The 1153433-nt window shown below is 44.5% G+C and overlaps 2 protein-coding genes and 2 non-coding genes across 6 annotated transcripts; 3 read left to right on the top strand and 1 right to left on the bottom strand.

Annotated features, from left to right (window-relative positions):
• The first annotated feature begins 20644 nt into the window (after positions 1–20644).
• On the top strand, positions 20645–663877 carry RASGRP3 (RAS guanyl releasing protein 3). Of its 3 annotated transcripts, XM_086926878.1 has the most exons (17): positions 20645–20894; positions 248066–248223; positions 271726–271828; positions 273573–273635; positions 292872–293003; positions 375663–375810; positions 392641–392814; positions 393172–393288; positions 447894–448169; positions 466696–466773; positions 515957–516070; positions 534540–534655; positions 540391–540538; positions 564786–564822; positions 578619–578744; positions 652021–652388; positions 662008–663877. In XM_086926878.1, exons 2-17 carry the CDS (start codon positions 248154–248156, stop codon positions 662014–662016), a joined length of 2079 nt encoding a protein of 692 aa, XP_086783004.1. In that variant the 5' UTR covers positions 20645–20894; positions 248066–248153; the 3' UTR covers positions 662017–663877. The 3 variants fall into 3 exon arrangements, with proteins under 3 accessions (XP_086783004.1, XP_086783005.1, XP_086783006.1); XM_086926879.1 differs by lacking the exon at positions 292872–293003; XM_086926880.1 differs by lacking the exons at positions 20645–20894; positions 248066–248223; positions 271726–271828; positions 273573–273635 and adding an exon at positions 310322–310468 and having other exon boundaries at positions 292966–293003.
• Positions 663878–744084: 80207 nt separating this feature from the next.
• On the bottom strand, positions 744085–893157 carry LOC147708117 (zinc finger protein PLAGL1-like). Its single transcript, XM_086925308.1, has 5 exons — positions 893050–893157; positions 872819–872968; positions 864927–865049; positions 762558–763048; positions 744085–748543 (listed from the first exon to the last, which is right to left on the bottom strand). Exons 2-5 carry the CDS (start codon positions 872963–872965, stop codon positions 747274–747276), a joined length of 2031 nt encoding a protein of 676 aa, XP_086781434.1. The 5' UTR covers positions 872966–872968; positions 893050–893157; the 3' UTR covers positions 744085–747273.
• Positions 890131–890201, top strand: LOC147708118 (small nucleolar RNA SNORD2). The gene has a single exon (XR_015296868.1). It is a non-coding gene; the product is annotated as a small nucleolar RNA SNORD2 (small nucleolar RNA).
• LOC147708119 (small nucleolar RNA SNORD2) lies at positions 890450–890520 on the top strand. Its single transcript, XR_015296869.1, has one exon. It is a non-coding gene; the product is annotated as a small nucleolar RNA SNORD2 (small nucleolar RNA).
• Positions 893158–1153433: the final 260276 nt, after the last annotated feature.

Genomic DNA, 1153433 nt, shown 5'->3' on the forward strand with positions numbered 1-1153433 from the left:
CCCCCTCTCCACCCTTGAAATGCAATCAGGATTTGCGATTAGCAAAGTGCGAATTCGCAATTCCCATTCATTCCTATGGGCATTTTAGCCCATAGGAATGAATGGGAATTGCGAATTCGCACTTTGCTAATCGCATAATATTTGAGAATCGGTAAAAATTGCGATTTTTACCGATTCTCAAATATTTTGAGAAAATGTACATGCATCCCATTTTGCATTTCCTAATTTGCGATTCCCTAAAGATCGCAAATTAGGAAGTGCAAAATGAAACAATGATGCATGTGCCCCAATACGACTAAAGCAGGAAAATGTCAACTTTCTAAAAGTTAGAGGTAGCACTGCTCAGAGGTGAGGAGTGTCCCCCGGGCTCCTTGCTAGTCCTTATATAAAGGTTTCATCAAAGTCCACGATGAGAATCGGAAGTTTTTACAATACTTGTTTATTATTTCTTCATGAGTCTTGTTATGTTCACTAGGACATCATTAATTCAAGAAAAGTCTTTTCAACATTCAAAAATGCACTCATATAAATCCCAATGCATTTCGGCATTACAAGGATGCCTTCTTCCAGGGGATAAATATCTGTCAATGAAGAAAAGAGAAACGAAATGCGTGTAAGAACGTGATTACGAGGTTATAACAACAAAAACTTCCAGATACCTCACAACCCAACACCCTAAAAGCCCCAAATTCTTTTTGGTCCCAAAAATTCACAAAAATCTACAAAAGCCTCCTTGTAGGCCCATAGTTTCTACTTGTGGAAGCATCCATGATCCAGTGGGTAAATTTTTGGATAAATATTTTCAACCCATTGTAACTGCGACACCTACCTTTCTGAGAGACACAACTGACTTCCTAAAAAAACTCAAAATCGTGAAAATTGATGATTTCAGCAATTTAATCCTCTGCACAATTGATGTAACATCTTTATATACATCTATTCCCCATTCCATGGGAATAGAGGCAGCAGAACACTGCTTATTGAGGACAGAATTGTGTCAAGACATGAAACTTTTGTTAATTGAATTACTGGAATTTTCTCTTCTTCACAGCTACTTCACTTGGAAGGATGAATGGAGCAAGAGGAGAACGGCAGAAAAGGGAGAATGAAGGAGGAAAAGAAAGATAGAATAGCAATGACAAAGACAGAAAGCAGAGATTAAAACAAATCTGCAAGAGCTTTATAAAGAGGCTGTAAATGTAGGGTTGTGTAAGAAAGAGGTCTGAGGTGGCATCAATTACAAGGCAGTCTTGGCATTCAGTAACATCAGCATTCAACGGCCTCCACATCAGTCTCCTGAGAAGATCTTTGGGCCCTCCCACTTATTCTTTGAGAAATAAAGCATGAGGGCTAAGGAAACAACAGTAGTCTTTCCTTTCTATGTCAGATGGGACACAATGTCTTTCTTTGCTGACTGCAATTGACAGGTGGGAACTATTGACCAAGTCAGTTCTCCATCTTAATTGGCACTGTAGAGGACAGAACTCCTAATGGATATATGTGGTAACTGAAACCGAACACTGCTCTTGGTACTGAGGTTTAGATTTTCTGGTCATTACAGATCATTATGCAGAACATTTCCCAGGAAGAAGGCAATATAGATGGCCCAGACCTCCCACACTTTGAGTGGGTAGTTTAAATTGCTTACCAATGATATCCACTTTGACTTTTGATCTGCCTAGTATTTATAGCCATATTCAAACAAGCTTTTCCAAAGCTAATAGGTCTGACCTTGGCACTCTGTTGTATTGGTTTTTTTTATAGTGAGAATGTGCCACAAAAATTTAAAGAATACAAAATGAAAACATGCTGCCTCCTGTGCGTGGCTGCCTTATGCTTGCAATAAAAATGTTACATTAAAAAAAAGAATCAGTGATGCAACTGTTGTACTAGTGATGTTTTTAAGAACCCTGGATATACAGGCCTGATTCACAAAGCATTCTGTGAGTATTTCCAGAAATAAGACATAATGAATCAGAGAAACAGGATTAAGCGAATATAACTCTTAGAAAGTTATGAGCAAATCATGCTTAGCCTGGTGTAATCCACACCGTCTGTCACAACAAAAACATCCCAACATTTCGGCGGTGCGCACCACCGCAGGGATTATGATATCCCTTTCCTCCATTCATTTTGCGGCAGACAAACCGCAGCAAAAAAAATGGCGGAAGTGGATTTGGAGGCCCGTAGTGGGCCCCCCTTAATCCCCGGGACTGGGTCAAGGGCACTGGGGGGCACCTATGGTGCCCCCCTACATATCCTTGCACCATGTGGCAGGCACTGCATGGTGCCTGCCACATAGGCAGGGATATGCAAGTGCCTTTATTTTTGCATTGCAGCGGGGCTGTTGAATATATATGCAAAATATAGGTGATGTGACTGCGATGCGGAGGTCGCCTTGTAATTCGGATTGAGGGGAGGCCACCTCATGGGCGGCCGGTCCCAAATCCGAAAAGATGGCGGACGGACAGAAATCCGTCCGTCATCGTAATGAGCCCGAGTCCCTTTAGCTGGCCTGCACTCAATCGCGGTCACTTTGTCCCGGTCCGGCGTGACTAAATATCCATAGTTGTTGCTTTGTGTTTTTTGGCAGTATTTCTACTGAAATGTTTAAAATTAAAAATCTTCAGTTCCACATGAATGGATTTTTGTAGTTTTGGCTTTGTTTTATTTATTAAAAAATATCATTTTTCTAAATCTGGTGGGGGATCCATTTGAGGTGTTGTTTTTATTGATTTACTGTTTGAAGTGCTGCCCAAATAATGTACACATTAGGGCCGATCACGATGCGGCCCGTCAGGTCTCCAACAGATGGTCGGAGCCATCCGGGCCACATCGTAATAGGCTGCTCGGTTTACTTTCCGACCACAGCATTACAATGCTAGTGGTCGGAAAGTAAACCAACCGGTTAGTCCTCAAGGAGCCAGTCGGCCAGGCAGAACTGGCTCGTAATTCCAAAGGGTGGGCCTTTCTGCCCTTGGGATTACGATAATAATAATAATAAAGGAGTTTGTATAGCGCTTGGTTATGCCTTCTCGGCGTGTCCCCGCGCTGTGGAGAGAAAAAACAAAAACCTGTCCGGTGGCACAAGACTAAAATACGCCATCCAAACTTATGGTGACGCTAGTTGGTGAACAAATGAGTTTTAAGAAGGCTACTGAACCTAGACTCCGACCCTTCTAGCCTGAGACATGTCGGAAGTTGGTTCCAGTTTTGAGCGACTAGGAATCTGAACGAACAACCTCCCATCCTCGCTTTCTTAATCCTATGGATTTCAAGCTGCCCCGTCCCTACCGATCTCAAAGTTTTGCCCGGCACATATCTGGTGACCAAATTTCCCAGGTAAGTAGGAGCCTTGTGCCAGAGAATACGGTGGCATATGAGAAGGGATTTGAACAGGACCCTCTTCTTGACGGGGAGCCAATGAAGAGCTGTGAGGGCAGGTTTAGATGCCGCCCTTCTGGGTAATCTCAAAACCATCCGGGCTGCCGCATTTTGCAGAACTTGTAAGCGCCCGAGATTCTTTTCAGATGCTCCCAGATATAAGACATTCCCATAGTCCAAGCGGGACGTTATTAAAGCCTGGGTCATTGTCTGTTCGGCTTCAAGTGGGAGCAGATCCAGTGTTTTGTTTAATGTTTTTAGGACCCCAAAACATTTCCCCACTAATCGTCGGATATGGACTTCATAGGAGAGGGCAGGGTCCATCCACACCCCTAGATTCTTAGCCTCCTTACAAGGCGTAGGGGTCGGGCCTAGGCATTGTTTCCACCAATCAGTAGTCCAGCTGGTTCTGTCCCCACCTACCACCAGCACCTCGGTCTTGCCTCCATTTAACTTTAAACAGTTCTTACTCATCCAGGAGGCCAGCTCCTACATGCATGCCTTAAAATTGGAGGCTTCGGCCGAGGGAGCCTGGGATAGGGTGCATGGTTCCCAGCATGGTTTCCATGCCAGCTTGTCTGACATGGAAACCATGTCGGGAAAGTGTGTTTGGGGGACCACAGAAGGTCCCCTTAGGTGCACAGCCTCAGTTTGGGACTGAGGGGTGCCCCCTCGGTTGATCCTTGCACCCCGTGACAGGCACCTGAGGAAGTAGCAGCGCCTGCCAATTCCCTATGTGGTACAAAAGGGGGTGGTGATGGACTATGTGAGCATTTATTACGGCCAGTTTACAGCCGTTATGCATGCTCCCGCATGGAAAGGCAGGAATGCGACGAACACTGTTCGGTTGCATCCTAATTAGGCGTTTGGACCGCCAACCTGAGATTGGACGGTCCAAGGACCAAGACAGGGTCAGGCAGACTTAAGTCCACTCTACACCGTAATTAGCCCCATTGTGTCTGAGTTAAGCCTGACTATTCGTGCCAAACTGCCCGATGCTGGAGCGCAGGTTAATTTAAGGTTTGCTTGTTACTTAACCCTAACAAGTATGGTGGTATCTGCTTGAGTAGGATTCCACCCCCTCAAACAGTAACCCAATTTCTTACAAATGCCCCCCCCCAATCCAACATTCCCACCAGCAGTTCAGCTGACGTTTTTACCTGCCCCAAGTTTTCCTCACAGAATGGAAAAACCTGCTTGGAAAAGTAATGGATAACTCCAGGTCTCAGCAGTATTTTCCATCTTGTGGAAAAAACACAAAATATTCGGACTTTGCAGTGGAGATACCGTGCACTAAACCTAATTCAGGGCTTCCGGGATCTACTCTGCAACCCCAGCCAACTCATAATGAGGCCCCAAGATATTACAATGCACAAAACAGCTGCAATAATGATGTGCCATTCATAACCACATTTGCATAATATATCATGGTTGGAATATTCAAAGACCTTTATCTCTGAGTCATGTGAATGAAACTATTTCATTGTTTTTGGACATAACTCCATATATTTTCAAACAGAGTTGGTATTTACATTCTTGTCATGTACACATTTCCATTAATTAAATTTAGGCTGAATCACATGTTTATTTACTTCCTCAACTGTAGAGCTTTTATAATCTCCCGCCTTTCCAACTTTCGAAGTATTTACATACTATCTCTTTGAAGAGCCAAACATATGACCTCTTGATTGTTCTAACTGTATTATTCACTATTTTTCCTTTTGCATAACCATGTAATTGAAAATCTTATTCAGACTGTAGAGTACTTTAACCTCTGATCGACATTGTACGTAAATTTAGGTTCCAACCTCTGCTTAGACTATGTCTGAATTATATATAGAAACTTAAAAAATGGAAATAAGTAAATAAAAATGGAAATAATTGACTAGCATCCGGGACACAGGGAGAGTAAAAAGGCGAAATCATGACACTGAGTCCACCGCATGTGGAGTCAGTAAAGTGGACAACTGCCCCCTTAGGCAATAAGGGATCCATAAGGCAACCCCAGCTTTCTCATCCATGAGACTGACGAGGACTAAGGATATTAGAGGAATGGGACAAAAGCATAAACAAGGACCATGGGTCATGTCAGTGGCAGTGCAGTGTGGTATGTTTGTGTGGTATGCTTGTGCAGAACACCAGTAGGAGTACCAGCTCCGGAGATAGGAGCAAATCTATCATTGTCTATTGCAAAATGTCTTCTGTAGCCAGGGGTAGGCCGTTGGACAACAGGCACATCCCGCTGAATCTGACTGCCTGGATACTGTCCAGCCCCAGTACATATTGCTGATACGGGTCAGAGATGCTCTTTTACATGCCTAAGATTTGTACTAAATATGCAGATTTTTCCTCTCTCACATGAGAAGTCTTAATTATCCGCTGCTTATTGGCAAGGCAAGCTTGTTGTCAACTGCAGAGGATCTGTCTAAAATACGAGTTCCGGCTCATCTAGTTCTGATTTTGATGTTGATTTCAGAGAATTGGTAAATTATTATTATTTTTTTTATTAAATCTTTATTGAAAGAACATAGGCATGTTAACAATCAAAGCACAGCATTGCACAAATGTTCCATAGGCAGTACGTTTTAGAAAACACCAAAAGCTCATGGCACAGTATAAGAAAGGTGTCTTTAGGATTTACATTTTACTCAATATCAACGGCATTTTCATCTGAGTTCCCAGACGGTTCGCAGATGTCCCCCTGGTATGAGTTTCAAGGCTCCCAAATGTGAAACCATTTCTTCGGACATCCCCTAGAGACATAAATGGGGTCCTCTGTCACCATACACCAGTCCATATCTCTGGCCCAGTCCGCGGCGGAAGGGGGATTCTGGGCTCTCCACGTACGTGCAATATTTCGCTTGGCTACCATGTAGCCCAGGGTAACCCAAATTCTCTCTTTCGCAGTGAGGTCCATGGGGCGCCATATGTTCAGTAGGATCAATTTGATGTTGCCATGTATCTGCTGCCCCAAGACCTCATCCTTAATAAGTGTAATCCCCTGCCAATATTTCTGAATTGCAGCACATTCCCAAAAGGTATGAGTAAAGGTGCCCGCCTGCCCACATTGTCGTGCATGATCGCTATCTTGGGTGTAGCCCGTGTAGACCAGCGAGGGTCCGGACAAGTATGTTCTATGAAGGATTTTCAACAGGACCAGCCAGAATCTGGAGGAGATAGCTATTTCGTGTGGAGATGCCACTGCCGCCAGCCATTCCTCGTTGTCCAGCCCAGCCACATTGTGGTCTCACTTACTTCGTAGACGGGTCAGGGATCTGGCGTATTATTCACAAGCTTTTTATAAATCAGTGAGATAGCCTTTTCAGGCAAGTCCCCGTCAAGAATCCTGTCCTCTAGCGGCAAAGATTCAGGGAGATCTGCGCCTCTAGGGAGGACTGCAAGCAGAGCATGCCTAATTTGAAGATACCGGAATCGCTCAGAGTCGGTCAATTTATAATCCTGCTGCAAACGGGAGTATGGTAGAACCTCGACCACATTTCGAAAGGTCCCCAATATTGGGGATCCCAATGACATCCTGTTTATCAAAACCCAGGGAACGCGACAACCGACCCAGTTGATCACAGTGCCAGAGCGGCGTAGAGCGAGTGAGTTTACCTTCCCAACCCAGGCTCCTATTGGCGTTCTTCCATACCTGCATGGCGTGTTTAGTCGGACCAGAAATGATGGACGGCAAAGATTTTTTATACAACGCCCCCTCGAAACCACCTCAAGGGAGAAGCCATCGGTCCATCCGAAAGGCCGGGTCGTCGTGCTGACGATATCTGCATTGGTTGACAGCTACAAGTTGCAAGGCCCAATAATATTTTCTCATATCAAGGAACCCAATGCCTCAGTCGAATCATCCCAGCGTGACTTTTCGCGTCGCAATGCGGGGAGGCTTATCTTCCCACAGCAAGTCCCGCAGCTCCGACTCAAGTTCTTTGAAGTATGAGGCAGCAACCGGGAGGGGTGTATTCTGCAGCGCATACAACAGCCGGGGGAGGAACATCATCTTAAATAATGCTGCACGCCCCAGAAGAGTTAAGGGGATTGATCTCCAGTGCTGGACGTCGGATTGCAGACGTGCAAGCGGTGGTAGGTTAGCGTCATGGAAGCGAGCTAGGTCCTTGGATACCTATATTCCCAAGTATTTAAACCCGTCTTCGGCTTCCTTCAGCTGGCAGCCCCGGGGTAGTTGGACTGTTGCCCCCTAATAACATATATCACTGATTTGGACTAATTGATCCTATATCCAGCGAACTCGCCGAATACGCGAAATAGTCCATTGCTATGTTTAGCGACTTTGCCGGGGGAGGCCAGATAAAGCAGGATATCGTCTGCATACAATGATATGCGGTCCTCCCATCCATGAGTCCATCTCAGGCCCCTGATAGCCGGGACTTGACGTATCCATGCCACCAGGGGCTCCAGAGCCAAGGCAAAATGGGGCGGTGACAGGGGTAAGCCCTGCCTGGTATCTCTTCCCAAGGAGAAAACAGGAAATTTACGATTGATGACCACCACCTGGGCCAATGGATGACAATAGAGGAGGCGCACCTATTGGATGAATTCCGGGCCAAACTTGAACTTTCGGAGCACAGCAAACATATAAGGCCACTCGATGGTGTCAAAGGCCGATGCGGCGTCCAGGGACAGCACTGATGTGTCCTCTATAATCGTACCCGCTCTGCAGAGTATTCTATGCAGGCGGCGCAGTTTAAGAGATTTGTTCCGAGCCGGCATAAACCCGGACTGGTCTGGGTGAATCAGGGTTGGGAAGAACCTGCAACAGGCGAGTGACAAGGACCTTCGCAAGGATCTTGGCCTCGCAATTAAGCAATGAATAAGGCCTATATATAGAGCACAAAACTGCAGGTTTACCCAATTTATGAATGACAATAATGGTAGCCAGTCTATGATCCTCAGGAAGGACTCCGATCTGCTTACTTTCCCTGTACATGGCCGTGGGAAATGGGGCAGTCCTGGTCACTGTCATCTTAAGCAATTCTATGGGGATTCCGTTGGGGCCCGATGCCTTCTGCCCGCGTAAGTCATGGATGGCCTTCTCTACTTCAGTGACTGTGAGGTCATGCTCCAGATCAGAGCACTCCTCAATGGCAAGAACCGGCATAGAAATATCTTGCAGGAGTGATGTAGCCTCTTCCTCCAAGTAGGCCGTGAGTGAGGTATATAAGGAGCGGAAATGCCGGCCGAACGCTTCCGTGATTTCTTGTGGAGCAGTGATGTGGGAATGCAGATCGGTAACAAGTTCTACAACTACGCGCTGTGCCCCGTCTCGGCAATCAAGCCATGCCAACAATTTGCAGGCTTGTCACCCATATCATAGACCCTGCTGAGTGTAGCCCTATAGTGTGGTTTAGCCGCGTCAGTCTGAGAATTCTTCGGTCTTGATACTGAGCTTTTGGTGCGTGTCTTCCGAGTCCTGTAAGCGGATCACTCGTTCTAGCTCCAGGATCTCACTCTCTAAACGCACCAGGACCACAGATTTCTCCTTACGCTGTCCCACGATTTGCCCTAACACGACCCCCCGGATGACTGTCTTATATGCCTCCCAAAGGGAGCAGGAGGAGCTGACCGAGCCCAGATTTTCCTGAAAATAAAGGTCAGAGTCCTTCAGCACCTTCTCTCTAATAGGGGAAATAGTGAGATACCACAGGTTAATCAGTGCTACACGGCCAGCCGTTGGGTTCTCCCACCTCCACCCTGCACAGTGCAGGCGAGTGGTCCGAAATCCACCTAGCCAAGTGTTGAATATCTTTAACATTGTGAATCTGTTGCGTGAGAGTAAGTATATAGTCTATGCGTGACATGCAGCGATGGGCCCCCGAGAGGTGCGTGTCTTGGAGTTCCCCGGGGTGCATATACCTCCAGATATCCACCAGGCCCGGAGCCCCAATAAAGCTATATATACGTTTGCGCGAGAGCGGCAGTTCTCTCTGGGGCTAGCGGTCAAGTGAATCAGAAACAGTGGAATTAAAGTCCCCCCCAATCAACAGTCTCCCGTCTGGCAGGTTCAGTAGGAGATCCCCAGGGTCATTGAAGGCCTGGGTGTGGAGGCCCGGCAGAATGTACACAGATACCAAATTGAGGGCAGCTCCCTCCCAAACCCCATACACCATGACAAACCTACCCAGTGGGTCCGTACGGATCTTGCTGATCAGTAAGGGGAAGGATTTGTGAATCAAAATACCCACCTCCCAGGAACCAGAACCAAAAGCGGAGTGGGCAGCCATCTGGAAACCCAATTGCGTCAGGGCCTTACAACCATTACCCATTAGGTGGGTCTCCTGTAGGAGAACTACATCAGGTGCATGACGTTTCAGAAATTGGAGAACTACCCCTCTTTTAATCTTGTCCCCCAGCCCATTTACGTTCCAGGATAGCAGGTTAAATGTCTGTCTATGCATGGCACTCATCCCCTGGTGTCAAAGGTGGGAGGCATCCCCCAAAATGAGCATGTTCAGGGGGGACCAGGAAAGATTCCACTGCCATCTTAGATACTGTGGACAATGAAGGTAAACTAAACACCCCATCTGTCGCAATTTGCTTTCGAGACCATTCGAAGAGGACAATCCTAAACAAACCAATACTAAAAAGAACACCCCAAAACAATCCCCCCACCCTCCCCACTTCCCCAGCGTATACTCCCCAACCCCCCCCTCCCTACTCAGCGGTAACACAACCTCCACCCCCCAAACTAGCAGAGTGCCTATCGCTCACCCTTCCAAGAACTTACGAGACTGTATGGCCGAGCCAAGCACACATCCCAAAGGAATCAAATTCTGTCCCAATATTGAATCAGAATAGCCCAACATGTTTCTAGTAAGAGCATTGATAAGGGCCAAACACACATCCCACATCCCCATACATGGTCATCCGGGGAACAGGCAAGGCTCAAGGAGTTCAGGTCAAGTAGAACAGCTATGACAGTCTATCATCGGTTGACGAGCGTCAGACGCAAAATGCGTGGGTAAATCAGACCCCAGTGCTCACAGTCCATCTAGAGTCATTGCACCCCCCAAAGGAAAAGAGATACAGACCACTTATTCGGCACCACCCGCAGCCTCCAGCAAGTCCGTCTGCGGCGAGCCACCACCGGAAGCCCGGGCATCATCGTCCATCTTCGCACCCCGGGCATGGTAGTTGCGGCGGCCGCCTGTTCGCCATCCCTCCAGCCAGTCCCAGGTGTCCTCCAGAATGGTGAAGAACCAGGATTTCCCCTCCGATTCCACCCTTAACTTGGCCGGGAACATCATTGCATACTTCAAGTCCTTATCTCGGAGCGCCTTCTCAACTTCCAGGAAACTTTGTTGTTGCCGTTGCACCTTGATGGTGAAGTCCAAAAAAAAGCTGATGCGACTGTTCTGGAATTCCACTGGCGGGCGGAGTCGGCACATTGCAGGATGACATCCCTGTTACGGAAGTTAAAGATCTGTGCGAGGAGCAACCGTGGGGGGGCTCCAGGCCTCAGTCGGCCCTGGGCACCCGGTGCGCCCACTCCACCGAGAAAAAGTTGGAGAGCCCACATGGCTTAAGGTAGGTAGTGATCAAGTCCTCCACGAGAAGGTCCGCAGATGGCTCCTCCGCACGTTCCGGCACTCCAAGTATGCGGACGTTTGTGCGCCTGGAGCGCCCTTCGTAGTCATCTAACTGTGCCTCCAGCTTTGCGGCATGTGTTTGCAGGTCCGCCGCCTTCTTTTGCAGCTCAGACGTATCTTCCACCAGGAAGGTCACCTTGATTTCAAAATCTTTTAAACAGGAGTTCATGGTGTACATATCCTCTCTGATGAAGGACACCTCGGTGGAGCCCATGTCAATCCGTGACTCCAAGGACTTGCGGACGGTAGTAATGCCATCAAGAATGTCCTGCAGTGTCAGGTCCTTCTTCTTCCCTCCAGACTCTGGTTTGTCGAGCATGGTGGACCCTCCTTTCGGGCTCGAGCCAGGACCCCCGTCCCATGCGAATTTCTTCAGTTTGGTATGGATGGGCTGCTTTTGAGCCGCGACCCCCCGCCAAATTGGGTGCAGGTCTTCCCTACCAATCCCCTGACACAAAGAACAATTCGTAATAGCTAGGAACAAAGTCGACGATATCTTCCCTTCGCACCAGACAGTCCGTGAGGAACTGGGTATCGTCGCTAATGCCGCTTTGCGACGTCCCTTCATCCCCAGAGCGTGTTCAAGCCAACGTCAGGGCAGCCCAAGATATGCACTGTGGCCGCGCACCAGAGGTAGTGCCGGGGAAGATAAGGTCAGTGCGACAGGAGCCGTTCAGCGGCAGCCGATGGACACTGGTATGACGGTAATGGTAGTCAGCTGCGCCAGGCCGCAGCACGCTTTCACCAGGATGTCACGGGGATCATCATAGTGTTTCAACTCACGCTCCAGTCACGCAGTAGGCCACAGACTAGAGAGAGGCATTCAACACCAGCCACAGCCCGACTGGCATGGGCATGTAGGACAGACTCGGATCAATGCCGCTGGTCGCGGTTCTACCTCCGCATAATCTCAGTTGCACGGGGATGCGTGAGGTCCCCAAGGAAATCGGTAGCGCAGCCCAACGATGTGCAGCACTCCCAGCCGGCTCGGGGAAGGGCACCCATGTCACTCCACTCGCTCCCCGGCCACGGCCACAGTGATGGAGGCCACAGTCGGCGCCTCAGCCGATATTGCACAGATGCTCCCACATGCCTCTCCGAACTCCAGACTGCCGCAGCCCTGGGTCCCCGGCACCACACACGTTGCCCCACGAGAGTCGCGGTAAGCAGGACTGGCAGTCCGGGACCTCCCGCCGGCCTCCACGGAGAGTCTCCTGCAGTTTCTCAGCCCTCCAGTTGCGCCGAGGGTCTCTGCCTCCAATAGTATTCCCAGCCGGCCGGCTGCACAGCTGCTGGGATGGCCCAGTCCAGCCCAATGGCGCAGTCTGTGTTGCTGAGTCTCCGCACCCCCTTCTGGTCCACAACTGGCATCGATCGGCTGCTTGGACCTTCCAGAAACAGATTTTAGCAATTCCACTGCAGTTTGGGGAGTAATAAGCGGATATTTGATCGGATTTAGAGCACGGTCGGCAGAGCCAACAGATTAGGTGGCCATCTTAGTACTCGGCTTGGCAACACCCCCGCATTGGTAAATTATTATTTTGACTCTGCTTTGTAGGCATTCATTTCTAGCATCACATTAGCCACCAAGCAATCTACCATGGATAGCAATTTAAGAGTCAGCCAGAGAACTATTCAACAACTGTGCTGCTCCTAACATAATAAAAGTCCCTTTGAGAGACATAGGAACTTTTTTAGTGTTTGGCAGATGGGATCCACTGTCACAAATATGGCTAATGGCCCATCATCTGTATTATAAGTGAATTATGCAGCTGATGAGATGTGCTTCACGTTTTCATGGAGTATCCTGTGCCCCAAACTCAAAATCCGCCCCACAAGCCATGATTTCAACTGAGCCACTCATCCTATTTTTAGGCGCAAACTCAAATTCATGACTGAACAACACTAAAAGAAAGAGCAAATTGCACCCAACACAGTGAATTCTCTTGACATATTTCACCATATAAAACCTGTCACAAATTGCAGGATAGTATTTGCACAATAAAATTATTTTGCACTTCAGAATGATTGAATTGATGTGTTATTTGTACATCCTTCCACATTCCAAAGCATCAACTATTAATCTGGTGCATATTAAGCCCCCACGAATTATAGTTTATGGTGCAAATGTCAATTAGGTGGTGCACAGTTTGCATCCACAATCGCAGCTTGATTATATCTGGGGTTACTTTTTCTGACCGCAAACACTAAAATAATGTGGCATTGGAGCAGGGCCAAGAGGGTGAGGGTCCAGGCACATAAAATGAATCCATGTGCCTTGTGTTGGATTGTGTAAGATCTCTGACTTTATTGTAGGGACAAACCAATACTCCTGACAAAATGGTCAAAGAAAAATGTATGATGAAGAGCTAAATGATGTGTATCTAACCGGAACTGGTCTGTTGTTTAATAAAAAAAAAATATGTATATATTTTTTTTAACTTGTTTTTATTAGCATTTATGAGAAACCATAATGCAGTTCTCAGTATTACAATTAACCATAGTTTGCAAAGGTATACAATGTAGGTTCAATCTGGGATCTGTGATCATTATACAGGACCTAATGTTGTTGTCTGAACAGTTCAACCAGAGTAACTTCAGACACGTTTCGTGTGGCAGCATATAATGATAATAGAGAAGGACAGTACCTCACAGTCCGATCTCTCGCGCGGGCATCTTAGAACCACAATTATCATGTGACAATAACCAGTACGCCAGTGCACAAGGCTGGGTTCTACATCATCAAGGCTCAGTCCCAGGGACATGCATTCTGGATCTGTATGTGGGCATTGCAAGTGGAACTGAGAACTGTATATCAATAATAAAAACCAATAAAGCGGGAAAGGGAGAGTTAAAGAAAGAGTAGGGAGAGGGGAAAAGAGAGAGAGAAGTGTGGCGGAGGGGCGAGGGGAGTGTGACGCTGCTCGGGAGGCGACGCACGCGAGTGCAAGCGCTGCTACGGCGAGGGTTGTGTGGCATCTCCCTTGGCATGTGGGAGAAAATCAAATTTGATTATGGCCGCCGGATTGTCAGAGGCCTCGGGCTCCAGGACATGGTGGGTATCTAAGGGTGCAGTTTAAGTTGATCGATCAGTGGGTTTCCCGAGGCTATCTGGATCTGTGGGACAAATGGCATCTTCAAAAGGTGTAAGGCCCGCAACCTCAGTGGATGCAGTCTAACATACTCCAGTCAGCTTAGGTAGTCCATCAGTGGTTTACACAATTTAGTAAATTTGGTGTCCTGGAGCTGTAGGAGTACTGTGAGCAGCTCCATTGCCACTGTGTGCCACAGGCAGGTAACCATATGTTAATCGAAGGTGTTTCTGCTTTCTTCCAATAAAGAGCAATGGTCTGTTTAGCGGCACCGAGCATGTGAATACTGAGATGTCAATCGCGGCGGGTCATGGCACGCAGGTTCACTGACCAGAGGCCCAGGACAATCATGAGTGGGTTTTCATGTAGTGGGTAGCCTAGTAACAGCTTGATATGGCTGAGAACTTCCTTCCAATAGGTGGTCATGAGTGGGCACGTCCACCAAATGTGTATGAAATCTCCCAGGGCGTTATCACAGCACCAATGGAGAGGCGAGGAGGCGGGGAACATTTTATGTTGTTGTGAGGAGTATAGCACCATTGCGCCATTACCTTATGTGCGGAATCCTGTTGGGGAATGCTACGGAAGGTCTTCGGGATGCATGCCAGAGGTGTTCCCATTGAGTGGGTGCAATATCAGTGCAAAGGATTGACTGCCACTGCAGCTGATAAGGGTGGGGGTTGGGGCTTTGTGAATGTTGGAGAACTTGATATGTGTGAGATATTACTTCCCTAGAGTTATCAAATGCACGGACCAGTTGTTCGAAAAAAAGGGAAAGGTTGAGTGACCGCTTGCAATAGGGAGGACGCCTGTACCCAGTGGCGAAGTTGAATATATTGGAACCTCTCCTCCTCGGATAGCTGGAAGTCTCGCTTGCATTGTTCAAAAGTTTGGATAGTGTCCCCTACAAAGAGGTCCCAAATCATCCTACATCCCCCTTCCGTCCACTCTGAGAAGTAAGGTGGGTGGAGAGCCGGCGGAAAGTGAGGGTTGTGGGCAATTGGAGTGTGTGGAGACGGGAAGGAAGTGAGGCCTTTGTGTATAGCCAATTTGTCCCATATCTCGAGCACAGTCTTAGTAAGGACCGCAATGTAAGCGCTGCGAGAGCGTGTTTCGCGAGAGAGCCCTGCAAGGTCCCAGATAGGGCGACAGGTCACTGCTCTGTTCATATGAAACCATACTTTCTCACTCTCCCATGCAATCCACTCCGAAATTAAGCGGAAATGCGATGACCAGTAATATTCCAACAGGTTGGGGCAAGTGAGCCCTCCCGTGGCGTGGGAGCAAGAGTATTCCGCCAGAAAAGCATGGTCTATTCCCTCCCCATATAAACGCGATGAGCTTGCGCTGAAGGCCCTGGATTTGATGCTCTGGGATGGGTGTGGGTAGTGTCTGGAAAAGGTAAAGTATCTTTGGTAGAATCGACATTTTAACTGTATTCAGCGCCCCAGCCAAGAAAGTGGGAGGGACTTCCATGCCCTTAAGTCAGCTAGCACAGCAGTTTTACACTCCTGCCAGTTGACTTGGGACCAGGTGGCCAGGTTAGGGGTCAGGTTAAGCCCTAGGTATCTAATGGAGTCAGGTGCCCATTGTAAAGCAGCAACTTCGGCCACCGGGATCGTAAGATTGAGAGCCCATGATTTTGCATGATTATATATTTTTTTTGTTAAAGCATGTGGCAATAAGAAGCTGGGGCACTTGGCTGCATTTGTTGAACAAAGCCAGTTAGTTTCTAAACAACCTTTCCTTCAAACATATATAAGCAGATAGATAACACCCTGAGATTTGGATCTATTAATAAGCTTTCATCCACGTTTTATTAGTGAAAAGTTCTGTGCATTTCAAAAGACTCTCAAGAACTTAGTAATACATCAGTTACTTGCTTCATAAGGGTCTTACTCTGTCATATGTCCCTTGCTGGCCCTTTCTCGTTTTCCCTGTGTTAGCATGAGCACATTGCAGACTGCCCTCTGCTTTGCACACACTGCTCTATAGACATATATTGCTTTGTGCCACACTGTACTTTCTCACAGGACAGACTGTTGTTTTTGCATTCTGTTTTTTCCTGGGATTATGTCTGAATGTGTAGACAAGGTCGAACAACAATGCCCCTTGTTTATCTGCTCTGGTCAGGCCCTAGCACCTAGACAAAACACGCAAATGCAGCTGTTGTTTGGGAACACATACTTTGTAATATAGGTATGCACAGATAGGTAACACACACATTTGGATAGGGATCTTTCCAGGGAAAAGATTGTGACAGCACCTGAGATGTAGAACTTTCATCTGTGTATGCTAAGGTACGAGTCTGCTGCTAACACCTAGATATCTTCTGCTATATATTCATTTTGCTTCTGTAGAAGGGGAGGGGGTTAGGCTACACTGTTGTATATAATGACAGCACCATTTATGATTTATGGACTACTTGCTATGCTAACCGTATTTGTGTTAGGCATTTTCCTACTTGTTGTGGCACTCATTCTGCATACTAGAGCACAATAGTTAAAATAAACATTTTAAAATTTCCTTATGTCTCTGTCGGAACTTATTGTGGACTAGTATGAGTTTTAGAGCAAAAGGGTATGTCCTATAACCACGATTCCTGAAAGGGTCGGGAGTGTTGTGTTCTGGGGTGTCTAATCACTTGTTCCTCTATGAGTGAATAGGGGGGCAAGTGAGACACTATAGCTAGTCGGTCCCGGGTAATATGACTCAGTCCCTGCCTACTAAGGTTCTATAATCCGAAGCATAATTCTAGGACTATGCAGAATCCCTGCAAAACTGCGAGTCCTTCTCCTTTGCTTCAAGTCTGTACATTATGAGGCAGTCCTGCCTCCTTAGACACTCCCTCCTTCTTCTACATAAAAAGCCTCTGCCTCGCCCAATCCTCCAGTAGGTAAACCAAGCCCAATCAAAGCATAGACTCTGTTGTACTGGTCAGGACTGGAAGGGTGGGAGGAGTTATGACTTGAAGATAGGGAAAAGGACTCAGATTGATGCAACTACCAGGTAAGTAACTGATGCCCCGATGCCCCGATCCTCAGAGTCCCTACTCGCTTCAAGTCTGTACAATGTCAGATCTAGCAAACAATCAGCAATAGGAAGCCAGACATCTGACGTTTATGCATATACTGCACACTGAATTTATTTCACTTCAAAAACATGACCAGCAAACCCACAGTAAGTTCTTTTCACGTCATAGAATCCAGCACTTTTGATCCAATCACATCCTCTATGGAAGTGATGTGATCCATTTGATAATGATTAACAAAGCTCAAAGGGGAGCCCGAGGTGACTGCCCTCCAAATCACATTTATTGTGCACCTTGCAACTCCCCTACAGATGTAGACATTCTTCTGGTTGATCTACTCTGAATACCTGTTTAGGTACCTGGGGTACTGCTTCATAAGCCATGGAAATCAAGGTTCTCGGACAACGTGGATGACTTACCACCTCTTCTGAATGGCCCCCTAGAGAGGATACCTTATCCAAATAAGTCAGTAAAGCCCTTCTAAAATTGACTCAATGAATTCTAGATTCTTCCTCCAAAGACAGATGAGGAAAAATGCTAACAAAATCAATGCCTGTTGCCTGTGAAAAGGGAAACACACATTCGGAATAAAAGATGGTAACAAAAGTTATGAAGTACTATAAAAATAACATAAAGGGCTATACCTAACAATAGCCCCAATACCAGTACCAAATAATCACTCGGTTGTCATTGAAGAAAAGTTCAATCATTTATTAAGCAAAATACTCTATAGAAGAGCCTCTCCAACCCTCACCCATCAGGTGCATGGAGAAGACTGTTGGCTCGTATTCAAACATGAGGTTATATACTTTTCGATTCAAAACATATAATCACAGTAAAAGGAAAAACACCAGTTGGCCCTCGAGCTCCAGGGAAGGACCATATATGGCACACATGATTAGTTCAAAGCTTAACTATTTATTACTGGGAAGGTCAGGATGGGTGACTCCCTTTCGTCTTGGTGCCCGGAAGTGTAGGCACTGCACCTCCAGGAATGCGCTAATCGCACCCAAAGCCAGATGCGACCTTGAGTCTCAGGACAGTCGAGTAGACAACCTACATTCAGCTGCTCCCAGTAATTCAGTTGAACTGGGGCTTGACAACTGCCGGAGACTAACACGTGATCACAGCCCGTGTTCGAGCATAGGTTCGGAAAATGGCATCTGTATGGTTCTCTGCCTACTCTGTTAGCAATAGATACGCAAGGAGCGAATAATCGTTTTCCCCCCTGCAAGCGCATATAGATATATACATATATTTGAAAGCAAAAGAGAGTACGTATAGATGCATCATGCTAACATAATATAGGTCAGATACTCCTTATGCATGGGAAATCTATTTTTTTATCCCTCAGTTAGCACAATCCTGTCCTGACATATTTTACAGTATGGAGGTTTACGGGAATGTCTACCTAACTCTCACAAAGAGGCATGATTCGAATTTAGCCCTGGTGCACTTATGTCACAGAGGCCAGATCTGCAATTAAGGGGGAGGGGTCATGTCCGCCATTATCCAAACTTCAAACTTGTAGCTTCGGGGCTCAACCGGATCTGCAGTGAACAAAAACTGAATTAGACTTTTGCATGCAGGTGTTCTTTCCTCTGAAGCAAGAGGCATTGGTACAACATCGAGGGCCACATTTCTCTCCATTTGCAGTTGACAAACACCCAGGCAGATGGAAAACCCCTGCTCTCCTTCACTGCACTGCTATCCTCATTATTAGCAAACTCCAGGGTCTAACAAAGGGTTGGACCGAAGATTTTTGGGTCCTTGGGCAGTAAGGGAATGTGCAATTTGCATAGACAAGAAACATTCAGAGCTGTTTGCATCTCAATAGAATTCCCTGCTCCTGAAGCGGCAGCTCCTTCCTTTATGCCACCGACAAGCACCTCTTAACAGCTCATAAAGGGCTGAAGGTGTGAGGGGCAGATATACAAGCCCCTTGCAACACTTTTGCGCCTCTGTGTCATAACTTTTTGTGATGCAGCGGTGACGTGAACAATGCGCCATGTTGCGGCCCATTTATAACGTGACGCAACTAGGGAGATGCGTCACCTTGTAAAGCCCTGCGCCACATAATACCTGCGTGAGGTATAATTAAGGCTCCCTGTTTTCCATTTTTACTGTTTTTTTACAAATAAATACAGGCAGAAAACCATTTATTTTCTTGTCTGTATTTATTTTTAAATGTGAATAAAAACAGAAATTGGGTGCCTTTTGAGTGATTCTTAAGACACTTTGCAATGACTGCCAGGTTGATAACTGTGTGGATTGATAGGTAAGGGGGTTAAAAAAAATAATTTTTAGTAAAGAGACTTAAACAGCAGCAGATATGCACAAAGCAGATACTGAAATATTCATATTTTCATGTAAGTGCATTGATTTATCTTCTGTGGGTGTTCATATCTCTGAAACCTGGCAAGCATTCAAGCTTGACTGCATATTTATTGGTTAAATAGATGTGGAAATATACCAGTTTCAGCTTTCTTTTTTTCACAAAACCCATAATAAATATGGATAAACACAGATAAAGTTGACCAAAAATAAAAATGGCTAAATACAGACGGAAATGTAGGAAAAAAAAAAACATAAAACCGGGAGCCCAAAGTATAATGTATGCAGGGTAGGCGTTCCCACTCTGGAAAGCCTCCTAGAAATTATGCAGTGAAATCTTGGAGCAGGCGTAAGGAGTGACGCAGTATATTAGAAACAGGCTTCCTCATGCATTGTTGGAGTTGTATCGTGCTTGCGACACGACTCCAACAATGCGTGACTTTTGCGCCGACAGATGCTTCAATATTTCTGACGCATCCGTCAGTCATTGCACCATGGTGCGCCGTATAGTAAATACGACACATCCATGGTGGCACAAGGGTTTCACAGCAGGTGCATGGAAACTGACCCATCTATACAGATGCTTCAGTTTCTTGTAAATAATTCCCAAAGTTTTGGATGGCTGTCTTAGTAGATCGGGCTTTGCATCAAAAACTATTGGTGCGTGTGCTTATCTGCCCATGTAATGTCCCCCCTTGACGTAAATTAGTTAAGGCAGCTCAATGCACTATCTATGCTGAGAATATTGCACCTTTCCAGCGTAAAATACGCTGCGAAGAAATTACCCTTTCAAGGGTTTGCACCCATTTGTCTCACTTTGCACGACCCTTTGGAAATCTGGCCCTTATTGTACCAAGTATGCTGCACCTTTGAAACAATAAGCGGCACCTTTTGAACCTGCGGCAAAGAAGGCTCGCAGACTAGGTGAACTGTACACGAGGGTTGCAAGGGGCATTGAAAGCTCAATATAAATATATGTAACATGACAATGGTATTCGGGCGCTTGATTTCGAGATAGGAACGCATGCATAATTGGAATTTTCGTTACAAAAGGGGTTAGCCTTAGAGTCCCAACCAATCACTTTGTTCGAGCTGAGCGATCAGTTGCACAACACACACCAAGCTTCCTGACATTCCTGCCCAGTGAGCTGCCAGCTTGTGACTTTCTTGCTGGTTAGTTGGTGGCTACTGGGTGCAAAGAGAGAAACGCCGTCTGCGCCAGCGGAGTTTTCAAGGAAGACAATAATGATTTTCAGATCCCGGCCCCCCCTTGGCGGAGCTGCGGGGTCTGTCAGCGGAGGGGCACGTGACCAGCTGAGGGGCACAGCCCGGCCACGAAGGAAACAGCTGCTCTCTGCACGCGCTCACAGTTGGTAGCTGCGTGTGTGGAGGGTGGTGCAGGCGCGCGGAACACCTCGGCGCAGCAGAAGCACAGTGAGTGACCGGGGCATGGCCCTGGCATGCGTTGTATTTTGCCGGTACACCGTGAAAGGGTGGCGGGGCACGAATGATTAAAACGGGGGTATCTGGTACTAACTGAAGTTGTTAATTTCATAAGCAGTGTTTCTAGTAAAAATGGTTAATCCTACTTGGTCACGGTCTGTAATGTGAAGTCACGTTATGCTATTGTGGTTATTATGTGTTATGTTACATTATATTATGTTTTTTACTGTATTGCTATTTGTCCCCCTTGTGAGGCTTAAAGTGCCTTCTCGGGTAGTCCATTTGTATTATTTATGTATTTATTGTATGCTTCATACCCCCTAGCTAGGTGGTGAAGCGCTCCGATTTGTATCAAGTTTTTGTGTGCCCATGAGAGTGTTATGTTATGTTATGCCATGCTATGCCATGATATGGCATGGCATGTCACGCCAGGCTGTGTTATAATGGTAATGTATGGCGTTCTGTGATATGGAATATACCAGTTGCGCTTGGCAATTCAGCTACCTCCACTGAATCTAGGGTGTTTGGCCCCACCATCTCAGCCACGAACGACCCGAAAATTGTCCTTTCACAACAAACTTTGCGGTTCGATTCGTGTCCTTATAGTCGCCGAGTGTTGTGGTTATGGGTCTGCAACTAGTTACCCCGCTGAGTCCGTCGGCGACGCTGTGAAAGGGACTCCGGTGAAACTCAACAGCTGTCCCTTCACAGCCAATCCGCGTTTTGGTGGTTTAGTCACAGCAACAGAAAGACATTCATAGTGGTGGATTGAGCTGGGACACGTGCACGGGGCATCGCCGTGACTAGAAATATATGATGTAATATATAACGAGCCAGTGCATTGGGGAATGCTGCTTGGAATTTTCCATTTGTGGATACGTGGTTTTAGATAATTGTTAAGCCCGCACAATGCATGTTTAAAATCTGTTTTATCCTGTCTTTTTACATCGGGAATGGTATACATTCTGTCCCGTTACTGCTGCTGAATAATTAGCATACATTCTATTGTGGTTTGCAAATGTATCGATAATGAGCCAGACCTAGGAATTTAAACCCATCTAGGGGCGAGACTAATGTTTCTATTTTATAGCCTGCTACAGCAGTTGCTTTTCATTTTGATGCATTAATATTACAATGAAAATGTTTAATGCAGCGAAGAGAAATCAATTCGTTTCTGAGACTTGTATTGTGTTGTGTTGTATTGTATTGTGTACTGCCTGATAGAGGCTATGCACTTGTCACCATACTCTACAGCTCTCAAAGTCACGCTCAACACTCATAGTATGCACTACACATACTTATGCTGCATAGTGCTTTAGGGCTCCACAAGGTAGGTAGAAAACATGTTGCTGTTGGAAGCGATCTATGAGTGCATCCAGATTTCAGGTAAGGTCAGTGTTTTTGGATATTTAAATCCTTTTCAAGGCTCATCCCTCCTGGAACGCTCACTGTCCACCCCCTATGAGTGGAAATTCTCACACGTAAAATTACATCATAGGGATGTAATAATGTTTGATAAAGGTAAATTAATTTGCTTCACATTTTGGCAGTAATATTTTTTACATTTTTAGTTTTTGTGAAGTTCAAAGCAGGCCCCCAGAGCACTATACACAGCCCACTATTCCCAACAGCTCTTCAACCTAGGAAATAACATAATCAGCATGGAACTCACTAGCACCCTCAACACCTCCATCTCCACCTCAACTTTCCTGGACAAATGAAAAGACATAGCCATCATACCACTCCTTAAGAAACCCTCCGCTGATCCCAGCAGCCTAAAAAATTATAGACCCATCTCCCTGCTTCCCTACCCAGCCAAAGTACTCGAGAAGGTCATCAACCAACAGCTCACTGAATACTGGGAACAAAACCACCTACTAGACAGCTCAGAGCATTATTCGGGCCAACCACAGCACCAGGACAGTGCTGAATGCCACCACACATGACATCAGAATGCTCCTTGGCCACAGAGGAACTGTGGTCCTGATCCTCTTCGACCTCTCCACTGCATTCAACACCGTCTCCCCCCACACCCTCATCGCCAAACTCTACAACATCGGGATATAACAAAACACCCTCAAGTGATCACATCTTTTCTCACAGGACACACACAGAGCATCCAACTACCCCCCTTCACCTTCGCACACAAGGACATCATATGCCGCGTTCCCCAAGGGTCATCCCTCATCCCCACATCAACATCTACATGACCCCCTTCCAGATGTCAAAAAGTAATAAATAATAATCATACCACCATTTATATAGTGAGCAGCTACCTCAGGCGAGGTGTACCAGCACTGGGTGCCGTCAGGAAGATTAAGCGATCTATTGGCCAGAGTCACAAGGTGCTGGGCTAACCTGCCAACGGTGCCGGGGATTGAACTGTGAGCCCCCGTGGGCTAGAGTCAGCCACCCTGGTCGCTGCACCATACCTCTTCCAGATCCCACGGACTCAACTTATTTTCTCGCTCACCAATGACTCCAACAGTGCCAAAACCAACTTCTGCAACGCTGTGACCAATTTGGGAAATTGGATGGGAGACAACTGTCTCAAATTAACTCCAACAAAATTGAAGTACTAATCTTCAGACAAAACTGAAGTACAAAGCTTCTGAAAGAACTCCTCCATTTGGGATCACAGTTGGTGGCCAACATAACTTGCACCAACACCCACACTGACAGACCGTGCTGCAACATTGGCATCACCCTTGTCCCCCAACTGACCATGAAACAACAAGTAAACGCAGTCGCTTTCTCCTGCTTCTACACCCTTTGCATGCTCAGATAAATTTACAGATGGACCCCAATCAACTCTTGAAAGACCATCACGTAGGCCTTTGTTACCAGCTGCCTTGACTACGGCAACACTCTCTGCATGTAATTCCCACCAGAACCTCAGAAAACTCCAGGCCATACAGAACACCACAGTCAGACACATCCCGGACCTCCCTAAAAGGACCCACATCCCTCCCCATCTCAGAAACCTCCACTGGCTCCCCGTCCAGAAGGACTTCCATTTAAGGATCCTCATGCACACATGCAAAGCCCTACACAACCATGGACCATCCTACATCAACCATCGACTGAACTTACACCTGCCTGCAAGACTCCTGTGCTCCACCTCACTCGCACACACACCCCACGTCCACACCAGCCGGGGCTGCTCCTTCTTCTACATCACCGCAAAGTCCTAAAATGACCTGCCACTCCACCTCCGAATGGAACCCTCCCTAGCGGACTTCATAAAGAAACTCACGACCTGGCTTTTCAACCGAGACACAGCACCATCAGTGCCCACATACCCCTAGGGGTGACAGTGATGTGCTTTGCAAATACTGATTGATTGATTGATTGATGGATTGATTGATTGATTGAAATGAGAAAAAGGAAGGCTTACATTTGTAAAGAAGAATATTGCAGAGTAGAGGCAGAAAAGCCACCACATTCATAGGGACAGCCAAGCCTGAGTCAGATCATGGTCTGACTTGGCCCTAAGAGACAATGCATGAGCAGAGCGAACAATGTGAAGTCACAGACTAATGAACTTAGCAAATGTGCATACCCCTTCTCTATAGGTGCTGGCTTCCCGGTATGCGGACATCTGAATCTTGCATCCACGGCCGGAAGAGGCGCTACAGATTACTGCGGCTCTCATAACCGTATTTCCCCGGGTCCCTCTGGGTTCACTTTTCGCATTGACGCCACAGCACTTATGTTGCTGCCCTTTTCGTATCTCCGCTTAATTATATGAAGTACTTGTACAGCGGCTTCTCTAACTACAACCTTCAGGCTCCATTGGGTTCCTGGTCCAGGTCCCCTCACCGGTCTTCTCCGGCTATTTTCTCAGGCATCTCTTGACCTTTCAGTCCAGATGAGGATACCATAACCTTGTTGGGGATCGAAACGTCATCGACACCCACATCTTGACTCCCACATGTATTATTGATTCATGCGAAGCATAAGATGTCTTTTTGATTGTGACTAACTGATTGTTTAATTTTACCACTAAGTCACTTTTTTCATGTCTGAGGTAAGGAAATCGGCTGATTTCCAGTTGCCCCATCACGTTCAGCTCACTTTATGTTTTTTGTATTATCTGTGTCTTTATCTATGGTAATAAAATTGTAATACTTGCTGCATCGTACACAACTAGACCCAATCCTGATTTCAGCACTGCGGCTACACCTTCTTATTCTTTCCTGAAAGGGACCATTGTCTCTGAAAACTCAATATTACCCTTTGTCCCTTTCGACTTTAAGGGTTCCCTTGTTAGTTGTTGTTAAACATCAGCAGCGCAGCTCAGTGAATCATGCTGGGGGGGGGTGTGAGTGTGAGATTTACCAACAAGCAACGAGTTTCACCCAACTAAAATGGGTAGGGCTGGCTGGGGCCAGTGGATGGTGGTAAAGGACAGGGCAAGGAGTATTTGTTTTAAATCATTTGGAAAAGTAAGATCAATCAATAAAGGGACTCAGTAAGATAGACAGAACTATGTTGTCCACTATAGTCCAGTTCCTACGCACAACAATGTAGGGTAAAGAGGCCAAGAACAGTAGGCTTGAATATGCGCATACCTAAAATCAACAAACCTGGCTTAGGGTGGACAGGGAGAGTTGGTCCTTTAGAGCCCAGGCCTAGCAGCAGACTTCGCTTGGAAGAAGAGAAAAGTCGCGGAGAGCAGGCTAGGGGAAAGCTGCAAAATAATAAAAATCCTGCAGAATACCTAGCATCTTGTAATGATTCAAGGCACCTAAAACTCTAGGAAAGAAAAGCTTGAAACTACCCGGACTATAAAACCCTTGTAAAATGTGGCAATCTTCACAGAGAAGAATCAGTAATCCCTCTTTCTTATTTTTAGGAGCCATTGTAAAAATGGTATCCCCAATTTAAAGATTATACCATTGGATTTGTATGCTCAAAGACATTGCCTTTTTTATTCTATTAGGATATGCAGTAGTCCTTTGTTTGGCTTCAAATGGTGGTTACATTTTGAACTACTATTCCTAACTGTGGATTTGATGCCATTCGGGGTGTGCGAGGGCCCTTGTTCCTAAAAGGAGCACTCCTCTCCGCTGACCACTCTTTAGACCTTAATCCCCATATAGGAACAGTACACTCCCTGTTCTCATACTTTGAAATAAACTCAGAGTGCGTTCCCTGATTCCTGAAGTGATTCCTTGGATTTAACACTGGTGACAAGCAAACAAGAACCGGTCAAGGACCTCAACATATGCACACTTTATTCTCTGTTCCTTTCACATTGCATTGGCATACCTTCTGGGCCAAGCCTGTGTGGAAAATGGGTCAACTTTCATGTGCTTACAAATGTTTACCAACTTTGTTTTATCTCTTTGGCCTGTTTCGATTTGTTATTTGGCACTTCGGCCGTTAGTTTGCAAGATCATATCTTTCTAGATTGAGCCCTGGCAGCGCGTTCTGCACGTGCATCCACGGCCCTCGAAGCATGGATTGCTGCCAGTGTGCAGCGCAGATTTTTCTCCTCTGGAATGTGTGCCACACTTACCAACCCTTCGGCAATTTGATTTCTTCTTGTATCCACAGTCCATTGTGTGAAGAATTGCTATCCATGCCCAGCCGACGATTCTTGGTGTCTTCTGATTAGGGCTCGCGCAGCAGTACTCGCCCAGCGCAAGTCTTTTAGTAGGTGAAAAACGGGGTTTGGAAGCTGCCCTAGGAATCGCACATGCTCTTGTGTGTGCTTTTCTTTTTGTGGGCAGCTATTGGCCTTTGCATGCGTCTTTTTATAAAAGACTGCATGCAATTGGCCAAAGGCGGGCGCATTGGTCCGCCCATGGCCTATTGGTGTCTATTACGCACTTGGTGCGCGTAATAGACACCAATAGGCCATGGCTCGCAGTGGTGCGTGCACACGCACCACTCGCGAGCTTCTGTTTTCTTTGGATACATTTCACTTTGAAGCAACCCGCAGGAGCTGACTCCCGAGGCAGCCTTCAGCAAGGCGCAGAAATGGAGTGAGGTGAGTGTCGGGCTGAGCGGGCAGTTTCGTAGCACTATTTTTACTCTGAAATTGTGAAGTCTGTGTGGCACTATCTGGACAAAATATTACAAGACTGCTTTTAGTATGATTGGAATTGTCATGATTAGCTACTTTGGCATTTAACTGTAGCTGTGTTTGAGCAAGAAGCGATCGTACTGTGTGGTGAAAAGGCACTGCTAGAGGCATTCTGAACTCTCCTACGTATTACTAGTTCCTTTGTTGAGGGCGCTTCGTGTAAGAGTGGTAAGGAACGAATGCGCTGTATTCTGATTGCACTGAAATACCTTTGAAGCCTTGAAGTTCTTAAATTGTGCCTGGCAGATCAGACTGAAATTAAAGATGTGTAGTGCTTGTTTACTGAAATTCTTCAATTCACATCGCCACCTCGGCTCCCCCTGCCCCCCTCCCCAACCTGCTGTCTCGGAGCAGCAATTCCCCCCTCCCCAATCGAGCTTCAATCGCTCGCCGTAGGGCTGGCTATGCCTCTGTTTCATTGAGTGACTGAATACCCTTAAAATGCCGAAGGCCTCGTGCCTCCCATAACTGCCCTCTTCAGACACGCGTGCTTGTGTGCGTTAGCTGTAATTAGTCATTCATTAGTGTACAATCCTGCTCCGTAGATATTGACTTACCCCGTCCGAATATTATATTATGACTCACTTCGCTGCTAAACTGTTCAGGTGCGATGCGTGCCAGGAAGGGTCGGTTTCTGTTCAAGTTAGTCATGGTACATAATAATATCATGATACAATCCTGTGGAAGGACGGGCAGCTGAGACGATCTAAACGCATTTCCTGTGCAGGTTTGGGACACTCCCCTGATGCCTTTTTTGTTTTGTGTGTGTGACTTTGGACAGTAGAATAGGGACTAGTTTACGCATGCCTGTACTGGTCTGTGTAGTAACAGATGGGGCAGTAATGCGAACCCCCAATGATTGCAGTCCTCATGCAGTTACGAATGCTGGGCAGTTGTCTCTTGCTCTATACCTTGAGAGATGCTGTTAACCAACGCCCGGCTAACTCCAGGGCCTTGGCGTTGAGGACCATAATGGATGCCGGTGCTGTCCAAATTAAGTAAAAGACAAATTATGCAGCAGATTTTGAGGTAGTATTATTTAATTACTGTCATTTATAAAATGATTAACACTGTTTGGATGCAGGTTTCACCTCATTAGTACCAGTATAACATCCAGATGCAGTAATAATACCTTGCGAAGGTACTTCCACTGCACAACAAAACGTGCTGCTGCATATTTGGTAACTTCTGCAGATTATGCAGTAGATGGTGACTTATATGGCAAATGCAGTAAATTACTATGTATATGCGGAAAACACAGCAGCTGCGTATTCACATAATTCCTGTGGCCATTCTTATATTTGTATCTATCACTTCTGTGTTAGTGAGAGTATGCCATAGTTTGTTCTAAATCTCGCTAGAAACTCTATTTCGTTCTATTGCCCTGCATTGCCAGTTCCGACCAAACCGTCACATTATTAAAGTTTAAGCTATTGGTGTTGCATTATTTACCAATGCCAATAGCTCAAACTTTAATAATGCGAACCCCATTGCATTGCAAACACTTGGTTTTTTTTCTTCCCTCATCACGTGATGTGGACCTGTTTGGTACTTGGCTGCTTGTAACTTTCCCTGTATCATGTGACACAGGCCTGTATGGGACTTGGCTGCAATTTTACTTTGGGAAAACTCATCAATCTGAGTATCACTGCGAATACTTGTGGTATTTTGTTGATGAGTTACTTGGGTATTTATTTCGAATACCAGTGCAGTCATTTGTATGCATATGTACAGTACTGTTATTTTTTATATGTATAAGTCATCTCAAGTATCACTATGGAGACTGGTGGTGCTTGGTTGAGGAATTCTCAGGTGCTTATACTGAATACTGGTGCAGTTATTTATATACATATGTACAGTATTGTTATTTAACTATTTCTCCTCAGTCTATAACTCAGTCTTGACTTGGATCATATTTTAACATGCAGATGTAAAAGCAACTCAATTTTTCATTTCTGTTCCTAGTAATCCACCCATACATTAGCAGAAATGGAAGAAGGTATTAAACCATTATGCAAGAGTATGTGGTACTTCTCTTAGTGCTGAATGCAAGACGTCATTCTTATTGCACTGTTTAGGTACCGAGGACAGGAAGTCTCTCTGAAGAAATTGGATTTGCATTATCTTCCTAAAGTTAGTACGACGGCTCTCAACCATTGCCACTTAGGGAAGAGTATGCAACATTCTGGGGAATCTGTGGAACAATACATAAACTGGCTTCCACATGCAACTTTGGGGTTTCATTGAAATGCCAATAGCGTGACCAGTTCATACTAGGGTATGCATTGGAAAAAGCCAAAGAAAGTATGCAGCAAAAAGACAATCCATCTTTTTAGAGGCTATCACAATGGCGAAGACATAGGAACCTTCTAAAGCTTATGTTGATGTCATTTGTAAGGATACTATCCACTATGATAGTGGGGATGATCCTACTGTTATACATATGGGATAAAAAGTACTGTACCTATCAAGAATGTGAATAGATTCCAAGGTAAATGCTTCTGATGTGGGATAATAGGTAATCATGCGATTTTTAAGGTTGCCCTAGCTGAAAAGTATATTGTAAAACTTGTGGAAAGAAGGGTTATTTCGAAAATACTGTAGAGCTGAGCATGAATCTAAGAGAGTGAAAGAAGCTGATTGTGTATTAGAAATGATGGAATGTGAAGAAGTAATTTTACAAATCAAGGAGGAGGGGAGTGATGGTCTATTTGAGGTTGTGAATGTGAATGGTGTATCAGTCAGGATGCTGTTTGACTCAGACGCAAAGGTGACTTTGATCCCTAAAGATTTTTATGAGAAAAACTTGAGAGGGAAAGTTAAAGTGTTCAAGCCGGACATAAAACTGAAAGGTTAATGGAGGTAAAACCCATAGAGTTATTGGATTATTGGTAACCATAGAATTCAAGGAAAGGATAATTCACAGAAACATCTATATTTAAATCAAGGGTGACTCTTTAATAAGTTGGGTTAATCAAAAAGGGTTGTTAGTGTATTTTGATTCCAACAAAACACCTTCAGTTAAAATTAGGAAGTCTGTTGAGGATGGTGAGATTTCTGTGGCATCTAAGAATTTTGTCAAACCCAATTCTCAACCTAAGGTTGCGAAAGTTTGCTAAGTTCATTAAAGGGGGAGAGATGGTATCAAGAAGGACTTAGAGAAATTGGTTGATGGTGGAATCATTTTGGAGAAGGAGGTGACAGAGTGATTAGCTCCCATGGTTATTGCACGGAAGGACAATGGCGAAGCAAGGTTATGTATTGATCTTAGGCACCTGAACAAGTCTATGTTCATAGACCATTATCCCCTACCTAATATTACAGAGATGCTGTGTTCACTGAGTGGAGCAAAACATTTTTCCACTTCGGTTCTGATTTCCACCTACCTTCATATCAGGTTACTCCCTTTATCTCAGGAACTAGCTAATTGCATTTGTAACAGAATGTATACGTTTTTGAGAATGCCCTTTGGGTTAATATCTGCTCCTTCAGTACTTCAAAGAGCTTTGGAAAACGTGTTAAAGGGTGTTGAAGGAATTAAGATCTGATGTGTTCGTTTATGGGAGGAGTTTAGAAGAGCATGACAGTAGGCTATGTGAGCTTTTGAACAGATTGATGGATAGGGGCTTAACGCTGAAACCCAAAAAGTGCAAATTCAATGTGGTGGAAAGAGAGTACCTTGGGCATTTGGTAATTGGTAGTGGAATCCTCACCAAAGAGGAACTTGTAAATACTATCCAGAATGTACTCTCTCCAAAGACTAAGGACAACTTGATAAAGTTTCTGGGCATGGCTAAAGTCTTCAGTAAGTTTGTGCCTGAATTTGTTGAAAGGAGCAGTTTTGTGACAGGTTTGCTAAAAAAGGATAAAGAGCTTTTTTGGTGTCAAGAGTGGGAAAAGGAATTTGTTGACATTAAACATTGTTTGGACAAAGCCTCATGCCTGAGTAGTTTTGAATCCTGTGATCAGAATATTTTGATGACTGATGCCGGCTTGAAAGGATTAGGGGCCATTCTCTTGCAGAAATCTGAGGGGCAAATGAAAAATATTTGGTTTATCTCTCCTGGATTGAGAGGAGAAGAACGTAGCTATTACGTTATAAAAAAGATGCCCTTACTGTATACTTGGCAGTGAGGAGGCTTAGAACATTTCTAAGGGCACACACACTTTAAATCAAATCTGATCTCAAACCTTTCTGGGAAGTTTTCATGAAAAAGGATGTGGATTTTATTTCCAGCAGAATTCGCAAATGAGTTATGGCTCTCAGGAGTTTGAATTTGTGCTGTTGTACATTCCTGGTATGCGAAATTCAGTGGCTAATTAATTCTCAAGATGGTGCCAGTCTGATAATGATGGAACGTGTGATATGTTTTTCGAAGGTGAGGTTTGTGATGTGGAAATCAACGTTTGCTTTATCACAGGGGCATTGTCCAAGAAGAAGAATGGAGGAGAGAGCTTGATGGAGATACAACTTTATAGAAAGTGAAGAAGATGATGTATAAGAGTTGGTTTAAAAACGGCTGTGAGGAGCATATGAAAGCCTTTTGGCAAGTCAAAGAGTAACTCATTCTTATTCATGGGTTAGTCATGAGGGGTAGTAGGTTGGTGCCTCCGAGTAATCTGAGAAAAAGGTTGATAAGACAATGCTCATGAAAGTTACATGGGGACATTGAAAACCAAAGAAAGAGTCCAAGAAGGGTGCTGGTGGCTGGGCATGGACCTGTTGGTAGAAAGGATTATGAGAAATTACATGGAAGGTGCTAGTAGTGATAAAGCGTTGAAATGCGGGGTTCAGCCCATGGCAGTACGAGAACCAGCCTAAAGATCTTGAGTGGATATTGCTCTGGATATTCTGGGTCCCATTAGGATTACATCTCAGTTTACGTATGTCCTTGTTTGCATGAACATATATTCCCTTTGGCCAGAGATGAAATTAGGGAACTCTATTGAAACTAGCGAGGTGATTAACTTTCTTGCCGAACTGTTTGAGAGAGAGAGTTTTCCCTCTTTTTTGTTGACCAACAATGGTGTCCAACTTACAACCAGAATAATGGAGGAATTTCTGCCTGCAAGAGGCGTAAAGCATAAGAAAACAGTGTTGTATCATCTAGAAGCCAACAGAATGATTGAGTGCTTTTAATAAAGTGCTGAAAGATATACCTCTGTCCTTGATGTGTGGTGCAGATTGAAAGGTTACATTGAAGAATAAATTGAGAGAATATAGGCTTACCCCACATTACTCTACTGGCGTCACACAGTTTTCATTGTTTGGAAGAAGGACAGGCAACAGTGTTCTGTTACCCCCCTGGGTGGATGATAAACGTGGGGAAGTGGACAGTAGTTTTGAACCTGGTGATGAATGTAGAGAGAAAGAGAGTAGGAGAGGGAGAAGATGGTAAAGAGGAAAGACATGCCTAAAGGAGCAAAAGTAATTGATCAGCAAGTTGGGAATTGAGTAAAGATCAGGTCTCCAAGGAAAGATGGAACTAACATTTAAAAATTAGTCAACCACTGAAAGTGATTAAAGTTTTCAAGAATGTGGTTCGGACTGTTGATCATAAGATTTGGAATTTAGGAAGGGCAGCCAAATGCCATCCTGTGCAACCTGAGTTTGACATGCAGGTGCCAAATTCTCAAGCTGAAGGTATGAGGAAGAGCCAACCTGCGAGAAAGAGGCCTTTTTATTTGTGTGATTAGGTTTAGAGGATGTACTATCTTCTCAAGTTAAATATGTGTTGCTGGTGTGTGGGAACGAGGTTCTCTTATTTATGTTTTCTTTACAGTAATGTTTTCTATTTATTCACTTTGTGTAAATATTGTGTAAATATTGTATATTGTGTGGGGAGGTGTGTGGTATTCTAGAATTTTATGAGGTTGTTGGAGATTAGAATGGTGAGGTCAGAGAGAAAAGGAGCAAGGAGGAGTCTGCAGGTGGTGTATGGGGTCTTTGTCAATGCTTTCTACTTCATAATAAACTCATAGTGCTTTCACTGACACCTGAATTGTTTCCTTGGATTTCACAACGGGGAGAGGAGTTGGCCTAACGGCTAGGGCGGTCGACCTAGAATCTGGGTACCTGTGTCCGAGCTCGGCAATGACGCTGAACATCCTGTTAATCTGGGCAAATCACTTAATCTCTCCGTGCCTTAAAAAAATGAATGTGTCCTCCCTTAATGCAACAGGTGCTATGTAAGTGCTCTGATCCCCGACTTGAGTCAAGTTTGTGCTATATAAAACTCAGTAAAATAAAATAAAAGTAAAAAACAATGGTAATCTGGTACAATTCCATATTGTGACCCCTGGATTCTGATTTATTTTGAGACTTCTTCTTGTCATGAAGTGACAGACTAGAACTGCCAAGAATCAGATGTTTACAAGTGCTAAAACTAATGTGGGAAGTAGGTGGTTGCTTTCTAGAGTTAGAACTACCTTCAGGTTCTCACAGTCTCAAACAGTTTTCACAGTCTCGAACAGTCAAAATACCCATAGTACAGTTAAGGTGCTTTTCCTCGGTCTGTGCCAAGGCACGCCTTCAACTGGATTTTCTCGACACAGACTAGCACAACAAATGTCGTGTCCCAAGTATAGCTGCAAACTCACAACTGCCCTTGATCAGCGCATTAGCGATACATGGACCTTCTGTTTGAAGCCAGCATCTGCTTTTTACTGAGCCAGCAGTGATCCTGCCAGCATTGGAAAAGGTGGTGGAGATGCCCTTACAGAAGGGTGCAGTGAGTGACTGTACTTACCTGCAAGGGGATACTTTGACATCCATGGGACCTCCTCTGCTCCATTTCAAGGGGGCGCTCTTCAGGGGGACACTGACTGTGCACCACTTCAATGTTGAACAGTCAGTCCAACCCCTGAAATCACGGCACAAGCATCTGCAGCCCCTTCTGTAATATCAAAATATCCAGAGAAGCAGAAAGCATGCACTCATGCTTGTTGCATTCCTGTGGCACTTTTAATAATGTAGCTCTTAATGACAGTTCTGTGATGTCTGTTATATAAATGAATGCATTAGTTTTCTCCTCCATTTTCTTCTTCATATGCTTTTTCTAATTATTATTTTAAATAATTTTCTTCTGCCTTTTCTTCTCATCTGTTTTCTCTTTTGTTCGTCTGCTTCTCGTTCCTCATCTTCCTCTTTTTCCTTTTGTTTGCCTCCTTTTTTCTTCTACATATTCTTCTTTTTCTCTTTTCCTTCTTCCTCTTTGTTCTCCATTTCTTCTTCTTCTTCTTTGTCTTCCTTCTTCCTTCCTTTATTCATTTTTATATTAGTGGTAGTTGTAGTAGTCACAGTAGCAGTAATATTATTATTGCTACTAGTGTTACTGCTAATACTACAACTCTTGTACATAGAACTGCACCTTGAAAACAACAAACTATCTCTCTTTGATTAGCTCTGCTTATGGGTCACCTACTCCCTAATCCCTCTGACATCATTCATCATGTTTTACCTTTCAAGTTTATCAGTTATTTGATTTATGCTCTTAAAGGCATACTGTATTTTTAATCATTATTTCTATCTTATGTGTCACTTTAATACTATAAGCGATCAGTTCTAAAACATCTAAAGTTAGCATCATTGTGCCACCATCAACAATAAACTTTGTTTAAAACTCTTATAACTGTAGTTAGTCTAAAAACACTTGCTTCATTTTTTACATTTACAAACATTTAAACATATTGTTAAAAAATGCTCTGTTTAATGCATAGAGTAGTGTGCTGACAATTGAATTTGTTATCTGCCACACGAGATAGATGAAGAATTCTCAGTTTTCTAATAATCAGTATTAGAACACTGGAATGTTGGGAGCTCCATTGACGACAATGGAGGGCTCCATGCCTTTACGGGCCGGTAAAGGCAAGCAAAGCAACATTCCAATGTTATTTTCAAAGGCCTCTCAGAACCCGAGTGAATTCAAACCCCTCGAACTCCGAGAGGCCTTTGTTTTACCAATGAGGAACAGCTTTTCGTTCAGGACTTGTCACTAAATAGTATCTGATATTGTTTTTACATTGTATTTAATCGTGATCTTATGAGGTTTGCTTGGTTATCCACTTTAAAAGCTTGCTCCATAGCTTACTTGACTCTGACCATTCCAGATCTCTATCTAAAAGAATTGAAATTTAGCTATAATTTACATATTTTTTTATTGCAGTTTGGATCAGGTGTAGACACTATATGATTACATATCAGATATGTATCAACCCATTTCCCCGTAGACACAGAATGGGCAAAACCCTTTGATACATCTGGCCCTTAATTCGTAATACAATTTGCTTCGCCGGCAGAATTGACGGAATTGTGGCCACTCGTAACGTGGAGTTCCAGCCAACTACTGACTGAGTTTTTTCTCACTTGTGACTTGAAAACTGCAAGTTGGAGAGCAAGATTTGGCACTGCCTGTTGCAATTTTGGTCAGAGGGCACCCAGTAAGATTTCTCCTACGCTGGCAGTCACAGGTGGTCACGACCATTCGTGGGCAGAAAATTGCTGCTCGAGTATAAAATCTACTCAAGAAGCAGAAAATCAACTTGAGAAGTTGCAAACTCTGGTGTGCCATGTGGCGCAGTTTGTGCTTATTTTTAAGTGTGGAATGAGCTCCCATTGCTAAATCACAGCGCGAGTAGTGGGAAGTGCCTACCTTCTCCCACTTGTGGAATTCTACGGGATCTCACAGTTTTTTTGCAACTTTGTGCAATTCCAGGGAGTAAAACTCTACGAGTTTCGCCAAGTCTTAATTTGTAATTCATGAGTTGAGGATACTCAGAGAAGGCCCATCCCCATTTTTCTACAAATTGAAGTTGGGTATGTTCTTTTTCCCTCAAGAAAATCATATAGTGATGATTTTTGTTTCACAAGTCCACTGATCATGTAGCTTAAATGCTGGGGCCATCATTCATTGGTTAACCACCCAATCAATAGCTCCAAACACAGCCTTAACCCCATGGTTCAACAGAACTAATATGTCAATGTATTGGGCTGATGTCCCCTTCTCTAGCCCAAGCATTGTGCTATTGCGTAGAAGGTCACTCATTCAGTTCCTCTTTGACAAATAAAAAACACAATAAATACATGCTGGACTAGATTATGTTATCTTATTATTCTAATAGAATTTTTAGATTATGTATTCAAAGAATATTGCGCAGTTGCTGACAATGTAGTTCAATGTTGCACTTTTAAACAGAATACATCAAAGAACTGAATAATATACACTTTCTAAAAAAAAGTACTCACCAATATTCACAACTTTGCTCTGTCGCACCTTAACCAGTAAACGCTCTACTTTGTAAACATTGACATCCTACAAACTATGGCTTTGATTATACTTTCTCAGCCCTCTGTACTCTGCACAGCATCCACTTGCACCTTGCAAGAATATCTAGCATGACACTATCCTAAAGTCACTCGAGAAAAATTTTGAAATGGCTGTTAGTGGTGGCGCATTCGCTAAGGCGAAGGAGTGTCGCCCAGTGAAAGAAGGGAAAAATAGAATGATAATAACTTGATGTTATTATAATTTTATTTCTTCCTGCTGTGGCAGCATTAGGGCGGGGCTGCTCTACTCACAGAGCAGAGCAGGGGAGGAGTGGTGGGCACGCTGAAGTATCGGGCAGGCCAAATAGTCATGCTCTCTTAGCATGTTCTCCACCCAGGCTGCCTTTACAACCTGGGTGGAGGACATGCCCATGCTCCCAGCATTACAGCATTGTGATTGGCTCAGGAGAGGCTGGCTGCTTTCTGATGATGTGGGACAGAACGGCGAGAAGGTAGGTGTCTTTTTCTTTATTTACACCCCCTTAGCCCCTCACTCCCCGGCTCACCACCCCAGATCCATGCTGGCTGCCACTGATGGCTGTGCCAGCCTATGGAAATCCAGCATTTTCAAGAAATCACTAAAAGGATCACAAAAGAATACTAATGAAATGGAAACATGGCATGAAATACCGTCTACCAGCTCATCAGACTGCCTTTCAAGAAACCCACTGCAAATAATTCCTGAAATTTCTGCAATGGATTGCTGCATTTCTTATGTTTTTTAATGGATCTAAACAAAAATATTTATAGGAACCACAAACACTCTCTGATCTTTGTTATTGATACTGTTCTTATTATTGAGAATTAATTAGAACTAATAAGAATTCTCATCCAAACAGACACCAGTCCTACAAACAACCACCCATTCCAGTCTTCTTGCATATATCCATACCTAACTTCACCCCAAAATACAATTAGAAGAGCATGAGACTGAACTGTATTCAGTAATGGCATGCTAACTAATCTCATCTGACGGCACATCCCAGGGCACATATTTATTTACTGCCTTCACCCTTCAGATATTTTGGAAATCAGCCTTTTAGAGTGAAAGTACTTTCCACTGTATCATAATAGATAATCACACGACTATTGAACACGCATTGCTAAAGCCAAGCAGGTCTGGCCTTAGAAATGTGGTCTGATGGTTTACTTTTTAAAATTTTTACTGCAAGCATGTGCCCCAGAAATAAAATGAGGAAAAGAAGGGAACAAAGTCAAAGCAGAGTAAAGTTGGTGGCAATATGCTTACAAAAAATAAAATAAAATAGTAACAATCTCATATTATTTTAAAGTAACAATGTAGGTGATTCATAGCAGTAAGTGAATGTAGGAGTGGTAAATAAACCCTATATAGTTTAAATGTACATCTTAGGAAAATATGATTCTTACTGTCATAAAAGTAACTTTTGGTTTTGAATAGCAAGCAGAGTGCATGTACAGGTCAGGTGCCAGGTCCAGCCTTCAGACACTGTTACATTCTCTTGCTCTCTTTTTTAGGTCTCTCCTGGCATTGCAGCGTGTATGCGCTGCTCGCTCTGCGAGGGCTTCTTGGAATCAGTACAGTTTCAGAAGTTGACTTTCGGCTCTGCCTGTAATTTCCATTGGTGTGCGTCGTTTGGCGTCAATAATTATGCTAAACGGAGTGTGACAATTGTATTGGAGACTTTTTAGTCCCTCGTGGTTACCACCCTGTCCACTTTTCGCCCCGCCCACCTGGACTGGATCTTTTACTCTGCTGTGTGACACAGTGTCTTCTAATTACTGGGTGAGCACTTTCTTTTTTCATTAGCATAATGGCGTGGCGTGGCGACAGCTGCTTGTGTTCTTGTTTACTTACATTTTCGCGGCGTCCACTTCAGGGACACCACGCTCTGTTGGTGTTTTTTTTTTTACTTTAAAACTGAGCGTGACGCCGCTTTACGGACACTGTGCTCTGTTTATTTATATATTTCTTAACTTTAACACTGAGCGCAGTGCCCGCTTCAAGGACACCGCGCTCAGTGTTAAAGTTAAATAAAAAACGAGTGCGGTGTCCTTCAAGTGGAGCCGCGCTCAGTTTTAAACTTAAGCATTTGAAATGCAATTGGAACTATTAAATTGCAAATGCTTGTTAAACAAAGTTATCAGGCGCCCTACAACTCACACACTGGCACATGCAAGCGCGCGCACTCGCAGCCTTAAAATGGCAATATTGCATGTTTGCACTTGAAACAAATACCGAAAAGGATCCCACTGCTGAAAAACAAAACATACAACGTAACAGGTCCAGGTGCAGGTGTGAACACCGCTTTACCTCACATGAATCTGAGTACGCCAATAGTTGTGTTAGGAGAAGGTTGTGAAGATGTGAGGAGGCGAGTGGGCAGACAGCGGTGAGTTTTCTAGATCCAGAGACAACGACATCGATGCCCGTGTGCAGCTCCCAGGACCACGCTACTCCCAGAGTTTCCCACTCTATGGATCGCCTATGGCCCCCACAGTGTGGTGTGAGCTAGGCCCACTTACACCCACATCGTGGAAGCCTTCTCCCACTGCAAGGGGTTCTTATAGCTTTGCTTTCAGTTTTCACGTCTGCAGTCAGCAAATCCGCCTGGGGAAACTAGGAGGAAAATGAGAGAGCTGTAGAGGACAAACAATAGTGAGGCAGAAAAATGTGCAGACACCAACATTCTGTCTCCAACCCTCCGTCCACGCAGTTCGAGGCCTCTCTCTTCGGTATCTGCACCAAGTACAGCTTCTCTGCTTTCAGCCTGCGGCCTAGTGTGTGCAGCTCTGCAAGAATGATTGGTGTTATTCTGTTCCGACCCAGCTTGTGGTGCACAGTGTGGTGAAGATGGGTCCGGGGCACGGTTTTTATGTGATCACACAACTTGGCCAACTCGGAGCGCAGGTACCTGTTGGTACACAGCAGGACATTTCTTTCCCTGTTCCACCAGTGTTTCTGGGAGTTGACTGGTGTTAGTAAGGCTAGATATCTCACATGTGTTTGTGGGTTTTATGGGACTTGTGCTTCTCTGGATGTGCATTTGGGGCAGGGTGTGCATGCATTTGTTTTTGCATCTTGATATACGACTGCCTGTTATATTCTTTCTGTCTGCTGGCATTTCTACGTCTCAATGTAACTGGGTTTCTGTGAGTTTAATTCAGTGCTTGTGTGTATCCTGCATGTATCCTTGTTTGTGTGCTTGTGTGTGTTGTAAATACATGTATATATGTGTGTTCCCCTCTATTCGGTTTTATGGACATGGCTGTGCATGTTGTAGATGTCCGAGAATTCGTATGGATGTTGTGTCTTTATATGATTGGAAGCCGGTTGGGTATTTTAATTATTACAACGCTGTTTTTGTGTCTATGAGTATGTGTGTATCTCTGGGTACCTGTGCCCCCATGCACCAGTCTGTTCATGCTTCCTAATCTTGGTATTCCTGGTGTGGGCATTAATGGCTGTGTCCTCAAGTGTGTGTGATGTATGTCAAAATCTCAACAACCACAATTAGCTAAACAACACCAACGCAATGCCACCAACACCAACAACAAAACACTACCAACACAAACTACCAACACAACTACATCCATATGCCTCATAGTACTCTCATCCACACTCACAAACATTCTAGCACACACTGCTCTTATCCTCATCAGTCTCAGCCTTTCTGCATCACACTGCTCTTCTCCTCCTCCTTCTCCTACAATTCAATTTTATTGAGTATATGATTTGGAACTCCTTAGAGATCCACATATAATAAAATAACACAAGAGCAGTATAGAGAAAGAAATAACTTAATAGAACAGTTGTTATTAACTTAGTTTTACAAATTTTCATGCAAAATTATTTAATACAATTCTAAAAAACATTTAAAAAAGTTAAAAATTCTATTGCAGAAAATTTCATTGGGAGGAGAAAAAATTGCATCAATAAGAGAGCTTGCCGATAAAATGCCCAATTGCATACATACTGGTCTCACCCACAAGCGACGATAGGCCATTAGGGCAGGACAAACTATCAGAACATGTACAGTGTCTTGGACTGAAGTATTACAGAAACTGCATATGTTGGATATTCCGTACCATTTGGCCAACAGGTTATTCAACGGAAGGAGATCCTGCCTTAAAAGTAGCCAAAAACGGCACAAACCATGAGACATATTCCAGGAGGCATATGGTTGTAATTGTCTAAACAGGTAAGAATTGACAACTTGGGTGACCCCCTTCTTAAGTATAGTTGAGTTGCGGTCCCTTTCGAAACTGAACTTCCATGTTGCCTGTTTTAATGTAGATTTTAGCTGATGCATCGACAGGTCGAAAAGGGTTGCCTCCTCCAGATCCAAGAGTATAATAGCCTTCCTAAAGTTCTTTATGAGTAACGAATACTCTTTAAGGGGGCCCATTAGCTCTTTTATAATAAGAGATCTTAATGTGGCTGGATTTCCTTTAAACAAGCAGGCGACCCAGCGAATAACTCCTGCCAAACCCTGTGCCCAGCTACTTCTTAATCCAAATTCCAATCGGAGGGATGCTGCAGTGCAACTGTTATTAACAGAAGTTAGGCCTCTCAAGAGGGAACCCTCAATGGTGTCCAAAAAGCCCCATTCACCTAACTCAATAAGTTCTATACCGCAAAGCAAAGTCGCAGGGATTTTTGCCCGGAATGCCTCTAAAAGATGCACAAAGTGTCTTTTACCGGTAGATTTATATAAGGCTCTTAGCCCATTTCCATGCGACCTTGCTTTGCGGGAACTATTATCTATGTGGGGTTTATTACTCAAGTTGCTACTAACTATTTTTTCTAAGAATACATATGTTTTTACCCTTTCTAATTCTTGACCTCCCAGCTCCCAACTAAAGTGACCTAATTTCAGTTTTTTCTTCCCCTCCAAACACATTACCTTGCTCTTAGAAATGTTTATTTTCAGATAATGAGCTTCGGAGAATAAGTGTAAGGCATGCAGACGGTTATTAAGGCCTTTCGGGGTAAGGTCTAAAACTAGTATGTCATCCGCATACATTAAACAAGAGATGTAAGTGTCTCCTAAACGCGGAGCAATACCTTCGCTGAGGGATATAGTGCGAGGGAGGTCGCTTACATAAAGGGAAAACAAAAGGGGAGCTAGTAGGCAGCCCTGTTTAAGACCATTAGCAGAGGGGATGGGCTGGGATAGACCCCTCTCTCCCCCCAATAGTACTCTACACCATGTATTGTCATGTAAGTCCTGTATCAAGTATAGAAGCCCAGGTGTCATTCCGAGAGCAGATAGTTTTTTCCACAGCAATTGACGATCGACCTTATCAAAGGCTGTGGAAAAATCTATGAATGCCACATAGACTCTCCCTTTTCTGGCTCTTATGTATTTATCAGTTATTACCTGGAGGGCTGTTAAATGATCCATAGTACCATGGTTCTTCCTAAAACCGGTCTGCTCAAGTGGAAGTATGTTTGCATGAACCACCCAATCATTTATACGCTTCAGCAAACATCTTGTAAAGACCTTGCCGATTGCATCCAACAATGCAATTTGGCGGTAGTTTTGAGGGGACAAACGATCACCCTTTTTAAACAATGGAACTAGGATACTTCCCTTCCAGGAAGGTAGAACCTTGCCTTCCCATAGGCAAATATTGAATACAGGACAGAGTAATTTACTCCATTTGGCCTCACTTTGCTTTAGTATAGAGATGGGCAATTCATCGGGGCCCATTGCCCCTGAACGCTGCATTTCTCTGATGGCTAGGACTATGTTGTTATTGTTATTTTTGATTTGTAGTGCGCTCAATCACCTACAGGCCTCTAAGCGCTCGGGAATCGATGGTAAACAACAACTTTGACAGTACAGAGGGCATCCACTAGCCTACGTGGCTCACAGGGCTCTCCTGAACAACAGCGTTTTCAGCCCCTTTCTGAAACGTAGGAGGTTTCCTTCCTTTCGTAGTGGCTCAGTCTTTTTCTGAGAATGGTACCAGGGGCAGACTGGACTCCCTTGGCCATACTTGGGGGGCCACAGTGCTGTTACTTGCATAGAGATTGGAAACAAATTCAATCCATATTTGTTCCTCAATTGGAATGGGTAAAGGTCTTGTTCTCAATCCACATCCCTCGCCTATAAGGGACCAGAACTGCCTCATTTCCCCGGTGATAGAGGCTTCTCTTATTTTTATCCAGATAACATCCTCTTTTTCTTTACGTATTGTGCATGATAGCCTTTTCCTTTTCCTTTTTAATAATGATATTTTTCGTGCTGTATCAACAGATCTAGCTAAATATTGGGCTCTTACTAATTTGTTGATTTCTATATTAAGCAGTCTCAGGGGGCTTGGAAATATTCTAGCAGACTTTTTCTCGTTAGAGTTTTTAGCCACCGCTATTACTGCCTTCATAAACAAAGAGAAATTTTCAATTTCCAAGCCATGCCAGGAAGGAAGATCATTTATTGCCGCATCGAGCATTCCCTCCAAATTTCGTTGGGCTCTTGCATTCCAATGACACCTTCCTGATTTAACGCCAAAATTAACCCATTCGCTATTTAGAGACCACTTATCACATTTAGGAGGCTTTACGTTCACCAAAATAGACAGTATTTTGTGATCACTAAACGGCGTATCAATAATACTAAGATCCTTCAATAGCTCAAATGTGTGAGTCCCCACTATTACATAGTCCAATATTGATTCGCCTTGATAGGATCTATGCGTGAAGTTGGCAGGGGAATCCGAGGGGAGTCTCCCATTTACAATGATCCCGTCCATATCTGCCAACTCATTTAGAAGTAACTTTCCACGTTTATTTGTTTTAATATTTACAGGGAATAATGCCGAAGGTATATGGAGAGTTTCTTCTTTAAATTTATCGCGGAATAAATTCATGCTTAGATTAGAGATTTTGCAATTTAAGTCCCCAACTAGAACTATGGCAGTCAACGGATCTTTCTCCCTGATGTTCTGAATGTAAGAAAAAACCTTTTTCAAAGTTACATTAAAGCCTGCTTCCGGGGGAATGTAGGCATTGATCAAAACTAAGGGTTTAACAGCTTCATTGCTGCTAGACCTAAATAGAGTTATGACTTGAAAGAGGTTACAAGGGTCCATATAGTGGGCATAATTCCAATTTAGGCGATTCGATAAAAGACAAGCTATCCCCCCACTGGCATGTCCTCTCTTGTTGGTGGTGGCGTTGCCTTCCAACACAAAATAATCTTTCCCTGCCTGAATTTTATCTGGGCACCATGTTTCCTGGAGGCATATTATATTTGCCTCAAGAGACAAGAGAAATTGCATTTTTTCCGGGGTGTTTTTTAGACCAGCTGCATTCCATGATATTAAAGATAACGTGTCGTTAAAAATGCGGATTGGACGTTTGATTGTTTAGGGGTTTTCCTGCTAGAATTCCCGGTAACCAATTCCATTGGTCTCTTTCATCCCCGGTACCAGGTTGGCAAGATAGCAGAGGCGGATTCACATAGGACACTAAACGAAGGTCCTTAGACTTACATATTTTTAAATCCGCAAGATCAACTGCCTGTTTTGTACTACCTGTTGCTGCTTGCAACAAAGAGAAAGGGGACCTTGAAGGGATTAAAGGTTTAGAGACTTTATTTTGTCCGGTATATCCTATCAAAGGGATTACATCTATCCCTCTGCTCTGAAGGTCTTCAGAGCGTTGCAAGATTAAGTTTGCAACTAACTTAGACTGGAACTTCACCCTAGTTATCATCCCTATCTCAGACTTTAATATTAGTACCCTGTCTAGATCGGCAGATTGTATCAATGTCAGTTTGGCCGAATCTTGAAAATATCTAAGTAAAAGAGATCTATTCAAAATGCATCCAGCATCAAAAAGAGGGGAGAATTCTAACCACATGGTGTCAATGCATTTTTCCTTAATATCTTTTAACATAATGTCTCGTGAGATTGCTCCAGCAAAAGAGGTTACTAAGGGATTGAGAATTGGCATTGCATGTCCGGAGTGGTTATGCTCCTGTCCCTGCGGAATCGAACTTGTAAGTCCAATTGAATCACTATTAGCAATAACTGGTTGGAGAAGACTTTTTATGTCAGTTGTTAAGGGAGGGAAAGAAAAAGGAATAACTGTTAAAGGAACAGCTGAGGGCGGAGAAGTGATATTTTCCATTATATCCATATTTTCAGAATTGTTATCATTTTCAACTACCACTTCGGGTGTATGGCGTACTACTTTGTTCATAGAGGAGTTAAGATGTTTTCCAAAAAGGATTTTCCTCCGCCTATTTTTCTCTATCCGTCTTATTAATTTCCTCTTGTTCTTCCCATTCTTTTTAGTTTTCACTAGCTTCCCTTTATTTCTATTCTCTTCTAGAACAACTGCCTCCCTGTCACCCTCTCCTTGTTGCCTTGTGAAGATCGGAAAGAGATCATTCTCCGTTTTTGGTGGAGACTTTCCCAAGACCTTTATTTCTGATTCAATATCTATTGAGCTATTTAAGATGGGGATTGGGAGGATAGGACTTGAATTAACTTCCTCTTTTACCATTTTTAAGTCATCTTTGGATATAGGGAACTGATCCTTTATTTCAACCTCATCTCGTGCAGTAGAGGTCTGCTCCTTTTGGACTATATCCTGGACAATGTCCTTCTCATGGCGATTGCCCAACAAAACTTTCAAAATTTGGGTCACTGTGTCTAATACACAATCAGAACCACCCACACATTTTTCTAGTAGTTGTAAAATAGACGACAATAAATGTTCTAATGCTGAAAGAGAGGCCGAAATAGGTTTGTCCATCCCTTGGAATTGAAATGCATTTATCCCAGTTAGATTTAGGTTGGGACTCATTGAAAAATTAGAATGTGAGGTCTTGGAGGGGGTACTACTGTAAAGATGGAGGCCTGCTTGTGTTGATGTTTCCGGTGTTTTTAGATCGATCGGAGCTTTGTCTACCTCTGTATCCATATATCTTTGACATAATTCTTTATCTAGATCCATAGGAGACAGGCCATTATTAAAAGTAACTCTTAACCACTTGGATGCTAAGGGTGGTGCCTGCATATCAATGTAATTTCCATTGAAATCAATGGAAATTCCATGACGAGTTACCGTTGTCATTAGCGGCGAAGAGGTTAATGGTGAGACAGTCGATGAGGGGACGTTTTCATCATGGAGAATTTTCTCGTTTTGTAAGATATCTTGTGCTATCTCATTCTTTGATTTTATAATTACTTCTGGTACTAAATCAATGTTGTTTTTCATTGTGGAGAACAGAGGAGACGAAAAGCTATGTTCAGATGGTGTAGGCTCTACTCGTGCAGCTCCAAAACAATTATCCACATTTACCTTTCTATTTACCGACCCCACTCCCAGGGAGTTAGATAGTAAATCTGAATGATTTGCTTTAAGAGCCTTGGTATCCTCAGATATGGTATCCGCCTTTATGGCTTTATTCTTACCCCTTTCCCAAAGGTTAAAAAGCTGGCAAGTGCCTTTCAAATGGATTGCTTGGCTAGTCTTATTTCGAAGGGGGTTCGATTTTGTTTTAGAGCATGTTCTTCCTACTAAAATTCTCCCAGACCTTAATTTTTTTGTCGTCATCTTACTTAATGGAAACAGTTGAAAAGAATAATGACGAACACGTACTGTTTAACGTACACAAAACACAATACTACCCCTTAGATTAAAAAAAAAAAATCAGAAAAAAGAAAACAATCGATTTATGTTAACACAGCACTTAGTGGGATCTCAAAACCCCCTTATTCTTAGCCCAATGCCCAACGACAATAGAAACCAAAGTAAAAAACGACCTTAATTCCTCCCCACAAAGCTTTGTTAGATGATGCAACGGTAAGAAAACCCTCTCAAAGTCACTACTCCCTCCCCAGGGACCTGAGCGATTCAGCGGCAGCACTTATATCACCGCCAACTGACCCCCGTCTGGATACTGGGAAAGGAGAGGAGTAGGAAGGCTGTGAGCATATAGTTTATAATTACCAAAAGTCTTGCAATACGAAATGGATATAATTTGTAGGGAAGTTAGGGGACTGGCCTAGCCTGGCCTTCTCGTGCCTAAGAGGGCCCGCCCTTGTCCCGGGCTTCTCCCGGCGCGCTCCCACGCAGCGGAAAAGACTACTCCTAATAAGAGAAGGAGGTGTTCAAGGGGCGGGGCAAACAGGGAGAGCGTCCAGGTGCAGGTGATGATGGCAGCGCAGGGACTCCTGGGCAATGGAGTCCCTGTCCCTCACCTGGCGCTCGCAGCCCTGCTCTTTCCAATTCCAACCCACAGGATCCGAGGTGAAAGTCCTTTGCACAGCGAGGCGCCCAGGCACACGGGCGAAGCGGGACCCGCGAAACGGGTTCCGCGAGGTCTCAAGGTAAAGAAAGCAGCCTTAGAAGGAAGAACGGCACACAAAGGGCTCTCCCGCTCAAATATCTGCAAATGTCTCCCACTGGTCCAAGAGCTAGCAGGCACCTTTCAGTCGGTGCTCAAGGGGCGGCGCAAACAGGGAGAGCGTCCAGGTGCAGGTGATGATGGCAGCGCAGGGACTCCTGGGCAATGGAGTCCCTGTCCCTCACCTGGCGCTCGCAGCCCTGCTCTTTCCAATTCCAGCCCACAGGATCCGAGGTGAAAGTCCTTTGCACAGCGAGGCGCCCAGGCACACGGGCGAAGCGGGACCCGCGAAGCGGGTTCCGCGAGGTCTCAAGGTAAAGAAAGCAGCCTTAGAAGGAACAACGGCACACAAAGGGCTCTCCCGCTCAAATATCTGCAAATGTCTCCACTAGTGATTAATATCTCATCATGAAAGTGCTCCCTGACAGCTCCAGCTCCAGCCCCACACCCCACGCCAATCACAAGATCTACCTCTGCTTCTGGCGTGCTTCAGTCGTGAACACGGGGGGTTGGAACCACCTGGGCCTCCAGCTGCTCTCCACCCGGTTCTCCTCTGCTCTCACTCCTGCTCTTAAAACTCGGGTCACAGCTCCGGTAGCCTCGCCGTTTTGCTCCACTGGTGAGGGCCGCGGTCACCACACGACTGCTCGACTACTCCTCGAGCGGCTGTCAGGAACGGCTCAGCAGCGCCACCTGCTGGAATAGTGGAGGTGTTCGCGATGCTCGCGGAAATGTGGAAATTCGGATACCCGGTAAATCTCCACCACTGCGGTTACAGCGGTTTTGCGGCTGGAGACACCAGTGCCGGCACCAGGACTCGCCCGCCAACTCCACAGACCACAAACTCCCCAAACCGGCAGCTCCGGCAACTCCGCAGTCTCTGTCTGCCTGTCCGCAGCTCGCTCGTTCGCTCGTTCGCTCCACACAGCTCAACACAGCTCGCGTCTCACGTCTCACGAGAACAGGAACAACCTTCCTTCTCCTACAATCTCCCTAACACTGCCCTTCTACACCTTATGCCTAATACTAAGCAAATAATCTTACTTTCATGCTATCTTACACTACTCTTCTACTGCTCACACTCCTTTCATATCCCTCCTACTACGCTTCTCCTCCTCTCTCCTTCATTATGCCTCATACTGCTCTCCACACTTTCCTCCTTCAAAAACACGCTAATCTCCTCCACGCTTTCTTCCTTCTCCCTCATACTACTCTCCCCTTTCTTCTGCCTCATGCTACTCTCCTCCTCACTATACTTCATTACCCTCATGCTATTCTTCTACTCACTCTCCATCCCAAATCTTAAACACTGCTCTTCTCCTTCGAACGCAATGCATTAAACTACTACACACATATCAATTACAATTCAACCAACATAAAGGCACAACATAGCACATACAAACACTTACAAGGGTATCCTGGTGCTGATCAGGTGTGAGCCTAGCCCCACACATGGCCTACTGGGACTACTCGAAAAGCCAGGTTTTCAGCTTCTTGTGGAATTCAAAAAATGAGGAGGATGTCCGGTCATCTGTCACTCCCTCTTCTTCTTGGGAGCAGCATGCCAAATATGATTTAACTGCAATCGAGAAGATAGAAAGATGCACTCCAGCTCTTAGGTCAGTTCGTGGGACATTCCCATGCTTATCTGCACTTCTTGGAGATCACATTCACTCAGGCGCAGGTGCTGGCTTCCCTTTGCAGTATCTTCCTGAAGGGTACCTTCCAATCCTATGTCTCACCAGGCCAGACAGGTTCATGTGCCAAGGAAGTCTCAGAGCTTCTCCAACAGCTCCTTGTTGTCTTTCCAGGTGATGTCCCCTCACCAGCCGTGAATCTCAGGAATTTTCTGGTACTCTGAAGAGTATGAATACTTTGGTTAGTGAGAATTCTGGAGCAAAGTTGGGAATTTTAGTTCTCTTTCATTTGTCATGTTGTCAACACTGAATATTGATTTCACTTTCTGGGTCCTGAAACCAGTCCAAAGCAGTTTCCTCTTCTATTTCATCGCTCAACTGCAGCAAAGTAGACACAGTCTTTGCTTCAGGTGACTGTTTCCAAAGCAGGTCGTGACAAGGAGTGTCTCGGATAAGAATTTCGAAATCATGAGCATTATTATGAGTGCATAGTTGCATCAGGAAGCAATCAGTCTTTGCAAGTAGCCCCTGTGTGAGAAACAGAGGGGCTGGCACTGCATGTTCGATTCAGTCTGCACAACAAAGCCCACGGTCTCCATCTTCCCACACACTCCATAAAGGCAAATGCTGGTGTTCAGGAAGAGACAATCAGCAGGTCTCTGTTAAAAGGTTGTTGCTCTAAAATTAAAGCAGGCGTGTATATTTCCTTCCACATCCTACCGTCTGGTAAAAAATCACATGCTCTGGAATGACACAAACACAGATTTCTAGTCTAGAGAGCCCGCCTCTCAGGTTTTTTTTAAGCTTGCAGCATGCTTTACTGGGTTAGATTGAAATGGATCCCCTGGCCTCACAGTCATTCACTTGCATTCAACATGGAGTTCAACTAGTAATCACCATATCTATAATCCACATGCACATGCACCACTAATTCTGGGATGTCAGTGCAGTGTCTGGGCCCATCGTGGCAGTAGAAATTTACCCAAATGAGGCTGGTAGGCCTTCCACTCTTCAAGAACAGGAAAGAGACGTGTCATGTGCTACAGATCAGAAGAATAGTATGTTGTCACCAATGCTCTAGGAAGATATCTCACAAAACAGACAGAAGACCCATGTTCTCGAAGGAAAGCATGATGCACACTTCCAGTCCACAAAGCCACGTTCTGGGTCTCAGAACCTTTCTCACAGCTCAGATTTTGGTGCATCCTCATGAGTGTCATGCATACTAGGCACAAACAAATCAGGACACCACTGAAAACAACAGCTAAGTTTATTGAGGGCTGGGAGGCAATACCAGCCATGCATGGAGTAGGACAAGTTTCTTCGGAGCTCCCAAGCAAGTGAACGCAGTCTCATCATCCTGCTTCAACACCCTGCGCCTGCTCCGAAAGATCTTCCGATGGATCCCCACAGAAACCAGGAAGACGGTCACCCAGGCCCTCGTCACCAGCCGCCTGGACTACGGGAACACCCTCTACGCTGGAACCACAGCCAAACTCCAGAAAAGACTCCAGCGCATTCAGAACGCCTCAGCACGACTCATCCTGGACATCCCTCGCCGCAGCCACATCTCTGCCCACCTGAAAGACTTGCACTGGCTCCCCGTTAACAAGTTGCAAGCCCCACAGACACATCAGTGATATTTGAGGCATCCCCTCCGAGCAATCGAGGGGTGCTAGGTGCGATCTGATGGCCTGTGAAGCCGAGCCTCAGCTAATGGGCAAGACTAAGATGGCTGCTCCTGTCCCGGACCTCCCATCTGGAGGGCTCTGAAAGCGAGATAATGAGCTGTCACGGCCTGCGCAGTTCTCTGTGGCCCAACACTGTGCACAGGAGTGGCATTAAAGAGGGGGCAGTGAGGAATTCCTGGTACTACCTGACATGGTGTGGATGGCCTCCGCAGGGCCAGGAAGGTGAGCGGCCGTGTGACGGCCTTGGGGCGAGCAACTACAGTGCTCATTCAATATTTAACACCCGCCTGAGATAGGAGAGAGGTTGGGGCTTCCCTACCCTCTGCCTGGGAGAATAAAAATGAAACAAATTGAAAAGTTGTGCTGCCGGACTGTGACCCTCCCCCCATGGCCACTATTGGTGAATGGCCTGTGGGGGCACTGGTATGACGGTGTACCGAAGTGGCATTCCAGTGGGGGCAGCGAGGAACTCCTGGCACTGTATGAAGCTGTGCAACTCGGGTAGCTGGGCCATCGCGGGTCCTGGAAGGTGAGCGGCCCTGGCGATGGCCTGACAGGGTGCTACGGGCGGCCCAAGAAAATGCCATGGAGAGGACAGAATGATGCCCCGGGGAAGAGCGACTGTGGTGCTCCATTGATATTTAGCACCCGCATGAGAGAAGAAAGAGGAGAGAGGTGGGGGCCCCCACCTCACCATGGGAAAAAAAATGAGCTGAAATGGTGTGCTGCTGGGCTGTTAGCCCCTTTTCTACTACTGGTGAACGGCCTGTGGGGCCCTGTTCTGATGTCCTGGGGCCTGGAGATGGTGCCCCCTGCAAGACCTTGCCGCCACCCTGTGGAGCCATGAGCTTTCCTTCACTACCTTCCTGCGTGGGGATTCAGGGGAGGCCTGGACCTTGAGAGGGTGGATTCGCCCACCCTTGTTGGAGGTGGGTTCTACTGCCTAGACGTAACACATTACCCGCAGCCCCTGCAGCCCCCATGTTACGCGGGGCCTCCAAGCTGCAGGGGACCCCTCAGTTCAGTACTCTCGTCCAAGAGCACCTGATAAAATACAGAGTGAAGCCTCCTCAAATTTTGTTACACCACTGTCCTGCCACCTTGCTTTGACCTCCCTAACTGCTGAGACCCAAGTGGGCCTACTACGCTTTGGGCCTTCTTATGCGAGCCATGGCACAGATCAGCAAGAGGAAGCGGAAGGCTCTCTATTTCCTCTGATGACGCCTCCGCACCAGTTCTTTTACCACAACGATGCCAATAGGATTTCAGTTACTTGAAAAGCCATTACTACGTATGTCGCGTTTAAAAAAAAAAGTGAGGTAATTACTATGCGTAGTAACAGTGCATGCTTTGTTATGCATGTGTGGTAAAGTTACTGCATGGTTACAGCCACGTTGTAATGGCTGTTTCCTGTGTTTCTGGCATACAGAACTAACTAGTTTGTTGTAGTTTGGATGGAGGGATGTTGCCTTGCTGTCCCGGGGAGGGGTGTTGAGTTGTTTGTATGGTTATTGTTTTTTATTGGTGGAAACCTGCTGTTATTTGTCTGTGCCTCCCTCCTCCCTGTGGGAACTGTGGCTTTCCCTCCTGCTGCTGTGTCTGAGTGGATATGAGGAGGGTTTGATAACGTCGAATGGGGGATAATGTGAATGTAATGTGAGGAGTTTGAATAGCATGACTAAGCTCTACAAAGGGGTCGATTCCGATTCGGGAAAAAAGCATCTGTCCGAATCGTATCCGGAGCGCTTGCTGTACGAATCGTACACTTCTGTCTGAATTGCGTAGTACGATACGTTTCCTGTCAATCCGTACGAATCGTCGCGAACCGTTCGAATTGCAAGGCTGAAACCGTACGACACGGATCCGCACAGTGAACAGTACGATCCGTAAACATGCCGTAGGACCCGACGAGTACGATCCCGACCAGGGGGTGAGGATGTGATTCGTACAGTCCACGTCAGGTAAGGACGATTTGTACGGAAAAGCACACAATCACATACACACCGTACGGTGCGTATACCCCATGATCGCAGGGGTACGGTGCGTACCCCCGTGATCATGGGGTGTACGCCCGTACCCCTGCGATCGCAGGGTGTACGCGCCTTACACCCCATGATCACAGGGTACGGTGCACACACCCCATGATCTCGGGGTACGGTGCGTACCCCCCATGATCGCAGGGGTATGCACCGTACCCCTGCGATCATGGGGTGTACGCACCGTACCTGGGAGGGCCGTTCCGTACCTGTTTTGAGGCAAACTCTGCTTTTACAGTAGTTTTCAGCTCCTGTAGAAAAAGGGTCGTACGGTGCGTACCCGACATGGATTGTACTTGCTGGGTCGGAAAAACCTGCGTCAAAACGTACAAACGTCGCTTGCTGCGTGTTTCGTCTGAGATTCGTACGGGAATACGAGTCGTACGGTTCCTGGTATGATTCGTACAGGGAGCTGCATTGGGAGGGAATCGTACTACATGGTACGTACGGGGGACGTTGCAGGGTACGATTCGTACGGGAAAAACGCCCTGAATGGCTATTCGGAGCACTTTCTCCCGATTTGGAATCGACCCCAAAGTGTTGGCATATATAAAACAAAGAGGATACCCACTTGGACGCCAAAAAAGGAGCGGCCCCATGCAAAAATTGAGATGAAAGGGCATATATACCACATACTCTGCTTTTGCCAGGTGTACATAGTATTTGGGAGAGATGGGGAGCAGAGCCACAGTTACTCCGCAGTTGTCAGTTCCTCTAAGCTGCCACAGACATGTGTGCTCTACCCTTTCGACCTTTCACATGCGTTGGAAAACCAACCTGGGCTCCCACCTGACAGACAGAGACTGAGCTAAAATAAACGAGCTTGCACCCAAGATTTGTCGGAATTTCAGGCTTTGGTCATATTTATGTATTTATTTATTTATTATTACAATTTATAAAGCGCAGCGATTGCCCGTGGGCGTCTTGGCGCTATAAGTTCAGTTAATGTCTCAGAAGAAAAAGAAGGAAGATTCTGTCAGTGGTGGTTAGGAGCGGACAAGTTACTGGTCGAACAACCAGGTCTTCAGCAATTTCCTGAATTAGAGAAGAGAGTGAGTTGATCTAATCGTTAGAGGAAGGGAGTTCCAGAGTCTGGCTGCTATAACCGTGAAACGTCTGTCTCCCCCGGTGACAGTCCTTGTATGCGGTACCACTAGTTGATGCTGTGTCGTGGATCTTAGTTGTCTAGTAGGACAGTAAGCAATAAGCTGCTCTTTAACCGCATGCGCGCTAGCGGGTTTTCCCGCTGCGCGCTGAAGATTCGAAAACCGCGCGTCACGTGACAAAGCCAGCTCGTCATGCGCGTAGCGCAGGTAACGCCCATGACGAGCTGGCTTTGTCATCAGCACTGAAGGGGTTAAGAAACTCCAGCCCTTGTTTGTGAAGCGCTTTGAATGTTAGGCATAGAGTTTTAAATTTAATTCGATTTTTAATCGTCAACCAGTGGTAGTTCCTAATTATTTGCCTAATCGGTTTAAATTTGGGGGTCCTGGAAAGCAGTCTTGCCGACGCATTATGAATCATTTGTAGTTTGGCGACCACCCGGGCTTGGGCATTGGCAAATAAGCCATTACAATAATCCAGTGAGGAGAGTACCAATGAGCTCACCACAGTTTTCCCAGCACTTTCTGGAAGGAACAGGATTATTTTTCTTATAAGCCTAAGCTTATGAAATGCAGTGGACGCTGTTTGGTTTGCATGGGTGACAAAATTCAGCTTTTCATCAAAGATGACTCCCAAGTTCCTGACCCTTGGGACGGGACTTGGTAAAGCTCCAAGTGATGGAGGCCACCAGATTGACGACCATATCGGGGAAATTTTCCCGAAAATGACCACCTCCGTCTAAGGCAATTACAGGGCATACACGTCTCTGTACAGCATCAAGAGTACCTAAAGCCCTTAAAACAAAGCATTATTTTCTGCCAAACAGCCAGCGATGCCATGACGACCATGGAAATATTCTCCACCTGCTTTGGAGCTGCACTCGCTTGGTCCCATTTTGGTCTGAGGTTGTGCACAAATTACGAAGGCTACGGAGCAATCCTTGACTCCCTTGTCTAGCCTCTTCCTTTTGGCCCCCTATCCCCCTCCTGTCAGGCATAAAATTACTTATAGGTTTATTGACCTGGCACTTGTGCTTGCCAAATGCCAGATTATGATGCACTGGAAACGCCCTGAGGAACCCCAGGCTGAGGGATGGAGGGCGGATGTGCCACTCTGAGCTGCCTGGTGGCACTGCTGCGAGAGGTACACCAAGGCAGGTGACCCATAGAGTTTGTGCGAGCACGGGAAATGATTCTGACTGATTTCCAGGGGGCGGGATGATACTGATGGAGATGGCATTGACTAGGATGCCCACTGGAGATGAAGCCCTTGGTGAGGGGCTTGATGACCGAGGTTTATCCCTACTTATGGCCCCACTGTTTTCACTGCTTTGGCAGACACCCAAAGGGGCTTGACTTGCATTAACTGCATAGGGAGGTACAAGTTGCCCAAGTTCTGATCCACTTACTTCCTTTGGGTGGGGGTAGGGGCAGGGGCACCACAGAGGTGGTTGAGCATGAGTGGGGGGAGTTTGAACTTTGGTTGAATGGTTGTTTGATGAATCAGTGGGAAACTATACCGGACAAACCTAGATTCTGCTCTGTGAGAGTGGTGTACTGGTTGGGTATAATTAGTAGGCATAGTGGTATATCATATGCACACACTCACTAAATTTGTTATGCCCTGTATTTGAACAAGTACTGAAGAGGAAATTTATGAAAAGTGGTCTCAGAACACCCTGTTAAGAGTGCCTCAGAGTACGCAAACAGGAGCTACTGGGCCCAATCATGAGGGTGGAGGCCTTTTACTCCTGATGTCCCAGGGCCTGCCCTTGCCTACTATACACTCTGAGCAACTGGGCCAAGTACCCCTTCAGCACTTGACTCTCAGTGGTAGTGTGGGTCAAGCAGTCCCTGGTTTGTCTGGGAGAGGTGGTGAAAAAGGCTCACTACTCAAAATATGCTCATCAGCAGCAATAAACAATTGCAAAATCAAATACTTGCCTTTTTATAGAAAAGGGGTATTATATACAAAAACAAAGTAAAATGCTACAGTCACAAACCATACACAGGACTCCAGGGGTTCATATGTGGGTCCCTGAATCCCACACCCCTCTCTCCAGCACTAGTGATTATTCACCATTCACTATAGTCAATGTTCAGGTTAAGCTCCACTGGCAGGCCGAGTAACATGAGTCCCACTCTGACTTTTTATTAAAGTCAAAAGTCCTCCAGTGCTGTAGCACTATCTGACAGGCAAGTTTCCTCCTTGGCCATCAGGCCCGACAATCAGTCATAGCCACACGAGCAGGATCGGGCAACTCACCCCGCTTACAGGAATTGAGCAATACACAAATCCGTCTAGGAGGAATCCTCTACCTCCTCTCCTTATGTTACTCCAGCCAACCCTGGGGCTTTCAAAATGGAAACCAGATTCTTTCATGTATTGTGCCCTTCACAGGCACATATACACCCAGCACATGCATATAGCACAAAAACACTGCACAGCACTACATTTGTTATGTATTGTTTCATTCAAAGGCACAGATACAGCCAGTATATTCCTATAATACATATGTACTGCACAAAACAGCATTATCCCTGTATTTTACTAAACACAAGCACACGTACACCCAGCACATGTGTACTCAAGAAGATTTTGAAGAGATTTCTTTTCAACACTGAAGATGAGAGCCGTGACCCCGGCTCTCATCTTCAGCAAGATGGGCTGAACTATGGTAACACACTCTACAGAGGAATTAATGCACAACCAGGACCAGCTTTAGTATTGGTGGCGCCTGTTGTGATGATGTTTGTTGGCGCCCCCCTCCATGGTGGAGGTGGTGACCACCTCCATCACGGATTCCCTCACCACCACCTTTTAACAGTGCCCCTCAAGTCTCGATATTCCCTCTCTCTCTTTCAGATGCATTTAATAAGTTATATATATATTCAATGATACGAGTGTAAGGTGTCGGAGCACTTTCTATCACACACATTACACAGAAACAATCAATCAATACGTGTGTAAATCAGCATATAGGAAATGTTACACAAGCCATAGGACTACAAGGTGTAGGAATGACACGTCATCCATACTGGTAGGCAGTATAGTTAAGAGGGCTTGGTTGGAGAAGCACAGACTCAGAATTGAAAACAGAACACCATAGTTGGGGGTTCTTATTAATAATAAGAATCGATTTCTACCCAAATGAACCCTTTTTGCAAATGTAATCTATGCTCTAATCTATACTTTGCAGTGTGCATGCAGTTCTTTGACAGTTCATTATTCACTGTTCTATACTAGGATTTTAACTTATGAACTTCAAGTAAGAATAGGCTGTCTCTTAACCCCTTCCCTGCACCGCGAATGCCGCCGCGTCGCGGGGGGCTAGGGCGTGGGCGTGGCGCTTCGGTGCTCATGACCGCTCCATGCCATCATGAGTCAAGGGCGGTGTGTGCTCATGACGGCGTGGTGCCGTTATGACCCCGCCCGCTCATTAATTTGTCCGCACAGGCAGGGAATTAGTGCCGTGTGGGCGAAGCGGCAGTGGCATGACGGCACCACGCCGTCATGAGCACACCCTGCCCGTGACTCATGACGGCGTGGAGCCGTCATGAGCACCCAAGGGGTTAAAAAAGCAGTAACCCACAGACCTATTTACATTATTTGCACTTTGTGATCTGCATAGGACACCTTCATTGCAGCGGGCATATTAACCCTCTTTGCTACTTTATGATCAGTCAAAATCTCTCTCCAGGAAGAACATTAATCTCCTGAGCTGTTTTGACATTTTTTTATTGTTGCCTGGAAATTGCTGGAGGCAAAGAACATTGTAGCAGGTTCTTTTTGAACCAAAATGAACTTGCAAATTTGGCGCCTTCTGAAGTCAACATTCAGTGAGGTGGCACTGGTCACACCGCCCTAGAGCCAGCCATGTGTGAAACTGACTTTAAGATGCTAAACCATACAGAACTGAATTGCCAGGCTCACAGTCCCTCCCCCGCACCCATACCACCCTGCACCTCAAAGATCTCCACTGGTTCCCGGCCAAGAAACAGTCACTCTTCAGACTCCTGACGCACACATTCAAAACCTTGCACAACATCGGCCCCACTTACATCAGCAATCGCATTACCTCTGTTCAACCAAACTCCTTTTTGCGCACTTCCCTTTCACACAGAGAACGAGATCCAGTGGCTGTTCCTTCTCCAACCTCGCTCCTAAAGCCTGAAATGATCTATGTACATCAGAGCTGCCTGCTCACTGCTTGAATTTTGAAAGAAACTAAAGACATGGCTCTTCGCCTTGTCTCGCCCTTGGCTCGGTCAACGCCACTCCAGCTTTTGAGCACCAGGATACTGCCCTGGTTGAGTCATGCACTCTACAAATACCCATGACATAACATAAATCAGCCACTAATGCAGTGACATATGGTGGAGTTTACACCATGATGGTTTATGCTGGTGGATAATATTTCTGTGGTTGATTCTGCCACATAACATCCCACCAAGGACAGAATTACTGCATCCACTGGAGTTTGACTGATTCGCTGTTACCATAAATATGTAAACTAGGACTGTTTTCATGAAGTGCAGGTAGTATAAACAGATTTGTGACCCCATTTTCCTGTTTTTTTTAATTTCTCTAAAACTGTTTGCTTTTAAATAAGTAGGCTTACGTGCTTTTTTAAATCACTGACACAATTAGGTAGCATTTGATTGAGTTATACGTGTTTTCAAGAGCATTCTAATAATGAGCGTTCTCCTGAACATTTGTATTTAATGTTCATGTTCTTTCACTTCCTCCAGGCACCTCTATTTCCTAGGCCAAGGTTCCCTCTATTCTTTGAATGCAGAGCAGGCTCAACAGGAAGGAATTAAAATAGACCTTCTATTCTTGTTCACTTTCTTGGCAGGCAGGTTCTGCTTTTTTAAAGTTTCATTTTCTTTGCTGTTGCTGTATTACTTAGGAACACTCAAACAAACGGCTCAATACTGTACAATCATACTTCCGAAGCAGCACCCCACGAGCATGTTTACAGGCAGCCCTGGTTCAAAACTAGGGGTTCCTGCGGTTTATGTTTATTTATGGATATCTGGTAGTGTTTTCCCAAGTTCTAAAATTCATTTTCTATCAATGTCCGCAAATTCATCTTCCAAAATGTGTGCCTATTTAGCAAATTGTGGGCCCGATTCACAAAGGCAAACTGAGACGAAGTCTAACTTTACGACTTTCGGTAGTCACAAAGAGCCTTTATGAGTAGTAAAGTTAGACTTTTGACTCAGTTAAACTTAAGTTTTGGTCTTAAGTTTAAATGAGACCAAAAAGTTCAACTTTAGACCAAAGCTTAAGTTTAACAGAGACAAAAGTCTAACTTTACTACTTGTAAATGGTCTTTGTGAATACTGAAAGTCATAAAGTTAGACTTTTGTCTCAGTTTACCTTTGTGAATTGTCTGGGAACTATATCGTTTTTTGGAGTGCTTGTAAAACATGCATATTTCATTTGCTAGCCATAATATACTATGGTGTTGGTAACACCACCATTTGTGATTGTATTAGAGGTAATCCCGCCTGGGAAATTGAACATTTTACATGACATTATTTCTTTTACTAGCTTTTTCAATAAAGCAGGTTGCATTCCGATACTGAAATGCAGAAGTGTTCATTTATTTAAACAGGAGGGGAGGAGCCTGCCCATCATGTCCGCTCGGAGCTGATGCTCCGTGCTGAACCCTCTTTCCAACTCCTTGAGTGGCTTCCCCACATCTTGTTCTCCCGCCCACAACATCAATTCCCATACCGGAATACAAGCTGGTTACCCAAAGCTCATTTTCGCCCTTCTCCGATATAGCATTGCAGAGAAATGAACCGTAACGTTACCGACTTGGAACAAGCTAAGATGGCGCCTGAAGAGGTCAGAGGACGCGCTTGGTGCTGAAAGAAGTGCGCCGTGAGACCTCCTGCCGCCGTTCGCACCAAGAACTCAACTCCCCTAACACTTTAACAGCATCGTGTTTTGAGGGCCAATCTCTGCAGGGAAAATTATCTTGACGGACTGGGCGCCGATTATGAACGGCCTCTGGAAGCAAAGGTGAGTGCTCCGCCCGTGCCGGTGAGAAGTGGCGCGCTACATCTCCTCTTTGCTTCCTAAGCGTCACCACACTGAGAGGGGATCCATCTGACCCCTTACTTAGCTTGAGTACCGGTGGTATCTTAGTCTGAGTAGGGTCGACTCAAATCAGAGACACTGTGTCCAAATGTGGACCGAATAAGCAAGGAAGGAACTGTCCAAAGGATAATAGGGGGCATGAACTGAATCTCATGCTTGGCTTCCTAGAGCCCCCCCCCCTTTTACAATGTGGCTACCCCTGGACTTTGTGATGCTGTAATCTTAATCTGGGCTGAAGACCGGAAGCAGTGCCTGACCTAAGATGCCACCCAAGCCAGGGCTACTCGGCGATCCCAGATCCCTACGTCCAGCGATCTGGGAGTGGAATGGAGGGCGGGGCAGTTGGCACCTTCCAATTACACCAGGACTGATGCCTCTCTATGGAACTACGACGATGCCCCACGGGCTGTAACTATATTTATGTGTACTTACCGCAGAGACTGAGTACTCTTGTCCGCTGCCCGGTGGAGCTGCCCTGTGCAGCTAAAGCAGAGTCTGGCTCTGGTTCACCCCATTGGGGTGTTCAATTACTCTAACTGGTTACAAAGAAGTTTTTATATTTTCAATACAAATGAAGGCACACTTAGGATGTGATATGCATGAAATCACGTTGTTTTTATCACTTGTATAGATTCCAAGAGGTTGTGTACAGTGAAACACACCCACTGGAATTAATAGGGCCATGTATCAATATCTCCATTTGGTTTTTTGATCCTTTTTGTTTGTACTCGGGGTTGGCTGCTTTTCTCCGGGGCAACGTCCTACCTGGAGAAGAATTGGTATGTAGAACCAACCACACACTGTAGATAGTTTTCATTTAGTCACTAGGTCCTGAGAAATCGCCAACTGATCTATTAGAGACATTTTATAGGCAAAAAACATGTTGACCACTTAGGGGGAGATCGTAATTTTTGTTAGATTAAAACAAAATTGTTGCCCTCTGTTAGACCCGTCTGCTTCTGAGAGTCCCCTCACCACTATGATTTCTTTTGTTCCCCTGTACCTCCCAAAATTTGTCGCTTTTCTTTGTCTACCAGGACCTTTTTGTGTGCTGTTTCAATGGGGCTAGATGTTCCTTGACGCCCAGTTGTTCACAAGGTTTTTGGCACCTATTCACAAGACACCTGGCGAAACCTGTGACATTATAGACTGGGATTGGCAACCTGTATGAATGACCTCAAAATGGTGGCCATCCATTCTCCTCATGAGAGTGACTCCCTGTGGAGCCTCCATGAACCCTGACCATTCAAGGTTTTGGCGCCCTTTTACTTGGTGCGCATTCCTGACAGGAATTACTTTATTTCCCTCAGGTACACAAAATGGCTGCTCTAGAACCCCAGTATGATGGCTGTTAGAGACCCAAATACCCCAGCAGTGCCATGTCATTGGCCTAACCCAAAGAAGGTTCTAGAACCTACTGGCACGAGCCAGCACCTCAGGGCACTGGCTATATAAGGTCCAGTCCCTGGCGGCCATTTTAGATGACCAAAAGACTAGATAGGATAATGACGTTCCAGATCTAGGTGAAGAAGGAGATTCCAGACTTGACACCAGATTGACACCTGCCCTGTTGACCCCTGAGGCGGCTGGTTGTGTGGCAGTAGAGCAAGCAAGAGTCACTGGTGTGGATCCTGACTGGCGTTCCAGTCAGCTGTGTGTGCGGTGACCTCGCGCCTACAGCGCCTGCCCAGCGTGTGCCTCATCACCCCCAAGAGACTGTGGCAGATTTTTCGTGTGCCTCCCCGCCCCCCGGTGGCGAATTACGACTGACTCGGGTCGCGAGGCGAGAGCAAGTTCGCCGCGGCCACGAGCGTGTTCTGTGCCCCTTGTGTGACAGGCGCCTCCAGCAAGGAGCTCGGACGTCTCCGAGCTCACCCGGCATAGAGTGCTTCCTGCGCAGACTGAGGTGAGGTGGTGCGCTGGGGCGGGGAAAGGCCGGCCTTCGTAGGGCGGGACTACTGTCTCTGCCCCTTCCCAGGGGATCGGCGGTTGTAGCTGTGGGCGGGAACCATCCCTGTTTGAGGAAGTCGGAGGGAGGTCCGTGGAGCCCCTGAGAACCCGTCGCTGGCGAGAGAAGTGCTGAACCCGACTGAATCGCTTTTTTCGATTGCAGCAGATGTGAGGTGGGCCCGTTTCTTCAGGTGGGAAGCGCTGTTATAAAGGAACTGTGAACCGGCATTTACTTGACTGAGCGCGAAGATTGTGTGACCTCTCCGGCAGCCCCGTTCGGCAGTCTAAAGACTTGGAACTGGTGCCGCCTGAGTGCTAGCGGGGATAGAAACCCCTAGGCGCGCTTAAACCCCCCCACCGGCAAACAGAGATCTCAACCCGGTGGCAGCAGAGTGTAAATGAAGTGTTCACTGTCTTTCCTTGCCTTTTAGATATACGCGCATAACCCCTGTGTGATTCTTAAAGAGTCCCAGCACTCCCTGTTAAGCCCAGAGAAGCCTGTGTACGCTAATGGTGAAATCTTCATAAACTGTAAGAGTAATCTTTCCAACCTGAAATGTATTTGCAAATGTAGTGTTCCTGAAGTATTTAATTGGTGGCAGCGATACCAGAATGAAACTGTAGGTGTTCTTGAACTGAACCAGTGTTTATTCTATTACACGGACAGTGATATTTATGCTATTTATTGAAGATATTTATTCCCGATATTTATTCTATTTATTGACAATATTTATTCCTGATATTTAATCTATTTATTGATGAACTGTACTCCTAAGCTTATTTATTGAATCTATTCCAAAATCGAAACCCAGCCAATTGTGACCCAAAAGAAATGTAATTGTGCTTTCCTAATTGGTCCCCATTCACAACAGAGGATTTTTACATAAAGGAATCGTATTTTTCTACAACAGTGGTGTGGTGTCCTTCTTTTTGGTGGTTGTTCAAGGAGATATTATTGGGTCGAAGCCGGCTTAACACGATAGCCTTCACTTGCCTTGACACTTGAGCCAAGCTACCCCCTTTGTGCTGGGCTTGCCCATCGCAGGTCCAACACCCTCCGTCTTCTTTTTACTTTTTAATCAAGTTGTGACCTCTCCAGAATAAAAATAATTATAGAGGATTCCTTTACCTGTTGTAACCCACACACAACATCTACATCTTACCGGGCCCCTCACACCCATGGCACCTATATGGGAAGGAACAAAAGATCTCCGATAAAGAGCCCCTTTATGGGTGCCCATCCAGCATTGCAGTGCCGGCTCGACGAGGAGCAGACCCATATGATGAAGCATGACACCTAGCTTGCTGGGTATGTGAGGGTCCTAGTTCTGAAAGGAGGTATTCCCCATCTCCCCACCACTCTGACTACTCACCAGTTGGCCTCCTTGCCACCCAGGAACACCGTACCTCTTTTGTCTTCTAGTTCTACCCAGGGCAAGTAAGGTGGACCTTTATTAAGCCTTCATTGTCCCCCTTGTTGTTTACTAACTACTCACCCCTTTGGCCGTCACCTACCCAGCCGAATATCGGACATTGTTTTTGACGGTTCTTCACGGCTCTATCTGTCTCTTCTCTTCAACTATTTCTATGGCCTTGTTCCCCCTGAGTACCTTCCCCCTTCTGATCTTCCTGACCCTTTCGGCTTGCCTCTCTCCTGCTTACCTTTTCCCCTCTACCCTCCACCACTCCTATGACATGTGTCTTGGTTATGCTATGCTCTATTATCTTATTATTCTGTTAAGCTCTCGTTTTTCTCCCTAGCATGTACTGTTAACTATAACTATAACAGATGTAACTATGTAAAAATGTCCTTATGCAATGTCCTAGATCATGTAAAGCGCTCTGATACCTTTGGGTCTAGCCAGCGCTATTTAAAACTTTTTTTTAAAATAAATAAATAAACATATAACGGGAAGTATCTTTTCATGGATTGCTGCATCTTCAAATTTTAAATGGATAAATCATTAAAAGGCGGATTTATCCACATTCATACGCTTCCATTTGCCACAGTTCAATCTTACCACTATGAATCCTTCATGCCACTTTAATCCTGTCTCAAAGTAGGAACATTTTGAAAGACGAAGTAAGACATGTTCCATCTGCTGACCCTGGAGTGTAATTTGAAGAGGGTAAGCTAGATATCACGCTTAAAATTAGTGGTTTTCTGTGGTGTGCTCCTATCCCCAAGAGCTGCAGTTTAAGTTTTTGTGTATAATTAACATTCCAACTCTGTTGAAGACAGTATAGTACGAAGTGGTGTATTCCATCACTTCATAGGTTTTTACTTTTAAAATCCCGCCTACAGAGAGCTGCCGCTGTGTCTTGGCAAAATTGCTATTGTACTAAATATAAACTTAGAGTGGGCTCTGTGATCACCACTTCCTCATTATTTAGTGGCTTCCTTGCCTTTTTTAGTTCACTGTTCCTTATTCAATATCTTTCCTTCCAAATCTTCTGCTTGTCTCTCCCAAGGAGAACTTTAGACTCACTGTTTTTTGATTAGATGAGTTGTATCCTCCCACTGCTGATTTCATAATCATGCATTGGACGGCACACCAGACTTTTTGTTTCCCTCTGTGTGTCTCTCCCTGCATCTTCTCCCCTTTGACAACCCCACTGTCCTTAAAATGTTCAAGTCTCAAGTGCCTGCTTGCTCTCTCAGGCCCATCACAAGTTCTTACTCTGTCACTTGCATTCCATTACATTGCAGGAACCAATCTTTAAATGAATAGTGATCCATTCCAAGATGTAAGCTTATGTGTGAAGGAGACAATTCACGAGAATATTATTGAGGATAAAAGACCAGAGAAAGAACAACATGTGGGTTTCTCATAATTTGTGTAACCTGGTTAGCTAGAAGACGATCAGCAAATCTAACCTTAGTGGATATTTTACTGTCAGCCCTATATCCTTACATAGACAGATGTTGCTCCGACGCAACACTGACTCTATCAGGAATGTAGTTACCAGGAGGTGCTATAGAAAAATGGGGGTACACAGGTAAGATGTTAATGACAGTGTAAGAGCACTGACAAAAAGTGATGTGGGCACATCTAAGACAATAGTATAGTATAAACATGTATCCACACATTTTATACTGTTCTCTGTCAGAATAGAAACTATCTGTGCCTTGACAACTGGAAATTCCCCAACTTCAGAGGATTCGGCCATGACCTTAGTGATAGAATCCTAGGTCAAAGAACTCTTACTTAAGGGCAGTGTGGCCAGAGCTATTAAATCTAAACAGTTCAGTCCTGCGGAGAATCACGTTCTGAGATTTGATCAAATAGTTATTACGGAACAGAGCTTTCGGAATGGTAATTTATTGAAAAACATTTAATAGAACAAGAAACACATCTTCCGGGGGTGTGGCTAGCAACCGACAAGTAGGGCCGCAGCCTGAGTGAGCTCCCACATCCCTGCCGGCTATCCTGGAAAATCCTGTGCCATCTTCACTTAAGTATCGGGTCTGAGAGTGCGGCAGGAGTGGGGACCCAGTGTGGGGCAAATACAAGAAAACCGAGCCCAAACTGAGGTTTCCTGTGCAGAGGACGGTCAGATGGTGGCGGCTCCTACCATGGCGGCGTCCCAGAACCCGAAGATCGCGTCCGGCGCCTTGTAGTTTGGCAGACCGGTCTTCCAGCTGGAAAGGGCAGCGGAGCAGGGTGCGAGACTGCAGAGGGGACGAACATGGCGGAAATTGTGGGCAAAAAAAGGTCCGGAGCAAAGGTTGCTGCAGCCCTGAAGTGACGAGGTGGATGTCCCAGGACGGCTCCATCTAATCGAGGCCCTGGCTCTTAGGGGACAGTGAGGCCCGACCGGCCTAAAGCGGCAACGGAGCTGAAGAAAGGGGGCAGACTGTGGAGGAGAGGCCCATAATTGAACAAGGGCACGGTCGAAGGTCACTGGTCCCAGAAGGAAATGATCCAGGTACGCAGGGCATAGTGGTGTCAGCCAAGGGACGCTGACGCAGATGCCTAGGGAAAGCCCCCACAAATTGAGACCCCAGCTGCTGAAGGCCTACAAGGTCCCACTCAACCCCAGAGGTAATCAAGACTCTGAGGGGAGGCGAATGGCGAGAGGGGGGCCTGAAATTAGCCGGCAATATAAGTGCAGGCCGGGGCCATTGAGGGGGACACCCAGACACCTCCTCCTGCTGTGTAGTGCTTCTCCCCGCTTTGGATCTAGCATGAAATGAACTCTAGGCACCTGCACAACGAAAGGAGAGCCATTGGTTAACTTGCCAGACACAGTGCATAGTTAACATCCTGATTGAGTGCCATCCTGACGCCATGGGCAAGAGACGGCCCACTGGAGATTAAGTATACAGTGCGATATCTCCGGCTGTAACTAAGCGCACGTGTGTAGACGGGGAGCAGAGACACACACGCTGAAGATTACTTGGGGCGGTCAGTGGATTGTGAATTGGACAGGGGGACAAAACTGAATACCATTGCCAGCAGCAGCACCTGTAGTGAATGGAGGGGGGCCCTGGCCATCCCTCGCTCTCGCCACTGAGATCACCCGAGAATATCTGATGCGCAAAGGAGGCTGAAGTGGCGGGACTGATGGTCTAGCTGGTCAACCTTGCACACCGAAGCTCAATCTGAAAAGTAGACGAACACAGCACGGGCGGTTGTGCATTGTCTGACTGCAGCGGAGATCAACGGGCGGAGAGGAGTCCAGATTTGACAGAGGTGGAGGAAAGGGTACTGAGGGAAAACCGACAGGCTGAGGGCAAGTCCTCCCGGCTCGCTGGGTAGGCGGCGGGGACTACCTCGGGACATCCTGTATTCTACCATCGACTGGTAAGACGTGGTGCACACATGGCATCAAGCAGGGGCCCTAAGGCCAACGCACAGAACAAACTTTCAAAATTCCCCTGGAACAAGGCGGGAGAGGAGAGAGACACTTATCAAATGGAAAAGGCCGAGGTGAAAACTGCTCCCAAATAGGGGTCGGAGCCGACGATACACGACGTAATCGTGGCAATAAACGGACTACGCACCTCGCTGGACTCAGTAACAGTAGAGGTTTCAATAACCAGAGCAGACATTCGTAAAATGGACGACAGGGTTAAAGATCTTAAAATCGTTACTATGGCGTTGCAAGTGGACACATCCCAGCTCCAACAGCAGGTGACTGACTTGCAGACCAAACAGGAGCGAATGGCGCAGCAACTTGATGATTATGAAGGAAGGGCGCATCGCAATAATTTAAGAATACTAGGTGACCCAGAGCGAGCTGAGGGGCCTGCAGCCGACCTGTATGTAGAAGAGTTGATAACTCCATTTGCAACCCAAGACCCTTTCATGCTACTTCTCGATAGAGGGTATAGGGTGCGGGGGGGGTAAGCCGAAGCCCAGGTCCCCCCCAAGACCCCTCATTGCCTGTGTCTTCAACTACCGAGACAGAGATATAATACTGCAGACTGCAAGATCCAGCCCACCATTAAAGGTTGACAATAGTGAGGTTACCTTTTTTCCGGATTTCACGGCCAAAGTGCAAGCTCAGGGCCGCAGCTTTCAGGCAGTAAAGAAGGAGCTCCGAGACAGAGAGGTGAAATACGCCATGCTCTTTCTGGCGAAATTGAGAGTGGAGTCCGATGGCAAAACATGGTTCTTTATGTCGCCGGAGGAAGCGTGGAACTGGCTGTAGGGATGGCGAAGGTGGGGGGCCAGAGAAGAGATTGTACCAGCAGACCTAGAGAGCAGAGGGGGACCATGGACATTTCGACAGAGTGTGGCTCAGCGGATAGAAGTGAAAAGACAACGGAGCCTGGATAGACTTTTGGGACACGGGGTGCCGACCGGCAGCTCTGCAGAAGCTCAAGTATTGCTGAGGGGGGGGATTATGTTATTAGGGCCCACATGTATCTGTGGCTGCTTGGAGATTTGATTGATGTATGTTTAGCTATTTTGCACCTCACTGTGGGAGACCTTCTCGGGACACTCAATGGTTACGGACAAAGGTTGAAATGCGACAGGCAAGATGTAACATGAAACTAGCGTGGAGGGGGACTAGCTAAGCCTGCGCTCTTTCAATATGTTGGGGGGGAACTAGGCACTCTGCCTAGTTGGGGAGTGGGTAGTTTTACATCCACGGGCTGGGAAGCAGGGAGGAGGATGGGGGAAGGGAGGGGGGAGGAGTGTTCATGTGTTCATTGTTTTATTGATTTGAAATGTAGCGATTGTAGGTTGGTCTATGCAGATTTTCACACTGGTCTCAGAAGCCCGGAAAACACGCAGAGAGAGGTTATTCATGCTCAACTGGTATTAGGTGACAAGTATCCATTGCCATTTTTCTACTGTATTGTGTATTTCATAATGTTTTCCGATGGCGCTGATAGAGATTGATAAAATAAAAAGGGGAATTGTTCAACAGTATTTGAAGAGGCACTCTCCAGACCTGGTACTACTTCAAGAAACTCACCTGGTTGGTCGCAAAAGTACAGCCCTTACGCAGTGGGGATACAAACTCCTGGTACACGCGGACTATACCACTGGTTCTAGGGTTACCTGGATCTTAGTGAAAAGAAGTACTCCCCTTAAAGTATCCAAGACGTGGGTGGACCCTGGGGGACGATTTGCTGTATTGGAAACCCAGTGGGAGGGGAGAGCACTTAATGTCATCTCACTATACCTGCCACCGGCATTGGGTAAGACAGCCCTGGTGGACCTTTGGCAAAGTCTTAACCGATCTCTCGGAAGGCACCTTAATTATGGGTGGGGACTGTAACATGACAATGGATGATAACACGGATAGGCATCCACAGCGGCCTGGAGCTAGACCAAATGAACTCATGGCGTAATTCACCATTGGCACTAGGGCTCACAGACGTGGGGCGTGAATTACATCCTATTAACACACAATGTACGTATCTCTCTGGCGTTCACAAGAACTTATCCCGTATTGATTACTTTCTAACATATACAGCCTCGTTAGGCAGTTTTAGGAAATTCCAGGTCCTACCCAGAGGTATCTCAGACCACTCTACCAGTCAGGATTGACTTCACACACTGGGTACAACAGCCACGCACCACCATCGTCCTTAGCCCTTGGCTGCTGACAATACTTGATATTAAAGAGGAACTGCGTACACAAACAGGGAACTACTTTAAAGAAAATGTAGGATCGGTGGATTCTGCCCAAACCTTATGGGAAGCATATAAAGTGGTTTTAATGGGACAGGCCCTGTCTTTAAAAACGGGGTATATTCAAAAGAGGCGATGGTTGTTAGTGAAGATAGAAGAAGACCTTCAAAAGCTAGAACAGGATCAAGCGCGCAAACGCTCGAGCAACTCACACCACAGAGTGATCCTAAAGCAAGGCGACTATAGACTTAAAGCTCGAGAACGCATGATGGCCAAACATGGCAATAACCAACATAGGTTATACGAACTAGGCGACAGGGCTGGCAAGACCCTGGCGTGGTTGGAAAAGAGAGAACAGGGCACGAGATGGGTACCCAGATTGCAGATGCCGGAGTAAAGATACTCCCAAATCCTAGGGACATTGCAGAGGCATTCGCTGACCACCTAGAGAAAATATATTCCCCTTCCATCGCGTACACGACGGAAGACTCACGTCAGCTCCTCGCGGACAGTGATTTGCCAACCCTTTCGGTATCTGACAGGGACACCCTAGATGGGGACCTGACAGATGGAGAGATTCAAAAGGCCATTGATCAAATTCATTCCGGGAAGGCGATGGGGCCGAATGGCACCACCATTGAATTTTTTAAAGTTATGACCTCTCAAGTAACCTTGCATTTATGAGCCATGTATGAGGAAAGCTATGAGAAGGGACGGTTGCTGGAAGATCAACGTCTGGCCACCATTGCGGTTATCCATTAGCCCGGGAAACCGGCAGACAGGTGTGGCTCATATAGGCCAATTTCATTGATCAATGTTGAAGCTAAGATCCTAGCAATGGTTCTTGCCATGCGGCTCATGACAGTGATTTTATCCCTAGTGCACCCTGATCAATCAGGATTTATGCCCATGAGAAACACGGCTCTTAACATACGCCGTCTCCATAATGTGCTGGCGCGCAGAGACTTTTTGGAAGAAGATGCAGTTATATTATCTTTGGATGCCTCTATGGCATTTGACTCTATGAAATAGCCATACTTATTTGAAGTCCTTACCAGAGTAGGACTGAGTCCCAAATTTATCGGATGGATGAAATTGTTATACGCCGACATCCAGGGACAAGTCAGAGTGAATAATTATACGTCTCGCTCGTTCACGCTGCGGAGGGGCACAAGACAGGGGTGTCCTCTGTCTCTCTTATGCTGGAACCCTTGGCGGCGTGGGTATGTCAGGACACAATGATACAAGGCTTGCGATGGACAAAGGATCAGGAAGATCAAATATCCTTGTATGCCGACGACATACTATTGTATCCCGCCTCCCCCTATAAATCCATACATGCTGTTCTGAACATAATAACACATTTCGGGAAATACTCTGGGTATGCGATTAATTGGAGCAAGTCGGTGTTATTCGTGCTTCTTGGACAGATCCCCTGTCTTCCAGCAAACTGTCCGGTAGAAATAGCTAGAGAAGGATTCCGGTATCTGGGGGATTTTGTTACTTTGGACCCTGCCCTCTTCTACACACTTAATTTGACACCCCCGTTGGCTAGGCTGAGAACAGATGTAAAACACTGGAGGTCACTGTCTTTGTCCCTGGTGGGCCGAGCTGCCCTTTTTAACATGTTGGCACGTCCGCGTTTTTTATATATTCTTCAAAACTGCCCAAACCGCTTTCCAGACACTTATTTCGCAGTGGTGGAAGATGAGCTTGGGGATGGTAGGGCGCCTAGAGTGGCACTGAAAAAGCTGACAAAAAGTTGGTATGACGGAGGTATAGCATTACCGGATCTTAAGCTTTTCTATTGGGCCTCGCAACTAGTGAGTCATTGGATATACCAAACACCCACACACCTGGCCTATGCCCTAGATAGGTATCAGACAGATTGTTCGGGGTACTTGGGGGTCCTATACTCACACACTAGGAAAAAGAGATACGTTGGACCCACCTTGCACACAATAGGGATCTGGCGCTAGGCGAATTCCAGGCTGGGCTGGGCAAACACCCTTACCAAAGTAGCGCCACTATGGTACACCCCAAAATTAGGCATGCTGTGTTTTCAACCAGGGTTCGATAAGTGGGACATGATTGGGATCTCAGTAGTGAAGGATCTGGTTAAAAAGGGCTCGATTATTAAATTTGAGGAACTCCAGAGACACCATTAAATAGCTTGCGGGGAAATATTTCAATACATGCAAAAAAGGCATCCCCTGCAAGCGGCATTTTCAAACCTCAAGGACATACCGTAATCATCACAGTTAGAAGATCGCTTGCTAGATGGGCCAAAGCCATATCCTTAACATATAAAAAACTCAGCAACAATTTGCCAGATAGTTTTGGTAAGCTCAAGGAACAGTGGGAGAGAAACCTGGGTTCAGTGGATGAGGAGGATTGGCGATCGGCTCTTATGTCCCCTAGCGAAGCAGTTATTGCACTCTGATTTAGATTGATACAATTTAGGATTCTACACAGGTCCTATATGACGGGGATAACCCTTGCCAAAATAGGCACAAGATCAGATGACCTATGTTTGAGGGGTTGCCGACAGACAGCCACCTTCTATCATATTATCTGGGATTGCCCGGCGATTCACCATTTCTGGGAGGAAGCCACCAAACACACACAGACCGCACTAGGTAAGGAGGTGATACTGACACCGAAACTGGGATTACTGAATATCTGGGCCGCAACTGACCTTACTGAAATTGAGCAACAGTTAGTGACATTAGGATACACATTGGTAAAACGGGAACTGGCAAGGGTTGGGGTAGAGACTCCACCTTCCACTTCTCTGTGGGTGAAATAATTAGACAGATGCATGATAGCATAGAAAGAAGTTTTCATAACCAGAGGCTGCCCCCAAAAATGGGACAGAAAATAGTCCAAATGGAATGTTTATTGAGGTGACATCTGTGTATACCCAATGGTAGAGTTGGAAACGCGTAGAGATGCGAATAGAGATGTACACAATTAACATAATTGTTCTGATGACCTCTATACACTGTACTAATGATATGAGTAACCAGTCAACTTATTAGTCGGCAATGTTTGTATGATTGTCTCAAATTTCAATAAAAATAATTTAAAAAAGAAACACATCTTTCTCATGTTTAAAACAGGCGCTTATCTCCAAAGATGTGGGGTACCAGCACAGACACAGAGACTACTGAAGGCAAACACATACGACCAAGGGTGGAGCCACGATTGCTAAAACTATTTATAAAAGACATATGAAAATGAGTTGCGCTAAAAAGATTAAATTCACCTCACTTAAATACTTAAAAGTACTGCCCACTCCCAAAAATTCCTGAAACTGTGGTTTTACTAGATAATTGGATGCTAGAAGTTGCTCCTTCCAGCTGTTCAGGAAAAAAATATCACAGCAGAAACAAAAAAAACAATACACAATTTACAGATTCATGGTCACTAGGGCTGGGCGGTGAACTTCGCTCCGCTCGCGAAGTTTGTGGAGTTTTCTGCACTCCGCGGAGGTCAAGGAGTGCAGAAAACTCCACTTTGCAATGTGCAGCAGAGTTTTTTCCCCGCTCGCGCTTGCGAACAGTAAATTCGCAATCACGAATGGTAAGCTCGCGAGCGCGAGCTGTCGCTCAGGTAGAATTTCAGAGTGGCAGGAATACCAGCACAAACTGCAGTACGCACTGCACTCCTCCACTATCGGAACTTTGCTGAGTTTTTTTGTAACTTTGCGGAGTTCCGCCTAGCAAAACTCCGTGAACTACGCCCAGGCCTTGGACACATACGAAATATGCTCAATGAAAGGCTTGGTGTGAAACTTAGAAATATTGCATTGCCACATCTCCAGACAGCCAAATATGTCACAGAACTCATTAGTATTGCGATATCAAACAGTTCTTCTCCCAGAAAACTGAAAACTCAAGCACTACATTAACAGCACCAACAAAGTGACTATCATGCCTTGGTAACCTGGGCCTGTACCCAAACTCTCAGCAACGATTATGAATAGCTATTTATAGACTATAGACATATCAGGTTTGAACTTGTCAAAAAATATGAATCTCAAGTAATATAACATTTGGAATGAAGTGTTTATGACCACATTACAGCTATAAATCAAGAGAGGAGGGTGCTAAATATTAGTTATGGCTTTTACCTTGTTCCTAAACTCTGTAATCAGTTCTAACGAGTTAATTGTATGAATTCTAGTGCCACTTTCTCTCCTATAGCATCCTGACATCACCATTCTATAGGGACTCTGCACCAAGGCATGATCCAGCATGGATACCTGCACTATGCAAAACACAAATATCATGAAGATGCACATCCTGTACTTAATGTGTAAAAGAATGAGTGTTGGTGAGCAAAGCTCTGCTAAGAAGTCCACTATTGGTGTTAAATGTTGGTGCGCCGAATGCCTAAGCTGTGTATTCTTAAATTCACCTCATGCCTCTTTAATCCACTAACAGACACTCCATGGTCCTTTATCTCAGTCATACAGATTCCTGCTTTTTCTCTTTTTGATGACTTTCCCTCTTTCTCTCCCTCTTTCCACTTTGTGTTATTTATCCTTTGTCGATCCCAGAAAATGTCTGATGATGAAAAATAAGTGCTGGCCCCCAGAAACTAGGGCTGGGGGGCTCCACTGCCAAACACCAGCTCACATTAAGCAATGTGCACACAATGATCCAGGGACAAATGCAGGTCATGGCAACAAATCAATCTAGGGACTAAAGAGAGTCCGAGTGAAATTCCTTCAAAAAACTAATGCTCTCTGACCACACTGAGATTCCCAATGCCTTTGGAGAAGCATTTAAAAATATTGAGAAATGTTAATTAATGTGCAAAACTAATGAGACTTGAAACATATATTTAGGGGTCGATTCCGATTCGGGAAATAAATCCTACGATGATTCGAATTCGTAGCCCTTTCCGTACGAATCGTACAAATCCATCCGAATCGCGTAGTATGAACCGTATGAAAAAAATACGTCAGAATCGTTGCGAACCGTACGAAAATGCAAGAGAAAATTCATACGATACGGACCCTGAAAGTGAACCGTACGAATCGTAAACATGCTGTACGACCCGACAAGTACGATCCAGACCGGGGAATCAGAATGCGATACGTACGGAAAACGTCACGTATGAGCTGCGATTTGTATGGTAAACCTCACGTATGAGTGAGCCACGCAATCAAATACGAGATTAACCCACACTAAACGAAGCACACACGAACCCCGTAAAAATGTCACGTATGAGCGAGCCACAAATCAAATACGAGACAAACCCACACTGAACAAAGCGCACGCAAACCCCGTAAAAATGTCACATATGAGCGAGCCACAAAATCAAATACGAGACAAACCCACACTGAACAAAGCGCACGCGAACCCCTAAAAACAGCACAAGGAGGGTGAAAACGACTCGCACAACACCACAAAACACGTCTCCAGTGTACAAACCATGGAAATGAATGTCCTGGCCAGATCTAAACAGGCAAACAGAGGGGCTAATTCAGAAAAAACCCTTATAACACATCCACCGAAAATTCAAACTAAGCCCCACCCACAAATGGACCAATAAAAAGGGCCCACGCACACAAACCATGATCCTTTGCAACAGACCCAATTAGCAAGAGACACTGAAAACACACCATCAACTGCACACATCTACCTTGACACATACCCCCCATCACATTCAGACCCACACACTCCCCCATTCATATTCAGACCCACACACCCACATCCATATACAACTTTACCCCACACCATGTCCGCACAGAAGAATCCAAAGTTCACAAAGGAGGAGATGGAGATCCTTGAAGATGAAGTCATCAGAGTCGAGCCACAGCTGTTTGGCGCATTGGTCAGACGGACCAGTATATCTGAGAAAACGCCTGTGGGAGAGGATAATCAATAGGGGGAATGCTGTTGCACCCATCAGACGCACACGGAAGAGTGCCAGGCCAGGTGGTACGATCTGTGGAGGATGATCAAGCGGAAAATGGACGAAGAGTACCTAAAGAGCCAGCACACTGGAGGTGGTGGTCCCCACAGACCAGTACAGTACCAGCCCTGGGAGAAGATAATGGCCCTGCTACCACTGGTGGGAGTACATGGAATTCAAGGAGTCGTAGAGCCTGGTGAGTACACAAACAACTCATGTAACATGGGGGTAATGGCATCCACACCCCAAGTACAAAAAATGCCCGCACCAACCCCCAAGTGCCCACCTCCCACAACTACATCCAAAAACAATGCTAATGCCACTAATATGTGTATGCTCCATTGAGAAAGCAAGGCCATGCTATGTCCCATGCTAAAGGAAGCACAGACCCAAAAATGGACGTCCTGTATGAAGGGAGGGTGGGTGTCACAAAATGCACTGTGGGACTCCAAATCAGACCCAATTGCATGGGCGCCCACAAGGGGGGGCAAGTGGGGCTCTTGCCCTCCCCTGGATCGCCAGTGCATCTGGTGTGGGCCCAGTCAGGGCCGGACCTAGTCCATCATGCTTTTGAAATGGTGCAATTGTTCCAGGTGGCAGCCCCCTATATTGGGTGGGAAGGGTGCAAGGGGGTGTCTGAGAAGGGTGCAAGGCAGAGGGTGAGAAGCGTGAAAGGGAGACGGCGAGAAGGGTGCAAGGCAGAGGGGAGAAGGGTGCAAGGGGAAGGGCGAGAAGGGTGCAAGGGGAGGGCGAGAAGGGTGCAAGGCAGAGGGGAGAAGGGTGCAAGGGGAGGACGAGAAGGGTGCAAGGGGGAGGGCGAGAAGGGTGCAAGGCAGAGGGGCGAAGGGTGCAAGGCAGAGGGGAGAAGGGTGGAAAGGGGAGGGCGAGAGGGGGGCAAGGGGGAGGGTGAGAAGGGTGCAAGGCAAAGGGGAAAAGGGTGCAAGGGGGAGGGTGAGAAGGGTGCGAGGGTGAGAAGGGTGCAAGGCAGAGGGGAGAAGGGTGCAAGGGGGAGGGCAAGAAGGATGCAAGGCAGAGGGGAGAAAGGTGCAAGGGGGAGGGCGAGAAGGGTGCAAGGGAGTGGGGAGAAGGGTCCAAGGGGGATGCTGATGAAGATAAAAATTGCCCACCCCTATAAACATATCTGTGGACGCCCATGCCCAATTTCCCTCATCCCATATGGCCCAGGTACACACCCATGCACCATGCTCAATGCACGTGGGTGGGAAAGTACTGACAAGATAGCTGACACTGGGCCCTGGTGTAGGCAGCACAAGGCCATCCTGTGACCAGTGCAAACACAAACACCAGGACAACAAGGTCAGATATCTTGGACAGGAACTCACAACCACTGTCATGGCAGCATGCTCCATGGGGGGACAGCCACACCACGAGGGAGGCCCAGTTCCAAGTCAGATTCAAACTGCCAGCACAGCCTTTCACACACACCCCTTACACAAACATAGCCTCTCGGGACAGGCAATGGAGTGCCCCACTGTCACAATGCTAATATAACACAATGAAACCAATACAGATCTGCTGAAGCATCCATGCAAAAAATTTACAGTGCAGATTCACAAGCCCCTTGCGCTTCTTTCACGCTGCCGTTGCGTCACCTTTGTGATGCAGCGGCTGCACAAAAGTGGTGCCATGGTGCTGGGTATTTACAAGGTGACGCATCTGGGAGATGTGTCACGTTCCAAAGCCCTGCGGCAGAATTAGGTGTTTTGGCGCAGGGGGGGGGGGGAGTTCCGGTGTAATAACGCCTCCCAAAACTTGCTCAGTGAAATCTACAAGATTTTACTCTGTCACTTTTAAGCACATGCTGTGCCAAAGCCCTGCGCATGCTTGAAGCAGGCATAAGGATTGACGCAGCATTGTGCAGATAGGACCCCACTGAGCATTGCAGGAGCTGCGTTGCGCTGGTGACGCAAATCCAGCAATTCGCCACTTCTACGTCACAAATCCGTGATGCAGCTGTGCCGTTTTTCCCCCATGGTGCTCCGCATTGTAAATGTGTCGCATGCATGCTGGCATAGCTGTGGTGCACAATGACTGGTGAATCCCTGTTCATGTGCAGGGCTGTGCCAGTGATTGTAAATATGCCCCCACATGTCAATGACTCCTGAGCACAGATCAATCTGACCCCACAACATACCCATCCACAAGTGAACATTGAGGACAATCCAAAGCATAGACAACTACCAGGTGGAACAGTGCCAACTACAATGTGTATGAAAAATGGTTGTTGCATTAAATGACATTAACATTGTCTGTCTCTCACACCCACAGGGCAACATGCGGAATCTACCTCCAACAATGGGGGAGATGAATCACAGTCCCAGGCTTCGCAGGACCCTGATCCCACCTACAGCGACACCTCTCACCACTCCACGGATGACCCCGACCAACCTGGCACCTCTGGTGGCCAAACCCGTGCAGCAGCAGGATCAGGAACATCTGCACCAACCACCACGACCATTCCTGCCACATCCCAGCAGACATCTCGGAGCCCTGCCCAAAGTGAACAACTGAGCCAGTTTTACAATGAGGGACAAGGTTCGCCGGGCACCCAGGAGGTGGCAGACACCACCACTGCCATCCCTCTGGGGTCCAGTCGACCCGATGTGTCCACAACGGCAGGCCAGGCTTGTGTGGGCAGGGTGGTGGGAGTGGCGGCAGGCAGAGGCGAGAACCTGACCAGCCAGCTGTAGGGCCCGGTATGTCTGAACTACGCACTATAATGAAGGCATACCGGCGGGACACCAGGGAGATCCGCCAGGTAGTGGGGACCTTCACAGAGATCAAAAACCTGCAGGCCGAGCAACACGCCAGCCAACAAGAACACCAAGGACGGATGGAGGCAAGACTGGCTGAGCTCCTGGCGGTGCGAAGGGACATAAACCATTCACTCCGTTGGATCGCAGACAACATGGAACACCCTCCCTGTGTCACCAGGCAAGACACTTCTAGGCGAAGTCCGCCACCAGGCACAGGGAGGATGGAGGAGGAGGAATCGTCTGACGGAGTATCGCATGCATCGTCAAGGCCTGCATATGAGGGTCCCCCAAGGAAGGTGGGTCGTCCAAAGAAAAGACAGTGAGAGGCAGCGGGCCATGCGTATCTCCCAGGTCACCTGGTCTGGCACCTTGACTTTGTGTGCAACAGCATCATCTCATTGACTGTCCTACTCTGCCACTTGGACTTGCTGGTTGCAGTCTGAACAACGATGCCAAGCACTGTGGTCTTGACTCTGGTGACTCCAACTGCAAGGCATCACATCTCCCTCTGTGAAATTTGGATTCCCAGGATTTTTGTACAGCACCTATCACTTACTCACGACTCACGCATCTGACAGATAAATAAACAAAACAATCACAAGGAAAATTGATGTTGCAGTCATTTTGCATGAGTCAACAACATACTTGTGGGGACATGTCAAAGTATGCCTGAGTGTGGAACAAACTCAAGCCATCCATACACTGGGATCTGAGACCGGTCGAGGACACACATAGGTCACATTGTATCATCAAATACATACATGGAGTGCAAACTCACCCATGATGGTTTCAAGCTGCTGAGGAGGGGGGCTTGCCATACTGCTCATACAGACAGGTTTTGAAGAGTATCATGAAGGCGTAGAGGTCATGGGCCATGTGGAGGTGCCCGGGGAGTGAGTCTCGGGTCTGTTTGGTGAGGTGGGAGAACTTTCTCCCGCATGCAGTTGTTCTGTGGATGTGATGAATGGTGGCCAGGGCAACATTGGCTGGAAGGAGTTGGGGCAATGGGGTGTGGAATAAGAGACGTCTATGTTCATTTTTGGGTCTGGGGTTGTGGAGTGCCTCCTGAGTGTGGCTGAGGAGTCTGAAGGTGATCCTGCAGTTGACAGTGAGCCTATTGTAGGTATCTCAGGTGGACGGTCATGTGGCTGTGGCAAGGGATGTTGAGGATGAGGTGTGCGGATGCACCCTGGATGTGTACAAGTCCTCCTGGAGTCTGGCTGTTGTTCCTGCATAGAGGGCGCTGCCGTCGTTGACCCGGCTGGTGTCGTGTACCTGGGTGACTGTCTGTCTTGCCTAGGAGTGGATCTATCTGAGGATCATTTGCAGCATGCAGAGGGTGTTGCAGCATGAGGTAGAGATGGTGTTGAGTTGCATTGTAATTGTGAGCGAGGAGTCTACGATGAACACCAGCTTACGTGCATGGCCACTGGGTGCTGGTGCACTGCCCAGGCCGGTGTGACACAAGGAGTTGTCCCAGCCGTAAGGGGACAATCCTCAGATGATGACCTCAGTCTTGTCTAAGTCCAGCCACAGGTGGCTGATGTTCATCCATTCAAACCTCATGCCTTCTTGAAGGTTGGATCTGGGAGTGGCTGTGTCTTTGGTGAGGGTGAGGAGCAGCTGAGTATCAATGGCACAGGACATGATGATGAGGTCGTGTGCGCAAGTGATGGTGGAGAGGGGGTCATGGAGACATTGAAGATCGTCACGCTGAGAGATGAGCCCTGGGGCATGGGCCAGATGACCCCAGTGTACTACGTGCTGAAGGGGGGAGGTGGACTCCCTGGGCCTTGCTGGTGAGGTACTTGGCGATTTAATCCTGGGCCCTCCTCTGGATCCCAGTGTTGGAGATGTGTGATTTGACAGTGTGGTAGCACATGGTGTAAAATGCTGTTAAGAGGTCGAGGGGGTGAGGGTGGTGGTCTCACCATTGTTGAGCAGGGTTCAAAATGTTGTTGGTGGTGGCAATGAGGCCAGTTGCAGTAGTCTTATTACTGTGGAAGATGGACTGGGGCGGGTTGCCTGGAGGTGTTTGCTTGGAGGGAGTTGGTCAGTTGCTCGTTGACTGTCTTCGAGATGACATTTGCCGGGTAGGGAAGCAGGGTGATGTTCCAGGAGAACCTGTGGTATTGGCGTCCGTTGTTTAACACCTTGGCTGCTAGCAGTTTTCCCTTCGGAAATTGCTAAAGTCCATATATCATGACGAGCTCAGCTCGTCATCAGCACAGCTCAACCGTGCATCATGACGAGCTGAGCTCGTCATGAGCATGGAAAGGGTTAAGAAGGGCCTGGGTCTCTGCATGCCTCCAGCTACCATGGAATATGGCGTACTCAAAGGATACATTCATGACGTGCCAGAGGTAAATGTAAATGTATTGCGATTTATATAGCGCACGTATCACCCGAAGGCATCAAGGCGCTTGCCTTGGGAACCCGTCCTGGTATTCCCCTGTGAGATAACCCCAGCAGGGTATCCACAAGGTGAAAGCCAGGCATCCCGCCGCGAGGGGCCGTAGTGGAGATTAAGCAAGCTATTGCCCAGAGTCGCAGAGTGTGAACCCGTGAGTCGAGTAGGCCCCGGAACGAGAATTATCGAGTCTGTGGAATTTTTGAGCCCAAGAACCGCCGAGGCGGGGAATTGAACCCTGGTCCAGGACCGATCTCAGCTTCCGGGTCTGCCGCCTCTAACCCCTGAGCCACACTTCAAGGGTTTCAAGGATGGGATATGCTGTGATTGAGATGTTGTGTGGGAAGGGTCCTGATGGAGAACCGGAGTGGATGATGTACATGAGCCGATGGTGTCTTTGCTGCTGACGGGAGTCCAGGACCTGAGGGGGGGTATGTCCCGTGAATAATAGCGCTGTCTGCCTCTGTGTGGCGAGGCTGTCGTGTATGTCCATGAGCTTGCAGTGGTAGAATGTTGTGAGGGATTCCCCTGGCCTTGCAAGGGTGGGATGTCTTTTGGATGGAGAGCTGGGGTTAGATAGTTCACTCACGACGCTGATGAGCGCCTTGATGAGTGTGTGTTGATGCCTATGCCCTACCTGAAGCATGTCTTCTTGTCCGTGCTGATGATATGGTGATGTTTGTGTGTGGCGGGTTTCAGGGCTGAAAGGTAACTGATGGTTGTTTGTTTCGCAAGGTTTGGACAAGAGTCCGGCTAGATCTGTATGAGTCTAGCAGGTCTGCCTTGTCCCAAGTGGCTTAACTGTTGCTGTGCTTCACAGGAAAGTCCGCCAATGTGGCAAGAGTGTTGGATCAGTCGCTGAACCAGTGTGTGAGGTTGCAGGGTGTGGCGTTGGCGTTGGTTGGAGTGTCCTGGGCGAGGGTGCCACACAGCTCATCTGTGCTGACTTAGATCAAGCATCTTTAGGTGATCTGTAGAGGAGTGTGGGGCAGTGTGTTGCTTGTCGGAGAACTGGATGCAAATGTTGATGAAACAATGAAGGATGGTGGTGTGGTTGTCCTCCAGCCAGAAGTTGCTGTCCCCAGGCACATGTAGTCTGTGGAGGTGAGGGCCTGCGTGCTGATGTATTTGTTGATGGCTTAGCAGAATTGTGGGTGGAGGCCTGGAGATCTGTAGATGACTGTTAGTCTGAGGGTGGTCAGGGGGTTGGTGTGAAACCTGAAGTGCAGGTGCTTGTCAATGCTGAGTGTGTCCTTGGTGTTGTATGTGACTCTGAGGGTGTACTTCTGAATGAATTGCAATTCATACTCCTGGTTTGATGGTGCGGTCCCTGCGGGTGATCTTGTATCCGTCTGTGATGGCAATGTTGAAGTTGTGTGCTGAGGATGTGTTCAACCAGATTACTGTAATGAAGGTGATGTGTGGGGCTGTTGTGTTGAGGAGGTAACAGAGTCCAATGGCGTGCTGGTGGACGGAGCGCGTGTGGAGTAGGAGGCACATAACCTGGTTGTACGTACATGGTCTGGTAGGCGGGGCAGGGTTGTGTAGGCAGTAGGAGTTGCACACCCAGCATGCAAAGCTGTTGTGTGTGCGCTTAGGGGTTGCCTGATAGCAGGTGGTTGATTGTCTGGTGTTCATTGCTTGGAGGGTGGCTGGAGCATGAGTCTGTTGTGTTACGTGGGTCATGCAAGCACCGGAGGGTCTTGCACTGTGCACATTGCAGGAGCTGGCGGGGCTGATGGTCCTGCCTTTGTCACTGTGTTGGTGCAACAGTGGCACAGACAAGCTGATTCCTCCATCAAGAATGGGTGGAGGGCGAGAGGAGCATCTGGGAGGCGTGTGTGTTACAGAATCAGGGCCCTCGGTGGGGCGGTGCCACAGGGGAGGCAGCAGCAGGAATGCGTGATGGCGGCAGGGGTGAGAAACTAGGCAAAAACTAGCACACAAAGACAAGGAGGTTAGAAAGCCACAGTGTAACCGATGTATGGAAATTAAGGAGTGTCTGGTTACTCATGGGAAACTCAAAGAAAAAGGATGAACAATAACCAAAAATGACAGGCACAGGATCAGGCTCCAAAAGGCCAAGCTGCGCACAGGACACACAGCGTCAGCAGGTGTTGACTGCCCGTTGTGGGTAGCAAGCAGCACAAATACATACACAACCAAGTACTTCATGCACAATAGGGATCATTAGCCATGAAGAACTGCATGCATGTTGCCAAAGTACACATACTCCCATATGCACTATCTTGGACAATTATGCCATAGACGCATGCAAAGAGGCAAGAGATCTCCGGTGACAGAGATGAGGCACATTGTACTGTGGTGAACACATTTACTACACAAACGGATCAAGTATGTGTTTTTGGCCATGCTGCATGAGCCAATGTCCATGGCCAGTGCCATTGGTCTGCGGAAATTAATAGTCATGTAATGAGTCTACCTGTACTGCTGGTGATCCAATGTGCACAGGACTGCCTGTGACTGTCAGGGCCTTGAATCGTCGGAAACGTGAGATGCTCAAAGGGGTCCATCTCCCAATAACCCCTTGGTCTGAGTAGAAATGACACACTCAAAAGGGTGATCAGGCGAGGGAAGGAAAGGAAGGGAACAGCAGGGAGGGAGATCTGAAACAAAGATAAACAAGCATAAGGATTTAACACTTCTTGTCACTGAATCACAGAATACCTCAGGACCTATACTATAACACTAATACCTGTAAAGGAAAACAACAGCCACTGTATCTTAGTTGGGATCACAGTAATGAAATTTCTAGTGGATCTGGGGCTCGAACAAGGACATTACTACACACTTACAAAGAAGGCAGTTCCATACGTTTCCATGGATTAATCCAGCAGTTAGCAACATACCCACCAAAGTCTTAAGAGCCACGTACCTGGGGAATTGGAGCTTTCTTCCGGACTAGCTCTACAAGCCCCTGCTGCGAAAGCAGAGATGAACAATCCACATGAATTCATAGCACATGTAAAGTTGATGAAACACCATAACACACCAAAGATAATGTTGTACGAGTTGCAAAAGAAATGGCCAATATTATGATCCTGTTCCAAGGATTGTGCAACTAGCACAGGGATCACAGGAGAAACATAAAAGGTAGCAGAGTATTGCAGCGATATGAGGGGGTATAACGCTCTGCAGGCTGCTTCAAGAAAATTAAAGAAAAACCAAAGGGGTGATGGACGGAGCGTTGACAATGCAAACACTCACCCCCAGTCAACTAATCTGGGTTTAATCCATCACCGTTCTTTAGCTCACTCCGCCACCCCAGTTCAGACATGGCCATATGCAAATCAGTCTGACCCTGTGTCTCATGGGAACAGTCCAGCCCGAACTGCCAAGCCATGTCTTCCCTGGACCGGAATCAAGCTTCCCAGGACCGGTTTCTGGCATTCCAGCCGTCTTCAGCCGGGCTTGCTTGAATCCAGTGGCAAAGTCAGCAAGGGACTCACGTCTGAGCATACCCTGCCAACTTAGGGCGAACAAAGAAAAACCAAAGGGGTGATGGACGGAGCGTTGACAATACAAACACTCACCCCCAGTCAACTGATCTGGGTTTAATCCATCACCGTTCTTTAGCTCACTCCGCCACTCCAGTTCAGACATGGCCATATGCAAATCAGTCTGACCCTGTGTCTCATGGGAACAGTCCAGCCCGAACTGCCAAGCCATGTCTTCCCTGGACCGGAATCAATCTTCCCAGGAACGGTTTCTGGCATTCCAGCCGTCTTCAGCCGGGCTTGCTTGAATCCAGTGGCAAAGTGAGCAAGGGACTCACGTCTGAGCATACCCTGCCAACTTACGGTGAACAAAGAAAAATCAAATGATGGATTTAGGCCCAGATCTCTGTACTGGGGTGAATGTTTGACATTGTTCTGCATTCTGTCCATCAACTGTCGTTTTTGCAATCAACAAAATTAAAGGCATGCGGTAATCCAGAAATTCACAGTGTATGAATAAAGTCCAATAAACAGAAATTCAAATGCGCTGCTGCACGTCTCACAGAAAGCCAACAATCCATAGTTCCCCCAGGGAAACAGTGAGGGTCCAGAAGGGAAATTACACAGCCCCTGCAAGAGCCTTAATAGGCTTGTCCAACGAGGGAGGGAATTAGGTAAACACAAAGAAGCCCAACAAGAGCCAGTCATCGGCTCATCAAACTGGGCTTTGAAATGCCAAACATAGCAAGCTGCTGGGCCGGAACTCAACAGAGAGTTCTTGCCTTCATGAGAAATTAAATTTCTCATCCACTTACCGAGAAGGCTTGCACCACAGTGTTCTCCACCGACCCTGAGGAAGCGACATGACAGTGACATGACATACTGGCACAAAGGGCAATGCATCCATACGAACAGACTCACAGGACAGTTGACAGAACATGTGGGACATACGCTGGCCCCCACCTTCACAACATGGATGTTGGAACTCCAATTGTACTGGCACACAAGATTAAGTGGATGAGCCAAACTCATCCTACTGCACACAGAGAGGCTGCAATTTCCCATAGAGCCTGTTGTGATTTCCCACGCAATGTCCACCTGTGGCATCCGCTATGTGTCAGGGGCAAGGTTTACACACATTGATGCCTTCACCAGAGTCCACACTCCAATACAGATGACTGTCAAGTAGGGTGATTGTCATGTCATGGGAGTGGTGCAACATGTAATTTGATCCATGGTGATGAGACATGTATGCATGGTACTACAGCATGCACAGAAACAGTTTCCACACATTCCCAAAGCGTACCAACACCAAAAAGCCTGTTTGGATCTCTTACCCGAACTGACATTTACACATGTCCATGCATGGAACGCTGATTCAGCCCATGTTGCAATCATCATGAGGAATAGTAGTAGGACAAAGATGACACGGCCATATGCAAATCAGCAACCTGGGAATGACAGACACACAAGAGGTCACCAGTAAAAATCTTTGCAACAGACATGGGCAGTTACAAAACATGAACAATGTAGGACACATGCAAATTTCAAAGAAAGTCATTGCGCATTACTGTGTGGCCTGACATCAGCCCTCGAGTGACACATCAGAACACACATCAAAGTCACTTTGCATACAGTCAGCTGGGCACACACATTGCAACACATGCCACTCAATGCTACAAGCTTCCTCACTTATACCCAGTGACTCACAATTATGAGAAGAAGTTGCGTATGAGCTGACTCCGGATATCATCCTCCACCTCCTCATCACTTGCATCGTGACCAAGTCCTTAGTCCTCAACGGGTGGATGTTCCTGCTCCTCAGGATCCAAGGTGAGTGGCACTGCCTTCTCAACTGCCATGTTGTGCAGCATGCAGCACACAATGAAGATCTTACAGACCTTGTCCGGTGCATATGGGAGGGACACGCCAGTCTTATCGAGGCTCCAGAATCGACTCTTCAGGGGGCCAAACGTCCTCTCAATCACTCACCTGGTCTGCCCGTGTGCATTATTGTACCGCTGATCTGCAGCTGTTCTTGGGTTGCGGAGAGGTGTCATTAGCCATGGCATGTTGGGATATCACGAGTCCCCTACATAGATACATCATGTAAATAAGTGGGTCAGGAGATGCTTTAAGAGCAAACAATACTGAAACACACAGGACAAACAGAGTTTACCCACCAACAAGACATGCCCGCTCATTGCGCAGCTGCAGCATCATTTGTGGCACCCTGCTAGGCCTCATGATGAATGCATCGTGTGCCGATCCTGGAAAACGTGCACAAACGTGGGAAATCAGCATTTTAGCAAGACACACCACAAGGGCATTTATTGAATAGTAAGTAATGTTTACGGTTGTGGTAAGCCTGCTCCTGTGCCTGTGGTGGCACCAAAGCCACATGTGTCCCATCAATGGACCCAATGACATATGGCATCCCTCCCAGGGCATAGAAATCACCCTTGACATCTCTAAACTCTTCAGGAGTCAGAAATTTGATGAATTCATCAATGTGTTCCAACATGGCTGCCAAAACATCACGCAGGACACGGCTGAACATCGTCTGTGACATTCCACCAACATCAGCTTTGGTTAATTGAAACGTACCTGTTGCAAAATAATGTAGGGCTGCTAACACCTTTCTCATGGGGGTCAGCACAGTAGGACACCTGTGTTGCAGTTGGAGATGTGGTGCCAGCTTGTTTGTCAACTCCTGAATCAACTGTTGAGTGAATCTGTAACATCGGATGCAGGCACGTTCCCTCATGGTAGCCAAGTCTGGGAATGGCCTTGGTAGAGACGGTGCCCTGCAGGACATATTTGTAAATAATAGAGATTGACAGTCAGCCAACATCAATGGCAATGTACATAGCACATGCAAAACTTCTAATAGACATCAGGTCACTATGGAGTCTGGCGTGTGCAATACATCCAGGACACATATGCCAGCTTGCTGGCACTCCTACGAATAGCCAGATACATCTGTTGATTGGCAAATCAATATGACACGCCCTGAAATGAGCTGCTGAGCCGGTCTGAGTGAACAGCCCGAGATATCACCGGAGTGACACATATCACAATACCTGCAGTGGAAGGTTGTCATCCCATACAGACAGCTGACTGCAAGGCACACGCACAGGTCACATGGAATGTCAAATGTACATATCAAACACATTGCGATTAAGGTGTAAATGTGACAACAAAGCAACTTAGACATTGACACGACGCAGACATGTATGCCTGGGGAAATGTGATGTCTGATGCACACGGACCCAACAGCTGTGGGAATCCACATGTGGCATGGTGTGCTTAGATGTGAAACCATTCCCATCTCAACACAGACCTATGTTAGATGCATTAACAGCAGATGCAGTTTAGGTAACACAAACAGCAAGCTCAATATAACACATTACACACACCTGACATAGTCACATAGGGTCATGCTGAGCGTGACATGTCAGTTGACAAAGTGCCCCAGTCCCTGGCATCAGGAGACAGGTGCCGGTAGTGATGACTGTGCCATCCCAGTGTTGCTGTGCATGAAAAAATCGGACTAATGATACACATGTGACAAGTGTCAAGGTGATGTTTGCCACATAGTGCCCCATCACACATGACATGTCCACAGGTCATCACACATCAGTTGTGCAACAAGATTAAATGCCCTGTGCTATGTCACTGGCAGCCACCCCTAGGGCCTGCACATGAAAGTATGCAATGACAAGTACTTGATAGACATCCTTGTGCGAACCATACCCCTGCATTCGCATCATCGTGTGAAACGCACCGTACCCCTGCATTCGCAACAGCGTGTGAAACGCACCTTACCCCTGCATTCGCATCAGCGTGTAAAACGCACCGTACCCCTGCATTCGCATCAGCGTGTGAAACGCACCATGTGAAACGCACCCTACCCCTGCATTCACATCAGCGTGTGAAACGCACCGTACCCCTGCATTCGCATCAGCGTGTGAAATGCACCATACCCCTGCATTTGTACCCTGCGTGTGAAACGCACCATGTGAAACGCACCGTACCCCTGCATTCGCATCAGCGTGTGAAATCCACCATATCCCTGCATGTGAAACGCACCATGTGAAACGCACCGTACCCCTGCTATTCGCATCAGTATGTGAAATGCACCGTACCCCTACTTTCCGGGCATGTGTGCGCATCGTAATACTATTGTAATGGTGCCATACGCGAGCACGTGAAATGCAACGTACACGTGTGTGGATCACAAAATTACTCAGGGGGCGCATAGGGGACGAGTCGTAGGCCCTGAATGCATCCTGGGTGTCATGGATACTGAGTTTTGAGTAGCTATGTGTCCAACAGGTTTCCTGCAAAAGTCAGTTGGTCCAAAAAATACAATGTTGCAAAATGATTGTTGAGCTGAAGCTCAAATTTTAATTGATGCAAATGCGTGTCAGAGCCGTATGTTTAAAGGGATTGCAGAAAACGTATGCTGAAAACGAATCTGACCTATCACTCTGTACTCCTCAAACTGAAAGCCCCTCAGCATCCTCTGGCATATCATGGCACGTACTATGGAGAGGGCCCCAGCCTTCACATAGGAGGGGAACCAGGCCCTGCTGGACAGCCTCCTACCACAGTACAGCAAGCTGTATGGGAGACCAGAGGAGCAGGTGAGTGCTGACTCCACTACCTTTGACTGTGCACCTGTTGTGTGAGTGTCACAACAGGCATTGTGTATTGGTGGGACAGACATGCAATGTGGTTTGGAGTGAGTCCCAGGGGGTGTACATGGTGGCGTCTCTCATGCAGAGCATGATGTAGTTCATGTGTGTTCACTCCTCACTTGCATTGTGCTTACTGTGACATTCACTGCATAGTGAATGACACATTCAGCCTTGCCAGACCTTGCTGGCTTTATTTCCAAATGTCCTGAGGTGGAACAGTGGTCCCCCTGGAGTGACAGGTGACTGTACTCACAGATGTTTATGACTTGAGGGGACCTGTGGTGAGATTGTCCAAATGATGTGTACAACCTCATGGACATTGATGTGTGTGAATGTGCCTTGTCATGTGGGTGAGTGTGTATGTGATGTGTTGCACCACTGCTGCATGGTGTATGCAGCAGCTCTACCCATCTGATGTGACAAGTAAGCAGTGCTGTGTGCCTGACTTGCAAAGCTGGCACGACTCCTGTGACACACCAGTGGCAAGTGGCACATGTGTAAAGTGAGGGTTGTATCCGCTGTTGTCAGTGACAGGCGAGTGATCTGTCTGGTCTACTGAGGGTTCTTCAGTGGAGTGGGATATGTGACTGCTTGGCACGTGCTATCCCACACCCTGCAGTTGCATGTGTTGCCCAGTGAGTGCCATGATCAGTGAGTGTGTTACACCTGTTAGGCCATCTGTTGGCTTTAAATGCCATGCAGTGCATTGGGGCTTGCACACAAGCCAAATTCACATGAACAATGATGCAAGTCCTGTCAGCATCCTATGCCCTGTTCACATTATCAAAGATGTGCAAGTGTGTGTCTCTGGGACATGGAGCAGGTGTAGTGATGTTGTTTTACTGTGTCTTCCGGACATATAACTGCCTACGAGAAGGGGGAAATCTGGTGGGACATCGTCAGGGCCATCAGGTCTGCGGGGGGCCCTCGTCGGCGCCTAAGGAATGTGCATAAGAGATGGCAGGACATCCGGTACTGGAACCCGGCGTATCGCCCGGGTCCAGCTGATGTTCATCTAGGGTGCAAGAAATTCAGACTGCACATTGATTTCCGCATCATGTGGGAAGGTGGTCTGTGACATGTGTTGGGACCTTGCCTGCGCCATGGCCTTTGCACTGTGTTGGGGCTCCATATTTGTTGGCACTGATGAAGACTCTCAACATAGGAGTGTAAGGTTTCAACTGCACACCCTTGCATCATGCATGACCCATGTAGTGTCCTCAGACATGATGTACATCAGTGGGAGATATGCATAGTGCCATGACGGTTGCTCATGGTACAGTCAGCTCATTCCAGACCCACGGATCAGTATGCCCACTACAGTCCCCTGAGACACCCTGGCCTCCTAATCATGTTTGCCATTCTATGTGGGTTCAGCATGGGTCTGCCTCTGTGGCATTGGTCCCTGCCATAGTTTGTATTTTTCCTGTGTCTGCTACATGTGTCCACTGGACAGGGATACAACATTTGGCTTGTGCGTACTCACACTGGGCAGTGCCTGTGTGCCTATTCACAACAATCTGTTGACGGTTGTTTGTCACAAATTTGTATTACCAGACCCATGAGGTGATGTTGGGTTACTTTTGGAATTGGTGCTGCACAGTTTTTGTAACCCCGATTCAGAGGTCTCATTTCTTGAGCTGTATCAATCACATTGACTGAGGTACAGGGGTGTTGTGCGGGAGAGGTCTACATGGGCCTGCCTGATTTAGCCTTGCCAGGTCTGACCTGTGGGTGAGAATTGGCTGAACAATGATTCACCATGCACTGCCCCTGTGATGGTGGCCAGTGATTTCATTTGTAGCTTTGCAGCCTATGTTGTTTTGTTACAGACATGATACAGACTCATACATTTTTGCCACATGTATGTAGTTCAGATGTAACGCTGTTTTGTCTTTGTGTGCAGACATCTGTGTTGACATTTTGCCTGGGGATTAGGGTGTGTTCTCAATGCAGCAATGATTTTGTTCATCACAATTGCAGTCCCATTAGCTTAATGATTGTCCTGAGTTGGGACATGTGTGCCACTCCACATGACAGCCAGTATGTTTTATGTGCAAGCAACTGTGTCATCAGGGAATGGATGCCCATGTGAGGACTGACATATTTGAAGTTGTGTCACATAAATGATTGTACCTTGGCACTCACAACACGTGTTGAAAGTTGTTCATGTTCAGAATGTGTTAATATGATGAATTGTGTAACTAACACTTATGTGCCTGCATGATAGATGTCTCACAAGGTAGTGCACACAAAACAACATTTCCTCTTTCATGTAAGATGCTGGCACCTTTTCAAAAAGGCCAGTGTTAGCGATAAATGGTGTGCCTTGATTTCCATATACATGTTCCCACAGTGGTCTTGGGGTTTTGAAAGTCCTTTGTTGTCGATTATACAAACTAATGAGTGTCAAGACATCTAGACCACCGTTGGCCCATGTATATGGACAATCTGCAACGCCATTTGTTTCTAACAGTGTTTTATTTTGAAGTATGCCAGCTTTTTCAATGAATGTGGAAATGTTTTTTAGTGTGCATTTCCTTGTGAGACATCTTTCATGCAGGCACACATGTGTTCTTTTCTCAAAATGGCAAATTACCACATTCAATACATGTCGATTGTGTAAAGTTCTGTGATTCCCAAGGTACCAACATTTATTTAAATTGAATTTTTGACCAATGTACTTACAGGGCTCTGAGTGTGGTGACACCTTGGGGATTGAGGTTGTTTAGGTTGCCCTGAGGTGCACCACTACTGTTTTTTTCTTGGTGATCAAGAGGTGGCATCACTTCATTGTATTGATCTGCTCTCCTGTAAACAACCACTAGATTCCCTGTGTATTTCTCATTCAAGTTGTGGCCTGGGGTGTTCTTTGGATCCTTGTGGCCAAGTAGCATTGTGCCCATACCAACTGGGCAGTTCAAGGCTCAAATATGTGCAGAGTTATCTGGCTGTAACTCATGATGCATGGCATGATTTGCAGTGTGACCTATTGATTTTGTGATCATGTGTCAGATGTGTATAGGTGACGGATGCATTTCTGTTTCTTCTCCTTGCCCACAGCATCATCACCCAAAACTGGAGGAGACAGCTGCACGACCTGGAGGTGGGACCCAGCCACGATGCCACCAGCGTGGAGGTGTCAGAGGGAGCCAGTGGCACGGAGGGTGAGGGGAGTCAGTCTGCAGACCTGTTGGAAGGCGGCACATCTTACCACGCTGGTGGATCAGATTCTGACTCCCAGGAGGAGGGGGAATTTGCAGCAACACCAGGCAGCAGCACAGAGTCTTTCCCCGCCCCCTCCAGCACCATCTCCACGCTCTCAGTTGCTCCCATCCCTTCTGTCCATGTAGCACCCCCATGTCTCCTTCAGCCCCGGCACTGCCGCCCCTGCCTCTGTCAGCCCTGCTGCCCTGAGTGCAGAGTCTGTGGACTTACTCTGCCAGTTACAGGTAGGTCAGACATCGATTCTGAATGTCCTCCATGCCCACACACAAATCCTGACACAGTTGTTGTCTTTCATGGAGGGCATGTCAGCAACGATGTCTGACCAACGTCGGATTATGCAGTCCATGGACTCATCACTGACGTCAGCAGTTTCCCTCCTGCAGCGGTCTGTCCCCCCCTCCTTCGGACCCATCCACACTCCCCTCTCCCATACCTGTCTCACGCACACGCAGGAAGACACCATCACGTACCCCGACAGACACAGGCAGCACACCCCCACATAAGGCGAAGCGCACACCTACTGGCACGCACACTCAGGGGGCTGCAGGCACACCCACATGGGCTGGGTTTAGACCACATACACGCAGCCATAGTCACAGTCCACAACCCTCATTGCCCTTTCCCTCTGCTCCCATAGTGTCCTCGGGTGCAGGGGTTGGTCTGGACGAACTGGCTGCAGTGTGCAGCGCAGAGTATCTGTCCACCTTTGGTGCTGCACAAGCCACTGAGGAGGATACATCCACCCCTGCACCCACCACACCTAACCTTCCCACTCTTGTCCCTGCGGTGCCGTGTCCTGCCCCCGATGATGCCCCTCAAGGGTCAACATCGCATTAGCTACTCCATGTGCAGGCAAGTTAGGGGTAGACGGCCTATCCAACATCCCCCTACAAGGACATTTGTGTGGACTTGGCATTGGCCTTATTTGAGCACAGACTCATTTTTGCACATGTTATTTTTTCCAGCTGAATAAAGCCTTTTATTTTACGTTCAACGCTCTTGCATTTCAGGTACTTGATGTTGGTGTTGAGGGGCCTGGAGTTGGTGTCATTGTAATGTTTTGGGGTTCTGAAAGGTTTTTTTTATGGTCATGAGGTGGACAATAGTATCTGTGTGCCATCACAATGTCTCTGCAATTAATCATTGGTTGTGTGTGTTCAGTTTGGCTAGAGACATTTTCCCAAGGAGTGTTCCTTCCTCTGTGGCACCTGACATCTTCACTGCAGACAGTTGCACAATTGTGCTAACATGTGTGCACATTTCCTTTTTTGGTGACGGTTCCCTTCAACAATGGCCATGCCTGCTCATAGATGTCTACTCATTCATCTGTGCCATGCTTGCAACCCACTGTACTTGTGCTTTGAGTATGTACAAATGCCTTCATGGACACATTCACCCTTTTCACCACTATGCATGTGTGTAATCACAGCCTAGCCCTATGTTGGGAATTGTTATGCAGGGTATTTGGGCACATGACTCACAATTTTGTGCATTGTATCTAAGGGGTTTCAACCCTATTCCTTCCATGAGAGACTACATCTTGGTGGTCTGACCACCACCTGGATATTCATATCAGTCCTGGGATGTGCGTGACAGTGTATGCACCCTTTCGCTCTCTTTGTTTGGTAGACTGTTACATCACTATACACTATTGTGTCATGATGGTAGGGTGTGTATTTCGCCTGCAGCCTCCATGGGTGGGTATGCAAGTGGAATTTGACTTCACACCCACATGTGGTGTGTCACGCAGTGTCTGAAAGTAATCTATCCTCCAGGGAGTGGGTCACTGCTGTAAGTGATGTGTTGCTATGGCACTATCATTATAGTCACAAGTTAAGTATGTGCTCATATCCCCATGTAGTTGTGGTATGCTGATGATGATGTACCCCCATATATCTGAGCACTGCTGGTAGTCATATCCACCCACCCCTCATATGTCTGGGCACTGCGGGTAGTCATATCCACCCACCCCCATACTGTTGGCCTCTGCTGGGAGTCATATCCACACACCCCTCATATGTCTGGCCTCTGCTGGGAGTCCTCTGCACCCATCCCCATACTGTTGGCCACTGCTGGGAGTCATATCCATCCACCTCTCATATGTCTGGGCACTGCTGGTAGTCATATCCACCCACACCCATACTGTTGGCCACTGCTGGGAGTCCTCTGCACCCACCCCATACGGTTGGCCACTGCTGGGAATCATATCCTTCTACCCCTCATATGTCTGGCCTCTGCTGGGAGTCCTCTGCACCCACCCCCATACTGTTGGCTACTGCTGGTAGTCATATCCACCCACCCATCATATGTCTTGGCACTGCTGGTAGTCATATCCACCTACCTCCATACCGTTGGCCACTGCTGAGAGTCATATCCAACCACCCCCATACTGTTGGCCTCTGCTGGAAGTCATATCCACCCACCCCCATACTGTTGGCCACTGCTGGGAGTCCTCTGCACCCACCCCCATACAATTGGCCACTGCTGGGAGTCCTCTGCACCCACCCCCATACTGTTGGCCACTGCTGGGAGTCATTTGCACCCACCCCATACTGTTGGCCACTGCTGGGAGTCATATCCACCCACCCCTCATATGTCTGGCCTCTGCTGGGAGCCATATCCACCCACCCCCATACTGTTGGCCACTGCTGGTAGTCATATCCACCCACCCCTCATATGTCTGGCCTCTACTGGGAGCCCTCTGCACCCACCCCCATACTGTTGGCCACTGCTGGTAGTCATATCCACCCACCCCTCATATGTCTGGGCACTGCTGGTAGTCATATCCACCCACCCCCATACTGTTGGCCTCTGCTGGGAGTCATATCCACCCACCCCTCATATGTCTGGCCTCTGCTGGGAGTTCTCTGCACCCACCCCCATACTGTTGGCCACTGCTGGGAGTCCTCTGCACCCACCCCCATACTGTTGCCCATTGCTGGGAGTCATATCCACCCACCCCTCATATGTCTGGCCTCTGCTGGGAGTCATATCCACCCACCCGCATACTGTTGGCCTCTGCTGGAAGTCCTCTGCACCCACCCCCATACTGGTGGCCACGCACCGTACCCCAACATTTCTGGTTTGTGTGCGCCTCGTATCACTATTGAAATGGTGCTGTATGCGAGCGCGTGAGACTCAATGTACCCCAACATTCCTGGCATGTGTATGCCTCGTATCACTATTGTAATGATGCCGTACACGAGCACGTGAGATGCACTGTACCCCAATATTCCTGGCATGTGTGCGCCTCGTATCACTATTGTTATGGTGCGGTACGCAAGCGCGTGAGATGTACCGTACCCCAACATTCCTGGCGTGGGTGCGCATCATATCACTATTGCAATGGTGCCATACTCAAGCGAGTGAAACGCACCGTACCCCAACATTCATGGCGTGTGTGCACATTGTGTCACTATTGCAATAGTGCCATACGCAAGCGCGTGAAACGCACCGTACCCCAACATTCATGGCGTGTGTGTGCGCCTCGTATTACCATTGGAATGGTGCTATACGTGAGCGTGTAAGACGCGCCGTACAAGTACACTTCCATTGTTGCAGTACGTTGCTCTCATCATATGCATCGTCGTCGGTTTCTGTGAACCAGGTCGTAGGCGTACAGGACTGGGATGACACGGACGATGGGGTTCATGGCACGTATGTCGCGTACCGGAGATGCGGTTCGGGTTGGACTCTGCTTTTACGGATGTTTTCGGATCCCGTAGAAAAAGGGTCGTACGGAGTGTCGCAGAGACGAATCGTACTTGCTGGGCCGGAAACTGCAGCTTGATTACGTACGGACGTAGCGTAGTGCGTGTTCCGGCTACAATTCACACCTATTTTTTTGTTGTACGGTGTTTAGTACGATGCGTACGGAGACCTGCTTTGGATACGAATCGTACTTCATCGTACGTACGGGAAAGTTTACGGGTACAATTTGTACGGGAAATATGCTCCGTACGGCTATTTGTAAGGGATTTTACTGAATCGGAATCGGCCCCTTAAAGTGAAATTGCACCACACAATCATACTTAGACGAGCCTAATAGCTGCCATATTGAAGTTCACAGAGCTAAAAAATTGTAAATCCAGCATTTGAACTTAATCCTGACCTTTTATTCTTTTAAACAGGTTTTCCTTAACATTTTATCATGCAGTAATCGACATACATTATTAGTAATTTCTCCTTAATATAGTGTCCACAACATGCATGATAAAATTGACCTTGGAGAAGAATTATTACAAAGGTCAGTACAGTAGCCAAATGCTCCGGATCATAGTCATATGAATATTTAACTGGTCCAGTGGGTATGTATACCAACAGCTAGAGGTACTCCATTCGGTCATTGTAGCACCCCAACTTTAGGTGTCTGCTCCTCTGCCTCCCTGGTCCCATATCAGCATACATTCTCAGAAACATGCAACATATTTATATCTGGGTATGCAGAGTCTCCACTACTTCATCACCCTATAGTCATAGTAAGAAAAAAGGGAGCAGCAGGGGGGCAGGCGGGCGGAGAAATGACCCACCCCACCAGTCATTCCCGCAGAACAAACCCAGCTCCCCTGATGAGGGGGGCAAAAGAAGAAAAGGAGGAGGGGAGAGAAGGGTTGGAAGAAATCACTCCAATCAGTCATTCCCTCCGGACTCCGGGGGAGTGTCTCTGTCGCCACTCGTGGCATCTGGGGAGTCCGAGTATTCCCAGGCATGTAATATGACTCTCCACTGGTCTGCTATCAGACGCAGTTGAAGCCCCCTCAACTCTTCCCTACGCAGCGATCTCTCTTCTGCCCCAGCCCACGTCGTTACCTCCCTCCGCCACACAGCTGCCTGCAGTCCTGTAGGTGCTTTCCATGTGAATGCTATGCGCCGTCTTGCCAATGCCAGGGCCAGATCTATGAACTTATTTCCAGCTTTACATTTGGGCGACCTAGGAAAGAGTCCCAGCAGACAGACAGCCACAGTGCAAGGAAGAGTACAGTCTAATGTAGCATTGAGAGCTACATGCCAAAATGCCTGTGTGACCCCACCTGCCCAGGTCACATGAAGGAAAGCTGCATCCTCCCAGTTACATCTCGGGCAATGCCTTATTTCTCCCCCAAAAATTAAAAAAATCTGGTGCGGAGTTAAATACTTCATGTGCACATAATTGAATTGTATATGTTTAAACCTTGTGTGCCGTGATATTTTCTTAGGGGATGCCATGATCCTGCCTCATTCTGCGTCTGTGAGGTCCCTCCCCAAATGACTTCCCCAATTCTCGCGCAGGCGGGTCAAGGGGGTCAACGAGGCCTCACGCAAGGACGCATAGAACCATTTAATTTGGTGTCTCGCTGTGCCCATTGATCATGACCTCTTGAAGTGACTTTTTTTCATCTCCAGAAAAGACCATTGTTAGTAAATAAATAAACTTGTTATTTAGAAGGTTAGGTGATGAAGTTTCCCACGCAGGAATGTAGACCTGAATGGGAGAATGAATCGTGAGAAAATTAGAGTTGATAAGACCTAGCTGCAGTTTTAGAGGTTGCTGTCTGAAGAATCTTGTGTTACTCTTAGAAGACAGAAAGTGAACTTGTTCCCATGGGCACATCGGAAGCTCATTGGACCTATAGAAGAGAGAAGGAGTTGCATGAAGATTGAAACAATATTTTGCATGTCTATAATACTACATGCTCTTAGAGTAGATCCAGCACTCCACCCACCCACCTAGTTGCCATATCTCTTCAGACTTTGTCTATGCTGCTCTGAAACTGTACCGAGTTTCTTGAACCACTTTTACAAGAAGTTATGCTTTGATTGATTCTTGATTTATTGAGCTGACTTTTAATGCTGAAGCTTTATGCTTTATGATTTCTCTCAATATAAGAACTCTTCATGGGTCTGTGGGACTGACACCTTTCCCTTCGCATTCACAAGAGTAGGGACTTTCTTTCCTTTATGGCACACGCTTAATGCACTTTATTGTGATTTATTGATTACTTATTGATTATTGACTTCTAATGAGATTCTAATGACTCAGATTAATAAATTTAACTTGTGACTTTAATAAAGATGGCTTACTAAGAATTTGAATGATAAAACCCTTTAAATCATAACAAACTCTTTTTATTGCCTGGTATAGATAGAAGTTGTGATCATTTTAATGTGATGTACAGCTCCTAATCTTCTCTAAAACAAGGGCAAAGATTCATCAACTCGAAGAGAAAAGTAAGACAGTGGGGATTAGCCAATGACAGAAAACAGACACTCTGATTGAAATCATCCCCACTCTAGCACCTTCAAAGCCACCAATTACAAGGATGACGGCTTCCCATAAACCATCATGAAATCCCTCTCTGGGGAAGCCCTCATAGCCCTCTTCAATGTCTTATGGTATGTTCCCCACATCACTAGAAATGGAACGAATATATACTTCTACATGGCATGCATTGTAAACGCATGCGATTACAACGCGGTTGTTACAACGACCGCATTGTTCCATCGGTTGCCAGAAGATCCACGTTCAAGCTGCTTTGTATCACCCACAAAGCAATACATGGAATGGGACCACTTTTCATCAGGAATAAAATCACCAAACACATTCAACAAAGAAACATCCGCTCTAAAGGAGCATCTCGCCTCAAAATCCCACCATACAAGTAAAAAAACATGGGGGGCACATCATTCTCTGTTCAAGCAGCCAAACTATGAAACTCTTTACCCCCAACATAAGGTCCACCGACAACCACCTCATCTTCAGAAAACTTTTCAAGATTTGGCTTTTCCCCACATAAGCACCATACACAAACAGAAATTTACAGCATATCCCTCTGTATACAAGCATTTGTTTTCACTATAGATATGTACCTATCTTTGTGTATTACTTTGTATAAACATGTAAAATAATTATGTTGTTGAGAGAAATAATAACAATAATAATATTACATAAATACAAATCATCTTTGGTCTACATGTACATACTTCGATTGTGCATCTATGTACCTTCCATGTACTTGGATCCGTATGTTACTTTTCTCCTGAAAAAGCATAGCCAATGCACTACCCTATTTCTCATCCTGTGCCTTTATCAATATCTTTAATCTACATATACTTACCTCCTTTTTGTGTCGATATACTTTCAATGTAATTATGGATCTATATATTTATCACTTTTAATTTAGCATTTCCAATGCACTACCCTATTTCTCAGCCTATTCTTCGCTCAATATATCTTCCAGCCCAACCTTCTGACTCATCTCCAACTTCTTCTACTACTCCTTCCAATGCACTACCCTATCTCTCATCCTATACATCTATCAATATATCCTCTACATCCACTCTCTCATTTATCCCAACCCCGATACCACTACTATGATTGCAAAAATAACCCTTTCTAGACTCTCTCCTACTCTACACCTCCTTGCATCATCTGACACCTCTTTTACTATACCGATCCCATAAAAAAAACCTTTCTAAACTCTTCCCTATGAGTCCTCCCATCCAAAACTCCTTTTTACTCATCCAAAAGTCTCCTCCTACTGCTAAGACCTAAAAAAATGTAAAAAAAAAAAAAAATTCTTCACTCTTTTATCCCTCCACTGTCCTTTTCAATCGAAATTAACAGACTAACATGTTCACTTCTCAAATTCCATATTAAACTATACTAATATACGACCCAAATAACTGAATAACATATCCACTACTCAAAGTACTTCATATATTTTACTATTCTAACTTTCAACAGTAATCCTTTATGGGTTTAGGAGTGGCGTGCTACTCGCCAGAAAAGCGCTTCAACACCCATCATGGGTAACAAGTGCTATATGATTGCAAATCTTTCTTCCCCTTTTATCCCTCCGCTATCCTTCTCACTCCAAGTAACTGACTAATATCCACCACTGGAATTACTTCATATTTCACCTTATTAATTCACCACTAATCCTTTGTAGGCTTGCTGAATAGCGTGTGTCAACAAGCGCTATAGAAATACAAACTTTTGTCCTCCTCTATCCTTCTGCTATCATTTTAAATCCAAATAATTGACTAACCTATCCACCACTTAAAATGTACTTGCATGTTTCGCTATACTAATTCAACAATAATCCTCTATGGGTCCCGGAGTAGCGCGCTACTCGCCGAAAAAGCGCTTTGAAGCCTCATCAGGGGTAGTAAGCACTATATAAATGCAATTACAATACAATACAATACATTAGGAGCAGAGTCTTCTTCATCCTAGATTTCCTTCATTTCTATGTAGTTTTCAATGCCATCAACTTTCAATCTGATAGTCTTCTGATCAACTTACTTGGTATTTGATGACACTGTACTTCTCATATTCACCTCCCCTTCTGGTTCACTTCCTCCCTGATGAACTCCCATTTCCCTAACAGATACCAGTGTGTATGCGGTACCCCAGAGAATCCATCCTCCTATTGTTGATCTTTAACCTGTTAATGGAGCCACTGAGAGGCCCTCCGTTAACCACAGTATCAAAATGTACCTGTAGACCACGCAGCTTGAAAAGAGATGGCATCAAGTGGCTTAGAGGCTGTCTCAAACTCATCCATGCTAGAATATCAAATGACTGTCTGAAACTAGTCTCTAGCAAGGCAGAGTTCACCCTCATCCTTCTTGAAATTGGATAATTAGCCTACTGGCTTAGTTGCTTATCTTCCATCCCAAACAACATGGCTCTAATTGTGGCGTTGGCACTTAAAATAAAATCATGTGGATCTGGGCAAATTGCTAGTGTGGTCTAATCATGCAAACACAAATTTACAGCCCAAACAACCCAAATATTGCACATGATTTTCATTAAACTATTCACACTAAGCAAATATTTGGAGCCCAGACAATCCAAAAATGACACATGATTTTCATCAAACTAATGCCTACGTTGAATGGAAGACATGATGCTACAAATGAGTTTGATGGCAAAGTCTGTGACTACGTTTGGGTGAAGTATCAAAAGCTATCACAAAAACACCACTAAGTCGTGTTTAATGGCAAATCCAGAAGCACTTGACTCAGACCATCAAAGTACCAATCATCAACAAATAAGAGTGAATCTCTTTGCCGCTTGCCATGTTCAGCCTCACAATAATAAATAGGATTTCATTATCACGAATTTTCTTTTCTAGTAAGCTCTTCTCCTTTTACTGATATCACACGAAAGTATCTGTACCTAATTGAATTTCTTGTCAAGGAGGCAAAGCTTTTCTTGCAGTTTGGCATCATACGCATAGTCTATTGTGTTCTTTTTGCTGTTACGGCCTTCCTTGGAATTTAGAGGGACGTGGTAGTGGGACTTACAAAACAGGAAAACACTGTCTGAAACCGGCAACTAGTTGTAATGAATATGCAAGAGTAAATCACAAGACCTCGTAGGTACTATGAATAAGTGCAAGCAGAAAATGAGCTGAATGGTTGAGCATTGCACTTCTGATCTGCCGTCACGTTATATGTATCTATGACTTATTTTTATGGCTGGTGTTAGCAAAGATCTTTTGATTGAAAAATATATACATATATGTACAATACACCTATTTACAGGGCTTTCAGCCCGCTTTCTTCACACATTGGTCTGTTGGTGTGTCATTTGCACTTTCCTACTGCCCACTAGAGTATACAGTAAGAGGCAGGGGGGCAGCCCACTTCCGTCACTATATAACTTCACTTTGAATGACTAAATGTTGGTCTTTTACAGGGAGAGCATCCACACACAAGATAGTTCTCATCAGTGCCATTTTTTTTTAATTTAATACTTTGATATTACCTTTTTGTGTTTAGAGTCTGATGTGACAGCATGGAGATTTGTCAGATGTGTAGAAAAAAGGGGAGCACAAATGCACCGGGTTATGTGCCTGTTTAAAGGAGTGAAAGAAGACGTTGTATTAATGAATCAATTGACACTGTAGGTGTTCCTGTTATGTTCTGATATTTTATTTATTATTATTTCATCTTTTTTTTGGTTTTATATGAAATTTATAGTTGACAAAGAATATATACAGACAAGGTGCTTATACATGTGACATAAATATTATGAATAGATACTGCGGAAAAATGGTATCAAAGAATCAATGCAATTCATAGAATACAGAAACACATTCCCATTCAACGTGTTTCGGCATGAGCCTTCTTCAGGAAGTCTGTATTTCTTACACAATAACGTTTACTATAAAATAAAGGATGAAATACAATTAGAATTTGATGTATTACGATTCCCCTCACAACGTCTTCCTCTATTTACAATATTTAATACATCTACATTTTTGTAATTTATTTATATAAAAAGACCTCTCATAACACCAAGTGAAAAACAGTCTAGCAGAGCCAACAATAAGTTCACATTTAATATACATTGCAAAATTACACATCTATGATGTAGATTGGGGGCAAGATGGCCGCTGCGCTGTTGTGCTGAGAGGTCGCATCTAATTCCCTCTCCCACAATGAGTTGAAATATCGTGGAAAAACGCTGTGCTATACGAAGTAATACCTCTAATGGAGCTTGGGCGCTGGTGGCTGGCAGAAGCAACTTTAAAGGAGAAAATACTGCGAGTTGGCCAGGCTTGGGTCCGAGTGAGAGAAGTGCTATTGAAGTTGTTTTCAGGACACTATATGGCTCCTAAAATACCCGGTCGTGCTCCTAACCAGGAGAAAGTGAGCGAGAGGGCTAAAAAGCTGCAAGATACATCGGCAATAATGAAGACAGTGACAGCCTTTAGCGCAAAATCGGATACCCCAGCAGGAAAAAACACCGGTGCAATTAAAAAAGTCTTTCCTCCCCCCCCTCCTCCAGAGAAAGCTAAGAAATCGGAATTACGGAAACAGAGTTTGAACACTAAAATCATCAATTCAGGGGAGGCGCGCTGCACTAGTAAAACCAATCCAGCAAAGGGCGACGAGCAGAAGTTACGGGAATCGAGTATGCGGCAGCCTACCATGACAGAGATCTTGACAGTGGCAGTGAAACTCCCCGATGCGGTAGCAGCAGAAACGCCGAAATGCGGAGATGCTGTAATGCTGGTCTCCGCTCCCGAAGCAGACGCTGACACTCCGGTTGCAGGAAACGTCCTCGAGAACGCAGCGGACGGCGGAGACTCTGTGAGGGTGGTTGCTAGGCAACCAGGAGAGCCGGCACAGGGAGCAAGCCAGATCGTGGAAGCAGCGCAGGCAGGCGGCGGTGTACTTGCTGAAGCGGCGCTGGAAGGCAGCGAAAGTGAAGGTAAAGGGGAGCGCGGAGGGGGGGAGATTAATGACACAAGGAACACGGGAGGCACAACAGGAGATACCACAGCCGATATGCTCGGAGCCCTTATGTTGGTGGAGGAAGAAATAAACGCCTCAAAGAAAAAGACTGGCTCATGGGGAAGTCATGAGAGTTTAGTGAATGTGAATGTGAAACTTACAAAAGAGTTTAACAGTAACAAACACCCTCAGGGGGGTGGTGATTGCACCTCTCAAGAAGGGGAAGGCGAATTCTACTCAGTTAATGAAGATTCAGGCTCAACATCATCGTCAGAAACTAGTGAAGAAGAGGACGAACAGGAAGATACTGAGTCAGGTATAAGCGCGTCAGAGAAAGAGTCCACAATGAAAATAAAAAGACATTCTAAGCTAGAAAAACGTCTTCTCTGGGATTACTCAGCAACCTCACAAGTATATCAGGAGGAGGATGTATATGAAAATACGGCGGAGGGAGCAGCAGCTGCTGGTGGTAACCCAGCGCAACGAGACCCTTTTCATACCCTGTTCATGACTCTTAAACAAATGCAAAGTGAAGCAAGGGCAGAGAGTCGCAGGGCGAGGCAGGCATCAAAGAAAATCCAAAATAGTTTAAGAAAAGTCAACAAATTGTATGATGAACTGGTGGACCGAGTTACAGAGGTTGAGGAGCGCACTGGCAAGCTAGAAGATGATGTTGGGAGATGGCAGTCATTCAAGACAGAGCAAGAAAAAATGACAGAGGATATGCGCTGGAAGATGGAGGACTTTGAAAATAGACAGAGGAGGAACAATGTTCGCTTGCTGGGTGTGGAAGAAGGGGCAGAAGGGCAGGACGCTAGGCAATACGTGATAAAGTTACTGAAGGGTGCCTTTCCAGAATCCCAGTGGCAGTGGGAAACAGAGATACAGAGGGCACATAGGTTCCCATTTACAGTAAAAAAAGCAGGAGGAGGAGGGAGGGATGGCCAGAAAAACCTTCCCAGGGCAATATTAGTCTATATTGGGAACTTCCTGCTCAGAGAGGAGATTTTGAGTAAGGCAAAGCCAGAGAGTAGGAGGACTTTCGAAGATACCACTTTTTTCGCTAGACCTGACTTCTGCCATTTTACTGTAGAGAGGAGGTGGAAGTTAAGGCAGTTGATTGCTCCATTCCAATCTCTCGGTATGGAAGCATATTTACTTTATCCAGCCAGACTCAAAGTAATTGTGAGAGGGAAAACTTGGATGTTTAACTCTGAGATAAAAGCCGAGCTCTTCTTAGAAGAAATGAGGAGGCAGAAGGGAGGTTAAAAGGTATAGATATTCATATATGGCTATACATGTATCTGGATAAGAGTAAGGGCGAATTAAGGGGAGCACAGCAAAATCAATTGAAGCGAGTGGGGGAGGGAAGCGACTTGCACAATAACAAAGGCGGGCACACATAGGTCTGCTGACCTATTTGCCTGTAAAAGGGAGGGGGGTGGGGGCAGAGCAGGGGTGGAGAGGGAGGGGAGGGGAGGGGGGAGGTGAGGGGGGGGTGGAACGACAGCATTTTTTCTATAAGATGTGGCACATTGTTATGTATTCAAAAACTTGTGAAAATATGTCTGGTTTGATGACGTTAAATAATGTCTATCTTGTATGGTACCTGTTAATGTTAGCACAATGGCATGTAGGATAGTATCACTGAATGTATGTGGTTTAAATGAGCCTAATAAGAGAATGAGAGTTGCAGCGTATTTGAAATCCTTGCGGTTAGATTTGATATGTCTGCAAGAAACCCATATAGAGTCAAGTAGGTCATACCTTTTAGAGCAATTAGGATTTGATTTGTTGGCAAGATCTAGACAAGAGACTAGGACCAGAGGAGTAGCAATTTTGGGTAGGCAAAGGGATGTTGTGGTAGGGAAGAAGAAGGAAGACAAATGGGGTAGATGGGTTATCTTAGAAATCTGTTTTAAAGGGCAAAAACTAACGTTAGTTACTATCTATGGATCAACAGAAGATGACCCTGATGTATTCCAGTTTCTTGATGCGGAGTTAGCCCAGTGGAATGAACCCATAGTATGTTGTGGAGATTTTAACATACATGATTTAGAGAGCTCATTTACACAAGAAAATGCGACCTATAGAGGTAGGAAAAGGAAAGTATTTAGGGCTCTGGCAGATATGGTCACACATAATGCTCTGGTAGATCCTTGGGTAAAGCTACATCCTCACCTTGATGGTTGTACTTTCTATTCTGCCCCTCATAAGGTGATGGTTAGGCTTGATTACTTTCTGATAACGAATGGTTTACTAGTCGAGTCACAGGTGGAGAAGTTACCTAGGGTAATCTCAGACCACAGTCCGGTGATCCTTACTATTAAAATCAACCAAACACCAAGAACTCCTGCGCAATGGACTTTTGAGAGAGGCCTTTTAAAGGATCCTGCATATAGGGAACACATGGTAGTCTGGATCAAATGGTTTCGGGATATAAATAGGGGGACAGCAGCTCCAGGGGTGGTCTGGGATACATTTAAGGCAGGAGTAAGGGGTGAAACAATTAGTTTTGCAATGGGGAGACAAAAAAGAGAAAGGGAAAAGAGAGAAGAGATAGGACAAAGGTTGTTAAGAGAGGAAGGGAATTTAAGCAGGGCTATAAGACACAATCTACCCTTAGAGGATTGTCTGCTTAAGATCATAGCGCTAAAAGCTGAAGCAGTGGAAGGTTTTGCAAGGCAGGCGGCAGATAACTTCTTAACAAAAAAGGAAAAAATATACGAACTAAGCGAGAAGGTAGGGCGGGTGCTGGCAATTAGAACTAGGCAGAGAGCAGCCGAAACAGGAGTAAAGGAAGTAAGAGACGCGCAGGGGAACTTGGTTATGGAGACTAACCTAGTAAGAGAAGTCTTTAGAAAATACTATGCGGATTTATATACTCCAGAAGACCCAACGAATCTAGAAGAGACTGATGAATATTTGAGGAATACTCCGCCACCAACAATGTTAGTAGAAGACAGGGAGACATTAGATGGACCATTGCAGCTTGTAGAGTTGGAGGAAGCTCTTGGAAGTTTACCGGCAGGAAAAGCAGCAGGGCCGGACCAGATTCCACTTGAATTTTATCAAATCTTCAAAAAAGAGATCTTGGCAGATATGTTTATGATAATGAAGCAAGTACAGGTAGGGGAACCTAGCCCTGAGACGTGGGGAGGGGCTAACATAATAGTTATTTTGAAAAAGGGGAAGCCACCAGAAACACCAGGGTCATATAGGCCAATCACATTAATGAACTCGGATGTAAAAATGTATTCTAAAATATTAGCAAAAAGGTTGGCTGGGATAATTGAGCAACTGGTAACCCCTATCCAGCATGGATTCATTCCTGGGAAAGGGACCACGCAACATGTAAGAACGGTGATCACCGTGCTGGACTCTGCGGATATCCTAGGAGACCCTGCTGCAGCACTATTTCTGGATGCCGAGAAGGCATTCGACAGGGTCTCCTGGGATTATCTGTGGCAGGTTATGAGGTGGTGCGGATTGGGGGAACCTTTTATAAAAGCCATACGGGTACTGTATAATGCTCCAACAGCAACTATAAGAGTTAATGGAGGGCTTTCTGATAAAGTAAAAATTGCTAGGGGGACTAGGCAGGGTTGTCCCTCCTCTCCTCTGCTGTTTGCGTTGTATTTGGAACCTTTATTGCGTAGGCTTGAAGCTAATCAGAAGATACCACCAATGAGGATTAACAACTGTGTGATTAAGACCCTAGCCTACGCAGATGATGTTGCAATTTTAACGCCTAATCCGACCATAGCCATAAAAGAAGTGGAGTTGGAGGCTCAGAGGTTTGGAAAGATCTCAGGGTATAGCCTAAATAGACTTAAAACGCAGATAATCAAAAATAGACATACTGTATGTACCGATGATAGGGTGGTGAATTCAGCAGTGTATTTAGGGGTGCTTTTAACAACAAGTTTGGATAACATAGTAGAGCAGAATTTGGCACCTTTGATTGATAAAGTCAAAAAAGACTTAGAAAGGATGAATAATCTGCACCTTTCCCTTATGGGCTGCACAAATATAATTAAAATGTTAATTTTACCTACATTTTTATATTTCTTTCGTTCTATTCCTTTAGTATTCGAGGCTAGATGGTTTAATTTGTTAGAGAAGGTACTTAACAGATTTATTTGGGCGCACGGGAAAACTAGACGGGCCTACAGATACATGACCCTCCCAAGAGAAAGAGGCGGCTGGGGGGCACCTGATTTTAGGCTATATCAAATGGCGGCAGCACTTCAGTACATGCAGGGGCTAATTGGGGGTGGAGGAAATGATAGTAGTGTTACGACTATGTCAACAGAAGTTTACTCTATAGTATTAGGGGCAGAGGCAGAAAATAATTTCTTAAATAGAATTGAGTTTGGTTATCACAAACGGACTAGATTTAAGACTGTAGTGGCACCAGGTAGGGTATGGATTGCATTCCTAAAAAAAATGGGTCTTGGAAGATATAACAGATACATCAGGCTCTATAAGAATAGATCTTTCCCGGCGGATGTATTTGCAGATTCGATAATGTTGAGCTGGCATCATAAAGGGCTAGGGCAGATTGGGGACTTAATGGATGGGGAGGTGTTAGCTCAGTTTACAGATCTCACTCTTAAGTATGGGATTGAGAGGAAGGATTTTTTCAAATACCTACAGGTAAGGAGCTTCTTCTGTCGCAAGCAGGGGGGTAGTGCGGGATTTAGTACCAATGAAGTACTGGAGAAAATAAAAATGGGTAGGGATTGCACAATTAGATCTTTTTATGCATGCTTAGCAAAAAGTAAAATTGATGATTTAGAGAAAGTTAGCAACAAATGGAGTGAAAAATTGGGTGGGGAGACTGGAAATTTTCAAGAATCCCTGGACATGGGATGTAATGTTCTGTGCTCAGGCCCCATGCAATCACAGCATTATAAGACTCTATTCTCATTGTATCATACACCCGCTAGGATAGCTAAATGGGGGGGGACCACTGGCACCACCTGTCCACGCTGTAATGCAGGGGATGCAGATATTATCCATATGTTTGCTACCTGCCCTCAGCTCTATTCCCTGATTAAAAATATGGAAGATTTCCTTAGTAATACTCTTGACATACGAACCAAATTGACACCTATGATGATACTGTTTGGGAGAGATAATCAGGTTGGTTCGGATCAGAAGGAATTCATGTTTATAGCTACTGCAATTATGAGATTAACAATAGCAAGAGTCTGGCTAGACAAGGTACCCCCAGGAATGCACGTATGGTTGGCAAATTTACTAGCTAGTTATAACCTTGAGAAAACTATTTATGCACGCAAGGGGAAAAGGGGAAGGAGACTTGGGCTTAAAATTTGGGAACCAATAGCCAAATGGAAAGAAAGGATGGCAATATAAGAGATTGTAACAAAGTATGAAAATTTGATTTGTAAATTATACGGCAGGATATCTCTATATTATTTATATCGTTTATATTGTTTAAAACTTCAAACCAGAGAAACTTGGAATTTTTTTTTTTTTGATGTATAAAATATACAAATATATGATGTAAAATACAATGTGCATATTAAGAAAAAAAGGAAAAATAAAAAAAATTTAAAAAAAAAAAAAAAAAGCAAAATTACACATCTATATACATAACTATACATATTTACATTACATGATTATATCTCACCATTATTAATTCATCCTATATACACTATATACATACATGCACTGAATTATTTGTTCTAGCTTAGGAATGCTAATAAGCATAATACTGACCAATATATGCTTACAGATAGGCCATTACAAAGAATTCATATTCAAAAGGGGAGATACCCTGTCCTTAGTGTACTTGAGGAAGACTAGGGCTAGGATGTTCCTTAAGGATCCATTAAAAAAGACAAAATGTCTTAATATTGTGTTGTTCAAGCGTTGTAGACAATCAGTTAACAAATGTCTACAAAAACACCTAACAGAAACCAGGGTGAAGGTAAACGTCTGCCTAAATGCAATAAATGGACATAGTTATTACGCTTCTATGACTCACTGGAATTCATATCAAGGAAAATGGGATGTATATCAAATACCTGTAGTATGGTTCAATGGTGATGAATATGTTCTGAAGATATTTATCGTTTGGGAATTACACCATGACTCTTAGGTGTGTCGCATATTAACTACAAATACAAAGGGAAAAAGAATGAAACAAAATCGAATAGGAAAGGTGCAATTACTCTGAGGTAGCAGAGACTCTCTCTTGTAGTGATATAATACACCTCTAGTCATGTACCTTATGGGAGAAAAAATATCCTCGTGGTGTCTTTATAATAAACAGAGGGATTACAAGGATCAGTTGATAGGTAAAAGTGTCATCGCCTGTTCTATATGAGATCGCTGTGAAACGAGAATATTCTGAAAGAAAGGATTGCATATAGTAAGCCACTGGTGTATTATTACCTAGAACTGGTGACCAAAACAATATATCTAAACGCTACTCCTACCTTAGTTTGATAAATGATGATAACTGAACATGGGGAGCTGATTCTGCTGGGACTGTAAAGGTACAGTCATTGCTTCATGGCTTAAAAGGTTCTGGGGAGAATAATAGATATACACATTCAGCGCGGTTATTGTGTAGTTAATTCAGCAATAATGAACTGAGAGATGTGGTTAAAGGCAGTGTCCAGTAATGGGAAACCTAATTTATAGTCATTTCGACAGAACTAAACGCGACGGCAACTTTCTGTTGATTTAAAGCTCCACTGTATGTATCCCTATTGTGGGGGAGCCGCACGTCTAAGCAAGTGCCTATACTTTTTTACTTTCAGTGAGTAGGTTAAAAAGAAATGTGCACAATTTAATCTAGGTCTATCCGGATATGCTGATCCTAACTTGAGTGCGCGATCGCTAAAAGTAAACCCGGGGAAGAGATAGAACCCACTGAGAGATGAAAGTAAACCCGGGGAAGAGATGGGACCCACTGAGAGATAAAAGGATGTCCCTACGCATAGTGAAGTATGCGATGCACTTTACCGACGATCACAATGATCTGGAACAGGTGCAACCAAGGTTAACGCGTCTAACACTTACTTGAAAAGATATAATCGAGCTTCTGGAGCGGGCGACTTCCAACGGATCCCTTCAAAGAGAGGAGTGTGACTGACTGGTCTGTTTAAAACGCCGAGATTGGCGCGCGAAAAGGCCAAATCTCGCGTTAAGAATGAAATCAGACGAGAAAATATCCTTGTATTAAGGCAATGCGTCCGCATTTGGTGAATAAAGGCGCCATCTTAACAGGGTGATCAATTCTGTAAAAACGATATCCAGATATCTCTGTATCTGTCGAAACAATACGTTAATCGTAAAGAGCTCGAGAGGAGAATTGTTATTCCAAATAGATTGATCAGCAAGTAATTAATTACAAAGGTATCATATATCATCTAACAGTTCGAAGAAAATCCCGAGGTATATAATTATGAAAGAGTTATTACAAACATACAGAAGGTTCCAAGAGCGTGTGAATACAAATAAACTGGAGAGATATTCCTACCGGACGGCACTTTAAAAGTTGTAAATAATGCTGCCGCCATCTTGACACAGTCTAGGGTATAAGTTATCATTATTAATAGTCCCGATGGTATATAGCTGCCCGTAATAATTCTGAAGGAGTTATTACAGACGAAAGGGAGGTTCCAAAAGTGTGTGTATACTAATCAACTAGAGAAATATTCCTACTTAACGGCACTCTAAGAGTTGTAAATAATGCTACCGCCATCTTGACATAGTTTAGGGTCTGAACTATCATTATTAACTGGTCATACTTCGAAATCAGTATGTGTCAAAATTACATTGTGAGTATGGCGTGCTGGAAGGAAAGAGTTTCCTTCAATACAACTAGATAATTACTGAATCACTGATAAAATGGGCTTGTTTGTGTGCAATACAAGAGAAAAGGGGCAAAAAATAAAATTTTAAACAGAGGCATATTGTGAAGATTGTCCATTACAGCATGGGAGGCTGATTTGATCTTAATAAGTTCACCATTGAATATGATATACCACATTAAGCTAGTTAAAGCGTGGTAAAACTATGTTGAATGTACTATCTGTAAGCACCAATTATTAAAAACACATATCAAATCTGTGAAACCACAAAATACTGAAACACATCATTTCATTCAAGACCCTATTTTAATATCACATTATGGCCTGTTCCCAAGGTATTTCTGCATGTAATCCTTGAACTGCTGTCCCCAATAGAAAAATCCAGTATACTTCACGTAATTTTCTAATTTTCTCTGGATCTAAACCTGTCTTAGGGTGTATCCTCTCCAGGACATACCAGGACATGTTTTCTGGTGCATGATTCTGCTCTAAGTAATGGGCAACCATGGGGGCTGTTAATTTGCGTGTCTTGATTGCAGACTGATGTTCTGTCAATCTTACATGCAGAGCTCTACCTGTTTGTCCCACATATCCTTTTTTGCACGGACAAATTATTAGGTAAATTACATTGGAACTTTTGCAGTTGTTGAGATCTTGGGGTTTGTTTAGTTGGTTATTGAACAGCAAAGTAGGGCCTTGTATAACTGTTTGACAAGATTTACAGTTTAAACAGCTATAAGTGCCCAAGACTGGCTGCATGTTAGTCAGTGACTGTTGTCCACTCAAAGTTCTTGCTGTCATACGTGATCGTACAATGTGGTCTTTTAATGATTTATTCCTTTTATAGGCGAACATTGGTTCCGGTAACTGATCCTCTTTGGGTGTATTCACATTTAATATATGCCAATGGGCATATATTGTTTGTCTAATGCGTTCATTAAGAACTGAGTGTTTAGTAATGAATACTAGATTGGGGGCTGTTTTGTCTCTACTAGGCTCCAAGAGGTATTGGCGATCGTAAAATCATGGAGCTTCATTGCAAATAAATGCACCCGTGATTGGTTGATATTAATAATCAACACGGCAAAACGCCTTAGTGAGGTATTGCTTAAAGAAATATTTGATTTGGAGGAGAGTCTCAATAACAACCAGGCACTTACTGATGCTAAAGACCAGCTAACACGCATTCAGGGAGATTTGGCCAAATATAAAACATACATGGTCAACCAAAAGATCAAAGGTCTCAAAAAGAATCTTGAACGACATACCCACACTTGGGCCTTTCCCTATACTGAGGACGAATATTACGATAGGCCAGCTGAGCAAGCCAGGGCACAACCATATCAGAGGCGGGGGCAATACCATCAGAGAGGAGGCCAGAGGGGACAGGGAGGTAACAGACGCACACCTAATAATTGGTGATTCGACAATACGAGCAGTGAGGACGAGGAGGGTCCCGCTCGACAAACAGTAATCGCAAACAACAGGGTCAATTTTGCCTCTGAAAATAGATCGGACGAAGATCTAGGAGCTCTACTGAGTTCTTTTTTAGGCCAGCCCCAGAGAGGTGGCAGAGGTCAACCACAGGGACAAGGCAGAGGGAGAACACAACAGACATGGCAAACATTCTCACCCCGCATTACACGGAGCAGGGCCAGCTCATTCCGCAACTAGGGGGAGGGGATAATCCATCATCTTCCATTTCCAACGACATTGTGGTAAATCTATCCTCCTACGAACTCACAACCATCGTGCGTAGTGTTTTAAATAAGGGCCTCGGGTATGTACCAACAACGAGACACAACGCTTTTCTCTGCAGAACAGAAATCTCAGAGATGTTGAGAAAGATTAAATTACATAAATTTGTTGCTGATAAAGAAAGCATACCTCTCGCTCCTAGGACCAGAGGTGGCGGTATTCGAACAACGCGTCATTCAAGAAATAGAATCTCTTGAACAAACATCAGGACACATGTCGGGCCATAATATGACGAAGGAAGAATGACAGGCGATCGGAACCTTACAAAAAAATGCGGCAATTACCATCAAGCCAGCCGATAAGGGCGGGGCCGTAGTCATACTTAACACCAGTGACTACGAGACTGAAATTCTGAAACTTCTGGGGGTCCGCACTAATTACCATCCTCTTATGCGTGACCTCACTCCTGAACTGACCGATATCATCAAGAGGATGGTGTCAGAGGCAGTCTCGAAAAAATGGATCTCTTCCAAGGAGGCGGACTTCATTATTAACAGCAACCCCAGGGTGCCGGCATTTTACATCTTGCCTAAAATTCATAAGCCCCAACGTCCGCCCCCGGGACGCCCCATTGTCTCTGGGATTCAGTCTATCCTTGAACCTTTATCCCAGTTCGCCGACTTCTTTCTCAGGGAAGCAGTAGTCACTCAGGAGTCATATGTACAAGATACTACCGACATTCTAAACATCTTGAAAGAAACAACTTTTGACCCTACAAACCAACTACTGGTCACAATTGACATTGAGTCATTTTATACCAGCAACCCCCAGGACGCCGAGGTGGTGGCAGCAGCGTCGGCCCTGGGGTCGATGGAATGGTTTTATGACACACCTCAAACGTTAGTCATGCAATGCATTGAGTTGGCACTCACAAAAAACTTCTTTGAGTATCGGGGACAATTGCATTTGCAGACCTCTGGGACTTCCATGGGGGCCACATTTGCTCCCAGCCTGGCCTGCATGTATGTGAGTCAGGTTGAGAGTGGTGTGGTTCTTCATGAGTCCAATCCATACAGAGAGAACATCTCTCCGTGGAGACGTTATATTGACGACATCCTCTGTATCTGGACAGGTACAGAGGACCGGCTCAACACATTTTTACAATGGTTGAACCAAGTGGACCCAAGTCTTCGTTTTACCTGGACCATCAGTAAAAACTCTGCGGTATACCTTGATGTTGACATCACTGCGGTGGATCGCCAGTTGGTGACTAGCGTGCACCACAAAGCTGCAGATAGGAACTCTCTTCTCCACTACCATTCTTTCCATCCAAGATCACCCCGGGATAACCTCCCGGTTGGACTATTTTTGCGGTACCGGCGCAATTGCTCATCCACCGAAACCTTTCTTGAGCAATCTTCCGAGCTAGTCACAAAATTACAACAACTGGACTACCCAGCCAAAGTGATCAAACGTGCACAGAAGAGGGCGCTCAACACACCACGTGAAGCACTGTTGGAGCGCAATGCAAAAGAAAAACAGACTTGCCTGCCGGTAGTGACAACGTTCGATCCCCTCTCAACCAAAATAAGGCAGATCATAAAAAAACATTGGTCGATATTAGAGACAGGGGGAGCAAGATGCCAATTCTGCGTTTTGCCTTCAAAAGAGCACCTAACCTCCGAGATAAATTGGTCCATACGCGGTATCTGAATACTGTCCAGGCAAGCACTATACCAGCAGGACATTATCCATGTGGTAACTGCTCGGTCTGTGGGCTTACATCAGCCACCAAAAGTGTATCCTTACGTGGGGGCAGAACCTGGTTTCTCAACCGGTTCAGCAATTGCAACACAACACATGTTATTTACAGGCTTATGTGTAGTTGTGGACTTTACTACATCGGCCTCACGACCCGCAAAGTGAAAATACGGGTGCAGGAACATTTGAGTACCATCAGAGCAAAGAAACTCACCGCCCGCCTGGTACAACATTTCAATACATCAGGACATGATCCTAAGGATCTCAAGTGGACCGTCTTAGAAAAAGTGGTGGGCAAAACCCATAACCTGGAGAACATTTTGGCAAGAAGAGAAGCCAAATGGATTTTTCTGGAGAAGGCAGATCAGGAGGGACTTAATGAAAATATCGAGTGGAATAAGGAGAGCAGGCGATAACAGGGCTCTGTCATGCACATCCTAATCATTCTCTGCTTGGTCCTGTGGACATCAGCCCCCATACTGTTAAAATACTGAGGGAGGGCTGGGTGTCTATTGCGCTGATACTGTCTCCAGACAAATGCACCTCCATACGTGTCCCAAATTTAAAAGAAAAAGATCCAGGTTTACGTTTGCACGGGGCACACCCCCCTTGAATAGGTACAAGTAAAATTTCCGTCTTCTGCTTCTTGGTGTTCAACCCAGAGAGTCATTGACACTTATAACGATATGCACACGTACCATGGTCTATTGAAATTTAACCCAGTGAATCATTGACACTTATAATGATATGTACACATGTCATGGTATTTGTGTGGATATGTGTCTTTGTGTTGTCAGCATTTATCCTAGGCTCGAGGAGCCATTCAACATGATTTTCTCTGCTCGAGTTGGTTACTAAGCGCATGTGCTTTATAGTGAGTTATTCTCACTATTAATACAGCGGCAGCCGAGACTTAACAGTCACGTTTCCACCTATATATTTTTGACTTAAGTAACGAGTGAGGGCGCTGTACGCTCTGTCCACTAAACAACAGTCTGGCGTTAGCCCATCCTAAGATGGCCGCGCCGTGCGATGTGGTGGGCGGAGTCCCGTTCCCCCCGGCTACTTCCTGTCCCGCATTCAGACTCAGCGCTAGGACCGTCGGAAGAGCCGGAGGGACTCGGCAATAGTAAGAGGGCACGGGAGGTCTAACGTATGTGTGTTGCATGGATTGGATGTACGTACCCCGATAGATTCTGATGTGAGCCCGAATTTTTAAATGGAACCGCCATACGATTGGGAGCCTTGTACCATTTAAGAATGAGCAACAGCCGTATATGTTGGATGGGGGAACTTATCTATCAGCACAATCCCTGCCATTTACATCTATAGTTGGCTCTTCACAATCGAGAGTATGACACTGAACTGAACTAGCTCTTTAGAGTCAGTTATTAACGAGCGTAGTGCTTTATAATGCTGGGAAATGGGGACAGTACAGTTTCTACCCATTACTTCCTATCAACGTGTCACTTAAGCATTCTAGCTCGTGAAGCCTCATTTGATGTTCAATCTGTTTTTAAATATGCACAGGTGGCTGCGACTTGATCCGGTCACATCTGGGACACGTGAATATTTGGCACGGTGTTCTAATGAGTGGTGCTGGTACGTGCTGACGTAGTGCCCTCAAGGTAAATTTGCCTTAACTGTGTGTAAATAAATGCTGCATCGGTTTCTGCACCCTATGGGAGGGGCATGAACAGCGCTTTCAGCGTCTTTTTGTTTTATTTTCTCACACAGGTCCACATTTGTCTGAAAAGACTGAGAATAGTTAACCCCTCATATGCCCTGATGAAATCGCTGAAACGTGGAGCGATGAAACATGTCGGCTTGAGGACATAATTCACCATGGTATACAAGTTACCTTTTTTTAGATAAGTGGGGTTTGCTGCATCAGAATAAAACGGTAAAGCAAGCAAAGCCCTGCTACACACTACTTTTTTGTGTTTGGTTAGAGGTCTATATATATGTTTCTGTACACTACAAGTGGGTGTCAGTGTTGTTACGTTTGTCACTATTTGTGTTTTTCACCACTATTCTCACGTCCGCACTAATATTCTTTCTAGTGCACGTTTGTCTTTTCACATAGAGAGAGTGGCCAATGATGAGAAGTGGGTATACCGGCAATTGCTAACCGGGCACCCTCTCGGGTTGTTCTACCGTGAGGTACTCTCTCTATTTTTCACACTTTTTCCTGGGTGAATTGTATGTGGTCCTGTGTGGTTTAATATTTTATATTGAAGAGGCACGCATCTTGACCTATGGATTTATGTAATTGGACATATTCCAGGGAAAATTAACGATAAGTAATCCCTATTTTGTGGGTCTTTTATATGGATGCAGTTGCATATAGGTGAGGCTCCAATTGGTTTAATATTGTATGAGTGGGGGGTTGCCTTACCTATTCCCCTCCCCCTCTACCCCTAGAGATTGTTCGATCATAAAAGCGAGCCCGCTTATATGAATCTTGAATTATTTTTTTGGGATATACTCTGGCCAAGAACTTAGACTTCATCATGGTAGATTTTTCATCGTAATCTGATAGGTTAGTACAGTTGCGTCTTAATCGAATAAACTCACCAAAAGGGACACTATTTTTCTGTATGGTCGGGTGGTAACTATCATAATGGAGTAATGTGTTTCTTGCTGTGGGCTTAACGAGTTGTCAGATGTGAGCACCGGCCATTTTCCATGCTATATCGGTTCCTGTCTCCTGCCAATGCTGCTGTAAATTACTTTTGGAGTGTCCTTTATCTGACTGCCGGTACTTCAGACTTGCGGTATTTCACAGCAATACAGATTGCATCCATTTCAAATTGCTCTGTATTAAATCATGGAAAGGTTCAATAGTATGGATGTGAATTAATCGGCGGAAAATTCTTTAGAGCACATTTATTCTGGAGTCAATTTCCCTAATGGTTCTTTAATAAACTGCCCAGGAAGAAAACTAGCCTTTATTGCGTTTAATTTACAGCACTTTTGACACTATTTTAATGCCCTTTTTCATTTCTTAATTCTTTGTTCCTTCCTTTTTTCTTTCTTTCTTGATTTCCATTTTCCTTCCTTTCCTTTTTTCGTGCTCTCTTTTTTTCATTTTTTCATTCCCTATTTCTTGCTTTTTTCTTTCATTCCTTCTTTCTTACTTTCATTCGCTCTTGCCTTTTTCTTGCTTTTATTCTTTCTTTCTTGCTTTCATTTCTTCTTTCTTGGTTCTATTTTTCTTTTTTTTTTCTTTCCTTCCTTATGCCCTGCTTCTCTTGTTTCCTTCCTTCCTTCTCTCTTTCTTTCTTTCTTTCTTTCTTTCTTTCTCTCTTTCTTTTATTTATCTTTCATTCTCCCTGTTTCTTTCTTTCTCTCCTGCTTTCATTTCTTCTTTCTTGCTTTGGTTCCTTCCTTGTTGCTGTCATTTTATCCTTTTTCCTGTCTCTTTCTATCCTTTTTTCTTTCTTGCCTTCTTTCTTTTCTCCTTCTTTTTTTGGCTTGTTTCTTTTGTCCCTTTCATTCTTGTGTTGTTTCTTTCCTTCTTTCTTGCCTTTCTTATTTCATGTCTTCTTTCTTTCTCGCCTTTTTTTCCATCTTGCCTTCTTTCTTTCCTTCTTTTTTCCTTCTGCCCTTTCCTTTCTTTTCTTTCTTCCCCTCTTTCCTGCTTTCTTTTCTTCTTTCATTCATTCTGTCCGCCTTTCTTTCTTTCTCAAATCCTGATATCCATTGGCACAAAGAATGGCTTCTTTTAGGTCTGTGTTAGCAAATACCTAAAATTCTGTGTATGACATCAGGGGAGGCTCTAGGCTCATGGTGGCCCTGGGCAGGGAGCGTAGGTAGGGGGCCCCTGGAGGAACGCAGGCGTGGAGGCCAGTAAAGAGGGGGGGTCAGGGTGTTTGGAAGTGGAACAGAGCCGGAGGCCACCAAATCCCTGCAGGGGCCGCCACACAAATATGTATCCATCCTTAGAGGATTATTATATTAAGGATATATATTGGCATGGTGGCCCCTGGGGTTTGGTGGCCCTGTGCAGGTGCACAGCTTGCACATGCCTAAGGCCGCCCCTGATGACAGAATTACTCATAGGGGGTTTTAGTCACTCGTCATCCATTTGTCTGTGGTTGTGTCATTCACATTTTTTCCAACCCACTCTAGAATGCATCAAGGGGCAAAGCGTCCCCCCCACTTCAGTCATTGGGTGGCTTCACTATGAGTTATGGCATCTGTAGCTAATGTTTTTCTTTTAGATTGACAAACTCTCGCCAGCTTCCCAAATATTAAAGTTTTGCAAAAGCCATGACAAAAAAAATACCAAAAGGCTGGGGGACGACGCCTATTAGCTTTGCACTGCTTTCTCCTATTTGAGATGCCATTACATATCATATTGTATAATTAAACAATACTGTGTAGTCTCTTTAGTGCAGATGTAAAAGTAATTTCCATCTTAAAAATAGGTATCACTCATGGGACATGACCATTTTTGTTTATTCTAAAATTATGGCCCTGAATTATGATTTTAAAAAACAGGATGTAAATAAACTTCGTTAAAATGAGCATAGTCCGAAAGGGAAGGAAGAGCTCAATTGAAAGAAACAGCTGCAGCATAATTCCGATTTTCAGCGTGAAATTGTGCTTGACCCAGTGCATCTTTACAGATAAAGCAGAAATAGTTGAGCCATGTGACATGTGACAGATGAACAAATGTGTACTGGGGAAGCAAAGCATTTATTTATATCACTCAGTTTTTAAACTTGCAGAACAACCCATGGTGGAAAAAAAACGGGCACATAACCATGGAAAAATGGCCTTGATATAATTAGAAATCAATGGGTGTCTTGTATACCAGTCGCCAAACAAATTCCATGATGCAACAACTAGGAGACTGACGGTCTGATGGTCTTTACGACAGTGATCAGTGTTACACAACAATAAATTATGGGGACAATTATCTTTGGGTGCAAATCTTCAAAATCTCGAATCTCCCTTATTCATCCTAGTGCTTCCATCAGTGAGGCACGAGGTTGCAAGTGCAACTGATCGACAGGTGAACGTAGCCTTCGTCTGAAATCTGTAGAATTAGCCAAACTACTCCTAGGATTAAGTTCATATCTTCTATAGGTGCTGTGGTGCCTCACTGAAATGGGTGTGGTGGTGATTGAGGGTCAGTACTGGAAACTGCACAAAGTATTACATGAGGGTTCCTGCTACGCCATTGGCACTAGTTTCAGACAGACTGTCTCTGAGTCGGTCGGATATGGTGAAAGTGGTATGGCTCTGTTTGCTATACCTCATGGCTGTCACTGACTGAGAGTTATGCTCAGTAATGATGTGCCTCTAGAACTCATGGCCATCTCAATACCATCTAGTAGGAACAGTACCATCAATATTTTCATAATCCCAATGTTTTACTCCCTCACTCAGGGACCACCCATGAATTATTGAGCAATGGTGATAATGCGACATCATTTTGGAATCTTCAATGAATACGGCCACTGGATTGCGGGAGACCTAGACGATGGAACTATACAGGTGCAGCATCAACCTTAAACTTCTCAGTATCTGGCTAGCATAAATCCAGAGTATATCACCACAGCAAGACGGTTATGGCATACCTTCGCCTGCACACCGTTTGTCCCAAAATGTCTTTAGATATGCTCACTCTTTTGGATCAACCGAAAAAATCCAAATCGAGCGAGAGTCTAGCAAAATTTCTTACACATCTTAATGCTTTTAACCAAAATTGCAACACAATTCTTGACAGCAAACAATCATATGATACACAATATTCTTCCGGATTACTTTTCATAAATTTTATAAAGAATTTTCCAAATAAGACAAGACAACATGTCCAAGATGAACAGCCTACACGTTTCGTCCCTATTCGCTTGAGACTTCTTCAGGGCGATATTCTGTGTAGTTGAAAGCCTTATCTTTAAACACCAATTGCCTGCATAATATTTCCCATCCACTCATTAAGACCTCATATAATTTTTCTATATTTTCAAGATCTGGCATATGTTGTCCACTATTCTAGTGGGCACCTTGCACCATTCTAAACGACCCTTATTGATGGTGGTTGCAAAGTCAACCTTATAGACAAGCTATCCTAGTGGTAGCATGGACCAGCAGTTTTAGGCTAAAACCTCAGAGAGCATGTGAAGCAAGCTGTTTTACCAATTATAATCCCTTGAGTACCAAATGAAAGGACACCACACAAGATATATATCAAATATACATGTATTTATTTATAACACAACCCCTCTAAACTCTTTATGAGGTCAGAGATGGAAATACATCACAAGTTACTCATTAAGCACACTATAAGTTACACAAATACAGGTCTGCAGTACGGGCCTCACAAACCATATACTAAGTAAGTAGCATAAGAACCCCTTCAGGAATAGGAAATAGGCCTAGGGCCTAGGGAATCGCTGGGGCTACACTAGACAACCAAAGATTAGGAAGTAGGAGACCCACTGGAGTCGCGAGTTGCCATTGACTTATAATGGAGAACGTAGAAGTTACAAAGTTACTGATTAAGGCACTTCCGGATAGACTACGGTAAAACCCCTTTAAACAAGGACACTTCGAGAATCAACACCCATGGGAGCACTGGAGTACTCAAGTTACCTCACCCAGGGAAGCCGGGTACATAGGTGTCTTTTCGTGTCGGGTTTCGTCAATGTTTTCTATGGAGATCTGCAGAGAAGTGCTGCAGGCGATCAGAGGAAAAGTGTCCGGGTGGATCCAAGGGTGGATCGGAGATGAAAAGAACCTGAAAGCAGAGGGGACAGAGTCTGGGTCACTAGCCAGTGACCAGGAAGGAACCAGGAAGGAACCAGGCGATGTCAAGAGATTTCAGGTGAAGATGCAAAGCTTTTCTCTGCAGCCACGAGGACCAGGAGGTGTCGACGATGACCAGGAGATGGATTAAGCTGTCCCACAAACTAGTTGACTGCGGTGTCGGTTTCTGGATTGGACCCAACAAGCCTTGGCAACCGCAACCCATGAAGGAAGTGAAGATTGGCTTCAAGTCAGACCAGCAAGGTCTGGAGAGCTTCTCCTTTGCAGGGAAGCTGGAGCAAGCCTGGAGCAACCAGGAAAGTGGTGTAGTTTCAAAAGAAAGTCTTCAGAGGGCTAACTAGCCAGCGGGCTAGCAACTGGGACGACGCGTCAAGCTGAAATGCAAGAGCAGGCCCCACGTGGCACTCGTGGAGTGTGGAGGGCTGAGCTTCAAAGCAAATGGCGCTTGGGTCTGGGGCTTCTCATACCCCAATGCACAACTGCAAGGGTACCTCAGGAGTCGAGCAGTTAGCAAAATGCAAGTAGTCCAGGGTCTCCGGTCCCACGTCTCTTGTGTCCGCCACGGGTCTCAGCTTTGCTGTGGATGTGGATCGGAGTCGGAGAAGTCTGGAAGTCCAGTTCCTGAGTCGCTGAGTCTTCGGGTTCCAGCAGGAGCATTGACAAAGCAAACCGGCAAGTTACTGGTGGTGCCTGTGTGCTCAGGGTGGTCAGTCATTGATCACAAGGGAGATGTCTTCAGTCTTCTAGTCGATATAGAACATTGAAGGTCCAAGAGTTTGTGTCAAAGTTTCTTCCAGGATTAATCTAAAGTCTCTAGACACAGCTCCTATCTTTATACTGATTTTAGGGGCTGGATTACCTGCTAGGTCCCTCCTATGGGTAGACACTGAGAAGGGGGTGGTTACACCTCTTTCCCTTTGTCCAGTTTTGCACCAGAGTGGGGTGGAGTGCCCCAGCAACTGGTTTGGACAAGGCTATGCATGGAGCACCTTTTGTGCCTCAGGCAGTGACTGGAAAAGCATCTTTCCAATCAACCCACCCTGCCCCAATACACTATAGGCTGTCTTGGGAGGTGCTAGCACCTCCCCTGACAGGAAACCTATTGTCCAGGCCTCCCTTGCCGGAGTTTCGTCCAGCAGCAGGAGGTCAGACTCGTGTCTGTGGCAGCAGCATCCATTTTGTGATGCTGAGGCTCTGTTTAATTTTAACCGGGTAAAGTAGTAACTACATGTCTTCTCCCTCTAGAAGAGTGGAATGCTACCCCCACGGCCAGAACTGGCGGGGGGGGGGGGTAGTATTCCAAAGTGTTTCACACCTTACACAACATGTTTTGATAAAGCCAAACCAAAGTTAGCATTAACCGCGAGGGTTATAATGCACTTAAGAGTATATGGTATGGCTATATCATGGAACAGCTACAAGGAGATGGTTCCGAAAGCTGTGGAGGGGCTCAGCTCATGCTAGGGCACCCTCTCACAAAAAACCAGGCACTCTGCCTCCAGGATTGTTAAGGCCTGCCATAGGAGTGACTTATAGGTTACTATGTGTCCATATATAAGGTAGATATAGATATATTATATCTAAGTAAGGGGTGATTACACCACCTTACCCAAGCTGAGTGATCAGCCTGTGGTGTCAGTTTAGATGGCCAGTCAGGGGTGGCATAATACATGCTGCAGCCCCTGGTAGGCCTTGGATGCACCTATGTCCTGTGTACCTATCAGACCCCCCAGGATATAGCGGCATAGATTTGCAAATTTAGCGGCACAAAAATGTAAATTTAGCGGCACAAAAATGAAAATTTAGCGGCATTATTGCGGCACTTTATTTTAGTCTTAATCATTCCTTTTTAGCCTTAAATCTACGCAAACTGATTTAGCAGAGTATTTAACTATGCAATAGGCATTATAAACTTCGAGTTTTTTTGCTATATTCTCCTTTGTGGTAACATTCCAGGAGTATAAGCTCAGTCAAGCACAATAGACCCCAGGGACGCCCCTGACCATGAAGACGTCAAAGACACTCCATACCATGGAGATGTTGGAGACACCCCTAGCCATGGAGACATCATCTCCTCACCCTCTCTTCTGACAACAATGCTGGTACAGGAAAGAGTTTAAAACGCCAGCACTATTAACTGGCCCAATCTGTAAAGTGGCGCTAATGTCTTTGCACTTGACAGAAATCACTCTTGTCACTTTGCAAACACTTAAGTCTAGTTGGATGCATTTTTTTCCATGTATTGTATTGTATCTTTTATTTATTTACCCCTGCTGTCCCGAGTCTGCAGCTCGAACAGAATATGCCAGGGAAAGACCAACAAAATGTTTCTTTCCTTTTTTGGATCCATTTCACAAGGCAACGAATGGAGAGTTAAGAGCCGCTTGCTGAAGTCACAGTTTTCCTTCAGCAAGCTTGAAGGTGGGAGGTCATAGGGCTCCACGGACGATTGACCAACAATCCTCCCCAATCCCCCCCCACCCCCTCCCGCCCACGCATTTCCTCCCTGAGGCTGCCGTAGGAACAGAAGAAAATGCCCGAGAAAGATGAAAGAGCACTTTCTTGAGCTGAAATCCAAACACTGCCTGGCTTTCTCAAAATTCTCGGAGACTCACCTCATCTTCCAAAGCGCATGGACATAAATCCCTTAAGGCGTGCAACAGGAGTTAACAGGCTATTACGGCTGTACAGTGCCACGGAGTGACGTGTGCGCGTACAGCCAATAAGATGTCACCATTTTTTTGCTGCCTGCCGGAGTCTATTTTTCGCGGCCGAAATGTTCAATATCGCGGCCATCGCGCTCTTCTGCTGATTTCGCGATTATTTTGCAAATCGCGAAATCGCGAAATGCTGGAGGGTCTGACCTATGGTACACTATACAGGGGCTCACAAAGGTGACCCAATATCCAATCTGGTATGTACCTAAAGTACATGATATCAATTTAGAGTGAGGGCAGACAGCCTGGGGCCCTGAATAGCAGGCCATCTAAGTCAAAAACCAGCTAAACACTAGGCAAAAAGTTGGAGTAACCATATAGTCAAATATCCACCTTCCTACACACATCAACAACGCAAACAATTTCTTCAGTGGTGTCTCGTTCCTTTCAACATTACTTTTTCTGAAAACTTCTCGTCCTCTAATTCCAAACGGGTTTTAAATATAGAGGTCCTCCAATTTTTCAGGCCTCACTTCTATCAGTCCTATCACGCATATCTGCCACCAGCAAAGTGAGTAATACTCTCCTGGTTTTCGCTTGAGTTCATTACCGGCAGTGTCCATGTCCAATAAAAAAAGAAAAAATTCCCTAGTGAATAGGGACGAAACGTGTAGGCTGTTCATCTTGGACATGTCGTCTTGTCTCATTTGGAAATTTGCTAATAACATTTATGAAAAGCAATCCGAAAGAATATTGGGTATCATATGATTGTTTGCTGTCAAGAATTGTGTTGCAATTTTAGTTAAAAGCATTAAAATGTGTAAGAAATGTTTTTAGACTCTCGCCGGTATTTCTGATTGTGTTCCTCACTTTGTTAACAAAAATCCAGAGTGACAGGTTCCAGGAGGGCCAGCTTTAGCGTTGATAGTGCCCGGTGTAACAGTCTTTGTTGGCAGCCCCCCAATGACCCTCTTAACAGATTCCCTTATTACCAGCCACCAGTGGTGCCCCTTAACTCTTATTAGCCCCTCACCTTCCTTTACTTTATAATGCTTCTTATCTCAGTGTAGACTGCTTTATATCACAAATATATTATACAGAGACAATGAGTCACACAAGTGTGTAAATCAAATTATATGAAATGTTACTTAAGACAATGAGGACTAGAAGGTGTAGGAGTCCATACTGGTAGGCGTCATATTTCTGAGGGTATTCTGGTGCTGAGCAGTTGTGAGTCTAGGCAAATCTAGGGCCTAATGGAAATACTCGAAAAACAAGGTCTTAAGCTTCTTGGCAAATTCAAAAAGTGAGGAGGAGGAGTCTCCTCTGTGTATTTGCCGGTCTTTCCATACTTTAGGAGCAATGTAGGAAAAGTTTCCACTGCTACACATCTGGCTTTCTGTATTGTGAGATGTGTGCTAGTAGAAGTACGGCTGAACGGTGGTGTGTGGAAGGTATGTGAAAGCAGATTATTAGATGTTTACGATGCAAAGTGAATGAAGTTGCATGAAAAGGAGAGAGCACAACAGCACTTTTGCTCACTCCTCTAGTGCTGGCATATGTTAGGTTACCTTGTGCCAATGCACACACTCTTTCACCATAGTGCAAGGGTGTTTGTGTGAGGTCAAGCTTAGGTTTTATACTGGAAAGGGTACCCTTCCAGCACAAAAGTCTATGCTTTTACAGAATTTAACACTTTGCCATCACCACCCCCTTTTGTACCGCTTTTGGCCGTCATAAGTGTGGCAGGGTATGCTCAGACGTGAGTCCCTTGCTCACTTTGACACTGGATTCAAGCAAGCTGGGTTGAAGACGGCTGGAATGCCAGAAACTGGTCCTCAGAAGCTTGTTTTCGGTCCAGGGAAGACATGGCTTGGCAATTCGGGCTGGACTGTTCCCATGAGGCACAGGGTCAGACTGATTTGCATATAGCCATGTCGGAACTGGGGTGGCAGAGTGGGCTAAAGAACGGTGATGGATTAAACCCAGATCTTTTGACTGGGTGTGAGTGTTTGATTGATTCAGATGCTCCGTCCATCACCACCCCCTTTTGTACCGGCATATGTTAGGTTACCTTGTGCCAATGCACACACTCTTACACCAAAGTGCAAGGGTGTTTGCATGAGGTCAAGCTTAGGTTTTATACTAGAAAGGGTACCCTTCCAGCACATTGTGCCAATGCACACACTCTTTCACCATAGTGCAAGGGTGTTTGTGTGAGGTCAAGCTTAGGTTTTATACTGGAAAGAGTACCCTTCCAGCACAAAATTCTATGCCTTGACAGAATTTAACACTTTGCCAGCAGCACAAAGGGAAATTTGGAAAGGATTGGAGAAAATAATTTTTTTCTCCAACTTTACACCTGTCTCAAAGACGCATTGTTTTTTTATGCCAATCCATTTCCACCAAAGTTAATAGTTAGAGATTATTGTCAACATCCATGGGTGAGTGCATGTGACCATCCATGTACTGCCTGTGTTATGTCTCCTTGACGTAAAGCGGTGCTTAGTGCTGCTTTGTGTCTTTTTGGGGCTAATATTCAGTGCAACGTAGGATTTGCCCTGGAAAATAAGCCACAAAATAACACTTTGCTCCAAGTTTACATCACTTTTGTGATGCAAACCAGGTGCAAAGTGTTCATAAATCCGCCTCATGTCCAATGACAGGAGTATCACACTAATAAAATTGCATTGCTACCCAAAGGAACCCTTTATAGGGACCTTAGAATAATGAAGGTTTAAGGGGAGAAAACAATAAGGTTCTAAAGCTATGACTCTCAATTTGCATGCAGCACTTTGATGCCAATACATAGCTCAATGTGCTATATTAGAACTGTTACTTATTAACGCCAAGTATCAAAAGTTTCTTGGTGCCGTAAGCAATAACCCACTCAGCTTTTGTCACAGAAATAATAACACTCCATGCTACTATATAAGGACTCAAAACTGTGGCTAGACACCACGAAAGTTACATACAGTTGTAATTATCACCTGAAAAATGTCAGGCCCACAAAGGTCACTACATGCTGCTCTCATCTCGGTTCATGCAGACAGCACCCCCTTGACCTTGACACCTGTGCAATTCTACTGGGCGCACCACACTGAAGCCAGCACTGGTTTCCAGAGTGGGTAGCCAGAAATGTAATCTTTTCAAGAACGAAAGGGAATGCAAACACTAGGATTAGGGGGAAATGACACAGCATACCACCTAATTCAGAAGCTCTATCAGAAATTGGAACAGAATTAGTGATGAAAGATATTAGTTCGGGCCACAAATCACCTTTCGTTATTCCAAACCTCCTGCAGATGGCAGTGAAGATGAGCAGGGAATCCGGAAGTCCTAGAAGTTCATAAGGATGTGTCCTTGGCTGCACAGGCATAATCTACAGGTGCACAAAATTTGCTTAGTTAGCATTTGTTCAATTAGGTAAAATGTTGTAAAAATTGCACAAAATAACATATCGGATAGAGACTACTAGCAGTTGATTCCTTAATGTAGAATTATCACCAGGCGTGAGACTGGATCTGGAAAACTTTTCTGCCACAACATCCCTGCGCGCCTGGGGGACGGCACCACATGACTCCGCCCTGACGTCGTCCGCGTCCATGACATCAGCGAGGATACATAAGCCCCACCCCGGCGGGCATATGTCACTTTTTTCTCTTTTCCACGTGCAACCCGGATCCGGATTGTGTCCTGGTCTGTTTTCAGGCCTTCTCTTCTTTTTCACGCTTTGGCGGTATTGGAACAGTGTGCGAATGCCTACCTCCTGTGCACGTCCCATGTCGGCGACAGACCCTCACCCGATTTGCATGTGGTTACTGGGTGAGCACCATGACTCGGCCAGCACCTTAAGCCTAAATCACGGCGGGAGTGCCGGGTGAAGTTGCTGTTGGCGCGTCTGTCTCGATCGGTGTCATCCCAACGTCTTTCTCCTACCTCGGAGGCAAGTATCCGCCGGTTTCGTCTGCGACATCGTTTCTTGCCGCGACCCCAGGGGCGTGGCTCACCGGCTGGTAGGTTCTTCAGTTTGTCTCCGAGGCCTTGTCCTCCTTCCGCGGTGGGCGCTAACTCCTCGCTGGACATGCGCCCCCCACTTATCGCCTTCCTACCCGCCGTTTCCGGGCACATGGGCAACTAGGGCCCAAATGACAGCCTACGCTGAGGTGCTGCAGACTTCTTTGGTCCTGCCTCCACCTCCTGAACGGTCCGTGGATCCCTTGCCTCGCCGAGTCGCTGGCGGCTCCGGCCCCGTCGCTGAAGGTTTCGGCTTCAGGTCACAGGAGTGGTGTCGTCGAGGTGCGGTCCTTCTGGCTCCCCTCTTCGGCGCCTGGCGTCCCTGCCTCGCCGCAAATCCCTAACATCTCCCTGTGGTGTTGCAGGAGATCGCCGGGACTCCGGGCTTGCCCCTGAGTCCCCCTCGGTCCTCTGAGCAGGCGGCTGCCTCTCAGAGGTCGGGCCTTCCTCCCCGGCTCCGGTCGAGTTACAGGTGAAGGCTGGGACCTGGGGCGTTTTCCCGAGTCCCTCTCGGTCCTCGACTCTGGCGGCTGCCCCGTCTGTGGCTGAGCCGGCGCCGTTCCGGCATCAACCCGCCTCATTCTCCTGGAGAGTGCGTGGTGGCAGAAGTCGAGCCTGCACCACGAGTGCCCACTCCAGCGCCGATCGACGCCGGTTCTCGATTCATCTCCTGAGGTCCCCTCTTCTCCAGAGGTCTGTCATCTGTTGGTGTGTTCCTCCCCATTGACAGGGCACCTTATTGTTGCCTTTTATTTATTTATTTTATTTATTTATTTTGAAAGTTTTATAGAGCGCGAACAAGATTCTAGCGAATATCAGAGCGCTGTACACACAACATTTTTTACTTATACCGACAATAAGAGCAGATCAAAACATATGTACAAGGCATATAGTAAAAACAACATAAATAGGTGTAACATCAAAAAAGAAAGTGTCTTGTGGGTGGGGGCGCATGTGAATCTCGTCACAGCATTTCAGTAGATTATAATCATGTGAACTTGGCCATGAGGATGGCTTTAACTTCCTTTTAAAAAAAGGTAGTGGAAGGGTGGAGTCTGGTTTCTGGGGGTAGGGCATTCCAAATTCTGGGTGCCATCCCAGAGAAGGATCTGTTATAAGTTTTTTTCTTATGGAATTTTTGTGGTTTCAGAAGTAATTTTGCCACACTTCTTGAGGATCTGGACCCACCCGAGATCGTCAATTTCTGTGCCAAATAGCTGGGTGTCTTGTGATGCATGGCTCTGTGTGTCATGCAGGCAATTTTTAGTTGGATTCTCGGCTCCAGGGGTAGCCAGTTCAAGGATTGAAGGTCCGGGGAGATGTGGGAGGTACGTTTAGATCCAGTTATGAGTCTTGCTGCGGCGTTGATTGATGTTCTGAATGGTGCAGTTGATGTTTTGGGTAGGCCACAGAGAGACACACATCCATATTCCACTCTGGGTATAACCAGAGCTTGTACTGCCTGTTTGAAGTCATTGTGTGGTAGGAAGGGTTTCATTTTCCTCAATGTGTTTATCTGGAAGTTGGCTCCCTTTTAGCATTGCAGATATGTTTTTGCATGTTGAGGTTATTGTCTAAAGTGATTCCTAGTGATTTCGCTGAGTCTACGATGGTAGGTTGAACATTAAAAGCTGTAATATGTTTGATCCAATCTTGCATTTTGGGGATTTGAGCCGGAGGAGCTATTAGTAGGAATTCGGTCTTTAGGGCATTCAGTTTGAGATGATTTACAACCAGGCAAGTTTTGGTGTTCCTAAGCGCTGTATTAAGTAGTTTGACGTCCTCTAGGGTGTGTATCTTGAGGTATAGTTGTGTATCATCTGCGTACATGTGATATTGCACGTTAGAGGCTTGTAGGATTTCAGTGAGAGGTTCTAGGAAGAGATTAAACAGTGTTGGGGATAGTGCGGATCCTTGCGGGACACCTAAAGATACTGGGACGGGTTTGGACAGGGTGTTATTGACTTTGAATTGTTGTGTCCGATTTTGGAGAAATGAAGTGAACCATCTAAACACTGCCCATTCTGTGCTTCAAGAGGTCTAACAAGTTCTCATGTTTGACCGTATCAAAGGCCGAGGAGAGGTCCAGTAGGATGAGAAGACAGGATCTATTTTGGTCGAGTATTTGCAGCGCGTCGTCAATGATGTGTGTCATGGTTGATTCTGTGCTATGGCCTGCTCGGGAGCCTGATTGGTGTTTGTTGAGAAGATTAAAGTGATCAATATGTTTTGTTAGCTGTATGTGCACACATTTTTCCAGCAGCTTGGCTAAGGTAGGGATATTGGAGATAGGTCGATAGTTGGTAAGGTCCGTGGGGTCTGCCGTGGGCTTCTTTAGAACGGGTGAAACTTGGCCTACTTTGAGGGTATCTGAAATGCATCCTTGTTCAAGTGAACTGTTTATGATCTATGTGGTCTGAAGCTCGGCCCTGGCGCTTGTCTGCGGTCAAGGGCACCGCTTGCTCTGCTGGTAACTTGACGTGGGTTCTTGTGCTCTTACCTTTGTTTTTGCTGGGGCTTTTGAGACTACGCCTTTCTTCCTACCTCTGCCTTGTTGCCTGAGGCGTCATACCTGCCTTGCCCGTTTACTTCGGGCAGTGTCAGGTTCAACTGTCCCTTTCACTGCGTATTTGTTCCAGTGGAGGGCTTTGCCTCCATTCTGCCTCTTCTCCTTGGAGTTTTGGGGCGATTCTTCTTTCTCGATATTCCTCTGCCGTTGTCTATTCCTCTGGACCTCTGGCAGAGGTTCCTGGAGCTTTGACAGGGTTGGGAAGTACTGTCCTCCCTTCGTCTTGTCTTGCTTTCTTGCTTGGGTTGGGCCACACCTCTCATCTCCTCTCCTTAACACATCCTCTGTGGGGCGCTGTGTTCTTCTAAGCTGGTGAGGTCCTCTTCTGCCTGGAGGGGGACTGGAGGTCTCCCTGTCCCTATGACTCATCCCCTGTGGGGCACTGTATTCTTCCAGGCTGAGGGGGTCCTCTCGCAGACCCTCCTCCCCTTTGGGTATGGCTAGGGTATCTATTCTACGTTAAGGAATCTGCGGCTAGTAGTCTCTATCAGATGTACGAGTTACTTACCTTCGGTAACGATGTATCTGGTAGAGACGGTTCTAGCCGCAGATTCCTCCACGACCTGCCCTTCCCCCATATTTCTAAGAGGACCCTTCTTGGTCTTCTGCACTCGCCTGCCTCAGGGTGGTTGTCCTCTGCGGGTGCCCTTTTCTTACTCCCTCCCTAGGGAGAGGCTTGCCTCCATTCCTTCATTCCGGTGATTGGGTGATGAATTTCTGGGTACTTCTGCGCCCCTGCACCTTGGTCTCCATTGAGGGGGTTGCTCGTGCTCTGCTTCCTTGTGTGGCTTGCACTTCTGACTCTCGTAGTTCTTGGGGTTGAGGTCCCTTGGCTGGGTCTCAACCCTCAGTTCTTTTAGGAGATCCTTTCTGCTGGTTTTGTTTGGGGTGAATTGTTGTTGCTCTTCCGTTCTGGCCCTCTAACCTTTCTTTGTTCTGGGCAGTGGTTGCAGACTTCTTTGTCTGTTGTGCATTCTTTCTTATGCTTCCTTCCCCCCGGGGAGGCTGTTGTATTTGTCTACAGGCTTGCTTCCAGTAGCTGTGCTCTGTTCTTTCATTCTGTGACTTAGTGCCCTATTACCTGGCACTATTGTGGATGGTGCTGTTCCTCAGCATTTGTTTCTTTCCCTTCTGTTTAGCTGGGTTTTCGCACACTGTTCCAGTATTCTCACAGTTTTCTTTGGATGGCTCCGAGTTGTGGCGCGGAAAAGTTCTCCGAAGAAAACTGACGTAAGCGCGCCAGGTTGGGGCTTATGTATCCTCGCTGATGTCAGGGACGTGGATGACATCAGGTCGAAGTCACGTGGCAAAGGGATGCTGTGGCAGAAAAGATTTCCGGATCCAGTTTCACGCCTGGGGATAATTCTACGTTAAGGAATCTGCGGCTGTATTCGTCTCTACCAGATACATTGTTACTGAAGGTCTGTAACTCATACATTATCAAGTAAAAAACAAACATATTTTAGCACAAAATGCATCCTTGTGCCCAGTTGTGGTTACAAAGGAGCATTCCATACAAAAAATAAAATAGAGCGAAAAACAGAATCATGGTGAACAGCCGGTTGCGTTCTGTTATTTGCTTTATTTCCATGCTCTTACAGTAACTTTTTACAGTGCGCACGCATAATTAAAATTTAGCATAACAGCGTAAACAAGAGTAATACGAAATTGCAGAAATTATGCAAGTGTACCCCACTGTGTCAAATTTCGCCTCTGTTCTAGTACTACCCCCCACTGGAAATGTATCACTGAGAAAGATACGAGGTGTAGTGCACGCAAGGAAATGATATTTGAACTTCTGCTTCCCACAGCTAGGCAGGTCGACCAGCACCGTTCAGAGGTAGGGGGGACACGTGAGGTAAGGGAGAGGACGTGGGAGAGGGGAGGACGCTGTGAAGCGGATATGAAAAAATGAAATTAAAATTTAAAAACGTACCGCTTCTTCACCCGTCTCTCCTCCGTAGACCACCCTCGCTCGGCCACAAGAAGTACACCCAGGCTCCTAGTCAGCCAATCATAACATTGCCTTAGCAGCGTTGTGATTGGTCTGAGCGCTGTTTTTCGGCACTCAGACGCTGACTGGAGGCCTGGGCTTGTTCTCCACGTAAGTTGAAATGCAGCCTGCACGGAGAACATGCAAAGTGCGCAAGACTTCTTTGGGCAGCCTGAGAGGGCCGTAAAGTTGTCATTGCACACTTTAGGAGGGTGCTACCACTCCTCCCCTGCGCCCGCTCACGCAAAGCTGTTGGCTGAAGGAGGAGAAAATAAAATGATAATAACGTGAGTATTATCATTTTAATTTCTCTCTTTCACTTCAAAAAAGCATTGTGGCGATGCTCCCCTGCCTTAGCGTAGGCACTGCCACTGTATCAAGGTGGAGTATAGCCATAGACTACAGCACCCATTTGCAGGTGTGTCCAATGCACCCTAACATTACATACCATGTGTATTTGAAAAACATATGTTCACCCAAGGGTATCTTCGTGCTGAATCACAGATATATATTGTTACCCAAGTCAACGGTACTCATTTTTTTGATCACAGAACGATGAAGGGCTGAGTGGACCCACTCAGATTTGAACCTGTGACCATGAGGTCAGACAAAGGCCGCTATAATGGACACATTAGTCCAATAAGCCAGCAGACCCAGCTCTGTAAACACACTTCAAAAAAGCAAGAAGATTGTTAAAAGACTAACAAAAGTTCCACACTGTTTAGTGGTTGCTACAGAAACATGGTCACAACTAAGGATAAATGGGCAGTAGCATATCACTTATCGCAGTCTGCTGGAAGGGGAGCCTTTTTGGCCAAGTCTTAATCCCACTAAAGGAGATCAGCTAGACATCCTCTTAACTTGGGGGAACAAGCTTCAGGAAGGAATATTGCACCTTTCTGTAGAATCCTCCTCAGCCCAGGTACATGCAAATGATAACGCTATGCACGAAATTTGGTATTACGCATCTTTATTCCTCAGCATTTAACCATTAACTGAACATTCTACATCGCTAATTCTGTCACCCACAGTCATGCACTTGAGTCACTGTTCTATAGAGTTTGTCAGGAACCAAAAGAGTCATGCCATCTCTAACTCTCAAGACACAACATCTCCCCCTTTAGGTAATAAAAAGTACAAATAATACATTTATACATCACAGCTCTCCAATAAGTCGTTTTAGTGCTCGAATCAGTCACTCAGATCTGGTCGCGTAAGATTAGTGAGATGCTGGAAAAGTGTCCATGACTGCCACTGGTGGCAGAGACATTGGCACAGTTGTTGGGCTCTCTGGATTCTCAGGTAGATATGTCTCTCTTCTGACATCTGGAGTTGGAGAATGTCAAGGCAGGTGCTTTAAATTTGAAGAACCTCGCATAATGCACTTTCCAGGATGGTTAGCAGTCACCAAATCAAATCAAATCAAACAAGCTTTTCATAAAAGCGAACTGTACATATAAATACGAAATTTGATAAAATTATACATATTTACATTTAAAAAATCACAATCCATTACACATTTAAAATCGAATTGTTGTACATTGGATAACGGATTTAAATTTGGCACCATGAATACATACTAATCTGTTAGCATTCTACTTCTGATGGTCCACGCCCAGCCCAAGAATTTTGCCACAGCTATATATCTGTACAGGAACAAATTATTCTAACTGCCACCGACCCCCTGTCGGTGCCCATTAACCTGCACATTGGCCGAAGCCATATTCTCCGGGGCACCAGGTACTCAGGGCATTCAAATAGTAGGTGGCCAATGGTTTCCGAGAGCGCTGAGCACGATGGACAAGCGGCCTTAGCTCCTGCGGACCACCTGCTGGTGAATGCCCCAACTGGTAAGCTCCCAGTTCTCAGTTGAAAGTAGAGTTTGCGATCTAGGGGTTTTAGAATAACGTCCCAAAAGGCTTCCAATTTTGGCGCTTCTTTAATGTCCATAAAAAATCCGGTCAGGGACCCAGGATCAATAGACCTAAAGGTCCTTGAGACCACAAGCTGCCAATACAATTCTTTGAGGACCTTCTTAGGAGTGAACCTAGCATTTGTAGGATCCTCCCACAGACCCCGTAGACCCAAATCGATCAAGAGACCCCGGATATGCCCTAGCCACTTAATTTCATGAGAGGTGTCACTTCTAATTATATCCAACAAGCCCCTTGAAAAGATTTCTAATTCCGGGGTGGTCCAGATCCTCCTCCAGTATAAAACTGGTCTCAGAGATGCAATAAGCGCTATTGGGAACATCCCTAGCTCATAAAAGAGAGGATTCAGGGGGGTACTCTGTGGTAATTTTATTAAATTCCTAAGAAAAGAATTTTCAGAGACTGACATCCCGCTAAGACTTTCCAATCCCCACATTTCAACCCCGTATAAATTGGAACTGACCACTTTACCCTTGTAGACCGCCAATACTGGTGATATTGGTTTAGTTAGGGACTTGGAGTGCTCCTGGCTCAGGGCCTCAGAAAGCTGCCTATGTTTTAGGGTGGCCAACTCAATTTGTTGTTTCCAGCACAAATTGTGGTGAATACAGACACCCAAATAGGTAAAAGCTTGGACCCTTTCCAGTGGACGCTTGTTCATGATCATAGCACCCTTAAAAGATTTGGAAGGATTAAAAGTCATAAACTTAGATTTCTGCACGTTTATTTCTAAACCCTTGCGGTCCAGAATTCTTCAAAGAGCCGCAAACCCTTTTGAAGCCCGCTTGGAGTTTTTGCTACTAAAAGACAATCATCAGCGAACATTAAAATAGGGACTTTTGCTCCAGCAAGGATCGGTGCATCAACATTAGAATCAATTCATATTTTAGCCACATCATTGATGTACAAAGAGAATAGAGTTGGCGCCAGAACGCCGCCCTGGCGTACTCCAGTTTCCACTGGGAACTGCGTGGTGACACTCCCAGGACTCCCCCATCTGATCTGGGCATAGTTTTGCTCATGAAGTCTTTTTACCAGTGACAGGAGAGGCGCAGGCAGACCCATATCATTGAGGACATTCCATAACGTAGAGCGTGGAACCAGGTCAAATGCCGCTCTTAAATCTATAAATGCGGCATATAAACTACCATGTCCAATTATCACGGTCTTCCAGTACAGCATAGCAAAATGCAGCACCTGATCGACCGTGCTAATTGCGGTTCTGAACCCAGCCTGCAAATGGGATAAAATCTTATTGTCCCGTTCCCAGTCAAGTATTTTATTTAAGACCAGCCTTCCAAATATTTTTTGAGAGGTGTCAATCAGGCTGATTGGACGGTAGTTTCCTGGCTGGGACTTGTCCCCTTTTTTAAACACAGGAATGATTTCAGCCCCATTCCAAGAACGAGGAATAGGGGCTCCCCTGGCAACCACATTTGACAAAAGGAGTATATAGCAACCCCAAGAATTCTTATCCTGCAGAAATAGATCCACGGGTATACCATCGATACCTGGCGCTCTACCAGGGACCACTAAATCTAAGGCACACTGAACGTCTTTCTGGGTAAAAAGATCTTCCGTGGAAGGTTCAAAGGGAACTTCCACGGTTGGTTGCTTATCCGCCCCCTTAGCATATTGTGGCTGGAAGTGTGCTACCCACTTTTCTTGAGGGACCCAACTCTGCTGCTTATCCGGGTTGCCATCCACGCCCCACTTGTAAACATTCCAGAATCTTTGTGTGTCTTTATGGGATCCTGCCTCCTTAAGGTCATTCCACCTTTTCTCATCCCAATCACTTTTAGCTCTTGAGACAGCATTTTTATAAATCAACCTGGCCGCCCTAATATTCTCAATTGACTCAGATTTGATTGCTCTTCACAAGTCAAGGCGGGCCTTCCTGCATACACCTGAGTACCAACGTGGTACCTCTGGGGTGCGGTAACCATTCCCCCCACAAGGCTTAATAAAGAGACTTTTTAGTTCACCAAAAAAACCTCGTGAATCTTAGTTCCTTCTTCTAATTTTAAAAGATTACTATCCACTTCAGATAGCAACCCTAAATCTAGTGTTGCCTGATCGAGCTTGCTGATTATAAAATCCACATTCTCTTTACTTAGTGAAACTTTGGACCATCAGACGTGTCGCATATCATTAGATATCACAATATCTGAGGAGGGAGTAGGAACCAACTCAACCCCAGGATGGTCAGGAGATTCCCAATAGGTGAGATTCATACACAAAGGATTGTGATCACTCTCAACCCTATCTGGGATTAGCATGTCATGGAGGTATCTCCACAGGCCCAGATTAAGCAAGATGTAATCTATTCTACACTTGCGAGTACCACTCTTAAATGTAAATGCCCCGGCCTTGTCGCCTGTGGTCCTTCCATTAGTTGCTCTTAAACCTTTATTTAAACAGATAGAATTCATTTGGACCACTATATCGGACCATTTGCTAATCGGTTCAGGATCCAATTTTAGAATCCCCCACTCCCTATCCTCCTTGTCTGATACATTCCAACTTCCTTTCAAAAGAGGTTCAAAATTTACATTAAAATCCCCCCAACAATTGTATTAGAGGGCAAGTAGCGGCTTTCAAGTAATTCTTCCAGGAGCAATAGAACCTCAGAATTTTTACGCCCAGTACTTGTCGCATATACGTTATAAACATAGGCTGGTACATGATTTTGAAACTTGAGTCTTAATACGTGCAAATCCCTACGGTTGGTGGGTATGGTTTTTATTTCCACTCCAAGGTCCTGTCTTATCCAAATCGTTAGTCCTCCAACTGGTCGCCCCTCCCTCCCTTCTCTGCAGGGATACTATAATTTAGATAACCAGGGAAATGTAGTTGGTCCATCGACCAAGTTTTTTGGAATAAGCATATTTCATATTTCCTAATAAATAGTGCCCACTCAGGTGACTCTAGTTTAGACTTCAGGCCAGCTATATTCCAAGAAAGGACAGAACCAGGTTTACCAATAATAGGCGCAAGACAGTCTTGTGGGAGAGGGTTTACTGGAATACTACTAGAAACCTGACCAGTTATTTCACTATTGACTATTCCGCTAGGCATTTCTATTGAAACTCGAGGTTGGAGTCAATCGTTGCAATCCAATCTTGAGCTTTCCCTTTATAAGCCCTCATCCTGCTTCTCTCTTATGGGCTTCCAAGATTGCGGGGGGTTGCTCTCATCTGGATCCTAGAATAATCCGGGGAGAAAGATCTAAATTCTAGGTTTAATAGTTCTCCGGCTACCATTTGATTTTTCAAAATAAGTTCTATGTAATCATAGGCATCACCCTGGAAAGTAAGCCTGCTTGCACGTAGAATGTCCTCCCTGATCACTTACCTGCATCCCCTTACATGCCTAATCCAATGAATTGCTTTGTTGGTCAGGGTATCAGGTGATTCATGATCCCTACCAACAGGGAGCTTAGGTATATTAATCAGGTATACTGGTGGAGACTTGCTAAAATTTGGATTACATTTCGTGGCACCAGTGTTCAATGGAACAGAGCCCATTTGCTGCCGGCTTGGTGGAAGGTTCGGCACAGCCTGGTTTACTCTAGGTGTTCGTTTACCCACCGAATGCCCCGGTTCGCCATTTGTTGAAGTTTTACCATGGCCCTGGGGTAAGTGTTTCTCTACAGACGCTAAATTCCCTGCTCTAGCAACCTCACTAGTCCTGTAACTTTGGATGCAACAGCATCGGGTCTAGGCATTTGACTTCGCATGGAGGAAGCATTTCCTACGCGATCTGCTACTCCTTTCGGGTTGGTGCTAGGGGCTTTAGTTGGCATGGGACCTTTGTTATATTCCACCTTTAAGCTGCTAACAACAGTAGTTAAGTGGTCAATCTTGACTTGCATACCCTTTATTAAATCACATAGATGGATTACCAATTTAAACAGAGGGTTATCAGATTGGTCAGCTACCTCAGAAGCCACCTCAGAGATACCCTCTGTTGGGCGTAAACCAAGTTCTGTCATTTCCAGCCCATTATCTAAATGGGAGTTTTCAATTTGGGCTAGAACAGTGAATCTATTAGTACAGGGTGAGTTTATCAAGCCGTCAGAGCTCTGATTAGAGATTGCGACAGATCCACTCTGATCTGGGTTATCCTCGCCATTTTTTGATGACGTTTTAACCCCTGGGTTTAGTGTACCCTTGAACATTTCAGGTATAACTGCCGGCCCTCCTTTTTTACCATTTCCACCCTTCGCACCCCCAGAGCTGCCATCCTCACAATCCTCCCCCCTGGGTTGGGGGCGGCTGCTAGCAAGTCTGTGCAATCTTGCACAAGTTCATCAATCTTGTCCATTACACAGTTTCCTCCTGCCTGAGGCTGGCGCTTTCTAGTGAGCTTGCACTTTTGTCTCTTAGCATGCTTTCCTCCCTTAGGCGCCCCTCCAACAGAGTCATTGATATCCTCTGGATTTTTCCTTTTCCCCATAAATCCAGACCTATTGGCCCGTAGACAGTAGGCAAACAATTAATGAACAGTACCTTTTGCTAGTAGATGAAAGGGGGGTGGCCCAGTCCTGCCTCCTCCTGCCCCGGATGGCCACAGACGGCTTCACCCGGGCTACTCCCGGGCTACTCCCGCGCACGACTCGCGAGTGCGAGAGGTGCTCCCTTCAGATAAGGCGCCTCCTGGCACGTGTGCAACGTCAGTCCTGCCGCACGAGCCCCGGGGCAGCTGGGTGATGTAGTTCCCCAGCTGCATGTGGCACCGGGTGACTGGCGGCGAGTGCAGGAGCCGTTCCCCTCACGGCGGGATTTAGGAGGTGAGGATCTGGACAGAAACGCTGTTTCCCTCATGGCTGGCTTGATGCTCTGATTGTTGCCCCAGAGCGCTTCGGCGCTCCCTTCAGATAAGGCGCCTCCTGGCTCGTGTGCAACGTCAGTCCTGCCGCGCGAGCCCCGGGGCAGCTGGGTGATGTAGTTCCCCAGCTGCGTGTGGCACCGGGTGACTGGCGGCGAGTGCAGGAGCCGTTCCCCTCAAGGCGGGATTCAGGAGGTGAGGATCTGGATAGAAACGCCGTTTCCCTCACGGCTGGCTTGATGCTCTGATTGTTGCCCCATAGCGCTTCGGCGCTCCCTTCAGATAAGGCGCCTCCTGGCGCGTGTGCAACGTCAGTCCTGCCGCGCAAGCCCCGGGGCAGCTGGGTAATGTAGTTCCACAGCTGCGTGTGGCACCGGGTGACTAGCAGCGAGTGCAGGAGCCGTTCCCCTCACGGCGGGATTTAGGAGGTGAGGATCTGGATAGAAATGCTGTTTCCCTCACGCCTGGCTTGATGCTCTGATTGTTGTCCCAGAGCGCTTCGGCGCTCCCTTCAGATAAGGCGCCTCCTGGCGCATGTGCAACCTCAGTCCTGCCGCGTGAGCCCCGGGGCAGCTGGGTGATGTAGTTCCCCAGCTGCGTGTGGCACCGGGTGTCTGGCGGCGAGTGCAGGAGCCGTTCCCCTCACGGCGGGATTTAGGAGGTGAGGATCTGGATAGAAACGCCGTGCTCTGATTGTTAGCAGTCACCATGTGTTCTTTACTAGTCACAACCCTCAATAGGTTGGCTTCAAAAGGAGCATTCATTTCTGCCTGACAATAACTTGGTCTCCTCTTTTGGACACAGTACTCCGAGCACAGTGGTGTCTATCCGCGTAAGTCTTAATTTTGCATTTGTGAGGTGAATCAGTGGTGCGAGGTTTATCACTGTCAATAGATCTTTCAGCAGTCCACTGGGACAATTTGGTTCATATGGTTCTAGCAAACATTAAGGTGGAAGAACTTTCACCTGTGGTAGATCGGGGAGTTGACCTGTAAGCATGAAGTGTGCACTGAAGAAATAATTTGAGTTCAAGCTTTTCCAGAGCAGGGTGCTGTATGGTCTTTTTGAGGGTGCCCATAAATATCTTGCCAATACATTCAACTGTGGCCAGAGAGATTTTCTTTTCTGATGCCTGACATTTAGATGAGTGTGAAAATCTTTAAATTCTCAACTATTGAAAGGCAGGCCATTGTCAGATTTCAAAACGGAAGGAACACCCCATGTTGCAAAAATACTTTCTTTTCTCTCTCTGCATTGAGTAGTTGACAACAGATCTTCCACAAGGGGAAAACAGAAACATTGAATTACAAGTAGATGATGTCCATTGTCAAAGTGTCCAAAGAAATCAATTTTAATCTTCCCAATGCATGCTTTGGAAGATCAGACATGATAAATGGATGTGGGTTTGTTTTATATGAGAAGCGCTTGCACAATTGACATGCCCATAACTCCATTTCAATTCTTTCATTAAGAGGAGGGACCACACTCAGCCCCATAGAGCTCGTTTAGTATCAACAACTCCACGATGCCCCTCGTGGGCCAGTTCAATCACATGTTGTTGCAGACTCTCAGGTATGAGAATTCTCAACCCTCGTAAGATGATGCCTTCTGGTATAACTAAAAGTTCATCCAGCACATTTTTGAATTTCTAGTATTCAAGGCCATCACGAAGAGGTCGAGTATTTTTTCACTACGACTGATGTGTAATAATGTCTCTGAGTATTAGCAAATGTTTGTCAGTGATCGTGGCAGCAATGATTTGTTCCACCGATATGCCAGCAGGGGTACTGGATTTCATGATGAAGTTAACAAAAGCACCAGCCACTTTCGAAGTAGTGACATGACACAGTATTGGTACACGTGAGAAGTAGTCAGCAAGGAATGATTGTTACCTAAACAATACTGAATCATGTAATCATACTCCTGAAAATGCGAACCCCACCTCTCAATGCGAGGGGGCATCTTGGCTTTAGGATTGCCGTTTGGTGAGCAATACTTGGTGGTCAGTGACAATTGTGAAATGCTTTCCATACAGGAACACATGAAAATGCTCACAAGCCCATACCACAGTGAGGCTTTTGTATTCAGGTTGTGAACAGGCATGTTCCGTCGATGACCAACTTCGGCTCGCATAAGCCACAATGTGTCTTGGGGCATTGGAATGTCCAGAAGCTGCGCAAGGATGGCACTGAACCCCATGTGCCCGCATCAACAAATCCGGCTACAATCTCAGATCAAATTATTCCATTTCAGTGGCATTCTCAATTAAATGCTTGATTTTCTTGAAGTTTTGTTCACTTGTGTTCAGTTTTATGAAACTCACACTTAAAGTGAGCCCTACATCAGCAACTATAAGACACACTTGTGTAACATCATTATCAGGTTCCTTCACTTGTGTATGAGCATTATAATGTGCTTTATGATCTTCCTTTCGTGTGGCCCAAAAAGCTAGTATGTCATCAAAGTAATTGAAAGCATTTGTGACTGGCTGTATTATGCATCAAATTACATCCTGAAAGAGTTCTGCGGCTGATGGCACTTCGAAATTTAGCCATTTATATCTAAATAAACCAAAATGAGTCGAAAAAGTAGTAACATACCTGCAGTTTTCTTCCAGTTCAAGTTGGTGATACCATTTGTTCAAATCAAGACGGGAGAAGACGTTAGCTCATTTCAGCTGCGTAATCATGTCAGCAATGTGCGGACCTGGATATCGCTTCTTTCAATTGCCTTGTTTGCTTGGCACATATCAATGCAGACGCACATGGCTTCTCAACTATCCTTCTTCGGCATTACCAGGAAGGGTGATACATTGTGTCAGACGAGTAGATCGCTCAATGATGTCATGCTTTAACAGTGTCTCGTGATATCTCTCAACTGTCTCTTGTAACTGAAATGCATTTTGACGATGTTGTTGAACAGCAGGATGGATGTCCTCATTTATGTGAAGTTGAATTTTCATTATCTTAAGTCTTCCTAGTCCATGAACAGCAGAGAAAACTAATTCACCATTTCACGCTAGGCATTGACGTTGTAGTTTACAGAAATCAGCCCCATGTCAGCACCAGTACTGAAACTGAGTAAACATGCAATTTATGATGTGCCTTGCAGGTCATAAATTGGTGCTTGTACCTTTGTCTTTAATGCTTCTCAGTTGGTATGAATGAACCTACACTTTGCAGTGGCATTGAAGAAGTCTACATGTACACTTTGGATTTCAATGGGGCACTTGAGACAGTTCATTGTACTTTTCCTCTGGCACAATGTTTATCGACGCACCACTGTCTTATGGTAAAAGGTATGGAGCACCCATTCTCTTTCAGTGTGATTTAGGGGCAGTGTCCAAATGAATTTTACACTTTCACTTGTTGATCAAGCTTTGAATAGCATTCTTCATTGCAAGAAGCTAATCCCACACGCACGTTGTTCAGCGGTCAACATTGACATTGCACATCCATCTTCCTCACTGTTGCTTGACAATGACTGTGATGATTTTTTTGACTAGTAATTGGATGACAATCAACATAGTTCAGTTTCTACTTGCCTTAGCTGGTGTTGCCACTTGGCCTTGAGGGTGTGGCTGGAACGTCTCCTGAACTTTCCGGCATCCATTTTGATTTCTCGAAGTGACACACCAGATCTTCCCCTCGCTTCGCAAATCATTCCAAAATGGTTCTATTTCCTGCAGACTTTGAATATCTGTCCAATAGCGGGACATTGACCTTCATGTGGAAAGGAAAATCTGCATAGGAAACACAACTTCTTCTTTGGAGACATTACTTTAAGGCCTTCTACTCTGCGTTTCAAATTACTTTTAACACTCAGCGCTGATCTGTCAACTCTTTCCTCTGCTCTAGCAGCCATGAGTAATCACTCTAGGCTGAGTGTTTCTTTCAGCATTCGTCCTCTGAAGGAATCAGAGAGACAACTGTCTATTACTCTGAGATGCATGGCCTCTTCATCGTTGAACTCGTTGAACTTTCAATGCTTGATGAGCGAATCAAGTCTTTATACAAACTCACCAGCTTTCTGCCTTTTTTGGTTGAAAATGCACCTTTTATAATTTAAATTTGGCATCAAATTGAACCTGGTGTTCAGCACCTCTTTGATTTGACGGTACGTCACTTCACCACTGGATGGTGTTGTCTTTATCACTTCTTTTACTTCTTCACCTGCCTAATTCTTCAGATACTTAATGATCATTTGATCCTTTTCTTCTTTTAGTGCATCAGTAACATCAGAGAAGGTTTTGCTCCAAGCAGTCCATCTTTCACCAATACTTAGCTTTTTGGCAGCATGGAAAGGAGGCAGTGGTTTCAGGAAGGCAGCAACACTATATTTGACACTCTTTTCAGCAGCCATTGGAAAAGAAAATTTCACTATTCCGACTGCCACTCACGACCTTACAGTCAGTTAGACGTTATTTGTCAGCCTTATAAGCACAACCCTGTTCTTCTGCTTGGGTTGTGGCACCTGGTACTGAGGTCAGATGACTCTCTTTATTCAGGTTCTGGTAAGCCTGATCATATTCTCTTTATATCTGGCTCCAATGTTTCCCTGCATTTATCTGCTTCTACTCACAGCGTTCTCTTGACCGGGCTTTCTGTACCTGGTTGCCACTGCCTTTAGTGTTTCTTTGTGTTAGAAATGTTTTCCGCTTTTAATGCTTACTTGTACTTGTGATTAATGCCTCTGGCACTTCTCTCTACTTGGCTGTTGCTGCCTTTAGCGTTGTTGTACTGTATGCTTGACGGCTCTGTGTTATGCTGTGGCGCAGTATCTCTTGACTTTACTAGCAACTTTCCAGCCAGCAACAAACAATCTTTCTGTATAGCTTTCACTTTCTTCACAGGCCTTGCACTGGCTGGAATGGCCCTGTGACTTCACATGCACCAACTGTCGACTTTCACTTCGACTGAGGTACACGTGGCATGCACATGCAGTTTGCTGGACCACAGCAAACTCTCTTGAAGAGCACTCTCGGTTCTACAGGCTTCTGGGTTACATCATCCTCTATCTCATCACCAGTTGAGGCATCCTCCCCAGCCGGGGACATGCAAATGATCACGCCAGGCAAGTTGGAAGATGACATGGGGGACTTCAAGACTTTTAAGACGGACCAAGAGAAACTCTCAGAAGATTTCCAATGGAAACTGGAAGATTTTGAGAATCGTCAGCAAAGGAACAACATTAGACTTTTGGGTGTGGCAGAAGGGATTGAAGGGCAGGACACGAGGCGCTTTGTAGTGAATATGCTGAAGGGGGCTTTTCCAGAGTCAGAATGGCAATGGGATAAAGAGATTCAAGGGGCACACAGATACCCCTTCACACTGAAGCAGGGAGTAAGAAAAGACGAGCAGGGCTCCTTTCCCAGAGCAATTCTAGTAAATGTGGGGAATTTCTTGCTAAGGGAGGAAATTATCACTAAAGCCAGACCTGACAGTAAGAGAACATTTGAAGGTACTTCATTCTTTGCTAGGCCTGATTTTTGTCATGTAACGGTAGAGAGAAGGTGGAGGCTTAGACAGCTGATTGCACCATTACAGGCATTAGGGTCAGAAGCATATCTCCTCTTCCCTGCTAAGTTGAAAGTGGTGACAAAAGGGAAAATAAGAATGTTTAATTCGGAAATTAAAGCACAGCAGTTTATTGAAGAGCTGAAAAACAGGAAAGGGGGCTAAAGTGTTGAAAATGCTACATAAAGTGGGTTTGTATAAATGCATAGATCTGTTTGATGAAAGGGGATGATTCAGGGATTCGGCCTGTGATTATATAGGCTGGGGGGGATGCGATTGACGCAATTCAAAAGCGGCCACACATAGGTCATTTTTGACCTATTTGCCAGTAAAGGGGGGAGGGTGGTCGTGGGAGGGGAGGAGTGGAGGGGTGGGGGGGGGAGAAAAATGCACAAATCTTTGGTATTCATTATCTGATTCAGCACATTGGCACATGGTGTTGGTTTAAAGGTATATGGTACACAAAAATAGTAGGTTTTTGCATAAGGAAATTGTGGCATTACGATGACATGTAAGACCGCTTCTATTAATATCTGTGGATTCAATTGTGCTAATAAGAGATTGAGAGTGGCAGCCTTGTTAAAATCTTTGAAGCTGGATTTGGTATGTCTACAAGAGACACACATAGAAGGCACAAGAGGGTATCTATTAGAACAACTTGGATTTAGAGTGTTAGCAAACACTAAACAAGGGACAAAAACAAGGGGGGTTGCAGTGTTGGGCAGAAATAGTGATATAGTAGTAAGAAGAAAGAAAGAGGATCAATGGGGGAGGTGGGTGATTCTTGAAATTTGTTTTAAAGGGGAGATTTTAACATTAGTAACAGTTTATGGCTCTACTGAGGATGATCCAGATGTCCTGCAATATTTGGATATTGAACTGGCTCAATGGCCAGAGCCTATTGTATGCTGCGGGGACTTAAACATTCATGTACCAGATAGCTCTTTTTTGCAGATAGGAGGAAAGTATGGGGGGAGGAAAAAGAAAGTATATAAGGCTCTGGTAGATTTGGTGTCACATAATTCTTTGGTAGACCCTTGGGTTAAGCTGCACCCACATTTAGATGGCAGTACATTTCTTTTCAGCCCCGCATAGGACTCTGGTTAGGTTAGATTATTTTTTAATTTCTAGATCATTAATGCAGGGCTCGCAAATGGAGAAGCAGCCTCGGATAGTGTCAGACCTTAGCCCGTTGATATTAACTTTGAAAATGGGGCAGGAACAAAATATCAGAACACAATGGACTTTTGAAAGAGCTTTATTAAAAGACCCCGCCTACAGAGAATATATGGAGGATTGGATTAAATTCTTTTGGGAGATTAATAGAGAAACCGCACCACCAGGTGTTGTGTGGGACGCTTTTAAGGCGGGGATAAGGGGGGAGACTACAAGTTTTGTCTTAGCAAGGCAGAAGAAAGAGAGAGCAAGACTAGAGGAAGTAAGATTGAAGTTGATAAAAGAGGAAGAAGATCTGGCCTTGGCTATATTACAGAATCACCCTCTAGAAGTATACTTATTTAGAATTATAGCTCTAAAAGCAGAAGCCATAGAAGGTATTGCTGAGAAAGCTGCAAGGAATTATCTGACCAAAAAAGAGAATGCATATGAAGTAAGCGAAAGGGTAGGGCATATTTTGGCCGTGCGTACTAGACAGAGACTGGCTACATCAGATATTAAAGAGATTAAGGATCAGCCGGGCAATATGGTAGGTGAGACTGAATTGGTTAGAGAAGTATTTAGGAATTACTACACCACCGTGTACACTCCCGAGAAGGAAGGAAGTATTGATGATATTGCAAGATATCTTAGAGAAATTGCTCCCCCTAACTTGTCTGAGGATGGAAATGAAGATTTAGAAGCCGCACTACATATAGATGAATTTAATGTTGCACTGAGTAGTCTACCATCGGGTAAGGCAGCAGGACCGGATCAGATTCCGGTGGAGTTTTATAAAGTATTTAAAGACTCACTGATGGCTGATATGTTTAACATCATGGTTATGGCACAAAAAGGGGATTCGATCCCCAATCATGGGGGGGGGGGCGGATATCATCGTAATTCCGAAAAAGGGGAAGGATCCAAAAGTCACGGGGTCCTATAGGCCGATAACATTGATGAACGCTGTTGTTAAAGTATATTCCAAAATATTAGCCACAAGGTTGTCAGGGATTATTGAGAGTTTGGTAAGTCCAGCCCAACATGGATTTATCCCCGGTAAAGGGACAACGCAGCATATTAGGACGGTAGTAACCATGTTTGATGCGGCAGGTGTCCTGGGAGACCCTATGGCAGCGCTATTTTTAGATGCTGAAATGGCATTCGATCGGGTCTCCTGGGAGTACTTATGGCAAACTATGAGGTGGTGTGGTATAGGAGAAGGATTTATTAGGGCTATACAGGCGTTATATAAGGAGCCTACGGCTAAAATCAGAGTTAACAGAGGGTACTCGGCAGCAGTTAAATTTGGGAGGGGGACGAGGCAAGGGTGCCCCTCATCCCCACTGTTGTTTGCACTTTATCTAGAGCCACTCCTGCGTAGGCTCGAACTCAACCTACTGATCTCTCCCATGAGGGTGAATGGATGTGTGGTCAAAACACTGGCCTATGCCGATGACGTGGCAATACTTACCCCTGATCCTCATTTGTCAATTAGTGAGGTGGAAGTCGAAGCTGAGCTGTTTGGGCAAATCTCTGGATATAGCCTTAATAGATCAAAGACGCAGATTGTAGAAAATGCCCATTCTAGCTGCAATGATTCACGGGTGGTTACCACTGCAGCTTATTTAGGGGTGGCTATCTCATCAGACCTAGATAAAGTTGTTGAAAACAATATTGCCCCCCTAATATCAAGGGTAAAGTCTGATTTGGAAAGATTAAACAACTTGCATTTATCCTTGGTAGGTACTACTAATATTATTAAGATGTTCATCCTCCCCAAGTTTCTTTGCTTATTTAGATCCATCCCACTTTTTTTTAAATTAAATGGTTCAAATCATTAGAGATTATTCTGAATAGATTCATCTGGGTGCAGGGTAAGACCAGGAGGGCTTACAGATTCATGGCTCTACCGAGAGAGAGAGGGGGGTGGGGGGTACCTGATTTTAGAATGTACTATTTTGCGGCTGCCCTACAATATATGCAAGGGTTAATAGGGGGGGTGGTAATGAGCAAAAAGTGACAACCATGTCTACAGAAGTCTACGCGGCTGTCTTAGGAGAGGAAGCAGAAAACTGCTTCTTAAACTGCACCGATTATGGGTACTACAAGAGGACCAGATTTAAAACACTTAATGCAGCAGTTAGGATCTGGAATGCTTTTCTAAAAAGGGCAGGTCTTGGAAGATTTAATAGATATACTAGGCTATATGTAAATGTAAAAATGTAAATGTAGGTATACTTATATAGCGCAACCTGTCACCCAAAGGGCATCCTGGCGCTTGCTTAGGGAACCCGTCCTGGTATTCCCCTGTGAGAAGCCCCAGCAGGGTGTCCACAAGGTGAAAGCCAGGCATCCCGCCGCGAGGGGCCGTTGTGGAGATTAAGCATATTATTGCCTAGAGTTGCAGAGTGAGACCCCGCGAGTCGAGTAGGCACCGGAGCGAGAATTGTCAAGGCCGTGGAATTTTGAGCCCGAGACCCACTGAGGCGGGGAATCGAACTCTGGTCCACGGTCGATCCCAGCATCCGGGTCTGCCGCCTCTAACCACTGAGCCACACTTCTCCATATATAAGAATAGGTCATTCCCTGCGGCAGTTTTTGCTGATGATACAATGGTTAGATGGGCTGAACGGGGAATAGTACAGATTGGGGATTTGAGGGACACGGAAGAGATAGTACAGTCTGCAGACCTTACGGCGAAATATGGTATTGATAGGAGGTCGTTTTTTAAATACCTGCAGGTCAGGAGCTTTTTGAGTAATAAACAAGGAGGGCCCGCAGGGTATCAAAGAAACGAAATTATGGAGAAAATACAGCTTTCTGCAGATTGTACAATTAGGTCTTTGTATGCATGTTTGGTGAAAGGGAAAGTAGATGATATGGAAAAGTACTGTAATAAATGGATAGATAAATTGAGCATTCCGATTGAAGTATTCCAGGAGTCACTTGAACTGGCACGTATGGTATTGTGCTCTGCTCCCCTTCAATCCCAGCACTACAAAACTCTGTACTTATTATATTTTACCCCAGCTAGAATAGCCAAATGGGGAGGTACTACTGGTATCACCTGCCCGAGGTGTAACTTGCTGGAGGCAGATATTGTGCATGTATTTGCTACTTGCCCCCAACTGCATACCTTGATTGGAAATATAGAACGCTTTTTAAATGGATCATTGGATATTCAAATAACTCTTACCCCCTCATTGTTGTTGTTGGGGATAGGCCCAGATTGGGGGAATACGCAGAGAGAATTTATCTTTGTGGCCGCTGCAGTATACAGATTGACTATAGCCAGGGCATGGCTCGATAAAAACCCACCTGCTATGCAAAACTGGCTGGCTAATTTACTAGTGGCTTATAATTTGGAAAAATCTATATATGCTCGGAAAGGGGTAAGGGGTAAAATGAGGGGATTTAAAATTTGGGAACCTATATCCAGATGGAAAGAGAGTATGGGTTTGCATTAAGATTAAGATTCTTATTGTTATGTAGAGTTAAAAGATGTACTGTATATATATAATATAATGATTTACTTCTTTGTTTTTGTAATTTATGATTGATATGAAATGTTTAACTGTACAATGTGCAATGTGCATAGTGTGGAAAAAAAAAGATATTTTAAAAAAAAAAAAAAGCAAATGATCACGCCAAACACAGAGATTGGTATTACATGTCTATAATACTCAGCATGTAACTGTTAACTGAACATTCTACATCATGAATTCTATCACCCATATTGACACCTACATCACTATTCTACAGGGTCCATCAGGAACCAAAAGGGTCCCGTCATCTCTAACTCACAAGACACTACACCTTCCTTTTCTGGAGGAGCCCCCCCTATCCAATCAGTTCTAGTTCCTGGGTAAGTTGAAGATAGGATATCTTGTTGATCCTTAGGGTGGTCTTCCCCAATCCTTTTGCCTGCTTACATCCTCTTTTTGCTGTATCTTTTTGTTGGCCTTCGGACTGTGAGCACTTCAACACTGCAAACCAGTGTTAAAGTCCATGTGCTTCCTCCCTAAACATGGTGACATTGATGTATATATGAATGGCATATTTAGTATCCTATAAGACCCTTGTAAAGTGGTATATACCTTATACTCAGGACCTGCAATCTAAATGCTACTAACGGCCCTGCATCACTGGTTGTGCCACCCAAACAAGTAGTGTTTCAAACCTGTCTTAGATCTGCTACTGCAATGCTTGTGTGTGCAGTTTACTGCCACTTCGACTTGGCATTTAAAACCAGTTCCCAAACCTTAATCTCCATTTTTATACCAATAAATCACCCCTAAGGGTAAGCCCTAAGTAGCCTTAAGGGCAGGATGCTGTGTAGCCAAAAGGTGGGACTAGTACCTTTAATAGTACCTGTCCTTACATGTTTTACATGTCCTGGTAGTATCAAACAGCTAAATAGTTTTTTCACTCTGTGAGGCCTACTCCTCCCATAAGCTAGATTGGGAATTCCTTAAAACACTTTTAGCTGTAATTCCTTATTAGAAATGAGTAGCTGCATCATGTTTCATGTACTCCATAGTGGTAAAGATGGTTTAACATAACTATTTTCGAAATGCCAGTTTTAACAAGTGGGCATTTCTCTGCTCTTAATTTTTATTTTATTTTTTTATTTTATTTTATTTCTTTATTTCGGCCAGTTTTGGCCATAAAAGACACATATACACGTTAAAATGCAGAGGATCATAGCAACATACATACAACAACATTTTCAGTCAGCAAATTTAAAATATAGTACAAGAAATAGTTTTTACCACCTCAATTTAAAACACATTTCATTTTGGCTGCACATTTTTGTAAACATATACAGAGGTCCTACTCAGAGTATCTGACCATGTTTCCTGCGAGTAATGTAAACAGAGTAGAGGAACCTGCTTATGCTAAATACAATGAACTGGGTTGTATTGCTTTTTATGATCCTATATGCTATAGAACAGGATCTGGTTCCTAAAAGGGAGCACATGGGTTTTAACCATTTCTTTCGAGCCTTCATGTAGGCACTACATATAAACAGCATATGAACCTCATTCTCCATACAGGGGTTTAAGCACATGGGACAACACCCGCTTTTGACATTCAATTCTCCCAGTCTTTTCTCTGACCATCGTTCTGTATTATAGTTCAGCATGAGGATCCCATAGCTAAACTTCAAATAAAGGGACTTTGCAATAGGTGGCTCTATTTCATCCAAAAATGATTTGAAGCGAAATTCATCCTTAAAGGATAGAAAATCTTGAATTGCAGACCCAACTCTACTTCCATGTACGAGCTTGTCACTCATGTGGGACCAAAAGGCTCGTTTTACTATTAATTTAGAAGAGGCCGGTAGATTATCAGGATTCTCCCACATTGAGTACAGGCCCAGGAGAGTAAACCATTTTTTAATATGTACAAGCCACTGAATGGAATTAAAAGAGTCAAGGTTCAGCAATTCTTGTAGACCATTTCTGTACTCTAACAGTTCTGGGGTGGTCCATAACCTAACCCAAAACATTAATGGTCTTAAAATGGCAAAATAATCTGTTCTTTTAAAGTTCAGATCAAGCTGGAGGGGTATTAAGGGTGTACTATTTGGGACCCTTACAATGGCTCTCATGAATTTATTGTCCAAGCCCTGAAAGCTATCTCTTGCCCAAGGTCCCCATATCTCCGCTCCATACAACACAGCAGATTGGATTTTGAATTTAAAAAGTTCTAAAACAGGGGTTACACTCTTGCTTGTGCTAGCGTTCAATCTACATATGATTGGCTTAACGTTGTGGGCATATGATATCTTACTTTTCTCGATTTGGGCTTTCCAACTTAGTTTTGAATCAAGTGCAACACCCAAATAAGAAAAGTTTTCCACAGTTCCTAATTTCTGGCCATTCAAAGTCAAAAACCCTCTGTCTGGTTTGCTGGGATTTAATGCCATACATTTCGTTTTATCTGCATTTATTTCCAAACCCTTTGTCATGCAATATCGGCTAAAAGAGTTTAGGAGTGCCTGGAGTCCCTTCTTGGTCTGAGATATAAGAATGGTATCGTCCGCGAAGAGCAACGCAGGCACCCTCTCTCCATTGAGCTGCGGGGAATCATTAATACAACCATCCAAATAATCTGGAGCATCATTAACAAACAAAGAAAACAAGGTAGGGGCCAAGACGCACCCTTGGCGAACCCCACGTTCAATAGGAATATTACGCGTCAGTTCACCATTTGGACCCCACCTGATGTTTGCATAGTTTCCAGCATGCAGCTCAACTATTTGTGCCAAAAGACACCCTGGTAGGCCTACTTCACTTAAAGTTTTCCAGAGCAAGCTGCGAGGGACAAGGTCGAATGCAGCTCTCAAATCAACGAAAGCTACATACAAATGACCTTTCCTAATATGCACGTACTTCCAGATCAAACAACAGAATCTAAATATTTGATCTATGGTGCTGGTCTTACTCCTAAACCCAGCTTGGAATTTGGAGATTATTTTAGAGTCCTCCAGCCAGTCATTAATCCGAAACAATAAGTGTTTGGCATATAGTTTTTGCAGGGTGTCCATGAGACTAATTGGTCTATAATTAGAGGGTATCAGTCTATTCCCCTTTTTGAAGATCAACACAACTTCCGCTGCACGCCAGCTATCTGGAAAGCGACAATTTGTAGACAGAACATTAAACAAACGGTTCACATAAGGAGCCCATACCTCAATATCATGTTTATATAGGTCCCCCGGTATTTTATCAGGGCCTGGTGCTTTAGTGTTTTTTAATTCATTAATTGCCCTTATTGTTTCCTCCAGTGTAAATTCAAGGGGTTCAATTGGAGGAGGAGACCATGGAATCTTGTTATTATCACCATCATATTGTTTGTAAAGGGATGTGAAATGGGTCACCCATGTCATTTCGTCCAAAAACGTGTCTTTCACAGCTCTGCCTGCGTGCCCCTCGTTTGCCACCAACCTCCAAAAGCCAACGTTGTCATTAATTTTTGCAGCAGCTAGCATTTCAGCCCAAATTGACTCCTCCCATAGTTTTTTTGATGTTTTTTGGGCACATTTATATACCTTCCTTGCAAGTTTAACTCCTTCTTTTGATTTACTTTTAATAGCAAGCAAGAGGTTTCTCTTAGCCATCCTGCATGAGTGGTCGTACCATAGTTTTCCGTGACTTCCCACTCTTATATTTTGTTGTTTTTTCCTTGGCATTTTTGACAAATATGTTTTTAGTTCACTAAAGAAAGCATTATGGAGTTCGATAAAGTGTTCAAAGTGTACAGGTAAAAAGGATTGTCCAGCTACATGTTCAAACGTTTTCTCAAAAAGAGAGTACACCGATGCTAGAGCCTTGCCATCCGCCAAAATATAGGGCCATTTTACTGCACGTCTATTGTTATTTATGTGTAGGTCCTCACACATTTTACCTTTGGTGTTCTCAGTTGGTGAGGTAGCTGAGTTGGCGAGAATATCACTAAACATTTGCACATCAATGTAAAGTTCCAAAGGATAGTGATCACTTTCCTCCCTAATTTAGCTCTGTGTACCTGCAGCCTATCTACAATACACGTCTGTGGTGGGTGACACCTTTGTGCATTCCCTCTAGACAGCCACAAACCCAGGAAGGGTGGGTGTGACAAAGAACTCATCTGCATTCATCTATATTCTGATAGCTCTTCCTGGGCAGCACGAGGTAGGGCGAGCTGACGCTTACACCTGAAGAGACAGTGTCCTGTGTCCCACACAAAGAGCTAATTACACCTCACACGTAGCCGGGCAGATAGGGCTGGTATGAAGGGGACCTGTGCACTTCAAGGGCCTGCTTTGAAGTCACCCCAACTTCAAAGGCACATTTGGGTAAGAGTACTGGGGCTCTAACCCTATCAAGACAGTACACTACTGGGTCTGTGAATAACTCTGCCATCAGTAAAGACTGCTGTGCTACAATATTTCCACTTTGCTTGACTGCTGCTCTGAAAGAACTGGTCTTTGCTGTGCTGAGCTGCCCTGCTGCCTGCTGATCTCTGCCCTGCTGAAGACAAGGACTGGATCCATCTCACTTGAACCGATGATGACTCCAAGGGCTTGCTGGCTTGACCCCTGTTCTGAAGTCTTAGGGCCATCAAATACTTCCTGCAACTTTGCTATAGGACCTGGACTCTGCCATCTGTGGGTTTTGCCACTCCATGTAAAGCTATTCTGTCTTACTTTATTTCTCACAAACGTACAGTGCAGGCAGTAACTGAAAAAGCTGCAGTAACATGCGTAGCACTCAGGTGCAGTGTAGCTCCATATCGAGCTAATTACATTCAAATGCACTTTATCTTTAAATCCCGGTACATACAAAAAGTTGGCTGCATATCAAGGTGAGAGAGTGAACTGTTAGCTGAAGTGGAGAGTAGTCCTTTTCAATTAAAAATGAACCTATTCTTTACTAGGTCGAGTTAGTTCTCAATAATTTACTCCTGAACTCAACCCTTAGTAACTGTACCTCAGACCAGGCAGACATATTTTAGGAGAAATGTTTACAACATTTTATCTGTAACAAAACACTTAAAAAGTAGAAAACACAACACAATAAAAATCCCACTCCAATTATAAAAAAGAAATCATTTTAATGAAGAAATAAACACCAAAATGACAAAAATCTGATTTAAGGAACCAGCAATATGATTTTTCAGAAATGTCAATAATTTTACCCACAGAAAGCCCAAAGCGCCAACCGCAGGTATCTGGTCACACTAGACCGAGACAAAGTCGAAATCTAAGGCCAAGATTTATGGAGCATGGGTCAAATACAGGGACCACATACATCTCAGTGGATAGTTTACCTTTAGATATACCCTTTGATTTACCCTTTTTTCGAAAGAAAAGTCCTTGTCGCTGGCAGGTCCTGCTGCAGGATGGACCTAAAGAAAGACTGTCGACATCAGCCTGCTAAGGCATAGGTCCTCGGTGGAAACGACAGATCAGATGGGAAATCTCTGGGCAGGTGAAGTCAGAAGTCATAGCCCAGCAAGACTTTGTCACCATGGTCGTCGGAGTGCTGCTTGATGTTGGTCCTGGCTAGGTCCTCTACGTTGGGACTTTGAAACTTTTCTGGAAGTCAATATCCTCTCAGTAGTGCAAACAAACAAATTGAGTCAGACGTCAGCAACTGTAGCTTGGCAGCATTTTGTGGTAGTTTCTGTTTTTTTGGAGAAAAGTTCAGAAGAAGATTCTTTGTCCAGGCTTGTAAATTTGAAGTGGAGAAGTGTATACTCTAACACCAGCCTAACTGCCTAGTACCTTTTGGGCACCACTTGGGGTTTAGGACATAATCTCCCAGAAGCCACCAGTAGGGTCATAGCGAATCCAGTTGGAATTGGACAGCTAAACTCAGCAGAGATTTTGGCTTCTGTTAGCTTTGTGTACCTGAAGCTTAACAGAAAGCTAGCCAACTAGCCCTTGAAGTCCACTCTTCTGTCCCTGGCACAGGTGGGAGAAGGTGTGACCCTTGAGGTTTATCTCCACAGGTTTAACAGGAGGTGAAGTCCTCCCTCTGTCTTCCACAGGTCCAGAAATATTTCTGAAGGGGATGCTTGGGAGGGGGACCTTCATGCTCCGTGCCAACCTGTGGGTGGGAGAAACGCCTGGCTCCTCCATAGTCAATGTGACAAAAGTACCCAAAGGTGATTTTATCCATTTTGCAACAATTCCTCTGTGTTTTAATGTAATGTATTCCACAGTACCCCTCTCTACCTAAAACCAATATGGCAAAACCTTTCGTCCCTTGAGAAAAGCTTCCTGACTCCACCTAGGGGTGTGGCTAGTTTAATAGGAAAAGTATCCCCTGTGGTTACTCTAAACCAGTTCTGGGGGCCATCCCACTAGGATTGATGCCAGGTTAGCTAGCAGGACAATGAAGGGGCAGGCCTAGGTGTGAGTTGCATTTGCTTGTGATAGTGTAGGCACCTTCTGAAGTGTAATTCATCCTTTGGCACAGCCCTAATGCCCTTCCTGTCAGAGGGAAAAGCATTTACTGACACCCAAGCCCTTTGTTTGCTGCCTCAAAGTGGCACTAACAGTCATGTAACACTGAGCACTGGTGGAAAGGCACATTTGTCTTAGGCATAGAAATGCCAACTTACTAAAAGAATACAAACAAATGATGAGTGTGTGAAGGGTATGCCCAGTCAGGTCTGTACCCACTGTGACACTGGAGTCAAGCTATACCTGACTGGAGAGCCCTAATCAGGACACAACCAGTATTGGGTGGCTTGTGTTCCAGTTTAGGGAGGACCTGGCTTGGCATTTTGAGCAGGACTGTTAATATTGGAGCAGGGTTCATGAATGATTAGCATATGTCTTTGCCCAAACTGAGGTGGCATGGTGGACAAAATAATGATGGATTGGAATGCTACCACGAACGATTGTCAGTGGTTAGACTTATTGCAAATCTTCCTCCCATCACCTTTTATGTATTTAACTTTCTGAAGGTGGGAAAATAGTAATTTAAAATCCAACTTGATCTTTCAATCGGATTTTAAATTCCTATTAATTTGAGTCCTTGAATCATTGTTATAGCTCTTCCCAAACAAGTTATGCATTATAAGGTGTCATAAAGTAACCCAGTGTTTTTCTATGGGACAGCCACCCTTGCCACAGTGACAATTAGGGGATGTTTTTACTGCCAGGACATTAAACATTCAGATATCCTACTTTTTAAATACCTTGCATCCTGCCTTTTGGGCATTTAGGGCCTACATTAGGAGTCACTTATAAGTTTTAAAAATGAACGTTAAGGCCTGGCAAAAGGTTTATTTTGCCAGATCGAATTTGCTGTTTTGAAACTGCACATTCAGGTTGCAGGGGCAGGCATTTAAGACATGCTTTGCATTGTCACTTTAGTGGTAGCACGTAAATGCTGCTGTCCACTAGTGACATTTAACTTACAGGCCATGGGTACACTATGTACCATATACTAGGGACCTATGGGTAAGTTAAATGTGCCAATTAAGATTTCTAGGGGTCAGAGCACGTGCACTGAGGCCTGGTTAGCAGTTTTTCAGTGTACAGAGTCCAAAAATACAGCATCAATTAAAATAAATGGGGGTGATCATCCAAAAAAAGGAACTTTTTAACACAAAAAATGTATAAAGTCTTTAATAGACAAGGTGACAGTGCAAAGTAGCAACAAAAAAAACATTCTTTAAAAACATGTTTTATAAATATTGGATGCAAGAGAAAGTTTCTAAGGCCATTTAATAAAGGACAGACAATTTGAATATTATTTAAATCCTTGAGGCCAATTCAACTTGCTTAACAAATTATTTCAGAGGCAGCCTTCTTCTTATATGGCCCTGTTATCTTTCTGGTTGGGGGAATACGCAGTAAGAAAATTAAACAATATTGACGGACCCCCTTGTATAAGCATGGTTCCATCAATTTATATTATGCAGACACTCCAATAGCCATAAATCTTTATTTTACAAGAAGCTAGTAAATTTCAATATATCCTTCATACATTATTTACTATTTGGGTTATAAACAGATTCTCGCTTGGAATGTTCCAGTTGAGATCAGCATGATATAGATTCAATAAGAGAGTTGGGATGACTCCATTTAAGAGACTATGGGGGTCACTTACATTTGGTGGATGCAGTGTATCCACCAAAAATTGGTGGAGGCTCCACCACCAGGCTTGCTGGTCACATGCCCCTTTTAGAGGTAGGTGAAGTGCTAGATTTCGATTATTAGAGCCTAATCTGAGTCTGTTGTTGGACGCCTTTGGTTGTCACCCTACCTACCACAGGGTGTTTGGTGGACGGGCTGTTCTTCAGAAGCCACACCCTATTTGAGGGCCATGTTGTCTGACATACCTGTTTCCCACCAGGTAAGGGGAGATCTCCAAGTATGGTGGGAAGATCTTTGCTAGGGGAGTGAAGGCAAAAGCTTACAAGATCTTTATTTGGTTGAAAAACGATAAAAGAAACCATATAATTCATTGTAACGATTTCATTATGATCGCAATTAAAACGTCCAAATGTTAAAATCTCCATGATAAGTCATCTGAAATAACTTACCATTAAACCATGTGCTAATATCCCCTCAAAAATGGCTGCAGCTTTCGCCATCCTATGGTTGTAGCGAAGATGTCTTAATAATAGATGTGCAGAACTTACAAGAGCAGCTAACACTAGCAGCATAAACAGTCTTATTCCGTAACATAACTTATATTCTGTGCATAATGCAACCCCCAAAATATTCTTCCATCAATAGACCATGGGACAATAAAGAAAGGGACAACTTGATTCTTTTATGCAGCTGGAATGTATATCTAATTATAATTACTTGTCCACTACTTTACGCAACCTTGCTGAAGCTGTGATGTATCTAGTCTTTCCTTTAGTCGGCACATGGCCATAAAAATACATAAACACATGATTATTTCAATCATTTAGTGTTTGGATAAAAGGCTAAAAGAATCATCCCAACAAGAACAACAATTAACTTACAAAATGTGTGAAATTCAGACTGCAATGGAACCAGTATCACTGGACTGTAGATAGTTGGACCTTAATCTTCACCTGAATAGCAAAAACAGTGAGACTGCAAACACTATAGGTTGCTTAAAATCAGTTCTTAAAATCCTAATTACTGTTCTATAGTCTTATATGCCCAGGAGCTGGCAAAGTGGAAATATCCATTTTCCCTGATATCCCCTGTAAGGTGGGCAAAAGAGCAGAACATGTTCGAGGGTTTCATAGGATCCAACACAAAGAGGGCAAGTTCCTTCCAGGCCCCTGGAAAATCGCCACCATTTAGAAGTAAAAGAACACAAAGGAAGAGTCTCATAACGAAATTTCAAATATAATGTCTTACCTGATAGGGGCTCGACCTCATACAAAAAGTGTTACAGTGTGAAATCTACTTAAATTCAAGAAAAACAGAAGTTAGGAAACCCAATCTTGTTTTCGCAATTCAAGTAAATATCTTCTGCTTCCAGTACAAGCTCTTAATGGCAGCCTTAGTGATCCCACTAAGGTCTGTTGGGGTGGTCCAACGATTCACACAGCCTAGCCTCCACTTACAGGCAGGCCAGTGGTCTGCCCACATCTCTTTAAATGACCCACATCTCTAGAAATATAAATAATTGCACAATGGCTGTATGTTGCTTTTGTTAAGGCCTTCCGCTATCTTATAAAAAAGCTATATACTCTATACTTTCTGCTTGTAACATGAAGATCATGTCTTACAGCTTGTAGGGAAGAAAGTTCTATATGTTGCACTTGCGAGACGATCAAGGCTGTAGGTAAGGTAGGCAATGAGGCCAACAAAAGTATAACAACTCACTCCAAATGACCTATTCTAAAGACTCATGCGGCTCAGAATATTTTCGGGGGTGAAGCAGCCTAATGCTTTGTAATACCATCTTTAACAAGACAATGCTGTTTTCCACAGTGTTCGCAAAAATATTTATTAAATTGAATTTTGAAGAGTCATGACTCTTCTTTTTACTTAAATTGCAACTCACGAGTCAAGTGTGTGGCTTTAATGTTTTAATGCTGAACCTGCGAGCTAAACGTGTTCACTCCTTGGTATAGAGCGGGAATATCGACGGCAAAATATCGTGTTACATAAATATCTCCGCAGAAATATCGACAAGAAGAAATATCGACAACAAAAATATAGTTTGACCAGAATATCGACTGACAGGTAAGTAATATCGATAACAATAATATAGTTGTAATAAATATCGTTTACAAAAATATAGTTAACAAAATATCGTTTTTTTAATAATGATAAGTATTTTAGTGTTTTTAATGAGTATTGTTTGTCAATTAATTATATGTTGTAGCATTTTATTAGTTATTAATGTATTTTATGTTGAATTTTGTGTAATTAGTTGCGTAGCGGGTTGTGGGTTTATAGGGGAATAGGGTGGGAAGTAATTTAAATATATTAAATTAATTGATTAATTAATGTGTTAATTTAATATAAATTGATTAATAATTATTTGTTAATTAATTTCAATTAGTTAATTGATAATTAATTATGGTAATTAATTATGTTAATTGTTTAATTAATTTTAGGTGTGTGTAGTGGACTTTATAAGTGAAAATGTTGTGAAGTAATTAAATTGTTATTGAATAATTATTAAATAAATTATAAATTACTTATAATTAAATAATTATTCATTGTAAAAGAGTAAATACATTTAAGTTTGTGTTGTGGTGTTTATAAGTGTATATGGTGTGAAAGCTGTCAATTAATTAAATAATTAATTAATTTAATAATACATTAATAATCATTAATTAATTAGTAAATATTAAATGTAATTGAGTAATTAATTTTAGGTGTGTAGGTGTTTGTTAATAATAATGTATTTAAATGTATATATTAAATATGTTTATAATCTAAATTAAATTTTATACTAAATTTGATAGATGTTTTTTTTTGTTTTGAGTTCCAGCGCTTTCCCTACTGTTGTACCCTGTGGAGTGGGAATAGTAATTTTTATGCCTACACTATCCAGCGCTTTCCCTACTGTTGCACCCTCTGGAGTGGGAATAGTAATTTTTACCCCGACGCTATCCAGCGCTGTCCCTACTGTTGCACTCACTGGAGTGGGAATAGTAATTTTTACCCCTATGCTATCCAACGCTTTCCCCACTGTTGCACCCTTTGGAGTGGGAATAGTAATTTTTACCCCTACGCTATCCAACACTTTCCCTACTGTTGCACCCTTTAGAGTGGGAATAGTAATTTTTACCCCTACGCTATCCAGCGCTTTCTCTACTGTTGCACTCACTGGTGTGGGAATAGTAATTTTTACCCCTACGCTATCCAACGCTTTCCCTACTGTTGCACCCTTTGGAGTGGGAATAGTAATTTTTACCCCTACGCTATCCAGCGCTTTCCCTACTGTTGCATTCACTGGAGTGGGAATAGAATTTTTACCCCTACGTTATCCAACGCTTTCCCTACTGTTGCACCCTTTGGAGTGGGAATAGCAATTTTTACCCCTACGCTATCCAACGCTTTCCCTACTGTTGCACCCTCTGGAGTGGGAATAGTAATTTTTAACCCTACGCTATCCAGCGCTTTCCCTACTGTTGCACTCACTGGAGTGGGAATAGTAATTTTTACCCCTACGCTATCCAACGCTTTCCCCACCGTTGCACCCTTTGGAGTGGGAATAGTAATTTTTACCCCTACGCTATCCAACGCTTTCCCTACTGTTGCACCCTTTGGAGTGGGAATAGTAATTTTTACCCCTACGCTATCCAGCGCTTTCCCTTCTGTTGCACTCACTGGAGTGGGAATATTAATTTTTACCCCTACGCTATCCAACGCTTTCCCTACTGTAGCACCCTCTGGAGTGGGAATAGTAATTTTTACCCCTACGCTATCCAGCACTTTCCTTACTGTTGCACTCAGTGGAGTGGGAATAGTAATTTTTACCCCTTCGCTATCAAATGTTTAAACTATTAATGTTTTCATATTTTTATTAAATGTATGTATTTTTATTGTTATATACTTTTATGTGTTAAATATATGTATATGTACACATTTATTAAGTTTATAATGATTAAATTTAGTTAATTTGTTATAAATAGTTAAAATATAAAAGTAATGTAATGTATTTTGTTAATAATAGTTATATTTTTTAATTATTTAATTTAATTTATAATAATTATTAAAGTCGATATTTTTTACATCTATATTTATTACATCTATATTTTTGAGTCAATATTTATGTACTTACCTGTTTACCTATAGGGAGTCGATATTTTTATAATCAATATTTATACAGCTATATTTTTGTAAACTATATTTTTGTTAACAATATTTTAATATGGAACCCACTCCTTCATGTACAAGGTATATGTTTAGATGTCAGGCATCACCAGGCCTTAAAATGAAAACCTACATAATCAGCCAAACACATGAAATGTATACAGACACAGAATGGACGCGCAGTGTTGCATAAAACTCACCTTATATTATAATAATTTCTTCCGGCGGAGAGAGAAAAAGGAATATTGGCACGGAGATACTTTCAGAGGGTTTCTTTTATATGGGAAAAATAGCCAGGTGCAAGGAAAATGCTGGCTTCAAATACAAAAGACGAAAAAACTGGTATCTCCAAAAGGTTACAGGCTGTAATCCCTATTTTCAGTTTAAACCCCTGCATTTCAACCAGGCCTGGCCTTCCAGAGTTATATCTGGAGTTTTGCCACTACTTCTGCAACCCTTATTATATATTTGAAGAAATCCCATCAAAGCTCGATCTGCGTCTGCTCACTGTTCTGCATTGCAAGGGTGTTCATCCCCTGTGGCAGTGACGGTCGGTCACTGCTTTCAGCATTGGGGAGTCTAACATCCAAGGGTTCCTTCTGGAAAACGTCATTGCCTTTGGTTTCCTGTGATTTACGTAAATCCGACGATCCCCCAGTATTCTGTCCGGCAGTTTGGAGAGTGTTGTAAGCACGTTGCTGTCAACTTTATTAAAATAGAGTCGTCTGACTGTTAAAACAGTTGTCCTCTGTTAGATATTGCGGTAAATGTCAATGATAAGATTAATTAGGAGAAATGAGCGGGGCAACAATGTTTCACACCAAAGAGAAGTTCTTATGTCACATTCCCTTATGCTCTCAATTCCAATTGCACCCAAGCGGTCGTGTCTAGCTTAAAATGTTATCTACCTGCCCTACAACACGTCCCCTTTTATACAGTTTATACCAAAGAGGCCTGAGAGCCACACGGTAACAATGCCACAGTAAGGTCCATTAATGTTCATCATAGTAGGGGCACTTGGTGCACCCTCGATGGCTTCTGTCATCCGCCTGCTAAGCAGATCCCACAGCACAGAAGTGAGGAGATGCTCTGCAGGATACCAGGGGTACTTGAGCCCTTCTTTTAGGGGGTGGGTCAGGAAGAAATTCTACTGGAGCCCTAAGACTCAGGGGAAACAATGATTGCCCCAATGTATTTTTATTTCTGGAGGTCAAATCCGGGTTACGATTGGTTCAATAATGCCTATTGTCTAGACTCCAGCCCAGCCTGCGATAGGCCAACCAATAAGATGCATTTTGCACAGTACGTGCTATTACATTTTTGCCATTCTATATCACTGTATATATTAGGGGTTGCAACTAACCAGTTTTTAACAACCACTTAAAGGATGAAAGGATGACTTGGCACTTCAAGGATTCAATACTGAGATCAGCATGTTACATACAGATCTCCCAGGTGTGGGATTTACTTATTAATCAAACACATAATGAACACAAGCAATAATTACACCCAATTCCCAGAATGGCATTAACATGAGGCATGAACACAAATGTTGGACTAAGGAAAGCTTGAGCCGGCTATGGACTGTAAAGAACTGCTAAACTCACTATAAGCAGGAGGGAAAGTGGGGAAGAGAGCTGTGGTTTACTTCCTCTGGTTGGAGCAGGGTTTCTACCCTGCTCCATGTGATCAGTACAGGATGTACCCATTCCTCGTCTATCGTTGGACAATCTGATGCTTTCTGGGAGTTACTTTTGTGATACCTTCCTGTTGAACCAATTGAATTAATATGCATGTTAACATTAACGTATATCAGGAAAGGAAGGGCAAGGGAAATGGTCTTACAATGACATGGACGAGCCGTATTTTGGGGCAAACATCATGCATTCAGATAGCTGCGAGCTCAGTCAGAGGGTTCCAGCTAAATAGGTGTCAAATTCATGAAAAACAAAGTAGCAAATATGCTCTTGATGGTGTTCTCCTACATTTGGGGACAATGTGCAACATTTTTAAAATTATCCAAGATAACCCGTTTCATTCCTCAACTATTTGATTATGAGTTGACCGTTAGGTGTTTATAAAGAACTACATGCTGCCAAAGTCATCCTCAGAGACACCAAACTGCAAATCAAAGTACAAAAAACAGCTAAAAGCTGTAAATCATTCAATGGAAACTAAACATATAAGTTATTAAATAACAAAGCAAATGGCAAAAGAGTAAAGTTCAGAAAATTAGCCCTGGTGAAAGATGACCTCTTCAAGCACTTTAGGAAAAATTATGCACTTGTCATTGTCTCTGATTTTAAGTAACTAATTCCAGGAGCCGGCCACGCTTTTAATCTTCTTGTAGAAAATGGTTGGTGATTACTAATTACAATTTTCTACATTATATTATTCTTTGCTTCAGAACGTAAACTATTCCCGAATATGAGTGTGCATTATCACTGATTGAGTCACAATCTTGCTTTGCCCTATTGGAAAGTTCACCATCCCAAACTAAGCCCTGCCGCTATGAAACACCTTATACCCTAACTACTTTACTAGGTGCTGGTTAAAAGTTGAGGTATTTACCACATCCAGTAAAAACCGATACACCAATACACCCCTCATATCACTCATTTCCTTTAGAAAATGGAACTTACATTCATTGATCCAAAATTACGACACCTTTTCCCGGGTACATTTTAGCATATTTGACTTTCTGAAATTCACCAGAGGAGAACCAGGGGCAGTGATTGCCACATTACTCAGAATTATGATCCTTGCACGTGTATCGGAAGGCACCCCCACTACATGTACAGCACCTTAAAATAAAGCATTTGTCTTTTACTTTTTACAAGTTTGCTAAAGGCATTGTTGTTAAAGCTCCTTATTCAGGTTTAGTCTTTACCCGAATTTCACCTACGTCTGACTTGCATTTACAGTAAGATATCTTAAAGTGCACAGGCTACTACGATGAAGCAACAACCTTGGTCTGAATTGCATTAGGGCTTCTTAAATGTTGACAATAGTGAACAGTCACAATATCGAAAAAAATATCGACTGGACAGAATATCAGGTTTTTAATATAGAATGGACAGAATATCGAATTGCATAAATATAGTGGTGCAGAATATCGAAATGCAGGTAAGAAATATCAATTTTCATAATATCGAAGTTAGTAATATCAACAGTATAATATAGTTGTTAAAACTATCGAATTTTTTATAGTGTTTTAAGTGTTATTATGTTTGTTAAAAGTATGTTTTCTTTTTGTAATGTATGTTTGAACTTTTTTAAAGTAATGAATTGTATGTTATTACATTTTTGCGTAGTTTAATTCTGTAGCGGGTTGTGGGTTTATAGGGGAATAGGGTGAGAAGTAATTTAACTATAGTAAAATAAATACTAATTTTTAGGAATTATTAATTATATTTAATTTAATTTTGCGTTTTGATCCTGTAGCGGGTTGTGGGTTTATAGGGGAATAGGGTGGGAAGTAATTTAAATGTTATTAAGTATTTATTTGTTTTTATTTATTGGTATTGATAAGTACTGTATTGTTAAAGCATTATTAATTGGTAATTCACATTTATTATTTGGTAATTATTTTTTATTACTTGGTAATACATTTTTATTAACTGATTAATTGAAATTTATATTAATTGTATTAATTTATTATTCGGAACAGGTTGTGGGTTTATAGGGGAATAGGGTGGAAAGTAATTTAATTATAATTAAGTAATTATTTAAATTATTTTTGTGTATTGATAATTAATTTACTGTAATTAATTATTAATTAGTAATTTTCTTTAGTACTTATTACGTTTTGCTATTGAAAATTAATTGGTTGGTAATAAATTATTAGATTGTAATTAATTTTTCATAAATATGATGTATTGGTATTTATAATTAATTAATTATTACATATTTTGTAATTGGTAATTCATTTTAATAAATTTTTTATTGCTATTGATAATAAATTTATTTTTATTTAAAAATAAATCATTATTTTCACTACTGTTGCACTCACTGGAGTGGGAATAGTAATTTTTACCCCTACGCTATGCAACGCTTTCCCTACTGTTGCACTCACTGGAGTGAGAATAGTAATTTTTACCCCTACGCTATCCAACACTTTCCCTACTGTTGCACTCTCTGGAGGTGGAACAGTAATTTTTACCCCTACGCTATCCAACACTTTCTCTACTGTTGCACTCACTGGAGTGGGAATAGTAAATTTTACAGCTACGCTATCCAACACTTTCCCGACTGATGCACTCTCTGGAGTGGAATAGTAATTTTTATCCCTACGCTATCCAACACTTTCCCTACTGTTGCACTCTCTGGAGTGGGAATAGTAATTTTTACCCTCCCGCTATCCAACACTTTCCCTACTGTTGCACTCATTGGAGTTGGAATAGTAATTTTTACCCTCCCGCTATCCATCACTTTCCCTACTGTTGCACTCACTGGAGTGGGAATAGTAATTTTTACCCTAACGCTATGCAACGCTTTCCCTACTGTTGCACTCACTGGAGTGAGAATAATAATTTTTACCCCTACGCTATCCAACACTTTCCCTACTGTTGCACTCTCTGGAGTGGGAACAGTCATTTTTGCCCCTACGCTATCCAACACTTTCTCTACTGTTGCACTCACTGGAGTGGGAATAGTAATTTTTACCCCTACGCTATCCAACACTTTCCCGACTGATGCACTCTCTGGAGTGGGAATAGTAATTTTTATCCCTACGCTATCCAACACTTTCCCTACTGTTGAACTCTCTGGAGTGGGAATAGTACTTTTTACCCTCCCGCTATCCAACACTTTCCCTACTGTTGCACTCTCTGGAGTGGGAATAGTAATTTTTACCCATGCGCTATCCAACACTTTCCCTACTGTTGCACTCACTGGAGTGGGAATAGTAATTATTACCCTTCCGCTATACAATGCTTTCCCTACTGTTGCACTCACTGGAGTAGGAATAGTAATTTCTACTCTTCCGCTATCCAACGCTTTCCCTACTGTTGCACTCTCTGGAGTGGGAATAGTAATTTTTACCATCCTGCTATCCAACGTTTATCCTACTGTTGCACTCACTGGAGTGGGAATAGTAAATTTTACCCTCCGGCTATCCTACACTAAAACTATTAATTATTTTTTATTAATATTAAGTGAATATATATATATATATATATATATATATATATATATATATATATATATTATATAAACACAATCTTCATACCAGCAACTCCTGCAATGAAGACACGGACCCAAGGCTGCAGTAAGGGAGATTTTATTCAACCTCTCAGGCGACGCGTTTCGAGCAACTCGTGCTCTTGATCACACACCATACACCTGGTCAACAAACAATTAAATACTTTTTTTTGTATGTGATGCTCCACCTCCATAGTGAATCACATGATACATAAACATAGATGAAATACTCATCTAAACACCACATGGGTGCAAACCCATACAAACATAAAGGGCACAAAGAACAATATAACTGCATGAATGCACAGTCCATTTCTCAATCATATTAAGTATTGAATTATAAAGTTATGAAAATAACATCATTATTGAACTAATCCAACCAATAGAATGAATCAATGTGTGTACAAATAAATAAACATAAATCTTATTTACACTAGTTACATATGGTATATCTATATACATAAATTTATCAAAATTTAATATTTCTCAGTCTAAATTTCATAACTTTATACCACTTTGCTAAATAGTAACATCTATACAAGATTTCAATAATTATATATGATAACGCAATTTTATTCATGTTCATTGCGCAAAAAGTGCTTTGAGTGCCCATAATGCCTGCCTAATCCTAAGTGATTGCAAAAATATATACATCAAATGAAAATAAATGTGATATTGTGAAAAAAGTGAAGAAAAAGAAAAAAAAACTTTTTTTATATACAAAAAGTTATTACTCATTATGTACATGGTTTTTGTTTGAGAGTATAACAATTACGGATCATGATATCAGCTATAAATTTCATCTTAGTTGAGTTTTCAACTGGTTTACCCATGGTGCAACTTGAGGCAATCAGATTTTCTACATTTGATACAAAGATTTGGTTCTGGAAGACCTTAAAAAGTAGATGAAAAAAAACATATAGATTTGTTTTGTGTCTACCAGTGATGTAGCCTATGACACATATACATTGAATTTATATCATATAGACAATTATAAAAAATGATGTAAATCTTCTGTGGTGTTAAGTCCATTAGGGTATTTACTGTCAAGCTCCACTATATATTCTGTTTCTTTCTTCCTCAGTAATCTTTCTCTGTCTCCTCCCCGTTTGAGAGGACCCACCACATGTATGACAAAATATGTCAAATTAGAAAGATCATTGTTGTGAGTTGATCTGAAGTGGCGCGCTACCGGGTATGTGTTGTCAATATTTACTATTGCCCGTAAGTGCTGCAGAATCCTGACATGCCAAACCAAAAAAGGAAGCTTAGAGGTACTGACAGAATCACCCTCCAAAGCAAGACTTGTATAACCAAAGAGATTCTATCAATAAAAGTGAATGAGTGATTATTTTTTTAAATGTTTTAACTATATTAGAAGTGGTACTAGGCTCTCTCTTAAGAATGGAAAGATGGGAGCACAATGTGCTTGTTAAAATACCCCTCACACACTAAAAAAACCCGTTAGTGTCATGCTTCATCATAGGGGTCTTCCCGCCCCTATAACGGGACGGGGCGTGCTACGACCAGACAAGATACGCGGGAGCACTTAAGTTGTGACAGAGGCTATGTGTGGGTGTATGGGTATCAGTGAAAGTGTAGGGACCTAACACTAGTGAGTGTGAAAAAGGTGAAAAAGAGTTAAAAATTCCCTGACTTAGTAGAAAAAAACAAATTTATTAGCTTCTCTAGCTGGGAATGTTAAGAAGGGGTTGTGTGGTAGAGCATTAGCTACTACCTAGTCGACATGTTTCGTAAGCAGTCCCCTACTGCTTACTCATCAGGACCAAATAACGGTCCCTACTTGTTAGTACTCAGTTCTATGAAGTAGTGCCTACTGTCCTACAAACAAATCAGCAAAAATAAGCTGGCTGTTTGGGCTTCGGGGCATGAGTTGGCCCAGGTGAAGCGAAAAACAAAGCAATAGGTATGAAAAAATGACCTGCTGTGGTCTCTGTAAAAGGAGAAAAGAGAAAAACCAACATAAATGCATAAATAAGCATTATAATCTGAATGGGAATACAGACAGAAAAAATGTGTACCACACTTAGTGGAGAAACCGCCTTGTATATCTGAAAGCGATTAGGATCCTGTATAAGAATCAACAGGTAAGTGGGGTGCGTCTTTCGACATCAACTGTCTGTCGCTAAAGACGTGTGGTGGCCTCACATTATGGGTTCCACTATCATCTCATCACACACACCGACAAGCATGACTCCATGCATTTCCAACGAGCTAGCAATTGAAAAGGGGAAAGGGGGGACCCTCCTTCGCAATATTTTCATGATAGAGAAAACGGTAAGCGTTTCGATCAACTCAAAACCTTTGTCCAAGAAATCAATACATACTTATCTCAATAATTGTCATAGCCCCATGAGTTTGCAGGCGAGGGGTATTCTGCGCAGTTTACTGTGAAGAACAAAACCTCGTGTTAATTGCTTAGACATCAGCGAGATTTTTGTTTGCTTGTTGTGCCCCTGTGACCCGTTTTTTAAAGACTCGAGGTCAGAGTCTGTTACTCACATGTCTGGCAGGAAAAGAAATCATTATTCCTACCCCCGTGCTCCTCCGAGGATTGCCGGGCTCGAGTGTCTGTTTGTTGTTATACGCTCTGCATATCCGCATTGTCATCCGTGTGGGTGCCGCCTACTGCGTAACGCTGGAGCGCTAACTATCCAACATGGCCGCCCGTTTTTGGCACGGTCAGAGTGCAAAAGCGGAAGTCTTTCCGCGATGTCTACTACCTTCGTTTTCGGATCGTTCAGAGATCCCACGGAGAGAAATCAATCAATTGGTAGTCTATGTACTCATTGGATATAGATGGAAAGGCTATTGCATTTGTTAATAATCAATTATGGGGTCAAAAAATAATATTTATACTGATGCAGAAGATTATTTATATTTTGAATGGTGATTGTCATTTGCAAAAGAAAACTCTTAGAAGCGGCCCCACCATCTAATGCCGAAAGCAGAGAAGGGGAGAAGCGAATGGGGTAATATCCAGGAGTGATGTTACTCAGAGACTGACAGGCAGGGTGCCTTACAACTGGCTCCAGGGTATATCGTCATTCAGCCCATTTTTGTGCGATTGGATGCGGAACACCCATCTTTGTTCCTTTTCCAACAGAAATCTTTCGTTGCTGACCAGTTCTATTACGGTCCATGTGATTTCTTCTGGTTTGTGATTCTTTTCAAGAAAGTGGTTCGTGAGTTTGGTACTTGATTTTCTGCATTTTATAGTGCTCTTGTGTTCACCTATCCTGACTTTCACTGCCCTACTTGTCATCCCCACATATTCAAGTTGACAGGGACAGGTGATCAGATATATGACATTTGCACTATTGCAGTTACTGAAACATCTCTGTTCCCAGACGGTGCCATTGTTGAAAGTTATTTTTTTGCTTTTCTTAGTTAGACCACAGACCCTGCACCCTCCACATGGATAGTGACCTTGAACAAAGTTTGGATCTCTTTGTGCGTTATTGATGTTAAGTTTTGGTCTTGTATGGACCAAGACATCTCTCAAGCTCTTTGCTCTCTTGTGCGCAAACATTGGTTTTGGTATTTGCAAACCACCGCTGTTCAGGATTTTCCAATTCTTGTTAATGATTTTGGTCACTAGGTTGGAGCTGGTGTTGTATGTGGTCACACAAATTGGTCGTTTCTCTTCCTCCTTTGGGATTTTTTCTTCCAAAAGGCTTTCACAACAGTTATTTCTAGCCCGTGTGTAAGCCTGGTTGATGACACGGTCAGGGTACATTCGTGCTTTTAATTTCTTTTTTAGGTCGTCTGATTGGGCTTTAAAGTTTTCAATCTCTGTACAGTTCCTGCGTAAACGCAGGAACTGACCGTATGGGAGGTTATCCCGCAAATGTTTGGGGTGGAAACTGTTATACATTAGCAGACAGTTCTTGGAGGTGCTTTTGAAATGGGTCGTTGTCATCAATCTCCCATCTTTAGGGAAAATATTCAGATCCAGGAAAACCAAGTTGCTTCTGGAGGTTGTGCTAGTGAACCTAAGGAAATCATCCTGTAGATTGAGCCATGTTAGAAATTGTTCGGAGCCTCTGTCATCTCCATCCCAGATGATCAGGATATCATCGATGTATCGTTTCCATAACTTTATGTTGGGTCTGAAAGGGTTGTTGGAGTTCAGTATCTTGGTCACCTCAAGATGGTGTACGTACAGTCCAGCTATACTAGGGGCAAATGTACTTCCCATGCTGGTCCCGTGTCTTTGTAAGTACAGGGTGCCATCATATTCAAAGAAGTTTTCCTTCAATGCAAGTGAGCAGCAGTTCATCACCACGTTACGTGGTGTTTGGTATTCCCAGAACTCTTCAAAAAGGACATCCTCGATGATCTCTAAGGTGGCTTGATGTGGCAGACTGGTATACAGGCTTTCCACATCACAGCTAATTAATAGCTGGGTTTGAGGATCAAAACTCACCTCTTCCAACAAGTTCAAAACTTCTTTAGTATCTTTCAGATACGTCGATGTCCTTTGGACCATTGGTCTGAGAAAGGCGTCAGCAAATCTAGAGACCGGCTCTAGGATTGACCCAATACCTGAAACTATGGGTCGTCCAGGCGGGTTCTGGAGGCTTTTGTGGATCTTAGGGAGAGTATATAGATAGGGGATTTTCGGATCTTTTTGACAAAGAAAATCTCCCTCTTTTTTAGTGATCCAATCGTGTGCTAGCGCTTCCCCACCATGGTGCCAATCTTTGTTTGTATACTTGCTGTAGGGTCACTGCGAAGAACTTCATAGTTTCTTTTATCCTGTAGCAACCTCCTGCACTCATTGTCATAGTTCTCTATATTCTGTATCACAGTAGCACCGCCCTTGTCGGCAGGCTTGATTATCAATCTTTTGTTGTTGCTGAGATCTCGTAGTGCTTGCCTTTCTTCATTAGTAGTGTTATGAAAAACACGTTTTTCTAGAGGGTTAATATTCTCCAACTCCGTCATTACTGCCTTTTCAAAGGTTAGTAACTCGACTGGGAGGTTGCTGTCCATGGGGGTAAACTTAGATTTTGGTCTCAGGTTAGTGTCCCCTTGGTCTCGCCAAGGACGGACGAAGGGGAGGAACCGGAGAGGGTCCACGGTCCACTGGAACACCGAAGAGGAAGAAACCCCTTGGGTATCAACAAGGAGCATGACAGGCGCCACGAGGACCCAGAAGTGAGTCTGGTTGTGAATCTCTCGGACATCGAATTAACAACCTCACAAAAAAGAGTCTTGGAAAAAGGTTTGGGATACGTGCCCACAGCCAGTATGGATAAATTCCATCTCTGCCAAGAGGTACAGGAATTCATGCGACGCCTAAAGCTGCAGGTTTTCTTCAAAGATAAAGAGGACGAATCAGACCAAGGGGACACTAACCTGAGACCAAAATCTAAGTTTACCCCCATGGACAGCAACCTCCCAGTCGAGTTACTAACCTTTGAAAAGGCAGTAATGACGGAGTTGGAGAATATTAACCCTCTAGAAAAACGTGTTTTTCATAACACTACTAATGAAGAAAGGCAAGCACTACGAGATCTCAGCAACAACAAAAGATTGATAATCAAGCCTGCCGACAAGGGCGGTGCTACTGTGATACAGAATATAGAGAACTATGACAATGAGTGCAGGATGTTGCTACAGGATGAAAGAAACTATGAAGTTCTTCGCAGTGACCCTACAGCAAGTATACAAACAAAGATTGGCACCATGGTGGAGGAAGCGCTAGCACACGATTGGATCACTAAAAAAGAGGGAGATTTTCTTTGTCAAAAAGATACGAAAATCCCCTATCTATATACTCTCCCTAAGATCCACAAAAGCCTCCAGAACCCGCCTGGACGACCCATAGTTTCAGGTATTGGGTCAATCCTAGAGCCGGTCTCTAGATTTGCTGACGCCTTTCTCAGACCAATGGTCCAAAGGACATCGACGTATCTGAAAGATACTAAAGAAGTTTTGAACTTGTTGGAAGAGGTGAGTTTTGATCCTCAAACCCAGCTATTAATTAGCTGTGATGTGGAAAGCCTGTATACCAGTCTGCCACATCAAGCCACCTTAGAGATCATCGAGGATGTCCTTTTTGAAGAGTTCTGGGAATACCAAACACCACGTAACGTGGTGATGAACTGCTGCTCACTTGCATTGAAGGAAAACTTCTTTGAATATGACGGCACCCTGTACTTACAAAGACACGGGACCAGCATGGGAAGTACATATGCCCCTAGTATAGCTGGACTGTACGTACACCATCTTGAGGTGACCAAGATACTGAACTCCAACAACCCTTTCAGACCCAACATAAAGTTATGGAAACGATACATCGATGATATCCTGATCATCTGGGATGGAGATGAAAGAGGCTCCGAACAATTTCTAACATGGCTCAATCTACAGGATGATTTCCTTAGGTTCACTAGCACAACCTCCAGAAGCAACTTGGTTTTCCTGGATCTGAATATTTTCCCTAAAGATGGGAGATTGATGACAACGACCCATTTCAAAAGCACCTCCAAGAACTGTCTGCTAATGTATAACAGTTTCCACCCCAAACATTTGCGGGATAACCTCCCATACGGTCAGTTCCTGCGTTTACGCAGGAACTGTACAGAGATTGAAAACTTTAAAGCCCAATCAGACGACCTAAAAAAGAAATTAAAAGCACAAATGTACCCTGACCGTGTCATCAACCAGGCTTACACACGGGCTAGAAATAACTGTCGTGAAAGCCTTTTGGAAGAAAAAATCCCAAAGGAGGAAGAGAAACGACCAATTTGTGTGACCACATACAACACCAGCTCCAACCTAGTGACCAAAATCATTAACAAGAATTGGAAAATCCTGAACAGCGGTGGTTTGCAAATACCAAAACCAATGTTTGCGCACAGGAGAGCACAGAGCTTGAGAGATGTCTTGGTCCATACAAGACCAAAACTTAACATCAATAACGCACAAAGAGATCCAAACTTTGTTCAAGGTCACTATCCATGTGGAGGGTGCAGGGTCTGTGGTCTAACTAAGAAAAGCAAAAAAATAACTTTCAACAATGGCACCGTCTGGGAACAGAGATGTTTCAGTAACTGCAATAGTGCAAATGTCATATATCTGATCACCTGTCCCTGTCAACTTGAATATGTGGGGATGACAAGTAGGGCAGTGAAAGTCAGGATAGGTGAACACAAGAGCACTATAAAATGCAGAAAATCAAGTACCAAACTCACGAACCACTTTCTTGAAAAGAATCACAAACCAGAAGAAATCACATGGACCGTAATAGAACTGGTCAGCAACGAAAGATTTCTGTTGGAAAAGGAACAAAGATGGGTGTTCCGCATCCAATCGCACAAAAATGGGCTGAACGACGATATACCCTGGAGCCAGTTGTAAGGCACCCTGCCTGTCAGTCTCTGAGTAACATCACTCCTGGATATTACCCCATTCGCTTCTCCCCTTCTCTGCTTTCGGCATTAGATGGTGGGGCCGCTTCTAAGAGTTTTCTTTTGCAAATGACAATCACCATTCAAAATATAAATAATCTTCTGCATCAGTATAAATATTATTTTTTGACCCCATAATTGATTATTAACAAATGCAATAGCCTTTCCATCTATATCCAATGAGTACATAGACTACCAATTGATTGATTTCTCTCCGTGGGATCTCTGAACGATCCGAAAACGAAGGTAGTAGACATCGCGGAAAGACTTCCGCTTTTGCACTCTGACCGTGCCAAAAACGGGCGGCCATGTTGGATAGTTAGCGCTCCAGCGTTACGCAGTAGGCGGCACCCACACGGATGACAATGCGGATATGCCGAGCGTATAACAACAAACAGACACTCGAGCCCGGCAATCCTCGGAGGAGCACGGGGGTAGGAATAATGATTTGTTTTCCTGCCAGACATGTGAGTAACAGACTCTGACCTCGAGTCTTTAAAAAACGGGTCACAGGGGCACAACAAGCAAACAAAAATCTCGCTGATGTCTAAGCAATTAACATGAGGTTTTGTTCTTCACAGTAAACTGCGCAGAATACCCCTCGCCTGCAAACTCATGGGGCTATGACAATTATTGAGATAAGTATGTATTGATTTCTTGGACAAAGGTTTTGAGTTGATCGAAACGCTTACCGTTTTCTCTATCATGAAAATATTGCGAAGGAGGGTCCCTCCTTTCCTCTTTTCAATTGCTAGCTCGTTGGAAATGCATGGAGTCATGTTTGTCGGTGTGTGTGATGAGATGATAGTGGAACCCATAATGTGAGGCCACCACACGTCTTTAGCGACAGACAGTTGATGTCGAAAGACGCACCCCACTTACCTGTTGATTCTTATACAGGATCCTAATCGCTTTCAGATATACAAGGCGGTTTCTCCACTAAGTGTGGTACACATTTTTTCTGTCTGTATTCCCATTCAGATTATAATGCTTATTTATGCATTTATGTTGGTTTTTCTCTTTTCTCCTTTTACAGAGACCACAGCAGGTCATTTTTTCATACCTATTGCTTTGTTTTTCGCTTCACCTGGGCCAACTCATGCCCCGAAGCCCAAACAGCCAGCTTATTTTTGCTGATTTGTTTGTAGGACAGTAGGCACTACTTCATAGAACTGAGTACTAACAAGTAGGGACCGTTATTTGGTCCTGATGAGTAAGCAGTAGGGGACTGCTTACGAAACATGTCGACTAGGTAGTAGCTAATGCTCTACCACACAACCCCTTCTTAACATTCCCAGCTAGAGAAGCTAATAAATTTGTTTTTTTCTACAAAGCCAGGGAATTTTTAACTCTTTTTCACCTTTTTCACACTCACTAGTGTTAGGTCCCTACACTTTCACTGATACCCATACACTCACACATAGCCTCTGTCACAACTTAAGTGCTCCCGCGTATCTCGTCTGGTCGTAGCACGCCCCGTCCCGTTATAGGGGCGGGAAGACCCCTATGATGAAGCATGACACTAACGGTTTTTTTAGTGTGTGAGGGGTATTTTAACAAGCACATTGTGCTCCCATCTTTCCATTCTTAAGAGAGAGCCTAGTACCACTTCTAATATAGTTAAAAAATTTAAAAAAATTATCACTCATTCACTTTTATTGATGGAATCTCTTTGGTTATACGAATCCTGACATGCACCTGTAATTTGGTACTGCCTATGTACAGTAGGCCACAGGTGCATGTCAGGACATAAACTGCAAAATCACTATGACAATTGTAATTACCCCGGATAGCTTTACTGATGGAACTGAAGGGTGTGCTGTAGTGCGTGGTGTTTACACCAAATTTGCACGCCCTACATGAGGAGCATTTAAAAAAACCTTTATGTTTGAGCCAGGTGTTGCCACTACCTAGCTCTGGACTAGTTTTCACCAAACTGTTGTGCATGCTCTTAGATTTTTTGTAGGTAATTGTATGTGTGGTGGACAATGTGTCACTGAAGAAACCATCGGTCATAAGAATAGGCCAATGTTTCTTTACAATAGACCTAATTTGTCTTTCCTGTTTGCTATACGTCAGAATCAAGCGAGGATTGTTGTTATTAGTTACCAGCTCGGGTGCTTCAGATCTTAACAGAGACTCCCTAGATTTTTCACGGCTACGTCTCAGTGCACTGTTCAAAATTTTATCATTGTATCCTCTGGCTTTAAGTCTGGAAATGGTATTTTTAGCCTCCTGCTCAAATATCTCAGGAGTACTGCTTATTCTTTTAACACGCAGTAATTCACCATAAGGAACATTAGCAATCACATGTTGAGGATGTTTACTACTGGCATGTAATATACTTTTTCCGGCCGTGGGTTTCCGGAATAACGATGTTGTCACAGTATTATTGTCAATGGTTATATGGACGTCTAAAAAATCTGCCTGCACTTTGCTGACATTGGAGGTGAAGAAAAGATTTTCCTGATTCATAATTAGAGCATCAACAAATTCAAAAGCGCTTTGCTCATCCCCCTCCCATATGCAGAACATGTCATCTATAAACCGTTTCCAGTATTTCACATGTTCAAATCCTGGTGTTTCAATGAGACCGCGCCCCTCTCACCAGCCCACGTGTAAACACGCGTAGCTGGGGGAGAAGCGCGATCCCATTGCCACACGTCGGACGTGTTTCCGCACTTCCTTGGCAAACATGAAAAAATTGTTATGCAGGCACCAGTGTATTAATTCACATAACATTTTGTTGTGACTATAATATTCACATGATCTTAATCCTAGGTACTGACTGATCGCTTCTAAACCCTTTGAATGGTCTATTGAAGTATATAAAGACTCAATGTCTAGAGTCATCAGACACCAATTGTCCTGCCACTGGATCGAGTCCAATTTATTTAAAAAGTCACCCGTGTCTTTCAGGTAACTCGGTAGGCTTTTAACAATGTCCTGTAAAAAGAAATCAATGTATCGGGAGATGTTTTCACCTATACTATTGATGGCCGATATTATTGGTCGGCCCGGTGTTGGAATTTTCTGTTTATGGATTTTTGGAATCAGGTATAAAATGGGTATCACAGGATGCTCAATGTGTAAAAAGTCAAATTCAGTTTGTGAGATAGAGTTATTTCTTTTATATGAAATTAGCATCTTTTTAAGTTCATCCTTTGCTTTTTTATATGCCATTCCATTCGATCTCACATAACAATTGGCGTCATTTAATTGTCTCATGGCCTCTACAATATATTCTTCCTTCTTCCACAAAACAATATTTCCGCCCTTGTCAGATTTGTTAACCACCACTTCATGGTTTTGACTCAACTTTTTCATTAGCATGTTATACTGATTCACAACGGCATTGTTTTTATGTGTCTGTGCCTGCGCCGAGCGGTGTAACTTTTTTAGATCTTCAATAACACATTCATGATAAATGTCTACCGCGTCTTTAGGCATAACAGGCAAAAACGTGCTTACCGGTTTGAATGGACTGTCACCAGCTCCCTTCTGGCAGATATCAACATTGTATAGTTCACGTTGTGTGTTCATAATGGCATCATCATTGGTATTAGATGTTGAGCTCTCAGATTCCCCCAAATCACATAGGGTTAGTAGCAGCCTGGCATCACGGGCTGCTGAAGCCGTGGAGTTTCCCATGGGTTTGGTGGCTCGGTTGGCATGGCTTTCCTTGTTTTTGAGTGCCGGTTTTGAAGAAAAAAACTTTTTTAATTTCAGTTTACGGATAAACCGAAAAACATCCGCCCTAGTGTTGGTATAATTAAACGAACTCTCAGGGCAAAAGTTCAATCCAAGAGCCAATAATTGTTTTTTTGCCGTTGATAGTACTACATCTGACAGGTTTGTTATGGTGCAATCCTGCATTATTTCCTTTTGTTGTACCATTGCTTCTTCTTTTTTTGCTGCTGCTGTTGAGGCTTTTCGTTTCTTTCATCTGGCATGGCGCTTTGCGTTACGCCTTTTGCGTTTTAGTTCCTTCGCAATCTGGGACGCAATGTTTGCAACCGGTCCTCCACTAAAAAATCAATCTCTTCGCCAAGATTTAATATTCTGCCCGCTTGTCCTCCATCTACACTGCTGATCTGAGATAGCGAGGTGCTTGATGTACTGGCCAAAGAGATTGTATCCGCGTCGGAGTTCTCATTGCGCTCTTCTAGTGGAATAGTTCTTGTCATTACACCACTAGCGACAGTTTGCTTTGTCAATTTGGATTGCTTAGCTTTATCGAATTTGCGAGAGAATGTATACACTTGACCTGTTTCATAGTCTTTTAAATCTCTCACAAACTTATGCACTTTCCTGACTTTTATGCGCTCTTCATGCTTACGAAGCCGTTCGCTTATCTCCTTACGCGCAGTTATTACCATCTGTTTTGTGTCAGGATCGGTGATTTTCTCCAGTTGTTCATCCAGACTTTTTATTTCCTCCAGTAGCTTTTCCCGGACAATGACGGCATACTTGATGAGGACTTTCACCAAGTTCATTGAGGCTTCCAGATTCATTTCGCCCCACTCCTTTAACATAGCTGGATTTGGGTCTTCGAAACTTGGCGCCAGCATTATTCGTAAGCCTCGTGGAACTCTGCCTGCCTCCACGTATTTGGTGAGCGATTTGTGCTCCCACCATTTTGTAATCTCCGACTTAGTTTTTTTCTCAAGTGTCTTCAGTAACTGCTTGGCATCTTGTTGCACACCGCTGGGCTGGCTGATAACCGCGGTAGCATTTGAAACGCTCTGCTGTAGATTGCTAAACAGCGCTTCTGCTGCGTCTTCACGCTCTCTCTCCAAACTTGCTGACATGGTGTTCGTGAGAGGGTTTTGGAATATAACACACCGTTAGCAATTGCCAATGTCGGTTTTCTTACTGCTGAGCCTTAAACTCGTCACCTGGTATTTCCTGAATAACACCACTTGTAGTTGGACGCCACTCGCTCCCAGCCCGCCTATCAGACCAGCCGTTAGCGCGTCTTTGTCTTCCGATACTCGTGGTTCGCTGTTCGGTCCAGGGGGTCAAGCAAATTTCCTCCTCGGAACAGAAAACGCAATTAGCTGTAATGCGAGACCTCTTGTCGGCGAGTGGGTGCCGTGAACGGGGACAGCTTTCCTCCGTAAAATGTACGAACACAATCTTCATACCAGCAACTCCTGCAATGAAGACACGGACCCAAGGCTGCAGTAAGGGAGATTTTATTCAACCTCTCAGGCGACGCGTTTCGAGCAACTCGTGCTCTTGATCACACACCTTACACCTGGTCAACAAACAATTAAATACTTTTTTTTGTACGTGATGCTCCACCTCCATAGTGAATCACATGATACATAAACATAGATGAAATACGCATCTAAACACCACATGGGTGCAAACCCATACAAACATAAAGGGCACAATACATATATATATATATATATATATATATATATATATATATATATATATGTATTAAACAAAAATGCATGTTTATTTTTTTTACTTACATTATTACTTATTAATTTTAAGGTTATTTATGGAATTTCTTAGTATGTTATATTTAGTTAATGTTATTTATCATTTCATTAATTTTACATTATTTTTAAGACATTTAAAAAACTCAATATTATTTACAACAATATGTTGGATTTGATATTTTTGTACTAACCTGTTTGTAGATATGAATTCGATATTCTGGCATTCTATCTTTTTTCCTCGATATTTGGCAGGTCGATATTTTGCTCCTCGATATTCTGTCAGTGATCAGTTGACAATGGAAATGTGTAATTGAAGATTGGACATAAATATGAAAATTACAATGTCTAAGACTCCTGAAGCACATGGACACTTGTTCCCAAATAATTATGAAAACAATTGACTAAATAAAAAGCAATTTGCCACAAAAAAAGTCAGCGACAGTCCATTTCGAAATATATACGACTCATAAGAATTTGATTTAATGATCTAGACAGTTCATGCCAGTGATTAGCTTAGTGCAGAAGGACTGACCTTTATCACAAAGGGCCATCTTAAACAGTTTTCTATAGTATAAGAGGACCCTTCTTTCACACTGCTAACATCATACGTTGAGAGAATGTGTGGTCACAAAATCATCTATATCATTGTGTGCAACAATCTGGGACCTCACTCATGAACTCAGTTCAGAAACAAATATTCACATTCTAATAAAAACGAAAAAATATTTCACTTACCCATCAATGTTGAAAATGTTTATTCATGCTGTTACTTCATCATCGACACATGTGGATCCAAACAAGTTGATGATAACCATGTTAGCTAAGACAGTCTTAAACATGATAGACATGCAGTCAGGGCCAGATTGGCAAGTCTGCTGCTCTTACATTTCCCCAGTGGGTTACTGGCTCGGGGTCTGCTTTCAGAGCAGGATGGGCTGCCATGCTCTAACTTTTACCCCATGCCTCCATTCTAGTCACAGCCTCCTGCAATAGGGGTCTGGTTTGAACATTTTTACCTGGAATCATTTTGGTTTCCAGTCCTGCACTGTCTGTATTGGGCTCCATCATTTGTGTGTCTTTTGCTTGCTCGCTCTAAGTGTGCTGGGCATGCCAGACATGGATCTCAGGCTCACTGTGCCACTGGATTCAGGCTAGCATGGCTGATGAGGGGTGATACCCCAAAACCGGTCCCAGGATACTTGTTTCTGGTCTAGGGAGGGCCTGGCTTGGCAGTTTGAGCTGGACCGTTCACATGAGAAGCAGGGGCAAATGTTTGATTTGTTCTGCATTCCGTCCATCATTTGTGTGTCTTTTCCATTCTAGTTACAGCCTCCTGCAATAGGGGGCTGGGTTAAAAAATGTTACCCGGAATAAGTTTGGTTTCCAGTCCCACACTATCTGCATTGGGCACTTACTATAGTCGGAGTACAGTAGTAGATTTAGTTGTACACCATGCTTTGGTTTTAGAGCTGATGCTAATGAAGGTTTAATATACAGCTCAGCTGGCGTACAGAAATGCAGTTATAAAATCAAGGTTTGTGGTTTGACCACTAATAGTGTGTGCTCCAAATTAATATACTGTGTCAAATTAATAAGTTCCTTTTTGTTTTGGCATTAACCTGTTTTACCTCCCTTATGGTGTAGTAAGATAAAGTTAACATAGTGTCAGTCTCACCTTTAGACTGAAACAGACTAAGAGTGCCTTCATGCAGATCCCTCTGGCTTGGATGTTCTTCTCACTCCCAACTGTGCAGCAGAATATTCACTCCCCTTTCCGGTAGAAACCTCTTCTTCAGCACAGCAGCCATGTTTTATGAACAAACAATGGGAGATGGCTCACTCGTGTTAGAATGCAAAGGAGTTACATCACATCTACTCTATAAGTATGTTCCTCTCGTTATAAGGATCCACTGATGTCATCTGTCCTGATATTCGTACAGATTTGCTTCTCCATGCCAAGTCCATGGCTGTTTTGGAGAGTAGCAGTTTTGTCAATGTTATAATATCATATGCAAGCTAAGACTGCTCCCAGCATTGACATCTGCTCCACCAGCGAAGAGAACAGAGAGATTAGAAAATTATTCCTCTCATCCGCTGTCAGTGCTGACTGAGAACACTCTTTCATTCAATCCGCTGGTAAACTGGAAGCTCGTCAGTTTTAAATAAATTACTCGATTTGAGCTTGGGAGTTGTGCTACACAGATTTATGACACAATTACACGAAATTGTGACCTCTATCAGCTTCCTCACTTCAGCCTATCCTCAACTCTTCCTTTCTGTAACTTGATTGCTACGTCCAACTCCTACTCATGTTCAACTGATTCTAGACTTTCTAACTGAATTACAAATCACCAACACCTCCGTAAACCAAAATGGAAGCTCCACTTAAAATTTGTGTATATTATTATGCACTGTTGTAAAGCTTATATGACTAAGAAAATATATATATTGCTGTTAGCTTCTGCACTCTACCTTTTAGGCAATAAACCACTTCAGTGTATAGTGACAACACAAAGAAGGCGCCATAACCTACATTTTCTAACAGCAGTCTAGATATGCCCTCTTTAGGTCGCACAGTGTAAGTGTCTGGTTTGCTGAAGACATCTTAGTGACTTTCAGAAACTTGACCTAGGAATGTTTTCCACCTGTTGATTACCATTGGCTTTATGATTTGTAACCCACATTTTCTGACTTTCTATTTGCTGGCTTTATTTGCTTTAGGCTCCCCAGGCTCAGTTTGTCCCTTCTGTCGCCTAAACTGTGTTTACTGTATTCTTCCACAAACTCCCTTTCTGTAAACAGGCCTTTAAATCTTGTTCTTATCTTGTCACATTTGCAGTGCAATAAAAAACTTATTGTTGTTTACATTGTACCCTTTTATGTTTGATTATTTGCTTGATATATAACTTGCATTTTTCCAGTTTATGTTTGACTTGTTTGCTTTTATGTACAGTGCCCTGATACCCTAATGGGTCATGTTCATGCTTAATAAAATACCTCAAATACATACATATGCCACTCCAATACACAACACTCTCTGCCACTCCAATCTACACCACTCTACTCCACACTTCGCCAGTGCACTCTACAACATCCCACACAACTCTCCTCTATGTAACTAACTTTTACCCATGCTGAACAGCAGCCACGCTGGTGTACAACATGGCTAAAACACATTGGTAAAGCCAATATCTCTTGCTTAGGAGCGTCCTGTTGGCATTGCTAATGCTTGTTTTCATTTTCATTAATCCAGCACCGCATCATGAGGTGATTCAATCTCTCCGGGAAAATAGTACAAAGTAGTATATTTGATGATCTTTGAAAAATTGACTTTGAGATTCTCCACTGGGCTCTGAAGTGTGAGGTTCACCTTTGGATTCTCAAGTTAGAAGATGGGTGATAGGAACTTTGAATCCTTGTCTATAATATCAATCTTCTTATCAGGTTGTTGAAATATTATCTGCAAACACTTTAGGGCAGTGGTTCTTTACCTTTTAACATTTGTGCATTCCCAGTAAATCATCCTTCCGCCTCTAAGAAATTTCTATGCTTGGACCCTCAAACCAAGGATGTATGACGTTACAACGCATACATTTACATCGCGGTACATTACATCGCGGTTTTTACAATGCAAGTTGTTACAACAACTTGCGTTGGAGGGCGCTGGACTTAGGAGTAGTATAATTTTCTATTCCAACTCCAGTCTACATACAGTAGGGAAGGTGTTGGATAGTAAATTATTCTATTCCTTGTCTTGGAGCGCCATCTAGCGCATGTCGTTGTAACAACTTGCATTGTTTTCAAAGTTCATTTTTATTGTTTGATTAATTAAAATCATTACAATTCCCCCCTGAAACATATAAAAAGAATTACATGGGCAATAGCGTTACCATTCTGTATAACAATACACATAACTTTTTTTTTAAAAAAGGTACGTATCAATAAAATTCAAGTGTAAGAGTTCTTGCTTTAGCAACTTCTTTTTCTTTTCTTTTTTGGAAACTCAGACCAGCAGGTTTATTAGAGTGTAAACCCTTTTAGGGAGGATGATAATGTCATTGATCACATTTTTATTTGGGCTCCCCGTCAGCTTGCCGTAAAAGTCTACTAACTATTTTCATGTATTTAACTCCTCGGCAAGCCAGGATGTTCTACGTGCCCTCTAACCAGCGTATCACCGCTTGCCTGCTGGAGCGAATGTTCAGATCGTTAAAAATTTATTTCAAATGCTGTCTTCTTTGGTCTAGGACGGCTGGACAGGCACATAATAGGTGGATTAAGGTTTCTTTTTTGAAGCCACATAGTCAACAGGACTCTGATTTGAAGGGCTTTTTCCACTTTGGGTACAAGTCCTTTGAGTCGTGCACACCCATTCGAAACTTTATGAAGCTCATTTTTAACTGTGAGCTCAAATGGGAAGATAAGTATGCTTGTGGACTTGAAAATCTGTAAGAGTTTATGACAGTCCACCCGTGCCGGCGCTCAGTGAGTGCCTTTTTGTCAACCCACAAAGATTTCTTTTTGGCTGCAATTTTTACTATCTGGCCAAAGCTTTCTCTGTCCTCACCTTTTTCCCATGCTGTTTGTAGATCCAGATCGGCCAAAGAATCTCTCAAAAAGCTTCCCCAGGAGTTCGGTGTTTCGAGGTTCACCTGGTGCTTGATTTCATCCCAGCATAGTCTATTCAGAGTGTTCCAGTCCGAGGAGCGCAATGTGTGACAAAGTTTTATGAAGCAGCTCATTCCCCGGAATTTCTGGTGCTGGAGGCCGAATTCCAGTCTGACCTGGGAAGGAGGGGCAGATTTTGGCAGGTCAACGACGGCTTTGTAGATCTTTGTCTGCAGCTCATTCAGTAAGTGCGCTTCTTTGCTGCACCAATGGCCCAAGCTATAGGACAAACTGGGCTGGATTTGGGCAGCCATTACTTTTAACAAATTTGAGTAATACGGGCAGTCCACTTTTTTGCGTAATAATCTATACGCATAGATTAATGATTGTGCCTGTACTTTTAGTGTCAATTTGTGTTCTTTATGAATTGCACCCTGCCCGATTATTACGCCCTGGTATTTGTATGAGCTAAGTTCTTCAACAATAGCCCCTTTAGCCATCCATTTAAACTTGCTTTTTTTACAATCCACTAGGCGGACGATTTTTGTTTTATCTTTGTTTAGCTCCAGTTGTTCCTTACCAGATAGGCTACGAGATGTTTTATTGATATCTGTAAACCAATAGGAGTTTGGCTCAGCAAAACAATGTCATCCACATATTGTAGGATGCCCACTCACTCGTTGGCCATTTTCGGGGGATGAGAATCAGGTTTTTCAATGTGTGGAGTAATATCTGATAAGAACAGATTGAATAAGCTTGGGGCTAAAACGCAGCCTTGTTTCAAGCCTCTTTGCGTGTAAATGCTTGCAGTTGTACTCAACCCATCGCCCAGCTTAACTCTTGCCCAGGTGTACCTATACAGAGAAATTATGGTGTTGAGCATTGAGCTCGGCAAGCCCCATGCGTTAAGTTTTTTCCAGATATGACTCCTGCTTACTCTGTCAAAAGCAGATTTGATATCCACGAAGCAAGCGAATACCCGAAGTTTCTTTTTTTGCGCTTTTTCGATTAGAAGTGCTAGGATAGCAAGGTTGGTTGTAGTGCCCATTCCTTGCCTGAATCCTGTCTGAAACTTTGGGATTATGTTTTTTTCCACATTCCAACCTTGCAGCTGGATTAACAGGCACGAGGCATACAGTTTAGCTTCTACATCGAATCAATGAGATTAGTCTATAATTTCCCGGCTTGCAGTGGTCTCCCTTTTTAAATATGGGGTGGATGATATTCCCCTTCCAGGAAGCCGAGATGTTGGTCTGAGTATAGATCTCGTGGAAGAGGGGGGTTAGATAGGAAGACCAAAACTCTAGATCGTTCTTAAAAATGGCGTTAGGAATGCCATTTGGACCAGCTGCTCCCTCAGGCTTAAGTTTTAGTATAAGGCCTCTTAGCTCCTTCACCTTAGTCAGGCTGTTTGGCTCGTTGGTGAGTGACTCTGATCGTAATGAGCTACCTTCCGCGTGGTCCGGGGTAGGAAAAGCTTGTATTTCTTCCTGATCGAGATCCCGCCCGTGGGGGCCTTCCTTCGAGACCCGTCCCATGTTGTATTACAGGGATTGCACAATTTGTTTATTATGCCCCAAAATTCACTGCTATTGGGCTTTTTGCTACCGGACAATAATTGCAGCCAGATGGTCCCTTTATGCGCTGTTTTCGCTCTACCCAGGTTCCTCCTCTAATTACACCTTAATACGTGCAGCTTCGTTTTTTCTGTTTTGTGACCAATTTTTCCGCTTGTAGTTAAGGTCGCACTTCTCTTGCGATCTCTCTTTTTTGTTTTCTGAGGTCTTGGTTAAACCATGGGTCGCTTCTGTCTACAATTCTTGGCGTGTGTCCCGGAGAGGCTGGGAATTTATGGACTAAAAGCTGAGCCAGTTGCTCCCAGGTATTATGTCAATCATTCTCTGTTTGAGGGCCCTGTTTGCCCAGGAAAGCCTTGACTGCCTCCTGAATGGATTGGGATGCCACTCCCCGCCATTTTAATTTTCGAAGATTGAATTTTTCAGGCTGTTGCATAATAGACTTGATTTTTTGTGCAAACTTAACTTTGTTGTTCATATTTAGGATGAGAGGAAGATGATCGCTTTCGGCTCGTGGAATGATTTTAAAGTTGTCGATTTGTGGGAGCAAGTTGTTGCTGATGATTATAAAGTCTATCGTTGAGGAGACTTGTCTGCTCAGATATGTTACGGCGGCTGGAATATCCCCCCGGGTGTTGCCGTTCAAAATTGTCAGGTCGAGAGCTTCTAATTTGCTCACCAATGCTCGCGCTCCCTGGGTATCTTTTCTTTTACTTCCAAGCAGGGTACTTGCTAAAAGATTACTGTTGAAGTTGCCTGGGATAACTATTTGACAGTTCTCGTGGCTTCTCTGCATTGATTTTATTAATTTGGTTAAGATTATATATTTTCCTTTCTGCTTTTTTCTTTCTGGGTGATGAAGGTTGATAGGCCCCCTCTCGGGTGTCCGAAGCTTGAGTGTCTTTCTGCCAGGCAATGATAATCTGTGAATCCTGGAATTGGGCTAGCAACCAGATTCCAGGTTTCCTGGAGCAAGATTATGTCTTGTTGGGTGAAGAACGATATGGTTTTGTGATCTTGCCCCATATCTTTAAATCCGTGAACATTCCACAAGCAGAGCGAGATGTTGGCTGTGCACGCGTATTCCGCTATGGGGCCATCCTTCTTTCTGTTATTATGCTTTTCTTAACTTGTTTAGGAATGCTTATTGTTTAGTGTTCTAGACACCCAAGGCCAGTCCCTAATTTCCTGTGAGCTGCCCTCAGTGTTTCCGGGTCTTTCTCTTGAGTTGTGCCCGTTCTTGCTGGAGGGAGTTGCTGGTGAGTGGGCATTGGTGAGCCTTTAACATGATTCCTCAGGCTCCAAACCATGCACTCATTGATTTTTTTTTTTATTATTATTTTTTTTTATTGCAGAATTAGAAACCAGTTCACAAAAAGGATCAACCAGTTCACTTATGATATCACCAAGCCTAGAAGTAATTACAGTAAAGTCGTACACAGCCAATTAGCCCACAACCCGAAGGCCGGGCGGCGCATTGTATCGTATACACAGCAAAGGCGTCACAGTGATCACCCCATAGGGGTACCTGGTTAATAACATCATTTAGTATCTGCATTTTACCCCCCTAAGCTCCCACCCCCCCTTCCTGGAGAGGTGTGGCTCACTGGTTAGAGGCGGCAGACCCGAGTGCAGAGAACGGCCCGGGACCAGGGTTCGATTCCCGACGCGGCAGGGTCTTGGACCAGGATCAGCGGACTGATAATTCTCGCATCGGTGCCTACTCCGACCAGGGAGCACACTCGGCAACTCTGGGCATTAGCTTGCCTCATCTCCACAACGGCCCCACACAAACGCCGGGGATGCCTGGTTTCACCTTGGAGACCCCCAGGAGGGACTATCTCACAGGGAAAGCCAGGACGGGTTCCCCAGTGGTCTATAGCGCTACGAGGCCTCCGGGTAGCAGTGCGCTTTACAAGACACAACAATTTACAATTTCCACACCAGCCAGCATAATCCGGAATCCTATGTGAGTGATATCGGCGTTGTAACTCCTGGTCCTGCTCAAACCTATCAGTGGAGTCCTATGGTGTCAGTCCAGGGTGTATCTGTTATTGCCCTCGGCAACCTGCTCAACCCCTCTTGAGGACCCATGGTCGTGTACCCAGCCCTGGTGTACCTTCGATATCTTCCATAACCTTGCCTCGGTGTCTAACAACCCTCCCCAAACCATCCCCTCCACCCCCCTCCCCCCCAACCGCTACTGATGTGGGCACAGGTATTCCATATTAATAGCAGAGCACGCTACAAATCGGATATTGCAGTCGTCCTTCCAAGCCTCATGGAGCCCTAAGTGTTCAATTGATCTATTCTTCCTCGTCCACCATGTAGTCACGCAAAGCTTGAACTATCATCTCCTATGCTCTCGCCATCTCCAAGCTTCTATCATTGTCATTCTTGGCAGCCTGTCTCATTCGGAGCACACTTTCACACCCGGACCATTTCAGCAGCTCATTCATCCACCTCCTCACAGATGGACCCTCCTTGGACTTCCAGTGCCAGGTGATCTCTCTTTGAGCCAGCACGATCCCTAAATCAATGAATTTACTTGTGATTTTCGTGTTCTTTGTGTGTGGAAACCAAAGCAGTAAGCACGCCGCCATGTCAAAATCCACCTCCCTGTCAGTAACCACGTTCAGGATTTCCCCTATCTCCGGCCAATATGTCCTTAAATTCGGACAGCCCCATAACAGGTGGTCCAGGTCTACCTCAGGCGCCAGGCACCTCGGGCACATTGCGTCTTGTACCCGAAAGTACCGTTTAATCCTTTCCGGGGTCAGGTAGGCCCTGTGTAAGACAAAGTAGTGAACCTGTTGGAAACGTGCATTCCTGGTCCCCTTCCATGTTCGCCTCAAAATATAGCCCCACACTGTGTCTGGGATGGGCTTACCAATACTGTCTTCCCATTTCGCCTTTAGCGCCAGTAATGGTTACAGTCCCTCATTCAACATCCTATTATGAAGGCAGGTCACCGCCTTATACGTACCCGCGGCCATCACCACATACTGGCAGGCCATGGTCTTGTCCGGCTCAATTAACCCTCCCTTCCAGTGCTTTTGTATCGCCGTAACCACCGCTGGATGCAGAAGAAAGTTCCCGTCCGGCAGGCCAAACTGTTCCTGCAGCATCTGAAAGGGGACCAACGTGCCATCCATGTATAAGTCCCCCACCATCTGTAAGCCTAATTCCTCCCATTCGGAGAGCGGAGACCAGTCACCCCCATGCGGCAGAGCTGTCAGCATTCCCAATGGTATCTCCGGTGCATACGGCCGGGCCCTTCTCGCTCTCCTTAGACTTCTTTGCCAACACAGCCTGATAGTCTTTTCCTCCATTGTAAGTTCCCTCATATCTAGTTTCTGTTGCATGACTATGTAGGCCAAGACATGGCGCTGAATACCAGTCCCTCGGTCGCAATCTGGCCCTCTGAACTCTCTGGCGATATGATGTGTGAGTATTTGAAGTTGTGTTGCTAAATAATATAATTCAAAGTCAGGGACAGCCATCCCCCCTCAAGCTTGGGCCTAATTAAACTGTTCAATGTTACCCTGCGTCATCCGTGACCCCAAAGGAAGTCAGTTACCATCATCTTCAGTTCTTTAAAGATCCGCTGGGGGATCCAAATCGGCAGGGTGCGGATTTAGTAGAGCAGCCTTGGGAGCGCCACCATTTTCAATAGTGCTACTCGACCCAACACCGATAGGGGAAGGGAGGCCCAAAAGGACATGCAACCTCTCAAGGTGCGCATGCAATGCCCCACATTACCCTCCAACAGATTTGCGGCCTCATGATAGATGCAGACTCCCAAATAAGTGAAGCAAGATGGCTCCCAGACCACATCCAGCGCGCGAGGGGGACACGGCGTGCCCGCCCGAAGTGGAAAAATACAAGTCTTATTCCAGTTCACCTTGAGGCCTGACAATCGGCCAAACCTAGTTAACATGCTCACTGCTCCCTCCAAGGCCCGCTCCGCATCCGCCAGGTATAACAACAGATCGTCCGCATACAGTGATATGTAATGCGACTCCTCACCCTGCTTGATCCCCTGGTACAAGGCCCCGACCTCGCCTGCGCCGCCAGTGGTGTCACATTAGTAATGGAATTGAAGTCACCTCCTAGGATGATGGGGCCCGCCAGGAAATAGGCCAGTGAACTCGTTAGATCATCGAAAAAATGGGCCTGATCAACATTAGGGGTATATACACTACATAAAACCACATCCCTACCATATAGCCTCCCCTCCACCACTACATATCTGCCCTCAGGGTCCTACAGCTGGTTCGTAACCTGGTTCGTAACCTGGAACGGTATCCCCGCCCTTATCCATATCAGCACCCCTTTAGCAAACGCCGAGTACGTGGTCCCAAACACCTGACCACGCCATCTCTTCTGCAGTGCAGTGCATTCTTGCTTAGTTAGATGAGTTTCCTGTAACATTGCAATCTGAACGCCACGCCTCACCAGATAAGCATGTACCTTGTGGCGTCTCACCATTGTTCGTAGTCCCCGGACATTCCATGTTAGGCATTTCAAATTAGGTTACGTCCCCATGGTAGTCCTCTCCATATAGTTTCAATGGCAACCAATTATTGCCCACATCGATGCAGTTGCAACCCCCCATCAAAACCACTGAAAAAACTCCTGAAACCCCTCTCCCCAGGACAGGACCTAATAACCCAGCTTCAGCCCTGTTCCAAACATGTAACACAGCACACATCAGACTAATCTGTGGTCGCCACCACAGAAGCCCTTAAGGGCCTCAAGGGGATGAGTTAGCGCCGACCCAGGGCAGGTAGAGCCCCCACCCCGCGCCCTCGATCCCACACTGCATTTGCAGCACCATACCTGCCAGCCCGCCAAACACCTGGAGAGCACACCCCAGTAGAAACAACGGAATTGTTCAGCCCTCTCAATTGTCACTCATTAAAAAGTCCATCTGATGTCTGCGGGGTGACCGCTGGACCCTTCGAGCTCTCAGCCTCCGATACTTCATCCCCGGATTTTCCTCCATCTTCGTCAGTGTCCGACCCCACTGCCGCCGACTCTTGTTGCGACCTCGTGATACTCGATGTTGCAGCTAGCGCCCCTTTTCTGTCCGCCGCCATCTGACCATCCTGCATCGCTCTTTTGAGTTTGTTTCTTTTACGGATACGCTGCGATTTGCGGATCTGGAGCGGTTTATGTCTCACCCGTTGATTTTTGCCATTGCGGTCCGTTTCAGCACGATATAGCTCAAACCACGACCATGCTTCATCCGGGGTCTGAAAGAATTGAGTGTTCCCATAGAGGATTACTCGTAATTTGGCCGCAAAAAGCAAGGAGTATTCAATCCCTTCCTCCCTCAGATCTTTTTTCACAGTCAGGAAGGACGCTCTGTTCTTTTGGACCTCCTGTGTGTAATCCGGGAAGACCGTGACCCGGCTATTGTCCACCTGAAAGGGGCCAACTGAGCACGCTCGCTGTATCAGCAGGTCCCTGTCTTTGTAATGTAGGAGTTTCACCATCATCGGCCTGGGCGGTCTGCCTTGCATAGGTGGGCGGGCTGGCACCCTGTGTGCCCGTTCCAGAGAACAGAACGGAGAGAGGCCCTCTAGCGCCACTACCGTTTTAAACCAGTTCTCCATATACGCCCCTCAATTTTCTCCGGAAGGCCTACTACCCTAACGTTGTTCCTCCGATTACGACTTTCGGCATCCTCTGCTCGTCTCTCCAGTGTGGCTAGGCGGTCAAGGATATCGGTCAGCTTGTGTTCCGCGGTCACTACCGCCGGTTTCAGCTCTTGAAGTAATTGTTCATTTTCTTTTACTCTGTCCGAGAGCTTAGCGTGGCCCGCCCTCAGGAGACCCAGCCCCGTGGCGACCTGTGCGATGTCCTGATGTAAAGACTCCTTAGTCGACGTTATTGCCTCCAATATGTTGTCCAGCCTCTGATTCAGCCTCCGCTCCTGCTCCGTTACTTCCAGGGGAGCCTGAGCCCCGCCATCCCGGGCTAGAGCGACCGTGTCTTCTCCACTGTGTTCCACGTTGAGAGCTCCACCAGCAGCGGCCATCTTGGCTGCCTTGTGCGTCGTCATACGGTCACCTCAGGAACTCCACCAGGCCCCGTGCTCTCCTTCACGTGAGCCTCGCCCTCTGCTTACAGATCTCGCCCGAGCTTCTCAACTGTTTCGCTCAGCAGCAAGCTCCCCCGCTGGTTCCGATGGCCACCTCACACAGTCGCCATTGCAGGGAGCGGGGGGGGATAGAGGTGGTTGTTCGGCTGCCGTGTATCGAGCTGATACCTCCGGTTCCTCTCTGGAGTCCTGTGCAGTCGGGCCCCGACTCTCCGTACCCCGTCGGCAGATGTCTGTTACTCGTTTCAGATCTGATCCGCCTCGCCCCACGAGCAGTCTCTGCTGCCCCCTCACGCTGCCATTTTCTCCACTCTCAGCTCGGGACCACCGGCCTCCGGAATCGGGCCTTGGCTCTATGCTCGGCCTCCTTTTGGCCCCCAGCCGCTCTCCAATGTCTCTGCAGTACTTCATACGGAGAAACCGCCTCTCAGGGAACACCGATGGTGTGGTTTCCAGGAGAAATAGCGGGATCAGGCGCGGAGCTGCAAGCTCACGCCGCCATCCCGATCGGCGTCCAAGCCACGCCCCCCCATGCACTCATTGATGCTATTTTATCCACCAGGTCCTTAGATGACCAGCCCCGGAAAACTTTTTCCGGGGCTGGGCTAGGCTGTTTATTGTTTTTAAGCCGGGCCTTTCTTGCGCGCTTTCTTTCCCGTTTTGTCAGTTTGGCTACCACAACTGCTGGTATGAAAGGGTCATCTGGAGCGTCTAGTTGGAGATCTATTGGGCCGGGTTGTACATCGGGCTCCGTTCTCACTGATTCCTCGTTGGTGTCATTTATTTCTTCTGTTATTGCTTTGATGCAATTTGCTGTTTCCTCTAGGTCGACGCTTTTTTGGGGGGTTTTATGCTGCTTGCTATTGCAAGATTGTTTTACTGCCTCTAGGACGTCTTTTAAAATTTCGGGGAGAGTTGCCAGTTTCTCGATTATGGGGCTGCAGCAGCAGGTGGATGATTGTTTGTTGATATCTCTTTGTCGATCCAAGTTTTCCGTTTTTGTTAGTAGGGATGTTATTAAATCTATTTTAGTGTTTACGCCTGAGATGTGACTGGCGATAAGATTAACAAGATCTGGGCTGTCAAAAGCGGATTTGATATCCACGAAGCAAGCGAACATTCAAAGTTTCTTTTTTTGCACTTTTTCGATTAGAAGTGCTAGGATAGCGAGGTTGGTTGTAGTGCCCATTCCTTGCCTGAATCCTGTCCGAAACTTTGGGATTATGTTTTTTTCCTCCATCCAAACTTGCAGCTTGATTAACAGGCATGAGGCATACAGTTTAGCTTCTACATCAATCAATGAGATTAGTCTATAATTTCCCGGCTTGCGGTGGTCTCCCTTTTTAAATATGGGGTGGATATTATTCCCCTTCCAGGAAGCCGAGATGTTGGTCTGAGTATAGATCTCATTGAAGCCGGGGGTGAGATAGGAAGACCAAAACTCTAGATCGTTCTTAAAACTGGCGTTAGGAATGCCATTTGGACCAGCTGCTCCCTCAGGCTTAAGTTTTAGTATAAGGCCTCTTAGCTCCTTCACCTTAGTCAGGCTGTTTGGCCCGTTGGTGAGTGACTCTGATCGTAATGAGCTACCTTCCGCGGGGTCCGGGGTTGGAAAAGCTTGTATTTCTTCCTGATCGAGATCCCGCCCGTGGGGCCTTCCTTCGAGACCCGTCCCTATGTTGTTGTACAGGGATTGCACATGGTCAATCCACATGTCTTCTCCAATTCCTGCTTCTTGTAGTAATTTTGGGCCGGTTGACAGTTTGTTTATTATGCCCCAAAATTCACTGCTATTGGGCTTTTTGCTAGAGGACAATAATTGCAGCCAGATGGTCCCTTTATGCGCTGTTTTCGCTCTACCCAGGTTCCTCCTCTAGTTACACCTTAATACGTGCAGCTTCGTTTTTTCTGTTTTGTGACCAATTTTTCCGCTTGTAGTTAAGGTCGCACTTCTCTTGCGATCTCTCTTTTTTTGTTTTCTGAGGTCTTGGTTAAACCATGGGTCGCTTCTGGTTACAATTCTTGGCGTGTGTCCCGGAGAGGTTGGGAATTTATGGACTAAAAGCTGAGCCAGCTGCTCCCAGGTATTATGGCAATCCTTCTCTGTTTGAGGGCCCTGTTTGCCCAGGAAAGCCTTGACTGCCTCCTGAATGGATTGGGATGCCACTCCCCGCCATTTTAACTTTCGAAGATTGAATTTTTCAGGCGGTTGCATAATTGACTTGATTTTTTGTGCAAACTTAACTTTGTTGTTCATATTTAGGATGAGAGGAAGATGATCGCTTTCGGCTCGTGGAATGATTTTAAAGTTGTCGATTTGTGGGAGCAAGTTGTTGCTGATGATTATAAAGTCTATCGTTGAGGAGACTTTTCCGCTCAGATATGTTTCGGTGGCTGGAATATCCCCCCGGGTGTTGCCGTTCAAAATTGTCAGGTCGAGAGCTTCTAATTTGCTCACCAATGCTTGCGCTCCCTGGGTATCTTTTCTTTTACTTCCAAGCGGAGTACTTGCTAAAAGATTACTGTTGAAGTTGCCTGAGATAACTATTTGACAGTTCTCGTGGCTTCTCTGCATGGATTTTATTAATTTGGTTAAGATTATATATTTTCCTTTCTGCTTTTTTCTTTCTGGGTGGATGTAGACATTGATTAGTAGGAGTGGCCTCTTTAATTCGTCGGACACGTATTTGCTGCTTACTTTGATTGCTTGGATCCAGTTGGCCCCCGTTTCTAATTCTTCCGTTGCCCAATTCAATTTTTGTGTGATGAAGGTTGGTAGGCCACCCTCTCGGGTGTCCAAAGCTTGAGTGTCTTTCTGCCAGGCAATGATAATCTGTGAATCCTGGAATTGGGCTAGCAATCAGATTCCATGTTTCCTGGAGCAAGATTATGTCTTTTTCGGTGAAGAACGATATGGTTTCATGATCTTGCCCCATATCTTTAAATCCGTGAACATTCCACAAGCAGAGCGAGATGTTGGCTGTGCATGCGTCTTCCGCTATGGGGGCCATCCTCCTTTCTGTTATTATGCTTTTCTTAACTTGTTAAGGAATGCTTATTGTTTAGTGTTCTAGACACCTAAGACCAGTCCCTAATTTCCTGTGAGTTCTCAGTGTTTCCGGGTCTTTCTCTTGCGTTTTGCCTGTTCTTGTTGGAGGGAGTTGCTGCTGAGTTAGAACGCACGCCGCGTAAACATATGGCATAGCTTTTCCCCAAAATAATCACCTCTTTTGTGTTTTTAAGGAGGGGGTGCGGGTACCTTGGGCATTGGTGAGCCTTTAACATGATTCCCCATGCTCCAAACCATACACTCATTGATGCTATTTTATCCACCAGGTCCTTAGATGACCAGCCCCAGAAAACTTTTTCCGGGGCTGGGCTAGGCTGTTTATTGTTTTTAAGCCGGGCCTTTCTTGCGCGCTTTCTTTCCCGTTTTGTCGGTTTGGCTACCACAACTGCTGGTATGAAAGGGTCATCTGGAGCGTCTAGTTGGAGATCTATTGGGCCGGGTTGTACCTCGGGCTCCGTTTTCACCGATTCCTCGTTGGTGTCATTTATTCATTCTGTTATTGCTTTGATGCAATTTGCTCTTTCCTCTAGGTCGACGCTTTTTTGTGGGTTTTTATGCTGCTTGCTATTGCAAGATTGTTTTACTGCCCCTAGGACGTCTTTTAAAATTTCAGGGAGAGTTGCCAGTTTCTCGATTATGGGGCTGCAGCAGCAGGTGGATGATTGTTCGTTGATATCTTTGTCGATCCAAGTTTTCCCTTTTTGTTAGTAGGGATGTTATTAAATCTATTATAGTGTTTATGCCTGAGATGTGACTGGCGATAAGATTAACAAGATCAATTTGGACATCCATTTTATCTGACTAAAAGTTTAAAACCCTTATGGCTTGTTCAAGGGTGTGGATCAGAGTTTGAGCCCATTGAATATTGGAATAATCTTCAAAGTGCTGCACCCGTACCTCTGGCCCGAGATCTGACCCGCTTTCAGAGAAGATTGTTATTGGTGAAGAAAGATTTGGTTGCTTAATTTTTATAGAGCTGTGACCGGCCACCTCTAGTTCTGAGTGCTTGAAATCTTGTTTCGCTTGTGGGCCTAGGGGTGTAGATGAAACCAATTTGGATCTCCCTTATGAGTTTTTAATTACGTTTACTTTTTTCCGCCTTGGTCTATTTAATGTTTGATCGGCCCGCTTCTTTAAGACCAGCTAGTTGTTTACCGACCTTTGGGTCTGTGGCAGTTGTTAGTTCCTTCAGTACTACATTTGATGATACAAAACTGCAGTTAGAGTTTTCACGTTCTCTGTTTTCCTCCGTAGGGGTCTCGGTCGTTTCCGCTGGTGCGACGTTAGTAGCTGGCTTTGTTCCAATTAAATTGAGAGTTTTAACGGGCGCTTCAGGTTTTGTTATTAGAGTTGAGACAGGTGTTATAGGTGCTGTCCGGTGCCCCTGAGCTGTTATTGTCACAAGTTTCCTAGCGCCTAATCTAACCGTGTTTTTCCCCAAAGATAGTTCCTTTTGTGATGCGTTGATGAGATTTGCGGGGTTCTGTAGGGCGATGGCTTGTGAATTGTCGAGCTGGAGTGGGCTTGGTAACTGGGAGGATTCTTTTGAAGGAGCATATATTGCCGCCATTGGATCTTTTAGAAAAAAGAATTTTCGAATCCCTATTTGATGATTCGGGCTTGGCGTTATTTTTTTTGTTGGGGTGGGCGCTGAAATCAGCCTCTCCCTTAGGCCTACTCCGTCTGCTGTTTTGTTCGAAAGAGTGTCCTCCTCTTTTAATGTTTTTGATTTTGTTTCTTTATTTGTTTTTTGCCTGTTTTTTGGCCTGTCGCCGCTGGACGGACTGTCCCTGATCTCATTTATGTGGCCCTCCACTTGGCCTGGGATCTGATCTTTTTCTTAATTCTTTGTGCTCCTTCGTGAAGAAGAGAATTCCCTGGCTCAGTGGTCGGCTAGAGGTCGTGATTAGTTAGGTTCTTATTCCGGCTGGAGGTTTTTAAAAGGTTTGACTTGCGTTGTGAAAAACGCGATGTAATAGCATTGCGATGTAATCCCTGCGTTGAAAACAATGTTTCCCTCAAACCAATGCACAAACATACATTAACAAGCATACATCAACCAAATACACATATAATGAAATACTTTATTTGACAAATACCCACAGATATACAAAAGTCATTATTACAATTTTAATTCGAAGGTGGAGGTTTTTCAAAATGTGGTTTCATTCTAAAAGACAAAGTAATCAGCTAGACTCTTGCATAACACCTTTTTATTTTTTTTGCTCTTAATGAAAGCGCTTTATTGTTAGCACATACCGTTGCTTCAACCACTAATTATCCATACCGTACTTGTGCTGCTCCCACAAATTAAGTTAAGGATACCAACAGGATTTTCCCCCTCAATTTCAAATTCCTTTACATTTATGGAGCATTTTAAAATTTCCAATGTAACATGTGGCTTGTTTTAAAATCTATATATCGTTTATTAATCTGATAATATTTCATTTATTAAGCAATCACAGGCCCCTTGAGTAGGTGTCGTTGTTCTTGGGGGTCGGTGGAGCCCAGGCTGCAAAGCGCTATTTTGGGCTACTGAGTAGAATTCTAAAAGACTGTTTGATGCATCAATAGTTTCTCCTTTAGGTCCAAAGCCCAGATCTTCTGGGTAAGACTACAATCAAAGCAAGGTTCTTGGGGCATTGTTTGCCTCTATACTTTGCGTTCATGGAATAATACAAACTCCAACCATGTCCTCTAGAGTATCCTTAACAATATTCAAACTTACAGATCATTCATTTAAACATAAAATAGAGAAATACAGAATAAAACGCTGGTTAGACAGTCAGAATGCCCCTTTTACTGGCAATAAAAATCATTACAGGTCCTCAAATAGAGCACTGATGACTGGCCAGCTCTCAAAATCCTCATTGTGGCAAATAGGGAGCACTGCGGGAGTATAAACAGCCCCCACCTGCAGTGGCGTAGCATGGTTGGCCGGCTCCTGGGGCAAGGCAAGTGTTGTGTAGGAAAATTGCGCCCCCAATTTTGTGCCCCTAAAAATGTTACGCCCGGGGCAACCACTCCTGTGGCCCCCCCACGCAACGTCACTGCCCACCTGAATCTGTGATTAAAACGGCTCCATCCTCCCAGGGCACTCCCTCTGACTATTCCAACTGAACTGCTTGCACACAGACTGCTGTGTGGCTCCTCCTCTTGCTTTTGGTGAAGGCAAGCTCAATCCGCCAAAAAAAGGAGGAAAACACAGGGGGATTTACAGACCTTTCAGGCAAGAGGCTGCTCATGCTCTGCCTACCTTCCCTATTGTAAATGTTTGTGTATCTGAGGGGGTGGGCTAAAAGTCTTAAATTGCCCACACCTGTAGATCAATAACAGCTGTTAAATATTAAGTGAAGCTGTGCTTGAAATGGAAACATAGAAGTGTAGGTACTCTGTACCAGAGTACCTGCTTGTTTCTGAAAATTGCCTGTACTCTCTAGTTAAAAGTATTACGTTTTTCTTGAGCAGTGCAGGTATTCTCCCTCGCAAAATAAAAAAGTGCTGGTACTCACTACCTCACAGCACAGGCCCATTTAAAAGAACTGAAGTGAAGGGTAATTAACAATCGTTATTACCCGCCAATGTGGGCAATAATACTTAATCAGAACAGTAGAATGTTTGGAGCTTCAATGATGACAATGTAGAAGTAGTGTCTTTAGCCAGCCTTCCTTTCATCTCTCCTGTCATCTCTTCCCGCATCCTCCCTCTATTGATGTCTCTTCTTCTCTCCTCTCTCAATGTTTTGAGACTGAACTATTTTGTCTGATGCCCGATGGAGCTACCTGGTTTAGCTATAGGGGAGATGGGCCGTGGACTCCCTCCTTGGTCGTCGCCTACCCAGTCGGCCTTTATACAGACTTCTTTTCTTCCCTCCTTTGTTGTCTCTTCCCGTATCCTCCCTTTTCTCACCCTCCCCTCTACGCTCCATTATGTTGCCCTCCAGGTTCTTTTAATATTTCCCTTTGAGACCTAGCTATTTGGCCAAAGCCTAGTGGAGCTACCTGATAGCTATAGAGGAGATGGGTATTGGGACTTCCCCCTCGACCGTCACCTACCCAGCTGGACTTTGGGCAGACCTTCCTTTGTCTTTCTGCTGTATCTCCCTCCCACCCCTTTACCCTTACCCCCTTCCCCTTTACACTCCACTTATCTCGTTCTCTATGCTCCTGTAATTGTTTTTCTATCAACTGTTGTAAATTGAAACTGATGTTATCTTGTAATTTTGTTGAACCTCATGTAAAGCACTCTGATACCTCCGAGTCTAGCCAGCGCTATATAAAACTATTTAAATAAATAAAAATAAATAAATAAACATTACAATGTTTCTCTTTTGATGTTTCCTTAAATAATTTAAATCATCCTGCAATCTGTGTTTGGAATGTTTGATAGCACTGCAACCCTCATGCCTAGGACTTCTCAGATTGTTAAAAGAACGACCTCTCTCTCTCTCGTTGCCTATATATTTATTAACAGCCGTTGTAAACAGGATAATCTTTCACGCAGCACACAGCTGGCTTTACAGGACAAAAGAGGAATTAGGGGGCATATTATCAAGAACAGGAGATACAATTATCGCCGCTTTATCGGCAGAAAACTGCTGATAAAGCGGCGATAATGGGCTTGATAATATGCTCTATGGAATTACAATCGAAGCCCATGTTTGATGTGAAGACATCTAACATGGGCTTCGATTGGAATTCCATAGAGCATATTATCAAGCCCATTATCGCCGCTTTATCGGCAGTTTTCTGCCGATAAAGCAGCTATAATTTTATCTCCTGTTCTTGATAATATGCCCCTATGATTTTGCAACCAGATTAGTTAGGTATGCAGCGAAAAGGACAGGGTTTTAGGTTTGAGGGAAGTACTAGGCGCACTGCTCCGTGTACACATAGAAAAATATGCTGTAATGTAAAAGGTGCATGCAGGTAAGGGGCAATTCCCTGGAACCCCTCAAAGTGTGCCCGGGAAGACACACTGTCTACAAAGAAAGCAAGACCTGTTGCACACTTGTGTATGAGTTAAAGCAAAAGGGATGTCACAGTGGACATAAAGTTCAAAATCCATAAGTAACGATGTGGAACATCAGTATTTCGGTTCCTCTTTTTTTATTCAAGTGAGCCAGCCGACACGTGTTTCGACGCTAGAAAGCACAGTTTCCGCGACTCATCAGGGCTGGGGAGGATACAAAATAAAGGATGGAGTACATGGCAATAGTATAAGGGCTTAAAAGGTGACTTTATACGGTGACAAATTGTGTTAGGTGAGTGTATTGTGAATTAATAAAATTAATACGGTAGTGGAAGCACACAACACCAACCAGGTACATGTGAATATTGTCCTGACAAGCGAAAGGGGGAGGTGGGTCGTAGGTGATTAAATTGTGGTTCTAACATCATTTGCTAAATTCACATGTTTAAGAAAACATTTCTTCAAGTGACGCAAGGGGAGGGTAGTGAGTTCTGTGGATAACTGAGTACTAAAGTGGTAAGATAGAAAAGTGGAAAAGAGGAGTTTTTTATGTTTCTCTATTTTTTTCTGTACCAATAAACGTAACTAATAGATTTATTTGTAAGCTTTAAACTTGAACAAGCTGGCTAGCATATTTATCATGGATTGAAATATTTTTCAAATTATTTTTTGTTTATTGGAGAGAAATTATTGATTATACTTAGTAATAGCAGCAGAACGAAACTAACGAAAATTAAATCTTGTATACAGAACACAGTTATATATGAACAGGCATGAGAAAGAGTGGTGATACAAATAGGTAAACCTATGTTGTTAAGCAGACCAAACAAAATCTGTCACCTGTTGATCCAACTAATTAAACATAGGACACAATATATTTTCTACTACAATGAGCAGTCGATAGTGTGTCTTTTAGTGGGTCCGACCCTGATGTCCGCAAGCGTCTGTACATGCAAGGAAGAAGGAAGTAGCAATGGAGCTGCGGTGAGACGAGACACTGCGATGCAGATGCTATGCTGCCGAGATTATGAGCAGCACAGAGCTTTTCCGGTGGCAACTGGAGCAGTATTGACAAAGCAAGTAGGTTTCGTCCATTCGAGATCTATTGGCTATGTCAATGGCTTTTTTATCTGTGGCACAGCAGTGTGAGCAGTATAGCTTACAGTTAAAAAAATCAATATGACATGGCCAGACCGCGTCATAGCGCTTTTGCTTTACTTTAAGCTATGAACGTACAAACAAGTGAAATGTGTTATTTTGTTACGGCAGGATTTTTGATCTCTTATCTGATCACTATAGATCTAGATCCCAACTCAGGTCGACTAAACCTTTGTTACCTGTCATAGAGTAAAAAGCAATCCACTACTAGGTTAACCAGCTCAAGACTTTACACAACTCTGAAGAACCACTTACCACGAATAAGTTTTAAAGTTTTATTATAAAGCCAAAGATAACTGGAGATACAAACATCTCAATATAAGGTTCAAAAGATACACTGGCATCAATACAAACATGAATTCTCTAAATGCTCTTAGGCGACAGAAGAATATCACCAAGACTAATTCAAAGATCAGCAAGTTTGCAAGAATAGACACAAGTTGTAACTTGAGCGTCAATTACAAAAGGAAGAAAAATCCAGATTAGACTGTCCCTACACTAGACTAAGTGACATCCCTACTTAGCAGAATCTTAACCTAAAAAGGTGTCAGCCGTGGTGACTTCCAAAGAAGATCACTCACTTTCCCTTAGTCTTTGTTGTAAATCTGTGCATCGCAGTTATGCCCTCTCTGCCTACCCATCCGCTCTCTAAGGTTCCTCAGGCCATCTGCTCTAATTCCACCCAAGGGTGCTGTCCTTAATACAAAATCACAATTACAGTTGAAACGCCCCTCAGAGACGCCCCTCACGTACACCCCTCACGTGGTGTCAGTTCTGGCTTTTTCCATGCTGATACTCCTCTGGGCTCCTTGTTAGCGTTGACCTTGCTTCTCAGGCTTTTCTCTGGCAAGACGGTACCCCCCAGGAAATTCCTGAAGCCTCCGCCAGGCCTGTGCCTGTCTCCCAGAACAGAGCTCTATTCATCACTCTCTTGATTGGAACCCCCTCGCACCTGCAAACAGACACCCATGAAGTGGGCCCCAAATTCCGGCCTCCAGCTTATCTCACAAGTCGTAAACCTTCGAGCATGGTCCACAATTTATGCTTAACACGACCTGATTTTAACTAGCACATGCAGATCAAAAGAAACGACTTATCTCTCCAGGCCTACTAGAATTACATGAAACAGGCCTGTGCACTCCATGAACCTTTATTTCTCAGCCTAAAACAGTATTCTAACTTATTACACATTCTGGTTATAGGAAACACTTCTATAAAACATATATTTTCAGTCTATCATCAATAATACCTTGAATTATAACAACAGTAATCCATCTTATGTGAAAAATGTAAAGGCACGTTTTCTTTCTCAATGAACTGCCATGAGGCCTACACGTTTCTACGTTTGGCAGCATTACATTCTCCTCTGCAACAGCCACATAACATGGAATGTAATATCATTCTAACATCTCTAAACATTACTACATTAGCTTTTCACACTGATATATGCATTCTGTATTAATTAAACACTCTTATATGTATGCACTCTATAAATTCGACACTCTTATATTAGAAGGACGAAGGTTTTTGAATCAGTAAGAGGGTGCACTGCCAGTTCATACGCATATAGTTTCAGAAAACAAGAATTTCTTAGGTGCTGTACGGCGAGTGGACAAACCCAAACCACTCCTATGAGTAAAGACACTACTCCTGTCAGATAAACGGTTTGCCGCAGCACTCTGTGAAGTAAAGACGTTTTGTACAATGACAATATACAAGCACATTCCAGAACACCAATTGACAGAAGTGAACAAAGTTCCACAAGATGATTAAATCTTGGAGTCTTTAATGAAGATTACAGCCAGCCGACACGTGTTTCATCGCCTTCGCGATTCCTCAGGGCTGAAACAAACAAATAAGTAGCATATAGCATATTCTTTTGAACAGATAAATTACCATACCAGACCATGCTGTCTGGGAATTATAGACATCAAGTAAATGCTTCCTCCAGCAGTGAACATACAGTGATTTGTTCAGGCTCGTTTTTTCTAGTGCTACCACAACACATCCGTGTCGAATAAGGTGTCTATAGTCGATATTATATCAAGACGTGAGTGTACGTGATAGTGGTCGTGAGGGGTTTGTGTGGGAGGAGATAGTTGCTCACTGTATGTGTTCAATGATCCCAATGACACATAGTGACAAAAAACCTGTTGCGAGAGTGTCCTGACCGTGTGCGGCTCTTACATCCTTCATGCCAAACTTGTGATATAGTGCAAAATCGTGTCATTGAGAAGACATACCTAGACGGCCGTGTCAACATCCGAAGGTCTGTAACATTGTTAAGAGAAAATAAAACGGAAAGATATCATCACTAACTGTATTTGAGTGATGTTTGGGCAAGATATCGCCATAGTGAGACTAGCTCAAAGTTGTATGCACGTTGACTCACCGCTTAGCTGGTGATAATTCCAACCCAGCCGGGACTTCCCCTAGTAGCACTGGTGTGAGTGCGTCCAGATGCGGTGAGAGTCCTTATATCTGTGACACAATCAAGGTAAAATATGTCACTACAGATATGCAGTGTCGCCATCGTCCATTGGTGGCTCTAGGCAGAAATGTATTCTTGCATAGGCATTTCTGCCTAGAGCCACCAATGGACGATGGCGACACTGCATATCTGTAGTGACATATTTTACCTTGATTGTGTCACAGATATAAGGACTCTCACCGCATCTGGACGCACTCACACCAGTGCTACTAGGGGAAGTCCCGGCTGGGTTGGAATTATCACCAGCTAAGCGGTGAGTCAACGTGCATACAACTTTGAGCTAGTCTCACTATGGCGATATCTTGCCCAAACATCACTCAAATACAGTTAGTGATGATATCTTTCCGTTTTATTTTCTCTCAACAATGTTACAGACCTTCGGATGTTGACACGGCCGTCTAGGTATGTCTTCTCAATGACACGATTTTGCACTATATCACAAGTTTGGCATGAAGGATGTAAGAGCCGCACACGGTCAGGACACTCTCGCAACAGGTTTTTTGTCACTATGTGTCATTGGGATCATTGAACACATACAGTGAGCAACTATCTCCTCCCACACAAACCCCTCACGACCACTATCACGTACACTCACGTCTTGATATAATATCGACTATAGACACCTTATTCGACACGGATGTGTTGTGGTAGCACTAGAAAAAACGAGCCTGAACAAATCACTGTATGTTCACTGCTGGAGGAAGCATTTACTTGATGTCTATAATTCCCAGACAGCATGGTCTGGTATGGTAGTTTATCTGTTCAAAAGAATATGCTATATGCTACTTATTTGTTTGTTTCAGCCCTGAGGAATCGCGAAGGCGATGAAACACGTGTCGGCTGGCTCTAATCTTCATTAAAGACTCCAAGATTTAATCATCTTGTGGAACTTTGTTCACTTCTGTCAATTGGTGTTCTGGAATGTGCTTGTATATTGTCATTGTACAAAACGTCTTTACTTCACAGAGTGCTGCGGCAAACCGTTTATCGACACTCTTATATGTTCCTTTAACTAAACTCGTGCAACGTGCTTGTAAATATGGTGCACTTCTACATTTTACTTAGATTGCGCTCTCTCATTTTCCCTAGACCTAATATAAAGTTTATATTCTTGAACAAATGCCCATTGTAGTTACCAGTATGTCAAAGTGTAGCTAGCTGGAACACTGTGCATGGAGAGGCAGTGACATTATGGCCAGAGCTTCTGAACTTGGAGCTGTGGAACCAGCTCAACATCCTGTGATTCATGGCAAATCACTTAATCTCCCCCTGCCTGTAAAAATTAATGTGTACTTGTGTAACATAACTGGTGCTCATGTAAAGCACTCTAAGTCTTTCCGGTCATCTTTACACTATATAAAACAAGGTAAGTGGGGTGCAGAAGGGGCCTGCGGTGACGGGAATGAGGTAGCGGGAGGGACAGCCCAGCAATGAATAAGAAAGGGGCATGCATGGACGAACTGAGGTGGTGGCAGTGACAGGCAAGCAACAAACAGAATGCAGAATTGGAAAGTAACAAAAAAAAATTACTTGGACGTACAATCAAGTTAAAATTGTTATTTTCCCTATACTTAATATACAGTTTATTTTATTGAACAAATGCCCATTGCAGTTACCAGTGTGCCAAAGTGTCGGTAGCTGGAACACTGAGCATGGACAGGTTGTAGTGTTAACGCCAGAGCTGCTGACTTTGGATCTGGGGAACCAGGTTTGAGTCTTGACGCTGGATTAACATCCTGTGATTTGGGCAACTCACTTAATCTGCCTGTGTCTGTAAAACTTAATGTGCCCATGTGAAATGTAACTGGCGCTCATATAAAGTGCTCCAAGTCCTTTCAGTCGACTTTGCACTATATAAAACAAGCTATGATGGAGGTAGGAGTGAGGCAGCTAGCGACAGGGTGGGAAAGGAATGGGAATGCAGTGAGGGGAGACAGGTTGTGGTAGGGATAGGCCTACAACTAACAGGGAAGCTGCAAGCGGGGAAGGGATAAACCGTGAAAGAAGTGAGGTGGTTGTAAGGACAAGTAAGCAACAAACAGAATGCAGATGCTGCAAAGTTTTAAAAAAAGTATGTTACAAGAGAGTGAACCGTGGAAGAACACTGGCCACCAGATGCAGCACTTGGTCCAAGCTCCACAGCAAGGATGAAGACGTGAAGCCAAGCAGGAAGCTGGAGGAGGTGCCAATCAACAGGAAGAAAGGAAACCAGAGTGAAATGAAAGCTGACCAATGGTAAGGAAATCAATCAATCAATCAATCAGAGTACTTGTGAACCGAACTACTTACCCGTGAGGGTCCCAAGGCGCTGAGGGGAGGGGGGGTGCTGCTACTGCTCGAAGAGCCAGGTCTTGAGGAGTCTTCTGAAGGCGAGTAGGTCTTGGGTCTGTCGTATGTGGGTAGGGAGGGTGTTCCAGGTCTTGGCGGCGAGGTAGGAGAAGGATCTGCCGCCGGAGGTGGTTTGTTGGATGCGGGGGACAGCGGCGAGGGCGAGGCTGGCTGAGCGGAGCTGGCGGGTGGGGGTGTGGAATCTGAGTCTGCTGTTCAGGTAGGCTGGTCCGGCGTTGTGGAGTGCTTTGTGTGCGAGGGTGAGGAGCTTGAAGGTGATCCTCTTGTCAACGGGGAGCCAGTGTAGGTCTCTCAGGTGGGGGGTGATGTGGCTGCGGCGGAGGACGTTGACGATCAGTTGGGCGGAGGCGTTTTGGATGCGTTGTAGTCGTCGTAAGTGTTTGGCTGGGATTCCTGCATAGAGTGCGTTGCCGTAGTCCAGTCTGCTACTGACGAGGGCCTGTGTCACGGTTCTTCTTGTTTCGGTCGGGATCCACTTGTAGATCCTGCGGAGCATGCGGAGGGTTTTACAGCAGGAGGAGGAGACGGCGTTGACCTGCTTAGACATGGAGAGGGAAGGAGTTGAGGATGAATCCTAGATTGTATGCATGGTCGGTGGATGTTGGTGCTGTTCCCAGTGTGATCGGCCATCAAGAGTCGTCCCAGGCTGAGGGGGTGCTTCCGAGGATGAGGACCTCCGTCTTGTCCGAGTTCAGCTTCAGACGGCTGCTCCTCATCCAATTGGCGACAGCCTTCATTTCCTCATGGAGGTTGGTTTTGGCGGTGTACGGGTCCTTGGTGAGGGAGAGGATGAGCCGGGTGTCGTCAGCGTAGGAGATGATGTTGAGGTCGTGATGGCGGGCCACTTGTGCAAGGGGGGCCATGTAGACGTTGAACAGCGTTGGGCTGAGGGATGAGCCCTGGGGGATGCCACAGATGATATCGGTGGCTTTGGATCAGAAGGGTGGGAGGCAGACGCTCTGGGTTCTGCCAGAGAGGAAGGAGGTGGTCCAGTCAAGAGCCTTCTCTTGGATTCCGCTTCTAGAAGGCGTGTCTTCAGAGTGCAATGGCAGACTGTGTCGAAGGTGGCTAACAGGTCCAGGAGGATGAGGGCTGATGTTTCGCCGTTGTCTAGTTGGTAAAGGTAAGTAATGGGCGGCCTCTAAGTCCCTTTTAAGATTTGTTTTCGTTACAAGAGATTTTGCAAGCATGCCATGTAGAGGAAACCTACAAGGGAGGACATAGGAAAAAGTGGGAGGCTTGGCCGTTCATAAGTGTGTGGAAGAAGGAGCAGCAATAGTGTTGCACTTAGACACTGAGATACCACTGCAATGTAATGATTTCGAGCACTGTGGAGCCATTTTGACCATTTTAGTGGAAAAGTCAAAAGAACATTAAAGCAGCAGGCAGCTTCGGCATCAACACCTTTTAATATTTTTCTTTATGCTCACTGTAGTGTCATGTAAATAAAAGAATTGCTGGAACTCTTTTGGTTCCCATGTACACCGTAGGCCTGTGACATAAGCTTTGGAGAGATGAGTTGAAGGCAGGCGTAGAATGTTGAGTTCTGGCTTACACGCAGAAGAATAAAGATGTCTAAAATTACATGTGTGGCGAGGTTATTGGTGATTACCTCAGTTGGCAGGACAATACACTCACCTTGGTCCCTGGTTTACTGCTGCCCTCTCTGCATTGATCCAATCGAATCCTGACAGAAGTGACTGAAGGGTTTGGGGGTGCAGGGTAAACTTCTGCTTCTTCAGCTAAAATGTGAATACAAAGCACACTCTGTCAAGAAGGGGGGATACCTTATGGGCAAATGCACTTTCTGGGTGGTGCAGCTTGTTGGGTGGAGATGAGGTGAGAGCAGTTAGTTTCCAATTTCAGCAATTTCACTGTATTTGTCTATCATCAGCAGATGGGGAATTGCAAATGATGCCCTACAGCCTAGGTAATTCTAGATGTAAATATAAACTGATTTTTATTCCTGGTTCCGTCCGGTATTGTTAAAAACAGAAAACAAATTCTGACCTTCCACCAAAGAGGAAGTATAGTCCGGTTCAAAAAGGAGAGTAGTGACAAAGGTCATTGAGTCGACATGTTTCACGCCCTGGTGGTCCAGACAAAATCCTTAGAGTTTCTTCAGGACCACGTAGAATTTTGAAAATAGTTAATGTGCAAAAATAAAAGGGATCAGGGGAAGAATAAAACCCTGAATAGCAAGTCTCAGTCAGGCTTGTTATGGAGTTGTTAAAAAATATTTGGTTAAAAAAACACCTAAAATTAGTTATCATCCAGAGACCTATCTATATTTAAATATAATTTCATTTCTTCCATCCCTTCTCCTAATAAATCCGTATCCTAATAGGCTGAATTCCCTCCCTAGGAATAGTCACCATCCAGTGGCTTTCATAAGTGTTCTAGGGAGCATGGGTACTGGACCTCCTTTTCTTTGCTCTCTGACTCTATCTTTGTGAATTGGGCAACTCTCCTTTGCCCTCATGGAGGCACCGCCTCTGGGAAAAAGGGACAGCTGGCTACAGTAGGGAGGTGCCAATTGTACTCTCTCTTTGAAATGGGTGAGAACTTTGGTCAACCAGCCACAGAAACTGCTTCCATCTCAGATCCACAAATCAGATCACAAGTCATTTCTCTCATGGCCGTAGGTTCAGATACAAGAAATGAACTCTGTGTCTGTAAAAAGCCCACCTGCTACAACTTCATCCACAGTTCTGTCTATACCTGCTGGGCTACAAGTGGCTACAACACTATTAGAATATGTTAATAAAAAGTGTCCATCTTAACTGCCCTCTCATCAACTATTTGAGATTATTCTAGCAGAAATTAGGGGGTTTAAGACATTCCAAAGTCAGGCAATGTCACAATTGCAGGGCCATGTCAGTAACATAGATCAAAAAGTCTCACTCATTACTGAGAATTTAGAAGAATTAGAGCAGACGGTTCTGACTTCAAAGACCAGGGACACCTTCTTCAGAGGAATTCTATGGAAGATGGGTAACAAATCAGATCATTAAAAGATAAACAAGATAACAATCACTTCAGCTGTTGCAATCTTAGGTTTGTTGGAATCCTTGAAAATTGTGATAAAGAATGTGGAATGATTCCATTGATAGAGAGACTAATACAAAAATATATCTTGCCAAATGCAACCACTGACTTTAGTTTTATGAGGGCTCATTGGGTTACTAGTCAGGCCAGCACCCCACATTTCAAGTTTCCATGCACAATTCTTGTTAATTTCTTTGACTGCCATATTAAGGAACAGATACTAACCAATGTAATTCTCTGCACTTTAAGGGTTTGGCGAGGTACTACCTGTATAGACGCAGTGGGCGGAGGGAAGGGACGGGACAGAGAGAGTGGTGATGGGTACACAGGGGATGGTGTTAGTATAGATTAGGTAGCAATTGGAAGTACTTTTTGTCTTCTGTCAGTTATCTCAATGTCACTTTCCATAATGGGGTTGTCTTGTGTGGGTAGTTGTAGTTTTATTGTGTAACATAAATGAAATCTAAAATAAACAAACATATTGTGCCACCACAAGTAAATCAGTACCTTAGGCCCAGTGGTACTGTTTCTATAGGAAAACAACTCAAAATCTAATAATCCTAAATGATCTAATACTCGTATGGTCTCTCACCATTATTTTGCATCTAATAGTGCTGCCAATAGAGTGGCTATTATTTTTAAATGTTCACTTAATTGCGGCAGAATTGATTCCAAAACTGACCCTTTAGGAAGATGACTGTGGGTCTCTGCAGTTATAGGTACGATTGACCAGGTTGAAGCTCTGCAGCAATTGTATGTGCTGGTGGCACATTCTGATAGTCCTAGTATTATGGGACATGATTTTAATTTCATTCATGTCCCTGGGCTTGATACTTCAAGGAAGAGAAAAAAGAAATCCAAATCAAAGTCTGCATTATTATTTTCTACTTTTGAAATAGTCCTTGGCTTGTTGGATCTTGCGTACACAGTTACCCTCTCAAAAATATTTAAAACATTTCTGCTAGATTTAATTATGCTTTAAGATTGGATTTCTTTTTGATTTCTCAATGTTTAGTAATTAGGGGATCCTCAATAATTGCTAAAAGATGTTTAGAACATGCTTTTATCTCTGTGGAGTTTGAAGTCAATTTTGGTTCAATTCCGAATAGAAGGTGGTCCCTCAATAAATCTTTACTCTCAGAGTCAGAATGAGTCTCATTGTCTCACAACTTTATTACCAAGTTTGTTTCATATCAATTTAGAGTCTGCTTCACTTTATGTAGTCAGTAATGCCTTCATAGCTGCATTAGAGGACAAGATACTTCCTGTTCAGTTAAAATGGGTGAAGCTAGGAAAGCTAAGACCTCAATGCTTCAAGAGTGTGTTGAATGGCCACTATAGCAGTCCACTCTCTCAATTCAGAAATTAATCTTCAAAAGTTGGCTCTTGCAAAACAAAATTTATACTGCAATAGAACTTTGTTGCAGGGTGACTTAAAAATAAAGAAAAAGACAGACTCCTCTTGGCAAGGTAAGCAGCTTTTTTCTGTTGCGGCAGGGTGGGTGACCATCTCCACCCAGGTAAGCATATAGGGCCATATGTAGGTGGCCAAATTCCGGTCGGTAACACCAGAAAACGAGTCGATTTCGGCGTTACCGACCGGTATTTAGCCATGTGATTTGTACGTAATACCGAATTGAATCGATAATAACGAATTGGTAAACAATTACCGATTCCTTATTTACTGATCTGAGAATACCGAAACAATGAATACCGAATCGGAAATAACGATTTGGTAAAAACCCCAAAAACGTGATGTAGCAAACCTCGTTATTACCGAATATGACCAAATTCGGTAATAACAACTCGGTATTTACCACTTTTCCTGAGCAGGTGGTAATCAGGTGCAGTGCATAAAAACAGGTCCAAAATGCATCTGTGTGAACACAATGGCGGCCCTCTACCTCATAGCAAGGCGGCTACGCTTGAGAGCAGCAGGAGTGAGGATCTGGAGACGGGAAGAGCGGGTGTACAGACTACGCATCACATTGTTCCAATTGACTGAACCTGAAATCCATGAAAGGTACAGACTGCACCCAGATACCATCCTTGACCTAATACGGGACCTAAAACCCTATCTGGAGCATCAGACACCAAGGGCCCACGCAATCCCAACCCATGTCCAGGTACTCTGTTGCCTGCACCTCCATGCATCAGGAAGTTTCCATGGTGTGATAGCCGCAGTGGGTGGTGTGTCACAGAGCTGTCTATCCCGTTTCTTCAACACCTTCCTGGATGCCATGATGGACAGAGTGGAACATTACATTACCTTCCCCAGTACACAGGCGGAGCTGCAGAGGACCAAGCTGGAGTACTACCAACTTGCGCAGTTCCCACACATAATTGGCTGCATTGATGGGACCCATATACCCATCTGCCCTCCTGCAGCAAGTGAATACATCGACAGAAACCGCAAGTCCACCCACTCCATCAATGTGCAGGTGATATGTAATGCCAAGTACATTATAACTGACATCGTGGCCAGATTCCGCGGGAGTAGCCACGACTCGTACATCTTCCGGAACAGTGGCATCCATACACGTCTGCTTGCTGGTGAATTCGGAGACGGATACCTACTAGGTAAGTCAATGTGACACACCATGATGTACACCCTGGCTCAAGCTGTTGGTCACACAAATTCATGGCACTTACTTCTGTACATAGGTGACAGCGCATATGCCCTCCGGCCTTATCTACTCACACCATATCTCAACCCAACCACCCCAAGGGAGAGGAGATACAATGTGGCACATAGGAGCACACGCAACGTGGTGGAGCGCACATTTGGATTGCTCAAAAGCAGATTCCGTTGCCTCCACAAAACTGGAGGTGCACGTCTGTACAGCCTCATCAAATGTTGCAAGATAATTGCTACATGTGCAATGCTACACAATCTGGCCACAAAAAAAGGAACAGCAGTGGAACTAACTGACTCAGAGGACGAGGACGAGGACAACCTTCAGCCAGAGCCCTGCGCAGCTGGTGTTGCAAATGAACATGATGGGAGACAGAGACGGGCAGAGATTACGTCAAACTATTTCTGAGTGAGTAACGAGACAGAGCCAGTAACAGTTACATGTGAAGGTGTTTATTAAGCACACCTCCAGTATTGTGATCAATGTCCAATCGGACATGGGTTACATCACCCATCTCATGTATGGCAACAGGCATAGGTCTCTACTTCCTGCGTCCATGTGCTGCACGTTACCTAGCAACACTGTCTGGTGTGTTGGACTGTTCCTGTGCAGCCCAGTGACGTTCACTGCGCCTCCTGCACTCGGTGGGTGAGGGCGTAATGCTACCACGGCTGGTAGCCTCCTCACTGTCCCCCCCTTCCATTGTGGCTGCCTTAGCATTCTGCAGGAGCTCTAAAGCTGAGGTCATAGACACCATCCCCCTGGCCACATACCTGCTGCAATGCGCAATCTCCTCCCGCATGGCGATGGACCTGTGACACATCAGTGAAGTTGCAGTGGCCAGCCGGTTCACGGACTTGGTATAGGCCTGGAGCCTCTGCCTCTCCCTGCACCTGCCAAGACGGTCCTGCTCAAGCTGGCTGCAGAGGTGGTCCACAGAGGTTGCTACTCTCTCCATTCCCGCACACAAGTTGTCTCCCATTGCACTGATGCCCTTTTCCATCCTGTGCATGTGCTTATTGATGTGTGCCACCTCCCTGTGCACTGATTTCATCTCCCACCATTGCAGGCGCTGGACCTTCAGCATGTTGCCTTCCAGTCCATCAAACACACTTTCACCCTGGTCGGATGCTTCTGGACTGTCCGGCCTTGCCCTGCGGCATCGGGATGAACTGTGGGCGCCCTCGGATGGAGTACCAGCCCTCTCCCTGTTGGATCCCTCATGTATTGAACTTTGTTCGCCCACTCTGCCCTCCTCTGATGACTCTTCCATCTGCTGGAGGGTGGCCACGGCATGCCTCCTGCCTGACTGTGGTGGTGGTGGTGTTGGTGATTGTCGCAGTGGGGACTGGGTGAGAGGGGATTGCGGCCTTCCCTGGCGCTGTGGTGATGGCTGTGGTGGAGGATTTGATGGCTGTGATGGTGCCGAGCTTGTGGTCCCTGCAGGCATGCTGTCATCCTCATGTTGCCTCCCCTCTGGCCTGGCTGACTTAGCTCTGCTGCCCTCTGCTGCACTGCGAGATGACTCGCCTGTAATGACACAAATGTAGATGTACTCACTGCTCTATCTGCAATGGAATTACATTAAACATCATGCCTACAGAGCACAGCGATTGTCATGAGGTAGCCAATTACTTTACCATGCTATTGTGTTTGCTAGCCTGACTGTCCTATACATAAGTTCCCTCTGACTACATCACCCATAATGCATTGCAGGTAATCAGTAAGACATGGAGTGGAGTGGGAGCCCCAATGCCAATATGGGAATTGGGGTTGGGGAGGGGGTAGCACAGCATGCTGGGCATGCTTCTTACCTTGTTTTCTTGCTGCTCTGGCGGAACTGTCTGCATTTCCCACGCCACTCACACTCTCCGGCTGGATGGTGGACTCCACCATCAGTTCCAGTGCTGTTGGTGCTGGGGCTCGGTTCTTTCCTCCACCTGTCTTGGCAGCCTGCCTCTGTCTCTCTGCCATCCTTAGTTTTGCTGTCTTCCTGAGGTCGTACCACCTCTTCCTGATGTCCTCTATGGTGCGCTGGGTCACACCTATGGCATTGATTTTGTTCCGAATGCCACTCCAGATTTGCCTCTTCTGTGACTCGGGCACTTGGTGGGACTGGGCTCCAAAAAGCTTGTTATGGTCTTGGGTGACATTCTGGATCAGTACCTCCAGCTCCTTGTCACTGAACTTCAGTTTTCTTTTCCTGTCACCTCACTCTTTCTCCCTGTCCTGGCTCGCCATTTCAATGCTTGTTATCTTGTTTTATTTTTGTTGCTTGTAGCTGTGAGGCTCTGTTGCTGCCGGCTCCTCGGCTCACCTGCCTGCCTGCCTCACAGTGAGCTCCAGGTCCTGTGCAGCTGCCTGGGTGTGGCCACTTCCTGTTTGGGAGGTAATTGGGTGATGCAGGATTGGCTGATTCAACGAATTGCGATTTTTTGAATTACCGATTCGGTATTTACCGAATCAGTAATGTATTCTGTAACTCCGATTCGGTATTCGTCTTTCGGTATTTTTTTTTTTTTACCGATTCGTTCACATTCGGTATTTATTACCAAATTTTAACGAATCGGTAATGTTGACCGATTTTTTATCTACATCGCGTTTACCAAATTCTTAATACCGATTCGGTAAAATTCTGTATTAAGGATTCGGTATTCTTGATTTACCTACATATGGCCCATAGTCTCAATTTGCTGCTTCACAGACAGCTACTTTTATACATAGTCGGACAATGCTTGTTACCAAAGATTAAACATTAAGGCCCAGATATACAAAGGCATTTAGCATTTCTTAACGGGTCAAATCGCTATTTTGGCTCCTTAAGAAATGCAAAATGGCATTTTCAGATGTACAAACGGCCAAAACCAGTCCCAATTTGTGATTTTGACACTATAGAAATTGAAAATAGTGACCGCGATTTAGGAATCGCAAACTGGGCTTACCTATTTGTGATTCCTAAAGCACATGTATAAAGCATTTCCTGAATGCAAATTGCCATTTAGGAAGTGCAATTACCATTGATTTCAAGTCGATGGTAGCCATGTGCAAAATAAAAAAAATGCATTTAAAATGCCTTTTTTAATTGTGAAATGAAGTGCACATATGCCCTTAGGGACTATGTGCACTTACAAGTGCACTAGAAAATTGGGGTGCCTACAGGGAGGCCTCAAACCCAGATACACCCTTGGTTTTGCATTTCTTAAACTGCAATTTCCTATATTTTCTACGGCAAACCATTTATTATTTTGCCCATAGGTGGGAATGCAATGACATTTCCTGTTTGCTATTCCCAAATAGTGATTCCTAATTTGTAGGAACCGCTATTAGGGAATAGCACATTTTTTACATATATGTTTGCATTTCTTAAATAGCGATTCCTACAAGGTAGGTATTTAAGAAATGCAGACAGGGACCTTTCAGCCAGATTCATCAAAGACCCGTTTTGTGAGTCTTTAATAGCGATTCATAAGGAATCGCTATTACAGACTCGCAAAACGGGATTCATGTAGGAATCGCAAAATAATTTGCGATTCCTACACATTCCTTATTTGCGATTAGCTAATTGCTAATCGCGAATAAGGAATAACTCCCCATTCATTCCTATGGGCCTAAAGGCCCATAGGAATGAATGGGGAGTATTCCTTATTTGCGATTAGCAATTAGCTAATCGCAAATAAGATAGCGATTTCAAGGGTGGCAGGGGTGTCCAAAGGACACCCTGTAGCACCCCTGAAATGCAAATTTAAACAGGTGTTGCGCACACACATGTCCAAAGGACATGTGTGTGTGTAACATGCAACAGTAAAAAATGCACTACAGTGCTTTTTACTATTTTTTCGCTATTTACCACGAAGTCAGACTTCGTGGTAAATAGCGACCAAATATTGCGAATTCGCAATTTAGAATTGGTTCATGAATTGCATTTAAGGAATCTCTAATTGAGATTCCTTAAATCCAATTCCTCGCAAATATGCGATTTCGCAAATAGCGATTTTTGCATTTGGGATGATGAATCCCAAATGCAAAAATTGCACTCGCAAAGGGCCAGATTCTCAGAATCTGGCCCTTTGCGAGCGCAATTTAGTTTCATGAATCGGGCTGTTAGTACATCTGGCCCTAAGTAACTTAAAAGTTACACATTTGTTACAGAAACATTTCATCATCTGTTTACCTAAACTTTAACCTAATTTTCTACACATTCTTGTTGCAGGTCTTACAATGCTTAACAAACAAACTAGTCTTCTACTATTGAATGCATGTGCATTTGTGTTGAATGAATGTGTATTTGTTCATGTGCTTTATCATTATGCTCCCAAGACCTCTTATCAGATTCCTTGTGTCCTTGGCTAATTCATTCTCCTGCTCCCCATTGTTTAATAATTTTTTATTTGCTGAGACACAGAATATGTGCCTGTGTGCTAATGCCATAAATTCCTTTAAGCTTGCCAAATACAAGTTTCTTTTAACTACTACCTTACAGGTCATGCATTCTATTTTCAAGTGAACTCTTCACCTTTCTCTCATCAGCATTAATTTTAGGCATGCACTCCTCTTTTGCCACATCTACTTTTCTACTTGTGTCTGCTGTACAGTAATTTCTTCAGATTTCATTACCTCTGTAACACTCCCCCCTCTGATTGATATTTCAATCACTGGGTCCAAGCCTTGGTCTGCACTTGGTACTAGGTGATATATATTGCCTTGAGCATCTATTACTCAAGTTGGTGTTCTAACTGGAAATATCTCTCCCACCTTTGTACCAATCCTTCTACAACATGCTAGCACTTTGGATAGCATAATACATAACTAATAGGGCCAGAATAGCTGAAAACAAGGCTCCCATCCAGGGTGGAAAAAAAGTTCACCACCTGTTTAACCAATTATCTGGAGCACCTCCTTTATCTAACATTATCTTCTGTAGATTACACAAAGTTTGTATGGCCTCTGACACAGATCATTTGTCTACATCGTTTGACGGGACATAAGTACAATAAACAGTTCCTATATTGCCACATACCACTCCTTCCATGGCCAACATGAGGTAAAGTACATAACGGTGCTGCATTATCATAATTCACATAGCACATAGCTCTTCCTTTATGGCATTAAATCCATCTTTTGTAGTGTTGATGTACTTGAGGAGTTGCCATCAACTTATCTGAAGCCATCGAGCCATTACCTTAGCTTGAACAAATGGCAAAACGCTTCCAAGGAACAGCTGTGAATCATTAAACAACCAATACTCTTGAGGAAAATCATTCAAAGTAGAAGTGCCATAATATTCTGCAGTTCTCTTCCTTTGATGATGATGTTGAAAAGACGTTCAACAGCTCATGGGGTGTTCTTGTAAAACAAGTAGATTGACTCCAGAAATTAACAAAACAGGAGTGTGCAAGGGGACCAAGATGCAGAGGCCTCTCCAGTTCAGTGGTAAATGGGCGTACAGTATTTATCCACTCTGTCAGTATCAGTCCATGAGGCTGGAGGTGCCCCCTTGCATGTCAGTGTTAACTATTGTGCCAGTACATTTAATATTGTATCCTGCATTAACAGTGCTCTTTCCTCTGAAACAAAAAGAAACACAAGTTAATCTCATGACCGTCAGCGGACTTACTGTACTATCTATTCAAGTGTAACGCACCACATTATCATCCTATATACAAGCACACTTTCTTTTACTGCATCCTGACTAACAACATACCATAAAGACATGATCCTACAGGAAAATTCAATATCAGATTAATATTGATCTTTGGCAAAAAATGATTTGGTAACTCTAAAACCTGGCCTACGAACACAATCTGGGAGAAGAGGATTTACTAAATACCTATTACACTTGGTGGGCGGGCATATTACGTCTAAACACCCTAAACCTAAGGCCATTTGTATCCATTCTGCAGTAGTAGGACGACCCATTTACTTCATTTGTGCTATCTCATCCGTAATGCCTTGTCTATCTGTAAGATTTTATAAAACCTCTGCTGAAGAGTCATATGTTGTGGTATTAACTAGAAATCATGCTACTTTAACATGTGTTAGCTGAATTTGGGCCTTGATCCTACACAAGTAGAGATGCACAAGACATAGAGCTGTGCTTAGGGGTATTTCTTTAGTTGAATGCAGCCTATCTGATACTGTGTCATGAGATATTAAAGAGCAGACAAAACATGATTTGTTTCTGAAACTGGGTCTGACATTTGCCTTTACCGCATATTATCTAACAATTTAGTATGGATACTTTGGGATACATTGGCATGAGTAGAGAGTTGTCTTCACAATTGTGTGAGCTAGAGAAGCTAGAGTACGTATTATGAATGAGCAATAGTAAAAGTGATAGTAATAGGAGGCAAAAGAGAAAAAAGGAAACAAGAATACATACCTTTCATTCTGTTAATCCAAAACATTTTCCAAAGGCAGAGGTGGAGGGGGATATTTTCACGATGACAATCTTCTCCACCCCTTTGTTCATCTACATCTTTGGCATGATGCTGGATTCAGATGAATATCAGTGAGGGAGATTCAAGGTTTCCTGCCATCTACCCTGAGGTCACCTTGGTCACTGTAAATAGTCTGTTGTACTTGGGCTGTCTCCATTTCTGGGCAAAATTGCAAGCAAAGACGTGTGACCTATGTGCACAACGGGCAGGTCGACCGTAGCTGTGGCACGCTTCTCTCTCCCCTTGGTTACCTGTTTTAAAATTAACTTTACAACCTTGATTAATTCACAAAGGTAACTAAGCATTTAATCATTTAAGATTTCTGCTGTACTTTCTCCCGGTACAGTATTTCTGGTGGCAGGTATTTGTACAAAGCAAACACAAGGAGATGATGGACGGAGCGCTGAAACATTTCAGACACTCACCCCCAGTCACAGATCTGGGTTGAATCCATCATCATTCTTTAGCTCACTTAGCCACCTCATTCATTGGTCTTCCTGTCACTATCTGATGGAGTGCCAGGCGATGATCAGAACTAGGCATATTCCTAAGGGAAAAGAGTGCCAATGGTAGGCAATACAACCACTTCTCATGCAACATGGCGCATAGCTTTCTGATCTGTCTGATCTTATTCTTCAGCAGATCATTTAGGTGCTAAACAATGCTATTGCTTTGGGAATAATAAACAGGGGATAATTTATGTTTTATCCCTAACATTGTCGTAAAATGTGTGAAGATTGCATTAACACCATTGTCAGATCTTATCCTTTCTGGAATACCCCAGCGTGGAATCTCTTCACGAATCAGAAAAGTAGCAGCTGACTTAGCATCACAATAGAAGCACGGTCCTACTTCAGTCCATCGGGAAAAAGACAAACTACAACTATAAGATACCAATAGTTGTTACACCTCTCTAGTATGTCTATAAGGTCAATGTGGAGAGCTAGAAAAGGACCTTGTGGTCAAGGAATGGTAAAGTCTATCACCTTCAATGTGGGATTGGTAGAGAATTGTTGGCAGACTGTGCAGTTATGAAGATACATAGTAAGCATATCATGCAAATTGTGAATAAACCGGTCTTGTAGTTGCATTGATTAGTGATCTCATGGAATATGAGCTGGGGAATGCTACTGATCAAGAGCTATCATAAGTAAAGCCTGAAGCATTTCTGGTTTGCCTGTAGATATTTGTCTATATATTAAATCATTCCCTGACTGGAAGAATCCTCTAGCCTCCCATAACTGTTCCTCATGTGGCGGAGCAGCTTCCTGCAATTCTCGAAGATGTAAATGTGCTGTCAAAGCATAATGGAGCATGATATTATCTGTAATAGAGTTAGGTTCAAATTCAGATGCCGAGGCAGTCCGAGCCACCAAAACAGAGCATTGTTGTGAACCTGATGGCACAGTCAGAGGTGTGCACCTAGCTGCATCTTGAGCTACCCAATCTGCTAGTGCATTACCCCAAGACACAAAATCCTGCCCATTTGTATGTGCTGCACGTTTCATAACTGCCACTGCCTGTGGTGATGGAAATGCCTCTATTAAAGCCTCTAGGAGATTTCTGTGCTTGGCAGGACTTCCCTCTGACTAAAGGAAACCTCTCCTGCTCCATCTCATAATGCAGGAATGAACACTGGAAGTCACATAAGCTGAATCTGAATAGATTGAGATAACTTTTCCTACTCCTTGCTTAAGAGACGCTATCAAGGCTATGAATTCTGCTCCTTGTGAAAAATAATGTGCAGGTAGTGTTTAACTGCTATTCTATGTTTTGTGTGTTGAGGAATCATGCTGTTGTGCTCTAACTTCTGCTGTACCTATGAATCTCACTCTGGTATCGTAGAAGAACCATCAGCAAAATAGACAATGCTTCCTAGTACAGGATCCTCTATTTCTTGACTAGATTCATCAGAAATGTAAGTTGCACAGTAGTGGTCATCATCCTCATAGTCTAATATAGGATGTGCAAAGAATGTTGTAGGATTTACCGCCTGACACTTCACAACCTTCAAAGATGATAGTGACAGTATCACCTCATATCCTGACACTCTCTGTGTAGTCATAATAGTCTCATCCTTCTGAATGATACCAAACACTCCAGGCTCTCAGCGCTCACATAGCGACCATAATGCCCTTTGTATGCTGCTACCTGATGAAATACCTCCAGCCCAGGCATCTTATGGTGATAGAGACACAGGTTCCCTCTCGTACACCAACAATCTTAGAACAATTAGATGGGACTGGGTGATTGAAAACCCAGAAGCACTGGAAGTGATTAAGAATAGTGTAATTGTCAACTATGAGTCCCTATAGAAGCTCACACTCACTTCTAGAATAGAGAATTTTGCTTTTAATCATGAAAAATTAACAACCCACATCAAAGAGGTATTGGGGAAACAAAGGTACACAGGAAAACTGTGCCTAACTCTGATAATTGGTATTATGGTTAATACAGTAGAGCTAAGAACAAGCTCATTGCTGCTATTAAGACAAAAACACTGCCAGATAGATCTAAGAAAGGAGGTTGTATCAGCAAGTGATAAACAATGCTAAAAGAGAGTGGGAGTGGAATAATTTTTATGAAGCACTTTCCATCAAAGACAAGTGATTTTGGAAAATAGTTGCTGGTTGTCTCAATGGTTATAAACAAACCCTTGATTTCTGGATCCAGCATCAAGACTGGATGGCATATTTTGAACAGCTTTATTCTCATAAATGTGTCACTACAGAGAGCGATGTAGAGGCTACATGAATCAGTCTTAACCCTAAGTCTATCAACCTGACCTTTTTCCTTAGAGAAGCACTAACATCTATTAATTCCTGCATTCCCAGTCATAGTACGGGGCCAGACAGACCGCCCAACAATTTATATAAGGAAAACCCCGGAACTTGGGGGCCATATGTCAATCTGCTTTCTAATAAAATCCTAGCTGGTATGGAGATTCCGCCCTCTTGGAAATTAGTGGAAATTATTGCTATTAAAAAAAAGGGGACTGGGCAAATTCGGTCAAATTTGGACTTATAGGCCTGACGACTCCCTAAAAAAATCTTTTGTAAACAGGTTTTGCTTCGTATACAGGAGTGGATTAGGGACAAGCGATACTCTCGGATTGGCAGGAGGGTTTTAGGCCACATGTGAGTACTGTGGATCAGATTTTTTGTTTTGCCTGCATGTCCTGGTAAGAGCTGATTATTGGCAAGGGCAAAGTTTATGTTGCCTTTGTTCATCTTCGTGCAGCATTAGACTTTGTTCCCCTTGTCAAGCTATGGAGGGTCCTTGAGGCAAAGGGGCTACCAACTCCTCTGTTAGACATCCTTGTGAGGCTTCATGCTGATACACTTGCTCAGGTGAGGTGGGGGCAGGACGGGGCCTTGACCCCCCAGGCAGGGGTGTGTTCTGGTACCGTCTCTCTTTACATTATATATAAATTGTGTAATTGCCTTTTTGGATAAAGATGGGTGTGATGCACCCAAGATAGGGAGGCAGAGGGTTCCAACACTTCTTTTGCAACCCACACTTTGTTAATTTTTAAGTCGCAGCAGGGTCTGCAACAACTCCTGAATTCCTTTCAACTGTTTTGTGTGGAGCGGGTCTTGAAGCTTAACAGCTCCAAGACCAAATGTATGATCTTCACTAGACAGACATCGACTTTCTGTAAGAGGAGGATGTTAGTTGGTGATACAACTCTAGATGTAGTGACCAGTTTTGAGTATTTTGGTATTAAATGGACCAAGAATTTATACTGGTCACCGCAGGTGGAAAAAGCAAATTTTTCTTTGATCCAACATAATGCGAATGTAGGGAAAATCCACAGACAAAAATCATTGAGAAGGGTGGCTTCAGCATTGGAAATATATAATGTAAAGGCCTTGGGGTGGTTCTATATGGTGCAGAGTTGTGAGGCTATTCGCATACAGAGTGCCTTTCCATAGTGGAGCAAAGGTTTTTAAGAACCCTACTGAATCTCCCTGTAAGTACACCATTGATCCCCCTATATTTAGACATGGCCCAAAAGAAAATTGCCCACAAGATTGAATGCAGAATATTGACCTATTGGTATAGGCTATGAACTACGCCTACACTCAATTCTTGTCAAGAGGGAAGCAGAGATCTTTTGATCCCATAGTACGCACGGAAAATACTGTGGCTCTGTGCCATTAAGGCCCTACTACACAGATTGAAATTAGACAATTGCTGGACCTCACCAAAGAGTATGTGTTTGATTGGAAAGGCCAGTATAAAGGTACTATTTTTGATAAGTGTGGCAATTGATATTATTAGACAATGCAAGGGCCCCTTACCTGTGTCTGTCCATTGATGAAATTGTTCCTCCATTAGCAAGGAAGCTCTATCTTCAATTTAGGTACGGCACTATACCTATACAATTATTTACTTGTAGATGGCAGCAGGAAAATGGTCCATACAATGATCTGTGTGCAGGCTGTGAAAGATGTTCTGAATTGCTTATCCATGTTCTTTTTTTTGCCTATTTTATAAACACATACGTGCAAAATAGATTGCTCCCCTGTGCAAAAATCTGGATTGTAGGGAGCTTTAGGAAACATTCAGAATATTGCAGTGTGATAATGGTCAGATTGTAGTTTTTTGTCTGGCTATATTATTAAAGGCATTTTGGATTAGGCACACTAAATTCCTACAGTCTGTTGCTTACCTTTGATAAAGAATTGCTTGATGTTTGTGAGGTTTCATGGTGGGGCAATTATACACTGTAGATTTTATCTGTGATTTCTGTCCTTTTATACCTGTAAATAGTGGTTTGTGCCATTAATTTCTGTGGTTTTTATACTGTGTTTTATAAAACATATTTTATCAGTTGATATTTATATTTGTCTATACATTTATGAACCACAGAGATCGAAATAAAGTTTTATGGTATGGTAAGGCATAGAGCATCAAAGGAGCCCGCATGAAAATGGGGGTGCTCTTCTGCATTGTAAAGGCTGCAGTGGCAAGATCTTGCTTGCAAGGATAATGTCTTCTCATCACTGCATCCAGCAGTCCACTAAAATATGCAATGGGTTTGTGTCCTAAAGGTTATTTCTGCACAAGGACAACTATCATCACTTGACCATTGAAATGATAAAATACATAAAACCCCTTGGTATAATCAGGAGTTCCAAACACTGGAGCATTTGTTATCTCAGTCTTTCATTTCTGAAAAGTCTCCCTAATCTCTAATGTCCACATTACCTTGTCATTACTATTTTTTGCTTTTTTGATAGAAGCCAGCAAAGGCTCCATTAAAGTGCTTTAATAAAAAACCCATTGTCTTGCAAAGTTACAGGGACCGAGAACTTTCTGCATTCCTTTAACAGGTTCTGGCTCAATCATTTGACGAGTAGATACTGGTCTCTCAGGGGTTACTCATCGACCAGAAGCTGATAGTAATTGCCCTAAACAATGAACTTCCTCCTGGCAATACTGGACTTTGTCTCTCACAACCTTGTATCCTGTCTGTGTAAGAGTAACCAGAAGAGATATAGTATCTTTCCTACACTGCTTTTCTGGAGGACTACAAGCTAGTATGTTGTCGACATACTGCAGCAATGTACTTTCACACTAAATGTTTGACAGATCATTTTTCAGCACTCTGTTGAAAATGCTTGGGGACTCACAATACCCTTGAGGTAAACAAGAATACAAGTACTGAGTCCGGCGATAGGAGAACACTGTCAAATAATGGCTATCTGGATAATGAGGGAAGCTAAAAAAGGCATTCTTCAGATCTATACCAGAGAAATATTTAGCATCCTAAAGACTATTTGTCACAATGATGGCGGGGTCAAGAACAAATGACAATTCTGGGACCACTACATTGTTCAGAGGCCGCAGGTCTTGATAAACACAATAAGATGATGGATGGAATGCTGAAACATTTCAACCACTCACCCCTAGTCAACAGATCCAGGTTAAATCCATTGTTTTTTTGCTCACTATGCCACCCCAGTTTGGACCCAGCCATATACAAATCAGTCTTGACTCTGCTTCTCATGGAAATAGTGCAGTCTGAACTGCCTGGCAAGGTTCTCCCTGGACTTGAAACAACAACAGGTCTTGAACCATGTGCCAAGAATTACCCTTAGACTTCTTAAATTGGGGTGTTACAAGGAGATACTCCTTGCTCGAGCAGTGCCTGTATCATAGGGGTGATGCCCTCATCTGCTTCTTTGGAAAGAAGATACTGTGTTACCCTAGGTAGAATAGCACATTTCTTTAGTGCGATTCAAAATAATGTAGCAGTTTGAATAAAGCCTACATTAAGGAGACCCTTTGTCCACAAGGTGTCTGGTATGTCAGAAAAATTTGCTTCCCTAACAGAATCAAAGGTTCTGCCTGGTGTGGGTGTCCTTACTTCTAATCCTGTACTTGACGGTATGTCATCCTGAAAGACTACAACTGTTTTGTTACAAGCATCATCAAACAGTTGATCATCTAATATTTCCCTAACAATTTTACCTGGCTCAAAGAATATAACACATGCATATAAAACATGATTATGTTCACTGGCTATCAGAGGCCCATAGGTTGGTGTTATCACTAAGGACGCTGTTTACAATATTAACTCTGTGTCAGGCATCCAAGAATAGAAACCTTGTCACCTGAAAAGGAATTCTTTGGGTAACTGGATCTCCCTTCCCAGTAACTCTGGTGTCTCTGCTATGATTGTATACACCGCTATGGTAAATGCTTCCATTTAAGCAGGTCACACTCTCATTTGATCTCAAGTAGAATAATTTACTGTTACTGCCATGATCCTGGAAGGTGAAACTCCAGGGGTAGAACAAATGGTATCATCACACTCAAAATGATTGGCTAGGGCAGCTGGAGAAAACAGTAAACAGCCGTCAATATACCTCCCTCCTATTTCCATCTCCACTGGTTTAGTAAATGGAACCCTCATTACTTCCCCAGAGAATCCTTGTGTGTCCATTGACTTATTAGAGATTGGAAAGTCTCCCTCTCCAATACAAGATTGGGTTACTCCTGAATCTATGAGGAATGCATACCCTTTGCTATTGATAGCAACCATCACAGTGGGTTCCTCATCTGGCCAATGCATCGCTGACACTACTGGACACATGGAAATACTCTGTGTGTACCTTAATACGTTTATACTCCTACATCTTTTGTCTGCAAGGAATTTCCTCCTCCTCTTACAATGACACCTCCCTGTCCACTTTGAGGTGGAGTCACCATGGCAGTGTGAGATAACTTTGATGTAGCTGCATTTGTTGTGCTTGAGACATTACAGATTGGTGCACATTTTGTGATGTGTCTGAGGTACATATATTATTTGTGGGTTGGACTGTAGCTGTAGTTCTGTATTTCCTGGCTGATTGTAAACTCCTGTCTTTCCTCTTTGTTCATCGCATCTCTTAGCTCTGAAGTCTCTAATAAAGTTTCCATATATGTGACAGTAATGACATACCCAGTGCTTCATTTGTAAAATATTAAGTGCCAGGGCTCTGACCAGGAGGCCACTGCAGCTTGCACCACCCACCGCCCTTGTCATCACTGCCAAAACAACTACTAACCATCTTTCTCATATTTAAATGTGATAGTTCAAATTTTTCCAGGTCCCCAAAGCTAAAGGAATGGCTGGGAAACCATGTATTGTATTCCTAAACAACCGTTGTTCTGTTTATCTCTAAATTAGATGAGCAGTGCCACCATGTGGTAGATAGTTGATTGTATGGTGTTGACAATTAGATGCTGGTGGCAAGCACCGGAAACCAATTAAGTGCTGGTGCTTATCACCGAAAAGCTCTGGCTCAAATTAAGCACTGGACATACTTGTTCCATACTTTGGGGACCCACTCTGCCTCGTTCTAATTCTCCTTGTCCTCCTCTACTAATTCCTTATGCCCTTACACTATCCTGCTGTTGTGGGTACTGTTGTTAGATGGTCCCTGGGACTGATCCCACAGACATTGCAGTCTTCTCAGTGGAGGCTGCTACTAAAGCTCCTTCCAGTGCTCCTTTACTTGCCAACTTTTGCTACACCAACTTTTCTGTTGCTTTCTCTGTCACTTCCTACTTGCTTGTCTCTTTCTTCTGCTTCTTCTTACAAAAATGGATTATATGTGGCTGTATCCACTTTTAAGCACAGGCACTTTACTTAAAATTAGGGCTCCCGGTTTTATGGTATCTATTTTTTTGCCATTTCCGTCTGTATTTATCCATATTTATTTTTTGGGCATTTTTTCTGTATTTATCCACATTTATTTTTGCCAGAAGCAAAAGACAAAGCTACAGCTAGTATTTTTCCACATTTATTTAAATTGACAATGCACACCTACGCCCGGTTGTTATTGGTCAACACAATACATTCATTTGAAAACTTTGCCATTGGAGTACAAGCCTATCGAGTACATCTGACCCCTATCGCCCCCCCTCCATGGTGTAATGCAAAGAGACTGTAGTACGACACAAAAGCCTGCTCAATCTATTTTCAACCAATTTGTCTTACAAATTATTTCATAGGCTTGTGTTCGTGAACACTGAGAAACCTTTGCCATTCCATGTGCCAGCAGACTCAGGATCATTTGAACATTAAGTGTGTAAAATGAAAATCGTTTGCATACCCATTTAGAATGCAATAACGTTTAAAACATTAGATAAACTGATGCATTAAATACGAATTGAGAGATATGTGACACACTGCAGCATGAAAACTGCAATTACGTTCTAATTGCGCTATTCCCTGTTCACTTCAAAGAAGGGATCCATATTGTGTTGATTGTCACCCCAGTCATCTTTTTGTTATGTGTGTGCTGAATGCCACAGGGTGCCTTAGTTTATTGCGGTGGTGGAGGGAAAGGGCCCGCCGTCGCGCCATTCCACGATTGATGGCCTACTTAGCATTAACCTCATGCTAAGTAGGCCATCAATCGTGGAATGGCGCGACGGCGGGCCCTTTCCCTCCACCACCGCGATAAACTAAGGCACCCTGTGGCATTCAGCACACACAGTAATTTCAAAATAAACAACAGCCCCCACCTCCCCCTCACCCACATGATGACTCAACATGATCCTCTGCTGATGCTGCTCTGAAAGGGCTCTGTTTTCTCTCTGAATTCGGTCATTAATTTATTACATTAGTTACTCAGAAGGCGAGCGTGGGATCGCTTCAGCAGCCCCCAATAAAAGAAAATTGTTTAAATGCGGCTCTATTAGGGGGCCGGTATGTGACACACTGGTGGACATTTGCGATATTTACATTACCGCACATCACTAAAATCCCTGCAGATGTTGCGAGATGCAGTAATACCGGTTAATATACCGAAAATACCGTAAACCATGAGCGCAAGAAAAGGGCTTGTGTTGACCAAGTACAGAAATACACAGTAATGACCTTAGTGTTATTCTCAGATGGTTTGCTAAAACTCCCAGTTGCTTTCCGTTGGGCTGATATGGTAGAGGGTATGACCTCAATATAAAAACAGCCCTTAAAAATCAAATATGCATTAAGTGACCAATCAATGAAACCCATGGACAGCGAGGCCAATATGGGGCAATCAAAATTACCTCCACCTTCTCGTGACAACTTTTCTGCAACGACATGCCTGCCGGGGCCTACTTAGCATTAACCTCATGCTAAGTAGGCCATCAATCATGGAATGGCGCAACGGCGGGCCCTTTCCCTCCACCACCGCGATAAACTAAGGCACCCTGTGGCATTCAGCACACACAGTAATTACAAAATAAACAGCAGCCCCCACCTCCCCCTCACGCACATGATGACTGAACACAATCCTCTACCCTGTGCCAATTTGTCCACACGAGGGTGCCAAAAGACTGATTGGAAGGGATTAAAATGAATTCAGGCAGCGGCAGCGCAGCAACATTTGCAAGTGTTTTGCAGTTTCTATATATAAATACAGACAAAGGAAATATACATTTCCATCTGTATTTATATGTAAATATCCGTAAAAACGGAAAACCAGGAGCCCTTCTTAAAATAGGAGCTTAGCAGCGACAAAAGAACTCAGAAAGAAGGACAGATGACGGCACGCCATCATGCAGTCGGGCTGAGTCCTTTCCAGAATGTTATCTTGCACTTTCTCTCTCTCCCCCTCCCCTTTTCAGCACCAACAATGTACTTGTAATAGGAGGCACAAATATGTCTATAACTAATTTTTTAAGTCTTGTGGTCGAAGTAATTCATAACAAATTCTTGGACCTGGGAACGAATTGCACCATGTGAGGGTAATTATTACAAAATTGTTTTATTGAAATCTTTTATCCAGTACATCTGTGTTACATTGTATATCTCATGGTGGTAAGTTCCACCCTTGTATGATTTTAAGAAAATCAAATAAAAGTACATTATTATTACTATTACTTGCCAACTCTAACCTACTTCTTGGGTGCACTTTTCTCTCATCCTGCTGAGAAACTGAGTGAGGTCCTCATTTGGCTGCATGGATTAAACCATGAGGGACCTAATGTCTGGCCTGTTAAGATGCATTTTCCTCAGCTCATCTAAAACTACTGACATAACTAGGTTTAATGGAGACCCATCATATCTAGTCTCAGTGAGTGTAACATTTCTTACCGCAGCCTTCTGAAAAACAATGTCTGTTTCATCTCCTGTAAGAGAGCTAATCAAACTTTTTATGTCTTCTACTGCCAATGTGATGCCTGCAGTTTGCTTTTCAAAAGCTCTAATCTATTTCCTTGCTTGCTCTGTAAGTGGTGATATCAATTTCTTGAGATTCACCTTGTCCATTTGTGGCCAAGGGACATAATGAGGTTCCCTAGGCCCCTTGCGTATCATGGGGATTGTGCTGTCTGGCATATTTTTGCCACAGACGCAAACATTCCTGCATGTAGATATAATCCCAGTCTGGATATCTCTCAACATAAAGAATGCAGTCCTCAGCATTTACCATATCACGTTGATCAAAGGACCCGTCTTGGGGCCATGGACTCATCTGTGGATCTAACCCTTCAGCCCATTCTGCCAAATTATCCACATATGATACAACATTTTAAAACTATTCCTTCCTTCAGCAACTATCTCATTAGGGGTGAGATCCATGCTGCACAAAACTGATTGAACACTGATCTGCTGCATTGGCCTATCGAGTAGTGTCAATCCTCCCATAGCTTCACAAGATCCCATCCTGTGACTTGGCTGCCATGTGTTACCTGAAATCCCAACTGCTCAACCTCTGTTTCTCAGGATTTCCTAGCTTTAGAGAACATATCCTACTCTCCTTCTCTAGTGTTAGTGCGATTAGGCAACCACAGTTCACCCTTTGTATGATCAAAATTAATAAGGGGCCTTTCTTGAGTGCTACTGTCATAAGTGGAGTGTTTAGCCTTTGTGATCTAAATATTTCACCCATGTTATCTACACGCCTATGTATAGACTCTTCTCTATTTGCCATCCTCCCAAAACTTTCCAAATGTGTCCTGAATTGACATCACAATATCTTACTCCCCTTACTTCTCTTGCATCTCTCCTACCAATGCTTTGTGGCAACCATTCCAGAACACTCTATGGTAAAACTATAAAGTTCACTTTCTCCTTCTGCCAAGGTCATAGATTATCTTAAGTCCTATCTCTTTCTCGGGATACTGGCCACCGCTCCATACTAGCAGCCCTAACCACATTGTCATTCTATCTAACATCATCAACATCTCTTCGCTGTGAGGTTAACATTTGTTCTCTAACTACCCTTCCTGTTGTGCCTCTCTTCCATAGTAAGTGTGATGTGGCTGATGAAACATCGGACTGATCCTCCTTGTTTCCTGTACTCTGCTCTTCACCTATATCCTCCTGGGGAGACGCTGAATCTAAAGGTAGTGTAAACTGTGCCTCTAGTTGTCCTGAAAACTGAGAGTCACCCACCCTTACTTGCTGTCTGAGAGTGCTTGTGTGTCTTGGCTTGGACATTTGTCTGGCGACTTTACGGAGTCCTCTTGAGGATTGTAAAGGAGTCTCATAAATAAATACCAGGCACCTTGGGAGAAGTACTCGTAGGGTCCTATGGAGGTGAGGGTTTAAACTTTTGAAAAGTCTTTAGACTTCACACAAAAGGCTCGCCATAAAGCTAAGGTGGCTTCCCACTTCTGCAATTTGGCTCCTACATATTTACTTTTAAGATGCTTAACAATATGCTCTAATATTTATCATCAAACGTCCCTTCCTTTGGCCAGGGATATGCATATTTCTGGGTGACTTTAAACCACTTTTGACAGTATTTTTGTAATTCTCTCTGATATCCTGATATCCTGATATCTTTTACATGTGCTCTAGGGAGGTCTCCATAATCTCTCATATTTCTAACAACTCTTACAATTCATTTTTACCTGTCTGGTCAACATTACTTTTTTTCAATTACACACAAGTCCCCATACACAAGTAAATTTGTCAAATAATCAATCATATCCTAAACATTATACATCACAACAACATTATGCAACAATATACAACAATATCATTCAATGGCTACATTTCCATTTACACACATGCCTTCACCATCAACATATTTAAAATATGAACACTTCAACTACTTCTAAATATCTTAATATGAATCAAGATTGTTCTAACCCTAAACGGTAAATGCAGTTGGCAACCACTGGCCACTTCCCTCCATGCTTAGAGAGGATAGCCATCAAACTATACATATCACAGACCATGGAATGACTTCTGAACATTAGGACCAGGGTGGTAATTTCAGTGTTCAGATCATAATCGAGGTAAATGTTATCGACATCAGCCTTTCAGCCATCCCTCTATGTCAAATATTGATACATGTATTGGAAACCTAACCTAGAATCAACCACATTAACCACTTCTAACTTTATATTGGGAAAAAAACATTGACCGACTATGCAGCACCTTAACTTAATATTGTGCAACACATGTACACATTCCTGCATGCGATAACCTTATATCTCTTATATCCACATCTGTGTTTACCATTGCTCGAGAGACAAGTCATACAATATATGCAAAAACATTGAATGAAGTCTGCATTGTCCTCACTTTAAAGACGGCAATCTCCAGGTCCAACCTGCCCTTGTGAATAGGCAGAGATTTAGAGAACACAGTGTCTGCTTACCTCATCAAAGATGCACAATTATCCATGAAGCAGAGGTAGGCGGTACTCTGGTGGCAGCAATCGGGTGAGAGCAAGAGGGACTCCTATGCTGATTCACCAACAGTTGCAGGGTAACCTAAAAATAAAGAAAAAGATAGACTCTTCTTGGCAAGGTAAAAACAGCTCTTTACTGTTGCGGCAGGGAGAGCGACCATCTCCACACAGTTAAACAGCTAGTTTCAATTTTCCTCTTTACAGGCAGCTACTTTTATACATAGTCAGACAATGCTTGTTACAAAAGATGAAACATTAAGTTATTTAAACGTTACACATTGGTTACAGAAACAAGTCATCATCTGTGTTCCTAAACTTTAACCTAATACATGCTTATTGCAGTTCTAACAATTCTTAACAAACTAACTATTCTTCTACTCTTGAATCCATGTGTATTGATGTTGAATGCATGTGTATTTGCAGGTGTGATTGATGGTGTCCATATATGGGTCCACATTAGGGTGACTTCCAGATAACACTGATCCAGTAGTGACACGTCCCCTGCGAACGTGGGGCAGCAGGCTGTGCCGGAGGAGGGAGGAGGGTTTGGGGAACGTTCGGGACAAAAATAAAATAAAATTGACTTACCTTAACACCGCCGTCTCACGCCGCATCGGCTCTTCCTGCTTCTGGCCCTGGGCACAGGCTCCCAGCCTACACTGCGGCCAATCCTGAAATTGCTCTCGCATGAGAGCAGCTTCATGATTGGCCTGAGCGCCGGCAATTTGCACTCTCAGGCAGACTGGAAGCATGTGCCTGCTCTCTCCAGCCCCAGCAACGCAGCTGAGGCTGGAGAGAGCTTCACTGCGCATGATGGTTTTGGCCAGCCTGAGATGGCCAGCCAAACACCTCCTGTGCAGTGAAGGGAGTTCCCACCACTCCCTCACCAGCAGTGTCATCCCCATGACCCACACCCAAGAATCGTCAGAGGGCTGGAGGCGGGCCCAGGGTATTAAAATAGAACGATTATAAACTGGGTTTAAATCCCGTTTTATTTGCTAGTGGTGGCAGGAGGCTCTAATGGAGCGGCCGCTGCTGCACTGATCTTTCAAATTGGAAAAACACTAAATGTAGTTCAATTACACAAATGACTGAGATAATCCCCTGTGGTGTTTACATCAATACATAAAGCACTTTTCAAACGAACACAAAGTTAGCAAAGATGTCTTAAAGTCGTCAATGTGTCTTTGATTGGTTACTCTACTTCCCTTAGCGAATAATAACATTTGGTTTCCAAATTTATTTTCACGAAACATGGGCTGACATGGCAGAGGTGATGAAGTGTATACTGACATGGCTTGAGAAAACAAAACATGATGTGTGGAATAGTTGAATTATTCTCAGCCATTTGTAATTGCTCTGGGCAGCACATCATTCTTTTGAGCTCTGTGGGTCGGATATTAACTTTATACAAATCAGACTGCTCTCAATAGGCACAGTCCAGCCCAAATTGTAAGCATCCCTCTCCCAGCTTTCCACCCCACAATGGCACCAAAGGAGCTCCACACAGTTTATCATTATTGGGCCTCATCAGTGAGTTGCTGTTTGATTCTTTCGGCACTAGGCAAGTGTTTTGAGGCTTTCAGTAGCTAGCTGGAGGATGTCTCCACTTGTTAAGGGTCTTAAAAGTTTCACTGTAATGTTAAAAGCAGCCTGACAACCCGGCATGCAAGATAGAGCACTTCATCGACCTCCCTTCTCAGTCTCATTCCCATGAGCAGGGACTTAGTGTGTGTTGGATGCCTTGCTTTGCAGCTGCCATCTTACCTTTCTCTGCTGTGAAGGAATCAACGTAATGAAGAGCAACATACACTAATATATTGATGGAATTAAAAATTTAGGACAGGATTGTGTGTTACTTGGATATCAATTTACCTTAAATAAATGAAAATACAAGAGGCATTTGGCAAAACAGGAACAAGCTGGTTTAATTAAATGCTGCGACCGGGAGAGCCTGGACAGTGTCTGTCTGCTCAAAATCTCTTAATGTACAAAGTACAAAGTTTGTCAGTCAATTTACACAGTTCTTGAAGTACAATAAAACGATCTCTACATTCCTAAGAGCATCTTATTCGCAAATCAATCAAATGTGTTGATCTGATAAGGACATAGATGGCTCTCGACCTTGAGCAGAGCTATTGTGTGCCAGTGTGCTTGTTTCCAGATGTCCAGCAGCAGGAGCGCATGATCACTTTGTGTGCTGTGCATGTCGTGTCCTGGTTGGTTGAGTGTTCCTGTCAATATGTGGTATCTAATTTTGTGGTATTTCTGGTGAACGCAAGGCTTTGTAAAAAAAAAATCAATCAGGGTTTTCCCTTGTGCATGTGTTCCATTAGTTTATGGGAGACACTACCTGCAACCTGTTACTCGATAGGTGGGGGCGTGGGTCACTGGACCTGCCTGACCACGTATCTCTGGCTCGAGGTTGATGGGGAGGTCACCTTGGGTCAAAGGTCAATCCGAGAGCAATGATGTGACTTCAGTGGAACTCCTAAGAATACTATGACTGCCAATGGTATCATTTTTATCAACATTATCAAATTTTGCGTACATTCATCATCTTGTACATTGACATTGTTCTTACTGGGATTGACAAAGTTATGTCTGCTTTGGTCTGAACGTATATTGACATTATCCTTATTGGCAGCAATAATATTATTGTACTAGTATGGATTATGATATACATTGGTCTCTGGGCTGCTGTGCAGGCACAAGTTACGGTATACATTGATATTGCATTGACGAGCACTGACATGGTTATGTGGGCACAGGCTATGGCACATTTTCACATTGCGTTTAATCGCTATTGCCATTGTCAGGCCTGCACATATCTTGACATTCATTAACATCTTATTCACCCATTCCAACACGTTAATAACCATCAAAAGTGCTGCACAATGGTTTCAGCAGCTTGCTCAGTAGGCAATAGAGGTGTGTCACTAAAGTAATACCATGGTACATGCATACACTCCATGGTATTCATAAAATACACTAAACATATACATTTTTGTATGCAATGCTGCTGACTCAGTGGAGGAACGAATAATATTTCTAACCACCAAGAATAAATTGAATGATTCCCTTAGTCATCATTTCAGCCAAGCAGTATTTTATACTAAAGGTACACTGTTTGACCTGGCCCTCTCTGCAGGGTCATCCTTCACCCCGCCTATGTTTTCTGATTTTATTTTTGTTTGCCTTGGGACTCTGTGCACTTTACTACTGCTAACCAGTGCTAAAATGCTTGTGTTCTCACCTTTAAACAACAGTAAAATTGGCTTACACCTGATTGACATATTTACTTTACTTATAAGTCACTTTTAGAGTGGTATACTATCTACGCAGGGCCTGTAAATTAACTGATACTCGTGAACCTGTTGCACCAATGTGCCCCAATAAACAATTGCAGAAACAAATATTAATGGTCTTAGGCAGTGCCCAGTGATGGTAATAAGTATTAACGTCATGAGGCAATATTGAGTCTCATTGAGCTCAATTGTTCTCAGGCAGTAATGAACCTCAATTACTGAAGCCAATAAGGAGTATCAATGTGCACGGCCGGTCAGAAGCACAGAAATATGGCCCTAGGCAGTAATGAGTCTCAAAGCCCCGAGAAACTAAAAGTGCTTAACTTAAAAGGCCCAAGCCATGAACAATGTCACTGGTGCCATACACTGCTTAAGTGTTATTGCCTGTACCTGCTGGCAATAATGTCTGTTAACTACCCTACCTACTCTTATGGTTCCAGGCCCTAGGCACTGGCGCATAACAAGGAATGTAAATAACTAACATGATATTTATGTGCGGGTAAGACCAATAAGACTATAAGCACACCGTGCCCCTAAAAAAGTAGGTGTTTCGGGAGCAGAAGTGGCCTCTTACCTGGAAGATAAGTTGAAACAAATGGCCCCATTTTTCTGTGGGGCCCAAAAATTGCAGAAAAACATTTTGTTATGTTTTTCTACTTTTTTTAGCTGATCATGCTTTACCAATGCTTGCCTGTGACTAACATTACCCTTGGTTATATAAATGTAAAAAGTGAAAAATCCTTTTAGCTTCCCCTTTCTTTTAACTCCCACCCTTCTTGACCAATCTGCACTAAATTTTGCAAGATGAAAGTGAGCAACTGGCTTGTGCTTTTACAAAGCTGCTGGGAAATGGTGAATTTAAAAAAGTTATTTACGATGCAAAAATTGATTTTACTAGAGAGGTTTGTGTTAACCTTACCCACAGACTGACAAATGCTTCTGCCATAATGTAAAGCATGGAAATGGGCTTCTGCTGTTACACATTTTTGAACAGAGTGAGGAAACTTAAGCATAAGAAATCATTAAAAGCAATAAAATATCTGATTATGGCACTGTGCGGACATCCTCAGTTTAAGGTAAATTGGACACATTTCTGTTTTTAGGAAAAGGGGATGCGAAATCACACATAATATCAGTAGACTATTGAATTTGATCTTGATAATGATGACACTAAAGAGGCAGTAGTTTATCCATTAGTTCTGTTAGAAATTGTGCTATTAGTCAAGAGTGGGTGACTACCCACCTTGAATAATAATCACAATACTTATGAGGTTGAACCCTCAAAGTCAAAATATTAACCTCAGCAAAACCCCTAGTAGCTATGGCACAGAACATTTAGGCTTAACTTAGGGCAAAGTGAAAAGTATTTATCTATACTACTATTATAAAGGAAGAACTTTGAACCTTTAAGGCGAGTAAACTCAGGAACCACAGCGCCAATCCACACACCCAATTCATTGTTGTAATTGTCAGGGTGTGCAGATGGACATAGGCTATATGAATTTAAAAAAAATAAGTAAAATAAAAAAATTTACGAGAAAAAAAAAGTAGTCCCATGGAAGTAGCGCCGGCCGCGACGTGCGTGCTGACATCAGGAGCGGCGTCCAGGAGCGCGAGGAGGAGCGGCGGACATGAGCGCGGGGAGGAGCGGCGGACAGGCAGGGAGGAGCGGCGGACAGGCTGGGAGGAGTGGAGAGGAGCGGCGGACAGGCGGGGAGGAGCGGCAAGGAGCGGCGGACCGGTGAACCGGTGAACTGAGGAGCGCGGGGAGGTGCGGCGGATGAGGTAAGGCTCCGGGGGACCCACGGACAATGTCGGGGTAGGCGGGGGCCAGGAAGCCAAGGTCGGGACGGGCTGCTACTCCGGGGGACCCACGGACAATGTCGGGCGGGTGGGGGCCAGGGCGGGCAGGGGCCCTGAAGCCTGTTTGCTCCCGGACAAGGTCGGGACGGGCTGCTAGTGTAGTTCTAAAACAGTAATATAGTCAAAACAGAACATAATAAAAATCCCAAACCGAATTTGAAAAGTAGAGCAGATTTTAATGTATAAAATGACAAGAAGATTACAAGAATCCAATAAGGGGAACTGGAGATAGGTTTTTTAAACATTTTTAATAAAAATAGCACTAATAGGCGTTAAGCTTCAATAGCAGTCAACTGGTCGCAGTAGACCGTGACCTAGGTGCGATTTAAGGACAACCATGATGAAGTGCAGGTTGGGTACAGAAAGCTGGTTCGACCCGGTCGTGGTTTTACCGTGAGGCTACACTAGGTCAGAGAGCCATTGGACAAGGTTCAGTGGAATCTATTGGTTCTGGTAGGGAATGTTCAGAGCCTGAGAAATTCTAGGAAAGTCCTCTCTCCAGCCAGGTACTTTTGGTGCCTTCACCCAGTCAAGACTTCTAAATTCTTGCTTAGTCACTTTTGCAGAGCTCAGAATCTTTCAGCCAGGTAACATTGTACAAGCTTTAGCCAGAGAGGCTCCATGAGGTCAGATGCATTCTCCGTGAGATCCTGCTGAATAGGATTTACAGCTGCAGAGCAGCTCAGTGGGAGATAAACCTGAATCTCAGCCAGCAGCATCGCACTTTGGTCAGGTCAGTTCTTGGTCCTAGTCCACCATAGGTCTCGAAGTTTAAAAGGTTTCTAAGACCCAGGATTTTAGGGGTGGTAGAAGAAGTCCGGTCATACACAGTCAAGTGTTCCAAGACCTTAGGAACAGCATATGGAGGTTAGGACTTACTCCTGTCGAGGCTAACAGCAGGGTCCAGAGCAGATCAAGTTGGAACTGAACAGCTGGGCAGTTTCAGGAAAAGGTATGTTGTAGTTTGATGGGTCCTAATAGCTTGAATAGGAGGTCAGCCTTATTATCCTTGGAGTCCACTTTTGTGTCCTTGGTACAAGAGGGAGCAGGTCCAGTCCATTAGGGCTTCTCTCAAGTCAAGTCCGGAAAGTTTTCTGAGTTCTGAGGAGGGTACCAGGGCATGCTATTTTAATGTCCGGCACTAGCTTGTGGGTGTGCTTCTAGGCCCTCCATAACCAATGGAGTAAAAAATCCCAGGTATAAACCTACCCACTTTGCAGCAGTTCCTGTCTGCTTGATTAAAAAACATTCAAACTGTGCCCTCACTTCTAAAATCTAAAATGTTGAAATGTTTCTCCTGTTGAACATAGCCTATATGCCCATCCAGAGCTGTGTGCAAGGTAATGAGCAGCCCCTCCTCTGTGGTCACTACAAACCTGTTTTGGGGGCAACTCTCCCTCCACTGGGTTTGGTGCCTGTCTGACTGGTAGGACAAAAAGTGCCACCTGACATCTACCTGTGGCATGGGAGGACCCTTCTAAGTAACTTAAGCTTCTGAACATAGCCCAAATGGTCATCTTCCAAGTGGAACAAAAGCACCCTCCACACCTAGACCTTTGTTTCTGCTCTGGTAGGTATTGCATATCTCATTAGCCTCCAGATGCTTTAGGTAGGGAAAAGGTAGCTTTCTAAAAGTTACTTTTTCATTATATGTATTAAACTATTGACTTCACCGTTGAATTGGACTTTTAGTAAATATTAGAAATAGTTGTTGGGCTATATTTCTAGCTGTTCTTTAACTGGAGATAGCAAAAACAATATTTAATATTGCATCCCGGCGTTTCTTTATGGCTGGTAGTCAATCTTCATTCAGCGAAAACTGCTTTTGGATGATGGTAACTGTAAGGACGTGTTAAAATTGAATTCCAACATGTCCAACCTTTAAATACCATGCACCCTGCCAATGGGCAGCAGGGTCAACTTACGGGAGATTTAGTATTAATATTTACATGGAAGGTTTAGATCTGTCAAAGGGGTTTATTTTGACTGCTTAAATTGCTGATTTTACACTGCTATAGTCAGCCTACAATGGTTGGCATGAAGTCATGTTTTCACTGCCACTGCAGTGGAGGGCAAAATATGTGGTGCAATCCTGTAGTGGCAATTACCTTCCAGGCCCTGGGTATATTTGTCACCATATGCTATGGATTTATCTGTGTGTTCAATATGCCAATGAGTAATATGCTAATTAAACCATGTTGAAGGGGGAGCGCAAGCACTTTACTATTGGTCAGCAAGGGTAAAGTGCAGAGAGTTCTACTGCCAGCAAAACAGGAAAGGGCAAAATTCTGTGATTACACACCATAAAAGATGGTCATTTTCTGCGAGATCCAGTTGGCTGATTGTCCCTATTCAAATTATAAATGAATAGAAATGACATATAAGGTAATGTTCTTCCTGTGGTGGTGTCTATGAATTGTCCAGAGCACTGGTGATTACCAATGTGTTCGAATCGCTCCCGTTCTTATTGCCTCTCCACTCCAGGCAGGAGTCAATGCCATTCCGACCATTCTCACAATACCATCTCAACTTTTGACTCTAACAAAAACATCTCTTGTCAAGATAATGGCCATAAAGGTTGTTAAATTCAATTGTGTTGTATGTGGCATGGGCTCCCTGAAAGGCTGAAAGCCCCACCTCTTTCGTCTAAATGATTTCCTTCTCATCCACTCTGCGGGATATATGCTAAACCTGCTTTTCCCATGCGGCATTAACAACTTATATATAACTGTTGAATAGCTGAATTTAGATCAAGTTCTGTTACCTTATTAGCCTGTCCTTCCATATTTCTGAATGAGTCTGAATTTGAAGCATTACTTACACTATTCAATAGCTATTTTCCACCATTATTTCTAGCAACATGCGATACACCTTTGAGTATTTGTGAAATGATAAAATCATTAAAAGTCAACATAGAACAATTTTGATAATATATTATAGTAACAGATTAAATAAAAATAGTTGCAAAATAACATTTTAAAAATAAATTTTAGAATAAGCTATAATTATAATGCATCTTAAATGTACAATACAAGGTAACGCTTGGAGCCTAGATTAATTCAAAATGGCAGACGAATGTTGCAATAAGTAAAGAAGGATACAATTGAGAGCTGTATTAGCCAGGGCTCAAACCACTCTAGGGAGCTCTTCAAGTATTTTGGGTTTTTACGAAACCTGGGGTGTTAAAGAAGGATCTTGCTGCCCTAATCAAACACTCTCAAACCCTGATGACTTTCTTTGAGAATAAGATGAGCTGATTTCAGAGAACTTGGAAATTGTATCTGGCATATGTACTTGACCCTCTAATTTAAATGCCATTCTCCTCGGTTGCACCACTGAATCCTGAGAAAGTGCGCAAAGCAGCTGGTAAGCTGGCATCCAAGTTGAGCTGTCCTTCAATGTGCCATGGTAGCTAATCAAATTGGAATTGGTTAATTCCCTCCAAAGCAAAGGTTGTCTATCTAATATGGAGATCTGGTAGGGATCTTCAAAGTGCCCTCTTATTTTCAAAAATTTCATGAGACCATTTGCACAAGTAATTTCCAATACAACCTTCAATTTCAAATGCTTGCAGAAGACATCCAACTACACATTATGAGGTGCTGCCATAGAGATTGTCACAAACATGTCATCTAATAACTGCAACACATATATTTTGGATGAAGGAAAGCTACCTCTGCCTGACTGGTTCAGAGACTGAAAATCTTAGAGTGATTTAACCATCAGATCATAGTTTAAAATTTGTCTGGCTGGCAGAATTAGGAGCAATGCCCAGTTCTGCCGAAGAAGATATTGATTTCAAATACTAGCTTAGCTAAAATACCCACTTTTACCTCATGTATCTAGGAACTATCCTCCCTTTCATCCAGTTTGTAAACCGATCAAATTGACTAGAGACTTGGTGCCAGATGTAGGTAATCTCAATTTACCTATTCTTAAATACCGAATTTTACCAATTCGGTATTTAAGAATAGGTAAATGGGATGTAGATAATTTTTATGTAAAAATTACCGAATCGGTAAGATTCGGTAATTAAGAATCGGTATTTACCGATTCTGTATTTACTGAATCGGTAAATACTGATTCAGTAATTCCCATTCATTCCTATGGGCCTGGAGGCCCATAGGAATGAATTTGAATTACTGATTCGGTAAATACCAATTCGGTAAATACCGAATCGGTAATAGGGGGAACCCTTTCAAGGGTGGCAGGGTGTCACATTGACACCCTGTTGCACCCCTGAATAGTGCATGGGTGCACATGTGGCACACATGCATGCCCTAAGGGCATGTATGTCTGCCACATGGCACTGAATAAAAAGCAAAAAATTGCTTTTTTGAAAGGAATTCGTCATTTACCACCAACTAATAGTTGGTGGTTAATAACAAATCCTTAAATGTGAAAAGCACTCACTTGAGTGCTCCCTACATTTCAGGATTCGGTAATTTACTGAATCGGTATTTTAAGAATTCGGTAATTTACTGATTTCTTAAATTACCGAATCAGTAAATTACCGAATCCTGAAATGTGGCCTCCTACATCTGAAAAGCCTAATACCGGTCGGTAACGGCCAAAATTCGGTAATTTCGGCCGTTACCGACTGGTATTAGGCTTGCCTCCTACATCTGGCCCTTGGTAATGTTGAAAGGGGACTTCTGCAACATTGTCTTGGCAGGAAACCTCAAGAAACGATCATGAAAGTACAGAGAATACAAAACCAGCCAGCTACACTCTGCCTTACCTTAAATATATCAGCCTCCTGGCAGCCCAGAGAATAATATTCAAATTTCCCTATACCGTTTTCAAGCATGTCAATGCCACAACCCATAATGCTTAGATGTAACTTTTCACAGCTGTGCACCCAGATGCCTGATCACAGTGGCCAGTTCCAGTTTCAGTGCAAGTCACCCAGACCAACTTTATCCAGGTGATAGGAGCACAGATCTGTAATGGAATGTACCCAAACGTATAACCTAATTACCTCTAGCTTCAAGACAAAAAAGGAAAACATGCTATTTCAAAGAGATCTTCCCTACCCATGATGATGATGCTGAAACAATCCACTGAACCCCACTTCATGCTTCCCAGGATCTGAAATTCCATATAAGGTAATTCATACATCACAGACACAGATTCACATAGCATGCTTTGGTGCAGCATTAGCATTCATCTACACCGCCAATGCTGCAAATTGGCAACTGTCAAAAATTATCCCTTTATAGAACATTTAAATAAAGAAATAGCCAAATATTACAGAAGAGATGTCAGGCATTTACGCTCTATCTTATGTGATAACTACCGCACAGGCACCAAGCAAACAACACAATACAAAGTAAGTGTTCCATTACTAGCTTAGGGTCCGGCCCACAATATAATGCCTTGACCAAGTGCTTGTTGTATATATTAAAAAGACTCTTTCAAGAAGGCAATGTAGTAATGGGCTAAAGGGAGAAGCTATACATGTAGGCCATCACATGGGTGCCATTATGGATTTGACAGAGATAGTCATAAGGATGCAGTAGTGTCCCTTTACTCCACTAGGAATAACAGTCAGTCAGTCAGTCAGTCCAAATACTTTAATTCGGCTTTACAGCCATAAAAGCAAGATAAAATATGCATACATCCAGTATAACCTATAATTTAAAAAAATTACAGAAGCAAACAGAGTTGTAACATCAAAGAACCAGAATTGATAATATACAACAGTAAAATACAATAATGACAGCCGTGGCTCATGATAAGTAACTGGCCAACCCTACAGATTTCATAAGCACTTGCAGAGGGAACCTAGAGCACAATCTATTATACAATATATAAAAAGAATAAAAACATCACAAATACTTCAATCCATGTTCTATGAATATGCATGTTAAAAAAATAAATAGATTAGAGAAATAGACTACAAGAAAAACTAGCATGTTAAAAAAACAGGGACATGATTGTTGTCATCTCGTTCACTACATTGTTTCATAGCAACGAAGGGAATATAAAGCTAATAGATACATGAACATCAACTGTTGCCCCGCTCTTTTCCCTTTAAAACTCCTTTGCGTGTACACCACATTGCGAATATGAATTTTGAGGTTGTGACTACAAAGAGTGGTGACATTTCATATTTAAGTAATCTAAAGACCCCAAGGTAATTTCTTAGCCCTAGATTTCTACACAGTTGGTAGACCCACTTCGATCGAGACCTATGATAAGCAGGACAGAAAAGTATTACATGTAGTTCTATTTCCTCTGCTACAGCACAGCCTGGACAAAGAGATTGAACAGAACCCTTCCATTTAATTGTAAATGCACCCAATGGGAGGGTTCCAAATCTAAATTGGATGAATAGTTTTTTTGCAAGAAACGGTTGGATATCATCCAAGGTCTTTTCCAATTTGTACTGCTACTTGACATCAAGAAACCTTGAAATCAGGGAGGTAGAGATCGTACTCCTAACTAAGTGGGCAAATTTCAATTCCTTCATCGCTGTGACTAGGGTTTTTTTCTGGATGCTGGGACAAGAGTCCTCTGGGTTCGACCATAAATTACCATAACCTAGAGAAAAGCACAAGCTCCTAACATAGGATATCCAAGGTAAGTTCTTAGCCCCCAGTTTACACATTACATCCCTCAATTCCTCTCTGTAGTTGATTAGCTCTGGCGTACTTCATATACGGCGCCAGAAAAGGAGAGGGCAAGAGGCAATAACATCAGAAATAGGATCAATGCCAAGATCCATCCTAAGCGGAGTTATGGGCGTGCTCTTTGGCAGCCCAAGCAGCTGTCTGAGGAAGGTGTTCTCCATTGCATGTAGTGACTGGGATGAGCAATGACCCCAGAGTTCAGCACCATAGAGAGATGCTCTCATTAGGAATAACCTGTGGACTTAGTTTAATCACACTTTAAATATGCAAATTATCGTCATTGGTTACCTGTTTTCCAACGCAAATCCTTCAAAATGTACCTCGTGGCATTTGTGTTGGGAACACTTCAACAGTGGGGTGGTGTCTTGCAACTTGATTTCCGACTTCAAGTGGAAACTCAGTTTGCACCTAAATCCTCACTTACATTGTGCTCAGAATAAGGCTGTGATTCTATAGTCCTTCATCAGGTCATCAGGTGAATATCACAATATGTCTCAAAATCAAGGCAGGTGCCATCAAACAGAGAAACATTGTAGAATCCATCTCCATATTGTTGGAGATTGTTAGTAATCAAGCCTCCCCACCCTCCTGAGCCTCCCTCTGGTCAGATCGGATCTTAGCGCTGGGATACTTATGGGTGACTACGCGCTTTATAAAACCCAATAATAATAATAATAATGGGTAAAGAGTGCTGGCGTTTTTCTCTTAACTGGATGGTTTGTCAAGACCACTGTGGGAAGTCAAGTAATAACTATCAATAATTACTTAACAGAGTCTATGGTAAGATGAATCTATCCGAATTTTTTTAAAACAGAACCTGCTTGAGGAGGAGGACGCACTCATCACCCATCCTATAAGGTATGTAATCCAATAAGCACATTTGTCAATTATACACCTTACAATGTAAATAAAATGATTCCATCAAAACATATATTATACAGTGCTCTTCATGAATCACAACTGTTGGTGTGCACATCAGTCAAGACGCCACATCATTATATATAACATATGATTCTCGGATATAATCATGATGCTGCAACCATCTTCACAGTTCAACACACTGTAGGTTTATTTTCTTTGTTGAATATTCAATTCTTAAAGCTTCAGAACAAATGTTTCAAAACTCACCACTCCCAATGCATTTCAGTGCAAAGCACCTTCATCAGGGGAATACTGTAAAAATGTACAAGTATTACATGTTTCTGATTCTTATCATAAACACGAAATCAATCAATAAACTATTATAAACACATTCAATAATTCCGAGGGTTATTAGGTCCAAAAAAACACAGTTCTGAAATAAAGATACTCCAATCAGTATGCATGCAACTACACCCATTTTGCAAACAATGATGTTAAGTCACATGAGAGTGTAAAAACACAATGTGTTCAAATCACGCAAAAAGTGTAAAACTCTTATGTGGCTTAACATCATTGTTTGCAAAATGGGTGTAGTTGGATGCATACTGATTGGAATATCTTTATTTTCAGAACTGGAGTTTTTTGGACCTAATAACGCTCTGAATTATTGAATGTGTTGATAATAGTTTATTAATTAATTTTGTGTTCATGATAAGAATCAGAAACATGTAATACTTGTACATTTGTACAGTATTCCCCTGATGAAGGTGCTTTGCACCGAAATGCATTGGGAGTAGCGAGTTTTGAAACATTTGTTCTGAAGCTTTATGAGTTGAATATTCAACAAAGAAAATAAACCTACAGTGTGTTGAACTGTGAAGATGGTTGCAGCATCTTGATTACATCTGAGAGTCACATGTTATATATAATGATGTGGTGTCTTGACTGATGTGCATATCAACAGTTGAGGTCCTAGGGGACCTCAACTTCCACCTGGAGAACAACAATGACAGCAACACCGCCGCCCTGCTGAACAACCTCGCCAACCTCGGACTCAAGCAACTGGTGATCACCCCCACCCATTACGCCGGACACACGCTTGACCCAGTCTTCTCCAACAGCAAGTACATCTCCTTCAGCCACTCCACCGGACTCCACTGGACAGACCACAGCTGCGTCCACTTCAGCTTCAGAAGGACCACGACCCACCACCAGCCGCAACAGGTTCCCCGCAGGAGCTGGGACAAGATCACCACCGACCAGCTCACCACATCCCTGAGCCAGAACCCTCCCGCCAGCCCAACGGACCCCAACCAAGCAGCCAACAACCTCACACAGTGGATCGCCAACTGCGCGGATGACCTCGCACCTCTGAAAAACCATCCCAGCAGGCCCGGCAGCAAGAAAGCCTCTTGGTTCAATGACGATCTCAAGAACTCCAAGAAGAACTGCCGTACCCTCGAGAAAGCCTGGCGCAAAGACCCGACTACAGACAACATGACCGCCCTCAAGCATGCCACCCGCAAACACCACCAGCTGATCCACACCACCAAGAAGACAGCATTCAAGGAATAACTAGACAACAATGCCCACAACAGCAAGGAACTCTTCAGCATCGTCAAAGAGCTCTCCAACCCCAGCGCCGGAAACAACAACATCACTCCCTCGCAAGACCTCTGCGACTCACTCGCCTCGTTCTTCCACAGCAAGATCGCCGACATACACAACAGCTTCGGCGCACAGACCACGCACCCAACCACCGAACCAACGCCCCCCACTACCACCCTCCGCGCCTGGACCCCGGTCAGCACCAAAGACACCAGCCACATGATGAACACCATCCACTCCGGATCACCAACCGACCCATGCCCCCAACACGTCTTCAACAAGGCCGACTCCGTCATCGCACCCCAACTCCGGGACATCATCAACTGCTCCTTCAACACCGCCACGTTCCCGGAGAGCTGGAAGCATGCCGAACTCGGCGCCCTCCTGAAGAAACCATCAGCGGACCCCACCGACCTCAAGAACTACTGCCCCATCTCGCTCCTCCCTTTTCCTGCCAAAGTCATTGAGAAGACCGTCAACAGACAGCTTGCCGCCTTCCTCGAGACGAACGTATCCCTCGACCACTCGCAGTCCGGTTTCCGAGCCAACCACAGCACCGAGACCGCCCTCATTGCAGCCACTGACGACATCCGAACCCTGCTCGACAACGGGGAAACAGCGGCCCTCATCCTCCTGGACCTCTCCGCAGCGTTCGATACTGTCTGCCACCGCACCCTAGTGCAGCGCCTCAGCAACATCTGAATCCAAGAGAAGGCACTGGAGTGGATCATCTCGCTCCTCGCCGGATGAACCCAGAGAGTCCGCCTCCCCCCGTTCAGATCCGAGGCCACCGAAGTCATCTGCGGCGTACCACAAGGATCATCACTCAGCCCCACCCTCTTCAACATCTACATGAGCCCCCTCGCGGCCATCGCATGCCAACACAACCTCAACATCATCTCCTACACCAACAACACCCAGCTGATCCTCTCCCTCACCAACGACCCTGCCACCGCCAGAACCAACCTACACGAAGGGATGAAAGACGTAGCCGAGTGGATGATGAACAGCCGCCTGAAACTGAATTCAGACAAGACGGAAGTCCTCATCCTTGGATCATCACCCTCTGCCTGGGACGACTCCTGGTGGCCCCCTGCCCTGGGCAGCGCACCCAAACCAACGGACCACGCATGCAACCTGGGCTTCATCCTGGACTCCTCCCTCCCGATAACCAGACAAGTCAACGCCGTCTTATCGTCATGTTTCAACATCCTATGCATGCTCCGAAAGATCTTCCGATGGATCCCCACCGAAACCAGGAAGACGGTCACCCAGGCACTCGTCACCAGCCGACTAGACTACGGAAACACCCTCTACACCGGAACCACAGCCAAACTACAGAAAAGACTCCAACGCATCCAGAACGCCTCTGCACGACTCATCCTGGACATCCCCCGACACAGCCACATCTCCGGACACCTGAGAGACCTGCACTGGCTCCCCGTCGGCAAGAGAATCACGTTCCGACTCCTCACCCACGCACACAAGGCCCTCCACAACCTGGGCCCCAGGTACCTCAACGACCGCCTGACCTTCTACACTCCCACCCGCCAGCTACGATCGACCAGCCACGCCCTCGCTGCCGTTCCACGCATCCGAAGAGCCACTTCGGGAGGAAGATCCTTCTCCTACCTGGCAGCCAAGACTTGGAACTCCCTCCCCATCCACCTCCGTCTGACCCAAGACCACCTCTCCTTCAGGAAGCAACTCAAGACCTGGCTGTTCGAGCAGTAGTGGACCCCCCTCCCCCAAGCGCCTTGAGACCCTCCGGGTGAGTAGCGTGCTATACAAATATCTTGATTGATTGATTGATTGATTGATTGATTGATTGATTGATTGATTTATGAAGAGCACTGTATGATATATGTTTTGATGGAATAATGTTATTTACATTGTAAGGTGTATAATTGACAAATGTGCTTATTGGATTACATACCTTATAGGAAGGGTGAATAGTGCGTCCTCATGCTCAAGCAGGTTCTGTTTGAAATATTTTCATATTATTGTGTCCTAGGAGAGGCTAACCAGGTTTTTTGAGGGCCACACCTTGTATACTGTTTGAATACAATTACAATTGAGTTTAATATTGGTAAAAATCAGGAGTGCAGGTTACTTATATAAAAAATGTTGTTTGTATATAAAAGAAAAATTTTGTTAAGATGAATCTACCACCATGTCTGCCTTTTATTGCTTGCTGAATTTTAGAGTTTTTTCTTTTTTCACAGACAGGTGCAAACATTGTGCTTCAGTGAATTCAATAAATTAGAAAAATTGGATTTGACCTTTCAGTTGTGATATAATTTAAGGCGAATATACGTGAAAGTTTTGTTAAATCTAAGTAAGTGGAAGTCCTAGGCTTGGCTCACACAGGTTTTGCATTTGGTCATGCCAGTGGCGGCGAGTGACATTAAGAAATGGTGAGGCAATAAATTAAATTATTTTGACCCACTGACAAGCACTTTGAGGAATCAGCAAATCCCTTAGTGTCATCGCCAAAGTTCTCCATCATGGTTTAATGCACTGTGACTAAGAGCTCTGGGGTTAAGGCGGAAGGCAGTGTTAGTTTCGCAGTGCCTGTCAGTCGGTCATAAAGGAAAAAATAAAATGTGTACTTACCCACTAGCTTACCTCCACCAGTCTTAGGCGTTCTTGCAGTTCCTTCCAGAGTGTGGTCTCAGAGCCACCTTCCCTATACCAATCCAGAGGCCGCTCTCAGCCTGTTAATAATGTTAAGCAGGATGAGAGAATCACCAGGATTGGTTGGAGCTGTCTGGCTGAACTCCCCCTCAGGCACTGGAGCCTATGCTTGCTTTCCACCGTGCTGTCTAAGACAGCTTGGGTTGGAGAGGTTTAAAGTGCGCATGTGAGGCTAGTCATCGCAAGATAGCTGGCCAAAGTGTTGTGCACTTTTAACTGGAGTGGGCACGACTTCTGCCCTGCTGCAAATTAGCAGCAATGGCCTGCCTCATCACACACGCGGCTTGGGCTTGGAGCAGTGAAAAATAAAATGGTAATAAATTATCTTTATTACCATTTTATTTTTCACCTTTGCTGTGCTCACAGCAGGGGGTAACTCTCCTCCTTCCTAATTGAGGAGCCGCCACTAGATCATGCAAAAAAAAAAAGAATAGCAATGCATACCACTCTGTAATCAAACAAGGCACACGAAAAAGAGCTGCAGCTCTGGCTTGTTCATGCATTCTTCATACATATGATTTTTTATGTCATTTTATAATGATTCATCCAAGAAACAGATTAGCAAATAATTTAATTCACATGACAATCACATGAAGTATACTTAAACACTGATACTTTTCTTAGATATTTATTAGAGTGTGAACTTTATGGATTTTGTCAATGTTGCCTTTATTCTTGACACATAACGCCACATGATCCTATAACAGGTACACTATTGTGTATATCGTCAAACTTTTTTGCTTAAAAAATACATCATTTTTGTTGTAACTCCTTTCGGGCAAAATCACAAACCTTAAAAACTGCAGACAATAATTATTCTTTCACGCTCTTCTTTCAGGGTTTTGATGACATCCAAGACAGAAAAAGAGCGGTAATCCTTTCGCGCTAGAAGATGCATCTGAGGCTTTGGCAGTAGATGAAGGGAAATGGGATCCAGCACGCTGGGAAAGGCTGCCTCTCTGGATGAACTCTTACACACGTGCATCGGGATGTTCGGTAAGGACGTCTGCCTCATGTTCAGAACGCTCTCGAGTACGCCACTCCACTCTAGGGGCCTCATTTATGAAAAGTGACGCATCGCTGCGTGAAAACAGCGATGCGTCACTTTTCACTGCGCACTCCTTGCGACACCAATGATGCGTCATATTTAATGTATGACGCATCATGTCGCAAGGACTTACAGATACGTCAGTATTTCTGACGAATCTGTAAGCGCAAAAGTGACGCATTGCTGGAGTGTGTCACAAAAGTGACGCAACTCCAGCAATGCGTCCTTTCACATGGGGAAAGCCCCATGTGAAAGGGCTTGCGTCAGTCTTACGCCTGCTGTGAGGCAGGCGCAAGATTTTGACGCAACAGCATCCTAAAAGTGACGCAGTGAAATCTCATAGATTTCACTGCGTCACTATTACGAGGCTTTTTGCGGGGGAACGCCCCCTCTGCATACATTATACCTGACACAGGTATAATGTGGCGCAGGGGTTTAAAAAGTGACGCATCTACCTAGATGCGTCACTTTTTAAATATGGCGCAACAAGGCGCATATTTTACGCCGCTGGTGCGTCACAAAAAGTGACGCACCGGAGGCGCAAAACTGACGCAAGGCCTCATAAATAAGGACCCAGAGACTTTATTTCATATAAATGTGCGCCCTTCGTCTACAAAAGTTTGTCCCCAAATTCTGTTTTCATACATCTGGCAGAGTGTGGAATATAGTTCACGATGTATGTGTATCATTAACATAAAACACATATAGTTGTGATGTGGTAAGGATGCGAGCACGCCAGCTTTAACTTGAGAATGTTTAGTGCAATACCTCTCCGTATTTGGGCTTATGTCTCCTTAAAAAGGGCAAGTGTTGCTGATGGCAGCAAGTGAGCCTTAAAAAATTAAGGCGTGCCAGAGAAAAGTGCAGGTGGTGAATACGATCATATTTTGCTTGTCTACGCCATTCCGCATTTCACGTGGGATTTACTGTCTACGAGTTGCATGAAAAAGGTGGCTGTGTAGTGTTAATCATCATGTAGTCTCTTGGTGGGCTTTGACTGAAGGATTACGGCGGTCATACTTGTTGAGGAGAGAGAGTCACTGTGCACTATTATGGTCAAGCAGGGGCGCAACTAGGTCTTAATTTCGGGGGGGCTAACATGGCAGATGAAGGGGCGTGGCTAATGTAAATCAATGGGGCGGAGCTAAAATGGCAGATAATCAGGATCGGTAATGCTCAGGTCAAGCTGAGAAAAAAATGTGGTGAATTCTGCATTTGAAACTGGACAACAATTAAAGCACATATTTTTGGTAGCTTGATGCATTGCCCCCCAAAACCCATACTCACCCTGAATCTTAAAATTACCCCTGGCACACCAAAACACATACCCACGCTGAACACTAAAATTAACCCCCTCACACCCTAAAACCCATACCCGCCCTGAAATCTATAATTACCCCTGGCACCCCAAAACCCATACCCATCTTATCCCTAAAATTATCCCTCCCCGGCACCCCAAAACCCATACCCAACCCACACCCTAAAATTACCCCCTGGCACCCCAAAACCCAATACCACCCTGAACCCTAAAATCACCCCCCTGGAGCCCCAAAACCCATACCCGCCCTGAACCTTAAATTACCCCTGGCACCCCAGAAACCATACCCATGCTGAACCATAAATTCCCCCTTGCCCCCCAAAACCCAAACCCACCCTGAACCTTAAAATTACCCCAGGCACCCCAAAACCCATACCCATACCCATGCTGAACCATAAATTCCCATCTGGCACCCCATAACCCATACCCACCATGAACCCTAAAATAGCCCCCTGACATCCCAAACCCACACCTGCCCTAAACCCTAAAATTACCCCTGGCACTATAAAACACATACCCACTCTGAACCCTAAAATTAATCCCATGGCACCCCAAAACCCACACCTACCCTGTACCTTAAAATTACCCCTGGCACCCCAAACCCCATACCCATGCTGAACCATAAATTCCCCTCCGGCACCCCATAACCCATACCCACCCTGAACCATAAATTCCCCGCTGGCACCCCATAACCCATACCCACCCTGAACCCTAAAATTGCCCCCTGACACCCCAAAACCCACACCTGCCCTGCAACCTAAAATTACCCCTGGCACACCAAAACACATACCCATGCTGAACCCTAAAATGTCCCCTGGCACCCCATACCCACCCTGAACCCTAAAATAGCCCCCTGACATCCGAAAACCCACACCTGCCCTAAACCCTAAAATTACCCCTGGCACCCCAAAACCCATACCCATGCTGAACCATAAATTCCCCCAGCACCCCATAACCCATACCCACCCTGAACCATAAATTCCCCCCTGGCACCCCATAACCCATACCCACCCTTGAACCCTAAAATTGCCCCCTGACATCCCAAACCCACACCTGCCCTAAACCCTAAAATTACCCCTGGCACTATAAAACACATACCCACTCTGAACCCTAAAATTAATCCCATGGCACCCCAAAACCCACACCTACCCTGTACCTTAAAATTACCCCTGGCACCCCAAACCCCATACCCATGCTGAACCATAAATTCCCCTCCGGCACCCCATAACCCATACCCACCCTGAACCATAAATTCCCCGCTGGCACCCCATAACCCATACCCACCCTGAACCCTAAAATTGCCCCCTGACACCCCAAAACCCACACCTGCCCTGCAACCTAAAATTACCCCTGGCACACCAAAACACATACCCATGCTGAACCCTAAAATGTCCCCTGGCACCCCATACCCACCCTGAACCCTAAAATAGCCCCCTGACATCCGAAAACCCACACCTGCCCTAAACCCTAAAATTACCCCTGGCACCCCAAAACCCATACCCATGCTGAACCATAAATTCCCCCAGCACCCCATAACCCATACCCACCCTGAACCATAAATTCCCCCCTGGCACCCCATAACCCATACCCACCCTTGAACCCTAAAATTGCCCCCTGACATCCCAAAACCCACACCTGCCCTGAACCCTAAAATTACCCCTGGCACACCAAAACACATACCCATGCTGAACCCTAAAATGTCCCCTGGCACCCCATACCCACCCTGAACCCTAAAATAGCCCCCTGACATCCGAAAACCCACACCTGCCCTAAACCCTAAAATTACCCCTGGCACCCCAAAACCCATACCCATGCTGAACCATAAATTCCCCCAGCACCCCATAACCCATACCCACCCTGAACCATAAATTCCCCCCTGGCACCCCATAACCCATACCCACCCTTGAACCCTAAAATTGCCCCCTGACATCCCAAACCCACACCTGCCCTAAACCCTAAAATTACCCCTGGCACTATAAAACACATACCCACTCTGAACCCTAAAATTAATCCCATGGCACCCCAAAACCCACACTTACCCTGTACCTTAAAATTACCCCTGGCACCCCAAACCCCATACCCATGCTGAACCATAAATTCCCCTCCGGCACCCCATAACCCATACCCACCCTGAACCATAAATTCCCCGCTGGCACCCCATAACCCATACCCACCCTGAACCCTAAAATTGCCCCCTGACACCCCAAAACCCACACCTGCCCTGCAACCTAAAATTACCCCTGGCACACCAAAACACATACCCATGCTGAACCCTAAAATGTCCCCTGGCACCCCATACCCACCCTGAACCCTAAAATAGCCCCCTGACATCCGAAAACCCACACCTGCCCTAAACCCTAAAATTACCCCTGGCACCCCAAAACCCATACCCATGCTGAACCATAAATTCCCCCAGCACCCCATAACCCATACCCACCCTGAACCATAAATTCCCCCCTGGCACCCCATAACCCATACCCACCCTTGAACCCTAAAATTGCCCCCTGACATCCCAAAACCCACACCTGCCCTGAACCCTAAAATTACCCCTGGCACACCAAAACACATACCCACGCAGAACCCTAAAATGTCCCCTTGCACCCCAAACCCATACCTACCCTGAACCCTAAAATTGCCCCCTGGAATCCCAAACCCAAGCCCCCTCAGAACCCTAAAATTACCCCCTGGCACCCCAATCCGTAACCCCCCCTGAACCATAAAATTACTCACTGGCACCCTAAAACCCACACCCACCCTGAACTCTAAAATTACCCACTAGCACCCCAAAAAAAAATAAACACTACAAACTTACACTACATTTGCATATTTGGAGGGGACTGTCCTCTTTGACGTTTCTATGTATGTAAGTCAAGAACAACATTCACAGTAACCTAGATATGCAGGCAGTAGGTAATGCTGTGCTGAAAAATGCATTAAAGTTACTGGAACTTACACAAAAAACTGCTGCCTGCTCTTCTGATACTATTCTGTGGAGTCTGGCTGATCAGCAGCACTGTGTCCTGCCATCTAGCCCCTCCCTAAGGTCTCACTGTGTAGATCAATGTGGGTCAAATGCACAGACAGCAGGGGGAAAGGGATGGCCAGTGCAGGTGAAGCTTTTCCTTTGTAAATTAATTCCTGCTGGCGCCATAGCCCAGGGTTTGCTGTCTGTGCACTTGTATGGAATACACATCTATACAAGTGCACAGACAGCACACCCTGTGCTAAGATGCCAGCAGAAATTCCTTTACAAAGGAAAAGCATCACCTTAACTGGCCATGCCTTCCCCCTGCTGTGCACATCTTCACACCCCATGCTCACAACCCATAAGTGCTTAGGTGAAATCCCTGCCTTCAGGCAAGGATTTCACCTCTGCGCCACTCTAAAGGAAACACAAGAGGTCAGGCCAGGGAGGTCGGTTCACTCGCTGAAACTTTTCAGAGGCTCGCTGTCTGGCTCGGGCTGCTGGGCCTCTCAGAAATCATTAAAACAATCACATTCTCGGATCGGATGCGCAGCCTTCCTGCACCATTTCAGTGCGTGTCATCTTAGCCCTGGCAGAGGAGGCGACGGGGGGGGGGGGGGGCTGAAGCCCGGTGAGCCCAATGGGTGTTGCGCGCCTGTGGTCAAGGTAGTGCTGTCTTTGTGCTCTGGCCAACATGCACACTATTTCATGGTCTTGTCAATGCTTGTTTTGTTTATTTGCAGTTTTTGTAAATGTTAGGGGAGCTGTCAGGCGCTCATCAATAAAACAAGCATTTGCAATGCAATCGGTCTCGCATTTTGGATCGTTTTAGTGTTTGTTTAGCCATTCAACACATATGACATCTTACGAATAACGTACTTATTTTTAAAATATGCATTGAATTGCTGCTGCACTGGGTGGCTCTTTGTGAGCTGAAGAGGTATAAGTGCTTCTCCCATTGTCAGGCAACATGTTTCTGAGGCTGTACTCAGAAAAGTACTAAGCGCTTGCACCACAGGAACCACCATGGTTTCACTATGCTCATGGTAACCCAGAGGTGTGCTTCTCAAGCTTCCTGGAGTAAGAGTGTAAGTGGTGTTTGGATTGTGAAAAGCAACACTGATGGAACTACGTCAATCTTGAGCTAGACAAAGAATATATTCCAGCCATATAGAATGAGGCACTTTCGAAATCAAGGGTGAATCACACCACATTTGTTTGCCTATTTTTTTGTCACATGATTCACACTTGTAATACCTTTTTTGTCCCTTAAGTGTGCTCTGTGAAGTTAGAACGCTCTACAAAATGCCTCTTCTCAATACCTTTTATTACTTTTTTCTCCTTTCTGATGTTAGCAGGAGCTTGGTGCCTTGCTATTCTTTTTGGTACTAATATTTATCCTCAATCAGCCCTGACAAAGACGAATTTTGAACCCTTTGTGAGCGATTTCCTTTTAGCTGGAGAAATTTTAAGAAGAAACTTGTCAACTTTTACGTGTATTAGATCTGCTGTGCAGTGAGGCACTGAGGCTACTGAGAGGAGTCACCCTTTCTTCAGTCAGTCAGGATGCGGACACCCCAGACCTTCACAGCGACTCAGCGACTCCTCACTGAGACACCTACTTAGCCAAGCAATTATATAGAAACAATAGGATGCAGGCACATCCTTTTATGAGGGCAGTGAACTCATAGGTGACTTGAACTACTGGGGAATAACCTAGTCACATGACTGGACTGGCCACTGCGCCACTCTAGCATGGTCCAGTTGGCGTCTGGGATAGAGGGGCTGCTTTAAAAGTTCGATACACTGAACCAACGACGAAAGCCTCAGTGGACACATTTTAGTCTTGGACCACTACTGCAGTGTGGAATAGGGCTTTTTTCTGCACTTTGTATTCCTTAAAACACATGGGTCACTGCCTCATTTTGCTTGAATGTCACTTTTGTTGACTTCCTCCCCTCCTTCCATAGCTGTCAAGAAACCCATAAATACAAAACGTTAATGAATAAATCAATGCATTTTTTAAAAATTTCCTGTAAGTCAGTCCTTCGCAGAAGGCATGTCACCAGGGCTTTGCGCAGCCACGTGGTGTACTTAGCAGCTGGACGCCAAGTGATACAGAGCATTTCCAATGCTTGTAGGCAAAACGTTTTGCAGCCAGGTGCGTTTTGAACTGACCTAAAAACGGGGTGTAAATCCACTCTGATCAAGGTGCCTGACAGAATTTTAAAAATGGGCTCTCTGTGGATGGAAAGAAATTAGGGGCCTCATTTATGAGGCCCCTTGCGCCATCGGAACTTCACTTTTCACGAAGTTCCGTGGCGCAGAAACCAGCGTGGTATTTATCAGGCAGCAGTACGCCAGTTTTTGTGGCGTACTGCTGCCTGATAAATATCAGTCCCTTTAACGCAGTGTACTGCGTTAAAGGGGCGTGCAATGGGTGTTGCTGGGGGCGTTCCCAGCAACATCCATGGCCTTTTGACACTGCCCCAGATTTACGAGAAATCGTAACTCTGAAGCAGTGCCAAAAGCTTACGCCTCCCCAGGGGAGGCGTAAGGGAGGCGCAACAGCGAGAAATGTCTTTATTTCTCCTCGTATTTCCTTTTTCTATGTGTGCTGCATTCTACAGCACACATAGAAAGAGGTAAAGCCTCTTGTGATTATTTTTGTACAGAAAGGTTTCCCTTCCTGTACAAAAATAATCTTCCCCACAATGCAGGCACCCTTGCACCATTGTGCAAGGGTGCCTGCGCTGGCGCAGGCAGCCCATTGTGCGCCGGCGGAGGGGAAAAGGACAGGAATGCGCCGTATCTTATAGATACGGCGCATTTCTGCCCTTTTCTTTTGCCGTAGGGAAACGCAGCAGGAAGGCCTGCTGCGCTTCCCTGCTGCAAAAAGTCATAAATGAGGCCCAAGGAATCAAAAGAGAAAAACATATGAATGCTGTTTACAAATGCGATACTTTTTTCTTTTCTTTTTCCCTTTTTTCCTACACTCAGCATATGAAGAATTGCATCAGAATAACAAAATAGTTATGCTAGAACGTACAGTTTTCTTCCCAGAAGATAAGCCTCTATTAACACCCATTTCTTTTTAAATTACTTGCCTTCAAACTGTACCCAGCAATGTCTTTTTGAAAAAGTATTTAACGTTTTTCACTGGATACGTGTTGAGCGTGGATTTTTTTCAGACAAAAAACAGAGGAGGCTGATATTTAAGCCTGAAACCTACACATCAGCAAGTTACGATGGCAGGAAAAGAAATGCGCATAGCCCTTATTAAAGTAAGAGGGGTGCCCAAACGGGGGGGGGGGGGACACCGGGGGGACTTAAGTCCTTGCACCAGTGCTGACCGGAGCACGACTGCAAGTTTAAAAAGTGCGCTGAAATACACTGATCATTAGGGTCGCTTAGCTCGTTGATGTTCGAGCTGTTTTTTTTTTTACCACCTGCACATTTTAAGGTGATGAATACAACAGGCCAAAAATGCATAATTAGAAGAACAGCCTATAAATGAGACAAATACCAAATGAAATTAACAAGGGCTCTAGGCTAGGAAACCAAGCTGAGCATCTTCCTGCTGTGAGGGGGGCCGTCTATACCTAGGTCATTGTTGCTAACATTGAAATGTGAAAATGACAGCACCTGCAGAGGGCCTACAGCCAAGTGTTGTGACCCGACAGCGGGGCACTAGGACCCACGGGGTCAAGTGACCTGAGGAGATGGACACCGGACACCACATCCGGTCACGGGGGCGGAGGGCAGTATAGCAGGAGCGGGGAACCAGTATGGACGTACATATGCCTAGCTGTAAGAAGATATAATAAAAGCATATCTTTCACCACACCTGATCAGCGCATGTTTTCCTTGGAGGGACTTCGGCAGATATCACAACTGGGGACGAAGGTATTGACGGATCGACGTGGTTTCCACATCGAGAAACATCGTAAAAAAAACCAGGAGCCCGCCCTGGATCGCATCGCGACGAAAACAGAAAGATTTTGGCCCGTGGATGTATAGCAGCGACGCGGAAGCCCACCCCGACCGCTGCGAGGAGAAACTGACTAGATCCTGGTAAGCGCCGTGTGCGAGCGTGAGGAGTGAAAAAAAATCGCCGCAAGCTCTCGCGAGAGTCTCGTCGGCCATTTTAGAGTCAGGCGGATTCGACCAATCAGCACGCGAGAAGGAAGAGCGGCCATTTTTAGGTCAGGCACAAAGCCGATTGGTCTAGAAATCTCGCGAGAACCTTGGAGGCCATTTTGAGGTCAGGCGAACGAGCCAATAAGAGACCACGGTATATCACATGGTGGGGCCGGGTAGAAACGGTAAAAATGATGATATCCCCACTAATTAACTACCTGAGCACAATGCTACCCCTTTCCTTCTCCAAAGAATTCCTTTCCAAGCTTGACAAACTGATTTCCTCCTTCCTTTGGCAAGGTAAAAAGGCCAGAATTAGCCTGAAAAAATTACGCCTTGATAAATCCTTGGGAGGCGTCAATCTGGCAGATTTTCAGCTATACCAAACTGCTTTCTTGGCCAGACAGGGTTCATTCTGGTTAATTCCACAAACAGACTACACCCCGGTGTGGCTATCTGTGTAAAAATCCCTTCTTCAGGGCCTTGATCCCTCCGCCCTTCTTACCATCAAACTACACCCCACTTTAAACTCAGGAACCATCTTCAAACACACAAAAGCAGCCCTCCTTCATTTAAGCAAGTTTTTACCACACCAATTCCGTAAATCGAAGTGGGAATCGTTGTGGCAGAATAACAAAGGGAAACCACTAAATAACCCTACATGGATTGGGAAAGGTATATACTTCCCTCACCAACTATTTGAAGGTGCATCACCGCTCTCTTTCGGTGAATTACAAACCAGATTCCAACTCCAACACATAGAATTCTACTATTTCTTGCATCTCAAGGTGTCACTCACCAAAGCAGCTCTGAACGACATCACCCCCTCCCTCCCTGGCTACCTACACACACTCAATAGACTTGGCCATCAGGTGTCCAGAATTTACAAAATGATCCGCCCAAAAAGGTCCAATCTGACTAGCCCCGCACAGTCATTCTGGGATACTTATTCATCCTCTACGACCTCGGAAGTAGAGTGGGCCAGAATCTGGGAGTCAACCACACGACACAAAATTAGCCCTACACTATCCCAAACTAAATTCTGGCTACTCCACAAAGCCTTTTGGACCCCCAGGAGACTCTTCTTGCACAACATCAAAGATGATGACTCCTGCTGGAACTGTATGGCAGAAGGTGGAGACCTTGAACACCTAATATTTAAATGCCCTCGTGTCACCACCTACTGGGATAGAATCTTCGAGTTCATTACCAAAGTCCTTCATATTTCTCTCCCGAGAGAATTTCAACCTTAGTCATGGGTTTTACCAAAGCCGTCACTCTCAGTGAAAATGAAAAAGCCCTACTTGACCTACTCCTGACGGCGGCGGTTAAAATCATATTGAATAATTGGAAGGACACAGGTAAAGCCTCTTTCCCCCATTGGCTCAACTGGATTTCAAATCTTAGAGGAGCCAATAACATAGCGCTTGTCTCTACACCATGGCGTCCTCCTCATAGGAAATTATGGTCCTCACTCGATGCTCACTTCAACCTTTTCAAGCCTCCGTGAGTGTCTGATGTACACATGCACCTCTCTTGAAATCACCCCCCAGTACCCCAAATCTTAATTAATGAGGCATAATTCTGCACAGAAATTCTTGCTCCCCTTCCCAAATGCTGATCTTAATAGATTGTACGGTTATCTCGATCCTCTTGTTGTTGTGACACCTCCACAGTGTACTGATGCAATGTCCTACTTCTTTAGCTTCTTAATTTACAACTGTCAATTTATTTATTTACTTTTGTCAATTATTTATTTATTTATTATTCTTGTCAATTAGCTGTACCATGCCTGATATATGCTCATGACTGTAATGCTCTATGTTACTCCTTCTCTCTCAATAAAAATTTTGTGAAATAAAAAAAAAAAAAGAAAGCGAGAAAAGGCGGCGGCCATTTTGAGGTCAGGCGAAGTCGAAAAACCACTAAAATAGATCAAATAAAGGACTAAAAGAGGAAAGAAAGCGGCATTAGGGTCACAAATAAGAAGGAAACAATAAATAAAGTGCCAGAAAGAGCACCGAGAGAGAAATAAGAGACAATAGAAATACAAGTGCCAGAAACAGCACAAGGAAAGAAGCAAAGGAAAGACAAAGACCAGAAACAAAGAAACAAATGCCAGAAAGAGCACTTAGAGGGAAGAAACAAAAGAAAGAGACAAAAAAGAGACCCATAAGAGCACACATAGAGGAAAGAGAAATGTCAGAACCAAGACCAAGTGCACAGTACCGCAGGATTTTAAGATACGAGAGATACATGGAAGCAACCGAAGTAGTAGAAGAAAAGAAGTAAGGCCTGTTCCTAAACTTAGTGGGTGAGGAAGTAGACGAGCTGTTAGGGACTTTGCCAGCAAGCGAGACATCAACATACAAAAAACTGATCAAGTGCTTGACAAGCAAGTTTGATCCTCAAAGAAACGTCGATTTCGAGAGATACACTTTCACCATAGCGTTCCAACAGCCAGACGAGTCATTGGACGATTTCGCAACGCGACTAAGGAAGCTAGTAACACACTGCGAGTTCGACAAGTAGGACAACGAGCAAGCCATCCGGCTAAGGATCATTGAAGGGTGTTGTGACACAGAATTTCGCACAAGAGTACTAAAGAAACCAACATCCTTGGAGAACATTCTAACAATGGCAAGAGCAAAAGCCAGAGCAAAGATGCATGCAAAACAAATGGAGCGGCGTGTCGAGCAGGCACACCGCATAACAGACAACAACCGAGCCGGCAACTGGAATAAGGGACAGAATGAACAAGCAACAAAGAAACACCAAGGGTCCCAATGCTACAAATGTGCATTGGAATTTCCATACCGAGGTGCATGCACAGCATTAGGTCAGACTTGCAGAAAATGCAACCGGAGCAATCATTTTGCCAGCATGTGCCAAGGAGCGCAGTTCAGAAATGAAGGAGGGCGACCAGCAAGGCCACGGATGACAACAAGCAGGCATGTAAGACACATTCAAACAACAACCAGAAGCTCATCGTTGGAGTCAGAAGGTGAAGAAGAAGAAGAAGCAAAGATGGAGCGACTCTACCTCATGTTCACAAACGAAGATAAAACGGAAGAAAGCATCTGTCTAGTAGACAAGAAAAGAATCAAAAAAACAGAGTCAGTAACTATAGACATAGGGCCACACAGAGCCAGGTTCGTGCTTGACAGCGGTGCCACATGCAACATAATGTGCGCATCGGAGTACGAAAAGATGGAAATAAAACCAAGACTGCAACCATCAAGAGTAGAAGTGTTCACATGGGGCTCCAAAAAGCCAGTAACGAACCTAGGGAAATTTACAGACAACCTGACATACAAGAACCAAACAATCACCGAAGAGATTCATGTGCTGAAGGGAGACATTCCAGCACCGTGCCTACTAAGCAACGTAACAGCCCAAGTAATGGGCCTGCTCGCAATGACATACAACATGTCGAAAGAAGGAAGCATCTTAAAAGAGTATCCAAGACTACTAAAAGTACTAGGGAAACTAAAAGAGCGACAAATCACGCTCCACATCGATGAAACAATAAAACCTGTAGCCCAACACCACCGGTGAGTACCGATACACTTGCAACCACAAGTTGAGGAAGAAATAGAATCATTACTGAAACAAGATATCATAGAGCCAGCAGAAGGACCAACACCATGGGTCTCGCCCATAGTGGCTGTGCCGAAGAAAAACACATCGAAAATAAGGATCTGTGTCGACATGAGGAAACCAAACACGGCCATTGAAAGAGAACGACACCTTGGACCTCACCTTGATGACATGATTAGCTGCCTAACAGGAACAAGAAGATTTTCCAAGCTGGATCTGTGCAAAGGATATCACCAGTCCCGATATATAACGATCTTCTCCACACACTTAGGACTATTCCGGTACAAGCGTCAGTCAAGTGATAAGACCAGTAAAAAACAGTCTGAACTATAGCGACGATATCCTGGTCTTTGGCAAGTCAGACGAGGAGCATGACAAAGCGCTAAGAGAAGTATGCTCACAACTAGAGGAGGCTGGACTCACACTAAATGAAGATAAGTGTGAATTGGGACGAGATGAACTGGTGTTCTTTGGGTACATCTTTTCAAAGAAAGGAATGCGACCGGATCACAGCAAGGTAGAAACTCTGGAAAAAATGAAACAACCAAGCGATGTGGCAGAAGTGAGGTCATTCCTTGGCCTTGCCAGCTACTGTGCAAAGTACATCAAGGACTTTGCAACAATGAGTGCACCGCTGAGAGAGCTGACAAAGCAAGGACAGGTGTTTGAATGGAGAAAGGAATGCAGCCAAGCCTTTGAAGACATAAGGGAGTCTGTGACGGCTGTCGATCATCTGGCATATTTTGACCCCCTGCTGTGCACAGAACTAACAGTAGACGCCAGCCCTGTAGGATTGGGCACAATACTAGCACAGCACAGACCAGGAAAGGACTCACCAAGATATGTAGTGGCTTATGGAAGCAAAAGCCTATCGGACATCGAGAAGGCATACTCTCAACCAGAAAAAGAAAGTTTGACAGTTGTGTGGGCATGCGAACATTATCACATGTTCATATACGGGAAGCCGTTCACGATAGTAACAGACCACCAAGCACTAATAACAATCTATGGGAATCTCAACGCCAAGATACCACCACGGATAGAAAGGTGGGGAATAAGGCTGATGGACTACAACTTCAAAATAAGACATAAGCCTGGAAAAGAACACAACCCAGCTGACTATATGTCCCGGCATCCTCTGCCACACAAGGCGGAAACAACGACAATGGCAGAGGAATATCTAAACTTCATCCTGAGACACAACACGCCCGCTTCCATAACAAAGTCAGAGCTGGAACAAGAAACGAAACGAAACCCCCACCATGCAAGCAATTCAGAAGGTGACGAGACAACAAAGGTGGAGACATATAAACACCAACAGCACTCTAGATCACGGAGTAATGAAGGAGGAATTGCTAGCATTCAAAAAAATCAGCGAAGAACTATCTGAGACTGAAAATGGCATCCTGATGAGAGGAAAAAGGATAGTGATGCCCCAAAGGCTGAGGAAACGAACAGTAGAGCTAGCACATGAGTCACATTGAGGAATATTGGCAACAAAGAAAAATCTGAGAGAAAAAGTGTGGTTCCCAGGACTGGACAGCATGGTCGAAGAAATTGTCACGCGTTGCGACATCTGCCAGGTGACGGGAGCACCACCAAGTTCAAGTTCAAGTTCGGGCATTTATATAGCGCACTGCTCACCCAGAGGGTCTCAAGGCGCTTGGGGAAGGGGTTCCTTATTTGTCGAATAGCCAGGTTTTAAGTTCTTTTCTGAAGGAGGTGTGGTTTTGAGTAAGGCGGAGGTGAGTGGGGAGTGAGTTCCAGGTCTTGGCAGCAAGGAAGGAGAAGGATCTGCCACCCATGGTGGATTTTCGGATGCGCAGGACTGCGGCGAGGGCTTGATTGGACGATCTTAGTTGGCGGGTGGGTTTGTAGAAGGACAGTCGAGTGCTGAGGCATTCGGGTCCTAGATTGTAGAGGGCTTTGTGTGCGTGGGTGAGAAGGCGGAATGTAATTCTTTTGTTGACGGGAAGCCAGTGGAGGTCTTTTAGGTGTCCGGTGATGTGATCTTGGCGAGGGATGTCTAATATGAGTCTCGCTGATGCGTATTGGATGCGTTGGAGTCTTTTCTGTAATTTTGCTGTGATTCCGGTGCATAGTGTATTACCATAATCCAGTCGACTCGTGACCAGTGCGTGGGTGACAGTCTTTCTTGTCTCTAGGGGGATCCAGCAGAAGATCTTTTTGAGAATGCGAAGTACGTTGAAGCATGAGGATGAGACTGCGTTGACTTGTTTGGACATCGAGAGAGAGGAGTCTAGGATGAAGCCAAGGTTACGTGCATGGTCTGTGGGTGTGAGTGCTGTGGCCATAGCGGAAGGCCACCAAGAGTCGTCCCAGGCAGAGGGGAAAGATCCTAGGATGAGCACCTCCGTTTTGTCTGAGTTGAGTTGTAGGCGGCTATGTTTCATCCATTCGGCTACTTCTTTCATGCCTTCGTGAAGATTGGTTTTGGCGGTGTTAGGGTCTTTGGTGAGGGAAAGGATTGACTGGGTGTCGTCGGCGTAAGAGATGATGTTAAGGTTGTGTTGACGCGCGATGGATGCGAGTGGGCTCATGTAAACGTTGAAGAGGGTGGGACTGAGTGAAGATCCTTGTGGTACGCCACAGGTGACTTCAGTGGCCTCTGAGTTGAATGGGGGAAGTGGGACTCTTTGAGTTCTCCCAGCGAGGAATGAGATGATCCAGTCCAAGGCTTTTCCTTGTATGCCGATGTTGCTGAGGCGTTGTATATGGGTGCTGTGGCAGACTGTGTCGAAAGCGGCGGAGAGGTCAAGTAGAATGAGGGCCACTGTTTCTCCGTTGTCCAGTAGTGTTCGGATGTCGTCAGTCGCTGCAATTAGGGCGGTTTCGGTGCAGTGTTTGGCTCGAAACCCGGATTGAGATGGATCGAGGGAGTTGTTGGATTCGAGGAAGGCGGTGAGCTGGCTGTTGACGGCTTTCTTGATGACTTTGGCCGGGAATGGGAGGAGGGATATGGGTCGGTAGTTTTTAAGTTCAGAGGGGTCTGCTGTGGGTTTCTTCAGAAGGTCGCTGAGTTCGGCGTGTTTCCAGCTTTCTGGAAAGGTGGCAGAGTTGAACGAGCAGTTGATGACATCACGGAGATGGGGTGCGATGATGGAGTCCACTTTGTTGAAGATGTGGTGGGGGCAGGGGTCGGTTGGCGAGCCAGAGTGGATTGAGTTCATTAGGCGGATGGTGTCTTCAGTGGTGATTGGGTTCCAGGCGCTAAGGTTGTTAGTTGGCGGAGACGGATCGAATCAGTTGGTGGTGATTGCGGGTGGCTGCCTTGAGGGTGGTCATGTTGTCGGTGGTTGGGTTTTTTCTCCATGTTTTCTCCAGGGTGCGGCATAGCTTCTTGGATTTTTTAAGGTCATCATTGAACCAGGGAGCCTTTTTTGCTGGCTGATTTGATCTGGTGCTTTTTCAGGGGTGCTAATACGTCAGCACTGTGGGTGATCCATTGCTTGAGATTGGTGGCCGCTTGGTTTGGGTCCAATGAGAGGGTGGGAGGGTTTTGGTTGAGTGATGTGAGGAGTTGGTCGGAGGTGATTTTGTTCCAGTTTCTCCGAGGAATAGGTTGTGGGCGGTTGTGGGTCAGGGTGGTTTTGTAGCTGAAGTGAACACAGCTGTGGTCCGTCCAGTGGAGAGCTGTGGTGCGATCGAAGGAGATGTGCTTGCTGGAGGTGAAGATAGGATCGAGCGTGTGTCCGGCTACATGGGTGGGGGTGTCAACAAGTTGTTTGAGTCCGAGATTGGCCAGGTTGTCCAGAAGAGTGGTGGTGTTACTGTCGTGTTTGTTTTCGAGGTGGTAGTTGAGGTCTCCTAAAAGAATGTAGTTCTCGGAGGCGAGGGCATGTGGGCTGACGAAATCCGTGATGTCTTCGCTGAATTGAGTGCGGGTACCTGGAGGCCTGTAGATGAGGGTGCCTCTAAGTGTGGTCCTAGGGTCGGTGTGGATCTGAAAGTGGAGATGTTCGGCGGTTGCAAGATTATCGTCGGAGCTGGTCGTGATTTTGATGGTGTTCCTATGGATGATGGCGATGCCTCCTTCAGTTTGATTGGTGCGGTCTTTACGGGTAATCTTGTAAGCGTCCAGTATGGCTATGGCGATGTTGGGTGCTGATGATGTGTTCATCCATGTTTCTGTGAGGAAGGCGATGTCCGGTGACGCAGTGTCGAGTAGGTCCCAGAGTTCAGTTGCGTGTCTGTGGACCGAGCGGGTGTTGAGCAGGATGCACTTCAGGCGGTTAGAGTCGGAGTTGTGTATGGAGGAAGTGGATTTGGTGAGGGTCCTGAAGCAGTTGAACTTGCAGGAGAGGCAGGCGAATGGGCCGTGGGTAAGTCCTGGGGTGGCTACGCAGCATTGAGGTGTGCGTCCGGGGTTGAGGGCGAGGAGAGTTGAGGCATCATATGTGACTCTAGTGGGTTGGGTGCGGCGGGGGCCAGGGGGTCTGGCGCTGGGCACGGTCCAGGCGCGGACGGGCGTAGACGGGCTTACCTTTGGCGCACCTTCGGCGCGCATGGGGCGCGACCGCTGCACATCAATTTCTCTGCCAAAGTAGATAGTGGAGGGGGCGGGGCGAGAGATGGTCAGCTGGAAGGCGGGATGCGGGGTGGAGCTGCAGGCTGGGATGGCACAACAACAACAAGATGGCAGCAAAAGCGGAAGCTAAGACAACGAGGTTGGGGTGGTCAGAGGCGCCGGCACAGTCAGGCAGATGTGATCAAATGAATTAAAATCCACCAGCAATTTATGCAACTAGCGTAACGCTAAGGTTTGGCTGCATTAAATTCTAAAGAAAACGATTTTACAATTCAGGCGCAGAAAACAATTTTACAATTCAAGCGCAGGCACAATCAGATAGCGTAACGCTAAGGTTTGGCTAGATTTAAAAGCACAAGTCAAGCCCAGGCACAAGCTACGATACCACAGGAAGCCTTGTGAGAAAGCGATGGAGCGTGGGGGGAGCGACCGCTGCAGATGGAGGCAGGACTGTCACAGCGCTTACTTGGGAGATGCGATCCTATACTCTATCGTGGGAGGGATGGTCAGCTGGGAGGCGGGATGCGGGTGGAGCTGCAGGCTGGGATGCACAACAACAACAAGATGGCAGCAAAAGCGGAAGCTAAGACAACGAGGTTGGGGTGGTCAGAGGCGCCGGCACAGTCAGGCAGATGTGATTAAATGAATTAAAATCCACCAGCAATTTATGCAACTAGCGTAACGCTAAGGTTTGGCTGCATTAAATTCTAAAGAAAACGATTTTACAATTCAAGCGCAGAAAACGATTTTACAATTCAAGCGCAGGCACAATCAGATAGCGTAACGCTAAGGTTTGGATAGATTTAAAAGCACAAGTCAAGCGCAGGCACAAGCTACGATACCACAGGAAGCCTTGTGAGAAAGCGATGGAGCGTGGGGGGAGCGACCGCTGCAGATGGAGGCAGGACGGAGCCAAAGCCAGAGCCGCTGCGCATGTCTGAACTACCAAAGGTGTGAACAGAATTAGCGGCCGACTTCTATGGGCCACTAGAGACAGGAAGATACCTACTGGTCATCATAGACGAATTCTCACGATTTCCAATAGTGAGGCAAGTGGCCTCCACGTCCGTACACGCCACTTTACCGATAATGGATGAGATATTTGCTGCATGGGGTTCGCCTGAAACACTCAAGACTGACAATGGTCCGCCATTCTCGGGAGAAGGATTCCGACGGTTCATGGAATACCTCGAGATCCGGTACCGGAAGATAGCACCACTGTGGCCTCAAGCAAATGGAATGGCGGAGCGGTTCATGGGGACCATAAAGAAGGCAGTTCAAAGAGCAAAATTGACACAAATATCACCAGTACAGGCACTATGCCAGGTACTGAGGGACTACAGGAACACCCCTCACAGCTCCACGGGCCGATGCCCGGCTGAACTAGTGCTAGGTCACTCGAGCAAGATCAGGTTACCACAAGTGGAAGCAAAAGTGAGCGCAGACAGTAGAGACATAGCTGTCAAAGATGGAGAGGCGAAGGAAAGGATGAAAACATTTGCAGATCACCAGAGGCATGCCTCTGACCTCAAAATAAAAGAAGGAGACACCGTAGTGGTGCGGCACAGGCAGCAAAGGAAGTCCGACAGCACATTCTCCAAAGAGCCACTGACTGTGACTGAAGTAAAAGGGCCAATGATAACAGCGGCGGCAGGTCGGTACAGAATAATAAGAAACAGCTCACACTTTAAGGAACTGAAGACAGAAAGGGAAGAAGTGCCAACAGAAGCTCCACAGCAGTGAAGGAGGAAAGTGATGAACAACAAAACGAAAATGAAACAAGACCAACTGAAACAAGACCCAGGAGAACATGCAAGAAACTGCAGAGACTAATTGAAGAGATGTAGAGTGACTCTATACCTCTCTCGCTCTCTCTCTCTCTCTCTCTCTCTCTCTCTCTCTCTCTCTCTCTCTCTCTCTCTCTCTCTCTCTCTCTCTCTTGCTCTCTCTTTTTTCTCTACCTCTCTCTAGCTACCTATCACTAACTATCACATTCTGCACTCACCAGGGGCGGTCACCGAAAGCGCTGTGAAAGCAATTTTGTTTGTAACAAAGGGGGAGATGTCGTGACCCGACAGCGGGGCACTAGGACCCACGGGGTCAAGTGGCCTGAGGAGATGGACACCGAACACCACATCCGGTCAAGGGGGCGGAGGGCAGTATACCAGGAGCGGGAAACCAGTATGGACGTATATGCCTAGCTGTAAGAAGATATAATAAAAGCATCTCTTTCACCGTACCTGACCAGCACGTGTCTTCCTTGTGGGGACTTTGGCAGATATCACACCAAGCACCTCACCACATGTCACAAAAACATGTAATTGCAGTGCCTTTCAATGTAAGTCTGCCCTACGAGGCCAACAGTTCAAGGAGCATGTTTGTATTAGTGGATTTCAAAATATAGATTTCAAAGAGGGTTTGCTTTTTTAAGAAAACTTTCTCCACAATGTAGCACATTACGACTTATAAACTAATAAATAGCACTCACTCTAAGGCTGTATTTTCAGAATACCAAAAACTCACGTGGACCCAGCTTCCCGTCTCAGCTACATTCCTGCCCAGGTTTTCTTTGCCACGTTTCACAGGGCGTGTGAGGGACTCAACAACGGCGGAGGGGTTGCATGCTTTGATGCCAATTGTGGAAAACGTAAACACATCGCATGATGGCAGCCCCGTGTCCTGTTCGACGACTGACTGTTTCATGGGAAGTGTGTTTACTAAAATAAATAAAGGCTTTACTCAGGAGTGAAAGTGCTTAGACTACCTCGCGTGGAGGACAGGCAGAGCCATGAGCAAGACCTCATCTGCCCCGTGATTCGCCCAACCTTGAAAGTGAAAGTGTCTGCATGACAGCCGAGGAGTTATTTTTGTGCACCCATTGTCGCATGTTTTATTAGTTGCCTCCTACTACACTCACGTTTTAACGAAAAATAAAGTTTATATCGTATTTATTTGTAGAACTTAACCCCAAAGAACATGCCACTATCGCCAGCACCCTTCGATACTGCTAACGTGGCTGGCGCAACTCCCTCATCCCATCCTCCCTCTTCCTCATAATGGCGTTGTGAGATATAATGTCACCTCCTGCAAAAGTCTTCTCTAACCTGGTGCGGGCAGGGTACCTCTCCTCAGCAAAGGTTTCTTCTTGTTTGTCCAAAAGTTATCTAAATTCTTGGGATCAGGGTCCCAATATTTATACCCAACTATCCTTTTTCCTCAGAGGGCAGAGGGGTCTTTGCCTAATCCAAACCAGTTCTGGTCATTTGGGGAGCACTCTGTTTACACGACTCCTTCCTTCCTTTCACCAAGCAGGGCAGAAACCTCCGGCGCCCCACAGGAGGTAGAGCCAGCATTGTGGAGGGAAGGCACAGCCCTGGAACACTTTGTTGACATGACTCCTTCTCTCCTTTCACAGTGCAGGGCAGGGACATAAGACGCACCACAGGGAGTGGAGTCGGCATTGTGGAAGGCAGGCACATCCTAATTCAGGTCCCAGGTGCAACTCCTCCCACCCCTCTACATGGAGATTTCTCTATTCAGCCATAGCTGACTCATCCTGTCTCCTGGAATCCCCCAGCCCCTGTCACTCAAACTCCAGACAAGGAATACACAACCTAGCAGAGGCAGGCTTGGATAGTTAGACTTTCTAAAAGTGGTATTTTCAAACACAGAATGTCAAAACCTACTTCACTAAAAGATGTATTTTGTCATTCTGAGTTCAGGCATACTAAACTCGAATCTCTACCTAGTTCCCTGAGTCAGTTAGAATTATAAAATGTAATAATCAAACTGCCCATTCTTGCCTATGGGGAATACATAGCTTTGCATTAGTGAAAAACTAAAATGACTGTAATTCACTATTAGAACATGCCACACACATCAGAGCTTGTCCTACCTTATACTTACAATGCACCCTGCCCTTGAGACTACCATAGGGATGTCTGATATGAAGAAAAGGGTAGCTTTAGGGACTTGCAAGTGGGTGCACTTGTTCAGTCATTATGGCAGTACCAGACTGCACACAGGCTCTGAGACCTGAGACACACTTTTACAGGCTGCTTCTGTGGGTGGCACAAGCAGTGCTGCAAGCCCACCAGCAGCATTTGGTTTACAGGCCCTGGGCACATGCAGTGCACTGTACTAGGGGCTGACAAGTAAAGCAAACCAGCCAATCATGGAGTTACTAATCCATACATCAATTTATATTAGGGAGAGCATATGCACTTTAGCTCTGATCAGCAGTGGTATAGTGCACAGAGTTATAAACCACTTAGCGCTAGATATCCTTTTCATGAAGTTGGACTGCGTTTCCGGGGTTTTGAAGGTGAGAGACTGCTGTACCCTCATTCCGAAGAACAGCGGGGTTATTAATAACAATGCCAGTGATATCACTAATACATCTATTGACATCCAAGCTTTAGAAGAGCATGGCTTGTGAAAAGCGTTACGTTCCTTGCTTATTAGGACAGGAAAGGAGATTAGTAATTTTGGTGAATGGCTCAACAGTTTGGGAAGTGGTATGTTTAAGTGGCTGAGAACCCCTGTAATTATTGTGTTATTTTGTGCAATTGTCATGTTACTCTTGTTCAATTCTGTGAAATTATGTTTCGAAATTGTGGGTGTAAGGCAAAAAGAGGTTTGTCAAAGAAAAAATGAGATGACACTGATACAGAGGATAGCAGAGATTGAGGGCCTCATTTATGAAAAGTGACACATCGCTGCGTGTAAACAGCGATGCACCACTTTTCATTGTTCCCTCCTTGCGACATGCTAGATGCGTCATATTTACAGTATGACACAGCATGTCTCAAGGAGTTACAGATACGTCAGTATTTCTGACGTATCTGTAGGTGCACAATTGACTCATTGTTGGAGTGTGTCACAAAAGTGACGCAACTCCAGCAATGAGTCATTTCAGATGGGCAAGTCACATTTCAAATGTGCCTGCATCAGTCTTACGCCTGTTGTGAGGCAGGTGTAAGATATTGACGCATTTGCGTCCTAAAAGTGGCGCAGTGAAATCTTATAGATTTCACTGCGTCACTACTATGAGGCTTACTTGCGCCAGAACGCCCACCCTGAATACATTATACCTGGCGCAGGTATAATGTGGTGCACAGGTTTACAAAGTGACGCATTTACCTAGATGCGTCACTTTGTAAATATGATGCAAGCCTGCACTTTTTTTTACGCCACTGGTGTGTCACAAAAAGTGACGCTCCGGCAGCGCAAAAGTGACGCACGGGCTCATAAATAAGCCTCTGAGTTTATAATCAACTGAAGGTTTTAGAGGAATTGAATCAGAATAACCGTTAGATTAATGGTTTCAGTTATTATAGAATATTTGGGGGTTGTTGATTTTCTTTGGATTTTAAATTTATGTTTATTATTAACAACGGCAGAATATAAATTCACTCTTGATTTTGCACGTAAACACTGATTTAGTGCTAATGCATTTGAAAATATTTTGCTATGACATGTAAAAGTGTGCTCTTCAGACCTACACTAGCTAGGCCTTAATTTAGGCCCTGACACCATATGTTCAAAATGGATTTCTCCTTCTGCAGGTACACTTTTGATTATTTCTGCAGCATTCAATCAAGCAGTCATGTTTGTTTATTTCCATTGACGTTGTGCTTACTGTTCTTAAAGAAAACTTTCCCGCAAAGTCACAATAATGTTTCTTTCGGGAAAGCCCTTCCTACTAGCTCACTGTACCCCATTAATCCGTAATAGTTTGCTGTTGTTGTTCACATGACAAGTTTGTCCTTTCGTCTATGGATGAGGTTAGCAGACAGTGGATAGAATTGGTATTCCTGTAAAGGGATAGTGCTTGGATGCTAAAGCAATATGAATTTTTTTAAAAACTGTGCTAAGATTTTCTAAGATGATTTCATTCTTTTGCTTACACCATTTAGCAGGAATTTATGTTTTTTTTGTGAGAAATTGTATATAAACACTTAGTTTTTGGGGTGAGGCAACATTTTCCTGAAGACTTTCCAGTGCTACTAGGGATGCTGGCTATTTCTCTGTTGATTTTGCTGCTCATTTGAGACTTGGAAATATTCACATTTTGCATTTTATTTGTTACGTTCTATTGATTGCGAGTATTCATTTCAGTGTATTTATGCATTTGCTTTTATGATTCCAGTACTGTACCTTTTGAATTTTTGTAATAATGTCTAAGTATGTATTCCTGTTCTACAGCTCAGTTATTGAGCCTGTCCTTACTTTGACTGTATTTTTGAGGGTGAGGACCAATTCTATTGTGAGGTGCCTTATCTCGGGGACACATTGCTTCATGAAATTGAGGTTTAATTAACACTGTCTCCAAATCATTGAACTGTGGAAGTACAGTTGAGATAATATTTAGGGTGTAAAATATTAAGGGGTTCCCCGCGCCCACATAGCTGATGTGAAGATTACTGATAGTCTGCAGTTCCTTAAAGTTGATTGTGAGGAATGGTCTTTCATCTTCCTTGTACGAGGCATGTTTTGCCATCTCCAGACTAATTATTTGCTTAGCCCTTGACCAACATTTTGACCATCACTATGATGATGACGGAAACCTATGGCATGTGTGATGGAAACCTACGAAATATGTGTCAACACTTTTAATGCCACATTTTGGGCAAAACTCGTAATAGATGATAATTGTTGTGCATGATAAATTCTGGACACGTTAATATCGGTTTTTATGTTAACGATTTAACAAATTCTGGGTGTTGTATGTACTTTAGCTTAAAAAATGTTTCTTTCACATACACATGTGTGAATATCAATGCCAATTTCTGGTTTTCTATTGAGTACCCCAAGAACAATGAATAAATTCTTCGCCAGCTGTTTGTTTACAGTCTGTTTTTATCTGTTTTTCACAGATCACAAGGGGAAATTAGGCAGCAGCCAGTTGCCAAGAATAGTTCTGCTAATGCACAGATGGTATCTGTCTTCCAGTGAACTTGCAAGCAAACTTCTCTTCATATATCCTTTTTCACCTTGTGAACTTTAGTTATTTAGCTGCATGATATGTAATATCTCGAATACCATGAAAGTGCTTATTAAAACTTTAGGCCACGTTGGATTGGTTAATGTCACGATGCCCCCACACAGTGCGGAACACAGCCCTGAAGAGCTTGAGCTCTTTGTAAAAGATTTTATTACATCAATGTTTTCGCTCATGTTCTGTTTTATTCCTGTAAATATTTTTAGCTCGGATGATGTCAACATGTCTGCTGGGCTTGATGCCTCTCATGATGTCCGCTGGCAATTCAAAGGCTGTTACACTGACATCTAAGCTCAGATTACAAATCTTTGAGTTGAATAGAAATATTTAGAAAGTCGTTCAAGAGGGCGTGATCTTTGCATGACCAGTGTATTTAAGGAGCAAATGCTAGTGATCACAGTAGGTTTATTGTAATTGACAAAGGCATTTGAAAGGTCGCTAGATTTGGTCTTGAAACATAAATTGCAATGGTCAAATCAGTGGTCCTTTTCACCAATATAAACATGAAACTAGGGGGCGAAGATTTTAAACTCCGCCTGAACATACTTTGATGATTTTAGGTATTTCCAACATTCTTAGTAGAATGCTTGGAAAGCTGTGTCATCGTGCGACTATGCAAGCAGGCTCCAACATCAGGTGACTATTCCTGCAGGCTTCTTTTCTGTTTGCAACATTTTGGGGCCCAACTGTAAAGAGTGCACTAACTGTTTTAAACATTTTTGGAATACATGAGAACCAAAAATGTTAACTCCGTGGAAGCAGAGTTTTATGTCACCCCCTTCTGTGCTTCGCAAATTTAAATATTATTTTTTAAAAAATCGCAAATAAAGATAGGTATTATTATAATGGCGTGGGCACCTAAGTAGCAGAATAATTTTTATTGTTGATGGTACTTGGGAAATGAAAAAAGGACTATGCTACTGGAAGCAAGTTACTTCATTCATTTGTATATAAAATGAAATGGCAGACGGAACTGGGATGACCATAGGCTCAGAAACATCTGGGGCCTCATTTATGAGCCCTTGAGTCACTTTTATGCCGCCGGTGCGTCACTTTTTGTGACGCACCAGTGGCGTAATAAATGCGCCTTGTTGCGCCATATTTCCAAAGTGACGCATCTAGGTAGATGTGTCACTTTGTAAACCCCTGCGCCACATTTTACCTGCGCCAGGTATAATGTATGCAAGGGGGCGTATTGACGCAAGAAAGGGTCGTAGAAGTGACAGTGAAATCTATGAGATTTCAGTGCGTCACTTCTAGGACGCAGTTGCGTCAAAACCTTGCGCTTGTCTCACAGCAGGCGTAAGACTGACGCAGGCCCTTTCACATGGGGCTTGCCCCATGTGAAAGGACGCATTGCTGGAGTTGCGTCACTTTTGTGACACACTCCAGCAATGCGTCACTTTTGCGCTTACAGATACATCAGAAATACTGACGTATCTGTAACTCCTTGCGCAATGATGCGTCATAATGTAAATATGATGCATCATTGGTGTGCAAGGAGGGCGCAATGAAAAGTGACGCATCACTGTTTTCACGCAGCGATGTGTCACTTTTCATAATTGAGGCACCTGATTTACATATTTCTCAACAACAAACCTGTTTCCACCCAAGGTTAAACCTTATGTGTAACACAAATGGCACAAAAACGACAAATACAACAGGTAAACTCCAGCGAGAAATTGTGTTATAAAAAATTTACATTTGTCTTAACCGTTACACTTATCAGAATGCCAGTGGGGAAAACCGAAGTGACCTTCGTCTGAAAATCTGTTACTTTATGAGGTATGGAATCCGATAATCTAATTTTTGAAGAATTTTAATTTTATTTAAAGATGATTGTCCGAGACAGGCTGTGCAGCAAAAATTGCATTTAATGTACATATAATTTACTGAAACGTTAGACCATCTAGGTTGATTGAGACATGTGAAGGACTAGTCTGCAGCCCACTACCAAATACTCCCTTAAACGAGTTGTCATAAAGATCAGACACATACTAAATGTTAAGAAATAGAAAGGCTTTATGTGTGGAACGGCAACAACATAAAAAAGCAACTCGAAGAAATGCATTGGAATTAAAACCACTTACAAGTTTCCGATCTTACATTTCTGAATGCTGCTACCTGGTCGGCTCTAGATATGGCTGTCGCTTAAGTAATCGTAATTATTCTTAAACCTAATTTATAAAAAAAAAAAAAAGTAGGTGCCAGGGCCATCATCAGGAGGCCAATGCAGCTTGCACCGCTCACTACCTGTGCCAGTGACAGTACCTGTAAGTGTATGTGACAATTCAGACAATTTAAGGCCCTCAAAACTATTAGAATGGCGTGAGCGGCAGGCATTAGTTGCTTTTATCATTTAATGAATCAATAAATAACTGTTGTTATGCTCATCCCTAAATACGACTAACAGCGCCACCATGTGGCAACTGTCATAAGTGCTGGTGCAGACAATTAAGTGACGTGGGAGCACAGGAAAACACCGGCTCAAATTGAGCACTACTAGTCCCAGCATCCTCATTCCATTCAATATTTCTGAGGTAATTACCTCTAGACAGGAGAAACAACCAGGAAAATTCTGTGAAACAAGTCCTTCCTATTTACTACCTAACCGGGGCCAAGGGTGGTGGGCATTGTTCCTTTTTGCATTTGGGCCTATGTGACTCTTACTACGCCACTTTTTATTTGCCGGATAACTATGTCAAAACGTTAAGAATTTGGGGACATTTAACATCGGAGGGATATCAAATAAAACAACTGTGTTAAGTTTATGAGGAATAGTAGCAGGTAATTAATGTATCCTGGTTTATATATGTAACACAGCAATATATTTGCCACACATTAAAATTGTTCCAAGGCAATTTAACTTTGACACATTGCCTTTTACCTTTGAATTAATTCTTTAGATTAGATTGATTCCAGAGAGAAAACCTGTGTATTATTTGCCTAGCATCCTAGTGCAAAATATAACTAGCAGCAAATATAGTATAAGTGGAAAATTGTGTGATATTTGTAAATTTAAAGTGCAATTTCTGTGAAATTACACATTTTACGCTTTTATCCTTTACCCATTGTCATCATGTAGACATTTGTTCACGTCATGTACCACTGTTACGCAAAACTCTGCTGTTTCTCTGTGGTGCAATGCCTAGCTTCACAGTAAAATGTCACATATTGCACAAGCACGGTCTTTAACATCATCAACACTTTGTAATATAAAGCACTGCATGCTTTTTTAAAGTTCATCCAATGAAGTGCTACAGATTTTCACCCAGACCTGAGCAGCCTTTTAGTAAAATCTTGACAAAAGTTTGAGATTCATTGTACATTTTTGCCACTGGGTAGTTAAAGTTAGGTCAGCATTTCCATTGGAAAAGCCTTTTTTGTATTGTTTTTAACTTTAGTAGCGTTTGACGAATCTTCACAAAACCTTCCAAATATGCACTCTTTTATGCCTAGTTTGCACATGGAATTTTTGGGGGTGATCTGTCAAGCCGGGGCTGAGATAAAAGGGGGATCACAAAACACAAAATCCCCATTGATTTTCCATAGACTTCTTAAGGCAGGGCTGCCGGAAAGAAATATGAATTAAATTACAACAAATTTGGCAAGAAGCTAGATCTTGGTCTGCAGATTGTGCTTTTTGTAATTTGGTGTAAATCTGGTTCGAAGTATTTGAGAAATGAAGGTTAAAAAATAATTGCATATCTGGACAGTTGGGTCCGCGAGAGTATCTCGAGACTTTTCCAGAAGTGCCAATTTTAAATCAGAGTATTCTGATTGGCCCAAAATGATTTTTACCTTGGGCCATCCTGCTCCTGCAGGAGTCTGAATCCTGCGGGAGCAAGTGCTCAGATTGGCTACCAGCAACATGAAAACATGAAAAAAATAATGCAGGCAGCAATTAAAGGACTCAGGGACTTAGTCCCCTGTCCTGAAGCAAAAAAAAACACAAGGGAGCAGAGTAGGGATACCCTAGCCCCCAAGGCTCCATGGAGAGGACCTAGAAGAACCCCTCCTGGGGCCAAAATGCAAAAATATCAGCAGTTTTTGATGCAATCCCAAGGGACTTCTGCGGGATAGCTGCAAAAAACGAAAACAAAAGATGCTGGCCTGGAGCTGCATTGGTCAATTAAGGGGAGGGGGGCACTCCTTGAGACATTATAGGCCACAGGGTGCCCACTCCGAGAGCTGCATTCCTCCCTAAGCCATTATTTTTAAAAAAAGACGAAAGGGGCATTGCTGCCCTGTGGAAAAAGGTAGGGCTAGGACCTTTCTCAAGATTTGCCCGGCGCTAACCGCCCTTGTACCATTCAAATTTACCAAGCAATGAGGCAGGCGCCGGAGACCAGAAGGCAGGAAACAGAAGTTTATTCCGACGGAGCAGAACACATCAGATCAGACAACAAGGTATCGTCTCGAGGTGCTCTAACAGCCACTCAGAGGCCTGGCCTCTTATACACTGGTTTATGGCATGTGACCTTCCTTTATTACAATCACAACTTTGTAAGGCATGGGAAAAGACACCCCCGTAATCCTCGTGTTAATCCCACCCCCATATACCTTCACAATGGAGGTCCTCAACCTGCTGATAAGAGAGAGGGTCATCACGCAGCTGAGTGTTTCGTCGAGTCTTAGGATGTGTGCGCCTGATCATGTCACAGGGGGTGGGGAGGCCTGGATCAATAGAGGGTCCTTTGAAGGAGAGCGACCTTATACAATAAGGGCAGTAAATGGTATCTCTCGGCTTAGGCAATGGCCTCGGACCTGTGTGGACAGTCGGACACGGGGTGAGGGGCCATCAATGGAGTGGTATTCATGCTGCGTGGACAATCCAGCGCAGAGGGGAGGTTTATCAACAGAGGGGCATTCATGGAAAGAGAGGAGGTGTTGGTCAGGCGCTAGCGTGACTCCCAAGGACAGGGTCATGCAGATGGGTCATGCTCATAAGGAGGAGGGAGGGGGGAGCCAGGGTGCGCGGAGGATGCTTGCTGGGTCAGAGGGGCGCGCTGGCGATCGGTCGTGGACAGGGAGACCATGATATCTAAAATGGCTGCCGTGCACGTAATACATAGGTGACCTAGAATGGCTGCCGTGCGCGTAGTGCATAGGTGACAAGCTGGCGCAGATGATGTTCAGATCGCAAACTAAAATTCCACAGTCCTCCCTTTTAACATGTCTCGCCAACTTGTCAGTTCGGATTTATCCCCATAAGGCCACGTATTTCTACTTCATAGAGGGGGCTCATGTGCTCATTTCGGAAGTCCAAAGTCTTTGGGCACATATAGCTAGAAAGAAGGCCGAACAATGGTGGCAGACATTGGATACCTAAGCAACACCCACATAATATTACAATAGGTATCAGCACGAAGGAAAACAACTTCCAACCCCAATTTTTCAAAGTGTCCCAAAACCAGCTCCCAAGCGACCATCCTTCCTGCTCTTGGTGAACCTCTGAGGACAGTCTGTGGAGGTGTTCAATGGCTTTGTAGACTGAAGGCGAGTTGTCAGGTACGTAGGTGCAGCAGCTGGATCCGATGATGCGGCATGCTCCTCCTCGGTCGGCTAGGACTACGTCTAGGACGAGTCGATTTTGAAGGGTCACAAGGCGGACCGCCTGAAGTTCCGCAGTGTTGTTGGCGAGGATGCCAGCCGTGATGTTGATCGTTGTTTCTACGGCCTGGGTCAGGTGTCGGATAGCACGGCTGTTTGCCATCGGACCCCACAGAGGAACAAGTCCCTTTGCTGCATCCAGGAACTGTGCTCCGGTGGAGTCGGTTTGTCCAAGGTCGTCTGCACGCCTCTGCCGGTGGTGGTTGGCAGGGGCTACATATGTGGGTGGAAGAACGAAGGCAATATAACAGGTGCCCTTCCATCCTCTCGGGAGCCAGGTGTAAGCCTTGGTGCCACACACAAAGTACATATTCGGAGAAGCAACAAGAGAAGGGGGTTCAGCAGAGTCCAATGTTCTGGTGACTCGGCAGGCGCTGTAACCCACCAGCTGCGTTCCCTGGCCTTCTAGGCACACAAGGCCAGTGACATTGATCACGGACAGAGCCACAGTCAGGGTGGCGGTAGTTTGTTTCTGCAGATGAGTGAAGGTGGTTCTGGCTGGATTGTGGAGCACCTGTACTTCGACTCGTTCTTTGGCTGGAATGTCTTTGATGAAGGTGGTGCCTGCGAGCGCAGGACACAGGGCAGCTGGAGTCTTTCCTGTTTTGTTCAGCCAGAACCCAGAGTAGAAGTGTGACACTGTCCGGCTGGAGGTGGCATTGTCCCTGTGGCTCTCTTGCATGAGGATCAACCAGGCGAGGCAAGAGCCGTGAACTGAGAAGGGTGAAGGGATGAAGGGGATGGAGTGTCCAGTGGCATGCGGGAGCAACCCACAGATCCAACAGTTCGTAGCATTTGCAGCAAGGTTATGTTGGTGCAACAGTTGCACGAAGGAATTGTTCCAGAATTCCCTGCGCCTTTCTCGGAGCTGAGGCGACAGAGAGATTAGGTGATGCTCTTTCAGGGGTGTTGGCTGTGCAGTAGGTAGCAATGTCTCATGAGCCGGTGTGCTCTCCTCCAGAATCCAGAAGGAGGTCATGAGGAGGAGGCAGAAGAGGAAGGCAATGAAGAGTGCAATTGTCTTTGATTTGTGCAGGTTGTCGGTCTTTGGATTTCTATGCTGGGTATTTCCCGTTGCTTCCATCATCTTCTTATCTGGCGCTTCCATCATCTTCTTATTTGGCGCTTCCATCACCTTCAAGGGGGCTCGGTAGTGGGCAGAACCACAGACTTCGTTTAGCTTCTCTCCCGGCAACCCTTGATTGTGTGTAGGTCACCGTTCTGAGATTTTAACTTAGTCCGTGGCCTACTTAGCCGAGACTCCCTCCTTTCGGCGCAGGAAATACCCTTCTCTGGATGGCACAGTAGGATCAGAGAATTTTGCAAGTTCGAGTGCCTCAGTATCTGGATAACAGTCCAATATCGGTCGGTCTTTGCTCAGGAGCTCTTCTTGGGTGTTGATGTTTTCTGTCGTGGCCAGGTTTGCAGAGACCTTCCGGCAATGATGCGCGTGCAGCCAGTGCCTCTTCCCCTCCACTCGGAGTGCCGTTCGGGTGGTGATCAGCACTTGCCAGGGGCCCGTCCACCGAGGCTCCAGACTCTTGGTTCGCTGGAAATTTCGTATCAATACGAAATCTCCCGGTTGGATGTCGTGACCGGGGCCCCTGGAAGCATCGGGGATGGCCTGCTGCACCTGTTGATGAATGACAGACAACGTTTTAGTTAACTTGCACAAATAATCAGATAGTAGGACGTCTGGGACGTCATGAATGGAGGTCGGTTTGGGAGCGGTCCAGAGATTCATTGGCCGCCTGAACACGACCTCGTAGGGGGTCAAATGGTGCTTGGTGGGAGTGGAGCGCATTGATAACAAAGCCAGTGGGAGGGCATCCGGCCAGTTAAGTCCAGTGGTGGCCACTATTTTTGCCAGTTTCAGCTTTAGTGTGGCATTGTGGCGTTCCACTAGACCAGCGGATTGGGGGTGGAAGACCGCATGGAATCGTTGCTTCACCCCCAACCCCTTCAGGATTAGTTGGATAACCTCAGCTATGAAGTGGGGGCCGTTGTCGCTCCATAAAATTCGGCAAAGGCCATAGCGAGGGAAGAATTCCTTCAGTAGTACTTTGGCAGTAGTCATGGCAGTGTTGTCACGGGTTGGATAGGCTTCTACCCATTTGCTGAAGGCACATACGATGACTAGTACATACTTCAGGTTTTGGCATCTCTCTAGTTGGATGTAATCCATCTGAAGGACCTCAAAGGGGTGATTGGGGGTCCCAAACCCTCCCCGGGGCACTACAGTTCCTTTCCCGGGGTTGTGTTGCAGACAGATAAGGCACTGCTGAACTAGGCGTCTGGCTGAGTCAGGGATTTTGTCGTTATGCCAGACTTTGGAAATGAGTTCGATCATGGGTGCAGATCCTATGTGTGCGGGGGAGTGAGCCATGGTCAGTATGGGAATCAGATATGAGTCGGGCAGCATCCATTTGCTTGCATCCTTCGTTCGCCAACAGCCTTCCTCATCCTTCAAACCCACCCCTGCCCACTTAGTCAGCTCGTGAGGGGTGCTGGCCGATTGAATGTCCCTGATCATTATCCTTGTGTCACTCCATGCTTCTGCTTGTGACCTGGTCACGTACATGTGTGTCGCTGTCCTATTCTCGGCTGTGGTTCGTGCAGTGATGTCGGCCAGTGCATTCCCTTGTCCAACTAAGTCTGTCACCTTTTTGTGTGCCTGACATTTAATCACCGCTAATCGTTTGGGGAGGAGAACTGCTTCAATCAGAGCGGAGACTAGATCTCCGTGGAGGATCGGGGTGCCGTGGGACGTCAGGAATCCCCTCTCTCTCCACAAGAGCCCAAAATGGTGGACCACTCCGAAGGCATACTGGCTGTCCGTATATACGTTCGTGGTGGTCCCTGCGGCTATGATGCATGCTCGGGTGAGGGCTATCAGCTCTGCTGCTTGGGCAGATCGTTGTGTGATGCAAGCTGTCTCAACTACTGTTCGGGCTGTCGTTACTGCATAGGCAGCTGAGGTGGTGCCATCTGGGAGTTTGATGCAAGAGCCGTCTACCCATAGCTCTCCATCGGGGTCAGGGAAAGCAGTGTCTCGGAGGTCAACCCTACTCCTAGTTTGTTCGTCCGTGAGGGTCACACAGTCGTGGATGGGGGGAATGCCGGGGTCATTTTCAGGCAGGGGTAACAATGTGGCAGGATTCAAAGTCGTGCATCTCTTTAGCGTGATGTGGGGTGCAAGGAGCGTCAGTTCATACCCTGTCAGCCGGGCGCTAGTCAGGTGCTGGGTTTTGGTCTGGTTCAAGAGGGTGTCAACTGCATGGGGTACTAGCACTGTGAGAGTGTTGGAAAGTACAATTCCCTCGCTCTGACGGATAGAGACAGCAGCGGCGGCTACTGCTCGAAGGCAGGCAGGCAAAGCTCTGGCTACAGGATCAAGAGTGGCGGAGAAGTAGGCACAAGGGCGCTGCTTAGGACCAATTGATTGAGTTAGGACAGACAATGCGCATCCCTCCCTTTCGTGGGTGAAGAGGGAGAAGGGTTTGGAGTAATCCGGAGTTCCTAGGACAGGCGCTGAACAGAGTGCATCCCGTAATTTCTTAAAGGAGGCTTGACACTCAGCGGTCCAAGGAAGTGGGGAGGGGGCATCTTTGGTCAGTAGGGCAAGTAATGGTTTCACAATGAGGCTGTAATTAGGCAACCACTGTCTGCAAAAAGATGTTAGGCCAACCAAAGAGCGGACCTGCTTTTGTGTTTTCGGGATGGGGGTATCTAGGATGGTTTGGATTCGGTCGGGTGTAAGTTTCCGCCCTTCTTTGGACAGAAGATGGCCTAGGTAAGTCACCTGTGGCTGACAGAACTGTAACTTCTTTTTGGAGACTTTATGGCCATTTTCTGCAAGAAAGTGTAGGAGTTGAACGGTGGCTGTCGTTGCAAGGGGGGTGGTGTCGGCCGCCAAAAGGATATCATCGACATATTGGATCAACACCACTCCCTCGGGAAGCTGGAAGGCATCCAGCTGTCTTTTGAGGGCCTGGCTGTAAATGCTGGGACTTTCAGTGTACCCCTGGGGAGCTCTACAGAATCGGTACGAGCGGGATTTTAGAGTGAAGCCGAAGAGGTAACGGCTGTCTGGATGGATGGGGATAGAGAAAAACGCGTTTTTAAGGTCGATAACAGAGAAGGTGGTGGCAGTGGACGGGATGAGGGTCAGAATGGTGGTGATATCAGAGACCACAGGATATTGGGGTACAACCACTTTGTTAATCTCTCGCAAGTCGATGATGAAGCGGTACGCTTTCTCATCTCCTTCACCTTGCTTCTTAACAATAGGTAGAATTGGGCTGTTGCAGACGTTGCTAACCACCTCTTCAACCACTCCTGCGTCTACCAGAGACTGAATGATCGCTACCAGTGCCTTCTCACCCTCTGGCGATATCCGATATTGCGGGAGTTTCGGGAGCATAGCGTCCTGTCGTACAGTTATGTGAATAGGATCAATCATCATTCGCCCCACATCAGAGTCATTTTTGGCCCACAGGTACGAAGGTAGGGTGTCAAGCAGGGATAGGTCAGCGTCAGTTATAGAGCACATGTGTCGTGGGGGACGGGGTCTGGGCATGTCTGGGTTGTCGTACAGGATGACTCGTATTCCATCTGGGGAACACCTAATGGTAGCTCGAAAATGTTTCAGTAAGTCAATGCCCATAATGGCGTCAGGGGAGTTGGAGGAGAGTAGAAATGTCGCGTCAGTGGTGTTGTTTCCTAGGTCAAAGGTAATAGGTACGGACAGGGGGTTAGTGGAGGGCGTCCCATCGAAACCTATCGACGTTATGTGTGAGCCAGACAAGGGTGCCCTTGGAATCAGTCGTTTTGATAACACACTACGTGTCGCCCCAGTGTCTACCAAGAATGGAGACTCTGTACCCAAGACCTTAGCGGTGACATAAGGACCTTGCTGGTCAACACAGAGCTCGACTGGGTCCCTCCCTTGCCCCTGGCAGTCCTAGGCAAAGTCGGGGGCATGTTCACCTTCAGATAGCTGATATTGGTTCTGTCGGGGACGGTCAAATGTGTTCAGTCTTCCTGATCTGTCATTATTGGTGTCGTTGGGGCTCCCTCGTCCCTGTATTCTATTCCTCGGACCACCCGCCACATCCCTGGACTCCCTATTTCTGTTCATTTCTATCAGAACTGGACACTGAAATTTCCAATGACCGAGCCCTTTGCAGAAGGCGCATTGGTCATTGCTAACGTCTCTACGTCCAGTGTGGGGTGCGGGGGTGTGATCTTTAGGGGGTAGATCTCTGGGGGTAGTTGATTGGTAGTTCCCCCTTTGGTGTTCCCGTCCTAGCGCTATACCCTGTATCTGGGCTATCATTACCCTTTCCTTCAAATCTTTCTTCTTTTTCTCGGATGCCCTATCATTCTCATTCTTTTGGTGCTCGTAATACTGAGCCATCTGAAGGATAGCTGCGGGTTTGGAAGCCCCCCAACTACTCTCACTCGTCTGTAGTTTTTGGGAGACCTCCGGTGTTAGTCCCTTTACGTAATTTTGCACAAACAGGTGCTGTCCGGTTGCGGTGGTCATATCTTGGCCACTGTAGTCGGAGAACACGGTCTCGAATCGGGAGAAGTATTCTGACACATCCTCCTGGGGTTTCTGTCGACAGGCCGTGACTATCGACCAGTCTACTTTCCTTTCCGGGACCAGGGTTTTTAACTTCTGGACTAGTTTGTCTGGGAGTTCCAGTATGTCCTTCACTGGTTTACTCCCCGGCTCTCGCTGTCTATCTAGTTTACCGAGTTGGTCCCAGGTATGTCCAAACAGATCCGTGTGGTCGACCTTCCGGATTTGCTTCCACACATCAGCTGGCAGGCATAACCCAAAGAACAAGTCAATATCTGCTAAAGTCATTATTGTCGAACCCAAGGCTGTGCCTAATTCGGTATAAAATGCCGTCGGGTTCTTCCTTAAGTCGGGCAAGGTTTGCTTGAAGGTTAGGATGTCTTGTCGGTCCCATGGTTGGTAAACCCAATTGTACACAACCCTCCCCTTTGCATTTTCACTATTAACATCATCGCTCGTTCCCTGGCCCCGTGGTGGGATCCAGTAAGGAGCCGCTTCTCTGATGGGCATCATAGTATTGGCTACCTCTGCCGAGGTTGTTTCAGGGACCGTAACCTTGGTTTCTGGTTTCTGTTCCGCGAGGTGGCGGAAGACCTCAAGCATTTGCATGAAGAGCTCCGTCGCCTCACGTTCAGTCCCATCTCCAACATCAATCTTTCTATACAGTGTTGTGAGTTTAGCGGGACCCTTACTCTGATACTTATCTTCATACGCGTTCAGGGTGTGGTAGCTGAACCGCAAAATGAAATGCCGTCTATGGCTGCCGGCATGTGAATTATATACACTCATTGTGTATTCTTCGCTCTCCCTTCGTCCTACCAATGTATTTGCTATTTCGTTGATCCCATCCCGCTCATCTTTGCTTAACCTACTTAACCTGGCGGATGATTGTTTGCTAGCCTCGGGGTCGTCTAACGAAGCTGTTAATGTGGCTGGTGCGGAGGCCATGAGGGCCGGTGCACTAGCACTAGGGCCACTTTCACTCACACTCGGGGCTTGCAAGTTTTGTTGGCTGGGAGCATATGGAGGGGGCATGTAGATGATCGGTGGACCTAGCAATAGCTCATCGTTTGTCCGTTGTTTGGAGGGTAGTTCAGGGTAGAGCGCAGAGGGGGTCCTAACAGGACATTGGCCTGTTGACCCTGATTCTTGGTTTTGTGTAGCTTCTTTTCTTTCTTTTATTTCTTCTTCTAGTTGCTTAGCGGCTAGGTGGGCTGCCTTTCGTAGTTCTTTCCCTATTTTTGCTTCTTCTCTTTTCTTTCGTTGTTCCGTTTCTTTGCGCCACATGCCGATACTGTCGAGCATAGTGGGCGTGGTCTTATTCTTCTGGAGCGCTATTTCTAATGTTTTTATTTTATTTTCACTAAAGGAACCTATCAGTGGCCACTGACTTTCAGGGTTCTTTTTCGTATATTTATGCCATAGTTTAGTGTAAGCTATAGCGACTAGTCCATACTTAGTGAACATGTCCTTATTAGGGGTGCCCTCCAGTGGAGCTGGATGGTTCATCTCTAATAAGCGGTCCGGGCTAAACAGGCTACCAACCAGTGGGGAGAAGATAGGCATGACGGTTTACACCGGGGACAAAAGTCTGCACTACCTATCTTATCACGGCGGGCAAAGACTAGACAGAATATTTCTATTCTCCGTTGTTTGCCGGCGGTGAATACCTCAAACGAACCAATACCGAATAATCGGCCAATCAAACAATTCAGTGGGGAGAATAAGTGGGCACGAAAAGTTATCGTTACCCACTCTTTCTCTACCTGCAAAGAGAGACCTTGTTCTTCCCTGTTTGCAGAAAAAGAATCTCCAGACAATAATCCACGAACGACAGTTCGGGAAACAGTGGGGGAGGAAGATAGTCACGACGGATTACAATAGGGACAAAAGTCCGCGTTACCTATCCTTCACTGTTTGCAAAGAGAGAGCCTGTTTGTTTTTCCCCGTTTGCAGACAGCGAATCTCCAGAGGTTTCAACAAAGCGTAATACTAGTATTATCCAAACAAAACAATTTTCCTCAATTCGTCGTGTTTACACGACCTTACCCGGACCGCATGGACGGTTTCCTGTCCTCTGGATCCAGCGCCCGATCGTCCTCTCTCCTTCGTGATGTTCGCGGCACTCCTGATGGTTCCCAGTCAGGACCGTAGATCACTCGAGAGAGGTCTGTTCAGAACTAGTGAAGGTCGGATGATCGGCTGTCAGACGAGGGTCTATCGGACATGAGCTCTTCCCGATCGTTGCAGTCGTTCACTCTGTCATCGGGACCTCTCCCACTGGATCCACGTGTCACTGATGGGCCCCACGCTTTGGGACGCCAATTGTGGAAAAAGGTAGGGCTAGGACCTTTCTCAAGATTTGCCCGGCGCTAACCGCCCTTGTACCATTCAAATTTACCAAGCAATGAGGCAGGCGCCGGAGACCAGAAGGCAGGAAACAGAAGTTTATTCCGACGGAGCAGAACACATCAGATCAGACAACAAGGTATCGTCTCGAGGTGCTCTAACAGCCACTCAGAGGCCTGGCCTCTTATACACTGGTTTATGGCATGTGACCTTCCTTTATTACAATCACAACTTTGTAAGGCATGGGAAAAGACACCCCCGTAATCCTCGTGTTAATCCCACCCCCATATACCTTCACAATGGAGGTCCTCAACCTGCTGATAAGAGAGAGGGTCATCACGCAGCTGAGTGTTTCGTCGAGTCTTAGGATGTGTGCGCCTGATCATGTCACAGGGGGTGGGGAGGCCTGGATCAATAGAGGGTCCTTTGAAGGAGAGCGACCTTATACAATAAGGGCAGTAAATGGTATCTCTCGGCTTAGGCAATGGCCTCGGACCTGTGTGGACAGTCGGACACGGGGTGAGGGGCCATCAATGGAGTGGTATTCATGCTGCGTGGACAATCCAGCGCAGAGGGGAGGTTTATCAACAGAGGGGCATTCATGGAAAGAGAGGAGGTGTTGGTCAGGCGCTAGCGTGACTCCCAAGGACAGGGTCATGCAGATGGGTCATGCTCATAAGGAGGAGGGAGGGGGGAGCCAGGGTGCGCGGAGGATGCTTGCTGGGTCAGAGGGGCGCGCTGGCGATCGGTCGTGGACAGGGAGACCATGATATCTAAAATGGCTGCCGTGCACGTAATACATAGGTGACCTAGAATGGCTGCCGTGCGCGTAGTGCATAGGTGACAAGCTGGCGCAGATGATGTTCAGATCGCAAACTAAAATTCCACAGCCCCCCTTTGAGCCTTCAAAGGCCATGGGACCCCATTTCCCATGGTAAATTAATTTAATTAAGTGTAGGGGGCACACAATCTCCCTCCCTGAGCCTTCAGTGGCACTGGGTACCCTATCCCCAAGGGCCGGCTCACATACTGTGTCCCAGGGAGCTCACCCATAGGACACAATGGTTATCCTGCCAGACTCAAAGTGGGGAGGGAAACTTGTTCATGACCCCATCTGGCAGGAGCATTTTTGAATTTCCCAACAAATGGGAGCAAACACAAAGTCTGCTTATAGCGGGTTAGAGCTTTAAAAATATTCCTACTGTTTGGGAACAGTCTTGAAATTTGTTTCCCTGCCCACACTGTTGCAGGCAGGGAAACAGATCAACAGATTGTTCCTGCCTGGATGCATAAATGTCTGCTCCCCCGGGCAGGAGCAATGCTGGCTGCTGCAGCTTGTGGGGAGCCGGCTGGAGCTGATTATGCAAAGGTTCCAAATCACCTACAAACACCTCCCTTTTGGCCCCACCCCTTTTACGTTAGTAGTATGCAAAGATGCTCCTGCCATTTTCCAGGCTGATGGACAGCTCAACTCACAAAAGTAGCCTGAGGGCATTTCCCACTGATTTTGATGGTGCTTTTGACCCATTTAGCCCTGCACTTTTCAGTTTAGTAATGTGCAATGATGTTCCTGCCATTTTCGAGGCTGATGAAAAGCTCAACTTACCAAAGTGACCCAACTTCATTCCCACCAATTTTAAAAGTGCGGTCTTGATGCAGAGGACTATGAGGACATTTCCACCAAACAAAGAAGCACTTACTCCATACAATGAAAAGGTGGTAATTTAACTGTTTGTCTGTAGTCTCATCGCCTTCTCTATTCGAGGAATCATTTTGTCACTGATTTCTGTATGAATACGCTCGAGGAACAATCACATTGCCAAATTATATATACACAAGGTCACAGATGGCATTACCTTGTGGTGTTTAACACAGCTGTAGTGTAGGTTATGCACTACACATTCAACCAACTAAGTAGCACTCACTAATTAACCTGTAGAAAGCATTCCAGTTGGGTAGCCCTTTTATTTAAATTTTGGCTCCAGGCTATCGGGTCCCCGGAATCTAATTATGGTCAGGGAGAGGAGGCTGCAGGCCACCCTTCCCCTATTTTTTATTAGATTTGGTCCTAGGGAATGGAGCCCCCAGGATCCAAATAGGCTCTGAGAGGACGATGCGCGCCCCTTCCCCCCCTTTATTTATATTTTGGCACCAGGGGATGGGGACCATTGGGCCAAATTAGGGTGAGGGATGGGGGCCGTGCACCCCCTCCCTTTATTAATTACTCGGCTGCAGGGATGGGGTTCCCAAGGTCTACAAAGACTCAGAAAGGCAGACCTCATGCCCCTCCCTCTTTGATTGGAACTGGCCCTGGGGAAGGGCACCCACAGGGCCAATTAAGCATTGGGGAGGGGGGCTGAATGCTTCCTTCCCTTAATATATATATTATCAGGCCCCAGCTGATAGGGTCTCTGAGGCCCGAAGGCGAACCCCATGCTGTGCTCGCCAATGGCTGTGCACAGTGTATGGTTTGTGGCCTTCTGGGGTTTGGCCACAGGCCCTGGCAGAAGGCCAAACCCTGTGGCCACCTACCTGCTGTGCACAGCCAAAGGATGCGCACATCATGGTGTCAGCTGTCTGCAGGGAGTTATAAGCAGGGCCTAGCTGCAATTCTAACCACGCACAACCAAAGGCAGTGCACAGCATGGTGGTGGCTGCTTCAGGGTGGCTGCTTGCAGAGGGTTGAACGCAGGTCCTGGCTGTAAGCATGAAATGAAAGGCTGCGTGCATGGTGGGATTGGCTGCCTGCATGGGTGTTGGCTGCCTCTGGGTGTGTTGCGCTCAGGGCCTGGCTATATATGTATCTATATCTATCTCTCTCTCTCTCTCTCTCTCTCTATATATATATAAATATATATATATATATATATATATATATATATATATATATATATATATATATATAGAGAGAGATATGTATATATATATATATATATATTCTTTCCAATCCTATTCCCTTGATCGATCAAAGAAACAGGCACCGACTCCGTGGGATGTGGATCAAAGAAAATGATTTATTCCATGCGATACAGTTCAAAGACGCATTTGGACGGACGAATCCGCCTTGCTCACTTCATCTGAAGACATCGTACATTAATGACATTTAAATACTGTTTGACCTGTGACACCCAGAGGCATTGTAGCGTCATGGCCTCTGGAGACAGACATAGAAAAGTTCATTTCTACATTACTGCAAGTTATGTGGCACGTGTTAGTTGACAACCCAAAAAATAATAAATTCAATTAAAAGTGGATATATATATGGATGGATGGATGGATGGATGGATGGATGAATGGATGGATAGATAGATAGATAGATAGATAGATAGATAGATAGATAGATAGATAGATAGATAGATAGATAGATAGATAGATAGATAGATAGATAGATAGATAGATAGATAGATAGATAGATAGATAGATAGATAGATAGATAGATAGATAAATCACCTTTGCGCTTTTTTCAATCTTCTGCGCTACTCACCTGCAAACGAACAGCATTGTGTGACGAGTAGTTCACAGCAACACTGTGGGCTACGAGGGTTGAGCAGTCACACCTGAGTAGGAGGCGGAGTGTCCTTGTTCGGCAACAGCGAGGAAGGACTATAAATAATTAGGACTGTGAGAGCTGATGGATACTGCTAGGCACTGAGGAAGGCCGTCGGGCCGAAATGCATTTGCCGTGTATTTAATAAAGTGGATCCCTGGATTTCCCCTGTGCGGCCTCTGCTCTGTCCTGAAGGAAGGAGGTTTTTGGATATATATATATATATATATATATATATATATATATATATATATATATATATATATATATATATGTGGTTGGATGAATGGATCGATGGGTGGATAGATAGATAGATAGATATGTTACCTACTGGTGGTCACCAGAAGGTAGTTATAGTTAGGATGTAGTTTCCATAGGAAGAGCTGTTTTTCATCTGCTAATAACTTTGACTTCATTTAATGAATCCTCCTGAAATTCTCAAAATGACTTTACCAGTCTCTTCAGCTTCTGTCTTGAAAATTTCAGGGGCTGAGAAAAATGGGGGATCTCTAAACATTTATTTCCCATGACAATTTCCATAGGAATCTTTAGACATGGCTGCAGCCCGAACTGCTGAACGGAATTGCACCAAATTTGTCAGAAAGGTAGCTGTTGGTACAGAAAGCGTCCTTTTTGTTGTTAAATGGTGTGAATCCGTTCAGTAGTTGTGGAGAAATTTGAAGAGATTTTCAGTTGTATATCTTGGGACACGGAGGATCCGCGACCTCTTCCTGTCTTGTGCTGAGATCTGAATGGCTGCCAATATTTCAAACCAGGAAGTATTGGCAGCCATCTTGTGACTTGGGTGAACCGAGTCACAGGAAAAAACATAAAAAAACATTTTAATCCGCTCTGACTATTTTGTACAGTAGCTGTGAATATTGTTAAATAATTGATGGTCGACTTTAAAAATTGTGGAAACCAAGCTTTAAATCTCACTAATTTGTCACTAATGTTTTTTATGGTTCCAGTAACATAAGGGACACAGAGTACTATTGTTTTTCCTTTTCTGTAAATATTTCGTATAAATCTTGTAAGGTCATAAAATAACCTTTGTTAATACATACAGAGGTGTCCAGGGTCTCCTTTCCTTCTGACATCATTATAACCCTATATGATTGCGATTGAGGTTTCTTGGGACCTCAGAAGCTATCCTGTTACCTCCAGTAAGTCCGACACAGCCGAATTACCGAGAGCTGGTCAGAAGCCCCCTGCCCCCTTTCTCCATCACTCTGCAAATGTGACAACTATAAAAAAACATACAAATACACTTTAAAAAAATAAAGGTTACAGAGTTGTTATAGTTTGGAAATAAAATTTAAAAAAAGCTTAAGAATTCACTGAAAAAAACAAACGTTACAGGAAGGTAGTTAGGATCAGATTTCAGTTGTGCAAAACCAGAGAAATTTGGCAGTTATAGTTAACTATAATGTACGCCCTCGCAATGCACTCCTTATGACGTCACATATTATGTCACTCATGATTGCTGAATAATCACAAAAGCCTTTTACCACTCCAGGAACAGTCATACAACTTTGTATTTGCATAATATAATCCAAGCGAATCTGCAAATAATAAATTCAGTCCCCGACACGTGTTTCACTCTCCTTAGAGCTCATCAGAAAGACATAGCTTTGTCCAGACATAAGGAAGTACCAAATATTAGTCTAAGCAATTCCCTTTCAGGCTAAGAGTAGGGGTGGATGGCTGTGGTATGAGAAGTTGCACGGTAGCCAGTAGTGTAGGTGAAAGAGGAGCAGATGAATTCTTAAGGTAGCAGTCACATCTCACAGATAAGTAGGTATGGAGGAAGCCAACCCTGAGCAGCGTCCTTGCTGCTCAGCCCAAGCACTCAACTGACACTCTCGTAAAACATGCCCGCATCAGCACTCTAATTACATCATTATCCCTCTGGCAGAGCAGCAGAGGACAAAACACTATAAGAAGACTGCATGACGTAGATGAAGGTACCCCAGCATCACTTGCAGAATTTGACTCCGCAGTTACATAAAAACTACGCAAGATTCTGCAGAGTTCCACCAACAGATGGAAAGAAGTATGTTGCGCTGCTCGTGCTGGGATTTAGAGCCAGTAGCACAGTCCGCACTAGAAAATCAACACAAACGACACCATGTGATGTGCCAGAGGGCTCACCACTATAGTTGATTTTGGTGCCGCTCGAGTAGATTTTCTACTTGAGCGGTTGCCTTCTGACTGCAAACGGTTGGGACCACATGTGACCGCCCGCATTAAAAAAATCTCACCGGATGTCCTCCGAACGACATGAAATCGTTCTCGGGGATGCCAAATCTCACTCGTGCTCGCCAACTTACCTTACTGGAGCTGTGTGTGAGAAAAAACTCTGCCACGCAGTGATTGGCGGATTCGGTCAGGACTCCCATTTACAAGATTAACGCAGTCACCAAAATTCCACCAATTTCACTGCCGGAAGAGACCACTAAATAGTTGCCTTGTTTTAGGTGCAGAACAACTCCTTTTATAGGGAGTGCTCTACAACACCACTGACACTCTAAAACTGCTCAACTCAAACATCTGTTTTACTAGCAGGATTTTTAAACACAGGATTAGCTTAGTGCCATCCACTGCGAGTTAGAAAAGCAACAAAGTCTTTTGCCATTTTTACAGCAAATATTTTAACCCCTTCAGCGCTAATGACAAGGGTAACTCGTCATGGAGTTTCCATTGATTTCAATGGAAATTACATTGAAGTGCAATCAGAGGCATAGCATCCAAGTGGTTAAGCATTGGATTACCTAGTCCGATCCATGCTGAGCTGAAGAATGACCAAAACATTTAACCACTTAAGGCACATTTTCACAGCTTAGGATTGCTAAAATACCATCCAAGCCAGCATCCAATAAATAAAATCTGACCCTGACTTGTTTTTCGCTCTTTATAGTGTGTTTTGTGTAGGTGTCTTCTTTAGGGTAATCTCTTAAACCTGATTTTACCAAATATCATTCATGCTGTATGTCGGAAAACAAACTGTGCTTGAGATTCCTTAATTAATATTGCAGGGGAAAAAAAAGATGTTCTTGTAACAGATAAATGCTGCTACCTATCACTTAATCTCATTTACAATAAGCAGAGATCTCTTAAGCTAAGAAGCTGAGCCTCCAATGCAGCTCCTTAGTTTGAAGACTTTGGGCCTGATTTATAGTTTAGCGGACAGGTCACTCCGTCTCAAATGTAACAGATATCCCTTCGACCAAATTTAAATGTGCATTATATCCTATGACATTTGTAATAAGGTAGAAGGGTTATTCATTACATTTGTGACAGAGTTACCATGTCTGCAAACACTAAATCAGGCCCTTATTTCTTTAGATTTCCAAAACAAACAAAATGTACTCAACGAAAGGCCCCAAGATACCTGCTTCAAATTGACCAGTAAGTACTGCCAGAAAACTCATGATGTTAGTTCCAGAGTTTTATATACTATTTCTTCCAGAAGTGCCAGGGAGCATATTCTCACCCAGAAGAAAAAGGTGAGATGGCCATAATATTCCTCATCTACCACCTCGGATAATCATACCAAGCATTCTATAAGTTATCATTAATTAGAGGCCACGATTACAGTTTGAGTAATGACAAGGAATCTCTAAATAAATTAAACAATTTTGAAATGTGATTCCTTGGGTTTAAATATAAAAAGTATTTTCATGTAAATTGAGTATGCAGTATGCATGAATGTGGAGGAGGGTGTGGCCCCTAGGCAGAGAAAATGTGTTCCTTCAGGCGAAGTTCAGAGGCAGCTATACATAGGAGAGTTGTCTCCTGTTAAAGCTAACACTATGAAAATTAAATTGACTAAATATCTGTACCAAATCTTTGACCTGAACACACTCCAGTTTTTACAGCTGTTAATATTTTGTTAATATTTTGGGTATTGTTTGGATTTTAGATACTGGATACTGGAGTTCCCAGCTGAATTCAATCTGGACCTTGGTTTAATAGGCCTGACTGAAGAGTTTCGTGAAGTGGCCAGCCAGCTGGGATGTGAAGAACATATCAAGCTGATTGACATCTCAAGCATGTAAGCTCTAACCTTGCTATGTTGTGGTATGAAAGCCTGATGAACTATAAAGAAGGGTCCCCATTCCTTACCTGTTTTTTACTCCAAACTATGCCTATGAATGATATAACCGTCCAAAACATTAATTCATCTTGATTTGTGACCCTACATGAACACATCACTGAGCCAATATTATAGTTGGCTATTTAATGGAACTGGATGGTGGATGTCTATGGTGAGAGTCTTATTTAGGTGTTCAAATAAAGCTGAATAAACTGCTTCCTTCTTCCGTTAAACTATTTTGGATTACTTACTTACAAATGGGTAATCACTTCATTTGAAGGGATAGGCCGCTACTAAACATTTTAGTTTTGTGTATTCATAAACATTGATTTCATAACAGTGTTACTGAGCAAACACTATAGCAAGAACTGTGTGCAGCTCCTTGTCACAGTCTGTTGAATTTAGAGGCAGCTATGATGACCCGGGAAGGCATGTATTGCATTCTAACTAACAAAAGGAATGTAGGAGTATGCCATTGACCACATATTTTTTTATAAAGACGAATATGTAGAAATTGGGTCTTTCATGGGCCCTTTGATTTACTCAGATTCCAGCCTCACTGTTATCTTTCCATTTGTGATTATTTTGTTGCTGCAAATAAACCACATGTCTTCAGTCACATGCAGCGCTTTGCTACCCTCATGGGTGACTAGCAGTGCTCTACAAATCGACTGATTGATTTATTGTTTTTAATTCACTATCGTCCGCATGTGTGGGTTACTATCTCCGCCTTTACTTCACTGAGTGCTTGTGCAACAATGGCCATTTGTATAGATAGCTAGTGTGGTCCCTCCACCGAAAAGTGGCTTCTGTGGTCTGTGTCAACATCCCAAGGGAGGATTGAGTTTTCTGGAAAACACAGAAACTCCATTGGACGGCTCCCTGAGCGCAAACTCAAGATAATGGTTTCTCATGTTTGGTGGTTTAATGTTTCTCACCACCGGTAAAATGATGTTTTACCAGCAAATATTCCAGCCTATGTGTGACATATATTACTTAAGGATAAACTTGGATTATCATAATAGCTCTAGTAGATTTAAAATACTCCCTCCAACAGATGAGTGCTAATTAGTGCCACAGAAGAAAAAAGATGAGGCGTAGGTGTAGAATTGATGAGCAAAATTAACATGTCCACTCTTAAGAAACACTTACAGGATCCCTTATCTTAGATACCTTCTATGAGCATCTTCTAATATCTGTCATGATGTTACATTCTATGAGCATCTCCAATATGTTTGACCATGCCATCATACTGGAATTGCTGATCTCTTGAATAGCCTCCTAACGGCACTGCATAAAAGAGAATTTTAAATCAATTCCACCACTCTCTATAGCATGCCATTAGATTAAAACTTTATAGAGAAATGGGCATTGGTAACTCCTGTTTCTGTGTCTTGCATAGCGAATTCAAAACGCATCTCTGATTCTATTTCTCATAACTCTACTCATTGGGAGATTCATTGCCTTTCCATCCAATCTTTTTCAATCATGTACGTCCTCTTCGTACTGGCTCTTCATCTTTGAACCTTCTACTTCACATATCAGATGATAAGACATCATTATCAACACTATTCCACTGTTCACACAGCTTCATTTCAGAGCACTGTATAACAAAGTAAAGATATGAACTATATATGCCAAATTGGGGTTCTGAAAATCCAGCGCACCTACTATATTTCTTACCATTCTCAGCATGTCATTCACTTCAGCTGGTGTTTGATTATATTTCTTTACCAGCTCTATTGAATTATGAGTGAATCGAAATTTGCCTAGCTTAGTAACGGTAAGTTTCAATTCTATTAAGGACATGGAGGCGAGGATTATGCTTTGCCTTCTTCGCTCTTTATTTTAGTACCAAAACACATCAGCCCAGAAAAGCTTAAACTAATGCTTAAATCCCAGGACAAAGAGAAAAAGCATTAAACCATGAAAAAGAACACTTAGATCTCGAAAAAACAAACTACAGATCCCATAAGTCCATTAAGGCAGTGCACAGAATTAGTCATTTGACAGTGTCCATGACAGTTAGATAGGACGTCCATTTAGTGTCAACTTCCTCTTTCTTCGCGCAAGTCACGCCAACATCCTACTGATGCTGTTTCGAACCTTCATTCACTAATAGAAAAAACACAACAGCGTAAGCGTCATAAGATAAACCCACATGCTTGAATAAACCAATGTCAACATTACAACCTCATGAGCAATGTACAATCCACAGGTAAAACAAAAACTGACTACTTACTGCAATACGGGTGGGATCTCACCCGAAGGTGGCCTGGGAGGGATAATCCTCGCCTCCGTGTCCTTAATAGAATGAAACTTACTGTTACTAAGCTAGGCAAATTTCGATTCTATGTCAGGACTGGAGGCTTCAGATCATCCTAGTTCAAAGCTTACTTACCACCAAATGTGCAATGTCCACCATTGGTTTAAAATAAAACCTCTTGAAGGTGGAATCCGAGGACTAATCTGCGGTGCGCATCAAGTCCTCCAAACGAGCACCCAAAGAAAAAGCTTTAGAAGCCAGGACCCCTCTAGCCGAGAGGGCTCCAAACAGTTTAGTGTCAATACCTGCCTCTTGCATGACCCATCGCACCCACCTGGTAATGGTAGGGGATGAGACTGCCTTGCGTGGCTTTTGTAAGGCAATAAGCAACTGTCTTTCGCCCAGAGGACGAAACTCCAACGTCATATCTTTGTATGCCTTTAGGCACGGAACCACGTACAGCTTGGGAGCATCTACAAAAGCTGAATACGAAATTGTCTTTGACGCAGATTTTGTGCGAAGTAGAGGTAATCCCCTCCGGGGGAAAAATTCTCGCCGAAATATCTAAGGTTCGTACATCAGAAACCCTTCGGCAAGACACCAAACACAAAAGCATGGGTAACTTAGCTGACAGTTCCTTCAAAAGAAAGGTTGCACGATAAAAAAAGATTCAGAACGAGATTGACTTCCCAAAGGACTGAGTAACGCGGCTCTGGGGATAAAGAAAGGCGAATACCTCTCAGGAGTCTACACAAAAAAAGAGTGTTTGCCAACTGGAGCTCCCTCCACTGGATGGTAAGCTGCCGAAATCGCGGAACGCACTGCGGTAATGGTGCAATACGCCAGGCTGTCTTATAGCAACTCCGCCCAAAAATTCAGAACTGGAACAACGCCTGCAACCAGGGGATCCAGGTCCCGTCAAAGACACCAACGTACCCACTTAGTCCAGGCGGATGAATATCATTTCGCTGTACTGACTGCCCAGGCCTTGGATAAAAGGTCCTCAGCTTATCTCAAAAGGCCGGGGAGCGACCAACATCGCCGGAAAGCCGCCATGCCATGAGGCGGAGAGAACTCTGCGTTATGAGATGATGCGGCTCTCCGTCTGGATTGAGAAGAAGATGAGGAAGCCAGGGGAGTAGGATTGGAGAATCCCAAGAAAATTCCAGAAGAACCGGAAACCAAACTTGGGACCTCCAGAAAGGTGTCACCCACCACCATCTCTGCCTTCTGAAGGACGAAGCTGGGCCGCCGTCTGCACCACCATCGAGAAGGAGGGAATGCATAAGCCCTCTCTTGACTCCGATCTTGAAGAAAGGCATCTGTTACCTCTGCAAGAGGATCCGGCCTCCAGCTGAAGAACAGCGGGACCTGATGATCCAATCGAGATGCAAACAGGTCCACTGAGAACGGACCCCAAAGATCATTCAGCAATCGGAAAACCTGAACATCCATCTTCCACTGGTTGGAGTCTCGCAAGTGTCTGGAGTGACAATCCGCCACCTGATTGGCCTGGCCCTGTAATTACTCCGCAGGCACGGACATATAGTGGGTCAGACAGTAATCCAAACATTCTTTTGCCAAGTTTGCTAGGGCCCGAGACCGAGAAGCGCCCAGATGGTTGACGTATCGAACCGCTGAGACGATGTCCATTCGTAGAAGAAAACATGATCATACTGAGTCTCTGGTCCAGCAGCGCACTGCGAAGGACTCCACCAGAAGTTCCAAGCAGTTTATGTGCAACTCCTGTTCCTCTGACGACCAGGCACCACCTGTGGAAAATTTCCCGCAGCGGGCGCCCCAACCCGACCTGCTGGCGTCGGATTCGATCACCAAGTCCGGAACTGACCCGAAGATTGCTTGGCCGTTCCAGGCCTCCATATGAGTGAGCCATCAGGCCATCTCCCCCTTCACTTCCTCAGAGAGGGTGACCAATTGATCGTAGGTCATGCCTCTCCTGAGATGGTGCGCCTTGAGGCGTTGAAGGGCTCAATAATGCAGGGGCCCCGGGAAGATTGCCTGGAGGGAAGAGGAGAAAAGCCCCACCACCCGGGCAATCTGGCGGACAGAGGTGTGAGATTTGGAGATTGTTTGTCGCAACACATGCCGAATCTTGGCCATCTTCCGGGACTTAAGGAGGACTGGAGAGAGTCTACAGCAAACCCCAGAAATATGATGCTCTGGGATGGAGAGAGAATGGACTTGTCCTTGTTGATAACAAACCCCAGCCCCTGCAGCAGGGAAACTGTCTGTTGAAGCTGAAAGCCCAACTTCATGGGGCATTGGGCCATCAAGAGGATGTCATCCAAGTAGACAATCATCCAAATACCCTGACTCCGCAGAAATTCCACCAGCGGGTGAAGTAGCTTGGTGAAAACAAAGGAGCCGAGGAAAGTCCAAACGGAAGGGCAATGAATTTGAATACCTGATCCCTCCAGATGAACTCTATGAACCGACGGTGCAGGAGATGAATGGGTACCACCAGGAATGCGTCCTTGAGGTCCAAATGGACCATCCAATCGTTTGGAAGAAGCACGTCCCGAAAAAGATGGATTCGTTCCATCTTGAAATGACGGTAGACCAACCACCCATTGAATTCCTTGAGGATGATCACCGGACGTTTGCCTCAATCGGTTTTTCCACCAGGAAAATATTGCTGAGGAAACCTGAAGGATGATGAGTTGATCGGCAAATGGCCCCTTTTCGGAGCAGTTCTGAGACCTCTTTGTTGATCAGCTGCGCATCGGTCATTGAAAACACCTTAGAACGAGGAGGCCTCGCTTGGCGGGGGTGATCGTAAAACTCTATGTGAAAACCGCAAATAGTCTGTAAGACCCATGCGTCTGCAGTAACCAATGCCCAAGCCTCTGGGAAAGCTGCTAGCAGGCCGCCAATAAGGACCTGGTCCACAGGGATGAACTTACAGTTGGAACTGTTGTTGCCAGAGGTATTCTTGAAGCCTCCTTGACCTCTGAAGCGTTGGCCTCTGGTAGGGTAGAAGTTTGTGAAGTTAGCCAAGGTGTTGTATTGACCTCACCCAGAGCCTTGACCCTTGTTGGCATACTGCTGACTGCCACAGCCGGTCATGGGGCCCCCATTGCGATTGGCCCCTCGAGAGAAACGCTGCTGAAACACTATTTTCATACTGGACTGGGCCTTGTCTAGGGATGTAAAGGTAAAAAAAAATGTACCCAGCTCTTTAATGAAGGGGTCTCCAAAGAGACCACCGTGGGCCACCGCCCCTGCCTCCGAGGAGGCCAAGTCACCCAACTTCGGGTCTAACTTGATTAGAAGTGATCGCCGACGTTCAGTTGAGAGGGCGCAATTGGCATTCCCCAAAAAGATGACCATGCTTTGCGCCCAATTCAACAGAACGTCGGGGGAGATGGCGGCACCTGTCACTTTTGCATCCTCCGCCATGTCAAGGAACTTCATGGTGGGCCCTGTTGCATCCAACAATTTATCCTGACAGGAGCGCCTGGAACGGTCAATGCCTTTGCGAGGATCTTTCACGAACTTCACAAAGAAGGTGACCATTTTCGAGTCTAACTCTGGTGTTAGGGCCACCTTCCCCTCCAAAGTAGGCCGAGGGCACTCCCCATGCAGGCAACTCCTCGCCTCATTCTCCAAGGGCTTGCGGAGGCGTCCCGCCACAAATTTCATCACCTTGTCCCCCGGGGTCCATGCTGCAGACCGCGGATGAATTACTTTATCCAGGTCTAGCATGCCCGAAACAGTCCTGAGGTAGATCGGCGGCGGAGCCCGACGGACGCCAAGAACCCACTGACCCTTCATCATCGTCCATGTCTGTCGGGGACAACCCCCAGGAGATGAGGGAGCTGTACCCATAGATACCGAGGGATCGGGGCCGGCAGAGGCGCAGGGGTGGAAACGGTCGCCTTAGCCAAAAAAGCGTCATGCAAACGCTCAAAGGCATCCCTGTCCACACCCTGCCTTGCTACATAATCCCCCTCCCTGCAAACCTTTGTGGGGGCTGGGAGATTGTCCCCTACAGGGGGTGGGGCATTCACAGGTGTCCTTAAATGTGCTTGCACCAATTTTGTGCACTCCTCCACAATATGGGTGGACAGGCGCACCTCCACTGGGCCTACTATCTCTGTGACGCACCGGTAAATTGAACTATCCACTGCATTGAAGAACTCATCATCGTTAATGTACTGATGAGTTTCTTCCTCCTCATAATAACCCTCCTGCTCCATCCTAGGGAACAGCTGGGACTTGTAATACCAGGTCACAAGCAGAAATGAGGCACTGGGAAAAAGGCTGTGAAGAACAGCACCAAATGTGGGCAGGCCGCAGGCCCGTCAGTTTTCAGAACTGGTTGAAAACCAGAGATGGAGGCAGCACCGGCCCCTGAGCGCGCTGACCCTCTTCCAGAGACCGGGTCACCGCCGCCTCCCTGCGCGCTGCCACAGAAGGTTAGAAAAATGCCTAATTAACGCAGGTACCCCACGCGGTCATAAACCACTATTAGTGCACCAAAATCGCCCGCAAACGTCAATCGCAGTTAAAACCGCTGTACGGACCCCCGCGGGCGTTCAAAGTAATGCGGGGCAAGGTACAGACCCAGATCTTTTCGGCGTTTAGGTGAGGCGGCAGGGGCAAGGCTCCGGTTTGTCACCATTCCCAGCGCGGCTCCTCCGTGTGAGGAGAAACGCGCCGCAAGTACCGGGAAAATCGCGTGAGGAACGAAGAACATTCCCGCGATCAAAGGGACTCTGAAAGAAAAAAAAGCACAAAGATAACTTCACTTTAACACTACAGAACCCCCCCACAAACCAAACAATGCATTAAGAACAAACCAAATCGGCTATACACACATAACTCAAGCAGAGAAAAGGAATAACAACTTAAATGGCTGCGAAGCAGCGAAGAAAGAGGAAGTTGACACCAGATGGACGTCCTATCTAACTGTCATGGACATTGTCAAAGGACTAATTCTGTGCACTGCCTTAATGGACTGATGGGATTTGTAGTTTGTTTATTCGAGATCTAAGTGTTCTTTTTCACGGTTTAATGCTTTTTCCCTTTGTCCTGGGATTTAAGCAATTGTTTAAGCTTTTCCGGGCTGCTGTGTTTTGATACTAAAATAAAGAGCGAAGAAGGAACAGCATAATCTGAAGCCTCCGGTCCTGACATAAAATTAGGGGGACAGGGGCATAATCTGGTATTATTGCCATCATCTCTTGTATCTCCAACTTCAATATGATTTTGAAATCTGACTTTTCTAAAACATATAAATACATCTCCAATCAGCTCAAATGTATAGATATGTTCAATGGAATTGAAAGTAAAACATTCTCTTGGAATGGTTCTTTTTTGTTTGGAGACTATGGGGGCTATTAGGATGGCGGGCGGACTTAAGTCCGCCCACCACCGTAGCAGTGCTGGGACTAGCCGCCAGTGGTGCTGCGGTCCCGCACTGGCAATTAGAATGCCACTGCCACGGTGGCGGTGGCATCCAACATACATTGCATTGTGGCGGGCAGTGCTGGAGCAGCACCCGCTGCAATGCAATATATGCTTGTCTCACATTTGCATGCACAATGTGGCAGGCACCGTGCGGTGCCTGCCACCTTGTGCATGCAAATGCAGGGGGGTACCATAGGTACCCCCATGTGCACCCCCATACCCCAACACCCTGGGGGCCCGCAACGGGCCCCCAGAGAAAAAAACGCATGCCTTTCCATGGCGGAGTCACCGCCATGTAAAAGCATTTCTCCGCCATCCTAGTAATATGGATGGCGGTGCCTGCAAGGCACCACCACCATATTGCTCTGCTTTTCCACCCGTTAGGATTGCCTACGGGCGGGAAACCGGCAGACCATCTTCCCGTCCTCCGGGGTCCCCCTCGCCATCTTAATGTGGCGGGGGGATAAGTCATGCGGGCGGCGACTTTTGGCGGGCGGATTGCCACCGCCATACTGTCGGTGGCAATCCACCCGCTATACTAATCACCCCCTATGTTTAGAGATATTAACTAATGGAAATGTTTGAATCTGTTCTGCTGTGCCTTTGTCTCCTTGCTATCTATTTCCTTGAAGGATCCTGGAGTTGATTCTAGTTATAATCCCATCCCCTCCTTCTTCTCCTGTATTTGACCCTTTTTGACCATTTAAATGTAGTAATCTCTGTTCCGTACTTAAATTTGCCTGCTGTTTCTCCATCAGAGTTGTTACTGCTTATAGAGGATTCAGAGATGCTGCAAGTTTTCTTGGTCTAAACCATTTCTCTGATTGTCAATACCAGGCTCCAAATTGATTAAACATCTTGTAATGATCTTGTTTTGTATATAGGTATGCTCTCTCTTTTGAAAAGATGTTTACATTCTCTTTTAACTTGTATATTTCTTTTGTTTAGCAAATCTCCCTCCAATGTTGATATTTCACAATGTACCGTTTCTAATTTCCTTTTACTATCTCTTAATGTAGTGTTGCTGAACATTTTCTTTTCCAGTTTTTCTGTCTCTTTTATAAGCACTGCCAGAATCTCTTCTTTTGTTTCATTTATTGAGACCATCCAATCTCTAGAGCATTTGTTGGCTATGTATGTACATCTCTCTGTAATCCGTTTGTTCTCCACAATCAGACCTGGATCATGTTTAACTGGTAAACCTTAATGCTTCTGCCCTGCGGTACGCTGTCAGATATTTTAGCTAAGATTAGGATCTCCCTTTTTTTTTTTAGACTGACAACTTTTTTCCATTGTTCGCTATTCGCTATTATTGGCGGTTTACAGTAGGTAGTTATAGTTAGGATCTATTTTCCGTAGGAAATCCGCAACATTCTATTTGGAATAAGTTTGGCGCCGGTCGACGAATCTTAGCGAAATTTCCAAACCTGGTGGGGCGCTCCAGTCCGCTCCTATCCTGAGAGTCTTGGGGTGATTGGTGAAGTGGGGGCTGAGAAAAAAGGGGATCCCAAAACGTGTTTTCCTCATGCAATTTTCCATAGGTACCGTTCATCGCGGCTACAGCCCAAACGGCTGAACGGAATTACACCAAATTTGGCAAAGTTGTAGCCCTTGGTTCAGACTCATGCCTTTTGCTTAAATGGTGTAAATGCGTTCAGTATTTCCTGAGAATATGTCAATTAAAAATAATTATATATCTATGACCTCGGTGGATCTGCATATCTTGTGTGCTCTCTAAGCGCACCGTCCCGATCACGCACTGAATGCTAATTGGCTGTCAAGTGGTTGTTAACATTTGAAACCAGGAATTGTTGGTAGCCATTTTGTGCCTCAGTAGAAGCAAGGTTGAAGAAGTCAGTGGAAGAAGTGTGGAAAACGTATAAAGGGGGTAGGGTAGAAACACCCTGACCCACTATAGCTGCTTAGAAGGTCCAACAACGACTCCCAGGACCCCAATTTTTCTTTTTTTTTCCAAAAACAGTAAAGTGTGCTTAGGGTGTGCAGATCATGCCATAAACAAACAAATAAAAGGAAGCGTGGGCTTTAATAATTAGCTACCAGGGGGCCGAATTCTGGGGGCAAAATGTTTACATTTTATGGGGTCCTGGAGGGGCTTCCTAGCACCGGGGATCGCCCCCCTCCGGGGCTAAAACATTAATGGGTGGTGGGGGTGGTTCAACCACCACCCTACCAGTAAAATAGATGGTTGGGGGGGACTTAAAGGCCTGCTACCCCCTGGGGCTTTTTTAAAAATAGATGAGGGGGTTCAAAGTCCCCTCCAGTCCTAGGGACCGCCAGTTCTGTTTGCTATGGCTCTCTGGTGTGCACGCGTTAGGTGCACAACTCTAACGTGTCGGGTGCGCAACTCCAAGGGTTAAAAAAGTAATATTTTCCATATGTACATGAAGCTTATGTGCTGAGATTTTTGGTGGCTCTAAAAAGAGCCCTTGTGTTTATTGAGCGATTTTGGTACTTACAAGTAAGTACCTGTTAGAATTGGGGGTCTCTGGTTGGCACAGGCAGGTACTTGTGACAAGCAGGGACCCTCTCCTCTAGTCAGGGCAAGGGAATAACTCTCTCAAAATAACCCCTGCTCACCCTCTAGGCGGCGTGGCGCGAGCAGTCAAGGCTTATTTCAGAGGCGATGTAAGTTAAGCAGTTGTGACCACATACAGTAACCCAGTGACAACACTACAAATGGACACCACACAGGCTTTATATAAAAAATGAGTTATGCTATATATAGAGTTATTACAAGACCAATAAACGACTAAAAGAATCCACAGTACTATTAAGTTTCAAGAGTTCAGGTTAAAAAGGCTTTATTCAAGGTTCTGTGCTAGTCAGTAGCCTTGTCCGGCTACAGCTTTGCTGAAAAGAGCACAGAGTCCAACAAATCCAGCGGACCATGGTGGTCCGGGCCCACTCAAATGTCGACAGACTCAGTCACAGTACCTTTTCCTTGCGGCGGCCGGCACCGATGTGCGAGCCGGTTCCGGGGTTCGTCGTGGTGTAGAAAAAGAAAGCTTTGCAGGTCACGGTGTCCTTCCAGACGTGGTGCAGGCTACGGCTCGTTGATGGCATCGAGACAGAGTCAGTGAGCTCAGAGCTTGGGTTGTTCGAGGCGGATATTGCTCGTTGCGGTGCTTCCAGCTTTATGGTGCGGCGACAGAGCCGGAGTGCGGGAGCTGGCGTCGTTCAGTCCGGACAGCCGTGCAAGTCAGGCGGTGCATCGCAAAGCATGCAAGGTGGTGCCCAACTCTGGTGCAGTCACAGGACTCGAAATCAGCAGCAGTGACTACGTCGGTCAGACCAGTTTGATTCGGTGTAGCGAGGCGTTGCACATTGCGGTGTCCTTCCAGTCGCGTGCAGGTTACGGCTTGTTGACGGCGTTGAGACGGAGTCGGTGAGCGCAGAGCTTGCGTTGTTCGAGGTAGACGTTGCTCAATGCAGTACCTACAGGACACCAGGCCGGTCGTGAGAGTCGGTCACAGCTCCCTGCCTCCGTAGCCACGGGAACAGCAACAATTTACAAAGGCTGGTGAAAGCTCTAAAGCAAGCTCCCTCATTATCAACTCTTGCTCCATTTGCATTCTCTTTTCTTCCAGAGCCAATTTCCTGCTCTCTAGCTCCACTTCTAGAGCCATTTTCTTGCTTTCTAGCTTCAGTTGCCTATTCAATTTGAGCTTGGCCATCTCCATCTCGTGCATCTTGTTTTCTTTCCTGTCTGCCAACTCTTCTGGGGATAGGCCTCAGGCAGAAACACTGCTACCCAACGGGGAGGTTGCCCCCCTCCCTTCTGGACGCAGTGGTCCCTACAGCTGCTGTTCTGCATCCTCCTCATTCAATAACTCACCAGAGGCATTCCTTGCTTTCACCCAGGCCCTCAGCGCCCTGTGGTATTGCTCCTTTTTGGTGATTCCAGCTACTGAAATTGTAATCTTTTTGCAGAAGCTCTTGAGCTGGGTGTTGGTGTAGTTTTCTAGTTTGTTTCTCTTCCTCCCAATCACAGTCAACAGATGCAATGGATGCTGCCTTTTCTATTCTGATTGAACCAGGCATGATTTAAAAACAAAAATGGAGATTTCTGGCCAAAACAAGTATCAGAAGTACGTGGCTGCGTTATGGTCTGCACTCATCAAGTAGTGTTCACTAATCACTGTACATGAGTCACAAATGCAAATTCGGAATCCTTTCCGCTTGACTTCCAATGTTAGAATTGGGGGTCTCTGGTTGGCACAGGTAGGTACTTGTGACAAGCAGGGACCCTCTCCTCTAGTCAAGGCAAGGGAATTACTCTCTCAAAATAACCCCTGCTCACCCTCTAGGCAGTGTGGCGTGAGCAGTCAAGACTTATTTCAGAGGCGATGTAAGTTAAGCAGTTGTGACCACATACAGTAACCCAGTGACAACACTACAAATGGACACCACACAGGTTTATATAAAAAATAAGTTATACTTTATATAGAGTTATTACAAGACCAATAAACGTCAAAAAGAATCCACAGTACTATTAAGTTTCAAGAGTTCAGGTTAAAAAGGCTTAATTCAAGGTTCTGTGCGAGTCGGTAGCCTTGTCCGGCTACAGCGTTGCTGAAAAGAGCACAGAGTCTATCAAATCCAGCGGACCGCGGCGGTCCAGGTCCACTCAAATGTTGACAGACTCAGTCACAGTACCTTTTCCTTGAGGCGGCCGGCACGGATGTGCGAGTCGGTACCGGGGTTCATCGCGGTGTAGAAAAAGAAAGCGTTGCAGGTCACGGTGTCCTTCCAGTCGTGGTGCAGGCTACGGCTTGTTGACGGCGTCGAGACGGAGCCGGTGATCTCAGAGCTTGCGTTGTTCGAGGCGGATGTTGCTCGTTGCGGTGCTTCTAGCTTTACGGTGCGGCGACAGAGCCAGAGTTCGGGAGCTGGCGTCGATCAGTCCAGACAGCGGTGCGAGTCGGGCGGTGCGTCGCAAAGCGCGCGAGGCGGTGCCCAACTCCGGTGCGGTCACAGGACTCGAAATCAGCAGCAGTGACCGCGTTGGTCAGACCAGTTTGATTCGGTGTAGCGAGGCGTTGCACGTTGCGGTGTCCTTCAAGTCGGGTTGCAGGCTACGGCTCGTTGACGGCATCAAGACCAAATCGGTGAGCGCAGAGCTTAAGTTGTTCGAGGCGGACGTTGCTCAATGCGGTGCCTACAGGACACCAGGCTGGTCGTGAGAGTCGGTCACAGCTCCCTGCCTTTGTAGCCACTGGAACAGCAGCAATTCACAAAGGCTGGTGAAGTCCACTGGTCCTGGGACTTCGGTCAGGGGGCAAGCTCTCTTCCAAGCCCTTGGAGATCTTTGCACAAGTTGAAAATTAAAGGTAAAGTCCACAAAGTCCTTTCTCCGCTCTTTGGCAGTCAGGCAACCAATGCAGGCCAATCCACCAAGCACCACTTCAGCTTGGGAATAGTCTTTTCTCAGTTTCTTCAGGTTCCTTCTCCTCAGCAGAGGTTTTGTCTTGTCAGTTCCAGGAGTGATCTAATTTCTTGGGATCAGGGTCCCAATACTTATACCCCAAAATCCTTTGTTCTCTGAGGGGAGAGGGGCCTGTGCCCAGTACAAGCCAGTTCTGAAGCACTCTGTTAACCAGACTTCTCCTTTCCTTTTACAGCACAGGGCAGGCACATCAGACGCCCGACAGGTGGTGGAGCCAGCATTGTGGAAGGCAAGTATAGTCCTGGAGCACTTTGTTGAAAGTCTTCCTTCTCTTCTTTCAGTGTGCAGGGCAGAGACATCAGATGCACCACAGGGGGTGGAGCCAGCACTGTGGGGGGCGGGCACAGTCCTATTCAGGTCCCAGGTGCAACTCCTCCCTCCCATCTAGATGCAGGTCTCCCTATTCAACACCGGGCTGCCCCAGCCTTTCTCTTGGAATTCCCCAGCCCTGTCACACACAAACCCAGACAAGGAATACACAACTTTGCAGAGGCAGGCTCAAATGGTTAGGCATGCAAATATCTACTTTCTAAAAGTGGTATTTGCAAACACAGAATAATAAAATAAACTTTCCTAGAAGATGTATTTTATTATTCTGAGTCCAGGCATACTAAACTCTAATTTCTACCATGTTCTCTGAGTCTGCTAAGATTATAAAGTGTAATAATTCTAACAGCCCATTCTGGCCTATGGAGAACAAGTAGCCTTGCAATAGTGAAAAACAAAAATGGCTGTTATTCACTATTAGGACATGCCACACACATCAGGGCTTGTCTTACCTTATACTTACAATGCACCCTGCCCTTGGGCCTACCATAGGGGTGACTAATATGAAGAAAAGGGAAGGTTTAGGGACTGGCAAGTTGGTGCACTTGCCCAGTCAGCATGACCGTACCAGACTGCCCGCAGGCTCTGCAATGGCAGACCTTAGACATGTTTTACATCCAGTGCTGCAAGCCCACTAGCAGCATTTGGATTTACACGCCCTGGGCACACTCAGTGCACTTTACTAGGGTCTCACAAGTAAACCAAACATCCAATCATGGAACCACTAATCAATACACACATTAATTTACAGTAGGGAGAGCATATGCACTTTAGCACTGATCAGCAGTGATAAAGTGCCCAGAGTCATAAAATAGCCAACAACAGGTCACAAAAAATATAGGAGGAAGGCAAAAAGTTCAGGGATGACCCTGCAAAAAGGGCCAAGTCCAACAGTACCTATGCAGAGTCTAAAGTTCAAGAGGAAGACTCTGTTACCCTCATCTGTAAAATGTACACCATCTGTCCTATAGATGCCATCCATATTGAAACGCAGATTGTTGTGGTAAATGCACCCCATTCTATAATCTCGGAGAAAAGCAGAAACAGATTTATTGACATGTTTCCTAGCTTTCTCAATCTGTGGACAAAATTGATTGGACAAGTTCCATTTCTACCTTTGGCATATTTTAGAATAGACAAAGGCAGTTTGGGGGAAAGTGACATCAATTCTCCAAAGGTGTCCTTCATAAGCATTTCCAGACATACCCCAGTCAAAGTGCCTAGGTCATTGCCACCACAGTGCACAATTATGAGGTCAGGGTGTTGGAGATGTAAAAAGGATTTAACCAATGGTATCAATTGGTGCCACTTTATACCTTTCTGTCCAATCCATTTAATGTCTACGATTGGTAAACCTAGGTCTTTGTCAATGGCTCCATTTTCTGCGTACCTTTGGCTCCAGAAAATATAGCTGTGTCCCACAATCCATACTGTAAGCATATTGCAAGGAGGTCTTGATGCACTGAGATGGTCTCTGTAAATGAAAAGTAAGATTTTTCTAAAATGGCGGATAAGGTGTTGTTTTGAAAAAACAATAGAAATGATTGGCTGGTTAAAAAAACATTGTAGTCTGAAACGAAGGGTGCATGTTTCTGTTTTTTAAAGCATATTTCTTATTGGTTATGACAAACTGTTTGAATGGAACATTACATTAGATTAGGTGATATTTTGATATGTCAAGCACACTTGCTGTTTGCATTAGCAACATTGTGTGCTGAACTTGTGACCTGTGTGCTTAGTTTAGTGTTGCATGTACTGTTACCATGGTAACAGGCAGTAAGTAGATTGAGGATAGGGTTGAAACTTATGTCAATTGGAAAGGGCTGAAATGTGTAACCAATAGAAATGTGTGTTAGATTTTGTATTAATGTGGGAAGCAATATGATTTGGTATTTACATGTATATGTGTGCAGAATGACAGGGAAACTTTGCCATTTTTTGGTTTTGCTAAGTAGTGCAGTACAGAAGAAATTCTGTATAAGAAAATCCGGTGTCTTACTGACATTCTTCCTAATCTACAAATCAATTTGAAAGGTACATTAGTAATTTGTGAAGAGTTTTATGTGGGGTTTTTGTTTTTAATATAATTAATCCGTTTTTTCCTGGTAAAATCCAGGTAGTAGTGTTGCTTGTCTAGAATTACAAGTGTGACTGCTGTTAGGATCCTGCATAAACTGCAATTAGCAAGAGTTTTGGTATCATTCCTCAAGTGCACCTTGTAAATACAACGCTATTGTCGTACTCCCCTCTTCCATGTTCTATTGTTATAGAAAAACGTACCTTGCCTCTGGGAACGCATTCATTGCAACTCATTGGAGATACGAGGCAAGCCGTTACCAAACCGGCTGCTAACATGAGTTAATGCATCTTATCGTCACACAGTAAATAGGGCGATAAAGTTTCACTGCATTTTTGGCTTTTTTTTAAAAATTGCAGCAAAATGGCACTTGTTAATATGCCCTCAAGTTTGCTATGACAGAGCTAGAACCTTGACATCGCCTTGCCATAGCAAACAGCAGTGATAGTGTCCCGGCGGTACGCAACACAGTAGGAGCCATCCCTGGGGGGTGGTGTTCCCCAAGGTTTTCGACTGCTCCAGAATGGGGGCCACGCGGCCTCTCTCCTACAATATAAAAAGCCTTGGAGGGTGGTGATAAGCGGGTCTTAGAGGGACCTTTGAACCCTCCTCATTGTTTTTCAAAGCCTTGAAGAGTAGCGGTTCCCGGAGCGGGACGGGGTTTTTAAGGCCGACCTACCTAAGTACTTTTCTGGGGAGTACCTTTGAGTATTGCCACACATTTGTAAATGTAAATGTAAATCCAGTGCTTGTATAGCGCACAAATTATCCCCGAAGGGGTATGTCAGCACTGGCGGCCGCTGAGAAGATTAAGCGAGCTATTGCCCAAAGTCGTATGGTGCTGGGCAGACCCCTGCCGGAGCCGGGGATTGAACCGTGATCCCCAGCATCCAGCATCAGTCGCCCTAGCCGCGGCGGCACACCTCTTACCCATTTATTTTGTAGCACAGAGGAATGGCGGTCCCCGGGCTACAGGGCCCCTCTGAACCTCAATGAAATGTAATATTTTAGACCCCAGGATTTGGCCCTCCCCAGGTAGCTAATTTTAAAAAAAGCACAGGAGCCCGCTTTTCATTTTTATTTTTTTTACGGCGGATCCATGCACCCACCACACATTTCTCTTTTTTTTTTTTAAAAGATGCTTTAGAACATGGACTGTTTTAAACTCCTATACACTATTGGGCAGATTTACAAACCCCTTGCGCCACTTTTGCGTCACTTTTCCCATGTTAAAAATGACGCAAACATGGCGCAAGAGGCTTGTAAATAAGCCCCAATGCATGTACTGGTCTAATCACCTTTACAGTTGTGTTTCAGGCCTACAATTTTCTATTCAGTATACCTACACTACAGCAAACACATTGTCACTGCTCTTGCTATGCCATAGTGAATCTTCCAGTATTATGTTTTAATCCATTCAGTAAAGTAAAATTCAAGTAGTTATGAATTCACTTAGTATCTTTTCTTGTACTATTCTAATTATTCAGTTAGTATGCATGTACTCATATAGTGAGCAAGGCTTTAGGGCACAGAGTGCATGAAACTTCTATGCACTATGCATGTGGTATAGTGTAACTACTTTCACATTTGTATTTAAAGTATACAATTTCTTTGTCAGTATCTATATAGAATGTGTTTTCATAGTAATAGAAAAGTATAATTTATAAGATTAGTAATATACTTTTATTTATGTTTATTTTTTACAGATATTGTTTATCATCATTAAAATAACGTTATCATGCCTGAAAGAGGTCGAAAAAGAAAAAGAGAGCTAAAGAATATTTACTTGAAGAAAACTCAACAAAAAGTTTTGGATGAGCAGCATAATGTGGCCAAAAAGAGAAAATCTTCTGGTAAGATTACTAAGAACTTCATTAAAAATGTTTCTAGATGGAAAAAAAAGGTTGAAAATGTTGAAAGAAGTGATGACGCTTCAACGAGAAAAACAAATTGAAATAATAGGAAAGGAAAACAGCAAATGTAGAATCAAAATAATCAACTTTTGGTAAAAGAAGAGAAAATCAGTATAAAGAGATTCGAAAGAAAATATTTTATAATAGAGTAGTACATAATTTGCTGAAAGATTTGAAGAAATATAAAAAGGGATCACTATTTTATAAAAAGAAGAAGCATATTGAATCCATTGTTGAAAAGGCTTTTGAAGTAAAACGGAAATTATTTATTTTATTTTTAAATAAAATTCGATCACTAGATAAACCAATCCATTCAATGAAGGCCAAAAGTAAGAGGAAAAGAGTAATTAACAGAACTAATTTTTGTGATGTTTTTTTGGGTGAATGGAAACACAGTTCAAGTGCAGAGCCTTTCTTTAATGAAGAGAGTTATTTTCAGACCAATGATTTGTTGCATGCAGTTGACATCAGTGGTCAAGCTTATGAGGTTAGAAATGGTTGTCCTTTTGACAAAGAGAAAATGGTTCCCAGAAATGCAGAAAAATTGACAGCTGATGAAGTTCAGGCAGACGTGCTAAAGCCCCAGTGTACATGTGGGATTGCAGTAGTATTTGTAGTGTACGACAAGAATCTATTGATCTTTTGTGTAATTTCTTACGAGAATATAGTAAAAAAAAGTGTTAAAGAAAATATTAAGATGTTGCAAGGACTAGACCCTTGCAGAGTGAGAAAAAATACTGGTTTACAAGGTCATTCTCTGGCTTGTCTCTCTAGAAAAGTATGTCAAAGTGTTTTTCATCATTTCAGGATGTTGGCAGTACATCATACTCAAATGCGGAAGTTAGTCAGAAGATTGTATTATTCAAAAAGTCCAGCACTAAAGTTAAATGAGTTGAACAGTGCTCTTTAAAGATTTATGATGATATTGAGTTTTGTTACTTTGGTCCTGAACAAGAGAGTGAAGAAACTCAGACATTAATAGAAGAAAATGATGAAGAGACTGTTGAACATAGTTGTACAAAAAATGTTGAAGGCGAAATTGCTAAGTTTAAAGTGATTTCAGGTGAAAGGCCAAATTACTCTTGTATTTGTTGTCAGTGAACTCACTATAAAAATCAGACTAGGAGTGTTGATCTGTATTTAAAAAGTGAAAGAGAAAATAATGATAAGTGGAAGGAATTTGCAACTTATTTGTGGGTAGAGTATTGTTAAAACGTATTGTTTTGATTTGGGTTCTGTTCAGCGTATTTGTAAATATTGTTATAACAAATTAGATGAGAATAAAATGCCCTCTAGAGCTGTCCATAAGAATCTAGGGGCATATTACCAAGCAATAGCGATAATTATCGCTATTGCTTGGTTAGAGACAAAAATTTATCGCCGACCTGCGGCGATTTTTATCGCAGGTAAACCTTGGTATTACCAAGGTTTATCGCAAATGCGATAAAAATCGGCCGCAACGCATGAATATCGCTGAAAAGTCAGCGATATTCATGCATTACCGAGCTAATGCTCTTAGCCATGTTATCCACCATCCCATTGGATAACATGGCTAAGAACTGCTCAGGGCAGGTGTTAGCTTTTGGAGATATTCGCGCTTAGCGCGAATATCTCCAAAAGTTGGTAATAGGAGATAGCGATGTTAGCGACTGTTTCCAGTCGCTAACATCTTGGCACGCCCACTTTGCATGTCATTAGTGATAAATATCACTGACATGCAAAGTGGGGCCCAAGATGGTCGCTATCTCCTACTAGCTGCCGCTAACTGGTGTTAGCGACAGCTAGGTAATAGGGAGATAATTTTATCTCCGCTTTCTTGGCTTTTAAAGCCAAAAAAGCGGAGATAAACCCCCTTGATAATATGCCCCCCAGAGTTGGTTGCTATTCCTCCATAATTGATAGATTTCAATAGCTATGAGTCTATTCTTATTCAATGTGCGCACCCGTTTCAGACTATTGTTCGTATGGAGACTAAAACAGGTAAATTGCCTCCTTCAGATTTACAGAGAGGATTAAAAGGACGAGTTGTATATTTACCATTAGATTTAAAGAAAAATGTTGAAACTATTGGGGTAGAGTGTGTAGAAAATGAACCACTAGTGATTCTAGTTATTGGCGTTCCTACTAAGAGTAAGAAAATCTGGCAGGAGTTAGTGGATGTTAGGAAAGTGCAGAAGGCGACTTTGTATTTAATAAAAAACAATGAGTATTATAAAAATGTGTATATAGGAGAAGAAGAAATACTTTTAGCAGAAGATACTGACAAGTCAAGTGGACAAATTGAAAAAGTGGATATGTCAAGAAGTGAAGAAATCTATGAACATTACAGTGTACATCCACTTCATTCAAAATAAGTGATGGGGAAAACTATTGAGTTGTTTCAATTGAAAAAAGCAAAGGGAAGTCCCATGAGTGTATGGGAAGAGAGCTTGGAAGCTCGTTGTTTTCCGCAGTTGTTTCCAACAGGAAAAGGAGGACGATATGATGAATGACCTGTGCAAAATCCTGCATCTGAATATCGGACAACAAGATTATATGCAGAAGATCCAAGATTTAGACAATGTATCTCTTAAATATTTAATCTTTTGTTTGAAAGTGACTTGTCAGGACTTTTATATGCAGTCAATCATATATTGAAAACATGGGTACATCTGCAAAATGTTTCTGCTAATGATTTTATGGATAAAGTGCCACAGAGGGATGATCATTTAGAATCTCAGCTGATTAATCTAATAGCATGTCAGCGTGGTACTAATGAATATTCGTATCATCGTCATGGAGAACTGAAATGTATGCAACGGAACTTAGGAACTCCTACATGGTTCCTTACCCTAAGCTGTGCTGAGTACGCTTGGGATGATTTACTTGAATTTCTTCGAGAGGCAAATTCCAATATAAAAAATATTGAATACAAGACACCTGGAGAATTGTGCTTTTTGGATCCTGTTAATGTATGCAGGTATTTTAATCATAGATTTGAAGCTATGATGTCTTTATTCTGCCATTATTAAAAAATTCTCCTCTTGGAGAAGTTGTGGATTTCTTTTGGAGAAAGGAGTATCAAGCAAGAGGTGCTTCTCATATACATATGATGTTATGGATCAAGGATGCCCCAAAATTTGGAACAGATTCAGATGATACTGTTTTGTCTTTTATTGAAGAATATCCCACATGTGCTGTACCCAAAAGCACAGAAGAAAAAAACTTAAGACAACAAGTCTTACGATTCTAAAGCCATCAATGTGGAAAATACTGTTGACGAAAGTACAAGTCTAAGGACAAGTTTTATACCAAATGTTGGTTTGGATTTCCAAGTCCTGTAATATCCAAAGGAAGAGTGAACAGTTTTATGTCAGCTATACGACATGTCATCACAAGAAAATCTCCCAAAAATACCTACAATTTAAAAAGAAGCAAAGAGTCAAAATACATAAATGACTACAATCCGGTTATTCTGTCCATGTGGAATGCTAACATGGATATTCAATATGTTGCAGACAATTTAATGGCTGTTTCTCGATATGTAACGTCCTACATTAAAAAATCAGAAAAGACGGAATTGAAAGAAATGTGGGAAGAGATTTCTCCCGAAAAAAGTCTAAGTAAGAAATTATACAGTTTCAGTTAGAAGATGTTATCCCATCGCGAAATTTGAGCATATGAATGCTCAGATCGGTTATCATCTGCAAGTCTATACTCCAAATCTAGGAGAATTATTTGGGTGAGTCTAGGTCTTGCTGCAATGCGAAATCGGGTACTGAAATCTGAGCAAGAAATTGAATATTTAGCAGAAAAAGATCCAGAAAGTACAGATATTTTGAAAACAAATATGTTGGACACATATTACCCAAACAGAAGTCATCATCTTGAGAACATGTGTCTCTCTATGAAGTGCTGCAAAACTACACTTCTAAACGGAATACTACTGAGAACATCAATGATGGAAAATATGGAGTGATTGGATCCGAAGGATGATTGGTAAAACAAACTAAAGGAAATTTGATTAATCACAGTAAGCTGAGTTGCGATACTGTTGGTAAAAGGGAATTTTACTATTTAGCTCTTGTGCAACTGTTCAAACCATGGCGTTCGGAATTGGAATTACTTGGAGACTTTCAGAGCTATGAAGATTTCTTCAATGCTTGTAAAGATAACATACAATGTACTGCTTTTGCAAATTATGTGAAAATGTTGAACGATGAAATTGATCAAGAAGCTACTATTGCAGCTGAGATTGCTAGAGAGAGTTCTCAAGACAGTCAAATTCTGCTGCGCTGAGTCAAGGTCCACTAGGACAACCAATTGATAAAAATGAAGCAGCAATCACCATGAATGAGGTGGAAACAGTAATGCATCAAGCACAAGAAGATGTAATGGACTTAGCAAACTTGGAAGAACAACTAAACGTTGAACAGAAAGAAATATATCAGCAAGTGAGACAACAGATTGATCATGGATTTCTTCATAAAAAGAAAGTAATCACCAGTTATCTACAGAAAACAACAGAATCACATTTGGCTTGTGTTGTAACAACTGGGTTAGCAGCACACAATGTTAAAGGAATTACATTACATCATTTACTGATGCTACCTGTGGAGCATGAAAACAAATTGGAATATTACAAGCTTTGTGGAGAAGATTGTTGTGAAGTTTCAAGAGTGCTGAAGAAAATAAAACTTCTGATTATTGATGATGTAAGCAAGGTCTCAAACTTAATGCTTGCTTTAGTGTATTTAAGAATGCAGCAAATTTTTAAAACATAGTATGACGTGTTATTTGGAGGAAAACACATAGTAATTTTTGGAGATCTACTGCAACTTACTCCCTTAAAAGGACAACCAGTATTTAAAACACTTGCGCATGAAGATACCAGAAAATCTCTGGGTAGTGTTGGAAATGTAAACATTTGGTCATATTTTGAATGCAAGGAACTCATTACAAATATGCTACAGGCAAATGATATTGATTATGGAACTATTCTTCAAGATATAAGAAATGGTTTACTGATAGAACATGACAGAGACGCTATGCAGGGTCAATTAATTTCCAATTTGTTTCCAAATGAAAATGTAGTTCCTGAGAAAATATATATGAAAATCGCAGAAAACAAATCTGTAATCTGCTTAATGCCAACTCTGCATGAGTGTTCTATATTCAACTAACAACTTTTGAAGCTGGAAAATGAAGAAATAATAAAAATGGAAGCCATTGATAAATTGAGCACGGAGGAATCACTATTATTTTGACAGAAAAGTTGAAAACAAAATTGTATTCCTTCGAAAAATCGATATCTAAAACTGCTGGCTTAGAACAGAATTTATATGTATGTAGAAACTGTCGGGTAATTTTAAGGTGTAATTTGGATGTAGAAAAAGGTTTAGTTCATGGAGCAATGGGCAAATTGGTGAATTTTGTTAATTATCCGAATAAAGATGGTATTGAATTTTTAAAAATTAAATTTGATCACATTGAAGAAGTAAAACAAATTGGTCGTTGTTCAGTTTGCTGTTTGCTTGTTAAAGATTTATATGTCCGTAGAAAACCGTTCCCAGTTTCTCTGGCATAAGCAGTGACTATTCATAAATCTCAAGGTTTAAGTGTAGAAAGGGCTTTGGTGAACATTGGAAATACAGTGTTTAAAGAGGGTATGGCATATGTTGCTTTGTCGCAAGTCAAAACTCTATCTAGTTTGTTTTTGATTGATTTTGATGACACAAAGGTTACTGCAGATGCAAACTGTGTAAAAGAGTATAATAAGTTAAGAAGAGAGTATGCTCCCAAATTAGGTCAATATCCTCTATTTGAAAAGCGTGTATGTAGTAGGTCGAAAAAGAAGATATGAGAAAATCTGTAGTGAAGGTATAGAGAAGGGAAAAAAACAAGACAATGATGTGATTACAAACAAAAAGAAAAAAGACACTGTTGAAGACATTGTTGGTTATCTGTTAGAAAATAGTTCAGGTGTCAACTGCTATGCTAAAGTAGTCGTCAAATGTTTTTTTTCTTGAAGGTTTGCAACAGCAAATTATAGAGAATCGGGAAGAAAGATTTTGTTCATTGTTTCATTGTGTTTATGAACAATTGAGAACTGATAAAAGTAAAATACAAAGGGGGTCATTAGGATGACAGGCTGACTTTGTCCGCCCACCATCCTATCAGATAACAGGACCGCCAGCCATAAGTGCGGGGGTCCCGTGGGGGGAATTAGGATGCGCCCGCCGCAGTGGCGGGCGCATCCTGTATTTTTAACAATGCGGCGGCGGTGCTGAATGCACCGTCCGCCGCAATGTAAAAAATACATGTTGTGCATTTCAAAGCACAATGTGACAGGCACATGCAGTGCCTGCGACGTTGTCCTTTGAAATGCATGGTACCCCCATGTGCACCCCACACCCCTAGAAATTCTTGGGGGCCCGCAACGGGCCCCCAAAGTAGACTCTGCATGCATTTCCATGGCGGCATTGGAAAATGCCCATGGTAATATGGCTGGCGGTGTCAGATAGACACCGCCAACATATAAACCCTTTTCCGCCCCAGTCACAAGGCGACCGGGGCGGAAAAGCGGCGGACGGTCTTTCCGTCTGCCCCGGACCCCCCAGCCATACTAATATGGCAGGGGTCATTCCGACAAGGATAGCAGGCGGATCGCCCCCACCAGGCGGGCGGTGGCTACCGCCGGCCTGACGGGGGCGATCCGCCCGCCATCCTAATGGGCCTCAAAGTGTTTGTGATATTTGTAATCTTTTGGATGTATGTTCTGGTTCTACACAATTTACGCAAAATATACAACAAGATGCTCAGGAATTTCTAATGTATATGCTAACCATATTGGAAAATGAAGGTATACAAATTGAAAACCTTTTTTGGCCTTTGTTATAAATTGGAACATCATTGTGAAAATGGTATGTATACATGTAGCACTAACATAGACACATTATTTATACAAAGATATGGACAATATATCATTTTAATAATGCAACATTGTACAGCTGATGGAAGAAAATTAGAAACTTTATAAAACATTTTGTAGCAAGTCAACTATCAATATCAGGAAGGACTTTTGTAGCAGTAGCAATCATTTTCCATGATGGTCCTTCCACAACATCTGGACATTACACTGCCTATCTAAAATGTGAAAAAGGCTGGACACTTTGTAATGATGCTCAGTTAGTTTTTAAACAACGTTTGCCAAGCAAATTACCTAATTCCTACCTAATATTTTTAAAGCCAAAGTTTAAGGAACAAAATTCGGCCTCTGAGGAAAATATTAATATGTATTAATACGATTACTGTTGCAAAATTTCTATATAACGGATTTCAAGAATACTATTTGGCCTTGAGGAAAAGTGTTTCTTTGAATTACAGACTTTTTCTTCCTCATTGTCTCGGTGTATAGTTTTAAGCAACAGCATTTACAGTGTTTATAAATGTAAGTTATAAAATGTTCTTACCAGTAAGCATTTTACATATGTGTTATTTGTATTTTATGATATTTTATTGATGATTGATTTTAGTTGTTTTTTAAACAATCTTGTAGATTGGTTGTTTTTTGCCCGCTGTTATGTGATGAACACTGTTTCTAGTGAAATTCAATATATTCTGACAACAGCAAAAAAGGCAAAGAAAACAATTTGTGAAATATAAAAATTATTCTGTTTTCTAAAAAGTATAGTACTATGTATAACAACTGTATTTTTTCTTCCGTTTTACAGATTCTAATTCTAAAGTATCACATTTATTCAAATTTATTTTATAAAAAATAACTGAAAAAAAATATCTAGCATTTTTTTTTGGGGTAGGTAAGTTTAACTAAGTAGTAAAATGCACAATAGCCTGTGTTTGTACACAGGTGAAGAAAATGGTGAAGGATGCAGTAGATATATGTGGAAAGATCCTCTGTGGCTGTTTTAAGTTACAGGATAAAGTTAACATGAATACTGAGAGGCAGATCTAGAAGAAAGTGCTGCAGCGTGGCACTGCAAGCCCTTTGGCTGCACCACGCAGTGGCATTTTCAGAGCACAGAAATAGAACATATCTACAATGATATGTTGCATTCCTGTGCTCTCCCCTGCGCTAGTGCAGAAACAGCTGCCAAGTGCAGGCACAGGCACCTTGGAACCATGGTGCAAGGATGCCTGTGCCATGGGTAGATTGTTTTTGTGCAGGAAGGAGCACCTTCCTGCACAAAAAGAATCACTAAAAGCTTTTTCCTCTTTTAATGCGTGCTATAGAATACAGCACGCATTGAAACAAGAAAAAACGAGGAGAAATTAAAACATTTCTCCTTGCTGCGCCTCCCTACACCACATATAAACTCCACATGACACAGATATTCTTACTAATGGATTTGGAAGGGCAACTGCACTCGGTTGGCTAAGTTTGGAAATGCTTGTTCGGTATGTGTGCTGTGCTGGTATGTAGCCTGCAAACTATGAAATATATAGTAAATTTAGCCTGATTGAGAACCAGGACACCAGTACGCACTACTTAGTGTTGAATTTAGACGTTAATACATTTATTTAGTTTTCATCAACAAATTAACTTGTATCAGAATAACATTCATATTCATGTTACATTTGTAGAAGCGCATATTCATTTATCAACATATACATTGCATATATCATACATTGTGATATCAATACATTTTAGTGTCCACCCAATGCATTTCGGGGCGCGAACCCCTTCGTCAGGGGTCTGTGTTTAGATAAAAGGGAAAAGAAAGAAAAAGGAATCTTGTTACTATTGATGCACTATCATGAAAGGAAAAGAATATCTCTATAATATATGCTTCTTACCGCAGACTGGGTGTAATCTATTGCAAGCTTCTCCTGGTTAAATATAGGTGTGATCTACATGATAAAGAAAGCTGGGTCTGAGTATGTGGGGTTAATGAAACCAGTTCCATATACAAAGGTACTCTAGATAAGGCTTAGTGTTACCTGTGCGCTTGTGTTGTGACAGTCTGTGGACACAGAAAAGGAGTAAAAAGCGAAATTAGGGACAAGAAGTGTGTAAAATGTTAAAATTGCATGAGCCTGATAACAAATAAGTAATAGGGTTACTGTATCTGTGCTCACCTTGTGTATGCTGATTTAGAAACAAGGAGCCTGTATAGAAATGAATGAAATACTGATAAGTGCTGCGGAATAGCAGCGATAGCAGCAAGTAAAACTATTATGAATGTCGAAGTTTACCTGAGAGTCCTACCCGGTGGACATTGGACTCAGCAAATGCTCGAGGAGGGATTGTGCAAGATCTGCCAAGAGAGTAAGGACGACGTATTTTAAAACGCTGGCCAGCGTGTAATGCGATTAAATCACAAAGCAGAACAAAAGCTTTGTTGATAATTAAAAGAATAATCTTACCGGAGCGAGGTGCTCAGTTCTCCCGTCGCTGCGTCTTTTCGAGTGTTTACGCGAAGGCATCTAGTCCTTCTTTTATTCCGAGAAATACCTATCTCGTAGCTATCAATGACGGACTACCGTGGTCCCGACTCGGCGTGTTTATAAACAAACAAATAAATGCGGCTAGTCCTACCTTTATTGGGGTGGTTACCTACTGCGTCAAAATTAATTACTGACCCCTTGGTAACTCTTATGCTAAATATGATATTAAGGACTGGGGTAATTGAAGAAATGTTCAAGGAGGTTAGTTGCTTGTGGAAATTTAATCATGCTAGTTTACGAATTGTACAAAGGTCTGGATGGTGATAGACGCCATCTTTGAGTGGTGTGTTAGCTCAGTATGTTGGTGCTGAAAGCATCATTCATAAGATCGACGGTTTAATAAAAACTCAACGAGTGGGCAATTTATGAAGTATAATGAAAGAAAAAGTGGAAGATAGGGAGAAAATTAGACTGTAAAACATTTGGCAGGGTTCTGGGTATTCCATAATGTCAGATCTTATCGCCCCTCGCATGTTTCCATCATGTGCCTCATTATGAACAATTTAATGTTCCTAGTTTATGGATGCAATTTCTATTGCCTCTACCGCAGATCTTATCGCCCCTCGCATGTTTACATCATGTACCTCATTATGAACAGTTTAATATTCCTAGTTTATAATGCAATTTCTATAAACATTCCTGCCTATTTACATTCTATGAAAAATATGCGTATCACATCCTTTTGGACCCTATTTCGTAAGGAAGCTTAGTTGTGCGGAATGAAATTGAAAAGAAAATAATTTTACATGATCTGATGTGTTCAAGTGTGATTAATGAAAGACTAGTGACGGAGTAGTGAGTTTATGTGGTTGCATGGGGAACCTTATTCGATGTGTGATGTGCTGTGTACAGTAGATTCCAGCACTTGGTTGATAAGTGAATTAGAGTAGTCTGCGGTCTTGTCAGATTGTGATGCCTATAGAAAACATATAAGATCTATCTTATCATTCAGTCCATTTGGGATGAGGGTTTGAAGCTTACGAATCCAGAATGTTTCTCTTTGAATTAGAACCTTGGCATTGTCTATACCCAATCTTTGGGGAACCATTTCAATGATTTGGAATCTTAGTTGGGCAATGGAATGTCCAGTTTCATTCCAATGCTTTGCCAGGGGTGCAGTCAGATTCTTGTTTCGGATACGGCTTTTGTGTTCCGTTAGTCTGATTCTTAATTTTCTGTCAGTTTTACCAACGTATAGCAGTCCGCATGGACATTTTATAGAGTAAACCACATGCTCTGAGTTGCAGTTTGTTGTGTGTCTCAATTTTATCTTTTCGCCCGTGCGTGGATGAAGCAAGATATCTCCTGAGATGACATTGTTACAATTTTTACAGTTGTAACATTTCTGAGTTCCTTTATGTGTTCTTTTCGATGTCATATCGTCGCTGGTAGCTCTATTCAATAGTTCTTTTAGGTTCTGCGACCTTTTGTATGCGAACAGTGGTTTATCGTGGAAGAGTGTTTCAAAATCTTTTTCAGCTGTTATGATTTCCCATCTTTTGGAGATAATCCTTTGTATGTCTTTTGACACAGATGAGTATTTTGACACAAATACCATCCTTTTATTGTCTGTTTTGGTCTTTTTTGTAGTAAATTTTTTCTGGGTATGTTTTTGACTTTTTCCAGGTGACCTTCTAGCAGCTTATCAGGGTAGCCCCTGTCCAAGTATCTCTGTCTTTGCTGTTCTAGACTTTTTTCACATTCCGTCTCATTAGATGATATTCTTTTGATTCTCATAAATTGAGAAATTGGAAGATTGTTTATGAGGTTGGTTGGGTGAAAGCTCTCATAAAGCAATGCTGTGTTTCTGTCCGTTTCTTTCTTAAATAGTTTGGTTTGAATCAATCCATTATTGAGTTCAACTAGAACGTCCAGGAAAGGGAGTGCCATGTCACTGATGCTGTGGGTGAATTGTATTCGTGGGTTAGCTAGATTTAGGCTCTTGATATTTCGTAACAGTTCTGTAGATGTGTGTCTCCATACGATAAAAATATCGTCAATATAACGCTTGTAGTAGACTAATCCAGCTTGCCATGTGGGATCTTCTAGTATGAAATCTAGCTCGAATTTCGCCATGAAGATGTTCGCGTAGACGCAGGCTCCTGGAAATCCCATGGCCGTGCCTGTTTGTTGAATATAGAAGTTATCTTTCCATACGAAGTAGCTGTTTAAGAGGCAGAATTCAAGTAGTTGCATTATGAGGTATTTCAATTCATCCGATATTTCTGATCTTAACAGTGCCCATTCCATCGCTTCTAGCCCTTGCTTATGGGGAATTGACGTGTAAAGCGAGGTTACATCAATGGAGCATAGTATCCAATTTTCGTTGTCCACTTTTGTGATGTCTGTTAAACTTCTCAAGAAGTCTGACGTATCTTCTATGTATGTAGTCCATTTTTGCATGAACGGTTGCATGTGGGCGTCTATGAAGATGCCGAGATTTTCGAAAATTGAGGAACAACCTGATACGATTGGCCTGAAGGGAGGGTTTTCCAGACTCTTGTGCACTTTCGGTAGAAAGTATATTTTTGGTCTACGTGGAAAAGGTTGCTGAAGGTATCGTTTTGTTGAATTGTCAATCCAATTGTATTCCTCCGCTTTGTCTAGAATATTGTCTAGATTCTGAGACATGTATGTGGTGGGGTCCTGCTCAAGTCTGGTATATGTTTCGATGTCATGAACATGTTCATCTCCTCTTTGCGCATAAAAAGTTGTGTCCATTAGAACCAGCGCGCCACCTTTATCAGCTCTTTGGAATACCAAGTCCCTGTTGTTAGCCAGTCTTTGGAGGGCACTATATTCTGCTCTAGTGAGATTTCTGTTTTTTCTTTTAAGTTGGATTCTGTTCATGTCCGCTTTCACTAGAGTTTCGAAAGTATCAAGAGTTTTGTGGGATGTTGGAGGCATGAAGCTACTCTTTGGTTTGAATTGTCTGTCTGTTTCTATGCTGTCTGTTGTTGGATTTAGAGCTGTGAAGAAGTATTTGAGCCTTAGGATTCTCATGAATTTGAATAGTGCTACCTCAATTTCCAGAGCATTCGTGTGATACGTAGTTACGAAAGATGTACCTTTATTCAATATCTTTTTCTCAAAGTCAGAGAGAGTGTAATGTGAGATATTGATTATGAGGTCTTGGTCTGGCTTCTCAGTCCTGTTTTCTTCAACAAGTCTCTGTCCTTCTCCCGTTGTTTTTCTCTTTCCCTGTCCTCTTCGTGATTTTTTTCTCCAGTTGTTGTTACGGGGACTTCTGGTGGTTTGCTTGGTGGTGGATCCATTGCTAAAAAAGGAGTCGATGGTGGTCCAGTAGCAGCACTGGCTGTATCAGAGGGTTGTGATGTGGGTTTTTGTGTTTGTATGGTTACCACCGGTTGCCTTCTGGAGCTTATGTCACTATCTGAGACTACACTCTCGTCTGAGGAGGTTGGTTGTTGTCTTGTCTTGCTGTTAAATCGTCGTTTTGCGTAGACTTCCGCCCACGTGTAGGCCTCATTTAATTTATAGTCGATGGTATCGCGTTTGAATTTACGCAGCTTCGTCTCCTCAAGTTCTTTGCCATATTTATCTAGTCTTGTATTTATATCTTCAAGGGTCCTGCCCCATACATCATCTTCGATTCTTTCTGATAGGTCACGTTTAAGGTTGTGTATTTCCTCTTCTAGGTCAGCTATAGTCTTGGCAAGTTCTTCAACCAGTAAAAGTATTAGATCCAGGGAACACTTGTTGAGGATTTCAAACCATTTTTCCATGAACTTTGGGTTATTGTTCAATCTGTATAGCATAGGTCTTATTGCTAGTCTGAGCCCTCTGGGTATGCGCTTAACTCGATGGTATTGAATAAGTGTTGTTGCGTGTAAACGCTGATTTAGTTCACGCCGAGTTAAGTATTCAAGTTGCTTCAGTTGTTGTGTAATTGTTCCTCCTTGCGCATCAAAAGTTTTGGATTCCTTGATCAATTTGTAAATTTGATTAGCATCTTCAACAGTGTATGCTTTTGTGTTGGCTCTGTTATCTGTAATGGCCGCTATTGATTCAAACGACATTTTTATACTGTTTGGTGCTAGTACCCTGTGGTTGCAGTAGAATTAACAATGGATTTGGAAGGGCAACTGCACTCGGTTGGCTAAGTTTGGAAATGCTTGTTCGGTATGTGTGCTGTGCTGGTATGTAGCCTGCAAACTATGAAATATATAGTAAATTTAGCCTGATTGAGAACCAGGACACCAGTACGCACTACTTAGTGTTGAATTTAGACGTTAATACATTTATTTAGTTTTCATCAACAAATTAACTTGTATCAGCATAACATTCATATTCATGTTACATTTGTAGAAGCGCATATTCATTTATCAACATATACATTGCATATATCATACATTGTGATATCAATACATTTTAGTGTCCACCCAATGCATTTCGGGGCGCGAACCCCTTCGTCAGGGGTCTGTGTTTAGATAAAAGGGAAAAGAAAGAAAAAGGAATCTTGTTACTATTGATGCACTATCATGAAAGGAAAAGAATATCTCTATAATATATGCTTCTTACCGCAGACTGGGTGTAATCTATTGCAAGCTTCTCCTGGTTAAATATAGGTGTGATCTACATGATAAAGAAAGCTGGGTCTGAGTATGTGGGGTTAATGAAACCAGTTCCATATACAAAGGTACTCTAGATAAGGCTTAGTGTTACCTGTGCGCTTGTGTTGTGACAGTCTGTGGACACAGAAAAGGAGTAAAAAGCGAAATTAGGGACAAGAAGTGTGTAAAATGTTAAAATTGCATGAGCCTGATAACAAATAAGTAATAGGGTTACTGTATCTGTGCTCACCTTGTGTATGCTGATTTAGAAACAAGGAGCCTGTATAGAAATGAATGAAATACTGATAAGTGCTGCGGAATAGCAGCGATAGCAGCAAGTAAAACTATTAGGAATGTCGAAGTTTACCTGAGAGTCCTACCCGGTGGACATTGGACTCAGCAAATGCTCGAGGAGGGATTGTGCAAGATCTGCCAAGAGAGTAAGGACGACGTATTTTAAAAGATACGTCAGACTTCTTGAGAAGTTTAACAGACATCACAAAAGTGGACAACGAAAATTGGATACTATGCTCCATTGATGTAACCTCGCTTTACACGTCAATTCCCCATAAGCAAGGGCTAGAAGCGATGGAATGGGCACTGTTAAGATCAGAAATATCGGATGAATTGAAATACCTCATAATGCAACTACTTGAATTCTGCCTCTTAAACAGCTACTTCGTATGGAAAGATAACTTCTATATTCAACAAACAGGCACGGCCATGGGATTTCCAGGAGCCTGCGTCTACGCGAACATCTTCATGGCGAAATTCGAGCTAGATTTCATACTAGAAGATCCCACATGGCAAGCTGGATTAGTCTACTACAAGCGTTATATTGACGATATTTTTATCGTATGGAGACACACATCTACAGAACTGTTACGAAATATCAAGAGCCTAAATCTAGCTAACCCACAAATACAATTCACCCACAGCATCAGTGACATGGCACTCCCTTTCCTGGACGTTCTAGTTGAACTCAATAATGGATTGATTCAAACCAAACTATTTAAGAAAGAAACGGACAGAAACACAGCATTGCTTTATGAGAGCTTTCACCCAACCAACCTCATAAACAATCTTCCAATTTCTCAATTTATGAGAATCAAAAGAATATCATCTAATGAGACGGAATGTGAAAAAAGTCTAGAACAGCAAAGACAGAGATACTTGGACAGGGGCTACCCTGATAAGCTGCTAGAAGGTCACCTGGAAAAAGTCAAAAACATACCCAGAAAAAATTTACTACAAAAAAAGACCAAAACAGACAATAAAAGGATGGTATTTGTGTCAAAATACTCATCTGTGTCAAAAGACATACAAAGGATTATCTCCAAAAGATGGGAAATCATAACAGCTGAAAAAGATTTTGAAACACTCTTCCACGATAAACCACTGTTCGCATACAAAAGGTCGCAGAACCTAAAAGAACTATTGAATAGAGCTACCAGCGACGATATGACATCGAAAAGAACACATAAAGGAACTCAGAAATGTTACAACTGTAAAAATTGTAACAATGTCATCTCAGGAGATATCTTGCTTCATCCACGCACGGGCGAAAAGATAAAATTGAGACACACAACAAACTGCAACTCAGAGCATGTGGTTTACTCTATAAAATGTCCATGCAGACTGCTATACGTTGGTAAAACTGACAGAAAATTAAGAATCAGACTAACGGAACACAAAAGCCGTATCCGAAACAAGAATCTGACTGCACCCCTGGCAAAGCATTGGAATGAAACTGGACATTCCATTGCCCAACTAAGATTCCAAATCATTGAAATGGTTCCCCAAAGATTGGGTATAGACAATGCCAAGGTTCTAATTCAAAGAGAAACATTCTGGATTCGTAAGCTTCAAACCCTCATCCCAAATGGACTGAATGATAAGATAGATCTTATATGTTTTCTATAGGCATCACAATCTGACAAGACCGCAGACTACTCTAATTCACTTATCAACCAAGTGCTGGAATCTACTGTACACAGCACATCACACATCGAATAAGGTTCCCCATGCAACCACATAAACTCATTACTCCGTCACTAGTCTTTCATTAATCACACTTGAACACATCAGATCATGTAAAATTATTTTCTTTTCAATTTCATTCCGCACAACTAAGCTTCCTTACGAAATAGGGTCCAAAAGGATGTGATACGCATATTTTTCATAGAATGTAAATAGGCAGGAATGTTTATAGAAATTGCATTATAAACTAGGAATATTAAACTGTTCATAATGAGGTACATGATGTAAACATGCGAGGGGCGATAAGATCTGCGATAGAGGCAATAGAAATTGCATCCATAAACTAGGAACATTAAATTGTTCATAATGAGGCACATGATGGAAACATGCGAGGGGCGATAAGATCTGACATTATGGAATACCCAGAACCCTGCCAAATGTTTTACAGTCTAATTTTCTCCCTATCTTCCACTTTTTCTTTCATTATACTTCATAAATTGCCCACTCGTTGAGTTTTTATTAAACCGTCGATCTTATGAATGATGCTTTCAGCACCAACATACTGAGCTAACACACCACTCAAAGATGGCGTCTATCACCATCCAGACCTTTGTACAATTCGTAAACTAGCATGATTAAATTTCCACAAGCAACTAACCTCCTTGAACATTTCTTCAATTACCCCAGTCCTTAATATCATATTTAGCATAAGAGTTACCAAGGGGTCAGTAATTAATTTTGACGCAGTAGGTAACCACCCCAATAAAGGTAGGACTAGCCGCATTTATTTGTTTGTTTATAAACACGCCGAGTCGGGACCACCGTAGTCCGTCATAAATAGCTACGAGATAGGTATTTCTCGGAATAAAAGAAGGACTAGATGCCTTCGCGTAAACACTCGAAAAGACGCAGCGACGGGAGAACTGAGCACCTCGCTCCGGTAAGATTATTCTTTTAATTATCAACAAAGCTTTTGTTCTGCTTTGTGATTTAATCGCATTACACGCTGGCCAGCGTTTTAAAATACGTCGTCCTTACTCTCTTGGCAGATCTTGCACAATCCCTCCTCGAGCATTTGCTGAGTCCAATGTCCACCGGGTAGGACTCTCAGGTAAACTTCGACATTCATAATAGTTTTACTTGCTGCTATCGCTGCTATTCCGCAGCACTTATCAGTATTTCATTCATTTCTATACAGGCTCCTTGTTTCTAAATCAGCATACACAAGGTGAGCACAGATACAGTAACCCTATTACTTATTTGTTATCAGGCTCATGCAATTTTAACATTTTAAACACTTCTTGTCCCTAATTTCGCTTTTTACTCCTTTTCTGTGTCCACAGACTGTCACAACACAAGCGCACAGGTAACACTAAGCCTTATCTAGAGTACCTTTGTATATGGAACTGGTTTCATTAACCCCACATACTCAGACCCAGCTTTCTTTATCATGTAGATCACACCTATATTTAACCAGGAGAAGCTTGCAATAGATTACACCCAGTCTGCGGTAAGAAGCATATATTATAGAGATATTCTTTTCCTTTCATGATAGTGCATCAATAGTAACAAGATTCCTTTTTCTTTCTTTTCCCTTTTATCTAAACACAGACCCCTGACGAAGGGGTTCGCGCCCCGAAATGCATTGGGTGGACACTAAAATGTATTGATATCACAATGTATGATATATGCAATGTATATGTTGATAAATGAATATGCGCTTCTACAAATGTAACATGAATATGAATGTTATGCTGATACAAGTTAATTTGTTGATGAAAACTAAATAAATGTATTAACGTCTAAATTCAACACTAAGTAGTGCGTACTGGTGTCCTGGTTCTCAATCAGGCTAAATTTACAGATATTCTTACACCATCGTGCAAGGGTGCCTATGTCATCACATGGATGTAGTTTAAGCACCAGTGCAGAGAGAAGCATAGAGTTGCAATATATTTATGTATATATGTTGCATCCCTGTGGTTCGGAAGTACCTTAGCATGCTGTAGGTAAAGAGTTTACAGTATCATGCTACAGCACTTCCTTATAGTTCTGCAGTTATACATTTACCATACACCATAAATGTATTCTTTCACTCAATTATGTAGTATGTATACATTCATATAAACTTTCATACACTAGCATACAAATTTAGCTCTTTCTTTAACCAGAGTAGATAGCTCTGAAAATAATGTTTTTTTGTTTTTTGCACTTGTACACATTTTTTTTGATTTTTTGAACATTTTATTCTTTTTTTCGTTTAAAAAAAAAAGAAAAAAAAGTCAGCAGGACGAACAAAACCATGAACTTTGAAGGAATTTAAAAAAAACTAGCATTGATGGTTATCAATTGCTCTGCAAACTAGGTCTACTGACTGCTCCCCATAACAAATTAAACGATTGCACTTCACGCACTGCATTCTAACTTTCACAAATTGGGGTTGTATGTCTGGTGGTGATGTTGAAGGTGATGCCCCAGAGGTGATGTCATTTGAGATGTCATCAGTGATGTCACTGACCATGTACTGAATGATGTAATATGTGGCATCATCAGCAGTGGATTGCGGGCGGGTGAGTTACAGTTAGTAGAATTAACTATAACGGAGGAATTTCAATGGTTTTGTACGAGGGAAATGTCCAGCTAACTATAGCACCCCAAAAACCTATGGGTTTTTTCAGTGAATTTCTAAGGTTTTTTTAAATGATAATTCCTAACTATAACCTGCCTGAAATCTAAGGTTATTTCAGTGAACATATATATATATATATATATATATATATATATATATATATATATATATATATATATATATATCAGCAAAGTCTTCAAACCTCCACATGCAGCGGCGAAAGAAGAGACAGACCCCACGTTCTCCAGGCAAGATGTTATTTATTCCTTGTGCCTCCCAAAATGTAACGTTTCGACTATAACGTAGTCTTGTTCACACACCACATTACACAAAATGGAAAATTCTTTTATCTATGCAGTGTAGACCCACCCTTCCGGGCCCCACCTTCCAAACGTGAGTCACATGGTTCTACCAAATGCCAGATACAAACAAATTAAAGAAACAGTGCACAATAACGCTATGTCCTTGTAACTTTGTTGCATCAGAAACAGAAACAATATTGTATGCTTATTGGTTTGTCAATGTCAATCCAAATTGATTTCTGTAAACGTAAATACACTCAGAAAAACAAATTTGTAAGTGACAAAATTGCCGCATGAATGCGCAAATGTTATTTTACGTTAATAACTGAAAAACAATGATCTGCATGAATGCATTATATACCTCACAGTACATCAGAAAAACAATTCTGGGTTATTAACTAAACTAAAGCTTGTAAAATAATTGTAAAAATGCAAATCATAGCTGTGCAATGTAATATGTTGCCCTGGCCAGGAACAACCTTGTGTAAAAACAATTTACGTGTAACACCGAAAAACAGCACCTTCGTGTAAAAAACTCAAATATAAGTTTCAGTCCTATGTATTTTGTTTTTTAAGAGAATATTTTTCTTTTCTTTAAATATCATAAATCTATAAGAACTATTTACAAGACAATTGTGTTTGAAAAAAAGTGCTCAAGTAAATATACAGTGTAAACGAACCACCAACAAAAAGAATTCCCCAAGTGTTTGTTAAAAAAACTGCACTGTTCAGAAAACTAAGCAGACAGCTCTGTTTTAAGAGATAGGACTACAGGATACCTAAAATAGGTGCTTAAGTTCAAGATTTCATATATATACAAACTATATACAATTCTTTATATTTTCTCACGTTTGTATTCAGTTTGTCTACTATATACAGAGTGTGTGTACTGAGTCAATATTCCTACAGAAAGTTGTGCATGTCCTCTGTCGCATTCAACCCATTGGGTTGTTGCTGTCGAGTTTGATGATGTACTGCGTTTCTAATCGGCGTAATAGTTTATCACGATCACCACCCCGCCTTAAGGGAGCGATAGCATCAATGACATAATAAGTAAGACAAGACAGATCCCTGTCATGCCTGCTGTTAAAGTGGCGCGCCACCGGGTATGCCCCATCGTGATTAACTATGGCACGAAGGTGCTGCAGTATTCTAACATGCACCTGTGCACCGGTACTGCCTACATAGCGTAGACCGCAGGTGGAAGTTAGGACATAAACCGCAAACTCCGTACGGCAGTTGTAATTACCGTGAATTGGAAATTCGGTTTCAGAAAACGGAGTGCGGTAATGGGTAGTATTTTGTCCAAACTTGCATGCCCGACATGAGGAACATTTGTGGAATCCCTTTCCACCAAACCATTGAGCAATCATAGGCAATTCAGGGCTGGATTGTACTAGCCTACTGCGCATGCTGTATGCACGCCTGAATGTGATTGTAGGTTTGTCTGGAGTTAGATCACGTAAAACTCCATCAGTCTTTAAGACTGCCCAGTGTTTATTAACGATGGATTTGATCTTGCGGTGCTGTCTGCTGTACGTAGTTATTAGTCTGCTGGCATTGGATGTTGCGTCCATGTTAGGGGGTTTAGATGACAATAAAGAGTCCCTAGATCTTTCACTACTCTTCTGCAGTGCAGTAGCAAGACAGGATTTACTATATCCCCTTGCCTCCAGTCTTTCAAGCATTGCAGTTGCCTCTTCATCAAACTTTTCTTGAGTATTACATATTCGCTTGAGGCGCAACAATTCGCCAAGCGGGATGCTCATGATGACGTGTTTGGGGTGGCCACTACTGGCATGTAGAATGCTATTGCCAGCAGTGGCCTTCCTGTGTAGGGCAGTAATGATCTTATTGTCTACGACATTAATGGAGACATCAAGAAACTCAGCCGTAGTGTTGCTGATACTGGAGGTGAAGAACAAATTAAATTGGTTCTGGTTAAGCGCATTTACAAAATTTTGAGCACTTATGATATCCCCCTCCCATACACAAAAAATGTCATCAATAAAACACATCCAATGCTTGACGCATTCAAATCCAGAAATGCCTGGTAACTCCTGCTCCTCCCACAGCCCAACGTGCAAGCACGCGTAGCTGGGGGAGAAGCAGGAACCCATGGCCACACCACGTATTTGTTTCCATATATCTTTTCCAAACAAAAAATAATTATTGTTTAAACACCATTGTACCAAATTGCAGATCATTTTGTTGTGGCTGTAATATACACAAGACTTACGTCCCAAGAAATGTCTTATACCCTCTATTCCTTTCTGGTGTTCGATACAGGTGTATAAAGACTCAATGTCCAAAGTTATAATACACCAATCCTTTTGCCATGGTATGGTTTCCAGTTTGGACAAAAAGTCACCTGTTTCCTTAATATAGCTCGGTAACGCCTGGACATGCTCTTGTAAATAGAAGTCTATGTATCGTGAAATATTTTCGCCCATACTTTTAATTGCGGAAATGATGGGCCTCCCAGGTGTTGGATTTTGCCTCTTATGTACCTTTGGGATTAGATACATATGCGGAATAACTGGATGTTCAATCAATAAGAATGCACATTCGGTGGATGTAATCAAGTTTTCTCTTTTGTAAGCTAACAGCAGTTTCTTAATACTCTCCTTCGCATGCTTGTACTGAACGCCATTGCTGCGTGTGTAACAATTTGCATTGTCCAATTGACGTTTGGCTTCCGCAATGTATTGTTTTTTTTGCCACAAAACAATATTCCCTCCTTTGTCCGAGGGACTCACAATGATTTCTTGATTCTTGGACAATTTGGTCATTAAGTTGTTGTATTCTTTAGTTTGGAAACTGGACATGTATTTTTTGGAGTGAATTTGTTTATTGAGTCTTTTTAGATCCTCAATAATGCAGTCGTGATAAATGTCCACCGCATCTTTTATATATATATACCGATACCAAGGCATCTGAGAAAGACTATGGAAGTCGAAATGCATCATGCCGAAATCTTTGAATAAAGCAGTCCTCTTACCTGATCCCAGCTGTGTCCCTCTGGGTTCTTTTTAATAAAGATTCCGATGTGGGTGATTTACAGGCACGTAGGTCAGTGAAGTGCGAGAGGGATCCACTTCAGAAGTGTCTGGATAATAGCTGGCTTCTATCCCGGACCGCCTCACAAACCAAGTCAGCAAGTGGTTCTTGCAGACAGCAACTCGGATCCGACGAGGGGGCGCGAGCACTGTCTCTGACGTCCCGGGACCCCATTGGCAGAAGTTATCGAGGTAGAGCATAGGGGACCAGAGGAGGACTGAACATCACATTTGTCGGTTTCATCTTGAGCCATGTCGCCTACCTCTACGAAGGCATGAGCAGGTCCTCATCCGAGGGATTGTGTACTTCAAACGAAGTCTTGCAACACTAAGTGACTTCTGGGTATTGTAATTAATGGGGAATTATGCAATGTCCATCTGGGCCTGGTCTCTGACCTGGCGGAGGCTTTCAATCCAGAGGTTGCGATAAGGGAGAATAGAGCACCAGTTTCTTCTTGGTACAACTCAGCCTGTAGCAAGGCTAAGTCTGAGCTGATTATGGCGGTAATGATCGGTACTAATAAGCTTAAAATTTGTGATATAAGACGGCACTATAAGGAAGTAATAGGCCAAGCAAAGAGTGATTGGGACCTGGATAGGTGGTCCAATCTAACCTCTGCCCTGGACGCAAGGGATCAACGCAGATTTTGGTCACTAGTTAGCATAGGCTCGGGGGAACCAAAATCAGCAATTGAGCCTAATATTGACGCATCAGTGTGGGAATCACATTTTAAAGCTTTGTATTTACATGAACCGGCTGAGGACAGCATGGCGGGACCCATATTTTTAAATGCTCGTGTGGAGCCCCTAGAGTTCACCTTGGGGGAGGTATCTAATGCAATAAGGAAACTCGCAGTCGGCAAGGCTCTGGGTCTCAATAAACTCCCCGGGGACCTTTTTAAGCATCAACCAGGGATTTGGGGACCCTATTTGCTTATTCTATTTAATGCAGTCTTGAGAGGAATGGAAGTTCCCTGTACTTGGCTGGGAGCGGAGATAGTCCCGATCTATAAGAAGGGTTCTCCTCTGCTCCCAGCCAACTACAGGCCCATCAGTCTGATTGACGTCCCTCAAAAAATCTTTGTGCGGCTTGTCTTGGATCACCTGCTGGCTTGGATGGAGGAACATGAAGGGTTAAGTTCCTTACAGGCAGGCTTTCGGAGGAATACGTCCACCATGGATCAGATCTTTCGCCTGATCCTTCTGTACTGGAAAACAGTAAAGATCGAGGGTGGCAGCCTCTACATGGTGTTTGTGGACCTGGGGTCCACGTTGGACCTAGTGCCACGGGGGAAATTGTGGGGGGTTCCCCAGGATTTGGGCGTTCCGCCTCAAATATTGAACGTGCTGATAAGGCTACACATGGGGAATTTTGCCCAGGTCAGATGTGGGAGAAATGGGGCACTGTCACCAAGGTTCCCAGTCACCAGAGGGGTGAGACAGGGCTGTGTTCTGGCACCGACCCTGTTTTGCCGCTACGTTAATGGCGTAATTTCACATCTGGATAGTGTCCCCAATAATGACGCACCCAGGTTGGCTGGCAGGAGGGTGCTGACGATTATGTTCGCCGATGACACCCTCCTGCTCTCCAAGTCCCCGATGGGGATCTAACAAATATTGGATGGCTTTTGGGACTTTTGTCGGTGCTGTGGCCTTGAGATAAACGCCGACAAAACAAAATTTATGATTTTTAATCCTCCGGCATCTACTAGACCTAATCCGACTCTGGGTAGTGTGAGGCTGAAAAGGGTTACGACATTCTAGTACCTTGGGGTTACGCTCCATTAAAATCTACCCTGGCGACCCCAACAAGTCAAATCTGAATTGAAACTATCACAGTTGGTGGGCGGTATTTCCAAAGTCTAAAATTCATCGACGTTCAAGCCAGTAAGCCCAGCCCTGGAGATTTATTAGACTCAAGCAAGGGCTGCAGCTCTCTATGGCGGTGAGCTTTGGGGTCACTCATCTGGGTCAGATATCGGCAAGATAGAAGCAAAATTCATTAGAAGGTTGCTGACACTCCCCCAAAGCACCCCGCTACTACCCTTAAGGCTAGATCTGGGTCTGTCCCCCATTCAAGAAGAGCTAGCATTTAAGCCACTCAGGTGTTGGTGTAGACTATGGGTAACGACAGACCTGATAAATTATAGACAAGAGCTGAAGCAGATATTAAGCTATAATAGTGCATGCAAAATTCCCTGGCTGTTGTTTGTAAAACGTGAATTTTTAAGTGTAGGTTTGCCTGATATGTGGAACAATCCGGAAAGGGGCTGTTCAGACGTATCACGTAAAGTTCTTACCAGGATTTTCAGGGGAAAAAAACTGAACTCTGTTGTTTGCTCCACTAATCTTGGCACCCTGTCTAATTCTTTTTTAGCTTTCAAAAATTCTTACCTCTTTGAAGATTTTATGGATGTTGTTTTCCCGATTTTAGCAAGGAAACTTTTTATTCAATGGAGATGAGGGACCCTACCACTCATTTTACTAGCAAATGGTCAGCCTCTACTAATAAGTCTTGTCCTGGATGTAGCTGTGACAGAGAGGATGAACTTCATGTACTTTTCTTCTGCCCAGCCTATACAAAATCAAGGAAGTACTGGCTGATACCACTTTGCAGAAACTTAGGTTTCAAAAAATGTTTACATGCTTTTAGAATTCTTAAGACGGGCAAAGCAAGTTCCACCATATATGCACTTTCTAAGTACTTGCTAGCTATGTGGCTGAAACGATCCCAATTAATTGATATTGAATCCTAAGGTTTAAAGCACTTGGAATTTGCATGTTTCTTTTTACTGTACTATGCTTAGCATGTGTATAATGAATTATATGGTGTTTATACGAATGAACTCTATATTTTATCTTTTTTATCAATGTTTACCTTGTATCTTTTATGGCCTCAATGACCGAAATAAATTTTTTTTGAATTGAATTGAACTTCTGGGTATTGTAGTCCCCAGTAGAACTGTGCGAACTGTGGACTAGCTACTAAGGCTGAATGTGAGCCAGCTGCACTCCGAATGGGAGGAGCCATGAAGGTTCAAAATGAGGGTGGGACTCTTGATACCGATACCAAGGCATCTGAGGAAGACTATGGAAGTCGAAATGTATCATGCCGAAATCTTTGAATAAAGCAGTCCTCTTACCTGATCCCCGCTGTGTCCCTCTGGGTTCTTTTTAATGAAGATCCGATGTGGGTGATATATATATATATATATATATATATATATATATATATATATATATATATATATATATATATATATATATATATACATACATATATGTATATATATATATATCAAGTCCAGTATCTGCACTCCTTGCTGCCCAGATAACACACGAACACCTCTTCGTGGAAAAAACAGCCTTTATTTCATTTCAAAAAGGCAAACAAACTCGAAGCGTTTCGGGAACTCTCCTCCCTCGCTCACGAGAATACACAAGGAGTGCAGATATTGGACTTGATTTATGGGCTCGCAATCCACAGACGAACCGCCTTCGGAAGAGGCTCTGAGCATAGCGAGGCTTGGCGGCTGCCAGGCCATTTGGAATTTATATATATATATATATATATATATATATATATATATATATATATATATATATATATATATATATATATTCACAGAAAAAACCATAGGTTATAGACCATATATAGTTAGGAATTTGCATTTACAAAACCTTGAAAATTCACTGAAAAAACCATAGGTTATAGACCATATATAGTTAGGGATTAGCATTTAAAAAACCTTATTTTATTTGCACAAAACCATTGAAATTCCATATATAGTTAGTTGCACTAACTATATATCGCGGACCCGCAATCCACTGCTAATGATGTCACATATTACATCATTCATGACATGGTCAGTGACATCACTGATGACATCACTGATGACATCTCAAATGACATCACTGATGACATCACTGATGACATCTCAAATGACATCACTGATGACATCACTGACATCTCATTTGACATTACTGATTACATCACTGATGATATCATTTATGTGATAATACATCTTCAGACTCTAATATAACCTTTGATACACTCAGTGTAAACAGGCACTCACAGACTGTCACACATCCATGGAGTTACTCACACACCTATTCAGTCATGCAAAGAATCAATCACATCTCCATTTCCTTAACTATACAGTTATACACACCTTACTTATTCAAACATATACTAACACATATTTACTCTCTTATACAATCCTTGATACAAGTTCACAATGATTCATACAGCCACTCTCACATTCACTGACTCTTATGTTCAGTTATTTATATATGTCAACTCTCACATGGAGTGTGCTTTACATATGTACTTACTTTGACATGTAGAACTGAGATATCCATTCACTCACCAATATACTCATGCACACAGTCAACTGTCCATACAGCTGTTTCTACATGCACTTTTGAACCCATACACCTAGGGAATCAACCGCTCACACATCTATGCACAGAGTTATACACCTCCCAGCCACCCACACACACACTCAGTCTCCCATACAAATACTTGGGCAACCATTCAATAACCCATATAGTTACTGATATAGCTACTGATTTAAACATGCAGCAGTTTACAGAAGAACATAAATATTGATTGCCAAATTAAGACACTTTAATCACTAACCCATGCACTCAGTGAGACACATTTAATCATTCTCTCATACAGTCAGTCATGCACCTACTAAATCCTTCATCCAGACACTTATACATCCACTCATTCTTCAATATGTAAGACATATTTTAACTTTACAGAAACATACAGTCACTGGGTGTTGTCATCAGTGATGTCATCAGTGATGTCACTGACCATGTCATGAATGATGTAATATGTGACATCATTAGCAGTGGATTGCGGGTCCGCGATATATAGTTAGTGCAACTAACTATATATGGAATTTCAATGGTTTTGTGCAAATAAAATAAGGTTTTTTAAATGCTAATCCCTAACTATATATGGTCTATAACCTATGGTTTTTTCAGTGAATTTTCAAGGTTTTGTAAATGCAAATTCCTAACTATATATGGTCTATAACCTATGGTTTTTTCTGTGAATTTCATTGGTTTTTTAAAAGCTAATATCTATAGCTGTAAAATATATTCTTTATTAAGTGACGTATCACGTAGCCCGTGAGACGCCTCATGATGCATCGCATAACCGTGACGTATCGTCTCTGCAGCGCAAACCAAACCCAAAACGTAAGCGCGCCAGAACACGCTTAAAGATATATATATATTTTTTAACCTTAATTAGACAAAATCCACACGTGCACATATCACAAACGTTCAAAAAACACAATATGTCGGACTCCCGTTACGCTGCCGGTTAGCTGCCCGGTTAACGTACCAGGAAGCACCTTTACCGCGAAAATCGCAAATTTTTTTTTTTCACCCCCCAGGGAACTTTAATAGCCCCCTCATCAATCCTAGGGGTTCAGGAGGGGTCTGCCTTACCCCTTTCATTCATTTACACCTTTTTTTTTCCCACCTCTTGTCTCTCGATCCCACAGAGAGACAAGATGGCGGCCGCTCCAGACTGTTTACAATGATAACAGCCAATCAGCTTCTCCTCAGACTCCCGTTACACTGCCGATTAGCTTCCCGGTAGCTTCCCGGTAGCTGCCCGGTTAGCTGCCCAGTTCGCGTACCAAGACGCGTCTCTACGGCGAAAAAATCGGATTTTTTTGTTTGTTTTTTTTTGGCCCCACGTGGTTTTATAATATCCCCCTCATAAATCCTAGGGGGTCAGAAGGGGTCTACCTTGCCCTCTTTCCTTCATTTCCCCCTTTGTTTTGGCCTCCTCTTGTCTCTCGATCCTACCGAGAGACAAGATGGCGGCCGCTCCGGACTGTTTACAATATTGACAGCCAATCAGCTACTCCTCAGACTCCCGTTACACTGCCGGTTAGCTTCCCGGTTAGCTGCCCGGTTAGCTGCCCGGTTCGCGTACCAAGACGCGTCTCTACGGCGAAAAAATCTGATTTTTTTTTTGGGTTACACTGCCGGTTAGCTTCCCGGTTAGCTGCCCGGTTAGCTGCCCGGTTCGCGAACCAAGACGCGTCTCTACGGCGAAAAAATCGGATTTTTTTTTTTTTTTTGGTTACACTGACGGTTAGCTTCCCGGTTAGCTGCCCGGTTAGCTGCCCGGTTCGCGAACCAAGACGCGTCTCTACGGCGAAAAAATCGGATGTTTTTTTTTTTTTTTTTGGGCCCGGCGTGGCTCTATAATATCCCCCTCATCAATCCCAGGGGGTCAGGAGGGGTCTACCTTGCCCCCTTTCCTTCATTTCCCCCTTTGTTTTGGCCTCCTCTTGTCTCTCGATCCTACCGAGAGACAAGATGGCGGCCGCACCGGACTGTTTAGAATGTTGACAGACACCGGAGAGCCAATCAGCTTCGCTTTGCAAAGTTCCGATACGCGAAAAGTTCGCGAACCGGAGCGCTGCCCGGAGCGCTGTTACAGATATATATCTTGATTTAAACGTTAATTTCTCAAAATCCACTGAAGCACATATATTGAGACCTAGCAAAGGCACATCGGGCTAACAGTCCCTACAATTTTGCCAAGTTTCGTGGAAATCCATTCAGCCGTTCGGGCTAAAAGTGAGTCCAACCGCCCTATGGAAATTAACATGGGAAAAACGCGTTTTGGGACCCCCCTTTTTTCTCGGCCCCCCCTTGACGAACCCCCCCCAAATTTTCAGGAGCTGCTCAGAAACAAAATGTGCCATTTTCCTGAAAATTTCAGCCGATTCCGTCCACAAACGCCAAAGTTATTAGACATAGAATTTTCAAAAGTCTCATAGGAAAAAAATCCTAACTATATATACCTACTGGCTATCGCCAGTAGGTAATATATATATATATATATATATATATATATATATATATATATATTCACTGAAAAAACCATAGGTTATAGACCATATATAGTTAGGGATTCGCATTTACAAAACCTTAATTTACTCGCACAAAACCATAGAAATTCGCATATATAGTTAGTTGCAATAACTATATATCGTGCACCCGCAATCCACTGCTGATGATGTCACATATTACATCATTCATGACATGGTCAGTGACATCACTGATGACATCACTGATGACAACACCCAGTGACTGTATGTTTCTGTAAAGTTAAAATATGTCTTACATATTGAAGAATGAGTGGATGTATAAGTGTCTGGATGAAGTATTTAGTAGGTGCATGACTGACTGTATGAGTGAGTGATTTAATGTGTCTCACTGAGTGCATGGGTTAGTGACTAAGCTGTCTTAATTTGTGCATGATTATGTCTGTTGTTCTGTAAACTGCTGCATGTGTTGATCAGTAGCTATATGAGTAACTATATGGGTTATTGATTGGTTGCCCAAGTATTTCTATGGGAGACTGAGTGTGTGTGTGGGTGGCTGGGAGGTGTGTGACTCTGTGCATAGATGTGTGAGTAGTTGATTCACTATATGTATGGGTTCAAAAGTGCATGTGGAAACAGCTGTATGGGCGGTTGACTGTCTGCATGAGTGTATTGGTGATTGAATGGATTTCTCAGTGCTACATGTCAAAGTAAGTACATATGTAAAACACAGTACATGTGAGAGTTGACATATATAAATAACTGTGCATAAGAGCCAGTGAATGTGTGAGTGGCTGTATGGATCATTGTGAACTTGTATCAGGGATTGTATAAGAGAGTAAATATGTGTTAGTATATGTTTGAATAAGTAAGGTGTGTATAACTGTAGAGTTGAGGAAATGGAGGAGTGATTGATTCTTTTCATGACTGACTAGATGTATGAGTAACTCCATGGATGAGTGACAATCTGTGAGTGTCTGTTTACACTGATTGTATCTAAGGTTATATTAGAGTCTGAAGAGGTTCATCGTATTATCACATGAATGATATTATCAGTGATGTGATCAGTAATGTCAAATGAGATGTAATCAGTGATGTAATCAGTGATGTCATTTGAGATGTCATCAGTGATGTCATCAGTGATGTCATTTGAGATGTCATCAGTGATGTCATTTGAGGTGTCATCAGTGATGTCATCAGTGATGTCACTGACCATGTCATGAATGATGTAATATGTGACATCATCAGCAGTGGATTGCGGGTGCGCGATATATAGTTATTGCAACTAACTCAGCTTCTCCTCAGACTCCCGTTACACTGCCGATTAGCTTCCCGGTAGCTTCCCGGTAGCTGCCCGGTTAGCTGCCCAGTTCGCGTACCAAGACGCGTCTCTACGGCGAAAAAATCGGATTTTTTTGTTTGTTTTTTTTTGGCCCCACGTGGTTTTATAATATCCCCCTCATAAATCCTAGGGGGTCAGAAGGGGTCTACCTTGCCCTCTTTCCTTCATTTCCCCCTTTGTTTTGGCCTCCTCTTGTCTCTCGATCCTACCGAGAGACAAGATGGCGGCCGCTCCGGACTGTTTACAATATTGACAGCCAATCAGCTACTCCTCAGACTCCCGTTACACTGCCGGTTAGCTTCCCGGTTAGCTGCCCGGTTAGCTGCCCGGTTCGCGTACCAAGACGCGTCTCTACGGCGAAAAAATCTGATTTTTTTTTTGGGTTACACTGCCGGTTAGCTTCCCGGTTAGCTGCCCGGTTAGCTGCCCGGTTCGCGAACCAAGACGCGTCTCTACGGCGAAAAAATCGGATTTTTTTTTTTTTTTTGGTTACACTGACGGTTAGCTTCCCGGTTAGCTGCCCGGTTAGCTGCCCGGTTCGCGAACCAAGACGCGTCTCTACGGCGAAAAAATCGGATGTTTTTTTTTTTTTTTTTGGGCCCGGCGTGGCTCTATAATATCCCCCTCATCAATCCCAGGGGGTCAGGAGGGGTCTACCTTGCCCCCTTTCCTTCATTTCCCCCTTTGTTTTGGCCTCCTCTTGTCTCTCGATCCTACCGAGAGACAAGATGGCGGCCGCACCGGACTGTTTAGAATGTTGACAGACACCGGAGAGCCAATCAGCTTCGCTTTGCAAAGTTCCGATACGCGAAAAGTTCGCGAACCGGAGCGCTGCCCGGAGCGCTGTTACAGATATATATCTTGATTTAAACGTTAATTTCTCAAAATCCACTGAAGCACATATATTGAGACCTAGCAAAGGCACATCGGGCTAACAGTCCCTACAATTTTGCCAAGTTTCGTGGAAATCCATTCAGCCGTTCGGGCTAAAAGTGAGTCCAACCGCCCTATGGAAATTAACATGGGAAAAACGCGTTTTGGGACCCCCCTTTTTTCTCGGCCCCCCCTTGACGAACCCCCCCCAAATTTTCAGGAGCTGCTCAGAAACAAAATGTGCCATTTTCCTGAAAATTTCAGCCGATTCCGTCCACAAACGCCAAAGTTATTAGACATAGAATTTTCAAAAGTCTCATAGGAAAAAAATCCTAACTATATATACCTACTGGCTATCGCCAGTAGGTAATATATATATATATATATATATATATATATATATATATATATATTCACTGAAAAAACCATAGGTTATAGACCATATATAGTTAGGGATTCGCATTTACAAAACCTTAATTTACTCGCACAAAACCATAGAAATTCGCATATATAGTTAGTTGCAATAACTATATATCGTGCACCCGCAATCCACTGCTGATGATGTCACATATTACATCATTCATGACATGGTCAGTGACATCACTGATGACATCACTGATGACAACACCCAGTGACTGTATGTTTCTGTAAAGTTAAAATATGTCTTACATATTGAAGAATGAGTGGATGTATAAGTGTCTGGATGAAGTATTTAGTAGGTGCATGACTGACTGTATGAGTGAGTGATTTAATGTGTCTCACTGAGTGCATGGGTTAGTGACTAAGCTGTCTTAATTTGTGCATGATTATGTCTGTTGTTCTGTAAACTGCTGCATGTGTTGATCAGTAGCTATATGAGTAACTATATGGGTTATTGATTGGTTGCCCAAGTATTTCTATGGGAGACTGAGTGTGTGTGTGGGTGGCTGGGAGGTGTGTGACTCTGTGCATAGATGTGTGAGTAGTTGATTCACTATATGTATGGGTTCAAAAGTGCATGTGGAAACAGCTGTATGGGCGGTTGACTGTCTGCATGAGTGTATTGGTGATTGAATGGATTTCTCAGTGCTACATGTCAAAGTAAGTACATATGTAAAACACAGTACATGTGAGAGTTGACATATATAAATAACTGTGCATAAGAGCCAGTGAATGTGTGAGTGGCTGTATGGATCATTGTGAACTTGTATCAGGGATTGTATAAGAGAGTAAATATGTGTTAGTATATGTTTGAATAAGTAAGGTGTGTATAACTGTAGAGTTGAGGAAATGGAGGAGTGATTGATTCTTTTCATGACTGACTAGATGTATGAGTAACTCCATGGATGAGTGACAATCTGTGAGTGTCTGTTTACACTGATTGTATCTAAGGTTATATTAGAGTCTGAAGAGGTTCATCGTATTATCACATGAATGATATTATCAGTGATGTGATCAGTAATGTCAAATGAGATGTAATCAGTGATGTAATCAGTGATGTCATTTGAGATGTCATCAGTGATGTCATCAGTGATGTCATTTGAGATGTCATCAGTGATGTCATTTGAGGTGTCATCAGTGATGTCATCAGTGATGTCACTGACCATGTCATGAATGATGTAATATGTGACATCATCAGCAGTGGATTGCGGGTGCGCGATATATAGTTATTGCAACTAACTATATATGCGAATTTCTATGGTTTTGTGCGAGTAAATTAAGGTTTTGTAAATGCGAATCCCTAACTATATATGGTCTATAACCTATGGTTTTTTCAGTGAATTTCAATGGTTTTTTAATAGCAAATATCAAAAGCTGTAAAATGTCAAGTACGTGGTAGGTAAAAACATTTTCGTATTTATGCACGCTGATGTGCTTTGAAGGCTGCCCCCCCCTCCCCTCCTCTTTTCTTTTAGGAGTATTCTCTCTTTGCAGATACTGAAGGGTAGGTAACGTAAGCCTTTGCCCCCGTTGTAACCCGTCGTGCCTGCTTCCCTCTACATTTGATTGATTGTTATCCAAGCATTTACTGTTTTAGATTTGGGTGCTCTCATGCTGACACCAGCTTCAATCTGAAACATCCAGAAACACTGTAGACTACCAATTCGATCAGTTCCGGTGGAGCCCCAACGTGACCCGGTAGAGAAGAACTTGCCCTCCCCTCTTTGACTGATTGTTCTTGTTGCCTGTCCCTTCTCTTGTCATTTAACAGAACTTTTTGGACTGCTGAAAGGAGTTGTATTCTGACCGCTGGTTGGTGGACACATTTTGACTATATTCTGGACCTGCATTGTCACGTAATGCGTCATATGACGCGCCGCGTTAGCGCACCCGGAAGTGCTCCGATGCGCAAGGCGCAGCTTCCCTGAAACGATCCAGAGCGCGGCGCGCAGCGCGTAACGTAAGCATAACAGGTCATGTGACTTGTTAATAAAACTTTTAATTGGTTCATTTTACTTTTGTTATTCTAATGATGAAAGGCTTGGTCATATGACCTAAAAATAACGCTTTCCATTGCTTTCGAACATTTTTTTTTCCCCAAATGATGAAAGCCCCACCTTTTTTTTTTTCTCACTCTGACTTGTAAAGCAAAGGACCCAGATGCATTTACAGTTTATCACTAACAATGTTCCAGGCTAATGTATTTTCCCGGGAAATTTACAACTGTCCTGCAAGTAAAATATTCCTTTTTCGAGAAAAAGTGCGTTTCTTCGTCCCATGAGGGAACCGTTGAGCAAAAGAGGCTCGGCCTGCTGTCTTAGTCGCTGATAGGCATGAATATCAGATTCTTATCGATCACTTTATGTTGCAGGAGTAGAAAACACAACAGCCCTTGACCATTTTTCTTTACTGCGTTCCTGCGTATTATACCTTTTAACAGTCATGTAATTGGACTGCTTTATTTCACTTGCCTTTTACTGATTCGAAAACAGTGGCTATTATTTAAAACTTTACCAATGTAGGTACTACTACCATGTTTTTTTAAAAAAACCTTTATTGTGAAAATGTCAGTATACAAATACGGGCCTATAACCACATGGGCCGGCCACGGAGCAAACTGGAATCGTATATGATGAGGGCACATTTACACTGTAGAAGAACGTAACGGGCAACCCATTAGATTGCAAGAACTAAGGTGTCTAACATTTGCGGAATCGGTGGACGTACATTTTATAATTAAAGTACGACAGGGCCAATTACAATAAAATTATCTAGATATACATTTGCGGGCAAGTACCATGGGTGACGTTAATTCGAACTTTCAATAGTACAGTAATCAATAACACATCAGAACTTAATATCAATAGGGATGTCAAAATGTTCAATCAATTCTCGTCCCCGCCCGCCATGTGCTTCAAAACTGCATACGTATCTCGTGATATCAAGGTTGGGCAACCAGTACACAACAAGGAGTTACCAGTCCCATTTATACCGGCGCCATTTTGGGCGAGGCCGGGCAGGTCCAGGATATAGTCAAAATGTCTCCACCAACCAGCGGTCGGACCAGAACCATTTTCGGCAGTCCAAAAATGTTCCGTTAAATGACAACAGAAGAAATAGGCAACAAGAACAATCAGTCAAAAGAGGGGACGCTTTCGTGAATGGGGCCCATGCCCTAGCAGGCAAGCGTCCGAGTTCCAAGGTGTCCCAGAGCCATTTTAGTGGACCAGGCCCAAATCCAAAGAGCTGGCCGCCATTTTGAGAGTCTTGTTGCAGCCGGCTATCGCTGCACCACAAGAATAGCCGCAATTCAGCTGGATGCCGGGTGAGTCACTGTACCTCAAGAGCGGGCGGAACTCAGCTGGATTGGGGGTGAGGCACTGTGCCGCAAGAGCGGGCGGAACTCAGCTGGATAGCGGGTGAAACGCTAAGAGGCGCCCCACTGCAGATGAGGTGCCTCCACCTGGGGAGGAGGGAGAGGCCCGTTTGCGCTGCCTCCCCCCCCCCCCGGGCACCCCACGCCGTCTTTCGGCGCAGCATTGTAGGATGGCCACACCAGTGAAACTTGCTGGACACCACCTCGGTGCCATCCGGATCTCGGCGCGTTCGAGTCACTGTACCGCAAGAGCTGGAGAAACTCAGCTGGACACGCCGTCTTTCGGCGCAGCATTGTAGGATGGCCACACCAGTGCGGCAACTTGCTGGACACCACCTCGGTGCCATCCGGATCTCGGCGCGTTGTGCTGCCTTCGGCGTACTGTAGCAGCAAGAGTGACCGCAACTCAGCTGGACACGCCGTCTTTCGGCGCAGCATTGTAGGATGGCCACACCAGTGTGGCAACTTGCTGGACACCACCTCGGTGCCATCCGGATCTCGGCGCGTTCGAGTCACTGTACCGCAAGAGCGGGAGAAACTCAGCTGGACACGCCGTCTTTCGGCGCAGCATTACATGTAGGATGGCCACACCAGTGCAACTTGCTGGACACCAACTCGGTGCCATCCGGATCTCGGCGCGTTGTGCTGCCTTCGGCCTATTCGCACATCGGTCCGCTACTGACGCCGCCTCATGGGCCAATGGATTAGTACGCTTTTTATAGCCCAAAGCTGCATAACAGGTCATGTGACTTGTTTATAAAACTTTTCATTGGTTCATTTTACTTTTGGTTTCCTAATGATGGAAGGCTTGATCATATGACCTAAAAATAACACTTTTCATTGGATTAAAAGATTTTTTTTTCCCAAACGATGAAAGACCCACCTTTTTTTTTCTCACTCGGCAATCAAAAAAGGTTCCGTTAGATGACAACAGAGGGGACAGGCAACAAGAACCATCACTCAAAAAAGGGGAGGGCAAGTTCTTCCCTACCGGGTCACGTTGGGGCTCCACCGGAACTCATCGAATTGATAGTCTACAGCATTTCTGGATGTTTCAGACTGAAGCTGGCGTCACCATGAGAGCACCACCATCTCGTAGCTCCGTCGTGGCCATTCCGCAAGCAATCATGGCAGCCGCTCCCCACCGGAAGCCTGCGGGAGTCGAGGGCCCCCAAGACTTTTGTACAATCTTCAAGGCTGAGGGGACGCTTTCGAGAATGGAACCCAAGCCCTGGCAGACAAGCGTCCGAGTTCCAAGGTGTCCCAGGGCCATTTTACTGGACCAGGCCCAAATCCGAAGAGCCGGCCGCCATTTTAAGAGTCCTGTGGCAGCCGCCTATCGCTGCACCGCAAGAGTGGGAGCAACTCAACTACATGGTGAGCGAGACGCTGTAGCCGTAAGAGCGGGCGGTAAACAGCTGAATGGCGGAAAAGGCACAGTGTAGCAAAAGCGGGCGGAATGGCGACTGAAACGATAAAGGGGCGCCCCACTACAGCAGACGAGCCTCCGCCATGTGCTTCAAAACTGCATACGTATCTCGTGATATCAAGGTTGGGCAATCAGTACACAACAAGCAGTTACGAGTCCCATTTACACCGGCGCCATTTTGGGCGCGGCCGGGCAGGTCCAGGATCTAGTCAAACATAACAAATGAGGCTGACGTCTCTGAAGCAGTTGACGCACAGCAGGACATAGCAAATAAACATGAAGTCTCTAAAGCTGTTAACTCACTGCAGGACAAAACAAGTGAACCTGAAACCTCTGGAATAATTGTCGCTCAAAAGAACAACACACAAAACTCTATAGAGCCTGAAGAAAGAAAAACAAAAGGGCACTGTAGTTTCAGACACACTTAACACTAATGACTAAACAAAGATATCGTCTGTTTATGAAGCAGTTATCATGTTCACAGAATTGACAAAGAAGTGTGCAGACACCAATGCTATTAAGAAACACAAGGAAATCCCTAACGCATCAGCATTCTCGGAAGAGGTTGACACAGATAACATCTTAAGGAACAAAGAAAGACAAAATAAGGATGAGGAAGTTATCACTTTAGTTTTTTCATCAGCTAGCCACAGCAAGAAACATATTGTAATGGAGATTAGAGAGGCTACGGATGGATAAATAAATTATCAAAAGAAATGGCTACTCCCCCCTTTAGCAGATTAGCTAAATCTTTGCGTAATTTGGGCATAAACGTTATATTATTGTTGTTGTTGTTGTTATCGTTATAGTTTCCGGAGAAGTATAATTCACCAATAGTTTTCTTTGTAGATGTTTTCCCATTAACAATCCCAGTTCCATCACCCGCCCAGGATATCACCACTGTTCCCCATGTCATAAAACCTTAGGATGTTCAATAACTGAAACAGCTAATATGGGTTTACTTACAGGGGACATCTTTTGTTCTGTTTTGTAAAGTAAAACTATTGTGAACGCAAGTATTATACATAGTAAGTGTTTAATATAGCATTTGTCAGTCATTGGTTAAGCAGCTAGGACCTGTTCACTCTTGACACCCCAGGTGCTGTGTATGTTGCACTATAGTGCTGCATCGGGAATACGGACAACCCTATTGATGTTGATTTTTCATTATTGATTATTGTAAAGAAATGGCGACTCCCCCCTTTAGCAGATTAGCTAAATGTTTGCGTAATTTAGGCATAAAAGTTATATTATTGTTGTTGTTGTTGTTATCGTTATAGTTCTAGTTAATTTCCATTCAGAGTGTCCTACACAGCACCACTCTAGGTAAACACTACTTTATGTAAAACCTGGGACATAGCACTCATTGAAACTATAGTTGGTCACCATGGGGTTTAAAGAAGGGATGGTTCTTCACCTGGGTGCCTTCCACAACTCAGCACGTTGTGCTGCCTTGGGACTATTCGCACAAAAGACAGCTTCTGACCATTGTTGTTTTTTTTAATCAAAAAATGTTTAAATATATTTACAGTTTTTGTTGCGTTCGTTATATTTAAAAGTTAATAAAGTTTTATAATCCAACTTTCTTGGAGTACTATATTTTTTTTAAAAATCGGGTGAATGGGGCCTTGAATCGGGTTATTGTCATGTGTGGGCTTTGCAAGTGTACTGCTACAGGATCGGACATTTCAAACTCAAATGCACGTTCTTTTTCTTACCTTTCCGAAGCATGGAGCGCAATAGCAGGCAGAGAAAGGGTGATGCACGTGTTGAACACTGCCTGGCCTGGCAAGTTGCTGGCAGTGCCCCCCCGCCCGCTCCTGAAAGAGGGCACACACACACCGCCACCCCGACTACTTCACAAATCTTTAAAAGACCATGCGCTTGTTCATGAGGCTTAAATGGTTTATCACCCCTTCTAGAACCCCTGCATCGACCCTCTGACGTTTCCTGGAAGAATTAGCACGTAACACAATACCAAACCCTGTCAGCTGAAACCCCCGAGGAATCGTGGGGCATATTATCAAGGGGGTTTATTTCCGCTTTTTTGGCTTTAAAAGCCAAAAAAAAGGAGATAAAATTATCTCCCTATTACCAAGCTGTCGCTAACACCAGTTAGTGACAGCTAAAAGGAGATAGCGACCATCTTGGGCCCCGCTTTGCATGTCAGTGATATTTATCACTAATGACATGCAAAGTGGGCGTGCCAAGATGTTAGCGACTGGAAACAGTCCCTAACCATCGCTATCTCCTATTACCAACTTTTGGAGATATTCGCGCTAAGCGCGAATATCTCCAAAAGCTAACACCTGCCCTGAGCAGTTTTTAGCCATGTTATCCAATGGAAGGTGGATAACATGGCTAAGAGCATTTGCTGGATAATGCATGAATATCGCTGACTTTTCAGCGATATTCATGCATTACGGCCGTTTTTTATCGCATTTGCGATAAACCTTGCTAATAACAAGGTTTATCTGCGATAAAATTCGCCGATGTGCGGCGATAATTTTTGTCTCTAAACAAGTTAGAGACAAAAATTATCGCTAGTTGGTAATATGCCCCCGGATTTTTCCTTGCAGGAATCGGGAGGCGGAAGACTAGCACTGAAATCAGTAGTCTCACGCCTGAATCGGGAGGGTTGGCATGTCTGGATTCTCTACAGCTGGGGCCATAAACTACATCCGCAGGGCTAGGTGATAGCCTGGGTCCGGCCTGGACAATCGGACACAGAGGAAGAGGAGTGTCAGAGGGTGCGGTAGTGAATAGGGTGAAAGGGAGGTGTCGGGCGGGCACAGAGTGTGATTCTCAGGGAAGAGCAGCGCAGATGGGGGGAAGTATATGGCCGATGCATGAGAGAGAGAGCGGGGGTGACCAGTGCGTGGGGGAGATGCTTGCGAGGGTGGGGAGCCGTGCTGAGAATCGACGGCGTGCAGAGAGTGGGTCTGGTCAAGGCATCTAAAATGGCTGCCGTGCACGACAAAATTGTGGCATTGGACAAAAAGGCAAGATGGCGCAGACAATGTTTATCAATAAGGATTCATTTATAACAAAATATTTACTCGCAGTGACAAAATGGTGGTCAACACTTCCTGATTTCCATCGAATCGAACGTTAACAGACGTCACGCAGCAAAAAAAAAAAAAGCTCACGCACAGCCGCTGGAAGACATGTATCAACATATATGAGCCTCCTCAGCCACCCTCAGAAAACATAAGGGGTCAGGATACGTCTCCCGCACCCCCTTATACCTAGTAATTTAATTAAAACGAAACACAAAATGGCGAATTCCCGTTTCGCTACCAGTTTGCGGCCCAGTTCGCGGCTCGGGAAGCGCTTCTACCGTGAAAAATATATATTTTTTTATTTTCCCCACGAGACCCTTTAATAACCCCAACATCATTCCTAGGGGGTCAAGAGAGGTATACCTTGCCCCCTTTCATTAAATTCCCCCTTCGTTTTTCACCTCTTCTTCTCTCTCGATCCTACCGAGAGATAAGATGGCGGCCGCTCCGGACTGTTTAGAATGTTGACAGACACCGGAGAGCCAATCAGCTTTCTGCGCGCAAAGTTCCGTTTCGCGAAAAGTAAGCGGACCGGAGCGCAGCCCGGAGCGCTGTTACAGATATATATCTTGTTTTGAACGTTAATTTCTCAAAAACTACTGGAGCACATATATTGAGACCTAGCAAAGGCACATCGGGCTAACAGTCCCTACAATTTTGCCAAGTTTCGTGCAAATCCATTCAGCCGTTCGAGCTAAAAGTGAGGCCAACCGCCCTATGGAAATTAACATGGGAAAAACGCGTTTTGGGACCCCCCTTTTTTCTCGGCCGCCCCTTGACAAAACCCCCCCAGATTTTCAAGGGCTGCTCAGAAACAAAATGTGCCATTTTCCTGAAAATTTCAGCCGATTCCGTCCACAAACGCCAAAGTTATTAGACATAGAATTTTCAAAAGTTCCATAGAGAATTAATCCTAACTATATATACCTACTGGCGATAGCCAGTAGGTAATATATATATATATATATGAGAAAGCGGCGGAGGCTGCGAAACGCGTTGAGTGCTAGTGTTGCGGAATAAAAACACTTGAAAAGCTAATCTGGGCCTCGACTCTCTGTCTGTGAAGCAAGGACGGTAAATTGTTTGGATATATATATATATATATATGAGAGAAAACAGAGCCCACAGCTGCGGTGTTCCTTTTAAACTGACGCTTTTATTGGTCAAAAGGGAGTGGCAGCGTGAACAACCCAATGCCTTACGCGTTTCGACGCATAGCGCCTTGATCACAGGTGAGTTAGTTCTAATAGTTGTAGTCCAAGAGGTCACATGGTCCTTTCATTCGACCACCATACCCAGAATGCATCAGTATTTGAATAAATGTCCTGGCAGTCTCGTTACAATAAACTTGGTAATGTTGCTGAAATAGCTGCCATACATGTGTTCACGATGCTTCAGGAAGATAAAATCAAAAGCACAGTGCACTTAGCTGCCGCTCCTTGAAGTATTTGTTCAAGAGGAAAACACCGAGTCTGCCGGAAAGAGGGCAACCCCTCCTTCGTCTCCCCTTCTCACTACCAACACCACATAATCCAGGAAGTCCGATGATTGGTGTGGTATCAAGCGCGCCATGCCCCCTCCATAATTTCACCAAGAAAAGCTCCATTTTACCGGGGGCCTCCGGCGCTGCAGGGCAGGCTCTCATACAGGAACGGAGAATCCTGTTAACCATCAACACGAGAGAAAACAGAGCCCACAGCTGCGGTGTTCCTTTTAAACTGACGCTTTTATTGGTCAAAAGGGAGTGGCAGCGTGAACAACCCAATGCCTTACGCGTTTCGACGCATAGCGCCTTGATCACAGGTGAGTTAGTTCTAATAGTTGTAGTCCAAGAGGTCACATGGTCCTTTCATTCGACCACCATACCCAGAATGCATCAGTATTTGAATAAATGTCCTGGCAGTCTCGTTACAATAAACTTGGTAATGTTGCTGAAATAGCTGCCATACATGTGTTCACGATGCTTCAGGAAGATAAAATCAAAAGCACAGTGCACTTAGCTGCCGCTCCTTGAAGTATTTGTTCAAGAGGAAAACACCGAGTCTGCCGGAAAGAGGGCAACCCCTCCTTCGTCTCCCCTTCTCACTACCAACACCACATAATCCAGGAAGTCCGATGATTGGTGTGGTATCAAGCGCGCCATGCCCCCTCCATAATTTCACCAAGAAAAGCTCCATTTTACCGGGGGCCTCCGGCGCTGCAGGGCAGGCTCTCATACAGGAACGTCAGTTTAAAAGGAACACCGCAGCTGTGGGCTCTGTTTTCTCTCGTGTTGATGGTTAACAGGATTCTCCGTTCCTGTATGAGAGCCTGCCCTGCAGCGCCGGAGGCCCCCGGTAAAATGGAGCTTTTCTTGGTGAAATTATGGAGGGGGCATGGCGCGCTTGATACCACACCAATCATCGGACTTCCTGGATTATGTGGTGTTGGTAGTGAGAAGGGGAGACGAAGGAGGGGTTGCCCTCTTTCCGGCAGACTCGGTGTTTTCCTCTTGAACAAATACTTCAAGGAGCGGCAGCTAAGTGCACTGTGCTTTTGATTTTATCTTCCTGAAGCATCGTGAACACATGTATGGCAGCTATTTCAGCAACATTACCAAGTTTATTGTAACGAGACTGCCAGGACATTTATTCAAATACTGATGCATTCTGGGTATGGTGGTCGAATGAAAGGACCATGTGACCTCTTGGACTACAACTATTAGAACTAACTCACCTGTGATCAAGGCGCTATGCGTCGAAACGCGTAAGGCATTGGGTTGTTCACGCTGCCACTCCCTTTTGACCAATAAAAGCGTCAGTTTAAAAGGAACACCGCAGCTGTGGGCTCTGTTTTCTCTCGTGTTGATGGTTAACAGGATTCTCCGTTCCTGTATGAGAGCCTGCCCTGCAGCGCCGGAGGCCCCCGGTAAAATGGAGCTTTTCTTGGTGATATATATATATATATATATATATATATATATATATATATATATATATATATATTCACTGAAAAAACCATAGGTTATAGACCATATATAGTTAGGAATTCGCATTTACAAAACCTTATTTTACTCACACAAAACCATTGAAATTCCATATATAGTTAGTTGCACTAACTATATATCGCGCACCCGCAATCCACTGCTGATGATGTCACATATTACATCATTCATGACATGGTCAGTGACATCACTGATGACATCACTGATGACATCTCAAATGACATCACTGATGACATCTCAAATGACATCACTGATGACATCACTGATGACATCTCATTTGACATTACTGATCACATCACTGATGATATCATTCATGTGATAATACGATGAACCTCTTCAGACTCTAATATAACCTTAGATACAATCAGTGTAAACAGACACTCACAGACTGTCACTCATCCATGGAGTTACTCACACACCTAGTCAGTCATGCAAAGAATCAATCACACCTCCATTTCCTCAACTATACAGTTATACAAACTTTACTTATTCAAACATATACTAACACATATTTACTCTCTTATACAATCCCTGATACAAGTTCACAATGATCCATACAGCCACTCACACATTCACTGGCTCTTATGCACAGTTATTTATATATGTCAACTCTCACATGTACTGTGTTTTACATATGTACTTACTTTGACATGTAGCACTGAGATATCCATTCACTCACCAATACACTCATGCACACAGTCAACCGCCCATACAGCTGTTTCCACATGCACTTTTGAAACCATACATCTAGTGAATCAACTGCTCACACATCTATGCACAGAGTCATACACCTCCCAGCCACCCACACACACACTCAGTCTCCCATACAAATACTTGGGCAACCAATCAATAACCCATATAGTTACTCATATAGCTACTTATCAACACATGCAACAGTTTACAGAACAACAGACATAATGATGCACAAATTAGGACAGTTTAGTCACTAACCGATGCACTCGGTGAGACACATTTAATCACTCACTCATACAGTCAGTCATGCACCTACTAAATCCTTCATCCAGACACTTATACATCCACTCATTCTTCAATATGTAAGACATATTTTAACTTTACAGAAACATACAGTCACTGGATGTTGTCATCAGTGATGTCATTTGAGATGTCATCAGTGATGTCATCAGTGATGTCACTGACCATGTCATGAATGATGTAATATGTGACATCATCAGCAGTGGATTGCGGGTGCGCGATATATAGTTAGTGCAACTAACTATATATGGAATTTCAATGGTTTTGTGTGAGTAAAATAAGGTTTTGTAAATGCGAATTCCTAACTATATATGGTCTATAACCTATGGTTTTTTCAGTGAATTTTCAAGGTTTTGTAAATGCTAATTCCTAACTATATATGGTCTATAACCTATGGTTTTTTCAGTGAATTTTCAAGGTTTTGTAAATGCTAATTCCTAACTATATATGGTCTATAACCTATGGTTTTTTCAGTGAATATATATATATACATACATATATAAACATATATCATCTGTATATCTATATAAATACAAACATAAATGCATGCATACATATACTTATATGCATACAGATGCATGTTATTTACATGAAAGTTGAAAAAACACTAATAAAAGTAAAGCTAAAAAGCCACCTCATTACAAACAGAATGGCTTTAACTTAAACGAGGGCGAGATCTATTGCATTTTCAATGCTTGTTTACTTTGGTTCCATCAAGAAGGCATTCAGATGTGTCACACATTTGCCATAAATTCTGAATGTTAGCACTCTAGTTGCACATTAGATCACTGTAGTAAAGCTACTGCTCACCAGGGACGTCTGCTGCTGGTATTCAAAGTGCATGTTTCAGTCTGCATGTCAGAATTGTTTTAATGAAATAGAAGAGGATTTGAGAAGTCACTCAAAATGATCCCTAATTTTTCTTTCTGAAGCACTAATCATACTTTCTATGGCAAAATTAACCCCCTCATGTTGTTCCTTTTTAAATTGAGTGTTTTCAGACTTACCACTTCATTCCAATCAAGATGGCTTCTGGTGTGCCATACTTTTGTCATAAGTAAGACTGTTAGCGCTCTAGTTGTTCTTTAGAACACTCTGGGACATTCTGTCATTGGGCTATACTTGGGGTACATCTGGGTGATATTTGGGCTACATTTAGAGTCTTTTGTCTCTGGTGGCCATCTTGGGAGACTGTATGTCAGAATTTTTTAATGAAATTGAAGAGGGTTTGAGAAGTCACTCAAAATTTGCCCTCATTTTTCTTTCTGCAGCACTAATCATAATTCATATGGCAAAATATACCCCCTCATTTTGTTCCTTTTTAAATTAAATGTTTTAAGAGTTACCACTTTATTCCAATCAAGATGGCTTCAGGTGTGCCATACCTTTGTAATAAGTAGGACTGTTAGCGCTCTAGTTGTTCTTTAGAACACTCTGGGACATTCTGTCATTGGGCTATACTTGGGCTACATCTGGGTGATATTTGGGCTACATTTGGGCTCTTTTGTCTCTGGTGGCCATTTTGGGAGACTGCATGTCAGAATTTTTTAATGAAATAGAAGAGGATTTGAAAAGTCACTCAAAATGTGCCCTAATTTTTCTTTCTGCAGCACTAATCATACCTTCTATTGCATAATATACCCCCTCATTTTGTTCCTTTTTAAATTAAATGTTTTAAGAGTTACCACTTTATTCCCATCACGATGGCTCCAGGTGTGCTATACCTTTGTAATAAGTAGGACTGTTAGCGCTCTAGTTGTTCTTAAGAACACTCTGGGACATTCTGTCATTGGGCTATACTTGGGCTACATCTGGGTGATATTTGGGCTACATTTGGGCTCTTTTGTCTCTGGTGGCCATTTTGGGAGACTGCATGTCAGAATGTTTTAATGAAATAGAAAAGGATTTGAGAAGTCACTCAAAATGTGCCCTAATTTTTCATTCTGCAGCACTAATCATACTTTCTATGGCAAAATATACCCCCTCATGTTGTTTCTTTTTAAATTAAATGTTTTAAGAGTTACCACTTTATTCCAATCAAGATGGCTTCAGGTGTGCCATACCTTTGTAATAAGTAGGACTGTTAGCGCTCTAGTTGTTCTTTAGAACACTCTGGGACATTCTGTCATTGGGCTATACTTGGGCTATATCTGGGTGATATTTGGGCTACATTTGGGCTCTTTTGTCTCTGGTGGCCATTTTGGGAGACTGCATGTCAGAATGTTTTAATGAAATAGAAAAGGATTTGAGAAGTCACTCAAAATGTGCCCTAATTTTTCATTCTGCAGCACTAATCATACTTTCTATGGCAAAATATACCCCCTCATGTTGTTTCTTTTTAAATTAAATGTTTTATATATTACCTACTGGCGGTCGCCAGTAGGTATATATAGTTAGGATTTTTTCTCTATGGGATTTTTGAAAATTCTATGTCTAATAACTTTGGCGTTAGTGGACGGAATTGGCTGACATTTTCAGGAAAATGGAACATTTTGTTTCTGAGCAGCCCCTGACAATTTGGGGGGGTTTCATCAAGGGGGGGCCGAGAAAAAAAGGGGGGTCCCAAAACGCGTTTTTCCCATGTTAATTTCCATAGGGCGGTTGGCCTCACTTTTAGCTCGAACGGCTGAATGGATTTGCACGAAACTTGGCAAAATTGTAGGGACTGTTAGCCCGATGTGCCTTTGCTAGGTCTCAATATATGTGCTCCAGTGGATTTTGAGTAATTTAGGTTCAAAAAAAGATATATATCTGGGCGGAGCCTAACCACACATCTGATCTGATTGGCTGTCAGCACTTCATCCAAGAAGTGTTGGCAGCCATCTTGGGACCAATATACATGATAGCACCTCATTAAAAAGCATTGTAGTTAATAGAGGGTTTTAGGACTTTAGTTACATTATAAATCATTTGTTGATGGTACCATACTCGTTTTAGGAATTGTGGTGGGTTCTAAGGTGATTTTACCATGTGAAAAAACTTCTGCTGTGATATCATGAATATTGTTTGAAAGAAAACTAATATCTCATGATTTTCCCACAGTGGTTTGGAAGGGGATCTATAAGCTAAACTGAAAGCATATTTTCTGTAAATTCACATTATCTTTCTCAGTCATGTGAAAATGAAGTCTGACATTCTCAGTAAAACATGTACATCCAACAAGGACAGAGACTGTCAGTTGATTCCTTTGTGTTCTACTGCAGCCTCCTAGAGTGTTCTAAAGAACAACTAGAGCGCTAACAGTCCTATTTATTACAAAGGTATGGCACACCTGAAGCCATCTTGATTGGAATAAAGTGGTAACTCTTAAAACATTTAATTTAAAAAGAAACAACATGAGGGGGTATATTTTGCCATAGAAAGTATGATTAGTGCTGCAGAATGAAAAATTAGGGCACATTTTGAGTGACTTCTCAAATCCTTTTCTATTTCATTAAAACATTCTGACATGCAGTCTCCCAAAATGGCCACCAGAGACAAAAGAGCCCAAATGTAGCCCAAATATCACCCAGATGTAGCCCAAGTATAGCCCAATGACAGAATGTCCCAGAGTGTTCTAAAGAACAACTAGAGCGCTAACAGTCCTACTTATTACAAAGGTATGGCACACCTGAAGCCATCTTGATTGGAATAAAGTGGTAACTCTTAAAACATTTAATTTAAAAAGAAACAACATGAGGGGGTATATTTTGCCATAGAAAGTATGATTAGTGCTGCAGAATGAAAAATTAGGGCACATTTTGAGTGACCTCTCAAATCCTTTTCTATTTCATTAAAACATTCTGACATGCAGTCTCCCAAAATGGCCACCAGAGAAAAAAGAGCCCAAATGTAGCCCAAATATCACCCAGATGTAGCCCAAGTATAGCCCAATGACAGAATGTCCCAGAGTGTTCTAAAGAACAACTAGAGCGCTAACAGTCCTACTTATTACAAAGGTATGGCACACCTGAAGCCATCTTGATTGGAATAAAGTGGTAACTCTTAAAACATTTAATTTTAAAAGGAACAAAATGAGGGGGTATATTTTGCCATATGAATTATGATTAGTGCTGCAGAAAGAAAAATTAGGGCACATTTTGAGTGACTTCTCAAACCCTCTTCAATTTCATTAAAACATTCTGACATACAGTCTCCCAAGATGGCCACCAGAGACAAAAGAGCCTAAATGTAGCCCAAATATCACCCAGATGTACCCCAAGTATAGCCCAATGACAGAATGTCCCAGAGTGTTCTAAAGAACAACTAGAGCGCTAACAGTCTTACTTATGACAAAAGTATGGCACACCAGAAGCCATCTTGATTGGAATGAAGTGGTAAGTCTGAAAACACTCAATTTAAAAAGGAACAACATGAGGGGGTTAATTTTGCCATAGAAAGTATGATTAGTGCTTCAGAAAGAAAAATTAGGGATCATTTTGAGTGACTTCTCAAATCCTCTTCTATTTCATTAAAAAAATTCTGACATGCAGACTGAAACATGCACTTTGAATACCAGCAGCAGACGTCCCTGGTGAGCAGTAGCTTTACTACAGTGATCTAATGTGCAACTAGAGTGCTAACATTCAGAATTTATGGCAAATGTGTGACACATCTGAATGCCTTCTTAATGGAACCAAAGTAAACAAGCATTGAAAATGCAATAGATCTCGCCCTCGTTTAAGTTAAGGCCATTCTGTTTGTAATGAGGTGGCTTTTTAGCTTTGCTTTTATTAGTGTTTTTTCAACTTTCATGTAAATAACATGCATCTGTATGCATATAAGTATATGTATGCATGCATTTATGTTTGTATTTATATAGATATACAGATGATATATGTTTATATATGTATGTATATATATATATTCACTGAAAAAACCATAGGCTATAGACCATATATAGTTAGGAATTAGCATTTACAAAACCTTGAAAATTCACTGAAAAAACCATAGGTTATAGACCATATATAGTTAGGAATTAGCATTTACAAAACCTTGAAAATTCACTGAAAAAACCATAGGTTATAGACCATATATAGTTAGGAATTCGCATTTACAAAACCTTATTTTACTCACACAAAACCATTGAAATTCCATATATAGTTAGTTGCACTAACTATATATCGCGCACCCGCAATCCACTGCTGATGATGTCACATATTACATCATTCATGACATGGTCAGTGACATCACTGATGACATCACTGATGACATCTCAAATGACATCACTGATGACATCACTGATGACAACATCCAGTGACAGTATGTTTCTGTAAAGTTAAAATATGTCTTACATATTGAAGAATGAGTGGATGTATAAGTGTCTGGATGAAGGATTTAGTAGGTGCATGACTGACTGTATGAGTGAGTGATTAAATGTGTCTCACTGAGTGCATGGGTTAGTGACCAAACTGTCTTTATTTGAGCATCATTATGTCTGTTGTTCTGTAAACTGTTGCATGTGTTGATAAGTAGCTATATGAGTAACTATATGGGTTATTGATTGGTTGCCCAAGTATTTGTATGGGAGACTGAGTGTGTGTGTGGGTGGCTGGGAGGTGTATGACTCTGTGCATAGATGTGTGAGCAGTTGATTCACTAGATGTATGGTTTCAAAAGTGCATGTGGAAACAGCTGTATGGGCGGTTGACTGTGTGCATGAGTGTATTGGTGAGTGAATGGATATCTCAGTGCTACATGTCAAAGTAAGTACATATGTAAAACACAGTACATGTGAGAGTTGACATATATAAATAACTGTGCATAAGAGCCAGTGAATGTGTGAGTGGCTGTATGGATCATTGTGAACTTGTATCAGGGATTGTATAAGAGAGTAAATATGTGTTAGTATATGTTTGAATAAGTAAAGTTTGTATAACTGTATAGTTGAGGAAATGGAGGTGTGATTGATTCTTTGCATGACTGACTAGGTGTGTGAGTAACTCCATGGATGAGTGACAGTCTGTGAGTGTCTGTTTACACTGATTGTATCTAAGGTTATATTAGAGTCTGAAGAGGTTCATCGTATTATCACATGAATGATATCATCAGTGATGTGATCAGTAATGTCAAATGAGATGTCATCAGTGATGTCATCAGTGATGTCATTTGAGATGTCATCAGTGATGTCATTTGAGATGTCATCAGTGATGTCATCAGTGATGTCACTGACCATGTCATGAATGATGTAATATGTGACATCATCAGCAGTGGATTGCGGGTGCGCGATATATAGTTAGTGCAACTAACTATATATGGAATTTCAATGGTTTTGTGTGAGTAAAATAAGGTTTTGTAAATGCGAATTCCTAACTATATATGGTCTATAACCTATGGTTTTTTCAGTGAATATATATATATATAAATTCCCCAACTGAATTACATTGAGGAGCCAGCACACGTTGTTGTGGGGGTTCTTTCCGTTTTAATTTTCTTGGTTACAGCATGTACACGAACAGGAACGCGTTTCGGCAGTCAAGCTGACTTCATCAACCTGAGTTGCGCCATATTGGTGCCTCTTTTAAAGCTTTACAGTTCATTAAAATCGAAGATGCACTTCACTCCACAGTGATTGGGTCGCAACAGGCATGGGAAATAATCTAGTTTGTTTTCCCACAGAAGGCATAACCAAAATATGTTTGAACAAAGCCACAACAATGTAAACCCGGCAAAAACGAAATCTGCTTCATGGTTATTTTTGCAGACTATGTTATTCAAAGTTATGCCCTCTTATTTTGTACTATTGAAAGTCAATTCCCAACATGCTCTATTATGTTGCAAATGAAAACCCGGACTGGATTGTTACGAGTCCTCGAACTGCATCTGAAGGCATCACCATTAATATCCTTCCTTTTAAAACCAAAGTCACACTTTTAAGCAGTTTACACATTCTTGCTTCAGATAACATCGCTGACTTCCAAATCCTGCCGATTCCTTAACAGTTCCTTTCTCTCCGTTTGAAACATACTCTGCGTTCGGAGACAGCTCACAGTTTTGGATCAAATACCGAAATACAAAGGAAAAGGGACTTACAGCAGTGATTCAAAATGAAGCTTGAATTTTCGTGTGTCCGGTGTAACCAAACCTAAGAGGCAATGATACGGTCCCACAAAACCACCGCATTCTTAGGTCAGTGCCTTTTGCGGTGTCCAGCTCCATCTTAGGAGTGATTGTACTAGGTTGAGGATGTGCTTTTTAGTGCAGGAGCTCCAGTCCCCGCCAAGGATGCATACGCCTCCAGCGCCGAACTCGCTCCTCCACATGCGCCTTCTACTCGTCTCCATTGCTCACTCCTTACATGGGGGCGCACCGGTCTCATTTTGCAATGGACGTTTTGCGGTATACTGGCGTGCTGCCAAATCGCTGAAGGTGCTATATATATATTTCTCCACAACTTGTCCTGTCGCAGGGGGAACTCTTATTAGCTGGTGCCACCGTCGGGACCAGGGCAGTGTTCAGTTGAATATTATCCGCAATATTTCAAAAAATGATGATGGCACTCCACTCAGTAACTTTTCAAAGTTTTATTTCAAACTGTGGTCGCCTACGTGTTTCGAACACACATTCCTGATCACGGCAGTTTTAAGACAGTTTGTCCCTTTTCTCTATCAGTATTTATACACACTTGGTCCATGCATTGCACTGTGGAACATGTAGCTTGGTACACAAACATTCAACAAACTTTATGTACATTTTTCATATACATTTTGGATTATTTACAAGGTGCGTTTTCGTATGAGTGTATCTATCTTTGTACACTTAGAGGGGCTTATTTTTAATACACCATGTGATTTCTCTAATTGGCTGTTCCTAGCGGTGCTGTTTGGTTTTAATTTCCACTGGTGCTTAAGGCAATCTATACCGTGGATGTGCCATTACGCGCCACCACATAACATAAGCTCTAAGGAAATTGAGTTTCTGGACACAAAAGTCTACGTGAAAAACAACAGGATAGAAACAACAGTTCATCGCAAGAAAACGGCGACAAACAGCCTACTCCACGAACAAAGCTTTCACCCCGAGAAGCTAAAGAAAAGTATACCCTATGGAGAACTGCTTAGAATGAAGAGGAACTGCTCAGAACCAAGTGAAATGGAAAAGAACTTTGAAGGAACAAAAACACGTTTTGAGCAGAGAGGGTATAAACTAACGGATATCAAAAGGGGTGAGGCAGTAGCAAGAAAGGAAAACAGAACTGAAACTCTCTTAACAAAATAAGAAAGAAGAAACTTAAACAGGACTGCAGGAGAAGGAATACAATCAGTCACAGACATCCACAATGATGACACAAATGAAGAACAACCTAGAATGATAACAAGATACACGAACGAAAGCCACAAAATTGAAAAAATCATGTCAAAATATTGGCATATTCTTAAAAAAGATGTGGACATTGGGAATGATATAGGAGAACGACCCTTGATGACCCATAGAAGAGCACCTAATCTCTCTGATCACCTAGTGCACAGTCACTTTGAAGTCAAGAAAGAACCATCATGGCTGGAAAAGAAAGCCAAAGGCTTCACAAAATGCCGAGTCTGCAAAGCATGCAAAGTTGGCAGAAATCTGACAAACATTAAAGACCCAAAGGGTAAGAATTTTGAAATAAGAGAAACCATCACTTGTGAGACTCTGTTCGTAGTATACTTGTTACAGTGTCATTGCGGAAAACAATACATTGGAAGCACTACTTGTCCCCTTAAGAAACGAATCCTGGAACACACCAGTGCAATACAAAATGGAGATCATTCCTATGCCATGGCGAAGCACATTGCCAGCCATCCTGGAAAAACTTGGCTAGACATAACATACTCTGATTTGGCCACCGTCCCACAGCATGAACGAGGTGGAGATAGAAAATTAAGGCTAAGAAGGCTGGAATCAAAATTGATAATGAAATTCAATACGACGCAACCCCAGGGGCTGAATGTGGACGAGGAACTGTATGTCCACCTGTAAACCACATGACAGGATTTGGAATTCAAAGAACTAAGAGTGATAAGACTGAAAGGACTAATCATGTAATACAAATAGTTTTATTATGCCTGTACCATCAATCAGACACAAATGCTGCAAGCCAACATATCTCAAATCGATCCCTACACCCATGAGTCACAAAGTGACATGTCGCCATGAAGAGCGGTGACAAGGGCACTCAGCCCAAGAACCACCAGCACACATAGACCCCCATATTGATACGTGCATTCACGGACACCCATTAGACAGAAATACATGTCGGGGAACATGTAAACTGCAAATAAACCTGCAGCAAGGTAGAGGGAGTGAGCTGCACCGCCAGGCTGGGTCAGGGTACATAGAGGTAGAGAAGGGCTTGAGAAATTACACACACACACAAATGAAAAATTGCGAGAGAGCTAAGTGGTGATAATAGGGCACTCAGCCCGAGAAACAATAAACTGCACAAGACATGTAAGGCGGTGGTGGCGCGTAATGGCACATCCACGGTATAGATTGCCTTAAGCACCAGTGGAAATTAAAACCAAACTGCACCGCCCGGAACAGCCAATTAGAGAAATCACATGGTGTATTAAAAACAATAAGCCCCTCTAAGTGTACAAAGATAGATACAACTCATACGAAAACGCACCTTGTAAATAATCCAAAATGTATATAAAAAATGTACATAAAGTTTGTTGAATGTTTGTGTACCAAACTACATGTTCCACAATGCAATGCATGGACCAAGTGTGTATAAATACTGAAAGAGAAAAGTGACAAACTGTCTTAAAACTGCCGTGATCAAGAACGTTTGTTCGAAACTCGTAGGCCACCACAGTTTGAAATAAAACTTTGAAAAGTTAGAGTGGAGTGCCATCATCATTTTTTGAAATATTGCGGTATATATATATATAACTAACTATATATCGCGCACCCGCAATCCACTGCTGATGATGTCACATATTACATCATTCATGACATGGTCAGTGACATCACTGATGACATCACTGATGACATCTCAAATGACATCACTGATGACATCTCAAATGACATCACTGATGACATCACTGATGACATCTCATTTGACATTACTGATCACATCACTGATGATATCATTCATGTGATAATACGATGAACCTCTTCAGACTCTAATATAACCTTAGATACAATCAGTGTAAACAGACACTCACAGACTGTCACTCATCCATGGAGTTACTCACACACCTAGTCAGTCATGCAAAGAATCAATCACACCTCCATTTCCTCAACTATACAGTTATACAAACTTTACTTATTCAAACATATACTAACACATATTTACTCTCTTATACAATCCCTGATACAAGTTCACAATGATCCATACAGCCACTCACACATTCACTGGCTCTTATGCACAGTTATTTATATATGTCAACTCTCACATGTACTGTGTTTTACATATGTACTTACTTTGACATGTAGCACTGAGATATCCATTCACTCACCAATACACTCATGCACACAGTCAACCGCCCATACAGCTGTTTCCACATGCACTTTTGAAACCATACATCTAGTGAATCAACTGCTCACACATCTATGCACAGAGTCATACACCTCCCAGCCACCCACACACACACTCAGTCTCCCATACAAATACTTGGGCAACCAATCAATAACCCATATAGTTACTCATATAGCTACTTATCAACACATGCAACAGTTTACAGAACAACAGACATAATGATGCTCAAATAAAGACAGTTTGGTCACTAACCCATGCACTCAGTGAGACACATTTAATCACTCACTCATACAGTCAGTCATGCACCTACTAAATCCTTCATCCAGACACTTATACATCCACTCATTCTTCAATATGTAAGACATATTTTAACTTTACAGAAACATACAGTCACTGGATGTTGTCATCAGTGATGTCATCAGTGATGTCATTTGAGATGTCATCAGTGATGTCATCAGTGATGTCACTGACCATGTCATGAATGATGTAATATGTGACATCATCAGCAGTGGATTGCGGGTGCGCGATATATAGTTAGTGCAACTAACTATATATGGAATTTCAATGGTTTTGTGTGAGTAAAATAAGGTTTTGTAAATGCGAATTCCTAACTATATATGGTCTATAACCTATGGTTTTTTCAGTGAATTTTCAAGGTTTTGTAAATGCTAATTCCTAACTATATATGGTCTATAACCTATGGTTTTTTCAGTGAATTTTCAAGGTTTTGTAAATGCTAATTCCTAACTATATATGGTCTATAGCCTATGGTTTTTTCAGTGAATATATATATATACATACATATATAAACATATATCATCTGTATATCTATATAAATACAAACATAAATGCATGCATACATATACTTATATGCATACAGATGCATGTTATTTACATGAAAGTTGAAAAAACACTAATAAAAGCAAAGCTAAAAAGCCACCTCATTACAAACAGAATGGCCTTAACTTAAACGAGGGCGAGATCTATTGCATTTTCAATGCTTGTTTACTTTGGTTCCATTAAGAAGGCATTCAGATGTGTCACACATTTGCCATAAATTCTGAATGTTAGCACTCTAGTTGCACATTAGATCACTGTAGTAAAGCTACTGCTCACCAGGGACGTCTGCTGCTGGTATTCAAAGTGCATGTTTCAGTCTGCATGTCAGAATTTTTTTAATGAAATAGAAGAGGATTTGAGAAGTCACTCAAAATGATCCCTAATTTTTCTTTCTGAAGCACTAATCATACTTTCTATGGCAAAATTAACCCCCTCATGTTGTTCCTTTTTAAATTGAGTGTTTTCAGACTTACCACTTCATTCCAATCAAGATGGCTTCTGGTGTGCCATACTTTTGTCATAAGTAAGACTGTTAGCGCTCTAGTTGTTCTTTAGAACACTCTGGGACATTCTGTCATTGGGCTATACTTGGGGTACATCTGGGTGATATTTGGGCTACATTTAGGCTCTTTTGTCTCTGGTGGCCATCTTGGGAGACTGTATGTCAGAATGTTTTAATGAAATTGAAGAGGGTTTGAGAAGTCACTCAAAATGTGCCCTAATTTTTCTTTCTGCAGCACTAATCATAATTCATATGGCAAAATATACCCCCTCATTTTGTTCCTTTTAAAATTAAATGTTTTAAGAGTTACCACTTTATTCCAATCAAGATGGCTTCAGGTGTGCCATACCTTTGTAATAAGTAGGACTGTTAGCGCTCTAGTTGTTCTTTAGAACACTCTGGGACATTCTGTCATTGGGCTATACTTGGGCTACATCTGGGTGATATTTGGGCTACATTTGGGCTCTTTTTTCTCTGGTGGCCATTTTGGGAGACTGCATGTCAGAATGTTTTAATGAAATAGAAAAGGATTTGAGAGGTCACTCAAAATGTGCCCTAATTTTTCATTCTGCAGCACTAATCATACTTTCTATGGCAAAATATACCCCCTCATGTTGTTTCTTTTTAAATTAAATGTTTTAAGAGTTACCACTTTATTCCAATCAAGATGGCTTCAGGTGTGCCATACCTTTGTAATAAGTAGGACTGTTAGCGCTCTAGTTGTTCTTTAGAACACTCTGGGACATTCTGTCATTGGGCTATACTTGGGCTACATCTGGGTGATATTTGGGCTACATTTGGGCTCTTTTGTCTCTGGTGGCCATTTTGGGAGACTGCATGTCAGAATGTTTTAATGAAATAGAAAAGGATTTGAGAAGTCACTCAAAATGTGCCCTAATTTTTCATTCTGCAGCACTAATCATACTTTCTATGGCAAAATATACCCCCTCATGTTGTTTCTTTTTAAATTAAATGTTTTAAGAGTTACCACTTTATTCCAATCAAGATGGCTTCAGGTGTGCCATACCTTTGTAATAAATAGGACTGTTAGCGCTCTAGTTGTTCTTTAGAACACTCTAGGAGGCTGCAGTAGAACACAAAGGAATCAACTGACAGTCTCTGTCCTTGTTGGATGTACATGTTTTACTGAGAATGTCAGACTTCATTTTCACATGACTGAGAAAGATAATGTGAATTTACAGAAAATATGCTTTCAGTTTAGCTTATAGATCCCCTTCCAAACCACTGTGGGAAAATCATGAGATATTAGTTTTCTTTCAAACAATATTCATGATATCACAGCAGAAGTTTTTTCACATGGTAAAATCACCTTAGAACCCACCACAATTCCTAAAACGAGTATGGTACCATCAACAAATGATTTATAATGTAACTAAAGTCCTAAAACCCTCTATTAACTACAATGCTTTTTAATGAGGTGCTATCATGTATATTGGTCCCAAGATGGCTGCCAACACTTCTTGGATGAAGTGCTGACAGCCAATCAGATCAGATGTGTGGTTAGGCTCCGCCCAGATATATATCTTTTTTTGAACCTAAATTACTCAAAATCCACTGGAGCACATATATTGAGACCTAGCAAAGGCACATCGGGCTAACAGTCCCTACAATTTTGCCAAGTTTCGTGCAAATCCATTCAGCCGTTCGAGCTAAAAGTGAGGCCAACCGCCCTATGGAAATTAACATGGGAAAAACGCGTTTTGGGACCCCCCTTTTTTTCTCGGCCCCCCCTTGATGAAACCCCCCCAAATTGTCAGGGGCTGCTCAGAAACAAAATGTTCCATTTTCCTGAAAATGTCAGCCAATTCCGTCCACTAACGCCAAAGTTATTAGACATAGAATTTTCAAAAATCCCATAGAGAAAAAATCCTAACTATATATACCTACTGGCGACCGCCAGTAGGTAATATATATATATATATATATATATATATATATATATATATATATATATATATATATATATATATATATATATATAATATACAGGGAGGCACACATACATTTAGAAAGAAGGTTAGGGGATGCAATAGTAGAATATAAAACAAAGTGACCTTTATAAAAAGTGATACAACCACAGAGGTTTTATACAAATAAAAATTGTATTCTTTAATCATTAATTCACACTTCTCAAATGAGCACTAACTTTTATTTCATTTTCTAAAAGCTTTGATGAGAACAAAATTAGATCATCAACACGCATATCCAACTAAAAGTCACAATGACTGTCATTTTGAAGATTGTATACTAGTGCCTATAGAATCGCAGAGCAGATGGTTACTGAGGAAGCAGTATTTTGACAAATCCAAAATATATCTCAATCCTTACATGGAAACTATTAGGGACTGTTCAAAGACAGGAGTCAAATATGACTATTGTCAAATGCACCTTGCCTACATATGGCTACATGGGCAGCCATATTAATATTATGAAACTCAATATACTATTTTTGAAGGTAAAGAAGTGAATATTGTGATAATTACTATGAAACAAACAAAGTGAATTGCCACCAACAAAAAAACTAAACGTTCCAACACTGACAGATGGAGAGAAATCTCTCCATCCATGGCCTTTCCACCTAATATGTCAAATGGCCAGAAGTTTTCTTTTTTAGAAAATAAAATGTATTGCTCATGTTACAAGAGAATAAAGGTAATAAAGATAGGGTAGGAGATATTGACGGGAACAGTATGCATTTTTAAAAGTATATTATATTCATCAGCATGAGATGCAGATTAATTGTGCAAAGAATTACATTTGAAAACATTTTTGTATGAATACCCCTGTGTGTATATCTCTTTTTATAATGGTCATTTTGTTCTTTTTGTAATTGTTGCACCTGCGTTCAAACATTTGTGTTAAGGGACTGATTATCTGCAACAATAACAGATCAATATATGTGCATTGCTAGGTATTGAATTGTTACATTGCATTTGATTTTACTATGCCGTGAGATATTTGGCACCAAAAATATCAAGGTGTGTCCTTTTACTCTGTACTAAAAATTTGAAATTGTGCTCCCCATTCATGCATTTTTATTGCAAGTCCAGAAGCTTGTTTCGGGACTGAGGCTTGTTCCAAAGGACTCACTGAACATGAAAGGTGCTGCTGTATTACACAATAGAAAACAAATTGAATTCATGGATAATAAAGCATATTTGTTACATTTTTGCTGCTCATTTAGGTAAAAAATGTGAAACGTGTCAGATCAGACTATGAACCCCATTGCATAAAATGCACCCCCTGCATGATGTGCTGTATTTAATGCAAGAGCCACAGTTTGGTATTGTGCAACGGTTATGTTGTAAGTAAATACCTCACTAGAGTCCAGGTAGTTATTCCAAGAAGTATATTTATTCAGGTTTAGGTACCAAGGTGGTAGGTAAGTAGTACAAGGTAGATGGTAGGCCAAGATGTAAGATGGTAATAAGAGCCCCACCAGGAGCTGTTTCCTTGAGCTCAGCCAGGAGTCAACTGTTCCAGATCAGTCACACCACATTCCGTGACATCAATGAACATTCTAAGTGTTCCTAGGCTGAACATGACAGGAAGACAGGGTGGAAAGAAGGAAGAGTAGGAAAGACCTTATAACAGGTTGCAAGACCACATTTCATTTAAGTCTGATGCAGAGGTATTGTTGCACCTAATGTGAGTTCAAAATGGTGAATACATTGGTCGGATCCCCATGCACAGCTGTGAAATCTTCTCAGCTTGTACGTTTCAATTGTGAAACATGCACTAAGACAAGCTGCCACCCAAATAAGAAGAAAACTGTTGCTCCATAGTCTATATTTTGCTCCTCTCCCCATGTAGGGGTATATTTATTACCAACTCAATATCCAAGTAGGTAAGTAGTCTTGCATTACGAACAAGCTGATCTGTAGCTTTCTTGGTGCAGAAGCCATCATCATTGCCAGCCAGGCCTCTTCTGCCCAACTGTCTCCAAGAGACCCACGCAGGGTCCTTTAGTGTTGGACTTAGCGCCCCCAACTCATTAGAGTGATATTGAACTTACTCTTGTTAGACCCACTTTCAAAGGGCTCGTGTAATCATGCTGTGATTGTCTGTTCTTAATACACAGTGCAGTTTCTAACTGTGAAAAAAAGCTCCATGATATGGATTCCAGAGTCAGGAGATGTCCTCTACTCCTTCCTGCATAAGCATAAAAAACAAAGCTTCGAGAATTTTAGTTATTTTGGTTCATTTTTTTAAATAGCTCACACAACAAAACTACTTTATGGACCAAACAATATAAATACTAGGATTTATAATTTGGCTTCAACATGACCCAGATGTGAGGATAGCTTTATTAGAAACATCTGGTGATACAGGCTGGTTCAAATACTACTTAATGCGACATAGAATTACACTCCTGTGCTCCCCCTTCACCTCTCTCTCTCTCTCTCTCTCTCTCTCTCTCTCTCTCTCTCTCTCTCTCTTTCTCCCTTCTTGGTAGGCCGTTCTCTCTTCTGCACTCTTTGTGTGACAAACTTAATGGTAGTAGATTGTGACTTCTCTTTGCAGGTGCCTAGGCCCAGCCACTCTTACCTGTCATCCGTCATCCAACTGTGCCCAGCATCACAAACCCTGGTCCGATCACCCCCAGCAATGCGCCAGAGCACTCCTTTAGTTGCTCGACCCGGAACGCCTCTCCTCCTGCTGCTGCTGCACCCCACACCATGGTAGGAGACTTTGCCTGCCCCCACTTCTGATTAACCTGCAGCAACCTTCTACAAACATCCCCTGCCATTACCAGTAACACCATAAACACCTCCACACAACACAATATGCTACAGCAAACCCACCTCCCAACACTTGCTCACATGACCGAAATCTGAGACCTCCTGAGCAGCGACACACCAGACTGCCTCTTCCTCATGGAAACCTGGCTCAACTCCACATCAGCACCCAACATCGCCACAGCAATTCCAGCAGACTACAAGCTTCTATACAGTACTGTCTTCACAAGCCAGGAGGGGAACTCACAGTCATATCAAAAGACTCAATCAAGTGCTCAACTACCTCAGAGCGCGCCACCCGATTCATGGAACATCTGCACTCCAAGTTATAAATCTCTGAAAATTCACCCTAAACAGAACCTTTGCCTACCGACCACCAGAAATGCAAGCTCTCTTCCCCAGCCTCATCACTGACTTCATCACCCCTCTCACCATTGACTCCAAAACCTTCATACTCCTCAGTGACTTCAACTTCTACCTAGAAAACAGAACAGACCCCTGCTCCACAGCCCTCCTCGAAAACCTGAATATTAGACAAACCAAGCTCATTACAGAACCAACACACATCATCAGACACATGCTGGATCTCATCTTCACCACCAGCAACATCATCAAATACAACTCAACCTCAACTCTAACATGGACTCACCACTCCATAATCCATTACCAAATCAACACACTGCAAGCCAATGCACCCACCAACGTCAGCCTACCCAATCGCTGCCTGGGCAATATCTCAGAAGCAAACTCACTCAAAGCCTACAGTATGGATCATTAACAAGTAAATAATCAACTTCAACAACCAGATCTAAAACTGCTCACTCACACTCATCAAACTCAACAAGCAAAGGAGAACCAACAAGCAGGTTAACCTGAACACAGAGGACCTTCGAGACTCCAAATGTAAAATTGGAGAACCAGACACAAAATCACCAACAGAACCACCTACAAAGTGGCACTAAGACTACCACCAGCAACTAAGAGAAAAACCAAAAATAGAGTGCTAGCTGAACACATCAAAGAGAACTCCAACTGCTGCAAGGAAATTTTCTTGATCATCAAGGACTTCACCACTCCCACAGCCTTCTTCAACAGCATTACCTCATGCCAAGAACTTTGCAATGTGCTGTTCATCTTCTTACACAGAAAAGTAATAAACATTTAAAGCAACTTCACTCACCAACAATACCCTAGCGATTTCATCACCAACCTGCCCATCACTAAGCAAGATGACTACGTGACGGCAAGGTAAACACTCATCACAGAGGAAACAATGGCTCAACATGACAGCACAAGACAACTCAGTTAGCTCCGCCTACTTCCACATGCTACCTATGCTGCAAACAATCTTCACGTCGCTGCCACAGAACATCGAACGAACCATCCCACAAACCCTTGTCACAAGCAGACTCGACTACGGCAACACCCTCTACGCTGGAATCTCCAAACAGCTCCTGCACTGACTTCATACCATTCAGAATGGATCACTGACAGAATATCGACGGACCGAATATTGACCTACAAGATTATCGAGTACAGAATATCGATGGACAGAATATCAACAGCCTATCTCTACATAGGTAAGTACTAAAATATCGAAACCAAAATATTGTTGTTTAAAATATTGTTTTTTTTTAATGTCTTAAAAATAATATAAAATTAATTAAATATAAAATTATTTAAACAATATAAAAACATAGTTAGAATTATTTAAAAAGTTGAAAAATTATAAATATTAAATGTAATATAAAAAATTAAACACACATATTTAAAATATATATATTGACTTAATAATATTAATAAATAATTATTTTATTTAATTCTAAAATGTTAGAAACATAATAAAAATTATAAATATAAATATATATATATATATATATATATATATATATATATATATATATATATATATATATATATATATAGATAGATATAGATATAGATATAGATATAGATATATATATACCTGTAATATAAATATAAAAATAAAATATATACATATTAATTAAATTATTACAATTAATATCTATTTATAAAAAAATATTTTACACTACATTAACTATAACAGTAGGGAAGAAGTTGGTTAGCGTAGGGGAAGAAATTCCTATTCCCACTCCAGAGAGTGCAACAGTAGGGAAACTGTTGGATAGTGGAGGGGAAACATTTACTAATCCCACTCCATGGAGTGTAACAGTAGGGAAAGTGTTGGATAGTGGAGGGGTTAAAATTACTATTCCCACTCCAGCAATTGTAACAGTAGGGAAAGTGTTGGATAGCGGGAGGATAAAAATTACTATTCCCACTCCAGTGAGTGCACCAGTAGGGAACGCGTTGGATAGCAAGTGGGTAAAAATTACTATTTCCACTCCAGCAAATGCAACAGTAGGGACAGTGTTGGATAGTGGAGGGGTAAAATGTACTATTTCTACTCCAGTGAGTGCAACAGTAGAGAAAGTGTTAGATAGCGGGTGGGTAAAAATTACTATTCCCACTCCAGAGAGTGCAACAGTAGGGAAAGTATTAGATAGCGGGGGTAAAATTACTATTCCCACTCCAGTGAGTGCAACAGTAGGGAAAGTATTGGATAGCGGGTGGGTAAAAATTACAATTCCCACTCCAACGAGTGCAACAGTAAGAAAAGTGTTGGATAGCGGGTGGGAATAATTTACTATTCCCACTCCACCAAGTGTAACAGTAGGGAAAGTGTTGGATAGCGTAGGTGAATAATTTACCATTCCCACTCCAGCAACTGCAACAGTACGGAATGTGTTGGATAGCCGAGGAATAATTTAGAATTCCCACTCCTGCAAAATAATTAACATTAATTAAGAAATAATGAATTGGCCAAAAATAATTTACCTCCCACCATATTCCCCTATAAACAACACTACCAATATTGTAAAATAATACACAATTAATAAGATTAATTTACAATTATTTATTAATGAATAATAATTAACAAGCAATTTAAAAAACATCAAAAATAAATTATATTACACAATTAACACTATAAAATAACTTAAAATAAATATTATATAAAATTTAATAATTTTGTTATTAACCCTTTCGATGCTCATGACGGAACGGTTCTGTCATGAGCATCGGTTGAGCTGTGCTCATGACGGAACCGTTCCGTCATGACCACACCCATTAACATTGGGGTCCAGCACAGGGGCGGAATCTGGATAGCATGCATGGGGTTAACATAAAATGACTTCCCACCCTACTCCCCTATCAATTTACAACCCATCACCTAAAATAATTACACTAATAACATATTTACCAATTAATTATTAATGATCAATATCCAATTAATATTTTTTTTAACATAATTAACAATATAAAATAACTTTAAATAAATATTGTATGAAAAATAATAATGTTTTTATTAAAATTAAATGACTTCCCATCCTACTCCCCTATAAAACCAAAACCCACTCCAAAGCAAATTACACAATTAACATATTTACCACGTGATTATTAATTATTATTAACCAATTAAAAATTAATTAATAACAAATTAATTAACACAATTAACATTATAAATTATTAAATACAAAAATAATAATTAATACAAGTATAAATTAAATATTTTAATTAGATTACTTCCCACCCTATTCCTTTATAAACCCACAACCAGTTACAGAACTAAAACAATTTTTTTAATTTTTTTGTATTAATAACATCTAAAGAATTATTAATTATTATATTTTAATAAAATTACTTCCCACCCTATTTCCCTATAAACTCACAACCCGCTACAGAACTAAAATGCGCAAAAATTAATTAACATAAATTAATTACTTGTAAAATATTCAAACATACATTAGAAAAATAAGCTATACTTTTAACACATATACTAACATGCAAAACACCCCAAAAAAAATCAATATTATAAACAACAATATTTTTACTTACGATATTACTAATTTCAATATTAATTAAATCAATATTTCTTACCTGCATGTTGATATTCTTGTTGATATTCTTTCAGGTTGATATTCTGTCACATCGAAATATAAAAATCGATATTATGGCATATCAATATTTAAAACTCGTTATTATGTCTGCATACCATTCAGAATTCCACCGCAAGACTCATATTCAACCTTCCATGCTGCACCATGTTCCCACCTCACCTCAGAGAGCTCCACTGGATCCCCATTCACAAAATCAGCCATTTCAAACTCATCGCGTACACCTACAAAGCCTTAGACAACACTGGACCAGCGTACCTGACCAGCCACATACACCTTCACTAGCCTGCCAGACCACTACACTCAGCTGCACTCTCACTCTCACACACCCCCTGTATTCACAAAAGCAGAGCAGAAGGTTGCTTGTTCTCCTACATTGCACCCAAAACATAGAACAACCTCCCACAACACATCAGAGCATCTTCCTCACTTTTTGAGTTCAACAAGAAGTTGAAGACATGGCTCTTTTAACAAGTCTGCTTGGACCACACACCGACACACCAGCTCAAGATTTAGCAAAGGGTTCAGTGATTATTGCTTATCTTTCTGCTCTGGTACTGGATGGTAAGACTTTTGGGGTGTTTCTCAAAATTGCTATCCAAATCCTGGATAACTGCATTGTATAAAAATTGTCTATAGAGTTAAACATAGGTATAGTCTTTGTGAATGTAAATTTGGGGTTGAGTGTACTTGCCATGGTGTATAGTATGAATCCTGAGTTCCATTGCTGTTGTGTAGAGTTATACCAAAAAGCAACATGAAGGCAGACACAACACAGTGCTCTGATTGTTGTCCCCGGCGTCCTTGAAAAACAACTGTTGAATCAGCCTCAAACTACCAACATATCAGTCCATCCTTTATACCCTGAAAAACAGGCTGGCTAGGAACAGAATAAAAGTTCTTAACTTGTAAATAATATATATTTAACGTGTAAAATCAGTTTTTGACAAAAAATGTGCCAGGAATGGAACAATTCACCCTTATGACATTTTCAGCACGTTCTGCTGTTTATGCAAATAAGTATCTATATGATTTGTATTTTAACTTACTGTAATGAAGTTCATTTATATATACTGTGCAGTGATGTGTTCCCATGTTTTGTAAACATTCAAAGCTGCCTCTTTCCTGTTTTTGTAGCAGAAGTGAAAGCACTAAGGCAAGAGTACAGCTTGTGCATTCTTTTGCCCCATGTGATCTACTAATGCCACCGGGCAACTGATGACTAGATTGTACAGAGGCACTTACAATGTTGATCATGTCTGCTTCTCTGTTGCAGCCCCTCATACGACTGGATGAGGAGAGTCACCCAGAGAAAGCGGTCTACGAAGAAGGGGAAGGTGTGCCTGCTGTTTGACCATCTAGAGCCCAGGGAGCTGGCTGAACATCTCACCTTCCTTGAATATAAAGCCTTTAGAAGGATTTCTGTAAGGAGTTTGACATTTTTTTCAATGCAGCTATGTTTTAGTTGGATTTTAGTGGTAGAAATATTTTAATTAAAAATTCAGAATGTAACCTTTTCCATAAGTAATAGTACTTTTGCTGGTAGGTGGAGGGGAGGAAGGGTACTTTGACCAGTCAAAAGTGCTTAGCGGCCACCTCTTATTTACCAGTGTCCTTAATTCCCTGCTTCCTACCTAATCATTTGGCTCCCATTTTCTACTGGCCACTGGATTCAAGATAGCCTGGCTGATGAGGATTATGAATCCGAAACCGGTCCCAGGATGCTTGTTTCCGGTCCAGGGAAGACATGGCTTGGCAGTTCGGGCTGGACTGTTCCCATGAGGCACAGGGTCAGACTGATTTGCATATGGCCATGTCTGAACTGGGGTGGCTGAGTGAGCTAAAGAATGGTGATGGATTAAACCCTGATCAGTTGACTTGGGGTGAGTGTTTGATTGGCTCAAACGCTCCATCCATCATTCCCTTTTGTATCGCTTTGTTCGCCCTAAGTTGGCAGGGTATGCTCAGACGTGAGTCCCTTGCTCACTTGGCCACTGGATTCAAGATAGCCTGGCTGATGAGGATTATGCATCCGGTACCGGTCCCAGGATGCTTGTTTCCGGTCCAGGGAAGACATGGCTTGGCAGTTCGGGCTGGACTGTTCCCATGAGGCACAGGGTCAGACTGATTTGCATATGGCCATGTCTGAACTGGGGTGGCTGAGTGAGCTAAAGAATGGTGATGGATTAAACCCAGATCAGTTGACTGGGGGTGAGTGTTTGATTGGCTCAAACGCTCCATCCATCATCCCCTTTTGTATCGCTTTGTTCGCCCTAAATTGGCAGGGTATGCTCAGACGTGAGTCCCTTGCTCACTTGGCCACTGGATTCAAGATAGCCTGGCTGATGAGGATTATGAATCCGAAACCGCTCCCAGGTTGCTTGTTTCCGGTCCAGGGAAGACATGGCTTGGCAGTTCGGGCTGGACTTTTCCCATGAGGCACAGGGTCAGACTGATTTGCATATGGCCATGTCTGTACTTGGGTGGCTGAGTGAGCTAAAGAATGGTGATGGATTAAACCCAGATCAGTAGACTGGGGGTGAGTGTTTGATTGGCTCAAACGCTCCATCCATCATCCCCTTTTGTATCGCTTTGCTCACCCTAAGTTGGCAGGGTATGCTCAGACGTGAGTCCCTTGCTCACTTGGCCACTGGATTCAAGATAGCCTGGCTGAAGAGGATTATGAATCCGAAACCGCTCCCAGGTTGCTTGTTTCCGGTCCAGGGAAGACATGGCTTGGCAGTTCGGGCTGGACTTTTCCCATGAGGCACAGGGTCAGACTGATTTGCATATGGCCATGTCTGTACTTGGGTGGCTGAGTGAGCTAAAGAATGGTGATGGATTAAACCCAGATCAGTTGACTGGGGGTGAGTGTTTGATTGGCTCAAACGCTCCATCCATCATCCCCTTTTGTATCGCTTTGCTCACCCTAAGTTGGCAGGGTATGCTCAGACGTGAGTCCCTTGCTCACTTGGCCACTGGATTCAAGATAGCCTGGCTGATGAGGATTATGAATCCGAAACTGGTCCCAGGATGCTTGTTTCCGGTCCAGGGAAGACATGGCTTGGCAGTTTGGGCTGGACTGTTCCCATGAGGCACAGGGTCAGACTGATTTGCATATGGCCATGTCTGAACTGGGGTGGCTGAGTGAGCTAAAGAATGGTGATGGATTAAACCCAGATCAGTTGACTGGGGGTGAGTGTTTGATTGGCTCAAACGCTCCATCCATCATCCCCTTTTGTATCCCATTTTCTACTGCCAAGGTCTAAATTAGTTTTACAAGACATTTCAATAAGTTCTAGCAATCAATCAATCTATCAAACATTTGTAGAGCGTGCTACTCACCTGTCCTGGTCTCAAGGCACTGGGGAGGGCGGAGCAGCTACTGATCAAACAGCCAGGCCTTGAGGAGTCTCTGGAAGTTCAGCAGGTCCTGGGTCTGTCGCCGGTGGATGGGGAGGGTGTTCCAAGTCTTGGCGGCGAGGTGGGAGAAGGATCTGCCGCCGGTGATTGTTTGGTGGATGCGTGGGACGGTGGCGAGGGCGAGCTCAGCAGAGTGGAGCTGGCGTTTAGGGGTGTAGAAGGTGAGTCGCTTCTTGAGGTATGGTGGTAGGTGTCATTGAGTGCTTTGTAAGGGTGGGTGAGGAGCTTGAAGGAGATCTTCTTGTTGACGGGAAGCCAGTATAGGTCCTTCAGGTGGGCAGTGATGTGGCTGTGGTGGGGGATGTCGAGGATGAGGCGTTGGAGTCTCTTCGGGAGTTTGGTTGTGGTTCTTGCGTAGAGGGCGTGGCCATAGTCCAGCCTGCTGGTGACGAGGGCCTGGGTGACTGTCCTTCTGGTTTTGGTGGGGATCCATCTGTAGATCTTGCAAAGCATACAGAGGATGTTGAAGCAGGAGGCGAAGACAGAGTTGACTTGTTGGGTCATTGACAGAGAGTAGTACAGGATGAACCCCTGGTGGTGTGCATGGTTTGTGGGTGTCGGTGTCGGTGCAGCTCCCAACGAGGCTGGCCGCCAGGAGTCGTCCCAGGTGGAAGGGGTGGAGCTGAGGATGAGGACCTCCGTCTTGTCCAAGTTTAGTTTCAGGTGACTGCTCTTAATCCATTGGGTGATGGCCTTCATTCCAGCATGGAAGTTGGTTTTGGCGGTGCCGGGGTCTTTGGTGAGGGAGAGGATCAGTTGGCTGTCATCGGCGTAGGAGACTATGTTGAGGTCTTGCGATCGGACGATGTTGGCGAGTGGTGTAATGTAGATGCTGAAGAGGGTCGGACTGAGGGATGATCTTTGGGGTACGCCGCAGGTGGTGTTGGTGGCCTCGGATTGGAATGGAGGGAGGCGGACTCTCTGGGTTCTGTCGGTGAGGAGGGAGGTGATCCAGTTCAGGGCTTTGTCACGGATCCCCGCGTTGTAGAGGCGTGTGCGAAGGGTGTGATGGCAGACGGTGTTCAAGGCCGCCACGTGGTCCAGGAGGATGAGGGCTGCGGTTTTGCCTTTGTCCAGCAGGGCCCTGAAGTCATTGGTGGCGGTGATGAGAGCAGTTTCGGTGCTATGGTTGCGGCGGAATCCGGATTGGGACGAGTCCAGGGTGTTGTTTTCTTTGAGGAATTGGATCACTTGTCTCTTGACGATCCTTTCGATGATTTTCGCCGGGAACGGGAGCAGGGAGATGGGCCGGAAGTTCTTGAGGTCCTTTGGGTCAGCCTTGGGTTTTTTGAGCAGGGCATTGATCTCTGCGTGTTTCCAGCTTTCCTGGAAGGTGGCAGCGGTCAGATGGTGTGCCGGAGTGGATGGTGTTCATGGTCTTGATGGGGTCTTCATCGTTGGCGTGGTTCCAGGAGCTCAGGCAGCCAGTGTGACTGGGGGGCGGTGAGTCTGGGGTGTCGGCGGCTGTCGGAGAGGTCTGGGTGTTGAAGCTGCCGTGGATGTCTGCGATCTTGCGATGGAAGAAAGTAGCTAGAGAGTCGCAGAGGTGATGGCGGGATGTCGTTGGAGCTGGAGCTGGGGTTGGCGAGTTCCTTCACAATGTTGAAGAGCTCTTTGCTATTTTGTGTGTTGCTGTCGATGCGTTCCTTGAAGGAGTTCCTTTTGGCCGAATTAATGAGTTGATGGTGTCTGCGCCTGGCGTAACTGCATTTGCTGATATTACTTTGTTGGATACATTATTACCTATCCTCCATATGCTCAAGGTAACTAGTACTAATTTCATGGAGAATATTATTAAGAATTATTGCCTTGAAAAACCGTACTAAAACAGTATTTACATAAAAGAACATCAATAAAATCACGGGGCCCACCATGGAAAAAGGGCTTGATCTTCTAGCACTACATTCTGCAACAACCATGATTTGGCACCCTCCCAGCATAGTAGACATTTATACCTTCCTATGTCTCTCTCAATCTAAGATGCCAGTGGGTTTGGATAATGGAAAATGACCAGACTGTAAATAGGTTTGGGGAGAAGGGAAGGGGAAAACATGCTTTACAGCTAAGCCTTTACCCCAGAGGTAAGTAACACAGAGGTAAGTATTTTCACCTTTACACGTATGCCTTTACCACGCAAGTAAGTACTTTTTAAAAATAACACAATTATTATGTTATTGAAATAATGGGTTCAGGGAAAGGGAGGTAAGGGTATTTTTATGGTTTAGGAGCGGTTGGTGGAGGTGAGGGTAATTTTAGGGTTATGGGGTGGGTAGTGATAAAGGAAGGTAAGTGTAATTTAAGGGTTTAGGGGAGGGTAGTGGTAAAGGAAGGTAATGGTAATGTTAGGGTTTTGAGGGTTGCTATTGATAAAGGGAGGTAAGGGAAATTATAGGCTTTAGGGGTGGGTATTAGTAAAAGGAAGTAAGGGTAATTTTAAAAGTTTACCAGTGGGTTATATGGTAAAAGAGGTAAGGGTAAATATAGGGTTTAGTGGGTCACTGTGGTAAAGGGCGGTCAGAGTAATTTTAGGGTTTATGGTTGGGCAGTGTGAAGTGGTATAGGGAGGTAAGATTAATTTTAGCATTTAGGGGTAAGTAGTGGTAAAGGGAGGCATGGAGTAAATTTAAAAAGTAGTGTCACCGCTGGGTAGCTATAGTTAGGACCACTTTCAGTAGGAAATTGATTTTCTGGTTTGCTAATACCTTTAACGCTGTTTGACAAACTTCACAAAACATTGCAAAATAGTCTCATCCACCTCAGCTCTTTCCTTGGAAGTTTCAGAATGATCCTTCAGGTCGGGCCGAGAAAAAAATGGGGTCTCAACACACATCTTTCTAATGCAGCTTCCCATAGGAACATAAGACACAGCTACATCCAGAATGTCTAAATGGAATTACCAAATTTGGCAGAAAGCTAAATCTGTATCCAGAAATGTGAGCTTTTTGTGATTTGGTGTAAAATCCATTCAGTAGATTTTGAGAACTTATGGTTCAAAATGTATGTATGTTTTCCACCGTGGATGATCCATGAACCAGACAGATTAAAAGATATCATCTGATCGGCTACGAACACCATTTTATGAATCGGGGACTCAGTCCCCGTGTCCTGAAAAATATATAAAAACGAAACGTATGGGGGGCAAGGTAGGCATACCCAGCCCATAGGCTTGATGGGCTACAGGGGGCCTCACTGAGCCCCCGCAGCCAAAAACATATATTTTTTAGCAGTAGCGTCGATCTGCAGAGGATCTGTGGAAAAATTTAAAAAGGTCGGCCTCCAGCCCATTTAAAAAAAACAGCCCCATGAGGTGGGCTAGGGCCCCGTTGGGGTTGGTGGAATGTGAGTCTATGGGAGGGGGCTTTGTGGCCCCCACCCTCGACCCATTCCTAGGCACTAGGGTCCACGTAGCCCTGGGATGATCTCTTTTTTCTGGGGAGGGGGGCAGGCATCTCCCTCCTCTAGCCTTTTTAAGGCCCCAGGGACCACATTCCCTCAGGGCTCGCGGAGGAATAGTATTTAGTGCAACCCATCCATTTGAAGGCCCCACGGACCCCCTCCCTGTGCCTTTTGAAGGCTCTGGGGACCCATTATCTTCGGGCCCACTGAGATATAGTGTCCTGGGTAAACCATCCCCAAGACACTGTCGATTTCTTTTTGTTGGCAGGAGCAAAAAAAAAGCTGCTCCAGCAGGGCGGTAGCAAAATTGTGATGTTGGCTCCCACTGGCACCATGAATGTGGGCTAACTGGGCAGCCAGAGGAGCCATGGGGATCATGGGGTCCATGGGACTCCACCTGCGGCCCCTGAAATGTAATAATAACTTGCAGTCTTATTGTGCTCTTCTTATAACGTCACAAATTTCAACACTCATGACAAGTTCCATGACATCATTGATTCCATCACTGATGACATCTGTAATGACACCATTGATGACACTACGGTGCAATGTGAGAGCGAGTTACTTCAGTTAACTAAATTTGTTGAATTTCTTTGATTGTTTTAGTTACAACGTTTTAATGCACATTTTTGTCTAACAATAAAGTCACTTTAACCTTTGTTTTTTCAATGAATATATAGATATTTGGGGCTTAAATGAAGTTATTCATACCTTACACTTACTCACCGTGCGTGGTTAAGGTGAATGTGGTAAAGACAAGTGTGGTGAAGGTATCTACATGGTAAAGGCTGCATGGAAAAGGCATGCACGGCAATTGCAAGTATTGTAGAGATATGCATGTATTGGGAAGTGCTTTGCAGATCGGTTTCCTACTTCTCTGTAAGTTTGGTTCTGGTCCAGGTCCTTCCTCTTAACTTGCTGACATCTAGAAGGGAGAGGAGAATTATCTGGTCGCCAGTAGTTCATGTAGTGTCACTGCTTTTGTCCCTCATTATTAGTTGTGGCAGGAGGAATGCAAAATTCTTACATAACATCAGGGTGAGTACGCTTTGCAAAAGCAAAGGAAATGGGCGCTGAGCTTTACCCATATAGGAAGCAATGTCAAATTGTCAGTGTTTGTGGAGTTGTTTCAGGGGGGTATGTGCCTCAGAAGATCTCCCCAACACTAAGAGACACGATTGTAAAATATGAATGATTTCACAGAAATTGTTATCTAAAATTAATTATACTTTGACCCAACTAAAGTAAATACCATTAGATCATAAAGAAGCCATTTTTCGCAAACGTAATATGAAGGTGATTACAATACAAAACAAGCATTTGCAATGCAATAGTTCTCGCTTTTGTTAAAGTTAGAGCTGTTGGCGTTGAAAATGGCAATATTTTTTTCTTTTGTTTTTTATTTGTAGTGGAGTAATTATATTTGCATAACGCTATTGCAATTGGTATAGAAATGAAAAGTAAAAAACATTGTCATTTTCAACATAGGCGTAGAGAGCAGTGGCATAGGGCCCGATTCACAGAATGAACTTAAGACTGAATCCTAAACTTACTACTATTTTGGTATTCACAGAATGTACTTACTACTTTTGGAATTCACAGAATGAACTTACTACTTTTGGTATTCACAGAAGTTAGGATTTTGTCTTAAGTTTGTCTTAAGACAGACTTAAGACAGACTTAAGACAGACTTAAGACAAAATCCTAACTTCTGGGAATACCAAAAGTAGTAAGTTCATTCTGTGAATGCCAAAAGTAGTAAGTACATTCTGTGAATACCAAAATAGTAGTAAGTTTAGGATTCAGTCTTAAGTTCATTCTGTGAATCGGACCCATAGAGTGCAGAGATGCAGAGTAGAAAAGAGTTCCTAGAGTGCAGTGATGTAGAGTATAGTGGAATAGTGTGATTTGGTGCAGATTAGATTGCTGGAAAGTGTATTGGTTTTGAATAAAGTGGTAGAGTGCAATGGCATAGAGTACAGTGTTGCAGAGTAGGGTTGCACAGAGTGGAGTGGTGTAAAGTAGAGTAGAGTGAAGTGGGGAAGAGAAAGAGTGCAGTGACGCAAAGTGTAGGGGAGTGGAGTAGTGTGTAGTGGTGCAGATTCTAGTTCAGTTGTGTGGAGTGGTACTGAGTAGAATGGAGAGGGGTAACGCGGAGTATGTATGGCATGGTAGCATACTGCTATCACAGTCGAATAAGAGCAGGGTAGAGCCAGTTGTGATAAATATTGGGATTTGTGTTATAGATCATTTTTGCATGCATGGAAAAGAATTGTTGCTCTGTTTTTTTCATACACTTTCCTTGCCTACAGTCAGTAAACAGTAAACTTCACATCAAATGCATGAAGCAGCAAATATAAGACACATGTGAGACAGATGTTAAAGTCTCTGCGGTTTTTAAGTACCAACATCGGGACCTTTAGTCCACAAATTAAGGCAGAGAGTGCAAATATAAAAGCAGCTGAGTGGCGCACACTAAACTCACCAATGAGTACACCTAAGGATTTCGGCCCTCCTGGGCCAAAGGTATTTTGTGGCCCCTGTTAAGAACAACTTTGAATGTATGATACAGTTTCTGCTCTTTCACCCTGTCTTTGGCCAGCTCACTGACAGTCGACAGGCACACTTATCTACATTCTAAATGTGTTAACATCTCACTAATGTTTAGAGATAATTGCAAGTGTTTTCGATACTGTAACACAGCATCAACTCAGTAATATTACTGTAAATAATGTCTGTGGCAGTGTCACATTTCACATAGGTGAAGTCCAGTTTTGCTAAAAAGTCATTTTTTATGGCTATTGCATGTTGTTTTTGCAATTGCATGAATTCTACGCAAAACATTGTTTTGAAAAAAGGTCTGTGATAGACTCTTAAACAGCACCCACAATAAAATAAAGGGAAATGGCAATTAAATCAATCTGTACGAAGTCATTAGGGAAAGGCTCTCTGTAGAACAGAGCTAGCACTATCAATAAGCTCCTTGAAAGGCTGGAGACCTGCGTCACAGCCCACTTTGCCCATGCCTTAAAATGCCTCGGCCTGTAGGACACTAACGTTAGGAACTTAAAGAGGGTCTAGTACCAGTGTCTGAGGTTAATGGACACAACAGTAAATTAAGAACACAGCAGGCTGCAAATGAGGTACACTGAGGGTTCAAATGAGTTGCACTGCGGAGACACTAAACTCAGTCACAAGTACACAAGGGACACGAACATTGAACACATGACAAATGACACTGTGCCAAAAAAGCAAGATTCACAGATGCATACAAAGTAAGGAGTTTGGAACAGGAGTAATTCTGAAACACAAGAAAGTACACATATCACAGTCATTACATTAACAAATGGTGGGCACTGAGGAAACCAGATACTATCAAAGGGCAATTAGGACGATAGAGTAAAGTCAAATTGAGAAGTATTTGACCAAAGAAGAGAAAAATACTAAATGCACTGAGAGTTCAGAATGCAGAAAAAGTTAAATCAGACAAACGTCCTATTTAAACGTTTAGAGTGTGCTCCCTTTCAGCATTTGCAGGCCATCACTCTGCCCCCACTTAACGTTAGCCTCTTTCCATCGCCTCTCCTCTTAAGTGCACAACTGTACCACAATTCCGCCTTCTCCTACCTTAAAGCAGCCGTGCATCAGGTGTCCTGCGATCAAAGGGCGGCCCTAAGACAGCCCCCACAAACAAAACAGCCAACAATTAGAGTAGAGAGGACAAACAAACCCCCGAGGCTAGCAGAAAGCAGAGGGCAAAGCCATCGACGGTGGACTTGTTATCTCTCCGGTTTATGTAAAAATGTCATAGCGTCCCATAGCCTTCAGCTGTACGTTAGAGTCCCAACGGTCGGGCAAGAAATTAAAAGAGAGACTAAAGTAGCATAATTCTGTTGTGTCTATTTAAAAGCAAACAAAATGATGGTCCAACCCAAAAAAAGAGAGGCAGAGACATTCAAAAGTAGGAGGTGATCGCAGTCTTCATTCTTCCCCTCATCAGCAGAAGGTACGGGCCAGGCCTGTGGGCTATATCTGTGCGGGGCAGGTGATTGACAATCCAGGTGAAGCATGGTAGCCAGGTCTGCTGTGTCTCGCACCAGGGGCGGCATTAGGCATGTGCAAGCTGTGCGCCTGCACAGGGCCACCAAACCCCAGGGGCCACCACGCCAATATATATCCTTAATATAATAATCCTCTGAGGATGGATACATATTTGCGTGGCGGCCCCTGGCAGTGATTTGGCAGCCTCCGGCTCTGTTCCACTTCCAAACACCCTGACCCCCCTCTTTACCGGCTTCCGCGCTCTGCCCCGCCCGGACCCCCTCTTCCGGCCCCCCTACCTACGCTCCCTGCCCAGGGCCACCATGAGCCTAGAGCCGCCCCTGCTCGCACCACCTGACTGCGAAGGGGAGCGTTGTTGTGCTGAGAGGTGGAGGAAGGGGTTGTTAGCTGCTAGAGACTAGTTAATCAAAATCACATTTAGCGAGCGACTGTTACAAATGTGTAAAAACCTGAGCTGTGTTGAAAGAAAGGCGCATGTCGCCTTTGTTAAACTGAAACATAAGAAGCTGTCAACAGGCTTTACGAGCGCCTTATTAAATAAATACATTAAAAGCCACAGCGATAGGGAGCAAGTGTTAAAAATGTTTTTAAACCCGAGCCATGATCAAAGAAAGGCACGTGTCGCCTTTGTTAAACTGAAACATAAGAAGCTGTCAACAAGCGTTATGAGCGCCTTGTTAAATAAATACATTAAAAGTCATGGTGATTGCTCTTTAATGCTGTTTGGGAGGTGGGAGGGGTATTCTTTACAGGAAAGCATTACGGCCTACGGGTGCTGTACTAATTTTTTTTTTAAAAGGTAGTCCCTAAATAAAAAGATGAAAGCAAAAGTGTAAGAATATGGTAGTTGGCCCACGCTCCTCGCTTACAAACGGAAGTGATGTATCGGGAGCACCGGCCAATAAGGAGCCAGAAAACAAGAGCACTAGAATTTTAAACCAATGGTAAGAAGCAGCTGTACTAGCACTTGTTAGAGTGATTACAGCAGGTCTTGCAGACAGCGCATGTGCGCTGATGCACGACCTAAAAATGCAGAAACAAGATGTCTCTAGAGTTTTGGAGTAAAACCTTGCCGGTTCTTCCCCCATGGAATTCTTGTTCTCTGTCTCTTGCACTGAAAGGTGATTTTAAAATTGTAAAAAAATACTTTAACCTAACGTTTCTAGCAAATTTGTTGTCATCTTTGTAGAAGTTCATCTCCGGGTTGCAGTGTGGTCATTGCGTTCAAGACAAATACCTTTTTTAAACAAAATGCTCTCATGCAGTGTACTGCACTTTATAAAAGCAAAATAAATACAACTATTAAGAATTGTCTGAACAAAGCAAGTTTCTATGGGTAAGATATAAAAATAAATATTTTGATTGTTTGTACGAAGGTGCTTCTGCCAAGCATATCCATTTATAATTTCTTCATGCCATTGTATGCTTCTTGATTTCATTATAAATTTGTCACAATTACATTTTAGTGTCCATCTGTTTACCCAAATTAGGCTTATCCAATCCTTCAAGTATATCAATGTAGCATTTTCAAAATGTCATTTTAATACTGATAATATTAATGCTTAAAAGAATAGTAGGGAAGACGTACAAGATCATCAGCACTATGTGCCCATTTTGTTCTTCAATGTCTGTACTAAGGGACATTTTGGATCAAAAACTTTAATAGTGAAGGCATATTAGTTATCCACCAAATCTGCATCTGTGCCTAACGTACTATACTGAAACACTACAAAGAGTTGAATCCTCCTGAACAAACAAAAGAACATGTATTTACCTAAGGTAATTTGGAATTCTGGGTGCACAAGAGAATATCTTTTCACTGATAAATAGGAAATCAGAAAAAAGTTATTTCCAAAGTGGCAACTATTTTCACTTGGGTAAGTCCAAATTAGGTATCATTATAAGTTTCAATATTTAAAAACTACTAATGGGTCCCTTTATAGGTGAGGGTAAATGTGTTAGCATTAGTATGTGGAGAAAAAGGAAGGATTGAATATATACCCCCTGGAGGTCTGTGTTAAATGGCCATATAAAGACACCTGAACATTTACAGCTAAATGATCATAATTTCGTATGTTAGACATTCTAGTTATGCTCTACATTTACATTTGTAATGCTTTATTTACCATGATGTAGAGAGATAATAATACTTTATTTGATTTAAAACAAATCATAAAAGGGTGGACTTACCACCATGCAAGAGATATTTACATCATAAAAACAACACAGAATAAACTTTGAGTCGAGTTAAAAATTAATAACATGCTCTGCAAAAGTGGCGGAAAAAAAAGATCTAAGAAGAGAAGAAAAAGTATAAAAGAATAATGGTTATTCAAACAAGAGGCTCATTATTATTAACTTGTGCTGTGTAAAAACAACCATTGGAAAGAAGGGAGGAAGAGTCTGTGGTCTGCCAAAGCCTGGCCTATTGTCCAGGAACCTCTTTGGATGGTGCTCTTTTTTCCAGCTCTATGGAGGCAAGGCTCAAAAATGTTATGGTTTTGCATGATAGTTCAATCCAAGACCCGCTTAGGCATCTTATCACCGCTGCCCTGCAAGTTCTCACCTGGGCTTCTCTTAAGGGAGATCGAAGGAGCGTTTTTCTTAGATTTTGGAGTGCCGGGCATATACATATGAGGTGCAGTAAAGACTCTGCACCGTTGCCGCATAGGCGGCAATCGGGAGTTGCCCACTGCCGTAGCCATTTGGGAGTGAGGTCTTTGGACGAGAAGCAGCCCAACCTTAGAAGGCTTAGTTTCCTTTTATAGTGGTCCCTGAAGCATTCTTTCAAATAATCCTGTGGTTTTAGGTGGGTATATGACGGCAAGACGATCCAGGCATGGCTTTTGCCAGCCACTGCTGCTTTGTCCATGAATAGTGATGATTGTTTGACTGCTTTCTTGGTTAGCAGTTTGAAGGCAGAATATGTCATGGGCAGACGCCAAGATTCATCTAGTTTTAATGCCTCCAGCGCTTGCCTCAAGATCTTGTATATTGAGTCTGGCTGCCCGGCCTGTTTTTCGACTTCTAACCAGCAAAGGTGGGCCAGGGATTCCTCTTCTGCCTCCCTCATGCGCCAGTAATATTTGACGAGTGCTCCTTGTCTTGCTGGGAGCTGGTTAGTGAGACCGTACTCCAAACGGATTTGGGCTTGCGAAATGTGTCTCGGAATTGAGAAAAGAGTTTTAAACAGCCTAGATTGGGCGAGATTTAACGCTGTAGCGTCCCGGGTTGCCAGTAGTTCGGAACCGTATGTCAGTGATGGCAAAAATTTGGCAGCTACGATGTTGAGAATGTGGCCGGTGGAATGACCTTTTAATTGCTTTTGGACTGTTTTGAAGGCAAATTGGAGCTGCTTTGCTTTGGATTCCCCCTGGTCTTGGTGCAGTTTAAACTTTAATCGGTGGTCTAGTAAGATTCCCAGGTATTTGTAATGATTTACCTGGATTAGAGGGGTAGAATTAATCCTCCAGACAAAGTTATTTTTTTTTTCTAGAGCCACAGAAGCATATGATGTTGGTTTTCTTTAGGTTTATAGTCAATTGTGCGTTCACAAGGTACTGCGACAGTTTAGAGATCGAACGTTGTAAACCGATGGGGGTTTTTGAAAGGAGAACAATGTCGTCAGCGTATTGGAGACTTGTTATAGGCGAGTGGGCCAATTTTGGTGGATCCCCCTGGATGGTGCTTATGACACTTTCTAGGTCCGCAGTGTAGATGTTAAAGAGGCTTGGGGCCAGAACGCAGCCTTGCTTTAAACCGTTAGTTGTGTGTTACCATGATGTAATAACGTTACTCTGGATATAGTCGTCAAAGGCAAATCAATTACCAAAATAATGATTAATAAAGCAGATTTGCTAAACAAAGCAAGTAATGTTGCTTTCTAATGCGTGTCATAGCTGAATGTTGTAAAGGGCTGTCTTTTGTATCAGAATCATAGTAAGATAATAAAAAAAAATGCAATCCGCTGGTTCCCGTGAAATTTCCGAATCAGATGCAAAATTCTGTAAACTATGTTAATTAGTTAATGATTAGCCAAGGCAAAAATAAACCTTGCAATATGTTGAGAAGAAAGTTAAATCCTCCTGGTGGGCAAGTGGTACTAAATTGAAAGTGGTAGATAGATAAGAAATACTTGGGAATGCTAATCATGAGAACACTATCTATCAGGTCTCTGGCAAATAGTGATAAATAGAACTGTAAATGAGACTGCAGGCCTGCTGACATTTAATGCTTCATATGGAGGATTTTCAAATGCTCCTGTACTTTCAATATATGACGGAAATTTAGGACCAATAGCTCTGCATGGAGGAGAGGAAATGGTGCTGGGTGGTGAAATTTAATTTAAGACTATAGAGGGGAAGATTTGAAAACAAAGAGGGTCATTACAATAGCGGGCGGACAGGAGTCCACCCGCCATTGAGGTGGTGAGTGGAAACAGCCACCTGATTGGCGGCTGTCATGCACATTAAATTACGATGCGACCACCACCGTGGCAGTCACATCTACCATCTTTAACATTGCGGCGGCTGCTGCTAGCTGCAGTGCCCACTGCAATGTTAAAGAGGCACTGTTTACATTTCCCTGCACTACGTGGCAGGCACCACGCGGTGCCTGCCACTTAATGCTGGGAAATGCAGAGAGGTATCATGGGTACCCCCCCCCCCAGTGCACAACAACTACCCCCAGCACAACAGGGGCCCACAACGGGCTCCCAAAACCAATCCCCGCCAGCCTTTCTTTGGCAGTTTACACAGCTGGCAAACTCTGGCTGCGGCCAGCATCCTAATCTGGCGGATGGTGCCTGCTTGGCACTACCACCATTTTACTTATGCTGAACACTCCACCAGTCAATCGTAACGATTGCCTGTAGCGGATCCATGGCGGGTGGTCTTTGCACCCACCACGGTCAGATTTCCCCGCCATTGTAATGTGGTAGGGGGAAATTGCTTTCCAATGGTGGAAGACCCGCGACCGCACCGCTGGCGGGCCTTCTGCCATCGTAATGACCCCAAAGCCTCTATCTTCACAGGTTAGTTGGTTTTGGCACAAGGCCCTCATCTTGATCTATGGGCTGCTGTTGGGTAAAGGTAGATGTATTCATTTTCTGACCTGATTGGAAAAGTATACAGTGACAAAGCTGCCCTTAGATTGCCTTACAAATCTGGAGAATAGTTCCCTGGCAGGCTTAGGCCCCTATGTAGACTTTGAAAGACAGGGTACATCATCACACATGCAAATGCCATCACAAATGCAAGGGAGTACTGTCTGTACTCACTAAACCCTCAGTCACTCCACCTCATTTAAAGATGGAGGAGCCTCAGGTCTTCTGTTTCGAACCCCCATTGGCTCTGTCGATGGAATACTTTTTCCACTGGCCCTACGGACTAGGGCACACTGGAGGAAGTACATTATACCATCCAGCCTATGTCAGGTGGGCAGTGTGATTCCTTTTCTCCTGGCCAGCACTGTCAGGAAAAACCTGATAGTGAGAGACAGAAAAAAACAGTAATGACCCCCACACCATGGGAGGAAACTCCAGAGCTATGCGGGGGTTCTTATTTTTTTGTGCTTTTTCCAAATGTAACTCCCGCTTTGGGAGGTTTTTTTGATAAACAAAAAATATGAAAAGTTTTGTGTACAGGTGTCAAATCTGACAGTAGCCATACACCAAACTTTAGTATATTGAACGGAACCACCATGAAGCCAGTTCCTTTCAATATATAGAGATTACTACAGGGTGGGCGGTCATCTGTATAATTTGGTGAGCGGAATATCAGTGAGATTACAGAGGTAATGTCCACTTACCTCCCAAAGGACACTACTCAGTTCGCTAAACCAAGTCCTTAGTTATCTTGAGTGCTATGATGGATGAAATAGTCACCTTATTCAACTCCTAAGAGGGAATTAGTTTTATTTCAGTAAAATGACTAGCTAAAAGTGATCTGAAATACATGAAAGTTTGTATGTGTATTTAGTAAAAGCCTTCTGTCAAACTAACTGCACTGTATTTGCGCAGCAAGGATGATTTTAATTATTTGGATGGATTTCCTGACACAAGATTAAGAACAGAACCAACAAAAGTAGTGGTTGTATTTTAACTACATTAGGGCATTGAAAGGTTGTAAAGGTACTGTGAGATGGAACAAATGTAAATTAATATATATATTATATGCTTTATTATCCAGTGCTTTTAATGCGTGACTCACCTTTATTCTATATTACAAACTGAATATATTGATATTATGAAAGTTATATGAAAATGTTTTGCTAGCATTGACATACTAGATACTTTGTTTTATTATTATGACTTAAGGTCAATTGTCTAAATAAATATTGCTTTAAATTTAACTGAATATTAAAAAATGAAGAATTATGAAAATGCCACCCCAAACTATTCTTATGTCTTGATTATAAGTGGGCTGTTACATTTAGATCCCTGCTAAGCAGGGGCATGGTGAACCCCCACTTTAGCAGATACAATGGGGGTGGACTTTTTATGGGCCCTGTTTTATCTGTCACTTGGTAGATAAAAGTTTATAATTAGCACTAAAGTGAATAAAGAAGGATGGGTTTATAGAAAAGAGAAAGAAGGATAGACAAGTGGATGGATGAGTGGGTGAAAGTATGGGGGATAAAAGAATGGATGGATGAATGGGTGAAAGAATGGATGAGTTGGTGAAAGGATTGAGGTGGATTGATGGATGAAGTAAAGGATGGGTGGGCGAAAGTGTGGATGGGTGGGTGGGTAAATGATTGATGGGTAAAAGGATGGATGGTGGGTGGGTGAAAACTTAAGGGATGAGTGGGTAAAAATTATATTTTTTTGGCTACTCCCTTGCTGCTAAACTCCTGTGTGCACAGGGCTTGAATTCTGAGTGCCCCGGTAATTACAGTAAGTTTAGACAGGCAAACCAGCTGAAATTGTCCAGGTCTAGTATATGGCGCGTACTTTGACATATGTACAATTTGTGGTGATTTTACCTGTTTTAATATTGAATGTTTTTATTTACTTTAGGGCTTTTATTAAGACAGTGGTAACTTTCCTGGGAATAGTTTATTTCATTTGTTTAATGACTATGTTACCTGTTTATGGTGTTTGTATAGTTTATGTTTCAAACAATACAAACTGATATTTATTGACTGATTGATTGAATGCACATTGCTGGCAATCCTTTTCCTGATGACTTGTGTTGTTGTTTTAGGGCTCTCTTGCACCATCTAATTTTTCGGTATCTGATCATGCATTTATTCCTCCAGGAGAGTAAAAGTGACCCTGTTGATTCCTCATTTGTCCCTTCGTCTTCTATAAGTTCTTTAGTTGCCCACTCATGTGTTGCATGTTCCTGTATTTGACCTTTGTCTTCTTCCAGCTCACAGATTACCAAAGCTATGTGATACACGGCTGTTTGGAGGACAACCCAACCTTAGAGAGGTCCATTGCTCTCTTTAATGGCATCTCCAAATGGGTGCAGTTGATGGTACTCAGTAAACCGACACCCCAGCAACGTGCAGAAGTTATCACAAAATATATCCATGTTGCACAGGTGAGGGCAGCCATTTCAACATCTGGAATACAATCAAGGAAGCAATGTTGTTTGCAGTCTAGTCACAGAGCCTCCATTAGTTTATAGCATAACGTGATAGATGTGACCTGAAGCCAAGACAGTCTGTATAGAAAAAGCTAAGCAAATAGCATCACGAGGAGGCAGTAGGGTCACAACACCAACTAGTTTAAGATTATAGTGGAAGTACTTATTTTTTGCAATATTAAAATTTAACATAGAATTTATATGAATCAACCGTAATATTGACTGGTTTAATGTCCTATTGCAGTTGTTTTCCATCAGTCTTAACACCAACAAAGTCTTACATGTTTTTTGTGTGTATTTATTTTACTACAGAAGCTTCTTCACCTCCAGACATTCAATACACTGATGGCCGTGGTGGGTGGACTAAGCCACAGCTCAATTTCTCGTCTCAAAGAAACCCATTCTTATCTATCAGCAGAGGTAACAAAGGTGAGTGAAGGATGTGTCACATCCAAATTAGGACCACAGAGAATGACTACCATAGGCTTTATTGCAGCCCTTAAATATGGGTATTTACAATTTCGAGCCATAATTAAATCTGCATTTCTGCCAGCAGTCGATATATAAGGAGTAAAGACCAATTTTCTTTTTTTGCACCCCTTTATTCCACGTTTGAAAACTGATAAGAATACATGTTTGACATACAACTTTAGTAAAAAAAAACATTAAAATTCCATTGTGGCATGGACATTATTGAGACTATTTTCTTTACAACGCCAATTCCAAAATGTTGGTTAAGTTGTTCCATGCTTAGTTCAATAATCTATCATGCAGAGACTGTGGCTTACAGATGTACGGAAGATAACTATTATAGCCCACTCAATATAAATGTACACAAATATTGATTTTTTTTTAATTTCATATTATGAGTGCACAAAAAAGTTAATGTTAGTGAAGATGTCTATGGAGTGATATATAGTTGAGAGCAAAGGGTTTTGGCAGTCTGCTAATGACATTAACAAAGTTCTTAGTTCAATACTCAATTAGATACTTCAATAATAAGCATTTTTTGGAGTGATGGTGAGACATTTTAATTTACATTTTGATATTGGAAAGCAAAAGGTTCCATAGTTTTCAAATGTACAGCAATGGAGTACCTTGGCATCTAGTATGTTTGAGAATGACTAGTTAATTACTTTGAGAAAATACCATTTGTGATTTAGTGGGGTATATTTTTTGAATGATCTCTTAAATTAAATTGTTGAATGTTTACCAGGTACATAGCCAGTGGCAGAATTAGGGAGCAATAGTGTATTAGATCTATCCTACCCCTCATATTAAAACTAAGTTATAGTTCTGGCTGGGAAGAATAAAATACCAAAATTCACCAGTTAATCATAGCAGTGTACAAACTACACGTAATAACTCACGCCACGCGACATGCTCATAGTACCAATTTCCAATGGCATTGGTGGTGCGAGGATTTTAATATCTCAGTCTTTGAGAGCAATCACTAATTAACCCCCGCCATAGGTCAGATGGACCTTTGGTCATTGGCAAGGGGGATTGAGAAGGATCAATCATTTACTTCAAACCACATCAACAGTGAATTCCTTTTGGGACCTCACAAGAATTACCAGAGAGATGGTGTGAGTTAAAGGATTTTATTAACCACTTTGATATGTTTAAATAATTTTACTCCGTAAAATATCATTCTTTCCCTCATTCTTATTACAAATTCAAATAATCCATTAGTCAGTGTTTCAAAACCAGGTAAAATACCAAGTTAGTAAGTATTGCAAACAAAATAGAAATAATACAGCAAACATTTTCCATAAAGGAATTCACAATTCCCTAATATCCCATTAGCATGAGAGCGGCAATGTCTTCGATAAGCAAGAACAGGTTTCAGTTCAGAAACCCAAATGAAGAGTTCTGATGAGAGAATAGGAACATTGTGATATTAAGTTTAATATTTAAGCAATAGATAATTTTGCAAGTTGGAAAATATTCTCAACTATAAATCAGCAGACATATACATAACAAATGCCTATTCACTAACAGAAGGATTCTGGAAAGTTACAGCACTTGCACCAGAAGAGTAAAAACATCTGTTGCAAAACAACTGTCAATATGAAAAACAAGCCTTCCAAACCTAATATATAAATCAATGGTAATATGGCATTAGTTGTTAGGCCAACTTAGGATAGTGTGTTATTATTTCTTTTATATGCTTGTAATGCCTAATTATGCATACATACCACAGTGTTGCATTAATTATATGTGTGTTAAGTAGTATAAACTTTTACACTTCCCATTTAAATGTGTTTTTCCGCTCCATCGCCCTCTCTATCCGACAGTAAGAACAGCCATCACTTTTTGTCACAAATGAATTTCTAAGGAGCACCTTCCTTTTGCTGAGTCATATATTTAATTTTTTCAAGTTTCCACCTCGTTCAAATTCTTGTAAGCCTTATTCTTTCTTTATTCCAATTGTATTTTTGCCCCTTTTTCTTTATTTCTCCTGACTGTTAGGTAAACATAGATACATATCAAATTCGCATATTAAGCATATTCCAACAATCAATATAGGCTTTAATATGACCCCTAAAAGTCAACTCCCAATATTTCCAAACCAGTTACTTATAAGTTAGCTCCTTTGCCTATGGTTTCTAACACACTAGTTGTCTATAAAGTCCTTAGTTTAAGTTTAAGGTCATAAAAGATATTTGTACCATCATCTTACTGTCATGAGATAGATCTGTTTGAAAAACAGTGGTGAGCCATGAACCACTCACAGACTCCACCCTTTCCTGCCAGCAATGCATTTAAAGCTAATCAATCTTGTAAAACCATTGACCTAATAGCTACTAATTCTGTATTGACTGCTAGTAAAGCACCAGATGTACTAGTGGCTAACTTATCGACCGCTGTAGAAACATTTCAAATTTTTCTATCATTTAGATCTACTACTACTGGGGGAATGATTGCCCCAAATATATTTCCCACTTATTGTGTCTCATCAATGGTACTGCATTAACATGTGTAAGACTGATTCGTTGTTAGAGCATCTATGCTGTGTATATGGTGCGTTATAGGGATTAATAATACTAAATAACAAACACTCACCCAATCAGCAGGCAATTGGAAAAATGCATCTCGCCCATAAATAAAATGTACTCCAGTGATAACTGGGTCTTCCCAAGTTCATATTTTAACATTCTCAAAGACCTTCAAATGTATGATCACAGCTACTTATTATATAAATAACTTATCCTAGGCAACTAAAGGGTCCTGAGAGGATGACAGGTACTAGAAAACATTAGTTTGTTGTAGCCTAATAGTAAATCACCTAAAGTAGTGCACATACAATTATTGACAATAAGAAAGAATATTATTCATGGGTAATTTATTAAAAAATTTAAACAATATTTAATCAAGTCCTTGACACAGTTAAAAACACATATAATTGCTTTCTCCTAGATATTACAAATAACAGTATTACACATAACAATTTATACATATATTTTTTAAAAAATTGGTAAAAAAGACCAAACAAGTGGAGTGATTAATTTTTCTCTACGCGCGTTTCGGCGTATTCACGCCTTCTTCTGGAGAACCACTTGATGTTTCCCGATTGAATGTACTTGCGGATAAAGCTGGATCTAAATCCTATCTTTGTATAAGGGTAATGAGGGGTAGTGTCGTGTCCTTAAAAAATGGCAATCCAAGTCTATGATTCGTTTCTTTGTATTACTTGAATCATAATTTTTGAAGTGTAGATCTGCTGATGGTGTTGTTAACAAGTGGACTGAACGTGATATGTGTCGCAATCTATCAAAGATGATATTGCTTCTGCAGTCGGCCGTGATAAAGGGTCGCACTTGGATATGGTTAAGGATGAACCTTGTATATTGGTAATTCTAGGTTCCCAAATGTAGATAGGTAGGGGTGTTGATGACCTCCTATTCCTTGATAAAATATCTGTTCGCGTTCGATCGCGAGGCTTCAAGTGGGGGTCTGTTGAGATACCGCAATACAAAGAAACGAATCATAGACTTGGATTGCCATTTTTTAAGGACACGACACTACCCCTCATTACCCTTATACAAAGATAGGATTTAGATCCAGCTTTATCCGCAAGTACATTCAATCGGGAAACATCAAGTGGTTCTCCAGAAGAAGGCGTGAATACGCCGAAACGCGCGTAGAGAAAAATTAATCACTCCACTTGTTTGGTCTTTTTTACCAATTTTTTAAAAAATATATGTATAAATTGTTATGTGTAATACTGTTATTTGTAATATCTAGGAGAAAGCAATTATATGTGTTTTTAACTGTGTCAAGGACTTGATTAAATATTGTTTAAATTTTTTAATAAATTACCCATGAATAATATTCTTTCTTATTGTCAATAATTGTATGTGCACTACTTTAGGTGATTTACTATTAGGCTACAACAAACTAATGTTTTCTAGTACCTGTCATCCTCTCAGGACCCTTTAGTTGCCTAGGATAAGTTATTTATATAAAATGTGTGCCCTGACCTAGGAACTATCTAGCAGTATCAGGGGGTCCCTTTTGCTATAAATTTGATCACAGCTACTTATCCATGTGTTTCTGGCTCTGATTTGACCTCTTCTCTAATAAATATATCATTTCCCTTTATGTTGTCTGTCTAACTTCAATTTGAGGTACGTCATTTTCTATTTAAACTCGTCTTGTTCTTCTTTCCGCACATTTTTTAGAACATCTTGTTTTGTTGTCTACTGAAATATTTGAGCCCTCCTTTCTTCCAAAGCCTGAATACATTTATTTACTAATGGCATCACTAAACATGTCAAACATCGTTCATATGCTTTAAAATTGGCTATCTTTGTAGAGGACTTAAAGAAATGTCAACCTACCTCCATTACCTTAGCTTGTAGATGAGGGTTCGTTCTTTGGTGAAGGGGAACATTAGAAAGGATAACATCATAATTAGAAAAATAATATTCAAAATGATTCTATATATAAAATAAGCTAAGTAATATACTACATGTAACTGTATGTGAACAAGGATTATGATGGTAAGTTACATCCTCTGCAGCTGAAGAAGGTAGATATACACAAACATAACAATTATTAGTATCTAAAGAGTGTGTGCATTCCTGAACTAATAACTTCGGATGTGAAATCTCCATTTGAAGTATCTATGAATTAAGCTGTTGCTTTTCTCCCATCTATTGTATGTGCAGGTGAAGTAGGTGCAGATCTTAGGTGTCTGTCTCTGGGTAAAACTCATACCAATTAAAAGAATTATAAAGGCTAACATAGCAGCTATTAGTGTGACAACAATAACTTGTGTACACTAAGCCTTTGTAAGAAAACACATGTTTGTCTACAGTCAGGCCTTTAGTACAATGTAGCAGTAGGCAGATTTACATGTTCTGCATTGTCTTTTACCTGTGCAAATTGAGCCAAACCTTTGATGATTAACTTGCGGTTATTTCATTCAGCTTATGGACAATAGCCTTCTTGTTGAATCCGTAGCCCTACTCCTTTTTATTCTAAGTATGTTAACCCTACCCTTCTACTGCAACCTTGGCCCCACGGAATTCTTCTTAACTATTTTTATTTGTCTTTGTTAGAATATATTTTTCATGTTAACTTATCACTGTCTTTATAGGAAAATGTAGACACAGTTCATTTTTGTAGAATCTGATACCAGTGAATTGGATCAATTAGGTATCAATTGCCAAGCCTTATTTTATAATTTCATTTCAAGTATTTGAATCAAATACTTTTAGTGTGGCTTGTAGAGTGAACTCTCCTCCTGGGAAGGCATCAATCCACAAATATTCAACAATCACACCTCAAGCACCCAAAAGGCCAAATTTACCAATGCCAATCAATCTGTAGAACCAGTACCACATCAGTAATAAAAGACACCAAATTGAATTCAGATATTTTCATATAGCTTTTTCCATTGTGGATTTGAAACTGTACAAGGTATATATGAAAAATATTACACTCATGATTATAATAAATATGTCAGTTAAAAATAATTATTACAAGAAAGAAAAATATGTGTATGTCTTGCAATTAAAACCTTACAATACAGCACTGTACAATTTAAAACAATAAGCATAACATCAAATATAAGTACTGTAGGGATAGACATAGAGGACCGCAGCAATTGTCTATGCAAACATACTGATCCCTTTGACCTATATATGTAATAATTGGTATGGTGTAGCAATCACCATCTCTTGTACACACAATAGTTCACAGATTCAGTACTGCCAATTTCGTCGACGCGTTTCAGTGGGTCTCACTATTTTGCCCAACTTCTTCAGGACACACACAAACAGTCTACGACATATGACAAATCAACATAAATAAAACCTGTATGGAAATTACATACATATTATATTCTTCATAATAAATTAGAAAATAATTCATGACACTTTAAATTGTTACATATTTATTTATTTATTTAGGAAGTTTTCTATAGCGCTGTCAAGACCCGGAGGTAACAGAGCGCTTTACAGTAAGAGAATGACATAAAATCAGCAGAGACATGACATATGAAAGGTATTAGCAGTCAACGAGTGTCATAGTGAGCGGACCATAATTGTACTGCAGAACTTCTTTGGTTACAGGATTCAGTGTAGTCGCATAGTTCAGGGGTTGCTTTCTGGCCCGAGTTATCCACAACCAAAGGAGCGGATAAGAAACAAGGATTTGAGTTGGCTTTTGAACTCCACAAAAGACGGTATAGTTCTGATGTGCGGGGGGATGGAGTCCCAGATTTTGGGGGCGTTTCCCGTGAAAGAGCAGTCCGCTGTTCTTTTCTTTCTGGTTTTCGGTAGGATGAGCAGGAAAGAGTTAGAGCTTCTCAGATTCCTGGCTTGGCCTGCTTTTTTGAGTTTTTTTGCCAAGTATTCGGGTTTGCCGGTATGGAGGGCTTTGTGGGTTAGGCAGGCCGTTCTGAAGTTACTTCGCATTTCTACTGGGAGCCATTTGAGTTCTTTGAGTGCTGGGGAGATGTGATCAGATTTTTTCATGCTGGTGATCATTCTGGCTGCCGCATGTAATGTTGTTTTGATTGGTGCCAAGTTCGATTTAGGAATACCTGTTAGGATTGCGTTCCCATAGTCCAGTCTTGACAGAACCAGAGATTGAGTGGCCAGTTTGAGATCCTTGTTAGGAATGTAGGGTTTGATTTTGTTCAGATGTGTTTTATCATGTTTAGTTTGGAGTCTAATTTGATGCAAAGAGATTTAACAGAGTCTGCTAGAGTAAGATTCCCCTTGAGCGCATCGATTGCTTTTAGCCATTTCGGTGATTTGCGGGTTGTCTTCCTTGTTCGAGATGAGGAGTGACTCGGTCTTGTCTGGATTTAGGGCTATATCTAGGTTAGAGATCGGATTTCCAATAAGCCCTGGGAGATTGCGTCAATCTGGTTTTCGAGAGCTGCGAGGCGTTGTGACATGGAATTGACAGAGGTGTTGGGGGCATCTAGGGTTACGCCAAGCATGTTGTGGTTCAGGTAGAGGGGTTGAGGGGTCGGGGAGAAGACGAGGAAGGGGAGGGGAAGGGACAGGGGAAGGCTTTGAGTGACAGAGCTGGGATGAGGCTCGTGGGGAGGGGGATTCCTGAAGGCGAGGTAGTAATTTCTGTAAGGGACTGTGGGAGGCGGTAGCTGGGGGAGGTGTGGCGGTTGGAAGGAGGAATTGAGGATGGGGTTAGAGTTTCCTGTTGTGGCTGGTAGGCAGTAAGTGTGCGTTGTGATGCAGGGGTGCGAAGAGGAGCGCAGCGGGCAGTAATGGTATCGCGGAAGGGAGGATCATAGTCTTCTCTGCTATCAGTGTGTGTGGGTGGAGAAGGGGTTGAGGCGGGGTGAGGTAGGTTTGGGGGGCTGATCTTAATGCGGGGAATAGGGAGTCGAAGGCTTCAAGGTTCTCGTTATTAGCCTGGATGAGGACCGTGTCGTTGGTGTAGATGGTCACGGTTGTGTAGCCTCTACCGACCGATCTGAAAGGGAGTATAGTGGTAAGTTTGCAACTATGGGAAGTGGATGTGGTTTTGGCGATAAACAGTTGCGTTCTGATCACGGAGATCCAGTAGTCCGGTCTCTCAGTGTGGAATATAAGGTCCAACTTAATCATGCCATTGGAGGCCGAGTGGTAGATGTCTGTGATTAGGGTTTCCCTGTGTTGGCGGATAAGTTTCTGTTTGAAAGTGAGTCTCAATTTTGTAGAGAGGAGGGGAAGGAAGATGGTATAGTTCTGATGTGCGGGGGGATGGAGTTCCAGATTTTGGGGGCATTTCCCGTGAAAGAGCAGTCCGCTGTTCTTTTCTTTCTGGTTTTCGGTAGATTGAGCAGGAAAGAGTTAGAGCTTCTCAGATTCCTGGCTTGACCTGCTTTATTGAGTTTTTTTGCCAAGTATTCGGGTTTGCCGGTATGGAGGGCTTTGTGGGTTAGGCAGGCCGTTCTGAAGTTACTTCGCATTTCTACAGGGAGCCATTTGAGTTTTTTGAGTGCTGGGGAGATGTGATCAGATTTTTTGATGCCGGTGATCATTCTGGCTGCCGCATGTAATGTTGTTTTGATCGGTGCCAAGTTCGATTTAGGAATACCTGTTAGGATTGCGTTCCCATAGTCCAGTCTTGACAGAACCAGAGATTGAGTGGCCAGTTTGAGATCCTTGTTAGGAATGTAGGGTTTGATTTTGTTCAGAAGTCTGAGATTAAAGAATGCACTTTTGGCCGAGTTCTTGATGTGTTTTATCATGTTTAGTTTGGAGTCTAATTTGATGCAAAGAGATTTAACAGAGTCTGCTAGAGTAAGATTCCCCTTGAGCGCATCGATTGCTTTTAGCCATTTCGGTGATTTGCGGGTTGTCTTCCTTGTTCGAGATGAGGAGTGACTCGGTCTTGTCTGGATTTAGTTTCAAGTGATTGTTTGTCAGCCATTCTTGAACATCTTTCAGGACATCATTTAGTCTGTGGATGTCATTGAGAGAGGAGGTTTCCAGATAGATTTGTGTATCGTCCGCGTAGAGGTGGAAGTGGATGATGGCTTTCCTGAGTAGCTTGGATAGTGGTTCCATATAGATATTAAAAAGCTGAGGAGAGAGCACCGATCCTTGGGGGACGCCCTTGCTGACCTGCTGGGTTTCGGAGGTGAAGTTCTTAATTTTTATTATTTGCGTTCAATTGTGTATAAATGAGGAGAACCATTTGAGAACTACCTCGCCGAGGCCAGCTCTTTCTTGAAGAGCCTTGATGAGGAGTTTATGGTCCACTGTATCAAATGCTGCAGAGAGGTCAAGGAGAATGAGGAGGCAACATTTGTCTGAATCAAGAGATCCGTGGATATCATCTATGATGTTCAGCATCGCTGTTTCTGTGCTGCAGCCTTGTCTAAAGCCAGACTGGAGGGGGTCTAGGAGATTGATGTTATCCAGATGCTGAGTCAGTTGCAAAAGTACGAATCGTTCAAGTGTTTTAGAGAGCAAAGGGAGGTTAGATATTGCTCTGAAATTGTTCAAGTCTGTTGAGTCAAGACCGGGTTTTTTCAGCAGGGGGGTGACTTGCCCCATTTTTAGGCAGTCAGGGACCACTCCATTTTTTAAGGAGCTGTTTATGATTTTGCCCCATATAGGTGCAAAAGCGTGCTTCATTTTCTTGATTAGTGAGGGAGGAATGGGGTCTGAGATATGTGCTGATGGTTTGGAGGACGAGATCAGCGAGATTATCTCTGCTTCTGGAACGGGGCGAAAGCTAAGCCAGGGGGTGATCGAAGAGCTGGGAGAGAGGGCCTGAGGTATAGCCGTGCTGGTCTTCTTGGGGTGTGATTTGTTGATGTCAAGTGATACTTCAATTCTTGTGATCTTATCGTTGAAGAAGTGGGCGAAATTGTCGCATAGTTCTTTGGACGCCTGCACAGATGAGGACAGTGGCTTGGAGGTTTGTTGTCTGATGATGCTGTAAAGCTCCTTCGGTCTGTTTTTGGCTTTGTCCAGTGCCTCGCGGAAGCAGCTGGATTTCTTGTTTTTGATGTGGTTGTTGTATTTCCAGCGGGCTGATTTCAGTTGGTCGCGAAGGATGGCGGTTGGGTTGTTTCTCCTCTTTCTTTCTTTGGCTCTTAGGATTCTCCTTTCTGCATTGAGGTCAGCGTTGAACCATGTTCTGGATGGGATAGCTCTGCTGGTGGAAAGAGGCGCTTTGTTGACCGGTAGAAGAGAGCTTAACTGACCTTCCAGGATATACAGGGGTACTTGGGAGAGGTTTCTCATCCGTTTGGGGGGGTCTTGGGGAGATTTATGAGAGATAATGGGGTGATTGATATGAAATAAGATTATGTGGTGGTCTGACCAGTCGACGGGAAGGATGTGGTTGACCATGATTGATTTCTTTTGTGAAATGATGGCATCCAATGTGGCTCCTTTGTAATGAGTCTCCTCAGTGCAGTGTTGTTATCATAGAGGAGGCTGGATAACGATTGGATTAGAGGATTTTGTGTCTCGTTCCAGCGAAGATTCAGATCACCAAGAATTAGGTTATTGGAGTCGCCGAGTGCGCCTTGTGCTATCAGGTCGGATAGTTGTTCTCCAAAAGCGTTGTTTCTGCCAGGGGGGTGATAGAGCAGGTGACACAGTAAAGAATCCTTATCTCTGGTCTTGATGATGGCGGATAAGCATTCAAATGAATCGTAATCAAAAGAGGTGGTTTACGAAATGTCCAAGCTGTCCTTGTGGATGATAGCCACCCCTCCTCCACGTTGCTCTAACCTGTCTTTGGTAATGAGGGAGAAGCCAGGTGGTACCAGCAAATCTAGGCAGGGAGGAGATATCTTATTCAGCCAGGTCTCCGTGAGGAACGCGATGTCAATGTCGTGAGTGAGAATAGCTTCAGCTAGTTCCGTTGCATGAAGTGAGGCCGATCTGCAGTTGATTAGTAAGCTATTGGAGAATTGCTCCTGATTACTGGCAGATTTATCTTTAGTCTCCCTGGGTATGGCGGTGAGGACCGGGTATCTCTGTGATTTGGTGCTGGGAAGGTCTTTCCGGTGACCTGTGATTACTTGGATTTTGGATTTGGGAGAATCTAAGGCGGGAGTGTTGTATGCAGTGGCTAGTAGGGCTGCTTCACTGTCTGACATAGGTGCTTCTCTTCTGAAAGGTCTGGAGGTCAGGTGTTTTGTGTCTGATAGAGTGTCTGATGGAGCATGTGATAGAGTATGAGTCTTGGTCCTAGGGAAGGGGACTCCGGTTTTTGCGGTCTGCTGTGGACAGGATCCCGAGATCTTGTAGGGGGGACCGTGAAGCTGGGTACTAGGGGTTTATGTGGGCCTCGGGGTGCTGTTAGTGTTGACGATGTGGGCAGTCAGCGGAGGGAATTTAGAGGGTCTGCAGGCTATACCTAGGTTAGAGAGGATTTCCAATAAGCCCAGGGAGATTGCGTCAATCTGGTTTTCGAGAGCCGCAAGGCGTTGTGAAATGGAATTGAGGGAGGGGTTGGGGTCATCTAAGTTAACGCCAAGCGTTTTGTGGTTCAGGTAGAGGGGTTGAGGGGTCGGGGGAGAAGACGGAGGAAGGGGAGGGGAAGGGACAGGGGAAGGCTTTGAGTGACTGAGAGCTGGGATGAGGCTCGTGGGGAGGGGGGTTCCTGAAGGCGAGGTAGTATTTTCTGTAAGGGGCTGAGGGAGGCGGTAGCTGGGGGAGGTGTGGCGATTGGAAGGAGGAATTGAGGGTGGGGTTAGAGTTTCCTGTTGTGGCTGGTAGGCAGTAAGTGTGCGTTGTGATGCGGCGGTGCGAAGAGGAGCGTAGCGGGCAGTAATGGTATCGCGGAAGAGAGGATCATAGTGTTCTCTGCTAGCAGTGTGTGTGGGCGGAGAAGGGGTTGAGGCGGGGTGAGGTAGTGTTGGGGGGGCTGATCTTCATGCGGGGAATAGGGAGTCGAAGGGTTCAAGGTTCTTGTTATTTGCCTGGATGAGGACTGTGTCATTGGTGTAGATGCTCACGGTTGTGTAGCCTCTACCGACCGATCTGAAAGGGAGTATAGTGGCAAGTTTGCAACTATGGGAAGTGGATGTGGTTTTGGCGATAAACAGTTGCGTTCTGATCACGGAGCTCCAGTAGTCTGGTCTCTCAGTGTGGAATATAAGGTCCATCTTAATCGGACCATTGGAGGCCGAGTGGTAGATGTCTGTGATTAGGGTTTCCCTGTGTTGGCGGATACGTTTCTGTTTGAAAGTGCGTCTCAATTTTGTAGAGAGGAGGGGAAGGAAGATGATGGTGAAAGAGTTTCGGCCATGGGGTTTCAGGTGGGTAGGTAGTACTTGTGGGAGGGGAAGGCCATTCTTGAGCCATCCTGAAGGTAGTGTGAATGTGAGGGGACCTGGTTTAGCTACGGTGTTACGCTTCGGTGATGCGGGAGGGCAGGAGTCAGGCCGTCAGGGCTTCACGCCGGCGCGAATCACCCAAGCCTGTGTCCCGAAGTCCTGTAGGTCATTGTATCTGGTGTCCACGGGCCGGAGAGTCCTTGACAACAGCCTATTTTTGGGTGGGCATGGGAGGTTTGGAGCTTTACTTCACAGGAGGGGGGCTGTGTCTGTGCCGCGGAGTCCAGTAGGTCCTGTGGGTCGTTATAGCTGGTGTTCTAGGGCCGGGGAGTCCTTGGTGTCCGCCATTTCCAGGACAGGCACGGGGGTGACGAACTATGGGAATCCAGTGGCTCTGCAACGTGAATCAGTCTTTGCGTTGGTGGATCTCTGTGTGTTGGATGTCATTGTAATAACTGAAATCGAGGAGAGGTTGGTCCAGGTGGCCCCGGTAAGGCCCCGGCCAGGAGGAGTCCGCGAGATCATCTATTTTGAGGTCAGGCACGGAGGTGGCGACCAATGGGAAAGTCAAGCAGACCAAGTGACTCCACCTATGTGGTGGTGGACATCCCCTCTCCATGTGATAGATGGATCAGTAACATCCGAGACCGCAGGGAAGTCGGGCCAGGTGGCTCTGGTGAGGTTTCGGTCAGGGGGAGTCCTCGCTCTCCGCCATTTTGAAGTCAGGTGCGGAGGAGGTGAACCTCGAGAGACAGGCAGCCCAGGTGGCTCCGCCTATGTGGTGCCGAACATCTCAGTTCTACATAGCAGACGACCCAACAACAGCCAAGACCGTGGGAAGGTGGTAGGCGGCTCTTGTGAGGCTCCCGTCAGGAGTAGCCCTCGCGATCCGCAATTTTGAAGTCAGGCGTGGAGGTGGTGATCGGCGAGAGTCTAGCAGCCCAAATGGCTTCGGCTATGTGGTGGCAAACATCTCATCACCGCATAACAGATGGCCCAGCAAAAGCCAGGACCTCGGGAAGGTGGTAGGCGGCTCCGGTGGGGCTCCGGTGAGACTCTGGTCAAGAGGAGTCCTCGCGGGCCGCCATTTTGGAGTCAGGCGCGGAGGCGAGAGTCAAGCAGCCCATGTGACTCCGCCTAGGTGGTGGCAAACATCTCATCGCCACAAAACAAAAGGTCTAGCAACAGCCCATATCTCTGGAAGGTGGTGGGCGGCTCCTGTGGGGCTCCGGCCAGGCTCCGATCAAGAGGAGTCCTCGCGGGCCGCCATTTTGGAGTCAGGTGCCGAGGCGAGAGTCAAGCAGCCCATGTGACTCCGCCTAAGTGGTGGCAAACATCTCATCGCCACAAAACAAAAGGCCTAGCAACAGCCCATACCTCTGGAAGGTGGTAGGTGGCTCCTGTGAGGCTCTGGTGAGGCTCCGGTCAAGAGGAGTCCTCGCGAGCCGCCATTTTGGAGTCAGGCGCGGGGATCGGCGAGAATCAAGATGGAGACTGTGGCCGATCTCCCCCTCCAAATGGCAGACGACCCAGCAGCAGCTGAAAGGATTGCGGAGAGGTCAATGTAGGCAGCTGTAGGCGGCTCCGGTACCGGTATGTTTCACTCTGGAGGTGTCCTGGGGTCACGGGAAGGCAGGGGAGCGTCAATCACGTTTACGTGTGATCCGGCGGACAGTCCCTGCTTTCCGATAGCATGAGTCAGGCTGCACTTCCTTACATAGTTGTCCGGTAGTATAGTATTATCTCTACTATCTCTATTATCTCTACCATAGTATTAACTCCACTACAGTTGCCCTTCAGTTCTTCACATACTGCCATGGTACTGTAAACACTACACCATCTCATAATCTCCTTAAGTAGTAGCTCTCCTTCTTTCATGACAAAAATCTTCATCAGGAGATATTTCTATACCAATGTGTGAGACGTCAGCAACTTGCACAAGTAAGGACTTCTGTTGAACATCACCCCCCTCTGGTCCTTCATGACACATGGGTTCAGGAGGTCTCGGACTTGTCTCAAATGCCACCTCCTCATCAAGCTCAATTTCTGGGAGTGGGATGCAATGTTACTCATTACACAGTGTTAGTAACTAAGGTCAAATGATAAGCCCCTCTCCATCTTGGCTCCCAGAAGGCTTTTCAAATGTGTTTTTTACAATGGATCTGATGCTGGGATAGAGATCGTGACACCGCTTCTGGCTAGTAGTGGCAGTGGCAGCTCAATCTGGTGAGGGACAAAGTGTACCACATCAGCTACCCCCTTGCGATAGTCAAGAATCACGTCATCTGTGATATTGACAAGCTCATTTGCAGGGTGCGGAATTGTGTGTTTTCTGAATTCAAATTGATTTATAAAGCAAAAGGGCAAGGTATTTCTCTAAGAGTGTGCCCCATTTTGGCTGAGAGGGACAGTCAGTTTGTATGGCCGCCGTATGCTGGTCTATCATATTTATACATAGGACGCTCAAATGTACTCCAACTGAGGTCTATCAAAATAACCCGGAATCTAGGCGTCCACGAATAGAATTGACCTTAATGTACTCTGTTTAAACTGCTTTTGAGGTTCGTAAAGTTTTAGTACATGAACAAACTATTTACAAGAATGCCATTCTTCCATCCAATAATGTGCTCTGCAGACTGAGATGATTTTTAATCTGAAAACTTCCGACTGCTGTTACTGATGAGTTGAATTAACTTTAATGTATTTTGTTTAACCCCTTGGGCGCGGCCGCGATTCTGCGCCTGTGCGGCAGAATCGCGAGTGGGCGGGTTTATGACGGCCCCCAGCCGTCATCAGCACACGCCCACCGTAGTGCATGACGGCTGGGGGCCGTCATAATCATCGAAGGGGTTAAACTTCTCTTTAGGTCCGCAAAGTTGTAGTTTACAAATAAACTAATTACAAAAATACCATTCTTCCACCCAATACTGTGAACTGCACTCTGCAGACAGAGATGATTTAAAACCTATAAACTTCCAACTGCAGTCATACCTTTTTCAACACCAAGAATACATTTTCCTTTTAATGCGTTTTTCTGTGTCAAACATTCACTGTGATGAAGTTGAATTTTCCCAAAAATGTGTGCCTCAAAATTATAGACAGTCATGTCTCGTTTTCATGAAGAAGGATGTCTTCCCTTTCTCTCTTCAAAGCGCCCCAAATGATTTAAGGTCGTAAAACGGCCAGCCATAACTGAACGTGCATAAACGTGCACGTCCTTAATGGATATTTAAACCATGCAGCTGACAGGATGGATGAGTTAGCTGTTCATCGATGCTGCCAGCAGCCCCAAGGTATGTTCTTCCTCTCTGCCCCAGCGAGGTCGCACTATAAAGTATTAAGGGGCAGATTTACAAGGGCTTTATCTCCGCTTTTTTGGCTTACAAAGCCAAAAAAGCGGAGATAAAACCAGCGCCCTATTTACAAGAGGGTGCTAACATGCATAATCGCGTGTTAGCACCCTTTTCCCCAACGCCTCCCTTTGCATTTCCAATGAGATGCAATGTGGGCATTATTGGGCGTACCCCAGATGGACTACCTTGTAAATATTGTTGATGTTTACCTCGCAATATTCACAAGGCAGCCCACATGATTTTAGCACACATTAGATTTTGGCAAAAACAGCAATTGCTAAAATCCTAACTTAGCCATCCCTTACATAGGGGGTGGATTATGCTGATACGACCCTGTGACTTTTAATGAAGAAACAGATTGGCTAGCCACTCTGGATATTTCATCTTTATACACTAATATACCTCAAATGGACAGTATCCGAGTGATTGAACAACTTTTGGACACAAGACCGAGACCTTTTAATGTGCCTACTTCATTTATAATTGCCTTACTACGTGTCGCACTACAAACTAATTACTTTGTGTCAAACGGTCAATATTATCAGCAGTGCTGTGGTAACAGCATGGGCGCAATTTTTGCGCCAAATTTAGCGAATATCTATATGAATTTTATTGAGACGCACTATGCATTGAATGACCTGAATCCTCAGCATACCATTAGATGCTGGCTAAGATATTTGGATGATATCTTCTTGGTGTGGAAAGGGAGTCAAGAATCCTTCAATGAATTCGTAAACTATATGTGGAGAAGTGTGGCTCAGGGGTTAGAGGCGGCAGACCCGGAAGCTGAGATCGGCCCTGGACCAGGGTTCAATTCCCCGCCTCGGTGGGTCTTGGGCTAAAAATTCCACGGACTCGATAATTCTTGCTCCGGTGCCTTCTCGACTCACGGGTTCACACTCTGCGACTCTGGGCAATAGCTTGCTTAATCTCCACAACGGCCCCTCGCGGCGGGATGCCTGGCTTTCACCTTGTGGATACCCTGCCGGGGTTATCTCACAGGGGAATACCAGGACGGGTTCCCTAAGCAAGCGCCGGGAAACCCACTGCGGGTAGCTGTGCGCTATATAAGCTCAAATACATTTACATTACATATCAATCACGTACAAACACACTTGACCGTTACATCTACAGTCCACAAAAACACTATTGCATTCTTGGATTTGAATATTCAACATGATGAGGGCAAGGTATTTACGTCATTACACAGAAAACCAACTGAAAAAAATACTTTGTTGGCATATAAGAGTCAGCGCCCGAGAGCACTCAGAGATGGACTTCCTTTCGGGCAATTTTTGCGTATACGTTTCAAGGAAGACTATTTTAAAGAAGCAGAAATACTGAAAAAGAAGTTGTTGCTAAGAGGCTATCCAAATAAAATAATTAAATGGTTGCTCAAACGAGCGTGGTATTGCCCGAGGGATGAACTACTTTTAACAAAACAAAAAAAACAGATATCTAAAATTGTGTGTGTGACCACCTTTGGGACACATACCAATAAAATTAGGAAAGCCAATATCAAACATTGGGAAATTATTAAAAGCATAGATCCCTTACTTGAAACTCTACTCTTTGCATATAAAAGGGCGAAGAATATAAAGGATCATCTAGAGAGATCATCTACAGAACTCACAAAAAAATCCGGTACTTTGGAGGCAACATGGGGTCTCCCGCCCATTGTTGGCCACCAGGAATGCGGTAATTGTGTCATATGCCCGTTTACGGAAAATACAACTGTATTTAGACAAGGTGAATCTGAATATAAACTGGGCTTCTTTTCAAATTGCAACACTCGAAATGTTGTGTACTGTGTTTGGTGCCCATGTGGACTGCCCTATATTGGGCAGACTCAACAGCCAATAAAAGCCAGAATAAGCCAACATCGCAGTCGTATTAGACAATCTGTTGTTACGCTCCATTGGTACAACACTTCATAGACCAAAAACACACGGCAAACAATATTAAATGGCAGGTGATTGATGTTGCAAAATTACCAGAGAGAGGTGGCAATATTGCTCAAATATTACAAAGACATGAGTGCCATTGGATTGATAAAGTCAACTCTATCAATCATGGGCTGAACTCAGCGGAGGAATGGCGAGGCTATGTGGCTTCCCTCCTATAATAAAATTTAAAATAGATTGCTCCATTGAAGATACACTGTATGGTTCCACCCTCCCGCAATAAATTGTTTCTTGCCATTGAAGGTACATTGCATGGTTTTATCCTTCTTAATTTACAATTGATGTCAATTAATTTAATTTACATCTAAAAATGTTTGACCATTTGCTCATACTGGGTGGTAATGACTATACACATTGCTATTCTGTCAATGTGGATAAAAGGATTGTACAGTAGTGTTCATATATATGACCATGGGACCTGTTTTTAAATGTATTGATTTGATGTACCAGTGATGGTTCACATACATGACCGCTGGAGCTGTCTTTAAATGCACCTAACTGATTGGATATATATCATTTGGTAACAATTGCCACTAGAATTCGGCGCTTGCAATGAGAATTTTTTTTATAATGACCTGTTATGTGTGTAAACATTTCATTCATTTTTGGGAATATAATGAATAGGCATAGCTACTTCGCGTTTATGTAAATACGATGTATCAGAAGTTGCGACATCATTCATCTATAACTCTGGGATCACTAAATAGTCCTGACAGTCCCCTCTGGCGAGAAGATCGAGCAATCTGCTCTCTCTACGCCCTTACGCACGTTTAGATAAACACACGTAATTGTGCATTGTCCGTCATCGATTCCCTATCCAGGAAGAATGAACAAGCGATTGTGCTTTCAGCTGTTGGGTAACACACTGTTCTAAATAACATTATATTGGCCATATGATATCGCTACTTGAATTCTGGAATTAATTCTCTTTGCCACACATTTTTTTAAAGATATCGTTCCGCTCTGGTGTGGCCATTGTGCAACCCCGAGGCGTTTACTGCTAAACTCGGCAGTTAACCGCAACACGCAAACAAGGAATAATTATAGACAGGAGCAGACCTGTATTATCGGGTAAGAAGAACTCTCCCTAATATTGGTCAAGAGACATATTAAAGTGCCTATGTTAGAACTTTAAGGTTATTTACCCTCAATTACTTTTCCAAAGGTAGCGCCCTGACTGCCCTTGTGATTTATCCAGCTTTCACTTGGCTTAAAACATTACTGAGAGCTTTCACCACTGCGCAACTGCACCACTACAGTGGTAAGTTATTTCGGAATCATTAATAAAATGGACTAGGCACCAAGAAAGAACAAACTAATTTGTTCTATCTCTTTTTTTGGAACATCGCGCAACAGTACCCGGTGGGGTCTACTGTAAGTGTATTTATCTTTTTCCTCACGCATGGTGGTTTCCTACTCAAATATCAGTTTGTCCACGTGCGTAGACACAATCAGGTAACTCGTCCTTTAGCCTCCCCTTTAAATTAATTATATCAATTTAAATGGTTAATAGTAGTGTTCTTATATATTTTTCACCTTCCTATTTCACAGAAGTCCCATATTTTCCAGTCTTGACGAGACCCACTATACTAATTGGGTCGAAACGCTGTCGACGCCCCCAGAAAACGAACCTTACAAACAGTGGCTAGGATTCTAGATCGTCACTGTGACATATATTCTTGTCATTATCATTTAATTAATGGTCGTTTTTCCTCTTCCCTGTATAATATTCCCTTTAGAAGTCTTATATATTTCACTTTGTATTTGTGTATAGCTTACTGTTTTTTTGGTTCCTTTATTACACTTTGGGTCACTTCTGCACTTTGTGTTTGAAACGCTACATGCATATAAATGTATTCTTGATTGAAAAAAAGATATACAAATGATGGTTTGACATTTTATTGTGAAAAAATGAAATACAAATGATGATTGGATATCTTTCTGTGTAGAGTCTTCTTCCCTTTTGGACATCCTCCTAAAATTCCTTTCAATGTGTTATTGATTAACGATTGTTGTATTGATTATTATTCATACAATTGAAGTGCCACTGGAACCATTGTTTCCGATATATAGTACATACCTTGGTTCCTAAGTGAGTAGGGTCGCCTTGTCTTTGTTGTGACTTTGCTGTTGCCAGAGCATTGTTTTCTTTGGTCAGGTAGGCCTCCACCCATTTACTGAAGGCACACACCACAACCAGGACGTACTTTAGATTATTCACGCGCTCCACTGGGATATAATCCATCTGGAGCACCTCGAAAGGCAAAGATGGTGGTGCAAAGTTCCCACTGAGAACGGGTTCCCTGCCTCCAGGATTGTGTCGTAAACAAACCATGCAATATTGAACCAAATGTGCAGCAGTCTTCGAGATGTTGTGATTACTCCACACAGGATCCAAAAGAGCACAAATGCCCTTTGCCCCGATGTGTGCTCAACCATGGGCCACAGTTACTACAGCATTAACCAACGCATTGGGCAACAACCACCTCTGTTTGTCCGTCAAATCAACCCAACAGTCATTTTCATCTAATCTCCCCACTTCCTTTTCCCAGCGAGCCAGTTCAGCAGGAGTAGCTTCTTTCTGTATCTCTCGGACACTTTCCATAGTGTTGTCAAACATATCTGTCTCCCCAACCCACCTAGCAGAGGTTACATACATTGGGGACATTTTGGATCTTGCAGTTTCCTTCGCTACTTGGTCAGCAAAAGCATTACCTTCACCCACTGCATCCACTACTGCCTTAAGTGCACTGCATTTAACTACAGCTACCTTCTCTATTGTTTGCCTGCCCGCAGTACTCAGAACCTCGCATCAAATGGTTGAAACCTCTGCTTCAGTGCCTCTCATGTAGAAGGTCCTCCGAGGCAATATGGGTCCTAAAAACCAATACCTCTGAAATCTTTGTGGTATGCCTGGCCAAATTCTTAGGCTGGGCATGGGCAATAAGGGCCAGAAGGAACTCTCATTAACTATGTATGACTATATTCATTCTGTAAATTGAAACCTGCAAATTTTAGCTTCCTTTAGGTCCAGGTTTATTTTTGTCTTTGTAACTTCTCGAGGTTTAATAATTAGTTTTAGCTGTGATTTAAGTGTAACATAACAACATTGTCAATGTTTTCTTTCACTATTTATTGTATAGTGGTTAATATGCTCTGTAATGTTTTTTTAAATTCTGTCTTTTATGATTTTATCATCGAAATAAAGACATTAAAAACCTGAAAACCTGACTGGTAAGGTACTCGGGAAGCTTCAACTACAGTGCAGAGGGTTGTAATCGCAAATGCAGCTGTTGTTGTGTCATCTGGTAACTTGAAACAGGAGCCATCCACATACAATTCCCTTTGGGGTCAGATAGAAGAATGTCTGTGAGATCTACCCATCCCTTCGTCTCTTCTTCGGTCTGAAATATACACTCATGTACGTCATTATTTTGATCATCCGAAGGGAGGGGTAGCAACGTGGCCGGATTCCGAGTTATAAAGGGGGAAGCGCACACCGTTAAAATCGTAAACAATTGTCAAGCAATAAAACAGATTGAATACAGTGGTGCCACAGTGGAACCTTTCCTGTCTAACAAGGGTAGAGCGATAAAGTTTTATGAATGCTACCGGTCATGGTAGCAACACTGTGCACTGTGCAATATGGTCACCAATGGACCCTCGTGATATCTCAACAAAATGAACTAGGTGTATCAAAGATACAAAATGTAAACAAAGTTGTACTTGTAAATGTAAATCTTTACAGGCAATTATTGGCAAACAGAACACAAGTAATTTAGTACATAGCTAACTTTTTTTACATGTACGTTCAAAAAAACACTTAGTGTCATTACAATATGACCTCACGATAACACATGTGTATAAATACAATCACACATTAACAACAATTCTTGTAACGGCCCGATGGATTTCGGATTCAGAGTGGCACACCTTTTGATTGTAATATGGGGAGCAAACAAGGTCAATTTATATCCAGTAAGATGCGCTCACGTAAGGTGCTGGGTCTTCGTTAATGTGTCCATCGCGTGCGGTACCATCACTGTGAGGCCAGTGTTCAGAACAAGCCCTTCCGACTGTCGAATGGCCACCGCGACCGCAGCAGCAGCCCTTAAACAGCTAGGAAGTGCTCTGGCAACGTTATCCAACACAGCCGAAAATAAGCACAAGGTCTTTGCTTGCCACCAAATCCTTTTGTTAACACAGAAAGCGAACAACCGTCCACCTCGTGTACATAAAGCACAAAAGACTTTCGGTATTCAGGAGTACCCAAGACGGGTGCAGAACAAAGCGCAGATTTTAAAGAGTCAAAAGCATCCTGACATTCATCAGTCCAAGGTTGAGGTTCATGCACATCTTTAGTGGTTAAATACAAGAGCGGTTTAGTCAGAAGAGAAAAATTAGGAATCCATTGGCGACAGTAAGAGGTTATACCAAGAAAGGCACGAACATCACGCTGAGTACGAGGTACAGACATGCTAGAGATGATAGTCACACGTTCAGGGGTTAGTCTCCTCCCCTCTTTCGACAGTAGATGACCAAGATAAGTCACCTCCTGTCGACAATATTGGAATTTGGAGAGGGATACCTTATTGCCATTGGCTGCCAAGTAAGACAATAATTTAACAGTGGCTTCCTTACAACGTTCCTCAGTGTCCGAAGCCACCAACAGATCATCCACATACTGGAGGAGCACATTACCAGGGGGCAGGGTCAAATCATCCAATACTGCTTTCAAAGCTTGGCTATAAATACTAGGACTCTCAGTGTACCCCTGGGGAGCGTGACAAAACCGGAAGTTGCGCCCAGATACAGAGAAGCCGAAAATATGACGGCTATCAGGGTGGATCGGAATGCTAAAGAAAGCATTCTTTAGATCGATAACTGAGAAATACTTGGCAGTGGGGGGAATCATAGTGAGAATAGTAGTGATGTCCGAAACTACGGGGCACTGCGGCACCACTATTTTATTAATTTCTCGCAGATCAATTACAACACGATAAGTATCAACATGGTCGGGATTGCTGCCACCAGGGGCCTTTTTCAAAATCGGCAATATAGGATTATTGCATATATTGGCAGCCGTTTCTTCCACTACGCCCCTGTCAATCAAATCCTGGATAACGGCGAGCAGAGCTCTTTCACCAGCCGGTGAGATTTTGCACTGAGGTATATACACGGTAAACGAGCATTTGGTTTCAGTGTAATAGAAACAGGCGGAATCCTCAAAAGACCAACTTCTGTATCCCCAGTCGCCCATAGGGTCGATGGGATAGCAGCGAGCTCTGGAGGGAGGGGTTCGTTTTTAGCAAAGCATTGCAGTGTATGTCTACTAGGAGATTGTATGGTCAAATACACAAAATCAGGGGAACAATGAATCTTCGCATGCAGTTGTTTTAGCAAATCCAACCCCAGTAGATTTTCTGCGCAGTGAGATGTTAACAAGAACGGGGAGTCCACTGTCACCGGACCTATGGTAATCGGGATAGGTTTACAAATGGGGCTCACCACCGAGATTAGGAAAATCCCACCGAAACATTATTCTGCCCGGACAGAGCAGCCCCTGGGACCAGCGAACGAGCAATAGAACTATTCATTGCACCAGTATCCACTAGAAAGTCTTCAGAAGTTCCCATTAATTGCCCGCTTACATAGGGCCCTCGCTGATCAACGGGTACTGGCACCTGGCCCCCACTCTGTCCGTGGCTGTCCTATGTGTAAGTATACCCATCGGTCCCATCAATCACACAATCTTCATTGTAATACTGCCTTCCTATCTGATTATCAAAGTAATTCTTCTCCGACTCGCTGTGCGTTACTTCTTCTCTTCGCATATCACTTTGATCCACACCACCTCGACCTCTCCCTCTCACTGCCCTATTCTGCACTAGCAACAATGGACACTGACCTCGCCAATGCCCTTCCTGTTTACAGTAAGCACATTGGTTTATTCCCAAAGCAACAGCTGGACCTCCGCCTCGTCCAGTTCCCGCCCCCCTCGGGAGGGACCCTCTACTGCCTCGGCCCCTTATTACTTGCTGTAACAATACTCTTGTCTTAAGATCCTTTGCTTTCTTTTCTGACTTATCGTTACTCTCATTTTCCCTATGCTCGTAATACTGAGCCATGCTCGGTATAACCGAAGGTGTGAAAGTGGTCCAAGTACTCTCAGCAGCTTGTAACCGTGCAGAGATCTCAGGTAACAAATTGGTCACAAAACGATTAACGAATAATCGTATACCACCTTCCACTGACAAATCCTCTCCACTAAAGTCCTTCAAATCTGGTGAAGAAATCTGACACGCTCTTGTCCTTTTTCTGTTTACATGCTGTCAATTTGTCCCAATCTACCTTTCGGGCGGAATTAAGGAATGCTTGTAGGTTATAATCCGACCCGGGAAAATTTCAGGTTTAGGTTTATCACCGGGCTTCTGATCCTTGGTCCATTCTTTAATCTGCTCCCAAGTCCCTCCCAACTCCGTGGCATGATCCTGATCATGCACCTGACGCCACACATCAACAGGGACTAGTAAACTGAAAAATAACTCTATGTCAGCCAGGGTCATAACAGCTAAAGAGGCAGCCTTGGTGAGCTCTTTATAGTAAGCAGTAGTATTTTTAAAGGGGGTCGGAAAGTTGCGACTTCAGGGAGAGGACCTCAGTCCTTTTCCAAGGGGTATAGACCCATTGCTCTTGAAATCGAGCCTCCACACGTGCTCTAGTTACTTGATCTTGATAATTTCTTAGTTCTGGTATTTCGGGGTGGTAAATAGGATGGACTTACCGCATAGGATGCTGAGAGTCCCAATTTGTTCATTTCAAGTGCAGCCGCTCTCGATATTTCAATAAAATCTCGACATTCCTGTACACATCTTCCAATCCTAACTCAAACTTATGAGCCCAATCCAAAATATCATACAACACTTGAGGGGCTCTCCCGTCTGGGAAACACTGTTCCCATAGGGAAATAGGATGGGTGGCCATGTGCTCCAGGGCGTGTTGCTGCATAACAGGCTTATAGCCTCTAAGGGTACTCCATATATCAGTTATAGTATAAATAGTGTTCCGTATCCATTGGGATGCCTGATTCACAATCATCTGTTTCTCATCTAGTCCTACAGCTGATCGAATATATAACCGTTGGGCGCCAAGATTTCCCGGAACATGAGAGGGAGTTGGGTCAGCTACGGTGGGGGTCGTGCTCGAGAACTGAGAAACCCAAGCTGGAGTCGGGGGAGATAAAACAACAGTGGACATGGTGGGAGAGTACAACACATCCGGTATTAGAGTAGCCGATCCAAATGTTGGGGAAGACAAAACAGAAGAGGTTCCCAAAGGGGCGGGGGAAGAGGATACACTGGGTGCCAAAGCCATTGGAGCCGAGGCTGGAACAAAGGGACCGCAGGGTATATGCGTTGGGGGCATAAGGAGGAGGCGGACGCACATCTAATAAATCCTCTATTTCACCCTCTGACTAAGTCCTTGTTACATAGCTTTTATCCACCTGCAATCTGAATTGCCAATTTGCGCAATCAATATTTTTCTCAGTCTGGTCCTTATCATAGGCTACAGCTTTCTGTGTAATGGTCTGACCTCCTTTCATTTTACATAACTTCTCCTCCCTGATGTGTCTATGCTTTGCTTCCTTTCGCCACATATTTAATGAATCAAACATTGTCTGCCGACTATGCTTCGAAAATAATCGATCCTACAAATAATGTATCTTTTTCTCATCAAAACACCTGGTTAAAGGCCATTGCAGATCCACGTTGTCTTTAGTATATTTGTACCACAACGCATTAAACAAAATGGGTGAAATACCATGTTTAACATACATATCATAGCTCGTGCTACCCTATGGCGGGGCAGGCTGGCTTTCATCCAATCGCATGCCTTTTCGGCAGCAACAACCCCCAAAACATAATTTACTAAAACACAGCATCTTTGTTCACTGGCAACTCAATCTCATTCAGAAAAACGATCTTTCAAACATGGCCACGTTCATACATTCCATTCATCATTCAAAATCAAAAATACAAACAAGACAAGACATACATAAGTATATTCAAAAAGAAAATTTCAAAGCAACATGTTTTTTCCAAAACAGAAGAACGGAGCCCGTCGACTCCCGTTCATGGAGAATTAATCAATTCAGATTTCCAGACCAACAGATACCAAAATCAGGCAGTTCCAAGACTACCAAGAGACCGTCGGACAGGGGTTAACCACAGACCGACCTACAGACCATCCCGCGATCTTCCTGGTTCACACTCAGGACTATTCTGACTAAGCCAGCTGCCTTAGCATTGCTTCAGATGTGTCCCAAAGGCTACCCAGGTACAACCACAGGCTTTTCCGAGAGCAGTCCGGCCGGGTGTGCACCACACAAGCCACACCAAGGCGTCCGATCGATATCACCAAACAGTTCCGTGGAGCATCTGCCCATGCAGCCAGAATGCCGCCCCGTCAGACCCCCAAAGTTCTCTGTGGCACACCGACCACCAAATCCAATACAGTTAACTGCTTCAAAGCGCCGCTCCACAGCGCATTCCAAAAACACCAAAATCAATTCACTCACCTGGTGCACTCAGGTACAATTGAGTATTCTCCACTGCCAACTCCTGAAGACCAACACGATCAGTTCCTGGGTTACGCCCGTAGGACTCCGGCAAAGGGTCACTAGCAGCTGGGGCTCCCTGATCGTGAGAGCGGAGTAAGGCAGGATCGCTGGTCAGTCCACCACCTCGACCAGAGCTCCCCTTTCTTTGTCCTTCTTTACCCGATTACGGGAGGACGACTCCAAACGCGGAGTCCCACCAGAGTCGCCAACTGACGTACCATAAAAATAACATAAGGAGCTCTACCTACCAATAGCCCCAATACTAATGACCAAATAACCAGTCAGTTGGCAGTGAAGAAAGTTCAATCGTTTATTATACAAAATACTCTATAGAGGAGCCTCTCCAATCCTCACCCATCAGGTGCGCGGAGAAGACTGCTGGCTCATAGTCAATACAGCACATATATACTTTCAGTTCAACGCATGAAGTCACCGTAAATGGAAGAATACTAATAGGCTCTTGGGCCCTAAGGAAAGACCATATATGGCACACATGATTAGTTCAGAGCTCTGCTTAGCTATTTTATTGGGGAAGGTCAGGAGGGGTGACTCCCATTCGTCCCTGTGCCCGGGAGTGCAGGCACGGTGCCTTCAGGAATGCGCTTATCACACACAAAGCCAGATGCTACCTTGAGTCCCAGGGAAGAGAAGAATAGCGTGCATTCAGCTGCTCTCAGTATCTCAACTAGACAGGGGCCTAACGACTATTGGAGAGTAATCACGTGATCGCTGTTCGGGTCTAACACATGCAGGGCAAAGATGGCGTCCGTGTGGTTTTCGGCCTACTTGATGTGAACAGAACATATAAGTAGCGTATGCCCTTATCAATCTAGCTAAAACAAAATTTGTTAGGCCTCCTACATACTAAAATGTTAAGTATATATAGATACATCATGCTAACAAAGATACATATATAACTAATATTGCTACTATAGGGGGAAATCGGACTTTTATCCCTCAGAACCGCCCTTTTAGCATGATGTAGCTAACTAAAAAGGGAAATCAGTCTTCAAAAATACCTTCATCGATCTGTATGATATCCCTTATTTCCTGCTGAACCATTTGAGCCTTTACCGCAGCTGGAGAGGGACTAGACATAGAGGAAGCGAGTTTAGCTGCACAATAGGAGCAACAAGCAGGCCCACAATGTATGCAAAGTCAACAGGTGAATATGATACCAGCTATACCCGCTAGTATCATCAGAATTTTCCATCCTCAAGTGGACAACAGACCCCAGAACCACCCAGATAATTTGTTAGGCCTCCTACATACTAAAACGTTAAGCATATATAGATACATCCTGCTAACATACATATATAACTGATATTGCTACTATAGGGGGAAATCGGATTTTTATCCCTCTAGAGAATTTGTTTTTCATCCATCCATTCCGTTAGTTTATTCAGGACTTTCTGACTGAAGATTTTTATAGCATTATCTAACAGGCTTATAGGCCTATAGTTGGCTGGAATATTAACATCTCCCTTTTGAAATATAGTTATTATCTCAGCCCTCCTCCATGAATCAGGTACAGCTCCCCCGGCCGAGATGGCATTCGATAAAAGGTTAAAATAAATTGACCAGATAAGCGGCTTTGACTTAAAAAGGTCACCCGGAATTTTATCAGGCCCAGGTGCCTTGGCTAATTTAAGAGAATGTATTGCTCTATTTGTCTCTTCTATGCTAAACAAGATAAAAGTATTATGCAACGTTTGCTCTACGGGTGGTATAGTTGTATCTTCAGCTATATTAGTCACTCTGACTGAGTTATCAGGCTTTCTTAGCGAATAGTGTGATGAAAAATGGGCCACCCAGATTTCCGTTGAAATATTAAAACTCTGGTACTTTGCACTTTCATTGTGGCTGTGCGCTACTAATTTCCAAAAGGATCTACTATCCTTGGTTTTAGTTACTGCAAGTAAGTCCTGCCAGTACTTATCTTCCCAATCTCTTTTAGCCTGTCTAAGTTGGGATTTGTAAATTCCTCTGGCAGTACGGATTTTGGCTCTATCACTCTCGATAATTGCAGATTTTAGTGAATTCTTAGTTGCTTTACATGCAGAGTCAAACCAAACATTAGCCCTAGAATGTGACAAATTAGTATCATTCACCTCTTTATAAAATATCTTTTGAAGTTCACCAAACAACTTGTAATGAACTGATAAAACAAGTATTCCAGCTGGGTCTATTCCCTCATATTAATCAAAGGAGCCAACAAACTGTTTATAGAGTTCTGAATAGATTTCTGGATTTGCCATAACTTTGGGCCATTTAACAGTACAACGATTGTAGGTTACTGGAGGTGCGGGGACAAACGTCTGCAGAATGGCATACCCTTGACCCAAAGGCTCTCCAACAAATGTCACCTCAAGTGAATTATGATCACTATCAGAACTGATATCAATTTTCAGATCAACTAGTAAGGGCCACATTCTCACATCAGTTAAAACATAATCAATTACACTGTCACATATACCTCTCTTAAATGTTGGCGCACGCAGGGGTCAGAGGTAGTACAACTATTAAGGACTCACAGACCTCTACCAATGACCAACAAGACTAATTGTTATGCACAGGAGGTGAGATTTTTTCTTGGGGGCACTGTCAGTTTTGAATTCCCCAATACTCGTCTTCCTCTGCTGTGACCTCTGTTAAAAAGGAGCATGGTTCAAAGGGGGTATCAACATCTCCTGCTACTATTATTCTTGTATCAGAGGGTAAATCATCCAATATAGAATCTAATAATGCTAAAATAGTGGATGTGTCATTGTACTTAACTTATCTAACATAAATAATAAATATTGCCTGGGAAAGACCAGAGGATAGGGTGACTAATGTCCCCAACAAGTCTGGACAGTCTATTTCCAAGGCAGTTAAAGAGCTAAAACGCCCGTTCTTTAACAAAGTTAGAAGCCCTCCACTAGCTCTGCCAAAGTGCAGTGCAGGTTTAGTGTCTACACTAAGGCATATGTACCCATCTATATAGACTATGTCTGTAGCCCATGTCTCCTGTAACAGACACACATCAAAACTTGATATACCTTAACCAGTCATGGTCACATCATTTTAGATTTATACCTGCTACATTCCAGGACAACACATTTAAACATGGTGAAGTATCAGGACCATGAGCTATGTTAGTGATAAGATTAAGCCCTTTAAGGCTATGTGGTCTTGTATATTCACCAGGGGGTCGTAAAGTATTACAATCACCATTGTCATGTATTTCAGGTAAACTTGGGGCTTCATCTTGCAGAGCAGCCTTATTGTTATTGATACCTAAAGGAGACAATTGTTCATTAGCAGAAATTGATCCACAGTTAATCATTACATCCCCCATTGCCCTAATACTCATACGACCTGTACTGTTACTTAGACACACATGCCTTTCATGCAGTCAATCTATTGCGTTCATGAGAAATGGAGGAGCACAAGAACGAGAGTTAGAAACATTAAAAACATCAGTGAGCCCACATTCCGTTGACCCATCCGATCTCTTAGTAATGGGGAAAATGTTTTTACTTGTATTCTCGTTTGTTTTTTCCCAGCATAATCACAGGTACGCGATTCAAAATTAATCTGATTTTCAACCAGAAGATTGGAACATAGAACAATGTGAATGTTATCATAATGCAAGGATGGAGTTGAGCACCTTCTTGCAAAAACAATGTTGGATCTTATTACAGACAGGCAGTTCTGCTCATGTCTTAGCCAATAGATCACCTTGTTAAACAGTGCCTCGGTATCCTCCCTGGCATCAGTGTTCAATATGGGAACCCATACCATGTGTATACACCTATTAATATTCTGTTTTTCTCTAGATGATTGGAGAACATGCTTCGGGGAAAAGCTCATTGTAGGAGGACAGGGAGCAAAACCAGTAGACAAAGTATAGGGGGAGGGAAACTCATGGGAGGCCAGATGATGCAATGGTCTTCTAGTGGAGAACTTACTCACTATTGTCTGGTTGGAGATCTATTGGGGCAGAATTGTGGGGGGGGGGGGGTTCACAGATACAGATTTGGAAGTCACTCCTGTGGAAAGTGGTTCCCTACGCCAATTCTGTTTTACTGACGTTAAATAAGTATTGTTATTAAAGGTACTGGAACCAGTAGGGCCCTCAGTAAACCCTTTCTCCTTGCCCCTTATAATATAAACATAAACAGAAGCCAACTCTGTATCCCTGGCCACCCCAGATGGCTGAGTCTCCCCAGTGTGCAACTTCCCAGAGCTCCTACACCTACAACAACAACTGCACAAAAGCTTAGAATACCAATCTCATTCACTTCACTACACAACATTTCATTGTCCACTTGATTGATCATCACAACTGTGTGTGCACTTTGCAGTCTTATCTGCGATGAAGAGGGGAGAAAGTTCTGAGCTAGGGCTTCCGATGTTTCAACTCCCACCGGTTCATCCATAGGTTCAATAGGGGTAAATCGGTTGAAACAGGGCACATTCGGGATCACTGTAATGATTGGATATAGAGAGCATGGGGTCTTATTAAGTTGATCAACAGTGACTGTATCTGCAGGCTGAAGTCCTGTAGGAGCCTGGTCTAAAACAGAAGCAGGCCCAATAGCTTGACTTTCTAATTGTGGAGCATGCAATGTACAAAGGTTCTCACCAAGGTCGATGCCAAAACAGGAGCCTTAGGGGTACTTGATGCCTTAAACATAGCCGGAACTTTCACCAATTTGGCCTTTTCTCTAGTGTTACTCGATGTATGCAGCTGCTCAACCTCATCAATTAGTGTATCAATATCTGCCAATGTGCTTTGATCAAGACCAACACCCTCTTTCTGATCCCATGCTTGACTGAGCCTGATTTCTTAATGTTGTGCTCCAGGTTCGCAACGTCCCCTGCTTACGTTTTCCCAATATTAATCTCAAACAACCAGGTCAAAAAATGGCACAGCCGTGTCACACAGTACATTTAAGAATGCTTCTTAATCCTTGTGTTGCAATTGTCTGAGGGGTGGTCCAGCCCAGCCTCTTCCCGGCTCTGGCGGGTGCACACATGCCCACCAAAAGCTCGGACTTTGCCCGGCCACACTGGCGCGCGTCCCACGCCACGGGAGCCCTGTGAGGCTTATGAAGCGCCTCCTGGCGCGAAATGATCGTCAGCGGCTCATGGCCGCAAAGCCAGGTGAGGGATGGAGTCCCCGTATGGCAGCAGGCAGGTAGGCGAGATAACAGAGAATGGGTGCCTCTTTTGAAGCGCCGCCTGGTTCAAAATGATCGGCGGCGGCTACTGGCCGCAAAGGCAGGTGGGGGATGGAGTCCCTGTATGGCAGCAGGCAGGTAGGCGAGATAACAGAGAAGGGCTCTGTTATCTTATTGCACTACTAAATGTTCATATTTAAAATGCAATGGTGTACATAATGCTGGGATCAACGTGTTCTATATTTGAGACAGTTTAAAAAATTTACAAATTAGTATATTAAAATATAAAATGATGTACAGTATGTTTCATTATGTACTTGGAACCACTTGAAATGATGTAATTTCTTTCTATGAGATTGCACACCGTATACATTTATTTATTAACCATATAATATTCAAAACTATAAGCACTTTACATTGGGAAATAACTGACAACAAATGGTACATTTTGGTTCCACCTATGTATTAGTTATTATGCTTGTTTTTCAATCAATCAGTGACACTTATAAAGCGCGCTACATACCCGTGGGGTCTCAAGGCGCTGGGGGGGGGGGGGAGCCGCTACTGCTCGAACAGCCAGGTCTTCAGCTTCTTCCTGAAGGAGAGGTGGTCTTGGGTCAGGCGCAGGTCGGTCGGGAGGGAGTTCCAGGTCTTGGCGGCCAGGTGGGAGAAGGACCTTCCTCCTGTAGTCGCTCTTCGGATGCGGGGGACGGCGGCGAGGGCGTGGTTGGCTGATCGGAGGTGGCGTTTGGGAGCGTAGAAGTTGACTCGGCTGTTGAGGTAGCTCGGGCCTTGGTCGTGTAGGGCTTTGTGTGCGTGGGTGAGGAGGCGGAAGGTGATTCTTTTGTTGACGGGGAGCCAGTGAAGGTCTCGCAGATGTCCGGAGATGTGGCTGGTTCGTGGGATGTCGAGGATGAGTCTGGCTGAGGCGTTCTGGATCCGCTGGAGTCTCTTCTGGAGCTTGGCGGTGGTCCCGGCGTAGAGGGCGTTGCCGTAGTCCAGTCGGCTGGTGACGAGGGCCTGGGTGACGGTCTTCCTGGTCTCGGTGGGGATCCACCAGAAGATCTTCCGTAGCATGCGTAGGATGTTGAAGCATGCCGAGGAGACGTTGTTGACTTGCCTGGTCATGGAGAGGGAGGAGTCCAGGATGAAGCCCAGGTTGCGTGCATGGTCTGTCGGTTTGGGTGCGGTGCCCAGGGCGGGAGGCCACCAGGAGTCGTCCCAGGCGGAGGGAGAGGGGCCCAGGATGAGGACCTCCGTCTTGTCCGAGTTCAGTTTCAGGCGGCTGGTCGTCATCCACTCGGCTACCTCTTTCATCCCTTCGTGCAGGTTGGCTCTGGCGGCGGCGGGGTCGTTGGTCAGGGAGAGGATCAGCTGGGTGTCGTCGGCGTAGGAGATTATGCTGAGGTTGTGTTTGCGTACGATGGCCGCGAGGGGGCTCATGTAGACGTTGAAGAGGGTGGGGCTCAGAGATGATCCTTGGGGGACGCCGCAGATGACTTCGGTGGCCTCTGACTTGTACGGTGGTAGGCGGACTCTCTGTGTTCTCCCGTCGAGGAAGGAGGTTTTTGGACTATGGACGTCACATGAAATTTAAGTGCCGTATATTTTCCAACACTGTGGCTGTGGTTGTACGGCAGTTGATCTTTTATGGAATAAATACAGTTTAGAGATGTTTTTGATTTGCTAGTTATAAAACACAGTGTACAAGATTGTGAGGAGCATAGGTAAATAATGTAGATGTGAAAAGCAGTTTACATTTGCACTTAAAGAATGCTTATAATATATTATTGTGCGAATTGTTTAGTAAAAGGTGCTTATACCGACTACCGACTAGGTACTATACCAAACCTTGAAAGCTTATCTGTTCTTTAAAGAGTGGAAAATGATACCCTGCGTGATGTATTAAGGATGTTATGTATGCTACAGTATTTTGTTAGGCTTGTGTTAGGGTTTCAATGGTTTGAAATGAAAAACTGTATCACGGACGATATACAAATGGCATACTTTGGTCCTGAAAGAGAGACTGAAGACAATTAAGTGGTATTGGAGGAGAGCAATGAATGGATAACTGAAGAGAATGTGTTCGATAGTTTTGGGAATGGAATTGCTGAATTTACTGCAACATCAGCAAACATTCCTGACAGAGTATGTGTTTGTTGGACAAATTACAAGGCACAAACAAAAAAGTAGATATTTGTGAAAAAACGGAAGCTAGAGATCTAGTACAGTGGCTCAAACTTCCCTTGTACTTAATAGCTGAGAAACAATTTAATGTATGTTTCACCCTAGTCGTGCACACGTACTGTATTAGCAAACTGTATGACAATTAAATGCCAGCAAGGAGCGTTCACAGTAACTTCGAAATCTCACCAATTCCTGCAGAGCTTCAGCAGCTGAATGTGTATCAGAGCATTGTTATTCAAACTGTGCACTCTTTCCGAGCTATAGTACGAATGCATCAAAATGTTACCACCAACAGAGATGCTAATGGGGCTTTGGGGGGGGGGGGGGGCGGCCGACCAGCGGGAGGCCTGCCCCTCCCGGGGGAATTTGGGGCCGGGGAAGGGGGGGTAGGGCCAGCACCGTCCGTGGGCGGGTTGGTGCTTTGGGCTGGGGGCGGGGCAAGTTTGGGCAGCTTTTGGGCTGGTGCCCCATGAAAACTGCCCATTGCATTGTGCCGGCCACCATTTCGTCTGGGTGCCTCAGCTGCCGGGCGGGGGGTGGCGGACAAATTTATTTTCCCTCCCTCCCTCATTTTGGGCCCCTGGTGCGGTGGTTGTCGGCGGGGGAGGGGGGCGGGGGGGGTTGATCGGTGGAGCAGTGGTTGGCGCGCATCGAGGCACAGCACAGCACGGCTCGGAGGAGGTGGGCCGCGCAGACTGGTGCGGCCCGACGTGGCTGTAGGGCCGCTGCGGCACGCCGATGGCAACGCCGCGGCAGCCGGTTTGGCGGTAGAATCGCCGAGTGCTTGAAATAGATTGGTGGTGGTGGCAGTGCTGGGCCTGGGGGGGGAGGGCGGCGCAGTAGGGCCGCGGCGGGGAGGCGGGGCAGGGGCGTGGGGGGGCGAACATGTGGCGGCAGAGGTGGCGGACCTTCCTAGTCATGGCTGGCGGGCGGGGGGGGGGGCTCGGACGGGCGGGGGGGGGGGGTGGGTGTGGGAAGATGCGTATGGTGTGGGGGCCGGGGTGGGGAACTTGCCAGTGCTGGAGGAGGCGGGGCGGAAGGGGGGGAGGTGAGCTGGATGGGGCCTGGTGGGGGTGGCGCCAGGGGAGGGCGGAGGTCAAGAGCCTGGGGGAGAGGGTGGGGCGGGGGGCGCTTTGGCTGCGAGGGGGCAAAGGGAGGGTAGGCCGGTCTGAGGGTGGTGGGGGGTGGCTGGCCGGCTTGGGGGGGGGGGCTCTGGTCGGGTGGCGGTGTCCAAGGGGGGGGGGGTGGAGGGGGGGGGCGTGTGCTGGGTAGAGGGGGGGGGCTTTGTTGTCCCGGCATGCTGAACCCATCTCTGGTGTTGGATTGGGACGCAGAAGTCAGCGCTCGGGAAGCAGCATGCGGCTCCACACGGCCGAGAGGATGGGCCGGCTCTGCCTGGTGCGGGCGGTCGCGCTCCCACGAGGGACCAGTCTTGGAGGCGCGACGAGAAGGGGGCAGTGCGCCCCGCTATCCCCACCCGAAGGGTCGGTACGGCCGCCGGGGCTTGGGGACGTGGAGTGTGGACTTCTTTATTACATCTGCTTATGGACTTAGGTATTGCATGTGTTGGCGCAATCTTGGATCAAGGCTACCCTTGACACTCCCACCCGAAGGGTCGCACGGCCGCCGGGGCTGGGGGAAGTGGATGATGGACTCATTTACTGTATGGTATTTTGGACTTATTTATGGCGTTGTGTTGGGGCAAACTTTGAACAAGGCGGTGTGAGCTGCCCCTGCCACCCCCACCCGAAGGGTCGGTACGGCCGCCGGGGCTGGGGGAAGTGGAATATGGACTGATGTACTGTATGGACTGATTTACTGCATTGTATTATGGAGTTATTTATGGAGGGTATTGGCACAAACTTTGAGCAAGGCGGTGTGAGCTGCCCCCGCCACCCCCACCCGAAGGGTCGGTACGGCCGCCGGGGCTGGTGGGTATTATGGACTTCAAGATGGCAATTGATTCTGGCCTTAGTTATGCATGGTGATGGCGCACACTTGACCAAGGCTGTTGGAGCTTTCTGGATGAGAATGGAGTGGCTCCGGGGGGTAGTAAGGGACCATGGAGTAGAGTTGGCATAGAGTACATTCTAGGATAGGAGGGGTATAGCAATGCTAGCGAAAGAGATGGCTCACTGACAGTTCACATGTGCAGAGAGTGCTTTAATTAGGAGGAGTTGGAAGCAGGGGCGAACAACTTGCAGGAGGTGGTGATACGGGGGGGGGTAGCACAGAGGGGCGGACAGTGAGGTACCGTTCTTTCAGGAGGCGGGGTTTAAATAGGGGAGTCCAACATGCGGGAGGGAGTGATACGGGGGTAGCACAGAGGGGAGGGGGAGGCACTGTTTTCCGGTCATGAGGCGGGGGCGAGTGCGTGCGGACGAGCTGGATGAGTGGCGTGTTCCGGGGGGCAGGGTTAAGGCGTATGGTGTGATGGCTTTTCTTTCCTTGAGGGAAGGTGACACAGGTGGGCAAACATTGGGCGGGAGACGGCAGTCGGTGTGTGCAAGGGATGGGTGGGTGGATGCACGGGGGACAATTTTACAATAAAATCGCAGTTTTACTGCTCATTACCTTCACTATATCTAAGCACATTAGGAAAAATGAGTGTTCTTTGTTGTGCATCAAGTTTGCGCTTTCTAAAACTTTATAAATACATAAATAAGTCATGATGGATCGCACTCTTGCCCAGACGTGGTTTGTGCATTTTTACAGGCGGAAAGGTGCAAAGTTCTGTCTCTCGCTACTTTGCAATTGTTAAGAAGCTGCCGGCTTTGCTGACCATGAAGTGGGGAAAAAATTGTAGAGAAGCATTAGCAAATTCAACAGGTCTGGCCTTCGGCAAGCGGGTGAGGGGACAAAAGAAAACATTCCGCCAGCTAAACATGGTCACCAAATAGCTGCAATAAAAAGTTTAAGTTTTAAAAAACAATTAACCATTCCATCTAATTTAATAGAAGCATATGAGTGCTCCATTGGAGGAAGGTGTCCTTAGAACAGGTGTAGGCCCCTTTTGGTTTTAACATACAACTCACAAAAACATGTTATTGGTGTCAAGAAAAGATAGTATTTCTTTGAATTATCGCACCCTGTAAGCACAGTTTAAAGTCTCGAAGATTACAATGATAAACAAGCGATGTTAAATGCCCTGAATTTTTGGTCCTGGTGCTGCTGTACCAGCTGCACCATTCAAATCGTAAACCTATTGCCTGCTAGCTGAATGCACATGTGACTGTCTTATTTAGTAGTAATATTTTGCAAAAGCTGAATGCACATGTGACTGTCTTATTTAGTAGTAATATTTTGCAATATTCTGGGTTTAGTGGGGTCCCTAGAACTTTTGGCCCCAGTGCCACAGCAACTGCTGCACCATTCAAATCAAGTTGTTTTTAACTGCAAGGTAACTACAATGTTGACTTCCTGTTTAGTAGTGAAATATAGCAATGTTTGGTGTTTAGAGGTCTGCTTGGAGCTTTTGGCCCTGGTGTCACTGCACCTGCTGTACCATTGAAATCATGACCCTGCAGTCTGAAAGGTAATAATTGGGGTTTAGTGGGATCCCTAAAGTTTTGGCCCTGGTGCCCCTGCACCTGCTGCACCATTCAAAACTAGTCAATTTTAACGGCAAAGTAACTGCATCTGTGACTGTCTGTTAGTACTCAAATATAGCGATATTATGTGTTTAAATGAGTTCTGACAACTTTTGGGTCCGGTGCTGCTACACTTTCTGCACCATTCAAAGCATGACCCTGTTGTCTGCAAGGTAACTGCACTTGTAGCTGCCTGTTTTGTAGTAAATATATAGCATAGCTCTTGTATACTAACTTTAATTTTAATGTGCAGTGTTTATTACAACATTTAGAATTTGTTCATAATGACCAAATAGATTAGGGTGAAAACATTGATAGTGCCTACAAAGTTCAAAGACAAGTACTGGGGCATGAACAGGAAATGCCACAAACGTGCTAAGGCTAAAGCATCTGCTTTCTCAACTAATTTATAAAATGCAAGCATTAAGAATACTGTTAGAAGCTGTCTGCCTTTTCTGTGGAAAGAGATCTTATGTTATCAGTGAACGAGGCTTAAACAGTGTGAACAGCTTCGGTAGAAGCATTGTGAATGTGTGCAGTCAGGGGGGGTTAACAAAAAAGCATATGGAAACAGTACTTGGGCATTGGGAACTTATAAGAGACCTCTTTTAAGATAAATTAAATACAAGAGATTCACTAGCACAGTGCAAATGCGGTGCAGGCGAAACCTAAAAAGCGGTTGAAGGTTTTGGAAGGAAGGTCCCTAAGGAGCTAAGAAGTAGCCCTGAATTACAAGCAACTCACAGATCAGCTGTGACAAATCCTTTTTTAGCATGTACAGGAATTGTAATATTACAGACTCAATGGAGCGCACGGTTTCATTACTAATATTCACGTTTCCATTCGCCGCGGGCCGGACATGTGACTGTCTTTGCCCCAGCGTTACCTGCCTTTCAGACGGAAGTAGCGCTCTTAAGATCTGGCCTTTCTTGCTGGGCAACCCACTTTGGGTGTGTTGTGGGGGCGAGCAGTGCTTGTTGGCGGTGGGGCTTTTCATGGCGGACAGGCTCTGACACGGTGACACCTGATCTGGATGACTTCTTTCTGGTAGGACGGACGGGTTCGACGGACTGCCAGCGGCAGCTGGCAGTTGCGGGCCTCGTGGCTTGCCGGGGGGTGCCCCTGGCGCCAGAGAAGACGTACGGTCCCAGACTGTGCTGTCCTGGCTGGGTGTTGAGCTCAACTCTGGGACATGGAACCATGCCCGCCGGAGGCGGGGGGCTGCATGGTTGGCGTGGGGGGCGACGGGCTGCACAGGAAATGTCGGTTTAGGGTGCGCGGTGTGCGACGTTCAGGGCTTTTGCAGTGGGTTTTGATGGCGGACAGGCTCTGGCGGTGGCGCACTATCTGGTGACTTTTACTGGTGGAACGGCCGGGTTCCGACGGACTGCCAGCGGAGCTGGACGGTTTTACGGGCCTCGAGGTTTACCTGGGGTGTCCAGGGCGCCAGAGAGGAGGCACGGTCCCAGTTTGGTGCTGTCAATCGTTGGTACAGAGCTCGACTCCGTGGCAATGGATGCACGCCTGCCGGAGCTAGGACCGGACAGGGGAGGACTTGCGGCGGTAGGGGGTTGACGGGGTGACGATTCGTCGGTGGGGGACGTAGCGTTTGGCAGTGTGGGCAGGTTGTCTCGTGGTCAGGGGCAGGGAGAAGAGGTGGACGCTGGCACGAGTTATTACCGGCTTGGTCTGAAGGGGTATAGGGGGGGGTGCCGGCCTTTGCTGTGCATAACATAAATAAATAAATACATAAATACATACATGAAGAATGAAAATACGGGGGAGGGCCTGGGTGGGGAGTCGACGCAGGGGGCGGGGGGCTTGTCAACTGTCAGATTTTAGGTCAAGGGCGTGGGGGTAGGGAGGTTGGAAGGCCATGAACTCTCCAATCTTAACTCTCTGAATACTATAGGCGGGGGAGTTAATAAATTAACAGGATACGACCCAGAGTCAAGCCAAGGGTATGGCTCGAATCTTAGAGGAATCGGACGGTGTTTACAGGATTGGGCACCCGGAGATTGGGTAGGGGGCAGTGTCTTTTTGGGGTACACCTGCCGCACGGAGCGGATCTGATGTGGTACACTTGCTGGAGGCTCTGGAGCAAGGCGTTGGTGGGCACGGGTGCCAGAAGGTGTAGGAGTCCTAGGGGGGGGTCGAGGGCCGTTAGCACATCCCTCGAGTGGCGTTTTTTTCCTAAGATAGGTGGGAAGTGTAGGAGATCTGTTTGGATTATCGGGGGGTAGGTCAAGCACAATAAAGTGTGTAGCCAGGTGGAGAGGCAAATTGACGTTTTGCTAATTGTTTACTGTTGCGGATTGGGGAAACCAGTTTAGGGGAGGGGGTGGGGGTGTGTGTCAGGAAATTGCATATTTAGTGAGGCCTAGTTTTGTGCGGCGCAGGCCAAGGAATTCATTGTGTAGGATGCACCTGCTTCCAATAAAGCGGCCTTTATCACACTTAATTGGAGTCTCTGGTCGGTGTTTTGCCTCCCCCCCCATTCCCCAATGGGCCCCAATGGGGCTTTGGGGGGGGCGGCCGACCAGCGGGAGGCCTGCCCCTCCCGGGGGAATTTGGGGCCGGGGAAGGGGGGGTAGGGCCAGCACCATCCGTGGGCTGGTTTTGGCGGGTTGGTGCTTTGGGCTGGGGGAGGGGCAAGTTTGGGCGGCTTTTGGGCTGGTGCCCCATGAAAACTGGCCATTGCATTGTGCCGGCCACCATTTCGTCTGGGTGCCTCAGCTGCCGGGTGGGGGGTGGCGGACAAATTTATTTTCCCTCCCTCCCTCCCTGGGTTTTTTCTGACAGTAAAAGGGGGGAGGCCCAAGGGCGAGGTGATTCCCCTTTTTAGGTCTCGCCCTGGAATTCGCATCCGAAGGATGCGTCCAGGGTCGGAGACTTATAGCTATCGGACACGGGGGAATGGAGGACAAGAAACTGTCACGAGCAGATTTGGGTGCGCGAACGCGCACGTTCCGTCCTGCGCCGCGCCGTGCACTTCCCTCCCATACTCCCAGCAAGTCAGCCTAACGCGCATGCATGCACACGCATTTACACTTACACGGACACGCAGGCACCCAGACAGGCAACCCCCCCCAGTCACACACACACACACGCATACACACAGACTCCAAGACACATACACACACACACACGCACGCTCGCACACATACACAGCCCGCCGCCGCACGCGCGCGCGCGCACACACATGCCCCCGCCCTCGCAGCCCAGCAACAAGGCGAAGCCCCCCTCACCGGCTTCCTTGGTGCAGCGGCTCTCACCAGCAGCAGGACTCTTCCTCCCTTCTTCGGCACCGGGGCGCAGGGTAGGCTCCTGCCTGCTCCGGTGCTCCAAACAATCGCGGCTCTTCCGTGGGAGGCGGCTAGGCTCCCGCCCTCCTACTTCCTGTTTCCGGTTGTCCCGCCCAGCCTGCCTGACTTCCTGGTCGCAGGCCGGCGGCGGACTGCAGCACGAGCTTAAATTGCAAGTGAATCTCGCTGTAGGGATGAAGATGCAATTTCTCGCTCATGCGTTAGATTGAAATAAATGAAACAGCCCACTGAATGCCCATATTAAAACTCATCCATTCATTAACAGGAACAAACGGTAGGTCAAACATAAACTGCAATCTCACGAAAGTGTCCTCGATTTCCTGCGACTGACACTGTTTCATTTATTCGGCAATTTGCACTGGACCAGAGGGCATTCGTTTGTGCATCTTATTTAGGCGGCCAGGGGAGTGCTGTTCACAGTCTGGTGGTGTTGTTTTTTTATTTTCTCAGTACTCTCTCGACTGCTTGGTCTAATCTGCATATAATTACTAGTCTCATTTTTTTCGATCTCTTCCTAGATAAGAAGCAGGTGATGTACTATTGGGAATATTGCATAGACTCAACACTTTAAGGTTTGTTGAAAGCTGTCAGTGGAATTAATTATTTCCAGAGCCTGCTGATTTCTGCTGAGGGAGGAAATGTCTCGTTGTGGCCTGCTTAGGAGCTCCAAAGACCTAAAATGTAATCCCATGGGCCCAGGACAAAACCACTCATTACTAAGGATTCACAAAATCTAATTTACTTTTCATAATCCCTGCCGATGCTTCAACCCTCCCCTTTAACCCCTCACCATCACTTTCCCATCACTCCATGATTCTTCTTGACTTTCATTAGAACGATCCCCAAGAACTTGCTGCTTTACTGATCTGCTGTAAGCGTTAGAATTTTCGGGTAACCTTTGGCCAGGTAAAAAGAGATCCATTTACAATCGTTGTGTCGAGATTTATATAATGATGATGATGTGAAAAGCTGACGTGGATGCCATTGTTATTTGTAATATCAATACATCTAAGTCATGTAAATACAAAACATATTGCATTACAAATGCTATAGGTATCACATTTGTGAAAGTTATAACTATTGGCATTGTAAATGACAAAGCTATTAATTTAGGTATTTAAAAAAAAAAAAACATAAATAAAAACTTTGCCATTTACAATACCAATAGCTCAAACTTTCCTAATGCGAGACCTATTGCATTGCAAATGCTTGTTTTGGGGTGGTTTGGGTTGGTTGTTGGGGGTTTTTCAGGGGAGCATTGGGAAGGTTTATTGGAGGCCGGTGCAATGGGGTTTGTTGATGGTTGTGGGGTCGTCATGTCGCTGGAGCAGGTGTGGTTGTGAATTTCTGCCTCTGGGGGCGTTTTTTTCCTAAGATAGGTGGGAAGTGTAGGAGATCTGTTTGGATTATCGGGGGGTAGGTCAAGCACAATAAAGTGTGTAGCCAGGTGGAGAGGCAAATTGACGTTTTGCTAATTGTTTACTGTTGCAGATTGGGGAAACCAGTTTAGGGGAGGGGGTGGGGGGGGGTGTCAGGAAATTGCATATTTAGTGAGGCCTAGTTTTGTGCGGCGCAGGCCAAGGAATTCATTGCGTAGGATGCACCTGCTTCCAATAAAGCGGCCTTTATCACACTTAATTGGAGTCTCTGGTCGGTGTTTTGCCTCCCCCCCCCCCCCCCCATTCCCCAATGGGCCCCAAAAGGCCTAAAAGGGAAAGTTGTATATCATTCACTAGATTTTAATGAGAACATTGAAACATTTGGCTTAAACCGATAAGCTGAAGAACCACTAATAGTCTTATTGAATGGTTTGTAAAAAGAATTGGCAGGTAATCTTTCAGATAGATAAGATAAAAGCATTACAATATTGGAAAGTAGAAAGCAAATTATACAAAGATGTTGAGGAAAATTTGAGTTCACTGGGCACACATCCTTCAAACTCTAAAGTAAATCCTACAAAAACAGAAGAAATGAATGAACATTATAATATTCACCCTCTACACCTTAGAGATGTGATGGGTATTGTTTCAGAATTATATCAAATGAGGCAAACAAAAGGGGAGCTCAATAGTGTAAGGCAAAATCATTGGAAAATCATTTGTTTTCTGCTTCTCATCCCATAGGGGAGTGGGGTCGGTATGATGAATGTGAAGTGCAGATTCATGCTTCAGAGTACAGTTCAACCAGACTGTATTCTGAAGTTCCAGATTTCAGGCAGAATATTGCATACATGTTTCTTCTTTCTGTTGAAAAGTGAACTGGCTGTTGTGAGCTCTGCTGTAGCCCATGTACTCAACACACCTGCACAACTCCTGAATATTATGGAAAAGGTGAAAGTCTTGAGTGCCACCTCATGAATCTCAGGCGGCTCACCAAGGGAGTCCTGTAGGGCGGTGGGGCAGGGCAGGGAAGGGGAAGGGCGGGGGGGATTTAGTAAACTCTGGCATACGCGCCAACTCGGCGATGCAGCGCGCACAATGTAAATAGTTTTATTTCTTTATTTCTTTACTTAACTCCGAACCTCCGTATGCCAGAGTTTACTACCCCCCACCTTGCCCCTCACCCACCCCACCCTGCAGCACTCCCTCTGCGAGCCGCCACTGATCTCATGGTGTGTCAACATGTAACAAACAATGGTTCTGTTGGCAAGCTGAGCTAAAGTGTATGTTGCATAACTTGGGTGTACCTTCCTGGTTTGTAACTCTAAGTTGTACTGATTATGCTTGGGATAATCTTCATGCCTTCCTAAGGGAAGTGTAAAAGTTCCATTATAATAAGGCAGAGTCCAGATGAAAGTTCAAGTAAGTGTATTCATAAGAAGATCCCATCCACCAACAAGGAGATCAGGACAGTAACTGATACATTACACATTCAAAACAAATCAAGAATTCAATGACATACACAGTAATGAAGTATTTATAATTCTACAATGACATAACAGTATTCTACCATTAACCTAATGAAGAGATAACTGCAAGTGCAGCATTCCACAGGAAGCTAACTTAAATATTGTTGGTATCAATTTTAAAATGCCTGGACACTTGTGTTCAATTGATCCAGGAAAAGTTTGTAGGTGTTTAACCATAGATTTAAAGCCATATTTTGTTTCATCTGCAACAAAAACAAATCTTTCTCTAAGTGAGGTCATCGAATACTTTTGGAGGAAGAATTACCAGGCTAGAGGTTCTCCAATAGACACATGTTACTGCGGGTAAAAGATGCATCAAAATTTAGATAGGATACCAATGAGTCAGTATTGTCATTTTTTGAGCAGTACATTAACTGTGAGAGTCCAAATGAGTCTCAGAACCGACCTCCTAGGCTGCCAGTGTTGCGATTCCAGTCCCATAAATGTGGAAAGTGCTGTCATCACAGATACAGAGCAAAGGAGAAATACTACACAAAGCTTTGCTTTGGACTTCCTAGGCTTGTTATCTCTAAAGGAAGAGTAAATTGTTTCATGTCAGCAGTCAAACATACAGTGTCTGCTAACTCTCCTAAGAATATATATAATCCTAAGAGTAGTGAGATTTACAAATGTATCAATGACTACAACCCTGTTATTTTAACATTGGGGAATGTGGAATCCGTTTGTAGCAGATAGTTCCATTTGTGTTGCTCGATACGCCAGAAAAGACTGAAATGAAAGACATAAAAAGAGATCTCAAAAGAGAATTCTTTAACTAAAAAGCTGTAGAGCGAAAGCATCTCCAAATTGAAGCTTTTGCAACGGGAGATTGGTTCAGATGAGGCTGTGACAGATTGCGCTCTTTCTAGCTTATATGGAAAGAGCAAATCCATCCTTTGGATTAGTGTAGGCCCAGTTTCTCCCCGCAAAGGAGTGTTGAAGTCATTTCCTGAGAATCAGTATCTTGCTCACTCTGATCCTGTCAGCACTCAGATTGTGAAAACCAATATGATGGATACTTACTGTAATTTCGAAAATCTGTGTCTGTATGGAGAAATTCATTTCGTCATAATACAGAAACAATGTTAAAAAAACACTGAAGCTGGCAGTTTGCTGTCTCTCGCTATAAAGGGTGTTTAGTGAAACACAATACAATGAGTCTCATCAACCAGCACAAACTCAGTAGCCAAACTACGGAAAGAGGTCTTCTATGTGTTTTTATGCAACTCTTCAAACCTCAGCATATGACTGCTATAAAGATCCTTTCAATGTAATTAAAAAAAACAATGTCCTTTGTTTTCTACATATCTGCAAATGTTAAATGACAAGATTTGACAAGAATAAACAATAATAACTGAGGTTGCAAATGTAGTCAAGATCCACTTGCTAAGAATCAAGTAAGGACTAATTTATTGAATTAGAAAATGTAGTAGCTCAACTAAATGAGGAGCAACTACAGATTTACCAACAAATAACAACATCAGTTGACTAGGGAATTTTATACACAAAATCTGCATGTGCATGGACTACGTTCAAGTTTACATGTTTGCATGTTAGTGGTCAGGGAGGCTCTGGGAAATGTTTCCTGATTTAACTGCTTATTGCATATGTCCATAAAAAGACAGCTTACAACCTTTCAACAATCTTGAGTACCTCGAGTTATTCGGTGATGCCTGTTTTGAAGTCTTGAACTTAAAATATTGAAGGTCATTGATAAGGTTAGAATTTTTTAAAAAGTATTGTTAGCCTTTGTTCATCTCAGATTGCAAGAGGTTCTCAGAATTGGCTATGAGGGTTTTTTTTGTCAGACACGTCATAGCCTTTGGGGGCCTTCTTCAGCTGAGCCCTGAAAAACGCCATCCAGCATTTACAAACTGCTCTATGAAAAAACAAGAACCTCTTAGGCCATATTGAAGATGTTAACATATGAATAACTGCCAAGTTTTCAGTTTGCTTATCTTTGGCATTCCCATCTTTGCAGTGCCTCTATGTCACTTTCAAGGCCTTATGAATGACACTTTACTTCGAGTGAAACAGGCAGCTGCATCCATGTCAAGAGATACTTTTCAGAAAGGAAACCCTTTTCTCATATATGAATGTCTAAAATGTGCTTCATAAGAGCTGCAACAGCATTAGACGCAGGTGAGAAAAACATCTGCATATCAAACCTTTACAATGCGCTGGAGTGCATTCATAAGCTGAAATTGGAACCTTTCCTTCTGCATCTCTGTCTGTAATAATCTCTGTCTCTGTCTGTAATAATGTAGACACAGGGAAAGCACAGGGACAGTTTAGAGGAGCAGGGCAGAACGGTGGGCTAACAGCACAAATCAGTGAATACATTGCACCTCAACCCTGCTCACTTTAATCCCTCCTCCTCCCCTATCACAATACCTTTTACTCCCAATCCTTTTTACTTTCTGTCCTTTAACTCTCCTTTCTCTTGTTTTGCTTCTTCACCCTTCTCCCTCCATTCACGTCTTCCTTCATCCCAACTTCTTCTTTGTGTGCTTCAATATTTTCCTCCTTCCTATGCTTTTTTCTTCTCTCCTCTCTCTTTTTTGTCTCTACCTCCTCCTACAACTTTCATCCCTGTTTCTTTCTCTTTGCCCACCTTTCACATGTCCTTATTCCTTGTCTCACTTGCCCCTCAAAACACGTCTTACCCTCTTACTTTTGCCTAAACATTTACTTAATTCAAGATTTTTTTTCTCTCCTCTAAATTCCTTCCCTCCTCATCCCTCCAGTTGTATGTACCTGCTTCCATCTACTCATTCTCCTTTGTCGTTCTCTCTATCTCCTCCCTTTTAACGCTTTCTTTACCCCCTTTGTATCTAACTCTCTAGCCTTTCTCGTCTCTGAATCACATCTCCAGCTCTTCCTCTCACACTCTCTTGCTCCAACTTCCTATTGTCCCCCTTCCTTCAGCATTGCACCACTTTTCTACCGCTGTCTGTCTCTTCCACTGTCTCAAGTCCTTGGCCTGTTTAATGCTTCTGCCTCTTTTAGTGTAAGAGGCCCTCTAATATATGTATATGTGTATATATATATATATATATATATATATATATATATATATATATATATATATATATATCTTCAACAACACGTGCAACTTCTGTCACGTAATCCAGGCCACACCAGCAATACCGTAAGAAATGTTCTTTATTTAAAAAAGGTTTTCTGGGCATGACGCGTTTCGAGTACAGGACTCTTTATCAAATGCCAGTTGCTGCACAAAGGTGGGTTCGTTAGGTTTATATAACGGAACTCTTAGACATTGAAAAGGGACCAAGTCCATTACTTCCCAGATCTTAAAGGAGCAGTTCATTTTCAAGTTTTTCTTCGTCTCATTTCCACTTGTTTGTTCAAACCTAATGGCAAAGTCTTTAGTACCAATTCTTAATGAATTTCTTCAACCCATAGTGGTTGACTTACTGGTTACCTTGTCACTTTGTTCAGGTTAATGTTCGATTTTCAATGCTGGGACTTCAATACCCACAATGCTCCACAGCTGCTCCAAATTCATTGCTGGTTTTCAATGTTGATCGTGGTGAAACCTCACTTAGTGCATCTTGATCTGGGTGCAATTAATGCCTTTAAAGGGAATTATCCGTATCCCAGTCATGGTGCGCCGGTAATTATTTCACTACCACCTGGGCAGTTAAAATCCTTCAAGGCTCCTGCCTTCGGTATGCCGTGCTTAGGTCAATCCCACTGCACATCCTGGCTGCTGGAAAAAGTTCAGTCATTTCGTTTTCGAGGCGGGCCATCAATCGTAGCCTCTTCCATCATGCACTCCATTCCTGTGCCTTTCGCAGCCGGGGGGCTCCCCTTCACAAGCTTCTCGCTTCCATCCAGTACCTGACAAGGGGGTGCCTCTCCCAAGCGGATCGGGGCCGGGTCTCGAAGTGTGTCAGACACTTCAATTGAATCTTCAACAACACGTGCAACTATATATATATATATGTAGGGATGTTATACTTAGGAAGTACAATTAAAAAAGCCTTAGAAATTCAGAAAAAAACCAAAGGGTACAGGGGCGTCATAGTTGGGTTCAGATTTTACACACACAGCTATAGAAATTCAGCAGTTATAATTATCTCAAGTAAGTTTAACTCGTGCCCTAAGGTAACTACTACTCGCACCCGCCCCGGTGCCCAGCCATATTGTTAATGGGGAATGGGCACATAGCACCCCTCCTCGGGCGAGTCCTGGCAGTGGGGACCCATGCAGCCCCCCTCTGTGGCAAATTTGGATGAGGAACCCATCCTCCAGGGCCCTCCACCTTATCACTGTGAGGAGGGGGGCACACAGCCCCCCTCTCCAGACCGTTATTGGCCCTTGTGACAACATCCCTCAGGCCCTGGGCAAATATAAATGAGGGTAGAGGAGCCACATGGCCCCTCTCACCAGTCTGATTTCAGCCTTAGGGACCAAACCCCCAGGGGTCCGGCCAATAAAGGGTGGATGCCTTGGAGCCCACCCAGGGCACCCACTGCATCTTTGTTGGGAGCTGCCAGAGGTGCAGCCCCCGCAGGCCTTCCAGCGCCATGCCTCCCAGCTCCCCACTTCCAGCAGGAGCCAGCATTGCTCCAACCCACAGGGAGCAGCTAAAAATGCTTCTCCCTGTGGGTGGGAGCAATGTTTCCCTGCCTGGTTTAGTGTGGGCAGGGAAACAGATGAAAAGTTCACTCTCAGCGCGTAAGAGCATTTTTCATGCTTCCACCCGCTGGGAGAGGACTTAGAGTTTGCTCTTGTTTGGTGGGAACTTTTTACATTTTTCCTCCAAGGAAGAGGATACACAGGTTTCCCTGCTCCCCCAGGATATACCTGGAGCAGGCCCTGAGGGATAAGGACGCCAGGGCCATTCATAGCTCTGCAAGGGAGGACACGTGTCCCCCCTCCCCCTTTTTTCACAGTCGGCCCAGGGGTGGCGTCCCTAGGGCTATATTCGGCCCTTGAAGGGAGCTGCGTGCCCCCCTTCCCTTCATATTTCACTGCCGGGTCCCAGGGGTGTGGTGGTCCCAGGGCTCAAAATCTGCCGGGGGCACGTGAGGCTGGGCCCCAGGAGATGGGGTCCCCAGGTCTGAAATCAGCCCAGGGAGGGGGGGCCACATGGGCCCCTTCCCCTTCTTCTATTCTGCCAGGTCCCGGGGGATGGGGTTCCTGCAGCCGAAAGTGACCCAGGGCGTGGGGCTGCAAACACCCCTCCCCTATATATTAAATAATGAGTTGCCCCTGAAACTTGGCCCACCCGAGGGCTAGTAAAACACAACCGCTGAAAACCGAGCTCGCGTTTATTTTTTTTACATTTTCCTGCGGATTCTCGACAAATTTGCTGGAAATGAAAAAGCTATTTGTTTAACCTTTGGAGGTGTCCCTGTGGGACCTAACCACCGGCCTACTTCGAGTCCCAAGATGGCTGCCTCCACTTATGGCTTGAAGTGGTGGCAGCCAATCAGATCTCACCATGAGATTTGTTGGATCCGCAGAGGGTCCGTGTCCCTAGATATACATAAATCCTTTTTCTTTATTAACTCTAAAATTACTCAACGGATTTACACCAAATTACAAATAGAATCTTTCTGTACCATGAGCTAGCTTTCTGCCATATATGGTGTAGTTCTGTTCCGTGGTTAGGGCTGAAGTTGTGTCTAAAATCCATATTTGAAATTGCATGGGGAAAACGCTTTTTGGGATCCCCCTTTTTCTCTGCCCCCGCTCGACGAATTGCCCCTAAACGTTTCAAATAGCAGCTGAAGTGATTGGCATCCTAGTTTTCAAAATTGCTTGAGGATTCTTCAAACGTCATCAAAATTATTAGCAAAACAAAAAACTCTTTGTCTATGGAAACTAGTTACTAAATATCACTACTCACTGGCAATATATATATATATATATATCGCAGAAAACTCCTCGCCTCTGCTTTTCTCTCGCAGGATGCCAAAGAGAGCACGGACCACAAAGCTCTTGAAAATGCCTTCAATTTATTTTCTCACAATGTACAAACAAAGAGGACAGCCATGACTCGTTTCGTACCTATAAGGGGACTTGATCACATGACGCCAAACTACCTATGGCATTCCTTTAAATAGTTACTCACTTTTTTCTTTTTTACATTTTAGATACGAGTGTTTTCATTGGTTGTGAAAATACCATGTGATATAAAGTGCAAGAAAGTGCTCAGATCAATCCAGTTATTTTAACTGTCATAAGGAGGGTGACCTTAAATAGATTGTCACAATTTTACAAACAGAATACATGAAATATAAATGTACTAGATAAACTACATTAAATAGAGGAAAATCATAAGGGCAAGAAACACACCTGTTTTGAACAGTAATGGCATAAATGCACTGACCCATCGATCATGACTAGAAACATTCTTGACCCTGTGTGACCTGGTCAGTAGTCGGTCCACCCATGTAAACATAAATAAATAAATCTAAATATTTAAATAAATGCATACATGCATGGCCACATCGATGTGCACACTAATTACAAAATCATTTTAAATCATGAAAAGGTATAAATACACAAGGAATAAATAAATAAATAACTGTATATACATCCATTAAATAATGAGTACCTCCTATCACCCACATTTAAAATTCATGTTGTTCAAGTCAAGTCATAAGCTGTTATTCGATTTGAGAAATACAAATCATACAAGCAAAACAGCTAAAAACAATTCATTGCATATGTGATAATTCTAAACAAAATGACTCAAAATGTACTCGGGAGTAGTACATAAAAAAGAAGGGAACATATACTAACATACACTGGACAACAATATATATTTAGAAATATAAAACGGAGCTAAAAAGCTATGGAAGAGGTCATGCATGTACAGACAGGAATAAATATAATTATCACACCAAGTGCTTTTCCTGGCAGCTGTACATTTTAAATATGGCTCGGGCAAACACGGGGAGGTTCATTTGATATATGAACAAAAAGGACCATACATTAACATACTGTGGGCATAAAACAGGGTTAAGATACTATATACAGCATAAAAAAGGACATTTATGTACAGACAGGAATATATAAAGTTATAACAGCACTATGCTCCTCCTGGCGGCTGTACATTTCAAAATAAAAGTAGCAACAAAGAAACAGATATCCACGTTCTCTAGGGAAGATAATAGTACTAGAGCGCTCTTTGAGGTTCGGATATTGTATTTTAAAAAGATGGGTTTTAGATACTTTACCCTTAAAAAGTGATAAAATTTACAAAAAAGTAGAAATTGACAGCAGCTCTGGCGTGAAGTGTTGTCACACGGGCAGAAAGTCTCAGATCTTATTTTCTGGTTTGGGAATGCAACAAGGTGGTGTACAATACCCAATCTGACTCGGGTTAGCACAAATTGATGGGAGGGACTAGACACATTCGCAAGGTAGGGTTGAAACCCCGGGGTTAAGTTCAGTCCCCTATAGAACTGCACGGTGGCTAACTTGCCATGCACCTTATCTCGCCCATTCTTTTTAAAGTTTAAAAATGTTTGTTTAATTTCTTTTTTGGGGATTGCAACTGCCAATTCGGGGTCAAGGAAAACATCAATTTCATACAAGGTTTTATACCAGAAATGAATGTATTTCAACCACTGTATGCGTAATGAGTGATCCAATCCTATACAGTCAAGAATAATCTCTTGAGTGAATCGAGTCTCTGGCTTAGCCCAAATAGAACGCCACAATAAGAGTGGCCGAACGGCTGCTAAGTCAGAGATAAACTCGATCCCTACCTCGTCATGGATTAGTTGTACTGAGGCAGAGGGAGGGACACATAACAGTCTCTTTAAAAACTTGTTTTCGTCTTTTTGGAGCAAAGGGCCTTCAATATGACCCAACACGCCCACCCCATACAATGCAGAAGAGACACAACGGATGTTATATATATTGATCATATCTGGGATACTTCTCGATCCAAGCTTGGATGCAAATCGGAATATACTACTGGTAGTCCGCAACATTTTCAGTCTGATGTTATCGAACTCAGATGTCCATGACCCGTCATTAGTGTAAGTGATTCCCAAATAACAAAATGATTTAACGTGTGTCATCTTGTCGCTATCCAGGAAAAAGCTATGCTTCAGTTTATTTGCAGACTGCCCGCACAACATTACATAGGTCTTGGATTTGTTCACACGGAGCCTCCTGTTTTGAATAAACAGCATAAATCTATCAATTAATCGCTGTAACCCAATCTGAGTGCGGGATAAAAGAACAGCGTCATCCGCAATAATTCATGTTGTTAAAATCAAAGGATATATATATATATTTATTCCATGTCACAACCGACGTCTTTTAAACTGCAAAACATCAAGCCTACTAGAATTGTGCATAATTTGCGTGTGTGTTTCACAACGTTCAGAAAATTTGATGATATACATGCCTAGTTTATTGTCTCCTCAAATGCATGAGTGCCCACCGACTGTTTCTAAAAATTGGATATACCTGTGCAAAATAAGTGCATGTGCAAACCACAAATTTTTTCATTTTTTTAAAAGACTATTTTTTCAAGCAAGGAATACAAAAAGTGCTGAATGTGTATTATAAAAAGTTTAAGATGGTTTAAAAGAGAATGAAGGGAACTAACGGAAAGCTGCCATGTCGGGAATAAATTCATAAGAACAGTCAGAAAGAACCAAAAAATTGGATTTCTGAGATTACAATTAAGCCAAAAGTTGTATGCCAGAACAACTCAGAAAACCTAGTAAAATGTATCAGTTCAATCCAATACATAGTTCAATTCTGGTTTTAGTGTTGTTAGGACTGACAACCCCAATGATTATAAGCTGGCATGCAGTTCCTCCGAGCTGTTAAGGCTGTTGGGGTGTTTACTGTCAAGACTTAAAATGTAGTGCATCTCTAGTAATCTAAGCCCTCTCTCTCTCTGTCACCTCCTCGTTTATTTTTAGGGACAGAGTCAATTAAGAAGTATTTGAGGTCCTTAGGGTTACCGTCATGGTGCTCATGGAAATGCCTGGCCACTGGATTAGACTGGTCATGGTTTTTGATGGCTCCAATGTGTTAGAGTGCCCTTTTGTGTCCTGGTAAGATGGTGATACCTATTTATCTCAGTCCACGCGGGCACTCCAACACATAGACCACATGATCAGTCTTGCAATTAAGTGATTTGGTAATTTCTCTATTGGGTCCCCTAAATGGTGTACAGAATTCCATGGTGTTGACTCCATGTTGACAGGCTTTACACACTTTACATTTGTAAAACCCCTTCCTTTGCGCAAGCCAAGAGCCCTTGGCTTGTGGTCCACATGGGTCACTATCCATGAGAACATCTTTCATAGATGCTCCCCTTCTATAAGTAATCATAGGATTCTTAGGAACAGTCATACCAATAATGGGGTCCTGCTTAATGAAATGCCAGTTCCTTTTGATTATCTTGTGCAAGGCTAGATGTTCTTTATTGTAATCCAAAATTAATCTAAATGTGTTTCGCGTCTCATTTTTGGTACTTTGGATCTTTTGGGCTGAAAAGAGTGTTTCCCTATCCACAAGGTTACATTTGGTAAGGGCCTTTTTAAGACATAGATTACTGTAGCCTCTTTCCCTGAACCCTATATATATTACCTACTGGCAGTCGTCAGTAGGTAGTTATAGTTAGGACCTAGTTTCCATAGGAAATCCGCAACATTCTATTTGGAATAATGTTGGCGCCGGTTGACGAATCATCGCGAAATTCTCCAAGAAGATGGGGTGCTCCTCTCCTATCCTGAAAGTTTCGGGGTGATTCATAAAACGGGGGCCGACAAAAAAGGGGGGGTCCCAAAACACGTTTTTCCCATGCAATTTTCCATAGGGACCTTTAAGTGAGGCTACAGCCCGAACTGCTGAACAGAATTACACCAAATTTGGCAAAAAGGTAGAGTTTGGTTCGCAGATCACGCTTTTTGTTGAATGGTGTAAATCTGCTCAGTAGTTCCTGAGAAAATCAAAAGTAAAATCATAGATAAATCTATAGACGAAGTACGGTACGCGTATGGTACGTGTACCCTCCCAAGCACGATCTTTTTGCTAATTGGCTGTCAACACTCCAAACCAGGAAGTGTTGGCAGAAAACTGAAAAAGAAACCTGAAACACAAGAAAAGGGGGCAGGGTAGAAACACCCTGACCCCCTAGGCCTGCTCAGGGGGTCCCACAAGGACCCCCAAGGCCCAAAAATGTTTTTGTTTTTTTTAAATCGCGGGTTACGCGTAGGGTACGTGTATACCGCGAAAAAAAAAACCTGAATCTGCTTAATTGGTAATTAGCCCCCGGGGGCCAAATCCTGGGGGCAATTTTCTTAATTATAATGGGGGGCCCAGAGGGGCCCCCAGCCCCGGGGACCACCACCCCTGGGGCTTTAACATTATGTATGCGGGGGGGCTCACGGCCCCCCACAGTCCCGGGAACCGCCACCTCCCCGGGGATCTAATATTCAAAATAGGGGGTCCGTGATAGACCCCACATCCCCGGGGACCCCCACCCCCGGGGCTTTAACGTTATATATGCGGGGGCTCACCGCCCCCCCGCAGTCCCGGGAACCGCCACCCCCCAGGGCTTCTTTTAGTTATAATAATGGGGGGCCCAGAGGGGGGCTCATGGCCCCCCCCCGCAGCCCCGGGGACCGCCACACCCCAGGGCTTCTTTTTTTTTTAAATATAAAAACAAAACCTGTGTGGGGGGCTCAAGGCCCCCCACACGCCCCGGGGACCGCCACCTCCCGGGGCTCTAATATTTAAAATAGGGGGGTCCGTTATAGACCCCCATCCCTGGGGACCACCACCCCCAGGGCTTTTAAATGTTGGGAGGGGGGCTGCGCGGCCCCCCTCCTGGAGCCTTGTGGTGGCCCTAGGGGCCGCCACCCTCCAGGGCTGGCTTCTGCAGTGTCCTCGGGATCATGAGTGATGTTATATGTGACGTCATCAGCAGTGCATTGTGGGCGCACGAGTTATAGTTAGCTGAACTAACTATAACGGGTGAATTTCAATGGTTTTGTATGAGTGAAATGTCCACCGCACTAAAAACAACTCAGACCCCTCCTTAGCCCTAAAACCCTGACCCCAAGTCCTAAGATCGACCCCAACACCTAAAAACCCGACCCTAGCCCCAGCCCCACTTCACTCACTCCGTCCTCTCCCGATCATTCCTGTGCCTGAGCCATCCCATCCCATTCCAGCATCTAGACCGTGCATGTGCCTTAACTACGCTTATGCGTAATAAAGGCATATTCGTGGTTAATGGCAAGCGTGTTTGCGCTTGCAGGGAAATAGTACGCATGGCTTAGGCCACTTTGTAAAGGCTGTTTCCCGTACATGAGAAGGAGAAAAGAGCCAAAGAGTATTTCATAAACAGTGCTTGAACCTACAAGCAATTACGACAAATACTTATGAAAAGATGTTCGTCATTGGTATCAGCATAAGAAACCGGGTAAATAGATGAGCAGTGAACATTTTTTTTTGTTTTTCTATATGCATCTGCCCCAATACAGTGTGTGATCATGGGTATTACATTTTGTGTGTGAGTTCTGTTTTGCATAGCTGTTGGTCTATTCGGTGCAGTGCATGTTTGTATCACAATTAATGAAAAGCATTACCTATTTAACAGATTTTGCCCTATACTTTCTTGCCATAGGACTGGAATGAAATGACTGAGCTGGTCTCATCCAATGGAAACTACTGCAACTATCGAAAAGCCTTTGCCGATTGTGAGGGCTTTAAAATCCCCATTTTAGGGGTTCACCTAAAAGACTTAATAGCCGTTCATGTCGTCTTTCCAGATTTTATAGATGAGGACAAGGTGAACATTGTGAAAATGCAGCAACTATATGTAACCCTCAATGAACTGGTTTCCCTACAGAGCGCATCTCACAACTTAGAACCCAATATGGATTTGATCAACCTTTTGACGGTAAGAGCTGCAGCCGTTTCTGTCACATGGGCACATGCTGGCTGTCATCATTATGGGTTATGCTAACATGATACACTGTGATATATCACGTACACTTGCGAAGGATGTCTCTAGTACCAGTGGCCAATCAGTGTGGACCTTAAATGGAGCAGTAACTATTGAAGAAACTTAGATAGCGAAATGGTTGAAAGCACCACCGGCTATCCATTATATTCATTTTCCAGGTCTACCTTTTTGTCCTTTGCTTAAATCCCCCCACACTTTGAAACTCCCACTTACCTCTCCTTCACCTGTAATCCCGTTTTATGATGTTCATAGAACCCTAAAAGCTCGCCTGTTCCACATGGCATATGGGCAGTATTAGCTTCTGCACGAATGTTTCCCCCTCTATATGCACATGTCTGTTTCTATTCTGCCCTACCAGCTCTGGAGGCCTTTCTATATATACATCCACAACCCTTGCCCTTCACTGTCTATAAAAAAAAAGTTCAGCTTGAGAATTAGGTCCTTGTGTCTCTAGCATCTTTGGGCCACTACGGATGGGGTGGTTTTGTTTCCACCCCATTAAATAATAACATGTTTGATTGTGATATGGCATCTGGTGGACCTCCACAGAATCCTCTGAAAGAAAAAATAAACACAATTGCACAGTATCAGGAACTTGGTGCTGCACGAAAGGCAAGAAATGTTTGGTACAAAGACAGTAATTGAAGATTTTAGATACTGAAAATATATTAAATCTGTTCGAATCCTTTTACTTCATAGGTCAGTGTAAGCCAATAATTGTCTGGTTGCAGTCTATCTGTATTCTGTTGTGGTTTTATTGAAATCCAGACGATTGTTGCACAAAGTGACTCGATGATGAATATTCCTAGGCCTGCTTTGAGCCTTTGATCCAGAAATGTGTTTCAGGTAGACTAAAAGAACCCTGTCTGAAATAAAACTGCCCAAAGATGTTGCTTGTCTTGTTCAAAATCAAACCTAATGACCATAACAGAACATTTAGGTACAAACACCGAGTTAGATTTCGGCTCAAAATGTAATGACAGCCGAGATCAGCATTACAATTACAGATTTGTACCAGAACTGCTTTCCCATACTGCATTGACATGCACAAGATTGTCCATAATTGGCCCGGGGAACGATATTCCAGCCAGATTTTCAAGTTATTATCATGAGACAAAAGGACATGCTAGTAATCTAATTTAAAATAATTTACCCCATGATTGACTAAATAATTTAGGCCATGAGTGCCTAGCATGTAAATGTGAAATAAAAGGCCTCACACGTACTGATGTTGGGGTCTGTGCATGAGCTAGTGATTCTTGGCCTTGTCAATTAATATTATTTTGCAATGTAGTAGAATAAGTCAAAACAGCCACAATAAATGGTGCTTATAGGGAAACCTGGCTGGATGTGCTTAACATTTTTGCGACTGGAGTAAGGCAGGGGAAACTGTAGTGTGGTACTAGGATGCAAGCATGTCCTAAGTTTTAACTGTACACTTATCCAGAAAGGTAGGTTTTCTGGCTTTGCGGCACTTGCTAAATGCACCCTTGAAGCAGAGGAAGAGGGGAATGAAACAATTTTGTAGAAACTTGGGTGAGAAGAGTATAGTTTCTGATGTCCAGTACCTAATTTGTACCGCAGTTTGCCAGTGAGCACCACCACCACTTGTTTCAGAGGATCAGGACTATTTTGCATCTCCTGCACTATCCCACTCCTAGTCTGCAGCTGATTCCCACAAATAGAAGGATAGGCAATACACTGATCTTTCACCATTCAGTGTGCTGGAAGCTCTTTTTTTATGTCCTCAAAACAATGAATTTGAAAGACCGTTATTCTCCTTATCTTCCGTTGTGCAAACTGTTATCCGCCCAGTCTACCTGTAGAAATGGCATTTGGGGCAACTTTCAGAGGCAGCTGTCAGCGGTGGTCAGGAGTCCTGGTCCGAAGTGAGACAGCAGGTGCTGGAGGAAAACTGCAGAAAAAAAAATAAAGGTAGGTTTTGCCTCCCTGAACCACATCTACACCTTGCAAAGCCTACCCAGAAATGTTTTGGGGACGACACTTGTTTATTTATCAATGTTAAGCAGTGCCTTTAAATTACAAACTTGCAATACCCGAATTTTTAGGCAACACCATATGTCAATGCACATTTTCCAAAGTTCCTTGCGGACATTTGCACTTATGCAGGTTAGCTCATGCCAAGGCAACTAACATTGGAACATGAGTGCAAAAGAAATAAATTTTGTTTGACTGTTCAAATCTGGTCAAGTAATGTGAGCAAACATCTATCATCATACACGGGAACAGCTGGTGTAGTATATATTTTGGGAGCGCCTTTACGGTCATTTGCGTAATTCGAAGATAACACAGGGGCATATTATCAAGGGGGTTTATCTCCGCTTTTTTGGCTTTAAAAGCGAAGAAAGCGGAGATAAAATTATCTCCCTATTACCTAGCTGTCGCTAACACCAGTTAGCGACAGCTAGTAGGAGATAGCGACCATCTTGGGCCCCACTTTACATGTCAGTGATATTTATCACTAATGACATGCAAAGTGGGCGTGCCAAGATGTTAGCGACTGGAAACAGTTGCTAACATCGCTATCTCCTATTACCAACTTTTGGAGATATTCGCGCTAAGCGCGAATATCTCCAAAAGCTAACACCTGCCCCTGAGCAGTTCTTAGCCATGTTATCCAATGGTAGGTGGATAACATGGCTAAGAGCATTAGCTCGGTAATGCATGAATATCACTGACTTTTCAGCGATATTCATGCATTTCGGCCGATTTTTATCGCTTAGAAGATAAACCTTGATAATAGCAAGGTTCCTAAGCGATAAAAATATCGCCGCTAAACCAACATAGCGATAATTATCGCTAGTTGTTGGTAATATGCCCCACAATCTTTATGAACTCATTCAAGAATGCTCTTTATCAAACCTAAGGTTGAATGTAGTACTGGTAGAAGTAAGAAAGAGTTTTAAGTATTAGTAGTTTATTAATCGACCAATAGCATGATCATAAAACAGCATAAGTAGAATACAGATACACATTGTTGCCTAATAGACAATAGAACATTTCATCAAATTTTGATTTTGTAGCCATGCCTAAAACACATTCAATTTAAAAAAAAAAATTGTACATACAGTTCTAAAATGATTATACAAACATAGAAGACATGTTCAAATAAGTCTATCTCAGGCAATGAATCACAGCACAGCTTTCGATTTCTGCCTCCAGGCATATAACAAATATCTTGTAATTGCCAAGACTGGCCATCGCGTTGTGTCCGATTGAAATATACGTAACACTTCCGATGGGCGTGAAAAGGAGAGCAATCGGCAGACTGGGATAATCCATGTTTTCCTTATATTACTGTATGCTGGACACAAGAAAAGAAGTGCTCAATTGACTCTTGTACAGACCGACATGTAGGGCACATAGAAGTGATAGTAGCATTGACCCATTTGCTTTTCCAAGCATTTAGCAGTAGGGTCCCAAGCTTGAAATGAATATAAAGTGCTCGTGCCTGTGGTGGGTTGATTTCATCCATATACATGTCAAAATTAAAACAAGTCTTAACATTTAAAAATTGTAAAGTTAAAGTGCCAGGTGCTACGGTTTCATTACTAGAGGAGTTAATAAAATCCCAATATCTCTTCTTTAGCATGGGGCCATTCTTTTTGTAATGGAACCAGGATCCTCCCACATCATATCCAGGCCCAGGCGATACAACCCTTTTCTAACCCTCTTGAACCAGGGAAATTCTCCTTTCTGTCTTTGTAGGTTAATAGTTCCACCACTACCGCTTTAACATGGATTTCTGTATTATTAACCCAAATTCTCACCCAGAACATTAGTGCTCTAAAAACAGCAAAGTGTGAAATAGATTTAACTCTTAGGTCAAGTCGCAGCGGTAAAATTGGGGTATTGATTGTAACATTAAGTATTGCCCTGAGGAATTTTTTTCCACGACCTCTAGCTTTTTAGTGTTCTCCAAGCCCCACAGTTCAGCACCTTACAAAGCTGCACCTAATCTTTTGGCCCTATGTATCTCCAAAAGAGGAGAAATTGGGCGATAGGTTGAGCATCTTAGCCTCCTTGCTATTGCGCAATCCACTAGTTGTAATGATGACTCCCTCTTTTGGGTTTGGGGGGTCCATGCTAAGTTGTCACTATTTCTAACTCCCAGGTAATCAAAGACCTTAACCTGTTGCAATTGTTGGGTGCCCAATTTCAACTTCCCCTTTGAGAGTTTATAGGGGTTGAAGACCATATATTTGGTTTTAGAGCAATTCATTTTGAGGCCCCGGTCTTTGGAAGCTTCTGCAAACTTGTTTAAGGTGTTTTGGATACCCTTCAGAGTCTTAGAAATAAGGAGTGTCTCGCCTGCAAACAACAAGGAGGGTAAGAGACTGCCCGCTAGTCTAGGAGGACCGCCTCCGCAATCATATAGCTCATGGATCAGCCCATTAATTAACAGGGTAAATAGATTTGGGTCAAGCACACGCCCCTGGCGTACCCCTTTGGAGATTCCAATACTATTTGAAAGACTGCCATCGGACTTCCACCTTATTCTCGCATAATTACGATCATGCAGCAAACCAGTCGCTGGAGAAGATCATGTGGTAGTTCTAGTTACCTTAATGTGGCCCACAGTTTATTACGATCAATGGTGTCAAAGGCTGTTTTAAGGTCAACGAAAGCAACATATAGTTGACCCTTCAAGAGCTTAACTTCCTTCCAAAGTAGTAACAAAAATCTAAATGCTTGATAAAGGGTGCTTGTAGATGATCTAAAATCAGCCTGTAGGTGAGAGATAGTGTTATTATCTTCCATCCAGTTTTGGATACAGAGCAGAATAACTTTACGAAAGAGTTTATGGGAGACGTCTATAAGACTTATCGGTCTATAATTAGAGGGGTCCCCTTTCTCTCCCTTTTTGTGGATTGGTATTATTCCTGCTCCTTTCCATGCCGAGGGAATATACCCCCTCACTGGATGGCGTTAAAAACCTTTTGAAAGAGAAGGCCCCAAATATTAGGTCTCCTGGGAGTCTATCTAAGCCAGGAGTAATCCTGCCTGGAGTAGACTGATTGCTGTTGTGATTTCTTTTAGGGTGAACCCTTCAGCAATTCCCCTTGTTGGCACCAAGGTCACTTCCTCTAAGGCTGCCATTGTTTCTTCTTCTGACATGAAAGGGGCTGCTCTAGTATATATATTTTTAAAATAATCTTCCCAAACTTGTGGTTGGATATAAAAATCATCTTCACTGGCCTGCCTAACCGAGCCTTTAGCAAGTAGGTGCCAGAACGATCAGCTATCTTTCTGCTTGGAGGCCTCAACCAGTGTGCGCCATTTATTAGCCTCCATCTATTTTTTGCTTCCATCTGTACCCTCTTATAAGACTTTCCACTATTTGTGATGTCCTCTTGGAGTCCTTGCTTTACTGCTTCCGTTAGGGTGGTTTTTGCTAATCTACCACCCTCATTGTACCGTGGGACATTACTTTGTTTAAAAGTCTTAAAACTAATAGATTTATACAAATATTGCTTAATGCTGTTGGACAACTTCTGGTAACTAGCTAAAATATATTAAACTTCATTGTGGTCTAAATCACTGAGTACCGCAAAGGTCTGAGCCACTTCATCATACATTTTTGGGATTAATTGCCTGCCAACTACCACACTAAGCCATTTAATACTTCTATTGTTGTTCGTTGTAACAATAGGTGCTATATTATTAGGGGTTTGTCTCATGAAGATTGGCAGGCCAGTTAGCTCCAAACAGAGGGCATTATGGTCACTATCATCACAGTTTAAAACAGTCATATACTTGAAGTAGAGCCACATGTCAAGGTCCACCATGATCTAGTCTATCCTGCTTTTTGTACTACTGCTTTTGAAAGTAAATTCCGCTGCCTCATCAGCTGGTGTCCGCCCATTACAGGCACGCACCCCTTGTGCAAGGGTGAGGGACAATACCTGCTGGCCTACTTTAGTGAGTCTTTTAATGGGGGGATTAAGTAGTTTTTTAACACCCCTAGCTTGGTTTTCTTCCAACCCTAGCTCTTGAATGTACTCCACCGGCTCATAGGTATTAAAATCACCTGCGAGAATGAGGGAAGGGCCTCCATAACATTTCTCCAATTAATCAGCTAGCGTTGTTATAGTTTCCGAGGGCTTATAATCGCTGCTGAACCTATTGTAGATGTTAATCAGTCTAAGATAGACACTCCTTTTAGGCGATGACAAATCAATACCAAGAATCTCCTGAGAATCTACTTTCAGGTTCTTGATTCTACAGTTCAACATTGTCTTACCCAGATTATGAGTCCTCCCACGGGTCGTCCCACCTTTGATGGTCTGGCTTCGATGCTAAATGTGGTGAACCCTACCCTGTGTACCAGCTCTGTCGCCCAGATTTCTTGAAAAAGGCATATGTGGTGACTATCAACCATCCTGCCCCATTCTGGATCACTTAGTTTAGATCTAATACCGGCGATGTTCCATGATATAATCTGTAGAGCTTTTTCATTACACTCCCTTCCCCATTGCCATTGGCTAGGTAATGAAATACCATGTGTTGGTATCTGGGTTCATTATGGTGTATTGTGCCTTGTGAGTAGGAAAGTAGCTAATTCTTAACCCGCTGTGTTGTCATTCACTGTGTTTCCCTCAGCATGGGTGTGAGAAAGTGCAATCTTTCTTGCTTTGGTATGCCCCCACTTTTTGCTGAATTGCTGATGTGCTTTGACTGAGTGTGCCTTGGGCTGATGCCGATCAGGTGCTCAGGGCCTGTTTTCCTTCCCTAAAACTGTATTGAAGCTGAAACCCAATTGGCATCTCTGGCCACAGGTCAGCCCCTGGTAAATGGTACCCTAGGTACCCAGGGCATTGTGACCAGAGAGGACCCCTAAGGACTGCACTTATTGTGCCACTCTTAGGGGCCCTGCACCCTGACACCCACACACTGCCTTTACAGACTGGCCTGGTGTAGAACTAAACAATGTCTTGACATGGCACACATCCCTGTGTGCCATGCCCCCACACCCACTGTCCTGGCATACATCAGTCACCCCTCTAGCTGGATGCCCTATGCCAGTGGTGTGGGCACAGGCGCATGAGCCCTGTGCCCCTACAGTACCCAGGGCCATTCCTGGGCACTGTAAGTGCAGTGATGCCATTAACAGTATATGGTACTGGGAGGTTGTCATTACGAACTCCACAGCACCATAATGGCGAGACTGAAGACTGATAAGTTTAATATCAAACTTCTCAGCACATTAAACCCACACTGATGCCAGTGAGGGATTTAATGTAAAATGCACTACAGAGGGCATCTTAGGGATGCCCCCTGAAACCTAACCTACAATCCACACCTGATCTGAGAGGCTGCCTAGGCTGCTACACAGCAGACATGTTGCTGGACCCCTGGGTGGAGATCCCCCACTCTCCTAGGCCTTCAACAATGCACATCCTAGGCGAGGTGCTAGGCCTCCTCCCCAGGATGGGCAGGGGGAAGCTTCAAAGGCGTACCGCCTTTGTGAGCTTCTCCAGACCACTTGCAGACTCAGCAACTGGCCCCCACCGGTTCTGACCACCACTCTGGTGGGAGGACTGGCGGTAAAACCTACACTAGGAAAGGGGGTGTGCCAGCCTGTGCCAACTCCACCTCTCAGGTGGGAGAGGCGAGGTGAAGCACAATTCTGGGCTCCAGCCATCTTGAAGATGGGGATCCCTGCCCAATTAGAGATAGGCTCCTGCCCCCCTCACACAGAAGAGGAGCAGGATAGGGGGTGAACTCACCCCAGGACAGGGACATATTGGATCCCTGCCCTTCCCCTACCTGTAACACCCATAAATGTAGTATTTAGGGGCACCCTGAACCTTCCTTACTCAGATCCCAATATGGAAATAAGAAAGAAGACCAAGAAGAAGAAGACCTGCTGTGCAGCTGCTAACAAGAGGACGACACCAACTGACGGCCCCAGCCCTACAGGCCTGTTGATCCTTGAGCCTGCTCTTTCTAAATCCTGTCGCCTCCTGCGGACAGCAACCTCAAGAACCCCGGAGGACCTGCCTGCCTTGACCCTCTTAGATACTGGGACTCCCAAGAGCAGTGGCTCTGCTCAAACAGCAATACCCCTGGTGCCAGCCAGGAACCGCAAATCCAGCCCACTCTGCACCCGCCGAGCCTGGTCTGTGCCCAAGTGGACAAAGAACCTGAGGACTTCCCCCCGGTGATTCTGACCTGGAATCCAGTGCCCATGGACCCTCCTCAATGACCCAGACTATGCCTGCAGACTCAGAACCAGGGACCCCTCCTACTACAACAAGCAGAGGGTAAGATTTCCCGACGTCCAAAGATACCCCTGCACCCGGCATCCCCAGGCCTCCTGTGCCCAACTCCGAGGTGCCTACCTACCCTCCAAGATTCCAACTTACCCCTCGAAGTGTTGGTCGCTCCAGAAGATCCACCGTCCCAGGGCCTGCAGCCTTTGTTACCTGTTCAAGATCTCCATTGAATAACATTGAGCGCCCGTTTAGCCCAGCCTAGGCATTCCACCCTCTCTCTCTCCTGGATGTTATGTTCTGTGGTCAAAGTGCCCTGAGACCTGTAGGTGACCCGGCGCTATATAAACCCATAATAACAATAACAATAACAAAAGCACCCTGCACCCAGCGCCTGATTGTCCCTGGCAGTGCAACCTGTGTCCTACCCTACTTCCTCATTTGCCTTGAGCCAGTGACCAGGAGCCCAGCTCCCACAGCAGCGTGACCTGCTAGCCAGCAGCCACCAACCGAACATTGGGCCTAACTACCTCTGCACCTGGCTGGCCCTGTGCTGCTCAGGGTGTACCAACTGTACCTACCTGACCCTGGGGGACCCCTGAGTCTATGCCCAAAACTTTAACTCTGCCAATCGAGTACTTACCTAAAAGCCGATAACTCACTGTTCTTCCATAGGCGAACATGGACTGGTTTCACTCAGAAATTCTTCTAAGTGTGGAGTTTTGGAACTTTAACCTCTTGGCTGCTAGGCGTTTTCCCCCTCCTGTGCTGGGATTTACCATTTTGCTGTTTGCATGACGAGCTCAGCTCGTCATCAGCACATGACACCCGTGGGTGATGACGAGCTGAGCTCGTCATCAGCATCGAAAGGGTTAAAATATTCACCTAAAATCAGCCGAACATTGAATTCTGATTTACTCACCTGTTATCAGGAGAGACCTCTGTGCCGCACCTTTTAGCCCGGCCCCAACCCTGAAAAGTAATTTTAACCGTACTTACCAGTAACCTGAATTTTCTTCTGTAGGAGACCATTGACTGTTTTTCTGTGAAATTTCTTCTAAGTATCAATTTTTGCAAACTACAAATATTCTTTAAAAATCGTACCAACGGAGGAGGAGCTTAGCGCGCATTCAAAATGGTCGCATGAGCAAAGGGCTCTCGAGACCCTTGCCGCCTCCCGCATATATCCTGTCACGAATCCTGATACAGACAACGGGTTATTATGGACATGACCCTGCTGACATACAAGCTCTTTTCAGGAATCGATTTGGATGCAGGGAACCGGACTTACTTTACTCCGATAGTTGAAGGCCTACACCGAGGAGCAGCCCGGGACTCGAGTCCCGAGATACCGTGGAGGCAATTGAACAACAACGGCCAGTGGAAGTCGACTGATGCCCTTGACGTACTTTCGGATTCGTTTTCTGGTTCTTGTTTACTGAAGCCGGCTGCCCTCTGACTTTGTTGGCCCATGGTCTAATTGGATTTTACGCTTGCATGCTGCGCCTCATCTTCTGACTCTTCTCAGCTTGATTCGCGAGGAGCCATTCACACCACGTCCCAAAGGCCCCTTCGGGGCGCGTCGCTCAACATGGCGAACAAGCCTGAAAGTGAGAAACGGACGACCAAGACCACGCACCGAGGGGGTGCCATTCAATCCAATATCATGGATCGCTACACTCGCCCTAAAGGTTCCCCCAGTGGTATTGGTAAAACCTCGGACGAGCTTGGAGATGGCTCCCCAGTGACGGAGGAGTTGACTTTACAAGACGTCATGGGCGCCATTGCGAGCATGAAAACATCCATGGGCCAGCAATACGAGACATTGGCCTTAAAGCTTGACACAGTGGCTATTGATGTCAACTTGATCAGGAATGATCTGGCGAAGACCAATGAACGGGTCAAGTCTTTGGATATCAAGACCGCCAGTCTTACAACCGACATGTCCGGTCTCCAAACCGAGGTTCGTAATCTACGAACCTCGAATGATCTGTTTGCCCGCCAGCTGGAGAACTTCGAAAGTCGAGCAAGGGGCAATAATGTACGTATCATCAGGGTTCCGGAGAAGTCCACTGAATTGACGATGGATCTCCTTGTGGAGGACCTGATACTGAATTATCTCGCCCCTAAGGGCCTCAGTAACTTTTTTGCGGTGGAGCGCGCCCACAGAGTTCCCGGCGGGAAACACAAACCAGGCGCCCCACCACGGCCCATAATAGCCAGAATTTTCCATTTCAGGGATAGAGACGTCATCCTGCAGGCATCGAGGGCCAATAGCCGAACGAAATTCGAGAATGTGACTGTCAGCTTCTACCCAGACGTCACTCAATCTGTACAGAAGCAGAGGTTGGGATTTATGGGGGTGAAACGGAGATTGAGAGACATGGGCTTGAAATACGCTATGCTTTTCCCTGCCCGGCTACGCATTGAATATAATGAACGAGCGCTCTTTTTTGATCAGCCTGAGGTCATTAGAGACTGGCTGGATACTCTACAGACGCATCGAGACCGCACCGAGCAATCTGGAGGCACAGATGGTGGCCCATTGGAACAGGAGGAGTGAGTGAGGACCGGCGCGTGCAGTACATGGACTTTGCAGCAGTGGTTTGTTGACTTTTTGTGTTTGTAAATATAATGGTATATACCCAGAGGCGACAGGGAAGACGGGACTCTTCCTCCTCCCGGGGTGTTTTTCTCTCTTTTTGTAGACTAGTTTCAGGTTAGGGCGACAGGCACACTGCAAGTTGGGGTGGTTTTTTGGACTAACGCAGGGGTGCAGGGTGGGGGGATATGTTCCTGGGTTTTCTTGGGGGTGGCGGGGGAACTTTGCTTTATTTTGTGTTGTTTCAGAGGCAATGTATCACTGCATATTTTGACTTTTGTGTCCTTTTCGCTGTTGGGGGGAATCCGCCTTCATTCCTGGGATGGGGGGTAGGGGGTTGAGGTTACTAAGTTGGAATGTCAACAGGATAAAACGGGGGATAGTGCTACAGTTTTTGAAACGTCTTTCCCCTGATGTAGTGTTGTTACAGGAAACGCATTTGATAGGAACACATGCCACGCAATGCATAGGTGAGGTTATCGTCTAGTCGCGCACTCGGGATTCACCACTGGGTCGAGGGGGGCTGGTGTCCTTGTTAGGAAATAGATGATACTATCCTAGATGATAGGGGACGATATGCCGCTATTACTGGCAGATGGGAGGGGAAGACGATTTCCATATTCTCCGTGTATGCTCCGCCAGGTTAACAAACTACAACATTTGCTGACTTGGGGAAAGTGGTGTTGGGGTTCCCCGAAGGGATTTTGGTTGTGGGTGGAGACTTCAACTCTGTTGTCTGTGGTAGAGAGGATCGCAGCACCCCTAGGGATCTTGCGAGATCGCAATCTTGGCTGGGCAACTTCCTGGAGACACTTGGTCTGGTTGATTGTTGGAGGCTGATGCACCCTGGACAGGCACAATACACTTTTCATTCGGGTGCACACAGGAGCCTCCCTAGGCTTGATTATGTCCTTATGCCGGTGGCGCAGACCGTCTCGGTGAGAGAGGTTAGACACCTGGCCAGGGGTATTTCGGACCACTCCCCACTGTGGCTTTCCATTGATATTCAGCTGGGAGCCGGGGTTCGAGTGGTCCCAATTAATCCCTGGCTTCTCCGTAATCCTAAAACCCGGGCGGGCGTGGTCAGGTCCATTGATCAATATTTCGCTGACAATGTGGGGTCGGTGTCCTCCTCCATTTCACTATGGGAAGCCTTCAAGATGGTAATCCGGGGTCAAACTCTGTCGTTGATTGCCTGTGCTAAGAAAAGCAAGAATGAGGAGGTTGTGCGACTGGAGGCTGAAATCACTGCCTTGGAGGGAGAGTTGGAGTCTGATGCCACACAGGATAAGCTGCAGGCTTTAAACCTTAAACAGTCTGACTATAGAGCCCTGGTGACTGATGCGGCCAAGGCCATGAGTCGTGAGCAACAGGGGCTACTGTATGATGTGGGAGATAAAGCGGGGAAGTTGATTGCCTGGTTGGATAAAAAGGAAAGACTGAATCGCGTTGTGCCTGTTATTGAGAGAGCGGATGGAGTGCGTATTGTTGATCCTGTGGAGATAGTGAAGGGTTTCGCACACCATTTCCAAACGGTGTATGCGCCAGTCTCAGACAGACCGGAGGAGGACTCGCACTTATTGCTTAGAGATGTCGCATTGCCTTGCTTGTCTGATTGTGACAGAGAGCTTATGGAGGCGGAATTTTCCAACAATGAAATAGCGCTCGCTATTCGCTCCATCCGCTCGGGAAAAGCTAGGGTCCCAAACGGTATTCCCATTGAATTGTATAAGCTGTGTCCGGACAAAATGGCGCCGTATCTCCGTGAGATGGTTCTGGAGTTGCGAGATGTCGGGTCCCTTCCCCGAGACCAGAGACTTGCGTCCATTGTTGTAATTCATAAAGAAGGGAAACCCCGGGACCTATGTGCGTCCTACAGACCGATATCACTTTTGAATGCCGAACCTAAGGTCTTGGCAAAACTGCTAGCAAACCGGCTAATTAAGGTGATTGGCGACCTGATACACCCGCATCAGTCCGGATTCATTCCTCATCGCAATACCACGCTGAACCTGCGGCGTCTTCATGGCGTCCTGCGAGAGCAGAGTCGTTACGTGAGCCGACCATCTTGATCTCCTTGGATGTCACGATGCACCGTGGAATGGCCATACTTGTGGGCGGCTCTCGCGAAGTTCGGTTTTGGCCCAGGGTTCATCGGTTGGGTCAAACTCCTTTACGAGGATCCGCTGACCCAGGTGGTGGTTAACGGCAGGGTCTCGGAATCCTTTGTTCTCGGAAGGGGCACGCGACAGGGATGCCCTTTATCTCCACTGTTCATTGTGCTTGCCTTAGAACCCCTAGCTGCTTGGCTGCGGTGTGAACCGTCGCTCAAAGGCATCAGATGGGCCCCCGACTTTGAAGACCGCATATCACTATATGCGGACGATATCCTCTTATACCTCACTTCCCCTCGGAAGTCACTGGGGGTACTGTTCGATGTACTTAGCTCATTTGGAAAGAACTCCGGCCTAGTGATTAACTGGGCTAAATCTAGTGTTTACTCGCTCACTGGGGAGGTACCACCCTTGCCGCGTATCTGCCTGATACAGATATCGCAAACCGGCTTTAAATACTTGGGGATTTACATATCGCTGGACCCTGCGGTTCGGTATGAACGCAACCTGCTTCCTCCGCTTCTTCGGCTTAAATCAGACGTAGCGGCTTGGCGTGGCCTGCCATTGTCCCCGGTCGGGAGGGCAGCTTTATTCAAGATGATGTCCCTGCCCCGATTTTTATATGCCCTCCAAAATACGCTCGATCTCGTACCTGCCAGCTATTTTCGCGAGATAGAGAGCCTACAGAGGCAGTTGATACGGGGTGGGCGTCCTCGCATTGCCCTAGCGAAATTGAGACTGCCCTGGTACGATGGGGGCATCGCGTTACCGGACATCAAACGTTATTACTGGGCATCCCAATTGAGTGCAATCAACCAGGCCATGTACGGCCCTATGTCAAACCCTGCATTCGAAATGGATAAATGGCTGCTCCCGGGAGGGAACTACAACAGGGCGCTATACTCCAAATCGACTGGCAGGAAATTAACGGGACCACCGGGGTTGCGGTGCGGGTGTGGTGTAGCGCGAACGCAGCTATGGGGTGGTCGGACAGATTGACTCGAGCGACCCCGCTCTACGTTGCTGAAAAATTGGGTAGTTTGTAAACAACTAAGGGTTTCGAGAAGTGGGACCTCATTGGCATCAGTAAGGTCGGGGATCTTTGGGTCAAAGATAGGATCAAGAACTTTGAGGAACTGCAAGCGGAATACGCGCTCAGCGATAGGGAATATTTCCATTATATGCAGATCCGACACGCACTTGGTTCGGTTTTCCCGGCCGGAACCTTGATCCTGGAATCTTCTCCTCTTGAAGATAGGGTACTTGACGGACACATCCCAGATAGCACTATTTCCCTAATATATAAAAAACGTATTAATGATCGAACGGATCTACTCCTGCAGCTTCGGGAAGCTTGGACCGGTGATGGACTGGAGCTGGATGATGAGGATTGGCAGGCTGCAATATCTTCTCCTAAAGAGGTCGCGATTCCGGCCCGTCTCCGGCTGGTGCAATTGAAGATCCTACACCGTATCTATATAACAGGTCCCCGGCTGCTGCGTATGGGTTATTCTGTGGATAGGTTGTGTAAGGAATATGGTGGCTAAAAGTGACATAGCGCAACTGTGGGGGTCCCAAAGAGCACCTACGATCTCAGCTTCGGAAGAAAACATGGACTGGTGCATGTTTAGGGAAAAAACTGTGTATGTCGCACGTGGCAGACCCAAGAAGTGGGGGAGAATATGGAATCAGTGGAACCTATATCGTGGGGAGATCTGTACTCCTCCTTTTGTAGATATCCCGGAAATGTCGCAGTCCCCATAGCCCAACATTCCTTGTACTGTGTAGATTCTTGCTGATGTTGTGATCGCCTGCTCCCGGCCCCCCTCCCCCCCTTCCCATGGCTTAATTTACTGACATTTGCATATATTTCTCTTGATACGGCTCTCCCCCTCTTGGGAAGGACACTCACCATATAGTCTTTTTTGCCTCGCTGTTTTTTTTGGTTTGCTTTGTATTGTTTATTTATATATGTTTAAAATGTAAAACCTTAATTTCATCCTGTGCAATATCATATGTTTCCAAGAACAATATGCTGAATCACTGCCGGACCCCCGGGTTGTCGGCTGAAGAGCTGTGTATCAGTGTAATATTATGTTACTGTCTCGTTTTAGCGACAGCCGTTCCCTGTGGTTGTAGGCCCACAAATGTATTACTGCAACTATAAATAAAGGTTTTTTTTAAAAAAAAATGTACCGACTACCAAAACGTAATTACTTACCTGTTTTAGATAGAGGTCCCAGTGCTGAACCCAGGAGTCCAGTACTGAATTACAAAAGTAACATGAACATATTTTACCTGCAAAATGAATTTTCTTCCATAGGAAACTATTGACTGTTTTTCTGTGAAATTTCTTCTAAGTGTCGATTTTTACAAACTATAAATATTCTTTAAAAATCGTACCAACTACCAAAACGTAATTACTTACCTGTTTTAGATAGAGATCCCAGTGCTGAGCCTAGGAGTCCAGTACTGGATTACAAAAGTAACGAGATCCTTCTTTACCTGCAAATTGAATTTCCTTCCTTAGGATAACATTGGTAATTTCAGCTGAAAAAGTTGTGTGTCAACTTTTAAAATACGATAATATTCCTTAAAAATCACTACTGTAACCAAAACGCTTTTACTTAACTGTTTACAGCTCATGTCCCTTGACTGGATCTAGGATCCAGACCTGTGGTTAGAAAAGTAATCTACAAAGTAACTAATTGCATTTAGCCAGAAATTCCCATTGAGCTCAATGTTGCATTGTGTTTGAAAATGTGTTGCCAATTGCAACAAACTGTAACTATTGCATTCAAAAAGTCTATAGCCTATTTGAAAAGTACTTAACTAAAGTAACTCATCCTGAGAAAGTATATTTTGATACCTTGTTGGTTTTAAAATAAAACAACTATATCTTTTGATACAAAACCATTGGCCTAGAGTTCAGTTCTTGAGTGTGTGAGACTATTTGCTGACTGAGTGTGTACAACAAATGCTTTACACTGTCCTCTGATACTGCCTTACTGCTCGACCAAGCTACCACTTTAGAGACTAAGGTTATATCTGACTTTAGCCTCTGCCAAACCTCTGGGGACTGGGGACCCTATACACAATGTACCTTACTTTTGTCCAGTATATATAGAGCCACTTTCCTACAATGGGTTAATGTGGCTGCACTATCCACCGGAGCCCCTCTCTCTCGATTTAGTCAGTCTGGGCTATATAAGTCAGTGAGAGCTTCAAATCTATTACTTACTTCCAGGTAGGAATGGACTTGCCTACTTACAAGGTTATGAAGTGGATGGACAATTTGTTGGGGCTTTGGTCTGGCCTGCTTGAAATGCCTATAGAAGAAGCCAACGTTTTAAGTAAATAAGTGAAAGTTAAGATAAGGAAGGAGAAATTATGTATGAAAGACAATGCCAAGATTGGGAGTAGTGATGAGCACCATTAATTTTAAGCTAGTATAACATTGTAAGACTAGACTGCAATCATGTTTTCTTTTCATTAACTGTCTGCATTAAATTGTTTCTCTGTGTAATAACAAACTTTGACTAAATGAGTTCTAGGTGAACCATTGTTTTGTTTAGTAATTATATGCACAGGTTCCCATTGGGTAAGGGATGCTCTGGTGAGCCACAGTGTACACAAATAAGCAGTGGCCTTTCTCAGAGAAATCCATCTTGTCAAAGGCTTGAATAAACCAGAACTCATTTCCCCCATCATGAAAGACCTTGAGTTGTTCTCAATAGAGGCCAGCATCTCATTTAAAACTGGTATGCATTCACCAAAAGTCCCTACTCCTGAGCCTTCCACCTCTCTCTCACACATCAACAAACACACACACTCATATATGAGAGACAAATTTGGGATCACCAAATAAAACACGAATATCACAAATCGCTTAAGATGGAAAACTAAGAGGACCAAACCTTCTCATGTCTAGATCCCAAAATCTGAAAAAAGTAAAGTAAAGTTCCATCAGAGTACATCCGATGGAACACAAACTCCTATCCTTCTGGAGAAGATTCGAGACACACCAATTAACAACCTATCTGAAAGACTGAACACCCCAAATTAACCATCAAACGCTGATCCCTTGGGCCAGATGTACGACCATTGACTTTTGCGGCTCGCAAAAGTCAATGTACAACAGTGTCTGAGACACTGTTTGCGATTCCCAATGGGGTTGCAAATTGCATGCCTCATGTATATTAATGAGGCTGTCGCAATTTGTGCCCCCAATCGGAATGGTTGGCACTCCCAGGGATGGTTGCCTGCTAGGGTCAGCAGACCTCCATGCCTGGAAATGCTTTTAAAAAAACAGTTTTTTTTAAAAACTGCAGCCAGTTATCCTCAAAGGGAAACTGGATGCATTTGAATAATAAAAATGCAACTTTTCATTTCCATTTTTTAAGGGAAAGCAGTGACCCGCGGTACCACCGCCTGCCCTTAAAAAAATCTGTGCATGCATTCCCAAAGGGGAAGAGGAACCCTGGGGACCCCTTCCCATTTGTGAGTGCTTTACCACCCTTCTGAGAAGGGTGGTAAACTATGAGTATTTTGCAACCGCAATTGCGGTCGCAAACTATTCTTACATAGCCTTTGGGGGTCAATATTAGGAAGGGAATGCCCCTTCCTAATAGCGAGTCACTAAACACTATTTTGCGAGTCGCAAATTATTTGTGACTCGCAAAATAGGGTTAATACGTGGCCCACAGGTTTTTTGCATGCGCAAACGGATCTAAAACCCATTTGCACATGCAAAATTCCATCGTACATCTGGCCCCTTTTCTTTTATTATCACCATTACTGGTACACTTCTTGTGTACTCGTTGAATTTTCTAGTTGCAGCACTCTGTTGCCCCTGTGACTAGGCCCACGATAATGACATACATTTAATGAAAAAATACCGAGTGTTGCTGAGATTCCTAAGCATTAACAAAAAGCTATGTGAATTGCTTTATATCATCTCAACAAAGAGGTGACATTCAAATTTCAGAAAAGTAAACGAACAGTGATCAGTATATGCAAAGTCTTTTCAGAAAGGCAGCATGTGAAGCAATGTGTGCAATCTACAAAATCGACGCCATTGCATCGGACTTCTTGCAAATTATTGAAGTTTCATTTAGGCATAAATACAGCTCTCGCCCTTGTACTGTTCAGATAGTCCAAGATGGCTGATTTTTTAAACCCTCTTAGTATAATCAAACCAATTAGTACAAACCTAGAGAAGGAATGTATCAAATATGTCAGTCCTTTAGCATATGGAAGGCAGAGTCCTATTATGGAGTTGCTCTAAAAGTAACCGCTGAATAATATTTATTATCTTCTCTTAACCATAAAAATTATGCCCTTGTAAGATCTTGTTGCATAGGGAGGCTGAATCTCCTAGATGCATACGCCAATTATTGTCATTGCCCTTGAATTAGAAACCTACATAGGGGAATGTGCTTATCAGTAGAAGTCAAGATGATCCTTATTTCACTGTGATATCTCCTTTACATTCTTTGTTTACGCAGCTTTCCCTGGACCTGTATCACACGGAGGATGACATCTACAAGCTTTCATTGGTGCTAGAGCCAAGAAATCCAAGATCGGTGAGACATTACACATTTTTTTATAAACGTACATCATTCATGGATATTAAGTGGGAGGAGCGGTACAGAAGTATTACCAATCTACCATAAAGCTAACATGTTTGTGAAGGTGAAATGTACATGTATGTGGCTCCCAGAACATTTTCGCAGTTTTCTAGTAAGTATGTGTATTTCTCTATTTACTGCCTCAGATAGCATTAGGACATGAAAATTCGACGGACAATGACGAGGGAAAATTAAATAAATAATTAATTTTCCATCGTTGATGAACCTGCTTAAATCACTGTTAAAATATCTTTGCCAACCTTGGTCTAAGATAGGGTTACCTCCAGATTCCTTGGTAGGGTATGATCTGCAGCACAGCAAAGTTTGCTGCACAGTTTCTTTTAATGTGAATTACTTCACTTTTATGGTCCATGGTGCTTAGCACAGACCAATGGAAGCGTGTCTCTGAAAGACAGCCACCTTACTAGAACTTAAATTCCTTTATTGACTTTCCTTCTAAATCTTTGAATCCATTCAGGCACTAATGTTTGCGGTGTAAATTGTAAGTTGAAAAGGGCATTAACACTGAATCCTACACTGCTTTAGTGCAGGAACTGAAGGATCAACTTTACATAATGAAAGTAACAGGGATCGGGTATTGCTGTGCAGGGGAGTCACCTAAACAACTTAAGTGTGTATGTCACACCTTGAAGTTGCTAGGTCCAAAGTGCTGTACTGCAACACAAGCCAGCCACCGGCTGAAGAGCCATTCACAGGGAACAGCTCTGTTGTACTTGTGAGGGTAAAACATTTTGGAGTTGATTACTATGTGTAATGATTGATTAAAATATGTGTTTTGTTAAGGCACTGCAAGAAACATTTCTGCTTGCAATACATGAAACGAGATACAAACTTTGTATTGAACAACGTTTAAACGAAGTAAATGCTGCACCACAGAATTCTCTGTGAGAGAGTGAAACTTGCTTTCAGCTGTAAAAAATGTGATTAGAACAGGAATCGAATTTTATTGTTAATTATATTCATGTAACCTAAAAGTGCTGTGAGAAACCCATCACTGGGTATGTTTTGTCTCAAACGTGTCCTTTCCAGTCCAATTGAGATAACTGCATGTTTTCGTCCAAGGTATTTTAGAACACATGAGTAAAAATAAACCACTATAAAGGCTTCACTTGCTCAACCTAATGTAGCAAGTAAACTCTCAAAAGTATGAATTCCGCAGCAAGGATTATATATTTTAGCATGGACAGTGAAACAATCACGTAGTCCAGTGCTATATAAATCACAGCTAAGAAAAATTACATTAAAATGCACCATTTTGCATTTTTCTAAGTTAATTTTAAATTGTGTGTTCAGTAATGTTCTACCCTGGTCAGGTGATTAGAAAAGCCAATTATATTTTGTGATGTGAATGTTTTAAGGTATAGATCTTCCTGTGAAATATCCATTGTTTCACTGACAAATAACCCACTACTATTAATAGCCCATAAATGATTATGTGTAGCAATTTAAAAATACTGAAACCTATTTGAACCAGAAAAGAAGTTAGATACTGTTTTTGGGCACTATGTTTTAGCTGAAAACCCCATTGGAAATGTCCAGGGTTATTTGAAATGTAAATTTTTATTAGGCTGATTTCTAATCCAGTGCTGTGAGTGTACATGTTGTCAAATCTAATAAAACCAGAACAAAGAGGAGTATTCCTTGTGGAACTGTAAGGCACTATACTGCCTAGATAATGTATCTAGTTTCAAATAGCATTCATATCATGTTTAGCTTCTGTCTTCCGAGAATATTAACTGCTTAAGGGAATTACATGTGGAACTGTATTTTATCCCACCCCACTTAATTTCTGTACATGGCTGGAGCCTGTTTTAAAAGCCCATTTGCTTAACTATTTTGTCCTTGAGTTCTTTCAGTACTAAGGAGGAATACATTTCAATATTATTACCTCCTCACTTTGAGGTTCATCTCTTTATAAACACTGGAAGCCAGGCAACTTCTGCAAAAAATTATGTTAAAAAACATATGTTACAAACATCAGATAAATGCATACAGAATTTTGTTTTCAGTTTTGTGTGGTCTGCCCACTACAATGTTTGCATGGTTTAGTTAAATTTACCCCCAGATGTTCTTTGAAGATTCTAGGGAACTGTTGTCAATCTTCCTGCACTAGTCAGCAGCGCTATTTATGGACTGATTGCATGTATTGTATGTATAGCATATGTGCACATATTGGGTAGGTCCGGGAGGTACAATCCTTATAAAAAATCATGTTGTATATGACCTATTATGTAAGTCGCCTACAGATTAATATTACTTAATTCAGTAAGTGTGTTACTTGTGGAAGCATAAAATGTGTATGTCAGCACACTGTTGAATTCCGGCCAACTCAAGAAATGAGACTCATTATTTAGCAAACCCCATTAAAATTTATGGTGTATGGGTTCAAGAAATGAGACTCATTATTTAGCAAACCCCATTCAAATTTATGGTGTATGGGTTCAACTACATCCCACAAGGTGCATAACCCTTTCAGCAGCTCCTCCAGCAAATACAGTTGTGGTACTAATGACAGCTGAAGGTGAGCACCACCACCACTAATGCATGGATATCAAATGACCCCTTATTTGGTACATCCAACAGTCCTTTGCCCAACCTTTGAGGCAGAGGCTGGGGCAGAAGCAGAGGAAGAAGAAGAGAGAGAACAAACAAGTTCATTGACGAGTTAGGTGGGCTGGGTGCGCCTGACCTAGAGAGATATTATAGAGTGGCCCAGGCCGCGCACCTGCACACATGGATTCATGGTGACAAGAACATCCCACACGTACGGTTGGAACGGCTTTTCGCGGAACCTCTTCCGCTCCCAGCCACGGTTTGTACTCCGGTTGATCGTAGGGTGGGTGCATTGGACTCGATAACGGCTACAAAGCATGCTTGGAATGCCTTACTGCAAGCTAGGGAGGAAGTGCTGCTATACTCCCCTGCGATGGCGGTGGAGTGGCTGCAGTGGCTGGCCCCTATTGGGGACAGGAACGTACTCCGAGCACTGAATGAGCTGGGGCTTGAGACTGCGGGAGATCTGTTTGAGGATGGTAAGGTCAAAACGTGGGATCAGGTTACACAAGGAGTTGAGGGCCCGACACTGCTGCAGAGGTTCCAATTCCACAGACTTAGAAGTGCTTTGAGAGACGTCCTAGGCCCAGAGCTAGCAGAGCCGCCAGATATTCCAGAACTCTCATACGTCATAGCAACAGCGTCCCCACAGCATTTGGCGACGCATCTGTGCAAGAGCATTGTCTCCTACAGAGCGCAAGATCCTTCCAGGGCCCGACTGGCTTGGCAGACTGACCTCGAGACAGAAATAGACGACTCGATGTGGGCGTATTGCTGTGCCAACACTAGAAAGGTGTCTCTGAACGGGCGACACAGGTTGGTACACTTTAAATTCCTACAGAGAGTGTATTATACTCCTGAACGCTTGCATCGTTATGGCCTCAGACAATCCCCTGAATGTGAGCGCTGCCACGCTCCGGTGGCGGACTTTCTGCACATGGCGTGGAGCTGCAGCAAGATATATGAGTTCTGGGAGGCGGTTATTTCGGAATTAAGCGAGATACTGGACCATCAACTACCGATGGATCCTGCTCTGGCGCTACTGGGCTATTCAAGGCCTCTGCCGGTGGCGTGTAGGAGGTTGGCGGACATGGGACTGTTGTTGGCGAGACGTACGGTGGCGCAGTGTTGGATGAGAGGGCCGACCCCGACCAAAAAACGGTGGGCCAGGGACATGGTATACTGCTGCACACAAGCAGAACACTACAGCAAGCTTCTCCCTCCCACCAGCAGGCCGAAGAACTTCTGGGGCTTATATACCATCTTCAGAAACACCAGGGAGGACACAGTGGACACACAGCGGGCAGAGGGGGAGGATACACAATAGTGGACACACACACAATACACTCATGTGACCTCAGTCGAGGAAGGGAATAATTTGAGTAGGGAGACAGGGCGACGGCTGGGTGGAGTATTGAAGCCTGGCTGTCCTGGGGCGAGAGACAGACAATACTACACAAGGGAGGTTCCACAGGGCAAGGTCGACACTTACCCTGCTTACTCAGAAGGAGGTACACCTGGGGCGAGAGGGACGGACACCAACACAAGACTACACATGGCACTACAAACAACAGACAGGTCAGCGAACTGGTAGGACAGCGAGAGGGAGGGGGGGGTTGGGAGTTCTGTGGGAGTTTTCTTTCTTGTTTGACTCTGGAGGGGGAGGGAAGTCCACTGTAGGGGGGGGGGATTTAAAATACAAAATACACCTGCATTTCTAGCTTTACAGCATACGACCTACATAACCTTCCTTCTGTGAGTATGAAGACATTATCATGTGCGCCGTCATAACGTCGGCGGAAGTTTGCGATTGAGCTGCCCACTATCAGATGATGAAGCGCCGCCGTACCCCCGGGTTGACGGCATCAGGCTGTGTACTTCGAATGGACTGTTTATTGTCTACTTGCATCATTACACCTTTATCGCATCGCCGGCCCGGGAGGTTGTAGGCGAAATGTTGTGTGTGACTTGAACCATGTTAATAAAGGTGATAACATTTTTTTTTTTTTAAAACAAGTTCATTGACAACAACCAGGATCCCAGATACAGACCAGGAGCCAAACAGCCAAATAAAACTAGTTATAAACCTTTTCACAAGCATCCTGACCAAGGATGAAGGTGAGGTCCTGCAGAAGGTCTGGGATGTGTACCTACACCACGTGCAGACCTGTTTCAAATGACACGGGTCTACAGGAACAGTACCTTCTCGATTTACTGGTATGGGGCAATTGACCACCAAACCATGTCTGGTGTTCATGATTTCTCAAAGAGACTTCAAGGTCTCAGTAGAGTACCTATGTAACTATAAATTGTGTTAGTCTATATCTCTAAAAAAAACAGTGTTATAAACTATATCCTCAAACTCTACAGCTCCACCCATAAGTGAAAATATTTGCAAGAGGAATGCAGCAAATGAATTTACAAATATTTTAAAGGGATAAGCAGCATGTCCCTTCACCCTCACTTCCTATTCGGAACACATCTGCAAAAAGATATGTGTATACCGTGAAATAACTCCTCTCACAATAGAAATTACTTGTGCCATGTTAGGAAACAGATTCAATAAACATGGGACTCAGAAGTCTAATGGGGAATAACCTTTTAACAGTAAAGCACTTAAGAAACCTTTGTTAAATGGTGCTCCCTATTTAATAGTTAGAAGGTAACATGTAAAATTGGTCTTTTAAGTGTGCAATCAGAAACTAGTAAAAAGTATAGTAAAGCCAAACATTGAAGCACCAATGTTGCGTAAACTGAGTCTTTGGATCAGCTCTACAAGGTTTATTTTTACAAGCATGGGTGATAAGAGTGAACTTAGGTCAATGCACCAGGTCTGACTGTGTAAAACGGGTTATGATAGGCCAACAAAACCCCACCCAGTACATAGTTGAGGTGGTGTTAATGCTTTTGGGTTACTAACAGGGAGAAGTTTTAATCCAAACAATCATTCATTAATGATTTACACACTCATGAGCACTAGAAAAGGAATATGTATTTCAACATATTTATTTTAAAATATTTCTATAAAAAAGACCCGATGAAGTGTGCATAATATATACAACATCACAGAAGATAAAAAGCAGCTAAGCTTTTCAATAACAAGTTTTGAAAACAGGGAAAACAGTACCAATATAATTTATATTGCTTAACACCCTCACTGTGCTATTTCTAAGCACTGTGCTATATCAAGCAGATGAATAAAAAATAAACCTGAACTTTGAAGGTGGTCCACATGCCTGTACAACAGGATTTGTTGCCTGGATGGAATAGATTGTTGCCCATTTCGAGCACAAGGCTGAGTGATAGGAGATTGCATCTACGCAAGAATACAATCTGGGCACCAGTTTGTAAAGGCAGAATGGAATGCTTCACAGAGTCTCAGGAGTCAGGATGGAATCTGGTGCTGTGCTCAGCTGGATCTGCGATTTATGTCTTCAATGTGGGTGAAGTTTCTTTCCTAAGTTGTCTAGTGGCAGTCCTGATATACTGTATCTTATCCGAGATGGAATTTGGTATGTCACCTTTGGACTGTTGTGACATAATCATATACATCAGTGGGTGTACCAATAAGGTAAAAATACATCAATATAGACGTCAACATACACTACATTTTTGGGGTTATGGTTGCTATTGACCTTAAAAGAGGCAACTGTCCCAGACTGATGTTGCACTGTTTTTTGTCTATTTCATGATGGGAGGAGATGCCATATTTTAGACCTTGGAAGTTAAAGACCCCCTCCCATTTGCTAGTCAAAATGGAATCTTAGCCTGCACATATGGAGTCTTCATTTATGTGTTCAAGAACCTAAAACAAAATTAAAATATTTTGGAGGGAAATAGTCAAAACATTTATGACATATCTGGAATTATGTCTAAACTAAATAATCACTAAATTATCATTGAACGTGTTTTTGAAATTCTTTATACATTTACAGAATAAAAGCACATGACAGAAATGTGCATTTTATGAAATAGCAATGTATCACTTGTTACATGTACATTAACTTGCCTTCACATTGAAATGAAAATGGGTCTCTGAGCTGGAAGATACGATCCTTATACATTATCCTGTCTAACTTTATGTAGTAGATAGGGCTTTGTGTCAAAACTCCTGGGTGGTTACATTAGAACAGCCATGTCTCACCCATGGAATGCCCCCTTGATGCACTATAGCACATACTAGCGTATAGCACTACTTTGTATTACTGTAGGACACACCAACACAGATCAGGATATTCATTAGGAACGAAATCCCAACACCGCCCTTTGCGCTGGGCTTGCGTCACTTTTGTGATACAAACCTGGATCAAAGTGTCAGTAAATGTCCTCTGAAGTAGCCAGTTCATAATCTTGAGAGCCCAGTGTCCATTATTTTAGTCTCCTTGTGGTAGTTTCACAAGATTGTACAGTTATACAGTTCTTTTCCAGATTTATAGCATGAGAAGTTTCATTCAGTCAACCACAAGTCCTAAAGTCAGTTGAGGGAATGTAGGGTAGGGATGATAGTCAATATAAAATGTAAAATATATTCTGAAATCCTAGAAAGAAGAATAGAAAAAAATCCTACCAAACTTAATCCACCAATTACAAACAGGTTTTATGCAAGCAGCAGGTTTCAAGGAACAGCACATGGTTATTATGCCAGATCATAGAAAAAGTAGAATTGCTTAAATTATCTACAGAGGCAGTGCCACTGAATGTGGAGAAGGCATTTGATAAATGTATACATTCAGTGCTATTTCAAGTTGCTTCATAAACAAGTTTCATCAGAATGACTTTAGTTCTATATGACAAGCCAGTAGTGAGATTGAGTGTTCTAGGTATTTCTATTGAACTCTTTTTGGTTGGGCCAAAATACATGACAGGACTATAGTCTTAGCCCCTTATTATTCCTACTACCCTCAGAATCCTTCCTCTTGTCAGTTAGAGATGAACAGAGAATGATGGGTATAAAACTCAATACGTACATAAATAAAGTGGTAGATTGTCCATATAATGCCCTCATTATTACTGCAGATACCCAAACCTTAGTTCCTGTAATACTGGACATTATTATGAATTGAATATACTCTTAAAAACAAAGCTGAAGTCAGACTATTGAATATTACTTGGACATCAGATGTACTATACAATAAAGGCTTATGGTGGCAAACGTAAACACTTTTGAGTTGGGTTTAATGGTCAGTTAATAGAAACAGCCAAATTCTATGGAAATACATTTCAAACAAGGTAAAACAACCACAAAAAACTTTTTAGCACTATCAGCAACAGGTCACTTATTTATCGTAATGATAATTTGTGTATTAAAACTCTGAAAATGTGTGGATCTATTTTCCTGGATAATTATCGCCTGAAGGTCCCTCTCAAAGAGTGTACACACTGTTCAAAGTATTGGAACTATGGATATTTTGACCACAGTTTTAGATTCATTTCAGGGTTTTCATTAGGACGGTGTCAGAGACACTGGGAACAAAAGCTTTTGTATGAAAAAGGAAATATATTTAAAAAAGTGAGATGCTGGGCTAAAGATAGTGGCCACCACTATAATTGTGGTCAAAGTAAAACCTTAACTTCTTACTTTAGAAAAATTAAAAGTAAGCATGTAACCAACTTGATGCTAGAAAGAGAATGAGAGATTGTACAAACCTTATCCAATCAAGAAGAGAGAGAAAACCTCAAGTTCTACTACTTAGAGAAAATAAGATGACTAGCCTGAAAAGACGATAAAACTGAATTATTATTGGATTCACCTGAATCTCATTTTATTTACAACTCTTTCTGGTAGCCCCATCACTTTTTCATATATGGTTCTATATCATAAAATCGATGGCAACAATATTGATTTGCAGGGGTGTGGTTTAACATAGAATGTACTCTAGCATTTCTCCCCGGAGGCCCCATGGAATCGCCACATATCCTGCAGCAAATAGCAGCAACTGTGCTCACAAGCTCACTTGGGACCACAGCAAGGCTGGGGAAACCATATTTTGGCTTAATGTTCGGCCTGAGCTGAGAACGGTGGATAAGGGGGAGGACCTGAATGGCAGCCATGCCCTCAGGCAAGATGGCAACAGAGACGCCTAGAGGCAGGGAGTGACAGACAGGGGGAAGATGATGGTAGTGGGCTATGACTCACCTTCTGCCAGACAATTGTTTCAGAAAGAGGATGGTTTTCACTCTATTAGAACACAATTCCTTACCAACTTATTAGGTATGATTCGTCCAGATAGGTACACAGTTGATGTTTCACTGATTGTGGCGCTCTTGTATAACTAACATATGAGCGAATAGTGAGTTGTTTTGGACCTTTTGCCAACAGTATGAGTAACGGTTTTCACATTTTGCATACAAGAGGAGGGGTTTCACTCTATTGTTGTGACACGTTGTACCTTCATAAATCGAAGTCCCACGGTCTCACCCTTTCTGACTGAGTCACCTTGCATGCACACTATTGGTGCAGGGTCTTTTCTTATGCTAATAAACCACCAGTGTTTATATGGGCAATGAGATGTGATGAACTCGGATGATGATTTTCATTGTTTTTCTTATGCACAGGTTGAATTACTGGTAGTTCTTCCTGTTACCCATGTGAACTCACTATTATGTGGTGAGTTACTCATTGATTGTGGTAGTCATATGGGGTAAACAAGTTGACAATCCCTCCCTCATGGTTCTTACGTGCAATTTAACTTCAAGCGATTCCACGCTGACCTTTTCAAAAACTGTTATGACTTTTTTCAATCAATGCATACACCCATTGGGAATTTTACAGTGTCTTTTATCTGTGTTCTTTAGGGAACTGTGTTGTCTGCACTATGATCACTTATTTTCTTTAGTGTTACACTTGATTGGAGTCAAGACATAATAAGATGCAAACTATATCACTCTTGTATTTTGTCTTATTTGTAATTCATTTTGGTCTAATGAATACGTCTGAGTAACTCTGGGTTCCTTCTAAGACACATAAGAACGCACCACTTTTGAATGAGACCATAGGACAATTGTTATATTATTACATACCTACCTTGGGCCACTTGGGCAGATGGGGTTGTCCTTGTTATTTAAACACACATCTATGTCAACAATGGCATGAATGGCTATTGCCAAAATTATAGTCTAACCTCATCTTTTATACCTCTTTGTGGCCAATCCTATAATTCTGAAACAATACTTAATCACTGAGAGGAACATCTTCCATACAGAATTGATCTTGGCAGCAGATAGTGCACCACTGCAGTGAGAGAGCAGGAATGTGCTGTATATAGGTAAATATGGCACATTCCTGCCCCCTTAATTTGATGCAGCACAACCCAACAAGTTGTATTGCTGCATTGCGCAAAATATTGATAAATCTGTCCTTTGATATCGTTGCAGTACTGTAGCAGGGTTTCCGTTCTCCCACAGAACTGTGCACAGAGATCTAGAACCTGGGTGAGTTAGGGTGACCCAAAACTCATCTTTGTTTCAGAAATCCCCTTACCAAGCTAGCTACAGTGTCTCATCGGTAGTAATTACTTCCCAATGACTTAGACAATCCAGAATATGAACTTAGGGTACCTCAGGTATCGTGGAACACATGAACACTCTTTCGTTATATAATCATTACAAACCGAAACTGGGAGGCAAAGAACACACGTGCAAGTTTGAAATGTTTACTTTTCAATGCAAAGTTCTCAAACGCAGTATCTTGTATAATACCAACATACATATTATAAAAATCAGAGTTAGCAGCATAGTCACTAATCCATAATAAGCAAAAGGTGATAGCATGTTATGATGCAAAAATCTATAGAATTCTGTATCACCTATATTTCGCGCACCATATTCAGTATATTATATTATATCTAAGAAGGTCTCGTTTGGGTTCTAGCAGGGCGGGCCCATACCTCTAATTCTCAGTAGGAGTGGATCACATCAATAGCTACCAGCTCTCTGCATGCGAAGCATCAAGTGTGTTGATTCATTCCCTGTAACTCTATCTTAAACCCGCGTAGAGCCCAATGTTGGCAGCAACATTATTTGTGTTATGTCTAACGTCGTGCGAGGATCAGGCCTTCAGCAACCTTGTGTTAGGTTATTCTTAGAGTGTGCAGTTCTCGGTGTGCAGACAGTTGTACCAAGTGTACCAAGCACGACTGATACTAGAGCAATAACATATTATTCTCAAATAAATCACATCTTTCGTCTAGGTTGAAAGCTACAATAACAATTAGGTGTCGTGTGCAAACTCAAGCTGAAAGAAAATATTGCGTTTAAACATTTAATAAGCTCATGCTAAATTAACACAATATATAGAAACGTAGTAACCATATGACACCCCCCCCAATGATCCGAGGACGGTTAAAAAAGAGAAAACATAAGCTAATACCATATGAGAGGTAAAACATGAAAGCAGAGTTCAATGATATTGAGCCAAGCTAAATGTATGTAAATGTATATAAGATTTTAATAACAAAAATATGTATGAATGCCTATAGTGGCCACACAAAATATAAAAGTCGAACTTAAGGCCTACTCCCAGTTCATAGGCCCAGAACATATGAAAGACGAATGTTCGTATTAAAAAAGGCACCATTCAGAATTACTAAAAAGTCACGTGCCCTAATAATGAAAGTCTTCAAAGTCACTCATGGGTTGAATGAATATGCAAAATAGGTAGCTACAGCTTCCAACATGAAATCACTGTCATCATCCGAAAACAGTTCAGCCATCCAATTAAGCAATGGGAAAGAACATACGTGCTCCTCCAACACCGATTCCTCTAGCAACATCAGAGGACAACTCAGTGGGTTCTCGAGAACGCTATGTGCCAGAAAGTCATGCGCCGCTGCGAATATGTCCCACTGGCCCATTAGTCCATGCATCGCTGCCACAGCCATAACCCTTTCGCCAGAACAAACCAACTCGTGAGCAACTACGGGGCTCATCAGCTGATCAAAGTTGACGTCAGGAGAAGTCGGTAAGCAGAGACACAAATCAATGGCCCAGTCGAAATCACAGCTCAGGCAATGAAACACGGGCTGGACACATGTGAAATAGGAAAATCTGAACGATAATCCAAAAGCCGTGCTTAAAGTCGCAAGCGGCAAGGAGCCATAGTAATCAAGCATCCGGTTGCGAAACTGCATCAGTAGGGGCTGAGAGTTTCCTTGCGCAGGATGGGCATCCATGTTTTAGAAAGCAAAATATCACCAGAACGCCTGCAGCCAAAGCCAGCAAAACAGGAAATCCGCCAAACAGGCTTGCGAATATAGAATGAAAGAACGCAGGGATAATACCAAATACTTTTTCAAATGTAGTCACGAGACCACTGCTAACCAATTAAAAAAAATGTGCTAGGCCTGTTGTGGAGGAGGCATTGAAGATTTGATGAACCAGCTCGGAGAAATGAAACGGCAAATCAGTATTTAAAAGTGCCTGCACCTCTGTGCGTGTGTTAGCTATGGGAAAGACATAAGTTTCGCGGGCAGAGCTCAGGGCCACTTGCTTCTGAGACAATAGGGCTCTTATACGGCTTAAACCATTGAACTCGTCTTTCAAGGTTGGTATTCGCGGCCAAATTGAAACATCTGAATTCCCATGCGTGGGTGTATATAACACATTCTTGCAACAAACCACCCTCTCTGAAACGGTTACCACATAAGCGATACCGACCTGTAACCCACAACACAGTTCGTTATTATTATTAAGGGGCATTTATAGAGCGCCTGGTTACGCACAATGCGTGTCCCCGCGCTGAACTGAAGCACTCTGAAGAGAAGTAAGGGAGGAGGCCACTATTTTGAAAAGAGGTGAGTTTTTAATTTCCTCCGGAAACTAGATTCGGAGGGGTCCAGACGGAGATTGAGAGGTAAAGTATTCCAGCTTTTTGCCGCCAGATATCGGAAGGATCTTCCTCCCATACGGGCCTTTTTCACCCTAGGGACCTTAAGTAAGCCTCCATGCGAGGAGCGCAGAGCACGAGTTGGTGCATACCTTGTGATAAGGTTCTGGAGTGGTGCTGGCGCCTTCTTAGCGAGGATACGGTGGCAGGTACAGAGGGACTTAAATTCAACTCTACTCCTCACTGGCAGCCAGTGGAGTGACTGGAGGGCAGCCTTGGAGTTCAATCTTTTTGGGAGGTTTAAGATAAGGCGAGCTGCAGCATTCTGTAGCACCTGAAGTCGATTTATCGCTTTACAGGTAGCTCCCATATAGAGTAGGTTGCCAAAGTCCATGCGTGAGGTGACAAGGGCGTGCACCAGCGTTCTGCGGGCGGCCGTAGGAAGGAGAATTAGGACCTTCCGCAGAGTTTTTAGAATGCTGAAGCAAATGCCCGTCACCCTGTTAATCTGTGGTCCGAAAGACAGGTCAGCATCTAGCCAGACCCCGAGGTTTCTGACTTCCTTCCGAGGTGTGGGGGCCTCACCTAGGCATGGTGGCCACCATGCCGACGTCCAGACAGATGGGCTGCCTCCCACCACGAGCACCTCGGTCTTGTTGCCATTTAATTTCAGGCAATTTGTGGACATCCAGGTAGCAAGATCTTGCATGCAAGCCCTGAAACTGTCCATAGCAAGGCCGGGTGCACGCGAGAGGGAGACAACCAGCTGTGTGTCGTCGGCATAGGTTACAATTTGTAGTCCGTGTCCCACAACGATTGGAGCCACTGGGGAGACATAGAGATTGAAAAGAGTTGGGCTCAGGGACGATCCCTGAGGAACGCCCTGTCCCAATTCTATGTCTCGGGAGTAGTGGTCCCCTTGACGGACCTGGAAACTTCTCCCCATTAGGAAGGATTGGATCCATTGGAGTGCGGCTCCCGTTATACCTCCATCATTCAGACACTGTAGCAAGGTGGAGTGAGCTACAGTGTCGAATGCCGCACTCAGGTCCAATAGGATAAGGGCCATAGTGTGACCTTCATCCACCCCCTGCCGTAGGGATTCCACAGCCGTCAGTAGTGCCGATTCCGTAGAATGGCGGGGCGGAAGCCAAATTGGGTGTCGTGCAGTAAGGCAGCTTTGTCTATGAAATCCATAAGTTGGAGATTGACCGTTTTTTCGGCTACCTTGGCCAGATAAGGTAAGAGAGAGATGGGCCGCAAATTGTCTAATTTATCAAAGCTGATGGTTGTTTTTTTTCTAAGAGGAAGGACCACCGCTTTTTTCCATTCTTTTGGCACAGTCTTTGTAGTAAAAGACACGTCCAGTAGATGCCTAATGTAGGGCTCCAAGGCCCCCAGGCTGTCTCTTAGGCGTTTGGGAGTGGTAGGGTCCCGTGGGGAACCTGACTTTACAGATCTGCAGATTTTTAGGAGAGTTTCTGTGGGTGGGGTGACAAAGTTGGTCAGGGTGGGTAAGTTTCCCCTTTCCCTTGGGTTTTCCACAAACTCTATCCCATTCGTGGGTTGAGTTGGGAAAGCCGAGTAAATTCTTGATATTTATTCAAAAGTAAATAACTACCGTTGGACAATAAAGTGAACGTGGGAACTATTGCAGGAACCGGTGTCCCCTTCAAAACACAGGCCAAATTAGGCTTGTCCTGATTACAAGAACCATGCAACTGGATGTGTCTGCATATTAGTGAGCGGTCAGGCGACTGTGTACATTCTTCACCATTCAGATTCACTTCATTCCCCTCTTTTAGGCATCTGTAAGTGTATGGTAAAGACCATGTCTCATGGAGGAAAGCACTGCCTAATGGTTCATATCGCCCTATAGCCATATATTTCATACAATTTGTAAATTTATACAGAGCAAAAGGTAAGGTAATAACACCATGGATAAGCCATGTAGCAGCAGTCACCTCAGCCACAGAAAAGGGCAAGGATTCTAATTTTTCAATGTGTAACATAGAAAATGATGCATCTCTCATTGAAAGCATGCACTGTTTTTCAGTCAAATTAAATGGGGCAAATAGTGATGAGACGTTCATAAAATTCCAAGGCACTCAACCAGACTTCAGAGTCTGTAGTGTCCAAGCAAACTGCATCACAGAACGCAATTGATTTTGACCATGATATAACACGGACACTTCATCATGTACAATGTCAACAACAGAAGACACAATATTGTTCAACGTGTAAATTCGGGAAGAAAGCGTGTTAATACTGTTATCGACAACTGCAAGCACTTTTTCTAAATTTGCCTGATCAATAGCTCTCAGGCGCCTAGCAGCCTCAATTTGGGAAACTTTCCAAATTTCATTGTAAATCGCATAAAGCCACCGTTTAGATCTACCTTTAGCTGGGCCTTTTATAAAATCGTTCAAATCCACATTATCATTTAATTGAGACAGATGTAGTTTAACTGCAGCTAATGTGGAATGTTGCAACCAATTCTGACACAGCTTCCCCACAGAATAAGTTGTGACAGTATAATCTTCTTCAAAACGGGGATCGGTCTGACTTCTGTGAACCCTTCAGCCAAACCCAGAAAACGACGTTGGCAAGAATCAGCACTCCTATGCCACATCAGCCAACCCTTGGAATCCAAACTTGAAACCTTAAAGGATGAATTGTGCAATAGAGCTTGCAACTCATGAATGGACAAATCAGTAAAGTTACCCCAACCTGAATATTCCTCTAAATCTGGGATGGTCGGTGTATTTAATTTTTTAGAAGTAGCCAATCCAAAGCATGTTGTTTGGAAAATGGATGAATTTAAAAACAACATGTGATTCGGGATGAGACATGCACGGTGCAAAGCCTCAGTGCCTTGTACCTGCCAATCCTTGGTACCCCAAACCGATTTAAGGTCAATTGTTCCTTTCCAAAACTCGTAGCCATCTACAGCCAACCTGTCTAGAAAGGACTTCGAATACAGTAATTTTGTATCGGTAAGTCTAACTTTGGACATGGACTTTTGTGTCATTTTAAAATAAAATGACTCAGGATTCGATTGATTAAAGTCTGTGAAATAAGTGTATTTTTTCAGAAATGTATCGGAGCTGCCTCCTAATGGAGCAGGGCAATGTTCCCATTGTGTATAATTTACAGCAACCCTCCTTGAATTTGTCTTATGCAAAAAATGATTACCATAGTGTTGAAAACAAAACAAATCACCATAATTAATAGAATCTAAATACAGATCCTCAGCATCGAAGGCAGCATAATATTTCAAATCAGAGAATAATGCTTCTACGGCCTGAATATGTCAATCATCAGAACGTATATTTTGTTTAATCACATCTCCCATGTTTACTCTAAGCACATTTGGAACATTAATCGCTTCAGTGGGCCCATGTATCTGAAACCTAACCGCATCCCACACAATCCCATCAAGGACAGGCCAAGCAGTAATGTTAACTGTATTTAAGTTTCGTTTCAGTCTGTGCGCTGAATGTGAAGAGGAAAGAGGGGCCAATGTTCCATTAAGGTACCGAATTCCTGTTCTTTCTTTAACGTAGTGACCATCGATCAGGCGGAAAAAATAAAACACAAAACCAATTGACATAAAAAGATAAAATGAAAATAGGATCAACCAAATGTATGTCCAAGGGGGAATTAAAAAATGTTTTTTAAACAACGTGGCATATCTTGCAATAGTTGAGGGTTTCTTTGAAGGTTCCGAAACAGAGTCAAAAGAGAATCTGGACTGGTCGGCCAAACGAGTCTGTAAATCAGGCATTGATAAATCAGCAGGATAGGTGTAGGTTAGCTCATCAATGTTAGTAACAGGAACAGTATTTAATAAAGGACTGGATATGGCAGGCATCTCGAGGGACACCTCCTGTTCTGCACCAGATGTAATAGCCAGCACAGAGTGCCTCACCATGGAAGGACAGGATACAGCCGGTGTCATGCTATGAAGAATCGGCCACCCTGTGTGCCTTGACATTGTCAATAGAAATTAATCTGTTTTCCTTACGACCTGGAAGTGGTGGTAAAATGACTGTTCTTGTGCCCTTCACTCCAAGAACTCGAACCGGTGCTCGATATGAGGGACCGAACTCTTTCTTGTTATCGATCCTCTCTCGAACCAGTTCTCCAACTTGGGGTAGCCAGCCAACTACCTGGATCTGCAGCGCATCATCCGATGTGGAGGGCAAATGTTCCTTTGCAAGACTGTCTCTGGTCTTTTGTAGATTCTGTAAAACATTGCAATGTTCATCTACGTCAAAGGCCGTGGCCTGGGCCTTGCAGTCTAGCCCATCGAGGTCAGGGACATACATCTTGATACCAAAGAGCATTTCGTACGGGGTCCGCCCACCCAGAGACCTTCTAGGGAGATTATTAAGTGCACGCTGCACGCCTATGAGGTGGGCTAACCAGTTTCTACCAGTGCCTATAACTCGAGCTGTCAAAGATTGCTTTAAGTCGTGGTTCATTCGTTCAACTACACTATTGCCCTCGGGCCTGTAGGGACTCGAAAATTTGACTTGGACCCCCAACGAAACCATTGCATCCTTATACGCCTTAGAGGCGAAAGCTGGACCCTGATCCGAATGGAAGGTACCACAGGCAAAAATTCCCACAAAGACTCGCAAATCCTTAATGACAGTACGTGAATCAGCGCTCCGATGTGGCCACACCCACACAAAGCGTGTGCATGAATCAACTGCTACTAAGATGTACTTGTATGCAGTATCAGAAGAAAATGGACCGCAGTGATCTAAATAAACGCATCCAAGCGGTTTATTCGAGATGTACAACTGTGTCTGAGGCGGACGCGCAGCAGTTGAAGGTTTAATCTGCTGGCAAATGTCACATTGAAGGCAAAATCGCACGTCTGTTTGTACAGTCCCCGCCACCAGAACCTTTGTTGTAGCTGAGTTACAGTGGCTGAGACGCCCGCATGCGCAGACGCCACACCTTCATGAGCCGCTGTAATCAAAGTAGCCCTGCGATCCGAGTTGGGAACTAGACGTTCGCCAACTTCAGGGATTTTCACATAAGGAACCTTATCGGGACTTAAGTGGTATGTGTATTTAGAAGGGAACCCCGCAGGATATTTACTTCCCTTCTCTGTTGCAGCAACTGCTGCCAAGATGTCATCATCTATTTTGCTTTTGGACCTCGTGACTGCTGCAACTAAGTATTTTGATACCGCTGACTTCGCTGCTTCATCAGCAAGCGAATTGCCAACAGCGTGGACCCCCACGCGCTGATGACCGAGAGTATGAATCACAAACACGAGTGGCAACTTCTCTTTAAGTTCCGCCACTCGGACCCAGATCATTTTATGTTTTATTGTGCTACCTTTGGAATCACGAAATTCATTCTGAATCCAAAAGAACATGTTTTCATTGTAAGACTGGACACAGTAGTAAGAGTCACTTATGATCAAAGTCGTCACACTTGGATCTGCGTACTCCAATGCAAGCATCAGAGCACGAAGCTCAGCTAATTGTGCGGTGCAGTCCCCGAGCGTCTGCGTGTGCACGACACTGGACTTGAACTCATCGTTCACCATGGCACCGACCACAATGGCGCAAGCGGAAACGTAGGCATGTTTAGAGCCATGCGCAACCTGCGCCGAAACATCAGTGTAAATGATGCAATGGAAATCCTCCAACGGCCGCATTGCTAAAGGAGCAGGATGAACAAATTCATACTGTAAATACTCCTGCGACCGTAAAGTGGCGTCAAAAATAAACGTGACATCTTGTGACGTCAAGGATGCAGCCCATTGAATCCACCGAGGGTGCAAAGCTTTAGAATTAGGTACACTGGCTTTCGTAACCGCCTCTAAGGCAGGACACGGGGTAACAACCAACATGCGCTTTCCTTGTGACAGGGCACGTTCCTTAAGAATTGCCATCTGCACAGCCGTCAAAACCTTCTCCACAGCGGAAAAACGCAATTCAGCCGAAGTGTACAAGTGTGACTTGTAAGCGATAGGTACTGTATCTCCTTCATTAAAAGTCAGGTACGTGAAACCCACCGCCCCAGGGATAATTCTTATCACCAGGTTGGTCTGGTTATCACGAGTTTGTAAGTATTCAGAAGCGAGCAAATCAGCCTGCAAAGACTGCAGAATGGCTGAATGCTCAGGCAGCCAACATGATTTGGAGAAAGATGGTTGTATCAAAGCATACAATGGCTTGATACGCTGGGCATATTCCGGAATGTAAGTTCTCCCGAAATTCAAAAATCCCAGCAAAGACTGTAATTTTTTCAGTGTTGTCGGAGAGCGCAACTGTGCGCATTTCTCCAGGAAGTGAGGGGCTAACCCTTTTCCCTCGTTGTTAAGCTCGTAACCGAGAAACAACACTGTGTACTCTGCAATGTGCGACTTTGCAAAGTTAAACTTGTAACCAATGTCAGCAAAGTTACAAATTCTGCTATTTACTCGACACAGATGCTCCCAAAGATCGTCGTCTGTGAGATAAATGTCATCCACATACGAACAAGCAACCGGGTCGATGCCCTCCAGAAGAGAGACAATGCGGGCGGAGAATACTCCTGGACTGTTCTTATAGCCCATTGGGAGACGCCGAAACATTTTTTGCACACCGCCGCATGTAAAACTGGTCCATTGGGAACTTAGACCGTCTAATCTATGTGCATAAAAACCATTGGAAATGTCGAGCGTGGTTTTGAACCGTTTACGCTCAAGACTATTCACTAAAGCAGAGCCATGAGTATTCTGTACTGCGCAGTTACGGCAATGCGAGTTTAAATGCCTATAATCCAAAACCAAACGATATGAGCCGTCTGGCTTGTTTACAGTAAAAAGGGGGTTATTCATCGGTGACACACACGTTTCAATTACACCTTGATATTCCAATTGTTCAAGGATAGCCGCGACTGAAGCTTTGGCTTCACGCCGTATGGGATATTGAGGTTGAGGCTGAGGCTGAGACCGCAAAGGAATCTCGTGGCTTGGTGACAATTTATCCCAGCCACACTGATTGCGGTACACAGCCGGCGCAAGCGCCAGAGCCCACTCTTCTGCAAAATGCAGCGCTTCCACTCTCGGTACAGTGTGCGCGAAACTGGGCAGGATTACCTCCTCCCCTCGCGGAGCTGCGAGAACAAAAGGTGGGGGCCAATCAGCCTCCGAAAGCAAAATGTCATACGTAGATGAGAGATTTTCCCAAAATACCCCTTTTACAGTTCGCTGCATGTCACCTTCAATTAACAGGACAATTTCAAAAAGACGTTCAGGGGGAGCAACATGCGTATCAGCAGTTTCAATCACAACATAAGAGTCAGTCGCTGTCACCTTCAACAGTGGACGGAGGGCCTCTCTCACTATGGTAATCTCCGCCGCGCTGTCCAGCAAGGTCAGAGCCCACGTCAGATTCCGAAGCCGCGTTCTCACTATCTGGGGCATAACGATGCGCTGTCAGGGCGGCGACTTTCTTCGTGGCAAACCGTGGTCTCTTGGGCGTTGAGCCTTCCTGCTGATCTCCACCGTTACGCGGGCGGGGCTGACCACGTCCTTGCTGGCCACCCCGGCCCCTGCCGCCCCCTCCACCACCGGTTGACGGAGCCGATGAGTCCTGAAAGGAACGAGGAGAGCGTTGGTCAGAAGCCTGAAATCTCTCAGGCGATTTAATCATCGAGCGGTCGCGCAAATCATAAACACGATCCGACTGCGCAGGCAACGGAGACGCAGGAGCAGAAACCTGTGTTTGTTGTTGTTGTTGCTTACCCTGATTCTGCTTTTTAGGCCAATTTTGTTTCTTGGACTTTTGTTGACCACTAGTTTCCGATGTCTGACCCTGGGGCTGCTTTTTCTCCTTATCAGGAAAAGCCTTAAGCCCCTTCGCATTGCGGCCAACCGTTTTATAAGCAGCCACAATGATCCTTGCCAACTGACGGGGTCTCTCGGCCTCGGGAATTAACGCTAAAGCGTTAGCAACTTGAAAGTTCACTGCATCTCCCTTGACATTTGCAAGGATTAGATCGCAAACGACATCAAAGGAGCCACACAGGCGCATACCCAATTCGGCCGCTGACTCCGGTCCGTGTTCATCCTGAACACGTTTAAGGACCGCACCCAGATTGGTCACAGACGGGGTGCCGTAGCACCTCGAATAGACCGCTGCAAAAGTCTTACCCCAGGTCTCACAGTCAACAAGCTCAGGTGCCAAATCTTTCGGTAAACTTAGTGTAAGAATCCGGTGTTTATCACCGGGATTCGTATTAGGAAACACAGCTTCTAGCTGGCCGAATTTCTCTGCAAGCCAGAACGGAAAATCATCCTTGTCCTGCGGCTTTTTGGCCCATCACGGAATTTACCATGACAGGATTGATTTTCAAACCAGCCTGTTCTGCACGAAGCTGTGCGCCCCTAGGGGCTACGTCCTGAACATTACGGCTAGTGTAATGAACAAGCGCTCTAATCACTTCCACTGCAACTTCATGAAGTTGCCGCAGATCAGCTATGCCACAAGTGGCGCGATTAGGGTGAGGAGTGAATCCAGCCAAAGCGGGCCAAGGTGTGCCCGGTATGGACAAAGGACCCAACCTCGAAGCGGTTAAAGCGTGTGGTAGGGCGCCACCAAACCAAACTCCATGCTGCCAAGCGTCAATAGGAACCTCCAGTGCTCTGTACGGAGCATACGCAGCCGGTACAGCCGTAGCAGTGTAGTTGTGGAAAACACCAGAATTAGCGTTCACCGCCGGAAATGTCACCCACGAATAAAACAGTTCGTACGGGTAAGCATGTTCCGCACTCACCACTAGAACAACAGCCAAGCCTTCCATAGGGACATTATAAGCCCTCAAATGGTCACGCACCGCAATGCGACTATGCGGCGGGATGTCCACGACTTGTGCCATGTTAGCACAGGAAATTGAAGAAAACAAAGATTACTTTGTAGCACAACTGGGTAGTAATTCAATGAAACCGTTTTTAGATTAATTCAAGCTTGAAAAAGACCTATCTCAAAAATAGGTAGGTTTTTCCGACACTGCCGTTTTCCGGAAACGGGAATGAAGGTGTTAAGGTTTGAATGATATACTACTCGAGTGTCATGATATAAGGCCAACAACGTATGGGCGCCATGTAGCAGGGTTTCCGTTCTCCCACAGAACTGTGCACAGAGATCTAGAACCTGGGTGAGTTAGGGTGACCCAAAACTCATCTTTGTTTCAGAAATCCCCTTACCAAGCTAGCTACAGTGTCTCATCGGTAGTAATTACTTCCCAATGACTTAGACAATCCAGAACATGAACTTAGGGTACCTCAGGTATCGTGGAACACATGAACACTCTTTCGTTATATAATCATTACAAACCGAAACTGGGAGGCAAAGAACACACGTGCAAGTTTGAAATGTTTATTTTTCAATGCAAAGTTCTCAAACGCAGTATCTTGTATAATACCAACATACATATTATAAAAATCAGAGTTAGCAGCATAGTCACTAATCCATAATAAGCAAAAGGTGATAGCATGTTATGATGCAAAAATCTATAGAATTCTGTATCACCTATATTTTGCGCACCCTATTCAGTATATTATATTATATCTAAGAAGGTCTCGTTTGGGTTCTAGCAGGGCGGGCCCATACCTCTAATTCTCAGTAGGAGTGGATCACATCAACAGCTACCAGCTCTCTGCATGCGAAGCATCAAGTGTGTTGATTCATTCCCTGTAACTCTATCTTAAACCCGCGTAGAGCCCAATGTTGGCAGCAACATTATTTGTGTTATGTCTAATGTGGTGCGAGGATCAGGCCTTCAGCAACCTTGTGTTAGGTTATTCTTAGAGTGTGCAGTTCTCGGTGTGCAGACAGTTGTACCAAGTGTACCAAGCACGACTGATACTAGAGCAATAACGTATTATTCTCAAATAAATCACATCTTTCGTCTAGGTTGAAAGCTACAATAACAATTAGGTGTTGTGTGCAAACTCAAGCTGAAAGAAAATATTGCGTTTAAACATTTAATAAGCTCATGCTAACTTAACACAATATATAGAAACGTAGTAACCATATGACAGTACTATATTTTTACCATGATATTGTGCTCTATCCAATAGAAAACAAAGGCTAACCTTGTAATTGGATACAAATAAACTTGAATGCAGAATGGGATGGTCCCTGTAGCCCAGTTCCCAACCATGTAAGTAGATAAGTGAAAGGCACAACCCTCGAGACACCGTGTGAAGGTGAACCTAAAGTGAACAAATGTGTCCATCCACCATGGTAAATCATCTAATTGCTGCAGCCATCATGCCGGTGAACTTTTCCTTTCCTGTTCTGCACTGAAAAATAACGCTCTAAGTGAAGTGCGGAAGGGTTAGAAAAAAGCACAAGCATTCAAAATGCAATAGGTCACGCCTTTGATTAAGTTAAAGCTATTTGCTTTGCTAATGGCATTGTATAGGAAAGCAAATGGCTTTAACTTCATGAAAGGCGAGACCTATTGCATTATTAATGCTTGTTTTCTCCCCGTAATCGAGTTTAGGGTTACATTTTTGTAGTTTCTCCGGAAAATTGTGGTTTCTTGGAAATATTTATTGATCCTCGTTAAAATGAATGCAAACCTCTATTCAGTTGAGGGAAACTCGACTCTGCAGCCCAAAGAGGTTTAGCTTGCTGGGCTGCCTTCCTCCTGTCGATAATTTTCTTTGATATAGTTTGTTTAATTTTGACAGCTGTATTTGAAATATTGCGCCAGACTGGAATGAATGGGGTGTTAGAAGCAGGCGCTCAGAAGTGCCAGTGCTCGCCCTGAAGTGCCCTCAGACAGTATCCAAAAGCGTCCCTGGAAGGGGAAAGTACGGGGCACTTGCCCCACTCCTTCCAGCTCTTTCCCATGGGACGGCTGTTCCCCTAATGCATGTTATGTTAAAGTAGCATTTAAGAGTGACAAATATAAGAAGACTAAGAGGTATTTGGGGTGTTGGGCGTCACTGATACTTGGGGAGATTTCACCACTAAAGAGTCACTGGTGCATAGCCTGTGGTGGTGACCGACCTACGGTGAAAAGCTTTACAACTTCCTTCATTAACAGTTCAGGTGCGCCACCTGTCACAACATCTATGTCCATATCACAGACAAAATAAAAGTTGCGCTAGCTCAATAACAACTGAATGGACTCGAAGTGATTGGGTGCATTCTAAATTTCAGAATTGGTGTTCCAGTCGTTTGGTAGTCCTGTTAATTATTTGGGAGAAAACATGAATCAATGTAGTGCAGCACTAGAGTAATAACTTTTCTGGAGCGTGGTTTATTAATTTAAAGATGTACTTTTCAACTACAGAAGTTATCCTAAATAATGTGTGAATTTTTGCTGGGAAAGCATGTCTTTTTATAGTGGTAACATTTCGAAAAAATTTAACATTCTAAAACAAAATTGCTTAATAACTACTGATTTAAGGATTTATATAAAAGAAGCAAGTCTCACCTTAATGTCAACAGAAATGGGAATGCTATAATACAGAGTTTACTTCTTACAATAGACCGAGGAGCAGCATCACGACGGTCTGCTACTGATACCATCAGTGCGAATAGGTTGTAGGTGACTCATAATAGGTGTAGGGAGCAAACATCTTCCCAAGGCATAATACAGAAATCAAACCCAAAACATTTTGAAACTACTGAGAAAAATCATATTGCCTATGATCAAAGTTGCAAAACAGAAGGAGGTCTTACTGACCGCTTTCCATTATTCTGCTGTTTTCTTTAGGGTGCAGCTTTGTTTCAGGGAGACATGTGACCCTCTGCTGCCCACTTGTAGCTTAAAAGCAGCAGCAGAAAGGCTCTCCCTATGAACAGATAAATACGTTTTTAAAGTGTATTAGATTAATTTTGTGCAACGCCTACTTTTCATTTTCTGTGAATCCCAGTGGATTAGAGCCAAATGGGTATGGTGGCACTTGATGGACCCACACACATAATAAAGAGAGCACAAGAACCAAATTTGTGCAGTTACTTTTATACTTTTATACATTTCTTATAGTATTAATTTATAATTGACTAGCAGCCCGTCCCGACGCTGTCCGGGTATGAATTGCTGCCGGCCAGTAGTATATTGTTTTGTAGGATTTCGTTTTGTTAGCATTTCTTATCTGTGACAGGCCTGTGAAACGCTCCGATTCACAGTGCACTGCTGATGCACTTAAGAGTGCGCGCTCAGTAGTGTGTGAACTCGAGTTTCCCTACTTTATTTTTCCTTGCAATATTATATAGCGCGAACTCAACAACATGGCATGAGCACAATTTACATTACAGAAGAACACATTAATTTGTGGTAGGCACGGGGAGACAAAGCGATTTGCCTGGAATCACAGGATGTTGAGCTGATGTCGAAATTCAAACCTAGCTCCCCAGCTCTAAAGTTCGCATTTCTAGAACTTGTGGCGGGAGGTGTGTCTAAAAGTGTATGTCGGTGCAGGCCATCAATGAGAGAGACCTGTGCATTTTGCTGGAGATGTGGGCTGCCGTGCCACCAATGTACTTACCGGGGAGGGTAGACACCCATTATTCCGCAACTTTCTTTCCGCATACCATCACTCTGCATACTTTCATTACGAAAGTACTGTGACTCCGCAATGCCATTATAATGCATGGCATTACATTTTATATGCTTTTACCACGCATACATTTACAACGAAATTCATTGTAAATGCATGAATGGTAAAAGCATGTTTATTTTTTAATGTTTGGATAAGGTAAGTATGGGTTAGGGGTATATGTTTTGGGGTACTGAGGTATATGTTTTGAGGTGTTTAGGTATTTTAAGGGTTCAGATATAGTTTTGGGTACAGGGGTAGTTTTAAGGTTTAGGGATAGGTATGGGCTTTGGGGTACAGGGGTATTTTTAGGGTTGAGGGCTAGGTTTGGGTTTTGGGGGATAGGGGTATTTTTAGGGTTCAGGAGTAGGTTTAGGTTTTGGGGTACATGGGTATTTTAAGGGTTCAAGGCTAGGTTTGGGTTTTGGGGTACAGGGGTATTTTTAGGGATCAGGGCTAGGTTTGGGTTTTGGGGTACAGGGGTATTTTAGGGTTCAGGGATAGGTTTGGGTTTTGGGTACAGGATTATTTTTATGGTTCAGGGCTAGGTTTGGGTTTTGGGGTACAGGGGTAGGTTTGGGGGTACAGGGGTATTTTAAGGGTTCAGGGCTAGGTTTGGGTTTTGGGGTACAGGGGTATTTTAGGGTTCAGGGGTAGGTTTGGGTTTTGGGGTTCAGGGGTATTATTAGGGTTCAGGGCTAGGTTTGAGTTATGGGGTACAGGGGTATTTTTAGGGGTACAGGGGTATTTTTAGGGTTCAGGGGTAGGTTTGGGTTTTAAGGTACAGGGGTATTTATAGGGTTCAGGGCTAGGTTTGGGTTTTGGGGTACAGGGGTATTTTTAGGGTTTAGGGATAGGTTTGAGTTTTGGGGTACACAGTATATTTATAGGGTTAAGATGGGTTAGTGTTTAAGGGTGTTGGGGTATTTTAAGGAGTAAGGGTGGGTTATGATTATGGGGTTTAGGGGTATTTAAATGGAGCAGGGTGGACACCCGGAGCTGGAATGTACAGAACCTGGGAAGAAAAAAACAATGAAATATTGGGCACAGCGCTCGCTTTTTTTTCCGTAATCCGTGCCCCGCACACGTCCCCAGCACACGCCCACAGCACACGATATGAGACATGGCATGAAGGGCGGAACGTACCACACGCCCCCAGCGTTTGTCTGGACCCCCAGCACACGCCCACAGGACAACGCAGACAAGCCCACAAGGGACTACTTTGCTGGCACGGTTCTTTTACCTTTTAAATGTATATGGTGGGCGTCTGCATAGCCTATGTCCTTCTGCTACAACTGCCCTTTCCAACGCTGTATTGGGTGTTGTGATTGGTGCTGTGGTTCCTGAGATTACCCGCCTCAAAGGTTTGGGCTCTCTCTTTATTATATTAGTATAGATTGTATTTTTGTCAGCAGCAATCTTCTTGAGCATAAAGGGCTCAGTTTAAATCTCGGCAGGTGACCCGTTTCTTCACAATGACAACAAAGTAAATTACTCAGTTCGCCTGATGAAGCAGCTGCCTGCCAAGTTTAGAAATGTCCGCCAGCCCAGTGGACATTTCTACCATTGTCAGAAAGCGCTGTGTAGATGGTTCCTGCCAATAAATTGTAAGTTTGACGGACGGCTCCGTCAACATGGCAGAGCCATGTGGCAAAGTTACAATGTTTTTTTTTTTTTTTTTAATCAAAAAATAGATACCAATCCAATTTCTTTTTGAAATCAATAAAACAATGCTCCCATCACCATGAGAGTTTCTTCCCATGGTGAGGGAGCATTGAGCACTTTGCAATGGCACTTTTCTCCACGTTTTTCCTGGCAGTAGCGGGCATTGAAAATCAGCTGTATGTCTGCCCATCTAAAGTAGGTGGGAGGACATACAGCCAAACCTCGTGACGGCCCTTACTCCGTTGGGCCGTCAAAGGGGGTGGACCATGGGAAAGACACAATAGTTTCTGCCATAATTAAACCTATGTTAACCACAAAAGGGTTTGGCCCTAAATCAGTAAGGCCGGGCCATATACTAATAAACACCACAAGAAATGCCAATACTGATCACCATTCACTCATACCTTCTTTCAGAGATCACGTAAACTGTTGGACCTAGAGTTACCAAGTCACATAGGGTAGCCTGGCCTAGGGTAAGACAGTCAGAACCTAGAAGCACACGTGAAAAGTTTCGCTCAACCCAGCAGTAACTCAATGTATTTCCACACAAAAACGACACTACACCAAATTTGTGGAAAAATACGAGCTGTTTTATAAAATCTTTCAGCAATTCAGCAGTTCAGATTCACATTACAAAAAATATAGCTTCTCTTTAGTGTACTTAACTCTGGGGTACTAATTTCAGCAGTTTAGCCCCCACTTCTCAACAACAGACATTAAATCACAGTTTTAGTTGTAATCGGGAAGAGATTTCACCTCTCAATGCAGTAACTTTCAGTGATGCCTTACTCCTGGAACTCAAGTTGTTTACCTTAAGCAAATTACAGTGTTTCAAACCTTTATCCTAGTACAGAGATTCAATTGGAAGCATTAGACTTTTCAGGTAATGTAACAGGGCAAAACATCACTTTACTTTGACCAAGGTACTACCTACTCCATCTGACAATTGGTGAATTTCCGCTATCATTAACTAATATGCAAGATCTGCCATATGGACCGTGCCAGTAACCTTTCCGCACTGTTTCAGCTATAACAGAGAACATACGGCATTGAAAACAGCGTTAGTAAAAAGGGGTTCAGGACTCTTTCAATCCAATTAAGGCTTGTCTTGTCCCAGACAGGAGACAGGAAGTCTAGAAAACACCTAGTTGCCTAGTTTGAGCTTCTGTGTCTCTGGTTCACTATTTCTCAAGGACCCTGCTGATGTGTAGGAAATCCGTCCAGCTCTGGGTGTTCTACCAAAGCTGGACGCTTACTCATTTAGCAATCGGTCTTCTTTGTTCGCACTCCGGGATTTCGGCGCTCCTCCTCTTGCGCTCGTTCCCCTCACACGGCCTGCCCGGCCGACGATCTACTCAGCTCCGCTCTTCTATCAAGCCGAGAGATCCTCCAGCCCTCCTCTATGCCTGCGCGGCGCACAGGACATTTCCGCGCCTCAGGAGCCGCCCAAGCCTACACCAAGCATGCGCGGCCTCGAGTCGGCGCTCCTCCTCAATGGCACCGCCCCGCTCCACACTTGGCCTGCGCAGCGCTCGAGACACTATTCCCGGCAGGGTAATGCGGCGCCTCACCAGAAGGTGATTCAATCCTGGAGGCAAGTAAACTTTTGGTAATTTCTAACCCGAAGTGCCGGATTTAAGCAGGTCACTTCTGGAAAAGCCACGAGTTCAGTCTAACCGGTCACCGGTGATTGGCAAGAGTAGGGATTTTCTTCCTTCCTCACCACTCAGGCCCTGCCCTAATCTAGGGGGCAGCCTCGATCGCCCTCACCTGGCGGTTTCTTACTGTCCTCGCCTCAAGAACTCCACATAGGATTCCCACCGGTTACTCCTGCGGCAGGGAATTCCTGAGTCCACGTCTTGACAGGGTCAGGTCAGTAGATTAGGGATAGTCTCACAACAACAGGGACTGCGACCCAGCAGGTCTGTCAATCCCCACAGTGCACCAGTCTCCTCCTTCGACCGCCTGTACTCCTGTCCTCCAACTCTCCTCTTCATACAACACCATCTAAAATGGCTGCCCAACATTCCGCCTTTTATAGGATGACCCCAGAAGGTCCAGAAGGGTCCAGGGGGTTCTGGAACATTCCTATGCTAACCTATGGGTCCAGTCCTTAAGGTGGCAGTTGCTGTCCACCATTTTGTGGGTTGAGAATCTAGTCAGGAAGGCGCCAAGGCCTCCAGTAAAGACTATGAGGGCAAAGAACACCTAACCCCTAGGTCAACACCTCAAAAATCTAGTGGACATAAAAAGAATGAAAGGTTATGAGGGGCAAAAAGGGGACAAAATAAATAATTATTAGGAGGGGCTACCCAAAGGGCAGACAGGTCTAACACGCGTCCCCCCCAGCTGAAAGTGGGGAGGGCTACCCAACCCCTTGGGAGTCCTCATCACTAAGGCGGAAGTACCTAGAGAGACCGTCTGCATTGGCGTGGTCCACTCCAGGCCGATGTTCCACCCGGAAGTCCATTCCCTGTAGGGAGATGGACCATCTCAACAACTTGGAATTTTCCCCCTTCATTTGCATCAGCCAGCGAAGGGGTCGGTGGTCAGTCTGAACCAGGAAGTGCGAGCCAAACAGGTATGGCCGCAACTTCTTCAGAGCCCACACCACCGCAAAAGCTTCCCGCTCAATTGCACTCCACTTCTGTTCCCGGGGAAGTAGTCTCCGGGATAGGAAGACTACAGGCTGATCCAGACCCTCTTCATTGAGTTGCGATAACACTGCCCCAATGCCATGTTCTGATGCGTCTGTCTGGACAATGAACTCCTTGGAGAAGTCTGGGGCCCTCAGGACCGGTGCTGCACACATCGCCTGCTTCAATTTCTCAAAGGCTTGCTGACAAGCCTCTGTCCAGACTACCCGTCGAGGTTGTTTCTTGGAGGTAAGCTCTGTGAGGGGCGCTACAATAGTGCCATATCCCTTCACAAAGCGACGGTAGTAACCTGTGAGGCCCAGGAATGCTCGGACCTCAGTCTGGGTCTTGGGGGGGTTCCCAGGCCATGATTGCCTCAATCTTTGCCTGGAGGGGCTGCACTGTTCCCCTACCCACCAAGTGACCTAGGTACACAACTGACCCCTGCCCAATATGACATTTGCTGGCCTTGATTGTCAAGCCAGCTTGTTTCAGGGCCTGGAGAACTGCTTGCAAGTGATACAAATGGTCCTCCCAACTGCTGCTGAAGATGGCAATGTCATCCAGGTAAGCAGCGGAGAAAGCCTCCATTCCGGAGAGGACCTGGTTCACCAGCCGCTGAAAAGTGGCAGGGGCATTCTTGAGCCCAAAGGGCATCACGCAGAATTGGAAGTGTCCCTCAGGCGTGGAGAAAGCTGACCTTTCCTTTGCTCCATCTGTAAGGGAGATCTGCCAGTACCCTGAAGTGAAGTCAAAGGTACTCAGATATTGGGCAGCTCCCAGCCGGTCAATCAATTCATCCGCCCTAGGGATCCGATGAGCATCAGTCTTGGTTACTGAGTTCAGTCCCCGGTAATCCACACAGAACCTCAGTTCTGGAGTGGTGCCCGGTGGAGCAGCTTTTGGCACTAGAACCACCGGACTGGACCAGGGGCTGCTGGAAGGTTCAATAACTCCTAGCTCCAGCATCTTGGTCACCTCACCGTGGATGCTGGCCTTCACCTTGTCTGACAGCCGGTAGGTCTTTGACTTCCCTGGTGTGCTGTCTCCTGTGTCCACATCATGGGTACACAGGTGGGTCCTTCCCAGGACAAGGGAGAACAATGAAGAGTACTGCTCCAATATCTGGCGGCAGTCCTCCCGCTGTTCAGGAGTTAGGGATGGGGAAAGAATCACTCCCACCACCGACCCATCCTTTTCCTGAGACGAAAACAAGTCCGGGAGAGGCTCGCTTTCCGCTTCCTCTCCTCCATCAGTCACCATCATCAAGATGACCTCGGGCCTCTCATGGTGGGGTTTGAGGCGATTAGCATGCAGCACCCGTAGGGGCTGTCGAGGGGTCTTAAGGTCCACCAGGTATGTGGCCTTACCCTTCTTCTCTAACACCTCGAAGGGGCCTGTCCAGCGATCCTGGAGGGCACTTAGCTCTCCTGGCTCCATCACCCACACTTTCTGGCCAGGCTCCAACTCCACCGGGTGAGCATTGTGGTCATACCACTCCTTCATTACTGCTTGGCTGGCTTCCAAGTTGTCAGAAGCTTGCTTCCACAACTTTGCCATTTGGCTCCGGAAGGCCAGCATGTAGCTCACCACATCCTGGGGAGGCTTTCTGGAAGACTTTTCCCATCCATCCTTCACCAGGCTGAGAGGTCCACGTACAGGGTGCCCATACAGAAGCTCAAAGGGGCTGAAGCCCACTCCCTTCTGTGGCACCTCCCTGTAGGAGAATAGCAAACAGGGTAGGAGGACGTCCCATTTCCTCCGCAGGCTCTCAGGCAGACTTCTGATCATGCCTTTCAAGGTCTTGTTGAACCTTTCTACCAGTCCATTTGACTGGGGGTGGTAGGGAGTGGTGAACCGGTAGGTCACTCCACACTCCTTCCACATTGCCTGCATATATGCTGACATGAAGTTGGTCCCCCTGTCAGACACAACTTCCTTGGGGAAACCCACTCGGGTAAAGATCCCCATCAGGGCCCTAGCCACAACAGGTGCAGTGACAGTCCTCAGAGGAATTGCCTCTGGGTACCGCGTGGCGTGATCCACCAGAACCAGGATAAACCTGTGACCAGCTGTAGTTGGTGGATCCAATGGCCCCACAATGTCGATGCCCACCCTTTCAAAGGGGGTGCTAACGACAGGTAGTGGTTCCAGGGGAGCTTTCAGCTGCACCCCCGTCTTCCCACTGGCTTGACAGGATACACATGTCCGACAGTAAGTGTCAGATGCCACTTTCATCTGAGGCCAGTAAAAGTGGGGGACAAGCCGGGCAAAGGTCTTGTCCTGACCTAAGTGTCCTGCCAAGGGTATTTCATGAGCCAATTCTAACAGAAAGGCTCGGTATCGTTGAGGGACTACCAAGGCCCTTGATAAACCGGGTAAAGGTACCTTGGGTTCACTGTAGAGGAGTCCGTCCTCCCAGTAAATGTGGTAGTGTCCTGCAACGTTCCCTGCTGCCTGGGCTTCGGCCTGCCGCCTCAGTCCCTCAAGGGTAGGGCACTCCTTCTGGCCCTTACAGAACTCCTCTCTGGTAGGCCCTCCCTCCACATGCCACTCAGCAGGGATGGGTAGGTCCTCTAGGGAGACTACTTCCCCTTCCACGGACTCCTGGCTCACCACCGCAGGTGGCCGATCTGTCACATGGGGCGTGGAAGCCGAAGCAGGCTTCTCCTGTCTTCGGGTCTGTCCCTTTTTGGCAGCGGGCTGGGCCATTGTTCCAGGCTCCAACCCAGGCGAACTCCCTCTCTGGGCAGTCGCAGACCTTGTGCTTACACAGGCCCAGTCAGGTGTACCCAGCATCTCCGAATGAGTCCGGTATTCCACCTCTCTCCAAGCATTGTGCTCCATGTCATTCCCCAGCAGACAATCGACTGGCACGGCAGGGCTTACGGCAACTCGAAGTGAACCTGCAACCCCTTCCCACTCAAAGGGAACCTCTGCCACAGGGTAGTGGCCCATTCTGCCGTCAGCCATCGCGGCAGGGTGGAGTACATTGGGAATCACCTGCTCTGGAGACACCAGTTGACTCCTTACCATAGTCATACTGGCTCCTGTATCTCTCAGAGCCTCCCCTCTCTGGCCATTGATGGTGATCCATTGCCCATACTTGGTAGTATTTGGGGGCACCTGGATCTTTGGAACCATCTCCCGATCTCCCAGGGACACTAAGGTGGCACCCGCCCACTCACCCCCCTTATCTAAGGGCAACTCCTCCCCGAGCGCCACACTAGCTACTCCCGGGGCTTTTCCTCCAGTGGGAGAAGGTGGTCTCTTTGGGCATTTGACATCTCCCTTATAATGTCCAACACCACCACACTCAAAGTAGTGGACAACCCTTGGTTGCTGGTTTTGGCCAGGATGAGGGTTTCTGGGCGGGTTAGCCTTAGGGGTGAAACCTGTTCCCTTTCCCTGGAAACTGTTTCGGGGACCTTTTGAGAACTCCCGCTTTTTATCTCCCCCCTCCTTCTTCTGAGGGGTGCCCTGTCTGGCCCTTTGGGAATCCCCTCCAGTCCCCTTTGAGGACACCCGGGTACTTGCCCAGATGTCCGCCTCCTCTGCAAGCTTCCGGGGGTTGGTCAGCTTGCTGTCCACCAGGTGTTGGCGCAGCTCGGGAAAACATTTCTCGAGTAGATGCTCTTTGAGAAAAAAGTCATATAACCCCTCATAGTCCTTCACCTCTCTGCCCTGTATCCAGCCCTCCAGTGCCTTCCTTGCATAGTCCAGGAAATCCACCCAGTTTTGGGTGCTTAATTTGTGACTCCCCCTGAACTTTTGGCGATACTTCTCCGGGGTTAGCCCAAACTTTTTAATTAACGCCACTTTCATGGTGGGGTAGTGGGTCTGCTCTTCCTGTTCCAGGGCCAATAATGAGTCCCAACCAGTAGAAGGCATATACTTATATAAACCACCCCACCCCCCAGTGTTTCTCCTGGATCCCATGGGCCTCCTCTGCAAGCTTCCGGGGGTTGATCAGCTTGCTGTCCACCAGGTGTTGGCGCAGCTCGGGAAAACATTTCTCGAGTAGATGCTCTTTGAGAAAAAGGTCGTATAACCCCTCATAGTCCTTCACCTCTCTGCCCTGTATCCAGCCCTCCAGTGCCTTTCTTGCATAGTCCAGGAAATCCACCCAGTTTTGGGTGCTTAATTTGTGACTCCCCCTGAACTTTTGGCGATACTTCTCCGGGGTTAGCCCAAACTTTTTAATTAACGCCACTTTCATGGTGGGGTAGTGGGTCTGCTCTTCCTGTTCCAGGGCCAATAATGAGTCCCGACCAGTAGGAGGCATATACCTATATAAAACACCCCCCCCCCCAGTGTTTCTCCTGGATCCCATGGGCTCTTAAGGAGACCTCATAGGCAGCCAGCCACTTGGCTATGTCATCCCCTTGGCTGTAGCTGGCAACTATGTCTTTAGGTAGGTAGGGTCTGGATTCCCTGGTTAATTCTTTGGTCTCGCTGCCACCATTTGGAGAGTTGGAAGGTCCTAACTGTAGGGCCTTGAGCTCTAGCTCCCTAAGTTTTATCTCATGAGCCATCCTCTGTTCCTCCCTCTCCTGTTCCAACCTGGCTAACTCCCACTTCAGCTGCCTTTTTTCCCTCCTGTCCATTAGTTCAGCTTCGGTCAAGCTTCCTCCGGAGACACTGCTGCCCCTCCTTGAGTAGTTCATCGGTCCTGGAAGTAGGTTTCCCATCTCAGGATGGAACAATCCCTCTACCCCTATGACTGTGTCCCGGTCCGTCCCCTCTTCCTCCTCCTTCCCTTCTCCATGTGCTGCCACCCAAGCCCTCAAACTGGTCTGGAGTTCCCCCTTCTTGGCACCACGCTTAAAAAACACTCCCATCTTTTGGCAAAAGTCTCTAAGCTGGGCTGCAGAATAAGTTTTCAGTTCCTCCAGAGCAAATTCCATTTTGCTGTTGAACAATGTAGGGGCAACCACACAGAAAGAATAGATTCAAAAGGGGCAATTTGAAGCTACCTCCACCCACCACCAGGAGTAAATTTAGAAAAAGCAAAAGTAGTAATTGGGAAGTCCGCCAGGAGAAAACTCCATGTATAGGCCAGTGGAATACACTTAGTTACTGCAGAGTAGTCGCAACCACAGTTCTCATCCCACCGCTAGACACCAAATATGTTGGACCTAGAGTTACCAAGTCACATAGGGTAGCCTGGCCTAGGGTAAGACAGTCAGAACCTAGAAGCACACGTGAAAAGTTTGCGCTCAACCCAGCAGTAACTCAATGTATTTCCACACAAAAACGACACTACACCAAATTTGTGGAAAAATACGAGCTGTTTTATAAAATCTTTCAGCTATTCAGCAGTTCAGAGTTCACATTACAAAAAATATAGCTTCCCTTTAGTGTACTTAACTCTGGGGTACTAATTTCAGCAGTTTAGCCCCCTCTTCTCAACAACAGACATTAAATCACAGTTTTAGTTGTAATCGGGAAGAGATTTCGCCTCTCAATGCGGTAACTATCAGTGATGCCTTACTCCTGGAACTCAAGTTGTTTACCTTAAGCAAATTACAGTGTTTCAAACCTTTATCCTAGTACAGAGATTCAATTGGAAGCATTAGACTTTTCAGGTAATGTAACAGGGCAAAACATCACTTTACTTTGACCAAGGTACTACCTACTCCATCTGACAATTGGTGAATTTCCGCTATCATTAACTAATATGCAAGATCTGCCTCATGGACCGTGCCAGTAACCTTTCCCCACTGTTTCAGCTATAACAGAGAACATACGGCATTTAAAAAAGCGTTAGTAAAAAGGGGTTCAGGACTCTTTCAATCCAATTAAGGCTGGTCTTGTCCCAGACAGGAGACAGGAAGTCTAGAAAACACCTAGTTGCCTAGTTTGAGCTTCTGTGTCTCTGGTTCACTATTTCTCAAGGACCCTGCTGATGTGTAGGAAATCCGTCCAGCTCTGGGTGTTCTACCAAAGCTGGACGCTTACTCATTTAGCAATCGGTCTTCTTTGTTCGCACTCCGGGATTTCAGCGCTCCTCCTCTTGCGCTCGTTCCCCTCACACGGCCTGCCCAGCCGACGATCTACTCAGCTCCGCTCTTCTATCAAGCCAAGAGATCCTCCAGCCCTCCTCTATGCCTGCGCGGCGCAGAGGACATTTCCGCGCCTCAGTAGCCGCCCAAGCCTACACCAAGAATGCGCAGCCTCAAGTCGGCGCTCCTCCTCAATGGCACGGCCCCGCTCCACACTTGGCCTGCGCAGCGCTCGAGACACTACTCCCGGCAGGGAAATGCGGCGCCTCACCAGAAGGTGATTCAATCCTGGAGGCAAGTAAACTTTTGGTAATTTCTAACCCGAAGTGCCGGATTTAAGCGGGTCACTTCTTCAAAAGCCACGAGTTCAGTCTAACCGGTCACCGGTGATTGGCAAGAGTAGGGATTTTCTTCCTTCCTCACCACTCAGGCCCTGCCCTAATCTAGGGGGCAGCCTCGATCGCCCCCACCTGGCGGTTTCTTACTGTCCTCGCCTCAAGAACTCCACATAGGATTCCCACTGGTTACTCCTGCGGCAGGGAATTCCCGAGGCCACGTCTTGACAGGGTCAGGTCAGTAGATGAGGGATAGTCTCACAACAACAGGGACCGCGACCCAGCAGGTCTGTCAATCCCCACAGTGCACCAGTCTCCTCCTTCAACCGCCTGTACTCCTGTCCTCCAACTCTCCTCTTCATACAACACCATCTAAAATGGCAGCCCAACATTCCGCCTTTTATAGGATGACCCCAGAAGGTCCAGAAGGGTCCAGGGGGTTCTGGAACATTCCTATGCTAACCTATGGGTCCAGTCCCTAAGGTGGCAGTTGTGGCAGTTGCTGTCCACCATTTTGTGGGTTGAGAATCTAGTCAGGAAGGCGCCAAGGCCTCCAGTAAAGACTATGAGGGCAAAGAACACCTAACATCTAGGTCAACACCTCAAAAATCTAGTGGACATAAAAAGAATGAAAGGTTATGAGGGGCAAAAAGGCGACAAAATAAATAATTAATAGGAGGGGCTACCCAAAGGGCAGGCAGGTCTAACACAAACGAATTGCGATGATCCACAAAATAAATTGTTATTTAATTTCAATTTTTTGTTTTGGTTGAATACAGGTACTTAGAAATGTTTGTTTTGATACATAGAAAGGTTTTGAAATATTTAAACATACACTGGAATCACAAAAAAATGAATAACATACAAATCACATTACAAAATACATAAACAATACTAGGACCAAATATTACATACAAAACAGTTATAGCTCAAGTTCCGTACAGTTTTCAACTTCAGTGATATCCTAATACCCATGACTATTATCTTGCTAGATACAGTTTTTAAATCTTCTCAGAGGTAGAGGCCAAATAGTGACCCTACTGAGCTCCCTCTAATTCTTTTACAAGAAAAAAACTAGAGGGATCTCCTCAGGACACTGAACGTTTGGAGAGCTCCGTCCTTAAGTGACACTCATTTGTGATTTCTTTCAACATGAACCCTTTATAGACAAATGGAGACTGACACCAATTTTGAGTGAACGCCTAATCAATGGACACGCACCTCTTCTTATTTGGAAATGGTGTTCCTTGTTGTTTATTTGCGGACTTGCTGAGATCAAAGTATCAAGTGATCAAACCTATGTCTTTACCGGGCAGGCGGACCATAGTGTTGGCAGGGAGTGAACGCTGTCGCCATTGCGATGGAATACCCTTTCCGCCAATATTTAAATCAGGCTAATAGTGTTTTCAGTATGTATTTAACAGTCAATGAGTGGGTAAACTCTTTAAAAAAATATAAAACTTTTTATACATATAAATTACATAGGTCCCTGGATTCACATGTGCATCATATATTTATTTTATGTATTTAATTTCTCTTTCTATAGCGCAGGCGTTGTCTAAGTGTGTTAGTGTATTTTATAGTGGGAATCCATGTACAGGACAACAGATAAAGATTAAAAAAAATACAAAAAAATGCGATACAAATAACAAGTCAGGGCCAGGGTTAAGGCTGGAAGAGGTCCACGAGGAGTCATTAAAGCTAAAGAATAGTGGTAAAAGTAGCTCAGAATGTGCACTGCAAACCTAAGCACACAAGAGGGATTCGCGGTTATCAAAAAGGCTCACACTGGGGTAATGTAAGGTCAGCAATGGAAATGACTTTTGTATAGAATAAGGAAGTGAGTTCTACATTCTAGTGGCACAGCCAGAGTAAGGTTGCACTATGGTGCAATGCTGTCCATTTCCAAGAGAAGTGGATGTATGCTGCAAAGAGATGGCTGACCTCCACAGATTGTATTTTTTTTGTGTCAGGTAGAAGGGGATATGTATATTTACCACTTTGTGACTCTTGAAGATGCAGCTAGCCTTGATGGACAGCCATTGGAGATTTTGTAAAATATAATATGTTCAAAATATCTATTACCATTGACAATGTGAGCTGCAAAACTGCTTTCAGTGGAACAAGTTGCATTTTTGGTAAACCAGTAAAGAGTCATTGCCATGGTCTGGTCTTGAAAGGACAAGGGTTTGTTCGAAAGTCTTGAGGTTGTTCTATTGAATGAATTGTCGTATTCCCCACAATAATCTTAGATGGAATATTGCAATGTTAGCCTTAAGGTGTGATTGTAGGATAAGTCTTAATTCCTAACGACAGAAAAAAGTCAATCATCACCGGATTTCAACCCAAGACATTGAAGGAGTCAATGCAAAATTGCATCTTTGATTGTGTGAGAGATAAGGAGAACCTTAGCTTTTAAGGGACTATACTTGACGATGAATTGCAGTTCACTCATGAATTATATGCCGGATATTAGTGAGGTGAGCAATGCTTGCAGGTGAACGATGTTTAGATACATCTGAGTTTCATTAGCACATCTGAGGTGAAGGATCTTTGAGTTCTTTGACAGGGCACCAAGAGTGTGAGATAAAGGTTAAGAATGGTCAGAGCTAGACTGAAACTACGTGGTAGTCACAAAAGACACTTTACAGATATAGGAGATGGATATATTAATCTGCTGAGTTTGATTTATCAGACGTGATGAAAACCACTCAAATAGTATGACGCAAAGGCTTGTTTGTTCTTAAACAATGCCTAAAATTGTATGAATATACATGTTTTTGAAATCGGCAGATAAATGAAAGAGAATAGGAAGAAATTCGCTGAAGAGATTGTATCACAGATGTGTAATTTCAATAGCCTTTGCAAGGAACAAAGTAGGAAGGGCAGAAGCGACTAAGAACCTACGTTTCTTCGAGAGAATGAAGAACTTACCAATTTTAAGGAACTCTAGTAAGACACCTTGCATAAAAGATACAATTACAAACTTGGTGAAATAGGGTTGTAGCCTAGGGAGGAGAGTTTCAACTTACCTATTGTTTTCAACCAACCACTGTGAGAGATTTCTTGAACTTGCAGCCCATTATCCCCAGATTTGTAACTGTTAGGAAGAAAAGGGTGAGAGGCTTTGACTTTGTCAACAGAGAGCAAAGCAAGTTCTTTGTATTTGGACCATAGATCTTTAACTATAAAAAGCAGGTGGTGAATTATTGGTCAGTTTAGCAACTTCAGAAAATTGACTTAGTTGGTTGTTCATAGCATTGATTACTGACTTGGTGTGATAAGTCTTTGCGCTGAAAATGTCTTTAGCCACCCAAAGAATATTTTGATTTGAATTTGTTGGCAAGCATCTCCTCATTCCTCCATTACTCGTACCCATGCTGAAAAGTGCTGACACTGTTATCACCAGTGTAGGAAATTTATTTATTTATTTTATTTATTTTTGGAGTTTTCTATAGCCCTAGCCAGACCCGGAGGTATCGGAGCGCTTTACAACATTGTTATAAACAGATTATTACACCAAGAGTGACCAGGTAAATAGTGAGTCTAAGGAGGTTCATTGAACTGTAATCGTCTGGTAGTAATCGAAGCAAAGTTGAGAGTTTGATGTTCAGGTAAGGGGGAGTAATGTTCTGAATAAAGGGGAAGTGATGTCAGGAGTGGCTTTAACGTAGTTTCTGGGTCTTTTGTCTTGTGGTCGGGAGTTAAAGAAGATCCGTTGTTACTTTGTGAGGATTTGATTGAGGAAGAGTGTTTTGAGCTGGCTCTTGAAGGCTCGGTAGGAAGAGTTCGTCCTAATATGTATGGGAATGGCATTCCAGATTTTGGTTGCATTTCCGGTGAAGGACCTAGATAGAGTCTTTTGTTTGCAGGTTTTCGGAGGGATGAGAAGCAGAGAGCTGGTGCTTCTGAGGTTTCTTGTCTGTCCCGCTTTCTTGAGTTTGGCAGCTAGATAGGTGGGTTTGCCAGTGTGTCTACTGGGAGACACTTGAGTTCTGTTAGCGCAGGGGTGATGTGTTCATATTTCTTCACTCCTGACACCATTCTGGCTGCTGCATTTAGTGTTGTTCTTAGTGGAGCCAGGTCAAGTTTAGCCGTGCCTGTGAGGGTGGCGATCCTGTAGCCTAATCTGGATAGGACAAGGGACTGGGTGGCTTGTTTGAGGTCCGTTGGTGGGATGAAAGGTTTGATTTTACTTAGTAGCTTTAGGTTGAAGAAGGCACCTTTTGCGGTGCTCTTGATGTGTTTACTCATATCCAAGTTAGGGTCCAGAGTGATACCCAATGACTTCACTGAGTCTGCTGGGATGAGAGTGCAGTCTAGAGCATCAATAGCCTTTAACCATTCCGTGATATGCGGGGTCTTTTCCTTGCTGGCTAGGAGAAGAATTTCCGTTTTGTTTTGATTTAGTTTCAGATGGTTACGGGACAGCCACTTTTGTACTTCTCTTAGGGTGATGTTTAGTCTTTGCATGTCTGCTAGGGAGGAGGTTTCTAGGTATATCTGGGTGTCGTCGGCATGGAGATGGAAGGGAATGTTGGCTTTTTTGAGGATGATGGTGAGTGGCTCCATGTAGAGGTTGAATAGTGCGGGAGATAGCACTGAGCCTTGTGGGACACCTCTGGTTATAGGGTGTTGGTCGGACCTGGAGTTTCCTATTTTTATTCTTTGAGATCGGTTTTGTAGGATGGAGGTGAACCACTGTGCAACCACCCCATTGGCTCCTACCCTATCTATGAGAGTGTTGATGAGTAGTTTGTGGTCGACTGTGTCAAAGGCCGCCGAAAGGTCCAGGAGTATGAGTAGACAGCAGCGGTTCTTGTCCAGTGATTTGTGCATATCATCTATGACACTTAGGCTGGCAGTCTCTGTGCTACATCCTTTTCTGAAGCCTGATTGGTGTGGGTCGAGGAGGTTGTTGATGTCCATGTGGTGGGTAAGTTGACGGAGAACACATTTTTCTAGTAATTTTGCTAGGAAAGGAAGATTGGAGACAGGTCTGTAGTTCTTAAGATCGTTGGGGTCAGCACCAGCCTTTTTTATTAGTGGTGTTACCTGGCCTATTTTGAGGCAGTCAGGTATGATTCCTGTTTCCAGGGAGCTGTTTATGATCCCAGTCCAGGTGGGAGCTAAGGAGTGTTTGAGTTGTTTTGCCAGTGGAGCGGGGAGGGGGTCTTCAAGGTGCGATGAGGGTTTGGATCCGGTGGTTAGTTCAATAATTTCAGTTACAGTAGTGGGAGTAAAGGTTAGCCAGTGGAAGGTAGGTTGGCTAGGTGGGTTTGCATCTTCTTTGGCGAGTAGCGGGCCTGTCTTTGATGGAGGTGAGTGGTCCGTCAGTGAGAGCTCGATCTTTAGAATTTTTTCGCTGCAGAAATTAGCAAATTTGTTGCATAGGTCTTTGGAGGCCAGAATCGCAGCCGGAGTTGGTTTAGATGTTTGTTGTCTGATAATGTTGGAGAGTTCTTTGGGGTGGTTTTTTGCATTGTTCTGTGCGTCGCAAAAGAATGAGGATTTTTCGTGCGCGATGTGCTTGAAATACATCCTACGTTTTCTTTTGAGTAGTTCGAGGTGAGTTGACGAGGGGTTATTGTGCCAGAGACTTTCAGTTGCTCTTAGCTGTCTTCTTTCCATGTTTAGTTCAGTGTTGAACCACGAGCTCGATGGTAGGGTCTTGCTCTTTTTTTTTTCATGGCTGCTATTTGTGCACATGTCAGTTAGGGCCCCGTTATATTGGGTGGTAAGTTCTACAGTGAACCTTTCGTCTTCATTGGGGAGGAAGAGAGAGCTCAGTCTTTCTTCTAGTTCTTCCAAGGGGATCTGTCTCAGGTTTTTTGTCCAGTGGAAGTGATCATTCCTGCTAGGAATTTGATGTGTTTTTTGATTGATGTGGAAGAGGATGAGATGATGGTCTGACCAGTCGACTGGGAGGGTGCAAACAATGGTGATTGCATCCTCATGGGCTATGATGGCATCTAGGATTGAGCCTTTGTCGTGGGTTTGTTCAGTGCAGTGTTGAATCAAGTTGTTGTTGTGAAGGAGGTCATTTAAGGTTTGCATTAAAGGGTTGTTTGTCTCATTCCAGTGAAGGTTTAGGTCTCCTAGTATCAGGTTATTCTCCTTTGAGAGTGAGCAGTGCGAGATCAGGTCGGCCAGCTGTTCACCAAAGATAGTATTGTTTCCTGGTGGTCTGTAGATGAGGTGACAGTGAAGTCTTTTGTTGTCAGACATTTTGATGTTGGCTGACAGGTATTCCAGATTATGATATTTGAGGGACTCGATTTCTGTTATAGAGATGTTCTTTTTAAATATGATTGCCGTCCCTCCCCCTCTTTGGTTGTTCCTGTCCTTGTTGAGGATAGAGATTCCCGGGGGTACAAGCATGTCGAAGATAGGTGGCGAGGTTTCATTCAGCTAGGTTTCAGTGATGAACAGGATGACACCAATTTTGAGGGCTTTCTTAGCTTCAAATATGTTGTCTGTGTGGTTTTCCCCGTGTGACCGCCATTTTGGGATCAGGCTGCTTCAATGAACTAATGGTGTTCCTTAGATGTGCTGCCGTGTCTGGTTAGGTTTAGGGTAGCTTCAGATGCCTTGTATGATTCATCGATTGTGGGGAATGTGGAGGCTGGACCAGTTTTGGATTAAGATCGCAATAGTGACTGGGCTTACAGTTTAACTGTCCTAAGCGATCCCCATTTTGGGGTCAGGCACCGGGACTCGCTGCTCCTGTGGACGTCACCTCGCCTCATTGGAAAGATTCCTGTTATTGGGCTTGTGCCCTAATTGCCTCTCATCGGATATTGCGGGAGCGGGAGCGCGGTGGCAAGCAGGTCGGCGGCTCACCTTTGGTGCTGTCTTTCACGCGGCGTTGGTGTATGCAGGGGACCGGAGGTTTTGGTTGCGCAGGGACCGCACCTTCTTTCCCGGAGTGCGGTGATTTCTCAGCTCGGCCGTTTCTTCTCTCGTAGGGTGGTGGTTGTGAGGGAAGCTTGTTCTGCCTTCTCTCGCCGGTGGTGTAACTCGCTGGTCGTTCCTCCGTGTAGGGGGGAGACGAGCTGCGAATCATCGGGCACTTTTCCGGGTTAATATTTTTGGTATTGAGAAACCTTGTTATAACGTTCTTGATCAAATGCGTTGCTATTGGTGAACACTGAGAAGAAAACGAACTTCAAATGGCCTCGCCAGTCAGCTGTGATTTGATCTTCAATTCTGAAAAATCTTTTTTGTGTACTATTATAACATAATTAGATTTTTTTCTAGTAAATCGGGTTATAACAATGCTGTCTACATTCATTGTCAACTAAGAAAGAGGAAAATAAGTTGAAAGCAGTGTCATTAACATTTTCACTTATGTGTCACTAGTTTGCACATTTGTACTACTATCCGTGCGACCGTCTGTTTTCCCTTATTTTAATCCTATGTTAGCAGGTGCACAAACCTGTGCTTCATTTCATTTTTGATATCTCTGGGGCTTCAGTGAAAACAATTCTTGCTCATATATGTTGGGCATGATTCACATAAGGTAAGGTGTAAAAACCATAAATGTACTCCCAAAAGCTTATGCCTCCATCTGAAGTAAATCACTGGAGTTTTTGGAGAGCCCATGGAATTTATGGGGTGCTGGGACTGTTGATTACCTAAAACACTCAAACGCTTTCTTTTTTACTCACATGCAAATGTAACGTGTACTTTTCGGCATGCAAAGTGTGCACTTTTTGTGTTGGGACAATAGGGCAGGAAATTAGTGATTCATTTTCAGAAGTAAGAAAAGACTTACTCTGAGGGAAAAACTATTTTTGATTCATATTTTTTTTTCTGTGAGTAAGCATGTCTTACTCCTGGAAGTACAATAAACATAGCTCAAGTGGTTGGAGTAAAGCATAACTGCTCACAGGAAATGCTCAGTGAATTATAGCAGGAAATTGTGAAGCTGTTCCTGTCTCAAGCAGCAATAAGAGACATTCCCTCTTACATAAAACTTTCTTAATCTGAACCAGAATATTTAGCATCATAATCACTCATAATTGAATTCAACTATAATCAAATACTGTTTTTTTGCAAGAGTGTCATGGACATGTGAAAAACACGATTTGTCAGCTTGGCCTTAAGTATTGTAAATAACAATGAAGAGTGTGAATTTATTTATTTATTTATAAAGCGCTAGAATCGACCCCCGAAGGGGTATCTCTGCGCTCTAGACGGGACGCCAGAAGAAAAAAAAGCGTAGCCGCTAGGGAACAGAGGTAAACAGAAAGGTCTTAAGCTGTTTCATGAAAAGAATATGATACATACATTGCCTTAGTTGTACCGGGAGCTCATTCCAGTAGCAGGGTCCCAGATAGGATAGGGCCTTCCCACCTTGTCTGCCTCGTTTAATTCTAGGCCCTGTGAGAATAGCAGGCCCTTGAACTGTTACATCATCACTCCCGACAGAGGTTCTCTGTTATTAATCAATAAATACTCACTGACATTCCACATCTCAGAATGCTGCAGGTAATGAGAATGTGTGTGGCAAAACATTGATTTCATGTCATAATTCAAAAGTGCAGTCACTCAGGAGGAAAGAAGGCGGCAAAATAACAGATTATGCATCTTTGCATGTTTTATATACGGCTAATTGTGCGTGCCTGCATGCATGAGTTCACACCACAAAGAAAGGGGAATTTTTTTTTTTTTAATTTACAGTTCACATTTGTGTTACTTATATAAGGCTGCCTCTTGGTTGGCATTAGTTGCAAAAATACCAGGGTGGTCTACCAGCTATTCAATTAATATGTGTGTCACACTGAAGTCTAAAAGTGTGTCACCTAATAATACTTAAAAGCACAGAAGAGGAAGTGTTTTTTTTGTAACAAACATGGGAGAAATAGGCCCGCATTACAGTGGCCCATTTTGGGATACAATAATTATCGCACCTGGTGGACTCCGACACCGATGTGTTTGAATTTTCATATAGTACAAGCTCTGTCCTCGAAATCGTGCATAATGCGTATTCTTGTGCTTACAATAAAAATATTCATGTCCCAGTATTTATCGGGCATTTTATCTTCATTGAATTCAAAAATACCTTGACTTGCTGAAATGTAATAAGGTGTGAATTTAACTGCACACGGTAACAACTCGGTGTCATAAAAATTACAGCACTCATAATTGTGATAAGTTGAGATCGCAGTTCACAGAGCCACTTATAACGCTCTCATAGAGGATGATTAATGCTAAATCCTGTGGTCCCCCTGTTGCAAATCCTGGGTTCAAGAACACGGGACTCCAGGGTTTGGGTTTCTAAGCCACAGGTGAAAGGTCTTAGGGGCCTATTAGCAAGAAATAGCAATATTTATCGCTAAATGTGGTTATCAACTTTTTTTTTATCGCTGGCTACCGCTGCGTATTTTAGGGGAGAAAACGTGCTATTAGCAACGTTTTTCTCCATTGTGCTAAAATATCCAGCGATAGCGGCGAAATGCGAGAATATCGCTGGAAATCCAGCAATATTCTCGCATTAACACCAATGGGGGCTTAATCTGATAATCCATCCCCCATTGACTATACAGGTAAGTCAACTTTTTAACAGGCATTAGTTTATAGCAATAATCGCGCTTAGCGCAATTTTTTTTATCGCTTCTCCTGCCTTGCTAATAGGCGATAGCTGAGTTAGCAACTGTTTTCAGTCGCTAACAGTTTGGGTACGCCCACTTTGCATGTCATTAGCGATAAATATTGCTGACATGCAAAGCTGGCCCCAAACCTGTAGCTATCGCCTAAAAGCTGTCGCTAACTGCTTTTAGCGATAGCTTGCTAATAGAGCGATAAAAATATCGCCACTTTAGCGGGAAAACGTCCTGCTAAAGCGGCGATATTGCCCTTGCTAATATGCCCCTTAGTTCATTGCACCATCACTGAGTAAGGAAGTCCATTTTGACTTGAGCCCCATACAACCCACCGACTATTCCTGCAGGCATGATGTTTGTGTTTTCTGGGTTAGTAAGAATCCCATAAACGCAGAGGCATAACAAAGGCCCCCGCAGCCCCCGCTTTTCGGGGGGGGGGGTGAGCTCCTGGAGGCCCCCTCAGCACAGTACCATGGGCTGAGAGCCCTGTAGTAAGTCCGGAATGTGGCCATTCCAAACACTTTGCAGGGGGTCCTTAAGTTTTGTTACGCCACTGAATAAACGATTCATGACACAGTGGTAATTCAAAGCCGATTTCATTCATAGACTAGCAGACACCAGCATGACACTAAGAAAGACATTATGTATTTTAAAGTGTTTATTTTAACAGTTTCATTCTGTTGATTACACAAATAATAACCACGCAGAATATAATTAAAACAGCACTTGTGCATAGAATTAGCAGCGAGAATAAAATAAACAATTCTAACATATTTTTAGAATGTACCTAGCAGCCAACCACCCTAACTGCTACTTCTGTGTTCTATACTATGAGAACATGGAATAGTTAACTTGCCTCTATAGTTTCTTGGGGTCTTGTGCACTGCATACCTTTGCACAGTGAATTAGCTGTGCTTTCAGATAGAGTGTTCCTACAGAAAGGAAACACACAAAAGCATGGCTCAACTCCCAGTGGCGGCTGGTGACATTTGAAAGTGGCGGGGCGTAAAAAGATAATCACACTGCACCGTAGCGAGCGAGCGTAGCCTGAACCCCCTAGAGGTGGATTTAAAGACAGAGTGACAGACTTTGAAGTATTTTATTTCATTAGTTAACTTTCAAAACTGCCTGAACATCATGAGGCTTTTGAGCAAAAATATAACAGAAATTATACAGTAAAATGCACCGTTCGGAAAAATGTTTTGTTACAGTGGAGGGAGATTCCACACCAAGCTACTAAGAGCGGGGCAGGCTCTCTAGCTTCACTCACTAGCTCAGTGCAACGTAAACATATGTTTGCCATCATGCCATGGACATTACCAATACCATGCGGTAACACCCTGCCAGTGCCACGCAGTTACGAGTTAATACCCTCGGAATGGAGCTGACTGTCCTGGCCTGGTTTTACTGGGCAGGCTTCAATTTGGTATTTGGTGTTCCTTCAGGTCCGAGTCTGATGTGCGGCACGTACAGGGGGGTGTCGGAGAGGTGTGTGTGGGGGGAGGAGGGGGTGGAAAGGTGCAGGAGGGAAAGGGAATAGAAAAAAAGTGTCCTGGTGGGGGAAAACTTTCAGCGCTGCTCCTGCCATAGGAGAGGGGGTCGGGGAGAAGCGTGGATGAAATATATCCATGCAAGGGGTGAAAAGTTTGCTGCCCTGACAAAGGGTGGACGGACCCCATATTTCTGGTTTTGCTGAAAAAATAAATGCTTGCGTGACGTGACAAAGATCAGAGTTTGAAGCGAGATGGAGCTGACGATGGATCTGCATGCAGGCTGTGGCCTGGTCCAAGAGCACTGGGAGACAGTGTAAGCCAAGAAGGGAACAAGCTCTCTGAGTTGTATTGGCGGAAATCAGCGTGGATGCATGTGCAATGAAATTGACACTACGGTGGCCGCCTTTGACCTTGGAGGAACATTAATACCACAACATTAAATTACGAGTTCCCCGTTTTAATATATGCAGCGAAAATGGTGCTGTCGTCTCGGAGCTACAAGTTAGAAACTTACACCGATCATTTAGCAGAATATGCAGCGCCAGTGATCCGGGGCCCTGCACTTACCTTAGGTTCCGCTTCCCGCCTTCAGGTCCTGACTCCCGCAGCGCCGTCGTCCTGTTTGAAATTCCGTGGTGTTGACTCGTCGTGACGCAGCAGGAAGGCTGCAGGCAGCCTCCCCTCCCTCCACCACAGCACAGCGCTGTGATAGGTTCGGCCGGCTGCCCCCTACTGACGTCATTTCTCTCTGTATGCTGCAGCACAGCAGCATACAGAGAGCAGGGAGAGTGGGAGGGGTTACGCGAGGGCAGGGGGGAGCGGCTTGCCTACTGTGTAAATACTGTCTGTTTGGGTAGCCTCTCAGGCAGCCCAAACAGACAGTATTACGAACAGTGGGCAAGCCGCTCCCCCCTGCCCTCGCGTAACACCTCCCACACAGGAACTTCTGTTTTCTCGTCATGCGGAGAAGGCAAGGCAGAAACAAATGGTAGTTATTATCATTGGTAATAACTACCTTTGTTTGCCTTCTCGCACGGCGAGAAAACAGGGGGGGCGGCGCCCAAACGCCCCAATGGACCAGCCGCCACTGTCAACTCCTCTTACGACTGGATCAACTCTTGGTATAAGAGTGGATGCTCCTGTAGTCTAGCAGGACCTCTTGGACAACATGGTGTGAAGGCCTCTCCAACTCAGAGTTGAAATCTAATGGTTTATATAGGACATTGACAACTGACTTTTAGCCTGTATTGCAAAATGTAGTCAGACTTTTCCAAAATCCAAGATGCTACCAGTCTGAAAGAGCAAAATGAAAATACATAAACTCTGACAAAATGTTTACTTCTCAAAAATCTCAAACCTTGAGATGTACATATTGAGGAGTTTGTGTAAGATGTGTTTTGTCCAATGTAGTAACAAATCAGTGTTCAAATTAAATGACATATTCACAAGTTATGTGAAAGATAATGACATGCTAAATTTGGACTAAAGGCAGAAAGGCTAACTTAAGTTTTTGAAAATGGAGTCTGACTTGGGAGTTCATGACATCTCAGTTGGAGAGGGATGTGAACCACAGTTTGTAGGATCTAAATGCATTGCCTATTCAGCACATTCTGCATTGCCATATCAATCATAAAGGCCGAAATAAGTAGAGTGGTGCCGTGGGTGACCTCAGATGCTTGTGACCGTGTGTAGCTCATGCCCTCGGCACAAGCAGCTCAAGTGGTCCACCCTCACTCTAGAGGATCAAAGGGCTCTGTGTTTTGTTCATGCCATAGAGACTGTGTATCTCTGTACCATGGGTTTCCTTGTGAACTGATGAGGCTGGTCTGAGTGGTGGGAGATTTGTTTAATGTGTTCTTTCTTGCTCTCGCTGAAAGGTTACCATTGCTGAGTTTTTTTAGGTGGGATTGCACAGAGGTATGTTTTAGTCTTGGTTCAATGCAGACAGTCACTATAGGCTGCTAGATGGATTTGAAGACGTGAGGAAGATGAGGAGCTCGAGAAGAACAATTAGGTTAGCAAATTGGGCTTCCTTGGGTTCTCGCTATGGCAGATCAAAAGAAGGTGGATGGCTCCTTAGGCCTGAGATGGTGGGTTACATCTGCTGTCAGGAGACCATGCAGTCTTATTCTTGATGCAATTTTTGTGAGCTGACAGCTATTATATTAAACTACCTTTTTTCTCATCTAAAGAAATGTTAGTGGGCCATGTTGGCCAAAGTTGTTAGACAGTAGATGGGTCTTCCAACTGAAGATGCTGACATTTGATCATTTTAAATAGTTTAAATATAATGATTAGTTCTGTTGTCTCTGATTAATCCCTGTGACTGTTGAAAATATGGACTCTGCACAGGTTGCAGAAGGGGAAATTGTCAAGTACATCATCAATGATTTTAAAATGATTTCATTGAACTTTCTGTTAACAGCCAACATCACCAACAACTCCTAACAAGCCAGTGGAGCCATTAGACTGGGCCTCAGCAGTGACTCCTAAGCCAGACCCAACGATCCTCAACAAACACATCAGGAAATTGGTTGATGTAAGTATTAGGAGATATGGTGCCCATAACGAGAACTTGTTAAAAAGAAATTCCTCACAGACAATATGAGTTGAGTAATATTTGGAATATCTAGTGCCAACCATTCTCGAGTGGTATTTGCAATTGTGATTTTAAAATAATAGTTGATTAGATTTCCAACAGCTGTTTTATGATGACGGCTCCTACCTCCCTAAAGTGCCAGCACGAGTAACCAGTTAACATCATTGCCCTTGTCACTGTCACAGTGTCTTTATATGTGGTTAATCTTATTCCTTAATTTAATAACTTGAAGATTCCTTTGTTGAAGGCCCAATCCACATAGACCATTCATCTTTCTCAGATGTGTCAATAAAGGCCCAGGGGCATATTACAAAGAGGTCATGGAATGCAGGGCAGAAAGTAGAGTTGCTGCATGGTACTGGGTTGTGTGAATGGGAGAGAGCAGAAAAGCCCATATCTACTTGGAAGTGGTGCACTTCTGCTCTCTCCCTGCTCAGGCACACTTGTGGCTGCCATGCACCAATGAACCCTTGCATCAAAGTGCGAGGTAATCTGCATTGTAGTCAGTTTAGCTGACTATGCCTTAAGGCATTTTCCTCTTTGTATCTGTGCTACAGAATACAGGGAATTCTCATTTCACTTAGACAGGATTTTAAGCCGACCGTATCATTATCAAGGTGTGATGGTTCCAAAATAAATATGACGGGGATCATGGTAGAATATAGCTGAAGTAGGGAGGCCAGACATTCACATATAAGCGATTAAATTTAATGCTGATACATGCCCAGCAACAGACGAGCAGTTCTTCAAAGAAAGCCGAGGGGGGGGGGGCGTGGCCAAGATGGCGGCCTGAGAGGACGCAACGCAAAGAGGCTCCTCGTCCCAAACCCCCATTAAATCACAATCGCATATTCCATCTACCCCGACACGCTCTACAGGCTGCCTGCTTCGGGCGGAATACCTGCCGGGGCCCCGGGCGAGATCACACGCGCCAGTTACCGGGGCGCGGATCCATCAGCGGCGGTGGAAGCTGTTCCGGGCCGAGGAGGAGAGCACGGGAGCCCAGCCTGCCGGACGAGGGCGGCTGGCGGAGCTCTCCTCGGCAGACTGGCCGACATTGCACCGAGGCACTGCTGACCACCGACTTCGAGATGGGAGACGTGAAGCGAGAAGCAGGGGCCCGACCGCCAGTCGCCCGGTGGGAGGTGCGTGGAGCGAGGAGCTGAGCCATCCGTCACGAAGCAACACCCGGGGCCCCGGCTTGGCCCTACTCGGCGGGAGACGAAATGGACGCTGCGGGAGACAGGCGATTCCCCGCACGGACGTGAGGAGTGAGCCAGTGGGGGCTCCTGGGTTCCGGAGCTCGGGGGCAGGTACTCGAGCCCCCGGCGTGAGAGCCTAGAGGTTGGGGCCCTTCGGCAATGCCATGAGGCAGCCTCAAGGCACAGCAGTGGCCACACGGCCACGCGCCCTCACACAGGTCGAAAGAAAGTGTCTCTAGAGGACAGATACCGAGTCACCAGGGAGGGCCCGGCAGGACGAAGGGAACAGGTCCCGGGGCCGAGGGTGAGGACTCGGGGGGCACCAATTGAGCCCCCGGTGATCAGTGGTAGCCCAGCACGTGGAGTGGAGGTGGTCCGGTTGAGAGCGCACGACTGCAGGCCCAGCACAGAGACAGGCCGCGGGCCCCTGGCGGGTGGACACAGAGACCCATTGCAGCCCGCACAATCGGCACTCAGCCTCCCTCAGGGACCCGGCATTGACCGCAAACTTGCTGGGAGACACAGCAGGCGTGTGGGATACTGCATGACTCAAAAGGGAGGTAGAACATGTCATCCACAAACCGCTGAGCAGGTCGTACCATACCAGAAATGCTGGCTAAAAGTGCATCTAAGGGGGAGAAGAGCCCCGACAAACCGATGCCGTCGCCGCAGCCTAAAGAGAAGGAACGGACGAGGGGGAAGCCCCTGCAACTAAGTCGTTCATGGAAGCCCTATTCACTTCTCTTAGGGAAGACATTCAAACCCTCAAGCAAGACATGGCGGTAGGATACAAGGAACTGCGCCGCGATATTGACGAACATGGAGAACGTGTGGCGGAGGTCGAGAACACTGGGCAAGCCAGAAGCGAAGAGGTAGAACTCCTACAGCAAGAAATTATCCGGCTCCACGAACAACACACGGACCTACAGGCACACACGGAGGACCTCGAAAACCGCTCAAGACGCAACAATATACGAGTCCGAAATGTACCATCTAAGGCGGAGGGGGAGAATGTCACGGCTTACCTGCAGGGTTTGTTCCGAGACATACTGGGGGAGACTTAGGACTTTGTGATTCGCATTGACAGGGCCCACAGGGTGGGTCAAGCACGCCGTGCGCCCGCTCCCCCGCCGGACATCTTAGCCTTCCTGCCCGATTATCCCCTCAAAGAGCGCATTTTGAAGGCGGCGCGCCAAAAACAACCCCTTTGCTTTCAGGGTCACGCGGTGGAGCTATTTCAAAACCTGTCGACGATCACTCTATAGAAGAGACGAGCATTTAGAGTTGCTACCACCTTCCTGCACGACAAAGGGATCCCGTACTCCTGGGGACACCCATTTAGGCTTATTTTCAAATGGAATGGGGCCCTCCATCAACTTCGGTCCCTGCGAGACACTTGCAACTTGCTGGGCATTCCCCATGAGGGGGACACAGCGGATGACGACTCAGATATGCGGCCCTTTCAATCGAAGTCCCCACGGACGACAAGGGATGGCTGGCAGAAAGTACAACGCAAACACTCATCCAAGAACGGGCTTAAACCGGATCCTGAGACCGTGGCGCAGGAACACGCAGCGGCAATACAAGAGGTCTCTAGGGACACGAACGCCAGATCCTGAGAGGACACAAACGGAGGCGATATCTTGCACAGTCACAACGCCAGGATGGGGTGGCGGGACGGGGGGCCTCGGGCCGCCATTGCCACAGTTTCCCTTCATTCGAGCTTCTACCACAGGCCTGGACTATAACTGTATAGGCCTGGGACAATGTTCACCAGTTCGGGATTCACAGTTGGAGTTTGGGAGGGGAGGGAGGGGCCGGAGGGAGTGGGACAAGGGGTGCCTATAGGAGTAAATGAAGTTGGGGTTCAGGGTAGACGGGGACCGGGGGGCTCCAGTGTGTTCGGTTCAATCAGGCGGCAGGCGTAGGGGTACAGGGTAGCTTCAGACCACGACACAGAGGGATAGGGCGCACATCTCCTCATGGCTGACGAGTCCATCCAGGTTCTTACCCTAAATGTTAAAGGGCTCAACAACCCAATCAAGAGAAGGGCAGTACTCTCCTACTTAGAAAACTCAGGGGCGGCTATATGCCTTCTCCAGGAGACGCATTTGCTGGCCAAAGACGGGCATCGTATGAGGTCCAGGGCTTTCCCAACTTTCCCAACTCCACCACGGAGAAGAAGGCAGGGGTGGCCCTTCTATTCGCTAAACACTTCAAAGGTCGGGTGGGAGATAAAGTGGCAGAAATCAAAGGTAGACTCTTGGCATACACTGTTCTTATTGGAGGACTGTCGATCACAGTGGGGTCCCTTTACGCTCCCAACACCAAACAGGAGGTCTTCCTTAAGGGGGCATTATCAGAGGTCATGGGCACAGACACGAGGCACATTTTGGTAGGTGGGGACATAAATCTGGTCATGAACAACAAAAGTGATAGGTCGGGCAGGAGGTTTGGCGATTCAGGAGCACTCTCCACTGAAGGGAAGTGCTTGCTGGTTCACCAGCAGGGGGTTCCTAGATACATGGAGAGAGATTCACCGAACATCCCCGGGGTACACCTTTTACTCACACGTGCATCGCACATACGCCAGGATAGACCATTTTCTAGGTTCTACAGAACTGGCCCCCATGGTTCAAGATATAGAGGTCGCCCCGGCGGCCATTTCAGACCACGATGCGGTGGTGCTTCACCTGATGGTCCCACGAACACGGTCACATAAGGGTAAATGGCGCCTTAGGGAGAATTTGCTTTCCCGCAAGGGGGTCACACAGCAACTTTCCCAGAGCATTACAGACTATTTAAGCCGAAACGACACGGGTGAGGTGGCCGAGCCAGCGGTCTGGGGGGCACTCAAGGCGGTCGTCAGAGGGGAACTCATTGCGATCTCGGCTGCGGACAATAGAGAACGGAAGGAACGTCGCCACGAGTTGGCAGAGCAAGTGCTAGAGCTTGAAAGGGTTCACTGCCGGATGGGGGCCCCCAGAATCTGGCGCAAGTTGAAGGCAGCCAGGGCGCAGCTTGCGAGCCTCGATTTAGATCGGGCGGAATACGCAGCACTGCGCCTCAGACACACGTACTACGTGGGGGGGGACAAGACCGGCCGCCTCCTGGCTAGTAAGCTTAAAGCAAAAATTGTCCGCTCCAAGATCCCGGTCATTCGTGCGGAAGACGGAGGGGAGCTCCGAGAAGACGATCGCATTGCGGAAGAGTTCAGGGCATTTTTTTAGCGCTGGGATACCTCCGGGTGACTACGCGCTCTACAAAATAAATAATAATAATATTGGTCCACTGTACTCAGGAGATAGGATTTTTTTTTTAGCGCTGGGATACCTCCGGGTGACTACGCGCTCTACAAAATAAATAATAATTCTACGCCAAGCTGTACACGGCTGATAAGGCCCTGGATGATGGGTCGGGGACAACATATCTAGATGAGGCAAACGTAACAACCCTCAACCAGGCGAATGTCCTGGCTCTAAATGCCCCCATATGCCTAGAAGAGGTGATCTCGGCAATAGTATGCCTTAAACCGTTGAAGGCGCCAGGCCCGGACGGATGCTCCGTGGGCTTCTATAGGACGTTCTGCCCCCTCCTGCCCCTATTCTAACAAAACTATTCAATTCCTTTCAGGGCCCGTGCTCAATCCCACAGGAGATGCTGGAGGCAGACATTATAGTCCTACTGAAACCAGGCAAAGACGTGTCCCTCTGTGCGGCCTATAGACCGATCTCACTCCTCAACCTCGACCTAAAGCTTTTCACGCTAATTCTGGCCGCGAGGCTAGGCCCTTGTCTCCCAGGTATAATAGAGCCAGACCAAGCAGACTTTATACCTTCCCGTCAGTGTGCAGATAACACCAAGCGCCTGATGCATGTAATTGATAAGGCACACTTCAACGCCACACTTCTATCAGTCGACGCCGAAAAAGTGTTCGACAGAGTGGACTGGAGACATCTAGACAAGACGCTGGCGAGATTTGGCATAGGTGACAGGTTTCGGGCTTGGGTGGCTAGCTGTTACGTGTCGCCCCAGGCAACGATCAAGGTGAACGGGATAAGCTCTAAACCTTTTGACATCAGATGAGGCACGAGGCAGGGTGTCCCGCTCTCACCGCTGCTGTTCACCATCTATATCGAACCTTTCGCCCAACACGTACGGGACAACCAAGCCATCACAGGTATCAAATTTGGCGGTGAAGAACAAACTATCAGCCTTTACGCGGACGACATCCTTGTCGCCGTTGACAACCCTAGGTTTTCGATACCAGCGTTTCTGAAGGAAATGGAACTGTTCGGGAGGGTATCGGGCTTTAAAATGAACATCGGGAAGTCAGTGATTTACCCTTGGGGAGTAACACCCGCCAGGCCAACAGAGGTTTGCTACAACTGGGGGGGTTGACCACGCAAATGGCGCTGCCGTACCTAGGGGTAGAAGTGATGCCCACAACAGCCCAGACAGTCGAACTAAATTACTCTAAACTTCTAACGTGCATTCAAGGGGACATTTTGAGATGGCGACAACAGCCGCTCTCCTGGCTCGGACGGGTAGCCTCTGTTAAGATGTCCCTATTGCCAAAGGTGATCTACCTCTTCCAAACCATCCCGGTCACCCCCCCTATAGGCATGATTCAAAAGCTGCAGGACACCATACAGCACTATATTTGGGACGTAAATGCCCTCGGCAGAGGCGAGACTTGGTCACGCGGGTACCGGTGGAGGGGGGGGCTAGGCGTGCCTGACCTGCAGCGATACTTCCAGGCATCACAATTGCGATACCTCCTGGAATGGTCCCGACTAACTTCGAAAAATTACTGGCTATTCCAGGATAGGGCATGGCGGGCATGCCACTTTGGAGAGTCCCATTTCTTGCGCGCTCAGACAGGCCGGCTTACATCAAAAAGTCACCCATAACCAGGACACTCCTCCAGGTGTGGGACACAGTGGCGGTCTCCAGGGGCCTTACGTCCTTTCCGTCACCGATGACGCCCCTGCTAGATAATCCAGCGTTCCCGCCAGGGATGGTCCCGGGTTCCTTCCCACAGTGGTGACAGATAGAGTGTTGTTCGGCTGGACACTTATTTGATTTACAGGGCTTCATGAAGCTGGACACAATACAGGATATGTATGCGATTGACAGACCGCAAAACTTCCAATACTTCCAGCTTCAGCACTGGCTTACCCACAAGGATACTATAACTCATGTGGGCCGCCATCTCACACCATACGAGAAATGGCTCCTCTCCAAAACTACAGATAAGCGGGCGATCACGGAACTGTATAAGCTACTGACCCCCCCCACCCCGCCCGTGACTAGATCCGCGGGTCAGAAACGATGGGAGCGAGAGCTGGGGCGCATGCTCTCGGACAAGGAATGGCAGGAGATCTTCTACCAGGCGCATCACACAGCTCGAAACATGGCCAGCCGAGAATCGGCGGTTAAGGTGGTCTACTACTGGCACCTGACCCCTGAGAGGTTACATCAGAGCAACCCTAGACGAGACCCTACATGCTGGAGGGGATGCGGGCACACGGGGACCATGCTTCACCTGCTATGGGAATGCGCAGAAGTACAGGAATATTGGGAGGCGGTGCTCAAGGACATTGACTTGCACTTTGAGTAGGAGGTCTCCCGCTTCCCCGCATACGCGATCCTGGGCCTACCTAACAAACTCATGTTCTCACTCAAGTCACTGCGGGGGAAACAAATGGGGTTGGCTATAGGGGCGGCGACGCAACACATCCTCTCACTATGGGGCACCTCACGGAAACCCACACACACCGGGTGGCTCCACAGGCTTTGATACATAATGGGGATGGAAAGGATACAAGCCTCTCTCACACAAACATCAGACACCTTTCGAGAAACGTGGTTGCCACTGGTCTCCCTGTTAACCCAAGAATTTAATGAGCTCACATGCACAAAATATCTAAAAGTTCTCAGACTGGCGGATGAGTTCCACAAGAGACCGGGAGAGGAGAGAGGCAATGTCTAATTCTGGTCCGTTCGGCTACCATGCAGCACCTAAACAGAACACACCTTAGGGGGGGTGAGGATGGGGGGGCACCAGGGGGGGGCCGTTGGGGGTTAGGATGGGCCTTGGGGGTTTGGACACAGGACTTTCAATCAGCACCACTTTGATGGGTATTGCCCTCACCAGCATCCACGGACGCATGGCATCTACCCCTAGGAATATGATTAGGCTGTGGGGTTTTAGGTTTAAACCTATAATAACTGATAAAACCCCACTGAAAGAGAAATAGCACTCACCAGTGAAAACATATAAACACTGAAAAAACACCTGCAGAACCACAAACTAAATGACATTCAAAGAAAGGAAAAAGAGAGTGAAAGAGTCATTTATTTTCTTCCTGACGGGGCCAATACAATGTAACGTTGTTATACAAGCTAGCAGTAACAAAGCCTGGGCTAACATTATTCTGCTTGTTGTTTAGCGATGCCCCAAAATATTGTTTCTTCTTCCTTTTGCTTTTTCAGTTTTGTGGTCTTTGGTCTAAAGATGCAGGGTTCAGAAGCATGTTTTAGGTCTCGTTTAATTATTTTATAAACTGTAGAGAATCAGGAAATATCAATATCATATTTGATATTTTGGCTGCTTTTGATTCTTTCACTGTTAGGTAAAATGGTTTGTTTCATAAGAAGCTTTCCTGATATGTTTAATCACATTTACCCACTGAGAATGGGTAAAAACCCTTAATACATCAGCCCACAGTTTCTAGTGGGTCAGTATTGACAGTAGGTGAATTGCCAACACCTCAGGATTTAAACATTTGATGCAAGGTACAGTGACAAGTATATGTATAAAGAGTGCAATCACAAGCATCAAGGATATTGATGAAAACGTGACAACAGACTTTTGGAAAACATGGAACGCAGTGTCACTTGGAATACTCTGCAAAAAATGTTCTTTCCAAGTTCAACAAAGATTGGAGTGATATTGTTTGTATTCGCAGTGATTCAGCTACATATATGAAAAGTTGTGTGATGACACAGGTGCAGAAATGGGGTTTGAAGGGCGCATACAATGTTGTGCTTACCCAACTGCTACGTTGTATTGTCTCAATAAAATAAAAATACATTTTATCAAAAAAGAAAGCAGAGGAGCAACTGACTTCTCAACCGAAAGAGCTACGATTTATACATTACAATACATGTACGCTGTTGCCAATGAGCACACGGGTGCATTAAAACTAAGCAATACAAATTTTAGACAAGAACATGCCTCAGGAAGCATGTAAAAGAAACTGACAAAAAATCACAATGGCTGTAAGTATTAAAAACAAACAAGGAAAAATACATCACCAGACTAGCCTTATAGCTCCATGTCAAGGACTATCAGCCTAATTCATGAAGCTGAATTTGGCTCGCAAAGGGCCAGATTCTGAGAATCTGGCCCTTTGCGAGTGAGATTTTTGCATTTGGGATTCATCATCCCAAATGCAAAAATCGGTAATTGCGTTTTCGCAAATTTGCGATGGATTACATTTAAGGAATCTCTATTTGAGATTCCTTAAATGCAATTCATCATCCATTTAAAAATTGCGAAATTGCAATTTCGGGCCGCTATTTACCGCGAGGTCAAACCTCGTGGTAAATAGCGATAACTCAGAAAAATGCTTTTAAAAGCATTTTTCTGAGTTGCATGTTGCACACACACATGTCCTTTGGACATGTGTGTGCGCAACCCCTGTTCATATTGGCATTTAAGGGGTGCTACAGGGTGTCCTTTGGACACCCCTGGCACCCTTTCAATCGCTATCTTATTTGCGATTAGCTAATAGCTAATCGCAAATAAGGAATACTCCCCATTCATTCCTATGGGCCTTTTGGCCCATAGGAATGAATGGGGAGTTATTCCTTATTTGCGATTAGCAATTTGCTAATCGCAAATAAGGAATTAGTAGGAATCGCATATTTTTAGCATATTCCTACATGAATCCCGTTTTGCGAGTCCTTAATAGCGATTCGCTATGAATCGCTATTAGGGGCTCGCAAAACGGGAGTATGATGAATCAGGCTGTATACCACTTGTTGAAGACCCTTAAGAAGAGTTATAGGACCGTTCTTCAGATGAGGCCTATGAGATCGCAGGCCTTTATAAGCAATATCACCCAAGCCAGAAGGTCTAAAAGCTTTTGGTTGATTCCACCTACTGAGGATACAATGTTCTAAATTAAAAATGGGAGGAGAAATCCCATTCCTGCCATTACTGGTCTTGAGCTATTTCAATGAGTTAAATGGAGATCATAAAATGTAAATGTTGTAATTCTAAATCTAGAATGTGACCAAGCTACCTCAATGATCTGTGATTTTATAGGAAGTCAGTATTAGGTTTATCTTTAAATGCCAAGCAGTCACTAGCTCAAAGGAAAGCTGTAATGAAGATCAACAGAGGAAAGTATGTAATAGTGTTAAAAATGTTACTATTGCTGATTGTCTTGCAGCTTCAAAGATGTTGTAATTTTTTTGTTGACTACCAAGTTTTTGAATAACGATGATATCAAGGTGACACAATAGGCTGAGATTATGTGGGGAGAATAAAATGCAAGGGAAGTAAACACAGTAACTGAACAAATAGAAAATAAATCCGCCTGGTAGTGTCAAAGCAATAACTCCTTCACAGTGTGTGACGCCTGGTGAAAGGGAATATACTGTGTATAGATTGCATGTAATTCTGAGGAGCAGAGTTTAAATAGCATGTGATGATTGTGATTAGGGCATGGTCAATTTGGACTTAATACACACACCTCTTAAGTCACACACAATCCGTCCCGCATTTCCCCTCCCAGGACTCTTGCAATGAGTTTAAGCATATACTCCTTGCTTTTTTGTTGTTCTGGTCAGATACGCCAGATAAAGCTGCCGCTCTCACCCCTTTTTTTACACTTTTTACCAAGCCATTAGTAATCAGAACCAAAAGTGACTCTACCTTCTTGCTGTTCGTGTGCTGTCCGTGTGAGGAGCCAACTCACCGCCTGTTCCCGAGTAGAGGGGAAAGAAACGCTGTAACTTGCCGGACCCGCTTCGCGGGTCCCGCTGCGCCAGGAGCACCTGGGGAGAAGAGGAGAAGACCAACTGACCCCTCCCGCACCGGCAGGGCTGCGAGCAGCCTAGCAGGGACTCCGTTGACCAGGAGTCCCTGCGCGGAACACCTGTGGCCGCTCTCCCTGCCGGACACGCCCCCTGACAGCTCAAAAGCTGTCCAGTGCTTCCAGCCTGTGGAAAAACCTTCTTGCTGTTCGTGTGCTGTCCGTGTGAGGAGCCAACTCACCGCCTGTTCCCGAGTAGAGGGGAAAGAAACGCTGTAACTTGCCGGACCCGCTTCGCGGGTCCCGCTGCGCCAGGAGCACCTGGGGAGAAGAGGAGAAGACCAACTGACCCCTCCCGCACCGGCAGGGCTGCGAGTAGCCTAGCAGGGACTCCGTTGACCAGGAGTCCCTGCGCGGAACACCTGTGGCCGCTCTCCCTGACGGACACGCCCCCTGACAGCTCAAAAGCTGTCCAGTGCTTCCAGCCTGTGGGAAACCTTCTTGCTGTTCGTGTGCTGTCCGTGTGAGGAGCCAACTCACCGCCTGTTCCCGAGTAGAGGGGAAAGAAACGCTGTAACTTGCCGGACCCGCTTCGCGGGTCCCGCTGCGCCAGGAGCACCTGGGGAGAAGAGGAGAAGACCAACTGACCCCTCCCGCACCGGCAGGGCTGCGAGCAGCCTAGCAGGGACTCCGTTGACCAGAAGTCCCTGCGCGGAACACCTGTGGCCGCTCTCCCTGCCGGACACGCCCCCTGCCCTGTCAACACCCTACATAATTGGGCGGGGTTGCCGCTACGCGGGAGCGCGCGGGAGCGACCGGGGCGAAGACCGGGCAAAGAGCGGGCCGTTTGAGGCCGTTCGAGTACGGCAGAGTCCGGCCTAGGCCCACCCCCCCTGGTCGAGTGGAAAGCCATAAGGTAGGCGGTGGTTTCCATACAAATATCTCCTGCTCCTTGGTGTTGCTAATATATCCTGACATTATTGTACAACCCTGCCATCTGTATCCCCTGCAATGACGTTACGGTCAGGCAAAGAACGATCTGTGCAAATCCACACTTCCAAGGGAGTCGTATCCGGTCCCCTTGACGCTTTTATAACACGGGCTACTGGAATCCTGGAGAAGGAAATAGCAATGGTAGAGAAAAGACTCTCAATAGATCTCATCAGTGGCAAGCGATCGTCATTGGGGGCCTTAGCCAACTCCACCTCCCCTGTGCCCTCTGCCCCACATGCTGCCTTTAACTGCGTCCATACTACTTCTACGGACGTAATCGTCCATCTAGAAAGCATAGGGGCGAGCCCATCAGCTGATATTCTGAAGGAAGAAAGACACAGTATAGAAGCTTCCCAATGTAGCCAGGGGGATGATGATGACAATGACTCACTGATTAGTGGGGGGCCTGATCCAAGTCAGCTTTCGGGATATCTCCCCCTTAACCACTCTAATAACTCTAATCTTGCTGAAACCCCCAAACACCCTGTACCCAACCCTGGTCCCAACATTAAAAAGAGAAAGTTGGACTCTAGGTTATCGGGGGAGAGAGATTTAAAAATCCCTAAAGTAAATGAAGCACAGGATGACACGAGACAGGGGTCTGAGCTTCCCCCAGACCCTCTAATCCCCTCTGTATTTACCAATATGCTATGCCCTTCCCTCTCGGCCTTGGGCTCCTCAAGTACCTGCCCCATGTGCCTTAATAGCGACAAAGTTTTGTTAGCAAAAATGGAGGCCATGTTTAAAACTTTACTTCTACCTATCCTGGAGGTTCTTCATTACTTGGCATTTAATTCTTTTTTACCCACTTGTTTTAAATGCCCCTTTGTCCTTGTGTTTTGATTGATGCTTATTTTTTTTCTATTTTTGTACAGTTTTCTTTCTTCTTGCTGTTTTTGTTTAAATTTATTGAATTGGTCAAATTTCCTCTGTATTTTAATGTGTCTTTTATGATTTGATAAAAATCGAAATAAAGACTTGAAACTTGAAACCTGACTCTACTCTGGTTAGCTGCGTCCTTGATGGAGCTAAGACCAAAGTTTATGCTGACGATATTGTGCTTTATTTAGATAACGACCATACAAGAATAGAAAGGGCATTGAGTCATATTTCTGAATTTTTAATGGTTAGAGGATATAGAATTGTTAGAACTGGGGGTCTGTAGTTGGCAATGGTATACACCTTTGACCAAATGGGGACCCTTGCTTCTAAGTCAGGGAAAGGGGATTCCACTACTGGATAACCCCTGCTCACCCCCTTGGTAGCTTGGCACGAGCAGATAGGCTTATCTCAGAGGCAGTGTGTTAAGCTTTTACGAACACATACAGTAATACAGTGAAAACACTACAGATGGACACAACACAGGTTTTATAAAAATAAGTACTCTTTATATAGACAACACAAGACCACAAATGACAAAAATCCACAATACTGTACTTCAAATGGACTTAAAGATAGTAGATGTCACTTAGTTCAAGTTGAAGGTAAGTGCGACACAGTTCTCACAAAAGTACCTGGATGCGTAAGGCAAAACAAACAAAAGCCTCGCATAGTTGGAGATGCGTTGGTTCCTTGCTTCGGGGGAGACATTGTGTTGCGCCTCAATGCTTGCGCAGGCTAGGGGATGCGTCTTGCTCCTTACCAGAGAGGAGGTGATGCGTAGATTCTCGTACTGCAGCCCGTTTACGATGCAGCAAGATGGCGCCGCGATGCAACAATCCGGCGCAATGCGCTAAGATGGCATCCTTGGTACGACGATGTGAAGATGATGATTGCTCGCCAGGCGAACTCTGTAACTTTGGAGCCGCAACAAGCCCTGCGACACGCTTCTCCTGTGATGCGACGGCGACCCTTGCGGTGGCGACACGCTTCTCCGGGGATTCTTCAGATAACAGCTTTGATGAAGGCACGCTTCTCTGGTGATGCAGCGGCGACCTCTGCGGCAGCGACACAATTCTCCGGCGATGCGATGGTTACAGCTGCGACTGCGACAAGCTTCTTCTCGATGCGTTGCACTTCCAGCTCCCATCAACACGCAGGCTTCTGCAGGCAGAATTCCCAGCAAGGAAATTTAGAGGGGAGCTGGTGGTGAAGTCTTTTGTCCCTGAGACTTCAGCAGGAGGCAAGCACAAGTTCAAGCCCTTTGAGTAATATTCTGCAAGATGATGAAAGTTCTTTAAAAGTTCCTTCTCCTCTCCTTGGAACTGAAGACACCACTGTAGGCCAACCCAGCAACACAGCACACTAGCAGGGGGGCAGTACAACTCCTACAGCTTCCTTTGTTCTTCTCCTTGGCAGAGGTTTGTCGTGTTGTTCCAGAAGTGATCTAAAGTCTTAGGGTCTGGGTCCCCATATTTATACTAGCAATTCATTTGTCCTCTGAGGGCAGAGGGTCCTGTACCCAGTCCAAACCCGTTCTGTGCCGTCCTTGAGCACTTTGTGTACATGACTCCTGCTTTTCGTTGGCAGAGTGGGCCAGGGTCATCAGACACACCACAGGAGGTGGAGCCAGCATTGTGGAAGGCAGGCACAGCCCTATTCAGACCCAAGTGCTACTCCTCCCACCCATCTGCATGCAGATAGGTTTATTTAGCCTTGTGCTGACTCACCCTGTCTCCTAGAATCCCCCAGCCCCTGTCACTCACAAAACCAGACACACAATACACAAGCCAGCAGAGGCAGGCTGGATGGTTAGGCAAGAAAATACCTACTTTCTAACAGTGGTATTTTCAAACACAGAATGTTAAAACCAACTTGACTAAAAGATGTATTTCATCATTCTCAGTTCAGGCACACCAATTTCAAATTTCTATCATGTTCCCAGGGTCAGTTAGGATTATAAGATGTTATAATCAAACTGCCCATTCTGGCCTATAGGGAACAGGTAGCCTTGCAATAATGAAAAACAAAAATGGCTGTAATTCACTTTTAGGACATGCCACACACACCAGGGCATGTCCCACCTTATACTTACAATGCACCCTGCCCTTGGGCTTACCTTAGGGGTGTCTGATATGAAGAAAAGGGAAGGTTTATGGACTGGCAAGTGGGTGCACTTACCATGTCGGCATGGCAGTAGTAGACTGCACATAGGCTCTGCAATGGCAGGCCTGAGACACACATTACAAGCAGCTTCTGTGGGTGGCACAACCAGTGCTGCAAGCCCACCAGCAGCATTTGATGTACAAGCCCTGGGCACATATGGTGCACTGTACTAGGGTCTGACAAGTAAATCAAATAACCCAATCATGGAGTCACTAATCAATACATCAATTTAACATAGGGAGCACTTGCACTGTGGCACTGAATAGCAGTGGCACAGTGCCCAAAGCATCTAACCAGCAAAACAGATCAAAAGCAGAGGAGGCAATCTTTAAAAAAATGGAAGGGAGACTCATGCCAATTATACCAGGTCTAACAAGAATAAATCAAAGTAAGACTGAAGGTCTCTTATTTAAGTCTGACCCAGCTACTCTACCAAGAGCTTGAAGGCCATTGACTTGATTTTGTAGCATTAGGGCCCCATATTCAGTATGAACTAAAATGTCAAATGCATTATCATTTACCTTAGTGGGTAAAGTCAATGTGTTTAAAATGACAGCAGTATTGCTGTGTCTCTTTCTGTTACAAATGAGTTCTTGCCAAGAGGTTCTTGAGCTCTTTCAATAGTATTAAAAATATATTCAACTAGGCAGATGAATGCAATGAGATGAGGTGGAAAATGTGCTTCTTTCTTGTGAGTCATTGCTCTTTCCCACACTCAACAGTAGTAAAAAGTAGAATATTACACTCTGCACATCTGCATATGTTTAATGTGCATGGTTTAACTTTGGTCCACACAGTTAGATGTATGCAAAGGATCACACTGGCATGTAGGGTGATTAGACAGTGCCCAACATGGTTTGGCATGTCAGATTGCTGGCCACTTTATTACTGTTTGTGGGCCTGTTTTTTGGTCTGAGGGCTGGATTTTACGAATGTTTTCCTTGTTATTACCATAAACATTTCTTGCTACAAGCACAAATGCATGCAGTTTTCCACTCCTTGCAAAACACTTATATAAAAAGCCTTTACAAGTTAAAAAATACACCAATATGGAAACAAGGCATACCTTTTAACTTTCTAATTAACTTTTATTATTGTGCCCAGGCCCATTTTCCGTTCTTGTCCCAGTCCGACACTGTGCATGCTACATTGTGAGGAAAGCCAAATCAGATAGTTTTATAGGCAATTAATATAGATAGGAGCTGGTTACTCTAAACGCAGGGCTTCAGGGCACTGTATAGACATCTATGGATAAGCCAGGTCTCTCCATCTTAGACAAAATAGGGGCGTTATTTTTTTGTCCCTGGAATTAAGAGTTAATTTAGAAGTTCAAAAAAGAGATCATGTCTCACCATTATTATTAAAAATATACTTTTATTTATACCAATGCCTCATCATAATATATAAATGCATGCACAATCTCGTTTGATAACGCTAAGAAAACAAAGGTAAAGCATGTTGTTAAAAAGTGCCTGTCTATCTACACTCATACTACTAATTCATTGAACCATGTATCCAGTGCTGGGGTACATTGCACTATTGTGCATTAATTATATCAGATATAGATGATGGAACAAATATAATACTGCCCTAATTTAATATCAATCCTATTTCTTGATAACATCAACAACCTGGAGAACAATGTTTTGCCTACTGTGTTATGCTTTTTGCTTTCAGAACTAGTGTTGAGATCCTGACACAATAAAAACAATTCATACAGTTATAAAGTGAAGGTTGTGGTTTTTTATGACCTGGCTTCCTCACTTTAGTTGTGCTTCATAAATATTGTGATAGATAGGCAAGCTAGCTAAATTAGGAACACAGCCATCTACGATTAGTCAGGACATCTGCCATGGTTCTGCCATTGCTCTGGAGGAAATCATTCTATTGATAACCCTGCACTTTTTAAGGCAAGCCTGTTTATAAATGAAGGGTTGTGCTCCATTCTTGCAAGTAAGAATTTTACCATTGACAGTATGTAGATGTGCCAGGTTCATCAAAGAAGGTAATATATTTCTAGCAGATTTCTTGAAGAATTGAAAGTACAGCAGTGGTCTAGGCTCCATTGCTACAACAAAAGTATTTCCAAGGGCCTGATTTGGATCTTGGTGGACGGGTTACTCCATCACAATGTTGACGGATATCCCGTCCGCCGAACTACAAATCCCATAGGATAGAGCCCCAAGATCTCAATCAGGCCACAAGTCTAGAAGACTACAGTTTTCATATTGCCACAATATAATGGACTTTAGTGACATGTGGTGTTATTCCTGAGGCAATTATATGCGGGGCCACAGCTAGGGTAACATATGGCCTAAAGGGAGAATGCACTAAGTCGTTTCGCATGGAGAGGGGTTTTAGACAAGGTTGCATACTGGACCCATTCCTCTTCTCTTTATATACCAACGCCTTGGAGGAGGAACTAGTGGCTGGTGCAAGAGACCCAACGAAAATTAACAACAAACAGATTGTCTCCCTCCTCTACGCGGACGACGCAGTGCTGATGTCAAGAACACAACTTGGTCTTCAAAGGGCCCTTGCTACTTATATTAATTTTATGGACAGCAGAGGTCTGAAGCTTAATGGGAAGAAGACCTTTGTAATGTCCTGTGACAAGGGGAGGAATAAACAGTGTAACCTAGTAATAGAAAATGGGAAAATTGAATCTACTAAAACAATTTCTTATCTAGGTTTTCTACTAAAGGACATGGGATCGGGGAGATCGGCGATTAAAAATAGGACCCTTCTTTTTAAACGATTGACCGCGGCTATGAAACGATTCTCGCACAAAATGGGCAAAAGGCCCCCGGGGATCCTGCTAAAAATTTATCAAGCTAAATGCTTAAGTACAGTTATGTACGGGGCAGGAATCTGGGGGTTCTATTATGTTTCCCCAATTCAGGTAATAGAAAATGCTTTTTTAAGATTTATACTAGCTGTCCCTCAAAGCACGACTGTTTATTATTGTCACAGCGAACTGGGGATTTTCCACATTGCCGATCTGAATAAAATACAGCCTATGCTGCTTTGGCATAGAGTCTGGACGTCGCCACATTTGGCACTAAATAGAGAAATCTTAACAGACTCTTTGGGACTAGAACAGTCTGGAAAAATCCCCTTGTTAAACTACATAAGAAAGCTGTCTAATGATCTAGAGAGATCAGATTTTTATACTGATCCGGGTACAATGTGCACAATGACTAGAAAAGAGTTAAAGGGTTTTTGTTTAAACCACTTTGAGTCTCTAAGAATTGGGTAGGAAATTAATAAAAGTGCTGTGCTTCGACATCAACAGACCTTGATTTGTGGCTCGATACAACCATACCTAGTAGTGTATCTAGGTGGTTATGATAGATACGTCCTGACTAGATTCAGGTTTGACAGTTTTCACCGCTTAGTATCTTTCCCAACCACAAATGATTGGTCTAGACAGCTCTGTCCATGCCCGTGTGATAATCTTTCTACACAATGTACAATGCATGTGATCCTTTTTGTACATTTTATACTAACGAACGTGCTAGATGGATTATCCCTTTTTCAAAACAAGGAGCATGGAAGCAATGTCGACCGGCCTTTTTATTCTTACAATTATTGGAAAATGTGTATGTTATTGGAATCATTACCGTTTTTTTCAATGTATATTAAGAAAAAGGAGAAGTATAATTTTTTTAAAACATTTGTATAATTGTAATGATTAATGCTTTGAGGGCTCCAGCTTCGATGTATTTTATTTGTTAAAAAATGTATATATGAATGGTTTATGGTATTTGCTGCTTTTATGGTTTTATATTGTATTTAAAATCGAATAAAGCATTTTCATTCATTCAGACACTTAAGTCCAGAGTTTAATCTGTGGTCACCGAAGATGCAAACTGCAACTTTCACAAGAGGGAAAAAAAGGTCTTCCCTATGTATAGAAATCTACCTCTTTGTACTTGATTAAGTTATAAGTTACATAGTCTTAAAAATCCTAACTTACATCTAGTTGCCCAGGTATACTCATTTTTCATGAAGTGACCTTCCTTCTTTAACTTATACTTTGATAGCCTTTCTGAATATATTGGCTAGAACCTTCATTACCCAGGGAGATACAACTCACATTTCTTTCTGTTCTCGCAGTCTGTTTTTAGGAACTACGACCATGACCACGATGGTTACATCTCTCAAGAAGACTTTGAAAGTATTGCGGCTAACTTTCCTTTCTTGGATTCCTTCTGTGTTCTGGATATGGACCAGTAAGTTAACCAAACTATTAGACATTTAATATATGTGACTAAAAAACATATTACCCCTATTCACCATATTTCCCCACTGCTCTGCATTCTTTGGTCTTTCATGTAAATGGTGAAATATATGGAGTTTTAAAGTAAATGGAGTGCTGAGTTGCTTTGACTTACATCAGTGCATCTGCTTCCCACTGGCTTGAACATGTTTGTTAATTTGTGATTACTTAACAACAATCTCCATCCTGTTGATTCTCTAATCTTCGTCCCACTGTTTATAATGTTAGCAACTCGTGAGACGGGTCCACCATTGCCTCAGTGGAAGCAAATGACAACATCTAAGCTCCTCCCTCTAAGTGGCAGTGAGTGTAATGTGTCCTTCCTGGTTAGAAAAATCACAGGGGTTGATTCAGAAGAATGTTCTAAGAAGAAACATGGGTGACTTGGAAAGTCTGGGATTAGAAATAGAATATCGGGGAATGAACATTACAGATGGAGACATCACTTCATGACCTTGTTCCTTGTTATTATTGTTACTAATGTGAGGGTAAACCAAAACAGTGTATTTTCGCTTCCCCCTGGACCAAAACAAAACCATGCCAAATCAGGAGCTGCATGCTACACACAGGTATCTTCATTTACCAATAGTATGTGATCAGGCATGTAGCACCAAAGAAAGTACATTTTAACCCACACTCACTGATTCTGGATCCTCCATGGCAAGAATGTAATAGGAAATAAAGATAGAGGAATAATTTCTTGTTCACCAGAATCCTCGACAGAGGTACTCTTTGTACTTGCTGGAGATATTATATAATTTTTTATTTGGGGTGTTAGGTAGGGCTACTAACCACCTTATTGTGTGTTCACTCCTGTATGTGCCTTTAGGTAACGACACATACAGGAGTGGATGTTTTCAAACTAGAATCATTTCAGAAAGTCATCCAACATGGAAGTAGAGGTTTGGTAGGTATCTACTATCAATTGGTAGGTATCTACTATCAAATATGTCCTCAAAATAATGGCGGACTCTTGTGAAGAGTGAAAGTCCTGAAATCCACAATAAGGAGGAATAGCAGGTCCAAGGCATCTGACAGGTTAAAAATTCGGAATTAAACTTTAAAGAGGGTAATTTACATGGTTAATCAAACGTCCATGTGAAGAAGTGGATCTTTAAGGATCTTTTGAATCTGAGATGGTCATATTCCAGTCTGAGTTATGACAGTAGAGAATTTTACAGGAATGGTAGGAAGGGTTTAACAACTGTAGCACTCGTACATAAGGGGTAAATTTGTTAATACACCTGATTGGAGGATCAGAGACTTCTCGGCAGATAGCAGCAGTGCTTTAAATGGGCCGGTACTCACCGGTACTGAGTACCGGCTCTTCTTAGATTTATCACTCTGAGTACCGGCACTTCTCTACTGCCGAGGATAGTACCGGTACTCATGAAACGCTGGTGCTGGCAGCCTTTCTTTGATAGCCAAGGCACTTCTGCAGACCTGAGCCGAGCCCAGCTGAATAATTCACTGTGGGCTTATTTGCATACCGTCCGGGTGTTCACCATCATGCTGGGTTGCAAACACAGACATCGAGGTAGCCCGGTGACAGACTAATTAAAAAAGCTGTGGGAGGTAACCAAGTTCAAATGGCTTTAATCCCACCTGATTCTTTTGTTAAGTGTCTGCTTATGTCTGTTTGCTTGCCTGTGATTGTTTTTGTGTGAGAGAAAAACGAGAGAAAGGGGGAGAGAATAGAGACACTCTTGGAAGTTATATTAAAGGAAATGTGTGGAATGCTTTGTGTGTGCATTTCTACTTGTTTCTTTCTGTGTCACTCGAGAATATATAGAATTGTGCCAAGCAACAGCAATCAACAGTATTGATGTTGCACATATTACAAAACAAGGAAATGTTAATATATAGGCGCGTTTGGCTTTCGTTTTGTGTAATGAGTAAATATACCTGCTTTGTTTATTTAAAGACATTTCTCATGTGTTTTGGTATGTGCTGCAAGTAGTATCAAAGTCAATAAGTGTTGGCATGTCATGTCCTAAGCCCCGCCCCAGGCCCAGCCCACTAACCACATTTTAAATGAGTACCTGCACTATTTTAGCCCCATTTAAGGCACTGGCTAGCAGGGGTCAAATAATTTAGCAAAATATTATGAATAGTGGCCATGTTGTGATCTGTGCATGAGGCAGAGTGTTTTGAAGCTATTGGAGGGCTTTCGTGCTGGTGTGATGCAATTGCGTAGTTTTAGCCCCAAACAACAGCAGGTAACATAATTATCGACTCTCAAGAGTTTGTAGAGTGATATACTGGGGAGAACTGTGCATAGGCTATTGTAAAAGGCCACTAGGAACATGATTGTTCTAATAGTACATGCATTTTGTAGGAGCAGTGGAGAATCATCAGAACACATTTTAGCCAATTGGCAGAATGCTGATTTGGAAGCCACCTTTATTTGAGAAGTAAAAGATAGACCAGAGTCAAAAAGCGTTCCCAATTTTCGCACTTGTTAAATTGGGTCGGGGTGTCCAGTTCCTCGGGCCAGGGTAGATGTCAGGGAACAGGATTAACAGGGTCAAGAAGCAAGATTTAAAATGTGTTGACGTTTATGTAATGCTATTGTTTAGTGTTAAGAGATGCACTAGTGAAAGGGAATGGGGCAAAATATAAAAATAATGTTAGCTTTCAAGACAGAGGTGGAGGTGCATACAGGTGATATACTAGTAAAAATTCATATTTATATCATCACCCTTTAAGGGTTTCAAGGTGCTAGGGGCTGTTAGGAGAGTGAGCTATTATCCAGAGTCACATGGCGCTGTGCTGAGCTGCCCCCGGGGCAAGGGACCGAACCGTGAGCCACATGCTATGAAGTCATCCACTCTGCCAACTGCCCCACACCTCCCCCTCTTTGAAGGAGTTGAATTTGTCAACATGTCATATCTGGTTGTGTGGGAGCCATAGATGTCAAGTTTTGACTCATGCAAGCACCAAGCCCTACCCGAACAGACATACTTCTGAATCTTACAGCAAGTGACCTGGTGAATTCTGGTCCACTCAGTTCTCCTGCTTCTTGATGGGTTCTACCATCCATTGGATTCTGCCACCCAACTGCCACAGTATTGAAAGGATAGTACTTGTAGGGAGTCACTCTATTTGTTCAAGAATCCACCAGAAGGATTATTGAGAATCATTGATTTGTTTGGGCTATGCAGTTCAGCTGTTGGGGATTGCTTTTCTCTTCTCTCAGATCATTAAGACAATCTATCAGGCTTAGGACCTTGGATTTGTTTCAGGATCCCTTTTATTTGACATTTAATATCTTCAGATGGGAATGCCAAACATTGATTGACTTACCTGGTCCATTATGATTACACCAGGTAATGTGAGTTATTGTACAGTGTAATTACAAGAGCTATTCTGTCAACTTTGGGGCTGCAGGATGTGGTCTTAAGAGTTTCACGGGAACCATCAGTCGATGACTGCTCCAGCATCTACCCTAGCAAAATTGCTATCTGCCACCTTCTCCAACTTATGCTATGTGATTTTTTGAAAGGGCAACATATCAACCTTTACTTTAAAAAAACAAGCACATGACTCCAACCTTGTACTGCACTGTTATTTTTAAACAGAAACAAACTGATCCTTATGAAGAAATGAGCTACCTACGCCTTGACCAATCTTTCATTTTGGACTGCCACTATTCAGTGTCTAACCTTAGCTATGCCTTTAAAAGTGGCAACGTAGATGCAACTAAGGTGCTTTGTTCAAAGAAATGCTTATGACCGATTCCTTTGAAACTGAACATTAGCTATCATACTCATATAGGATGTCATTAAAATCACACAGAGGCATCCTAGTGAGGACCTTCAATTATCAAACAGCGTTAAATTTCTAGTATCACATTTCTCTGTAGTATAAACGGTCTGGATGTGAGATTTTTGCGGGTTTTTCCTAAAAAGGACAAAGATCCTCCCCGTCGGAGTGGCGGAACACAGGTCCCTGCAGCCCCCACAGTGTGGGGGCCCCCAGCTGCAGGTGGCCCTCTCAGCACAGTACTCTGGCCTGAGAGCTCCTGATTAAATCCAGATAAGGGGCCCCTCCATGTACCTTGCAGAGGGGCTCTTCAAGTTTCGTTACACCACTGCCCCGTGGAGGTGGTATACTCTTTGGCACGCATGTTATTCCCCATTGCCTTCACATTGGCTATTCTAATGTGAGTATCCATATTCCTGCTTTTTTATTCCTAAATTAAAGGCTGCAGACTATCCGCCATCCTAGCTGATTTTCTTTGGTTCTGAGGGTGCAAATGTACCCTATTCTTTGAATTATTATCCGGAAACAATAGTTTTAGAAGACATTTTTAGTTCACCTAAATTAAATGTAGATGCACAAAACAATGTGAGTTGCCTAGTGCTTAATTTGAACCGGTGGTTTCTGGTGCTCGACACTGCCACTTAATTGTTAACATCAGTACTTATGACAGCTGCCACATGGGGACGCTGTTTTTGCAATTTAAAAATGATCAGCGCAACAGTTGTTTTTTTAATTCATTATACATTTAAAACAGCTAATACCTGCCACCGAAGCTATTCTTATAGCTTTGGGGGCCTCAAACAGTCTGAAGTGTCACACTTGTAGTCGTGTGATGGTTAGTAGTTGTGTAGGTATTGTCACTGGCCGCGCTGGGAGCGGCAATGGGAGGTGCAAATTGCTAAAGCCTCCTGAGGACTGCCCTGGCACTTACTTTATTTTATAAATTAAACTGGAGTTAACTCTTTGTTTTAGGCAACCAATAGAGTCATTCTTCGGAGCACTACTATAAAACCAATAGCTTTTAACTTCACCACGTCTTTGTGAGAGGAGTGGTTCAGTGGTGGAGAGGTGTGGGGCAGCTGACTTCTGAGTATAGGGTTCACTGTTCGATCCCCAGCTCCGCTCGGCACCATGAGACTCTGGGCAATAGCTCACTTTCCATGACCGCTCTCAGCGATTTGACACCTGTAAGGGTGAGTAGTTTGTGCTATATAGACTTTATGATCAGCTTGGACATTTTCAGACGGAGGTTTTATTTCTGCCAAACAAGCTGCATGAGAACCAGACCAGGAATCCATTTTAACTTCAAGGACACCCCAGCTCAAATGAAAAGTTGCAGTGACTACAAAACTTTCCTAGGACGTTTGGGACTTTCGAGAAATGTATGTCTTTATTTGTCAAAGTCCCATTTAATGTTACACTGCCGTTAAACTGTCACATAATAGTGCCTAAAATATGCGGTGAATTCATTTGCCTGCGTTTGGTGAGTAGTATATAAAAAGAAGGTCGCAGGGCATGCTTGGGGAGTTTTTCGATTTCAATAAAAGACTTGAACAGTTTGAATGGCGCCTGAAAAGCAATGACCGACCACTCCCGAATCCGTGAGTGGTCATAACTTCTGATGCCGTAGGACATGTCAGTCAATGTGGATGCTTTTGTGAGACATTTTAGGAACAAGTCATGCTTTTTGGAGAACACATAAAAATGAAGAATAGAATGCCAAACATCCACCAGCGTGTCATCATGAGGTTATCAGGAGACAGTCGCACATGCTGCCAGACAGGATGCTCGGCAGCCTAGCACAGAGGCCTCCTGTTCATTAACTGTGCTAGCCACATGTAGACGCGTCCGATGCGCTCATTGTCAATGATGTCATTTTTTTAACCTCCAACTCCACACTCTGTTACTGCCTTCTTTCAACAGGGATGGCCGTATCAGCAAAGATGAAATGATGGCTTACTTCCTGAGAGCGAAAACTCAACTACAGTGCAAAATGGGACCCGGCTTCCTCCATAACTTTCAAGAGATGACCTACCTGAAGCCAACTTTCTGCGAGCACTGTGCTGGATTCGTAAGTCTGAACGCCATGCTCGTCGTAACTAGGGGGCATACACACCCACATCGTAATGGAGTGGGTGTTAATATACTCTAGTCTACACACGCCTTTATACTGAGGTAGATTATACAGCGTCCCAAAGCAAACATAACTGTGCTTTTAGGTTTTTGATGCACTCCCTCGAAAGTAGTTAAACACACTATGGGGACGGTCCCATAGTGCGGTGGCCCTTATACAAATGGGGGCAGATTTACGAGCCCCTTGCGCCACTTTTGTGTCGCCGTTGCGTCACTTCTGTGATGCAGCAGCGGCATAAACCATGCGTCACGAGGCGCCCTATTTACAACGTGACGCATCTAGGGAGATGTGTCACATTGTAAAGCCCTGCTCCACATGAAACCTGCATCAGGTTTCACGTGGGCGTTCCAGTGCAGAGGAGGGGGGCGTTCTGGCGCAGTAAAGCCTCGGAAAAGTGCCTGAGTGAAATCTACAAGATTCCACTCAGTCACTTTAACGACGCCGCTGCGTCAAAACCCTGCGCCTGCTTGAAGTAGGCCTAAGGCGTGACGCACCAGGTTGTGTATGGGCAGGCCACAAACATTGCTGAAGTTGCGTGGTGCTAGCGAAACGACTCCAGCAATGTGCCAGCCTTCCGACGGGAGATGCGTCACGCATCTGTTTATCCTTGTGCCATGATGCACCGCATTGTAAATGTGGCGCATCTTTGGTGGCGCAAGGATAAACTTGCATGACGCATCTAATCTGGTGCATATCTGCTGATTTGCAGGGATGCGCCAGTCGTCATAAATCTGCCCCAAGGTGTTTGTCTAGCTTTGTCAGAGTTTTATCACCTGCGCTTCTAAGGCCTGGAATGATCTTCCTTTCCATCTAAAGAACTCAACAGATCTCCTCTCCTTCAGAAAGTGGCTGAAAGCATGGCTGTTTACCCAGTAACACCTTCCAATCTTGATAACCAGCCGGTAGTGCATAGCACCAGGACACCTTAGGATAACCGTTGCGCTCTAAAAGTTCAATTAACATAACATAGCATTTCCTCAAGGAAACCTGTCAATTAAGGGTGGGTGTGGCAAAAACAAACTTTATTAGCACCTTATGCCTTGAGATACACGTTTCGGCAGTAATTGCCTTTATTAATCTAACACGTTTGATTGCAGTCCATGCATGTAAAAATCATTTCTGTAAAAATAAGGACGACACCCATTGTAATTTTCAAACTCCACGCTGGCGTCCTGGTAAACGAAATCCCCAGCTGGGCAATGAGTGCAGTCAGTGTTCAAATAGTGTATAAAACAAACACGCTGGCAGTTCTTTTTTTTCCCCAAGGGTTGCCACTCACCCTTCACTTCCCTGCTTCTCGCAGAGCCCTGCTCTGTAGTCCTGAAAAATGCAGGCAGGCGAAGTAAGGCTTCACTCCAAGGTGCCTGCCGATCACGCTTGTGAGGTTGTAGACCTCTTGACGCCGCGGCGAGCACCTCGTGCCTGTCTTACACGCCTGCCACAGATACAGGTACGGGGGCTAGATGGTTGCTACTAGGCTTCTTTCTTCCGGGGCTGTCTGCCTTCCAGCTCCAAATCGCAGGTGGTGCTCATGAATGACGCTACAGCTACGCGCCCTTATATCCACCAATGCTCCTTTTCATTTCTTCAAGGAAACCTGTCACTCAAGGTGGGTGTGACAAAAACAAACTTTATTAGCACCTTAAGCCTTCAGAGACGCGTTTCGGCAGTAATTGCCTTTATCAATCCAACGTGTTTGGTTATATACCATGCATGTAAAAATCATTTCTGTAAAAATGAGGACGACATCCATTCTCATTTTCAAACTCCACCCTAGCGTCCTGGTAAACGAAATCCCCAGCTGAGCAATGAGTGCAGCCAGTGTTCAAATAGTGCATAAAACAAACACGCTAGCAGTTCTTTAAAAAACAGTACTTTGGGTCTCATCTTGTTCTATTTTTTTTTCCTTCAAGGGTTGCCACTCACCCTCCACTTCCCTGTTTATCAGTCTTTACTGAGTAGTTATAGTTAGGACCATGTTTCTATAGGAAACTGATTTTTTGGTTTGCTAATAACTTTGTCGCCATTTGATGAATCTTTGCGAAAATTTCCAGAAATACAGTTTCGGGGTTATCCAACAAGTAGGCTCTGAGAAAAAGAAGGGAGTCCCAAAACCTGTTTTCTCCATGCATTTGTTGTACAGGAAACTTGAGCAGTGATACCACAAAAACGGTAGAACATAATTACACATAATTCGCTAGAAAGCTAGATCTTGATCCAGAAAGTGTGCTTTTTGCGATTTGGTGTAAATCTGTTCTGTAGTCTTTGTCAAATTTAGGTTTAAATATGTATGTATACAATAAACAGAATTGATCTACAAAAATGTATGTATGATATGGGGACACAGATCCTCCGCTGATCTAACAGATCAACAGATAAGATCTGACTGCCTGCCACCACATCAACATAGGTGTGCCGACAGCCATTTTAGGACTTGGGGAATCAGTGCCCGGTCCTCTAAAAAGGTTACAAAAAACATATAGTGGAGCAATGTAATAATAGTCAGAATCTCTAGGCCTGTTGGAGGTGGCCCTAGAAAGGACTGTGGATCCATGATCCCATGCAAAAAAAGGACTCCTGCCTTTTTCAGTTTTATCCCCCCTTGGGAGGGCTAGGGCCAGGGGGTTGATTTTCAAAAACTTTTTAAAGGGAGGTGTGTAAGCAACCATCCTCTCCAAGCCATTACGAGGCTGTGGGGACCCTATCCCCATGTGACACCTAACCTTTTCATGGAGGGGGGCATGCACCATGGGCACTTAGTCCCACTCGGGACATTAACAACAACTGGAGACCCTAGGACTGCGAAGGAAGACCCATGGCCCTCGAAACCTCTGCTTGGTCCCATGCCTGTGCTCATCTGATGTGTGGCAGGAGCCGGCTGCATTTTTTTGCTACCACCTGGTGGGAGCAACTTTTGTTTCTGCTCCTGCTGGAGAGGAGCAATCTGTGTTTCCTGCATGCAGAGTGCAAACAGGGAGCTGAAGATTACCAATGGGCCCGAGGGATTGGAGCTCCTAGAGCCATTGGACAGCTCTGGGAGTGGGCCCCAATGCTCTCGCTCCATAAAATGGGGAATGGAGTTCCTGGGCCCACTATATGCCTGTGGAGGGGGACCTGGGAATGGAGTTCCTGCGCCAATTATGGTCCTCTGGGAGGACCCAATGCCCCTCCAAACAAAATCAAATTTGTCCCCAAGGATGGGGGTCCCCAGGTCCCTTTGGTGCCTTCAGGAGAGATGGCCGATGCCCCACTCCCCTAAACAAAAATCCTAGGTCCCTGGGATGGTGCCCCTCTGATCCATTAGGGTTCGGGGGCACCCCTCTTCCAAAATGAAATATACATCAGCCCGGGGATGTGGTCATTGGAGCCTCGAAAAAGCTTGGGAACGTGTGGCCGCATACCCTGCCCCCAATTAAAACAGGAAATTGGGCCCTCTGGCATGGGGTCCCTGGGGACATGAAATGGCTTGGTGAGGGAAATTTAACTCCACCCTCCCCAAATAAAAAACAAATAAAGCATCAAATGTTAAATGTGCAAAGTAGCCGCTCTGTTCACACCCACTGCTTCAGCTGGGAAGTGCCCCATAATGCCCTGCAAGAGTTTTATTTTTAAAATATTTGTTATGCTCCTGGTGCCCCTAGAAGTTTTTTTTAAATGTTGTGGTGGATGCTGAGAGCACAGCAGCCCCCCTAACAATATAAAAAATGTGGTAAGTCTCTTAAGTCATTGTCACCATGACCCCAGGAGAGCTTACCATTATTTTTAAAGCTGTCTGAACTAGAGCTGTATGCTCTACTCCGAGCTGGAGCTGTATGCTCTACAACTGGAGTGGAGGGACCCTTTGAGTTTTGTTCGATGGAGAAAAAATATGTTTAAAAGATTCAAAGACATGATAATGTATTTTCAAAAAAGCTTTGTTGTACATATTTAGAGACAATCACTATTATTAAACATAGCAAATGTGTAACATATAAATTTGATTATTGTTATTAGTTACTTTTCGACAAAACCAATATGTCTGCTTTACATATGTTGATTCTACTGACCTCTTAATAAAGCCAATAGGCCTGCTTTTTATATTTTTGTGTTTTGACACTTCTGGCAAAGCTAGTGGCTCTGCCTTACTTAAAATGACACCATTTATATTGTGACATGACATATTCATCCATGCACAGTGGTGGGGCTTGAGCACCTAACCAAACGCCACGCACGGCCAAGGACATCTTAATGTATGTTAAAGAAACATGGAAATTCACTGAAAAACCCAAATGTTAAAGTGATGGTATAGTTATTAGGAATTATATTAATATCTCACTGTATATTAAAATAATATTTGAAATTCACTTGGAAAAACATATTTGAAAGGGAGATTATAGTTGGGTGAAAATGTCAGTTAAAACATACATTTTAAAGTAGCCAAATTCCCCAGAGATTGTTATCCCAAGTAACTATAAATCGTGCACTAAAATAATTAAAGATCGCACCCTCGCCATGCATTAATTATTTCACCTATTACATCACTCACAACATGTTCTGTGACAACATCAGTGCCACATTTGAAATGACACAATTGATCATATATATATATATATATATATATATATATATATATATATATATATATATATATATGTATATATATATATATATATATATGTATAGTGTTGCCTCTGAAGAGAGGGGGTAACCGGGACGCAAAATTGCGCCTCCTGGAAACCAGATTCATTCTTGAATTCAACACCAAGAGCCCGGGGGGTCTTAATAACAGCGAGGACCTTTACACATGCCTCTAGTTGTGTACAACATATTTCCTCAAAACATACTCTGGATGTAAATAGTGAGTCCCCCCTATACTGATTCTCTACGTGCTTTTTTCTGACTCTGCTGCCTACAGTTAACTGTAGCATGTTTTTAATCACTAGTATAAACACTAAATTCACTTTATAAACATTTCTTTGCTCTGCAGTAACTAAAAGAGGTTGTTTTAAAGAGTGCATATTTTTATTTGGATCACTTTGTAGAAATTGCTTTATACATGCCCACTTGGGCACAATATCTTTCTGTAAGTGAAGGCGAGAGCAGTCATTAATGATAAATGAGGGTTCCTAAGATTATATGTGTTATATATACTGAATGACCTTTGTGTATATATATGAAGTATAATCATTGAGTTTACTAATTATGGTTTATCATTTCTTAACCATGTGTATATATATGAAATATGACTTACTTATAGTTTAATTGAGATATATATTTTTGTACCCATTTATATATGTATATAGAATGAGATCTAGTTATTTATATATTTATATAAGACATTACAGTGATTATACTCGACCATTGCGTTTTTGTACATTGGAACCCTTTGGGCACTATGCCCTTTATCCAGACTGAAATGAATGAAGTATGTCTTCACTATTTATGATTCTGTGAAAAAAACGAAAAAAACGAAAAAAATGCAATTTGCACAGGTGTATCTAATCATGTACTTGCACTTTAAAACCCTCGTTTGTGTTCATGACACCTTATGTGAGCAAGCCTCTTTCGAGGTGAAACGCGTCATGGCGATGTTGCAGGCTTTAATTTCGGCACTGAATAAATCACTCTAAGAAACTGCACTTACCTTGTGGTCTCGCTTCCTTCGTTGTTCTGCAGAAGGCGGAGTATACTGCGACCTTTGGACATATATATATATATATATATATATATATATATATATATATATACATATACATATATATAGTGGTGGTGCCGCACTGTAGTTATATTTAGGGTTACCCAGAGATATGAATTCCTCCAATTTAAGCCCCATAGTAACTTTGAACCTGTTTGACAATCTCCACGAAACTTTGCAGGGCTATTGCGCCAATTACATTGGTGGAGAATTGAAGGTTTTATGGTGTTTGGTCAAGGGAGTGCAAAGAAAAAAGGGGGGCCCAAACCACACCTGCATTCCAATGCATTTTACATAGAATTGTATATCATGTGGCGTGAAAATGTCTGAAAGGATTTACATGAAATTTAGCAGTATTAGACAATATGGTGGGCAGATGATTCTTTTGGGTACTACAGGTAAGTAGAATAAGTATTTTTAAGTTCTAAGACATTTTCAACTTAGTAATATCTGTTGTTGCAATATTTTGTGAAATGTTGTGGTATTCAATGGCAGTACCACAGTAAATAGCAATAGCAAGTCATTTAATGATTGGCTAATGACCGTCTTTGCAAAAGTTAAAGGTGGCCATGTTGTTTTTAGGCACAAGACACACAAACTGAGGTGGTGTGGTGAGCAAAAGAATGATGGATTAAACCCAGGTCCTTGTCACTGAAGATGAATGTTTGCATTGTCCAGCATTCCGTCCATCAACTGTTTCTTTTGCATATGTTGTTTTTAGGTACAGTTGCCTGTGTTCTGCGCAATGCCTTCAGATCTAGGTAAGTATTAGGTTTAGTATTTTTCCCCTACCTATTACTACTTTGTCATAATAGGTAGGGAAAAATATTTATAATTTTCCACACATTTCACAAAGAATATATGGAGTACCTCTGAACTACCTCTGGAGTACCACTGTACCAAAAGAAAAATTTGACAAATAATTAGAAATACACTGTAATACACTATACTTTACAAATATAGTGTACTAAAGTATAATTTCTATTTTTAACCTATTTAAATATGCAGAAGAAAGTCTGGGGAGTAGCATGTCGATTCCTACAAATTACAGTGTTACTTCAAAATAATTTGCTGTTCTCCCTAGACTGCTTTAAAAATCTACCAATTACTGGTACTAGTTCATGAACAACCATAAAACCTGATACTTACCTATATCTAAGACCCTAACCCAGAACGCAGTGCAACGCAGACCCCAGAAAAACTGTGATAAAAACTACATGGCTGCCCTTTACCTTTGGTAAACATTGACATTAGACATACTCCCCTCTCACCACTATGTATCACAGAATATCGCAAACCAACCACGGTATACTGCAGCACAATATACAACTAGGTTTTTAAAACTTATAAGTTCAAAAAAAGTTTAATACTACTTATACTATTTTCACATACTTCCAAAATGAACATTACCCATCATAATTTATATTACTGCCACATACCATTTACAACCATTCACACTTTGACACTATGTCTGTTTCAATTAACACACCCCAATGTACACCACTCAAGTCTATGGCACTCCACTGTACGCCACGCCACTCTACGCTACTCCACTCTACGCCACTCCACTTTACATCACTCCACTATACGCCAATATACTGTAAGCTAATCCACTGTATGTCACTCCACTGTACTCCACACCACTCCACTCTATGCCACTCTACTCTCTGCTATTATGCTGTATACCACTCTATTCTATGATACTGCAGCCTATGCCACTTCACTGTACACCCCAATACTGTATGCTATTCATCTGTATGCAACTTCACTGCACTCTACACTATCGCACTGTATACCACTCCACTGTACTCAACTACAGTATACACCACTCTACTGTACCACAATCCACTGTATAACACTGAATTCCATACCACTTCACTAAACACCACTCCACTGTACGTCCCTACACTCTACGCTCCTGCACTCTATGCTATTCCACTGTACGACACTGTACTCCACACTATTCTACTATATACCACTCCACTGTTAGTCACTAGAATGAATGCCATTAAACTCAATGTCATTCCCCTCAACACTACTCCACTGTATGGCAATCCACTGTACACCACTCCACTCTATGCTACTCCACTGTATGCCAATGCACTCAACGTTATTCCACTCTATGCTACTACACTGTATGCCACTCTACCCCACTCAAGTGTACGCTATTTCGCTGTGCATACTTCACTCTATGCCACTACATTCTACGCTATTCAAATTTACCCCACTACACTGTACCTCACTCCACTCTATGCAAGTCCACTCTACACCACTCCACTATGCCACTCTACTCTACACTTTTCCACTACACACAATTCCAGTCTATGTCACTGCACTGTATGCCATTCCAGTATACTCTATTCCATTATATGCCTCTACACTGTGTGACTCTCTAGTCTATGGCAGCCCACTGTATGTCTCCACACAATATGCCAGTCCACTGTACCATATTCTGCATTCCATCCATCATTTGTGTGTCTTTTGGTTTCTCGCCCTAAGTGCGCCCTATGCCCGGACGTGGGTCCTGGGCTCACTGTACCACTGGAATCAAGCTACCCTGGCTGATTAGTGGTGAAACCCCGAAACTGGTCCTAGGATGCTTGTTTCTGGTCCAGGGAGGACCTGGCTTGGCAGTTCAGGCTGGACTGTTCCCATGAGGCACAGGGTCAAGACTGATTTTCATATGGCCAGGTCTAAACTGGGGTGGTATGGTCAGCAAAAGAATGATGGATTTCACCCAGATCTCTTGACTGGGGGTGAATGTTTGGATTTGTCCTGCATTCCGTCCACCAATTGTGTCTATTGCTTTCTCACCCTAAGTGCACCAGGTATGCCTAGACGTGGGTCCTGGGCTCACTGTGCCACTGGAATCAAGCTATCCTGGCTGATGAGGGCTGAAAAACCGAAACCAGTCCTAGGATGCTTGTTTCCAGTCCAGGGAGGACCTGGTTTGGCAGTTCGGGCTGGACTGTTCTCATGAGGCACAGGGTCAAGACTGATTTGCATATGGCTGGGTTCAAACTGGAATAGTATGGTAAGCAAACAACAATGGATTTAGGCCCAGATCTCTGTACTGGGGCGAATGTATGATATTGTTCTGCATTCTGTCCATCAACTGTTGTTTTTGCATTTGTCACCCCGAGTGGGACGGGAATGCTCAGACATGAGTCCTGTGCTCTGCATGCCACTGGAATCAAGCTATCCTGGCTGATGAGGGTTGAAAGCCCAAAACCGGTCCTAGGATGCTTGTTTCCAGTCAGGGAGGACCTGGTTTGGCAGTTCGGGCTGGACTGTTCTCATGAGGCACAGGGTCAAGACTGATTAGCATATGGCTGGGTTCAAACTGGAATGATATGGTGAGCAAAAAAACGATGGATTTAGGCCCAGATCTCTGTCCTGGGGTGAATTTATGACATTGTTCTGCATTATGTCCATCAACGGTTGTTTTTGCACTACGGCATTAGGGGGCAATCCTTACTAGGAGCAGTGAATAATGAATGAGTAGCTCTTGCTGCTGATATATTATTCTCTTTTTTTAGTTTTATTTTTTATATTTTGGGTGTCCTAGGGCCCACCCGGAAAACCCAGATTTTTTTTGTCTTAGGGTGTGCCAAGGCTGCAGATGCCCTGCCGGCTTCCCCGCTAGCATTCAACTGCAATTCCGCAATTCTTTTCTCCTTAAGGAGAGAGGCCCGTGTGGGTCCCCTACATGAGCCTTGAGAGGCCCCGGGGACATGTTGTTTTTTAAGGGGAGGATGCAATTCCCGCTGGCCGTATTAATTTTAAAGGAGAGTGAGGCGCGCAACTCCCTCCCCAAACCTTTAAAAGCCCTGGTGAACCCATCCAGTGGGGCAATATTACCTTAAAAGGAGGGGCATGCAGCACCCCTCCCTGATCCCTTGCGGACACCAGGGACCCTATCCAACAGGGCCTTTTGTAAGGACAGGAGCTTATCGAATACCACAGTGCCCTGCTCTTCCTAAATCCCAAATTGGAGAACTCATATCCCTTTGTGCAGAGCCTGTGTGCCCACCCCAATGGTGTGGCTAGGGAAATTAGTGACCACTCCTCTGTGGTCACTTTAAGCCAGTTCAGGGGGCAGCTCTTTCTGTATAGGGATTGGAGCCTGTCTGACGAGGGAACAAAGAAGAGGCCTGCCCAATGTAATTTGACATATGTCTAGGGCACAGAAGCCTTGAAGTTAATTGGGCCCTGACCTAATGGTAATCCTGCAGGAGAAAGTAAGAGCAGTTTTCACACCAGGGCTTGAGCACTCTGAGGGATGCAGTTGGAGATTAATGCACAATAGCCTGCAGAGCATTTAGGCAGGGAAAAGAAACATTTTCCTTAATATTTATTAGAAACCTGTATTCACTAGTTAATTGGGCTTTTAATACATATTACAAGGGGTCCAAGAATTAAATTTCAAAGTGCTTCCTAGCTTATGATATCATTATTAAATGTAATAGTGCATCTCAGTGTTTCTCAGCCAGCCTTGCTGCAATGAAAATAGCGTTTACGTGTTAGTCACAGTAATGACATGTTTATTATTAACTATCTACATCTCCTACTTTTAAATATCATGCACCTTACTCTATGGGCTACAAGGCCTACTTAGGGATGACTTAGTTATATGTAAAAGGAAGGGTTATTTTGACAGATCAAATTGCAGTTTTTAAACTGCCACAGTCAGGCTACAGTGGTAAGTCTGAAGCCATGTTTACACTATACGTAGTGGATGGCACAATAAGTGCAGAAGTCCAATAGTGACATTTAACTCACAGGCCCTGGGTACACTTTCTACCCTAATCTAGGGACTTATAAGTTAAATATATTTAGTGGTCTTGCACATGCACTGGGGCCTGGTTAGCAGAATCCCAGTGCACCGTCAAAAAAGCACATTAGCCCACAGAAAAATGGGAGTGACCACACAAAAAGAGGCGCTTTCCTACAGAAATCAACACTTATCCAGTCTATTCTCTCAAAATTAGTACAATATAAAATCAATCACAAAAACAGAAAATATACAAAAGGCCGAATCTAAAACCCCTTTAAACAGCTTGATTGTAATAGCTGTGTTATTTTGGAGTTATTTAAAGATTTTTTTTTAGGTGTGGCGTCTGCGGTATTTTTTGTATTTTCAGGTGATGCTGTGCTGATTTTGAGACAATAAACTAAGTGTTGGGAAAGGGTGTACATCCAACAACTGTTCTGCTGCAGTTTTCTAACGTGTTATCCTGGAATACCGACTTTTCAGTATAAATAAGGAATTTCTTAAGTTGCATGCACATTTTGATGTACGATCCTACCTTGTTAATTACAGTATTATTGTTTTGAAGCTCCACCATCTACAATATCTTATTATTTGTGCCTTCAATGATGCATTGCGCATTGGAGTTGGTGATATTGTTGGGCGCATTTGCATGGTGTATTTTGGGAAAATGAATGAACAGGCAAAGTTTGTAAGGTTTCCATAGCAATACAAGAAATAACAAAGGAGGCAAATCAGTATGGAATGAATATTCTCCAGTTGGCAGCAATCCAGCTGGTCTTACAACAAGTCAATAGCTAGCTAACAATCATCCACATATGTGAACTAGGCAGGCGTGTGTACGCTACCATGTATGCAAGAATGTGTTGTTATGTGAGAGAGAGAGAGAGAGAGAGAGAGAGAGAGAAACTTGTTTATTTAGACCATAGTCTTTTAAACAAAACAAAACAAAACACAATCAGAGTCCAAAAAGTACGAACAGACAACATTTCTACTACATAATAAATAATTAAAATTCAATACAGGTTAAAAAAGAAGGTTAAAAGAGGGTGACTCCCTCAAACACACAATTCATTAAACTCAAATTTTATGGAAGTTCTCACACATCTAGAGGAATAAAAAGACAGATTTAAATTTTATGAAAAGGCTTCAAAGGACTTAAAATCAGTGTCCCTCCTTCGCTAGCTCCCTTCCAAAATCTTTTATGGCCTTCAGGAATTTACCCAATCCAATTGCAATTTCTAACGAATGCATATCTGTAAGTAAGCATTTCGCCTGGGCACGTGAAATTATCTTATGTGATAGGAATATAGGACGTGAAAACAGTTTCCTTAAATCATGTACTAATGTGCAATCAAGCAATATGTGCAACATATTGTTTCTTAGGCCACGCCCACAGTTACAGTTACCTTCTGGGCCAATCAGTACGGACTTTAATTTCCCATCTATCTTCCAGGGGTTAATCCCCACCCGGAACCTTAGTATTTCATATCTTAACCCTTGATTAGGCAATATATCCAGATACGGGAACCAACCTTCATTTACCCAGGAATTCTTTGACCGCTGGACCGATTTTTTCTCCAGCATGTAATCTAGGTCCTGTGCCCTTGAGAATGACTGGCCCTTTTCCCTAAGTGTTGTCTTTGTAAAGTCGCCTATCTGGGCGTTCTGGGTAAATCTCACATTAAGGTGCCCAGATACTTTCTAGAGTGTTTTTCTCACATCCTTTGCCCAGCCGAGATTACTTATTTGGATTTCCTCTCCACACCTTTGTGAGACCTTAGGTGTCAATCCTGGGTCTTGGCGCTTCCAAAATCTTACCAGGGCCATTTGGGATTGTACACTCCAAGAAGTTAACCCTAGTTCCATTCTAATTGCTTGAACCATTGTACAATTAGGTAAAGACAATAACATTTTTAAAATTTTTCCCTCTTCCTGATCCCAGTCATGCTTACCGCTCAAGTATAACACTTCTGACCCATACAATACTTGGGGGGGGGGATTATTGCTTCAAATGCCTTTATCATTGGTTTGTGTGTCATGTCTCCATATTCTTTATTAAACTTTTTTAGCCCACATGTGGATGAAAAAGCTTTTGCTTTTTGAGCCTCCAGATGGGTACGCCATTTTAGCGCACTATCAAACCAGAGGCCTAAGTATCTATATTCCTTAACTGCCTCTAGTTTGTCCTCACCCAAAAACCAATTGAAATTCTTCTTACTCTTTCCAAAGCATAAAACCTTAGTTTTTTCAGTATTTACAGTCAGTATTTTCCTATCACAATAGTGTTTAAAAGCAGTTAATTTCCTTTGGAGTCCTATTTCATTTTGGTCCAGGATCACTAGGTCGTCAGCATATAAAAGGCAAGGCACTTTATGCCCATTCATTCTTAGACTTGCGCTTCTTTCCACTTCAAGTGCCGCGGGTATCTGCCAAAAAGATTGAAAATAACAGGGGTGCCAAGACGCACCCCTGTCTAAGACCATTCCCTACTAATATCTTATGAGTTAGAGCCCCATGCGTATCTCTAATGACCTGGGCCCAATTCCCACTATGAAGCTCTTTTAGGATCATCAACAAGCCATTCGGTAATCCATATTTTAACATATCTTCCCAAAGTTTATTACGATCCACAGAATCGAACACTGCCCGAAAATCAACAAAACAACAAAGTAGCTTCCCATTTTGTTATATTGATTTCCGAGCCAGGGCCCATAGGGCGAAGCAATGATCTATTGTGGAGTGGCCTTCTTTGAAGCCACCTTGTTCCACTGGGATAATTGCTCTCTCTTCTGCCCAAATCTTTAACCTACCTAGTATTATCTTGGCAAATTTTTTTTCTCCAATATCAAGTAGATTAATTAATCTATAAATCCTTGGTGCGTTGACGTCCCCTTTTTTATGGATAGGTCTGATTATCGCACCCTTCCAATTACTAGGTATTGTCCCTAGTTCTAGGATTACTGCAAACATGTTGGAGAAAAATTAAGCCACCAAGGTGTACATGACTTAATTATCTGGGCTGGCAGGTTATCTGGGCCAGCAGCTCTTGTTAGGTTAAGGGTCTTTATCGTATTGAATACATTTTCTACTGAGAAGTCTGGTTTTCGATCATCTACTAGACCTCTCCAGTCCCCCTGCGCTTCCTCTTCAATTTCTCTCCCCGCTGGGTATAGTTCTTTCAGGTAAACCTCCCAAGCACCCTCTTCTACCACACAGATCATTGAAGCGGCTGAGGCCTCTGATACTGATCGGACTAGATTCCAGAACAGCTGTATGTTCTTGGATTCTATTGCCTCCAGCAATTTCCCCCAACAAATATCCTTTTGGGCTCTTCTTGTGCTATTAAAGAAGCATAATATAGTCTTTCCTTAATTTGGCGAGGTTTTCTGCTCTAGCCTTATCAAATTTTTCATGCAGACTGCGCTGTTCTCTCCTTAGTTCTCTTTTCTTATTCAGACAGTCTGTATTAAACCAGTTACCTTTCTTGACCTGTGTGTTTTGGTTACTCTTGCTGGCCTTTGCGTCCGTTCTGAGTTCAACCTTGATGCTTTGTACCGCTTGGTTTATCTTATCAATATACCAGGCCAGATCTAAACCAGCTGCACATCCTAAAGGTATGCTTTGTTGGAGCCTGGTTAACTTTTCTATATATTCTTCGGGTAGCCGTGTTGAAATTCGCCTAGGATAATCCATCTGTTGTATAATTACTTTCTCGGCGACAATTTCGTGGAAATGTACCAACTCCAATTCTAAAATATTGTGGTCACTATCTTCTATATGGTTGACCTTGAAGGCCTTTATTAAATTGAAATTCCATTCTGGAATAAAAACATAATCTATTGGTCAATTTTGTGACCCTTGTTTAAAAGTTTTCTTTGCCGGGCGGTCTTGTGGAAACCTGCCATTCAAACAGAAAAAAACTCTTGGTCGCTAAATAGTTTCCCAAACTTACATCATGCAGAGAGCATGAGCTTTCAGGAAACTTTGCTTGGATTATATCGTTGGATTCCAAAATTTCCAGATACATGAGATCATACCACTTAGGGTTGAGTTTATGATTAAAATCTCCTATCAACAAAATCAAATCTGAATCGTACTTTTCACACAAAAGATCTACATCATTCTTAAAATTTCCCATTTCAGCTCCATATTCCTCCTGGGCACCCCATTGCATGTACACATTTAAAAGCAACACATTTTCTTTCTTATTACCAACAGCAATTAGGGTTATTCTACTACAGAGCAGCCATTTACATGTTACAGTGAACTGGGATACATTTTTCACCGATTTTGTAGATAATAACGTCAATAAACCCCCTGCCGGGCGTCCTGATCTAGATTTTACTGCCGGTCGGTAGGCTTGACGGAACCCTTCCACTATAGGGGGCTCGCCACATAGCCAGGTCTCCTGGATACAAAGGATCACATTATTTTCTGCAAGTTCTTTTAACCGTTCAAGTTTTATTTGATTTCCCAACCCATTTATATTCCAGGAGACTACTTTTAGGCCATATGGCTGCCCTGATACCTATTCCACATCGCTAAGGGGCCCATACCTATTTGATACCTCTAAGTACTACTTGGAAGGTCCTGGGGGGCCAGTACTAAGGCTCCAATTGTTCCAAGAGTCCTCAGGAGCAGAGTTATTTATTATAATATTAAGGTTTCCTGAGCCTAGCCCTACACCACTTTCTAACAATCTTACTTGCCTTTTTCCTAGCCCTGCATGGTGCTTTAGGAAAGCTTTGCCTTGCAGTACCCTTTCTTCTGCCCCTACTTCTTCGATAGGTACTAACCGAATCCCTGCTTTCAGTATCTCACTTTATGCTCTCTCAATGCCGATTTTTACCAGGACAGAATAAACTTGAACCTTGGTAAACTCTTTTCCATCGGAGGTTGCTTGAAAGGCCACCTGGCGGAGATCTTTTGTGCCGATCCCTTTCAAGTTAGGGCAGTGGGCGAATGAATTAAGAAGAAGGGATCTATTTAAATACGAGCTCTTCTTCATTTTTTCCCGCCCCTTCCCATTTTTACTTGCTCAAAATACAGCCATTGGTTTCCTTTAAGCTCCATTCCTTTTAATTTTGGCTCCCTATGTAGTTGTTGTATATTAGTTCTAACTTCAGTAGCTTTCTCGTTGTATTAGTTCCACTTATTATTTTGTTCTCTCTTGCCCGTACCTTTTATCACTTGCTTCCTTGCCGGATTCTCTGTACTTCCTATTCTTGCTCTACTCACTTTCTCTCTCTTATTTTTTTGGGACTTTAATTTTAACACATATTCCGTTAGACTTATTGATTCCTCCAACTCTCTCGCTTTTCCCACTACTCTGCTTTTGCCCTTTCTTTGCACTCTTTTCCTAATGGGTCTCCCCTGTCTTAATAGAGTATGTCTCTTATACTCGCCCCTTCTTTTTACAAGCATAGGCCATTTTGAAATGTAAACTTCATGGTTTACAACGGGGGGTTCTATATTCCCAACCTCCTCCCCCCCACAGTAGGTGTTACATGCTCGATGTCAGGAACTGATCTTATCATTGAGGGCATTTGGCCCCTGATTCCTTGTAATTCATGCTGAATTTTTGAGAGGTGTGAATTCTGTGTTTTTAAGATGTCATGATTTAACATTGTCACTTCCAAGATTCCCTGGAGTGTTTTTTGCAACATTAATATCAAATCCAACATAGAGGAGCCCGAGTTTGTTGAAGTTTCTGGATTAAGCTGTAGAGATTGATTACAGTCTTTGGTACCCTTGGACCCTGTAGTGTGCTCATCGTACACCTCAAGTCCCTTCGAGATTCCCTTCTGGACAGAACAGTCATCCTCTTCATGTCCTTGATTTTCATTATTTGTTCCCTTTGAATCAAGGAGTATAGATAATTTTGGGGACGAGGATAGTCGGGGTGACATTATAGGTCCATTATGAGCAATTAAAGACTGTTAGGATTGGTTAATTAAGTTTTCAGAGTCCACCATTTGTTCATCAAATATAACAGAAGTGCCTTCCTTCCAGGATTCCTCCCCAGCTGTTTCCTGATCCATCGCAAGGGGCTTAACTGGTGAGAAAACCCTTTTAAAGTGTTTTCCCACAAAGTCTTTCAGGGAGTTTGAATCTATACCCCCCTTACGTCCCACTTGCGAGGATTCCTTGAGTGATTTCTCTTTTTTCTTTAGAGTGCGTTTGGACCTTTGTTTTGGCCCCAGGTCGTCAGGGCTTCCCCCAAAGTGTTTGGATCCATTGTGGGGGTTTTAGAAGACTTTGCAGTCCCAACGCACTTTTGTTCTTCCTCGGTGCCATCAAAGGAGCTTTTTAGATAAATATTGTGTCTGCCCTTAATCCCCAGCTGACTCCGCCCCTTAATCCTAGATACTGTCCTCAGGACTGGGGTGGTCGGTTTTTAGGATAAATAAAGGTAGTAAAAGAAAGGGGAGGGTGTAAGAAAACACCCTTCACCCCACTTACCTCTGTTGTGCTTTTTAGGTCTCGCCTTTTCCATTCCGAAGGAATGGAAAATGGAGAGAATTCAAGTGCTCAAAATACTCGTCAAACCAAGGGTTTTTTGGTGCGGTTTTCTTCGAGTTCACGTGGCCACAGGCACGCGCTTTTGGGCCATAAACTTTCACGGCCATCTGTTCCCCAGCTCCAGCACCTCCCCTCTCTCTCCCCGCACACAGCCTTACTTGGATTTCTCCTCCCCCTCCCCAGCCAGCTTCCCCCAGCCCGTGTTCCCTCCCACCTTTCCTCCTCTCTGTCCCTTCTTTTTTTTTTCTGCTTTAAACCATTATGAAAACATCCCCAGAAGATCTAGGAAATGCAGCGGTACAGTACTATTACCTACCATCCTGGGTATTCCACACATATTCCTGTAATTTTGTGAAATATCTACCGCAGTTTTTTGCTGCTGAAGAAACCTGGCCCTTTTAGCAGCAGAAACGCTCACTTTTAGACATGTTTACATGCCCAGTGCATAACCAGGCCTTTTTCTCCTTCAAAGTTACTTTTGTCATTCTTACTAAGTTGTTGTGACATCTTTCTTCAGACACAGGCTCATTGGCTATCCTTCCGCTTAAATAATGTTTGTTTCTTCATTGAATGTATCATCTTATTAAGTGGCGTCTTACTTTTTCGGTCCCCCCTCCATACTCAACCCTCTTCCTTTTTTGTACTTTTTTTTCTTTTTAATGTGACCTAATTAACGTTCCCTCTTGTATTCACGTGACGCCAACGAGATTAGAACATATTGTGAAAAGCGCGACCTGTTTGCGCGGCAGGGTTATGCTAACAAGATCACCTGTTAACAAGGTCACCCTCAAGTTTCGATAGGCGATCTGAGCGCTGAGAAGGCTGGCTCCTCGCGCTCAGACGACCATTGTCCACAACAGCGGGGGCCCCTGGCAGCTCTCGGTCGGGCTGCGCATGCGCAAGGTCACAAAAGCAGTTCTGTCCGTGCCGCTCAAAGCATGGCAGTCTGGACGTGTCTCTCTGAGTACATTCATACTTATTCCAGTCTTTAAGCCCCTGAACCAAGGGTCTTTTCATTAAACTTACCAATCAAGGATTCTGCCTCAGCGAAAGAGCGTGACATCTTTCTTCAGACACAGGCTCATTGGCTATCCTTCCGCTTAAATAATGTTTGTTTCTTCATTGAATGTATCATCTTATCAAGTGGCGTCTTACTTTTTCCGTCCCCCCTCCAAACTACACACACAACCACACACAACTACACACACAACTACACACACGCAACCCCACACACACAACCCCACACACAACCCCACCACCATACACGCATACAACCCTTCACACATACAACCACTCACACATACAACCACTCACACATACAACCACTCACACATACAACCACTCACACATACAACCACTCAAACAACTACACACACAACCACACACAACCGCACACACACAAACAAACACATCTGTTGCCCTCACTCTATCTATTCCCCTCACTCTATCTATCTATTGCCCTAACTCTATCTCTCTATTGACCTCACTCTCTATCAATCTATCTATCTATCGCCCTCACTCTATCTATCGCCCTCACTCTATCTATCGCCCTCACTGTCTATCTATCTATCGCCCTCACTCTGTCTATCTATCTATCGCCGTCACTCCGTCTATCTATCGCCCTCTATCTATCTATCGCTCCACCACAGCATCACTCAGGGGCACCACAGCATCACTCAGCACCACCACAGCATCACTCAGCACTACCACAGCATCACTGGTTCAAATATGTTCTCTCAATGTTTGAAGCTTTATTGCAAATATCACAAAAAATGTTAATATTTCACTTCTGTTCTTGGATTTTAGTCACTGAACATAATCTTCACAACAGTTATTTACAAAAGTTTAAGCTATTGCCATTAAAAATTACAATCACTTTTATTTAAGTATTAATTATTTAAAAAAATTAAAAGCCAATGTTAATTGTAATATCAATACATCTAAGTAAAGGCAATACAAAACATGTGACATTACAAATACTAAAAGTGTCACATATGCTAAAGTTAAAAGTATTGGCATTGTAAATCACAAAACATAAATATAAAATGTCATTTACAAAACCAATAGCTCCAACTTTCCTACTGCGAGACCTATTGGCAATGCCAGTGCTTGTTATAGCTACGCCTGCACCGTACCCGTGCCCATGCCCTTCACAGCATTGCCTCTCCTTACTTCTTCAGGAGCCTGGGGCCCCTGGCGCCTTATTCCTGCGCCTTCTTCCGATTTTGCCCGGCGTCTCCCTCCACTTTCTGCAGGTATTCAGGGCTCTCTCTGTGAAGGCTGGAATATACGCGTTTCGCACGTCTTTTCCCCTCTCTGCTGTTTCCTTTCCCTCACTGGGGTTATCGCAGGTCGGGGGGCCGGGTGGCGGCTATGGCGTCCGATTTGGTCTCTGCAGCTTCCTTTCCCTCCATGGGGTTATCGCAGGTCGGGGGGGGCCGGGTAGCAGCTATGGCGTCCGTTTGATCCGTGCCCCGAGCCTAGTTTCCACGTCTCTTGCTCGGGGTTTCTTGCAGCTTCCTCCCATGCTTCCTCTCGCGTCGCAGCTTCTTCGCTCGTCACGTGATGAGGGTCACGGGCGGTACGCAGCACAACAGAGGAAGTTTAATTGGAAATTGGTCTATGCTGTTATGTATTTAGCCAGCAAAACATTACAGAAAGAGTAGCAGCTTGAGATCACATTTTACTGAGAGAGGAGAAAATGCAGGAAGTGATGTGGTTCAGGACAGCTTTTTGTAATGAGCACTTAACAATGGAAAAAGAGGAGAGGAACGACACAAACGTGCTAGCTGCTACACAGGTCTATGGGCCAATACCAACTTATTAAAGACATCTTCAATAGTAAACTTAGATTGAACAGTAGCATCACATTGCATTTGGGGTAGTAGAAATTGTAATTATTGAACGACTGTCCAGTAAGCATTAATAGAAACACAATCAGGGTCTCAGTCTCATAAAGGCTTTTTCTTTCCAAAGGCAGTCTGATTTAGGAGGTGGAGACTAAGAAGACTCTCCTGGCTCTACAACCAGGCAAAAAAAGGGCAGACTTAATGGATCTCACAATTTCTTTTGCGCTCTGATTGTAGATAGTAAACAGGACTGAAATAAACTTGTCTCAATTTTTGGGTTCTACTTCTCTTGCCATATGTGGCAGTCCAAATCCCTGCAGGGTCGCATTTTTTTCTGGAGAATAGAAAGGCCTAGACTTAGTGTGCACCAAGCCCTTAAGCATATTGGAGAAATATTAGTGTGCTGCAGTTAACCAATTGAGTGTGTTGATTGGGACAGTAGGGGACATGCTGTTGTATGTGTCTCGTTATCCTTCCATTGAGAAGAAGATGCGCGCATCGTAGAATGCTCCTCATGATATGACTGTGTGAATGGTGCTGCTGTGGATTGTGGTGTGCAGTCACGGCTGGCATGACTCACGGGTGGGAGGACGGGGGCTCACGCTGGGAGGGGCGGTTCATTTAATTTTTTTTAAATTCAACATACAATCTCCTCCGGGTCTGCATCGCCTCTACTCTCTCAGGCAGCCTCCCTCCCCTCCCCTCCCCATAGCGAATAATTGGCTATAATGGCAGTGTTGTTATTGGCCAGGACGCCAACCCCACTGGCGTCTATGGGGAGGCCACTTTTTTCTATGTAGGCTACATACAGCCTACATAGAGAAAATGCAGAGTGTGTATGACTAGTTTGAGCGACCCTGGGGCCGACCAAACAGTCAGCGCACTAGAGTGGGCAAGACACTCCTCCCCTGGACTCCTACAGGAACGCCCACCCACCCTTCTGCTTTTTCACAGTGCGAGAAAAAGAAACATAAAATGGTATTCAAAACACCATTTTATGTGACTGCTTCTCGTAATGCGAGAAAGCAGTGGGACGACGCTCCTCTGCCCACGTGGAGGATCCGCCTTGGTGTTGTGTGAGTTCAGTGTGGCGTTGATGCAAGGTGGCTGAAGCTAGGAGTGAATAGAAGCCAGCACCCTTTGGGGTGTGTGATGGGTACTCAATTTACATGTAAGGATTTATTTATAGTTATACTGCCTAGTTTCTGGCAGGAGGCTAGTGTTTGTGCGGTCTAGAAGCAATCAACAAACATTTATTTTGACGATTGCCACTTTTTTCATTGCTGTAATTATCTTTATTCAGACCCTTTCATGGTTATTATGCAGCGTGAATGTAGGTCGATAAAATACAAAATATTGGTAATGAATAATTAAAAATATGAATAAAATAAGAGAGGTCAAGAACATTGGGGCATATTATCAACAAATAGCGATATTTATTGCTAAGTAGGATTAGCGGCAATTTTTTTATCGCCGCCCATCAAGGGATTTTAACGCTGAGATAACGTGCTATTAGCAACGTTTATCTCAAAAGCGATAAAATTCCCGGCGATAGCGGCAAAATCCATGAATATCGCTGAGAATACAGCGATATTCACGCATTATCGCTAACAGGGTCTTAGCCATTATATCCACCTACGATTGGATATAATGGCTAAGACCTGGTCTGAGCAGGTGTTAGTTTTTGGAGATATTCGCGCTTAGCGCGAATATTTCCATTGCTACGCCTGTGTTCCTAATAGGCGATAGCGACGTTAGCGACTGCTTTCAGTCGCTAACAGGTAGGGTACGTCCACTTTGCATGTCATTAGCGATAAATATCGCTGACATGCAAAGCGGGCCCCAAACCGCTAGCTATTGCCTACAAGCTGTCGCTAACTGCTGTTAGCGACAGCTTGCTAATAGGGCGATAGTATTATCGCCGCTTAGCGGCTAAAGTGAAGAAAATTGCCTATCACCCCCCTTGATAATATGCCCCCTTGTTTTTAGGCATATTGAGTAAGAAGAAAATCCGTACAATGGGAATATACACTTGACGCAGAAATAGTTGATTTAAGACCTAAGCTTTCTTCCAAAGCCGTGTCTACCGATGACAGACAACTAAAGAAACATATAAAGTAAGATAGGATGACTTCATAGCACTTTTATTGTACATATTTTTCCTTTCACTTTGTGTTTTTATCTAAAACACTTTCATGTGCTCTTTCCCAAAGTCGTGCACCGAACGTAGCACTTCTATTAACAACAGCAAATCTATTTCGGTTTTAGAAATGTGTTTCAAGTAATAATATACCCAAGAGTGTTCTTTGAAGGATTTTGACACTCTGGCAAGTTGCTAAAAGCTCGCTGACAACCCGGGTATAACTATGCGAAGTATTTGCGATGTGTCTGCACAGCTGGCAGTCACACTGGTTGAAGGAAGGGAGCCAAGAGTCTTGTTTTTTGGATGTAAGTCACTTTCTTACAGTCCAGGCTCTGTCAATTGGACTCCGCTGTACCCCTATAAGCCTTCTGTTTACCTGATCCTAAATCATGAATCGGTATGTTTTCTCTTGTTTCACTGTCTCAAGTCGCTAAAGAAGCAAGAATATTTTATCTGGTCCATTTAGCAGCACTGCCAGTGAACAACACTTTGTGTGACTTATGTCCAATGAGTACTGCTACTCTCTCACTGATCATATTTACAAACACATCTGAAGTAAATTCACATGGATGGTGCCTGTTACCCAAGTCCACATTGGCAAACAAGTACAGCGAAATAATGATCCTGCTCTGCTTAACATGCGGCAGAAACAGTCATTAAACCAAACTTCCCTTTTAGGATCTACCCAGGGTTTGATCATCTTCACTTCTGTATATCAACAATAATTTATTTTCCTCTATTGTATCATATTGTATCTTGATATTAACACATTTTAAAATAGAATTAATTACTTATATTATTGATCATCTTCATCAAAGAATGTGGAATACTTTTATTTTTACGGTATAATTGATTTATATATGTTATGTCTCACAAGGTATTGGGGTGGGAAGAATAACTTCACTTTGTCCTACTTTGTGAAGTTCATTTTCATAACTTTGCAAAGTCCACAAAGTTCATTCCAGACATAGCACCTTGTATTGAAAAGATAGGGGCATATTATCAAGGGGGTTTATCTCCGCTTTTTTGGCTTTAAAAGCCAAGAAAGCGGAGATAAAATTATCTCTCTATTACCGAGCTGTCGCTAATACCAGTTAACGACAGCTAGTAGGAGATAGCATGTCAGTGATATTTATCACTAATGACATGCAAAGTGGGCGTGCCAAGATGTTAGCGACTGGAAACAGTTGCTAACATCGCTATCTCCTATTACCAACTTTTAGAGATATTCGCGCTAAGCGTGAATATCTCCAAAAGCTAACACCTGCCCTGAGCAGTTCTTAGCCATGTTATCCAATGGGAGGTGGATAACATGGCTAAGAGCATTAGCTCGGTAATGCATGAATATCGCGGACTTTTCAGTGATATTCATGCATTGCGGCCGATTTTTATCGCATTTGCGATAAACCTTGGTAATACCAAGGTTTATCTGCGATAAAAATCGCCGCAGCTCAGCGGTAAATTTTTGTCTCTAACCAAGCAATAGCGATAATTATCGCTATTGCTTGGTAATATGCCCCATAGGGCCATATTATCATGAAAGGGCGATACATTATGGCCCTTTTATCGGCAGGAAACTGCCGCTAAAGGGGCGATAATGGGCTTGATAATATGCCCTTGTGAATTCCCATAGAAGCCCAGGTTAACACCAGAACCTGGGCTTCTATGGTAATTCACAAGAGCATATTATCAAGCCCATTATTGCCCCTTTAGTGGCAGTTTCCTGCCGATAAAAGCGGCGATAATGTATCGCCATTTCTTGATAAAATGGCCTATAGTCTTCCAGTAGAAAGCTTATGTTAGATAGCGAGGTGGTGCGTCATGCAAGGCAGCCTTGTAGAGCGCAACAGATGACAGTAGCAGGCAAATCTTATTAAATGTGGTTCTTCAGTGTGCTTTCCTGTTATGCAATGCAGCTCAGCGAATTTAGAAGCTGTGCTGTTTTGTGTTGAAGAGTAGTACATCTGCCCCTCATTGTTGACCCCACTTGAGGTACCATGTAAATCTTTGCTTTTGCATTCCACGACATGCTGATATTTTTGTTGTATGGCAACACGTGGCTGCATTACAGCTGGGTTTATCGTGGCTGCGTGGTTCCCTTGCACAGGAAGGGTGTTGAGCTGTTGTATCCTGTTTGTACTTGTGACCCTATTGCTACTTCCTGTCTAACGACCCTGGTTTTCCTTCGGCTCCCCCTGACATTCTTTTGTCTTTCCCTGCAGCTCTGGGGCATAATCAAACAAGGATACAAGTGCAAAGGTAAATAACAATCACAGCTTGTTTCTAAAGCCTAAGCTCGGCTCTGTTTTATAAAACACTGATGTCATCAAAGACAAATGCGTCAGCCCTAATTTGGGATCATTCAGGCAGAAGCGGGAATGAGTAACCGACCGTGCCACGCAGTTGCAAAATGTTATTGTTAGTTGCATGAACGGAAAGAACTGGAGCATTGAATGTACTAAGATACTTACTGTGCTGTGAGCTAAAGAAATCTCAAATGCGTCGAAGATATATTTTAAGACACTCAGCAGTAACATTACTGCTACACTCTATTATTTTCTGCCAGATTGCGCTGTAATACTTTGTTATCTAGTGCTATGTTATGCTATGTTGTTAACTTATGTAATTCTGCAGCCTGTTGTGTTTTATCGTGTTACGTCATTTTATGTAATGCTCTGTTATGTTGTTAGGCTGGTATGTTATGCGGTTATGTTTTGTTATGGGTATGTATCCTGTGCACGCATAGCTGTACTTCTTTTCTTTATTTGATACACTAACTTGACTTCTATTACACTTTGAATTGATTGCTATCGAAATTTCGAAAGTATAAATGCATCACTTAAAAGAACATACATGAGGGGTCACCATGAAGGTAAGTAATACCATCTACCACTCTCACGCAAAGTAAAGCATAATTAGATGGTGTTTCCACCATCATCTCGTAGCAGAGATCTGCATTGTCAATAAACATTTGAAAGTAGTATAGACCATTGCTAGTAAGGCCCTAGTGATTATGCATTCACTCCAACAGAGCCTCCTCATCCCTGCTGGTTGAGGTTTGAGAAGTAAATGTGAAATCTAAGGTTTTCCTCGTAGCCGTCTTATCAACAGGTGATTAGAAGATGTCCCTGACAATTCACTGGCTTCTCCTTGCTGCTGAATGGGATTCCTATTCCTTATGGTGACAGATGAGCAGGTGGCAGGTCTCGGCATAGCAGGGAGTGCGGTGATGCCAGGCTTAAGTGTCTCATAAGGGAGACTCTTTGTGAGATGGGAGGTGATGGTGCTCGGTCAAAAGGCGCTGGTCCGGTGTCTTCTGGTTCCTCTGATGGCGAAGCTGAGTGGTTGGGGGGCTCTTAACACAAGGGGAAGTACGTTGATAAGGACATGTTGGCTGGTCTGCTGAAGCATGTCAAATCAAACATGGGTTTTCCGGATGATGTGGCTCCAAGCAAGTCTGGTGGTCCCTTGTTACGCCAGTTTCAGAGCTCTGCCACTGTGGATGTGCCTATTCATCCTTTTATTAAGGATGTCCTGCAGCGGGAGTGGGTGGATCCCAATCGGATCTTGCGTCCTCATTTTGTGGCGAAACTTTACCCTTTGCAGGATATGGCTACGGATCTGCAGGACTCCATACCTATTGACTCCTTTATTGCCAGTCTGGTGGGTCGCACTTCCTTGGCGGAGGATGCTGTGATGAAGGATCCTGTTGACAAGAAGGTTGAAACCTCCCTCAAAAAGATGTATTCTGGTTCGCATTTGGCGTTGAGGGCTGGCATCTATGGGACTTATGTTTTGAAGTCCTTGCTTTCGGATCTCAAGTCCCTGTACCAGCCCATGGATGACTCTACTGACTGTTCCGGTCTTCTGGAGCATATTGAGAGACAAGTGGAGTTTCTCTCGGATGTGTCCTTCGATGTTGTGCGGGCCTTTGCCCTTTCCAGTGGGGCCTGTGTGGCTGCTCGTCGCAATCATGTCTTGCGGGACTGGAAAACTGACTCTGCCCAGAAGGCTTGCGCTTTGCGTCTGCCTTTCAAGGGGACAATGATGTTTGGGGGGGAGTTGGAGGATAAGTTACATAAATTGTTTAAGGAGAAGAAGAATTCTTCTTCTTTTAAACAGGCCTCTGCTGTTTCTGTTTCCTCTAGGCCTAAACCTTTTTTACGGCCTTCCTCTCATAGACAGTTTTCTGGGGGTCGGGGGAGGTTTTCTTCCAGACGTGGCTGGGATAGGAAGTCTAAGTCCCCCCTCCCAAGCCACGTTCCTGACTATATGGCTGGGGATCCCGGATCATTGGTAGGAGATCGGCTGCGCTTCTTCCTGCCGGTGTGGCTGCAGTCTTGTTCAGACGCTTGGGTGCTGGACATCATTCACATGGGTCATGTCATAGAGTTCTCCAGTCCTCCTCCGGACTCGGGGATACGTCCAACTCCTAGGCCATCCTGTCTGTCCAAACGGTCTGAGCTGTCTCTGGGGATCGATTCTCTTCTCCTGAAGGGTGCGATTCAGGTGGTTCCTCCTCTGGAGGTGGGGCTGGGGTATTACTCTCGGATTTCCCTTGTTCCCAAGGTGACAGGAGGGTTCCGCCTGGTTCTGGATTTGAAAACCCTGAACACTTGGATGGTGTGTCTGCCTTTTCGTATGGAGACTCTTCAGAGGGTGATCCTATTGGTGATTCCAGGCCATTTAATGTGCACCCTCGATCTTCAGGACGCGTACTTTCATGTCCAAATTCATCCCCTGTCCTGTCGCTTCCTGAGGTTTTGTGTTCAGGGGCATCACTTTCAGTTTCAGGTCCTGCTGTTCGGCCTGAAGTCTGCTACTCGTGTGTTTACCTAGGTGGTGGCCCCGGTGGTGGCTGTTCTGCATCTTTGAGGTCTCCTGGTGTACCCTTACCTCGACAACAGGTTGATCCACGCTCCATCTCGGTCCCTGTTGTTGGAGGCTCAAAGGGTGGTGTGTTCTGTGTTGAGGGATTACAGGTTTCTTCTGAATCTCCCCAGTGTCAGCTGTCTCCCTCCCAGGACTTGGTTTTCATCGGAGCCAGGTTTCGGACCGATTTCGGCCGGGTGTTCCTGCCCATGCCTCGGGTATTGACGTTGGTGTCTCTGGCTCGGCGGTTCTTGGTGGGATGTTCCTTTCCGGTTCGCCTCTGGTTACGTCTTCTGGGGCTCATGGTGGTGATGGTGTTTACTGTGGCCTGGGCTTGTTTTCACCTCCGTCCTCTGTGGTTGTACCTTCTGTCTCAATGGGATCCTGTGTCTCGCAACCTGGATTGTCTTTTTCCTGTGTCCCCTTCGGTCCTCCCTGCCCTTCTTTGGTGGACTGTGTCGGCCCATTTGTCGCAGGGTCTGCCTCTGCAAACGTCCCCTCCGGTGGTCGTGACTAGGGATGTCAGTTCTTTAAGGTGGGGTGCGACCTTGGGTTCCCTGTCCCGTCAGGGTCGTTGGTCCCTTCCGGAGTGTCGTCGTTCGTCCAATTGGAGGGAACTGTCAGCAGTGCACTGGGCGGTGATGGGTTTTCGGGTTCATTTGCTCGAGCGTCATGTTGTGGTGAGGTCGGACAACACAGTGACGGTTGCCTACCTCAATCATCAGGGGGGTGTCCGCTCCTCCTACCTGAACACGGTGGTGATCCCCTTGTTCTGTTGGGCGCATCTGTTGTCTCTGTCGGCGGTTCATATTCGGGGTGTGGCAACGGTGCAGCGGATGCCCTCAGCCGTTGTCTCCCCGCCTCTCTGGAGTTGTCTCTGACTCTGGTGGCTTTTCGGCTTGTTTGCAGGAGGTTTGGTTTTAAATTTCCTGACCTCTTTGCTTCCCGGCTCAATTCCCAGCTGCCCCGGTACTGCTCCCGGGATCCTCAGGAGGGCTGCTGGGGGGTGGATGCCCTGACCGTTCCTTGGTCGTCCAGGCTCCTCTATGCTTTCCCTCCTCTGGCTCTGATTCCCAGGTTTTTGGCACGCCTCTGTCGGGAGGATCAGGTTGTGGTTATTGTGGTTCCGTTTTGGCCGCGGAGGTCTTGGTTTCCGACTCTGCGGTTGTTGGCAGTACGGGTTCCCTGGTTTCTTCCTCTGTCCCCGCCCCCCTGCGGTCTGCTCCATCGCTGTCTCTTCTGAGGTTGCGTCTTTCTGTGTGGATGTTGAGAGGCAGGGTTGGCGTCTGCGGGGTTTCCCTGAGCATTTAGTGGTGGCTCTTCAGGGTTCCCGTTGCCCGTCTACTCTCAAGACTTATGACCGTCATTGGGGTAATTTTCGCCGTTGGTGTTTGGCTCTGGATTTGTCCCCTTTGGTGTGCTCTTTGCAGGTGGTGTTGCAATTCCTTTGGGAGGGTTTTGAGAAGGGTTTGGCTGTTTCCACTTTGCGTGCTCAGTGGGCTGCTGTTCAGGCTTTCCGTTCCCCTTGGGGGAATTTGTCTGATGTCGAGGATCTGGTTTCATGTCTTCTTAGGACTTTTTCTCTGTCTCGTCCGGTGGTGCGCCCTTCCTTTCCTTTGTGGGATCTGCCTTTGGTTCTTCGTGCTCTGGTGTCGCCTCCGTTTCAGCCTCTGTCTGAGGTGGATGTTAAGTCTGTGACTCTCAAGGTGGTTTTTCTTGTGGCTATGACTTCTGCCCATCGCCTGGGGGAATTGGGGGCCTTGATGGCCCGGGAACCTTTCTTTGTCCTTTTCCGCAGATGGTGTGGTTCTCCGTTTAGATTCTGCCTTTGTTCCTAAGATTTCTTCCCAGTTTCACCGTTCTCAGGAGTTGGTGTTGCCTGCCTTAGGGTCTGATCTGGACTCTCCGAGGGATCCTCCTTGGTCTTTGCCAGATGTGTGCAGGGGTGTACAGTCAAAATATCGAGTTTTTAATATCGAGTAGCAATAATATCGAGTGAAAAATATAGAATAGACATAATATCGAATAGACAGAATATAGACTACCAAAATATCAAATAGAATAGTATTAATATCGAATAGAATAGCATTAATATCGAATTAAAAATATAGAATGGACAAAATATCGAATGAACAGAATATAGAATACAAAAATATCGAATGGACAGAATATAGACAACAAAAATATCGAATTTGAGGTAAGCAAGTTAATATTATTTTTAATATTTGCGTAATATAATTCTGTAGCGGGTTGTGGGTTTATAGGGGAATAGGGTGGGAAGTAATTTAATTATAATTAATTAAATATGTTATTTTATTTATTGATATTTATTTTGAATTATTGTTGATTAATTATTAATTGGCAATTAATTAAAATATAATTGTTAATTAATTTTAAATAATTGATTAATTGATAATTATGTTACTTTTAATTTTTTTATGTTCTGTAGCGGGTTGTGGGATTATAGGGGAATAGGGTGGGAAGTAATTTAACTATAATTAATTAAATATGTTAATTTATTTTATTGGTATTTATTTTGAATTAATTGTTAATTAATTGGTAATTAATAAAAATATAATTGGTAATTAATTTTAATTGATAAATATGTACATTTTTGTGATTTATTTTCGGTAGCGGGTTGTGGGTTTATAGTGGAATAGGGTGGGAAGTAATTTAAATATAATTAATTAAATATGTTTATTTATTGGTATTTATTTTGAATTAATTTTTAATTAATTATTAATTGGTAAATAATTAAAATATAATTGGTAATTTATTTTCATTGATTATTTGATAAATATGTTAATTGTAGTCATTTATTTTCTGTAACGGGTTGTGGGTTTAGAGGGGAATAGGGTGGGAAGTAATTTAATTATAATTAGTTAAATATTTTAATTTATTTATTGGTATTTATTTTGAATTAATAGGTAATTAATTATTAATTGGTAAATAATTAAAATATAATTGGTAATTAATTTTAAATGATTGATTAATTGATAAATATGTTACTTTTATTAATTTATTTTCTGCAGTGGGTTGTGGGTTTACAGGGGAATAGGGTCAGAAGTAATTTAATTGTAAGTAATTACATTTTTAAATGTTTTATTTTTTGATCTAATTTTTTATTAATTTTAAATTGTTAATTAATTTATTGTTAATTGGTAAATAATTTGTATTAGTAGGTAATTATTAATAATAATTGTTATTTGTTTTTTATTTGATTAATTAATATATTATATAAAATTGTTAATTATTTAAATTAATTTGTAATTGGTATTAATATTTATGTGATTTTTATTTATATAAGAAGTATTTAGTTTCCCTACTGTTGCACTCACTGGAGTGGGAATAGTAATTTTTACCATCCCACTATCCAATGCTTTCCCTACTGTTGCACTTACTGGAGTGAGAATAGTAATTTTTTCCCCTACGCTATCCAACACTCTCCCTACTGTTGCACTCTTTGGAGTGGGAATAGTAATTTTTACCCATATGCTATCCAACGCTTTCCCTACTGTTGCACTCTCTGGAGTGGGAATAGTAATTTCTACCCCTACGCTATCCAACGCTTTCCCTACTGTTGCACTCAGTGGAGTGGGAGTAGTAATTTTTACCTCTACGCTATCCAATGCTTTCCCTACTGTTGCACTCTCTAGAGTGGGAATAGTAATTTTTTCCCTCCCGCTATCCAACACTTTCCCTACTGTTGCACTCACTGGAGTGGGAATAGTAATTTTTACCCCTACACTATGCAACCCTTTCCCTACTGTTGCAGTCTCTGGAGTGGGAATAGTAATTTTTACCCCTACGCTATCCAACGCTTTCCCTACTGTTGCACTCACTGGAGTGGGAATAGTAATTTTTACCCCTACGCTATCCAACGTTTTACCTACTGTTGCACTCTCTGGAGTTGGAATAGTAATTTTTACCCTCCCGCTATCCAACGCTTTCCCTACTGTTGCACTCACTGGAGTGGGAATAGTAATTTAAACCTCTACGCTATCCAACGCTTTCCCTACTGTTGCCCTCACTGGAGTGGGAATAGTAATTTACTCCCCTACGCTATCCAACACTTTCCCTACTATTGCACTCACTGGAGTGGAAATAGTAATTTTTACCCCTACGCTATCCAACACTTTCCCTACTGTTGCACTTTCTGGATTGGGAATAGTAATTTCTACCCTCCTGCTATCCAACGCTTTCCCTACTGTTGCACTCACTGGAGTGGGAATAGTAATTTTTACCCCTACTCTATCCAGCGCTTTCCCTACTGTTGCACTCTCTGGAGTGGGAATAGTAATTTTTACCCCTACGCTATCCAACGTTTTCCATACTGTTGCAATCTCTGGAGTGGGAATAGTAATTCTTACCCTCCCGCTATCCAACGTTTTCCCTACTGTTGCACTCACTGGAGTGGGAATAGTAATGTTTACTGCTACACTATCCAATGTTTTTTCTACTGTTGCACTCACTGGAGTGGTAATAGTAAATGTAACCCTCCCGCTATCCTATGATAAATATATTGTATTTATTTTTATTAATACTATGTTTATATATATATATATATATATATATATATATGTTTTAAAAAAAGTTTTTTAAATTATATTAATTATCTATCAGTTTTGATGTTATTTAAGTATTTTAAGTATTTTTAAGTTAGTTATATTTATTATTTTATTAATTTTAAATGACTTTTAACTATTTAAAAAAGTCGATATTTTGACTGTCAATATTTTTAACATCGATATTTTTGATTCGATATTTTTGCACTTATCTGTTTGGAGATAGGAAGTCGATATTTTGGCATTCTATATGTTTTACTCGATATTTTGGTATCTCGATATTTTTGACATCGATATTGTTTCAGTGATCCGTTTGCAGGGCATTGCGTGTCTACTTGGACTGCACTGCCGTTTTTTTCCGGAAGTCTGACTCCCTTTTTGTTTCCCTTGGTGTTTCTTCTCGAGGGGGGAAGGCTTCTTCTGCCTCCATTGGTCGCTGGTTGAAGCAGGTCATTGCTTTGGCTTACTCTCTTTCTGGGTCTCCTCCTCCTGCGGGGGTTCAGGGGAGGTCTACAAGTGGGATGGCTGCTTCCTGGGCTGAGGTCGGTGGTGTTCCCCTTTCTGAGATCTGTCGGCCGGCCACTTGGGCGTCCTCTAATACCTTTATTCAGCATTATCGTCTTCAGAATTTGTTGGGGGATGATGTTAATTTTGGTTTGGGTGTACTGAATGCTGGGTGCTCCTGAATTTCTTGTGTCTACTGTTCAATAAATCCCTGACCTTTTGCATTTCGGTTGGTTCTGGTGGTTTATTGTTGTTGAAGGCTGGTTGCTGCTTGGGTATTCTCATTAGTTATGAAGGGGACAAGGACTAGAGGGATCTAGGGGTAATGTCCTATTACTTACCGGTAATCTTCATTACTCCGGGTCCTGTTGTCCTCCTCCCCTTCATGGCTTCCCTCCCTCCCTCCCTGACTTGCCGGCCTTCATCTGGACTTGGTATTGTCAGGAGGAATGCTGAGACCTGTACGCTTATGTACTCCCAGAGGGAGGGGGAGGGGTAGGTCCAGCATTCCTTTGTTCTTTTTTCTGTGTGTGAAATGGGACTATCATTAGTTATGAAAGGGGCGAGGACAACAGGACCAGGAGTAATGAAGATTACCGGTAAGTAATAGGATATTACTTCAAATGCATCCTCATCCCTATGAATACATTCAGAGTGTGACCAGTAGGGGCAGAAGGATATCTGTGTATATCAATAAACCAATAATACTCACTGACACCGCCCCTCCAACAGGGGTCACTAGATTTTAAAGGAAAGCTGTATTCTGGCCAATGGCGAATAACAGGAAGACAAAAACAGCATTAGGCTGAAGTAATATTTGAGAAAATGCATCAGCTATACTTTCTTAAATGTGAACGACAAGAAACATACAGCAAACAGAAAACAAAAAGACCTAAAAGAGTAGAAGAAACTGAGAAACTGGAGCCCCAAAAATCTGTCAGCAATAATAAAAGATGCACGGGTGACAGCACTACAAATTTAAGCAAATTCTAGCTTGGGGTTTGATCATCAGTAATGAACTAACACATTGCAGGAGTACGTTATGTGGGAGACAAAAAGTAGCGAAGATCATAGCTATGAATATATTTCTTTCACACGTAATCTTTTAATTATTTATACAGCCATTCACAGAAAAAACGTAAATGGCTAGCATTTTCCACCAAGACAGTCCTTCAAGCCAATCATGGGGTGCGGTATCCTACATGGGAGAAGCTAGAGGTGGGTAAGCCACTAAAGGCTGCGGGGCTCTGACTCAGCTCAAAGACCTCTCTCGAGCCCAAAATTACCTGAGCCTGGCTTTCCCAATCCAAAGCTACAGAGAACTTGGAGGTATGTGAGTGCATTTGTCTTTGTGTGGATCAGTGTGAGAATCTATGTCAGTGAAAATCCAAGGCTACGTGTGTATGTGAGTTCTGGAGCAGGGTTTTCTATATTTCAGCATTTGAGTCTAATCTTTAAATAATCCCTGACACTGGTCGTATGGACCTTTGTTGGTCGACAAAGAGAATTGAAGAGCAATCATCTACATAATCAATAAATCATTGATGACTTTTATAAAAAGCCAATAAAAATAATTGGTGTGAGTGAAGGGGTTCCATTTTCAAATATTTTAGTTTTTCATCTATTTATTCATTAGACTTTAGATTTCTGCTTTAAAAGTTAATATAATACATCAATCGATATTTGATTATAAAATAGAACAAAATATTTGTTAATATCAAAGACAGTATATTAATAATACTACAATTCTGTTCCCTAAAGGAAGCTTCCCATTCTAAATAAACCAGTATAATGTGAGAGAAATGTGTCAGTTCAGAAACCCAATGAAGAGTTCTGATGAGAGGGATCAATGTGCAAGCATAAAGCCCTTGCAAATAAGGCTGGAAATTATTCATAGTCATAAATCAGCACACATCTAGAATTAGTCTAAATAACCTCTCATGTAGAAAAGCCAAGAATATCTGAGATGAGTATCTAACCAGAATGTCGAGGAAAGGAATCCGCCCTACTCTAGGAACATGCACTAATATAAACACACAAATTCTATGTTGCAACATTATTTTCATCTTCTTCATCCACCATTAGAATATCAGCAGACAACTGGAAACAGGTTCTCTCCCCATCCTCTCACCGTACGATAATAAACTTTCAGACATTAGTCCTTGAAAAGTTACAACGTTGTTTTCTTGTGGTTCTAAACCCACTTCCCATGAACCATTTGTTCTGTCATTTTGTTTCCTCCCATAGAGAACCTCACTATCAGTTGTCTAATACAAAATAAGTGTTTATTTACTAACTAACAGTAGGCTTCTGTAGTTGCAACATCTGCTCCAAAGAGAGGAAAAACATCTTGCACAAACAACTTATTCAATGTGAAAAAAAGTATTTCTGTGTTAATGTATCATTTTCCTATATAACATGGCATCAATAGGTTGGCTAACTTAATTCAGCACTTTAGTTACGTGGAGGCCTATGACATTTAAATATGGTTACCCACAACAAAATTTGCATTTAGCATATGTTATATTCAAACACAAGCTTGAGCTTTTTAATAATATAGGTGTTTTTTTTTAAAGCAAATAAAATGTGTGGCAACATAAGTCTTTATTTAACACTCACAGTCCTTATCTGTGCGCATATCATTTCCAATCTTCCCTTCTGTTGGCAGTGAACATTGTAGCAAAAGGTTTACCTTACGTGCAGGACAGTGGACACGTAATAACCAAGGGCAACATGCACAAAGCATTTTTGCAATTGGAATCAGACGATCAGGCCATTTCCGACCACAAAAAGGCTTTGACAAATGTACAGAACACAAATTGTGAATAGGTCACAAGTTACTGAATCACAATTTGTGTTTCTGTTTCGGTATTTGGAAAGGTCGTGTTTAGGGTGTCCCTTCCAAATGCCGAATCTGAATGGGAACATTTTGTGACCAAATTACGGTCACAAAACATTCCAATTTTACTGACTACTTGAAGGAGGTGGTAATCCATTCACAAATGGGAAGGGGTCCACAAGGGGCCCCTTCCCCTTTGAGAATAGAAAACACATTTTTAAGAGCAGGCAGTCCCACGGATCACTGTCTATTTTAAGAAAATAAAACTGCAAAGTTAAACGCATCCCACTTTTCTTTAAGTAAAACGGGCTTCATTTAAAAATAAAAAAGATTGCTTTATTTAAAAGCAATCACAGAAATGGTTGTCTGCTCACCTCAGCAGTCTACCATCCCTGTGATATTAAGGATTTCTAATGGGTGGCAAATTACGACCTACCTTATTAATATGCATGAGGTAGGTCTATTTGCGACCCAGTAGGTATCCCTAATGTAACTCAAACAAGTTTCATATATTAGGAATACCCATTTCCTAGTTGTGATTTAGAGAGAATAGCAATTAGGCAATCGGTATTACTAATGTTAGTACATCTGGCCCATAATTTTTCCTCCGATGGGCCAATGCATAAAGCATCACAAAATCTTTCATCTTGCAGGACAGTGGAAACACAATCACGCATATTTTGCCATCATAAATGACTGCACAGAGAACCAAAAATGTGTAACCTCGAATCTTATAGCCTGTTAAGAATGTCATTTCTGCATCTGAACGCGTTACGAAGACCTTTCAAGTGAGAGAATAAAAAAATGCACTTCAACTCTTCAAAAGACACTTCCAGAATACATACTATAAATCAAGTGAAGGCGCGGCTGTCACGTCTCTTGGGTGGGGGCTGACGTGTGTGGGGGGGCTTTCAGCTGTGGGCTACATTAAGAAAGAATAATAAATTAAACCTTGCCGCTGCCGGGTCCCGCCTTCTCTCTCCTGCTTCCTGTGTCCGACTCCAGGTCGGAACAGGAAGCAGGCAGCCAGGCTCCCACCCCTAACCCAATCACAACGCTGCAAGGCAGCGTTGTAATTGTTCCGAGCGCTGTGAGACGGCGCTCAGCCAGGGGTTGGAGGGGAGGGCATGTTTTCCATGCAGGCTGCAATGCAACCTGCATGGAGAAGGGTAAAGTGTGCATGACTGGTTTTGGTGGCCCGAGAGAGCCGACCAAACAGTCACTGCGCATTCAGGAGTGGGCAAACCACTCCTCCTCTGCCCTGCTCCATAAGCAGAGCAGTCCCGCCCACACACACAACGTAGAAAAAAAACATAAAATGGTAATAACTAAATGTTATTACCATTTTATGTTTTTGCTTCTTGAGAAAGCAGTGGGGCAACACTCCTCCACCATTGCGGAGGAGCTGCCACTGATCAAGTGCAGATCTAATGTAGCACAGCAGTTTCTCAATTAATATATTTGCCCTTTCTCCATCTTTTTACGACAACACCTTGTGTCTGAGCCATCAAAATAGCTCTTACTAACGTATTTATCCTGATGGAAATGGAGGATTTCGCTCCTTAGTCAGAGTGAACAATAAAGGCTGTTTAAAAACTCTTCATGCAAGATATCTTTTAATACCTGGGGGACCAGCGGAATTTATGGATAACCCTAAGCACAGGCAGGACAGATAAAAATGGGCATGTACCTTCTACTGGGGAGGATAGAAGTTTCAATAAGTGCCGATTTTTACAACCTCCACGGGGCATAATAACAAGGGCAGTATCGCAGCTTTAGCTGTACTTTTTGCCGCTAAAGCGGCGATATTTTTATCGTCCTCTCTACAAGGTGGTGCTAACATGCATTAGCGCATGTTAGCACCCGTTTTCCCGACGCCTCGCTTTGCATCTCTAATGAGATGCAAAGTGGGCATCACTGGGCGTACCCCTGATGGATTACCTTGTAAAATATCGCTAAATGTACATCCCGATATTTACAAGGTGGCCCATGCATTTTAGCAGATGTTAGTTTTTGGTGAAAACCGCAGTTTTCGCCAAAAACGAACATCTGCTAAAATGCTGACTTGCCTATACCTAACAATGGGGGTGGATTATGCTGATACGACCACAGGGTCGTATCAGCAAGGTTATCGCCGTTTTCCATGGAACATCCATGGAAAACACCGCTATAGCTGGAAAACTACCGCCATTGCGCTATGCGTTGTTAATACAGTGATAGCATGGTGATAATTGCCAGCGATAGACGGCGATAAAAAAGTTCTCACTAAGAGCAGCCAGTGATAATTATTGCTGCCGCTTGATAATGTGCCCCATCATTCTTTCCCTGATCCAGACGCAGGTTAGTATCGCCCTGAAGGAGTTTTACATTTTACATTTCAATCACCTCCTAAACAGAGCTTCATTTAAAATCTGCTCCTTCTCCTCCATGAGGACGGCAGAGGGGAAGTATTCATTTTTGACTCTCTCCTCCACCCTCACCTGCAAGCCTGCCCAGGGAGTGCTTTAAAATAAGTGATGCACCTCAGCATTTACCTATTTTACCTAAAGGAACTGGCAGTCACTCAGCAAAACAGGAAACACAATTGGGTGAAACAAGTAATTCATTCCCTAGTTTTTCTCACAATCACATGCTTTTGGATTAACATGACACTTTTTTTGGTAGGCTCAGCTTGTGATTTGGCTCTCAGTGCCAAGCCGGCCCCTGGCTTGGCTTTGGTTCGACTCTTCCCCTGAATTCTCTAGCTCGCCCTCCCTGAGTAGAAGCTACAGAACGGTCCTTTACAATGCTCACAGATACACTCGAAAAAACAAAACAAACTGGCCTCAGGAGGCTGGTTGATATACAACTGGCCCCCTTCCCTGTGTCAATGGCTCACTGACTAGCATGGTCAAAGAATACGCTTCATCATCTGCCTTACTAAAGCTGTGCTAGCATGTTTATCAGCTTTAAGCCCCCTCCCCCTTATCCCCACCCCCTCCACCCACACAGATACAGAGCAATGCATTATTAAGTAATGGATGAGCATTGGTATAATACAATACTTTACAACCCAAAAGGATGGAATAAAAAGTGAAGGGGAAAACACAGGATAAAAACAGTCTAGCCTGGTCTCTGCTTGCCCAATGCTCCTACCCTTCTTCACCTTCTCATTCCTTTGCCTTAAGCTGTGTTAGAATCCATTTCCTTTGTACTTCTTTACATTTATATTTATGTTGCTGCTATAGTGCACACACCAGAACTATTGTTTCAGTTTCTACTGTAATTTTTTACAGATTGTGGTGCAAATTGTCATAAACAATGCAAAGACCTGCTGGTGCTGGCATGCAGAAGGTTCTCCAGAGGAATGTCATTTGGCAGTAGCCACGGTTCTTTGCCAAGCAGTCCATCACTGCCTCCAGGTAAGAATTCAGCAGCTGAAAAATGCACTGCTTTTTGTAAAGCAGAGCTTTACCGTTTTTTACAACAATACCAATAACATGTAATAAACCTATTATTTTTTCCAATCATATTAGAATGTTTACAGAAGGCCTCTTTTTGTCTGGACTGGAGCTCACCCCCGCTCGGACACTTTACACTCCCCTATGAGCGTGGTGGTCTTAGGGTGCCCGATTTTTTACTATACCATTTAGCCGCTCAATACCAATACACTCATCGCTGGTATCACCCAGATGCCCCATCCCATATCTCCGTCCTGAACGAGCTCAACTGGAGCGACCTATGACCCTGCTCGCAGGCAGGTCGCTCCCCACGCTGCTGCACGGCTCTGCCTGCATTGTTTTTGCCTAATTTTGTATTTTTCCCCTGTGCGTAACTTGCTTTCTTGCCCAGACTTGTTTTTATTCCCCTGTGCCTGTACTTGCTTTCTTGCCCAGACTTGTTTTTATTCCCCTGTGCCTGTACTTGCTTTCTTGCCCAGACCTGTTTTTATTCCCCTGTGCCTGTACTTGCTTTCTTGCCCAAACTTGTTTTTATTCCCCAGTGCCTAACTTGCTCTCTTGCCCAGACTTGTTTTTATTCCTCTGTGCCTGTACTTGTTTTCTTGCCTAAACTTGTTTTTCCTTCCTGTGCCCAGTTCTCCCGCGTCCCCTGCCCATTTTTCCCGCCGCTGCGTCCCTGGGGCCATGCCCCCCTGCAATCCCATTCACCGCCCCGCTCCCGCCTCCCAGCTGCTCCTCCCTCCCACATGCCCTCATATGGAAGCCGCTACACGGCCGCGCTCAGCGGGGGTGCCGCTGGCGGACCTAAGGCAAGCCCGTCTGCGCCCATCTGCGCCCGGTCCGTGCCCAGCGCCGGAACCCCTGGCCTCCGCGCCCCCCACCGCACCACCCAGACTCAGCTAAGACGCCGACTCCCTCCACGCTCTCAACACCGCCCGAGACCAACGCTGCAACCAGGCCACCCAGAAACACACCCACGGACCCTTTTCCTGCCGCAGCTGCAGATTCACCTGCAACAGAACCATCAAACCACCAAGAACCAGACCCAACCACCTCCACTGCATACTCCTCAACACCCGCTCTGCACGCAAACACGCCACCGAGCTCTGGGACCTGCTCGACACACAGGCCCGGACGTAGCCTTCCTGACCGAGACGTGGTGGAATGACTCCTCTGCACCAGACATCGCTGTAGCCATCCCAGACGGATACAAGATCACCCACAGGGACCGCGGCAACGGCATCGGAGGAGGAATAGCCATTGTCCACAAGTTCACCCTCAAGGTCACCACCCACGCAGACGACTCCCTCAACACCGCCGAACACCTGCACTTCCGGATCCACACCGACCCCAACACCACCCTCAGAGGAACTCTCATCTACAGACCCCCCGGACCCCGGGCCCGCTTCAGCGACTCCATCGCTGACCTCGCCAGCACCCACGCACTCGCCTCCACGGACTACATCCTCCTCGGGGACCTGAACTTCCACCTCGAGAACAACAACGACGCCAACTCCTCCACGCTGATCGACAACCTCACCAACCTCAGCCTCAGACAATTCGTCACTGCGCCCACCCATGCCGCCGGCCACACGCTGGACGCCATCTTCTCCACAAGCACCCACGTCACCTTCGACCACACAACCGAACCCCACTGGACCGACCACCGCTGCATTCACTTCACCTTCAAAAAACCAACCACGCACCATCGCACCCAACAGCTGTCTCGCCGCTGCTGGAGCAAAGTCACCGAAGATCAGCTGATCACCACCCTCTCCAAGAACCCACCCACTGACCCCACCAACCCAGACGCCGCAGCCCGCAACCTCAGACAGTGGATCAACGACTGTGCCAACACCCTCGCCCCACTGAAGAAACCCTCCAACAACCACGTCAGCACGAGAGCCACCTGGTTCAGTGGCGAGCTCCTGGCCTCCAAGTGTGCATGCCGGAAACTGGAGAAGAAATGGCTCCAGGAACGCACACCGCACAACCACGCAGCCCTCAAGGACGCCACCCGCAGACACCACCACCTCCTCAGATCAGCCAAGAGATCCTCCTTCAAAGACCGCCTGGATAACAACGCACACAACAGCAAAGAGCTCTTCCGCATTGTAAAAGAACTCTCCAACCCCAGCGCCAACACCAACGACATCCCGCCCTCACAGGAACTGTGTGACTCACTGGCCATCTTCTTCCACCGCAAGATCGCCGACATCCACGAAAGCTTCAACACCACGACTGACCCGACCACGCCAAACTCCACCCCTCTCCCGAACACCAACAGCACCAACCGCCTGACCTCCTGGTCCAAGGTCAGCGACGTCAAGACACGCAAGGTCATGAACTCCATCCAGTCAGGATCACCGACAGACCCGTGCCCACACCACATATTTAACAAGGCAGACGCAGCCATCGCACCCCAACTACGGAAGATCATCAACATCTTCTTCGAAACAGCGACATTCCCGGAAAGCTGGAAGCACGCCGAAATCCACGCCCTTCTCAAAAAGCCCGAGGCGGACCCCAAGGACTTCAAGAACTTCCGGCCCATCTCCCTGCTCCCGTTCCCGGCAAAGGTCATCGAGAAAATCGTCAACATGCAACTGACCCGCCACCTCGAAGACAACAACATCCTGGACCCGTCCCAATCCGGTTTCAGACGAAACCACAGCACCGAGACAGCCCTCATCGCCGCCACAGACGACATCAGGCGCCAATTAGACAACGGCGAAACATCTGCCCTCATCCTCCTGGACCTCTCGGCCGCCTTCGACACGGTCTGCCATCATACACTAAAAACACGCCTCCAAGAAGCCGGTATCCAAGAGAAGGCCCTCGTCTGGACCACATCCTTCCTCTCCGACAGATCCCAGAGCGTCCGCCTCCCACCTTTCCGATCCGAAGCCACCGACATCATCTGCGGCTTCCCCCAGGGCTCCTCCCTCAGCCCGACGCTGTTCAACATCTACATGGCCCCCCTCGCACAAGTGGCCCACCACCACAACCTCAACATCATCTCCTACGCTGACGACACTCAGCTCATCCTCTCCCTCACCAAGGACCCACGCACCGCCAAAACCAACATCCACGATGGAATGAAGGCCATCGCTGACTGGATGAGAAGCAGCCGTCTGAAACTGAACTCGTACAAGACGGAGGTCCTCATCTTCTGACCCAACCCCTCAGCCTGGGACGATTCCTGCTAGCCAACCAATCTGGGGACAGCACCGACACCCACCGACCACGCACGCAATCTTGGATTCATCCTCGACTACACCCTCTCCATGTCCAAACTGGTCAACGCCGTCTCCTCCTCCTGCTACAACACCCTCCGAATGCTCCGCAGGACCTACAAGTGGATCCCGACCGAAACAAGAAGAATGGTGACACAGGCCCTCGTCAGCAGCAGGCTGGACTATGGCAACGCACTCTACGCCGGAATCCCAGCCAAACACCTACGACGACTACAGCGCATCCAAAATGCCTCCGCCCGACTGATCATCAACGTCCCCCGCCGCAGCCACATCACCCCCCACCTGAGAAACCTACACTGGCTCCCCATCGACAAGAGGATCACCTTCAAACTCCTCACCCACGCACACAAAGCACTCCACAACGCCGGACCAGCCTACCTGAACAACAGACTCAGCCTCCACACCCCTCACCGCCAGCTCTGCTCCACCAGCCTTGCCCTCGCTGCCGTCCCCCGCATCCAACGAACAACCTCAGGCGGCAGCTCCTTCTCCTACCTCGCCGCCAAGGCCTGGAACACCCTTCCTACCCACCTACGGCAGACCGAAGACCTACTCTCCTTCAGAAGACTCCTCAAGACCTGGCTCTTCGAACAGTAGCGAAGCTTTCAACCCCCCTCCCCCTCAGCGCCTTGAGACCCTCACGGGTAAATAGCACGCTCTACAAATACATTGATTGATTTATTGATTGATTGATTGATTGATGGACTTCTACACTCACAGATACTGCCGTTAGATGTCAAGGACATTCAGATTGTAACTACAACATGCTGGGCCTTGCACAGGCTACAATGCCTCCTGGGCAGAGGTCCCCTTTACTCTAATGCCCTCCCCCTTCATGATAACCTATGGCTTCCACTCACATGGAAAACATTTGTCCAACACACACTACGCCGACATAATCTATCCACCATGGGCCACCTGTTCCTAGATGGCCATTTTCTACAATTGGCTGAAGACCCACAGGCACAGGACCCCTATATATGGACCTTTTTGTTTTCCGAAAAAGCTTATGCCCTCCTATCTACTGTCCCCTGAGGATTTCACACTTCTGATGAAAGCGATCACTGATGTAGACAGAGACCATATGACATCCAGACTATACAGTTCATTTATTGCCCTGAAACCAGACACCACTGCATGGGTGCAGGAGGTCTAGCGGCAGAACTGGGGGTGCCACTAACTAATAAGATCTGGACATATTGCTGTACACAAATCCAACGTATCTCTATCAGCCACATGCATAAGCTACATTTTAATTTCATACACTGCTGCTACCTCTCCCCACTCGATATTGCCAAATTCTACCACACCAGATCTGATCGATGCATGAAGTGTAAGGCACCAGGGGCAGACTTTGCACATTTAACTTGGACATGCCCGGTGGTGGCCACCCACTGGGTAGGTCTTTGCACACATATCAGCCATGATTGAAACTGAGCTGTCTCCTGACCCACCAGTAGCACTCCTGGGCTACACCCAAAATGTCCCCCTCCATTCCAGTCGCCTCACTTCCCCGGCACTATTGCTGGGCAAGCTGGAAATTGCTCTGCACTGGGGAAGTGCCAGGTCTCCTACTCCCTCTAAGTGGCTAGGGAGCATGAGTTGGTGTGAGAGTATTGGCGAAGACTATGCCCGCCTTCAGCCCCTCACCTCTTGTCCCAAAGATATTTATCTGCCTTCCCGTTCATATCTTTACACTCTTGAACAAGATACTACCGACTGACATCTCTTTTTATTACATCCATTGGTAGATATCCTATGTCTCGGTCCCAACCCGTTCATGCTCCCAAATCTCCAGGCATGTTGTTCCGCCATCTTCATGTGATGACAAACTAACTCTGTAAGGATGTTTATTTAGTGTGACTTGATGATCTAATATTTGACAGTATGCAATTGTTAATTGTTCATTGCTAACTGAAAATCTAATAAAAACAATTTTAAAAAGGCCACTTTAATAGTGAAAATACTAAGTTGTGTACCTTTTGTTCTCTTAGTATTTGGGTCGTGCACAGGAAACATAGATGTTTCTGGCATTGCTTTCATCACACAAGTCTCTGTAACTGTCAGTAAATATTTTTAGCTGATGTCTGATCCAAAAGAAAAAAATACAACACATACTGTAGCATTCTTCCCAGTCCAATTAGATCTCTTCAATGAGACTTTGTGGTGCTTGGATCATACATCACAACTGTGTGTTTGGAAACTGGGGACATGCAGAAGAAATGTCCATGACTGACATTGGTGATGTAGAAATAGCAGCAGTCAGGGGTTCTGCACTTGTCCTTTTCAACTCATGTCTCTGCAATGACATCAGTGCCTGATGAGTGATAAGCCACATGTTGAAAGTGCAAGGAGCCTCGTGAAATGGACTTCTTAGGAGTCAAGGCATTCACCGTCTGACCTTTGCTGGTCATAACATGAAATGGTTCTGCATTGAAAGGAGCATTAGACTCATTTTATATGCTGATGAACAAGCACTCAATCTCCTCTAGTGAACATGACATGACATCTTTAGCATGTTTACGCTTGCCTGCATAGGCCTTCATTTACCTCTTAAAATCCAAGTCTTTCATGTGTCTTTCTTCCTTGGTTGGTCCATTGAGTTAACTTGGTTGTCATGGCTCTCCTGTACATCAAGGTTGCAGGGATTTCACCTGTGGTTGAGTGAGGGGCCGAGCTGTAAGCTCAAAATATGGAATTTAAGACAGCTTTAAGTTCAAGCTTTTCTAGTACAGCATGCTGGACAGCTTTCTTTCGAGTACTCATGAAATGCTCGACAAGGTCATTGGCCTGTGGCCAATAGGTGTGTTCTCCTGATGCTTCACACTAAGATGACAGAGAAAGTCTCTGGATTTTTGACTGTTGAAAGGTGGACAGTTGTCAAACTTTAAGATTGCATGAACACCCAAGATCGTTAAGACGCTGTCTAATTTCTGATACATTCTTGAGTGATAAATGAGAGAGCTTTGATCAACAGGAAATGGGAATATTCATCAACGATCACCATCAGGTGATGTCCGTTGTCAAGCGAGCCAAAGAAGTCCACAGCACTTCTTTTCCATGCATGCATTGGCAACTCTGACATGTTTAATGTGTGTTGAGTATTTTTCGATGACTGATGTGTTACAATGTCTTTCAGTTTCAGCATGTCACCATCTTGACTTGTGGTGGTGACAATTTGTTCCAAAGAAATGGCAGCTTCGATACTTGATTTCACTATGAAATGTATGTAAGCCTCAGCTGTCTAAGAATGGGTACCATGTTTTTTTACAGATATTTGTTAGAAGTATCCAGCAGGGTTCTGATCTTTTCCTGGACAATGCACAATGGTGTAGTTGTACAATCGCAGACCCCAACATTAAATGCGAGGAGGCATTTTTGATTTTGGTTTGGCAAAGATAGCCAATAATGCTTGATGATCAGTCACAAGTGTGAAGGGCTTCCTATATAAGAATACGTGGAAATGTTCACAAGCCCACACCACTGCCAAGCTTTCATTCTCTGGTTGGGAATAAGTACGTACAGTTTGGGACAAACTTCGGCTTGCATACACTACAATACGCCTTCAAGAATTTTGGTGTCTGCTGTGCTGGGCAAGGATGGCACCCAACCAGACAGGGCTAGCGTCAACAACAACTTCAGTATGAAGCTTTGGATCAAAGTATGCCATTTCAGTAGTGTTCTTAATAGCTTGTTTTATATTCTGGAAGCTTTGCTTGCATTCAGGTGACCAAAGAAAAGAAAGTAAAATGCTACTTACCAGTATGCATCTGTTTTTGACAAGTAGAGCTGTAGATTTGCATACTTGTGCATAGATCGCCATCTGGTGTCGGGCTCGGAGGTTTGCACTTTGTTTTTGTCTAGGAAGAAGTCTTTTGTAGTGATGAGGTAGGTGACTCCTCCTTAGGTCGATAGTGCGCATGGGCATCAACTCCATCACCAGATTGTTATGCAATGGAGGGTTATGATGGAGTTAGTAAGAAATAGAAAAGGATGTCCATGTGTAATGTATCAAAGTAAGATAGTACTGGAACAGATAAAGGTATCCGGTGAGGTGGATGGGCATATACGAATCTACAGCTCTACATGCCAAGAATAGATGCATACTGGTAAGTAGCATTTTCCGTTCCAGGCATATGAGCTGTAGATCGTATACTTGTGCATGGACTACACAGCAATTACCTCCTTAGCGGTGGTTACCTGTATCTGGTGCAGTGGTTTGAAAAAGTGTTCTTAATACAGCCTGCCCTACACTAGCTTGTTGTTTTGCTTGTACATCTACAAAATAGTGTTTTGTGAACGTGTGTGGTGTAGACCAAGATGCTACTTTGCAGATGTCATCTAGGGGAATGTTCCCTGAGAATGCCATGGAGGCCCCTAGTTTACGTGTGGAGTGAGCTCTAGGGGGAATGGTTAAGGTGCGTTTGGATTTAACATAGCACATTTGGATGCCTTTAACAATCCACCTTGCAATCCCTGTTTTAGAGATAGGATTGCCTTTTATGAATCAGGGAGAAAGCCACAAAAAGTTGTTCAGTCTTTCAAAAGGATTTTGTTCTTTCAATGTAGTAAAGTATCGCTCTTTTAACGTCCAGCGTGTGAAGAGCCCGTTCTGCTACTGGTAGAGGGAAAAACCCTGGGAGTTCTACAAACTGGTGGAAAGCAAAGAACGACTTTAGGTAGAAATTTTGGGTTGGTCCTAAGAACCACTTTGTTATGATGGATTTGGAGAAATGGTACTTGTATGGTTAATGCCTGGAGTTCACTGACTCTTCTGAGAGTGGTGATGGCAACCAGGAAAGCTACTTTCCAGGTGAGAAATTGTAACTCGCATTTATGCATAGATTCAAATGGGGGACCCATGAGCCTGGTAAGTACCACATTTAGGTTCCATACTGGAGAGGGTGCGACTCTAGGTGGAATTATTCTTTTAAGTCCCTCCATAAATGCCTTGATAGCTGGTACCCTAAACAAAGATAAATGTTGTCTGTTTTGGAGATAGGCTGCTATTGCTGCAAGATGTAGTCTAATGGATGTATATGCTAGGTTGCATTGTTGTAGATGCAAAAGGTAACAGATGATGTTTTGAATGGAAGCATCTAGTGGGTTGATTTTGTTATTTGTACAGTAAATTACAAATCTTTTCCACTTTGCGGTATAGCAAGCTCTAGTGGTAGGACGTCTAGCCTTTTTAATGATGTTCATGCAGTCTGACGGGAGATTAAGGTAGCCAAACTCTAAGACTTCAGGAGCCAGATCGCAAGGTTGAGTTGATTGGGATATGGATGCCTTATCTCTCCATGGTTCTGATTAAGAAGCTTGGGTGAGAGGCGTAGCTTTTGATGAGGAACTACTGATAGTTCCAAGAGGGTTGTGAACCATGGTTATTGGGCCCATGTTGGAGGTATTAGGATCATTGTGAGGGAATGCTGTTTGAGTTTCCGAACCACTAGCAAAATGAGTGGGAGAGGTGGAAAAGCGTAAGCAAATGTGCCTGATCAGTTCACCCATAGCGCATTGCCTTTGGACAATGGGTGTGGATACCTGGATGCGAAGCTTGTGCATTTAGCATTTTGGTGTGTGGCGAACAGGCCTATTTCTGGGGGCCCCACATTTGAAAGAATGAAAGCAAAACTTGAGGATGAAGTTCCTATTTGTGGATCTGCTGTTTTTGGTGAGTAGATCCAAAATTGATTGTGTACTCCTGGGAGGTGTTCTGCAAGGAGATGTATGTGTTTTGAGGAATGGCCCATCTCCATATGCTTTGAGCTAGGTGTGAAACCTGGAGAGAGTGTGTCCCCCCCTGTTTTTGTATATGATACATTGCTGTCAAGTTGTTTGTATGGACTAGGACAGCTTTGCTTAAGAGGTGGAGTTGAAAAGATTTTAGCGCTAGGAAGATTGGCAACAAGTCCAGGTAATTTATGTGGAATTGTTTTTGTTGAGGGGTTCATATGCCCTGAATTGTATGGGTTTGAAGATGAGCTCCCCAGCCGGTGTTAGCACTATCTGTGGAACCGGGTCGATGAACGGCCGCCCTTTGGAAAGGTTTTGTGTGTTCCACCACTGCAGAGAGTCATGGGTGCGGTCGCCTATTAACACCAGATCTGTTAGCTGACCTTGAGCCTGGTTCCACTGACGTGCCAAACACTCCTGTAGGGGATGCATTTGGAGCCTTGCATGAGGGACCATGAGAATGCAAGAGGCCATCATCCTGATTAATTGCATGAACACTCACACTGGTAGTGAATGTTGTGGTTGAAATGTTGCTATTAGAGCTTATATGGTGCTTATCCTGACTGGGTTGGGGTATGCTAGAGCTTTTGAAGTGTCTATTGTAGCCCCTAGATACTGTTGTATGTTGATTGTTGGAGATGGGATTTGATAAGGTTTACCGTGAATCCCAAGGTGTGAAGCAGTACTATTGTTTTGTGTGTGTGTTGCACACAGCTGCTGTGTGACTTGGCTTTTATGAGCCAGTCGTCCACAAAAGGGAAGACATGGATGTGCTGTCTGCTTAAGTGGACTGCAACTACTGCAAGGCATTTGGTGAAGACTCTGGGTGCTATAGTCACCCTGAATGGAAGGACTTTGAATTGGTAGTGTTTCCCATCTAGCAGGGACCTGAGATATTTTCTGTGAGCGGGGTTAAAGGGAATATGAAAGTAGGTGTGCTATAAATCGAGAGTGGAGAGAAAGTCACCTTGTTGAAGTAGTGGGAGCACCTGTTGGAGAGTCACCATGTGGAAGTGATCGGACTGAATGTAGAGGTTTAGCGGTCTGAGGTCCAATATTGTCCTGAGAGATCCGTCCTTTTTTGGAATTAGTTTGTACTGGTCAGTAAGGTGCTTCTTGAGCTTTTCAAGCTCTTCATAGTGGACCCTGTCGTATCTGGCCAATAAAGCTTGGGCATTGGCTATCCACCAATGATTTGCACCCTGTGACGCAATCCATTTACCAGATGTGTCTATTAATTTTGACTCCTTATCAGGAGGGTTGGTGTCGCCTGTACTCTGTAAGTTTTCCCTTTTGTGTGCATTAGACACCACAAGAGAATCCAAAGGGATTTTACCTTTAATGTAAATTGGGTCATTGGGAGCTGCCTTATATTTTGTATCTATCCTGGTGTTGAGAATCCTGGCTCTAACAGGGCCTTTAAAAACTTCTGGGGCATGTTTGAGCATGCCTTTTAACATTGGCAGGGTGTGTGGATTTTTGCGAGGAAGAGAAGGTTTCAAATAAAATGTTTTCATCTCAGGGATCAGAATGTAATTGTATCCTATGTTATTGGGCAGCTCTATCTATTAATTGGGTGAACCCAATATTGTCATCTGGTGGTGATGGCCTAGATGGATAGAGGTCTGGGTCATTGTGTGGGTCGGGATCTGTGTTGTAGTCATCCCAAGGGTCTACGTCATGTGGGACGGTATGTGCATCATCATCCCCATGTGGATCTATATTCCCTCCCCTGTCAGTATGATAATCCTCAGCATCCGATGTTTGAGGTGAAAAGGTATTTTGTGGGAAGTGAGGTGGAGAAATCAGAAGATTTGGATCAACTGGAGGAGTAGAAGGTTGTGGGGAGGTGTTAGTACTCATCTCCTTTCGCTTCAAGGGTATTTCAGACTCCTCTGAAGAGTCCAGTTTCGTTTTTTTTAGAGGCTTGGCGATGACTTTGACAGTATCTGGGCCAATAAAAAGTCTTTTGTTTTGGATCTGAAAAATCAGGTACCTGTTGTGTGGGTAAAGTGTCTTTTTTCGGTGCCGAAGATTTTGAATCAGAATGTTCTTTGGACCGAGTTTCTGAGTCTTTGTGTGGGGTTTTGGTCTCTATAGGTTTTGTTATAGGAGTTTGTGAGTCCGAGACTTTTTTCGTCTCCGACGATTTTTTCAGCTGCGAAGATTTTTTCGGTTCCCAATGTTTGTCTTTGGTATCCCGTCGAGGCTGTTTTCGGTGCTGACGAAGAAGGGCGTGGCACATCTTTGGTCTTGTGTTTTGGTGCCAAAGGTGACTTTTCGGCGCCAGAATGGGGTTGGCTTGAGCCAGAAGGCTTCTCTTTAGGTTTCATAGCCAGGCCTGAGGGCGGGGCGTCTGAGACATGTTGCCGGTGTTACCGGAGCCTTAGGTTTGTTTTTTGGGTGAGGGTTTTTGTTAATCACGGACCTTTTAGCGTCGGAGTTATCGGCCTCGGAGACGGAGATGTCTTCTTCATCATCATCACCTTGTTGCTCCGGTTGGACATTAGGATCTGCTCCAGAGATGTCCGGAATTGAGCTGCTTCTGTGATACATTTTGCAACGTCAAGCCCAACGATCAAGGATGGTTTTCTTTGACCTGAAAGATGAGCAGGCCTCCCGGTTCTTGTCTTCGTGTTCCGAGGAGAGGCAGAGGTTACAAACCTCGCACAAGTCCATGTGTGGTAACTTAGCACCACACAGGGGCATTTTTTGAATGGAGTCCTTTCCATTGACTGCAGGCACGATCGGCACGGATAGGCCCAACGGCCCGCAACGAAGATCGAGGAGTTTGTTTTTAAAGATGCTCATCAAAAGGGAAACGTGGTTGAGACAAAACCGTCGAGTGTAGAGGGATTGTGCGTTATAGGGGGGGTTCGAAACCGACCCGGATCGCAGCAAATCACATCTGAACCCGATGGCAGAAAAAAACAATCTGGAGGTGTAGTCCATGCCCATGTGCACTATCATCCTAAGGAGTAGTCACCTACCTTGTGACTACAAAAGCCTTCTTCCAAGACAAAAACAAAGGGCAAACATCCGAGCCCAAAACCAGATGGCGATCTATGCACAAGTATACGATCTACAGCTCATATGCCTCGAACCATTATTTTTCACCTAGTCTCTTAATGACACACTCACAGTGGCAATGTCTGGTATATATCTTGGGCTATTCCTGGCCATGTCAAGGAATGAACTTTTATTTTATTTTTATTTTATTTTAAAAGTTTTATATAGCGCTGGCTAGACCCCGAGGTATCAGAGCGCTTTACATGATCAGAGTAGTATAAGGCAACATGGTATACAAGCATAATATCAGAGTAAAAAAAAAAACAAAAAAAACAAAAACAACAACAACATAATTACAAATCAGGACGGACTAAAGCAGGAGCTGGAGCAATACAATACAGTTGATATAGGTAAGGTGGGGTACAGGAAGATGGACATAAATTACTGCAGCAGGTATGGTCTGGTGAAAAGAGATCAGGGGTTGGATCCAGGTTAGGATCCCCAATAGTAGTTAAGGAGGTGGGTTTTTAGGTCTTTTTTTAAACTGGCGTCGGAGGGGTTACAGCGGAGGTTTTTTGGGAGGGTATTCCAGATAGTAGGGGCATTTCCAGAGAAGGAGCGAGATTGTGTGGAATTCTTTTTATGCAGGGGTGGGATTAGGGGGAGGGCGTTGGTGCTTCTTAGAGGACGAGTGGTACCAGTGATGAGGAGTTTTTTGGAGAGGTAGTGCAGAGTGTTTTGGTGGAGGGTTTATGTGTAATGCAGGCAGCTTTATAAGCTGATCTCCCTTCGACAGGGAGCCATTTAAGAGATTTGAGAGCTGGGGAGATATGATCGAAGCGTTTGCAGTCTGTGATGAGCCTGGCTGCAAGGTTGAGCACAGCCTTAATTGGAGCAATTACTGAACATGAAAACATCTTATGGGGGACTGGCAGTTGACAGCACTTGCACTTTAGCTGGATCGGGTGTTGTGGCCCAATCAGAAACGAAATGGCCAAAGAATTTTAACTTATGAAATTCACATTTCTCGCTATTCAAAGTTAAACTGGCATCAGCGAGCAACTGACAGACTTGTGTGAGAGCTTTGTCAGACTCCTTCTGCGTAGCTCCGAAAACAGCTCATGACACACCAAAATGCCGTCTCTTGTAACAGAAGAAACCAACATTGTTAGAAAAGGTTGTAAGGTACCTGCAATTCTTCTTGAGTTCCAACTGATAATATTCTTTATTCTGATCCAAGCAAGAGAATACATTTCCACCTTTCAATTGTGTTATCATATTGGCAATGTGGATGTCCTTCTCTTTCAGTTGACTTGTTTGCTTGACGCATATCTATGCAGATGCGTACAACTCATTAACTGTCCCTTTTGAGTACTACCACTCTGGGAGGAACCCATGGAGTTGGCCCAGTGGAGGGCTCAATTATATTGTGTTTGAGTAAGGATTCAGTTCTTTTTCAACAGCTTCCTGTAAGTGAAAGGCAATATGTTTGTGTCTTTGAGCAATAGGGCTGACGTCCTCATTAATGCGTAGTTGAACTTTCATAGTCTTGAGTTTTCTAAAGAAGTGAAACAATGATGGGAATTGATTAACTATTTCATGATGATCATTCATGTTATAGTTCATGGATGTCAGTTCCCTATAGAGCAAACACAAGGAGATGATGGATGGAGCTCTGAAACATTTCAGACACTCACCCCCAGTCACAGATCCAGGTTGAATCCATCATCATTCTATAGCTCACTTCGCCACCTCAGTTTAGACCCAGCTTTATGCAAATCAGGCTTGACCCTGTGCCTCATGGGAACAGTCCAGCCCGAACTGCCAAGCCAGGTCTTCCCTGAACCAGAAACAGGCATCCTGGGACCGGTTTCTAGGTAACACCCTTCATCAGCTACGCTAACTTGAATCCAGTGGTAAAGTAAGCAAGGGACCCACCTCTGGGCATACCCTGCCAACTTCGGGCGAACAAAGCAAACACAAGGAGATGATGGATGGAGCGCTGAAACTTTTCAGACACTCACCCCAGTCACAGATCTGGATTGAATTAATCATTGTTCTTTTGCTCACTTCGCCACCTCAGTTCAGACCCAGCTTTATGCAAATCAGTCCTGACCCTGTGCATCATGGGAACAGTCCAAATTGGGTCATTGGGAGCTGCCTTATATTTTGTATCTATCCTGGTGTTGAGAATCCTGGCTCTAACAGGGCCTTTAAAAACTTCTGGGGCATGTTTGAGCATGCCTTTTAACATTGGCAGGGTGTGTGGATTTTTGCGAGGAAGAGAAGGTTTCAAATAAAATGTTTTCATCTGAGGGATCAGAATGTAATTGTATCCTATGTTATTGGGCAGCTCTATCTATTAATTGGGTGAACCCAATATTGTCATCTGGTGGTGATGGCCTAGATGGATAGAGGTCTGGGTCATTGTGTGGGTCGGGATCTGTGTTGTAGTCATCCCAAGGGTCTACGTCATGTGGGACGGTATGTGCATCATCATCCCCATGTGGATCTATATTCCCTCCCCTGTCAGTATGATAATCCTCAGCATCCGATGTTTGAGGTGAAAAGGTATTTTGTGGGAAGTGAGGTGGAGAAATCAGAAGATTTGGATCAACTGGAGGAGTAGAAGGTTGTGGGGAGGTGTTAGTACTCATCTCCTTTCGCTTCAAGGGTATTTCAGACTCCTCTGAAGAGTCCAGTTTCGTTTTTTTTAGAGGCTTGGCGATGACTTTGACAGTATCTGGGCCAATAAAAAGTCTTTTGTTTTGGATCTGAAAAATCAGGTACCTGTTGTGTGGGTAAAGTGTCTTTTTTCGGTGCCAAAGATTTTGAATCAGAATGTTCTTTGGACCGAGTTTCTGAGTCTTTGTGTGGGGTTTTGGTCTCTATAGGTTTTGTTATAGGAGTTTGTGAGTCCGAGACTTTTTTCGTCTCCGACGATTTTTTCAGCTGCGAAGATTTTTTCGGTTCCTAATGTTTGTCTTTGGTATCCCGTCGAGGCTGTTTTCGGTGCTGACGAAGAAGGGCGTGGCACATCTTTGGTCTTGTGTTTTGGTGCCAAAGGTGACTTTTCGGCGCCAGAATATGGTTGGCTTGAGCCAGAAGGCTTCTCTTTAGGTTTCATAGCCAGGCCTGAGGGCAGGGCGTCTGAGACATGTTGCCGGTGTTACCGGAGCCTTAGGTTTGTTTTTTGGGTGAGGGTTTTCGTTAATCACGGACCTTTTAGCGTCGGAGTTATCGGCCTCGGAGACGGAGATGTCTTCTTCATCATCATCACCTTGTTGCTCCGGTTGGACATTAGGATCTGCTCCAGAGATGTCCGGAATTGAGCTGCTTCTGTGATACATTTTGCAACGTCAAGCCCAACGATCAAGGATGGTTTTCTTCGACCTGAAAGATGAGCAGGCCTCCCGGTTCTTGTCTTCGTTTTCCGAGGAGAGGCAGAGGTTACAAACCTCGCACAAGTCCATGTGTGGTAACTTAGCACCACACAGGGGCATTTTTTGAATGGAGTCCTTTCCATTGACTGCAGGCACGATCGGCACGGATAGGCCCAACGGCCCGCGACGAAGATCGAGGAGTTTGTTTTTAAAGATGCTCATCAAAAGGGAAACGTGGTTGAGACAAAACCGTCGAGTGTAGAGGGATTGTGCGTTATAGGGGGGGTTCGAAACCGACCCGGAACGCAGCAAATCACATCTGAACCCGATGGCAGAAAAAAACAATCTGGAGGTGTAGTCCATGCCCATGTGCACTATCATCCTAAGGAGTAGTCACCTACCTTGTGACTACAAAAGCCTTCTTCCAAGACAAAAACAAAGGGCAAACATCCGAGCCCAAAACCAGATGGCGATCTATGCACAAGTATACGATCTACAGCTCATATGCCTCGAACCATTATTTTTCACCTAGTCTCTTAATGACACACTCACAGTGGCAATGTCTGGTATATATCTTGGGCTATTCCTGGCCATGCCAAGGAATGAACTTTTATTTTATTTTTATTTTATTTTAAAAGTTTTATATAGCGCTGGCTAGACCCCGAGGTATCAGAGCGCTTTACATGATCAGAGTAGTATAAGGCAACATGGTATACAAGCATAATATCAGAGTAAAAAAAAAAACAAAAAAAACAAAAACAACAACAACATAATTACAAATCAGGACGGACTAAAGCAGGAGCTGGAGCAATACAATACAGTTGATATAGGTAAGGTGGGGTACAGGAAGATGGACATAAATTACTGCAGCAGGTATGGTCTGGTGAAAAGAGATCAGGGGTTGGATCCAGGTTAGGATCCCCAATAGTAGTTAAGGAGGTGGGTTTTTAGGTCTTTTTTTAAACTGGCGTCGGAGGGGTTACAGCGGAGGTTTTTTGGGAGGGTATTCCAGATAGTAGGGGCATTTCCAGAGAAGGAGCGAGATTGTGTGGAATTCTTTTTATGCAGGGGTGGGATTAGGGGGAGGGCGTTGGTGCTTCTTAGAGGACGAGTGGTACCAGTGATGAGGAGTTTTTTGGAGAGGTAGTGCAGAGTGTTTTGGTGGAGGGTTTATGTGTAATGCAGGCAGCTTTATAAGCTGATCTCCCTTCGACAGGGAGCCATTTAAGAGATTTGAGAGCTGGGGAGATATGATCGAAGCGTTTGCAGTCTGTGATGAGCCTGGCTGCAAGGTTGAGCACAGCCTTAATTGGAGCAATTACTGAACATGAAAACATCTTATGGGGGACTGGCAGTTGACAGCACTTGCACTTTAGCTGGATCGGGTGTTGTGGCCCAATCAGAAACGAAATGGCCAAAGAATTTTAACTTATGAAATTCACATTTCTCGCTATTCAAAGTTAAACTGGCATCAGCGAGCAACTGACAGACTTGTGTGAGAGCTTTGTCAGACTCCTTCTGCGTAGCTCCGAAAACAGCTCATGACACACCAAAATGCCGTCTCTTGTAACAGAAGAAACCAACATTGTTAGAAAAGGTTGTAAGGTACCTGCAATTCTTCTTGAGTTCCAACTGATAATATTCTTTATTCTGATCCAAGCAAGAGAATACATTTCCACCTTTCAATTGTGTTATCATATTGGCAATGTGGATGTCCTTCTCTTTCAGTTGACTTGTTTGCTTGACGCATATCTATGCAGATGCGTACAACTCATTAACTGTCCCTTTTGAGTACTACCACTCTGGGAGGAACCCATGGAGTTGGCCCAGTGGAGGGCTCAATTATATTGTGTTTGAGTAAGGATTCAGTTCTTTTTCAACAGCTTCCTGTAAGTGAAAGGCAATATGTTTGTGTCTTTGAGCAATAGGGCTGACGTCCTCATTAATGCGTAGTTGAACTTTCATAGTCTTGAGTTTTCTAAAGAAGTGAAACAATGATGGGAATTGATTAACTATTTCATGATGATCATTCATGTTATAGTTCATGGATGTCAGTTCCCTATAGAGCAAACACAAGGAGATGATGGATGGAGCTCTGAAACATTTCAGACACTCACCCCCAGTCACAGATCCAGGTTGAATCCATCATCATTCTATAGCTCACTTCGCCACCTCAGTTTAGACCCAGCTTTATGCAAATCAGGCTTGACCCTGTGCCTCATGGGAACAGTCCAGCCCGAACTGCCAAGCCAGGTCTTCCCTGAACCAGAAACAGGCATCCTGGGACCGGTTTCTAGGTAACACCCTTCATCAGCTACGCTAACTTGAATCCAGTGGTAAAGTAAGCAAGGGACCCACCTCTGGGCATACCCTGCCAACTTCGGGCGAACAAAGCAAACACAAGGAGATGATGGATGGAGCGCTGAAACTTTTCAGACACTCACCCCAGTCACAGATCTGGATTGAATTCATCATTGTTCTTTTGCTCACTTCGCCACCTCAGTTCAGACCCAGCTTTATGCAAATCAGTCCTGACCCTGTGCATCATGGGAACAGTCCACCCGAACTGCCAAGCCAGTTCTTCCGTGAACTGGAAACAAGCATCAATTGTTCCTTTTGCATTTTTCACCCCGAGTGAAATGGGTATGCCCAGACGTAGGTCCCCTGCTCTCCATGCCACTGGAGTCAAGCTATCTTGGCTGATGAGGGCTGAAAGTCCAAAACCGGTCCTAGGATGCTTGTTTCCAGTCCAAGGAGGATCTGACCTGGCAGTTCGGGCTGGACCGTTCCCATTGGGTGCAGCGTCAAGACTGATTTGCATATGGCTGGGTACAAACTGGAATGGCATAGTGAGCAAAAAAACGATGGATTTAGGCCCAGATCCCTGTAGTGGGGTGAATGTATGACATTGTTCTGCATTCTGTCCATCAATTGTTCCATTTGCATTTATCAGTTCCATATAAGCATCTAGTGAAGCTAAGTAAACAGGTGCTTGACGCCGTAACTTTAACAACATGAATGGGTGCTTGTACATTTGTTTTCTTATGCTTCATCATTGCTAAAAATAAACCTTGACTTTTTAGTGTCGTTGATGCAGCGCACGTATACACTTTAGTTGTTGATGGCGTTAGAGACAGCTCATTATATTTCTTTTCAAGCATAATATTTATTGGTATTGGCACACAACTATTGATAATGAAACGTGTTGAACAACTATTGTTTAGTGGTATCTTCAGACAATAATTGAATGACTTTGGTGATTTGTCGTGTTGATTTCTTTTGGACCAGTGTTTTTCCTCATAGGCAGCCAGTCCAACATAGGCATGCCTCCCTGAGGTAAACATCAGCATGGCACAACCATCTTCTTAACTTCACTTGATAGTGATACGGAAGAACTGTTTGATGAAGATTTAGATGTTGATTGACTTTATTTGCTGCCGATTTGCCTCAGCTAATGGGCGCTTGGCCTTATGGGCATGCATCCAACAACGCTTCTGGAACGTTCGTGCTGCCATTCTGTCTTCGTGCCATAACGTACTTACTTTTTTCCTTCGCCTTGCAAACCATCACAAAATGGTTCTCCTTTTCACAGCCTTTGCAGATTCGTCCAGTGGAGGGACATTTACCTTTGTGTGGAAATGGACATCCACAACTGAAGCACAACTTCTTTTGCTGTGGAGATTTCACTCAATCAATCAAAAACTCTTTATTTCGGCCACCAGGGCCTTAAAAGAACACTTCATCACACAGCAACATGCACAATAAAGCAACTAAAAATGCATACATTTTCCATAAAATCACATAGGGTATCTATCTATATACAGTTTTAAACAGATATTTATAAATAGGACATATCATTAAAATTAGGGTATTGAAAAAAATAACCCAGAGGGCACAAATACGACAAACTGAGAGTTAAGTCATTAGACAGCTGAGTAGCCTTGGGCTTTCTTGCGTAGCACCCACATTACACCCAAAGGTTTTGCAACAGAGATGACCAGTGGTATAGAAGTGTCTGATCTGAGAATACGGAGGGTATCCTCGTGATTCCAAGAATTTAATCTGTGTCCCTCTGCCTTGTGCTATGGATTACTTTTCACATTCATGTCTGACTCACTCTGGGCATCTCCGGCTTCCATGTCAGTAGCTCTTCAGCTCTAGTAGCCATGAGAACTTGCTCCAGACTTAAGATTTCTTTCAGCATTTATTATCAAAATAAATCTGGCAAGCATCTGTCAATCACTCTGAGGCGTATAGCTTACTCATCATTATATTCATTTAACTTACAGTGTTTGATGAGCGTATCTAGTATCTCAACAAATTTGTCAATGTTCTCTCCATCTTTTTGTCATTCTTGACTAAAGATGACCCTTTTGTAATCTACATTTGGTATTGAATTGAATTTAAGATTCAAGGCTGCTTTGATTTGACTGTATGTAATTTCATCAACTCACAGCATTTTCTTTATGACTTCTTTTACACCTTCACAAGCAAGATGATTAAGGTACTTGATAATCTTCTTGATATCTGCTTCTTCAATCACATCAATGAATTCATCAAATGTCTCTATCTAGGCAGTCCATCTGTCATCAATATTCAGCTTTTTGGTGGTATTGATTGGTGGTGGTGGTTTCAAGAAGGCTGCAGCGGTGTAACCATTGGTGGAACCTAGTAACGTGGAGACTATAATGCACAACAACACTGCTTGGTGATCTTATTTATGCAAAACATATCTAAGGTTTGCAATGTGCTGGCCTCTGGATCATTGCAAAAAACACAGTTGATGGACAGAATGTAGAAAAATGTCATACATTCACCCCAGTACAAGAATCTGGGCCTAAATCCATCGTTTTTTTGCACTCCACACCACCCTGGGTTAGACACTGGCTATATGCAAATCAGCTCTGACCCTGTGCCTCATGGGAACAGTCCAGTCCCAACTACCAAGCCATGTCTTTCCAAGACCCGAATCAAGCATCCAAGGACCGGTTTCTGGCTTTCAGCCTTCATCAGCCTGGATAGCTTGACTCCAGTGGTGTGGAGAGCCTGGGACTCACGTCTGAGTATACCTAGCACACTCGGGGTGAAAATTGCAAAAAACACAGTTGATGGACAGAATGTAGAACAATGTCATACATTCACCCCAGTACAAGGATCTGGGCCTAAATCCATCGTTTTTTTGCACTCCACACCACCCTGGGTTAGACACTGGCTATATGCAAATCAGCTCTGACCCTGTGCCTCATGGGAACAGTCCAGTCCGAACTACCAAGCCATGTCTTTCCCAGACCGGAATCAAGCATCCAAGGACCGGTTTCTGGCTATCAGCCTTCAACAGCCTGGATAGCTTGACTCCAGTGGTGTGGAGAGCCTGGGACTCACGTCTGAGTATACCCAGCACACTCGGGGTGAAAATTGCAAAAAACACAGTTGATGGACAGAATGTAGAACAATGTCATACATTCACCCCAGTACAAGGATCTGCGCCTAAATCCATTGTTTTTTTGCACTCCACACCACCCTGGGTTAGACACTGGCTATATGCAAATCAGCTCTGACCCTGTGCCTCATGGGAACAGTCCAGTCTGAACTAATAAGCCATGTCTTTCCCAGACCGGAATCAAGCATCCAAGGACCGGTTTCTGGCTATCAGCCTTCATCAGCCTGGATAGCTTGACTCCAGTGGTGTGGAGAGCCTGGGACTCACGTCTGAGTATACCCAGCACACTCGTGGTGAAAATTGCAAAAAACACAGTTGATGGACAGAATGTAGAACAATGTCATACATTCACCCCAGTACAAGGATCTGGGCCTAAATCCATCGTTTTTTTGCACTCCACACCACCCTGGGTTAGACACTGGCTATATGCAAATCAGCTCTGACCCTGTGTCTCATGGGAACAGTCCAGTCCGAACTACCAAGCCATGTCTTTCCCAGACCGGAATCAAGCATCCAAGGACCGGTTTCTGGCTATCAGCCTTCATCAGCCTGGATAGCTTGACTCCAGTGGTGTGGAGAGCCTGGGACTCACGTCTGAGTATACCTAGCACACTCGGGGTGAAAATTGCAAAAAACACAGTTGATGAACAGAATGTAGAACAATGTCATACATTCACCCCAGTACAAGGATCTGGGCCTAAATCCATCGTTTTTTTGCACTCCACACCACCCTGGGTTAGACACTGGCTATATGCAAATCAGCTCTGACCCTGTGCCTCATGGGAACAGTCCATGCACTCCGGAAACTTTTGGAGTTGTTCCGAGCCACACTCGTTAGGCCACTGATATCAGCTATACAACACTTGTCTCAGACTCAGGAGCTGCTCTTGTTCCATTGCTGATGCTGCAAGGGCTCCACAGTAGCTAAGTACAAGAAACTCTAGGAGCATTTTATGATTAGGCCCATAAATGGCACAAATGCTACATGGGTAGGTAGCCTAGGTACCTGGAATTACAGTCTTGGCCAGATTCGCAGTCTGTTGTCAGTCATCTGATATAGGAAAAATGGTTTACATCACATGCACTGCAATGGATGCTATTACAACAAGGTTGTTACAACGACCGCTTTGTTACAACACAAGCCATTACATTGCAAGTTGTTTTTACGACTTGCTGTAATGGGCACGCAAAACAAAAGAATAGTATAATTTACTATTACAACACCTTCCCTGCTGTTGCACACGCTGGAGTTGGAACAGTTAATTGTTAGAGGCATGTGAGCTGTAGTTCACATGCTGTGCATAGCCCGCCGTCTAGTGTTGGGTCTGGATGTTTGCACTTTGTTTTTGTTCGAAGAAGACTTTTCCAGTCACAAGGTAGGTGACTCATCTTTTCGGTGATAATGCGCATGGGCATCGACTCCATGGTTAGATTGTTTTTTTCCGCCATCGGGTTCGGATGTGAATTTCAGGTAACCTTCGACGTGCAATCCACTACCCTCGATGGTATTGTTTCTTGGTCGCGTTTCCTATTCTCCGCATATTGTTTTGAACCAAGGGGCATATTAGCAAGGGCAATATTGCCGCTATAGCAGGACTTTTTCCCGCGAAAGCGGCGATATTTTTATCGCCCTATTACCATCTGTCACTAACAGCAGTTAGCGACAGCGTGTAGGCGATAGCTACAGGTTTGGGGCCCGCTTTGCATATCAGCGATCTTTATCGCTAATGACATACAAAGTAGGCATACCCAACCTGTTAGCGAATGAAAGCAGTCGCTAACACAGCTATCGCCTATTAGCAAGGCAGGCGAAGCGATAAAAAAACTAGCGCTAAGCACGATTATGCTAATACCTAATGCCTTCTCAGACCACTTCTTAACCTGCATATCCAATGGGAGGTGGATATTCAGGTTAAGTCCCCATTAACAATGATGCCTGAATATCGCTGGATTTCCAGCGATATTCACACATTGAGCCACTATCGCCAGATATTTTATCGCTTTGGAGATAAACATTGCTAATAGCACGTTATCTCTGCGATAATATCCGGCAATAAAAAAAATGCGCTAAGCACATTTAGTGATAATTATCGCTATTTGTTGCTAATATGTCACAAGAGTCTTCGATTGTAAAACTCGTGGAGGGCCGTTGGGCCTACCCGCGCCAGGCTCGCTAGCAGTCATTGAAACGGACTCCATTCAAGCTCTGTCCCGGGTGTCACGCCAAGTTTCCGTGCACCGACTTGCATGAAATGTTCAATCTCTGTTTGTCCCCAGAACACGACGGAAAAGGCTGCGACGCGTGCTGATCGTTTCGATCAAATCAAAGAAGAAGGTCTGTGACCATTGGGCTCAACGTCACAAAATGTACCAAAAAGGCGGCTCCATAACGGACATCTTCGGAGAAGATTCCGACCAAGAACACACTCAAGGAGCCAAGGAAGAAGAACATGTCTCCGTGTCCGAAGCCAACTCCGACATGGAAGAAGAGGAGCAAGTTATACCGGGTCAATGTACAGTGAGTACAGAAACCCAGTTGCCCCAACAACCAAAACCTGTGGTCCTTCCTCTACATAAGTGTCAAGGTCGGCACTGAGAAAAAGTTTCAAACACCCCGCCCGCAGGCCCGGCGTTCAGGATCGAGTCGGCACCGAACCGAAATCCTTGGCGCCGAAAACCAAGCATGTCCATCCTCCATCTTTGTCCAAAACTAAATCTTTGGTGCCAAAGAGTTCAGAGCTGAAACTCTTGATGCCAAAAACTACAACTAAAGAGAAGAAGACTCCATTAAAAGATTTTCGGTCCCATGTTCCACCTCTGGATCCGAAACAAAAGGAACTGGTTATCAACCCAGATACTGGACATACGCGTGCCAAATTACCTGAAAAAAGTAAATTGGCACATCAGGATGAGCATCATATACCTCTAAAGAAAAGGAATATGGGTACAAACCCATCACCACCTGATATTCCACCTCCTTCACCTACTAATACTCACCTACTTATTACCCCCACAAATTCACCACCACCACTATCACCTGACCCACAGGATAAGGGGGATGAGGATGAGGATGACAACAGGCCACAAGATGTTGATCTATGGGAGGATTATAATACTGATCCACATACAGACACTGACCCTGATTTGTATACATCCAGGCCATCATCTCCTGATAATAATATAGCTTATATTGAGCCTCTTAATAGGGCTGCTCACTATCATGAGATGGAATTACATAAAGAAACTTTAGAGGAGGACTTCTTATTTGAGACATTAAGCTCCACTAAAAAAACAACACACACGTTACCAATGCTTATGGGGATGCTTAAGCATGCAGATGAGGTTTTCAAAGACCCTGCCAGGGCAAGAATAATCATGCCCAGGATTGAGAAAAAATATAAACTATCACCTACTAACCCTGCCTATATCAAAGGTCAACTTCCCTTAGACTCTTTGGTGGTCTCTAAATTCACAAACAACTGGTGAGGCCCCTGCTCCTGATAAAGAGTCCAAGTTAATTGATGCCTCTGGTAAAAGGGTAGCTTGTCAGGCAGCTAATCACTGGCGCACTGCCAATGCTCGAGCTTTGCTAGCCAGATATGATAGAACTCATTGTGATGAGTTGGAAAAACTTATCCAATATTTGCCTAAGGAGCATAAAGCTTAGGCAAGTGATCTCATACAAGAAGGAAAACTCATTACCAATACCTCCATCAAATGTGCATTAGATGCAGCAGACACAGCAGCACGTACTGTAAACACAAGTGTGTTGCTACGCAGACACGCATGGGTAAGAATATCAGGTTCTGGAGGGCTGGGGGCGTGGACAAGCTCATGGCCTGGTGAGACGCACCAAGCGTGAGCTCCTGCCAGAATCCCTAATCATTCATTAATCCTGCAGTACACAAGGACACTTTAACCCCTAAACGGTGGTCCAGGTGTCACCCCATATGCTGCAGACTGACGGATCCCCCATTTGTGCCTGAAACAAAGCGTCACAACGATATCGTGGCTGTGACCCAGTACGAGCGCCCTTGACAAGATGGCAACCTGCAGTGCTTAAATGACTGATAAAGGTTCCCGGTTTTGCAGAGGAGCTGGCGGAATGTACTGAGACTGACTGTGGTGGATTGATCCCTCCTGCCCCTCCACTTTAAGAGACGCTTGAGGCCTGACGACGGAGTGGAACTGGCTTTGGGAACTCGTCCCATCTTCCCTGAGGGATTGGTGTTGTTACAACGCAGGCTATTACAACGCCTGCTGTTACAACGCGGTTTTTACATCGCATACCACTACAATGCATAGTGCTTTTAAGCGCTGGATAGTGATTTATTTAATTTACTATTCCAACTCCAGTCCCCCGTGGATAGTAGGGAAGGTGTTGGATAGTAAATTAAATATATTCCCTATCCTAGAGCGCCCCCCAGCGCAATGCGTTGTAATGGTTTGCGTTGTAATGGTTGCGTTGTAATGGTAGTGCGTTGTAATAAATGCGTTGTAAGTGATGTTCCCCTCCCTGAGTGGCCCTGAGGTGAGACCCGGGCAACGGAGGGCGGCCCGGGCCCGGGGGCTGCATCTTAGGGTGCACGGACAGACTGGGTTTCTACTGCTCTCCCGGAATGCTGTGGACAACGCCCTCAGAGGCTGGACACACCCTTGTGGCAAAGTGCCAGCTGACACACGGCGGTGGTGGTGGTGGGCCTGGAAGGCCTGGGCAGTGTTGCCTGAACTCTTGGCTCTGTTGTGGACCACAATTGTCTTGGCAGCTGCCAGCAAAAGCAACTGCACAGAGATACTGACATCTCCCCCCGCATTATCCCTGATCGGGGGCTGTGGCTGCACTTACGAGGTTGCTGGGACCCGGGGCTGGAGACGGAGGTGAGACACAAGGGGGCCCAAGGCCAGGTGGTCTCGGCTGGGGCCTCAGGCGTGCGGAGTCCACCTGGCTGAGCCTCGCCCTGGATGAGGGGCCAGGGAGTTAATAACCCAACATGTGCAGCCTGACCTGATTTCCCCCAGTGCCCGATATTGTGTCGCCCCTGCGTAGAGGTGTGGGGATCGTGAAGACAGTACCAGCTGGTGCCTGATCCTGCGTGGAGGTCACAGATTATTGTGTTTTTATCTAGGAACCTGAATCAATATTACTATTTTATGCCCCTGTACGGCTATAATCAATAATATCCCTATAATGGCATAAGAATCAGATCCATATTTAAGTAAATCGCCCTTGCAGTCCAAGGCACGGCAAAAGCTACTTCCTTGGATTCCTAGAAAGCACAACGAGTTCTTTCGACACACCAAACCTCCAGAAACCTGGGAAATCCCCACTTGCTTTGTTTTGATTTGTAATAGAACTCCTGCGAGCACTGTAAGAACGGCCAGTTCTTAGTGACATCTTTATTGATGTCTTATGTCCAAACCTTACGTCAAACTCGACACCTTTCAGGTATAAATATACCAACGTTGTCTTAAGCAAACACACGGTGGTGGTTTTGGAGCAGAGCAGCTATCTACTTGCCGAGAGCGAAAAGCCCACGGACGCTGCCCCTCCTCTTTGACGCGCTGAGAAAGACGCTGTCTTTTCTCCTGCCGAGAAAATCCAGCTCCAGCATTTCCAGCCTACCCTTGCGGGTGACTGGGGTATCGAGTCCTGAAAGAGAGATATCAGACCTCCTACATTCTATTCCCAAGGTACAGTGCTGACTAAACCCTTAGAGAGAATTCTTGAATCAGATTCTTGGCAAAACCAACTTAACTTAAACTGCTACTTACTTACTCCTTCCCACGTATTAGGCTTAGGTCAGGTACACCGGGGTAGGCGTATTTTAGAAGCACCAGTTGAGCACGTTAGCCAATGTATATATGTATGTATATATTTTATTCATTTTAAAGTGTCTTATGGCTAAGAAACCATATCAATGCTTTTACAGTATTATTTTTAATACTCCTTTTACTGTACGTACTTTACTTTATATTAAGTATTGCAATTGTGGCAATTCATTTCTCTTGCATGAGAAGGAAGACTGCTCAATAAATAATACCTTTTATTGAAAACGCCCGTCTCTCTCTTCTCTGCACTCTGGTGAAACTAAGAACGCACATTTGACTGAGTGAAATAGCTGTCTATTATTTTCACACGACTCTAGAGATTTACTCTTATTCTGGGGGAGCAAAGTTGTCATGTTATATGGTTGTCGGAAGCTGAATCCCTTCTTGTCCGAGCCTGGGAAGCTTATCCCTCCCTATTCATTCAAGAAAGTTTCCAGTGACCTCTGAGCTAGCTGGCGCAAACCTAAATTAATTTTAACATAGTCAGTAGAGACCTAGATGACCTCAGTCCTACGTCTACACTGCTGTTTATGTTATTCCAATGCGCAGAGCCTATTGGGAAAATAGGAACTACACTACATGGCGCCCAACGTTTGGTAAGGCGATAAAACTAACACAAGACGTTAGTGTAACTCAGTCGTGCTTTTTCACACAGACCCTTTTTCCCGTAAATACTCCAATAGACGTCTGGAGTGGGTGAAAGGTTAAAATCCGCCGGAACTTAGTAGGAAAAGATTTCTATGTAGAGTTTTTGGTTTAGTCAACGTTGAAGGATACAGTGTTCCAAAATATTGTGCACCTAATCTTTTGCTTTCCTTGAAACTTGATCTGCAACAAAAACCTTTCTGCCAGTAAAAATGGTGGAAAGTGAAGACGATAGAGAGGCAGCTAGAATAGCAGCTCAATTCCTAGAGGATATTTACAACAAGGGGTGGTGAGGGACAGAGTCTCTGAATTAAGCAGAAAGCTCTCACCCAGTCAAGAGATCAGGGCTAGATCCAACACCGTTTTTTAGCTCACTGCACCATCCCAGTTTCAGAACCTGGCTGTATGCAAATTAGTCTGTTCCTGTCCCAGTGCATGATGGGAACAGGGCAAACCAAACTACAAAAGCCAATTCTTACACTGGGAAGGAAACAAGCTCCCGGGGACCGGTTTCTGGCATTACAGCCGTCTTCGGCCTGGTTTGCTTGAATCCTGATGGTGCAATGAGCAAGGGTCTCACATCTGAGAATACCCTTCCACGCTTAGGGTGGACAAAAATATTTACAACAAGGGGTGGTGAGGGACAGAGTCTCTGAATTAAGCAGAAAGCTCTCACCCAGTCAAGAGATCAGGGCTAGATCCAACACCGTTTTTTAGCTCACTGCACCATCCCAGTTTCAGAACCTGGCTGTATGCAAATTAGTCTGTTCCTGTCCCAGTGCATGATGGGAACAGGGCAAACCAAACTACAAAAGCCAATTCTTACACTGGGAAGGAAACAAGCTCCCGGGGACCGGTTTCTGGCATTACAGCCGCCTTCGGCCCGGTTTGCTTGAATCCTGATGGTGCAATGAGCAAGGGTCTCACATCTGAGAATACCCTTCCACGCTTAGGGTGGACAAAAATATTTACAACAAGGGGTGGTGAGGGACAGAGTCTCTGAATTAAGCAGAAAGCTCTCACCCAGTCAAGAGATCAGGGCTAGATCCAACACCGTTTTTTAGCTCACTGCACCATCCCAGTTTCAGAACCTGGCTGTATGCAAATTAGTCTGTTCCTGTCTCAGTGCATGATGGGAACAGGGCAAACCAAACTACAAAAGCCAATTCTTACACTGGGAAGGAAACAAGCTCCCGGGGACCGGTTTCTGGCATTACAGCCGTCTTCGGCCCGGTTTGCTTGAATCCTGATGGTGCAATGAGCAAGGGTCTCACATCTGAGAATACCCTTCCACGCTTAGGGTGGACAAAAATATTTACAACAAGGGGTGGTGAGGGACAGAGTCTCTGAATTAAGCAGAAAGCTCTCACCCAGTCAAGAGATCAGGGCTAGATCCAACACCGTTTTTTAGCTCACTGCACCATCCCAGTTTCAGAATCTGGCTGTATGCAAATTAGTCTGTTCCTGTCCCAGTGCATGATGGGAACAGGGCAAACCAAACTACAAAAGCCAATTCTTACACTGGGAAGGAAACAAGCTCCCGGGGACCGGTTTCTGGCATTACAGCCGTCTTCGGCCCGGTTTGCTTGAATCCTGATGGTGCAATGAGCAAGGGTCTCACATCTGAGAATACCCTTCCACGCTTAGGGTGGACAAAAATATTTACAACAAGGGGTGGTGAGGGACAGAGTCTCTGAATTAAGCAGAAAGCTCTCACCCAGTCAAGAGATCAGGGCTAGATCCAACACCGTTTTTTAGCTCACTGCACCATCCCAGTTTCAGAACCTGGCTGTATGCAAATTAGTCTGTTCCTGTCCCAGTGCATGATGGGAACAGGGCAAACCAAACTACAAAAGCCAATTCTTACACTGGGAAGGAAACAAGCTCCCGGGGACCGGTTTCTGGCATTACAGCCGTCTTCGGCCCGGTTTGCTTGAATCCTGATGGTGCAATGAGCAAGGGTCTCACATCTGAGAATACCCTTCCACGCTTAGGGTGGACAAAAATATTTACAACAAGGGGTGGTGAGGGACACCACCCCGTTTTTTGGCCACTATAGGTGTGGCAGGGTATACTCAGACATGAGTCCCTTTCTCACTGCACCATCAGGATTCAAGCAAGCCGGGCCGAAGACGGCTGAAATGCCAGAAACCGGTCCTCGGTAGCTTGTCTCCTTTCTGGTGAAGAATTGGCTTGGTAGTTTAGTCTGCCCTGTTCCCATGATGCACTGGGCCAGGGACAGACTGATTTGCATATAGCCAGGTTCTGAGCTGGGATGGTGCAGTGAGATAAATAACGGTGATGGATCAAGCCCTGATCTTTGGACTGGGTAAGAGTGGTCTGCTTAATTCAGACACTCTGTTCATCACCACCCCCTTTTCTGAATCGTTTTTGGCCACTATAGGTGTGGCAGGGTATACTCAGACATGAGTCCCTTTCTCACGGCACCATCAGGATTCAAGCAAGCCGGGCCGAAGACGGCTGAAATGCCAGAAACCGGTCCCCGGTAGCTTGTCTCCTTTCTGGTGAAGAATTGGCTTGGTAGTTTAGTCTGCCCTGTTCCCATGATGCACTGGGCCAGGGACAGACTGATTTGCATATAGCCAGGTTCTGAGCTGGGATGGTGCAGTGAGATAAATAACGGTGATGGATCAAGCCCTGATCTTTGGACTGGGTAAGAGTGGTCTGCTTAATTCAGACACTCTGTTCATCACCACCCCCTTTTCTGAATCGTTTTTGGCCACTATAGGTGTGGCAGGGTATACTCAGACATGAGTCCCTTTCTCACTGCACCATCAGGATTCAAGCAAGCCGGGCCGAAGACGGCTGAAATGCCAGAAACCGGTCCCCGGTAGCTTATCTCCTTTCTGGTGAAGAATTGGCTTGGTAGTTTAGTCTGCCCTGTTCCCATGATGCACTGGGCCAGGGACAGACTGATTTGCATATAGCCAGGTTCTGAGCTGGGATGGTGCAGTGAGATAAATAACGGTGATGGATCAAGCCCTGATCTTTGGACTGGGTAAGAGTGGTCTGCTTAATTCAGACACTCTGTTCATCACCACCCCCTTTTCTGAATCGTTTTTGGCCACTATAGGTGTAGCAGGGTATACTCAGACATGAGTCCCTTTCTCACTGCACCATCAGGATTCAAGCAAGCCGGGCCGAAGACGGCTGAAATGCCAGAAACCGGTCCCCGGTAGCTTGTCTCCTTTCTGGTGAAGAATTGGCTTGGTAGTTTAGTCTGCCCTGTTCCCATGATGTACTGGGCCAGGGACAGACTGATTTGCATATAGCCAGGTTCTGAGCTGGGATGGTGCAGTGAGATAAATAACGGCGATGGATCAAGCCCTGATCTTTGGACTGGGTAAGAGTGGTCTGCTTAATTCAGACACTCTGTTCATCACCACCCCCTTTTCTGAATCGTTAATTTGCATGGGGCCTGTGAGGGGACTTCAAATAACCTTTCATGCCACCAGCACGGCACACCTGCAACACAGATAGAGCCATTCTTTAGACAACTTTCTAACGGGAGTTACGTTCTAATAACGGACCACAGCTTTTGTGGCATGGTGCCAGGGAAAGAATATCTCGTAAGCGTTAGTTCCATGGTCACTTGCTGTATGCAAGTATTGTATCCAAATGGCCCTCCCGATACCGAGGCGACGATTTGGCCTTCTTTGAATATCTCTTCTATACGAATTGATACTTTAAGCAGAATGAAGTCTGTTCTTTTACAGACAACCGTGCCTTTAACGTCATCAAAAGAAACGTATGATCTTCAAGTTGCAAGGACAACAGCAGAGATACATACACTTTTATCAACTAATTGCCCCGTGCATTTCGTAGGAATGCTAAGCCAAATTCTAAATATGTCAGATACCAGTGGCATCGCACGTGTATTTAAGACAATTTTTTCGGGACTGTTAACACCCTTCGAAGCAGTTCTGGGCATATTTCCCAATTTTTTCCATTCTGTCTTTGGCGGCCTACCACTACTTTTGGGACTCGTCGCAGGAATTTTATTTTTGACTCTTCCGCTCCAATATGGCAAGCCAAACCGCAGACAAGACTCCAGCAACAATGGAAGAAACGATCCTAGCAATACGCTATCGGGACCGCATAACTAAAGTCCTTGGATTAGCCCGGCTAAGAGATCTAAATATGACCTGGTTTCTTTCATTCAGACCTATATGACAGAACTGCATCTTACCTGTGCTTCGATGTATGCTATGCGGAGAAGAATGCGTGTTGGACACCTGTCTTACACTACAATCAGCAGTACCAATGGATATCGATACTTTGCTAAGTCCTGTAACGGCTCATGCATCGTGTTGTCCCCAGCGGTTACCAATCTTGATGACGGCATTCGTTGAAACTTCACCACTACGATTAGGTGGCAGTGAAGCACGAGATGAGAGCAACATCACCCAGGTACGACCTTCTGTGAGCATTGCTGATCCTGACATCGATGATAGCAATCATTCTCATGACTGCCCGGTTACAGCATTTTCAACCATGGTCGAACTTTCACCTGAAGCTGTAGACTGCTTTTTTGCACATCTGTCTGAAATGATGTTCTCCCCTGAACAGAAAGAATAACTTTTTAAGCAAACCTGTACACTGCGTTTCCCTGAACTCTGAATTCGGTCTTCAGCTTTGATAAACAAAAGCTACTGAAAACATTTGGAACTATTTTTCCCCTGAAAACGAAATTATTTTTTTTCAAAATTCCAAAATATTTACCCTTTTTTCTGGCACATGTACTCTGCTTAAAGTAGAACAATTCTTAAAGGACAGAGCTTCTATTTTTAGTAATTCTAGAGACAAAATATTACCTCAGCCTCTAGCACACTTACAAGCAACTGCATTTATATGTGATGAAATAGTCTCGACCTTCTTTTCTGTATTAAGAGATATTTCATGTGTAATTTTCGCAAATCGTTCAGTTAAATATATATGCATCCTTTTTACGGAATGATTACACTGCTTGAAAACGTACAGTACTAATAATCTTTCGTGTATTTCGCATACACCATTTCAAATGCAAAAATGTATTTTGGGGTGGGTTGGAATACACATGCACCTTTACATGTTTACTATTGCTTAGTTTTAGTAATGATGGACATTAGATCATGGAGTGGGTATTGTGTTTTTATCTAGGAACCTGAATCAATATTACTATTTTATGCCCATGTACGGCTATAATCAATAATATCCCTATAATGGCATGAGAATCAGATCCATATTTAAGTAAATCGCCCTTGCAGTCCAAGGCACAGCAAAAGCTACTTCCTTGGATTCCTAGAAAGCACAACGAGTTCTTTCGACACACCAAACCTCCAGCAACCTGGGAAATCCCCACTTGCTTTGTTTTGATTTGTAATAGAACTCATGCGAGCACTGTAAGAACGGCAAGTTCTTAGTGACATCTTTATCGACGTCTTATGTCCAAACCTTACGTCAAACTCGGCACCTTTCAGGTATAAATATACCAACGTTGCCTTAAGCAAACATACGGTGGTGGTTTTGGAGCAGAGCAGCTATCTACTTGCCGAGAGCCCAGCTGATGCGAAAAGCCCACGGACGCTGCCCCTCCTCTTTGACGCGCTGAGAAAGACGCTGTCTTTTCTCCTGCTGAGAAAATCCAGCTCCGGCGTTTCCAGCCTACCCTTTCGGGTGACTGGGATATCGAGTCCTGAAAGCGAGATACCAGACCTCCTACATTCTATTCCCAAGGTACAGTGCTGACTAAACCCTTAGAGAGAATTCTTGAATCAGATTCTTGGCAAAACCAACTTAACTTAAACTGCTACTTACTTACTCCTTCCCACGTATTAGGCTTAGGTAAGGTACACCGGGGTAGGCGTATTTTAGAAGCACCAGTTGAGCACGTTAGTCAATGTATATATGTATGTATATATTTTATCCATTTTAAAGTGTCTTATGGCTAAGAAACCATATCAATGCTTTTACAGTATTATTTTATAATACTCCTTTTACTGTACGTACTTTACTTTATATTAAGTATTGCAATTGTGGCAATTCATTTCTCTTGCATGAGAAGGAAGACTGCTCAATAAATAATACCTTTTATTGAAAACGCCCGTCTCTCTCTTCTCTGCACTCTGGTGAAACTAAGAACGCACATTTGACTGAGTGAAATAGCTGTCTATTATTTTCACACGACTCTAGAGATTTACTCTTATTCTTGGGGTGCAAAGTTGTCATGTTATATGGTTGTCGGAAGCTGAATCTCTTCTTGTCTGAGCCTGGGAAGCTTATCCCTCCCTATTCATTCAAGAAAGTTTCCAGTGACCTCTGAGCTAGCTGGCGCAAACCTAAATTAAGTTTAACATAGTCAGTAGAGACCTAGATGACCTCAGTCCTACGTCTACACTGCTGTTTATGTTATTCCAATGCGCAGAGCCTATTGGGAAAATAGGAACTACACTACAAGATAGGATCCTCCTTCCCTGCCTGACGGCGTTCTTACTGTGTGGAAGGCACCTGTGGTAGTGGTGGTTGCGAAGTCCTGTACCTCTTGGGGGCGTTGCACCAACAGCCTGGTTGAGGCCCTGGATGTGCCCTGAACTTGTTTTGGATCCTGAGTGGGGGTGGAGAAATACTCACTCCTGCTGGTACTGAGGGCTACTCATGAGGGAGTGGTCGACATGGTCTAGCATACCCCAGAAGGCGAGGACCTGAACCCTGTCCCATAGAAGACCGGCCTGTCTTTGACACCGTGGAACCAACAGACTAACATACTAGATTGAGAGTGACAGCCAGTCCTAGTGAGTGGGAAAGCGCACCCGAGACGCGGCACCTGGACACTAATACCATAGGGCCCCCTCCCTAGTCTGTTCCGGCGGAGAGACAGAGATAGCCTATCGCTGTGCCAGTGGTTAGGCCCAAGTAACACAGGAGAACCAAGGAACATCCTACCCCCAGACGAGCCGCGGGTGAGAACAGTAGCAAGAAGTCAACTATATGTGGAGAGGTCGAGAAGAAACAGGAACATGGGCAAAGACAAAGACCCGAAGACCCCGAAACAGGGTAAGATGGACAAATACACCAAAGTGCTCCCCGCGCAATCTGAAGCGGCGGAGGCAGCGCAACCTCCCTCAGACACGGCCCTGCTTCTTCAGGCCATTCAAAGCTCCAGGGAGGAGATAGAGGGTAGGATTGGCGAGGTGTGTTCAGACGTCTTGTTGCTTTGACAGGATCTTCATAAGGTGTTGGAGCGGGTGATGGAGTCCAAGACCGGAGTCTCAGAAGTAGAAGACGCAGTCAAAGACCTTACGAATGGGATGAAGAAGATGCGCAACACCACCGTAGATAGGTTATGGAGGATTGATGATGCAGAAAACCCAGCCCGGAGAAACAAACCTTGCTTTGTGGGATTTATGGAGGGTGTGGAGGGATCCAACCTGGATGCCTTCTTGATGAAATTGTGAACTGTATCATCCCAATGGATCAGTTCTCCCATTGTTTCATCATAGAACAAGCGCACCGCGCTTTAAGTGCTAAACCTCCTCCCGGAGCCCCGCTGAGACCCATTATTGTGAAACTGTTGAACTTCCTAGATAGATACATGATACTTAGGGAGATGTGCTGCAAGGGGGAAGTCTGCTACGACAGCTCGAAGATCATGACGTTTCCAGATTACAGCCGCGAAGTGCAGAGACAAAGCCCCACCTTCGATTCTGTCAAGATCAAACTATGAGCCCTCCAGCTCCCGTACATGCTCTTGTTTCCGGCAAAGTTAAAGGTACTATTTCAAAGAGGCTAGGTGTCCGACCACAAGTGCATGCTATGCAGCAAAGTGGAAGCAAATTGTGATATACTGCAATAACAATCAAAAAGATCCACTGGACACTTCAGTTCAGAACATCATGTGCTATTTACTACATCTGCAGCGTTCCAATTTAGCGTACACTTCCATACACTTACATCTTGCTGCAATAGCTGCATACCTACAGAACAGACTACATCTTTCTCTTTCTAGAGTGCCTGTCATCATACTATTCAAGGAGGGACTTAAAAGAATCATTCCTCCAAGACTCCCACCTGCTCCAGTGCAGAATCTCAACATTGGCCTCACCAGCCTAATGGGTCCACCCTTTGAACCATAACATAAATGTGAAATACAATTTCTTGCTTGGAAGGTAGCTTTCCTCCTAGCTATCACATCTCTGAGGAAAGTGGGTGAGCTTCAGGCACTAACCATAGAAGAACCATTCTTACAAATACATCAAAATAAGGTAGTTCTTCGGACCAACCTTAAATTTCTACCAAAAGTCATTTCTGCCTTTCATATCAACCAATCTGTTGAGTTGCCTGTGTTCTTCCCTCAACCAGATTATGTGGCAGAGTGTGCTTTCCACACATTAGGTGTGAAAAGAGCTATATTTTACTATATAGAAAGGACAAAATCTTTCCCCAAAACAAAACAACTATTTGTCGGTTTTGCTCCACCACTTAAAGGCAATCCAATATCAAAGTCAGGTATTGCAAGGTGAATAGTCAAATGCATTCAAATATGCTATGCAAAAGCAAAAAGAACTTTAACAATTCCGCCTAGAGCACACTCCACTCACAAACTAGGGACTTCTATGGCATTCCTAGGAAACATACCTATAGATGATATCTGCAAAGCTCAACATTGTCTACACCTCACTCATCCACAAAACACTATTGTGTAGATGTGTTAGCAAGAGAGCAAGCTAGTGTGGGCCAAACAATTTTATGTACACTATTTCAAACCACTGCAACAGCTAAAGGTTAGCCACCGCTTTGGAAGATAACTGCTTTTTAGTCTATGCACATCATGTGATCTACAGCTCAAATGCCTAGAACGGAAAATACTACTTACCCAGTATTCATCTGTTCTTGGCATGTAGAGCTGTAGAGACACATGCACCTACCCGCTTCCCCGGGTACCTTTACCTGTTGCAGTTACTTGTAACTTAGATAGATACATACATGGACATCTCTTACTACTCTTACTAACTCCATTATCACCCTCTGTGGCAAACAATCTAACAATGGAGTTGATGCCCATGCACACTATCACCGAAAAGAGGAGTCACCTACCTTGTGACTGGAAAAGACTTCTTCGAACAAAAACAAAGTGAAAGCATCCAGACCAAACAGTAGATGGCGGGCTATGCACAACATGTGACTCTACAGCTCTATATGCCAAGAACATATGCATACTGGGTAAGCAGCATTTTCCATACTATTCCTAAGTTCAGCGCCCCCTACAGCAAGTCATAGAAATGACTTGTGATGTAATTGCTTGCGTTGTAAAAATGTGGTCGTTGTAACAACCGCGTTGTAATCGCATACGTTGTAGTGCATACGATGTGAAATCACATATTCTCTGATATACACAAAATACAGGCGACAATAATAAAAATGAATTTTTTGAACTGATCCCTTATCAGTGAAAATATGTGATTCATCGTTATGTTTTTGACTGATGTTCTTTCACTTACTTACTTCTTTCTACCTCATATTTCAGTAAATGCTCCACTACACACCATGTGCTGGAATACTTAAAAATGCCAAGAAATGCTTATCTGTGCCAAGGGACCCTTTGGCAGTATACTACATGTTGTAGTGGTGTGCAATGTTGCTGCATTTCTTACTTCAGTTGCTAGTGACGTTTTGAGTCATCAGCAAAAAGCAGTGTTTGCATTTTGTTTGTGAGACCAAATAAGAGCACTTATTTTTGATGGTGCAAAGAAACAGAAGGTAATGCAAAAATATTTGCAGCAGATTAGCACAGAGTTGCTATTTCTCACTACTATTTCACATTGCCAGGGTGGTCTGTTTTGGGGCTGTTGGACTTGGCATCTTTATCGTGCTTTCCCTTGACTTTTTGCCTCAACCTCCTGTGTTTTTGATGCTGTGCTGCATTTCGTTTTCGCTGGCCTAGATGCTTTATGGCACTTTGCCACTGCTGATCAGTGTCGAAGTGCAAACGCTCCCTGCGTAAATTGTTATTTCCATTGTTTCTCCCTGATTGGCATATTTGATTTACGGTTAAGTCCATAGTAAAGTGCACTGAGTGTGCCAGGGCCTGTGAAACAGATGCTACTAGTGGCCAATGCAAAAACCACAGTTGATGGACATAATGCAGAACAATGTCATACATTCACCCCAGTACAGAGATCTGGGCCCAAATCCATTGTTTTTTTGCACTACACACCACCCCAGTTCAGACATGTCCATATGCAAATCAGTCTGACCCTGTGCCTCATGGGAACAGTCCAGCCCGAACTGCCAAGCCATGCCTTCCCTTGACCGGAAACAAGCTTCCGAGGACCGGTTTCTGGCATTCCAGCCGTCTTCAGCCCGGTTTGCTTGAATCCAGTGGTGTGGAGTGCATGGGACTAATGTCTGAGCATACCCATCCCACTCGGGGTGACAAATGCAAAAACCACAGTTGATGGACAGAATGCAGAACAATGTCATACATTCACCCCAGTACAGAGATCTGGGCCCAAATCCATCGTTTCTTTGCACTACACACCACCCCAGTTCAGAGATGGCCATATGCAAATCAGTCTGACCCTGTGCCTCATGGGAACAGTCTAGCCCGAACTGCCAAGCCATGCCTTCCCTGGACCGGAAACAAGCTTCCGAGGACCGGTTTCTGGCATTCCGGCCGTCTTCAGCCCGGCTTGCTTGAATCCAGTGGTGTGGAGTGCATGGGACTTACGTCTGAGCATACCCATCCCACTCGGGGTGACCAATGCAAAAACCACAGTTGATGGACAGAATGCAGAACAATGTCATACATTCACCCCAGTACAGAGATCTGGGCCCAAATCCATCGTTTTTTTGCACTACACACCACCCCAGTTCAGACATGGCCATATGCAAATCAGTCTGACCCTGTGCCTCATGGGAACAGTCCAGCCCGAACTGCCAAGCCATGCCTTCCCTGGACCGGAAACAAGCTTCCGGGGACCGGTTTCTGGCATTCCGGCCGTCTTCAGCCCGGCTTTCTTGAATCCAGTGGTGTGGAGTGCATGGGACTCACGTCTGAGCATACCCATCCCACTCGGGGTGACAAATGCAAAAACCACAGTGACGCTAACACTGGAAGTCAATAAGTGGAAGGAAGGAAAAAAAACTAGTGCACAGAAAAACAGAAAAAAAAATCCAGCTACTTCAGGCCAATGAACAGGACGAGTCGAAAGATACCCATTACACTGGACAAGAGGCTAGGAAAATGCTGGAAAACGAAGATAGAACCAAACGAGTCCAATGAGCGAGCAAGCAAGTTACAATGCAACACAAGCTCAATCAAGTAATCTTTCTTATATCTACGTTTTCCAGGAAATTAACCTGCGAGGAACAGGAAGTAGAAACCCACCGTATTGATTGGAATATAATGCACAGAATAAGGAAATAATAGCAATTTTTCAAAATGACAAAATTGTGGACTGGCCTTCCTAAAACAGGAATGTGAAAAAGAATTTCATCCAGGTATCTGCGTCGTTACAGAGAGGCTGTAGATACTGAATCATCTGAGCCCCCCGTGTGTGGCATTACAGAGATGCAGCACTTGAAGGGAGCCTACAATAACCTTATAATGCAGAGTGTAGAAGGCCACGCGAGGTCCAATAGCGATCAGAAGTACGCTGCAGTGGAAGACCAGCAAGAAAAAGCTAGCATGCAGCAGGGACCTACCCATGGTCCCTGCGATGTGGTGTTTCTGTAGTAGCTAAGGAAAGCCAGAGCCTAATGGAGGGTGGGCAACAGAGGGACGATTCTGCCTGTCAGGGGGAGCATTGCGGCGCCCAACCATGTCTTGGACGTGGAACCAGGCCCGGATGGCCCATTCCCAAGTCGTTTTTCCTGGCTGGATTTTCCAGCCGGTAAAATTGGGTATGATGTTCCCATGCTTGTAAGATCACCGGTCCATTCATAATTTAGCAGAGTGGAAATCTATCATGGACTTCTGCTGCTCTCAAGTTGTTAATTGGGATTCTTTTTTATTTATTATTATTTTTTTTTACATGTGGGCAGTGATCCTGTCTTAGTTGTATCTATGACGACAAAAACACACATTGGTTCTTGCTACCGAAAAACAGCACTCGTCAAGACACAAAAAGTAAAATAGCACACTTTGTAAAAAATCTAAGGGTCATATAAGCGAGGGCAATATCGCAATTTTTGCCGCTAAAGCAGCGATATTTCTATCCCCCTATCAGCAAGCGGTTGCTAGCAGTTAGCGACAGCTTTCAATCGATAGCGACTGGTTTGGGACCCGCTTTGCATGTCAGCGATATTTATAGCTAATGACATGCAAAGTGGGCGTACCCAAACTGTTAGCGACTGAAAGCAGTCTTTAACACAGCTATCGCCTATTATCAAGGCAGGCAAAGCGATAAAAAAAATCACGCTAAGCGCAATTATCGCTATAATCTAACGCCTGCTAAACACATGACTTACCTGTTTATCCAATGGGAGGTGAATTGTCAGGTTAAGTCCCCATTGGCGTTAATGCGTGAATATCGCTGGATTTCCAGGGATATTCACGCATTTCACCAATATCGCTGGATATTTTAGCACAATGGAGAAAAAAGTTGCTAAAAGCATGTTTTCTCCGCTAACATATCCAGCTATAGGCAGCTATAAAAAAAAATGTGCTAAGCGCATTTTGTGATAAATATCGCTATTCCTTGTTAATATGCCCCTAACATCCTGTTGAGAAGCAATAGAGTGCAAATTGAAACTATTTGGAGGGTTTATGTATAGCAGCCCCAGACAATATGCGCCTGTTACAGTGTCAGTCAGGAACCAGGTTTTCGAAATTTGAAAAATAAAGATTTGGCAAAGGCATGCTCCATTGTTCCTTGCGAGGATGTATGAGCATAGGCCAACTCAACACTAGCCGAGTATCAGGGTCGTAGCTATTACTCAAAGCATGGTTGGAAAATTACCCCAACATAGCGAAATGTGTAAGCCATTAATTGTTACCTATTGTGAAAATAGTGCCTGTTGAGATAACTGCAAACATGTAATTTGTCTTGGAGAGCATATATGAACCTTCACCAAATGTTAATAAGACATAGTTGTTATAATATAATGACAAATTACACTATTGGTCCATATTTGAAACTTCCTTTGGCTGTGAAAGCCCTGTGGATATATTTCAAACATGGAGCCCACGTCTGGTCTACAACATGAAAAACAGTGGTAGGTTGACTGAAACCGTTATTGGCATTTTTTCAAAAAGAAATTAATGTTATTACAGTGGTGCTGAACGGATCTGACAGTAAACACACAGGCAACATTCTTGATCAACTGACCCAAAACACAAATGCGCTAGACTCACTTTGGTTTTCTGTCAGACAATTCATCGTACCAAACCTGTACTTTTCTCCTGATCCACAATGTGTTCTTTGCTCTATTCCACCGTCAACACAGGCAGATTCCGCCTGGTTTAACAAAACAGGCTAAAGAAAATGTAAAAAGTTTTAAAGGTGTCTATATTTGTGTAGTATTGTGTGCAGCAGTCTAGTGTTTGGAGTAGATTCGTGGGAGGAGCAGGAAAGGGAGGAGCAGGAAACCAGAATGGGAAGGCAGTTAGAGTAGGGACGAGTTGGCGGATGGAAGAAAAGAATAAAGCTCCTTCAAAGGCATCATAGTGTCCGAGTGTTATTTACCTTGGGGACACAACATTGGCGACGAGGGTGGGATGGTTGCGCTATGCCAGCGCGCGAATCCCAGGAGCTGAACAACTCGTCCCATGAGGCACCGGCAGAAGGTCGCTGTCGCGACAAATGTGCCCGAGGACAGACCGCTGCTAGAATCGATGCAGACGACCCAGCGATGCATGCCCCGTACCTCCGTGGCCGGAAAAGCACGTGGAGCGCATGCCTGAACGCGCTAGTGAGCGCTAGATCGAATGCGCTGTCGAGCACCAGATCGTGGTTGCTCACCCGATGCGTGAGATTGTGCATGGTTGCGCACGGCGAGTGGAAAAAGGACGTCGGGAGCCCACCTCGGTCCTACCTGCAGCACAGAGCTCCCCGAGGTGAATGATGTTAGCCCAGGACCTTTGAAGGGAAGATCCCCAGGTCCCGCGTGGTGCGCGTCTGCCGGGTGAGTGCCTGATTGGAAAATGAAACCAAGAAAGAGCCAAATCTCGCGAGGAATGAGATTTTGAGAGTGGCGGCCATTTTAAAGTCAGGCGGCCATAGACATTCCCTATCTAAAGACAGTGAGCGGCCATTTTAGGGTCAGGCAGACAGACTTTTGGTATCAAGCCCTGGCAAATGCAAGAGTTACAGTGCAACAAGCCCGAGCAAATGCAAGTTGTGACGTAAATTAGCATAAGCAAATGCAAGCACAAACAAGCACAGAAAAATGCAAACTCCTTATGCAAACAAGCACAATCAAATGCAAGCGTCAAATACAGACAAGCACAGGCACAAGCGAGTTTCAAATGTCAACAAGCCCGAGCAAATGCAAGGTGGTATAAACAAGCATAAGCAAATGCAAATTCCAAAATAAACAAGCGCAAGCAAATGCAAGCGTCAAATATAGACAATCACAGGCAAGTTCAAGTTCCAATGCAAACAAGCCCGAGCAAATGCAAGCTGATGCAAACAAACAAGCAAACACAAATTCTGATATAAACAAGCACAAGTAGATACAAATCCTGGATGCAACAAGCACGGACAAATACAAGTCCCGAATTTAGCGAGTACCAGCAAATGTAAATCTCCGAATGCGACAAGTATGAGTCAATGTGGATCCCGAATGTAACGAGCAGCAGCAAAGGCAAGGTCTAAAGTAACTTTCAGCACCACGTGAAAATAAATAATTGAAACTAAAGGAGCCTAAGAAAACAAATGATCTAGAAGCCTGAGTAAACAGATATCCAGGAAGTTTTCTCTCATCAACTAAATGATTGGACAACCTACGCGGGTCCAGAAAGAGACGTAAGAACAAGATGTCAACTTTGCCACGTATCATCGCGAAAGAACCCCAAACCACCTGCAACTAGCACATGACACTAAAGAAAGCGGGACTTTTCTGTACCACGATTCACGCATGATGCAGCTGAGTGGTGATCATTCCAAACTCAGGAAATCCAAGCTTAACTCACCGAAGCATACTGAGACAGTCGTGCTAGGGGCGGACAAAATACAGTAACCACTCGGGAGCGGCAAATCTTCCCAAAATCAAAAGAAACGACCAGACACAGGACCACGGCCGAAGAGGGTCAGCGGATAAAACGGGAAGCAAAATAAACAGTCCTGTGACAGCAGCAGACTATAACCTTCCTCCCTCATGGCGGTGGGAAAAGTGACACCGCGGTCCAATCCCTGCATTGAAATACCACCCCCAGTGACGCAGACCAACAGTCAGAGTTTGGGTCCCCAATGGAACAGGTGGCTGGAATCACTGGATGACTTTCTTGAAACAACCGTTGAGCGAAGAGATGGAAAACGTCTACTTTTGCTACTTCAGCTTGTGGGTCACGAAGATCGACGCTTAATCAGAACATTTTCAGCAAAAGACACAGAGACATATGGAAAACTCAAAGAGACGCTATGCGCTCATTTCGACACAAAGGAAGACGTGGATCATGAACGCATCGCCTTCAACACGGCACGGCAGGAACCCAGGGAATCATTACCAAACTTCATTACAAGGCTACAAAGTCTGGTGCACCACTGCCATTTCAATACATTTACAGATGAGGAAGCAGTTCGACTCCGGGTAATCGAAGGTTGTTCAAAACCTGACACAAAGCGCAAGATCCTTCAAGGGCAGTTCTCGCTAAAAGAAATCATCAGGAGGGCTGAAGTTGGAGAGCGGGTTAAAGCAAGACAATTAGCAAAAGAACTGCACCCGAATGCAAGTCACAAAGATCAAAGAAAGGAGACGTCTCTCATGTCTGTGAAGAAAGCCCAAGAAACAAACAAAACCAGAAAGAGGGAGGGCGAAGGCAGAATAGACATAAGACAGCGGAAGAAACCAAGTGACGTGAAACCCTGAGTTAACAATACAAAAGGCAATGAAGGATGATTACGACAGCCTCACTGATACATCTTCAATGAATCATTTAACAGACATTACAAACTATTCGGATGAAGCATCAAGTGGGACAGACCACACAAAGGAGACAGATGACAGTCTGCTCAATGGATATGTAGAAAGGACCAAATACAGACGAGTGGACAAGTCACGCCAACTCCAGACACCGGTATACAAACCCATTCTAGCAACCCACTGCCCATCAAATGTCGTAGACACTTCTGAGGAAGAATTAAGTAGTAGGACACATTACACAAGTGTCACTGCCGTCAGTGCACCCAACAAACGAGAAGAAGAAACAAATCACATGAGGCGTGGTAAGCCACTCAGGCACCGAAAAGGGATAGGCACGTGCACTCAAGACATCCATGACAATGAGAAAACTGGGAAGAGACAGTTAATGTCATATGAGAGGGGCAGAGACCAAATGTTCCACGACCAGGCCAAAGAAATAAACGCGTGGCTAGCAAATAACCTATCCACAGCAATAACACAAAGGACACTTCAAAAGCTACACCCAAAAAAATGTCTCACACATGACTCCGACTCCAGGAGCATGTCATCACAGACTACCAGCTCAAGCAATTTATCAGTCAAAACACTCTCAAAGGAACGTTCTCAAAGAAAATCAGCAAAAGGCTCCTCCAATTCAGAAAGCATGTCTGTACGATCACTCCGGTCAACCGAATCAGGGTCCTTACAATGCTCATGGCATCAATCACCAAAATGCACAACGGAATCAGAGAGCATTCTCCCCGTCCAGAGCCGCATATCTCACGTCAATGACTCAGAATATTTGATCACCCCACAATACAACACGTCACGTCAGTCACAGTTATTGCAAGACATAAAGAACATACTGGCACCCCAGAAGGGGTCAGCGAGGCTGACTCAACGCGCTTGCAGAAGGAAAACAGATATACGGGACAGCACCCACCAGGTGGGAGAGGACTATCCTGCCACTCAGCAAGGAAGGCAAAATGTGTGGATAAGAAAGAAACATACATATGCCCAGATGATCAAAGAGTGCACCAGTCCCAAAAGCGAGTGGGAGAGGGTGAGACAAACAGAGTCAACAAATGAGTCCCAAGACCAAACCGAGACACCCATGTCAGATAGTGCCTTACTGTCTGGTATGCACGAATTAGAACAAGAGGACATTGCTGCCCCCGACCGGAAGAGACAAAAGGAAGTAAAATCTCATGCAGATGTTCGGAAGAGAACCAGAACACCGTCCACTCATGAAGGAGATCGAGCGTCAATCGAACGAGAGCCACCAAGAAAGACAGATTGCCGCTATCGAGCTGAGCCATCAACTGTCACTTCACAAAAGGCAACCACGATCGCGCCAGAAACTGTAAATGAGTGGATAACTCAGAAGATTATTGGAAACCGCAACGAATCTGAGAACCAGAGGATCACACACAATGTCTCGCAGTTTCAAAGGTGCACTCCCGCAGTCAAGGATGCTCTTGTCAAGACAGCCGACAGACCGAACGATGCAGTGTCTCCAACAGACTATACCTTGCCAACGCCTGAGGAGCTGACTGAGTCTGACCCTGGAATGGAGACGCGTCTAAGACCCATGCGGACAGTCCGCAGACCTGTGCGGCCGGTCAAGGAACTATAAACATGTTTGAAGTTAATTCGATTTTGTTAAGAAAGGGGGAGATGTAGTATTGTGTGCAGCAGTCTAGTGTTTGGAGTAGATTCGTGGGAGGAGCAGGGAACCGGAATGGGAAGGCAGTTAGAGTAGGGACGAGTTGGCGGATGGAAGAAAAGAATAAAGCTCCTTCAAAGGCATCATAGTGTCCGAGTATTATTTACCTTGGGGACACGACAATTTGTTCTTTTCCTAACGGTTACTGATTACTGCATATCACACAAGTCAACTCATAGCCAGTAAAACAGCGCACTAATACAATGTCCTTACACAATGGTGGAAGTTCTCCACTCAGACTTGTGACCCTATGCAGGCATGTGACTTTGAAACCAGGAATGGGAATGTTCGGTGTCATCAGCAACGCTTTCCTGATCTTGAGACTGCCATGAGGACCCCTCGGGCAGTTGACCCACTGCCTGCTGAATATACAACTGACGACACTAGCGGTTTGCTCTTGCCTGATCTGATGTTCTGATATAAATACACATCTTTAGCATTCATAAAACCGGCCTACAACATCCCACTTCTGGCTAACCCCGGACGTCCATCTAGCTGTAACTGGGAGTGTTCATCATCATCACGTTCGTTCTTCAAACGTGTTTCTCTGCCGTGTATATTTCCTCTTTAACTTTATACTATCTTTACTTATCTCTTGTAGTATTCGTCATCACTTAACCTTTCTTGTGACTTTTATTCATTAGCTATAGGCAGGTTCCTATCAAACGTAAATGAACATTGAATGCGAACACCAATGGCACAAGCATTGTGTAGAAAATGTAAAATCAAGTGCAGAGTTCTTGCTGTCAGTTTTCCACTTTACAGACCCTATGGGAATAGCAACAAGTCCGCTCATTTTTTTATTTTTACACAGGAAAAGTTACATAGAGAAAACAGTGCAGCATGGGGCAATAGCATCCGCAGCAATGGCTAAAACAGAAGTTCAAGCAAGCACGCTATTTATTCTACAATGATTACTAACGAGATTGCAGTTTGTTATAAAATACTTTACTCAAGCTGAATTTCTTTCAGGGTGTTTTTTTCACCAATAACTGCCTCCAACCTTCCAATGAAATTATGTATGTCCAGTCCATTCAAGGTGGTTATATTAAGTCCTTCTTCTAAAAGAAAAGGGTTGAGTCACTTCTCGATGTAAGCTTCAGCTGACAATTGGAGTCAGGCTCTAAAGCCATGCCATCCACCAAGGAGGTTCCTTGCTTGAAAAAATATAAAACTGATGATAATGTCTTTTCACCCTGATTGTCAGGGAAAAAATGGAGAGACCAATAGGGACCCGACTTAGCACCTGCTTATGAGAAAGCCCTGGTGGAGCCCTCATAGTTCATTAAATAGGACTGTTGAGCAATCCAGTCTAGGGTATGTCATATTCCTGCTTACAAGATGGCGGTAGAGTTTTCAATAATTGCCAAGCTCCATTCCCACCAACCCCCCCCCCCCCCCATCATTCCTATTCGTGAAACTGTGGGACAGATTTACAAGCCCCTTGTGACACTTTTACGCCGCTGTTGCTTCACTTTTGTGGCGCAGCAGCATCGTAAACAATGCGCCACGTTGCAACACATTTACAACGTGAGCCAACTAGGGAGATGTGTCTTGTTGTAAAGCCCTGCACTACATTAAACCTATGTCAGGTATAATGTATACAGAGTGGGCGTTCCGACACAAGAAAATCTTGTAAAAGTGATGCCACTGCATCAAAACCTTACGCTTGCAGGCGTAAGGATAAGGAATGACGCAGCACAATAAGAACAGGCATTCCTGAGCTTTGTTGGAGTTGCGTCGTGCTTGCGACACGACTCCAGCAATGCGTTGCCTTTACGCCAACTGATTCTTCACGCATCTGTCAATCCTTGCGCCAAGGTGCACCACATTGTAAAGGCGACGCATCCATGGTGGGGCAAGGGTTTTTTTTGCGTGACGCAATTAAAATGACTCATCTCTGCTAATATGTAGAGATGCGTCAGTTCTTGTAAATCTGTCGCTGTGTTTTTGGGTTATGTTAAACGTGAATAAGAGAGAGATGAAGAAGTGTTCGGCTGCCTTTTCTGCATGACAGCTCTCGGAAGGAAAAATAAGTCGCTTCCATTTTGTCAGTCTGCTTCTGCTGATGAAAGGTTAATCAAGTTGTCCGTGATTAATTCTTTTTGACGGAGACAGCAAAACAAATTGATTTCTAACTGAGCCTCGGACTCCTTTCTTATTTAATGTTTTTTTATTGTTTGTCTTGAGACTTGAACTCGCCCTGCTGAAAAAAAACAGCAACAGATTAGGAGCAACTGTTACATAAAATAATTTATTCGTGAGTTGAAACAGCGTACAAAATGTGGCAAGAGGTTTTTTCAAAATGTATTTCTTTAGATTTAGAGTTATAAAGGTGCTGCACAGATTAGCAGAAATACACCTTAAAATTAAAAGACGTAATCATAGATGACTGATGACTCGTTGCACCTACTCATTGTAGGCAACTTGTTATAATGAAATATTTGGGTTACAAACTGTAGAGTAAATATTGTCACTGGGTCTTGCATCCCTCTAGCTCATTGACCACATCTCTATATGTGGGTGATTGGTGTCCGCTAAAGCTTGGTCTTTAGCCCTTATTCTGTTCCCCTGATTCAACCTCATTCTACAATACAATCTCCTCAAGTGGTTTCTCCCACCCGCTCTTACTAATAAAAATCATATCTTTCTCTCCTTCATTCCCTTTCCCACTCATTATGACTGGCTACCTATTTGCCACAGGGCCACATATTTCTTGGTGCCCAATTGCACGTTGCACAGTACAAGAGGGGTGGAAACCCAACACCCTTAAAAACTGGTTCCATGCTGTAAAAACAACACGAATATCCAAAAAATTACAAGTTAATCCATATGAAGTGGGGAATAACTGTGCAAGACCAGTTTCTTTTTCAGGGTAAAATTTTGCATATATGCTTACTTCCATGGGGAATCAAGTTTGCCATTTACCTCCTGCTCATGGTAAACCCAACCTTAAATGTACCCAAACACATTTCACAAACAATTAAGAAGAATGCGGTGGCCATTTATGACGAACTATGCAAGTTTACGAAATCACCACTGGCACAGAAATAGGAAAAACATGTTTACCACCCTTTTATAATCAGGGGCCACCTACTGTTATAACTGTGTTGTGGTCTTGTGAGAGAGGTAGTAGAACACACAAGGAGTAACAGTTCTCGTGGACCCATATCAACCAACAATGCATCAATCTGTAGCGTGCGAGAAACATACTGTTTTCATAGAGACCACTTGTCAAGAGAGGTGAAATTAAAATCCAGCACAGAAAACATACTGGGTCTACCAGAATAGTAAAATGATAAAAAGGCCGTCACATGGATTGAGCACCAGGGGCCCGATGTAGGTAAATCTACATTTACCACTTCATAAATACCGAATCATACCGAATCGGTATTTATGAAGTGGTAAATTAGAGGGGGGGAGATGTAGGTATTTCAGATTCGGTAATTACCGATTCTGTAAATACCGATTCGGTATCCCCCATTGCTTCCTATGAGCCTTGAAGCCCATAGAAATCAATGGGCATTACCGAATCGGTAATTACCGATTCGGTAATTACCGATTTGTGCAAGGGTGCAGGGGGTGTCACTTTGACACCCTCCAGCACCCCAAAAAAAGGCATGTGAGCCATGTTGCACACAGACATGCCATGTCTGTCACATGGCATAGGTGTGCATGCACACATGTGCATGCACACCTGGATTCGGTATTTTAACACCCAATTGGATTGGGTGTTAAAATACCGAATCTGAAGGGCCTGTGGGACTGAAAGTAGTCCCACCTACATCCCAAATTAAAAAAATCGGTAAAATTACCGATTCGGTATTTTTGCGATTCGGTAATTTTACCGAATCGGTAAAATACCGAATCGGACAAAAAAAGGTCCCCTACATCTCAGTAGGCCAAATACCGGTCGGAAACGGCCGAAATCGGCCGTTTCCGACCGGTATTTGGTACCTACATCGGGCCCCAGATCCTATAAACTAGAAATTTACTAATAATCCAAAATTATCGCAGAGACTTTCCTATCCCCACTATTTCAGAAGCTAATCTTTAAGGGTATACTGTTCTGAGAACTGTAAGTGACGGAGCACATCTGGTGGGAGAGTAATCACTGAATATAAAAGTTGTATTATGTAATAAAGAGAATAATTAATTGGGGAAGATGGAAGTCACCCAAGGGTAATACATTTGCTAACTTGTTAGGTCCAGTCAAAGGATTCAGTAATTTAAACCTGAGCACACTGGCACACAGCGGACAGGCTTAACTTAAAGAAAATGTCTAAAGCATCTAGAATTGCAAAAACAGTTAAAAAGTCAAAATCCACAACAAGATAAAAATCCACCCCAATATCTAAAATGCAGAAACGTCTAATAAACAAGTTGACACCAAAATGACAAATTCCAATAAGGGGAACTTGAGATATGAATTTCCTAACATAAACGTGTAAAAGCACCATGATAAATGAAAGCTCTAATGATAGTTTGTGGTCGATTAGCTTGGGTGGTTGGTCCTGGTCCTCCAGAGGTATGGAAACCCAAAAATCCAACATTTTAGAGATTTTAGACAAAGTCCAGTTAGACACAGTCAAGGGTCCCATAACCTCAGGAATAGCACAAGAGTCACTCCAGCAGAGGTCACCCATAGGGTCCAGTCCAGGACCAGTCTCTATCTGTCAGAAGGGCAATTCAGGGTAAGGCTTCTTGCAGCTTGTTGCCTCCCTGTGGCCACACAGAAGGTCAGCTTAGAACCCACTTCCTAATCCTGGGTACAAGTGGGAGCGTTCCCAGTCCTTCAGGGCTCCACACAGGTCACAAATAGCAGGTGCAGTCCTTCTTCAGTTTTTACACAGGTCCAGATAGTGTTCTCAGGATGCTGCTTTGAGTTGCCACATTTATGCTTGGCACCAGCTAGTGGTTAGGGGGGCTCCCTGCTCTTTTATAATCAATGGGGTAAAAGATACTAGGGGCAACACTACCCATTTTTATAGAAGTTCCCACGTGCAATTCTCTAAGCAATCCCACATTGCACCTTACTCCCAAGAATCCAAGATGTCGAAACCCTTCTCCTGTTGTGCAGAGACTGTGTGTCCACCCAAAGGTGTGGCCACAGTGATGAGCAGTCCCCTCTTCTGTGGTCACTCAAAACTAGATCTGTATTAGCTCTCCTCTCAATGGTTTGCATCTTCCTGACTAGAGGGACAAAGGTACTCTTTCCCAGATGTCAACTGAAAGTTACATTTCCTAAATATTTCTTAAAATTCCAACTTCACAATTGAATTAGGTTTTATTAAATATTAAGTAGTTTATAGCATTCCTAGCTGGTATCAAACTTGAGCTAGCAGAATTAATATGTTAATCTGTACTCTAGTTTTCTAATACAACATCCATGGCCTTCCACAGCAAAAAGAGCTCTTGGGTGTATCTCACTGCAGAAGCATGGTAACATTACATTTCTAAAGGCCTGAATCACAAAGTTAAGGCACATTTTTGAGTAAGTTTATACTTTATAATAAGTTTACCACTTTCGATAGTCACAAATTCTGAGTGTAAACGTATTACTAAACTTTTAGTTACATGCTTGTTCCCCAGAGTACTAAATTTGTTTACTCTTGTTTAAGGTGGGTGACATCCCTACCTAATCCTTTCTTTCTTCTCCTCAATCCCATGCCCTTTAGGAGTAAGTCTTTCCCTTTTCCCCATTTATCACAAAAATCTAAATTTATATGCGCAGAGACTCTGTAGTTGGGGCTGAGAATTCCTCACATATAAGTACATTTTGTAGTACATTTCATGGTACTAGAAAATGTAGTAAAAAGTGGGGTTTGTGAATCAGACCTATGCGTCCCATTTTTAAAAACTAAGGGGCCCATTATGATGTCGGGCGGATTGCCCCCGCCAGGCTGGCGGTAGCCACCGCCGGCCTGGCGGAGGCAATCCGCCCGACATCTTCTCCAGAATTCCCCCCGCCATATTAGAATGGCGGGGGGACCGCGGCGGATGGAAAGACCGTCCGCCGCTTTTCCGCCACGGTCGCCTTGCGGCCGGGGCGAATAATGTTTAATGTGGCGGTATCTATTAGACACCGCTAGCCATATTAGGATGGCCTTTCAGACATGCCTTTCCATGGCGGCAATGCCGCCACGGAAAGGTATGCAGTCTTCACTCTGGGGGCTCCCTGCGGGCCCCCAGAGTGAAGGAGGGGTGGGGGTTGCACACGGGGGGTACCATTTGCATAAACAAAGCGTCAGGCACCGTGCGGTGCCTGGCGCTTTGTTTATGAAAATGCTGAAATGCATTTTTAGCATTGTGGTGGGCGGTGCTGAGAGCACCGCCCGCCACAATGCTAGAAATGCAGGATGTGCCCGCCACTGTGGCGGGCACATCCTAATAACCCCCACGGGACCCCCGCCCTTTTGGCGGGCAGTCCCAATCCCTGCTAGGATGACGGGCGGACAAAGTCCGCCCGTCATCCTAATAGGCCCCTAAGTGCTCTACTTTATGAGCTACCGGGCCTACTGCGGTGAGCCATTAACATTTAATGGAAGGTTTTCCCCTGTCAAAAAGGTTATTGTGGCAGGTCTGGCTGCACATTAAAACTTCAGGTGTCAGGCTAGAGTGGTAAGCCTAAACCCAGGTTCTCCTCATCACATTAATTGATGGCATAAGTGCTGCAGTCTAGAAGTGACATATAACTTTCTATGCCATAGGTGTATTTTCTGCACCATATACTGAGGTATTATAAGAAAGTTAAATATACCAATTAATAGTTAGTCAATTTAACCATGTTTTAGGTGTCGGAGCACATGCACTGTGGAACAGCGGTGCCTCACTGCATAGAGTAAAAACATGAAACACCAGTCCAAAAAATGGGGGTGACCAAGCGGAAAGGGGCACTTTCTCACATATTGTGAGTGTTCCCCTCACCATTTTCACCCCAAAGGGACAGTGAAATCAATGTCATATTAGCACCAACACTATTCTGATCTGCAGCCCCCGGGCTACTGCAGTGCCTTCTGTTCTAAGGGGCTGATTGACAAAAGGTTTTATGAATATGCCACTTAACATTTTCAAAGAGCTCTCTGGATCTTATAGTGTCCTTGCCTGGATTTCCACCCCTTTGCAAAACTTGGTGCGAAGCTCGCCATCTTTTTCTATACCTAGGTAATGAAATCAAAGAGCATAGTTTGTCTCTTCTTTTTCTTAACCATCTGAGGCATTCCCTTCTTTGTCTGATACTTGCAATGTTTTCACTTCTTTAGTGGGACCAGTCTTCCACCCACTTAATAACTTGAAGTTCAGCTGGTCCAGTGATACCTACCAGTGGCGTTTCAGATATCTTGCACCTCTTGTCTCAGCCTAGACCAACACCCTCAGTGATTTTTTTGCATCTAGAGTGGCTCCAGTAGAATTAAAGCTTGTTATTATGACTTCATTCCTTAAAAAAACATACTGAACCATCTGAGCCCACAATTTATCATAATATTTTTCTCCTACCCACTGCATACAAAGTTCTGACAGCACGCATTTCCAGCCCTCTCCAGGACTTTCTGGGAGCCCGGTGCTGGTTCCCCTACTGTTGCTTCAGGTGGCCATTTGCCCTCACCATGGCAACGAGTAGGTCCTTGCAGCAGATGACAGCACTGTCATGGCACTGATTCTTTTAGATTTGTCAGGGGCATTCCTGTTCAAGTACATAGCTGCCTTAACTGTACCATTATTGACTGTCTACAGTCTTCTTCACCTATCTTTTCCCCCATCACTTAGGAGAGTGACACGTGGGGGGTATCACAGATCCTCCTTATCACCCAGTGTGTTCCGTGTTTTTATTTCATTCAGGTTTATATGGAGCAAAAATGTCCCAAGGGCATTAGAGCACTTTACATGAGAACTAGATTATGTAATACATTTTTTAGACAAGGGAGAATAAATAATTTGCCTAAAATAACAGGAACCACTTGTTCACCTTATCTGGTTCCTAGTGGCTTCTACTTCACTTTATTGGGTCCCATGGTTGGTCTTCACGGAATATATTTTGCACAATTCAATGATGGAGAAGATGACAGGGTTGCTCCTATACTTAGGGCCTCATTATGAGGGTCCTGCAAACCCTGATTCGGCTGTAAACTTCAATTTGTTCCTCAGTCTGGAATTCAAACCAGGTGCCAATTATACACCCTGCTGGTGTTTGCATGCTTTTCACCAGGTCAAACCCGTGAAATTTATGTAGGCAAACAGCAGGTGTTAGTGCAGTTGCGAGTGGGGGGAAACGGCTTGCGCTTTACCCAAAAACATGAAGGGGTAGATAGGCTAACATTTTGCCCTGGGTTGGCGTCAAAGAAAGTGACCCTAACCAGCACAATTTTATTTTCTTCGAATTTACATCCCAGTGCAAAACTTTTTTGTTCAGTAGAGTATCCTGAAAGTAACACAAAGCAGCGCACTACTTTCGTCAGTTAGCGCCAAAGGGCGCGTTGCATGGGCGTTCCCATGCCACTGTTATGTTCCCGAAGGTCCGCCCCCGATGTCCCGAGGGACGGACATGTTGGTCATGTGACCGCCCTATAATAAAAAGAGGTCGAGCACGTGCGAGGGCGTTCAGATAGAGACGCGCCGACCGAGCAAGCAACTTTATTCCCAGTGTCTGGCTGAGTTTATTCTAGGGCCACGTGTTAGGCTTAGTTAGGATTAGATGCCCCTGAGTGTAGGTCCCAGAGAGATCTCCCTAGGGCCATCCTGCCCCCCATCACCCGACACAACAATTGGCGACAAGGGTGGTTGTCGATCCCTCGCTCGGGGTGCGTGTGTGTATCCCTCTTGGGGTGAGGCGGCTGCGGGCACTCCCACGTGTCTGCGGTGCTCGTGCCTTGCCACCACACACCCCCCCGCTCTGCTCGCCTGGTGGAAAGACTCTGATCCCTGGCTCTCATCAGGTGAGCGGCGCTGGCTTACATCTTCCTGCGGCGCACAGGAGTCTGATTGGTCGCGCGAGGTGCTCCCTCTGTGGACCCTCCACGCCTAGTGCCGCACCGCGCTGGGCTGCACGGGTGCGAACCGCACCAAGATACGCCTGGCCAGGCGCTCCGGTCGCCGCCGGATCATCTCCCGGCTGCCCACGGACATCCTCCTGGGCATCTAAAGCGATGGCTAACATTCCGCCCATTGAACCGTTTGTGGTGGAGGGTGCGCCCTCCACTCTCGCACCGAAGTGGAAGGAATGGGTGGACAGGCTCTTCATATTCTTCGAGGCCACCAAGGTCCATAAGGAACAGAAGCGTGCCATGATTCTCCATCTTGGTGGCAAGGACATTCATTCCATTGCCCGCACCCTTACGGAGGCAACTCCCAAAACCCACCACACACTAATAAACGCACTCAACGCGCACTTCGAACCAATGGCCAACCAAGACTATGAACGATTCATTTTCAGACAAGCGCGGCAACTGCCAGATGAATCGCTGGACGCCTACCACTCCCGGCTAAAGAAACTGGCACTAACGTGTGGATTTCAGGATGTCACGGAAGAGATCAGAGGCCAGATAATACAGGGATGCGCCTCTGCTAAACTACGTGAGAGAATACTGGAGGAGTCGGGGAAACCCCTCCCAGACATCCTCACGCTGGGCCGCACAAAGGAGCTGTCCAAGGCCAGGGCAGCCCACATGGAAGCAGCTCTACAGGCCAACATGAAAGTGGAACCGGTTAACAGACTACAAGTCCGCCCACAGCCCAAATGGGCGAAGCGAACAACAACTCCGCAGGGCGGAGCTTCGGCGCAGTCATGTGGTTACTGTGGAGGCCCGAGACACCCGGCGCCAGAATGCCCAGCACGGGGCAAAATATGGTCCGGTTGCGGAAAAATGTATCACTTTGAAAAAGTGTGCCGGTCCAAAAAGTTCAGCAAGCCCCGCCAGACAATACATACGGTGGCGGAGCCCGAAGGCGCGGAAGGAGGACCCAGCAACAGGGATATGGACGACGACGAGGAGGAGCGGTCCGTACACAAGGTGCACATGATCGGCACGGCCACCAGACGCACCAGGACACTACCACAGTGCGCGATACAAGTGGCTGATCAGGACATCATGGCAACGGTGGACACGGGCGCCTCGATAAATCTCATGAGTGCATCCCTCTACGGAGACATGGCTACCCCTCCCAGCCTCCGCTCCACTCCGATCACTGTCTTTGCCTACGGTCAGGACGTTCCCCTCCGCATTCGGGGAAAGTTTAAAGCAGCAGTCCGGCACGGAGACAAGATCACGCGAGCCAACATCTTCGTGTCGGAAGAAGGTCAAGGCATGCTCCTGAGTTGTCGGACGGCAGAAGACTTGGGAGTGGTCTCGTTTGCGTTTGGGGTGCATGAGGAATCGGTGCAACAACTGATTGCAGACTTTTCTGACCTGTTTGAAGGGATTGGCTGTTTCAAGGGTCGGGAAATACACCTGCATGTGGACCCCACTGTTCAACCGGTGGCCCTGCGACACCGGCGGGTTGCGTTCCATTTGAGGCCACTGGTCGAGGAAGAACTACAGAAGCTGGAAGCAGCGGGTATCATTGAGAAAGTGTCCGGACCCACCCCCTGGGTATCACCCATCGTGGTCACAAGGAAACCAAAACAGCCTGGGGCGGTCCGGATCTGCGTGGACATGCGCCTCCCCAATGCGGCCATCAAAAGGGAACGACATATCACCCCCACGATCGACGACCTGATCGGAGAGATGGCCGGGGCCCGGTGGTTCTCCAAGTTGGATCTCCGGGCGGGGTACCATCAACTCGTGCTGGACAAAGAATCCCGGAACATTACGACGTTCTCCACCCACATCGGACTGCGCAGGTACACCAGGTTGAGCTTTGGGATATCTAGCGCTGCCGAGGTGTTCCAGAATGTTATCCAAGAACTCATTACTGGCATACCGGGGGTAATCAATGTCAGTGATGACATCATGGTGCATGCAAGAACAATCCCCGAACACAACCAACGCTTGGCGCAGGTGTTCCGCAGGCTCCGCAGCGCTGGACTCACTCTGCACCGAGACAAATGCGAATTTCTTCAGACCAAACTAGGGTTCTTCGGATACGTGTTCTCAGCCGATGGCGTCAACCCTGATCCCGACAAGGTCAAGGACATCAAGGACGCACCTCCGCCTACCACTGTCACGGAAGTCCGAAGCTTTCTCGGGATGGTAAATTACTGTGGTCGCTTCATAAGAGACTTAGCCAACCTGACTCTCCCTTTGCGTGAACTAACCAAAGATTCCACACCATGGAACTGGGGACCTGAGCAGGAAAGGGCATTTCAAAACATTAAGAGTGCGCTATCCAGCAACACCACATTGGCATTTTTTGACCCAAGACATTCCACTCTCATTGCGGTAGATGCCGGACCGGCGGGACTGGGGGCTGTTCTAATGCAGAGAGCCCGAGACGAGATAGACTGGGCCCCTGTCGCTTTTGCCAGCCGGTCCCTCACGGACACAGAACAAAGGTATTCCCAAATCGAAAAGGAGGCCATTGCAATACATTGGGGATGCCGGCACTTCCATTTGTACGTATATGGCAAGCCTTTCACCGTAGTGACGGACCACAAGCCGCTGCTGTCGCTGTTTTCAGGTACCTCCTCCAAGCCACCCCCTAGAATTGAAAAGTGGATATTGCAACTGCAAGAATATAACTGTGCCATCGAGTACCAGCCAGGGGCAAGGAATCCTGCGGACTACCTGTCACGACACCCCAGGCCGGCTACCCTGGAGGAGATGGAGGAAGCAGAAGAAACGGAGGCCTATGTTCAATGGGTCGTGGCCAGATCATGCCCGCGCCCCATATCCCTGGAAGAAGTTGTGAGCGTCACGGCTCAGGATGCCTGCATACAGCGGGCCAAGGATCTACTCCGAACGGCTAACTGGCAGAAAGCCAAGGAAAGCTGGAAAGTACTCACACCAGAGGCCCAGAAAATCATGGACAGTCTGTACCACGTGAGAGCTGAACTGAATGAAGACGCGGCGGGGTGCCTTCTGCGAGGGCATCGCCTGGTGATCCCGACGGCTTTGACAGGACGAGTAGTTCAGCTGGCACACGTGGGACACCAGGGGATGGTCAAGACGAAGGCCCGGCTGCGGACGAAGGTGTGGTTCCCGCTCATGGACGATATGGTGGAGAATGTGGTGCGAACATGCACGGCCTGCCAAACCACGGGCGACAGCCCCCGTGAAGCCCCCATCATTGTGGAACCCAGGCCCCGAGGTCCCTGGGAAAGGGTCAGCATGGATTTTGGTAGCCTTCCGGATGGAAGACACACGCTGGTAATGATAGACGACCACTCTAAATATCCTGAGGTCGAAATTGTCACCGGCACCAGTGCAGACTGTGTGATCCCCAAGATAGAAAAAATCATTGCCACCCATGGAGCCATGAGGGAACTCAGAACGGACAATGGACCGCCATTCCAGGGTCAAGACTTTGCGGAATATCTCTCGTCTCTGGGAACGCGTCACAGGCGCATCACACCGAGGTGGCCTCAAGCCAACGGGGAGGCCGAGAGGTTCATGAGGACTTTAAACAAGGTCATCCGCATTGCGCATGACAAGGGACAGTCAGTGGAAATGGCCATTTTCACGTTCCTCCGAAGTTACCGACAGACCCAGCACTCCACAACTGGGGTAGCTCCCGCACACCTCCTCCTAGGAAGAGTAATAACTGACTCCATTCCCCATCACCCCCAGTGGGCACCTGAAAGGATTGATGAACACACAGTGGAGAAGAAAAGAAGTTCTGCATGTGACAAGATCAGTAAGAAACGCCGGGCTGTGGCCCCCCACTTCAAAAGAGGCGACCTGGTACTCATCAGGAATCGTGCAACTGGTGGCAAATTCAAACTCAATTACGAGAAACGACCATGGCGAATCAGTGGTGTGAAGGGCACCCGCATCACAGCCACTCGAGGACGAGACAAGGTGACTCGCAATGTGTCTCACTTTAAACTCTATCACCCTTCAAGCAGCGAGCCAAGGCGCCAGCAAGGCGGCGGACAAACCGAAACTGCAACTACGTTGCCGGCTGGTGAATCAACATCCCAGCCCGAGGTCAGGCCACGTGACGAGCATCAGGTTTCTAGCGAAGAAGTGGGCGGTGACACGGAGGCCCTGGATGAGGCCCCAGATCCGGAGGGGGCCGACAGCGAGGCGCCAAGACACGAAGTGGAGGTTGGAACGGAACTGATGACTCATCGGGGGTCCCAACGCCAGCTACGTGACAATCCCACCCCCTCCGGCTGGCTGAGAGATTACTTTACGTAAGACTGTTCTCATTTACATATATGCACGTGATGTTTGAACTGAATGCACTGGCATTGGAAAGACGCTGAAGGCCTCGGTCCTGATATTACTAAGACAAAGTTTATGGTTAAAATATGTTTTTATGTTTGCAGTTGTTTTTGGTTTTTCCTCATTTTAGGAGGAATGTTATGTTCCCGAAGGTCCGCCCCCGATGTCCCGAGGGACGGACATGTTGGTCATGTGACCGCCCTATAATAAAAAGAGGTCGAGCACGTGCGAGGGCGTTCAGATAGAGACGCGCCGACCGAGCAAGCAACTTTATTCCCAGTGTCTGGCTGAGTTTATTCTAGGGCCACGTGTTAGGCCTAGTTAGGATTAGATGCCCCTGAGTGTAGGTCCCAGAGAGATCTCCCTAGGGCCATCCTGCCCCCCATCACCCGACACAACAGCCACCACCCATTCCTTTTGACGGAAAACCCAATCTACAAACAATTGTAGACAGGGTTAGGGCCAAACTTAATAAGATGGCGTGAAGATCAGGGGCGGCTCCGGTATAAGGGCGTAGGGGCTACGCACCCTTTCCTTTCATAACTCCTTGTAAACAAGGTTAAGTAAATAAATACAATTCAAAGTAGCGAATGTTAAATTAATAGGTAGTTTTGTGAAATTGCGAGGCATGCCCGGATGCCCCTCCGTGAGAATGTGCACGATGAGGCACTAGGCGGGCTTACCCACGCACAGCCCAGGTATTTGACGTCACCTTAGTTTCTCCACCTTCTTCTGGAGCGTCCGTTTAAAACAGCCTAGGGCATTTAGCTTTCAAGCCCAGGCTGTACGAGTTTGAATGCCACTCAATACCAGCTACCCCAGTCTTCAGTATCTCGCCACTGGGTGAGGTGGAGCCAGCAAGGTTCACAGACCACACCTCACCCGGTGACGAGATGTGAAAGGGTGGGTTAAGGAATTATGCGAAAGGCTCCACAGACAAAGCTATTTCGTCAGTCTTTGGCATCAAGTTAGGCTTGAGTTATTGTGTTTACAGCCAGCCCAGGATGTTCCCTTTCAAACTTAGCCCTGCATATTTGAGAATTCATCCGATCCTGCACTGCGAGCTGCCTGAACACCATAAATAACGTAGGCAGATAAATGTGGGAGCTGCGTCACATAAGGAACGGAAAGTTCCGTACTACAGCCAGACAGACAATGCAAAAATCACAGCAAGTTGAGGACAGGGCCGGACTGAGAACCAAAACCGGCCCTGGCAAAGTGCTCGGCCGGCCCCCTGGGGGTACGACTTTCGGCCGATTTTGTTACAGGGACGATTTTGCAGCTATGCTGCAAAAACGGCCCTGTAATAAAAACGGCCCCCAGGGCCCAAAACCGGCCCCCACCCTTGCGCGCACCGGGGGATTGCCCGGTGCCCGCAACGGCCAGTCCGGGCCTGGTTGAGGAGAGCTTCACTTGTGAAGCAGGAAAGGCCCTGGAAACATTATCATACAAGTAGGGATGTGACTCGCTAAGTAGAACAGGTTTGTCTGAGGTGAGAAATGTCCAAACCTGCATTATGGACGTCTTGGTTTAGTGAAGTTAATCAGGCTTGAGACCGGTTTTCATCTTTCTACCACGCCACACAAAAAGCTGTAAATTTTGGAAATATTAATAAAGGTGTGGTGTAAAAGGCTGTGGAATTGGGGAGCCTAGTTAGGGTCTTGGGGTCAGCTTAATTAACATTCTGTGATTCTGGGCTAATAACTTAGAGGCATATTATCAAGGGGGTTTATCTCCGCTTTTTTAGCTTTAAAAGCCAAGAAAGCGGAGATAAAATTATCTCCCTATTACCTAGCTGTTGCTAACACCAGTTAGCGACAGCTAGTAGGAGATAGCGTCCATCTTGGGCCCCGCTTTGCATGTCAGTGATATTAATGACATGCAAAGTGGGCGTGCCAAGATGTTAGCGACTGAAAACAGTCCCTAACATCGCTATCTCCTATTACCAACTTTTGGAGATATTCTTGCTAAGCGCGAATATCTCCAAAAGCTAACACCTGCCCTGAGCAGTTCTTAGCCATGTTATCCAATGGGAGGTGGATACCATGGCTAAGAGCATTAGCTCGGTAATGCATGAATATCGCTGACTTTGCAGCGATATTCATGCATTGCGGCGATTTTTATCGCATTTGCGATAAACCTTGGTAATACCAAGGTCTATTTGCGGTAAAAATTGCCGCAGCTCAGCTGTAAATTTTTGTCTCTAACCAAGCAATAGCGATAATTATCGCTATTGCTTGGTAATATGCCCCAAGGTTCCTAAGCGATAAAAATCGCCGCAGCTCGGCGATAAAAATATCCCCGCTAAACCAACATAGCGATACTTATCGCTAGTTGTTGGTAATATGCCCCATGAGTTGTCTGAAATTCAACCTGCTGTCTTCAATAACCTATTTAAATAACTGAAAATATAACAGTGAGTGGCAACGGCAATGTGAATTAGATGAATGAGTAGAAGGGTAGTTAGATGAGAATGTGTGATTGAGTGAGTGAACGAGTGTGAGTGGGTGAACAGCAGAATGGGTGAGTGTAGTATATGGCTCAGAGGGGGAATGAGAGGGTATGGGTAGATGGATGAATGTGAGTTGATGAGAAATTGTGATGAACATACGTTGGTAATACTGGCGAAGGCTTGAATGAAATCTGGTCTGTCACTGGCCTCTTCACTCTTAGCTGGGTCTGAAGGCTCATTGGACTAATACATCCACTAAGGCTTCTGACATGGCTGATGATCTCCACTCAACCTTTCATCCCTCTAGGTCGATAAAAGAAAACTATTGAGTTGTGTAAAAGGGTGTTCAACCTCTCTTCCCAAACACACTTTCCCTGAGAAAATCAGGCATCAGGTTGCTCACTATGCTAAATTACATTGTGCAATCCTGTCGATGGACTTCCGCCTCACCACTTTTTGCAGGCACCAGCCTCAACTGGTGAACATAAGAAATGTTTTTATTTCTCCTTTCTTTTCTGACTTTGCATGTGTGCTGTACTGTGCAGCACACATGCAAAGTAGGAAATGTTTTAAAGTGTGTCTACGCACAGTATGTTGTACAGAAAGGGTGCCTACCTGTACCAAACTTATGGTAGGCTCGAGCACGTAGCCTAGCACTGTGGCACTAAGATGTGTGCCTGGCGCCGGGCAGCTGAAATCAACGCCAGCGCTAGGGAGAAGAACAGAACTACGGGGCATATTACCAAGCAATAGCGATAATTATCGCTATTGCTTGGTTAGAGACAAAAAAATACCGCTGAGCTGCGGCGATTTTTATTGCAGATAAACCTTGGTATTACCAAGGTTTATCGCAAATGCGATAAAAATCGGCCGCAATGCATGAATATCGCTGAAAATCAGCGATATTCATGCATTAGCGAGCTAATGCTCTTAGCCATGTTATCCACCTCCCTTTGGATAGCATGGCTAAGAACTGCTCAGGGCAGGTGTTAGCTTTTGGAGATATTCGCGCTAGATAGCGATGTTAGCGACTGTTTCCAGTCGCTAACATCTTGGCGCGCCCACTTTGCATGTCATTAGTGATAAATATCACTGACATGCAAAGTGGGGCCCAAGATGGTCGCTATCTCCTACTAGCTGTCGCTAACTGGTGTTAGCGACAGCTAGGTAATAGGGAGATAATTTTATCTCCGCTTTCTTGGCTTTTAAAGCCAAAAAAGCGGAGATAAACCCCCTTGATAATATGCCCCTATATCTTGGTAGATATGACACTCTCCCTCTCCCTCCCTGTCACACAGCGCAGTGCAGCATTTTTGGCTGCTGCGCTGCATTCCTGACTTTCTATGTATATCTGGGTCAAAATGCCCTACAAATTGCACACCCAGTAACCACCGGACCCTGCAATAATGCTGTTTTACCAGATGTGCAATTTGCACCTGAAACCATCCTCATCAGAATTGGAGTCTTACTTGAAACCAAATGTTTCGAAAAGGGGCACAACAAAGTTAAAAAAAAAATCCATCATTATATATTTATTTTGGTGTTCCCCTTTTAAAAATTTTTGGAAGCTCATTGTCTATGCTCAATTTGGTGTCATGAATTGTCAGTTATTGAGTCTAAGCTCTTGAATGTTCTTATCGCTGCCTGATTGAAACAACTTCTTGCTTGATGACAGCTAATTGGAGCAGGCGAGTCATGTGACTGAACAGCAGCACCTTCTCTGTTCACACAAAATGTGACAATGGTACAGGTGATGCCAGTGGCGCAGTAAGAGTGCCATGGGTTCTAATGCCAGGAGGAGAAATGGTCCTCCTGTCCCAGAATGGGACGGAAAAACGACCATCATTTGGATGTAGAGCGGCCCTCGCACCCCTTTGCCACTGTACTTGCAGCACTGTTGATAGATACGCCCATGTATCATTTCTAAAAAGTACAACCAACCAGGGCGTGCGAGGTTGGTTTTAGTGAGTCGAACGTCACCTGCAGATGTAATTTGAGAAAATGAATTTATCTATCAGTGCCTCATTTGTATGCAATAAATGAATGCTTTCTAAATGCAAAAGGCAGTAATTGTTTGTTTTAAAAAAAAAAGTAAACTAGGGAACCATGGCTTTCAAGGCCTGCATTCAACGCCTCGCCTCACAGGGGTAGTAAGCGCTGTATACATTCTTTTTTTTTTTTTTTTTACAACTCTTTATTCATAGCTGTGCGGTTCAGGAGAGAAACATTTACATTTGAACACATTGTTACATCAGCCACTTTTTCCGTTTTTTCTCCCCCAAACATAACTTCCTACCCCTGCAGGGTGATCTTCGAGACATGTACATTGTGATGTGTAATATATTGTCATTGAATGTTTTTAGCATAATACATCTTCTCGTCACTTATTACAGATCAGCAGTATATCTGCCACCTCATTCAATATTACTGTAGGAATAAACAAAATAACTCACCCAACTTCCCGTCCCCCTCCCTCCACCCCCACCCACGTTCTAACCCCTCCCGTCTCCTGGTGGGCACAGGATCCCTTTTGAGCTGACCCCAATCTTCTCTACCTTATGTGTACCTTATCATGTGCTGAATCTTAGTTTGTCGTGCGGTTACTCAGGAACTACCAGATCTCACCAGATTGACCTCAATACTGTTCACTGCCCCTGCGATCCATGCTCGGGTGCCGGGACTAGATCTATTTCTTCCAGCGCCGTTAGCATAACCTCCCAATCCTGTGATATAGGATATTTCCGTTGACCCCGCGCCTCCTGCCTTCGGAGAGCTAATCCTTCTGCTAGTCCCCATTTTACCACCTCCGCCTGCCACAAGGGTGTCCCCGGCGGTCTAGGGGATTTCCACCTCATCGTTAGCGCTCTGACTGCCAGTAGGAGTGCCAGATCAAGTAGTTTCAGTTGGGCCTTCAGTGACTTAGATCGCCTACGAAACCCCAGTAGGAAGGGCAATGCTTCTTCTGGCACTGGCAAATGCGTAACCGTCCGTAGTGTCGGGCACACCTCTGACCAATACCCTCGTATTCGTGCACAGGACCAGACCATATGGAGGAACCCAGCCTCGTCTTCTCCACAACGTGGGCAACAGTGGGGGGAGTTCGGAAACATTTTATGTAGCCGTTTTGGGGTCAGATATGCTCTGTGCAGGACCATCACCTGTATAAATCTGAACTTAACGTTTTGTGAAACCCGCCTAGGATGTTCCAGGATCAGCTGCCACTCTTTCTCTGTCAGTATTGTGTCTGTGTCTTGAACCCAGGTATTCTTAAGTGTCGTGATCGAGACTGCAGCATGCGTCCTAATCCCTGTATAGAGCCAGCGGACCAAATGTCCCCCTGCTCCCATGTAGTATAATAAATGAACTAGTTCATGTTGTGCAGGTTGGAGTCATTGTGGCGCCCAGATGGTTCTGATGTAGTGCGTGACAGTGGCATGCAACAGGTAGAGTCGGGGGGGGCGCCCGTGACTTGCAAGAAGGTGTCGTGATCAAGTAGGGTATTGTCACCAAAAAAGTCACCTACTCCCGTTATCCCAGCTGTTTCCCAGGCGCGCAGTACTCTGTCCGTGAGCCTACCGTGTGCTATTGGGATTCCCAGTAAGGGGATATTAGCCGCGTATGCTACAATCGATGAAGTGTATGCCAGGGCTTTCCGCCAACATGTCAAAGCCGCACGCAGAAGCGGATGGCATTCTGTGGGGATTCGGCTTCTCGTAAGTAGGAGGGCGTGTAGTTCTCCCCGGCTTAGCCTCTCTGGTGTGTAGTCAATTTCGTAGAGATTCCGACCTGCCGTCCAGTAGGACAACCACTGGAGCTGGCTAGCATAATAATAGCCTCGGAAATCTGGGACCCCCAATCCCCCTGCTTAAGTCCCCAGCTGCAACTTGCGAAGGCTAATCCGTCTTCTACCAACACCCCAGATTAAGCTAACTAAGAGTGTGTTGAGTGTATCAAATATTTGTTGAGGCAGGATTACAGGGAGATTAACAAAGAAATACAGCATACGGGGGAGCATTACCATCTTGGATATCACAATTCTGCCCATTGCAGATAAGGGCAGAGCAGTCAAGAAGCCCACAGAATTACGAAGATGCGTAATGGCTCGTTTATTGTTCCCGTCAATTTGATCGTCCTGCGACCTATATACCTGGATCCCCAAGTACTTAAATGTAGTCTGAGCCACCGGGATGAGGTAAGCTCCAAAGGGGATGGAGGCCGGGCTTGGCGTGTCCCTGAAATAGAAGCATTCGATTTGTCTGGGTTAATGGCCAGACCCGAAATCCCCTCAAACCGGTTAAAGATCTCGTATATAGCAGTGTGGTCCGCCTCCAGGTCTTTGAAGTATAATAAAATAACGTCTGCGTAGATCGATATCAGGTTATGTGGTTCTCTAATCAGGATGCCCATCTGCTCACCCCGGGCACGCAAGGCTATAGCCAGGGGCTCGAGGGCAAGGACAAATAAGAGCGGGGACAGGGGGCAGCCCTGTCTGGTGCCACGGTGTACTGAATAACTATCGGAGACATGCCGTCCTGTACGTGCTCTAGCCGAGGGGGCTGTGTAAAGCAATCTGATCCACGCCAGGAGGGAATCCGGGAGCCCGTACCTCTCCAAGGTTGCAAACATAAACGACCAAGACAGCAAGTCAAATGCCTGTCTGAGGTCCAATGCTATACAGCCAGCCCTGGGGAAGTCCCGTGGCGTAGTCGTCATGAGTGCGTGCAACCGCCGTGTGTTCAAGGAGGTGCTCCGTCCCAGGAGGAACCCACACGGATCCCGATGGACAAGGGTAGGAAGATACGTTTGCAATCTCAAGGCGATTGCCTTGCTAAGTATTTTATACTTGGTGGAGAGCATCGACAGGGGCCTATAATTTGTCATATCCAAGGTATCCCTGCCAGGTTTTGGTATAGAGACAACTAATAAAAATTATCAGTAGGAGAGGCACAGCGTTTTACCAAATTTAAATCAATATAAAATGTTAACTTATCAATGCGTGCTAGTGAGGTTAGTGCAATGTCCAAAATGCGCAGATAAACATATGATAATATAACCAAGCGAAACCGCTTGTCCTCAATGCACTGTTGCAAATCCTAATGGGAAAATTTTAAACTCAATTTCTCAAATATATCTCAAAGCTTCATATGAAAACATCAACCAGAAAAACTGATTTTTCTTTTTCATTGCTTATTTACTGAAAAAATTATTTTAGTCCTTCAGAACATTATTATGTGTCATAACATTCCATACAAATTAATGTTACAATACTTTTTTAGAAATCCATTTTCTTTCTCACAAGTTGCCCATGCCCAATGCATTTCGGGCCACACGGCCCTTCGTCAGGGGCTGTACCTGGAAAACATAAAAAATATATATACATTCACAACATTGGTCGACCTCCAACGTCTTAGTTTACAATATATAGCAACACTGCTTAATGAAGAAATTGATGGCAATGTATATGTTTGTTTAGTGCTTGTTCATACTGTGCATTTAAACTCTGGGTGACAAATAATAATAACTCATAAAGAAGCAAAGTTACGAACTAACTATACATGATTGCTGGTAACACATTGTCAGCGATATCTACTCACTTGTGAATGTGGAAAAAGTAGTGAAGATAAAATAGAGATTCTAATCGTTCCAACGTGATTACCCTCTGGTGTGACAATCTGGTATAAACAACAAAAAATGAAATGACAAACTACACTTTTACTACACCTTAAACGTTTGGCGAGTACGATAGACACAAAAAAGGGTCACCACACTGACCTGCGTGCTAAAAACGACGTTTACATGATAAAGGGAGAGCCGAACGTGTTCCGTGATGCCAAGTGCCTGTGAAGCACGAAAATATAATCAGCAGTCTGTGAGACATGAGTACGACCCATTCATCAAAGAGCAGTAACACTAGCTAATCACAATCACACAGTAGACTGACCTCTCTTAATGTAAACTGTAATGCAGGTTCACTCTTTGCCTTGTTCGGAATCGCTTTCTATGTTTTGTAGTTCCAAAATGGATTTACGGTAACTGTTTATACTCTGAAAAATACCAACGACAAAACATATCAAAGAGAAGTTCCGACCTGTATGACGGCGTGTCCGTACACCGATACGTAATAATACACCGTACCTTAAGTAAAGGATTCGACAAAGCTCAGTGAAGCCCAACGCTGTGTGTCTTCTTCTCAAGATTGCACCCGGTGTGTTCAACTAACGTGGGATCGCGCATGCGTATAAGGGGAACGATATGGTGATCGAAAAAGGACTAACACCGCTAAGAATGGGACCTTGATGTGTGAAAAAGTGTGTACGCCATGTTGGAACATGTGTTTGCTGATAACACTCACAATCATGTGCCAATGCCTTTTTTAAATAAACGGATGAAAAAGAAAAAACGTAAAATAATTTGTACCCTGATAAACCAATTCATTGATGGAGAACCCCAAAGTTTACACAAATTACTTGCACAAACATATTATTGTCGTTATGCAATATTCCATGAAGCACATTTTTAAAAAAAATGAAAATACGAATAAGCAGGAATCCTCGCCTCATGCATTCAACTTTTGAGCAGTGATCACAGGTAACAAGGTAAATCCACTCTGTCATTGATCCCTTTCGGATCTTGTGTGTCCAAACGCTTAATCCAAAATACCTCCCTTTGGAGTAATGTTTTGGTGATGCTTTTCCCGGGTGTGGGTACAACAATTTCTCCAACCTTTCGTCCAATCATGGTATTCCTACACAAAAGATACTACACATTTTCTACAGAAATTGATGAACATTCAAACAAAATCAGGAATGATAATGTGTACCTTAGATGTTAAGGCTTTGTATACCTCCATCCCTCATGTAGCAGGAATAGAGGCTGTGGAATGGGCACTTCTTAAACAAGAGGAAATACCGGTGAACAAAATATTCTTGTTGGAACTCCTCCATTTTTGTTTACATCATAGCTACTTCAAATGGGATAATGACTTCTATTTACAGAACAAAGGAACATCAATGGGATTTTCTGGAGCCCCGGCATATGCCAATACCTACATGGCTAGATATGAAGAAATGTTTCTTTTGAATGACGACAATATAATCCTATATTGTCGCTAAATCGATGACATTTTCCTAATTTGGCAGAACTCTAAGGAAATGCTGGAGCAAAAAATATTGCTTTTGAACACATACGATGAGAACATTCAGTTCACAAAAAACATTGACTTGAAAGCTATCTCATTTTTAGATGTTTTGGTTAAAATAGAGGATGATGTTATTCATACTGAAGTCTATCACAAAGCCACTGACAAGAACACTGCATTAATGTACAACAGTTTTCATTCGAGGAATTTGATTGACAATTTACCATACTCCCAAATGCTGCGAGCAAAAAGGATCTGTTCAGAGGATGATACACTAGAAACTAACTTAGACACCATTGTAAAGAGATATGTATCTAAAAAATATCCTATAATTCTACTGGATAAGACAAGAGAGAAGGCACAAAGTCAAGTCAGAGACTCTTTGCTAATCAAAAAGCCCAAAGAAACAGAAAAAAGACAGGTATTTGTTTCCAAGTACTCCACGAGTTCAAAAGAAATTAAGAATATCATCCCATCGCCATTGGAACTTATTAAGCAATGAGACTGACTTTAAAGACTTGTTTGTAAACAAACCTATTTTTGCCTATAAGAGATCTTCGAACATTAAGGAGTTATTAAAATTCAAACCACGAGAAACTCAAGTAATTTACAGAGGAACAAGAAGATGTCAAAATTGCGTCCAGTGTAACAATGTGATAGTGTCTAACACAGTGAAACACCCATACACAGGAGAAACAATTTTAACTAAGCACAATGCTGATTGTAACACCATAAATGTGATCTACGCGATAAAATGCCCCTGTGGTCAGTTGTACATAGGGAAGACAGAACGCAAAATTAAGACTCGCATCTCCGAGCACAAGAGCACAATTCGCAATAAAAACCCGAACAGTAGTTTGGCAGCACACTGGGAGGCTAACAGACATACAATCGCTCAAGTAAAAATTCAGGTTCTCGAAGTTGTTGTACCCACACCCGGGAAAAGCATCACCAAAACATTACTCCAAAGGGAGGTATTTTGGATTAAGCGTTTGGACACACAAGATCCGAAAGGGATCAATGACAGAGTGGATTTAGCTTGTTACCTGTGATCACTGCTCAAAAGTTGAATGCATGAGGCGAGGATTCCTGCTTATTCGTATTTTCATTTTTAAAATAAATGTGCTTCGTGGAATATTGCATAATGACAATAATATGTTTGTGCAAGTAATTTGTGTAAACTTTGGGGTTCTCCATCAATGAATTGGTTTATCAGGGTACAAATTATTTTACGTTTTTTCTTTTTCATCCGTTTTTTAAAAAAAGGCATTGGTACATGATTGTGAGTGATATCAGCAAACACATGTTCCAATATGGCGTACACACTTTTTCACACATCAAGGTCCCATTCTTAGCGGTGTTAGTCCTTTTTCGATCACCATATCGTTCCCCTTATACGCATGCGCGATCCCACGTTAGTTGAATACACCGGGTGCATCTTGAGAAGAAGACACACAGCGTTGGGCTTCACTGAGCTTTGTCGAATCCTTTACTTAAGGTACGGTGTATTATTACGTATCGGTGTACGGACACGCCATCATACAGGTCGGAACTTCTCTTTGATACGTTTTGTCGTTGGTATTTTTCAGAGTATAAACAGTTACTGTAAATCCATTTTGGAACTACAAAACATAGAAAGCGATTCCGAACAAGGCAAAGAGTGAACCTGCATTACAGTTTACATTAAGAGAGGTCAGTCTACTGTGTGATTGTGATTAGCTAGTGTTACCGCTCTTTGATGAATGGGTCGTACTCATGTCTCACAGACTGCTGATTATATTTTCGTGCTTCACAGGCACTTGGCATCACGGAACACGTTTGGCTCTCCCTTTATCATGTAAACGTCGTTTTTAGCACGCAGGTCAGTGTGGTGACCCTTTTTTGTGTCTATCGTACTCGCCAAACGTTTAAGGTGTAGTAACAGTGTAGTTCGTCATTTCTTTTTTTGTTGTTTATACCAGATTGTCACACCAAAGGGTGATCACGTTGGAACGATTAGAATCTCTATTTTATCTTCACTACTTTTTCCACATTCACAAGTGAGTAGATATCGCTGACAATGTGTTACCAGCAATCATGTATAGTTAGTTCGTAACTTTGCTTCTTTATGAGTTATTATTATTTGTCACCCAGAGTTTAAATGCACAGTATGAACAAGCACTAAACAAACATATACATTGCCATCAATTTCTTCATTAAGCACTGTTGCTATATATTGTAAACTAAGACGTTGGAGGTCGACCAATGTTGTGAATGTATATATATTTTTTATGTTTTCCAGGTACAGCCCCTGACGAAGGGCTGTGTGGCCCGAAATGCATTGGGCATGGGCAACTTGTGAGAAAGAAAATGGATTTCTAAAAAAAGCATTGTAACATTAATTTGTATGGAATGTTATGACACATAATAATGTTCTGAAGGACTAAAATAATCTTTTCAGTAAATAAGCAATGAAAAAGAAAAATCAGTTTTTCTGGTTGATGTTTTCATATGAAGCTTTGAGATATATTTGAGAAATTGAGTTTAAAATTTTCCCATTAGGATTTGCAACAGTGCATTGAGGACAAGCGGTTTCGCTTGGTTATATTATCTTATAGAGACAACTAATGCCTGCATCGTCGATTCAGGCAGGTGTCCCTCCTCGAGCGCCGTCTGGTATACTTTTTCCAGTACCGGCACTAGCAGAGTAGGTCGCGTAGAACTCCACCAGGAGCCCATCCATACCCGGTGTTTTATTGCGGTTAAGGGATTTGATGGCAGTCCGTATTTCGTGCTGTGTGATAGGCCCTCCTAGTGCCCGCTGGGCGTCAGCCGTCAAAGTCGGGAAGGGGAGGTTGTTAAGGAAGTCGGACACTCGGTCCAGGTCTTCCCGATCAGGGGGGGCATACAGCGCGGTCAGATGGTCATGGAACGCTCTGTTGATCTCTAATTGCGTACGAACTAAGTCTCCCGCTTGCGTACGTATTTGGGTTATCACCGGAGGGTCAGGTTGGTCCCGCACCAGGTGGGCTAGTAATGACCCTGATCTGTCGGCCTCCGTATGTTGTCGGCCTAGGTATTCTCTATGGTCTATGACTCGCAATGTTTCCAACTTGTTGGCATGATCTATATTCTCTTTTTGCAGCTCCCCTCTCTTCTCAGGGTCTATGCTCGCTTCCCTTTTGAAGAATCTTTAACCGAACTTCTTTCCTGCAGAGTTTCTGGCGAATTTCCTGTCGGGCTCCCACCAGTTGGCCTATTGCCGCACTGCGCACCACAACCTTCATGGTGTCCCACACCACCAGATTAGAGGTGGCGGAGTCCCAGTTTTCTATAAAATATTTACTGAGGGTATCGGACAAGGACGTCTGGAAGGGGCCGTCCTCTAGGAGGAGCAGGTTTAAGCGCCAAGTAGGAACCGGGGTCGGAACTCGGCCCCAGAGGAGGTTGAATGACAGAGGTCTGTGATCCGAAAAGGTTTTGGCTAAATACTCCGGATTCCCCACCCCCACGACATACTCTGCCTTTTCCAGAGGGGCGACAATTTGGGTCAGACACGGTACACCGTTTGAAGAGCTGGAGGAAAGGTGGATGAGCAGGGCCGCTTCGTGCTGGTGAAGGGCACCTTAGATGGTACACTGATAGTGCTTGGCTGTATTTATGCCCCAAACTTTGATCAGGACAAATTTTTGACGACAGTTGGTCTGGCACTTGTGGACTGGGCGGGCATTCCCTGGGTCTTAGGAGGTGACTGGAACATGGTCCTGGATTTAGGCCGAGACAGATAACACCCCCCCCTACAATTAGCTGTGGTATCCCGACTGACGGAGTTGTTCCAGACGTGGGCGGCAGGGTGGGGCCTGACAGACATCTGGCGAGCACTTCACCCGGAGACAAAGGAATATTCTTATTATTCACATATACACATGCTACACACTAGGATTGATAGGTTCTTGTGCTCCGCGTCGCTGTATACATTCTTTTGGTCTGTTTTCGATTCTAGACTACACGATGCACTGAAACACAGTGGTTGGGGTTGACGCAATATGAGACAATATATCAATAAACACAAGCTAGATCAACTGCAGCGCTTCTTTCTAATGAACTACCCAAGTTGAAATTAATTCAAAAAATGTCTATGTTAGAAACATCTCAAACAATCCTATCCCCCTTATATGCAACAATACCCCAAAGCTCCAACTTCCCCATTAAAATAAAAATTTCAATGATTTTATATTTTTTTTTTAGCGATTTAAAGTATTTCATAATTTCTGCATTTAATTGATGTATACTTCTTTCTCTATTTTGTGTTGTTTTGAGGTTTAACTCGCAGAAATTGCTTAGTTTGGGGTATCAGACTTCCTGTAGTGATTCTGCGGGGTCCATAGAAGTAAAAAGGTTAAGATAAGAACCACTGGACTTAGGGACATGCCCTTAATGATAAAGCAAATGGACTATTTGCTAGACTTTTGGGAATTGAAGGAAGACAGAGCACCTACTTCTTGCTCCCGTCCAATGACTCAACTGGAAGTTTCGCTCATATAAATATAGAAAACCACAAAATATCACTTCAACAGATACACACACCCAAAAGCACAAGTGGATATAATTTATTTTGGATTTTACTGGATATTAACAATTGCTCTGGTCTCACAGAAATGATTATCATCACTCCAGTCTCGCTGAACTTTTCCAGAAGTAGATCAGATCTTCAGGGGTGACGTTGCTTACTTATGCCTACATAAAGGAGGCAGGAAGCTTTATTTACGAGTAGAGCCCTGCCCCAGTGAGTCCACCCTGAATATCCAGGTCTGGTTCACATTTTCTATGAGACTTCCAACGAATATTAATGACTGGCCAAACAATAACAAATTCCAATTGTGTTATTGCTCTAAACCGTTGTTTTAAAATTCGCAAATGAGTGCAAATTCCAATAGAAATTAACGGTTTGACTGTTTCAACCACTTGAAAAATGTGCTTCGATTGTTCAAAGCATAGTTGACCTTTTGAAATATAAATTCATGTACTGTTTCATGAGCTGTGAATAGGAATTAGGAATCTAGCAGAACAAACTGTATGCAAATGACAGTTTAATAACTAACAACAAGCAATACCTACAAAAAAGAGCTATTTATGTTTTGTGTAATATTTAGTCGTGATTCCATTCCTGCTTGAGAATGTTGCATTGTGTAATTAAAAGAAGTAAAAAAAAATATAGAACTCTGAAAACTAAACGCTCTCCCGCCCCTTTCCCTGCAGCTCAAGATGGAGTCTTTGAATTTCCCTCTGTGACGACAGAGAGCCGGGGCCTGGACAGTCGCGGCATCACCCTGGTCACAGGCTCCTCCAAGAAGATCTCTGTGCGCCTCCAGCGGGCCACCACAAGCCAGGCGACGCAGACTGAGCCTCTGTGGCACGAGCCGGGCTGGAACGACTCCGGATCCCACACCTTTCCCAAAATGAAGACAAAGTTCTCTGGAAAACTGGGCAAAAGTAAAGGTTTTGCCAAATGGGAAAATGAGAAGTCCAACATGCAAGCCAATGCCGACCTTGCTGAGGTGCAGATTATAGACTGTGGTGTTGATCAGAATGGAACAGAATCAGGACAAGAGAAGCAGGAAGCTGAGGTTTGTTAAAAACACAAATTCAAACGTTTGCAGAATAGTAAAACATTACCAGGGTTTTGCAGACTTAGAAATACCTGTTTGTTAGAGGTTATTTGCCATGTGTATTTCTGGAGATTGAGGTGCTTAAAGAGTAATGAACACAGCTAGGGATAGAGAAGGCTGCAAGGCTTTGGGGAAGGCTGGGAGGATGGTGTAGAGTACCTTGACTATGTCGATGGTTTTTACTCATACAGGTCCCGCCATATGTCCTTACAGTGCTTTGCTAGGTCAATCAATCAATCAATCAGGGGTTTGTGAATCGCGCTCCTGTAGGTCTCAAGGCGCAGGGGCGTGCAGCTCGGAATCAGCCGAAGAGCTAGGTCTTGAGGCTCTTCCTGAAGGTGTGCAGATTGGAGGAACATCTGATGTTGAGCGGGAGCTTGTTCCAGGTCTTTACCCCAATGTAGGAGTAGTCACTGCCTCCCGCTCTGGCTCTGCAGATGCGTGGGGTTTTGGCAAGGGCAAGGTCAGTGATGTGGAGGTCTCTCTTGGGTACGTGGAAGAAGAATCTTTCATTGAGGTATGGATTCCGGTGTTGTGGAGGGATTTGTAGGCTTAAGTGAGTAGCTTGAAGGTGACTCTCTTCTCAACGGTGAGCCAGTGGAGGTCTCGAAGGGTGAAGTGTTCATGTTGTGTGATGCCAACGACGAGTCTGGCAGCTGTGTTCTGGATGGTTCTGAATGGTCTAGGTGCCTTCCTCCCTTTATTTTGATGCCCAAGTGTTCTTCAATCTGTTGATCCAATCAATCCCCAAATACTCCTGCTGCTTCACTGTGGTACTTTGTTTGAGAACAGACGGCTGAGCACTCTGGGGGATAATGGGAAGAATCTTCAGCTGCCACACACCATATTTTAGGAGTGCATAACAGATCATTTTGGAGGTTAGTCAGGCGAAAATTGCAGTATAGAAAGGTCTATGTGTTAGGGTTACTATATAGACATATAACGCAATAGCGGAGGTTGTAGCGCCTTCTTTTGGTTTGCAGGGCAAGAGTACCATTCAGCATGCAATCTCAACCAAGAGGCCCCACTTACAGGCGGCTAGGTTCCATTCTCCAGAGTTTATTTAAAAGGTAACTATTGCAGCTAGGTAGAAATGTAATAAAAACAACCAAGGCTTGCTTGGAATCCAGGTGGACAATGCATTTGGGGAGTACATCAACGTCCATCCTGCACCTCATTCTCTTGGCCCTATGGCTCACACACATCAATAAGGGAATGTATCATCTTTACTGCCATCTGATGAGGCACATAGACTTGTCCAGGGGTTATTGTGGCTGCCAGGGTTCCACCTAGTTGAGACAGTGGCTCTGTAAGCAATAAGGCGAAAACTAATCATGTATGCAGATATTGGTGTCAGACACCCCTCTTGCCAAATATTTAGGTAGATCCTTGAGGGTCTATATTGGTTCAATCTAGACTCACTGGTTGGGGAATGTATGGCATTTGGTAATGACAGTAACCAAGGGGCATATTATCAACAACTAGCGATATTTATCGCTAAAGAAGCTTATCGACATTTTTTTTTATCGGCAAGCATCGCCGGATTTTATCTCAGAGATAATGTGCTATTAGCAACGTTTATCTCCAATGCTATAAAATATCCAGTGCTAGCGGCGAAATGCGTGAATATCGCTGGAAAACCAGCGATATTCACGCATCATCGCCAATAGGGTCTTAACCTGAATATCCACCTCCCATTTGATATACAGGTTAAGAACTGGTCTAAGCAGGCGTTAGTTTTCAGAGATATTCGCGCTTAGCGCAAATTTTTTTTGCGCTACGCCTGCCTTGTTAATAGGTGATAGCGACGTTAGCGACTGCTTTCAGTCACTAACTGGTTGGGCACGCCCACTTTGCATGTCATTAGTGATAAATATCGCTGACATGCAAAGTGGGCCCCAAACCGCTCGCTATCACCTAAAAGCTGTCGCTAACTGATGTTAGCGACCGCTTGCTAATAGGGCGATTAAATTATCGCTGCTTTGCGGCCAAAAACGGCGATAATTTCATTTCGCCTGCCTTGATAATATGCCCCCAACTCTCCAACACTTTCCCTGTGCCCTGAGTATCGGTAGTAGCCATTATTGTTGACTCAGTGTGTATCATCCACTTGCTGCCCACCATGGATCTGATGGTTTGATTTTTCATTTTATAAAGCCCTCGAATGACCTGAGGCGTCTTCATGCCGCTGCTATGATGACTGAGGAATGGAGGGTTTGTCAGATCTGCTGGGTCAGATCTGCCAAGCCCTCACCTTCCTTTTCTCTTCAATTCAACTTAAAGGATGGGCTGCACGATGCAGAGAGCCCACAAGCATCTGGCTGCTGGCGAACAACAAGGCCTGGCGGTCCAGCTTCTGGTCCCCATGGATCCTCCTGTCTTTCTGGCCAGCCTGAGGGTGCTGCAATACTAGGCTTGCTCCCTTCATGGATGATGATAATTCCCTGCCCATCTTTAATAGGTCTGGTCAAGGCGCAGAACCCATGAGCCCTGCTACGTTCTCTAGAGAGACCAGATCTTGACTTCCGCTACTAACTAACTACATTACACATACCCTCATGCTCAAATGACCAGCCAGTCAGGTTGCAGTTGTACTCCAAGTCATCTAAATATGCCACATCGCAGTAGCTCTTACATCATCCTTCCTTCAATCAATCAATCAGGGAATTGTAAGCTACTCACCCATGAGGGTCTCAAGGCGCTGAGGGGGGGTGAGGGGTCCGCAGATCTATTTAGCCGAAGAGCCAGGTCTTGAGGGTCTTCCTGAAGGTGTTCAGGGAGGGGGCGTGTCTGATGTCTGCCGGTAGCTCATTTCAGGCCTTGGCTGCAATGTAGAGAAGGATCTTCCGCCTGCTCTGGCTCTGTGGATGCGCAAGGTTTTGGCCAGTGCGAGGTTGAAAGATCGGAGGTTTCTTTTGGGTACGTTGAAGTTGATTCTGTCACTGAGGTATTTGGGTCCGTTGTTGTGTAGGCATTTGTAGGCGTGAGTGAGGATTTTGAAAGTGACTCTTTACGGCACGGGGAGCTAGTGGAGACTTCGTAGGTGTTGACGGATGTGTTTGTGTTGGGGATGCCGAGGAAGAGTCTGGCGGCGGTGTTCTGTATTGTCTGGAGTTTGCGGAGTAGGGACTTGTTGATGCCGGCGTAGAGTGCTTTCCATAGTCCAGTTTGCTGGTGATGAGTGCGTGGGTGACTGTCTTCCTTAACTAAAGGGGGATCCACTTGAAGGTCTTGCAGAGGATGCAGAGGGTGTTGAGGCAGCAGGAGGTTTCGGCGTTGACCTGTTGGTTCATGGTGAATGATGAGTTGAGTACAATGCCAAGGTTTTTGGCGTGGTCTGAGGGGGTAGGTGGGCTTCCGAGGGCAGTCGGCCACCAGGTTCTGTCCAATGCAGAAGGGGTAGTACCGAGGACGAGGACTTCTGTCTTCTCAGTCTTGAACTTCAGGCAGATGTTGGTCATCCGGACTGCGACGTCTTGCTTTCCTTTCTGGAAGTTAAGTTTGGCAGTAGTGGGGTCTTTGGTGAGGGAGAGGATGAGCTTGGTGTCGTCAGCGTTGGATACAATGTTGTGGCTGTGTTGTCAGACGAGGGCTGCGAGGGGAGCCATGTAGATGTTGAAGAGGGTGGAGCTCAGGGATGAACCCTGTGTGACTCCGCAGGTGATTTTTGGGGGGTCGGAGTGGAAGGGTGGGAGTCTGATCCTTTGGCTTCTTCCGGTGAGGAATGATCGGATCCAGTCTAGGGCTGTTCCTTGTATGCCTGCATCAGGTAGTTTAGCGACTAGCGTGTGGTGGGAGACGGTGTCAAAGGCCGCTGATAGGTCAAGTAGGATGAGAGCTGTGGAGTGTCCTTGGTCCAGGAAGGTACGGATGTCGTCTGTGGTGGTGAGTAGGATGGTCTCTGTGCTGTGGTTGATTTAGAATCCGGATTGGGACGGGTCGAGGACGGCGTTCTCTTCAATTAATCGTGTCAGTTTCCTGTTGACTGTTTTCTCTGCCACTATGGCTGCGAAGGAGAGGAGCGAGATGGGCTGATAGTTCTTGAGGTCTGTGGGGTCAGCTGTGGGCTTCTTGCGCAGAGGTCTGACTTCTGCGTGCTTCCATTTGTCTGGGAAGGTGCCTGTTTTGAAGGTGGTGTTGATGGCGCGTTGTAGTTTGGGTGCGATGGCAGCCGCGGCTCTGTGGCAGATGTGAGGGGGCAGGGGTCAGTGGGGGCCCCTGTGTGGATGCTTTTCATGGTTGAGGTGGTGTCTTCGGCAGTGATCGGTGTCCAGTTGGAGATGGTGGCCTTGCTGGTGTTTCTAGGGGCCGGGGGCCATCTGTGGCGCCTGGTGAATGGTCGATGAAGTTGTTGTAGAGGTTTTTGATCTTGAGGGGGAAATAGGTTCCAAGCTTGTCGCAGAGGTCTTGGGATAGGGTGATGTCTGTGGCTTCGCTGCATGGGTTTGTGAATTCTTGCATGACACTGAAAAGTTCCTTGGAGTTGGTGGAATTGGCCAGGATTTTGCTGTTCCTCTTGGTGGCTCTGATCTGGTTATGGTAGTCCATCATGGCGTCCTTGTAGGTGGTGCGGTTTTCGGTTGTCTTTGTGTTTCTCCAGTTCTTCTCCAGGCATCTGCATGTGCGTCTGGCTTCTTGGAGAGCATTGGTGAACCAAGCGGCTTTCCTGGGGCCTTGTCTGTCAGGGTTGTGTAGCAGGGCGAGCTCGTCTGTGCAGTCGGAGATCCAGGTGTGGAGTTCTCTGGCTGCATCGTTTTCGTTGGGTGCCCAGGTGTGGTTGTCTCGGGTGAGGGTGGAGTTAAGTTGCTCGTCGGAACCTTGCTCCAGTTCCTTCGTGGTGGGTGTGGGGCTGGTTTGGGTGCCTTGGGTTTGTTGATGGCAAAGTGTACGCAGAGGTGGTCAGTCCATGGCGGGTGCATTGGGTTTCTGAATTGGACACTGTTTCCTGCTGTGAAGATGGGGTCGAGGGTGTGGCCTGTTCTGTGGGTCGGTATGTTGACGAGTTGTTTAAGTCCGATGCTGGCGAGTTTGTCACGAAGGACAGTGGAGTTGGGGTTGCTGGGGTTGTTGAGGTGGAAATTCAGGTCTCCAATGGGTATGTAGTTTGTTGAAGGGATGGCGTGGAGTGCGATGAAGTCGGTGATGGTAGTGGCGAAGGGTGTTCGGGGGCGGGGGATCTGTAGACGAGGGTTCCTCGAGTGTAGCTTTGGAAGTGCAGGTGTTCGGTGGGGGGGAGGTTTAGCTGGAGGTGCTGAGGCAGAGGGTGCCCTTGTGGGCAATTGCAAGGCCCACTCCTGGGTGGTTGGGGCGGTCTTTCCTCTAGATCTTGTATCCGTCTGGGATGGCGGTGCTGATGTTGGGGGACGGAGGATGCGTTGGTCCCGGTCTCTCTGAAGAAGGTGAGATTGGGCGAAAGAGAGTCGAGTAGGTTCCAGATTTCCATGGCGTGTTTGTGTACGGAGCGTACATTGAGGAGGATGCATTTTAGGGTGTCGCTGGTGTTGGCATCGGCAGTGTTGGAGGCTGGGGTGGCGGTGAGGGTCTGGCAGCAGTGGAGGCAGGAGAACTGGCCGTGGGTCATGTTCGGCGAGACCTATTGGCATTCTCTAAGTCTTCTAGGGTTGAGTGCGAGGAGGGTGGTGGTGTTGTAGCGATGGGTAGTGGGAGGTCCAGGGTTCCTGGCGCTGGCCATGGTCGGGTCAAGGATGGGCGCAGACGGGCTTGTCTTTGGCGATCCTTTGGCGCGCCGATGCAGTGGCCGCCATTAAGTAGGGGAGGTGTGAGCTAGGAGAGGATGAGAAGCGGGAGCGGGTGAATTCTGGGGTGGGGGATTCCCCGGGGGAATTCTGGGGGGAGGAGGAGCCGCAGGGGCAGCAGCAGCAAAAGGCGAAAGGAACAGGCAGGCACGAGAAAATAAGAACAGTGGTGGAATCAGAGCAAGACACAGATGGGCACACTAACAGTGGCACAACAGGGAAAAATTAAGAAAAAAAACAGCTGAGAAAGGTTATGGTGGTTGCAGGCAGTCTGGTCCCAGTTGGAGCAGGCAGCAGGCGCAGAAGCAGACAGCAGCCTCGAACCTCCCAAGGAGGAGGTCAGGGTCTGGAAGCAAGAGATGGCACAGAAGAGCTGCGGGGAGAGAGTGGACCTAGACCGAGGGTCGGAACTACATTGTAGCAGCTACATTATCAGCTTCATCCTAGGCCTCAAAATACTTGCCTTTTCTGGTGCTCAGCATGCAGTGCACTTGCTGCTGTCCTCACTCAAATATGCACACACAAACATGCCTGCAGGGAAGGTGGAACTTCATCACCATCTACCCACATAGACAAAGGTCTGTGCCACTTACCATCGCTCTATATGGCATTGGCATTTGTCCTACCGTCAAACAGCAATGGGACCTGCCTAACCTCAAAAATTCTTTGTTATGCACTCCTAAAATATGATGTATGCTGGGTGAAGATCGCACCACCATCCCCCAGAGTGGTCAACCATCTGTCCTCCACTACCCGATGCCATGTATCTTCACATAAAGGCGAAGACTTACAAGCCCCATGCGTAATTTTTGCGCCGTCGTTGCTGTTTTTGTGACGCAGCAGCAATGTAAAAATGCGGCCCAGTTACAACGTGACGCATCTAGGGAGATGCGTCATGTTGTAAAGCCATGCATCACATTATACTTGCGTCAGGTATATTGTTTGCAGTCTACTACACGCCTCGGTGACGCACTACGTGCGACGAGCTTGGGCCCCACAACGTACAAAACCAGAACAACATGAATTAGTACACCTCTTATACTACATGGGCACGGGGGGACACTTAGTGAAATGGTTATATGTTGGCATCAGGGAACATGTACCTTCGCCGATCGCTACACTCAGGGAGACCTGGACTGCAGACTCGGGCGAAAACATAACGGACAGGGAGTGGAAAATTATTCTAGGCCATCATAGACGGGTGTCCAGGAATGTTAAGTTTCAGTTCATACAGGCCATGGTTCTCCACAGAGCTTACCTTACACCCCAGAGGTTACATCGGATGTTCCCTGCCACCACACACTGCTGCCCGAGATGTCACCAAGACGAAGCACATATTCTCCACATGCTATGGTCATGCCCGAAGGTACACACTTATTGGGGAACGATCAAACATACGCTACACTCCATAACAACACTCCAGATCCCTGAAGGAGCGTCACCATGCCTACTGGGGAACAGGAAACGGCCCAAGACATGCAAGGCACAGCTGAGACTTATGGATCTGGCACTAGTGCTGGAGATCAGGGTGCTCACCATGAGATGGAAGTCACCCAGGGCCCCACAAATAGAAATGTGGCGCAGCGACTTACTGAAATGGGGCAAGGCAGAATCTGCGGCACTGTGAGACGAGGAGAGCAAGGGCCTGCGCAAATATCCTATAGCTCAGGAATGGGACTTAATGCTGCTGGAACTGGAAGAGATAGACCTGGACAGTTCGGGAGACCCGGTGGGGTGAACTCACATATGTAACGGGAGGGGGCCGAGAACCACGGGCACCATTGCGACTCACAAGGGCTAGACCAGACCTAGGGCTTTTACCAAATTCCAAATAGACAGAGCCACCTTGACCCGGGATGTGGAGTGCACAAGTGAGAACGACCAGGAGACAGAGGGTGGGTGGGCGGGTGGGGAAGGGGGGTCAGTTGGGGTGTGATACTTATGTAAGACACGATTCTGGAGTTTACAGAATACATATGGGAAATATCCGGGGATTGCTCTGACAAGCAACTTATAACTGAAATGTACTGCTCCCACAAATTAATGGTTATGAAAACGGAAAAGACTGATGTATGCTATGATAAGAAAATGTACAGCAATGTATGGTATCCTGTAACAGTCACGAATAAAGAGTTTTAAAAAAAAAAAGGTATATTGTTTGCAGGGTGGTTTCCCACGCAAAAAAAGCCTCATAGAAGTGAAGCAGTGAAATTTACAAGATTTCACTACGCCACTCCTAGGACGCCACTGCGTCAAAGCAGGCGTAAGGGGTGACACAGCACAATGAGGATAGGCCTCAACATGCATTGCTAAAGTTGGGTCGTGCTTTCGACACGACTCCAGCAATGTGTGACTTTTGCGCCAACAGGTGCGTCAGAATTTCTGACGCATCTGTCAATCCTTGCACCATGGTGCGTCGTATTTACAATACGGCGCATCCTTGGTGGCGCAAGTGTTTCTAGGGGTGGCGCAGGGAAAGTGATGCATCTCAACAGATGCTTCACTTTCTTGTAAATCTACCTCAAAGAATCTTGGGGCATATTATCAAGGCAGGCGATAAAATTATCGCTGCTTTAGCGGCAGAAAACTGCAGCTAAAACGGCGATTATGGGCTTGATAATATGCTCTATGGAATTCCAATTGAAGCCCATGTTAGATGTCCTTCACATCTAACATGGGCTTCAATTGGAATTCCATAGAGCATATTATCAAGTCCATTATCGCCGTTTTAGCTGCAGTTTTCTGCCGCTAAAGCAGCGATAATTTTTCGCCTGTCTTGATAATATGCCCCTCGTTCTGTACCGATAAGTTACTGCTAACTGCACTTTTACATCTTAAAGATCGCGAATGTGTTGACCTTTGTGTGTGTGTGTGTTTTTTTAATGTTCTCAGCTGGGTATTTCCATCTCAGGCCGTGTTTATGTCATTCATGCAGTACTTTGTGAGAAACGTTGAGGGGGCGAAGATAGGCTCGAGTTTGTTTCTTAGATATCTCTATTTACCCTTTTACGTGCCTTAATCGCATCTTTATGTGGTGCGATGGAAGTAGTGCGTCCACAAAAAGGAATGATCAAACCAAAGATAACAATCAGAGATGCCAAAAAACACACAAAGACGGCTCCGAACCATCTGCAACCATGTGTCACATGAAAACCACCTGGACAAATGCTAAAAGTTTTTGTCGGAGGATGTGCTATATGAAGCAATGTTTTATGGAATAATGCTGTCATCTAGTGGTACATTTGCAGAAATGTTTGTTGTATAAAAATATTAGTTTTGAGCCACAAAATCAGGCTTTTGTGTTTCGCGACTTCTTTCTCTGTTCTTTTCTAGGGAGAAAAAGATCTTAGAAAATGATAGGGTGTGTTGTAAGAAGGGGATTGTTTCCCTGGGGAATATAAATGAAGAACTTAGGACCAAGTTGGAGAGCTGTTTGTAGCTGGGCAGGGTAGTTATGCACCAATTTTGAGAGCTAGGTGGATTAGATTAAACTCTGTATTGGATTTTTTTTAGGAATTAATCCCTCATGTTTGCATGTGAGTGTGCCGTTCTTGTATCCTAGCGTTGCTCTTGTTGTTCGTTAGGGGTTTGTTTTTACTGTTAGGAAATGTCTGCGGTCTATACTGTGTGCAAGGGAGGGAGGGCCACACACACACTGCTTGGGGCCTTCCCTCCCTTACATATACGACCAATTATTGTTTGCAATAGAGATGTATCCTGTTTAATTTGTTTCATACATATATATGATCAAGGTCTGAGTGGAGACCGAAACCCGTTGGATAACGTCTTTGCTGTGAATTAAATAGTAATTTCTCTTGCAGGACAGCTGAACTCAGCGAGCCAAGAGCAGTCACCCCTGAAGGAAACACTGGAAATCCTGAGACTTTTTCCGAGTTGAGACGGCGCAGCATTTCACCCACAATGCACTTTTAGGTGGGTGGCCTGATCACTGAAGAGAATACTTGGAGGTCTCGCTTTCAGGAACAGAAGACATGATCGACCAAATGAAAGAGAAACAGAGTGCGCTGATCCAACATCTAGATCCAGAATATGTTCTCTATATGCATGGCCACTGTTACTGCTTGATGGAGATGATGTGATGAACTATCTTCTTACAAAGCACAGTGGAATCCATTACAGACACATAGGAAGAGGTATTTTCATCTACACTGCTACAAGGACCTGGTCTCTCTTGGACTCAGACTTTCAAGGGAATGATGAGGATGTGCTCCTGTTCAACAGGATGAATATCAGTCTCAGATACCATCCCAGCGTGAGCGATGCATTGACAAGATGTTTGTGAAGGACCTTGAGGTTTTGGACAAGCTGTTTATGAGTGGTTACCTCGGTAGTCCCTTCAGAGCATTTGATGGAAGGCCTGTTGACTTAACGTTCTGCTTAACGGGATCAAACTCTTTAGATCTTGTATGTCAGACCACATGATGTAGCCTTGTCATTGGATGCCTACTGCACCTACATGCAAGACGTGTATGGGCTGCCATCTTCACAACTACTCTCCATTGTTGAAGGCTTCCAACAAACCCTCAGGCTTCAAATGGACAATGTAGCAGTCTCTAGCAATAGGCAGATACTAGAGCAAGACCTGTAAATAAGCTACAACCCCAACGTATGCACTGCTAACCTATTTTGTGAGACTTGTGCCTAATGCTAAAATGTTTTCCAGCAACTATGTATCAACTATTGATCAATCTTATCTTAACAGTTTAAATCATTTTCTTTATTGGTTGCTAATGTAATATTTTGAATGCCTTTCATCAAAATTCACCTTGTGGGTGCACACCCTCTACATGCTTGCATTCGAGATGCAATTTGAACACTGCCCAATTCAAACAAAAATACTACAAGAGAAAAGACACGTTGTGCAAACTTTAAAACAGTTTTTGTTCTTGTAAAACTGCTTGTTCTCCTAAAACACAGTAGGCTCGATTCTAGGAAAGCTACGCCCATAGACATATGCCTATGATTGTAATAGTTTTAAAATTCTTTTGGGATTTAGAGGATTCTAGAGGTGCCTTTCGGGAAGTTGCAACAGGTTCCCAGGAGTATTTCTTTTGTTTATGGTTTTGTGAACTCCAGGTTAATGTGGAAGAAGTTGTGCATTCATAAATGAAGGTGGTGTATACTTATACATGCGTAAATATGGTACCCAAGTTTAAGTATACTTCAAACATTCATTTTTTTTTCTCAACCTAAAAAAGATTTTCCTTTTGGGGGAACATCCTTCCCCTCACTACCAACGATGGGGAAGTATTTCCTCCTCACTCCCACCCTATCTTCAACCACATCCAGGATGCAATGTGGCTGGCAAATATTTCTGAATACCCACAAGTGTATATTTGGTGGATGCCCCATCTCAGACAGACATCATTGCCATGGAATGTCACACAGCCCATCCCTGGAAACAAATGTACTCATAAGTAACACTGAAACATACTGCTCTAATATTACAGGTGAGCAAATTCATTTAAAAGAGTAAATTGAGTTATATGCACACCTAAGTTCCACTTAGCTCTGCAAATTTATGAATTCAGCCCAAGAAAGCTAACTGCCACTCAATAACTTTATATTGTTGCTGAATGTATGTAAGTCTGTGTGTGCATATATACATATATGTGTGTGAATGTGTGTGTATGTCACCACCATCATTTCTGTGTTTCATGCCTCCATAAACGGGACAAATATTTATATATATATATATATATATATATATATATATATATATATATATATATATATATATATATATACACACACACACACATTTATTAACATGTAAAGAGAAAGCAAGTTGAAAGAGATAGAGTGGAGAGAAGAACGTGAGAAGTGAGAGGGAGCGATCGAAAGAAAGACTGCATAATGGGCAACCAGGTAAAATCTTGTTAAATCGGATTTGTATCCATGGGCCCAGTTGTTCGATCTACAAACAGACTGTAACATGGAAAGTTGAGTAGGTGAGGCCATGATTTCTCTAGTTAGACTATACTGCAGCAACAACTTTGACATTTGCACTGCAGTGATAATTGTATGAATGCTGATGAGTTATTACACTGTATTTATTGCGGCACATTTACTTTCACTGGCATGGCATAAATAATATTCAAGGTGTATATTAATTGTCCTAGTGTCTATTGGGCATCTCGAGAATGATGGACTTAACTGTACTGTTAGTAGCCAATAGAGGAGGTCATTTTATCCAGCCCTATCAGATGTTTAATTGATATTTATTTACACAATACACCTTGAGTAGCAGGCTCTACCCAAAGGTGATTATCAGAATTAGAATGCTCGAAGTTTAACATTAATAATATAGAGTGGTGCTAGGATGGGTGACTGAATTAGCCTTTTTTTAGACAAAAAACCGCGACAAGGACATACGATGTGCCCAAAAACAGCATGCAATGAGTATGAGGCGAGTACAAAAACAAATACTGCCTGCACAACCTGTGCCTTAGCCATAGGACCATTGCTCTGGTCAATGACATTCTCCCACTTCTGTATGTTAAAGTCTGCTATGATGACTGTTGAATGCATCACTCTTTCTTGTATTGTCTTCTTGTTTTTATCTCCTTGATTGTGTTTAATGGTCATGCTTTAGGTCAAAAATCATTTCGGCATAAAAACGGAATAGCCAAACAAAGCAATAAAGTGGGAGTGCCAGTCAGTGTGTCTTTGGATGAGCTTTGAGAACAGTGTTATTTTTATTTATGTTGTGTTTGTTTTACGAAAACAATGTGAGATGTGAAGAATTTATCAAGGGATGGTTTTAACCATTCCCCACATACAGAGGTTTCACAACTCAAAAGGCCATCAATTAATCAATACCAAGACCTTTCCTGAGAAGATGTTTCAATATTCTCACTTACAGGGACTTTATCACCATATTTGAGTTAATTTTACCACTAATGGCCTTTTCTTGGTGGAGGAGTCGGTGAAATGCTATCATTGAATATTCATATACAGAAAATTAAAACCAAAGCTCGCCGCTCAGACCGGTCTTAAACACTGGATGTCAGAAAATTGTATTTATCTAATGCGCTGAATCCACACGTCATGAAAATAAACAATTCCATCAGTACTTATGTTTGTCAATTTTGTAAGGGATGTAGTTCTGTGGTTTTATTGTCATGTCTGTGGTGCTGCTTTCTTACGATTGTATGTTTAAAAATGATTATGGGCCCTACTCTTGATCGTATTTTCGGTCATAAACGTACAGTTGTGGTCAAAAACAATTCCATTTACGCCTGCTAAAAATTCATAGAAGGATTCCTGGCAGGTGTAAATGTATTTATTCAAATAACTTAGTTACTGATCCTGAGGATGTCTAGAATATACAGGTCTCCAACTTTTCTTGGTGCTATGCTTCTTTAACAGGTTGTGCTCCATGCTGGGTGGGTTGTGCAATACCCAACAGGTTTCCTAATTGCGCTTTTTTTTAGATCTTTCTTGAGATCAAATGACCCACCACTGCTGCGGTGTCTTGAGATCTGTTTTTTTTTCGTAACAGAGCTTGATTAAAGATAAAGGATAAAGGTTAAAAAAACAAAAGCAGACTTGCAGTAAACAATCCATAAACTCCTTAATTAGAAGGTGGTCGACATGTTTCAGCCTTATCACCTGTCAGGTCATAGCCTTTCATCAGGAGCCATTTCAGGATATGCTCTAATCTAAGTCAAGCCCTTTTAAATATTACAGAGATTTTTATAAGTAATGCGCAACTTAAGTAAACATACACACAAAAGACATAAATAGCACATAAGTACAGTTGTACTGAGCCTTGTACTCTCGTCTCTTTTCAGAGTTGTATAAAGGTAATAGGACATGAATCCTTTTAAAACAGCCCATAAATAAACATTGTCGTACTTACTGTAGGCAGCATAAACGAAAATTCTAAAGGGCATATTACCAACGTTAAGCGATATTTATCGCTAACGATGCTTAGCAACAACTTTTTTAACACTAAGCATCGCCGGAAATTATCGCAGAGATAACTTGCTATTAGCAAGGTTTATCTCAGAAGTGATAAAAATCCTCACGTTAACTGCCAATTGAGAGATTATCGCTGGGAAACCAACGATAATCTCTCAAAGTTTGGCTTTAGCTTGATGATAGGGGCTCACAAACTTAGCCATGATATCCACCTTCCATAGGATATCATCGCTAAGTCAGGAAAATACCAGGTGTAAAAAAAGCAGTGCTAACCGCGGTTAGCGCTGCTTTTTTATCACTAACAGGGTTAGCAAAATCTTTGATAATAGGAGAAATGTCGCTTAACAACATTTCTCCTATTATTTTTCTCTGGAACGCCCCCTTTGCATCTCATTAGAGATGCAAGGGGAAGCGTAGAGAAAAAGGGTGCTAACATGCGAATTTGCGTATTAGCACCCTGTTGCTGATAGGGAGATAATTTTATCTCCGCTTTCTTGATTTTTATCCCTTGATAATATGCCCCTAAATTGCTTTAACCTAATCACAGGTAATTTTAAACATTAATCAAGACTCCTCTAAAAAGATCTGAAGAGAACGACGCAGTATGGGCCTTTGATCTAAAAAAATATCTCTAAAAAAGGAGCTCCGTTTATGGAGCCCATTGGGGATTGCACAAACTGCCCCACTTGGCACACGACCCATTAATGAAGCATGTCACGTAGGTGGGTGACAGTCTGTTGGTCTGATAAACAAGATCTTCAGGAGCTGCAACTAAATTACTTACGGAAAGAATTTCCTGGGGTACTTTGCACGGTATGGTCCAACTGTAGGTCTAGTTCCACTCATTTGGGAGGACATGTGATGGACCACAAATGCCCTGCCACTCTCCTTCTGTGTTATGTAAATGAATCTACTACTGCAGATAACTAGGCCGCAAGTTAGATACTTCCACAGAAGCAAATCCCACTCAAGGGCTGGTCTTCGGGAACGCCCACAAATATTTTTTGAGGTGCAAGGGAAAGATTTTCTCTAGGGGTAAAATGGTATTTCCTTGTAGGAAAACAAATAATTTTTTGCATTTGCACAATTTACTCCTTTTCCCCAGTGTTGAATTCTATGCTATGTACAATTCCACACAGGGTGACAAAAACCCCACAGGGATGTCACATGACATTCCTAGAAGTAAACCTGGAAACCTGCACCTAGTACAGCTTTCCAATCGTACTTAAGGGAATATTTTTACAGTGAAAAAAAATAAAAGTGTGCTCAAGCACAGATGTAGCTCTCCTGTGTAATTTTATATTTTTGTCTTGAGTAGAACCCTATAAAGTTTGGTGGCCATGGCATCAATAGACTAAAATGAATGGGCTGGTGAAAGCATAAACTCACTGATTCCACTTATGAAGGAGGAAGTAAGGTTATGTAGTACAAGACAAAATCAACATCTCAAAGTGAGGTGACATAACCTCTAAAGTGAGGTGATATAACCCTTAATCTTAATGGCATCACAGTAAATGAGTTGGTGTGGAATAGTACTACTGAGGCTTTCCCCCCTAAGTCCCCATTGTCCTCGACCAATGCGGACCCTTTTCTGTGATGTTTGAGGCCCTTTGGGCCTAAGTCTCCATAACTAATTCCCCCAAAGGTATTCAGGCCAAACTTGCAACCCTTGTTATGGGCTCTAGAGGTACCCAGGTTTTTTGAGGGAAATATGTGGTATGCAAAAAAGTGCACGTTTTTATTTTCTAAAAATGGCATCTTCTCATCTATCAGAAACAGGTGGAGTTGTACCTTTTACTATAGTTGTTTAATTTCTCCAAGTGGTAGTTGATGTCCTCTATGTTTATAACTTCTACCTACTTGCAGTTTGTGGTGGAAACTGGAGGAAGAGCCGTTTGTGATCCCAAAAAGCTATATATTTCTGAAAAGTAAACAAAATTCAGAATTCGGCAAGGGGTCATTTGTTTGGATCACTTGTGCTTTTGCCAAAGTGAATAATCATTGAAATAAAAAGATATTGAAAATAATAGGAAAAAATAGATATAGGGAATGTTTTCATCTGTAATTATTTGCTTTGATGACCAATTCATAACAGCAAAACACTGATATGTACAGCAAACCATTCTGGTTACAGGGCAATGTTGTGTTTGTGGTTTGTCCATAAATACATCAGAGCCACCAACTGCATTGCAGCAGTAATGATTTTTCATTGTGTTCTCACAATATATCAAATCACGTGATAAAATCTAATGAATGAAACATGGGTATGAACGAAACCTTTGCGTTTTTTAATTGCCATGTTCTATGCATCATTTATGGCATCACTGATACCATCTCAAATGACATAATTGATGACATCAGTGATGACATCATCCAAGCTTCTTTTGTACACATTGGTCAATAAACTGGAATATCATTAGAGCTCTGAAAGTATGTAAAAAATAGCTTCAAAGAATATGAGGCGTCATTAATGCCATCACAGAAACAACTTCCTTAGGTTTAGAAAGCATAGGTTATGTGCCACACTGACTCTATAACATGCACTTCACAGGTAGCATAGCCCACATTAACATTCATCCACAGATATGTGGGAAACCCTCATTGAAGACAGTTTTCAATCTGTATACAAAACTGTCTAGAGAGAGCCAAGTAGCCAAGTTCATAAAAATACTGAACGTATTTTATATATATATATATATATATATATATATATATATATATATATATATATATATATATATATATATATATATATATATATATATATATATATATATATATATATAAAACAAAGCAGGTAAGCCCACAAAGTCGAAGTTTAATAGGCACATTCGAAATTTGCATTCATTTCACAGCTCGCCAGCAGTACAACACACAACTACAGCCTTTTAAAAGATATTGTCTGTCTGAGGCCTCATCAGAGGCAAAGTTTCAAGATAGTTAAGATGCAGTTTTTCTTCACGCAGCTTCAAAGATATTCCCAACACCTGCGACAGTGGACGTGGCATTTTGCAAGGCCTTCTGGACAATGCAGTGTGCTGAACACTCGTCCCCAAGTGGGGTAGCTTCCCAAATCTTTTAAATTAAAACTGTATTTAAGTTCTAAGTGGAAAAAAGTACCACAAAAGGTGCTGCCTGCCCAGCTTTCCAGCAGTGACATCCGTGCCACAAAACAGCACCATCCTGCAATGGCGCTGTTTGTCTTTGTTCCATAACTGCAAGCAGCAACTGTAAGCCTGCACGGACCCGCGTCCAAGCGGTGGGCTATACTTCACGGCTGGGCAACAGTCGTCAATACATCCAACAAAGCAGGCAAGCCCACAAAGTCAAAGTAAAGCCACATGAAGTTTAATAGGCACATTCGAAATTTGCATCCATTTCACAGCTCGCCAGCAGTACAACACACAACTGCAGTCTTTTAAAAGATATTGTCTGCCTGACGCGTTTCAGGATCGTCTCATCCTTTCATCAGAGGCAAAGTTTCAAGATAGTTAAGAAGCAGTTTTTCTTCGCGCACCTTCAAAGATATTCCCAACACCTGCCACAGTGGGCATGGCGTTTTGCAAGTTCTTCTAAACAATGCAGTGCTGAACACTCGTCCCCAAGTGGGGTAGCTTCCCAAATCTTCCAAATTAAAACTGTATTTAAGTTCCAAGTGGAAATAAGTACCACAAAAGGTGCTGCCTGCCCCGCTTTCCAGCAGTGAAATCCATGCCACAAAACAGCACCATCCTGCAATGGCGCTGTTTGTCTTCGTTCCATACCTGCAGGCAGCAACTGTAAGCCTGCACGGACCCGCGTCCAAGCGGTGGGCTATAGTTCACAGCTGGGCAACAGCCTCAATACATCCAACAAAGCAGGTAAGCCCACAAAGTCGAAGTAAAGCCACACGAAGTTAAATAGGCAGATTCGAATTTCGACTTTGTGGGCTTACCTGCTTTGTTGGATAGATATATATATGTATATATATATTGCATTGTATTGTAATTGCATTTATATAGCGCTTACTATCCCTGGCGAGGCGTCAAAGCCTTTTTTCGGCGAGTATCATGCTACTCCCCATATAGGATGAGTGTTGAATTAGTATAGTAAAACATGCAAATAATTTTAATTGGTGGATAGGTTAGTCAGTTATTTGGATTCAGAATGATAGCAGAAAGATAGAAGAGGAAAAAAAGGTTGTATTTATATAGCACTTTTGGGGGGGGGGGTTTGCGAGTAGCACGCTACTCCAGAAACCCATAAAGGATTAGTGGTGAATTAGTATGGTGAAATATGAAAGTAATTTGAGTGGTGGATATTAGTCAGTTATTTGGAGTGAGAAGAATAGTGGAGGGATTGAAGAGGAAGAAAGGTTTGCATTCATATAGCACCTGCTACCCCTGATGGGTGTTGAAATGCCTTTCTGGAGAGTAGAACGCTACTCCGGAACCCATAAAGGATTAGTGTTGAAAATTAGTATAGTGAAATATGAAGTAATTTGAGTGGTGGATAAGTTATTCAGTTATTTGGATGGAGAAGGGTAGGTGGCGGGATAGAAGAGGGAAAGAGGTTTGCATTTATATAGCGCTTGCTACCCCTGATGGGGTTTTGAAGTGCTTTTTTGGTGAGTAGCATGCTACTCTGGAACCCATAAGGATTAGTGTTGAATTAGTATGGTGAAACATGAAAGTAATTTGAGAGGTGGATATGTTAGTCAGTTATTTGGATTGAGAAGGGTTGAGGAAGGGCAGAAAAGGGAAAAAGGTTTGTATTTATATAGCGCTTGTAACCCTGATGGGGTGTTGAAACGCTTTATTGGCGAATAGCGCGCTACTGTGGGACCCACAAAGGATTAGTGGTGAATTAGTATAGTGGAATATGGAATTTGAGAAGTGAACATGTCTGTCTGTGATTTTAATTGAAAAGGATAGTGGAGGGATAGAAGAGTGAAGGAATTTTCTTTTTCTTTTTTCTTTCTTTTTTTTTAGGTCATAGCAGTAGGAGGCGGCTTTTGGATGAAGTAAAAAGGGTTTTTGGAGGGGAAGAGCCAGAGGGAAGAGTTTAGAAATGTTTGTTTTGGGGATCAGTATAGTAAAAGAGGTGTCAGATGATGCAAGGAGGGGTAGAGTACGGGAGAGTCTAGAAAGGGTTATTTTAGGGATCATAGTAGCGGTATGGGTTTTGGGATAAATGAGAGAGTGGGTGTAGAGGATATATTGATAGGCGTATAGGGTGAGAGATAGGGGAGTGCATTGGAAAGAGTAGTAGAAAGAAGTTTGAGATGAGTTAGAAAGTTGGGCTAGAAGATATATTGAGAGAAGTATAGGCTAAGAAATAGGGTAGTGCATTGGAAATGTTAAATTAGAAGAAAGTGATAAATATATAGATCCATAAGTACATTGAAAGTATATAGATGCATAAAGGAGGTAAGTATAGGTGGATTAAAGATATTGATAGAGGTAAAGGGTACAGGATAAGAAGTAGGGTAGTGCATTGGATATGCTTTTTCGGGAGAAAAGTAACAGACACACAGATTCAAGTGCATGGATGAACATAGATGCACAATGTAAGCAAGTACATGTAGACCAAAGATGATTTCTTTTATTTTTTTTTTAACAACATAATTATTCTACATGTTTATACAAAGCAATACACAAAGATAGGTACATATCTACAGTGAAAATAAATGCACACATACAGAGGGATATGCTGTAAATGTCTGTTTGTGTATGGTGCTTATGTGGGGAAGAGACAATTCTTGAGTAGTTTTTTTTTTTTAAATGTCTTTTATATTGAATTTTCTATTCAAACAGGTTACCTCAACAGCATCATCGCATACATTCATTGGTACATTGTGTTCACATTTGCACGCATGTCATGTCTGGTTACATCAATTTTGTATACATTATATCAGATCATGCCTATAGTTCGCACAGCGCATCAGAGTTAGAGCAGCTCTTCACAATACAAATTACAGTATTTCAGCGTGAATGTTAATAAATAATTCAATGATAACTTGGTCCCCCCCACGGATCCGATGGCATATCTCCTATCAACTCTCAATACTTAACTTTTCTCATTTGGTGTTCCCTCTCCACTCAGCTACAGTTACCCTTATGCCTCCGTCTTATTAGCACGGAGGGGTGATCCCGCTTGCCCCCTCTGGGTCTTGTGGGTGTGGCAGTAAGTAGCACATCAGGGGGGCCCAGGCATCCCTGGGTCGAGATGCACACAGCAGCAGTTCAGCATATGCAGGGAGGCTCTCCTGGCAGGTCACTAAGTCGGCTATCCAATCCTTAAATGTGGGTGTCTGCCCCCTCCCCCAGCGACAGGCTACCCGTCTCTTGGCCATTAGCAGTGCAAGCGCAACATATTTGCGGTGTGCCACCTGCAGTGGTTTTACATAGCCCAGCAGAGGAGAAGTGTGGCTCACCGGTTAGAGGCGGCAGACCCAGAAGCAGAGGTCGGCCCGGGACCAGGGTTCAATTCCCGACGCGGCAGGGTACGGAACCAATGTCAGCGGGCTCGATAAATCTCGCCTTGGTCTCTCACCATGGGTCCCACGCTGCAACTCTGGGCAATAGCTTGCTTAATCTCCACAACGGCCCCCTCGCTGCTGGGGATGCCTGGCTTCACCTTGGGGATGTCCAATAGGGACCATCTCACAGGGAAAGCCAGGACGGGTTCCCCAGCGGTACACAGCGCCAAGAAACCCTGGGGTGAACGTGCGCTCTACAAATTCATACTAGCATAACATAACATAGCAGAGCCATGATTGGGGTGGGCACAACTTGTTTGTTGATCATTAATGTCAAACCATCAAATACTTGCATCCAATATGCATTCACCCCTGGACATTACCACGCTAGGTGCAAAAAACCCACCCCAGGGGCGTGACATCTATCGCATCTGTCTGAGTCTCTTAGGAGGTACTTATGTAGTCTAACTGGGGTGTAATATATTCTATGAAGGAATTTTTAGTGGATAATTCGGAGCTTGCTGCTGGCCGTTATCGTTTCCGTCTGTAAACAACAAAACTCCCAGTGGTCATCCGACATCACGATCCCTAGTTCCTCACTCCAACGAGCACAGGAACTTGTTCCCTCTGTGTGTGAACTACTTTATAAATCAGCGAGACAAGGCGCTTGGCCATTACATTCTGCAGCATTGTTTGCAGCGGCGCCAAAACCTACGGTTCAGCTGGGAAGTCCGGGGTGAGAGATCGTATCCCCTGTCTCAGGCGAGTGTAGAGAAACAAGTCAAGTGGGGTGTGCTGTATTCCCTGCAGAAGTTGCTCCACCGTGTTAAAGTGCCCTCTGAATTTGTGAAAGATTGTTTCTTGAAGAAGGGGCATGTTTCGTTGATAGGTAAGAGGCAATAATGGGGAGTACAGCAAGGTGGCATTCAGCATACGCCCGATCCGCCGCCACGCTGTAATCGTACACGTGACAGTGTTAGGCATACTCTCTCTGGGGCTAGTCACCTCATGTAGCACACCATCAATAGGAACGGGGTGTGCCAGCCAGTGCTCCACCGCTACTTGCGGCATGAACCTAGGCTGGGCCATCCAAAACCATGCATAGTGAGCCTGCGCACAAAGGTAATAAAGCTCAAAATTCGGGATACCGAACCCCCCTGAGAATACGGTCGTATAAGGACATTCGATTGCAGTCTTGGCTGTTTACCGCCCCACACCAAGCGTGTCATCTCAGATCGCAGTGTTTTGAAGAAGAAAGCTCCCGGGAAATAAGGAATATTTTAAAAAAAGGTAGAGCAGCTGGGGGAGCACCACCATTTTGATTAGTTATACCCTTCCCGCCATTGAGAGGGGTAATGCAATCCAGCGAGTCACACTCTCTGTTATGCGGGTCATTGCAGTGATATAGTTTATCCTCATAAGTTCCTCTCTGTCTCTGGTTATCAGGATCTCCAAATAACACAGTTCGTCATTGCACCACTCTAATGGGTATTCAAGCGAGAAGCGAGTTGTGGTGGCCGTCAGTGGGAATATACTCAACTTTCCCCAGTTTATCTGGAACCCCGATAACTTCCCAAAATCTATAAAGTCTCTAAGGATAGGATTAAAATTCTGCTGTGGATCTCGTATGTACAGTGTAATATCATTGGCATATAACGATATAAGAATCTGTTGCAACTTACAACGTAGTGCCTTATCCTTGTGATGCTGTCTCAGTTTTGCCGCCAATGGCTCTACCGCTATGGCGAACAGCAGGGGGGAAAGCGGGCATCCCTGCTGGATTCCTCTAGTAATTTGAAACAGCTGTGATGTGCGCCCATTTATGTGCACCTTGGCTACTGGTGCCTGATACAGTAGCCTGATCCATGATAGAAAGAGAGGAGGAAACCCCATACAACGACATCACCCTGAAGATGTAATCCCATTCAATTGAGTCAAAAGCCTTAGTGGCATCTAAAAAAAACGCAGCTAGTGGTAGGTCAGGTCAGACATTGTTTAGTATGACAAAGAGGGTTCTCACGTTGTGGGAAGTGGCCCTCCCAGGGACAAAACCCGATTGGTCTGGCAGGATCAAATGTTCCATCAGGAGGCTTACTCGGTTCCAATTACCTTAGCTAGAATGCTGGCATCACAATTGAGGAGAGACAATGGCCTATACGAGTCACAGTGATGAGACGTCTTCCCGGTTTGAGTAGTGAATGATCAGCCCCTCCCGCATGGATGCAGGAAGACCTCCCACCTCAAGTGACTCTTCATACACCTCCCACAGGATAGGGGCCATCAGATCTATGTATGTTTTGTAGAATTCCACCGGAATTCCATCCGTCCCTGTGACCTTTCCTGACAGCATTCCCATGATGGCCTCGCGGATTTCATCTAATTCAAACGGCGCACACAGAAAGGTACGCTGCACGTCACTCAGCCAACCCAGTGAAAGGTCGTCTAGGTAACTCTCTAAATCCAAAACGTCTCTGCGTTGAGTGGAGTAGAGACGTGAATAATGTTGCATGAAAGCGCTTAAAATATTAGCCGTGTCGCGACATACCATCTCATCCAGGTCTGCAACTTCTATGACGTAACCCGAGTAGGAAGGCTGCCGGACTATCTGTGCTAAGGCCTTGCCCGACCTTTCCCCCTCCCCGTAGCACCTGGCCGTCCAGTATTTCCCTCTGAATTGAGTTTCTCTTTGTGCTGTGTCTGTGTATTCCGTGACTGTTTTCCGAAACTGAGCCTGAGCAATGTTATTCGGTCCCGCAGACATCTCCGCTTCCAGTGCTTTAAGCTTGGCCTCTAGTCTGTGCAGTGAGTTAGTAATATCCTTGAGCACCCCTGCCCCTTTTGATATGCAAAACCCGCGTAGTGTGACTTTGAATGCTTCCCATACGGTTTCTACCGTGTCCACCTTTCCCCTGTTGCGTACAAAAAAATCTTGGATCTACTCTCTCAGTTCTTCCTGAAATACTGTGTCTAACAATATAGGGCCATACATTCGCCAGATCCTGCGTGGTGCATCAAATTCGGCACAAGAGAGAGCAAGTACTACCGGGGCGTGATCTGAATACGTCCTGGCTAAGTGCTGCACTCAGGTCACTGCAGGGCCCAGCCCCGGGACAAAGGCCAATACTCTAATCTTGCCCACGAAGCTGCTTGGGCTGTGTAGTGTGTTCCCTCCCGTGCTTGCGGGTGCATATGCCGCCACACACCCATCAGCTGGCATGTGGTTATTGTGTCCTGTATTAACCAGCGTGCTCTGGTGCAGGGCCAGGTGCGATCTGTCCAAGCTTGGGTTGTATGTTACATTCAAACCACCACCCCATATGATGTGACTAGATCCCACCTCAAATATTTTAGCCCACAGCGATGTGTAGAAAACCGGAGCATCCACATTAGGTCCGTAACAACAGGCCAAGGTCACAGATACAGTCCCCAGTCTCCCCCATGCCAAACAATAGCGACCGTGTGGGTCCCATGCCGCCCCCACTAGGTGGAAAGGTACCCGCTTTTTTATAAGGATTGCAGTCTCCCTCACATAGGAAGAGTATGACGAGATGACTCTATGGTCTGCCCATTTCCTAGCAAAGTTTTGTGTTGTTTGGGGAGTCAAATGCGACTCCTGCAGCATTGCTATGTGTGCCCAATGTCTGTCCAAGTATGCCAAGGTTTGTCTCCTCTTTCTGGGGTCTCCCAATCCCCGGACATTCCATGTTATAACGTTCAACGCCTCCACCTCTGCTTCAGCCATTGTCTTCCCAAACTGATAACTGTTCGCCTGCGACCCACTGAGTGCAGAACCTCCTATGTACCATATCACATAGTGAAATCTGAAGTCGCTCCTGATGCTCTAGTGTGACCCCGGTAGGCAACCCAACAGTTTCTCTAACATCACAATCCTGATGCATAAACCTTATGCAACGTGCCAAACATGATTTTCCCCCACCCTCCCCCACCCACTGAAGCAACCCCAACTTGCTAGAAGTAGACTCCCAACCCCCACCCTTTCCAGCACCCTGAACGAAAACAAAAACAAAAACAGATGCAACACCACAAACCCCATTACCGTCTTCTAGTGTACACTCCAGGGGGAATACCCAATGGGGGTAATTTCTAGGTGGCATCACAGAAACCCCTCCCCCGTTGAGCCCACCGGAGATGGAGGTGGGGGCCCCGGAGTGCAAGAGGTATAGCTCACTTACCCCATCAGAACGTCGCGCCATTCTTCCCTTGGCGTCAGTCTTCATCTCCACCCCTACTTCCCGTACAGAACCAGTTAACACTCAAGTAATGATGATGAGGATACGGGTCACTGTGAGTCTTCCTCGGCGTCCGTCGATGCAGACTGTTGTGAGGCCGACGCGTCCCTGCCAAGCCGATGTGTGCGCTTCACATGTTTGAGGAACTCCTCCACTCGTTGCAGCTTTGTCAAGAATCTTTGCTTGCCCTGATGTGTAATCCAGAGACGCGCCGGGTATAGTAACGCAATTGATTTGCGTTGTCCTTAATTTCTTTTTGATGTCCAGAAACTTGCGCCTCTCCTCTTGCACTATAGGCGTGAAGTCCGGGTAGATAGAGAATGTATTCCCTTCATAGGACAGGGTTTGCTTGCTTCTTGCTGCACGTAAGGCCACGTCGCGGTCCCTATAGTTCAAAAGTCTCGCTATAATGGGCCTTGGGTTAATACCTGGAGGCGGTCGAGGTCCGGGTGACCTATGGGCCCATTCCACAATGAACTGGTTCAAGAAGTATTCAGCCCCTAATGCCGCCAGCAGCATTTCTTCCACATACTCCTCCATATTTCCTGTGTTGGTGGATTCTGGGATTCCAATAACGCGTATATTATTGCGCCTACTGTGCGCTTCCAGATCCTCATTTTTACGGCTATGATTTTTAATAGTTTGTCCATGTGGTTAATTTGCGTGGTGTGTCTGGCCGTCGTTTCTTCTGAATCAGAAATGCGCCTTTCTGTTTCCTTGATTCTGTCCTCGTGCCCCTCCTGTTTGTGCGCAATTGCATCCATACGTGATGAAATGCGATCAACTTTATCCACTACTGTGGCGAAGCCCTGCCGGACTTCCATCAGTATGCTCTGCATGTCGGTAGTTTGGCGGGGAATATCTCCAAGCCATGTCTTGCCCACTCACACCGCAACTCTTAGTGGCCTCGGGCAGTGTATCTCACCTCAGTCAGCTAGGCCTTCAGTGATTTCATCCGGGCCCTCAGTCTCTCCCCGTCGAACAAGCCCAGCGCAACCTACGCGGTGTCCTCAGGTCTAATGCTCATCTGGAATTCCAGCCTCCGTGCGCCTCTCTCAGCAGTCCCACGCTCAACAGTTCCAGGGTGAAACAACACTACAGTGGTGCTGGCAGCTCACCACATACCTGACGTCTGGTGGAGCCCTTGCTCCACATACATTAGATTCTATAGCTGAGGCTGCTTCTCTGAGGTGTCTGGTGTGGCAGCATGTATTCCTGGGGAGATGTTCCGGTGAGCCCCTGAAACAGCGCGCACCTGCAGTGCTGCCTGTTGCACTGCCTGACTCGTCTTCACTTAAGATGGCGGCTGCACCATCTCCATTCAAATGTGGCGCCAGGGGTAGCAGCCGGACTGGCCGTAGGTAAACAGCGAGGGGGGGACACGGCCTCCAGCACCCACACCTCCACCTCCCCTCACTCGCATCCACAGACAGCGGACGCCTTACACAAATTCACCCGCAGCATGCAATCCAGTCGTCCCAGGCAGGGGGGGTCACCACAGCACCCCAACACCGCAGATCTCCGCAGCCGCCACTCGCCGCAGCGCAGAGCCCCCGCTCTCTCCTCGATGCAGCCTCAGTGCAGGACCCTCAGTGCGTCTTTCAGCGCCCTCTCCCCTCGTCTCCCGCAGCCCGGCATGGACTGTCTCGCCGCCACTGCCCCGTGGCTCCGCTGCAGCTCCCTCAAGTCCTCCTCTTGCCCACGCCTGCCTGCAAGTATCGCAGCCACCACCTACTGATGCCTCCCGGCTGCCACCTTCGCCGAGCGCCATCCAGACACAGGCGGCGCAAAGTGCCCAGGGCCGTCGCCTCCGCCCGCGCCGCCTCCACAGGGGCCAGCCTCTGGTAGTTCCTATGTCCACTTCAGCGACGCCTCCAGAGCCATGCCGCACCTCGGTCAGTTATTCCGCTTGTCGGAACTTGGGCTGGGTAAGGCCTAATCTCTTCAAATTTTCAGTGAGTTTAGTGGGGATGGTTCTCTGTCAGAGCCGGGTTTCAGACGTCTGATGGGTCGTAAGGTAGGATAAGTGGTAGGATAAAAACTCCGGGCTGGAGGAGCCTCACACTGGTGCAACCATCTTGCTAGTGCGCCACCTAGCACCCCAATTCTTGAGTAGTTTTCTGAAGATAAGGTGGTTGTCGGTGGATCTTATGTTGGGGGGTAAAGAGTTCCATAGATTGGCTGCTTGGACAGAGAAGGATGTGCCACCCATGTTTTTTTTCTTGTATCTTGGTATTTTGCGGCGAGATGCCCCTAGCCCCTATGGAGCAGAGGTTCCTTTGTTGAATGTGTTTGGTGCTTTTATTCCTGATGAAGAGCAGTCCCATTCCATGTATTGCTTTGTGGGTGATACAAAGTAGCTTGAATGTGGATCTTCTGGCAACCAGTAACCAATGAAGGGCTTTCAAGGCATGTGAGATGTATATATATATGTATATATATATATATTCACTGAAAAAAACCATAGGTTATAGACCATATACAGTTAGGAATTCGCATTTACAAAACCTTATTTTACTCACACAAAACCATTGAAATTCCATATATAGTTAGTTGCACTAACTATATATCGCGCACCCGCAATCCACTGCTGATGATGTCACATATTACATCATTCATGACATGGTCAGTGACATCACTGATGACATCACTGATGACATCTCAAATGACATCACTGATGACAGCTCAAATGACATCACTGGTGACATCACTGATGACATCTCATTTGACATTACTGATCACATCACTGATGATATCATTCATGTGATAATACGATGAACCTCTTCAGACTCTAATATAACCTTAGATACAATCAGTGTAAACAGACACTCACAGACTGTCACTCATCCATGGAGTTACTCACACACCTAGTCAGTCATGCAAAGAATCAATCACACCTCCATTTCCTAAACTATACAATTATACAAACTTTACTTATTCAAACATATACTAACACATATTTACTCTCTTATACAATCCCTGATACAAGTTCACAATGATCCATACAGCCACTCACACATTCACTGGCTCTTATGCACAGTTATTTATATATGTCAACTCTCACATGTACTGTGTTTTACATATGTACTTACTTTGACATGTAGCACTGAGATATCCATTCACTCACCAATACACTCATGCACACAGTCAACCGCCCATACAGCTGTTTCCACATGCACTTTTGAAACCATACATCTAGTGAATCAACTGCTCACACATCTATGCACAGAGTCATACACCTCCCAGCCACCCACACACACTCAGTCTCCCATACAAATACTTGGGCAACCAATCAATAACCCATATAGTTACTCATATAGCTACTTATCAACACATGCAACAGTTTACAGAACAACAGACATAATGATGCACAAATTAAGACAGTTTAGTCACTAACCCATGCACTCAGTGAGACACATTTAATCACTCACTCATACAGTCAGTCATGCACCTACTAAATCCTTCATCCAGACACTTATACATCCACTCATTCTTCAATATGTAAGACATATTTTAACTTTACAGAAACATACAGTCACTGGATGTTGTCATCAGTGATGTCATCAGTGATGTCATTTGAGATGTCATCAGTGATGTCATCAGTGATGTCACTGACCATGTCATGAATGACATCATCAGCAGTGGATTGCGGGTGCGCGATATATAGTTAGTGCAACTAACTATATATGGAATTTCAATGGTTTTGTGTGAGTAAAATAAGGTTTTGTAAATGCGAATTCCTAACTGTATATGGTCTATAACCTATGGTTTTTTTCAGTGAATTTTCAAGGTTTTGTAAATGCTAATTCCTAACTATATATGGTCTATAACCTATGGTTTTTTCAGTGAATTTTCAAGGTTTTGTAAATGCTAATTCCTAACTATATATGGTCTATAACCTATGGTTTTTTCAGTGAATATTTATATATACATACATATATAAACATATATCATCTGTATATCTATATAAATACAAACATAAATGCATGCATACATATACTTATATGCATACAGATGCATGTTATTTACATGAAAGTTGAAAAAACACTAATAAAAGCAAAGCTAAAAAGCCACCTCATTACAAACAGAATGGCTTTAACTTAAACGAGGGCGAGATCTATTGCATTTTCAATGCTTGTTTACTTTGGTTCCATCAAGAAGGCATACAGATGTGTCACACATTTGCCATAAATTCTGAATGTTAGCACTCTAGTTGCACATTAGATCACTGTAGTAAAGCTACTGCTCACCAGGGACGTCTGCTGCTGGTATTCAAAGTGCATGTTTCAGTCTGCATGTCAGAATTTTTTTTATGAAATAGAAGAGGATTTGAGAAGTCACTCAAAATGATCCCTAATTTTTCTTTCTGAAGCACTAATCATACTTTCTATGGCAAAATTAACCCCCTCATGTTGTTCCTTTTTAAATTGAGTGTTTTCAGACTTACCACTTCATTCCAATCAAGATGGCTTCTGGTGTGCCATACTTTTGTCATAAGTAAGACTGTTAGCGCTCTAGTTGTTCTTTAGAACACTCTGGGACATTCTGTCATTGGGCTATACTTGGGGTACATCTGGGTGATATTTGGGCTACATTTAGGCTCTTTTGTCTCTGGTGGCCATCTTGGGAGACTGTATGTCAGAATTTTTTAATGAAATTGAAGAGGGTTTGAGAAGTCACTCAAAATGTGCCCTAATTTTTCTTTCTGCAGCACTAATCATAATTCATATGGCAAAATATACCCCCTCATTTTGTTCCTTTTTAAATTAAATGTTTTAAGAGTTACCACTTTATTCCAATCAAGATGGCTTCAGGTGTGCCATACCTTTGTAATAAGTAGGACTGTTAGCGCTCTAGTTGTTCTTTAGAACACTCTGGGACATTCTGTCATTGGGCTATACTTGGGCTACATCTGGGTGATATTTGGGCTACATTTGGGCTCTTTTGTCTCTGGTGGCCATTTTGGGAGACTGCATGTCAGAATTTTTTAATGAAATAGAAGAGGATTTGAAAAGTCACTCAAAATGTGCCCTAATTTTTCTTTCTGCAGCACTAATAATACCTTCTATTGCATAATATACCCCCTCATTTTGTTCCTTTTTAAATTAAATGTTTTAAGAGTTACCACTTTATTCCCATCACGATGGCTCCAGGTGTGCTATACCTTTGTAATAAGTAGGACTGTTAGCGCTCTAGTTGTTCTTTAGAACACTCTGGGACATTCTGTCATTGGGCTATACTTGGGCTACATCTGGCTGATATTTGGGCTACATTTGGGCTCTTTTGTCTCTGGTGGCCATTTTGGGAGACTGCATGTCAGAATGTTTTAATGAAATAGAAAAGGATTTGAGAAGTCACTCAAAATGTGCCCTAATTTTTCATTCTGCAGCACTAATCATACTTTCTATGGCAAAATATACCCCCTCATGTTTCTTTTTAAATTAAATGTTTTAAGAGTTACCACTTTATTCCAATCAAGATGGCTTCAGGTGTGCCATACCTTTGTAATAAGTAGGACTGTTAGCGCTCTAGTTGTTCTTTAGAACACTCTGGGACATTCTGTCATTGGGCTATACTTGGGCTACATCTGGGTGATATTTGGGCTACATTTGGGCTCTTTTGTCTCTGGTGGCCATTTTGGGAGACTGCATGTCAGAATGTTTTAATGAAATAGAAAAGGATTTGAGAAGTCACTCAAAATGTGCCCTAATTTTTCATGCTGCAGCACTAATCATACTTTCTATGGCAAAATATACCCCCTCATGTTGTTTCTTTTTAAATTAAATGTTTTAAGAGTTACCACTTTATTCCAATCAAGATGGCTTCAGGTGTGCCATACCTTTGTAATAAGTAGGACTGTTAGCGCTCTAGTTGTTCTTTAGAACACTCTAGGAGGCTGCAGTAGAACACAAAGGAATCAACTGACAGTCTCTGTCCTTGTTGGATGTACATGTTTTACTGAGAATGTCAGACTTCATTTTCACATGACTGAGAAAGATAATGTGAATTTACAGAAAATATGCTTTCAGTTTAGCTTATAGATCCCCTTCCAAACCACTGTGGGAAAATCATGAGATATTAGTTTTCTTTCAAACAATATTCATGATATCACAGCAGAAGGTTTTTTCACATGGTAAAATCACCTTAGAACCCACCACAATTCCTAAAACGAGTATGGTACCATCAACAAATGATTTATAATGTAACTAAAGTCCTAAAACCCTCTATTAACTACAATGCTTTTTAATGAGGTGCTATCATGTATATTGGTCCCAAGATGGCTGCCAACACTTCTTGGATGAAGTGCTGACAGCCAATCAGATCAGATGTGTGGTTAGGCTCCGCCCAGATATATATCTTTTTTTGAACCTAAATTACTCAAAATCCACTGGAGCACATATATTGAGACCTAGCAAAGGCACATCGGGCTAACAGTCCCTACAATTTTGCCAAGTTTCGTGCAAATCCATTCAGCCGTTCGAGCTAAAAGTGAGGCCAACCGCCCTATGGAAATTAACATGGGAAAAACGCGTTTTGGGACCCCCCTTTTTTCTCGGCCCCACCTTGATGAAACCCCCCCAAATTGTCAGGGGCTGCTCAGAAACAAAATGTGCCATTTTCCTGAAAATTGCAGCCAATTCCGTCCACAAACGCCAAAGTTATTAGACATAGAATTTTCAAAAATCCCATAGAGAAAAAATCCTAACTATATATACCTACTGGCGACCGCCAGTAGGTAATATATATATATATATATATATATATATATATATATATATATATATATATATATATATATATATATATATATATATATATATATATATATATGTATGTATAGAAATATATATACATACATATATATATATATATATATATATATATATATATATACATATATATATCAAACACCAAACTTCACAATGCCATTCAGCAACAAAACCGGAGAAACTGACTCTTGTAATGACTTCGGTTGCAGGTATTCTTTATTTTTTCAATTTTCAAAAGTGCATTTCTGTGCTCGAAAAAACACCAAACGTGTTTTGGCGATCCCAGTCGCCTTGATCACTAGTTCCTATATATATATATATATATATATATATATATATATATATATATATATATATATATATATATATATATATATATATATATATATATATATATAAAAGCTCAAAATCCTCCTGAATCCACGGGAAAGAAGGCAGCACTCTCGGGAATGTTAGCAAAGCTGTATTTTATTGCACAGACAGACACGGTGTCTGAATGTAACGCGCTGCGCTGCGCCATCTTAATAGCAGGCATAACACACTCAAAACAAACAGGGGACTTCCGGCGTCTCGCACAATAATGAGCACCATGTTGCAAGTATTACCAAAATGCATTCATCTCCTTAAACATGGTATGTGCAACATAAACGTTATTCTTAAAAATGACAATTCAGTCATATTATACTCAATCTTGCAGTGGATCGGCAATGGCAACCCGTTAAGGTTGCCCAAATGCCCTCCAAATAGATGGTGAAATCACAACTTAATTCATTATCAATGTGCCTGCGTGACTAACAATAACAATAAAACCCAGAATATTTCAAAAGCATGGAATTCATCTCTTGGCCAAAACGCAAATTCCGTCAAATCCTCATTATAACATTGCATCATTGCGAAATGTGCATACAGTCCCAAAATGAGTGAAAAAAGTATGTTATTGGGAAACAAATACCAAAAAGATTAATGTCCTTCAGTTCAGACTATAGAATTCATTATACAGTATGCCTATTCATCTACTGTTCAGTTCTACAATACATCCCTCAGGGTGTTGCATGTAACCACCTCAACTGCCAAGGTGTACTGCCAGCTCTTCCCCACTATTTAAGCCTCCTAGGACTTTACTCTCTAGGTCCACAATATACCAGAATTCCAATTTCCGTAATTTCTGCATTCTATCACCTCCTCTCGGACTCTCCGGTACAAAGTCCAGGCAAAAGTATTGAAGTACATTTCTGTCACTCTTATGTTTTATTGAAAAATGCCGGGCCACCGGATAGGAAAAGTCCTTGTTCCCGATGGCACGCATATGTTCCAAGATTCTCAATTTGATAGGATTGATCGTACTCCCTACGTATTTTAAACCGCAGGGACACCTCAAACAATAAACTGCAAATGTGGTATGGCAGGACATGAACTTGTTAATTTTCTTTCCTCCCTTGCAACCCTTTACTTCATAAAACAACGTTCTTTTACTAAAGGTACACGCTTTGCATCTTCCGCAAGGGAAGAATCCCTTCGCCTCCTGCAATGACCCTGATTTCTTCACAATGGGTTCTAGATGACTGTGTACCAAATTGCTTTTCTGAAGGTAATCATGGGAGCTACTGACACATCAGGACCAGTAATGCTGTCAGTCTTCAATGCATTCTGTCCATCAACTGTTGTTATTGCATTTGTCACCCCGAGTGGGACGGGTATGCTTAGACGTAAGTCCTGTGCTCTCCGCGCCTCTGGAGGCAAGCTATCCTGGCTAATGACGGCTGATAGCCAGAAACCAGTCCTAAGATGCTTGATTCCGGTTCAGGGAAGACATGGCTTGGCAGTTCCGGCTGGACTGTTCCCATGAGGCACAGGGTCAGGGCTGATCTACAAATGGCTATGTCTGAACTGGGGTGGCTTGGTGAGCAAAAAACCGATGGGCCTCATTTATGAGAAATGATGCATCGCTGCGTGAAAGCAGCGATGCGTCACTTCTCAGTGAGCACTCCTTGCGACATACCTGATGCGTCATATTTAATGTATGACGCATCATGTCGCAAGGAGTTACAGATACGTCAGTATTTCTGACGTATCTGTAAGCGCAAAAGTGACGCATTGCTGGAGTGTGTCACAAAAGTGACGCAACTCCAGCAATGCGTCCTTTCACATGGGGCAAGCCCCATGTGAAAGGGCCTGCGTCAGTCTTACGCCTGCTGTGAGGCAGGCGCAAGATTTTGACGCAACGGTGTCCTAAAAGTGACGCAGTGAAATCTCATAGATTTCACTGCTTCACTTCTACGACCCTTCCTTGCGTCAATATGCCCCCTTGCATACATTATACCTGGCGCAGGTATAATGTGGCGCAGGGGTTTACAAAGTGACGCATCTACCTAGATGTGTCACTTTGTAAATATGGCGCAACAAGGCGCATTTTTTACGCCACTGGTGCGTCACAAAAAGTAACGCACCAGCGGCGTAAAAGTGACGCACAGCCTCATAAATGAGGCCCGATGGATTTAGGCTCAGCTCTCTGTACTGGGGTGAATGTATGACATTGTTCTGCATTATGTCCATCAACTGTTGTTTTTGCAGTCTTCAATAAATGCCAGTGTTTTCTCATGATCATCCTAAACCAATTAGAATCTTGGGAAAAGGTGGTTATCATCCAAAACCTCCCATCATCCTTGCTCTGTGTTTTCTTTTCAAAAAGAGCCTCCCTAGGTAGCTGTTCAACTCTATGGAGTGTATTTTGTAGGAGTTCGGCATTGTAACCTCTTGCCAGAAATCTGTCAAAACTATCCCTGGCAGCATCAACCTGGCAGCATCAACAAAATCACATTTAATCGAACAATTGCGTCTCAACCTGAGAAACTCCCCATAGGGGATGCTGTTAATCAAGCTTTGGTGATGGCTGCTTGACACATAAAGCGTACTGTTCCCTGCTGTTGGCTTTCTATAAAGAGCTGTTTTGATCTTTCCATCCTGTATTTCTACCCTGAGGTCCAGGTAGCTTGCTGCCACCATACTAACCTAGCCCGCGAATCTTAAATTGATGTTATTCATATCAAGTAGTCTTACATATTCCTCTGCCTCATTCACAGAACCGTTCCGCACCACAAACAAGTCGTCGATATATCTATACCACGACACGATTTTACTAGACCAATCCTCATTCTCAGGGGCCCAGGCTACCTGCTCCTCCCACCAGCCCACGAATAAATTTGCGTAGCTGGGGGCGGAGCAGGAGCCCATTGCCGTACAGTCTAAAGAGAACTCCCTGAAAAAGAAAGATATTATTGAAAAGACAAAATTCGATGAGTTCTAATAACATCATGATATATATATATATATGGTTGACTTGGTGTTTGGGCTCCAATAAAAAATATTTGCACCAGTCTTGGGTTTGTCTCGTCTCTGCAGTATTGCATCTTTGAAGACGTTGTATGCCTCATATATATATATATATATATATATATTACCACACAAAGGAAAACCCATTAGAGGTGCCACAGAGGAGAGTTAGTGCCTTTATTCACCGGATGCTGACAGCGCAATACAACAACAGCGTTACTCTTCATTTGTTGAGCCCAACGCGTTTCGAACTGGAAAGTTCTTGTTCACGGGCTGAGGCAGTGCTGATGACAGAGTTAATTGAGAATACCCTAATAAGTAATTCTGGCTCCGCCTCCATTCTCGAGCGCTGCTAAGCATGCTGGAGCCAGTAGTTCCACACTGTTTTCCCAAGTGGGGGCTGCCATTAATCACCGAAGTAGTCCAAATTAAAAAACCTGTGTAGGTGAAGGTGAACTCCGAGGTACTTGTGTTGCCTTGATTTACAATCCTGTGCGCAGCCTGTCCTCTCTGTGCGCTCAGAACCTTCCAAGCGCTCGATGTGCCTCAGATTTGGCAGCGGGCATCCTCGCGACCGGGCACGGCCGCATAAACATTACCACACAAAGGAAAACCCATTAGAGGTGCCACAGAGGAGAGTTAGTGCCTTTATTCACCGGATGCTGGCAGCGCAATATAACAACAGCGTTACTCTTCATTTTTTGAGCCCAACGCGTTTTGAACTGGAAAGTTCTTGTTCACGGGCTGAGGCAGTGCTGATGACAGAGTTAATTGGGAACACCCTAATAAGTAATCCTGGCTCCGCCTCCATTCTCGAGCGCTGCTAAGCATGCTGGAGCCAGTAGTTCCACACTGTTTTCCCAAGTGGGGGCTGCCATTAATCACCGAAGTAGTCCAAATTAAAAAAACCTGTGTAGGTGAAGGTGAACTCCGAGGTACTTGCGTTGCCTTGATTTACAATCCTGTGCGCAGATAAAGGTGCAAAGATAAAAAGGGAAGGGGAGAGAAAACACATTTTTTCACCACTGCATTTTCCATAGACTTTTGAATCGGACGTAGCACAAAAATGGCTGAACAGATTTTCATGGAATTTGGCAGGATTATACATTATGGTGTCCTGATGATCCTTTTGGGTACTAAAGCTAAGTAGGGAAAGTATTTTATAAGTTATAAGTCATTTTAACTCAGTGATAACCAAAGTCGCTGCAGTTTTGCAAAATTACGTATTTCACAAAACTACTGCGGTACATAACGATGACAAGGCATTATGTGATAGGCTAATGATTGCCTTTACAAAAGTTAAAGGCAGCCTTGTTGTTTTTAAGAACACTCTGGCTGTGTTCTGCGTTACGCACTTAGATATAGGTAAGAATTCGTTTTTATATTGTTTAGCAACCTATTACCACTTTATGAAAGTGGTAATAGGTAGGGAAAATTATTTATTTGTTTCTAAATATACATAAAATCTTTTTACATGTAAGTACCACTGCTCTTACATTTTTTTTAACTGAATACAAATATAGGTTAATGTAACGACCGGATTCTCAGACCAAGCAGACTACCAACCGTAGCTAACCCAGTCGTCATGTAACCACACTCTTCTCAGGCCACTATATACATGATATCTAGAATACTCACCTGAGAAGGTGAAAAAGGGGCTATTTACAAGCCTATACAGTCAAACATACCACTAACATCTAATGGATTCCATATCTTATCCCATAATTACCTCATCTTATATTCTTTAACGTATCCCGACGATATCTTTAACGTCACCCGACGATCTCTTTAACGTCACCCGACGATATCTTTAACGTCTCCCGACGATATCTTTAACGTCTCCCGACGATCTACACTAATGGGGATTCACCTTTAGAAGTTATTTCCCAAATGAAGTTCACACTCTCCCCCCATCATCAGTTACCTTTTCAGAAGGGCATATCCCATACATCTGTATGTCAGCACCTGGTTAAAAGGAAAGGTCAATCCCATTCATAAAAACAACACTCAAAGATATTTAATATTAAATCTTTATTCTACAATTAAGCATGACAGAATGAGCAAAAGAAACATGAGTTAAGTTAGTCGCTACCTGTAACCTAAAAAGGGGGGGGTAAGAATGAATGATTAGATATATTCTACACTAAGCTCAGAACGCCTAACCTTAGACGTGTGTCTTTCCATCTCAGCAGCGGAGCTGATCCCTCTCTCTCTCTCGCTTTGTCTTCAATATGCTCGGGATTCTGATCTCCCTCTAAGGCTCACGAATACACGTCTGCACCGCTACGCCTCATCTACGCTGCCATGGTTCCGAAATACTCGAACCCTCTTCTGGACTCAGTCTCTGCCACTGCTGTATGATGTCACTACAGGACCCTTAGTCACTTTCCTTCTTCGTTTCAGGATTTCAATTAGCTGATGGTATCAATCTCTCTGCACCAGCCTTCGGACCAACTTCTTCTGTCTACCTCACACGTTACTTTCTCTCTGTCTTACTGCTCGCTCCTTGATAATATAGAGCTCTCTTTCTCTATGGAAAATTCCGGTATTAGGCCGACTCCCACCAAATTCCTGTACCAGTCCCCGGCTCCCTTTGCCTTCCACAGTGGCCACCTGCGTATTGCGTCTAGAGCCGGGGAGACAAACACATTCCTTTGATAAGGGCCAGTCTTGACCGGTTCCTCACTAGCGAATAACAGGCTAAATTCTAAACACTACCTTTACCCTGCAAGCGCCTCGGACAGTCGAGGCAGAATTACGAAATGGCTTCTCTCTAGCTTTCGGGCATGTAGGCCCAAGAAAACGGAAAAAGGCACTAAACCCTGTCAAAGCGCATAGTTAAGCCCTACAAATGAACGCAACTTCCATTAGGACTGAGATGGTAGTGGATTATAGTCACCACCAGTCTGAAAATAGACTAAAATTACCCTGTCGCTAAATTCCACTCCTGACTAAATGTACTAAAATCGAAAGTCAAAAATTAAGACAAAAAGGGGAACTCAAACAGGACGTATATCAGTTGAAGAATAATAGGAAACAAGACTAAAAGACCTAGCCATAACTCGTGGACGGAACATACAAAAAAAGGATGGTATACATTGAATACAACAACAAATAAGAATTAAGAAACTAACTGCTAAGAAAATTCCACCTAATACCTGGCGTAAAGAATGTAAATCTGGCAGCTAATTAAAAAGCCAATCAAACCACCCTACATCTAAATGTTCCCTCACTTCTTGTGTCAGCTCAGGTAATTTATTAAGATGGGACCTAATGGATTTAGAATGATCTGATAAGTTAAAACAACATAGGCCCTCAAAATCGAAACAGACATGGTCATGTTTTAGTAGTAAATAATCTATCACAGCTCTATTCTGTAAAATAGCACGCCGCTCGCCTTGAGCATCTAATAATAAATCAGTTAAAATAGCAGAAGTACTGTTTAGGGATTTCACCATCAAGCAAGCAAGTTTGCCTATAGTTTTAGCATTATAAACAGATAGTGCAGGAACACCAATAATAGAAATAGCTAAACTAAGATATTCAGATTTGGAATATAAATGTAAGGAAGAATCACAGTCTCTTGAAAGTAGAGGTGCATCACGTGCTATGCGGGATGATGCAACCTCATCAGAGGAAAACATCAAAAGGCTTAATCGTGTTAAAGCACATGGACCTCCAGAGATATTTGCTGGAATATAGGACCAGGACACATTGCCACAGGAAAAGAGCCATCCGGACGGTAATAACACATGATAATAATGGCTTGCAGTCACTATAAAGCGTTTGCAACTCATATTATTTTGGACTGAAGTGCACGCGGCAGAAGTCCTGGTAACACATAAAAAATTTTCATGAGTAGAAAATGAATTGGAATGTTCTAATCGTAGTTGGGCACATTTGCCCCTGTATCTATGATCGCAAGTCATGTTGTAACAAATGTCACTTTCCGTGATATTGTATGTCGAAATTTGAAAAGTCAATGGGGGTTCTGGTTCACTTAGAACAGTACATGAAACACAATAATCATATGCCGAAAAATTCGAATGAATAAATGTAGGATACACTTCAGATGCATTGAAAAATGTAGACTGGGACAGCCACAAGTCACGTAGTGAGGAGGTCATTAACAGATCTCATAGATGCTAAGCAAAAGTGAGTAGAATTAATAATGGTTCGTGCTAGATGCGTCCAAAAGTTAGTAGTGATGTCCCACGAAGCAATGGAACGACGTTCTCTATCCACATGATTAATCCGGTCCTGAGCGCTCTCTTGACTCTCGGCGCAGTAGACCAAAGGGAGTCCAACGACGACACATCCGGCAGCAGCAATCCATGCAATGATCTGCATTTTTAAAAAGAAAAGGCATTACTCATTCTCGCAGATAACATTTATCAGCTGGGACTACATCCCAGCTTTCCTGCTCTGGCCTCATCCCTAGTACTGTGTTGTCAGATCCTGTTGCTATAATTTCGGCCTGTTAAGGGGGATTATTTGGCGACTGTACCCACACTCTAGCTCCAGGATTATCAGTTGAACCAAATCCACCGGTTCCACGCATTGTTAACAGAGTTGGAGCAGTGCCCTTTTGAATCGCACCACTGAAAACAGGCATAATGACCAATTGAGCGATTCGATCAGTTTCTTGAATCATTATTTCGGAATCGCCACTATTCAACAGGATGACTTTTATTTCTCCTTGGTAATCGCTATCAATTACCCCACCAAGCACCTGGATACCTTTTAAAGCTAAACCAGATCTCGGGGCAATCAATCCAAAATGTTCTACTGGTATTTCAACACCAATTCCTGTTTCAATTATAACAATACTGTTAATTTTTAGAACAATCGTTTTCAAAGAATGCAGGTCTAAGCCTGCGGACCCAGGGGTAGCTCTACGTGGAGCCAAAGCTCCGGGAGTGATTTCCCAATAGGAAACTGTACTTTTAATTGAATTAGGCTGAACATCAACAACAGGAGGAAACAAACGCATCAGAGGAGAATTTGCATACAAATAAGGTTGGTTATTTAAAATCAATAAAGCATCTGATAAATGATCTCTCCAGTTCTTTAAGGTACCATCCGACAATTTGCACAATTGGTCTTTTAATAACCCATTCATCCTCTCAATCAAACTCTCAGCCTGTGGGTAATAAGGTATGTGAAACACCCAATCAATGTTGTTCTCTGCACAATAATTTTGTACCAATCTTCCTTTGAAATGTGATGCATTGTCAGACTGCACCTGAAGTGGGGTACCATAATATGATGTAATCAAATCTAGTGTCTTCATCGTATTAATTTGAGTAGCTCTCTTGCATGGAAAAGTGATTAAGAAACCGGTATAAGTGTCAACAACTGTACAGACATATTGGCAATTTTTACTCATAGGCAGAGGACCGATATAGTCGATCTGCCAAATTTGTGTGGGGGATTTACCTCGATGTAACTGACCTTTCACTATTCGGGGCACCTCTTTTTGTCAGGAATGTTGACATATAGGGCAATGAAGTATTGCTGTTTTAATTAAATCAAGGGGAATATGAATGCCTCTTTCAGTAGCCCACCTGCTAGTAATTTTCTCTCCAAAATGACCTGCTTTTTGGTGGGCCCATTTCGCCAATCCCGCCAAATCAGAATTTTGTTGGTCCACCACTGCCTCAGAAATTTTAGATTTCTCATCTGCAATGTTATTAAATAACTTGTCAAGTGAGTCAATAGGCATTTGAGCATCAACATGAAAAACTGTCACATTGCTTTGAGGAAGTAATTCATAAATTTCCTGCCATAATTCTTTACCCCAGATCGTCTTATTATGGACCGTCCAATTATGGGACTGCCATGTAGGTAACCAGACTACCAATCCATTCGCAGTCGACCATGAATCAGTAAAAATATGACATGTTCCTGGCAATTCTTGTTTTAAAACTTGGTACACAGCATACAATTCTGCAAACTGACTACTTCGCCCTTCACCAGTGGTGCTCAATAATTTCTGAGTCGTGGGATTATACGAGACTGCTTTCCAATGTCTCTTTTCTCCTATGTACCTGGCTGAACCATCCGTAAACCATACATGTTTTCTATCCTCCACGGACAGATCATCGAATGGCATACCCCACTTAACAGGAGATTCCTGTACTATAGGTACGGAGAACTCTTTCTCTCTCTCTTCCATCGGCGCCTGCGCCACTTTCTCATGCAACATTGCAACTCCTTTTGGGCCCACACAAGCCCGATCTTGTATATACCACTTCCATTTTATGATGCTCACTTCCTGAGCATGGCCAATCCTATGAGTTTTCAGCGAACTCAAAGCCCACTGCATTATAGGAATTTATGGTCTCAAAACCATATCATGTCCTAATGTTAACTGCTCAGTATCTACTAAAGCCCAATAACATGCAAGCAACTGTTTCTCAAAAGGTGTATAACGCTCACCAGCCTCAGGTAAATTTTTAGTGCAAAAACCTAGGGGTACTCTAGTTTTACCCTGATTTTGCCATAAACTCCAATTTGCATACGTATCTTGTACAGATACATTCAGATCCACATCACCATCACGCACTGGCCACAGATCCAAAGCATGTTGAATCGCTTCTTTCGCCAAATCAAACGCATCTTGTTGTGCTCTGTTCCATTCAAACGCATTATTTTTACGTGTAACTTTGTACAAAAGGGCCAGAATCTGACTCAAATGTGGAATGTGTTGACGCCAAAAGCCAAATAAACCAATGAATCTTTGAGCTTCTTTTCTGTTTTTAGGAACTGCAAATTCTGCAATTTTCTGTTTTACTTGTGGAATCACTTCACGATTCCCTTCATGCCAATGAATACCCAAGAACTTCACATGTTGCGCTGGACCCTGTAATTTATCAGGATTAATCTCCCAGCCTTTGCTTTGTAAATGTGCAACAATTCGTTCTAACTGTATTTGCACCTGATCTTGTGTCTCACCTTGAATTAATATATCATCTATATAATGACACACCTGAATATTTGGATCCACAGTCACCTCACCTAAATGCTCTGCCACTATCCGATGACAGATTGTCGGACTATGTACATAGCCCTGGGGAAGACTTCTAAACGTCATTTGACGGCCATTCCATGTAAAACTGAATTGTTCTTGACATTCGGGGGCAATTGAAATAGAAAAGAAAGCATTAGCAATGTCAATGGATGCATACCATGTTCCTGAATGTTTCTGGATTCTTTCAATGAAAGTAATAACATCAGGGACTGCAACAGTCAAAGAAGGTGTATGTTTGTTTAATTCTCGATAATCAACAGTCATGCGCCAAGAATTATCACTTTTACGCACCGGCCAAACAGGATTGTTCCAGGCCGAAGTAATGGGAATTACCACTCCTGCATTCATTAAGTCTTGAATAGTAGCACTGATCTCATCGTGCCCACCGGGAATAAGATATTGTTTCATTGAAACCACCTTCGTGGCTTGGGGAATTTTATTCTGAGGTATTTTTAAACGTCCGACTCTCACAGATTTTGTTGATATGTAATACTTATGTCCAAATTTGTAACATCCGTGATCTAAATACAATGTCATACCTTTTAAAATGTCAATTCCAATTATATATTCATCAAGAGGTACCACCAATACACAATACTCTTTTCGGGGGTTCCTACCTATTCTCATTTCAAGTTTAGTTTGTACTGAGGGGGTTTCTTTACCACCTAATCCATTAATCGTGTAGCCTTGTCAATTAAACTTTTTGGGATTTCCAGAAATTAGAGTGGCCTCCGCTCCAGTATCCACTAATGCTCAGGCCCTCTGTACATTTCGATGTCTCCAATAGATTTCAATATCTACATAAGGCCTGTAATCTTTGTGAGCCCAATTTTGTACTGGAGCTTGACCTACTTCCTAGTCTCGTTTACTGTGTTCTGTCGCCCAAGTCAAATCAGGATAAAGACTCTCATATCGTTTAGGTAATGTCACCTCTCGTTCATACCCTTTATCTTCATGAAAAGGATTTTTGTCATTTGAAAAATATTGCGATCTCCGCTCAAGGGATCGTGATCTTTTGTCTCTCAACCTCACCTCTGGGGATCGATCTCTCTCTCCTCTATCTCTGCGTTCAGAATGATCTCTTTTCTCCTCTCTATCTTTCTCTCACTCTCTTCTAGAATGAGACGATTCATCTCGTGTCCTATCACACTCTCTCTCTCTCCCACTCTCTCTGCCTCTCACTCGACGCGGCATAGCATCATCCTCACTGCCAGCAGAATGATTAACATCATAGTCCTGTTTACGGACTTTTCTAGATCCTTCCTTCTTGTCCAGACCACGCTTACGAAACATAGCCCATAACACATTATTAGGTAAATCATGAATGTCATCGGCTTTCACACCATCCTTTATTAAAGCTTGAAACATGTCACGTCTAGTGAATCTGTAATCATTAGTGCGACCTTCCGGTCGAGACTGTCGTTCAGGTTTAATCCATTCACTCAACTCACCGAGTTCACGCACAGCCTCAATCACTTCAGACAAAGCATAACCAGTCTGATTAATAAACAAAGTCATCATCACTTGTTTGTATGCAGCAGGAGAAGTACGAATGATTCTGTTCCTCACAGAGGCATTAAGCAAACCATCCATTAACCTATCCGCCGTACCTAAAAAGATAGCGGTTTGCATAACTTCCTCTTTCAGTCGTTGAGAAGCATCTCTCAAAGTATACCACTGCTTCTCATTAAGAGGCAATCAGATTCAGTAGGGTACTTGTGACCACAACCGTCTACTGCCAACTGCAACAGATTAGTCTGATTATTGTTATTAAAATTTCTAAAACATTCCTGAACCGTAGGATCAGACTCAAAGTACAAAATTTCACAGCATCACCTCGATCCAACGAGATTCCTGAAGCACCCAAATCAAAAAGATGAACCATCCAAGTAAGCAAGGATTCACCCGACTTTTGCCGGAACCTTTCCAAAATGTCATTTATTTCTTGTTGAGTATAATCTTCCAAGCTGTCAAGCGGAATTCCATGGGGAGCATTAGGATTGCCCTGTAATTTACGTCGATAAATCGGTTGAGCAGAAATCTCAGTACGGTCTTTAGAGTTACAATGACGTTTAGTGCGAGAAGGCGCACGCGCAGCATTCTCTTCAGCCGAAGAAAATGAATCAGACGAATTCCAAATGTCACCGTCCCACTCGTCAGGGGTCCAATCGAGCCCTGCTTTTGCAATAACCATACGCACTTTTCTGGTGTTAACCTTTCCACGTCTGTGTCTATATTTGTATTCCGCAATGCGCACAGCAGCCCTTTCGGCTACAGCTTGATACGTTTCTAACTTGTCAGCAAGCAATTTATTCTGACATCGTAAAAGAGTAACATCATTTTGAGCCTGAACAAACTGTTCTTCCAAAGTTTTATTCTCACATTGTAACCGAGAACATTTCCCATGTACAAGCCTGTACGCATTTAAAAAAATCCAACCTCTACGTCCCAATATGGGAAGCTCATCATCGCCACCGGAACTTTCTGCAAGCACGCAACCACCTGAGCTGGCTCAGCATCCTCCAAACATGAATTCCAGTTCTCACTCAACCCAGTAGAATTAGCCCATTCATGAGCAAGCGCTTCATAAGCAGTCGCCTCCCAACCAGGAATTTCCAAAACGCAACTGAAAAGACGGTTTCGATTTTCTCGAAAACATTTCACAATCGTATCAAACAAACAAGAACAAATGAAAATAATATCAAATAAAAAAAAACTGTACAATCAAACAAATATATACAAAATCATTCATGGCGAGAACCGACGGATCCCCATACGAAATCACGAAGGCATACCCGCACCCATCAATCGAAAACGGTTTGTGACGCCAAATGTAACGACCGGATTCTCAGACCAAGCAGACTACCAACCGTAGCTAACCCAGTCGTCACGTAACCACACTCTTCTTAGGCCACTATATACTTATCTAGAATACTCACCTGAGAAGGTGAAAAAGGGGCTATTTACAAGCCTATACAGTCAAACATACCACTAACATCTAATGGATTCCATATCTTATCCTATAATTACCTCATCTTATATTCTTTAACGTATCCCGACGATATCTTTAACGTCACCCGACGATCTCTTTAACGTCACCCGACGATATCTTTAACGTCTCCCGACGATATCTTTAACGTCTCCCGACGATCTACACTAATGGGGATTCACCTTTAGAAGTTATTTCCCAAATGAAGTTCACACTCTCCCCCCATCATCAGTTACCTTTTCAGAAGGGCATATCCCATACATCTGTATGTCAGCACCTGGTTGAAAGGAAAGGTCAATCCCATTCATAAAAACAACATTCAAAGATATTTAACATTAAATCTTTATTCTACAACTAAGCATGACAGAATGAGCAAAAGAAACATGAGTTAAGTTAGTCGCTACCTGTAACCTAAAAGGGGGGGGTAAGAATGAATGATTAGATATATTCTACACTAAGCTCAGAACGCCTCACCTTAGACGCGTGTCTTTCCATCTCAGCAGTGGAGCTGATCCCTCTCTCTCTCTCGCTTTGTCTTCAATATGCTCGGGATTCTGCTCTCCCTCTATGGCTCACGAATACACGTCTGCACCGCTACGCCTCATCTACGCTGCCATGGTTCTGAAATACTCGAACCCTCTTCTGGACTCAGTCTCTGCCACTCCTGTATGATGTCACTACAGGACCCTTAGTCACTTTCCTTCTTCGTTTCAGGATTTCAATTAGCTGATGGTATCAATCTCTCTGCACCAGCCTTCGGACCAACTTCTTCTGTCTACTTCACACGTTACTTTCTCTCTGTCTTACTGCTCGCTCCTTGATAATATAGAGCTCTCTTTCTCTATGGAAAATTCTGGTATTAGGCCGACTCCCACCAAATTCCTGTACCAGTCCCCGGCTCCCTTCGCCTTCTACAGTGGCCACCTGCGTATTGCGTCTAGAGCCGGGGAGACAAACACATTCCTTTGATGAGGGCCAGTCTTGACCGGTTCCTCACTAGCGAAGAACAGGCTAAATTCTAAACACTACCTTTACACTGCAAGCGCCTCGGACAGTCGAGGCAGAATTACAAAATGGCTTCTCTCTAGCTTTCGGGCATGTAGGCCCAAGAAAACGGAAAAAGGCACTAAACCCTGTCAAAGCGCATAGTTAAGCCCTACAAATGAACGCAACTGCAACTAGGACTGAGATGGTAGTGGATTATAGTCACCACCAGTCTGAAAATAGACTAAAAATTCCCTGTCGCTACAGTTATTACATTGTGTTTCCAATTTTTTACATATTTAATTCTTTATAAAAAAAGTCTATGGAGTACCACGGTAATACCTGAAAATAGTGGGCTTAAAAAATTAGTTTTTTTTAAATAGCCTGGTTCTCTGTAAACTACTGTAAACTATATAGAAACATATAAGTACATTTTCTATTCATTACACTTTCATTTAGTGGTTATAGGTAGGGAGCAACAATAAAACCTACTACTTACCAATATAACCCACAATGCAGCACAAGTGTGCTAATAACTACATGGCTGTATTTAATGTTTTGTAAAGACAGACATCAGCAATCCAATCGCGATCTACTGCTGCATATCACTAAGTTACAGCAGCAGAATATATAAAGTATTTTAACACTTAGAACTTTAACCCCACTTACACAATTTACATTTACCAAAAATTACCATTTACACCTAATAAACTATATTCCTGCCTCATTACATCAACATACATTACCCACTTTCATGTTACAATTAATAATATAATGATATATTATAATTTGTATATTGCCGTCCGCAATGGAGCATTAGCCGGATACAAGAAGTGGATTTGGTTTAGTCCGCGGTTACCTTCAGGCTTAGATGAATTTTCAACAAAAGTGTCTGAGAAGGTAGACGGTCAGTTGGGCAAGAATGCAGGCGCTGTCCGATGAGGTGTTGTCACCTGGGAGCTGCTGGACGAAGTCATGGTGAAGATTTCAACACTCTGACTTATTTCGGAAGTCAAAAACCTCCAGTGGGATGAGGCTGGAGGCTGTAGCCAACAAGAGCTCCACAAAGCTGGATATACCTTCTGCGAAGAATCGCTGAGAAGGTACTGCTGCTGAGATGAAGAAGGTAGCAGGAACTGCTGCAATTTCATTCAAACTAGCGATGCACCTTGTGCGGAGAGACTAGCAAGTTGGTCTCCACTCGGTTCCCAGTGCAGCTTTTAGCCAACTTTTGGATTTCTACAATCTGGGCACCGTTAACCACACTGCCATGGGTCTAGGACTGAAGAGGCAACACTAGAGGGGGTTAGGACTCATTCAGGCTGGGTCCAGGTGCGAGCTCAAAATGGTTGAAACCTTTTCTGTCCCTTAGGCTCTGATCAGGAGGCCAGCACACTAGCCCATGAAGACACTCTGCTATCCCTGGGTTCAAATAGTGCAATAGGGTTCAAGCAGCAGGGCCAACCTCTAAGGATTCAAGACAAGCTCCAGACAGCAAAGCAGTCCACCAGGTTCAGCAAAGCAGTCGTCTGAAGTACACAGCAAGCCAAAGCCACAGGCCATCATCTGAGATTCCTTCCACAGGCCGAGATAGTGAACTTTGAAGTAGACGTTTCTAGAGAATTTCTTTTGATGTTCTTGGAGTTTCCTGCCTTCCGTGCCTCCAGCCTGACTGTATGAACAATGAGGTAATGTGAAGTCCTTTGTGTGAACGCAGGACACAGCCTATTGTCTTGCGAGTGGGGCTGTGCCCAGCTCCGCCACCCCATCCTTCTACAGAGGGTCCATCCAGGCACACCTAATCCCTCTATTGTGCAGCTGTCTGGGAGGAAAAACAAAATCCTACAGCCAACTACACTCAGTCATGTGACCCAGGAACAGGAAGGCACAAAATGGCTATGGCAGGAAAATGCCAACTTTCTAAAAGAGGAACTTTCAAAATTGTATATAAAGTCCAACTTTACCTTTAAAGAGGATTTTAAATTACAATTTCTTAGACACTAAACATGAAATCTCTACCTCTTCCAAATTAAATGTTATCACTTATTGAATGTAACAAGGCAATCCAATGTTATCATATGGGAGAGTTATGCCTCATAGTAGTAAAAAAAATGACTTCAAGAGTTTTCACTACCAGGACATGTTAAACATAGAGGTACATGCCCAACCTTTTAACTAAAGGGTACCCTGTCCTATGGGCTACTAGGGCCCAGCTTAGGAGTGACTTATGTGCAATAAAAGGAGAGGTTTTGTATTGTCCTAGGGGATTATTATGCCAAGTCGAATTGGCAGTTTAAAACTGCATTCAGGCTGCAACGGCAGACCTGGGTCATCTTTTAAGGAGCTACTTCAGTGGGTGGCACAATAAGTGTAGCCCACCCACTAGTAGCATTTCATTTATAGACCCTGGTTATATGGTATACCACTCTACTGGGAACTACTAATTAAATTAAATATGCCAATCAGGTGTAAACCAATTTTACCATGTTTATGGAGTGAGCACAGACACTTTATCGCTGGTTAGTAGTAATAAAGTAAGTGCACCGAATTCAAAGACCAATTAAAACAAATTCAGAATAAATGGGACAAAGAAGGCACAATGTTTCGGGTGATCCTGCAGATAGGGCCAAGTCCAAGTTTTTTTTTGTTTTCACAATAAGATAGACCAGATTATTGCTAATATAAATGAGGTTGGCAACCTCGTATTAAAGAAAGATCTGGAAATGAGGCTCAACTAGCAGTTTAGGAATGGTCCCAGTGGATTGGAAGACGGCGCTGGTAATTCCACTATTAACAAAAACCTTCTGCTGACATTCACAAACCTAGTAATTAATGTCCAATCTCTTGACTTCCTTTTCCAGTTAAGATGTTAGACAAATACCTGGGCAACGTGTTTGCTACTTTTCTTGATTTAACAATTTGCTTGAGCCCAAGCAAAATGGCTTTAGACCAGCTCATGGTAGGGAGACCGCCTTAGTTCTAGGAACAGATGAGTTGAGGATGAGGATTGACAGGGGTCAGACAGCGGTCCTAGGGCTAGATGTAGGTAAATCTAATTTACTGACTCATAAATACCGAATTTTACCGATTTGGTATTTATGAATCGGTAAATTAGAAGGAGGCAGATGTAGGTAATTTTTAAAACACAATTACCGAATCTGTAAGATTCGGTATCTACCGATTCGGTAAATACCGAATCGGTATTTCCAATTGATTCCTATGGGCTTTGAAGCCCATAGGAATCAAAGGGAAATACTGATTCGGTTTTTACCGAATCGGTAAATACCGAATCCTGGCAGGGTGAACGGGGTGTCACTTTGACACCCTGTAGCACCCCAAGTGCAGGCTTGTGTGCCATGTGGCACACATACATGCCCTAAGGGCATGTCTGTGTGTCACATGGCATAGGTGTACATGCACAGATGTGCATATACACCTGAAATCGGTATTTTACCACCCAATAGGATTGGGTGGTAAATACCGACTCCTAAAGGGCCTGTGGCACTCTGTGGAGTGCCACCTACATATTGATTTACAGAATCAGTAAATTTACAGATTCGGTATTTTACCGATTCTGTATATTTACCGAATCAGTAAATTTATCGATTCTGTAAATCAGATGCCCCCTACATCTCAAAAGCCAAATATCGGTCGGAAATCGTCCGTTACCAACCGGTATTAGGGCTCCTACATCTGGCCCCAAGTCCTCATGGATCTTTTGGCTGCCTTTGATACCATCAATCACCAAATCCTGCTCACTCTGCTAAAAGAGATTGGGATAAGGGTTTCTCTTCTCAATTGATTTGAGTCCTACCACACAGAAAAACTTCAAGATGTATCCCTTCCTCCTTTTGAATCAGAATTTGAAGAAATTCAACATGAGGTACTGCAGGGTTCAGCTTTGAACCCCTATTCTAGTTAATGTCTATTTCTGACCACTGCTGACTCTGATCAAGTCTTTTGGCGTCTCCTTCATAAATTACACGTATGACACTCAACTAATAATAGACTTAGACAAAACTGATTCTACTCAGCTAGATAACTTTCATGTCTGTCTACATGAAATGGCTAACTGGCTTAATACTCAAATCAAATTCAATGGAAATAAAACTGAATTTCTGTACTGCTCTCTGGGGAAACTACAGTATCAGCTCCCAAGGGGTTTCTGGCTCCGATTAAAGGGTACAGATTTGAAGACAGCACAATCAGTTCGGAACCTGGAAGTCCTAAATGATGAGAAACCTTCTATGGGGGCCTATGTCAATAAAAACAGTGCCACCTGTCGTGGACATCTGTGGAGCCTAAAAAGAAATGTTCCCCTTTTACCACAACCAGCTAGAAAGTGCAATATACTGTGCTGAGTAGATTGGATTATTGTCATGCTCTTCTTATAGGGATTCCAGAATATCTGCTTAAGCGGCTCTCGAGAATACACGTATTGGCTGCTAAGTTATCTTTAAACGAAGGCAGATTTGAGTCAGCGACTTGCACTTAAAGGGAACTTCACTGTTTGCCAGTGAAGGAAAGATGCATCTTCAAGGCCATGTGCATAATGCACAGAGCCTTGAATGGTAGCGGACCTAGGTTTCTACAAGAAAAACTGTGCTACTACAAACCAGCTCAGTCCCTAAGATCATCCTCAGCCTGTTTTGTATGTGGGCTCACTTTAACAAAGTCAAGAATAGAGGGGAGATCCTTCCGAGTGAAATCAGCACAAATCTGGAACACACTACCTCCTACTTTGAAAGCAAATACAAACCCACTGAGTTTAAGGAAAAGTTTAAAAACTTTGTTGCTTCTGAATTAATGATAACATAATTACAGCCCTCCCCATTGTAATGTGCTTGAAGACTCTTTTGACACAAGCGCCAAGATGCCCGCTGGCTGATAGTTGCACTTTGTAAATGTCTAATAATAAAATCTCATTTTCATTTAGGCTCAAGCATATCTCAATGCATTTCAGTTGGATTCTGCAACCTTGATCAGGAAAGAGACGCCATTTTGATACATGCAGTTAGTACTCTCTGTTTAAAAGATAACATAAACAAAGGACTCATACCAGAACAGAGTGGTTGCTATCTTGTAACATGTTAAATACATCGGGCCTCATTTATGAGAAATGGCGCATCGCTGTGAAAGGGCCTGCGTCAGTCTTACGCCTGCTGTGAGGCAGGCGCAAGATTTTGACGCAACAGCGTCCTAAAAGTGATGCAGTGAAATCTCATAGATTTCACTACGTGACTTCTACGACCCTTCCTTGCGTCAATACGCCCCCCTTGCATACATTATACCTGGCGCAGGTATAATGTGGCGCAGGGGTTTACAAAGTGACGCATCTACCTAGATGCGCCACTTTGTAAATATGGCGCCACAAGGCACATTTTTTACGCCACTGGTGCGTCACAAAAAGTGACGCACGGGCGGCGTAAAAGTGATGCAGAGCCTCATAAATGAGGCCCATCATGTATATGTGGTAAGTCAACTTAATATAATATGAAACTCATCAAATAATATTAAGACAAAATAACGAATGTATACTTAATAATTGCCATTCAATATTCTTTAAATCAATCCTTCAAATTGAATATTAAACAGAACCTACAGTTTGAAAAATTAGACGTTATTGCATCTGCATCTCACAACATACTTCATAGAATCAATTTATGGTGCTTATGGATGCGTCATAACTAGTGAAAATATACAAATTACATCGATGGTATTCAATCAAATCACCACGATATCACAATTAAACTTAGATTCATATTTAGAACCTGAATATGTTAAGTCACAAAGAAACTCAACAGAAACAATTTTCAAAAAACTCTGGCTTTACTAAAGCCTTGTTACGCTCGTCCTCTTCCAAATTCATTGAACTACATTCCACATCATGCCCACACATTTCATGAGAGGGCTTAAGACACCCGGTTAAACCAAATAATTCTGCCTCAGTGGGCGATGTCCAGGAAATGTTCATGTAAGAGTGCCATCTAAAATAAATACATATACCCAATCACACAATGTGGTGCCAAAACACTATTACTCTTTATAGTGTTTTGCACACTGTTAATATTAAAATGCGTGCTCCACCTTACACCAGTGGTACTTACAAAAATGTAAACTTTCAATCAATGACAACTGCTGTCTAGCTAGGTGAGTGAATGAAAAACCTAAAATGTTATAAAATTCTACGTTCCAGGTGCAAGCAATGGGGTTTTAGCACGGTCTCATCCTCTTTATCGTTAGCTCTGTTCATGATTTTTTATTGCCCTAATATACTGCAAGATTCTTTTGAGCACTGGCAATGTGGTGCTACCCATATATATCTTCACATAGGCGCATTTCAACAAATAAACAATACATTTACTCCTGCAAGTACATCTCCCTCCAACTTTTATATTCCAAATATAAAGGGGCAGACTTACAAGCCCCTTGCAACACTTCTGCACTGCCATTGCGTCACTTTTGTGACACAACAGCGGCATAATAAATGCCATCATCAGTCCATCACTTGTTGTTTTTGCAATTGCCGCCCTAAGTGCGCTGGGGATGCCCAGACGTGGGTCCCAGGCACTCCACACCACTGGAGTCAAGCTAGCCGGGCTGATGAGAGGTGTTACCTCGAAACCGGTCCGGTCCTCGGATGCTTGATTCCGTTCTGGGAAGGACATGGCTTTTGTAGTTCGGACTGGACTGTTCCCATGGGGCAACATGGTCAGAGCTGATTTGCATATCGCCATTGTCTAACCCAGGGTGGTGTGGAGTGCAAAAAAACGATGGATTTGGGCCCAGATCTTTTGACTGGGGGAGTGTGTGACATTGATCCACATTCAGTCCATCACTTGTTGTTTTTGCATCTAGGTAGATGCGTCACTTTGTAAACCCCTGCGCCACATTATACCTGCGCCAGGTATAATGTATGCAAGGGGGCGTATTGACGCAAGGAGGGGTCGTAGAAGTGACGCTGTGAAATCTATGAGATTTCATTGCGTCACTTTTAGGACGCCGTTGCGTCAAAATCTTGCGCCTGCCTCACAGCAGGCGTAAGACTGACGCAGGCCCTTTCACATGGGTCTTGCCCCATGTGAAAGGACGCATTGCTGGAGTTGCGTCCCTTTTGAGACACACTCCAGCAATGCGTCACTTTTGCACTTACAGATACGTCAGAATTACTGACGTATCTGTAACTCCTTGCGACATGATGCGTCATACATTAAATATGACGCATCAGGAATGTCGCAAGGAGTGCGCACTGAGAAGTGAAGCATCGCTACTTTCATGCAGCAATGCATCATTTATCATAAATGAGGCCCTTTATTTTTAGGTGGGTGTTAATGCATGTAAAAACGAATGAGTTTTTCTTCCTGTCTTTGCAGCTGGAATTAAGAGAAGTGTTCTCCATGAATACTTTGTGCACCCTTGCAGGTAGTGTTGGGAATTTGTGTATTTGAATGGATTCTATTCATCCTATATTGTGGGTCATTGACCCAAGAGTACCATCATCCAGGCAATGAACTGATGTCTAACTACTATGGGTAGAAAAATTATTGAAAACTCCAGTTCCACAAGGAGTTACTAGAGGGTGCTCAAGTCAGATACAAGTGGTTAAAATGTGAATTGCAAACCTGAGAGTGTGTGTGGCACCAACCTAGAAATCTGCATATATTCTCTAACTATTCTAATGACTTGTGCTAATTTTCTGTAGGATAAATAAATATACCAAAGCTGGTTTATAGTAAGGAATCAACATTGTAATTTAAAATAAGTTTATAGAGAGTTATGGAAATAGTTGATGAAAACCTATTACACAAGGAGATGATCTGACATTGGGAACTGAAAGTGTCTAACATGTTCAATTCTTGGGAATTATTTTTCATGATGTGTGTGTACATGTGCAAGAGAAAAATGCAGCCATACAAAGTGAAAGCATCGAATCGCTATGGTGGGCTGGTCTGTTGATCTATAACTTCTGCTGGGGGTGGGAGGGAGTATCATTTGAGTGACATGTCAACAGATTAATGGTGATAGAGTGTTGATTGGGAGGCCCTATATATGCATGTATTTTTGTATGATATTTTTGGGAAAACATGAGGGTAGCAAGCCAGCCAAAACAGTCTTTAGGCCAAACTTGGAAAGGAGAATACAGACTTCCTGGCATGTAAAGAATCTTCCTTCATTCTGCTCAGAGACTCTCTAGTGCAGTGCAATAATCATCTCCGTTCAAAAGACTGCACAGACTGGAGGGCTCCAACTGCTGCTAACCCCTCTTGACATCTATCACTGACCATGTGCTCTCAATTATAGTGCTGATCCTATGCATGAGAATCTGTATGCCTCTGGGAAAACCGCCGCTAAACTGAACTCTCAGGCCTCTTTTGTGCTTTAGAACTTGTGAATACCAGCCACTGTTAAACTGCTCACACCACAAATCTGTCTGCTCAGTCTGTAAGAGTATTGTGAGAGTGAAGGCTCTAATCCCAGGTACCACTCCTTATGACCACAACCACAAGAAACTGTGCCTTGAAATCTCTCATCCACAATCAGATCAAGAGTCAGAGACCATCACATGGCTAAGAAGGGAATGATAAACCTGGGCGGGGTTCGCAGTGCAAAAAAAAACCTGCTGCCACGCTATGCAGATCTCCACAAGCGCCGGAGAGCGTTAAAACAAATGCTGTTTGCTGTAATTTTCAGCGCCGGGTGTGGGTCCATGCTGTGAAAGTATTGCGAACGGCACCATGCACAGCACAAGCAGGCATTGCTTTCTTTCTGCTGCTCAAGTAGATTTTCTACTCAAGCTGCAGCTTTCTCAACATGAATGGATTGTTTCTCAACGTGAGCGGTCGCACGCCTACACAGGCACCCGCATTGAGAAATCCGACCGTCCGCTTTGAGAAATCTCACAGCGAGGTTGATTTCTCTTGCTCACCAACTTGACATTGACAAGCACAAGGGAGGAAAAAACTGTTTCTTTGGAACTCTGCGAGCTCCGCGTAAGGTGGAAAACTCAGCGAGCGGAACGTAGTTCCCCACCCAGACTTAGGGGGTAAGCAGCAGGATTCTTTATCTGCACATTTTAGATCAAACACTGGGTTGTCCCCAACTTCACGAGACAGAGTAAGATTTAACCTTCTGACTTTATTCTCCTAGTTGAATCAGTCATTGCACTTAATTTTAATATCCCTTTTTAAGAGTACCCCAATGATTACAAGTGCATAGCGTTCGCTTGCATATAGCGAAGATAGAGTGTCTGAAGAGACGTTGACTAGTCATTGACTAGAACTAAACTTGATCATAGTCATTGAATACAACTGAAGGCCATAAGCTACTAAGCAATGTTGCATAATGATAATAAAGTCTCGTCTGTTTCTTTGATTTTTTAAATAAAGAAATAATACTCCCTGGCTATTATATTTTTTGAGATTAAGATGTGAAATAAACTTGTCATTCTAGCAAATACCATTATAAAAGAGGGAGACTGGTTCATCATCCATTCCTCCTGGATTGACAATAAAGGAGGTTACTGGCACTTTAGCTTGGCAGGAGTACTTGACCACTTTGCTACCAGGGATTATGGAAATGCTTGTCACACAGATTACATAGTTTCCCTTGAATGCCACATTCCCTGGACAACTGACCTGACACAGACTATGGTTGAATGAACAGTAAATTTAAAAGAAATGCAGCACCCAAAAAGAAAAAGTTACTTACCCTCAGTAATGATATTTCTGACGGATACATGATCTTCCCATTGATTCTTCACGTTATAAATATACTCCTGATGCCATACTGGTCCAGGAACTTTTCCCCCCAATCGCTCTCCGGCATTACCAAGTGGTGCAATGCGGCTTAGCTGTGACTATGTCTGCCAGATGTGACAGCATTGGAGCACAATAGGCTCTCAATGGCACAAAAGTCAGTTCCTGCTACTTTTTCCATGCTCCAACAAGGTGTATTGAAAGGAACCAACAGACCATCATTGATTGAGGCAAAAACTGCATCCCTTGAGATCTCAAAAACTAGGTCACTAATTCATCAGGGTGGAGGTAGGGTAGTGAGGGATCTGTGAAAAGATTGTGTATCAACTAGAAATATGTGTGGAGAAGTGTGGCTCAATGATTAGAGCGGTAGACCCTGATGCAGAGGTCTAGCCCGGGACCAGGGTTCAATTCCCCGCCGCGGCGGGTCTTGGGCTCAAAATTACACGGACCTGATAATTCTCACCTCAGTGCCTATTCCAATCATGGAGTCCCACTCTGCAACTCTGGGCAATAGCTTGCTTAATCTCCACAACAGCCCCCACAACGCTAAGGATGCCTGGCCTCCACCTTGGGGGTGCCCAGGAGTGGACGCCACAGGGAAAGCCAGGATGGGTTCCACAGCGGTATTCTTACAAGCGCCTTGAGACCCTTGCGATATACAAGTAGCAATTTACAAATATTGTTATAAAAGAGAAGTACGTTTTTTTCTTATAGATACACCTTTCTACTAAGTCATCTCCTTATCAAAATCCGGGTGGTGCGATTAATAAGTCCTGATTTACCAAGGAAGTTATGCAGTATAGCCCTAGCAAAGTATACGTTTCCGTACGCTTCAGCTGTGAGACAATAATGTTTAACAAAAGTACGCAAGTATGACCATATGGGCGTTCAGCAGCTAACAGTCACCGGAAGGCCTCTAGATAGCTGTGGAAGCAACCATGACCCTCGTGGTGTGGGCAGAAATGCCATTTAGAGGACTCTTCTTGGCTAAGGCATACCAGACATTGATAGAGAGGATAACCCACGTGAAATTGTGCATTTTGTCAACACTGTATCCTTCTTATCTCCAAAGAAATCCCCAAAGAGCTGCTCATCAACTCTGTCTTGTCCAGTTCCATTAATGAAGTTGGATATACACCTGGGACCACTTTATGAAACTGCTCATTAGTATGAGTTCATGGAGGAAAGAAGGTAGAGTAATAAGCTGGCTCAAACAAATAACAGAACCAAACACTGCAAGAATGGACAGGTACTCACAACCAATTTGCTTGGGTAGAACAGCATGAAATACAGATGAACTGAGAGGGCCTGAAGCTCTCCAATGCAACTAGGTGAAGGTATTGCCACCAAAGAGTGAGAAGTTAATCCAGGCAACTGGGCATCAGTGCAAATGGAGATGCCATTAAGGAAGCCAACACAATAACTAAATACCAATGAGGAACTATAAACAGAGTGGGAAAGATGAAAGGAAGTAACTCATTTATAAAAAGTGCCGCTAGCAGTGACATAAACAAAGATAGCCGGTCAGTAAGACACATGGAAGTGACTAGGGTAGCAAATAACAACTGTAGCCACAGCTAGACAATGTTGGATAAGGAACAGTGTAAATCGCACAATGGTGGAAAGTTTAGACTCAAAGGATTCAGGATATCTGAATTACAACTTATTTCAGTGGCCTGTAGTAGATCTCCTGGCTGCCAAGGTGACATATGCAACTTCAGCAGGAAGAAAAAGCGGTCTAACATTGTTTCATCTTGCAGCCACATCGTTTGGAGATTGATGTGGAAGACCTGACCATCCTATTGCAATAGTATCTATCCTGTGTGGGTGAGGAGGAGAGGGTCAAATACTGGTTCCATATTAGATCCTTCTAGGCCAATTTGGGGCAATTTGCATCAGCTGTGCTTGATCCTCTCGCAGGCTCGTCAACAGAAGCAGAATAAGTGAAAATTATTAACAGGCCCTGAGACCAACTAAAAAAAAAAAAAAAAAATCAATTCAAGTACTTTATTCGATTTTCACCAAGTAAAAAAAATCATAAAAGCAGTACATAGTAAACAAATTACACATTATAGATATACACAATAAATAGTTATAAAAACAGCATTAAATCCGAGTGTGGTGACAAATCGATAATTAATAAATTCATGATAGATTCCGTGATTTTACGACACTTTTTAAAAACATCGACATAGAGCTAATACCTAGGGGGTTTCCTAATTGTTGGAGATGTAAATAAGCTGGCCTACATTGCCTCCACGCCCCATCTCTAAGATAAGATTTCAGCCATCTTGCCCGTTCTTTTTTATACCGTTTGCAAAATAGTACCAAATGGAAGGTAGACTGGTTAGATATGTTGTCGCATGGGCATGGGGCAAGAGTTCTATTCCAGTCATTTTTCTCCGGATATGAAACGAGGCGATGAAATATATTGAACCTGAATCTGGTCAGGACAAAGCGCTCAAAACCCAAAGTGATCAGAGTTAGGTAGGGTTGCATTTTGAGGGTAATCAGCAGCGGCTGATGTTCGAAAACAGTTCTTTTGCTGACTTCATTCCCAAGCCTTAAGGTGTTAAAATGTTCCATACACAGGTTTTTTAAGACTTTGTTAGGAATTTTCCCAATTGATTCAGGTTTATCATACCATTCTGGCTTGTCAATGTCCGTCAGGGCTTTCCTCACATACTCAAGCCATTTGATTCTTTTTGCGTTGGCTAATTTTTTAACATCCAGGATAATTTCTCGATTGAGAGCCAGTTCTTGCGTTGCCCAGATTCTCCTCCAGAGTAAGATTGGCTGGATTTTAATCAGATCTGTCAAATAGTCCATGCCTAGTTCTACATGGCAATTATAATTTGACATACTTGCCGGAAGGGACAAAAGGTAGCGAAAAAAATTGTTTTCAATAATCTGGAGCATCGTCACATCCTGATATCCCCATATCCCTGCCCCATACAGGGCGATGCTTCTACATTTGGCCACATATATGTTAAGCATTATACCAGGTTGTTTTCTGCCCAATTTACTGGCGAAATGCTTTATCGCCGCAAATGAGCGTTTAAATGCTAGCGCTCTGTTTTTTACCTCGGGGCCCCATCCCCCTGTTGCCTCGATTGTGACCCCTAGATATGGGAATGTTTTTGTGGCTTGTAGTAGGGTGCCTGCCGCCTTAAGTTGTTTACATCTGGCTCCTCCTTTACCAGAAGCCATCACATAGGACTTTTTTGCATTCAGGTTTAGGCCCCTCTCTTCCATGTATGTTATATATCTATGCAATACCTTTTGCGCGCCGACCTTTGTTCTTGCCATCAATAAAGCGTTGTCCGCATACAAGAGGGAGCTGATCTGCATATCCCCGGCCTTAGGAGAGTCAATGTTGCTGGCACCCAATTCCCTCTCCAAGCTGTTAGTGTAAAGAGAGAAAAGGAATGGGGCCAGCACACACCCTTGCCTCACCCCCTTCTGTATGCGGAAAGACCCTGTGCATTCCCCCCCCAGCCCATACCTTACTCTGGCAGAGGCATTCGAATATAATTGTCTTAGGAAGAGGACTATCGAAGAATCCACTTTCATCTCTTCTAATGTCAACCACAGTTTATCATGTATAACACAATCAAACGCCGACGAAAGGTCAACGAAGATTGCGTAGAAACACCCCTCTTTTGCAATGGTATATTTCCCCTGCAAAAGAACAAAGTTTAGCACTTGTTCCACCGTACCCATCCCTAGTCGGAAACCATATTGTACTGGGGTCAAGATATTTTGATCTTCAGCCCAGTCCTGGAGCCTAGTCAAGATTACTCTTCCTGCAATTTTTACTATTGAATCCAGTAGTGAGATTGGTCTATAATTTGATGGGCTTTCCCTATCCCCCTTTTTATATATCGGGATAATCAGTGATTCTGCCCAGGTTTTAATGAAGCCAATATCACAACATGCCCCCATTACACGTAAACATATAGGTGCCCAAAGATCTGTGTTCTTTTTGTAAAGGTCACTTGGGATCCCATCTGGGCCCGGGGCTTTATTGTTTTGAGAAGATTTAATCGCAACCTTGACCTCCTCTAATTCGAGCTCTAGTGGGATCGGGTGATGCTTACTTGGTAATTGTGGCTCGGTTAGGGTATCACTATACAATTTAGAGAAAAACTCTACCCATGCATTTTCATCGATAGCTATATCTATTTTAGCTGTCGCCTTGTTATTAATAAATGGTGAGTTAACTACCTGCCAAAATAGCTTAGGGTCTCTACTTTCCGCTGCCTCCAATAAATCTTGCCAAGCCTTCTCCTTGATTGCTTTCTTCCTTTGGTCTCTTGTTACCTTATATGCTTTCCTTAATACTCTGATGGTCTCAGGATCCCTTACTGGGTCTTTTAGGGCCTTTTTTAGCGCATTGTGTGCCTTAGTGCATTCAGTGTTAAACCACCCCTTCGGAGTGTTTTGCTTTTTTAGGCACTTTCTAGTCAGAACACCCTTTATAGTTTCCGTTATGTTAGAAAAGGCAATTTTGGAAAAGGTGATGGACAGAGTTTCTGAATGATGCAGAACACTCCTACCCAGTCAAGAGATCAGGGCTTGATCCATCACCGTTTTTTAGCTCACTGCACCATCCCAGCTTCAGAACCTGGCCATATGCAAATTAGTCTGTTCCTGTCCCAGTGCATGATGGGAACAGGGCAAACCAAACTACCAGGCCAATTCTTATACTGGGAAGGAGACAAGCTACCGGGGACCGGTTTCTGGCATTTCAGCCTCGTCGGCCCGGCTTGCTTGAATCCTGATGGTGCAATGAGCTAGGGACTCACGTCTGAGTATACCCTCCCACACATAGTGTGGATAAAAATCAATTTTGGAAAAGGTGATGGACAGAGTTTCTGAATGATGCAGAACACTCCTACCCAGTCAAGAGATCAGGGCTTGATCCATCACCGTTTTTTAGCTCACTGCACCATCCCAGCTTCAGAACCTGGCCATATGCAAATTAGTCTGTTCCTGTCCCAGTGCATGATGGGAACAGGGCAAACCAAACTACCAGGCCAATTCTTATACTGGGAAGGAGACAAGCTACCGGGGACCGGTTTCTGGCATTTCAGCCTCGTCGGCCCGGCTTGCTTGAATCCTGATGGTGCAATGAGCTAGGGACTCACGTCTGAGTATACCCTCCCACACATAGTGTGGATAAAAATCAATTTTGGAAAAGGTGATGGACAGAGTTTCTGAATGATGCAGAACACTCCTACCCAGTCAAGAGATCAGGGCTTGATCCATCACCGTTTTTTAGCTCACTGCACCATCCCAGCTTCAGAACCTGGCCATATGCAAATTAGTCTGTTCCTGTCCCAGTGCATGATGGGAACAGGGCAAACCAAACTACCAGGCCAATTCTTATACTGGGAAGGAGACAAGCTACCGGGGACCGGTTTCTGGCATTTCAGCCTCGTCGGCCCGGCTTGCTTGAATCCTGATGGTGCAATGAGCTAGGGACTCACGTCTGAGTATACCCTCCCACACATAGTGTGGATAAAAATCAATTTTGGAAAAGGTGATGGACAGAGTTTCTGAATGATGCAGAACACTCCTACCCAGTCAAGAGATCAGGGCTTGATCCATCACCGTTTTTTAGCTCACTGCACCATCCCAGCTTCAGAACCTGGCCATATGCAAATTAGTCTGTTCCTGTCCCAGTGCATGATGGGAACAGGGCAAACCAAACTACCAGGCCAATTCTTATACTGGGAAGGAGACAAGCTACCGGGGACCGGTTTCTGGCATTTCAGCCTCGTCGGCCCGGCTTGCTTGAATCCTGATGGTGCAATGAGCTAGGGACTCACGTCTGAGTATACCCTCCCACACATAGTGTGGATAAAAATCAATTTTGGAAAAGGTGATGGACAGAGTTTCTGAATGATGCAGAACACTCCTACCCAGTCAAGAGATCAGGGCTTGATCCATCACCGTTTTTTAGCTCACTGCACCATCCCAGCTTCAGAACCTGGCCATATGCAAATTAGTCTGTTCCTGTCCCAGTGCATGATGGGAACAGGGCAAACCAAACTACCAGGCCAATTCTTATACTGGGAAGGAGACAAGCTACCGGGGACCGGTTTCTGGCATTTCAGCCTCGTCGGCCCGGCTTGCTTGAATCCTGATGGTGCAATGAGCTAGGGACTCACGTCTGAGTATACCCTCCCACACATAGTGTGGATAAAAATCAATTTTGGAAAAGGTGATGGACAGAGTTTCTGAATGATGCAGAACACTCCTACCCAGTCAAGAGATCAGGGCTTGATCCATCACCGTTTTTTAGCTCACTGCACCATCCCAGCTTCAGAACCTGGCCATATGCAAATTAGTCTGTTCCTGTCCCAGTGCATGATGGGAACAGGGCAAACCAAACTACCAGGCCAATTCTTATACTGGGAAGGAGACAAGCTACCGGGGACCGGTTTCTGGCATTTCAGCCTCGTCGGCCCGGCTTGCTTGAATCCTGATGGTGCAATGAGCTAGGGACTCACGTCTGAGTATACCCTCCCACACATAGTGTGGATAAAAATCAATTTTGGAAAAGGTGATGGACAGAGTTTCTGAATGATGCAGAACACTCCTACCCAGTCAAGAGATCAGGGCTTGATCCATCACCGTTTTTTAGCTCACTGCACCATCCCAGCTTCAGAACCTGGCCATATGCAAATTAGTCTGTTCCTGTCCCAGTGCATGATGGGAACAGGGCAAACCAAACTACCAGGCCAATTCTTATACTGGGAAGGAGACAAGCTACCGGGGACCGGTTTCTGGCATTTCAGCCTCGTCGGCCCGGCTTGCTTGAATCCTGATGGTGCAATGAGCTAGGGACTCACGTCTGAGTATACCCTCCCACACATAGTGTGGATAAAAATCAATTTTGGAAAAGGTGATGGACAGAGTTTCTGAATGATGCAGAACACTCCTACCCAGTCAAGAGATCAGGGCTTGATCCATCACCGTTTTTTAGCTCACTGCACCATCCCAGCTTCAGAACCTGGCCATATGCAAATTAGTCTGTTCCTGTCCCAGTGCATGATGGGAACAGGGCAAACCAAACTACCAGGCCAATTCTTATACTGGGAAGGAGACAAGCTACCGGGGACCGGTTTCTGGCATTTCAGCCTCGTCGGCCCGGCTTGCTTGAATCCTGATGGTGCAATGAGCTAGGGACTCACGTCTGAGTATACCCTCCCACACATAGTGTGGATAAAAATCAATTTTGGAAAAGGTGATGGACAGAGTTTCTGAATGATGCAGAACACTCCTACCCAGTCAAGAGATCAGGGCTTGATCCATCACCGTTTTTTAGCTCACTGCACCATCCCAGCTTCAGAACCTGGCCATATGCAAATTAGTCTGTTCCTGTCCCAGTGCATGATGGGAACAGGGCAAACCAAACTACCAGGCCAATTCTTATACTGGGAAGGAGACAAGCTACCGGGGACCGGTTTCTGGCATTTCAGCCTCGTCGGCCCGGCTTGCTTGAATCCTGATGGTGCAATGAGCTAGGGACTCACGTCTGAGTATACCCTCCCACACATAGTGTGGATAAAAATCAATTTTGGAAAAGGTGATGGACAGAGTTTCTGAATGATGCAGAACACTCCTACCCAGTCAAGAGATCAGGGCTTGATCCATCACCGTTTTTTAGCTCACTGCACCATCCCAGCTTCAGAACCTGGCCATATGCAAATTAGTCTGTTCCTGTCCCAGTGCATGATGGGAACAGGGCAAACCAAACTACCAGGCCAATTCTTATACTGGGAAGGAGACAAGCTACCGGGGACCGGTTTCTGGCATTTCAGCCTCGTCGGCCCGGCTTGCTTGAATCCTGATGGTGCAATGAGCTAGGGACTCACGTCTGAGTATACCCTCCCACACATAGTGTGGATAAAAATCAATTTTGGAAAAGGTGATGGACAGAGTTTCTGAATGATGCAGAACACTCCTACCCAGTCAAGAGATCAGGGCTTGATCCATCACCGTTTTTTAGCTCACTGCACCATCCCAGCTTCAGAACCTGGCCATATGCAAATTAGTCTGTTCCTGTCCCAGTGCATGATGGGAACAGGGCAAACCAAACTACCAGGCCAATTCTTATACTGGGAAGGAGACAAGCTACCGGGGACCGGTTTCTGGCATTTCAGCCTCGTCGGCCCGGCTTGCTTGAATCCTGATGGTGCAATGAGCTAGGGACTCACGTCTGAGTATACCCTCCCACACATAGTGTGGATAAAAATCAATTTTGGAAAAGGTGATGGACAGAGTTTCTGAATGATGCAGAACGGTGATGGATCTAGCCCTGATCTCTTGACTGGGTAGGAGTATTCTGCATCATTCAGAAACTCTGTCCATCACCTTTTCCAAAATTGATTTTTATCCACACTATGTGTGGGAGGGTATACTCAGACGTGAGTCCCTAGCTCATTGCACCATCAGGATTCAAGCAAGCCGGGCCGACGAGGCTGAAATGCCAGAAACCGGTCCCCGGTAGCTTGTTTCCTTCCCAGTGTAAGAATTGGCTTTTGTAGTTTGGTTTGCCCTGTTCCCATCATGCACTGGGACAGGAACGGACTAATTTGCATATGGCCAGGTTCTGAAGCTGGGATGGTGCAGTGAGCTAAAAAACGGTGATGGATCTAGCCCTGATCTCTTGACTGGGTAGGAGTATTCTGCATCATTCAGAAACTCTGTCCATCACCTTTTCCAAAATTGATGTTAGAAAAGGCCTCCAGTATTTCTCCACTTGTGGGATTATCCTCTAAACATACAAGTAGCGATGGGAGAGCCTCGTGTACTATTCTTTGCATAATTTTTTCCGGGTCTGCCATGCTCCATTTTAAAGCAATACCATTTCGTCGTGCTACCTCTAAGTTCTGAGTCCATGTCAAAGTCTCAGTTAGTGTATTTATTTTAACATCCTGTATGTTAAGTACCATTTTTAACGGCAAGTGATCGCTCAGACCCATAGCAAGGGTTTCAACATTCATAACACTACTGCCAAACCTATTTGGTAGAATTATGAAATCAATAGTTGACTGTAGTCCTCTTGCCATAAAGGTTGAAGTGAAGTCAACCTTAGGGTAACATAGCCTATTTGCAAACCCTAGATCAAGCTTGGCCATAATATCATTTAGGATTTCCCCTTTAGAATGATGAGCAAAATGACTACTATCCCCTTGTTCCCCCACCCCATATTCTGCAAAACCACATGTGTCACTAGTACATATATTTACATTAAAATCACCAGCCCAAATCCAGATTAATTCCTTCCCTTTCAAGGGTTTTACCTCCCTCATTTCTTTGTACACTTCCATTAGTACTTCCCTGAAGTGTGCATTTTCGATGTTGTTATAGAAATTAATAACTATCAGCACACTTCTACCATTTAGATCAATCGTGACAAGTTGAAAGTAGGGTGACGTGGATCTACCTATACTAGTACTAGTGTTTAAACGATTGGACACGTAGACACATAGACCCCCTTTATTCCTGCCATGGTTGGAAATTACTGCAGGAACATAGAAAGTTTTAAAACCCTCTATATGCACCTCCTTTAAAGCCTGGGTTTCCTGGACACAGAGTATGTCAATGCTAGCTACAAACTCACCCCAAAGAGTTTCTGTCACTTTGTTGGCAATCCCACACACATTCCACGTTACTACATTTATTAGCTTGTCCTTTGTTCTAGTTATCAGATTTGCCTCTCCCCCAGCATTCTTCCTAACTTCCTTCTCTGTTGAGATTTCATTGCCCTTATCCTTTGTACAGCTTGCCTTTTTAATTTTATTCATCATCCTTATTTCAGTGTCTAGGGTCGTGTTTCTTTTACTTCCTGTACCTTTGTCAGATGTTGGGCTCTTATGTATAGTTTCCTTATCCCTCACCTTATTTCCTTTTGTTTTAGATTTGGATTTAGAAAGTCAATCATTTGAATCTAGGCCCGAAAGTGGTTCAAAGAGATTATGAAGAGGAATATTCCAATAAGAATTTGGGTTTGTGTGGTGATATTTATTACCTAAACCATACTCAAACTCATTGGAATGATAAGGCAAGAGGGTGGGTGGGAGGTCATGGTACCTGTAATGGTTATTACCTGGGCCATACTCAAACGTGTTGGGATATTGCGACAAGGGGGTAGGTGGCGGATCGTAGTACCTGTCCCTACTTAGGCTGTGTCCAAGTCTATTGGGGTGATGTGGCAAAAAGCCAGGTGGCGGCTCATAGTATCTATGCCTATCTAGGCTGGGTTGTTGTCTATAGTTAGCTGGTGCACGGGAGTTATGGTGACTCCGTTTTGGAGGATGGGTACGGGGCTTCATCATACCTTGAGGATAAAAATAACTCAAATTCCGGGTGGCTACAGAGCCATCCTGCCTTCCCGAAAACCAATCAGAGATATGGTTAACTACCCTGTGATCCCTGAAATTTATGATGATTACGTCACCTTCAATTTCTTTTGGTCTCACGCCCACCCAGTCACAGCGTCTAACAGATATAATCTCCCCATTTAAATGTGGTGGGAGTGGTCTGTTAGCCCTCAGCCAATGGTTTACTTTGTTTTTAGGGATGTGTCAGGCTCTATACTACCCTCTGTTAACTTGGGGACCCCAGTCAATATAATGACATATTTTAGTGACTCAGGGGGTAGATCTACATTTTTGGTATGTTTTGTTTTGTATAGAGTTTGAGGTGGGTTAGTTGTTTCCCTTGTCTCTACCACTGCGGGGACCTTTTTTGCCATAGTCATAGCTTTTCCCACCTGAGGTACTAGAGTTCCCGTCGGTGTCACACTTTTGTCATTCTGAGTTAAGGTTGTTTGTGGCTGAGCCTTAGTGTGAGTCACTGTGTTCTGTGTTAAGTGCGTGTCTGCTTGACCATTTTCTCCCCCTTTACTCTGTCCCATTGCTTCGGTTGTTTGGATCTCCAGTATACGATCCATGGTTTTACCCAGCATTTTTACCCTCTCCAAGATAGGGAGCATAAAGGATCTGAGAAGATATTCAATGTCCTCTATAAGGCCTCCGTGTGTCTTGCTAAATGAAGGCGCACTCTCCCCTGTTTGTGGCTTACTTGGTACTTCTTTCACAGTGGCCTTGGGAGTTTTATTATTGGAGTTCTTTGGAGGCAGTGGCGTTTTTATAGATTCAGGCCTTTTTTTGTTCCCAGCCTTTCGCGCCTTTTTCCTTGGCGGGGAATGACATACTTCGCGACTTCTCTTACACTGTATAGTTCCAGCTGCTGGTTTATCTGTGTGTTTATTCCCTTGTTTCCCATCTTCAGAAGGGGATGTGGCTACCGGCAAGGTGTGACATGTCGCATCTGCATCCAGATCTATTAATGAATGCGATACAATAACCTCGGCTGAAGTCTGTAAATTTTGGGTGATAATAATTGGGCTGTCATGCTCCTTTTGTGTTATTTCAGGTGGACCTTCTTTAAAGATTAGAGGGATGTCATTTGTACTGAATAGGTCTAAATCTGTCTCACCCACTATAGAGTTATTTGGCATTGAAGTAACCTCCGTTGCAACGGATTGTAAGGGTGTCTGTTTAAGTAGTTCGATAGAAAGGCGTCGCTCTGCTCTCCGCTCAGCCAATTCTAGCTCTCTATCTATATCCCTTTTTGTCCGTGCAAAAAACTTATCAAGAGGGCCCAATATATTCATTCCTAGGGTAGCAGGTAGCGATGAGTTCAATAAATTACCAGCCATTATACCACTCCTATATGAGTGTTTTAAAGTAAAGTGACTTCTAATGCCCCTGTCCACCAAGTAAATCCAGTGTGCAGCCCGTGTGGCTAAGCAGTCAGTACTCGATTACCGGGGCTGTGAATAAATACCTGTAGGCAATGTTCAGGTCCGACGTAAGAGGGAGGGCCCAGCCCTGCCTCCTCCTGCCCCGGACGGCCACAGACAGCCCGCCCTTTGCCCGGGCTTAGACGGCCCGCCCTTTGCCCGGGCTTAGCCCGGCTGCGCCCGCGCCGCGTCCCGCGACGCGGGAGTTCCGTCCTGTTTTTGAAGCGCCAACTGGCGCGGAATCCCTGTGGGCGGGGTCAGCCGCGGGGAGCGCTGGTGGTTGTGGTCTCCCCCCTCGGCGGCCGCGCACGGATGGTAGGGTGCAGCAGCGGCGGGGGAGACCTGCAGAGCCCACCTGTTGTTCCGCTCGTGTCCCCGCAGCCCCCACACGCCGCCAAGTCACCAGCACAATGTCTCCGCTGGCAGGAAGGCTCCCAGGTAGGGAAAGGCTGCTCCGTCGGATTGTAAATAATAATCTGCTAAGACCGCCCGCTCCTCAGCAGTTCCGTCCTGTTTTTGAAGCGCCAACTGGCGCGGAATCCCTGTGGGCGGGGTCAGCCGCGGGGAGCGCTGGTGGTTGTGGTCTCCCCCCTCAGCGGACGCGCACGGATGGTAGGGTGCAGCAGCGGTGGGGGAGACCTGCAGAGCCCACCTGTTGTTCCGCTCGTGTCCCCGCAGCCCCCACACGCCGCCAAGTCACCAGCACAATGTCTCCGCTGGCAGGAAGGCTCCCAGGTAGGGAAAGGCTGCTCCGTCGGATTGTAAATAATAATCTGCTAAGACCAACTAAATCAGAAGAAACATACAGAAGGAAGTGTATAGAACAAAACAAACAGAGGAGACTTTATTTTCTGGGCCAAGGCAAAGAGACCCACATATGAAAACCACTTTCTGGAAATGATCAGCTCACTTTGGGGTGTAGGTCACACTCTTGGATGTTCAGCAATGGGTCACCTAGAGAATTCAGTGTCATGGTGAGAGGGCATGCTAGTGGCACCCACTGCCAGTCACAGAAAAACTACTTTCCAACACAGGGTTCACAACACCACACTGCCTCATCTGCTAATATAATGGATGTTGATGTTATTATCTAACATAATCTGTATGGTACTTCCTAAAATTGAAGAGAGAAGTGCTGTCATGACAAGGTGGTCTGCCCGTAGGTCCAGCATGGTTATGGTTATATGCAGGCTCTGCTCCAATGCAGATCAAAGTCCACATGCTTTTGTATGATGCAGAGGGCACCACAGCCTGCAAGGGCTATAAGGATGACTCACCAAAAGGTTGGAGGAATCCATTCACCCGTTCAAATTTAGATGAACTCAACTAATGATTTAAACCTAAGCTGAGGGAAATGTTGAGGCTGGAGGTGCTTTCTTCAGGTAGTACTGAAGGGGCCCTTTCTGCTATATGGCACGTCACCAAAAAATCTCTGGTCCACATATTGGATCATTGCTTGACCCTTAATCTGAAGACATTGAGCCATTCATAAGCAGATGCAAATTATTTTGTAAATAACTCATTTCTCTGATTGCTTTTTTCTGTGATTGGCATTGTGGACTATTCTGATATGTTTGTAAAGTTCAAATTAGCAGAGGAAAACATTATCTTGAGGATGGTTATGTCCAGTACTTCTTTGAAGATCAGCCTAGTGTGGGAGTGAGAGGAAATGACACACTTTTTCAGCACTGTGAATCCCAAGTCACAGAGGAGAGTTTCAGTGCACTGAAGGAGTTCTTTGACCAGCACCATGGACTTTGTTTTCGCCACCCATACATCCAAGAAAGCAGAAATACAAGGACCCCTGGCCATTGTAAAGAAGCCACCAAAATGTCTCGATAGTGAACTGAAAGTGTTGGTGTTGGACTTGGCCATCTCTGCAGGGTCATCCCTAAACTTTTTGCCTTCCTCCTATATTCTCTCTGACCTGTTTTTGTTGGTATAATGACTCTGGGCACTTTACCACTGCTGACCAGTGCTAAAGTGCATATGCTCTCCCTACTGTAAAAGTGTATACATTGATTGGTTTCCATGATTGGCCTATTTGGTTTACTATCAGACCCCAGTAAAGTGCACCAGGAGTGCCAGGACTTGTAGTTGTAAATACAAATGCTGCTGGTGGGCCTGCAGCACTGGCTGTGCCACCCACAGAAGCGGCCTAGTAAAAAGTGTCTAAGGTCTGCCATTCCAGAACCTGCGTGCAGTCTGGTACTGTCATGCTGCCTGCGCAAGTGCACCTACTTGCCAGTCCCTAAACCTTCCCTTAACTTCATATTAGTCACCCCTATGGTAGGCCCAAGGGCAGGGTGCATTGTAAGCATAAGGTAGGACAAGCCCTGATGTGTGTGGCATGTCATAATAGTGAACTACAGCCATTTTCGTTTTTCACTATTGTAAGGCTGTTCTCATAGGCCAGAATGGGCTGCTGGAATTATTACACTCTATAATCCCAGTAGGCTCAGGGAACATGGTAGAAAGTCAAGTTTAATATGCCTGAACTCAGAATAATAAAATACTTATTTTAGTAAAGTTTATTTTAATATCCTGTGTTTGCAAATGCTATTTTTAGAAAGTTAGCATTTGCTTGCGTGACTATTTCAGCCCACCTCTGCTAGGATGTGTATCTGCTACCTGGTTTCTGTGAGTGACAGGGCTGGGGGATTCCAGGGGACAGTCTGGGCTACCAGGTGGTGAATAGAGGTATTACCCCCAGGATAGGTGGGAGGAGTGCCCCTTGACTCTGAATAGGGCTGTGCTCTGCCACCACAATACTGGCTCCACCTCCTCAGAGCGTCTGAGGTCCCTGCCTCGCTCACTGAAAGGAGAAGCAAGAGTCTCAACAACAAAGTGCTCCAAAACCGGGCTGAACCAGGCTCAGGCCCCCTGGCCTGTAAAGAAACTGGGTATAAAAGTAGGAGCCCTGCTCCTAAACACCAGATCCTGTTTTGACCATGAAGAACCTCTGCCCGACTAGAAGGACCAAGAAGAAGCTAAAGGAGGAAGGACTGTCCCTAACCTAAAGGACTGGCTTGCAGTTGGTGCCTTGCTGAGAAAGGAGAGGAAAAGACCAGAAAGGACTTTGCAACATTAGTGCCTAAAACAATCTCCAAAGGCTTGGAATTGAGCTTGCCCCCCCGACCAGAGTCCCGGGATCATTGGACTCTTGCCGCCTCTACTGACGATGTTCCTGGCTGTGTGTTGACCTGCCTCTGTGCCACCGGCAGCTGTGACCCCCCTTTGCGCCTTATTTTCCCCGAGTAAGCAGCTTTTGCCTGGCCGCCCCGCCACGGGTGGCTCCGCTCCGTCGAGCCGTGTTGATCCCGTCCCGCCTGGGCCGCCCGCATCCTGCCCCTCCTTCCTGACAAGGCGTACTGGTCACTGATTGCCCCTGCCGCCTGAGACAACCGGCCCAAACCCAGCGCGAGTCCCCGTACGGTCTGTACGCCCGGACCGCACTAGGGCTTTGTGCCACTTGGGTCCGCGCCGCACCTCGAGTCTGCCTGTACGCCTGTACCGGCTGCTCCGTGTCGCCCGACCCCCCAACTGCCCCACAGCGCTGTCCGAGAGGATCGGCTCCGACGCTGCACCGTGTGAGTGCCCCAAAGCAGCGTGAGCCCCGGACCGTCCGCCCACCCTCCCAGAGCCCCGCTCCTCCGCCTCGATCTCTGAGGTCGGTACAAGCCTTGCCAAGCAGGAAAGCCGTGAACCCGTCCCGGGCCGCCTTCACCGGTCTGCAACGTTGGAATCACCAATTGCCTGTGAATCATCAAAAACCAAGGTATTATGCCATTCGAACTCTGGTAGGAGTTCGCATCGGACTCGGGGTCCACAACGTTTGTTTTCCCCGCATTGCTTTAAAATACGAACGAGTCGCACTGCGACTCATACCCCTCAGTAAAGACTGCCGCGCCGTACGCCCCGTGCCGCGAGGCGCGTGAGCTGCGGGAGAGCCTCCCTGTTCTACCCACACAGAGTACACCAGAGCGCTACACAGCGCACAACCTTTAACGAACGGTGCCAAGACATCAGAGTCCGCTTTGAGTGGTGGGGGGACAGTGTTTTAATCAATGGACCTTGCGAAATAAGCAGTAATTAGGAACTTTAAAGTTTTTTTACATAAAGTCTACGTATTTTTGATACATAAAATACAGCCTCGTGTCCATCTGTGGTGGGTCTTTAATATTGCTGTATGTGGTCATGAATGCTTAACCAACTGACGCCCTAGGATTAGCCTTGTCTGCTCGCGCCACACTACCTAGAGGGTGAGCAGGGGTTATTCTAAAGGGTGATCCCCTTATACTGACTAGAGGAGAGGGTCCCTGCTTGTCACAAGTTCTGACCTGTGCCAACCAGAGACCCCCAAATCTAACAGTTGGGACCCCACTGTGAACCTCTGGTAACACCTGTGAGCAGGAAGGATTGGTAAGAGGCAAAACGCATCCTGATGTTCCAAGGATACCAGCCAATCTCTCATATTGAAGGCCTGCAGAACGTGGCTAAGAAAGAGCATATTGAATCTGTCCTGTTGAATTAATAGGTTCAAGAGGCGAAGATCAATGATGGGCCTCCAACCCCTATCCTTCTTTGGGACCACAAATGAAATCAGTAAAATCCTATGCCTCTATGGCCCATTCCTTCAGAAGGCTTCCACTTTGAAACTCAAGGTGAGTGCTGGTAATCACTTCTCGGTGCAGAGGGGAAGAGAAGACGAGTAGGGCTCAGCCCTTGTGGATTTACTGAACGATCTGCTATGAACATTTCTCAATTGGTGGAAAAGCAGGAGTGCCCTCCCAACCACCAGCTGGTGGTGACGTACTGGGAGATTTGGAGACAAAGACAGTCACAAGCTGAAGCGGAGTGGATCTGCTGCTACTGTTAGTGATGGTACCCCCCCCCCCCAAATCATCCCCCTGTAAGGAGCAGTACATCTTTTGTGATATTTGGAGTGGCTGTGAAGGTTACCACTTACCGCTGCTGTGAGAGGTATATCTTGAAGCAGCCTCTATACTGTTGGTGGAATTCATTTGTTAAGAAGGAAAAGCCCAGAGAGTGAAACGTAGCTCTGCTTCTTTATAAGTGTTCCAAGGACTTGCATCCTCCCTGATTAGTGGCTCTCCATTGAAGAGTAGGGCCCTTATTTATGAGGCCTTGCGTCACTTTTTGTGACGCACCAGCGGCGTAAAACATGCGCCTTGTTGCGCCATATTTAAAAAAGTGACGCATCTAGGTAGATGCGTCACTTTTTAAACCCCTGCGCCACATTATACCTGCATCAGGTATAATGTATGCAGAGGGGGCGTTCCCCCGCAAAAAGCCTCGTAATAGTGACGCAGTGAAATCTATGAGATTTCACGGCGTCACTTTTAGGATGCTGTTGCGTCAAAATCTTGCGCCTGCCTCACAGCAGGCGTAAGACTGACGCAAGCCCTTTCACATGGGGCTTTCCCCATGTGAAAGGACGCATTGCTGGAGTTGCGTCACTTTTGTGACACACTCCAGCAATGCGTCACTTTTGCGCTTACAGATACGTCAGAAATACTGACGTATCTGTAAGTCCTTGCGACAGGATGCGTCATACATTAAATATGACGCATCATTGGTGTCGCAAGGAGTGCGCAGTGAAAAGTGACGCATCGCTGTTTTCACGCAGCGATGCGTCACTTTTCATAAATGAGGCCCTAGGTACATAAGGGTTGTTTAAGAATCTACTGAGAAGGCAGTGGAAAGCATCCAAACATGAGGATTCTGTGAGACAACCATGTCCATGGGTTGAACTGCGTTGGAATCCAGGCCACAGTTTGGGATCTGTTTCAAGGTGTCCCAACTATCCTTGACCAAATTAGAAAATTAATTTTACATGTGTTTTTCTTTTCAATGGGTTCTTATTGATGCATTATAACAGTAAGCAGATAGTATGGCATCCATTAAAGAGCAACCCCAAATGATACCCTCCCTGCCCACCTCCCATAATGCCATCCCCAAACCGGACCAGTCACACAGTGAACAATAGATACACATCCGTTTCTAGAGCTTCAGGGGATTCATATTAAGGTAGCAGAGGTGTTCCGAGCAGTCCCACGGCTTGCTGAGTTTGTGGGCATGTCTTACCCCAGAATCCTGTGTTCAATTATGAAAGATCAGGACCCGATTATTTGTGAAAGATCTAAGATTTGTTCACCAAGTAATATAATATTTTGTAATGCCCCGAAAGGTGCCAAAACTTGCAGAGCCAAAATACAAATTAACGCTGCCTATCGCCGGATTCTATCGCCCGGTGAGCGCCCTAGCAGCAACGTGCATCGCCGAGGCGATAGAAATCCAGGCAATATCGGCGATAAGGGGCAATTACCTGCGATACAAAGAGTTAGATGATAACATTGCTGATAGGGAGATGTGGACGCAGGATAATAATCCACCTCCCATTACAAACATAGCCAAGTCAGAAAATTAGCAGGCGTAAGAAACCTGTGATATAGCCATTTAGCGCTAGTTTAAATGTCGCTAGGCCGGTTAGCGATTGCATTGATGATAGGGAGAATGTCTGTTAGCGATTAAAATCGCTGTAGTTCACATGGGAACACCTACCTCGCATCTCATTATGGATGCAAGGCGATAAGATTATGGGTGCTAAGGGATGGATTCACGCGTTAGCGTGCCCATGCTGATAGGGCGTTAACATTATTGCAGCTTTTCGCCTGAAAAGGGACGCAAAAGCAGCGATAATGTTAACCCCGGGCCCTTGATGATATGCCCCTACGTTAAAATGTTACATTTTGTCTCCACACAGTGTAGGCTTCGCTCCAAAGCTTCTGCTGCTTTGTTTACTACCATGGTGAATGAGGAGACTTCTTCTGAAAATGATCCAGGGGTGCTGGCAATATCCGCTCTTGGGGAAGATCCAGACACCATCAATATTGCTAGTGGGGGGAAAATGTTTGTTTGCCTCTGAAGCATCTTCTGTGCTGTCAAAATCTTTATCAGGCTTGTCATGGGCCTCTGAGTAGGAGCCAGGCAGTGATTCCATCCAGACAAACCGTGGAGATAAACAAAGGAGCTGTCTTTCTAGCACACATTATCAAAACATGCTTTTATTTTTTTCTTCGCTACCTGCATGAATTTAGCCGTATACGAAATTTCGTCAGAAAAGCACTGAGCTTCTGACCTACATCAATGAGGAATGGGAAAACCGGAATTGACTTTAGCATGCCAGTTGGCAGCTAAATACACTCAAAATGTAATTGTATCCTGTTCACTGATTCACAGATGAAGCTGCATGGTGATACCTGGCGACACTGAATAGCTATTGATGGAGATAAGTTTCCAGACCAATCTGGTGCCTATTTGGATATTCATAAGGTGAGAAATCTGCAGGAAGATGTAGCAATCATAAACCACAATTTAATAAATATAGCAGTAAAACTGGTAATGAGTGCCGGGTATCGTATGCACTAGTTTGTTATTAGAATTCATACACAACACAACCATGAAAAATAGATATATCAGGCAAATTACAAGCAACTCATAACTCCCCTTTCCCCACCATATTTCACAAAGCAAAACAGTCACCCTGTTTTAAACTGATCAACAAAGAACTCAAATGCTAATTATTAAAGAAATGAGTTAGTGACAGAGAGACACACGTTGCTTCCATAGGGCAGAACGGTACTTCACATAGGAGCAGAGATTTCTATTACTGTCTACAAATTCTGCATCTTCTCAATGTGGGGCGAAGCAAGATACTGCAGTAACTATTCAGCCTGCCCTTCTTTAGACACACAAAAAACGGTCATTTGTTTGTGCGGTAGTTCATAAATCATACAGATCGTACACATACAGAAAAAAATGAAAAAACATACATATGATGAAACATTTTAGAATGAGTTGGCAACATCAGTCTTGCACACAAAGATCCCATTTGCCTCTACAAAAGGCAATGGTTTTTTCGCTGTGCCCCGGAGACAAGCGTGAGCAAAGCAGCAGCAGAGCAAAAGAGCGGAGCTGCGGAGCAGTGTGGCGCCTTAACAGCATTGTGAGGCCGAGAAGCTGAGCTTACGGCCGTGTGGGAAAAAAACGCGTTTGAGAGCTACCGCACTGTACACTGTGCCTACTCATACCACGAGTTGCGGCCTGTGGACTGCAGAGCTGCACAGCTGAGTGCCGGTCCCTAAGGGCTCCTGAGGGCTCTGTGGAGGAGGAGGTGCGAAGCCCGCTCGCAGGGGCCAGTTGGGCTGCTTGGTGAGGTGAGGGGGAGCGGAGATTGAAGGCGCGGAGCGGAGCACCCCCACCCATAAGCAGGCTGATCTTTAGGCTGTTATCATGCTATTATCCTGCTGAGGTCCGAGGACAAAGGACTGAGCAGGGCTGCCCAGAGACACACGCAGCAGAGGAGCGCAGTACAGGCGTCGCACTAATGAGGAGCAGCAGGCACTCGTGACACCAAACAGGTATCCAGCTGAAAAAACCCACTTGCATTGCGGAGGGGCCATCTTCCAATGTGATTTGATGTAGAAATAAGATCTCAGCATTAACCAGCGTGAGATGCAAAAGTCCAGGCCTGACACTTCTTGAGCTCAAAGTAGGCTTGGCACCGCTGATATTCTAGTGGAGGGGGCGCCAGTTGGTGTATGGAGCGGGCTGCGAACACGCATAGATAAACAAGTTGGCCCATCTCTGCAGTCATATACATACATATTGGCCATACATTGGATATATATTAGAAACATTTGTTTAATGTGGCTGGTTCCCCGTATTCTCCTGTCTGCCGTCTTCACTAGTCTACGGAGAGATCTGGAGAGCTGCAACGCAGCGTCCCTGACCCTGACACTCGTCGACCTTTAACCCGAGGTACCTGTTGTTATAATATATACGAGTGGTCAGATGGAGGGATAAAGATAGAACTATGACTCTCTTGCGGGGTTGTCCTTTATAGAGTGATCACAGAGAGGCTTGTGTAACCTTAATACCTCAAGTACCTGGACCTGCACCACTAAGAGTACGGTATTCCATCAGACCCTTGCGAACTTTGAAACACTGTAAGAGGCGCCTGTAGACTCTGAAGGAGGTGGCTGCAGAGCAGAGAAGAGTAAAGGGAAAGTAAGGGAAAATGCCCCCGAAAGGGAAGCCACGTGGGATTAAAAAGACCCCAAAAGCTGTTGTACTAAGAAAAGTTAAGAAAAAGCATCAGCAACAAAAGACATTGGAGAGAATCAGCATAGATTCCGTGGAAGAAACATTGACACCAAATAATCATGACTGCCCACCAGCCCCAGTAGAAGAAGTTAGTGGGACTTCTTTAGGGCAATCTATTAAGAAATTTGTGGGGAAATATTTTTTTAAAAAACCTGACGTATGCGAATACTCCCTGCCATTGAGGGGAACTGAAGATAGAGAGAGCATGAGCAGCCAAAGGACTGGAACTGGAACGGGAGTAATATTGGGTGAACCAACTGACTCCTTCCAGGCATTAGTTTTAGACCAGGGGGGATAAATGAAGGGGAAATGTTTGAGTTGGAGCCCAGATTATCATCATCACCCCGTTTGTCCTGCAATGGAAGGGAAGGAAAGAGCCCTAGAGTATATAAAACACCACAACTGGAATCTAATAGTCAGGTGAAGAGGGGAACTGTAACTCCCCAGCAACCCAACAATCATCCTTGGCGCTTGATATGATTGCGTCCTCGGAATCATCTCTATTAGAGGTGATGTTCTTAATGCAAAAAACTCTCCAAGCAATATTAGAAGCCTTAGTTGAGAATAATGGACAAGGGAAATCCCATAAAACTCAACTACAACTGATTGCAGGAGAGTTAAAACAAATTAATAATTGTATGCCAAACATAGTACGTCCAGTAGTGGAGACGAGGGAGCAGGAGGTAAATGTACCCCCATATGTCCATGAGAATAAAGTCACACAGGTGAATGAGGTCATACAGATTGAAAACACCCCAACAGTATACCTCTCAAAGTGCCCTATGCGGGTAATAAAGAGGAGTGTATACAAAAGACCTAAAAGAGATAGGACCATGAAGAAGAGTAGAAAGATCAGAAATGAGTCACAGAAAACATTGGGAAAGATAAGGGAGGTATACCAATGCTAGAATATAAAAAAGGATGTTGTAATTCTAGGAAGTGAAGGACCACTGACAAATGAAATCTTAAACAAAAAGGATCAAGGGATTCAGAATAGGAAAGTGATAAGCACAACAAAAAAGATGAACAACCTGTGCGGAAGCGGGCAAAATCAAGGCTGTGCAACACAGGAAAAAATAGAAAGAATGGGGAGCAGGGTGGGGGTGTACCAGTGGGTTCAAGAATGAAGGGTGAGCCCCATGTAGAACGAACAGGATGGAGAAGAGAGGGCACACAGCTTGAGCCTGCTCCCATAATTAGGAGACGCACAATGTATAGCAATACTGAGGACCTATGGGTATTTATGGAACCATGGGGGCAAAGGGTGGGGAAAAAACGACAAAGGAAAATAAAACCTCTAAATCGTGCAAATCTATTGCAAATTCTGGTGAAATGCCCTACATAGAGGGAGGTTACATCTGAAGATTTAAGACAAATAGGCTTTGTAACGAGTTTAGAAGGATATGAGGTAACTAAGGTGCTTTTCTTTTCCGAATTTGTAAAACAGGCGGTGGTAAAGGCAGAACGAGACCTGGTAAAGGATGGTATAAGGTTTGTGAAGGTTAATGAAATTGAGAGAGAAGGGAATAACTCTGTGAGCTCATTGGCTCTTCTTCACCATGCAGGTCTTTGCCCTGAGCAAGTGCAGTATGAAGCATTAGGCGCCCATGATAGAAGAATCTGCACAGATAAAAATCAAGGATGGTTAAAAGTAACTATACCAAATTCCACATACAAACCAATGCTGAGTAACAGATATGACCTCCTAACTGAATATTCAAATAGTTGGGAGGACAATTTATCCGGTATGTTAAGCGAAGTGGACGAGGACTCGGGGTACTCGCACTGCCTACGGACTCTGTCTTGGAATATTGGTGGATATAAGAGACAGCTAGCACAAAACACCTTTAGAGAAATGTTAGGTGTCTACAACATATTGTGTCTGCAGGAGTCCTGGTTGTGTGAGGTACCCATTCCAGTAGATGTTTTTTTTTATGGTAACTAAGGAGGCAGTACGAATGAACTTGAGCCGACCTTCGGGGGGCTTAATTACTCTGGTATCAGTAAAAAAAGCTAACAAAATAATCAAGTTAAATGTGAATTATAGGTGGCCGTTATTATTATTATTATTTACAGTGGGATCGGGACAAAAAGACAAATTATTGTGATAAATGTATACATTCAGCACGGAGTAATAACAGATTACGAAGTACAATTGTGCATGCTAGAGAAAGATTAGGAATTCATATGTATGATGAAAGCAGCATATTTGATAATGATTTTAGGAGATTTAACCCGTAACTAGAAGCATCCCTTAGTGATAAATTGTTTAAGGAAATTTTAGCTACCTCACGTATTCCTTATGCTAACTTTGGTGGCGTAGGTAGTGCAGTACGAGATAAATATTTGGAACAATTCCTTTGATCAATAGGACTATTCTGTGCCAATGGACGGATGAATTTGGATTGCCCGGCAATGAAGACTTTCCGTGCAGGGAATCAGAACTGCCCAATTGATTATGCTTTTATTGATACATGGCACTTTAAGGATGTGGAACAATTTGAGGTATTGCGAAGAGAGGGCAGTGATCATTGGCCTATAGAATTGCTAATTAAGATGGAACGGGAGCCAGAAAGAGAAAGAGTGATCCCCTTGCAGATTGAATACCCCAGACGAATAACCACCAGGATAACCGAGGAGAGCCTGGAATTAGTTAATAATTTGTTTATTGATTATACTGCTGTTGGTAACGTACCACAAAAAGGAAAAAATTTAACATGGTACGAGCAGACTATCAAGCAGGTGGTACATTTCCTAAAAATAAAAGTAAAAAAGGGCCTGCCCAAAACAACAACAGAAGTTTAAAGAGCTGGTTTAATAATGAGTGTAGAAATTTGAAACTTAGGGTACGGAAATGGGAAAGACAGTTAAGGAAAAACCCAGACAAGGAGACAATGGAGAGCCTTAGAGTGGCAAAATTGGAATATAAAAATAAAATGAGAGAAAGGAAACTAGAATATAAATCCAAAAATTGGCAAACAATGTTAGAAGTGATAAACACAAACAATATAAGGTCTTTCTGGCAATTGGTAAAAGAGGGCAAGGTACAAGGGGAAATGCGATGTTTGGTGGGTGAAGATGATTGGGTTATTCATTTGAGCAACTTATATAGGGGTGAAGATTTGAAGAAGACCCTGAAAGTAAAGCCTGAGGAGCTAGAGCAATTAAAACAGCATTTTTCCTTTCAAAATATAAAAAATACAATTCAATCTTTTAAAGCTAACTTAAGCTGCAGGACCAGACAATCTTCCCGCTATTATTTTATAAAATAATATAGATTGGTGGGCCAGCTTCTTACAAACAACCTTCCAACAAATTCTTGCGTTAGGGTCTTTCCCTGAAAGTTGGAAGGGAGAAAACATGAGACCAATCTATAAAAAGGATGATGCTATGTGGCCCCAGAACAATCGCCTCATAACCTTCTGGATGTGGGGGAGAAGGTCTTCACCAAAATATTACTAGGGGTAGTGAAAGCCTGGGCAGAACAGCATGCCCTGATATCCATAGAACAAGGGGGGTTTAAAGAAGAGCAGTCAACTGTGGATCACTGCCTTAGTATATGGGTATTGGCAACAAAGGCAATAGAAGTGCCTGGCAGCTTGTTTTGCTGTTTTGTTGATTTCCGAGCCGCCTTTAATTTGGTAGATCGTAATATATTGTGGAGTATGCTGGCAAAGCTCGGAATCAACAAAGCAGTTCTTTCATTATCCCAGGATATGCATTCTAAGAATTGGGCGAGAGTAATCCTGGATAATCTTGGGACATTATCTAAGAAGATTCAGATAATGAATGGCCTGAGGCAGGGCTGTGTTTTAGCCCCTTTGTTATTTTCCCTGTTTTTATCTGACCTGCCAACTACATTGAGCAAAGCAGGGTCTCTAAGCCCTAAGATGGGGGGAACCCATATTACTTGTCTGCTATACGCGGATGATTTAGTGATAACAGACATGACAGAGATAGGCTTACAAAAGAAACTGGATACCTTTTTAGGTTTTGCCTGGCGAAAGCTGCGCACTGCGCAGCTTTTTCGCGCAGGCGAAAACCTAATGACTATAGTATGGGGCTTGGAATCCGCCCCCGTCTTCCATTGGCTAGCTCCATAAATGGAGGCTAGCCATTGGAAGACACATTTGTCCGTCAATGCAGGACCAGATTCGGGGGCGTTCCCGAGAATTTTTGGCTTTTGGCTACGTCACACTACGTCAGCCGAAAGCCAATTCTCGGGAACGCCCCTGAATCTGGTCTGGCATTGCCGGCACCTGCCTTCCTGCTCGGGACGCGCTGCTATTGGCAGAATTTTGATCCTGCCGTGACTTATTCAGGTTAAAAGGGGCGTGGCTGGAAAGGGAAATCCGGGAGAATCCCAGGTGACGTCTTGCACTGCAAGCGGTCAGATCAGCGTACAGCGGAAAAGCATCGTCACTGCCGTTCCCACTACCCATTGGGTGAAGGCGTGGCACCGCATCCGTCTTCTGCCATTCTTTACCCCGCCAGGTGTGTCCGAGTTGAGATCATCTATCCTGCTCGGAGCGCTAAAGTGGCATTTCGCTCTCCACCCTCTGCCTTCCAACAGTGTGGCCGACACCAAGACTTAGTTGCATAAGAGGAGGCTGCTGGATATCCACAACTTCCCCAACCCGAGGCCCTCCGTGTCGCACACCCCGAACTACTGCTCCTCCTCTCTCAAGTGATGTCACGACCGCTGTATCACCGAGCTTTCAGCCAATGGAAAGGTCACGTCTGGCACGCGCAGCGTCTCGGGGCCTTTGACGACGGCCAATGGGGGCAGAGTTGGGGGGCAGAACTTTCGGTGGACTGCAGGAAGTTTGAGAGAGTGTGTGTTATCCTGAGGCCGGATAGCCGAATGGTGCTGGAGAGCGGCTACTGGCGGTGTCAGTACGCGGGTGGCAGCTGTTTGTTTGGGCAGCGCTGGGTGACACTTCAAGCTGCTCAAACGCTCCCCCGTACCGCGCCATCCTTCCCTGTATCGTTTTTGCTGCACTGCTCCCTGCGTCCGTTGTGCTGTAAGCGGCGCCATTTGAAAGAGGCCTGTTCCATCCTCTTCCCCGCGGCTGTTGGCAGGGACGGCGCCCAGTACTGCGGCAGATAAGGCCGTGGACTGTTATCTGAAAAGAGGTGAGAGGACGCATGCTGCGGGCTTTGTAGAGGTGGTCTTTTCTTTGCAGTGGAGATTGTATGATGCTGTGGCGCAGGCTCTGCTTCCCCTTACGCTTAGAAGTGGGTTTCTCAGCCAGGCCAGGAAGACAGTTAATGAGTTTTTTTGGGTATCGGCTGGTTTCGCTTTCATTCACTTAGATTCTGTTTGGCACAGGAACTTTGACAGCTCAATGGATAAGGGATCGTATCGTTCACATTGTTTGTTGTTTATCCATTGAAAGAGTACGCCTGTCTGTGCAGAGCTTTGAAGTAGGTACTTCGACAAGAGCAGTGGAGAAGGACTGTTCGGGGAGTGTGGGGGGGGGGTTGCGAGTCTTTTTTTTGACCAAACTGGGGGCGACAGACGCCCAAGAGTCCAGATCAGAAGCTCCTATTAGTTTTGGGAACAGAAATTGGAAGAGTGGATAGCTCCGGGGCGCTTTAAGAAATGTCAACCAGTAACATGCTTTATTTGGAACGATTGGGTGCTGTTTAGGCATTAGGAAAACAAGCATTTACAATGCAATGGTTTTGCCTTTGTTAAAGTTTGAGCTATTGGCAATGCTCTTGACATTATTTTTATTTATGGTTTTTTTTAACATAAATAAATTGGCCAAATGTATATGCAACACAATTTAAATGTAAAGTGATACGTATTCTTACTGCTTTGTATGTGTGTATAAAACAGAAAAATGTGCTCGTAAATTACCTGAATAAGTCACAGCAGGATCAAAATTCCGCCAATAGCAGCGCGTCCCGAGCAGGAAGGCAGGTGCCGGCAATGCCGGACCAGATTCAGGGGCGTTCCCGAGAATTGGCTTTCGGCTGACGTAGCGTGACGTAGCCAAAAGCCAAAAATTCTCGGGAACGCCCCCGAATCTGGTCCTGCATTGACGGACAAGCATGTGTTCGTGTCAACTCTAGATTTAGTGAGAGCATGAAGGTCCGTTACGATAAGGGGGCTCTCAGTGTGTGGGGGGCTCTCAGTGTGTGGGGGGGGCTCTCAGTGTGTGGGGGAGGCTCGCAGTGTGTGGAGAAGGCTCGCAGTGTGTGGAGGGAGCTCGCTGTGTGTGTGGGGGGCTCGCAGTGTGTGGGGGGCTCGCAGTGTGTGGGGGGGCTCGCAGTGTGTGGGGGGAGCTTTGTGTGGGTGTGTGTTGGGGGGGCTCTCTGTAGGTGTTTGTGGGTGTCATTTGCAAAGGATAAAGCTAGTGGCATTGCAAATGACAATGCCATTTATTTATGTTAAAAAAAACATAAATAAAAATAATGTCAAGAGCATTGCCAATAGCTCAAACTTTAACAAAGGCAAAACCATTGCATTGTAAATGCTTGTTAGAATACTGTAATAAGAAAAGCCTCACGGTTAATCTAGAAAAGACCAAAATAATGGTGTTTGGAAAAATAAAAAATTCCTTCTACTGGAGACTTCGGGATGTTAGAATTGGAATAGTAGAGAAATATGAATATTTGGGCATGTGGTTTGATAGTAGATTAAATTGGAAAGATCACATACAGACCTTAACCCCTTGGCTGCTGGGGCTATTACCCTGCTGTGCTGGGGGGTAGGGGCGCGCACAGCGCCCCCATGCTCATGACGAGCTCAGCTCGTCATGAGCCACGGTGCTCCGGTGTTCATGCGCCCGTTTAATGGAACGGTCAGCACAGCAGGGGAAGTAGCCCAGCGTGCAAGCGTTCCACGGGCCATGACGAGCTCAGCTCGTCATGAGCACCGGAGCACCGTGGCTCATGACGAGCTGAGCTCATCATGGGCATAGGAGGGGTTAAAAGCGAGGTCGCTTTCCACAGTCTGGGGCCTTAAACAATTTAAACAGAAGTATGTAGGCCCATTGTTGCGACCAATACTTTCAGCTTTTAATGCATCAGCCCAACCACAATTTCTATATGGCGTCAAGGTTTTATTCATGGGGGGTAAATCAGATTGGAACCAAGAGGAGGGTAAATGTGTGAAGCAGCTTCTTGCCCTCCCAACATCAACAATGTTACAGGCTGTGCGAGTAGAATGTCATCTCACAGCCTGGAACTATCTGGGAATGCAAGCAACATTTAATTTCTGGAAAAGACTGAATGGAGAAGGCCCCCTCAAAATAGCATATCTCGGTAAGAAGGAAATAGAGACCAGTGATCTTATTTGGGCGGTTCAAGCAAGGAATAAACTAGATAAGTTATACGCTAAACTTACTTTAGAGCAAGACCATTGGAAATTAGCGCAGCAGATCCCAAAGCGGGAGTTACGGGCCATTATTAATGCGAAGGCACGAGAAGAAGATTTATGCTATTTGAAGAGCAAATCTTCTGCCCGATTTTTGATAAATGGATGGGTTAATGACGACAATTTCCCCTATATAGATGCTATACCTAACCCAAAGCTCAGAAATATAATATTGAAATTTAGAGTCGGCCTAAACCCAAGTAACATTAATGGGAAGATAAAATCACTAATGTTAAACGACCAAGGCCTGTGATCTTGTGACCTACAAGTAAAATGTAGTAGCGAACATATTTTGCTGGATTGTTTGCGCTTTTTAGAAGAACGGAAAAAATGTTAAAAATTATTTTCATTGTATATAAAAATTTTAGTAGAGACCAAGCACTTAGCTTATTGACAAATATGAGATTTTTAAATGTGGCATGTGCAATAGGAAGATTCTTAATTGCTATACAGGAGTCACTGAAGGAAATGGCATAGGTTGAAGTGAACATATGGTGAAAATTCAATTTTACCTATAATCGGAGGACTATACGAGATTATACAAATATACAGTTAATGTATAAGCAATTCCATGCTGCCTTGGTAAAGAACTAAGAGATCTTATATGTGGGTCTTTTACTGTCTATTTTAGAGTTTTTTTATTGTGTAGTATACTGTTTTATGGTAAAACCTTTGGGATAAATCATGTTTTCATTATTTGTAAAGTGCTATTTTTTATGGTTAATTATGCCAAATAAAAATATTCAAATGGAAAAGGCAATGGATGTTTCACAAAAAAAAATCAAGAATTAGAGAGGTAAGCTAGAACATATACACACACTAATGTGATAAACCGACATGGAAAGTTGGTTGTCTCTCAGGAGCAAAATATCTTAATTTTTTATTTTGGACATTTATTTAGAAAATACAAAAATGTAGCAAAAAAGACACATTACATCCTTTCTTAGACTTTGTTTATTATGTAATCCTTATTTCAAAGATATAGGCAATCCTTTAATGTTATCACTTCTAATCACATTTGAGTTCAATCTTTTCACGAAGATAGATTTTATTTTGAAAAAAATAAATCAGAAAAACAGCAGATAATATAGTTTTATTGCTTTCACAAGTTAGTTATACAGAAAATAAAACAATTTTTTTATATAAATCTGTCAGGTTTACATGTCTCATCATTATATTGTATCATTACAAAACATAACTTATCTCAATGAGAGCATCTGCATAAAAGCACATATTACAATGATGTGAGGTAACCGAGGTGAACGATTTCCCTGATAATCAGGAGACTGGCCGAGCAGCACAAGAGAATTTTCATATTGGCTTGAACATCCTTTGAGAATAAGCAGCATTGTGAGGCTGAGAACAAATATCATCGAGAACATGGCTAGTATACAGCAAGAATGTAAAGGGGTTCCTCTTGTGTTGTAGAAAGGGATCAACCCACAAACCGAGATACAGATATTATCAATATCTCGTAGCATGGGATGGATGGGGTACTACATAAGTCACTCGCACAAAACATTCAGACTCACTTAAAGTAATTTTTACTGCTGTGTTATTTTCTGTCATGTCCACACACAGACATGCATACATACACACATTATCCTTCCACACCTTTGTATTTAACCCCTTCGGTGCTCAGTGTGCTCATGACGAGCTGAGCTCGTCATGACCACACCCATTTCTATTAGGGCCCAGCACAGGAGAGGAATATCTCAAGCAGCGAAGGTGTTAAACTGCACGTTCTGTACACCAAATGGAATCAACAAATATTTACTGCATCATTTAGACCCTGGTATATGGCTCCCTGGGCAATGAGATCAGCAGATACTTTTGCCAATGCTCCTCTGAGGCCGGAAAGCCTGCCTGCCCTATTTAAAGATCCCCATCTGCCTGGCAGGGATCTCTAAGCTATCAGAACAACTGCTGCTGCAACAGGTACAATGTGCACAGATTTGGAATTAACTGGTAAACTAATACAGTAGATTAAGATCATGTCGGTGTGTATTCTGGAAGCTACTGGCTTGAATGCCACCACCGACTTAGAGGGGTAACACAGGCCCCCGCAGCCCACGCGGTGCGGGGGAACCCTAGCTCCAAGGGGCCCCCTGGGCACTGCACTCTGGCCAGAGAGCTCCTGATTGAGCCCGGAGGGGGCCCCCTAAGTACCGTGCAGGAAGGCCCCCTCACTTTTCATTATGCCAGTGCACCGACAACTCATTATTTCACCCTTCTGATTGTCCACTGGCTCTCTCTTCTATCTGAATCTGGCTGCTCGTGTCAAATGTACAGCCAGAACAGTAGAAGATTGGATGGAGATGGAGAAGTGAAAAAGGACCCAGACAACGTACCTTCGCCGTCTATGCATCTGTAATGACAGCCGTATTTCTATTAGGATCATTCTACCTCTGTTCCAATTTAAGAAAGAGCTTTAATGAACACTACATCACAAAAACGTGATAGTCCACTTCTGTTTTCACATCCCAGTTACCACTTTTTAATCGCTCGTTGACTGTATCTCTGCCTTTGGCTTTATAGAGCACTTCTTGCCTTTTAGATTGTTTGGGGCTGTAAGGATACCACATAAATATACAGATACATCATTTAGAATTCTACAAAACAAGCACCTCTGAGTTTTTTTGAATTAACAGGTTATTTCAGTACGTCTGGCTGAAATGGAGATCTGTATTACTAAGTGCCACACACATTTCTGTTATTACTTTTGGCATTGCTGCTCCAACTTGAATGTAGAACTTTAATTTTATCAGTTTCTCAGACATCTAAGGGACCCTTTGTATGTGAATATAGAGCACAGAAGTGCGCCTTCCGGTAGTGAGTGAGAATGACATAAGCCAAACTCCATCCATAGGAAGTACTTTCATGACATTTCATTAAGGATGCTATATTTCTGCGATATGGGCCCAGATGTATCAAGATACCCTTTAGCGATTCTCAAATAGCGATTTTTAAGGAATCGCTATTTGAGAATTGCTAAATGGTATGTATCTAGAAATTCGCTATTTTTTAGCGATTTCTTAAAATTCATTAATTGCGATTAGCAAATAGCTAATCGCAATTAAGGAATAATTTCCCATTCATTTCTATGGGCCAGGAGGCCCATAGGAATGAATGGATAGTTATTCTCAATTTGCGATTCGCAACTTGCTAATCGCAAATTGAGAATAATTTCAAGGGTGCAGGGGTGTCTCAAGGACACTCTCCTGCACCCCTGAAAATGACATGTGTGCGCACAGGGCGCACATACATGCCCTAAGGGCATGTATGAGCGTCACATGGCACCTTTACAAATTGCAAAAAGTGCATTTGTAAAAGAATTCGCAAATTAACACCGACTACAAGTTGGTGGTAATTTGCGATTTCTTAGCCAAAATTTGCAAAAATGAAATGCTTCATACATAGCATTTAAGAAATCGCAATTTGCGATTTCTTAAATGCTTACCCAATATTAAGGAATCGCAAAATTTGCGATTCCTTAATATTGCGAGCCTTTTTGCAAGATACATACCATTTACCTATTTTTTAGTCGCAAACGCTGTTTTTTAGCGATTCGCAGTGTTTGCGACTAAAAAATAGCTTGATACATCTGGCCCATGGTGTTTTAAACATTACAACAAAGAATAAATGTTCCAAACCTTAAATTCACTCCCAAGGCTTTCAAAACAGATAAGCTAAAACAGAATGCCTTGCGTGGGGAAAAATGACAACGGGGATCTTTGTGATCTCCTTGGTGCTCAAGTTACAACAACCTTTTCGATCAGTTCTTTTTGCACATTGAATCAAAGGGGGTAGATCCAGCTGAACTATTCCTCACATTCATACACAAACATGATGCAGAGTAAGGAGGCATACTCAGTTAAGTTGATGATTCAATCAATACACTTCTATTGTATTTGGCACTTAAGTATAAACAAACTGTTAAAAAAGGGCGTGGGACTAGTGGTTCAGTGGACTAATTAATCCACCCTATGGATCTGTGTTTGTGTCATGGTCCCAACTTTAGATCATGGTAGGTCAACTTCACCTTTCAGCCACCAGAGATAGATAAAATAAGTACTACTAAACTGGGTAACACTAAACGTCTCTTATTCATCACCAAGATGTCTTTTGGGTTGACCGAGCTCTATACAAATACATGTTTATTCAGACTCTGGGCAGATGTGTTTTTCACATTGGAAAACGTACACAATAAAGACACTTAGCAATTACCTCAGAACATTATTCAGTGTTGGGTGCCAACATAAAATCCTTTGTAGATAAAATTGTAAATCTTCCTATGAGGATTCTCCACCAGTGACAATCCTCCTGCAAAACTTTCTCCACTATGGTGATAACATCAGAGGTTATTTCTGAACACAGACTGTCCATCTGCAATGAATCCCCCAATTCAGAATGTATCACTTGTGCTACAAATTTGACGATTTTATGTTACGACTCATCCTTAAATTGGCCTATTAGTCTGAGGAAACCTGTCATTTAAAACATCAGTAACATAACATGGCAGTGCCTTTTCATCTTATAAGAAATACAAATAAAAACCAAACACAGACCTACATAATGAATAAGAGAGATGTAGATTCAAAATAAAAGAAGATGCAGTAAGTAAAAGGGGCAGAGGAACAGAGCTTCCCGAATTTGTCTTAACCTGCAAGCTGCTGAAGATGTATGCATAGGCTGTATTTAAAAATATGATATGATAGAAACAACATGGCTATTTCTTTAAGCTTAGCACAGAGGGTTTTCACAAGGTGCGAACCCGGACAAAAACATGTTATTAACAGCAAACACCACTACTAAGTCGATTCCTTCTAAAAAAAAAAAACAATTACTCTGGATAAGTTCCATGTGCGTCATAACCCATTTCAAATGATGAACGTGTAAACTGACTATGAGTCACATATGTTAGCCATTCGCTAAATAACTTCACTTAATGCATCTGAAATTGAAAACAAATAAATACAAACCCATCAATGCAATGGCAAACACATCAGCATTAACAATATAGACAGGAACACCTCCTGCTTCTGGAAATGTTTCAATAAATGATACTATGGGCCAGATTTAGACCTTGCTGGATGGGTTACTCTGTCACAAACTTGACGGATATCCTGTCTACCATATTACAAGTGTCATTGAACATAATGCAGTTGTAATTAGGAGGACGGACTAGGCGTCACGTTTGTGATGGAGTAATTTCTCCGCCAAACTCAGAATAAAGCCCTATATGAGGTATTAAGTACAAGTGTGCAAAGTTTTCAAGCGAACCAGTACCAAAGTTTTGCAATCTGTCTTGTTTGTGAATTGTTGAAGTTTTCGTTCACCTTCTCCAGTGCAAAGTTTTGCTGTGCTTTGTGAGATAATTTGTTGGTGGAACTAAAGGCATATATTGTGTTTTCTAGTTTACCCCTGTTTTAATAGCAGTCAGAAATAACAAAATACTAAATTTCACATCATTTTTTGACAAAGAACTACAAAGGTGGGAAAGAGGTAAATCAGCCAAACAGAATCCATGTCACTCAATAAGGGGGCTACCTCTTGTGATGTCATCTTTTTTGCTGCTCATGAAAGATGATAATTATCTTTGCAGCATTATCACGTTACATGTTGTGATCATATGAGGTTCTGTAAATAGTTACCATGATTGTTAGTGATGTATGGTTAACTCACGGGGTAGTATGAAAGCACTTTTCACCACTACCTGTGGTTTTATTTTCACTCCACAATTCTCCTTGCTCAATTGTCCTTTACTTTTCACAAATATACATTTTATCTTCTATGGTCATGGCACTGTCTTCCATTTGCAGGTCACTTCTTCTCAAGCAGGCAAACCCCGGGTTGAATCTTGCCGGGGCCACCAGTTTGCTGAACCTGTATGCCCCAAAGAATGCCAGGGAGAAAGCTGCTCCAATGAGCAGCAGCTCATGCCTATGTGAGCAGATGCTTTGAAGCTCCTTGAACACCTTTTGCAAGGCATTGAAACATACAGGCGTCTCCTGTCCTTTTGTCATGGTTGGAGGCGCCCCCATCCCTTCATGGCTGCCCTACAGTAAAAAGTACCAGCTGGGTCGCTGATGCCTGCTAATTTTGCGTAGTAAGTAACTGCACAAATGTGGTTTGCACCCAAGATCAAGTTTTGTTTTTGGAAAAGGCCCACTGTATAAATTTCTCCACGTCCCTACTGGATGCTTTGCCAGTTCCCTGGCCGCCAGTTATAGCCTTACTGTATTTGGTCACTGTCTTGGGAGTCAAGTCAAGTCAAGTCAAAAGATTTATATAGCGCGCTACATACCCAGAGGGTCTTAAGGCGCTTGAAGAAGGGTGGGGAATTACTTGTCGAATATCCAAGTTTTAAGTTGCTTTCTGAATGCTAGGTGGTTCTGAGTGAGGCGAAGGTGAGTGGGAAGTGAGTTCCAGGTTTTAGCTGCCAGATAGGAGAAGGATCTACCTCCCATGGTGGTTTTGTTGATGCGAGGTACAGTAGCAAGGGCTTGGTTGGAGGATCGTAGCTGGCGGGAGGGGGTGTAGAAGGAAAGTCGTGTGTTGAGGCATTCGGGTCCAAGTTCGTAAAGTGCTTTGTGTGCGTGGGTTAGGAGGCGGAAAGTAATCCTCTTATTGACGGGGAGCCAGTGGAGGTTTTTCAGGTGACCAGAGATGTGGTCTTTACGCGGGATGTCTAGTATGAGTCTGGCTGAAGCGTTCTGGATGCGTTGGAGTTTTTTCTGGAGTTTTGCGGTGGTACCGGCGTATAGGGTGTTTCCGTAGTCCAGGCGGCTCGTGACCAGTGCGTGGGTGACCGTTTTTCTAGTTTCGGAGGGGATCCAGCGAAATGTTTTTTTGAGCATGCGAAGAATGTTGAAGCAAGATGATGAAACGGCGCTGACTTGTCTGTTCATCGAGAGTGAGGAGTCCAGGATGACGCCCAGGTTCCGTGCGTGGTCCGTCGGGATGGGTGCTTTTCCAAGGGCCTCTGGCCACCAAGCGTCATCCCAGGCGGAGGGGGAGGTACCTAAGATAAGGACTTCTGTTTTGTCTGAGTTCAGTTTCAGACGGCTGTGCTTCATCCACTCGGCTACTTCTTTCATTCCTTCATGTAGGTTGGTTTTGGCAGTGTTAGGGTCTCTGGTGAGTGATAGGATCAGTTGAGTGTCATCAGCGTAGGAGATGATGTTGAGGTTGTGTTGGCGTGCGATGACCGCGAGGGAACTCATGTATACGTTGAAGAGGGTGGGGATGAGTGAAGATCCTTGTGGTACGCCGCAGATGACTTCAGTGGCCTCTGACTTGAATGGTGGGAGGCGGACTCTCTGGGTTCTTCCGGTGAGGAACGAGGTGATCCATTCCAGTGCTTTTCCTTGGATTCCGATGTTTCTGAGGCGCTGTAAAAGGGTGCTATGACAGACTGTGTCGAAGGCTGCGGAGAGGTCGAGGAGGATGAGGGCGACTGTGTCTCCATTGTCCAGTAGAGTTCGAATGTCGTCTGTTGCTGCGATGAGGGCGGTCTCAGTGCTGTGTTTGGCTCGGAAGCCGGACTGTGAGGAGTCGAAGGATTTGTTGGTTTCGAGGAAGGCGGCGAGCTGGTTGTTGACAGCTTTCTCGATGACTTTGGCCGGGAATGGAAGGAGCGAGATGGGGCGGTAGTTTTTGAGTTCGGTGGGGTCAGCTGTGGGTTTTTTCAGAAGGGCGCTGAGTTCTGCGTGTTTCCAGCTTTCCGGGAAGGTGGCGGAGTTGAGGGAGCAGTTGATGACGTCTCCGAGGTGTGGTGCTATGATGGAGTCTGCTTTGTTGAAGATGTGGTGAGGGCATGGGTCTGTGGGGGATCCTGAGTGGATGGAGTTCATCAGGCAGATGGTGTCCTCAGTGGAGATTGGGTTCCAGTTCACCAGCATGCTCAGGTCAGATCTACCAGGTTGCACAGTTCTCGTGGTATTGATATCCCATCGAGGTCCGTGTGCTGCGCTAACTCCCATAATATCTGCCACTAAAAACGAGAAGCTGCATCAGCCCCTGCATGTTCAAAGCCAGGAATATGCCTGGCACTGACTGTAATACCATCCCTAAGCTGGCAGCCTATCAAATTCCTCAGCAAGCGGAACACTATTGAGCAATGTGCTGCCTGCAAATTCAAAGCTTGGACGACCGCGTGGTTGTTTACCCATAATGTAATCTGCTTGTTGGCAAGACGTTCTTCTCATATAGAAAGGGCGACTATGACTGGGAAGAGTTCAACTACTGCCACCTTTTTGGGGATCCCTTCCTCATGCCAACTTGACGGGCAGCGGGCTGCTGCCCAGGTGGAGCTGAAGATGGCCCTGAAGCCTTCGCTCCTAGCTGCATCAGAAAGTTTCAGCTGCTTTGCAGTCATCCCGGATTCCCACCAGATCAGGGTCCCATTGACATCTGCTAGCAATGCTGCACAATGTCCCAGATCCACCTTTACCCCTTATGTCAGTCTGACCTGTGCTGCCTCTTTGTCGCTCCTCTTGTTACCCATCCCAGTCGCCTAGTGAAAAGCCTCCCTGCTGGTATCACCTAGTTGGTAAAGTTAAGTTTGACTAGAAGCTGTTGAATTTCACCCAGCATAGCTTTCTTCTTCTCTAGTACTACCCTTATTGTGGTTCAGGTCCTCCATCTTTGTGCTGGCATTCTGCACTGGTTGTGCATGGTGTCCAACTCAATGCCCAGGAAGGAGAGTTGTGTAGTAGGGCCTTCCGTCATTTCCTGAGTCAGTGGCACCCTCAGCTCTTCAGCCAGATTCACAAAGTGCCCCAATAGACCCACACACTCAGCAGAGCCTGGTTTGCCAATGAACAAAAAGTAATTTAGGTAATGAATCCTTGCCCCTGGTTTTGTGAGGCATGGCCTAATTAACCTTAAAACGCACGGATAGTACGAACCAGACGAGGTACACTTGTAAGACATGGGTAAGGGCCTGTTCCTCCTCAACATTGGGGGGGCTCTCAAGTTACTAGGAATCAGCTGGGAAGTGTCAGGAGGTGAGCAAGTGGGGGAACTGCCCGAGGTCCTTAAACCACAGGCAGCATGGCAGGATACGAGAAGGAGTGCAATAGCCAAAGGTGGAGCTGCTCAAGCATGTGTCCTTGGAGTGCCTTATGGCAGGGAAACAGGGAGCAGGCTATAGGTTAACATGGAGTCAGCAGAGGGTGGACACAGCACTAGCAGTTCGGGTGAGGCATGAGGGCTGCCCACAACCCTTAGCAGCAAGATGTAGCCTGGAGGCAGCAGGTGAGGTGCTAGACCTTTGCTGAGAAGGGGCATTCGCCCAGGGCGCTGTCATAGGATGTTGTCATGGGCCAAGGGCTGGACTTGAGCTGCAGACAAGTGGGGCAATGATGAGGTTATGCTTGGTTAAATTTGAACTGTGTGTGTTGTTCATTCAACACGTGAATAAAGAAAAGCTGGGCCCGTTTTGCACCATCAGAGGCTTGTTACATTGGTTTTCACAGGGCAAAGTGGGGGGTATGTATTGGGCTAGGAGTTTGTGGGTACGCGGCCATCTGAGAGGGGATTCGAAATCGTGTTGTTGAAATCTAGTGTGGCGAGGGGTATGTTGTGTTGCTTAGAGATGGGCACTGGTGAGAGGATATGGAGCACAGGGGAACAAATTGCCAGTCACTATATCTTTCCTCTGGGGCTAGAGTGTAAACAAGTGGATACAGGGATCAGGGGACTTGCCAATTTTAATTCACGTCAGGGGACAAATTGTGCTATCTTCCATAAAATCCCTTCATCTACTTGCAGCAAAATATACAAAGGCTGTGCAACTGGGATTCAAATCCTGAACTGTAAAATGTGTTTTTCTCCTTCAACAACTTGAGGAAATGTATGGCTCAGCTACAGTTCTTTTCCCTTGGGCTTTAAGACTGTAATAACTTCAGGATAAAAGCAGCCTTGACAAAAAAGACACATAACATAAAGCAGTGATGGCCGGTAGTTCGAGCATGAAGGCCGATGGGCCACACACACACACACACTCACACATGCACACTAACTTGTACCCATCCATTCACTAGAAAGCACATATACTCACACCATTCACAAATACACACACATGTACACACCCAACCGCAGCACGCATGCACAACTACACATATATTCATACATACACACATGTACCAAACATTTTACATTTCTTTTACCAGTCCGCAGCAGGGATCTCAGGGTGTGGGAGTGAAACCTCAATGGTTCCTAGATGATTGGGACTGCCATCTTCTCTCATTGGCTGCCCTGGATATGGGTCAGCCAATGAGAGGAGGTAGTAGTCCTTTTCAGGGTGGGATGGGGTCAGTGAAACTACAGACTCCATCCCACTGTTTGAAGAGGCATCACTGATGGCCAGTCGTCCCTTGGCACTTCAAGGCTTAAAACTGACAAGCCGAGGTACGAGTCTATATGTGATGTGCCCCATCATAATGATGGGGTGGACCACCAAGCAAACAAAACTGTGAAATCTTCAGTCTGGCAAAGCTAAGCTGAGGAATCCAGGAGCCTGCGCATTTACTGCATGCAGAGTGCCTGGCTGCCTGACCTGAACATGAAGAGTGTCTGTCAGGCTGACCTTTGCTCATGTTTGCAAAAATGTTGAAAGGTGGGGTGCCTCCACCCATAAGGAAGGGCTGCTACAGTCAAAAAGGTTAACAGTACCTAAAACATGTTTTTGACAATGAGTTCACAGAAATCTCAACAACTTATTAAATAAATAGAAAACCCAAATTGATAACCTGGATTTTTCTACAACGCATGTTAACTTAAGTGCTTTCAGAATAAGCATACTGGACTGACTTCAATTTCCTACATACAATGCTAAAGTCGGTCACGCAAATTGCTTATGATGATGCATGGCTCAAACGGTTGCATTGTCATTTCTGTAGCAGCGGTAATTGACTGAGTAGAAATGTACAATTCTTACATTTGTGATTGTGCGTTTCAACTTGATGAAAACTACACATCTTAAGAACAGGGTTTGATTCAAAACGTGTAGAAAACTATAATAGAACAAAGGACTATAAATCCACACAAATAAACACTATTTCAAATATAAATCGTATGCATTCTCTAGGATTTCCTATTTTAAAATTGTTCAGCAAATGCTCAAACATTTTGTACACTGGTTGAACAAAAAAAAAGTAGTCACTTGAATGCATGATGAAAATGAGGCAGGGCTGGTGAAGTAGAGGAGAATGAGTGAAGATACCGCGGAAACTGGTGGAGACTTGCTCCACTCAAGGGAATTTGCATATCCTGTGATTGATGTCCAGGGAAGGTCCCTCCATGGAGAGCCAGCTCATTTTCGAGATGCATGGGCATGTCCACACAAATATTCTGATTACCACCAAGAGGGAGCTGCCACAATCCCAGAATATGAGAGATCTCCTGGGAAGTCATGGCAACAGTATCTGAAACTGGGATTTCATCTTTCTGCACTGTATACTCACAAGAATCATCTGTGGATGAGGAGGAAGCTTGCATACTAACCTCCAAGTCAGTTTTGTGAGGCGAGAGGGTTAATGGCAAAGGCAGTGCCTCATTCATATTCACATTATAAGCCTTTGCATCCAACATGACTGGCTGCTCCTTGGTAAGCGTTGAGGTAAGTGAGGTAGAAATTGACTCATACTTATTGAGCAGGAGTTTCTGACTATTGGTGACAGGATGTAAAGATGATGTGGAATGATTTGACAAATGCTTACCTAAAGGACCTATCCTTTGTGCAAAAGCTGCAGATTGCATGGGATGTGTGAATTCCTGGCTAAGCCTACCATGAAAATGTGTGCCACTGTGCTCTTCTTGTAAACTGATGTCACTTTGTACATGATTAACATCAGGAAAGGAACGCAGAATAGTATCATCTTCCTTGAGTCGAAATGTAGATATGGGATCCAAGAAACTTTGAAAATCCTTATTCCCCAGCCTTCCCTTGAGCAACTCCTGAGAATGGGTTTTCTTGGTGTGTCTAGTCAAGTGATCTTTGCGCCCAAACCTCTGGTCACAAAATTGGCAAACAAAGTCTTTGCAGCCTGTGTGGACCACCATGTGACGGCGCACATCCTTGCGAGTGTAAAAATGGCGATCACAGTGATCGCATTTATGTTTCTTTTCTTTGATACCTCCAGATGGTTTTCCTGCATGGGATTTGAGGTGTTCTAGTAGGATGGCTGTATTTTCAAAATCCTTAGTGCAAACACGGCAAGTCAGGTCACCACTGGTGGCTGCATGAAGGGCCAAGTGCCTTTTGTAGCCCAACTTGGTGTTGTATTTCTTACCACACTCCTCACAGTTGAAGGACATCTTGTTGGGGTCATGAGTATGTAGATGATTTTTTAGGTGGTCTTTTCTGTGGAAGGTTTTATCACAATAAGAACATGCGTGAGACTGCTGGGGGGAATGAGTTGCCATGTGCCTGTAACAAAACAAACAAAAAGTTGAAGTGGTTTGACGGCAAGGCAGAAAAGACTTTCTTCCTACAAGACTATCCTATCAGGACAAGCAAGGATAGCCGATTTAAGAGTTGCAGACACCAGAAGCTGGGATCATCTTAACAACAATGACAGGTTTTATTTGGAAAATTCTGCAGTTCAGTCCTTAGGTACAACAAATATCTCTTTAAAACGTATGATCATCGTTAAAAACATGGTATAAGGATTATTAATCTCACTTTTGGAAAAAGACAACTGTGGGGCAGTAAAGCACTTGTTGATTTAGAGTTCAGGGCACTGGTCACTGCATCACAAACATGACAGATATCCCGTCCCCCATATTACAAGTGTCCTTGGATATAATGCACTTGTAATACAGCGGACGGGGTATCCATCACATTTGTGATGAAGTAACCAGTCTGCCAAACTCTAAATCAGGCCCTTAATCTTGTAAATTCTTCTCAGAGTGAAGTTGCAGTAGGGCACACAAACTATAATAGAAAAGGCTCTACTGAGACAAAAGTTACATCTTCAAAGCGGTACAAAAAAGAAAGGAATATTCAAAAAACAGAATAGCAGCAAGACTGATTAATTCCTGTAAAAAAAGTCTGACTCATTTTAACCATCAAATGCAATATGTTATTAATTACTGAAAGGGTGAGTGAGGGCTTATGGGTGACAGGAAAAAGCGTGATTCCCTTGAGAGAGCGCAAAACTGAGTTAGAAATTATAAGAGGTGCACCATATCCATGAATAATCAGCACCCACATATATAAAGGACTTTAATCATGTTTAAATGTGATGTAGGGCTATAAAATAATGTGCCAGAATTTACATAGAGTAACGTAAAGTGTTTTGAAGGTATTAATGCCACTTTAATTTAGAAGTATTGTTTGCAGTGGAGTATTTACCCAATTCATTAAAGTATTAAGATGCTTTATTAGAAATTCATTATTGTATTCATATAACGAGATAGAAGTGCTTGAATTAGAAAATGTGTTTAGAAAAATGTATTTTTGCTATAATGATGAAGGCCTAATGGACGAAAATGTATTGCTCATGTTAGGATGTGATACCCAGAAACGTGCAGAGGCCCAGGTGGGGAAAAAGACTGTGTAGGCCGAATTGAGAATGTTTCACTTGACATTAAATCATGGAAATGTCTTTTCTAGAAGGTTGCTTTAGAAAATTAATTGCAAGTAACATGGAACTGTGAGACGATTTATGTGCGTTCTTTTGCAGGTGCAAGGTTAACTAGAGGTTGTAGAAGAAGGGCCTATTGTGTATGAGCGTTAGGATGGTAGTCCCAGACATGGAGGAGTGGCTGCGGAATTTAGGGAAGCAACTTCAAGAGAAGAAGGCTCTGGGACCCAAGGACGTTTTCAACGGCCAAGGATGAAGATGTCGTAATGGAAATTACTGAAAGATAATACCTTAGAGAGGGGCGTACCTTAGGGCGTGTCGCCCATATTGTTGGGTTTTGTATTAGGGACAGCACCCCGAAGCAGAGAGAGAGCAGATGCGCATGAGGGCGAAGGAAGATGTTGGTCAGGCAGAGAGCTTTGCTATGCAAGAGGGGTTCTTAGGCTAAGTCCGAACAAAGTGAGTGTGCTTCTTTGGAAGTCACCACGGCTGACACCTTTGATAGGAGGGAACTTTGTTAAGTAGGGATGTCACTTAGTATAGTGTAGGGACAGAGTAATCTGGATTTATTCCTTCCTTTTGCGATGCCTACTAAAACCCAGGTTATAGCAATTCTTGTTAGTCTGATGATTTTGGAATTGATACTTGTATTGTTTCTTAGTCGATTAAGACTTTCCGTAGAATTATGTTTGTATTAGAGCCTGTTTATCTTCTGAATCTTTTGCTGAGGTGTTTATATACCCAACTGTTTTTGGCTTTGTAATAAATCTTTAAACTCGATCTTTAGTCAGTGGTTCTTTGGGGAAAGCAATTGGGATCGTGCAAGTTGATGCTACATTGTTAAGAGAGATTGCCTTCTACACTCTATGACAGGTAAAAAGGTCTAGTCAACCTGTGACGGGATTCCAGAAAAATGCTATTCTGATTCTAGAGTAAAAATCCCGCCTTTCCAGTTGGTAGCAGAGTAGGATGGTTTATCTTCTGGAGTGAGGGTAATCTAGGATAGGTTAAGATTTCCCCAAGGCCCATAGAGATCTGGAGATGTGCGTCCACAGAACAGCGGACGGAGGATGGTGTTCCACGGAAAATGACGGAGAGTGACGGTGCAGCAGAAAGCAGCAGGTCGTAAGAGAGTGAAAAGGGTCATGCGTGTTAGATTGCGGTGTGCATTGTGTTGTTGAATTGTATTGTCTAGCGGAGTTGAGTGCCTGTAGTGTGAAAGGAGATCAGGTTGTGAGCGCGCGCAACCGGTGAAAATCTTAGACTCAAGGAGAGTTTAAGTGGTTCGGGTGTATCGAACACCTACAGTAATTGTCGACCATTGTAAGGGGGTCATGAGGTACCATTGATCGCCCGCAGGACCGAGATAGGGGGAACGAATGTGTGAATGCGTGGGTAACGGACGCTGGTCAGAAGTTGCCGTGTGTATGTAACCTATCAGAGAGGCGATTGTCTGGTCGTTAAGTGGACAGACATCTGCCAGTTCGGTGACAATTACAGTCAGACTGTGGACGTACAGTCAAGGAAGTGGTTGCTTGGTCGGAAGTGATCATTTCAAGTGTATGATTGGGACGCATGCATGACCGAGAGACGAGCGGAGAAAGGAGGGGAACTGCTGCGAAGCGGAGGCGAGTGACGTCAGAAAGAGCCGCGCTGGGATAGGACGGTTAGTGTGGAGCCGCGCTGAGATAGGGTGGTTAGCGAGAAGCGAGTGACGTCAGAAGAGAGCCGCGCTGGGATAGGGCGGGTAGAGTAAAGCTGCGCTGGGATTGGTGGATTGTCATTGGGAAGTAAACGAGCACTGTAAACAAGGAAACGTTGTGGGTTTCATCATGAAATGTCTAAAAGGATTGCGACGCTGCTTTAAGGGAGAAAAGAAGCTAGAACCTCGGGGTGGGGAAGAGGCTCCACCCGAGGATACGCCAGCTCATTACATGGCTACGAATGTTGGGTTACATACCATATTGTGGCTTGAGAACTGGTGTAAGATGACTGACGGAAGTGAGGAATTGACTTTTCCTAGGTACGGGACATTCAGATTGGAGGTGTTGTACCAGTTAAAAGCGACTATGGCTTCTTTGCGACCTTTGCCTAGACCAACACAGTTTGAAGCATTAAATGCATGGATCAGGGCAGCCTACGAAAAGAACAGAGATAGAAGACAGGAAAGAGTGAAGAGATCAGTTAGGGCGGTACAGGACGCGAGGTGGGATGCACTGGCCAAGAGGTGGAGAGTGCAGACCATTGAGGGAGACAGACTGTACCCACTGTTGGTCAATGCAGGGGAGGCGCAGAAAAAGAGTACAGAGGATGATGACAGTGAAACAGACGACAGCCTGATAGAGAGACTGTTGTCGGAGAGACCACCTCCATATAATCCTGAGGTAGAGGGGAGGCCAACGTCACCAATGGGAAGGGAAGCATCTGTAGAGGACGGTGGCATCCCAATGGAAAGCAGCTTGGGCCTAGTAGGGGACAGGTCCGGCTCGGTGGAAGGAGAGAGGGTACCCCAGCTTTCCCCAGAGACAAGAGTTGTGGGAAGATTTACGGTGCAGAAGGTACACGGTGAGGAGGGAGTCGGTTCTCAGAGACTGCCAGACGCCCTTACGGTGCCTGTCACCATAGGTCCCATAGTATCAGTGTACAATCCAGAACAGACACAAGGTGAGAGTCTGCCACAAATAGACAGAGAGAGAAGTACCAGCGAAGGTAGAAGTAATGTGGCGGACGAGTGGAACCAATGGTCCAGACCTATAGAAAGGAGCACTCCTTTGGCAGCATCGGCAGACTCATCCAGAGAACAGGGGGGTTTAAGAGGACCAATGGATTTGAGAGGGCCACGGCCAAGGCCGATTAGAGAATTAAGGCCAGATTTGTGAACTTGGGAGACGGTCGTGGATACCCCGAGCGACCGATCAAGGGAGGATTGTGGTCAGGGAAGTCAGGAGAATAGGGGGGTGTCTCACTGTACATATAATGGAAGCAGACATGAATGGGACCGTGGGGGGGAGGAAAATAGGGGAGCGTCCCCCCCTGCATCTACAGATAGAAGACAAGACTGGGACCGTGAAAGATGGGAGCGAGGAAGTGTTCCCCATAACACACCAGAGGAAGACAGACGAGTGAGTCAGGAATGTAAGGGGAGAGACTCTAGTGAAACCTCTAGTCAAGGCACATTGAGAGCGGTGATAAAGGCAAGGAGAATAGATGTGCTGAGACTTAAATCAGAGGTGGAGGAGATAGTGGAAGGTACAATACCCCTGGAGAGAATAGAACTTTACGAACCAGATGAACTGTTGTTTGTAGCGAAAGATGTTACTCGCAGAGCTAGGACAGCTCACGAGAAGATAACCGAACTAGTGAACAAATACTCAGTGGATCTGACCAGGACAAAGGCATTGCAGGGTGGCCATAGGCTGCAGTATTCAGACCAAGATCTAGACGAGAAGAGAGTGATCGGATTAAAAACCCACATCAGAGAATTAATAGTGGGAATCCGAACATGGGTCCAACTGGACAAATGGGAGGAAAGGTGGTCAAAGAAGAAGAGTGTTAGGCAGAGCGCTATAGAGACATCTCCAGGAGGGGGGTTGACAAATGTAGAGGCGTACCCCTTGAGGGAGGTGGCTCACGGAGGATATGTGCATGTACCCTGGAGCAGGGGAGATTTGGCTGCCTTTACGAACACATTTCCTAAATTGAGGGAGAGTCCAGTAGAATGGTACAAGCAGGTAGAGAGGTTCGTAAAAATATCAAAGGTACTGTGGGTTGATTTGAACACGTTGTTTGACATCGTGGTTCCGGGGGACCTGTGGGTAGCATGTAAAGTCAGCGTTGAATGGCCCACAGAGGAGCCAGAACGAGACACAGTCACGAATGGTCCCTCACCTAGGGTGATAATAAAGTACGAACAGGCGATTACGTGGTTAAAGGCTAAGGTACCACCACAGGACATAGATTGGGTGAAAATAGATCGAACTAGACAAGAACCGAAGGAGACAGTCCATGAGTACTATGAGAGATTATTGCGGATATTCAAGCAGTGCAGTGGATTGGATGTGATGGATCCAAAGGACATGGGACAGTTTGTGTCCAAGTTTGTTCTGGGACTGAGACCCGATATTTGTCTCATGATACAACAACATTTGATTTGTTGGCAGAACAAACCTCTAGACGAGATCCTGAGGTATGCAAGGTACTGCAGTGATGAGATAGACTCTAAGACTAAGAAGCTCAAGGATAAGCTGATGCTAGTCCAGATGCAACCGGGAGGACAGGGTCAGTCTGGAAATGGAACATTAGGGAGGAAATCGGGCGGTCAGAAAAGAGACAACGAGGATGGCCCAAGGCCAAGAGTAGATCTGGCGGCTCTGAAAAAGACAACTAAGTGTCATCAGTGTCATGAGATCGGGCATTGGAGACGCGAGTGTCCCCATAACCCGGAAAATCAGGTACAGGAAGAGGAGGAGGAGAGTCAGGCCCCTCAAGTATCGAGGGCAACAGTAGCTAAGTTCAAGGCGGCAAAAGGGGGGACTCCTGCTCCTAGAGCTCCGGTTCCCCAGCCACCGAAGATTGCGGCAGGGAACAAGGTTTACCAGCAGATGCCTCTCATGGTAGACGGAGACGAGTACTATCACTTTGACCCAGTGACAGGATGGTGCAGTACTAGAGATAGACCAGAGGGGACCCTTTGTAGAAGCTGATGTAGCTGGACACCCCACCACCTTTCTGGTGGATACGGGTGCTACTCGTTCTACGGTACGGTCTGCAGTAGTTCCTAACTTACCACTTTCCGGACAAACTATCCAAGTTGTAGGGGTCGCAAATAGGAGGATGACAAACCCACTGACTGAGACAGTCCCAGTAAAAATAGGGAATTTCAGGGACAGCCACCAATTCGTGGTATGCGATTCTAGTCCTGTGTGTCTGCTAGGAAGGGATCTGTTGTGTAAACTTAACTGCACCATCTACTGTACAGCTAAGGGAGTAGAGTTAGAGACAAATGATGATGATGCTGCCTTTAAGGTTGCAAACACACATGTGTGCATAGAACTGTATCCTGCACTAACGGTGGAGGAACTCCCCTGGGATTTGAGAGAGGCAGTCAGACAGGAAGTTTGGGACTTTACAGGAGAGGAGATTGGATTGATCAAAGGAGTGGAGCCAGTTAAGATTTAAGTGAGACCTAATGCAGAGTTTCCAAGAACACCCCAGTACAAATTGACTCCAGAAACAATTGCGGGAATAAAACCTGTGATTGAATCCATGATTAGACAGGGAATTCTGAAGAAAGTAATGGGCAGTCCATGTAACTCTCCGATCATGGGCTTGCAGAAGCCTAGCGGGAAGTTCAGGATTGTGCAGGATTTACGAAAAGTGAACAACATAGTTGTTCCATGCTGTCCAATGGTACCAAATCCATCAGTGATATTGTTTCAGATTCCAGCACAAGCTGAGTGGTTCACAGTGATTGACTTGTGACAGGCATTCTTCTCAATACCATTACATGAGGAGAGCCAATTTCTTTTTGCATTTAAGCTGGAAGATCGCGTGTTAACATGGTGTTGTATCCCTCAAGGGTATACAGAGAGCCCATCGATCTTTAACCAATTCTTAAAAAGGAATCTTGAGAGTCTAGTACTGCCCCAGAACTCGGTTCTCGTACAGTACATAGACGACCTCCTTGTTGCGTCAGAGACAGAAGATGCCTGTAGAATAGACACCATCGCTTTGTTGAACCATCTGGCAGAAAATGGTCACAAGGTATCTACCAGCAAGTTACAGTACTGTCTGTCTGAAGTCCAGTATCTGGGACACAGAATAGAAAAGGGCAAACGAAAGGTATCTCCAGATAGGATAGAGGCCATAATGAAAATGATGGTGCCCTCGACACAGAGAGAGGTTAGAATGTTTTTGGGAATGGTTGGCTACTGTCGCCAGTGGATTGCTAACTTTTCCCTGAAGGCAAAGCCCTTGCAGAAACTGACGCTCAAGGACGTAAGTGATCCGGTACCATGGGACACAGACTGCATGATGGCTTTCCTTGAGTTGAGAGAGGACTTATGTCGTGCTCCGGCTCTGGGAATGCCTGATTACAGCAAATTGTTTTCATTGTTCTGCTGCGAGCGAGAGGGTTGCGCGTTGGCAGTTTTAACCCAAGATCATGGAGGTGTCAGTAGACCAGTTGCTTATTTCTCGGCTACCTTAGAGTCAGTAGCCGCAGCGTTGCCCGGATGTCTCAAATCCGTTGCTGCAACAGGTGTCAGCATTGAGAGATGTGAAAGCATTGTGATGGGACATCCATTGGTGGTACATGTTCCACATTCAGTAGAACTGTTAATGACCAGGACCAAAACGCAGCACTTGACCAACAATAGGCTCACATGCTACGAGCAGGTTATACTTGCCGCAGAGAATGTGACCCTTAAGAGGTGCTCGGTTTTGAACCCTGCTACGTTAATGCCATTGCCAAATGTCTTAGATGATGATTGTGAAGACCACGACTGCCTTGAGGTGACTGAACTGTGCACCAAACCTAGACCAGACATTGTCGATGAGCCATTGGAAGACCCTGATGAAATTTACTTTGTTGATGGCTCATGCATAAGAGACAGTGCTGGACAGTTAAGAGCGGCTTTTGCTGTTTGCACGATTCATGGGATAGTCGAAGCTGCCTGCCTAGAAGGAGTACACTCCGCTCAGGTGGCTGAGATAATTGCGTTGACGCGTGCCTGTTTGGCAGCCAACAAAATTCGAGTCACCATATACACCGACAGCCGATATGGGTTTGGTGTGGTTCATGACTTCGGTCAGTTGTGGTCTCAAAGGGGTTACATGACATCGTCAGGTTCCCCTATCAGGAATGGAGAATTTGTCGGGTTACTGCTGGAGGCTCTGCAGGGCCCAGCAGAAATCGCTGTGGTGAAATGTACAGCACACAGCAAAGGTGCTGATTTTGTGTCCTTGGGTAATCGTTATGCTGATGAAGTTGCACGCTATTGTGCAGAACAAGGTTACTCATTTACTGATCAAGTTATCGAGGGGATGCAGGGAGGGACCGAGCTAAACATGATACTTGAAGTGGCTGATACCTGGGATGAATTGAGGAAGATGCAGGAACAAGCGTCAGAGTTTGAGAAAAGAGTGTGGGTGACCTCTGGTTGTATCAAAGGGGAACTGGACTTGTGAATTTCAGCTGATGGGAGAGCTGTGTTGCCGAATGAGCTGGTGAGCCCGATGGCTCGACAGATACATGGTCCTGTGCATTTGTGAAGGGATGCAATGATGCGAGTGTTCAGGCAGACTTGGTACAATCCCAAGTTTCGAACGGCTGCGGAAGCAGTATGTCAGAGGTGTGTTACGTGTCAACAAATGAAGGTTGAGAAAAGGACACCAGTCACATTGAGTCACATTGGAAGGTCTGGGGGGCCTTTCAACAGAATGCAACTGGATTTCATTGAGATGCAGAGGTGTAATCGCCTCAGATATGTCTTGGTGATTGTGTGCGTGTTTTCCAGGTGGGTTGAGGCTTACCCAACTCGTAGGTGCGATACACTCACAGTAGCAAAATTATTGTTGAGGGAGTTAGTGCCAAGATTCGGGGTCCCGACCTCTTTGGAATCGGACAGAGGGACGCATTTTAACAGTGAAGTTTTGAAGATGCTCTGCTCTGCACTGAACATTGACCAGAGACTGCATTGTAGCTATCGACCAGAGGCTTCTGGCATAGTAGAGAAAATAAATGGAACCCTCAAAGCTCGAATGGCGAAAGTGTGCTCATCCACGTCCCTGAAATGGCCAGATGCTTTACCGTTGGTGCTAATGAGCTTACGTAGTACACCAGACAGGAGGACAGGACTCTCACCCCATGAGGTGTTGATGGGGAGGGCTATGAGATTGCCGTCCGTCCCTTCAGCAGCCTTGTTAAATATCACAGATGATCTGATTCTTGACTACTGCAAGGGACTATCTGATCTCATCCATTCTGTGTCTCTTCAGGTGCAGACTGCTGAAATCCCGGCTTCTAGAGACCTTTGTCACGACCTGTGTCCAGGTGACTGGGTCCTGGTGCGGAATCACGTGAGAAAGAGCTGCCTGGATGTGCGCTGGCGAGGCCCGTTTCAAGTTATCCTGGTGGCGAACACTGCCGTGAAGTGTGGTGGATTGCCGAACTGGATACATGCTTCTCACACCCGAAGAGTCCCAGCACCCCTGGAAGAAACAGCTCCTCTCGTTGATGGAAATCCAGCTGTGGAGGAAGATCCACTAGAGGGGACAAGTCAAGCTGTGGGGGTGTCCGAAGAAGCTGGTAATTCATCCGACGAGCTGAAGGAGGTCACGACGACAGTGACACGGAATCTGCCTCTGAATGGGGAAGTTGCTGTGAAGGTGATCTCAACCCAGAGCAAGCTGAAGGCAGTGATGAGCAGGGTGTGCCAACGAGAAGCAGAGGAGAGAACAGCACAGAGGCTAGTTGGCCTGAGTGGGGAAGACGACTGAATGTGAGGCTGGCCTCTCAAAGAGATCTTGCACCTGTATCTGAAGAATCAGACCCGGAAGGGGAAAACCAAGAGTCAGAGGAAAAAGGTCAGAGGAGATCAAGGAGGGTGAGAGTACCTTGTCGAAGATACGCCACTCCGGAGTGGACCTACACTTTGACAAATGCCAGGTGTACTGAGGTCCGGGAGGGTGAGATCAGTGACTGTGACCAGTACGATCCCCAACGTTAAGTTGGAAGTGATACTGTTGGTACCTGGACTGGAAATTGAAGGCATACTGACACTCACAATTCCTAATCCCCCTTACCTAGGCAAGATACATGACTTAATCCTGAATAGACTGATCTTTCCTACATTTGGTCCTGAGATACCTGCTTATGATTCGGTAGTCCTTCGAATGGAACTTTTGGATTACGTGCTATGTGCAGTTGGAGCAAATATCATCATTGATCAGTAAAGACTTTGTAAATAGCTGTTGAATATATTTAGAGCCGAGTGGAAGAAGAAGAAATTTAGGGACATCCCTTAGAGGACGGAGAAGGGTCAGGGTCGCCTGAATGCGAATGAAAATGGAGAAATGAAAGGGGATTTCTGCTTCTAGGTGTGGTTCGAGAATTTTTCATAAAGCCAAGAAAAAGACTTTGTGTTGCTGCTGAAGACGAATCACACTGTTTGAGGCCATGGAGGCTGGGAACCCGACTCGTAGGGCAAAGTGTATTATAGACACACTTATAGGGGTAGTGATATTCTTTATATTTTTAGTAGTTTTAGTTTCTTATTTAGCACCACAAAAGCAGGAAGTGGAGGCCGTGGGAACGCCTACACCTACCACTCCTAGCCGGAAAGAGGTCAACATAGGAGCTGAGAAAGCTTTGCTAGTAGAAGAAAGCTGTAGATTACATGCAGATTTGTCTAAAGGAAACTTTGGAAAGAATGCGTATGCAAAGTTGTTGTATGAATACATTGATGCGATGGATGCGAAAGATTGTTATGTGTGTATGCAGTTGCCGGCTTCAGTAGACGAGGGTATTAGATACCATCACCTGCCATTGACATATGGAATTTCATGTAGTTTGCTGCTTAGCATATTTTATGGGCGGAATCATTTTGAATATTTCTTTTCGAATTATGATGCTGTGCTTCCAGAGGTCCCTGCTTATAAACACTTGAACAAGTGGGATTATTATAAGTCAGAGGATAGACTTAGATACTTTTTCATCCCAACACGAGAAATAGACACCTCATATGCTCACCGACACAATTTGACCTGCTCATTGGTAGAGGTAGAGAAGAAGTTCATAGAACAGGTAGAAGATAGGTATCCAAAACAAAAGCAGTTGCAGGCGTCAGGGCAAGGTAAAGTAGATTGGACGGATGAGGAGAAGTTGCATAAGACAAGGGGAAGCTATGGTCCGATGGCATTGGACGAGGTACAGAAAGGGAAGTTGTGCCTGCACAGACCAAAGACGTATTATGAAAATGTGTATGTGGGCCAGACAACTTGTGAACACACTTTCACATTGGAATATTACACCAAGGATTTCCTAAAGAGTGTGGTACAAGTGATCCCTACGGTGTACTTTGTCTGTGGGAAAAATGCGTACGTGAGGTTGCCGGATAAGTCGTATGGGACATGTTACTTGGCGATTATTTTTCCTAAGATATACCACACCGAGGACTTTGCTCTCTTGGAAGGTGGACACTTGACGAGGGTAAAGCGAGGAGAGAGTGCTGGTGCAATAGTGGGTGATGTGTTTGGAGCTGCGATACCAATGTTGGGAGTGATCTTAAATGACGTGAAGATACGGCGGTTGGCAACTGTGGTGGATGAATTGTCAATGAGTACAGCTAAGTCATTGGTGTTGATTGAGGGTGAGATGCTATCGATAAGGACAATGGTTTTGCAGAACCGTCTTGCTCTAGACGTCCTTCTGGCGAAAGAGGGCGGAGTCTGTAAACTTTTAAAGGTTCAGGAATGTTGCACGTATATTCCAGATAATTCCAAGGATCTGAAGAAATATATACGTAACATTACTGCAATTCATTACGAAATTGAGGATCTGACGCAAGAGAATGCATGGGAAACAGTCGGCAAGGGATTTGGAAATGTTGGGAACTGGTTTGCAAGCCTGGGAAGGAGTTTCCTTGGATACATACTGAAACCCCTTATCATCATAGTGGCATGTGTGATCGGATTATGGGGTTTGCTGAGACTGTATAAACGGTATAGGTCAAATAGGCTGACAAGGTCGATGAGAGTACAAGAGCAGAGAATGGAGAACTTGCAAGACAATCAATATCGAAGTCTAAGGGCATTGGAGATGCTCAAGCGAGGGAAACTTGCAGCAAGTTCTGTGTAGCTCGGTTCCTACCCTAAGAGACGTTGGGTTGGTGGTGATGGCACAGGTCATCAAAGGGGGGACTGAGAGAGAGCAAAACTGAGTTAGAAATTGTAAGAGGTGCACCATATCCATGAATAATCAGCACCCACATATATAAAGGACTTTAATCATGTTTAAATGTGATGTAGGGCTATGAAATAATGTGCCAGAATTTACATAGAGTAACGTAAAGTGTTTTGAAGGTATTAATGCCACTTTAATTTAGAAGTATTGTTTGCAGTGGAGTATTTACCCAATTCATTAAAGTATTAAGATGCTTTATTAGAAATTCATTATTGTATTCATATAACGAGATAGAAGTGCTTGAGTTAGAAAATGTGTTTAGAAAAATGTATTTTTGCTATAATGATGAAGGCCTAATGGACGAAAATGTATTGCTCATGTTAGGATGTGATACCCAGAAACGTGCAGAGGCCCAGGTGGGGAAAAAGACTGTGTAGGCCGAATTGAGAATGTTTCACTTGACATTAAATCATGGAAATGTCTTTTCTAGAAGGTTGCTTTAGAAAATTAATTGCAAGTAACATGGAACTGTGAGCCGATTTATGTGCGTTCTTTTGCAGGTGCAAGGTTAACTAGAGATTGTAGAAGAAGGGCCCATTGTGTATGAGCGTTAGGATGGTAGTCCCAGACATGGAGGAGTGGCTGCGGAATTTAGGGAAGCAACTTCAAGAGAAGAAGGCTCTGGGACCCAAGGACGTTTTCAACGGACAAGGATGAAGATGTCGTAATGGAAATTACTGAAAGTTAATACCTTTGAGAGGGGCGTACCTTAGGGCGTGTCGCCCATATTGTGGGGTTTTGTATTAGGGGCAGCACCCCGAAGCAGAGAGAGAGCAGATGCGCATGAGGGCGAAGGAAGATGTTGATCAGGCAGAGAGCTTTGCTATGCAAGAGGGGTTCTTAGGCTAAGTCCGAACAAAGTGAGTGTGCTTCTTTGGAAGTCACCACGGCTGACATCTTTGATAGGAGGGAACTTTGTTAAGTAGGGATGTCACTTAGTATAGTGTAGGGACAGAGTAATCTGGATTTATTCCTTCCTTTTCCGATGCCTACTAAAACCCAGGTTATAGCAATTCTTGTTAGTCTGATGATTTTGGAATAGATACTTGTATTGTTTCTTAGTCGATTAAGACTTTTCCGTAGAATTATGTTTGTATTAGTGCCTGTTTATCTTCTGAATCTTTTGCTGAGGTGTTTATATACCCAACTGTTTTTGGCTTTGTAATAAATCTTTAAACTCGATCTTTAGTCAGTGGTTCTTTGGGGAAAGCAATGGGGATCGTGCAAGTTGATGCTACATTGTTAAGAGAGATTGCCTTCTACACTCTATGACAGGTAAAAAGGTCTAGTCGACCTGTGACGGGATTCCAGAAAAATGCTATTCTGATTCTAGAGTAAAAATCCCGCCTTTCCACCCTCATTATTTTTGTCCACACAGTGGGGAATGCGTGGTTTCCGATTCCAAGTAAAATGAAATTACTTTGCCACCAGAAGTTTTACTACACAAAATGTATCCAAGTATAGCATTTTGAATTTGCATTACAAAACAGATCCCTAATGAGGAAAATGTTCGAAGGTGAGAAACATTGCATCTGCAGCATGTAATTCCCCATTCTTATTTCTCAAACTCGCATTGTGGCGTAAAATTGCCCCACTGCGAAGCCACATGGTGCAGTATGGATTTACTCCTGATATGATGTTGACCACACAGTATATATATGACTAGTTCAAAATAAAAACCTGAACCTACCATACATCTGAAAAGAGGCGTCTGCTCTATTAACACTCTACATCCCTCTTCACTGAGCTTTTGAACACAATTTAGTCAATTTTTAACAACTTGCAATATTTACAGCATATTTAATAATTATGTTTTAAATAGAACAGGACATTGCTGAAGCACAACGTACAACCTGAAAACTCACACATTCTATTGTATTAAAATGGTTTACCTTATTAATTTATATTTAGAAATGAAAGCTTTGGCACATTCCGGTTGTGGGCATCTGCACAGACGCTCTCCTGTGTGGGAGTAACTGTGAACGGTTAGTTTTTCAAAACAGCCGAATACCTTTCCACAGACACGACAGGGAAAGGCCTCTAAATGAGTGGAGTCTCTTCCCTTTTTTCTGGGCATTGAAGACTTGGCATTTCTTCTCTTTGCACCCCTGGTAGAAGGAGCAGGCTCACTTGCTGAGCTGGAAGGGCTCAACTTTATAATAGAAGTACTTGAAACGCCCCCTTGACGAGGCACAATGTTCGTTCCCAATTCAGGCTCCTTCAGTTTCACTTTGTTTTTCACCTTTGCTTTCATTGGCCCTAATAATTTTGGTGGTGTATCGCTGATTTTTTTTTCATTGACACATTGGTGAGATTCCAGTGACGCAGTACTGCTGAAAAGGATGGTACATCTGGGGCATTCCCACTCATCAATAAGCGTAGTCTGTGAATGCAAGAGAAAATAGATCATACGCTTTTCCACAATCAAAATATTCAGAAATAACAATAAACGCATTTTTTATTTTATTAAACCGAACCTAGCCTGAGAGGGCTGCAGAGCCCTGAGCATGTCCACAGAATATGGAGCCTACATGATGACGAGGGAGACAAGCAGGTAACTTTACAATGAGAACTAAGGAAATTAACCTAAACTTTCTTTTACTGATGATCAATCAAACCGCTTTGTGAAAAAATACTTTAAATGTTTGGATTTTAGAAGGCTCCATTTAAATGCCTGCGGGTACATGGTTGCTGATGCCTAGAATGAGAAGAAATCCGTTTGGCCATATGAATTAAAAATATACTACACTTAGTTTTGTCGACTCTTATAGCTTCAAATTCATTTAGTCTATAAGGCTTTTACATCTAAGAAAAAAATTCTTGATGATGGAATAGATGGTGAATTATACAAATACTAGATTAAAAAAAATATTGTGTGACATGAATATTGTCTCAAATATATCATGGAACAAAATATCAAGGCAAGAATATTTGTTTCTGATATATAATAGTGTTGACAAGAACATAGTTTTGAATATTGTTTACCTCAATATAGTAACATAAATATTGTTTTTTGATTAATTCAATGGGATATATTCACAAGAACGTGTGATAACTACTCCAAGAGTAGCGTAACGCAACTTTCAACATCGCAGCCCATCGTGGGAAAATAACCCTGTGTCAACGTGGAATGCACAACAATGCGGAAGCATGCGATAGTCATCAGATAAACGTGCAAAACGTGAATGCAAAAAAACATGCAATGAGGCCAATCGCAGTACAAAAATCTGAGAAAACCAGTCACCGTACTGCAAATCCCACGCGTCTGGCAGGAAAATTAACTATAAAAGAAAAAAAAACATTTCAAACTGCGTAGTACCATGGATGCACCCGGACCGAGTGCAGAGGATTAGCTGAACCCCACAAGCACTGGAGACCCAAATGGAAATATGTCAGGCCATCATCAACAACATCAATGCAGTCGGAGTGGCGAGGAGGTCACTGGAGGAGGTCAGGAGGCGCTGACATGAAATGCACAGCCAAACCAAGGAGAAGCTCTCCGCCAACAGGAAAGCAGAAAGGGCGACTGGAGGTGGGAGTCCTGCGACACAGGAGGAGATTGATAACCTGGAGGAAATGGTGGCCACAGTCAGCAGTGTGGAGACTGTGGCAGGAATTGGGGGCCTGGACACAGCACGATACAACCTGACCGAACAGTACCAGGGTGAGTAACGACCAGGTACTGGGTGGATGGGGGAGATGGGAACAATGGCACACATGCACAATTATGTGTAGCACACTGCACACCCACAATGACCCTGGATCATGTCACTGAGAGCCTTGGCACACTCCAGTACACATAGAAATGCCAAATAGGCCCCCGTCCACAATGTGCACAAAGGGGCCCTCTCCAGATCATCAATAACACAACGGACCCATGCAGATGTGCGGAATCCAGCAAAACAGCGGCTCTGTGACCCACACTGAATATGCAAGTAACACTGCATGCCCATTAGCATGGCATGAGCCAAACACATGAGATGGCCCACAAATCGACATGGAGGTAGCCCAGAGCGGATCACATCCATAAAGGAGCAGGTCACACTCCGACATGTCCATGTGTACACACAACCCATGCCGTACAATACACGCAGCAGACAAACAATACACCAGGCCACAAAATCGGTACGAGAGTACATATGACCCACGTCAAAAACAAAACAGGACCCGAAAAGCACACAATTTAAAGGCACTCCGCCTCAAAGGGAGAAGGCTATACGAAATCAGAGCTGCAGGGGCAACTTCCCCACAATGCAGCAAACACACATAGCAATCACAGAACATCAGCAATGATGGCAATGAGGCACAAAGTGCAACACCAGCACCATAGGACACAACACACAACAGGTCCCATATGTGCGTAGTAACTGTCAACTCAGACCAGGCATTGCATGACAGTGTGTGATGACAATGCACGGGTACTACCACACATCCGTCATGTAGTTGAAAAACTCACTGACTGCCATCCAATAGCCAGCTACACCAAAACACTCACAATGTACATTTGCATCTGCAAATCTCCAACATACATGTACAACTCTGTTAACCTGCATCTCCCCTTTCACATTGCAGAGGGACAAACAACACCTCCTGCAGACCAGACATATTTTCTGCGACGATGAATAGGACCCCCTGGTCATCTGCACCGACACCCTCCAACGGATCGTAGATAGCCTCCGCACACCATCCCTAGAAGCAGGGCTGGCCACCTGCCCCGAGGTGAGCCCACCACCTACACAGACCACACAGCAGGAAACACACATCACCACGACTTCCTCTCAGCACCCACGACCAATTCATGGAGTTTCAACAACGTATGTGGCGTTGCCAGGTGGAGTTGGCTGACCAGCTGCGGGTGGGCTTCGAACTCGTGGCAGCCAAACTCGATGCCATGCATGGGTGTCTAAGTCCCATCAGGGACCTCGTACAGTCCCTATCAGACAACCCCTGTACGCACAATGCTCCACTACAGACCTTGGCTGACCTTGCTGGGGCAATTAATCTAATACAAGAACTGTGTGGTCAGACGGGCACCAGCGATCAGAGCACAGAGCTTGCACAGATGCAGAGGTCAATGGGACCATGGAGCAGATGCAGGCTGGAAGTCTGTCTGCCACGGCTGGACACCAGCAAGTAGTAACTGGGAACCTCGATGCCCTGCAGTACTTCATCTTGACATTGCTGCTACTGAGCCAGCCCCAGATGACTGCAGCAGGAACATCGACACACACAGCTCAGAGAACTGATATGTCTGTGGCACACAGTGATGCTGCACCATCACCTTCACAGTCTGTTGTGTTAGTGGCACACAGTGATGCAGCCATCACCCCGCCACACACACCGGACACACCGGACACAGAACCTGTATCAGGGGAGTAAGAAGGGAATGTGAATTACTTTGTGAGGAAGGAGGCAGTAGCATCCATCAACGCCATATGCCCGGTTATGACCTATGCATCATGCCCTTGGAAACACCTCATACTGACCCCCGGAACACTCTGCGGCATGCACCCGGACCCCGACACAGACTGCCATTTCATCACTGCTGGCCAATCCAGTCCTGCTGCGGCCTGCACTCTCCCCCTTCCTAATCCCGAAAGGACTGTGTTTGGCCCACCACTGGGCTTCTACGAGATTTGGGCTTAGATGGCCATGTACAGCACCAGCTCCGTCACTCACCTGAATGTTCATAAAACATTCTAAATCACACGGAAGTGTCATTACTATGTTCACTCATGTATGGAAGTATGGCTGGATGTAGGGACAATGATTGCACATGAAGTTACACCATGGTAACTTAAATCTATGCACATTTGTATCCCTGAGACACATGGCAAATTAGTTGACTGTGAAGGTGAGTACTAGCTGTGTCTCCATAGCATATCAATAATAATCTCACAACCCAACCAAACTAGGCACACGTACATGTGTTGAATAAGGCTGTGGCTAGGACTGACCAAATCGGTAGCAGGCGAGGAGTGGTGGCCTACATCACGTGACAACAGAACAGCACGTCGCATATCCACTTACATACATCTGTGTGGACACATTCTGTTATGATGTATGACATTGCTCCACATGGTCAGAGGTTGCACACCATACTCACATTGCTGAAGTCACGTAAGTGCACGTTGCCCAGCACCTATCCCAAAACAGTGTCTGGCTCACAGAGGTTGAAAATGCAAAAGGGACACACCACCATTGCACATGCATCAGTCAGTCCCTTCCTGTATAGGGACGATGCTCATTGTGGCACACGAGTGGACAATCTAATCAAGACACCTCACAGTTAGACACCAGTGGGGTGACCTAGACTTTATAGGCATGCACGTGTCAGTACGGATGAGGCAACCGCCACAACAGGCAAGGACACGCTTAAGACACTTGCACGCAGCATGGGTACATGTTAAGGTTCATACATTGTTGCAACAATGGCCGAAAATCATCACAGATGGCAACACTCCCAGCCCACCCTGCCTTGCTGGATGAGTCAGGTGTTGTTTGACGTCTGCCCATTGCCCTGTGTGAGGGGGCATGACTCACTGCCAAAGGTATCTGCATAGTGCTCTGCCACCAGAGTGCGCTGATTGTCAGCTCTGCTGACAGTGATCAGTTGAAAGGGTCCGACAGGTTCACATATCGTGTTAAGATTGCCATGTGCGTGCTCTCCCCCAGCAGTGTGTCCGAATTGGCAACATTGCAAAACAACACTGTGTTGCTGCGAGCATGCACCTGCATCACCTTGCACAGGTGTGTGTACACATGTGTTGTTCCCTCGCACATACATTCAGAGTCCGGACGATGGCAGACGTTTCCACTGTTGTGGTGGGATATGTGAGCAATCCCCATGATGCTACTAGTTGTTGGGACCTGTGCTGTAACAATTAGATGTGGCTGCAGGTACGGAGTTACTCGTCCATGAATGCCCATGTAGGTTCATGTGCAATGTGTTCCAATAGTACGACGTTGTCATGTGCAAGGAACACCAGGGTGAGCCAATCCATTTACTGGTCCAGGAAGGTGTGCTCAGCCCATGCATTTTCACCAATCCGCAATACCGCCCAATAGGGGAGTGCCTCTATGTGGTCACTGCACACGCGCACAACTGCCAATACATACGCAGTATGTCAAGGCATCCCATGCACGGCTGTCTCGGTTACACTCCTGTTTGTGATCCAACAGGGGGCGCAGACACAAGCCATAGTCCGATTCATCTACAGTTGTGTTGGATAGGCAGACTTCCACGGGACACTCAAATGTGCATGTTCGGCAGTGGAACCAGGGCTGGACACAGGTGACATAGGCAATGCAGAAGCTGAGCAGGTAACTGATCCGCAGCACTGCCAGTGGCACTGCGCCCAGTAAATGCAGCATACGTGCACGGTAGTGTTCCACGTTACAGAGGTTGTGCATGTGCCCGATATGGCCTGCCATTGCCTTGCTGAGTCTCGTGAAACCGGCAGTCTTCTGAACTGCGGGATTTGTGGGAGGATATATCACAGCTCTAGGCAATTATTTGAATGTGTGTGCAACGTTGGGCTGAATGGGTTGCTGTTTCCATGACTGTCAAGGGCATCCCATGCGGGGGTCCCTAAGGCAGGAGCTTCTCTTGCTCTCTCCCTCTCTTTCCTTTGTTGGGTGCATAGCGCACCTTCTTCTCTTGGATTTAGTCTTCCAGGCTGTGTCCTACGGAGTGTCCAGTGAGGACCCGCTAGGACTCATCCGAATGGTTGTTTAGTCTTTTGTTTGTATGGTGTTTTGTGTTGGTGATTGCATTGCTGTATGACTGATTCTCCTTTTTCTTGCCACGCATGTATGTTGATTTACCTGCTTGTGCGACATCAGGCAACATATTTGTTTTGTGATTCGTGGTGTTGGTGTGCAGTTTCTTGAGCCGGGGGGGGGGTTGCGGGCCTGGGTGTGGTGTTGGTGGGTGTTGTGTCCCTCTTGGGTGTCCGTGCTGCATTTTCAGTTGCTCCATGGCATCTGTTTGTCTTCAGGTGTGGTAGTGCTCCCTTTTGTGGTGCAGACTGTGGTCCGACTTTACTCCAGGTCAGAGCAGGTGTAAATTTCCTGCTGCTAACGCGGCTTATCGTGTGTTTTGTGTTTTTTTCGCGGTTCTGTCTGGTCACTGTGAATGTTGTGGTGTGGTGTTGTTGCGGTTTTTTGGTACAGGAACGCCGGTGCTCTGTTGCGATGTTTTTTGTGGCTGCTGTTGCGGGTTAACTGGTGCTGGGGGCTGTTAGCACCAGCTTGTGAATGGGGTGGTAAATTTATGGCTGCGCAAAAGTGCCGTTAATTCGTAGATAGCTCCTTGTTGTGAATATGCCCCAATGTGTTTTAATATATACATTTTAAAAGTTAGCATTGTTAGTACAACTGCTATTCATGATTGGAATTTTAAGGGTTTACATTTTTTTTACATTTAATTAGTCCTGTAGAATGTAGTAGTATGTTATTCCGTTTTTAGTGGAAATTAGTGCAAATGTAATTAAATTATAATGATTTTAATGTTAATGTTAATGTTAATTAGTTTTTTTATTGCAAATTAAATGTTTAGTTGAATAATAATGTTACCATTTTTTGTTTGATTTTTATATGTATCCAAGTGTAATTTATTCATCTTAATGTGTACATTATTTTTTATATTTTTAATATTTTGTTACATGCTAGTAGAGAGTTGTTGGGTTTGTATAGAAATAGAGTGCGGAGTTAAAATATAATTAATTTAAATGTAATCCTAAATTTGCTATTGTGAATTTGCCATTTAGTTATTAATTATGTAAATTGTTTAATTGTTATTTTATGTGTTTAACTTTAATTTCTTCATTTTAATGACAATTTTAATTCTCCTATTTTTGTTAATTATTTATATTTTAGTAGCAAGTTTGGATTGTATTATAAAGTGGGAAGTACATTTAAAAGTATTTTTCTATATAATTCTTCATATTATTTAATTGGGTAAGTGAGAATTATGCTTATTTTTAATAGGTCACTTAATATGTCATATCTGTTTAGTTTAATTTCTTAATTTAAAGCTTTTAATTATTGTAAATTGTATTATTTTATTTTGTTCATTCTATTTGTTGTATTTAAGTAATATTTTAAATTAAATATTCTGATATTTATTTGTTTATTGTGTGTTCTTCGTAGGTTTAGAAAGAATTTTATTTTTATTACAGCAAAGTTTTTTAATTTTTAGTCTTTTTTCTAAATTGCACAGTATTAGTTATTTATGTATCATATAAGTTAATCATTTTTTGATGTTTTTAACTGTTTTGTTAAAAATGATTAGGAGTTAGAATGTCATGTGTAATCCCCCTGAAGTCCAATACTTTTCCTACTGATGCTTAAACTGGTGTTGGATTAGTGAAACTCATCCCCTCAAAAGTCCAACATCTTCCCTACTCTTGCTTAGAGTGGAGTGGCAATAGTAAATGTAACCTCTACGGAGTCCAACACTTTCCCTACGTTTGCTTAGATTGGAGTGGGAATTGTAAATCTAAACCCTTTACAGTACAACACTTTCCCTGCTGTTGCTTAGACTGGTGTGGACATAGTAAATTTAACCAATCCTGATGTAAACTGTGTTAATATTTTAAATTAATAACTTTAAAGTGCTTATTTATAAAAAAAACTATATACTTACCTTTTTTGGTGATATTATCTTCCACAATATTTGACACAATATTTTTGTTATTCCCATTGTAAGGATAGGAGCACAATATTATGGTAAACCATATTTTTGACACAATTTATGTTTTAAGTCACAATATTCTGTCAGACAACCGGAACAGATGGGTGGTTAATGCTAAATACAGGAATTACAGTGAAATATGGAGGGACATTTGATAGGAATGAAGAGAAACAGGTTTAACAAATTTAACATTATGTAATCCATTTCTCTACTTACCCCGTTCATTGACATTTTACATTAGTAAGTAAGTTGCATTTTTATAAAACGTGCATATGCCGAGGCGTCTTAGCGCCAAGAGTTCCGGAAGTGAAAGTACCTATATACTAGGAGTGAATAGAGAGACACAGGTTTTTAACAATGCTTTAAGTTTTAGAGAAATTAGTACAATAGCAATTGGCAGCGTTTATCGAGTCTAATAACCTCCTACATGAGTCTCAGTCCGGCTTTCGCCCTGGATTTAGTACGGAATCTGTTCTAATTGAAATGGTGGATTCCGTACGCTGGGCCGTAGATGGAGGCGCTAAGGCCATGTTGGTGCTGTTAGATTTATCTGCAGCATTTGACACTGTGTCTCAATCCATCTTATTAGACCGCCTGAAGGACATAGGCATCCAGGGTACAGGCCTGAACTGGTTGACATCTTTTTTGCAGGGCCGAAACCAACAGGTCCTGACCCACCCCTTCACCTCGCCTGCCAAACCTCTGAAATGGGGGGTACCCCAGGGTTCAGCCCTGAGCCCGCTTCTCTTCAATGTTTATTTAACAACCTTGGCGGAGCTTATCACCGAAATGGGGATTAAGGTGACATCCTATGCTGATGATACTCAGCTGCTGTTTTCTTTTAGCAGAGTATCAGATTCCACCTTTGATCCGCTAAAAGAATGTCTCAAAAACATAGCTGACTGTCAGCCATATACTTTATTCACTAAATTAATATCATAAAAAGGCACAGATACATATTCAACACATTAATACCATATCGTAATCAGAACCTTAAAAAAAAGTTTCTTAAAATGTATTATGTTTAAAAATCATTTCATAGGACTACAATCAAGAAACAGTACTAACATTCAAAATACTAAAAAATAAAATTAACAAGCAGTACCATAAACAAATGACTAAAAGAGAAACCACATCTTCCTTCATTATCGAACTCAAACTACAGCTCCCTAAGACCTAATCTTTTCTTTGTCCCTTTAATACGTACCGCTGCCACTAGAAAGTTCGCAACATGAAAAGTGGTTCTAATACTTCTCAGAAGCTGCAGAAAAAGGAATGCCGGCCAAACCTGTGCCAACCCCGCTCCCCTTAACACTGGTACCAGATACTTTTTCCTGATGTCTGCATAATATTCGCAGAACATTATAAAATGCATGGTATCTTGTAAATAAAAATTGTCGCACTTACAAGGTTCAGCATCCTCCGGTATTCCCCATTTAGGGAAATCACCCAGTGTAAGGTGAATTATATTGAGTCGGAATCTGGTTAGTAAATGCCGATGGAAAGGGCGTGTCACTAATGTCAGATAAGGCTCGATTCCCGGTGAGGTCACTAGACCATAATTTGCTCTTAGCATAGGTTTTTTCAGCTCTACTTCCTCCCTTTCAGAAGAAAGATGGTTTGCCATGGCATTTTTAATCAGATTAACATCTTCTTTCTTAATGGTGTCCGGTGCTAAAAAAGCCCATGATGACCAAGTTTTTTAAGGGTGGATTCAATGTATACTAGCCATTTGTATTTTTCACTGACTGGATGAACCACAATTTTCTAAAACTTAATGCGGACAAGACAGAGGTTTTGTTTTTTAATCAACTGACTCCCACCCGTCCTCTATATGATGGCCATCGGAGCTGGGCAATGTCCCAATTCCGAAGGGTGTGAGGTGGGATAAAGATCTGTCCCTCACGACCCATGTACAATCAATTTTGGTGGTTTGCTTTGGCAAAATTAAAACCATCAGGAAATTTATAAACCTTCTGCCTGACTCAATCCACAAAACCGTGGTCCACGCGTTAATCACTTCCCATCTTGATTATGTGAACGGCCTCTACATGGGTCTGTGGCTTGGACTGATTCATAGACTCCAGATCATTCAAAATGAGGCAGCCCGACTGGTCTACGGGGTCCTGCCTCGACAACGCATTTCTCCTTACCTCAGACAACTGCACTAGCTACCGATAGCCAAGCAGATAGAATTTAAGGCACTGACATTTGCCTTTCGAGCAGATAAAGGGAGAGGCCCTATCTAGCTGAGAAGGAGGCTCTGCCCCTATCGACAAGACAGACCTCCAAGGTCCAATCACAAATGCTTCCTCTCCACACCATGCTTTATCAAAGCAAGAATGGGAGGCAGAACTTTCAAAGTGGGTACCACCAAATGTTGAAACAACCTTCCCCCCACTTGTGCATGATGCAGTCCGAACAGGAATTCAGAAGGGCCTTGAAGACCTAGCTTTTTAATCGGAATGACTAGTCTAGGGCTGTCCTCTGCCTTAATCACTGTCCACTATAGTGCAGGGACACCCCATTTGGGGTAGCTGTGCACTCTACAAATGCCTTTTATTATTATTATCATTAAAAGAGGATCTGTTGGACTGAGATCTTAAAATGTGAGGCAAAGAATTTCACAGCCTACAAGCCAAAAAGATTAACTTCTCCCTTCCTATCTCGTTTTCTTCATTTTGAGAACTGCCAATCATTTTGCAGTGGCAGGTTTTAAATTATGTTTAGGAACATGCCAGAAAAAGACTTCCGAAAATATGCGGGCCTGTACAATACGAGGCCTTGTGAACAATACAGAAGGTCTTAAATTTGACCCGTTCAGTCACCGGCAATCAATGAAGGTCACAAATGCTTTTGGAAATGGGATCACATTTTGGGATCCTCAAGAGCAAACTGTAGCCGTATTTTGAAGTGACTGAAGCTTCAGCTAAGATCATTTCTGGATGTTCAGATATAGTGCATTGCAGTAGTCTATCCTAGATAGGATTAATGCAACAAAAAACAACTTCTGCATATTCACCGAAATGAAAGACCTTCCTCAACACCCTGAGGAGTTACAAACAAGAGGATGTAACCTTATTTATTTGGTTAGAAAAACAAAGCTGTTCATCAAATCACACTGAGATTTTTCACTTTCTGAACTGGACAAAGAGGGGTGCCTAAACTGGTATGCCACCAAGACATGTCCCAGAAAGAGTTGTTGAAACCAAAGCGGATAACCTCAGTCTGTTCAGAACTCCAATTAAGGCAATTTTCTTGCACCCAGGGGACAATACTACATAGGGTATTGTTACATTTACTAGCAGCAGTGCCCACATCCTATGAGATAGACACCACCATTTGTTTGCTATCTGTGTATGACACTACAGCAAAACCATATGATCTAATAAGTTTTGCTAAAGAAGTCATTTAGAAGTTGAATATTGTGGGCGATAGTGAGGAGTCCTTGGGCACCCCACATGGTAAATGGATCCGAAACAAAATTCCCAAAAGCCAGCTATGAACTAAGGACGGCAAGGGCTGTGCCTCTAATCCCGATCCCCTCTAGCCAGCTGATTAACAGTGAATGATTCACTGTATCAAACGCTGCAGAAGAGGTCGAGAGGATTCAGTGCAGCTCTGCCACCCAAGTCCACCTGCCTACAAATCTCCTCAGTGGCGATCAACAGGCCTAAACTTATGTTCTGAGGGATCCAGATTTCTATGATTATTGAGGAAGGCCATGAAGTCTGCATTAAGTGCCATCTCCAGTATTTTAGCTGTTAAGGGTAGTCTAGATATAGAGCTATAATTTTTAACATCACCAGGATCCAAGGTAGGCTTTTACAGTAGCGGGCAAACTGAAGCCAGGTTCCATTCCACTGGAATGTAACCTAATGTCAGAACTCTATTGAGCAATACTGCAAGGTGTCTAGCCACTGTTCTGGAAACCATAAGCAAAACAAAACGTAGACAGGGGTCCAACGGAGACCCTGATTTAATGGTCTTCAAGAGACCCATTGTTCTATCTTCAGTTAAGGGGGTAAAATGATCCAAAGTTATCTGACTTAATCCAGAACCATCTATGGATTCTTGAGATAAGGAAAAAGAGACAAATGTAATATCTGCGGTGATCCCTTTATATATGGGGTAGAATTCATCATAGACCCCAGACACGTTTGCCTTAAAGTACTCTGCCAACTTCTTGAAGAACATTTGCATATGTGGGATGAGTTGCGAGCTATTATAGTTAGAGAGGGTAGTGACAGTCTTAAAAAGTTCTTCACTAGTCTTTAGCTGCACTTATTTTATCGATAAATCTCTTGATTTCTCCTAAATGATCATTGATTTATACTCATCAATCACTGCTCTATATTTTTGATGATGTAATCCTCATTGTAATCACTTCTCCACCTTCTTTCAAAGGCCCTTCATTTGTGCTTAAGCTTTTTTAATTCAGGTGTATACCATGGAGCAGTAGGAGTTTTCCTGAAACATCTGGGAGCTTTTTCAGGTGTAGCAGTAGATTCCGAACCAGTTATTGAAGTTGCCTGTAGCTACATCAATATTACCATTTAATTCTATGAATTGTGCATCTTGTCTAATTACGCGCTATCAATTTTCCATCAATAGTGCCTCTTTATAAGTCATGGGGAATTAGAGTAACAACCTTCCTTATTGGGAACTACAAGGTTGAAGCAAACTGGACTGTGAGCCGTCCAAATCAGAGGAATGACTCTATTAATTCCAAGCCCAGGATTACTGGTGAATATGCCGTCCAGGTTGGCTCTATGCGTCTGAAGATTCACTATTTGGTGCTGATCAAAACTAAGAAGACAATCAATCAGATATGCTGTATCTGAATCATCACTGAGCTCCAAATGAAAATGAAACTCTCCAAATAACGTTAAATTTGCAAACTCATGGCTGGACTCCATAAACATCCGAACAGATGTTACAAAGCTCTCTTGGACCAGGTAGACGATAAACTAACGTATCATTAAAAATGGTAACTTTATTGAATTTAGGCCTCATCACACAAATGTGAAGTCAAACTGAAGGATTCCTTAAAATGAGTGTGATTTACCACTGCTATTCCCCTTACAACGTTTGCCTTGTCTGTCTACTAGAAATATTTCTTATCTGTCCGATATAGTGACTTTCAAATCAGGGTCAGGTGAGGGGTCCAACCAAGTTTCCGTAAGGAATACTAAGTCATAAAGAATTCCCCTATTTGTGAGACAGTCAACAGGAAACTAAATAAACATTTTTACATGAAAAAATAACAGACATACACACAGGGCTGTATGATACCATCTCCAGGGCCATTGTTGTGGCTATTTGGCAACATGAAGCAGAGAATATAGTGGATCTGCTAATAAACAAAAACTACCAACTTCATCAAGCAAACAGTATCCACTGCCTTAAAGAAGATATGTTGCAGATCTAAGCACAATAGACCAGGGTTCAAACAATCTGTATAGGGTTTTCCAAAGTAACTTTATTCCGAGTATAAATGTCAGGTCTTTCCAGCTACATTGTAAACCTATACCTCAAAAGGACCAGTTTAATGACTACACTAGCTCTGAAAATATACATTTTACAGGGAACAAATATTTGAAATGAAGCCAATTGAACAGTGATGGCACTATCTTATAGATTGTGTGTTAAGTCACTAAGAAACTCAAAAGAAAACAATAAAACTATTGAGTTTTTCCAAGGAGCAAGATATAGTAGACTGGTGACTTGTTTCCTTTCTTAAGATGGATATGTGAATGCCTATGCCTCCCTGGGTCTAACTGCATGTGCTACCATGTCTCAAACCACCATTTACACCATCCAGATTCTGATCTCTTCAGTTATCACCATTGGAATGCACAGGGACCAGATCACAAAACTTTTACGACCGGTTGATATTTCATGTGCTTAGTTGTCAGTTAATGCTGCCGCAACAAATGATGTATGGAATGCTGAATAAATCAAACATTCACCCCCAGTCAAGAGTTCTGGGTTAAATCCATTGTTCTTTGGTTCACTATGTCACCTCAATTTGGACCCAGCCATATACAAATCAGCTTTGACCCTGTTCCTCATGGGAACAGTCCAGCCCCAACAGCCAAACCGGGTACTCCCTGGATGAGAAACAAGCATCCTGGGACCGGTTTCAGGGTATCACCCATCATCAGCCAGGCTAGCTTGATTCCAGTGGCACAACGAGCAAGGGACCCACGTCTGGGCATACCCATCCCAGCTAGGGGAAACATTTTGGTGGCAGCAAATGATGTACGGAATGCTGAATAAATCAAACATTCACCCCCAGTCAAGAGATCTGTGTTAAATCCATTGATCCTTTGCTCACTATGCCATCCCAGTATGGATCCAGACGTATACAAATCAGTCTTGACCCTGCTCCTCATGGATTAGTCCATCATTTGAATCATTCAGCACTCCGTCCATCATTTGTTGCTGCAGCATGGTTGTGTGTTATGGCAGTGCTTGGTGCAAACACAATTTACTACCTTTTTAATGAAAACAGGAATCTGGAGGTGGTCATTTGTGACAAGAAAATGTGTGCTTGTTTGTTGTGTGGCATATTGTTATGGTAGTCATGTATTCTGCTGGTTTGTTGGGCTGCACTGCAGTTCTTGTGTTGTGTTCAGGTTTAACTGTTTTGTAACGAGACATGTTATGTTTTGACAGTTTTTTATGGTGGTTTGTCTATGGTATTTTCTTCTGTTTACCTTAGATCGTAAAACCAGTGCTGCTTTATTTCTAGCCAAAAACAGCATGTGCTTTCATATATCTTCTGACAGTAACCATTTACCACTGCCTAAGGTGGTAAAATGGCTCTGCCCCAGTATTTTACTACATAATACACCTGTCATCTCAAAGATGGCAGAGACTAAGGCACTCCCAGGGCCTTCTCTATGCAATGTGGCACTATGACAGGAGATCTTAACTTGCTGGAGTTTAAAACCCTCCAGAAGAGCCATCTTGCAAGGTCAGAAAGAAAACATAACTAGGAATCCACAATATATCTAAATTGCAAAAAGGTGAACCTTGAAAATATACCATGCAATTTGCATTTTGTATCTGTTTTCACTGTTCAATCATCACAGAACTGCATCTTTGTAAATATCTCAAATACCCGCTCCTAATCTGTTTCGCATCCAATTCGCATATCACATAATGTACCACCTTTGTCCATTTATGCAGCACTTCCGATGGCAACGTCATGCTGCTTATGTCAAATAAAGGAACAAGCGAGGATCAAAAATAGTTTATATTTGAAATACATTTTCCTCCTGAATGCCAAAATCTTTCCAGCAACTTTCTTGAAAAACGAGATCACGCTTTTGTGATGCCTCCAATCACTTCCAAGTTGATCATTCTAAGATTTTGGACACGGTATTACCCGAAATGCCACCCTACCGAGGCAGAATTGTAGGCTATTTCTAGGGCAGTATCGCTAGGTGGAAGTGGTGCTTGGGGCTATAACCTGGTAAAACAAGTTGTAAACTAAAGCAGACAATGACTTCATGAACAATGCAAGTCATCCGACATTACCAAAGTAAACAAAAGGCTAATCTCCCAATAATTAGCTGTGAAATAATCATCACAGTTAAGAACATTTATGAACAGAATTTAGAGTTCAGACATTCATAAAGTTTGGTATCACGCTGAAAAATTAAGTGATCAAGGCACTAATGTCCCAAGAATCGTATGGAGTAGGAAAATAGTAGGAGATAGGGATTTGTCGAATGCCCTAAAGCTTTGGGATAAAAGGATGCGCAGTCTCTATATTTATGTGAGAAGTTATGAATGTCACCAACCTTGATTTCCACAAGGATTTCGACATGGTTTCCACATAGCCATCACACCAACAAGCCAAAAGAAGCCAAAGATGGACTTTGTTGATTCAGTACTCTGCTAACCCTTGCTCTGTAAGATCAAGGAAGGGGCAGTAGGCAAGTAGCTCAAAGCCCCAGTGAAAGTCTATAAACTGTTCAATAAATGCCAGATTGGGCCAAGGCCAAATCACAGCCTAGAGGTCCCGGCCATGAGCAAGCATTACATCACAGAGAAGCTGACAACAGTGGACATCCAGGGGTCACTGGGAAGAAACTGAAGAGGCAACCAAAAGAAATGTGAGATTTGAAAGTCTATAATCATCTTTAGCAGTCCTGAGAAAACTCTACTGTCTTACCATGAGCATTCAGTGTAACATAATCATAATACTACTATTAATAAAATAATGATATATAACAAAACATGCGTCATGTCGAGGGGATTCCTGGCCCTATTTGAGATGTTTGTAGTCACCCATCTAAATATCTCTTATTTCATCAGCCTCAGAAGGTTATAAGACTGGGTGGATCTACCAAATTTCAACAAGTGGTCAGGGATCAAATACTGATCCCTATTGTCAATGTACTCGTATACTGAGCCATCGGACCCAGATCGAACCAGTTACCCTCATAGGAATCCACAAGAAGGGTGAGAAAATCTTCAACATACTCACTGGGTACATTCTTTCCTGTTCTCTGTGCTCAGAGTGAAACAGGAAAGCAGGTACTAAACCATGCAGACATCAATAGAGAGGGCATTGCTTGCAGTCTGAGGTTCTGGGACAGGAGAAAGACATGCTGTTGTTCAGTAAAAGAAAACAAAGCCCAGAAGACGCTCTGTAATGAACCAGCATAATATCTTTTGTACGCTGTGTCCTTTGCTTGGAGTAGGTGTCGGGTGAAGGTTAAAAAAAAAAAAACAGCACCTCAGCCCCTAATTTATGATAAAGGTTCACACTGTATTAAACACAACAGCGCGCTAACTAGTGTACCTTTAAAAAGGTATAACTGCAAAATTTCAAATGTTAAATGTTTTCAGTTGCCAGGTGGCTCATATCTAATGCAACCACATCAGTCAGCCATGGTGCTCTCCATGTTGTGATTTGTAGTTTTGCTTGGTAAGGGCTCAAAAAGTGCTCTTGGGTAAAAACAACTGTCTGAAGGTCTGAGACATGACGTGATACTGGTTGCTGGCTAGGTATAGTAACTGCATGCTATTAATGATGAAACCATAATAAGCATAACTGAGACTCAGTTTTACCTACATCAGTTATGGGTGGTGTCTGTCCTCATGCTGCACCAAAGTTCCCCTCAGCTTGCTTGCTGTACTTAGAGTTTTGTTGGTAAAGTCTGAGAACAGGTTGGTTATTTTGAAGGAGCCCGATGAGATAAATTTACGGTGGAGTGTGCGGCATGAAAAAAATCTGAAACCCTTTGACAAGAAGACCAGCAGCCCCGTGTAATAATTGATATGAGAGTCATAGAGCTGAGATATGGATTGAGATTCTGCTATGTGAGAAGATGCAGTGTGCCCACAAACGAAGATCCTTCTAGAGAATGCAGTGAACATTACATAGCCACGAAAATCAGTCCTCTGTGCTTAATTTCCCAATTCCTTATAAGTGGGAAGCAGAAGACAGGAAAGAAGAGAAGCTTCTTTGCAGAGGACAGTACATTCTGAAACAGAGTTGATACCAAGAGAAAGTGGGAACCACTAAGATTGAATTAGGAATGATTGAACAGTAGTTAAAGCAGTGCATAAGATTAAATGTAACCAAATTACAAATTCAGGCATTTGTGGAGAGAAACGCTGATGATCATTAAATGATGGAGGAATGGGGTACTAACAGCTATCAGACAGGAAAAGACAAATAGGGTTTTAAACTAGCCAATGACATCAATGAGTCCAATTCACAAAACATTTCCCCTGAGTAAGCGTGTCTTACCTTCGGAATTCAGGAGGATGTCACAACTAGAGGTCTTATTTAGAGTTTAGCTGATGGCAGATAGCTCATCCGCCATATCGAAAGTGTTTTATGGCCAAGGGCACTTTCAAAGTGGCACTCAGGATTTCCACCACTTTTAGATAGAGCATCCTGCATTTCAGGCTTTAAGTAAGGCCTAAAGTCTGAAATAAGTCACACTTACTCAAGGAAACCCCACTGTGTGAATTAGGCCCAAGAATTTGCAAACAGAGTGGAAGGCAGTAGGAAGACACTAGACAATGCTGAAGTAGATGCACAGTGAAAAGGTAGAATCAAGCAAATAGGGGAACCTATATTAATATTGTTTAAATCATTGCTGAGGGCTCACCTAGAGTATTTTGTCCAGTTCTCCCGGCCCAATCTCCAAATGGATGCAACTAGATAAGAGACAGTCCAGAGAAGATGGTGCAAAGTCTGCATCAGAAACCCTACGGAGAGAAATGCATGCTTTTAGATCTCTAGCGCCTGAAAGAGAGATGGAAGAAGGGAGATGCGAAACACATTTACAATAATTCAGGATATAAATACACTAGAGAATTTAAGGCGATTACAGCAGAGGAGCACCGTAGAAGTGTCCTGCGTGGGTCTAAGATGACCACTATGTCAATCAGCTGCTTTTACATTTATTGTATATACATGTACCCAATGTTGATATCATAAAAAAGGGATGTATCTCAGCCCTCGTAGAAGTAAAGTTTATGGCTTCAGGATGACATAAGGACATTTTCATATTTAATAAAAAGGTGGTAATGAAAGGACCACCTTAGAACAGATTTGTATGGGGAAAAATTCATCAATAGAATAGATACACAGGTGTAAGGAAAGTGTAAAAATAAAAGAAAGGACTGGGTGGCGTCTACCGCATAAAAGAAGATATAGAATTGACAAGGCAAGATATGCCTAATGGTCCTAATCTAATATCAATGCCTATGTAACAATGTATCAGTGCAACCTTTCCTTCTGCCGGCGGGTTAGTATTCAGATTTTAAAATACTTCACAATGGTGCATCACCTGACCATTTATTAATTAACTATACAGAATGTATGGGCAACCGCTAACAGCTCACACCAGCTACAGGGATCCTCCATTGGGAATCCAGCACATGCTCACCTTTATTCTGAGCCTGGAAAATACTCTCGAACGGGGATCCCAATGGAAAGAATGCCCCAAAATGAGCAGGTTCGCCTGTACAGAACTGTTAATAACAATACATATTCTATCAATGGTAAGGTTTCCCTTATAGGTTTCACAGGAGGCACAAATGTCGCAGGTTGTGAAACTGCAAATTAAAACTAGGCCTGGGCGGTAAATTCCATTCCATTTGCAGAATTTGGGTAATTTCGCGTTCCGCGGAGAACGCGAAATTGCACAAAATTCTGCGTTTCGCGACTTCATGAAATTTTTTGCTTGTTTGCGTTCTCAAATGCGTGTTCGCGAGATATTTCTCTGAGCATGCAAACAGCGATTGCGAACAGTAAAAAAGCATCACGAACATGCAATTCCGTGCGTTCGTGGAATTTCTGCGTGTTAATTGAGATTTTTTACCGTTTCGCGGAGATTTGCGTAACGCAAATACGCAAATTCCGCCCACTCCTAATTAAAACGTGTGCCCAAAGGCAGCAAAATTAGCAGTCACAGATAACAGCAAGAAGTGGATAAGTCTTCTCCGCACAAAAGTGGATGGAAAAGAATGAACCTGGCATAGTATCAACTAAGCACAAACAAACATATATTAAACTGAAAGGACAGACAAGCAGCCACACAGTATAAATCAGTGTAGAACAATGCAACAACTTTATCTGCCACTAAAAATTACACAACAACACCATAACATAGGCGTAATAAACAGCAAACAATCTATTCCGATGACAATGACGGCATTCAACAATTTAATGCAAACTGTCTAAGTCAAATAACTATAAAAACAAGTCCAAACAGCAAAACCCACATAAATCAACATTGAAGATGGTGCTGATGGACATTATCTTGTGCCACTCCAGGATCCATGTTCTTTGAACACGACAATGAAGGAGGAAGAGAAACAGGCTGAAGAGTGACCAGGCCTCAGAGATGCTAAATAAGGGGTTTCGGGCTCTGACTAAATCCTCACAATAAGATGCAGATCCAGATACCTACCATGGTTGTCTAAACATGAATAACATATGCAAATAATTGACGTTACTAAGGAATAACTGCATTTCTAAAATGATATCCATATTATCACCCCACAAAACCTAAATATGACTGATTACTGACAAACAGAATGAACATGCACTTTGCATATGAGTCTTACGTGTCTTGATACTCGCAGACGTTACATTTGACACTGCGGATGCAGAGTCCATACTAATAGAATTTAGAGTTCTCACGTAGAATGTTTTACTAATGTGGAAATAAATGCATTTCATGTTTAACTTAGAACAAGTCTTCATTAAATGAGAGATGTTTAAAATGAATGATTTAGAAATCCGTTACTCTTTGTTGATTAATAAAAGTGACTGACGTATTAATTAACACATATATGCTTTGTTACACTAAAAGGATTTACAATTGTAAAGCGTGCTATGCTATATTTAAAGGAGAAACATTTACAATGAATAATTTATCCTAAAAACCATCCTCTTTACTTCATTGCTGAAACCTAACTGCTAGAAATGTAGTTCTTAGCTTTAAAAGATCCTTATATGTGTAGGATATCAGTATGCATTAATGTTACACATATGTACTTTCAAATGTATTTCCTAGGTATACACATTGTTGTGCAATTTCATATATGTTTTAATTTGCCATGTATATTAAATGTGCATTATTGATTGAATGTCTTAAGTTAGCTGGTTTTCGCTGGAAAGGCCAGTTTTTGTAGTCTTACGGGAACCCATCATGCATTTCTGCCGACTTGCTTTTCTTTGCAGGTGTTCCCACAAAGAGTTAGTTTAGAACAGAAACATTGCTTATAACAAGCAATATATACATGTTTGGGAACAGATTTAAGTGACGAGCAGATGAAAAATCTGTGGATAAATAATGGATTGTTGTATTAAACCTTGAGCATGAGACCAAGATAGTGTTATCATGTCCAGAGTGGGATTTTTCTCGAAGGTTTCATTATGAAACCATGTGAATCCAAATCAAATATATTTTATTTATTCATACGACCTCCCCTGAGATCAACAAAAAATTACAGTATGTGCAATTGACACAATTCATAAATTTGACATCAGATGTGGTCTGACGGCTACATTGCTGACTTTGGTGTTGGAAACCAAGGTTCGAGCCAAGGGTCTCAATCACATCCTGTGATTCTGGGCAAATCACTTAATCTCCCCTTGCCTGAATGCGTCCTTGTGTAACGTAACCGGTGCTCATGTAAAGCGCTCCAATACCTTCGGGTCGAGTTCGCGCGATATAAATTTGCATAACAATGGTAAACAGGTTTTGAAAAATGTAAACAGATGGTAACATACTAATTCATTTGGTGGTATTCTTATTAGGTCGGTCAGATCATTGATTCTAGAAATTTTGTATATGAAACATATAGCTTCTTATTAAACGGCAGCGAGCTTCAACCAAGAGTTTATTTCACCAGATATATAAAATATGTGCAGTGCCTTGAACATCTCCTCTACACAGATCACAAAAACCTGATTTATCAGTTGAGCCTCCCGTTTTTAGTGAAGGCTTTTTGCGGCAGGGTCCCTAATCGAAGCATCAATATGCAATGTCTAATTCTATGGTTTAATGTGAATCTACGATATTTATACTCCTTTTGTATTCAATACTAGCTATATAGGGCCCATAGTGGGATAACTGAGTGCAATGTGCCTTATCGAGTTCAAAACTCAGTCTCAGACTTCATTTTTTTAGAAAGACCTTCAAAAGTGCAATTGAACAAGACTGAAAGAGTTTAGTGGTGCATTGGAGATACTCCCGGGAAATCTCAAGGTTTTCTTTAAAAGGATTTTTTTGAACCAACCTTAAAAGTTTACGGATTTAAAAGTGCTCTCAAGGAGCCTTCAGACGTGTGAAGCAAATTATATGTAAACACCAAGGAGGTATGCAGTACCTATTGTGAGTTGCAGGTAGTCATATCTATTTCGAAAGCACACATGTAGGTGTACAATCAAAGCGCAGGAGAAAGATTTCCTCCTTTCGGAAAAAGACCCTCACACACCCAGCCAGCTAGATGTCTTGCTTCATCATCGGGTCTGCTCCTTATCAGGTCGGCGCTGCAATACCCGATCGGCACCCGTGATGTGGCCTTCTTGGCGGAGATCTTTATTCCTTATTGCCGTTGGGTGTAGTGCAAGTGAGGGCCCTTCGTTAGTGTAGGTGTAGTGATGTGAAGGGATGTGAGATTAAAACAGGGATTGGTGGTCTACTCAAGACAATTTTAAGTGTTGCTACCATCTAAGGTTGCGGGATTATACACATGTGATTAGGGTCAACATGCTTCTTGCCTTTTTAATCAATTTGATGGCAATTCCTCAGGACCGATGTGAGATCTACCAACACTTTCTGGTAGTGGTCCGAGCTACGTGTAGAGAAGTCGTGACCACCCATACAGCACTTTAGAAAGTGGTACCTGTAGATCTATGACATAGCCTGCAGCAAGAGAGGTTCAGAAAAGTTAGTTCGTCAAAATGCAACAGTATCTACATTGAATGTGCACCACTATCAACCATGGTGCAACTTGCATGCTTCTCATTCCAGTGATAAATGGCATGCATCAGGCAAGCATTAAAAACATTGAAAACAGCAGCAGTGTTTAAAATCAGTGTACATTGTGCGTAGGCACAACCGTGGAACTCACCCTATTTGGGTCAAGTAAGCACGGCAACGTGTACCGGCAGGTACTGACACTAAAGGTGTAGTGTCCTGGTACGTGGAAGAATGAAGGAGAATAAAAATATGGACAAACAGACAAAGTTTCCTGCGAGCAGTTTTCTGGTCAGTGGTCTGAATCACAACAGTGGCCTCCTTAGTGAATCTCATCATGCTGGAGGCTCCCGTGCCCATACTAGGGATCATGTGTCCCCAAGTAACTAAACTTGCAACATGCCATAAGTAAGCCCCTTACGACAGCGCCACCCTAGGTTCACCAGAGGCAGACCAAGGTCGGTCTCTAATTTGCCCCCGATAGCGCCATGGTTGAGAACTCGATGCATGTCTCTGATACAGTCAATTGTGTCGGCAAAGAATACTCCTTGTGGTTACAAAGCGCTGTGTATCACTCCGGGTGGTTATAATTGCACATGACCCCTTGTGCCAGCTTTGATTCAGTCAATCACTATTCTGTTAGCGAGCGTGTGCAGCAGCGGGTCGCGTGCGCAACTGTTTGAAAACCGCAAAAGATCAGGCTGCAATCACTGAAAGTAAGAGATTCCCTCTCAGTGGACAATGCCGCACATGAGTCGACAAACCACAGACGCAGTCCAGTCCCTTCCAATACTTACATACTGACGTCCACTGGATCAGCGATTGTCCTATCCCTCACACTGCCGGCCTGGGTGGTATCAAGTCTATGATGACTCAGTAGTTATACATCCGGGGTGTCGTGCGCGAGGGGCGTGACTCCTGGGTGATCCATGGGAAGACTTGAGTGCCGCCCATGAGTATAAGCGCCATGTTGGAATTTCCGACCCCTGTCAATACTGGGGGGCAACCGTGCAGATTAGCCGTGACAGCGGGCGCCATATCCGAGTCCTCCCTATAGGTAAGGTCACCAATGTTGGCGTCCATACTAGAGCGCCAATATACCTCAAATAATATCGTGGGTTACCTACAGTGCAGTCCTGTTGATTGAGCGCCCGTGCAATTGGACTTTATAGCACTGAAGTCATAGATAGGTGCTAGACTATGTTGAGATGTTGGCCAGTAACATCATTAAGAAGCATTGGAAGATTCTTAATACAGGAACACTAGATCTACCTGAACCGAGGTTTGCATTCAAAAGAACTAGTAACCTAAAGGACATGCTCATACACACTAGACCCAGGACACCACAGAATAGTGTACAAAGGACATTATGGTATTTACTTCCTATAATGGGACACTACCCTTGTGGGTCCTGTTCAGTACGACATTTCACTAAAGTAATGAAATAACTGACTTTCCCTAATCGTTTCAAATGGAGAATGAGCAGACACATGAATTGCAATACTTCTAATTGCATATACATACTGAGTTGCCCGTGTGGACTCCTATATGTGGGTGTGACCACAAGACCGGTGAAGGTCAGAATAATGGAGCACAGAAGCAACTTCAGATGACACAGAACCAATAAAAAAATGACTACTCATTTTGAACAACAGAAACACTCACCAGACTCCTTGGAATGGGGCGTGCTTTAAGCCCACCCAGGGGTAACAAAAAATGCTCTATTCCACATAGAACAATAGGGTGAGTCCTGCGATTGGCCACGGACAAGGAAGGATTAAATGAGGATATCCTGTGGAGCCTACTCACTTGATCCACCTACATGCGTTACTCCTCAATTTGATACCCAACTACTAATGGTTAATATTGATATACGTCCGGAAATCATGCTATGGGAAGCTCCTGACAAACAGTGAGAGACATCCGATATCACCATACTAGCCTTTGTTACCACTGTGCATAAAGTGATCCAACACCTGTTTATTAGTCACTGACATATATCATAGCATCATCCCAGCCGGTGTGACCGTTTTGCATTAAGCGCCCCAGCACTGGTGAACAGCTACTGACCAACATCTCAACATGGTCTTGCACCTATCTATGACTTCAGTGCTATAAATTCCAATTGCACAGGTGCTCAGTCAACAGGACTGCACTGTAGGTAACCCACGATATTATTTGAGGTATATCGGCGCTCCAGTATGGACGCCAATACTGGTACCCTCAGCTATAGGGAGGACTCGGATATGGCGCCCGCAGTTATGGCTAACCTGCACGGTTGCCGTGCAGTATTGACAGGGGCCAGAAATTCCAACATAGCACCTGTACCCATGGACGACACTCTAGTCTTCCCATGGATCGCCCAGAAGTCATGCCCCTCGCGCACAGCACCCCAGATTTATAACTACTGAGTCATCATGAACTCTATACCTCCCGGGCCAGCAGTGTGAGGGGTAGGACAATCGCTGATCAGATGGACGTCAGTATGTAAATATTGGAAGGGAATGGGCTGCGTCTGTGGGTTATCGACTCATGCGAGGCATTGTCCACTGAGAGGGAACCTCTTCCTTTCAGTGATTGTAGCCTCATCTTTTGCGGTTTTGAAACAGTTGCACACGCAACCCGCTGCCGCATACACTTGCTAACAGAATAGTGATTGACTGGATCAGAGCTGGCGCGGTGAACTGTGTGTAATTATAACCAACCATGGTGATGCATGGTGCTTTTTAACCACAAGTATTCTTTGCTGACACCATTGCCTGTATCAGGGACATCCATCGAGTTCTCAACCGTGGCGCTATCGGGGTCAAATTAGAGACCGACCGTGGTCTGTCTCTGGTGAACCTCGGGGTGGCTCTGTCGGGAGGGGCTTACTTATGGCATGTCGCAAGTTCAGCTAATGGAGACACATAATCCCTGCTATGGACACGGGAGCCTCCAGCATGATGAGATTCACTTAGGAGGCCACTGTTGTGATTCAGGCCACTGACCAGTAAACTGCTCGCAGAAAACTGTGTCTGTTTGTCCATATTTTAATTCCCCTTTATTCTTTCTCTTACCAGGACACTGCACCTTTAGTGTCAGCACCTGCCGGTACACGTTGCCACGCTTACTTGACCCAAATAGGGTGAGTTCCACAGTTGTGCCTACGCACAATGTACACAGATTTTAAACACTGCTGCTTTTTTCAATGTTTTTAATTCTATCCTGATGCATGCCATTTGTCACTGGAATGAGAAGCATGCTTTTACACCACGGTTGATAATCATATTGAATGTAAATCTGTTGCATTTTGATGAACTAACTTTTGTGAACCTCTCTTGTTGCAGGCTATGTCATAGATCTACAGGTACCACTTTCTAGGGTGCTGTATGGGTGGTCACGACTTCTCTACACGTAGTTCGGACCACTACCAGAAAGTGAGGTAGATCTCATATTGGTCCTGAGGAATTGCCATCAAATTGATTAAAAAGGCAAGAAAAATGTTGACCCTAATCACATGCGTATAATCAGCAACCTTAGAGCGGGTGTATGTGCATCTATATATTTTTAATCAGGATGGTGGCCACACTTCATTAAAAATTGTCTTGAGTGGACCACCAATCCCTGGTTTAATCTCACATCCCTTCACATTACTACACCTACACTAACAAAGGGCCCTCACTTGCACTACACCCAACGGCAATAAGGAATAAATATCTCCGCCAAGAAGGCTCCATCACGGGTGCGGATCAGGTATTGCAGCGCCGACTCGATAAGGAGCAGACCCGATAATGAAGCAAGACATCTAGCTGGCAGGGTGTGTGAGGGTCTTTTTTCCGAAAGTAGGAAATCTTTCTCCTGCACTTTTATTGTACACCTACATGTGTGCTTTCAAAATATATATTACTACCTGCAACTCACAATAGGAACTGTATACCTCCTTGGTGTTTACTTCAGTCACGGGCCTGCATGCTGGACCTGAACTTAAAAGCCCCTGGTTCCCCCCTTTTTTGGAAATATTATATGCAAATTATATGCCCATCTGATTAGGTTTGCCAAGGCTCCTGTGTACGCACTAACTACTGTTAGTTCTAGTCATAATACTTGAACTGGAAGCGCTTGGCCTGTGGAAGTGATCTTGCGCAGTAGCTTCCTTTCACTAAGATTTACAGTATTCCACTTTTTTATAGGGATGTACTCTAATGATCAAGTTATAATAGGGGGGATCTTAGCACAATAGATTTCAGGAAGGGCAGAAAAGGGCTGGCTCCCGGAGGATGAGTAAATTCTCTTAATTGCCCTTTGATGGGCTATAAGTTCAGTGTGCTGAAAGTGGGGAGTAGTTCCAAGTGTCTGAGAAAAGACTCTTCCCAAGTCGGTGTACATTGTTACTGCCTTAACTGGTCTTCCTCCGAGCTTCCAGGGAGAGTGGCTGAAATTTCTCCTTCCCTTAAATGGTACCACTTTAGTTTTTTTAATGTTTATTTTTAAAAAGCTAATTTCTGTATATCTAGAGAGAGCATCCATGTAATGCTGAAGGCCAATTGATGTGTTGTCAAAAAGGACTATGTCGTCAGACTACATTAATATGTGGTTGTTTTGTGATGCTATTTTTGGGGGGTAATTGTTTAATTCTAGAAAGCAATCAGGTAAGTCACTAAGAAATAATGAAAACAGAAGTGGAACGAGAAGGCATCCCTGTTTAAGACCCTTCCAAATGAGATCCTTCTGTGTGGATCCCTTATCCCCTCCCATCTGTACTCTAAACCATGTACATGAAGGAAGAGAAACTGTTAACCTGTGCAGAGTTGCTGGGGCTCCTTTATTCGCTAGTTTCTTCCACAAGGTGGGTCTATCTGCCCTGTTGAATGCTGTAAAAAGGTCAACGAATAAGCTATATAACACCTGAGATTTACTAGTCACGTATTCGTCAATTATAGTTTGCAAAATTGCAATGTCATGAGTCACAGAGTGATTTGGCCTGAAACCTGCTTGAACCATGGGGATGGCTCTCCTGGATGAGGCCAGTCATTTAGGTGGTCTAAAATGCTGGCCGCAAAGATGTTCCCTATTGCATCCAGGAGCACAATTTGGCAAATAATTAATTGGAGAGAGGCGGGAGCCTTTTTTCAGAAGTGGGACAACAGTGCTTCCTGACCAAGATTTTGGAAAATAGACGGTTTTGTAGCAGTAGGCGAAGAGAGGGGCCAGAAATTTACTCCATCCCTCCACATTGCTCTTTAAGACTTTTATGGGGATCCTATCCGGGCCCATTGCTGCAGTCACTCTCACCTTCCTCACATAATGGTCTATTTGTCTTTCAGTTGGAGACGTTATTTGATGGTCAGACTCGTGCCGTGCCCTGAAGATGTAAGCTATTATATTACCATGAGCAAGTGAGTTAGTTCCATACAGTTCAGAGAGGTAGTCTACCCATTCTGTCTTTGGGACTGGTGACGAAATCAGTGGTATTTTGCTTCCACTCACTTTTGCAATTAGACACTAGAAAGCCTTACTATTTTTTTGCAATACTGCCTCATGTAGGTCAACCCAGTTTTTGTCTATTATAACTCTGATATTTTTTCATACGGATTCTCTTCCATTATTTCTTGAGAAAAGAGATTTCTTTCATCCTGATACATGAGAATTCGACGAATTGAAGTCTAATTAATGTATTCAGTTTATTGAATAGAGGGCCCGCTGACCATCCTTCTTCCTTAAAGGGCTATTTTTGAAAGAGGCTGCCTTCTTCTGCATGGTATGAACTATAGAGATGAGCCTGCTTTCAAAGTGAAGAGCTGGGTTGCTTCCTTTGGCTTGTTGAGAGTATTGAGTGTCGATTGTAGTGTTAATTTGTTTGTTGATTTTATTCACATTCTCAATATTCCAAATGATTCGACCTTGTTTTTGTTGTACTAGTGCATATCTATTTCCATCTGATAGAGACCATGGGCATATCTCTTGAAGACTCAGTACTAGCTCTAAGAGAAGAATTACGTGATCGCTACTTCATAAGAATTGTGTGTTAAAATAATGAAATTTATGGACCAAGTCATAGCTGCTGATGACGTAGTCTAGTATGGAATATTCAGTAAGTTCTTTCCCTGTATAAGAAGGCAGAATATCTATTTCTGTTCTCCCATTCAGGAGTATTCAATTAATTCAATTTGATAGTTCCAGCAGCATCTTCCAGCATGTATCAGCCTTGATAAAGGCTGGCAGGATGGAAGTTGTAATAGATCAGGATTCTTCTAGGTCTATATTCCGAAATACTTTCAACAGAGCATTGGAGATTTTTGCGTTAAAATCACCCATTAGTAGTACTTGCACATTACCACTTGCTTATAAGATACTTTCTATTTGTTCAAATATTTTTATCAGCAACGGATTATGTTTGGGCCCTGGTGGTACATAGATAATAAACAGTAGTAATGACTTGACTATGTGAGCTCTTTCATTAAAAAATTGTAACTTGAGGCATAGTTACTGGGAAGATGGATTATTTTAAAGTCTCACCTCAGCTCCTCCAGGAGTAAAATAGACAAGCCTCCTTTTACGTTGCCTCGTCTCACCCTTGTGACTGGGATATCGAAGACAAGAAAGTTTTTTGGGTCGAATTTTCCTAGTGACCATGTCTCTTGGAGGCATACTATTGCAGGGGAATTACCCAAAAGATAGGATAGCTTTGCAGGTTCCAGTCTGGCAATGTGCCAAAAGATAATAGATAGACTTGCTAAAAAGGAAGCTTTGCTTCCCAACTTCATTTATTGCCATTCAGATTTTTTGAGAGCAAGGACCAAGAGTTGTCCTTTTTTTTGTTATCTATTTTATCTGTGCTATGGTTCCACATACGTCTATCGCCATCATCAAGGCATTTTGTTAATTTTTCAGCTGGAACATAATTGCTCTCACCTTTGGAGCCTGTTACTTGAGAGATGTAATGATTCACCATAAGTTTTCCCATTTATGGTCTAGGTGAAGTTGTTAGAGGTTTATTGCTTACGCCTACTAAGTTGTATCCATTTTTATGTAACTTTTCACTTTCTAGGAAGATTAATGATGGGATCACACTTAAACAGAATTCCACTTTTGCAGATGTTGTATCTAGCTTGTCGGGAAATGTGACAAGCTTTATTTTTGAAGAAGTAAGTGACTGTAAGGGATGAAAGTTATGAAGAAGATTTAGGATCCTTTGTTGGTTTGAGGGAACTTGTCCTGAGGCAAAGAAATCATTAACTTGAGGATGCTATAAGATTTTTGGATGCTGTTTAAGTCTTTGACCTCAGCACATGAATTAATTTCCAATGAAAATTGTAATAAAGGATGATGACCCTTGATTGGCTTTGAGCTGTTGAAATCTGGTGCGAAAGCGTTTAGTTGCATTAAAGATTCCTCACTGGAAAGGGAAGGGTGTAGTTCTAGATCTTGTAGGGTCTCCAGATTGAGTACTTCTTCAGCTACATTGATCTTTTTGTCTTCTAATGCATCTTTATAAGAGGGATCATATTGTGCGAACCTTATTTTGCAAGCTGTTTGCTTTGCAATTTTTCAGTTAGCTATGCTTTTTCTCTTTCTCATTTTTATATTTGTACTGAATATCTTTAAAGGTTTTGCACTCTGGTTAGACTAGGCTCCTTGCCCACGTGAATCCATACAGACATCGAAAAAAAATATGATGAACTTCTAATGATGGCACAACCAAAGCGGAGTTGTCAATGGACTATCGAGTATAAATGATCATTGCCCTGGTTGAGGGTATATAAGAACGGACAACTCTGGACAGAGGACTATGGATTTTCTTGCTGAACTCCTATGCTGAACCCTTTTCAGTAGATTCTATGCAGAACCTTCATTGGACTTTGACCTGAACCATTTCCAAAATCCCATTTGAATTGACTTTTAGAGACATTTCCCAATGTCCCGTTATCTTCGCTAAGTGCGGTTTGGACTGACACTTTTCCTGATGCATTGAAGACTCTTTACCGAGCTTCTGCAATGCTATTGCTAATACTATGCACACTCTTTGGACTGATTCCTATTGTTTTCTGTAGATTCATACAATGAGCAGTTATGTGCCTTAACCTGTATCTGAGAGATTATTCTTCTTATGACTATAAAGGACCAAACTAAATTGCACTCCGAATATCAAATACTGATGTTGTTATTTTATATCACAGCTACAGAGCTGCTTGTATGTCTGATTTTTGATTTGGTGTACATCCATTCAGTAGATTTAAAAAAATTAAAGTCTAAAAAGATTTGTATATCTGGCCCGTTGGGTCTGCAAGAGGTTTTGCACTCTGGTTAGACTAGGCTCCTTGCCCACGTGAATCCATACAGACATCGAAAAAAAATATGATGAACTTCTAATGATGGCACAACCAAAGCGGAGTTGTCAATGGACTATCGAGTATAAATGATCATTGCCCTGGTTGAGGGTATATAAGAACGGACAACTCTGGACAGAGGACTATGGATTTTCTTGCTGAACTCCTATGCTGAACCCTTTTCAGTAGATTCTATGCAGAACCTTCATTGGACTTTGACCTGAACCATTTCCAAAATCCCATTTGAATTGACTTTTAGAGACATTTCCCAATGTCCCGTTATCTTCGCTAAGTGCGGTTTGGACTGACACTTTTCCTGATGCATTGAAGACTCTTTACCGAGCTTCTGCAATGCTATTGCTAATACTATGCACACTCTTTGGACTGATTCCTATTGTTTTCTGTAGATTCATACAATGAGCAGTTATGTGCCTTAACCTGTATCTGAGAGATTATTCTTCTTATGACTATAAAGGACCAAACTAAATTGCACTCCGAATATCAAATACTGATGTTGTTATTTTATATCACAGCTACAGAGCTGCTTGTATGTCTGATTTTTGATTTGGTGTACATCCATTCAGTAGATTTAAAAAAATTAAAGTCTAAAAAGATTTGTATATCTGGCCCGTTGGGTCTGCAAGAGGCTCGTGAGGGGCTTGTGGGAGTGCCAATTTAAAAAATAGAGCATACTGATTGGCCCAGGGATCTTTTTTTATCAATTTAATTCAAAACAGCTTTATTCGGTGACAACAAGACAAGCACCATAAAAGCATACAAACACCTATATATCAAGAAAAGAAAAATACAATCTGATTATTATTCGTTGGGGTCGAATTCCTGCGCTATATAAGAATATAAATAAATAAATAAATAAATAAATATACAGGCTTGGACTTCGTAAGGCGAATGTACGATAAAATGACAAATCCAATTATCCAAAGTTTTATAAAAAGACGATCAGCCACGAATTCATACAGTAAAGTGCAAGTGCAAACAGTGCAAGAATATACAGTTGGAAAAAGAAGTTAATCATCTTCCTTTTCATACAGAAAAGCATCCAACAGTGCATAGTCTTTTCTTTTTCTAATTGATTGTTGTAAGAAGCGGATTGCAGAGCTAATAATTTTCATTGTATCCAATCTGCATATAAAATTAAACGTGTCCTCATAGTTAAAAAGCGTATTTTTTAAAAAGCGCAGTTTCAATACAGTTTTGCGAATATCCTTATAAAAAGGGCAAAAGAGAATAAAGTGCAAGGTGGACTGTAAAGTTTTACCATCACACGGGCAGGGTGGCAAAATTCTCTGCCATTTCTCTGTGCTTGGGAAGGCAATTAAATAGTGTAAGGTGCTCATCCTTAATCTTGTCAGATAAAATCTGTGCTCTACGTTCTGCACCAAGATGAGATATAGCTGGGTACCTCTCGTGTATGGGCGTTCACAGTAGGCTGCCCCTGTCTGTTTTTTCATAGCCTCCTATCCCTATCATATTCTATCGCACTGATATATCTTAGTTTCAAGTCGCTTTTGCTGTGTTCCCATATGCTTAGGGGGTTATCTGTGTTTACTTCACATATTGTCAGAAGTTTAAAAATGTGACACAGCCATGGTATTTTCATACCGTGATCTAAGGCTAGGCAGTCTGTGATTAGGTCTCTGGAGAATTGTGTTTCTTCTTTTGTCCATATACTATGCCAAAGGGTAAGAGCAGCTATATTCAAGGAATCGCTTAAATATGGCACGCACAGTTCTTTATGTACAATCATATTTGCAGTTGCGCTAGGGACTGCCAATAATCTTTATAAAAACGTACTTTCAATAGTTTGGAGGGTTATCGTATTTGCTCTCCCCCACATTGCGGCTCCATAGTTGACAGCTGGGACGCACTTACTCCTATATAAATGTAAAATTTCACGTAATGGTTTGTGCCCAAGTTTTGCCGCAAATCTAAAAATCCCCTCAGATGTCTTTAAAAATTTCATTTTACATAGTTCTATGTGTGAATTCCATGAGCTGTTGTCACAGAATAGCAACCCCAAATATGAAAAGGTCGGAGCTCTGTTTATAAAAACCCCTCCCACGTGATGCGGCCTACACTTTTGTCTCCTGCTTCCGCATGACATTACAAATGGTTTTTTTAAATTCAGCTGTAAGTATATGTTAGTCATATATTGGGCAAAGTTTTCTATTAGACACTGTAGGCCATTTGCAGTTTTGGACATTAGGACAGCATCGTCCGCGTGTAATAAAACAGGGGTGGAGCATATTCAAACTTTTGGGGCATCTACTACCAGTTTTTGTAAAAACAAATCCACATTATTTATGTACAGGGAAAATAATTAGGGGCCAGTACGCATCCCTGTCTGATACTTCGCTTTACCTCAAAGTCCGATGTGCATTCTCCTAATTTTCCGTATCGCACCATTGTTGTTAGATAGGCATACAGTTGTGATAAAAATAAAATTATTTCTGTGGGAGCACCAAGCCCTCTCAGAGTTTGCCATAATTTTTGGTGACTAACTAAATCGAAGGCACTGTTCAGTTCTATGGAACATAGGTGAAGTGTGCCCTCTTTAGCTAGTGTATACTTCCCAATTATCAGGTCTAAATTTAGACACTGCTCTACCGTCCCAATTCCCCTTCTGAAACCTTACTGTGCCTCTGTTAGTATGTTATTTTCGTTGGCCCATGTGGCTTCAAGCCTTTCAAGCATAATTCGGCCCATAATCTTGGACGAGGAGTCAAGAAGGGATATTGGGCGTTAGCAGTTTGCCTTTTTCCTGTTCCCTTTCTTAAAGATGGGTACAATAATACTTTCGGCCCATGTGGCTGGTAAGGCTCCCCCTAGAGCAGCAATAAAAACTGTCACTAATATAGGTGCCCAGAACTCCAGATTGTGCTTAAAAACATCAATCGGCACCCCGTCTGGGACTGCAGGTTTCCCGCTTGCACTTTTTTAAAGTGCAAGTCCAACTTCCTCTGGGGTAATTGATGTTGTTTTAACTGGCTTTGTTATTATACATTTTTCATTTTTCCATTCTATGGAGTTTATGTCCTCTGGGTTAAATATGCTCTTAAAATGTTTCACCCAGGCTTCTGGTGGTACTACGGTATCAACCCTTACAGCGTTTTTATCTTTAAAATATGGGTGAATAATTATCTTCCAAAAGAGGGCTTGGTCTTTTAGCTCTGCCGCATGATTTAATTTCTCCCAGGCCTCTTCACGGATCTCCCTTTTTCTTGCTTCCAGAGTCTTTTTATAGTCTTTCCTGGCTGCACTGATTTTTTGAGGTTTTCTAGGTATCTGTTTGAGTGCAAGTTTCAGTTCCCCATTTAACCTTGTACATTCGTGGTTGAGCCATCTTTGTTTTGGGCTGCTCAATTTTTTCCTTCTTTTAGATTTTAAATCGCCTGAAATTATTTTGGTGATGTTAGCAAAGGCTGTTATGACAGCTATTTCGGTAGAGGACCCATCCAGACGCACATCTAAATCTTTTTGCGTTTTACCTTTAAAGGTTTCCATGAATTGAAATGGATTGACGCCTGCCCATTTTATTGACACACCGTTATTACCTTGGGTGTCAATATCAGCATCTGCGTTCTTGCCTCTTTGTTTTATTGGTAAGTTCACCTTCAGTGTCAGACTTAGGGAGTGGTGGTCGCTAAAAATACTAATGTTTACCACGACTTCCTTGACCAAGTCATTACCGATTGTTGATATTAATATATGGTCAATATTTGATGATGACCCTGTCCCCACATAGGTATGTGTATTATCTTCACCCTCTGGGTTATTGGTTCTAAAATTATTAAATCATAATTATGTATTACTTTATTGATAGCTTCCCCATATCTATCATGGTTGAAATGTTGGATCTTGTCACCAAAAAAGTCACAGTACCCACATGGTTCGCCAGCTTCCAGATCACAAGTAACACAATTAAAATTCCCTGCCCAGAATAAAACAATTCCCTTCATAAAACGGTCCAGATCCTTCTCTAATAAGTCGATTACAGTGCTCCTTGAGTTATCAAAAACTTTATTATAAAAATGTATTATAACTAAAATCTGATTTTCCTTGAGATATAGTTGTAAAAACTGGTAATGTGGGGATCCCGCAAAGGTTTTCCTACCAATCAGGGGGGAGGCAACGGGAATTAGTGCAGCCTGACCTCCCTTCGCCCTTTCCTTTCTCGATGGTGTTGCACCTGTACAGATGCTTTGGTACCCGTTTATACAGAAGGATTTAGAGCACCAAGTTTCTTGTAATAATACAACCCCATAGTCTTTCAGTATATTTAGCCAGTTGGCATAGTTGATCTTGTTTTTGATGCAAGCAATGTTCCATGTCATAATTTTTAAGATGTTACTCAGTGGAGTTCCAGAATCAACTATAGACATGTTATCGGGGTTTTCACTGAGATCATGTACAGGTGCAACCTCTATCTTTGTATCGCAATATTCAGTTAAAATGGCCTTTTCTGCATTTGTATTAGGATTACCATTTCTCATATTAATAGTTGTGGTACGATGGCACTCAATTCCCTCCACAATAAGGAGATTACACAAATTCATCACAATCTCTTTGGCCCCCCCTGAAGGTAATTGTTGCGAGGAGGGAGTTAGGCGGTCCTGATTTTCCTGTGTGTTTGACTGATGTTTGTCCCACTGTATTGGGTCATTTCCCAGTGTATTCCTAGGGTCTATATAAAATCCCACCATTTGAGACCCCTGTGGTCTGTCGGGTGGCTGTAACCTGGTACTAATAGTAGAGGCCAAAAAGGATAGGGTCCCTCTACTTGGTAGAGGGGTCCCTATACCAAAAAGGATAGGGTCCCTCTATTTGGTACTACCTGTACATTATCTCTAGTGGGGGAGGCTGTTGGGGGTTTAATTGCATACTTACAGGCAGATGCATCAAAGAAAATACCGGGAGCAAACGGGCAGATTCTCAGAATCTGGCCGTTTGCTCCCGGTATTTTTGAATTTGGGATGCATCATCCCAAATGCAGAAATCGCAATTTAAGGAATCTATAAATAGCGATTCCTTAAATTGCTCTTGCATTTAAGGAATCCCAAAATGAGATTCCTTAAATGCAATGCATGAAACTCAAAAAAATAGCGATTTCGCTAATAGGGGGAGCAAATTACCATGAAGTTGAACTTCATGGTAATTTGCTAAAACTTTGAAAAATGCACTTTTGTGCATTTTTCAAAGTTACATGTTGCGCACACACATGCCCTTGGGCCTTTAGGCCCATAGGAATGAATGGGAAAGCCATTCCTTATTAGCGATTAGCTATTACCGAATCGCAAAAAAGGAATCTGTAGGAATCGCTAATAACATTGCGATTCCTACATGCATCCCGTTTTGCAAGTCTTTAATAGCGATTCCTTAAAATTCGCTATTTAGGACTCGCAAAACATAACTTTGATGCATCTGCCAGTTATAAGGGTAATTCAGTTGTACCGGCTGTAGTCAATCACATGTTTCTAAATCAGAGACAGGAGCAAATCTATTTTTGCAGCTTAGATTGTAAACCGGGGGTGAACCTCTTGGGACCATCCAGGTCTGTCTCCCCGGTATCAGATATGGTTGGATTATCCCTGATAATTTTAGGGTGGATGGCTTATAGAAATAGCCAAGGGTAGCGCTATGATGGTATTGGAGCTTTTATCGGGGTCAATGACCAAGATATCCAATAAGAATTTTACAATTTGACGGTTATTAAAATTTAAGACCCCCCTTTTCCTTTCTTCTAGGCCCTATCCAGGTAACTCTCCTGGCCATAATCAGTGGATATGTATTGCCCCGTCCCAAACTTCCGCCCCCCCCAGCTTTTGGTCCACCCAGTGCGTAACTTTAGTCATTAGTTGGGCTGTAGATTCTGCCTGGCCCTCCCTCAGTAATGGCACATTTCTCAGTACCACCACCAGGGGGGCAGCTGCTGGTGGAAGATGCAGGGTCGGGTCTGGATGCCAGTCCTTTTTGTACTTTGGTCAAATTTTTCAATCTTTCTGCCAGCTCCTGTGCTTCCTAGTCTTGGCGGTATTGTGCCCTGCCCAATAGGTGCATTAGCAGAGTTAGTCGCTAAAGTATTGTTTACATCATCCATATTATTTGGGTTGTTAGCACCAGTTGGGCTCAGTGTGCCTTGGGCAAATTCACCGGATGTGTCTGCTAGGCTATTGGATTCTTCCATATTCTTAGCTATGTTGAAATCAGGAAGGGGCGCCAAGCTTTGGGGTGAAGACTTCTTTCTTTTGGTTACTGTTGGATTTGCGGCGGGCGTCCGTTCGCTCATCTCATGGTTAAAACCTTCAGGGATCTCAACATTGTCATTAACATTTATTAGGGGGGGAGACCTGTTTTTAATTAGTAGCGCCTCTGTAATGCGAAAAAAATTTAGTTTATGATTCGAGGCTGTTTAATTTGTCTTCTAAGTGGGCCAGTCTCGAGATGATTGGATTTAACATGGTAAACATCAAAGTTTCCAACCTTTGCCATGAGGCTTCATCTTGGGGTAGGCCGGCTGCATGGGGGGTATCGGTGTTTGATGTATCCGTAGAGATTAATGCTCCTTTAGTTGTAACATCCCCCCCTTTTTTTGACTGTTTAGCAAGTCTTGCAGGTTTAGTTCTCTGTGGACCCTCTCCCCTCTTCCTCTTCATGACAGGCTCAGGAATAATTTTCGGGCTTCTGGTATTAGTAAGTCTTGGCACCCTAGTAGATGGTCTTTGAGTAGTGCGAATTGGCTCTAGATCTGTTGCAGGTTCACAGGATATCTGGCTATGGGCTATATCGGGGCTGTTTCGGCTACTGCAACGGTCAATGCTGAGGCCACAATCCTGAGAGGTAAGGGCAGTCATTCCCCCTAGAGAAGATCTTTTATTAGCTGAAGGTTCACCGGAGCAGTCGACGTTCCGCCCTCACAATCTCATGTTCAAGTACGGACCTGGCCCTAATCAAAAATTGGTCAAGAGTCCCCACGATACACCCAGCTGGCTGCACGCTTTTCCCCTTCCCCTCACGTTTGCTCATCTTAATGTTTTATAGTTAGGCAGGCGTAAAATTGAACAGGGGCTCTCAGTCATTAACACAGTGGTTCGTGGGGTAAAGAGAATAAGGAGAATAAAGTGAATAAAGCAGTCATCCACGGTACCTTCTTTTGATGTAGACTTCAGGGGGGCCCTGCCCAGTTTTCTCCGGTCTTTGACCTGTCCTCGGACGGCCGCTAGAGGGTGCAGGCGTAAGGGCTGCTGGGGCTTGTAGTCCGAACCCCCGGCAGCGGTGATAAAGTGCGGTGTGCTGTGGGGTAAAGTCCAAGGGGTCCAGAGGGCCCTCCACTGGTGTACGAACGTGTGGGTGTGCTGGGCCCCTCCACTCAGCTCCTCACTGGACTCACGGCGCAGGATCAGCTCCTGAATGAATGAATGAATGAATGAATGAATGAATGAATGAATGAATGAATGAATGAATGAATGAATGAAATGTGATTTGTCTACGCGCAACTATGCCCAGTGGGCGTCAAGGCGCCTAACTCAAAAAGTAGCTGAGAGCAACCAGAAACAAGAGCTCACTGATAGGCTTTAATGAAACACCAAGTTTTCAGAGCTTTCCTGAAAAGATCAAGCGAAGGCTGTAGTTTGATCTCCAGGGGAAGAGTGTTCCAAAGTTGTGGTGCAAGAATGGAGAAGGCCTTGCTCCCCCATCTTGCCATCCTAGCACGTGGGACTACCAGTTGATTAAGCTCTAGCGAGCGAAGACATCTGTTTGGAACATACCTAGAGAGCAAGGAACCCAAGGCATCAGTCGGGCCTGCCCTCAGGGCGCTATAAGTAAGGCAGAGAAGTTTAAACGAAACTCTGAAAGGGATAGGCAGCCAATGGAGATTCTTCCTTGCCAAGGTCGCAGAGGACATCCACGGCAGGGCCAGAACAGAGCGCGCCGCGGCATTTTGCACAACCTGCAGGCGTTGAAAAAGGCCCTTGTTGGCCCCGGCATAGAGTGAGTTACAATAATCCAGCCTTGAGCCAACTAGGGCGATCACAACCTGTTTACGTGCCTGTGGGGAAAGATAGTGAGCGATTCTTTTCAGAATCCTGATGACACCCCAACAGGTGGCCACTGTCCTATTCACCTGAAGTTCCATGGAGAGCCGGGTGTCAAAAATGACGCCTAGGTTCCTAGCAGATTGTGTGGGTGTGGGGCAGATGCCTAAACATGAGGGCCACCACTCACCAGACCACATTCCCTGGTCTTTGCCGAAGACCAAGACCTCCGTTTTGTCACCGTTCAACTTTAATGAGTTGAGAATCATCCAGTCTGCAACAAGTTGCATACAGGACTTAAAGTTGGACGCGGTGACATTCACAGAGTGGGTCAGGGACACCATAATCTGCGTGTCGTCGGCATACAACACTACCTCCATCCCCTGAGATCTTATTAGTCTTGCAAGGGGGGCCACGTAGATATTAAACAGGGTCGGACTCAATGCCGACCCCTGTGGCACCCCACATTGCAACGACTTGACAGGGGAGAGGTGATCCCCAAGCATCACTCGCTGCTCTCGCTGATGTAGAAAGGAGTTCAGGAGACTCAAGGCCGGTCCTGCTACCCCTGCCTCCCTTAACCTAGATGTTAACGTACCGGGAGACAGGGTATCAAATGCTGCTGTAAGATCCAGCAGAACTAGCACGGTAGTCTGCCCCAGATCGACTTTCCGACGGATGTTATCTGCGACCTTCGTCAAAGCAGACTCCGTGCTGTGCAGCTTTCTAAAGCCATGTTGGGACCCATCCAAGAACCCTGAGGCGTCCAGAAAGTTGGAAAGATGACAATTCAGATGGGCCTCCAACATCTTAGCAGGGGCCGGCAAAAGGGATATAGGCCTAAAGTTCTTCAAAAGACCAGGGTCAAGGGTGGGCTTTTTAAGGAGAGGTTTTACAATGGCCCTCTTCCATGCCACCGGGAAAATACCTTGCTCCAAAGCTCCATTCATTATTTTCAACATTGGAGGAAGAATAATATCCCTACTGTCCTTTAGTATTCTCAAAGGAACCGGGTCCAAAGGAGAGGCAGATTTCGTTTTGTCTAATAGGAGATTGAGACCCTCCAAGGAGAGCAAAGGAAATTGGTTCAAGACTTGGGGAGCAGCCGCATCCCAGGATTCCAGATGTTTAACTCGGGAGAAGTCCTCCTCACTAAGAGTGTTCCTCTGTGATTGAAGAGCCAAATAGATGTCATCTATTTTTTTATAGAAGAAATCTGAGATGTTATTACAAAGCTCCTGTGAAACAACCACAGGGTCGGGTACCTGGAGTGAGCATAGGGAGTCAACGATCTTAAAAAGCTCTTTAGATGACGTAAGGGAACAGGTTAAGTTGGTAAAATAATCCTGTTTCTCCTTGATGACTCTGTTTTTGTAATCTTGTAACAGGCCCTTATAAACTTCTCGATCTTTAGGATCCCAAGATTTGCGCCAGCATCGCTCCTTCCTTCTGCATTTTTGCCTGAGGAGTCTCAGTTCTTCCGTGAACCAGGGGGCTGTCGGCTTATGTCGTGCCACATATTTGAGTGAGGCGGGCGCTAACTCATCAACTGCTTTGGTGATAGAGTCAGCGAGTTCTAGGGCCGTCTCATCCACCATCCGCTGGGATGTAATATTCGTGCTTCGGATAAAAGGGGCCAGGGCCTCATTCGTAAAATTCCTAAAGCTTCTTTTGAGACATTTCTTGTTAGTCCCCAAATTGCCCTCCGGACAGGAAATGTCCAAGGACAGTGGAACGGCTAAATGATCAGACCAGACTATCGGCAATGGAACGCCGACTGTTAATCTGGAATCATTAGAAAATGTCCCATCAAGGATGTGACCAGCCTTGTGGGTCGGATGGATCACTCTTTGGACAAAGTCACATGTTTCCAAGGGGTTAACTAGGGAGGATGTGTCCTTAGATGCCAGATCCTCTAGATGGAAATTCGTGTCACCTAGGATGGTAAAATAAGATCTACCAAAATATGGTTCCAAGATTCTAAAAAGCTCAGGGCAGAAATTAGTTCTGGATCCTGGGGGTCTGTATAAAAGTATTCCAGTGAAGGAGCTCGAGGGGGCATTCACAATACAAAAGTATAGGGCCTCAAATGGGTCTGAGAGGACCGATAGAGATTTTATAGTGCAGGAGAGTGCGGACTTAAAAAGAATAGCCTCACCCTAAGTGCAGTAACGCGGCAGTGCAAACTACTGCATGCAGACCCCTGCAGGCCCCAGCGTGCTCTGGTCAGGTCCCTCGGCCGGTCCCTCCTGCTCACGGGCCGGATCAGCTCCCCTTGGCCCTGTTTCACTTCTCTCCTCGCCGCCGCCACAGCAGCTGTCTGTCCGTCCGCGGCTCTCCGAGTGTAGTCTTCCCGTGTGCGGCTCTCTTCTCCTCCCGAATCATGCAGTCAAATCAGGCGTAAGTTTTCCAACTGGAAAAGTCTCCTTCTCCGTTTTCCATAAGTCACAAGAGTTTCGGTGATGTGTAAACCTGAGCTCGGCACACGTCTGTTTTATCATTGGGCCATCTTGCCCCATGGAAGAGAGACTCCTGCAGAAGTGAGCACTCTGATTGGCTGCCAGCAACATGAGAAAATTATTGCTGGCAGCCATTACAGGACTTGGGGACTTTGTGCCCTGTTCTGAAGTTGGGAATAAAATGACACAAGGGGCAATGTAGGGATACCCTGTGTGGCCTCCCTCCACTTTTTAAAAAAAAATTATGTTTGGCCTCAGGGAATGGGGAACCCCAGGACCTAATAAGACTCAAGGAGGGGGCTGCACACCCCACTCCCCTTACACTTTGGCCCTGGGGACAAGATTCACAGAGCCCAAACTAGGCCCAAGGGATGGGGTCCCCGGAGGCAAATAAGGGTGGTGGAGGGGCCTGCACACCCCCTCCTCTTAATATATATGTTTTGGCCCAAAGGGATGATGTTCCCAGGGCCCAAAGACCAACCCTACATTGCACACGCCCAAAGGCTGTGCACAGCGTGGAGTTGCCAGCCCAATGCCCCACTACGAGAGGCACAAGGCTGTAAGGAGCTGGAAGCAGGGCCTAGCATAGGACAGGCCCTGCAGACCACAAGCCACGCAAAACCAAAGACTGTGCATAGCATGGGGTTGGCTGCCTGCATAAGGAGTTGGCTGCCTTTGAGTGGGTTGGTGGCCAGGTCCTGTTGGCAAAGCCCCTGCTGAGCACGGCCAAAGGGAGGTTTGCAGCTCGGCCATAGTGTTATGTGCACAAAGAAGCTCAGATGAGGTCATCAGTGAAGTCATTTGAGATGTCAGCAATGATATTGTAAATAATTGGCAAATAACATGTCATCAGCGAGGTAATATGTATGGTCAAAAGCAGTGCATGGCAGGGGCGCAGGATACAGTTAGCTCTGCTAACTGTAACTGGGCAATTTCAGTGTTTTTATTGAGTTAAAAACGTTAATGTTGTCAATGACATAGTCACCTAACTATAACGTTACTTTAACCTTTGTTTTTTTCAGCTAATATATAGACACCACTGTGTAGTTACAGTTAAGACCTAGTTACCATCGGAAGTGAGTTTTAGCGTTTTTTGATTTGCTAATAAGTTGGCATTATTGACAAATCTTCACAGGTCGAAACCCAAAAAATTTACATTCACCTCAGCTCCTTCCAGGAAATTTTGGGGTGATCCATCAAGGAGTGGTTGAAAATAGGGGGAGGAGTCCCAAAATGTCATTTCCCCATGCAATTTTCCATAGGAAATCTTAATCTTCCAGAGATGAAGGTTTAGAAACTTTGTACACCTGCACAGTTGGGTTTGCAAGAATCTTGCAACAGTCCAGCAATCACTTGCCTTAAAAAAATACAGAGATCTGATTGGTCAAGGGGGATTTTTTCCCTTCGATCACCTCACTCCCACACTGTGGCTGGCCGAAACATGAACTGGGAAGTTGCAGTGGTCATTACAGGACTTGATGAGATGGTTCCCTGTCCTGATTTTTTTTTAATGATATAAGGGGGCAGGGTATGGATAATAAATGACCCCCTCGGGTGGTCCAGGGCCCTGGGGTCAAACCACATTCATTTAATTTATTTCTATGAGGCCCAGTAAGCCCCATCCCCGGGGCTATTTTTGATAAATACAGGGTAACGTCCCCCTTCCAGAGCCTATATCAGCCCCAGGGTCCCCAAACACAAGGGTCTGATCCAAGCACTGTTCCTGGGACCCTAACTCCTGGGACACTGCTGTTTTCTGTTTTGGGAAAGTGCAGGCATACCCTTCCCTATTCTCCAGGGTAGAAAACACAACTTAGCTCCAACCCACCCGAGAGAAAGGAGAATTGTGCCGGCTCCCACTAGCACCACAATGGGTGCTTATAACCTGACATATTACAACATTTATGACATGTTCCATGTAGTTATAAATAATATCACTGCAACATCTGAAATGGCAGCATTGATGACAACACTGTGCATGGCAGGATGTGATATTGTTACTTTAGGACAAACGTTCTAGTTACTTGAGATAACTATCATTGGTGAATTTTAGTGGTTTTGCGGGTTTAAAATGGGATATTTTAACTGACATTTTCACCTAGCTATAACATCTCTTCAATCTTCGTTTTTTCAGTGAAGTTCTTATATATATATTACTAGCAGCCTGCCCCAGCGTTGCCTGGGGCAGAAGGGGGCTGGCGGCAGCATTTCAGGCTTGCATGCCTCCCGCCCCGGCCGACGCCCGCCACGACATTGTCTGTGTCCCAGACAATGTTGTGGCGGGCGGGGTCTGGGGCGGGAGTGCAGACAAGCCTGAAATGCTGTTCCCCCCAGACCCTGAGCCTTACCGCAGTTGTTCCGGGCCAACCTCCCGCACTGGCTCCCTCCAGTCCCATGTCCCAGAGCCTTACCTGAGTCGCCGCTCCTCCCCGAGCTCCTCACTTCACCGCCGCTCCTCCTCGTCATCACGTACGTTGAGGCCAGCGCTACGTCGTGGCTGTCAGTGTCGCGGCCGGTGCTACTTTCAGGGCACTACTTTTTTTTTAAGTTATATTTTTAAATTTATGTTTTTTTTAATTTTCTATAGCCTATGTCCATCTGCACACCCTGAGGATTACAACAATGTATTGGGTGTGTGGATTGGCGCTGTGGTTCCCGAGTTTACCTAGCCAAAAGGTTTGTGTTCTCTCTTTATAATAGTAGTATATATATATATATATATATATATATATATATATATATATATATATATATATATATATATATAAATATATATATATTATTACCTACTGGCGGTCGCCAGTAGGTATATATAGTTAGGACCTAGTTACCATAGGAAATTCCGAACATTCTATTGGGAATAACTTTGGCGCCGACTGAGGGATCTGCCTGTAATTTTCCTTAAATTTGCCTCGCTGCGCTCCGCTCCTTCCCTGAAAGTGTTGGGGGGATTCGTCAAGCTGGGGACGAGAAAAAAGGGGGGTCCCAAAACGTGTTTTCCCCATGTTAATTTCCATAGGGACATTCTGACAAGGCTACAGCTCGAACGGCTGAACGGAATTATACCAGATTTGGCAAAATGGTAGGGACTGGTATGCAGCAGTGCCTTTTGTATGTTTGGTGCAAATCCCTCCAGTAGTTCTTGAGAAAATTGAATTTGAAATTTTTCAAATGGCATTTTCTATGGGACCTTTAGACACGGCTACAGCCCGAACGGCTGAACGGAATTACACCAAACTTGGCAAAATGGTAGGGACAAGCATGCAGTAGTGCCTTTTCTATATTTGGTGAAAATCCCTCCAGTAGTTGTTGAGAAAATTAATTTGAGCAAATTATATATCTATATGCGCTCAACATTCTATTGGGAATAACTTTGGGGCCGATTGAGGAATCTGTGTGTAATTTTCCAGAATTTTGGCCAGCTTCACTCCTTCCCTGAAAGTTTTGGGGGGATTCGTCAAGCGGGGGCCGAAAGAGGGGTCTCGAAACATGTTTTCCCCATGTTAATTTCCATAGGGGCCTTTAGACACGGCTACAGCCCGAACGGCTGAATGGAATTACACCAAACTTGGCAAAATGGTAGGGCCTGGTATGCAGATGTGCCTTTGCTATGTTTGGTGAAAATCCCTGCAGTAGTTCTTGAGAAAATTGAATTTGAAATTTTTCAAATGGCATTTTCTATGGGACCTTTAGACACGGCTACAGCCCGAACGGCTGAACGGAATTACACCAAACTTGGCAAAAAGGTAGGGACAGGTATGCAGTAGTGCCTTTTCTATATTTGGTGAAAATCCCTCCAGTAGTTGTTGAGAAAATTTAATTTGATCAAATTATATAAATGTATGCGCTCACCGTACGCGCACCGTACGCGTACGGTACGCGTACCGTATGCATACGTGCGCGTACCCTTACGTGCGCGAGCGAGTTTCTTATTGGCTGGCAGTCGACTGTCAACATTCCAAACTGTCCAAACCAGGAAGTGTTGGCCACCATCTTGTTTTTCTGGAGAACTGAGGCACAAGAGAGAGCAAAACAAGAGTGGAAAACACGAAAAGGGGGCAGGGTAGAGACCCCCTAACCCTCTAGCCCTTCTCAGGGGGTCCCAAAAGGACCCCCAAGGGCAAAAAAAAAATCACGGGGTACGCGCACTGTACGCGTAGGGTACGCGTACCGTGCGCATACCCCGCGATTTTGCACTTGGTGGTCCTTCTGGGACCCCCTGAGAAGGGCTAGGGTTCAGGGGGTCTAAACCCTGCCCCCTTTTCACGTTTTCCTCTCTTGTTTTGTGCTCTCTTGTGCCTCACTTCTCTTGAGAAACAAGATGGCTGCTCAGGTGGTCCCAGAAGGATAATAACATATATAAACGTAATCCGCTAATAGAATTAGCATTTACAAAACCTTTGAAATTTATTGAAAAAAAATATAGGTTTCACGCCTGATATAGTTAGGAATTACCATTTAAAAAACCTTGCAAATTCACTGGAAAAACCATAGGTTTCAAGCCTTATATAGTTAGGAATTAGCATTTAAAAAACCTTGCAAATTCACTTAAAAAAACCATAGGTTTCAGGCCTTATATAGTTAGAAATTAGCATTTTAAAAACCTTTGAAATTGCTCCTATATAGTTAGTTGTACTAACTATATTTCGCGCACCCGCAATCCACTGCTGATGATGTCACATATTACATCGTTCATGACATTGTCAGTGACATCACTGATGATATCACTGATGACATCTCATTTGACATCACTGATGACATCTCATTTGACATCACTGATCACATCACTGATGAAATCATTCATGTGATAATACGATGCACCTCCTCACACTCTAATATAACCTTTGATACACCCAGTGTTAAATACAGACTACCATTCTTGAAACCATTGACACACCAATACGAGTTACTACATACGCACTCACTGATTCCTAGGTCTACTCACACTTTCACTCATTCACCCATAGAATCACTCATACATACAGTCACTCATCAATACAACACTATCATATGCACTCATACACCTATACAGACACTCACACACTGCCACTCATCCATGGAGTTACTCAAACACCTAATCAGTCATGCAAAGAATCAATCACACTTCCATTTCCTCAACTATACAGTTATACACACAACACCTTACTTATTCAAACATATACTAACACATCATTACTCTCTTATACAATCACTGATACAAGTACACAATGATCCATATAGCCACTCGCACATTCACTGGCTCTCGTATATAGTCATTTATATATGCCAACTCTCACATGCACTGTGTTTTACATATGTACTTACTTGCACATGTACCACTGAGATATCCATTCATTCACCAACACACCCATGCACACAGTCAACCACCTATATAGCTTTTTCCACATGCACTTTTGAACTCATACACCTAGTGAATCAACTGCTCACACATCTATGCACAGAGGCACAGAGTCACACACCTCCCAGCCACCCACACACACACTCAATCAATCAATCAATCAATCAGGAGTTTGTTAAAGCGCAACTACTCACCCATAAGGGTCTCAAGGTGCTAGTGGTGGCGGGTCGGGGGATGCAGGTTCCATTCCATCAAGGAAGGGGTCTGTCGAAGAGCCAGGTTTTGAGGTTTCTTGCGAAGATGGGGAGCGATGTTGTCTGTCTGAGGTGGAGTGGAAGGGCATTTCATGCTTTGGCCGCGAGGAAGGAGAAGGAGCGGCCTCCCGATCTGATCTTTCTGGTGTGGGGGGCCACGGCGTAGGAGAGCTGGGCTGATCGTAGGGTCCTTTGGGGTGCATGGAATTTGAGCCGGCTGTTCAGGTATGCTGGTCCGGTGCCGTGGAGGGCCTTCTGTGCGTGGGTGAGCATCTTAAAGGTGATTCTCGCCTCGACGGGGAGCCAGTGGAGTGTGTGCAGGTGCTGGGAGATGTGGCAGTGTTTTGGCAGGTTGAGGACCAGTCTTGCGGCGGCGTTCTGGATGTTCTGTAGCTTGCGGGTGAGGTTTTTGTTTATTCCGGCGTAGAGTGCGTTGCCGTAGTCGAGTCTGCTGGTGACCAGGGCGTGAGTGACTGTCTTTCGGTGTTCGAGGGGGATCCATTTGAAGGTCTTACGAAGGAGGCGGAGGGTGTGGAAGCAGGAAGATGAGACAGAGTTGATCTGGCGGTCCATTTTAAGCTCGGAGTCCAGGATGATTCCCAGGTTGCGTGCGTGGGCTTTGGGGGTTGGCCGGTTTCCGAGGGCGGTGGGCCACCAGGTGTCGCTCCAGGCATCGGGGTTTGGGCCCATGATGAGTACTTCTGTTTTGTTGGTGTTTAGTTGTAGGCAGCTGTTTTTCATCCATTTGGCGACGGCTTCCATGCCACACTCAGTCTCCCATTCAAATACTTGGGTAACCAATCAATAACCCATATAGCCACTCATATAGCTACTGATCAACACATGCAGCAGCTTACACAACAACAGACATACTGATGCACACATTCAGACAGTTTAGTCACTAACCCATGCATTTAGTAAGACACATTTAATCACTCACTCATACAGTCAGTCACGCACCTACTAAATCCTTCATCCAGACACTTATACATCCACTCATTCTTCAATATGTAAAACATATTTGAACTTTACAGAAACACACAGTCACTGGATGATGTCATCAGTGATGTCAAATGAGATGTCATCAGTGATGTCATTCATTTGAGATGTCATCAGTGATGTCATCAGTGATGTCACTGACCATGTCATGAATGATGTAATGTGTGTACAACTAACTATATAGGAGCAATTTCAATGGTTTTTTAAATGCTAATTCCTAACTATATAAAGCCTGAAACCTATGGTTTTTTAAGTGAATATATATATATATATATATATATATATATATATATATACACCCACAAGCATCTTCAGAAGGCTAATAGAAGCAGCTTGCAACAGCAGAATGCGGAAGAAACGCAAACAAATAAATGGATTACGTAACAAGTTAATGACACAATGTAAATACTTGATAAAATGCTCATGGTCATCTGTGTAAATAATATGTATTACGTTTTATTGGAATGTTAGAAAACTCTACATTTCTCACAATGCTGCATCAAGGCTAAAGTGGGGATAAATAGTGTAACTAAAGAAGGACTCACTAACTGTGAGAAAAGCCGTGAGAGGGATGAAATGCGTTGGTTGGAGTATTGTATTAAGATTAAATTGAGCATAAGCCAGCTCTGGAGTTCCGCTTCTTTTGTAATACAAAATATATATTGCCTTGTAAAAAGCAGCCCTGAGGTAAGAGTCAGTACGACTTGGCTTAATTGCAGTAAAGGCTTTATCAAATGTTCTGTCTGCAATGCCTGCAAAACTGAGTACATGACACCCATACAGTCACAGACCAGTTTGCAGTCACAAGAAACTTACATGCAAAACTAAATTTGCAGTGTATGTGCTGGAGTGTCCTTGTGGCCTGCGCTATCTGGGCAGCACTAAGCTGCAGGTCCACAAGAGGATACTCCAGCACATCCGGACAAGAATGGTGATTCTGCTTATCCAGTTGCCAGGCACTTTGAAGAGTTACATGCCAAAAAATCTCCTGAGCTCCAGTAGTTTGTTATTGGCACGGTCCCACCACTGAGAAGAGGTGGTGACCGTGAGTCATTGTTACGTAATTTGGAAATCAAGTACATCTTAGAAAGGGACTGCAAAACACCTTATGGATTAAATTCCAGCGTAGACTTTTACATGCACCTTTAATAACTATGACATTAAGTTTCAATATCAATGTACATGCTACTGCCTAGCAACCTGATATTGGTTTTTAAAGCGCTATTTAGGAAAGGTACTTTTCACTATACTGTATAAATGTTTACACTATTTGCACATGGTTTTACACTTTATAATTTGAGGTGACTCTGCGCATTTTGTACTGATCTTTTTATCATGTTTACATGGAATATTGGTAATTGCCCACTGGGGCTTTATTTCCAAACACCTAAACCACATGATCATTTTATATGTGTAATTTTAGCCATATATATTTTTTTGGGAAGGATGCTGCTATTAATGATGAAAAGTTTCACATTGGTTTTACTTTTTACAGTTGCATTTTATTCGATAATACAGGCTTTTTCACTAACAGGTGAAATTTTAGAGCACAGAATGCATAAATTGAATATTTATTTATTTATTTATTCACTGTGCTGCTACTTACTTGATACAAAATCCGGTTTGCTCTATTTTGCACATATAATGGTTATGAAGTTATTCTGATGACAGAACATCGTCAAAACATTGTGGGCTATGGATGTGTATGAATTTCTTCCATGTCTATGTAACAAGTTGATGAGATGCATCACGCCATTTGGCTTTCACTTTAAAAACTGTAACCACTCCCTCGACAGTGGCATGTGATCAAGGACCCACATGGGCTGAAACCCGTTATGGCGGAGGAGGTGCTGGGCATGAAATAAACAAAAATTGCACTACTAAATGGGTTCACTTCGTCTATTCTACAGATCGTTGTATATGTAAAGTGATAAATTACCTGTATATATATATATATATATATATATATATATATATATATATATATATATATATATATATATATATATATATATATATATATATATATATATATATTTATATATATATTCACTGAAAAACCATAGGTTTCACACCAGTTATAGTTAGCTGGAAATTTTACTGACATAAAACCATTGCAATTCCCACGATATAGTTAGTTGGACTCACTTTAACAAGCGCGCCTGCAATGCACTGCTGATGACGTCACATATTACATCACTCATGACATGGTCAGTGACATCACTCATGACATCACTGATGACATCATCCAGTGATTGTGTGTCTTTCTGAAAAATAAATATGTTTTATATATGTATTTGTAAAGGTTGATTGAAAAATAAATGGTTAAATAAGTGTGTAAATGGATGGGTTTTTTTAAAAAATTGATTGGTTAACTGCCTTATTAAGTGTATCTTAGTAAATACATGTATTAGCGAGTAACTTTTAAATATTGAAATATATGTATCAGTGTTTCACTTTTTGTATAAGTGGTTGCATGGGTTGGTGACTGACTCACTGTTTGTATGTGTTTTGAAGACAGCATATGTGCAGGACTGTATGGGTGGATGAGTGTGTATATATGTGTGTTAGTGAGTGAATGACTGTCTTACTATTGTCTTTATTAGTAACAACATATGTTTTAATCTAGTATATGTGAGTATTGATGTATATAAGTGAGTATATGTGAGAGTGAGAGATTGTAAGAGTTCCTGTTTAAATAAGTATGTGTTTCTATAAGTGATTGTTTTAGAGAGTAAGTACGTGTAAGTTTCCTTAGAAGTAAGGTGGTAGTATGTGTATAGTTGTATATGCAAATAAATGGATGTTCAATAGTTTATTTGCATGTGTGAGTATGTGTGTGAGTAACTTTTGGATGACTGTCAGTGTGTAACAGGATGTATAGGTGTATCACTACATATGATGAGTGAGTATATGTATGAGTGACTATATAGAACTGTTGGTGAATGAGTGGATGTGTATATAGATGGTGGAATTACTGAATTGGTTGTTGCAACTGGTATGGGTATCCCCATTTTTTAGAAAATTTTAGTTTCTATTTTTGAATATGTGTTTGAAGGATTACATTACACTGAAAGGAGGTCTGTCACTCTGTCACAAGGATGGTGTCATCAGTGATGTCATGAGTGATGTCACTGCCCATGTCATGAGTGATGTAATATGTGACGTCATCAGCAGTGCATTGCAGGCACGCTTGTTATAGTGAGTCCAACTAACTATAACGTGGGAATTTCAATGGTTTTATGTCAGTAAAATTTCCAGCTAACTATAACTGGTGTGAAACCTATGTTTTTTTCAGTGAATTTAATAGGTTTTTTTAAATGCTAATTCCTAACTATAACTGGTGTGAAACCTATGTTTTTTTCAGTGAATTTCATAGGTTTTTTAAATGCTAATTCCTAACTATAACTGGTGTGAAACCTATGGTTTTTTCAGTGAATTTCAAAGGTTTTTTAAATGCTAATTACTAACTATAACTGGTAATTCTTAACTTTATATAGGGCCTCAAACCTATGTTTTTTTCAGTGAATTTCAAAGGTTTTTTAATAGCAAATTTCTATTGCTATCAAATATAATATTTTGTAAAATGAATCCGTTAGCGGTAATGCCGCGCACGAAAACATCATCGTGACGTATCGAGTAGCCGCGTCCGCGTGATACGCACAGCGTAAGCGCACCCGGAAGCACCCACACGCATACGAATGCGCTATGTAAGTGCCCCAGGGTGCGCCCTGACGCGCTTAGGCTGCGCGCCCCTGGGCGCGCACCGGGGCACGTAGCGTAAGCGCGTCGGGTCATGTGACCTGAAAATAACACTTCATTGGTTCAGAACAGTTTTGGTTTCCAAATGATGAAAGCCCGGGTCATGTGACCTGAAATAACACTTTTCATTGGTTCAGAACAGTTTTGTTTTCCAAATGATGAAAGCCCCCACCTTTTTTCCTCATTCTCACTTTGTTGTTTGAGTGAGGAAGACCTGCTTCTATTGTTAGAGAAATGGCTACAGTAGCAGCAGCAGCTGGAGCATCTGCACCACCACCACCACCACCACCACCATCACAAGGACCACCACAACATCACATTGTTGGTCAAGAAGAAGAGGAGGAGGAGGAGGGGGAGAGAAGGCAGAGAAGGCATTTCCTGCCTGAAGACAATGCCCCATATAAACCTAAGGAGCACTTTATATGGGAGATTTTTGAAATCCCAAGTGGTTTAAAGAAGGTAAACGCTGCAAAGGTGACCTGTCTCATCTGTGGCGCTGTACTATCCAGGGGGAACCCTGCAAAAAAATATTCTTTTGGGAACCACACAATGATTCAGCACATGCAACGATTGCACCCCAATAACTATTCTTCAGCAGAGGTGAGACAACTGTGCAGCAACCTTCCACAATCGTCTGCCAGCACCTCTACAACCAAAGAACCCACTCCATCGGGTCCAGAGGCAAGGCAGACGGTTCCAAACATTCAAACTAAGTTTGGTAGATACAAAATCGTTTGCATATATTGTGGCCAAACAATTACTTATGGTGAGAAGAGTATTACCTCATCAACGTTGCTGGTGATAACCACAAGTGCCTGAAGAATCCCTAATTTTTTTCAGATTTTTTTGTGCTCCAGTTGAGCTCTTTATAATTCCCTTTATTATTTCTCCCCATAAAAAATACAAAACAAATATAAAACTGTTCAGAAAAGCCAAAAAAAGTCAAAAATGTTCAAAAAAACAATAAAAAAATATAAAACAACAAAAAGAATAAAAAACAGTTCTTTTTAGAACTACCTCCAATTTATAAAAAAAATGCTTTTTTATTAAAAAAATCCGTCATTCTTTTTTCCCCATGGTGCGCTCCCCGGTACGCTCCCCGGTGCGCGTACCGGGCGCTCCCCCGCGCAAATCGGAATTTTTATTTTTTTATTTTTTTTTCCCCCGCGGGCCCTTTTACGGCCCCCACATCAAACCTAGGGGGTCAGGTGGGGTCTACCCTGCCCCTTTTGGTCATTTCTCCCTTTGTTTATGCCACCTCTTGTGTCTCGATCCTACCGAGACACAAGATGGCGGATGCTCCGGACTGTTTAGAATGTTAAAAGACACCCGGGAGCCAATCAGCTTTCCGCGCGCAAACTCGCGTAGCGCGCTGGTTAGCGCCCCGGTGCGCGTACCGGGGCGCGCTTATAGATATATATATTTTTTTTAACCTAAATTACGCAAAATCCACTGGAGCACATATTTTGAGACATAGCAAAGGCACATCGGGCTACCAGTCCCTACAATTTTGCCAAGTTTGGTGGAAATCCATTCAGCCGTTCGGGCTAAAAGTGAGGTCGACCGCCCTATGGAAATTAACATGGGGAAAACACATTTTGGGACCCCCCTTTTATCTCGGCCCCGGCTTGACGAATCCCCCCCAAACTTTCAGGGAAGGACCGGAGCGCCGCGAGGCAAATTTGAGGAAAATTTCAGGGAGATTCCTCAACCGGCGCCAAAGTTATTCCCAATAGAATGTTGCGATTTCCCTATTGAAAATAATCCTAACTATAACTACCTACTGGCGACCGCCAGTAGGTAATATATATATATATATGAAGAAACACTCCTGTTCCGTCAATGATCGGCAGAACCAAACAGGTATGGACCTCCAGAAGCCTCTTTCAATGCAGCGAGCATAGAACAAGAAAGAATCACTCCTCAAGTGAGTTGCAGGATGACGGTTTATTCAGTAAAAAGACGACGCGTTTCACTCCACTTGGGAGCTTGTTCACCGTCTCCGTGGTCTTTTTCACACACACACATATATATATATATATATTCACTGAAAAAAACATAGGTTTCACACCAGTTATAGATATCTGGAAATTTTACTCGCATAAAACCATTGAAATTCCCACGGTATAGTTAGTTGGACTCACTATAACTTGCGTGTGCAATGCACTGCTGATGACGTCACATATTACATCACTCATGGCATGGTCAGTGACATCACTCATGACATCACTGATGACACCATCCAGTGAATGTGTGTCTTTCTGAAAAATAAATATTAGTGAGTAATGTTTAAATATTTAAATATTTGTATTAGTGTTTCACTTTGTGTATAAGTGGCTGCATGGGTTGGTGAGTAACTACATGTGTATGTATATGAGTTATTAGATGTTTTTTTAGTATCAGTATGAGTGTCTGTATTGTTTAGTGTGGGTATTACTTACAACATTGATGCATGAGTGACTGACTCTCTGTTTGTATGTATTTTGAAGACTGCATATGTGCAGGACTGTATGGTTGAATAGTGTGTATATGTGTATGTTAGTGAGTGAATGACTGTCTCACTAGTGTCTTTATCAGTAACTACATATGTTTTAATCTAGAATATGTGAATATTGATGCATATAAAGGAGCATATGTGAGAGTAAGAGATTGTAAGAGTACCTGTTTAAATAAGTATATGTTTCTATAAGTTATTGTTTAAGAGAATAAATATGTGTAAATTTCCATAGAAGTAAGGTGGTAGTGTGTGTACAGCTCTATATGCAAATAAATGGATGTTCAATAGTTTAGTTGCATGTGTGAGTATGTGTGTGAGTAACTTATGGATGACTGTTGGTGTGTAACAGGATGTATAGGTGTATCACTACATATGATGAGTGAGTATACGTATGAGTGATTATATAGAACTGTTGGTGAATGAGTGGATGTGTATATAGATGGTGGAATTACTGAATTGGTTGTTGTAACTGATATGGTTATGTCCATTTTTTTGAAAATTTAAGTTTCTATTTTTGAATATGTGTTTCAAGAGTTACATTACAGTGAAAGGAGGTCTGTCTCTCTGTCACAAGGATGGTGTCATCAGTGATGCCATGAGTGATGTCACTGACCATGTCATGAGTGATGTAATATGTGACGTCATCAGCAGTGCATTGCACACGCAAGTTATAGTGAGTCCAACTAACTATAACGTGGGAATTTCAATGGTTTTATGCGAGTAAAATTTCCAGATAACTATAACTGGTGTGAAACCTATGGTTTTTTCAGTGAATTTAATAGGTTTTTTAAATGCTAATTCCTAACTATAACTGGTGTGAAACCTATGGTTTTTTTCAGTGAATTTCAATGGTTTTTTAAAAGCAAATCTATATAGGTATGAAAAGTAATATTTGTTATAACAAATTTTATATTGTATAATTATGTAATAATATTTTTTATATTTTTAAGTTGTTTTTTTTTGCCCCAGAGCGTACCGGGGAGCACCCAGGTCAGCGCAATTTTGCAGCGCGCCCCAGGGCGCGTACCGGGGAGCGTCCCGTAAGCGCTATTGCCGCGAACGAAAACAACATCGTGACGTTTCGCGCAGTCGCGTGATGCGTCATATGACGAACTGCGTAAGCGCACCAGGAAGCACGTGATCGCATACGATCGCGCAACGTCTCGACGCGCTTACGCCGCTCGCCCCGGGGCGCGTAGCGTAAGCGCGTCAGGTCATGTGATCTGAAAATAACACTTTTCATTGGTGCAGATCAGGTTTGGTTTCCAAATGATGAAAGCCTGGGTCAGGTGACTTGAAAATAACACTTTTCATTGGTCCAGAACAGTTTTGTTTTCCAAATGATGAAAGCCCCCACCTTTTTTCCTTATTCTGACTTTGTCTTTTCACTGAGGAAGACCTTTTTGGAGTTCTATCTCTACTCTTTACTAGTTTGAAATGGCTACATTAGCAGCAGCAGCTGTAGGATCTGCCCCACCACCACCACCACCACCATCTAAAAGACCACCAGAAGATTACATTGGTGGTCATGAGGATGAAGAGGAGGAACAGAGAAGGGAATTCCTGCCAGAAAATAAACAGTCCTACCAACCAAAAGAGCACTTTATTTGGGAGTTCTACAAAATCCCAAGGGGTTTTAAAAAAGTAAACGCTGCAAAGGTGACTTGTTTAATTTGTGGTGCTGAGTTGTCCAGGGGGAACCCTAACAAAAAGTATTCCTTTGGGAATCATACAATGATAAGCACTGCGCTGCGAGGCCCCAGGGCGGTTATGCGCTATACAAATGCAATTTTTCATTTCATTTCATTTCATTCGCCACATGATGCGTTTGCATCCAAACAATTATTCTAATGCAGAGTTAAGGGACCTCTGCAGTAAGCTACCCCCATCAAGGTCTAGACCCTCAACATCAAAACAACCCACTCCATCGGGTCCGGGGGCAAGAGACACATTGGCTACTATTCAACCTAAGTTTGCCGATTACAAAATCGTGTGCAAATATTGTAACAAGACACTTTGCTATGGTGAGCAAAGTATCAAACTTATCATGGTTGCTGGTGATAACCATAAGTGTCCAAGAAAACCCTAAATGTTCCTGATTTTTTTTTTGCTCCAGTTGAGCCATATACAATTCCCTGTTTTTTGTTTCTCCCAATAAAAAATACAAAAAAATATAAAAGTGTTCAGAAAAGCCAAAAAAAGTAAAAAAAATCCCAAAAACAATAAAAAAATATAAAACAACAAAAAGAAAAAAAACAGTTCTTTTTAGAACTACCTCCAATTTATAAAAAAATGCTACATTTTTTGAAAACTGTCATTCTTTTTTCCCTATGGTACGCTCCCCGGTACGCTCCCTGGTGCGCGTACCGGGCGCTCCCCCCGCGCAAATCGAAAAAAAAAAAATTGCCCCGCGGGGCCCTATATGGCCCCCACATCAAACCTAGGGGGTCAGGGGGGCACTACTCTGCCCCCTTATGGTCATTTCCCCCTTTGTTTTTGCCACCTCTTGTGTCTCGATTTTACAGAGACACAAGATGGCGGCCGCTACGGACTGTTTGGAATGTTTACAGACACCCGAGAGCCAATCAGCTTTCCGTGCGCAAGTCGCGTGGCGTGCCCGGTGCCCTCCCTGGTGCGCGTACCGGGGCGTGCTTATAGATATATACTTTTTTTTAACCTAAATTACTCAAAATCCACTGTAGCACATATCTTGAGACATAGCAAAGACACATCGGGCTACCAGTCCCTACAATTTTGCCAAGTTTGGTGAAAATCCATTCAGCCGTTCGGGCTAAAAGTGAGGCCAACCGCCCTATGGAAATTAACATGGGGAAAACACGTTTTGGGACCCCCCTTTTATCTCGGCCCCCGCTTGACGAATCCCCCCACATTTTCAGGGAAGGAGCGGAGCGGGCCACGAACTTTGAGAAATTCGCAAAGATCCGTCCACCGGCGCCAAAGTTATTCCCAATAGAATGTTGCGGATTTCCTATGGAAAGTAGATCCTAACTATAACTACCTACTGGTGACCGCCAGTAGGTAATATATATATATATATATATATATACATTTCTCTCATACAAAACCATTGAAATTCCCCCGTTATAGTTAGTTCAGCTAACTATAACTTGCGCGCCCGCAATGCACTGCTGATGACATCACATATTACATCACTCATGACATGGCCAGTGACATCACTGATGACATCTCAAATGACATCACTGATGACATCACCCTTGTGAAAGAGTGGCACAACTCCTTTTACCCTAATATAACCTTTGATACACACATTCAAAAAGAGAAACTATTGCTAATTCCTAACTATAACATATGTGAAACCTAAGGCTTTTTTGGTGAATTTGCAAGGTTTTTTAAATGCTAATTCCTAACTATAACGTAAGTGAAACCTATGGTTTTTTCAGTGAACTTAGAAAAACCAAAGGAAATGATGGACGGAGCGTTGACAATACAAGCACTCACCCCCAGTCAACTGATCTGGGTTTAATCCATCACTGTTCTTTAGCCCACTCTGCCACCCCAGTTCAGACATGGCCATATGCAAATCAGTCTGACCCTGTGCCTCATGGGAACAGTCCAGCCCGAACTGCCAAGCCATGCCTTCCCTGGACCGGAAACAAGCTACTGAGGGCCGGTTTCTGGCATTTTAGCCTTCTTCAGCCCGGCTTGCTCGAATTCAGTGGCAAAGTGAGCAAGGTGACTCTCAAAATAGCGAGCTACCGGGTATTGTTTATCCCTTTTATTTATGGCTCTAAGATACTCTAAGATTCTTTTTTTGGCCATATGTGTCGTGCTGCCCACATATTTGAGGTCGCAGGGACAGACTAGTACGTAAATGACAAACTCGTACATGTGAGGAATTGTTTGATCTCTGTGTATACGCTACCCAAAGGGACACAACATGGATGAGGAAATGGTCAGACATTTGCATGCAGAATAGACTGTTATATGTGTAACTTTGTAACTTTGGTTCTCCACCTCTGTATAAACATTGTTTACTTTATGATGAAACACTTCTATCCCATTTAACCTTCTGTCTATCTCTCTTGCTCTCTCATAGGAAGAAAGGGAGGGACCTTGCCGCGGGCTCGTGACAAGAGATACCCTAATCCTTTCTCCATGTTTCATCACTGATCCTCCAGAATATGTAACGTACTTTTTTACGTTTTTTATAGAGCACTGTTTATATTTTTGCACAAGTGGATTCTGAAGCTTAGATCGCATGAGGTTAATGAAGTGCTAACATAGTATGGACCTTTAGGACTTGGACTGTTCTAGAATGATATTGTGTATATTTAGCTAAAACTTTAACAGATGATCCTGTTTTGTGAGATGAGCCAAAACATCAGAATTGCAATAACCAGCATATACACATTCTTTATGGACCATTCACTGGGTCACGAACATGTATATCGAGGGAACAGACGAATAGAGCACTAACCAGCTAGTAATCTGATCAGAGCAATTCCATTGCCAATTTGTGACCCTCACAATTCATTATATAGAATGTGACCTTTGTGCTGTTTATATTGAATTTACGCAGAGCACATAACTACTGATACCAGCATGCACCTTGAAGGTCTTTAGATACTGACTCAGAACAATACGAACATGCCCGAGTATTTCCACATCTAAACACAGTATAAACATAAGGTGAATAACAGCAATGCTCAAATACTTTTCTGAAGGAACATGGTTCACGTAAAATGCTTAAATGTTATATTTGATGTTGTATTATACTAACATGGCTGAGACATGAACAGTCCACTTTCTATGTTTTCTGACTATCGAGAAAATGTTTGTGTCCATAAAGCACGACAAATTGTCAACAGAACTTTGTGTGAACAAGTGCTTTTTAAGCATGAAACGCGTCACAAGGGTTTATTAGTTTAATAAACCTCTTATCTTTGGCATAAGAACCTGGAATTCTGTGATATTTCAAGCTGAGTGCCCGCTGGTACTCCGTTTGCTGTATATATATATATATGCCAAGAACATCGTTGCTTGTACCAAAGACTGGAAACAAAACAACGAACCGGACCCATCCAGGTTTGTTTAGCGCATATTTTTATTCATCGTGCACCCTCTTGTCCGCCATGGCGCGTTTCGGGCCCTGGAGCCCTTGATCACATGACATGGTTGTGATTCACCTCATGATTTGTAGTACAGGAAACGATCACATGATCCCAGGCCTATAGAGATAAACAACATACTTCAGCCTAATCCAAAGCTTTTAAGCATTGAAAGAATTTTTGCATTAGCATTTTCATTTACTTTACAGTATCTTTTTTTGACAACTCCCTCATTTGTTAATACTCCAGAGACATGTGCAAAATTCACAATAAATAGATAAAATATGTAAAATATATATCAATGTGTGCAAAGTTGCAATTTAAAATATTGAACATTTTCCATAATAGCAGCAATAACACCTATATACACCAACACTATTTTTAATATTTCATCGTATATACACACCTTTTATGATATTATCGAAATTTCTGAACACATATGTAAAATACATTGAATCCATATTTATTGCATTCGATAAAAAGGGTAATTTGTGTGCAAAGTTGGCAAATAAAGTGCACATATTAGCCGCTAAACTCTATTCGGTCTGAACTTGAGTATAACCTGAGGGAGGGTACTTAGTGCATCGCCCAAGTGGGCTTTATTGACTTTTGGATTACTGCTACTACATTGCCTGGGAAATCAATATTGTTCCTGTACTTTAAGAAAAAATCGTGTTGTTTCCCATAGTGTATAATTAAACTGAAATTTGGTAAAACCAAGCAGTACTAGATGTTTTATTAGTTTGACGACTTTACTTGCCCAGAAACTGTTATTGGGCATATGTATCTCTAGACAGATCTATAACAAATGTCATTTTATGATTGTTATTTAAAGACATGTGTATAAATCTTCCGTCGCATTGAGGCCATTTGGTGTCTTGGTGTCGAGCTCCAGAATGTATCGGGTTTCAAGTAGTCTTAAATATGCTTCCCTGTTGCCCCCTCTACGTAGTGGCTGTACCATGTCAATTGCATAATACTTGAGGCAGTTCACATCACCTCTGTGGCATAGGTTCACATGTCTTGCCACAGGGTAAGCTTCATCTTTATTGGTTACCGCTCTCATGTGCTGCAGTATGCGCTTAAGTACTTGTAGCTTGGTGCTACCCACGTAACACAGCCCACAACCGCATTCCAATACATAAATAACATGATCCGATTTGCATGTTATCTTTTTAGTAATTGGAATCTCAGCTTCTCTAAATATGATGTTTTATTTTTTCCTATGGTACATGCTTTACACACGGCGCACTTTAAGAAACCCTTGCTTTTTCCAAGCCAGTTATCCTTGATTGATACTTCTGGGCTGCTCTTTACCAACATGTCATTCATGGATCGGGCGCGACTATAAGTTATCGCTGGATAATTCGCCACCGTTTTTCCAATCACAGGATCCCCTGTGATTATACGCCAGTTCTTTCTGACAATGTTTTGTAATTGCCTGTGTTGGCGACTATACTCAATAATGAGTCTAGGTTGACTGCCAGCATTCTTTGTCGCTATACTTTATTCCTCCACATTTACTTCTGTGGTGGGAGTAATCTTGATCACTGATGACAACATCCTTGTGACAAAGTGGCAGACCTCCTATCAGCATAAAATAACCTTTGACACACACATTCAAAAATAGAAACTAACATTTTCTTAAAAAAGGAGAAACCAATACCAATTACAACAACTTATTAGGTAATTCCAACATCTACATACACATCCACTCATTCACCAACAGTTCTATATAGTCACTCATGCATGTACTTACTCATCATATGTACTCATACACCTATACATCCTGTTACACACTAATACTCATCCATATAGTTACTCACGCACAAATTCACACATGCAAATAAACTATCAAAAAACCATTTACTTGATTATACTGCTATATACACACCACTACACATACTTCTACAGAAACGGAAACATATTTACTCTCTTAAACAATCAATTATAAAAACACATACTCACTAACCCACCCATACACACAATCATCCACCCATACAGTCTTGCACAAATGCTGTCTTCAAAATACATACAAATAGTGAGTCACTCATTTATGCATCTGTGCTCTAAGTAATGTCCCCCACCGAACCATACAGACACTGATACTGATACTCAACAAAACAACTAATAACCCATATACACACTCATGTAGCTACTCACCAACCCATGCAGCCACTTATTCACAAAGTGAGACACAGATGCAGATATTTAAATATTTAAACATTACTCGCTAATATATGTATTCACTAAGATACATTTATTAAGTCAGTTAACCAATCAATTTTACACACAAAAACATCCATTTAGACATTTATTTACCCATTAATTCTTCCATCAACCTTTAGATATACATATATAAAAAATATCTATTTTTCAGAAAGATACACATTCACTTGATGATTTCATCAGTGATGTCATTTGAGATGTCATGAGTGATGTCATGAGTGATGTCACTGACCATGTCATGAGTGATGTAATATGTGATGTCATCAGCAGTGCATTGCACTCGCAAGTTATAGTGAGTCCAACTAACTATAACATGGGAATTTCAATGGTTTTATGCGAGTAAAATTTCCACCTAACTATAACTGGTGTGAAACCTATGTTTTTTTTCAGTTCCTAACTATAACTGGTGTGAAATCTATGGTTTTTTCAGTGAATATATATATATATATATATATATATATATATATATATATATATATATATATATATATATATATATATATATATATATATATTACCTACTGGCGGTCGCCAGTAGGTATATATAGTTAGGATTTTTTTCCTATGGGATTTTTGAAAATTCTATGTCGAATAACTTTGGCGTTTGTGGACGGAATTGGCTGAAATTTCCAGGAAAATGGCACAGTTTGTTTCTGAGCGGCCCCTGAAACTTTGGGAGGGTTTCGTCAAGGGGGGGCCGAGAAAAAAGGGGGGTCCCAAAACGCGTTTTTCCCATTCATTTTTCCATAGGGCGGTTGGAATCACTTTTAGCTCGAACGGCTGAATGGATTTACACGAAACTTGGCAAAATTGTAGATATGGTTTGCCCTACGTGCCTTTGCTATGTCTCAATATATGTGCTCCAGTGGATTTTGAGAAATTAACGTTTTTAAAAATAGATATATCTGTGACAGCGCTCCGGTTAGCGCCCCGGTTCGCGTACCTGACGCGTAACGGAACTTCGCGAAGCGAAGCTGATTGGCTGTCGGGTGTCTGTCAACATTCAAAACAGTCCGGAGCGGCCGCCATCCTGTGTCTCGGTAGGATCGAGACACAAGATGTGGCAAAAACAAAGGGGGAAATGAGCATAAGGGGGCAGAGTACATCCTCCCTGACCCCCTAGGTTTGATGAGGGGGCTTTAAAAGGGCCTCGCTGGGTTAAAAAATAATAATTTTTATATCGTTTTTTTTTGCGGGGGGAGCGCTCGGTACGCGCACCGAGAAGCGGTCCGGGAAGCGTAATATTGGGAAAATAGGATGAAAGAATGTTCAAATATTGTATGTTTATTGATTGTTCTTTTTTTTTTTTTATTCTTTTTATTTAAGTACCAACATGTAGGTACCAATGCAGAGTCTAAAAATAAAAATACATTGTTTCCTTTGTAGATATCTTGCATGTTGTTTCAGAAGTTATTGTGGTATATGGAATTCATAGCGTAGTCTGTCAGGAAAGCAGAAACACCATGGAGGCAGGAGATGATAAAGAGATGTTAAATACACATTGGAGATTATATAGTGGAAGAAAGGAAGTAACTATGAGCAAACTTAAAGTTGCACAGCATATTTAAAGTCTAATTTTACATTATAATCAATTTGCTACTAGTTTAAAAAATACATATAATGTGAATAATGTCTCAAACAATTTTTGAATTATTATATATAAATTTATTTTTCTGATTTGTTTTCAAAATTAAAAAGAACTTCTAATAATTCTTTGTCAGAATTTGACTCATTTTCAATTAGGAAATCCACAGATTCAACACATTGCAGAAGTTCTATGTCCAGTGATTCATCAAAGAATTCTGATTCATTTTCTGTATCTTTGTTGCATTCTGCAACAATTTCCACGTTATTTTTTTTCTCTCCTTCCATTTTTGTGCTGTAAAATGAGTTTTAAAAAAATATATCAGTACAGATAGGGCACTGTTGGGTTTAAGTACAGACAGGTAGTTTGGTTTTTTAAACAGTGATTTTTTCTTTGGGCAGTGTATGGTATCAGACTGGAAGTAGAAATATCAAAAAATGTATGTGATAAAGTCTAAGTCAATTCTTAATTATACAAGACAATCCTAACTCCATCCATAACTAAAACAGAGAAGTCTATCTTATTCTATAAGTATTACAGAGGGATAGTATATAACTATCAGAAAATGTTTTCCTAATTAACTTAAAGTACAGAACATACTTCAGTTTTTAAAATAACATCTTACCTTTCAAATAGAAGTTTAAGTTCTCAGTTGAAATGCACTTGATATGTACTTCAGGAAGTAGTAGTCAAAATGGCTGTGTTTCTCTCTCTTTCTTTATATATATTCAGGTACATAACCAATCAAATGTCATGAAATAATAGAAGATATTGAAAGTAGCATTTTGATTGGTTGTCAATTCTAACACTTCATAAGTGTTTTTGTTAGGTAATTTACCTCAGGATATTTAGTGAGGCTTACAGCATAATTTTCTCAATGGAATTCCATCAAATTTGGGGAAATGGTAGGGACTGCTATGTAGTAGGGGCTATTCTATATTTGATGAAAGTGTATGTAGTGGTTTTTCTGTAAATTACTTTCCCATCTTTTTTTATCGAGCGCTTACCGGTGCGCTCCCCGGTACGCGAACCGGCAGCGTTACGGGAGTCCTCCATTTTGAATATCGGTAGAATTGAGACACAAGATGGAGGGCAAACAATGTTTGGAACGGGTAGAAGGGGGCACGGTAGACACTTTGTGACCCTCTAGGTTTTCGGAGGGGGGATTAGGATGCTGATACATGCAAAAATAAAAAAATTAAAAAATTAAAAATTTCGCGGGGGAGCGCCCGGTACGCGCACAGGTAAGCGAACCGGGGAACGTACTTTGGTGAAAAAAAAAAAAGTAAGAAAAAGATAAACGTTTTGAATAATCAGATGTAGGGTAGCTCTGAAAAGAGCTATTGGGTTCTGTCGCTAATTTAGGTACCTACAAGTATGTTCCAATGCACACTTTTAAATAAAGGACGAATATTCTATTCCCTTCATCGGGGAAGTGCACACCATCTCTTCTGTAGATGTCTTGAATGTTGTAACGCAATAATATTTACTATTAAAAAACCATTGAAATTCACTGAAAAAACCATAGGTTATAGACCATATATAGTTAGGAATTAGCATTTACAAAACCATAAAAATTCACTGAAAAAAACATAGGTTATAGACCATATATAGTTAGGGATTAGCATTTACAAAACCTTATTTTACTCGCACAAAACCATTGAAATTCGCATATATAGTTAGTTGCACTAACTATATATCGCGCACCCGCAATCCACTGCTGATGATGTGACATATTACATCATTCATGACATGGTCAGTGACATCACTGATGACATCACTGTTGACAACTCAAATGACATCACTGACAACATCACTGATGACATCATTCATGTGATAATACGATGAACCTCTTCAGACTCTAATATAACCTTAGATACACTCAGTGTAAACAGACACTCACAGACTGTCACTCATCCATGGAGTTACTCACACACCTAGTCAGTCATGCAAAGAATCAATCACACCCCCATTTCCTCAACTATACAATTATACACACCTTACTTATTCAAACATATACTAACACATATTTACTCCTTTATACAATCCTTGATTGAAGTTCACAATGATCCATACAGCCACTCACACATTCACTGGCTCTTATGCACAGTTATTTATATATGTCAACTCTCACATGTACTGTGTTTTACATATGTACTTACTTTGACATACAGCACTGAGATATCCATTCACTCACCAATACACTCATGCACACAGTCAACCACGCATACAGCTGTTTCCACATGCATAGGTTATAGTGGATATATAGTTAGGAATTTGCATTTACAAAACCTTGAAAATTCAATGAAAAAACCATTGGTTTTAGGCCATATATAGTTAGGGATTTGCATTTACAAAACCTTATTTTACTCGCATAAAACCATTGAAATTCCATATATAGTTATAAGCGCTAACTATATATCGCGCACCCGCAATCCACTGCTGATGATGTCACATATTACATCATTCATGACATGGTTAGTGACATCACTGATGACATCACTGATGACATCTCAAATGACATCACTGATGACATCACTGATGACAACATCCAGTGACTGTATGTTTCTGTAAAGTTAAAATATGTCTTACATATTGAAGAATGAGTGGATGTATAAGTGTCTGGATGAAGGATTTAGTAGGTGCATGACTGACTGTATGAGTGAGTGATTAAATGTGTCTCACTGAGTGCATGGGTTAGTGACTAAACTGTTTTAATTTGTGCATCATTATATCTGTTGTTCTACAAACTGCTGCATATGTTGATCAGTAGCTATATGAGTAACTGTATGGGTTATTCATTGGTTGTCCAAGTATTTGTATGGGAAACTGAGTGTGTGTGTATGGGTGGCTGGGAGGTGTGTGACTCTGTACATAGATGTGTGAGTAGTTGATTCACTATATGTATGGATTCAAAAGTGTATGTGGAAACAGCTGTATGGGCGGTTGACTGTGCATGAGTGTATTAGTGAGTGAATGGATATCTCAGTGCTACATGTCAAATTAAGTACATATGTAAAACACAGTACATGTGAGAGTTGACATCTATAAATAACTGTGCATAAGAGCCAGTGAATGTGTGAGTGGCTGTATGGATCATTGTGAACATGTATCAGAGATTGTATAAGAGAGTAAAGTAAATATGTGTTAGTATATGTTTGAATAAGTAAGGTGTGTATAACTGTATAGTTGAGAAAATGGAGGTGTGATTGATTTTTGGCATAACTGACTAGGTGTGTGAGTAACTCCATGGATGAGTGACAGTCTGTGACTGTCTGTTTACACTGATTGTATCTAAGGTTATATTAGAGTCTGAAGAGGTTCATGGTATTATCACATGAATGATATCATCAGTGATGTTATCAGTCATGTCAAATGAGATGTTTTCAGTGATGTCATCAGTGATGTCATTTGAGATGTCATCAGTGATGTCATCAGTGATGTCACTAACCATGTCATGAATGATGTAATATGTGACATCATCAGCAGTGGATTGCGGGTGCGCGATATATAGTTAGCGCTTATAACTATATATGGAATTTCAATGGTTTTATGCGAGTAAAATAAGGTTTTGTAAATGCAAATCCCTAACTATATATGGCCTAAAACCAATGGTTTTTTCATTGAATTTTCAAGGTTTTGTAAATGCAAATTCCTAACTATATATCCACTATAACCTATGGTTTTTTCTGTGAATTTCATTGGTTTTTTAATAGCAAATATGAAAAGCTTTAAAATGTCAAGTACGTGATAGATAAAAACATTTTCGTATTTATGCACGCTGATGTGCTTTGAACGCTGCCCCCCCCTCTTTTCTCTTAGTAGTACTCTCTCTTTGCAGATAGTGAACGGTAGTTAACGCAGGCCTTTGCCCTTGTTGTAATCCGTCGTGCCTGCTTGTCTCTCCATTTGATTGATTGTTATCCAAGCATTTACTGTTTTAGAATTGGTTCTCTTTGGATCATTCTCTATTTACAAACAAGCACAAAGTCGCAATACTCTGTTTAGTCTTTGCAGATAGTGAAAAATCGTGTAAAAAAATAAAAGTAATCGAGCAAAATCAGTAGGCCACTAATTGGATCTCTTTTTGACCTCGCTAAAATAGAAATATTAGGAACAACCCTTCATGAGAAATACGAAAATAGTGAGATGAACTGAGCTCCACACCATGAGGGCTGCAAGACAGCTCGACTCCGTCACCCACCCCGCCCAAAATAACGACAAACCCTATGCAAATATTAAAAATATAGACAACACACCAGCAAAGAAACAGGGTAAAACATTTTATTAAATAACTATTTACATAACTATTTTATACTTTTTATTGCCCGATCCGGCTAGCTCAATCGATCGAGCATGAAACTCATGCACTCTGATAGCAAGTGTTGCTACTGATGCTATGCAGACCAAAACTGGTTTTCAGTTTGTACATTTTTCTAGATTTTTCAATCCAAGGTTGGTTGACTTTGTAGAACGATGGCTTCAGATTTTCAACATACGGTGTGGTGGCGCGGACTGGGAGGGGGCGCTTCGCTCCTGCCCCCTCCCCAAGTAAGATTTTCATACGTGAAAGTACGTTAATGGTTTTGGTCCCTGAGTTGCTTCAATGTCACTGCCATTCTCAAATGGCATAAGTTCTGGATGTTGGGTGCCATAGTTAAGAGTTCTGAGCAGTGCTTGTAACACTGTCTGAAGCTTATTTCCACCTACTGCAGCTTCACTATTCTCAAAGTAAGTGAGTGTCGTTTGTGGACCTGACTGCATTAGAAAACAATGTGATATGTTACCTTCCTAAACAGCTTGACGGAGGCCCCTGAGGGGCGGTGTGATGGCCATGGACTCGGAGAAGACGCTTGGCTCCGACACCCTCCCCAAGTCTTATAGCACTGGTGTAGCCTGAGATCACCCCCGACATAGGCGGCCGGCTCCCGGGGTCCGGCGGAACTTTTTGCCTTTTGATGACTCTTCAATTCTGGACCTTGTCCCACAATCCGTTTGACCTGAAGACACGCTGTAGTGGGGCGCCCCTTTACCGTTTCAGTTGCCATTCCGCCCGCTTTTGCTACACTGTGCCTCTTCCGCCATTCAGATGTTTACCGCCCGCTCTTGCGACTACAGCGTCTCGCTCATCATGTAGTTGAGTTGCTCCCGCTCTTGCGGTGCAGCGATAGGCGGCTGCCACAGGACTCTCAAAATGGCGGCCGGCTCTTCGGTTTTGGGCCTGGTCCACTAAAATGGCCCTGGGACCCCTTTGAACTCAGACGCTTCCCTGATAGGGCTTGGGTCCCATTCTCGAAAGCGTCCCCTCAGCCGTGAAGATTCTACAAAAGTCTTGGGGGCCTCCGACTCCCGCAGGCTTCTGGTGGGGAGCGGCTGCCATGATTGCTTGTGGAATGGCCACGACGGAGCTACGAGATGGTAGTGCTCTCATGCTGATGCCAGCTTTAGTCTGAAACATCCAGAAACACTGTAGACTACCAATTCGATCAGTTCCGGTAGCGCCCCAACATGACCCGGAAGAGAAGAACTTGCCCTCCCCTCTTTGACTGATGGTTCTTGTTGCCTGTCCCCTCTGTTGTCATTTAACAGAACTTTTTGGACTGCTGAAAGGGGTTGTGTTCCGAACGCTGGTTGGTGGAGACATTTTGACTATATTCTTGACCTACGTTGTCGCGTAATGCGTTATATGACACGCCGCGTTAGCGCACCCGGAAGTGATCCGAGGCGCGGCGCGCAGCGCGTAACGTAAGCATAACAGGTCATGTGACTTGTTAATAAAACTTTTCATTGGTTCATTTTGCTTTTGTTATTTTAATGATGAAAAGCTTGGTCATATGACCTAAAAATTACGCTTTTTATTGTTTTCGAACATTATTTTTTTTAAAACATATATGTTATAATATTCCAGGCTAATGTACTTTCCCGGAAAATTTACAACTGTCCTGCAAGTAAAATATATTCCTTTTTCGAGAAAAAGGGCGTGTCTTCCTTCCATGACGGAGCCGTTGAGTAAAAGAGATTCGGCCTGCTGTCTTAGTCGCCGATACGCCTGATTATCAGATTCTTATCGATCACTTTATGTTGCAGAAATGAAAAACACAACTGCCCTTGACCATTTATCTTTACTGCGTTCCTACATATTATACCTTTTATCCGTCATGTAATTGGACTGCTTTATTTCACTTGCCTTTTACTGATTCGAAAACAGTGACTAAAAGTAAAAACTTTACCAATGTAAATACTACTACCGTGTTTTGTTTTAAAAACCTTTATTGTGAAAATGTCAGTATACAAATACGGGCCTATAACCACGTGGGCCGGCCACGGAGCAAACTGAAATCGTATATGATGAGGAGACATTTACACTGTAGAGGAACGTAACGAGCGGGCCATTAGGTTGCAAGAACAAAGGTGTCTAACAGTTGCGGAATCGGTGGACGTACATTTTGTAATTAAAATACGACAGGGCCACTTACAATAACATTTTCTAGATATACATTTGCGGGCAAGGAGTTACGAGTCCCATTTATACCGGCGCCATTTTGTGCGAGGCCGGGCAGGTCCAAGATATAGTCAAAATGTCTCCACCAACCATCGGCCAGACCAGAACCCCTTTCGGCCCTTTATGCTACAAGATGGTGTCTTCCATTCAGAAAATATTGTTGGCAGCATTTTGAAAGGAAACAGAAACAGCCGTTCTCCTAGTGAGTTTCACATTGTTACATTTAGGAAGAATGTTGAAGAGTAGTATGTGGAAAATCTGAAGCCATTTTTCTACAAACTCTCAATCAGACTTGGATAGAAAAAAAAATCCTGAAGAATGTACAAACTGAAAACCAATTTTTGTCTGTATAGCATCAACAGCAACGCTTGAGTCAGCTTTGTGTCAAGCCGCCATTTTCATTCAATCAATAGCGTCCCCCTGCACACATTCAGGGACCTGGTCGTGTCTTCAGATGAAACGGATTGTAGGAAAAGAAGCAGAAAGGAAAAGGAAAAAAGTTCCGCCGGACCTCGGGAGCCGGCCGCCTATGTCATGTGCGACCTTTGGCCACACCAGGGCAATAGTGAAGCTGCAGCAGGTGCAAATAAGCTTCAGACAGTCTTACAAGCACTGCTCAGAAATCTCAACTGAGGCACTCAACATCCAGGACTTGCCATTCGGATCTTGGCGCCTTGTGCTGGTTCCGACCTATTCACACATCGGTCCACTACTGACATCACCTCATAAGCCAACGGGGCACCCCACGCCGACTTTCGGCGCAGCATTGTAGGATGGCCACACCAGTGCGGCAACTTGCTGGACACAACCTCGGTGCCATCCGGATCTCGGCGCGTTCGACTCACTGTACCGCAAGAGTGACCGCAACTCAGCTGGACACGCCGTCTTTCGGCGCAGCATTGTAGGATGGCCACACCAGTGCGGCAATTTGCTGGACACCACCTCGGTGCCATCCGGATCTCGGCGCGTTCGAGTCACTGTACCGCAAGAGTGACCGCAACTCAGCTGGACACGCCGTCTTTCGGCGCAGCATTGTAGGATGGCCACACCAGTGCGGCAATTTGCTGGACACCACCTCGGTGCCATCCGGATCTCGGCGCGTTCGAGTCACTGTACCGCAAGAGTGACCGCAACTCAGCTGGACACGCCGTCTTTCGCCGCAGCATTGTAGGATAGCCACACCAGTGCAGCAACTTGCTGGACACTAACTCGGTGCCATCCGGATCTCGGCGCATTGTGCTGCCTTCGGCCTATTCGCACATCGGTCCGCTACTGACGCCGCCTCACGTGCCAACGGATTTTCTACGCTTTTTGTAGCCCTATGCCGCATAACAGGTCATGTGACTTGTTTATAAAACTTTTCATTGGATCATTTTACTTTTGGTTTCCTAAAGATGGAAGGCTTGGTCATATGACCTAAAAATAACACTTTTCATTGGTTTAGAACATTTTTTTTCCCAAACGATGAAAGCCCCACCTTGTTTCTGGATCATTCAGACTGAAGCTGGCGTCAGCATGAGAGCACCACCATCTCGTGGCTCCGTCGTGGTCATTCCGCGAGCAATCATGGCAGCCGCTCCCCACCGGAAGCCTGCGGGAGTCGGGGGCCCCCAAGACTTTTGTAGAATCTTCACGGCTGAGGGGACGCTTTTTGAGAATGGAGCCCAAGCCCTAGCAGGCAAGCGTCCGAGTTCCAAAGTGTCCCAGGGCCATTTCAGTGGACCAGGCCCAAAACCGAAGAGCCGTCCGCCATTTTAAGAGTCATGTGGCAGGCGCCTATCGCTGCACTGCACAAGAGTGGGAGCAACTCAACAACATGGTGAGCAAGACGCTGTAGCCACAAGAGCGGGCGCAACTCAGCTGGATGGCCGCCACCTGGGGAGGCCCGTTCACGCCGCCTCCCCCACGCCCCCCCCCCCCCCCCGGGCCGCCGCACGCAAATTTTCGGAGCAGCATTGTAGGATACCAAAACCAGTGCGGCAGTTTACTGGACATCACCTGGGTGCCATCAACATCTCAGCGCGTTCTGCTGCCTTGGGACTATTCGCACAACAGACCGCTACTGACGAGGCCTCCCCCCGCCCCACCCGGGACGCCCCACGCCAATTTTCGGAGCAGCATTGTAGGATCCAAAAACCAGTGCGGCACCCAGGCGACATCACCTGGGTGCCGTCCAGAACTCTGCACGTTGTGCTGCCTTGGGACTATTCGCACAAAAGACAGCTTCTGACCATTGTTGCTTTTTTGGGTGAAAAATGTTTAAATGTTTTTACAGTTTTTGTTCCGTTCATTATAGTTAAATGTTAATAAAGTTTTAAAATCTAACTTTGTTGGAGTGCTATATATGTTTAAAAAATCGGGTGAATGGGGCCTTGAATCGGGTTATTGTCATGTGTGGGCTTTGCAAGTGTACTGCTACAAGATCGGACATTTCAAACTCAAATGCACGTTCTTTTTCTTACCTTTCCGAAGCATGGAGCGCAATAGCAGGCAGAGAAAGGGTGATGCACGTGTTTAACACTGCCTGGCCTGGCAAGTTGCTGGCAGTGCCCCCCCCGCCCGCTCCTGAAAGAGGGCACACACACACCGCCGCCCGAGTACTTCACAAATCTTTAAAAGACCATGCGCTTGTTCATGAGGCTTAAATGGTTTATTACCCCTTCTAGAACCCCTGCATCGACCCTCTGACGTTTCCTGGAAGAATTAGCACGTAACACAATACCAAGCCCTGTCAGCTGAAACCCCCGAGAAATCATGGGGCATATTATCAAGGGGGTTTATTTCCGCTTTTTGGGCTTTAAAAGCCAAAAAAAAAAGAGATAAAATTATCTCCCTATTACCAAGCTGTCGCTAACACCAGTTAGTGACAGCTAAAAGGAGATAGCGACCATCTTGGGCCCCGCTTTGCATATCAGTGATATTTATCACTAATGACATGCAAAGTGGGCGTGCCAAGATTTTAGCGACTGGAAACAGTCCCTAACCATCGCTATCTCCTATTACCAACTTTTGGAGATATTCGCGCTAAGCGCGAATATCTCCAAAACCTAACACCTGCCCTAAGCAGTTTTAGCCATGTTATCCAATGGGAAGTGGATAACATGGCTAAGAGCATTTGCTGGATAATGCATGAATATCGCTGACTTTTCAACGATATTCATGCATTGCGGCCGTTTTTTATCGCATTTGCGATAAACCTTGCTAATAGCAAGGTTTATGTGCGATAAAATTCGCCGATGTGCGGCGATAATTTTTGTCTCTAAACAAGTTAGAGACAAAAATTATCGCTAGTTGTTGGTAATATGCCCCCGGGTTTTTGCTTGCAGGAATCGGGAGGCGGGAGACTAGCACTGAAATCAGTAGTCTCACGCCTGAATCGGGAGGGTTGGCATGTCTGGATACTCTACAGCTGGGGCCATAAACTACATCCGCAGGGCTAGGTGATAGCCTAGGTCCGGCCTGGACAATCGGACACAGAGGAAGAGGAGTGTCAGAGGGTGCGGTAGTGAATAGGGTGAAAGGGAGGTGTCGGGCGGGCACAGGGTGTGATTCTCAGAGAAGAGCAGCGCAGATGGGGGGAAGTATATGGCCCATGCATGAGAGAAAGAGCGGGGGTGACCAGTGCGTGGGGGAGATGCTTGCGAGGGTGGGGAGCCATGCTGAGGATCGGCAGCGTGCAGAGAGTGGCCCTGGTCAAGGCATCTAAAATGGCTGCCGTGCACGACAAAATTGTGGCATTGGACAAAAACGCAAGATGGCGCAGACAATGTTTATCAATAAGGATTCATTTATAACAAAATATTTACTCGCAGTGACAAAATGGTGGTCAACACTTCCTGATTTCCATCAAATCGAACATTAACAAACGTCACGCAGCAAAAAAAAAAAAAAAAAAGCTCACGCACAGAGCAGTTTTTAGCCATGTTATCCAATGGAAGGTGGATAACATGGCTAAGAGCATTTGCTGGATAATGCATGAATAACGCTGACTTTTCAGCGATATTCATGCATTGTGGCCGATGTGCGGCGATAATTTTTGTCTCTAAACAATTAAAACGAAGCACAAAATGGCGAATTCCCGTTTCGCTACCAGTTTGCGGCCCAGTTCGCGGCCCGTGAAGCGCTTCTACCGTGAAAAATCATTTTTTTTTATTTTCCCCACGGGACCCTTTAATAACCCCAACAACATTCCTAGGGGGTCAAGAGGGGTATACCTTGCCCCCTTTCAATAAATTCCCCCTTCGTTTTTCACCTCTTCTTCTCTCTCGATCCTACCGAGAGATAAGATGGCGGTCGCTCCGGACTGTTTAGAATGTTGACAGACACCGGAGAGCCAATCAGCTTTCTGCGCGCAAAGTTCCGTTTCGCGAAAAGTAAGCGGACCGGATCGCTGCCCGGAGCGCTGTTACAGATATATATCTTGTTTTGAACGTTAATTTCTCAAAAACTACTGGAGCACATATATTGAGACCTAGCAAAGGCACATCGGGCTAACAGTCCCTACAATTTTGCCAAGTTTCGTGCAAATCCATTCAGCCGTTCGAGCTAAAAGTGAGTCCAACCGCCCTATGGAAAAATGAATGGGAAAAACGCGTTTTGGGACCCCCCTTTTTTCTCGGCCCCCCCTTGACGAAACCCCACCAAATTTTCAGGGGCTGCTCAGAAACAAAATGTGCCATTTTCCTGAAAATTTCAGCCGATTCCGTCCACAAACGCCAAAGTTATTAGACATAGAATTTTCAAAAATCCCATTGGGGAAAAAATCCTAACTATATATACCTACTGGCGATAGCCAGTAGGTAATATATATATATATATATATATAATTTCTATGGCAAAATGAAACCCCTCATTTTGTTCCTTTTGAAATTAAACGTATTAAGTGTTACCACTTTATTCCAATCAAGATGACTTAAGGTGTGCCATACTTTTGTCATAAGTAAGACTGTTAGCGTTCTAGTTGTTCTTTAGAACACTCTGGGACATTCTGTCATTGGGCTATAGTTGGGCTACATCTGGCTGATATTTGGGCTACCTTTGTTTTTTTTTGTCTCTGGTGGCCATCTTTGGGCTACATTGGGCTACATTTGGCTCTAACATATATATAGCCCAATGTAGCCCAATATATATTTTTTCAAAGTTAATTTTCGTAAAAACCACTGGAGCACATATCTTGAGACATAGCAAAGGCACATCGGGCTACCAGTCCCTACAATTTTGCCAAGTTTGGTGGAAATCCATTCAGCCGTTCGGGCTAAAAGAGAGGTCGACCGCCCTATGGAAATTAACATGGGGAAAGCACGTTTTGGGACACCCCTTTTATCTCTGCCCCGGCTTGACGAATCCCCCCGAAACTTTGAGGGAAGGACCGGAGCTCCGCTAGGCAAATTTGAGGAAATTTTCAGGCAGATTCGTCAATCGGCGCCAAAGTTATTCACAATAGAATTTTGAGATTTTGCATTGAAAAAAATCCTAACTATAACTCCCTACTGGCGACCGCCAGTAGGTAATATATATATATATATCACCTACTGGCGGTCACCAGTAGGTAGTTATAGTTAGGATCTACTTTCCATAGGAAATCCGCAACATTCTATTAGGAATAACTTTGGCGCCGGTGGACGAATCTTCGCGAATTTCTCAAAGTTCGTGGCCCGCTCCGCTCCGCTCCTTCCCTGAAAATGTGGGGGGGATTCGTCAAGCGGGGGCTGAGATAAAAGGGGGGTCCCAAAACGTGTTTTCTCCATGGTAATTTCCATAGGGTGGTCGAACTTACTTTTAGTCCGAACGGCTGAATAGATTTCCACCAAACTTGGCAAAATTGTAGGGACTGGTACCCTGATGTGCCTTTGCTATGTCTCAAGATATATGCTCCAGTGGTTTTTACGAAAATTAACTTTGAAAAAATAGATATTGGTCAACATTGGGCTATATATATGTTAGAGCCCAAGTGTAGCCCAATATAGCCCAATGATGGCAACCAGAGACAAAAAAAAACAAATGTAGCCCAAATATCAGCCAGATGTAGCCCAACTATAGCCCAATGACAGAATGTCCCAGAGTGTTCTAAAGAACAACTAGAGAGCTAACAGTCTTACTTATGACAAAAGTATGGCACACCTGAAGTCCTCTTGATTGGAATAAAGTGTTAACACTTAAAACATTTAATTTGCAAAGGAACAAAATGAGGGGGTTCATTTTGCCATAGAAATTATGATTAGTGCTGAAGAAAGAAAAATTAGGGCACATTTTGAGTGACTTCTCAAATCATCTTATATTTCATTAAAAACATTCTGATATGCAGTCTCCCAAGATGGCCACCAGAGACAAAAGAGCCCAAATGTAGCCCAAATATCAGCCAGATGTAGCCCAACTATAGCCCAATGACAGAATGTCCCAGAGTGTTCTAAAGAACAACTAGAACGCTAACAGTCTTACTTATGACAAAAGTATGGCACACCCGAAGTCATCTTGATTGGAATAAAGTGGTAACACTTAATACATTTAATTTGAAAAGGAACAAAATGAGGGGATAAATTTTGCCATAGAAATATATATATAATTATATATATATATATATATATATATATATATATATATATATATATATATATATATATATATATATATATATATATATATATAATATATATATATATAAATATATATATATATATATCACAGAAAAAACCATAGGTTATAGTCCATATATAGTTAGGAATTTGCATTTACAAAACCTTGAAAATTCAATGAAAAAACCATTGGTTATAGAACATATATAGTTAGGAATTTGCATTTACAAAACCTTATTTTACTCGCATAAAACCATTGAAATTCCATATATAGTTAGATGCGCTAACTATATATCGCGCACCCGCAATCCACTGCTGATGATGTCACATATTACATCATTCATGACATGGTCAGTGACATCACTGATGACATCACTGATCACAACATCCAGTGACTGTATGTTTCTGTAAAGTTAAAATATGTCTTACATATTGAAGAATGAGTGGATGTATAAATGTCTGGATGAAGGATTTAGTAGGTGCATGACTGATTGTATGAGGGAGTGATTAAATGTGTCTCACTGAGTGCATGGGTTAGTGATTAAACTGTATTAATTTGTGCATCATTATATCTGTTGTTCTGTAAACTGCTGCATGTGTTGATCAGTAGCTATATGAATAACTATATGGGTTATTGATTGGTTGCTCAAGTATTTGTATGGGAGACTGAGTATATGTGTGAGTGGCTGGGAGGTGTGTGACTCTGTGCATAGATGTGTGAGCAGTTGATTCACTAGATGTATGGTTTCAAAAGTGCATGTGGAAACAGCTGTATGGGCGGTTGACTGTGTGCATGAGTGTATTGGTGAGTGAATGGATATCTCAGTGCTACATGTCAAAGTAAGTACATATGTAAAACACAGTACATGTGAGAGTTAACATATATAAATATCTGTGCATTAGAGCCAGTGAATGTGTGAGTGGCTGTATGGATCATTGTGAACTTTTATTAGGGATTATATAAGAGAGTAAATATGTGTTAGAATATGTTTCAATAAGTAAGGTGTGTATAACTGTATAGTTGAGGAATTGGAGGTGTGATTGATTCTTTGCATGACTGTCTAGGTGTATGAGTAACTCCATGGATGAGTGACAATCTGTGAGTGTCTGTTTTCACTGAGTGTATCTAAGGATATATCAGAGTCTGTAGAGGTTCATCGTATTAACACATGAATGATGTCATCTGTGATGTTGTCAGTGATGTCATTTGAGTTGTCATCAGTGATGTCATCAGTGATGTCATTTGAGATGTCATTTGAGATGTCATCAGTGATGTCATTTGAGTTGTTATCAGTGATGTCATCAGTGATGTCACTGACCATGTCATGAATGATGTAATATGTGACATCATCAGCAGTGGATTGCGGGTGCGCGATATATAGTTAGCGCATCTAACTATATATGGAATTTCAATGGTTTTATGCGAGTAAAATAAGGTTTTGTAAATGCAAATTCCTAACTATATATGTTCTATAACTAATGTTTTTTTCATTGAATTTTCAAGGTTTTGTAAATGCAAATTCATAACTATATATGGACTATAACCTATGGTTTTTTCTGTGAATTTCAATGGTTTTTTAATAGCAAATATCAAAAGCTGTCAAATGTCAAGTACGTGATAGGTAAAAACGTTTTCGTGTTTATGCACGCTGATGTGCTTTGAACGCTGCCCCCCCTCCCCTCTTTTCTCTTAGTAGTACTCTCTCTTTGCAGATAGTGAACGGTAGTTAACGCAGACCTTTACCCCCGTTGTAATCCGTCGTACCTGCTTGTCTCTCCATTTGATTGATTGTTATCCAAGCATTTACTGTTTTAGAATTGGTTCTCTTTGGATCATTCTCTATTTACAAACAAGCACAAAGTCGCAATACTCTGTTTAGTCTTTGCAGATAGTGAAAAATCGTGTAAAAAAATAAAAGTAATCGAGCAAAATCAGTAGACCACTAATTCGATCTCTTTTTGACCTCGGTAAAATACAAACATTAGGAACAACCCTTCATGAGAAATACGAAAATAGTGAAATGAACTGAGCTCCACACCATGAGGGCTGCAAGACAGCTCGACTCCGCCACCCACCCCGCCCAAAATAACGACAAACCCTATGCAAATATTATAAATATAGACAACACACCAGCAAAGAAACAGGGTAAAACCTTTTATTAAATAACTATTTACATAACTATTTTATACTTTTTATTGCCCGATCCGGCTAGCTCAATCGATCGAGCATGAAACTCATGCACTGATAGCAAGCGTTGAGAGTTTGTAGAACGATGGCTTCAGATTTTCCACATACGGTGTTGTGGCGCGAACTGGGAGGGGGCGTTTGGATCCTGCCCCTTCCCCAAATAAGATTTTCATACGTGAATGTTCGTTCATGCTTTTTGTCCCTGAGTTGCTTCGATGTCACTGCCTTACACAAATGGCATAAGTCCTGGATGTTGAGTGCCATACTTCAGAGTTCTAAGCAGCGCTTGTAACACTGTTTAAACCTTATTTGCACTTGCTGCAGCTTCACTATTCAAAGTAAGTAGGGTCCGTTTGTGGACCTGATTGCATTGGAAAACAATGTGATACGGTGCCTCCCTAAACCGCTTGACGGAGGCCCCCGAGGGGCGGTGAGATGGCGCGGACTGAGAGGGGGCGCTTGGCTCCTGCCCCCTCCCCAAGTCGTGTTGCCCTGATGTGGCCTGAGATCGCCCCCGACATAGGCGGCCGGCTCCCGGGGTCCGGCGGAATTTTTTCCCTTTTGATGACTCTTCCATTCTGGACCTTGTCCCACAATCCGTTTGACCTGAAGACACGCTGTAGTGGGGCGCCCCTTTACCGTTTTAGTTGCCATTCCGCCCGCTTTTGGTACTCTGTGCCTCTTCCGCCATTCAGCTGTTTACCGCCCGCTCTTGCGACTACAGCGTCTCGCTCACCATGTAGTTGAGTTGCTCCCGCTCTTAAGATTTAACCGAACTTTTTGGACTGCTGAAAGAGGTTGTATTCCGACCGCTGGTTGGTGGAGACATTTTGACTATATTCTGGACCTGCGTTGTCGCGTAATGCGTCATATGACGCGCCGCGTTAGCGCACCCGGAAGTGCTCCGGTGCGCAAGGCGCAGCTTCCCGGAAACGATCCAGAGCGCGCCGCGCAGCGCGTAACGTAAGCATAACAGGTCATGTGACTTGTTAATAAAACTTTTCATTGGTTCATTTTACTTTTGTTTTCCTAATGATGTAAGACTAGGTCATGTGACCTAAAAATAACACTTTTCATTGGATTAAAACATTTTTTTTCCCAAACAATGAAAGCCCCACCTTGTTTCTGGATGTTTCAGACTGAAGCTGGCGTCACCATGAGAGCACCACCATCTCGTAGCTCCGTCGTGGCCATTCCGCAAGCAATCATGGCAGCCGCTCCCCACCGGAAGCCTGCGGGAGTCGAGGGCCCCCAAGACTTTTGTACAATCTTCAAGGCTGAGGGGACGCTTTCGAGAATGGAACCCAAGCCCTGGCAGACAAGCGTCCGAGTTCCAAGGTGTCCCAGGGCCATTTTACTGGAACAGGCCCAAATCCGAAGAGCCGGCCGCCATTTTAAGAGTCCTGTGGCAGCCGCCTATCGCTGCACCGCAAGAGTGGGAGCAACTCAACTACATGGTGAGCGAGACGCTGTAGCCGTAAGAGCGGGCGGTAAACAGCTGAATGGCGGAAAAGGCACAGTGTAGCAAAAGCGGGCGGAATGGCGACTGAAACGATAAGGGGCGCCCCACTACAGCAGACGAGCCTCCGCCATGTGCTTCAAAACTGCATACGTATCTCGTGATATCAAGGTTGGGCAACCAGTACACAACAAGCAGTTACGAGTCCCATTTACACCGGCGCCATTTTGGGCGCGGCCGGGCAGGTCCAGGATCTAGTCAAACATAACAAATGAGGCTGACGTCTCTGAAGCAGTTGACGAACAGCAGGACATAGCAAATAAACATGAAGTCTCTAAAGCTGTTAACTCACTGCAAGACAAAACAAGTGAACCTGAAACCTCTGGAATAATTGTCGCTCAAAAGAACAACACACAAAACTCTGTAGAGCCTGAAGAAAGAAAAACAGAAGGGCACTGTAGTTTCAGACACACTTAACACTAATGACTTAACAAAGATATCGTCTGTCTATGAAGCAGTTATCATGTTCACAGAATTGACAAAGAAGTGTGCAGACACCAATGCTACTAAGAAACACAAGGAAATCCCTAACGCATCAGCATTCTCGGAAGAGGTTGACACAGATAACATCTTAAGGAACAAAGAAAGACAAAATAAGGATGAGGAAGTTATCACTTTAGTTTTTTCATCAGCTAGCGACAGCAAGAAACATATTGTAATGGAGATTAGAGAGGCTACGGATGGATAAATAAATTATCAAAAGAAATGGCTACTCCCCCCTTTAGCAGATTAGCTAAATCTTTGCGTAAATTGGGCATAAAAGTTATATTATTGTTGTTCTTGTTGTTGTTATCGTTATAGTTTCCGGAGAAGTATAATTCACCAATAGTTTTCTTTGTAGATGTTTTTCCATTAACAATCCCAGTTCCATCACCCGCCAAGGATATCACCACTGTTCCCCATGTCATAAAACCTTAGGATGTTCAATAACTGAAACAGCTAATATGGGTTTACTTACAGGGGAAATCTTTTGTTCTGTTTTGTAAAGGAAAACTATTGTGAACGCAAGTATTATACATAGTAAGTGTTTAATATAGCATTTGTCAGTCATTGGTTAAGCAGCTAGGACCTGTTCACTCTTGACACCCCAGGTGCTGTGTATGTTGCACTATAGTGCTGCATCGGGAATACGGACAACCCTATTGATGTTGATTTTTCATTATTGATTATTGTAAAGAAATGGCGTCTCCCCCCTTTAGCAGATTAGCTAAATGTTTGCGTAATTTAGGCATAAAAGTTATATTATTGTTGTTGTTGTTGTTATCGTATAGTTCTGGTTAATTTCAAAAATTGTTTAAATATATTTACAGTTTTTGTTGCGTTCGTTATATTTAAAAGTTAATAAAGTTTTATAATCCTACTTTGTTGGAGTGCTATATATTTTTAAAAAATCGGGTGAATGGGGCCTTGAATCAGGTTATTGTCATGTGTGGGCTTTGCAAGTGTACTGCTACAGGATCGGACATTTCAAACTCAAATGCACGTTCTTTTTCTTACCTTTCCGAAGCATGGAGCGCAATAGCAGGTAGAGAAAGGGTGATGCACGTGTTGAACACTACCTGGCCTGGCAAGTTGCTGGCAGTGCCCCCCCGCCCGCTCCTGAAAGAGGGCACACACACACCGCCGCCCCGAGTACTTCACAAATCTTTAAAAGACCATGCGCTTGTTCATGAGGCTTAAATGGTTTATCACCCCTTCTAGAACCCCTGCATCGACCCTCTGACGTTTCCTGGAAGAATTAGCACGTAACACAATACCAAGCCCTGTCAGCTGAAACCCCCGAGGAATCGTGGGGCATATTATCAAGGGGGTTTATTTTCGCTTTTTTGGCTTTAAAAGCCAAAAAAAAGGAGATAAAATTATCTCCCTATTACCAAGCTGTCGCTAACACCAGTTAGTGACAGCAAAAAGGAGATAGCGACCATCTTGGGCCCCGCTTTGCATGTCAGTGATATTTATCACTAATGACATGCAAAGTGGGCGTGCCAAGATGTTAGCGACTGGAAACAGTCCCTAACCATCGCTATCTCCTATTACCAACTTTTGGAGATATTCGCGCTAAGCGCGAATATCTCCAAAAGCTAACACCTGCCCAGAGCAGTTTTTAGCCATGTTATCCAATGGAAGGTGGATAACATGGCTAAGAGCATTTGCTGGATAATGCATGAATATCGCTGACTTTTCAGCGATATTCATGCATTGCGGCCGTTTTTTATCGCATTTGCGATAAACCTTGCTAATAGCAAGGTTTATCTGCGATAAAATTCGCCGATGTGCGGCGATAATTTTTATCTCTAAACAAGTTAGAGACAAAAATTATCGCTAGTTGTTGGTAATATGCCCCCGGATTTTTCCTTGCAGGAATCGGGAGGCGGAAGACTAGCACTGAAATCAGTAGTCTCACGCCTCAATCGGGAGGGTTGGCATGTCTGGATTCTCTACAGCTGGGGCCATAAACTACATCCGCAGGGCTAGGTGATAGCCTGGGTCCGGCCTGGACAATCGGACACAGAGGAAGAGGAGTGTCAGAGGGTGCGGTAGTGAATAGGGTGAAAGGGAGGTGTCGGGCGGGCACAGAGTGTGATTCTCAGGGAAGAGCAGCGCAGATGGGGGGAAGTATATGGCCGATGCATGAGAGAGAGAGCGGGGGTGACCAGTGCGTGGGGGAGATGCTCGCGAGGGTGGGGAGCCGTGCTGAGAATCGACGGCGTGCAGAGAGTGGGTCTGGTCAAGGCATCTAAAATGGCTGCCGTGCACGACAAAATAGTGGCATTGGACAAAAAGGCAAGATGGCGCAGACAATGTTTATCAATAAGGATTCAGAGCAGTTTTTAGCCATGTTATCCAATGGAAGGTGGATAACATGGCTAAGAGCATTTGCTGGATAATGCATGAATATCGCTGACTTTTCAGCGATATTCATGCATTGCGGCCGTTTTTTATCGCATTTGCTATAAACCTTGCTAATAGCAAGGTTTATCTGCGATAAAATTCGCCGATGTGCGGCGATAATTTTTGTCTCTAAACAAGTTAGAGACAAAAATTATCGCTAGTTGTTGGTAATATGCCCCCGGATTTTTCCTTGCAGGAATCGGGAGGCGGAAGACTAGCACTGAAATCAGTAGTCTCACGCCTCAATCGGGAGGGTTGGCATGTCTGGATTCTCTACAGCTGGGGCCATAAACTACATCCGCAGGGCTAGGTGATAGCCTGGGTCCGGCCTGGACAATCGGACACAGAGGAAGAGGAGTGTCAGAGGGTGCGGTAGTGAATAGGGTGAAAGGGAGGTGTCGGGCGGGCACAGAGTGTGATTCTCAGGGAAGAGCAGCGCAGATGGGGGGAAGTATATGGCCGATGCATGAGAGAGAGAGCGGGGGTGACCAGTGCGTGGGGGAGATGCTTGCGAGGGTGGGGAGCCGTGCTGAGAATCGACGGCGTGCAGAGAGTGGGTCTGGTCAAGGCATCTAAAATGGCTGCCGTGCACGACAAAATTGTGGCATTGGACAAAAAGGCAAGATGGCGCAGACAATGTTTATCAATAAGGATTCATTTATAACAAAATATTTACTCGCAGTGACATAATGGTGGTCAACACTTCCTGATTTCCATCGAATCGAACGTTAACAGACGTCACGCAGCAAAAAAAAAAAAAAAGCTCACGCACAGCCGCTGGAAGACATGTATCAACATATATGAGCCTCCTCAGCCACCCTCAGAAAACATAAGGGGTCAGGATACGTCTCCCGCACCCCCTTATACCTAGTAATTTAATTAAAACGAAACACAAAATGGCGAATTCCCGTTTCGCTACCAGTTTGCGGCCCAGTTCGCGGCCCGGGAAGCGCTTCTACCGTGAAAAATATATATTTTTTTATTTTCCCCACGAGACCCTTTAATAACCCCAACATCATTCCTAGGGGGTCAAGAGAGGTATACCTTGCCCCCTTTCATTAAATTCCCCCTTCGTTTGTCACCTCTTCTTCTCTCTCGATCCTACCGAGAGATAAGATGGCGGCCGTTCCGGACTGTTTAGAATGTTGACAGACACCGGAGAGCCAATCAGCTTTCTGCGCGCAAAGTTCCGTTTCGCGAAAAGTAAGCGAACCGGAGCGCAGCCCGGAGCGCTGTTACAGATATATATCTTGTTTTGAACGTTAATTTCTCAAAAACTACTGGAGCACATATATTGAGACCTAGCAAAGGCACATCGGGCTAACAGTCCCTACAATTTTGCCAAGTTTCGTGCAAATCCATTCAGCCGTTCGAGCTAAAAGTGAGTCCAACCGCCCTATGGAAATTAACATGGGAAAAACGCGTTTTGGGACCCCCCTTTTTTCTCGGCCCCCCCCTCGACAAAACCCCCCCAAATTTTCAAAGGCTGCTCAGAAACAAAATGTGCCATTTTCCTGAAAATTTCATCCGATTCCGTCCACAAACGCCAAAGTTATTAGACTTAGAATTTTCAAAAGTTCCATAGAGAATTAATCCTAACTATATATACCTACTGGCGATAGCCAGTAGGTAATATATATATATATATATATATATATATATATATATATATATATATATATATATATATATATATATATATATATATATATATATATATATATATATGTATATATATGTTCACTGACAACAGGGCCGGACTGGGAACAGAAACCGGCCCTGGCACACTGTCAGCCAGCCCCCCCTGGGGTGAGGGGGAGTGCAGCAAAGCAGTGTGCGAGGGCCGGTTTCGGACGATTTTGTTACTGGGGGCCGATATTACCGACCCCCGGTAACAAAAAAACGGCCCCCCAGGGATCCAAAATCGGCCCCCACCCTAGCGGCCCACCGGGGAAACGCCCGGTGCCCGCTATGGCCAGTCCGGCCCTGACTGACAAAACCATAGGTTTCACACCAGTTATAGTTAGGAATTAGCATTTAAAAAACCTATTAAATTCACTGAAAAAAACATAGGTTTCACACCAGTTATAGTTAGGTGGAAATTTTACTCACATAAAACCATTGAAATTCCCACGTTATAGTTAGTTGGACTCACTATAACTTGCGCGTGCAATGCACTGCTGATGACGTCACATATTACATCACTCATGACATGGTCAGTGACATCACTCATGACATCACTGATGACATCTCAAATGACATCACTGATGACATCATCCAGTGAATGTGTATCTTTCTGAAAAATAAATATTTTTTATATATGTATATCTAAAGGTTGATGGAAGAATAGATGGGTAAATAAATGTCTAAATGGATGTTTTTTGTGTAAAATGGATTGGTTAACTGACTTATTAAATGTATCTTAGTGAATACATATATTAGCGGGTAATGTTTAAATATTTAAATATCTATCTGTGTCTCACTTTGTGTATAAGTGGCTGCATGGGTTGGTGAGTAGCTACATGAGTGTGTATATGGGTTATTAGTTGTTTTTTTGAGTATCAGTATCAGTGTCTGTATGGTTCGGTGGAGGATATTACTTAGAGCACAGATGCATAAATGAGTGACTCACTATTTGTATGTGTTTTGAAGACAGCATGTGTGCAAGACTGTATGGGTGGATGATTGTGTGTATGGGTGGGTTAGTGAGTATGTGTTTTTATAATTGATTGTTTAAGAGAGTAAATATGTTTCCGTTTCTGTAGAAGTATGTGTAGTGGTGTGCATATAGCAGTATAATCAAGTAAATAGTTTTTTGATAGTTTATTTGCACGTGTGAATTTGTGCGTGAGTAACTATATGGATGAGTATTAGTGTGTAACAGGATGTATAGGTGTATGAGTACATATGATGAGTAAGTACATGCATGAGTGACTATATAGAACTGTTGGTGAACGAGTGGATGTGTATGTAGATGTTGGAATTACCTAATAAGTTGTTGTAATTGGTATTGGTTTCTCCTTTTTTAACCGCTTCGCCGCGGCGGCTTTTCCCGCTGTGCGCGGCATTTTTAAAAATCCCGCGTAACGTGACAAAGCCAGCTCGTCATCCGCGCAGCGCAGGTAACGCCCATGACGAGCTGGCTTTGTCATCCGCGTCGAAGGGGTTAAGAAAATGTTAGTTTCTATTTTTGAATGTGTGTGTCAAAGGTTATTTTATGCTGATAGGAGGTCTGCCACTTTGTCACAAGGATGTTGTCATCAGTGATGCCATTTGAGATGTCATCAGTGATGTCATGAGTGATGTCACTGACCATGTCATGAGTGATGTAATATGTGACGTCATCAGCAGTGCATTGCACGCGCAAGTTATAGTGAGTCCAACTAACTATAACGTGGGAATTTCAATGGTTTTATGCGAGTAAAATTTCCACCTAACTATAACTGGTGTGAAACCTATGGTTTTTTCAGTGAATATATATATACACAAACTCCCCTTATCTATGCTTATTATGCGTGGTAAAGGAATATGCGTGGAAAAGGCTGCATGGTAAAGTAGGTTTCCCCCTCTTGGTGAGTAATCACTTTGTGAAAATATTTCTATGCCCCTTTTTTAACATAGATAGGAAAAACATGGCTGTAACCCAACAGTCATTTTCTTTTACCCATGGGACAGAAAACAGCCAGTCTCGGTCTACTCACTAAAATATGATTTCGTGAAAAACTTATGAATCTTAAAACAAGGAGTCCTGCACTGTGGTGTTGGTACTCCAACTTCACCAAATTGTTTAATGATAGACAAACCAAATCCTTCCTTTCGCCTTTGTCTCCCTAATTGACATTATGTGATAGAGGTGGATGAGCCAATGAAGACTCAAGCCAATCTTGAACCAGTTGCCTTGCTCTGGCTCAGCTCGAGTTTCTCTTGGATCTTTGGGCCTAAAATGAGCTGAGCCTTTTGTCTGCCACATACGCTCTGACCTCACATACCAAAAATGAAGGACAAAGCATTAACTTTTGTTGTAAAACGAGAGAGGGAAAGGGATACACATCTAGTAGCTGAATTTCACAATGTGAAACTAGAAAACCTGGAATCAATCCCGGCTTCCCTACTCAACCGAATTGTGTGATCCTAGGCAATTGTTTAATTTCACTCTGCCTCCTTTTTTCTTCACTATCACATATATGAAGACCTTGAAACTTAGGGGATCAAGATTTGCAATGCACAAAACCTCTTGTATTTGATTTATTAAATTATAATGTTGGTCCATGTAAAATAATAACCAAGGCCACATAAAGGGTGTTCACAAAAACTAACTTGCCTCTTGGTTCACTGATGACATTGTTGTGTGTGTGACGGCCGGAGGCATGAATGTTTCTAAGTGTATATTCGAGAACTATCACTTTTAATAAATGCCCTTCAGTGCAGTGATATCATTTGATGCACCAAGGTAAAAGTCTTCCCCAAGTATTCCCAAACATCACTCTGCCTCTAATACCATCAAAGAGCTGCATTGGCTATCCATTAAAAACAGGATAAAGTTCAAGACTCTGTGCATTGTGTATAAAGCATTGCATAATCAAGGACCAGCACATCTCATCCGCAACTTGATTCCTTATCGTCCGTTCAGAACACTACGTTCATCTTGCTCAGGCGATCTTGTGGTACCCCGTACAAAAACGGTCTCATGGGGTGACAGAAGATTCCTGGTATCGGCCCCTAAGTTGTGGAACACTCTGCCACAAGTGATTAAAGCCAGTCCATCCTTATGGTCATTTCGTAAACAACTTAAGACCTGGCTTTTTAATCAATAAATCCTGCTCATTTCTTTCAGGGTAAACAATTCAGATACTCAGCGCCAAGACGCCCACGGGCCTTTGTATGCGCTTTATAAATATCAAAAATAAATAAATAAATAAATAAATGTTTGTGAGATACAAAATGTTTACACTTTGGAGCTTATTTACAAGCCCCTTGCACCCCCGAGGAGTCACTTTTTGTGATGCATTGGTGGCTCGACCTGCTGCCCTATATTTACAAGGACATGTAAAGCCACCCTGCGTTACTGTTCGTGTCCTTGTTAACATGGCGCCTTTACAGCCAACACTTTGCGTGAAAGTGGCATGCCATGGGTGTTTTATTGGTGTTACCACACAACAACTATAAATTCTGCTGCATTTCCAGGTTTATGAGAAATCAAAAACCTGGGAGGTGTAGGGAGGTGCAACGAGGAGAAATGTTTTCATTTCTCCTCGTTTTTTTCCTCTTTCTATGCGTGCTGGATTCTGCAGCACACATAGGAGAAGGAAATCACCTCTTGAGCAGGAAGGTTTCCCTCCTCCACAAAAACAATAATCCCTGTGATGCAAGCACCCATGCACCATGGTGCAAGGGTGCCAGCGTTCGCGCATGACGGATAACTGTGTGCCAGCGCAGGGTAGAGCAAAGGGTTCCGTCATATCATTGTAGATATGACGCATCCCTTTGCTTCGAAATGAACGCAGCGCAGTGTAGCAAAAGGGCTTGCGGTACCGCGCTGCAATAATTCCTTTTAATAAGACCCTTCATTTTTAAAGATAAGTGATGCAGGCCATGTTTTTGCTTCTTTTCCATTTACTTTCGTTAGAGCGTAAATAAATACTTGTCGGTTGTATACCTTACTGAATGACTGTGTGAAGTCAAGTCAACAGCAGTCCTGACTAAGGGGCCACATGTTAAGGTCACAAGGGCTGCAAATGTCCCAGGCATATTTTGAGTATTTCTGTCCTTTAACAGTTGTATAGTTTATGCTTTATGGAAAAATTAACTAAAGAAATTATTTGAAAAAAAGTAAATGTGACGGTTAGTCCCAAATGAAACCTAAAATCCCTTGAAATTTGCCAACGATGGTGCACTACTTAGATGTTACCTAACACCATCACCATGAAATCCATAACTCGCCCCAAAAATCGACTGCTCATGACCTGACATATGGCATAGTATATGTCAATAGAAATTACACTGATCACTTCACCACCTTGGACATTGTCAGTCACAGAAACAATCAATATAGAATGGCCTATCCAACCCCTGGTGGAGCTTGGTTACATAGCATTTATATCATTGATGTAAACACAGTGCTCTAAAAATGTTTTTTTTATAAGAATGAATAACATATTTGTTCAGAGGTAACTGTAAATCAATAACTAAAAACGGGAGTTCATTCAGTAGCATCAGCACAAATATGTCCAGCCAAAGAAAATATGATTGTGTAAACATGCATAGGTACATAAAACTTAATTTTTCCTTTTGGTGAATATAGTGTCCATGTGTGCTAAAAATGTCATTGCATCAACCCTCCTTGGTCTGCTGAGCAAGATGCAAGGGTACATTGATGTTTCAGTTTCAGGTCTAATTAATTAATCAGACCATACTCAGGTGCGAAGCACAGAAGCAGGCAGAAATTGCAGCCTCTGCGGTTCAAATCATCAAATGTCTAAATCGCACCATAGGGGTTGGTATAGTTGTAAGCAAGACATAACCATTTACAAATCTGGTTTCCTTCAAAGTTTTAGATAATTAGATCTTTGCTGGTATTTTCAATTGTATCCTCTCTGTACTGAAGGCAGTACTCAAAGCAGCAGACTACTTTTGAGTGCAAGGAGGAAATAACCTCCGTTCAGAGATAGGTGAATTGACTTCCACTTCTGGCATATTTTGTTTTGAAACTGGTTGAGCTTACTACAAAAGCCACAAAACACAGAATTAGCATGCAAAGGCACTCAGCAAGAAAAAAATAAATGTAACAACATAAAGTTAGAAAACCGTTGGTATTGCTCAGAATAAATGGGTTAGCTCAGAATTCAAGTTCCCTACAATTATCAAAACAACAACAGAGACTATTGTCTTGTGGTGCCAGTGAGACATGCTAATGGATATTGGGACTCAATTAAATAAATGAATCAACATGTGTACAGAGATCTGCCACTAGTATTCAACCAGTGCATTCTCATTAAGTTGAACCCCATAATCCCTTTTGCAAAGGTCCGGCTAGTACCTGGGGTTGTACCCTACTAAAGTAAGGCCTATAATACTTAATTTTGCAAGACAGTCGCATCCCCTGAGTAGGCCACGTGGATGTCTAGAGGTCCTTGAAACATTATTTAAGAACGACGGATCTACAGTATTTATTTATTTATTTATTCAAAGTTTTATATAGCGCGAACAAGATCTTTGCAGATATCAGAGCGCTTAACAGAAACAGGGGGTAGGGGCAACAGGAGGGTGACTAAACAGACTATTGGGTACAATATAATAGTCAGTAGCATAATAGGATAGCAGTCATGTACAGATAAGATACCAATAAACAATCAAGTAACCAGTAATATAAGACGGCGCAAAGTCTTTGGTCCAGCTACAATAGAGTTCAGGTGAACTTTGGCTATAGGGATGGCTTATATCACTTTCTTAGAATTACAAAGAACAAAGGGGGGTAGGGGCATCAAGAGGGTGATTCAACAGACTAATGTGTACAATATAGTAGTCGGTAGTAAGTGAGTAGCATAATAGGATCACAATCATGTACGAGTATAATACCAATAAACAATCAGGTAACCAATGATACCAAAGGGGTGCAAAGTCTCTGATCCAACAACAATAATGTTCAGGTGAACTTGGCCATAAGGATGGCTTTCACCTCTTTCTTGAAGAATGCAGTGGAGGAGATAAACCTGGTTTCAGGAGGGAGTGCATTCCAGATCCTGGGTGCCATTCCTGAGAAGGAGCGTTTGTATGTTTTTTCCTTCTGGAATCTATGAGGTTTCAGGAGTAGACTTTTTGTACTTCTATTGGATCTCGATCCTCCTGATATAGTCAACTTTTGAGTGAGGTAGTTGGGTGCCTTGTGGTGTACGGCCGAGTGTGTCATAACGGCAATTTTCAGCTGTATTCTGGCTTCAAAAGGCAGCCAAATACAGGGATTTTAAGTCAGGGGATATATGCGAGTGTTTTCTTGAGCCAGTAATGAGTCTCGCGTCAGCGTTCAAGGAGGCTCTTAGGGGTGCGGTTGTTGATAGAGGGAGTCCGCTGAGGGCCACAATTCCATAGTCTATGCGGGGGATGACTAGGGCTTGTACAGCAGTTTGGAAGTCCTTGGCTGGGAAGAAGGGTTTAAGTTTCCTCAATGTGTTGATTTGGAAATTAGCTCCTTTCGTTGCTTTGCTAATGTGCTGTTGCATGTTGAGCTTGGAGTCAAGTGTGATGCCTAAGGATTTCGCAGAATCCACGATCGTGGGTTGGACATTGAGTGCTGTTAGGTGATTGAGCCAGATTTGGGTGGAGGTAATTTTCGCAGGAGGTGAGATCAGAAGGAACTCAGTTTTCAAAGCATTTAGTTTGAGGTGGTTATCGGCCAACCACGATTAGGTGTTTCTAAGTGTGGAGTTCAGAGGTTTGATATCTTCCGGGGATTGTAGCTTTAGGTACAGTTGAGTGTCATCGGCGTACATATGGAAGTATACATTGGATGCTTGGAGCAAGGTGGCGAGTGGTTCCATGACGAGGTTGAACAGTGTGGGGGAAAGGGAAGATCCTTGTGGGACGCCTAAATCTACTGGCACAGGTGAGGACAGCACATTGTTGATCTTGAACTTCTGAGACCGGTTATGTAGGAAGGAAGTGAACCATTTGAGAACAGTCCCGGATAAACCCATTCTAGTGTTTAGCAGCTCCAGTAGGTTCTCATGTTTGACCGTGTCAAATGCTGAGGAGAGATCAAGAAGGATGAGGAGGCAGGAATCATTGCGATCGAGGATTTGGAGGGCGTCATCAATTATGTGCGTCATAGCCGTTTCCGTGCTATGTTTAGCTCGGAAGCCTGATTGATGAGGGTTGAGGAGGTCAAACTGGTCAATGTGTTTTGTTAGTTGGAGTTGTACACATTTTTCCAGCAGTTTGGCCAAGGTGGGGATATTGGTGATAGGGCGGTAATTGTTTAGGTCAGTCGGGTCCGCTGTAGGTTTCTTGAGTATAGGTGTGACTTGCCCCACCTTGAGGGAGTCTGGGATGAGACCTTGTTGAAGGGAGCTGTTAATGATTTTAGTCCAGAGTGGGAGGAGCAGGGGGATGAAGTCTTTTACAGCATTAGCAGGTAGGGGGTCTGTGAGGTGATTAGAGGGCTTCAAGGTGCCGAGCAGTTTGTGTATTGCTTCTTCAGAGTAGGTGTCGAAGGACGTCCATGATGCATTATTTTTAGGTTGAGTGTCAGACATTCTGATGTGGCTAGGGTATCGGCTTACATCAATGAGGAGGTCACTTCTTATGTTGTCGGTCTTTAGCTTAAAGAAAGCAGAAAAGTCTTCACAGTGTGGGATATCGCTTGTTGTGCTGTTTGATTGTAAGGGTTGCGTCTTGGTTTGAGTTTTGACTAGTTCGAACAGTTTTCTTGGTCGTTTTTTTGCTTGGTCCAGCTGGAGGCTAAAGAAGTCAGGTTTCGCGCGCTTGATTTTCCTAAAGTAGGCATTTCTCCTGTTCTTGAGCGTTTTGAGATGCAGTGATGAGGGGTCAGATCTCCAGGTGCGCTCTGCCATTCGCATAGCACGCCTGTCTTCATTGAGTCTGCCGTCATACCAAGGGTTCGAGTTCCTGGTGGAGACTCTCTTCAATTGCAGTGGGGCGGCTTCGTTGATTATTGAGTTCGTAGAGTCGAGGTAGAGGTCGGTCAGTGATTGAACATCAGAGGCGCCCGAAGGGGGAAGGAGGAGACTGCAGGTGTGGGGAGGCAGGGAGTTGGGGTTAAGATTCTTCATGTCCCTTTTCCAAATCTTGGATTTGGTGGGTTGAGCCGGGTTAGGTTTAACTTTTTCGTTGATAAAGAAGGTGATAATGTGGTGGTCTGACCAGTCACAGGGTTGGATCGCCCCCAGTTGGGTAGAGTCCTCTTTGGCGATGATGAGATCGAGCATCTAGCCTTTGTCGTGTGTTGGGCTGTTGCATATTTGGGTGAGGTCAAGCGAATTAAGGAAAGTTTTGAGACTATTCACCACTGCGTCTTTCTGATAGTTCCAGTGGAGATTAAAGTCACCCAGGTAGATTTGAGTGATCTGCCGACCGACGTTGGATGTGATCGTCTCCATGAGTTGTTGGGTGAAGGTGAGGTTGTCGCCAGGCGGGTGATAGATGAGATGTAAAGCACATACTGGTTTGCCCCCGCTGGAGATATCGAGGCAGAAGAGTTCACAGGAAGTGAGGGAGGGGAAGGTGACTTTAGTAACGGAGAGGTTGCTCCTAAAAATGCATGCGATTCCCCCGCCCGTCTTGCCGGTCCTGTCGAGTCTAATGATGTGGTAATTGGGGGGGACTAGTATGTCCATTATAGGTGTAGAAGCTTCAGTTAGCCACGTTTCAGTCAGGATGGCTAGGTCAAGATCAATTGTTGTGACGAGATCCGCGATGTCAGAGGAGTGTCTCTGGGCCGATCTGCAGTTGAGTAGGATGCATTTGAGTCTGGGGGTGAGAAGGGTGATCGAGTGTTCTAGAGAGAGGGGGACTTTTCTGAGATTGTTGGGGACGGAGCTTCTGTTGCTTAGCGTTGGGGGCCTAAGGGGATTTGTGAGAATTGTGGGTATGGGGAGGTGTGTGATGGTTGTGTGTTTTACAGGACCTGGGCCAAAAGAGCGAAGGAGGGTGCATAAGTCGTGGTCCGACAGGGAGTTGAGGGCGCGACGGGGGCGGTGGGTGTGATTGCGTGCGGGGATAGTGGGCCAACGCGGGGAGAGTTGAATGCGAGGGTCTGTGGGGAGGGTGGGGGGTTTGTTGGGTAAGGAAGTGGTGGTGGTAGGTCGGGGTTGTCTGGGGTGTGTGTGAAGAAGTTATTTGATGGTCTGGAGATCTTCTTTGACTTGTAGGAGGGTGGATAAAATCATGTCCAGAGGTGGATTGGGGATGGTGTTGGTGATGAGAGCCGTGGGTGAGTGGTTGAGTAGGGAGCTGGAAAGCGAACTGGGTACGGAGGGAGGGGATATGCTAGCGTTCGTGGAGGGCTCTGGGGTAATAGAATAGTGAGTGGGGTGGCATTCGATGGGTGAGAGAGTTTGTGGGTGAGGGGTGTGGGTGAGGTAGGGGGAGGGTGGGAGGCATAGGTGGGGAGGTCGGTGGGAGGCGGCGCCGGTGAGTTGAGGGATGAGTGAAGGCTGAAGACAATAGGGGTGGCAGGAAGGTAGTGGGGGCTGAGAATGGGGGGGAGAGAGGGGGGATGTTAAGGTAAGGGAGGTGGTGTGTTCTGTGGGTCTAGTTGGGAGGGTGGGGAAGTGGGGAGAGAGAGTGGGGGGGAGATAGGGTGGGAGATGGATCTGCCACGAGGGGGGGGGATATGCTCCGGGCGGTGGTGGGTTCAGCGAGACTCGTAGGAGGTGTGAGGTGGGGGGAAGGGAGGGTGGGGGTATGGAGGATGTATGAGGGGGAGTGATCTTCGCCAGTGAATGAGGGGTGAGGAGGGGTTACGTCGGGTGTGTGACTGACTATAGTGCTGGGGGGATGGGAGAGGTGTGTGTCATTCCGCTGTTGAGATGGGTAAGGCAAGTTAGATTGAGGATTGGAGTTGGAGGGTGTTGTGTAGCTTGATGTGTTCGGAGTGGAGGTCCGCCGTTTGGCGATGTGTTCTAAGAAGGTAGGGAACAGGTTGTCGAGTCGGTCGAGGTTCCTATCAGTGGCTTGGAATAGTATGGTCCCGTTGTTGTAGATGGTGATGGTGGCTCTGCCTGGGAAAACTTGGGATGGTGTGATAGAAAGCGTTAGGCCATGAGCGGATTTACTGGTGGTGGAGATAGTGAGAATGGAGAGGAGCGCTTTCCTCCACTGTGCTCTACGCAGAGTGTAGAAGATGCTATCGGTGCTCGTGGCTCCATTGATCAGTGAAAAGTAGGTGTCCACAAACGGGGTTTCAGGGTGTGCCTTCAGGAAATTGTGTTTGTAGCGTTTGGCGTTTTTTTGGAGAGCTCGGGTGGGTAGTTGATTTTGTATGTGTGCTCGCCCATGCGTTCCATGGTGGAAGAGGCGTAGGTAGAAGAGGGGGGGTGTACGTGGGTGAGTGTGTGAGGTTGCAGGGCTGTAAGCCTAAGTAGTCTTAGGTATGGGCAGTTGTTGAGGATGACTAGTCTAAGATGGCCACCACAGTGGAGGACTAGTCAAAGATGGCCACCAGAATAGCATATAGGGAGACAAGAGTAGTAGTCCTTTCTCTGTTGTTGATGTGCCTTAGAGAGATAGTTTCCCTTTCTGCTCTAGGGCAGGCCGAGTTAGTCCATCTTCTGTGTTGTTTGGTGGGGAGGAGAGAGATTAGCTTCTATGCTGCTTGGAGGCGAGGAGAGAGACTTATCTCTGTTTTGGTGACCTGTGACCACGTTGGTATGTAGCCTCATGGTCATCTGGTGGGCAGTGGAGGCGATTTATGGCTCCGGTATATGGCCCCAGCCATTTTAGGTAATGGAGAGTGAGAAGAGTGAAAAGACCGCCATGCCGCGAGGATAATTTTGCAAGCAGATAACTCTATAGGATTCAGGGCAGAGAATGCAAAGCCGGCATGTTCGAGATAAAAATTAAAAAGTATGCGTACAAATACCTTCAGGACATCATGGTTGTCAGGCTGCACTGAGGCTGTTCAAATCAGACGCAAAAAAGCAGATTTGTGCTGAGGCAACCCGATCACGCAGGCAGGGCACACCGGAGGCGCCCTGTAATGCCCGGCTCGCCAGTGTAGAGGCAGGCAGCTGGGGGGCAGTCTCCGTTTCTTGCTGTTCCTTGGGGGGGGGGGGGCATCCGGCAGAAACAGAAACGTATGCCCCGCGATCCAGGAGAGTCTCCACGGGGGGGGGGGGCGGTTTGGGGTCGTCCTCTAAGCCTGCGCTATGTCGATCCACGCTTACTCTCCTCTGCTTGGTTCGGCTCCCGCCCGGACTCTCCAGCTATGTTGTCCGGGGGGGGGGACGAGGACGCCGAGCCCACCTCAGCAGCAGGTCGCCAGTGCTCCCACTTGGCTCACCAACACCAGGTCTCACACGCTGCGTCCAGTCCGGGTACGCGGGCAGGACGGGGGCGAACAGGCAATGAATGCAGGCGGACAGGGCACCTCCGCAGTCCCCCGCCGCGTCCAAACCGGGGTCCGCGGGCAGGATGGGGGTGATCAAGGCGGTGATTGAGGCGGATAGGGCACCTCCGCAGCTGGCACCAGTCTTCCGTCTGGAGCCTCTCGACGTCGGCCCCTCAGGTGGCAGCAGCAAGGATCGGGTCCACACGCAGGGAGTCCTGTGCTAGTGACGGCGACCCCGGGCGGGTCAGACACCTTCGGTGCACCGCAACCGCCCTGGTCGCAGGCAACCACAACGTGCACCGGTCATCCACAGCGGGCTCCGGGCAACAAGCATCCGTGCCGTGCCCAGCAACTGGTCAGGGACAGCCCAGGGTCCGCAGAAGAAGGTGTGGGTGACTTGGTCCTCTCTTGCGACGGCCGTAGCCTCCGGGCAGATCGTGGACCCTCGGAGCTTCCAGCCACCGCCAACAAGCAGGTAAGGATGTTATTAATCAAACTCCAGTTACTTGAGGTAGTTGGTCAAATCCAGTTACTTGAGGGGTTACTCGAAATGGTGGAGATGCTGCTGGGTGCTAACAGGGATAAAGTCCAGAGAATGGGATCCCAAGCACTCGGAGCTCTTACCAAGAGCTCCTACCCGGCGGCCATCTTCTTTCTGTCTGAGAGAGATACACAAGGCATCTTGCCAAAGTAGACCACTGTAAGGTGTACTTTCCCAACTTCACAACAATCCATTCTAGGAAGAGAGCAAGAGGTGGCCTTGCCAGAAACCTTGGAGGGAACCTCTGCCACAGGATGGCAGGCTTGCTTTACATAGAAAATGTGCTGACTCTGATTGCCTGAGAGCTGCTGCCCGTCTGCAAGGAAATTTACATTTATTTTGGTGCTGCACTTCAGCTCAAGGACCACTTTCTTCAACACAGACATGGTTTGATCCTGATTTGATCCTGATAGAATGTGGTGCTGAGAGGTACCTATTTTCCCAAGACCAGCAACAAGTCTGAAGGCCCTGCTTCTGCTGACCTTGCCTGCAGGGATGCACCCAGCTGCCTCATGGAGTGCCGAGACACACACACTAGTGAACAACTCCAGAACCCCTTTCTATCCCTCACCAGAGACCAGAGAAAGATCCATCAAGAATCAACTCCTACAAGAACAGGTGAGGTTTGTTCACACACTTCCACCTCACCACCTTTTGTTTTTCAGATCCAGTTCACTAGACGTATCAAGAAGAGCATCAGCTGTCCCAATGTCTGCTGTTTTGTCCCTTTAGGCTTACATACCATTTTCCAAGTGGGTCAGACTGGTCTACCCCCCTTCATTACTGAGGTCCATCCCACTAAGTGTAGGACTTCTACCCAGAAAAACTAGGACCCTCAGATTGTGACATATTAACATTTTAAAGGACAACGCATATGCTAAAATCTCAGGACATACAATCTTCCCAGTCAGAGGATTAAACTTTCCTGAAATCTAGGAAAATGTATACTCCCCTGTAGTTACTGCTTCGTTTATGCTACTGTAGTTCCTTCTTTCATCAAGTTTTCAATGTTCACAAGAAATGGTATGGTTCATGAACCTGTAACAAGATAGTGGGGATAACCAGAAATCTCATGTATGATATTGCGCAATTGACCCTGCCCCTTAAAGACTGGAGAAAAAGTAAAAGGTATTGTTGGCCATTGATGTGATCTGGGAACATGTTACTGTAGTGGAGCTAAGGTATAAGGCTGTGCACAGGGCCTCAGACCCTGATATCTTGCGGTACTGATCACGCAGGCTGGGCAGACTCCTTTCCATTACCAGCTAAAGTTCAAGAAGAATTAAATAGGACTACAAAGAAAAAACATGAGGCGCAGGGTATGACACATGGTGCAACAAAGAACCTGAAAGGATGGGTGCATAGGAAATAGGAAGCAACTTTGGTGACAGTTTGCTATTTAAATACCACCTTTTGGACACCTGCAATCCAGATTTGCGTTTATCGGTCAAGTGCGATTACACACCATTTGCATAATGAATAATGACTGGCTAGAAATTAAATGTTTTTGTGAACTACAAAATGTATTAGCAAATGAAAGAAATGTGTGACATGTTACCACGGACAAGAATGAGGGGTTTATGGAAAGAGAATGAATAATGTTCGTCCTTGGTGTATTGGCATCCATGAGGGCAACAGAAGGACAGCGAGTTTTAAAGAAGGGAGTATTTAGAGATGTGGTTGATCTTTTCTAAATGACAGAAAGCATACTGTTGATAAATTGTATTCTAAAAATGACATAACTAAGAACATTAATTCGAATCTGATCCTATGTTACTCCTGTGGAAGTGTGCAACAACCTGAAAAATAACGAGTTCACAAATGAAGTAAAAATCTGTTTTAAGTCATAACGATCTGAACACAAAACATTATTGAATCTCCAAAAAGAGGTTTTATAGAAACATTGCTTGGATAATTAAAGAGACAGAAAGTATGAAAAATCATGTGTACACTGGATCAAAAGGAATATCAGTTCATGAGTACCAACGTCATTCAACCATAGTGGCATATCAGGTCTCTCTGCCTTCAATTGAGCCACCCGTGTAATGGCACCACTGCTGGCACTAAACTTTGCTCAGCCAGTACCATCTTGGTTGTGCCCACTCAGCAAAGGTTTTGTATATGCAAGAATTAAACACCTAAAGGAGGAGTTAATGTCTTGAAAAAATAATCATGACCATGTAGCACAGCAAGGTTTTTCCCTGCTCTTTGTGGTCATTATTTGATTCCAGTTGACCATCAAAGTGACCTGGCGGGCAGCCCAGCAGAAAGGTCAGAGGTTTAAGCCAGAATAGGCATTTCACACAGTTCTAAATGATGGGGAGGAACCACAACTTGGCAGAGGGGAGGGTGCTAGTTTACAGTAGGGATCCTGTTCCACCAAACGCTCCATGCTGTAATAAGTCGGCTAAGCCAATTTGTTGGAATGCCAAGAGTGCCACACCTAAGAACTTGAATTCACAATTACAATGTGGGCCTAGGATACTATCACTAGTGCAGCTGACACAATGGTCCCAAATTGTATTCTTCATGGCAACAGTATCAACAAGTAATGTTCTTGACCTTTCATCAAGTACAAATACGTGTTGTGACTATGACACATCGGCTGGAAGGAATATGTGTATTATAGTGCTCAGAGAGGTGCTTTCATGCAGCCATGGAACCACACTAGGAAATCTTGTTACTTTGCAGTTTGGTTGGTGGGCAGATGGGACATCTTTCAGTTTTTTGTGGATGTCCAACATTTGACAAATTATAGATAACCCCATCTGTCTTCAGTTGAGGACCACGAGCAGACCTTGGTCTGGATTTTTCGTTTGCATTGCTTTTTGCAGCCCCTGCATTTAATGTCCTCTTTAAGGTGGAACTATTAGGTCTACTTAATGTGGGCTTTAGCAAAGATGAGCTCTTATTTAGAAGTTCTTCAACAGACATCCTTCTCCTAATGGTTCACCTTCCATCTGTATGCCACATATAATAGAGTTTCATGTCTCACTCCATACGATGATGCCAACTTGTTTTGTACACTAGTGAATGCATTATACATGCGGCACATTTTCCTTAAATGCGCTGGGCGTACCTAGAAGGAAAATGCGGTGAATGCACTGCCCTAATGGCAGCGGTGAATTTGCGCTTTCCTGGGAGCAGCGCACTCATGTGAAAAACGGAGCGGCTGCATTAAAGCTGCTCCATGTTTTCATAGAGAAGGTGGCAACCCGCCTGAACTTTTAAATGAGATTAGAGATCCCTTTGCAGGAAGGGCAGAGAGTGACTACACCCACCGGCAAGAGGAAATCTGGGGGGTCCATGGGATCCCTTTTCCCCCCTCCAGAGGGGGGCGCACAGACAGTGCACTACCTTTTAGATGGCACAATGTCAGTGCACCTCCTGAGAGCTTCTTTGCCTCTGCGCCCACATCTGTAATACTGCGTGGGCACAGAGGCAAAGGTATTCCCCCTTGAAAATAGGGGGCACCCCCTTAAGATAGAGCTGGCACTTCATGTGCACCAGCGCTATCAATATTACAGAAGAGGCTACACAAGCGTCTGCGTCCCCTTCTGTTATACCAAAGTGCCCCGGGGGCGCACAAAGCAGGCGCAAAAAACAGTTGCGCCCCGGGGGCACTTTGTGTGATATCGCCCTAGCTGTTATTATTCAATCAATTACTCTCCCTATGTATTTGGTCTCATTCTGGAACTGTCTGTCAATTGCTCTATTTAACACTTGATCTTTGGTGCACTAGACATAACAAGTAGTATGTAAAACAAAGAACAGGAAATACTGCAAAGCAAAATAAACTAAACACTTTTAAAAACAAAGGACAGAATATTTTCAGAGACTAGTGTGAAAGAGGAGCGTTGGGAAGGTGAAAAAGAAAGACCTGTGAAAAAACATCAAGCAACATTTATTTTGCTAAGGATTTTTGTTCTTTATTGCGTTTAATCTCTCTTTTGCTGTGATGTAACCAATAGATAACAAGATATTGTGCTATGCGTGAATCTGCAAGAAATGGATTTATGCTACAAAACATTTATGAGATTGTGATGAGGTGTGAGGGGCAAGAAAGGACAGTAAATATTTGGGAAACAATCAATGGAGTGCAATGGGGAGCAAGGTGTAGGGCACACTTTGAAGCTTTAAGTTGAGGACAACAGGTGGCACTCTACAGGAGGACAATAATCAGCTTTTTTTGCACAGCAACAGGAAGCATTGTGTGCTTGGCAACTGGAGGTAGCCTGACATACGTAACGGGGAGTTAAGTAATCTTAGGACTTGCAAGAATTCAGTCTTTGGAGAGGGTAACAAATTGAAACAATGATGAGTACAAACGAATTGGAATAATTTTGTTTTGGGGTAATGGGCAAGGGGGGAAGTATGCAGGATCAGTAAGAGATGGATATCACTGGTAAAATGGATATAATAAGCATTAGGGCGATGCAGAAGCAATTTATAAGACTGCGAGGTGGGTGAGATCTAACACGTTTGGCAGCTGATTCCACAACCGAGCTTGAGCACTAGTTCTTAGTTTAGAACCAGAATTATAAACCCACCAAAGTAAAATGAACACAAATATTTTTATAAAATTAAAATGTTTAGTGTTGCATTAGGAGTGTTTTGTCATTCCTTTCACACACATAGGACTGTGTAGCCTTAATTAAGTAACTAATTGTGTTTCATGTATTTCAATAGTCCTCATACAATATTTTCATTGTATTTAGTTTGTGTATCTTCTGGCACCTAATGCCTATACCTCAAGTATTGTTCTGTAGGTTCAGAGGGAGTTCTACTTCAAATTTCAATTAACACACAGTTTGCAATAAACAAAAGGTTTTAACTACAGAGGCTAGGCACCAGGCACCATGGTTTGTATCATTGAAAGTGCACCGGGTGCTATGGGCTTGTGCACTAGCTTTTTGAACCCCTAGGGGATTTTGGTAATATGGAAGAGGCGTTCGTACAGCCCCTTTTGTATTACAGATTATGCTTATGCTTAGGGCCAGATGACCGACCATTGGCATTAGCGACTCGCAAATTGCACAAAGTTGCAGGTCGCAATTTGCGAGTCGCCAATGTACAACAGTGTCAGAGACGCTGTTTGCGATACCCAGTGGGGTTGAAAATTGCATGCCTCATTGGGCATGGCTGGCCCTCCCAGGTATGGTGGCCTGCTGGGCTCAGCAGATCTTCATGTCTGGGACTGCTTTTAAATAAAGCAATTTTTTTCAAATGCATCCCGTTTTCCTTAAAGGAAAACGGGATGCATATAAAAACAAAAAAAACGTTTTTGTTTCATTTTTTAAGGGCAGGTTGTGGTCCCTGGGACCACTGCCTGTTCCTAAAAAATATTTCCCCTGCATTTGCTAAGGGAAAGAGGTCTCCTGGGGACCCCTTCCCTTTTGCGATTATCTTACCACCCTCTTTAAGAGGGTGGTAAATTGGAAGTGTTTTGCGACCGCAATTGCGGTCACAATACATTCGTACATCGCTTGTGAGGTCACTATTAGGAAGGGAACGCCCCTTCCTAATAGGGAGTCGCAATACACTATTTTGACAGTCGCTAATTATTTGAGACAAGCAATTTCGTGTTAGTACATGGCTCAGAGTATATTTGCATGTGCAAACAGGTTGCAAGCGGCTTTGCGCATGCAATTTTCCGTTGCACACCTGACCCCAAATGTGCACTGGCGCAATTCCATGGGCGTGTACCCTGATTTGCCTTGGGGCATGCCTCAGAGAACTGAGGGAATCCATTGCCTCTATTTCTGCTATATTACAGATGTGGACGGAGATGCAAAGAAACCTTCAGGACATGCACTGACTTCATCTCACAGAGGCGGGCCGCAATCTGTGCAACCTAAGGGGCAGCTTCAAAGGGGTGATGAAGGACCTAGAGGCCCTCCAAGCATTCCTCTGCAGGATCGTACTGTCAGTCACTGCATCCGCCTGAAGAGGGATCTCTGTTTCCCTAAGATACGTATGCTGTGTCGGCTATCTGCACAGTGAAAGGCAGACCATCTCTTCACTAATGCACTGTTCTTGGTGCAAGCCCGGGCTCACACCAGCACTCGGGGAGGACATTTACTGTGATAGGTCGCACTATCTTGATCTGTGCCCGGTATCCCCAGTTAAAGATGCAATGTGCCCTATATATATAATACAGCCCAGTACTGGTTGGTTAAGTTTTTCACTAGAAGAAATATAGAATAAAGAAGGAAGATAAGATATCTAAATGAAACTTACTGTGAAAGGAGGTGGTGAAATACAAACATCTGCTTCTTCTTTGATGACAAATGTGGAAATTTCCATGAACTTCAAATAATCTGCAGCATACCAGACCTTCAGTTCTGTATGTGGATCAATTGGCTGTGGACAAAAAACGTATGTTTTAACCAAAGGAGTATGACTTGTAACTAGAAAACTAGAAACTAAATTTAAACATCCTTAATAGACTAATGGGGTCATTCAGAGTACGGCAAAGCAGGTGGACCTGTGTAAATTAGTAGTGCTCCTAGTCCACCAAACTTGTGACTACCCCACTCTGTTCAAAGTTGGGGGAAGCACTGGTTTCCAAAGGTGAAGCCACTAACCTGACAACTTTTCTGCCAAAGGGTAGTTAATTCATAATGACAATCATCTGGTCCTTTTTAGGGAAAGGGCGCCTCTCAATAATTTTTGCTGCATCAGGCGGCTATCCACGGCAGGAAGAAAACTCCCTGTGGGCAGGATGGGTAATTCTTTTATTTTTCTAAAACAAAATTTACTGTGTAAGCTTATTCTGGAAAAACAAAATTTACAAGCAAGATCAACAAATATGGCATCCACTTGATTTAGTGAAATGTTGTTTACTGCTCACCAATAGTAGTTCAGGTCTGTCTGATTTGTCTTCTGGTCCCTGCAATAATTTTTCACACATTTTATTCAGTCCATTATCTGGGCATGTCTGCAACAGTAAGAGACTGCCGTTATGTTATTTTTTTTAAGTTTTATAAAACACAACTGTTACACTGGTGGGAATCCTTTTGATAATTATCTAGTTGAACCAGAATCGAGCTAGACCAGTATACAAATGTACTTAAAATGAAATGTTTTTAATTATTTTACAAACTATAGATGATTATGAGTTTCCTTTAGAAAGTTAGGAATTTCACTGCTTAGCTGCAAGGAAGCAAAAAGCAGGGTAACCTTTTCTCATTTTTCTATATTGAGGGATCACCAGGGTATGATCATAAGACAAAGGAAGGGGTTGGTTAGGGACGTATTTCTGAAATTTGCTGTGAAGATATGGAGGAACTTATGTGTTACCTGCACAGAGAGTGAAACATAATGTTTTAAAAATATATTTTTTTCCCACTGGAAGCCAATGAAATTGTTGTCTGTTGTGGAAAGCATGTGCTCGATGACCAAGGCTGAAAATCAAGCACACCGCAGTATTTTGGATCAGTTTGGGTTTCGCAGCCAAGTAGTCGTGTCTTGAAATTATGATAGCCTGAAAAACTAATTTGTGGCATTCTAACGGAAAAAAATATTTTTTTCACCATTTTTTTAACACAAGAAAACAGGTGGAAGTAATCTTTTTGACCTAAGGTAAAAGCTAAGATTTCTAACTATGGTGTTATGAGAAGGTGGTGCATCAAGATCCAAAGGCCACCAATCGTCTGATAAAACAGTATGGAGTGTCCTAAAACCATCACTTCCGTATTGTCAGAGTTGCAGAGAAGCCATTTGACCACTCCTGAGGCAACACTTAAAGTTGGGTTAATTTAATTCAGCCATTAAAGTCATCAGCGTACATCGTAATAAATCCCTAAAAAATTTCTTATCTAATCATTTTGAGGCAACCGAGCCATATAGAAGTTTAACAAAGCAAGGCTCTAAAAGGAGGTGGTTAGCCAGTTCAAAGCTGAGCTTCCGATACCAATCGAGTGCAGTCAATTTATAAGCATTTCATGGAAAATAGGTCATAGGGTGCAAACTTATCCAGAAGAGTTAATGCTCCTCAGACACCTTGTTTTGGAAACCCTGGCAGCTCATGAACAACTGCTACAAGTACCGACTCTGAGCTAAAACATAATCTGTAGAGCCCAAGATGGAATTCAAATTCAAGGAAAGAAGAAAAGGCATTGTTAATGAGTTGTTCAATTATTTTGATGGAAATTGAAAGCAGAGTGATTTGACAATAGTTGCTTGGAATAATGGGGTCAGCCAAATATTTTTTTTAAAGAATTGGCGGAACCATGACAAGCCTCCAACTTAGAGGTACCAGAGCGGTATAAAGAGAAGCATTGCACACAATTGTCAGAGCTGGGTTATGCTTCTCAGTGTTTAGATGGAGAATACTGACACAGTAGGCTTCCCGAGGGGACCCAGAGCAGTGTTCAAAGGACAGACAAGGAAAGTTAGTCATTAGTTGGTTTAGATCATAGAATTTGAATAATTCAGAGTGTGACCATCATTCTCAGCCAAAATAGCTGAATGTTTGCTATAATTCAAGCATAATGTATCAATTTTCTCAAGGAAATATTAGCTATTTTCAGCTCAATGCATTAGGGCTAGAGATATTATAATCAGGCTACTCGCACATTCACTATTCACTATGGCGAGCCAGATTTTAGAGGGGGTGGGGATTTTAGGGCCTACTGTCCATTAAGGCAAGCAGAAAAACAGGTGTTCTGTTCACTCAGAAAGTAAATAAGCAGGAAAGATGCCTTTAAATCTTGTTTTCAATCTCACATTTGCTCTGCATTCAGACACAGAGGTCATGTGTCAGCTTATGTCTTCTTACAATTTGCTGCTTGTTTTATCCTGGAAGTTGGTATTTAGAGGACTTTGTAAACTGAACTGTCTGACAATCGTGCTGTGCAAAGAGCGTGAACTGAAAGGCTGTAGAATATCAGTTTTTTCCGGATACACAGCTTTTAAATAGCTTGCAAATTAACTGTTCAAACATTTCAAAATATATTTCAGTACTTAAGCAAGCACAATGTATGCTATTCTCTTTGATGATAAAAAAAGATTTTAATAGGATAAAACAAATCATAACACTATTTGGTGATGTGCAAATGATGAATATTTTTGCTGAAACCCAATTTCCACAGATTATTGGTTATAGATTTTTATAGGTTATATTCTTTAATCAGTAAAACTGCATGTTGGTGGAAAGGTCTGTGGCCATTTCAATGGAAAACGTGCTGTTTGGGAATGACAGTGCAGAACCACATCATGCTTTAGTGATATATTTATTAAAAGTGAGTTTTTATTTATTTTTTATTTAAAGCCATTTGTAAAGCGCCTGGTTACTCAAGAACAGAGTGTCCCCGCGCTGAAAACTGCATTGACGCTAAAGGAAGGAGCGCCGGAGGACCAACTCAAGGGGATAGGAAGGAAAGGGCTTAAGTGCGTGGGAATAGGAAAGTTTTAAGTTTTCCCCGAAACCTGGTTTCAGAGGGACCAAGATCAAAGATGAACTCCTGCCTCCCGCCCTGATGACGAAGCTATCAGTGAACTAGGAGGCAAGTCAGGTATACCATATATGAGCTAGATTCTTATTATGTATGGAGCAAAGGTTTTGTTTATTAAATCAAACAAAACTGTTTTTTGTATGCAGCAGATATGTTGAACTCACATATTTGAAGATACTCTCATATGTGACTATGAAGAAAAAGGTGGCTCTATAAGATAAAATATTTGGCTAGGATCACACAATTTGAGACCAATTTAAGTACATTACAATTAGGTTGAGTAGATTATTCAAGTCATTAGACATGCAGATCTGGTAAAAAAAATTACAATTGTTTTAGTCCTATGTATTATAGCTCAAATGAGTAAAACAAAAGAGCAATGACAAAAATCACTTTTGAAGAATTCGTAGAAACTGGAGTCTTTCAGGAGAGATAATAGGACCTATTAAGTCTAACCTTTTGTTTATAGTGCCATGGAGCTGTAACATAGCATAGCTTAGTCACTGTGTAGTAATTACATCCACATAATCATTCACATCTTTTACATTCCTTTATAAGACAATTTAAATCAGCCAAAACTAGGGATCAGAGGGCTTAGGATGTTGAGAGATCCATGTCTTAATGGAGGCTAATACGTTAAGTAGCCAATCATCCACTTTTTTTTTTATCACATTAACATTTTTGTCTTCACTATTAAAAATAGCAGTAAAGGGGTGCCTATCCTTATGAGGTATGAGACTTTCCATGTGTTCAAAATGGCTTCATAAGCATAACTCCTATTTATTGATAGCAACATCTGCATAGAGGTATTGGAGACTCTCACAAAACTGCTGTGAAGAGGGCCCCCCAACAGCTACACTAGACAGTAAGGATCTGATGAATAGATCATCCTTACATTCAAGTAAATTCACTAACTCCCTGCGCCTATCCGCATTATCTTTAAAGTATGCTGTCACACTGAAGACTGTGACCATCAATACAAGGCAAATCTGGGAAGCAACAGCCAAAGCAGGGGCATCGTCAATCTCAAAGCCATGACAAGTAAGAAAAGGACTGGTCAACAACTATCCTACTGCCACAAACTCAGGATCAGGAAATACGCTGCAACAACACCAATTTGACATGCTCTCTGCCTTCTACCAGTCAAGACAAATCACTTGAAATGACAACTTTCTTGCAGATAATGAAACATAGAGCATGCCATCGGACAAGTCACAAAGAGTAACTCCATAATCACACTGGGGGTGATGCACTTGATCCACACTCCTTGTTCAATCAGCACGGTATGTAGAGAGCTTAGTTGTGTAGTGAGCTTCATGATTATTATGAACATATGTAAATATACACTCATCCTGACCCAATGCCTTTCTATAGTCCTCTCTCCTGTGGTCATCAAAGGCCTGATGGAAGCAGTGGAAGGACAGATGAGAAGGCTTTGAACTTATGTCTCCTTTTATCCATCCCCATTAGAGGTGTTTCAGGTCATTTTCCCTTTGCTAAGTTCACCGGGGTCAATATATCCACCAGTCTTTTTCAAATTATCAGTGCTCAAGTCACACAGTGTTTGATAGGTCATTATGGTCACCATGTTGGAAACAGAAAATAATCCAGTACTCTTAGGTCAGTACAGTCAAAGGCTGTTATCTGTTGAAAGGTACTAAGAGATCATACCATAAGAATTGTTGAATGACGCATTAGCTAAAGTTTCTTATACAAAGCATTGTGGGTATAATGGGCAATCATCATGAATGTCAAGAGTATAAGGGAATGCCAGAACAGCTGTCTAGAAGTCATGCTACAAACAGCGGCACCATCTCAGTTACATCTTCAAAACACATTCATGATTTTGAAAATACTGCCTAGACAATGCAAATGAAAGAACCAAAAACCCACTGTGTGACCCCAAAGGACCTAACAAGTAGGTACGGACTGACATTTGAAAGTTAGGAGACTGGTTTTCTATTCATAGAAACCCAGCCACACCTTATATAACATCATCCAGCAGTCATTAGATCAACTTCAATAAAGGATCTCCAAATGTAATTCCCCTACTAGCCAGTTTGAGACCCTGACATCGACAAAATGTCTGCAATCTCTTTCAAAATTAGTCCTGAAAGATACACAGACATGGAAGATAGTTTTACTGAAAGCAGATAAGAATTTTTGACGTTTTCTTGTTTTGGTTTCAAACTATGACTGAGCAAGAAGTGCAAATAAAAAAAGGGGTACAATGTAAGGATCAAACCCCCTCCACTGAAGGGGGGACAGCAAGGAGCTGGAATAGCATCAATAGTTTTAAGAAACTAGCCCTTCGGCAACATGAAAGGAGGTAAAGATGTAACTACCTGCTGGAAGATAAGGATATTTACTCAGCTGCATTAAAAGGTTATCAAAAAACTATTTTAACCACAAAGGCTGCCTACTTCTCATCTAAAATCCTAACCTCTAACAACAGATCAAAAGAAATTTTCTCTATTGTTAATGAACTGTCAAACCCTGATAGAGTGACAATAAAACCTATGCCTTCTCAAACTTTATGCAATTCTTTTAACCCTTTTTTCATCGATAAAATCACAGCAATTAAGGCTAGCATCCATACTTGCCCAATCCCTGAGGCATGCGCCACAATGCCAATAAATTCTTGTTCCCTTGAACAATTTCCGAAAATAGGTAACCAGGTATTCCTAAAACTGTTGTCCAAAGTAAAATCAGGCTCTCCTAGGGATTGCTGCCCACCACGTATTTTAAGCGAAGTTTTTTCCGCTCTATCCCTTCTGAACAAGTCACTATCCCAGGGCTACATTCCCGACACCTTCAAGGAGGCAATTGTTGTCCCCCTCCTGAAGAAGCTAGGGGCAGATGCCCAAATCCTGAGTAACTACCGCCCGATCTCATTGCTCCCATACCTGGCTAAGGTAAGCTAAGGTAAGCTCACGTGGCCAGATGCCTCTCTGCCTTCTTGGAACAGTCTGAGTAATTTGATCCATATCAAGCAAAGTTCCACCCAGCACACTCCACAGAGGCTGTCATACTGACTGTATTGGACATTCTTCGGAAGGCGGTCGATAGGGGGTCCCCACAGGTACTTGTGTTTCTGGATCTCTCCGCGGCTTTTGACACGGTCGATCATGGGATATTGGCCGATCATGTCGGAAATGCAGGAATCCAGGGATCAGCTCTCAACTGGATTAGATCCTTTCTGGAAAACCGTTCTCAGTCAGTCCGCACCAATCAGTTTACAGTCCCAAAGTTGAAGACTACATGTGGAGTCCCACAAGGCTCCTCATTATTCCCCCATTTGTTTAGCCTCAATCTCCTCCCTCTGAAACATGCCTTGAAAGAGAGGCAAGCTTGTACCTTCAACTATGAGGATGGCTTCCAACTAATGTTCTCAAATAGTGACTCTACCGAATCGGTTTGTGATTTTCAATCCACTAAGCTATTTATTCACAACTGGATGAATAGCAATCATTTGAAGCTTAATCCAAACAAGACTGAATTGATCCTAACAGGGAGATCACACAACCCTTGGGGACCACAATTTTGGCCTAAGGAATTAGGACAATCTCTAACCTGTCCGTTTCTGCCAAAAGTCTGGGGGTAACGATCAACTGTGAGCTCACAATGAAGACCCAAATTAGCTCATTGATCTCGACCTGCTTCTACCAGTTGAGGAAAATAAAGAAAATCTGAAGATTTCTTACCCTGGAAGCCTTAACTCAGGTAATTCTAACTATGGTTATGTCCCATATAGACTACGCCAACTCTTTATACTTCGGCATCCCTCTTTATTTCATTAAATGATTGCAACTGGTACAGAACCATGCAGCGAGACTGAGTTTTCAGCAACCGAGGTGACAACATGTCACTTTTCTCATGAGGAAGCTGCACTGGCTCCCTATTCCTCAGAGATGCGCTTTCAAGGTATGCTGCCTTATGTTCAATTCACTGAACAGTAGCAGCCCTAAATTTGTGGATAACCTTATCCAAAGGTACATTCCCACGGGTAAGCTGCTTTCTGCTCATAAGCATCTTCTATCTATTCCCTTCTTCAAACTGAAGTGTGTGGGTGGCACCAGGTTTGTTGTACAAGCTCCCAGCTACTGGAATTACATGCCCTCTGAAATTAGATCTTGCACAGACCTCTTGAGCTTTAGGAAGCTCCTCAAGACTTGGCTGTTTAGACAAGCTTACAAGTAAGCTTCCAGGAATCCGGCACCTCTTAGAGCAGTGCCATGAAACCAATCCGGTGTACGTGCACTATACAAGAACTTGCTAACATAACATAACATCAGAGAAGTCGAACAACGGGGATGAAAAATACAAATTCCTGATGTTGCAAAAAAAAGCGGGGGCATGAAAGTAAATTTAACTAAAACCTCAGAATATATTTTATCTAGAGGAAGGGCCAGTGCACGCTCATGCAATTTCATTATATTTCACTGGTGAAATTGAACCTTTTAATTTTATTTGATTTGTCTGGAGTCCAGCCAGTAGATAAAATTGAGAGCTAGCTTAGTGTCTGGCATTAACATGGGGTAGTTTTTGTTCTTTTTATAGCCTGTCCTCTATCCATCCTAGTGGTGTCTTCTGTATTGAAGTTAAATGACAAGCCATGTACACTTCCCTCTAATTAGCCCCTTGGTTGTGTTCAATTTTACAAGTTCTGGCTACCTTGACTGTAGTGAAGAAGACTTCTCCTTGATACTGATGAGCCACAAGGGTTTGTTCTTGTTCATTTCGTGCCGGCCGTACAAACATCATCCAGTTTCCAATCTCTTCATTCGCAGTGTTCACAAAGTACTTTTTTCCATATTTCATAACCTGCAAGGAGATAATTAAACACACAATGCTTAGAACTATATCCCAAATAAAAGGCTGATAATATTTGACGTCTTACTAAACCGCACAAACATATCGTCTTGCCCTTCAGATCACGTTATCAGTGCACCATATGCCTTGAAGACTTCTTTATCCCCTCTAAAATTTTCAATATCTATTTGTTATTTTGACATTTTGGGCATATTGAAAAGGCATGAGAGACTATTTGCTTGTGTCTGTGAAAGGCAACCATTTTTTTGCAAGGATATTTATTTTATTTTTATTGGCATGAGCATTAACAAATCCTTCATTTCCTGGATAAGATGCGTCATCTTGAATTGTAAACATTTGCAAAGGCAATTACAAAAAAATTAAGATTGAAGCAATCTCATTGAAGGCCAAGAACCATGAATACATTGTTGGTAATATTTTAAGCCCATTCATAACTAAAGAATGGCTAATGCAGAATTCGACTTCTTTTCAGATTTCAGGATTTAGAAGGTCATAGAAAAACTCTGAAATGCCTTTCCTACCCAAAGTCCAAAACTGAGCACTATGTCTCTGAAAGGGAGTTAACAAAGTAGGCTTGTAACTAGGTCATTCTGTTTTTATACCTGGTTGGGTATCAGTACACTTTGATTGCAGATTTTAACAGAAGAAAACTGTTTCTCGCTCAAACAGATCAAAAGTTAATAAAAATATGTCAATATGTGTTCCCACACAATGGATGGCCTTTTGCAAAAATTGACTAGTCATCTTTCACTGACTTACTGAGGCAGTTGGGTGTTAAACAGGTGTTGATGAGGTAAAATCTTTGCCCAGGCAGTGTTACCATGAGTAAAAATGACAAAATATTGGAGTAATACTATCACAAACTGTGCTACGTTATGCTGCGCAATTTGCATTTTCTTGCCACTTTATTTAGTGAACCCTGCTGAATATTTTGGTCTTCCCCTTGTGCATAATTCCAGTGGCCCATATTACACATCTTTAAGGGCAAGAACTACTAGCCAGAATTTACAATTTAGTCTGGAAGCATGAGCCGACCCACATGATTGAGCCAGTCAGTCAAAGTCATCAAGACCTTTTAAGGAGCTTAACTGACTAGTAGGTTTACCAACAATCTTGGGCTGAATAATGCTTGAAGACCCAGGTAGACTCATGGCACAACCTAACCTGGAACTTGCTCGTGGACCAGCACTGGCAGCAAATTCACTGGGGAAGTGATTGGGAGATAGCTATCAAACCAGACCGCATCCTAATTTCTTTTATATTATGAGTCTCAAAAGGTTTTAAACTGGAGTTCCTAGTACACAAATTAGTTGTCCTACTAGGCAGCCTTTTTAATTGCCTAATGTAGTAATATATTCTGCTAGCCCTTTGTTGCGCATTGGGCCTTGGTGAAAGCAGCCCAATACCTGCCAGCGCCTGAAATTGGAAAATCCCCTCATTTAGTGCTACCTAAACTCTATGATCCAATTTTTAGAACAAAAAGATTTGCGACCCACCTAGCTTTAAATGACATAAGGTGGGCGATTTTTTAATGAAACTAAAGAATTGTGTGGTAGTGCACTGTCATTTACAAACAGCACATTTTCCATTGAAATGGGCACTAAATTGGCACGGACAGACAATTTTTACTGGTAAAACTGTATGACACACAGATGATAATGTGCTTTATTTTTGCTTTCCTAACGGCTAAATGTGTACAGTTCATTTACACATATTTACATTTTGTTGTGTTTTAAAAAAAATGCCTCATACAGTCTTTCCTTTCACACTCCCTGTACCCCAGCAAGCTTGACCCATAATTCATTTTACCTTTCATTCTCTGACTGCAAAGTGAGAGGAGTTTGCAAACTCCGATCCCTGTTTTAAAAAAACTAAGCAGCAATTGGTTGGAAGACATAGATTGGCATTTGACATCTGTCATTGAAGCGCAGCAAATGTCACAAGATAAATACAGAATTTAAAGGCATCTTTATTTATTGCTTGAACTAAAGCGACCAACCAATAATCGGCTCGCGACCCACTGTTTGGAAAACCCTGAATGCCTGTGGAGAGGGACAAACATAATCTTAATTCCAAACTTAAGAGCTCATGTACTAGGTAGTGAGTTAACAATTGTATTTCAATGCCACGTTTTTCTCAATGGCTAGGAAAATTAAACAAGCATTTACAATGCAATAGGTTTCGCAGCATTAAAGTTTGAGTTTTTGGCATTGTATATGACAATGCATTGCATCCCAAAATAAATGTAAACTTTGAATTGGTGTAGTGGCAAAAGTACAGGCTAACTGACTCTTCGCGCGCACCCATTCAGTTGTTGGCCTCTCAGCTGAGTCTGCCAACTCGACAAAACAGCATTGCAAAAGCCACTAGGATGGCAGCCAATCCCAGATCTACTGGCTTTGTAAATTCAACTGGCTAGTCCTACTGTTTCAGAGCACACAGAATTATCAAATTCACACCCTAATTGCTCCCCTTCCCTATTATCCCCGTCTTGCCATGGATTGACTTCATGCAGGCCAGATGAAGGCGTTTGAAGGATCAACGTCTACCTATCATGTGCATATCGTGTCAGTGAGCTGAACTCTACCTATGTGCTGACGTGAGGGATGTGCACATAATATCGCAAAGCATTCCATGTGCTGCCCCTGCCATACGCACATGAGAATGAGGGGCTAGAATTAAAAATTTTGGATCCAACGCACACTGTTAATCTTCTTTTAGTTTCAAGAAAATAGCCAAGCAAAACCACTGACCTCCATGTTTCAAACTATCACTGCGGTGAAGGGGTTCAGCTGACAATCAACCACAACCACTACACCACTCTTCACTGCCCTATACAAGTCCGTCCATCCACAATTCCAACCCTATTTGTATAGGCATATTCTGAATATTCAACCACATGCGTGCACAGCTAATAGAATAATTTCACATGCACACAACGAGGTGTACCTTGCTTTTGGGACTGGTCCTCGAGCAATCCAGAGCTGCAAGCGGTGGTGCACACTTCCACAGCTCAGGTAGTGTTGAAGATGGCACTCCGAGCACAGTACAGCAGCAGCTCCCACCTTCTTCATATTTCATTCACACGCATGCAATACAATACGACAAAGCAGTGTTGGCCTTTTGCTCGAAAGAAATTTCTTGACAAGTTTAGTGTTGCGACATTAAAGGTGCTATTTTTGGTTGGCGAGGGAGGGAGATGGTTTTAATTGGTTTAATTATCCAGGGCCTCAGGCCCCACTATGCTGCCCTGGGTACCACTTTAATTCGTTTTTGATGCACTGGACTCGGTTACAAACCAGAGAAACTTAAAACAAAACAAAAAAACATAATCGTTAGTCTACAGGTTGCGCTGTAATCGCCACAAGACCTAAAAATCCTGGTTCAGAAAAGAAGATACACAATTGGTTTTCGTTGCTGATACTGCGCCCATTGTGTGAGCGGGATAGGGAGGTGTGTGATTAAAGATCATCAGGGGGCGTGTTCCATGGAATCACCTTTCACACCTCATTTATTTGTTAAAAGAGCCTTTTGTGTGTTATTAATTACTGCAATTTGTTACTGCAGGGACCCCTAGTGACCCCGGAGGATGGAAATATGATTAATGACAGGCTGCAGGGAGGCTAATTAATGAAGAGCAGCCGAGTGTGCCGCGCACTCCAGATATTAATGCCGCCAAACTCCAGGACACCTCGGCCGGAGCAGGGCTAGGGGGTGGGGTGCAGAGAGCGTTAATAATCATTTGATGCTTTTTATTCTGAGAAAAACGCTTCCTTTTTACGGAACATTTTGGCAGGGAAAAGAGTATTGAAGAATTTTCTGTGCTACTTTTAAAAAGTGAAACACGTCGACCACTATGCTACTAGATTAGCACAGCAGCGGTAAAAAGTATCGAGATTTCGCATGCAGCGGCTTGCTGAAAACACGTACATTATTCATCATAAATTCATTTAGGGTAACTTTCCATTCATTTACAAACAGATTCGGAAGAGAGACCGACTGCACTGCAAATGCTTGGTTGTGCTACACATAGGCTCCTAACCAGCACTTTGACTGATGGAACTGTAAACATGAAATATGTTATAAGTACTGCGTTTAGGTCTCACCTTAGGAACCTCTCGGGTCGGGCACTGGCTACCTTAGGCACTTCTGCAGCACGTTTTCGTTCTGCTGCACTCCCATCCTTCAGAAACAGAAACCCACATGTGAAGCAATGGAGAGACTCTGGCGTGGAGTTGTGCATATCCGGTCCGGCCGGAAACATGGAACTCAGAATAGTTCCACTACGAGCAGAAGTTGGTGGTGAACAGACAGCTTTCACTATTCCAATAGGGGAAAAGAGTATTGAAGAATTTTCTGTGCTACTTTTAAAAAGTGAAACACGTCGACCACTATGCTACTAGATTAGCACAGCAGCGGTAAAAAGTATTGAGATTTCGCATGCAGCGGCTTGCTGAAAACACGTACACTATTCATCATAAATTCATTTAGGGTAACGTTCCATTCATTTACAAACAGATTCGGAAGAGAGACGTCGCATGTAATTCAATTCTCTATATTAAGCCCAGAAAATACTAACACTCCAAGATGGCTGCACCCTCTACCTATGTCTCGGAATGCTTTATGTTGACAGTAAAATAAGCCCAAACCTGACTGGTAGGCTCAGGCAAAAACAAGTCAGGTCCCGGGCCGCGCTGTGATTGGCTGACGTCACGGGGGTGTCCCGGGCCGGCAGCCAATCACAGCGCGGCCCGGGAATGACGTCACGGGGGTGTCCCGGGCCGGCAGCCAATCGCAGCGCGGCCCGGGACAAAGGGGCGGGGCTTAAAAAAAGCACCAGAAACGCCCCCGAATCACGTTTTCTGGAGAAAGCGCGATTGCCAGCCTCTGTCTCCCAATGGCTAGCCTCCATTTATGGAGCTAGCCAATGATAGACAGAGGCGGTCCAAACATCCCTACTGTAGACAATAGTTTTCGATCTGGGAGGGGCTTTGCCCCTCGCCAGGTCGAAACCTAAAAACAAACTAATTCTTGCCAAAACGGACCAAAACGGCTCCAAACAAGACTATACCAGGCACGGCTAGGCCAGTGGATTACTCTATTCCTCAACTTTTGCGCTTCAGAAAAGCCACAAGTATCTGGAACGAAATTTAAAAAAAACAAATTAATCTTGGGCTCATTCAGAAAATTAACATATCTTTTATGATACAATCGATCCCTGCTCTGTTGCTGCTGGCTAGTATTTCATTCAGAGCTAAAGTTGCTCTCTTTTATTACAAGTTTAATGTTAATGCTAAACCATTTGGATTTGTAATTTTTGATAAGAGGATGTAGCCTTACGGCTAGAGCGGTCGACCTCGAAGCTGGGGAACTGGGTTTGAGTCTCAGCAATGACGCTCAACATCCTGTTATTCTGGGACAATCACATAATCACCCCATGCCTAACGAAAATGAATGTGCCCATCTGCAACGAAACTGGTGCTTATGTAAAGCGCTCTTACACCGTATGTCTTGGGTCTAGTTTGCGCTATATAAAAAACTAAATATCAGAGTGCATTCAAATCCTGGCTTTCTGCATTACGGACTTTAACCAATAAGTTATGTTATGTTATGTTACTATTTGTTTTGTAGAGCGCTCAGCTGCTCCAAAGAGCGTCCCGGCGCTAAAGATCATCAACCAAAATACCAGCAACTAACATAACGTCATAACGGCACCAAGATTAACCATAACAGAAATTACAGGGCAAAAAGATAAGTTTTAAGTCCCTTCCTAAAAACAGAGAGATCGGTGCACGTCCTCAACGTCAGAGGCAGAGTGTTCCAGAGACGGGGTGCAAGGTAACTAAAGGAACGGCCTCCACAGCGAGCACGCTTCACTGTTGGGACGATAGCCTTGGCCTGGGCCGCAGATCTCAGAGGTCTAGATGGGAGGTAGAAATGGACCCTTCTCTGCAGACATTCCGCGCCGAAATTGTGAAGCGCCCTAAAAGCTGTAATTAAGGTCTTGAAAAAGATGCGCTTACGAATCGGCAGCCAATGCAGAGAGACAAGGAGATTGCTGGCCCTGGCTCTTCTAGTTAGACCAAAGATTGCCCTGGCTGCAGAATTTTGAACTATCTGCAGACGAGTCAGCAGATATTCAGGCAGACCTAAGTAAAGGATGTTGGCGTAGTCTAGTCGCGAGCCTATTAGTGCTTGCACCGTGATCTTCTTATGCTCAAACGATAGATAGGGCAAAAACTTACGCAACATCCTTAAGATGGCAAAGCACTTCCCAGTCAAGCCAGCAACCTGGGCCTTGAAGGAAAGAGTGTTATCAACCATCATACCCAAATTCTTAGCTGTGGCCGAGTCGCTGGCAGGGGGAAACATGGCGGAAGGCCACCATTGCTTCCATCTTGGGTCTGCGGAACAGCCAAAGAACAGTATCTCGGATTTGTCGGAGTTGCATTTGAGGCCATTTTTCCCGAACCATTCAAACACAAACTCCAAACACTTCCGAATAGCTGCTCCATCGAAGTCACATCCCCTGTCACAAGTGAACAGGAGTTGTGTATCATCCGCATAGGATATGATCTGGGCCCCTAGCTCCTCCACCCGTGCCGCCAGAGGTGTAAGGAAGACATTAAAGAGGGAGGGACTAAGTATGGAGCCCTGCGGGACCCCAACTTCAAGCTGCGGCATCAGGGCGGAGAAAGGGGGAGCCCAGATCGTTTGTCTCCGGTCGGCCAAGAAAGACTGAAACCATGCGAACACCGTTCCCCGCATCCCAATCTCCCAGAGTCTAGTTAGGAGGAGGTCGTGGGGAACGGTGTCGAAGGCCGCCGACAAATCAAGCATGATAAGCAGGGCCTTTCCACCCCTGTCGAGGGTCTCCTTCACAGCCTCGGTTACTTCAAGAAGAGCGGTTTCGGTGCTCAGGTTGGATCTAAAACCAGACTGTGACTGATGTAATAGGGAGTTACCCTCTAAAAAGTTGGTAAGGGTGGTGTGCACATATTTTTCAGTAACCTTGGCCAGGGCAGGAAGCAGCGAGAGTGGCCTGTAGTTCAAATGCAGTTTGGCATCTGCATTCGGTTTTTTAATGAGGGGAAGAACTAGGGCCTGTTTCCAGGAGGAGGGGACTTTGCCCAAATTCAGAGAAGCATTAATGAGAGGGTTGATGATCGGGTTAAGGGCAGGCGCCAGGGTCGCAAGACACTTGGCGGGACAAGGGTCCAGTGGAGATCCAGATTTCAGGCTAGACAGAAGGTCAAGCGAGGCCTGAGGCTCTAAAGGGGGGAAACAGTGCAGGGTGGGGCCCATATGCGTTGCCGTTGGGCATAACCAAGGGTAGGAGGGGCCGTCGATCGCAGAGCCCATACTCGAGATGTTCTGAGTTCCTTGCAAAGCTGACTGAATAGTGCGGATTTTATTAGTAAAAAATGCTGCAAGTTCCATGATCCAAGGTTCCGAGAAAGCAGACGCAGGAGTACAGCAGGAGGGAGATGTGAATTCTTTAACAATCTTAAAGATCTCTTTGCAGGAGCTATCTGCTTCATCGATCCTTTTAGCTAAAAAGGATTTTTTCTCTGAAACGATCTCCATGTGATATTCTTTCACTGCTAGTCTGTAGGACTGCTTAGCAGATGTATCATAGTGCCTCCTCCAAATTCTCTCCAGCCTCTTGCAATGCCTTCTCTTAGCCGCCAAGGCAGCAGAGAACCACAGGGCTGATGCTCTTGCCAGTTCAGATCTAACCTGGCGAGGGGGTGCCAAGGCTTCCAAACGTGCAGTGAGCCAGTTCTGAAAACACACCACATCGTCCTCCAAACTACCCGTGAAAGCACAAGGATGGGTTTCTAAAGCCTGGGTGAGCATGGCCGGGGTGACTTTGTGGAAAGCTCTAGAGCTGCGCGCAGCTAGCCGCTGCGAAATGCGAGCGGCCCCTGGCTGATGTACTAACGTGAAGTCCGCTAAGAAATGGTCCGACCAGAGTACTGGGGCAAGGGAGGAAAGAGCCACCGGAACGGTTGAAAAGATTTGATCTAGAATATGCCCCTTCTCATGTGTAGGTGACTGCAGGTACATATGAAGTCCCACTGACGACGTCATATCCAAGAATTTTTGCACTTCAGGATCCTCACCCTTATCCATGTGGATGTTAAAGTCCCCGAGTATTAGGCAATGTTTTGCCCTAATACTCAGTGTGGAAATGATCGATAGCAAATCCTCCATGAAGGAGCCAAGAGGACCGGGTGGTCTATAAAGCAAAAGCCCCAAACAAGATTGATGGGGGGATAGGGCCAGAGAGAAGGCAAGGGTTTCACAGCCAGGCAAATCATCCGTCGACAAGATGGTACAAGGGATGTGCCTCTTAATGATAAGTGCCACTCCACCTCCCCTTCCCTTGCATCTATCTCGGCGGAAAATAGCATATGAAGGAGGGATGGCAATAGCCAGATCAGGTTCCGAACCCTCACCGAGCCATGTTTCAGTAAGAAAGAGACAATCTAAGTCATCTTGTGTTAAGAGATTATGGATGTCAAGAGCGTGCTGAGGAAGGGACCTGGTGTTTAACAACGCGCATTTACTACCTAATAGAGGGAGCTCGCCCGAACAGGAATTAATAGGGACCGGCACCCACCCACACGTGGGGCACGTAGTAATATCCCCAGCAGAGTAGGGGATAACTCGCTGGCATGGAGCCGTGTGTACATTATAAGACAGAAGGTCATCTCTAGTGTACATGAAGCCGAGAACTAAATGTCAAAACCGAACTCGCTCCCGAGCGCCTCCGGGACCTTGACGGGCGCAGACGGGCTGACTCAGGCGAGACTCCGGCGCAGGGACGGCGCCCCCGCAAAACGCGACCGCTAGCGCGGTACACCGCTGTTTCCTTATATCTGGTACACTAGAGCGCTCCCACCACTCTAGTCCCCACTCAAGATGGCCGCCGAGTGCAGGAAAGCCTGACCCCGGTTTGAAGGTCTAACGGAAGCTATCGCCGTGAGAAATTAGCGAAAATGCGTGCAAATGTGCTCAGAGTATGCTGAGTGCAATTACAGAATGAAAATTATACAGTTTTAAAATTCGCTAAAAATCAGCAAAAACGATCCGTTTTGTTCACGGAGCGCAGAATACACTACACGTGCTCTGTGCTACACCAATGTCAATTCTAGCTGGTACAAAGGTTAGGTCTCGCGAGCGCAGCTTCAGGGCTCCTTATATCGGGTACACTAGAGCGCTCCCACCACTCTAGTCCCCACTCAAGATGGCCGCCGAGTGCAGGAAAGCCTGGAAGTCAACTGCTTCCAAAATATCTTTTGCTGTAGACTGCTAAAACATAACTATTAAACATAATTCTGAGTTTCAATCAAAAGGTAAATGCCTCTTACCAGTATGCATCTGTTCTTGGCATGTAGAAGTGTAGATTTGTATACTTGTGCATACATCTCCATCTGGTGTTGGGGCTTGGATGTTGCACTTTGTTTTTGTCTTGGAAGGAGTCTTTTGTAGTCTCGAGGTAGGTGACTCCTCCTTAGGATGATAGTGCGCATGGGCATCGACTCCATCCCCAGATTGTTTTGCCACGGAGGGTTATGATGGAGTTAGTAAGAAATAGAAAAGGATGTCCATGTGTAATGTATCTAAGTGAGATAGTACTGGAACAGATAGAGGTATCAGGGGAGGCGGTGGGCGTATACGAATCTACAGCTCTACATGCCAAGAACAGATGCACTCTGGTAAGTAGCATTTTCCATTCAAGGCATATGAGCTGTAGATTGTATACTTGTGCATACACTATACAGCAGTTAGTTCCTTAGGGGTGGGTACCTGTATTGTTGCAGTGGTTTGAAAAAGTCTTCTTAATACAGCCTGGCCCACACTAGCTTGTTGTTGTCCTTGCTTGTCTACACTATAATGTTTTGTGAACGTGTGTGGTGTATACCAAGTTGCTGCTTTGCAGATCTCATCTAGGACAATGTTCCCTAAGAATGCCATAGATGCCCCTAGTTTCCGTGTGGAGTGAGCCCTAAGGGGAATGGTTAAGGTGCATTTGGCTTTAGCATAGCATAGCATATTTGGATGCATTTAAAAATCCACCTTGCAATCCCTGTTTTTGAGATAGGATTGCCCTCATGAGATAGGGAGAAAGCCACAAAAAGTTGTTTAGTCTTTCTATAGGATTTTGTTCTTTCCATGTAGTAAAGTATCGCTCTATTCACGTCTAGCATGTGAAGAGTTTGTTCTGCTCTGAGCTCGGTAGAGGGAAAACACTGGGAGTTCTACAGACTGGTTAAGGTGGAAAGCAGACACGACTTTGGGAAGACATTTTGGGTTAGTCCTAAGAACCACTTTGTTATGGTGAATTTGTAGAAATGGTTCTTGTATGGTTAATGCCTGGATTTCCCTAACTCTTCTGAGAGAGGTGATGGTAACCAGGAAAGTTACTTTCCAGGTGTTAAATTGTAATTCTCATGTATGCATAGGTTCAAACGGGGACCCATGAGTCTGGTTAGGACCACATTTAAGTTCCATACTGGAGAGAATGGAACTCTGGGTGGAATTATTCTTTTAAGTCCTTCCATAAAAGCTTTGATAGATGGTACCCTAAACAAAGACAAGTGTTGTCTGTTTTGGAGCCAGGCTGCTATGGCAGCGAGGTGTAGTCTAATGGACGCTAGGTTACATTGTTGTAGATGCAAAAGGTAACAGATGATGTTTTGAATAGAAGCATCTAGTGGGTTGATTTGGTTCTTCGTACAGTAAATTACAAATCGTTTCCACTTTGCGACATAGCAAGCTCTAGTTTTAAGACAACTAGCCTCTCTAATGATGTTCATGAAGTCTGGCGGGAGATTGAGGTAGCCAAACTCTAAGATTTCAGGTGCCAGATCGCAAGGTTGAGTTGACTGGGATCTGGTTGTCTTATCTCTCCATGGTTCTGAGTGAGAAGCTTGGGTAAGAAGTGTAGCTTTTGATAAGGAACTACTGATAGCTCCAAGTGGGTTGTGAACCAGGGCTGTCAGGCCCAAGTTGGAGCAATCAAGTTGATTGTGAGGGAATGCTGCTTGAGCTTCCGAACCACTAGCGGAATGAGCGGGAGAGGCGGAAAAGGGTAAGCAAATTTGCCTCACCAGTTCATCCATAGCCCATTGCCTTTGGACAATGGGTGTGGATAACTAGATGCAAAGCTTGGTCATTTTGCGTTTTGGTGTGTGGCGAACAGGTCTATTTCTGGGTGGCCCCTCATTTGAAAGAATGGAAGCAGAACTTGAGGATGAAGTTCCCATTCGTGGATCTGCTGTTTTTGGCAACTGAGTAGATCCACCATTTGATTGTGTCCTCCTGGGAGGTATTCTGCAAGGAGATATATGTTTTGAGGAATGACCTATCTCCATATGCTTTGAGGTAGGTATTAAAGCTGCAGAGAGTGTGTCCCCCCCTGTTTTTTTTATATAATACATTGCTGTACGGACTAGGACAGCTTTGTTTATGAGGTAGAGTTGAAAAGATTTTAATGCTAGGAAGATTGCCAACAATTCCAGGTACTTTATGTGAAATTGTTTTTGCTGAGGGGTCCATATGCCCTCAATGGTATGGGTTTGAAGATGAGCTCCCCAGCCGGTGAGCGATGCGTCTGTTGTTAGCACTGTCTGTGGAACCGGGTCGAGGAACGGTCACCCTTTGGAAAGGTTTTGTGTGTTCCACCACTGCAGAGAGCATTGGTGCGGTCGTCTGCTAACACGAGATCAGTTAACTGACCTTGAGCCTGGTTTCACTGACGTGCCAAACACTCCTGTAAGGGACACATCTGGAGTGTTGCATGAGGGACAATGTGAATGCAAGAGGCCATCATCCTGAATAACTGCAAAAACACTCACGCTGGTAGTGAGTTTTGAGGCTGAATTTTGTGTGTTAGAGCTTGTATGGCACTTATCATGATTGAGTTGGGGTATGCTACAGCTCTTGAAGTGTCTATTGTAGCCCCTAGATATTGTTGCATGTTGGAAGGTTGGAGGTGGGATTTGGTGAGGTTTACCGTGTATCCCAAGTGGTGAAGCAGTTGGATTGATTTGTGTGTGTGTTGCACGCAGCTGCTGTTTGACTTGGCTTTTATAAGCCAGTCGTCTAGATAAGGGAAAACATGAATGTGCTGTCTACCTAAGTGGGCTGCAACTACTGCGAGACACTTGGTGAAGACTTTAGGTGCTATAGTCACCCCGAATGGAAGGACCTTGAACTGGTAATGTTGACCATCTACCATGAACCTGAAATATTTCCTGTGAGAGGGGTGAATGGTAATATGAAAGTAGGCGTCCTTTAAATCCAGAGTGGAGAGAAAGTTGCCTTGTTAAAGTAGTGGGAGCACCTGTTGCAGAGTGACTAGGTAGAAGTGGTCCAACTGAATGTATAGGTTTAGCGGTCTGAGGTCCAATATGGGCCTGAGAGAGCCATCCTTTTTTGGGATTAGAAAATAGAGGGAGTAAATGCCTGTGCCTTAGTGAGTCAAGGGGACTGGTTCTATTGCATGTTTTTGTAATAGAGAGATAACCTCTTGTTTGAGAAGTGTTAGATGTTCTGTGGACATTGGACGTTGTCTGGGAGGAATCTTTGGGGAGGTAGAGGTGAGTTCCAGGCAGTAACCATACTGGATAATTTGTCTTACCCACTTGTCTGTTGTGATTGAATTTCAGACAGGTAGGAACTGTGATAGACAAACCCGACATGAGTAGAATGATCGGGGGTAGTGGAGAAATGTCACTGTTTGGTGGTAGGGGAAGTGCGTGTGGAGTTCCCCTGCCTCTCCTCTACTGTTATTTCCTCTGTATCCTTCCTAAAAATGTCCTCTGGATGAGGAGGATTGATTGGGGCTTTTATAAGTGGTGGAGGTGTTTTCTGATGCAGCCATCTTCGAACCACCCCTATAAAAGGAGCAACGAAAAGAACCTATATTAGAGGGTAGTCGTAATGCCCCCATGGCTTTAGCGGTCTTGGAGTCTTTCTTCGTTTTCTCCCATGAAGAATCGACTGTGGGCCAAAAATGTGTTGTTGATCAAACGGCTGAGTAAGAAGTGCTGACTGTACTTCTTGTTTGAATCCTGAGATTCGAAGCCAAGAGTGTCGGCATAACAAAATGCTGGTGTTAACGGCATGCAAGGCTGTATCAGCTGCGTCAAGGGCACATTTGATGGAAACGTTTGTGATAAGTTTACCCTCTTGAACGAGGTTGTGAGCTTCATCTTTGCATTGGTCTGATAAGTGTCGCATCAGTTTTTCTAGCTCGTCATAGTGAGCTCTATCATATCGCGCCAGGAGAGCTTGTGCATTGGCAATGCGCCAATGATTGGCAGCTTGAGATGCGATTCTCTTGCCTGATGCATCTATAAGTTTTGATTCCTTGTCAGGTGGAGGGGCGTCACCTGTTGTCTGAGAATTTGCCCTTTTCTATACATTTGAAACAACAAGAGAATCTAAAGGTACCTGACCCCTGATGTAAATTGGGTCTGTAGAAGCAGCTTTATATTTTTTGTCTACCATTGGTGTCAGCATTCTAGCTTTAACAGGGTCTTTGAATACTTCATTGGCGTGTTTTATCATACCCTTGAGCATGGGCAGAATGTTTGTGGTTTTTTGTGAGGGAACAAAAGTTTCAACTAAGAAATCCTCTTCCAAGGGATCAGTATGCAATTTCACCCCATGGTATTAAGCGGCTCTATTAATGAGCCGTGCAAAACCAATATTGTCATCAGGTGGTGATGATCTGGAGGGATATAGATCGGGGTCATTAGTATGATCTGGGTCTTTACCATAATCATCCCAGGACTCTGGATCCTGTGAAATGTTGTCCTGATTATCATCCCCATCCCCGTCTTCATCTCCATCTCCATCCCCATCATTATCGTCCCGTGGCCCAGGTGAAAAACGTGGTGGTGGTGCATGTGCTGGTGAAATTAGCAGATATGGGTTAAAAGGTGGAGGAGCGGGAGGTATGAAAGGGGGAGAGGGGTTAGTACCCATGACTTTTTTCTTAAGAGGTATGTGGTAGTCTTTAGGTAGGTTCCACATCCGTTTTTTTGGGAAGTGTTGCTTGAAGTTTCCTACTGTCTAGGTCAATATGCAACTGTTTTTGCTTTGGATTTAGACTCTTGTGGAGAATTTTTTTGGGATGGAGTCTGTTTAGGAGGGCTTCCATGTTTTTTAGTGTCGGTGCCCTTCGGTGCAGGCTGTTTCGGCTCTGAAGGCTTGGTTTTTCCCTGTTTCGGATCCGAAGGCTTTTCTTTTGGTTTCGGTTACGAAATTTTTTCTTTAACTGCTTTCGGCTCCGATGCTTTCGGTTTAGCCAGTGTTGGTTCCGAAGCTTTCGGTTTCAATGGTATCGGATCTGAAGTCTTTGGTTCAAGTGAATCTTTCGGTGCAGAAGATGTCTTCGGTGCCGACAGCGGAGCATCAGACTTAGCCTTGTGTTTCGGTGCTGAAGATGTGGGCTCGACACCTGCATGGGGTTGGCTTGATTCTGAGCAGGAGGGCTTGTCTTTATGTTTCATAGCCAGGCTCGAAGGCGGGGCCTCTGAAATCGTTTCACGGTGTCGACCTGAGCCTGAAGGTGAAGGTGTAACCAGAGTCTTTGGTGTTTTTGTGGGCAGTTGGGGCTTGTTACTCACAGTTTGTTGCGCCGGAGAGATGTTCGAGTCATCCTCCATGTCTGAGTCATCTGCTTCAGACACGGAAATGTGTGTCTTTCTTCTGCTTCGGCGCCAGATTGAAATTCCGATTCGTCTCCGAAGATATCTGGCACTGGACTAATGCTGCGTCTCATCTCGTGCCGTCAAGCTCGAAGGTCACAAATCGTTTTCTTCTATCTGAATGATCGTCAGGCCTCACAACTGGTTTCTTTGTGCTCCAGGGAGAGGAAGAGGCTACAGACTTTGTGCAAGTCAGTGTGTGAGAACTTAGCACCACACCTGGGGCATTTTTAAATGGAGTCTGTTCCATGGACTGCTGGCGTGGTTGGCGCGGGTAGGCCTTACGGACCGCGTCGAAGTGCCAATTGAAGTAGTTGAATTTTTACGATGCGCTTGGGAAGGGAGACCTCGAAAACAATACCGTCGAGTGGTAAAGATTGCACATCAGAAAGGTTCGAAGGCGATCCCGAACCTGAGTGGCGCAATACACATCCCAACCCAATGGTGGAAAAAAACAATCTGGAGATGGAGTCGATGCCCATGCGCACTATTGTCCTAAGGCGAAGTCACCTACCTCGCGACTACAAATGACTTTTTCCAAGACAAAAACAAAGTGCAAACATCCAAGCCCAACACCAGATGGCGATCTATGCACAAGTATACAATCTACAGCTCATATGCCTCAAACACTCATTTTTTAGGTTTCGACCTGGCGAGGGGCACGCAGTGCCCCTCCCAGATCGAAAACTTTTGTCTACAGTAGGGATGTTCGGACCGCCTCTGTTTCCCATTGGCTAGCTCCATAAATGGAGGCTAGCCATTGGGAGACAGAGGCTGTCAATCACGCTTTCCCCTGAAAACGCGATTCGGGGGCGTTTCTCGGACTTTTTTAAGCCCCGCCCCTTTGTCCTGGGCCGCGCTGTGATTGGCTGCCGGCCCGGGACACCCCCGTGACGTCATTCCCCGGGCCGCGCTGTGATTGGCTGCCGGCCCGGGACCTGACTTGTTTTAGTAGTTTTTAGATATTTATTGTGTAATCATTAATTTTACTAGGAAGGCTTGAATCAAATATATTTAATTCATTTTTAGGTTGTATATGTTTGTATCTTACACATTCTCACCTCTATGTATCATGTACTATCTTTTGTGATTTTTACATCGGAATAAAGATTTATGACTGGTCTCATTTTGTACGACTTAATTCTTCCATATGCCAATAGCGTGGCTGGGCAGCCAGACGAGATTACGGTGTGTGTATCCTGCTTTTCAATACATTTGAAGCCCTGCGAACGCCGCAGGAATCGTGGACCGAGGGGGGGCTAGGACTACAACTCCCAGACTGCCCGGCACCTGTTGCGTCACTCCTGCCACCTGAGGCGCATAAATCATCACCGGCGCTGCGTCTCAACCACACTTTCCTTTTGCAGAATTGGCCGACGCGAATTGTGAGCTCAGACTAAAATATTGTCTTTTGATACTCCAGTTTGCTGACATGGGGGCGACTGAAGAATGCAAACCGGAACCAGGCGCCGCCGTTCTTCAAAGTTGCAGGTAACATTACATGGAGAACTTAAAATCTGCGGGGTAACAAACCTCACATTGGTTGTCGAGGTATCCATGGACGTGTGTGATAAATTGCACGTTGGCCTCGTCTAATGCACACACTGTCCCGTGGTAGGGCTCGCCCTCCTGGGGTGGGGAGAAGCATGATGGCCATATTAGCCATTAACTCATGTACTTCGAAGTCCTTATGAAATGTACCTGGTTCTTTTGGAAAGTACTCTTGGGTAAAGTTTGCGCTATATAAAAATGCATTAAATAAATCAATCAGGCCTTGGTCATCGTTGCTTAAAAATGTAAGTGCAGACCGGACTCACGAGGCAGCACTGGCCTTTTATAGTTTGTGTCTTTTTCCCTCGAGACTTTTACAGCTGTAAAGTTCTTGGTACTTTGCAGCCCGTTCTTAGGGGGCAGATCAAGGACCGCTCTCCACAGTAGATTACACGGTTGTGATCCATCACTATATTGTGGCCGACACACCTAGAAACGCCATTCAATGTAAAGTGGGTCTTGCATATCTACTCCAGATGTCTCGTGTGGTGTCGGACTTTTAACTCAATGTGTAGCTTAGTTGGTGAGTCTGTATTCTCTGGTACTGTTTAAAATGGTCACATTTTTCCTTGTTTGTGTTTTTCTGAAGGGAGTGTCGCAGATTAATTTGTATGGAGCATGGATCAGCCTATCGGCATGCGCAGTCTCTGGTAAGCACGCCTTTTTTGGCAATGTGAATTAAAGTTTACTCGATGTAGCCGTAGCGTCTCGAAACTTTGGGAAAGCTGTTTTATTGAATCAGAGCTCGCTTGCGGAAAATATAAACGCTAAAGAATGCTGCTTTTGAACGCAGCCTTAAATTGGGGCTTGAAAACCTGGTTCTCCTAATATTATGCGCTGAATCGAGAAATGCCTTGTTCCGCCAGGGGGGCTAAGTGACATAATGCCTTTAACATCTTTCGGGACTGCAACCAAATGATGATAAAACCTTACGCTGATCACTTAAAACTGACTTGTGTTGCTCCTGTGTCTGTTAAAACATGGATTTAATGGCTGCTTTGTCTCCTACAGGGGTAGACTTTCGGACAAAGTGGGTTACAAGATCAGTGAAAGATGAAATTCAGGTAATTAGCTCTTTGTTATGGAGGTGTGTGGATTGCCCGCCCTAACGTATAACGTGTTCCACTAATGCCAAAACATGGCCTGTGACCCGGGGCAGTGAAGGGTGGTACAACGCGTGTGTAGCGGGGCAAAGTGAAATGATGGTTTAAACATCTTTCGGGACAGACAACCAAATGGTGATAAAACTTACGCTGATCACTTTGCCCCCCCCCACCCCAGGTCCAGGTAACCCATCATACTGTGCATGTCGTAATTATGGGTGTTGAAGTAGGTATTTCTAGGGCATTTCACGTGAGCAGTGCATACTAAGTGAATATTTTAGTGTGAACAACTGCAGTGGCTTTCCTATTCTGTATTTTCTGAGCAGTAGAGTAGTTGCTTGGTGATGCCAGTGCAAATTAACTTGATCCCAGATGTGCCGCACCCATTAAAGCTTTGATTATTAAGTTGAATCCCATCGATAGTTTTTACCCCTCGAGTAAATAAAGGGGCAGTGTCTAGCTCCTAGCTAGCTAGCCTAGCTCCTTCACCGCGACTAGACTTTTGAGGCCAGTCCCAGAATTGGCATGCTCTTCATGCCGTGTGTGTATAGCAACACCATTTATAATTGGCTCTTTAGCACCTCTGAATGTCCTTTAAGCGAGCTTCATGTTTTTAGTAATTCTGTGGTAGTTTAGAAGGCAGGTGTCCAATTGTGGAGATATGTGCAATCAGTAATACTGTGTTGGGCGTTAATAATTCATAAGGTCTCGCAGCCCTGCAGCCTCACTTAAGCCACATTTTTCCCTCTGCACTTCCATCTGCTGTTGCTTCTTCCCCTTTAGCAGAACGCTTATTCTCAAACTTTGGACATTTTCTCCCACGAAATAAATGTGGAGTAAAGGCTTTCCACTAATCTTATTTTTTTTTTTTTACAGCATTGCGATGTCCGAAGAACGCGCAGGTCGTTAGAGGGAGACTTTCTTCACAGCACAATTGCAGGTAAATATCAGACCACCTCGGTCCTCCCCTAAAAGCCTTAATTTCTGTAACGTTCCTTAAACATTGCAGACTCTTGATGGGGTATAGTAAAGGCCACGCTCCACGATGACTACACAGTTGTAGTTCATCACTACTTTGTGGCCAACATTCTGTTCAGAGATCACTTTAATTGATTAAAACTATAGTGCTTGCTTAATTCTCTGCTGTGATGACTTGCGTTCAGAGTCCCACATGGTGGAAACCTTTAGTTTTCTTTGTGTCGAGCCTAGGTAGTGAGCTGTATTTGAGACCTGCTGTTTCTCCTGTGGGCTTTGTGCACACCCATCACTTTTCATTGGTTTCTTTTAGTGCTCCTTGTACCATCTTGCTTTTCTGTGGTCCCTTTTAGGTGTTTGGTTCTCTCCCACAGAGCCTGCCCGTTACACGTTGTCTTGCGTGTTGTTTGTTTATGGTTTTGTCTGACTCACTATATATATATATATTTTTTTTTTTTCTGTCGTGTCACTACGACTGCACCTCCCGCTCCATTGCTCTCCCTGTCCCTCACCCCATGTTACTTCCGCACTACAACAAATATTGTCATATGACTGACGGGAATCGCCATCAAATCATGGTGACCATACTATATCTCCATAAAAATATCCATGAGGCTACACGCAGGTGTAAGCAAAACTAACAGCACAGCTTTCCAAACTGTGTGGCGCGACACATTACTGTGTCGCGCCCCAGCCGTAGGTGTCGCGGGATGAGATGCCTTCTGCCGGCAATCGGCAGAGTCGAGCTGCAGGGGCTCTTAGAAGGGGCGAAACAACAACAAAGCCCCATTAACATGCACAAGGTCTTTAACGACCTGTGAAGTGCTCGGGCGCAGCTATGAGCGGGCCCGGGATGCCACACACGAGGGGGGAGGGAGGGGATTGAGTGGGGGCTGAAGCCCTGTGATGCCAATGGGGGGGGGGGGGATTGCATCATCTGCATTATTTGTCGATCCTGCATATCTTCGTATAACAAGCATTTACAATGCAAGGCCATTTACAATGCAAGGCGAAACCGTTGCATTGTAAATGCTTGTTTTGTCTTGCTTTCTGTAGACAAGACACAGAAAAAACGTTAACGACTGGGACATTCGGGAAGATGGAACTTTACCTCAATCTATTCCAATATTTGTAATCTAAATTTACCCTGGATGAGTTTAAAGTCTACCATAAGGACATAAATTGATGTTTAGTATTTTGTATTTTTTAGAATTAAAATAAATGAAATCATGTATTGCTTTGATTGAAATGCTAGTCTTGAAAATGTGCATTAAATGGAATGCACTCTGCGCTGTCTGTCTTTAGAATCATTGTATGAAACTCGTCAGCTCACACAGAATAAAAGGAAAATTACCCAGAACCATATTGAGGATTTTTATTTTGTAGAAGGAAAATATTTTAGGAATTAATAGAACATAAATTTCAATGTAGCACCATGTTCAAAATAACAATTATTTTTTAGCAATTTGTCATACAATGAAGAATTTTTCAGGTGGGTGGCACATTTTGCCAAGCCACATGTGAAACCGTTCCTTCAGGTGCACTTTGATGTTCTGGCAAGTACAGAAGAAGAGTGCCATGGTCCACATCTTGTCTGAATTACTTTGTCGAATTTGCAATATTTGGTTTGCACGAGACCAAGTACATGAATGAATATCAAATGAAAATCGATAATTTTCCAGCACTCTGGATTTTGGTTTTTACTGGTTATTACCTGGAAAATCTGTTTGCCGTCAGCACACTGGGCCGGTTCTGTAGATAGGCTGCCAACATAAGGACCAAACAGTGTTCGCTTTTGTATTGCCTTTTTAGCAAAAACTCCAAGAACTACAAACAAGGGAAGAAAGTCACACAAAATTACAGTCAAATATCAACATTTGTTTCAAAACCTGAATAGTATTCAGTTTAAAGCTTCATGATAATTACCGATGATTTTTCAGTAGTCTGGAAAACATTAAAATTATTATATCATGCAGGCTCCTCAAAAATGATTTGATCCTACGAGTACTTTAGGAGTGTGGATTTCCTTTCCAAATCCTGCTAAACTGAAAGTGATGTTTAAAGAGAGCCTATTTCTGATTTTCAACAGCTGAGGTATAGAAATTGCTGGATAAACGTCAGTGCTCCCAAAATAAAATATGGGAGGGCCTGGCAGGTCTCAAATCACAGGAAAATTACTGTTTGAAAAATTATTATAGGATTACGTTTTTTGATGATTTGAAGGGGTTGAACTGTAGAGCTTACTTAAGAGTTTGGCGGGCAGTAATTCTCTGTCAAAACTTAGCGGATATCCTTTCCGCCATATTACAAGTTCCATAGACTATAATGCACTTGTAATATGATGGATGGGGCATCTGCAATGTTTGTGAAAGAGTACTCTGAATAAGGTCCTATATTTGTGCAGCTGTTATTTTGGGGTTCATTTATCTAGGTACGTTTGGATTGGCAGGTTCCACTTACTGTTTAATTATTTATGTATGTTGCAAAGGGTAAGGCAGTGGGGCCGGATTTAAAGAGGTGTTATGACAATTAGCAGCATGCAGGTATCTGGGACTCCTGGATTTGGGGTGGTGGCAGTGTCAAGGTGCCGCATCTTGACTGAGGGATTTTGAGGTCGGGTGTGGTGTCAACCATTGCAAAGGTAGTGGTGAAGTAGACAATGGCTTTCAGGCGACTCATGTACAGGTATACATGTATTTGTTTATGTTTATGAGTTTTGTAGAGCGCATAGCTGTCCAAGGGCTTCCCAGCGCTTACGAGCAGGAAAGAGCAGATACCAGCATTTCAACCTGGAAATAGCCATGCCTTCAGTTTTTTCCTGAAGGCAATCTCAACTGTGAGTAATCTTATTTCTATAGGTATGGAGTTCCAAAGTTTTAGCAACAAATGCATGAAAGACCTTCCTTCCCATCTGGATCGCCTAATCCTTGTAGGTTTGGCCAAGCAATCTGAGGAGAATCTTAAGGCTCTTTTACGGTGTATAGGGTGTGATCAGGGTCCTGCGTAAAGTTGGCCCTTTGCCGTTCAAGGCCCGGTGTGCTATGCACAGTGCTTTGAACTTGACCCTGACCTGTACCGGCAGCCAGTTGAGTGTTTTCAGAGCCTCTTCTCTGACTCATACCTAGGTATACTAATGAGTAACCTGGCTGCTGCATTTTGTACCACCTTTAGTCTATTCAACATGTATTTGGGTGACACTAGGAAGAGAGTGTTCCCGTAGTCTAGTCGCGAGACCACCAAAGACTGTATCACTATTATCCGGGACTCCTTTGGGATGAGGTCAAGAATTTTACGGAGCATCCGCAAAATTCCAAAACAAGTGGCGGCCAATATCCTGGATTGAGTTTCCATGGTGAGGGTGTGGTCTATCCACACTCCTAGGTTCTTTATGGAATGTTTATGCACCGGTGGACATCCCAAGTTTTTGGGCCATTCAATGGTGACTTGTGGTGGAAGATTATTACCTAGGAAGCTGAATTCTGTTTTGTCCCAATTTAATTTTAGCTTACAGCTTGTCATCCAGCTAGCCACCCTTTCCAAGGTTTATACAAATGGAGGTGCACCAAACATAATGAAAAAAATCCAAATCATTTTCTTTTTGTTTGACTTTTTTTTCAGAATCAATAATGGTGCACAAAGACAGCCAACGCATTTCGTTCCTTGAAACACAACAGTTCTTGGAACTTCATCAGGGCTCAAATGGAAATGAGAGAAAAATCTATGTATCTCACTCAGTGATTCACAAAGTTCAAAATTCGTCTCCAGACACTGTTTGATAACAGTCCTAACTGGTCATCTTTTCAATCAAAAAGGTAGAGCTTAGAAAATGATGATAATAGTTGTTGACAAATAGGATTAACCCGGACTTCGGCAATATCAATGCCCAAGAACCTTTAGTAGTACAAAGCAAGATAAGGATACAGTAAATTGTTCTGAAGGTTTGGGTTATTTTTCAATATCAAAGGATGCGACCACCATGATAAGCAGTCACATCTTCTCACTCTGACGCCAAAAAACCTACACTTTCCATGCAGGGAGACACTAGGTTGTGTTTCGAGTTGGGGTCCCCTGCCATAGAAACAATAATTTGGGTGTCATCTGTGTATGATACAATTGACAACCCAAATTCCTGGACAATCTCGGCCAGAGGTTGCATGTACAGGTTGAACAGCATAGGGCTGAAGGTGGAGCCCTGTGGCACACCACATGTGACCTTTAGGCTGTCCGATAAGTGTCCACATTCTGAAGTCTGAAAGGATATGTCCTTCAAGAATGATACTATCCACCTTAGCGCACAGTCTTGAACCCCTGCTCTCTCTTGTCTAAGAATGAGTGTTTTATGATACACCGTATCAAAGGCTGCACTTATGTCGAGCAGAAGGATGGCAGCAGCATGGTGTTTATCAGCATGCTATATATGACTTATTGGTAAATTATGGCAGCATGAAGTGAAGCAAACACTGGATTGCTAATGGGTGAAGCTCACCAAAGTAGGAACCACCAAGTGTCTAATGAATCTCTGCCCAGACAACTGTATCTCAAGCAACCTCAAACGTTGAATGGAAAATGATCGCTTTTAAGGAATTGTGAGGCAAAAGGGTATTGGGTAACCACTCAAGAAATAACCTGGAGCGGGCATATTATTTTGTAACCTAGTCATTTCTTTAGCTAGATTTGAATAACATAATATTGGCTGTTGGGTTGCATTGCTATGTAATCTGAAGAGGCGGAGGTTGATGGAAGGGAGACCATTTTTCTGTTTGCTTGGTTTATGTTCCAAATGTTGAAGACAAAGATTTGGGAGTGTCGTTGATAGCCTCGGACCTGAGCGCTTCAGTTTTTGGCCCTGAAATGACCCTGACCTAGTGTCAATCATTGACATCTCATCACAGGGTGGGGTAGGGTCAGCAGTCTAAGTGACCACATCCCACTCTGTGACAAGGTAGGGACTGCCACCTCTTCTCATTTGTCGTTTTATGGCCAGTAAATGCAAAGAGGCAGCAGTCGGACCCTCCTAGTACCTCCAAGGCTTACTTCCAGAGACACTGCAGAAGGAAAGTGATATGATGTTATCTAATGTTTGGTGTGTGAGTGCGAGTATGTATCAACAGATGTATTGGTGTGAGTGAGTGAGTTATGTTAGGGGGTATGTGTGCATGTGTGAATGCATGGGTTTGAGTGAGCATGCATGCGTACATGTTTAACAAATAGTTTCTTACCTATTGGTGTAGCTTTGCAGCTTGAAACATTTTCTGGATTAACTATGCTGTGCATTATTCCGCCATCTAGTTGTTGGGTCCGGAATTGTAGTATTTCTTCTCTTTTATTTTATTTTTTGTTGGCGGGCGTCTTCGTAGTACCATTTGGTGCTCTTCTGTGATGTCGAAGGGATTCCTCCGGAAGCTCCCACCTTTGGTAGCCATCTTCGGATTCTTATTTTTCTTCTTTCTCCTCCTTATAGTTCTCTTCCTTGGTGGCGGAGGGTGGGTTCGCTACTGAATCCAGATAATTATTCAAGCTGCAAAACTACACCGACAGGTACGAAACTATTCATTTTGCAGCGTGATTCTTTTCTAGATTCACTATGCTGTGCATAGACTTTGTAGTGTTTTGCTAGTCTTCTGGTGGCTGGGTGAAATATGAACATTGGTATGTAAATAGATGCTGTAAGATCTTTTGTCCTACTTGTTCTTCTTTGTTCATTTGAATGTCCAAACAGTAATGTTTGGTAAATGCGTCTACTGAAGACCATCATGCAGCCATGCAGATGTCTTGAATTGGAGTGTTAGCAAGAAATGCAACAGTTGCTCCTTTCTTCCTTGTTGAGTGTGCCTGTGGCGCACCTTATAAAGTTTGTCCTGCTTGCTTGTGGCACAATTGTATGGCTTGTACTATCCATCTTGCAATTGTGTTTTTGGTTACTGGTCTTCCAAGAAATCCTTTTGCAAAGGATACAAATAACTGTTTTGTTTTTCTGTATTCCTTAGTTCTTTCAACATAATACATGACTGCTCTTCTTGCGTCAAGTGTGTGCAAAGCTCTTTCCGCTTTATTCTTTGGATCTTGAAAGAAACTTGGTATCTGTACACTCTGATTTTGGTGAAATCTTGATACCACCTTTGGTATGGCCTGCGGATCTGTTCTCATGCCAATCCTGTTACTATGTATTTGGAAGTAGGGTTCCTGTAGTGTTAGTGCCTGTAGTTCACTAACTCTACGTAGGGATGTTATTGCCACTAAAAATGGGTGGGGTCCCGCAGCAATGTCCCTTGTCTCTTTAGGAGATTGTGAGGTGGTCCTTAGGACCCAGATGCCTGATAACACTAAAAAATTCAGGCAGTTGGTGACCATTAATGGCCATAGGGTGGAGGCTCTGAGAGGTAGCAGGGCCAGTGTGACAGCTGTCAGTTGTCAGCTGGTGTCTCAGGAGCAGGTGATCCTCCATGCATTCTTCCCTGTAGTTTCCGCGGACAACTCAGCCAGTGTGAGCTGGCTCAGGTTCCCTTTAAGTGGGGGTCTCAGGCACTCTCCAACTAGCTGTGAGGCCAGACATGCATGTGGATTGTCTGTTGGGTGATGATTTAGAGAGCTCTCCTTGGGCTAAGGTGGAGAGAAAGTATCATTTAGAAATTTTGGGTCTGCCTGAGTGGGTGTGTGTGACCACTCAGTCTATGGCAGCCAGTAGGGGTGTTCAAGAGGTCCTGGAGCCTAAAAGTATTGCCCAGGTACCTGCCTTAAAGAGAAGAGGTAGGGGCACGGGAAACCAATCCCCATTGTTTCCACGGTCCAAGAGGAGGCAGACCTTGAGGGGAATGCCCTGGAACCTACAGGGAAAGAAGTTGCTGAACTGGGGGACCTGCCTGAGCTGACCCATTGGCAGCAAGAAGGAGGACCCTCCAAGGAGGAATTCTGTGCAGAAAAGAAGTGCCCTTCTCTTGTGGGTTTGTGGGAACAGGCCACAAACCAGGCAGCAGGTGATCAGTCTGGATAACATTGCATCTACTGGAAGAATGACCTCCTGTATAGTGAGCCTAAGGCTGCTGAGCCTGGGTCAGCCCTTGTGCTGGTGGTACCCCAGCGCTTCAGAGCCTTCCTACTGGGTTTGGCTGATGATGTGCCTTTAGCTAGACATCTGGGGCAGGACAAGACCTTTGAAAGGCTTGTCACCCACTTGTATTGGCCCTAGATGCACAAGAGTTCAGAGACTCATTGAAGAACTTGTCAAACTTGCCAGGCAAGTGGGAATAGTGGGAGGTAGCACAAGGCTCCTCTACAGCACTTCCCTGTGGTCAGCACCCCCGTGAAAGGGTGGACATTGACATTGTGGGGCCTCTGGACCCAAAGACAGCCATGGGCTACAGGTTTATCCTGGTCTTGGTGGACCATGCTAACCGGTACCCAGAAGTCATCCCGCTCAGGACAGTGACGGCCCCCGTGATGGGACGTGCACTGATGGGGATTTTCTCCCATGTGGGGTTCCCATAGAGGTGGTGTCAGACCTTGGTACAAACTTCGTTTCTAAGTATATGAAGTCCCTGTGGCAGAAGTGTGAAGTAACGTATAAGTTCACCACTCCTTACCACCCCCAAGGTAATGGGCTGGTAGAGATTCAACCGGACCCTCAAAGGCATGATTATGGGTCTTGTGGTACCTACGAGGCGTTAGTGGGACGTCCTCTTGACTGCTTTCTCTTTGCTTACCGTGAGGTGCCAGAGAGGTCCTTAGGGTTCAGTCCCTTTGAACTGCTGTATGGACTCCCGGTAAGAGGACCTCTGAGTCTGGTTAAGGAAGGCTGGGAGAAAGCGCCCAGGAAACCTCCCCAGGATGTACATAGCTACATGCTGGCCTTCAGAAACCAGACTAGGCGATTCAGACTTCTCGTTCAGTGGAACCTGGAAGCCATCCAGGAAGAGATGAGGCAGTTGTACAATCAGAATGCCACTCTGATTGAGCTTCATCCTGGTCAGAAAGTTTGGGTCATGGCCCCAGTGGAGCCCTATGCACTCCAGGATAAGTGGACCAGACCATTTGAGGTGGTGGAGAGCAAAAGTGATGTCACCTACTTGGTGGACTTGCGATCTCTCAGGAACCCTTTGCGGGTCCTACACGTCAACCACCTGAAGCCCCACTTAGAAAGGTCCATAGTGGGCATGCTCCTAGCAAAAGATGCTGGAATGGAGGAGGAGACTGAGCCTCTTCCTGACCTCCTGTCTGCAACAGAGCAAGATGGGTCAGTGGATGGTGTAAACCTCTCTTCCACACTGTCCCCTGAGCAGCAGAATGATTGTCACCAACTGTTGGGACAGTTCTCTGATTTGTTTTCCCTAGTTCTTGGTGTCACTGGGTGGTGCATCCATGATGTAGACACTGGAGACAGTCCTCCTGCTAAGCACAAGGCTTACAGAGTGACTGACAGGGTCAGAACTTACATCAAGGAGGAGGTCTCCAAGATGTTTGCCTTTGGGGTGATTGAGTCCTCTAACAGTCCTTGGGCCAACCCAGTAGTCTTGGTCCCCAAGGCTGCCGCACCGAGTGCCACGCCAGAACTTTGGTTCTGTGTGGACTGCCGAGGGTTCAATTCAGTCACCAGGACTGACGCGCACCACATCCCCAGAGCTGATGAGCTCATTGATCGGTTAGGGGCTGCCCAGTACCTCAACACGTTTGATCTAACATCTGGGTACTGGCAGATCGCCTTCACTGATGGAGCAAAAGAGAGGTCAGCATTCTCCACCCCAGATGGGCACCACCAATTCAGGGTTATGCCCTTTGAGATGAAGAATACCCATGCCACCTTTCAGAGGTTGGACAACCAGGTGTTGGCTGGACTGGAAAATTTCAGTGTGGTTTACCTGGATGACACTGCAGTGTTTAGCGCAAGTTGGGAAGAACATCTGTGCTACCTCTGGGAAGTGTTGATGATGCTGCGCAGAGCAGGCCTCACGATGAAGGCAAGTAAGTGCCAGATCGGGCAGGGTTCCGTGGTGTACTTGGGGCACCAGGTAGGAAGCGGCCAGGTGGCGCCCCTACAACCCAAGATTGATACCATCCTGGCATGAGAACCCCCCAAAACCCAGACACAGGTGAGAGCCTTTTTAGGACTCACATGGTACTACAGGAGGTTTGTCAAGGGGTACGGCAACATTGTTGCACCCTTGACTAAGCTGACTTCCAGGCAGCAGCCCAATAAAGTGAACTGGACTTGCTTGTCTCCTTTCTGGTGAAGAATTGGCTTGGTAGTTTAGTCTGCCCTGTTCCCATGATGCACTGGGCCAGGGACAGACTGATTTGCATATAGCCAGGTTCTGAGCTGGGATGGTGCAGTGAGATAAATAATGGTGATGTATCAAGCCCTGATCTTTGGACTGGGTAAGAGTGGTCTGCTTAATTCAGACACACTGTTCATCACCACCCCCCTTTTCTGTATCGCAATAAAGTGAACTGGACTGACACTTATCAGAAAGCTTTTGACGCCCTGAAGACTGCCATGTGCACAGCACCTGTGCTTCAGGCGCCCAGCTTCTCAAAGGAATTAATTGTCCAAACAGACGCTTCAGGGCATGGTGTGGGGGCTGTTCTTTCACAGATCAATGAGGAGGGTTTAGCCCAACCTGTAGCCTTCATCAGTAGGAGGTTACTTCCTCGGGAACAGAGGTGAAGTGCAATTGAGCGTGAAGCATTTGCTGTGGTCAGGGCACAGAAGAAGTTGAGACCATACTTGTTTGGGACTCGCTTCCGGGTTCATACAGACCACAGGCCCCTCAGATAGTTGATGCAGATGAGGGGTGAGAATCCAAAGTTGTTGAAGTGGTCCATTTCCCTACAGGGGATGGACTTCACGGTGGAACACCGCCCTGGTACAGACCAGGCCAATGCTGATGGTCAATCCAGACTTTTCCGCCTTAGTGAACAAGACTCCCAAGAGGTTGGGTAGTTCTCCCCACATTTCAGCTGGAGGGTAATATGTATACAATAAACTGAACAACAAATGTTAAAAAAATATAGAGGTGTTTTATTCATGAGAACTTAATCATATCATAAAAAATACATAATGTAAATACACAATTCATTTTACATACATATATAAAAAAACACAATATATTGTTTATAAAAGCATACAGTACTATAATACTGTGGCAAAATCAAAATTATGTTTCTGCTTTTCACTTTTCGACGCGCGTTTCGGCGTATGTCACGCCTTCATCAGGAAAAAGGAGAAGAAAAGCCATGTTTCCTACAATTAAAAAACAATTCTTAAAACGTTATGTATAATTCATCTTACAGTATATACATAAGGCATTACATTGAGTTGACTAGACAAAATTCTATAAGATAATAGGGAATGCCTTCCGAAGTTTAACAGGCTAACATCACAGCTCTATATATATTGGATACAAAAGACTGTATATTATTCATAAAAAAGAGGGGTTTTATAGATATATTGCAACCGGATGTCTAAAACAACTGATCTCAAAAGGACTATCCAGTGTTGACAAAAGCAATAATTTATAAACATATCGCAACCAAGTGCCTAATAGCAATTGTCACATAGCGAGTTACTGAAGAATGAAGAGTATAGACGAAAGACACCCAAACGGCCCAAGGTGGTTGATGAATAAATAGATTAATAAATCATAGATAGATAGATAGATAAATGATTCGTAAGTGTACCTAATCTGTGGAGTATTGGGCCTCTGAAGATAAAATATTAGGCGTTACGGTCCAAGGTGTTGTAATAACAGAAGATATCAAAGAAATGTATACAGTATTTCAGTCTATAGATCACAAACAGAACAAAATAGAATAAAAAGGGATTAATATATAGAATAGAATGATATCGGTGAAGTCCAATGAGTGATGGATAGTTACCTTAATAATTAGTAGACGAAGGGTCTTGGTGGCAATAAAAAGCCTGAAATTGTATGATGTGACCGGGGCAGAGTGTTTTGTTCTACGTGGGTGGTAGAAACATATAAGGCAAATTGTCCTATTAAAAAAAAGACATATAGTAAATGTTTGTGGAAGGGATATAGATGGTACAGTTTCATGCATGTACCTCTCCAATATGTGCGATAATTTATGTGGTAGCCTATCCTTATGCCGCTAGTCACTCGATAGCTAGAGGGGAACGCCTGTAGGGGCCCCACTGCGTAGACCCAACTGTGTTTACTTAAAACTGACCTAAATACATCTAGATTGCGAACGTTTAAAAAATATTATTGCGATTAATGCAGTGCGTGAGGCAAGGATGGATCTACCTGACACGATAGACAAACATAATCTATTCTTGTCCCTTTAAATACTACATGTATATTACGGTATGGTATCTGGCACCGATGGGCAAAACTGAATATCTGGAGTCGTAGCTTATTGATGAACAAAATGGTCGTGAATCAAAATTCAAAAGTACAAATATTACAGAGGCAACACAATGTGGGGGCCGGCGGCATATGGACATCCTATGGTGCATGACAAGGGACTAATATTAGAGGATCAATGACTTCTAACGCTTACCTTAGCTGATAGGTGCTGCACTGTAAAGGATCGGCTCGAATCGAGACACGACCTAGCTGGTATCCGCAAAAGCGAAGAATCCATAGTCCTTTCCATTTAAATAGAACTTCCGGATCGTTGCGCGCCAAAACTCAGGACGCCAGTATGGTAAAAGACTCTAATCTCCAAATGTGTGTTGAGCGTCTTAGTAGAACTCGAGGAAAGACCTCAAAAGCTATTTGCTGCGGAATGGTATAAGGTGCCGATATTCGTGAACAGACTACACGATACTGGCGTTCTCAGTCCAGAATGAGTTCACCTAGACCAATGGTGAAAATATGAAAAGGGAAACTAAAAATAAAATTAAACATAAAGAAAATGTATATATATCTATTACTGTCGATATGTGGTGCTCAATGCAGAAGGTCCACGAGAAATTTGTGCGAAGAGAACTGTGATGAAATTTAGTTAAACCAAATTTTTAGAGTTACAGAATAAGCTTTAATATTCCGCTTATGGCAGACATATTTGTAAAATAAGACTATATATGACATAAATTTATATTAGAAAATCGGTTACAAATGAGAGGGAAATAGCAGCTATCAAACAGGGATGGAATGAACCACATTCTGGTCCTATAGATGTATTTAGGTCTGTTTTAAGTAAACCCGGCTGGGTCCACGCAGTGGTGCCCCTACAGGCGTTCCCCTCTAGCTATCGAGTGACTAGCATCATAAGGATAGGCTACCACATACATTATCGCACATATTGGAGAGGTACATGCATGAAGCAGTACCATATCTATATCCCTTCAACAAATATTTACTTTATGTCTTTTTTTAATAGGACAATTTACCTTATATGTTTCTACCACCCACGTAGAACAAAACACTCTGCCACGGTCGCATCATACAATTTCAGGCTTTTTATTGCTGCCAGGACCCTACGTCTACTAATTATTAAGGTAACTATCCATCACTCATTGGACCTCACCACCGGCCGATATCATTCTATTCTATATATTATTCCCTTTTTATTCTATTTTGTTCTGTTTGTCATCTATAGACTGAAATACTGTATACATTTCTTTGATATCTTCTGTTATTACATCACCTTGGACAGCAACACCTAATATTTTATCTTCAGAGGCCCAATACTCCACAGATTAGGTACACTTACAAATCATTTACCTAAACAAATATACCATTCCCACTATATATATCAAACATGACTCGCTATGTGACAATTGCTATTAGGCACTTGGTTGCAATATGTTTATAAATTATTGCTTTTGTCAACACTGGATAGTCCTTTTCAGATCAGTTGTTTTACACATCCGGTTGCGATATATCTATAAAACCCCTCTTTTTTATGAATAATGTACAGTCTTTTGTATCATATATATATAGAGCTGTGATGTTAGCCTGTTAAACTTCGGAAGGCATTCCCTAGTATCTTATAGATTTGTGTCTAGTCAACTCAATGTAATACCTTATGTATATACTGTAAGATGAATTATACATAAAGTTTTAAGAATTGTTTTTTTAATTGTAGGAAACGTGGCTTTTCTTCTCCTTTTTCCAGATGAAGGTATGACATACGCAGAAACGCGTGTCAAAAAGTGAAAAGCAGAAACATCATTTTGATTTTGCCACAGTATTATAGTATTGTATGATTTATAAACAATATATTGTGTTTTTATATATGTATGTAAAATGAATTGTGTATTTACATTATGTATTTTTTATGGTATGAATAAGTTCTCATGAATAAAACGCCTCTATATTTTTTTAACATTTATTGTTCAGTTTATTGTATACATATTATTAGCCTTACATTGACTATTTTGGACACAAAAGTGATATTGTTGTTATGTATTACTGATTGTCTAGGAATTTTCTTCACACATTCTTTTACCCTGTCCTAGAAATTGGAACTCATCTGGGGGTCCTTGTTACTAGCAAAGGGGGACACGTGTTATACCTGGTGCCATTGGCGTGATTCTCCCTTCCATTTTTTTTGCTGTTGTCTCCTCTGTTTTTGATATGTTTTTGCTGGTTAGATGCTTTGGGCACTGTACCACTGCTATTCAGTGCCACAGTGCAAGTGCTCCCTATTGTAAATTATCATAATGGGTTAGTGACTCCATGATTGGCTTATTTGATTTACTTGTCAGACCCTAGTACAGTGCACCTTGTGTGCCCAGGGCCTGTAGAGAAAATGCAGCTAGTGGGCTTGCAGCACTGATTGTGCCACCCACAGAAGCAGCTTGTAAAGTGTGTCTCAGGCCTGCCATTGCAGAGCCTGTGTACAGTCTAGTACTGCTGTGTCGACTTGGTAAGTGCACCCACTAAACCTTACCTTTTCTACATGTTAGCTACCCCTAAGGTAGACACCAGGGCAGGGTGCATTGTATGTGAAAGGTAGGACATGCCCTGATGTGTGTGGCATGTCCTGATAGTGAATTACAGCCAGCCAATTTTGTTTTTCACTATTGCAAGGCTACCTGTCCCCATAGGCCAAGATGGGCAGTTTGATTATAACATCTTTTAATCCTAACTGACCCAGGGAATATGGTAGAAAATTGAATTAAGTATGCCTGAACTTAGAATGATAAAATACATATTTTAGTGAAGTTGGTTTTTACATTCTGTGTTTGAAAATACCACTTTTAGATTGTAGGTATTTTCTCGCCTAAATCATCCAGCCTACCTCTGCTAGGTTATGTATTGCATGTCTGGGTTGTGAGTGACAGGGGCTGAAGGTGCTCCAGGAGGCAGGGTGAGTCAGCACTAGGTTGAATAGACCTATATGCATTGGGAGTGGTGGGAGGAGTAGCACATGGGCCTGAATAGGGCTGTGCCTGCCTTCCACAATGCTGGCTCCACCTCCTGTGGTGCCTCTGATGACTCTGTCCCACACTGACAAAGGAAGAAGTTGTGCACTGGCAGAATGCACCCAGAACTGGTTTAGACTAGGTACTGACACTCTCTGCCTTCAGAGAAAAAGGATTTGTGTGAATGAAAAGGGGGACCCAGACCCCAGAACTTTAGATCACTTCTGGACATCAAGACAGACCTTTTGCCAAGGAGAAGAACCAGAGAATCTGCTGGAGTTTTTGACTTATTCTGTGCCAGTGTGTTGCTTTCTGGGGTTGGCCTGCAGTGGTTGTTTCTTTATTGCCAAGGAAAGGAGAAAGACTTTTATTTGCAACTTTCATCATCTTGAAGAGGAATCTCCAAGGGCTTGAACTGTGCTTGCCTCCTGCTGAAGTCTCAGGGATACAAAACTTCACCACCAGCTCCCCCCTGAATTTCCTTGCTGGGAATTCTGTCTGCACAAGCCTGCGCGTTGTTGGGAGCTGGAAGCGCGACTCAACGAGGAGAAATGTGTCGCATCTGCAGCTGTTGCATCATCAGAGAAGCGTGTTGTCACCGCAAGGTTTGCCGTCGCATCACCGGAGAAGTGTGTCTTCATCGCAGTTGTGTGTCGTCGCATCACCGGAGAAGCATGTCGCTACTGCAAGGGTTGCCGTCGCATCACCGGAGAAGCGTGTCGTAGGGCCTGTCACAGCTCCAAAGTTACAGAGTCACTGCACGGCCGTCCGGCGTGCACGCATCGCCTTCACGACGTTGCATCACATCAAGGGCACCATCTTCTCGCATTGCACCGGGTCGTCGCATCACATCAAGGCGCCACACCACGAGATCGTCGCATCACCTCCTCTCCGGTAAGGAACAGACGCATCGCCTACTTTGCAGTGTCACATTTACCATCTAAAGTGAACCGAGTTATTTCTACCATCTTAAAGTAATTTTCTTAATACTGTATTGTGGATTTTTGACGTTTGGGTCTTGTGTTAAGTCTAATACTCATTTTTATAAAACCTGTGTTGTGTCCATCTGTAGTGTTTTCACTGTATTACTGTATGTGTTCACAAATGCTTTACACACTGCCTCTGAGATAAGCCTTCCTGCTCGTGCCAAGCTACCACCGGGTTGAGCAGGGGTTATTTTAGGACTGTAGCCCCCTTACTCTGACTAGAAGCAAGGGTCCCTATTTGGACAAAGGTGCAAGCCTTTGCCAACTAGAGACCCCCAGTTCTAACACTCCTTCTAGGAATCATTTGACCACCTGAGAGGTGAAAAAACTCTTTCCTGTTTCCCCTCTTGTATACATCACAATTGCTGCTAAATGTACTTTTAGTGATGTAAAACATAATTTCCTTTGTAGTAATTGTGTCAGGTACTTTAGTACTGTTGTTTCTTTTGTAATCTTCCTTGAAAGGCGCTTTTTAAGACACCATTGGGCGTATCTTTTTCATTTTGCTGTTTAACCTTTTCTTCTTGTTGGTTTCCTAGCTTCTCTTAGGACAGCCATTGTGCTTTCTGGTAGTTTGAGATGTGCGAATTCTAAGTCTTCAGGAGCCAAGCCGATAGGTTTAAGCCTTCTGGTTCTGGATGAAGCACTTTCCCGTTGTGCATTGTTAGCAAATTCTTCTTTTTTGGAAGTTTGTGCATTGTTCCTTGAGAAATTTCCATTAGTTCTGAGAACCAAGTCTGTCTGGCCCACTGTGGTGCGATGAGAATCATTGTCATTTTACCGATCCTGCATTTGCTGATTACTTTGTTCAGTAATGGTATTGGGGGAAAAGAGTACGCAAATATCCCGGATCAGTCTATCCATAGTGCATTCCCTAGGGATTGGTTGCAAGGTCACCTGGATGCAAAGTTTTGGCATTTTGCATTATGGGGTGTTGCCAATAGGTCTATTTCTAGTATCCAACAAAAAGAGGGTTCCTTCTCCTGGAAGTCAGTAATGCTTAAGATCCCAACTGGGGGATGATTTGCATCTTTTTTTGCGGTTAACCCTTGCATGTATTCATCATGGAATCAAGGGTCACTTTCTTTAGGCTTTTTTTAAAATTAGATGTTCACTTTCTAGCTGGTAGCTGATCTGCGTGGCGTCCTCCCCCTCCCAAGGTTAGTTTCGAAACAAGTATGTTTCATGGTTTTAATGATATCTTTATGATTCATACATATTGAGTTGTAAATTTGGTAATCATTGTACACTGCAACCCAATCCTTTTTTGCAAATCATCCCCCAGTTGGGATCTTAAGCATTACTGACTTCCAGGAGAAGGAACCCTCTTTTTGTTAGATTGTTGACCCAATCCTTTTCCTGCTAGAAAGGGTAACTCCCTATATACATTGTTGAATCTATTTCTAGTATCCCCCATTTCTTGGAAAACGTTTGCACTTCTATTTGATTCAGTTCCCACTCGTGGGATGATGTTGTTTGCCTGCGCAGTCTGTCTGCTTCTATTTTGTCTTTCCCTGGTAGGTGTATTGCTAAAATGTCTATTTGTCTTGGGATTGGCCATCTCCAAATCTCTAGTGCTAGAGTTGAGAGTGCTAAAGACTAAGCCCCTCCTTGTTAATTTATGTAAAATACTGTTGTAGTGTTTTCTGTTTGTATCAACACACTTTTCCCATAGAGCTCTTTCTAAAAGGCTTTTAAGGATAAGAACACAGTTTTAGTTCCAAGATATTGATGTGTTTGACAGCATCCTGTGGTGCCCACAATCCTCTTACTTTGAGATTGTTAATGCGTGCTCCCCATTCCATTAGGGACGCATCTGTTGTTATGGTCACTGTTGGAGTTGGTGGTGTGAAAGGTCTCCCTTGTGCTATATTTGTTTTGTTTCATCATGCCATCTCTTGATGAACTCTTCTTGTGACAACCACTAGATCTTCCCAACTCCCTGTAGCCTGTGACCATTGTGTCGGTAGCCATTCTTGAAATGGTCTCATGTGTAGACGAATGTTGAGAACTAAATGAATGCATGAGTCCATCATTCCTAGTAATTTCCCCACTGTCAGATGATGCCCCCTCAGGTGTAGATGAGTCTCCTTCAATAGGGCTGATCTCCTTTTGTCGCTTGGGAATACTTTCCCTAACACAGTGTTTATCTCTGTGCCTAAGAACACCTTTATGGGTTTGGGTTCTATTGATTACTTTTCCCAATGTATGGAGTAGCCCAGCTGGAATAGTCTCTCTATCACTTGGTGTATATGCTGTTTGCATAGGCTGTAAGAATTTGCTCTTACTAACCAGTCTTCTAAGTAGGGGTAAATGTGATTGTCCTTGCCTTCTTAGATGTGCTGCTACTGCTGTCAGGCACATTGAGAACACTCTTGGTGCAAATTTTAGACCGAAAGCGAGTACTTTGAATTGGTAGTGTTGTTTGCCCAAAACAAATCTTAACAATCTCTTGTGTTTTTCGTTCATTGGGATGTGTAAATATGCATCCTTTAGGTCTATTGTTGCCATGTAATCTCTCTTTTGCAATTGAGGTAGCACCCCCTGCAGTGTAGTCATTTTGAATCATTGTGTTTTTATAAACTTGTTTAGAAACCTTAGGTCTAATATTGGCCGTAGTGTTCCATCCACTTTTGGAATTAGTAAGTATGTTGAATATACTCCGTTGTTCTTTTCTCTGTGTGGTACGTGCTCTATTTCATGTTTTCCCTGAAGCTCCTGTACTTCTTGGACGAAGTGAGATAATTCCTCTTTTGAATGTGTCCTTTGCTTTGGCCTCCTGTTTGGGGGCTGTTTTGTTAACTCTATGCAGTAACCGTACTGTATTATGTTTAAAATCCATTTGTCTGTGATTTTTTCCCTCCATTTTGCCGGAAAAATCTTAGCCTGCCTCCTACTGGGAAGGAACTGTAAACTGGTTTTGTTTTTGTATACGCTTCTTTTTTGTTGGTACTCTCACAGTTGTTGTTACATTTACATTACATTTACATTTGTTCGTGAGTGTACCTCTTTGTGAAGGCAGTCACTTAGTAGAAGTTTGTTGTCCACCTCTTTGGGGCTGACCTCTGGCATGGGTATGCCCTCAAAAGGATGATCTGCCTTGGTATTGCCAGCTTTGTTGTTGTCCCTTTTGTGTGCCCTGGTTTCCCATTTGGTATATTTGTTGGTAACCTTGATATGAGGTAGCAGGTTGGTGTGTACCTCTCCCTGCTGGTCTCCTTGATGGTGTGCCTTTACGCATGCGTCTGAACTGTATAGCCCCCATGGATCTTGTAATTATGTTGTCTTTCTTTAGTTGTTCGTCTACCACACTTCCAAATAACTGTTCCCCATTGAATGGTGATTTAATGATGATGCTTTGCACTTCTGGCTTGAAGCATGAGATTCTTAGCCATGCGTTCCTCCTTTCATTGATGCCAATCATCAGCCGCGGTGCGTCCATTGGGGCGTAGGGGTGTAGCCCCACTAAGCCTGGTGGACGCACCTGCGGCTGCTGCAGCAGAGAGAGTCTAGACTAGACACCTAAATAAAATACAGCGGCGCTTCAATCGACTCGAGTGTTCTGACCGGGACAGACCCGATGTAATAGGGAGTGCGGAGGGGGTGGGGCTGGGTTGCAACAACGTGTGATGTCACAGTCTGTCTGACTCGACTGCGCATGAGGAATTCAGGAGGAAACTTGCCCGCGCATGCGCTTTATCCTAAATTAGCCGTCAACTTCGTCAAGTTGACTGAGAGGGACCGAAGGGGCCAGGGGGTTGTGTCTTTGGCTGGGCCCCGTTCTTTAAGAAGGCGCCAGGGCGAGTAGACTGTGTGACCCCCTAGCCAATCCTGGTGCTTATGCAGCGCCAGGATTGGCTGGTCCACCGCGCCGAAATACAGGCAATCCATTATTGGATGCCGGCGCGTGGGTGGGTGGACTGATTGGCCATGATTCGGGGACGTGCGCCGGTGCGCGCCGTGACGTTTCCACTAGTAGCGCGGGCTGTACTTCAGTTTCTTTAGGGCGGGGGCTCCCTCTCTGTCTCCTCGTGCGCCCAGGGCCAGGCAGCAGCCAGCAGTCGACTCGTCACGTCACTCGAGCTGGTGGCTGGGTTAGAGGTTAGTAGTGGTTTTGTTTTTTAAAATTGTTGGTTGGTCTTCGTTGGCAGGTTGGCGCTGTCAGTGTCCGGGCGTTCCGCCATTATTCAAGTGTCTCGTGACATCTCGTGAAATACTGGCGCTACTTTATTATAAAACATTGTGTTTTTTTTATTTATTTCTTTGCTCCCAGTTGACCTCATGTGTAAATCAAAAGGCCTCGCGTGCTTCTTGCCCTGCAGCACAAGTCCGGTCTGTGATCCCCAAGTCTTGTGCGCTGTGCCCCCCCCCAAGTCTCTGCAGTCTGCAGCGATGATGAGTCCTGTCTGAGAGCCCCAACTCTCTGCGTGCAAGTTCTGTCTCTTTCTTCTCTGCTCACACGGATGCAGGCTGTCTCCCCCACCTCTTCTTTACACCTGTTCTCATGCCCTCTCCTATCTCCCTTCCTGTCCCTCTCAAGTCCTCTCCTTTCTCTCACATGCACTGAATAAAAATATACATGCCCCGTGGCATGGCGGCTACCCTACACTACTAGTAGTTACCTTACGCCGCTTACGATACCTAATTTAACTTCTTCTTCCGTACTGGTTTAACTACTATTACACAGTAACTGTCAATGTGAAGTAAAACTTAAGTTACCGCCGGTTAGGGCTGGGCGGCCGGCCCGGGACACACACTACCTGCAGTGCACTGCCTGCAGCCTTAGGCTGCAGCTTTATTTAACTGATTAGGCCTGCCAGGCCCTGCCTCACCTGGTGGATGGTGCTGTTACTGGCCAGTAGTAGTCCTCTCTGACTGCCGGCAGCAGCAGCAACTACTCCTCAACACTGCGCCAATGCAACCGCAACAGCCCCAACCCCGCAGATTTACAGAACCAAAATCCAGCCCGGGCCAGCAACATCAAACTAAGGGCCGACCTGCGGCCGCCACACCATCTTGCGGTGCTCTGCCCGACTGGCCCTAGGCTGCCTGCTGTAATGCGACCAACTTAGAGTATGTCCTTATTCATTTGCATTTAAAAATTTGCCTGAGGGCTGCAAAAGCAATCTTTTCCCACTATGATTGTCATCAAATGTGTCTTTTAGAGTAAAAAAACTATATGTGGCAGATCATCGTCATTTAATAAACACTACTTGCATGGGGTGGGGGAAAATGTGCTCTGCATTCGCATCGATAATCTTTGATTTTCATGCTCCATGTACCGGTGCGTTGTTCAGTAAAAGCATTCCTCACAAATTCTTACATTGGAGGCATTTATCTTTTTCCACTTTGTTATTAAATAATCAATGCGCAAGAGCAACTATTCTCTTCTTGTCGAAGCTTGTCTTGTCTCATAACATAACTGAAGTAACTGGAGACATAAGAAAACATTTACTCGATTTGACCTTTTATTGGCGTGTCTGGCAAGACGTATGACTCAGGTCAATTTAGAATCTCCAGAATACAGCCAAAAAGACGACATTTTGTAAGGAGTGGATTAAGTAGGTCAGCAGTGTCAAAGACCCCATCAGCTAACGGGCCTAAATTCCAGTTACCCCAATATATTGTGTGTCGTCCTCGTCCAGCACCCAGTTGGCCTGCATGTTCACAGGAGCCAGAAAAACCTAACAATGGCCTGAGTGATCCCAGTCTGTGCTTCTATGGCTGTTGGCTCAATGTGTTAATTGGCCTCAGCTGGCAAGGCCCTGGAGGTCGACTTTAATGTTTCTGCTTAAACTCCATGGCTAATTGAAAGAGGCGGCCTCCTTCTCACTGCCACAATTGAATTCTGTATCTGAAACTCATCTGGTAGAAATGTATGATAAATATTTAATTTTGGAAAAGGGGGTGGTGATGGACAGAGTTTCTGAATGATGCAGAATACTCCTACCCAGTCAAGAGATCAGGGCTTAATCCATCACAGTTTTTTAGCTCACTGCACCATCCCAGCTCAGAACCTGGCTACATGCAAATTAGTCTGTTCCTGTCCCAGTGCATGATGGGAACAGGGCAAACCAAACTACCAAGCCAATTCTTATACTGGGAAGGAAACAAGCTTCCGGGGACCGGTTTCTGGCATTTCAGCCGTCGTCGGCCCGGCTTGCTTGAATCCTGATGGTGCAATGAGCAAGGGACTCATGTCTGAGTATACCCTCCCACACTTAGTGTGGACAAAATCGATTTTGGAAAAGGGGGTGGTGATGGACAGAGTTTCTGAATGATGCAGAATACTCCTACCCAGTCAAGAGATCAGGGCTTAATCCATCACCATTTTTTAGCTCACTGCACCATCCCAGCTCAGAACCTGGCTACATGCAAATTAGTCTGTTCCTGTCCCAGTGCATGATGGGAACAGGGCAAACCAAACTACTACTACTACTAAATATAAAATGAAAAATGTGCTCTTTGGTTGGTAAAACACATGTACTGTCATTTAGGAATATTAAATGTCAGTCATACCCAGGGCATTCATCCAGAGGGCCACAGGGATTATTCAATCATGTTGCCATAATGTTTTTAGGATAATTATAGATTTGTGTGCTTGCCACATAAATCTGTCTGCTCCATAATTTGCAGATTTCAGCAGAAAAAAGGTTTCTCTTCCAAACGGCTCACATGTTACTTAAAACTGCCTCGTATGTTGTAGCAGCATTGCAGGCTCTTTAAAAACTCTAACTGGTCACCTTTTAGTTGCTGGTGGCTGGTTGCAGTATTTATATTTTACTGGTGGCTGGTTGCAGTATTTATGTGTTAAACTGATACTAATGAGATGGAACATTTCCCAGAAAATGGTAACTACTATAAAATTGTCAAAATAATGAAGTAATGCTGACACAAACTGTGTCACATTTTCCTTCATAATTTGCCATTTCTTGTTTCATAATTTAGTCAATCCTGCTGCATAACTTGATACATAATTTAGTAAATCCTGCTGCATAACTTGATACTCCCCTGTTATATAATTCTAGTGACCCTGGTTATACTAAGATCAGAAAACGTCTTAGTAATCTTTGAAAAATCACTTTCCTCACTTGCATCAGTAGCCAGTCTAATAACAGACAGATAATAAGCGAGGAGCACTTTGCATGACACATTTCACTGTGGTAAGCAGAGTGGCTATCAAGATAGGTATATAATTCCTGAGAGAAGGAGGAGAGACACATGAATGAAAAGGGTCTTGCTGAAAATGTACTTGCAGCTCTTTCGAGCTTTTTAACTCTCTCCTCCGAGATGACTTAAATCAATGAAAAATCGGGTCTGTCAGCATCTGACTGCAACTCATTCACCAGCTAAGGTGCTCAGCAGGTGTTATCTTTTGCTCGTAAGGTCCATTTCTCGCCGTTCGTATTCATTTTTGTAATGCATTATACATTGAGCTGCCTGCTCAGACACACACTTTCCATTAAGTGGAGCTTGTGCAGAATTCAGCTTCTCGACTACTTAGAATTAAAAGAACGGACCATGTCTCTCTTGTGCCTTAACCTCTCTCTTTACTGGCTGCCGGTGAAGGACAGAAGCTTGTTTACATCTCTCTGCCAAGGACGTGAAATACTTTTTGATGCCTATCACACACCTTTGTCAGTTTGTTGTTTTGCTATAAACCCAGCAGTAGCTTTCGCTAAACTGAGCTGCCTTCCCCGGCAAAAGGTACGGGGCCAGATAGTGATAGTGATGATAGTGTAGTGGTGGTACGAACATTAACCTTTGACAGAGAATCTGCTGCTTTATCCTGTATTGCAGGTTGTCACCTGGTGACTGGGTTCTAGTTCATTAGCATTAGACTGGCCTGGCCCCAGATTAGCTACCTGAATATGCCCACAAGACACGGGTAAAGGTCCAAATGTACTTCCACATCACAGGAGTCGCAGCAGCATGTGTAAAGAACTTTCTTGGCATTAAGCAATTAAATGTGCATTTATGGGGTATATTATTTCACATTTCACCCACATTCATTCTTCTAGCTATACGATTAGGTTAGACAACACCAGCCTTCCCCAACATACTGATCTGAACGCTGAACACAAATTAGTTTTAAGCTGAAGCAAGTTTATAGCCTATCCTGCCTACGGCTCAACTAGGAGAGAGTGTGTGTGTAGGCTTTTAGAGCTCCCAGGGGTTATTACTGTTAACCACATTATTAACAACGGCACATTTGATGAATATCCCAATCTTTATGACTATTGGCATATATCTTGTGCAAATACACCATACTTATGCATATTATGCCGGCAGTACATCCTGCAAACACACACACTTCAAACCCACTGTGCATGAATTGTAGGCAGCAAGGGATTGGTTGACCTTCGCTATGTATCCTATGGCTAAACAACCAATGTGTTTGTGTTGAGTGTTTCCATATCATGAGAGTACATTTTAATCAGTCCTGAGTTTTCAACAACTAGCACTATGCATGCGGGGGCTTGACGCTTCTCATGCCCCATTACAACCACTGGCCTACATGTGCTCGTATGCTAAGAGCTGTGGACTAAAAACACAGGACTGGCTAAAATTCACCCAGATGGCCAGGGGTCAATGGCCAGCTGTGCATGCTCTCACTCACTACTCATCATGGAACATCTAGTTGGGGATCTTGCACTCACCTTTGTTGCTGGAGTCAGCTTTCTGGCTGCCAAACATCCTCAGGGAGAATTTATTTTGACCCCCGCTTGGAGCAAATTAGAGTCGGAAGGCCGTAGGGGAAGACTTTTCTTCAAGTTCCTGACGCTCCTGCGGAACGAACCTGGCAACCATTACACTGCTGTGCAACTTCTTCTACTCTTAGAGCTGAGATTTCCATGAAAGTCCTATAGTCTGAATTCAGCACCTGAGCATAATGGGGCGGAATGTATGAAGCTCTGTGGTTATACTGAATAAGCAGCTACCTATGTTATGCCATCTATTAATGTAATAACTGCACTTTCACAATTGCTTTATTAACCTTCCTGCTTTCTCAAATTTGCTTGAAAATGCACGATTTTTCTTCTTTTTTTCCAAAATTTTCTTGGGGGGGGGTAATCCCCCCAAAATGCACCTTTGGGGGTTCGGGCTCGCTCGCTGCGCTCGCTCGCTACGGTGCTGTATGCAAATCACTTTGCGCCCCACCTCTTAAAAATCTCACCCACCGCCCCTGCCAGTCATCATATGTCCGCTAGATGTGTCAGCAGCATCAAGGGCTGATTTCAAACATGTATTTGCAATGTTTTTACCCTCTTCTACCAGGTGACTGGCTCTTTTCTGGAATTATTCTGATAGATTTACTAACAGTTCTCCTACCTCCTCCCAGTGTCAGTAAGCATGTCTGTTCAACAATGCATTTGAATTCCCTATGCGCCATTGATTAGCTGCCCTTCTTTCCACCTTCCTTCCTATGAGGTCCATCCTCTTGCTTTCCTTCTCTGGAGGTGGTCCCACTGTAGTCAGCACATTTGCTCTTTTTCTTGCTGTTGAGGCAATGATAGAGTCAGCTGGCACTGATCCCCTAATGTACATAGGGTCTTCAGAGGAGTGTTTATACTTATTTTCTGCCCTTGGTGTTATTGCCTTGCATGTAGCAGGCTCTTTAAATGCCTCTTTACCCTGGTTTAAGACACTGGGCAGCATTGGGAGGAATTGCTTCCTAGATTGTGTAGAAATCAGTGTCAATGTCTTCTGGGGTGATGGTCTCAAAGGATAATATTCCACAGCCTCCACAGGTGATTCGGCGTCCAGATCTTGCCATTAAAGGTGGGCCTGGGCGTAGGACTACGCTACGCTTGCGTAGTTTGCATAGTTTGCGCAACTACGCGCTACGCGACTTGCAAGTAGCACAGTAACACGTAGCGGGCATTTTTTGCTTGCTCGCAGTCCTCAACGTCAAGTTGGCGACCGCGAGTGAGCAAAATAGCATCCCGGCGAGACTTTTTCCTCATTCGCAATCAGCAACATCAAGTTGCCAATCACGAGTTTGAAAAATAAACCTCCTGGCGAGATTCTCAACGCGGGGAGGTCAGGTTTCTCATTGTGAGTGGTTGTGTATGCTCGTGACCACTCGCGATGAGAAACTACCAGTCCATGTTGAGAAAGCTGCCCCTCGAGTACAAGTCTACTCGAGCGGCAGAAAACGACTGCTTGCACTGTGCAAGATGCGGTTTGGACTGATTGCACAGTGCAGACAAGCATCTGGCACTGTGCAATCAGTGTGAACAGCATTTTGCACAGTGCACCACGCAATTCGCGTAGCGCTACGCGTAGCTATGCGAAGTGCACTTCGCACTACGCAAGCTACGCGAACTACAGCCCAGGGTTAATTGAAGGTCTTGATTCTCCGAGATCACCGATTCTGCATATGTTTGTTAGTCTTTTTTGACGTCTTCCCCGAACAAGAATGTGTTTTCCTCTTCTTCTCCGATCGGTTCGGGGGGTTTGGGCACAATTGGTTCTTCGACTATCTTTTCGCCTTCCGTATTTTTTGTTTTTGGCGGTATCTTGAATTGCTTCAAACTTTCATCAAAGTCTTTTTTCCATTGAAGGATATTAGCCATTTCGGATTCGAGTCTCTTTCTCTTCTTCTCTATCTCGGCCGCGTGCGTTTAGGCATCGAGATTTTCTGGCTTACATTTTTCTACTGTCGACGCCGATCCGGTCGTCGAGGTTTGTTTGGGTCTCTCTTTTTTCGACGCCAAGATGTCCTTTTCCAGACTGTGCTTCGACGTCTTTGTTTTTTCGAGGACCTCTGCTCCGGAGTCCTTATCCAAGTATCCAACGGTCTGTTTTTGTTTGGCTGCAGCTGCAGTCGCCAAATGCTTCAACGGCGAGGATCTCTTCGGAGATCTAGAGTCTGATTTTTTAGACTCTTCTAGTTTTTACGAAGTCAACGTCTCTCTTACCTCCTTCTAAATCTTCTTTCGACTTCCACAACAAAAACTTCTCTGTCCTTGTCACCTTCTGGTCCTTCAGCGACGTTATCATCCTCCTCACTGGAGAGGCCCAGGTCTTACAGCGATGGTGGTGGTCCTTGGTTTTGCATGTTGTAATTTGCTTGTCACTCCCATTCTCTCACTCTCAAAGTCTTCAGGGTGAAGACGGAACAGGCTTTTACAGTCGTCGCTCTGATGGTGCAGAGGTAGGCACAGATTGCAGACCCGGTGCTGATCCTTTTGAGCGTATTTGTGGTGGCAGTTCTTACAAAACTTGAATGGCGTCTTGTCCATTACCGCGCACAGGTATACCCCTGCATGCACATTCTCCAATCGTCGTCGGAGATCTTGTTTTTCTTCCTTCGTCGAACTGCGGTCGTCTTTCATTTAAAGCTGCCGTCTTTGATTTAAAAGTGGAAGACACCATCCTACCAATTTTTCCCTCGATTCTTCTCTCCAATCTTGGGAGCTCCTCCATATCAATCCAGACCTAACGGCGGAAAAAAATAATCTGAAGATGGCTACCAAAGGAGGGAGCTTCCAGAGAAAGACTGTCAACATCACAGAAGGGCACCAAATGGTACTACGTTGAAGCCCACCAACAAAAAAAAACAAATAAAAGGGAAGAAATGCTACAATTACGGGCCCAACCACTAGATGGCGGAATAATGCACAGCATAGTGAATCCAGAAAAGATTCATGCAGCAAAACCCCCTCATCCCCACTGTGGAGCTCTAATTACATGCGCACTGACTACCATGTGCTACCCCTTCTGTGAGGTACTCCAGCCAGTAAATATTTTTGTTTTGGTTTTAAATGTACTAAAGCCACTTCTATTGTTTAAGGCAGTGACTTTGAGGGCCTGCAGTAAACACTCTGTTCACCAATGGCAGCAATAATTCTGCACCAACCAAGCATTTAATGCTGGGACAATGAGATCATTTTCTCTAGCTCTGCTGCAGCCCTCTCACTGAATGCAGCATATAGCATCTGTGCAGAAAATGCCAGTCAGCTTTAACTTTAGCAGCTGTGGTTCCATTCTGTGAAGTTCGCAGAAAGGAGATGAAAGAAGTACAGCATTTTCAATATAATACACTGAGCAAACCAAGCAGACAAAGTAACAAAACATATGTAACTAAGCAAAATGTCTCCAAACGAAGGCAGAAGGTTTTTGATACTTGTGAGACAATGTCCTCAAAGGGAATCTAGGATCAGATATTTATTAAGTGATCTTCCTGCTCTATATAAATATTGTTTCTTAGATGTGCTGCGGACAAAGCACAATTAATTAATCGCTCACAAAATGTAATCCTAAAAATGTGTATTATGTTTAACCACGTCTGTTCCTATTGAGTTCTGTGGGAAATTCTTTTGCAAATTAGCTGGAATAGCACACGAAGTCAAGAGGTAACAATCTGTCATTGCTTAAAAAGAAGAGTTGGCAAAGCCAATAGGTCTCGCCTATGTGAGAGCTATTGGCTTTGGCTGTGTGTTTTAGTCATGTCATGTTATACACAGGCGTGGCTCCTGTTCAACATGGCTAAAGCTTAGTGGACTGGGGTAGATTCAGGTAAAGTGGAGTGGAGTAGATTGGAGTGGGGTAGAGTGAGGTACACTAGAGCGGGTAGAGTGGGGTAGATCGGACTGTAGTGTAGTGGAGTGAAGTGGGGTAGACTGCATTGGGGTAGAATGGAGTGGCATCGGGCAGATTGGTGTGGAGTGCAGTGGCTTAGATTTGAGAGGGGCAGATTGAGATGGTGGATTGGAGTGGGTTATATTGGAGTGGGGAAGAGTGGGGTGGGTAGGGTAGATTGGAGTGGGGTAGATTGGTTTAGAGTGGAGTAGGTAGATGGGAGTGGGGTAATATGTGGCGTATTGGAGTGGGGTAGGTTGGGGTAGATTGAAGTGGGGTAGATTGAGGAAGAATGGGTTGGGGTAGATTGAAGTGGGGTAGATTGCAGTGGATGGATCTGGGTAGATTGGAGTGGAGTGGGGTAGAGTAAAGTATACTGGAGGGGAGTGGGTATATTGGAGATGAGTGGGGTATACTAGAGAGGTGTGAGGGTACACTGGAGTGGGATTGGGTGGGGTAGAGGGGATTGGAATGTGGTGATTGGAGTAGAGCAGGTTAGATTAGGGTAGATTTGAATGAAGTGGGGTAGATTGGAGTGGGGTAGATTGGTGTATAATGGAGTGGGGTGGGTAGAGAAGGGTAGGGTAGACAAGGATGGGGGTAGACTGGAATAAAGAGGGTAGGATGGGGTTAGATTCTAATGGAGTGAGGTAGATTAAGTGAGGTAAAGTAGAGAGAAGTCAGGTAGAGTGGAGCAAAGTGAGGTAGATTGGGGTGGAGTGGGGGTAGACCAGGGTGAAGCCGAGTACTTTGAGGTAGACTGGAGTGGCATAGATTAGAATGGATTGGGTAGATTGGAATGGAGTGGGGTAAGGTGGAGTGGAGCAGAGTAGAGTGTGGTAGGGTGGAGTGGAGTGGGGTACATTGGGGTAGATTGGGGTGGAGTGGGGTAGACTGAAGTGGAGTGAGATCAACTGGTGTAGATTGGAGCAGAGTGGAGTAGAATGGAGCCGACTGGGTTAGACTGGAGCAAATTGAGGCAATCTGGAGCACAGTGGGGTAGATTGGAGCATAATGGGGTGGATTGGGGTAGAGTGGAGTTGGGTAGATTGGAGTGGGGTAGACTGGTTGTGGAGCGGAAGCGGCACATACCTCCTTGCAGCGATGTCCGAGCGCGGGGGTCCTGTCCCCCGTGCCCGGTCACTTAACATCCCGGTCACCAAAGACTCCTCTTTTTCTTCCCCTGCAGGAACCGTCAACCGAGCCTGGAGGACCAGAAGCACTCGCCAGCGATCCCGGAAGTGGAAGCCGGATGACCCCTAACGACCCAGAAACAGCCGCCTCTGACCCCGGAAGTGGTGGAACAGACAACAACCCGGAAGGTAGAAAAACCCTTGAGAAAGAAGGAGAGGCGTTCCGAGCAACCGACTCGTGGCAGGAGGCAGCGGAAAGCGAAGAACCCCCGACAGAGAGTGGCGCAGAGCGGCAAGACCGAAGCGAGGACGAGGAAGAGGACGTCTGGACGGAGGACTGGTGGCGTCCTCAGGAGGTGGCTGGAGAGCGGCCGCAACTCGGACGAGAGTTGCGGCGGGGCACGTGAGTACACGTCACCCTTTCTCAGTGCCCCCTCCTGTATATAGTTGTATATAGAGTTGTATATAGCGTAGTGTACACGAACACCGAGACACTGTATAATTACCTTCTTTTCACGCACTGTAAAAAGACCGAGCACCGCACCAGCACCTGGCACCCCTCTTCCCTCCCCCCTCTTACTTACCTTTTCCACCTTCCCTTACCGTCCCTTCCTCACAGGCAGTTTTCGTACACCCTCACTCCCTGGTGTAGGTGGAAGTGTTCCGACGTACTGTTTGCTCGGACTAAAGCCCTTACGCTTCTCTCCTTTTCCAAGCCTCCGAGGAGTCCCAGTACCATACCGAGGAGACGACTGGCGGAACAAGGGGAAGCAGGACTTGATCCACAGCGACCTTACCGAGCCTGGTCATCAGCCGAATCAACCAGCCCAGCCAACCCTAGAAACCCACCCTGCAACCCTACCTTCATTGTGACTTTGTGCATCAGTTGAATAAAACCTCTGACATAGCTCACTATATCCGGCCTCCCCGCCTGTTATTCCGGTCCGCCCGTCACCCAAGTCCACAAGTGGTGTCACAAGTGGGATATCCCGGAGGCATGGAGGCCGCAGTCAAACAACTGGCGGAATGCCAGGAACAACTGGGGAAGATGATGGAGAGGTTCCTCAAGACGGCAGAAGACGATCGGGGACAGCTGCATGACGTACTGAAGGGTCAGGGCACCGCGCAGGACCAAGCCCTCGAGAAGCTCACTACTGTCATGGGGCAACAAAGACCGGTCACCTCCCTACCCTCAGTCGTCTTACAGAAGTACGTGCCCGGAGAAGACCCCGATTACTTCTTCACAAACTTTGAGCGCCTAGCCCAGGCAGCTGCCTGGCCTGCCGATCGATGGGGCCACTACCTAGGTCCCCTGTTGACTGGTGAGTGCAGGCCGCCTACCAGCAAGCCAACATACAGGGACAAACACCATACGCAGACATCAAGACCTGCATCCTGGAACGTCTAGGGATAGACGACGAGACGTATAGGGTTCGGCTGCGTCAAGCAAGGGAAGGACCCCAAGAAACGCCTCGGGCTTTATCCTTCTGTATTCAGGACCTGGCAAATCGGTGGTTGAAACCTGCTACGGCCACTAAGGAAGACATTCTGTCCAAAACATATCTGGAGCAGTATCTGGCTTCCTTACATCCTGCTACCCAGAAGTGGGTACGCCAACATGCTCGTCTAACGCTCGACAGTGCTGTGGAAATTGCCAGCGCCTATAGCAGAGCCCAGGAAACCCAGCGACCCAAGGAGGAGCATCATCCCCGCATACCTCCTGGGAGTCATCCCCGGGCCCAACGACCCCCTCCGGTGGTCAGGAACCTGAGCCCGCTCCCCTAATGCTCTACCCTATCATGCCTCGGCCCACCCCACCTGGACCTCAATGTTTCCATTGCGGTGGGTACGGGCATATTGCTCGCATCTGCCCCCAAAAGGAAGAGCCCATGGACATAGGGCTGGCTAGAAACTATGTATGTCTCACCGCAGAAACCACCCCTCCCCCATTTCGATGTCCAGTGCGGATAGACGGACACAGAATGATGGCACTGGCTGACACTGGATGCAGGCAAAGCGTTCTAAGACCCCAGGAGCTACCACACCCTGTCAGTCCAGTGACAGGCACCGTGGCTATCAAATGTGTCCATGGCGACACCAAGAACTATCCGACCACCCGAGTCCGTGTCCAACACCCTACGGACGCGGGTAGTCTGCTAACGGTGGGCCTGATACCCAATCTCCCTGAACAAGCGATATTGGGTAGTGATTACAGCGGGCTGCCCCATCTCCTTCAAAACACCACCGAATCCCTGAAGAAATGGTGGGCCGACGCCCCGATTTCCCATGAACCCTCTCCTGTGAATCCGGCGATCAAACCGACCAAGACCAGAAGACAGAAAAAGAAGGAAAAAAGGGACTTTGCTATGGCCTTCCCTGCTCAAGTGGATGTCCATCCTTGGGAAACCAACCGGGAATTCCGCGCCACGCAACAGGAAGACCCGGTGTTGCAGGAGGCTTGGGCCCGTGCTCTGGATGCTGAGGACCCACTGCATGTAGGTCCTTACTTCTTCCGAAAAAACGGGCTCCTCTACAGAAAGGGAGGACCCCAACAGTCTCCCCAGCTGGTTATCCCTGGATTGTTTTGGGACAAAGTACTGTTCCTGGCCCATAGCCATTTGCTGGGAGGACATTTCAGTGATGAGAAAACCGGACAAACGATCCTAGATAAGTTTTATTGGCCGGGTGTACACGGGCAAATAAAACAGTATTGCCGGGAATGCCCGGTCTGCCAAAGGAACAGCCGATACCGTCCCCCCAGGGTTCCACTCCAGCCCCTCCCCCTCATTGATGTCCCTTTCACAAGAGTAGGGATGGACATTATAGGACCATTGTTACCCTCGAGAACCGGGTGTAGGTATGCTCTTGTACTGGTGGACTATGCCACCCGCTTCCCTGAAGCAGTGCCCTTACGCCAACCCACTACTCAAAACATAGCCAAGGCCCTCATATCCATCTTCTCGAGGGTGGGTTTTCCCCGCGAGATATTAACTGATATGGGGACGCCCTTCGTGTCCTCCCTTATGCGCCAAGTCTGCTCCCACCTGGGCATCAAACAAATAAGGACAGCGGCCTACCACCCCCAGACTGATGGGTTGGTAGAGCGCTACAATGCCACTCTCAAAACGACCCTTAAGAAACTCTTAGGCCTCGAGAGCAAGAGATGGGAGGAGATGCTTCCCCTTGCTCTGTTTGCCATCAGGTGCAAGCCTCAAAGCAGCACAGGTTACTCACTGTATGAGTTGTTGTATGGACGAGCCCCACGGACCCTCTTGGATATGGCTAGGGAAGCTTGGGAAGCCGAACCCGACAGAACCCGCCCCCTACCCGAATATGTGGACAATCTAAAGACCCACTTAGAACAGATAAGGGCCATTGTGAGACAGAACCTGGTGGCCGCTCAAGTCACACAAAAACAACAGTACGACAAGGGAACCAAAGCCCGGACATTTAATCCTGGGGATCTGGTATTGTTACTATTGCCTTCTTCCGACCATAAGTTGCTAGGGCAGTGGCAGGGCCCCTTCCCTGTTCTAAGAGCCGTGACCCCTGTTACCTATGAAGTAGAAACAGAACCCACCCGAGGTATCACCCAAATCTATCATGTGAACCTCTTAAAGAAGTGGGAGGGACCCCGTCCTGTCATGTCCGCTGCAACACCCCCTCCCTTCGAAGGGTGCCTTGACCCTGACCTCCCAGAACGTAACAAACAGGATCTCAGGCGGGCCTTGTCCTCAGTGCAAACCGTATTTTCCTCCCTACCAGGACACTCCACAGTGGTTGAACATGCCATCCACACGGAACCAGGAAAAACAGTGAGACAAAGACCTTACCGCATCCCCGAAGCTCGTAGAGCCGTCATCAAAGAGGAGACGAATCAAATGCTGAAAATGGGCATCATAGAACCCTCCAGCAGCAGCTGGAATTCCCCTATTGTTCTAGTCCCCAAGCCTGATGGCTCCACTAGATTTTGCATAGATTTTAGAGAAGTGAATAAAATATCAGCCTTCGACACCTACCCCCTACCCCGCGTAGATGAAATGGTGGAACGCATAGGCAAAGCCAAGTACATAAGCACCCTTGATCTGTACAAGGGATACTGGCAGATCCCCCTCAAAGAAGCTGATAAACCCAAGACCGCCTTCTCCACCCCTGAGGGCTTGTTTCAGTTTAAAGTGATGCCCTTTGGGCTTCACGGAGCCCCGGCTACGTTTCAAAGAGCCATGAATTTGGTGCTACAGCCCCATATACGTTACGCCGGGGCATACCTGGACGACATCGTCATTTATAGTGACAGTTGGGAGCAGCATCTACAACATTTGCGGGCCGTCGTTACCTCTCTGGGGAACAATGGCTTTACCATCAACCCCTCCAAGACCACCTTAGCGGCACAGAGTGTGAAATACCTAGGATACCTGTTGGGGGAAGGGCTCATCCGTCCTCAGGACAACAAGATCAAGGCCATCCAGGCCATCCCCTTCCCTCAAACCCGGAAGGAACTCCGTGCCTTTCTTGGATTATTGGGGTACTATAGGAGGTTTATCCCGAATTTCTCCCAAACCGCGGTCCCTCTGACCGATTTGTTGAAGAAAACCACGAAAACAGAAGAACAACTCAGACATCCTTCACCCCTGGTGGTGCACGCCTTTGAACGACTGAAACAGTCCCTGATTTCAGAGCCGGTGTTAGTCAGTCCAGACTATACACAAACATTCATACTGCAGACCGATGCCTCTGATCAGGGCTTGGGGGCTGTTCTCTCACAGAAGGACTCAACAGGGGTCGAACGACCAATACTATATCTCAGCAGGAAACTTTTTCCCCGAGAAGTAAATTATGCAGTAGTAGAGAAAGAGGCCCTAGCAATCAAGTGGGCGGTGGAAAGCCTTCGATACTACCTGGAGGGGCGTGAATTTCTGCTCTACACCGACCACACCCCTTTGGAATGGATGGCCCGCAATAGGGGCCACAACGACCGAGTACTTCGGTGGTTTCTCTCCCTACAGCCCTTTAGGTTTAAAACATTACACAGGAAAGGACTGCAACAGGGCAACGCTGATTATCTGTCCCGATATCCGCCTCCCACCTCCCCTACAAGAAAGACAGCTAGGGAAAGGGGATGTGGAGCGGAAGCGGCACATACCTCCTTGCAGCGATGTCCGAGCGCGGGGGTCCTGTCCCCCGCGCCCGGTCACTTAACGTCCCGGTCACCCAGGACTCCTTCTCTTTTTCTTCCCCTGCAGGAACCGTCAACCGAGCCTGGAGGACCGGAAGCACTCGCCAGCGATCCCGGAAGTGGAAGCGGGACGACCCCTAACGACCCGGAAACAGCCGCCTCTGACCCCGGAAGTGGTGGAACAGACAACAACCCGGAAGGTAGAAAAACCCTCGAGAAAGAAGGAAAGGCGTTCTGAGCAACCGACTCGTGGCAGGAGGCAGCGGAAAGCGAAGAACCCCCGACAGAGAGTGGCGCAGAGCGGCAAGACCGAAGCGAGGACGAGGAAGAGGACGTCTGGACGGAGGACTGGTGGCGTCCTCAGGAGGTGGCTGGAGAGCGGCCGCAACTCGGACGAGAGTTGCGGCGGGGCACGTGAGTACACGTCACCCTTTCTCAGTGCCCCCTCCTGTATATAGTTGTATATAGAGTTGTATATAGCGTAGTGTACACGAACAAAGAGACACTGTATAATTACCTTCTTTTCACGCACTGTAAAAAGACCGAGCACCGCCCCAGCACCTGGCACCCCTCTTCCCTCCCCCCTCTTACTTACCTTTTCCACCTTCCCTTACCGTCCCTTCCTCACAGGCAGTTTTCGTACACCCTCACTCCCTGGTGTAGGTGGAAGTGTTCCGACGTACTGTTTGCTCGGACTAAAGCCCTTACGCTTCTCTCCTTTTCCAAGCCTCCGAGGAGTCCCAGTACCATACCGAGGAGACGACTGGCGGAACAAGGAGAAGCAGGACTTGATCCACAGCGACCTTACCGAGCCTGGTCATCAGCCGAATCAACCAGCCCAGCCAACCCTAGAAACCCACCCTGCAACCCTACCTTCATTGTGACTTTGAGCATCAGTTGAATAAAACCTCTGACATAGCTCACTATATCCGGCCTCCCCGCCTGTTATTCCGGTCCGCCCGTCACCCAAGTCCACAAGTGGTGTCACAAGTGGGATATCCCGGAGGCATGGAGGCCGCAGTCAAACAACTGGCGGAATGCCAGGAACAACTGGGGAAGATGATGGAGAGGTTCCTCAAGACGGCAGAAGACGATCGGGGACAGCTGCATGACGTACTGAAGGGTCAGGGCACCGCGCAGGACCAAGCCCTCGAGAAGCTCACTACTGTCATGGGGCAACAAAGACCGGTCACCTCCCTACCCTCAGTCGTCTTACAGAAGTACGTGCCCGGAGAAGACCCCGGTTACTTCTTCACAAACTTTGAGCGCCTAGCCCAGGCAGCTGCCTGGCCTGCCGATCGATGGGGCCACTACCTAGGTCCCCTGTTGACTGGTGAGTGCAGGCCGCCTACCAGCAAGCCAACATACAGGGACAAACACCATACGCAGACATCAAGACCTGCATCCTGGAACGTCTAGGGATAGACGACGAGACGTATAGGGTTCGGCTGCGTCAAGCAAGGGAAGGACCCCAAGAAACGCCTCGGGCTTTATCCTTCTGTATTCAGGACCTGGCAAATCGGTGGTTGAAACCTGCTACGGCCACTAAGGAAGACATTCTGTCCAAAACATATCTGGAGCAGTATCTGGCTTCCTTACATCCTGCTACCCAGAAGTGGGTACGCCAACATGCTCGTCTAACGCTCGACAGTGCTGTGGAAATTGCCAGCGCCTATAGCAGAGCCCAGGAAACCCAGCGACCCAAGGAGGAGCATCATCCCCGCATACCTCCTGGGAGTCATCCCTGGGCCCAACGACCCCCTCCGGTGGTCTGGAACCTGAGCCCGCTCCCCTTATGCCCTACCCTATCATGCCTCGGCCCACCCCACCTGGACCTCAATGTTTCCATTGCGGTGGGTACGGGCATATTGCTCGCATCTGCCCCCAAAAGGAAGAGCCCATGGACATAGGGCTGGCTAGAAACTATGTATGTCTCACCGCAGAAACCACCCCTCCCACATTTCGATGTCCAGTGTGGATAGACGGACACAGAATGATGGCACTGGCCGACACTGGATGCAGGCAAAGCGTTCTAAGACCCCAGGAGCTACCACACCTTGTCAGTCCAGTGCCAGGCACCGTGGCTATCAAATGTGTCCATGGCGACACCAAGAACTATCCGACCACCCGAGTCCGTGTCCAACACCCTACGGACGCGGGTAGTCTGCTAACGGTGGGCCTGATACCCAATCTCCCTGAACAAGCGATATTGGGTAGTGATTACAGCGGGCTGCCCCATCTCCTTCAAGACACCACCGAATCCCTGAAGAAATGGTGGGCCGACGCCCCGATTTCCCATGAACCCTCTCCTGTGAATCCGGCGATCAAACCGACCAAGACCAGAAGACAGAAAAAGAAGGAAAAAAGGGACTTTGCTATGGCCTTCCCTGCTCAAGTGGATGTCCATCCTTGGGAAACCAACCGGGAATTCCGCGCCACGCAACAGGAAGACCCGGTGTTGCAGGAGGCTTGGGCCCGTGCTCTGGATGCTGAGGACCCACTGCATGTAGGTCCTTACTTCTTCCGAAAAAACGGGCTCCTCTACAGAAAGGGAGGACCCCAACAGTCTCCCCAGCTGGTTATCCCTGGATTGTTTCGGGACAAAGTACTGTTCCTGGCCCATAGCCATTTGCTGGGAGGACATTTCAGTGATGAGAAAACCGGACAAACAATCCTAGATAAGTTTTATTGGCCGGGTGTACACGGGCAAATAAAACAGTATTGCCGGGAATGCCCGGTCTGCCAAAGGAACAGCCGATACCGTCCCCCCAGGGTTCCACTCCAGCCCCTCCCCCTCATTGATGTCCCTTTCACAAGAGTAGGGATGGACATTATAGGACCATTGTTACCCTAGAGAACCGGGTGTAGGTATGCTCTTGTACTGGTGGACTATGCCACCCGCTTCCCTGAAGCAGTGCCCTTACGCCAACCCACTACTCAAAACATAGCCAAGGCCCTCATATCCATCTTCTCGAGGGTGGGTTTTCCCCACGAGATATTAACTGATATGGGGACGCCCTTCGTGTCCTCCCTTATGCGCCAAGTCTGCTCCCACCTGGGCATCAAACAAATAAGGACAGCGGCCTACCACCCCCAGACTGATGGGTTGGTAGAGCGCTACAATGCCACCCTCAAAACGACCCTTAACAAACTCTTAGGCCTCGAGAGCAAGAGATGGGAGGAGATGCTTCCCCTTGCTCTGTTTGCCATCAGGTGCAAGCCTCAAAGCAGCACAGGTTACTCACTGTATGAGTTGTTGTATGGACGAGCCCCACGGACCCTCTTGGATATGGCTAGGGAAGCTTGGGAAGCCGAACCCGACAGAACCCGCCCCCTACCCGAATATGTGGACAATCTAAAGACCCACTTAGAACAGATAAGGGCCATTGTGAGACAGAACCTGGTGGCCGCTCAAGTCACACAAAAACAACAGTACGACAAGGGAACCAAAGCCCGGACATTTAATCCTGGGGATCTGGTATTGTTACTATTGCCTTCTTCCGACCATAAGTTGCTAGGGCAGTGGCAGGGCCCCTTCCCTGTTCTAAGAGCCGTGACCCCTGTTACCTATGAAGTAGAAACAGAACCCACCCGAGGTATCACCCAAATCTATCATGTGAACCTCTTAAAGAAGTGGGAGGGACCCCGTCCTGTCATGTCCGCTGCAACACCCCCTCCCTTCGAAGGGTGCCTTGACCCTGACCTCCCAGAACGTAACAAACAGGATCTCAGGCGGGCCTTGTCCTCAGTGCAAACCGTATTTTCCTCCCTACCAGGACACTCCACAGTGGTTGAACATGCCATCCACACGGAACCAGGAAAAACAGTGAGACAAAGACCTTACCGCATCCCCGAAGCTCGTAGAGCCGTCATCAAAGAGGAGACGAATCAAATGCTGAAAATGGGCATCATAGAACCCTCCAGCAGCAGCTGGAATTCCCCTATTGTTCTAGTCCCCAAGCCTGATGGCTCCACTAGATTTTGCATAGATTTTAGAGAAGTGAATAAAATATCAGCCTTCGACACCTACCCCCTACCCCGCGTAGATGAAATGGTGGAACGCATAGGCAAAGCCAAGTACATAAGCACCCTTGATCTGTACAAGGGATACTGGCAGATCCCCCTCAAAGAAGCTGATAAACCCAAGACCGCCTTCTCCGCCCCTGAGGGCTTGTTTCAGTTTACAGTGATGCCCTTTGGGCTTCACCGAGCCCCGGCTACGTTTCAAAGAGCCATGAATTTGGTGCTACAGCCCCATATACGTTACGCCGGGGCATACCTGGACGACATCGTCATTTATAGTGACAGTTGGGAGCAGCATCTACAACATTTGCGGGCCGTCGTTACCTCTCTGGGGAACAATGGCTTTACCATCAACCCCTCCAAGACCACCTTAGCGGCACAGAGTGTGAAATACCTAGGATACCTGTTGGGGGAAGGGCTCATCCGTCCTCAGGACAACAAGATCAAGGCCATCCAGGCCATCCCCTTCCCTCAAACCTGGAAGGAACTCCGTGCCTTTCTTGGATTATTGGGGTACTATAGGAGGTTTATCCCGAATTTCTCCCAAACCGCGGTCCCTCTGACCGATTAGTTGAAGAAAACCACGAAAACAGAAGAACAACTCAGACATCCTTCACCCCTGGTGGTGCACGCCTTTGAACGACTGAAACAGTCCCTGATTTCAGAGCCGGTGTTAGTCAGTCCAGACTATACACAAACATTCATACTGCAGACCGATGCCTCTGATCAGGGCTTGGGGGCTGTTCTCTCACAGAAGGACTCAACAGGGGTCGAACGACCAATACTATATCTCAGCAGGAAACTTTTTCCCCGAGAAGTAAATTATGCAGTAGTAGAGAAAGAGGCCCTAGCAATCAAGTGGGCGGTGGAAAGCCTTCGATACTAGCTGGAGGGGCGTGAATTTCTGCTCTACACCGACCACACCCCTTTGGAATGGATGGCCCGCAATAGGGGCCACAACGACCGGTGGTTTCTCTCCCTACAGCCCTTTAGGTTTAAAACATTACACAGGAAAGGACTGCAACAGGGCAACGCTGATTATCTGTCCCGATATCCGCCTCCCACCTCCCCTACAAGAAAGACAGCTAGGGAAAGGGGATGTGGAGCGGAAGCGGCACATACCTCCTTGCAGCGATGTCCGAGCGCGGGGGTCCTGTCCCCCGCGCCCGGTCACTTAACGTCCCGGTCACCCAGGACTCCTTCTCTTTTTCTTCCCCTGCAGGAACCGTCAACCGAGCCTGGAGGACCGGAAGCACTCGCCAGCGATCCCGGAAGTGGAAGCGGGACGACCCCTAACGACCCGGAAACAGCCGCCTCTGACCCCGGAAGTGGTGGAACAGACAACAACCCGGAAGGTAGAAAAACCCTCGAGAAAGAAGGAAAGGCGTTCTGAGCAACCGACTCGTGGCAGGAGGCAGCGGAAAGCGAAGAACCCCCGACAGAGAGTGGCGCAGAGCGGCAAGACCGAAGCGAGGACGAGGAAGAGGACGTCTGGACGGAGGACTGGTGGCGTCCTCAGGAGGTGGCTGGAGAGCGGCCGCAACTCGGACGAGAGTTGCGGCGGGGCACGCGAGTACACTTCACCCTTTCTCAGTGCCCCCTCCTGTATATAGTTGTATATAGAGTTGTATATAGCGTAATGTACACGAGCACCGAGACACTGTATAATTACCTTCTTTTCACGCACTGTAAAAAGACCGAGCACCGCACCAGCACCTGGCACCCCTCTTCCCTTCCCCCTCTTACTTACCTTTTCCACCTTCCCTTACCGTCCCTTCCTCACAGGCAGTTTTCGTACACCCTCACTCCCTGGTGTAGGTGGAAGTGTTCCGACGTACTGTTTGCTCGGACTAAAGCCCTTACGCTTCTCTCCTTTTCCAAGCCTCCGAGGAGTCCCAGTACCATACCGAGGAGACGACTGGCGGAACAAGGAGAAGCAGGACTTGATCCACAGCGACCTCACCGAGCCTGGTCATCAGCCGAATCAACCAGCCCAGCCAACCCTAGAAACCCACCCTGCAACCCTACCTTCATTGTGACTTTGTGCATCAGTTGAATAAAACCTCTGACATAGCTCACTATATCCGGCCTCCCCGCCTGTTATTCCGGTCCGCCCGTCACCCAAGTCCACACTGGTGTGAAATGGGGTTGGTTTTGGGAAAGTGGATGGGGTATATTTGGTTAGATAGGAGTACAATGGAGTAGATTGGGTGGATTGCAGTGGGGGAGATTGAAGAGGAATGGGGTATATTGGAGTGGAGATTGGAGAGGAGTGAGGTAGATTAGATATGGGTAGACTAGAGATGGGTAGATTGGAGAAGGGTAGAGTGTAGTGAGGTATATGAGAACGGAGTGGGTTGGAATGGGGTGGAGTGCGGATGACTGGGGTAGACTGGAGTGGAATGGGATAGATTGGGGTGGAGTGGTGTACATTGTGGAAGATTGCTGTGGAGTAACAAAACCTAAGGGTCCCCCCATGCAAAGTACATGGAGGGGGGCCCCACACTCCAGAGCCAGTCAAGAGCTCTTAGGCCAGTGGCCTGCCACCAGTGGACAGTGCCATAGGGGGCCCTCTCGAGCTCGCCCCCCCCCCACACCGCTGGAGCTTAGGTGACTATTGTCACACTACGGGTAGATTGGAGTAGAATGGGGTCAATTTAGGTAGAGTGGAGTTAGGTGGGGTGGATTGGGTAGATTGGGGTATAGTAAAGTTGGGCAGATTGAATGGGATAGAATGGAATGAAATAGGGTTGATTTTGAGAGAGTGGAGTGGGGTAGACTGGGGTGGAGTGGGGTAGATTAGAGTGGAGTGCGGTAGATTGGAGTAGACTGGAGTGGGGTAGATTGGTATGGAGTGGGTAGATAGGAATAGAGTGGTGTAGAGTGGAGAGAGGTGAAGTTAGGCAGGATGGGGTGGATTGGGGCAGACTGGAGTGAGTTGGGGTAGATTGAGGATAGACTGTGGTGAAGCCAGGTAGATAGAGGTAGACTGGAGTGGGGTAGATTCGAATAGAGTGGGTAGATTCAAATGGATTGGGGTCGATTAGAATGGAGTGGAGTAGAGTGGGGTAGAGTATAGTGTAATATAGTGGAGTGAACTGGGGTAGATTTGAGTTGATTGGGGTAGATTAGAGTGGAGTAGATTAGAGTGGAGTAGAAAGTGGGAGAGTGGAGTTGGATAGGTTGGGTGGATGGCAGTGGGGTAGATTGTAGAGGAGTGGGGTAGATTGTGGTAGGCTAGAGTGAGGTAGATTGGGTTAGACTGGTGTAGAGTGGAGTATATTGGAGGGGAGTGGGGTACATTGAGGTGGGGTGGGGTAGGTTGGAATGGGGTAGAGTGGGGTGGGGTAGATTGGAGTGGGGTCGAGTGGAATGGACCCTCCAATCTACCCCATCCCTCTCCACCCCAATCTACCAGACTCCACCCCAATCTACCAGACTCCACCCCACCCAACCCCACTCCAGTCTGCTACACTCCAATCTACTTCAATGTACCCCACTCCAATCTACCCCACCCCACTCCTGCCCACTCTACTCTGCCCCACTCTAATCTACTCAACCCCACTCCAATCTAACCCACCCCACTTCAATCTACCCTGCTCCACTCTACCTCACTTCACTCTACCCTACTCAGCTCCAGTCTACCTAACTCAACTCTAATCTACCTCACTCTAACCTTCCCCACCTTACTGCACTCCACCCTGCTCCAATCTACCCCACTCCACCCAAACTACCTCAGTCCACTTTACCCTACCCCTATCCAATCTACCGAGCCCATCTACTCCACTCCAATTTACCCCACTCCAGTCTACCACACTCCACTCTTCCTCGAGCTATCCCACTCCAAGCTACCTCACCCCAACCCAACCCACTAAAGTCTACTCCACCCCACTTGAACTACCCCCTCCAGTCTACTCCAATCTGCATCACTCCACTCGAATCTACCTCACTCTACTCCAATCTACCACCCCAATTTACCCCACTCCCATCAACACCACTACAATCTACCCCACTACAACCTACCACCCAAATCTACGCCTCCGATCTACCCTACCCCACTGTACTCCATTCCACTCGACCCCGCGCCCGCCCGCGCTGCACCGGTTGGCCGTCACCTCGACCAGGTGAGTGGGCGACGCTAGGCTCTGCAGTCTCACGGACCAGGAGGCGTTGTCGGCGACCACGGTGGAGGTGCGAGCTGTCCCACGAAGGATGATGCTGTCGGCGTCGCTGGGCCCAGGATGGGGCAACAAGCCTTGGCAGATCTCAGGGCCACGTGGTGGGCCTAAGATGGCGTCTTGAGTGGACCAGGAGGGTCCGGGGTGCTTCTCGCAAAGATGGAAGCAAGGGCCAGTCTGGAGCAACCAGACCAGCAGTGATGATTCTCGGATGTCGTCACAGAAGGGCACAAGCCAGCGGCTAGTGACCAGACAACGTGCTGAGCAGCGAGCAGAAGGGCCCCACGCAGATCGTGGAGATGCTGGGAGACTGCACTTCGGTGCTGGAGCGGCTCAGGGTCGGGGCTTCTCGGACCCCAGAGCACTCACCAGAGAGTTACCTCGATGGTCGTGCTGGTTTTAAGAGCGTGCAGGTTCTGATGATGGCCGGTCCCTCGAGGTCTCGTCGCACCCACAGATCACAGCTGAGCTGATGACGTGGGTAGAGGTCAGAGGTGCCAGGGAAGCCGGTTCTCGTCGAGCTGGGCCGTCGGATTCCTTGAGGAAGGACTTACAGCAAACCGCAGAGTTCTTAGTTGGTGCCCGCTGATGCAGGGTGACTACTCCTTAGCCACAAGGGAGAAATCTTGAGAAGAGTCTTGAATGTCCTTTCGTAGAAAGTAGTTCTTGAATCAAAGATGATCTAATTTGGAAGGGTCCCCGCTCCGGTCTTTATTCTAAAGAAAGGGGTGGGTACATGACTAGGTCCTGCCCTAAGGGTGGGACCAGGAAGGGGGGTAGTTACGCCCCTCTCCCCTGCCGGACTTTCCCCAGGCCAGGGCTGTCGCCCCTGGAACTGGTTCTAACCGGCAGATGCGTAGTGAGCACCGGGGTGCCACTCCGCAGTCACCTTCTCGCCAAAGCCCTACCTACCCAGAATACACAAACCCTGTCTGGGACGGTGCGAACACCGCCCTCGACAGGAAACCCTTTGTCCAAGTGCTCCTCGCTGGAAGGACTCCCAGCAGCAGGAGGTCAGACTCGTGTCTGTGGTGGCAGCATCCATTTTGTGGAGCTGAGGCTTCAGTTAACTTTAACCGGGGTTCACAGTTACGTACATGTCGTGTCCCTCTAGAAGGGTGGAATGCTAACCTCGTCGCCAGAATTGGTGAGAGGGCAGCACCCCGATTCGTATGACACCTTACTCGACATGCCTTGATAACGCGACACCGGAGTTACCGATATGGTACGCGTTATCATGGAACAGCTATTGGGTCTTGATTCCGCAAGCTGCAACCGGGCTCGGCTCGGGCCTGAACCTAGCTCACACGAGCCCACGCACTCTGCCTTCAGGATCGTTAAGGCCTGCCATAGGAGTGACTGATAGGAACTCGGGTGTCCATCGTATGGTTAGATATAGAGCTACTATACCTAAAGCGAAGGGTGGTTACACGTCTTCGCCCCAGCTGTCGTGCAGCCAGTTGTGTCAAATTTAGGAGGCCAGCCAGGGGTGGCATAATACATGCTTCAGCCCCTGGCGGCCCTGGGTACACCTATGCCCTGCGTTACGGGGTCTGATAAGGTGGCCCAGTACCAATTGGTAAATGCACCTAGGGTACATATCGTAATTTAGAAAGAGAACAGCCAGGCTGTGGGTCTGATTAGCAGGCCCACAGCCAGAGAAAGTCGTAAACCAGTGAAACAAAAGCAAAAAATCTGGGTGATCATAGGATTGCAGACCCTACTCTCCTACACCTGCTACGCCTACTTCGCAAAGGGCGAAGTAGGCAACACTACGCCCACTCCGTGGGCGTAGCGAAGTACTTAGCCCAGGTTTAGTAATTGCATTTCCTCATTGCCGGTACTGCCACTAAGTTAGTGGTCTAGCCCTCACATGCCTCCTCCCCTCCTGCCTACATAAAGCAGGAAGGGGCACAGACTGCGCCCATCTGCGCCTGACCGCCGCCAGGACCCCTGCCCGTTTCCTCATTTAAACTGGCATAGATACGGACAATTTACGACCCCATACCCGAATCATGGCAAGGTTAAGGTACACTAGTCAACAGATAAAAGCGCTAAATATACTATCGGTCACTATCAAACTGATAGGACTGTTTGATACTGAGATGTATATTGCCCCCCGCTGTCCTAGGCATACAATCTACCCTCAATAAGCCTATGACCCCCTTAACATCTCATGCAAACAAAAATAGTAGTAAACCTAGTGGCACTCTTAAACAACTAAAAGGACTGTACTTTATTGCCCGGTCAATACCTAGCATGCACTGGAAATATGGAGACTTCTTGACTCTTAAAAACCTGATATCTGCTTTATAACAGAAACATGGCTCCATGAACAAACTTCTCCCGATGTAGCCATTGCATTTCCCCAAGTTGCAAGCCGAAGTGGGGGGATAGCTGTGGCTTCCAAAAACCATCTCGAAATCATTATGATAGACTTCTGTGTCTCTGAAAAATCTTAAGTCATTATTTTTAAAACCGTAACTCAATCAATAGGAACATGGAGGGGGCCCTAGTTTACAGGCCTCCGTGTCATAAATCCAACTTTGTGAATCATCTATTAGAATTAATCACTTCACACGTATTAGCTGCAGACAACTTCATCCTTATTGGTGATTTTAACTACCATGCAGAGCTATTATCAGACCCTGATACCAACCAATTGTTAACAAATTTGGAGACATTAGGCTTGGTCCAGATAGTGGTGGGACCTACTCACCAGGCTGGCCACACCCTAACTTATTGCTTACCAATACAACCAATGTTATAATCGAGCAACTGTCACCCTTACTCTGGACCAATCACAACTTATCAAAATTCTGTATACCCATAGATAAATAAAATAACGGCACTAACAGGGATCTCACTTGGATCAGACCATGGCGCAAGGTCACCCAAGCAACTTTTTCGGCCCATTTTTAACCCCCAGTCCTTTTCCCATATGGAGAATATAGACCAGGTAGTAATAGCCTTTGAAGATGAAATCACATCAACCCTGAATAAAGTGGCACCTTTATCGAGGGTCAAGGTCAAGGTCAAGTCCAAAGCCTCCCCCTAGTTTACGGCAGCATTAAAAATTGATAAATTGTCTAGCAGGACCGCGGAGCGCCAATGGAGATAAACTAAGACAAATGAAGATCGCTCCAAATATAATCAGATTCATCTAATCTATTCAAATAACATCAAACAGGCTAAGAAGCTGAATTTAACAAACAGGATCAGTAATGCAGCTAACTCCAACAAAGAGCTATATAAAATATTAAAGGAGTGCACCACTCCTCATTCTGACCAGTTCATCTATACCCCCACGCAAGAATGGGTAGATACATTGTCCTTTTTCTCTGATGAAAAGGTCAAATCTATTCATAGGTCTTTTTCTCAACTTGATGTTTATGATGTAGCACCTCAACCAGCAACTACCAGCGATTCTACACTGTCTTTATTACTGGAATTTAAAACAGTAACCCAACAAGAAGTCTCCACAGCCTTAGCCAAGATCAAATCAGACCCCCTCACATCCCGTTCCTGCACAAATATAGCCCCCTCTCTAACAGATAAACTCACTGATATTTTCAACATGTCACTAGCTCAGGCTTCGGTTCCAACCAGATGGAAGGCAGCTCAAGTAAAGCCTGTTCTCAAAAAGCCCGCCTCTGATCCAACGGTGCCCGGAAACTATCGTCCTATCTCACTACTACCATATTTTGGAAAGGTACTTGAGTCCTTGGTTAATAAACAGCTCACCACTTATCTGGAAAGCAATGGACTCCTTGATCCATCACAATCAGTGTTTAGAGCGGCACATAGTACTGAAACATCAGTAGTCGAGGTAGTTGATAACATCAGACTGGCCCTAGACAACAGGCAATCAGCCATAGTGGTCCTTTTGGACTTTTCGGCTGCGTTTGACACCATCTCTCATAGCACCTTAGAAGAACAGCTCTGGGGGGTGGGAATCAGGAGAAAGGCTCTCAAGAGGTTCAAGAACTACCTCATAAACCGAACAACAACAGTACAAATAGGTACCCTGGCCTCACGTAGTCGGCCTGTAAGCATAGGAGTTCTACAGGGTTCCATCTTGAGTCCCATGCTTTTCAACCTCTATGTAACACCTTTGAACAGGGTAATAAAGACCTATGGCTTTGAGGTTGTGTCTTAAGCTGATGACACTCAGCTGATTATCACGTTAGGAGCTGACCCCATGGATACAATGACACATTTTAAAAACTGTATGATCCAAAATAACAACTGGATGTTCAGCAACCATCTATAGTTAAATGGAAGTAAGACAGAGATCATTCTTTTTGGAAAAGCGGAGGTACACTGGTCCAGTGGCTGGTGGCCCCAAACGTTGGGCCCATGTCTATCCCCCAAACAAGTAGTGGTAACCTAGGAATCATGATTGACAATAAATTGTCAATGAAAAATCATGTAAACCTGGTATTAGGCACCTGTTATGGGATTATGCGGCAATTATGCAAAATCTTCAGAATCAAATGGAATGCAGAAAACCGTTTGTACAAGGGCTTATTGTAAATCGTATGGATTATGGTAATGCATTATTAGTCTCTATAAATGAAGACCTTCACTCAAAACTGCAGTTCTTGCAGAATACTGCTGCCAGACTGATTTTAAATCTTCCTCCTAGAGCTCCCTCGGCCCCAAGTCTTAGGACTCTTCACTGGCTTTCGGTAAAAAACAGAGGTCATTTCAAAGTTCTTGGTCTTGCCCACAAGAACCTATATGGTACCGGACCCAGATATTTAGCAAAGAAAGTGGAGTGGTATTATCCAAGTAGACGATTAAGATCTAGGGACAGATGTAGGAAGCCTAATACCGGTCCGTAACGGTCGAAATTACCGAATTTCAGCAGTTACCGACTGGTATTAGGCTTTTCAGATGTAGGGGCCTAATTTAAGGATTCGGTACCGAATCGGTAATTTAAGGAATCGGTAAATTACCGAATTCTTAAATACCGATTCGGTAAATTACTGAATCCTTAATGTAGGAAGCACTCAAGTGAGTGCTTTTCACTTGTAAGGATTCGTTATTTACCACCAACTACAAGTTGGTGGTAAATATCGAAAACCTTAAAAAAAGCAATTTTCTGGCAGATGCATCAAACAAAATAGCTCCAGGTAAAATATTGAAAGGCTGTTATCGAACGCAAAACCTGAAAACCCAATACATCAACCCCAATTCCTAAAAAAATAAAGAATCGCAAAATAACCCAGCGGTACATTACCGAATCGCAAATTAGCCAATCGGTAATGCCCAGAAAGAAATCAGCCCCCGGAAATACCGAATCGCTATAAAAAAATCGCAACGAAATGCATAAAAACCCGCAAATAACGAAAATGACCAAAATCGCTATTTTGCATGAGCAAAATAAGGGGAATCTCAAACTGGAGGTAAAGTTGTTGGAAGGAAGAAAAAATAAATAAATAAAAAGATATACAGGTGCAGACAATCAGAAACCCTTCAAATGTGCCTCTGGAGACCCTGTATTGTGTACCAAAATGGCTGCCCACTACATGCTTGCTAGGAGGAGGAGAATCAACGCTCTTGCACAGCGCAGGAGGATGATCCAGGACAGGGTTTTCAGGGTGCGCATCACATTGCTGGGCCAGACAGAGGAACTGATCTACGACAAGTACAGACTGAACCGGGCTATGATCTTGCGCCTCATTGCTGACCTGGAACCACTACTGCAACACCAGACCCGTAGGACCAACGCCATCCCAGGCCATGTCCAGGTCCTATGCAGCCTGCACCTGCTTGCGTCTGGAAGCTTCCAGGGGGTCATAGCAGAAGCCGGAGGTGTGTCGCAAAGCGCACTTTCACGCTTCTTCCACAAATTCCTAAATGCCATGCTGACATTGATACATCACCACATCACCTTCCCCACAACCCCACAGCAGTTGAACCCCACCAAACAGGAGTTCTATCAGGTGGCACAATTTCCCCATGTGATAGGATGCGTTGACTGCACGCATGTCCCCATCTGTCCCCCCACAGCCAACTAATACATCTTCCACAACCGGAAGTCATATCATTCCATCAACGTGCAGGTCGTGTGCAATGCCAAGCACATCATAGCCGACATTGTAGCCCAATTTCCAGGAAGCACACACAACGCATACATATTCCGACACAGTGGCATACACAGTCGTCTTATCAACGGTGAATTTGGAGAGGGACACCTACTAGGTACATACTAATGCCTCATCATTAACTCCATCCTCACATATATAATTGTATTCATGCTGCTAACCCTTTTCTCCCCACCCTACGCCTTGCAGGAATATCTCCTCACTCCCTACCTCAACTCCGCAACACCTCAGGAGCAGCGCTACAACACAGCACACATCAGCACCAGGAATGTGGTAGAGCGAACCTTTGGCATCCTCAAGCATCGCTTCCGGATACTACACAAGACAGGAGGTGCCTTGCAGTATGACCCAGTGACCTGCTGCCGGATAATAGCGGTCAGTGCCATGCTGCACAACATTGCCACAAGAAGGGGGATACCAATAGAGGTGGACGGAGAGGACGACTTACGTACACAGCAACCCCCCCCACAACACCAACAGGCACACGTGCCTAACACAGCAGAAGGCCAAAGGAGGCGGACATACATCACACGACATAACTTCTGAGACAGGTATGAATGAGCCATCACAACATGATCTTGTTTGCAAATGTTTAATGCACAAGAGCACTTGTCAGGTGCATATAAATGAGACGCCAACATGACGCAGATATAAAAAATAGGTTGGGATACATGTCCGTAGTCATCACAGGAGTATCTTGTGGTAGTATAGGTGGCCCATGGTTACGTTACCATGGCCAGGGAGCCAATGGAACATGGCTATTTGCGCTTCCCACGTACCCCCAGCCTCTTGTCGCGTGACTCCTCCACATCACTGCGATGTGTGTCAGTGGCTGTGGAGCTGCGGGCACTGCACCTTCTCTTGCTGGCCTCCGGCACAGAAACGCTGCTGACGCTTGAAGCAGCCTCACTCCCCTCCTCCACTCCCAAAATGCTGACACTAAAAGTCCCAGACTGCAGATGCTCCACTTTAGTGGTCACTTTTTCTAAGGACATCACCACATCTCCACAGTAATGGCCCAAGTCGACCTGCAGGAAACATATCTGCGTGATAGTACAGCTGTGCTGTTCCACAGCTTTGTGATGGCCCTAATGGAGGCATTGGAACGGAGCATGTTCTGCCGATGCCTCCTGCGCTCGCTCTGTTGCCCTGCTATGACAGCACACGTGAGATCCTGCAGGCAGTTTCATGTCTCTGTTACTCTCAGCAATGGCTGTGGCCATCGCACGCACAGCGTCAGTCATGGTGCCAATTCTGTTTGCCAATTTTGATATATTAATGTTTATAGCACCCATGTGTCTCCCCTGCAGGCGCTGGACCCGCAGCATCCGTGTCTCAACCACACCGTAGCCGCGTGTTGGATCCTCAGATCTCTCTGCAGCTCTACCCAGGGGCCTGCCCCGCTGTCGGACTGAGACACGTGCTGGTGTTTCAGCTGGCTGAGTGACGACTGACCGCCGTGGAACATTTGAGGCTGCTGGCCTCTGCTCCCTCTCCATCACCTGCAGGGAGGGGACATTTGCCCTGCAGCTTGGTGTTGTTGGCCGCAGTGGTGGTGGTGTTGGTGTTGGTGTTGTTGTCCGCGGTGGTGGTGGTGGTGGGGGTGTTGGTGGTGTCGTGGGTTGACGTCCCTGCGGAGTCTCAGCATCGGTCACTACTGGGGTTTCAGAGATTATGAGGCATCCGCTGTCATCTGAACCCAGGGGTGATGCATCTGTGTGTGAAACAGTGCATTGTTATTATTTTGTCAGGATGTATCTGTGTTGCATACTTCCATCTACATAAAGGACATATTTGGACTGACAATTGGCCCTGTGCTGCTGGTCTCATTTCATTAATATTAGGGATCAGACATGCACACTTTCATGATATGAATACAACTCCCAAGATGCAACACTCTGGTGAGGGTATATGCATTAGGCACAGCTACATGTGCACTGTGGTTGGCCTGGGGGAATGGGCAGGGGTAGACAACATGCTGCGTATCTGCACTGGCATGCATCTTACCTTGTCCTCCTGCCGAGCGCCGGAAGTGTCTAATTGTGTGACCCCCACAACAGCTTCAGGCTCAATGGTAGCCTCAACGAGGTCCTCGAGGGCTGTGTTTGGTGTGATGTTGGATGTTCCCCCTTCTGTGCCAGCTGCATCCTTCACCCTTTCTGCAATCCTCTCCTTTGCCCTTTTCCTGAGGTCATACCACCTCTTCTTCAGATCGTCTATGCTGCTGTGGGTGACTCCTGCAGCATTTACCCTCTCCTTGATGCGCAGCCAGATCTTGCGCTTCTCTGCCTCAGGCACCTTTAGGGACAGCTTGCCAAACAGCCTGTCATGTTTACTGCTCACCTCCTCGATAAGTATTTCAAGTTCTTTGTCAGAAAACCTTCGATTCCTCTTCCTGGGCGTGCCCTTGTCCTGGGGTGCATCCTTCTCCATCCTGGAAGGCTGTGCAATAGCTGGTTTGTGCTGTCACTGTATCACTCCTCAGTTCCTGTTCCATGCCTCCTCCTCTGAGCTCCTCAGGGCACTGAATGAAGCATGGGCTGTGTTACTTCCTGCTAATGATGTCATCAACCTGCTTCCGATGCGACTTTTTTTTTGCGAATTCGCTATTAGCAAAATCGCAAATACCGATTCGGTATTTGCTAATTCGGTATTTGTTATTCTTTAATTTGGAGTCTCGCAATCGTGCTTTCCGATTTATTTAGCGATTTTTTTGCGATTCGGTATTTAATACCGAATCTGTTGATGCATCGCGGTATGCGAGTCCTTATTTGCGATTCCTCATTTTTCGCTAATAAGGATTTGTTTTACCGATTTTTTATGCATATGCCCATTTGTGCTTTTTTCAACTGTGCCATGTGGCAGACATACATGCCCTTACGGCATGTATGTGTGCCACATGTGCACCCATGCACTATACAGGTGTGCAACAGGGTGTCAATGTGACACCCTGCCACCCTTGTAAGTCTACCCCCTTTTACCGATTCGGTATTTACCAAATCGGTATTCTCATTCATTCCTATGTGCCTCCAAGCCCATAGGAATGAATGGGGCATACCGATTCGGTAAATACCGAATCGGTATTTACGGAATTTTACCGATTCGGTAACATTTACCGAATCATTTGCTACATATCATTTACCGATTCTAAAATACTGAATCGGTAAAATTCGGTATTTTAGAATCGGTAAATGATATTTACCTACATCTAGCCCCTAGTAGCAAACAGTTCCTTATCCCGCGATGAATTTGCACTGCAAGAAATGGTGGATGATCTTTTTCTCCTTTGGCAACCGCCCTCTGGAATAAGCTCCCCCCAGCTGCTATCTATCTCTAATCACAACCATTTCTGCAAGGAATTAAAAACCTGGCTGTTCGAACATTAAATCGCTTTAACCATTCTTCATCTACCCAAAATGGAGTCTTCGCAAGCACCATGAGACCTTTCAGTGATTTGTGCGCTTTATACGTTTCTTTGACTTTGACTTTGAGAGTGGTGTAGAATAGGTTGGAGTGGAGTATATTAGATTGGAATAAGGAAGTGGGGCAAATTGGGGTAGATTTGTTTGAAGTGGATTGGGTAGATTTGTGTGGAGTGGAGTAGATTAGAGTGGTGTGGGGTAAAGTGAGGTAGAATAGAGTAGGATGGAGTGGGGTGGATGGGTAGATTGGAGTGGAGTCGGGTAGACTGGATTGGGGTAGTTTGGAATGGAGTGGGGCAGATTAAAGTGGGGCAGACTGGAGCGTAGTTGGTGGAGCGAAGTAGGGTAGATTGGAGTGGGGTGAGTTAGTTTAGGATTGGAGTTGGGTAGATTGGAGCTGGGTAGGGTATATTGGGGTGGGGTGGACCAGATTGCGGCAGATTGGAATGGAGCAGGTAGATTTGAGTGGGCTGGAGTAGAGTGGATTGGGGTAGATTGGGTTGGATTGGAGTGGAGTATATTGGAGTGGGATACATTGTAATGGGGTAGATTAAAGTGGGGTGGATTGGAGTGTGGCACATTGCAAAGGAGCGGGGTACATTTTGCTAGATTTGACAGGAGTAGGGTACATTGGAGCGGAGTAGATTGGGTTAGAGTGGAGAAGATTGGGTCTATTGCAGTGGGGTATACAGGGGTGGTGTGGATTGAGGTAGACTAGAGTGGAGTCGGTAGATTTGAGTGGGGTAGCAAGGGGTAGGGTAGGGGGGATGGGGTATATTGGAGTGAATTGGGGTAGAGCGGAGTGGGCTAGATTGGGGTAAATTGAGTGTTGTGGGGTAGATTGGATTGGAGTAGAGTGGGGTGGATTATATTGGGGTAGAGTGGAGTGGGATATATTGGAGTGTGGTAGATTGGGGACTGGAGTGAAATAGAGTAGACTGGAGTGGAGTGGGGTAGATTGGGGTAAACTGGGGTAGACTGGAGCAGACTAGAGTGGAGTAAGGTGGAGTGGATTAGATTGTGGTATTTTGGAGTGGAGTGGCATAGAGTAGAGTGGAGTGACACAGAGTTGCATGAGGTGTCATAGTGTCAGAGTGGAGTGGTGTGAAATGTCATGTCATACAGTGGAGCTGAGTGTCATGGAAAGGATTGCGGTAGAATAGAGTAGCATGTCGTGGAGTGGTGTGGCGTAGAGTGGAAGGGCATAGAATGGAGTGGAGTGGTGTAGAGTGGAGTGGTGTAGTGTGGAGAATGCATGGTGGGGTAGTGAACTGCCATTACAGACAACACATTTTCAATTGAAATGACCATTACATTTGCACAGACACAGTTTTAATGTACACACACGATAATGTGTGAAAATGTCACCATCTAGTGTATTGAAGGGTTTTGATCCTGTTCAAATATTTGTTTCCACCACACTTCAGAATTATAAACAAAATAACTTAACTTGAACTTTTCCTTTTCCGATACATTCTGAAGTATCAGAATGGTTAATTTTTGTTGTGTGCCAGAAAAAAGCCTTTCGTTTCAAGGCACAACTGTCACAAACTCTCTCACTTTGAAGTCAGAGAAAGAAAAGTAAACACCAAGCTCCCTCAGAATACAGAGCCTGACATTTGACCTGCAGAAGGGGTTTATTGTATCTACCCGAAGTTGAAAAATGCTAGGAAGCCTTTATAATTATTTTTGGGAATATTTGCCTTATTTACAGTTAGAAATTCTGAATTTGGTCCAACGTGATTTGTTCCAACAAATATTTACACATATTAGTGGTACTCTAGAGGCAGTCGACACGTCTTTCGCCCCCTGAATGGCTCAATAGATGAGGCTTTCTCATGGCTCTTTCTATGGAATATATATCTCCACAAATTCCCTATTCCACAATAAACAAAATCCAATATTTCTCTGATATTCATGATGTAGCTGGTAGCGGGTCAAATCCCGGAACGCTGTCTTTCTGAAGGCTCAGCGCCAAGATACCCGTTGGGTCACAGTGCGCTTTATAAGTATTGATAACATAACAGAACAAAACCGACATCTGACCCCTGCCACATCAAATGTGACAAGATAATAGAAAGGTTTAAAGGCCTGTTTACAGAAAACAAGTACTCAGAAGGATACAATAAACAAGGGATGCTCCACAGGAGGGGCAAACTCAAGTAGACAGCCATAAAGCAAACAAAGCCAGCAAATAGAAAGCAAGCAACTGAGTTATAAACCACAAAGCCAATTGTAAACAATGAGAAAAATGCATTCCCACAAAAGCTTTCAGAATGTCCACAAGAAGTCACTTGCAAACCAGAAAGCTGCACTGTCAGGTAGGCTTCGTCATAAAAATGAAATCTTGCATTTTGCTTTTGCCCTAAAACACCCATGGGTGTTCTCTGTGGTTGTTATTTAAACCACCAAAACAATCAGATTAAAACCAAAAAGTAATTTGACATACATTCTAGACACAAGCATGTGTTGCATGAACAGAGCCATTTACAAGCAGCTCTCTCTTGTTTCCCTTGGAGGTTTGTGTGCTCTTCAAAACAGGTGAAAACTCCAGAAAAAAACGAGGGGGGCAAGGGGGAGTAATTGGGACTTAGCAGGTGAATTGGATCCAGAATTACTGATGTACCCTGTGATTTCCCATTTCTTAGTGGTACCACTGGATTCATCTCAGAATACCGGCTAACTCTGCACACCTGGAGTTAATAAGACCCCAGGTATCTCTGAGTATAGGTCAGCACTGTAGTGTTGCGTTCTAGTTGTCGCGCACCGACATCATCGCGTAGTGCGAGGCGGCCATTTTGTTCAGCATTCGAGTGCCGATAATTGAGCGCTCCGGTGTTATGCCCGGTGCTCTCTTGCAGGAACATAATAAATGATACATAAATATCACCTCTGCTTGGTGTGCTTAATTAGAGGTCCTTGCATCATTACAGTGGCAGCGAGAGTGGGATCTGAAACAACAAAAGGAGACACCAGGACCCACCAGACAAGAGGAAAAAAAAAAGAGGAAGACACCACAGGGAGCAGAGACTCCAGGGGCAGTACATGCAGCTAAGTTTAAAAAAAAATTATTTACTAACTATAATGTCCCTCTAACCTTTTGTTTTTCAGTGAATTTCCAAGTTTTTGTAAATGCTATTTCCTAAACGTAATCTATAACCTTTCAGAGTGGGTGTTTTAGTGCTTGTATAGGTTGGTCAGTGGAACACGTAAGTGCCTTAGTGGATCTCTGAATGGGTGAGTGAGTGGCTGTGTCAGTGACTGTATGTCTGAGTGAGTGGCTGTGTGTGTCTGTATGGGTATGACAAGAAACAAACCATTTGTCACAGACTCAGATCAGATTCCACTTCAATAGATTAACAATAAGTTGACATTCAGTAGGTTTTTCGATTATTTTTCAGCATGGAATATGAGAGGAAACACAGTTTGTCTTCGCTAAGACCACGAAAATAGAATCATTTGCGCTTTACAGAAGTGTGTTTACAGCTAGGGAATGCATGTATTTGTAACTGCTTCCCATTGACGTATAATTTGAGTGAAATGAGCATTAGGACCATAATGAAAGCAGTTTTTCTCCAAGAAGAGTCCACAGTTTCTTCATAAATGTATATGTAATCTCAGTACTTTCTATTAATTCATTAGTAACTGATACTGTATTGGGTAAATACCTAGGGGCAGATTCACAGAACTAATCTGAGATAAAATCCTAAACTTACTACTTTTGGTATTCACAGAAGGCATTTGATAGTAGTAGTAGTAAAGTTAGGACACTACCTTTACTACTACTAAACTGAGACAAAATCCTAACTTTACGACTTTCGGTATTCATAAAATGCATTTAGTAGTAGTAAAGTTAGGAGTCCTAACTTTGCTACTACTAAATGCCTTCTGTGAATACCAAAAGTAGTAAGTTTAGGATTTTATCTCAGTTTAGTAGTAGTAAAGTTAGGAGTATTAATTTTAATAATACTATATGCCTTCGGTGAATACCAAAAGTAGTAAGTTTAGGATTTTATCTTAGATTAGTTCTGTGAATTGGCCCCCTAGTCCATACTCTACAGGTGCATTTACGGGCCAGGAGGTAATGTCTGCTGTGACCTTGCTGCATGATTTTGCTTTTATTTGTGTGTCGTTCTTGAAATGTGCAGGTTCTGCTGCTTTAAAAAAGAAATTAATATTCGGGAATCCTTCTAGAACTGTTCCAATATGTACTTTCCAGTACCGCAGGAACTCAGCGAAATTAGCATGATTTTTTCAAACACTTAAAATGATATGTACACTAATTAAAATGTATATTTGAGGTAGGTGGTTTACTAATACTATGTCGTAATTCATGTAGTCATAAGTGGTTTAATGTTATACGCATGTTTTAATATATATTTTGGCATTCATTATATATTTTTTTACCTCTCTGTAGTTGTGTTGGGAGACACCTGTTGCTGTAGTAGTTAATTCATTTTCATTTTCTGAAATAATTGCGACTTGAAAAATTACCGCTTCCTCCAGCTAAAGTCATGCTCCAGATCTAGAGGACCAGTCTTAATTCACTGAAGAGGAGCAGCTTCCCAAGAGAAGGGAGAGCATTGAGTGGCAGTTTTTTTCAATACCCTCTGGGGAGAAAAAAGGAGAGGCGTGGTGAAGTGCAGAGTCTGCAAAAAAATTGCGAGAGGTACGAGCAAGACGTTCAGTCATGAAACTACCTCAATGCTCAACTATTTTTAAATCATACATCCACAGGACCTGTTTAGAGCAGAAATGGAAAGAGAGGCAGCATTAACACCTGATTGGGGCAGCTGGCTGCTGGGGATATATTGCCTGCGCCAGGAACCATTGCGATTATTATAGCGGACCTGGCTGAAATGGGTACTTTTTGCTGTAAATGCAATAAGGTGTTGTCTATAGGAGAATAAACTTTTCAAGCAATTGTTGATGCAAAGTGCCACCGATGTTGATATTTTTTTCTTTCTGCTGTTGAACCTTTTGCACAGATTTTGTGCATGTTGTTTTCTTTAGTTTCATTTTTAATGTTCTGGTTTTAGAACATTAAAAAAAATTGCTTCAAATTTTTTTTAAAAAATGGTTCTATTTAGAAGAGCCTTATCTGATTTAAAGAAACAATAACTATGTTTCCTATTGGTATGTCATTGTAAACACTCTGTCAGTGTATGTGCTTGAATCATTGTATATGGGTGCGTGAGAGGATGTGTGAGGGGCTGTATGGCTGAGTGAGTGGGTATTTTACTGGGTGTATAATTGGGTGTGTGAGTGTGTGAGTGATTGTATGGATGAGTGAGTGGGTTTGTGAGTGAGTAGGTGCATGGGTGAGTGAGTAGGTGTGTGAGTGGCTGTATGGGTGGTTGAGTTACTGTGAGTGCCAGTATGGGGGACTGAGTGGATGTGTAAGTGGCTGTATCGGTGAGTGGATGTGTGAGTGGTTGTATGTATGACTGAGTGTGTGTATGGGTGAGTGAGATGGTGCATGAGTGGCTGTATGAGTGAGTGAGTAGGTGGGTGTGAGTGTCTGTATGGGTGAGTTAGTGGCTCTGTGAGTGATTGCATGAGCAAGTGAGTGACTGTATGGCTGAATGAGTGGGTGTGTGGGTGTATGGATGGGTGATTGATTGCCTATATGGATGAGTGAGTGAGTGTGCGAGTGGTTGTATGGGTGACCCAGTGGATGTATGTGTGGCTGAGAAAGCTGTTTTATGGGTTAGTGGGTATGTGAGCGGCTGTATGTGTCAGAGTGGATGTGTCAGTATGTGCATGGGTGAGTGAGTGTGTGACTGGCTGTATGGGTCTGTGAATGGATGTGTCGGTGTCTGAAGGGGTGAGTGAGAGGGTGCATGAGTGGCTGTATGGATCAGTGACTGCATGAATGACTATGAGTGAGTGAGTCAGTATGAGTGTCTGTATGGGTGAGTGAGTGACTGAGTGATTGTATGAGTGACTGTGTGACTGGCTGTATGGGTGTGAGTGGGTGTATGAGTGGGTGAGTGACTGTGTGAGAATTTGTATGGATGAATGAGTGGGTGTATGAGTCGTTATATAGGTGAGTGAAAGTGCTTTAGTGGCTGTATGGGTGAATGACTGCATGAGTGGCTTCATGACTGAGCGAGTGACTGTGTGGTTAATTGAGTGTTTGTGACTATGTGACAGGCTGTATGTTTGACTGAGAGGCTGAGAGAGTTGTTCTATGGGTGCATGAGTATGTGAGTGGTTGTATGGGTCTGTCAGTGTGTGTATGAGTGAGTGTGTAAGTGGCTGTATGGGTGGGTGACTGCATGAGTGGTTGCATGGATGAGTGAATTGGTGTGCGAGTGGCTGTATGGGTCGGATAGTGGCTATGTGACTGGCTGTATATGTGACTTAGCAGCTGAGAGAGTTCTATGGTTGCTTGTGAGTGAGTGGCTGTTTGGGTCTGCCAGTGGGGTGTCAGTGGCTGTGTGGGTAACTGTGTGTGTGTTAGTATCTGTAAACGTAAGTGAGTGGGTGTGTGAGTATATGTATGGGTGAGATGGATGTGTTAGAAGCTTTTTCAAATCTTTATTTCGATCATAAAAAGATCATAAAAGATATACACAGAATACAATAATCATTAAAATGCCAATAAAACCCCAATAAGAACAGTAAGTGAATGTACTAATACAATACAAGTCTAAAATGGATGAGCCCAAATGCAAGGGAGGAAGAAGAGGTGTTCACAATGTTGTGGTGCCCTTAATTGTTCGAGTGCGTGCCAGCCACATTGCAGTCAGGAATTTTGCCATAGCAAGCACTGTTGGTTATTGTATTCTGTGTATATCTTTTATGATCTTTTTATGATCTAAATAAAGATTTTAAAAAAAATTAGAAGCTTTTTAGTTTATGATTCATCTCACTGGATGTATAGGTGAGAGAGTAGATGTGTGAGTGGCTGTATGGCTGAGTGAGTGTGTGTGCCAGTGGGTGTTTGGACTGGTGAGTGACTAGGTAGGTATGTGTGACTGAGTACCTAAGAGAATGGTTTTATAGGTGAGTGGGTGTGTGAGTGACTGTATGGGTCTGTAAGTGGGTATGTCAGTGTCTGCATGGGGGAGTGAGTGTGTAACTGGTTATATGGGTCTGTGAGTGGGTGTCACTGTATGTATTGGTGAGTGCGAGGGTGCATGAGTGGCTGTATGGGTCAGTGGCTGCATTAGTGACTGGGTGGGTGAGTGAGTTGGTGTGAGTGTATGCATGGATGAATGACAGCTATTATATGAGTGACTATGTGACTGGCTGTATTGCTGAGTGAGTGGGTGTTTGAGTGCTTGTATGGGTGGGTGAGTGACTGTGTGAGTGCTTGTATGGGTGGTGCACAGACATAATATCGACTCCAAAATATCGTTTGGACAGAATATCGAGTTTTAAATATCGTTTGGACAAAATATCGACTAGACAGAATATCGACAGCCAAAATATCGTTTTTAAGGTAAGTGAAGTAATATCGACTGTAAATAATATAGACAGTGAAAATATCCAAGTATATCATCTAGATAGTAAAAAATATAGTTTTTAAAATAATATTTAATTATTTATAGTGTTTTTATGTAATAATATGTGTGAAAAGTTTCATTTTATTTTATAATTATTTTTAATTAATGATTTTTTTTAATTATTGTGTAATTTTATTATGTAGCGGGTTGTGGGTTTATAGGGGAATAGGGTGGGAAGTAATTTAATTATAATTAATTAAATATGTAAATTCATTAATTGGTAGTAATAATTAATTAATTGGTAATTAAATAATATATGTTAATTATTTAAAATGTAATTGGTAATTAATTTAATTTCATTGATTAATTTCTAAATATGTAAATTAAAATAATGTATTTTCTGTAGCGGGTTGTGGGTTTATAGGGGAATAGGGTGGGAAGTAATTTAATTATAATTAATTAAATATGTAAATTTATTAATTGGTAGTAATAATTAATTAATTGGTAATTAAATAATATATGGTATTTAATTAAAATGTAATTGGTAATTAATTTAATGTAATTGATTAATTGCTAATTATGTTAAATTAAAGGGGTATTTTTAGGGTTCAGGGTCAGTTTTTAGTTTTTGGGTAAAGGGGTATTTTTAGGGTTCAGGGTCAGTTTTCAGTTTTTGGGTAAAGGGGTATTTTTAGGGTTCAGGGTCAGTTTTTAGTTTTTGGGTAAAGGGGTATTTTTAGGGTTCAGGGTCAGTTTTTAGTTTTTGGGTAAAGGGGTATTTTTAGGGTTCAGGGTCAGTTTTTAGTTTTTGGGTAAAGGGGTATTTTTAGGGTTCAGGGTCAGTTTTTAGTTTTTGGGTAAAGGGGTATTTTTAGGGTTCAGGGTCAGTTTTTAGTTTTTGGGTAAAGGGGTATTTTTAGGGTTCAGGGTCAGTTTTTAGTTTTTGGGTAAAGGGGTATTTTTAGGGTTCAGGGTCAGTTTTCAGTTTTTGGGTAAAGGGGTATTTTTAGGGTTCAGGGTCAGTTTTTAGTTTTTGGGTAAAGGGGTATTTTTAGGGTTCAGGGTCATTTTTGGGTTTTTGGGGTACATATACAATATTGCCTATTATTTAATTAAATTTTGTTACTATATATATATATATGTTTTAAGAAATATGATTAAAAAATATTATTTTTTTACTTTCATTAATTATTTAATTATTAAAAGTTATTTTAAGTATTGTTAATTATATTTTAGTAATTAATTTTTTATATTAATGTAATTAAACATTGTTTTTAGTAAAGTCGATATTTTTTACAACGATATTTTTGTAAACGATATTTTGTACTCGATATTTTTGTACTTACCTGTTTGTACATACAAACTCGATATTTTGGTTGTAGATATTTTTTCCTCGATATTTTGGGTAGTCGATATTTTGGTAGTCGATATTATTTCAGTGATCCGTATGGGTAAGTGAGTGGGTGTGTGAGTGGTTGTATTGGTAAGTGAGTGGTTTATGGGTTAGTGAGTAGGTGTACGGGCCACACACTCTCTCTCAAAGGTTAGAGGTTACAGTTAGGAAATAACATTAAAAAACATAGAAATTCACAGAAAAAGCAAAGGTTACAGGGATATTATAGTTAGGTACAGATTTCACTTGCACAAAACCACAGAAATTCAGCCGTTATGCCCCCGCAATACATTACTTATGACCTAACATATTACATCACTCATAACATGGTCAGTGACATCACTCATGACATCTATGATGAAATCTTAAATGACATGTCCTCAAAACAAAAACAAAAAAATGTAAGAGGGGAGTGTATGGGGACCCGGTCATCCCTTGCCCTTGTGGGAAACTGGGAGTGGGCACCCCTGGGATCAAAGTGAAAGTACAGAAGCTAGGGCAAATGTGCTCTGGATGTAGCTACTAAAATCCCTTTCTGTGTCAGAAGCAAGTAGCAAACTGCCAACACATTGGATGATGATATCAATGATGTCACCAATGACATTTGAGGTTTCATCATTGATGTCATCAATGACGTCACTGATCATGTCACAAGTGATATATTATGTAGGGTCATATGCAATACATGACGGGCGCACGTTATAGTTAGCTCAGTAAACTATGAGAGGGTGAATTTGTGTTGTTATTTAGTTTAAAATTGTGTTTTTTAACTGACATGTTCACCTAACTATGCCATCACTTTAACCTTTGTGTTTTTTCAGAGAATGTCTAGGGTTATTTTGATGCTAACTGTGACCCACCTACCATACCTAGGTATAACATCATTGCCCTCTGGTGGTCACGCTGCACCCAACCTATTGAGGCAGCCAACCCCCACCACCAGAACGGCCAGCCAATGAGAGAGCTTTTAACAATATAAATAGGTGTCATTTTAAGTAATGCAGGTATCCTGGCTTTCTCAAGGGGTCACCAGATCAACATATAAAAGGCAGGGCCAAGTGGTTACCACATCAATATTCAAGACAATCCTATTGGCTTTGTCAAGGTATTACCACATTAATATACAAGGCAAGTCTATTGTCTTTGACAAAGGGTCGCCCATCATTATATGAAGACAAGCCTGTTGGCTTTGTGAGCAGGTGACCAAATCAGTAAACAAGGAAAACTTATTGGCTTTGTCAAGGGGTGACTACATCGCTAAACTAAATAAAATCGCCGGCACAGTTTGCAATTTTATTAGACAAGACATTCAGGGGACTGTGTTCCCTCCAATCGGGAGAGGATGTAGCCTTATTGCTAGAGCGGTCAACCTCGAAGCTGGGGAACCGGGTTCGAGTCTCGGCAACGACGCTCAGCATCTTGTGATTCTGGGCAGATCACTTAGGGCCAGATGTAGGAGGCCATTTACCGACCGGTAACGGCTGATTTCGGCCGTTACCGACCGGTAAATGGGTATTTGTGATGTAGGTGGCCAATTTTACCGATTCGGTAAATTCACCGAATCAGTAAATTTACTGAATCGGTAAAATACAGAATCAGTATTTTTACCGATTCGGTAACTGCCAGATGTAGGTGGGACTCTTCTGAGTCCCAAAGGCCTTACAGATTTGGTATTTTACCACCCAATCCAATTGGGTGGTGAAATACCGAATCCAGGTGTGCATGCACATCTGTGCATGCACACCTATGCCATGTGACAGACAGACAAGCCCTTAGGGCATGTCTGTGTGCCACATGGCACACATGCCTGTATTTGGGGTGCTAGAGGGTGTCAAAGTGACACCCCCTGCACCCTTGCAGGATTCGGTATTTACCGAATCGGTAAATACCTATTCGGTAATGCCCATTGATTCCTATGGGCTTCAAGGCCCATAGGAATCAATGGGCATTACCGAATCGGTATTTACCGATTCGGTAAATACCGATTTTTACAGATTCGGTAATTCAATCACTGAATTTACCTAAATCTCCCTCCTTCTATTTTACCGATTCATAAATACCGAAGCGGTAAAATTCGGTAATTATGAGTCGGTAAAATATACTTACCTACATCTGGCCCTTAATCTCCCCGTGCGTACTAAAAATGAATGTGTCCTTCTGTAACGAAACTGGGGCTCATGTAAAGCCCTCAGATACCCGATGTCTCGGGTCTAGTTCGCGCTATATAAAACTATAAAAACCTATGGTGCAGGAGCTTGGGGTTTTACTAAATGTTGTCCTATACAGGCTGTGAAAAACCGTTTTTTGAAACAGTACTGAGCTTACCGCCATCCACTTCTAGTCTCATTACCCACTTTGAGTTGAACCAAGGTTTTATAGAAGTTAAGATTCATCTGGCGCCACTTTTTTACAGGTCAGTATCTGGTTGAACCAGCAGCTAAGCTTTGTAAAGATATTACATCTGATTGCCTGACATTGGATAAAACTAATGTCATACCATAGCTAAGTTACACAAGGGGCACTTTTGGATCCCTCGGTATAGCCTCTTGGTTTACTGATCCCAGTTGTATCCCTAAAAATGCCATAAAAGAGGTGAATATTTTATTTAAGGAAGATTGTGCAAACATTAGACTGAAAAACGAGTTATCTAAACCCTCTGTGTTGCATTATTGTATTCTTTACACACAGACGTATCCCCCTTATATTTATCTTTGGACTTGTCAAGATGTGTCACTTCTCTTTCGCTTCAGAGCAGGGTCAATTCATTGTTACTTATTCTTCAAAAATTGTATGGACCCAGAGGGAAATATATAAATATAAATATAATTTGCACTTGTCATTGTGATAGTAATTCTGCACAGTCACTATTGTACTTTATGTTTTTCTGCAATTTGCCCAGCCTAGCACAAAAGCATTTTTTAACACCTTTGTTAAGGAGGCTAGGTTTCCAATGCTGTAGACCAGCTCTCCATTATTTACAATCTTTGAGTTTAGCGGAAGTTGTTTTCAGTGTTTGTGTATTTTTTAAAGCAGCCATTAGGGCTAGAAAAAAACATATTAGGGTAATTTGCTAAAATTATGGTTTAACCCTTTGGATGCGTCGGCGGGTCACGGCTGTCCGGCGTCACGTTAGGGAATGTGCGCACAAGTAAAATTTTGACGGATCGTGGGGGAATTCCGCCCGCATTCAAAGGGTTAATACATGAAGCTTGGCTGGGATGTTTTGGCTTAATTTAGGGGGATAGTAGGAGTGCACACCAGACCCGATAAGAGGTTTTTGATCTCTCTCTCCTTCCCCGCTATTCTTTCTAAATCTCAGCCATGCTCTGTATCAGTCTAATGGTGTTTTAAATACTTGATTACAACTTTTACTTGAGGAATGTTGAAGCTGTTTATGTACATATAGATTTTTACCTGTTTTTAATGCAAGATCATTTTTAAACTTTATGTGTGAATATGGCTATGTGCAATATTTGTATGTCATTTTATGGTCTATTTTCATTCAGACCGGATAAAGTTATATTGATTGATTGACTACAGCACTATACAACACAAGCATATCAGCCTAGTCAAATTGTGACCACATCAATGTACAAGGCCAGCCTACTGGATTTGTCAAGGGGTTACCACATCATTACACAAGTCAGGTCTATAAGTTTTGTCAAACGGTGGTCACATCAATGTACAAGGCAAGTCTATCAGCTTTATCAAGGGGTCACCAAATTCTTATATGAAGACAAACATATCTGCTTTGTGAAGTGGCCGTCATCATTATACAAAACAAGCCTATTGGATATGTCAAAGGGTGACCACATCGATATACAAGGCAAGCCTGTTGGCTTTGTCAAGGGGTCACCATATCATTATATGATAGCAAGCCTTATGGCTTTGTCAACAGTTGACCGCATCAATATACAAGGCAAGCCTACTGGCTTTGTCAAGGGGTCACCACATTGTTATTTGGAGACAAGCTGATCAACTATGTCAAGGGAATTCGTATCAATACATGAAGTGAGGCCAATTTGGCTTTGTCTATGAGTGACCACAGCAATGTACAATGCAAGCCTTTTGGCTTTGTCAATGGGTCACCACATCGTTATATAAAGACAAGCCTGTCAGCTTTGTCAAAGAGTTAGGTATTAATATATGAAGGCAAGCCTACTGGCTTTGTCAACAATTTAAAACATGTTTTAGGGTCTTTCCTTATACACTCTCTAGGACACATAATGCAGCCATAAGACCAACCACAAAGGGGACTGAAATATTCTGAAAGTCTTCAAGTGTTTCCATAGCTCTTCTCGCTACCACAGGATAAGCTGTAATAACTAACAGATCCACATAAAGTGTGACTTTCAAAGGAGGTAAATTCAATTCATATCCTGGGATCTGTAGGTTTAATAAAACAACAGAGATAGAGGAAAACCCTGCCTTCTTTATTGTATTTGAAATTGCTTGCTACACAAATATTTACAGATGTATTTGGATTTTGGTACAGTGCTTCGACTGATTTTATAAATAAGTTTGCGTAACAAAATAATAGAATATATTCCCAAAAACACTTCGGGTATACCAAGTCAAAAGCTTTTTCTACATCAGGCAGACTGGTTTACTTTGGCTGAGCTGTGATATTGGCAATTTATATTCAGTGAAGCAACTCAGTGATATTGTTGCCAATCTTTCGACTTTTGATGAATAAATGGTGATCTGCATGCCTTATGATGGTCAACTTATCCTACAATTGTTTGACACTACTTTTTGCATACATTTTGTATTTTAAAAAAAGTAACATTTATGGAAAATTCCAATTCTATGATGTTCAAAAGGTGGATATTCTTGTCTTGGTCCCATCCTCTCTGCCCTATTCTGGCACCCACTGATTATAAACATGAAATTAATAATGCAGAGAAAATGGAAATATTTCATGGTATGCTTCACCATATAAGAGGCACCACAAGGACATGGCTGAAAGTGAACTTACCCTGGTTATTACCAGCTCGTATCTCCAAGACACGTAAAGTGAGGTAGTGAGGTAGAGTAAGTCGGGCACGGCTGGGAATGATCCTGTCTTTAACTCTAAGGAGCGGGCCATGAAGTTCACATTCCCCCTGCAGGCTTTTTCCACAGTCTTCACACCCTGCAAACCAAGTCACAACTGTGAGCACACAATAGACAGGATACTCATGTTCATAGTCACTGTAAACAAATTGGTATACTATGAAATTACTAGGCAAAGAGAACGGTTTGAGGCTAAAGTGAAACGCAACTCTGTCCATAGACAAAATGTGTTGCCATTTGTAGATATTAACACCAACTAGTGGCAGGGCACTATATGTTTGTTGCACGTAAAGACAGTATTGCCAATGTTCATGCAACAGACATGCTGACCGACCACTTTAATCACCCTTTCATCACTCTTCAGTGCGTAATGTAATCAGCCAGAAAAACTATATGGCGGGCTGTAACATATTTGGAGCTGTTAGATGGACAATAGTAAAAATGGCAATATATGGAAAACGTGCACTAACTACTAACTTCTTTACTTTGACATCCGGCATTCTTCACAGACAAATTCTGGAAATAGATTACAAGGCAGAAAAAGTCAGGGGGAAATGATAGTGTCGTCCGAGTGTTTCTACCTAAATCACAATATCAGTGCCTTGTAATATATTTAGTAAACAGGCACCTTTGGCCCTGCTGGATATTTCATATTAACATATACAGTATGCATGTATACAACGCGGCAGTTACAACAACCGCGTTGTGATTCAGCATACCATTACTCCGCAAGTCTGAACAACGACTTGCGAAGGGGGGGGTGTTGGATTTAAAATCCAACACCTTCCCTAGTGTCCGCACAGACTGGAGTTGGAATAGTAAATTATACTATTCCAACATCCAGCGCCCCCCCTCCGCAAGTTGTTGTTCCGACTTGCGGAGTAAGGGTATGCGGAATCACAACGCGGTCGTTGTAACAACCGCGTTGTGATTCCCTGCGGGGAAAAAGGCTGCAAGATTTCAACACATTCTGAATATGCTCGTCAGGACCCTGTCTGTCAAAACACTGCTCATAACATTTTATTACTTGTTACAACGAGGAAGACTTTAAGCACAGTTAAAGATCACAGTAAATGGATTCAGCTCTATGACTGCAGACAACCTGGCTTTTGCAAAGTAACAGCGTACCTCAGACACTGATACATTAGGTAAGATTGAGGAATTTAGGCGCGTCAGCAAATAGGTGCAAGTGCGTTGTCTGCCAAGCAGAAGAAAATATGAATTCTTGTGACAAGCAATGTGGCTGTCCTTGGAATCTTAGAAGCTAAGTGCAATTGCAAACTCACCGAAAAGTCAAGCACCACCTCTTTTGACTTTGGTGTTCAGAAAGCAGTGAGGTTGAATAGTTGAGGTTTAGTCCTGGAGGGTGGTGTGAGAGACAGTGCTAAGTTCAGCAGCATATATATCTCTCACAATAAATATGTTGTTCAAGTAGTGCTATTCTTATTATACATCATAAAAAATCACCTAGCATTAATAAGATATGTAACATAGCTTCAGAAATCCCATGGCAAATTCACTCTCCTCAGATCCGCTAACTCGCATCGATCCACTCAATACCAGCTGGAACCCCCTGCATTGAGTGTGTTCCCAGTTTGAGTAGCTGATATCCATTAATTATTTTAAAAAAACACTCAAGATATTGGCGAAAGCTTTGGTAAGCTTTTGTTTTTGGGGGGGATGGGTGGGGAGAAAATGGTGGAGAAGGGGGCAGTTCATCTAGCCCACTGTCTCCTCCAACTGTGTTTTTTTTAAGTTGGCAGGTCAATATCCTTATGGATCCCTCTTGCTCTGTAACCAGTTGTACGTTCTCTACGTACCTGCCGCACTTAGGATACAGGATCAGCCTACAATGCCACAGTCAGATATGCACACAGGATGCAGAGGTCGCACATTCAACTGTCAGAGATTAAATAGATTACCACACCTTTTGCCACTTCCTCCATGCAAATGTTGTTTCCTGCATTCCAGAGGCTACCTTTTTCAAACTTGCCCAGACTTGGTTTCAACACTAACAACCCCAATCTCTCCATTAATTAGTTTGTTTATTCACTCCGACACATAATATATTGAGTACAATGACCAGTGTAGAGAATAGGTGAGTGAGAGTAGGATATACAGGGGGTCCGTGGACGTTTCTAGGAGAAAGCCTGCCAGGTCGAATATAGCAATCTACCTACTGCAGGCTAATAAGTCAGTGACACCATGTTAGAAATTGGGTTGTTGGTTAACTGGGGTGCAAACCATAGTCAACCAGAAACCAGAATCCTACTTAGGGTAATAGTCGGGCAAACCCCTAAATTAACCTTTGCTCATCCTCTGGTAGCTTGGGAAGGAGCGGTCAGGCTCAACTTAGAGGCAGTGTGTAAAGTATTTTTGCAACACTACAAAGGGTAAAACCATTTAAACACTACACAAAACGAAATCACACCAGTTTAGAAAAGTATTTCAGACTTTTAATAAATAAAAAGGACAAAAATCCAATTCATAGTACTTGAGATATTGATTTTTAAAGGTTTTAAGCAAAAATTGCGCTAAGAAGCGTAAAATGCTAAATTCAGATGGTAACTAGTCAAAATATTGAGTTTTTAATTTCGACTAGACATAATATCGAGTCAAAAATATAGAATAGACATAATATTGACTAGACATAATATAGACTACAAAAATATCGACTAGAAAAAATTAATATAGCCTGGGACGACTCTTGGTGGCCTTCCGCTCTGGGCACAGCACCCACACCCACAGACCATGCACGTAACCTTGGCTTCATCCTAGACTCCTCTCTCTCGATGTCCAGACAAGTCAACGCAGTCTCATCCTCCTGCTTCAACGTACTTCGCATTCTCAAAAAGATCTTCCGCTGGATCCCCCTCGAGACAAGAAAGACTGTCACCCACGCACTGGTCACGAGTCGACTGGATTATGGTAACACACTATACGCCGGAATCACAGCAAAATTACAGAAAAAACTCCAACGCATCCAAAACGCATCAGCGAGACTCATATTAGACATCCCTCGCCAAGATCACATCACCGGACACCTAAAAGACCTCCACTGGCTTCCCGTCAACAAAAGAATTACATTCCGCCTTCTCACCCACGCACACAAGGCCCTCTACATTCTAGGACCCGAATGCCTCAACAATCGACTGTCCTTCTACAAACCCACCCGCCAACTAAGATCGTCCAATCAAGCCCTCGCCGCTGCCCCGCGCATCCGAAAATCCACCATGGGTGGCAGATCCTTCTCCTTCCTTGCCGCCAAGACCTGGAACTCACTCCCCACTCACCTCCGCCTTACTCAAAACCACATCTCCTTCAGAAAAGAACTTAAAACCTGGCTATTCGACAAATATTGAACCACATCCCCAAACGCCTTGAGACCCTCTGGGTGAGCAGTGCGCTATACAAATGCCCGAACTTGAACTTGAACTAGGCCCACTTTCAATGGTCAAGGACTGGGGAGGCACCATTTTGTAGGACAGACTCACAGATGGCAGGTTCAGGTGCAGAAGCAGGGTGGTTGGAAGTCTTATGTCCCTGAGACTTAAAATCAGTAGGCTAATCAGCTAGCCTTTGGAGCCACTCTGGGTTCAATGATGCAAGTCCAGTCCTTCTCACCCAGGCAGAAAAACAGAAGGCAACGGGGCAGCACAGCAAGCCAGGGGTCCAGCAAAGCAGCAGTCCAGCAGAGTAGTAGTCCAGTCAGTTGCACAGTAGTCCTTCCTGGCAAAGAAGTCACAGGTCCAGAATTGTACTGAAGTAGTGGTGTCAGAGGTCCACTACTTATAACCAGTTGGGCCTTTGAAGAGGGGGAGACTTCAAAAACAATACTTTGAAGTGCACAGAGGTCCCGCCCTGTCTCCAGGTCATTACATGAGGGTATGCAGCCCTTTGTATGGGGCAAGTCACAGCCAATTTAGGTGTAAGTGATGCGGGTTGAGCTTCTCACTCCCATCCACCCAGGATGGCAAAGCAAGTCACACCTAAGCTCTCATTAAGTGTGGCTGTCTAGGGAAAAATACACAAAGCTCAGCTGTCACCCAGCCTAGACAAGTGATGAGAGACAGACAGCAGGCACCAAATGGCAAAAGTAAGAAAATGGCAACTTTCTAAAAGTGAATAAAGACTAATGACTGACGTCATTAGACCCTACCCGCACTACTAATGGCAGACATCCATCTGCCTGTGTACTCTATAAACTTCTCAAATGCTTATAAATTGTTTCAAGATTTTTAATGATAACTTATCATGTTGTAATTTCAAATTTTTAGACACTGTGTATATACATTCAAGATAAACATTCAATGTTTCTTAAACCTGTTATAGACATTGAGTTTTCTGTCTAAACAAAAAATTCATTGCAGTAAACAAATAATCCAATCCCAATTATTTGATTATTTGATTATTTATTATTCACTTTAACCTTTGTGGAGGGTGGCTCCTCCTCCCCACCCAGCATACCCCTTTGAAACCAAAGACAAGAAAAGCTTAAGTATAAGCATAGATTAAGGAGTGCACCACGCAACCCCATTTCTAAACTTTCTAAAAGTGGCATTTTGAGAGTTTCTATTTAAAAATCTAACTTTACCAAACGCTCCCATTTTAACTTGACTCCAAAGACACAAAACTTGAAAAGTTTATCACTTCCAGATTGTGAATTACACTTATAAGATTTAATAAGGTAATCCAAAGGAGAGGTAGGCCTTGTAGTATGGAAAGCGACTTTGGGAGTTTTTTACTCTGAGGACATGTAAAGTTTAAAAATACATGTCCTGCCTTTTGAATACACTAATACACTGCGCCCTGCCCTCTGGGTTGTCCAGGGCCTACCTTAGAGGTCAAATATATGACAAAAACTGGAAGGTATGGACCTGGAAAAAGGTTTAACTTGCCTAGTGGACACAGCAGTTTAAACGGCATACACAGGCTCTACAATGGCAGGCCAGAGCCATGGTTAGAGGGCTACTTACATGGGTGGCACAATAAGTCCTGCAGGCTCACTGCTAGAATTTAATGTACAGACCCTGAGCACATGTAGTGCACTTTACTAGGGACTTATAAGTAAATTAAATATGCCAATTGGTGATGAGTCAATATTACCATGTTTAGGGGAGAGAGCACAAGCACTTTAACACTGGTTAGCAGTGGTAAAGTGCACAGAGTCCTAAAGGTATCATAAACAAGGTCATAAAATGGAGGAGGTAGACAAAATGTTGAAGGGAAGACTACCCTAAGGCTGCCCGGTCCAACAAACCCCCAGACTAGACTAGCCCTTCATCTCTACTATATCACAACCACATTATGCAATCAACTCTCACACTTGGTGTGAAGTGAAGGGTCCTAGTTACAAACTCAGAAGCAGGCACATATAGGGTGCCTATGCCAGGGACATTGGACCATATGACGAGTGTGATACCATGACAAATAACTTCTATCCTCTTAAAAAGAGGTTTCAGAAAATATGGAAGCCTAAACGTAGGTAGCATGTTGGGTGGAATTTTCAAATGAGAGAGCAGGATAAGAGGTAAATGCTGAGACTCAAGTGTCAAAATCTCCCTCCTCCTGTTTTAGGTTCTCAGCAGTTATCTACAGCCGCTAGCTGAGCTCACAGCATGGAGACAGGCAAACCTAAAGAAAAAAACTACATGAAAGAAATCTATAATTTTTATTTGTTCACATGACAGGGCTTGAGAACCTTTAACCATGCAAAATGCTGAAACACAATTCCAGAGCTTTCCAAGGGACTTAATGATCAAGGATGTCTAGATATACAGGGGTCTATTTACAAAAGTAAACTTACAGCTAAGTACATCTACGAGGGTAAATTTATTCAGACACTTTTTAATAGCTTTTGGTTATTTATTATTTCGAGTGTAAAGTTACCACATATTATAGACTTACATGTCTACACCTCGAAATACAGGGAGTGGCAGACAGAGCCAACTTTACAAGCAAAGGGTTACTACTAGTAGCTTTTCACACATTGGGGGAGGTAACATTTAATTAGTTTAGATATCTTACATTAAATTGAAATGTTTTTTAAAGATGTATTAACAAATTCCCATCTAAAGTAAAATGTTTGTATTAAAATTACTCAAATGTATCTATAAAATTAACTTAAATGAATGTAATTAATATTTCAAAAATAACATGTCATTTAATTTACAATTCAAAAAAGTTTATGAAATGTTTTATAATAAACGTTTTTTAATGTATATCTAATTTTGTTAATATTTAATTAAATTGATATATTTTCTAAAAGTCAAAAATAATTCATTAATCTTAACATTATTCCCTATGGGTTTTATTTAAAGTTCCAGTCTCCATTATTTTCAATGGGTGAGTGCTGCAGTATCAATTCTTCTTTTTTTTAAATATTTTATTTATATTTTCAAAGAAGATAGAAAACAAGAGCTGACAATTCCTGCACAGAAAAGCTAACAGGACAGTACATCTTTATAGGCAGTATAGCACTTCAATACAATGGATTACATAGCATGGTAATAAGCAACGGGTGTCTCCTGCGTATACGTCCGCAGACCAGGTGTAGAAATCTATACCACAATCATAACTGCGAAACCTGGTGTACATGAATATGATATAAACCTTAGGGGGTATATGACCAGAAATGCACAGGCAGACCCACCCACCAACAGTTGAAATTCCAGAATATACATAGGAACTTGAACAAGTTAAAACAGTACAGAGATGCATCATACAACTAATTGTCAGCAGTGTGGACACGCTCAGGAGACTCAGGTTGGTTCCAAGCCCAGTCCAGAAATGGTTCCCATATGTTGCGGGCCTCGAGGTTGGGGGAATAAGTTCCCAATAAGTACTCAGCTGTGCGTGACCATATGTGACATCGTGTAACCACTCCTTAATTGTGGCTGCCCTCTTTGTGGTTCTGAAATTCTGGACCCTGCTGTAATACCGGTATCAAGGTCCAACACTCGTGTCACAAAATATCGTCGTACCATGACGAATTTGGTATCGGCAGACCGGTAATGATTAGGACACTATGCCTGTGCATTTGCGTCATGATTGAGCAATGCTAACACCCTTAAATCATGGTTTCCGTTCCGAACCCTCGGACTCCATTTTGTGAACGGCATCCATCTTATGACTTGCCCTCATATAGTCAATTGATTAAGACCGAGCTCGATCTGAAAGGACACGTCCACCTTAGCTGACTTCCCCATGACCTGGCCAAACTGACTCCACTGCCTCCAGCCAAACCTGTTCGGGCAGCCCCTCGCCCAGTGGCCGAATGAGATAGCATCAATACATAACATGCCATAAACCATTCACCACCTACAGACCATGTTTTCTACACACATACACCTGTCCATGTTTCTTGCTTATGGCCAGTTTTATGACAAGGAGGTGCCCTGTTTTATTGAGGTTTCATCGATATCTGATTGTAATTCCGGGCTGGGCTGGGTCATCTATCACAAACTGGACATCTAAAATATAGGTTGGCCGTCGTGACTTCGCTCTTTGCTTTATTGTGTAAATATGTCTATGACCATATCGTAAGCTCAAGAATTCTTGCCTGAAGTGCAATATTTTGTATAAAAGGAGAAGGCTGGTTCTGTAAAAACGAACAGTCTCCTGAGAACTTACAGCCCGTGCTGTTGTAATTCTAGGACGCTTGTTACTTGGTTGCAGCCAATAAAACTCGATCTCTGACTTCACCTAGAAGACTCTGTGTTTCTGTGGTCCGGAACAGGGAGAACTCAGAGGTCCCAGGGTGTTACCCCTGGCACCACCGGGTTCCTAAAAACCCGGCACCTCAGTTGGCGCCCAACTCGGGGCGGTATCAAGCGGTGATGGTCCAAGCCAGATGTTCGTGAGGAGCTTCGTGTGAAAATTCCAGAGGACGGCCAGCCACTTCAGCGACCCCTGTATGTCGACGTGGTTCCGAAGGTCTTTGCTGCGAGGTTCCCCGCGTCCCGACGGCTACGAAGGACTGCTGCCCTGACTATCGCCCTGTTTTGGACCCAGTCATCCTTGATAGAGCGAAACGATAGACGAGTCTTCTAGTGACGTCATCGATCTTCAATACTTCAGTTAAGTATAAGTGGAGCGTCTCCCAGTCCTTAGTTTGGTTCTTAGTTTTGGTATCCTTGAGATACGGTTTGTTTGGTACTTGCAAGCGCCAAAACCGAGGGATGCGTGTATTCACGAAAATATCATAGTTAGATAATCCCTTGAAGTTTGAAGCTAGACTAGTGAGCGAAGATGCCTGGTCTTAGCAGACTTGGAAACTTGTTTTGTCTTGGTTGTAGTAAGGACTCCCGATTAGAGGATTCGTGTCCGGTTCCTCCGATTGGAACTCCAACATATGAGTTATATATCAAGCACGGAGTAGGCCCTATCACATATAATGAGGTATGGATAAAATACACCCGCAAAGATGGTGTTTTAAAATGGCCCCAATATGGTAGTTTTGACTCAGAAGTCTTGGACAACCTCGAGGTCAAACTGTTTAAGAAGAAAGCCCGGCCGGCGATGTTTGACTCCTTTCGCTTATGGCGCAAAGAAGCCAAACAGAAAGAAATAAAATTAGCAAAAAAAACCAAAAAAGGTATGTCAATGGTACAAGCTGCCATCGCATACAGGGATAATGAGGAAGAGCAGGAAAGTGAACAAATGCTCAGAAGCAAGAAACTAGCAGTAGATAAATGCTACCCGATGTTACCACATGAGGGACAAGATTCGAAGGGGACACCCGATAAAGATTATTATTATTATTATTGCATTTATTGAGCGCACAGCTACCCGGAGGTTTCCTGGCGCTTGCTTTGGGAACCCGTCCTGGCTTTTCCCTGTGAGATAGCCCCTACAGAGCATCCCCAAGGTGAAAGCCAGGCATCCCGCCGCAGGGGGGCCGTTGTGGAGATTAAGCAAGCTTAATGCCCAGAGTTGCAGAGTGAGAACCCATGATTAGAGCAGGCACCGAAGCGAGAATTATCGAGTCCGTGGACATTTGAGCTCAAGACCCTGCCGTGTCGGGAACTGAACCCTGGTCCCGGGTCTGACCTCAGCTTCCGGGTCTGCCTGCTCTACATCGTGAGCCACACTTCTCCACATTAATGTCCCATTTGTTAAATTCACCACCCCCATACACATCGAGTATTGTTGGACCCCCGAAGCGTATCGTTATACCGCGCCCTGGCGCACGAAATACAGTTCTTGCACAAGCACCAGCTCCTCTTCAGCTGGTTCCTACTTCTCCGGCGCAGCCTTCTCAAGGGCCGCAGCCTTTGCTACATACTCCGTCTACTTCTCCTACAACTTTGCCTACCGCTCCACCTGTTTATCCTGATACTACTTCTCCTACTGCTTCGACTTCTTCTGCTGTTGCTTCGACTTCCTCTTTACATCAGCCTGTCTTTTCTGGCGCATCTGCCTCTCCGCAAGCTTCTCCTTCTGTTCGACAGAGAGTGGCAAGTACTGTCACTGGTCTGTTCTCACCTTTCTTTGGGTCGCCTAAAACGACCCCTAAAATAGGACGTAGACAGTTGCGTAGTCAACTGCCTGATTACGAGGAACGAGGAGTGCTGAATGAGTTAGCACGCAAATGGATCACTGACACTGTTAGATATGATGTTCAGTCTGTTATGGAAGTTTTCCGTCAATGGGATGCACCCACTCAGAGATACGTATTTGAAGAGATGTGTGTATACCTTTGCGAAGATTTGGAGACAAATGATCCCAAACGCAAAATGCAGGAATTATTTCGTATGCGATTTAGGTTCTATGAAGGCATGATTGTAGGTGCCGATGTAGAAAAAGCAATAATTCTGTTATTATCCTATAGGAGTAAGGGAAATGTCTCTAGATCATTGTATGAAGATGACGTGTCAGATAGGAAAAAGGCGCGACAGTACCCTATGAGAGAGGTTCCTCCAGTATGGAGGGAAGGTGATGCGAATGTAAATCCACCAATTCTGCCGCATTTCCAGCGTGTGTGGGTTCATGTCCCCTGGAAAAGATCTGAAGTTTTAGCACTCAAACAGACTTTACCTGATCCCCGTAAAAATCCTGCAGGGTATTATAAGGAATTATCACAGACTGCCAGCTCATGTATAATGAATTTAGCGGATATAGACATGTTGTTTGGGAATGTTGTTCCACAGCCTTTATGGAGTAAAATTCGTCATGCAGATCATGATCGGGAACTAGGTGACACGTGGGCTAACATTACTGCTGCAGATGCTAGACAAGTTGGTGGTTCCAAACCAGAGCCTTTAATAGCTGAACTCCCTGGTAGAATTATCACGTACATGAAGACGTTAATGCCTGAACTGCGTGTTAATTGGGATAAGTTGTCTGCATGCAAGCAAAAGAAAGACGCGAATGTGTCTGACTTTTTCACAAGATTTGAAGAGACTTTCGTCGATCACAGTGGTCAGGATATGGCTACCGAGGGTGGCCAAAGATTGTTTGTAGACAAATTCGTACATAATTTGCTCCCTGAACTGTGCAATAAATTAAAAGATTCAGAGAGTGCTTGGGCTGTTTCAACGTCCGCGCAGATTTTAGCCACAGCCCAGTACTACGAAAATAGACGCAAAGACGAGCTAGATAAGGCAGACAAAAAGACCAAAGATTTAAAAACTAAAGTTCTTCTCCAGCAAGCCTATCCGCCTCGCACGCCTAGTCAGCCCAATTATCAACAACCACAGCAGTATTCGAGGAACGCGCAAGGAAACGAGTTTTCCCATCAGCGTTTTCCGTATGGCCCGAATCAGTGTGCCTATTGCAAAGAAGAGGGTCATTTCAAAAATAATTGTCCAGCTCTAGCGCGACGTCTAAATGGTGTTTCCGGTGCAGGAAGTAGAGGTGTTCAACAGGCTACTAGAGGTAGGGGCCGTGGAAATTTCCCCCAGAATACCACTTCTTTCCCGCCTCAGAATTCTATGAATAGCTTTGATCAACAGAATAATGCGTCTTCTAGGTCAGCTCAGTACTATGCTGATGACTACTACCCAGAGAACGAGAATGAGAGCAATAATTGCTAGGACAGCCATGGACAAAGAGAGGGAGTTGTTTCAGTTCCAGTAGATCAAAATGGACCCTATGTCGAGGTGATTACATCAGGAGTGTCTGAACCATTTCTGCTGGATACTGGTGCTACAAAAAGTTCGATTATGCACTCAAAACTTCCTGGCGCACCTTTGTCCGGCGAAATGAATGTTTCAGTAGGTTTTTTCTGGCGCCCCGGTTAGAAACCCGATCTCTAGTCCTATGCCCCTTTCTGTTGGCCCATGCGAATTAGAAGCACCCCTTATTCTTACAACAGGTTGTGGCGAAAACTTGTTAGGTTTGGATCTGTTAAAGAGATTACATGCTACCTTGTACTGTTCTCCTTCTGGAGTACAACTTACACTTGGTAAGAAAGTGATTTCTCCAATATATTTGGCAAGGGAGAATGTTCCAATTGAATTGTCATCTCTTCCAGATATACTTTGGGCTAGTGGTTCTAATGATGTAGGTCTTTTGGAGATAGCACCGTATGTCATAACATTGAAAGCCAATGTTAGGTTGCCACGTATTCCACAATACAAGATCTCTAGCGAATGTGAGAAAGCATTGTTGACGATTATTTACGATCTGATTGAGAAAGACGTCATTGAGGAAACAACAGGCAACATTTGTAACAGTCCTATTTTGCCTGTCTTAAAGCGTACTGATCCTTCACAGCCCCCTGTGTACAGGTTCGTGATTGATCTCAGAGAAGTCAATAAGATCGTTGTACCGCAGTTTCCAGTCGTCCCCGACATTACTGCCTTATTGACAATGGTTCCAGCTTCAGCCACTTGGTTTTCGGTGATTGACCTGAAGAACACCTTCTTCAGCATCCCGATTGCTGAGGAGAGCAGAGACATTTTTGGCTTCAATTTAGGAGGGCGAAGCTTCCGCTTCAAACGCGCTCCTCAGGGCTACTGTGAGAGTCCATCAATATTCAGTCAGGCTCTGAAAACACAACTCGATACGATTGTTCTACTTGGTGGCGCGACTCTGATTCAGTATGTAGACGATTTACTGATCGCTGCAGATACTGAAGAGATTTGCAAGCGAGCCACATTGTCGTTGTTGCGTCATTTATGCGACATGAAACACAAAGTCTCTCTTTCAAAACTGCAATTTTGCCGACAAGAAGTGACCTACCTAGGTCACATCTTATCGAAGGAGGGAAGGAGACTGACCCCAGAAAGAATACAGGCATTTGCAAGATTGAGTGCCCCGAGGACACAAAGAGAAGTGCGTGCCTTCTTGGGCATTACATCGTACTGTAGGCAATGGATACCGAACTTCTCCCTATTGGCTAAACCTTTGCTGGCACTAATCCATAAAGACACACCCGATCCTATGCCTTGGTCTGAGGATTGTCAGACAAGTTTCCACGAGTTGCGTGATGCATTGTGTTCGGCTCCTGTGTTGGGCAACCCCGACTACAGTAAGCCTTTTACGTTATACGTCCATGAGAAGGAAGGTTGCGCATTATCAGTCCTAACACAATACTTTGGGAGCAAACAGCGCCCATGCGCATACTTCTCAGCAACCCTAGATCCTGTAGCTAAGGCATTACCAAGTTGCTTGAGGGCCACTGCTGCAGCAGCAGTCTGTATCCGACAGTCTGCTGGGTTAGTCATGAATAATACACTGATCGTTATGGTCCCACATGCAGTAGACATTTTACTAAACAGAACAAAGACGCAGCATTTAACTAGTGCTCGACTGTCAAGCTATGAACTGACACTATTAGCAAGTCACGTTCACATAAAAAGGTGCGATACACTCAACCCCGCCACGCTATTGCCCATTCCAACTGAGACAGATAAGGTCGAAATGCATGATTGCTGTTTTAGGACAGAAGAAGAGACAAAAGGGAGAGTAGACTTGCAGGACACTCCCCTTCCTGAATGTAATGACACTTTATGGGTTGATGGTTCATGCTTCAAGTTGCCAAATGGTGATACGACTGCAGCATATGCCGTAACAACATTGCACACCATTGTTGAGACCGCACGCATCCCCCAGAATTCCGCACAAGCAGCAGAGCTAATAGCACTTACAAGAGCATGTGTGTTGGCAGAAGGAAAGCGAGTGAATGTGTATACTGATAGCCAATACGCCTTTGGCGTAGCCCATAGTTTTGGACGATTGTGGCGAGAACGTGGGTTCCTGACGTCACATGGTGCGAGAATCCAACATGGCCAGCTAGTTAACGAGCTCCTCGAGTCACTGACCTTACCGCTACAAGTTGCGATTATAAAGTACAGCGCACATAGAAAGATTGAAGATGATGTTGGTCGTGGGAATGCATTTGCCGACGAGGTTGCGAAAGAGACTGCAAGGAACACAATGAGTCGGATGTATGTTGTAGGTCCTGCTAGATGGATCCCTGATGTGGGTATGTGTGAGGACACTATTGAAAGTGTGAAGTCCATACAAGCTGATGCCACTGAAAAAGAGGTGAATGAATGGAGAGAAAGCAAGGGAAGATTGGATGCGAATGGTTGTTGGGTCGAATTGTCAGAGCACCAACGATGGCTGTTACCCGACGCATATGTACTCGCAGTGGTGACAATGGCCCATGGAATGGCGCACATCAGTGTAAAAGGAATCTGTAAACTGTTGGCCCCAGAATGGCAGAATAGTGGTATCCCGAAATGCGCAGAGAATTTGGTCAGGAATTGTATGGTGTGTTTGCAGTACAATCCCGGTAGGGGGACCCCAACTCCAGCTGGTCATTTTGCGCCTCCAACGTACCCGTTCGAGGTTTTGCAGCTCGATTTCATCCACATGGAGAGGTGCAACAATCTGAAATATGTGCTTGTTGTAGTTTGCGCCTTCTCCAGGTGGGTGGAAGCATACCCCCTTAAGGACAACACTGCATTGTCAACTGCCAAAACCCTTGTCAAGGAATTCTTCCCTAGGTTCGGGATGCCTAGAATGATCTGGAGTGATAATGGAAGTGAATTCGTGGGACGGGTGATGAAGAGAGTGTGCGAATGTCTAGGCATCCACCAGAAATTTCACGCTGCAAACCACCCCCAATCAGCAGGCCTAGTAGAGTGCTATAACGGCACCCTAAAGCTCAAACTAGCCAAGATCCAAGCCGGCACAGGTCTTAAGTGGCCTGACGCCTTGCCTTTAGCACTCCTATCTACCAGAATGATTGTCCATTCTAGGCTGGGACTTAGCCCACACGAAATCGTGTTCGGGCGCCCAGCAAATATATGGGGGGGTACCGAGGCCCAAAAAGCTCAGTGAGATAGAGCATCCTGTACTGCTTGACTATTTACACGAATTGACAACTAAATTGCGTGTTTTACACCAACAGGTTCACAGTTCCTCTCCGCCAGCCTCCGACGATCCAGGTCACTCCATTGAACCTGGCACCTGGGTGTTGGTGCGGAATTTTCAGCGCACAAACAACGAGCAGCCCAGGTGGACCGGACCATACCTCGTCCTTCTTTCCACAAGATCAGCTGTTCGGGTGGAAGGAAAGAAGAACTGGATCCACGGGACCCATTGTAAACGGGTCCCTCTTCCTCTTCCATATGACCAGTGGGTCCAGGACGGAATCGCTGACTCTGAGACTGAAACTGTACCTCGCTTTACGCTCTTCAGCGATGCACGACTGAAAGGAACTGGTACAGAAAAGGAGAGTGATCGTATTTTGCAAGAATCTGTGCCACCGTCAATGCAGTTGGACACTACAGAACCTGAAACGTTGTTTGAAGACCACACCGTGCCTGGGAAACAGCGATATAATCTGAGGTCCAGACGAAAGAACTAAATAAACATATTGAGGCACTTTTCCCTTTTCCCCATGAACTATTTTTGATTTTACAGCTCTCCCGCCCAGGGAACTAGCTCATTTTTGATTTTCGAACCGCCATCCGGTTCTGCTGCTAGGGCCGCGGTTGAAGTCTGAGGAGTGCAGCTGGGGACACCTAGGTCAACGGTTCTGGTCGGTCTGAGGGAATTACCCCGGACTGGACAGAGCGCACTGCTTGGCAGAATCAAACTCCCACCGCGGGCAGCAACTAGAGGATGGAGTTTCCGAGGGTGGAGAGACCTGCTAGACCCATGAACTTTGAAAAGAAAATATGCACTGTAATGGCAAGGAGACGATCTCTAGTATTAAGCATCTCAATGTTGTGTAGTATAATAATGTTTTTAACTGGCTATGCTCTGTCCATTTTTCGAGTTCCATTCATGCCCAACACCCAGCTCACACCTCCTCCTACTGTTCCTACACACTCATTCTATCCACTACCTGAACACGAGTCCGCCAGAAGACTAGAATTTGTAAATTATTCATTTGTCCTACTCCTACACCAGCACCAATCTGTCATGAACACTACGAACTGTTGGATATGCGGACTCATGCCACACACAACCGATAAGGGTATCCCTTACTTCGTCCTGCCATTCAGCTATTCCGGTTCTTTGTGGGCTTTTCAGACCATGTTCCTGTTCTCCCTTGAACCATACGTTCGAGGGGAAAACTCAAACATCAAGGCACTAGTGGCAGGAATCAAAAATATGAGTAGAGATATTGACACGGTCAGAGCAACTCCCAAGGATGAGTTTACCCCATACAGTAGGTGGAACATCACTAAGTATGGGATTTCCTTAAGTGAGGGCCAGAAATCGAAGAAATCCTCCTCAGTTTGGGTAGTACCCCACCGAGGTCACCTATGTCTGCAAAGGTATTGGCAGGGATCCCAAAGCACAGTTGGGGAAGAGCGTTTGCACAGAAACGTACGTGTTTGCATCCCGAACTTCCCCTCCATTCTTGGCGGCTAAGGGTACATACTTCGTCTGCCATGACAAGGCATACACTTGGTTGCCCCCTGACTTCTCGGGCACATGTTTTATCTCGTTTCTGCTGCCACCCACCTATACGGCCGGGGCAGACTACCATCGGACAAGGACAGTTAGGGGTGTCGTGAGTCAAGACGACACTGCGGGTCAAGAATTTGGGGACTTCGCAAAGGGTTTTCTCCCCTTTTGGGGGCCTATGGTGAACAGCAGGAACATTCGCCAGCTAACAAGGATAGTTGAATCCGCCGTGACCGAAACGGCCGGTGCCCTTAGTAATTTGACAGCCGAGCTCCAGTCGGACCGGCTCATGACTCTTCAGAACCGGGTTGCCCTAGATGTCATACTTGCAGACCGTGGTGGTGTATGTAGGGTGATCCAATCCAGTTGCTGCATTTTCATCCCCGATAATGCTCCGACAGTGTACCAGGCCATATCCAAACTACACAAAATCTCCGATTCCCTTCATGTGGATAGAGGGGATTGGTCTCTGCTAGGGTGGTTCTGGGAACTGATCTCTGCCTGGGGATGGAAAACCCTGATCTTCATTGGGATGATCTTAGCCGTTCTGTTTATGTTCTGCCTGTTTGTACAGTGCGCTCCTGCAATATGTGGCCTCTGTGCTACTTCATGTGTAAGGAAGCCTGTGTCAAGGGACGAATTGAGCAACAGAATGATGCTACAGCAGCATCTCCATGAATTCATCAATACAGATTTGGACTCAGATTAGCATGAGCTATTGCCTTATATGAGGGCAAAAGGAGGGTCTGTGGTTCTGAAATTCTGGACCCTGCTGTAATACCGGTATCAAGGTCCAACACTCGTGTCACAAAATATCGTCGTACCATGACTAATTTGGTATCGGCAGACCGGTAATGATTAGGACACTATCCCTGTGCATTTGCGTCATGATTGAGCAATGCTAACACCCTTAAATCATGGTTTCCGTTCCGAACCCTCGGACTCCATTTTGTGAACGGCATCCATCTTATGACTTGCCCTCATATAGTCAATTGATTAAGACCGAGCTCGATCTGAAAGGACACGTCCACCTTAGCTGACTTCCCCATGACCTGGCCAAACTGACTCCACTGCCTCCAGCCAAACCTGTTCGGGCAGCCCCTCGCCCAGTGGCTGAATGAGATAGCATCAATACATAACATGCCATAAACCATTCACCACCTACAGACCATGTTTTCTACACACATACACCTGTCCATGTTTCTTGTTTATGGCCAGTTTTATGACAAGGAGGTGCCCTGTTTTATTGAGGTTTCATCGATATCTGATTGTAATTCCGGGCTGGGCTGGGTCATCTATCACAAACTGGACATCTAAAATATAGGTTGGCCGTCGTGACTTTGCTCTTTGCTTTATTGTGTAAATATGTCTATGACCATATCGTAAACTCAAGAATTCTTGCCTGAAGTGCAATATTTTGTATAAAAGGAGAAGGCTGGTTCTGTAAAAACGAACAGTCTCCTGAGAACTTACAGCCCGTGCTGTTGTAATTCTAGGACGCTTGTTACTTGGTTGCAGCCAATAAAACTCGATCTCTGACTTCACCTAGAAGACTCTGTGTTTCTGTGGTCCGGAACAGGGAGAAGTCAGAGGACCCCGGGTGTTACCCCTGGCACCACCGGGTTCCTAAAAACCCGGCACCTCATCTTCCGTCCCCAGCGAACAGCAACCTGTCTTTTAGCATAAAGTAAGAGGAGTGCATGCAGCTTACGATGCTTTGGCAGTGTATCTTTCACATACCCCAGGAGGCCCAGGTCCGGGGAGGGAACATCCATACAGCCTATAATTTGTTTCACTGTAACAAAAATCTCAAATCAAAATTGGGCTATATGTGGGCATTCGCAAGCAACATGCAAGATAGAGGCAGGAGTATATTTACAGCGTCAGAAGCTCTCATCCTCCCTAAGCTTCATACGGTGAAGCCCCGCAGTCATCCTGTAATATCTATGTAAAAATTTTAAATGAATCAGGTGTAATCTATTGTTTGGAAAGAGTTCAGTGAGCTGGTAACAGCAGAACTCCAGCTGATCTTCTGTCAGCAGCGTGGGAAGCCCGCTATTCCAGCTCTGAAGGGACTTGGGCTTCACCACCGGGTTAGTGTTTTGCATTTGTGTATATAGACGTGTAACAAGCTTGCGGGTGGAAGTGGATTTCAAAATATTCTCTAAAGCAAGCAATGGTGGAGGGGCCGCAGGAAATCCGTCCCATAGGGCACAGCATGCTGTACGCAACTTGTGATATAAAAAGAGCTCCGCAAAGGGTGTAACCTGATCTGCAGCCGCCACCGGGGGAGGCCTAAACTCATCCTGAGGATACAAGTCTGCGAAAGTGTGTAGGTTCATATCGTGGGCTAGAGTTTTGCTGATCCCATCCTAGTTACAAGGAAGCATGGGATTCCGCGCCAGCGGAATGGAAGGGGCATGAAGTAATGGGATATCTTCCCTCTTCCGCAGCTCGCCCCACGCCCATCGCAGAATGCCCGCTGTGTCTACATCTCCTCAGGGACACTGTGACATCTGATATAGTGCCACCTTGATTGAGACAGGGGCCACCGCATCAATCTAAACTGCCACATGTGGCGGGTACGGCGTCGGGTGGACCCAAGAATCAGAAATTGTGCCTGAGCATATACAGCATACAAGTGCATGTCTGGAGCTCCTAGGCCCCCATGCCGCAGCGGGAGAGTCAGGAGATCCCAGGAAACTTTGGCCTGTCCACCGGACCAAACCAAGGAGATCAGCTGCGATCTAAAGGTGGTAAAAAAATGTTGCGTAAGAGGGATTGGCACATTGACAAATAAATAAAGGAACTTTGGTAATATGACCATTTTTGCCAAAGCTATTTTACCAGCCACGGACAGAGACAGTCTGGACCAGAGTTCAACCTTCTCCTCTAGCCAGGTTATCGCCTTACCAAAATTTAGGTTCCAAATCTCCTGCGTGTCTCGGCTTAGCCACACCCCCAAATATTTGACTTCCTCTGCTTCCCATCTCAAAGGGAACTCGGATGTTATTTGGGGTGTGCCATCAGTCAATGGAAACACCACTGATTTTGCTCAACTGATGGAAATGCCAGCAAGACCACCAAAGTGAATGAATTCTCTAAGGATTGGGTCCAAGTTCTCCTCAGGGTTAACCATATACAAGGTCACATCGTCCGCATATAGCAAAATCAGTAGGCTCCGGGTACTAAAGCCAATGCCCCGGGCAGTGTGGTGTTGTCTGATCCGGGCAGACAGGGGTTCCATAGCAATGGCAAAGAGCTGGGGCGAAAGGGGACATCCCTCTCTAGTGCCGAGCGTTATGGAAAATGGAGCAGAATGCCATCCGTTCACCCTAATCCGAGCCATCAGCAACGTATATAAGTCGGATACGATTTATAAAGAGCGGGCTCAGACCCATACGCGTTAATAAATAGGGCCATTCAAGCATATCAAACGCTTTTGTGGCGTCTAAGAATATGGCAGCAGCATGCAGCTCTGGGTGAAGGTAATGCACTATAGAGAAAAGTGTCCGCAAATTATGGGAGGTCGATCTCCTAGGGATAAACCATGATTGGTCTGGGAGTGCAATCATAGGGAGCAGGGGTTGCAGACTATTAGCAAGCAGCTTGGTGAGGATTTTGACATCCACGTTAATCAGGGATAGTGGCCGGTAGGAATCCATCTCTGTTTCTGCCTTCCCGGGTTTTAACAGGGTGATATTTATAGCTTCCCTCATGGACTGAGGTAGGACACCCACCTCAAGGGCTTCCTCATAAGCCGCCAATAGTCTAGGTGCTAATTCCTCCACATATGTTTTATAGAATGAAGTAGTCAGGCCGTCAGGCCCTGGGGTCTTGTAAAGTGGTAAGCTCCTTATGACCTGAGCTACATCCTCCACCCTAATGGGGAGATCCATATATTGCCTATAAACATTATTGAACCAAACTATCGCAATGGGATCCAAAAATGTTTGCATACCCTTGGGGCTCGTTTGTTGGGTGGTAGAATAAAGATTAGAATAAAATATCGAGAAAGCATTTAAGACCTCCGATTGACCCCTGATAACGTCTCCGCTAGCGGTATTAAGTTCGTGTATAAACATGGTGGATCTAGATCGGCGGATCAAGCCAGACAATGTGCGGCCTGGTCTGTCTCCTTCACCATACCTCCGAGCTTCGGCATAGTTACCCAGGAATTTGACCTCGCGCTTGCGCTGGGATTCTTCAGCAAATTCTAATAATTTTGCTTTCAGAAGTGCAGCAGAGCCCGGTTCATTAGTGGAATAAAACTGGTTTTCAAGATATTTTATCTGAGTTTCCAGGGAAGCAATGGTGCCCCGAATAGCCTTCAATACTCCTGCCTGTCTAGCAATACACTGCCCTCTAATAAAAACTTAAAGGCCTCCCATAGTGAGTGAAGTAGTCAGTAATATCAGAGTGGATTTCTTCTTTGAATGCCTCCTCTAGGAGCGCATGTGGGGGCACACGCCAGGTAAAAATGCAGGGACGCATTTGGGAGTTTTACTCCAAGCATACATGGGGCGTGGTCCGATAGGGAGCGTGCCAAGTGGAGGACCTCCGAAGTCCAGGTAGCATAATCCTGTGATACCAACTAAAAATCCAGACGGCACCAGGGCCTGTGGTGACAAGAAATATACGTCCCCTCTCTAAGGACGGGATGACATCAATTAACTTCCCATCAGACATAGCTTGTAACGCAGCTCGAGCTTGTGGATGTAGGGTGCTAGACGTGCCCTGTCTGTCTAGGTCATCATCCAATATAGCATTGAAGTCACCACCCCACAGTACCGTACTGCCACCAGTAGTTCTGATCCTGGACCAACTATCACGAAAAAACTCTGGTGAATCCACATTAGGGCCATACACTGCTATTAAGACCACCGCCACACCCCCCAGTCTGACATGTAATAATATAAACCTTCCCTCAGGATCCACAAAGGTATTTTCCTCCCGCCAGTCCACCCTCTCTTTATCAAAACCGCTACCCCATGAGCATAATTAGAATAGATAGAAGAGTGCACTGTGCCCCACCTATTGTGGCGTAATCTTTGGAAAGGTGTGACATTTAAATGAATTTCCTCCAAAAGACATATATCAATGTTGTGTCTGGTTAGGTAGGCATGTACCAACCTAGCCATCCTATTATCATATAACCCCCTATATTCCATGTGAGAAACTTCAGTGTTTGGGCATAAATTGTTCACATACACATTGCTAGTCCAGATAAAGCGTAGACAACCAATAACAGTCCCACTTTTCAATCCACAACGTACCGGCATGTTGGCTAAAAACAATTAAACAACCCCTACCCCCCACCCACCACCCACTCCAACCCACCAGTCAGGTTGCAGCAAACCCATCCCAAACCTAACATGTACCAACATATAAAGGAATGAAGGTAAATCTCCCAGGAGGGCGAGGCGACACCGGCAAACTACCCCGTCTGCAAGTCAGGATAAAATTAAATGGTGTTACCTTTATGGGAGATTTGCCCTTTTTCCCTCGCCAGGCATAGAATCAGATCTCTATCCTGATAATTCAGCAACTTAACCAGGATTGGTCTAGGCGTCGCACCAACAGTCGGCTTTGGCCCCGGCAAACTGTGGGCCCTCTCCACCACAAAGTGAGGGTCAAAAAGTTTGTGTAGGAGATCCGCAACAAAGTTCTCCATTTTTGAAATGGAGGTTGTCTCCAGAATGCACGTAATGCGGAGGTTATTCCTTCTAGACCTCGCTTCCAAATCGTCATTCTTGGCCCTAATAATTCCCAACAGGTTATCCATATGTAGCAGCTGTTCTTTGGTTTCCACTTGGAACTCGTGGAACTCAGTGTGTCGATTTTCAAGGCCATCCAAGCGGGTCTCGTAGGTAGCTACCTGTGTATTGACAGAATACAATTGCACAGTTAGAGTATCCAATTTGGTGTCTATGTTGCATAAAATAGAGCGCATCTCCAACATCAGGGTTCTGAGGTCTTCTTCCTGATCGTCCGCCAGTGACTCGTTATGGCCAGCTCCCTGGGCGTCTGATTCAGGATCCGTTTGTCCAGTGGAGTGCTTATTTTCAAAATTCAGTTTGGGTTGCTTCGGATCTTGCTTGCCCATCTTGGCAGCAGCCCAGGGACTGTACCCGGTCACCCACTGTCCGTGCGTGTGTCAGGTCCTGACGGCGGCACACAGCCAGCGTAATCCGGCAGCTTAAGTCTCGGGCCCAGGGTCCCACAAATCGCCGCAACACCCCACAGTACATCTTCAAATCCACCAAGGGCAAGGCAATAATGACACAGCAACTGCGGTCTATTCAGTCGCAGCCACACTGCCGCTGGGAATTATACGAGTTTAGACATATAGCGCCAGGCGAAAGAGGAAGAGATGCCTGGGCTCGCAGGTTAATCAGGGGCTCTCACCCTATGTCGCCTCCTCGGCTCTCCATCTCTACAACTGCTGTGTATGGCGACGCCTCTGCACCTCAGCAGAATCAGCGCACCTGTGCCACAATTTAGCAGTGGGTATGCCCCACAAACCACAGTCAAAGCAGGAGTTCAATAAAGTACAGCCCCAGGTGCTTTATCAAGGAAATGGAGGGGCGCGCTCAATGGGAAACCAAATCTCCGGTCCACCTGTGCCAGCAGCATGTATTACCACCAGGATGTTCCCCTCACACCTGAGCTCCGTGCTGCATAATTGGCACCATCTGGATCGCAGCCTCAGCAGGAGTAGTCATAGTAGGAGCGCGGTCACGCCAGCCGATCAGCCCTCTCGCACCGCGATGCGACGATAGCGCTCCCACAAAATGGCGGTCGGGGCCTTCGGGAAAGCGCTCACACTGTCTCCACGGGTATAGCCACCCCTGCTCAGGGAAGCAACACCTTGTGCCACATCAGCGCATGGAACAGGACAGCCCGCAATCCTCCGGTGAGTCGAAGTCAGGAGCGCCGCCTCTGCGTGATATGTCCAGGGCCTATAGTCTCTTCGCAGCCTCAAACTCAATTTTCGTGGCTGCCCGGCCATGGCCGGACAGGAGGACAGGCAGGCAAGCAGCGGCACAGAAGATCCCACACTGTTCGGTCCGACGACGTACCACGCTCACAGGAGTAACAGCATTAGGGTCACGGGCCACTCAGAAATCCGAGAAGCAGCGCTTGCAGCAGTCACAGCTCTCTGTTTACAGGATTATCTGAGGATTATGTTCCGGACGGCGGAGCTCGCTCACAGAGCGGCCAATCCGCAGCACGGCTAGCCACGCCTTGCCCCCCCCCCCCCACTCTCTGCTGCAGTATCAATTCAATTCAGTTCAATTCTGCAGTACCAGTGATTGGTCATGTGTGGTGGTGGACTTATTCCAAGTCTGAGCTGTAGTACATGTACTATTGTCTTGTTGGCAGTTGTAACTTAAGTGCAGTTTGTGAATAGGAATGGGTTTACTCTTTAGTTGGTGGATGCATATTGCTACTTAGACCTCTCTTTAGCACTGCCTAAACTGCTCCTTCTTCCTCCCTAAACCCCTCCTATTTAGTTATAAATATTCACCATTTTCCAACAACTCCCCCATTCCTTTCCACGTTTACTATTAAAATGTATGTATATGTGGGTGAAGAGCTCCACAGTCGAGACGAAGATTGCAATACACAAAACATAGGAAAGATGGAGCCACAGACCTCCCCGTGCAGGTTAGTGAATAGAATTTTATAATACATGATTAGAGCTACTGGAGTACTGCTAAACTTACTACAAGATGCAGTTTGTCAATTTGCCTGATAGATTCCAAATTGTATCTCTGCCCGTCTATGTCTTTTGGTCAACCCTTGCCTTTCAGCCTCTAAACTGCAAGTCTTCTCAGGGTTTGGTGAGAAAGACTAAGACATCCACAAATGGGTAGTCAGAGAAAGGATGTTTTCATTGGCCTCCAAAGGCTGGTGCTATGGAGGGAACTATAGAAATCTGAGTCACCATGGGAGGACCATGATCGCCCATGGCCCCTCCTTAGTAATCTGACTTGGGTGATACCAGGGTCCGGAGTAAAAGTGAAAAACACCATGTGGGCATTGGAAAGGCAAAGATTATCACTATGCCTGTACAGCCCTGTTCTTGCATCAGAGGAAGAGAGCATCTTGGATCATAAAAGGTATTGCCAAAAGGAAACAGTCCTCTAGAAGCTCCTGAAACACACCTCCACCGTAAGAGGTACCATCTGGGAAGCTGGAAGGGCCTTGTCAATTATCGGCGCAAACATTACTCGCCCTTGAGATATAGTAGTACCCATCCGGATCATGAACATTTGTCTCCATCGACTGGCAAACTAGGAGTGATATAATACCAAGGGACATCAATCATTGTCTCTTGATCATATTGCAACAACCTGCCCTCTTACCTGGGGTGCAAAAGCCGTAAGGCCCAAAACATTTCTACAGTTTCTCTTGAACTATACAAAAAGCAGACTTACTTTTCTGCTAAAACATCCTGGGAGGTATCGGGCCACAGACTAGCCCCATCTACACCCGTTATGCTTATGATGACTTGACGAACTGTAGAATTTAAGTCAAATCTTTCATTGGATGCACCAGCCTTGCAGTCATCAGGATTGGTAAATCACATTTCCAACAGTATGGGTACCAGTCCAGGAGAATGAGCCATATATAAGATCTCATGTGAAGACTGGCCCCAAGAAACAGCGAGCACAGTCACTACCATTTCCCTTTGCATCTCAGAAAGAATGCATTGTATGGATAGTCCACGGATGAGACTGTCCCGTTAAATCATTTCAATGAGTAGTACCCCTACCTGTGGCGCTGATTCTACAGGTGATTTTTTCGTACTGATCACTTATCTGAAACTCTGCAGGACTACGCATACTCTTCTGATGTGCTACAATGCTTGATGGCGCAGTGGCATGGATGAAGTGGCTGTCCAAATGAGGATGGCCTTGGATCCTCCTTGCAGCAGGAGCTGCACTATCAATGCTAGAACTCTGGCGAACATGTATGGTGCTGATTTGAGGCCGAACCAAAGGTCCGTAGACTCATAACGATGGCTCATGCCTGCAAATTTGAGAGATCTCTGGTGGGTCAGTCTTGGTAGGGTTATTATGCATCCCATAATGCTCTTCTGCTTGTCTTTCTTGCCCGTCGCTCAAGAGCTTTGTTTTCAAAAGGAATATTTTAAGGTTGCAGCAGAAGCCCCAAAAGACCCCAGGACCCACTCAGAGTGAGAGCTCAAGATTTCACTCGCAGCTCCTCGGAGGGGGGGTGGAGGGGGAAGATAGTCTGCAATTGGTTGTCAGCCTCCTGTCTGAGCTGCCTTGCAGAGATCCCCTCCACCACAGCTGTAATGCACAGACAGACAATGTAATCCATCCCTGAGGTGGCATTTCTCTTTTCTTCCAGACAATGCCTTTACTGAACTCTATGAGAAGGCCCAGACTAGAGATAAGTGCCACAGGACAGAGCCCACAGGAAACTCTGCCTTACACCAGCATTTAAAAAATCCAATGTGCACACCAGGCCTTCATCTTAGCAGGAGTTAGTTTATATGTCGCCGTATTTTCCCACAGCATTTGCATGCCCAAGCCCACTAGAGTGTTTCTAAGTTCCTTTAACCAACTGATCTTGTGGAAGACATCGGATTTTATAACATCCATGAATCCTTCAGCATAATGCGAGAGCTTCGGTGTAGTCCAAAGCCTACGCCAATATAAGATAGGGCGCAGCCTTGCTACATCCGTGATGGCCTTCCTACCAAGATCATACCTGAGTGACTGTAATGGGGTGCTCTGGGGAAGTCCGGTAATACTGCGGAAGAACTTGTTTTCTGAAAGTGTCAATGGCCTCAGTTTCTCAAACCCCCATAGCTCCACGCCATAAAGTGCAGAGCTAAGAACTTTGGCTTCATAAACTTGGAGTACAGACTTTATTGGTTTTGTTAATGATTTTTTATGCTCCAAGTTTAAAGCCCCTGCATGCTGCCTATGCCTGAGTGCCGCTATGTCTATATGTTGGTCCCATTTAACATCTTTCGCCACATGAATCCCTAAATAAGTAAAAGCCTTGACCATTTCCAGCAGTTGACCATTCATAAAAAAATTTCATCTAAAACTATGGTGCGGATTAAAAACCATGAGCTTAGTTTTTGCCACATTAACTTTCAAACCATGGCCCAAACAAAACTCCTCAAAAATTAATAAGGTGCGCTGTAAGCCACTCAGAGTTTTGGATAAAATCAGCGTATCATCCGCAAATATTAAAATCAGTATCTTCACGCCAGCTAGAGGGGGAGCGTCTACGTTTACTGATGACATGCGGGCGACTTCTCCATTAATATACAATGTAAAAAGCGTGGGGGCCATTGAGCAGCCTTGGCGCACACCACGCTCCACCGGAAATTCAGAGGTAACTCTACCCTGTCCTCCCCACTGTATCTTTGCGTAGTTTGCCTCGTGCAGCCTCATCAATAATGTTAGAATTTCCTCAGATAGACCTAGTTTTTTTAAAAACTGCCCATAGTTGTGACCGGGGGACTAAATCAAAGGCTGCACGTAGGTCAACAAAGGCAGCATAAAGGCTGCCTTTGCCTAGTACCACAGTCTTCCATTGTAATAGGGTAAAGCGGAATACCTGGTCAATCGTACTTGTGAGCTTGCGGAACCCCACTTGGAAAGAAGACAATATACTATTTTCCTCAACCCAGTCAAGTACCTTATTCAAAATCATCCTCCCAATCACCTTTTGGATAGTATCTATCAAGCTAATAGGCCTGTAATTTGCTGGCTGTGCTTTGTCACCTTTCTTATATACTGGTATTATCACCGCTCCCTTCCATGATACCGGGACCGGTGCACCCTGGACCACGGCATTAGCCAATAGCATGATGTACTTGCCCCAGCATTCTTTGTCATAAAGAAAGACGTCCGCTGGGACCCAATCTGGTCCCGGCGCTCTACCGCTGGCCACTGTATTAAGAGCCACTAAGACCTCGTTACCATTAAAAAGTTCATGCTTGTAAAAAACAGGCCTAAAATCATCCATCATATTAGTATAGTAACTCTACCCTGTCCTCCCCACTGTATCTTTGCGTAGTTTGCCTCGTGCAGCCTCATGAATAATGTTAGAATTTGATCTGATAGACCTAGTTTTTTTTAAACTGCCCATAGTTGTGATCGGGGGACTAAATCAAAGGCTGCACGTAGGTCAACAAAGGCAGCATAAAGGCTGCCTTTGCCTAGTACCACAGTCTTCCATTGTAATAGGGTAAAGCGGAATACCTGGTCAATCGTACTTGTGAGCTTGCGGAACCCCACTTGGAAAGAAGACAATATACTGTTTTCCTCAACCCAGTCAAGTACCTTATTCAAAATCATCCTCCCAATCACCTTTTGGATAGTATCTATCAAGCTAATAGGCCTGTAATTTGATGGCTGTGCTTTGTCACCTTTCTTATATACTGGTATTATCACCGCTCCCTTCCATGATACCGGGACCGGTGCACCCTGGACCACGGCATTAGCCAATAGCATGATGTACTTGCCCCAGCATTCTTTGTCATAAAGAAAGACGTCCGCTGGGACCCAATCTGGTCCCGGCGCTCTACCGCTGGCCACCGTGTTAAGAGCCACTAAGACCTCGTTACCGTTAAAAAGTTCATGCTTGTAAAAAACAGGCCTAAAATCATCCATCATATTAGTATAGTAACTCTACCCTGTCCTCCCCACTGTATCTTTGCGTAGTTTGCCTCGTGCAGCCTCATGAATAATGTTAGAATTTGATCAGATAGACCTAGTTTTTTTTAAACTGCCCATAGTTGTGATCAGGGGACTAAATCAAAGGCTGCACGTAGGTCAACAAAGGCAGCATAAAGGCTGCCTTTGCCTAGTACCACAGTCTTCCATTGTAATAGGGTAAAGCGGAATACCTGGTCAATCGTACTTGTGAGCTTGCGGAACCCCACTTGGAAAAAAGACAATATACTATTTTCCTCAACCCAGTCAAGTACCTTATTCAAAATCATCCTCCCAATCACCTTTTGGATAGTATCTATCAAGCTAATAGGCCTGTAATTTGCTGGCTGTGCTTTGTCATCTTTCTTATATACTGGTATTATCACCGCTCCCTTCCATGATACCGGGACCGGTGCACCCTGGACCACGGCATTAGCCAATAGCATGATGTACTTGCCCCAGCATTCTTTGTCATAAAGAAAGACGTCCGCTGGGACCCAATCTGGTCCCGGCGCTCTACCGCTGGCCACCGTATTAAGAGCCACTAAGACCTCGTTACCACTAAAAAGTTCATGCTTGTAAAAAACAGGCCTAAAATCATCCATCATATTAGTATAGTAACTCTACCCTGTCCTCCCCACTGTATCTTTGCGTAGTTTGCCTCGTGCAGCCTCATGAATAATGTTAGAATTTGATCAGATAGACCTAGTTTTTTTTAAACTGCCCATAGTTGTGATCGGGGGACTAAATCAAAGGCTGCACGTAGGTCAACAAAGGCAGCATAAAGGCTGCCTTTGCCTAGTACCACAGTCTTCCATTGTAATAGGGTAAAGCGGAATACCTGGTCAATCGTACTTGTGAGCTTGCGGAACCCCGCTTGGAAAGAAGACAATATACTATTTTCCTCAACCCAGTCAAGTACCTTATTCAAAATAATCCTCCCAATCACCTTTTGGATAGTATCTATCAAGCTAATAGGCCTGTAATTTGCTGGCTGCGCTTTGTCACCTTTCTTATATACTGGTATTATCACCGCTCCCTTCCATGATACCGGAAATGGTGCACCCTGGGCCACGGCATTAGCCAATAGCATGATGTACTTGCCCCAGCGTTCTTAGTCATAAAGAAAGACGTCCGCTGGGACCCCATCTGGTCCCGGCGCTCTACCGCTGGCCACCGTATTAAGAGCCACTAAGACCTCGTTACCATTAAAAAGTTCATGCTTGTAAAAAACAGGCCTAAAATCATCCATCATATTATCCAAATGGTTACGTGCATATTGTGGCCTAAAATAATTTACCCAACCTTCCTGCGAAACATAATTTTCCGGAGGGTCAGACTGCCCCCCCTCCCCCACTTGACAATGTTTCAAAATAGTCTACAATCCTTACTATCGCTTGCCTCCTTTAATTCCTGCCAGTGGAGTTCATCCCACAACTTCTTGGCATTACATATGCACCTTTTGTACTCTTGTCTGGCTAAGCGGACAGCGTCCAAATCCCGCCCCCTAATAGCAGTGCCTAATACAATTCTAGCACGCCTACAGTCATTGTTATACCACTTAAGCTGTTTGGGGGTGGTTGCCTTATTGTTTTTGACAGGTTTAAGAAAGTGGTCCCTGATGCCCACAAAGAGACTTTCGTGTAATTTAGTTACATCACCCAGTTCTTCATCAGATTTATATGTTTGCTCAAGGTCCAGTATGGCTTTGTCAACCTCCTTGCTGATATTGACCATGACCTTTTCATTGGTCATGACATGCGACCATTTAAGCCTGTGCATGTCATTTGTAGGGACGCTTTCAGGAGTACAATACGCAGCCATATCTAGCTCTGGTTGTTCTGACTTCCACCATTGATGGACTACACACAGGGGGTTGTGATCACTTTCTATTCGCGGCTTGACCTCCATATCCACTATCAAGTGCCAAAAATTCATACTACAGAGGACATAATCAATCCTACTTTCATGACGCCCATTATCAAATGTGTTAGCCCCTACCATGTCACTCCGAGTTCTCCCGTTAAGTGCCCTTAATCCCTTCTCATAGCAAATCTCATTAATAAGAATGACATCCTCTGTCCACCTTGCTACGGGTCTAAGATCCAATTTAGGCACCCCCCATTGTCTGTCTTTCTCTTCCCCAGGATACAAATCATAAGCAACCAAGAGTTCGAAGGTTAGGTTTATATCTTATGCAACAACTACGCTATTCTTCGCTGAATTATATTCCAAGAGGGAGTCCAAGGTCGCTATACCATGGGACCTCCCTTCCCTAGTTCCCCTAACATTGACATTATAAATATCCAAACAACCCAGGGGGCCCAAGCCTACTCTAATGAGCTGAATGTCATTACTCTTGGTCGATAACTCCTTGATGGTAAAAGATAAATTTTGGCGAACCCAAATAGCTAAACCACCCATCGGGCGCCCTTTGGGCCCTTTGATAGCTGGAACAAAATAATTCAAATAGCCTTGGGCAAAATGTGGCTCACATGACCAAGTCTCCTGGAAGACGCATACATCAAAATCATTGATGAATATGAGCCATTCCGGAGATTGTAATCTGGGGCCCAAACCTGCTATATTCCAGGAGATTAATTTACCACCCCCAGAACTTCTACCATCAGATGAAGGAGTGTTTGCATCACTTATCAACATTATACTAGATTGCCTCTTTTGCCCCGGATTAATGCATGTTTTTGGGAGGGTTGTAGGGTAAGCCTCGCTCTCCATGTTCCTAGGGGCACTCATAAGATTGTGTTCATCCACGCCACTGTAGATGCTTCTATACCTCTTTTCAGTACTAGTCTTTCCCTCACTATGGTTACTCCCTACATCAATGAATGGTCTTGTAATCAAGTCCCGAGGGAGTCAATCAATATTCTCTAACCCAGAACCATCAAACCTGCTCCAGTTACTTTGTATGGGTACAAAAGGGGCCTGGAGTGAGGACAGAACTTCCTTAACTGGATACGCAAGTGTGTTGGCGGACTAGTTCTAAATGCAAGGGCGAACAGATTTTCAGCCCATAGCTCTGTGCGTAGCGTCAACTCGATGGAGTCGTATTCTTCCGAGGGGAAACTTAGCCTTCTTGCCTTAGAGATGACCTCCCTAATTACCGAGCGACATCCTCTAACATGTCGCAACCAGTGAATTGCTTTATTGGTTAGAGAATCAGCACTCTCACTTTTACCATTATGCCCCAAACCTAGCTTAGAGACGTTAGTCATATAAATTTTTGTTTGGGCTATGAGCTTCATTCGCATACACATTCCCCCTTCTAATGTGTGTATTAATTTTTGTTGTTGCCATACTGGCCGGAACCCTGTTTGTGCTACTCCCCCTGATTTCAGCGGCCTGGGATTCCCGATCTAGTTTTGAATTTAAGCCCTTCGGCCTATTAGTTGGTGTTATTAAAGCTAGTTTATCTTGAATTTCCAGGGGTTCCAAAGGTCTACTTGCCCTAACTACTTCGGCAAGTGAAGGAATTGTTTCACACCCCCTAACCCCTGCCAGGCATGGGACCCTCTTATTTTCTATACGCGATTTCAGGGGGAAAGAATTACCATTAGTTGTATTAATATTAGACAAGGTGTGTGGCCCCCCCTCAAGTGCAGATCCATCCACAGCAGTTAGGTTTATAATCAAAATTTTCATGGACTCAATTTCGTCTCTTAGGAGGGAGACAAAGTATGTTAGGTCACTAACTTCTTGTGAGACAATTTTTTACCTGGTACTATCGTGATCTAGAACCTGACTTGGTAGAAAGTTTAACATGGTGACAGGGCCTGATCCAGTAGTTTGTAATATTTGCAAAGCAGAGGCCTCTTCATGTATGTTTGCCAGAACTGAAAATCTAATAGAGCAAGGTATTAATGAGCCAGACACAGGTGAGTTGTTATCAATTGTTACAATGGACTTGTCAACGTTCCTGAGATCAATGGTCTTGCTCATTAGAGAAGCTGGGCCCATACCATCCGTTTTACTACCCTATATCACTTTTTGTTTTGTACGGAACATAGCAGGGATAGCAGGTGATGGGTTAACCTTAGTTTCTGCCCCTGAGGCTCCCCTGTTCTGTTGAATGGAACCCTCGCCCATGTTTATCTTTTGACTAGCAACAAGGATCTCCTCGCATTCTTCAACAAGAGAATCGATACGACCAAGAATACAATTAGAAGCAGCATGATTGGGCGTTTTTTTTGTCTTCTTCACCTTCCTATGTTTGGATGGGTTAGCAGTCTCTGCCCCCACCCCACCCCCTTCCATTAACTTACATTTGCCCATACCCGCAATTCTCCTCACTTGCTACTACTTTGGTCCGTCGCGAAAAAGCAATTATCACAATTAGTCCCCAAATAGTCAATGATCAACACCAAGGGAATTTCAAGGGGAATCCTCAACAAGCAGACAGTACCTTTTCCTCCTTGACGAGCCGCCGATTCATTTAAATACTCCTGCGATGTAAATATGGAGATTTTTGGTGGGGGTGGTCCTGCCCAGCCTCTCTTGTCCTCGGACGGTCACAGACGGCCCACCCTTTGCCCGGCCTAAGCCCGGCGCCGTCCCGCGTTGCGGGTAGATTGGCACAGACTTAACCTCTCGGTGGTTGTGGGGAGGGGCAAGCTGTGCCCTGTAACCCCGCTGACCTCTGGGCGCTGGAGGCCTTCTGTGCGCAGCAACGAGTATTTCTTATGTCACTTGTAACTCTTATGCCTCTCAAAATGTCTTATGTCTCAGAACAATATCAGGCTCACTGAAAATGCTCACCGGAAACGCCACCCTTCTACCTTCATCCAGACTTGGAATGCTTTTAGCCTTCCATACTTCCACGCTTCTTTGAATTTGCTGCCCTTAACCGTCTTCAGAACATAAGGATCGAAGGCGCCACTGTGCAGCTGCTGTCAGAGGAGAAAGGCAATGGGCGGGCGGAGCCTCCAAGCTCCATGTAGCCCTCAGCAGTCAGCTGTGAAAGATATTTAGGGCCATACCCAGCACCATCCTCCGCGGCCCCCGTCGCCGAAAATCCCTGATTCCTGCTAGTAAAGCACACCGGGCAGTACCGGGCAGTGGCCGAAACAGCAGCCGTTTCCGCTGAAGCAGCAATAGGTCTAGAAAGCCCGATGAGAGTTTTCAGCCACAGCTGCTCTCAGTCCGCTCGCAGCACGCCATCTTAGGGTGACCAGACATACCAGATTTTCCCAGACAGTCCTGGTTTTTCAAGCAGATCCCGGGTGACCCCACACTTTTCTTAGTTTTAAATACATGCACAAAGGTTGGGTCATCCTGCAAAGCAGAATAGAAAGGTATGCTCTCCTTTCACAGGGGCCTCCCAGTCTCAAATAATTAAAGTAATGCATTTGTTTCTGTCAGGCAACACACCAAGAGATCCACTGGATGCTCCCAGCATGGGAGAGACAGACCTGGAGGTCCTGCCATCCCTTACGTTCAGCGCCACTGAGAAAATGCCGCAGGAGAGGGCCAAATTATGTGGCAGTGTTGAGTTAATTATGCGTCAAGAAAACAAAAATATGCGGTAATAGTAATACTCCATTATTTCATCATTTTTAAACTTGGTAACACTGTTTGGGCATTGATTGCACCTCATTAGTCCCAGTTTAATACTCAAATATAGCATTAATTAAAGAAATGTGACCAACCCAGCTTTGCGAAGAGCCTTCCACTGTGCAGTAACATGTGTCATTTTTTGTAACTTTTGAACCGTTTGAGCAAGTACCTACAGTTTTTTGGTTAAAATCTGAAATTTATGCAGCAGATGATGTATTATGTGACAAAAGTGGCACATCTATAACTATGCAAAAATCGCTTTGGCCGCACAATCTCATAATTCAAGTGGCCCTGCTTATGATATATATATAAAACAGAACGAACGTTGCTTAACAAAGGACTAACATTCTGTCCAGACAATCACCAGGATAGTGTAGAAACTAAAATAGACATGTACAAATACATTTGCAAATTAAAACTTGAGAAGTTCTTTGCCAAAATGCCCACCATAACGGAAGAGATGATCCCGGCAGAGGCCACCAATAGTAGTGAGCAACAATCAATACATGCGATATCTGATATACCAAGCCTAGTGACAGCCTATGAACTGATACACCAAATAGAGGAAACAGATATGACTGAAAGTCAAGTATTAACTGATATGGAAATTCCATTGAGCATTCATCCACGAACAAAATTTAAGAACAAGTCAAAATTCTGTCCTGCATTACACCCAGGCAATCGAATAGACGGTTTTCATGACTTAATAGTGGCCGAACTGGATGTCATGAAAAACAGCAAAAACAAAAGAGAAGAAAACCTGTCCTGGAATGAACAAGAAGCATTAAAGTCACTGAAAGAAAACAATGAGATCGAAATAAAGCCCGCAGACAAGGGTGAAAATATCGTGATCCTCAACAAACGAGATTACATAGAGGAGGCAAATTAACAACTTAATGATATAACCAACTGTAGGAAGGTGGATATCTGACTATGGTTACCCCCAAACTTTTTGCCTGGTGTTTAGCTGGTTTTTGACATAGTTGGCCTGGGATCCTGCTATTCAGGGCCCCAGGCTAATTGCTCTCTCCTTAAAATGGACTCCATGTACCTTAGGTGCATACACAATTGGAACTGGTTCACCTTATTGGCCCCTGTAACAGTGTACCCTAGGTACCCAGGGCATAGGTGTTTCCAAGGCCTACCAGGGGCTGCAGAATGTATTGTGCCACCCCTGGCCTGGCCTCCATATTTGACACAACTGGCTGATCACTCAGCTGGGGTAAGTCGGTGTAATCACCCCTTACTTAGGTACAGTATGCCTGTGCCTAACCCTAAACTGGACACATATGTTCCTATCAGCCACTCCTATGGAAGGCCTCATCAATCCTGGAGGCAGAGTGCTTGGAAATATGTGAGATGGTGCTCTAGCATGAGCTGAGCCTGTCTGCAGCTGTCGGGAACCACTCCCTAAGCTGTTCCGGGATATTGCCATACCATATACTCTTAAGTGCATTATAATCCTCGCGGTTAAATGCTATCTTTGGTTTGGCTTTATCAAAACATGTCGAGTAAGGTGTCATACGAATTGGAATACTATCCCCTCTACAGTTCTGTCGACGGGGATAGCATTCCACCCTTCTAGAGGGACACGACATGTGTGTAGCCTTAACCCCGGTTAAAGTTAACCAGAGCCTCAGCATCACAAAATGGATGCTGCCACCACAGACACGAGTCTGGCCTCCTGCTGCTGACCGAAACTCGGCAGATGGTGGCCTGGACAAAGGGTTTCCTGCCTTGGGAGGTGCGAGCACGACCCCAGACAGGGTTTTGTGTATTGGGTAGGACAGAGCTGAATAGAATCAGACATGCCCGGGGCACACAAGGTGTCCCCGTGCATAGGCCAGTCCAAACCGGTCCTGGGACTTTCCAGACCCAGGCCTGGCGAGGAGCTGGACAAAGGAAAGGGGGTGTAACCGCCCCCCTTCCTGGTTCCTCCCAGAGGAGGGACCTAGTAGGTGATCCACCCCTCAGATTGGGAATAAGAGTGGGAGCAGTGCCATTGCACAGCAGATCATCCTGAATCAACTTTAAACAAAGAAGAAGACTGGACTTCGACATTCTGCTGCTCAGAAGACTGAAGAGAATCTCCCTTGTGGCCTAGGAGTGGCCACCCTGTGAACACAGGCACCAACCAGCAACTCGACGTCTGCTTTGCCGCCGCCGGAGCCCGAGCCCAGAGCCCGACAAGAACCAGATTCCCAGACCTCTCAGAGCCCTATCCACAGTCCCTGCAAAGAAGGGACCCGTGGAGGCACCGAGTGACGTGGGACCGGACTTCTTGGAAGACCCTCGAAAAGCTGACTGCGCAGCTTCTGAGGTATCCTCGACGTTGTGCTTTGGGGACTGAGAACCCCCACCATCGAGCAGCCCTTGCACCGAAGATCAGCCCCCCAGCATCTCCACGATCTGCGTGGGGCCCTTTTGCATTGTGCCACTCGACGCGCCATCCCGGCCACTAGCCACGTGGTCAGCGGCCATCTTGGCGACGAAACCGACAAACTACACAGCGGGTCTGGTTGCTCCAGACTCACCCAAGCTCCTGTGAAAAGGAGCACTCGCTCTGACTTTGCTGGTCCGAGTGTTAAGCATCTTTCGATTCCTGCGTGGCTTGCATTAGCCAAGGCCTGTTTGCACCGATCAGGTCGCCGACACCGCCAACAGCGAGAAGCCTGCGTGGGACAGCTCGTGACCGACTCCTGGACGTCCTCGACCCCCGGTGTCCACGTGGCTGCAGAGAGAAGCTACCCGACAATGCCTGTTTGCACCCGACATCGCCTGGTTCCAATCTGGTTCCACGGTAGTCACTGGCTAGTGACTTTGAACATTGTCCCCTCTGCTTTCAGGTCTTCACATCTTCAGATCCACCCTTGGATCCACCGGAACTCTTCACATCGAGCCGCCTGCAGCATCTTCAGCTCCAAGCACCATCGACCAGCGTGACGAAACCCGACACTACTTCGACCCTGTGCACCCGCTTCCTGTGGGTGAGGTAACTCAGCTCCGCCAGTGTTCCTACACTGGTACACATCTCAAGGGCCTGTGTCTTAAGTTTCAGCATTCTAGGTCACTCGGAAGGTTCCTAACTCTTTAACTTTGTACTTTTTACGCACCATAGACTTTACATTGGAAAGTGCGTGCACTTTGAACATTGCACCCGAGTCCCGCGGGCCTTTCCCGACTTAATCATTGATAGTCTCGAATAGCTCCAGCGATTCCCAAGGCCCTAGGCCTGTTCCCATTCCGATTGGTATCTCTTATACCACTTTCTTAGTATATGGTTTAGGTGGCCCCTAGGGCTCATCCATATAGTGCAACTTTTGTGTATTTTAAACTGTCTTGTGATTTAACGCTTGTGCTTCTGTGCTCATAAAGATTCCAGGGGATTTTATAGTTAATAAATCAATATATATTTTCAATATATATCTGTGTGGTGTCCCTTTCATTTGGTATTCAAGGGGGTTGTGTATGGTATTACAGCTGGCTTCACATGCCTTTCAGAGTTTAGCCTAAGACTGCTTTGTCCACGTTACCACTAGGATAACTGGTCTACAACGTTGAATTACAACCAATCATCATAAGGGTTGCTTGGCATGGTACAAAGTGATCACTAAGAATTAGTGAGCATCATATACCAGGCCAACTTCTCACATTGGTGAGCAGCGGATTGGGATCTGAGCTTGCTGTTGTTTTACCATTACAATCTTTGAGATTATCATTTGAAAGATCATACAGGTACCTGCTAGGTACATATAAAACAAGACTAGTATACTTAAGTTCTACTGAACTTAGTTGTTGTAGAGCAAAGGGAGTAGCACACCCTGACTACAACTACTAGATAGGTTTAGTAGGTAAACACCAGTGTAGGTAGATTGCAACACATCCACCCACACTAGAGCAATGTCTGGAGCAGAGGGTTCCACTGGGAACATCCCTGTTGAGAGTGACCCTCCAAGGGCACCATCCAAATTTGCTATTTTTTCCTTTAAGGAATTAAGACAACTTTGTGTCTTAAGGGGTCTGAGGACAGGGCCTTCCCCTACCACAGACCACCTTAGAGAGATCTTGGATCAGTCTGAGACTCTAAAGACCTCTAAGGCAGACCCCACAGGGGATGCTGAAGGAGGCCATCCTTCAGAGGATGACACTGTAGACACCCCTGGCCCTATCATCCTGATAGATGAGGAAGCCCCCATCACTGGAGCTCCTCAGGTAGATGAGGAGGAAGAGGAAGAAGAAGAAGAAGAGGAAGAGGGGGGAAGCAGTGAGTCAGATGATGACAGAAATAGTCAGGTGCTGGTCAGTAGACTGAACCAGGCTAACTTAAGCCTATTTGGGACTGAATCAGGTAACAACCCATTCAGACCCCCAGGTGGACTTAACCAGAAGCCTAGGAGGAGAAGGACTCACTCAGGTGACTCTAACAACTCCCATGCTTCTAGAGGTTCTCATGGTCACTCCAGAAGGGAGATGACTAGCCCTCAGAGAAGGGAACATGAGGCCAAAATGAGAGAGGCTGAATTGAGGATCCAGAGACAAGAATTAGAAGTTGCCCTGGCCCAAGAGAAGCTTGCTAGAGCAAGACAGCCTAGAGAGAGTGGATTAGGATCCACTGGTGGCAGCACTATCCAGAAGGATAAAGACAGGTCCTTTGATACAAGAAACCTGAGTAAGATTGTGCCCCCCTACAAAGCTGGGGATGATATCCACAAATGGATGACTGCACTTGAGAGAGCCTGCATGGTACAGCAGATCCCTCAGGAGCAGTGGGCAGCAATCTTGTGGCTCTCCTTTGAAGGTAGAGGCAGAGACAGACTCCTCACAGTTAGTGATGGGGATTCTAGAAACTACATGGTCCTGAAGAGTGCTCTGATTGATGGGTTAGGCTTAACCACTGAACAGTACAGGTTAATGTTCAGAGATACCCAGAAGACACAGACTCAGGACTGGTCTGAATTTGTTGAATGTGCCACTAAGGCTCTGGAAGGCTGGTTGCTGGGAAGTAAGGTTACTGACTATACAGGATTGTATAATTTAATTATGAGAGAGCAAATCTTAAGTAATTGTCAAAATCAGCTTCTACATCAGCACCTGGTTGACTCTGATCTGACCTCCCCACAAGAATTGGGTAGGAGGGCAGACAAATGGGTCAGAACCAGGATCAGGCCTAAGAACCAGGGTGGTGACCAAAAGAAAGAGACTACCAAGCCTCAAGAGAAGGGTGGGGATAAAAGTAAAGAAAAGACTTCCCCAGGGCCCCAAAACTCCAAGAACGGGGGTGGGTCCCAAGACACTTCTACAACCCAGAAAAAGCCATATTGTCATACCTGTAAACAGGTGGGGCATTACAAAACAGATAGCTGTTGTCCCAAGAATGGCAATAAAGAGAATATACCTCCAGGTAAGGCTCCAACACCTCCTGTCACTGTTAGCAGTGGTCCCCCAGGTGGTGGGAGCACCCCCAAGAATTTGGGTGGGTTTACTTTTGGAGGACAGGTGGACTCTGGCCTATCCAGGTCCACTAACTCAGATACTCTTGTCTATGAGACGGGCATGGGGTTTGCCAATTTCACTGCTTGCCCAAACACTTTGAGCAAGTATAGACAGGAGCCCCTCATCAATGGCTTGAAAGTTGAGGCCTTCAGAGACACAGGGGCTAGCATCACCATGGTGGCTGAATGTCTAGTCCCCTCAAGGCAACTTTTACCTGATGCCAAATATCAGGTGACAAACATTGATGGCATAGAAACCAATCATCCCATGGCAGTAGTCAATCTTAGCTGGGGAGGTGTCACTGGCCCAAAGAGAGTGGCAGTGTCAGCAAACTTGCCTGTAGATTGCCTACTGGGTAATGATTTGGAAATCTCAGCCTGGGCTGAGGTTGAACAGCAAACCCATTCTAGAATGGTAAATCTCCATGGAAAGGTTAGTGGGGCTGTGATAGCTACAGCCCCAATCCAAGATGTCCTTCCTGAAAAGGTTGGGAGGGCTGAGCAAACCTCAGCCCCATCTTTAGATAACTTCCCTCCTGAAAAGAGTAGCAGGGCTGTACTAGTAACAGCCCATACCCAAACTGAGTCTCCTCCTGAAAAGGTTGGTGGGGCTGTGATGGCCACAGCCCAAACTCAAACAGATACATGGGTAGTGAAGCCTGAAATGAAGGATCACTCCACCCAAACTGAGAGCATGGAGGAGGAAGAGAAATCTCCCCCTCACCAGACTTTAGGAAAGGATCAGCCTCCTCAGGGAACTGATCTTACCCCTGATGAAGGAACTGTCCCAGAGGTTGTTAGGCCTGGCCTGACAGAGCCTCTGATGGCAGTGAACCTTTCTCAGGTGGGACCCAGTCTGGAGCAGGTAACCTGCCCCTCTCTACCTTGCCTTACTCAGCCCAGGGCTGCAGAGGACAAGAAGGACCGTGAGACCCAAAGGGCCCCCTGTCAAATAAAGAGCCCCCATCAACAGATTAGGGGCACCAAAACTAGTAGCCCTAGTGAGGTGCAAACTTTAAAAACTCCTGAGGGATCCCCCTTAAAAGTAGTTAGGGACCTCCCCCAGATGGATATTGTTGGGCACAGCCAAACCTGGGACCCTAAGGGCCCAAACCTGAACTGTCCCTCCAGTAAGCCAAACAGAGGGACTCAGCCTCCAGATTTAGGTAGCCAGAGGTTGACCCTGAGAGCACAGTGCAACTCAGTCAAAGAAAGAAAGGCACACATGGTGGAGAGTGATTGGAGGAAGCTGAGTCCTACAGAGGAATCTCACTTCAGTACTCCATCCCAACACTAGCCTTTAACTTTGCAAAGACACACCACAGGTAGAGATTCCCTATGGTGGAGACCCTCAGATACCCTTAGGGTGAGGGATTGCTTAGTGGACCATGAGACAGGGGGTAACCAAGCCAGAGCTGGTACTTCCTTATATGGCCACTTAGGCAATATAGGCTTACCTGGTCAAGGATAGCCTTATCTCCTTTCGTTTGGGGGGGGGGGGGGGTATGTAGGAAGGTGGATATCTGACTATGGTTACCCCCAAACTTTTTGCCTGGTGTTTAGCTGGTTTTTGACATAGTTGGCCTGGGATCCTGCTATTCAGGGCCCCAGGCTAATTGCTCTCTCCTTAAAATGGACTCCATGTACCTTTGGTGCATACACAATTGGAACTGGTTCACCTTATTGGCCCCTGTAACAGTGTACCCTAGGTACCCAGGGCATAGGTGTTTCCAAGGCCTACCAGGGGCTGCAGCATGTATTGTGCCACCCCTGGCCTGGCCTCCATATTTGACACAACTGGCTGATCACTCAGCTGGGGTAAGTCGGTGTAATCACCCCTTACTTAGGTACAGTATGCCTGTGCCTAACCCTAAACTGGACACATATGTTCCTATCAGCCACTCCTATGAAAGGCCTCATCAATCCTGGAGGCAGAGTGCTTGGAAATATGTGAGATGGTGCTCTAGCATGAGCTGAGCCTGTCTGCAGCTGTCGGGAACCACTCCCTAAGCTGTTCCGGGATATTGCCATACCATATACTCTTAAGTGCATTATAATCCTCGCGGTTAAATGCTATCTTTGGTTTGGCTTTATCAAAACATGTCGAGTAAGGTGTCATACGAATTGGAATACTATCCCCTCGACAGTTCTGTCGACGGGGATAGCATTCCACCCTTCTAGAGGGACACGACATGTGTGTAGCCTTAACCCCGGTTAAAGTTAACCAGAGCCTCAGCATCACAAAATGGATGCTGCCACCACAGACACGAGTCTGGCCTCCTGCTGCTGACCGAAACTCGGCAGATGGTGGCCTGGACAAAGGGTTTCCTGCCTTGGGAGGTGCGAGCACCACCCCAGACAGGGTTTTGTGTATTGGGTAGGACAGGGCTGAATAGAATCAGACATGCCCGGGGCACACAAGGTGTCCCCGTGCATAGGCCAGTCCAAACCGGTCCTGGGACTTTCCAGACCCAGGCCTGGCGAGGAGCTGGACAAAGGAAAGGGGGTGTAACCGTCCCCCTTCCTGGTTCCTCCCAGAGAAGGGACCTAGTAGGTGATCCACCCCTCAGATTGGGAATAAGAGTGGGAGCAGTGCCATTGCACAGCAGATCATCCTGAATCAACTTTAAACAAAGAAGAAGACTGGACTTCGACATTCTGCTGCTCAGAAGACTGAAGAGAATCTCCCTTGTGGCCTAGGAGTGGCCACCCTGTGAACACAGGCACCAACCAGCAACTCGACGTCTGCTTTGCCGCCGCCTCCCGCCGGAGCCCGAGCCCAGAGCCCGACAAGAACCAGATTCCCAGACCTCTCAGAGCCCGATCCACAGTCCCTGCAAAGAAGGGACCCGTGGAGGCACCGAGACCTCTTGGAAGACACTCGAAAAGCTGACTGCGCAGCTTCTGAGGTATCCTCGACGTTGTGCTTTGGGGACTGAGAACCCCCATCATCGAGCAGCCCTTGCACCGAAGATCAGCCCCCCAGCATCTCCACGATCTGCGTGGGGCCCTTTTGCATTGTGCCACTCGACGCGCCATCCCGGCCACTAGCCACGTGGTCAGCGGCCATCTTGGCGACGAAACCGACAAACTACACAGCGGGTCTGGTTGCTCCAGACTCACCCAAGCTCCTGTGAAAAGGAGCACTCGCTCTGACCTTGCTGGTCCGAGTGTTAAGCATCTTTCGATTCCTGCGTGGCTTGCATTAGCCAAGGCCTGTTTGCACCGATCAGGTCGCCGACACCGCCAACAGCGAGAAGCCTGCGTGGGACAGCTCGTGACCGACTCCTGGACGTCTTCGACCCCCGGTGTCCACGTGGCTGCAGAGAGAAGCTACCCGAAAACGCCTGTTTGCACCCGACATCGCCTGGTTCCAATCTGGTTCCACGGTAGTCACTGCCTAGTGGCTTTGAACATTGTCCCCTCTGCTTTCAGGTCTTCACATCTTCAGATCCACCCTTGGATCCACCGGAACTCTTCACATCGAGCCGCCTGCAGCATCTTCAGCTCCAAGCACCATCGACCAGCGTGACGAAACCCGACACTACTTCGACCCTGTGCACCCGCTTCCTGTGGGTGAGGTAACTCAGCTCCGCCAGTGTTCCTACACTGGTACACATCTCAAGGACCTGTGTCTTAAGTTTCAGCGTTCTAGGTCACTCGGAAGGTTCCTAACTCTTTAACTTTGTACTTTTTACGCACCATAGACTTTACATTGGAAAGTGCGTGCACTTTGAACATTGCACCCGAGTCCCGCGGGCCTTTCCCGACTTAATCATTGATAGTCTCGAATAGCTCCAGCGATTTCCAAGGCCCTAGGCCTGTTCCCATTCCGATTGGTATCTCTTATACCACTTTCTTAGTATATGGTTTAGGTGGCCCCTAGGGCTCATCCATATTGTGCAACTTTTGTGTATTTTAAACTGTCTTGTGATTTAACGCTTGTACTTCTGTGCTCATAAAGAGTCCAGGGGATTTTATAGTTAATAAATCAATATATATTTTCAATATATATCTGTGTGGTGTCCCTTTCATTTGGTATTCAAGGGGGTTGTGTATGGTATTACAGCTGGCTTCACATGCCTTTCAGAGTTTAGCCCAAGACTGCTTTGTCCACGTTACCACTAGGATAACTGGTCTACAAGGTCGAAATACAACCAATCATCATAAGGGTTGCTTGGCATGGTACAAAGTGATCACTAAGAATTAGTGAGCATTATATACCAGGCCAACTTCTCACACCAACTATACAATATTGTCGGACAATCCCATACCGGAAATGACCAATAAAATACACAATCAAATAACGGAATGGTATGAAAAAGGATTACTAAGCCAAGACAAGAAAAACTTCTTGACAGTGACCAATCCGATAACCCCTACCATCTACTTTTTGCCCAAAGTGCACAAGACTTTGTATAAACCACTTATAATATCCAATAATCTCTAGTTGTGGGTCACTCTATGAGAACATCGCATCATATGTGGATTTTTTCTTAGCACCCTTGGTTCCTACATTAAGCTCATTTATAAAGGGCACAGGTGACTTTTTGAGAATCCTAATGGAGACAGATTGGCAACCAACGTACCTATTGGTCACAATCGACGTTGTTTCCCTTTATACATCCATTAACCACGAGGTAGATCTACAGGCCATCACCTACTTCTTGAAACAACGCCCAAAGGGGGAACTTCAACACACCAAGATGATCTTGGAAATGATGAGAATCTGCCTAACGAATAATGTTTTCTTATTTAACAACAAAATGTACTCACAAAAGTGCGGAATAGCTATGGGAGTTTCCTTCTCTCCAAGCTATGCTAATCTCACCATGGGTTGGTGAGAGAAACACATAGCTTGGAGAGAGGAAAACGACCCATACACCGCGGATGTAGTACTATGGCTAAGGTTCATAGACCACCTTTTCCTTTTGTGGAAAGGGAGTAAGTCCAAACTCCTTGAATACATTGCAGTGTTAAACAACAATGAAGTGGGACTTCAATTCACATATAACATACAACAAAAAGCAATAGACTTTCTCGACACAAAGGTGTACATAAAAGCGACCAAATACAAACAACGGTATTACGGAAAAAAACATCGACTAACAGTGTTCTACATGGAACAAGCTTCCAACCCCTATCACTGAAACAAAGCATCCCATACGGGGAATTCCTAAGAATGAAGCGTAACTGTTCAGAACCTGTTGAAATGGAGAGGAAATTTGAGGAAACCAGAGCACGATTCACCAAGAGAGGTTATAAATACAGTGTCATCAATCGTGGGGAACAAAGAGCAAGAATAAAAACTAGAGCAGAAACTCTGATACCTAAAAATCGTGATGAAAAATCAAAGTTATCAAATACTGAAGATAATCCGCGACTGATATTGACCTACTCCAAAGAGAGTTTCAAAATTAGAAATATTGTAACCAAATACTGGAGTGTGCTGAAAAAGGATCCTGACATTGGAAGCCTAATAGGTGATGGACCAGCAATCTCATTCAGGAAAGCACCATCTCTTCAAGACACATTAGTCAACAGTCACTTCTCCAATAAGAAAGCAGAAACGTGGCTACAAAAGAGACAGAAAGGATTTACGAAATGCATGTCATGCAAGGCATGCAAAGTAGGCAAAAATCTCAAATACATCAAGGACCCTAAATGACAAGTTTTCGAAATCCGGAACAAAATCACTTGTGAATCACATTTTGTAGTATATTTGATAGAGTGTGACTGTGGAAAATGATATATTGGATCAACCATTTATAACATATACGAGCTATTCAGAATAAGGATATATCCTATGCAATAGCCAAACATATGCTGAGCCACAAGAACAAATCATGGCAAAACATCAAGTATTCTGGTATAGCAATGGTGACGGAACATGAAAGAGGAGGCAATCGACTCCAAAAATTGAGACGTTTGAAGTCGAAATTAATTTTCCGGTTCAAACCTAAGACCCCCAATGGATTGAACGGGGACGAAGAAATGTATGTACACCTTTGATCAGAGAACATGGAAACTTGAAAATAACCGAATGTGAATTGGAATTACAAATGAAAAGAGCAACTTGTAAATAGAGACATTTGAACCCACCAGTGATATGCAAGTGAAAGGTGTATCCTTTACAAATCTCATTTAATCGCCCCAGTACAAATGTCCAATAATTAATATAGAATGTAACAACTGGTGAATGAACTTTATGTATGACTCATGTGCCTGGAAGGGAACCTTTCCATTAAATGTGCAGATTTCACGAATGTATTGAAAAAGTTAGAAGTAATCTTTCATAGGAAAAATGTAAATAGATGCAGTGATGTCTTCAGAATGTTTAAATAGTGTAAATAATTTGTAAATACTTGTGTCTGTGACCTTTCTTGTCGTGAGGGTAGATAATTGAGACCAGTAGGACATAGCCAAGCACTTAGCTTCTAGCACCAGAAAATCTTTATTGTACATAAATGTATTATTTGTACACATGGTTTCTCTAAGTTGCAATGCATGTGGATATGCAATTGGGCAAAGAGAGTAATAAGGCACTCAGCTTACATCTCATATATTGCCCAATAGAAACCATTGAAATGATTACCTGACATAAATTGGGTTCAGGTAGAACATGCACTAAGCATCAAAACACATGTCCAATGGGAATATTCAAAACCTTCCGACCAAAAAACGGTCACAGATAGGCTATGAATTAAGAATTAGCCATGTTTTAAACTACTGAGCCCACAATGCACCCTAATTGTAAAAGCGGTGACTCAGTATAAATAACCAGAAGTAAATGAAGGACTTGTTACTACCGTGATCAGGAACTGTCTAAAGTTCGAAACGCGTAGGTGAAGGAGGAAGATTTCGAGTGAAATAAGCCTGTGTACAAACCACCCAAAGAGAGTGCGGTGTTTTTGTGGACCCTTGCTCTGACAAATTTTCGCGGGGCTAGTCTCTGCCTCGCCGCCGGCACCAGCTATTTGCTGCTCCTCCCAGAAGGGACATTTGATATTATATATATATATATATATATGTATATATATATATATATATAGCCAGGGCAGATATAGAGGTAAGACTAACAGCTTTAGTTCTTTTACTTGTATGTCTGGCTTATCCTGGTTTTTTAGGTCTCGGCCTGATCCAGCACATGCGCTGGGCTGGCCGAGACATTTAGTAGCTGCTTTGAAAAGTGCTACTTTCCCAGCGACCAGCTTACTATCACGTGCACAAGTGTGCGCGTGTGTGACATGCACAGCTGCCATCGTGCACAGCTGCCATTTGGCTTCTTTTATTGCGCGTGTGAAGGCCCTCCCTTATCAAGCGTGCCTCGCTTCAATGCCTGCGTCACTCTGCTGGCCTTCATGTCTGTCCTTCTTTCTCTCACACTCGGCGTCAGCACTTTGCCCTTCCCCCTCCCCCACAACAAAGCGCGTCTTGTGTGGCCGGAATCATTACTACGAAACTGATCGACACAATGGTGCACGTCGCCTGTAAGTGCGTTTTGAAATGTCGTAATTAGTATTTAAAAACAGCCTGCTAGGGGATATGGATGGAATGATGGTGGCAGAAAAGTCTGAGTTTATTCATCGTGGGTGCCCTAAGAAATGGGAGACAATTTGGGGGGCTTGGAATAGATTTTGTGGTAATATTTGTGACCCTCCTAACCTCGAAGATGACGAAAGTGCCTCAGAGTGACGTAGATTTGGCATGTATAGATGTAAATGAGCTATTGTGCCTATGTGTTTGTTCCTTCTGTATAGCTCTGATAATGAGCGAGGTTGCTTTATTCTCAAGATCCACACAAGGCATATTATTTTTGTATGTATCATTGCCCTGCTGGTTATGTTAATAAAAATATTTTTTTTAAAAACAAAACAGCCTGCTAGTGTGATCTTTCTCATCTAAAGACGACGGCGGCGAAGAGCACCAGAAAAAAGGGCACTGGATTCCCCTTTCTTACGAGCCTGTATTTGGAGACGCCGGCTCCACCAATAAACTGTTACCAGCGCAAGTGTCAGGTGCTGCGGGTGCTACATAAATCAAAATGGCAGCAGGGGTATTATTTTCAAAAGTTAGAGGCTGCAGTACCGTGTGTACCTGTAGACTTAGTGGAGAAGTGTGGCTCAATGGTTAGAGCGGCAGACCCTGATGCAGAGGTCTAGCCCGGGACCAGGGTTCAATTCCCCACCTCGGTGGGTCTTGGGCTCAAAAATTCTACGGACCTGATAATTCTCGCCTCGGTGCCTATTCTAATCATAGAGTCCCACTCTGCAACTCTGGGCAATAGCTTGCTTAATCTCCACAACGGCCCCCACAACGCTAAGGATGCCTGGCCTCCACCCCGGGGGTGCCCACCTCACAGGGAAAGCCAGGACGGGTTCCACAGCGGTATTCGTACAAGCGCCTTGAGACCCTTGCGGGTGAGTAGTGCGCTATACAAGTATCAATTTACTGTTTATTCATCATTACTTTTACTTCACCATCTGCAAACTATTTATGTTTACTAGCCCAGTACTGAGGTATTCAACCTGTCCACGACTAATCCTATCCTAGGTACACTTACACGGTAGCTGTAGACCGATAAACACATGACATCTATGGTTGTTAAAACACCAGTTTACCCGTTCGTCCATAAGCTAGTATCTTTTCATCATGCGAGGGGTTTCATGAAACCTTTGCATAATAATATTCATCCTTAAACTGGACTTTTTTCATCCTTAAACTAGTGCTGCATATTCTTGCTTAAACATGCTTACCTAGCCCTGGTTAAAGTCTTGATACGCCTCCATTTTTAACCACTACTCATTCGCATTTACATCTTCTCCTCCATTCGCCCTTCCCTGTCCACAATTCACCCCTGTGGCCGCTGACATTTCCTGGTCACTTTCCAGGCCTGGCGCCCTATGTATTGCCTCAACGACCAACACGCCATTATTGTCCTCTGATTATTTATTTAGCCCGTGCTGCTAATGATGCCACTCCCGTAAATCTTCCTCTTCGGGTCCCCTCTATCTCCCTCACAAGCCTTGAGGAGGCCGTAAACATATGACTTCCGCTCACTCTTCATTCATTCATCCTGCACTATAACCACCCCTCCCCCGCTCTCTGCTGCATCATTGTCTCCCCACCCGCACCCCACTTCCGCCCGCTTATTTAAATGCTATTTAAATGCATGCTTAGCTGTGCTTATTGCTTGTGTCATTAGGTATTTGTTCTCAGGCTTCTATTTATGTATCCTCTCCCAACAATATTCGAGCAATCCCCATTTGTGCATAGTTACCAATCTGCCTGCAGTGTTCCCACGTGCCTGGTGAGCGTATATTTATTTTTCAACTCGCGGCAGTGTACACTCATCCCTCATCCACTCTGCCATGCTTACTTAATAATTTACAAAAAGGGGGTGGTGATGAACAGAGTGTCTGAGTTAAACAGACCACTCTTACCCAGTCCAAAGATCAGGGCTTGATCCATCACCGTTATTTATCTCACTGCCCCATCCCAGCTCAAACCTGGCTATATGCAAATCAATCTGTCCCTGGCCCAGTACATCATGGGAACAGGGCAGACTAAACTACCAAGCCAATTCTTCACCAGAAAGGAGACAAGCTACCGGGGACCGGTTTCTGGCATTTCAGCCTTCTTCGGCCCGGCTTGCTTGAATCCTGATGGAGCAGTGAGAAAGGGACTCATGTCTGAGTATACCCTGCCACACCTATAGTGGCCAAAAACGATTTACAAAAAGGGGGTGGTGATGAACAGAGTGTCTGAGTTAAACAGACCACTCTTACCCAGTCCAAAGATCAGGGCTTGATCCATCACCGTTATTTATCTCACTGCCCCATCCCAGCTCAGAACCTGGCTATATGCAAATCAGTCTGTCCCTGGCCCAGTACATCATGGGAACAGGGCAGACTAAACTACCAAGCCAATTCTTCACCAGAAAGGAGACAAGCTAACGGTGTTGGATCTAGCCCTGATCTCTTGACTGGGTGAGAGCTTTCTGCTTAATTCAGAGACTCTGTCCCTCACCACCCCTTGTTGTAAATATGCTTACTTAATAGGCTTATTTCCCACCACACTTCAGGGCCGGCTCCAGGAATTTTTATTTGGGTGGGTCAAGGGTGCTTTCGGGCGGGCCACTACCGGCCCAATTTGTCGCTTCTGGAGGTAGTCTACAAACCATAGATTACATCATATCTACTTGCAAACAGTCACCAAGATACAATGATTGCTTCTGTGTGTATACAGATCTTGTGGAGAGTTATTTATTGGAGCCCCACCACTAACCTCTTTCTCTGTAGATACCTTTACTACCATCCTTCAACAGTGCACTCCATCTCTCTGTAGCCCCTCCCCCTCATGACCTCCTCCTCAGACTCCCTCACTACCACCCTCCACCAGTGCCCCTCATCTCTCCGTATCTCCCACCCTCCCCCAATGACCTCCTCCTCAGATTCCCTCACTGCTACCCTCCAACAGTGCCCTTCATCTCTCCAAAGCCCCTCCACCTCATGACTTTGTCCTTGAATCCCCTCAGTCCCACCCTTCAACTGCACCCTCCTCTCTCCAAAAGCCCTCCTCCTTGGATTCCCTCATTGCCACCCTCCACCAGTGCCCCTCATCGCCCCATAGCCTCTCACCCTATTGACCTCCTCCGCGGATTCCCTCATTGCCACCCTCCAACAGTGCTCCTCATCCCTCTGTAGCTCCTCCCAAAATGACCTTCTTCTCGGATTCCCTCACTTCCACCCTCCAACAGTGATCCTCATCGCCCCAAAGCCCCTCCCCCTCATGACCTCCTCCTCACATGCCCTCACTGCCACCCTTCAACAATGCCCCTCACAATCTCCCCATAGCCCCTCCCCCTCATGACTTCCTCCTCAGTCTCCCACACTACTACCCTCCACCAGTGTCCCTCATCTCTCCGTATCTCCCACCCTCCCCCATGACCTCCCCCTAGGATTCACTAATTGCCACCCTCCACCAGTGCCCCTCATCGCTCCATAGCCTCTCCTCCCCATGACCTCCTCCTCAGATTCCCTAATTGCCACCCTTTACCAGTGCCCCTCATCGCTCCATAGCCTCTCCCCTTTTTGACCTACTCCTCCGATTCCCTAATTGCCACCCTCCACCAGCCTTTCCCCCTCATCACCTCCTCCTCAGACTCCCTCACTACCACCCTCCAACAGTTCACTTCATCTCTCCGTAGCCCCCCCATGACATATTCCTTGGATTCCCTCACTGCCATCCTCCACCAGTGCTCCTCATAGCTCCATAGCCTCTCCCCCTCATCACCTCCTCCTCAGACTTCCTCACTACCACCCTCAACAGTGCACTTCATCTTTCCGTAGCCCCCCATGACCTCCTTCTCGGATTTCCTAATTGGCACCCTCAACAGTGTTCTTCATCTCTCTGTAGCCCCTCTCTCATATTCAATTTCATTTGTTGTATAGCGCTACTCATAGTGTAGGGTGTCACAGTACTTACATCATGCAGAGACAATGAATCATACAAGTATGTATATCAGTCTATAGGGAATGTCACATAAGCCAATGAGGATTACAAGGTGTAGATATCACATGTCATCCATACTGGTGGGCAGCATGTTTTAAGAGGGTTTGGTCTGGAGAAGCACAAACACAGGACTTAAAGCATACCCCAGTGGTTGCGGAGTTGGCTTTGCTGATTAAAATGTATATCTGCCAAAACAAACTCTTCATAGCAACATTAGAGTAATGAAAGACAGGGTAAATTCTAACTATATTGCAACACCAAAATAAATAAGTTCTAATTATACCATTCAGGTTTGTATGTTGCTCTTTGATGTCAGTTCATAGGTCACTGTCCTATTTTAGGATTGTAACTTCTGTATTGTATTGTAATTGCATTTATATAGCGCTTACTACCCCTGACGAGGCATCAAAGCGCTTTTTTGGCGGGTAGCATGCTACTCAGGGACCCATAGAGGATTAGTGTTGAATTAGCATAGTGAAACATGCAAGTACATTTTAAGTGGTGGATAGGTTAGTCAGTTATTTGGATATGGAATGATAGCAGAAGGATAGAGGAGGACAAAGGTTTGTATTTATTTATCGCTTTTTGATGCATGCTATTCAGGTAGCCTATAAAGGATTAGTGGTGAATTAATATGGTGAAATATGAGGTAATTTCAGTGGTGGATATTAGTCTGTTACTTGGAGTGAGAAGGATAGCGGAAGGATAAAAGGGGAAGAAAGATTAGCATTCATATCGAACTTGTTACCCCGGATGGGTGTTGAAGCGCTTTTCTGGCGAGTAGCACGCCACTCCGGTACCCATAAAGGATTAGTGTTGAAAATTAGTATAGTATAAATATGAAGTAATTTGAGTAGTAGATATGTTATTCAGTTATTTGGGCAGTATATTAGTATAGTTGAATATGGAATTTGAGAAGCGAACATGTTAGTCTTAATTTTGATTGAAAAGGATAGTGGAGGGATAAAAGAGTGAAGGATTTTTTGTTGTTGTTTTTTTTAGGTCTTAGCAGTAGGAAGAGGCTTTTGGATGAGTAAAAAGGAGTTTTGGAGGGGAGGAGTCAGAGGGGAGAGTTTCAGAGAGGTTTGTTTTAGGTGATTGGTGTAGTAAAAAGAGGTGTCAGATGATGCAAGGAGGGGTAGAGCAGGAGAGAGTCTAGAAAGGGTTATTTTGGCGATCATAGTAGTGGTATGGGGTTTGGGATAAATGAGAGAGTGTATATTGATAGATGTATAGGATGAGAGATAGGGTAGTTCATTGGAAGGAGTAGTAGAAAGAATTTTGAGATGAGTCAGAAGGTTGGGCTAGAAGATATATTGAACGAAGTATAGGCTGAGAAACAGGCTAGTGCATTGGAAATGCTAAATTAGAAGAAAGTGATAAATATATAGATCCATAAGTACATTGAAAGTATATAGATACATAAAGGAAGTAAGTATATTTAGATTAAATATATTGATAGAGGCACAGGATGAGAAATAGGGTAGTGCATTGGATATGCTTTTTCAGGAGAAAAGCAACAGACACACAGATCCAAGTACATGGATGCACAATGGAAGTATGTACATGTAGACCAAAGATGATTTTTATTTATTGATTAATATTATTTTTATTATATATTTTTTTCTTTTCTCTTAACAGCATAATTATTTTACATGTTTTATAAAGTATATGAATCTCTTACGGGGTAACCCAGTATCCCTCAGAACCTGGGCAGTGTATTTTCAATATAAACAATGGTTCTGTCGGGTATGAACCTAGTTGCCTTAAATCATGTGTGAATCCGAAGTATCTTACAACCTGTACATCATCATATTCTGCTATGTGCGAGACAGTGTCCATATCATCCAGTTACTAGATGGCCAAGCATTTGATGGAGAAAAACAGACTCTGGTCACACTGGACGTATCATCTCTATATACATCGATTCCTCAAGATGCCGCGATATAAATCATCAGAGCCACTCTTGAAAGGAGAGACAGACCACACTGGATTCCAACTGAATTTTTGATTGAACTGTTAGAAATCGCGATGAGAAAAAAACTATTTTGTGTTCAAAAGAGAATTCTACTACCAGTGTAAAGGAGTTGCCATGGGGGCTACTTATGCTCCAAGCCTGGCAAATATATTCATGGATGGATATGAGGAAGAATTTCTATATGACTTGACAAATCCCTATCTTGATAAAATTGATGTATGGAAAAGATACATCGATGATGTTCTGATGATCTGGTCGGGCAATGAAGCAGAGCTGAATGAGTTCCATACCTGGTTGAACAACAGAAGCGTTGATATTCAATTTACGATGACCCACAGCAGTGAAACCATTGACTTTTTAGATCTCACATTTAGAGCAGAGAATGGACGACTTTACACCGATCTATATCGGAAACCTATGGAGAGAAATATTCTCTTGATGTATGACTCTCAACATCCCAGGAATCTAAGGGATAATCTGCCCTATGGGCAGTACCTTAGACTAAGAAGAAATTGCTACCAGAGGAAAGACTTCTTTCGTGAAGCAGACAACCTAACGATCAGATTGAAGGAGCAGGGTTATCCATCGGGCCTGCTCAAACGTGCCAAGATACGTGCATGGTACCAACCACGTGAACTACTTCTAGAGACCAAGGAGAAACCCGTGGGAACTAAAGGTATGGTGTGTGTGACCACATACCACGCAAGGAGTTCAGATATCAAGAAAATTGTACAAAAATACTGGAAGCTAGTGGCAACGGAATTACAAATGGAGGAACAACCAATGTTTGCCTTCAAGCGAGGAAGGAACATAAAAGACTCAGTTGTCAGGGCTTTCCTTGAACCCCCGAAACAATTAGACCTAAGAGGCATGCTCAACCTCTCCCCGGTGGTGGGCCATCACAAATGTGGGAATTGTAAAGTGTGTGATTTTTGTCTAGAGGGATCTAGCTTCACCCATAACACTAAAACATATTGGCAAACGCAATTCACGAACTGTAACAGTACCCATGTGATTTACGCCATCATTACGCCATCATTTGTCCATGCACATTGGTCTATGTGGGGCAGACAATGCAGAAAGTGAAAACAAGAATTATGCAACACATGAGCAGGATTAGATGCAACACAGTGGGGTCTCCATTAGTTGAGCATAACACTCATGAACACAAACCAGAATACATTGAATGGAGGGTATTGGAGAAGGTAACCATAGGCAGAAGAGGTGGTTTCTTATCCAAATCGCTCAATTACAAGGAGTGCAGATGGATACATTCCGAGGGCTTAACGAGAGGGAGGAGACAGCTAGACAGATGGGCCAATTGTGACATACCTGTCCCTTCCTCTGACATCCCCGTCTGATTGTTTACCATGAAAAGATGGTGGTATTGTCAAGTGACTGCACCAATACTACTATGTAGGTTCCATGAATATACTTACGGCTCATGATACAACATAATTTCTAGTATTGGGGTTGAAATATTTGCAATTTACTGTATCTGTACATTTGCACTTATTTATACGCGGGCATCATTGCTCACCATTGACGGTTTAGAATGCCTTAGAAATAATATGTATATATTTTTCCACGTGATTGACATGTACTAAACAAGATGAATATGAATGTACTTAATGATGCACCATTCAGAGCTCATGATTCTGTTATGTTGTTTAGAATGTTGTAAATACTGAAAAATGTTCACAATCCCGCTTAAAGTTGACAAATTATATCTTAACATCATTACGACTTATGCATCCCCAAGTATTTCCAAAGATAGGAACCATGCCATAGGTATATTTAGAATCCTAGCAAGGCACGTACCACAATCCCTAGCCTCATTGAGAAACGTCTAATTCTACAAAAGGCTATGACGTCATGCCACCAGACGCCTGTTTGGATACATGGCGTCAAGTTACCTAGCAACCAGGCTGCATCCTCGAGGCGATTTGGCTGGTATACACCGCCTTTCGAATCATCCGGTGCTTCATTGCAGCCGGATACCTCGCTGGACGGTGACCGCGAGTGGGCTCCCGAGCGGACTGAGAAACTGCATGAAACCGTGAGTGCCGGGTTGCTCTTAACGCTTCCAAGAAAAGCGAATTGATCGTCTGATCCAGATGACAATTGGATACATGTTTACTGACGGCAGCCTGTCCTTTATACTTATTTCAGATCGCCGAGTTCAATACGGCGGATCCATGATTATTAATGATCTACACGCCAATAGACACCGAGAAGGATTCGGTAAGTCTGTACGGAATAGAGAAAGTCCATTTTAATGATATCAGCCCAATTATATGCCTGCACTAAGAAATGTAATATTAAAATATTATAGTAACGGTTACCCATCTTATTTGCAGATGGCCAAATAACCAAGCAACCGGCTCCCCCTCAATAATTCCAAGTGACTAACTGTATGGTGAATCACGCAAAGTAAAGTGAGCCTGATTCCTTGGAAATATACTTACAGGGTGAGTGTGTGATAGTGAAGCCAAAGGCCACTTACTGAACTTTGAATGTTGGGTAAAAGACTCGTCCTGTAATCTATATTATAACCCACAGATTCATTTCCTGATATGATGACAACTTGACAGAGACGTCCTTAGCATTAATCAACCAATGGATTAATAGGTGAGTCGCTTATCACCTCATCGCATCTTGCAATTTTAAATGTATATATTTTTTAACAAATACCGATTACAAATCCAAACCCTGACGGTTTTTCCGTCCTATCAACAGGCGCTCACACCCTCCCCACGCTCCTGTCCTGAGGAAGACCCGTACAGACCCACAATTCAGGCGTCAATAGGGTCAAAACGTCGACGATACTAGACTATAGGACCAGTGGAATGAATCCAGGATACAAAAGCTAAATAATTTAGCACACTGGACTACATGATCACTGAACTTCGAAAGAACTGGCCTATTAAATTAAATTGCCTTCCCTCTCCCCCTATTTCTCACTCACTTGTATATAAATCACTTCTTTTTGTACCACTTATGCACAAATTGTCACAATTCACTCACTTTCTTTTGTTGCACCGTTTATTGTGAAGTAACATGCGAAGATTGATTTTCTATTTATATATTCATATTGGGTCCTGACTAAAAAACAACTCATGATTAAGTGATTAAAACCTTTATGACCCTATTCTGCTGGTTTGGATTTGTATGTACTGGTTGACTTTATGTAAATAATTTCATTTGAAGCAGAATATGATGATGTACAGGTTGTAAGATGTTTTATAAAGTAACACACAAAGATAGGTACATATCTATAGTGAAAATAAATGCTTATATAGAGGGATATGCTGTAAATTTCTGTTTCCTTATGGTGCTTATGTGGGGAACAGCCAAATCTTGAGTAGTTTTCTGAAGTTAAGGTGGTTGTCGGTGGATCTTATGTTGGGGGTAAAGAGTTCCATAGTTTGGCAGCTTGAACAGAGAAGGATGTGTCATGCATGGTTTTTTTCTTGTATGGTGGGATTTTGAGGCAAGATGCTCCTTTAGAGCGGAGGTTCTTTTGTTGAATGTGTTTGGTGATTTTATTCCTCATGAAGAGTGGTCCTATTCCATGTATTGCTTTGTGGGTAATACAAAGCAGCTTGAACGTAGATCTTCTGGAAACCGGTAACCAATGCAGGGCTTTCAAGGCAGGGGAGATGTGGTCCCGCGGTTTGATATGCAAGAGTAGTCTGGCAGCCGAGTTCTGAATCCGTTGTAGTCTTTTCATGGTTGTTAAAGGTGATGGTAGCTTGGACCTTGTATAGAAATCCCAAATGAGGGAAAATTTGTTGCAGTGTTTTTATAGAAGCAAAGCTTGATCTTGCTAGTTTATCCACTTGGGCATTCATCTGCAGCTTGGAGTCCATGGTCATTCCGAGGTTTCTTACATCCTTCGATACTTTAGGCAGTGATCCCAGTTCATCAGGCCATGCGGCAAGCGGGTTGTAATTTTTCCAATCGCCACACATGAGTATTTCATTTTTTGAAGCATTCAATTTGAGATGGCTCCAAGTCATCCACTGATCCATGGCTCTGAGACAGCTGAAAATTTGTGATTTTCCAATGTCTTTGGGGCATTCCAGTTGAAGGAGTATTTGTGTGTCATCTGCATAGCTGTAGCACGAGGGGTGAAATGTATTGATCAGTACTGGTAAAGACTTCATGTAGATGTTGAAAAGCATGGGTGAGTTGATAGATCCTTGAGGGACCCCTGCTTTTGTGGAGTACGGTTTGGACGAGAAAGGTGGGGTATGGATGATATTATTTCTGTTTCGAAGGTAGGACGCAATCCAGTCTAGAGCAGTTCCCTCTATGCCGGCTTCATAAAGTCTTTGTTTCAGAGTGTCATAGTAAACTGTGTCAAAGGCAGCTGAGAGGTCCAAGAGGAGTTCAAGAGGTCCAAGAAAATACAGTTTATCTGCATTTAAAAATTAGAAACAGACAAAATATTGCTCTCCAGCAGGATCATTTGTCACCAGAGTTATCTGGTAGTTGTGTCTTGCATCCGTCAAGATAACGATACAACTATATAAAATATACACATCATACATGAAGTATGTATGTGTCATGCTGGGCCCTCATAGATTTTTCAAAAAAATAACTAATATACACACTTCCTCGAAGCATACATCAAGCTGGGCCTTTGCGGATTAAAAAAAAAAATGGAACAATAGCCACCCATTCTCTTACCTGCTCTGTTCAAACTCTGTGGCACAGCCCGATCTCATAAACTGCTGAAGGGGTCAGGAAAGGTGAATCTGGATCAACAAACTCCCTTTCTCCGCAGTAGGACAGTGCGCACACATTACCCGGTGCCAAAGAGGATTTCTCCCCTTCGCCATGCCCCTGTACCTGCACAAGTGGGCGGGAATACAACCCACCTTGCTAAAAGGAGATGCATGATTGGGGGAGCCTGTGAGAAAAAGCCCAGGCCCAATCACGCAACTCCTAGAAAAATAAGAAAAATAACGTTCAGATGAACGTTTTAATTGACGTGGCCATTTGCTGCTGCCCCCCTGACGTCAGGGCCAGGGTTCATGTTTGGGTGGGCCAGGCTCATGTTTGGGTGGGCCTGGCCCACCCTGTCCACCCGCTAGAACCAGGCCTGCCACGCATCCACCTACGTTTAATTATTGCCTATTAGGAGTGCGCCGTCTATCCGCATTAACAACCCAGAGGTTGGCAGTGCAGCTCTTCCGGCCCGGCCCTCAGCGCCACGCGCCCTAAGGTTCTAACTGAAAGATGGTCGGTACATTTATTCGGGGTGGTGTTTTAGTATGTCTTTACTAACAATCCCAAATAAAAACTGGGATTTTATTTAAAATGTAACAGTTGACGGATGTTTAAGAATATTAGTTGCCGTTTGCATTTTTGCATTCGAAGCAATTATTTATAGCTCCGCTGCCAATCCCATTTGTAATATTATGGGCAAACAGACGGTGTTGAATGTAACAGGGATTTAAGCGACTACCAATGAATGGGCATTTTCTCACTTTATGATACGTTTACTCTTATTTGAGTATTTCTTTACCATTATTGCCTCACTGAGATAATTTCATCGTCCGCCCGCCAAATGCCTTTATTCGAACCTGCCAACTTACAAATGAATGCCACCATGTGATGAGGGTCCTCGTGCCGAGAGCTACCAAAGAGGCACTCTGCCCCTCACCAATCCCCGGTCCCCTTCCAAAACAAGCATTGGTATAGCCAACAGGACTCGCCTTTGGGACCTTATAAGTGTTTAGCCATGCAACTGTTAATGTTATTGCAGTAAGAATATTGTGCTGCATAACTAAATACTTATAAGGTCCCAAAGGCGAGACCTATTGGCTGTGCCAATGCTTGTGCTTATCGTTGATAAAATATCACGATCGCGCTCATTAGTTTTGACTCAAACACAGCTCAGGAAGTTGAACTGCAGAGCGCCAGCGTTTCGGCTTAAAGGATCATTAGGTTGACACACGGGCATTAAGTTACCATGCTGGAATCTCGGCACGCCGAACTCCGTCAAGGGTAAACCACGCTCAAAGAGACCCCACAGGCGAAAGTGATCCGTCAACTTCTGAGCCGTGTTTAAATTAGCCCTCTTTCCGTTGTACTTTTCCTTTGAATGGGGAAAGCAAGTTGGCCGAATGAAAGCCTGGAAATCTGGTTCGGTTTATCTCCACTCTAAACACATGGAAATGGTAATTTCCATGCGAAGGCTGGAGTAATAGCTGCAATAGAGTGTGATGGTTTTACATTATAGTGCACTACTGTGACTATCATATGTCGCCTTTTTAGTTGCCAACTCTGCTCGCCAGAAACACGTCTAAACTTCCAGCCCCAGGTCTTGATGTTCAGGTTATAAATTGCTTTCAGCCAGTCAAGGGTAACTCTTTTGTAAACGCTGTTTCCATCTCATTCTTTCCAGGGGTCTTTCAGAGGGCGACGTACTAGGTTCACCCCAAAGAAATCCACACACAAAAAATCAGCAATAACGTTTGAGCTCTTTGATGAAGTGTGTGGCACTGGTCTGACGTAGGCAAAAAAGAAAATTGACCAAAGTCACTCCCGTGTGCAGAGGGCTCAAGAAAACATTGCCAGTGGCAAAGTGGAGACAAAGACTGGCTGTTAGAGGGGAGGATGTTTCCAATCACAGAGTCATTGACCCTGTCAAACTTTGCATTTCCCGAAAGAATCCATCAAGCCACCCAACCCAGAAGCAAGCACTGCAGCTTTTTTCTGCAGTTTTGTAAAGAATTGTCGTTTGCTCTTTAAATAAGCGTTTAGTTTGTCTATATATATTTTTTTTAAACAGGAATTGAAACGCCAATATGTCTGGCTTAAGAATGAAAGTGCCTTTTGTTTCACTAGTGACGGATGCGTTTAGGCACTTAATAATTCACCATACAAGCACTCTCCCGCATGCATCCATTCAATCATCCATCCGCTGACTCATTCATCCATTCACCCTCTTTCGCATCTACAATAAAACACACACACACTCAACAATATATGCAAGATAAATTAAAAGAGCACAAGTAGAAAAAAGATAACAGGCCGCCATCTAAACATGGCGGGTATATGCTTGCAATAACAAAACTAACGACTGCAGTGGATTTCGGTCTTGCAGAGGTATTGTAAATAATCGATGGCTGCTACATTTAGAACCAACACGGTCGCCATCTTTTAATGGTATAACTATCACACAATATGGATATTGCATAGCTGTGGTAGCCTCTTTAGCAACATTGTAATAAAAAAAGAGTAGAAGCAAAGAAATTAAAGGAGATCTGTAAAAGGAGAAAATGTAAATCTAAAGGACCGGCCAACCAGCCCTGACTGACACTGAAGCACACTCATTTTCAAGGGAATATACACATGTGATCAGAAAATGCCACCATTTACAGGGCAAGTGAGCACATGATAGAACAAAGCTGAGCAAAAGGCCCCCTATATGGACATATATTTATATAAATGGATGTGTGCATTATTTGATTTTTTAATTTTTTATTACAAGATCTTGACAGACAGCTAAGAAGAGACTCTTGCAAGAGTGATCAGAGTGCAAATCGTCTGCACCTAGGGTTTGTCAGAGGCTGTAACCAACACCAAAATCCGTCCCCACAAGGGACATGTGACATCGCATGTAATAAAATACCTATCTGAAAGGTTTATTACAGAGAGATTACAAACCACTCTTAAATGTCTATTAACTTTACACATGCTTTTCACATTCAATGCTACACCAACTGCCTTTGACGTTTCTTTACATTTAAACAGATAAGATCTTTGACAATGGAAATATATTTTCCATAGTGAACCGATTATCCCTCGAGCTGTTACCACTGGAATGTCAACATAACCAACTGAGGTCTCCTGTATTGAGCTTCAGCTTTCCTACAAGTCAACCATCAGCCATACAGTCATAAAATTACAGGGTATACAAAATTTCAGTTAGCAAAGCAACATACAGTCTCCCCCAATAGGGCATAACAAGGATTCTGATAGTGCAAATATTCCATACCTAAGGATTGGCAGACAGGGTAACCAACACCAAAACGTATATCTGAGACAATTTGTGGGATTCCATGTAACAAAATACATATTTGTAGGCTTTAATGGCAGCAATAACAATCTGCCCTTAAATGCCTATTGACTTTATTGTATGCTTTTCATAATCAATTTCTCAATCCTACTGCCTTTAGCTTAACGTTTCATTATAAACATTTAAGCCTATAACCTTTATCACTGGCTTGTCGCCATAGCCAACTCAGACCTCCAGTGTTGGTCATAAGCATTCCCACAAGAAAACCATCAGGTATATTGCACTACCAGTGGAAATATGTACAAAATACAGTTGTCAAAATAATATAAAATCCCCCTACCAATGGAGCCTAATAAGGATTATCCTGCTGGACGGTTTCTGTCCCCTGCAAGATTCTGTGTAACAAAATACCTGCCTACAGGTTTTAGCACAATGTAATAACCAATCTTTAAAAGCCTATTGTATTTAACATATGCTTTTCACAAAAAGTAGCTCAGGCCTACTGGCTTTGTTGTAACATTTCAAACAAAACAGTTCAAAATTAAAAAAATCTGGCATGACTTTTCCCAATGAACCATCCAAGCCTTTACCCGTTACACCTTACCCATCACCAGCCTAAGTGCACATGAAGTGGAAACCACGAAGCATACAGTTATAAAAGTACAAAAAATATAGCTGGCAAAAGAATATACAACACTCTCAGACTGGACACGTGGACATTATTTTGGTACAACCCCTCTCAGACTGGCACATTACACTGGGACTAACTTTGCTTACACCAGATGGATAACGTGCAACTTCATAGATTTTACATAATATTGAACGACTTCTCCCCTCAAAATTAAATGTGACTTTAGAACATTTGTGGTGTACCTCCATTTTAAATAGTACAGGGGAGTCATGTTCTTGAGCAACAACTATCGCTGGTAACATGTAATTTACAACTATGAACAGGATATCTACTACTAGGTTAGAAGGCAGATTAAATACCTCCTACTGATGGAAACTTTTGAAAATGACTTACCATCAGCACAACCAGCTAAGCAATCGTCAACAATTACCCGCAAAAAACATCATCATTTAGCATTAAACTGTATAATATCATGTCTTATTTTCAGCACCAGCCATCCATGTTGGTAAACATGCAGTCAATTATGACTGCAATTTTCAGAGTGTCAGTCATCATCTTTGTTCAGCAGTCATAAAATGTTGTGCTTTAAAATTTGGAAGATACTCCACACTTGAGTCCATACCTAACATTTTAGGATGAAATAGATTCAATGATACAATCAATTCCTGGAACAAGGGCAGGTGCCGCACAGCACTGTGCAAGATACAGCCGTGGTTGCAGAACACTACTATCTGGCAGCACAGTTGCAGTGGCCTACTTGCTGGTTGGTAGGGGTGACTGGCAGAGGAACTGGGTGCACCCCCAGGGGATTAAGCACAGCATCTGGTGGTCAGGAGGCCTTTCTGTCCTGAGGAGAAATACCACATGAAATAACAGCCTCTAGCAAGTTGCACGTGCCAGCTTCCTTAGAGGCTTGCGCATCATGCAGACCATGCCCCAGTACATGCCTGAGAGTCGACTGGACTCCCTCCAACACGTTAGAGATCTGATCGGGAGGGATGGCTTGAAGATATGGGAAGTGGCTGGTGTTGGGACTCTGTGTGCCTTGTTCTGGGATGGAGTACTCATCCCCTTTGAACAACTGCAAATTGAAAATGATCTCCTTGGTGGGCCAGGGTAGGAAAGTGCCCTTTTTGGATGGTCACTCCCCACATGTTGCCTTGAATGCTGTTATAATGGATCTGAAAGTGCAATGGGAGCTGCTAGCCAGACACCAGTGCAAGTGCTCTTTCCCTCAAAGGCAATGTCAATTGATACACCCAATTAGCAAGATGCTTTAACCCCGCTTCTAAGTTCAAAGAGGATGATACCAGTGGTACTCAGGGCAAGGGTTTTAAAGGGGTCATCAAGGCTGCAGCACTATTTGTGCCACCCTGAATGACTGAGTAAAAGAAAGGCCTGCAAGTCTGCCATTGCATCCTGCATGAGCAGCTTCCCTCCTCGAGATAGACTGCACACAAAATGTGTGACAGGGTCCCCTCACTGCTAGTAATATACATAAGCCACCCCTAAGGTAGGCCTCCTATAGCCCAAGAGGCAGGGTGCGATATATTAATGGTGCAGACATATATGTGCAAGCATATATGTCTATACAGTAACCTTACAATTCAAGATTATTGTAAGTGAACAGCGGTCCATAGGTTAAAGTGGACTGGCAACTGGGCGACCTCAAGATAGCAAGCTCCATTATGATACCACCGAACTCCGCTGTGTTTGATATCAAACACTGTGCTTTTTTATCCCTGGCACAATTCTTGTGTTAAGGGTGAACTGGCATGTAGCCAGGTGGCATCCTTAGAAATACAACGCACGCAACTGCACCGCAGCAATTCCCCTGACGAAGTACCTATTATAGGTACGAAATGCATTTAGTTACGCGACCCCCAGCGGGAAAGCTTTATACTTGCATATGGATGTATGATTTAAACATGCTTCACGATGTGAATTGCAACATTGGAAATATGAGTGAATAAATCAAATGATGATGAGAATTTGATGAACTGATTATTCTTTGAAGTTATATGATGGAAAATTAAGTAAAGATCGCCGAGTCGATCCAAATCAGCAGCGCCCAGAGGGTCGTTCCCAAACTTAAGGGAACGCTTCTTGTTTCGTATATAGTCACACCTAATGTTCGACTAGGTGATACCTCCGTGGCACGCTACACCTGTACAAACATTGAACACAAGCCTGTGCCCAACCGCCCCTTGTTTTCTTAATCTGCCACTGAGATGCCTCAATCTTCTCGTGCCTTGGCGGGCTTTTTGAGCTAACTGTCACCAAGACAGAAGTCTGACATCCTATTGGGAAATGCTATCACTCCCAGAGGACAAGGAGAAAAGGCCTAAACAGGAAGAAAGTCACACCTCCGCCCTCCCAGAATAGCTAGTGAATGGCACAGAGGCAGTGAGCTTCAAAGGCAAGTGACTTGTCCCCAGCCGAAGATAAAGACCCCCCCCCTCACCCCGAGGCACTCGTGTTTGCGAGCTGGCAGGAAATTAGCCAGACAGGAGGCATACACTCCCTAAAGGCTAGCCACACCTCTAGGATGGGCTACATGGACTGTACATCCGAAGACAGGTCATGCCATCTTGGAAAGTCCCACAAATAGTGGGTTCTAGGTACAAATGTGACTAACACCCACCAGATGAGGTCACTTCAGGGGTGGATTAGCCGCAGGGAGAGTGGCCCGTTGGCTACTGGCCCTCACACCCCTAACACCCCCGGAATCCAGGGTTTAAGGGGCATCCTTTACACCAGAACTCCAGATGAGCTTTTAAGAAGAAAAGGACAAAGAAGAGATGCATGTATGCAAAGACAGGACTCCAGGGAGACAAGGTGTGAAGTTCTGTACCTGTGGCAGCCCACCTGCACCCGCTGGACTACAACTTGTCCCGGACCAGAGACCAGTTCCAAAAGGAAGGTGAACCCTACTGCAACTCAAAGACTTCACCAGAACTCCCTAGGACAAGAGGTACTAGTCCCGTGCAGTTGGCAGGCCCCAACTACACTTCCAAGACCAAATTAGGACTGTCTGTTGGGCTCTGTCGAGGACCATCCCGAAGGTAGCTTAGCCTTCAAGTGTTTCAAGGACTTCTGGAAGAAGATTTGCCACATTTGCTGTGGTCAAAGTTTGTTAGTGGTCTGGCTGACTACTGACTGCTTTACTTGGTGCATCAAGATGAAGGGAACATCCTTTATCGTCGACCCTCAAATTCTGTGGCGCAGTAGCAGGGACCTTGCATCTCAAACCTGCCAGCACTGGCACCCCTGGAGCCCCTGCAGCTCCCGTTCAGCCCCACAGATGGCCAGGTACACCTCTGCACCCGAGACGCCAAAGCTGGGTAGAGCCATTCTGCCTGTTGATTCCTGGTCCTGGGGCCCCTCCAAACTTTACCTCCAAGGGGCCCCCCGGAACTCAACCTGCAAGTGACCGATGTCACAAGTGTGTTTTTGACAGCTACCGCGGCTCCCGGTTCAGCACCAAAGACAGCCAAGTCACCTCTGCACCCGGACTCCCAGTGCAAGATAAAATTGTTCTGACTGTTGAGGCTTGGTTTGTGGGCCCGCAAGACCTAACTCTAAGTGGGTTCTGTGGAGCTCACCCTGCAATTGACCGAGTGTCACTTAATGTTTTCTTCATTGACCGCAAAGGTCAATTTGGCAGCTCTGTAAAGTACTGACTTTCTGAACACTTTAAAATCTATCACTCCAGTTATACGCCTTGTATTGATTTCATTTTGGTGTCTAAATGTATATAAAAATAAGCTCTATTTTTATAAACTAGAGTAGGATTTCGTTCGAGTTGTGTCAATTAGTTAATGTCCATGTTGGTGCTGAAAATTCTTAACACATGTTCCTCTAAGTAAGCTTGACTGCTCTCTGCCATTCTATTAGGACTGAGCTAGGGATGTCTAGTGCAAATCTGAGGTACACTTTTTGGTATTGTGTTAATATTACATGGCATGTCCCCCGAGCCATACCACACAATATTTCCACCTTGTTACAGCTACGTACTGGCTCATGGCTGATTAGTGGCTGAACTCGGCCAACTGTGGTGCATCACTTACACTGAACCTGAGCAGCATCTTTCATGCACACGTTGTATAGCTTATGTGACTGCTGTCACTTGATCACGTGGTTCACACAAGAACTATCGCACACATCACAAGACACCTTGCTGACACTTTGCAGGGCCGGATAGAGAGACACAGGCCAATATTTGGCACAGAGGGAGTGGGATAGGGCCTGAGCAAAGTTTCCTGTAACACTAAATTCCAATATATCCAGCACAACAAATTACACAGGGCTTATCTCACCCGTCCAGACTTTACTGAATTTTCGGTTCCCCCTCAAGCTGCCTGCAATGTCAGGCCCCAGATGCTGACATGGCACACATGTTCTGGCTTTGTTCAGTAGCTGTCAACTTGTGGCATGAAATAGCGCACACATTAACTGGCCTAAAAGGTAGAGCTGACCTGACCTTAACACCATGTCAAACGATCTCTTGGGGCTGTTTGGAGCAGTGCCTAATTTGTGCCAGTGCTTTCCAGTGCTCAGCACCGGCACTTAATTGCTAGCACTGGGGCTTATGACGGACTACCAATTTAGGGACGAGCACAACAAGTTCTGTTTATTATTTCCATTTCAATTTCCAATTATTAGTATTTGCCTCCAAAGCCATTCTTATAGGTTTGGGGGCCTGTAATAGTATGAATGGTCAAACTTTTAAGAGTGTGATGATTAGTAGTGTGTAGCTGTCATTGGCAGTACTGCCAGGGGCAACGGATGTTGCAAGCTCTAGTGTCCTCCTGTCCAGAGCCCCGGCACGGTTTTTTACAAATTAAGCACCGGTTTAGACGTACGAAAGTGGGGAGCGCTGCAATTCACTTCTTGGATTTAGCAATGTTAATGGGGCGCAGGTTAATCGCCATGAACTGGAAAGCAGCCGCGCTGCCCTCCTTGGGACACTATAATTAAACAACAGGGGGTGGTGATGGACAGAGTTTCTGAATTAAGCAGAATACTCTCACCCAGTCAAGAGATCAGGGCTCAATCCAACACCGTTTTTAGCTCACTGCACCATCCCAGCTCAGAACCTGGCTATATGCAAATTAGTCTGTCCCTGGCCCAGTGCATCATGGGAACAGGGCAAACCAAACTACCAAGCCAATTCTTTCACTGGGAAGGAAGCAAGCTACCGGGGACCGGTTTCTGGCATTTCAGCCGTCTTCGGCCCGGCTTGCTTGAATCCTGATGGTGCAATGAGCAAGGGACTCACGTCTGAGTATACCCTTCCACGCTTATGGTGGACAAAATAATTAAACAACAGGGGGTGGTGATGGACAGAGTTTCTGAATTAAGCAGAATACTCTCACCCAGTCAAGAGATCAGGGCTCAATCCAACACCGTTTTTTAGCTCACTGCACCATCCCAGCTCAGAACCTGGCTATATGCAAATTAGTCTGGCCCAGTGCATCATGGGAACAGGGCAAACCAAACTACCAAGCCAATTCTTTCACTGGGAAGGAAACAAGCTACCGGGGACCGGTTTCTGGCATTTCAGCCGTCTTCGGCCCGGCTTGCTTGAATCCTGATGGTGCAATGAGCAAGGGACTCACGTCTGAGTATACCCTTCCACGCTTATGGTGGACAAAAGAATTAAACAACAGGGGGTGGTGATGGACAGAGTTTCTGAATTAAGCAGAATACTCTCACCCAGTCAAGAGATCAGGGCTCAATCCAACACCGTTTTTTAGCTCACTGCACCATCCCAGCTCAGAACCTGGCTATATGCAAATTAGTCTGTCCCTGGCCCAGTGCATCATGGGAACAGGGCAAACCAAACTACCAAGCCAATTCTTTCACTGGGAAGGAAACAAGCTTCCGGGGACCGGTTTCTGGCCGAAGACGGCTGAAATGCCAGAAACCGGTCCCCGGTAGCTTGTTTCCTGGTCTGCCCTGTTCCCATGATACACTGGGCCAGGGACAGACTAATTTGCATATAGCCAGGTTCTGAGCTGGGATGGTGCAGTGAGCTAAAAAACGGTGTTGGATTATGCCCTGATCTCTTGACTGGGTGAGAGTATTCTGCTTAATTCAGAAACTCTGTCCATCACCACCCCCTGTTGTTTAATTATTTTGTCCACCATAAGCGTGGAAGGGTATACTCAGACGTGAGTCCCTAGCTCACGTCTGAGATGGAAACATATTTTTAAAACAGTTACTATTACTGTTCAGGGTTTTAAGGGATATCATGACAGGGAAAAAATGAGATCAGTCAGTTCATAAAGACGTCGGAGGCTCCGAACCTGGAAGTTAGTTCTTGCGGCATGCCTAAGTATTTGACTGCATTGGCTAGGAGGTTGTCTTCAAATCATTCCTGCATTACAGTTTGTAATCTACAGCACTGCTGGTAGGACAGCTCAAAACAAAAATTCCAGCCTATGTCAAGTCTGTAAATCTCCCTAGTATGGAAGATATGTAGTAAGATTTAAATCTGCCTATTGGTAGATTTTTTAAAAATCCAGTACCGCACTGCAATAACTCCATAGCACTAGGGTGGCAGAAAGATGCCTTTTTTTTTTTAATTGAAAGGCGCGTTGTCCACTCCTCACACTTTTCACACTACTCCTTTCACTTGCCTCACTCTTTTTAGAAGGGAAAAATAAATTGGAAATATCCCACGCCTCTAAATATATAAAACCTTTCACAAGAACAGTGACTATGTATAGAAAAGAAAACATGTTTATCAATTCCTACCTGCTAAACATCGTAAAATCATCTATCAGGGATACTGTTCCATGATCTGAAGAGAGCTATTTATTGTTTGATTAATTCCAAAACACTTCCCGGGAAAGCACACAGTTTTATTTTTTAAGATTACATTCTGGAATCTGTTTAAAAACTTTCTTAATTTAATAGGTTTCCTATTTAAATGAAGAAGATACCAACCAGTACTTGATTGGTACATGAGGTGGCAGGCAATAGACACTGTCGCTAATTTTTGGGGACCTTGACCTATTTGGCATTATCAGACTTTGACAAAGAGCAAGAAATGCAGAACTGGCGGAAAGAAGAAAGAAGTTAAAGACAGGCAAACAGTTACAGAAGGGGAAGGCATGGATAAAAAAGAACCTACAAGAATGAGATAAAGAGACAGAAAGTCTGGCCTGGCGAAAGTCATGAGGAGGCAGTCTTGTTATGCTGCTCAGCCATCAGAACTGATCACATGGGCTCTGTTGGGGAGCCTGCACAATACGAAGTTGTATTTTTTTGTTTAGTTTTACACACATCAATAACTTGTATCCCTAATGCACATATGGAAGTAGGAGTCTTCGAGAAAGGAAATATTGATAAATCCAACGGTCCATCCGACAACAAATGGGGGTGATATAAAAAAGTAAGTATATTGAGTCACTAAACACTAAAACCCCGAATCGCAATGAGCCTCCTCACTTGTGGAAGAGACCCTGTAGTTGTGGCGGGGGCATCCAACTCGTGGCGGGGCCCCTCCATTGCAGTCCCCAGCACGAGTGAAGGCCTCCGTCACGACTGTGGGGCCTCTGTCACGAATGCAAAGGCCCTTTGTGCATCAGGCCCTCAGACAGAGAAGCATATGAAATTGCATCACAATTTACATATAAATCAGTCTTCCAAGATAAAAAAAACTGATTACAGTTTGATTCACCAGAGGACACTGAACAACAACTGCATTTAAGACAACTAAAAGTCTAGAAAAATTGTTACTCAATAAGCAAAACAGAGAAGCGAGTGTAAAGACTTATAATGGGCTTCGAAAATAGGGAATTTTGAATTTCTTCAATATAACTACAAGTTGAGTAACAAAGAGAAAGGTATCTCGAATTATTTATTCGATTTTTCAGAGGTTTAATCCTGTGGAGCCACATTTCACTTAGGGCATTATTATAAGTTTGGTGGTCCGTGACTGCCAAACCGGCGGTCCGACCGCGGCGAGCTCTGCTGTCCCTCCGCCGTATTATGGGTTGGGAGTGGTGCCTGTCCAGAGACCGCGACTGGACCACCAGCCCACTGCCAACCATCAGGAAGGCAGTCTGGGAAAGTAAGCCTCCATAGGGCGGGACAGAGGAGCATCACCGCCATTCGTATTACAAGTTGGCTTTTCCACGAGCCAACCGCGGTGGTAGGACTGCTATCTAAAGGTTGGCGGAAACAAAGGATCTGGGGTGCATACTCACCCCTTTCCAGTTCTTCACAGCAGATTTCAACATGGATTCCTTGCTACAGGTCCCCCCTATGCAGGAGCATCTTCACCCCGATGAATACGACCCCGTCTAGAGCGATACACAGGTAAGTGCTCTTTCTATCATATACTCATTACCGGTACTGCTCACATATGGAACGGACTCCGGCAATGGGTAGGTGGTATTTTTTCATATGTATCATGCATATGTGTAAATTCCACACATATGCAGTTAAAATGTACACACAGACATCGATATATGGAAACACAATACCCACCACCGCAAGACTGCTGCAGCCACACCACAGAACCTGTGGTCAACTCGTGATAGGGCGGTCAGAAGACTGCCTGCGCTGCGGTTTTGTCCCGGTCTCGGCAGCAGTCCTTTTGGCAGTCAGACTGCTGAACTTGTAATAAAGGCTTTTAGTGCTGGGGCCGTTATGCCATGCAGCGGTTTTTAAAAAAAAATGCCTAGCAAGTTGCAATAAGGCAATGGAAAGAGGTGAAATGTTGACTTTGTCCCTGATCATTAGGGTATGGGTGAAGGGCCAGGTTTTTACCACCCGTACTGCATAAATACTGATTACCAAGTATCTGGTAGTTACAAAGTGGGGTGAATACATCAAATTACAAGTTTTCCACACGAAAAAGTGGGAATTACTTGAAAAAGTTAGTGTTTTCTTCAACTAATTCTCCTCTATCAGATCAGCATGTTTATGATCGTAGATCAGAGGCGTTGTGAGACACCTGATTTAGCAGCTACAACAGGGGATCATGTATCTGCAACTTGGCAGATAAAAGCTCAGAATTAACAATAAAAGGAAAAAAGAAGCAAAGGTTGATAGAAAAGAGAAAGAATGGTGGACGAGTGGATACATGAGTGGATGAAAGTATAAATGGATTTGTGGGTAAAAAGGATGGGTGAGTGTGAGAAAGGAAGGATGGATGTGTGGGTGAAAGAATGGATGTGTGGGTGAAAGAATGGATGGGTGAAAGGATGGGTGGGTGGGAGAAAGGAAGGATGGATGAGTGGGTAAAAGCATGGGTGAAAGTATGGGTAGGCAAAAGGTTGGGTGGGTGGTGTGACAGGATAAATGGGTGGATGGGTGGGTGGGTTGGTGAATAGATACATTATTGAAAGGATAGATGGATAAGTAGATAAACGTGCAGGTGGATGAGTGGGTAAAAGGGTGGATGAGTGGGTGAGACGATGAGTGGGTGGGTGTATGAAAGGATGGCATGAGTAAATGGAAATTTGAGAGAATGGATGGATGAATGGGGATGGATGGCTAGATGGGTGGTTGGATGAAAAGATGGATGAGTAAATGAAAATCTAATAGGCTGGATATATGAGGTGAAAGATGGCAGAATGAATGCAAAACTCAGAGGATTGATGAATGAATGGATGGCAGAGTAAATGGAAATCTGAGAGGGTGGATGGACGAATGGATGGATGGCAGGCAGGCAAGGTAACTGGAAATCTGAAAGGATGGATGTATGGCAAAGTAATTGCAAATCTAAGCGGATGGGTGGATGAAAGGATGGACAAAAGGATCAATTAATGGATAAAAGTCTTTATTGATGGATGGGTAAGGCAAATGATGTATGTATGAGTGGATGGATACATGCATAGATGATGGATGTATGAACCTATACGTTTATCTACTTATCCATGGATAAATTGGCCAATGGATGGAATGGTGAAAGACTGTATGATAAATGAATGAATGAATGACAGAATGTAAAGATGAAATAGTGTATATCAGTGGGTAGATGGAAAGGTGAGGGTATGAATGAATAGATGCTTGGTTGGAAGAGCAAAGTTGGCTCTACTAGGGAGGTTCAGGCACACTTACTTCGCTTGCTTGGTGCCATCAGAGCTTTGGCTCGAAGTGAGGGGTTATTAAGTTTTCTAGCTTCTCCCTCATGCATGGGCCACTTTTAAAGGAAAGTATGCTTAGGGCAAAAGGAGATGAATGTCTATTTGTTGTGGCGTGTCTTGTGTTTGTGAGTCTTCCCCTGGCTTGTTCTTAAATAAATAATAACGGGGCATATTACCAAGCAATAGCGATAATTATCGCTATTGCTTGGTTAGAGACAAAAATTTACAGCTGAGCTGCGGCGATTTTTACCGCAAATAAACCTTGGTATTACCAAGGTTTATCGCAAATGCGATAAAAATCGCCGCAATGCATGAATATCGCTGAAAAGTCAGCGATATTCATGCATTACCGAGCTAATGCTCTTAGCCATGTTATCCACCTCCCATTGGATAACATGGCTAAGAACTGCTCAGGGCAGGTGTTAGCTTTTGGAGATATTCGCGCTTAGCGCGACTATCTCCAAAAGTTGGTAATAGAAGATAGCGATGTTAGCGACTGTTTTCAGTCGCTAACATCTTGGCACGCCCACTTTGCATGTCATTAGTGATAAATATCACTGACATGCAAAGTGGGGCCCAAGATGGTCGCTATCTCCTACTAGCTGTCGCTAACTGGTGTTAGCGACAGCTAAGTAATAGGGAGATAATTTTATCTACGCTTTCTTGGCTTTTAAAGCCAAAAAAGTGGAGCTAAACTCCCTTGATAATATGCCCCAACATGTCTGTTTTACATTAGCTTTGTTGGGACAGTTGTGATCGTTCTTGTTAAGTTTGACCCTCTTGTTCACAGGCGTTAAGTTCTAGTCCTGTTTTCTGGTGTTTAACTTAACACGCTTTTTATCCATAAAAATGAGGAATGTCTACAGCACCTTTGTACCAGTTTTAAGAAAGAAAATATGCATTTATGAAACAAAATTGCTAGGGGCGTGATGGTGTGGTGCTGGACCCTACAAAAATATAAATATTACACATATTTAGCTTTGTAAATTACTGAAAACTCATAACTGCCATAAGCACAGCTGGTGAAATCGCTTAACAGAGATATACCACTGCCTTCAAGTGAGAATTATGAAATGGCCTTCAGCGCAACCATGAAACTACCCCACAATAAGAATGACCGTCCCTCATGTTAAAACATAAATACATTAGACTGGGTTTCCAAAAATGCGCTATAAGATTCACAACTTGAGCGGTGTCACAGCCACACATTAGGAAAAGCACTTGCCAACCTCCAGGTATCATTATCAGTTAAAAAAGAAATAGTGCATCTTCGTGTGTCGACATTTGGTGATTGAACCAGCTTTTCACACGACCATAGATGACAGGAACATCTTTCTTCAGCTCAGTTCCTCAAAGAAAATACAACCCTACACAGTGGCAGGACGGGCGCCATTCCTCAACCCTCCGAAATAGGAGCAAGGTTCTGAATTTAACATAGGCGCACAAGTCTGAAATGAGCACGCACTGTGAAGGGCAGGGGACCTGTCCAACAGGCTGATCGAGGTGATGAAAGGTCCACTTCAGATCAAACAGAACAGGGTGATCCGATTTCAAAGACTTCTATGTTCGGCTCATAAAGAGTGAGGGAGTAAGAGAGTTCGCATAATTAGCAAGGGACCAATTGCTCGTATTTAAATTATATTGGTACGTTCTGGGAATTGTAGTCATGGTTCACTGTAATTGAGCCAAGTGGACCAACATGCATGACAACAATGATTTGGAGGTGCAGTTGTCGAATGGTGGAGTTCAACCTGCCTGGAGCTATCTGGTTACCCTATTCATGTGTATCCTGGACTGGATCCAAACAGCATGTCCCGTTGACCTTCTGTTGTCGGAACATGATTTGTTTTGGTTTACATGAGCACCAGATGATTGGGAATATAACTGACAAGCAAAGGGTACAGTTTCTTACAGGGTACAGATGTTTGTGCTTCTATGTTGAGATGGTTCTGTGTATACGGAAATGGCCATGAAGTGATTGGTGGGAATTTTCCTTAAATTTAGCGCTGGGGCACTTGGTATGTAATGCATGAGGTGATCATTCACAAAATCTGCTTTTGCCTACTATATATTACCCCTTCCACTTGTACGTATGAGCATTTTAACTCACATCTTTTCTTGTTTGGTATGGTAGTTACATTTGTGCCAAGACGGCTCTTTTGCTAAGGTTGAATTGCACCGTTTGATGTACAAGAGGGCTCAATGGACTCAATGTGCTTGCCGGCCACAAAGAATGTCTGTAATTGTTTTACGCAGTCTCATTTCATTTCTGCTGTGTTGCTTTACAAGGCCTATTTCTTAACATTTAACCAGTGATTATCTATTTTCTGCACTGAGGGTTCAGTTTCCAAATTTTAGTGGCAGCCGTAATTTTCTGAACTCTCCAAATACCAGATGTTAACCAGGCATCCCTGCTCTTTCTGTTGTCACATTTGTTTCATCATTCTCATTGTTTGTTTGATGCCGGAGGGACACTAGACCCATACACCTGCTTCAAAGTTCCCCCTTGGGCACAGAGGTCTAGCTGGTGATGGAAACCACGAGCTAGACTTGGCACCACTTACAAGTCAATCCACTGCAGCCACAAGGTCAGCTCTCAGTCAAGATGGAAGAGGTAGCACCCAGTAAAAAACAGCCATGGAAAAGGTCATGACGACACCGCCAAGGAGGAAACCTAGAAATGATGGCGGGAGGGACCAATTATACCAAGGAGCATTCCGCTGCAAGGCTGTATATGGATAGGGAGTGGTATGGCCATATGGTTGTGCAAAGTGAAGGTGAGTGAAGCACAACCACTGGTACTGGAGGTCGACCCAGCATGTATGAGGGTCTGACGGTGAATTAAACATGCCTGTAGTAAGAGTGAGACTGTTGAAGCATGACCACCGGAAGGCAATGGTCCCCAGAGTACCCAACTGACAGAGGCAGGTCTACAGGAAGTGGACAGCCACCCGGTTTGCCAGGTTGACCGAAGGTGATGAAATATGGCTTCTGTAACATGGTGAGCGTTGAAGCACAGCAGCCAGAAGTGAAGGATCACCCAGTGTGTCTGAATGACTTTGTTTCAATTGCAACTAATTCATGTTAATATGCAGATTTGAATGCAATAGGGTATAGCTCCTACAAATTCCCCCCTCTGATGATTATTTGATCATCAACATCCAATTAGTACATTCATAATACAGTCTAAGTCACAGTATGTGTTTGGTGTCTTGATTTGTCCAGCATTTTAATGCCATTGTAAACTTATGTTTTGTTACCTTTTAACTCGATCAGGTTGCGTTTCTTCTTGGGCGCTGCTGAGACCTTCTCACATCATTAATTTAGTCCCATTTTACAAAAGATTACTTCAAACAACTCAAACAAAAGATTAAGAACTCAACAAATTATTATAAAAGTTACATGGCTAGTATTGTATGCAAAACATTCCCTCCCACTCACCTAGCTTTATAAATCCAATTCCAAATTTATTGAACAAAGAACCTACTGGTTCCCACAAACCATATTCCTCAAGAGCTTTTGCTTCACAACAAATACTATAACAGTGTTAATAAGCTCCATCCTCTGTTGCAAGAGTAATATCTAATATAAGGTGGTTTTGATTAATCATAACATTCATTACCATTTAATTCCTCACTAATTTTAGTTAGTGCTCCGGCAGTGTTAGAAGCAAGGCGCTACACAAGAGTTGACAAACATCTAATGTTTCCATCATTCTTTGCCTCACCAATATTTGGAACTATAACTCCTACCACATCCAACACAATTTGTCAAAATCCTTATTTCACTCTTTTCAAACTAATAGAATAGGACCAGACATCCTTGGAAGGGTTTCCCTCCAATTCTGTGCCTTCCAACTTCCTGTTTTTACTGGCTTTAGGACTCTGAGCACTTTACCACTGCAAGCCAGTGCTAAAGCACGTGTGCTCTCTCCTTTAAACATGGTGAAATTGGTGTTCATCCAATTGCTACATTTAATTAACTTTTAAATCCCTAGTTAAGTTGTACTACATGTACCCAGGGCCTGTATATTAAATGCTAACAGTGGGTCTGAAGCACTGATTGTAGTAGTAGTAAGCTTTATTTCGATATATAAAAACATATCATAAAAGCAAAACATCACAGTATAAAACAATAATCGAACAAACAACTTACAATTCATTGTGCCTTTAAAAAGATCTGTCCATTTGGACAAGAAAAGCATGTTAAAAAAGGGGGAGACATTATTGGATCATCAGTTTTTTAGTGGTTCTTATACGCCAAGCCCATCCTAGGAATTTTGCCAAACAGATGGCAAAAAAGGGTCTTGTGTCTGAGAGCAGTATTCTCAAAGCTTCCAGGTGTGAACGGGTTCCTAGGCTCCTGAAAAGAGGCTTCAACCACCTCCGTCTGGGAGCCAGATAGGCTCGACACTCAAATAGAAAGTGTGCAACAGATTCTGTTTTCAGCTCACAAAATGGGCAGTCGGGAACAGTTTGCCACACACTTCAGTAGCCTTTTAAACATGTCTCAGGCCTGCTGTTGCAGCCTGTGTATGTCTTTTTAAACTGCCATTTCGATCTGGCAAAGTAAATCTTTTGACATGAAAACTGGAACAGATGTCCTAGGACCAGCATGCACTGCGTCGCCCAGTGGCTTTCAAGTATTCAAAAGTAATTAGACATAAATCAGAATCTAAACTCCAATGAATTGCTGGTATTCCAAACAAGCAATATTTTTATCTGGCTGATTGTAGAAATCAGAATAATTCACAATTGTTGACAGCACACTTGTAACTCTTGTTGGAAGAACATATTTTTCAAAACCGTGTATCTATACAGTAACCTTTCACAAAACCCAATGCATTTTAAGGTATGGTACCCTTCATTAGGGTTAACTTATGAATGGCTGAGAAACTACGAGGCTAGTCAAAATGCTATCAAGGAACTTCAGTGTTGCTGAACTTCTGACAATACTGCAGTAAACCGGTTAAGCATTCACAAGGGGAACAACCACATCTCAACTTGTTATCAATACGCCAGTTTTCGATCCGTTGGCTGTCACAATAGATGATTTGGGTATTGTAAGAAGCTCAGCACCATGACGCTCCTCTGTAGCATTTTGACTAGCCTCACGACTTCTCAGCCATTCGTGAGTTACCCCGTCATGCGTACTGTGCATAATCTCCACAGACTGTATTATACAGCCTAGGTGGAGAACATGCCCAGCCTCCAACCCCTAGCCGAGCACCGAACCCAAATGTGTTTTATTTTAATTTTTTTCTTTGCAAAGTCCCCCCCACACCTACCTCCACCACCGTTCCCTACCAGCCACCACTATGGATGACCCAAGTCCCTCTATGATTGGGCAGACAACCGGCTCTATTCCCAAAGCTGCCGGAAGTGACCCGTTTTCTTGGCATACTAGAACCGTTTGGAGAGCAGTGAAGTGAGAAGGAGCAAAAGAAGACTGCCAGATTCAGCACTGTTCACCTCATGTACTGGTATCTACTGCAGTTTGCGGCATGTGAAGATCACTGTCCAAGAACTGGAAACATCCTGAGGCTGTTCCCCAGCCAGTCATACCAGAACAGCGCTTAGGTGGATTATGAATTAGAATGAGGTGCTTATTTAATCTAAAAGTTTCAAAGACATTATCTGATAGCAAGTAACAGTTCAATTGCAATTAACAGAAGCATCAACTTTACTCTGCTTTACTATGCGTATAATTTATGAGATCATGGATGTTATTTTCCCATTTTATGGTGGACCAGTGAAATCTAAAAGAGACTTGTACAATGTTTCTTACACACTTCTCATAAAAGCAATTTGGGGTAGAACCCTTTGGGAGGGTCGGCATGAGTGATGTCACAGCTTTGATTATGCCCCTCCAAGCATGAGGAACGCAAATTGCCATTCAACACTACATTATAACGCAGATCAAGCGTCGGCCACGAGTGTCTATTGAGCGGTAACAGGAGCTAGCAGCCCAACTGGGATTACGAAATGCACATGAAAATAAGCCCCAGCCTTCACCAGCTGGAAGCACCAGCACAAGTTAAGAACTGAAATGACCACTAAATTGTCAGATGCTGGGGATGGAGAAAGGAGGAGCTTGGGCACTTGCAGCTAAAAATATTTGGGCATAACGGGACAAGGCCCAGAACGAAGTGACATCTTTTTCTAGAAACATTAATGCAGTTATGTAAAAAGGGAAAGGTGAAAGGACAGCACTTTGTGTATAGGTTGCGAGAGTCCAAGAAAGAGAGGCCACAATGGAACAGACAGCATGCAGCAACCTGGGTGAAAAATGTTACCCAAATTATGAGAATGAGTTGAGGTTTCCGGGCCTCTGAGAGGAATTTAAAATGTAAAATGAGGCAGGGCTAGGGCTAGAAAGATTACACAAAAAAGAAAAGATTGATAAAGACTACACCTCCCAGTAACCTCCACCACTAGGAAGGACTTGCTGCCTGGTTTTTCTGGCAACCAGACTTATCGATCTGTGCATAATCCTGCATCGTGAGACGTGCGCGGGAGGTGCACGGGCAAAGCCCGGACCAAGGGCAGGTCCTTACACGCCTGAGCCCTTAAAAGGCTGGGCTTGGCCACCCCTTTTTTGCCATATTTTTCGGATAAGTCGCCTTGTCCTCCCCTCTTCTCTGTGCCCTCGCTCTGCTTCTGCCTCTCTGCTTGTCTGGCACTGCTTTATTCTCAGCAGCCAGCTGCCCTGCAGCGCTCCTCCCGGGCCCTGGCAGCATTAGCCAGCTACGTGTGCCATTCTTCGTCTGCCTGCCCTTCACCTGGGTCGGCTTGCCTGCTTTGCCCCCTGTCCTGTCTCCTGCCTCGCTGCAACAACGGTGCTCCCTTCATCTGACCCCTCGAGCCAGTAGTCCTCCACCCTCTCGCATCCTGCTCCTCTTTCCGCCATGCCAGGTATCTCCCCCAGTGGAGGTCCACTTCCACTCCTGTTTCCTCTACCCAGTGCCCAGATTCCCTCCGGCATGGAGACAGCAGTGCAACCATGCGGAGGGCTCGCCGCGCATGCACTTAGAACACGCCTAGCACCAAGATCCCAACCCCTACGAGCCACTGCTTCACCTCAGATGAACTTCGAGCCCTGAACCCAGGATGCCAGGACAAGAACAACTGTGCCCATGCCTCCTCCAGAACCACTAAAGTCCCTTTTAGGTCTCGCGCCTAGCGTTGCAGTGCGTAGCATTGTCCTCTTGTAATGGGGTTTTGAAAGGTGACCACACGCTCGTGAGTGTGATCAGGCTTTCGCCGGCAGGCATTGGCTTTCGCAGGTTTTTTTTAAAAAAAAGAAAGGCAGGTGATTGGGCAAAGGCTGGCACAAGTAGTGCCTTTGCAACGCTCTATCCCGTCCGTGTCTAGCATGCGCAGCAGCGCGCGTTCGCCTCGCTGCCCCTGCCTCCCCCTGCTCCTCTGGTTTTTGGTATTTTTGGAAGGAGGAGGGCCGTGCTTATAGTGGGTCGATGACTGGAGCCTTCAACATCTTTTTAGGGGTGCGCCGTGTGTATTCTGCCGCTCCCCCGGGCAGTGCTGGGTTGTAGGGCTGGGATGTGCCAGTACCTGGCTGACCCAGGAGTACTGAAATTAAGCATGTGTGCGGCTATCAGGGGGGATCCCTTCACCGTAGCCCAGTGCTTTGAGTGGAAGCCTCGGCCTGCAGTAGCCTTTCCACCTGCTAATGCCCTGTTCCCAAACTACGGTGCCAAGTAGACAAACATCCGCACACTATGGGCAGACTGTGACATCATATTGTCTACAAATGTACGAATATATGATTCTGCTACTCAAATGGTTAAGTTAAACAAAATAAATACCATTAAATGTCACTATGCAAACTATTTTTTAGCAGAGAAGTAAGTTGGGGGTAGATAGAAATAAAGTGATTTGCTCAGGATCACACAACTTGTTGACGTAGGAAGATGGAGTTCAAACTTATGTTTTAGGGCCACGGACTAGAATTTAACTGTGCCACCAGAGCACACCCCCCAGGCACTACCCTCAATAAACTAATGCCAACCTACTGCCATAACCCTTAATCTACCACGTCAGTACCTTCTGGAAACTCACCGCAGGAAGACTACGAGGGGTAAATTGGCATTTTTATTTGCGAGAAGTTCTTTCCCTGTGATTTGCGTATTCAGAAAAACACGCGCCTCTGTAGTGCTACACATTTTCGGTGCTTTTCTAATATCTCAGTATTTCAGCAGCAGGCGTGGGGGCACGGGCTTCTGTTTCAGTCATACAACAACCATTGTCTTTCCATCTCAATCACTTTACCTTTACTTCACTTGCTGTTCATTAAGATAAATATGTGTGGCCTGTCTCATACACAGGAAGTGATTTATTAGCAGTCTCAACAGTTCATTAAAAATAAAAGGAAATAACTTTCTTGAGAAGAGCGGAGTTCAGGAAATAAAATGTAAAAAAAAAACCACAAGAAATATGTCGGCACGAATGCTGAAAGTTGTGTAGTTTGTTAAACAGTGAAAAGCGTTGTGCTCAGGGTAAAACGACTGTGATGGAGTGTACGGTGAAGATGCAGGCGTGTTGCCCGATGTCATGCCCCTGCGATTGGAAAAAGCGTGTAAGGGTTACAAGTTACAACAACATTAATACTGGTGAGCCTCACATCAAACAGATCTCTATGGCGCGGGGTGTCCAACGGAAAGTCCAGGACAGCCGGATCCATGCAGGATGTGCAGGATACCGACGAGATATATTTAAATGCAATAAATGAACGACAGTTACTCGTTTAAGTCACGCGAGGTCACCTTGAAAACCTGGCATGGACTCCCCCGCCCCCCACTGCGATGGAAACCATCCTCTAACACACATGATGGCGGGAAGGATTAAGGATAGCGCCATCCCACCCGGCCTCGCGCAGAAAGGAAGCCTGAGACAGCTTCTATAAAATCAGGGCTTTAAGTGGGCCGGGTCTCAAGGGGTCTGAGCACCGGCAGTTTTTAGGTTTCGCCTGGGGCACGGAGCTCCTAGCTCCGCCCCCAGGAGAAATCTTTAGTTTTGCAGTATGGGGGACTTAAATCCGCCCTCTGTTCCATTGGCTAGCTCCATAAATGGAGGCTAGCCATTGGAACAGAGATCTGTCCGTCATGTCCGGACCAGATTCGTGGGCGTTCCTGCATTTTTTTCCCTCTCCACCCTTTTTGCATCGTCATTGGGCGGTGGGCGGAGTTTCGGTTTTTTTTTTTTGGTGTTTGTTTTCCTCATTTCATGCCGACCACGGCCGCCGGAAGAAACCAGGTGAGTGCGTTCCTACCCCCCCCCCTCCCGCTGTCCGTGTCTTTCCCGGCCCCCTCCTCCCGCTGTCCATGCACCGTTCCCGCCCCCCCTCCCGCTGTCCGTGCGCCGTTCCCCCCCTCCCGCTGCCCCTGTCCGTTCCTGCCCCCCCTGTCCATTCCCGTCCCCCCCCTGTCCGTGTGCTTCATGCATACGCAATAGGGGTTAATGTGGAGAAAGAAGCGTTTGCATAGCGACTTTTAAATAAAGTTGCGGTGGTGTTGAAGTGGAGCTTTAAATGAGCACGGCATGGCAGGACCGGATGTTGACACCGGAAAGACTTGGGAGGCCAGAGGGCAGCGAACGCGGGCTGAGCGAGGTAGGCTTGATGGCGTTTTTAAGTAACAGGAGGAGTTAAACGCCCCCCCACCTGTCCATGTGCTTCATGCATACGCAATAGGGGTTAATGTGGAGAAAGAAGCGTTTGCATCGCGACTTTTAAATAAAGTTGCGGTGGTGTTGAAGTGGAGCTTTAAATGAGCACGGCATGGCAGGACCGGATGTTGACACCGGAAAGACTTGGGAGGCCAGAGGGCAGCGAACGCGGGCTGAGCGAGGTAGGCTTGATGGCGTTTTTAAGTAACAGGAGGAGTTAAACGCCCCCCCACCTGTCCATGTGCTTTATGCATACGCAATAGGGGTTAATGTGGAGAAAGAAGCGTTTGCATCGCGACTTTTAAATAAAGTTGCGGTGGTGTTGAAGTGGAGCTTTAAATGAGCACGGCATGGCAGGACCGGATGTTGTCACCGGAAAGACTTGGGAGGCCAGAGGGCATCGAACGCGGGCTGAGCGAGGTAGGCTTGATGGCGTTTTTAAGTAACAGGAGGAATTAAAATGTGTTAGTCGCGGAAGCCTGATGGCAATGAGTGACATCGTTCATTTATTGTAGAGACAACTTTGGGATTAAAGTGTAACCGGCGCAGGGCACGGCTATTTTCATTACGGAGGCGAGCGGGACAAAGATTGGGTAAGCGAAGGTTGATCTGTACCAAAGCGCACATACGGACATAATGTCATGAAAGTTAGTCTGAGAGAGTTACCTCTGCTTTTCATAGAGTCTGGCATTCAAGTTAACCCGGCGCAGAGAACAGCTGTCTGGTTACGATAGAAAGCGGAAAAGAGACAGGGTAAGCGAAGGTTAATCAGCACTGTTCACACTCACACGGAAATTATTCAGAGAGCAAGTATGAGAGGGTTGCGTTTGTTTCTCATAGACCTGTGAATGGCAGAGAGGGGGATCAATGAAGAGGAGTGGACTTTGTGATTACAGGAAGGAGGTGGTAAGTCCGTTTCGGACAGAGTGTTTTTGAGCAAGAGTAACTGAAATCTCCTGACCAGTATAATGGGTGAAATTTAGCTAAATGGTACCGTTTTTTGTTACAGTAAAGACGTGTTTCTGAATAATACCCCGAGGGCAAGAGGAGACAGTTAGACTCTTTTCACGCGAGGGTGTTTTGTATTTGTACAGGTAGGGGCTTGAATGGAACCATGAGTTTGCACTACCAGTATGCACACGCTTGGGGTGAGAAAACATCACTAAATGGTTACATTTTAAAGTGTTTACCTTGGATTGTCGGTCGGGGTTGTGCAGTATGATGAATTCTATTCCACATTATTTTCCTTTCCATGAGTTTCTTTGCCTCTATCTATTAGTTTTTTCCCCGTGTGCTAATCCTATTTGAGATTGATGTATATCCAAAATGGGTTATGCCTAACATAAATACATTAACTTTGTAGTGCCCGAGTACGGAACTGGCAAGAAAATTACCAGAAGAACCAGGAAAATTATAAAATTATATTATCATTTAGTACCCCTGACGAAGGGTTCCAATGAACCCGAAATGCATTGGGTTTTTTCTTTCGTTAAGTTCTTTTTTAAAAACTAAAAGACTTTATGGATAATTGATAGTTTTTGAATGTTAGTATATGTTTTGATATTTTCATGCAACCTGTTTGATGATTGTATAAACAGATTTATGTCAAAGGTGCACTAAAACTTTCATGAATGAAACATTTTACTATTTTGTTTACTCAAGGGATTGACAATGTGTTAAAAAAAGGATATACTTTATTAGAAACCTTAGGGACTTCGTAGGTGGAGCACCCTGCAGACTTAGTAGCGTCTAGGTCTATACAGGGAAGTTTATCACATTGGGTTGTGGGCATAACCCTCATCAGGGTAGCTCCTTGAAGGGATTACTATAAAAAATGTAAGATTAACTAAACATTGCAAGTGTGCAGGTCTAACACTTACAGAGCTAAATTGAAACTTACCCAGAATGCATTGGTGCGCTTAATCTACCATCTAAAGAGGAGGGACCATGTATCCAATGCCGGGAGAGAATAGCACTGGCCAGATGATCAGCAGTGAGTTCAGTTATTAGGTCTGTCAGTCACAGTGCCTACTATAAACTAAGGGCCTTAGTACTCAAACCCTTTGTTTTAACAGTCCCTTCTGGAGCTCTGTGATCCAACTTAGTCTTCTTGCTAATGCCAGAATAGGGAAAGGCTATGGCAGCAGATCACCAAGATCACTCCAGCCTCGGTGCTGAAAAAATACAGCAAAAAAATACAATCCATTGTTCTTTTTTCGGAATCTGTGTTTCCGAGGTTATTAGCCTTTCCTGTACTCTTCCCCTGCCCTTGTGCTCCGCCCGGCGGCCGGGTTTTGCTCCGCCGTCCGGCCGGGCACAACCAGCCACTCTTCCCCCGCCCTTGGGCTCCGCCCGGCGGCCGGGCTTTGCTCTGTCGTCCGGCTGGACACAGCCTGGTGTTTTTACCTCCTTGATTCACGGACCGGAGCTGTCTCCCGTTTAGTGAATCCTTTCCCATTGGCAGTGGTACAGATCCAGAGGTGATCTTGCGTGGACCAGACGTGGTGTGTTTTCAGGACGCTACTAAATAGAATCACGGTAACAGCGTATTACGCTGCCTTAACTTACCTTATGTTGGGGAGATTATTGGGACGTATGACTAATATTACCAATTATATGTAGATGACCAGAGCAGACAGCAAGATAGAGACTCTCACTTCTCTGCCCTCTGTCTCTACAATCGCAATCTGCGCACTTTTCCTCTCTCACCCTCTTTGGTTATTTTACTTCGTCCTTGTCTTCTCTTTATTGCCTTTTTCTCTCCCACTCCTTCTTTTTCCTATTTGTTTGCCTGCAGTCATTCTGTTCTCTTCTCTCTCCTGCCTCCCCTCTCGTGCTTTTCTTTGCCTCCTACTTTATTCCTCTCTTTCTCCCTCTCTCACTGCCACACGGGCCTGTGCCTCCTTGAAGGGCCCTACTTGACAAACGGCTCTGACGGTTGCAACACACAAAACCTCCCCCTTTCAGTGGAAAAGACTAAGGTTTTGTTCCTGAAGCAGAAGGGGGTCTCAAATCTATGATTTCGCTTTTATTTTTTGCAAGCTTAAGATAGTCAGCGGGGTGGGGTGACGCGGCCTCTTAAAAACGGGCCCTGAAATGATAGCTCTGTTCTGTGGTCGAGGACTCCTGATTTGCATGAAAACGCCTTGTGGGTTTTAATGAGTGTCTGGCCTCGCGGGCCTCAGCCCTGGAAACCCCACAGTGCACATACATCTTGTAAGGAGAGATTAAGCTAATGGCAATGTAAATGACAATGCCATTTATTTATCTGTTTTCAAAACCAACACATAAATACAAATTTTGCCATTTACAATGCCAATAGCTCAAACTTTTCCAAAGGCGAAACCATTGCATTGTAAATGCTTGTTTTAAGAGGCCCTCGAAACGGGTCTTTATCGGGCTCTGTTTTGAGCCCTGGCACAGGCGGTCTGGTTCTTTTCCGGACTGCAGTTTGCTGTCACTGCAGTTCGGTAAAAAGTGCCAGGGCGCAAAACAACCTGAGAGAGAACCGTTTCGAGACAGCAAGCACATCAATGTGCGCTGCTCATTTCTCACTACCGAGAAGTTACAGCATGATGTCATGCCAGGTGAGCGTTGTGTGGGGGAAGGGAAGTCCTTTAAAGATTCATTTTCTTTCTGAATTTCCCTTCTCTTTTTGAAACGCAAGAGAAGCAATATTGTGGTAGTGTCATGAGGGCTTTAATTGGAAGCTTTTTAAATATCATATGTAAGAAGCCATAGTTGCAGCTTATTTATCTTACGCAACTAATGACCATTGACAAAGCCAATAGTCCTTACTTTTTGTAGGTATGATGTTACTTGCTGTATCACATATCTGGATGCAATGAAAGAAAAAGAAAAATACAAGTCGGGCGGCACACTATGCTAAACACAGATTTTTAGCGATAAGTGTTTAAAGCCACGCCCCTAATTACACTGGCCACGCCCCTTTGAGAGACCCCCCAGTTTATTCATCCCACTTAAAGCCCTGTATTAAATCCAACACAAACCGTGGCAACTTGTAACAATTGCACATATAGGGCTGCACCCCACATTGTCTGTCGCTTGCCAGGCTCTGGACAGGCACGGGGTTTGCACAGACTCGCACAGAGCCCGTGGACCGTGATACCCTCTGGTAGGTGGGACGCCTGGCCCCCGCAGGTATGTCTTTTCACTATTCTGCTTCTGTACAGTGCCAGCCCTCGCCAGCCACGGTGCACGTGACGGGCCTTCTCTTGCGGTTCTGTGCTCTTGTGCAACTAAAGAATTGCAAAATAACCTGTTTTATTAAGTGTTTGCTGCCTCAATATGGCACTTTCATTATAGCACTGTAAATAACAGGTATTGATATCACCCGGTTTATTTACCCAATGAGTGAAAAGGGTTGAGCCCACCCTGCTGGGATCAAAGCATGTGACGTGCAAGCCAGGCTCAAATGCCAGACGGAGCACTTTACTCTTGAGCCAGCTGGTGGCTGCCCATGACTGACTCTGTCCCAGCCCACCCACCTTTCTGAGACAAGCACCTGTTGGAAAATCTTCTCACCTCCCGATAGACTAGACCACATCTGTCTCTCAGCAGAGACATGGCTCGCTGACGCAGCCCCCTCTCACCTCCCGAAGAGCCTAGAAACACAGCCGATAGGCACTCTAGAGCACAGTTTCAACTCCATGTCTGTATGCTTGATCTGTGACGTCTTCTGGATGCTCTCGCACCTCCCACATAAAGTGTAGACCGTGACACTCATCACCATAAGCCTTATGGCATAAGGGGTGTTATGTTTGGCGCACAGAAGCTAGACCCCGGCGCTACGTTATCTACATTGCACTGGTGCTGGAGCAGCCGGGCACCGTCGTTTGGACGTGTTTGCTATGGTTAGTTAGTGTGAATGTCTTTTTATTTAACACGTTAATGTGTAGTGCACAAGTCAGCACAAAACTGCACCAATATACTAATTTTTCATATGCATCCCCAAAGTGTCGGTTTAAAATGGCACTAGCTTTGCTGCAATGTATGGGATCCCACCCCAAGTGGTATTGGAAATGTACGTAAGAAAAAAAATACAAAGCACTTTTTTAAGCTCAAACCACGCCGCCATGTCTTTATAAAACATTATCTGATTTATTGGCAGCAGTGTGAAGGATGCCACGTATTGAGGCCTGAACAGGGCCTGTCTATTTCATGGCACTGCCACAATGTCTCAAAGAAACAATAAGACAGTGGAGTATCACACATACCTAATCACATTAAAACATTCTGTGGGGGCCCTCACTTCACTCTTACGATAAGGGCAAGCTCTAATGCAAATCTACAAGAACCTCCCCATGTATGTGTCAATGTATAAAAGCATGACAACAGGCCAGTGCCAGAGGATACAAGTGCACCCGAAAAACACCCAGACACAAAAGCAAAGGAGAGCCTCACGTAAGCAACCACTATGGTGCAGTTGGCATATTCTTGTCAATTTACTCACATCTCATCATCTGCACCTTTCCTCTTCATTTGAAGGAACCTACCCCCAGATTCATCAAAGTGCCGTTTTGCGAGTCCTTAATAGCGATTTTTAAGGAATCGCTATTAAAGACTCGCAAAACGGGATGCATGTAGAAATCGCAATATTTTTTGCGATTTCTACTGCTTCCTTATTTGCGATTCGGTAATTGCTAATCGCAAATAAGGAATGGCTTTCCCATTCATTCCTATGGGCTAAAGGCCCATAGGAATGAATGGGGAGTCATTCCTTATTTGCGATTAGCAATTACCGAATCGCAAATAAGGAAGCGATTTCAAGGGTGCCAGGGTGTCCAAAGGACACCCTGTAGCACCCCTGAAATGCAAATGTAAACTGGTGTTGCGCACACACATGTCCAAAGGACATGTGTGTGTGTAACATACAACTTAGAAAAATGCACCGAAGTGCATTTTTCTAAGTTTTTGCTATTTACCACAAAGTTCCACTTCGCGGTAAATAACGGCCCCATATTGCGAATTCGCAATTTTAAAAAGGTTCATGAATAGCATTTAAGGAATCTCTAATTGAGATTCCTTAAATGCGATTTTTCACAATTTAGCGATTTCTATAATTGCGATTTTTGCATTTGGGATGATGAATCCCAAATGCAAAAATAGCGCTCGCAAAGGGTCAGATTCTCAGAATCTGGCCCTTTGTGAGCCGATTTCAGCTTGATGAATCTGGCTGCAAGACCCGAACAAGTTCAAGAAGAATGTTGTATGTGTGTGAATTGTTTATCTAATTGTATTTTCCATACAACACATCTCTATCAACGCCCTGAGGTCCCCTAAGAGGGAGAAGAAGCATCGTCCTCACAAGAAAAAATATTTTAAATGAGTTGTGCAGACCCTCTAGTAATTAGTCTTTAAGCAATAATCCACACACTCATGATTAAAGACCATACCATATATTAGACCATTTTAAATAGAAAGGCCAACATGTTTCATTGCCTTTTCTTACTTATTGGTGAGAATCCTGGTTCTCTAGACCTGCTATTTCCACGCCTCATTTACAGTTGGTTGAACTACTAGGTTTCCTATTGCCAGAGCTTCTGCTGGCTCTGCTTTTAGAAAATGTTGACCTGGCGGACACTACAGAGCTGCCAGATCAGTAGTTCAGAAGGCAAGCCCTATTTAGGATGGGATTTCAAATGCAGACTTTTCCCAGCTCAGGAGCACCATGTAAAGCCTGCTACTCCTCGCCATTAAAAGTGTTCCATGGCCTCCACCCACATTCTGCGCAAAATGATTGATACAGAGAAACAAAAATAATGGCAAGCTAACCACCATGATATGGTAGCTGATCCAGTATTGCTTTCTTACGTAGGTGCTCCTGCTGTTACAGTGAACATATTTTCCTTTGAAATACTCCACCGGAGCAGTAAGGAACTAAATATTTAAAGGACAGACTGGCGGAATGCTACCATATCTTAAATAATTCCCATACTCTGTTATATATTACCTAAATGAGAGCTTTATGTGTATTATCTCAGTGACCCCCTTCTTGTCCTGCCATTAAGAATCCTGAGTCCCAAAGCTTTGCATGTTTGTAGTTTCTTATTATGGCTGGCAGTTGTGTCTGGGCTTTTTCTTTTGAGTGGTAATGGATACTTTGGGAGTGTTGATTTCTAGGGTGTTGCATTATTATTAGCAATGCCAATAGCTCAAACTTTAATAATGCGAGACCTATTGCATTGCAAATACTTGTTCGTATTGAAACTGACGCTTCACCTGCATCACTAAGGATGCCAACCACATTACACACACCAACCAACAAGATTGATGCCAACACCTCCAGAATGATCTACTGCTTGCTGATCAATGCAAGCTCACTCTACAAACACGCCACGGAAATCTGGGATACCATCATGACCCACACCCCGATGTAGTCTTCGTCACAGAGACTTGGCTGAACCCTGCATCTGCTCCAGACATTTCCACAACCACCCCCGATGGATACAAGATTGCACACCGAGACTTATCCAACCATCGCCATAATCTACAAAGAGAACCTCAAATGCTTTACCACCACAGACAACTCAGCCCCCTTCATGGAGCACCTCAACATCCAACTCGGAACAAACAGCAAAACCACCATCAGAGGCACCCTCACCTACAGACCTCCAGGACTCCGCCATACCTTCAGCAACACTATAACTTCAACGCCTCTATTGCTTTCGACTCAAATCTGTACATCTTCCTAGAATACCTTAAATTCCACCTTGAGAACACCAATGACACCAACACGGCAAGCCTCCTAGAAAGTATGGCCAACCTCGGGTTCAAACAGCCGGTCACTGACCCCACCCACACTGCAGGGCACACGCTCAAACCTATCTTCTCAGCCAGAAACAGAATAAAGAACACCCACACCGAGAAACTCACCTAGACAGGCCACTACTGCATCCACACTGTCAACTCGGAACCCCCCCAAAACCCATCCTCCACCACCAGCGAGACATGGCACAGCTGGGTAAAGGTATCAGAGCAACAATGGACAATGCCCTCAATTCCTGCGTACCTACCTCCACCGATGACACAGAGCAAGTGGCGGACAACTTCCCGGATCACGGCAAGCGCCGACAAAGTCGCACCGAAGAAACTCACCAACCCCAAGAAACAAACAGGAAACCTCAACTAGTTTATGCCAGAAACGAAAATCCAGAAATGTGACTGCAGACAGAACGAAAAAGATGGCATGCCAAGAAGGCCCCAGAGGACCAAAAACGCTTCAAAGAAGCCTTCAACCGATACCACCACCTCCTGAAAAACACCAAGAAGTCCAGCCTAGCCACCCACATCGAGGTCAGCTCCAACAACAGCAAGGAACTTTTCAAACAGTCAAGGGGATCACTAACCCCATGGCAACCGAAAACATCACACCCTCACAAGCTCTCTGAGACACACTTGCAGACTTTTTTCACAACAAATCAACACCATCTACCAATAATTCACACTCCAACCCGCACCAAGGACAGCATCAACTGCATCATACGAACTGATACACACCCATACAAACTCACCTCGTGGAACACCCTCACGGAGAAGGAAATAGCGTCCATCATGAGATCAATCCACTCCAGAGCCCATACAGATCCCGGCCCACACCATACATTCAACCTCGGCAATCAACCAAATAGCAAAGAACTCACCAAGGTCCTCAACTCTTCAATCACCATGAGCCACTTCCCCAGAAACTGAAACATGCCGAAGTGAAGCCGCTGCTGAAGAAGCCATTCGCTGAACATAAGAACTTCAGACCCAGCTGCCTGCTCCCTTCCCCAGCCAAGGTCATCAAGAAAGCCATCAACCTGCACCTCACCAGACATCTGGCGAACTACAACTTTCTGGAACCCTCCTACTCAAGCTTCAGAGCAAACCACAGCACAGAGACAGCCCTAGTCACAGCCACAGATGACATCGGAATGATGCTAGCCACGGAGAAACAACAGCTGTCATCCTTCTCGACTCCTCAGCAGCTTTTGGCACCTTATCCAATCACACTGTTAAACAGATTCCAACAGACCGGAATTCAGGGAGCAGCCCTCAAGTGGACCGCATCCTACCTCACAGAAACAAAGCAGAAAGTCATCCTCCCTCCCTACTCCTTACTTCCTAAAAACATCACCTGTTGTGTACCTCTAGGCTCATCCCTCAGCCCAACCCTCTTCAACGTATACATGACATCCCTGGCCAACATCGTCAAGAGCCACAGACTCAACAATATCTCCTTCTAGAAGCATTAATGCAGTTATGTAAAAAGAGAAAGCGGGAAAAGGTGAAAGGACAGCACTTTGTGTATAGGTTGCGAGAGTCCAAGAAAGAGAGGCTACAAGGGAACAGACAGCATGCGGCAGCCTGGGTGAAAAACGATACCCAAATTATGAGAATGAGTTGAGGTTTCCTGGTCTCTGAGATTAATTTAAAATGTAAAATGAGGCAGGGCTAGGGCTAAAAAGATTACACAAAAATGAAACGTTTGACAAAGACTAATCCTCCCAGCAGCCTCCACCACTAGGAGGGACTTAATGCCTGTTTTTTCTGGCCCCCACCAGACTTATCGATCTGTGCATAATCCTGCATCGTGACATGTGCGCGGGCAGTGCACGGGCAAAGACCCAAGGGCAGGTCTTTCCACGCCTGTCTGAGCCAGTAAAAGGCTGGGCTTGGCCACCCCTTTTTCGCCATATTTTTCAGATAAGTCGCCTTGTCCTCCCCTCTTCTCTGTGCCCTCGCTCTGCCTCTCTGACTGTCTGGCACTGGTCTATTCTCAGCAGCCAGCTGCCCTTGCGTCCCCCCTGGGCACTGGCAGCATTGGCCAGCTATGCATGCCTTTCTCTGTCTGCCTACCCTACATCCGGGTCGGCCTTGCCTCCTTTGCCCCCTTGTCCTGTCTCCTGCCTCCCTGCACCAATGGTACTCCCTTCATCTGACCCCTTGAGCCAGTAGTCCTCCGCCCTCTCGCATCCTGCTCCTCTTTCTACCATGCCAGGTATTTCCCACTTCAGAGGTCCACTTCCACTCCTCCTGTTTCCTCTACCCAGTGCCCAGATTCCCTCCGGCATAGAGACATCAGTGCAACCATGCAGAGGGCTCGCCGCGCATGCACCTAGACCATGCCTAGAACTAGGATCCCAACCCCTGCAAGCCACTGCTTCACCTCGGATGGACTTTGAGCCCTGAACCCAGGATGCCAGGACAAGAACACCTGTGCCAATGCCTTCTCCAGGACCACTAAAGTCCCCTTTTCCTGTTGAAACTGACACTTCACCTAAATCACTAAGGATCTTCTCCATGACTAACGACCAGCAAGGGCAAGTTCCAAAGATGCATGAAGTACGTGGCCACCTGGATGAACAACAACTGTCTCAAACTCAATACCAATAAGACAGAAGTACTCATCTTCGGGAAAGGATACCCTCTGGAACAACAAATGGTGGCCACATGATTTAGGCCCAACCCCCAAACATGCCTGCAACCTTGGCATCATCCCTGACAGACAGCTATCCGTGAAGAAGCAGGTCAGTGCCATCTCCTAAACTTCCTTCCTCACCCTCCAAATGCTCAGGAAGGTCTTTAGGTGGCCCCCTCCCAACACCAGGCAAACAGTCATGCACGCTCTCTTCATCAGCAAACTAGACTATGGCAATTCCGTCTGCATAGCTAAAAACAAAGGCACACCATTGAACTAGGTAGTTTTTTCTGCAGTTGTCTATTGCTAATTTTTTAACTAGCCTGACAATTCATGAGACTATCCTGAACACAGCAGCTAGACTAATCCTCGGCCTCCCCAGACAGATGCACATCACCCCTCACCTCAGGAACCTCCACTGGCTACCAGTCGCAAAGAGATGCCAGTTCAAACTGCTCGCCCAAGCTTACTAGGCACTGCACAATGAAGGATCGGCCTACATCAACAATCAAATGAACTTCCACCACCTACCACAAAATTCCGCTTCAAATCCCTCTCCCTAGCAGTCATCAGATGCCTCGACCAGGCACACAGTAGATGCCACTTCTTCCACCTGGTGGCCAAGGCCTGGAACAACCTCCCTCTGCTCCTCCGAGCCTCACAATCGCTCCAAGAGTTCATGAAGGACCGCAATACCTGGATGTCCAACCAACAGGAGAACAGGCAGTATGATCTCCCAGCACCTCAAGACCCTCATGGGTAAGGCAGCCACGCTCCACGAATCCTGATTCATTGATTGAACGGTCCATGATGGAGAATTTCTAGGGTGAAGTACTGACTCAATAGTGTGCTGATTGTAAGAGTACAGGGGTTCAGAAATTAAAAAGGACTTTTTGGGACGTTTCAGTTGTTATGGTTGCATATAAGGTAAATTATATGTCATAACAAGGCCTTTTCAAGTTGAGAGTGTCACATAAATTATGCAAAAAGAAAGTAGGAACACTGGAAAGTTCCCACGTTTTTTAAATGAATTGAGCTATTTTGTATGGAGCACTCTACAATACCATTGACAATATAAATCTGCTGACCTAAAACACAATCCACTAGCACAACAGCCATGCAACCCATAACTTCCACACAAATGCAAGGCTCAGTGCTTTTTTGGATTTCATTCATAATCATAAATTCACTTTAGCTGCGTCTTAAGTGAATTTCTGAGATGTATTTAAACATACATAGAGGTGTTTTGACTAAAGCAGACTATAACTTGACATTAACCTTCGTTTTTTTCAGTAATTTCTTTGATGTTTTTGATCATATACCACATCTGTGGTGTTCTCCACATATAAATTAAAGAGTCTTTGTTAGATGGTTTTCAGCACGTAGGTTTATTGAACCTCAGCCACAAACTGTCACTGGTCAACTGACCAGAACACAATATGGACATTCTAAATAGGAGCATGCTACAATGGAATCAACTAGCACATACATTCCATGTTCTATTAAGAATGACTGAAGTAAATTAAATAAATATAAAGCATATCATCACAACATCCAACACATCTCTGCTTAAAACCCATCGTGAGAAGACAACCCAAGCTGCTGCACATAGCCAAAGACTTTGCAAAGGGGGTGAGGTGATATTTGCCAAAGTGCAGCCGTACTGTACCAAATTAAACAAGCATTGGAAATGCAATAGGTCTCGCATTAGGAAAGTTTGAGCAATTGGTATTGGTAATGACACTTTTTTTATTTATGTGTTGGTTTTGAAAATAGCAAAAGTAATAGCTTTGTCAGTTACAATGTCAATAGTTTTAACTTTCGCAAATGTGACACCTATAGCATTTGTAATGCAATGTGTGTTGTCTTTACGTGACTTAGATGTATTGATATTGCAAATAACAATGGCTTTTAATTTTGTAAATAATTAATACTTAAATAAAATTTATTGTAATTTATAATGGCAATAGCTTAAACGTTTGTAAATTAATTTTGTGAAGATTATGTTCAGTGTATTTTATTGTGACGAAAATCCAAGAACATTGCATTTGCACCTGGTGGTGGATGTGGTGGTGGTGGGTGTGGTGGATGTGGTGGTGGATGTGGTGGTGGATGCAGTGGTGGTGCATGTGGTGGATGTGGTGGTGGTGGATCTGGTGGTGGATGTGGCGGTGGATGTCATGGTGGATGTGGAGGTGATGGTGGATGTGGTGGATGTGGTGGTGGATGCGGTGGTGGTGGTGGATGCGGTGGATGTGGTGGTGGATGTGGTGGTGGATGTGGTGGTGGTGGATGCGGTGGATGTGGTGGTGCATGTGGTGGATGTGGTGGTGGATGTCATGGTGGATGTGGAGGTGATGGTGGATGTGGTGGAGGTGATGGTGGATGTGGTGGATGTGGTGGTGGATGCGGTGGTGGTGGTGGATGCGGTGGATGTGGTGGTGGATGTGGTGGTGGATGTGGTGGTGCATGTGGTGGACGTGGTGGTGGATGTCATGGTGGATGTGGAGGTGATGGTGGATGTGGTGGATGTGGTGGTGGATGCGGTGGTGGTTGTGTTGGATGTGGTGGTGGATGTGGTGGTGGATGTGGTGGATGTGGGTGTGGTGGATGTGGGTGTGGTGGATGTGGGTGTGGTGGATGTGGGTATGGTGGATGTGGTGGTGGATGTGGTGGTGGATGGATGTGGTGGTGGTGGGTGTGGTGGATGTGGCGGTGGATGTGGCGTGGATGTCATGGTGGATGTGGAGGTGATGGTGGATGTGGTGGTGATGGTGGATGTGGTGGTGGATGTGGTGGTGGATGCGGTGGTGGATGCGGTGGATGTGGTGGCGGTGGATGTGGTGGTGGATGCAGTGGTGGTGGTGGATGCGGTGGTGGTGGTGGTGGATGGGGTGGTGGATGTGGCGGTGGATGTCATGGTGGATGTGGAGGTGATGGTGGATGTGGTGGTGGATGTGGTGGTGGATGTGGTGGTGATGTTGGATGTGGTGGTGGATGTGGTGGTGGATGCGGTGGATGTGGTTGTGGTGGATGCGGTGGTGGTGGTGGATGCGGTGGTGGTGGTGGATGCAGTGGATGTGGTGGTGGATGTGGTGGTGGATGTGGTGGTGATGGTGGATGTGGTGGTGTTCAGTGGGAATTTGCCGGACAATTTACATTAAGATGTTTTATACTTCATGGACATTTTCAGGGTTGTCTTTGCTTTGTTGTGAAAACTAAAGGGCAGACCGAAACGAAGATCTGAACCCATCTACCCTTGAACAACCAACATAGTACCATGGCACTCGTGCACTGCAATGCTTGCACCAAAATCTGCACAGAATGATCAATGCAAACACATTTGCACCGATTGCTGCAGAAGCCCGTTTTGTGCAGCCATCCATCTGTGAAAATATTATATTTGCACTTAGAAGGTCGGTGCAAAAAAAGCTCATGCAAAATTCACTGCACTTGTACAAAGTTTGCATAGTCTGGCCACACTCAGAAGTTTTTCGTTGTCCAGGCTGCAGGTTGTCCGTGTGCTTACAAGCATCTTTCTGAGCGTGTACGTGTGTGTTTGAGAGAGAAAAACAGAGCGAGAGAGAGAGAGGGGCATAATATGAGAGAGAAAGAGAGACAGTCATGAAGACAGATAGGCTGCGGAAAGAGTGACTGAAAGAGAAAGAGTAAAAGAAGGGAACAGCAGAGAGTGTCGTGGAAGCTGACAGCAAAAAATGTGCGTGCAAAAGGGAGGACGAGAGTGCCACGGAGGCTAAGAGTAAATGTGTGTGTGTTTGAGCGTACGAGTGAGAGAATACAAGGGACGAGTGATAGCTATGAAAGGCAGATAGAGCGTGCACTTGGGAGAATTTAAAAAAAAAGGATGCGGAAAGAGTGAATGAAAGAGAAAGAGTTAAAGAAGGGAACAGCAGAGAGTGTCGTGGAAGCTGACAGCAAAAAATGTGCGTGCAAAAGGGAGGACGAGAGTGCCACGGAGGCTAAGAGTAAATGTGTGTGTGTTTGAGGTACAAAGTTTACATAGTCTAGCCACACTCAGATGTTTTTCGTTGTCCGGGCTGCAGTTAGACGTGTGCTTACAAGCAACTTTCTGAGCGTGTATGTGTGTGTGTTTGAGAGAGAAAAACAGAGCGAGAGAGAGAGGGGCAAAATATGAGAGAGAAACTGAGACAGCTGTGGAGACAGATAGGCTGCGGAAAGAGTGAATGAAAGAGAAAGCGTAAAAGAAGGAGAGCAGCAGAGAGTGTCATGAAAGGTAAGAGTAAATGTGTGTGTGTTTGAGAGTGCGAGAGAGAATACAAGAGACAAGTGAAATGTGCGTGCAAAAGGAAGGACGAGAGTGCCACGGAGGCTAAGAGTAAATGTATGTGTGTTTGAGGTACAAAGTTTACGTAGTCTAGCCACACTCAGATGTTTTTCGTTGTCCGGGCTGCAGTTAGACGTGTGCTTACAAGCATCTTTCTGAGCGTGTATGGAACTCCCAAACAAGTTAAAAAAAAAAACACTGGGAGGGGGTAGGAGAAACACGAGAGACGGCCTGGGGCCGTCAAAGTGAAATTGCTGTGGGGAGGGGGAGGAGAAATGCGGGGGCCTTTGAAGTGAAGCTTCACTTGTGTGTGAGAGGTGTGGGAGGAGTGCGGCTCGGCTGAGCCAGAGCGCACGCTGGGGGAAGCTTGTGGGGCGGAGCTGCTGGGGAACAGATGGCAGATGGCTGGCGATTTGATGCTGTGCACGAGCATTTCACGGGCACAGCACCAAATCGCCAGCTAGTTAAACCTCTGTTTAAGCCCCTTTATATCGAGCTCCCGCTCAATGCGCATGCGCATTGAGATAGGTCGCTCGACCTAAAAATACATTTTTTAAGAATTGACAAATTTGTGCAAATTGACTGTTCGTGGTTGGGCACTGGGAACTGCTGTATATTTCAAAAGGTTAGCATCATAAAAACATTAAATAGCTGTAAATAGGTAAAAAGTCAAAGCTGTTCCGAACAGAGGCCCCTAAAACATGTTGCCTGGGGGCCCCAAAAGCCTTAAGGCAGTTCTTTGTAAAGTTGCTGGTCGCAGTAGAGGCATTGAACAGAAAGGATTCAGAAAGAGGGCTTTTTTCCACTTGTTTTAACCCTCACTGATTAGGACAGTTAAGCAGACTCATATGATTAGAGTGAAAGAGCTTTCGTGAGATGGTGGTGGTCAAGATGTTGATGCAAAAAAAGAGAGGCCTGGTAACAGGAGCAGAAGAAGGTAAGTGTATGGAGCTGTCCGAGTTTGGGGGAAGTCTCGACAGAAATGGGGGAGAAACGGCTTCTAACAATATATCAGCGGACTGTAAATGTGAAAATGAAGGGGCGGTCTCGAAAGAGCCAGAAGAGGGCAAGAAGAGGGGTTAAAGCAAAGGTGCCGGAGGAAAACGCCACAGGAGGGTTTTCCCTTGTAGCAAATTTTCTTACATGTTTGTCGGATTACCGGCGGGTTGGCTTTGACCTTGAAATGACACCAGTTTGACGTGTGGGTAAAAGGTGGTGATGATTCCATTTAAGACAGAGAAGATATGGGGTGATAAGTGAGGCAAGCATGGGGCACGCGTACTAAAAAGGAAAAGGCAATATGAATGACACCAATTTGTTAAGGGAACTGTGAGATATTAAAAGGTTTATTGGACAGGGTTGTTTCTGGGTGGTAGATACTTAAGGCAAATTGTTCGGTTTCATCTTGTATTAGAGAGGGCTTCAGGTTAGTCTGTAAGGCATTGTCAGGGTGTTATTATTCTTAACAAATACCGGTCTCGTTAAGTGGCTTTTTTCGCTCTATCGCAGTAGTCTGTCGTGATTGCGTCATCCCGTCCAAGCATATTTTTCCAAATGGTTGTGGTGTTCCCTTCAAATGTTTTTCATTGACCTAAACCGTACTCATCTGTCAGTGAACATTCCATCTTACCTCAAGTCACACAATACCTAATCAACCAAGAGGTGTGACAAACAGGTTATGGCAAATCCAAGTTATCATAATAAAACACAAACACAAAAAAAGAACCAGCCATTCCTTTTGAACAAGTTTTAGCTCTTAATGCTCCGAGGCTCTTAAGGGGAAAAAGAATAAAACTTGAGAGGAAAAAAATTGACACAGAGGCCAAAATCTATAGAGTAAGGAATGCATACCTTGTGGTTGACTGTGCATGTCCACGAGCTCTCGCTGTTAATGAACTTTGAAACCGCAATGGGTTGACATGGAATACAGATCTATCTTGTTAGGAAACAAAACTTTACCATTGTAAACACCCTTCTGACAAATATTCCAGTTAAGGTCATATCAACAAAAGAATAAAATCTCTGACAAAATGATGGTTTTATCTTGTCATCAACAATACGTTCACACATTTATTTTCCCTTCTATGATTTTTTTTCTATATAGTTCAAATATTTATAAAGCCCAGCAACGCTACCCCCATTGCCCACATCTTTTTCTCCCAAATTTTTTTTTAATGGAAATTAAATGAGAAAACATTAGATGAAAACGGACCGGAGTACAAGTGTTATTCTGAAGATGGCTAGGCGTCTTTTTCAGAAAATGGGGTTAAGCACTTTCCACAAAATTAATTTAAGATGAACGAAGTGAGATAAATGTGAACAGGCAACCGAGATGTGGTCGTGGGGTGTCCGCGGGCCGGTAAATCAGGCAAGGAGGCCGGAGATAGTGTGCTATAGTTAAGGTAGTTTATTCGCAGTACAACAGTCATGCAAGGTGAATACATGGGACTCCTGATGTTCGGATCCGGCGTCTCTGTGATGTAGCTCTCCTCGGATGGTCCTTGCCGGGTAGTAGGTCGTCGTGGGGTGTGGAGAGACCTCGGAGGGCAAGAAGAGAGAAAGGGACCGTTAGTCCGAACCGCGATTTGGCAAGTATGCCACTACCAACACCGGGAGGTGAAAGGACGGAGCTGAAGCTGGTGAGGGAAGGAGGGAACGGGGAAGAGGGACGATAGGCAAGGATAAAGATAGTGAATCAGCAAGGGTGTTCAGGACGTGATGGGGGGGGTCGGGCCGTGCACGGTGATAATGCTTTACAATAAGGTACAGTGCTTACTCTAGGTGATTAGTGCCTACAAGGATAGAGATTATTTACACTATGTACAGAGAGCACCTAGCGCGCTCCAGGGGCGGTTAAAGGTACTCACGCGGTCTGCCGTAGCTCTCCAGGTGAGCTATGGCCGCTCTTCAGCTTCCTCCTTAAGGGTTCCACCACTCCTCCGACCACTCGTCTGCTTCGGTTTGCTCCTCTCCTCTGTCTCCAGCTCCAGCCTGAGTATCCTGCCACGATTCTCCGACCCTGCTTCCACTGTTCGGGTTGCTTTTCACCGGTTCCGACGCCATCTCCGAGGCGGGACTTCCGGGTTCACGGCGTAGTGCTTCCGGTGCTTGCAGGTCCGTAATTGGCTCCTGTATTGAAGAGAGAGGCGGGGAACTGTGGGTCAACGTTATTTTTCCGGCTCGGGGGCGGACCCGAGGGATTGGCCGGCCAGAGTTTGTGGGGACGTCCCCGGGAGGAGGTAATGGCACAGGGGGAAAGAATCCTGGAGGGGGGGACGCCGGGACTCCGTCACATCCCCTTCCCCTAGCTGTCCTTCTTGTACGGGCAGGAGAGGGCGAGAGGGGGTACCGGGACAAAAAATCAGCGTTGCCTTGCTCGGACCCTTTTCGATGTTGGGTACGGAAGTGAAAGGGCTGGAGAGAAAGGAACCAGCGGAGGACCCGGTCGTTGTGTCCTTTGTTCCGGGCCATCCACTCTAAGGGGGCATGGTCGGTATAAATCGTGAAGTCACGACCCTCCAGGTAGTATCTTAAGGTTTCGATAGCCCACTTGATGGCAAGGGCCTCTTTCTCAACTACTGCATAGTTAAGTTCCCTGGGGAACAGTTTTCGGCTAAGATAAAGAATGGGTTTCTCATTCCCGTGCTCGTCCTTTTGTGACAGAACAGCCCCTAATCCTTGGTCGGAGGCGTCTGTCTGGAGAATGAAGGGCCGGGTGTAGTCAGGCCTCACCAGAACAGGCCTGGAGGTTAGGGCTCCCTTTAGGTCAGAGAACGCCTGCCACATGAGGGGGTTAGGATGTTTCAGGACGTGCTCGGTGTGGGTAGCCTTTTTAAGAAGATCTGTAAGAGGGGCAGCTCTCTGAGAGAAGTTGGGCACGAACCTCCTGTAATAGCCGAGGAGCCCGAGAAATGCACGGAGATCCTTTTTCGTTCTCGGAAAGGGAAGGTTCTCTATGGCTTCGGTTTTGGATTTCTGGGGTCTGATCATACCTTCGCCCAACAGGAACCCCAGGTACTGGACGGTTTGGGCAGCCAGGGTGGTTTTGGCGGGGTTAATGGAAAAGCCAAAGGAGCCCAAGGAAGAGACAACGTCATGTAAGTGGACCAGGTGTTGTTCCCAGCTGTCGCTGTATATGACGATGTCATTGAGATAGGCTCCTGCATACTCCGTGTGTGGCCGCAGGACCTGGTTCATCGCACGCTGGAAGGTGGCTGGGGCCCCGTGGAGTCCAAAAGGCATGACAATGAATTGGAACAGCCCCTCCGGGGTGGAGAAGGCTGTCTTTTTCTTATCTTGGTCTCGGAGGGGAATCTGCCAATAACCCTTGCAGAGGTCGAGGGTGGAGATAAATTTGGCTTTCCCTATCCGTTCGACCATTTCGTCGACTCTCGGCAAGGGGTATGTGTCGAATCTGGATACTTTGTTCACTTCGCGGAAGTCTATGCAGAACCTGACAGACCCGTCAGGTTTCGGCACCAGAACTATCGGGGAGTTCCACTCACTGATCGATGGTTCGATGATTCCCATTTTTAACATGTCCTCGATTTCTCTTCTTACGACAGCCCTTCGTGCTTCAGGGACACGGTAAGGACGCAACCGTACCACTTTCCCTGGTTCAGTGTCTATTGCGTGTTTGGTGACGGTGGTTCTTCCGGGGTATGAAGAGAACACATTCTGTACGGGGGACAGGGCTTTGTGGAGTGCATGGATTTGTCCCGGGGTCAGGGCAGGGTCTAGACAGGGAGCAAAGGAAAAGGGAACCGGGAGACTGTGTCCCACCAGGACAGGACGGGGTCCCTCCCATTTCTTCAGATGGTTCACGTGGTAGATCTGGGCCGTGTCTTTAGTGGGGTCGAGCTCGATCTCATAAGTGACCGGGGTCACCTGCCGCAGGACGGTGTAGGGTCCTTGCCACTGTCCCAAGAGTTTGTGATCGGAAGAGGGCATCATTAGGAGGACCAGATCTCCAACGGAAAATGTCCTATTCCTGGTGCCCTTATCGTACTGCCTTTTCTGATTGTCTTGGGCTTTTTCCATGTTTTGTTTGACTATGTCTCGGATCTGGGCTAGATGGGTTTTTAAGTTGTTGACATACTCAGGTAAAGGGCGTGTGCGGTCCGGGTCAGCCTCCCAGGCTTCCTGTGCCATCTCCAGCAGGGTACGAGGGGGTCTTCCATACAGCAACTCGTATGGGGAGTAGCCAGTACTGCTCTGGGGTTTACACCGGATGGCAAAAAGGGCTAGCGGGAGGAGCTCCTCCCACCGCTTAGCCTCCAGCCCCAACATCTTCTTTAGGGTCTGCTTTAAGGTTGCATTGTAGCGTTCGACTAAGCCATCCGTTTGGGGGTGGTAGGCTGAGGTCCTGATCTGTTTGATCCCTAGCCTGGAGCAGACCTGCTTCATCAGGGCGGAAACGAAGGGGGTGCCTTGATCCGTAAGGATCTCACGGGGGAAGCCTACACGGGAAAATAGAGTGATAAGCGCTTTGGCGATGTTTTGGGCTGTGGGCTGGCGTAGCGGAAAGGCTTCCGGGAAGCGCGTGGCATAGTCCACGATGACAAGAGCATATCGGCAACCGCTTCGGGAGGGCAAGAGGGGCCCTATAATGTCCATTCCCACCCGGCTGAACGGTATGTCGATGAGAGGCAAGGGACACAGGGGTACCCTAGGAGGTCTGTACCGACTGTTCTTTTGACAAATAGCGCACTCACGGCAATAGGTTTTTATGTGCTGATGAATCCCCGGCCAGTAAAAACGGTCAAGGACCGTTTGGCTAGTCTTTTCATCCCCGAAATGTCCACCCAATAGGTGACTGTGGGCCAGGAAAAGGACTTTGTCTCTGAAGGGACTAGGAATCAACAATTGAGGAGGTTGTTGTGGGCCCCCCTTCCTATACAGCAAACCCCTTTTCTTAAAGAAATATGGACCTACTTGTGTAGGGTTTTCGTTTTCTAGGGCCCTTCCCCAGGCTTCCTGTAGGAGCAGATCCTCCTGTTGAGCCCCGCGGAACTCCTGGTCCGTCTGCCATGGGTGTTCCTCCACCTCAACTGGATACGCAGAGGCGTATGACATCTTCTCCTGTCTTTTCTGTCTCTTGCTTTTGTGGGGTTTCGGTTCTGCAGGGGTTCCGGTCGGTGTCTGAGGGTAGGGGGCCTCCTTCCACCACTGGGCCAGGGAGTCCGTTGTGTCCTGGAGTAACGTCGGTAGACCAGGGTAATCGCTCCCCAGGATTGCCTGTTCCGGTAAAGCTGGTATGAGTCCAACCGTGAGGTCGGTTCCTGTATCACCGGGATGCTGCACCCGAACCCGCGTGGTGGGGTAACGTTTCGTGTCGCCGTGCACGCACTGGATGGCCACTGCTCCTGTTGGGGTTTTCTGGCGGAGACCAAAGTCCTGTGGACGGAGGACGCTTTGTCGGCACCCAGAGTCTGCGAGGGCCAGAACCTCTTGTCCGTCTATGTCCACTGGACAATGAAACGGAGGGGGAGCAGCCCCGGGGTTGTTGCAGACGTAATTCCGTACCATTCCGATTTCCATTGGTACCTCCTTTTGGGGACACATGCGGGCTATGTGTCCGTAGTTCCCACAATGATAGCATTGTGGTCCAGGGTTGGGAGGACGGTATAGGATCGGGGAGGGCAAGAGAGGAGCCGGTTCCTGTCTTCGGGGTTGAGGAGGCCTGGGGAATCGGTTGGTGTTGGAGGGGTGTGGCCTGTGGGTGGTTTCATCCTTACCACGTTGTAGGTCTTGAGCCCGTCCATACGCACAGGCGATTTCCACAGCTGTCTCCAGGGTGAGCCGGGTATGTTGCCGTACCCATCTCTGCGTGGCGGGATGAAGGGAGTTTAGGAACTGTTCAAGACAGATCTTTTCAATGATGTCCTCTTTTGTGGAAGCCTCCGGTTTGAGCCACCGGTTGACAAGATCTCTGATCCGGAAGGACAGAGCTCGAGGATTTTCTTGGGGTCCTTCCTTGGTCTGCCTGAGCTTCATCCTATACGTATCATCGTCTACGCCCAGACGTTCAAGGATGCACTTCTTTATGTCAGGGTACGGGGTGGTGCCTTGGATGTTGGCCTGCTGGTATGCGGCCTGTAGGTCTCCTGTAAGCAGGGGACCCAGGTACTGGCCCCATCGATCCACAGGCCAGTTCGCTGCTTGGGACAGTCTCTCAAAATTGGTAAAAAAAATAATCGGGGTCTTCACCGGGGACATATTTCTGTAACACCACGGAAGGGAGAGAGGTCATGGGTCTGGGTTGTCCCAGGACATCAGTCAATTTCCCCAATGCTTGTTCCTGCACTGTTCCATGTCCTTTCAGGACGTCATGGAGCTGACTCCTGTCGTCTTCGGCAGTTTTCAAGAATTGTTCCATGAGCTTACCCAGCTGCTCCTGGGATTCAGCCATCCTTTTCATCACGGCCTCCATGCTACCGGCTGATCCCACTTCTGACACCAGATGTGGTCGTGGGGTGTCCGCGGGCCGGTAAATCAGGCAAGGAGGCCGGAGATAGTGTGCTATAGTTAAGGTAGTTTATTCGCAGTACAACAGTCATGCAAGGTGAATACAGGGGACTCATGATGTTCGGATCCGGCGTCTCTGGGATGTAGCTCTCCTCGGATGGTCCTTGCCGGGTAGTAGGTCGTCGTGGGGTGTGGAGAGACCTCGGAGGGCAAGAAGAGAGAAAGGGACCGTTAGTCCGAACCGCGATTTGGCAAGTATGCCACTACCAACACCGGGAGGTGAAAGGACGGAGCTGAAGCTGGTGAGGGAAGGAGGGAACGGGGAAGAGGGACGATAGGCAAGGATAAAGATAGTGAATCAGCAAGGGTGTTCAGGACGTGATGGGGGGGGTCGGGCCGTGCACGGTGATAATGCTTTACAATAAGGTACAGTGCTTACTCTAGGTGATTAGTGCCTACAAGGATAGAGATTATTTACACTATGTACAGAGAGCACCTAGCGCGCTCCAGGGGCGGTTAAAGGTACTCACGCGGTCTGCCGTAGCTCTCCAGGTGAGCTACGGCCGCTCTTCAGCTTCCTCCTTAAGGGTTCCACCACTCCTCCGACCACTCGTCTGCTTCGGTTGGCTCCTCTCCTCTGTCTCCAGCTCCAGCCTGAGTATCCTGCCACGATTCTCCGACCCTGCTTCCACTGTTCGAGTTGCTTTTCACCGGTTCCGACGCCATCTCCGAGGCGGGACTTCCGGGTTCACGGCGTAGTGCTTCCGGTGCTTGCAGGTCCGTAATTGGCTCCTGTATTGAAGAGAGAGGCGGGGAACTGTGGGTCAACGTTATTTTTCCGGCTCGGGGGCGGACCCGAGGGATTGGCCGGCCAGAGTTCGTGTGGACGTCCCAGGGAGGAGGTAATGGCACAGGGGGAAAGAATCCTGGAGGGGGGGACGCCGGGACTCCGTCACACGAGCCTGTTCATGTTGTACATCAGGAACCATGAATATCCGGTCTCCTAACATCCTGGGTGATGCCCAGTAACATCTGGAAAGGTACAATTTCTGAGACTCGATTTTTATTGAGGGCAGCACACCCAGACCTGGAGAGGAAATTCTTAATATTAGCAGTGAGTGCATGTCGATGTGAAGGGGATCTGATGAGAGAGGTCTGCGTCTCCTTGGGGCTCAAGGAATCAATGACGCATGTACTCAGGGCCGGTTTGGTAATGTAAATAAAGGAATAAAAAGTCACGATTTTCAAACCACTGTTGCAAAGCTAAAAACTTTTCAAAACTTTCCACAGAGCTTTGCACACAAAAAGTGGAGTTTTGCAGTTTTAACCCCATTACTATTTAATGGTCAGAGTAACTGACAGATTCAGAGGAGTAAAACCTTGCAAAAGGGAAGAATCTGAAGAGAATTCCCTAAACAAAGTAGACATACAGTAGGGTATGGGCAATTGTTGAGACATTTTAATGCACTCCCACTTACTGGAAAGGACCGAAAAGAATAAGAAAGATGCTTTGCTAAGAAAAGAAGGAAGGTTCACAAGAAACGGAGATCACTCCTAGCAACTCCTGCACAAACCATGCAACCAAAAAATTCACTGTTATTTATGGTTACCCTACCCTACATATTTCTATAAAAACAAGATGAAGGGCAGCCATACATGGTAAAGTACACTGGTGTGGCAAATGGAACGAATGCAGTGTACAGCCTCCCCCGCTGCCCCGGGGACCACCACCTCCCCCGGGCTTATAATGTTATAAATGAGGGTAGCCTGTTGGATCCCCCTCCAGCCAAAGGGGGACGACTGCCACCTACCCTGGACTTTAATTGAAAATTATGCGGGCCTTGCCATACTCGCACAAAACCAGAGAAATTTAGCAGTTATAGTTAACAGTGCTAACTATAACTTACGCCCCGCAATGTACTGCTTAAGACCTTGCATATTATATCACTCATGGTCAGTGACATCACTGATTATATCACTAATGACATCTCAAATTACATCACTCATAACATCATTGATGACATCTTGAACGGATCTACTCACACATCGACTACTACACCATACAGCCATTTACACATCAACTCAACACAGCCAATAATGCAACCACTTACTCATATACAGCCACTTATCCACATACTGACTAATCAGTACACTTATACATCCAGTAATTCAAACATACAGACATTTACACACCCACTCACACATCCATACAGGCACTCACATACTGAATCAGTCACCTATGCAGCTACTCACACACCTATTGACTTCCCCATCTACTCACTCACACAACTATTCACTTGTTCATACAGTTTCTCACACCCACACATTTACTCATACATATAGTAACACATGCACTCACTCACCTTTATAGTTACTAACACAAACACATACTCTCCAATACAACTCCTTCATCTCTTACACTCATACTCACCCATACCGTAACTCACACATCCTCTTACTTAACCATACAAGTCACACACCCACTTACCCATACATTTACTTACGCACACAGGTGTACACTCATACAGCCAGTCATTAAATCTCTCACTCTCCCATACATATACTTACATACCTTCTCGGTCACCCATTCAGCAACTCATGTAACCTCTCATTCAATATTTACAGTCACTGAAACACCCACACTGACCCATGCAATTACTCATTCACCCTCTTCTTAAACATTACAGTCACCTACACACTCACTCACTCCTTCAGATAGATTCTCACACAGTCACTCACATACTAATACACCCACTAACACAACCACTCACACATCCAGGCAGAAACATAAACACACACGCTCCCTAATGTTTCTCTCACATACTCACTCACTCTTCTACTCACCACTTATATACCCACTCACACACCTGTACAGGCACTCCCACAGCCACTTACTTTTGTATATATGTTTGACAGTGAGTTACATTTAAAAAATACTCAAATACACTGGATGAAATCATACACGTACTTACACAATACAACCTCTTGTATGCCAAATAACACCTCCACACAAAAAATGATATACCCATTCAGAGTTATTCCAGTACCCATACACCTATAAATTCCTCTATAGAGCCACTCTCATTTCCACTCACTCAGTCACTCACTCACTCGTACAGCCACTCACACACATGTTACTCACCCACACTGCAATTCAGACATCCACTTATAAAACGATACAGCTACTCACTCTGATACACACATGGATACATTCAGTCACACTACCATTCACATTATATACGTGAAAGGTAGTATCACTTAGTACAATTGCATCTAGTTTTCAATGTTAACTTTTGCTATACATTAGTATATTTTTATCAGCCATAAACACTTAAATGATACTTAGACTCACTTGATGTCATCAGTGATGCCATATGAGATGTCATAAGAGATGTCATTTGAGATGTCATTAGTGATGTCATCAGTGATGTCACTGACCAGGTCATTAGTGATGTAATATGTGAGGTCATAAGCAGTGCAATTCGGGGGCATAAGTTATAGTTAGCTCTGGTAAATATAACTGCTGAATTTCACTGGTTTTGAGCGAGTGAAATGTAATTCTAACTATAACGTCCCTGTATATATATATATATACACTTTGGGGGAAGTGGGTTTTTGGATATAATCTGTGCCAAGCCAGGAGCCCTGTCATGAGAAGTGACCCGGATTCAGACTGGCAACCAGCTGCCTTGCAGTGATTACTGTGCCCGAGGGATCGGGAAATCCGGTGTCCACCGTAACTAAAGGGGAAACGAGTGCGGAGCGAGGTATTTACCTCCACCAGGACGTCTTGTGGCTACGTGGCTGTCCCTGCACATCACCTTCCCTACCTGTTCGGTTATGACAGCCCGAGGGGACCAGAGGAAGCTCCTTGTGACGCTGGTGTACTTCCAGGATTTCCGGCGATCCCGACCTGCAAAAAGACATTAGAATCGGTTTTCTACTCCAAGACCGCCCCCCATACCACCGGCCCAGCAACATGAACACTGTGCATGCTGGGAGTTGGAGTCTGCCTACTGCAATGCAAAACTCCGACAAGTGAGCTGATTGAGCTAGGGGAGGAGCCTAATGTCGCCAGCACATATACCGAGCATGCAGGACTGTGTGATTCATTGCTCAGGAACTCTTGGTGAAAGGCGCTGAAGAAGGCTTATCCTGCCAAAAATGCATTCCCCACATTCATCTCTGTACACCTGAGAAATAAAGAGCATCCACTGGAACCCCCTCTGGCCTCCGCTACTTTTCTTTCGGGGAAGTGGGTTTTTGGATATATATATATATATATATATATATATATATATATATATATACATATTTAACATTTATACTTTATTTCGATTTAAAAGGAAAATCACAAAAGTCAGCACAATATCAAAAAATACAGGATCTGAAAAATCATCAATAAACATTACATTGCACTATTCCAATACACATGACTGTGGAACAATCCTATAATACCGCATTAAAACTATAAATATTATAAAAACTGATTAAAACCCGCCTTCATGGTGGACCATAACAGATCATAATTAAAAATACATCCAAACCATTAAAAAATATGTCAGCAAATAGCACATATAGAAGATAAAAAAGAAAGGGAGGAGCAATGTAAAAGAAAACTACAAACGCCTCCCTTCAGACCAGCGAATCACCCACACTCGGCCCAAAAATTTAGCTATAGCAATCGCATAGGGGCCATCCACAGCAAATTTAAATAATCTAAATGCCTCACGGTGATCCCTGGTCCCCATCAAAGTGCACATTGGTTTGAGCCAGTATATCCTCTGGTTGTGATAAGCTGGACATGCAAATAAGATATGGCCCACCGATTCTTCCCTTTCTGGGCAGAATGGACATTTACTATTGGTGAACCAGACCAATTAGAAGTAAAAACCTTGGTCGGTAGGGTACCTCTAAATAGATGAAATTATTTGCGGTCGCGAGTTGAGGTGATTAAGTCCCAATACTGTTCAAAATAAGGTACAGTTTTGGTGTATAGGAAGGTGCTAGACAATGTGAGACTATTGGAGGATGCATACTGTCGGGTATAAATCCAATCCCAGTATACTGTCTTTAACTCTTTTTTTGTCAGAAAAACACATCCCTCTGGAGAGGACCACAACTGAGCCAATCCCAGCTGAATGAGAATATATTTAACAGCCCTAAACCACTCTATTTTGTTGTTCACATCCATATCCCGAACTTCCCGGACCGCCAACGCATAGTTGGTTAGTTCGGTGGTCACCCAGGTCTTCTCCAATATAAGACTGATCTATGTCGGGCGACATCTCTTACGGAGTGACACCCCAAATCCAAATAGAGAGGAATTAGGGGGGTTGATTGCGGCAAACCCGTTACAGAGCTTAAAAATTTATTTTGTATTACCACCAATGCTTCCAGATTCACGTGCGCCCACAACTCTGAACCATACAAAATTGCGGCAGTGACTTTAGAATTGTATATTTGGAGTACTGGGGCCACGGGTTTGGAGTGACAACGATTAAATTCCCTAAGCAATGCACCCGAGAGTAGGGCGTGTTTAACCATAAGACAATCAAGTTGTGGCTTCCAGCACATCTTTTTATCAAGTGTTACCCCAAGATATGAAAAAGTCTCAGTTAGTTCCAACACACCTTTCCGCATCCTAACTTCGCCGATTTGTTTTGCAGAGTTTTGGAGGACCATAAACTTTGTTTTGTCAACATTGACAACAAGTTCGTGATCCTCGCAGAACTCCTCAAATCTTGTCAGGGGGCGTTGAAGACCCTGTCTTGTTTTGGAAATGATATGGGTGTCGTCGGCAAACATTAGGAGCGGGATCTTTTTTCCACCTAGACTCGGGGCATCAGTTGGACAATCTTCATAATATTTAAAAACCCCATTAATACAGATGGAAAAGAGAGTGGGTGCAAGGACGCACCCCTGCCTAACCCCCTTCTCGACCGGAAAATTTGTTGGTGGTATGGCCAGCCAAATCCCACCTGACCTGGGCATAGTTATCTGTATGCAGTTTGATTACAAAAGACAGAATTTCCAAAGGCATACCCAGCTTTAATAGGCTATGCCACAATTTGGAGCGAGAAACGAGATCGAATGCGGACCTCAGATCCACAAACGCTGCATAAATAGCACCTTTTCCCAGAGTAACAGTGCACCAGTAGATAAGAATGAACCTTAGCACCTGGTCCACTGTACTAATACATTGTCTGAAGCCAGCTTGTAGATCTGATAAAATATGACAGTCATCCAACCATGCCTGGATTCTCCCTAGTATCACTCTGGCCACAACTTTTTGGATGCAATCGATCAAACTGATCGGTCTATAATTTCCTGGGAGTGACCGATCCCCTTTTTTAAAGATGGGGAGAATAACAGCACCAGCCCAGGAACTAGGAACAGCTCCCCCTTGGTCGATAGCATTCATCAAAAGTTGAATATATTTGGCCCAGGATGCCAGGTCTTGGACAAAAAGATCTGCAGGAATGCAGTCAAGTCACGGCGCCCTCCATTTTGGAACTTTGAGGAGTGCTACTTCTACTTCCTTGCTAGAGATACTAAGTGGGGGAGAGGTTGATGGCACTACAAAGATATCCTGTGTGCCCGGATTGATTGTGAATTGGCCTTTGAAGTGTGAGACCCACAGATCCGGCTCCACATGGTTAGTGGGAGCTTTGCCGGGATCCCCACTCCCCCATTTCACCAAATGCCAGAAACGTGACATATCCCTTCCAGAACAGGCATGGAGGAGTTCCACCCAGTGTGCCTCGTCCCATTCCCGTTTTGCTTGACATTTTGATAACTTATAACCCTGCCGCTTTTCTCTTGTAGAGTCCTGGTTCTTACTCCTGATTGCGGCTGCCAATAGTTTATAAGCAGCACGACATTTGGAATTATACCATGGTGCTGCTTTACACCCAGATGGTACAGGACCTTTTTAATTATGTGTTATAAAAAACCTTTTAATTGGTTAAAAAGGTGCCCATTAATTTGTGCAGCTCAGTCCCTGGTCAGCCCAGTTTCTGCCTCAGCCTGAAGGGCAGCAGTGGAACTCGCCACCAGATGGCTCATAGCTTGCAACGTCACCAGGTCATGTGCTACCTTACACCATTTAAGGCGTCTGGTGTCATTGGTCAACTGGCCCTCTACGAAGTCCAATCTATTATGCTGTACTTTAGATTCATTGAACACAATATCCTGCATAGAAACTACAAGTGGGTTATGATCACTTTCTGGCCTAGCAACAACCACATATCGAGCAATTCTGGCCAGAGTTCCATATTAACCATAAAATATTCTATACGACTATGACGATGCCCATTGCTGAATGTTGCAGCCCCCTGCTTATCAGACTTCGTGTGGCCATTGGCAGCTCTTAACCCATCTTCTAAACACAGAGCTTTTAACTGAAGAGCTGCTCTAGTCCACTTTTTAATAGGAGTGATGACCAATGAAGGTATTAACCATTGGTCATCATCATCCAAACTGAAATAAAAATCCTCACAGTCAAGGGGTTTGAAAGTGCAATTAAAATCCCCTGCGATAATAATATTGCTGATCTCTTTGTGTTGGGTTAAAAAAGCATATAGTACGTCTACTGTGTCAGTTGTCCTCCCTCCTTGCAGACCCCTAGAATAAACATTGATAAGTACAATATCCTGTGTGGTACCGTGGGATAACTTAAGAATAAGAATATCAATGAATCTATTTCAATCTCCTCAAAATTGTATGAAAGAGATTGTCTGGTCCAGATTGTCAACCCACCCTTGGGTCTGCGCCTATTGCCCTGGACTGCTGGTTTAGAAAAATTTATATATCCCTCATGAAACACCTTATCTACTGCCCAAGATTCTTGGAAAAATATAATATCATGCTCCTCAATGAAAGTGGTCCACTCCATGGAAACAAGCCTGCTTGTAAGCCCCGCAATGTTCCAGGATGCTATTCTAGACTCCAGGAGCCTCCCTGGTTAAACATTGAGGAGGACCTACGTCAGCAGTTGACATAGATATAGGTGTGGCATTAACACTAGAAGTACAGGTACAAGCCAAATCAGTAATGCAAGACCTCAGTGGAACCTGACTACCCAAGCTGCTACAATGGGGTACATAGAGCTCCCTACCACTGGGGTCATACACACCAATCCCCATTAGATTCCTGGTCCCGACACTGGGAGATATTTGTTGGCTGAGTCACTATACCCAGTCAGTCAATGTCCTCAAGATTGTTAAATGAGTCGAATCTATTAAATGTTGGGACAGTGTATTCATATGGCCCCTGTGCTGGTGGTACCCGGTTGCTAGTAACCATCGGCCTTTGAATCAGCCGATTATCTCGATAAAGGTACCCCAAGGGTAGAATGTTTATACTTTCCTCACTCAAATACCATGAGCCAGCCCTATCTAGAACTGTCTTGACTAGGTGTGGAGACCCAAAATTAACCACCACACAGTCACCTCTACTTGTTTTATTAGAATTTCCTATCCAGGCAACTCTACATGCCATTTTGTAACCCCTAAATAGCTGGCCCTCCAACCTTGTTTTAGAATCTATAAAGTGGAGGGCCTTGTTCCTTAACGACACCCAATTTTCCTCAGTGCCGGATTGAAGGTGGGGGACGTTAGTAAGAACAATGGAATAGGGAGTTACCTCTGGTGGTAAATTCAAGGTTTCATTGCATTGATGGCTACTCGAACCACCCTGGCGAGCCCTAGTATGAGTGGCACACCCTAGTGTTACACCTCTATCAGGTATTAAAATATCATGAACCATTACATTATCCGCGGGATGCTGGGGAGGTTCAACCACATTTATACTTGCCAACACATTATCACCAGTAGGTATAACAACAGGGCCAATTGGGACACTTGGGGCTGGAACTAAGACATTGCTGGAAACTGTAGAACAACTTGGGGTACTAACCAATAGGTGGTGCTCAATCTTGGTTATTCTTTGACTAATATCAAACAGCTTTAAAGCCAGAGGATCAAACTTTGCCTCCAGTAGTACTTCAATCTTAGCAATAAGCCTTGCCTCCACATTACAGGACAGCTGGTTAAAGCAAGTTGGGGGATTGTTAGTTGTGGGGATTAAGATCTTAGGAATACCAACCTCTTGTACACTCCCTTTTTCACCGCGAGGTGGCCCTTTAGTTTTGACCACTTTGGTAATCTGGTGCACAGTAGTAGGGAGCCCGCCCGCCATCCTCTTTTTGGATACTACTGAGGCTCGACCCTCACCTTTTTTAACCTGAGATTGGCGCTGTTGGCGAGTTAACATCTTATCTGGAGAGGAGATGGTAGAATTTTGGTCACTTGCTAAAGGCGGGGAACAGGGAGCAGTTAACAACGGTGAGGAGGGGCCGGAAGATGGACATAAAGGTGGTTCCATTACCAAACCCACCCCAGCTTGCGAGATAGTAACCGCCGCCCCAGCTGATATACAACGGGGGTCAATTGATAGCCTTCTTTGGGTGAGCTCAATCTCTTTGATTAGAACAGATTCGGCTCTCAGAAGGAATGCATTGAGGGTACCAACAACCCCCTTTTGGTTAGACTGCTCATATTTAGCTGTTTTAATCAACCCCAATTGCCCAGAGAAAAAAATATAACAAAGTACTGCAGCAGATAAGCGTCACTGTCCTACAATGAATAAGTACCAATTTGACGGTAAAAGAGGGATGGCCCAGCCCAGCCTCCTCCGGGCTTCGACGGGCAGCGTTGTTTTAAGTGCCTCCGGGCGCCTGCGGTGACGTCCTCAGTGTGCGCGGTCCCCAGGAACACAGGGAAATGTAGTCCCCATGCAGCGAGAGTGGCAGCAAACTCGGGTCAGTGTGGCCGGAACCGGAGCAGAGCAACAGAGCCCCCAGAAGCAATCCGGTGAGTGCAACCAAGCTAGATTTGTGTCCCGCGTCTCGGGAGGCGCAGCGTTGTTTTAAGCACCTCCAGGCGCCTGCGGTGACGTCCTCGGTGTGCACGGTCCCCAGGCACACAGGGAAATGTAGTCCCCACGCAGCGAGAGTCGCAGCAAACTCAGGTCAGTGTGGCCGGAACCGGAGCAGAGCCCCCAACCGGAGCAGAGCAACAGAGCCCCCAGAAGCAATCCGGTGAGTGCAACCAAGCTAGATTTGTGTCCCGAATATATGGTATATTCACTGAAAAGACCATAGGTTTCAGGGGCGTTGTAGTTAGTTGGATATTTCACTCAGACAAAACCATTGAAATTTCCCCGTTATAGTTTGTTCAGCTAACTTCTATGCTGTATTAATGATGGTGTTGTCCTCAAGATTATGTATAATTTTTCCCTCTGGATGCATATTGTTCATTCTATGGCATTCATCACTGTATAACTATTAACAAGCAGCGGTTTCACTACAGGTAATCACTTTGACGCGTATCGCATTTGTTAGATCTGTTTATGTCTTTTTTGGGACATTAATTTAATGATCTGCTTTTCCAAAAGAGTGTCCGTTAATCAGGCACCAATTGGAGAAACGTATGGTTGCCGCTGACTACAACCAAAGACTGAAACAGGTATTGTCCTGCACTACTCAACAGATCCTCGGGTGATAAATACACTGCAAACCATTTAGTGGTTCGTTTCAGATATGACTCTTTTGAGCACTTGGGTGTTTCGGCATGGTTCTTCTACTACTTGTCAATCACAGTTTGTTTACTTTGCAGTTCAGGCTATGCATATGAAGAACATCACATACATATCCACAGGGTTGAATCTATTTATAGACAATTGTACCATGTTTAGTTGTGCTTCTGCATTGCGTGATGCATGTTGGTTCATGAAGTCTTTCTCAATGATACTGAATACATGGGCAGGTTTAGATTCTCTTCTTTATGTACCTTTGCACATACCAGGAGGTGACGGGTTTTCAATCAAGGCCACGTGGTGCAACCCATTTTGTATTCTTCTGTATAACTGGACCCACAAATGATTGTTTGAATATACAACTCTTGTTCAAGGCTTTTGTTACTTTGGTTGTGTGTAGTGCACATAGCAGCATGCTCCTAATTACGGGGAACTTTTCTTGTCCTTTTCTATCCAGTGGAAATATCATTCTTACGCAACTCAATATACACATACCTTTTTTTCCTTTCACACAGCTCCTCGACACAGCTGCTGCGTGATGCATCTTCGACATGAGATCTCGCAACGGTTCGCAACTAGGATTTAAGGTACTTTGCTCAGAAAGCCTAACTCGGTCCCTCTATCCAGCCAGCGCTTCATTGCGGTCAGCCGAAGTTGTGAGTTTGTCCAGGTTCGGTGTGATGGTGCTTCATGTTTCTAGACTATTTCACTTACATCTTTAAAACTGCATAGCTTCTATTCTACTGACTGAATTTTTTATGTTTTGGTCTCAAATTATTTATAAACCTTTGCTCTATTTTTCTAAATTGATGTGGGATTTTTCTTGTGTTGTGTTTTCACTTTATTACTGTTTGAAGTGCTGCAAAAATACTTTACACATTGTCTGGGGTTAAGCCTGGATGCTCTTGTACCAAGTTACCATAGGGTTTTGCACAGATTATATTGGCGTTTGCTTGTGATTCACTCTAACTCAAATTGTGATTGATGTTGGAGTAGAACCCCACTCAACCAGTAACCCAATTTACAACAACATGCATATAATATACACACACTGCACAGTACTATATCTTTCATGTACTCTACCATTCAGACAGACATGCACCAGGCACAGGAATATAACATAGTGCAGTGCATTACAGTGCGTGTATATATGTAGCGTGCCATTCACAGGCACATATACACCCAGCACATGTATAGCACACACGCAATGTTCAGCACCTCATACCAAACGAATGCAGGAGAAGGGTGTATTAAGCGCACAGCAACATGAACTCTAAATGAGTGAGCCTGTACCCCTCTCTCCAGGGATACAGGCAAAAAGGACGTATCCGGTTCTACTGATCACTACAGGGTATGCTACCACCACCACACTTGTGCGGATTAACTCCTGGCAAATGAAGTAGCCCTCCACCACTATGAAGGTAATGCTTTAGGTACCCCGTTTCTGTACAAAAGGACCACAATCCATATGTGAGACCACAGGATGGTGCCATGCATGGTCCGCGTTCGCTCATGAAAACAAAATCAGCATCAGGGATCCAGACATCATTACAGTTAGGGCACTCAGGGCAGGGGTGCATGTCCACCAACATGGAAAAAAAATTCCGTCCCAACAGCCTTCTTTCATGAATCTTCTATAACTCTGCATTAGCCTCTCTTAATAAGCATGCACTGATTATTTTGGCTCCAGTGTAGCTCCCAGGATTGTGCCCAATTCACCTTTTCTCTGGCACTTTCTGATTCAAAAGCACTATCATTGCTTTGCATTTTTCCATCACAAGAGGATCTTGACTATTATTAGGAAAGGTTCTTTGAGGCTGTTCTTTTGACAATGTTTACATTCAGCCCACAAGTTTTTTGGATCAATAATTTCAAACAAGGTATTCGAAATCACCCGCTGCACCTTTTTTTTTCTTTTTCTTTTTCTTTTTTTTTGTACTTGTATAGCGCACAGCTACCCGCAGTGGGTTTCCCGGCGCTTGTACGAATACCGCAAGGGAACCCTTCCTGGCTTTCCCTGTGAAGTGTCCACTCCTGGGCACCCCCATGGTGCAGACCAGGCATCCCTCGCGTTGTGGGGACCGTTGTGGAGACTAAGCAAGCTATTGCCCAGAGTTGCAGCGTGGGACCCATGATCAGACTATGCACCGAGGCGAGAATATCCGGTCAGGGGAATTAATGAGCCTGAGACCCGCCGGGGCAGGAATCGAACCCTGGTCCCTGGACAGAGCTCTGCATCTAGGTCTGCCTGCTCTAACCATTGAGCCACACTTCTCCACCTTTGACATTGTCACTAGTCTCTCAACCTCTGTATATCACTAATAAGGTTTCTCTCTAACTTTTGGAAAATTTGACATAAATTCATAGAGATCAGACTTGGTCCAAGGAACATGCACATATGCTCTTCCATGAACTTCTCGCAAAGTGAATTTTGTCATAACCATTTCCATTGCAGGATCACTTGTAACCATTCTCTCTTCTTTCGTAGTATCAATCCTTTTCTTTTGCTTGGCTCCCCTTTTTCTTCTCCCCTTGTCTCTGTATTTTCTTTAAATTCCCTAATCTTCTGTGCAATTAATCCTCTGGTATGCGCTCGCAGTTAGTTGGCCCATTTGCCTCACTTCATCTTCACCCAAGTCCATCCTAAAATTTCTGTGCGAGCTTTTCTTTTTATGCAAAATTAAATTCGTATTCTTCTAAATTCTTCAGGTCTCTCATTTGGACCCATACACACCTAGTTGCTGCCTTACTCGAATATCTAAATTCCACCACATTATAAGCCGTTAATCTATCAAATCAACAGTAGCCTGTAAAATTTCTCCAAATTTAAATTTTAATTGACAAATATTGATTCCTCTCCTTTCCAGTTCCCTTGACTAAACTGTAATAATAGCACCAGCCGCAGAAGAAACAAAAGCGGAAGCCTCAATAATGGGAAAAACTGCATCAGCAGTAGCTGTGGGTGTACTAACACCAATATTAGTAATCGGAATGCCACTAGAACCTGCTTCACTATCAGGTGATGCAATTGGCACTCCTAATGCATGCGTTCGTATGCTTGGTGCTTATGCACCTCTATCATGTGCTTATGGTCTCAGTGCTCGTGAATCTTCAGTATAAGGAGGGGGTCTCGAGTCTAATAAGTCATCTAGGAAATTATCCTTCTCATCCAAATCATGCTGTTTGACGTTTTTTTCCTTTATCGATTTAAGTTTCATTAGTTTTATTCACAAAGGTCTTTTTATCTGCCTTATTGACTGGACTGTTACTGAAAACACGCCCACGTCTAATATTGTATCTAACCACGAAAATCAAACAAAGCATGACTTCTCAGTGACAGTCAACCATCCGTAGTACAGCTCTCCAAGACTGTGCAAACAAGCCAATCACTTCACGATTAACTACAATGCACTTCTTCTGCAAACGAAAAATCCTAAAAATAAAGACATTTGTCTGCCTCACCCAAATAACAAGCATTTGTAATGCAATAGTGTTCGCCTTTGGGACCTTATAAGTACTTATCCATGCAGCACGTTATCCTGAGTGCTGCAACCACCGGTTCAAATTAAGCAGAGGGAGAGGGGAGCAATGATGGAGGGACAAGAATCCTGAAGGGAGAGGGGAGCAACGAGGAAGGGACAAGAGGCTTGGAGGGAGAGGAAAGCAGCAGAGGAGGGACGAGAGGCCTGGAGGGAGAAGAGAGCAGCGTGTGAGGGACGAGAAGCTTGCAGGGAGAAGGGAAGGATGAGAGGCATGGAGGGAGAGGAGAGCAGCAGAGGAGGGACGAGAGGCCTGGAGGGAGAAGAGAGCAGCAGAGGAGGGAGGAGAGGCTTGGAGGGAGAGGGGAGCAGCAGAGGAGGGAGGAGAGGCTTGGAGGGAAAGGAGAGCAGCAGTGGAGGGAGGAGAGGGCTGGAGGGAGAGGAGCGCAGCAGAGGAGGGAGGAGAGGCTTAGAGGGAAAGGAGAGCAGCAGAGGAGGGAGGATAGGCTTGGAGGGAAAGGAGAGCAGCAGTGGAGGGAGGAGAGGGCTGGAGGGAGAGGAGCGCAGCAGAGGAGGGAGGAGAGGCTTAGAGGGAAAGGAGAGCAGCAGAGGAGGGAGGATAGGCTTGGAGGGAAAGGAGAGCAGCAGTGGAGGGAGGAGAGGGCTGGAGGGAGAGGAGCGCAGCAGAGGAGGGAGGAGAGGCTTAGAGGGAGAGGAGAGCAGCAGAGGAGGGAGGATAGGCTTGGAGGGAAAGGAGAGCAGCAGAGGAGGGAGGAGAGGCTTAGAGGGAGAGGAGAGCAGCAGAGGAGGGAGGATAGGCTTGGAGGGAAAGGAGAGCAGCAGTGGAGGGAGGAGAGGGCTGGAGGGAGAGGAGCGCAGCAGAGGAGGGAGGAGAGGCTTAGAGGGAGAGGAGAGCAGCAGAGGAGGGAGGATAGGCTTGGAGGGAAAGGAGAGCAGCAGTGGAGGGAGGAGAGGGCTGGAGGGAGAGGAGCGCAGCAGAGGAGGGAGGAGAGGCTTAGAGGGAGAGGAGAGCAGCCGAGGAGGGAGGATAGGCTTGGAGGGAAAGGAGAGCAGCAGTGGAGGGAGGAGAGGGCTGGAGGGAGAGGAGCGCAGCAGAGGAGGGAGGAGAGGCTTAGAGGGAGAGGAGAGCAGCAGAGGAGGGAGGATAGGCTTGGAGGGAAAGGAGAGCAGCAGTGGAGGGAGGAGAGGGCTGGAGGGAGAGGAGCACAGCAGAGGAGGGAGGAGAGGCTTAGAGGGAGAGGAGAGCAGCAGAGGAGGGAGGAGAGGCTTGGAGGGAGATGAGGAGGGAGGAGAGGCTTGGAGGGAGATGAGGAGGGAGGAGAGGCTTGGAGGGAGAGGAGAGCAGCAGAGGAGAGAGGAGAGCAGCAGAGGAGGGAGGAGAGCAGCATAGGAGGGAGGAGAGGCTTGGAGGGAGAGGGGAGCAATGAGGGAGGGGCGAGAAATCACATCATGCATTCTAGCTCACAATGAAGGTTTTACAGCACGCTACTCCACTGGTAAGAGCAGACTACTCTGTGGGCATGGTAGAGCTTTTTTATGCATTCTTGCGCATCCTGGTGACAGCCCAACATCAGCGATTTCTCGTCTTGGTTCTTCTAGAGGGCCATCATCAGCACTGAGTCCTACAGTTTGGTCTTCACTCAGCAACTCACATATTCACCAAAATGTTGGCACCTGTGGTGGTTTTCATTCACTCCCAGGCATGGCCTGTTTCTTCTTACCGTAACTTCATTTCATGTACCCCAGAAAGACCTGGGGACACGAGGCTCCTGCGTAGAACAACATAGATTCCTTTCGGACCCTTCCTCGCTGTTCACGGCTACAGCTACAGCGGCTAAAGAAGCCAGAGCATTCCGTCGAGGAGCAACAGTGAGTTAGAGGACAAGTCGGGACAGAGGCCGAGTTTAGGGTTTGGTTTCAGGCTTTTCAATACTTCAGACCTGTAGTGCAGGTGCGCGGCATAGGAGGGAGACTGAACAACACTGTTGCTGCTGCTAGAAAGCAGACAGTGTGGCCCACTGCATGCTCTTGGGGTCAGCAGTGATCACGTGGGCGCTTTAGGCTCAGCAGAACCACCTGTCTCTACCTTCTGCCCTCCTTAGAGCCTGGACCATATCCTGACAGACCGACTGAGCGGGATAAGGATCCCCCTACCACTGATTAAAGGAAGTGACACAGAGGGCAGTATATGTGGGCTCAGTGTGCAGATATTAGTCACTCAAATGAGCAGTATTGCCAATTCCTTACAGTTCACAAGTGGATGAGCGTGCCACACACTTAGGCCCTACAGGCAATGTCTCCCGATTTATATTCAGATTTGAGTCACGTGACGCAGACCCCACCAAAACATTTTTGAACTCGGCTTCCATGTTCCCTCACCGACCTCTGAGAGCTTCTCTCTATCTCGACTCGTGCTTTTAACTTCAGGCTCTTCTGGTCTTTCAGTCAACAGCACTTTGTATGGCTGACATTGTTGGGCATCTGATTGCAATATTAAAATACAAACTCCATGTCCCAGAATGCAAGCTGCTGTTGGATAAAACGCCAGAACGGACGGAAGGCCGCACACTTGACATGAAAGCCCTTGGCAGCTGCGCTTCACCCCCGAATCAAGGCAAACACAAGAGCTAGTGCGCGGGTGGAGCACTGCAGGGTGAGGCCTCTGTGGTGTATGTGTTCCATATCGTTTACATGGACTAACAGGAAGAAGTTACCAAAAACCCTTGGCGCCATCTTTATTGAGTGCAGAGATGCAGACAATGGTTAGAAGTAGTCCTTAATTTGTGAGGTGTCCAAAGTTCTGCTCAGATGCCCACAGCCAATTCAATTAAACCTTGGCGCGCCGAATACCAGTCCTGATTCTCTTACGCTCAGTAAGTATCTGTGAGGAAAATAAGTGCCAGCCTACTCACCGGCTGAAATTAAGCACGGATTAGAAGGCTGCGTGCCAGTCAAAGTACTTTTCTGCATTGGGAGCAGCACTGCAGCTTTGTCTGCTCTTACACAGAGACCAGCTACTATTATCCAGGGTCACAATGCAGTGAAACAGTCTCACCTTTCCAGCGTCTCATTGTGTGCTATGGTGCTTGCCAGTCCTGACCGATGACACAATAGAAAAACACTGATGAATGTCACAGAAGAGCCTGTCCTTTCAACCCTTACTCCCTGGTAAGCCTGTAGTACAAACAAGAAATAAAGTGCTTTTTCTGAACTTTGTTTTGCTCCTCCTGCCCCCCCTTCTACAATGTATATCTACATAGGTTTCCTTCATCACACTCGGAGGGTATAGGGTCCTGGCAGCAGCTGGTGACTTATTCCAGAACCCTGCGTCTTTCAGCTTCATGGCCTGTCCATAGTGCAGCCGAGATGACGAAGCTCAGGAGAACCAGCGTCTGGCGAACAGGCCCTTCACACTGAGCATTACTAAGCGCTCGCCACTGCGGGAAGGCAGCTGCTTGTTTATATTTGCATTGTGCTTTCACTGTAAGTGAAAGCATGATGCAAAAATAAACATGCGGCTAATGTTGAGATAAGAAATTGCTTCACGACAGCCATGAAGCAGACGAGCCAGTCCGGATGGGCCGGACGAAAGGGAGAAAGGGCAGTGGCCGAAAAGCATCATTAGCATAAACGCTGACGCAACCCGATGAAAATGATGGGTGGGGCTTCAAGTCCCCTTCTGAAATCTCGTCTCTCACTATATGTCTCACCAAGCGTGCAGCGCATGCGCTGCAACGCTAGGCGGGACCTAAAAAGGAAGGAAAGGAAGATAATCACACTAAGACAGGTACTCAACCAGGGAAAAACCCACACTTGTTCAGCGTGTTTACTCCTGTGCATCAAAGAATAAGCAAATACCAATCCAGGTGAGAACCCATTCAACTAAACATTTAGTAACTCAATAATTCCATAGCCCAGCGTGCATGCAGCGACTTTCAAAACTCACTACCACTTGGCAGACAAATTCAATAATGAATATTGAGATCTTCGATTTTAACGAATCCGTTCATGTAAACCAATAACTCAGCATTCAATATTTTCAACACATACAAAACTTCAACCTTTCTATCATAACACACAAATAAATCCGAAATTAAATACTGACTTTCCTACTCACAAATATGACAAAAACAAAATCATAGAAATCATACTCCTTAATGAACTGTAACTCAAAAGCGCACAGCCAAAAAGCTCACACAGTGTAATTCATGTCCACACTAATCTGCACTCTCAAACTGCAAATCGCACAATGCACGATCAGAATGCCACTTCTGTTACAACTCATTTTTCCCTACTAATACTTGCACTCCTTCATTCTGGAGCAGCTCTGAAATACCGAAACTCTGCAAATATTCCAATTTACCTAGACCATGGATGCAGACAGATTGTAGAACGGGGAAAAATGTATCTCTAGACAGATTGCTTATCTTTACTTTGCCCACATATCCACCAAAACTCAAAACTGTGGCCGCTAGGGGGCATGGCCACCAGCTGAGGGAAATGGCCGCATGGTAGCCTAGCTCCTTTGTGCCACTCCGGATCAATCCATATTAAAACATCTTGCCCCGTAAATAATCGTTTGTTGTGGAGCTCACCTGGCCCTGGTATCGTGCCCGCCGACTGGACGGAGTCCTGTCTCGATCGCAGGTGATTGTGCGGCGGTTAGTGGTCGTAGCTGTTCGGCAGCATTGGAGGCCTGGGCCGTGCCCCGTCGCGCCCCGGCCGCGCGCATTAAATCATAACCACGGCTGCAGTGTGGAGCCCAGGCCGGCGCCTGTTTTGGAGAAGCCGAGTTGAGATCCTCATATCGGAATTGCCATTGGTGAGTGCGCCGCCCCAGCCACTGATTCCATACCCCAAGGCACCACTACCTACGTGTCCCCTGTGCCGGTGTGCCCAGCGGGCAGTGAGGAGCCCGCATCTTCTACCAATGCCGAGACCCGGGCTCGATCGGAGCTGGCCGCGGAGGCCCGCTGTGTGCCGCCTGGCACGCGCACCGATCCGGACCTGCCCCCGCTCCTGAATTTCTTTGGGGGACACTGGACCTGCACTGCCACAGCAGGCTTGGCCCCATCACACTTTCTGAGCCTCAGCAACGCAGCGCTGTGCACCGAGGTGCATCTGACGGCGCCCCCGCTGATTTCCTCAACGTCATTGCGGTGCATTGGGCTCAGAGTGCCGGCCTCAAAGCCCTGAGTGGACCTTGCTGGTGTCTGGGGAGCGCGCCACAACAGCAGAGTAGGGACTGGAGCCTGCACTGACGAGACAGCCTCACTGTGGGGGTAAGGCCCGGGGGGTCCTGCAAGATCATTATTTCAGGCGGTGAGGGTGGTGAATACGTCCGGACTCGGCCGGGCATTAATGTGATAGCCAAGTGAGCAACAGCTGCACAGACTCTGTGCACGGGAGGGAGAGTTGGACGTCTATACCCATCCATTTCAGGTCCAATGTTTCTTTTTATCCAAGACTTTCTGCAGTGCTTAGGTGGACGGAGGGGTGGGGGAACTGTATCTCCCTGTATGCTGACGACATTCTGGGTATCAACTTGAGCAAGTCTCAGCTGTATGCCCTGCACGGGCACCCATCCATACCCACCTCATAATTGCCCCATCCAGACAGTGCAAGAGGGTTTTAAGTATCTGAGAATGTTTATCACCTCGGACGCTAAACTTCGATACAAATACAATCTCCCCCCCACTTCAAAGATTGAAGTGTGATGCCGCGAGTTGGAGGGCACTGCCGCTATCACTTCTGGGAAGAGCAGCGCTCTTTAAAATGATGGCCTTGCCGCGCTTCCTCTATGTCCTCCAGAATACCCCTGATCTGGTTCCACCTAAATACTTTAAAGAGCCGAGAACATCCAGAGGGAGCTGCTGTGGGATGGTAGACCCCGCATTGCTCTACACAAACTCACACGTGGGTGGTATGACGGAGGTATCGGGCTACCAGATATTAGAAAGTACTACTGGGCGGCCCACCTAGCAGCTGTAAACCACTACGCTTACCGTCTCGGAGATGACCCCGGGAATAGCATGGATAGGTGGATACTTCCCGGTGGGAACTTTAACAGAGCTCTTTACTCCAAACCCTGCAGATACCTCCTAACAGGACCAACAAAACACTCAGTTCAAGTCTGGCACACAGTAAACCGTAGCCTAGGGTGTGACCACAAACTGACACTAGCCACCCCATTGTGGGACTCTGAACAACTGGGCACCCTGTGGAGGTCATGGGGATTTGACAAGTAGGATCTCATATGGATATCACAGATCGGCTACCTGTGGGAGGCAGGCACAGTGGTGGCATTTGCTTCACTCCAGCGCACACACCAACTGGCAGACACTGAATATTTCAGATATTTGCTAATCCGACACTCCCTCGAATAAAATCTGTCAGAAGATACCTCTCCCCCAGAATCCTCTCCCTTAGAGGACAGATTGCTAGATGGTTATCTACCGTATAAAGTAATCTCCCTTACCTACAAAAAACGTATTAATAACGCAGCAGATCCCCTGGTTACACTGAGGGAACAATGGGAGAGGAAAGGACTAGAGCTGGACGAAGAGGAGTGGCAGGAGGCAGTAGCCTCCCCACGGGGAGTGGCGATTTCATCTAGACTACGCCTTGTCAACTAAAAACTTTACACAGAGTATATGTATCTGGACCCCGATTGGCACAGATGGGCAGGGCAACTGACGGACAATGTAAGAGACGGTGTGGCCTAGAGGGTTCATTTATGCACATTATATGGGAGAGTGAGTATATCTAGGATTATTGGAAGAAGGTGCATGACTGTATGAGTGAGGTATTGGAAACGGTTATTAGGCCTGAAGCAAAGAGGTGTCTCCTGAATGTGTGGGAACCCACAGATCTTAATAGTAAAGATAAGCTTTGAGCAACCCTGGGCCAAATAATAGCAAAAAGGAATATTGCACAACAATGGGGGGCAGTAATACCGCCGAAGATTCGAACCTGGAATGCAGATATGGACTGGTGCATGACCAGGGAAAAAACTGTTTACGTTGCGCGCGTCTGCCCTAAAAAATGGATTGCTATCTGGGCCAAATGGAATGCATATCATGGGTATATTTGTCAGCCTCCTGTTCTTCCCTCCCTAGATGGTCCAACGTCATAATAATTGTAATTACTCATCATGTCTTAATGTAAAGGTGCTACAGAAAATGTGTACTGTCAAGTCTGCATAACGATATCGTTCAAGTATGTAAATGTCTAAAGGTGTGACCAGCTGCTGCTTAATAAAAAGAATTATTAAGAAAAAAAACTGTGGCCGCTATCTCAGATAATCTGATATGACCGAGATAAACTGCCTATGTATAATCGGGGACAGTGTTGTCCTCAAGAACAGATGAGATAATGTGGCCCTAAAGAGAAGTTTCAAAACAGCATTTCGAATAGCAATCAATTAAAAAGACTTGAGACTCAAAAAGACTCAAGATCAATACGTAAGAAACCATAAAGCAATGGTTCCCAAACTCTTTCGACCTGAGGCTCCCTTGACCTATGGGCCGTTGGCCGCGTCTCTCCATTATGCTTCTGTGTTTTTTGCAGGGGGGAGAAATGTAGGCCCGGCATCTGGAGTATTTTCAATTTTCTCCCTGGAAATAATTGGGATGAAGCTTACAAAGGAAATGTAATCATAGATGTGATCCTGTTGCGGCCTGAAAGCCTAGAAATATATCCATTGCCCGGAATTACGCCCATAAATGTAAGACCACAGCTAAAGGTAACTAGCATCTAGCTCTGGCTCACAGGCTGAAGTAGAAGACAACAGCGCCCCAATACGTGGCTCTTCGGATAGCAGTCCACCTCGGTCGCCTCCTCTTACATGTGCCATCTTCTCAAAATCATTGTTTACTTTGTAGTAACTGCACTGTAAATACTATAGCGCTTGCTGTCCCTGACGAGGCTTTGAAGCATTTTTCCGTTGGGCAGTAAAACCCTGGCTTAGTGGCCAGGCTTGTTAGAGGCTAAGACAGACTAGGGCAGATGTGAAACTGAGGAGAAGAAGCATTATAACAAAACTAGAGGAGGAAATGTGGAGGGACTATGTGGTGTAACTGCCAGAGCTGCCGATTGTTGAACCAGGGAACCATGTTGGAGTCACCATCCTGTGATTCTGGCCAAATCACTTAATCTCCTCGTGCCCTCAAAAAATGAAAAAGTGCCCCTGTTTAACATAACTGGTGCTCATGTATAATGCTTCGGGTCGAGTTTGTGCTGTATAAAACTGCTAAAAAAATATTAGCAGTACAACAGGATTCCAGTGACACTCCCAACTGCTGCAGCAGTACCAAAAGCTACTTCAGCATGACAAGGAACCATCTGGGAGAAAAAGGGGACAGGGATGAAGTTAAAGGCTCATTAACTTGTCCTCCTTATAATGGCATCCAGGCGGTAAGTGAGAGTAGTATACCTCAGTCTCTGCAGTGGGAACCATAGGGAGATTTCCCCACCATCAGAGAATTCCAGAAAACATACAGCTTTGGCAAGCAAGAGTGCCTGTCACGATAGTGGAGGCAGGAAAATATTCCTTGCAGAGCGCTGACAAAAGCCTGAACAAGCATTTACAATGCAATAGGTCTCGCAATGACATTGTTTTGAGCTATTGGCATTGAAAATGTTACTGGTTTATTTTCCCTTCGTGAAGCATTAATCTAGTAATGGCATTGTAAATGACAATGTCTTTTACCCCCAGTTGACCCCGGCATACCGACATACATAGAAACTGCACTACAAACGGGCACACATGCAAGCACACGCTGAGAAACACGTGCACCCTGTGAGACAGACACACTAATAGATAGAGACACCAATGGTAGGGGTGGAGTATCATTGGTGCAGCAGGGTGAAAGGGTGTAAGAAATTCATTAAGCCCCAATCATTACTACCTAACCCGAGGTGAAGGAGGTATTTACCCCTTGATTTAAGGCCTGTGCTGCAGCGCTAGGCGAGACCTAAAAATAATCAGTGTTGGCATGACTTAGATCACATACTTTAATCTCATGATTAGGTTGAACAGATGATTCCATGTCATCAAGACTCTGTTTTCCCACTTATGGGCTTTTCTTTTACCAGTAATCAGGGTCAGGTGTATTAGTGCAACCGGCTTACTAGTATCAAATCCCAGGAGTGGAAAAAGTGTCCGGGTGACAAGGAGTCACAAAGGAGCTACTCTGCTATAAAACGCTGCGAGTCATGTCACTGAGCTTGAACGGGGATATTTTTGGAGGGACATCTATTGAGATCAGCTTTTACATTGGCAAGTTTAAATTGGCATAAGTTCAGGTACCTTCCAACATAACTGATTTACAAAAAGGGGGTGGTGATGAACAGAGTGTCTGAGTTAAACAGACCACTCTTACCCAGTCCAAAGATCAGGGCTTGATCCATCACCGTTATTTATCTCACTGCCCCATCCCAGCTCAGAACCTGGCTATATGCAAATCAGTCTGTCCCTGGCCCAGTGCATCATGGGAACAGGGCAGACTAAACTACCAAGCCAATTCTTCACCAGAAAGGAGACAAGCTACCGGGGACCGGTTTCTGGCATTTCAGCCTTCTTCGGCCCGGCTTGCTTGACTCCTGATGGAGCAGTGAGAAAGGGACTCATGTCTGAGTATACCCTGCCACACCTATAGTGGCCAAAAACGATTTACAAAAAGGGGGTGGTGATGAACAGAGTGTCTGAGTTAAACAGACCACTCTTACCCAGTCCAAAGATCAGGGCTTGATCCATCACCGTTATTTATCTCACTGCCCCATCCCAGCTCAGAACCTGGCTATATGCAAATCAGTCTGTCCCTGGCCCAGTGCATCATGGGAACAGGGCAGACTAAACTACCAAGCCAATTCTTCACCAGAAAGGAGACAAGCTACCGGGGACCGGTTTCTGGCATTTCAGCCTTCTTCGGCCCGGCTTGCTTGACTCCTGATGGAGCAGTGAGAAAGGGACTCATGTCTGAGTATACCCTGCCACACCTATAGTGGCCAAAAACGATTTACAAAAAGGGGGTGGTGATGAACAGAGTGTCTGAGTTAAACAGACCACTCTTACCCAGTCCAAAGATCAGGGCTTGATCCATCACCGTTATTTATCTCACTGCCCCATCCCAGCTCAGAACCTGGCTATATGCAAATCAGTCTGTCCCTGGCCCAGTGCATCATGGGAACAGGGCAGACTAAACTACCAAGCCAATTCTTCACCAGAAAGGAGACAAGCTACCGGGGACCGGTTTCTGGCATTTCAGCCTTCTTCGGCCCGGCTTGCTTGACTCCTGATGGAGCAGTGAGAAAGGGACTCATGTCTGAGTATACCCTGCCACACCTATAGTGGCCAAAAACGATTTACAAAAAGGGGGTGGTGATGAACAGAGTGTCTGAGTTAAACAGACCACTCTTACCCAGTCCAAAGATCAGGGCTTGATCCATCACCGTTATTTATCTCACTGCCCCATCCCAGCTCAGAACCTGGCTATATGCAAATCAGTCTGTCCCTGGCCCAGTGCATCATGGGAACAGGGCAGACTAAACTACCAAGCCAATTCTTCACCAGAAAGGAGACAAGCTACCGGGGACCGGTTTCTGGCATTTCAGCCTTCTTCGGCCCGGCTTGCTTGACTCCTGATGGAGCAGTGAGAAAGGGACTCATGTCTGAGTATACCCTGCCACACCTATAGTGGCCAAAAACGATTTACAAAAAGGGGGTGGTGATGAACAGAGTGTCTGAGTTAAACAGACCACTCTTACCCAGTCCAAAGATCAGGGCTTGATCCATCACCGTTATTTATCTCACTGCCCCATCCCAGCTCAGAACCTGGCTATATGCAAATCAGTCTGTCCCTGGCCCAGTGCATCATGGGAACAGGGCAGACTAAACAACCAAGCCAATTCTTCACCAGAAAGGAGACAAGCTACCGGGGACCGGTTTCTGGCATTTCAGCCTTCTTCGGCCCGGCTTGCTTGAATCCTGATGGAGCAGTGAGAAAGGGACTCATGTCTGAGTATACCCTGCCACACCTATAGTGGCCAAAAACGATTTACAAAAAGGGGGTGGTGATGAACAGAGTGTCTGAGTTAAACAGACCACTCTTACCCAGTCCAAAGATCAGGGCTTGATCCATCACCGTTATTTATCTCACTGCCCCATCCCAGCTCAGAACCTGGCTATATGCAAATCAGTCTGTCCCTGGCCCAGTGCATCATGGGAACAGGGCAGACTAAACTACCAAGCCAATTCTTCACCAGAAAGGAGACAAGCTACCGGGGACCGGTTTCTGGCATTTCAGCCTTCTTCGGCCCGGCTTGCTTGACTCCTGATGGAGCAGTGAGAAAGGGACTCATGTCTGAGTATACCCTGCCACACCTATAGTGGCCAAAAACGATTTACAAAAAGGGGGTGGTGATGAACAGAGTGTCTGAGTTAAACAGACCACTCTTACCCAGTCCAAAGATCAGGGCTTGATCCATCACCGTTATTTATCTCACTGCCCCATCCCAGCTCAGAACCTGGCTATATGCAAATCAGTCTGTCCCTGGCCCAGTGCATCATGGGAACAGGGCAGACTAAACTACCAAGCCAATTCTTCACCAGAAAGGAGACAAGCTACCGGGGACCGGTTTCTGGCATTTCAGCCTTCTTCGGCCCGGCTTGCTTGACTCCTGATGGAGCAGTGAGAAAGGGACTCATGTCTGAGTATACCCTGCCACACCTATAGTGGCCAAAAACGATTTACAAAAAGGGGGTGGTGATGAACAGAGTGTCTGAGTTAAACAGACCACTCTTACCCAGTCCAAAGATCAGGGCTTGATCCATCACCGTTATTTATCTCACTGCCCCATCCCAGCTCAGAACCTGGCTATATGCAAATCAGTCTGTCCCTGGCCCAGTGCATCATGGGAACAGGGCAGACTAAACTACCAAGCCAATTCTTCACCAGAAAGGAGACAAGCTACCGGGGACCGGTTTCTGGCATTTCAGCCTTCTTCGGCCCGGCTTGCTTGACTCCTGATGGAGCAGTGAGAAAGGGACTCATGTCTGAGTATACCCTGCCACACCTATAGTGGCCAAAAACGATTTACAAAAAGGGGGTGGTGATGAACAGAGTGTCTGAGTTAAACAGACCACTCTTACCCAGTCCAAAGATCAGGGCTTGATCCATCACCGTTATTTATCTCACTGCCCCATCCCAGCTCAGAACCTGGCTATATGCAAATCAGTCTGTCCCTGGCCCAGTGCATCATGGGAACAGGGCAGACTAAACTACCAAGCCAATTCTTCACCAGAAAGGAGACAAGCTACCGGGGACCGGTTTCTGGCATTTCAGCCTTCTTCGGCCCGGCTTGCTTGACTCCTGATGGAGCAGTGAGAAAGGGACTCATGTCTGAGTATACCCTGCCACACCTATAGTGGCCAAAAACGATTTACAAAAAGGGGGTGGTGATGAACAGAGTGTCTGAGTTAAACAGACCACTCTTACCCAGTCCAAAGATCAGGGCTTGATCCATCACCGTTATTTATCTCACTGCCCCATCCCAGCTCAGAACCTGGCTATATGCAAATCAGTCTGTCCCTGGCCCAGTGCATCATGGGAACAGGGCAGACTAAACTACCAAGCCAATTCTTCACCAGAAAGGAGACAAGCTACCGGGGACCGGTTTCTGGCATTTCAGCCTTCTTCGGCCCGGCTTGCTTGACTCCTGATGGAGCAGTGAGAAAGGGACTCATGTCTGAGTATACCCTGCCACACCTATAGTGGCCAAAAACGATTTACAAAAAGGGGGTGGTGATGAACAGAGTGTCTGAGTTAAACAGACCACTCTTACCCAGTCCAAAGATCAGGGCTTGATCCATCACCGTTATTTATCTCACTGCCCCATCCCAGCTCAGAACCTGGCTATATGCAAATCAGTCTGTCCCTGGCCCAGTGCATCATGGGAACAGGGCAGACTAAACAACCAAGCCAATTCTTCACCAGAAAGGAGACAAGCTACCGGGGACCGGTTTCTGGCATTTCAGCCTTCTTCGGCCCGGCTTGCTTGAATCCTGATGGAGCAGTGAGAAAGGGACTCATGTCTGAGTATACCCTGCCACACCTATAGTGGCCAAAAACGATTTACAAAAAGGGGGTGGTGATGAACAGAGTGTCTGAGTTAAACAGACCACTCTTACCCAGTCCAAAGATCAGGGCTTGATCCATCACCGTTATTTATCTCACTGCCCCATCCCAGCTCAGAACCTGGCTATATGCAAATCAGTCTGTCCCTGGCCCAGTGCATCATGGGAACAGGGCAGACTAAACTACCAAGCCAATTCTTCACCAGAAAGGAGACAAGCTACCGGGGACCGGTTTCTGGCATTTCAGCCTTCTTCGGCCCGGCTTGCTTGACTCCTGATGGAGCAGTGAGAAAGGGACTCATGTCTGAGTATACCCTGCCACACCTATAGTGGCCAAAAACGATTTACAAAAAGGGGGTGGTGATGAACAGAGTGTCTGAGTTAAACAGACCACTCTTACCCAGTCCAAAGATCAGGGCTTGATCCATCACCGTTATTTATCTCACTGCCCCATCCCAGCTCAGAACCTGGCTATATGCAAATCAGTCTGTCCCTGGCCCAGTGCATCATGGGAACAGGGCAGACTAAACTACCAAGCCAATTCTTCACCAGAAAGGAGACAAGCTACCGGGGACCGGTTTCTGGCATTTCAGCCTTCTTCGGCCCGGCTTGCTTGACTCCTGATGGAGCAGTGAGAAAGGGACTCATGTCTGAGTATACCCTGCCACACCTATAGTGGCCAAAAACGATTTACAAAAAGGGGGTGGTGATGAACAGAGTGTCTGAGTTAAACAGACCACTCTTACCCAGTCCAAAGATCAGGGCTTGATCCATCACCGTTATTTATCTCACTGCCCCATCCCAGCTCAGAACCTGGCTATATGCAAATCAGTCTGTCCCTGGCCCAGTGCATCATGGGAACAGGGCAGACTAAACTACCAAGCCAATTCTTCACCAGAAAGGAGACAAGCTACCGGGGACCGGTTTCTGGCATTTCAGCCTTCTTCGGCCCGGCTTGCTTGACTCCTGATGGAGCAGTGAGAAAGGGACTCATGTCTGAGTATACCCTGCCACACCTATAGTGGCCAAAAACGATTTACAAAAAGGGGGTGGTGATGAACAGAGTGTCTGAGTTAAACAGACCACTCTTACCCAGTCCAAAGATCAGGGCTTGATCCATCACCGTTATTTATCTCACTGCCCCATCCCAGCTCAGAACCTGGCTATATGCAAATCAGTCTGTCCCTGGCCCAGTGCATCATGGGAACAGGGCAGACTAAACTACCAAGCCAATTCTTCACCAGAAAGGAGACAAGCTACCGGGGACCGGTTTCTGGCATTTCAGCCTTCTTCGGCCCGGCTTGCTTGACTCCTGATGGAGCAGTGAGAAAGGGACTCATGTCTGAGTATACCCTGCCACACCTATAGTGGCCAAAAACGATTTACAAAAAGGGGGTGGTGATGAACAGAGTGTCTGAGTTAAACAGACCACTCTTACCCAGTCCAAAGATCAGGGCTTGATCCATCACCGTTATTTATCTCACTGCCCCATCCCAGCTCAGAACCTGGCTATATGCAAATCAGTCTGTCCCTGGCCCAGTGCATCATGGGAACAGGGCAGACTAAACTACCAAGCCAATTCTTCACCAGAAAGGAGACAAGCTACCGGGGACCGGTTTCTGGCATTTCAGCCTTCTTCGGCCCGGCTTGCTTGACTCCTGATGGAGCAGTGAGAAAGGGACTCATGTCTGAGTATACCCTGCCACACCTATAGTGGCCAAAAACGATTTACAAAAAGGGGGTGGTGATGAACAGAGTGTCTGAGTTAAACAGACCACTCTTACCCAGTCCAAAGATCAGGGCTTGATCCATCACCGTTATTTATCTCACTGCCCCATCCCAGCTCAGAACCTGGCTATATGCAAATCAGTCTGTCCCTGGCCCAGTGCATCATGGGAACAGGGCAGACTAAACTACCAAGCCAATTCTTCACCAGAAAGGAGACAAGCTACCGGGGACCGGTTTCTGGCATTTCAGCCTTCTTCGGCCCGGCTTGCTTGACTCCTGATGGAGCAGTGAGAAAGGGACTCATGTCTGAGTATACCCTGCCACACCTATAGTGGCCAAAAACGATTTACAAAAAGGGGGTGGTGATGAACAGAGTGTCTGAGTTAAACAGACCACTCTTACCCAGTCCAAAGATCAGGGCTTGATCCATCACCGTTATTTATCTCACTGCCCCATCCCAGCTCAGAACCTGGCTATATGCAAATCAGTCTGTCCCTGGCCCAGTGCATCGTGGGAACAGGGCAGACTAAACTACCAAGCCAATTCTTCACCAGAAAGGAGACAAGCTACCGGGGACCGGTTTCTGGCATTTCAGCCTTCTTCGGCCCGGCTTGCTTGACTCCTGATGGAGCAGTGAGAAAGGGACTCATGTCTGAGTATACCCTGCCACACCTATAGTGGCCAAAAACGATTTACAAAAAGGGGGTGGTGATGAACAGAGTGTCTGAGTTAAACAGACCACTCTTACCCAGTCCAAAGATCAGGGCTTGATCCATCACCGTTATTTATCTCACTGCCCCATCCCAGCTCAGAACCTGGCTATATTCAAATCAGTCTGTCCCTGGCCCAGTGCATCATGGGAACAGGGCAGACTAAACTACCAAGCCAATTCTTCACCAGAAAGGAGACAAGCTACCGGGGACCGGTTTCTGGCATTTCAGCCTTCTTCGGCCCGGCTTGCTTGACTCCTGATGGAGCAGTGAGAAAGGGACTCATGTCTGAGTATACCCTGCCACACCTATAGTGGCCAAAAACGATTTACAAAAAGGGGGTGGTGATGAACAGAGTGTCTGAGTTAAACAGACCACTCTTACCCAGTCCAAAGATCAGGGCTTGATCCATCACCGTTATTTATCTCACTGCCCCATCCCAGCTCAGAACCTGGCAATATGCAAATCAGTCTGTCCCTGGCCCAGTGCATCATGGGAATAGGGCAGACTAAACTACCAAGCCAATTCTTCACCAGAAAGGAGACAAGCTACCGGGGACCGGTTTCTGGCATTTCAGCCTTCTTCGGCCCGGCTTGCTTGACTCCTGATGGAGCAGTGAGAAAGGGACTCATGTCTGAGTATACCCTGCCACACCTATAGTGGCCAAAAACGATTTACAAAAAGGTGGTGGTGATGAACAGAGTGTCTGAGTTAAACAGACCACTCTTACCCAGTCCAAAGATCAGTGCTTGATCCATCACCGTTATTTATCTCACTGCCCCATCCCAGCTCAGAACCTGGCTATATGCAAATCAGTCTGTCCCTGGCCCAGTGCATCATGGGAACAGGGCAGACTAAACTACCAAGCCAATTCTTCACCAGAAAGGAGACAAGCTACCGGGGACCGGTTTCTGGCATTTCAGCCTTCTTCGGCCCGGCTTGCTTGACTCCTGATGGAGCAGTGAGAAAGGGACTCATGTCTGAGTATACCCTGCCACACCTATAGTGGCCAAAAACGATTTACAAAAAGGGGGAACAGACTAATTTGCATACAGCCAGGTTCTGAAACTGGGATGGTGCAGTGAGCTAAAAAACGATGTTGGATCTAGCCCTGATCTCTTGACTGGGTGAGAGCTTTCTGCTTAATTCAGAGACTCTGTCCCTCACCACCCCTTGTTGTAAATATTTTTGTCCACCCTAAGCGTGGAAGGGTATTCTCAGATGTGAGACCCTTGCTCATTGCACCATCAGGATTCAAGCAAACCGGGCCGAAGACGGCTGTAATGCCAGAAACCGGTCCCCGGGAGCTTGTTTCCTTCCCAGTGTAAGAATTGGCTTTTGTAGTTTGGTTTGCCCTGTTCCCATCATGCACTGGGACAGGAACAGAATAATTTGCATACAGCCAGGTTCTGAAACTGGGATGGTGCAGTGAGCTAAAAAACGGTGTTGGATCTAGCCCTGATCTCTTGACTGGGTGAGAGCTTTCTGCTTAATTCAGAGACTCTGTCCCTCACCACCCCTTGTTGTAAATATTTTTGTCCACCCTAAGCGTGGAAGGGTATTCTCAGATGTGAGACCCTTGCTCATTGCACCATCAGGATTCAAGCAAACCGGGCCGAAGACGGCTGTAATGCCAGAAACCGGTCCCCGGGAGCTTGTTTCCTTCCCAGTGTAAGAATTGGCTTTTGTAGTTTGGTTTGCCCTGTTCCCATCATGCACTGGGACAGGAACAGAATAATTTGCATACAGCCAGGTTCTGAAACTGGGATGGTGCAGTGAGCTAAAAAACGGTGTTGGATCTAGCCCTGATCTCTTGACTGGGTGAGAGCTTTCTGCTTAATTCAGAGACTCTGTCCCTCACCACCCCTTGTTGTAAATATTCCAACATAACTGAGGCTGGAATTATGGAACATTGAACTGGCTTTAAGGGAGCAACAATATTCTTTTAATAAGTCCAATAATGATTGATTTGACTGTCCAACTCGACCACCGCATCCAAGAGAGAAAGGGAGGTAGATCTAAAGGTGAGACCCGCTTTTTTCTCCCTAGAACCAGACCCCAAACCGAAGACACTACTCACCAAAACGACAAGCCTGAACCCATGCAAATAGGGGGAATCAGAGGGCCTCTTTCGAATGAGGAAAAAGATAAAAGAAGAAAGATGAAGTTATGCCTCTACTGTTGAAAAGGGGGGCATTTCATACGTGAATGCCGCGCCCTGCAGCCTGAGAAAAGTACCACCTCTCGAGGACAGGTATCGATGGGAACTACAGAGCCGTCGGAAAACTAGGAAGCCTGGACCAGAAGGGGACTACTGGTTAATTGGGCCTAAAGAATACAGTCTCTTCCAGCACCGCCAATACGTTGCAGTCAGCAGTTGCATATCACATTAAGTGTTCACCTTCGGAAAAAGGACGGCCAGATCATCACAGTAGCCGCCCTACTAAACTCAGGGGCTTCAGGAAACTTTATGGATCTTCATTATTCAAAGACTCTTGGAATAGCCTGGCAAAAGAAGGGAATTCCGACCTATGTGCATGCAGTGGATGGAACAGCATTGACCTCCGGGCCTGTACGTAGCATACCGTTCCGTTATTGATGCAATTCGGAGAAGATCATACGGAACATATCCAATTCGACATCATAGACGTTCCCCAATTCCACCTCATCTTGGGTATGCCATGGTTAACGTTACATGACCCTAAGGTGAGTTGGGCGGCGCGTACTGTAGAGCTACACTCCGAGTACTGCCGAGAACATTGTACCTCTTCAGCGAGTACTTCTACAAATTCTTCAGAAGCCTCCCAAGCTTGAATTCTTGCCACAGCTCGCACCACTCCTGAATACTGTTGCGTTACCTTGTTACCGAGCGACTACCGAGACTACCATATATATACTACCATATACTATATATATATATCGGCGAAAGGTTTCTCGGTAGGGTTTCACGAGGAACATACAGACTCGCACTCCAGTGAAGTGTATAAACAAAAAATATATATTTTTGAGTTCCCAGGACAGCCTCAGTGGGCGGGGCAAAGATTCTTGGCATTCTGGACCTGGTAGTGCAGGAGTAAGTGCAACAGAGGTGAGCAGGACTTTCAGCAGCCCACTGGGGAATTAATTGATTGTATTACTGCATCTCACTGAGCACTCACTGGAGAAAACATTACTCCTGCACTACCAGGTCCAGTATGCCAAGAGTCTTGGCCCCGCCCACTGAGGCTGTCCTGGGAACTCAAAAACGTGTGGGAGCAGCTATGTGATGATAGCAGATTCAATGCCACTGAGGAAGGGAACGGTGGTTCCTGAAACGCGTATGGCCAGAAACTCTGTGAGGAACTAATGCCCTTTGTTTGCCGAAGGTGTCATCAATAAAGAATCGAAATTACTGCGTACTTGTGGCCTGACTCTTGGGGCAACTCTTTACGTTGAATATTAGTGGCTTTGCTCAGCCGCAAGTCTGGCCCACCGCGTGGAAGCGGGCTCGAGATGCGGCGTGAACCGGCTGCATCAGCATATCGAGATCTACGCTCCAGGTGACAGCTTCTTAAAAAGTGCAACAGAGGTGAGCAGGACTTTCAGCAGCCGACTGGGGAATTAATTGATTTTTATAACTGCATCTCACTGAGCACTCACTGGAGAAAACATTACTCCTGCACTACCAGGTCCAGAATGCCAAGAGTCTTGGCCCCACCCACTGAGGCTGTCCTGGGAACTCAAAAACGTGTGGGAGCAGCTATGTGATGATAGCAGTTTCAATGCAACTGAGTAAGAGAAGGGTTGTTTCTGAAACGCGTATGGCCAGAAACTCTGTGAGGAACTAATGCCATTTGTTTGCCGAAGGTGTCATCAATAAAGAATCGAAAATTACTGCGTACTTGTGGCCTGACTCTTGGGGCAACTCTTTACGTTGGATATTAGCGGCTTTGCTCAGCCGCGAGTCTGGCCCACCGCATGGAAGCGGGCTCGAGATGCGGCGTGAACCGGCTGCATCAGCATATCGAGAAAACATTACTCCTGCACTACCAGATCCAGAATGCCAAGAGTCTTGGCCCCGCCCACTGAGGCTGTACTGGGAACTCAAAAACGTGTGGGAGCAGCTATGTGATGATAGCAGTTTCAATGCCACTGAGGAAGGGAACGGAGGTTCCTGAAACGCGTATGGCCAGAAACTCTGTGAGGAACTAATGCCCTTTGGGTACTTGTGGCGACTCTTTACGTTGGATTATATATATATATATATATATATATATATATATATATATATATATATATATATATATATATATATATATATATAGATATATATATATATATATTAGTATATATAGTTAGGACCTAGTTTCCATAGGAAATCCACAACTTTCTCTTGGAAATAACTTTAGCGCCGGTTAATGAATTTCTCAAAGACGATGGCCCGGTACGCTCCCCTCCTTCCCTGAAAGTTTTGGGGGGATTCGTGAAGCGGGGGCCGAGAAAAAAGGGGGGTCCCAAAACGTGTTTTCCCCATGCAATTTTCCATAGGACATCTAGACAAGGCTACAGCCCGAACCGATGAACGGAATTACACCACACTTGGCAAAATGGTAGGGCCTGGTACGGAGTACGCCCTTTTGGTAAAATGATGTAAATCCCTCTAGTAGTTTTTGAGAAAATCAACTTTGAAAAATATATATATCTATAGGTGGGACACCGTGAGTGCACCCGTGTTTGCACGGGTCCGCGCACGTGCATGCACGTGCTTGGTCCCCGGCATGCGCAAGCAAGCTCCTGATTGGCTGGCAGTCGTCTGTCAACATTCCAAACTGTCGAAACCAGGAAGTGTTGGCCACCATCTTGTTTTTCAGAGAACTGAGGCATAAGAGAGCCCAAAACAAGAGTGGAAAATGCGAAAAGGGGGCAGGGATGAGACCCCCCGACCCCCTAGCCCTTCTCAGGGGTCCCAGAAGGACCCCCAAGGGCAAAAAAAAAAAAAACATTTCTAAAAATCACGGGCAAGAAACTGTGTTTCCGTACAATTGATAAAGTGAAAGTCACGTGATAAGCAACATAAACAAAATACTTAACGTAAACATTTTGTGCGTTAGTTCATCTCTATAAAGTTTTACCAAGTTGAATTCCAATTACATAAATCGTAATCTACTGTGTACGTGCACGTGAAGGAGTGAAGTATACTCCGAAACGCGTCGGACGTTGTGTCTTGAATAAACTGCACTAAGAATTGAGGCCACGGCTCCTGTGTTGTCTTTTCCTTGGATCGAAGGCAAACAACTTGGGTAACCTTGTGCATATATATATAGATATATATATATATATATATATATATATATATATATATATATATAACATCACAAGGTTGCCCTGCATGGAGACGCCCACACGAAAGTAAGTATCCCTTTCTTTATTGCAGGCAGTAGGCAGAATGCGAACAACATTTCTAGCAAAGCGCCAAACGTTTCGGGCTCCATGCCCTTGTTCACTGGCGTGTGTGGAGAGTCCCGGCAGCTGTGTGGACTGATTACCATATAACTCCGCCCAGGTTAGGACTTTAGATTGCAAGATTGCTTTATGGGAGTGGTAGTCCTACATCGCCCAAGATTGGTGCTCCGGGTATTTCCAAACATGGAGTATAGTTCCCAAGTGGGTGCCGAAATGAAGAAACACACTGTGCCTGCCAATGTTCAATCCTGCAAAATTCGGCAATTACTTTCCCTCAAAGCGCTCGTAGTATCAAGCGCTGCAGGCCCGCTGGGTATGCGGGGGGGCATCTCCGCGGCGAGGCGCGCCGCAAATTAGTCACCAAACATCACAAGGTTGCCCTGCATGGAGACGCCCACACGAAAGTAAGTATCCCTTTCTTTATTGCAGGCAGTAGGCAGAATGCGAACAACATTTCCAGCAAAGCGCCAAACGTTTCGGACTCCATGCCCTTGTTCACTGGCGTGTGTGGAGAGTCCCGGCAGCTGTGTGGACTGATTACCATATAACTCCGCCCAGGTTAGGACTTTAGATTGCAAGATTGCTTTATGGGAGTGGTAGTCCTACATCGCCCAAGATTGGTGCTCCGGGTATTTCCAAACATGGAGTAAAGTTCCCAAGTGGGTGCCGAAATGAAGAAACACACTGTGCCTGCCAATGTTCAATCCTGCAAAATTCGGCAATTACTTTCCCTCAAAGCGCTCATAGTATCAAGCGCTGCAGGCCCGCTGGGTATGCGGGGGGGCATCTCCGCGGCGAGGCGCGCCGCAAATTAGTCACCAAACATCACAAGGTTACCCTGCATGGAGACGCCCACACGAAAGTAAGTATCCTTTTCTTTATTGCAGGCAGTAGGCAGAATGCGAACAACATTTCCAGCAAAGCGCCAAACGTTTCGGACTCCATGCCCTTGTTCACTGGCGTGTGTGGAGAGTCCCGGCAGCTGTGTGGACTGATTACCATATAACTCCGCCCAGGTTAGGACTTTAGATTGCAAGATTGCTTTATGGGAGTGGTAGTCCTACATCGCCCAAGATTGGTGCTCCGGGTATTTCCAAACATGGAGTATAGTTCCCAAGTGGGTGCCGAAATGAAGAAACACACTGTGCCTGCCAATGTTCAATCCTGCAAAATTCGGCAATTACTTTCCCTCAAAGCGCTCATAGTATCAAGCGCTGCAGGCCCGCTGGGTATGCGGGGGGGCATCTCCGCGGCGAGGCGCGCCGCAAATTAGTCACCAAACATCACAAGGTTGCCCTGCATGGAGACGCCCACACAAAAGTAAGTATCCCTTTCTTTTATATATATATAAATATAATTTTTTTTCATCTATTTTTTTAATTAGCCTTTACACCCTAAAATCTAATCCCACCCTGGTCCCTTTAAATACCCCTGCACATAAAAACCTAATCCACCCTTACTTCTTAAAATACCCTAGCACCCTTAAACCCAAAACCATCCTAAACCCTAAAAATGCCCCTGTACCCCAAAACCCAAACCCACCCTAAACCCTAAAAATGCCCCTGTACCCCAAAACCTTAATACCCTCTAAACCCTTAATAAACCTCATTTACCCCAAAACCCAAACCCACCCTAACCCCTAAAAATGCCCCTGCACCCCAAAAGCCAAACCCATTCTACACCTGTACCCCAAAACCTTCCACACAACCTGAACCCTAAAAATAAATAAAACCCAAACCCACCCTAAACCCTAAAAATACCCCGGTACCCCAAAAACTAAATTCCCCTTAAATCTTAAAAATACTCCAGTACCCCAAAACCCAAACCCACCCTGAACCCTAAAATAACTACCTGTACCCCAAAATCTATACTATCCCTAAACCCTAAAAATATCTCCTGCACCCCAAAACCTAAACCCACCCTAAACCCTAAAATGCCCCTGTACCCCAAAACCTAATAAACCCCCTAACCTTTGAAATACCCCATCACCCAAAAACCCACACTGAACCCTAATAATACCCCTTACATCATAAAACCTTCCACACATCCTGAACCCTAAAAATATCTCCTGCACCACAAAACCTAAATACCCCCTAAACCCTAAAAATAACCAAGCACCCCAAAACCAACCCTATACTCGAAAAATACCATACTCTAAAAATACCTTGTGCACCCCATAACCCAAACCCACCCTCGACCCTTAAAATACCCCTGAACCCCAAAACCTATACCCCTACACCCCCAAAGTAAAACCATACACTTACCTTAAACTTAAATATTGAAAACATATGCTTTTACCATTCATGTTTTTACAACGAATTTCATTGTAAAAGCATGCGTGGTAAAAGCATATAAGATGTAGGGCCATATGTATCAAGCACTAATGCGTTCGCAAACGCAGAATTTTGGCGTTTGCGAACGCATTAATGCTAAATGGTATGTATGAAAGAAATCTGTGTGCAAAATAAGGAATTGCAAAATTTGCGATTCCTTATTTTGCGATTGCATTTAATAATAATAATAAACTTTATTCGGATTTTAAAGATCCATAAAAGCAGTACAGATAAAAAATCTTCAGTGAAATATAATTACAGATTACTTAAAAACAGCAAAAAGGAGTTTCGGTAATTTATACAGTACTATTATAATTAAAGGTTTTTCCTGTGTCCATATATACATTTCAGAAAGTTAAGAACATGGTAACATGTGGCTTCGGTATCCAAAAGCTGCAAGCTCAACATGGCTACTCGGCATTGTCTAAGACCCCAAGATTTTAAAAGAGTTAGTAACCAAAGTTTGCGGTGTTCCTGATAAAATTTGCAGAACAGAACAGTATGAAGGGTGGTTTGACCTGATATCCCATCGCATGGACATGGAAGTGGATTTGGGTCCCAAACGTTTGGCGTTGGGAAAGCTACCAGTTTGTGAAATATGTTCAGTCTGAATCTTATCAGGAGAAATCGTTCGAAGGTACCAATGTCAAGGTTTAAATAGGGCTGCATTAAAAGGGTAGATTGAACCATTATTGCGTGCTGCACCGACTGTTTCCCAGCTTCTATTTGTAGTCTTAGATTACCCAGATGGTCCAAGGCTCGTTTTTTTAGATTATTTTTTGAGAGTTCTCCAATTTTTTCGGGGTTTGAATAATATTTTTCTATTCCAAGGTCAAAGAGAAAGGTCCGGATATAGGCCAGCCATTTAATTTTTAAAACGTAGTCCAGAGACATTGTATCCGCCAGTATTGTTTTTGTAATGTCGTTTTTATCTGACGCCCAGATACGTCGCCAAAGGAGGAGTGGTTGAATTTTGGCAAGATCTTCGATATATGGTGCCCCCAATTCTAAGTGGCAGGCGTAAGTCGAGGAACTTTTGGGGGCGGATAAGAGGAATCTGAAAAACTTGTTTTCTGCAATTTGCAGAGAGGTGACATCCGTATGGCCCCATAGTCCTGCTCCATATAAAGCTGTAGATTGACATTTAGCTTTGTATATGGTTATCAATTCCCTGGGCGGACGTTTTCCTAGTTTTTGTGTAAACGAGACCAATGCGGCTAATGCTCTTTTAAAACAATGTTTTCTGGCTTCTACTGCTGGTTTCCAGGAGAGTTTATTATCTATCATGACTCCCAGATAGCAGTATTCATTTGTAGAGTCTATTTTTTGGCTGCCAAGGTAGATGGAGTTTTGCTGTTTCCTCCCAACCCCAGCCTTCATTACGAAAGTCTTTTTTACGTTTATATGAAGGTCAAGGGTTCTCATGAACTGCGAATATCTATTAAGGGACCTTTGGAGTTCACGGGGGGTTTGTGCAAGGAGGACGGCGTCGTCCGCGTAGAGTAGAGCGGGGATCGGGCGATGTTTGGCCAGTGGAAGATCACGGGCACCCTTCAGGAGCTCGACCTCCAAGTTGTTGGTATAGAGGGAGAAAAGGAAGGGTGCCAGGACACATCCTTGTCTGACCCCACGCTCTACTCTAAAAGACGCCGTCAGTTCCCCCTTTGTCCCGTAGCGGACTCTTGCGGATGGATTGGAATAGAGTTCCCTTAAAAAGTTCAGGAGTGATGGATCTACCCCCATCTGTGCTAAAAGGGACCACAATTTTGTATGGGAGACGCAGTCGAAAGCCGCGGACAAATCTACGTAGGTCATGTAAAGTTTTGCTTTCTTTGCATGCACATATTTTCCAAAGATTATCGATAAATTTAGGGCTTGTTCCACAGTACCTAGTCCTTTTCTAAATCCAAATTGAAGGTCGGATAGGATGCCTCTCTCTTCCGCCCAGTCCTGAAGTCTTTCTAAAATCACTCTTCCTGCTATTTTTCCCAGTGAGTCCAGCAAAGAAATTGGGCGATAGCAGGCAGGGTCCATACGGTTACCTTTTTTAAATATCGGCACCATGATGGACCTTGTCCATGACTCCAGAATTCCTAATTTTGCCGTAGCTGTGCAGACCCTTGTTAAAATCGGTGCCCAAAGTTCTGTTTGGTGTTTAAAAAAGTCTGCCGGGACTCCGTCCGGCCCTGGAGCTTTTCCTTTTTTGGTTGAGTTCAATGCCACAAGAATCTCAGAGATTTCAAAATTTATGTCTATAGGGTATGGTAGGAATGTTTTTTCCTCCTCTTCCGTCTCTTGATCAGAGGTTGGTTTTTGGAAGATGCTGGTAAAGTGTGATACCCAAGTTGCAGCGTCTATAGCAGCTTCGATTTTTGGGCAAGTGTCGTCTGCCAAGAAAGGAGTTCTTATAATTCTCCAGAAGGCTTGAGAGTTTTTTTCTTGGGCACTGGTGTGGAGTTCATGCCACAGCGCTTGCTTCAGTTCCTCTTTCCTCTTTTTCCTAATTTTGTGATATTCACTTCTGAGGGTGGCTATTGTGCGGGGATCCCTTTCGTTTTTGTTTAAGGCTAGCTTCAATTTTGTATGAGCCTTAGTGCACTCTTGGTTGAACCAGCCTTTGGGCCGGGATGGACCGGATTTTTGTGTTTTTGTGAGTAAAACCTTTAGTTTGTCCATAATTTGGGCAAAGTTATTTAGAAGCTCCACGTCCTTAGTTGCTATGTCCAAACAAATTTTGATTTGGGGATAGACTGATCTTATTAACTCTTTGGTGAGTTCCTCTGGGTTTATCCTTCCCCATTTTATTGAGTACCCGTTTACTTTATCCATATTGATATTTTCCTGGGTCAATGCATTGGCTATTATTACTGGAGAACATTGTTGATAGTTTAGTGAGACTTCCAAGGTTAATATTGCATGGTCACTTTGAGGATTCGGTTTGACTTCAAAGTTTTTTATTCTTAGTTGTAAGGATGTTGATATAATTATGAAGTCTACCGTGGTTTTGTAGCCTCTTCCTATATAAGTAGGTGCAAGTGAGTTATCCCCATAGTCCAGAGTGTTTACTATCTGGAGATCCAGGTCGGATAGGAGATCATTCATTTGTCTACCCATTTTGTTATGCAAGAAATGGGTGAGTGAGAGGCCATCTTCTGTCACCATGCCAGGACATTTTCTTTTTGGTTGGGTACAGGCGTGAAGATTGAAGTCGCCTGCCCATATTATTGCGGCCGGGCCTCTTTCTCCTTGTTTCATTCTGAGAGTAGTTAATTTTTCGTGGAGGTGGGCCAGGACTCCCTCAAAGTCCAGTTCATCCAGGTTGTTATAAAAATTAATGATAACCATTGACTCTTTTTTCTGGAGGAAAAGACCAAGGATCTGCAAATTAGATGCCAGTTCTATAACCTTTATTTTAGCGTTTTGGATAGTGTTGGCTACATAGATGCACAGACCTCCCTTTGGTCTACCTGTATGTCCCGACTGCGCGAGAGAGGAGTACGTTTTGTACTCTGCAGGTGATGTTCTTGTAATGACCATGTCTCCTGTATGCATATTATTTGGTGATTATGCATGTGGTGCATGATTGTCCCATCCTCTATTTTTGTCCTTAGTCCAGCGATGTTCCACGAGATCAGGCTCAGGATTGTTGGACTGTCCCTTGAGCTTTTTACTCTTTTTGATTCGTTAAAGATCTCTGGGGCTGGAGGAATCTCTGGGTCTGGAGGGACTAATGGGGAGACCGTGGGTTCCGATAGGTCTGTGTGGATTTGGGAGTGTTCTTGTGGTTGTGGTAGTCAATCGACGCACTCCAAGGCGCTATACCTGTTTGCTAATTGTATGCCATTCCAGCTATCCCAACGTGTGGGGTCACTGTACTTTCTCCAGTGTTCCTGTCCACTCCATTCGTCCCTATCTCTGCCTTGGTGATTAAGGCCTAGTGGGTTGAATGGGGGAAACCGTCCTTGCCGCGGCTGCTGCCATAGGTGAGTGTTGTGTTGCGTGGATTGCTGGGGTTGCCACCACTGTTGGGTGGTATGATATGGGTATTGAGGAGGATGAGCAGGTGGTTGGGTAGCAAGGTGTATAGGTTGAGGAAGTTGGGCGGGTGGTTGCCACTGGAAAACTGATTGTTGTGGAATTTGTGGGAATCGTGGCAAGTGTGGGTGCTGCTGGTATTGATACATATTGTATTCAGAGGAATTTATAGGCCCAGTGTTTAATGGGAGTACGGGAGAGGGAAAATTTTGCCTTGAAGATGGGGGTAGGAAATAGGACAAGGGAAGGGGATTTATTTGGGTGGCTGGTCCTCTGTTGGGTGAATTGCAGATATAATTTGATGCCCCTATCTCCCTAAATTTGATGCTGATGACATCTCCCGCTATTGCCTTCGTGCTTCTGCCAACCCAATCTCCTCTGCGTGCGGAGAAGATATCACCCCTGATGTGAGCGGGTAAGGGTTTGTGGAGTTGGAGCCACTGGGCGCATTTGTTCCTCAGCTCCGCGAAAGTTTCTCTTACACCCTCCTTCAGTGGGGGAACAGCTGTTAACACCACCACGAAGGGAGAAGCTTCCGGGGGTAAATTGATTATTTTGGGCCGAGACTGCTTGGTCTTCAGTTCTGGTGGTTTTTCTAGGGAGGGGGTCTCTGCTGGAATGGTGGTATTTCCTTTTGTTTGTCGGTTGTTTGTTTTAGTTTGACCTGCTGGACCTATTTGTGTAGCAGGGGGGAGATCTACCGCGACCGGAATGTCTTGGGGGGCATCTAGATTACTCCCTTTTTTAGCTAGGGGTTGTGTTACTGCCGCTTTTCTGGTTGGTGAAGTGTGAGGCTTGTTTGTTATACCTGTTATTTGTTTGAGACTAGATGGTTTTTTTGGGAGTATTTCCTTTGCCCCATGCGTTGGAGCGGGACCATTCCCGCTTGCCTTACAACTGCATTTCGTATTGATTAGTGACGTAAGTCTGTCCAACTTTGATATTAGGGGTTTGATCTGTGCTGTAATATTAGCTTCGAGGTCTGATTTTAGGTCCATGACCATGTTTTCCACCCAACAGGGGATACCTGCCGAGGAGTTTGGGGTGGGCGTGATCAGATTATGATTCTTTGTTTTTGTTTTAGGTTTTTCCTTGATAATTGGCATAGCCTTAGGGAGGGTGGAGGTGTTTTTCCTTGTTTTTGTTGGTTCTAAGGTCGTTACTGGATCAGGTAGTAAGGGATTACTAATGGCACTCTGGTCTAATTTTTCAGTCGGTGATTGGCAGGCTTCTAAGTCTGGGGTTGCTTCAAGGTCGACATATGATTGATCAGAGTCTGTTTGGGTTATGGATAAATCTACAGAATTTGGAACAGTCATCGTAGGAACGATAGTTAGTGGCAGTGGTAAAGAGCAATTATTAGCAACCTGGTGAGCAGGGGAATTTGCGGTGGCAAGTGAGCCGAGCGAGGATCGTTTGGCCTGCATGAGGTCCAAGGAGACTCTTTTCTCCAGTAGGATAATACTCTTATCAATGGTGTTGTTTACCCTGGATATGAAAAGGTCTATAGGACCGGTCACTTGTGTCACCAGTGTAGCTTTCTTAGACGTGCTTCTAGTTTTGGGACGCATCGTGATTCTCAGTGATGTACGTCAGAAGTCGTGGGGGCCTGCGGGAACGAAGTAAAGTACAGGGTGACAGGGCCGGGGCCGTCCTCTGCCGTCCTCGAACGGCCTCAAACGGCCCTGTCTTTGCCCAGTCTTCGCCCGTGCTGCGTCCCGCGCTGCGGGAGTAAGATGTTATTAAGTAGGGGGCGTAAAGGGCAGGGGGCGGGCCAGCAGGGAGAGCGGACCGGAAGCTCTTCCTTGGTCTTGCAGGGACTTCTGGGAAATGAAGTCCCCGCACACTCGCAGCCCCGCTGGTTCCTCGCGCCCCTTACCGCCTTGCCGCCGGCGTCCTGCGTTGGTCCTTGAAGATGTTGCCTCTACCAGCGCCCACCAGCGAAGCGGCACCCGCGAAGCGGGTGCGGCGAGAGGTGGGCTGGGAGGCCGGTGCGCTGCTGGGCTGATAGGCTACAGCGTGAGTGATGCCTTCCGCTTCAAAAGTAAGTAAGTAGGTGTCCCACAGGGTAGAGGAAGAGGAGGGCTTTTAACTGGCTTTGATGGGCGGGGGGCGGGCCAGCAGGGAGAGCGGACCGGAAGCTCTTCCTTGGTCTTGCAGGGACTTCTGGGAAATGAAGTCCCCGCACACTCGCAGCCCCGCTGGTTCCTCGCGCCCCTTACCGCCTTGCCGCCGGAGTCCTGCGTTGGTCCTTGAAGATGTTGCCTCTACCAGCGCCCACCAGCGAAGCGGCACCCGCGAAGCGGGTGCGGCGAGAGGTGGGCTGGGAGGCCGGTGCGCTGCTGGGCTGATAGGCTACAGCGTGAGTGATGCCTTCCGCTTCAAAAGTAAGTAAGTAGGTGTCCCACAGGGTAGAGGAAGAGGAGGGCTTTTAACTGGCTTTGATGGGCGGGGGGCGGGCCAGCAGGGAGAGCGGACCGGAAGCTCTTCCTTGGTCTTGCAGGGACTTCTGGGAAATGAAGTCCCCGCACACTCGCAGCCCCGCTGGTTCCTCGCGCCCCTTACCGCCTTGCCGCCGGCGTCCTGCGTTGGTCCTTGAAGATGTTGCCTCTACCAGCGCCCACCAGCGAAGCGGCACCCGCGAAGCGGGTGCGGCGAGAGGTGGGCTGGGAGGCCGGTGCGCTGCTGGGCTGATAGGCTACAGCGTGAGTGATGCCTTCCGCTTCAAAAGTAAGTAAGTAGGTGTCCCACAGGGTAGAGGAAGAGGAGGGCTTTTAACTGGCTTTGATGGGCGGGGGGTGGGCCAGCAGGGAGAGCGGACCGGAAGCTCTTCCTTGGTCTTGCAGGCACTTCTGGGAAATGAAGTCCCCGCACACTCGCAGCCCCGCTGGTTCCTCGCGCCCCTTACCGCCTTGCCGCCGGCGTCCTGCGTTGGTCCTTGAAGATGTTGCCTCTACCAGCGCCCACCAGCGAAGCGGCACCCGCGAAGCGGGTGCGGCGAGAGGTGGGCTGGGAGGCCGGTGCGCTGCTGGGCTGATAGGCTACAGCGTGAGTGATGCCTTCCGCTTCAAAAGTAAGTAAGTAGGTGTCCCACAGGGTAGAGGAAGAGGAGGGCTTTTAACTGGCTTTGATGGGCGGGGGGCGGGCCAGCAGGGAGAGCGGACCGGAAGCTCTTCCTTGGTCTTGCAGGGACTTCTGGGAAATGAAGTCCCCGCACACTCGCAGCCCCGCTGGTTCCTCGCGCCCCTTACCGCCTTGCCGCCGGCGTCCTGCGTTGGTCCTTGAAGATGTTGCCTCTACCAGCGCCCACCAGCGAAGCGGCACCCGCGAAGCGGGTGCGGCGAGAGGTGGGCTGGGAGGCCGGTGCGCTGCTGGGCTGATAGGCTACAGCGTGAGTGATGCCTTCCGCTTCAAAAGTAAGTAAGTAGGTGCATTTAAGGAATCGCAAATTTAGCGATTCCTTAAATGCAATGTAAGAAGCATTAAAAAAAATGCAAATTGGCCTTAAGGAATCACAAATTACCGCCAACTTCAAGTTGGTGGTAATTTGCGAATTCCTTGAAAAATTTACTTTTTAGCATTTTTCAATGTGAAGCACATGGCATGTATGTGCGCCACATGTGCACCCATGCTAATTTCAGGAGTGCAACAGGGTGTCCTTTGGACACCCCTGCACCCTTGAAATTATTCTCAATTTGCGATTCTCAAATTGCGAATCGCAAATTAAGTATAACTTCCCATTCATTCCTATGGGCCTCCTAATGGCAATTTAGGAATACTAAGAAATCGCTAAAAAATTGCGATTTTGTACATCCATCCGTATTTGCGATTCTCAAATAGCGATTTCTATAAAAAAGCTATTTGAGAATCGCAAATCAGGTTGTTGATACATATGGCCCGTAATGACATGCGTTATTATAGTATAGCGGAGTAATGGTACTATCGTGTTAATGGTATGCGGAGTGAAGGTATGCGGAATGAAAGTTTTGTTGTGAAGGTGGTTTACCCCTGGTATCATTTCGCATATTTTGGGAGGATCATCACCATGTCAAGGAGATTGAACATACTTAAACACCTGTCACCTCTCAGCTATCAATTTCTTAAAATGCCCTTACAAAAAATTATCCTCCTACCTGCAGCGGTGTATGAGGAGGTCAACGAAACATCGAATTACTTCCAGTAGACGTCCAAAATATTCTGCCCAAAGCGAAACAAAGGATGAATCACTGAGGTAGACATAAAGAATGGACTACAATCTTCTCGGTGTCCAGTTCAGAATTGACTAATTTGGATATCTAACCAGTAGCCATCCTTTCAGTATGTTGTTATTTTTTTGTCGTATTTTTACAGCAGGTCATGCCTGTTCATTGCTGGTAAAACTGCCCAAGAAGCACGTGCAAGTCCGACCCTGTCCACTCTCCAACGTTTATCAGGATTTCATTGGCGCCAGTAACTGTAAGTTCCTTATCTTCATAACGTCAGTCGGTAAATTACTGAAGTATAGAATTATTGTGAAGATGGTCAACGAAAGGAGGTGTAAGTTTTGAGGGTCAGAGGAATGAGGTGGGGGGGGTTAGCGAGGAGAGGCTTCCTGCTCCAAGGGAGGGGGGGACGGGACGCTGAAGCGAGGAGACCTCAGTGTGCAGGGTAGTGCCTGCAGACTTTCTTATCTTTAGGGGGGCCATCTGTTTCTAATTAGCATGGCCGCGCTAAGGCCATGCTAATTAGAAACAGATAGCCCCCCTAAAGATAAGAAAGTGCTTCACGACAGCCGTGAAGCAGACAAGCCAGTCCGGATGGGCCAGACGAAAGGGAAAAAGGGCAGTGGCCAAAAAGCATCATCTTCAATTGGAAGCCAGCTTTAATCATAAACACTGACGAGACCCAATGAAAATGATGGACGGGGCTTCAAGTCCCCTACTGAAATCTCTTCTCTCACTATAGGGATCGCCAAGCGAGCAGAGCATACGTTGCAACGCTAGGCGAGACCTAAAAAGGAAGTTGACTGTAGATGACTAGAGTAGGGTTGCGCTTTTTAGTTGCAGCGATACATCACAGGAAACGAGAGAACAGAGTAACATTTTAATAGTAGGACCCCATGGCCGGTGCGCTGCTGGGCTGATAGGCTACAGCGTGAGTGATGCCTTCCGCTTCAAAAGTAAGTAAGTAGGTGTCCCACAGGGTAGAGGAAGAGGAGGGCTTTTAACTGGCTTTGATGGGCGGGGGGCGGGCCAGCAGGGAGAGCGGACCGGAAGCTCTTCCTTGGTCTTGCAGGGACTTCTGGGAAATGAAGTCCCCGCACACTCGCAGCCCCGCTGGTTCCTCGCGCCCCTTACCGCCTTGCCGCCGGCGTCCTGCGTTGGTCCTTGAAGATGTTGCCTCTACCAGCGCCCACCAGCGAAGCGGCACCCGCGAAGCGGGTGCGGCGAGAGGTGGGCTGGGAGGCCGGTGCGCTGCTGGGCTGATAGGCTACAGCGTGAGTGATGCCTTCCGCTTCAAAAGTAAGTAAGTAGGTGTCCCACAGGGTAGAGGAAGAGGAGGGCTTTTAACTGGCTTTGATGGGCGGGGGGTGGGCCAGCAGGGAGAGCGGACCGGAAGCTCTTCCTTGGTCTTGCAGGCACTTCTGGGAAATGAAGTCCCCGCACACTCGCAGCCCCGCTGGTTCCTCGCGCCCCTTACCGCCTTGCCGCCGGCGTCCTGCGTTGGTCCTTGAAGATGTTGCCTCTACCAGCGCCCACCAGCGAAGCGGCACCCGCGAAGCGGGTGCGGCGAGAGGTGGGCTGGGAGGCCGGTGCGCTGCTGGGCTGATAGGCTACAGCGTGAGTGATGCCTTCCGCTTCAAAAGTAAGTAAGTAGGTGTCCCACAGGGTAGAGGAAGAGGAGGGCTTTTAACTGGCTTTGATGGGCGGGGGGCGGGCCAGCAGGGAGAGCGGACCGGAAGCTCTTCCTTGGTCTTGCAGGGACTTCTGGGAAATGAAGTCCCCGCACACTCGCAGCCCCGCTGGTTCCTCGCGCCCCTTACCGCCTTGCCGCCGGCGTCCTGCGTTGGTCCTTGAAGATGTTGCCTCTACCAGCGCCCACCAGCGAAGCGGCACCCGCGAAGCGGGTGCGGCGAGAGGTGGGCTGGGAGGCCGGTGCGCTGCTGGGCTGATAGGCTACAGCGTGAGTGATGCCTTCCGCTTCAAAAGTAAGTAAGTAGGTGCATTTAAGGAATCGCAAATTTAGCGATTCCTTAAATGCAATGTAAGAAGCATTAAAAAAAATGCAAATTGGCCTTAAGGAATCACAAATTACCGCCAACTTCAAGTTGGTGGTAATTTGCGAATTCCTTGAAAAATTTACTTTTTAGCATTTTTCAATGTGAAGCACATGGCATGTATGTGCGCCACATGTGCACCCATGCTAATTTCAGGAGTGCAACAGGGTGTCCTTTGGACACCCCTGCACCCTTGAAATTATTCTCAATTTGCGATTCTCAAATTGCGAATCGCAAATTAAGTATAACTTCCCATTCATTCCTATGGGCCTCCTAATGGCAATTTAGGAATACTAAGAAATCGCTAAAAAATTGCGATTTTGTACATCCATCCGTATTTGCGATTCTCAAATAGCGATTTCTATAAAATAGCTATTTGAGAATCGCAAATCAGGTTGTTGATACATATGGCCCGTAATGACATGCGTTATTATAGTATAGCGGAGTAATGGTACTATCGTGTTAATGGTATGCGGAGTGAAGGTATGCGGAATGAAAGTTTTGTTGTGAAGGTGGTTTACCCCTGGTATCATTTCGCATATTTTGGGAGGATCATCACCATGTCAAGGAGATTGAACATACTTAAACACCTGTCACCTCTCAGCTATCAATTTCTTAAAATGCCCTTACAAAAAATTATCCTCCTACCTGCAGCGGTGTATGAGGAGGTCAACGAAACATCGAATTACTTCCAGTAGACGTCCAAAATATTCTGCCCAAAGCGAAACAAAGGATGAATCACTGAGGTAGACATAAAGAATGGACTACAATCTTCTCGGTGTCCAGTTCAGAATTGACTAATTTGGATATCTAACCAGTAGCCATCCTTTCAGTATGTTGTTATTTTTTTGTCGTATTTTTACAGCAGGTCATGCCTGTTCATTGCTGGTAAAACTGCCCAAGAAGCACGTGCAAGTCCGACCCTGTCCACTCTCCAACGTTTATCAGGATTTCATTGGCGCCAGTAACTGTAAGTTCCTTATCTTCATAACGTCAGTCGGTAAATTACTGAAGTATAGAATTATTGTGAAGATGGTCAACGAAAGGAGGTGTAAGTTTTGAGGGTCAGAGGAATGAGGTGGGGGGGGTTAGCGAGGAGAGGCTTCCTGCTCCAAGGGAGGGGGGGACGGGACGCTGAAGCGAGGAGACCTCAGTGTGCAGGGTAGTGCCTGCAGACTTTCTTATCTTTAGGGGGGCCATCTGTTTCTAATTAGCATGGCCGCGCTAAGGCCATGCTAATTAGAAACAGATAGCCCCCCTAAAGATAAGAAAGTGCTTCACGACAGCCGTGAAGCAGACAAGCCAGTCCGGATGGGCCAGACGAAAGGGAAAAAGGGCAGTGGCCAAAAAGCATCATCTTCAATTGGAAGCCAGCTTTAATCATAAACACTGACGAGACCCAATGAAAATGATGGACGGGGCTTCAAGTCCCCTACTGAAATCTCTTCTCTCACTATAGGGATCGCCAAGCGAGCAGAGCATACGTTGCAACGCTAGGCGAGACCTAAAAAGGAAGTTGACTGTAGATGACTAGAGTAGGGTTGCGCTTTTTAGTTGCAGCGATACATCACAGGAAACGAGAGAACAGAGTAACATTTTAATAGTAGGACCCCATGTTAGCTAACATTTTACACTAATATCTGTGTCTGCAATGAATCATTATGCCCTTCAATCTGTGGGTGAACTCCCAAAATGTAAAGGTCCTTCCCCCCTCCCTCCTTTACTTTCATTTTCCATTGACATCTCAGCTCAAGTGGCTTAAAACATGGCGTGACAGAGGGCAGGGTGGGCTTTTGGGAATTGAAAGCAGAGCTGCATAATTCTACTGCTAAACTATGCCAATGAGCATAAGTTCCCATGAATGTTATTACCCTATTCATGTTTGAAACCCACCTTGCTAAGGACCTGCAAACTACACATCCCTCTGTGACAGTATGTCATAGTGACAGCATAGTTCCCATCACAGCTAGGAAACAAACTGGTGCCACTAGTTCCAAGAGCTCATCGGGGGCACTCCCTCCAAGGAGCCATAATAACATTTTCACGAGAAAGGGAATACAGCCAAAGGGCTGGGAAACAACCTTTGATCCAAAATTGCAATCTTATGTTTCATAGCCCCACACAGGGATAGTAAATGCTACATAAATACAGCAGTACAATAAAATACACGCACAGATTTTGACCCGGACTATGGCCGTGTAATTGGTGCACTGGCTTTCAGGTCTATACAAGTTCTGTATTTAACTATGATGGGTGCTCCTGTTTAAGAAAATTCGATAATACATCACTTATCAAGGATGTTATTGATCCAAAGCGCTCATGTTGTCTTATGTTAAGCATGAGTAGCTCGCAATATTGAATTCATGAAATGAAACCTAAAAATACAGGTCTCCGAATAAAATTGTGACTGGATATTTAGCTAATTCCTGATGCAACGGTCCTGGTTTGCTCTCAATTTCATTATAATGAACTCATATTACGACAAATTAAGACTTTGAAGGCCCCTCCAAGGAGCAGCTAGCACTTTTTATAGCCAAGAAGCGCAACGTGTACTATATGTGACATGCACATGACACTGAAGTTCTAGCAGCCAAATACTATCTTAAACACCGCATTGTGTTAAGAGTGCCTCTGAAGTAGTTGCCATGTTTGGCTTCACATATATCACCACAGACAAGCAGGCAAGTGCAGGATAAAGCGCCTTTCTTTTGTACCGTAAGTGTTTTGGGAGTTACAATGCTATAACATGGTTCCCTCTCTCCAAAGCCCCATCCTCCATAACCTCGGAGATTATTTGGAAAGCCTCCATTCTCTTCTCATCTTCCCCCTTGTAAGTAAAAGTGCCTGCAAGCCCCCTCACAGAATAGAACATGCTGATGATGGTCAATTGTGGAAGGGAACTTGCTCTCTAACATGCCCAATCCACTATCTTCAAAAACTAAGGCCAGAATGAACCTGGATGTCATATTACCATGATGGTCAAATCTGCTGGGCACTTACCGGCGAGTGGGTCCCATAAAGGAACTGAAATGTACGTTTTTGGAACTGGAGCAGTAAGGGAATAGGTTAACCCTTGACAGGCTCCTGACAAAATGGTTCCGCCATGAGCCACAGTGATTGTGTGCTAATGATGGAACCATTCTGTCATGTGCACACAAGCACAAAATCTCTATGCTGTAAACAGCAATGGATTTCCTTTTTTTTGCCTCAGGAGGGGGGGGGGTAAAGCTTTCCCAACCTCCAAAGGCATTTTGTTTTCCAGTGTAATGACGATCGCGTGCATGGCGAGCTGACGTCTTTACATTGAAACTAAAATTAGCCGAACGGCTCAGTTCAGTTTCATTGTTTTGGTGCTTTTGGGGCTATCTCAGCCCCCAAGCAACAAAACACCCAGGAGAGGTATCATTGGAAAGGGGAGAATCTCCCCATTCCAATGGTACCCCTCCCTAGTGGACCCCTGCTTGGGGGTCACTGCAAGAAGGTGATCCCCAAGCAGGGATCCACCACTAGACACCAGGAAGGGGGAGCAGCCCCTGGGGTAAGGATTTTTGATCCCCCCATATATAAATGGGCATATTCAGTCTAAGGGTCAGAAATGCACAGTAGACACAAGGAATTATTTTTTTCACACTTCAGGTTTGGGGGCTGCCCAGAATGGGCATGCCAATGATTCCCACCCCCCGAAAAAGCCATTCTTTCTGCGCCTCCCGGGAGACAGATGGAGGCAATAGCCCTTGTTCTGCCCAACTGGAGGCAGAAAGCCCACTAGGCACCAGGGATTTTTTTTTCCATATACGTAGGGGTGGTGTGCCCAAACACAAAAGGGACAGTCTTGCTGCCCACCTGGGGGGCAGATTGGTATATGAGGGTTATTAACCCTGGTCTGCCCCCATGGCACCCCTTGGATTCCAGAATTTTCCACCACAAAAATGAGCCAGGTCTGGTGGCTCAGTGGACGAATGCATCCACTGAAGGAGCCTGTATTCGACCTCAAGTTCACAGGTTCGAATCTCGGCGGGTCCACTAAGGTCGATAAAATGAGTATTGTTGGGTAACAATACACATCTGCTATTCTCCGCCAGTATGCCTCCGGATGAACGTGAGCTTAACAAATACACATGTTATGTGAAGAAATGTATTTTATTTGACAAAGTTTGAGGTTTGCAAGAGTGTCTGGGTAACAGAACCTTGTGAGAGGCACACAAGTCACCCCATCCTGGTTTGCCCAGAGTGTTGAGTTTGAAAAAATGTACAGGTTTACTAGGTTTACCTCGGTGACGGCTGAGCTAGGGCCCAAAATCCACAGTTAGGCACATTGCACAAAAAGGGTCCGTTTTCAGAGGAAAAATGTGAGGTGTCCACGTTGTGTTTTGAGCCGCTTCCTATTGTGGGTATTAGGTCTACCCACACAAGTGAGGTATCATTTTCATCAGAAGAAGCCTTGGAGAATGCTAGGTGGGTGGAAGTTTATGTCTCCACACAGATTCCAGAACTTTCCATTACAGAAATGTGAGTAAAATGTGTTTTTTTTGTTTTTTACAAAGTTTGAAATTTGCAAGGTATTACGGGTAACAAAACGTGGTGAGAGCAACACAAGTCACCCCATCTTGGATTACCCTGGGTTTCTAGTTTTCAAAAATGTATAGGTTTGCTAGGTTTCCTTAAGTGCCGGCTGATGTAGGGTCCAAAGTCCACAGCTAGGCACATTGCAAAAAAAGGGTCAGTGTTCGCTGAAAAAATGTGATGTGTCCATGTTGCATTTTGGGCTGTTTCCTGTCGTAGGCTCTAGGCCTACCCACATAAGTGAGGTACCATTTTTATCGGGAAACTAAGGGGAACACAGAATAGTAGAACAAGTGTTATTGCCAATTGACTTTCTTTGCATTTCTGCCTTCCAAGTGTAAGACAATGTGTAAAAATAGAAGTAATTTTGAAAAATGTTCTCTAATTCACATGCTTGTTGGCTCCCCACAATTTCGGAGATGTGCAAATAACCACTGCTTCTAAACTCTATATTTTGCTCCCATTTCGGAAATATATAGGTTTCCTTGATACCTATTTTTCAATCTTTATATTTTACCAAATGTATTGCTATATACCCGGTATACAATGGAAAAGCACTACAAGATGTAGCTCAGTTATTGGCTCTGAGTTCCTCGTGTTCTAGGGGAACCTACAAGTCCTATATATCCCCACAAACAGAAGTATACAGTGGACGTAACAGTATATCGCTTTCAAACATCTGCCATACTTAAAAGAAGTTACAGATCAAAACGTTGGCACAAATGGCCGGGTTTTTTTCAACACAATTTCAATATTGTTTTTTATTACAGAAGGCAATACATATAGGTAGACTCCAAATAAGTCAAAGTGACTGATAACCAGTAATAGGGAATTAGCATAAGGCTCAGAAATCATTTATCATAAAGGCTGGCAACATTTTCGTAGGTACAGCATGAGCAGTGCTTAATTTAAGCCAGTGATTGCCCGTAAGGCCCATCAGGACTGATTTTTGGGTACTGGCCCTTCTTTTTCCTCATCAGACATTGACCGCAAACAAGAGAGGGAAAAACAAAGCGGGAAGAAGTAGGAGAAGAAAGACAGAAAAACTGTCAAAAAAGATACAAAAAGATACAAAAGGGACCTGCATGAGTGAGATTAAGGGGCAAGTAGTTTCTGATACGGGATGGTAGAGCCACGAGTTTGATTCAAGACGATGCAACCTTGGTATTGGAAGCGCTGGCATGTAAAAGAACCTGCTGTAGGTTTTTGAGCAGAGCTTTGGGCATCAGAACCTTTAATACAAATTCAGCACTGAATGAGACAAGGTAGACAGTAATCCAAGTTCAAAATATGCAGCAAATCAATCAGATATGGGACAGTGTCCCTAGAGGCTCAGTGAAAGGGCCTCAAAATAGTGACTATTAATGAACAAATTAATAATGGAAATACCACAGCCAACATTAGGAGAGCAAACGTTTCAAATGTTGACAAATCACAATACAGAATTAATATGTCATATAATGCCACCCATCCAAGCACTATCCCCCTAAATGAATATTAATCAACTCTACTCTGCATTAACATCATCAGAAACAACAGTACAAATCTGATTAATTAAACAATGAAAGACACACAAATGAATGAATATACAGCGACCGATGTAAGAAGAGACCTTTGAGAGAAACTTAAATTAACAAAATAACTTCCTCTGAGGCTCTCTAACAACAACGTGTCATCCCAACGCATCAGTGCACATTTTGCTACATGCGGTGTCAATGAGAAATGAAAGCATGGCTATTCTGAAATCTAATATGGAGCTGCAGCAATAGGCCTAGTTCTCCCAATGCCAAGAATTTTTTTTTAACCAAAAATAACTTCAACAGGCTCCAACATCACTGCTAACACTGCTGTCAGCACCGGGGCATGGTAAGCACCATAGTAACCTTCTGGGTCTCCTGGCCAAGTATCAATGAGGTTTCCAAGAGTAAGCAGAGCATGTCATGCTGCTTCAGCAGCTACTGTGATCTAGCACTACCAGAAAAAATAAGCAATTTGTAATGCCCCATGCAAAGTAGTGATCCATGGGGGAGACTTAACGAATTACAAATGATTCAAAGTGTTTCAGGAAATCAAGGCTGAAGAAAAGTAGGAGAAAAATAAAAACACACTGAAAACAGTCTTCGAAGACTTAAGTTATACTGGAAATTAACTAAATGTAATGAGAGCTGTAAGCAAATGACAGGAGTTTGGTAAACAATGTGATCTTCACCCTAGAGGGCTTCCACAAACATGCCCAGTGGGGACACACTTCTACATCAGAGACACAGTACAAGGAAGTAGCTCGTTACCCGCCCACGGGTGCCAGTGCATGTCTGTTGTTTCCTTCCTGTTGCTGAAGCAGTAGCAGCTCTGTGCTTTTTCTGACCTCTTCCCTTGTCACCTCGGCCCCAATGTCTTCCAGGCCTTGGTGGATGAGCGGTGTGTTTGCCTAGGCCTGCTGCAACAACACCTTTCCCAGAGGAACAAGCGTGCTTTCTCTTCCGCTTGTTGTCCATACGACATTGTCAGTGTTGTCTGTACTCCCACCCCCCCACCCTTTGTCCGTGCCCTCTTTACTCCCGCCCGCCCTCCCATTTGTGGTGTTGCGGTCTAGTGGCGCTGGCCCCGGAAGTGACGTGGGGCGGATATCCGGCGGCGGCCATGTTTTATGATTGGCGCGCGGATCCCGGGAGCGCTACCAGCCCTATCCGGCGCTCCTGAGTCAATTATGAGTAAAGTATCTAGAGTTGTGTAATAAATCGACTAAACCCACAATATAGTGTCCTGGCCTTATTACAAGAGAAGGTGCAGAGCAGCAACTTTATAATGGCGACGAGGTGACGGGATTTGCCCACAGCCCGAACCCAATAGAGAAGCACCAACCTAAGAACATCACCAGGCACCTACAGTGGCACTCAGGAGCGTGGCAGAGATAGGGGCAATAAAAGGAAGTACAGACGACCCCTCAGAAGGCGCGGGAGAGCAGTGACATACAGCAGGCGTGAGTACAAGCACCGGAGGTACATGTGGGCACGGAGCCGACCCCGGGAAGGCTGCGCTGGAGCCCCAAAACAGAAGCCAAGCGCAGGGGGGAGAGCAGGCTCAACCAGAGGACACAGAGCCAGACGAAGCGGAACCAGGCACTCCCACCCCAGAAGTGAGTGACGGAGAAGAAGTCAGCAGCGCCAAAGGCCCGACCATGTGCGCCCAAACATCAGCGTTAACGAACCCTGTGCCATTCTTATCGAAGATGGGAGAACCAGAGATGCCCTGGGAAGACTGGAAGCAGTACTTCCTAAACTACCTCTCAGCATTAGAGGAGGAGGGTGAAAACGAATATACGGAAGCACGGCGCAAGAAGATATTGCTGCACAACTTAGGCCCAGCGGGCCAGAGAGTATATATGAACTTAGTCAAACCAGAGCGGCAGGCCACCGATACGAATGTGTTCCAGCACGCGTTGGAGCACCTGAGTTGAGTTGAGTTGAGGGAGAATTTGTATAGCGCTACTTTACCCGTAGGCGCCCATTACAGGCCCGTGGTCTGCACAGCCATCGATAGGTACAATTTCTTTCAAAGAAAACAAGCCAGAGGAGAGACGGCGGACGATTACGTGGCTGCGTTGCAGAAGTTAGCTACAGACAGTACTGGGGACAAGGAATGTAATTCCCATCTTCAATCATTCCTCCATTGAACTTGATAACCATAGTGAAGCTCTGTTGTCGAAGGATCTTTCATTTGTGCCACAAACACATGTTAACACTTTTGACTTATACAAAGACATTATAGCTTTCTTTAGAAAAATCAGACTTAGAAAGTTTTTCAAGATAAAGAGGATACTGATTATGATTTATCGAGACTAAGAGAAATATTGCTACCCTCTACTTTCACTCCAGGGCTGGATCAATTGGGCCCTGAAGTGGCAGCCTTTGAGTTAGTGGTCCTCCAGAAATTAGAAAGGACTCTAAGGTTTATTCCTAAACCTTTGTATAATTTGAATAAAAAAGAGTCATCAGCCCTAAAAGAACACAAAAAATTGATTATTAAGGGAGCGGACAAAGGGGGAGGTATTGTGGTTCTTAATTCTATTGACTATGAACACAACATGATCACTATGTTAAACAACAGTTCCACCTACCTAAAAATCAATTCCAATCCTGTCAATAATATCACTAAAAAGATTCACCATTTAACTAATGAGGCTTTATTGAATGGTGACATTAACATCAAAGAATATGAATTTTTGAATAGTAATAAGAACAAGACTGCATGTATTTATGGACTCCCCAAGATACATAAAAGTATTGAAAACCCCCCTTACAGACCCATTGTGTCAACGATTGGTACACCAACAGAACCACTATCTAAATTTGTAGACCACTACCTAAGACCGTATATACCAATGATCAAGTCATATGTGAAAGATACATGCCATATGATCAACATAGTGGAGAACCTAGAATTTATACCTGGAAGAGACATATTGGTTACAATGGACATTGAGTCCTTATATAGCAACATTCCTCTGGATGAAGCCATTAGGGCCACCGACTGGTTTATTGACAAACACAAGATAGTATGTCCAAAGAGATTTCTCATTGATTGCTTGTTTATTGTCTTGACTGAGAATATTTTTGAGTTTGGTGAGTCATTGTACCGCCAACTCAGGGGAGTTAGCATGGGGGCATCAGTTGCCCCTTCGGTAGCCAATATCTATATGTCTCTTTTTGAGTATAATGAAGTGGCACCCTTCTTCGAATCCATTTCCCATTGGTCCAGATATATAGATGACATCTTTTTTATCTGGACCAATGGGAAAGACTCCCTTCTGGAGTTTCTTGAGTGGATTAATTTAACTGATGACAACTTCAGGTTCACGGCACAATACAGTGAAAATCAATTGAGTTCCTGGATCTACTAATACGAAAAAATAATAAAAAATTGGAGGTGGATTTATTTGTGAAATCAACTGCACGCAATACATTGCTACATTTTAGCAGTTTCCACCCTAAGAGCCAACGAGAAAGTATACCTTTCTCTCAATTTTTAAGAGTTCGCAGAAATTGGACCAATTTAGTGGACTACGATAGACAGGCAGCGATAATGCAAAAAAAGTTTTTAGACCGTGGATATCCACACAGACTTATAAGAAATTCCTACAAAAGAGCACGCTTTTTTGATTGCGATGCCTTATTAGCTCCAAAGGAACAATCAGTGAAAGATCAACTTGTATGTGTAACCACACATTCCACAATGAATGAACGTATTAGACAGATTGTTAATGCCAATTGGCATATCCTTAATTGTAATCCGACCTCCAATACAACATTATTGAAACCTCTATTTGCACATATGGGGAATAGAAATCTCAAAGACAAGATAGTTCATTCTAGATTTAGTACTAAACAATCCAATATAAGTTGCATGCAGAGATCTTTAGTAAGCAATCTCTCTATACGTGGAACAGTTCAATGTTCCTCTTACAAATCCGGTAAAAATATCCTTGGCGGTGAGGAGTTCTCCCACAATGGATTTGTGGCAAAAGCAAATGATTTGTGGAATTGTAAAACCACTAATGTGGTTTATTTTATCCACTGTCCATGTGGTTTAGGCTATGTCGGCGAAACTTGCAGGTCCATCCAAGTGCGTTTAACCGAACATAGATCTGCAATTAGGACGAGTAAACTGACAGCGCCTTTAGTGAAACATTTTCTCGACAAAAATCACAAACCAGATGACTTCCACTGGCGCATCTTGGAGAAAATAAGGACGCCAGACAGCAAAGGTGGATGTGCCATTAGGAAAAAGAGAGAAGTCTACTGGATTTTTGTTCTGAACACGTTCAAAAGAGGATTGAACAGTGAAATTCCTTGGGAGAACTCTATATTGTAGCTCCTCTCCCATGGATGTCCCTGTCATTCCTAATACTTGTCTTTATCCGTCAATACGCTGTTCACTACGTGTTGATTGGTTATATATATTGTTTTGCCTATGATTAATGAACCTACCTGACTCCACTGATCTACATTGGAACCGATAATAAGGGATATGTTGATCGGTTATATATATTGTTTTGCCAATGATTAATGAACCTACCTTACTCTACAGATCTATAGTATAACCGATAATAAGAGACATTTTGATCGGTTAACATACATTGCTGTTTTGCCAATGATTAGTGAACCTATCCTACTCCACTGATCTTTACTAGAATCGATAAATAAGAGACATCTGTAACTAGATTGTGTATTCATTTGTCAGGGATAATATAGCCCTTCGGATATTTCCTAGTATGTACTTTATTTCAGTAGAATACAAACTTAGCTGATAAAATACATGAATGTGCCCCTAGATATATTATAGCCATACGCTTCAATTTTAACCATTTTTGGCTATTCCATCTTATTATTTGCATGGCAATATATGATTGCTATCGCTTTGCATATAGTTTTTAAACGCCTAATACGACGGAGATTGAATACGGCATATTAGATTAGCTATTAATTCGACGGATAGTTACATCTATCTTGTGAGATCATATATACCATTGTATGTGTATGGATCTGTGTTTTTCTCACACAATATATTCATTTACTATTATTAAAAGGAAGAATTGACTTTCTTTTTCCTTTTTATAATGCTTCCAAAATTCAGTAGTGGTTCCCTTTAAGAACGATCGTTAACGCACTACGTCGATGTGAAAGGTGATTTCACTGGGTTGCATATAAAGGTGGGTCCTTACACGCATCAGGTGATATTATTTCTAACGGCCGCGGGACGCTTACAGCCATCTTTTGCAGCGCCCGGGCATCCATAGAAGCAGTATTCAGTCTGCTCCACCGGTAAGGATACCTCCGTTCTCTGGGCTAACCTCATGAGTTTATTCAGAGTTTGCTTCCTTTTTTAATTAACAAGGCGACCTCTGTTTCTAAATAGCACATATCCTGTTTTTATATTCAGATCTTACTCGCAACAGTTGATAGTATCCTTAACGGCTGCGGGACGCCAGCAACCATCTTTTGCAGCGCCCAGGCATTCATAGAAGCAGCACGCCGTCTTTTTCATTGGTAAGGATATCTGTGCTTTCTGAGCTAACCTTCCCGGATTTCCTCAGAGCCTTCGCATTTGTTTAGTTAACGAGGCGGTCTTTGTTTCTGAATAGCACGTATTCTGTTTTATATATCTAGATCCCTGCCGTATGAATTGAAGGTTTATGAAGGGACACAGCAATTACTGATTGTGACGTTGTAGCTTCACTGTAAGCAGCCTGTGATAATTTTAACGGTAAGCATAGCTCGATGACTCTCACTAAACTCTTCAACCCTGAGAGCTATCTTTAACACATTAAGAGTCTTTTCTTTTGACACTGTGAATCGTGTCCTTTCACTCAGGAATTGATCAAGTGTAATCGTAATATGAAACTAACAATCAAGTGAAGCGATCGGTGGAAATATATACCGAAGATCGATACTCGTTTAGATGAACAACTAGACCCCTTAACGCCGAACAATTTGGGTTGTTAATTTGGGTCACAACTACCTCTTGTACTCATAAGTTTATACGTATTAATTTACACGATATATACCGATTTACAAACACCATGTGTATTAATAGAAGTATACACATTAGCTTTGTAGCTGATATTTTGCCTCTCCTCTCCCCTAATATATAATCACATGAATGACCGAAATTGATGGACAGAGAAGGACAAAGAAGGCGTGGTTTTTGTCTGAACCACCTAACATATCGATCACCTTATAAAGTGGTACTGGGTAAGTGGCCTTGTGTTAAGAGATCTCAGCTAGGTAAAAGGGGCAGGTCTCCAACCATTAGATAATCACTCATCCCCTCAATGTGAGGTATAAATAGCGTATATTCAGGATGTTACTATATGTCACGAATTGAACGCTGATACTAGCTATGCACCTTTAGATACCTTACCTACTATAGCTTTATTTGAACACTGTACTTATCAGGTATTTATTCGAACACTGAACTGTATAATCAGGATACTTATCAGATATTGACCACCTATTTCGCCAAAGAAGTTCTCCTTATATAAGAAGAAGGGGTCTTTCTAGGAGATTCTCTGCATCCAAGAAATAGACTCTTTTAGTGTTAACAGAAACATATCTGTATACTCAAAGATAAATGTGTCTATTGGGGACATTATGCAAAGACAGTTAGAGTAGGTTTACCACTTGTGCAATATATGACTGAAGTTAATTGTACTTTATACGCATATCTAATCATCCAAATTAGATTGTGCTGACTGCAGACATTGGGTAGAGACCGCTAGAATGTGTACACCCCCGTTTGCCATTAATGACTACACTGAATCACAATCAGTATCTTCCCATATATCTCCCATCATTGGGAAAATAAGTCATTTTTTAGTTTATATTGCTTCGTTGTTTTCTAGGTACCATTTTATTTTAATTACAACTGCTCAAATATATAAATATCAGTTTTGTACCTTGTTTAGCATTATCTATACTGCTATAACAAGTAGGGAGGGAGTGCCATTAAGGGACCTGTTTTGGATTGATTATGTAAATTGTTCTCTGAATTGTCATAATGAATATGTGGTTGGAAAGATATATTTTTCTAATACTTATGTTACTGATTTGTTATTATTATTATTTTTTAAACTATGTTTTTCAGACAGAATTTGTGGCTCCTGAAGAAGGCGTCCTTTGCAACGCCGAAACGCGCGTCGGAAAATATTGATTGCCACTGTTTTATATTTTTTATTAATTGATTGTATTGCATAGAAATTGAATATCTTGCCTTTTTTGTCATTTTTGTTCTAATTTATGTGGAATTAGTGTTTGGTTTTACCATGAATATTTGTATACTTATTAAATGAAACAAAGGTTTTTTTTATAATTGCCTGGTATTGTGGTTCCTTTTTGTATCTACCTCCCTCATGTCTTGTTAATATTATGCCATGATGTTCACACTTTGCAGAAGTTAGCTATCACATGTAAGTTCGGAGCTCTGCAAGAAGAGTTGATCCGCAACCAAATAATCATGCACACAGTCATCACGTCAATCCAAGAGAAACTGTGGGTAAACTGCGATGCACCCCTGAAAGAAGTAGTAGCCTTAGTGAAGAAAGCGGAGATGTCCAAAAGGTGTGCCGAAGTGGCGAAGCTAGAAAACAGTCAAAATGCGGCCGTATGCAGAGTAGTAGACAGGAGAGGCACAGAGGCCAAGCAGCAAGCAGGTCACCAAGGAGCACGCACGTACAAAAGACAGAACGAGAAAGTGTACAAGAACCACGGACAAAGGAATGGGAGCAAGAACTCATGTTACAGATGTGGGAGTACCACGCACGCAGCAAATGACAGGGGATGCCCGGCGTTTGGAGCGAAGTGCTCGTTCTGCGGTCTCATAGGGCACTACGAGAAAGTGTGCAGGAGGAAACAGTTCAGAAACGAAGTCAAGTACGTGGCGCAAGAGGCGAACCAGGAGAACGAAGACGCTGACGGAAGCGAAGATGACGAGATTCTGATGATAGAAGACCAGATATTAGGGATCGAAAGCACCACGGACAGGAAAACCAAAATGTGAGATGGAATTAAGCGGAGTGCAGACGACTATGATAGCCGATTCAGGATCACCGTATACGATCATCCAGAGGAGCATATGGAAGAGAGAGTTCGCTCCAAGAGTCGGACGCCAGCTCCTACCTTCAGACATTCACCCCATAACGTACACCGGCGAACCCATCCCCATGGTGGGGTATTGTCCATTGACATTTACCTTCAAGGACAGATCGACAGGAGGAAAGTTATATGTCGCCGAGAAGGGGCCATCCGTGCTGGGATGGAAAGATCAAGGAGCCCTCGGAATAAAGCTAAACCCAGGGGGACGCACGCAAGTACTGGTAACGGAGGAGGCGGGAATATACGAAGCGAGAGGCTGGAAAGAAGAATTCCCAGAAGTGTTCAAAGACACCATTGGTCGCCTAACGAAGTTCACGCACAAGATTTGCCTGAAAGAAGGAGCACAACCCAAAAGCCATAAAGTGCGCAACATTCCATTTAGGATCAGGACAGCCGTGCAAGAAGAATTGCAAAGGTTGGAAGAGAATGGAGTGATAGAGGCGATTGACAGCGCTGAATAGTTGGCGCCATTTTTATTTATTTATTTATTTTATATTCTTGTAGAGCGCCAGACTAGACTCCCAAAGGGGTATCTCTGCGCTATTACTGTACCATGAAACTGTGCTAGTTACGAGAGCATGAGTGATAAAGAGTGCGGAAACTGGAGAGTTATTTATATGTCGGGATATAGGTAGGTCTTTAAATTTTTCCGGAAACACAGATGACTGGAAATTGATCTGAGTTCTGGAGGCAAGGAATTCCAGAGTATTGGGCCGGCATAAGCTAATGCACGGCCACCCTGTCTGGTTTTATTTACTCTTGGTGTCTGTAGGAGCTGCTGATGACTGGAGCGCAGGGAACGCCCCGGGATGTAGGGCTGAAAGATCTTGGTCATATACTTCGGGCCCTCCCCTATCCTGCTCTTATGAATTGTGCATAGAGTCTTAAATTGGACTCGCTTCCTCACTGGAAGCCAGTGGAGTCTCTTCAGCAGGGGGCTAGAGGGGGTCCTAGCTGGAACATTCAGGACAATCCTTGCTGCTGTGTTTTGGATTACTTGCAATTTGCTGAGCTGCTCCTCGTTTGCTCCGAGGAGCAGCCCATTGCAGTAATCTACCCTGCTGATGACCAGAGCCTGCACGAGCGTTTTCCTATGATGGTCTGGTAAATAGGGGAAGACTCGTCTCAGCATCCCGATAGCCCGGAAGCAGGTACCGGCCACCTGATTGACATGTCCCTTGAAGGTGAGTTGCTGATCGAAAAGCACTCCCAGGTTCCTAACAGAACTGTTGGGGGTGGGGACAGGGCCAAGCTCCACAGGCCACCAGTCAGATGACCAATATGTTGCCGCTTGTCCAAAACACATTACCTCCGTTTTCCCCACATTGCACTGCAGACAGTTAGTTGACATCCAGTCTGCAATGGCTCTCATACCATCTGCAAAAGATCTTTTTATTGCAGATGTGAGAGTTTTGAACGGGAAAAGGAGTTGGGTGTCGTCGGCATACGACACCGGGGTGAACCCGAAAGATCTGGCCAGGTTGGCTAGGGGGGCCACATACACATTGAAGAGTGTGGGACTAAGGCATGAGCCTTGTGGCACCCCCTTATTGAGCTCCCTTAGTGTGGATTTATGGGAGCCCAGCCTAACTTCTTGGACACGACCAGTCAAAAAGCTTTTCATCCAGGTCAGAGCCTCACCCTCCACACCCACCTCACCTAGGCGGTCAAGAAGCACCGTGTGAGACACCGTATCGAAAGCGGCAGAAAGGTCCAACAGCACCAGAATCAGTGAGCTGCCCTCATCCAGTGCCATTCTGATGTTGTTGGTCACTGTTTGAAGGGCTGATTCTGTGCTGTGGTTGGGCCTGAAACCAGATTGTGAATAGTCCAGGCCCTCCGTCGCTTCCAGGTGTTGAGAGAGATAGGTGTTCACATGTCTCTCTGTAACCTTACCCAGGTAAGGCAAGAGGGAGATCGGTCGTAAATTGGAGAGGTCAGTCCAAGGAGAAGATGCCTTTTTCCTGATCGGGTTCACCACCGCCCTTTTCCAATCTGCAGGGACCTGGCTTTTAGTTAGGGAGATGTTAATCACATCCAGCATGTGCGGGCCCAAAATAGGAATCATGGGGCCAACCATTTTGGTTGGAATAAGGTCATTAGGCGATCCAGATTTAATGTGGCTGCAGAGGGCAAAGAGCTCTGTGTTGGTGACCGGAGGAAAGGATGAAAGGGTGGGTTTATTACCAGATACCGGTGTTTGAGGATAGAGAGGGCCTGTGTTGGGGGTTTTTAAAGCATCATTGGCTGCCACTATTTTTTCGTAGATGTTCTTTATTTTATCCTCAAAATATCTCGAGACTTCATCACATAGGTCTTGTGAGAAGTCCTCAGAGCTGTCACAGGCAGTCGGCTTAATAAAATTCTGCAGAATGTTAAAAAGCTCCTTAGAGCAGTTGCCTGCCTGTGCAATCTGCTGTGTTAAGTATTGCTTCCTGGCTTGCTTTATGTTTTTGTAGTACTTGGATTGAGTATCTAGGAAAGCTACTCTACTGCTCTCGGTCTTCCCTTTCCTCCAGGCTTTCTCAGCCCGTCTACAGTTTTGCTTAGCTACCCTCAATTCATGGGTATACCAGCTGTCTTGTTTGGACACTGGGTATTGTTTGTGCTTTTTTAAAGGGGCTATAAGATCAATGGCTTGCTTAATTGAGACATTAAGCTTAGTTAAGGCCATATCAGCAGTGTCGGTTGCTGAGATTCCGGGGTCTATCCAAAATTCCTGGATTTTATTGGCCGTGACTTTGTGCCACTCTCGACGCCAAATAGGGGGAAGAGGAGCACTCTTAGCCGTTTTTATAGGGGTAGCTAAAAAGAATTCCAGTATGGAGTGATCTGTCCATGCTATTTCTTTTGCCGGGGAACAACTAACTTTAGCACAGTTACAGAAGAGTAGATCTAACGTGTGTCCTCCTTTATGGGTGGGTCCATGATTCTGTAATTCCAGACCTAAGCTGGCAAGGTCTGTAATCAAGGCAGTGGCATCAGAGTGTGTGGGTAGATCAACATGTATATTGAAGTCTCCCAAAAGAAGAAAATCTTCTTTAGATTTGATATGAGGGGCCAGGATTTCTTGAAGAAGAAGAGCAAAACTCGAGTCAGTGCCTGGGGGTCGGTATACCAAAGCACCTTTCCAGGTAACATGATTGGTAAGGGTGAATTTAAAAATCATTAATTCTAGTTGAGGGTGCATGTGCTGCTCACTTATAGTTACTTTTATACTATCCTTATGTATAATAGCAAGGCCACCTCCAGTTTTTATTTCTCGGTCAAGATGTTTGATTTTATACCCAGCCGGGATCCCCATGGCAATGGCAGTGACTGTGTGTGGCTTTAGCCATGTTTCGGCCAGGAAGCAGATGTCAGGTTTCATGGAATAGATTAGATCCCAGACTTGATGTTGATGCTTAGGTAATGACCGTACATTAAGAAAAAAACTCCTGAGACCCATAGGAGGGGGTTTAGAAACTGAGGGGGAGGTACTGTTTCGAGATAGACGCCGGCATTGAAAACAGGAGAACCCTCCCTCTACCTGGTGCCAAGGAATGTTCGTGCTACATGACCATGATGGTCTGAGGGTCAGAAGCGCTTGGGCCGAGTAGCGGATTATTCGTGGTGGTGGCGCAGAAGCCGAACGGAAAGGTGAGGTTATATGTGGACCTCCTCGAACTCAACAAGTGCATTGTGGTGGACAAATTCCCCCTCCCAAAGATAAACGAGATGCTGGCAAAGACCAAGGGAGTGGTATGGATCTCCACGATTGACCTCTCTTCGGCCTACCACCAGATAGAGCTACACCGATCATGCAACCACTTGACATCATTTATCACGCCTTTCGGGTGTTACAAGTTCTTGAGAATGCCGTTCGGCCTGGCCTCCGCAGCGACAGTGTTTCAAAAATTGATGTATCGACTTTTCCACAAAATGGATGGCATTCAATATTTCCAGGACGATATCTTGGTAATGGGAACATCGCGAGAGGACCACAATAAAAAGTTAAGGGACGTGCTCACCACCCTGATGCAAAATGGCCTCACTGCCCAGTGGGAGAAATGTAAATTTGGCGTGAACAAAGTAACATACTTGGGGCATGAGATAAGCGACCGGGGCATTGAACCCAAGGCGGCGAATGTAAGTGCCATCAAAGACGCCCCCACTCCGGAAAGTAAAGAAGACATAAGAACTTTCCTGGGAATGGCAGAGTTCTACGGAAAGTTTGTCCCACACTTCTCGTCTAAAACCCACTATATGGGGCAGATACTGAAAGACAAGTCAGCATTCCGATGGGCTGAGGACGAACAGAGGAAGTTCGAGGAGATGAAACGGAGCATCTGTGAAGCAGTGCCCATACACGGGTTCGACCAAGAGGCACCCACCATACTGACCACAGATGCCAGTGACAGCGGGTTGGGCGCCGTGCTCACGCAACAGTCCAAAGAAGGCGCGACCACAAAGATCAGTTTCGCATCTAGAGCGTTGGCCCCCAATGAACAAAAGTTCAGTGTCGTTGAGAAGGAAATGCTGGTGGCTGTGTGGGCAATGGAGAGATTCCGGCAGTTTCTGTGGGGAGGAAGATTTACGTTGCGCACTGACCACAAACCACTGATAAAAGTACTTACGTCGAGCGGCCACGAGCGCGCAACTCCGAGGATTGCGAAGATGACATTAAGGCTTCTTGACTATGTGTATCACGTGGAGTACCTAACTGGACACAAGAACAAAGTGGCTGATTTCTTAAGTCGTGCAGCGGCAAAGGAAAGCGCAGATGCGCAAGGCAGGAATGAGTGGGAAGATTTCGTAATAGCGACGACCGCCGACCCAGAAAAGGCCATAAGCATCTATGAGTGGGAAGTGGAGTATACCAAAGATGAAAGGCTCGACGCCGTGAAATCATATGTGGCTGCAGGGTGGCCAGACAAGAGGATGTTGGACGAAGAACTAAAGCAGCATTGGGAAGGTCGGGAAGAATTGTCGATTGGGGACAACCCCTGCTTCCTCTTGAGAGGTGACAAAGTGATACCACCTAAATCCCTGACTGAACGACTCTTGGACATAGGACACGAAGGACACCAAGGCATTGTCAAAACAAAATGGAGGCTGAAGGAAGACTATTGGTGTCTGGGAATGGACAAACAGATTGAAAGGTATGTCAGGGCATGCGAACATTGCAGCAATGCTGACAAAACACAGAGGCTGTTACGCCCTCCCCTTGGCATGCATGAATACCCAGAGAATCCGTGGGAAGAGATAGCGATTGACATCCTAGGGCCCGTCCTGGACTTCCAAGGGACACAGAAATACATCACGGTGCTAATAGACCGATACTTGAAATGGCCCGAAATAAACATAATGGAAGACACTGAAACTGAGACGGTGTTGGTGTTTCTAACGGACGTTTTCATAAGGGAAAGAATCCCCAAAGGTATTCTAAGTGACAATGGACCCCAATTTGCATCAACCAAGTGGGCCATGTTCATGGAACGAAATGGTATAGTAGTCAGACACACTCCTGTTTATCACCCGGCATGTAACGGACTGGCAGAGAGATTTAATCGGGTGGTCATGGGCTCCATCCAAGCTGCCATAAGCCAAGGGAAAGACTGGGAGAAGGAGCTGAAGAGATTGATATGGGCATACCGCATAACACCGACAGCCACGGGCTACAGCCCGTTCAGGATACTGAGAGGGCGTGAGCCATTCACTAAGGACTATGTCGCGTGGAAGCGCCTCACAGTCCAGAGTCACTTGTCACCGGCGGTAGTCCGCAAGAACCTGGAGAAGGCCCAGCAAATATATACCGAACAGTACAATAAAAGACGCAACACCCAAGAAACCAGCCTGGAAAAGGGAGAATGGGTGAGAGTAAAGCAACCCATCCAGAGGAAGAAGGGGGACAGCAAATTCACCCCCCCCCCCTCCAAGTCATGGAACCGTACTCCAGGTCTGCGTTACTCAGCGACGGGAAAATATGGTCACAAGACCGCATGGCGAAATGTAATCGAGTAGAGAACTGGGACGTGGTGCAGGAGAAAAGGGGAAGTACACCACGGTCCACGACCAGAAAGTCCGACCCGGAGCCCGATGGGCAGTGGGGAAATAACCACCCATAGTGAATCACCGCGGATGAGAGAGAGAGAGAAGATGTACAAGGAACCCGGACACCTGTGAGACGGGAGAAAGAAGAGGAGCGAGAAGGAAAGGGCGAAAGTAGTGAAGCTGGGCCCAGCCCAGTAGTGTCGAGACCGACACCCACCAATACCCAGCAAAACGGGCAGACTCGGAGGGGTAGAAGGATTATGCTACCCAAAAGGTTTGAAGAGTTCAACATGGAGAGCAAGTAAGACTGTTGTGTTATAAAGTGTAAAAGGGGGAGATGTGGTGTTGCGGTCTAATGGCGTTGGCCCCGGAAGTGACGTGGGGTGGATATCCGGCGGCGGCCATGTTTTATGATTGGCCCGCGGATCTCGAGAGCGCTACCAGCCCGATCCGGCGCTCCTGAGTCAATTATGAGTAAAGTATCTAGAGTTGTGTAATAAACCGACTAAACCCACAATATAGTGTCCTGGCCTTATTACAAGAGAAGGTGCAGAGCAGCAACTTTATACCGTTCTCTGTGCCTTATTTACTACCGCTCACCCACCCATTGTCCGTGCCCTCTTGACTCCTGTCCGCCTACCCTCTGTCTGTGCTGTCTTTACTCATGCCCGCCCGTTCTCCTTGCTCTCTTTACTCCTGCACGCCCACCCATTGTCCGTGATCTCTTTACTCCCGCCCACCCACCCGTTGTCCGTGATCTCTTTACTCCCGCCCACCCACCACCCACCCGTTGTCCGTGATCTCTTTACTCCCGCCCACCCGTTGTCCGTGATCTCTTTCCAACCGCCTGCCCACCGTTGTCCGTGATCTCTTTACTCCCGTCACCCTCTCGTTGTCCCTGCTGTCTTTACTCCTGCCCGCTTCCTCACTTACTGGATTTGCAAGCTAAACGAAGGAGCGGGTTGCAAGGTAATGAGCAAACACATATAAGTTTCACTGCTAAATAGATATGTACGTTGGCTTTCATTTACAAGAATTTCTAGTACAGTAAGTACAACAAGGAGCATTCACTTTGTTTTCTGTGGAAATACCATAAACAATGTTCCAGCCCGTCCATGGGTTCATAATTTATTGACCAGTAAATATAGAAAAATAACACAACTAACAAAACAATGTATTTAATTTTAAAAACATTACAAAAGACACTAACCGCATCACACTACACACATAATTAATATCATTACAATTGTTTTTTTAGGGGATGTAAACTTACATATACCACCAACATACACACCAGCAAACACACTACACACATACATCCCACCAACACATATCATATCACAACTCACCACGACATTCCACACCATGCCACTGCCCTTACGTCACTACACTAAGCACGTGTAGCACGAATTAAGCTATCAATGCACTTTACATAAGTACTAGTTCCATAACAGAAATCTGCCCGGTGGGTGATAATGTGCTGCATGGCTAAACACTTATAAGGTCCCAAAGGCAAAACCTATTGGATATGCCAATGCTTGTTTCCCCTTGTGTTTAGTGTCATTGCAGATTCCGGAATGGCACTGGAGTGCAAGTTTGTCATCACCTATTCTTCCAGAGTTATATCACGATTCTGTTATTTAATTTAATGAATAGATTGATGCATTTACCAGCTTGTATGTAAGCATTTGTTGTCCCCTTTTTAAATTAAGCACAGTATGACAATCTACAAAGCAAAGTAACACATGTTACAGTACAGATACACGTAATTAAACAGATTTGGAGAAATATCGGAGCAAAGTACAAATCTGCTCTCTATCCGAATTGGAATTAATTTACAAAGATCAGGGTTATAGCTAAAATGAGGCATGGAGCCAGCCCGCCCTGAAATACGCTGGACGCACCTGGAATGAAACAAGCCCCAAAAAGTCCTTTAAATCGTCTGGTACTGTCCGGTACTGAGTTTCTTTTGAAAGGGAGAGTAAAAGTACCTGCACTTCTCAAGCGTAAAGTAATACTTTCAATTGGGGAGTGTCTGCACTTCTCAGAAACAAGCAGGTACTGGCACCAACAAAACACTGCAAACAAGCCAAACAAAAATCCGAACACATTTCCAAAATGTTAGTGTGGTAACGTGCACGGTGCGATTCACAGAAATCAGGCAAAAAATGTGTTCAAATATATCGTGCCTCAACAAACTGTTGAAGATTAGAGGCCTGGCTGACGTAAGTCCTGCCACCGCGTCTGCAAATCATAAGTGCGACAAGTTGGGATATTTTCCCAGTAAGTGCTTTCAAATTAGCGAATTTTGAAATATTTAAACCAACATCCTTGCACTTCATCTATTCTTTGAAGACCTTGCACTAAAAGCACAGGCTACTTACTTCCCGCGAGAGGCACCATGTGCGCCTTTTCATCCGTCAATAGACTGAGGTACTGAATTCCCCGCTGCTATGCAGTGCGAACCCTGCCTGGCCATTCACTCCAGCGTGTCTTTTTCAGAGCGCCCGTAAGGCAGTCGCTCACAAAAGCTTCAAAGGCCCAACCTCCTTGAAGGCTTTCACTCTGCCCGGCAGGGGTGAACAGAGACAGGATTCTTCGAGAAGGGAGGGGGGCGCTGCACAACTCCTCGCCTCATTCAAGTTCCTCCACTCAGCATTCCAGCCACAGCGCCGAGCGCTAACCATTACAAACCTGGGCGCATTGGAAAGCAATGACGTGCCCTGGTTCATCCGAGGTTAGCAACGAAAACAAGTTTCGAGGGGAAGTTGCTGGCTTTCATTGCCTGTCCATCAAGCTTTCAGCATTCTGTAAATCAATGTATGACATGCAGTGGCCCAGTTACACCTTACTCAGAGCAAACTATACTAGTAAACGCACCCTCACACATTTATTATTACTTTGTAAAGGTCAAATGTCAGTTTATTACTACAGTAGGATGAAATTGACATGAGAAAATAAACACTCTTATTAAAATTGTTGAAGGGTGAGAAGGGCCATCATGACTCGATCAATGCATTACCTCTTCTGAGGCGAACCCCTCCTCAAACTAAACAATCTGAATACATTCTATGGGAACTATTCACAAACAGCCCTTTGCAGTACGTTTTAGTACTACAATAGTACCACATACGTACTATAAAATGCTACTCACAAACTTGCATGCCGAGGTTCCGCTTCAGCCTATCTTTTTATGTCTGCAGCACACCACCACAACTGTGGAGTCTCCCCATACTTATACCTTTTATTGGTAAATGTGGTCAGGCTAGAGGGTCATGTCAAGAAAATGGGGAATATTTACGCGTAAAAGGGAGGGGCTTCGGGAAGAGTACTAATAGGCTTAAGGGAGTTTAGGAAGGGATCTGCGTCCACCCACAAGAGTAGAACATTGCTATTCACAAACTGCACTTTTAACACTGCTACAGCCAAAAAGTGGGCTTAAACAGTAGTAAATTACTCCAGCTCAAAACTGGAGTAGGTGCAGCACCACACATATCCAAACACTGGTATTGCAAAATCCTACCGTAGAAAATAATGGTAGTAGGGACTCAAAATAAAATACAAAGGAACACATGTAAAGTTACATTATTAAAAATAGATACAAATATAACTAAATATAATTTAATGTTAAGAAATATAAAAATGGAATATATTATATGAAATGTTTTAACAACTATTTGAATAAAAAAATTAATGCAATGCAGAGTCGCCCTACGGTAAAGTATAGGGAAAATGAAAGTGTATTAGCTCAAAGACGTTAGTAAAAAATATTTTGTGTTAAATACATTTCATATACTTTAATGTAGAACAAAAGAAAACATTTAGAGCAAACACAAAAAAGATAACACATAAAAAAGCTACAAGACTATTGACTCAATGTTGAATTAATTATTTAATTTAAATATATTAAATCAAAATAATTTTTCTTAAGTTTCAACTAAAGAATAAATTCCCAACTAAAGTAAAAAATATTAAGCATTAATTATAAAAAGTTATGTACCGAATTAAAAGTAACTTAATGTTTTACTTAAATGAAAATCTAGATTAATTCTTAAATTAAAAAAGGTTGTTACCATATATTATAAAACTATAATACACATGTTATGTGTATTTGTGTAATGCACAACTCATGCAGGATATCTTTTAATATATTTTGACATAAAATTATACTTATTTATAATTTTTAGCCATTTTAAATAGTTTAAATTAACATTCCTTCTTATCGTTTTTAATTTTAAGTTCCGATCTTAATTATTTTTTATCTGAAGGTTTTGAAGTACCAGTGGTTGACCAAGTTGTGGTACAGGACTTTCTACTGTTTCTTTTTTGGCAGTAATAATTGTTACTGTTGCCTTTCAGAAATCAAAGGCATGGTCACCATACCTCACTATGCGCTATGGGATGGAAAATCCCAGCAATCTACAATACACTTTATGTTGTTCTGCAAATTTTATAAAGATACTAGATTAAGGGTCCTCCGACCCCTATCTGTAGCTTAAGGTCTTATTTACCAACAGGCGGCTTTTGACTTTCTCCGAAACCTGACAGATGTTTATACTTGTTTTGTTATTGTGACCTACATTAAGAATGCTATTAGGAGGCGTAAATCAATGAGCCACCTCGAAAGGCTGTATTACGATAATGAATAAGTAAGAGCTTCAATTGTTACCTCTTGACATAAAGTATCCCTCTGAATGAATTAACGCATGCGGTCCTGTGCCCAGTCTTAAATGACTTTTGGTTTTATATGAAGCTTTTTTATCTACCAGATTGCCCCATTGTTCATATTGACACTTTTTTACTGGTTTATTAGGATCACAAATACTGATTTTTATCTTTTTATTATGTATTCAAGAGCTTTTAATATGTACATTTTGAGTTGTACCAAATATGTTTATAATCCAAATTGTGTATATCTCAAATTTCACAAATACATGCTGTTCCCTATTTTTATGCTGGCAAATTGCACTTACAATACCATATGCTCGCTATGTGCGAGACTTTTAATGTATCAATTTTTATTATTATGTATGCCTTTTATAATTTTTATGCTGGCAAATTGTACTCATAATATTTCATCCTGGCCAAGGTTAAGACTTTTAAATGGATCTACTTGGTTTTATGGTGCTTTTATGGATTTTCGGTTAAAATCTGAATAAAGTTTATTTTGACTTGGCAGTAATAATTATACTTGGGGTTTGGCTCCACCACTTTTTTCAGGGGGACGGAGAAATGTAAACCTTCACTTTTGAGTAACTTTGCACGCCAATTTTTGTAAATAGCTTAAAGTGGTAAAGTTGCTTAAACGTGTAGGAGTACATTACAGATGTACATTACTCACAAGTTCAAGTTACATTAGTGAATAGCCCAAAGTGAAATTATTTATCAAGGAGTTTAATAAAATGCAACTACTCACCTTTTGGTTACTTTTGAGTGCCGAGAGCAGATGATAAATACAGCGTGGGGATCATAGGAGCATAATCGCTTAGGAAGAATTAATTATGTCAGATATACTTTTGTGCAAATATGAAATTGCTAAATTGGGTTAAAAGCAAGTCTGAATACTTTGGATTTCTAAAGTTTCTTCAACAGTTCGCAGTTGAGTGTAGATCTCCAGTTAGGGTTCAGGGTATTTAACAGTCTTACCCTTGTACACCCAGTGATCATTAATTGCCATTGTTTTGTTCTCAAAATGTGCTCAGGAATTGTCATTTTTTAAGATGTTTGTCACATCAATGATAAAATAAGCCCTACACCAGGGAGGCAAAAAAGTATGTTTCATTGGGAATATTTAAAAATGTGCTCAACCTATCACAGAAGGCTTTATTGCACACGGACATGGTAGGATAGTAGGCGATTCTATGCAAACGTAAGGGCCATTTACATATATTTTTAATTTTGCTACAATACGTATAGCTTTTCTAGATGGAAAATTAAGGTCTTACCAAAGCGGGAATCCCAAAAAAGGAAATCGACTCCTTTCCATAAGTGAACTGGTGGCTTAGTCCTCGTTTCAGAACAAAACAAAAAAAAACAGGGACGGCAAGGAATGTAACGTGCAAAGATTAACCCAATTGCATGACCATTACTTCACACAATGGATAAATGTCCTTTATGGTTCTATGGCAGCACTTTACATAACCAGTAAGAAGATAAGCATGTCTACAAAAATAGAAATGGGTCTGTGTCACATCAGCTCTTAGGGAAATGTGAAAGTCAAGGGGAGCTAGGTCAATCCAGGTGCTGATAATCATCACCCTGGATACATCTGCGAGCTCACTGAATGGCCAAGTATCACCTATTTAATTATGTGATATTCAAGGATTACTGTGGTCAAAAAGATGAAGATTACTCCTTAAGGTTGCTTATGCATCCATAAGCAGGGCAAACCACTAGATGATTGTAGGGCGTATCGTCCAATCTCACTCCTGACAGTCGAGGATAAAATGTTGGCTAAGCTATTGGCCAACAGACTTATCCCTTGCATTACGGAGCTTGTGCACCCTGACCAATCTGGGTTCATGCCAGGGAGAGACACAGCTTTGAATTTGCAGCAACTCCACAGGGTTCTGGTTAGGCATGATACAATTAGGGAGGATGTAGCTCTACTATCGTTGGATGCATCCATGGCATTTGACACTGTCGAATGGGAGTTTCTCTTTGCAGTTTTAAATAGGATGGGTTTTGGCCCAAATTTCATAACGTGGATCCAACTGCTATATGCCCACCCCACAGCACAGGCGACAGTCAACAACCTTGTCTCGAGGCAATTCCCACTGGGGAGGGGTACTAGACAGGGATGCCCTCTGTCACCCTTGTTGTTTGCCCTTGTGTTGGAACCGTTAGCGGTCTGGATAAGGGTGACCCGGAGATTAGGGGGTTGAAGTGGACTGAAGATCATGAAGATTGCATCTCCCTGTACGCGGACGATATCCTCTTATATTTGGCCTCTCCTTCATGGTCTCTTCGCCGGGTTCTCCACATCTTTTTTTATCTTTGGCTCCCACTCGGGCTATACTATCAACTGTCAAAAAAAGGAAGGGAGGGAAGAGGATAAGAAGTCCATTCGTTTCCCCTTTACAAGTTACTAATAATCAAAAAGAGAATGGACACTAGTGTCTGCAAAAACCATTAGTTTTTTATCGAAAACCCTCATAGACTTCCTGGAATTATCGTAGCGGTATATCTTTTTTCCGCCCCCTCAGGAGTCTTGGCATAGTCATTGGGTCAACGATTAACGTGCAGGATGCCTGCCTCACCCCAGGCTACTTCTGGTGTATGCAGAAGTGTCCAGAAATGAAAACAAAAGCCAAAAAACTTAAGCTAAAAAATAATGACTAAGTCAAAAAAAGAAATTTTAATGTGAAAGAAAGACTAGTCACTATCGTTAAAAACTATTGTGATATGTAGGTAGTTGAGTTATTGGGCTACCATATCATTTTCAAAAAGTGTCGACATGTTTCAGCTCACAGGGCCCACAGGGGTCAGGGGAGCTTTCGTCAGGACAGTAACAAAAACAAACGCACAAAAAATATATATCCAACACGCACACCTTCTGTGTGTGTTACAGCAGTAGCAAACTAGAATTTCCAAACTGTGAAAGAAACCAACAAAATTCTTGTGTCAGTTGGTAAGGTTGTGAGGTTTGGCAAACAGATGCACACAATAAAGCATTATTTTATGCTAACACAGATTAACCGTATTTGTAGAGTTAATCAGGAGGATAGAGGAACTAGGAGGGACAGGCTGGTCTGGGGAGGGAGTGGTATACAGCCCTGCGGCTGCTCATCAAGAAAGTCCTCGATGTATTTTGGACGGAAACGAGGCATCAACCTTCATACATTCTGCATTTTTTAGGAAACATAGTAATACCATTTCAAAACTGTACTGGTACAAGCTGTCTGTGCATAGGTTGCCATGAATCGACCTTAAACTAGGTCCGGTGAACAGGGGGAAGATGTATTACCATAATGTGAATGTTATTCAATAATGCCAGGAGGTAGTGTTGTCCCGCCTAATATTCTGCCACAAGAACCCAAGGGTACTCAAATCTATATTCATATGTTGTATATCATTAATATCTCAATAAAGAAGACCGAGTTCATGTCTTCAACAAAAAAAAAAAACTCGCAAATAGTGAATCTGTGCTGGTGTACCCGGTCTATTTCACGATGTAAACATTTTACCGGTATCAAATTTATAGACCGTTAAAATGCCCTGGGTAGAATCTAATGCTAGCGATTATATTGCGTTACACTTTTAAACATTCGTAATAGTGCTTAACAAAATTTCTTGACTGTGCTTGAAAATTATTATGTCTAACCGGCATATCATTTCTCCGTGAACACCCATGCATAACCCAGTGTGTTACCTTATGCATTCAACATTTAAACTTCAACGGGGACTAGGAGTCGCTTCTGGATTTTTACTAGGTAGAAGACAAAGGCGCCTATGGTTAGTTGCAGGGGCTTTCTTACCTGATTTCTTTTAAGAGACAGGAAAACGGGAAAACGCCATTCTTACCCATGCGGCGCGTCTTTCGTGCCTTGTGCTGACTCTGCCCCCGGCTATGGGCGGGTCTTGGGTGTCCGGTCTTTTGTGCGGACCGTAGACACTAAAAAAGGACTCATGTGTACATAGAGTGTAACCATGTAAGATGGTGGGAAGGCTAGCGAACTTTTCAATTATGGGGGAAATAGGAATACATTCTAAAATACTGGCAAGGGACAATTGATAGTTATTGCACCAAGTTAGTAGGTAACAATTATATCGCCAGTTATAATGAGTACATAGAACGTAACCATGTAAGACGGATGGAAAAGCTAGCGAACTTTACAATATATTCTAAACCAATATCCAAGGGCTAATCATAGTTGCACCAAGTTAGTAGGTAACAAATATATTGCCAGTTCTAGATATTAGTATGTGATATTCCAAACCAGATGAATTGCTCTTAAAGTACATTGCAAGTGGGTTCCAGTCGGACCACATTATCTCTATGGGGTAAACGGCAATAACAAGTAGGTAGATACATTTCTCATTTTGACCTAATTATGTGATGTTTGACACAGACATATTTAAAAGCACACAAACAGAATTGAATTGAGTTCATACACTCTACATTAGATCCAATACAGTCAATAGAATTGATGCCATGGAATGTGGTCGTTCATTCCTACTATATCTGTCTTTAAACGATCCACCCATCTTTGTTCTTTGTTGAATAGAACTTGTTCTGCATTTTGGTCTTTGACTTCTAACATTTCCAGTACTGTCCATTTCAAGTCGTCACATGTATGGCCAGCCTCTACAAAGTGAGTACACAGTTTAGTTGTACTTTTCTTCAACCTAACATTGCTCCGATGTTCTCCTATGCGGAGTTTGACTTTGCGGCAGGTCATGCCAATATATTGTTTTTGACATGGACACGTGATTAAATAAATCACGTGTGTTGAGTTGCAGTTTGTATGGCTTCTTTGAGTCCATAATAATTTGTCATTCAATTGTAAGGTCTTAGTACAAGTGGTAAATTTGCAAACTCCACAAGTGCCGCAAGGGTAATGTTCGGTAACTGGCATCATATGTACATCTCTGATAATTGTTTTTGATGGTATTTTCTTCGGTCTCGTATGGACAAGAACATCTTTTATATTCTTTGTTCTTCGGTTTGCAAATCTGGGCTTCGGCCAGTTCAGGGCTCCTGAAGTTAATATCTGCCAGTTCTTTTTTATGAGTCTCTGGACATCATAGGTAGCAGGACAAAAAGTTGTAACACATGTGGTGTCCTTTAAATATGTGGACGTTTTTTGAACCAATGGTTTTAAATATTCGTCGGCAAACTTCGACAGTGGTTCCAGCAGAGATTCAATTCCCGAAACTATCGGGCGTCCAGGTGGGGGGAGTTTTATTTTTGTGTGTTTTGGGTAGTGAGTAATAAAATGGTATTTTGGGTCCCTTTGGTGTTAGAAATTCTGCCTCTTTTTTTGATATCCATCTATTTGTTTCAGCCTCATGTACCATTACTGCGATCATGTTAGTTAATCTCTCGGTCGGGTCGGTATCCAATTGTTTGTAGAAAGTCTCATTAGACAGTAGAGCCAAGCACTGTTCATTGTATCTTTCTTTTGTAAGGATTACCACCCCGCCACCCTTATCTGCGGGTTTGATTATAATGTTTTCATTGTCTCTTAGTTCAGATAAGGCTCGTTTTTCTTTGTTGGTCATGTTATGATGAGTTTTTTTCTTATGATCCATTTTATCAATCCCTTTCATTATCGCTTGTTCGAAGGCTTGAACTTCAATGGGCACTGCAGTAGATGGTGGGCAGAATTTGGATTTCCTTCTTAAATTGGTATCACCCTCCGTCACTTGGTTAGGAGAATTGCTGAAAAATGCTTTCAACTTCAGGGTCCTGCAAAATTCAGATACCTCACATTTCAACTTGAATCGATCTGTGGTAGGTGTTGGCACGAAGCCCAGTCCTTTGTTAAGGTCATTTTTCTGGTCTTCAGTCAGAGTTATTGTGGTCAGGTTCACTATCAATGAGTCTTCTTGCTCGGTCCTGGTTGAGCTGAGGCCATGCTCCTTGTTTGCACACTGGGCTGTTGGTCTTGCCACCTGAGGTTTTTCTTTTTGCCTCGTGAGAGATTTTGGCCTCTCCCTAAAAAAGGCTGTGCTTGATGTTGGATCGCGTTGTTTGTCATGTGTTGGTTTTCCATTTGATGCTGTTGATTGACATTGGGATGAAAAGGATTCATCCATCCAGCAAAGGGGGGCATGTAAGGAGGATAATATGGTATTGGATTGCCATGATAGAAAGGTGGCCTTTGCAACTATTTCTACAATGCCATGGTACCTCCATGGGCAGTGCATTCGCGCCTTCGGTTGCAGGTCTCTATGTGAGCCGCCTAGAAGAAGAATGTATCCTTCACAACACCAATCCATACGTTTCCAGTATTAAATACTGGAAACGTTATATTGATGACGTCCTACTCATATGGGATACACAATCTGATCTTACCACCTTCATGGAATGGTTAAATGGTAGAGACCCTTGGCTGAAATTCACCTTCACATCACACAGACAAACAATTGATTTCTTGGACCTCACCATTTTCTCTGAAAATGGTAGATTGGAGACCAGGACCTTTACAAAACCGACAGCCAAGAACTGCTTACTGTCATACTACAGTTACCACCCTCGTCCCCTTCGAGACAACCTCCCATATAGTCAATTCCTGAGACACAAGCGTAACTGCAGCAAAAAGGAAGATTATAATAAACAAGCAGAAGAACTGAGCCATAAGTTAAAGAAGAGAAACTACACACCGGCAATAATATCCAAGTGCGAAAAACGGGCTAAACATCAGCCTAGAGATTGTCTCCTACAAAGTACGATTAGAGAACCAGTCAAAGACCTTGTCACATGTGTTACAACTTTTTGTCCTGCTACCTATGATGTCCAGAGACTCATAAAAAAGAACTGGCAGATATTAACTTCAGGAGCCCTGAACTGGCCGAAGCCCAGATTTGCAAACCGAAGAACAAAGAATATAAAAGATGTTCTTGTCCATACGAGACCGAAGAAAATACCATCAAAAACAAATATCAGAGATGTACATATGATGCCAGTTACCGGACATTACCCTTGCGGCACTTGTGGAGTTTGCAAATTTACCACTTGTACTAAGACCTTACAATTGAATGACAAATTATTATGGACTCAAAGAAGCCATACAAACTGCAACTCAACACACGTGATTTATTTAATCACGTGTCCATGTCAAAAACAATATATTGGCATGACCTGCCGCAAAGTCAAACTCCGCATAGGAGAACATCGGAGCAATGTTAGGTTGAAGAAAAGTACAACTAAACTGTGTACTCACTTTGTAGAGGCTGGCCATACATGTGACGACTTGAAATGGACAGTACTGGAAATGTTAGAAGCCAAAGACCAAAATGCAGAACAAGTTCTATTCAACAAAGAACAAAGATGGGTGGATCGTTTAAAGACAGATATAGTAGGAATGAACGACCACATTCCATGGCATCAATTCTATTGACTGTATTGGATCTAATGTAGAGTGTATGAACTCAATTCAATTCTGTTTGTGTGCTTTTAAATATGTCTGTATCAAACATCACATAATTAGGTCAAAATGAGAAATGTATCTACCTACTTGTTATTGCCGTTTACCCCATAGAGATAATGTGGTCCGACTGGAACCCACTCGCAATGTACTTTAAGAGCAATTCATCTGGTTTGGAATATCACATACTAATATCTAGAATTGGCAATATATTTGTTACCTACTAACTTGGTGCAACTATGATTAGCCCTTGGATATTGGTTTAGAATATATTGTGAAGTTCGCTAGCTTTTCCATCCGTCTTACATGGTTACGTTCTATGTACTCATTATGACTGGCGATATAATTGTTACCTACTAACTTGGTGCAATAACTATCAATAGTCTCTTGCCAGTATTTTAGAATGTATTCCTATTTCCCCCATAATTGAAAAGTTCGCTAGCCTTCCCACCATCTTACATGGTTACACTCTATGTACACATGAGTCCTTTTTTAGTGTCTACGGTCCGCACAAAAGACCGGACACCCAAGACCCGCCCATAGCCGGGGGCAGAGTCAGCACAAGGCACGAAAGACGCGCCGCATGGGTAAGAATGGTGTTTTCCCGTTTTCCTGTCTCTTAAAAGAAATCAGGTAAGAAAGCCCCTGCAACTAACCATAGGCGCCTTTGTCTTCTACCTAGTAAAAATCCAGAAGCGACTCCTAGTCCCCGTTGAAGTTTAAATGTTGAATGCATAAGGTAACACACTGGGTTATGCATGGGTGTTCACGGAGAAATGATATGCCGGTTAGACATAATAATTTTCAAGCACAGTCAAGAAATTTTGTTAAGCACTATTACGAATGTTTAAAAGTGTAACGCAATATAATCGCTAGCATTAGATTCTACCCAGGGCATTTTAACGGTCTATAAATTTGATACCGGTAAAATGTTTACATCGTGAAATAGACCGGGTACACCAGCACAGATTCACTATTTGCAAGGTTTTTTAAAATTTGTTTTAAGAAGACATGAACTTGGTCTTTATTGAGATATTAATGATATACAACATATGAATATAGATTTGAGTACCCTTGGGTTCTTGTGGCAGAATATTAGGCGGGACAACAATACCTCCTGGCATTATTGAATAACATTCACATTATGGTAATACATCTTCCCCCTGTTCACCGGACCTAGTTTAAGGTCGATTCATGGCAACCTATGCACAGACAGCTTGTACCAGTACAGTTTTGAAATGGTATTACTATGTTTCCTAAAAAACGCAGAATGTATGAAGGTTGATGCCTCGTTTCCGTCCAAAATACATCGAGGACTTTCTTGATGAGCAGCCGCAGGGCTGTATACCACTCCCTCCCCAGACCAGCCTGTCCCTCCTAGTTCCTCTATCCTCCTGATTAACTCTACAAATACGGTTAATCTGTGTTAGCATAAAATAATGCTTTATTGTGTGCATCTGTTTGCCAAACCTCACAACCTTACCAACTGACACAAGAATTTTGTTGGTTTCTTTCACAGTTTGGAAATTCCAGTTTGCTACTGCTGTAACACACACAGAAGGTGTGCGTGTTGGATATATATTTTTTGTGCGTTTGTTTTTGTTACTGTCCTGACGAAAGCTCCCCTGACCCCTGTGGGCCCTGTGAGCTGAAACATGTCGACACTTTTTGAAAATGATATGGTAGCCCAATAACTCAACTACCTACATATCACAATAGTTTTTAACGATAGTGACTAGTCTTTCTTTCACATTAAAATTTCTTTTTTTGACTTAGTCATTATTTTTTAGCTTACGTTTTTTGGCTTTTGTTTTCATTTCTGGACACTTCTGCATACACCAGAAGTAGCCTCGGGTGAGGCAGGCATCCTGCACGTTAATCGTTGACCCAATGACTATGCCAAGACTCCTGAGTGGGCGGAAAAAAGATATACCGCTACGATAATTCCAGGAAGTCTATGAGGGTTTTCGATAAAAAACTAATGGTTTTTGCAGACACTAGTGTGCATTCTCTTTTTGATTATTAGTATACTATCAACTGAACTAAATCCCAGCTTTATGTGTTGGGTGAGCCGCTGTGCTGACCCCGTAGATACGACATACCAGTAGCAGCACAGGGCTTTAAGTATCTTGGCATTTACTCCAGACCCAACTTTATTTTATGAGTCCAACCTGCTTGCACACCTGACTCGCCTTCGGTCTGACGCCAAATATTGGCGATCCCTTCCCCTTACTCTGCTTGGGCGTGCAGCCCTTTTTTAGGTGCTAGCACTGCCGCGATTTCTCTATGTGTTGCAAAACACACCGAACAAGGTTCCTGATAATTATTTTGACAGTATCGAGGTCAATTTCAATTTCAAAAACTTTATTCGGAGACATGTAAATCATGTCCATAAAAGTACATACATAGAATACATGTTAAAGGAAAATACACTTTACAATCGCAATCCGCAAAAAAGAATACAGTGTGATACATATAACGAATCAAATAACACACTTTAAAAGGGTTCCAATGAATAAATTATTTTAAAAATTATTTTAAAAATTCATGCTTTTCCTAGAACTAATTGCCTTGAGTAAATAACTAGCCGTATAAAAACAGATGTCAGGGTGATGCAAATTAAAAAGTAATTTCATTGCCGCTTTGATGGTTCTTGCTCCAAATTTAATAAATAAAGGTTTTAAAAAGAATTTACGATATTCACTATACAGGTTACATATAAGTAGAAAGTGCTCTGTGCTTTGTTCTGAAATGTTGTCGCACCGACATGGACCTGTAGGGCGCATCTTAATCTCAGGGAATGCAACCAATAGGTGGACCGTACCCATCCTCATCCTGGTAAGAACAAACCGATGTTGCCCTTTGGTTACCTGGAGGAGGTAAGGGTGTAGGCCCACAAGTTCGTTCAATTGGTTGTAACGTATACAAGTGGAAAGTTTGAGATCATCCGTGGCTCGTCTTTCAGCACAGTGATTTAAAAAGATTAATTTCAGACTGTCTTTAGAAAGATCAGAAGCAGAACAGTGATCTAATGTAACGTTTAACCCAAACACATTAGAGAAAGATTCAATTGTGTATTTAATCCATGGGATTTTGAGAAAATAGTCTAGACGTAAACAATCCTCAATGATAGCCCTATTAAATGAGGTTTTGTCTTTCATCCAGACCGAACGCCATAGTGTCAGAGGTCTCAGCAGTAATAGATCATTTAGATGATTTAGTCCTAGTTCTTTGTGGACCAAATTATTGGCAGTGGATGTCGGGAGACACAATAATTTTTTCAGAAATTTATTCTCTTCTACCTGTAAAGGTTCTACCCTGGATACCCCCCATACCCCTGCTCCGTAGAGAGCAGCTGAAAGACACCTAGCTTCAAAGATCTTAAGCATTTCTTTGGGCCTTCTACTACCTAATTTGCTTGCAAAAGCAAATATTCCAGTATCGAGGTCATTGTGTGCGGGCTGCTGTGGGACGGACGGATCCCTAGAATAGCCATGACAAAATTGACAATGGGGTGGTATGACGGAGGTTTTGCTTTGCCCAGTATGAAGCTTTATTATCAGGCTTCTCAACTGGTCCCAATCAATAAATGGGTGCATGGGGAATACGACGTCCCGAATTTTTGAACTGACCGTTGGCTTCTGGGTAGGGGGGGCTACGCCAGAGCACTCTATACAAATCCTCGCAAGCTACTTATTTAACGCAAATAGAGCAAACATGGGCTTCACTTGGGTGGGCCACTGCAAAGCGTAACATTGCCCAGAAGTGGGGTGTTGGAACTGTGCCGACTCTACGCGATTGGGCGGTCGACATGGACAGGGCAATGCTCGCCGAAAAAGATGTCTTCAAACACAGGGGATGCCCCAGGAAATGGGACTACAAATGAGGGAGGGGGACTAGATACAGGGGTACCATTTGTTTATCCCCCACTATAGAACTACAACGTGACAGGAACATATTGTTGGAGGTCTCTGGGGTGGATGACATGCCCCCTCCTGGTACTGAATAGGGTACCCACTAGCACGCCGGTTTTCGGGTGTGTTCATCTTGTTTAGGTGAATCTATTATGCACTGTAGATTTGCATATTGCATTTGTCGGTACAAATTGATCTGATGGAAAGGAGGGGTTTCTACTGTGTCTCCCTGGTGTCAACTGTATTGAAAAAGGATAAACACATGCTGTGGACTGCTATGCTGTCATTTTGCTACCTTTTGTTTTTCTTTTTGTTTCACACTAAAAACGTTTATATAAAAAAAAAAGGTTGCTTACGGGGTATAATATTAATTTCAAAACACAAATGTAACACTCACAATTAATCAATGTTCTGGTCATGTTTAAGAAAAAGACAAGACATTTCAATGAATATAATTTTCTTAATCATATAGATGAATAGAGGCATGGCCAACAGTATGGCCGGGTAGCCGCGGTCACTGCGAGCTCCGCTATCCCCAAATGATATCCTGGCAGTATCCTGGTCCTCCTTGCTGTTTTCCGAAGTAATGAAGGTGGGGGAGCGAAAGATTGCAGCAGTGCACTAAAGCACAATTCAGCGAAGACATCACGGACTTAATCAGCCCGCACGCCCTCCGCTCCGCTGACTACATCCTCCTAGGGGACCTCAACTTCCACCTGGAGAACAACAAGGACCGCAACACCTCAGCCCTGCTGGACAACCTCGCCAACCTCGGACTCAAGCAACTGGTCATCACCCCCACCCACTACGCCGGCCACACGCTTGATCCCGTCTTCTCATCCAGCAAGCACATTACCTTCAGCCACTCCACCGGACTTCACTGGACAGACCACAGTTGCTTCCACTTCAGCTTCAGAAAAACCACGACCCACCACCACCCGCAACAGGCTCCGCGCAGAAACTGGAGCAAGATCACCGCCGAGCAGCTCACCACCTCCCTCAGCCAGAACCCACCCGCCAGCACAACGGACCCCACCGAAGCAGCACGCAACTTCACGAAGTGGCTGACCGCCTGCGCCGACGACCTCGCGCCACTGAAGAACCCTCCCAGCAGACCCAGAAGCAAGAAAGCCTCCTGGTTCACAGACGAACTCAAGGACTCCAAGAAAAACTGCCGCACCCTCGAGAAAGCCTGGCTCCTCGACCAGACCACAGACAACATGACCGCCCTCAAACACGCCACCCGCAAGCACCACCAGCTCATCCGCATCACCAAGAAGAAATCTCTGAAGGAACGACTGGACAACAACGCCCACGACAGCAAGGAACTCTTCAGCATCGTCAAGGAGTTCTCCATCCCCAGCACCGGCAACAACGACATCACCCCTTCACAGGATCTCTGCGACTCCCTCGCCTCGTTCTTCCACCGCAAGATCGCCGACATCCACAACAGCTTCAGCGCACCATCCACGCACCCAACCGTCGAACCAACGCCCCCCACCGCCACACTCCCACCTGGACCACTGTGACCACCGAAGACACAGCCCGCACGATGAACACCATCCACTCTGGATCTCCTACCGACCCCTGCCCCCACCACGTCTTCAACAAGGCCGACTCCATCATCGCACCCCAACACAGGGACGTCATCAACACCGCCACCTTCCCGGAGAGCTGGAAGCATGCCGAGCTCAACGCCCTACTGAAGAAACCAACAGCTGACCCCACCGACCTCAAGAACCTCCGACCCATCTCGCTCCTCCCTTTTCCAGCCAAAGTCATCGAGAAGACCGTCAACCGACAGCTTGCAGCCTTCCTCGAGACGAACGGATCCCTCGACCCCTCGCAGTCCGGCTTCCGAGCCAACCACAGCAGCGAGACCGCCCTCATCGCAGCCACCGACGACATCAGAACCCTGCTCGACAACGGAGAAACAGCATCCCTCACCCTCCTGGACCTCTCTGCAGCGTTCGACACTGTCTGCCACCGCACCCTAGTTCAACGCCTCAGCAACATCGGCATCCAAGAGAAGGCTCTTGAGTGGATCACCTCGTTCCTCACCGAAAGAACACAGAGAGTCCGCCTCCCCCCGTTTCGATCCGAGGCAACCGAAGTCATCTGCGGCGTTCCGCAAGGATCATCACTCAGCCCCACCCTCTTCAACGTCTACATGAGACCTCTTGCAGCCATCGCACGCCAGCACAACCTCAACATCATCTCCTACGCCGACGACACCCAACTGATCCTCTCCCTCACCAGAGACCCCGCCACCGCCAGAACGAGTCTACACAAAGGGATGAAAGACGTCGCCGAGTGGATGAAGAACAGCCGCCTGAAACTGAACTCAGACAAGACGGAAGTTCTCGTCCTGGGACCATCGCCCTCCGCCTGGGACGACTCCTGGTGGCCCCCCGCCCTGGGCGCCACTCCCAAGCCAACGGACCACGCACGCAACCTGGGCTTCATCCTGGACTCCTCCCTCTCAATGACCAGACAAGTCAACGCCGTCTCCTCGTCATACTTCAACACCCTACGCATGCTCCGCAAGATCTTTCGATGGATCCCGACCGAAACCAGGAAGACGGTCACCCAGGCACTCGTCACTAGCCGACTGGACTACGGAAACACCCTCTACGCCGGAACCACAGCCAAACTACAGAAAAGACTCCAACGCATCCAGAACGCCACCGCCCGACTCATCCTGGACATCCCCCGACGCAGCCACATCTCCGGCCACCTGAAGGACCTGCACTGGCTCCCCGTCAGCAAGAGGATCACGCTCAGGCTCCTCACCCACGCACACATGTCTCTCCACGACTGGGCCCCAATTACCTCAACGACCGCCTGACCTTCTACACGCCCAGCCGCCAGCTACGTTCCACAAGCCTCGCCCTCGCCGCCGTACCACGCATCCGAAGAGCCACCGCCGGTGGTAGATCCTTCTCCTACCTGGCGGCCAAGACTTGGAACTCCCTCCCTATCCATCTTCGGCTGACCCAGGACCATCTCGCCTTCAGGAGACAACTCAAGACCTGGTTGTTCGAGCAATAGCAGACCCCTTCCCCCAAGCGCCTTGAGACCCGCCAGGTGAGTAGTGCGCTATACAAATGTTATGATTGATAGATTGATTGATTAATGCGGAACGCTTTCCGGTCCGGTAATTTTGGAGCATGGGACTGGCAGCGGCAAGGGAATCGATGTGCGATTTCTCCTCAACATGGCGGCTGCGGTGCTGTGACGGAGGCTGAGGGCCGAGCACTGTTGCTCCTGACTGGTGGCGCAGCGAGGCGAGGATCTCCGGCGGCAGCAAGGGATCGGGCGATGTGATGTGCCCGTTCGGTCTGACGCTGTGACCGGCATCGGGGAATTGCGGCGGCCCTGGGTTTCCTTGCGGCTGGAGTGGCAGGGAGGGAGCGGACCCGAGAAGGGAGTACGCCCGCCACTGCGACACCCTCTGGCTGGCTAGGTGAGAGACGTGGTGTCAGCAGAGGCAGCAGGGGAGGATTGTCGTTGCCGCGAGGAGTGGAGGGAGCCCCAGCAGGGAGACATCTGATTCCCTTGCAGCCCCCCGGGGCAAAGAGGACGGAGAGGCCATGGTGGAGGCAGGCAGCGCTGCACGCTGGTGAGATGCAGTGCCACACAGGCATTCAGTAATCCCCATGGGAGCACCTGGACATGGACTGAGCCTGGTACGGCCTTAGCAAAGAGGCAAGAACACGGTGCTGCACAGAGGCGGGAGGAGACCCCCGGTGAGGTGTTGGGGAACAAAGGCTATGTAAAAAAACAGTGGTGCAGCTACAGTTGGCAGGAGGAAGGGGAATTCTCCTTCTTGAGGTGTGGCTCACCGAGATTACATTGGTGCCTGGACACTGACGGAGCTGGTCTCTGCGAGGGGGTGCCTCCCCCTGCCTGGTTTCTCGCCCCTCTTTGTTACCGGGACTGGGGTGGGCGTTTCCTCCCCCTGCATACGTAACAATACCGGGGAGTGAGGCCAACCATTATAAGTTCACCTAGCTGAGGCGGCATACGCTTTCACCGTGACACAGAGGACCAATGGCTTCAATGGGACACTAGCTGTGGGCATATGGACTGGCCAACACGGGAGCCCAAACGGGGGTTCCCCGGCATCGGCTGCCGGACCCAGGCTCACTTCCGGGAGGGCCTGAGAGCGACGCCTGGACTGGACCTGCTTGTGTTGTTGGAGTCCTCAGAACATTAAGACCATATTGCATCTCGGGATTACCGACCCCATTGAAAGGTTGTGCAGCAGGCGGGTCGTTGCCGGTCCCCTGGCCCATATTTGGACTGTCTGTGGCCTGCGCACTGCGGGACGAAGTCCCTGCTCCCCTAGGCGCTCCGTTCAGGGTGTTCCTCGACCTAGATACTGGCGCTGGTCCACACCCTGTTTGGTCATGTTGGCTAGGGAGAAGGATTCCAAGACGGCCAAGCAGGGGAAGATGGATAAATATACAAAGGTTCTTCCTGCGCCAGCCGGGGCGAAGTGGGGCCAGACCCCGGCCCAGATAGAGATTAAATCCTAAAGGCGATCCGTGCCTCTCGAGAGAGCATGGAGGGCAAATTGGCAGAGGTGCGAACGGAAGTCTCTTTCCTGAGACAAGACTTGCGCAAGGTCTCTGAACGGGTGACAGTAGTCGAACAACGAGTCTCCGAGATTGAGGATACCATGCGGACCACAAGCAAGGAGGTGAGAGAGATTCAGGTGGCAATGAAGGGGGTAACCTGGAGAGTCCATGATGCCGAAAACAGGGCCCGCAGAAACAACTTGTGTTATGTAGGTTTTCCTGAAAATGCAGAGTGAGCAGATCCAGGGCACTTCCTCCTGACCTTCCTCAAAGATGCGCTTCCTACAGTGCAATTCTCTTTATCATAGAAAGGGCACACCGGATGCCGGGTTTCAGGCCACAGCCTGGAGCCCCTCCACAGCCATTAATAGCTCCATTCTTGAACTTTCAGGACCGGGATCTGATACTCCGGGAGCTGCGGAAAAAGGGTGAAATCAAGTATGAGAACACAAAAGTAATGGTATTCCCGGATTATTCGCGTGATGTTCAAAAGCAACGGCGCACCTTCGATCCCATCAAAGTGAAGCTTCGTGCCCTTAAGACTCCAATATATGCTGCTGTTTATCGCCAAACTTAAAGTCATCTTCCAGGATACCACCCTTTTTTTTCAAACACCAGAGGATGCGTGGTCTTGGATAGAGGAACGTCCTCAGCTCTGGTGGGGGAAGCCTCCTTCTGCCCCCTCGACTGCTAGCAGGTAACCAGGCCCTGGTTGGGAGAGGTCCCAGCCGAAGCGTCAGAGGGGTAAGGTCAAATGCCGTACTTCCATTTGGGGGCAGACCGGGTAGATCCTTAAGGTCAAGAAACCAGAAGGCCAACCTATCAGACTCTGATGATGACACATCCTTGGAGTGTGTGTCGAGGACTTCCTTGAGATCCAGCGGCCGCGGGGAGTCCAACCAGTCGGAACACCGGGAGTCGAGGACCTCGGACGCTACGCACCCTCTTCTGAAGACTATTCAGCACCTGGAGGCCTCGGGCACGGATACCCCAGGCGGGAGCCCTGGCTTGCTGCAACACCCGTACAATCTCGAGAAGGAATTAAGTAAAGGGGTCGGACGCCCTCACAGAGAGGCTGTATTGTCTAAGACATTGAGGACATTTGAACCATCTGTTGCAAAGAAGGGAAGTATACAGCGAGTTGTGTGTGTTTTTCTTTTTGTAGTATAATATAGTTGAGTGGGGGGGGGGCTACAGACCTCTGGGTGGTTTACCCGCACCAGTGTTGTCCTGTTGACGAGTTACGGGGTGGTGGGGGTACCTGCAGAATGTAGTGTGGGGGTTGCAATGGGTATGGTTCGTTATTTTGGATTTTGGGTTTGGGGAGAGGGGAGGGCTTGTTTTGTTTTGAGTAATGGTTCACAAAAGGATATTGAAGTGGGGTGGCGGAGCAGAGAGATTGCATGTATCGTGAAATTGCGAAACCGACAGCAGAAGGGAGGGGGGAGAGATCAGTTGAGGAGTCAGACATAAGGCACCACCACAATGGCTGCAGCTAATACAGGAATGTACTCGATCCTCTCTTGGAATGTGAACGGGATGGGGAGCAAGGTTAAGAGGGGACTAGTGGCTGCATATTTCAAAAGGTTGAAACCTGATGTCATTCTTCTGCAAGAGACACACCTAAAGGGTACTAAGTGTGGGTTCCTGGGCAGAGGTGCATACAAAACTATGCCTCATGCTGGATTCTCCACAGGGACAAGGGTGTGGCAATACTTATCAGGAAAATCCCGCCCTTTCATATAGAGCGCACTTGGACGGATCCCAACGGTACATATGTAGCGATCAAGGGGGTGTGGAATAGACGCAACACCACCTTCATTAGTGTATATGCACCACCCAAGCTCCAAAGGCATACGATGGACAAACTTGCAGCGATTTTATTGGAGGCCGGGTCAGATGTACATATTATAGGGGGAGACTTTAATGATGTAATGGACCTTACGTGTGACCGCACGCCTGTTCCCAAGGGACACCCAAGGGAGACGCCACTCACGTGGTTTGTAGACACATTAGGGCTCACAGACATATGTCATAGGCAGCACTCTCAGACCAAAGCCTATTCCTTTTATTCAGGGGCACACAAAGCCTTTTCAAGGAAAGATTATGTGTTTGCCTCACCGGGGGACCTTGGGGAGATACACAAGGTTGAATATCTGGCGAGGGGCCTCTCGAACCATTCACCCTTGTGGCTCACGGTTGGTACCTGCACTTGTCGACAGCAGGGGGAATGGAAGTTGAACCTGTGGGAACTTAAAGACCCACAGGTGGCTAAGGAACTCAGGGTGGACACAGAGTTGTATTTTAAGGAAAATGTGGGGTCAGTGGATTCGGCCATTACGCTGTGGGAGGCTTACAAACCAGTGCTGCGAGACAGGGCACAGAACATTTTAGCACACAAAAAACGGAAGGAGGAGGAGGTGAACTCGGGGTTGGAATCTCAATTGTTGCATCTTGAATCACAGGCATGCACAAATAGTGATCCCTCGGTATTACGCAGTATACAACTTCTCCGACAAGAATACTTTGCACTGGCCAAAAAAGACGCACAGCATGCGATACAAGCTATGCACCGGTGTCTGTATGGCGTAGGTGACAAGACTGGCAGGTTGCTGGCATGACTTAGCAAGAAAGAGCTTGACAGTAGATGGGTTTCACAGATACAAAAGGGGGATGGTCGAACTCATCTGACCCCAGTCGCAATAGCTAACACCTTGGCAGACTACTACGAGGCCTTTTACGCGCCACGTAGCTTAGCTCAGCTGTCACACATCCAAGGGTATCTTCGAGAGATACAACTCCCCAAATTGACAGACGATGAGTCCAAGACATTAGATGACAAGATCACGACCGAAGAAATCATGACGGCGATCGACCAGATGAAAACTGGAAAGGCCCCAGGACCTAATGGTTTACCCACAGAATTTTTTTTGGCTCACACCTACTCCACCTATACTTGGAGGCGTACAAGACAGGAAGCCTCCCTAGGGACTTGCGGACTGCCACGATTGCAGTAATCCCCAAAAAGAACAGGCCACCGCAGGCTTGCAGTTCCTATCACCCTATCTCACTCATAAATATAGAGACTAAGATTCTGGCTAGAATACTAGCAAATAGGCTGGCCGTAGTAATTACTGGCCTCATTCATGGAGACCAGTCCAGATTTATGCCCAAGAGATCAACTAGGCTCAATCTGAGAAGACTACATAATTGGTTAGAAGTGAGGATCCGGACCTTGTTCTCTCCCTTGATGCCCAGAAGGCATTTGACACTGTTCATTGGCCTTTTCTTATGTCTGTATTGGGAGAGTTTGGGTTTGGTCCGGTATTTAGGCGTTGGGTTGCTGTCCTTTATGAGAGACCTGTGGCCAGGGTCAGAGTAAATGGAGTAGTGTCACAGGAATTCCCAATAGGCAGAGGCACTCGGCAGGGTTGCCCGTTATCATCCTTGTTTTTTGCTCTAGTGCTGAAACCACTTGCTTGGGTGATCCGAAGACACCGGGACATAGAGGGATTTAGGAGTGGAGAGAACGCTGAGACTGACGAAAGCATATCCCTGTATGCGGATGATATTTTAATGTATGTCACAAACCCGGAGACAACACTTCCCTCCATAATGGACAGGTGTGAAACGTATGGCAAGCATGCAGGGTATATAATTAACTGGGAGAAATCATACTTATACCCAGTTGACAGGAGGGGTGGTTCCACTGTCGGTCCCAGCTAACTCCAGTTGGCAAGGGAGGGCATAACATATCTAGGGATTTACGTCACAACGAATGCGACTATGGCGTTGGAGTGCAATCTCTACAGGGTGCTCAGGGATTTTAGAGCAGACATCGAACGGCGGAAGACTCTGCCACTGACGTTGCTGGGTCGGGCGGCACTATACAAAATGATAGTGCTCCCAAAGTTCCTCTATGTACTGTAAAATACGTACCAACTTATACCGGTTGAGGTGTTTAATAAAATCAATGATTTATTACGCACGTATCTTTGGGTGGGGAGGCCGCTGTGGAAAGCACTGGCGACGTTGCAACGTAATCAGTACAATGGTGGTATCTCCCTACCTGATCTTCGTGCATATTATTGGGCAGCCCACCTGATAGTAGTGAATGAATAGCAGCATGTGGAGAGAGATCACCCCACATATGCACTTGAACACACTCAGTTTACCAAGCGCCCACACACATTACCTATATGGGGGAAGAGGTGCTGCACAACTCCTGACAGCGACGCAGGTTGTGGTTACAGCCTGGAAACAGGCTGAGCGACAGATGAAATGGGATGGCCGAGTAACTATGGAAACACCACTTTGGGTGGGTAACCGACTTCCGGAAATCACAAAACTGCGAGGTTTCCGGCAATGGGATTTGCAGGGCATCTCGCACCTTAAGGACATAGTATACCGTAAAGAGATGGTTACTTTCTCACACTTACAGGCTGAATATGATATGAACGAGACTCAGCATTACAAATACCTACAGCCGACCTATTCCTGGCGAGCGGAACACATAGATACCATGGACATTCCTGAGTATGCACCACTGGAGGGGGCGACTTCTGATGGGGGAGCTAGTGGAGAGTGGCGGTCTCCTGGACATACAGGACATTGATTAACAATAAGTTAGACACTCTACAGAGGTTGCGGGCGAAATGGGAGTCAGAGTTGGGTGAGCTGGACGACCTAGATTGGGAACTGGAGCTGATGCACCCCAGAGAGGTGGCTATAAAGTCCAGACTTCGATTGATTCAATTCAAGTACCTGCATAGAGCATATTATGACAGAGCAAGACTACACCGCATAGGAAGGGCGGAGACACCTGATTGCTTGTGTTGTAGGTCATCGGGGGGCACATTCTTTCATACAGTGTGGGACTGCC

Source organism: Lissotriton vulgaris, chromosome 6, assembly GCF_964263255.1.
Source record: "Lissotriton vulgaris chromosome 6, aLisVul1.2, whole genome shotgun sequence".
Lineage (NCBI taxonomy): Eukaryota > Metazoa > Chordata > Amphibia > Caudata > Salamandridae > Lissotriton > Lissotriton vulgaris.

What these genes read in the sequence shown, in the direction of transcription:
- LOC147708117 (XM_086925308.1), bottom strand. Translation starts at nt 872,965, where the DNA reads ATGAAATATGGAAAAAAGTACTTTGTGAACACTGCGAATGAAGAGATT. An exon ending in TCTTCTTCACTACAGTCAAG is followed by an intron (nt 865,050 to 872,818) that starts GTAGCCAGAACT and finishes TTTTGTCCACAG; the next exon opens with CCAATTGATCCACATACAGA. An exon ending in TTTCACCACCTCCTTTCACA is followed by an intron (nt 763,049 to 864,926) that starts GTAAGTTTCATT and finishes TTGCATTCACAG; the next exon opens with ACTACGCTTATTGATGAGTG.
- RASGRP3 (XM_086926878.1), top strand. Translation starts at nt 248,154, where the DNA reads ATGGGATCCAGCACGCTGGGAAAGGCTGCCTCTCTGGATGAACTCTTA. An exon ending in AAAATCTGTTACTTTATGAG is followed by an intron (nt 273,636 to 292,871) that starts GTATGGAATCCG and finishes TTTGGATTTTAG; the next exon opens with ATACTGGATACTGGAGTTCC. An exon ending in AGCCAAGAAATCCAAGATCG is followed by an intron (nt 466,774 to 515,956) that starts GTGAGACATTAC and finishes TTCTGTTAACAG; the next exon opens with CCAACATCACCAACAACTCC.